General features: G+C 35.8%; 69 protein-coding genes, 6 long non-coding RNA genes and 2 other non-coding genes across 122 annotated transcripts; 41 read left to right on the top strand and 36 right to left on the bottom strand.

Annotated features, from left to right (window-relative positions):
• The first annotated feature begins 4,351 nt into the window (after positions 1–4,351).
• Positions 4,352–5,300, top strand: LOC119070667. The gene is made up of 4 exons (XM_037175104.1): positions 4,352–4,565; positions 4,634–4,789; positions 4,843–5,013; positions 5,079–5,300. Exons 1-4 carry the CDS (start codon positions 4,512–4,514, stop codon positions 5,256–5,258), a joined length of 561 nt encoding a protein of 186 aa, XP_037030999.1. The 5' UTR covers positions 4,352–4,511; the 3' UTR covers positions 5,259–5,300.
• Positions 5,301–18,664: 13,364 nt separating this feature from the next.
• On the top strand, positions 18,665–20,552 carry LOC119070758. The gene is made up of 4 exons (XM_037175236.1): positions 18,665–18,800; positions 18,858–19,049; positions 19,125–19,277; positions 20,366–20,552. Exons 1-4 carry the CDS (start codon positions 18,753–18,755, stop codon positions 20,447–20,449), a joined length of 477 nt encoding a protein of 158 aa, XP_037031131.1. The 5' UTR covers positions 18,665–18,752; the 3' UTR covers positions 20,450–20,552.
• A 16,831-nt stretch (positions 20,553–37,383) lies between these two features.
• LOC119070513 (bifunctional epoxide hydrolase 2-like) lies at positions 37,384–38,619 on the top strand. The gene is made up of 3 exons (XM_037174878.1): positions 37,384–37,613; positions 37,671–37,758; positions 37,814–38,619. The coding sequence occupies exons 1-3, from the start codon at positions 37,483–37,485 to the stop codon at positions 38,564–38,566; spliced, it is 972 nt and encodes a 323-aa protein (XP_037030773.1). The 5' UTR covers positions 37,384–37,482; the 3' UTR covers positions 38,567–38,619.
• Positions 38,620–39,515: 896 nt separating this feature from the next.
• On the bottom strand, positions 39,516–41,709 carry LOC119070414 (AP-3 complex subunit mu-1). Its single transcript, XM_037174754.1, has 7 exons — positions 41,567–41,709; positions 41,418–41,505; positions 41,202–41,346; positions 40,630–40,810; positions 40,407–40,566; positions 39,900–40,352; positions 39,516–39,832 (listed from the first exon to the last, which is right to left on the bottom strand). Exons 1-7 carry the CDS (start codon positions 41,599–41,601, stop codon positions 39,644–39,646), a joined length of 1,251 nt encoding a protein of 416 aa, XP_037030649.1. The 5' UTR covers positions 41,602–41,709; the 3' UTR covers positions 39,516–39,643.
• A 2,089-nt stretch (positions 41,710–43,798) lies between these two features.
• Positions 43,799–68,530, top strand: LOC119070490 (COP9 signalosome complex subunit 6). Of its 2 annotated transcripts, none has more exons than XM_037174851.1 (2): positions 43,799–43,947; positions 67,452–68,530. In XM_037174851.1, the coding sequence occupies exon 2, from the start codon at positions 67,460–67,462 to the stop codon at positions 68,450–68,452; it is 993 nt and encodes a 330-aa protein (XP_037030746.1). In that variant the 5' UTR covers positions 43,799–43,947; positions 67,452–67,459; the 3' UTR covers positions 68,453–68,530. The 2 variants fall into 2 exon arrangements, with proteins under 2 accessions (XP_037030746.1, XP_037030741.1); XM_037174846.1 differs by lacking the exon at positions 43,799–43,947 and adding an exon at positions 67,166–67,302.
• On the top strand, positions 43,813–45,019 carry LOC119070611 (leucine-rich repeat-containing protein 57). The gene is made up of 2 exons (XM_037175040.1): positions 43,813–43,947; positions 44,030–45,019. The coding sequence occupies exon 2, from the start codon at positions 44,087–44,089 to the stop codon at positions 44,801–44,803; it is 717 nt and encodes a 238-aa protein (XP_037030935.1). The 5' UTR covers positions 43,813–43,947; positions 44,030–44,086; the 3' UTR covers positions 44,804–45,019.
• LOC119070565 lies at positions 46,405–47,393 on the bottom strand. The gene is made up of 2 exons (XM_037174975.1): positions 47,332–47,393; positions 46,405–47,257 (listed from the first exon to the last, which is right to left on the bottom strand). The coding sequence occupies exons 1-2, from the start codon at positions 47,371–47,373 to the stop codon at positions 46,487–46,489; spliced, it is 813 nt and encodes a 270-aa protein (XP_037030870.1). The 5' UTR covers positions 47,374–47,393; the 3' UTR covers positions 46,405–46,486.
• On the bottom strand, positions 53,951–55,056 carry LOC119070550. The gene is made up of 2 exons (XM_037174951.1): positions 54,906–55,056; positions 53,951–54,831 (listed from the first exon to the last, which is right to left on the bottom strand). The coding sequence occupies exons 1-2, from the start codon at positions 54,987–54,989 to the stop codon at positions 54,061–54,063; spliced, it is 855 nt and encodes a 284-aa protein (XP_037030846.1). The 5' UTR covers positions 54,990–55,056; the 3' UTR covers positions 53,951–54,060.
• LOC119070543 lies at positions 56,173–57,275 on the top strand. Its single transcript, XM_037174922.1, has 2 exons — positions 56,173–56,323; positions 56,398–57,275. Exons 1-2 carry the CDS (start codon positions 56,240–56,242, stop codon positions 57,166–57,168), a joined length of 855 nt encoding a protein of 284 aa, XP_037030817.1. The 5' UTR covers positions 56,173–56,239; the 3' UTR covers positions 57,169–57,275.
• Positions 60,151–61,256, bottom strand: LOC119070546. Its single transcript, XM_037174938.1, has 2 exons — positions 61,106–61,256; positions 60,151–61,031 (listed from the first exon to the last, which is right to left on the bottom strand). The coding sequence occupies exons 1-2, from the start codon at positions 61,187–61,189 to the stop codon at positions 60,261–60,263; spliced, it is 855 nt and encodes a 284-aa protein (XP_037030833.1). The 5' UTR covers positions 61,190–61,256; the 3' UTR covers positions 60,151–60,260.
• Positions 63,282–64,296, top strand: LOC119070766. Its single transcript, XM_037175250.1, has 2 exons — positions 63,282–63,346; positions 63,421–64,296. Exons 1-2 carry the CDS (start codon positions 63,305–63,307, stop codon positions 64,189–64,191), a joined length of 813 nt encoding a protein of 270 aa, XP_037031145.1. The 5' UTR covers positions 63,282–63,304; the 3' UTR covers positions 64,192–64,296.
• Positions 66,431–78,362, bottom strand: LOC119070525 (retinal homeobox protein Rx2-like). The gene is made up of 3 exons (XM_037174902.1): positions 77,657–78,362; positions 67,108–67,313; positions 66,431–67,044 (listed from the first exon to the last, which is right to left on the bottom strand). Exons 1-3 carry the CDS (start codon positions 77,991–77,993, stop codon positions 66,676–66,678), a joined length of 912 nt encoding a protein of 303 aa, XP_037030797.1. The 5' UTR covers positions 77,994–78,362; the 3' UTR covers positions 66,431–66,675.
• A 10,473-nt stretch (positions 78,363–88,835) lies between these two features.
• On the top strand, positions 88,836–97,177 carry LOC119070053 (receptor-mediated endocytosis protein 6 homolog). The gene is made up of 12 exons (XM_037174348.1): positions 88,836–89,252; positions 89,982–90,158; positions 90,457–90,609; positions 90,817–91,058; positions 91,123–91,317; positions 91,378–94,467; positions 94,526–94,643; positions 94,709–94,805; positions 94,876–95,350; positions 95,410–95,580; positions 95,664–95,760; positions 95,972–97,177. The coding sequence occupies exons 2-12, from the start codon at positions 90,012–90,014 to the stop codon at positions 96,110–96,112; spliced, it is 4,926 nt and encodes a 1,641-aa protein (XP_037030243.1). The 5' UTR covers positions 88,836–89,252; positions 89,982–90,011; the 3' UTR covers positions 96,113–97,177.
• Positions 97,178–110,821: 13,644 nt separating this feature from the next.
• Positions 110,822–117,067, bottom strand: LOC119070199 (protein vav). Of its 2 annotated transcripts, none has more exons than XM_037174495.1 (15): positions 116,882–117,067; positions 116,508–116,701; positions 116,255–116,436; positions 116,116–116,190; positions 115,731–115,992; positions 113,171–113,341; positions 112,781–113,104; positions 112,603–112,719; positions 112,370–112,540; positions 112,096–112,307; positions 111,650–112,027; positions 111,505–111,568; positions 111,344–111,432; positions 111,108–111,276; positions 110,822–111,015 (listed from the first exon to the last, which is right to left on the bottom strand). In XM_037174495.1, the coding sequence occupies exons 1-15, from the start codon at positions 116,895–116,897 to the stop codon at positions 110,953–110,955; spliced, it is 2,487 nt and encodes an 828-aa protein (XP_037030390.1). In that variant the 5' UTR covers positions 116,898–117,067; the 3' UTR covers positions 110,822–110,952. The 2 variants fall into 2 exon arrangements, with proteins under 2 accessions (XP_037030390.1, XP_037030391.1); XM_037174496.1 differs by lacking the exon at positions 115,731–115,992 and adding an exon at positions 113,594–113,699 and having other exon boundaries at positions 116,882–117,063.
• A 9,919-nt stretch (positions 117,068–126,986) lies between these two features.
• Positions 126,987–658,379, top strand: LOC119070809. Its single transcript, XR_005086558.1, has 3 exons — positions 126,987–127,072; positions 159,055–159,058; positions 658,119–658,379. It is a non-coding gene; the product is annotated as an uncharacterized LOC119070809 (long non-coding RNA).
• LOC119070145 (apoptosis-stimulating of p53 protein 1) lies at positions 140,522–291,236 on the top strand. Of its 6 annotated transcripts, XM_037174484.1 has the most exons (11): positions 195,397–195,463; positions 195,718–196,082; positions 206,628–207,476; positions 236,385–236,652; positions 274,211–274,437; positions 282,370–282,689; positions 283,743–285,144; positions 289,141–289,223; positions 289,993–290,210; positions 290,273–290,475; positions 290,546–291,236. In XM_037174484.1, the coding sequence occupies exons 3-11, from the start codon at positions 207,438–207,440 to the stop codon at positions 290,582–290,584; spliced, it is 2,799 nt and encodes a 932-aa protein (XP_037030379.1). In that variant the 5' UTR covers positions 195,397–195,463; positions 195,718–196,082; positions 206,628–207,437; the 3' UTR covers positions 290,585–291,236. The 6 variants fall into 6 exon arrangements, with proteins under 6 accessions (XP_037030385.1, XP_037030376.1, XP_037030368.1 ...); XM_037174490.1 differs by lacking the exons at positions 195,397–195,463; positions 195,718–196,082; positions 206,628–207,476 and adding exons at positions 140,522–141,128; positions 167,964–168,009; XM_037174481.1 differs by having other exon boundaries at positions 195,375–196,082.
• LOC119070588 lies at positions 146,261–147,145 on the top strand. Its single transcript, XM_037175009.1, has 2 exons — positions 146,261–146,346; positions 146,409–147,145. Exons 1-2 carry the CDS (start codon positions 146,299–146,301, stop codon positions 147,138–147,140), a joined length of 780 nt encoding a protein of 259 aa, XP_037030904.1. The 5' UTR covers positions 146,261–146,298; the 3' UTR covers positions 147,141–147,145.
• On the top strand, positions 164,530–164,644 carry Trnal-caa. The gene is made up of 2 exons: positions 164,530–164,567; positions 164,600–164,644. It is a non-coding gene; the product is annotated as a tRNA-Leu (tRNA).
• Positions 171,408–173,793, bottom strand: LOC119070314 (esterase B1-like). Its single transcript, XM_037174584.1, has 7 exons — positions 173,409–173,793; positions 173,227–173,347; positions 172,976–173,167; positions 172,712–172,911; positions 172,313–172,657; positions 171,789–172,040; positions 171,408–171,729 (listed from the first exon to the last, which is right to left on the bottom strand). Exons 1-7 carry the CDS (start codon positions 173,712–173,714, stop codon positions 171,535–171,537), a joined length of 1,611 nt encoding a protein of 536 aa, XP_037030479.1. The 5' UTR covers positions 173,715–173,793; the 3' UTR covers positions 171,408–171,534.
• Positions 298,796–319,792, bottom strand: LOC119070100 (bumetanide-sensitive sodium-(potassium)-chloride cotransporter). 4 transcript variants are annotated; one of them, XM_037174419.1, is made up of 20 exons: positions 319,700–319,792; positions 309,293–309,613; positions 309,141–309,219; positions 308,985–309,079; positions 308,800–308,914; positions 303,670–303,925; positions 303,575–303,599; positions 303,422–303,513; positions 303,041–303,292; positions 302,842–302,981; positions 302,471–302,779; positions 302,160–302,405; positions 301,967–302,102; positions 301,452–301,909; positions 301,186–301,384; positions 300,869–300,916; positions 299,866–299,957; positions 299,374–299,803; positions 299,226–299,309; positions 298,796–299,143 (listed from the first exon to the last, which is right to left on the bottom strand). In XM_037174419.1, the coding sequence occupies exons 2-20, from the start codon at positions 309,475–309,477 to the stop codon at positions 298,977–298,979; spliced, it is 3,408 nt and encodes a 1,135-aa protein (XP_037030314.1). In that variant the 5' UTR covers positions 309,478–309,613; positions 319,700–319,792; the 3' UTR covers positions 298,796–298,976. The 4 variants fall into 4 exon arrangements, with proteins under 4 accessions (XP_037030314.1, XP_037030320.1, XP_037030325.1 ...); XM_037174425.1 differs by lacking the exon at positions 319,700–319,792 and adding an exon at positions 319,554–319,648; XM_037174430.1 differs by lacking the exon at positions 319,700–319,792 and adding an exon at positions 318,813–318,829.
• On the bottom strand, positions 307,777–328,183 carry LOC119070431 (cyclopropane-fatty-acyl-phospholipid synthase-like). 2 transcript variants are annotated; one of them, XM_037174787.1, is made up of 4 exons: positions 328,082–328,183; positions 324,995–325,442; positions 324,136–324,934; positions 307,777–307,787 (listed from the first exon to the last, which is right to left on the bottom strand). In XM_037174787.1, exons 2-3 carry the CDS (start codon positions 325,413–325,415, stop codon positions 324,144–324,146), a joined length of 1,212 nt encoding a protein of 403 aa, XP_037030682.1. In that variant the 5' UTR covers positions 325,416–325,442; positions 328,082–328,183; the 3' UTR covers positions 307,777–307,787; positions 324,136–324,143. The 2 variants fall into 2 exon arrangements, with proteins under 2 accessions (XP_037030682.1, XP_037030672.1); XM_037174777.1 differs by having other exon boundaries at positions 328,089–328,175.
• LOC119070424 (cyclopropane-fatty-acyl-phospholipid synthase-like) lies at positions 329,105–330,470 on the bottom strand. Its single transcript, XM_037174766.1, has 2 exons — positions 330,019–330,470; positions 329,105–329,959 (listed from the first exon to the last, which is right to left on the bottom strand). The coding sequence occupies exons 1-2, from the start codon at positions 330,437–330,439 to the stop codon at positions 329,169–329,171; spliced, it is 1,212 nt and encodes a 403-aa protein (XP_037030661.1). The 5' UTR covers positions 330,440–330,470; the 3' UTR covers positions 329,105–329,168.
• On the top strand, positions 338,586–347,780 carry LOC119070725 (general odorant-binding protein 83a-like). Of its 6 annotated transcripts, none has more exons than XM_037175208.1 (6): positions 338,589–338,727; positions 338,791–338,875; positions 338,932–339,020; positions 339,098–339,200; positions 341,365–341,429; positions 341,498–341,618. In XM_037175208.1, exons 1-6 carry the CDS (start codon positions 338,671–338,673, stop codon positions 341,513–341,515), a joined length of 417 nt encoding a protein of 138 aa, XP_037031103.1. In that variant the 5' UTR covers positions 338,589–338,670; the 3' UTR covers positions 341,516–341,618. The 6 variants fall into 6 exon arrangements, with proteins under 6 accessions (XP_037031119.1, XP_037031103.1, XP_037031110.1 ...); XM_037175200.1 differs by having other exon boundaries at positions 338,656–338,731; positions 338,789–338,875; XM_037175224.1 differs by lacking the exons at positions 338,791–338,875; positions 338,932–339,020; positions 339,098–339,200; positions 341,365–341,429; positions 341,498–341,618 and adding exons at positions 347,028–347,112; positions 347,177–347,265; positions 347,596–347,780 and having other exon boundaries at positions 338,586–338,727.
• On the bottom strand, positions 343,203–350,959 carry LOC119070085 (RNA polymerase II-associated protein 1). 2 transcript variants are annotated; one of them, XM_037174402.1, is made up of 12 exons: positions 350,713–350,959; positions 350,442–350,641; positions 350,164–350,389; positions 349,731–350,106; positions 349,467–349,677; positions 349,159–349,406; positions 348,789–349,098; positions 348,644–348,726; positions 344,857–345,076; positions 344,659–344,798; positions 343,487–344,594; positions 343,203–343,425 (listed from the first exon to the last, which is right to left on the bottom strand). In XM_037174402.1, the coding sequence occupies exons 1-12, from the start codon at positions 350,864–350,866 to the stop codon at positions 343,261–343,263; spliced, it is 3,441 nt and encodes a 1,146-aa protein (XP_037030297.1). In that variant the 5' UTR covers positions 350,867–350,959; the 3' UTR covers positions 343,203–343,260. The 2 variants fall into 2 exon arrangements, with proteins under 2 accessions (XP_037030297.1, XP_037030303.1); XM_037174408.1 differs by having other exon boundaries at positions 350,442–350,638; positions 350,713–350,956.
• Positions 352,276–355,057, bottom strand: LOC119070256 (nucleolin-like). 3 transcript variants are annotated; one of them, XM_037174535.1, is made up of 5 exons: positions 354,961–355,057; positions 353,148–354,651; positions 353,025–353,087; positions 352,752–352,962; positions 352,276–352,685 (listed from the first exon to the last, which is right to left on the bottom strand). In XM_037174535.1, exons 2-5 carry the CDS (start codon positions 354,630–354,632, stop codon positions 352,624–352,626), a joined length of 1,821 nt encoding a protein of 606 aa, XP_037030430.1. In that variant the 5' UTR covers positions 354,633–354,651; positions 354,961–355,057; the 3' UTR covers positions 352,276–352,623. The 3 variants fall into 3 exon arrangements, with proteins under 3 accessions (XP_037030430.1, XP_037030423.1, XP_037030429.1); XM_037174528.1 differs by having other exon boundaries at positions 352,276–352,962; XM_037174534.1 differs by having other exon boundaries at positions 352,276–352,962; positions 353,148–354,657; positions 354,961–355,047.
• LOC119070236 (SET and MYND domain-containing protein 4) lies at positions 360,257–364,887 on the top strand. The gene is made up of 9 exons (XM_037174510.1): positions 360,257–360,819; positions 360,876–361,058; positions 363,012–363,146; positions 363,199–363,400; positions 363,471–363,814; positions 363,874–363,985; positions 364,042–364,344; positions 364,410–364,569; positions 364,640–364,887. Exons 1-9 carry the CDS (start codon positions 360,456–360,458, stop codon positions 364,793–364,795), a joined length of 1,959 nt encoding a protein of 652 aa, XP_037030405.1. The 5' UTR covers positions 360,257–360,455; the 3' UTR covers positions 364,796–364,887.
• Positions 370,760–429,159, top strand: LOC119070062 (adenylate cyclase type 6). The gene is made up of 28 exons (XM_037174359.1): positions 370,760–371,334; positions 400,988–401,109; positions 401,163–401,390; positions 401,464–401,569; positions 411,554–411,675; positions 413,637–414,100; positions 414,394–414,632; positions 414,718–414,838; positions 414,905–415,064; positions 419,604–419,753; positions 419,816–419,937; positions 420,020–420,112; positions 422,805–422,951; positions 423,035–423,193; positions 423,267–423,411; positions 423,485–423,573; positions 423,636–423,792; positions 423,862–423,959; positions 424,544–424,634; positions 424,703–424,816; positions 424,969–425,070; positions 425,146–425,303; positions 426,931–427,070; positions 427,134–427,243; positions 427,297–427,516; positions 427,580–427,711; positions 427,817–427,941; positions 428,004–429,159. The coding sequence occupies exons 1-28, from the start codon at positions 371,286–371,288 to the stop codon at positions 428,862–428,864; spliced, it is 4,824 nt and encodes a 1,607-aa protein (XP_037030254.1). The 5' UTR covers positions 370,760–371,285; the 3' UTR covers positions 428,865–429,159.
• On the top strand, positions 432,119–433,172 carry LOC119070631. Its single transcript, XM_037175061.1, has 4 exons — positions 432,119–432,267; positions 432,328–432,570; positions 432,642–432,865; positions 432,932–433,172. The coding sequence occupies exons 1-4, from the start codon at positions 432,184–432,186 to the stop codon at positions 433,032–433,034; spliced, it is 654 nt and encodes a 217-aa protein (XP_037030956.1). The 5' UTR covers positions 432,119–432,183; the 3' UTR covers positions 433,035–433,172.
• On the top strand, positions 434,756–436,948 carry LOC119070393 (retinoblastoma-binding protein 5 homolog). Its single transcript, XM_037174716.1, has 7 exons — positions 434,756–434,904; positions 434,968–435,188; positions 435,243–435,449; positions 435,513–435,694; positions 435,761–435,880; positions 435,944–436,578; positions 436,649–436,948. Exons 1-7 carry the CDS (start codon positions 434,886–434,888, stop codon positions 436,732–436,734), a joined length of 1,470 nt encoding a protein of 489 aa, XP_037030611.1. The 5' UTR covers positions 434,756–434,885; the 3' UTR covers positions 436,735–436,948.
• LOC119070377 (protein C12orf4 homolog) lies at positions 437,118–439,047 on the bottom strand. Its single transcript, XM_037174692.1, has 6 exons — positions 438,832–439,047; positions 438,556–438,769; positions 438,324–438,495; positions 437,934–438,259; positions 437,730–437,871; positions 437,118–437,663 (listed from the first exon to the last, which is right to left on the bottom strand). Exons 1-6 carry the CDS (start codon positions 439,004–439,006, stop codon positions 437,136–437,138), a joined length of 1,557 nt encoding a protein of 518 aa, XP_037030587.1. The 5' UTR covers positions 439,007–439,047; the 3' UTR covers positions 437,118–437,135.
• LOC119070386 (proton-coupled folate transporter-like) lies at positions 442,145–445,586 on the top strand. Its single transcript, XM_037174705.1, has 11 exons — positions 442,145–442,313; positions 442,394–442,649; positions 442,710–442,823; positions 442,910–443,069; positions 443,129–443,217; positions 443,278–443,580; positions 443,647–443,748; positions 443,814–443,917; positions 443,988–444,105; positions 444,770–444,925; positions 445,421–445,586. Exons 1-10 carry the CDS (start codon positions 442,155–442,157, stop codon positions 444,910–444,912), a joined length of 1,548 nt encoding a protein of 515 aa, XP_037030600.1. The 5' UTR covers positions 442,145–442,154; the 3' UTR covers positions 444,913–444,925; positions 445,421–445,586.
• Positions 457,277–514,320, top strand: LOC119070321 (growth hormone secretagogue receptor type 1-like). Of its 3 annotated transcripts, none has more exons than XM_037174610.1 (5): positions 457,277–457,459; positions 467,228–467,918; positions 468,427–468,589; positions 494,303–494,483; positions 504,588–506,481. In XM_037174610.1, exons 2-5 carry the CDS (start codon positions 467,868–467,870, stop codon positions 505,576–505,578), a joined length of 1,386 nt encoding a protein of 461 aa, XP_037030505.1. In that variant the 5' UTR covers positions 457,277–457,459; positions 467,228–467,867; the 3' UTR covers positions 505,579–506,481. The 3 variants fall into 3 exon arrangements, with proteins under 3 accessions (XP_037030505.1, XP_037030488.1, XP_037030496.1); XM_037174593.1 differs by lacking the exon at positions 504,588–506,481 and adding an exon at positions 512,764–514,320 and having other exon boundaries at positions 457,302–457,459; XM_037174601.1 differs by lacking the exon at positions 504,588–506,481 and adding an exon at positions 512,764–514,320 and having other exon boundaries at positions 457,302–457,459; positions 467,271–467,918.
• On the bottom strand, positions 458,578–484,979 carry LOC119070801. The gene is made up of 5 exons (XR_005086555.1): positions 484,858–484,979; positions 470,583–470,587; positions 469,196–469,212; positions 467,787–467,788; positions 458,578–458,588 (listed from the first exon to the last, which is right to left on the bottom strand). It is a non-coding gene; the product is annotated as an uncharacterized LOC119070801 (long non-coding RNA).
• LOC119070459 (odorant receptor 94a-like) lies at positions 519,400–521,090 on the bottom strand. The gene is made up of 4 exons (XM_037174816.1): positions 520,354–521,090; positions 520,189–520,288; positions 519,868–520,131; positions 519,400–519,453 (listed from the first exon to the last, which is right to left on the bottom strand). Exons 1-4 carry the CDS (start codon positions 521,088–521,090, stop codon positions 519,400–519,402), a joined length of 1,155 nt encoding a protein of 384 aa, XP_037030711.1.
• Positions 528,404–529,785, bottom strand: LOC119070469 (odorant receptor 94a-like). Its single transcript, XM_037174827.1, has 4 exons — positions 529,049–529,785; positions 528,887–528,986; positions 528,559–528,822; positions 528,404–528,457 (listed from the first exon to the last, which is right to left on the bottom strand). Exons 1-4 carry the CDS (start codon positions 529,783–529,785, stop codon positions 528,404–528,406), a joined length of 1,155 nt encoding a protein of 384 aa, XP_037030722.1.
• Positions 542,606–549,888, top strand: LOC119070078 (myosin-16). Of its 2 annotated transcripts, XR_005086457.1 has the most exons (6): positions 542,606–542,963; positions 544,010–544,121; positions 544,226–546,805; positions 546,877–547,148; positions 547,201–547,364; positions 547,422–547,560. XR_005086457.1 is itself a non-coding variant. In XM_037174384.1 (5 exons), exons 1-5 carry the CDS (start codon positions 542,882–542,884, stop codon positions 547,775–547,777), a joined length of 3,618 nt encoding a protein of 1,205 aa, XP_037030279.1. In that variant the 5' UTR covers positions 542,607–542,881; the 3' UTR covers positions 547,778–549,888. The 2 variants fall into 2 exon arrangements, 1 of the variants encoding a protein (XP_037030279.1); XM_037174384.1 differs by having other exon boundaries at positions 542,607–542,963; positions 546,877–547,364; positions 547,422–549,888.
• LOC119070698 lies at positions 553,102–554,154 on the top strand. Of its 2 annotated transcripts, XM_037175159.1 has the most exons (5): positions 553,102–553,199; positions 553,265–553,462; positions 553,522–553,661; positions 553,745–553,892; positions 553,943–554,154. In XM_037175159.1, exons 1-4 carry the CDS (start codon positions 553,146–553,148, stop codon positions 553,860–553,862), a joined length of 510 nt encoding a protein of 169 aa, XP_037031054.1. In that variant the 5' UTR covers positions 553,102–553,145; the 3' UTR covers positions 553,863–553,892; positions 553,943–554,154. The 2 variants fall into 2 exon arrangements, with proteins under 2 accessions (XP_037031054.1, XP_037031048.1); XM_037175153.1 differs by having other exon boundaries at positions 553,745–554,154.
• Positions 557,286–563,271, bottom strand: LOC119070245 (serine/threonine-protein kinase PAK mbt). Its single transcript, XM_037174517.1, has 9 exons — positions 562,998–563,271; positions 562,211–562,663; positions 561,711–561,993; positions 559,289–559,673; positions 559,111–559,231; positions 558,772–559,043; positions 558,648–558,704; positions 558,491–558,586; positions 557,286–558,432 (listed from the first exon to the last, which is right to left on the bottom strand). Exons 2-9 carry the CDS (start codon positions 562,599–562,601, stop codon positions 558,106–558,108), a joined length of 1,932 nt encoding a protein of 643 aa, XP_037030412.1. The 5' UTR covers positions 562,602–562,663; positions 562,998–563,271; the 3' UTR covers positions 557,286–558,105.
• Positions 566,303–570,376, bottom strand: LOC119070410 (adipocyte plasma membrane-associated protein-like). Its single transcript, XM_037174742.1, has 3 exons — positions 570,096–570,376; positions 567,468–567,580; positions 566,303–567,406 (listed from the first exon to the last, which is right to left on the bottom strand). Exons 1-3 carry the CDS (start codon positions 570,191–570,193, stop codon positions 566,352–566,354), a joined length of 1,266 nt encoding a protein of 421 aa, XP_037030637.1. The 5' UTR covers positions 570,194–570,376; the 3' UTR covers positions 566,303–566,351.
• LOC119070337 (GPI mannosyltransferase 3) lies at positions 578,212–580,830 on the bottom strand. 2 transcript variants are annotated; one of them, XM_037174633.1, is made up of 7 exons: positions 580,622–580,830; positions 580,371–580,536; positions 579,890–580,212; positions 579,550–579,826; positions 579,233–579,487; positions 578,727–579,168; positions 578,212–578,665 (listed from the first exon to the last, which is right to left on the bottom strand). In XM_037174633.1, exons 2-7 carry the CDS (start codon positions 580,496–580,498, stop codon positions 578,504–578,506), a joined length of 1,587 nt encoding a protein of 528 aa, XP_037030528.1. In that variant the 5' UTR covers positions 580,499–580,536; positions 580,622–580,830; the 3' UTR covers positions 578,212–578,503. The 2 variants fall into 2 exon arrangements, with proteins under 2 accessions (XP_037030528.1, XP_037030520.1); XM_037174625.1 differs by having other exon boundaries at positions 580,371–580,532; positions 580,617–580,830.
• Positions 583,851–601,190, top strand: LOC119070598 (14-3-3 protein epsilon). 2 transcript variants are annotated; one of them, XM_037175026.1, is made up of 6 exons: positions 583,851–584,023; positions 596,343–596,497; positions 596,575–596,889; positions 596,966–597,146; positions 599,187–599,262; positions 600,867–601,190. In XM_037175026.1, the coding sequence occupies exons 1-5, from the start codon at positions 583,960–583,962 to the stop codon at positions 599,240–599,242; spliced, it is 771 nt and encodes a 256-aa protein (XP_037030921.1). In that variant the 5' UTR covers positions 583,851–583,959; the 3' UTR covers positions 599,243–599,262; positions 600,867–601,190. The 2 variants fall into 2 exon arrangements, with proteins under 2 accessions (XP_037030921.1, XP_037030915.1); XM_037175020.1 differs by lacking the exon at positions 600,867–601,190 and having other exon boundaries at positions 599,187–599,705.
• Positions 607,307–608,489, top strand: LOC119070575 (juvenile hormone acid O-methyltransferase-like). 2 transcript variants are annotated; one of them, XM_037174995.1, is made up of 2 exons: positions 607,307–608,132; positions 608,174–608,331. In XM_037174995.1, exons 1-2 carry the CDS (start codon positions 607,487–607,489, stop codon positions 608,242–608,244), a joined length of 717 nt encoding a protein of 238 aa, XP_037030890.1. In that variant the 5' UTR covers positions 607,307–607,486; the 3' UTR covers positions 608,245–608,331. The 2 variants fall into 2 exon arrangements, with proteins under 2 accessions (XP_037030890.1, XP_037030881.1); XM_037174986.1 differs by having other exon boundaries at positions 607,312–608,132; positions 608,199–608,489.
• LOC119070136 (VPS35 endosomal protein sorting factor-like) lies at positions 612,368–616,050 on the bottom strand. The gene is made up of 12 exons (XM_037174463.1): positions 615,933–616,050; positions 615,769–615,865; positions 615,536–615,709; positions 615,004–615,482; positions 614,596–614,941; positions 614,369–614,535; positions 614,032–614,314; positions 613,823–613,966; positions 613,597–613,763; positions 613,176–613,531; positions 612,542–613,116; positions 612,368–612,474 (listed from the first exon to the last, which is right to left on the bottom strand). Exons 1-12 carry the CDS (start codon positions 615,944–615,946, stop codon positions 612,373–612,375), a joined length of 2,904 nt encoding a protein of 967 aa, XP_037030358.1. The 5' UTR covers positions 615,947–616,050; the 3' UTR covers positions 612,368–612,372.
• Positions 616,796–620,511, top strand: LOC119070286 (actin-interacting protein 1). 2 transcript variants are annotated; one of them, XM_037174556.1, is made up of 9 exons: positions 616,796–617,006; positions 617,601–617,722; positions 618,061–618,151; positions 618,241–618,357; positions 618,419–619,014; positions 619,071–619,676; positions 619,771–619,773; positions 619,868–620,018; positions 620,093–620,511. In XM_037174556.1, exons 1-9 carry the CDS (start codon positions 616,991–616,993, stop codon positions 620,200–620,202), a joined length of 1,812 nt encoding a protein of 603 aa, XP_037030451.1. In that variant the 5' UTR covers positions 616,796–616,990; the 3' UTR covers positions 620,203–620,511. The 2 variants fall into 2 exon arrangements, with proteins under 2 accessions (XP_037030451.1, XP_037030457.1); XM_037174562.1 differs by lacking the exon at positions 619,771–619,773 and having other exon boundaries at positions 616,797–617,006.
• On the bottom strand, positions 623,246–628,256 carry LOC119070070 (protein RRP5 homolog). Its single transcript, XM_037174371.1, has 6 exons — positions 628,010–628,256; positions 627,796–627,936; positions 626,547–627,726; positions 623,777–626,479; positions 623,554–623,719; positions 623,246–623,493 (listed from the first exon to the last, which is right to left on the bottom strand). The coding sequence occupies exons 1-6, from the start codon at positions 628,091–628,093 to the stop codon at positions 623,325–623,327; spliced, it is 4,443 nt and encodes a 1,480-aa protein (XP_037030266.1). The 5' UTR covers positions 628,094–628,256; the 3' UTR covers positions 623,246–623,324.
• Positions 628,349–633,916, top strand: LOC119070675 (methionine-R-sulfoxide reductase B1). Of its 4 annotated transcripts, none has more exons than XM_037175118.1 (5): positions 628,349–628,647; positions 629,614–629,724; positions 629,798–629,914; positions 629,984–630,031; positions 633,469–633,916. In XM_037175118.1, the coding sequence occupies exons 1-5, from the start codon at positions 628,560–628,562 to the stop codon at positions 633,657–633,659; spliced, it is 555 nt and encodes a 184-aa protein (XP_037031013.1). In that variant the 5' UTR covers positions 628,349–628,559; the 3' UTR covers positions 633,660–633,916. The 4 variants fall into 4 exon arrangements, with proteins under 4 accessions (XP_037031013.1, XP_037031022.1, XP_037031037.1 ...); XM_037175127.1 differs by having other exon boundaries at positions 628,350–628,647; positions 633,502–633,916; XM_037175142.1 differs by lacking the exon at positions 628,349–628,647 and adding an exon at positions 629,132–629,269 and having other exon boundaries at positions 629,616–629,724.
• LOC119070127 lies at positions 638,930–723,831 on the bottom strand. Its single transcript, XM_037174451.1, has 15 exons — positions 723,363–723,831; positions 712,223–712,830; positions 666,248–666,479; positions 661,411–661,794; positions 661,032–661,342; positions 660,671–660,971; positions 660,252–660,302; positions 658,941–659,071; positions 643,989–644,228; positions 643,676–643,928; positions 643,469–643,615; positions 643,139–643,412; positions 642,585–642,969; positions 642,291–642,515; positions 638,930–642,223 (listed from the first exon to the last, which is right to left on the bottom strand). Exons 3-15 carry the CDS (start codon positions 666,336–666,338, stop codon positions 641,633–641,635), a joined length of 3,384 nt encoding a protein of 1,127 aa, XP_037030346.1. The 5' UTR covers positions 666,339–666,479; positions 712,223–712,830; positions 723,363–723,831; the 3' UTR covers positions 638,930–641,632.
• LOC119070279 (cilia- and flagella-associated protein 157) lies at positions 653,131–655,267 on the bottom strand. Its single transcript, XM_037174546.1, has 3 exons — positions 655,187–655,267; positions 654,571–655,032; positions 653,131–654,504 (listed from the first exon to the last, which is right to left on the bottom strand). The coding sequence occupies exons 1-3, from the start codon at positions 655,196–655,198 to the stop codon at positions 653,146–653,148; spliced, it is 1,833 nt and encodes a 610-aa protein (XP_037030441.1). The 5' UTR covers positions 655,199–655,267; the 3' UTR covers positions 653,131–653,145.
• LOC119070639 (sprT-like domain-containing protein Spartan) lies at positions 677,270–678,360 on the top strand. Its single transcript, XM_037175072.1, has 3 exons — positions 677,270–677,444; positions 677,508–677,762; positions 677,832–678,360. Exons 1-3 carry the CDS (start codon positions 677,424–677,426, stop codon positions 678,153–678,155), a joined length of 600 nt encoding a protein of 199 aa, XP_037030967.1. The 5' UTR covers positions 677,270–677,423; the 3' UTR covers positions 678,156–678,360.
• LOC119070352 (UDP-glycosyltransferase UGT5-like) lies at positions 697,925–706,475 on the top strand. 5 transcript variants are annotated; one of them, XM_037174669.1, is made up of 6 exons: positions 697,925–698,081; positions 699,842–700,079; positions 700,145–700,369; positions 700,432–700,513; positions 700,661–700,958; positions 705,598–706,475. In XM_037174669.1, the coding sequence occupies exons 1-6, from the start codon at positions 698,079–698,081 to the stop codon at positions 706,318–706,320; spliced, it is 1,569 nt and encodes a 522-aa protein (XP_037030564.1). In that variant the 5' UTR covers positions 697,925–698,078; the 3' UTR covers positions 706,321–706,475. The 5 variants fall into 5 exon arrangements, with proteins under 5 accessions (XP_037030564.1, XP_037030556.1, XP_037030548.1 ...); XM_037174661.1 differs by lacking the exon at positions 700,661–700,958 and adding an exon at positions 705,247–705,544; XM_037174653.1 differs by lacking the exons at positions 700,145–700,369; positions 700,432–700,513; positions 700,661–700,958 and adding exons at positions 704,673–704,897; positions 704,960–705,041; positions 705,247–705,544.
• On the top strand, positions 717,452–719,033 carry LOC119070775. The gene is made up of 2 exons (XR_005086549.1): positions 717,452–717,821; positions 718,859–719,033. It is a non-coding gene; the product is annotated as an uncharacterized LOC119070775 (long non-coding RNA).
• A 22,762-nt stretch (positions 723,832–746,593) lies between the features above and the next one.
• On the top strand, positions 746,594–747,383 carry LOC119070815. The gene has a single exon (XM_037175300.1). It carries the CDS (start codon positions 746,650–746,652, stop codon positions 747,283–747,285), a length of 636 nt encoding a protein of 211 aa, XP_037031195.1. The 5' UTR covers positions 746,594–746,649; the 3' UTR covers positions 747,286–747,383.
• Positions 747,384–748,003: 620 nt separating this feature from the next.
• Positions 748,004–749,972, top strand: LOC119070819 (aminoacylase-1A-like). Its single transcript, XM_037175315.1, has 6 exons — positions 748,004–748,127; positions 748,208–748,386; positions 748,458–749,236; positions 749,443–749,576; positions 749,639–749,699; positions 749,771–749,972. The coding sequence occupies exons 1-6, from the start codon at positions 748,075–748,077 to the stop codon at positions 749,912–749,914; spliced, it is 1,350 nt and encodes a 449-aa protein (XP_037031210.1). The 5' UTR covers positions 748,004–748,074; the 3' UTR covers positions 749,915–749,972.
• A 10,746-nt stretch (positions 749,973–760,718) lies between these two features.
• On the top strand, positions 760,719–765,500 carry LOC119070824. Its single transcript, XM_037175328.1, has 8 exons — positions 760,719–760,886; positions 760,979–761,256; positions 762,713–763,690; positions 763,753–763,811; positions 764,283–764,811; positions 765,023–765,087; positions 765,148–765,259; positions 765,321–765,500. The coding sequence occupies exons 1-8, from the start codon at positions 760,828–760,830 to the stop codon at positions 765,401–765,403; spliced, it is 2,163 nt and encodes a 720-aa protein (XP_037031223.1). The 5' UTR covers positions 760,719–760,827; the 3' UTR covers positions 765,404–765,500.
• Positions 765,501–775,194: 9,694 nt separating this feature from the next.
• Positions 775,195–776,169, bottom strand: LOC119070831 (3-oxoacyl-[acyl-carrier-protein] reductase FabG-like). Its single transcript, XM_037175342.1, has one exon. The coding sequence runs from the start codon at positions 776,067–776,069 to the stop codon at positions 775,305–775,307; it is 765 nt and encodes a 254-aa protein (XP_037031237.1). The 5' UTR covers positions 776,070–776,169; the 3' UTR covers positions 775,195–775,304.
• Positions 776,170–781,780: 5,611 nt separating this feature from the next.
• LOC119070850 (protein FRG1 homolog) lies at positions 781,781–783,540 on the top strand. The gene is made up of 3 exons (XM_037175365.1): positions 781,781–781,910; positions 781,970–782,545; positions 783,328–783,540. The coding sequence occupies exons 1-3, from the start codon at positions 781,852–781,854 to the stop codon at positions 783,473–783,475; spliced, it is 783 nt and encodes a 260-aa protein (XP_037031260.1). The 5' UTR covers positions 781,781–781,851; the 3' UTR covers positions 783,476–783,540.
• Positions 783,534–787,291, bottom strand: LOC119070840. Its single transcript, XM_037175353.1, has 5 exons — positions 786,954–787,291; positions 784,469–786,897; positions 784,110–784,401; positions 783,830–784,034; positions 783,534–783,763 (listed from the first exon to the last, which is right to left on the bottom strand). Exons 1-5 carry the CDS (start codon positions 787,069–787,071, stop codon positions 783,691–783,693), a joined length of 3,117 nt encoding a protein of 1,038 aa, XP_037031248.1. The 5' UTR covers positions 787,072–787,291; the 3' UTR covers positions 783,534–783,690.
• Positions 787,292–789,325: 2,034 nt separating this feature from the next.
• On the top strand, positions 789,326–801,812 carry LOC119070875 (DCN1-like protein 4). Of its 4 annotated transcripts, none has more exons than XM_037175410.1 (7): positions 789,326–789,388; positions 790,088–790,264; positions 794,607–794,692; positions 794,759–794,906; positions 794,980–795,085; positions 799,271–799,478; positions 799,544–801,812. In XM_037175410.1, the coding sequence occupies exons 2-7, from the start codon at positions 790,167–790,169 to the stop codon at positions 799,597–799,599; spliced, it is 702 nt and encodes a 233-aa protein (XP_037031305.1). In that variant the 5' UTR covers positions 789,326–789,388; positions 790,088–790,166; the 3' UTR covers positions 799,600–801,812. The 4 variants fall into 4 exon arrangements, with proteins under 4 accessions (XP_037031305.1, XP_037031298.1, XP_037031290.1 ...); XM_037175403.1 differs by having other exon boundaries at positions 789,337–789,526; XM_037175395.1 differs by having other exon boundaries at positions 789,366–789,613.
• Positions 801,813–801,933: 121 nt separating this feature from the next.
• LOC119070860 lies at positions 801,934–804,527 on the bottom strand. Of its 2 annotated transcripts, none has more exons than XM_037175374.1 (5): positions 804,251–804,527; positions 803,245–803,335; positions 803,115–803,183; positions 802,426–803,035; positions 801,934–802,345 (listed from the first exon to the last, which is right to left on the bottom strand). In XM_037175374.1, exons 2-5 carry the CDS (start codon positions 803,328–803,330, stop codon positions 802,067–802,069), a joined length of 1,044 nt encoding a protein of 347 aa, XP_037031269.1. In that variant the 5' UTR covers positions 803,331–803,335; positions 804,251–804,527; the 3' UTR covers positions 801,934–802,066. The 2 variants fall into 2 exon arrangements, with proteins under 2 accessions (XP_037031269.1, XP_037031277.1); XM_037175382.1 differs by having other exon boundaries at positions 804,433–804,521.
• Positions 804,528–808,526: 3,999 nt separating this feature from the next.
• LOC119070900 (delta-1-pyrroline-5-carboxylate synthase) lies at positions 808,527–862,946 on the bottom strand. Its single transcript, XM_037175429.1, has 12 exons — positions 862,456–862,946; positions 839,782–839,952; positions 837,078–837,221; positions 829,764–829,871; positions 829,622–829,698; positions 829,463–829,559; positions 816,227–816,415; positions 814,050–814,242; positions 812,386–812,627; positions 809,110–809,872; positions 808,914–809,049; positions 808,527–808,848 (listed from the first exon to the last, which is right to left on the bottom strand). Exons 1-12 carry the CDS (start codon positions 862,615–862,617, stop codon positions 808,722–808,724), a joined length of 2,409 nt encoding a protein of 802 aa, XP_037031324.1. The 5' UTR covers positions 862,618–862,946; the 3' UTR covers positions 808,527–808,721.
• Positions 848,720–849,735, top strand: LOC119070917. The gene is made up of 3 exons (XM_037175455.1): positions 848,720–848,984; positions 849,098–849,265; positions 849,322–849,735. The coding sequence occupies exons 1-3, from the start codon at positions 848,724–848,726 to the stop codon at positions 849,469–849,471; spliced, it is 579 nt and encodes a 192-aa protein (XP_037031350.1). The 5' UTR covers positions 848,720–848,723; the 3' UTR covers positions 849,472–849,735.
• LOC119070909 (dehydrogenase/reductase SDR family member 9-like) lies at positions 857,563–859,457 on the top strand. The gene is made up of 2 exons (XM_037175442.1): positions 857,563–857,896; positions 858,117–859,457. The coding sequence occupies exons 1-2, from the start codon at positions 857,683–857,685 to the stop codon at positions 858,989–858,991; spliced, it is 1,089 nt and encodes a 362-aa protein (XP_037031337.1). The 5' UTR covers positions 857,563–857,682; the 3' UTR covers positions 858,992–859,457.
• Positions 862,947–867,121: 4,175 nt separating the features above from the next.
• LOC119070922 lies at positions 867,122–867,594 on the top strand. The gene is made up of 2 exons (XR_005086567.1): positions 867,122–867,164; positions 867,233–867,594. It is a non-coding gene; the product is annotated as an uncharacterized LOC119070922 (long non-coding RNA).
• An 87,091-nt stretch (positions 867,595–954,685) lies between these two features.
• LOC119070928 lies at positions 954,686–956,151 on the top strand. Its single transcript, XM_037175476.1, has 2 exons — positions 954,686–955,212; positions 955,271–956,151. The coding sequence occupies exons 1-2, from the start codon at positions 954,795–954,797 to the stop codon at positions 956,080–956,082; spliced, it is 1,230 nt and encodes a 409-aa protein (XP_037031371.1). The 5' UTR covers positions 954,686–954,794; the 3' UTR covers positions 956,083–956,151.
• Positions 956,152–974,219: 18,068 nt separating this feature from the next.
• LOC119070942 lies at positions 974,220–997,387 on the top strand. Its single transcript, XR_005086571.1, has 3 exons — positions 974,220–974,232; positions 975,900–975,904; positions 997,275–997,387. It is a non-coding gene; the product is annotated as an uncharacterized LOC119070942 (long non-coding RNA).
• Positions 980,360–981,354, bottom strand: LOC119070937. The gene is made up of 3 exons (XR_005086570.1): positions 981,299–981,354; positions 980,794–980,985; positions 980,360–980,476 (listed from the first exon to the last, which is right to left on the bottom strand). It is a non-coding gene; the product is annotated as an uncharacterized LOC119070937 (long non-coding RNA).
• A 19,511-nt stretch (positions 997,388–1,016,898) lies between the features above and the next one.
• On the top strand, positions 1,016,899–1,059,727 carry LOC119071122 (probable G-protein coupled receptor No18). Of its 2 annotated transcripts, none has more exons than XM_037175774.1 (6): positions 1,016,899–1,016,957; positions 1,055,883–1,056,458; positions 1,056,560–1,056,754; positions 1,057,033–1,057,736; positions 1,057,803–1,059,163; positions 1,059,372–1,059,727. In XM_037175774.1, the coding sequence occupies exons 2-5, from the start codon at positions 1,056,062–1,056,064 to the stop codon at positions 1,057,908–1,057,910; spliced, it is 1,404 nt and encodes a 467-aa protein (XP_037031669.1). In that variant the 5' UTR covers positions 1,016,899–1,016,957; positions 1,055,883–1,056,061; the 3' UTR covers positions 1,057,911–1,059,163; positions 1,059,372–1,059,727. The 2 variants fall into 2 exon arrangements, with proteins under 2 accessions (XP_037031669.1, XP_037031679.1); XM_037175784.1 differs by lacking the exon at positions 1,016,899–1,016,957 and adding an exon at positions 1,055,271–1,055,496.
• LOC119071257 lies at positions 1,030,550–1,036,367 on the bottom strand. The gene is made up of 6 exons (XM_037176106.1): positions 1,036,356–1,036,367; positions 1,034,746–1,034,752; positions 1,031,364–1,031,882; positions 1,031,230–1,031,307; positions 1,031,001–1,031,165; positions 1,030,550–1,030,773 (listed from the first exon to the last, which is right to left on the bottom strand). The coding sequence occupies exons 3-6, from the start codon at positions 1,031,637–1,031,639 to the stop codon at positions 1,030,753–1,030,755; spliced, it is 540 nt and encodes a 179-aa protein (XP_037032001.1). The 5' UTR covers positions 1,031,640–1,031,882; positions 1,034,746–1,034,752; positions 1,036,356–1,036,367; the 3' UTR covers positions 1,030,550–1,030,752.
• LOC119071283 (putative oligosaccharyltransferase complex subunit CG9662) lies at positions 1,038,450–1,043,975 on the bottom strand. The gene is made up of 4 exons (XM_037176154.1): positions 1,043,806–1,043,975; positions 1,039,125–1,039,144; positions 1,038,966–1,039,039; positions 1,038,450–1,038,779 (listed from the first exon to the last, which is right to left on the bottom strand). Exons 1-4 carry the CDS (start codon positions 1,043,925–1,043,927, stop codon positions 1,038,531–1,038,533), a joined length of 465 nt encoding a protein of 154 aa, XP_037032049.1. The 5' UTR covers positions 1,043,928–1,043,975; the 3' UTR covers positions 1,038,450–1,038,530.
• Trnan-guu lies at positions 1,049,261–1,049,334 on the bottom strand. The gene has a single exon. It is a non-coding gene; the product is annotated as a tRNA-Asn (tRNA).
• A 2,330-nt stretch (positions 1,059,728–1,062,057) lies between the features above and the next one.
• LOC119071176 (probable chitinase 10) lies at positions 1,062,058–1,063,466 on the bottom strand. Of its 2 annotated transcripts, XM_037175954.1 has the most exons (5): positions 1,063,329–1,063,466; positions 1,063,171–1,063,252; positions 1,062,731–1,063,100; positions 1,062,481–1,062,685; positions 1,062,058–1,062,423 (listed from the first exon to the last, which is right to left on the bottom strand). In XM_037175954.1, the coding sequence occupies exons 1-5, from the start codon at positions 1,063,336–1,063,338 to the stop codon at positions 1,062,302–1,062,304; spliced, it is 789 nt and encodes a 262-aa protein (XP_037031849.1). In that variant the 5' UTR covers positions 1,063,339–1,063,466; the 3' UTR covers positions 1,062,058–1,062,301. The 2 variants fall into 2 exon arrangements, with proteins under 2 accessions (XP_037031849.1, XP_037031842.1); XM_037175947.1 differs by having other exon boundaries at positions 1,062,481–1,063,100.
• A 1,732-nt stretch (positions 1,063,467–1,065,198) lies between these two features.
• LOC119071189 (protein obstructor-E-like) lies at positions 1,065,199–1,086,123 on the bottom strand. Of its 2 annotated transcripts, XM_037175978.1 has the most exons (4): positions 1,086,110–1,086,123; positions 1,084,200–1,084,204; positions 1,066,521–1,066,543; positions 1,065,199–1,066,313 (listed from the first exon to the last, which is right to left on the bottom strand). In XM_037175978.1, the coding sequence occupies exons 3-4, from the start codon at positions 1,066,528–1,066,530 to the stop codon at positions 1,065,532–1,065,534; spliced, it is 792 nt and encodes a 263-aa protein (XP_037031873.1). In that variant the 5' UTR covers positions 1,066,531–1,066,543; positions 1,084,200–1,084,204; positions 1,086,110–1,086,123; the 3' UTR covers positions 1,065,199–1,065,531. The 2 variants fall into 2 exon arrangements, with proteins under 2 accessions (XP_037031873.1, XP_037031862.1); XM_037175967.1 differs by lacking the exons at positions 1,084,200–1,084,204; positions 1,086,110–1,086,123 and having other exon boundaries at positions 1,066,521–1,066,686.
• Positions 1,086,124–1,099,080: 12,957 nt separating this feature from the next.
• On the bottom strand, positions 1,099,081–1,110,609 carry LOC119071149. Its single transcript, XM_037175892.1, has 4 exons — positions 1,110,352–1,110,609; positions 1,101,487–1,101,713; positions 1,100,003–1,100,091; positions 1,099,081–1,099,932 (listed from the first exon to the last, which is right to left on the bottom strand). The coding sequence occupies exons 1-4, from the start codon at positions 1,110,361–1,110,363 to the stop codon at positions 1,099,205–1,099,207; spliced, it is 1,056 nt and encodes a 351-aa protein (XP_037031787.1). The 5' UTR covers positions 1,110,364–1,110,609; the 3' UTR covers positions 1,099,081–1,099,204.
• Positions 1,110,610–1,116,776: 6,167 nt separating this feature from the next.
• LOC119071291 lies at positions 1,116,777–1,117,683 on the top strand. The gene is made up of 2 exons (XM_037176165.1): positions 1,116,777–1,116,953; positions 1,117,145–1,117,683. Exons 1-2 carry the CDS (start codon positions 1,116,930–1,116,932, stop codon positions 1,117,571–1,117,573), a joined length of 453 nt encoding a protein of 150 aa, XP_037032060.1. The 5' UTR covers positions 1,116,777–1,116,929; the 3' UTR covers positions 1,117,574–1,117,683.
• A 943-nt stretch (positions 1,117,684–1,118,626) lies between these two features.
• On the top strand, positions 1,118,627–1,119,493 carry LOC119071261 (nuclear receptor-binding factor 2-like). Of its 2 annotated transcripts, XM_037176129.1 has the most exons (3): positions 1,118,627–1,118,877; positions 1,118,960–1,119,040; positions 1,119,110–1,119,493. In XM_037176129.1, the coding sequence occupies exons 1-3, from the start codon at positions 1,118,809–1,118,811 to the stop codon at positions 1,119,419–1,119,421; spliced, it is 462 nt and encodes a 153-aa protein (XP_037032024.1). In that variant the 5' UTR covers positions 1,118,627–1,118,808; the 3' UTR covers positions 1,119,422–1,119,493. The 2 variants fall into 2 exon arrangements, with proteins under 2 accessions (XP_037032024.1, XP_037032015.1); XM_037176120.1 differs by having other exon boundaries at positions 1,118,645–1,118,877; positions 1,118,960–1,119,493.
• An 8,067-nt stretch (positions 1,119,494–1,127,560) lies between these two features.
• Positions 1,127,561–1,128,641, bottom strand: LOC119071235. 2 transcript variants are annotated; one of them, XM_037176080.1, is made up of 2 exons: positions 1,128,513–1,128,641; positions 1,127,561–1,128,334 (listed from the first exon to the last, which is right to left on the bottom strand). In XM_037176080.1, the coding sequence occupies exon 2, from the start codon at positions 1,128,305–1,128,307 to the stop codon at positions 1,127,699–1,127,701; it is 609 nt and encodes a 202-aa protein (XP_037031975.1). In that variant the 5' UTR covers positions 1,128,308–1,128,334; positions 1,128,513–1,128,641; the 3' UTR covers positions 1,127,561–1,127,698. The 2 variants fall into 2 exon arrangements, with proteins under 2 accessions (XP_037031975.1, XP_037031967.1); XM_037176072.1 differs by having other exon boundaries at positions 1,128,407–1,128,608.
• Positions 1,128,642–1,128,729: 88 nt separating this feature from the next.
• Positions 1,128,730–1,132,425, bottom strand: LOC119071141 (MAPK/MAK/MRK overlapping kinase-like). Of its 3 annotated transcripts, none has more exons than XM_037175852.1 (8): positions 1,132,355–1,132,425; positions 1,132,177–1,132,291; positions 1,132,027–1,132,116; positions 1,131,783–1,131,970; positions 1,131,673–1,131,716; positions 1,131,170–1,131,618; positions 1,130,970–1,131,103; positions 1,128,730–1,128,847 (listed from the first exon to the last, which is right to left on the bottom strand). In XM_037175852.1, exons 1-8 carry the CDS (start codon positions 1,132,368–1,132,370, stop codon positions 1,128,798–1,128,800), a joined length of 1,086 nt encoding a protein of 361 aa, XP_037031747.1. In that variant the 5' UTR covers positions 1,132,371–1,132,425; the 3' UTR covers positions 1,128,730–1,128,797. The 3 variants fall into 3 exon arrangements, with proteins under 3 accessions (XP_037031747.1, XP_037031737.1, XP_037031758.1); XM_037175842.1 differs by having other exon boundaries at positions 1,131,158–1,131,618; XM_037175863.1 differs by having other exon boundaries at positions 1,131,158–1,131,618; positions 1,132,027–1,132,111; positions 1,132,355–1,132,364.
• Between the last annotated feature and the right edge of the window lie 11,118 nt (positions 1,132,426–1,143,543).

Below are 1,143,543 nucleotides of genomic sequence, written 5' to 3' on the forward strand. Positions count from 1 at the left end.
AAAAAAACTCAATTCCATTATTTATAGGATTACATTAACTATAAATGGGATCATTCAATAAAAGAAAAATTATTATTTTTAATCAAAGACAAATCGAAACACAATAAGGTTTTTTTTTAAATAAATAAATCAGAAATTTAAATAAAAAAATGTTGTTTTTATCTTACTCCAATCGAGCATTCCGCTAAGACAATCCCCGTTTGATGTAGATAAACTTAATAAATTTTTAAAGTCAATTTTGCCGAAAATACACAAAGCATTTTCCGTTGATGAGATCGGCCATACGTTTTCAACTGTAATTTGGTTGGGCTATGCGAATTATATTTTGTAGGTGACTTTATTTACAGAAACAAATTCTAAAAACTGTATATATCAATTTAAAATAAATCGATTGAATGTTTTTAAGGAATATGATGGGCATTTAGGGGCTCAGAATGATGATCTGCATCGGTTAAAAATAATTTACCAAAATACTACAATCTATTTCTATTCTATCATAAATTAAACAAAGTGAATCGGGTACATAATTGTCGATCTTTTCATCGTTCTCCTAAAAAAAAATTGCAGACTTTGGAGAATTTTAGCAATTTTTGGAAAATGTGAGGTAATTTTTGAAAAATATAACCAATTTTGGAAAAGCTCCTCTGTCGTTTGTTCAAGTAGTGCAGTGATAAAAAAGATTTTGGCAGTGTACTTCGGATATGTATGATATACTTCTGTTATGCATAGTATGCGTCGGGTATGTATGGCAAACCTGTCGGATGTAAGTTTACGTACAATATGTGTGCCATACATCTGACGCGTGTAGTCGACGTAGGACATGTGTAAAATTTTGGTATGTATAACTTCATCGCAAAATTACCTCATACGCCGAACACGTTTGAGAAAAGCACACGTTTAGGATGTTTGTATATGCATGGTAAGTATGATGTCAAAAGATCATACTTGTTGTGCGTTAACATACGTACACTATGTATTTTACATGATTGACAACTACGTCAAGTCCCTTACATGAGATGAATGTATCAGGATTTTAGGATTAACTAAAAACAGAAATATTAAATGATTTTCAGTCATTTAAATTTCAAAAAGTTATATTTCTTGAGTTCAATCAATCTCATACTGTTGAAATATCGAAATATTACGCAAAAAGAAGAAGGAATTACCATTACGATGTTCGATATTAGGTCATTGTCGTACCATAATTTTAATTAGAATGCAAAAAATATTTTCAAAGTTTCATAATGTGTGTCATGTAAGTAAACGTATAGCAGGTATAATTACTGCGTGTGCAAACGTGCTCCACGTTTACCAACGCTTCACAATACAACTATCAATGTAGTATGTCTCAATAGCAACATTGGTTGGAGCGCCGCTCCGAGATCAAGAGGTCCCTAGTTCAAACCCAGCACCAAACATGGAGAAAATTTGAATCTAAGAAAAAGTTACGATATAAATGAACACAAACGCGAAAAATTAAAAAAAAAATAATTAAAAGAACGAAATTACATCAAAATTTCATTTTACTTCGGATACCCGAGCACTGGACGTTTACTGACGCAGTGCAGGTGTACTAACGTACCCGAAGTACGATCCGAAAATAGCTATCTGGAAGCCTACGTTATAGTATACGTCCAGCGCGTAAACTTTTCTATCAGTGTGGTTCTGAGTAAATAGGTTATCAAAGTTGGAGCAGAGAGGAAGGAACTATTCTCAATTGGTTAGAGTATCGCTCCGGAAATATGAAGATTGTGGGTTCGGATTCCACCTGTACACCAATATAACATCTCTATGTAAAGTGCACCAAAATATAGTAAACAATTTTCAATCTAATTGATTGCGTGTAAATTCGACTCCAATGCTAAGTGTAATGTGGACATATTTATAGGAGGAAGTGTACAACTTTATTAGATGAGAAATTCTGTCAACGAAACGAAGTAAAATCTATATGGAAGTGTTTTTTCACCCGATTGCGGAACTGTTTTCACTTGCAACACTAACGACTCTTTGCAGCCAAATGCGAACAGTGGATAGCTAAATCTTAGTTCCAGGACTCAATTCGAAGAGTAATTTACTATTTTAGATTGATGTTATCAGGTCCAATGCGAAAAAATAGGATTGAGGCGGTTGGGATGCATTTTTTCCTCCATAATTATTCTTCATGTAGTTAGATGTGCTATGTGGCATACATTCGTCAAGTCACTACGTCGATTTTAGTAGCATTGGAAAGTAGAGACCTGTAGTAACGAGGTCTCATAGGTTTTTCGTTTTTTAGTGGCGGCAGGGGAGCCCTTAGAAGTTTTACGACATAGTCAAATTTTCCCAATTTCTTGTCACAACCTTGGACAGTAGCGACCAATGGCTTCCGTAGTAGACTATCCATTGACAAACTTTTTTAGTTGCTGCTGTCCAAGAGTTTCCGAAGCCGAAAAGCACACACTGATTTTCGATATCTAGCGCTTCCATACAAGGACCTTTTAACCTTTTTTCGGTATGTATCGCAGCGTCTTTCTACGCACTACAAACCTGCACACTTCCAAGTCTGTTTTTTGGCGAAAAAGTTCAACTTTGAGTTCACAAATAAATTTTATTGCCTGCCCCATGCGAAAATTGACTATTACACGGCTGTTTACCCCCTGCGAAAGTGATCCATTACACTAGGGATATTTGGGGTTTATTTCAAGTTGACAGTTCTTTCAAGTAAAATTTGCCTTCCTTTCATTTTATCTTTTTTGTTGAATGAATCGATCGATCGAAAAAGAATGTAAGAAATATAGCTAAAATAACATTTTTTTGATAAAAATATTGATCGATGAACACAGGCATTTCAGAAAAACTTGTGACGCAAGTGATCTGGTTACAACACACTTTTAGAAGAATCCGCAACACAGAATTGTCGGCCATATTTATTGTAACAATAATTTTGATGTTCCGAAGTAACACTTTATGGCCACACATTTCGTTGTATTTTCCACTTGTAACACTAATTGCTTTTGCTTATAGTACAAACACTACACTTTGTTGCACATTTTTTTGAAAACATTAAAAAGGACTAACAAAATAATTGCACAAACAATGCGTCTTCATCGATACTAACTGCGAAAAACTATTCAACGCAATTGTAACTACTGTTGCGACAATACTAATGTAACATGAGTGCTGTTTTCGGGATCAATTTTTTAGAAGACGTGTAGCGTGTGAGCCGATTTTGTCAGTGCACTAGATTTGTTTGTAAACGTTTTATCGGAAGAACAGATTTATTTGTGTTTTGTTGGTGTTGGTTTATTGAGATACTGAATTTATGTACAATTTCTGCAGAACAGCCGTGTAATAGTCAATTTTCGCATGAGCAGGCAATAAACCAGAATACGTTGGATGCTGCGACGTAATTCATTGCTCTCGGACACAATTTTGTAGAACTCGCAAACTCACTCGTGTTTTTGTTGCTCAAAAACTTACTCGTGAGTTTGCTCGTATCACAAAATTGTGTCCTTGTGTAATGAATTACTTTCGCAGCATCCAACGTAATCTACTATTTCTGCTGACTTTTACACCAAAAATAAAAAGATAACCAGAAAAAAGTTGTTCCACAAAATAGTCAGGGGATACTAACGATTCTATAGAGCCATCAATCATTCAGATCGGATGTGGCTTGAATCTCGGTTGTTCGAAACCTTGGCCAATTCATTCTTAAACGTTTGACTTTTAGTGGGGGGCTTTCTACTTTTGATAGTCAATCCAGATGGTGTTTGAACCCGAGGATAAGCATGGGCGATAATTAAAATGATTATCAATAATTATCGACTTTTTTTTATCGAAAATTATCAAAAAAATATCGATAATCGATAATTATTGATATTTTCATAATTATCAAGATATCTATAATTCGGTTCGAAAATCCGATATTTATCGATATATCGATATATTGTCATGAATTTTCAGATGAATATCAAAATATCGATATTTCGATATTTAAAGAATTTCGATATATTTTGATAATTATCGATAATTATTAAATTATCGATAACGATATGATTAATCGATTATAGATAATTTCTTTCGATTGATATTATCGATAATTTTGAACGTCTCCCATCCCTATCCGAGGATTTCAACAGTACACGTGTAACACAAAGTGCATTCACACATCTCATAGACTTCATGAAACTAGCTAATTCCAAATCCGTTCACAGGTCGACCGTGATGAAATCATTATTTACGAGTCTGACATTGCATATCGCTTAAAAATCAGTCATTACAACCAAATCATCATCACAATTATTATAATTTTTTTTGACGTTTCTGCTCGGTAAATGCAATTTGTGTTCATTTTGTATTTATCGGCCCGAAGCGCGTAAAGTATAGTACGTGGTTCCAAATTTTTATTTTGACGTGTTGAAATACCGCCCTCTCCCTCGGGTCCGCCCACCGTAGTCATACACGCTGTAGTTGATTGATTTATTAAAATTGGCCTGTACACAATTAAACTTGATACTCCTTGCTTGCTCGCTATGAAATACTTGGTTTTGTTCTTCATTTTGCATCTGTCACAATCTGAAAAATCGGTAATAATTGAAAGGTTGAATCATTAGAGGAATCGTATAAAAATTGCGAGTTTTTTGTTTGTTTGAAGGAAATCAATGTTGTGCTGAAACATTGCACCTGCTTTAAAAACGATAAGTATGTTGAGAAAATGACTTCGAAACGAAAGCCAATCAATCGTACGACATCAATCACATCGATGGATATTTATTTTCGACCTGCTCTGGAGTTGGACGCTCCTTTGCATGTATACCATGGACTTTTTTCATAATTTCATTAAATTTCGAATTGAATTTACAGGTTGAATTTATTGCAAACAAAAAGTTCACCACCCAGTACAGACCATTCATGGTAAACCTAAAGTACGAACTATGTGCTGCATTAAAGTTTAAAAATCATCCGTTGTACAAAATTGTTTTTGACAACGTAAATCGAACCGAATCAAACATGTTGGATCCGTGTCCTTTGAAGGTAGTGTCACGGAATGTAACCATTTTGATATTGTAAACATAAACTAACATTTGAATAATCGAAAGGGTCACCGATTTGTGAAGCCTTACTACACAAGCTACACAAAATTGCCTCCATTGTTACCCGTTGGAATGTGGCGGACTGATGTTAAAGTAACAAAAGAATTAGACAACCGAATCGAAGAAGAAGTTTTCCGATTCCATGATTATTACGAAGTTACTGCGAAGGGAATCATTGAATTTTAAAATTTTCGGACGAAATTCCTGTTTAGCTTGCACACATTATCGCCTACAGACGTACAGACATTAAGTTACATTTGCTTTGTTTCGTCGATTGTTTTAAGTTTGGTATGGTAAAAGCAGTCCCATTGAATAAAGTTCTTCAAAAGAAAATAATTAATTTTTGATTGTAAATATGAAATTTGTATGAACATTGAACTCAATTAGTATTATACCAGAACCTTTCATATCCACGCCATTAGTCGTATAAATTTATACGTCAGAGAGAGCCAGTACCGGACTGGCTCGAAAAAACCCATCGGGGGCTCCATGCAACTCAATTTAAAAAGGCCCACAAATTAAAAATTCTCATACAAAAATCCAAAAAGCCCATCGGGAATCCCCCGAATTCACCGTATGGCCAGTCCGGGCCTCGAGAGAGCTTTTTTTCTCCTTTGTTACGATCTGTCAGTTTTTCTATTTTGCGATTTAGTATGGAAATGAAAACTAAAATTGAGATATCTTTGCTGTTTTAAGTGGTTTTTCATACTTTTTTGGACCAAAATGTTTTAAAATGTGTTTGGAATCGATTGACATTAACAGATTGTGTGAAAATATTTTTTCTATTTTATTATTTTGTTAATGTCAATCGATTCCAAACACACTTTAAAACATTTTGGTCCAAAAAAATATGAAAAACCACTTAAAACAGCAAAGATACCTCAATTTTAGTTTTCATTTCCATTCTAAATCGCAAAATAGAAAAACTGACAGATCGTAACAAATACAAAGGAGAAAAAAGCTCTCTGACGTATAAATTTATACGACTAATGGCGTGGATTGAGACAGTTGGGATCAAAATTCTTTTACTTTACTAGTGAGGTAATGTAGCCTTTCCCTCACTAGTGAAGACCATTTCCCTCGCTCGTAAAGTAAAACGCCATACTTTACACGTGAAATAATTTGATATCTCGTATCACGATGAGTAAAAGTACCTCGGGCTGAAGCCATCGGATACTTTTACTCATCTGGATACGAGATATCAAATTACTTCACTAGTATAGTAATGTACTATTACATGCTTTTGTTTTCCCCTAGGGTCGAAAGTGGCTTATTACACACCTAGGTAAAACAAGAAATTTGATTTAGGTTTCAAAAGCATGTAATAGTATATAACTATTAAGGGGAGGGCTAATTCCCTCAGACACTTTTACTCATCCGGATACGAAATATCAAATCATTTTCCGATTGTAGTATGACGTTTTCCTTTACGAAGGAGGGAAAGACTTTTCCCTAGGGACGAAAAGTCCATTTTCCCTCCCTAGTAAAGGAAATTCCATTATATAACTAGGGATAGAAGTTAAAAAGTCTCGTTTTCGTGTGTTTATTGACCTCGGCTTCGTCTAGGATCAACAAAATTCACACGAAAACTCTACTTTTCAACTTTTATCGCTCGTCACGTAGATAACTATTACATCTAAAAAGTTACGTTTTAAACATCAAGCAAAAAACATTAGTCATTGTCAGAAAATCTTTTATTTTTCCAATTCTGTTAGAAAAACAGATGTTGCAAATATTACCCTTTGCCGCAACTCACAGAGCTTCGACACAGTGCAACAGCAAATTCTAAGTTTTCAATGCAACTCACTCAACGAAAAGGTATACGACGATGTGAACCAATCGATGTGATTCGATGTAATTGAGAGAATATTTTCAAAAATTGCTGAGAAACAGAAAGGTATCGAACCGTAGGTTTTAAAGCCACTGTCAAAAAATTCAACTCGGAGCGGTGTGATCAAAGACAAAAGACGTGCAATTTTCTTATTCAACTTGTGGCATGTTGAGGGATAAGACAAGTAGGACCTTACCGGACTTTAGATTCATTTACACTGAGATATGAAGGATATCTACAATGTGAAGGATATGGTCACTGGAAAATAAAAACTTGGGCTTCATCGGTAAACTTCTCGGACTTACTTATTCTACACCTCGACAAAGTGATTTACAGAACACGTTACAACCATCCTCATCTTTGCAGTGATACCAAACATGTTTGTATGTTATTGTTAACGCTGTCACTCTTCTCGAACCTTGGAGGGAAAATTGTATCAAAAATTCTATTTTTCAGTGTCTACAGTGTCTGCTGATTTATCCGGAATAGCAAATCGCTTCTCAAATTTCACTTTGAATCTAAATTTTTGCCTACGAAACTACAGATTCCTCATAGCCAATGCGAGGAATAGACAGAAAAGATTTAGATCGTATCAGCTAAGACCTATTCCATTTCCATTACGCTTTGAAACGAGCACAGGTTCTCTGCATAATACAAAATATAAATCAACGAAATTTTTAACAAAAACACAAAACTGTGTGTCGCTCGCGTTACATCTGAAGTCGTAAATTATAAAATTTATGTCGCCTGACATCCGGTTCCTATATTTCCTACATGAAAAATCCATTGTAGACGCAACAGAAATTTGTGATAAAGTGTGTAGGTAATGTACGGCGGTGACTGTTGATTTATACCAGTTAAATTGACTAATAACTGTCTTCATACTACCTTAACCTACGATTTATTGCAAATTTATTTGTTTACGCATGAAGAGTTTTCTTAATTGCTTAATTGTTTTTATTTGTATGCACACACAAAAATACAGTCACAGCATACGACACTGCATTGGACAATGGAGATATGAAATAAGTTTTCTCGTAAAGTTTTTATGTTAAAAGTGAAAACCTATCATTAGGTAGATTGAGTTAGGATTTCGCCACATTGTTGTTCCACTCTTGAATTGTACGCTCAGGTTTCGTGGAATATCGGAAAGTTGTTTAGAGAAAAAAAAAAAACGACAAACTGTGATGTGATCAGGAAAACTCTTGGACATGCTATATAATCTGCCGTAATTTGCACAAGAGACTTAGTGAAAATTTTAAACAAAAGAATTCTTTTGTTTAAATTTTTCACCTAGTCATTCATGCCAATTACAGCAGTAATATTGAAGAACACAACAAATAGAAATTCCACTGACAATTTTCCGAATTAAAAAAAAAAACATGAACGACCTGTGTCCAAAGTGAGGTTTGGAGCATATTAAAGTGTTTTGGTTAAGTTTAGTACTCTGATGAATAAAATTTAGGTTTCAAGGCTGAGATCCTGGGCAATAACTTTTGGCGGCGGCTCAAAGCCAGAAATCCGTGTTTTTTTTCGCAATCATATTTTTCTATAAACTCTTCGATTTCCTGACTTTCTTTCTCGTTTTTTCTACTTTCTTTCGTAGTCTTACTAATTTTCTGGCGGATACGTAGTAAATGCTGACTTTCGGGGCTCATCCAGTCCAACGCTTCCAACATGAATGATATGGGTGTGATCTTCCTACACTTCAGCACTGATCTCATCACTCGATTTTGAAGTATTTGGAGTCTGTCGCATAGAGGTAGACTACCTAGAGGAATTATGACCCGAAATTCATTGAAAAATCATATCACACACACTACTAAATCCGAAAACGTCAACTTTGCTTCTTCCTTTTTTTATTACAATAATTGTCTTGTTCCATTCATACATATATTCATTCTTATTATTCTTGTTATCCTCTTAGACTGATTTGTGTAAAAAGTGCGTAAAGTCGTGTGGAAGTTTTGTGAAAGTTTATTTCCTTGTTTGTTGTGTGATGTTCAGCGAGCGAGTTGCATTAGTAGCCGATGGACGAATGGAACTTGTTTCAGGCTTTGAATTTTATTTTTTATTTCAATAAAGCCATTTTCCTGCCGTTTCTTTTCATTTATTTTCTTTAACGTTGAATTTTGGGTGATTTAAACGAAAGCTTCCCTCCTTACCGTAGAGCGCATACGATAACAAAACTCTCGACATTGTCGTTCCTGACGAGTCCCCCAATGTGCTGTTTCCACATAAAATTCACGGGAATTTTATGGAAGTGAACTAGTTAGTTTTGAGATCAGCTGGACGAAACGGTGTCTCTAGGTACTCTAGGGAATGACTTGACTACGACAAATCGGTTTTATTAACTAATTCAACTAATTTTCATTCACAAACACTTATAACGAAAAAATATATTTTTTTTTAAATTAGCATTTCGTTTGAAGTAATAATTTCAAAATTTCGCGGACATTTTTGGGACCATAATTTGACATTATTCTTTTGACATTATGAGTCCCTTACTTTTGACATTAAGAGTCCCTATACTGTCTGTACACGAAGCTGTCACACACACATTTAAACATATGATTTTTCATTTTAATTTGTCAGTTTGTTCTATTGAGAGGGCCCTTGGTCTGTCGAATGCTGATTGATTGCTCAAAAACAGTAATGAAGCGCAGTAGTCGAAGTGTGGCGCAATAATGGATTTGTAAACGCTGATTCGTGCTTCCATCGTTAAATCTGTCGCCAATCTTGACAAAACCCCAACTTTTTTCGCCACTTTTTTACATACGTAGTCCACGTTTTGTTTGAAATCTAATTTGTAATCAATTAGGACTCCCAGGTAAGGGTGAAATAAGCGAAATCACAATTTCCTCCGGTTCGGAATTGGCCAAGGAAAATTGTAGATGCTGACTATTTTGAATCGAATAGTGTCATTCTCGCGACACGATTTCAGGCGAACCACCATTTTGGACAATTAGTGAATGAACCAGAATTTTAAAGAGCGAAAGATTGCGTAAGTGTAGATAACATAATATGTATGTAAGAACTATAATGAGCGAGCACGACCAAAATGCCTCGCAAATGAAACTCTAACAATTTTTTAATTTATTTTGAAACTAAAATTTAAATAAATTTTCCATGTGAAATAGTACATTATGTCCGAGTTTTCATTTTTTTTTCGAAGAGTGAGGATCTGAGCTGAACATACTTTCATGTCGCGGAACTGAGTTTAACAAATTCGATCCACCATTATTTAAGTCTGACAAGTCATAAGCATATGTCTGCAAAAACAAGCCAGTGGAGGACTCAACTTTGTTAATGGGCGGTTCCGGACTTGTATGGAAACTGTTTTTATATTTTTAAATTCCGAAGTTGCTTGTTAATTAAATTGTATGTTGTAAGCCCGACACCGGCAGAATCGTTTCTTCCGCACATCACCAGTTTTGTAACGGACATTTTCTGAAAGTAAAAATTTATGAACCGGTTCCATACATATGTGCGAAGCATCTCATTAAAAAAGGTCTCGATCGGCTACTTTTTTCACTTGTGGGAAACAATCCCTTAAATCTTCTCAAGATAGTGTTCAGAAACAGTAGCAAATACTTTGAACTCCAAAATCGGAATACGATCATCATCCGTCAATGATACATCAATACGAAATTGACCAGATGGCAAAATCGACTCAGTAAATGGAAATGTTTCGTCCATTGATACATTATCCGCTTTGATGAGTATTTTTGAGTACGGACACGAATGATTTAAATTGGAATATGGTAAAAGTCCCTTCAAGATAAAATTCAAAAAAAACATTTTCTCTCTTTTCCCATCGACGAATTCGCAAACGTTATCCCAAATGTCAATTGGAAATCTGCTGAATACGATACCATTGAACTTAAAGTAAAATGCCCCATGAAGCCACATATTTCGAATTGGTAGAAATGAACTGTTGAAATGAACCATCAAATTACTCCGGCTGATGTGCTTGGCATTGCAATGCAGATAACTGACGCTTTTCGGATTTTTTATGGAACACGAAAATCTATTCAGATGAAATCGATTTTTCTGAAATATTAAATGCAATTTATTCGATTAAAATCAAAATCAACCTATTCGAGTCAATTTACCGTTTCGGGTCTAAGCGAAGAGAAAAGTTCCAGATGACAAATCAAAAAACAGGATAGAACTACTATTTGAACTGATATTGGTTGGCCGCCTCTGGATGGATGCATCTTTGATGGAGAGAAAATATTGTTACATACCCTACGGTACCTAGAACACTGGAATTTATATCGCTACGTTAGTTGTATCGTAGTGCGTTTAGTCGGTCCGATAAGTGACCTATTAACTATTAACAGAACGTTGCGAATATTGAAACACAACCTGAATTACGGGAACTACGATCCATTAAACAATGTGTACCGAATTTTTAATTAAGTTGAACATTAGAAAAGGCCCGGAATTGAGTTACAAACAATTTTTTTTTATTTTTTATCGATGGAGAACCTAATTATAAGACACTTTGTCTCGTATCATATGCCAAAAAAAGTTAAAACTTTTTTTATAAATCATTTTGAAAGTCACTGAAAACACGAAAATTCGAATCGAAATACAAAAATTTTTGATGACATACTGTATTTCTATTCGAATTTTCGTGTTTTTAGTGACTTTCAAAATGATTTATAAAAAAAGTTTTAACTTTTTTTGGCATATGATACGAGACAAAGTGTCTTATAATTAGGTTCTCCATCGATAAAAAAAATGTTTGGAACTTAATTACGCCTGACCAATATAAAAATAAATTGGATCTGATAACTTGTAAAATGTTAATTCATGACGACTGGTGAAACTGCTGCAACACATATATGTGGTGGCTATTGTCGATTTACATTTTTCGAAAAGGATTCTGGTAAGAGCATGTCGAAAATAAACTACGAAACGCACAAATGTAGGCTAGAATTTTACCTAAGCTAGCAATCTTCATTTGGCAAATTTGTAGCCTACATTTGAGCACGAAAATGTTACATTTTTGACGATAATTTTGCCCTCGCATCCTTTTTGGGCGTGGGGTAATCTGGCACACGGTGCTAGAACAACGCATTTTTAAACTACGTAAAATGTGAACTCGCATACGATTTTTCGATACCAACATTTTGTAAAAGGAGTCATTAGTCGATGACAGGGCTAAAAAGCATTTGCAACATTAAACTTGCGCGTGTGAGATCCCCTTTTACGTAGTTCAAGAGTGCGTTCTTTTTGCACCGTGTGCCAGATTCCCTGATGCCAGAAAACTCAATAGTTCACGAAAATTGACACAATATTGAGTTTTCTCGGACCTCGGTTACTACAAACATTTCTATTTTTTATTCAAAGCTAAGACATTTCAACACCAAATGATGTTTTTACTTTTTCCAAAAAGGATGCTAGCGCAAAATTATAGTCAAAAATGCAATATTTTTCTGTCCAAGAGGCCACAAATTTGACAAGTGAAGATTGCTCTTAGTTGAAATTTGGAGCGCTTTTCTTCATGATTTAAATGTTTGGTCGAAGTGAGAACTGTCATGACCGACCTCCTAAAGTTAAGAATTCAGTGAAACTTGAGCAAATTTAAGTTACCGATGTTGATTAGACACTTATCGGTCAGAAACATTGTTGTTAACTCAACTTCAGATTTGTATCTAAATCATTAATCTGTGATGGACGGTAGATTTTAGGCAACTTCGAGACTTATTTTACAATTTATATTTTCTCCACTCTTTATTTTGACAGGTGAGAAAATAGAGACTTTCACCCCCCTAGTGTCACATTTGACAAGAGGTATAACGAATTGATGTTTTCTTTTTTTCTAACAAAAGTAATAATCACACTTCGCAAAAAGTTGTGATAACCTCTGGAACTCTGGAAGAAAATTAAAGATTCCAACTTGATCGATCCGCAGCACTTGCTTCGCCCTGGCCGCAAATTTTCGACCTTATTGGAATTTCCTATTTTACTATAGTCCAGAATATATATCCTATAATCCAAAATCAGCTCAGAATTTCTGAAGGTATTGTTCTATCAAAAAATCATACAAAAATGCTTTTTAGGATTACTTCCAGATCATTAGTCCAACATCCAACCATCTACGAACTAGAACCGGAAAATGTTATTCCTCATCGAATAAAACCAAAATTTCCAAAATCGGTTCAGATTCACTGAAGTTATCGTGCCATTAAAAATGAGAAAAAAAAATTCTTTCCCGAATTCCTGAACATTATGTCGGTTTTGTTCATCTACTTGACCTCAGGAATTTTATTAGATGTAGTCATTACATTTATCACTTCGCAACGCAATCACTCCTTAGTCGAAGATATAATAAACAGTCTCTTTTTTGTCGCATTTAAAATAAATTCGTTTAGAACCAAAAAAATAAAGCGAAATGCAAAGACAAACTTAAGAACGGAACTATTGTAACGTTGCATATATGCAGGGTGAAGAGAGTTGCACTTGCAAGAAAAAAGTGTAACTAAAAAAATGGAACTATTGTAACGCTGCACATATGCAACGTGAAGAAAGTTCAACTTTTTTAAGTTCCATGAAAAAGGTAAAACTAAAAAAGTGGAACTATTGTAACGTTGGCTGTTGTTTGAATTTTAAATGTTCAAAGTTGATTTTCGATGAAAGCTAACGATTCATAAGCGAGTTTTCAGCCTATAATACGCAACAGCAAGTGTTTTTGAACTAAAACTAAGTGATAACTATTATTTTCCGTATTAATTTTTGATGTTCATATTTTGTTTTAAAACCTTTAAGAACATGACGTGTCGAACCCCGATTTTTGCCGTACTGTCGAATCGCGATCCAAAACGACGCAGCTGGAATTCGATTAAAACCTTAACTGAAATTAACATTAAAATTAAGCTAGTTTCGTAGAAAATTAATTGTCCCTATGATCTAAAACAATTTTTGCGTATATATCTTCCAAAGAAACGGAAACAATCGAATTCAAACTCAGATTTTCAAAATTATTTTACCTTACTCCAAGCCTTACTCTTTATTTCTAAACTCAAACCAATTCGGATCTACTGAATATCGAAAAGTCGAATAGAAAGTAAAACTAGGAAAATTCTATAAAATCGGCTATAATATGTAATAAAGCAACAATTAATTTCTTAAAGCTATAAAAAGTCGGCATCTGAACAATACATACAAAACAGTATAGTAGAAAAAGCTTAGTAGAAATATACTGGCCTGGCCTGGTATCAATGAAACCAAAGTAAACCTAATACTAAGTCTTCGAAACGGAATTTTCTGGAAACTTTTCTTATATTTTTATATTCCAAAACTGCACGTTAAAAAGATTGAAAGCTCGCAACCGGCAAGACCGCCATTTTTGTCGGAAATTTGCGTTTTTAAATTAAAAAATTTTATAGCTTGCGGTTTTTAGAAAATTTAAAGAATATTTCCAGACAAGTCCTGAACTTCTAATAAATTTTTTTTAGACCTTCACTGACTAGAAATTGGATTTTTCACTCATTGGAATATCTTAAATCTTCTCAAGGTGGTGTTCTGAAACAGTAGCAAATATTTTAAACTCCAAAATCGGAATACGATCGTCATCCGTCACTGATACGTCAATACGAAATTGACCAGATGGCAAAATCGACTCAGTAAATTTAAATGTCTCGTCCATCGATACGTTGTCCGCTTTAACGATAATATTCGAGTACGGGCACGAATGGTTGAAATGGGAATATGGTAGAAGTTCCTTCAAGATAAAATTCAAGAGAAACTTTTTTTCTCTTTTACCATCGGCGAATTCGCAAACGTTATCCCAAATGTCAATTGGAAATCTGCTGAATACGATACCATTGAACTTATAGTAAAATGCACCATGAAACCACATATTTCGAATCGGTAGAAATGAACTGTTGAAATGAACCTTCAAATTACTCCTGCTTATGTACTTGACATTGCAATGCAGATAGTTGACGTTTTTTGGATTTTTTATGTAGCACACAAATCTATTCAGATGAAATTGATTTTTCTGAAATATTAAGTTCCATTTATTCGATGAAAATCAAGCTCAACTTATTCGAATCAAGTTACCGTTTCGGGTCTAAGCGTAGAGAAAAGTTCCAGATGACAAATCAGAAAGCAGGATAGAACTACTACTTGAACTGATATTGGTTGGCCGCCTCTGGATGAATGCATCTTTGATGGACAGAATATACTTGTTACGTATCTGACGGTACAAGAAACACTGGAACTTTTATCGCTGCCGACGATTTTCGATATTTGTATCACAACATGATTTCCGGTGTGTGGGGCAATTAAATAGTTTATTTTCCGATTAGCTTAATACGGGAACTACGAGCCAGTAAACAATTTATACCAAATTTTTGAATCAAGTTAACGTATTTACAAGCTCTCTTTGTTATGCGAGGCCAACGTTCAAATGAATCCTATCTGATGGCGATTGACCATCATTGTAACTTGTGACCTGTTGACTTTTTGATTAATTTTAACGTATTTTGATTCGCATGGGGTTTTTTGTTAGGGTGTTATGTGCGCGTCTGTTAAGCCGTCAATTATGGGAATATACTCAAAACAGTTGAGAATCTCTTCACCAAAATTTCAATGTGAAGCCTCTGGTGCAGTTCCATAACACTGCTGTGTAATTTGCAGTCTGAACAGCAGCTTTTGCTTCCGTGATAACATTATATATTATATGACATGAACGTTTAAATGCAAGTTTAAATGCATACCATCCGAAAGCAGGCTGAGTATTTCTCTTCGAAATACTTAGTTATTTAAAAAAAAATTATTAAAATGTAATTAAGGCAACATGTCTGAAGAGGAATGTGCATTTTGTTTCCAAGTAATATTTAAATTAATTTGAAATAAAATATGTTGTGTTCGGAACGGAATAAATTATGCGCGCTATCATTTCATTCGAAAGTTTACCATTTCTATACAGTTCTTCGATTATGTATGATTTGCATGTAATAAATTACGATCATTTGAGTGGTTCATTTGATTTGAACTATGGTTCAATAACTTTCCAATTGATAAAACAATTGAGCAGATGGCCTTTTCTATTTTGTCTGTTTCTGTTAATGTGGTATCGTAGACTGGGCAGGGAAAACTTAAACATATTTCATACTCACTTACATAACTCGGCCTCGCCTCGGACCCACCAATTTCACGCTGGACCTTTCAAATTTGCATCCCTAGGTTTGTAATAACTATTTCAGCTCTAGTTGTGCAAAAGACCAGTTTCAGGATTAGTTTGATTGAAACTGAATTGTTATGATATGGTTTTTAGTACAAATTCCAAACAGTGCAATCATGCTATCAAAGAAGAATTTTTAAAATCTACACTGTGAAGTAAAGAGAACATGCTTACTATCACAGCGAATTACTTTGAGAGTAAAGCAAACTCTAAATAGGCGTGAAGTATCGCCGAGAAAAGTCTTAAAGATAAAAATTTTCATTCCGAGGTTTTCTTTTCGGATTTTCGTGTGAAGTTTGTTGAGGCGATGCTGAGGTCAATTATCACATGAAAACGTGTGAATGAACATCACACAAGTAGGGAATGAATATTACTTGACGTTTGTACCAACACACTCTCGCGTGTATTGTAAAATATTATAAGTCTACTCTACATGAAGTATATAACGAGGGCTTGCCCGAGTAACATACTATTACATGCTGTGATTTCCCAAACCAATTCTATTGTTTTCCCTAGTAATGTAATAAGGCATTTTCGACCCTAGGTAAATCAAACGAATGTAATAGTACATATAATACAAACAGACCCGGACTGCTTCAGTCGGGCGAAGTCCCGACAGGGGTTTTAAAAATTTTAAACAAATGTAGCCAATTTCAGCGAACATAGGCTAAATCTTTAATTTCCAATCGAAATTTTTCTACTGAGGCCTTCCTCTCAATTTATTATTCGATTTCGTACTGAATTCTCTCAATATTTCTTCGATTTCCTACTGAGGCCTTTCGGTTAATTTTTTATTCGATTTATGTATTCGAACCAAATTTTTACCATTAAATTTGGTTCGAATGTAATTGTATTATTTTACGGCATTCTCCTTGCCGATTCATTGGCTCATTTATTGTACAAATTACCGAAAACACCGAAATTCTTTCCTCTCCTAATCAACACATGCATACTTTCACTCAGGGCTTATTGCTGAGAATTTTAATTCCAAAATTCCGAAAATTTTGAAAAAATTCAGAATATTCTGAAAAAGATTCTCAATAATAAGCGTTGCAATAGAATAAATTCCCATAAAATGTGACAAACATGGGAATTTTCTAGCGGCTTTAGATAAAATTCCCAGTAAATGTGCCAAAAATGGGAATTTTCTAGCAGCTTTAGATAAATTTCCCAGTAAATGTGCAAAAAATTGGAATTTTTTAGCGGCTTTAGATAAAATTTCCATAAAATGTGCAAAAAGTGGGAATTTTCTAGCGCATTTAAATAAAATTCCCAGTAAATGTGCAAAAAATTGGAATTTTTTAGCGGCTTTAGATAAAATTTCCATAAAATGTGCAAAAAGTGGGAATTTTCTAGCGGATTTAAATAAAATTCCCAGTAAATGTGCCAAAAATGGGAATTTTCTAGCGGCTTTAGATAAAATTCCCAGTAAATGTGCAAAAAATTGGAATTTTTTAGCGGCTTTAGATAAAATTTCCATAAAATGTGCAAAAAGTGGGAATTTTCTAGCGGATTTAAATAAAATTTCCAGTAAATGTGCCAAAAATGGGAATTTTCTAGCGGATTTAAATAAAATTCCCAGTAAATGTGCCAAAAATGGGAATTTTCTAGCGCATTTAAATAAAATTCCCAGTAAATGTGCAAAAAATTGGAATTTTTTAGCGGCTTTAGATAAAATTTCCATAAAATGTGCAAAAAGTGGGAATTTTCTAGCGGATTTAAATAAAATTTCCAGTAAATGTGCCAAAAATGGGAATTTTCTAGCGGATTTAAATAAAATTCCCAGTAAATGTGCCAAAAATGGGAATTTTCTAACAGTCATAGAACAGGGCTTATGGGCTTATTGGGAATTATAATTATTGGATAATTCCGAAAAAATTATGCAAAAACTCGGAAAATTCTGGGGAAAAAATTCTCAATAATAAGCCCTGCTTTCACTTACGAGCGAAGTGAGCGAAGTTTTCTTAAAACATTTTTCGTTAGTTATAACATTTTTATCATCGAATCACAAAGACCGACTCATAGCTACCAGACATACCTGTGAAGTATCGCCGCAAAACCAAATAGCCAATAATAGTCTCATTGTAAGATGTTCCTTATAAGAAATGTGAGAATATTTATCGACTGTTTGACTGGTAAATACTTCACGGCTGTGTAGCATTGAGGTAAATTTACTTACAATGTGAATCACTGAATTTCTCTTTAAACTTAATATTAATCCATATCTGCTAGTTGTTCGAGTATATGATTAACAATCTGTGATAAGTTGTGTGCTTGTGCGAAATAAATTTTCTAAATTTGCCGCATCTTTTGTGCAAAAACATAAACTAAATAATGTCGTTCGCAACGATCCTTAATTCGCAACTTGCCAGGTACCTGTATAAAAACCCATAATAACAGTCAAGTTACGAATTCTTAAAGTTACGAATGTTTCGAGAATTGGCGTCCAGGTTTTTTTTATAAAAAATAAAAGTCGAGGTGAAACCTGAGCCTAACAGTCATAACTACTTCTGATATTTTATCTTATCAGCTACAAATGTATCACATATTGCATTCAACAACCAAGAACCAAAATCAGATTCAACGATGTAGTGTCTATTGTACAGTTTTGCCGGTTCAAATTGAGCAAAACGATAATTAGTATACCATGGATATTGAAACTACGTTCGCAGGGAAATTGAGATTATTGTCAATAGTATGCGGGATGCATTTTAAGTTCCAAACTATTTTAATTTACGATTCGTCATTGCAGACACTGGGTGGAATTGCTGTTGCATTAACCGGTCCGTCGCTGTGTCGTCAGGCAATAGCTTGTGATCAGGACTCATACAGCAAGGAGTTGTATTTCTTGGCAATATCGTATATTGCACTCAGTGCGTCTTTTATCCTAATTGTAGCCATAATCTTCAACATCTCCAAAGGAATCCGATATTGGTCAATAATTGTAAGATTTATGGCATCAGAAGCTACTAAATGCATGTAATAATTTATCAAACTTTTTTCGATGATGCGGCAAAAGGATGTGACCTGTCATTTACTTATGGCTATACTGCTGCTTCTAGGTTGGATTTTATTTGTCGTGAGTGTCAGTTACAATGCGAAGCGCGTAGTGGTGTTGCCAGAATATCGACAATGGTACAACAATTTCATGGCAAAGAGAAGCTTTGCATTGGTAATTTTATGTTTTACATTCTCCGTCGCTCCACAAGTGCGAAAATCCTTTGTCAGTCAGAAGAAAATCTTTCAGAATTTTCCGAAAGAAAATTAATTAAAAGGTAAAATTGAAAAAAATCAGTGAATACTTTAGAAAATCCGTCCAGTTTCGTTAAAAATCCTCTAAAAATTCTTGGAAGACGATCATCAAATAATTGTCTTTCGAAAAATACTTTATTAACGGTTTTTTATGTAGTATTAGGGACCCATTTTTGGTAGATTAATTAACCAAAAACTAACTTGGAAAATTATGGCTAATTTTGGAAAAGATCGAAGTTGTGGAAGTTTCAAACTGGACTCTTTTTTTTGTAATACGTTGAATTATAAGTCCTTTTACATTTAAGAGTAATTATACCTAGAGAGGAAATTTGTACGACGAAATGTGGACCCAACATCAGTTTGAATAAGATACACATTTCGTATAATTTTACACCAATACATGCGTTGACGGTTTTGATAGTTCAATCCACGCCATTAGTCGTATAAATTTATCCGTCAGAGAGAGAGAGAGAGATAGAGAGCTTTTTTCTCCTTTGTTACGATCTGTCAGTTTTTCTATTTTGCGATTTAGTATGGAAATGAAAACTAAAATTGAGATATCATTGCTGCTTTCAGTGGTTTTTCATATTTTTTTGGACCAAAATGTTTTAAAGTGTGTTTGGAATCGATTGACTTTAACAAAATAATAAAATAGAAAAAAATATTTTCACACAATCTGTTAATGCCAATCGATTCCAAACACATTTTAAAACATTTTGGTCCAAAATAATATGAAAAACCACTTAAAACAGCAAAGATATGTCAATTTTAGTTTTCATTTCCATACTAAATCGCAGAATAGAAAAACTGACAGATCATAACAAAGGAGAAAAAAGCTTTCTCTGACGTATAAATTTATACGACTAATGGCGTGGATTGAGGGAAACACAATCCAATAAACATTTCGTATTTCATGTTGGGACCACGTAATTTTAAGAAATTTTGTTTTAATGTTCCTCTCTAGGTATAATTCCTCTTAGCTTTCAATTGTGTCCTTTGATTTTACAGATTTTGCAATTTTTTAATATTTTGGCATACCTTGTGACAGCCTTTCTAGCGTTCAAGAATCGCTCAAGAGCCAACCGAGAATAAACATTTCTGTTAAATGCCAGGAAGTTGTAGCAATTTATTGATTGGATCATTTTAAATGAACCTGAAAATTTATACTTCGAATAAAGTGATTTTTCTAAACAATGTTTAGTACATGGTTGTTTGACGTGATGTTTCGAGAATCTTTAGTGGCGTTTCCATATTCCCTGAGCTCATACTGTAGAGACGTTGAGTTAAGGCATGTGCTACTGATTTGTTCTCTTATCTCTGCTTTGTTTACGTTTCACATTACACGAATGATTGGTTCAACGATATTACGTGTTAAATATTAACCTCTCCAATAATTGAAATTCCGAATAATACGGTAAGGTGTGAAATCTCTTGGTATCTATTCCAAACGTACGACACATTTTCAATACATCTAGGCATGTTCCCTGAACAATATCATCAATCGATGATAAAATTTCGAAATAATCGATAAAATTTCAATCGAATAAATATCGACTGATAGTCGGTAAATATCGACTGGTAGTCAGTAAATATCGACTGATAGTCGGTAAATATCGACTGGTAGTCAGTAAATATCGACTGATAGTCGGTAAATATCGACTGATAATCGATAAATCAGTCGATATTTACCGATTATCAGTTGATAATTATCGATTATCGATAAAACATTCGATTGATATTGAATTTTTGAAAATATCGATAATCGATTCTAATTTTATCAATCGAATGATTTATCAAACATGCCAAAATACATCCCGAAAGTATTTGGTACGGGATGCTAGTATAACTCCAAATGCATTGATCCGAAGCTAAACTAGGTGAAAAATGCGACTTTTCATTGTTATATATCGAGTTATGAAACGTTCCTGTTCCCGCTCATATCAAATAAAATGTAGCCTTGCTTGAAAAATTGAAGTTTTCGACGAATGTGAATTTTCCTACATCCTACTTTGACAGACACCTTCAAGTTTAATAAAGGAAATATTAGAAAAATTTCCTTCAACATTTCCATACGTATATGAAATTGATTTTTGACAGCCCTCCATTTGACCTATGAAAATTTTATGTAGCTGATAGAGAGTGCTACGATAAAACTGAAAGAAATATCAACATAAAGGCAGCATAAAATTTTGCTCAGGAATTTAACAGAAATGGGATCATAAACTTTAATGCCACATGACGGTGAATACAATATTTAAACTAAACGCCATATTTTCGTTCAAAGAGATATTGCCGACCTTAAATATTAAATTCATAATTTCAGTTTTTCTTTTTGTTCTTCATTTTTTTAAAATGCAATTTTTCCCTTTTATACTCCAGCATTAATGTGTGTTATACATGTAAACGCAGTGATGCATTTTCGTTTGTTCGTTTTGAATACAGAAAAAAAATAAATAAATTATTGTATGCTTAGAGATGGCGACCAATTTACCAAAGATAAAGTTAACTCATAATTCTTCGGTCGATCTTTCGTTGATTTTTTATGCTGAAAATATCTTTCGTTATACTTATGCTGAGATTTATTCCATTTTTTCGTGATGGCTGTAACCATTAATGTATGATTTGTGATATTGTTTAAGATATTTCCATAATACAGGTAGAGTAGATGGGTTGAATGGATCGCAGATTTAAGGTAATATGCCTTAAACGCCCTTTAAATAAATTAAAATTTGAATTTTTCACGTAGATACAATGTAGCAAAAGAACTAAATTCATTTATACTGAGAGTGGTATCAGATGAAGGGCTCGAATTTAATCAATCAATGAGTTGAATTGCACAAAGTATCAGTGTCGATTGCAGATAATTCAATTGAGATTTTAATCGATACAGAAGGCTAACAACCACTGCTGATATTTCGGTATCGTATTAAGACTGAGAAAACTGATACTACAGATGGAATTCATTATCGTGTCCACTGTGCATAACTTTTAAATGGCAATAATCCATCAGTGTCATTTTACATCCAGATAAACATTTCATTGATTCTGCGTCCTTAACAACTCCGAGATGTATGTTGTAGCAATTTGTTTATTAAGTTGTTGGTTTAACATTTCAGTTTATTATTATACACATACGGCGCCAAGCAGTACCGGACTGGCTCAAAAAAGTCCTTCGAGAAAAAATCCGCAAGAGAACACTTTTCGGGTGACGGTTTTGAATAAGGCCCATTGGCTCCTACAACTGCGTATGCTCATAATTTCGAAGCTATACGAAAAAGTAGATGCTTTTAGCATCGGACACGAATATTGTCAATATTATTGTATACGTATTATGTACTTAATTTTACCCAGCTGTTGTGCTTCTTCGCTGAATTGCTAAATACATTCTTTGCGTCATACAATAATTAAAATGACTGTCCTATTCTATAGAGGGATTCTTTTGAATTTCGACTGACCGATAAATGCCTAGTTAGGCGTTGGCGCCTAGCCTAGGCTCCAAAACCAGTCTCAGATAATTTTGATCTCATTAGCATTGGCGACCAGTTTAACAGTTGATACGGTTGGTCCAGTAAACATAGCGTCTTAATTGATATGAATATTTGTGTTAAAAATGTATTATAATTGTACATGGACAGTCTTTGTATGGTAATCGTTCCATGGTAAGAAAAAATGAAGAAGAGTCAAATGGCAGTCAAAATGTATATATTACGTCTCTTTAATCACTTTAAAAGGCCGCATAGTTAAATATTAAACATTAGCATATTTGTCTTGAAACATCTTCGTACAGCTACGACCAGTCAAACAAAAATTTCGAGGAAAAAAAAACCCGACGAGAAATGTTTTAAAATCCCAAACATCTCAATAATTACCGCTGAATCATTAATTCCAATAAAAAAGTAAATAATGAAAATATCTTTGTGCTTTACACAAAAGCCATCACAAGGTTCCTTTTGTACCACAACATAAACTATCACCGGATCGTTAAATTAAAAGTCAATATAAAGCATTTAATCTTTTACTCTTTTTTGTACCCAATTCCAACTCCATGAAGATGGGTAATAATTTGTTTCTCTCTCCCACAATCAAGAAAAAAAAAATTGTAAACGAAATTTGTATTATGGATGGAAGGTGCTCTGAGGTGTATAACCAAACAGAACAGAAAAAAAAAATAATTATTTAACCAATACGAAGCGATGCTCTAATGCTGGAATGTTGGTGTGTGTTCTTGATCTTTCACATAAAGCATTTTTCGATGGCATATCGAATACATTCACATTATATCCATGAAGAACAAGTTCTTTTAACATTTTATAGTTCTTTGTTTGATATTTATATGGGAACTCTAATATGGGAACCGAATTGTCTTTTGTTTTACCTGTGTAATTCACGAAGAACTGTCCAAAAGGTAGTCTCATTTTTTTACAATTCACTAAAAAGCAACATAAGGAAATCAATCTAGTAAACAGATTTGTTCTATCAAAATCTCAATCCGGAATTAGAATGGTAGTTTCGAGCGTTATTTATTTTTGGATGAGCGTTATAAATATTTGACTTACCAATATTTTTATCAAATTGATGAAAGTAAGGGTGAAATCATTTACAATATCTGTGGAAGGAAGAATTACAATAGAATATAATAACCATCCAAACGATCAATCTTTGAATATCCTCATAATCGATACAAGAAGTAACTCATAAAATTCAAACAAGAATTTAGTTTCTCTTCTTTCAAGATTCGTTTAATCTTTTTTTTTGTTTTGTTTTGTTTTCTTTTGTAAAAAGATACCAGCCGAAGTGAACCAACCGTGTTACACGGCCAGTCATATGCATGCTGAGTGCGAATGAGATCTTCGAACAATTTCAAAGTGATCACGATCGCACTCGGATTTTTTTTTATTATTTCTTTTCAAAAACCGAGAATGAATATTCAAAAAATTAATAAAAGAAAAACTTGTTCAATTCGATTGAACAAAATTGCAGCATTTGTGTGTCGACTGGGTCGGCTTGCTGTGCATTCACCGGTATTGTACCACTGGTAGTCTCTGTATAATTGTGCATAATAATGATGGTGGTCTTTTATTTTATTAATTTTTAATGGAATGTGGAACTCAAACACTCGAATTTATCAAGTACCGAACATGCATTATAATACGAAGAGAAACATATTGAACAGTACATGTGTTACACATGCATTCTTCAGCGTTCTACTAATTCCATAACAGAAACTGGTTTTCTATAATTTTTTTTCTCAGTCAGACGACTCAATGTTCACTTATTACTTTGTGCTTATTTGACTATGGTTAGGTTATAGGTAAAGTAATTTTTTTTTATCAAGGAGTCAAGACATATTTTATCACCCGCGACGCTATTTTATGGGTTTTGTAGTGTAAGAGATGTAAATGAAAACATTCTGAATGGAAAATTTAATTTGTTTAAATCACATTTGTGAATGGGATGAGGGTAAATGTATTAATGAGGGTATTGTATTGTCCATGATTACGAAATTAGTCAATGGGTAATCATCTATTAGCGACAAAGACGACAAAATTATCGACGAGGTCTAGCTGAAAAATTGTTTCAACACCAAACGTATGAGACCTAATGATTATATGTCTGTGAATGTCAACAACCTCATATATAATAGATATTTATGCAACTGGCTGTAACTGTAAAATGGTATCTCTGTTCGAGATGGAGTAAACGGTTTGAGATGAAGTCGAGTTAGATAGTTTTATATATCGAGCTTGTGAAAGTGAACTCTACAGTAGAACAGCTTAAGTGCACCCGACACAGAAGTACTTGAAATATAAAACCGAATGCATTTTTCGTCAATTCACTTGACTTCTGTTGGTGAATGAAGGACGGCAACACCCTGATGATCATGTCAAATAAATAGTATTTTACATAACTAGGGATAAAAAGATGAAAAGTAGAGTTTTCGGGTGAATTTTGTTGATCCGAGGCGAGGCCGAGGTCAATGAACACACTAAAACAAGACTTTTCATTTGTATACTGAGTTACGTAAGAAAGAAGTGCTTGAAACATGAAAAGTACGGTTTTCGACGCATGTAGCATGTAAAATTGCTTTTAATAGCTGGACAAATGAATTCAAAACGATCATATAAGATGAAGGCATCCAATGAAAATAAAAATTTTTCGAATCAGGAGCAATTTTAAAATGTCACAGACGGCAAGCATTTGAACAGTTTTACTATCTGATCTATTACTTCATTTGATCAAAGATTTTCAGAAATTGATTTCAGAAATCTTTTACTTCATTTGTTTTTTTGCATGTTTTTTTGCCATATAAGACTAATTAGTCAGAGCTTGTCGTTTAGTATTGCTGTCGTTGTCGATATCAGATGATATAAGAAAATGAGATGGGAAAAGTATCTGTAATTTCAAAGTTGGCCACAAGTAATTTTTTTATGGAACAAAACTTAGCTACCTTCGAGTATAACGAAATCACATTAGTGAACAAAACGAAATTTCATATTTCACTCGACAGACCTAAGGTTCAATTTCTGGTCAACTTTAAATTATTCAATGGCTGCAAGTAACAATACGCGTCCTAACAATCGCATTGCTCTATTTCGCATAAAGAAGACAAATTTGAAGCGCAACATTCATGAAGTTGATGGGCGAAGACGAAGTAAGAAAACTCTTCATGTTCCTAGGAGGAGAGAAACCGAAGCACAAAGGCTAGCTAGAGAAGCAGTAGAGAGGACTAAAAGAAAAAGTAGAAAAGAAAGAAAAGAAAAACGAAGTAAAGATGAAGAAGACTTTTTACACTTAGAAGAAAACGTCCATGCAGCAATCGCCGGGCGGCGACATTCCTTCTCCGAAGGCCAACTATCTGAAGGTGAGGAGATGCCACCGTTTCAAAAAACACCACGTAAAAAATTCCGTAAGTCTCCAGGAGCGCCCAAATCACGAAAATGATTGGATTTTAAAATAAAATGTGAAAGAAATAAATTAAAATAAACAATTCCAATGAAGTGTATTATAGTTCGTACTAATGAAACGTGCTGAGGGGTTTACTATTTCGCAGAAAAACAGAATTACTGTGCTCACCTTGAAGGGGAAATAACTTCAAATTTGTTTAAAGAAAATGCAGAATGAAGGAAAGTCCAGAAGGAAACCTAAAAAAACCCTGAAAAATCCTTCTGTAGTTCTATCACGCCGTTTGCATGAGATTGTGCATCAAATGTGCATGAGACTTTTCACAACGCAGGCGTATTTCTCACCTCACCTCGAGACCAAATTTCCAACTTATTTGTTTTGCCTTGGTGACCGAATAATTATTTGACTCCATTTGTAACCAGAAGCAAATTTAGTCTTAACTTTTTTTGAATGAAAATTTACAATTTTTAAGAATGAATTTGCCAAGGTATCGAGCAACTGAGATTCAAGCCACATCCGATCCGAATGATCGATGGCTCTATAGAATCGTTAGTCTCCCCTGACAATTATGTGGAACAACTTTTTTCTGTTTGTCTTTTGTTTTTGGGAGTAGAGTTGTAAAAGTGATCTGTGTCACATGTTGAAAAATATTTCTTTGTGAAGTTGAATTATTTCGCCAATAAACAGACGATTTATTTGGAAGTGTGCAGGTTTATAGTGCTTAGAAAGACGCTGCGATACATACCCAAAAATGGTCAAAAGGTCCTTGTGTGGAAGCGCTGGACATTGAAAATCAGTATATGGTTTTCGGTTTCGGAATCTCTTGGACAGCAGCGACCAAACAAGTTTGACAATGTATAGTAGAGAGGAGTCCACCAGGAGTCCAACGATACTGTGGAAGCCGTTGGCCGTCGCTGTCCAAGGTTGTGACAGGAAATTGAGAAAATTTGACTACGCCGGCGAACTTCTAAGGGCTCATCTGCCGCTATAAAGCAGCTAAAAACGAAAAACATATCAGACCTCGGTTCTACGGGTCTCTTCTTTCCAATGATACCAAACACGCGTGGATAGAGACTCGACGAATGTATTTTTTATTAGTAAATGTGACACTCAGTACGTCTATGTGAAGAATAATTATGGAGGGAAAAAATGACAGAAAATTCAATCCAACAGTCTTAATCCTCTTTCTTCGCATTGAACGTGATAAAATAGTAAATCACTCTTCAAATTGAGCCCTGAAACTGTTTTTACTTGCAACACTAACGACTCTTCGTAGCCAATGCAAAGAATTAGTATTTTATCTGCTTACCACGGCAATGTCGATGTTAGAGGCAGACGCCTTCGGCTTGGTAACTTCCAAATTGTTAAAATAAACATTTTAGACAGAGATGCATAATCTACTATTTCATACCTTGAGATTAAAATATGAAAAGTAGAGTTTTCGTGTGAATTTTAAAGATCTGAGGCGTAGGAAAGTATATATCCCGAGTTATATAATGTATTTTACATGCTACATGCGTCGAAAACTGTACTTTTCATGTTTCAAGCACTACTGTCGACGCGCTCAGCATGTGAAATCCTTTACACAACTCGGTATAAAAACGGAAAGTCGCGTTTTCGTGTGTTTATTGACATCGGCTACGCCTCGGATCAACAAAACTCACACGAAAACTCTATTTTTCATTTTTTTACCCCAAGTTACGAGTTAATTTGGATACGAAATATCACATTACTGAAGTCCCTGTTCCCACTACCATTTATGTTTTACTATGATTCCGTTTCTCACCGATTAATCATGACATATTCAGTGAGGTGTTATATTTTAATTAGTTAGCATAACATTTCGCCGGGACCATAATGATGATGAAACATGAGCGACAAAAGGTATAAAGATATGTTTCATTTTCATTGTATTGACCATCATGGCAAAGCAACAAGTAACACGTTATACGACAGCAATTTATACATTTTCATACATTTACGTTATGCCTACACATAAGCGGCTTAAGGAACAGTATATTATAGACAGCCTTACGTATGTTTCTTTTCTGTGTACATGAGAACCAACTTATATTGGAATTCAACCGTTCGACCATTTAACAGACATCTTTAACAAAGAACGAAACAAAAACAGAATCATGAATTCTGAAAGAAAAAAATTATCGAAAGAGGTATGCGCTTTAATAATACATATTATTTACTTCACTCTCTGCATTTAATGTGGAAACAAGTTAAGTTAAATGACGATAGGAAGAACTAAAGTTAAACAAAAATTAAGAGGAAAATCGTTCCATACAAACACCAAAGAATTATAAAATGCACGAATTGTATTATATGAAATGGTTTTGTGATGGTCTTTATGTATGTAGATATGAAACGGACTTACCCACAAATCTTTGCGTAATATCGGAAGCTTAATAGACAACAAACATATCTCTTGAGTGTACCTACTTCATCAAGAAATCAGTTACAATATATATGTATGGCCTCTTTAAGAAATGATACGACGAGTTAATGCCCGGAGGCAGTAAACTGGGTTTATTATCGATTTCTGTTCGTCTTTTTTTTTGTTTCGTTGTAGTTTTATGTCCGAGAAAAATTAATTTGATTTTAATTTAGTGCTGAAAGGATAGTCTGGTAAGCGTGCTACTTATATTCGAAATAAGAAAAAAACTTGTCTACGGGTCAAAACATTTTTTTCTTAAATCTTCGGTGGTTCACAAAACAGTACCTGTGTTCCACATAAGAATTGTTATTGTTGGAGTATATCGCTTTATGTCAAAGCTTTTGTCTCCAATTATTATAGGCGCAAAAAGTCTAACAAAAAAATCTTCAGACTCGTCTAACATCACAACTAAAAAATTAATTGATTCGGAATTTACAACCTCCGATGATGTTTAACGACCGACAGTTCGATAAAGCAAGAAAAAAGTCTCGTAATTTAGTGATCAATTGAGCGATTAAATGATCATTCTTAGAATTACTACTGAAGATTTTACGCAGGTGATGTTTCCCTGATTTTTTGTCACATTTTTTTAAAGAGGCAAGGTAGGATTAGTAGTCCATACCTAAGATTCCAGGAATCCAGGAAATTTTATGTCAAAATTGTTTTTATTCCAAAGTGCAAGCAATACCTAATGTCTGATTCATTGAAACTTTGAAACGGAAATTCACAGGCATCCTCGGATCGAAGATCTAATTAGGGTAGAATTGCCATTGCCAAATAGCAATATTTTTCTAGTTGACATCAGCCAGCTTCATTGAGTTAATGATATATCAGCAGTACAGCGGCAGCCTGGTGTCAACTTGAAATTTAGTGTTGACACGTTAGGTCTATACCCACTTGACACCAGGCTGCCTACCATGGACTGAAAGAGCAGCGACTTGTCAATCTGGAATGTATTGTCAGTGACAGTGTGCGCTTCTGTTCCACACAATTGAAGCTGCCTACAAATGTGACTTGACCCTGTCTGAATTTTTCGTTTTTGCTGACTTCTGAGACATTGTAACAGGGTGGTGTCGATGGCGATCAAATAAATAACTTAACCGTTTATAAGCTGCTTTCATATCGTCATACAAAGATTCAATCGGCTAATTCCTTTGTTTTAAGTATCGAGTACAGTCAGGGACAGTGAAATGTCAGAATGAATTTGCTTTAGCTGTTTTGCAGCTCATCGACACAAACAACCAAAACTGTTTATACTTGTTTATAAATACGGTTCAAATTGCTTCACGCACGCGCGTGGTAGTAGTAAAACCGTAAACATGTATAAACAGTTTTGATTGGTTGTGTGGATTAGGTGAAGTAAATTCTTGCTGAAATTTCTCTGCCTCTAACTGTAATGTTTGATATCAAATCTTGTACTTCTTAAGTTATTACAAATTTTGCGATTCCCTACGTAGCTATAGATCATCATTAATTGTTGAAGGCGTTGGCAATAACAGATGATTATATATAAAAGCAACGCACTTCAAGCAAAAGTGATCATAGTCGTACACTGTCAAGTTTCAGTACCCTATTCAGAGTAGCACTCAAGCCCGAAGTTCGTTGATAAAAGGTTTGTTTCAGGCACTGTGTGCTTATTATTCGGATTTTGTGCAGGTTTGGAACGAGGCGACGGATACATGATCGCCAAGAGGTGTGGTCGCTTTATTTCTCTTTCGATCGTTCAAATAAAAGTCGAGTTTTCGCATGTTATCACCAATTTTTCCGATTTTTTAATTGGATAAAGTTTGGAAAGCGTGAAAAAAGAAACATAAAACTTACTGACATATTTCTGTCCAAGACATTCTTAAAATCGATTTTTCACCATGAAGTTATGATGGCTGTTTTTGGCCAAATGGTGAAAAATGTAGATCTGGTTGTGGTCTAAATGGGCTTCATGGTGAAAAATCGATTTAAAGAATGTCTTGGCCAGAAATATATGTCAGTAAGTTTTATGATTCTTTGTGAAAATATGGAATAATGTGCGAAAGAAAGTGGAAACGTTTTCCCAAAATTAGTACATTCCTATAATTCTGAGCCGATTTCTTCAGCATGTTTGAGAGAACAAACATTTTAATAAATTCATTTTGCTATTTGTTTTACAGACAACACTCATAACACCGACCGTTGTTTACATAGTATAGCGATTAAACTAACTAAATAGAACCCAAATTGATAATCCTTGTACATTGACGATAACCATATATGATTCTGCTATGAGAGCTTATAATTAATTATTTTGTTTCACTGGAAAAATAATAATTCTTATCACCTTGGACTGCATAAACAACACAAATGTACAGAGAGAAAAATAAGCAAAAATAATAATCTTTCCAATTGGTTGCAAGAGGCTATCAACATTCTGAATTGGATTCGTCTTAAGCCAGTAGGAATCCGCAAATTGAGAGGCGATAAAGAAATTCACTTAATTTATAATGTCCTATCTCAGTGCACAAGAAGCTATTCTAACGACCATGATAATGATTTACGTAAATTGGCGTCGACACCGGAGCAAAAGGTCAAAAATGGAAACATCACTTGCAATGATTACACAAATTGCGCTATATTAACGTTAAGCGCTAGCACACCTTCCACATAACAAACAATAAAATCATATTTTCATATTGATAAACACATCCAGGAAATTATACTAAATTGCAGTAGTCATGCAAGCATGTTTAGTTGATGTATCTAATGACTCTATATGTGTACGAACCACTTGAATTCAGTCAGCCAAACTATCGCAAGCTACTGATCACCGATGGACGATGATAAATTACACTTTGAATTTTGTTAGTACATAATATAAAGAGGAAAGGTGAGCAACGGACACGGTAGTCATCATTTAATTCTATTACAATTGAAGCGCTTTTAAATGCAGCACAACACACAACCAATGTTGTGTGCATAAATAAATCATTTTTGTTGGAACAATAGGGGGACTTTATATCACTACTTTGACCTTTCTTCAATCACATTGTACGGAGATCAAGTTCAGATAGGTCAGACATTGTTTATGCAGCGTCTGAAATACGTTTAACTGAAAATCATGGTATGTCGTTTGAAAATTGGTGAATGGTAACAATACCCCTCTCTAGCAACCTAACTAACCTAACTGTGCTATTCCGAATGCCCTTTTAGACATGATGTCCCTTTGTGGAGTACAGCATCTTAATATGATAAGAAATGTAATCTCCCGAACGTTCAGCCTCAATCCGTGAAAATAGAGAGATCTAAAGATCCGTTGGTCAGAGAAGATGGTTTTCATCCATCGCTTGTTGTGAAGCTCAAGTCTCAGAGGCTCATAAGGCTGATAAAAGACCGTCAAAAGTTAACTTCTATAAGGCAGACTATGCTAAGCTGAATGAGGGTCTGTCAAGGGTCGATTGGCATGCTGAATTGGACGGTATAGACGTTGATGATGCTGTGAAGAAATTCGATTGTGTAATATAGCCGTTTATTGATGAAATACCTAAAGTCTTTGTTCCGTCTAGAGACTATCCGGCGTATTATTCCTATGATTTGATTTCTCTGATCAGGAATAAAGACTCCCTGAGGTTGAGACTTAAGGCGGAATTTAGTATGCTTCGTAAAGCGGTTAAAGCCTAAAGATGGAGTGCTTCGACGATTATGTTAGCGATTGTGAAGAAAAGTTGAAGACCAACACTAAGTGTTTTTTTGCTTTCACCAATTCTTTGATGAAGACCAACTCGCTGCCCAGCAGCATGAAATATTTGGGGGAAGAAGCAGTTGATACACATATATTTGTAATTTGTTTGCTAAGTATTTTAACTCAGTTTATAATCCGGCTGTTGAACTTTCTCGTGAAGTCGTTTGGTCACCAAGAATCCCACTCTTCAGTGCTGTCTGATATGACGTTTAGTCCTGATGAGGTTGAAGAGGCACTAAAGGGGTTCGAGAAAAAAAAATTGGAAATTGAGCTTCGTTTCTCCAATTTTCAAAGATGGTGATAAAAACTGTATCACGAACTATAGACCGGTGAGTATTTTATGTGCAATATAGAAAGTGTTCGAAAGACTGGTGTTCAATAAACTGTTTGAAGCGATCAAGTGTGACATCCATCAATCCCAACATGGCCTTTACAAAAAAAAAGTCCACGCAAACTAACCTTATGGAATATGTCTCGTCAATTGCTGATACCATTGTTAATGGTGGTCAGGTGGATACAGTATATTCAGATTTCGCTAAAGCATTTGACAAAGTGAATCATGGCATTCTTCTCATAAAGCTGACTCGGTTCGGGCTTTCTGCAGACATAATTCAGTGGTTTTCGTCACATCTTCGAAACAGGACTCAAATCGTCATTATTGGTGGCTATAGATCGGACGCGTTGGTGCCTTCGTCACTTCGTCAGGAGTTCTGCAAGGCTCGATTTTGGGTCCTTTGCTGTTCATTATGTTCATTAATGACTTGTTAGCCTCACTGCCATCCTGCTCAGGTTTTGCGGACGACCTCAACCTGTTAAGAGCGATAAGCACGTCTTATGATTGCCAACTACTTCAAGATGACATTGAGACGGTAGTTAAATGGTGCAGGGAAAATAAAATGTTTCTTAATGTTGGAAAGTGTGCAGTTATGTCTACTACTCATAGTCTTAATAGGATATCGTTTCCCTATACTGTTGATGGAGTAATGCTTGGACGAGTCTCAATAAAAAAGGATCTTGGAGTCATTATGGATGACAAATTATCGTTTAGTGAGCATATTGATCAAACGGTTCGTAAGTCATATAGGACTCTTTGCTTTATATTTCGTTGTGGAAGATATTTTACTAACCAGTCTGACGAGTGATGAGAATAGTAGCCGTAGGCCCTACGGCTACTATTCTCATCACTCGTCAGAAGCCGGCTTGAATACTGTTCGTTGGTCTGGAGTCCTTGTTATCATGATGCGATGCAGAAGATTGTGAGAGTTCAGAAGAAGTTCACAAGAATGGTCTCTTTCAAGTTTGGTATTGCGCACCCGAGGCCTCCGTATCATGAACGTCTGAAACATCTGAAACTTCAATCGTTGGAAACACGTCGGCTGAATGGAGATGAAATCATGCTTCATAAGATAGTTCATAGTCGGGTGGATTCTGTGCTTTCTCAGCGTCTCTCATTTCGGCATCCAACCAGGGCCACGAGACATACAGATGTATTTTATCTTCCAAGGATGGTCACCAACTATCAGTCGAATTCACCGTTTCATAGGATTCAACGGAACCATGATACGTTCTTCAGTGACCTCAAAATAATCAACAATTCATTAGTGGCATTTGCTGGATCAGTGAAGGATTATTTTGCTTGGTGATCTTAATTGTTTGATTGGTTTATGGCCTAGCTTTTACTTTTTTTTAATGTCTTTTTGTATTTATTGCTTTTTTCTCTCTGTTTTGCTTTTTGTTTTTTGTCTTAATCAACGATTATAAATCATAAGTAAAGTTTGTTTTTTGTACTCAGACTGAATTGTTATTGGGCTTTGGACTGTTATTTGGTCTTTAACCTGTTACATACGGCTGTCATCTGTTATCGACAACTGCAACAAAAATAAACGACAAGCTCTGACTATTGAGGTTTTATATAGCAAAGAGCATGTTCAAAACAAATGAAGTAAAAGATTTCTGAAATTAATATCTGAAAATCTTCGATCAAATGAAGTAATAGTTTGAATAGTAAAACTGTTAATATGATTGTCGTCTGTGACAGGTTAAACGGGATAAGTAAATAAATAAATAAACTATATTTATGTAGGTGGTAAAAATGCAACTTAGCCTTTGCATTTTACATATAAAATTAGAAATTAATCAATAGTGTATGATTCTACAAACAAATGAATAAGGTGGTATTATGACAGAGATAGGAATAAGGTGGAATTTTGACAGCGTCAAAACGAAGTTTGTTTGCTAGATAGGGTAACTATTCTCTTAGCACATTGACTATTTGTTCAAGACCTACAAATTCACGTATTTCCAACATTATCAGATAGCAAAATGATTAAAGTAACGAAAGTGTCACTAGATAATAGTTAATCTTTGGTGCTGGACAGATAAATAAATTGGTTGTCGACTCTAGTTCTCTTATATCTACCACATCAGGCGGTCGATTAATTAATACGTTAATACTGTCACAAATTAATTCAACAAATATTGAATAAAGACATCACACACATTATTAGGTAATTTTTCTATTCAAATAATTTAACATGCTGCATGAGTCGAAAGCCGTACTTTTCATGTTTCAAGTATACTCGATGCGACCCCCTCAGCATGTAAAATCCTAAATCCATTACATATGTAGTTCGGGATAAAAATGAAAAGTCTCGTTTTCGCAACTCAGTCGCGACAAGTGAAACTTTGCTGCCTTTTATGCGTAAATTTCGTGTGGTAATTGTCATCGGCTTCGCCTCGGGTCAACAAAAAATTTATATTTCATTATTCTGGATGTTGTATTGCTTCGGACACACCGACCGTTACACTAATTTTTGAAATTGAAGAGTGCAAATTATGAGAAATCAAATTGAAATAATTTATGTTTGTGTGTCATGAGTGTAGTTCAACATTCGTTATTTTTTGTCTACTGATTTGCTTTTTGTTTCGCACCAAGCATTCTTGCAAATAGATCAACATTTTGACCACTGGCAGTGCGAAACGGGGTAATTTTAGAATTTTTTGTTAAGAAAACAAATAAACTGAAAATTGGGACTAAAAAGTTGATTGACCAATTTGAAGTAATCAGCAAACGTTTGTATTTGAAGTTAAGCAAATTAAAATCACTAAATTGTTACAAAACGAGCCATCAGAACAGTCGGAGCGTTTGCTGCGACTGAGCCCCGTACAAACCCGTATATCTATTGCGTACGTGACCCTAGTGCGTCTGTCACCCTACTTTGACCGTAAGCCTATGCGCCGGTTAAAGTAGTTAAAGTAAAATTATTATGTAAGGTGTACATCTTAGAAATTGCGCATAGCGCAATTACGAAGCCCCGTACGACGTTCCTTTCAAATAAAACAAAAATTTCAAATAGCCCTAAAATTTTAATTTATTGAGTATAAATACACATAGGGCCTAGTATCGGCCTCAGTCCGAGGATCCAATTTTTTTTTCAACTACATTCTATTCGGCCTTTGATTACCTTCCAAATGAAACAAAAAATACGAAAAACGGATGAAATTTGCTCGAGTTATATGTAAAATACACATAGGGCCCTAGTAGCGGCCTTAGTCCGAGGACCCAAATTTAATTTTTTTTCAACAACATTCTATTCGGCATTTGATTACCTTCCAAATGAAACAAAAATTACGAAAAACGGATGAAATTTGCTCGAGTTATATGTAAAATACACATAGGGCCCTAGTAGCGGCCTTAGTCCAAGGACCCAAATTTAATTTTTTTTCAACAACATTCTATTCGGTGTTCGATTATCTTTCAAATGAAACAAAAATTACGAAAAACGGATGAAATTTACTCGAGTTGTATGTAAAATACGCATAGGGCCCTAGTAGCGGCCTTAGTCCGAGGACCCAAATTTAATTTTTTTTCAACAACATTCTATTCGGCCTTTGATTACCTTCCAAATGAAACAAAAATTACGAAAAACGGATGAAATTTGCTCGAGTTATATGTAAAATACACATAGGGCCCTAGTAGCGGCCTTAGTCCAAGGACCCAAATTTATTTTTTTTTCAACAACATTCTATTCGGTGTTCGATTATCTTTCAAATGAAACAAAAATTACGAAAAACGGATGAAATTTACTTGAATTCTATGTAAAATACACATAGGGCCCTAGTAGCTTTTCACTTCTAAGGCCCTAACTCACGGTCCACTCACCCGATTTTAAAAAACTTTTTTTTCCTGGATTGGTATTGACAATACCTATCATTTGCTGTGTCATTTACATTTCCATCGTTTATTTTGCCATAAATATCACCAAAAGACCTTAAATCACTTAGGTGGCCCTAACTCACGAAGGGCCGACCCGAATATGCCCATCTTCGAACTTAGCCTCACTATTTTGACTATCTTTCAGGGAAAAAAAAAATTTTTGAAATCGGATTTGATTTACTCAAGATATCGACGTGACGGACAGACGGACAGACGGACAGACGGACAGACGGACAGACGGACAGACGGACAGACGGCCCAAATTTTTATTGCAGATTCGTCATCTATAAACATAGGCAAACACTTTGCCCTTACCGTCTGCTTCGAATTCCATCAATTACACACGGCATCGTAATCCTATAAGCCCCTTCGTACTTCGTACGGGGCTAAAAACGCTAAAATTGGATGTTAATTTCTCAAGAATTTAAAAAATATTCCGCCTTTGTGAAGTTAGCTACAATGACTTAGCACACAAAATGGTCAAAGTGAACTCATTAGTTTCGCCAACTAAAGAGATCTATCATTAATCAAGTGACTGTAGTGACTGCTTTCGACTAACAGCTGTCACAATTCTTTAACTTAACTTAACAGAAAACACATTCAGAGGTCATATAAAATCTTAGGCACAGCTTCAAGATAAACGAGAAGTAATATCATTTCATTTCGCTTATGATTCGCTAGACTTGTACTCCCAAAAAAGAATGACTAGGCACTTGTTGTCTCCTTGTCACTGTCTAAATTCCACTTGATTATCTCGGGTGATAGAGACAATGCCAAAGTGTTACATCAACTTGGCTACGATAATTTACGTTTTTTCAAATTCTCAGGTATAAGGAGATAAATAAGAAACCATGTTGGATAAATACGACCCTGCCACATACAACCACCAATACGCTACCGTAAATGGTATCCGTATGCACTATGTCGATGAAAACCCAACTTCCAGCAATCCTTTGTTGCTGATTCACGGTTGGCCCGATCTGTAAGTGAAGTTTTACTTGTATTGTAGAAGAACAGAATGTGTAATATTTTTACATAGTTGGATTGGTTGGAGAGAACAAATTCAATTCCTTGTTGAACTTGGTTATCGCGTAATTGTCCCTTCTCTTCGTGGTTTTGGTGAAACTGTAATTATACTCGTAATTTATAGATGCGCGACACGTTTTAATGCCACAATTACAGGATGCACCTGAAGATCCGGCAGAATATGGTTTTGGAACCGTATGCAAAGACTTAGCTGGTCTGTTAGACCACCTGGAGATTCCAACCATAACGGTTATCGGTCATGATTGGGGAGGAGCTGTTACTTGGCGCTTCGGTCAATTTTATCCAGAAAGAGTTAAGGCACTTGCCAGCTTTTGTACACCTTATTTCGTACCAGCCAAACAAGAAGTCACTCTTGAACAAATTGTTCAAGTCTTGCCCAACTTTAAATATCAAATCTATTTATGTACTCCCGAAGCCGAAAAAGATATCAATGAGAATGTTGGCAAATTTTTTCGTCGCATTTTCCGACCTATTACTGATATTGATGGTCCACTCATTGATCCCAAGACAAACCGATTAGCTGAAGGTCGTCCGGATCGAATTCGTCATGAAATGGTACCGGAAAAGGTGATGGAGTATTACATCAAGACATTTACTGAACGCGGTGCTCGTGGTGGTTTGAATTGGTACAAGCAAACACACAATAACTATGTTCAATGTAAAGACCTTGATGCTATCATTAACAAGCCGGCAATGATGGTCACTGCGGAACTCGATAAGGCTTTGCCTCCATCTATGGCTGAGAAAATGATTGATTATATTCCTGGTGTCGAGATGCATCTTGTTGCTGGTTCTGGTCATTGGATTCTCTGGGAAAAGCCAGAAGAGTGTAACAAGTTTCTACGTGAATTCCTTGCGAAGGTTGATCCCATATTGTGCAAGTTGTAGTTTTCTTCTTTTCGTTAAATTCATTTCATATTAAAAAGCTCTTGCAGCAATTACACACTTTGTTTCCTTCTTGCTTAAAAGTCATCCTCCACTTAATATGCTATTTTAGAATCAAGTTGTGTTGTGAATGCTCTTCTTGCTCTCGAACATCGTCACACTACGACCATCTGAACACATACAAAAGGCTTAAGTAAGTGTGCTTGTAACATTAAAGTGCAATGCTAACTTTCATTTCGACCTGTCTTTTTTAGCCTTTACGATATCCACTGCTGGATGTAGGCCGAGATGTAGGCCTCTGCTAGCTCCTTCCATCTCCATCGATCCATTGTCAATTCGTGTGTGCTGTTCGTTTGATGCTGTTTATCCATCATTCTGGCAGTCGTGTTCATGATGTATCCTGTCCAATTCAACTTCATAGATGCTATCCTTTCCATTACGTCAACGACTTTCGTTTGATCCACTGATCCACTGATTTTTCATTTTATTTCTGAGTGAAGTTCCAAACCTATTGCTTCCATTGCTTCCACTGCTCCCTGTGCTACTCTCAGTTTATTCTCGAATGCTTTCGGTAATGTCAACTTTTCCGTCCAACACTGGGAGGACACTTGACACATACTTTTTCCATTTAAGGCCGTTGTTCATGTTGATTTTGAATATCAGCCGAAATTTTCCGAATGTCATCCATCCGAGTCCAATTCTTCGTTTCATTTCTTTCAGCAGTCTGATTGTCGAGACCCAATTTTAGTATATGGCCAAGGTACATGTAACACGTACAACATGTCTAGTCTGTGAGTTAGACTATAACGCACCAATCAGAAGACTGCAGTTGATGATGCGTTGGCTTACCTTTCGTTCAAAAGTGTTGGATTTGTTGGAACAGAAATTCTTCGAGTGTGCAACTCAGGCGAATTCCGGACACATTCAACGAACTTAAAACGTCTTGCCTGTGTCCTTTGTATGGTAAATATTTAATAAATTTTCCGTTATTTAACGTTTGATTATAATGGAATAGATGAGCTTATAACTAAACCAGTAGACAATACACATGCAGCTGATAGAACTGGGTCTCCGTTGAAATTACATTCGAATTTGGAATTTTCCAGCCTTGGTTACGTATTTGACACCTTTGAACGGTTTGTATTTCTCGCCGTACATATCCAGTCGATTTACCTTCAGTCCGGATACGGCTAATTGAGATATACTAAATTGCACATTGATTGATGGATTTGACTCGGTAGTCGTACTACTGCCGCTGACAACAGATACCTAAAATGTTGGCGAAGCACATAAATATTGCGGTCAACGATACAACGCAGACACACACTACACTTACAGTTCCTCGAATATTAGGCAACTTTGTGACATCAATACGACCAACATCCCAATGAAGAATCTGCGTTTTCGGATCGAATGAATACTTCCCCTGAGTGGGTACCAGCAAACAGTTGAGCACATTTTTCGGCATGCAGACTTCCAGCTTAACCGATTCAACTGTTCGACCCAGCGTTGTCTTTGGACCGACGGTAATGTCCAATTTACCCTGTTCACCCGTCTTGAATACCAAATTGTGTCGAATGTAAATTGGAATGGCAACAACACTTTGGGTTCCGATGTGGTAGGACATTAGGCGGAAATTGCCATCCGGTGGAATAAAGCTAAGCATTCGTTCCGATTCCCACCGTTTGAAACGTACACATGGGTGGAAGGACACATCGTCGAACAATCGGGGATTCATGAACGACAGGGTCAGATCGGGCATTCCACTAAGTTTAATGCAGCAGTCAATCTAATGAGAAACGAAGCCAATTAATCTCTCAATTGTTCAATCTGTTCAACTTACGTATCCCTGAATCTCGGCAAACACTGTCTGACCGTTCTTGTCGATGATGGCGTCAACTTCTTCGATTACATCAAAATATGCCTCGTTGTTCGTATACTTAACGGCACTTCGTCTCCATGGGATTGCACTCAGCTGACCCGAAGGTAATGTGCCACTTACACTGCGAAAACGAGAGTTTGTTACTGGAACATTGTAAAGGTTACGTTATCGTCAATTCACTTACTTCGATTTACCAGTCACTGTATTCGCAATCGTCCGTAGAATGTTGGGCGGTTTTATTAACTCTTTGAGAATGTTGCTTTCGGTAGCTAGAGGAAAACCGTTGTCGAGCATTTCGTCCAACAGTTCATAGACGACCACATAATTTTCCTTGATGATGGACTCGCTGCATTCGGAAAAATAATCTGAAAAGCGATAGGTCGGATAAATTCGGTAAAAGGGAATCGTAAATTGATTCAGGAGTAGCGCGCAACCATTTCAAAAACGAATGTGTAAGAAGGAACGAATACTTCATGCAGACATTTCGAATGGAGATCAGGTTCGCATTGAAATATTGCAACGAAGCACGTAGCTCCAGGCTCATTTTTCGTTAAATAGCCAGTAACAACTCGACTGTTAGTCATAGGCTAGATATTTCATCGCTGTCCGTAACAGGTGGCACAGCAATTCAGACTGAATGAAGGTCAGACATTTGACGATCGATATAACAACTTCAGATCTCCGTTACACCTGTATCTAATACGTACGATGGTCGGTGGTATTCATGCGATTTCTAACACAAATGTTCATCCTTACCCTCGAATGTATCAACAACTCGATGCAAAAATTCGATAACAAACAATGGTTGGGTCTCCTGCTTACAGCAACTCACTAGAGACACACCGCCACGTTGTATGGAAATGAGATAGTAGTGTGGCGTGGATAAGACTGGTGGAATGTCCTGTAAATTGAATTGGTATGCTTAGTGTTAAGTGACTGGAGAGGGATGGAGTTGTATGAGTTAGCGCATACATTCGGGGACTTTCGTTGTGCATCCAAGAAATAGTCACAAACCGATCTCGAAACGACGGATCGCCAGTGTTTTTCCAGGAAAACGTCACTAGAATGGATAAATCAGATAATAATCTGTCGGTTTTGATTCATCGGTCATAGTCTATTACCCGCTTGAGTTGATTATAAACAGACTGTGTATCATCCTTGCTAATTTCACAAAAATATTTTGGATACTTTGACTTTTCAACCAGAGTGACGTTGTTTCCACTTTAATGATGACATGAATAGTTAGAGGGTAGGTTCACTTTCATAAATTCGATGTGCAATCAGGTTTCTTCCAAGGCTGTTCAATCGTCATCCACAGAGAAGCCAACCCAACCTCACTTTGAAGTTGCAACGAACAAATTTGTTTAAGTTGCGGTTATGTTTGCTACTGTGGATGACGGTCGGTTGTTTTCGGCCTGTCAAAATTCGTTTTTACCGTACGATGGAAGAAACCTATAGTAGGATCGGTTCGTTCGGTATGCGTATACTTCATGTACGGGGTTTCGGTTGAATTTAAAATTAGGTTACACTCATTGGTGTTTATGGCCAAGGTTTTAAATTTGTCAAAAAATAAAGACCCAATCGAAACCAAGGTTCTGAAAGAACAGGTTAAGACACTCACAAAGGCGAGTCATACCGAAATCGATAAACTCAGTACAGATTGTGTGTGATATCAACTTGAAGAAAATGTTTTTTAGGAAAATTCGGAGTTTTGTTTTTGTTACGTTGCTTTTTTCATATAAACGTCGTAGCCGCTGAACTCAATTTTTGGGTCACCGCCTTCGTGATCAACTCAGAGTTGTCTTAACCTGGTTCTTTCAGAACCTTGATCGAAACCGGTGACGATCCACATGTCTGTATGCTTGGGAGAATTATTTTGTTCGTGATATTGGAGCATTCGAGTCATAATAGAGTGGTTCCGGTCTCAAATCACCGTATGACAAGATAATTTTTCTTTAACTCAAGTGGAAGACTCGTTTCTACTGTTCGACTGTCCAAGTCTTCTTTAGAAGACTATCTACAGACTTGGTGAAATTAAAGTGGAAAAGTACCGAAAGATTTAGAACTTAGTTCTTTAAAAAAAAATACGCAAACTTTGAAGGGCCTAAGTACAGAGTTATACTAGAGAGGTGTCATTGTGGCGCTGTCGATCAAAGAAAACTACAAAAATATATGGGAAACCAGACATGTTGAGGACATCTCTCGAGTGCAACTCTATGGGCCTAAGAAAAAAATCTCCCTCTACGACAAGTCGAAAATAAGCTTTCTCGATCGAATGTTATAGAGTAGTTTGTAGATTCTCCCAGAATCATCTCAATGGCAGAGATGTCGTCTTGTTTCATTATCAAAATCTATAGAAAAACTCACTAGGCCAGCAGAGTTTTTCGGTACTTCATTCTTTTCGCTCTATTATCAGATGATTTACCTTCAGTGAAGTTACTTGACTTCGGTAAAATCAAGGCTGTAAACTTTGGGGAGGTCACGCAGTTACAGATACACGGGTGACACACTACAGCTGATGGTAAAATGGCAGTTTTCATACAAAAATTCACCTCCTTTGATGATTCTCGTCGCCTTGATGATGTGGTGATTTTTTTTTAAATGTAAAATCGTCAGAAGTGGTGTATTCCCGCGTATCTAATAAAATGGCGATCTATGTGTCCTCCCCAAGTTTACAGTCTTGGGTAAAATATACATAGCTGTGAAGCTGGTTCACAAAAAATAGAGCGCTCAGAGAGTTGATAAAATATGGCGTTGCTTTCGTCTCGCCCGGCCTTCTTAACTCTCTGATACCATTGCCTCATTTTGTAGTTTCTGTCTGAAGCGTAACACAATGGCTACTATATTTTTTGTCTGAATTTTCTGAATTTTTAAATTTGATATTTCTTGGAAAAGCGTGAAACAAGATACATGTGGCTTAGACCATTGTACTTTACCTAATTACCTAAGTCTAAATACACATTCGCCCGCTTTGCCACCATTTAGCTCTGTCAAGTGAACGGCTGGAAAACGGATGACTGTGAGCCCACCTTAATTTACTGAAAGAACATTGAGTGTAGTAACGTTCGTATCTCTATAGCAAGGTAAATATATGGGCGCCCATATATACCTTGTTCTATAACAAAGTATATAAACACTGAAGGTACCGCAGATCCGCAAAAACATGCGGATCCCTACGTTGAGGTGAATTTATTGTATATTGGCGTCATACGAAATTCACCTTAAAGTCGGGATCCGTATTTCTTGCTATTGCGCTACCTTCAGTGTTTATATATACTTTGGTTCTATAACAGATGATTATTAGATGATGTGAACGCATCCAACATTGATAGTCACAATATGGACTACAAAATTGGGTAGATCATTTGGTGACGTTTAAAAGAAGAAGTGCAAATCAAGTGTGAGTGACAAAACTCTTGAATATTTTCCCAATCAAAGCCAAAAATTTAATCCAACTTTGTACAAAATACGAGGCATATCGTTACGTTTTATCTCGATACGGGTGAGTTGAACCATATTTCGATAGATTGATTGTTATCAACACCAAAAAGTATATGAAAAACCAAAACAAAACGTATTTCTAGATCTCACAGTAACCTCAACTTAATCAACTAATCGATTTACCACCCAACACAAAAGAAATGGGTAACAAAGCAGTGAAACAGCATTTTGAAACTGCTCAAAAGACCGGCGTTCTAAAAATATCCCAACAACGGTTACAAGAATTTCCGCCTCATCTGCGTGCCTTTCCCAACGTTCTTCGCACACTTGATCTATCTGAAAATCGATTTGTCACGATACCGGACAAAATAGCGGATTTCACGCTATTGAAACATTTAAATTTGAACGACAATCGATTGGTAGAATTGCCGGAAGCACTTGGTCTACTTGTCAAACTTGAGACTATAAATGCCATAAATAATCTTATCGTTAAATTGCCCAAACAATTAGCTAATTTAGTCAATTTGAAGCAAGTGCATCTAAGCAACAATCAAATAGCCGAATTTCCGACCATGTTTTGCGGTCTCAAGCATTTGGATATTTTAGAATTGTCGCGAAACAAAATCACATCGATACCGAGCGATGTCAAAGACTTGCAAGTCACCGAACTGAATGTGAATCAAAATCAAATTTCGGTTATTGCTGAGGAATTGGCAGATTGTCCCAAGTTGAAAATATTCCGGGCGGAGGAGAATTGCCTACCGATAACCGGCATTCATTCGCGCATTTTAAAGGAATCGAAAATTTCGAATATTTACTTGGACGGGAATATGTTTCAATCGAAGCAGTTTGTTGATTTGGATGGTTACGAGGAATATATGGAACGGTACACGGCCGTGAAAAAGAAGATGTTTTGAGAAATCGTTTCTTTTTTGGATTAAGTGGTTTTTTCTACACTTTTTGGTGTTTCCAAAAATTTTCAACTTTAAATATTATTTATCCTGAATTAATGCATGTGAAATATAATTGTGAATCGGATCGATTGAGTCGATCGTTTTCATTTTTTTTAAAATAATTTTATCGCCAATGCAATTCATCACAAATTGTAAGCAACACGAAAATATATTTGTTAAAATGAGTTAAGGTTTTTTTGGTTGAACAGAACACTTCATATTGAAGTAGTGCATTAGTCGGTTGGTGAAATGAAATTATCATACATTGTTTCACACGATCTGATGATTTTGACAGATGGCCCATACATTTTCTGTCAAAATTTCATTTCACAAGCTGCTTGTATACTTGGCTTTACAAGACCAAATATTCTGACTGCAGTTGAATTCACAAACTGGCCGTTTAACTCTGAAACAATTTCAACTGTATTTTATCAGACTTGTTCTCGGTTGAAATTAAGATAATCAAATAAGGCAAAGGAACTCGGGTGTTTCCATCAAAGTATCTTAACACTGAACATAATGAAAATACACGAACACAACCTACTTTGAGGTGAATTTGTGGTGAGTTTATCGCATATCGATTCACATACGTACTGTGTGTTATCATAGGATATTCATCCGCTTTCAGTGTTTAATAAATATTTTACTTTACTTTTGTTTTTTGAGGTGATGAGGTTTTTTTCAACAAATTTCGCAACTAGAGGCTAATTGTAACATTTCCAGTCCGAACGTTTTTAAGTTTCACTCTTTTTCTGCTCAATAAACGAACCGATTCTCACTGCAAAAAAAGAATCCATCACAAAACTTCCGACAAGGTTCTGTGAGGACCAGGACCGACCCTCTTTTTTAATAAATATTTTTATGAGCTCAAAGAAGTTTAATTTATATAGTCACTTGTGGCTAAACAAATTAAAAAAAAATTTTGGGTCAAATCCAGATTATGATTCATGAATTTGATTGTTTAGTGGGTAATGGCTAGCTGAGTAGGAAATAGGGGATGTGAGCTTCGGACAAACAAACTCAGTTTATATTAGCATACTTTTTCAATATTTCCTATAATTTACCACCATCAGTAGTCGCGTAATTTTCCTTGTTTAAATAGCCTCGTAAATCAAGCCTAATTTCTATAATCTTATTACATAAATGTAAACAATCTCAATACACACAACATACTAAGATTGTGTCCGAGTATATGGCTCTCACATTATTTGACCGTTGAAACCCCGATTTTTCTCAAACCAATAAGGAAACCTTGGCTGGCCTGTAATAATTTTTCAGTACTTCATTCTTCGCTCTGGTAAATAAAATATCAATAAAATGTCATAGCAGTAAAGATGGTTTGAAAAAAATAGAACGCCTCTCGGCTGGGATAGAATACGCTTGTTGACGTGAATTTTGACGTGTTGTTGGTTCCACGAAAACCAAAATATCGTTCGACAAGCGCCGTCCATTCTACCTCATCGATCTACCAACTCCTGGATTATGAGCCTAGTCTACCACAAAAACTTGCAGTAGCGTAATGTAATAAAAAAACGGAAAATTTTCTTTCTTGCAATTTTATTTATTTCTAACTTAAAAGCTAATTTCATGTTCAAGTTCGGTTAAGCTCGGTCGGACATCGAGAAGAGAAGTTGAGAACTCTTCGATCTAGCATGGGCATTGGAGTCCAAGGTTGCCCAATGAAGCTTGAAGGGCGGCAATGATGTTTTGTAATTCAGCACCTAGCTTACGTAAAACGACACGTACGTTAGCAACGACGCTATCAGCAACTTTAGCTACTTCGCATAAAAGATCGGCAACAATAACGGAGACTTGTGCAAGAAGTCCGTCCAAAGCGCAGCCGAGTGGGCTGTTTTGGAGCTGTTCGAGAAGGCAATCGAGGGTGTCGCTAATAACTTGGACAACTGCCTTGAGGGCCAATTGGAGTTGAGCCAAAGCATCATCAACGGCTTTGCTGACCTTGAAGAGGAGTTCGGCGACGGCTGCAACGACGGTTTGGAGAAGATCTTGGACGGCGCAAAGGAGGCTGTTGAGAACAACATCGAGTGAGGCGACGAGGTCATCAAGACTGCCAGTAACATTTTCAAGGATGCATTGAACTTGACCAATGACATCGTTAAGTGTGACTCCGATATTGCCGATAAGACCGGTAACAACACCAGTAACAGTACCGGTAAGACCGTTAAGACCGCATCCATCGAGTGCAACGAGACCGTTGACTTGATCAATGATACCGTTCAAAGCAGCAGCGACAGCAGCGAGTAATTGTTCTACGATTTCAAGAACGGTTCCAACGAGATTGTTGATTGTGTCTTGAAGGTTGCCAACGAGTCCATTAAGGCTGCATGACAAATTTCCCAATACACCGTTAAGAACGCCTCCCAAGTTCAAGCCCAAGAGTGGGGTGGCACTGACGGACTAAAGGAAAGAGAATAGAAAAATTGTGTTAATTTTCGGTCCTTCTCTTCTATGAAAACTGCCAATTGACTTACGCCAACGGCAAGTACAGCCAAGAAAGCGACGATGAATTTCATGGTTACAAGTAAGTACAATTCTGAAAGCAAACTGATGAGCATAACGATCTTTTGCCGGTCTTTTATACTCCCACAAAAGTGGCGATGACGCTAGTATCGTCAATTGATCCAATAATTGAAAATGAAAATTCACAGTTCATCTAGCCACCAGATCAAACACACCTCTGCTGTTCGGTTTTAATTTTTACTTTGGTACTTGTTGTTGTTGTTGTTTATGATGCCGAAAATTAATTCCTCTCTAACTTACCTGTAATTAGAGTCGCTTTTGCAAACAAATTAGTTTCGTTCGAATATTTTAATAAGTAAAATTTGCAATTTGATCTCGAAATATTGTTTTTGTTTTCCGTGTCCCATCGCTAAATTATGAGGAGATTGCGGTAAGCCTCATTAATATGGCACGTGTATTTGGGATTGTATCGATCACGAGCACACTAATTTAAATATCGCAAAATTGTGCGTCAACGGATGCAGTCGCTTGAGTCGGTCTCAGTCATTTGACCTTTGAGATATCTTCGTTTTGAGATTTCGATGTTTGAAAAACGTTTCTTCAGATCACTGGCTTCTTTGCCTAATACGATAGGGAAGTAATTATGGATAATAACCTGTTGGCAACTTGACCACATCGTTACACAATTAATCTTATTTTATTCGATCAGTGTGTTGCATTAGAACAGATTTTAAGTGACCGACAAAATTGACCTTTTTTGGCCATTGCCACAAATAAACGTGCGCTCAAAACACGCTTAAGCAACTACAGAATTTCGATGAAATAGCTGTATGTTCGAGTTGCCAACACTTTCCTACCCGCTCATGTAAAAATACTGACGATCGTAGGAATGTTCCAAACATCGAAGTCTGTGAAACGATGATTTTTTGAAAGATTAATCGACAAGGACTAGGACTCAAGCGATTGCATCCATTGACGTAAAACACACATATAATAATATGCGTTACAAGTTACACATGCACACACGTGCCATATTAATGAGGCTTACCGCAATCTTCGCATAATTTAGCGATGGAACACGGAAAGCAAAAACAAAATTTCGAGATCGAATTGCAAATTTTCCTGACTAAAATATTCGAACGAAACTAATTTGTTTGCAAACGCGACTCTAATTACAGGTAAGTTAGAGAGGAATTAATTTTCGGCAACAACAACCACAACAATAAGTAGCAGAATAAAAATTAAAACCGAACAGCAGAGGTGTGTTTGATCAGGTGGCTAGATGAATGTGAATTTTCATTTTCAATTATTGGATCAATTGACGATACTAGCGTCATCGCCACTTTTGTGGGAGTATAAAAGACCGGCAAAAGATCGTTATGCTCATCAGTTTGCTTTCAGAATTGTACTTACTTGTAATCATGAAATTCATCGTCGCTTTCTTGGCTGTACTTGCCGTTGGCGTAAGTCAATTGGCAGTTTTCATAGAAGAGAAGGACCGAAAATTAACATAATTTTTCTATTCTCTTTCCTTTAGTCCGTCAGTGCCACCCCACTCTTGGGCTTGAACTTGGGAGGTGTTCTTAACGGTGTATTGGGAAATTTGTCATGCAGCCTTAATGGACTCGTTGGCAACCTTCAAGACACAATCAACAATCTCGTTTGAACCGTTCTTGAAATCGTAGAACAATTACTCGCTGCTGTCGCTGCTGCTTTGAACGGTATCATTGATCAAGTCAACGGTCTCGTTGCACTCGATGGATGCGGTCTTAACGGTCTTACCGGTACTGTTACTGGTGTTGTTACCGGTCTTATCGGCAATATCGGAGTCACACTTAACGATGTCATTGGTCAAGTTCAATGCATCCTTGAAAATGTTACTGGCAGTCTTGATGACCTCGTCGCCTCACTCGATGTTGTTCTCAACAGCCTCCTTTGCGCCGTCCAAGATCTTCTCCAAACCGTCGTTGCAGCCGTCGCCGAACTCCTCTTCAAGGTCAGCAAAGCCGTTGATGATGCTTTGGCTCAACTCCAATTGGCCCTCAAGGCAGTTGTCCAAGTTATTAGCGACACCCTCGATTGCCTTCTCGAACAGCTCCAAAACAGCCCACTCGGCTGCGCTTTGGACGGACTTCTTGCACAAGTCTCCGTTATTGTTGCCGAGCTTTTATGCGAAGTAGCTAAAGTTGCTGATAGCGTCGTTGCTAACGTACGTGTCGTTTTACGTAAGCTAGGTGCTGAATTACAAAACATCATTGCCGCCCTTCAAGCTTCATTGGGCAACCTTGGACTCCAATGCCCATGCTAGATCGAAGAGTTCTCAACTTCTCTTCTCGATGACCGACCGAGCTTAATCGAACTTGAACATGAAATTAGCTTTTAAGTTAGAAAATAATAAAATTGCAAGAAAGAAAATTTTCCGTTTTTTTTATTACATTATGCGCATTTACTGTTGACCGAATATCGTTCCTATCACTCCATTTCCATTTACTCTAACATCAAACCTGATCATTTTCTCAATGGACACTTTACGCCATCTCATTGTCAAAGAATGTGATCAAAAATATGTCGAATATTTTCAGCGCCACACCGATGAGGTGGTATATAATTATGAGTCATCTCTCAATGGGTTGTGATTTTCGCCATTTTAAGAGGAAGAAGAATGACGTTTCAGGTCTATGACGCTCAGTAAATACACAATTTGTGAAACTATTTATGTTTCAGGCATGTAGTATACGTTGAATAAATTGGTTTATTGAGTCTATATCTCAATTTCAATAGATCATTGAAGTGAACAATCAAAAAGAAAATGTTGACATTGGCGCTGGCGATCAGTTTCGACGGTCAAACCATGAACTTTCATCACAACCCATTGTTAAATAAAGTTTTCTTAAGATATCAGAATCGCCTGTGATCAATTGCTCTACAAATACATGTAATGGGAACGAATCCAATCGGTATGTCATCCACAGAGTGCAATTGTGTACCACATACTAACGTAATTAAGTACGCCAATACTCAATTGAACGTATTGACTTCACTTATCCAGTCTAACGGAAATCAAACTTGATAAAAAAAAGTTCTCTCGTGTGCATCGTGTGCCTAAAAAAGCATTTATCATCGAGTTGTATACTATGTTTTTCGCAATAAAGGCAACAGAAAGTCCAAGTCATACTTTTCGTCACTTGTTGAAATCTGCAGATAGAGTGGATACATATTCGTCAATAATGTCTGACAGTGACGTTTATACTGCTATGTCGCCTTTTCGATATGAAAATTAATTGTGATGAGCAAACTGTGACATTGCTGCCTCTAGCATTTGCTAGCTCCTTCCGTTTCGATTACCTATGAATCACAGGCTGTGATGTTAACCTGTAAGTCTGTGTTTGATTTTAGTTTATACAGTATTTTGTTTGACGTTTTGTTGATTATGAATTTTGACAATGTGTTTTTTTTTTATTATTTGTTATTGATATTTTGACGATGACTTTTTGACCTAATGTAGTCTTGCATATTGTGAATTTATTTTGTGTATAATCATGTTACATGTTTTTTTGTACTTCACACGTACCCCCACGAAGAAGTGATAATAAATTTGATTTGACTTTTGCCACAATATGGAAGCTTAAAATTATTTTAATTTTTCCACGCCATTAGTCGTATAAATTTATACGTCAGATAGAGCTTTTTTCTCCTTTGTTACGATCTGACAGTTTTTCTATTTTAAAACATTTTGGTCCAAAAAAATATGAAAAACCACTTAAAACAGCATAGATATCTCAATTTTAGTTTTCATTTCCATACTAAATCGCAAAATAGAAAAACTGACAGATCGTAACAAGGGAGAAAAAAGCTCTATCTGACGCATAAATTTATACGACTAATGGCGTGGATTGTTCTGAGTTGACATTTTTTTAGTGCACCACATGAATTATTGGTATCGTGTTCAGACACGCACAACGTCGTAGCGTCTGCTACGCCCTCCTCTTGTTTATAATAGCTTCACTAGAATGTATACCTGAATTCCGGAGCTATTGAAACTATGCCACTGGTAGATCTCGAAAGAGCTTGAATTTATGAACTAGTAATGTGACATTATTCTTCTTAATCAAAACTTTTTAATCAATTAATTACACTCAATAACTGGTTGAGAATGGGCAATTTATGAAGTGAAAGCGAATGACAATAAGTTGATCCGGGAAACTTCCAATAGTTATCTAAATAATAAGTTAGAGACAGCCAATGTAATTTTGAATGCTATTTATTATATGAACATTCTCGATTAAATTATGTTGTTAATTTAGAACAGTTGTTGGCAACTGTAATGATATCAAATTAATAATCTAACACACACTCTCAATTTGATATCATTATCCTCACAAAAATGAAATGTTGTCACTCCGGATTCGTTCAAATTGTCAAATGTTCCAATAAGACCCGAATTGTTTACTATTGCAGTAAGATATCACAAAGTTCTCACTCGTCCGAGCTGTGTAATATTGCAATAAGATACCGCAACTCGGAGTTGTCTAATGTTAGGTTCACTCTGGTCGCAAACTTCACACTCGTTGTAGTTGTCTAATGTTAGATTTGCTTGACTTTTTTAATTCTATATACTCACTGTAGTAAGTAGTATATATTTATATATATGTTATTTTAGGTATATACTGCCTATTAATTATCAAATCTCAACAGAGTAAAATCCTGTTTTTCTGGAGTAGTTTCTCATCCCGACATGGCCCATCTTCGAACTTAACCTCAGGAATTCCATTCCTCATCGTATCGATTAAAAAAAATCATGGAAATCGGTTAAGAAATACTCAAGTTATTGTCGTGGCAAAAAAAAAATTACAAACAATTACGTTTTTCATCACATTTCATATATTGTGTGGTTACAGACATTTTAGGGTGCAACATTTATTTCCGCGCTGAATTGAGACTACTAATCGCTTGAACATCAACTTCGTCGCTCTTTTCCCATGAGTAACTTCAGCGATCTTGCTTCCAATTGCTTTTGTTAGTTTAATTTTCTTCTTTGCTGGACGTCGTGTTTAAATTTAGTTTCACTTTCACTAACCCTAAGACGAATATATTTGTGTTGTTTTACAGTGTTTCCCGGAATATAGATATTAAGTTCGAAGCTACAAACGTTTAGAATAGAGATGTTACAATTTTTTGATATTTTTGAATAGGCCGACACGATGCGACACGGAATAATAGAGAACTTTAGCAAATCACACAATAACGACAAAACCAATAATTCTCAACAATAACGAAAACGATATTGACACGGAAAAATTTTATCATTGTGAATGAGGTGAGATGGGTAAATATGTTCACAAATCATGGTGTGTCATGTGGTGGGGATACCGGTATCCCAACCTAGAAAATGTGGATTTTGTATCACGAATGCCGGTGGTATCTCAACTGAGATACACGCATTTTGTATCACGGATGCCGGTAAACCGAGTGTAGATTTTTCTTTTACTTATACCGGGATACTGGTATCCCAACTGATATTCACGCATTTGTCTTGTTTTAATACATTCGATGCGCGGAATGTTAATTGGTAAATTATAGTAGCTTTAATGCATAAAATTAATTGAAGTTCATGTCGCTGTAAAATCTGTTCTGATTAATCCCGACGATTTGTGTTATGTACCTTGTAAAGAAGTCAAAAGAAAGTGTTGAATAAAGGCTGTGATTATGTAAAAAAAAAAATATTCACGCATTTTGTATCACGGATGCCGGAATCCCAACTGATATACACGCATTTTGTCTCACGAATGTCGGTATCTCAACTGAGATACACGCATTTTGTATCACGAATGCCGGTATCCCAATTGAGATACACGCATTTTGCATCACGGATGCCGGTATCCCAATTGATATTCACGCATTTTGTATCACGGATGCCGGTATACCGAGTGTAGATAATTCTTTTACTTATACCGGGATACTGGTATCCCAACTGATATTCACGCATTTTGTATCACGGATGCCGGAATCCCAACTGATATACACGCATTTTGTCTCACGAATGTCGGTATCTCAACTGAGATACACGCATTTTGTATCACGAATGCCGGAATACCGACTTAGAAAGTGTGGATTTTCCTTTTATTTATACCGGGATACCGCCCAATTGAAATACACTCATTTTTGTATCAGGGAAACCGGTGTCACTACTTAGAAAGTGTGGATTTCCTTTTAGTTATGGCTGACATAGCTCGCCTTTAGAGCGCCAAATTGGCAAGGAATTTAGAGTAGCGCTAGATTTCTATGTTAATAGTGTAATTTCGCGATTATACGGCAGTATATAGACAATTTCAACCCGAAAAGTTATGTGCTTCTATTTGAATTTCATTTTTGTTTAAGTATCTACTTTCACAAGAAAGTTTGAATTTTACCACCACATAACACACCATGATTTGTGAACATATTTACTTATCTCGCCTCATTCACAATGATAAAATTTTTCCGTGTCAATATCGTTTTCGTTATTGTTGGGAATTATTGGTTCTGTCGTTATTGTATGATTTGCTAAAGTTCTCTAATGTTACTGAAATAATGTTAACAGTCAATTCGGTCAACAGTAAATGCGAATAATGTAATAAAAAAAACGGAAAATTTTCTTTCTTGCAATTTGATTATTTATTTCTAACTTAAAAGCTAATTTCATGTTCAAGTTCGATTAAGCTCGGTCGGTCATCGAGAAGAGAAGTTGAGAACTCTTCGATCTAGCATGGGCATTGGAGTCCAAGGTTGCCCAATGAAGCTTGAAGGGCGGCAATGATGTTTTGTAATTCAGCACCTAGCTTACGTAAAACGACACGTACGTTAGCAACGACGCTATCAGCAACTTTAGCTACTTCGCATAAAAGCTCGGCAACAATAACGGAGACTTGTGCAAGAAGTCCGTCCAAAGCGCAGCCGAGTGGGCTGTTTTGGAGCTGTTCGAGAAGGCAATCGAGGGTGTCGCTAATAACTTGGACAACTGCCTTGAGGGCCAATTGGAGTTGAGCCAAAGCATCATCAACGGCTTTGCTGACCTTGAAGAGGAGTTCGGCGACGGCTGCAACGACGGTTTGGAGAAGATCTTGGACGGCGCAAAGGAGGCTGTTGAGAACAACATCGAGTGAGGCGACGAGGTCATCAAGACTGCCAGTAACATTTTCAAGGATGCATTGAACTTGACCAATGACATCGTTAAGTGTGACTCCGATATTGCCGATAAGACCGGTAACAACACCAGTAACAGTACCGGTAAGACCGTTAAGACCGCATCCATCGAGTGCAACGAGACCGTTGACTTGATCAATGATACCGTTCAAAGCAGCAGCGACAGCAGCGAGTAATTGTTCTACGATTTCAAGAACGGTTCCAACGAGATTGTTGATTGTGTCTTGAAGGTTGCCAACGAGTCCATTAAGGCTGCATGACAAATTTCCCAATACACCGTTAAGAACACCTCCCAAGTTCAAGCCCAAGAGTGGGGTGGCACTGACGGACTAAAGGAAAGAGAATAGAAAAATTATGTTAATTTTCGGTCCTTCTCTTCTATGAAAACTGCCAATTGACTTACGCCAACGGCAAGTACAGCCAAGAAAGCGACGATGAATTTCATGGTTACAAGTAAGTACAATTCTGAAAGCAAACTGATGAGCATAACGATCTTTTGCCGGTCTTTTATACTCCCACAAAAGTGGCGATGACGCTAGTATCGTCAATTGATCCAATAATTGAAAATGAAAATTCACAGTTCATCTAGCCGCCTGATCAAACACACCTCTGCTGTTCGGTTTTAATTTTTATTTTGGTACTTATTGTTGTTGTTGTTTATGATGCCGAAAATTAATTCCTCTCTAACTTACCTGTAATTAGAGTCGCTTTTGCAAACAAATTAGTTTCGTTCGAATATTTTAATAAGTAAAATTTGCAATTTGATCTCGAAATTTTGTTTTTGTTTTCCGTGTCCCATCGCTAAATTATGTGAAGATTGCGGTAAGCCTCATTAATATGGCACGTGTATTTGGGATTGTATCGATCACGAGCACACTAATTTAAATATCGCAAAATTGTGCGTCAACGGATGCAGTCGCTTGAGTCGGTCTCAGTTATCTGACCTTTGAGATATCTTCGTTTTGAGATTTCGATGTTTGAAAAACGTTTCTTCAGATCACTGGCTTCTTTGCCTAATACGATAGGGAAGTAATTATGGATAATAACCTGTTGGCAACTTGACCACATCGTTACACAATTAATCTTATTTTATTCGATCAGTGTGTTTTTTGGCCATTGCCACAAATAAACGTGCGCTCAAAACACGCTTAAGCAACTACAGAATTTCGATGAAATAGCTGGATGTTCGAGTTGCCAACACTTTCCTACCCGCTCATGCAAAAATACTGACGATCGTAGGAATGTTCCAAACATCGAAGTCTGTGAAACGATGATTTTTTGAAAGATTAATCGACAAGGACTAGGACTCAAGCGATTGCATCCATTGACGTAAAACACACATATAATAATATGCGTTACAAGTTACACATGCACACACGTGCCATATTAATGAGGCTTACCGCAATCTCCTCATAATTTAGCGATGGGACACGGAAAACAAAAACAAAATTTCGAGATCAAATTGCAAATTTTCCTGACTAAAATATTCGAACGAAACTAATTTGTTTCCGAAAGCGACTCTAATTACAGGTGGGTTAGATAGGAATTAATTTTCGGCATCATCAACAACAACAATAACAATAAGCAGCAGAATAAAAATTAAAACCGAACAGCAGAGGTGTGTTTGATCAGGTGGCTAGATGAATGTGAATTTTCATTTTCAATTATTGGATCAATTGACGATACTAGCGTCATCGCCACTTTTGTGGGAGTATAAAAGACCGGCAAAAGATCGTTATGCTCATCAGTTTGCTTTCAGAATTGTACTTACTTGTAACCATGAAATTCATCGTCGCTTTCTTGGCTGTACTTGCCGTTGGCGTAAGTCAATTGGCAGTTTTCATAGAAGAGAAGGACCGAAAATTAACACAATTTTTCTATTCTCTTTCCTTTAGTCCGTCAGTGCCACCCCACTCTTGGGCTTGAACTTGGGAGGTGTTCTTAACGGTGTATTGGGAAATTTGTCATGCAGCCTTAATGGACTCGTTGGCAACCTTCAAGACACAATCAACAATCTCGTTGGAACCGTTCTTGAAATCGTAGAACAATTACTCGCTGCTGTCGCTGCTGCTTTGAACGGTATCATTGATCAAGTCAACGGTCTCGTTGCACTCGATGGATGCGGTCTTAACGGTCTTACCGGTACTGTTACTGGTGTTGTTACCGGTCTTATCGGCAATATCGGAGTCACACTTAACGATGTCATTGGTCAAGTTCAATGCATCCTTGAAAATGTTACTGGCAGTCTTGATGACCTCGTCGCCTCACTCGATGTTGTTCTCAACAGCCTCCTTTGCGCCGTCCAAGATCTTCTCCAAACCGTCGTTGCAGCCGTCGCCGAACTCCTCTTCAAGGTCAGCAAAGCCGTTGATGATGCTTTGGCTCAACTCCAATTGGCCCTCAAGGCAGTTGTCCAAGTTATTAGCGACACCCTCGATTGCCTTCTCGAACAGCTCCAAAACAGCCCACTCGGCTGCGCTTTGGACGGACTTCTTGCACAAGTCTCCGTTATTGTTGCCGAGCTTTTATGCGAAGTAGCTAAAGTTGCTGATAGCGTCGTTGCTAACGTACGTGTCGTTTTACGTAAGCTAGGTGCTGAATTACAAAACATCATTGCCGCCCTTCAAGCTTCATTGGGCAACCTTGGACTCCAATGCCCATGCTAGATCGAAGAGTTCTCAACTTCTCTTCTCGATGACCGACCGAGCTTAATCGAACTTGAACATGAAATTAGCTTTTAAGTTAGAAAATAATAAAATTGCAAGAAAGAAAATTTTCCGTTTTTTTTATTACATTATGCGCATTTACTGTTGACCGAATATCGTTCCTATCACTCCATTTCCATTTACTCTAACATCAAACCTGATCATTTTCTCAATGGACACTTTACGCCATCTCATTGTCAAAGAATGTGATCAAAAATATGTCGAATATTTTCAGCGCCACACCGATGAGGTGGTATATAATTATGAGTCATCTCTCAATGGGTTGTGATTTTCGCCATTTTAAGAGGAAGAAGAATGACGTTTCAGGTCTATGACGCTCAGTAAATACACAATTTGTGAAACTATTTATGTTTCAGGCATGTAGTATACGTTGAATAAATTGGTTTATTGAGTCTATATCTCAATTTCAATAGATCATTGAAGTGAACAATCAAAAAGAAAATGTTGACATTGGCGCTGGCGATCAGTTTCGACGGTCAAACCATGAACTTTCATCACAACCCATTGTTAAATAAAGTTTTCTTAAGATATCAGAATCGCCTGTGATCAATTGCTCTACAAATACATGTAATGGGAACGAATCCAATCGGTATGTCATCCACAGAGTGCAATTGTGTACCACATACTAACGTAATTAAGTACGCCAATACTCAATTGAACGTATTGACTTCACTTATCCAGTCTAACGGAAATCAAACTTGATAAAAAAAAGTTCTCTCGTGTGCATCGTGTGCCTAAAAAAGCATTTATCATCGAGTTGTATACTATGTTTTTCGCAATAAAGGCAACAGAAAGTCCAAGTCATACTTTTCGTCACTTGTTGAAATCTGCAGATAGAGTGGATACATATTCGTCAATAATGTCTGACAGTGACGTTTATACTGCTATGTCGCCTTTTCGATATGAAAATTAATTGTGATGAGCAAACTGTGACATTGCTGCCTCTAGCATTTGCTAGCTCCTTCCGTTTCGATTACCTATGAATCACAGGCTGTGATGTTAACCTGTAAGTCTGTGTTTGATTTTAGTTTATACAGTATTTTGTTTGACGTTTTGTTGATTATGAATTTTGACAATGTGTTTTTTTTTGTATTATTTGTTATTGATATTTTGACGATGACTTTTTGACCTAATGTAGTCTTGCATATTGTGAATTTATTTTGTGTATAATCATGTTACATGTTTTTTTGTACTTCACACGTACCCCCACGAAGAAGTGATAATAAATTTGATTTGACTTTTGCCACAATATGGAAGCTTAAAATTATTTTAATTTTTCCACGCCATTAGTCGTATAAATTTATACGTCAGATAGAGCTTTTTTCTCCTTTGTTACGATCTGACAGTTTTTCTATTTTAAAACATTTTGGTCCAAAAAAATATGAAAAACCACTTAAAACAGCATAGATATCTCAATTTTAGTTTTCATTTCCATACTAAATCGCAAAATAGAAAAACTGACAGATCGTAACAAGGGAGAAAAAAGCTCTATCTGACGCATAAATTTATACGACTAATGGCGTGGATTGTTCTGAGTTGACATTTTTTTAGTGCACCACATGAATTATTGGTATCGTGTTCAGACACGCACAACGTCGTAGCGTCTGCTACGCCCTCCTCTTGTTTATAATAGCTTCACTAGAATGTATACCTGAATTCCGGAGCTATTGAAACTATGCCACTGGTAGATCTCGAAAGAGCTTGAATTTATGAACTAGTAATGTGACATTATTCTTCTTAATCAAAACTTTTTAATCAATTAATTACACTCAATAACTGGTTGAGAATGGGCAATTTATGAAGTGAAAGCGAATGACAATAAGTTGATCCGGGAAACTTCCAATAGTTATCTAAATAATAAGTTAGAGACAGCCAATGTAATTTTGAATGCTATTTATTATATGAACATTCTCGATTAAATTATGTTGTTAATTTAGAACAGTTGTTGGCAACTGTAATGATATCAAATTAATAATCTAACACACACTCTCAATTTGATATCATTATCCTCACAAAAATGAAATGTTGTCACTCCGGATTCGTTCAAATTGTCAAATGTTCCAATAAGACCCGAATTGTTTACTATTGCAGTAAGATATCACAAAGTTCTCACTCGTCCGAGCTGTGTAATATTGCAATAAGATACCGCAACTCGGAGTTGTCTAATGTTAGGTTCACTCTGGTCGCAAACTTCACACTCGTTGTAGTTGTCTAATGTTAGATTTGCTTGACTTTTTTAATTCTATATACTCACTGTAGTAAGTAGTATATATTTATATATATGTTATTTTAGGTATATACTGCCTATTAATTATCAAATCTCAACAGAGTAAAATCCTGTTTTTCTGGAGTAGTTTCTCATCCCGACATGGCCCATCTTCGAACTTAACCTCAGGAATTCCATTCCTCATCGTATCGATTAAAAAAAATCATGGAAATCGGTTAAGAAATACTCAAGTTATTGTCGTGGCAAAAAAAAATTACAAACAATTACGTTTTTCATCACATTTCATATATTGTGTGGTTACAGACATTTTAGGGTGCAACATTTATTTCCGCGCTGAATTGAGACTACTAATCGCTTGAACATCAACTTCGTCGCTCTTTTCCCATGAGTAACTTCAGCGATCTTGCTTCCAATTGCTTTTGTTAGTTTAATTTTCTTCTTTGCTGGACGTCGTGTTTAAATTTAGTTTCACTTTCACTAACCCTAAGACGAATATATTTGTGTTGTTTTACAGTGTTTCCCGGCATATAGATATTAAGTTCGAAGCTACAAACGTTTAGAATAGAGATGTTACAATTTTTTGATATTTTTGAATAGGCCGACACGATGCGACACGGAATAATGTTACTGAAATAATGTTAACAGTCAATTCGGTCAACAGTAAATGCGAATAATGTAATAAAAAAAACGGAAAATTTTCTTTCTTGCAATTTGATTATTTATTTCTAACTTAAAAGCTAATTTCATGTTCAAGTTCGATTAAGCTCGGTCGGTCATCGAGAAGAGAAGTTGAGAACTCTTCGATCTAGCATGGGCATTGGAGTCCAAGGTTGCCCAATGAAGCTTGAAGGGCGGCAATGATGTTTTGTAATTCAGCACCTAGCTTACGTAAAACGACACGTACGTTAGCAACGACGCTATCAGCAACTTTAGCTACTTCGCATAAAAGATCGGCAACAATAACGGAGACTTGTGCAAGAAGTCCGTCCAAAGCGCAGCCGAGTGGGCTGTTTTGGAGCTGTTCGAGAAGGCAATCGAGGGTGTCGCTAATAACTTGGACAACTGCCTTGAGGGCCAATTGGAGTTGAGCCAAAGCATCATCAACGGCTTTGCTGACCTTGAAGAGGAGTTCGGCGACGGCTGCAACGACGGTTTGGAGAAGATCTTGGACGGCGCAAAGGAGGCTGTTGAGAACAACATCGAGTGAGGCGACGAGGTCATCAAGACTGCCAGTAACATTTTCAAGGATGCATTGAACTTGACCAATGACATCGTTAAGTGTGACTCCGATATTGCCGATAAGACCGGTAACAACACCAGTAACAGTACCGGTAAGACCGTTAAGACCGCATCCATCGAGTGCAACGAGACCGTTGACTTGATCAATGATACCGTTCAAAGCAGCAGCGACAGCAGCGAGTAATTGTTCTACGATTTCAAGAACGGTTCCAACGAGATTGTTGATTGTGTCTTGAAGGTTGCCAACGAGTCCATTAAGGCTGCATGACAAATTTCCCAATACACCGTTAAGAACACCTCCCAAGTTCAAGCCCAAGAGTGGGGTGGCACTGACGGACTAAAGGAAAGAGAATAGAAAAATTGTGTTAATTTTCGGTCCTTCTCTTCTATGAAAACTGCCAATTGACTTACGCCAACGGCAAGTACAGCCAAGAAAGCGACGATGAATTTCATGGTTACAAGTAAGTACAATTCTGAAAGCAAACTGATGAGCATAACGATCTTTTGCCGGTCTTTTATACTCCCACAAAAGTGGCGATGACGCTAGTATCGTCAATTGATCCAATAATTGAAAATGAAAATTCACAGTTCATCTAGCCGCCTGATCAAACACACCTCTGCTGTTCGGTTTTAATTTTTATTTTGGTACTTATTGTTGTTGTTGTTTATGATGCCGAAAATTAATTCCTCTCTAACTTACCTGTAATTAGAGTCGCTTTTGCAAACAAATTAGTTTCGTTCGAATATTTTAATAAGTAAAATTTGCAATTTGATCTCGAAATTTTGTTTTTGTTTTCCGTGTCCCATCGCTAAATTATGTGAAGATTGCGGTAAGCCTCATTAATATGGCACGTGTATTTGGGATTGTATCGATCACGAGCACACTAATTTAAATATCGCAAAATTGTGCGTCAACGGATGCAGTCGCTTGAGTCGGTCTCAGTTATCTGACCTTTGAGATATCTTCGTTTTGAGATTTCGATGTTTGAAAAACGTTTCTTCAGATCACTGGCTTCTTTGCCTAATACGATAGGGAAGTAATTATGGATAATAACCTGTTGGCAACTTGACCACATCGTTACACAATTAAGAGTCAATTCGCCAAAACTTCGAACAACTTAAAAACAAGCCATCAGCGATTTTCGGCGGGTACACAGTAATCGATTCAGGTGATCCTCCTGAGTCATTTGCAACAAAAAAAAAATCCTCGAAATAATTATGTTTTCACGCCAGAAATCATGAAAAAATGTACTGCGCGAGGGTGACCAAAATAGTTTTTGTTGCATATCACCAAGAATACGTAACGCATTTATCTGAAATTATGGTCATTGGTAGAGGTGTTGACGCCGCATAAGCTGGCCTTTAAAACATTTCGAAATTTTTCGTGTATGTGGTGCAGTAGCTATTTTAGGGGAAAAATATTCCAACTTTTGCAGAGTGTTTTCAAAAAGTTACAACGATAGACTTCGAAGATATGGGTGTCGTTGGGTAGGTAGTGACCTCTACTATCTATGACACCATGAACCTACCGCGGCACGACTTTCGTTGAGCTTCAATTTTGATTGAAGTATACTAACACAAAAATGCTCTAGAATTCTAATTTTCTTCGCGTCTATTTCAATTTTTCTGACGTATGTGACAATTTTAAATCAGGGCTGCAGTTACTGGCACCTTACGCTTCGGGAAATTTCGTTTAGGGCCTATAAAATTTGAAACAAAACCAACTGATTCAATTGTGTCATATGTTCCTCGGGCATCTCCAGACTTCCTAGTATGGCCAGTGCGGCACTGTATCAAGTGTTTACTAGCATATTAGAATCATATTTTGTACTTTAGCCACTTACCGGAAGGATTTGGAAATATGTCGAATTTTTCGTATTCGTACATTTGTGAAAATTTTCCAAATCCTTCCGGTAAGTGGCTAAAGTACAAAAATTGACCTTTTTTGGCCATTGCCACAAATAAACGTGCGCTCAAAACAAGCTTAAGCAACTACAGAATTTCGATGAAATAGCTGGATGTTCGAGTTGCCAACACTTTCCTACCCGCTCATGCAAAAATACTGACGATCGTAGGAATGTTCCAAACATCGAAGTCTGTGAAACGATGATTTTTTGAAAGATTAATCGACAAGGACTAGGACTCAAGCGATTGCATCCATTGACGTAAAACACAAATATAATAATATGCGTTACAAGTTACACATGCACACACGTGCCATATTAATGAGGCTTACCGCAATCTTCGCATAATTTAGCGATGGAACACGGAAAGCAAAAACAAAATTTCGAGATCGAATTGCAAATTTTCCTGACTAAAATATTCGAACGAAACTAATTTGTTTGCAAAAGCGACTCTAATTACAGGTAAGTTAGAGAGGAATTAATTTTCGGCAACAACAACCACAACAATAAGTACCAAAATGAAAATTAAAACCGAACAGCAGAGGTGTGTTTGATCAGGCGGCTAGATGAACTGTGAATTTTCATTTTCAATTATTGGATCAATTGACGATACTAGCGTCATCGCCACTTTTGTGGGAGTATAAAAGACCGGCAAAAGATCGTTATGCTCATCAGTTTGCTTTCAGAATTGTACTTACTTGTAACCATGAAATTCATCGTCGCTTTCTTGGCTGTACTTGCCGTTGGCGTAAGTCAATTGGCAGTTTTCATAGAAGAGAAGGACCGAAAATTAACACAATTTTTCTATTCTCTTTCCTTTAGTCCGTCAGTGCCACCCCACTCTTGGGCTTGAACTTGGGAGGTGTTCTTAACGGTGTATTGGGAAATTTGTCATGCAGCCTTAATGGACTCGTTGGCAACCTTCAAGACACAATCAACAATCTCGTTGGAACCGTTCTTGAAATCGTAGAACAATTACTCGCTGCTGTCGCTGCTGCTTTGAACGGTATCATTGATCAAGTCAACGGTCTCGTTGCACTCGATGGATGCGGTCTTAACGGTCTTACCGGTACTGTTACTGGTGTTGTTACCGGTCTTATCGGCAATATCGGAGTCACACTTAACGATGTTATTGGTCAAGTTCAATGCATCCTTGAAAATGTTACTGGCAGTCTTGATGACCTCGTCGCCTCACTCGATGTTGTTCTCAACAGCCTCCTTTGCGCCGTCCAAGATCTTCTCCAAACCGTCGTTGCAGCCGTCGCCGAACTCCTCTTCAAGGTCAGCAAAGCCGTTGATGATGCTTTGGCTCAACTCCAATTGGCCCTCAAGGCAGTTGTCCAAGTTATTAGCGACACCCTCGATTGCCTTCTCGAACAGCTCCAAAACAGCGCACTCGGCTGCGCTTTGGACGGACTTCTTGCACAAGTCTCCGTTATTGTTGCCGATCTTTTATGCGAAGTAGCTAAAGTTGCTGATAGCGTTGTTGCTAACGTACGTGTCGTTTTACGTAAGCTAGGTGCTGAATTACAAAACATCATTGCCGCCCTTCAAGCTTCATTGGGCAACCTTGGACTCCAATGCCCATGCTAGATCGAAGAGTTCTCAACTTCTCTTCTCGATGTCCGACCGAGCTTAACCGAACTTGAACATGAAATTAGCTTTTAAGTTAGAAATAAATAATCAAATTGCAAGAAAGAAAATTTTCCGTTTTTTTATTACATTATGCGCATTCACTGTTGACCGAATGTCGTTCCTATCACTCCATTTCCATTTATTCTAACATCAAACCTGATCATTTTCTCAATGGACACTTTACACCATCTCATTGCCAAATCGAATATTTTCAGCGCCACACCGATGAGGTGGTATATATGAGTCATCGCTCAATTGTTAAATAAAGTTTTCTTAAGATATCAGAACCGCTTGTGATCAATTGCTCTACAAATACATGTAATGGGAACGAATCCAATCTGTATGTCAATCTAACCAAAAAAGTAAGAAAAACCTTAAAATTTTGCTCTGCCTCTCGAATCATGCTGTATGATTTCATTGCTTGAACAAGGTCTCGATTGTATCTTCTTGCTCATTGACTTGAGTTTTACCAATTTTTTTCGTTTACCATCCGAGTATCTCATGCCTTCATCCACAGAGGGCCATTGTGTACCACGTACTAACTTATTTAAATACGCCAATACTCAATTGAACGTATTGACTTCACTTCTCCAGTCTAACGGAAACCAAACTTGATAAAAGAAGTTTCCTCTTGAAAGGTTATTGCCTTTTAACTTTCAATAGGACACTTTGGAATGTAAGGCATTTGTTGAAAATATTTTTCGTTTCTCAGTAAAGACCTTGTCGTAGTTCTACCAATTTTGTCACAACTCAATTTGGGACAATGTCTCCTGGCTGGAAAGGAAAATTTATTGTAGAGAACTGCTCCGATGTATATGTAGAAAGAATCCGATTTTTTGCACTCAATTTGTAGAAAAATTTCAGTGAGGACGATAAACAGTGTTAAACAGCTGAAGATAAATTTCGATAGATTTGTTTTTGTTCCTAAAAAGTTTTCCCAGATATTGGTGTAGGAACCAGTTGATCGATATTCGATTATCACGTTTGAATGATAATTATTTGGCGACTGTTTTGTTGTTGGTGAGCAACAACCTAACTTAGAAAGATTTTTGGTCTCATTAAGTGACAATTATAATTTCGAAAGTCTATCTATAGGTCAGAAGTTTCTATGTCAAAAGTTATAGACCTGGGAAGGTGTTGAACCATGAGTGAATGATACAATTTTAGGAACTGTCCAAAAACCCCTAAAAGAAAGGAAAAAAAAGTCTAAAGAAATCACGGAAGGTAGAAAGAGTGGCGACAAAAATGGCTCGTCGTAACATGTCAATCCTCATTTAGGATTCCTACAATAGGTCCTGTTTTAGATTATCTTTGATTCCTGTCTGGACTTTTGATGCATTGAGATAGATGCAACGCAGTATCAGAAATGTTATAAATCACTCGTGCTTCCAGGTCCAACTATTGCTAATTTTATTCAAGCATCGTTCATAAAAGAAATCCGGAGGTACAGTGAAAGTGTGTCTATAAGGAATAGGAAAAACGCGGATATAGGAGTTACTGCAAAATCACATAAGAAGCGACTCTTTACTGAAAAATTTTCTCAGTAAATTTAGATAAACTTCCCAATAATAGGCGCTGGCATGATTCAACATCTTCCCAGCTACTGTAGCTGAGCTACACAACTTTCTGCTTATAAACTTTTGACCATTAGCCTTATGGGATTGCAATTTTCACCTCGTCCTTATCGCGCGATTCTTCTATTTAACAATACCCAAAATAGCAGCTGGGTGATTGTGACGACAAGCACATATTAGAAAGGGCAATCAAAATTCAACTAAAATTTGTCTCAGTTGATTTTCAGCCCCACAGCGCACATAAAACTTGATGCAAGATTTTGAGAGAGTAAACGTGTATGCAGCTCTGTCACAAAATCGTGCATCTCTTTTACACTAAGTTTTTAATTTGTTGTAGGGCAGGTTTACTCAGGCCGTAGATTCTCATGCCTTTCTTAACTTTAGGAATTCTTAAAGTTGCGAACAGCACGAGAATCTACGGTCTTACGTAAACTAAACTGGCTATGCATGTTTTTACTGATCTCAGTACTACACAGTGTACTGTTAAATCCGTATAAGCAATTTGGTTTCTCTGAGTGAATCAGCTGAAGAAAATTTCTGATGAAATTTGATTGTACTTCCCCGTATACCGACCGAGTTTTCAGAGATTGTCCATCATGTGAAAAGAAATTAAGACATTGATGCTTTCGTTGTTCGTTTATTGTTTCTGTTATCACATTTTATTAAACAAAAATAAAATCCACAAAATGATTAAAATGTGGTAGTTGATTGTGTGTACTGTGGGTGAGGGTGATACATTAGTATATGCGATTCGTTTTACTCTAAATTTGATTATAATTTAACCTAACGTACTGGCTATATGTATAAGTTGGTGTTAACTTTTCAATCTAAAAGAAAAAATGCCACGTACCGAATCACAGTACAACTTTCAAATGGACGGAAAAGCGTGAGGTTTGTACCGCAGCGAATTAAAATTGTTGTAATTTGTCGGACAATAATTGCTCGGTAAATATGAGCAGGCATTTGTGTCGGCCGGATACGAATTATACGAATTGGCATATTGAAAATTCGTATTTTTCGGCGGGAAAACGCCCAAACTAGCGAATCCCAATGAATAATGCGTTGACAAGTCCATCTGATTGTGCATAGCCTTGTCCATAACGGCGGGTGATAGTTGTGATTTTTGAGCAGTCGTTGTAACGCATGCGGTTCCCGGTGATGCACTGACCGATCGATTGTTGCTTAAAGCACATCGTTCATTGCGACGAAATTTTGCGCGGCGATTTTGAAACCAGACCTAGTTAAACAGGAAAACAACGTTTATTATCGTCCAACTAATCAATCGATTCAGCGAACTCACTTGTACTCTGGCTTCACTTAAACCCACTTTGGATGCTAATTCTTCACGCACAAATGCATCAGGATAATGCGTTCTTTCGAAAATCTTTTCCAGTGCCGTTAGTTGATTGCTCGTAAATGTGGTTCTGTTTCGTCGAGGTTTCTTAGATGAATTACCGATGCAATTGTTGCTACTGGTTGGTGTTTGTTCGGTCTGGTATTGACCATCTGGAATTATTTAAAAGATTTTCTTACATTTTGTTGTGTGTATCATTTCATGCATACAACGTAATGACTGTGTCCATTTTACGTTTTGCATACCGCTTTATAGCTTATGTTAATGAAAGAAATTTATTTTTATTTCAGAACTGAAAATGTCAGCAAACAACGAAATGGACGTTGACCCGGACGTCACTGAATCTCCCAACGTTGCATCCTCGAGCTCAAAGTCGAATGCAAACTCAGTTATGGCAGCACCATCTATCATCCCGTCAGTGACGGTCTCTCTACACCCACTTGTCATAATGAATATTTCCGAGCATTGGACACGCATCCGCGCTCAAGAAGGATCGCGGCAACAAGTTCTTGGCGCATTGATTGGAAAACAGACCGGACGTAATGTGGAAGTAATGAATTCGTTTGAATTGAAATTCGAAATAGTCGACGGAGCGATTTCGGTGAACCATGCGTACTACACGACCAAGGAGGAGCAATACAAACAGGTGTTCAGTGATCTGGACTTTTTGGGATGGTACACTACCGGTGATGCACCGTCTGAGCAAGACATTCACGTTCACAAGCAGATATGCCAGATTAACGAGTGTCCGATTATGTTGCAATTGAATCCGTCAATCCGGAGCATTGACCATCTTCCGGTTGCATTGTACGAATCAATAATCGACATTGTTCATGGTGAAGCAACAATGCTCTTCGTTCCGTTGACCTACACACTGGCAACCGAAGAAGCTGAACGAATCGGAGTCGATCACGTCGTCAGAATGTCAACGAATGATGTTGGGGAAAAATCAGTTGTTGCCGAACATTTGCTAACGCAGTACAGTGCGATCAAAATGTTGCATTCACGAGTCAAACTCGTTTTGGAGTATATCAAGTCGGTGGAGAATGGAACGCTGCAACCGAATCATGAGGTACTGCGCGAAGCGTATTCATTGAGTCATCGTTTGCCGGTTGTGCAGGGATCAACATTCCGCGAGGAGTACTATACACAGTCGAACGATGTTGCCCTAATCACTTATTTGGGTAGTTTAACTAAAGGCTGCAACGATATGAACAATTTGGTCAATAAGTTTAATGTACTGTATGACCGACAAGGAAGCGGACGTCGTATGCGTGGCTTATTCTTTTAAATGATTTTTGTAATTCCGCCAATATTGTCTGATTTATCATTTTCGATTCTTTTGTAAAATAAAACCATTTCAAGTTAATTCGAGTCGGGGTTGTTCATTTACCAAAAGATTGGAGATCAGAGACTAAGAGTTGAAGCAGAATCATTTATTGAATATGAAAAGCAGTGAATGAGACGAGATCAAACTATTGCCTTATTAACGTAAGTAGCCAAAACAATTATCTAAAACAAAACGTTTGACCTTTAGTAAAAGCAGCTTGAATGGCCAAAATAGTCGAGCCTGTCCTAGACTCTTTTTTTTCGTTTCTTTTATGCATTCAACTCGTTTGCATTAATTCTACACTTTTAACCTGTCATAATGATGTGTTTATATCTTGCAACGCATCAACAATTTTGTAAATTTACCGACTCACAATTATACACACAAAATTATCTCATAATTTCGGTGGGTTGATGGTACATTACATACATAAAGCCAGTAACAAATCAAAACACATGTCGTCAAAGTCCTGTGTAAGAGATACATCTTTCAGTGATGCATGCAAGCAAACATATTCAATGACGTCGGCAAAAACATTTTGAAATGAAATGAGAAACATGGGACATAAGTAACGATAAATTTTGAGGGAATATTTTCAGTTTCAAATTACGTTAACTAGTTTGTACCATTTAGAGTTCCATTTTTAATATGAATGGAATGCCACATGAAATTGTTGCACTTCAACTAGTTAAACCTTTTACGAACATCAATAGTATATCTCGATAGAATCATTTAATCTATTACTTCATTTACTCGTTTGTACCCCGCGAAAACTCGTTTTCCTTCATGGGAGTTAAAACTCGTTTCTGGAGTTTTCACGAGTAATAGTGTACTAAGCAAAGGTTTGAAGATTGTTATTGTGACTTTTGTGCTTGCATATGTTGCCTTCGGCGCGAGCTGTAAGAGCTACACTACATTCATCGCCTCGATACCGTTTAACGTCACTTGTTATGAATTTGTTCGCAAAAATATTTTCTTTGGGTTTGAAAACAAAAAAATTATCTGAGAAACTTTGCCGGTAGTAAATAGTAGATTGATGTATCAGGGAAGTAATTTGACATCTCGTATCCAGATGAGTAAAAGCACCGAGGGCTTCGTGATTCGAGAAATCAAATTATTATAAATTAGGTTTTCCATGGGGATGGAATGGCAACATTGAGGATAGAGCTGGCGATCTTGCCTCTCGTCTCCATTTTAATCCTATGAGGAATTAATTTCTTCGTTCAAAATAAGCTAAGCTGGGATTAGGTCTGAATTGTAGCAGTGAGAAACCGTTGACTTGAGTACTGGAGAAGCCGGGCTCAAATCTCGTCAAACAATCACACTAGTAATCACAGATAGGCACCACTTCCGATTTTTTTTTTTTTAGATTTTCAACTAAGGTCTCGAAAGACCAAAATGTAATCCCTCTAGGACCTAATGATTTGGTATTCAATGAAAGTAGTTTGGAGCAAGAAATATTCGCAGTCCCTCAAAGATTAAGTTCTAGGTCCATATTTCTTTGTCGATAACAGATGTCGTTACCAAAACATTTATTGAAGTCAATCGAGTGAATGTACTGATACAAAATAGGCTCTGTTAGGTAAGAAGACACTGCCAATTTATTTTTATAGGAAATACTTACTCAAAGTATGATCAGTTTAGTCCAGGCCTTTGTGTCAGAAAAAATGACTCCGTTCGCCAAAACTGTACTGAAAAGGCCGATTTTTGGAAAAGAAAATTTGTTCCACAACTTTTCATTCTCAATCATGTATGATAACTGAAGGAATTTATAAGGAATGTAAGGAATACCTGAATCTTCTTGGTCTGAGCAATCGGATCTATTTGGTCTGGGTATCAGGACATTCCGGCGTGGAGGGAAATGAGGAAGCAGATAAGCTGGCCAAAGAAGGCTCGGCGACTCAGGCAAACGGGCCAGAGCCGTACCTTCCGATTCCCCAGTCAGAGTGTAAAAGAGCACTGGAAGACTGGGTTAAGCGTAAACACGCAGAACGCTGGGAAGCGTATAATGAAGGCGTTCACACGAAATGCTTCTTCCCTAAGCCTAACAAAAAATGGGCCAAAGATTTGCTCAAAATGGACCGAAATCGCATTAGAAGAGTAGTAGGAGCGATTACGGGACATTGCGGGCTGAATCGGCACATGAATAAGTTGAGGCTTTCGGACACTCCGAGATGTTCCTGCGACCTAGAAGAAGAAACGGGTGCACACTTGATATGTAACTGCCCCAAATTTCTTCAACTAAGACGCAGGATGCTCGGAGACTACGAGGTGGTTCATTCGGAAATTGCTGCAATAGGACCTGACATCTTAGACAGGTTCCTATCGGCAACAGGAAGGCTACCATGATTTACATGATGACCGGGAATGGAAACAAAGGATCAACAGATCTGTGTTTCGAGATCTTAAATGATCGTCCCAAACTGATAAATCTAATGATAACTGAAAAGCTCGAAAAACGTAAACCGAATTGATTGACACAACGGACCCGACTAGTATAAAGTTTTGTTTTTTAACCAATAAAGTAAATATTTGTTGCTTTTCAACTAATAAAAAAGTAACGTTCTACTGCAACAATATTTCCAACAGAATTTCCTAAACTATCGGCCCAGTAAAAGAGATTCAAACGAACAGAAACGAACATAAGAACAAACCAAAAAAGAATCAATGTGACAAACATGAAAGCGAAACCATAAATAATTTATGTGTGTACAAAACAACGGTGAAAATAGTAGCTTAAATTAAGACAAATTGCAGTTTAAACTGTTTGAAATGTTCCATAAAAAATTGTTTCATTTAATTGGATTTGTTTTAAATGAGTGGAAGGAATTGAGAGAGTCTAATTTGCGACTTTCGTATATGATATGGAACTTGGTTGCATTTTTTCAGAAAAACAAAAAAATCGTTTGAGCGCTTATGAGTGGCACACAGCGGATGACATTGTAATTGGAATTCAGTCGTTAAAAGGAATGTTAAACTGGGGACTTTAAGAAACATTTCTCGCAGTATTTTTCTATCACAGTTTATCACACTGATCAAAGTACAAGTATGAGGACGACTATGAGACGGTTGCGGCTCAATCCGTGGCCTCAAAACCAATTTTTTTAATTTGAGTCGTTTGACTCATGCAATTTGGGTTATATTAAGTACGTAAACATAAGCTGCGGGAAAGTGTAAAAAAAAGAAAAATTTTAAAAATGAAATTCCGACTGCTCATGTTTTATTTTAGATTGCTAAAATAACAACTGAAGGTAGCTGTGGAATACGGAAACCTACTTTCGGATGAAGTCGTTATGATTTCAGTAGAATCGATGAAATGTGGTGAATATGAAGCTCGCGAGGGCAGCACCAATTTTAATTTTTATTAATTTGAATGAAAATGTTTACATGACTCTCGACACAGTCGCCGCTTAGCGGTGCGGTTGAATGAATTTTAACTGAGCATTTCGATGTACTTTTGACATTTTTGGATATTATTAGTCAGCTTAGAGCCCTGAACAAGGTTTTAATTTTAATTTTGATTTTCATCCGTACCGTCGGTGACATTGGTGCATAGCTCATCTTGTCTACAGAGAGTGGTGGAAAACTGATTGTGGTTTCAATCGATAGTCAATTTTAATAAAAATTGTACAAATATTTGGTACCCTAAGTGCAAGTGAAGCCGGCAGAGACATGCTAAAGTTGAAAAAACGTGATTTTCAAACAGTCATAGAGGCGTGGACACTTGAGGAATGAAGCTAATAAATAGTTCTAGCAGTAAAGCAACATTTCCTCTACTAATGACCAAAACATTATTTTTGGAGACCAACTACATAGAGGCCGACAGTAGCTCAAAATTTTTCTTTCATATTTGGTAAAATTTGCAGGTTTCAGAGGCACCTGAGACGCACTTATTAAAATGTTTTGTAATTAAAATGGTTTATTCTGAAATGCTGGAAGTCTCAGCTGTCTATCGACACCACACATGCAATGACTCATGTCAACAGTGCCAAAGTGTCTGGTTAAAAAGTGAAATGTGTCCTTCTACAGTGAAATTTTGTGCATGATTTGAAATATCTATATATATATATATATAAAGAGCAAAATATCGATGTTATTTTGCTTTTTTTGTTGTCTCTATAACTTTGTTAATCAAACAAATCATCCCAGCGGTGTTTTCAAAGATTTTTCAAATGTTTCGTTCATTCATTCATTTGTATCAGATTGCCGATTCCTGTGGTGCTGTAGTGAATGCACCTCGGAACGCACATAATGAACTCGCATTTCTAATTTTTGTCTTTAATTCATTTTCACTCAGACAAGCCATGGCTGCTACAAGTTCGACATTTGAATTATTGTGACTTATAAGCTATTGAGGGGTGGGTACAGCTGAATTTTTTTTATAAAAATAATTTTTGACCGTTTAAAATTTGAATTTTGTATGAAAATTCAATTTTTTTGTTGTTGTTATGTTGGATTTCCATACAAGCCTGTCTGTCAAAATTATTTTTATAAAAAAATTCAGCTGTGCTAAAATCCTACCTATCAAGAGGTGACGAATTTCTCTGACTAAATTTTGTACTGAATGAAGTGAGACACGAGTCTCATTTGTTCATCTAAGTATTGACTGTAAGCTCTAATTTATGAGAGTTATATGGTTATTTCATAAAACGGAAAACATTTTCATTCTCAATTAACATAAAATGCCGGTTTTACAATGTGTGGTAATTAGCATAAAATTTGTTTCCAAATATCATCTGTGTGTCAAATATATGTACAATACCTGTCGATAATAAATTAAGTTTTATTTGTTTAAAGTGCCCTATTCACACAGCACTTCAAAAGGACCATCATAACTGTTTCCACTGTTTCGAAACAAACTGAACTTAAATGAAATGACGGGCTCTTAAAAATCGGGTCGTAAAAATTCATTTTATGGTGAAAATTTTATGGATTTCTTACATATTCTCGAGTGGATGAGTAGATACATTATGAATTATGTTGAAATTGACGAAAATCATTAATTAGGCTGTAATATTCTCACTCAGAATTAATTACGCACAAACAAGCTGATAGACATAATAAAAATGTTGTTTAAGATAATGACTCCAAATTTTTTGCTAAAGTGTAATTCCTGTTCCGAAATCCTTTTTTTTTCTTATTCGTATAACACACAATCTTCAAGCATGTTGCATATCCCATCCATGACAGGCGACACAAGTGTAAGATTTATGATGTTTTAGGTTTCTGTACACAAAATTTTTTCCCGTTCGTATCACTTTCAAAGATGAATCTCATTTTTATTTTCTTTTAGTTTGATTTTAATTTGGAACCCCTTTTTTACCAGTTGCAGAGACATATTAAGTGTAGAAATTTTATACGAAATGACGTGGGAATAAAGTCTACTGTGCCGACTATAACCAGATCAACATTGTTTTCGACTGATTGCCCAACGAGCAAAGCAAGAAATGTATATCCTAACAGAGGAGATGTTTTGATTATTCATTTGTTCAATTTACTTTCAAACTAAACGCCTACGAAGGCAGCTGGTATCCAAATTTGAACGGTTCAGTAAGAGTGACATTCAAAATTCTAATCGTAAAAAGACAACCCTACCGTTCTCTCCTTAGTTTGTGGAGGCTACTGGCTTCGTGAACAACTAGAGAAAATTCGGGAAAATGTGGAAAAATTAAGGAAAATCAGGGAAAATGTATGTTTTTCCAAAAATAGTGCCTGTGCTCAACTCAAAGGTGTGTTAACCTCTTCAGAACGTAGGACTTCTCATGAATTTATCATGCATATGTTACCAGCCTTTAATGTGACATGATTTTCTTGTTGAACTCGTAAACGGCTCGGTGCGAATATCAAGATACGTCGAATAAATCGCTGTGGGAATTGACAAGGAAACCAAAATCACTGTCCCCACTATTCAATATTCAAATAAACTTGGCCTTCATCCCGTTGCCTTATTACAAATGTACCAGCAAACTAACGAATTAGGCGATGGAAAAGACGATCAGAATATCGATACTTAGTGAAATGCACTTACCGTCGATGTCAAAATTTAACCGAAATGAATTTTAATGATTTTCTATTTTGAACACACGCGAAAGGAAGTAATAATATTAATTGAAATTGTTTTGAATCCAGTCGTCGTTGGTAGTATTCCCAAAGGTATAGATTGTGTATCACAACCACCGAAAATGTTCACTTGGTAATATTATGTCAATGAAACCGGGGAGAAATAGTTACAGTCGATATCATCTTCAAAGAAATTACAAATTTTATTATGATTTTATTTCGAAAAAATAAAAAATACATCGAAACGGTTGACGACACAGATTTAAATACTTTCTTCAATACACAGCTGTCGATTCTTTGAATTGGTTAGATAGAATTACTGTATGTGATCTTTTTTCAAAATCGAGCGACCTATGGTTAATATAACCGTTAACAAACGGCAAACATTTCATAATTTAATCGTTAAATTTGCTATATCTTCTATTTGATAAAAAATCTTTTACATTTATTGTTGAAACAATCATTTTGCTATTAAAGACATCGCCAATGAGAACTCACAGCTTATTGGCGATGTGAGTGACAGCAGATGATTAGAAGTTTCTAAATTGATATGAGTAGAGAAGATATGATTCGTATGGACTTATAATTCTCTGTAGTTTCACAAAACATTGGCGCATAATTAAGAAATCCGCTGAAAAATTAAATATCCGTCTAAACGACAGAATCCCGATGTCAGTGCAACTTCTCTCTAATTTGATTTACGTTCGAACTATCGCCTTATGGACCAGAATGTTTGACACCTAGGAACACCGACTCCTAGGTACAAGCGAAGCTCGGGCACCATTACTCGAAGGTTGATTTATTTTAATTGTTGTTTTGCTTGGTCTGTTATACCTAAATAACTTATTTTTTGTATTGCTTGTATTTGAACAGTTAAAAGTTTCATTTTTCGTTGAAATGTATTTTTCAATAAAGTTGGTCTAAATCGAAGCGATACGAATGCGTAATACGCATTGCGTATTGATATTGAGCCCTAGCACGATGAATGAAACATTTATCGTGGGCACCACTAGTACAGTGTGTTCATCTTTAGAAAGAACAATTTCAGATTTATCAGAGTTTTAAAAGTCATCGAGGTTCCCGGTCAATTAAGTTCTTCCCGGTCTATGATATTTTGGCGCGAAATTTGAATTCGCTATGGGATTTTCAAATTTTGTGCCAAAATATCATAACCTGGAAACGCTTTATTGACTGGGAACATCGATGACTTTTAGAACTCTCAAAAATTTCAAATATGTTCCGAACTAAAATGAACCCACTGTAGCTATTCAGGGCCTATTTTTGGGAAATTTATTGATTAAAAACTTGCCAAAATTTTACCAAATTCATTTTTTATAAATTTTTGAATTTTCGGTAATTATTCCAAAAAACGACTCTGCCACGTCAGCTTCCGTAGCTTAAAATTAATTGTCAAGTCAAGACCTCAAGACGATCAATAGAATGAAATACACTGAGCGAAATTTCTTACGTGCTATGCGTATATCTTTCGTGTCACCTGTTATACAGCGGGCTCGAATATAATACGTAATAGACGTATTTCGCTTTGACAGAGATTTAAAAATATGAATTTTAATGAATTTACCTACGATTTACACCAATAGTAACCAGTTTATAGTAGTTATTATACATTTTAGAAGTCATTGGTAACAAATACTTTAAATTAAAAATTGACTTCTTTGGGAATTGAACCGGGGACCTCTCAATCATGAGCCAACGATCTTTCTAATGTAGCAGTACAGTAGTGTTGGCGGACATTTCATATTGTTGAAGCGTACTTTGAAAGCCATAAACGTATGTGGCGTATAAGTTACGCAGAGCTCGTTACAACGTAGCGCACAATAATGGTGATATGTCGTTTTTTTTAAAACATAATTGAATTTAAGTTCATAAAGCACGCGTAATTAGCTACGACTTGATGGGAAGATAGTTATGGACACTTATTATCAAAATGAAATTACTTAATAAAAAATTAAAGTATTTTGACGAGAATTTTTTAATTTACTAAAATATTTTTTTGTCGTTTATCTTCTTCGTGTTAAGAAATATAAATATGATACAAATTCAATGTCTGAGACCAGCATCCACTATATACGTTTAACATACTTGATGTGCGTTTAGCTTCCGTCCCACTCGTAAGTTATTCATATTCCACGTGTATCACTACAATACGTAACACATGAATATTCAAATCTGACAATCGAAATACGTAACTACGTTTTCAACGTGTTCCACGTATAGAAGACATTGTCCATGTATCATAATATACTATCATATACATTAATGAAGTATATTCCACCTTTCCGAAGAATTTTACACATACCTGGAGTATTGTATGGATTTTCTTTTTCTGGGTGTATGTCTTTCTCAATTAAATCTTCAAAACAACGATCGAATACGATAACGGATGGTGATACTCTATGACACAATGATGAATCACTGTATCCTGAATCAGTTTGATCTAACAGGAAAATTGTTACTTCATTTCATTTCAAAAGTAATTTCTCGTAGCTCCAGTATGTAAACAATTCTAAGTAGTTACTTGGTATCAGATCGGCCACCGGAAAGGACAAATTTGAATAAATACAAGTTTTATATCGATATCCTTTCAGGGCCTAACATTGAGAGTTATTTCACTAAATTTATCAAAATTCATTTCAGCAATATTTATCTACATTTCACTAAAAAATCACAAATTTTGGTGAATTTTTAGAACACCGTTACCACACTTTTAGTTCCACTTTGTTCGTTAAAGGGAAAAATTGGAACTATCTCCCCATATATGTTAGGCTTGCGAATAGTATGGACCAATACTTAACATTAAGGTGACAAAGTTACGAATTCTTAAATTCACGAGAATCGACGTCCAGCCTTACAATACTTAGTTTCACTTTTTTAGTTGCATATGCGTTTTCCCTTTTTAAATAGCTTTAAAAATTCACCAAAATTAGTGATTTTGGTGAAATCTAGTTAAGTATTTCTCAATGCCCTGTTCTCGGCTGAGGTTATTCACAACGGATACCTAATTTGGTAAGACATTGAATGAGCGACCCCAACCGCTTTAACACTTCGTGAGTTAAAGAATGCCAACAATGAAATAGATCATACCATTCACTCGATCAACACCACAATTCGCCAATTTTAACAAATTATTAACGGAAAATCGTTTCACATTTTCCGAACCAATGTAACTGTTTGCACCACAATGCACTCCGAATTCATTTTTATTGTCCGATGATAAGGCACTCGCACTGACTTGCATAGGTTTACCGATATAATTAGCATGTTCGACAAAGCTGGTTCCGATTTGACAAGACGTCTGATCGTTTCCCAGCGTAGATGTAACACTGTTTCCATAAATTGAATTGTGATGCCCTGCTACCGAAAAATCACTACTACTGTCCATACCATTGAAATTCAGCATTTTTTCAATTAAATTTAACATTCGACGCGTCGTGTAAATTATTGTAAAAAACGAACGAACTGACACAAAAAACAAGCAAGAAAAATATCAAAGGAACAAACAAAAAAATCTGTTAAGCAAATCAAATTATATCGTTAAAATTTTCATTTAATTAGCGTAATTGTCATTGAATTAAGTACGCGTGTCGTTCAGTTTAATTAAATTAGCGACCGAGATTCCACACTCATTTACACCGAAAAACTATCCGCCACCACAATCTTCTCTTAATTGATATAAATGGCTTTGAACCAAACAAACGATAGTCGACTGACTACTGAAATTATTTGAAGTCGTTTTCGATTATTCAAAAAGGCATATTTTAAGTCACCGGTCCGTACGAATTTTAAAAATACACTCATCATCCCGTTTCTATTCTATGATTGTGCTGTATGGTGATGATGTGTATACTATAAACGATAAACGTGAAACGGTTATGTTGTGATGGTTTGTGGCTGTAGGGATGGAGTAACTATATACATTCGGATGAATATAAACGCTGGCATTTGATTTGTTTCTTAGTTTTATATATTTAAATGTGTTGTATAATAACTTGGTTGAAGTGATTTTATTTCGGTGATGTTACGGTTATTTAAGCCACACACTCTTCAATTAAGTGGGTGGAGTTTACACACATTCTGCTTCTTGAAGAAATGAAGGAATGCATTTTCTTTGGATTATTAAGGTAACAACTCAATTATTCGAATCTGAAATTTCATTCCGTGCACCCGTGGACACTGACTGAAATGTCGCATACAAATGATGTGTCGGGTTTCGGGTTATCAGAATAAACTCAATTGATGTTCGGAAAATGGTACAAACAATTACCAAAAATTTAAAGCGTGGATTCAATTACAAATAGTTATGGAATTTCGTAATGAGGTCGAGTCTTTAACTGGTTTTAAAAACGTGTAGATCCCACGATGAATGATATCATAAATTTTCAAAAAATTTACAAAATACCTGATCCAAGATTTAGAATTTCTCTCTACCGACTCTAGAAGACTTCGTTATTTTGTTAAAGGTTTCATGAAAATATGTCTCAGAGTTCGGTCACAAGTAATCACAAACGTGTCCATTAGTTTTATAAACTTATTCAAACTCTACGTGCGTGCTTTCGAATTTTATTTTGGCGACTAGATAGGGTGCAGCCCGACCCGATGGAGTATTTCCAGTCCTCAAAACAAAGCAAAATCGGAACAAAACATGTACAGTATTTTACATGTGTCAGATACGTAATTGGCTGTGTGGTTTGCGAAGGGGAAACATTGTCCCATATTTTCTTGAATTTTCCCACATTTCTCAAGATTTTCGCATATTTTCCTGCATACAAAAAAAAATTGACAAAATCTGGAATAATGTAGGAAAAGTATCGAAAATGTGGGAAAATTCCAGAATATTCTGGAAGGTGTAGGAAAATATGGAAAAACATTTTCCCAAAAATAGTCTAAGGAATGGCGTACTGGCCACAATGCATGCATAAACAAATTAATGAATTGTGAGATAAGTCTAACTTAACTTCTATGTGCTGTGCATGCATCTTGGGGAGAGGATCTGCACTACTCTTGCAAGGAACGTCGCATAGTGCAAAATTCACTCTTCCTGCTGGTAATTGCAAATTCGGGTGTGTACGAGATATTCCCAGACGCCTGAAGGTGACTGAAAGCGACCTGAAAGCAGTGCATTCGTGTCATCCGTATCGTATCGTCCGAATCATTTGTTATTGACAACAACGAAAAAAAATTGAAATGAGCTCCTGCTGACCTCGTATTAATTACAACAAATCAAGGGAGATTGTATTTTAGGTCATAGAAAGTGGAAAAGTCAAATCAAGTAAGAGATTCGATAACAATTCATTGATATGTTTGCCGTTTGTGAAACACTATCGAGTAAAATGGTTACCCCTTTAGATAGCACAACGTAACGACACGAAAATAGGACTTAAAAGCAAATGGTATCCAGTGTTCCAGTAAACTTGCAACCGTAAAATACGTAAAAGACCGTAACAGATTTTCCAACTTTTCCAAATGTAAGAAACCTGTCCAATCCAATTACGTTCCAAATGTTAATTAATGTGGACAATTTTATGCATCTATGTTTGGTTTATTTTTAGACACGCAATGTTAGGTTTTTTTTTATGATTCTTTTTGGAAGAAAATGTTATGTTAAATCAGAGGAGAAAATGTGAGTTTGTTCGGCACGTATGGATATAGATTCTCCATAAATTGTGACTACGATCTTTCCGTTCCATTTCTAAACTGTTCATTATGTTTAAATTTATTAAATGTTCATCAACTCGGAATAAGTTCTTTTTTAAATATCAGCACATCAAGTCATGCATATTAAAACATTAAGCAACCGAAACACCCAAAACACATTTCAGGATATCATTTTACATTTCAACTCTTGCCGAATATGATTAACATGCATTTGTATTTAATTCCACTTGTAAAAAGTTGTAAATAATATTTACACCAATATTGAGATGGTAGAATCTCGGGTAGAATATGATGCAACCGATCAGTAAATACCCAGTGAAATATCCAATAGATGTTTAACATTTACGCAGTTGACTGATATAGTACTGTGTACAGTGTTGCACAAAGTCGTTGTTTGTAGCATCAGTCCTAAATTTAGCACTAGTGTTACTTGTGCAACGCAATGGACACTAGACTTTTTGTGTAATTGTCATTTACGAAATTATAAAAAACGAACTTGACAAGAAATCATTTCGATACAATTGCGTGAGAATACAACTCATTTATGATTGGTGTCGCCTAGCGCCGTAATTTTTTTTAAATTTGGTATACGTGCGACAGTTTTTTAAGCATAAATTAGAAACAATAATTTTCTTGAAGACAAAGTGGCGATATTTCAGCACAAGATAGAAAAGGACTTTTATTCATTGGTACAAGAATATACTATCTCCTCGAAATAGCAGAGAATCGATAACAGATGGCACTGTGCTTACCCCACAAGTCGGATCTCTAATTTGGCCTAGTACTATGTTCACATATTCATTCTACCTGTAGGGTCGGCGGGAAAATTGATATTTTAGCGATAGACAACTGACCGATTTTGGTATTGATAGCCACATAGAGTTATACTAGAGAGGTGACATGGTGGCGCTGTGGATCAAATGAAACCACAAAAATATATGAGTCACCAGACATGTTGAAATAATGTCAGCGCCACCTTGACATCTCTCGAGTGTAACGCTATGTGGATAGCAATGTAATGATAAGTGAAAGCAACGAATCACATTTTTAAATTCTTTCAGTGTTTGTCTATTGTAGTTGTCAATCGCAAAAAGTACAGTGTGCGCACGTTGATTTTTGAAGCACACGTCCTAATTTTCCAGTTTACAAAAATCGACTTTGTGCAAAAGCGGTTCACAATAGTCTTTTGCATGCTACATGCGTCGAAAGCCACACTTTTCATATTCAAAGCAATACTTTCGATGCCCTAAGCATTATATACCTCGGGATACAAGTGAAAAGTAACACCTTCGTGTGTTAATTGACCTCGATTTCGCCTCGGACCAACAAAATTCACACCAAAACTCAAATTTTCAAATTTTTATCGCTTGTGCAACATCACTGACCTTTCTTTGCTACTTTTGATTTAGAAGGAAAATTGTAAAAAAAAGTCAGTAAAAAATGATAATAAATGACATCCGACAATAGCCACAGCCAAATGTAAGCAAAAGAATTAAATAAAAAACAAAACACGACACTGAAAACTAATAGGCCTCCCCCACATGTGTGTTATACTGAAAACATAAAAATGTTTTCATATTTTCAATGAGCCATTAACACCCACATGTACCATGTCCATCCTCTTTCCTTGAGGTTTTTTTTCGATCACCATAAACATCATCTCCGATGGCAAACTAAATGCAAGGTAAGGCGCCTTTAGGAAATCCTTTTTCAATCGTCTGTTTTCGATAATTTTTGAAAACATGCGGAACCAAAATTGTTCTGTTTAACAAGACAAGCATGGTATGTTACATGGAATTCGGGGAGGTTTAATTGGTATTTATTGCCTTTTAAATTATTCAACATGTTTGTAACATTTTTTTGTTGTTGCATGAATTTTCACCTAGTTTAGTCAGTTAGTTCGTTGTGTTGATGTTCATCTAACATCTTAATTGGAAGATGAAAATATGGTTTTTTAATGGAAGCTGAATTATGAAATAGAAAAATGTGAAGATTTGTTGGTGAAAGTCATCGTGTCGTAAATTATTACATTTACTTTGTGGTTTAGATTATACAGTAAAAGGAAATACCTTGTGGTGTTGCATTGGTGTATAATATGCATTTATTTGGAGAACTGAAAAATGTAGTTAACTGTTTCCTAATTTGAACCGTTTTATGGTTCCATTGTGTGCAGTCGTACAAACAATTGAGGAAATTACAGTAAAAATACTTTGGAACATTTTAAAGCAGTCGAGCCTATTTTAATGAAATTGGTCAAAAGACTTGGCCTGACCTGACTTGAATCTGTTTTGTTTACAATTGACATGTCAGGTTTCTTGTCAGGTCGAAATTGATTACATCAGTTTAATCATAATTCCTCTAGGTAGTCTACCTCTATGCATCAGTTAGGCATGTTCACTAAAAAATATCATCAAACGATGATAAAATTTACAAATAATCGATAGACAATATCAATCGAATATTTTATCGATGAACTATAAAGATCGACTGATAATTAAATTATCATTCAATATTTACCGAATTATCAATCGATATAATATGGCTAATACCTCATGAAAACGTAGAATATAAAATTCGATTGATATTGATCGCAAATCAATTCTAATTAAATAATCGATATTTAAACAATTGAATGAATTATCGAACATGCCTGCATCGAGGCCTGCATCAGGTAAAAGTGAAGGTAAAGACAGGTTTCAGGTAACTCAGGTCAGGTTAAGATAAAACCTGACCTGTTTCCGGCCTTACTCTGATAAAATTTCTAATTATATGTAATGCACCTCTGTCCAAATGTTCATTTTGACAAATGGGAGATTTTGATCCTAAGCCGACGGCCAATTTGCAACGTTAAAAAACTGAGTGAATTTGTGCACTCCTTGAATGAATGAACGTTTAGACAGGGAGTTGCGGGAAATGTTAACTACTATCTAAAGGCAAGAATGTATTCGTAGCTTGCAACAAATTCGATCAAATTAACTTTTATTTTGTTTACTTTAATATTTTACCCAGAACATTTATTCAACAAATCTAGCATTAACAACAATAGAACATTGAAAAAATTCCTCGTTGATTGATTTTTTATTCTTCAAAAATCTGATCTCAGGAACCATGAAAATATGAGTGAACATAAACTATACAATGAAAGTAAATAGATAGGTATGGCCAAACGTTCAAATTTGTTCTAGCCGGAGCACATACGGATTTGCATGGCGCCACCTCAAACGAACTCATTTCTAGTGCAAATTTCCACTACAAATGAGTTCGTTTGAGGTGGCGCCATTCAAATCCGTATGTTCTCCGACTTGTATGGACTGGCCATACCTACTTATCTACTTTCATTGAAACTATAGTCACAATGAATCTCGTTTTTCGACATACAAACAAAATAAGAATAAAAATTTAGTTTTCATAATTGCTGCTTAAAAAAATCATTTTATTCGAACGAATAAGTCGCCGTTGGTAAACGATCAATAAAATTTCAAATTTCACTAAAAATGCAGAAAGAAAGCTTTTTATAAAAGTGTTCAAAAATTCTGTGCCAATTACATCAGTGTAGACGTTCATATCGACTTGTCACTAAACACTCTCCTCTTTGAACGCACTCAAAACATGTTCGTTTAATATGGCATACAATGTAAATCACATGTACATCACATGTACATCAAATGTACATCAAATGTACATCTCCTGTGAATCAAATGTGACGACAAAAAATGTTTGATTAGCACGTACAGCAAATCTACGCAATATTTTGACACATCTACGCCACATCTAAATAGTTTAAGGAACATAGAATCAGGTTGCAATTGAGTTTCGACAAAAATAATTTTTAATTTAGGTGAATGTGAGCATGCAAAATGGCCAAATTTGCCTGATATGACACATTTGCCCATATGTGATCCGCACATTTGGCCTTATAATAACACAATGTATTCAATTTTATTGCACATATCGGTGCATTTGGGTCCAAAGTATTAGGATGTGACAAAAGTTTGATGAAATTCATCGCTAATTGTGCAAATGTGACGATTAAACGAAATGTGATGTACATTTAATTCACATTTGAATGCCGAATGTGAAACAAATGCGGAATACATGTGAAACACATGCGAAACACATGTGAAGTGAATGTGTTTGTGAGAGCGTTTGGAGGATTCGTGTACAAATCTTACAAAAATACAACACTTGTTTGAAAGGATAGACTATTCGAATTTGAAATTATTTTTTGACGAACGAACAATGATTGCGCAGATAAGTAATTAAATGGAGTTTTTATTTATTGGTTTTGAATTTATTCTTGCAACGTTCGAAAGAAACAGATTACTTTTTGAAAATTATTTACGAAATGCATTTTTTAATTGAATCACTTCTCGTAATGTCTAAAAGTCAGATTCAAATCGAATTTTTTCAAAATTCATGTTTGCTCATAACGGATCATGGGTCATCGTCATGGTAAACAGGAGAAAGAATTTAGAGTATTCTTCCAAGTATTTGATTAAAATTAGCAAAACATCACGAAATTTGAAGTGGACGTTGTAAAAGTACATAATAGGAATCAGGTAAATTTTATCCTATTTGGGCTCGCACGAATATATCATTCTTGTTTTTAGTTGAGTTTTAACATTTCCCGCAACTCCCAGAGGTGCATATTATATTTTATATGTCTCTGTGTGGTATGTGTAACAATATCAGCTCAGAGAGGGAGTTTGTCTTTCGATCGACACATAAAAAATGATATGCCCGTATTATGATCCGCGCCTTCGCCTTAAGATCACAATCAGCAACTCGTCAAAATAAACATTTGGACAAAGATGCAGAATATTTATTATGCGTGACCTCCCCAGATTTTACAGCCTTGCTATAGTCCACAGTTACCAATTTATATTTGAGACAAATACTGCGCTATTGGTTGCTTTGGTGATATATAATTAAAAAATAGCATAATCTTCGTTGCAAACAATCCTAAGTGGTATCTCTTGTCACTAAAGCCTACAAAGACACTTGTCAATTTAGTGTTCATCGTAGGTGCAGTGCTTCAACCTTAAAAACCGAAAGCATCAATTTGTAGTAAAATCGGAAAGATCATCCGCAATGAACCAAACCTGAAAATATGTGCGGTGGGATTGAGGAGACGCTATATTCACGTTTGAAAATAAGACCCAAATATTTGAATGGTTTTGATTGTTTTCTAGTAAAATAATGAGCTTAACACGCTTAACCACTTAGTCAATTCAAGAAACAATTAAAATTGCATCTTTTAGTCATTTAAATTACAGTGTTTTGCTGATCCAAGCAAAACACAAAATTGAACGGCAGCTACATAATTACAATTACAGAGTTGAGATTAGGGTTCTCTATGGATGACGGTGTAGCTGTCAGTGTTCGAATTTGCTTGGACTTGATAGGTCTGTTTCGTCGTACGGTCAAAACGAATTTTGACAGACCGAAAACAACCGACCGTCACTCATAGAATTAAATTAAAGCCAATTCTGTCGGTAGATCTTCAAGTTACGATACTTTCAGAAGTAACCTCACTTAAGTTTCGTTAAATGTTTTGTTCGAATGAATATAGGTTTCTTCCATCGTACGGTAAAAACGAATTTTGACAGGCCGAAGACAACCAACCGTCATCCACAGAAGCAAACATAACCGCAACTTAAACAAATTTGTTCGTTAAAACTTTAAAGTGAGGTTGTGTTGGCTTCTCTGTGGATGACGATTGACATTTTGAACGGCCTTGGAAGAAACCTATTCATTTAAAGCTCGTACAGTAACTCTTCGTTAAGTTTAACCAGTGAAATTCAATATCTCAGCCAAATCGTAAGCTACTGTAACGTGTGATAGCTCGTTGAACTCGTATGGTTTCCTAGATTCCAAAGTTTGAGGGTCGTTGGAGTTAGGGGGAAGTCAAAAAGTTGTTGTAAATATGCTCCGCCGTCCTCAAATTTTTTTTTAAAAAACCTTTTTGATAGTGGACTGGCGTCACGCCTACTAACTGCGGACAGGATTGTGATGATAATAAATTCAAACACTGATGTGTGTAAATCCAGTAAATCAAAACCATCTTTTTTATATGTTCAAATTTGCACGTACTATTTTACGAACTACCAACTCCTTCCGAATCCTGATTTAGAACTAAAGCAACTTATAAAGTTGTTAAGATTCCACTGCCAAAGTCCCTCACAGTTCCCATTTTGGGTATTGAAGTAACCGTAGCAGCACGCTTCTGTGTCATTCCAACGGTTACACACGCATGCCTTACAGTTTTGTGTATTGTTGTCACATTGCCGGTCTGCGTGGCCTGGCTTAAGCATTCCGCATAGAATAGCCACAACCAAAATGGTGTTGAATATTTTCATTTTTGCTGAAAATTTATTTGGAATTTTGTGTGGAAATTATGGAAATTAGTTAGTTGACAAAATGCACTTAGTAATATACTTTCTAATGTACGATGTCGAATATATCAACTGTGTAATTTTGTCAAATACAAAATCATTTTAAATGTTTTATTTTGTCAATGCCACTATAAACGTGACTAAAATCAATTCAAATTTTCACGATTTTCCTGAAGTAATAAAATATTGTTATTTACATCAAATACACGATTTCTTTACTTTAATTGACGAATGAAATGCTTGTGTCTAAACTGATTTCTTAAGGGTTTCTCATACCCGACGGAATGAATGGACGCTAATGCTACATAGACTCGTAAATTAGCCTATAACTCGTAGCATTTTTCTTGTTAATGCTGTTGCCCTTCAGAATATTCCACTGAGTGCAGCAGATCAATCGAAACACACATCGTCCAGTTAAACAAACCCATTCTTATGTTATCAAATTAGATTTAGATTTGCAGAAATATTTTACAGACTACTAGGCTCTTCCAAATCCTGACTTCACTATTGCACTTTTCTCAACGTTGTTTAGCTCTGCGACGGTCATTCTGTCATTCCTTCAAAGACCGAGCTCAACGGTATATCGACAAGTTGTCCACTCAAAGAGTCCGTGCCACTTAAAACTACGGTTGATTGGATGCCTAAAACTCAGTAAAATATCCTCTTTAATCGGGTAATAGTGGAGAGCACTTGTTTAGAAGCAAAGACAATAATTACATCAGTCAAAAAACCCTTAAAGGGTAAATGTGACGCAAGTCCTTTATCTTACATACAAAATAACTGATATCGCTGAGGATTCAAAGCTGAAGTGAAACTTAAAGTAATGAGTGAAAGTGAGGACTTTGGCGCCTTTTCTCCTTTTGTTTTTATCAACTAAGGCTTTGAAACGGTTTGTGATGTTTTCTTTATTCTTCGTTTACTCTGATTTTTTTGGAAACTTTGACGAATTTGATTATTGACTCTGACGAATTTTATGATTAATTTTGACTTACTTATTTGATAAAAATGGTGATTAACTGTGATAGATTTGCTAAAAGTATCTGCTAAAAAAATGACGCACGCAAAAGTTGTATCAACAAAAATTTACCCAAAAAATGTTTGAAAGAAAATTTTACAAAAAGAAATTGCTCTAAAAATATTCCCTTTCATTTATCCACTTTTATCTGTTTTCTCAATTTTATTTTAGCTTTTTTTTCTAAATTATTTCTCTTGCCAGAGATATTACCATCACAAAAAACTGATCATTCGATAAGTTGTTTTGTGAAATCACAAAAATTCATATCACAAAAATTTTGACGGTCTTAAAAGGGATGAATTTTGACAAGTCTACAAGAATACAGTGTTTAAGGAGAGCGATTTTTGAGCACTTTGAGAGAAATCACATACAAATTTAAACTGGACTCAACTCTCAATTTCTTTTTTCGTTGATGAATATTTGACAGCTGACCCCTAGACCAATTAAATTTAACTGGTTTTCGCTCTCCTTAAACACTGAATGATGTTTAGCAACTAAGAAGAAATGTAATAGAGTCTTCACATTCTGTCATAAAATTACTGCTGTCACTGCGCTTATTTTCATGTGAACCAACTTCATATGGTGACATTTTGTTCTGTAATGACAAATGTGAAGTTGGTTCACATGAAAATAAGCCGCAGAGAATGAAGTACTATGAAAAAAATGTGGCGCCTCTACCCACTTACAAATTCTCTCACATTATCTCCCATAGAAGCCAACTGTCATTCCAATGTTCCTTCGCACTTGTTCTGAAGCACTTGAAAACGAAATCGTTCAACTTCATTAGGAAAATTCAATTCCGACACGATCCTATTTATATTTATGTTTATTATGATGATGTGACAAGCCTAATATAGTACATTGCACTCGTTCTCATAAATAACAATTTTTGCGGTGTCCCCAACAACCTGCAATGAACGGTTTGTATCAGGGCTTACTTTAGACAATTTTAATTCTGAAAATTCCGAAAAAGTTCCGAAAAATTCTGAAATAATTTTTCGGAATTTTTCAGAATTAAAATTCTCTAAAGTGAGCCCTGGTTTGTATGAATTCACTGGTAAACAATCATTTCGTTATCTACTACGCTAAAATGAAACATTTTCATTGACAGTAAAATGCAACATATATTTTCTAGCTACGGCCCTGGAATGTGCTGTCAAAAGCGCTTTATGAGCGGTTGTCTTGAAATTTTCGATTCCATATGGTGTGTTGGGAACGTTGGGAATGATAAATTCGGAAAAAATGACAGATGACAAAAAGTGACAAAAGACAGAATCGAAAGGAATTAAAAAAGCAATTTTTTTATAGATGTTGTGAAGTTTTATCGTTTAAAAGTGTTATTGAAGCTTCGTTTTTCACTATAGTCGAAATACAGTTACAGCCCATCAAATATACGATGATCGTCTAAGTGCAAAATTATTAAAAAGAAAAAATCTTTTGTTGGTTTTTGTTTTCACATAAAAAGAGCGATATCGTGTGCCAGTTGTGTTGATAATATTTTTGTTTTTGTACGTAAATTGTCTTTTGTTCGTTTGAACAAAACCAAAAGATTTTATCGTCCGATTCAATCAGCATACATTACTTTACGGAAGGAAGTGCAGTGTGATTTGATAAGGTAAACAGTGCACATTTGGTTTTCGGGTTCGAAGTTTTCTCTTTTCCCAAACGAAACTTTACATTGATTGAGTGGTCATATGCATCGTAAAATTGAGAATTTACATTGCGTAACCTTGAGTTTCTATCGATATATAATTCGTAGTAGAATAATGAATCGAGAGATTCAATGTTTATTAAAAATTGTTGTTGGGATGTGCTTCACAGGGGTGTAACTTAGAACATTTTTGATTTTTGTACCAGCCCTGTTGAATGTCGTTCAAAAACATCGAATCGTTTTTTAATTTTCTGAATTTATTAGTTTTCGGCAACAACGATTTTCTGTTATAGTAACTTTTAATTGTCTTCGGCAATTGCCTGAAATCGATGGTATTTTACCATAATTTTTATGGTAAAGTGTTACACCCGTGATGTTGCGAGTCATATTAAAATCACGAAAGAAAATCCTCAGATTTGTTGTTGTTCATTCATCATACGCGATCTGTCTACTCGTGTATTATACCTATATGCAGTGTCAAATATGACTTTATTTATAGTCTGCCGTTGTTTTTAGCTGAATGTTTGTTAGACGACATGTAAAAATAGTTTTCATAATTTTCGGTTCTTGTTGCAGTTATTCTTCGTTCGCGTTTTAGGGGGCGTTTATATTTTCAGCATTCTGCGTTATACGTTATATACATCACAGAAAGAAACGACGAGACGTGCAATGACAATCGCTTCTATTTTGCAGGAAACACATGAACAAATTAATCAAAATAAAATGCAATCAGCCAGCGAGGGTAATCTACTCGAGATCATCGATTTGGCCCATTCGTTGCGTCAGGAACACTTATACATTTCCAACGAACAAAATACGTTTCTCAGTCTGAATGACACATTAATTAAGAATTCATCGAATGTAGCGCAGGTAATATATTGTGGTTGACTTTTAGTATACACGCATTCCTTATGTTGGTGTAACAGAGTTGTATTTGTTGTTGTTGTTGTTGTTGTTGTTGTTATTTTGTGAATGAAATTGGAGGATTCATTCATTCATTTGCATTTTAAACGAGACGAGATGACGACCAATTTAAATGAATGAATGTGACTTGCTTCCGGTTCTGGTGTGTTGTGTGTCTTTTTGGTGCTGATTCTGTTTTTGTATGCAAATGACATTTTTTCCGAAAATTGATTTTAATTTTTTTTTTCGTCTGTGTGGTCCGCAGTTGGCGTGGATTTGTGCACAACAACGACAGAATCTCAACAGCTTAATATTATCGCGACCAGATACTGGTCCATCAGTTTGCTGCCAGAAGGCTAATTCACTGGAGAATACGAAATTCGTTGATGCACACAAGGCGAAAGGGCTGAAGTATCAGGTAAATATAATTCGGATCGGGTGCAGTTTGCGGACATGGAAATGATGTTTTCTTCCCGGAAATTGAATCAAGATTTTCCGGTAACCAAAAAATTTAAACTGAGTTCCCGGTCCATACACTTCCCGGTGCTACTACTGCCTGTGAATCCAATTCATTGATTAGAACTGGAGATTCTCAGACATAAATTAAAATGTTAAAATCTTGCAGCATGTCTTGGCCTACATTGAACTGTTCAATTTTCTGCACCGTTCGCCGTATCTCCTTGCCCAGAGCCTAGCAATCGGAGATCGTTTGGGCCGAATAACGTCCGACAATATGAACTCGATTGTGCAAACGATTGCCACCGGTCTGTATGGAAACGCTATACTATCCAAGGATGTGGATATGGTCCTGAGGCTGTTACGTGAATTGATCGAAATTCAGATCGTTGTCAGTAGCAATCCGAGGCGGTAATTTTCTGATAAAATCGATTTAAGTTGACACGAACTGTGACATCGAATTGATCATTTTTAGGATGCTTCGGGCTGGATCATGCGCCTTTTCCAGACTTTATCATCGTTTGCACGAGAGCCTATTCTCGGCGAAACTGTTTCTAACGGCTGCACTCCACGAACCGGTAATGAAAGTTTTGATTGAAGATGATATGTTGCTTGACATAGATACCTTGAAGTCAGTCGCCAATTTTCCGCAAAAGATCAAATTGAAAAAGTGAGTGAACTGCGAGCGTATAGCTACCATGCATATATTTACGCATGCTTCTTGTTACAGATTTGGTCAAGAAGGTACAAAAGAGTACGACGAAGCCATCAAAGCATTTCACAACAGCACCATAACATCGCTGTTCCATCTCTCGAAATTGTTCATTCAGTCGCTGTCCGACAATTGGGCTCTGTTTCCGAGCACATTGCGTTGGGTGGTCCAAACGATGTGCCATCTCCTAAAGACGGCATTGATCAACAAGAAAGAAATCAACGACATACTCACGGACATGGTGTTCACCAACTTCATATGTCCAGCTGTCGTCAGTCCCGACCTATTTGGCATTTCCGATGCCCCCATCTCCGAAAATGCCCGATTCAACCTAATTCAAATCGGTCAAATTCTACAGATGCTTGCACTGGTCAAGCATGAGGACATCGATGCCAAATACTTGGAGTTGTTCGAGATGTTCGACCGGAATTTGGTATCGGAACTGATGGATCAGTTACTCGAAACGGAGTATGACATTTCAGTCAGTATGATGGCCATTCCGCATCAGAATGATTTCGGTCGTCGACACGTGCTGGTCACGCAGAGCGAACTGAATATTTTCGTCGATTTCTTTCGAAACGTGCTGGACAACGATGGGCTGATCATATCCGGTGACGATCGTAGAAAATTGGGAAAAGTGTTGGACCAATTGCCGGATAAATGGGAAACGGTATTGAATGGCAGTGAGTCACAGACTGTGCATGCATCTCCCGAGCATATGAATAAGGCGAAGCAAAGCCTTATCAATTTGGGAAAGTCGACGAAGACAAAATTGGCGAAAACAATCAGCTTAAATGTGGCTGGAATGAATCATAACGAGCATGTTGATGATTCGTCGTCCGTTCTGTCGAACGGAAATCACAATGGATCTGCAAGCAAAAATGGCCAGTTGGAATACGAACAGGTTCTCGTCATTCCGATTGCCATTCACGAGGAGAGTAAGTTTCAATTACTCACAGAGCAGGAAGTTCTCAATATGAACAACATCAGCAACGAGATTGCTCCGAATACCGAAAATTTGGATGAACTCGATAAAATTGGCACCGACTTCAATGAAGTGGAATCCGGTATGTGCAATAGAAAGCGCACAAGGTTCTCACTATCCAACGATGATCAGTCAATTGGTAATACATCAGACAATCTAGAGGTAGTTAGTGAAGCTCAAAGCAATCACAGTGTCACAAGTTCTCTCGAAATGGAGGAAAACGATCAAAATCTAAACGACAATTTATCGGACATGGTATCGGCCAATGTCTCCGGCCGTGGCACACCGAACATTTCGGGTCGTGACACTCCATCGTCGCAAGTAACTGAAGGCGAAACACCACCCATACCACCGTTGCAGATGGCCAAAATCCTGAACAAAGCTCGATCGGAGATCGACGAAAAGTTTTGTAAATTTGAGATCAAGAAACTGGTTGAGGTGGACGAGACAATATCGATTATCTCGGATACATGGAGTACAGACGTTCTGGCGAGCGATTCGGAAACAATTGAACAACCGGACTGTGAACGGAATTTCTCCACGCCGCTAATTCCCAGTTCGGTGATTCTGCCAGGCGATGATAATTTTGACCCGCTCAGAGGTTCGGGATCGAGAATTAGAGGCGGCTTTCTGGAAGGTTCAGATACCCGCTCTGAGTCAGCGTGGAGTACAGATGTACTGGCAAGTGATTCGGAGAAAACTACGGAAATTGACACCGACGACAATCAGAGCATTACTGCCAATTCGGATATAACTGACGCTGGACGATCGGAATCGGATTTGGCACGTGATATTGAAGTTCCTAATCGTGCACCTGATTCACCATTTTTTGCACCTCGTGCACCAAGCAGCAATTTGTTCAGATCACCCGATTTGATAACATTCTCGCAGCGACCATCTGACTATCCGAATGTGCGAATGTTTGATGAAAGCGCCTCACGAAATGGACAGTCAGGTGTCCGCTTACAATCGGAAGAATTGATCCGATTTCTCAGTCCATCCAGTTTTCAATCGCGGTCACGCGATGAACCAAACTACTCGGACGCAAATGCTGCTTTTCGAAACACACCGTATAGAGGATTCGACCGTGATAGTTTTGTGAACGCAAGAATCCGACGACAGAATTCGGCAGAGAGTAGCATTTCGAACCATAGCTCGAATTGTGATGATGGCAATTCAACAACAGCCGTTGGAAGTCTAGCAGCTAGTTTGAAGCGAACGAATGGTGCAGATCCACGACGTGAATATCGTTTTCCCGATTATCCAATGGATGCCAGAACTGCGGCAACTGACAGTGTACGAAAATCGGAGACCAATCTAATCAATCTGTTCTCGGATTTGGAGGATGTGGCAGGTCCAAGTGTTGATCGTTCAGCGATTAATAGGAATCGTTCGGACAATTACTCGAGTGTCGTTGTTGAACATCGACGTACATCGAACGACCAACGTACTGCTAGTGTTGACGGGCGACGTAATGCAATGTCGGCGAATCAGGTACGGCAAGCAGCTAGTATAAGCTACGAAAACCATGAAATTATCACTCAGAAAACATCGACGCTACAAATTGTGCCAGCCGTGAATTCATCGGCAACCGACGATGACAAGACTAACGAACGGAACGAATTTCTGTTGATTCAAAAGACAATGTCGCTGAATTTGAACAATGACGTGCAGGAAAGTAACGGCGACGACTTCATGAACGATGATATAGTCAACCGACCGAGCAAATATACCGGCGCAATTCCTAAAAGCATAAGCTTTGATTCGTCGGCCGATAAAAATGATCGCAGTTATCTGCGCAGACCTGACGTGGTGCGATCGAATGGGACGAGTTTCTTCAACAAAATCAAGCAAGGCTTTAAGAACCGTCACAGCAAGAAACGAGGCGGTCAAGATGATTTTACTGGTGGCAATGGAAGGGCCATCGGTTCGGTTGGACTAGATGGGGCTGATGCATCAGCGGCTACAAACGGTTTCAATGGCAACGAACCCATTTCCTTTTTCGATACTAGCGAAGACATTCTGGCAAAATATCGAAGAAAAATTTCGTCGTCCAGTGAGGCGACCAATTCCGATTCGGTGGGCAATCCAAGAAAGAATTCGCAGTCGGATATCGACCAGAGGTAAGGAGAATATTTTCTGTTGTCCAAAAATTGTTAACTAATTTCGTGGCGATTGCAGAAACGAGGCCGGTTTGCTTTTGGACGATTCATCGTATTGGTTTAATAATGCGAAACGTAAACTCAGACTGGTTCTGTCGACCACTGATTTACACACAGCCGATTTCAGGCATACCAGTGTGAGTATATCTTGACTTATTCCGCAGTTGAATTTTACTGACGTAACGAAATTGCTTTCTTTTAGTGTCACAAAACGCCACCCCTTCTGACCTACCTTCAAATTCAGTTGGCACAAGCACTGAACCTACAGAATCTACAGCAAATATCATTCGTATCAGAAGGTAAGTAACTTCTGACCATCCTTCCAACATTTGCAAAATCTCAAACTTCAATTTCTCCAACGTCCATCAGCTATTCGATGTCTGAACTTACTCGATCCAATTCAACAACGTCAACTGGTTGCCGAACTGCAGCAAGATTTAATCAAGCGACAAAGCTATCTGCAATATTTGATGCGGTATCGTCAGCATCTGCTGTCTGCACTGGAAAATATCGATCGCTTTGAGGATCGACTACGCAACGACCGTGATATGTGCAATCGTCATTTGATTATGGTCTGCGTTCGCATGTTCCTGGAGAAGCGTGAGACAACAATCGAACACTTCCAAGAGGAGTTTTCTACGTTGACGGTGGTAGACGAGAAGATCGATTTTATCGATGAATTTATGGGCAAATTAATGGATGAGTTAAGCAACGACGGCATACTGTACGGAATGGTTGGATGGCAACTACAAGAGGCTAGAGTTTGCATCGAACGAGTCTTATTGCAGCGACTCTATCGGCAGGTCATGTTTCCCAACGATGACGGTGATGTTTCACGTGACGAGTAAGTCATTTCACTTGTTTCTTTTCTTTCAACCGTTTGATTCGCATCTTCTTGAACAGAGTTCTGCGTGAACACATCCGAAAATTGTCACAGCTAATCAGTCCATCGCATCCAGCGTTACGTATTCCACAAGAGTTTCTCGTCGAGGCACCATGGCCATTTGCTCAGCAACAAATCTCCTACATTTCAGCCTACAAAACGCCTAGGGAAAAGGTACAATGTGTTGTTAGGTGAGTGAATAGTGGTCACGTTCGGTCGTCATGGTTGCTCCATAATGAAAAAATTTCTTTTCTTTTTTGCGGAAATGGTGTAGGTCTATCACAAGCATTATGAATCTTCTACAAATGGCTTCAAGTCGAGTGCCTTCGGCCGATGATTTAGTACCAGTTTTGATCTACGTTGTCATCAAGGTGAGTGTTTCTGTTGCGTCACCACTTTGTCTTATGACAAGGTACTTTTGGTCAGCAATTCAATTATGGGTAACTTAGAGTGCCGCACTGGCCATACTGGAAATTCGGGTCTTCCCAAAGGGCTTTTTGATAACTAGTCCGGCACTTTGAATTGAAAATTTGAATGATTGTTTCCGTGGCCAATCGAAAATCATGTTCCTTCTTTGTGCAGGCTAATCCACCGTATCTTCTATCAACGATTCAATATGTGAATGCATTTATCGGCGAAAAATTGGAGGGCGAGGATCATTATTGGTGGACACAGTTCAGTTCAGCTGTAACATTTATCAAAACAATGGACTATGGCAATTAGTATGCAGAGCGGCATATTAATTGAATATATCGGAAGTAAAAAGCATTTTGTTGTGTTGATCGGAACGAAAAGGTTGTTTAGTGTAAATATGCATAACGGGGGGGACGAATGAGATGGAAAAAATTGAGCAAATCGATTAAATTGGTGCTTTTGGCGGTATACAAAATTTAAGATAAAAAATTTAAATTAGAAAAAAACAAAATATTTTTTCAAATATATAGCAGAACGACAAGGCTTGTAATTGATGACAATTTATAAAAAACAAACAATTTATTGAAGATTCTCCCGTTCTGTCCATCTCATCTGGTTACATTGACAGATGAAACTGTCTTTTATGAACCTTTTGTTATTGTTAAAAATAAGAGCCGTAATCCTTTTCTACGGGCGAACTGTCGTTGGACCTATTATGCTACAATGAATTTAATGCTTTAGAAAAATCTTCACTCGAAACTGGCGTCCCGAAGAGCTAATTTATCTTCTTATCGATAAAGTAACAACTCAGCCGAGTGTGTTTTGACATTTCATCTGCAGTGTATGCATATAGGTCAAGTTAAGGCGTTATACATCGCTAATGTTTACATTGTGTGTAAGGCGCCTTAACCTGGCCTTAATTTGTATAATTCATATGATGGTTCAATGTAGCAACTCGGGCTACAGATACACTTCCACTAGCTTACAAGCAGCTTTTTTCTTCGTCCTCTGAAGTTTGAAGCAATAGTCTTTTGTGTGTAAATTTGATGTTGATCCGAGGCGAAGCCGAGGTCAATCAACACACGAAGAAGAGACTTTTAATCTTTGTCTCGACTTATGTAATGGATTTAACATTCTGGGGGTTTCGCAATGAGTGCTTTAAACATGAAAAGTACGGTTTTCTTTGTATGTGGAATGTAATAGTTATTTGTTTACCGAGGGGAGAAAATAGGAAATTTCAACACTTTCGCTCGAGTTGGAATTTCCTATATCTCTCAGAGGTGAACACAGCGCTTTTCATGCGTGCATGTTGTGTTTTGCTGTTTTTCTCCACGAAACGATAACATCGATTCGCCATACCATTTTCGAAAGCATGAACAAAGTGACAGTTCGAATGAGAAAAGTTCTATTTTCTCCCCACTCACGTTTCTCACTAGAAATGTCATTCGACCAGTCGTCAAGCAAACACAATTTTCTCATGGCCTGTCGAGGGGAGAAAATAGGGAAAAACACAACCCACGCATGAAATAGTATATTATGAGTCTAGGAACAAAAAGGTTTGTTTACACCACCATGGCCAAAAAACTAACCTCTTTGTTCTGACTTATACTGTTTTTCATTTAGGCTGACCAAAAAGTCACATTCCGAACAAAACATAACAACAAACACTGCTGTATATAACTCACTGCTTAGCAATACTCAAAAAGTGAGAGGAGTGGGATGGAAAAATGATGCAACTGCGAACGAAAAGTGAAAGAAAAGGTGAGAGAAAAAGTTGTTGTTTTGGCTCTCTATCTGGTGGGAGAATGTGACCGTTTTGGTGTCCCTGAATGAAAATCAGTATAATTAACGCGTCAACACGAAAAATCAATTATATTAAAGTGAAAAGGCGCGGTTTTATGTGTTTATTGACCTCCGCTTCGTCTGGGATCAACTACATTTACACGAAAGCTCAAACGACTAGTTTTGACGTTTTGCATGTGATTCGCTCAGTAGATCATTAGTTTCCGGAAATCTCTTCAGAGAATTTTTTTAGCAAATTTACACAATTTTCGTCAAATTGGCGGATGCTTGGAACATATTTTCTAACTAGGTTCTATTTTTGACGAAAACACGACATTTTTCATATGGTACACAATTTTAGACTAACAATGAACGGTGTGCATACCACTATTCGGTTTACGTTTATAGAACTTTCTCTGATGACATTTTCTACCTTCCTCCGAATTTGTTCAATACAGCCCAGGGACAGACCAGACGGCAATCATTTGCCACCATCTGTTATGGAAAACGGACCATAGGAATAAACGAAAAACTCTAACTAATGTGGTCTTTTATATACTAAAAAAACATGTTCAAAGAAATCACGTAGCAGATTTGAAATCGATCTCTTGAAACTGAGTACTTTCAAGAGATCGATTTCAAATGAAGTAATAGATCAGATTGTAAAGCTGGGTACGATTAAACTCTTTATGAATCTGAAGTAGGAGATTATCACGTTCGCTAAAGGTTTAAGCAAAAAGCTATTTTCGGGACAACATTTTCCAATTTACATTTTCCGAATTTTTCTAAATTTTCCCAAAAAAAAATTTGTGGTGGTAAATTAAGCAAAATGTGGAAAAACCTAGGAAAATGTGTGAAAATTCAATAAAATTTACGTTTGAGTAATGTTTAGAATGTCGGACAGACAATGAGTAAGAGTTAAAAATTGTGGAGCAACGTACCTCGATAAATGGGAGATCGTGAGAATCTACAATAAAAACTGCAAACCAAAGTTAAAGGCAAATAAAAATCTTTAAAATATTTAAATACTTGAATACTGATGATATGAACTTTCCTATTTATTTACGTTGATGAAAATATTTACTCAATTCTTTGTTTCTGTGTTTAGTTTTCTTTTTGATTCGAAATTTTATCGCGAAACATTCCCAGCAAATTACACAAATTTTAAAATTGCAATTTATACCTCGTTGAAGGTACAATACAGTGAAATTAAGCTAACGAAAAGAGCTTGTATGGAGAGAGGCATGGAAATGTTTCAATTTATTGAATTTTTGAGATTTTCTTATTTACTTTGTCGACTGTTCGATATTTATAGGTTTTATCAACAAAAAAATGAATATATTTATTTAGACAGACAGGAAAACAAAAATTTATTATTATTCAACAATGGAGGGGAGAGATAAAATGCAATAAATCCGATTGTAATTTACTACATAATTAAGAGATAAAAGGAAAATATATTTTTAATATTATTGAAACCACTCAAGTGTAAACATTGGAATCAATAAAATATCGAAAATTATTATGTTTTGTTTGTATTAGCGGCTCACACATGTAAAAATTGTAGCACAAAATCATAGCACACAAATTGAATGAAATCCACTCATGAGATGGAATCAAAACGGACCTGTAATACCAGCGGAAATTGCGGGAAAGCTAAACTATACAAAAAAAGCATAGCTTCAGAGAAATGATTTCGATTCTGCGAGGAAACGATGATACGCCCGAAGAAATGAGTCCGAGTATGAGCTGCCGGTACCATTTCACTGTGTCTTCTTTCACTTTGTCCAAATGATTTGTAATTTTCGACTTGTTTCGAGCTTCGGTTATTTTGTAAACGCTGGAATCAATTGAAATTTACTCAGGATATTTAACTGTTGCCTTGGGAAGGAATCAGTGGAAACAACTGATAATGACTAGATCCCCCTAACCTCATACTGCCACTCAATACCGAGATCGAAACAGCTCTGTCTTTGATGAATTTGTGTTTGGTACTTGGTTGTTTTCTTTGATGAATTTACTCATCGTGAACCAATCAAGTAGGCAAGAGCAGAAGCTCTGTTTGTTGAAAAATATTTCTTCCTTTAGCTCTTTATTTGTATGCATTTAAGGTGGGGGAGTATTTTCAGTGATTCCAAACGGCCTGTAAAAGGACGCTACGATTGATCTACACAGGATTCTCCTCTAATGAAATGAAACAGAATACAGTAATGTTGGTGAAATTAAGAAACGATGAAACGCCCGAAGAAACGTTGGAGTGTGAGCTGCCGGTATCGTTGCTCTTTATGTGGGTTAGAGAGGCATACGCAGTAGATCTAATTTAATAATTGCAAGCTTTCCGTTGGACACAATGCAGTGCTATACAGCGGTCAACGTATTCAAGGTTCAAGTTTCACAAAACATGTCAATTTCAGGTTCAACTGTCTGGTTGAACCTGATTTTAACTTGTTCTGTTCGATTTTGAAAACTTTGACTACTACAGCGCCGACATGTTCAAAGAAAAGTCCAACAATTAATTTCGATCTGCTGCTCGGATTGATAGGAGATGGAATTTGTTTATGTATTGTCCGTTGACAAGTGGATCGCCACCGGTTTTGAGGGGGTTTTGATTTTTGTTTTTTGCAACATGTACACACATTGTTGACAAATTTAGTATTTTTTATTTACGAATGTTACGCTGATTGCTTAGTGAAAAAGGACTTCTCCTAGCACAAATTAAACGACCTTAGACATATTTGACATTGCAATGTGAGTAACATAGCGAAAATTAATTTCAAAACCCCCCGAAACCCCGTGCTTCCACCTACATAAAAAACACGAACCGAACGAGCCAATCTCAATTTATTACTTATTAGTTTTACATGAAAGATCAAAAACGTTGACTCCTCTTTTAAGGTGTGGGTACCGATATATATCTGAAAAGTGCAATCAAATACTCATCGTCGGTTAGTGTCAACTGTAGCAACGTTTTATTAAAAGAACATTTTGAATAGCTTGTGACCTGCACTTATTAAACCATATCTATTGCAGTTTGACTCGATCAGATTGAACAGATTGCTCTTGCTCATCGTTCAAAGACCCATAGACCCATGTTGATATATTTCTGGCCAAGGCATTCTTAAATTATTTAATTTCTAATTGTTGTATTACCATGAAGATGATTGTGTCTTCGATGCATTTTTTTTTAGATTTGCTCAAAACTGAACTTCATAGCAAAAATATATTTAAAGAATTTCTCGTCCAAAAATATGTCGACACGGTCTATGGGTCTTTTGTAAAACGGAAACAATTCCTTCTACAGTAAACGTGAGAAAAATTTAGACACGAATTTGCTTCAGCTGTTTTTCAGCCGGTCCCCTAATACAAACAATCTATTCAAGCGTATTTATAAGGTTTCACCACTATGAAGACATGCACTTTTGTTTGAACTAGTGACCATCTGAAAGACAGCTGAAGCAAATTCATGCCTCATCTAGATCCAAAAATGTGTTGAACCTGTCACGTACGGCTATTCATCTGTTATCGATAATTAAGACAAAAATAATGACAAGCTTTTGGTAATTTGATCCTTCCTATAGTAAAATGCATGTTAAAATAATTGAAGTACAAGATTTCAAATCAACAGATTAAAAATACTTTGAACGGTGGAAGTAATAGACCCGATGATAATACTGGTTTGCTTCCCGTCTGTAACAGGTTCAATGTGGAAAGAGAAGATAATATATCGTTATTAAAATCCAGATTTTTTTGATAATTTATTTTTGTTTTTATTTTATACTTTTGTCTCCTGCTCCCTATCTATCTATATAATAGTTAGGTATATTTCTTTAGTTTAATCTAATAGATAATAGTGATCGAACTAGTATAGTATACGTAACAATAAAATGTGCACATTTTGTGAAACTTAGATTATTTTGGATTTCATTAGATGTATACTTAAATAATTTGCAAGATTTTGATAAAATTATTAGGTATTTATGCATTTTTCACTTACAGTAGTATGTACTTCTTCATTCACGTTAATAATTGTGATCTGGTATATCAGATTATTTATAAATCTATTTTTATTGGCTACAAGCAATTGACAATATGTCTCATAATTTGCGTATTTTCTTATTTTGTTTGGTTGTTGTTAATGCTATCGATAGTTGCAGGAAGTTTGGATAATTCGTAATTTTATTAAATATTTTCTTTTTAGATGCTATTCCTAGTTATCATGAAACTCATCGAATTCGTTATATGATAACAACATCGTAGCCATGTCCATCTTGCACAATTGAGGAAGACTTATACTTGAAATGTTCTCAAAATATTTTTTTAAATAAAATGGTTTCGCAGTGCTGGTTAGCATTTCTCCAATGATAACCTTCAGGCAGTGAACCATGCACGTATCTCCCAGACTATTGTATGCCTAAAATGTCTATTATAGTTATATTTTTAGTCTAATCGGAAATGACCCAAAAATACAAGAAAAGATGAAGATGGGTTAAAAGGTCGAAAATACTCGATGATATCGATGCGATATATTGTCCTTGATGCACAGATGAGTCTGAATTACTCATAGCCAGATGATTATCGGTTAAAAGTATTTCAAAGCAAAAATAACGGAAAAAAGTATTTGCTGTCCTTGCTCGAGCCGAAGGCTTGTGACGCGACCACACACGGCAGAATCCAAAGTTTCAAACAATAACGTAAGGTCCCCGGTAAGCGTCGATTATTAATGTGACGACTCACTTCGGGGAAGTGAGTAAAATATTTTCCGTTTAAAATAGTACCACGAGAGCCTATGCGTATGTATACGCACCGAGGGAAAAATTGGTTAGAATTTTTTTGTGATTGATCGTTCAGGGGGATTTTGTTCTAATCTCAAGCTTGATTTTCAGAGGATTTTTTCAATTTTTGATATGCGATCAATGAAACTTTTCGATTTATAATTGTCCAAATATGTGTCTTAAATTGTCTCAGCTGGTTTGCCAGCTGGTCCACTCATATAAACACACTGCTTATACCATTATCCGGGTTCCATAGTCACATGCACACGTTTGGTAGTTATAGCATCGAGTTATCGCGGATGAGTAGTGTGATTGTATGAATGGATCAGCTGGGAAAACAGCTGAAACAAAATTAGAGACAGATTCGGTTAACGTTAACTGTATCGTTACGTTACAAACCGGGGAGTGGGAATGTAGAGTTCGATGACAAAACAGTGACATGGTAGGATTAATCGAAAAATATGTAATTGTCCGTGATTTGACATACTTTATGAACGGACTCTTACGAGTACAATGATCACAGGCACTTTTATTTTACATTCTAAAAACTACGGACCCTATTCTTTGGTGCAATTAATTTATTTAATTGTCTTTTCATGGGTACAACTTTTTAAAATCTTCTCGAGTTGGATGTGGCTACGACGTAGGGAAAAGATTTATAGCGTTATGATGAGAAGGAAGGAAATTGGGGAAAGCAAATTTTGATTTATTGGATTAGTTTAAGATAGAGGAAATAGTAGACAGAAAATACTTTACTTTATATATAGTCTATAACCCGGTAACACAACCAATTTCATTCTCGATATTAAATTTTTGAAAATTTTGACGAACGACATAACAATATTTTGATTTCACAAAACAATTCATTTAACTAACAAAGTGTGTGAAGAATTTTCGTTTCTAAAAACCACTATTCGGGACGGCTCTTAATTTCAATTTTTTTTCTTTTTCTTTTTTTTTTAAATATAAAATTTCGTATAATGTTTCTGTTTTGCTTTGAGCAGATTAATGATCAAACCTTGCTCGGTTTTTATTGATAACAAACATGTTTATGCGAATTACTACGCGATAACAAAGAAAACATCGAAGCTATTTCTGAATAAGCAAAAAGATTTGTTTCATTCGATTTTTAATAAAACATTTTAGCTCTTTACACGTCAAATTCAGGTCATGCACAATTACAATCGTTAGGCAATAGATCGAATTAAGTATGAATTTTTTTCAAGCAAACTAGATTCGAACACATCGATAGATTTTAGTCTGACGAAAATTCGTAGAAGTTATGCATTAGAACACATCGGTCAGAGCGGAAAATAAGATGTCGTTGTCTCTCTCTCTCTCTCTCTCTCTCTCTCTCTCTCTCTCTCTCTCTATCTCTCTAACTGGGTTTATTTTCGTTTAATTGATTCTTGAAATTTCTCGAAATTCTTGAAAATTCTTGCAATTATTGAAAATGATCAAAGTTCTCAAAAATTTTCCTAAATCGCTGAAAATTTTCGGAAAACAAGGCATCAGAACAGTCGGAGCGTTTGCTGCGACTTAGCCCCGTACGACCCGTAATCCTATTTCGTCCGTAACCATAATACGTCCGTAGCCATAATACGCCCCGAACCCTAATACGACCCTCTAATGCGTGTGTTACCAAAATGCAAGTCAAGTTGGGCATGGTCAAATTTACTGAAAGTGTTCATTTTTAAAATTGCGCATAGCGCAATTACGAAAGCCCGTACGAAGTACCTCTCAAATAAAACCAACAATTTACGACATTATTTTAGAAACCCAACATTTTTTGACAACTTTCTATTAGGTATTCAATTATCTCTCAAATGAAACAAAAACTAGCAAAATCGGATGAGATTTACTCGATTTATGTGCAAAAAACACTTAGGGCCGAGTAGCGGCCTTAGTCCAAGGGCCGAAATTTGAAACTTTTTTCGCCACGTTCTTTTCAGTATTCAATTACCGTCCATAAAAAACTAAATCTAGCAAAATCGGATGAGATTTACTCGATTTGTGTGCAAAAAACACTTAGGGCTGAGTGGCGGCCTTAGTCCAAGGGCCCAAATTTGAAACTTTTTTTGCCACGTTATTTTCGATATTCAATTCCCTTCCATAAAAAACTAAATCTAGCAAAATCGGATGAGATTTACTCGATTTATGTGCAAAAAACACTTAGGGCCGAGTAGCGGCCTTAGTCCAAGGGCCCAAATTTGAAACTTTTTTTGCCATCATTCTATTCGGCATTCAATTATCTCTCAAATGAAACAAAATCTAGCAAAATCGGATGAGATTTACTCGATTTATGTGCAAAAAACACTTAGAGCCGAGTAGCGGCCTTAGTCCAAGGGCCCAAATTTGAAACTTTTTTTGCCATCATTCTATTCGGCATTCAATTATCTCTCAAATGAAACAAAATCTAGCAAAATCGGATGAGATTTACTCGATTTATGTGCAAAAAACACTTAGGGCCGAGTAACGACCTTTGAGCCCTCCCAACAAGCCCACGTTGCATCTTACCCAAAAACAATGTTCAGCAACTTTGTTCTACTCGTCAATACCTTTCATTTGATATATCACAAGCAGCTATTGCGTGCGTATTTCGGTAGATATCGTCGAAAGACTGAAAAACACCTATAGGGCCCTAGCTCTGGAGGGGCCGACCCTACCATGCCCATTTTCGAACTTGACCTTACTTTTGTCGATACCAATCGGGGAAAAAAAGAATTTTGAAAAAAGGTTGTGATTTACTCAAGCTAGAGGGGTCACGGACGGACGGACGGACGGACGGACGGACGGATGGACGGACGGACGGACGGACGGACGGACGGACATTTTTTTATTGCGGATTCGTAGTCTATGAACATAACCAAATGCTTTGCCCTTACTGTCTGCTTCCAATTCGACGTGTTACAAACGGCATATTAATCTTATAAGCCCCCAGTACTTCGTACGGGGCTAAAAACTAATGGAAATAGACCAACCCGCCCTTTGAGTAGGTTCTACGAATTTTCGTGTGGCCAAAATCGATCGTTGAAACGAACGAACATTGAAAGAAAACTCATTTTTAGTCTTCTCTCTTAGACAATATTTTGTGATATTTAAAGTAGGGTGACGAGCCACCTTAAGACAAATAGTTAACTGTTTACCAAGCGAAGAAAATAGGAAATTCTAACAAGAGCGATTCACTCGAGTTGGAAGCTCCTATTTCTGAGGTGAACACATAATTCCTCATCCTTTCGTGGTGTGAATAACTATTTTATCCACGAAACAAACACATCTGTTTAACCATTTTTCAAAACCAAATCAAAGTGACAGTTGTAAAGAAATGGAAAACCTTTGTTCTCTTCTTGGGAAATTTTTTCACCTGAACTGTCAGCACGGATGAAAAATAATTATCCTGGATGCAGTATTGTTGACCTGTCACTGTACTGCGTCACTGCCTTACGATTGAGATAGTTTTGCCTGAATTTGACCTGTTCCTATGTCGTAAAAAGATTCTAGACTGAAAGCGCGGAGCCTTTCTTTGCCTATACGTTAAAAAAATAAAGTGAAATAACAATGCACCGCCAATAAAAGCAGGCGTTTGACTGAATAGTCCAATGGCATTTTGGTTTCTATTTTTATTTTATTTTTCATATTATCGTCTATCAATGAAATTCCTTGTGTATAACATTGTGAGGTAATATTCTATTATGTAAATTGCGTATAACAGTTGCTATCAAAAAATACGTAAAAATGTTAGTTTATCTTAAGCGTTTACATTGGCTTTACGGATGGAGGCGTTTCTTTGAATGATATTATTTTTGTTAAAAACAAATCGCTGCACAAAATCTAACAGAAAAGCTACATTGCTACATTGCTAAAATGAAATTTATTTATTCGTTGTATGTTGATCGTTTGCAAGATCATTTATTTGTTAAGAGAACAATGGACAATGAAGCGAGGGGAAAACATCTAGAGGAATGGCGGGAAGAGCTTTTCTTCCAATCGATCGAATAAAAAATGAATTTAGAATCGTCCGAGAATTGGCGTAACAAAAAAGAGATTAAATTGTCGATAACGTAGATCGAATGTGGGACACGATTTTGCCTAGTTGTTTTCCCCTAGCAGTAGGTAAAATTATTGTACGAAGTTGTTAAACTAATAATTTCTCTTCTTAATATGCTGTCGACCATTGTTTCCACATATAACGTTAAGAGGAATGAGTGTCTAGCTAAAATTGTAGTCTAAGTTTTTCTATTACTGCTACAGAAAAATTCCACAATTTTGAATAATAAAAAAGCGAAAAGCATGGAAGAATCTAGCGGAAACGCAAGAAGACACCTAAAGGCTGAAGGAACTTTTGAAAATCATTTTGTGGACGTTGACTAAAACTATCTTTTCAACACTTATTACCGACTGTTGAGTATGATTTACTGGAAATACAATAATTCCAGCAATTTGTGCTAACAGTTATTCAAAGCAACAATACTTAAAACAAAAGACAACACACACCGTCAACAGGCCTTTCGCCTAACTGACTGAATGACATTACCAACGAACAATTACATGTAGCACAAAGAGACGTAATCGGTACTAAATACAAGACACAAACTTATAACCGATTCAATCAGATGTCATTATTGTGGACAACAACCTGATCAAACGAATTTTTTGTGTTGCGGTTGAGTTTCGAACCCACAACTGACCATCCAAAAATTTAATGTGAAGTCTCGACTTGCACACTGCGCTATTGAGTGGCTTTTGACCAATCATAAAATCGAAATTTCACTTAACTTTTCAGAAAGGGCTGATCATCCGTTATCGACTGCAACGACTAAAATAAGCAATGGCCTCTTACTGATGAAACGGATGAAGTAAAAGATTTTCTAGTAAAAGAGTAGGCTATATATTGAACAGAAAAAGTAATAGATTCGGTGATCACCCTACAATACGCTTTCTAAGTGGTTTAAAGTCTGCAACCAAAAATATTTAAAATTGAAAAGAAACATGTTTCGTTAAACGAAGCAAATATATATTGAGGCAACAAGTGTTCGGATATCGTTCGTTGTGATCAAACATCGTAAATTTGAACACAAAATTTTTTTAGATTTTAATTTCAATGAAACAAACTCTTAACAACTTTATCATGCAAAAATTAAACTTTTAAAGCTACATAAACCAATGGCTTAAACATAAATTTGTACATTATTTTCAAAACTATTTTTACATTTTACAATAAATTAAGGAAAAACATTTTTTTTTTCATAATCCACAGCGAAACGAACGCGCTGCGCGATTTAATGCAATTTTGCCAAGCTCGACTTTTAAGACTTTAAACGATGACCGTCCTCTATAACTCTCAATCTTCTTATAAATGTAAATTTTGATAAAAAAAATGTATTATTGCACTGATCATAAACTATCCTAATCTCTAGGGTTTTATCAATTTTATGTAAACCAATTATGTTGAATGCAATGGAAAATGGTTTACAGCATGAAGAATATTTTTCGTATGGATATGCAATGCTTATATATCAGTAGATTACAAAACAATTAAAATAAATAAATTAACATACAATTGGTGTAATATAAAGTGCAATTTTGGTTGGGTCATTGTCAGAATATTATTTTTTTCATATTTTTTAAATCATTTTTATTATTAGTAAATCAGTGGTAAGCTTAAACATAATTAAATTGACTTGAGATTCATTGTTTTGTGTGCAAATTTAATACAATTAACCCTAAATCTTTATGTGCATAATTCTGTAACAGCTGCTTAACGATACTCGTCTATCTTTACGGAACTTGGTCGTATCAATGATGTCATACACCGAATTAGGGTGTACTTACTCATACACGTGTGTGACAGTAGTACCTCACGAAAAGTTCAAAATCAACCAGTTACAGATCATCTACAAGTTATGGTACTTTCAAACATAAGTTACGTTGCGTAACCTTTAGTAACCTTTCGTATACTTTAGTTTCGTTGAATGTTTCGTTCATTCATTTGTATGAGTTTCTTTTAATGTGGGTGGAGCACGTACAGAAATGATTCGTCAACATTCACTAACGAATTTTTGACAGTTTTAGCAAGGTTACCAATATTGCAGACATGGGATAGTGAACTTTGACAGTTGTCACTTAACGAAAAACAATTTCTGTACGTACCCTTAACGTGATTTGATATTTCAAAAGTACTTGAAGATGATCAATGGTGAAACAACTCATTGACATATAAATTTTGGGTCAATTGTATTTTCAACAGAAAATTAAATTTAACGAAACTGAACGGTAGAAAAAGACAAAATAAATTATGGAATGTGCGTTTTTTCTATCTTTCTTTAAAACAAATAATAATCGGCGCTTTTGATTAGATAAAATTAGATTCCATACAAGTAACATAATGCGATTGTTTTTCGCAGTTAGATGATTAGACATCACATGCAAAAGAGCATCAATTCTATTACTCGAACTGGAGATTTTCTGAAATTTGGTCACGAACGGAAAGTAATCATTTATGCAATTCAATGGCTGAAATGACCTGTTTCATATGGTAGAGTGTTTCAGCGGAGAAATGGGAGCAATAATAATTGCAGATGTGCGATGCAAACCGCTGGCCTGAATATTGTAGACAACGTCACTTGAGTCAGTGTCTATTTTCAAGATTCGATTTATACAAAAAATCTGAGAATTTCTCGAGCACTCTAGAATCTTAGAATTTCGATCATTTTCAAGAATTTCTAGAATTTAATCAATTTCATGAAAATAGGTCCTGCCCTGATAATAACGCCCTGTTTGAAATCTATGCCTTATGATTACACCACTCGATACGAAGAACATCTCTTCTTCGTTTCCTTAGAATCCGTAGAATGAGCATAATGAGCTCGGCTGTTACAAATCGTCGAAAATCCGAATTAGTTTTAAAATGACGGTATTGGTGCGAAATGACGAAAGAAATTCACAGCATGCAATAGTAATTTTCTTAACTCATACTACGAGGCTTTTTTTTAGAGAACGAGAGGTTTCCAGCACGAGCTGGAGGCAATAAACAGAAATTTCTAGATAGACAAAATCCATTATAAAACTCGGGATAAAAGTTTAAAAATTTCGTTTTCGTGTGTTTATTGACCTCGGCTTCGCCTCGGATGAACACAACTCACACGAAATCTCTAATTTTAAACTTATTATACCTCGTCAAGTAAATAACTAAGAAACTTGCTTGCGAAGTGTGAAGGGCTCAAAAATAAAAGTTTCATGCCGCACCAGACGATGACGAAATAAACTTCAATTCTAGCAAAAACAAACAAGTTGCATGTACAACTTTGATCGAATTAAGAGAACTCTGCATAGAAATAATTTATTTCCTTCGTGAATTGCATAAAGTGTCCTATGAGCAGGAACCGCACGCGATGCATTGTCAGCCTCAGCTTCGTGTCGGGATGCTAGCCTCACATTTAGTGCGATAAAATACAACTATGATCGATTCTTGGCGCATAGACTGTTATAATGCTGAACTTTTACATTCAATTGCAGATTGGAGCACTAGCGTCGAAAAAAAGATTCCGATTCGGCAGTAGGGTCAAAAACGAAGCTATCAAAAGTGTACCAAATTCGTAACCAAATTCAAAAAAAAATTATTAGTACGCGCGCGTTTGATTTCCATAATTTTACGTTAATCAGACGATTTTTACTGACCATTTTGTTTTACTGTTTCTATCTAAAGATAATTGGCGCTGTGGTTTCAATTCCATGCAGTCCTCATTTTTAATACAATACACAACGACGGCGAAGGAATGTACAATCTTCTGGTCGTCTTTTTCCATAAAAAAATATGACTCATTCTCGTCCATTGTTACTACTGATGTTACACTTTAATCTGTGGATGCCATAGTAGACTTAAAACCAATTTTTAGTAAAAACTTTGAACTGGTCAGGTTCGGTTTGACCAGGACTTTAGTTCGACCCGAACTTGACCTGAAAATTTAAATCTCGTATTCAACCCGAACGCAATCGAACCTGAACTTTCACTTTTAGGTTATATCAAGTTTAGTTAGCTTGAAATTTTTCGTGAAAATTTGTCATTTCAGGTTCAGGGCAATTTAGGTCAGACCCGATAGTAGAAGTTTAGGTTTGGGCTAGAATTTCGGGTCGACTATTATTTCGGATTCTGGTTGAAATCCGGTTCGGGTCAACCTGATTTGAAACAGGTCAAGCAGAACGCGATCCTAACTTTGAAACGGAGTGCGCGAAATTATTGAAGATTTTCTTTGCATCGAGTCGTTTGTACAAAAAAATTTACGATTTTGAGAGACCTGAGTAACTTGTAACCGAAGCTTATGCAACCCATTAAATTGCGTTTTCTCTCTCCCTCTGAAAAAAGGTCCTATTTGAGACTGTTCCCCGTTCACATTCCTTCGTCCTCTGTGCACATTCGCCATCGATAAAATAATAATCAGTTTATCGAATTGAAACCACACAACCATACACATAACCTTAGCTAATTAAAAAAAAAAAGGTTTTTAACTCTACACACTCACGTTACTCGTTGGCGATTATTCATCCGGTGTTATTTGGCCGATTGTTCGGATCGATAAACACAAAGTAATTGTAATATCATAGATCGTTCGGACTGGTCGGTGAAAATTCTTGAACATATTCCTTCGGAAAGAAACCAACCTGCGCACATTCGAATACAAAAAAATAAATTGAGTGGTCGTTAGTGGTGCCAGAGTTGTACATCCAAAGTTACATAGCTGGATTAAACTTACCCGCTCCATGGCTTTTCCACGCCACCAACCTTTGCTGTCGCCTTCTTTACCAATGACTAGTACAATGCAATCCTTCCGTAAAGGCAGTTGATTCAATTCTTTGGGATTGAAATCGTAGAGAGCTTTGGACAGGACCTCCTTGAAAGGCCATTGAAGCGTTTGATTTAGGCTGAATTTGAAGAAAAATTTACGTGAAAAACCCGATCGAAACGGACCAGAAATCCGTCTACGCTTACCCCGCAAAGTTTTCACCCAAATCGTTTCGTTCGTAGAATGACACTAATTCGACGATTGTTTTAAAGCTACGCCGTGATGACAGATAGTACTGTGGGCAGAGAGTTCAGAATTATTTATGGCAAAGATTAAACAGTCATCCGGCATATCAACGAATACTTACACACACCGAATCTCCTTCCCGTTTTTGGTTTATTTTCATATGTTTAATGACCCTATCGTCGGTTCTGCAGAATGAGGGAGAGAGAGAGAGAGAGCAGTGTCAGATTAGTTTCAAATTTGTCCACCACTCACAACTGTCTACTTACTTTAAACTCAGCGCATACATCGTCTCCGTTGAACTACTAGCCCCCTGCGGTCGAACCCTCAACAGATACGTTCCGATTTTACGACTTTCCAACCGAACCGACGCAGTGTCCCGATCCATTGGCCCGACGAACCAATAAAACTCCGACAATTGTCTATCACAGACTGGCGGTGGAAGGCTAACCGGTCCTTGTTTGCAGCGGCCTGTCGACGAAATGCATCCGCGATGCACGGATATTTCGCACACCTTGCAACGATATCCCTGGTGTATCAGACCTTTGAGGAATTTCGAGCAGTGCAAACAAATGATCGGAGTATGAAAGGTCGTTATGTGAAACTTGTGATCGGTGTTGCGGCAACCCATCGGTTCCAACGTTTCCCTGGTTCATTGCAAATCGGAATTTAAATGAGATTTTGCTGTATTAATGAAACGACTGCGCCGACTTACATTGCCTCCTGTAAAGCTTTCGTCCATTTGATTCGTTCGGCATCACTTTTTACGTACAACGTGAACGCCGTCGATTGACTTTTGCGTACCAAAATCAATTGAAATTTGAAACGAGCATCCCGACCCACTAAGGTCGTTCGAGTGGGTCGATTGGATGATTCTACGCGATAGTCGTTTAAGTTGTGAGCGTCTCGGAAAACATATTGGCCATCCTAATCGGGGCAACAGAGTCAGTTAGTAGTAGGTCAGATCATCGCGACGCTGCGCAACTTACTTTGGTATTTGAAGGTTTGACTAAAATCATTAATTTCTCGAAGATGAAGGCATACCGATGCTTTGTCTTCTGGTCCTCATGCGCCTTGATGTTCAGGTCACCGTCCAATAATAACCGTCCATACTGTCGCAGGTCATGGCCGTTCGGAAGATTCAAATCCATAATGCTGTCCTGAATAACGAAAGTAATTTTGATGTGCGATTCGACTGAGTACACGTGCGGTCATTTCATACCTTGACTTTCTGAATGACACCTAAATGCTCGGAATCTCTTTTCACCTCGTTTGTGTATTGGGCTACGTCAACCATAGCTTCTTTGGCACGTTCTAATCCTCGGTAGTCGTCATGCGTCTGTGGACAATTAAAATCATTTCAATTCAGTGCCATAATTCCGGTGCACAATTCAACCAACCGGTAATGTTTCGTGGACAAGTTTGTCCAACAACAGATGATACTTCAAAATTCTCTGCATCGGTACGGATAGAATGTCTCGCAGTTGAACTCTGCCCGAACTGTGGTCCATTTGACATTTTTCAATTAACTTCTCTACGGCAGAATTACGCTTCGACAAGTCACGCAGCGTTTCCGTCGCTGCTGTCATATTCGAACAGTATTCACCGTAAATGAGAAAGGGCTCCCGAAATTCCAGAAATACTTGACTCAATTTGCATTTAGGTGTCGGGGATGTGGCATCTTTCAGTTTGTCCAGAAACTTGTCGTGAATGTCGGCCAATTCCTGTTGAATTGAAAAATCGATCAGTTAGCAGAGCAGGGACGTGTGGTAAGATCTCAAAGGGTGTACCTTTATTCGCGGGAAAATTATTTTGATTTCATCTTTCGATAACACCCCCTCCATTGGTTGCATGAATTTCTTCTTCAATGCAATTAAGACCTCCAAGTAATTGGTTTCCGTGTCAATCAATTCCCTTATCACGAAGTCACGTTGCTCGAAGCTTGCCGTCGATGCTGTTAACTATGGTGAATTGGATGTTAGGATTATTTAACGGCAAAGATTATCATTGGCCCGGTTCATGCGTTCAAAAATATCGAACATTCATATGGCCTATATAAAGAAACATCATGCCCAACAAAAAAAAGACCGATGATGTCGAGCTCGAAACTCGGGTGGCAAAATTAAAAATCAAAACACAAAAAATCAATCGAACAAAAAAAATTGTCGGGGGATCTCGTCTATTTTTGAACATCGATATTGTATCACTCATACCTGTGGTCGGGTAGCCCATTGTATCGAACACAAGTCTTGATAAACTTCCTCTTCTTTCGTGTCTTGCTCGTCAACATGACCATTCATTTGTGTGCTGTCCGTGGTTCTGTTTCGTTATGTTCATTTGTTTGTATTTTGAGTTGAGAAATTGTTTTGGTGTTTTTTTTTTGCGGTTGTAATTTTTAGTGTTAAATTTAATCAACCCCAAGTTAACATAAAAAAAAAAGGAAAAGAAAATAAATTAAAACAGAAAAAAATTGGCATGCATTGCGGTGTGTGACTGAAACTTTGGTGCGCTATTTCCTACTCAAAAGAATTGTAGTTTAAATAGTAAGACAGTGACTTTGGTTCATATAATTAGATCTAGTCGTAGAAGCCTCTAACCGTTGTAAGAATTCAGCGACGAATGAAGCTCAACGGATGATTCTTGAAGGAATTACCATTTTTGAATAAAAATCTGAAAGTCTGGAGTCCATCAAAAGTTTGGCAAATGTTCACGGAATGATTTACTGCTGTCTTGGGGAGGAAACAACTGACGATGGCTAGATCACACTTGCCCAGAGGTCTGTGCTTTCATTACATCACCTTACGCGAACAATTTGTGAGAAGGGAAGAGCTATTGCTTAATGAGATTTTGATTTCCTACACATTAGATAACGTCACGTCACCCCTGGAATCAGTGACCTGAACGTGAGATCATCTGAATTGAAAAGTTCAGGTCAGGCCAGGTTATTTTTTTAGAAATTTCCTAAACCTCTACCTGCCCTGTGTTAGGTTTAATTTTTTTTAATAAAAACCTGGTCAGGTCTGGTCAGGTTATTTTAAAGATTCGATCCGAAATTCTAACCCAAACCTGAACTTCTACTTTCGGGTTTGACCTGACACTGGAATCACAAATTTTCACGAAAAATTTCGAGTTCCCTCAACTTGACCTGATCTAACCTGAAAGTGAAAGTTTAGGTTCGGTTCGAACGAGAGGTTCGATTCCGTTCACTTTCAGGTCAAGTTCAGATCAGGTCAGAGATAGACATTCAGGTTCAGATCGACTCAGGCCAGGTTTTAGATTTTTCAGGTCGGGTTGCAAATTGCCTTGCCTCGTAATAGGTCGCATTTGACGTAAAGTGAACATTTATTTCGAGACATTTATTCAAATGAATCTCAGCCCGAATCTATTACTTCAGGTCTGTTGAGTGCAGGTCAAATTCAGGTTAATCTTGTATTTTTGGATGCTTAGGATACATCCTAAATTCACGTCAGCACCAGAGGGTGGACGGGGTTCAGATTGAATCCGAAATTTTAAATTCGGCTTCAAGTCAAGGTCAGGTTCGCGTAAACCTGAACTAAATCAAGTCGACCTCAATCTGACGCGGGTATCATTCTGGAATAATGAAAACTGGTCTGGACTGGCTAACGAATGTAAAATATTTTCTAAATTCTCGACGAATTCAGGGAAATTTGGTAAACATTCGGGATGTCAAACCGAAACGAATAACGAGGATGTCTCATCTCAATGTGTTGCTTTAACCTAACGAACCAAAATCACTAAAATTTCTGTAATCGATTGGTGAAATTGAATCCATCTGAACTATAAACAGCATTTCGATAGTCGAAACTAAAGTAACAATAAAAGCGTGAACAATTTCACATAAATTGGCAAAGAACGATGTTTAAAGAACCGGTGCGATTGGTATGCGAACATTGAGAACGACACTATATTCAACGGTTCAAAATTGGATTTGAAATTAAATATGTCCACGGTAGCTTAATCGGTTAGAGCATCAGCCCGGCAAGTTGAAGGTTATGAGTTCGTGTCTCACCCGTGCACATCAAAATTTTTAATTTCAAATCCAATTCGATTGTAGTATTTCTAAGCTGAAAAGGACACTATTTCAGTTCAAACAGAACGTTAACGTGAACGTAGATGAAACAAGTGTTGGGCTACCCAGTTGACGAGTACCCTATCACTCGAAAGTTACTCGTTTTGAACGAAGCCCGACTCTCGAATCACGATCGTTCAAATATGAAATTTCAATCGCACCGTTTCTCCAGAACAGTAGCTTGAACAACCAAACTAAATAAATGTAGCCGCATCAACAGAGGTAAAGAAACATCGTTTTGAAAAAGTCCAAATTATAACCTCAGACGAAAAGGTCACATAGCACAGATCCTCATAGGTGCGTTCTTCGTAACGACTGTTCCACGTTAAATTTTCAACCGTTTCCAGCGACGGCATTTTGATTCGCCACAGTGTGTGCTCGGTCACATTATTTTCATGATCTCCATTCGACGATTCGTCTTCTTCATCCAATACTTCGGACTCGTCGTCGGCGATCACATTGTTCGTTTCTTTAACCGTTGATATCGACACATCTTCGCTTAGGCTTTCATGGTTATTGTTGCTTTATAGGGTCAAGGTAAATAACGTGAAGATAGAGAGGCATAGTCATAGGATAATCATTATGTCAGAGTTAAACGAAGTTGATTTAGAAAATTGGTTTGGCTATAGTGGATTGAACACTCACGTTGAATGTAAGTCCTTGTAGATGTCTTCGTCCGAATGGCTGCGTTCTCTTGGCGACGAATGCGCACTGAATCCACTGAAATGATCAAAAGAAATTTTGCTCAGCAACAGAAGCACAACCGGTTGAATATTTAACGAACGATATATCCTTGTGCAGCTCCTTGACAATGTCACATTGTGACAATTTCGCCAGCGTAATGAGAACTTTGTGAAAATTTGTCAAATTGTACAGCATCATTGGTTCGAACAGATCCGATTCCTTCAGTCCAAAATGATTTTTGCAGGCGTCCACAAAGTATTTAATGTTTTGGCAACACAAGAACTAAAACCACAACAATGACAGAAATTAATTTCACGGTCCTGTGCACCGGAGAAAAAAACCCGAATGCAAACCTGAGCCATTTGAGGTTTTCGGTTGAAGTCCAGTCCAACTTTGGCATCCAGAAAATTGACTAAATTACACAATAACACTCCATCACGTAGGGTGAGAGCTAAGACTCGAATCTCGGATTCATTGGCGTTCGCTTTGTGCTCGATGGGAATCACTTTGCAACGGGTCAACCATTTGGCAGCCTCACGCCACAGACCTGGAATGATATTTCCGCTGTATTGTATGTGACGAATGTACGGCAACGATGAAGAAACAGTCAAAAATTCTTCATTCTTTCGAGACAACACAGAAACATTGCGTCTTTTGCTCGAATGTTTTTGCCAATTTTTAACACAACACTTTTCTTCAAAATTTGACAATATTTCGATTAAAATACCTTCTGCCATTGCCATTGCTGTTATGTTGTCGATGATACAAATGATGAATAAACAATTAGTAATTAACACGGGAAAATTCCACAAAATAAAACAAGAAAACACGAAAAATCATTCGGCCATTTTTACAAAATTCATTCGTGTCAAAAAGGTATCTGTCAAAAATATCTGTTGCGCGCTCTCCGTATCTTGCTGTCCTCGTCGTCCTCGCTCTCTGATGGACTGAAAGAGAGAGGAATTGGTTGTCAAACACAAAAATGAACAGCAACCGAATTAGTGGGATTTTTTTAAACTTTATTTTAATTCGGGAATTTAAAGAAGAAAATTTTATTAAAACATTCTTGTGCAGAAATACTTATGGTAAACATATAACGCTCGTCAGTCAGTCATTTAAATTTGAATGTGAACGAAGAGATATTTCGGCAAATTTAATTTATGGCAAGATTGAGAATAGGTCCAGTAAGTTAAATTTGTATGTAATTCCTCTTATTTTGAAGAGTGACCTATAGATTAGTTAAAACTTACTGGTCTTAAGTCGCTATTAATCGTTAACTGTATATAGTAGTAAACTGACCAGTTAAAACTTGATGGTGTTGCTGTCAAACTAGTTGTTGTAAACATTCCATTGTCGATTCGATATCAATTTTGTTTTGTTTTATTTGTCAGCTATGTACACATCCAGCGGAAACTGACCAAACTGACTCAACTTACGAAACTGGTCTCTCTATCTCTCTATCGATTTAAACAGTTAATATGACTGTTAACGAAGAGCGAAGATCAGGTAAAGTTAATCTAACCTTGAGGGCAATGCCAAAAAATTATGAATAAAAATAAATCGAAATTTAAAGTTAGAATTTTCGAAATACCGTGATTTTGCATGTGTCTCGTCTCACCTCTCATTTTAACATCGCCCTCAAGACCTGTTACGTTTAACTGAGCCGAAATACCTCTTTGTTATCACTCTAATGGAGAGCGAAGATTATGTATATTACACACTTGTCACGAAGAAGTCGAGGCTCGCCGAGACTGATAGTGACAAGTGTGTACTCTATTTTATCACATAAGCGAAAACATAAGCGAACAACATTGACCAGAAGTGTAATGTTTGAATTAAACTTCTAGTGAAGTAATTTTGACATCCGAACACCGCGCGTATGTGATAACAGTACATTACTATACCAGTGAAGTAATTTGATATCTCGTATCCAGATGAGTAAAAGTATCCGAGGGCTTCAGCCCGAGGTACTTTTACTCATCGTGATACGAGATATCAAATTACTTCACGTGTAAAGTATGGCGTTTTACTTTACGAGCGAGGGAAAGGGTCTTCCCTAGTGAGGGAAAGGCCACATTACCTCACTAGTAAAGTAAATGAAATTTAACTGCACTCGAGGGCAATGTCAAAAACAAATATAAATTCTTGTCACCAGTTGGGTTTAACTGAGCCGAAATCAATCTCCATTAACACTGTATTAGGTCAGCTGTTTTTTCGAATATGTGTGCCTTCCACGGAAAGTCGTCATGTATGTTCAGCCTTTGCGGATAGCGTGTTCATTACATGAACGGTTTGATTTTTACACTAGTTGCTTTAATTGATGTTATCTATCTAGAACGATAATCTCGAGCTTATCCCCTAGGGAGTTTTTACTTATCTCGATATATCTGTTCTCGACAGATAAAATATGGTATGCACCTATTGCCAGACTGTTATTTTGACGTGTAGGCATTACTGCCCACGTCTTCGGCTCTGGCAATAATGTCCTACACGTCAAAATAACAATCTTGGCAACAGGTACATAATATATATTAATTTAATTTATTTGAAATTGAAAATTTCCGGATGGAACAGGTAATAATAGTAGCATACACGAGCAACTTGATTCGGAAACTGTTCTTTTCACTTATGTTCTGTGTATCGTCTCGGCTATAAAAGTTCCACACAAATAACAAATAACCGAACGAAATGTCCAAAATTACACTTAGTCAATACCTCTTGAGTACCGACAAACCATATCCTTTCCGTTTCTTCCGAAGAAATATATCGATTCTAATAATACAATAAAATCTCTTCAGTCTACAGTCGTCTCTTCAGTGTCAGGCTAGTACAGCCAGAACATCGTACATTTCAAACCGTCGATTTATTCCCCACACATATCGTCGATCCACTCCTTATATGAATAAAAACATTATTTTATAAATTTCAATTTATTTTCGGTGTTTTTTTTTTGTTAGTCAAGAGGTGTGCTAAACCACACGACAGAATTTTATTTAAATAATTCCTTCAAACATGACATAATACAACAAAATCTCATATTACACACTACCTATCTGAAGTGTTTTTCGGGAAATAGCAGGAAAAAATCTAAACAACACTAAGGTGTGTATACGAGTGTGTTTCCACACACAAAAAAAAAATCATCCAAGAAAATCCATTTTCTGCGAATTTCATTTTTCATTCAGCGTACGTATCCATTGTGTCGGGTTTTTTGTGTGAGTGGTAAAAGCAAAATTTGCATACATTTCACTGCGCTGGCATTATTATCCGATATCACTGTACGAGTATACATTCACTTGGGTTATTTGTTTGAAATTCTTGCGAAAATAATGCAACGGCAATTGAATACCATTCGACTAAACGCCTGAATATCCTGCAAGTTAACAAAATCTTAATAATTTCTAACCGGATTAACTACACGACAGCGATAATGAGACATATCCTTCCAAGAATATCATTGCAATAAACATGTAAAATGCATACATTATACGGTGCCTACCAAACGCGAATAAATTACCGAAAACGAGGCACTGAATATTACATAAAATGATAATTTCATGATGAAGAAAATTTGAAAATTGTTTAATTTTCGCTTGAGGTTTAAATGGGTATCATATTAAGAAGCAGGTGGATTATACCGAACATTGTTGGATATATTTATACATTATGATGGTAGAAGTGTTGTTAAACTAAGAAGTTAAACATATAGAGGCCTATGGGGAGGAGTATGTTTTAATTATGCTGAACTTTAGGTGTGCGGAAAATATGTTGGTGTTTGGCTTAGGTGTATTGTAACTGTACTCGCAAAGCTAATGTGGTTTTGGCGTTTAAATGGAAAACTTTCTGCATGAGGTGTTAAAATTTGGTCTACTCTATAAAAGATGTCCGCTTTAAGTCGGAAACTTTGTATATCGTGTCTTAACATTTCCGTATTCCTTACAACGTTTCTAAAGTTATTTCAATTAAGAATTATGTTTTGAAGTAATACCCCTTCTACCATAATCATGTAGAAATAATGTAAAACTTCCTGATTTTAGGCTTTTGAATTGAGTCTAACTTTGTGTGAAAATATTTTAAATCCCTTTGTATTACCAAGTTGTTTCATTTGAGTTCACATACAATGTGACTAGGATATTGTGTTTATGTAATCAAGCACCATTATAGCACTTTTAAAAGCAGTATTTTCCATATTTACCGTATTTTCTTCAACCCGCATTTTCCTTAATTTTCCCAAAATATGTTTTCGGTAAAATTTGGAAAAGTGTTGGAAGATTCTGGAAATTGTGTGAAAATATAAGGAAATATGGGAAAATGGTTTTTCAAAAATAGTTCTTGAAGTAAATGATTTTAGTGAACACTTCAAAACAGTAACAGATCTTGCATAAAACACTGAAAATCATTTTTAACAAAAGAAGTAGAAGATCTTTACAGCGCGACACGACTGATAAGAGGTTATAAATACTTCATAGTGCCTCACACTTAAATCATTTATTTCAGTAACTATTTTTGTTGAACTATTGTCCTATATTTAACTATATTTTCCAATATTTTCTTACATTTTTTTTTCGTATTTTCCTAGATTTTCCACATTCTACTTAATTTTTCCCAAAAATATTTTAGTGTGAGGCGACACTATCCAGTTTTTATCACATACGCGCTGTGTTCGGATGTCAAAATTACTTAACTAGAAGAATAATTCAAAAATTACACTTCAGGTCTATGTTGTTGTCTCGTTTTCGCTTATGTAATAATAGTAGATTATTCACCTCTGTCCACATGTTTCTCGCCTTCGGCTCATGCAATAACTCCCCAAGTGTCTAAATGAACATTTAGACAGAGGTGAATACGCTATTTTATCTACCGACGGCGAAATAATAGCCCCTTTTCATAGCTATTATTTCACCTAGGTAGATAAAATAGAGTACACACTTGTCACCATCAGTCTCGACAAGCCTCGACTTCTTCGTGACAAGTGTGTAATATATATTATAACATCTTATCAGTCGTGTCGCTGCTACTTGTTTTGTTCAAACTGATTCGCAGTGTTTTATGCAAAATCTTTTATTTCATTAATCTTAAACATACAAACAAATAAGAGACAGAAGCCAGAGCGAATCATTTATTTTCGTCGCCGTTGTGGCTAACAGATGTGACTTGTTTCAGAGTTTAGAATATCTTCCTTTTTTAATACAGTTCCAGAGTCAAATCATCCAATGTATTATTCAAATCTTCCCTCAACTCCACATAGAATCTAAATTAGTGGGAGTGTAATAATTTATGATTCATTAAGGCATATTTCCAACTAATTTTCCAGAAAAAAACACGAATTTTAATCATAAAGTAACCAATTTGCTTAAACGACACAACATTTTATTAAAGTAAATCTCAAAACTCCCTTACAAGAAAATGCCTCGGCATTGATAAAATTCTACGTATAAAACAGACAAAAGCATATTATTATGCCTCACACTCTCAGTCATTTATGGTACGACCGAATTTTATCCATACATTGGATGATAATGCTATAAACACAAGAATTTTATGTTTGAAAATGATTTTCACCTCCAAGGTTATTAGAGTTCCCATGTGGCTTAAATGTGACATTACATTTTCCGATTGTGTCGCTGTTGTAAAGATGAGGGAGGATCCTTTACATTTGTACGTATACGAAGAAAGTGTAATAGAGTAATAGTCATAGACATTACTAGGGACACAGTTTTCTTGCGATTTTTTTTTGTACAGACTCGAGGCTGATGCTTCGAAAGAAGTGATTTTATAATGTACAGTGGGCATTAGTGAAATTCAGGCATAAGTGGACCAGTTGAAAAACGACTTCAGTAAACTTATGCCTAAATTTCACTGATGTCCATTGTAGCATGGAAAAGCAATTGTGAATTTTACCTTGTGTTTGAATGTCACCTTCTTTTCGAAGTATTGGTTGCTTTAATAGGAAAAACGAAAATACGGAAAAATAAAATCGAGGAAAATCTTTTCTGTCTTCTCCGATTCACATGCAAGTAAAATTTGTATGAAACAAATTACAAAATATCATTTTCCTCTCTAAACGCTGGGTGAAATACTGTAAACGGTGGGGTGGGGCTGTTTCTCATATACAAAGAATATTTTATCTTTTTCAATGCACTCCCCATTCGGAGCGGATATATATACGAAGACGATGATGATACCCATGTATGGTAACAATATTATTCCGTAAATGGCTGGTATATTTACTGAAAGAGAATTTGCTGGCTTAACAGGTGGTTTATATGTTCGGTGTGGATTTATATTGTGCTTTGAAAGTGGAACTGTTCGGTATGAACTGAACATTTGGCTATATTAAATATTGGGATAGATTGTCATCGTTATGTATAGATAAAACATATTGCGGCCTGCGGGCGAGTAAGGGATCCTTTATAATTGAAGTTTTATACGTTTGGACAGTTTTTAACGCCGCCACATCTAGCTTATCCAATGTTAAACCTCCATATGTTGAATGTGTGTTTTTAATATTGTATTCAGTTGGAGTATAATTTGGGATTTTATTCAATCTTAAATGTACCTATTTGATATCGACCTCTTTGAAGATACATCTGCTTTCGGTGATGCTACCTCAAATTAGAACTTATCTTTCGTACATTTGCAAATTAGTGGACATTCATAAATGACGTCTGCTTTTTCAGTGTTGCCAGCATATTTGAATCATTAATAACTCGATAAATATCCATTTTCGTTATGCAAATACCTATAATTGGGTGGTACAACACTCATTGGATTCTTCAGAACGCATATTTAGCGAGTTATTAATGACTTAAATATGCTGGCAACACTTAAACAAGCGGATGTCCTTTCCGAATGATCCTTTTATGTGCGACTGTGCGTTATTTATGTTTTCCTCGAAATAATTTTGTTCATTGTGATGTGTACTGACACTAAGAAACGAACGAATGGGATGTTCATAAAAAACGGTTTTTGATGGTTTAGCAACATTCACAAAAAATAGTAGCATTGGCGGAAGTAGACCTCTAAAACTTGTCAAAAATATGCAACGTCTAATATCTGGAAAACATACAGTCAAAGGCAGTCAATTTTCAGCATAAATTTGCTTCAGCTGTTTTTCAGCTGATCCACACATACAATCAAAACTGGTTTTCCTTGTTCATACGGTTGAAGCTGCTACATGCACGCGCATGATAGTGGTAAAACCGTATAAAGACGTATAAACGGTTGTGATTGTTTGTATGGATCAGCTGAAAAACAGCTGAAGCTAATTTATGCTGAAAATTGACTGCCTTTGACTGTATTCCGATGTTTTCCTAAATTTTCCATAATTTTCCAAAATTTATTTTTGGAAAATTCTGGGAATTTACGGCAAAATTTAGGAAAATGTCCCTGGAAAATATGTTCTTACTTTGACTACCTCCACTGACGTCTTTTATGAATATCTCCTTTGGCATAAACTGGATGCGCACATAATCTAAAATTTTCATTTTCCATGTGTTATGTGAGTTAGTGGACAATGTAAAAATATGGACACTCCTCAAAACACCCTATAACACATTTTTGATTTATTGACAATAGATTACTGAGTGTACGTTCTACTCCACATATATGTTGTAAATGTGGTCGATCCCCATTTAATAACCACGGTGTGACATATCATACACATAAACCGGGGATAAAATGATAAATACTCATCCATTGATGCGATATATATTGAAACGATTCAATGGAGAAATCGGACATTCAATTTATAATCTTTGTGATTTCGTATTATGGGACGTTTCGAAATGGACATGCTTTTTTGCGTTCGGTGGGGTGGATATCAAATTTGAAGACAAGACAGGAATTTGTAACAACGGAAAAATGCCTGCGAAAGGAATTTTTTTTTCTTATTGATTTTTCTTCTTTTATTTCGGGATTATTAGCTTAAGTTATGATATCTAAATAGACAGAGATGTAATAAATTTTATATTTTGATGATCTTGAAGACGCAAATAGAACTTTTTTTGTGGATTTATTTTTTGTGTCGCTACGAACACTAGTCCTTGTCACATCGAAACGACCTTAACAAAGGAAAACGTTTTTCTGCCATTCGTAAAGCTTTTCATTCGAAACTCAATAAAATAAAGTCATTTTCGCTTCATAAAGTAGATATAAGAAACCTTTGAAAGGTCCGCTGTATATATATTTTGTTAGCACTGTACACTGTACACACACACACACACCAGATTCTTATTTATAGTTTTCTCATTTCCGATTGACATGAATTTTTTATGTCTTTTGCACAATAACCGCACCAAGTCTTCTTCAATATAAATGAGAACATTTACAAAATAGCATCGAACACAATTACCGAAGGCAAACCCTCGTTACAATGCCATTCAATTCTCTTTTCGAATCCGTTTGTTCCATTTACGTTTTTTTTTTTGTGTGGAGGAAAGTTTTCTCGGCGCAATATCCGTAACGGCTAATTAAATACCATTAATGAGACTGAAGGAAAAACGATTTTCAGCTATTTTATCGTTGGAATATTACATTTATAGGATGGAATGGGATAAGTGACAGAATCAATTGTGTTTTATTATATAAATGAGTAAAATGTTATCTCGGATAGTGAGTAATGTTGCTGAAGGGTCAGGAACGATGTAAATAATGGACTTCATCTTCACAGGCAGTGCGGAAGGGATACAGTTGATTTTTTGGGGGGAAATGGTGAACAGAAATCAGATTAGATTGATTTTCACTATCGGATAAGGAAGAAAGGATCCCAACGTTGCATGGTAATAAGATAGATTTTAAGACTTTTTTACTATAATGAAGGCGACTGCATTTTTTTTGTTAACAATTGCTATTCTGAGCGCAGAGGCTTTTTACGGTTATACCAAAACTAATCAGTCAATGTCAAGCAGTTCTCAAGGAATTTTCTCATATGTGCCATCGAGACAGTAACGCTAAAACTTGTTAAATAAACGGTCAGTTTAGCGTTCAAGGTTTGTCAGATTTTCATCTGAAAAGGACTCTAGGCTGAAACATTTCGTCAGAGGATCAGACCAGAAATATTTATTCATCGAAAGCGAACAATTATAACTCAAAAAACTCGGAAAACTATCTCAAAATCCTAAAACTGTTTCGGAACTTATCCATCACTCATCAAATTCTCGTGCAAACAGCAAATAAGGTTTCGAACTCTCCGTCAATTACACCAGGCAATTCACTCACCACAGATTCCAAGGGTTTTTGCGATTTTCAGTTCCAAAACTTTTTCTCTGTCCATCTAGTTTATTGACTTCACTCTAATCAACCTTTTCGATCGACTAACCTTGACAACCGCAAACCATTACTTGAAGAAAAAGCTTTTACAAATCTCGGTCTGGGATCAGCAGCGTGTGACGGAAATTTTTTAGGAGACGTTTTCTAGTCGCATAACGATCCGAGTTCATGTGATGGAGAAAAGTTCGTTCGACATCTAATTGATCAGCATAAATGATGGATTGAAAGTTGCATGTTGAACAGGAAACAAATGATTCCTGTTGGTTACTGTTGGCTATCTGTTATCGGCAACGATGATACAAATTACGCTTAGCTGTGGCTTATGTTTCCTTATACAGCAAAATGTTGGTTAAAACATTTGAAGTAAAAGATTTGTTAACAAATGTTTTAAACAATAGAAGTAATAGATTTGACGATCATATATATTGTGAGACGAGTTCCGTTTATGATAGTTGAGTATGAAATTCAATACAAATTTTAGAAATTCAGGTAAATGGTTGAAGTGAAGTTGTTGGCAGGTACATGTCAAGTGTTGTATTATTGTGGCAGTTCATATGTGCACATAGTGGTAAGGGCCACATAACATTTCGATGAAGCAACCCAACAAGGCTCTACCACAACGTTTTGCATAAAACATTAGCCTGCCTGTGTACAGATTTTCGGATTTCGATGTATGACGAAACATCGACATCTATTCGTTACTAAGTTTCAGAAAATAGATTTTCCGGTTGATATTTACTTGAATTCACCCAGAGCAAAATGCTGTTGATTAACTTTTCTCTTGAAGCAACATTATTGTGATCTGTTTTACTCAAATTGTTCAACCGAAACTATGGACATAACTCATTATTCTCATTTCAGATGATAGAATATCATTTTGTCAACTGAAGGAAATGTTTTGCTACAGAAATTTCGTACGTAATTCAACTTGAAATCCCAACTGGTATGTTGAAAATTAATTAAAATTTACAGAGTCAATAGCTCAGAGTGAACGTAATGTTTGAATGTAAGAAGCTTGAACTATTTCTATTGACTATATATGCATTGCAGTCAGAGCCAATAAGTGATGTGGTAAATGGGACTATGGGACTATGGGACATGTAATAACAGTATGTTTGCCAGAAATATGCTAATTATATTGCATGAATATGTCATCGTGTTGAACATTTACATGGCTTAGTTTGATGTTTTTAAGTAAATAAAATGAACCAACATCTGAATGAAATCCATCTTCTTAGTTATTTATTGTTGTTCAAAGTAAGATTTTCCGCAGTCTTGGTAGACTAAAACTGTGTGCATTTTGAGATACAGGGTATGTCAGTCAAATTTTGGCTTAAATTTGATTCAGCTGTTTTTTTACAACTACCACACGCTTGCGGTAAACTATTTCACCGTACAATAAAGTACACATTTCTTTGTGTGAATAAACTAGCTGGAAAACAGGTGACACGAATTTTTGTCTAAATATCACTGACGTCCCCTGAATTTATTTGATTGGCATGAACAATATTTTGGAAGATGCATTTCAAAGGGATTATTTTATCTAGTTTGCATTTGTTTTTCCAGCATATCTCTGAATGTTGTCGCTCAAAAATTGTGTGCGATATGTCAAATGAAAGGTATTGACGATACGAATCAGCATATTTCAGTTTTAGGGGAAAAAAATGTTTGGTGTGTTTTGCTTGTTTTTCACCAGTTTTTCAAGTACATCTTTAAATGATTTCGCTCGAAAATGGTTTACAATATGTCAAATGAAAGGTATCGACGTGACGAAACAATATACTTAATTAAGAAAATCGAGTTCGTACAACCGTAGTCATTGGCGAGGAAGCAAGCAATAGTATTTTTCGTACCAAGACAGGAAATGACGATTTTTTCAGCACCAGGATGTATGCTGAAAAAATCCTTTCCTGTCAAGGTACGAACAAAGTTTTGTGCTCCGGACAACTGAAATAAGCAAAACACATCAACTACTTGAAACAATTCAAACTTCACATTCACCATACTAAATTTGTTCAATCCGTTCAACCGTTCTCGCACGATAAATCTTAAACAAATGAATTTTTTTGATATCTTTTGGGAAAACCTGACATTTGCATAACAAAAAATCATGGCAAAATGTGTCGTATTTCAGTTGTTCCGTGCACAAAACATATTTTCCTACTTTTCCCGCACCTCTGAACGTGTTGTTATGAATTTTGACCTGACATAAATTGACCTGAAACCTGATTTTAGATTTCTACGAAAAATTTAAGATTATCTGAAACTTAACCCGATTTTTTTTTTAATGAGGGTCAGGTCACCTATTTTTGAATAATTACCTGACTTGAACCTGAATTTTCCAAAATGAAAATCCATTCTACCAATCATCAAGAATATTTTCAAACATCTTCACCGGAAAATCAATTGTCACATGTAAATCTGTGTAAAGTAAAATCCAAAAACATTCAAATTAGCTTTTATCGGTTTCAATCAAACACTATAAATAAACGAAATCGAGTCGAAATCGTCTATAACCGTTCTAACAATGTTGATTTAGGATCTCATTAGCAAACACTTTGGTTTTAAGCATAAGCATTTATACGACATGTTATGTATGAAATAAAGGAGAAAAGCCATTTATCTCGCACCCAATTTTGGCTATATCTTTTATTAGTGTAGCATGTTCGTTATAAAGCCAACCATATGTGCTTTGGCTGTATACATATATATTTATGTGTTATAATGTCAAGGGTGCATGTATCCGTATCCATAATGTATATGAGTTACAAGCTTTTATAACATATCGGTAAACGCCGAAAAGGGTGTGTTATTTAACAACAATTTATATGTGACGTAGTCCTTGATTAAAAGCTCTTTTTGACATTTAGCTGTAACACTGTAACAAAAGAATATTTATTCCGGTATAAGGAAACTAATTTCGGCAACAACACGTGAACAAATAAATGGAATTTATCGGTACTATAAATTCAAGAGTCGGTTTACAACCAACTTTCAACATCATTTTGCAATCTGTCTGAAGTTTGGATGGAAGTGTTGACTTGAAGGCTGATTGATTAGACATTTGATAGAAAAGTTCTATGCAAAAAAGGTCGGGAGAGGGAGTCAGCAACAATGTATTTTCACTGTAAAAATAGTATATCTGTGGTCTACCTCCTCTTCGTCTCGTTCAACATTTCAAGACTATTGTATGATGTAAACAACATTATTACTTGAACATACACTGTGTATGGTAACGGCACTGGTGATGAGCCATCTCCCAGTTGCGAGCAGTGAATGAGAGGTCCAAGTGATGACAGTGTATGCATAAGCGAGATAAAACAGAGGATATAAACTAAAATAAAAGAGGATCCTAACCGGTGGAAAGAACAAATACAAAAAAATCTTAAAACTATGGTAACGGACGAAATCATAATTTCCGAAAAAAAAGGAAACTGGTAGTGACCGTGGTGACGATCAAGTAAATTTAATGACGATTAAGCTAACAAGTCACGATCATAGTCCGGGAAACACAGAATCCTAAACTAGCGCGAAGCCGACGATTTAACACAATCACTGCTTTAGACTCTATGTCGTCTATCAGTGCCTATATTCCCGAAAATATTTACACGAACTTTCTCAAATTTTTACAAATTTCTCAAATTTTCGTGAATTTTCGCAAAAAGTTGTGAAAATGTGAGAAATTTCGTGAAAATATTTTTGCGAATATAGGCATAGGCACTGATGTCTATGATTCATGATCGTATGCAACAATGTAAAGGGTTAATACTCGAATGATTTTCGCTCTTAAAGGTGTTGAAAAACTTGATAACTTTAAGCTTTAAGCACAATATGGAAAACATAATTTACTTTTGTATCTTAAAAGGACATGCCATTTTGTCAATGCTCTTAAAAATTTCCAACGAAGTGCTACGTCTTGTATACGTTCTGTTCATAAACCATTTTCTGCTGCATAAATTTTGTTCAGTGAAATTACTTAAACTTCCCGTAAAATGAAATTTTTATAGGAAGTAACACTACTTTCTGTCACTAAATGCCTTCGGTATGGAAATTCTATTACCACCGTAAAGCATTTCTTTGAAACATTTTCCACAGCGTCTGATAAAGTCAGACGGTGCGGTGTTTCGTTGCAGTGACACAGATATCACAATAGTGTGTTTGAGAACGACATGACACAGACAACATGGAGATAAAAAGTGAAGTGACATAGCTATATATACATATGTATATGTACATGGTGTAGTTGCTCCACACTCCGTCGTCGTTACTTTTCACGAAACCACCGAGAAACCATTTTTTTACTGTTTTCATTTTAAAATATATATGTGACATGTAAATAGATATTTTACGACATGCCTGGCGGAAATATGATGACAAGAGGAAGCAAAATGTAATTCAACGATAAAATGGTTAGAAGTTGAAGAGTGTGAACGCTATGAAAAAATACGTCAGTATCGAAGTCGTATATAGAATGTAACGGGTTTTCCATTTGATTTTCATCTCTTAGGGAAAACACTATTTCTTTTACTCGAAAAAAAATCTCAGTTTACACTTAAGCATCTGAAAACTAATTTATGAAACAAACACAATTCGTTCTTGACCTACATCCTTTGTGGAAAAAAATCGTCAAAATGGTCAACATCATTAAAAGTGCCAGGCAATTTTCTTAGCTGAGGATTATGGGCTATGCGCCCGTGATGTTCCGTTTTTTGTTTGTTTTCTTATTAACATTGGTGTACAGAAGGTACATAAATATTTTATTTAATCTACAGCTTATTTTGTTTAGTTATCGCATAGTGCTACAATCTGGTACTTCATTAGTTTGAACATAAATTGTGCTATATAAAACCATACTAGTCAGAGAACATTGTCATTTTTAAGTCGTCGTAGTCTCGATAACAGATGAGGAGACTGTTTCTAGAAATGTTGCTTTTTATCCATTTTTTGTACGTAAATCTAGAAGTCGTATGAATACAACAAAGATCTAATGTTACCGATGCACTAAATTACAACAGAAAATTCAACACTTACCTTGTTCGATCGGCAATGTCAACTTTTTATTAAAGCTATTTTCGTAATGTTTATTCAATGTGTTTATTAAGCCGAGTCAAGGTATTTAAAAATGGGTATGGTTTAGGGAGCAAGGTTGTGTAAATGTGGATTTTCAAATATATTTTTTTAAAGAGTTTTCCCTTCGTATGGTATAATGCATAACGTTTCACATGGTTCAAAGGTATAACCGTATTTTACCGAAAGGGGAGTATATTATGCTGTAAACAGCTGTGTATTGCTTATTGATATACGAAATTGGAAAGTGAGATGAGACGAAAGAAATATTCTTTGTGGGTATGATGGGACGTAAACATGAAAATTCAAAGTTGACTTTTTATTCTCATTTCGTGTGATTAGGTTGTTTTCCTACGTTCGGTGGTTGATGATTTATCTTTTAACATTATTTGACGAGTTTTTATGTAAAAAAAAAATTCATTGAGAGAAAATTAATATTGACTCTTTGTCATTACAACTGGATGTTTTAGTCTTAGATGAGTATCAGTTATGTCAGGTATGAAATTGATTTTCGATTAATAATTCTTTTGTCGGTGAGAGTTATTGAAACAATTTGTACAAGCACATAAATCTGGTTCCGAGGTCGATAAACAGACAAGAATCCGTTTCCATAATTTCTCTCTTTGTCACAGAAGGTATTTTACCAAGCATGAGCGTAGTACTCTAAATAGAGTATTGAAATTGGACAGTGTGTCATACAACTTTTTCAACTGTAAAAAAATGAAAATTTATTTATACAAAACTGTACTCTATTTGACAGCTGTCACTCGTTCACTCATGCTTGTTGCGCTCAAAAACTTGAGATAAGTTTCGCTCGACTTCACGCTTTACCACAAGCTTTCGAGTTAAAGTTACTTCACAGCGGCGAAACCTAGCCTCACGTTTTTGAGTAAATTACCTTACCTGGTTCCTCAATCAAATAATGAAAATGACATCTTTTATGTTTAGTTTACCGATCTCGGCTTTGCCTCGGTTCACACCAGAAGCGCCATTTCTATCTTTTGTTCCATTGGTGAGTAATGTACCATTTATGATAGCAATGAAGAGATATGAAATGTAAAAATGTCAGGCTTTCCCAAGGATCATTTTTTGGAAAACAGTTTTCCAAATTTTCTAGAATTTTCTACATTTTTTTCAAATTTTTTCAAAAAAAATTTGTTTCGAATGAAAATTTAAGAAAAAGTGGGAAAATGGTTTCCAAAAGTAGGTTCCTGTTTGAACGTATAGTTCATATTATAGATTTGATTGCTCCCACTGTGGGAGTCCACATTTCAATATTGTCGCTTTTCGCCAAATGAATCAAATGTTTCCTTTATCTACTGTAATGTCAAAATATTCATAATTGAACTCTTCTAGATACTATGAGAGACAAAATGATTTGTTTTTGCTTGTAAATTCCTTCCGTAACACAATAGATCGCTGGAAAAACCATTTCCAAAATTTTTCCTTTTTTTTTCAAGTTAGGGAAAGTTTGTGAAAGTTCTTTCCCAAAACAATTCCTGCTAGACAGATGCACTGAAGTTCTAGTATCACAAGTCGTCTCGCAAACTGAATTCAATTTTGTTTGAATTTCCTTCCTTTCTTCCAATTTCCAATTACTGACTTAAAGGTCCTCAGTCAGAAGAAACGTATATTTATCGATCACATAAATTCCAGTAATTACTTAATTACATCGGTATTATCCATTAAATCTTTTATAGCCAATAACCAAGCTCTATTCTCATATTATTTTTTTATCGACTCTCAGCGGACTTATAAACCTCACCGACACCGTTTCACATAATACACATTTATTTCCGGGATAAAATCATTACAGACACTGCATACAACCAAATCGCACTAGAGGCGACCGGATACAGACTTTCTATTACTTCCGATCCACCCGCCGTGAATCACCGACAAATGCGCCTATCGAAACGTTTGGTATTTGTGTTGTAATTCGAATTGTAGCGCTTATGAGTAGAATGTGAAAATGAAGAAAAACCACACACAAAAAAAAGTTGGTTATATCTGATACGGTTCGGCTATAAAGCAACAAACTTTTTTCTATTCCGTTTTTCAGTTGTATCGGCAAGATAGAGTACGGTAAAACTGCCAATATGAAATTTTAATACCCACAACAGACCGAATTGTGTTTTTTTGCGAGCTAAAGCGGATATTATGTATAAAATGACTGTAGAGATAAATTTGCATATCGCTTTAGATCTCAATTTGTGCGCAAAATAACATTGTTGCTGGGTAAATAGGAAATTTCTCCTTATTATAGGCGAAATTAAATATAGTGCCACAATATACGAACAGCGCATAAGAAACAAAAACTGTTATGCCCTCCAAATTATTGGTAATCGGCGTACGAATCAAATAAATTTTATCAATAAAATTGAGTGAAACACAATAATTGTATATAAATGACGAAAACGAACAACGTATGGCATATAGCAATAAATTCAACGAAAATAAAAATATTTTTTCCTTCTCATATTTGCGAGCATTGAGCAATTTATTTAATATGGGCAACATCTAATAAACGGAAATTGGATCAATGTCTTTGCTTAATCGAGAACATTATTCATCGTCAAAATAGGTAATTGGAATTTCAATTTTAAATCAGAAAATAATCTGTTGAAGTCACAAAGCTTTTCGATGAGAGAAAAAAAATATTGCGGGGGGAAGGTAAACAAATTTTTCTTTTTTTGGAATAACTTTGGGCAATGAAATTATGATATTTTCTGTAAAATGAAACCAACGTTGCTACTGGTATAGGCACACCTTAAATAGTAATATTTCATTAGGTATCCGTATATTCGTTCGAAATTAACCATAACTGGCCTCCAATTAAAATAATTCAAAAGTATCTGTGCTTAATTGGTACATTCTCAATGCGGTTCTATAGTATCATCGTTGGGTTAAGGGGATGTCCATAAACGACGTCCTTGTAGTTTATAGGGTTAGTTGATTTGGGTTAGTCATTGAAATCGTATGAAGTCGGAAAGTGGGGAGGTAAGAGGTACCTGATCCTGATAGTGTTGTAGAGTGATGGAATACCTTTTCCATCAACTGGTTCAGTATAACATATTGTGGTCAGATCACGGAATTAGGAAGAATTGGCAGAAATAAAAAAAATCGAAATCGAAGACCGTAAGCTAAAAAAATGGTTTAACTTGAAAACAATGAAAAATGTTTGGCAAAAGTCTTTGAAAACAGTTAACCGAGGTAAAATTCGAGAACCTAATCTTATCGTCATTTGAGTTTCGTCATCATCGACCTCATCAACTCGCGTAAACTAATCACCATTAAACCGTTTGTAAACTATGAGAATACGGACGGTATTCAATTTCGAATTCATGTCGGGTGCAATATTTTTTAAGTCTTAAGTCCTAATACCCTCTCTAGCAACCTTACTACATTTATTAAGATGATAAAAATGCAACGTAGCCTTTGCATTTTATACATGTAAAATTAGAAATTAGTCAACAGTGCATGATTCTACAAACAATTGAATAAGGTTGTATTTTGACAGCATCAAAAGAAAGTTGTTTTACTAGAGAGAGTATTGGTCCGCCAAAATGGCAGTTTTGGTGTGAAATTTTTGTTCCAAACAACGCACTTCAAGCAAAAATGATCATAGTCAACAGCTACCAAATAAAGAACTATTTTGTATGAAATGGGATTTACACTGTTTTTCACACTGTCAAGTTTCAGTACTCTATTTCCCGAATGAAACGCATGACGAATAATGGACTGGATGTCTTTTATGGACTATCCCAAGAGAATGAACAGAACAATTCCGAAAATTTCGCCAATGATTTTAATTAGCCATTTTCGTTCACTCATCTCATCTCGGTGAATTTCATAACGATTAAATTGAATTTTCTGCTGGACGCTTGAAATATTTCTCATGCAAATGCATTTCTGAGAATTAATTTCATATTTAACAAGGCATTGAAAAGGGCTGCTCGTTACTCGAAAATACAAAAACTTTTCTAGTATTTATTCTAGTTTCATCATATGTGATATGGAATGTTTAATATTAGCTTTGGTGTGGCTAATTTTGATGGTTTGAGAAAAGATAACTCTTTCAATTGCTTGGCAAAATATGGGGCGATAGCCTGCAGCATTATTGGATTTTTTTGATGCAGATGTGTAACAGAAATGATTGTGTTGCAAGGAAATCGTAGGTAGCATTATTTTGTAGAATAGGCGTATGCAGTTCACATTATACACATCATACTAAACGAGCTAACCTTATCCATTTGCTTCAGCTGTTTTTCAACTGATCCACACATCCAATCACAACTGTTTGTACGCGATTTAAGCTGCTACACGCGCATGCGTGGTAGTGGTAAGACCACCGTACAAACAATTTTGATTGTTTGTGTGGTTCAGCCGAGAAACAGCTGAAGCAAATGCCTGCTGATATTTCACTGCCTCTAACTGTGAAACCTTTAAAATCTAAAAAATATCTTCAAAAATAAAATCACCAACAAAATACTCATGATAATCACGAGACTTGCCTATTGTGGGCGAAACGTTGTGACATTTAAAAAATTTTAAAAGCGAAGCTTTTTCAAAACCGACGATAAATCTGCCTCATGAATAAAAACCCAGATGTTCCGTTGTGACAAAAAAAAAAGACGCTCTGTCGGGTAATCGTTCAAACAGCTTCATAAATCAATTGACAGACCTATCATTTTTCAGATTAAATTTAAGAGTCATATCGCCAAATCTTCAGCCGATTTTTTTAACTTTGGGAACAAGCGGTCTCCGATTTTAATGAGTGATAGCTCGTTGAATTCGTCTTTCAATTCTAGGAAACACGTATCTTTCACTTTTTCTAATAAAAATTGTTTTCTGTGAAAAGAGCTCAAAAGTAAAGACATGTCAGAGGGTACCGAAAACAGTTTCTCGGCAATAACTCAAGAAAAAATTATTTTAAATTGTTGCAATGTTGTACGAATGTTGGCCTTGGAAAGACCTACAGGCAGAGTATACGCACTGCTTGGTGCGAGTACATCCACGAGAGCTATGACTAAAAATATAGTGAATGTTCGGAGAGTCCAGATTCTCTGCAGCTTCGGTGTTCCACGGAACTGAGTATGGGGCATTGTAGCTGGCCTCACCCACTATCGTTCCACATATAAATGAACCCAGTACTTTTGTGCTCCAAGCCCACAGAAGTGTTGGAAAAAAAAAGTTGGTGCCAAAATGCAGATTTTTTCCTTCTTTCCGGGGGCTCTACAGCTGGAACAGCATCTGGAACGGTACTATGGCAGTAATTTTTTATCATAGTTGACGATAAAAAATTACTGCCATAGTACCGTTCCAGATGCTTTTACCTTATCAATAGAAAAACGCTTCGATATGTCGCGAATATATCTCGTTGAAACAGATCCAATGTTAGTAATATCAAGAGAAAAATTATTAAATTTTTCTCGGAGGATTTTAGTCAAATAAAGTGTTAGTGTATAGCACATGACCTCAGGAGTCCGGAACAGTAATTAGTTTTTCAATCGGACCAATATTTTCAACGGAGTGACTATTCGACACCGGTGTCGAATAGACAAGCAACACAGTACATGCTATTTGACACTGGTGTCGAATAGCCAAACAACACAGTGCATGCTATTTGACACTGGTGTCGAATAGCCAAACAACACAGTGCATGCTATTTGACACCGGTGTGGAATAGCTAAACAACACAGTGTATGCTATTCGACACCATCACATAGTCATTTATTTGGACGAAATGGTTAAAATTCCTATTAAATGGAAATTCAAATATTGGATAAAGGTTGATGTGAATAGGCAGTGGTTTCCGCCGTTTTGGTATTTCGTATAAGAAGGCTAAGAAGTGTAAACTAACGTATCGCGTGCGCCATGAATTTTGAATACAGTAACCGTAATCGAAAGATTTGGTGACAGGACATAGGACATTGTATATTATTAACACCCAGGAGCACGTTATTAGTGCCTTGTGGACGTAGTTACGGGACCAGGGCCATATTGATACTGGCTAAGACGTTTATAACACCCACAGGGATAATTAAACGTTTCTGGGTTTTTATCAACACTGGGAAGGTGACATTAGCACCCTCTGGCTGTTATTAACGGCCGAACACCGAAAAATTTACCGTCGAGGATGCTATTATCAGCCTGAGTGAAATCGACGTGGACATTAAGTCTCGTCACCAAGATTTTACGTGCTTGGTTAAGTAAGTGAGTCATGATATTACACGTTCGAATGTGTGCAAGAGTATATATCAGAGTGTGAGTGTTTATTGTTTATGTATCGAGTAAGCGCAGCGAACGAGTGGAATAACACTCACACGAGGATATATACGAGCGCACACATTCAGACACGTGTATTGTACGACTCACTTGCTTCACCAAGAACGTAACACATTTTATCGCAGTTGGCGAGAGGTAGTTGAAAACATCAAAATTGAATTTGCAAGTATATGACTTCGTTGCGTACTTGGTAGCGACCTAGATTCATGTGCTATCGAGTCCCGGTTGGGACAATTTTTATTTCAAAATGAATTTCTACTTTACGGTCACTATTCGCAGTGACGGTAAAAACTTTACCATCACTGTTTCAGCTACAGCAGTGACAAAAATTGACTCTTACCACAGGTGTGGTATCATACACTGCGAACACAACTTACCGATGGCCTTAAAAACAAAAGATGCCGATTCAAAGTGATAACCAAATCCAAATCACTAGCAAAATTATTACATAACGTGGGGAAATTTGTATATCTTCGAGGGGAGGGCTGTATCCCAAGCCGAAGTCTAGATTAGCCAGGCAACACAGTTGATGCTATTCGACACCCACCTTTGGGAGCCAGAAATAAATTTCGCGCGCGCGAAATTTATTTCTGGCTCCCAAAGGTGGGTGTCGAATAGCATCAACTGTGTTGCCTGGCTAATCGACACCAGTGTCAAATAGCATCTACTGTGTTGTGTGGCTATTCGTCACCGGTGTCAAATAGCATGCATTGTGTTGTTTAGCTATTCGACACCGGTGTCAAATAGCATGCACTGTGTTGTTTGTCTATTCGCATCCGGTGTCGAATAGCCATACAACACAGTGCATGCTATTCGACACCGGTGCCGAATAGCATCGGCCTATTTTCAACGCGGAGAAAAATTTAATGATTTTTCTCTTGATATTACTAATAGTGGATCTAATATATTCGCGACATATCGAAGTGGTTTTGACGTATGCAGTTCACATTATACCCACTGAAAACCCGTGCTTCCACCTACACAATAAAGACATACTAAACGAGCTAACCTTATCTATTTGCTTCAATTGTTTTTCAACTGATCCACACATCCAATCAAAACTGTTTGTACGAGAATTAAGCTGCTACACGCGCGTGCGTGGTAGTGGTAAAACCACCGTACAAACAGTTTTGATTGTTTGTGTGGTTCAGCCGAAAAACAGCTGAAGCAATTGCCTGCTGAAATTTTACTGCCTCTATCTGTGAAACCTTTAAAATCTAGAAAATATCTTCAAAATTAAAATCACCAACAAAATACTCATGATAATCACGACACTTGCCTATTGTGGGCGAAACGTTGTGACACTTAAAAAATATAAAAGTGAAGCTTTTTCAAAACCGACGATAAATCTGCCTCATGAATAAAAACCCAGATGTTCCGTTGTGACAAAAAAAAATGACGCTCAGTCGGGTAATCGCTTCATAAATCAATTGACAGACCTATCATTTTTCAGATTAAATTTAATTAAACGCTCTGGTGATGGTTACACTGAAATCTCTTGAAGAATTCAAATTCATTACATAGATAGAGGTGGTATGCCAAATGCAGACATTCAAATTAATATATACCAACAACCAGCCAAAGCTTTTAAATTTTCAAATATTTTTTCTTTGGTTGTTTTTGTGAAACTACTTTTAAATGATGTTCAAATACAAGAGATGTATCCATAAAAGATACAACTTGCAAGATTTGTACCATTTACTTCAGTTCGTATACCTACACCACACTCACCATATTTAATTTTCAACAGAACCGACGAATAAAAAAATAACCGTGAGAAGAAGAGAACAGCCCAGAAACAGCACATTCACGGTTGATAATCTTAAATACGGTGTACTCTAAAAAAATCATTGAGATGTCCATCCTCATTCAAAATGTATGAACACATGTACCGCATTCAGCATTGCTAGCATTTAATCGATGTTTGCCATCACTTGAATTTTTTTTGTGTGTAATCTCATCGACATATCAAAATTCCTCGGTCCCTATTTAAATTAGTACTCTCTTGTGAACCACAAAAAAATCAAATTAGAGAGTATATGAGAAACTACACATTTCTTTCTCAAAACCTTTACAGGTGAATAAATCAGAGGTGCATCGGTTCTTTAACCGTTCATATACGGCAAGTGTGTCACCATATTATCATTGTTAGAACTGTTACCTCCTTTGTAGAAGTGTTTAGCATTTGTTAGGTCGTCGTCGGTTACTTCTTAATAAGAGGTTAATTGTCAATTTTTATTGTTTTTATTAAAGCGACTTGATGACATCTAATCCATCATCCATTAACACGTAGGGGATAATGCTCGAGCAGGCACTTTAGGCACACCGGAAAGTGCTAAGGGAGTCGAGGAATGCCTCCAAATAAATTTCTAAAAATCAAAAGTCAAATTTTTGATTTTTAGAAATTTATTTGGAGGTATTCCTCGACACCCTTAGAACTTTCCGCTGTGCCTAAAGTTAATAAGTCACAATAACCGGTAACGTGTTAAGTTCTAGAATACGTTTTCAAACGTCTCCAACTATTCAACCCTTTTTTTGTTGCTGCGTTGCTGCTAAAAGGAAGTGTATAAGAGACGTGTACGTACACGAGCGCGTGCGCAAGTATTACTACAATTACAAGTGACTTTCATATTTCCATACAGAAGTAATGTATGTACCATTAACGCAGTAGGCAAACGTTACCACTTGTGATAAAGCTTTGCTTGCAAATGCGTTATCCTTCAATACGACGCCTTATGTAACTTCGTGAAATTACCACCAATACACTCATCGACTTAGCGACTCCATATAGATCAGGTCCGAGTAACTGTAAACCCGAACACTGACAGTTACACCTTCATCCATAGAGAACGCTAACCTAAACTCTGGGGAAAAAGTGAAATTATTGAGCTGACGTTTAATTTTGTGTTTGTCCGGATTAACAAAAACGATAAATTTAATAGATTTTAAGTAGGCCAAGGCCATACAAATAGTCAAATTTACTCCATAGAGACATAACCTCATCAAAATTTACATGAAAACCAATCTCTGTGGATGAAATCATGTTCGTTCGGCCAGTGAAAATTCATGTTTACAGACACTTGAAACAAACCTATGTATAAAAGGTGAAATTGTAATTGCTTCTTGAATGGCATAAAGTTTAAGCTAATTATTTTACAAGAAGCCCATGGAAACCATTCAAACATTTGTCTCTATTTTAATTTTAAATAAAGACAAAGTGTCTGCTCATTTTCACAGCACATATTTTCAGGTTAGGTTCTCTGTGGATGATTTTTGACATTTTGAATAACCTTAAACTGGATCTATTCAATAATAAGTAGATTACGTATCTATGGGAGATATGATGAAAAATGGATACGAAAGTGATTGCGTTACCGAGAGACACAATCAACAATCACTCTACACTTTCTATGATACACTCAACATACAAACCCTGCGTAGAGTAACAAGGCCGAATCTGATTTTCATCACAGGCCAAACATGGGAAACGCAGCATATTTGTCGGTCCAAGGCAGCCTTAATCGATCCCATCAACGCAAAATTGCTCGTTTGTTTTCGGTCTAAAATACGTAAAAGATTCACAATAGGTACTTTCATGCGCACTAAATCCACCTCTGGATTGAAACCACTCCATTCTCATACTTACTGAATAAAGAGAATTCGCTCTTCGGAGAGAGTGGAAAAAAAGTAAAAAAAAAAACCAAACAAAACTCAATCTACATTTTTATACCTTAGCAATGTAAGCATGCGCAATGGTAGTATGCGTTGTGTTCTCTGCGGAAAGTCACTCTGTACTGTGTTGTTTTGTACTATCGTACGGAAGCAGTTAGTAACGGTTCGGTGAAAAATCTATAGAAAAGTTGCACGGAGATTGTGTTTTATTCGGAAAATAAATCCGATTAGATTAAATGAGTTATCTTATTGGAAATTCATAAAATTTATTGTCGAAAATCTGTGATCATTTTTGTCTAATCAAAGATACGAATGTTTTCGGTGTGTGTTCGATTTTGATCTCAATGTTCTCAACGAAAAAAAACATCTTTAACGTCATCTGCGACAGCCTTATGTACCTTTGTCGTGTATCAACCGGTGGTTTATTATTGTATGTGTGTTGAGTTCTCTTTGGTCATTTAAACGTTTTGTGTTTAATTTTCTTCGTGATTTTTAACAGTGTAGTAGCTACGGTTCAAAAGGTATTGAATTTTTACCTTGCCATGAATGCAAAGCATGTTATATGCAAGTGTATTAGTTAAAATCTGTGATTTTTAGTGTGGATTTTGTGATTATTCGTTCAATAATTATCGGTTTTACTGGATACCTCAGATTTTTCACAACTACTGCAACGAAAGGTAAGACCCAAATGAAGACGAGAACAAAAGATTGGAGTTCTCTTTAACATTGGAAAGCTAATCTTACACGTACAGCCATCATATTATCATTCTCATTATCATTAAAGACAACAATTTGTGTTTATATCTCTCGTCTAAGATGCACATGAGGACATGAGCCAATAGTTGCATGGTAAAATAGTGAACGTAAACGAAAAACTGGTTCGACTTTTTATTCAAACTAAGGAAATTTCGCTCGAGGGCTTTGAAATCACCCGACATTTAAGTTAAAACAATTTTTCGTGACTCACCAATCACCCATTGCCTATAAAGAATGGAAAACTCATTCAAACTGTGTTGTTACATTAATTAATTGATCACATTTGCAGCCGAATTTTAGAAACAAAATTTTCGAATTGGAGTGAGTCTGCACACCAATACCTACGCTCGTGTAGTTTATTGACTTCGTTATGAGAACGGCAACGTTTTGAACACAGAATGTTCGATTCGTGTGTTGTTTATTTTGCTTTTATAAACTGTGTCATAGAAAAATCGTAAAATTAACACTTCGTACGAATGTATTTAGGTTGCTGATTTAGAGCCAAATATTGCTGTCGAATGAGTACTCTATTCAGGGCCCATTGTTGGTAAATTTGTTTACCATAATTTACCGAAACTTATCAAAATTTACCGAAATTCACTAACAATTACCGAAATCAACCAAAATTAACCGACTATTCACTGAATTTGGTAGACTTCATTGAAATTGGTTAATCAATTTACTAATAACAGCTAATAACAGGCCCTGTCTTCATCACTCATTATTTTCCGAAACCGAATTCATTCCTTCGAAATCATCAGGAGCATATTTTATCAAATGTAATACTGTGGAGCTACAACGGTGAAATCATTCTATTAATAAACGTTTTACAAATCCTAAACTGATCCAGAGCGTTTTTAAATTGTCCGATAACAGAAAAGTGGGTGGTGTATTTGAGCGATAATTTTATCGCGTTTAGTTAATCCAATTGCGCCATTATAATTGTACTCTTTCCGAAATAATCGTCATAGCGTTTGTACACTTGCTATCGCTCGACGAAAATATTTACTTATCGTAATGCCTGTCTACAACGTGTATTTTGTGTTTGATACACAAACGTATGTTATATCTACTGAATTTCTCGTAGAGGCCACAGCCGAAGCACCGCACATTTTTTTGTTATCACAATTTTTTTTTGTAATACGAAATTATTACTTTATACAAGAGCATATTTACACAAAATTAGGCCCATAAAACGTTCAGCCATAACCAAATCGCATGTATACTTTAACGGAATTATTAAATCGATTTTTATCGTTCAAATTTTTTTTTTTCATTCGGTTGAAACATTTTTCTCTGCTTACTGTTAAATTTTATGATAATAACGTTATAAACGACTTTCGGATATTATGTCGATCGTCACTGGAAGAGGAACAGGGCCTGGGTGACAGGGAAAAATAGATTTTTGTATATTTTCCGTATTTGTATTATTAATGGTTTTGATGACGAGAGCCAAAGCTGGTGAAAATATAAATGGTTCCGAAGCGAAAATTAAAAGCCAACAAATTTAGGTTACTCGCTGAGGCTGGATTCAAATTCAAATAGTTTTACTAAATGCCCCATGCGAAAGTTGACCATTACATAGCAATTTCCTCCCTGCGGAAATGATCCATTATGTGTGGACTATTTCTGGTTTACTTTTTTCATTTTCCTATGTGGAATTCAACTTTCGCATGGGGCAGGTGGTAAACCAGAATACATTGGATGCTGCTACGTACTTCATTACTTCTGTTCTTTTCGATTTTTTAGTCTAAGCAAAGTCTGTGAATTGAGATCTCGTATTTTATGACATCTCCATTTTTCAGCATTTGTAAGATAATCATAATTGTCTGTATGAGAACGTCAAACTTCGGCAGGCAGGACGACATATTTATAGAGTAAGAAAATTCAAATATTTCAAATGCATAGTCAATAGACCAGTGCTCGAACGCACGTTGAGTTCCTTATAAGACCACGGCTTGAAACGTCTGCCATATTATTGCATTATCCGATCCGATCATTAATTCTACGAGCCCTAGAAGGACCCTAGATTACATTTCGGAAGTAAACACATTGTGGGTTTTGTTTCTTCGCCGTTCATGTAAATGTTGAGCTTTTCTTGGATCTAGCGGCGTTTGATCCAAAAAAGGGAAGTAAACACATCACATCGTCGAATATGGTGTGAAAATGTCACGTATCAGTCTTAAATTATTAATGTTTGATGAAAGGTGTGATGTGCCTGACAGCCAGTTTTTCGACCTAACATGCTCTGCAGATCTGCCAACGAAAATTTTATTTTCAAATTTCATTCTTCATGAGACGAATACCTTCATTGACACCAATGTTTTTCATATCGGATAGTGTAGGGCACTGGTCTCACAAATGAGTAAATTGGTTCAAAATTAAGGCCAGCAATGTTCTTGCTGCTAGTTATTTGTATAGCCATGGCCAATCGACAAAACGACAATGTTGCTATAGAAAAGTGGTTTAACAAATATCTTCATTGTAATGTTTTCACCGATAATTTTTGATTTAAATCCAACTGCATTCTTTCTCTCTCCTTACGATTTTATCCATTTCGATGTAAGTCTTTCAGTTAAATTTTAATGAAACGCGGCATTGTTATACACCGACACACAAACAAATTTTAATTCAATAAAATATTAAAAACGAGTTAGCCGAATGAGACTTATAAACAATTATACCAACAATTCAACTCTCATAAGAAAACCGAAAGACCTTGAGGTATGGATTCTTTAAAGTATTTTATTTTCTGTACCGAGAGCAGAGCCCAGACTCCAACATACATATCTACCTACTTCTATTGGAAAAATAAGAGAAGGATTTAAAAAAAAAGTAAAAAATAACGAAAGAAAAAAAATCGTGGACCTCACAGCATCTTTTTTCTACATAATACTGAGAATGAACATAACTTTGGTGTATATTGCATACATTGAAGCGCACCACAATGGAAAAGAGTTGAAGAACGGCTGATTACTTTTTGTTGTTTGTGTACATTACAACCAACGTTGCATGTGCAATTTGAATCTCTTCCTTTGCTCGTAAGTGATTCAGCAAATTCTACGTTCTTAGTGATTTTGTGAACGAAATTCTTCAAATTACTGGTAATGGAATAGCTTTTTACTTTGATGGCTGTGCATTACCCACCATAAAGGAAATGCTTTGACGGAGAATGGTACACTCATGTCATAAGGGGGCGCTTTCATAAAGTAGGTTTTTCAGTTGCTCAAAATAAATCTGATTTTAAAAGTATTTTCAACATCAGGAATGAGATACTTGAACCACAAGTAGGGAAGATACGTCATTTCAACGTAATTAAGCAATTGTACACCGTCAGTATGATTTTATATGAGTACAATTGGCGACTCTGAAATTTGTTCGTCATTTCGTTTCAGCTGGTCCACTAATAATAGTACATTGAATGACAAGGGGCGAAAGTAAAAAAATTCAACCGTGTGCGAGAGTTGGAGCCCGCGCCGAAGGCAAGGGCTCTAATCGCACAGGTTGATTTTTTTTACTTTTGTCCCGAGTCGTTCATACTATTTTTTTTGATACCAACATTGAAAATTGATACGTATCGCAAACATCGCAACAAAATGTTGAAATAAAAAGGCATTTAGGCAGAAAATGAGGGGTCCAGGGGGCGGCAGCCCCCTGGTATATGAAAAATGTAATAATTTAGCCATCACAACAATAACACACACAAAAATTAAGATATAACTAACAAATCATTCAGTAGCAAAAAGTATCAACTTTGTATGCTAATTTCAATAAGAACACTGGCGCACAGTGTTTTACAATTTTGATCAAAGTATTCTGCATAATATGAGCGGATTTTGTTGACAACTCGACTCATTTCTCTCATTTTCTGTGACGTCAGTCACTTTCGCTGTTCGTTCAGCTGCGTTCGCTCTTCGTTAAGTACTTTCTCCCCGTGGGATGCATTTTTTTACTTTCGCCCCTCATATGCGGGGCGAAAGTATCATTTTTCAATGTTGGTATCAAAAAAAAACTAAACTTCCTTTACGTCTTCTCACTACCACCTGTGTGTGTGTAGCTATTTCAGCCGTATAAACAAGTGTATGAGTTAACCAGCTGAAAAGAAATGAATAACCACCGACTGTATGGGTTTTTTCGGGCCGAAGGTGACAATTATGAAACCATTCAAAAAACGATAGTGTCATTGATCATGCTAAGCATGTACAGAGCCCATGGGTTTTCTAATCTTACTGCCCTCTCTTTCAGTACTTTAAAGTACATGCCGTAAGTGATGGAGACTTCAATTATTTGTGTGATCTTTTAGACAACAATTTGAAACTTTTGGAATGTGTGGAATGTGTTGTGTCAAAAAGTGTTGGATAGGTCCCAGCACTCTGAGTACAAAACACGCTTCAGTTGGTCACAATGTCGTCTCTGGTTCCGCTGCAACCACTTCATTTTTTTTAAGTAATGGAAACGGGTAAAACATAATCGAACGAAGACAAACATTACTCATACATGTCTACCTTCGATATTGTACTAACGGTAGGTAGTTGAAGTTCAGGTTAAGGTAGTTGGAGTAGTTATTTGAAGCGGTGCTGCATCGGAAACACAGACTTCATTAGGATCGACAGATGCGCATTTATATAGCTCAATCCTAAGGTACAACACATTAAATGCATGCTAATCGTATGTCGCGACTAGCATCTGGTGTGCGAATGATAAAAAAGTACTGCAAACTGATCATTCTTTGACTTGCTAGATTCTAATTTCAGATGATGTCATAAGAGTTTTACCAAACGGTCCAGGAATGTAAACACCAAGCAGAGATGAAACCAGGTTCAATATTTTACAAGATTTGGAAAGCTTTTTGTATTTGAAATGAATTTTACTATCGGAAAATTCTATTGAATACCCTTTGTTGATTGCCTCCTACACACGACATGAAATGTCGTGAAACATGCTTTCCACAAAAGTAAACTCTACGTGTTTGCATATGATTCAATCAATTACCGATCCGCACGGTTCATGTATAAAAGCGGAAGTAATTTTTTTAACTGATTCACAGTTCCAACTTCGAATTTTAGTCAGTCACAATAGTACTTCGGAAAAATGAAAACTTCATTTCTTGCCGTTCTACTTCTTCTGTTTTGCATACAAGTGAGTGTTAAAACATAATACGTCACACCAAGACGCCTCGCATCTACTAAAAACTCTTTCAGACATCACTCACAATTGCTGGTGGCAATACTAATACTCCGACAAATCATTGTAAATCTGAGCTTACCCAATTAAGACAAAATGCTAGCAAATTCATCGCGCGTCTGAAGCAGATCCTCGATTCGGGTCATAATACGTTAGCCGGAATCGTAGAGTTAGATGCAAAGTTATTCAAAATTGAACACTACTATCTGAGCGACAGTTATGCCACAGATGTAAAGACTGCCAGTACTAAATTAAAATCGTTCGTTGACGGCTTCACAGCGCCTTCCACTGAATTATCGAACTTTATCAACAGCGTTCATGATGATTGTGACACAATGCTAAATCTTGCCGATGATTTTGCAAAAGAAAATAAATTAACTTTTTGCCCGAAAGTAGCACTTAAAGGGTGCGAAGCCGAGCTCGGCACATTGCAATGTGAATTATTCGATTTGCTGAAAGAGCTCAAAAAACAGCGAGAAAAGGCTATGGCTAGTATCACGGTAATGAAGTCGACAGTTTCGAATTTAGGTGAAATGGTGAAGGAATTCGCTTCGACGCACCTTACCCGACCACACGCTGGAATTGATGTCGACTGTTGTAAGCTACGTACGGCAGCCAATCGATTCTTTGTTGAATTCAACCAAAGACATTGGGTGGGGTACCAAAAATTCGTTAAGCTTCAATTTGTTTGCGACGAAATAACGACCTGTGTCAGTGTTTTTGATGTGAAATTGAAATGCATTAAATAAACGAACTAACAACCAAAAATAGCTTGACTACTGCAACTAATTTGATCTACACCAGTGACTAGATTGATATGAATGATATTAAACGTTTTAACGCTCATTGGAACTCACTATACTCTGCTAGACAAGTCAAGAACTATATCAAAATAAGCAACAGAAACTTTAGATTCTTCCTATCGTCAAGCACTAAGCAGGTCGAATCAGCATTCTACCTGATCTTGACCTCTTGAATAAACACCTCCATACAATTGGAGTTACCAATGATCCGAACTGCGACAAATGCGGTGAGGTGGAAGGTACGGTACATTTTCTTTGTCACTTACCAGCTTACACAAAACACAGAGACTTATACGTGGACTCATTCACTATAAACTTCGCAACGATCAGGGCATTGCTCCAGCCAATATCGTAAAATTAATTAACACCCAAGTAGCATTTCAGAAAAAATAACTTATTCGTTAAAATAACGTTGTAGCAACGTTGCCACAACGGTTGTGCAACCGTTGTTGCCCGGTTATAGTTTAACCTACGTCAATTAACCGTTGGATAACCGTTAAACAACGAAAAAGTTAAAAATTATAGTTGCTCTACCTTAAATTTTTAACTTTTTCGTTGTTTAACTGTTATCCAACGGTTAATTGACCTAGGTTAAACTATAACCGGGCAACAACGGTTGCAAAACCGTTGTGACAACGTTGCTACAACGTTATTCTAACGAATAAGTTATTTTTTCTGAAATGCTACTTGGGCAGAACTAAACAAATTAAATTAACCATGGGTATGCACAGCAGCAGGCCCTTCTGAGGCTTTAAATTTTATTTCCACTCAATTATTGTAATCTAATCTAATCTCGATTCTGGTTCTGCAATTTGAAACTCTGTACTGGCAAAAAAGAGATGAAAGTCTTAATCTGGAGACAAAGTTATCTGCGACAGTTAAGACTTTCAACTCAAAAGATTACCTGCAGACAAAATTACTTGCGACAGCTACTACCTTTAACTCTTCAGATTAACCTGAAGACACAGTTACCTGTTACAAAAAAAGAGTTGGAAGACCTGTCGCAAGTAACTTTGGACAGGTAAGACTTTCATTTTTTTTGTCCGTTGCGAGAACCGAACCTCTTCTAACTTGCAGTGTGAATCCTACGAGTGACTCCAAAGTAGCAGGACATCTACTTGAAACGATTAGATCTAACACAACGAAACAGTGCAATTCAACACTCTTATTGAATCGTAACATCTCGATAGAATAACTCGTCATGTGAAACTTCAGATAAGCGTCTCGTCATTCCAATTCATACCATCAGTAGGTACGACGAATATACCTTTATGTAGTTCCAAAGAGCTAAAACTTGACTCAAATTTAATTTACATTTCCATAAATGCAGCACAATTTTCGTAAAATTACTTTCCACTGCCATTTCAGTCATCTTAATTATTTTCTGTTCATTCGTTTTCCAAAATGCACTCAATATGTGCAACTGCCACGGAATATTAATTTGAAAATGGTTATGGTTGATTACACTGGGAAATTGTTTTTGTGCTGAGTTTTGTTTGTGAAATCAATGAAATAATTAACAGAACAGCATTTTGTATTGTGTGTAGCATGTTTGTTGAATTATTCATTTGAAAGAATATTTAACATTTACAGATTTTTTATAAAATGAATTTATAACACACACAGAGAGAGAGAGAGAGAGAGAGGGGTAAAGGTAAAATTAAGTTTTGAAAATCATTCGCTTTTTACGTTCATATATGTTAAACTGTCTGCGCAATTTCAGTTAACAAAAAGCAACAATGTTTTTCTTTTCATATTTTCTCTTTTCAAAATAATAAAAAAATTATCCCACAATAGCATTTATTGCCTTTACACTTTTTTGGTAAACTTCGCACGTTTTTTTTTTCTTCCATCAGTTCTTGGTTTTTCGTTTTCATTCTCCAAGCAACACATCAACGTATGGCTATGCAATTTAACCGTCTTGTTTACTTCATTATTTTTTATTTTCGTACAACGTATTCAGCATATTGTACACGAAAGTACCATGTATTTAACAAATCTAATTCTCACGCATTTCGCCCAAAATTGAATTTGGTTCTCAACATCCAAGCTATAGTCATTTACATAACTGGGAATAAAAATGTTGAAGAGTCGAGTGTTCGTGTTAAGGTTTTTGATGCAAGATGATACAAAAACCACGATAAAACTCGAATTTTCATTTTATCCCTAGTTATGAATTTACACATGAACGACAAAGCAAGAATTACCTTACAACCCTGTTTGTGCTTTGGGCCAAAACTTTTGGCTTATTTTCTCCCCTAAATGGCCATGCGAAAATTGGTCTTTTCTTTACGACTGGTCGATGGTCGAATGACATTTATAGAGAGAAAAGTGCGGCACTTTGTCTCCCGTGGTGAGAAAATAGATCTTTTCTTTTTCGAACTGCTGCTTTTTTATTTTTCATCATTCTTCACGGCCTGCGGCGCTGACACTTCTGTCAAAATCATGATCGTATTCTCACTTACGATTTTCTACTCATGTGTATTGACTTCCAGTACGATCTAGTCACAATTATAGTTGATTTGAATTCGCTCGATATACTCAATTTACTCGAGAAAAGTCCATATACTCGTAAAAAGTCGAGAAATACTCGACATACTCGAATGTATTCCAGATATACTATAATAAAGTCAAGATATCTTATAATATAGTCAAGATATACTCGAATATTGTCGATGTCCTAGAATATTGTCGATGTCCTAGAATATTGTCGATGTCCTCGAATATTATCGATGTCATCGAATATTGCCGATGTCATCGAATATTGTCCAGATATACTCAAATATAGGCTAGATATATTCAAATATAGTCGAGATATACTCAAATATAGTAGTCGAGATATACTCGAATATAGTCGAGATATACTCGAATAAAGTCGAGATATATTCGAATATATTCCAGATATACTCTTATATAGGCGATATACTCGATTATAGTCGATGTCATAAAATATAGTAGATGTCCTCGAATATAGTCGACGTCCTCGCATATAGTCGACGTCCTCGAATATAGTCGACGTCCTCGCATATAGTCGATGTATTCGAATATTATCGATGTCCAAGAATATTGTCGATGTCCTCAAATATAGCCGGCATCCTCGAATATAGTCGATGTTCTCAAATAGGCGATGTTTTCGAATATAGTCGATACATGCTCGAAAATATACTCGAATATACTCAGTATACTCGAATATGGTCGGAGATATATAATAGATCTGTGAAAGAGTTATGTACACTAGTGGTCGGAGTAAATAACATAAAAAGATTCTAAAATGTTTGTTTTCTTATAATAGTACGACTACTCATAGATATCCGGTGATTGGTACACTGACCCTACGCCACATATTCTGCTAGCGGGTGTTATTCACAATTTGTTTTTGAAATATGTGTTACGTAGTTATTTTGTCCAGCGTTGTTTTGTCCGAAAGTTATTTTGTCCGAACGCTTTTTTTTTTGTTTCCTGAAGGAAAACAGCAAACACAACATGCATTCATGAAAAACAACCTCTGGGAGAAATAGGAAATTCCAACAAGACCGATTTGTAACTATAACTATTTGTACCAAGGCAGGAAGATTCGATTTTTTCAGCATCAGTCCTAAGTTACTAGAAAAAGGTAAGATCACTTTCCTGTCGAGGTAGAAACAACGTTTTGTGCACAGGACAACTGAAAGAGACAAATGAAAAAAAAGATCGACAGAAGTACACATTTCAATGCTATCTGCAATTAAGGAAAAAGTCGTATTTTAGTTGTCCGGTGCATAAATAACTAATATAAAAATCCACCTAAGCAGAAGATTTTGAAGACAAATTTGTTTTGGGGCTTTTTTGACTGGATGGGTTGTAATATAGAAACTTTCCACTAGTCAACATCCAGACAATCACGATGAGTATTTGTTATTGGTGATATTTAGAAATGTTTAGACAGATCTATGAATATTCATTCACAAAATTGAATTTATTTTCGATATCGAAACACTGTAAACAGAAACTTTATTTACACAATTTTGTTTCGGATTTTGAGAGATAAATATTTACCATAAACCGTTTTGCATACATACAATTATTCGCACTTCATTTCGCATACGATCTGAAAACATACAATTATTTGCACTGTTATAGCCTGCAAGCAACGAAATTATATCAGGTCATGCATTGTATAAATAAAACGCCGGCCAATTTCATAATATTTATTCATAATTCAAATAAATAACCGACATCTAAACAGATATGCATAAATTAATAGCTTACCAATTTATCAGTTCTGTGCATAAATTGCGTTTGAGATGCGTGTGCCACAACACAGCTTTATATTATGTTTACAAAAACATCCAGGCTAATAACGCTCCTTTCTTTGGAAGCAAAAATAAATTGGCATAGTTGCTGATGAATATTTTTTCAGAAATTTTTCAGGTTGAAATTCGACATTTTTTGTTTGTAACGTTACGTTCTACGGTTTGCTATGCATCCATACAATTTAGCTTATGGCGGAACCTTTCAATCATTACAATGTCATTGAAGTGGGTACAATAATTTCTTACGCTCTTGCAAGCACAAAAGCAAATATTCCGCTCAGTTTACAGATTTTCGTTTAAAAGTACACCAACAAGTTAGTTGAAAAACAGAGCATCAATTGGCTTTCAATTATTTTCCCGGAATTATAATTCCATTTTACAAGCAATTAAACTAATTTCACAAAAGTGCAGTTTCGTCACATTTCGCTCTCTTCAAAACACTATTATGTATGCAACGTAATAGTAACTCAACAAAGTGTTTTAGTCATAGTCAAGTAGCAATCCTTCGTATAAACTTGATAAGCTAAGAAAGGATATCAGTTTTCTACGTTAAAGTCTGCAGTTCATACAAATCGGTCACCTGGAGCTCAAATCAATTCGGAAAAACAATTTTATTCATTTTGTCGATATTTTGATGCTACCTACAGTAATAACTAGTAACAATGACTGCATTTGAAAGAATCGATAACTTCATCAAGTTCGAATATACTCGAAAAGGCACAAATCATTCTTGGGATACCCCGCCACTGCGCCACTTGCTACGGCTCTAGCAATGAAGTATTGTTTCAGTGGAATTTAAGAGGTTTAATGGAGGAAATGTTGCAAATTGCAAAGTATACACAAAGATGCATTGTGTGCGTCCGTAATATAATACGACAACATTCTAAATCAGTTTATAAATTAATGAAGCTCCCGTTCGTTGTTTTTCATAATGCCAGTCTATTATGGCCGCATTTTGTATGGCTACTTAATGCTTATGAAAAGTGTACCAAATGCCATTGAGAATCAATAGCAAAAGGGGATGGGGAACTTCGATATTTATAACGTAGTGGTATAGCGGAGGATCAGAAGAGTAGATAGGAGCAAGTGTTGTGATGTGTAGTGTGTCAGTTAGTAACAAACTACTTCATTATGAAGTTGTCTGTCGAAATACCGTGGAAAGAAGCTACCGAGGTGCCCATAAACGGTATCGACAACGGTAGGAATGACAGTCTGAAAGCTTATTGAGGTGACTTCCAGAAAAATTGTGCTTATTCTCTGCTTAAATTCACAATCCCAGCTGCATGTATCCCTGAAACTAAAATGGTTTCATTACCGTGGTTCTACCCCACGATGTACAAAATCGTTTCAAAATACAAAACAACTTTTAAGTCAAACGCAAAAGAGAATTTTTCAACAATTATTCTGACATTTTCATTCCGAAACGTACCAACCATGTATCCGAACAAATGAATAAAAATTACAAAACAAATTGGCATTACGTTGCGAATTTTTTTACTTCGTTTCAACTTGCGCAATTTCAACGTCTTATATGATGCATTGAATCACGAACATTGAATTTAACAATAACACAAGAAAAATTGATCTTATTTTCTTTGACCGTTGAACTTATTCAAGCCAAGTTTTATGAACCCATTAGTTGTTGAAGTTTTCATTGTCTCAACATACACTTTTGGTTGCATACATATGTCCCGACCGCAACCATTTATAGGTTTTTTTTTCTTCAGTTTAAACGTTTTCCGTATAGAGTGATTGGGTGACCGAACCAAATACGTGGATATCACGATTTGTTTGCAGTGATCAGATGATCAGTTTGTGCTGTCAGACTTTAAAATGCAGATTTTTGAGGCTAGAATAATACGGCGAAAACTTTTGAATTCTGACGCTACATACGGTTGGTAAAACTCGAAATAACCTCAGCATTTTATTCGGGTTAAAGATTGTAAAAAAAAGTGTAATTGGTAATGGCATATGGTTTCAGAGTCGTTGGCAATTTTTTTTTTTATTCGCATTCGAAATGTGAATGAATTCTTCTCTTTTCGGTTGAAGTGTTTTGTGTCTTTCGTTTAGAGTTAGCGTGATGGCGTTCTACCATTATGTGTTCATGCAATACAGTTTTAAATGCCACACAATGTGATCGTTTCCGTCCAACAATAATGGATGAATCAAAATAAAATTGTGGTGGGTAATTGCGTCACGTCAAAGGTTTTTGATGAGACTTCTGATGTGTATTCGACAGAAACTTTGATCGGTAATATAAGTATTTAGTCTACATAAAGCTTCCATTTGATGTGGGTGCATAAAAGACACCCTTAGTTCACAAGAAGCAGCTTCTTTTCATCTGGAGCTTATAATAAGTATAAAATTGCAATGATTTTTTAGTAAACGGGAATAGTAATATAGCTATTGAATCTAGTTCTTCCTTTGTTCAAATTATTCCTTCCATTTGATATAGAATCTTGTACTTCATTTGTTTTAACACATTTTTGACTACATATGTAAGACCAAATTAACTAGATGTTAATTTTCTCCATTTATATTGTCAAATCCTTCAGAATTTTGAGTTTTGCAGCTACAAATAAGCGAACGATTTCGCCACTTACATTTGTATTCTAGGTTATGAGAAAATTATGTTGCGTTGATGAGAGTTTGGGTAATAAAATCTCTTTTTCTCTACCCCGAACTGTCTCTTTGCATTTGTTTTGAAAGATTGTGTTTATGACCTCGGCCACGCCTCGATGCTGAGGGCCTAAATTACGAGACGAAATTCCGAAATTTATGCCCAAGGCATGAAAATTATGTTTTGTTGATGAGAGTTTGAAGAAGAAAATGTCTTTTTTTCCTGTCAAAACAAGTGGAGAAAATGAAAAATTTCTCCTCCGAACTGTCACTTAGGTTTTGAAAATTCTGTAACAAATTGATATTCTTCTTTCGTGGAGAAAAGCGGTTAATCATACAAGCATTGGTGTTCACCTCTGAAAAGAATAGAAAATTCCAACTCAAGCAATTCGCGGCTCTCCCAGAACTTCGCTCTTGCTGGAATTTCCTATTTTCTTCCCTCGGTATACATACATCTGTTTAAATAGAGCGAATATTTACATCAGACTTTGTATTTTTTCAACAAACACCCACCGAAATTATAAAACAATAAATTTAATTAAACCATAATTCTTCTGAAGCACCTTTTACACGCCATAAGAAAACCTTTCCGAATTCCTAATAAACATCAATTTGTATTGCAACAACTGATGTAATAAAATAAATTTTATTGTCGAACCAAACAACAGCTAGCAACAAAAAGAAACATAATTGGGCAATTGAAGACGAAATCTATTTTTCGAAATTCCTTTCCGATTAGTTGGATTCAAAAATTAAAAGTGTTTTCGTACAATTATCTATAATTGCCTCCAAATGAGCTATTAAAATATATTTTAATAATGTTTACTATATGCCCCGGTGATGGATTAGCATGTGAGCGAAGAGTGGGCTTTTATTGGTATTAAGTGCAGTCGGAAATGTAAGTTTTTCGAATCGATAAAATTATTAACTTTAAATTTATGAGCCAAATTTATTTTATTTATTGCCACCTCGCATCGTAGAGGAGAGAGGAGCGCACCGATACGCAGGCATATGTAACGCAAAGCTCACAAAGTGAGATAAACCATTAAAATTAATTCAGTAACAGTTTTGTTAAACATATGATTTGTGTTATGTGTTTATGCTTTCTCATTTATATTAGTCGCCTCGTTGAAACATTTAATTAATGCGCTAATTTTGACATGAGAAATCGTCGGAATAATACAGGAAATTATTTTGTTGGATTTGAAAATTTCTTTTCAGTTATTAGGGCTATCGAAAGTACAACATGATTATAGCATGTTGTCAGCTTTTCGAATGTAATAGAAAATAATGACGAGTTTCAATAGCGAAACATAAGCAATAAATGGCATGACAACTCATATAAACACGCTCTAATCAACATGATCGAACTAACGATGTTACACTTAATGATTTCTAATTACTAAATTTTAAATGGAATATTTAATAGCCGTTGCCACCTTGTAATCGGTAGCTTTTCAGGACGATCTTTAAAACCAATTTTAGTTAACTAAAAATTAGTTGAACCTGGTCCACTTCACCTCAATCGCAAACTTCATATTTACACCCAAAACCATCATTTACATCAATAAAGCACATTTTTCGGCGACATCAGCATGACAAGTCATGTTTTCACGTAATCGGCATCGCCTCGGATTCCAAAAGTTCACTCTTAAAATTGACTTTTCCGTTCTAGCTACGTAAATTTGTGATTTTGTTGCCAAAGACGCAAATCCAAACCAAGAAGGAGAGGGCTAAACAGCGTGAAAAACTGAAGTGCGCGGAAAGATTACTGCTTGATCTAGAGACGTACCACGTCAATTTAGAATATCGATACTACGCGCCGAACAGTCAAGAAATTCCTCGGCAGAAAATTTTAAGGACGTAAACCGAGCGAGCAGACATGGAAGAGTTAACAAAAATCACCTTGGGGTGTCAGAGGTTGCTAAGTAGGAAGGAATGCACTGGTTTATAGGAAGAAAAAGTTTGTGTAGTCAATCTTCCCCCTTCATCAAAGAGGGATTCTTTTGAAAAACAGAATCTTGAAATCAGACGCATTTTCCATTGGACTTTTTTATATATGCCCATTAAGGTATTCGACCCCAGAAGCCAAAACCACTTTCAAAAAAATTCTTCGAAGCTTGTGTGGCTAGTGTGAGGTGATCAAAAACCGAAAACATGCACTTTTCTTACAAAAATTTCTCCAGTTACACGAGCCGTACAGGGTCGTGTGGGTTGTCATTAAAATGGTAATTGCATGTACTTCCGGGGCAAATAGGGTCTTATTGAGTTTAAAATTCATCCACACTGAAACATGTGCAGTTAAAGTTTTCAACCGAAAAAAGACTGAAAACTCACACTTTTCTTACAGAAGTTTCTCGAGTTACACGAAACTTTCATGGCCGTGTGGGGTGTCATATGAAAGGTAATTACATGTACTTTCAGGAGAAGTAGAGCTTACGGAAGTTTGGTAGCATCTACGATGAATTATGTGAAGTTGAAATGTTTAAGTGCTTATATTGCATCGGAGATGGATGTGGATGAATTTTAAACCCAATAAGACCCTATTTGCCCCGAAAGTACATGCAATTACCTTTCTAATGACACCCCACACGACCCTGTACGGCTCGTGTAACTGGAGAAATTTCTGTTAGAAAAGTCCTTGTTTTCAGTTTTCGATCACCTCCCACCAGCCACACAAGCTTCGAAGAATTTTTTTGAAAGTGGTTTTAGGTTCTAGGGACCAATACCAATGGCACATATAAAAAAGTCCAATGGAAAATGCGTCCGATTTCAAGATTCTGTTTTTCAAAAGAATCCCACCAAACTGTTTCTCATTATGACTCATTCTAGTTGACTGACGCAAATTGTAGGGAAAAATCAGCAAAAAAGTCTTTAAAATTATTGCAGATCGAAAATCGTTCTTTCTATGAATTTCATGAAGTTTCGGCGCACGCAATATGTAAAATCCAGCACAAAACTCGCGATAAATATGGTAAAGTCGCGTTTTCATGTGTTTCGTGACCTCGGCTTTGCCGCGGATCTCTCTTACCTTAACTCATCAATGGATGACCTCAACGGAAACAATGAAAATCATTTCATGTTTACCCATGCACAGGGTGAAATTTAACCTTTTTTGCACCAACGAGCTTATTCTTATTAGTTTTAAGAATAAAATAACCAAACCTCCAACCGAAAATCGACTATGTTTATGTACAACATCAATAAATTTTACTCTCGTCGTTGCATTATGACTACGACGTTCCATATTTTTGACGTAATTTATTGCTTAAAGGCAATAAGTATATATAAAATCCAGTCATGTAATTCTATAAAAATGGTGTATGATTGATTCTCAAGCGTACCAGCGGCAACTTTAAAGCCTTAAATTCCAGAATAACAATCTGATTAAATCGAATCTCCATGTGGATAGATAAGCAACGATATAAACATTTTGTAACGGCCTTTATTAGTTAGCAAACAGCCACTTATCGCATTTGTTTCCTATTGATCTTAATAAAATAAAATGTCTAACTCATTATACCTGAATAAATTTATATAAAGCAGTTAGTGTGTACCTGAATTAAACCATTGTATATCGTTGATTTTCATAAAGTAAAAAAAAAAGAAAGAAAGAATGAACGATCAACATAATAAAAGGCTTGTGTACTTAATGACAGAAACATATGCGTTGTTTATGTGTGTACAAAACACTCAAGTAAAATTCCTTAGCCTCTTGTTTTTCCACCGAGACCATTATCTATTGAGACGTTGAATGTGGAATAAATTGTGAAGTGAGAGATGTATTTTTAATGATAAATCCAAAGAATGGCTAATAAACATGTGCGTATTACATTAAAAGAGTATCGAGACCATGGAGACCAACAGCAATGTTAAAAGGTATAACATTATTCTATGAAGAACATGTGTGATACCACAAAGCACCGGTTCACGAACAAATCAGCGGATATGAGTAGGAAAAATATATTTAATTTTAAATGGGGAAAAAATTAGAAAAACAACAACACCACTGCACTGCTGGTACATAATGAGCAAATGAATATCCACAATAAATTGCGGAAAAAATATATCTTTTAATTGAAACATATTCGAAACGACTGTGTTTAAGTATGTTAAACCATATTCCGTGTAAATACGCCATATACTCTCTTCGTTTTGTAATTGAACAGCTTTTTTTCAATGAATGGCTTGGATCTTTTGTCGATTGGCTTGTAACTGTAAATCATAAGTGGTTTTAATTCTCATTTCGTTTTAAAATGCGATAAACTCGTTCGTTCAAAAGGTGTTAAAATGGATGGTAATTATGGGAACATCATTAATTAAGTATCCATGCGGAGTGATGATTAAACGGAGACTGTTGAGTAAAATATTTTGATTTTACATGCGACGATGATTTATAGCACATAAAATCGTCTGATAAAAATAAGCAATGAGCCCTGGAATCCAGGGCCTGGATGCAGAATGGAGAGCCGAGCAATTTTTTTTAATCAGGGAAAGCCTTGACTTGAGTGTCTTCCCTTCAACAAAAAATGATCCTTTTTATGGTTTCGGAGGTAACGGAAAGTTAAACGGTATTGTTCGGCTAAGGCCATAAGAAAAATGGCCATAGCCGACCTATAGCTTTCAAATTTAATTGTTTGCTAAGGACAATCGCTCAGCTCTCCACTCTGCATGGATGGTGTTATTTATAGCAAAATGTACGTCTTTTCAAATGAAGTAAGAGATTTTGTATCATACACTACGAGATACTTTTAACAAGAGACGTCGCAGATTAGTTTAACTTCGTTTCGAATAGTCTGACGATGTCAGAGCACTGGCAGGCAAATGGCCATTTGCACTATTTGAAGCAAAATAATTTAGATCAAAAAATCGCTAGTTTCATATGTATCAAAAAGGAAACGTTGTTACTGTCCGACTGTGACACTTAGCAGGACTCACTGTACATAAAGGTTAGTGCTTTTTCGATTACTAAAGAAAAACTTACTTTATTCGAACTTCAATAAGCAAGGAAAGTATAGAATGTTAAAATCATCTACTTACAGCTCTATGGGTTGCTGTTGATGTAACGGTACTGTAATAGTTATTTTCCTAAAATGCTTTTTAGCTAATGAGAGGAAAAAGTTTTTTTTTAAATAGATGAATCTACTACTTCTACTGTGAAACAAAAGCTTAAGGAAATTCACGCAATTGTCTTAGCACACATTTTGGTGTGCTGTCTAAGAAAACATCATCCATAGATCATCGCTGATTTTTATCATCGTCGTCGATAACAGACGACTAGACTTTTTGTACAAAAACAGTTACGAATCATCTGAAGAATTTTACCTTAGTTACCTTCCTTTCAAAGATGTCGTACCCTGCCCGGTATAAATTGACTGACAGGAAAATAAGGCGAAAAAAAAAGTTGTTAAAAAACCAACCATTGTTTCACATTGAAACAAAAAGAGAATCAAGTAGCACAGACCATCCACACAACCAGAAAGTAGCATCAATAATTCATTTCAGAAACATATTTACAACTGCATTCCAGAGCTAATACTACACGAACGAAACGATAGCCATAAAACGAGTGTAGTATTTCATACGTGATACATGAAATGAAGCACTAACTATTCTATAACGAATAGACGAACACAACGTGATGACTAACTAAATTATGCTTGAATATCTCGACAATTCTTTTTTTTTATTTCAATTTAACATGGCTTGATTCTCTTCGTCCTCCCATATACAGCGACTATTTTCAAATATAATAAATTCCAATAAAAATATTTTTTTTTTCTTGAACTATAATGCTTGCTCATACATAAAGTTTGCCGTTTTTGCGATAATATTAAAGTCAAATTGTTGAATAAAAATTTTCTATGTTGCAAACGGCTGTATGTATTTTTACCGTGCAAAAATGATATTCAAAAGGCAGCCCACTTGAGAGCAATTTAATTTCATATTTTCAATTTAACGAAATTCAAATGAAATTTATACTATTTTACACGAACTCACGTGTGTGCTGTATTTATAACGTCGTCAAACACCAACACGTTTAGTTTTTTATTTACTTTTTCGTAAAAATATTAATTGAGAACGAGAAGATAAAAATAAAAAAAACGTCGCACATGATCGTTGGTGTTTTCATAGTAACGATTTTATGTCAATTTAAAAGCTCAAATAATGTAAAAGCGAGCCATCATGTTGAATTAAGGTAAATGATTTAGAGTTGACATAGTGGAAAAGTGATCTTAAGTTGTCCGTGTGTATGAAGAAAAAATAATGGGCCAATTCACCATCCAATCAACCGCAAGTTGTCCTATGACGTTTGTATATGGGACAATTCACGATTTGTTGAAATTATATGAAATCGGACAACTGACAGTTCACGTAGGTTAAGTCTGCAATTTTATTAATTAATTAACTTTGTTAGACGAAATCTTCAATAATTAATAAAATTTATGTTAATTAAGCAAACAAAAGATAAATCTTTAAAATTAAAGTGATCCCATGCAAAATAGTTCCAAAATCGATGAGAAATACAAGTTCAAAGTTGGTATTTGTCAATTTAGGTCAACTCTCCATCATTTCCCTTATCATTAACAATATAGCAGAGTGTCATGTTTGGTAAGCATCCATTATCTCGGTTCATAGTCAACGGTACTAAATAACTATAGATACGATGCGATGGGTGCTTATTAGGGGTAATCCAGAAAGGACATTCGCTGCTTGCCTAGATGGTAGTATTCTAACCTACGTCGTCCAAAATTTGCCAGTAAAAAGCTAAGAACAGTAAACACATTCGCAATATGTGAATTGACAAAGACTCGGTACCGCCTTTGGTCAACTGCAACATGTACATTTGGCGTTAAAAATAAACATTTGGCGTCACACATATTTAAAAATTGCCCTTAGCGCCAAATATTTTTTTAAGAAAACACAAACCGTCAACGGGCTTTTTGCATAACTGACTGAATGACATTACAATCGAACAATTGCACAATTACGAACAATACTTAATACAAGACGAAACGTAATAACCGATTCAATCAGATGTCATAATTGTGGACAGCAACTTAATGAAGCGAATTATTTGTGTTGCGGCTAAGTTTCGAACCCACAACTGGCAATTCAATAATTCAATTTGTACAATTTGTAGTTTCGACTTGCACACTGCGCTATCTTCGACGTAAACAATCCTGTCTGGCCCCACTAATTGATCAAGTATTCTCGATTAGACATGACAATTTACCATAATAATTCAAATAAGCCATAACGACAATATATACGGCACTATCATGACTTCATCTACCTCTACCATCTACAGGCAGAGGCTTATATACTGAATTTCTAGTCTAAATATGAATGATTTCATAGCATTAGAATTACGAACTACTATTACACGTGGAAACGAACAGTCGTCGAAGCGAGGAAAGCCGAGAAAGAATGGACGGAAGTTAAGGCACTCGCGCGGAACCGAATACGATGGCGACAATTTGCAGACTCTTTGTGCTCCCTCGAAGAGTCAGAAGACAGATGATGATGATGATGATGATGGAGAGGATTTACGGCATCAATTTCGTCTATTCTATGTCAAAACTACCGATAGAGTACGATTCACTATTCCACTGTCACTGCAACAAAGCCAATGACAACAGAAAAATAATTAATCTTTTACTCGACGGATTTTAGTCAAACAAAAGGCCATCGTATAGCACATGACTACAGAAACTCCGGAACAGTAATCAGTTTTTTAATCGGTCCTATATTTTCTTGGAGATAAGGGTTTGAAAAAACGGTTTGCTGTCGTTTCATCATATCCTCTTTTAAGACTCTTATCGCCAAGCCGATATTGGTCCGATTTAAAAACTACATACCCGTCGGCAACGCACTGCTCCGGAGCAGTGCGTTGCCGTCGGGGATCAACTATACGACTTCAATAGTCACGTTCATTTAAGCCTAAAATCTTTAAATGTTAATTGAATCATCCGACCAATATTAAATCAAGCTCCGTTTCAATTCGATTAAATAAACGTTATAGTCACATCTCGTTCTGCATCCATATGTTACTTAGGTCAACAATCAATTTATGAAGCAGTTGTATCAATGTATACCGACTCAAATTGCCTGCAAAATGTTGCATATTCCTTAAAATGTCTAAATAAATGGTGCATCTATTACAGTTCTCTTTATAAATTTTATCGGACAACATTTCATCATCATCATCAGCAGCAGCAGCAGCAGCAGCCAGTAACAACAGAACTATTAAATAAACTGTCATTTCACCGACATAACTGCAATATGGTGCTCAAGAACACACTCTGGTTTCATTATTGCAAAGTAAAGTAAAGGAAGTCTATACTTGAAGAATATAAATACCAGTCAAGTGAAAGAAAATCCAAACACAAAGCCATGACCAATCGATATAATGCTTGTCTTAATGTTATGATATCTGCTCTAGAAAAGACCGTTGCTTTTAGCAATTGGAATGTATTTTCTGCATTATATGCTCGGATGTCACTCATTGCGGAACGACATTCTTTTTATTTTTTTATTTTTCGAAACAAAAAAAGGAAATTGCTCTGAAGGGACAAGTCGTCGATAAAAGCAACAATCATTGTTTGTTTATTCTCCAGAGGGTGAATGCGACAACAAATATTTGTAAACTTAGATTCCAATTCTCTTCTACGACTCAATGTCGAACTCACATAATCATAAAATCATATTGAAAATTGTTGAACAAACTTCTATTCAAAACAATCTTGACTGGTGGTGTTCTGACCAACTTGCGTTCGGTTGCACTCTCGTGCATTTACTGTATAATAAAGGTATGCAGAACGGAACGCTCTAATGAGCATCATTTATGCATGATCTGTTGACATAAATCTGTAATATCTGTAATATCACCGTTACCAGTAGTAGTTTATTTGTTTTTCTTGTTCTATTAATTGTGCTGCGACTAAGCTGAAAATGCATTCGTGTCGTATCAGGCATATTATGACTGCTACATAGTTGTTTATTAAAATAATGACAGAATGTTACAGAGAGAACAAAAAAAAAGTATTACAAGAACCGAACCATTGGCATCCGCTGTTGATATCTCAATACTTTTTTTTAATTTATAAAACAAAACAAAAAAAAACGAAAATGGATACATGAGGAAGCGAGAGGTTCGTATAGGTAACAATTAATGTAAAAAGTTTGCATAGCGATTAAATCGATAAATTGATTTGTAGTCTATTTTCGCGTTCACAAATTAGGTCTAATTGACTGTGATTGTGGATACATTTCGATTTTAATGTTTATTTATGGCATATCACGAAGGACGTCTGTACAAACAGGGTCGGATAGGTAGTTTGATATAAATCGCGTCAGCCCGAATTCCTAGCTAGGAGTGGTATTACGACACAAATTTCTATATTATCTTTTGTCTACCGAGAACGATGTCTGTCATGGTCAGAATTTGCGAATAATGTTGCAAAATGTTGCTACAGTTGATAGAGAAAGTAAATCCACTCCTGTCCTGAATTGGTGAAACCATTATTATTTGGCAAATATTTATGAAGTTTGTCAAAGCTTGCACTGTTGGTTTTAATTTTACATGGACTTTACAATCTGCATCAATTAATACGAGAAAAATAGTTATTTGTTTAGCGATTGGAGAAAATAGGAAATTCCAGTAAGATCAATCGTTGAACTCGTATGGATTCCTAGATTCCAGATATCCTAATTTGGGGGTCGTTGGAGTTAAAAGGGGGAAGTCAAAAAGTTGCTGTAAATATGCTCCGCCGTCCTCAATTTTTTTTTTTGTTAAAACATTTTTGGTAGTGGACTTGCGTCACGCCCGCTTACCAACATGCGGGCATGATGAATTTCCATGTGAATTTCCTATTGATCCGATACAACAACAGAACTTCAGCGACCATAATAACCCGCGGGAAGTTGTTTCCAGTTCGGCATTAATGCGTTGTCCTTTAAACTGAACATCACATCGACTATTGTAAATGGTTCAGGTCATTTATACGATTCAGGTCATTCTAAAGGCGCATGGATAACTCACCGTTTGTTGCGCGATGAATAAAAGTCCGTGTAATCACTTAAAACATAAACAATTGGATTGAATGGTCAACCATTTAACATAAATTTAAGTTACCTGTGTTGGCTGGTAAATGCATTTTAGCCGATCTTTGAGGAGTCAAAGCACTGAAAGTGCAAATCATATATAAGAATCTATACAAATTTTGTGTTGTATACAACGCACGGAATATTTTATAAAATTCTAACAGATGGCAGAACAGTTGAAAACACACGAAAAAAAAAATTCTCACTTGTACTTCACTCGAATACAACAACAGCCGATACACCGATTCTGCCTCGCTAAAATTAGATTAATTTAGAATGTTGGCAATGTCTTTTGAAATAAGCAACCGATCTAGTATGTCAGGATGGCCGAGCGGTCTAAGGCGCCAGACTCAAGAGAAATCTTGCCTTCTACGAAGGTTGTGAGTGTTCTGGTCCACTCTGTGGGCGTGGGTTCAAATCCCACTTCTGACACAATTTTTTTTTTTTTTTAATAATGAAGTGAAATTGATGGAATTTTTTATTTAATAAAATTCATTATTGGATCAACCGTGTAAGATTTGTAAAGGACTTCGATGACCGTCATGACTAATTCTAGTTCTTGATACGCTTGAGTAACTTTAATGTGTGTTTGTGCGTATATACACGAAACAAAAATTTGCCACATCATTTTCGAAAGCATAAAGTGACAGTTCGAATGAGAAAAGCTCTATTTTCGTCCCACTGGAGAGAACTTTTATCACAAGAAATTTAATTCGACCAGTCGTCAAGAAGACACAATTTTCTCATATCCTGTTGAGTTAAGGCAAAACACACCGCAGCATAAAAAATATTTCTCCACTACATATGGTGGGAAGATGGCATTTTGTTGACGCTCTCTCTGACTACATTCGTCATAAATTGTACTTTTCATTTTCAAATCACTGCGACACCCTCAAAATGTAATAGTACATTACTTAACAATGGGGCAAATGATCGAAATTGTCTTTTTATGTGAATTTTACCGATAGAGGCGTAGCCGAGGTCGGTAAACACACAAGAAGTACCATTTCCATCATTTTCCCCATTGCCAAGTAAGGTATATTCCAAAAACTTGAGGCAAAATTAACTTTACCTCACGTTTTTGAATAAAATATTATTTCTTTTTGCAACTGTCACTAGTTTTGAAAATGGTGAAGCAAATTGATGTATTTGTTTCTTGGATAAAAATGGTTATTCACGCACGAATGAAAAATTATGTGCTCACCTCGGGGAGAAATAGGAAATTCCAACTCGAGCCAATTTACGGCCCTCGCCTCACTATTGTTGGAATTTCCTATTTTCTTCTCTTGGTAAACAAATAACCATTGACAATAGGTTGACGATTGGCTTTGTTTGGGAATTAAGCTTCGTCCCAGTCGCCATATTATCATCTCCCTAATATAAATTTAGATCGAATTCAGTAAAATCTAGGGCCTATAGTGTAAAATCAGTGTTTTATTTTACAGCCCAATTCATACTACATTATTAAGAAGCTTTTTTGGGACATGTTTCACTTTCCTCCTGGGACTGCTATATGAAGCATGCGAAGAAAATTGAAACCTATTCGTAAAGCGTACTATTGATTTCTTCGATTTATAATAACTGCTTGTGTTCAAACTGATTCAATGTATTAAAAATGTGAGTTCAAACTAATATATCTCCGTTGTGGCTGATTATATTAAAACCTTCTTACTGGTTTAACTAACTAACTCTCTCTCAACCAGGCGATATGCTTTCGAAATGACACGAATGTATCGATAATTGTTTCTCGAATTATACTTAAGACTTTATGGTTAAATCGGCATAAATAAAGTAAGGAAAATTGAAGAATGTCTCAAACGTACCGACAAGTCTTTAAAATGTCGTAGTTTGTACGGGTGTAATATTAAAATTGAATTAATTAATTGATTCACCGCTTCGTTCCCTACTCGTTAGACATTTGAGCTGGCATGTATTCTAGTTTCATTCGATTTATATTATTTAGAAGGAATATGAATGTTTCTTCAATCATGTTTCTGATTTTGGTTCCGTACAATGGTTACTTACCGACATAACACTAACTACAAACATAGAACTCTTTCCTAGATTACCACTAAGCAGAATATTCAAAATCTTTGAACAACCCGTGCATGATGCTATTAATAATATGAAAATACTCTCTAAGGTAATAAATATTTGTATTACAGTTGATACATAACGTTCTGGAGAATATGCGCTTGAGTTATCAATGGCTGATATGTTAGGATTACTAGAATATGCTTGACTGATATTCACTCATATTTGAGTGTGGATTAAGTTGAATTTCCGTATACCATCATCGTATCGGTTGCGGTCTCTACAATTTCATAAAATCTGTTTGTTGGGATTATTCAAAATATTCCGTACAGTTAACCGGATGGCTTAAATATATGTATACAGCTCATGTTGTCTGAACGTGCAATTGGTATCCCTGTTATAGTGTAGTAACCAAATATGATAATTGAACATTTGCATTGGCACACACCTGTAGTGAGAGCCTTATAAAATTACCACAACAATGTATAGCTTTGTAGTCAAATAGTGAAGATTACCCAATGGCATTGATTGTTAGAACTCTTACTGCCTGTTCGAGAAATTAAATGTGAAATGAATGGATGAATGAAACACATTTTCCTCCACCTAGTGACGAAACGTTAAACTTTTGTTGTTAATGTTGAGAAAAACGTTTTTTTGATGTTTATTGTCACAATCGGCCTACGACCTCGAGCAGGTACTTATCATATTTTTTACATGCTAGCGTCGGATAATCACTTTTTCACAGTCACAAATAATGATGTAAAGTGTACTTTTCCGCGCGCTGTCATGTAAATAATTATTTCGAGTTTATTTTTAGCAATACTGCCGAATGGAATGTGCTCCAGTAATCAATTTCTAATCGGAAAATTATCTCACCATATTTACTCCAGGGGCGGACTGAATAGCTGTGCCGTATTCAATTTGCTTGTCGATTTTTAATGATTGAAATAAAGAAGAAGGAGACTGGCCGTATGGTGAAACTGGGCAAACCGGTCTCACTTTTTAGTTAAATTTACTACATTGGCGCCTCTTTGGATCTTTGAGGCCTCTTTGGATTTTTAAGGCCTCGTTAGACCGCTATTTATTCGAAACATTGTCCTACAATTTATCCAAATGATTAGCCCCTCGGATTAAATTGATCCGCGATGTATACCAGGAAATCACGTAAAAATGTGGAAAATTACAGCAGAAACAGAAAATTATAAGACACACTAACGGTTCGGTTCTGTGAGACTTTTTTCTGATTTTTTTTGTGCTTTAAGTGACGAGAGACTGTCACAATAATTTTTTGTCGTAAATATAAAAACTTACAACAACACTTCATGCAAAACGTTTAATGAACGTAGCATTCATAATTATATGTACAGTTCTTGTGGCTAGTACATCCAATTAAGTCGGTATTATAAATATGTTCAATGTAAGTGACTTCTTCGCTTGACCTTCAATACATTTTGCGTTTCAGTCTTTTTTCTCGCTGAATTTTTTTTGTGTTGTTATTTTGTAATAATATAAAATCAAAGAATTGAAGAGGCCCGGTGTTATTCAGGCTTTTTTTTTTTTAAGAATAGTCACTCAGAGGTAACGTTTAATAAGAAATGCGAGAGAAAAAAAAATCTTAAAATGATGGAGTTATTCAACGTTCTAAGAAGCATTCAAAAAGCTCACAAAACATTTGCAAAAACGCTGAATTTCTAAAAAAATATTTCTTTACTTCCAGGTACTTGCGTCATGGTATGAAGGAGCCCAACACAATAGAGGATTCTGTAAGTACATGTTTTCAATACGATCGCAATTGTTAAGCCCAATTGAAAGAGTAAATTACAACAATTTACTCTTAATAACAATAATCTAATGTGATGTGTATGGTACCTCCCTCCGCTTTGAAATTTAATTTATTCAAACCGTTGACTGACGTCTCCTTTTACACATTCAATCATTTATTACGAAAAAAGAAAGAATAACAATTGTACGTACGGTACGACGATATTTTAATAAAAACACATTTGGAGAGAACATACCTTATACATGCAGAAAGTTCAACGTACTTCTTGTGTGTCTATGAAGCATTCAAGCAGTTCCTACTAAAATCACATGTGTGTACAATGTACAAACTTTCAAAAGAGACACGCGACAAAAAAAAGATATTTCATCGCATCAAATAACTTATATTTCAAAACTGTCCAACATCCGAATGTGTTATGTATGATGTTGGGTTAGCAGCTCTAAGCATTTTTATGCTGTAGCATAATACAGAGAAGAAGAAAAAAACCATCTTATGATGTATCGAAAACAAGAAACTTTCTCCAACTAATCACTTTCCCTAAAATGTTTTTGACTGACGCATTAGCAATAAAAATACGTTTCTGCTAAATTTGAAAATACTTTTCCCGATAAAAAGCAAAACTGCACAGTAAGTAGAATTAGGTGGGCATTTATTCGAGGCAATACTTTCCTTATGGTTTATATGATTAGCACTAGGCAGGAAATTGTGAGATTGGTATGAGGAAATCTGGATTTGACAAAAGTGTTTTCTAACTTGAACATTTCCGGGAAACTGAAGTGCAAGTAATTTTGTGCTACTTCAACATCAACTTTCCGGTGCACAAAGAGCGATTTGTTCTTGATTTTTCACATCAACGTTGCACTGAGCGATTCTCATTTTAAACCGGATTTTATGAGGGGGAAGTTACGCAAAAGTATTACGAGGAGTTATATGCGAGTTATACAGAGTTATGTGGGAGTTATAGAGAGTTATGATGAAGTTAGAATGGCTTTTAGCATATGTGATTTTTGGATCTATGGATATTTTTAATGTTGTTTTCTGTTCTACATACGATACTTTAACGGCTAGTGTTCTCTTATTATAGCAGGATGTATTATAACAAATATTGAAATAATAGACTTTGTATCATGACAATTAGTTTAAACAAACGAAGTAATAGATTTCATGATATTGTTACTTGTCGTTTTTAAAGGTCTGACATTTCTGATTTTGTCTTATTATCCGATTTCTCTAATTTTCTGAGTCTGTTTCAACGACAAGAACAAGAACATACTTACATACTTTACACCAACCAGCTAAGAATCTGAATTGATAATTTCGGTTCTCTGAACAAAAGTTTCAATCCTTTTTGAGTACTTGTACCATATGGTTGTGAAGACGGTTACGCTCAATGCAAATACAGGACTAAGTACTTTGAAAAGGAATGAAAGATTTCAGTGTATCAAAAGGTTTTATTTCTGTAAATTTTATTTGCTTTCGCTCAATAGCTCAAAAGCTGCAACTATATTTTGAGTGAATCTAGATACTGAGTGACAGGGCCACATTTTCCTAAATTTTTAATTTTTCCGAAAATCCTTTTTTTGTAAAATTTCAGAAAAATTATGTTAATTCTAAAGAAGTCTCTGATTATGATCCTCCACTTTCGGTCCGTACACGAGGTCCTTTGATAGGTAAAAATAGTTACACGAAATTATGCTACCCTCGTATCCACCGAATGGGTAAAATTTTAAATTATACGTTCAGTCACTCGCCTACAACTGGTTATTTGGATCACAAGGGACGAAAGTAAAAAAATTCAACCGTGTGCGAAGTTTGCAGCCCGTGGCCGAAGGCCCCCTGGTAAAAGAAAAATTTATAAATTATTGGCAACGTTCTTTTCTATCACAACAATCACAGTGATCACAACGACACCAGACGGAACACATGTTGTTGCTGTCATTTACTTTCGCATCCTCGTTTGAGGGGCGAAAGTACTTTCGCTCCTCTGTTGGGAGGCGAAAGTATTTTCACACCTCTTGTGATGTCGTCGCTAACTGAGAGTTGAATTTTTATACTTTCGCATTTCATTCGGGAAGCGAAAATTACAACTTTCGTAGTTGGTGTAATGAAAAATTGATTGGATTCAACTACGTAATTCAATAGTTGTTGAGAAAATTTTTTCCACTTATAACCGAGGCTTGACAGCACGATAAGTCTCGGAATTGCCAATCGATTCTAATAATTTTATTTAAACTGTTTGTCTTCGCTCAAGGATGATCAATATTGAAAATAGAGAGGATAAGAGTAAGCTTTTAAAGCTTTAAGAGTTATTGAAGAAATTCTTCTTTATATAATCGAAACTTGGCTCGCCGCTTGAAAAATGTTTGACTACATTATCCGGTTTTTAATTACTCTTGTCAGTAAGATACGAAACGTTTGACTAAATACTTCATTAGCGTACTCTACGTGCTTCATCCTATTCCCATTTCCTATTCCATAATATTTCAATGACTAAATTACTAACATTCAAAACAAAAGGGCACCAAATATACAAAGCTGATGATTTTCAATTTCTCATCGAACTTTCTTTCCTTATTCATCTCTTTTTCCTTGTCGGATGCGTAAAATAAATTCCATTTACAGTGTCTAACTCACCATTAATATAAATACAAAATCTATGGCAAAGATGAATATATTTCCAATATATTTTATGTCCTTGGAACAGTAGAGGAGCGAAAGAAAAAACTATTGTTTTCCCTTCCGTATATTTATTTGTGTTTTGTTTCAAGATTCGTTGATATTTATTGGTTTTCTATATATTGCATAAAATGGTAGATCATAAATTCTGAAAATAGAACATTTTCAGGAAGATTTAAACTGTCTAAACAGCCTAACAATCCAACTGTTGTGTATTTTGAATTTAAAGGAATGTAATGCGGGTGAGCTTTATTCGGCAGAATGGTAAACTTCCTATCGGTTGTGTTGTGAAGTTCATCCTTTTTTCGTCGATTTTTTTTCCCATATACAATTTGCACAGATATGTTGTTGTTGTGTTTGGTTCTGTGTGCGTAATAAATATTTTTGCGTCGGATTTTCCGTATTGAATGGCGTAAAAAAAGGGGGGACTGGAAAACGAATTGACTTAGGGTTGATTAAGTATGAATACACATAATATTAGATTCATGAAAAGGGAATAACTCTCTGAATGGGAAATGAATCGGAATAGGCAAAAAAGGCGATTCGTTATTCTGATGGTAGCCTGTAACATATTAGCTGCAAGACAAGTAACCGCATTGCTGTAAGAAATGTTTTTTTTTTATTTGGATACGAATCCAAACGATATTCGAGCATTTCTTTTGTGTGTAAATTGTTGTTGGATGTGCAGGAACAGTCAAACAATTTCTGGTTATTCATTGCGAGGATTTATTCATTCTTCAACTAAACTGTTAATATGGGATTACTAGCTAGAAAGATCTACTATAAAACCACATATCCTCTTCAGTCGTCTTCAATTATCTAGTTTGTATCACTTCTCGTTGTACAATGAATCCCAAAATTTCATTCGATCATCTTCCGGAAAATCCACAAATGAAACTCCCTCTTCGACTATGTTGAAGCATTTGTATGGTGTTTCGAGGCCATTGACCGGTTCCCATACTACGGTGGAATTTCTCGAATCGTTCGGATTGCCATCGCATGCAAATTTAGTGAAAGCGCCGACCTGTCCATGGATTGCTAATGGATTAACTGATCGCATCGAAACATAGCTGTTTATCTTACCAATGTTTGTATCGCCCGATATTCCATCGAATACCTGGGTGGAATCTTACCGCTTTGATTCTTGAAAAGATACGAAATATCGTCAGCATGGGAACATCCCTTTATATCCCTGCCGCACATGAACAATTTGTAGTGGTTATTGGTTGGTGAATCGACACTGAACCGATAAAAATAGGTTTTACCACTTCCGCATTCGTTTCTCAGCGTTAGTGTTCGGTATATTCGATGTAAATACAATTTGTCGGTCATAAGCTGAAAAGCGAATAAATCATGTAAACTAATAACTTTGTGCAGACGGCTATGCAATCTGTTATCAACATGGTTGATAAAAATAATTAATAAACACTGGCCAGTTCGATCTTACATAGAAAAATTTTCGTTCAAACAATTGAAGTAATAGATTTTCCTTTAGACTGATACAACTACTTAAATCAAAAGAAGTTATAGACTCATTGGTAATATGCTTGCCATCCGCGAGAGGTTAGTGTAGAATGGGCTACGATAAATAACCGTATTCGTCTCACCTTCAAGAAGCCGTCACATCGATTTAGCGACATTGTGCCGTTCCCCATATAAAATTGTTTTAACTTGGATGCGATCTCTTTCGCCTGGTCGTCATTCGTATTATCAACCAAATCCGTTGGCAGAATAGCTCGCAACAAATCGGGTTTCTGAAGGATTTGTGGTCGAGATTTTAAACTTTTATAAATCACTAATCCCTCGTCAGATGTTCCCCCAATGATCATATCTAAGTCTTTGCTCCAGGCTGTCTTGCTCATTATTATTGGATCTATTGGTATGATCGACCTGTCTGTGGCATACGGCTCTATCACTGGTCCGAATGGGAACAATATCAATTCAGAACGTTCCTGTTAAAAGTAGATTGAAAAACGATTCGCTATGACCATTCTAGGTTGCCTGACCTTTTCGGTAATTAATTTAGGCTGTGCCATAATTAACTCTTTAGCGGTTCGTTGTCTTAAAAATTCCAAAGCACCCTTTTGGCCATCATTTCCTGACCAACCCAAGACTTCTGCCAACCGTAGAGTGTAATTATTTTTCGATTTTAAACCCGATGATGTTACTGCAGTGCCAGACATTACAATAGCCCTTTTGAATAATCCTAAAAATAAAATGCCATTTCGTCAATTTTTTTCTAATTTTCATGGCTTTGGTCAAATGGTAACCCTTTGCATTTTCCGACAACATCAAAAAGTGCACCGAATTAGCTCCAGCACTTTGGCCGAACAATGTTATATTATCTGCATCTCCACCAAAGTGTTCAATGTTCTTGTTTATCCATTTTATTGCCATTAATTGATCTCTTAGGCCAGCATTTCCTGGTATCTCAAGAGATGGATCCGTAAAGCTGGCGAAGCCTTTTGGTAGCAAAATTATTTTAGAAAACATCGATGCAAACAGCCAATTATCACTTTACCCAAGACTCCAACACGATAATTTATAGTCACCAGAACAACATTATTTTGTAATATATAGTCAGGTCCATATATTTCCGGTCCGCATGATCCATGCATGAATCCCCCTCCATAGATAAAAATCTTAGAAAGAAAATCAATTTTTCTCTCAAAATTTTTCAATTATTTTCTTCGTCAGTCATACCATCACAGGTGTTTTCCTTTCCGGATTCAGATCTTTCGTGTAGACATTCAAAAACAGACAGTCCTCGTCACCGATGACATTTTTCGTCAATTTACTGATTTGAATACAGCACGGAGTTGGGATAGTTCCATCCACAATCTCTGTCCACGGACATATCGGTTGTGGATCGCTGAATCTAAGCTCATTGATCGGCGGTTTTGCGTACGGTATTCGTTGGAAACTGAAATAATCGGCACCAAAACCGGTTACTTTCTTCACACCTTTAACTTTACCGCTGAAAGTCGTAGCTATGACGAAATCACTCATCGTTACGTATCAATTCCAAATGGACTAATTTCACTTAAAGTCTCTTTGCAACTGAATGAATGTAATACAGACACTTATGTCTGTTGTTGACTATATTTGAATATTACAAGTGGCATTGATAAGAATTCCATGGTCGTGTTCCGAGCAAAATACGAAAACCAGACGACACATAAACTGTGCATTTGGCTCCTAACATTTCCAAACGAATTTGTTTGGTAGATTATTCTGTACACATCGAAACAGATTCGTAGGTACAGAATGTTGTGTAGTCTTGTCGTTTAATCAGTTTGCGGTAAATATAAATGTGAGACTTGTATTGTCCGCTGTGTCGATATTTGCTTCATAATCAATTTTTTTATTGCGTACAAAAAATAGCTTGGAAAAACATTACCACTAAAACGAGCTATCAGAACCGTCGGAGCGTTTGCTGCGACTGAGCCCCGTACCAACCCGTATATCTATTGCGTACGTGACCCTAGTGCGTCTGTCTCCATACTTTGCCCATAAGCCTTTTGCATGAAATCTGTACATCTTAGAAATTGCGCATAGCGCAATTACGAAGCCCCGTGCGACGTTCCTTTCAAATGTAACATAAATTTCAAATTGACCTAAAATTTTAATTTATTGGGTATAAATACGCATAGGACCTAGTAGCGGCCTCAGTCCAAGAACCTAAATATACAATTTTGCCAACAACATTCTATTCGGTGGTCGACTACCTTACAAATAAAACAAAAATTAGGAAAATCGGATCAAATTTACTCGAGTTATATGCAAAATACACTTAGGGCCGAGGAGCGGCCTTAGTCCTAGGAGCCAAATTTAAAATGTTTTTCCACCACATTCTATTCAGTATTCAATAACCTTTCATATAAAAACGAAAATTAGGAAAATCGGATCAAATTTACTCGAGTTATATGCAAAATACTCTTAAGGCCGAGTAACCTTTTACTTCTAGGGCCCTAACTCACGGTCCATTCAACCGATTTTCATGAACTTTTTTTTTCCTGAATTGGTATCGACAATACCTATCGTTTGCTGTTTCATTTACATTTCCATCGTTTATTTTGCCGTAGATTTCCCTAAAGGACCTTAAAACACTTAGGCGGCCCTAACTCACGAGGGGCCGACCCGAATATGCCCATCTTCGAACTTAGCCTCCCTATTTCAACTACCTTTCAGGAAAAAAAAATTTTGAAATCGGATTTGATTTACTCAAGATATCGAGGATATCGAGGATATCTCGGACAGAAGGACAGACAACATTTTTATTGCGGATTGCTCTTACCGTCTGCTTCGAAATTCCATCAATTACACACGGCATCGTAATCCTATAAGCCCCTTTGTACTTCGTACGGGGCTAAAAACACTTCATTACAGCAACACTGCAACACTTTATTTTTCCGTAATTAAAAACCCAAACCGGCTGGCTGCTGTTTCTATCAAAGTACAATACTTGCATAAAAAACAGCATTAATTGCCAAAGTAATGCTCTACCACGGATTCGTTCAATACACATTCATTCTGAAGCAGCAACAAAAAAAAAACATTCTGAATTCAGTTGGGAATGGTTTTCTCTTTTATTGAAAAAATACAACAAAAAAAATGCCTAACAACACCAGAGCAAACAATATTTTCGTTTTCAAACTAAAAGATTTTTATGGCTCGGAAAATATGTGGGTGCATTTCTGTTATTGTATTGCATCGTAACAATAATTTTTTTTTTATTTCAATTGAAAGCACTGTGAATTAGGTCAACATGTCTCATCGCATTGATATCACGCATTGTCTTCTGCCTCGGTTTAATTGTTTTGAATGTTCCATCACACTAGTTTTACACAAGTTATTTATACCACGGAAAATAACGTCTATAGCATACCATAAATACGTTCCGGTCGGATGATTTTCATTTATTATTATTATTCCAACCAATGGATTTAGATTTGTCGGATTGAAATTAATTTGTCATTTTAAGAAATTCGATACACAATAATTATTGAGTCATTAAAAAATGTAAGCGCAGCTGAAACTATTGTTTGTGTGAGGTCCATTCCATACCGCAATGACGATACCAGGTTATAACATTATGAAGATGTAACACAAAAAACAAAAACAAAATTCTTATAAATCTTTTGAGATTGAGATAATATGCTTTTTCCACACAGACACACATTAAATTCAGTCATTTTGTTAAGGCGGAAGTGTTTGATTGTGGGTTTCTCTATAATTACAATAATTGTAAGCGACGCGAGCAGACATTAGATAGACTCTCACATAAATCAACCGATATCGTTCAAAGGGCCAGGTATGAATTATGCATAATATTATCAATGAAACCTACATTCATTATTAGTCGGAAGACATTAGAGTCGTAGATTCAGTATCAGGATTTCATTAACTTTTTGTGGGAAAGTCATACAGACTGACAGCGGATTGGGAGTGGTGCTAGTCTTCAATTCATACATATCGTTATGGGTTCAATAAGCGATACTTTGCAGAAAGCTTAAAATTGATCTTCTGGATATTTTAACATCCTGCTTAACAGCAAGCATACGATGGTATAATCATAAAATCTACTACTTCTTCTGTTCTATTTGCTACTGGTTGATTAGAAAACTTTTACACGTGTCGAATAGTTGCTGTAGATAACAGATGACTTATTATTTTACTTTAACCGAGATTTTACCTTGCAGTCTGATTTGTATGCTGCAAATGTCAGTTATTTTGCCTTTCTTTTGTTTCTTCCTGGTTCTTCGAGTGTCGCTTTATTTAATCTCCCTATTTAATCCCTAGTTAATGTCAACCAAATTTGTGTATAAGTTTGGATTCAGGAGAGGGATTACAGCGTCAGTTCTCTTTTCTCTATTCAATTGAAACTCTACTGATATAGAACGATTCACTCTTTCACTGAAAGATGTCGCTGCAACAAAACCATTGTCAAAAACAGAAAAATATTTAATTTTTTACTCGACGGATTTTAGTTAAATGCCGTATTACACATGATCTTAGGACTCCGGAACAGTAATCAGTTTTTCAATCGAACCTATATCGGCTTGGCGATAAGGATTTGAAAAAACGTTGTCTGTCATTGAATCATATTCGTTTTTTAAACTTTAATCGCTGAGCTGATATAGAACCGATTGAAAAACTGATTGCTGTTCCGAAGTACTAAGATCAAGGGTTATACGATGGCATTTTATTTGACTGAAATCCGTCCAATAAAAAATTAATTATTTTTCTGTTGACAATGGTTCTGTTGCAGCGACATCTTTCAGCGAAAGAGTGAATCGTTCTCTATCAGTAGAGTTTTGATTGAATATAGAAAAGAGAACTGACGCTGGAATTCCTCTCCAGGTGTTTGACAGTGTATTGGCATGGGCAGTGTGAGTGATACAAGCTTAGACACAATTTGTAGACGAGTCAACTTACTGATTCGAACAATATATAGGCTCGTTATGCTCTGAGTACCGACTGATTTGTCCAATCATGTATTTATGCATAAAGAGACGTTTTCTGAAATAAAAATTGGGGGAACGGTTTTAGGCGCTGTGAAAGCCAGGCAAAACTTACTCAACTGTTATAATTCAACTGTTAAATATCGTCTTTGATAATTTATTTTTCGAACAGTTTTTACAGTTGCTGACCTCTTATTTTATAACTGTTATAACTGTTCGAAAAAATGCAAATAAGATATTGTTATAACAGTTGAGAGTTGCATTTTTCCTCGATAACGTTTTCAACTTCCAAGAGTCCGCACACTTTTTATTTCAGAAAATGCCTTTTTAGACATCATTGTGCAAATAAATCTGAAGACAAGGGTTTAATATGTTCTAGCTACAGCTCTAGAAAAGAAATACACCTCATTCCGATAATTTCTAATTATGGCTAACAATGGGAAATTACTTGAAATTGAACACTTACAGACATGAGTGAGCATCAGCCATTACAATAAATTGATGAAGTGTACATCAAGTACATATAAATTTATGGTGGAAAGCTCTCTATTGTACTTTCGTATCCATGCAACAACGGTGGAAAATCGTCTTTAAAAAAAATTCCTAATCCTAGCAAGCACAGAATCGTTTCAACTTACTTCCAAGCGTGTTTTCCACAACAATTACAGTGTAACAAGTCCTTGCCTTGAAGAAAGATAAATTTAGCTATTTCGTGTCTGAAACCGTTAACAGTAAAACAAAATAATTCGCATCGCGGAGGATAGTTCATGTTGTGACGTATTTTGTTACATTTCACGGTTTTGCATTCTCCAGTGAAAATTTAATAGGAAACGAATTATTTCTTGGGCGTTAATCGATTGGAAGATACATTTCATTCCACACAACAAAAAAGAAAATAAAGAAAATTTAAAATGATCAACCGACAATCAAATAACAAACCTTAACAACATTTTCATAATTTATCCAAAGATCCTTCCTTGTAGAACGCAAATATGGAGAGCTATAAGTATTATATAGGTACACAAAGCTGATTAAAATCGTTGCGAATGGGATGCAAACTTTAAAGCTAACAGCATTTTCACTATGCATACAAATAGGAAAATTGCATCAACTTTGCGTTATAGCCAGAGCTGATGAGTTTGTCAGTTTATGAATTTATTTCTGACCGTAATTGGAGCTCTGTGAGTTGATTGTTGAAAATCGCTGCTATATATCTACACGTTTTTCAATTTTCAATATAACCGAATCGTTCGTTCCGTAACACGCTTTCTCGGAACTTTCGTTTCGAGTTTGAGGATACAATCGTACAGAAGTTGGTTGACTTAGTAATATTGTTAAACTTGTTATTAGTTTGTAAAGTCAGATTTGGTCTTTTCCAATTTTAATTTTTTTTATTGTCCGTATTAAAATTGCAAAGTTAACATTTCCGCAAACTGTATTCCGTATTTTCAAATTAATGTGAGCGTTATTCTAGCGTTGAAGAGATTTTAAACTTTTTCCATTTTTGAATAAGATTTTACATTTTCGTAAACGAAGTATAATAAACGCCTGAAGGTAGTGGTTATCTACAAAAATACACGGAACCCTGGTTCGGGTGAATTTGAGTGCAATGTAAGTTCACTTGAATTTAGTAGCACTTACGATTTCGATTGGAATTTTCCAGTGTTCCAACATTTAGGGTAAAAGAATTAGTTGTGAGCCTCGGTTCAAATGCAGCCCATTTTTGTCTTTCCTTTTGTTCGTTCGGATGAACAAAAAATTACGCTCAGAACAGGTCAGGTCAACCTGAAACCAGACTTAGAAAACCTGAAACCTAATTTTTCGTGAACCTGAAAATCGAAAACCTCACCTGACCTGAATGTTTACTAGAACTTTTGACAAACGTAAAAATAATATGCAAAATGAAGCATTTTATTTAACTGAAATCCGACGAGTAAAAAATTAATCATTTTTCTGTTGACAATGGTTTTGTTGCAGCGACATCTTTCAGTGAAAGAGTGAATCGTTCTCTATCAGTAGAGTTTTGATTGAATAGAGAAAAGAGAACTGACGCCGTAATCCCTCTCCTGGTTTTATACTTTCTCTTTCATCTGCATTACAGCAGCGATCGACTAGATGGGATTCTCGCTTCTTTCATTCCGAGCTTGAACAAAATATGAATATATCAAGCGTTAATTTAACGTCAAAGTTACTCTGACAGAAGTGAATCTACATTGACTGAAAGCTATCACCATAACCCTTGCAGAAGAAGAACAACTATGACGACGGAAAAGTTTGTGATGAATGGGTTCATCTCTTATTTATTTTAACAAAAAAGAAGAACCATTCAACAAAACTAATTCAAATTTCAAAAGTTAACAAATTGGAATGGAGCTATACAAAACTATAAATGGTTATCAAACATAAAACGTTTAATGTGAACCAATCCCTCAACTCAAAGAAAACATTCAAATTTCTGAATTTCTGATATAAATACGAACGCGTAGAGTTACATTATAATAAACATGGAATTGCGGTGACTTCGTATACTCTACATTCATTTCAATTGTATGCATGGGTTTTGTATGGCTTCACGTTTCTTCTTTTATTTATTTTTTATTTGTAATTTCAAGATGGGAACAGTTTTTTTTTAAATAAACTGAATTCACTCATGTTCTTGTCACTTCGAATCTAGAACAATATGTTTATGTAAAACGACAAAGCGATTTATTTTCTCCATTAGGAAAGCTTTGTTTCGTATGCACCTTTTACACACAAAAGCCGTTCCATATATTGTAAATACGGAACGTTGTGGATAGTTGTGTGTCGGTTTCAATTTTCAACGAAAGGAAATGGAACAGAAAACAGGGATTTTGTTTACATTCGAATAATGCATGTCATACTGTCACAGCAATAAAGCGCCATTCAATTGAATTCGGCCATTATTTTAATTAAATTGAGATTGAGAACTCTTGCATAGTATCGCTCGGTCGGTACAATACCAAATTTATAAATTTTATAAAATCGCAGTCTAAGAGAAGGGGACGAAGAACGTACGCGATTCAGTGCTGCCATATAGTTCTTAAATCATTGATAACTCCATAAATATGATTTTTGGAAGTGTTAAATGTAGTGCTATATGGATAACCCTCGTCAATAGGGTAATAGAGTATAGATTAACCTTCCGAAAATGCGTATCTCCGAGAGATTTTCTCGAGTTATTATTTTGTCTGACAACACTGAAATACATATACGTCCTATATGGGTGGTCCCGAAGCAAGTATATTAGTTAAATTGAGAATGTACAGAAGCGACTTTTTTCGAAAATTTTTGATAAAGTTGAGAAAATAGAAACTTCAAGAATTGGGAAACTGTTTCCTCAAAAAAAAATTGGCCTAAAATAATATCGCTAATTCCGAGGGGGTAACCACTCTTGTTTATTGACGTGATTAACATGATTAACCAGTGATTAACATGATGACGAATCAGTGATTAACCATCATTTAACTGGGAGCATCGTCGTAAGACTACAATTAATAGTTAAATATGATGGTTAATCACTGATTAACCGTGCGTATTCACAAAAATCATGTTGCTGATTAACTGATTAACCATGTTAATAACAAAAGAGTGGTTCCCCCTTCGGCAAGTGAACAAAAACTGTTATATTTCCTTAACACATCAACAACTGTCATTGAAAAGAAAAACAAAAATGCCTACCCTCCCGGGGACCGTTGAAAATGTTAAAAAAAAAAACGGTTCGTTAGCTTATAGAATCGAAGTTCGCAAGCATAAAACGAATTCCGAGCTCGGATGGTTAAATGTTAAACATGTAAAACACTGACATTTTCTCATCAAATTTCCATAGCTTCCGCATTTTCCTGTTGCTTTAAATCCCAAATGGTCGTAAATGCTTTATCTTTTATTTAAACGATATTATTCTTCTCATCGATGTGGTTCATTGCAATTCACATTGAAATTGCATTGAAACACAGAAATATTTTCATTTTTATATAAATTTTATGCCACAAATCCCTGGTGACTGCTATGCATAAGTGATACATTCTCAACGAAAATTTCTCATTCTATTCACCCCATATACAAGGAAACAAAAGCAGACCGTTTTTCACGTGAAATTTTTGCAATATAAGGTCAAGTAGCAGCCCACATGTATCAACATTTTCACGTAAAAAATTTTCGATGTTTTTCCTTCTTCACAAACCCGAAATAAAAAATAATGAAGTGGTCACTTAATAGCACTACCACGGGGTCGTTGTTCGGTTGAAACGCAATGTTTATTTTTGTACTGAAATTATAAGGGAGAGTCTTATATCCATCAATGGCATTACGACATGGCATATGCTTTTCATGGAAATTTTATTAGTTCATAAAATATATTTTACTTCAGCGCATTTACTTCTCGATATTATACATCATCGCTGGTGCGCTGGTGCATGCTTTATGCATTTAATATTTGATATATTTGCATTTTACCGTTGTCGTTGAGGATGTTTTAGGTCATAAAATGCATATTTCGTTTATCGTCATTCGTGCAAACATCAATGTTAAAGTTGATTTATTAAATCGGTCGCTGTTCTAACATTATTATGCATTATGAGAAATTGAAGATAGGGTAGTGTAGTATCCATAACGTCTTTATCTACCGTACTTTTAGAACAAATATTGTCACAAAAATCCTTTGAATGTCCATTTAAAATAGATTTAATTTTGGATGACATTTTATCAGTTGAAGGCTCCAACGCTAGAGGTTATTAATCTAACAAACGAATGAAAATGATTGGTGCACAGTTGAATTTTCAAATATTCCTTTTTAGGACCGGTACAGGCGGCTGTATGGGTAATGGAACAACGCATTTTGTAGATACGATAATAAACATATTATTGGAAAGTAGTTCATACGTCTTCTTACTAAACAATTGTGAAGTTGTAAGGTTCTTCTGTCACAGGAACGGTAAGGGTATCGCTTTATATGGATAACAAATCTACTACTTCTTTTGTTTAAACTGTCGCCTCTTGTATCGAAAAAATTGACTTATCAGGACAAGGTTGAATTTGGTTGAAAAATTATCAGAAAAAATGATTACGCGTTATTTATGAATGCATCTTCGTTTACGTTTAATAAGGTAATACGATCTAAGTTTTTTGAGCGGACAGGCATCGACGTTGAATGAATCTCACCATCTCCCATTCTCTGTGAAACGCCGTCGTTCATAATATTACATATTCTACATTTTGTACTGTTGCTCTTTTTATTAATTCTTTTTTTTTGTTTGATTTCATTTCATTCAATTATTCATGTATCGAAGGCCATTAACTTCGACGAAACAAAACTGTGAATGAACGTAAGAAAACAATATTACATAAATAAATTATCGCCCTATGGCCCTATCAATATCTTAACTCTGTTGGAATTACATATTTTTCCCTTTTTTATTTTGTGTCCATAACATTCATCAAATCCATTAAATTCTGGATACTCAATAATGCACACAAATTCTATAAATATCAGTCCGGAGATATAAACACGGAAACTTTCGATGGTAAAACACGAATTCGTGTTTTGATTGTGGTTTTTCGTTATATACATGCTAACAGTAGGGAACGTCAGATTTTCTGAACAAAAAACCAAACGAAAACACAAACGGAGCGCAAATGGAAAGGACAAGTTTGACAGATTCACTGAAAAATAATTCGATTCTGACTGCAAGGATTCTAATGAAACAAAATCCCATTGTGTAGCGTATGACCTCAGGAGTCCTGTAAACTAATTATTTTCTCAATCAGACCAATATATGCCGAGCGATGAGCATTTGAAAATGTGATCTTTGGATTGATGAAAGTCTTATCGTTCGGAAAATATTGGCCTGATTGAGAATACAATTAGTTTACCGGACTTCTGAGATCATGCGCTACACAATGACATTTTGTTTCAATGAAATCCTTGCAATCCGAATTGAATTATTTTTCATGGAATCTATCGAACTTCATCGACTGACGTTCCCTAGTAGATGGTATAATATTGATTGATTAAACAATTCAGATATACGAAAGGCATTTGAACGAAAAGGTCATTAAATAATAAGATGGCCGAGGGCACTAATCAAATCAAATGATAGGTACATATAAATTAATATATTGTTTTCTTGTCGTAAAAACAAGTTGTTGAGTGTTTTATTGAATGTTCTATCATACGGTATGTCCTTGTATAAAAGGTTATAATATGTCAATGGTGGATGTTGCTGTTCGGTTAAATTGTTTTTTTTTCTTGTGTTCTTGCTCGTTTTCGTTGATCCAGAAACGTGGTTGTTATACATTCATTTTATTACATTAAGTCGGTGAATATTATGTGGCGTCCGGTAATGATTAAAAAAATCAACGTTAGGTTCACGCAATGTAGGATTAATATTGAGTTGCAGTAAATGTGTCAATAAGTCTCATACTTCTCAAAAAAAATAATGATGGCAGGCATTTCCTCCGGCGGCGACTTTTCTATGTTAAGGCGAAGACTGTGATGCAGGGCCTAATATTGAGAAATATTTCACTTAATTTCACAAAACAAAAATCCACAAAAGTGAGTTTTTTAGTGAAACTTGTTGAAATTTAGTGAAACATTTCTCAAAATTAGGCTCTAATTATTACGTAAGTAAGTAAGTCAAGTCAATACGTTGGTTTGCTTCTTTTGATTCAAGTCGCAAGAAGAGCTTTCGTCTTTGACGCTTTTTAGCACATGTGATTCCATATTGAAATTTTGCGTCGTGGAGGTCGTAGAGGTCGTAAAATTGTATCTTGTTAAGGCCCGTGACTAACGAACATTTAATCTAAATTTATCCAACTTAACTGTCACTGCCAGACAGGGCTAATTTAAAAAAAAATTCAGAGAAATTCAAACATGTTTTCTTGAAAATACGAAAAAATCAAGAAAATTCAAGAAAAATCAATAAGGCTCTGCTGTCAGCACATATATTGTTGTGTGTCGAAGGGATTTTTTTGGACTTCAAACAAATTACCTGATAACTTGCGAGTTTTGTATGTAATAGTTTCGGCTAGCATCGTTTACGTTTCTGCTGCCTCACAGAGTGAATGCAAAATATTCAACATGTACTCCTGATGTGTATGATGAAGTGGAAAAATAATTCAATTAGGTAACCCAACGCATCACGTCCGTTGGTTAATACGTCGATTAATACATCACTTTAAACCATAATTTCTAACTATCGCTTGGATTGCTTCTCACCATTTACTATTAAAATTTGATGGACAAATACAAAAACGTGATCGTCAGGCATGACATTAAAATTCAATGAACTATTAAACTTTAACGCACATCATTTTAGTTGTTTGTTTGTTCGCAGAGAAACGCTTAATCATAAACATAATGCGATGAAAATGTGTGTTTTTTGTTGAACCGATTTTTTTTCTGTGAATAATAAAGTCCATAGCGCCCGCTGAAATACAAACTAACGGCTACATTATTCAGTTGATGAAAATCATCCATCCCCTTTCACAAATATTTTAATATTAAAATGCTTGCCCTTAGTAATTTGGAGGGCATGAAATATAAAAAATGCGAAGTGTGTTTGCATTGCATGAAATCTGCCAAACGAATGTTATAATAAACAGAGCGCGACTAATGATAGTATAGTATAGTATATGTATGGGGAGTTGAGAGTATGATATTTTCAGATGTAATTGATGGGATTTTAATAATTTCCGGCCTTTTCGTTTTCACAACGGAAATTTTCATATTTTATTCAGAAAAAATTAGCACACCATAAAGGACAGCTTCTCGGTTCGGCTTTAATGAATTTAATTTGAAAAGTTGCTGTTTATGACTTAATTAATAAAGACTTTTCATTAATGTTTGAGTAGACGGTTAATGTGGTTCATAGGATGTGGAAAAGTTTAGTAAAAAAAATTGTATGAAAAAGCGTCGAATTCGAGAATTTTTTTTCAACATATTCGAGAATTAGACTCTCCCAGAAAATACTTAGCAATCGTTTTGTGACTTTCTGTTTTTATAAATAATACATTATGCCAGTATGAGTGAGAAAACTGACATAACGTGCAGAGAGTATAACATGTTGTGACAAGTGGAACTGGTGGAATTTTAGCCAAAACAGCCAAAGACATGAAGTTCTTTGCTAACTATTTTGAGTTGAGTGTATCAAAAACTTGTAATATTAAGAGAATTGTTAATTTCTTAAAATTTTCGTGAAATCAGGATTTTGAAGAACTTTCAAGATATTTTCAGGAATTTCGAGAATTACACTCACCTCAAAATATACTTAGCAATATTCATGAAACTCTCTATTTTTCCTAGTCTTCACATTTCGGAAGTTAGTATGATTTGGATTTACTGCTTACAAGCGTAGAGTAAGAAAACTGACGTAATTTGTACAGAGTGCTGTGAAACTCTTGGAATTTAAGAAAAACAACCAAAGACATTAATTTCTTTGCTAACAATTTTGAGTTGAGTGTATCAACAAGTTGCAAAATTTAGCAAAAACTTTAGAGAAACTCAATGAAAGTTCTTGAAGTTTTTACAAATTTGTAAAAATTTGTGATATTTAGACTTAGATTTAGACTCAACGATTTTTACGTATTTTCAGGAAATTCGCGATTTTTTAGGATTTAAATTCTTGTAAAATCTAAAAATCTTGAATTCTTTTAATGACAAACCTTCAAGATTTTAGAAAATTGCAAATTTTGAAATGGTTAAGGCTTTCAAAAATTTCAAGAATTTTCAAGAGTTTACAACAACAAAGAGAATTCGCGAAAGTAAGCCCTGTATTCGGAATTTGAAGTCGGTGCTTCCTTTGAAAACTGTGCTTCACTTTTTTCTACGCATGGGATCCAGCCTAATTGAGCAAGATCCTGCAGGATCCCACCAGGATCCAGCAGGATCACCAGTGGTATGACAGGTATACCACCCGGGTACATGGGGTTGGCCCGTCATAGGTAAATGACAGGACAGTTTCCCGAAAATGTATGGAAAATTTTATCACAAAAATTCACTGAAAAAATTCAAAGTAAGTCACCTTTTATGCTTTCCATTGTATTCGGGCATAGTCTCTTTGGGTCGCCAAGGCATATTTGAACACTAAACACTTTTTACTCGATGCAAAAACAAAAGTTTTTTTTTTGTTTTGTCGCGACAAAAACACAGAAAATATTTCGACGCAACTGTGACACTCCGCTAGTACAAATACTAGAATGAATGTTTGCTGTGTTCACTTCGGCGGTAAAATACTTTCATTCAAAAAAGTGTCCGACACTTCAACGATGGTAGACATTTATTAAAATTGTAACCTCTCCCACTTCTTTAGTAAGCTAACAAGACTTCGCTGAGTCTAATTATGCCACCTCTTTGAATAAAAATATCGGCTGAGCTCTAATAATTCTCCGCTGAGCCTTGACAAACCTCTAATGAGCTCTAATAATTCTCCGCTAGCCTCAGTAAGAGTCCGTCAGGCCTTAGCACATTGTAGTAAGGCAACGAAACTAAGTGAACACTCAATAAGCATCGGCGGATATCTAATAAGTGTTCCCTACGATTTAATAAAACTCCACTTTGCTGTGGTAGCTCTCCGCTGTCAATTGAGTGTCCGATTAGCTGCATTAGGCCTTACTACAACCTGCTTATACCTAACGGACACTTCCCAAAGCCAAGCGGAGAATTATTAGACCTCAGCGAAGGTTTGTGAAAGCTCAGCGAAGAATTATTAGAGCTCAGCGGAGATTTGTGAAAGCTCAGCGAGGAATTATTAGAACTCAGCCGATATTTCTATTCAAAGAAGTGGCATAATTAGAATTACCGAAGTCTTGTTAGCTTACTAAAGAAGTGTGAAATCTGAACGAAAATTTTTTTTACGCTCATTGCAGTCTTACGAGAGGTTACAATGGGTTGTGATATAGTTTCGTTCAACGAGAGGGGAAATCAGGGGAAATCAGATGGCGTTGCGAGTAACTCTATGATAAATTTGAATATTTGTATGGAGGATGTAAGATTTTTCTGAATTTAAAAATTTTGGAGTACGGAAATGGAGGTTTTTGATTTTTCTCGTTATAAATAAAACGTTCTGCATCGTTTAAAAATAGTTCCAGTGAATAATTATTTTTTCTTGAAATTTCATGCGGAACTATTTTTATACGACAGAAAACATTTTAATTTTAACAAGAAAAATCAAAAACTTTGATTTCCGCACTCCAAAACTTTTAGATTCAGAAAAATCTCACATCCTCCATACAAATATTCAAATTTATCATAGAGTTACTCCTAGCGTCATCTGTTAGTCTTTCTACATACATGCAATTTTTGCCAAAAACAAGATGGCGAAAATCACAACCCATTGTAATAAATGCTCTCCCATCGTTGAAAGAATGTCCGCTGAGCTCTCGTAAAGCTTTGAAAAACGGTCGGTTAACATTATTAAATGTATACGCTACCTTTTGTCAACTGTTTGATGATTTTGATAAAATGTCCGACACTTTTTTGAAAGAAAATATTTTACCGCCGAAGTCAACACAGCAAACATTCAGTCTAGTATACTTATAATAGCGGAGTGTCACATTTGTGTCGAAATATTTTCTGTGTTTTTGTCGCGACAAAACAAAAAAAAAACTTTTTGTTTTCGCATCGAGTAAAAAGTGTTTAGTGTTCAAATATGCCTTGGCGACCTAAAGAGACTATGCCCGAATACAATGGAAAGCATAAGAGGTGAGTTTCTTTCAATTTTTTCGGTGAATTTTTGTGATAAAATTTTCCATGCATTTTCGGGAAACTGTCCTGTCATTTACCTATGATTGACCTTAAAGTTACTGAAAGACGGAACATTTCCTCATACTTATTGATAATTACATTTTTTTTATGCTTCGGGCTACAACTTCTCGCAAAACTGCCTTAAATCAATCGTCCAAGACACGTTACGTACATAGCTATTTCTGGTCATTATTTATGCCGCGCGGACTCTGGATTCTAAGCGAAAAAGTCCATTAAACGCTCTGTGTAACACCACAATAATTGATCACATCAACAATGTACTTACATACACACTAAATGCATGTCATCCATCTCTTATAACATTTTTTTTTTGTTTGTTATATAAGAACCACACCATTCATCATTACCTCACATAGCTGAACGTTATGGTGTGGTATAAAGCTCTAATTCCCACATCCTATTCGAACGTAACTTAGAACAAATAAACCCAGCCAAGAGACATATACCGAAATGAAAAGGAGAAGAAAAAAAAACGAATAATAAAAACAAGAACAAAACGGAAACCAAACACTAAATCTCTTAAAATTCCTCTGAGATATAAACGCACTCGTAACACATTCGGAACACATTACAGATATAGAAAATAGAGTTATATGTAGAGACCTTGACTCTTTTTTTGTTTGTTACGCAGGTGATAATAGAAGATTAACAATACAATAGAGTGTCGGGATAGAGTTACTTCGTCGTCTCATATATACAATTATACATTAGGACTTGTCGTGTGTGTGTATCCAGAAGGGAATTCTATCCATCTCTATAATAATAATAATAATCCGCTCTTTATGACATCATCCGAAAATATGTGTGTTATGTTTTCACCCATAAATGTGATTAAATAACTTTTTTTCTCGTCTCGGATATACTTCGGATGTGAGGATATTACCAGTGATGTTGCGTCTTTTTGTGTTCTTCTTCCTACTTTATAAATCACATCATCTGGAACGGAGCGTAATAACTTTAAACAACTGATCTGATTCGTATTATTTTCCTCTTTTACTTATTTTTTTTTTTCGGTGAGAGATATACAGCTACAGTATCCTCCATCTGAACGATTTATGATGGCAAGCCCATAAATATTGTTTTCAAAGTTAAAAGATCCTCTCGGTATATAACCACCATGCCAGTCTCTAAAAAATCTCATGAGAAATTGCTATTTTTCTGACAAATATTTTTATTGTTTTCATATACAAAGAAGAAGGAGAAGGAGGAAGAACGAAATTAAACTTTTGTTATACCTAGACGAAATTATAAAATTTATTGTGTGGGACGAAGCGAACTTTTTTTTAAGCAAGGATATAATAATAATAAAACGAGAAGAAATATCGACTCGCCTCAATATACATACGGTCAATATAATATATTCATACACCACCATTATTATAGGGATCGATCTGAATAGCCCTATGTCCCTGGTACTTATCTCGATATATCCATTTTTCGGTTACAATGATCTCATGGGAAAATCCCCGGTCTTTGAAGAACACATGTTCGAAATAGTGCGGTTTTTCTCCATATATATATATAGAGTAAAGGTTGTGAGGGTTTAGTTTGGCATCCCAACAGGTTGTAGTCGATGTGATATGGTGTTATGGCAAATCGGCCAACATAAACACAGAGACCGGGGTTGTATTGGTTATGTATTTGATGATATTGGGTACCGTACCGGTTATACCTTAGCCAATTTATAATGCGACAAAAGGTGAAGCTTGTGGTTCGATGTGTGATAGTAATGTATACCGAAGTTCAGTAACTGAACGGAGAATAATATCCGGTTGACACATTTTGCAAAATTTTCATCAAAAGCCAATTGCGAATGGTAATTAACTTTTTCCTTTCGGATGAGAAAGGTTTTTCGTAAAAGGAGGGCTTTTTGTGGTTTAGGGAGTCGACTTTGCGACGACACTTTAGTTTTATGACATACAACCACAACGGCTAATATCGAAATTGGGTTGAATTGGGTAGGGAGAATGTATCAGTCAAACAAGAATTTTCGCATCTGACGCGTTGTTGAGTGGAGACATTTCACAATGGTTTAAGACATTTCGGTAAGCTAATTAGATCAGATGAAGGGACGCTTATTGTCGGCTTTGTTATTAATTGAAAAATATTGGAAATTAATTGAAATCTGTTACCAAAAAGTGCTCTTTTGTATTAGGTTCATAGGGTTTGAGGAAAATAACAAGGATTAAGTGTGGTTTCCACTCAACAAAAAGTATTACGTGGAGAGCTGTCAAGTAAACAAAGCAAAAATTGAAAACATTCACTCACACGGAGAAGGCTACGGGCTGGAACTTATGACATACATAGTCGCAAACTAAACACATTTTTTGTGCAACTTTCATTTTTCTGTCCTATGGGGCCCGAACGAGTGAAGGACAAATTTTACTCGTCTGACAAGACAGGTCTCTGAATAAAAAATTTATTTACACATTTCATTCATACATTGGGCCCGAGTTATTAGAGCTCAGCGGAGGTTTGTCAAAGCTCAGCGGAGAATTATTAGAGCTCAGCCGATATTTTTATTCAAAGAGTTGGCAAAATTAGACTCAGCGAAGTCTTGTTAGCTTACTTAAGAAGTGGGAGAGGAGAGGTTACAATTTTAATAAATGTCTACCATCGTTGAAGTGTCGGACACTTTTTTGAATGAAAGTATTTTACCGCCGAAGTGAACACAGCAAACATTCATTCTAGTGCTTATAGTAGCGGAGTGTCACAGTTGTGTCGAAATATTTTCTGTGTTTTTGTCGCGACAAAACAAAAAAAAGAACTTTGGAAAGTATAAGAGGTGAGTTTCTTTGAATTTTTTCGGTGAATTTTTGTGATAAAATTTTCCATTCATTTTCGGGAAACTGTCCTGTCATTTCCCAATGACTACCTTAACACCTTCATTCATTTTGACAGCAATTTCGATTTTCTATGATCTTGGACTGCCTAAATATACATTAGACTTACAGTCGGAGAAATATAGATTTCGGTTTTTTTAGTGATATCATCATTTCTCTAATTCTCTCAATTGTCACTTAAAATAACATGCGAAATGAGAGAATACAGAAAAACGATCAAAACGATGATGACTCTTAAAATCCCGAAATCTATTTTTCTCCGACTATACTCCCTTTAGAGTCATAGGGTATAGTGTAACAATATGGCATAGGTTTCAAACCGTGACCTTTTGATGTAATGATATGCATATGTCTACAACGATCTACGCAACGCAATCTACAACGATTGCGAAATTTTCAATCGTTTTGTGCAATGGTTCAGTGCTTACATTGACCTCACATCACAGAGCATTGATAAATTTAAATTCTAACCGAATGTAATGCACTCATGACCAAATATGTTTATCAATAGTTTTTCGAATGCAACAATTCGACATACCAACCGAATGCGCACAGTAATTCTTTTCAATTATCTAGTCTAGCATCTGTCAAAAATTTTCAGAAAACCGATTTTTTTTGTTCGTTTTTTATGAGATTGTATTGAAGTCGCTGCAATAACCCCGAAAATTTAGAATCTATACCTGTTTGTGTATCGTATTGTTGTTGAGCATATATGGTTTTTCGTCGCACAGGTAAATTTTATCAATGCAATAGATTCTGGGAACTATATGACTATTTCAACCTTATACTCAATACACATTTTTAATGCTAAATGCATTCAAGTGTATGAATTATGCACTTAAAACCGTTGAAACGTGCATTTAGATAGAAACAGAATTTCAGAACAATTTAGTTGTGATTTGATGCAATCGCTCACCTGTCGGTTTGTTGGGAAAATTGTTTCGATTTCGGTAATTTATACGTGAGTGGAGTGTTCACTCGGTGTATTGTGGCAAAAACATGTTTTCATCCATTACCCGCATAGCCAATAAAACAGATTTCTATCACTTTGATGCACTTTGATAGTGGTTTCAATGGCAGTCATCAAATGGCATTTATTTGCATTTGTGAAATAACATGAGCAAACATTAGCAATTCTAAGTGAATTCCAATTTTAGCTTCATTTTACATAAACAAACAGACAATGGGTCACATAGAGCAATTTGGGTAGTTCTTTTTTATTCGTATTCGGACAAAATTCGATATTGTGCTGGCGCAAGTATTGTTCCTATCAACCTATTAGAAACAGCAAGCTATCTCGATATAGTCACAAAATCTGTTACTTCTTTTGTTCAAAGTATTGTTACTATCAGCCTTTTAGAAACAGCAAGCTATCTTGATATAGTCACAAAATCTGTTACTTCTTTCGTTCAAAGTATGAGCTAGCCTTTGATGCAAAATCTTTTACTTCATTCGTTTTAACATACGTTTCACTATATAAGGGATTATTTAAATAGTGCGCACGTTATCTTGGGGGGAGGTATAACCAAAGCCTGCACTTTGTAATTTTTTCGTTTTCTTAAGTATTTTTGAATGCACGGAAGAGCGAGTGTAAAAATCGTCTTTTTTGTGTGCAGTATTTGAATGACCTCTAAGAGCATGTTAACCCGAGATTGACGCTTCTTTTTGCCTTTGCTGTCGATACCTTATGATTGGACGTTTCTGAAAAGATTACCAATCGTAGACCATTTGCAATCCTTCTGAATTCATATCGTATCGATTGATTGAGGCCTACAAAACCGCTAGAAATACCCACAGTCTATGACCAGTTGGTATTCTCATGATTATAAAATCACAAAGCACAAAGGAAATACTTTACAATGTAGGTGTTGCAGTATAAATACCAAAAATGAAAAATGTATAACGAAATCTTTTACATCAGTGGCGTTCCAAATAACTCATAATTCCATTTATTTATCTTAATATATCACGCACCTACCAATATAATAATAATAAATTTATTCATCTAAACGAACCCATAAGGCACTTTGTACACATTGTATTTAAATTAGTCGTAGGGAACCATGCCATTATCTTAAGATCTCTATTAAAAGATCGACAATGTTTACTCTCGTTGAGTTTTGGTTGTAAAAACAATTTCTCGTAAAATATTTTCAAACAATAAAATCGAATCAATCACAACAATTTTTTGTTGGTGTAACAACCAGCAAAATGTATAAGCAGAAAAATGAATTCTTTTGAAATTAATTTTGTTTTTTTTTTCCACTCTGACAGATATTAAAATTAGAAGTTAATGAAAATGAACGAAAAAATCATTTTATTATTTCTATTCGGTGTGCATGTGTTTGATTTATGATTTATTTCCGAATTGAATATTGAGTTGCGACATATTTCTGGCAGTTTTGCTAAATGAGTTTTCGATGTTTTTTTTTCTCGATTTTGAATTATATTCACGAATAATATTCCATTGGATTGGAAATTTATCGATGTGATTTGGTTGTTCATGCCAGAAACGGGAAACATTTTGTTGAAACAGAAATTGCCAAGTTATTAGTTTGTTGCAAATTTGTAATCAAATAGTTTATAAGGAAAACGATTTGCTGGGTTACATGTACCATCAATCAACGTAACGTTGGATAGGAATTCGCAATTTAAACCGAAAATTGTTTCTAGTGAACTTTATGGTATTCATAAACAATTCAGTGGAATGGAATCAGAGAACCAATGATTTTAATTGCATTGAACGGTAATTTCTCTAATGAATGATAAAACAATGTAAACACAAAACGGGATAACAACTTGTGGATACAACGTTGCAGGATGTCTATTTTCGTTGCAATTGTCTTCCAGAATAGTTTTAATTGTCGTTTCCAAAAGTTATAAATGTCTTAATACACTTAAATAACGAACAATACAATGTTAAACACTGCATCAATCTGGGCATCGATTCCCGAAACATTCTGAAACATGTCTTGTGCCTGAGGAAATATTTATCAAACAGCACGCATATCAACAGTTTCATTGTCGGATCTATTACTTCATTTGATCTTTAAAAAAATTGATTTCAAATCTTTTACTTCATTTTTTTGAACATGAGTTTTTGCTGTATATTTTTGTCAGAGCTTGTCGCTTATTCCTGAATTCGTTGTCGATAACATATGATGGCAGTCTGTGATTAAAATTGATTTGACGTAATTGATTCGGAAAGACCACAGTGTTCTTCACTAGCACTCACACCAAATACTCCAAATAGTTGGTGTTGAGAAGATATAACTGAACTGAAGTTAATGTCTTACCAATGATGTTGCCGTGAAAAACAAAGGCTGCCCTAAATTATACGATTACACAGTAACAAATGAATTTCAGAATTTCTTTTCTAATTCAATTTATAGACCCAGGTTATGGCATATGGATCAATTTACTTGGATACCTTCCCTGTGTTTCTTTTTGCCAATTTTATCTTGCTTTTCCATTCAACACGTGACCTTTTTATACACAGAAATTCTGCAGTCGAGTGAGACTACACAATCGTATAATTGTAACGACATAGCTACCACATTTATAAATAGAATAATGAAATGAACTGAAGAAAAACAAAAACAAATCCGAAACAGAGTTATTATAAACATCGAAAACTTTGGTGCAGCGAAAGTGAATGTTTCTATGTCCAGTTCGCACAGTTTGCACCATAATACACCAATGCAATGTGAATATGTATAATCTAAAAGATATGGTCATACGTGAAACGAGAAAAACAAAGGAGGATAATATATATAATCTGATGAAAAGGTATTGGTATAAAGCAAGAAAACAATACGAGGAATGTTATAAATAAACAAAAACAAAAGAAATGTTAACAAAAACTATCGTTACGTTGTGCTGCGCTCATGTTCTCTGTGTAATTCACATTCTGAAGACGAGGTAAGAGTAATATATATATGTATAGTCCACCTGAGTGAAGAGCTCTTCAACACAATTGCAAACTGAACCATTTTCAATGCTAAACTGCTGAGGAAATGTTTGAAATTTAACGGTTTTTTTTAAATCAGTCAACTGTATCTAGAGTTACTAATCGTAGAAGTTTTTATCATAGACTCTATGATATAGTACACTCTGATTAAACATTGCAATTGTGACACAAACAGAGATGATGCTAATAAGATATTTGTTGTTTTTGAATGGACAAAACATAAAATTCCTTATGGAAATCATTCAGCCTGAGCTGAAGAGACGACAATTTCTTCTCTTCACTCACAACGAAACATTGCGCAGTTTTGAATGTATATCTCTTTTGCCTCTCTGAATGGTATAGTTTACATCAAATTGGCGGCGTTTACAATACCGAATATTGGAATCTCTCTCTGTATTCTCCATTAACTCGTCTCTTCCTCTCTGCCTCTCACACGCCACATTGTACAACTATTCAACATTCTTGAATGGTAAAATTATTTTGTCAAAGAAACATTTATTTTACTCAGCACACCACACCAACACACATATGGAAAACACCACGAGAAACATTAAAACATGTGCAACAACAACAACAACACATTTTTATTCCGTTTTCAAAGCATTATACAGCGGGCCAGAGTAGTTGCCGAACAGCGACCGGTATAGATGGCACGAAATCGCGCTAAAATCAGTTTTGTGTTGTTTTCGTTCGAATTCGTTGTAAGAAAATAAAATATTGAGAGAAAAAAAATTATGAAATAAAATCGAAAAAGCAGCGAAATAAATATTAATAAAATAAAATCGTGTGTGCGCTAGTTTTACGCGATTGTTTTTTTTTCGCGGTGGAACAGAGTCACAGTCTTTAATATCCGATACAACTAATAACAGAACGATATATTTATGTTTGTTGTTTTTGGTGTTTGTTTTTTTACTTTAAGTTTCAATTAATTGTCGTGACCTTTTTTCGGCTATAGGTTCACAATTTTAACGAATGTGTATACGCACTGCGTGTGGATACATTATTTTTTGTTGTTAAATTTTGTTTTTGTGGTCTGCACGAAATGCTAATAAAAAAAGCAAAAATTTAATTAAGTGAATGTTGATTTCTGCTTAATTGTTCAGTGTTGTGCAAGCGACTTTTAACTAAAAGAAATTTTTGTGAGCAATAGTTGAGTCTATTCGTTGAATAGAAAACTATTTGATTGGAATAATAGGAAAGAATTCATTTTATGTGTGGAAACAATTCACACATCGCAAAACAAAACCTACACATTTTTTGGGTTTTATTTTATTTTGGTTTCTACCTGGTGTGTTTATGGATTGTTGAACTATCATCCAGGTTATTATTTTCTTGATTTTTTTTTTGTTATTTTTATTTTATTTTATTTTTCGATTTGTTTCATTTTTCCATTTTCTTGAATTTTTATTTTATTTCTCAAATTTATATTCGTTCCGCCGAGTTTAATGATCAAATTTTCTTTATATTCGTTAAATTTTATCGACAAATTTCATTTCTATTTATCGAAATTTCACATAAATTTTCTTTGTTACTCTTCATTATTACATCCATCCAAATTCGATCAATATTTATTGAATAAATACATCTTCGTCACTTCATCAGAGAAAATTCGCTTTAGAGAGTTTGAATATAAAAAAAAGATGAAATCAAATTCAACAAGTGGTTTTGAACGTTGAGAGTTTGCCTTCGTCTTTTTTTTTCTTATTATTTTTTTGTGTGTGTTATGTCCCAAATCGTGGCTAGGTATAGACATTTTTATACATACACAAAGCAGTAGTTGTTGCATATTATGTATACATTTGCACTGTACATACATAAAAATTGGAGATGAAATTTGTCAAACGAAAATTTATTGGGGCTGTAAATTGATTCGGGAACATCGATTAATTTTCAAAACACCGACAAAAAATTGTGTCAATAAAAGAATTTCATCAGACTTGAAATTCGATTAATTAGTTTGTACTTTACAAAGGACCTGCAGAAATTATGTTTCAACCATTTTTGACATTTTTTTTTTCAATCAAAGAAATTTAATTGATGAGAACCAAGAACAAAGTCATGGTCGTTAAGTGCTCACTAGTAAGAAAGACCCGCCTGAAGTATATGAATATTAATATATTAAAAAAAAAGTTCGAACAGTTCGTTTATTACGCAATCGAAACACCTTGCGTTACAATAACGAAAAGGAAGTTATGCATTTAAATGTCTGTATCTCCGGTTGTACACGTGATGGTTTTTTATTTGTAGTTTATAACAATGCAATCTATGACAGTGGGTCAATCGAGTTCATTGCAATAGTAAGAGTACGGAATGTCAGTCGAAAACATTATAAAAGTCCATTGGAAGACGTCTTTAAGTAAAATTATGTTTCGACAGTAGTTAACATGTTATGACTGGAGGGAAATAGGGCCTTTTACTCAGTGAGTAGTACTCACAGCACTCACGGTGGATGACAGTGTAATTTTAATTTCCTCCGAGTTTCATGTGTAATCGTAGATTGCGTTCTTGTTCGAACCTTTCGATCTTGTCGAGTACGAGTATTTTGCTTCAATCACACGAAGCAAAATTTAAAATTGGAACATTTCGTGAGTTGTTTTACTCATTAGGTCCCGAGAAATTATTAATGACTATTGTTCTCTCGATTGTTCTGGAGGTGCAATGAGTAAAGTGACATGATCGTTAAGACGCTATTCTTAGGTGCTTAGTAAGTATAATGACTTTTGTAATTGTTTTTAACCTTTATAATATGCCTTCGGCTCAAGCTGCAAACGACACAATTGTCAAAATAAAAATCTCCGAACCCGTGCGTAATGTACTATTACTCGCTGCAGCAAGCGAAAATGATACATTAACTGACGACAATTGGGGTAATTTTAATTGTTAAGAGGTTTCATGAGTATACTTACGTAACTGTTACAACTTTCTTCTTGAGTAGAAGTAGTAGGCGAACCTTGTATTCGTTGAAATAATTTCTCTGAGCAAAAATAGGCTGATTAAGTCGTCATAGTGTTTCAGTTGCATTGAAGAACAAGGAACTTTAGAAGTTGTCACTACCTCGTAGATTAAATGTACTGATCGGAATAACCAATCGGCTAAAAGTCTACCCTCTACCCTTCGAGTAACGTTTCCTAGCCAAATGTTGATGAAGTAATCTCTTTGTGCAAATGCCACTTTTCTTGCGGGAAGTACGTACTCCAGTTATTTATTATGCATAGAAAACGTTATAGTAACGAAGAGTAACAACATGCAATGCTGCCAAAAAAAATTCAACAATTTCCACTTGGACGAGTCTATTTCAGTGAAAAGTACAATTTATCGTTGCTGCAGTAACACTAAATTTTGCTTGAGTGAGGTAGGACCCTTTTTCGTGCTGACGTTTATATGCAAAATAAATGTGGTGAAACCGTACTGGAGCTCTGTTCTACATCGTAAATATTTAATTTACCTCAATTATTTCGTGTGTTATTTTCGAGTCCATTTCTCTGACGGAACCATATTCCATGTAATACCTTTTAGTACTTCAACGTATATCACATTACTAGATCAAATTTAATTCAAACTAACAGCATTTTCAGCCAAAAATCCTCCGCAAATAATACTATTCCTGGGACTGATGCTCTTTTCAGTCATCTTGACAATGTGTCTAATGCCCTGTGAAATGGTATAAAAAAAGCAAATGCAGTTCCTTTGTCCGATACGACTTCTATGACATAATATCCCTATTCTCTTTTTTTGCCTGCACAAAAAAAAAGTTCCACAAAAGAATTTTATATTCACACACTCCAAGCATTCACCGATCCAAAGTTATTTCAAACAATTTTCTTTCCTCTTCCACTATATTTGCTTCATTCGTACAATGTACAATTTTCCTTCGTATACATTTATAGCATAGCTACGTGTGCTTTCTTCAAGGAGCTTAATATCATCATAAATATTTCAAATTCAGACGTTTAGAACACCCCTCCAAATATCATTTTCTCTCCAAAACCATGCAATTAAAACATGGATTTCACAAAATTGAATTCACTAAATTACATTTAAAACATTTCATTAGAAAATGAAAATTGTATTTATGATATAAGCCGGTGATGCCGCCATGGCCTCTCTGCGATTTTTCCGCACCAGAGCGGGTCGAGCCGAAATTACAATTGACGTGTATAATAAGTATACGTAAAGTAGGGAGAATATTTTGTTCTCAATTACATTTGTACAGTAACCAAATTGTACACCGTGTGGTAGACGCGGGATTGGGTGGTTAGATTACATATTATGGTAAAAGATAAACAAACGAAAACGAAACGAAACAAAAAAAAATGAAAACATTTAGACGAGACGGCATCTAAAATGTCTTTGTGAAATTGAAATTGAAATTTGGAATTTAATTCATTTTCCCATTTCACTTTCACCATAATTACACAAATCGTTTTTTCGTTCGTTATTTTACAAGAAAAAATTCGCCGCCTTGCATATCAAAATTGCATTACCTTCAAGCGCAAGCAATAAATATTCGATAAGAAATCAGCGATCATACATTTATGTATGTTATGCTGCAATATGCAAGCGAAATATAAACATAAGAAGGGACCCGTACGAATAGTGTAACAAATACAGCACAGCAGCTGTATGTTGGTAAATGTCATGTTGAAACTATGCTGCAACGATGCACTTTACTGCAACGTACTAGTCTTCCACGAAGAATGCCGGATCTCAAATCCCGGTGGAGACAATTTTGTTTTAATTTGGGTAGTTGGACTATTTGGTGCTCCCAACGAATGACATGTGTGACCCATATATATTGAATTATGTGTACGTAATATCTGAGTCTGACTTAAGGCGTAGATATAATTAGCCTCCCATATCCGATGTACTTTGTGTTATATGTCTAGTCGTTAGTAAGTGAGTTAGGTAACGAAAAGCCAGTTGACGATGATAAATTCCGCAGATATATGCCAAAAACTTGACCAGCCATCTTAATGCTTAGTTTTCTCTTACCAAAAAAGTACTACATGTGAGAGACAAAATTGAATTTTTTCAGTTTTTTCTTTGTTTATTTGACAGCTCGCTCTCTCACGGCTCTCTCACAGAGTACTTTTTGTTGAGTGGAGTGGACACTTAAGAGCGCTCACCCTTGGCAATTTTCTAGCCTACATTTGTGCGCAAAAATATTCGTTTTTTGATGACTTCTCTGAACCAAAATCTTTTTTTGAAAAAGTAAAACCATTAAAGCATGCAAAAATGTGTTACTTTTAAGGGAAAAATTGGTTTGTGGTCGATAACTTTACCCACTTGGAGAAACCTTTGCAAAACACATAAATTTACACATTTCCAAAGGTTTCTCCAAGCGGAATAAGTTACCATCCACAAACCAATTTTTCTCTTAAAAGTAACACATTTTTGCATGCTTTAATGGTTTTACTTAAAAAAAAAGATTTTGTTTCAGAGAAATCATCAAAAAACGAATATTTTTGCGCACAAATGTAGGCTAGAAGATTGCCAAGTGTAGAGCGCTCTTAAGAGCAATAGATCCATTGCAAATTTGTAGCCTAAACTTAGGCGCGAAAATATTCGTTTTTGATGCTCTGAACCAAAATAATTTTTTGAAAAAGTAAAGCAAAGCATTCAAAAATGTTTAACTTTTAAAGGGATAATTGGCTGGTGTGAGATAACTTATCCCACTTGGAGAAACCGTATCAGATTTTCCGCCTAAATGTACGCTACAAATTTGCAAAGGGTCCATTGCTCTTAAATATCACATTTTCGACTCTCTCTCTTTGGGCTTGCTAGACCAATTTTGCTCATTTTCGAACTCAGCTATTTTGACAATACAAAACAGGGAAAAAATGAATCATTAAAACAGTATGTTTTCTCAAGTTAGAGTGTCCACATAACGACAGGCGGATTTTTTTTTCCTTGGACAACTACAATACCCTGCTGGTTGAAAAGTATGCTTTTTTCTCGCCAACAAAACAATCATAGGAATTGGCCACCCTATTAAGAAATGTTGGTCGCCTTGGGCCAACCCAAATTTCCCGCGAGTGTTAAAAATGTGGAAGTAAACGCATAAGACCTCAGTACTTCGCACGGGTCTAAATATCGCCATTGAGTTCAAACGAATCGCCCATTTTAGTGGGTTTCAAAAGTCAAGTAACATTGTTTTAAAATACCAAATGACTAGTCAGAAAAACACAGAAACAGAAGACGAAGAAAAAAAAACTTGTAATAAACAACACACTTGCAAATGGGGATACTTTCCTTAAGTCGGTGCACAGACAAAATGATTTTCACATAAAATGAAGCGTCGTCGGGCACTGTTAACATTTTCAGTTAAAGTGCACCATGCACATTTATAACCCGTCTGTATGTGAATGAAAGATAATTTTATTGTATGTATTCACTTGTAGTTAACCATCGTATTGCACATACAATTCCGTCCATGCCACATTTTGCAATAATGTTAAAGAAATTATTTTTCAAGTGGTTTTAAGTTCAATTACTTTCATCTTTCACTTCGATTACACTTGCCACATAATGGTGTGATGTTTCTTTTGTTGGGCTATAATACACCGAAAATGTCTTTACGAAGAAAAGAAACGAAAAGAAAAAAAAACTTTTACTTTAATGGAATTGTCTTGTGTGTTTACAGTGCGAATGCGAACATACATAAAACAATCTTTCTAAAATATCATCGAACCTAAGCATCTAAACCAGAAAAAAGATCAGAATTTTTGTTATGAACGAAACATGAAAAATTGTTTCTGGTTTTTTTCTTCTTCTTCTGTGTGTTACAGAAAGAAAAAAAAATGTGCGTCGTTGAGACTCTGTGGAATAAATATGTTCGTGTATTATATGGGGATATGATGATAGGTCCTCGAAATCATCTCGTATATTGTATGTTAATATAAATATGAAAACTGACGACTTTTAGTCGTATCATTATGCAATATAAACAAATCATAAAAATTAGGAATTTATTGGACATTTTTATGGGATCGCTATACATATACACATACGATGATACTATGGTGACTCTACGATGTTTAAATTGGACGACATAATGCTTTTAAGAGCATAAAAATGCTTAAAATTGAAATGTTTATATGTCTGACTGCATACATGCTGTGGCAGTGCTGATAAAAATGTCTAGGCTATAATACCAATATAAGTATTTGAGATAAGTGGGACTGTTACACTCAATTTGCTTCGGTTAGATATATTCGGTTATATTGAAATTTATACCACGGACGGTCTTGTATTTGCTTTTCGTTTGCTTCTTTGTCGTTGTTGTTATGTCGCTATAAAAAGGATCCCCATTTTTGATAATAACTTCTACTAAAAACGGAAAACTGGAAAATAAATTCCGTCTCATTATTTTAAATGATTTTAGTGACCTCAGGGAGCGGCGGGAATGGACCTAAAGAAACCACCTCTTATATCAATGTTTCAGTATTTTCGTAATTTATTTTAGAAAGCCAAAAAAATCTTCGAAGCTTGTGTGGAGGGGGTCAGAACCATCTACTTTTCTTATGGAAATTTCGGGCTAGGGAAAAATCTCCGAGTGTATTATCGTCGGGGACGATAATATCGTTTCCTAAACGATAATATCATCGCTGTGACGATATTATCGTTTTCAACGACGATACTATTGTCCGAGCGATGATAATATCGTATGAGACGACAATAATATCGTTTTCCGAACAATATTATCGTTTTCTGTAACAATATTATCGTCCGTGCAACGATATTATCACCCATGAAGCGATATTATCGTCTATTGTTTTTGCGACGATTAATATCGTTTCATGCAGCAATATTTTCGTTTCTGCAGTGATAATATCACCTGTGAAACGATATTATCGTCCATAAAACGATATTATCGCCGCTGCAACGATAATAAACTCGAAGATTTTTCCCGTCAACGGAAATTTCTTCAGGTAGATACACGAAATGTACAGGGTTGTGTGGGGTGTCATTGGAAAAATAATTTCATATTCTTTTGGGAGGAAATCCACAGCGCAAAGGGAGGCATTACGAAATTATTTGAATTAGTACAGACAAGGATGTGCTTTGCTTGTTTTAAGTAAGTCAGTGAACGCGAGACAATCAGTTATTAAAATAGTCTTTGAATACTACACATTCTTTTTGATGAAATAGGGGCACCTTTCACGTTCGTCCTCAGTACTCGTCAACGTGCCACTGGACAATATTACGAAATAATTAAAATAGTAGCCTAAGAGGTGTTTTTTGGTCCATTCCTGCAGCTCCCTTAGCTACTTTGTGCAAAATCCGATGGTGAAGAGTGCCCTTTCGGATCAAATTATTCTCTGATGAGAAGGAAGGTTGCTTTGGGAAAAGTTCTAAGATCTCCATTTTCTATGGACCGATACACAGATTAAGAATAAAAGTGTATACGCACCACAACAACAACTTACAGCCACGCAAAATCGGATTTCATTCAAATTTTTTTTTATCGAAAATTAAAAATCTGAGAACGATACCGACGTACCTTCAGTCAATTTGATGTAAAGTGTTTTGTTGATGATGGTTATTGATTCACTATAGAATTTATATACGTTTATTGAGTGTGTTCATGCATAAGCTGTTGAGTCGATGCTGGCACTGATGGTATTTTTTTATTACAACGTTAAATGAGAACATTGTGAAATTTTCGTTTTAAAAACTGTTGAACCAAGCTGTGCCGAAAGAGATATTGTTACCCAATTGTGTGAACTAAGTGAGGTACGATTAATTTAATGTAGTTAATTTGACAACGAATTTTTGGTTCGTATAATATAAGACTGAAGGCACAGTGTTTGTTTAATTAAACAAAATGACGCTTTGTCGTATTATGTTACCAATCAGTCTTGCGATCTCTTTGTCGCAATTATTGTTTGTTTTTTCTCACTACAGTCAAGGAATATCGAATCTGTGGTGCTTGTGCGACAGTAACTTTTCAACAGATTCGTTGACTTGCCGGGCACGACGAACCATTCACTAAGACTATTCAATTTCAAACTTTGAAACTTCATGCAAAACTATTTTTGACACCAATTTGATTTGTCTCTACTCTGTAAGTTCGCTGAGATAAACAATAGACCTTGTTATGCTTCTACTAGCGTTCAATAACAAAAGTTTCAGCAGAAAGATTTTCGTCTTCAGGCAATGTAACAAAATGAGATAAGTTTGTAATTGGATGTTATGAAGAACTGATATCCATGGAGCTATCGGTCCATCACTATCATTGATATTGCACACATTAAATAGCTAAACTTTACCAAATTGATTTATTCGTTAATCGAACAATAAGATTGAGACATTTGGCTACAGGGAAAGTGCTGCAAACCGAAACCAAATGTCTGCATTCATCCCAATCGAAATGGAAACAAAAGAAAATAAATTTCCGATTTTCTATGTTATGAATGGCATCGTATAATAGATGATGAAATCGTCGTTGCGCGTGTAAAAATGGCTAAAACAATAAAAAGTAATTATGCTTTTGCTCACTTCACTGAAATAATTGAAAAAAAAAGAAAACAAAGAAAAGTGTCGGGAACTTTTTTTTCTCTCTATGAATTGAACTTTTGGACTGTGCGGTACTCATCAACCACGGAAGAATTCTTTTTTATTAATATTCTTTAGTGTACCAGAAATTCTGCATGACCGCACATCATTATAAAGTCCGTTCTTTAGTGATGGCAACGTTATCATAATTAAAAAACAATGGTCTGCTATGGATGTTAAGTGAATAGACTTGACAAAAAAAATGGCATAATTTGCTTCTAACAAAATTAAGTAATGAATTTATAAGGTCGTCGCTAAACTTTTAACTTTTTTTCTAATACGAAAACTTTTTGATAAACAGCAAGAACTGGAAACACCAATTGTGTTAATGAATATGATATTGCCACTGTCCACAATCTAAAGGCAGTGTAAATTGAAATGAATCGATTATGAAGATTTGTAGTGTATCGTGATTTGAAAACGAGTATAGCACTAAATAACAAGCTTTCGATCGATTTGCATGACATTCACAATGTTTTTTCGGTGTATTGAGCTTGCGCGCGCACGTTTATACTTCGACAGCTTGCGCGCGCACGTTTATACTTCGAAGTCGAGCTTATACGTGTGCATTGGAACTGTTTACAGATATAAAACCTAACAAATGCGATATAAACAGTTCAAATGGGCGGCATGTAAGACTACACTGGCTTTCAAATCTGGATACACTCAGAATCGATCATTTTAATTTGCTTCCACTTCAGTTAATGAATATGACGATACTTTATTGCATAAAGGAAACTTGATCGGAAATCAATACTATTTCCTTTTGGCTACTAATTACAGTCGGTTTTGAGACGTCCGGTTTCTCTCTAGTTTTTTCGGAGATGACAAAATTTTTGCCTAGGCAAATTTTTTACAAAAACAGAGCAGATTTACTTCTTTAAGAAAGGTTAAGGAAAATTCATATTTTCTGAATTTTTTCGATTTTCTTACCTAAGTTTTGATAAAATCAAAAAAAATCTGGATTTTCCTGAATATCTGGAATCTTTAATCTTTATGAATGTCAGCTATATCTTTGACTGGATCCCACCTTTTAGATGGGTCAGGTCCCTTGACTGACTGATTCAATCAATCAATTTTAGCGATTGTTACAAAATATCATAAAATTGACTTTAAAAAAAACAAAGCGAACTATGTTTTACATGGGGACGGGTAATCTGGCAAACGGTGCCAAAACAACGCACCTTTAACCTATACGTAAACTTGCACAATTTCGTTACTAAAGTTTTGTAAAAGGTTGATGACAGGATAAGGAAATATTCGTATCATTAACTTTGCGTCTGCTTGATTGTGAAAAATTTATCTCGAATATGTGTGCCATATCATATTACCCGACACCCTTACATTTTCAAACGATCGAAATTCCTATTGTCTGCTATTAAAAGCGTTTCTTGCATATATTCGTTGTGGATTTCAGCCCTCGCTTCGCTCTGGTCGCACAGTTCACACTCGTTCAATTTTTTATACAAACAGCTACCACGAAATCACTCAAAAAATTCTTTGCCGAATAAAAAAAAATTGGAAATCCATTGAGTCAAGTTATCGGGTTATCTTTAAGAGCACCCGTCCGGTATAGCCCATCTTCGACCTTAACCTTAGGAATTTAATTCCCCGTCGGATAAAAAAATTAAATAAAAATCCGTTGACAATTTCTCAAATTATCGTGTTATCAAGTGTTTGTCCTTGTTCCTTGGAATCGAACTATTGTTGTACACCTTCCCCCTCTAAAAATAACCGTCTTTTACGAACCATATCCAACAACAGAATAAAAATTCACTTTCTCATAAGCGAACAACATAAAATTGGAGATTTTCCCATTTTCTTTTTTGTTTTCCTACTCAATTTAATGCCACTTCACTGTGTGGTCTGATTATAATACATAAATTAACTACATTCCCGTTGTCATTTCAAATTACAAATTATTTCAACTTCACCATTAAATACACTGTTCGTTCACCACAACGTTCTAGTTCTGGATGTTATTATATACAGCACCAAAGTCTTTTAAATTAATGAACTTTCATCTTCAGAAGAAGAGAGAGATCCGTGTATTGTGTATTATGTACGACACAACCAGCGCGCAACCAACAAGAATAATTTCTAAACTTTTTTTTTCCCTTTTCCACACACACTTCAGCCAATTAAAAAAAATAAAGAAATTATTGTGAATCTGTTTATGTTCACTCAACTGGAGGTTTTGTTACGAATATAACTAGAGTTATGATAAAAAAAATTCAAGAAGTAAAAAAAAATGATAAATGAAAATCATGTCAAAAAATGTTTAATTTTCTAAAATTAATTACACAGAAAACAGAATTTCATCTGCGTCTACTATGCTTCGCATCAACCCGATTTAGTTGGGATCTTCTCGTCATACAACATATTGTATATTATGTACCACACACAAAATGTACGGCAAATATTTGGGAACCGCACAACAACAAACTCATGGAAAATCCACTCACTGTTTGTTCAAAAATGCAACATTGTTTCGTGCAATACATATATAAATCTACCTTGAATGCATAAATATTAATGATCTTCAAACAACCAAAGAAAAAGTGTAATTTCGTAATCGTGTAACAAAAAAGAAAAACGAAAATTAAAAATTCGAAAAATAAGTGAAAATTCAAATTTTTCCCGTCATTCTCATCTAATCATAATAACGTTATACAATTCTCGTTCCACATTGTAATAAATGCAGTGCTACAAGTCAAAAAACGACGGAAAAGCTGAGATTTTGTGTTTAAGTTAATTGCAATCGGATTTAATTTGAATACGCTTGAGTGTTGAGCATTGTTAATATGAAGACTTTTCGTTATAATTTCCACACACAATCTCTATGAAAGTAACACACAATTTATTATAAATTTTAAAATTTCTTTCGGAGAGAAGGAGAACAAACTTCGCGATTTATAATAAAATTTCGTTTGATGCTCATTATTTGGTGAATATGAAAAATATTATCACCGACTATTATGTGGATTAAAATCGGTTTTTGTGAGGATTTTATCGATTAAAAATTTATTTATTGGTAAAGCTTATGATTTATTGTATAATCGACAAACATACAACGCTGAGCGGGGGGTATTTTATTGGATTTACTATTTACAATCCATGTTGATTGAACCAATTACACGTTCTGTTTCATTTGAGGTATGTTTTTATTTTGTATTTTCATTTTATTATTTAAATTTATTTGATTTTTTCACATTTCATTTTTATTTAAATTAACGACAAAGCAACCATCCTGTTCACCAACATTTTATCCAAATTAATTAATTAATTCGGTTTTATTCTATTCACTGAAAGTCAGGGTCTTATGACAGAAAATCACGTGAAATGTCGTGTTCCAAAACTGTTGTTTTAATTGACAAAGAATGAAATTAATGAGGTCAAGTTCTTAGATGAACAATATTAAAGTAATGAGATAGGAGGAATGTTACCACGATAGCCTGAGTAATTCTTCAACGATTTTCAAAATTTTTGCTTTAATCGACGAAGAATACAACTCTTGACCTTGAGTTCGTACGTGCCACGTACTACCTGGATAGTATTGGAGCGCGAGCTAGGAGAACATTCGGGAATCGAATTCGCTAAAAAATGATTTTCTTTCTTGCATAAGTTAGAAACGAAGAAAGGAACAATGTCTTGTCTATCGTGTGGTTGAGACTTGCGACGAAATTCACGTATTTATCAAACGATTCAAAAAGAATTCTATGAATTTGAACGATCTGAAAGTATTGTCCGAAAGAAGTTTTTATTTTCTTGATAAAACGATAAGTGCAGTACAAGGCCGAAAGAACACGAGTAATTTTGCGTTGATGGGATCGATAAATTTGCTACGTTTTCCGCTGTTTAGCCTGTGGTGAATATCAAATTACAATGGCAAGCGAAGCATAATTGTCGATCCCATCAATGCAAAATGACTCGTGTGTTTTCCGCCTAAGCATTAACGAGTGGAAAAAAATAACCTTAGAATCGTTCGCGGGAACCTTTATACCTTTATTTTCTCCATGTTGAAGCCCTAAATATTAAGGATTGCTATTCAGAAAGTGGAATGGAAGTGGTTTCGGTCCCTTCAGTATCAATAAATTTTTTTATTCAAAAATCAATTGAAACATTTTTTAGTCAAGGGACCTGACCCACCAAAGTGACAGTGCCTAGTTTTTCGGTATACAGTGAATGTTTCTTTCAAACTGATCCTGTAGCACATATATATTTCCTCACACTACACCGTGTCATAGTATTCACAGTTCGCTGCAATTACAACCATTGCACTCGAATGTTGTGCTCATCTTTACCGTTCCGCCTTCATATTCTTGCAAATGTAAAAGGAAATGTCTGAATGACTTTTCCTATACCGCTTGCTTTGAATTACATTAAAATCTGGTTGAAATGAAAAACCTACTTCATTCCGGGGTCTGCAAACAGATTTCAGATGCACGGTAAAATCTACAGATTGAAATTCAGAATGCATTTGATTTCAATCCGGCCGCAAATTGTGTGTCAGTGAAACGAGTAAGGATGTATTTTTCATGCACTGAACTTTTTGCTCATCGTTTTAATTAGACAGGTAACAAGTCTCACATATTACTGTGCTTTTTCGTGAATGGAAGCATGTGCAAATAAAACCAGCAAAATGAAAGTAAAAAAGCGATAAAAATTTAGAATTCAGACTCGAATACGTCCTTTCAATTTCAATTACTCGCATTTACTGAATAGCCCCATTTATCCAAAGGATATTGCAAAGAGCGGTATAATCGTAATGATTTTATACGTCACGCTACAATGACATACATCTATACCATTTTTCGGTAGCTTTGAAAAGGCCAATGGGATATAATGGTAATTAAATAGAGAATTAGATTCATTCAATGATCAATTTAGCATCATTGGCAATTCGATCGTAGAGATTCTTGTGTATGTATGTATTCTGTCCTTTCCTTCTTTCCCGTTTCTTTTAAGTTTTATCGGGAGAGTGAGAGACTCTGTTTATTTAACGTTTTTATTGACCTTTGAATAATATTTATTTATTTGTTGTTGTCTATCCTAAAAACATATCGAATCGTCTTTTTTATGGGTGAATTATTTGCTTTTCATTTTGAGGTGTGTATGTGCCGATATGTACGTATACTTATACTTATATATAGAGACGGATCTACAGATGGATGTGGGTGTTAAGTGTGGCATTTCGTTTTCTGTTTTTATTGTCATTCGTTTTTCAGTACCTATATACCATTCTAATCTGTGTGCTAGAGGTGTTTAGATTTTATTGCTTTTATTGAGCAGGTTTTTTTATCGGTCGATTAAATACATTTCACAAATCACAAATTCTTTATAGGTTTTTCGAATTATTATAATTAGCTGCCCGCTGGTGCACCAACAGTTGTATACAATATATTGTAGGGTTTTGGTTGAAATATGCTTACGAAGTAGAAGATGCTTACGAAGAAGAAGATGCTTACGAAGAAGAAGATGCTTACGAAGAAGAAGATGCTTACGAAGAAGAAGATGCTTACGAAGAAGAAGATGCTCACGAAGAAGAAGATGATTACGCAGAAGAAGATGATTACGAAGAAGAAGATGCTTACGAAGAAGAACATGCTTACGAAGAAGAAGATGATTACGAAGAAGAAGATGATTACGAATACTGACAGGATTCGTTTTAAAATGCATTACATTGCTCTATGGGCTACATTCGTATAATACATCACCGAATGTCGCCACAGCACGTCGTTCAGTTATTGAAAAGTTCGAAGTACGAAAACCTTAGAACCTACGAACCTTTTAGTTCATTCTCGAAACAGGTGAGATTCAGGCGAGTATTTAGGTCATGCAAAATTAACTCAATCGCTTTATTGTAAGGCTGACCTGAACCTGATCGGCTGAAGATTTCAAATTCAACATAAACCTGATTTCAATCAGGTTTTTCATTTCAGACACAGATCAACCTGAAAATTTGCTCCGATTATTTTAGGTTAACTAGAATTTGTCCTGGACCTGAACTGAAGTTACCACACTGAAATGAAAATTTCGGGTTCAGGTTCATTCATGTCCAATCTGACCTAATTCAAGTTAGGCTTTCTCAAATCAGGTGCAAGCATTATAATAGAGACGCAGGCAATAGATCAATAGACCAAGGGTCCCGGGTGAACAATTATTAGATATTAATTGTGTTGACACATTAGCATAATAAGGTAAAACTCCTCTGGTATTAGCAATTCCAATGCCTTTAATAATACGTTCGGTCACAATCTTCACTAATAGCTCCATCTATGATCTACGAAAGGAAGCTTTTTACTATATTTTCAATTCCAAATTTATTCTTGATATTTCATTAGAATTAAGAACTACTACACCCGTTAGAGGCCAAGTTGCAAGGTTGGTCCCGCTTAGACAATCCCAATCCTAAACATATCAATGCTACAGCAGTAAACGTATTCAAGGTCTTATCTCCGAATCGGTGAACTAACGAACTTTAACGGTTCTTAATAAACACTCTTCCTCTGTTAGTCTCTCAAATGTAGTGTCCTCGAAGACTCAGTCTTCGGAATTATTACCACTCTGCCTCAAACACATATCAAAACCTCCTGCAATATTTCGAGCATTTCTTTTCAACTTAATTAAGAAATGTAAATTTGTGCTAAGCGAATCTCATTCCCTATGCATACTTGTTGAATGTATCTCTTCATTAAATCATATCCAGAATCAACACCTGTGAAAAGGGTCGTTCTCTGCATATTCAATTCTGTATTTTTTCTCGTTCGTTCGTTACAAACATTTTCGTAATAAACAATTTTTTTTAATAACTAATTACCATAAATGAAATTCATTACTCGATGAGTACATGTCGTACGGTATAAGTACAATAACAGAGAGTATGTGTATACAGAGTACGTAGACAATTTAATTTTTGATGATATAAATCAGTTCGGTGGTTCTTTGGCTTCGGTACTCTGGTAGTTCTCACACGTTACGACTTTAAGGTTTAATGATTTTGGCATTGAGACGTCTATTCGGAATTGTTTGGCTTAATGGTGAACACATTCTCATATTCAAGCCATTTTACATTGTGGTGGCTATAAAATGTAACACACAATTTTCAGATACAAGAACTTTTAGCCATGTTTGACACAAGTGTTATTGTTCAGACCAAATGGCATGCGATTTGTAGACGAAACAATTGAATTACTTTTGAATAATTACTATTGTGTATCAGCTTCATCGTGAGTAATGTGTTCCAGGTCGTAAAATACATATAGACACTTTAATTAGCTTTTTAAAGGTCTTTTGTGGTTCGGTTTTTATTATTATTATTTATTTTCGTATTGATAGTTATCGCTGTAATAAGACAGGTTATTGCAATCGTAAGAAATTTGATCACATGGGAAAGATTACAAACTGGTGTGGACAACCAAATATAGTTGACATTGTCAAATAAGTTGACCTCAGTAAATCTACTTTAATTACAGTATTGGCCAAACTAACTCGTGTACCTAGTAAGGTATCTAGTGGAAATATTAAAAGTTGAAAACGAGTTTTTTTTGCGACAAATGAGTTTACAAAATGAAATGAAAGTAACAGGAAAAAGTAAAAACCAAATTTTAGCACTGACTGAAAGGCTATGATATAGCGTTATCGATAACCCAAGATGTCATAGAAACGGTTATAAAGCATCAACTGCTGCAATCTCTCGCAAAAACACTTATAAATGTATTCTAACAGTCGTGTGCCCCTTCATGTATGAACAAGTGTATTGGGAGAAATTGCAGCAATTGATGCTTCGTCTGTCTGTGTTGATCAATTTTGATCGATGCCACTCAGATCCACGTACTTCATAGGGACCAAGTGGTCCATGGGGCGCTGGAAAATCGTGATTCAAATAAGTTAATCAATTTCAGAATAACTTTTCGACATGCACTCTCAAAGAGCGCCCGATCAAATGACATTGGGCGTTGAAAAGGCTTAATGCGGCTCTGGTCAGGTCACGTACTGACCCTTTGTAATACCCATTAAGATCTAGAAAACTTTTTCCTCACTTCTACGCGAAACCTATCCACTGCCTTTTTGGGAAATTGAGTTATTCAACCAGGAATTTCTGTGAAGTGTCGCTTTCGATAAATAAAGTTGCGATGGCTTTTTAGAAAATAAAACTTTTTAATGCATAACGTGGGCCCGTACACTTTCAGACAAACATCCTTCCCAGTCAATACTTGTAATCAATTCTTGAAATCAATACCATCACTAGTTGATGGGATTTGTGGAAGCAAAGCCTATTTTAGATGATTAGATTCTATCATTTAGACGTTACATCGATGTCCCGCCGTTGTCTTTGCGGCCGTTTTAGCAGTTTTTCTGATTTTTGAATTTTTGATTTTTTCATGAGATTTAACAGAAACGAGAATTCGGGAGCTTTCTTGATTTTTAGGTAATAAGATCTCTTGCTATGCTATCGGTTATTTGGCAAAAAGATTTCAAGTTTTTCTTGGAAAGAAATGCATTTCAGTATTTCTCTGCAAGATTGCTGAAGGAACTCCATTAAATGGAATGTGTTCATTCTAAACTAACCTTTAATTTAGCACAATGAATCATCATAATCATTCAATGTGAAACAAAAATTGTCGTCAGCGTTTTCTACGTGGCATTTTCGTTACATTGTAAATTGTTCAATCATTTTTTTTTTTTGGTTGGCAAAGAATTAATTGGATAACGTATTCTGAACAAAATTGAAATCATCAGCAAAAAAATAGTTTGAGGTAATGAACTAAAAATCCGTTTTTGTGTGTTTAACTGCGTAACTTTTGGATCGAAAATTTGTTTTTGTCATTGAATAAAACAATGAGTGATTACATTCAAAATAAAATAAAAAATAATTTACAACAACAAAAAGTTGTATACTGTAACCGAAGCAAAAAGCTGACAAAAAAAACTAATAATTTTTGTTGTCAAGAGAAACAGATAAACGTTATAATGTCGGTATATTACATGCTTTCTCTGTTATAAATAATGAAAACAATGCCTGTGATGTTCCTAAGCTTTCATTTAATAAATGATACTGTTAAGATGAAGGTAAAAATCTTTTCATCTGATGGCAGAAAATGATAAACCTCAACTCAACAGACAATGATTTTGGCTTCTGTAACTTCTGTGTGTGGAAATCATTTCGTTTTTTTTTTTCACTGTTTGTTGTCAGTATGCCACAACGGACGCGACATTACCCTCGTTTTACGAATTTTATTTTATATGTGGCTTGTGTGTGTAACGATGATGGAAAGAAAACCAATTTGCGTTTTGAAAACTTGTGATATTGCTTGATGTTTGCGATATTGCAATTTCAAAGCGAAAATTCGTTTCACGGAAACTGGAAATCAAACATTTATCCACCCAGTACCCCAGTGAAGTTTTATTACGTTTTTATTTTCACTAAATATTCTGTATAAATTCCGCTGTGCTGAATAAAATTGAACGAACTAGGTATTCAAACGGATTTCAATTTTAATCGGTTACACAGAAATGGTATAGATTTTGTTTGTTGGAAATCCGTTTTAGTTCAATTACATTTTCCGTTCGTTAAACAATTTTTTTCTTGTGTAAGCTGAACAGTGTAGCTTGCACGATGCATTAATGATTGCTTGCTGGCATTTAATTTTTTTTTTTTTTTTTTTTATAGAAAACGAAATTAATGTCATACTTTTATAAGCACCTTTTACTAGTATATACATGCCCTAAGCCCAAAGACAGATCTAGGTTGATCCCGGATTTATATTTTTTATTTTTTTTCAATTTACAAGTAATAGTCGAATAGAATTCACCGTTCAATGCACATCGTATTCAATTATCCTTCACGAATTTTCCAACTTATCAACGTTTTCTGTGTGATATACGTCTGTATATCTCCAATAGGGGTGGTCGATTTTCTGTGATCGGAAATGGACCCATCCAGAAAAACTTCTATTGCTCCAAAGTTACAAGAAATCGGAGGAAATATTTTTTTCTTGTTCGACGTTTTCATATTAAAAATTATGGCAAATCCATGGGCAACCTATTCGATTTGCAAATCGTTTTTTTTTTGCGTACCACTCCTCTTTTGCAAATACAGCTCTTTTGCAACTATTTTCCTATGTAACTCGTTTTCTTTCAAAAATTGTAGGGAAAATCAACAAAATTCTGTACAAACTTGGGAAACAAATTAAACTTTACCGGTTCCTGAGTACCGATGAAAATATCCAAATAAACTTTCCAACGATAAGTTTTCTACCAACGAAACGAAACATACAACGATTATCGGTAAAACTCACTGATTTTAACGATGTGGATTGCAAATTTGCAAATCAACGTTTGTGTTGTGAGAAAACCCTAGCCTATATATACCACATAAACCTATAAAGACAAACCTAACCAATTGAATTCTTCACACCAATAAACGTTAAATTCTAAAAAAAGGTAATTGTAATTGTAAAATTGTAAAAAAGTATGCAAGTACCTGACTCATACTAGTAGCCAGTATTTGAAAGTATATTTTTATGCATTGTTCCGTGCTTGACTGGTTTAAGTATACATCAGGTACATATACTGAAAAGACAGTGCACGTCATACTGATTCTTAGTTGTTTTTTTTCGTTCGTAAAGATTCCATACAAAATAGTATTCTATTTGACAGCTTTTTGCTTGAAGTGCGTTGATTTGATCAAGGATTATATCAAATCAAAAAGGTTCTTTGTTCACTATTTGTATTTATGTGAGGGTCAGTTCAGGTAATCGCTTGAAAATAACTTTAGAATTTAATTCGTTCCTGTACAACTCTTTGTTTTAATTCTTTCATCATGCAACTTCGATGCTACTCTTTTGAGTGGTTTTTTCCTCGGGAAAATTCGATCTCGGTGAAACTTGATATACGTCAGAATAGAATGATGTAGATTCAAAGTAAAAACAATATAAAATCGAGTCGTAGCGATCTTAAGAATATAGAAAAACCGGCAATTGGAAAATTTTCAAATTGTGACTTTTACACACATCAAGAAGATCAAGAAGAAAATATTTGAGTCGCTTTTTCGAAATTTTTGGAACACTAGCATTTCTTCTGGATGGGTTCCAGGAATCAATAACACAGAAAATCGCCCACCCCTAATCTCCAATCGTACAGAACCAATTACTGTAAAATGCATTTTAAATCCCTCTACACCAAATCCATGGCTGGTTCATTGTAAATTTAATTAGCTACACCTTTTTTACCCCATTTTTATTTTCCTTTTTTTTCTAATTCAATCTCCACCAACACGTTCCAGATTTGATGACTTATATCTTTAATTAATTTTAATCAATTTATAATTGTCGACCATAGTAAGTAAACATTCAAGCAATATTTTCACGGAACACCGTCAAACCGGCGAACCAGGAAATATATAGGGTTAATTGGTTAATATTTATTTAATGACAACCCTAATTTCGGTGCTACAAAATATAAACAGAAAAAGCAATAACCAGACAATGTTTTCGCAATATAAAAGTTGAAATAAAATAATTTTGGGAACTTGTGAATGTCGGAGGTAATACGGAGAGGCTGCGAAAAAAAAATGTAAAAAAATGCGAATCGTGGGTCGGGAGCCTACGGGATAATTATACCTTTCCTGGAAAATGCAAAAAAAAAACGAGTGAAATTGTTGGTTATATGTTTTGCGTTTAATGGATGAGAGTCAAGGGAAAATCTTGTTAATTTATTTTGAAAAGATTAAGTTTAAAAAGGTGGAATGAAATTCGAGAGCGGGGTTTTTTTCGGCTCAAAATTGGTTAAAGAAAAATGAACAGAATGGTTTATTATGTGCCACAAGAAAATCGTAATGCAGATGAGATAAATTGTTTGGAACACGTTCAATTGTTTTTATTTGTGTGGGGTGTGGAAGATTTATATTGTTTGTCGTCCTAGTTGATTGCGTCGAGAGAACAAAAAAAAAACTGTAGGTGGAAATAGATTTTCCAATTTTATATTTTCTCTCGTGAAAATCATTTTAAATCCCAACCAACCTGGTTGTGCAATTAATTAAATAAATGAAAAAAAAACCGTGAAAATTTAACCTATTAAAATATGCATCGAAAATTTTATGTTAATTTAAACCACACATATGTCATAACAATCGGCGATCATTTTATCATTATATGCCCCTATCTACACGAATAAATGGTTAAATCGGATGTGTGCGTGGTTCCGGCGTATTCTCACAGTTTCAAATAAAATAAAATATTAATTAATAGACATATAGGGTGTGACAGAAACATTCGATGTCATATATAAATTGGTTACGGTTAATTTAAAATATAAAAAAAGGTTTCGACCACAATTTGGAATGCAAAACCAGTACCAGAACCCATGCGAGAAAAAAGCTCTTGTCACACCCGGAAAGTTGTTTCCATTGTAGAGTCTGGACTAAACATTAAATAAGAAGAACTGTTTTAAATTCTGTCCGGAATTATTTCAGGAACTTGTGAATCGAATCTTCACAATTCTAAGAAGTGAAAAATGACGGTGCTTGACAACGTAATTAAGAAAGCCTCAGCTTCCAAACCAGCGGTAATGATCAATTTTACTTAAAACGGTCAGGCAAGTAGTGAACTTGTTTCGGGAGATAATCAATGGCTTATGAATGTTTGTTGTTAATAAGACCAAGCATCATTGAGTCAAAAAAATCGCTTTCGCTTACCGACAACGTTACTACTGTTTATTAATCGGTCACAGACATACGGATAGCACAAGTAAACTTACCAAATCTATTACTTCTATTTATCGAACTTTTTCAAATTATTGTTCAAAATCTTCATTGGACGTCATTTGTTGAGACATTAGTTTGTTTTAATTACTGCATGTACGGTTGACGTCATTTTATCTACAGTTAATTGAAATTGAGATTGAAATAGATGTAAACGTAAGTGAGATGTCATACGAAAAGTGGGAACTATTTTTATAAGAAAGGGTACGCAAGACAATAATGTAACGTCGCGTCGTCCATAATGGCATAGTATATTACTTCGGGCGCCCTCAATAATACATCTTAATTCATCAAATAAAAGTGTACCTGGAAAATGTGCTAAAATTATTTAACCAAAACCCGTACACAGTGATGATGAATATTTGATGGGATCAATAGTTACACAAATTCCGTGGGAGGTTAAAATTACGGAAACTTTTTAATTAACTTAAACCATATGGGTGAACATCCCCATATTTTATTCATGCCGTCTATTCCCTTCACTCGTCGTAGTCGAGCAAGAAAGAAAGCAAGAAATTTTCCAAAATTTCTGGTGTTAACTTGCATTAGGAGTGTTTTCTGTGCGGCATTTCAATAAGCTATGCATACGTTACTACGTATATAGTATCGTCCAAAAGTCTCCTACAACTTTTGCGGATACTTCAATATTATGTTGAAGGTGTCGCCAAACTAATACTCTCAAAAGTTTGTCGATTCCTACGGCAACTACTTCTGCAAACATACTTAAGTACCCTCCAAATCAGTCGACTTGTAGACACGATAATATTGGATAGGTCGTGTAATACTACTTCTATTGGATGTGGGAACAGTAAACAGCTAAACTCTGACTGACTACCGATCTAGGCTGGAATCTGTGATATACACTCGTGTAACAGTCCAGCGAGTATTTACATAAGCAGAACAAGTATTTAAATCATTTTCAATGTTAATATTACATTATGTACAGCATAGTCACTCCATCATGGAGATTTGGAGCATGAAATAAAAACCTTTTCCATATTTTATTAATTGAGAATCGATAATTTTAATTTGTTTGTGTGGCTGGTTAAGACGGTATATACAATTTCCAAACCATAATGAAAAATACTGAGAACGTCTATAACTATATATTGTCAAATGATTTGCGGTTGTTGTTGTGGTTCGAAGACTATGCGGTCGGGGAATATTATGTATATGAGAGCATTGATCAGACTCATAGTGACATTGATTCTGATTTATTAATTTCTTGTATTTTGAAGATTACGGAGTTGTGGTCTTCTTAAATTACTTGGATGAGTTCTGTGCTTAAACAGCAGACCGTAATTTTTCGTTGGTCAAGATTTATTAGTCTATCATACAGCGAATCATAATCCTTATTGCCAGCGAATATCCAGTGGAAGTGCTGCTTCTAGTAAATAAATTATCAGATCCGTTTACAACAAATTGTCTCGGAGTATGTAACGCTTGAATTTGTTCGAAGTTTGCGTTTACTCCGGGCTGTATTTGGGATTTTTCTAAGCACTACAATTGCTATTACCTGATGACAAAGTATCAAAATTTATAAAATTGTCAACAACCTGTTCAACGTTGCAAATTTATGCTGTCTTGTAAAGGAGCCGGTGGAACAACTGATGATGGACAGTCCTATACTGTCCTAGGGCCAACACCAAATTCTGAGGCCAAAACAGAAATTCCGTTTCGATGGAAGTTTCTATCAAATTCACTGTACGTGATAATCGGTTAGGGAGGGAAGAGCTAATGCTCTGTTAAGGTTTGATTGAGTTCAATGATTGAGTGCATTTTTGTGCAAATCTTGTCGTTATCATCGAAGTGTATCGTTGTTTGTAAAATGGAATAGTACATGTGATTAACTTTCTAATGACACCCTGTACGGCTTGTGTAACTGGAGAAATTTTGGTTTAAAAAAATGCAAGTTTTCGGTTTTTGATCACCTTTCACCAGCCACACAAACGTCGAAGAATATTTTTGAAAGTGGTTTTGGCTTCTTGGGTAGAATAACTTTCTAGTCACATATAAAAAAGTCCACTGGAAAATGCGTCCGATTTCGGTAGGCTGTTTTTCAAAAGAATCCCTCATAACAGATAATTTCAGTAACTTTCAGTACAACCAGGTCGACGCTCAGATCTACACACAATTACATTTTACTGCTTACTCGTCTGGGCAAACTGCATTTTATAATTTGCAATGCACCCCTAATTATATTACGAATATTTTCCAGTTCACTGTCTGTACGATATTTCAAATTTGTCATCGAACAAACATTTTCTGCTCTAAAATATTAACTTGCAAATTTTTGTGGTTCGTTAAAAACCGCTAAAGTATCTTTGATATTTGCATCAGTTGGCTTTCTGGTTTGATTGTCGCAACAATTAAATCTACATCAAAGAAAAACGATCTTGGTGTATCATTAAACAATGTTCCCAACTTACAGCATTTTAAGTATGCGAATCATTTTCCGGGATGCAATTAAAAACTTTAGATTCACTAATTGAATCAACGAGTCGATTTCTATCAGAATAATAATCAATTTGTTACAATATTCATGAAGTACTTTAACTTTTTCCCAACTAAACTCCAAACACTAATGTAACATGCAAGTGCGCATTTTTCCCTATTAGCATAATATATCGTACGCATAGAATAATTTAAACTTCAATGAGATGTTCCTTGTTCCTTGATATATACGCTTTAACATAAAAATTTTTCGTTTTTTTTTGCGCTTCTCGGCAATGTGTACCGTAATGTATATTCATCAAAAATTCTGATAAAATTAATTTTTCAATAAATAAATTTTCCAACAGAGTTATTATTATGATGTAAATTCAAGTGAAACTGAACAACCAGACGGGTATAATCTACATTCTACATTCAACGTACGAATTTCGTAACGTAGAAAAGATTTTCTGTTATAACTTTCTGCCACACGGTTTTTTCTTGCCATCTTTTTTTTATTTGAACGACAGAAAAATCGATACGCCAAGGTTGAAAAATTGTTAATAAATCCAGCCGGTATTCGCTTCCAGCAGAAATTGTGATACGAATGAAGGAAAATGCTAAAAAGGCGATGACGATCGGTATACATAACTTATATTCATTCCATTTCATCGCAACGAATATTTTATTGCCCAAATAGGAAGACGTTAAACGAATATTAAAATTCTTCAAACGGTTGATAAAGCTTGAATTTTAATTAAATCGTAAAATACGCTTTGCCATTCGACTGATAGCTTTATTTATGCGATTAATAATCGGAATTAATTATTCCGTTCGATAGTCGTAATGCGTATAACACTTTCGTAATTAAAGCTTAGCGTCTTCTCCGCTGAATCGATGCTAGGAGGTCGCTATTTTAAAGGCAATTCCTTTTAATTGAAAGGGTTATAACATCTGCAACGAATAAAATTGAATGGGAACTGAACTTACGAACCGTATGCCAGCAAGCGATACTGTTAATGACATGTCACTAAATTAATTTCAATTGCCGAAAAGATATACGAAATCCATTAACGGTAACCAGGTATACATTTGAATGCATCATAATATAAGTCTTAAGGTATATTATTCATACAAACGATATTATGACAAGATGAATGTTACTGTCACCAAAGGAAACCAGACACAAACGATATGATTTCATAGAGAATAATTTTTCAAGATGCAGTACAGAGTCTGTCTCTTTGAAACAACCAGCAAAAATAGCAGCAAATTCCCACACTCTTATGAAATGAATTTCGTAAGATGTCGACAATTTATTTCTTTGTCTATTGCAGCCCCTGCCTTTGATCGCAACTTCATTGGAAGAGAAAAAATGTAATTAATTACGTAAATAACTGTTATACATTCCATAAAAGCTCAAGCTCATACAAAATTGCATTCACATCGTATATGTAACATATCTGATAACGCAGAACGCAGTGCAGTGAGTAACTCTTGCAATGCTTGAAAATTATTACCTAAATCGTATAAAAATCCATTCGGTTTGCTATACATTTGGTTTGGAGATAGAAGGTATCATAAGGTATTTAATGTCTCCGTCGTTTTACAGAGATAGAAAAACAAGATTTTTGTTGTTCGGTTGAATGTTCGTTTATGGTTGACTGTTTACAGTTGCATATTTGTCATATTTGTTGTTATGCTGTGTGAATCATTGGATTATATTTTCCAGCATAAATGTTTCGACGATTTATTGTTAAACGTTACGATCTGTAAAGAAAACGACAAGATTTTCCACTTGGCTCAGAATAATCTGTGAGATTTTCTATGTGTTTTGTCATTTTCCAGTAAATATGAATGTAAAATGTGCACGAGTGAGGAGCTTGAACAACAGAATAGAAATTCACAAAGATTCGACGAATATCTAAAGTCTTCTTCGACGAATATCTGTTTATTCAAACAACTAGGTAGATGGAAGGTTATTATAAGACAGATTGAAAACTCGGTAAATTTGCATTCAAAGCAGAAAACTTTCTTAAAGTTTTCCCAAATTGAGGAAACTTTGAACAATAACACTTATCAGATACAACAACTTCTAATTATTCATTTACATTAACGAATTTTCACTTCGGCGCCATAGTTTGAAGATCGAATTCCGTTTTCGACAGAATAATGGTCACACCTGTTTCATCAAATAACTGAATTTCTAATGTCATCCGTGTCCTTTTCAAACGCTTTTACCCACAGTGCATTCATGCATTCAAAATAAACTGACTCACTGTTTCCGGAAGCTAGTTCCTACCAGATGCATTTCCATTCGAAATAAAGATTAAAAAATCTCCACACAAAGCCACACAGCCAGCGTGTTATTATCGGTGATTTTGAGATACATTTACCGTATAGAAAGTTTCCGGAGTTTGTTTTCAATTGCACATAAACACAACACCCGATGAAAATTATATATTCGGATTGGATATGGAGAGGTGATGATATTATTTTGAGCATAGTGAAACTATGTGATACAATGCTGTATAAAAGCCTGAACTTAGAACGGTTAGAATCGCTGGCAGACGTTCAGTGAATGGAAAATTTAAACTTTTCATGAGCTTGTCGAATAACGTTTGCATTCATATTACGAAGACGACAACACAATACACATAATTCTTCCATTCTACACGGGGTGAATTTATTATGAAACGGAAAGAATAGACACAAAATAACATCGAGTTTTTCGTTGAATAATTCACCTGTTGCAATAAATTCGTTTGCTTGATTTCACTTCTAGCTGTGCAGCTTCAAATTTATGTAGCAATGAAACTTCATCCATTGTAATGCGTATGGTGTAGGTGGTTGGGAGTACATGCGAAATATTTTGTACCGATGTTGCGGATTTATTATTTTATATTCACTTAATTTAGTCCTTTTTCTATTATTTTGTATTCTGTGTCAACATGTCTCTATCAATTTTCATTATGTATAACATGGGTCTAACCAATATTCACGCTGAGCATGGATTTAGTATTAGCGTAAAAAGAAAATCGAATTTTTATTAAATTTTGTTGTTTTTTTTGTTTATGTCGGGTTTTTCGGTTTTGATTTTCCTTTTAAAATAATACGAAAGCGTCAGACGGAATGAATGAAATTTGCCAATGGTTTTCCTTGTTTTTGATAAGTTAATGGAAATCGTGAGCAATGAAGAAGTTGTATTATATAGACGATACTTCACTTGTGCATAGGTGTGTTAAATGCAGAGACTATTTTTGAGACAACATTTTTCCCAGATTTTCATAAATTTTCCAAAATTTTCAAACCTTTCACATTTTTTCCAACATTTGTCTTTGGGAAAATTTTGAAAAAAAAAATTTGAAAATTAGTGGAAATGTAGATAAGATTTGGAAAATGAGGGAAACTTTTGGAAAATTAGTGAAATTTTTTGGAAAATTAGGAAACTTTTTGGAAAACTAGGAAATTTTTGGGAAAATTAGGAAAATTTTAGGAAAATGTGTCTGGTTAAATGTTTAGGGAACGTCCGAGATGACTAGAATATATTTAGTAAAATTAACCAACATTTGTCGAAAATCACATTGAACCATAAAAATGTTACACAAATTGGAATAATGAATTGTCAGAGCACACGAAAACTTAACTTAATCGCTGTCGACGAGACATTGTTTCTTATATTTGAACATTAAATACAGTTTCATACCCGAGGCGAAAACCATTGAAACTAATGTATTAGTGAGATAATTCCTGTATGAATTACATTAAAATATTAATTGAGTTATTTGCCTGCATAATTTACGATTCTGTTGAAAATTTGATAAATGTTAGGAAATGTGGGAAATTTCATTATGCTGTTAGATGTTTAAGCTTTGCATTCAAGCTTTATACTACAAGCTGTATACGACGATATGTACATGGGAATTAAATATTTATGGATAGGAATTGTCTTTTTTTTAAATTTTTAAATTGATTAATAAGACAGCTCAATCGATGTACTCATTGCCTATTGGTCCTGGGTTTAATCCCCGGGATGATCAAGCTCATGTGGTGTTTTGTACTCGTGATAACGCTGCCCAAAAACGCCGCGATAAGTTAAAGAATCTTGATTTTCCAATTGACATATGTCACGTCAATAATCTGTCTAGAAAACAAACTAAGGTAGTGAAAGTCGGAAAGTGTCAAGTAGTCTTTGAAATTACCATGTTAATTACATCGTAGTTAGTAAAAATGTAGAATAGTGTTTGTAGAATGCAAAGAAATAAGGTGTGAATTTGACACAGAGAGCTGAGAGTTTGTTTGCTAGAGAGGGTATTGGTCAAGTCATTCATAGCTTGCACAATAAAGCAAGATATCTGACGTGTGACATGATATCAGACAAGCTATTCAAACCACTGGTATAACTCAATCTACTATTTCATTTCGTACTTTGAATCTGTAATTGAGACAACCGACAAAATGGGAATGTTTTAGTGGGACAATTGTAACATTATTAATTGATTGTCTGGCTGGGTTGCCGTTCACTACTTATCCGGTTTTTGAGTGTTTCAATTTTTAAAATTCAAAGCGCTGTTTAAAATCAGATTTCCATTACAGTCGTATTTGTTGCTACGTAACTATTAGAAACTTGCATTTCGATTTCATCCATAAGCCGTCTTCATGAATATGCATTTCGTTTACAATCCCTTCATTTAATGTTGAAAACGTTAAATGTTTTATGTAAAATGGAAGGATTTATAACTCGATCGTTTCATGCATAATTTACTTTTTCATTAAAGCCAATCATAATTTGACAAATAACCTTAATCTAGCACAATTTTCCATTTTCACATGATTATGGAGCGTGTATTACAATAATTACTTGAGTAGTTGTATCACTTAGAAAACGAAAGAACTCTTTGTGGTCCCTATCGTTGTACTGGTAGAGTTCATCGTAATATCGCTTATCTGAACGTTACAGTGGAATCTTTTGTCATGAACACAAGATTTGTCCAACATACAAGCAAAACAATCAATTTTGCTTTACAGCAAAAAAAACCGCTTAACGCACCCGATACACTAATCCTGATAAAAACGTATTCTTTTACTTCCGCTTCAACTGTGGGCCATGCAATATTTTCGGTATTGACTAAATCCTCATTTTTATTGCTTAATGGCTTTTGGCTTTAGACTTTTGCTAGTGTAAACAAACATCCATCCGAAATTGAGTGAGTTACATCATATAAATTTTACGGTCAATTTTATGTCAGCCACAGCATAAATCTTAATAAAATATTTTTACTATCCCAAATGTACACTGTCGAGATGAGTGTACACACATACACTCGAATTCTGGAAGTTTGTTTTGTCAAAGATATTTCAGTTTTCGTTTCAATTCCATTTAACCGAGAGACTTCTTTCGTACATATATATTAAAACGTATGCTGGTGACTAGTGATCCATTAACAACACAAAAGCTTTTAGAGCCTTTAAACGTTATTTTTATTTAAGCCAGGCATTAGGATTAAATCCGACAATGCTGACTATGTTGGTTGTAATAACGTTCCATGGCACTTATAAAGCTATGCAGCTCCAACTATATTATGACAAAATACGCTCTAAAGCTCCCACTGTATAACTTTAAATCAAAGCGACTTAAGGCGGAATTTTCTTTTCTCTTTGCGTATTTTTTCTCTAAATAATAAATAAATAATTCGACGGCTTCAACCTAATATCCATAGCGTTTCATTACAAATTAAATTGTGTTTGGAAGATTTTTTTTTCTCTCTCCCTTCCACTTTTCAGTCGTTAGAGCTATTTACTCGATGTAGAAAAAAAATGGTTTGAAAATATAAATGGGAATGATATTAAAGAATATTCGAGTGTGTGTGAGATTATAGAAGGATATTAAGGGAATTTTGTGTTATAATGTTGTACCGTACAGGCGGAAAATAAGTACCCGCTCGACTTAATAAGTTTGTGATTGGTATATATGGATCTGCTATGGAATGGGATGCTTATTAACAAGATGACTCTCTCATCGACCACATTGACCATTGGCTAGTGATGTCTTGTACAAATGATAAAAATATTGAAGTAATAGATTTTACTCGCTGGGAAATGAGTCATTACTTCACTGAGCGTTAAAACTCATATTCCGGTGGCTTAGTGAGTAATAGTAGATTTCTATAACGGGAAAGTAGATTGATATATTGTATCCAAATGAGGTGAAGTATCCTAGGACTAAAGCCCTCGCATTGCTCATCGTGATACGGTATTTTAATTTACGATCGAGGTTTTCCCTATTGCTCTACTACCTCTCTAGTAAAGCGAAATAATTACGTAATTGGTTATAACTTTGTATTTTGCCTGGTGTAATTGCAGCCATATCCTGCCGCGCTCACACTTAACAAAATAAAAGTTCTAAACAAGGACCTCATCTACTACTGTTTCCAATATTTGAAGATATTTTAAACAATTGAAGTAACAGATTTAGAGTAATGAGTTGAGAGTTACTTTACTAAGAGACTATGAAACGTACACCACACGTAGATGAAGTGTTTTTATCGTAGTGTACAAAACTTTACCGCAGACCGCCAATAGAAATTGTAAAAACATTTGAACAACCGTGCTAATAACTCTATCGGGTACAATAAAAAGTGGTTTAGATGTTATTAAGGAAATTTTATTTTATAAAGAGATTTTTTTGCTCGGGTATGGAGCCTCTGGCATTTTGTTGATATTTATTATGATGTTGTATACATCATACCCGATGTAATACTTGGAATTATTTAGTATTTCTTTCGTCTATTAAATGTTTTCTTTTGCGGAATGTATTAGCTTGTATGATTGAAAAAAAATATTAAAATCCAATTTATATTGAAGAATGAAAGGATTTGCTGGAGTTTTATATTCTCTCCGCTCGCTTGAGTTATGGATGCCAACGAAAGTTGAATCATCATTCATGATGAGTACGGAAATAGATTCGGGAATGTATGTTCGTCATTGCTTTTAAATGGAGCTCGACAATTTAATTCCTTGAAATTGTCGACCGCCATATTAAAGCAATGAAGAACACTCATTCCCGAACTGAACCAATGCAGAAATATAACAGAAATTTTCAAAGGGCAGCGTTTGAGCAACCAATATTTATTTAACCAAATTTTCAGTCTGCAATTTAAAGTGGATCTCACTTCACTCATACACAAGCCCCAAATTTCGTTTTTTAAGTGAAACTAGAAAAACTTTTTGAAAGCATAACATACATGCTTGTCTGAATGGTAAAAGTTGAAACAATATTATGCTTTTTATCGTTGGTACCTACTTCAACTGAAAAATTGGAACTGTGTGTTCCGTACCAGTGTATTCCATAGCTCTGCAGGTTCTAAGCTCCATTCTACTGTGTGATTACTTCCTATTGTGACGGCCAAAATAATATAAATACGTTTAGCCTGTAAACTAAAATCTATACAAAAACAAATCGTTAATGTTTCAGAGCAGTCAACCCGTCAACCATTTGTACATATTTTTCCCAGTGAATTTATTTTAAAGTTTATTGAGGCGAAACTTATAAACAATTTTCGCAACACAACCAGAACAATGAACATTTTTATGCATTTAATTCAACGATATACCAATTACAGCATTCACCAATGCATTATGTGAAATGGTTTGAACTTTATTCTCATCGCAAAAATATTTCTGTTTTTCTATTTCGTATGACAAAAACGTATTTGAACCATTTATAGAACGAATTAAATGTAATGAACTATTGACACGGTATAGGTATCATGTTTAATGAGTTCGGATAGGTATTACGAACGATATTATATTTTGTAATTTAAGGCCATAATTTGGGTAAAGGGATGGTATGGTCGTATCCAATATGTTAATGTAAATATCATGTTGGGCAGATTAAGCGTAAATTGTGGATTTAGTCTACTCGAAAATTTCGATTTTACATTTAATGTGTTTGTACTGTTCAAATAATGAAATGCATTCGGAAGTTGCATTTCAACAAATTGAACGAATCATGTATACCTAAAGGTCAAAGGTCCATGCGTTGAGACTTGCATGTAATAACGTTCTATTTCGACTTTGCTTCGTTAGGACAAGCTTACGACTCGCGCTAGTGTATCTGTCAAAACGACGAGGGATGGAAAAGTAAGCCAGGTCGCAGTCAGTAAGACATGCCCATCAAATAACAGTAAATTTCTCTCCTTTTTTGTTTGTAGTCTTTAAATTGTATTGATGGGTACAGGCCTCTTCTTAGGGAAATTTAGCCATTAAAGCACCACACTGACTATTGCAGGTTATGTTGGATTAGCATATCATCTGGTGTTAATTATATCTCCGCCTGAAGTTAGACTAAGATATTTGTACACAGAATTCAATGTGAATAAGTCACGCAGTTGATATCATTCTTCCGTGTAAGATTTGTTGATGGCACCAAACACCTCCAAATCAGACAATGCGTCTTGTAAAACATTTCCCAAAATGTTCCTTTCTTTTTTCCACTGAGCCAACTCCTATCCCCTCTTCCTGTAAGACAAAAACTATCACCTGATTGGCTCAAACTCGTTTAACGCAATTGTTTGATTTGCGTGTCTATTCTCTTTGGCTCTTTCCTCAGAATTGAGTTTTAAGATGCAGGTAAAAAAATGCCCGGTTCTGTCATATAAGATACTACTTGAAAATCTATGAAATCGAGGGAATTTGATATTTGTATTTGAATTTGTATTCATTTCCGTTTTTTAAGTCAAAGAAACGGAAAGCCATGACGACAGCCTGCACATCTCGAAAGAAATTTTTTGATATTGCAAAAATGTATCTTTAAACTCCGTCAAAAAATTCATTTCAATTACATAAAGGCATGAGGATATGATAAAGCGTGGAAAGTTACGAAGAAAAAGAAAATAAAACAAAGGGAATTCCATTGCACATTGCACTGTTCATCGCAATTCAAATATTAGATCCTTCTATTTTATTGAAGATAAAAAATGGTCGACCGTATAAAAGAACATCCTCAATAGTTCCTATGTTTGTTCACACAGAGCATTAATATAAGACCGAATGAATAGCAATAAATTGCGAGCATTTTTCAAATTATCAATCCCTTTTTGTCTTCTATTTGCGAATAAATTAAATTGCATTTTCAATCGAGTTCTGTACTGATTTTGTGGGAACATCTGAAATCTATTACGGAAGTTTAATGATATGATTCCAATGTAATAAACTCTTTTTAAACTCATTGAAAGAATATTTGATTGAAGGAATATTGGATTGAATGAAATTGCGTCAGACTGGCGTTCTTTCTTTTATCTCAGAGAAATAAATTTATTCTATTTTATTATACGCTCTATACATACCCATCGCTTCTGTAACTGAAATTATTTTTGCCAATATAAATCCGATGAAATTGGCATATAATAAGGTGTATCCATTCCTTGCTCATGGTGTATGTGTATTACTCATATGGTGCAGATGACTTTGATAAATTCTTTCTTAGGTAATGTTAGATCAGAGGGGAAATTGTCTTGGATAAAAAAATAATTAACAAATGCAATGACTTTGTGTGCACATGATTTAGCCTACATTTAGGCGAGATTAGCGCCTAATTTTCCATATTTGCATACTTCGAGGCGTGGTTGAGAGGTCAACAGTGGTCGGTGGCCCAGACTGAATTTGTTATTGGCCGTAAAAGGATGTTTAGTTTCCAAACAAGTCTAATAAAGTACTTTGCATGTCGATTGCATAGATGGGTATTTCTCAACTCAGTGACGAAAAGTGAAACTTTTGTTGCCTTTTTTTTGAGAAAAACTTTGTCAATCGAGTGACAATCTACAAATTTATTGCCTAATACAGGATATATCACTATTATTTCACTAGGTCATTACCGGCATTAAGAGTTAAATTGCTAAACAATCTTCATGCAAATCCAGAATTTGATTCTTGATGTTCGACTCAAAATTGTAATATTTCATTTCCTAATTTCATAGCAAATTTTTTGACATTAATAAAAATGATGGTCAAAATCATGTCTGATCATCAACATAATCATTTATAGCGTCACCATGTGTATTTGCATGCTCACGCGTGTATGGTAAAGAATTAATTTTTTTCCCTAATCAAATTGATTTGCATAATTTACTATAATAATATCAAATAATTCTACATAGGAAATAGAGTTGGTTAAGTCGTCATAGAACGATTATTTCTAAAGCGTAATTTCGTTAGTTTATTATGTTTATCTTTGTCGTGGTTTCTGTGAAATATTATGCATACTTATGTAAATTATGTTCACGTTACCATTTCCAAAATTGAATATGATTATATTTGTGTTCTTGGGTGTAGTAGATAAGGTAGAACGTAAATATTGGGTTTAATATCTTCGTTCTTTTTAAGGATTAATTATCGAAAAAATGTTAGAAACACTTTTACTGAAAATCAATATATTCAATCTTGGTTCTTATTTCCAAATTTTAATCGAAGTTTCCTATACAGATGTGATGATGGCCAAAAAAGAGTGATAATCTCTAATTGTTGAAAAAACCTTTTCCAGTCTGTACCCATACTCCTGCGTTTAAACAAAAAAAAAATTGAGTGAAAATTATATTGCATTTTTTACTACCCACTACCACCACCTTTTATAACAATGAAAAAACATTATGTCATTCTTCATTTATAACAACAAAAAATATTTTCATTTTCAATTTTATGTAAGTAAAATCCAAATGAAAACGCGAGCTGTTTTACTGTTTTCTGGCTTTGAGAAAAAAGTATGATATCATCGTAGTCGCAAGGAAATGAAGCTTAACCTTCCATTTATTTTCGAGAGATAGAGAGAAAAAAGCTTTAGAATTTTGGCGATGTTCTGTTTTTAATTACTAGATAAGCAAAGACTATATCATCTGGTAATGAAGAGATGGTAGTAATGAATTAATGGTAAACTTAACTCAAGACAAGTTTTTTCTTTTTGTGGGCTTTGTTTGTTTTATTCGCTTTATTCGTTCCACATTCATTCCATCACATAGTAGCGTCTCTCTTTTCATTTCTTTCATTCCAAGCGTATAAGTGCAACGGCTCTCTCTCTCTCTACGTTCCTCCTGCTGAAAACATAGAAAGCGATGTCGAATATAAAGATGAGTACACACTGTGTACTACATAGGTCATAAAAAATGGTTCATTGCATGAGGTAACAATTTTGAGATAAAAGCAAACTCCCAAATGTGTGTGTTTGAGTCATCGATGTAATATAGGGTAGATTGAAGAACGTTTGTGCGGAAAGAATGTAAAAATGTATGTGTAACGTAACTTACGTTCTGAGAAAGCGCGCGGAATAAAGCCACACAAATATTCCAAAATCTTAATGTCCCCTTGCTTTTTGAATGTACCTTTTAATGTCCCTTCGCTTCGTTTTGTGTTGTGATTAAAAATTTTTGTCGTTGTGTGTGTGATATATATCCGAATTTTCGTTCTTCGTGTGTACCAATCTACCCTATATTATATCGATGGTTCGAGCAAACAAGCTGTCTTTTCGACTTCAAATCGGATATACAACTACACTGACCGAAAAATAGTTACCGAAGTTGCACAAAAATTCACGAGGGAGTTTGCGACTATCACAAAATTGTTTCCGAATTGATGAATTACGTAACAGCGTCCAATGTATGCTGTTTTACTCTATGCATCATATGCGACAGTTCACATAAAAATTCACGAAACATATGTACCGAAAATATTCTTCATGTAGGGTAAGCGTACCAATCCACGGACATTCATAAACATTTTTTATGAATATAAGAACAATAGGTTTCTGACGACTCATTCTTGTCCGAGGATTGGTACGCTTGCCCTAATCGATCATTTTTGCGGTGGGAAAATATTCCATTTAGCATTTTGTGCTGAAAAGGTGTGAGTTGGAACAGTGCTCTTACTGGATTCCACAATTCAGTTACATGCCACATATTACTTTTAATCCCAAAAACTCGTGATAAAATTGGTTCAGAATCGGGGTTAGCAAAATTCTTTTAGTTAAATCCATTTTTAAAAATTATGAATAATCCACAGCGATGAATAGAAGGATAACAAGCGACAATGAGTTTCGTTTTTACACCAGAAAAAGTTTTTTTTATTTTTTGATTCCATTTTTTCTCTATCGGTTGGTTAATTGTAAAGTTTTCTATTCAACAGAGCTTCATATCTATTCGTTCATCCATAAACAAAATGTTGTAACAATACGAATGTCATAGACAATGCTGATTTAAATACCAAAGTGAAACAAAAACCAACAAAAAATAATGGAAAAATTCATAAAAAATATTGTGATAAAAACATAATGTAAATACCGATGTACAGAATATAAATGAAAGAAATAGAAAATCTAAATAAAAAATTCTCATAAAAAAAATTATCAAAAGAAATATAAATACAAAATGTTGTCCTGTGTTTGTCGACCTGTGAATAGTTCACTGCCGAAGCCACCCCTATCAATGGCACCACAAAAGCGACCGTCAATTGTTGTGACATGCGAACCGCGTATCGCTACCGCAACAATAGTGACAAAGAAGGTAAAACTTCAATGGATGCACACAAAATTATAGATATTTGCGTCACACCGAGAGAAACCATGCAGTAAAAGTGTGTAAAAGTTGTATAGAGGGAGAATTAAGTTTATAAAAATTCCTCGGATTGCAAATTTTTTTCTACACTAGAAGTACGTGGTTTCTTTCCTGTGTTCCACAACACTTTACACGCGTCATGTTACGAACATCTCATGCAACCAGAGACAATAAATAGAGTGTGTGATTGAGCAAGAAAGCGAGCTTGTTAGATTGAGCTAACTCCGTCTTGGTATGCACTGGGGACTTTATTGTTCTAGCACTTATAAAGAGACATTATTTGTAATTGACCGGGGAATTTATCGTTACCCTACGTCTGTATTCTCTGTTTCGCTTATGCAATAAACTAGCGTATTGACATTTAAATGGGAAATTTTGGCAAGCGTCCCTGATTACCCGTACATGTCAATAATCTACTAAAAGCACGTCACACACATAGCAACACGTCGTCTTCGCTCCTTGTACTGTTTGCGCGTATGCTAATAACATCGAATATTAAAACACCCAAAAACCAATGGTTTCGCATAACTTTCGGCTCGTGCTTTTGCGGGGTTTCGTAACATGACACGTGGAAAGAAAAATTCAATTTTTTTGAAAATGATATTTTCATAGAATTTTTATTTGAAGAACAATTTGGTGATTTTGTAGTATTTTACCCAATAGTAAACGAACCGTATTGCTACCAAACATATTTGGTTTTCGAATAACAACGAGAAAAATTGTCTAAATAAATGTATAGTCAATCGCATGTTACACATGAATAATCTTCTTACATCGTATGATATTATTACAACCCGATATAAAATAGATATACTGCCATGCCAAACATGTGTCTTTCGCTCACTTCATTCAATATTCTGGCTGAGTCTTTTTTTTTTCTTCGTTCATTCAATGAGTTGCCACATAATAATACAGACCTAATAAAAGGGTTTTATGTTTATGGATCGAAATACAGACCGAATAGACCTTCTACGAATTCGTCGATTCAGTTACCAGTTACCATTTATACTGTAAAAAATATCGCTAAAAAATGAACCGAAAAGTCAGGCAAGTGAAAATTGTATTTGGTAAATATTATATGTCACGCATTTTATATTTTCTAAGCTCGGAAATGTGGAAAATGTTGGGGGTTGGGTTGAGTGTATTTTTTTATTAGTTACATGAATTGGTATTCTGTTGCTCAAAGTGATTGATTTTTATTTTTATTTTAGAATATTTGACAACCGCAAGAGAGAAAAAAATCAAAAAACATTTTTTATTGGAAAAATCAGTTATCCGAAATTTTGTATTATTTTTGTGTATTACAGACAAATAATACAATTTTGTGATTGACATTATTTGACTCAACGAAATACTGAAATGCATTTAAAACAATTTTTTTTTGATATTTAGACAGCTTGCAACTGAAATTCGAATATGTTTCGTTGTTGTCGGCTTAATTCTAGTGAAAATGACTCGGTCTAAAACATTTCGTTTGCATTTTAACGATATTGTTCGCTACATTTCAACCAAAAAAAATCCATTTCAAATTTTTGAAATTCGATTCCATCGCAGAATTTGCGTACTTGTTTGGACGTTGGCAAATTTTTCAATTAAATTATAGATGGTGTGGGCATTACATGGTTTCAGTTGATGTGCATTTGCAAATACCAGTGGCTTTATTTTAAAGTTCTGAACATATTTGAGATTTTTTAGAGTTTTAAGAGTCATCGAAGTGTCCAGTCCAGTTAAGTGTTTTCAGGTTATGATAATTTGGCAAAAAATTTTAAAATTCCTTGGCGAATTAAAATTTTACGCCAAAATATTATATACTGGGAATTGTAATCACTTAATTGACTGGGAACATCGATGACTTTTAAAACTCTGGTTAATCTAAAATTGTGTTTTCTAAAGGTGAACAAATTGTAATTCCTGTAAAGAGGAATGAATGACGCAGTTCTGATCTTTTCCAACTTCTAAAACATCTGATGCCGCTGTTGTTGACACATTCTGCCATAGTACGCAAAAAAAAAATTATCAAAAAAAATTATCAAAAAAATTTGACTAAAAAACGTTTCAACAAAAATTTTACCGAATAAATCTGCGTGAGTTCTCCGTTTTTAGTGATCTATAGCTCGTTGAGCCTATTTTCATTATCAAAAGGAATTTTTCAGATTTTGGTCAAATTAAAATGTTCGCCTATATGTATTGCATGGTTGCTGGCGCTGGTCGCTTCCTTCTTTTTAAGAAGTAGGAACTGCGTCAAAAACTCCACTAACGCTATCGCCACATTCATGATTTGTTGGTTCAGATTTTTTCTTTCTTTTTTGGAGTAGCCTCAATACAATACAAACAGTAAACAGATAATAGCGGCCGAGTCAGAGACGAGAGACGAAAATTGGCTAATAGTTAGTTGACATTTTCAATCGACAAAAACTTTTTATTTCTTCAATAGATCCAACTAATGACTATACGTATACAGTCGATATTCTCGACATCACACGTTATCCTCCTACAGTTCACCAACCAATGTTGTGTATAAAAGAAGTTACAGCCAGTAAGCCGAAAATCGTTTGAAAACCGGCAAACTTTAGTCAATTTGCAGCTATTGACTTCTTTTGTACGCAAAATCGGTGATTTGATGTTAAATCGGCTGCTTAGACAATTTTCTAAACCATCGTAGAAATAAAAACTTATTATCTCGATTGAAAATGTCGGCTAACTTTTAGCCGATTTTCGGTTGTCGTATCTGGGCTGGATCAAAACACAGTAGTGATATGACCAAAATCTAAGCGGCTAAATTCAAACTTTTAGATCGAAATGATGTAACAACAATTTGTTTATCACCAAAAAAGCCGATACTTTTTATCAATTTTCATTTAGACGACAACAGAACCACCCGACGCCAACTTCCTCAATCAACTAAAAATTTCACTCGATCGCTATTATCCGTAGGCTATGTGTTTTGTTTGTATTGAAACGATTTAGCTTTTGCGATTAACAACAGGAACGCTACATGCATAACCCACTTGATCATCATGTTCTAGAACTATAGAACTATTCAAATCATAAACATTCAACAGTTCTCCTCGCTGTTGTTCTCCTATACTATGTTCGTATGAATGCTAAAGAAGAAATCACGGAAATTGGTTCCACTCAATTTACTCATACCGTTTCAAATATGTACACTTGAACACAATCATACTCATAGCTCAAATAATACTACCAATAAGCAATAACAATCAATTTATTGACGGTTTCCCCCTTTCGCATTCTCGAAACTACAATAAATAAAATCGCTCACGCTCTTCTCAACAATGGCAAGTCTTACTTTTAATCATGAATTTTCATCCAACATCACACCACCCCAACCAAAAAATACCTGCGAAACTTCATAAACTTTCTTATTATGAGTATACGAATTTTCATCATGCTCTCTATATCACCCGCGTGAGTATGCCATCGCTTACGTGACAATCATATAGTCATACTATCGTGCGAAAAACCGGTAAGCAATTCAATGAGTGAATTTCTTACAGTCGTGTGTTGGATGTGAAGAAAAAAAAAACTCAATATTTTCTTCACATTTTCTAACGTGCACAAGAGCGTTCTTCACATCGGGTCTTGATGGAAAGAGTTATTTAACGACAGATACTTTTCGCATATAGCAATAGGTGTGTACACTTATTCTACTTCTTCCTCTATTCCTATGATGAAAATAAAATGAATAAATTCACCCGCAACATAAGGATAGTAGAATACATCCCTAACTTTAATATAAGTTGAGACGAGAAAGCATTAAAAGCAGTGAAGGTAACGTTATCTATGTGTCTTTATACGTATGTATATTATATATTAAAAATGATGTTGGTGGTGTGGTTGACATTTTCTCAACTGTGTCATTAAATTGAGATCCTAATGTACATTATACGTATGTTCGAATAGACGGATACCTACCTAGTATATATACCAACAACAATACATCACACTGATACACACAATCACTGTAAAGCTTTTCCGGAAGTTTTTCTTATCGTTAATGCATAAGAAAAGTACAGCTCCCTTTGCTACAAAAAGAAGTCTCATTATCGCTTGTGCTATGGAGCAAATAAAAGTTTCGAAAACGAATTACCACATTAAAAGAAAATATAATGCCACTCGGATATAAGAAGTTGCTCGGGTGGTTTTACCTTAAAAGATGTGAAAAATTTAATATTTTTCTTTTAAAATAAAAAAAGATTGGCTTCGCTTTTGCTATTTACTCATTTTTTTTTAAATTTTCCATTGCAGGTGCCTGGACGGCCAAGCGGTGCCGAACTCAAGGCAATGGCACTTAGACAACAACAGCAAATTGATTCACAGCATCAATTACTTGCGGCTAAGGAGCAGAGATTACGATTTTTGAAAGCACAAGAAATTCGTGGTGCTGCTGCGGCAGCGGAAAGTGAACGGTTGCGACGGTTACGGGAACGGGTCGAGGCTCAAGAATCAAAATTGCGAAGACTTCGTGCGCTGCGCGGACAAGTTGATTTGCAGAAAACTTACAACGTAACGCTGAGTGAGTAATTGTTACATTTTGTTTTCTTTTTATTAATAACACTTTTGTAAGCCTAGTTGAAGCTTAAGTGTTGTTGCGACATTCAATCAAAAAGTTAATGACCCATTCAACGCCCGATATTATCAATCTAGTTCATGCTTACGTATACGCAATTATATTGTCAATCGATTTCGCCATCGAACATTTTAACAAAACTTATACTCAGCATTGTACCTAAAATTATTTATAAATAAATTAAACTATCTGAGGACAATTATGTCATTCACCTCAATTACTTGTATTACAATAATCGATTTTTTGTTCTTTCTCATGCGATTCAGTGTTCCATTTGCTTTCGATGGAAACTAAACTTAACTAAATGACAGCAAGCATGCAAAGCTATTCTCTCGTGTGTTTTTTTTGTATGTTTTTATTCTTGTTTATTTATGTGGGTCTTATAAATAATAAAACTTACTTACGTCGTCGCGTCGTCGCTGTGCTGTTCTTTTTTATTCGAAAATCTTACACAGCTAAGCAATTAGGGAAATGCTATTATTGCCAGTTTTAATGCGCTCATTATTACGTTTAATTTTATCGTAAGTAATAACAACGAATGGCTACGAAATCTTAGTATTGAATTTTCGCTGAATCTAAGTCGCAAGTTCAACTCAATGTATTACCTTTTCCAAGCGTATTATGACCATTTCGACGTAATCATTTTAAATCTATTTATCTTTCAGTTTTGAATTGTATGTCCAAGAGTTTCATAGAAAATCTTTTACTATGCTGGTGCATGTAATAAGGCTGTTACATGTATAGGCAATAACCTTTACATCACTCGCATAGTAAAACGTCGTACTACACACGGAAAATAAAGTTATATCTCGTATCACGATGAGTAAAAGTACCTCGGGCTGCCGCCCTCGGATACTTTTTCTCATCTGGATACGAGATATCACTTTACTTCCCTTGCATAGTAATGTACTATTACTACGATCGTTTATTTCCATTACTGACACTAGAGTTCGTCGCTTATTTGTTCAACCGTTTTCAATAATCGATGATATGACCCGTCGTTTCTAAGAAGTTTAGTGAACAAATAATAATAGATTCAATCTGTTACTTCTTTTGTTGTGAGTATGGCGTAATGTTTGATACCAAATCCTGTACTTCGTTAATGTCACCAAATATTTCGCTACATAAGGGCACCATTGCTGGAGATCATCATTTATTGCTTTTGCGTCGTTGTCACTAACAGTTGATTTATAAATCAAATTCAGATACAGCGATTCTGAACACGTAAAATGTCAGACAGTGAAGGAGCCTAGGATTCGAAAAATGTGACGTTTCTAACAAATTTACTTGACGGATGGAAGAGGTGGAGCCATAAAACTCAATATAAAATAAAGTGACGTCATTTATGTGAGACACCGAAGGTCACGCCGCAGCAACTTAACCTTGGTGTTTGGATAATTTAACACATGTTTTAGCGACTCAATGGCGGTAATGGTTAGCACGTTTGCTTTCCAATATTCGATTGAGTTGTCAGTGTCAGTGGTTCGAGCCTCAACCAGGCTAGAAAAGAAAATTGGTTGACAGACTTGTACACAAATACACGGCTGGTTGAATCGATTCATAAAAAATCTAGTAAAATGTGAAAAAGAGATTTTGATGATTTACTCGTAGTTGTTCTCGTCCCTGAGCGTTACGTATGTATGCTCAGCCCGTTGCCAAATTGTAACGTAAGAAAGCAGCTGGATTTGTTTCAGTTTCACTATGGCCATTCAGTTGAAAGTCAATTTAACGTCAATTAAAAACGAAATTTACGGGGTACGAAAAGAATTAAAAAGTTTGTGCCAATGGTTGAAAATTGGATGAAATGTGACCTCAATGCATGGAAAGAACGATCCGAAGTGTGGTGTGAGTCTAGTTTAGTTGGGTTCATTTGTTTTGTATAATTTTTTTGTTGATTCTGTTTGTTTGAATGAATTTTTTCTGTATTTTGCTGCGCTTGGGTGTTTTCACATCAGTTTTCCACATTATTTCCTGATTTTCCATCAGAAGATGAACTTGCTTTTGTAAACTTTCGAAACTTGTTCAACTGAAAGTGTACTGCTGTCTCGTGTAGCGGACCAGCGGAAACGACTGAAGATGGTTAGACCACGCTAACCTCTGACCGCCACTGGTTCCGGAGGTCGAAACAGAGATATTCGTCTAAGATATGCTTTACGCACACCCTGGAAAAGAGAAGAGCCAAGCTCTGTTCGTTAAAAAAAAATTATAATTTTTCTTTTGCTTTTAGAATTTTTGATAGGCATTACAGTTAGTAGTTGTCCTCGTCCCGAGCTTTATGTATGTGTTTACAGCCCGTTGCAATAACCGTAACGTAAAAAAAGCTTGGATTCTACTTGGATTCAATTTACTTTTTTCATGATGTGTCTGAAATATTCTTAGTATGGTTGTGTGTGTAGAGCTGTCACTCCTACTGCGCTTTAGTGGGTTTAGCACTGCTATAAGTACTAAGGCGCAATATTCAAAAATCTTTCAGAGTGTAAAATACTTAGAAGGCGTGGAATTCACGATAGGCATGTGGTCCTTAGTGTTAGGTCATTTCATTACAATACCATGTAAAAGTACCTCCACCAGCTATAGCAGCAAATGGTAGCCGAATATGTAACTTAAAATGTGTCCTCCTGCTGGCTGAACAAGAACCATACGCTATTATTATTAACACATTTCTTGTTGGTTTTATGACATAATTAAAATAAAAAGGCTTGGAGTATTATAAAGAGTCTATTTGGGACATGAAGACATGGAAAATCTCTTCTGAGCGATGCGACAATCCGAGTTACCTAGCTCCTTCGTACATCAATGAATTCTACAAGAGAGCAACGTGCAAATAGTCTCAAATAATCTAATTTAGTAGACTTTAATCTTAATTGAAGAAATTGCATTTAATACAAATTAGTATCTAAAATAGTTGTTTTAACATCTCGTCAAAGAGACCAAGCTGTCCAAGCTTCTTTTTTGTAAGAGAATGGACAACTCGAACTCTAATAACGCATAGTATAGGTGGTCTAACTTTAAAAGGTGTCACAAGCTAGGAGTTGTTAAACTGATATCTGTTTTTCCCATACGTGACCAAAATGACGACTTGGTAACATAAATTCGATATTTTTTAATTGAAATTTTTCCATTCGCTATTTATCCGAGTGTTTGTAGTCACAGCAAAGCTTTTCGGTGAACAGTTTTTTTTGTTTGTTTAAATCAATACGACGTTATGCCATTGACTAATGTTTAGTTATGCTTGCCTTATAGGCTTCTACATATTGATATTCACTTACCTTACATAATACCCTGCGTAGAAAATTCAAATAAATAATTTTGAAAACCTGTTATTCACAAATTGAGCATAGTTGGAAGTGAATAGCACCAAAAAAAAAACGATTTCTTTAGTGTGTCTCTGCAAAAAAATCTATCGACAAAAACTTAGAATAATGACGCAAAAATAATTTTGATGGCAAAAAAAATTATTGTTAATATGACTCGAGGAATCTGTGATTTTATGACCTTGAGTACAACGATCTTTCATTAATATTATTTTCAAAGCTTAATAACAACAACGAAAAAAAAAATAAATGGTAAAAATAACAACAACTAAATTACATCTAAAACCTGCGTATAATTATATTAAAATCTTCTAAAATCGTATGTATATAATGTGTTCAAATGCTGTTGAAAGAGGAAGGGAAAAAATCAACAAAACATAATCAAATCAAATTGGAAATTCACGATCGTGCTGCTAAGACAAATATTTATTTTTTTCATTTTTTTAACATAAAAATAAGAAAAAGCTTCGAAAAATATTAATAAAGAGAAAACACACAGAAAAAAAACAACGGTACGATGATAGGTTTTACACAATTATTCATATGGGTATTCATATTCAGAAGTACGAAAATTGATGTTTACGTAATCTCGTACATCTGTGTTAGACGTAATTATATATGAACATGATCAGCGGGACAAATGATGGTGCTTATACTTTTTATGGGAGGCGAAGCTGAGGTCGATATGCACACAAGACGTACCATTGCTATATATAATTATTCTCATTGAGAAATGACATATATTTGCCGCTGTGAATGAAAAGTCTTATCCCATTTTTAATTAGAAAAATGTTAAACTAGGGGTAAATCATCGTGGTCTGTAAGGAGCGTGTGTTTTTTTATTCGTACATAACTTAGTAATGAATAGTGAAAATGGTACTTCGAATCCGAGGTCGCGAAACACACAAGAACCCATTTCTCTCATTTGGTCCTCGTAGTAAGATCTTACTTGATTTAACCGGTGTGAAAACTACCGCGAATTTTGTTAAGATGATTAAGATGACAATAGGCAATTGCGAGACATGGGTTTTCATTCATTATAAAATGTGGGAATTGTTATCGTCACCACTGCAAATATCAGTGATGGTCGGTCTTTTGGGCTCCAAAATTTAAAAAACAAATTATTTGTTAAAAGTTTGAATTTTCGAAGATTTTCCATGAAATTATTTTTCGTGTGAAGTGACAGAAGACCGAGTTCCGGCAGCGTCATTCACAATCCTGTGAAATAGTGTTCAAATCCACAATCCACATTTATTCAAAAATGGTGAAGCTTTTGAAATCAAATACCTTGTTAACAGAACAAATTATAGAAATAGATTCTTCTCCTCGGCTTCGCCATAGCTCGGTAAATTACACACAAGAAGTACAATTTCCGTCATTTGTTCCGTTCATTGGTAAAGTATCAGGGCTAGTTTTTTAATTCTAAAAATTACCACAAACCACTTAATTACCACATACACTACTTACCAATGAACGGGTTCTGAAAATTCCGAAAAATTATGATTTTTTTCGGAACTAAAATAAAAGCAAAATAAAATGATCGAGTCTGGTTTTTGACAATTAAAATTCAATTGTCAAAAACCAGACTCGATCATTTTATTTTGCTTCCACCTTAATTCCGAATTTTTCAGCATTTTCATAATTTTTTTGTTAAACAATTCCTGTGATTAGTTGCATGCAAAATCGTTCGTGTGTTTTTCCTTACTGACTCAGTAATACTGGGCTTCATAAAAGTGACGCATTTTGGTTCATAAGCAGGTAGCAGAATTTCACAAACATTATATCTGCATACTTTACGAAGCGTAACGGCCTACCCCTACTGTCTACTGAATTGCGAAACCGGATTAATTACATTTGTTGAAGAAGAAATTGTGTTCCCAATAACTAGAAGTACGTATGAAATGAGTTCAACCAGCATCAAACGTAACGAAGATGTCATATTATGTAGGTACATACCATACGGCTCTATTAATGAATAAATTTGCCAGCAATAAAATGACTGTAAAAATCGCAAATTGCTTCTGCAGTTTTCCATGAATTTTCCTCGCGTCAACATCTCTTTTCAACACGAAGACTTTGAACGAGGGAAATATATTTTCGTTTTTCGGTAAACTGCGACCTACATCTGACTCATTTCCAAATGAATTGGTACTTTAATTAGACGATTTAAATGTGAACATTATGAAAGCGGAAAAGTCACAATCATTTACATCAGTCGACATATCAACGGCGGCATTCCCATTATTTTGTGAAACGTTTGAAATAATCTGTTCATTCTGCCTTCGAGCAAGTGTTTTATCTGTTATAAACATAAACCGAGAGGCATACGAGCTCTAGCTAATGGATTTATACGAAAAATTCCCTTTGAAAATGTTGTAATGAATCTTTAAGTCACTTCCTAGCACCACCTTCGAATCATCGCTACATCAACGTCAACATTATTATTTTTTTATGCTACCTGTCGCCGTATCTATACACTAACGCCATTATAGTTTCACAACAATATTCGTCCGCGTTACAAACAGCTTTTGTCGTACGATATGAACGATAATGTCGAATTATACCACCAACTTCTCGACTGACGCAAAATCGATAGATTGTGTACACTAGTTCACTATGGAACTAAGCGAGAAAATAAGCAACTCATCCATCCCCACATATCATGTCCTAAATACTTGCGAACGAAAAACCACAATACGAAATAAGTGTATTGTGGAGCAAGAGGGTAGTAATCAACAATAAAAAGAAAAAAAATCATATTTCCATATTAAATCGACTTAGTTGTTGTTCTAATGTACGATTGTGTAGTAAACAATGTGTACGTATTGGACGTATAATAAGGTTGCGAATGGGCGTTCACGTCCTCTTGACAGTAGCGTGTTTCATAATTAGTATTGACGTCGACTGGACGTATAAACTCCCTGTAATGGAAATGGATGATAATTTGTTGATTTTCGTATTTACTTAACCTGAGGTTATGTTTTTTTCAGACGTATGAAAAATTACACATGTTACATCACAAATTCTACTATAAAACGTGTATAACATGTGATAGATGCGATTCATCATCTACCTTATATTATGTAAAATGTAACTTTTTCTGGAGGGAGAGAGAGAGAGAGAGAAAAAAAGGGAAAAAATATTCAGAATATTTAAGTAAATACATGGGAAAGAACATCAAAATTTAGTATGGAAATTTATCATGGAAAAATATTTCTTTTTAAACAAAATTTCACTTTAAACGAGCGACATTTATTTATTCATCCATTCATCCTTCTCTTAATTTTTGATTTATTATTTTATTTTAAAAAAATTCGTGTTGTTGTTGTTGCTCTTTTTTTTTCTTAATTCTATTCTCCAGAGTATCATTAAAAACATGATTTAAACAACCATTAATTCCATTTGTCATAATGACTTTGTTCGGTTCTTTTTTTTGTCTTTTACTTTAACTTTTTGAACCATTGCTTTTAACACCTACGAAATTTAAAAACAGAATTTTTTTCATTTCCACGGAACGTGTGTATGTGTTTCATCGTTACGATTATTTAAATGAGACTCATAAAAAAATTAAGCAAATAAATTTAAGAAGTTTTCTCTTGGCTCAGTACCATCATAGTGGGTTATTTAGGTTGTTGTTCGAATGCAACATAAATTGTTCTAGCACGAAGAGGGGACGATGCTTCATGATGGAATTTTCAGAACGTGTGTTAATTAATATCAACGATAATTCGAGACCATTTAACAATTTTTATGTCATCACTCAGCGTCTCTTATATCTATTACAATAACAGATAACATAACGGTTCTTCAGGTATCAGCGTCAGTAATGAGCACAGACATGACAGCTATAGCTGTGGCACGCCGTCAAAAAAAATAATCATAAACTGAGGCTAGTTTGCGACTAAAGTCGTTTTTAAGGGTACTCTAGGTAAGGTTTAAATTTCAGGCTGAACCTGAATTTTTCGAACCTCTGTCAGATGACCTGACTCAAGTCCAAATTTTCATACTATTTTGACAAAAAAAATCAGGTTTCGGGTCAGGTCAAAATTAATTAAATCAAGTTTCAGGTCAATCAGGTCTTAGGTAAATACAGATAAACTTCAGGTCGCACTGAGAGGCTTATTCGTAGCACGAATTTCGAGCTAGCCTGACAAAGTCTTTGTAAGTAGTGGCCCATTCCCATTCACGCCGAATATACACGATGGCACACCTCCTTCCACACTGAAATATTCACCACGTCATACAAATGCGGTTTTGGTCTTTTTCTTTGTATGGAAAATTGGTGTTGCAACATATCTCTTAAAATAAAGATTTAAAATACCTCCCCAAAGTCTACAACTTTGCTGTACGTCTTGATCTGTCGGAAAAATCATTCATTTCGATTAAGTAAATCTGATTTGAACTGGGCGAAGTTGGCGAAAATTGATGAGTAGACATTTGTTTCGGCTCGACTCGGCTCTAAGCTGGCTTGAAACACTGCTTCCCTCTGCAAAAATAAAACGTAACTCGACTTGGGCAGCTGTCATGTCTGTTTGAACACGAATTTAATTCAATGAATACGAGCGCTCTTCAAGTTATAAAGTGCTAGAGTTCTAAAATCAATCCTAAAATTAATGTACCGACACACGAAGTCCTCAACCGTAAGAACCGTTGCAACGATGAGACTAATAGTTTTGTGTTGAACTCTATCACGTACTATTGAAACATACTAGGTCCCACCGGTATGGGTGGGTCAGATCCCTTGACTGTTGTGCACATATTTGAAAATTTAAATGAAACAATTGAAGGCGTTCCTAATCGAGTTAGTTTTGATCAATAATCAGCAATGTATTTACAGACGTAATTTACTCACTTCAATTCCACATTTCAAACAGAACCCTACCACTGTTGAACTACTCGACAGATTATCCTCGTTTTCAAACTCGACCTATAAAATCGAAATGCGCTTCTATTGAAACCAAATTAGTTAGGTTCGAAATTACACACTCTATCGTGTTCACAAACATTTACTGACGTTATGCTTTGTACACAATCCACTTAGAGCTTATAGTTAAGGGCTCGTCTATGGATGACGAATGACTGGACTCGATGTTAGGGCTGCCCAAATAAGTGAACCCTAAATGTTTGAAACATGTCGTTTTATCATTTTAGTGTATTTAAATTTATTATAAATTTGACTTTACAGTTGATGTGTAATTTGAGGCTCATTTAGTGCTGACAATTAGAACCTGTCGCGAGTTTAGGGCACTTATTTGGAGAAGTTGTTCACACTTTAAGTGAAAAACCATGTCATATATGCTGTTTTAGCAATACACTAAGTGTTTCAGCGCTAATTGGTAGAATGATGTTGAAGGCTCGTTTAGGGCTGACGTTTGGAACCGTACTAGGGCTTCTAATCGGACAAAGTTGTCCAAATTTTCAATCACTAGCCAACTAGCCATGCATTGTAGCAGTTTTCGCGATATATAAACTGATCATAGCTTACGGACTACATCCTATTAACGCTACACAAATCAATCATCATTAAAATAAGGACTAGCCAAAGAACGCTGTTTAACTTTACGGTACTTAAAAGCAGGATAAATGCAATCGTCTTCAATCGTCAGCCCTAAACTAGCCTTAAATTACGTATTCACTATAAAAATATATCAAAAAACCCTTAAAGGGTAAATTTGACGCAAGTCCTTTATCTTACTTACAAAATAACTGATATCGCTGAGGGTGACGCATTGTGCGCCGTACGCAAAAGTGTTATCAACAAAAAATTGACCCAAAAAATGTGTGAAAGAAAATTTTACAAAAAGAAATTTGCATCACAAGTGGCAGATGATTCGGTTTTCTTACGTTTCAATTCTTTCAATACATTTTCTAACCATTTACCTAACAATAATTTCCTCAACATCTGCCACTTGCGACGCAAATTTCTTTTTATAAAATTTTCTTTCACAAATTTTTTGGGTCAATTTTTTGTTGATAACACTTTTGCGTACGGCGCACAATGCGTCACCCTCAGCGATATCAGTTATTTTGTAAGTAAGATAAAGGACTTGCGTCACATTTACCCTTTAAGGGTTTTTTTTGACTGATATCACCATTTTTGTAAGTATGTCATTTCGACAACATCAAAAAACCTAATGGAAATTAAAAATTCTAGAGAAATCAGTCTGAATCCCAAAATCTAGAAACCAATCTTAGAGCACCTCAGGTAGTCCCAGAGGAATCATCTGTCATCCCAAAATTTAGGAACCAACCTCGGAACACATCACTCATGACGAAAATAACCCAAAGCCATCAAAACACTTTTTCCAACATTTACCAATCATAATTCATAATTAGTGAAAAAAAATTATTTCTTCACACACACACACACACAACACAAGCTGTTACATGGCATTGTATGGAAACTTCCGGGAGGCCTAGCTCCCAAAAACGCTTGCATACCCCCATTTTTTAAAATATTATTTTGATCTAGGGCCCGAGATGGACCTATAACCAAAATTTCAGGAAAATCGCAAGAAACGTTTAAGAGTTACGAAATCGTCCTTTTCCATAGGAACTAAGTAACTAACTAACGTAGGCGATTTCAGTTATCTGAAAAAACGAAATTTTTCTCATTTTCAAACAAACATCAATATTTCGAATTTCAATATCTCAGCCAATTTTGAAGCTGCAGTAACGTGTGATAGCTCGTTGAACTCGTATGGATGCCTAGATTCCAAATATCCTTGTTTGGAGCTCGTTGGAGTTAAGGGGGAGAAGTCAAAAATTTGCTGTAAATATGTTCCGCCGTCCTCAAAAATTGTTTTTAAAAACGTTTTTGGTAGTGGACTTGCGTCACACCCGCTTACTAACGTGCGGGCATGATTAAGGGATTCTTTTGGACAGCCTGCCGAAATTGGACGCATCATCCAGTGAATTTTTTATATGTGCCTAGATAGCTATTGGTCCCTAGAAGTCTAAACCACTTTCATAGAAATTCCTCGATTGTTGTGTGGCCAGCGAGAGGTGATCGAAAACCAAAAACGAGCACTTTTCTTATGGGAATTTCTCCAGATACACGAAACGTGCAAGGTCGTGTGATGCTATTATAAATGTGATTGTATGTACTTTCGGGGCAAACCTCTTATACGCGGGTAGAATTCACCTACGATGAGATATGAGTAGTTGCAAATAGGGGTAAAAACTTGATAATTTCGGCAAATCTCTAACGGTTGCTGACCATCCGAAACGTATCGAAAACACAAGAACTTTTGCCTCTGATTGCTACTGGTCTAAGCTTTTCAATGTCACCCAACATGCAAGGATAGTGTCTCGATGAGTGTGAATTTGAAGTGTAAATTTAACACCTAGTTCAGCTACTCAAAAAATTCTAACCACAAAAAATTTTACACATTCTTTTTTCTTATAGTAATTTTAGCTGCTGGATAATATTTTCAAAATCGTTATATCTAAAACAATGACGGGAAGCCCGGGAAGCGCATGTCTGCTCTAAATTAGGGCAAACACTGAATTTTTGTCTGGCGGTTTTGACTATCATTGCCTACGACGGATGTAAGCAAATTTATGTTCCTGAGAGAATTTCAAACAGACTGTTTTTCAAAAGAATCCCTCATTTCAGGGGCCGATTAAGGTTTTCAGCACCACTGGCATATAAAAATGCAGCGCCAGATTTCAAAAATTCAGCGCCAATTTTGTTTTGTTTTTGCATTTTATTGCACGTATTTTAGAGAACATTATTTGAAATTTGTATGGTGCACGAGTTTCTCCAGCGCCAAGTGTTTCCAACGGCATGGGCACGGTACCGAATTCCCCATAGGTTAATCCGCCCCTACGGACGGATAGTCTAGTTTTAGTCTACGCTAAAATGTTAAAACAACATTTTTCAAAACTTCAAACTCTCATTCGCCTTCCCTAAACGAGCCCTAAACAATAAGCCCTTAGTGGACACAACCCTAAATGGTGGGGGATCTAGAGACATGAAGCTGCAAAGTGCTACTGATCCACACGTCCGATTTTGTAGAATTTGTAGAATTTGGTTCGAAATTACACGCTCTATAGTGGTCACTTGTTTGAACTTGATTCTCGGTTGGAATTTTTTTTGTTGCGGACCCTCATCACGTCCCTCTTCAACAAAAAAGAAGTTTTTCCGAAATCGGTCAATTTACTTCCCCATATAAAATTTTTCATTCCATGAAATTTCATGCGCTCCCGCCCCTTCGAAACCGTTTTGTCACAAAAGTTTGGTGAGTGGACATATTTTGATCTTATGTCAGAGGTCATACCTTTCTATCGATACCCCACTCAATATATTTCACGTGAGAAAAATAAGTTTGTTGACTTGAAAATTGTCGTGAAGTCACCAACTCGAAAATAGAGTGAACGGAGTAATCAAAGAAAGTATTCATTTTCATAGATTTGTCTTTAAAAAACGTTTTATTTACGGTCCTTCTATCAAAGCCAAATAAAATATGAAAAGTATAAAGACTCAATATGAGTGTCCTAACTATTTAGCCTGTTTTCGAGTTGGAGGACTTCACGACAATTTTCAAGTCAACAAACTTATTTTTCTCACGTGAAATATATTGAGTGGGGTATCGTTAGAAAGGTCTGACCTTTGACTATAAGATACAAATTAACTTCGGTCAAAACATGGCCACTCACTGAACTTTTATGACAAAACGATTTCGAAAGGGCGCGGGCGCATGAAATTTCATGAAATGAAAAATTTTGTATGGGGAAGGAACTTGACCGATTTTACTGAATGCTGTTCTGAGCTCCCAATAGGTGCCATTTTGAGTGCATTTCCAAAAAACTTCTTTTTTGTAGTGGAGTGGCGTGTCATTTTAAAAATTTGGTTACGGATTCTCATTTTCATTTTTTTCTAAAAAAAAAATTTTTTTTGGTTACGGACCCTCATTTTCATTTTTTTCTAAAAAAAATATTTTTTTTTGGTTACGGACCCTCATTTTTATTTTTTTCTAAAAAAAATATTTTTTTTTGGTTGCGGACCCTCATTTTCATTTTTTTCTAAAAAAATATTTTTTTTTGGTTACGGACCCTCATTTTCATTTTTTTCTAAAAAAAAATTTTTTTTTTTGGTTACGGACCCTCATTTCCATTTTTTTCTAAAAAAATATTTTTTTTGGGTTACGGACCCTCATTTTTATTTTTTTCTAAAAAAAATATTTTTTTTTGGTTGCGGACCCTCATTTTCATTTTTTTCTAAAAAAATATTTTTTTTTGGTTACGGACCCTCATTTTCATTTTTTTCTAAAAAAATATTTTTTTTTTGGTTACAGACCCTCATTTCCATTTTTTTCTAAAAAAATATTTTTTTTGGGTTACGGACCCTCGTTTTCATTTTTTTCTAAAAAAATATTTTTTTTGGGTTACGGACCCTCATTTTCATTTTTTTCTAAAAAAAATTATTTTTTTTTTGGTTACGGACCCTCATTTTTACCCATTTTTGACCGTTAGACCCTGACTTTCAGTCAAGGGAATAAATCAAAGATGACTAATTGAGGAGAGATAATTGACCAATAAACGTCTATATTGCAGAAGACAAATGCATTCCTCCGTTTAGATCTCGTAGTTGACCTAGTTGTCGAGTTGTTAAACTTATCAATGGGTTTATAATTACTGTTAATACTACCCAACATCTCAAACTGACAGGGTCGAATCCTACGTCCTGGTTTTAACGGTCATCGTGGAATAAGGTCAGCTTGAAGTTCTTTTTTTGTTGTGAAAAATCATGAAATATTTATTTATCATTGTCCCTCTTCAGTTCTGTTTAATCTTCCAACGAAAAGATAGTACGCAAAACATTACGGACGATAATATTTCTCTCTTATCACTCATTCACATCTTATTGATTGAATTATTTGTACATTCATCCCAGGCTTGACCTTTTCTCTTTCGTTTCACTTTTTTTTTCTTTCTTGAGAAGCACCCCAGTAGATTTCTTCGCATGTGTATGTCGACCGATATAGACAGTGTGTTTATGGCGGTGTTAACCCCATAACGTATCCCTTTTTAGAAGGATTCAAATTGATTATGAGATACACAAACACGGTTCCATGCATTACAGCATCATCAACAGAAAATTGATAAACAAATATTAGCTCTCTGATTAACCCCTCATTTAAAGCACTATTAGCTGCTCAACAGTTCAATTCAATTAATATACTGAATTGATTAAGGTTTCAATTAACTTGTTATCAACGCAAACCACCTTTCATTTGCATACATTGTGTCATGTATGCATTAGCCGTTAACAATGACATGGTTTAATTATGCAAAAACATAAAATCAGCACATTTTCTCGAAACTATTCAACCAAGTGTATGCGTTCACATACAATAATCGTCGACTAACCAGCGGTGGTAGTATATGCAAAATTTGCGAAAATTTGAAATTTCTCCCAACAAATAACAAAAAAATTGCGGACGTGATGCTGCACTGTTAACCTATTCTTGTAGTTCAAGAATGGCTTTTATTCCAAGCCTTTTAAGCTTACATGCATGAACTGGCTTCTGGCTAAATTCTAACAAAATAATTTGATATTTTCGTCTCGAGAGCTTCACACAATAATGTTCGAACTGCTTGACTTGCAAAGGAATATTTCCTTTTCTTTACAAGTTTTTGGAAAAGAAGTCCACTACTAAGTGATGAATTCCATCACACAGTCTTTGCTCTTGAAGGGCACTGCAACATTATATCATTGATACCATTGCCTTTGGGCAAATATTAAAATTCGTTTAGCTTTTGTCTTTTATGGTATGTAAAGTAGAAGGAAAGGCCCACTTCCATAATGAGGAAAGACGAAACTTCTTCGAACATTCAACGAAAAATAAATAAAATTAGAATAAGTCGGAACAAATCGTCGTCGGACGTTACAGTTCGATCGTGAGGGTTTTGAAGATTGATGTTGCTACTGTTGCTCTCACTCGAACTGTAGGTTTTATTACGTTCATCCAACCACTTTTCACTCCCCACACATAAATGTGAGTACATTTTTTTGTGTTAACCTTTATGTACTTAGTTGAAGAAGAGCTATTGTTGCATCTTTTCCTATACTTTATACATGTACGTTATGTTCGCGATAATCGCAGACAATTTCTTTTATGGGAAATATAAAGGAAAAGGATTTTATGAAATAATTTTTTACAAAAAGATTTTGTAAGAGCCAGGATAATATTTATTGGTAGGTTGCAATCATCGTTGAAAGCTTGTGAGTGAGTGTATGAAACTTGCAAGAGTAGTAAAAGCCAAATGTTAGGGACATTTTAAAATAATGGATTTTTTACAATAAAAGTTAGTTTGATGAAATGATATGGAGGGATTCTTTTGAAGAACATCCTACCGAAATCGGACGCACTTTCCATTATCCAGCAGGATTTTTTTTATTTGGCTAGTAAGGTTTTGGTCCCTAGAAGCCAACGCGACTTTCAAAATAATTCATCGGCGCTTGTGTGGTTAGTGGGCGGTGATCAAAAACCGAAAACATGAACTTTTCTAATTGAAATTGCTTGTACATGACACGTAAAAGATCGTGTGTGGTGTCATTAGAAAGGTAATTGTATGTACCTTCGAGGAAAATAGGATCTTATAGGGTTTGAAGTCCGTTCACACTTAAGATATAAGCAGTTCCTTCCGAAACGTAACAAAAACATCTGTTTTTCCTGATCGCTACTGGTATCAGCTTTGAAAAGCAATCAAACATGCATGGGTGGGTGTGGGTAGTGTAAGTAGCTAAAGTTTATCTACTCGAATAAATTCGTGTACAGTAAAGATTTAAATTGTTATTTGTTTACCGGGGGAGACCGTTTCACTCTGACCGCAAACATCGTTCTTGTTGGAATTTCCTATTACTCCAAGAGGTGCATGTTGTGTTTTGCCGTTTTTCTCAACGAAACAGAAAACATCGATTTGCCATACCATTTTCGAAAACATGAACAATGTGACATGACACTTCGTATGAGAAAAGTACTTTTTTCTCACCACTGTAGAAAAAAAGGCTGCACTTTTCCTACCAGAAATGTCATTCCACAATTTTTAAGTGGCAACTAATGCTTCTTGCTATGCTTCGACTTCCCTGTGAACTTTTATGGCTGTTCAAAGTCAGAGGTTTAACATTCGATAACTTCTATTCAAGTCCAGTTGCAGTGACAAATATGGACAGATTTGATGTCATTTGAAAGCTATGAAAACTACCTTTCTAACAAGCCTCTTTTGAAAGCTACTGCAATTACCCTTCGATTGACACTAATTATGACCTGCTTAAAAATCTGACTGACAAATGGGGACCTTTTTCGTATTTTGGAAATATTTTTTGACTTTGGGCGAGTGCTGGCGCCGTGACGTGAGAGGTATCGGACTTCTTTGCACCCTATCTAATACTCCCATCTATTCTTTACACAACAAAAAAAGACTCACGAAAAACGGTTGATTTATCCCTGAGATTCTTCTCACACCGTTTTTTCAGATATTTGAAACACTGTGAATGCTAGCTTCTACGAACTGGCACGTTAAAAAGAAGTCCACTGGAAAGTGCGTCCGATTTCGGTAGGATGTTTTTGAAAAGAATCCCTTACCTTACAACATTCAAGACAAGGAATGTGACTGACTAGTTTGGAAGTTTGCTTACTTAATGCAATCGCCCATGGCATATAAAATTGTCTGTCGACTAAACTAATATTCTTCATCTTCATTCCCTTATCGTTTGTTTCAATCAAATTCAATGTTTGCAAATCACTGAATCGAATATAGTTCTTATTATTGTACAACAGCCAAGCAAAGTATATTTTTTTCTCTTTTATTCAATCACTTAAATCAACGCAAAATACCAATAAATTTCCATTCAATTAACTGACTTTTTTTCCCTTCAAACGTATACGATATAATGTAGGCTTTGTATCAAATGAAAATAAGAATACAAAAGGATTTCCAGATACAATGGGAATATGTATCTGGCAAATCGGTTCAGTGATATACATTCTGTGAAACCCACACCAAAACCTCTGTGCAATTTTTTTTTTCTGTTGCTGTTGTATTCTTGAAAGATTTTCCTTCTTTTTTTTCATTTCAAAGGCAAAACAATACCAGAAAGACACATTCTAAACCAGCTGAAATAATATTTTCTCGTCGGTAGTAAAAGATAACGTAGCTGATGAATGTATGTATAATATTCGTGCAACAAAAATTATTGTTCTACATACCGAGACATAAATTTGCTTCTCCAGTATTATGTATACGGTCGTTGTATACACGGTTCGGAATTTTCTTTTTGTGAAGTTATAACCCATGCATCAAATAAGGCTCATTATTGTTTTAGCATGTTTCGCTTTTCGGTATGAACGTTTCTTCTTTATTTTGATGTTTTGCACGGATATGAATTTCATGTAACAATCTTGCTCTACGGATGCTACAGATGTTATGAAGAAAAATGATGTGAGAACAAGAATTCATAAGAGTCCATGCATTGTCTTCGAACGGAAGGTGCGAAATATGGGCCTATAGTCATTAGGGTTGGACAATCAGGGGGAAAAAAAAAACAAAAGCGGTCGGGCAAACGGACCAAAATTTACCTTGGTGGGTGATGTAGGGCTGAAAACATTGTGTTTGAGATACATGTTATGTTAATTAGTTATTATTCAAATATATAGCCGTATAGCCTGCAGAGAGCATATCTTACGTCATTTTCAAGCTAATGCATTCTACTGATTCCACTTAAGAGATACCTATGTTTTATGTTGATTTTCATCAGTGGAATGGGTAAATCGAACTGGACTGGCATTTCTGACAATGTAGTTCGTATATTCAACTAAGAGCTCAGGAATAACTTAAATTCCGTGACTTTTTATTTGCATTTAATTTACATTTCGATGACTGTCCGTTCACTGGATCAATATTGATTTCTGTTATCCTTCGATGCAGTTGACATAAATTGGAAATTTGCTTTTCAGTTTACATATTTCATTCTTATACATATTAGATCGATTCCGTTTCTGTACAATTTGATCGTAAATATTGACAACAGAACGAAATGGTGCAGAAAATTTCTCTCACATTCTTTTGCAAAAAAAAAAAAAAACTCCCGGTGCCCATTCCCCAGTGAATGATGTGACAGTAATCTTATTCAGTGTTGCTAAGGAATCACGGAAAACTATTTTGCATATTATTGAATATTTGACTGTTATGTCCAATGTACGGAGTATGCAAAATAATCTGAACTTCGTCTACTTCCGACATTTGCTCATAATGTTATTTCATTATTTGGTTTGTGACAGAATTGAATTGAGATTTAACTTTCGGTCACGGTTGGAAGTAAAAATGCAACGAACATCTATAATATAAAGTTTAATGTTTGTTTGTCGGTTTATTGGTTGTCTCTCTGTAGAAACCTAAACCAAAAGTCTTAGAGACTTCAAACTTGGCATGCTGACTTATGAGTATAAAAGTTAGGACAAACCGACAAACTAACGAACTTTCATGTGTTGTTTGACGTGCGAACTTATTTTTCTGTGGATGTATTCTTTAAATGCATGAAAGGTTTTGGTGCGTGAAAATTTGGCTTTGACGCGTAAAACATTTAGAAAGAAAAATCTGTGGTTGACGCATGAAAATTTTTCTTCTGACGCGTTTTTAAAAGAAAAATATATTTTCATTCATGCGGCGTCAATAACCTTATTTTCTCCACTCAAATGCGGTGAGAAGATTAAGTTGTCAAAATTGTGAAAATAGTAGACAAAAACGGTTATTCACGCCACGGATGAAATAGTTATTTGATCACCGAAGGGGAAAATTTGGAAATTTCGATGTCAACATCTTTCAAAACAAAGTCTCCCGAAGTTTCAGCTGAGTGGGGAAAATGATAATTTTCTCGCCTGCATTGTGTAAAATTATGTGTTCATCTCGGTGAGGAATCGAAAATTCCAACTCGACCAAAGCCGGGGCTGCCAAACTAGTCTTCTTATAAACTAAAATATTTATTACATTTTATATAAATGTTATAAGCGAGTCGGTTACATCGTTATCCTCTTTGGTAGTCTTTACGAAATAAATATTTTGTTTCACCATAATAACTTTCATGAAATATTATTGCGACCAAAATCCGCCATAAAATACCAAATAAGCATAAATTGTTGCCTTGGTGCACACTATAAAAATTCGAGATTTTTCTACGTATTCCATTCCATAAACATAAATCTATGTTGGCTTATGAATAAAAAAGACATATTCTTATGCTACCTACTTACACGAATATCATTTTTTTTTCGGCTTGCCGTTGTTACTGTTGCTTCTGCTCTGTTTTGTTGATACCGTATAAAGCTTTTCTGAAGAATGGTACATAATGTTTAATTGGATGTAAAAATGAGACTTGAGGTGTTTTTCTGCGTTAAAAGAATATGTATAGAACATTGGTGGTGTCACAGCGTTACAGTATAGGAGATGTTTATGGATGTATGTTCCTGTTCCACTCCTGTTGAGTAATAACACAAATACGTGAGATGAATGTATAGCTGAACTATCTGTTGATTTTTTATGTGTGTTACACATCGAAATAAAATTACCAAACAACCACAATTTCACTGTGAGTTTTACCAGTTTGAATGTGCAGTGAATGCGAACTGGAAAGTCAATACAATTTCCGTTTTCATTTCACTTCTTTGGTGTTTTGTCTGTTTTGTATACAAGTCTGTAGTTCAATTCTATTTTGATAGCATTAGTGAGGGAAAAGTAATCTAGTAATGCAACTCCGGTGGTTTGCAATCAATAATTGCACCGTGTACAATCCACCTCAAAATAGTTAGGAAGACATTCATGTTTTTGGTTCTTTTTCTTAAATTCCAACAGTTGCTATTCTCACAACATGCTGCATACATACACTCTGAGCGAATTTTGTCAGTTGTATCATTCTTCATGTGCACGTGTGAGCAGTTGCAAAGCGTATATTGCTAAGTGTTTTGAGGTGAGTGTATGCCAAGCGAAATAAGGACACCAGGCACGAGACATTCGTTGAATCAAATTTTAAAATGTAAACTTTATCAATTCAGTTACGCTAGCACTATATCCGATTATACCGATAACATACTCATGCCATCGTGTAAAATCTTAAGGAGAACAATATACTGAACATACCGCAAACCGTACTTCTTCAACAATAATCCGTTTGGCTTACACCACCTGAAACATCGAATTGAATACCATCCACTCCGAAAACCCCATAGAGCATACAATTTCTCGGCCACAATATAGCAAACCACAAGCGATTAAAGTCTATTTATTTGCTAAATGGAAGATTATTTGTGTAAAGCAACTGGATTTGGGGTTTTTGTAAGACTATGATAGCTTTGGCATGAAACTCCTTGAATTGTAAATAAGTTTTCGTAATTATTGCTTTGTCTTATATAGCAGAAAAGTCGTCTTTATTTCGACTGTTTTTACATAACATCTACGATAAAGTTGTCTGTCTGCGATTTTTACAGATTTTTATCGCTTTTCTTTGCGCAAATTCGGAATAATATTAATATTTCCGCTCAATTACACGTAAAAGTGTAATAAACTTACTCTTAACTACATCCGATCTTCGTTAAGATAACCACTCTCTTCAACATCCAGACATTTTCTATTCTTTTTAAGCACGAAAAATGAAAGCCACAAAAAAGAAAGTTTGAAAGTTTTCTCATAACAAAAACCAAACCAAGAGTCAAAACTTTTCACCAGATTTTTGTACCTTCGTAGAAGAAAATATTCAGCGTACGGTGCTGAGAGTTTATTGTAACAGATGGACGAAACAAAATTGTCGTTTAAAATTTTCATTTCCATCTAGAATCAATATGAAAATGATTCCGACCACTTTTCACGGTTCATTTGTTGTGCACAAACAATGATGTCCAATTAAAAAGTCAATTTCCATTAAATTAACTTTGATCAATGTGCATCAATGGAGCTGTTCGAGTGAACGTTTCATAATAATTGGTCTTGTGAGCGTTCACACTGTGAGCGTTGAATCATCATGATGTAATTTAGGCCCTAAACAATAGCTTATGCAAATCTTTCCGATTTTCCATTCTAATCCCAAGCGGTACCGACACTGATACATTTTTATCAACCTCGACCCAACTTTCTGCTCAATCCGTGCAACAACCAAAAAAGAAGCAAAGAAAAACGGAAGACACTTGAACAGTGTTTAAGATAAGTCAATAGGTAAAGTTTTCTCCACTTTCTCCGAAGAAATATCAACTCAATTTCATCAAAATGTGTGCCATAGATTGAAACAGTGAAAACTTTTAACTCGTAAATATCCGTCACCGCCGCACTATGGTATTTATATCGTGTGTACGGGCATAGTTCTACGTATAGCTTAGACGAGTGGATAATAGAGCTTTTAAAAGCGTACACTTTTGAACTTCGATTAATCATAATTATGTTTCGGATATATTTGTCTGCTTATATTTACAGAAAGAAGCCAGTGTAAATGGGAAGAGAAACTTGAAGTGTATTGATGTTTTATCGAGAAGTTTCTGGTTGATTATTGTATATGTATAACCCCCAGTCAACGTTGTATTGTGCGATTTGTTGAGTGGTTATTCGGTTCAAATACTTTTCAAGGAGTTTTATTAACACGATTATTATAAATAAGTGAAAAGTGTTGTTTGGGGATCGATTTTGCGAGATTAATTTCATTGTGTGAGAGGTTTCAATCTGATGGTTGTGGAAACTTGTAGGCCTTTGAGTGTTTTTGATGAATTAGTTTTTTGTGGGAATATGTTGTTGATGTCAGTTTCAAGGCAATCGTTTTTGTGAAATGAGTTTAACATGAATGGGTTTTTTTGCAACTTGACGCTCTTTCAGAAACAAGTGTGCCCAATCACCGAGTATTTTTCTTCGTCGATCAGGGGCACTGCCTTTGGTTATTCCCATGGGGAGCGATATTTTTTTATTCCGACCTTCTATGGGGGCGAGATTGTTTTAATGAACTTAACTGAACCAAAGTCAGTGGTAGAGTTCGGTTTTGGTCGCTTCTCTGCATTGAAATGTTAAAAATAACCTCTTATTTCATGGAGGGCGTTGCCTCATCGCCTTCTATTCTCGGCGCTACTGTTCTCTATTTAATTCAAGTAAGTACTTCACAATTAACTTTTTCTTGTTAATTATCGCAACCATTGGACATTCCTTCACTTTCCAATAAATTCCCAACTGTGCATTCAACTACTAAATAAGCTTCAAATTGCATCATAATTGAAATGAACAGCCTCATAACCCATGAGGAATAGTTATTTGTTTACCGAGGGGAGAAAATAGAAAATTCCAGCATGAGCGACATTCCGCTCGATTTGGAATTTCCTATTTCTACCAGAGGTGAAAACTTCGTTTTTCATGCGTGTATGTTGTGTTTTGCCGTTTTTCTTCACGAAACGCCATGCTTTTTCGAAAACGTAAACAAAGTGACATAACAGTTCGAATAAAAAAACTTTTATTTTTTCCCACCGGGAGAGAAGGTGTTGTACTTTTCTCACTCGTCAGCGGAGGGGAAAAATGACTATTTTCTCGACTACGTTGTGAAAACACTTTTTCTTCAACTACTTTCTACTTTCGTTCATTCATGCCATCATTAACAATCACTCGTTCCGTTCACGTATGCAGAATATAAATGAGCTTTTTAAACACAAAACTCCAAATTTACGTACGGTTTGTTATTACAGCGCCAATAATTATGTGTGTCTATGCCTATTGCCTATACATTATCCTCTTCAAGCGATACAATTGCTATTCTTGCCTGCGTGTTCTTGGAAAGCGATTAGTGGGTGGATAATTATTTTAAAGGCTTAAATGTACGTTTGATATTATGAATGGTTGTTACACAGCCTATTTTTGTTTAAAATAAAAAGAAATATCCATCAATTCGAAACAATTCTATCTCACACTTTGCAACGCAAAACATTGAGCTATCTAACATCCTGGAATTTGTAATTTCGAAATAAGCTTTGCGTAACTTTTAATTTCGATATTTACAACATTTTCCGTTAACGTTGAATTTATGCTTCTGACGTCTTGACTCTCGTTTATATCGCTGTGTATAACGTGCACACATAATTCAATAGAATTCTTTTTTTTTACCATCATCTTCATTCGTCTCTTTCGGTTTCACATTCTGCCACCCTTATATATTCATTTCGTCACATTATAAATCCTCAATTTTCTCGGGAAATTATATTTATTTACTCAAGGGCAGAACCGTAGATATCTCATCTCTTAATTTTAAAGACGTGTATAAACGACATATTCAATTGATTTAATTAAATTAATGCATTTTAATGAATGAATTTTCTTCGGATAAAATATAAATCTAAGTATTTTATGCTCTTACACAAACATTTATGGGGTATATGATGCCTTTATACTGTGCACAGTATATATAACACAGGATCGAAAACATAAAAGTGTGTTATATTTCCAACGAAGTGGAGATGCTTTACCTACTATATCTCTTCTTAAATACCAAAAAGTTCAGTTTCAATTAAACTTTACGGCGATAAGAACCGGCATAATTTAACAATAACACAGCAGAAGCAAGCAAGAGATTTAATTTTTTTTTTCTACGAGAATATTGTGCTAATAACATAAAAGTTGATCGTATATACATTGGGATTGGATTCATATAATAGACAGTACCACTATTGGTGCGTGTACTGAGGAAAACAACGTCGTTGTTTTTTTTTGTTATTCATGTTCTTTTATCTAATGAATCATGTACAGTCGAGGAAATTTAGTTTTCGGGTTTTCCAAAGGTATTAATCTTATTTAACCCACACTTTATCCCACAACAATGGAATCCACAAATTTAAATTTAGTTAACACAACGGTCACAATGACGGCGCTGCAGTCACGATTTCAAAATGTGATATAGGGTGGATAAACTAAATTTTGGTTTTGGTTACATTTTCTCTTGGTTTTTAATTATTACATCAGGCTTCTAAATTAAGAGTACCTTTATGCAATATAAACCGTTTGAGTTTGAAAAAAGATGTTTTGTATCAGTGAACGATATAGGAAAGCGTTCAGTACGTCTCAACATACAAAAGAACGTAAAATATAATTGTACATTTAGCCACCCTACGTCCGTCATCGCTTCTATTGTCTTCAAAAACATATTGTGTGCTTGTCATGATAATTATCAGACGTTTGTTTATTTATGTGTCTCATCTAAAATGCTGGCCAGCAAAATTTTGATCATTAAATTCAACGGCAAAATTGATCTAAATGTTAAAATAATTGTGAATAATAGTGAAGTTAATGTGGTTTTGTTTTCTCTTCATAAAGGAATTTGCATCAGTTCGATGTAAAGTGCGGAGCACCATTGGAAAAAAAACTTGTCGCTGAAGAATGATCAAAAAGTTGCTGGACGCAATAGCTTCAACCAATGCTTTGCAGGATATAGAATCGAAATTAGAGAAACACCAAGAGCCGTCCATTTGAAATCTTCATCATCATCATTTCAACTAAAGGCTTTTTTTTAAACGAAACGGAAGTTCGCTCGCAGATTCGGATCGGAACATCTCATTCGTTTTCGCTAAAGCTCGTAGCCGTCATTAATCATGATTCCCATGAAGAATCGCCAAAAATACAAAATTGGCAAGGGATGAAGAAACGCCGGCAAAAACAAAGAATGATAAATTTGTCTTTGTTGCGTTTCTTCACACTTTGGCGATTCTTCGTGGTGATTAAACAAATCCTTGGAAATTTATCCTTTACGAAATTTATCTAAAAGGCGTTATTTGTTCGAAGCTAGTGAATCTATCCTTTTATAAAAGTTACGAAATTCTGCCTGGTTCGATCCTAAGGAAACTCTTATTTTACGTCAGGTAACGGCATCTTGTTCGATCCTAGGGAATTCATACTTTAACGAAAGATCCCGTGGACACTATCATTTTACGAAAGATAATGTAGAGACATTTCAAAAACGTATTTTTACACTTTGGCGTTTCCTCACACTCTGGCGATTTTTCTCTTCTTCTCTTCACACTCTATCGATTTTTCTTGGCAATTCATCATTATGAGGTTCCGAGCCTACGCTGAAATTGTAGCCTATATTTCTGCGTTTCGAAATTTTTGATCGCTGATATCTTTTTACGAGAGCCCTTTTTGAAAAATGTACGACCACATTTTCGAGTAAAAATATGTCAGCTTTGAATAAAAAATAAAATTGTCTGTGAAAGTTCCATTGCTTTGAGAAAACTGTATCGATACCCCAAATTTGCATCAAAGGTACACTTTTCTCAAAGCACATGGAACTTTCACAGACAATTTTATTTTTTATTCAAAGCTGACATATTTTTACTCGAAAATGTGGTCGTACATTTTTCAAAAAGGGCTCTCGTAAAAAGATATCAGCGATCAAAAATTTCGAAACGCAGAAATGTAGGCTACAATTTCAGCGTAGGCTCGGAACCTCTTATGGTTGATTTGTTAAATCAACAAGAAAAATCGCCATAATGTGAAGAAAAACCAAGAAATATCGCCAAAGAGTAAAGAAACTCCAAGGATCATAGAGAATTAAAAATTTGTCTTTATGGCGTTTCTTCACACTTCTGAGACTTTTCTTGATGATTTAACAAATCAACTAAATATGATGAATTGTCAAGAAAAATCGCCAAAGTGTGAAGAAACTCCAAAATATGACAAATCGCCAAATAATACAATATTGTCGATTTGACTATAACTTTTATTTAGAAAAAGATTGTACGGGACAGCAATGAAAGTAAATAGATAGGTATGGCCAAACGTTCAAATTTGTTCTAGCTGGAGCACATACGGACTTGCATGGCGCCACCTCAAACAAACTCATTTCTAGTGCAAATTTCCACTAGAAATGAGTTAGTTTGAGGTGGCGCCATGCAAATCCGTATGTGCTCCGACTTGTATGGACCGGCCATACCTACTTATCTACTTTCATTGCGGGACAGTATGTACTGCATATCATATAATTCCTCTCTCTTGTGTTTATCTGTGTTCTACGAAGCCAAAATATAATTTCGGACTACAAGTAAACCGTCTCGTTATTTTCCTAAGTTCCTAATGAGTGCAAAAAGGCTATTTCAACATTAGTTAGGAAAGCATAATTTTTATGTGAATGTTTCTGAGGTTTTCAATCTTAATATTTTCATGAAGTTACAAATAATCCACAGAAAATTTTATTATCCTAGAACGAGGTCGGAAATACATCAAATAAATCAAATAGAAAACAGACTTGGAAATTGTTATTTTGTCTAAAAGTTGACATTAAAATTCTTTGGAAATCGTAAATCGCATAATTGCATGAGCAGGCATCTCAGGATTATAAATCAGGAACTTTGAAGTTCGTCATATATTCATATTCTTATCTTATTCCTGACCAGATTCTGTTTTCATGATTGAGCTCAATCATGAGCTTCACTTATACAAAGAGTTGAATTGATTTCCTATGCCAAATTGTAATTTGGCGAAAAAGAATGTTCCGAATCTGCGTTTCGTTTAAAAAAAAGCCTTTAGTTGAAATGATGATTGTGAAGATTTCAAATGGACGGCTCTTGGTGTTTCTCTAATTTCGATTCTATATCCTGCAAAGCATTAGTTGAAGCTATTGCGTCCAGCAACTTTTTGATCATTCTTCAGCGACAAGTTTTTTTTTCTAATGGTGCTCCGCACTTTACATCGAACTGATGCAAATTCCTTTATGAAGAGAAAACAAAACCACATTAACTTCACTATTATTCACAATTATTTTAACATTTAGATCAATTTTGCCGTTGAATTTAATGATCAAAATTTTGCTGGCCAGCATTTTAGATGAGACACATAAATAAACAAACGTCTGATACATATCATGACAAGCACACAATATGTTTTTGAAGACAATAGAAGCGATGACGGACGTAGGGTGGCTAAATGTACAATTTTATTTTACGTTATTTTGTATGTTGAGACGTACTGAACGCTTTCCTATATCGTTCACTGATACAAAACATCTTTTTTCAAACTCAAACGGTTTATATTGCATAAAGGTACTCTTAATTTAGAAGCCTGATGTAATAATTAAAAACCAAGAGAAAATGTAACCAAAACCAAAATTTAGTTTATCCACCCTATATCACATTTTGAAATCGTGACTGCAGCGCCGTCATTGCGACCGCTGAGTTAACTAAATTTAAATTTGTGGATTCCATTGTTGTGGGATAAAGTGTGGGTTAAATAAGGTTAATACCTTTGGAAAACCCGAAAACTAAATTTCTCCGACTGTACGTAATTCGTAAGTATAGGTATAGGAAATTATAGAGAGAAAAAAACTTTTGAGTTAACGATTTATTGCCCAGATTAGGATTAAATTGAACGGAAATTGTGAAAAGACAACCATTTGGAAGTTGTAAAATTTGCGTGCGTTTGAAAATTGATTTTTCTTCTCCATCAATTTGTTGATGCTTTAAGAGATAATTACATAACTCATTAAATAAAGACAGAGAGAGGAGCGATAACATTTCCAAATACAGTGTGTTTTATGGCGTTCAATGTTTCTGCGGATTATGTTTCGCTCACGAAACACGAAATGAATAAATGACAACAAATGGAAATCTAGGGCTTAACAAGTTTACGTTGTTGATATGGCTTATAGTATACACGAAAAAGTAGTGAATCGAATCTAGAATTAGAACGAACAATCATGAGATGGGTGACAATATACATTTTCAGCCTGAAGTTGACATTGAAGAGTATAAAAACACAAAATGTGAGCACGATGGAACCGTACATCACATGTGTATATTGGGGTTTTTCGAACTATGTTTTATGGCAATAGATGAAAGTTTTTTGGCGTCCAAATCTTTCTTCCGTTACATTCCAACCGTCTCAGTACTCCTTCACCAATACACTTTCATCTTATCCAGCTTATCCTAGCTTTCCGCTTTGGCACGACTTAGTGCCTAAGTACAAAAATTAACTCAGTGACGAAAAGTGGCTTGCGTTGCCTCTTTTAAGAAAAAGAGCATTTGTCACTAAGTTGCAAAAATTATATTCGCGATTGTCAACTGGAAAGGACAAACGAGGAAATAATGCAGAAGAAAAAATGGGACACATGGGAATGCAAATGTCATTCGTTTCGATACAAGTGCTGTAAAGTGTGTCACTATTTTGATACAAGTGTGGTAATATATGTCACCATTCGGAAAAATATGTCAAATAGTTGGTGTTGCTGTGGACTGTGCCACCAGTAAAAATAAAAACTGTTCAGAAAAATCTAATTTGTTGACATTGCTACCAACATCACAATCTGTCACATTGTAGGTTGTCAATTTAAAACTTAATGAAAGCTTTACAAAATTACCTGATGAACTAACAAAAAAAAATTATTGAAATGTGGTTGGTAAAGTTTTCCACTCTAACACTAGTTGTAATTAACATCACAAAAGCTTTCTTCTCTCTTTACGTGTTTGCAATTTACCGCTGATAATATGCTGACTAGTAACTACTTTTGCGATGCTAAACTTTCAAGGGCCTCAACCACACTTTAATTAAATTTAAAAAAAAATCGATGTAAAACACCTATGTATACCGGAGCTTTTATTCAAAATGCTTGTGTCGGCTGTTCTATTCCCGAAATAGGTTAAATCCAAGTTTCATTACATTCCACTAGTCGTATTATATAAACATGGAAACGGCATGACTACGTATTTTTCATGAAATTTTTTTTCCCCAACAGTCACACACAACATTATCATGACAATTTCCTCTGATTAATTTTTTCGTCATGAGAAAAATGTTGAACTTTAGCACGCGATATATTTCCCTTGAACGGCGAATGAAAAAATTTGCAAAGCCTTTCAGTCGACATTATACGAAAATTATCACAGACGAAAATACTTCAAAATTAATCAAATTAATCATTTCGGAATTGATGTTTTAATCGATACGGTAACATTGAATGTAAATGTGGCTGTTTGATGAACTGTAAGTAAGGGTTTGTAGTAAATCGAGTCAAATGGAAATATTTTTTGTGAATAAAGGTGAAAGATGGATGGATTCAGTGATGGTAAATCCAGTTCGATCCAGACAGCAAATAAACTTTTGGAATTTAATTTTGGTTTAGAAAGAAATTAATAGTTTAGTTCCGACGAAATTCTTCTGATTTTTTGATATCTCTGTACGTGATGTTCCCAACAATTATTTCAATTGGTTACAAAAGTTCAATTTCGCTGATGAAAGCTTGAAGTTCTGCTCCGACCTACAATAATTATCTGAACTATACTCACCCAATGGTATATACATGACATTAGTCTAGTTTTACCATTCATTTTTTATTACTTGGCCGATGAACTGACTATATATCGTGTCATGTCAATAATCGATATTTTCTTTAGGTGAAAAGTTTATAACTTTCACCTTCAACTAAATCGAAAAAAAAATGAACAAAACTTTTATTAAAAAAAAAAGGTTTTCGACGTCCTTCAACTGAGTCCAATATATATACATTTGAAAAATCAATACAGTACTGTGCTATAAATGAAACAAAACTTTCGTTAAATAAACTGAAGTCAATTTTGTAGCATGTGATGTGAATTGAAATGTGGTAAACGATTGAACTACGAAGAAAATAATTTACTGATATGTAGCAATTCGATCTATTTACTAGTAAGTAGTGAATGTAGTAAGGTACATACGAAAGACATCAACAGGAAATCATTTCTTTAATACACATGCACCATGCACATCAGCATGACATTTTTAAATTGCATTTAAAGAACTTTTTTTTACATTTTGTCGTCAATTTTCAATTTGAAACTTTATTTATCTTTGCAAAGTTTCTTCTTCTTTTTGATTGCTAAAAATTCTTTTACCCATAGAGAGATTCTCTAAGAGAATGCAAACCGAATCGGTTAACTGGTTAGGTTTTTTTTAGTCTCTTCAAATTGGCAACTCCATACAAATGCCAGTGAAACGTTTTCACCTTTGCTATAACTTCGATACCACAAATGAAACGTTGCTTGCAAGGACAAAAACAATTTGGCAATTCGAAAAGTCATAACTGTTAGATATTCGCCAGCAGTGAGTTTTCGTCATCAGACATCTCTGAGCTCTAAACCATAAACTAGGTGTAACTTCAAAAGACACAGGAAACCGGAATCATGATGAGTCATCATTGACGATGGTATTAAAACTTACAATCGTTCGGCTCCATGGTTCTTTCTAAGAATGTCGGGTTTGGAAGTGAGTCTATGTACTAACGTCCGCCATGTGACTCTAAGTCACGTTTTCAAAAAATTTCAGAATTTTTTAGAATTCCTAAAATATAGCGCTGCGTAGGCTTCAAATCGGATTACAATGGAAACCGCGCATAATTGTCGATCTCAACAATGCAAATGTATTTTCAGCCTGCTTGGAAGTATTTTTTTCTGACAATTCTTGCTGTTACACCTTCAATTGCAGGTGGAATTTCATATTTCTACTTCGGTGAATAAGGTAGGGTTGGAAATTCTTCGCAACCTAATGTAGAACAATTCAAATAGCTATTTTGCTAACATGTGCCTAATTGTCAACCCGAGGCGAAGCCGAGGTTGACAACACATCGTATGCGCAAAATTTCAGTTTAGGCACAAGTTAGCAACAATGAATGAATATTTACGCAAGCAAAATAACTGATCCGAATTCCGATCTCGCATGAGAAGGATGCAAACAAAAGTGTTTTCGTGAAGGAAACGTACCTACTGAAGTTTTACACTTCTTGTTATACGGTTCATTAAATTCAAATGAATTTGAATTGACACTGCATTAAATATAAAACACGAAGTCTATTTTCAAATGACTTTTTGATTTAGCATTTCATTCATGCAAACACTTTGTACGTACGTGCCCCATTTGGAAGCAATTAGCGTATTTGCATGCAAGTTTATAGTTGTTTCATTTACCATCTATCATATATAAGCTTCATGCGATTTACATTTATGTACTCCCGACGACTCCATCACTTTTTTCCGACTGTGTCAAGTCTTGTTCAACACAAAAGGGGAAAAGAAAAGAAAACTTTTATCAACAAATCTTAAATTCCAACGGAGCTTTTAACTAATTTAAATAAAGTTTCTCCCAGCATTATTTCCATTAAAAACTTATACTTAACGTTTACATCGTTAAATCGCAACTTTTTCCCAAACACAATATTTGCATTGTTTTCGAAATTCAACCTTTGTCGCGATGACAAAATCCAATAACGACGACGACCAATTCTCATGGCGTTTTTTTTTCGCCGTCGAAAAAATACTGAAAGAAAAGTACAAGTAAAATGGAAACAATGAGGGAAATATACAAAGGACAAACTTAAACAAAAACACACACAGATTGAGTCAAAACTTTAAAATGTAAAACGATGGGTACCATTGGGCGATAGCCCATATTTATCTATCATACATTTTCTGAACAAAACGAGAGAGAAAAAAAAATGTTTTTTTTTTATTCACAGATTGTGACCATCTTCCTGACGGAAAAACCGACATTAATTAAACATTTTCCAGCATGGAAATCTGTTGAAAGCTATGTGCAATGGGTATAGAACAATCGGTAGAGATAAATAAAATGGGACGAAGAAGAAGAAAAAAATCGCCAAGTGAAAACACACAATTTTTCTGAGGCGAATGCTTGACTGCTTGAGCTGTACGTTCGTCGTCGTGCCAATTATTTTGCTCGATCCAAAGAATACGAAATAATTAGCAAGAAAACAATGACGAGCTTTCAGCTTGTTATCGCAATGACAGACATTTTCATTCTCCTATTCCGTCTGTAAACAATGTAAAAGAGAATGGCATATTATTACGTAAAATTTATTATATACGAGCAAACTTCTAAGAGTTCCAACTACATTGAAACCGATTTCGGAATGGATAAGAAGAAGTTTTTCCAAGGGAAAGACTTCACTTAGTTATGTATGGCTCTGTTTGAAGTTTAAGTACCTATCGTCCTACTGACAACTGAATACGATTGAAAGTTAACCTTTTGAAAAATTTTAATGTGTGAAAGCGCTGAATCGAATTATATTATTTCGAAATGTTAATTTGGCGTCATAAGAAGATCAAGGCGAGCAAACATAACACGAAAACATTGTACAGAAAATACACTTCTTTTAATCGCATTCAAGACTCTGATATTCTGACTATAAATAAAGTAGTAATGAAGAGAGTTGGGGGTGGTAGGGTGTTGCTTTATAAGCTTTGTTTGCATTACGTCTACTGTCTACGCGATTGTTTAACGACAAAGAGGATCATGTTTTCGCTACAGGCGTTTTTTTGTGTATTTGTGTTGTATAATCTATTATAAATTCAGTTTTCTATTCATCTAGTGCATTAATAGTATAGTTCATCGTAAAGACGAAATCTTTTTTTTTTTTCATTGAACTGAAAACAACATGTTGATTAAACTTCCCTTTGAAAAGTTACAACTTTGTGTTGAAAAACACGAAAAACAGCTTGACGAATTCGCTGTTGAAAAAAAAAGAATTTTTCATTGAACAACACAATAGAAATTTATGCGGAATCGTTTTGAATAGCATCGTTTTGAAACAAGTAATCGCTTAATTCCGACGCTGTCACTGAATATCGAGACCGTTGCCAAAAAAAACAACCTTCTGCTCACGGTCCATCTGAACTAAAATAAGTGTAATTTCAATGTACCCAAAAAGTGACTTCCGAAAAATAAAAAGCGACTCGATAGGAGTCATTAACAGTGTTCAGTCGCACGTCGCACCCACATGCTTCCCATACAAATATTTTTATTTAACAAAATTTAACCTACCATCTGAAACATTTCTCCCCGAAACATTCAACAAATTGAAATAGAAAGCTCGAAACTGAAATCTATCTCGACCTATGACATCAGCTTTCCAGACTGACAAAAAAGTTTACAAATGATTACTTGTGACGGATAATTTAGCTCCAGGTAATGTGATTTCTCATACAAAAGTTGCATTACCAAGAGCCAGAATCTGACATAAAAGTTGACAGATCTGGCTGCCAGATCTGTCAACTTTTATGTTAGTGTACACTCGATAAATTCCGTTTGAGAGGAATTTGTTTTTGGACTTCCCAACAACAGTGAGACGACTCGGACGTTCCCAAAATTGGTGAAATTACAGTCAGAGGCAGTCAAATTTCACCACGATCTTGCTTTTAACGTTTTTCAGCTGATCCTCACAAGCAATCACGACTTATATAAATGTCTTCAAGCTGCTACATGCACGCGCATGGTAGTGGTAAAACCGTATAAAGACGTAAAAACAGTTTTTATTGTTTGTGCGGATCATCTGTGAAATTTCGCTTCTGTCTGTTTGACAGAAATATAAAATTTTCACGTTTCATATGTCTCTCAGTTAGTTACTAAATTCCTCGTGAGCTACGTTACAGAAAAACATTTCTTTCATACATGATATGTTATTGTAGAGTGTTTTTCCATCCCGTGATGGTATGTGGTTGGTGAGAGAATGAAGAAGAAAGCTATTGTCACAAAATATGTGGTTTTGTGGTAATGATTGCCAAAGAACACAGACTTGGTTAAAACTTATAGTTTATGTTGATTATTTATGTTCGTGCCGGACCCGACAACTTCTTTTACAATTTCTTCAGTAATTGACTTATGCCCCTCGCACATAATATGAGTGACACACAACCAAGGCTGTATACTTTGGGGAGGTCACGCAGACCGCCATTTTATTAGATACGCGGGAACACACCACTTCTGATGACTTTACATACACAAAAAATTCACCACATCATCAAGACGACGACAATCATCAGAGTAGGTGAATTTTTGTATGAAATCGGCCATTTTATCATCAACTGTGGTGTATAACCCGCGTTTCTGTATCTGCGTGACCTCCCCAAAGTATACAGCCTTGCACACAACTATATTAAAATCGCCATACGATTTGACAGATAAACTGTCAAATAAATATTGCGAATAAATGTGTGAAATATTGGCTATAGACTGTTATGATCAGAGCGAGAAAGGACCAGTTTATTATAACTTGCCTTGGGGTACGTGTCAAAATATCTCTTTCTCTTTCATCATAACACTCTATATTGTTTGTACGATTGTGTATGCTTGTGGCAAGGGTATCAAGATATATATGCAAATAAATAATATTTAAGATGTGTAGTTGCATTAAATATGTCAATTGTATTATGTAAAATTGGAGCTGGTCGACTTCACTACTATTGGCAGGTCCAAAAACGTATTTTTCTTGAACGTAATTTATCGAGTGTGGTATCATTGGAAAGTTGTGACGTCATACGTTCAGTTTTGAGCTTTCCATTTCAATTTTTTGAAGTTTTACATGCTCGTTTTCTTGCGTTTATTGACCTCGGCTTCGCCTCGGATCAACAAAATTCACACTGAAACTCTACTTTTCATCTTGTTATGTCATTTTCCCTAGTCATGTAAAATACTAATTTTGTATGGAAAATTGGGCATGATGTTACTGAACTCTGTTAATGACTCCTATCTATTAATACCTGAAGTCACTTTTGGATACATTGTGGCTAAGTCCGATACTAAACTTTATTTTAGTTCAGCCGGGCCGTGTGCTCGAGCATAATTATTCAAAATGCGTTTAAAGTGTCTGAAACGTTTGTATTGCATAGATAACAAAGCTTAAAATACCAAATGCAATTTAAGCAGTTAACCCGAGCTATGGTGAATGAATGATACCAAAAACGAGACGCATCGTTTTACCATTTCGGTACGTGATCCTTTTTTAATGGGCTAAAAAGTTGCAACTTAAATGTGTACTCTAACACCATCAATCAAACGAACGTTTTTTTTTTGTTGCTTTTTTCGTTCGTTGTGGCTGCATCTGTCCTCCACATTTTGTATTCATATCTAACTTTATTCATAGTGGTTTTATCATTGTCATCGGTTTTGGGCTGTCTACGGATTCTAAACAATATCAAATGTTACGCATCACAACACTTTACATTTAGCAATTCGGTATGTCATATTAATCCTTAATTCATTACATATATGTTCCTTCGAATGATTAATTAAAAGCGCTAAGATGAGTCGGTGTTGTTTTACTTATACACCGACGTGTACGCTACAATGTAACATGTTGTCATTGTCTGAAATCCATATATTTTATAATCCCGTAATGATATGGCTCACTTTTCAACATTTCATACAATGTGCCGAATATCTATTGCAAGGAACAGAGCACATATCTAACTTTGTTATACGTTCAACATAATGATACCAATTCAACAAATCCCTTGCGGAAATATTATTTCTAAATATTCCCGCTGGGTTCAAATTGATATCACACAGATTATGAAGCAAATAGCAAACAAGGAATTTAACTGAACAATTTAATAAACATTTACATCAATCCGTTATTATATTTGAACAGGAAAAGATCAAAGGCTCTTCGCGCGACGCAAACACAAACGCCATGAAGAGGTATACATGGAACGTGTATTAAGATATTACACAAATTTTCCGTTCCTTCACACCTTTGCGACGGTAAACTGTTTTCGAGTTTTTCTTTTCAACTTTTGATATTCGGAATTGTTTATTATCTTACGGCTGAGAGGTTTCCGCAACATTGAATGGTAGAAATGTCGTGCAAGCATCGAGAGTATTTTGATTTTTTAAGTTTCCTCAAGTGGTAAATTTTTGGCGGTTCGGTTGTATTAGAATGCGTAGACAATTTCCTGTGAGTATTGTTGATTTTTTAAGCCCCATAAAGGATGTGAAAAGCAATTAGAATTTGACTGAAAAGTATTAGGTATTCTCGTCCGTTTTAGATTGGATTAGAGTTAAAATTAACGTTGGAAATATTTGATAAACGATTGTTAGATTATCAAACGTTGTAAACAGTCATTTCAAGCGCCCGAAGCCGAAGCGATTCTAAAAAGGTATCGACGAGTTACTCTATCACATTAGAAGGATTAAATTGCTTCTATCGCACGAAACGCACTTACATTCCATTTTTTATGAGGAGAAAGATGTAATGATCAAACCAAGCAACGTCCCTATTTATTTCGATAGATCCGTCTCCCTAAACGACTTTCGGAAGAAACGATGACTTGCAAATGGGTCATCTAGTGTCATTATAATGATGGCTGTAACATATCGTCGGCAACATAACTAAAGGGCGTATCTCCGATATATCAGAACCTACTCAACCGATTTTGATAACTTTTTTTCGTTGAGAGGCAGTGAAAAGTTATGAATTTTAAGCCCGACGTAAAGTCAACTGACCATATGGTTCAGGAGATATTGTCGAAAAACTGAAAAAAACAGCTTTTTTAAACAAAATTGAGACGCTTGAGCCGATTTTGAAATTTTTTTATTTTTCCCTGAAAGGTAGTCAAAAGTAATGAATTTTGAGCTCGACATGAAATCAATCGGCCATACGGTTCGCATGTTATTGTGGAAAAACTAAAAAGCCTTTAGAGAATACGACGAAAAATGCTCATTTATCTGAATTTTTTTTTAAGCTCAGAATTTATAACTTGTTACTACCTTTCAGGGAAAAAAAGTTTTTCAAAATCGGTTAAGTAGTTCCTGAGATATCGGAGATATGCCCTTTAGTCATGTTGCCGACGATATATTACAATGTCCGAATAGCGATACAGTGGCTATTCACACAATGTGCGAATCGTCTTTTATTGACGAATTGTGCAAATAACCAAAGTATCATAAAGTGACTATTCGCACACAGTGCAGTTTCGGTTATTATTTCGATGTTGCTTCTCTAGATTGGTCAGGAGACTTGAATTTAAATGAAAAATCTCAGAAACTCGTCAAAAACACCCTACATACCAAAATAGCACTTTTGTAATTAGCAATCGAATCATCAGAGAACTCATTCAATTTGATTTTAAGAAATTGAATCAAATCCAAAGCATTCTCAATGGAAAACACTTTCCATGGCATAACCAACGTTTTCACAATCACAAATTTTTCCACATAATAGTCGACCGTAATCCACTCTATCGATCGTATGCAATTCCGATTTAATGTAATTTTACAAAATCAGAGCGCATTGTATTGTGTTTGAAAATCAATTTCATTTGTATGGTTCAATTTTACGAAAATAATGACAATCTTCGCTGTGCACGGAGAGAAAACCTGGCGATGATGGACTGAATTCCACTCAAACAATTTTAAAGTCTTTGATCACAATAGTATTCCTTGACTGCGTTAGGCATTTTTGTTTGTCGAACCCCAAGGTTGGACTCAAAAATAAGAGCGGGAATTTTGAAACCATCTGAATTTGACAACTAAACTGCAAAAACTGTTGGTGGTGCGTAAGTTATTAATCAAAATTTACTCATTGCCTTGACCGGCGTTGTCTTCTTACACAGTCAATGTCAACCAAACTTGTGTCTAAATTTACTTCAGTTGTCTTACTTGCTCGACAAGTATGCGCCCTTATACGAGCTTCTTAGTCACATACACACGCGTGCTGGTAAAACGAAAACCATAAAGTTGTGTTCTATGTGTGAACCAGCTGTTTAAACAGCTGAAGGAAACTTAGACACGAATTCGGTTGATATTAACTGTAGTAAAGAAAGATCAAAAAATGTGAGTGAAAATTGCTCCAATGCAAATTATTCGACGTAGGAATGAATTGGAATGAATTGTCCAACCAATCCAATATTTTATCCGTGTATAATGATAAACGTAATATAATAAATGGTGCATCGATGTTTCACTATCTGATGAGATTGAAGAGGCATCTTATCCGATGCTATTGCAATATATAACTTGGAGGTTTTCTTAGATTTTGTACCGTAATTGATTTTAAGGTTTATGCAGCAAAATATCTAGAGGAATAATCTTGACTCTTGAGTCGATGATTGCAATCTGCTTTATGCACATAAAAAATGCAAACTTACTTTTGATTGTTGCAAATTATATCAATTTCTTATGATGTAAAAGTCGTTATGATTATACCAGAGAATGTTTCTTCAATGTAAAAATAACGTCTGTAAACGGATTGAATGCGGGTGGCACGAATTAACTAAATTATTTTGCGATTTTGACTTTCGTTAGCAATAAATTGACTAAATAATTCGAAAAAATCTATTCTTTAAACCGATCGAACGTTGAAATTTAATGTTATTTCGACACGAGAATTATGTATTTAACTCACCCATTTTATTGCTTAATTGCAGGCAATGATCTCGACTCGATACGTGCATTATTCAGCGAAAAAGAGAAGGAGCTTAGTTTGGCTGTGGCGAAAGTCGAAGCACTCACCAGACAATTGGAAGAATTACGGCGTGACAGGCGAGGTCCATTGAATCTAATACCTGGAAATGGAACGAATAATGCTGGTACGAATGGGGTTAGTACGTCAGTTGCGACGGTGGAATTAGATAAACTACGAAGGGAATTGATGGTGAGTGAATTATGGATTCAGAATTATTTGAATTTTGGTGTATGAAGCATTCGGTGTAGAAGCATTTTACCGATTTATTTATCTTACCAAGTGCATCGATAGAGTTAGTTATAAATTACCTAATTACGAAACCACAAACTACGAATACAACAGTACAATGTTGTAATACACTAATTAAAGCTAGTTATGAGTTGAAGTGGTTTCGAATGGCTTTATGTTCATTAGTATCGTAAACCCATACTGAATGAAATGATGTTCCAAACGCTATATTCTATGGATAGAATACATCGAATAATGAATAACCATATACCCTTTCACTCGAAGTTGGTATACGATTTTTTGTCGGAATAATCAAAACTGAAAAGGCAACCCGAATAGCACAGAAATGCGTATACAGCGGAAAATTGTACGATTCAACGCGATTTTGTATTGCGAACCAGGATTTTTGTTTTGATAATCAGGTCTGGAGAGTAGAGTTTTTCCTATTCACTCTTTTATAATATCTTTTCCATTGATGCGTTCCGAACAAAATTAATTTGAGCACTGCCTTTTCACACAAGGTTTATATATAAATACAGCCAACAGTACAGAGCTTTGTTCCACTTGCATAGCCAGTCGATGTTCATATTAAATGATTTTTCAGTTTTACTATTGTACTGAATCAACAACAGTTGGACTATGAATTTTATAAGCTTCAAAAATCACAATTGTATTGAATGAAAGAGAATACAATCGGCAACAGATGCGTGTACAGAAGTTTACGACATTCTAGCAAATCGGGTCTGCCTAATATTTTTTAAAGACTATCAATCATCTCTGCTCGGCATCATCGTACAATGTATACAATACAACGTAAGAAGCACAACCATACATCAGGGACGAATGTAATATATACCATGCGAGTTAAGCATAAAATAAGCTCCATTAGTTACTCAGCGATAAACCAACAACGTAAAGATGTTAATGTGTCTTGTTTCTGGCGGAGGCGATATTTTGGGACATCCGATTTTCTCGAAAAGGTGGATGGTAACGGTATGTTGTAGGCAAAATACGGTGTCACGAAAGCCAAACCATTGCGCAACAATACCAAAGTTTCGTATCAGAATTCACACACGTTTTCACACCATTTTACTGTTTAGTTTTATATCGAAACGGGGCAGCAGGTGAATTTTAATGCATTTAACATTATGATTAATTATATTCATTGCTATTGCTGTCTTCGTCGGTGTAAATAGTATGGTCGGTGTTTAATGTAATTTATTACGTAAGAGAAGCGTAAATCGGAAATGTTACCTTCGTCATCTCTACATTAAATTACCATTTTCAGTTTTATGACTCCAGTTTTGTTTTGTAGCAATAATGGTTGTAACATCATACTCTGCATGATGTATATGTGTACACCCGAAACGGATTAAATTTGATACTTTACGTTGAATTGCTTTTTGGATTCATTTTTCTCGTTGGTGTTTTTTTTAATGTTTAAAAACTTTAAATCAACCATCATGGCCGATATTATACGGTTTGGCCATACAATGCACGTATTCTTCATTTCAGTTTTTAATCCGATTACTGAGCAAAAGGCCATGTCACGTTCATTTGTAAGACTTCCTTTTTAATTAGACGACTCAACCGCAATTTCACATCGTTGAGTTGTATTCTCCAGTGTATTCTGTTCTTGGACTATTTTCACAGCAACGTTTACGATATTGAAACTTCTAGTTATCAAGTAATGAAATATGAATTTGATGTTGAAGATGCTATCCGGGATACATTGTGTTGACAACAAAAACATTAAAATTGCATGAACATGTTACTCTGGAAGTGAAATTGATCAATCAATCCAGCTGGTTCATGGTATTTTATTCGATGAAAATTTTTCAGAGCTTATCGTGCCGTGAACGATATTTTATCACACGAGGGTGGTAACCTTTACATTATGCGCATTATTACCCGATAGGTTTGTTCCAAACCAGAACCTGTTCTAGACAAACTTTGGTGAAATTTAGAGAAATTTAGTGAAACTATTTACTTTGAGTTTCGCTAAATTTCACCAGAATTTCACCAATTTTGAGAATTTCGTTGGGCTGTTTTCATAAATTTTTGACATCTTACCGGGGTTTACCTTCGGTCGAGTTTTATCCAAATTTTACCGACGAATCTACCGAAACTTCGAGAAATTAAAATTAGTGAAATCAGGGAAACTTTTTCACTAAAGTAGGCTCTGACCCGAACGGCAACGATTTCATCCACATCAACCTTTACATACAAGTTAATATTCCCGACGACCCGATTATCAAAAACATAGCTACGTTTCATCATGGGGTGGACCCTAAATACCTGCCGGTTGCCTTCTGGTCCAAATGGGAAACCGATGAATCTATCGGAGACAACAACCATCCGATTACGATTTTCAATAAAAGCCAACGCGGTATACCTCGTCAAGTGTATAGTTTGAACCAGTGAATTTGGTCATTTCTCGAGCTAGTTTTGGGATCTGCGTTTCTCTGGCTAAACTTTAAATTTTCTAATGTTCTAGTTCTTCAAGTTTGCTTATTGCCGTTAAAGCCTGTCTTTTGGATTTAATTTTTGTTTCGGGAGTCCCTTGATGCCAGTTGTTTGTTTTTCTTTCACGCGCGATGCTTTGTAATGAATTTGTCAATGTAAAGCAGTAGGATTTGTATCCGCTATTTTTGTTTTAAGATTTTCCTGTGTTTGTTCTTTTAAACAAATAAAGAAACTTAAAAAAAAAAAAAAAAAAACATACAAGTTAATATTGATAAGGTTATGTCTCTCGGATGAGAACAAACCTTGGAACAAATCTATTGTAACCAAAAACTACCTACACTGGGTAAATTTCACAGTACTACAGAATTGTTTATTTGTTGATCCCCACTTATGTGTCATGTCGGCTTATACACTACTGATGTAAGAGATAGCATGAACACCAGCTGATGCAAATTCTGCACTCAAGTGAAATTTACCCAGAGTAAATTTTTGCTATTTAATTTGTTGATTTACCTCTTCCACGCACATGCATGTAATCATTTCACCCGTATAAACAAGCACTTTTCTTTGTATGAAAGTGTGAATCAGCTCGAAAACAGCTGAAACAAACTGAGTCAGTCGCTTACTGTATTTCTCCTCAACAAAAAATAGTAGACTTCAACATAGTCAAATACATACAAGGGGTGTGCATACGCCGAGTACGGAGCCCGAGAGAAGTATGTACCGTGTGTGTGTGTGTGTGTGTGTGTGTGTGTGTTGGTATATTTTGAACGTTATTTTACTGTTGGTGCAAATATGGGGAAAATGCATTCTTTCCCCACCGATTCATTTCCATCATGATTTCATGCAAATACATTCCAATCGTAACAGTAAACAATATTTACAAATTCTTCCTGGTTTCAATTAAGCAGACGCTAACTAAAAGCAACATACTACCCACTTTGCCCATTAACCAATATTGTGCTATCAAATGTTTCAATTAAGGAAATCGATAATAATTTGAATGTAGATTTTCCAATTTATTCCAAACCCTGCAGAGAAAACTATGCCGATTATTTATGCAAGCAGAAACTTAACTTCCATTACTTCATATTCACTCAGTAAATCAAACGAAGTAACAAACTGCTTGATTATGTATGTAGCGAAAGCTTGCCACTTTGTTAAGGCACTATATTCAAACATTCGTCTGCACTGAAATGTTGGTTAGACAACAGTCATTTACATAACAAAAAGAAAGTGAGTTTGAATAGTGTGAAGTGCCTATGCCTATGTCCCTGCCGAAGGAACACAATTCAGTGAGACTTATCAGAAACACTTTCTTCAAGTTATGCCATAGCACTGCTTCTAGCATTAAAAAAAACTTCACAAAGTCTCCAATTTTTGATACATTTACTCCAAGGTATTTCAGCTATCAAACAGTCATCCATAGAGACAAAACCCAAAAATTATTGTTGTCGAAATGTCCACAGAAGCGTCGATGCTCTCGTTTGTTTTCGGTCTGTCAAACAATATATTGCACATCAACAACAATACTCACATCAAAAATGTTTGACTCCTGTCGTAACGAGAGCAATATTTCCTATATGAATTCTGTTAGTGTTATAAATGCTTTGAGTGACGAAAGTGGCTTCACGAGCTTTTATTAATATGCCATTCAAATAGTGCACACGCTAAAAAAAAGACTCGTTTTGGACCCCCTCCATATCAAAATTTATGGGTCACACTCCATGGTGTGATCTCCCAAGACAAGACACACTATTTTCTTGACCTTTAAAAGGTTGTCATACAAATTGTGGCTGTACTGAAAACATTATTACGCAATTTTCCCATAGCAATGGGTCCTTTGTACCAAGGGCATTTCATAAACTCGTGTACATCTTCGACCTATTCTCAACTTCTTTCCAGCAAACATCAAACCAGTCGTGTTAAATCCAACTTCTTCGTAATGTATTTAATTAAATCAAACACATTAAACATTTATACGACCATCTTTCATCGTAACCGTTTTTGGATTTTCAAGTTAAGCCCACCGTTTCAGGGCTATAAAAAACAATATGATACCGGCTCATCACCATCATAAAATCGTTTAAGAATTTCTGATATCGTACGTATCGTACTGCCATACTTTATGGCTGCATATAAATCTATACATATATACGCAGACAAACAAAAAAGAGTGATTCCATCGACGAATATTCTGAGCGTGCCGTAAAGTGTAGGACAACATCAATCAATAAATGAATGAAATGAAAATAGAACTGAATAACAATGTTCAAACAACCGAGATAACATTGTTGCTATAAAAATCCATTTACCCTGTTACCGAGTCACCGGGTCACGGAATAAAAATATTATTCCCTTCAAAAATCCATTTCAACCAATTAACCCACCCAAAAAGAAAGAAGATCCATTTTTTCCCGTCATCATACCGAAGACACACTCGCATATAATAGAAGACCTAAGTCTATTCGTTCCTATTTACCACCTATTACGTGATATCTGTCTATTTCTTAATAAACGCGGTCGATGTGTTGACTGAATAACATCGTTAAGAAAATTAGTGAGAGGCAGCCGGGAAAAAAAACCGCATCGTACACACACAACTCGGCGAACACATTAAATTGATTTATAATCCCTACAGGATAGGTTCATCCTTAGAATAGGAAAATTTTTTCGCTTTGTACACAGCACTGTATTCATATCACATCGTTGAATTTGTTGTTTTGCGTATATAAATGTGGTTGCGCGTCGAAAAATGTCTTAAAGAAAAATGTTTAAGGAAATAATTGCGGAAATATGAACTGAAAATTAATTACCAGTGAACACGCGGCATATTATGGATTTTCCGTACGTATTATTCGGTCGTGAATTCATTCGTATTTTTCTTTTGAAAAAATAAAGAAAGAAAGATGATGATGATGGAGGAGATTATGTTAGGAAAAATTTGTGAAATGAACGCGATACTTTTGTTAATGATCCGATGTTGACTTTGTTGAATGTGTTGTTTAAAAATTTTTACAATTAGCATGGGTATGTCGGCCATAAAGAATGTCTGTTCAAAATATCCAGTTCGGAAGAGATAATTCTTTTCAAATTAATCGTTATTGCTATCAGACTCAGCCGTCACATCGCAAATTTGAGACAAATAATTACAGTACAAGAAAGATTTCTGAAATTTCCAGGGCTTATTATTCGTAATTTTTAGAGTTTTTCTTTTGAAACCCAACCTACCGAAATCGGACGCATTTTCCATCGAACATTTTATATGAGATTTAGGTGTAGGTCCCCTGAAGTCAAACATATTTCTAATGACACCGAACATGCTTGTGTAGTAACGCGATGATTGTACCTTTGAAGTGTAAATTGGAGGCCTACTCGAAAGTCTACGAACATCTTTCATGTTTGGTATCGTTACAAAGCTTAAGCTTAGGGCTTAGCAATTGGACAAATTTTGATTTAAAAAAATTACTTTGATAGTGTTCCAGCAGTGCTCAAAGTTCGCCGACGGTAGCAAAAAAAAGATGGTCAAAAATTGGCCATTAGAGACAACATCTAAAAAATCAGTTACTAGTGGTGGATAGGGCTTGTAACCCTCTGTCCATATCAACAATCCGAAACTTCCACGGTTGCCCATATCGCCCATTGAAAATCGTGATTTTTCGACTACTTGGGGCTACAGCTGCCCAACCAGATGTTCCAATGTGAATTCGTTTTAGAAGGTACAATCAATTTGTCACACACATGCATGTTCGTAATTTTTCCGCTGAAGGGCAACTACTAGAATATCGCCGAAATAATTGCATATTTACCCGTATTTTAAACCGCTCATAATTCAGTGTATATGAATTTGTCCCTAAATGCCCCGAAAGAACATGCCTTTCAAATGACCTCACACGACTTTGTACATTTCGTTAAGCCGAAGACAACGCCGTATGAAAAATCAACGCACTTCAAGCAAAAGTGCTTCGAGTGACAGTTGTCAAATAGAGGACTAGCTAGCATGAAAAATGTTTCCAGATTGTTTTACAGTGTCAAAATTTGTTTGATACACTAACCCGTTACAGTACTCTATTTAGAGAATCACTCATGCTTGAAGTGCTATGGAAAATTCATGTTTCCGACCACCTCTCACACAAGCATCATGGAATTAAAAAAAAAAATGATCTCAGGTGACCATTACCTATCTAGGCACGCATAAAAAAGTTCGCTGGAAAATGCGTCCGATATCGGTAGGATAGTTTTCAAAATTCTGTAAAATTATTATAATTCTTAAATCTAGAAATTTTGAAGATTTTTGAGTATTTATGTCTAAGAACTTAAGAATTGAATTTCCAAATAATAAGCCCTGGAAATTTCTCTAACTTTTCACTTGAATTTTTCAAGAAGCCACTTTTTCACGACAAAAAAACCTGTTCACTGAAATAACTTCACAGAATTTTTTTTGACAAGCATTCTCTGCATTCCGGAGAAAAACGTTACGATGTCCTTACCCGTAAAAATGTTTTCAAACGAGACACTCTGGTGTTATGTTATGAGCTATGTCATTCATCCGATCAATTACATCTTGTCCTACGTTCTTCGTCATTCATAAATTTTTTAGTTTAACTTCTACGACCACTGAAATTAACCATTTTCTATCTTCCATACCCTTTTCCCATCAACATCAACCCCATAAGCACTGGTCATAATGTCCATAATTTTAACGTAACTTGAACGGTTATTCCCTCATCATCAAATAACCAAAAACTTTTCCTTTTTAATGTCCACATTTCCACAAGCATAATACCGAACGAGGCTTACGAATAGCAAACCATTTTAAAATTTCATTTTATCGTTTATAGTGTGTAGGCAAACGTATACACGAGAAAAGTGAAAATGAATGGACTTCTTGTTAACATTCAGTTTGTTTTGTTTTTTTTTTGCCTTCGTATCCCAGTTTATCCATGTTACCCTAATTTAATATGAAAACTTTCCCATTTATGCGTTTAATTACACGTGTATAAAATTTTCATTTCAATTTTCCCGACATATATAGCTCATTGTACATGGTTGTGTTTTGATGGCACCGTAATGAATAGGCTACGATGTTGTTGAATTTTTTACCACTATCACAGCTTATTATGAAATAGTGCCATGGTTTGTGGTTAAATTTTATATACCTAAAGTAAATTGTGTCGACCTTAATTTCACTGGCGGTCACGTCGAAAGCAACCATTTGGCAGAGAATGATGCTGTTTTGTTTAACTGAAAATACAGTCTGTCAGCTAACGATTCAAAGTACAAGTAGACTAACACAGTGTGAGAAGAACATCTAGTCCATATACACGATGTCCACTTTATAGTGTATCAACGAAGTCGATATGCCGGGCGGGCGGCGGTCAGTTTATTATAAAGTACTCATACAAATTTGTTTATTTCTGTTTTCAGTATCGCAATCAATTGTCTTTACAACAAGATGCTCGACTTCATTTGCAACGTGAGGCTTTACAGCAACGACAAGCTGAATTACGTTCAGTTGATCAACGCATTCTGGAACTGCAGAATCGATTACACAAAAAGAAGGCATCTACCTTACTGCACCAATCTGGTAATGGTACAGTACCGCAACAGCAGCAACAACAGCAGCAGCAACAGCAGCAGCAGCAACAGCAGCAGCAGCAACAGCAACTGCAGCAGCCTCAACCGAATAGCATTTTTAATAGCAATGGCAATAATATCCCGATTCTTACCAACAATGCAAGCAATAAGTAAGTATTTTTGAAGTATTTATTGTCTGCCCCATGCGAAAGTTGATTATTACATAGCAGTTTGCTCCTGCGAAAATGATCCATTAAATGAAGAATATTTTCGGTTCATTTTACGTGAATTACCTTGTACTTCTACGTAATTCACTATTTCGGAAACAGCTTTGTGATACTCTATCGTGTGTTTTTGAGCAACTTGCTTCGGTATCCGTTTTTCAATAAAAGTAGTTGTATACGTCGACTTCGGCACGAACTCTACGTTTATTTAAAAGGCAGTTAACGAAGGTGGTTGATAAAGACACAGTTTGATTTTGTCACCTCATGAAGTGAACTGTTTTTGCAGCATCCAATGTAATCTACTATTATATCAGTCTGTTGAAGATTCTTCGATCAAAATAGCTATTGTACTCATTAATTCTGGTGATATGATATGTCCGGTCTGTGAAAGGTTAATTTGCTCCGACTGCGTAACCATTCATGTATTTCACAATGTTTCGAAATTGTATTTTCGGTGATTAATGCTAAAATGACCCATACTCAAACACACATAAATTTCTCCACACACATTTTCAACTCGTTTTCGTTACAAAATATTGGAGCCAGAAATATCGACTACATTTGGTATTTACGCACCCCTTACATATATAGCCAAGAAACTATTCCATTCGAACACGAGTGATTTGTACAGCTCACACATTATTCGGGTGAACTTAACGAACTTCATATCCCATTACATTTTCACATTGGCCATCGAAGTACTTAAAAACTCATTACGTATCCATTTACATGGAAGTACGTTCTATGAACAGGTGTTCTGTGAACTATATGTACATATGGTGAGATAACACGATCCGATTGAGTTGTGGAATGAAAGAGCACACACTAGAATTGTAGTGGATTTACGTGATTTATGTGACTATTATGTTTGCTAATCCTGATGTCAAACCAAAAAACTTTGGTGTCTACATCATCCTCAGTCACCTTCAGCAATTTCACCCGTTCGGATCGTTAAAAGTATTTTCTTTTTGTTAAACAAACCATGAATTCATATTGCAGGCCGTCAAATAGTGTCTATCCATCACAACGGATTATACCACGAGGAAACATTGCTGCTGTTGAACCGTATATGCATACGCCACAAAAAACTGCACTAAAACCAGCTCAGCATCAAATCAAAAAGCCACATCAACAGCAACTGTTCCAGGATCTGACGAATTTGAAGCAGAATATGCAACTAACCAACACCAACATCAATGTGAATCATATTACGTTAGCCGACAGTGATGAGAATAAATTGGCCAGACAGAAGCTGCATATGAAACAGAATTCGAAGGACTTGGACAGTGAAACTGGATCGGACGTTTCTACCAAGAAAAATGACTCGAAATTTCAAACTTTGCCTTACTTAACGAAATATGGACTGAGTAAAAGTGCTAGTAGCGGTGCGATACCATACAATGTTACGTCAATGCATCAGAAGCAGAAGAGTAATGAAAGTGACAGTGATAAAACTAGTGAGTCGGAGGGTTCAACGAAATTGAATGGTCAATCGCATCAACAGTTAACCGTGCATAGTATTCCATTGAGTACGATAAACCGGTCTTTAGCCGTACCTGTCGCTACTGTGACTACGAACTCGGTACAGTTCTCCAATGGCAATCAGGAAAATGAAGTCGATAGGCCAGCGATAAAGCCGAAGGCTAAACACCAAATTCCATCCGGTAATCTGGTTGTTCCTCCAAGGAAACCAATAAGCAGTGTTGCACCGACGACGGTAACGCATGCAGCGAAAAGTGTTGCACAAAATCCTAAAGTGCATATGGTCGCTCCGAATGTAAACTCAACACCAATTGTTTCCACTGGTGTTGATAGTGAACAAAGTCGACCAGCACTGCCACCAAAACCGGCTAAACAAACGGAATCCGAATCAAACGGTCTTTCATCGACAGTGCCTACCGTAGTCAGCGTAATCAATAAACCTCCAGTAACCGAACCCATCCAAGATAATCAATCTACAACATCTGCGAACCATCAACCCGCCGATAATCTTCCTATTAAAGCTAGACCGTTAACAATCAAAAAGCAACCCCTATCCGAGCAGCCAAAGTTGCGATCAATGACGTCTGGTATCAAACCGGTGCAGTATACGTCCCGGCGGATCGAAATGCCGCCAGCGTTTTTATTCCCAGAAATCGAAAAGGGCAACCTGAAAGATAAGAGCAGCAGTCAGTCATCCAGCAGCAGTACGGTTGACGACACCGACAAATCGACAACATCGTCAACGAATGACGAAGAGGTCAATAATCATACTCACGATGTGGTACGTCGAACGAGATCTTCGTTGAGCGAAAATGGTAAAGTGAAATTGGCTCGCAGGGTTAGTTTCGATCCGTTGGCATTGCTGCTGGATGCTAGTCTGGAGGGTGAATTAGAATTGGTCAAAAAGACTACAATGCAGGTGAGTCACATTTCTGATTGAAATTTTGGGCTCTTACAGTCAGAGGCAGTGAAATTTCAGTGTGAATTTACTTCAGCTGATCCACACACAATCAAAACTTTTTATACGGTTTTATCACTACTACGCATTGGGCGTGCAGCAGCTTAAGCCGTATAAACAGTTTTGATTGTATGTGTGCATCAGCTGAAAAACAACTGAAACAATTCATGCTGAAATTTCACTTCTCTCTGACATTAACACATTTGAGAAATTTTATGTAGAAAATCAAGAATATTTTACAGAACTTCGAGAGAATTCATAATTTTTCTCGAAATTCTTTCGATTTTATCAAATCCTAAAACTTTAAGTAAATCGAGAAAATTTAGGAAAATCGAGAAAATCTGGAAAATTTGAATTTTCATCAATTTTTTTCAATTTTCATTAATTTTGTCGAAATCAACAAAACTTGAGAAACTCAAGAAAACTTATCTAAAAACGAGCCATCAGAACAGTCGGAGCGTTTGCTGCGACTGAGCCCCGTACAAACCCGTATATCTATTGCGTACGTGACCCTAGTGCGTCTGTCACCCTATTTTGACCGTAAGCCTATGCGCCGGTTAAAGTAGTTAAAGTAAAATTATTATGTAATGTGTACATCTTAGAAATTGCGCATAGCGCAATTACGAAGCCCCGTACGACGTTCCTTTCAAATAAAACAAAAATTTCAAATAGCCCTAAAATTTTAATTTATTGAGTATAAATACACATAGGGCCTAGTATCGGCCTCAGTCCGAGGATCCAAATTTATTTTTTTTTTCAACTACATTCTATTCGGCCTTTGATTACCTTCCAAATGAAACAAAAAATACGGAAAACGGATGAAATTTGCTCGAGTTATATGTAAAATACCCTAGTAGCGGCCTTAGTCCGAGGACCCAAATTTAATTTTTTTTCAACAACATTTTATTCGGCCTTTGATTACCTTCCAAATGAAACAAAAATTACGAAAAACGGATGAAATTTGCTCGAGTTATATGTAAAATACACATAGGGCCCTAGTAGCGGCCTTTGTCCAAGGACCCAATTTTTTTTTTTCAACAACATTCTATTCGGTGTTCGATTATCTTTCAAATGAAACAAAAATTACGAAAAACGGATGAAATTTACTTGAGTTCTATGTAAAATACGCATAGGGCCCTAGTAGCGGCCTTAGTCCGAGGACCCAATTTTTTTTTTCAACAACATTCTATTCGGCTTTTGATTACCTTCCAAATGACACAAAAATTACGAAAAACGAATGAAATTTACTTGAGTTCTATGTAAAATACGCATAGGGCCCTAGTAGCTTTTCACTTCTAAGGCCCTAACTCACGGTCCACTCACCCGATTTAAAAAAAACTTTTTTTCCTGGATTGGTATTGACAATACCTATCATTTGCCGTGTCATTTACATTTCCATCGTTTATTTTGCCATAAATATCACCAAAAGACCTTAAATCACTTAGGTGGCCCTAACTCACGAAGGGCCGACCCGAATATGCCCATCTTCGAACTTAGCCTCACTATTTTGACTATCTTTAAGGAAAATTTTTTTTTTTGAAATCGGATTTGATTTACTCAAGATATCGACGTGACGGACAGACGGACAGACGGCCCAAATTTTTATTGCGGATTCGTCATCTATGAACATAGGCAAACACTTTGCCCTTACCGTCTGCTTCGAATTCCATCAATTACACACGGCATCGTAATCCTATAAGCCCCTTCGTACTTCGTACGGGGCTAAAAACTTTGCTTTGGAATCATTGCCTGATTTGTCTGATTTCTCGAAGCACTATAATGTGGGTTGTGTGAGATACATGCAGAACTCTTGTCGTATCCTACGAAGAACACCAACCAATAAATTTAACATTATTCAATAGTTCTTGGTTCAATGATTCACAACTAATTGAATCGTAAGTACCACACCGAAAGCTAATACTGCTAGAGCCGTTTTATCTTCAAATTTTCTCCCAATTAGTTTTGAATAATCTCTCTCGTACCAAACTACACTGCAGAAATATTCGAAACATTTTCTTGCTATTTAATAACACCATTCCGCCGTCGCACGTATAATTATTTGATATTGATCTGAATATTGCAGCTACTTGACTGTACTTTTAAAATAAATGAATTTGCGGTGTATCTGTATAGTATTCATTAATGTAATTGAATTGTCCCCATCTAATTAAAATCCACTTGTAGGGTAGATGGTGCGGAAAATGAAACTAAACGTTTGCTCTATTGCTCTCCATTGGTTTGGTTATAGGTTGTCAATATCAGGGTTTCGAAATGTATGTCCTAATAAACCAATTTGTGTGACAAATTGAGTGCCGGTACTTTAATTACGGTTTGTAACTGTCAGTATAATTCCATGGTTGATTAATTGCATTGTTGTCGTCTGAACAGAGGCACACGTTTGTCGGCTTCATGGAAACGATATTCTGTACTCAATTTAATATTACGCTCATAAGTGCTGCTAAAATAACCATCAAACGAAAGAATTTCAATCAAGTGGCGAATGTCGCGTTGGGATTTCGAGAATGCAAATAGAAGAAAGTATTTACTGCCATAAATGGGAAGGAAATTGTTTATGGGTTTTTTTAGTTCTATCACAAAGGTGATTTTAAACAACTGATGATTTTCAGATTATCGCTCAAGAGGTTTCAAGAATTTATTTAAATTTATTTAAATTTTCGAGGCGCTGATGATTCCACTTGCCTTCCTTTCTCTTACTAAAGATCGAAGTGTGGTCATTTTGATCTCTCGATATAATTTAGTGAAACACTTTTTGAAGTTCTAGCAACTGTCGACGCACTCAGCATGTAAAATCCGTCGCATCGATGTCTCGTTTTCGTGTGTTTATTGACCGCGGCTTCGCCTCGGATCAACGAAAATTCACACGAAAACTATACTTTTCATCTTTTTATCCCTAGTCATGTAATATATATAAAGCACCTGTTGCCAAGATTGATATTTTGACGTGTGGGACATTATTGCCCTACCCGAAGGCGTGGGCCATAATGCCTACACGTCAAAATAACAGTCTGGCAATAGGTGCATATCATATTTTATCTGTCGAGAACAGATATATCGAGATAAACAAAAACTCCCTAGAAGGATAAGCTCAAGATTATCGTTCTAGACAGATAAAATACTATTATCTGCCTAGAACGATAATATCGATATTATCCCTAGTGCAAATTTCTTTATCTCGATATGTCTCGATATGTTCTCGACAGATAAAATAGCGTATGCACCTCTGCCCTAAATGTTTATTTTGACGATTTGGAGTATCTACCACGCCTTCGGCTCGATACATAACTTCCAAATCGTCAAAATAAACATTTACGACAGAGGTGCATAATCTGATATTACCTAACTAGTGTTGAATAGACGCGACTGCGTTATTTCCTAACGCATTCCATTCCATAACTCGCTTTCGGCTGGAATCATCTCATTAGCTAAAAAATAGTATGCGTTAGGATAATAACTACTACATGCTGTCATCGAAAGCATCGCTTGAAACGAGGCTTGAAACATGAAAAGTACGGCTTCCGATGCAAGTAGCATGTAGAAGACTATAACAAGCTGTGAAAAACCAACACCCAGCATATAGAAAGCAGCACCTATAGTATGAAAATTGCCGAGATTCACTGAAATTTATCGATGAAATTTTTGGTTAAGTTTTGGTAAATTTTTGGTGAATTTCGGTAACTCCACTAAATAAAATTCTTAATAATAATTCCTCATTCCTTGCGAAATAACCAGTCCTTCATCATACAAATTTGTGTACGTCATGTCATCGTCATCCATTTAAAAATTCTCTATCACTCCACTCTCAAATGACTTTGATTCGCAGAGGAAAAAAATAATATTGATATCCGATCCAAGTACCATACCACACTCCATCACTCACACTAAAACATGTATATTGCTGAATCATTGGATGATTATGATTTTATTTTCTGTTTGCAGGTGCCGAATCCAAGTGCTGCTAACGACGAGGGGATAACAGCGCTCCATAATGCCATATGCGCTGGACATTTTGCAATAGTCAAGTATGTTAGAAAAAGTTTTTCTTTTATTTTTCATATTTTTACCGTTTACAAATCGGCGCGCTTTGCATCGTTTAATTTTTTGCAATTTTTCTGATGCATCCAAAGCTAACGTGTATGTGAAGTTATGTGTCATTTGATGATTTATAGAAATGTATGCTTTTTATGTGTGGCAAATAAAGACTCAAAGCCATACGGATAGATAGGTTGAATTTGTAGCATTAAAAATTATTTTTTGTCTACATAAAGAATGAAATGGTACGAAATGACGTGATAGGATTAAGCCTTTTGAAGAATTAATTTGTTTACGTTTTTCTAAGCTGTACAAAAAATAGCAATTGCAGAAATGGTACATGTCACATGAGCGACGCGAAATCCAAATCCAAATTTATGTATTGTTCTTCTGTCAAGTTTGACAGCACAACAAAAGAAAATTTTGAATTAGGTCTCTTTCGCGTCGCTGTGTAGTTAGAGTTACGAGAAAATGTTTAGTCCCGTTTCTTTGTTTTAAACTATCTAAACTATTGACATCCAATATGAAACGGACCCAAACCAAAATAATTTCATTTTTCTTATAATTTGCTAATGGGACATGTTCCGTTTCTGCATTTAACTATTCCAATGATGTCATTTGCATTTACGTGAGAGAGTTTGAACCAATCATTTATTGTTGTTTGCAAACGTCTTCCAGAGCAAATTGCAGATCCCCTGTGAGAACAAGAAGTGTTTGTTGCTTTTTTCACGCAATTTTTTCTACTTCATTTTCACACAGATTCCTTGTCGAATACGGATGCGACGTGAACGCCCAGGATTCGGACGGATGGACACCGTTACATTGTGCGGCTAGTTGTAATAACTTGGAAATGGTGAAATTTCTGGTCGAATCGGGTGCATGCTTATTTGCGGCCACATTGTCCGATCACGAAACACCAGCCGAAAAATGTGAAGAAGATGAAGAGGGCTTCGATGGATGTTCCGAGTATTTGTACAGTAAGTACTAGATGGAATTTTATCCAGGTCACAATTTACCAATATTATTCCCCGAATGACAGGTATTCAGGAGAAACTGGGTATACTGAACAATGGCGAAGTGTTTGCGGTGTTTGCCTACGATTCGCAGCAACCGGACGAATTAAGCTTTGATGTGAACGATCGATTGACAATATTGCGTAAAGGCGACGATTCGGAGAGGGAATGGTGGTGGGCTAAATGTTCGCCAGGCAGAGAAGGATATGTTCCACGGAATCTATTAGGAGTATGTTCGAATGGTATAACAAAACAAAAAAATTTTTACTAAAAAAATCTTTTTTTTCGATTCTCTTCAGTTGTACCCACGAGTGCCACTGCAACAACAAATTGATTAGCAGTTAGTGAAATGTTGGACACAACGGAATAAGTTTGGAAAATTGAAGAAACATTACGTATCCAGTTTTATGTAAGAGTTTCATTCAACAAATCAATTTCTCGTTTCTTTTTGTATATTTTAATGGAGAACATTGTAAATACTAGTAACCTAATTAAATGCAATTGACCTAACAATAAGGGGCAAATGATGTTATACATATATCTGATATACCGTCTTCTACCGTCTTCAGCATATTCGTTAACAATATCGAACGGAGAGTGGAAATGAAGAGTTTAGTTTTCGAACAATTGAAAATTAAAAAGAAAAAAAATTCTTGGAAAACTTCATAATGGCAAATGAATGGATGGGCCAATTCATTAATCAGCATTCGAATATTTGAAATGTTCACTGCAGGTAGTGAAGTCGTTTTCCACTTGGCTGTTTAAGTTTTATTTTATAAAAGAAGGGAAAATTTCTTAACGAAACTTTCTATGGGAAAGAATAAATTTTTCCCTGAGAGTGCATCAACACTCCGCTTCTCTGGTATTCATTCATTCAAGTTCGATTAAATTTGAATATGTTTCGTATAATACCGAGAGTTTATCTTTCGCTTTATCAGTGATGTATAACTTTATCTGCCCCTTAGAGTAATGGCAGACACAAGAAAAAAAATTGAATATAAATCGAATCAAGGAGATGCTAACTACAATAGAAAATGTGAAGTTTTCTTGGGTGTAAATTTTTTTACTTTTACTTTGGAAATGAATAGAATATTTAAGAGAAGTTCTTACTTTTGTTTTCTAAGCAAGTGGAGCAGCGCATTTTTGATGATTGCATTTTGTTTGTATTTTTAAAAATCGAAATATTTCTCGTTTGATTTTGTACTTTTTTATTTTGTTTTCCGTCTAATTTAATTAATTTATATTTTTCATTCTGAGATCATTATTTTGTTTAAACAAAAAAAATTAAATTAAAAAAATCGAAACAAATTCCGAACATATTCATATTGAATAGCTAGGAGTTTACTTATCTCTCGCACATTCATTTTCAATTTATCAGTCGATCCATATCAGCACGAATTGCATACTCTCTGTTTACAAACAAATTCTCCGTTTTCATTCCGTTTTGCCTCCGTTTACGATCATAAATTGAACACGATTCAATTTTGTCACCGTTTAGTACGCAGTTTTCTCTCACAGATTCATGTTTATTCACTGGCTTCTGTTTAATTGTCAGATAAACGGATGCACCGATTCCCAAACGGAGTGTACTATGTACGATCCATGCTTAAAGTTTCCATTCCACTCGCTCTCTCACGGCTCTCACACTGAGTACTTTTTGTTGATTAAAAACCATACTTAAGTATGGTATCCATTCAACAAAAAGTACTTAGTGATAGAGCCCTGAGAGAGCAAGCTGTCAAGTCTTAAAGCACGAATCGCTCAGTCACGGTTTTGAAACCTGTTCATCCGTTTTGTTGTTGACACTAAAATGAACAAAAATTAATTAATCAAGTAAATGGACACAAAATTTAATCTCGTACAATTTGTGATCGTAATGCATGGAACGCACTACACTCCGTTTAGGAATCGGTTCATCTGTTAACATGACAATTCAACGAAAGCCAGTGAAACAAAATGAATTTGTGAGAGAAGACTGTAAACGGTAAAAAATTGAATAGTGTTCAAGTTTTCATCGTTAACGGTGGCAAAACGGAATGAAACGGAGTGCAATTCGTGTTATTATCATGAAAACAGAAACTCACTCTCAATCACTTACAACACATCATAAAGCCCACCCACCTTTATGTGAATTGAAAATTTACAGAGTCAAAATATCACAAACATAATATCGTGGTTGGTGTGTGATAACGAGGCTCTTAACCTTTGAGAAACGTTTTTTTCTAATTGCTATCGACAGCAACGACGAAAGTGAGCATAGCAATGACCTTTGATTAATGCGGTCTTAAGTAGCAAAATCATAGCAACTCAATTCAGTAGTTGCTATAGCAGAATGTATTTCATTAAAACGAAGGATTTTACATCATACACAAGCAGCTGATACTTTTGATAATAGAAGTGAAATATTTAGTGATTGTATTGCGATGCGATACATTTTCTTCTTGTTTTTTAATGGTTTAATGAGAAGTTAACTTGACTCTGATATTTTCGAGTTATCATTCTAGTGGTTCCTGCGTTCTTTCATTCCTCAAAAAAAAGCTGTCTAGACTACGAGTCCAATTTCAATCTACTGGTTAAAACAACCGTCGGTCAACCTGAAATCTGACTTCGAACTAATCTGAACTTCACTTGAATGAAAGCTGGTTTTATAACTTTTACCTGATCTTTGAAATCTGATTCTACCTGAATGAGTTCGGTTCAGATTTTTTGTTCAAGATACGCCTAATTCTTTTTTCAAAAATTCACAGTCATTCATCAGGCCGAAAAACAAGATATTCACAAAGTATTGTCTATGACGAGTAGATGAGCTGAGCAGGTCCTCCTCGACTCTACAGTCCAGTCTCCGAAGTCAGCATGGGTGAAGGACCCGACCATAAATAGCTATCACTGACTTTGGCTGAATTTGAATACGGGCGAGCCTTAAAATTTTGATTTACAGTGGCTAACATTCTAAACCCAGCCAAACTAAGAATTTTAGTTTTCGATAATTTTGACAGTACCCAGTGTTTAAAACAGACAAGACACATTAATACGGCTGTCCTTGTCACATGTGCTCGCTTATGAATATTTTTCTTGAGAAGTGCGTATGAAAAGAATGTTTTGATCAGAGCGAGAAAACCGAAGACTAGTTAATTATAACTTGTCTTGAGGTACTTGTCAAAGTATTTCCTTCTCTTTCAACATGTTACGTTCAGAGCGAGAGGACCGAAGACCAGTTTATTATAAGTTGCCTTGGGGTACTTGTCAAAATATTTCTTTCTCTTTCATCATAACACTCTATAGACTGTTATGGTGAAAGAGAAGAAGATATTTTGACAAGTATACCATGGCAAGTTAAAATAAACTGGTCTTCGGTCCTCTCGCTTTCAACGTACCATGTTGAAAGAGAAGCAAATACTTTGACAAGTACCCCAAGGCAAGTTATAATAACTAGTCTTCGGCTTTCTCGCTCTGATCATAACAGTCTATGGGAAACTACTGACATTTGACACTTTCAACACTTGAAACGTCAAAAACATGAAAAATGTCCATACAGTCAGTGGCTGGGGGAGAGGGGTCTAAAACCGACAAAAAGTAGTGGACGTCATTTATGAACGGCCTAGCCACTGTAAATCCACCAAAATCAACTTAATCCTGATTCTCATATCGAAAAATCAGACAAAGAAAATTAGGCCAGATCTGTTTGAGATTCGCTTGACTCTATGTACGTCCGGGACTACCATTTCTCTTCTGTTTCTCTAATAATATAAACCATAAAGACACGTCCTGAGAAGTAAAATATTTGATTTTACGAAACAATGGCTGTCGGGGAGAAAAAAATGTCAACTAAAATTCTACAGCAAATGGAAAAAATCAGGTCTCTTTCAAAAATAAATCGAGTGTCTTTTACACGCACCAACTATGTATACTTTAAGTAGTAATCATCATAACATTCTTTATAATTACGTTCACGTTGCCTTTTAAAATTAAGATAACTTTTGAACAATTTGATCTTTTTTGTTTGCTTAGCACTTTGAGAGCTAATTTATCTTAAGTATTACAATGTTTTGTATCTAGCGATTTAAGGCTGAAATCTTTTCGTCGATAATTTATTCTTTTTGTGTTAATTGATACCTTTCACAGTTTTTGCAATCTAATTTATTTGTACCACGTCCCATAGATAGACTAGAAATAACTAGACAGTCAAACTAAGAGAGCATATCAATATCATTATTGTGGATTATGAATAAATAAATAAATCAAAAACAAAAATAGCAAAAACGAGAATTAGAGTTCGGTTTCAGTAAATCTAAACCTACAAACTTTTATTAAGATAAAATTAGAATCTAATCGAGGTACATATATTTATCAAAACAATATACATAAATATGAACAGAACACCTTGTTATATACACAGCAAACATTCATCTTGAATAGAAATGATGATTACGTCTATAGAGAGAAACAGAAAAAAAGGGAGGAAATTAGATAAAGAAATTATATTCATGGAAATTTATATAAATAGCCACCAGCGAAACAACAATAGCAAAATTTATAGAACATAGCTGGATAGTCGGACAGAAATGATGAACAAAAAATAATATTTTAGAACAAAAAATTAATCTTATCAGTTACTGAGAACAAAAATAAATATTAAATCAGAGCATCTTAAAGCGACAAGCACGGGAACAGGTTTTTTTTTCTAACAGAAAAAGAGACGCGAATCATGCCAACAATCAAGGAACCTAAATTTGTAATCACTGGATTGGAGTTGAGAATTCTGTAGACTGTTACGACTAAAGATGAGGAAATGCTGACCAGTTGTTTAAACTTACCAAACTTGCCAAATTTTTGTTAAAATGTGTGGGTCATAGGTCAAAATGAAATAGATTAGAAATAATTTTAAACTGGACTTCCTCTCAATGTTTTCCTTTCATTCTTGAATTTTCGACAGCTGACCCACAGACTAGTTAAATTAAACTGGTCCTCAAACTCCGTGAACACTCGATTCATTCATTGTTTGCCTCATTAAAAGCGAATACTAGATGCTTTCCGAATACTACATGCTCTATTCTCGTAAGGCAAGTTACAATTAAGTCATCCGGACAAGTTATTTTTGATCGACGTAAACAACATTCTAAGCATAAAGCAACGCACTTATAAAGCAAAAGTGATCACAATCATAAGGTGTACGCGTCCAAAATCCACTGTGTCTTAACGAAGAGATATTTCGAGGTATTTAATTGTTATCTGGACTTGTGGGTCATGGCAAAATGACATAAGCTACAAATGCAGTGTCGTAAATTCGAGCTTTAAATTTCGACTTATTTTCACTCATAAATTTTAGACGTTGTCCTCAAGGCCAGTTAAATTTAACTGATCTTCGCTATAAAGAATTAAGAATTCAAATTTTTCTCTTGTACTCTTGTCAGTAGTTGGCAGTAATACAAACCGCTTACTAACGTGCGAGCCTGATCAAAATTTGAATCAGATATATTTCGCGTTGCTATGTTTAGCTAGAGTTAATCGAAACTCATAAATTAGTAACACAATTTTGGACAACTTCTTGCTTAGAATCTCGTTCTGCGTCGGAAAGGTTGAAAGAGTCGTACCTATTTAACTGGCCTTCGGTATTCTCACTCTTGTTCATAACACTTTGCAATAAGCCCTGTTTCTTTAAGATGCTCATACATAAATGTAAAAGAACACAATGTCAAGAAGATAATCAAAATTATTAGAGTAGAGAAACATATTAAAAGTAAATAGTATCAACTTTTGAGACCATATCCTTAAAACTGTTTATTCTCGACACCAACCTATGTAAGAAAATGTGTTGATTTTGTCAAATTAAATATCAATTTAACATTTTTTTGTGATTAAAAACCTTTAAAAGGATTTGGAGCATTCCTGGAACCAATTCATTTTGAATTGTTAATTAAAAATAGATCTTCAATTTGTCATATCTTGTAGTTAAATAAAACTCTGATGGAGTGTGCAGGTAAATTCCTTTGATTATTGTTTTAATGACTATTTTCACAATCTTTTCTTTTTAAAACTGTACTGGACTTTGTATACATACTATTGTAATATCGACCAAAATGCAACGTTAGACATTGTTATTAAATAAACAACAAAAAATTAAGAAAAATGTTTTTTTTTCAATCGCTCGATCTTATCTGGTATCGCTTCCAAATACAACTTGAACTGGAACTAAAAACATAGCTAACGCCGACCCGTACGAAACACCTATTCGCATCAAAAGCCTTTAATGTGAAACTCTTTATTTCTCTTACTTCATACTCTTCTCTACTGAAAAGCTATTCGCCCTTTAAAAACACTTATATTATCCACTCTTTGCCTTGTACACATAAATTGCCGGAGGCAATATCAACAGCCCTGTACGAAGTCAAATTTCATAAATTCCTATTTAAACAGCTATATACCGTTATAATTACCTATATTTTACTATAAATAAACATTTTACAGATGAATATTCTATTATATAGCTCTATATGCATGTATATAGCTCTATATGACTGTATATAGCTCAATATAGCTATATATAGATATAGATGTCCACATATAGGATGCCTGCAACCCCAAACACAAAACCACTTACTTCTCTGTTAGCAGAAACTGTCTAAGTATTATTTTTCCACTTTTACTAAAATCCAATATGGACCGCCGGTAGCCATTTTGTTAGTAAACCGAAAATAGTTTTGACTCTTCATTTAATACCTTTCAAACAAACAAAAAATCATGAAATTTGGTCAACATTTACTCTAGATATTGACAAAATACTTCACGTTCACTGTACGGCCAAGTAGCCGGATATGAGCTCACTCCAAGAAACCTGTGGTAAACCGAATTTCATAAACTTTTTTTCCCTGATTGGTACGGTCAATAACTATCTAATAAAGCAGTCGAAATCCGTTCAAATTTGGCCGACCTATAAGCAAAAACTGCTTCGCGCCCTGTACCTGGTTCACACCAAGGGATCTAACTCACGAGTCGGTGATCCGATTTCTATAAACTTTTTTTTGTCGATCGGTATTGTAAATACCTTTCATTTGGTGTATCATTTAAATTCGTTTAAATTTATCCGTCAGAGAGAGCTTTTTTCTCCTTTGTTACGATCTGTCAGTTTTTTTTTATTTTGCGATTTAGTATGGAAATGAAAACTAAAATTGAGATATCTTTGCTGTTTTAAGTGGTTTTTCATATTTTTTTGGACCAAAATGTTTTAAAATTTGTTTGGAATCGATTGGCATTAACAGATTGTGTGAAAATATTTTTTTCTATTTTATTATTTTGTTAATGTCAATCGATTCCAAACACACTTTAAAACATTTTGGTCCAAACAAATATGAAAAACCACTTAAAACAGCAAAGATATCTCAATTTTAGTTTTCATTTCCATACTAAATCGCAAAATAGAAAAACTGACAGATCGTAACAAAGGAGAAAAAGCTCTCTCTGACGGATAGATTTATACAACTAATGGCGTGGATTGGAAAAGGTCCGAAACAATAGAATTTTATGTCAATCTACAGTTAGGGTTTTAAAACACGACTGGACAAGTTTTAGGCAGAGTCTTACAGAGTCGTTATTTTCTTTTGAAAATATTGGTGCTACAGCAGTAAACGTATTCGAAATTTAATCTCCAAACTGGACAAATTCAGGTTGACCCAACAGACCGAACCTGAAGTGTTTAAATACGTTTACTACTGCAGCACCGACATGTGCCATGAAAAGGTAATGCGGTGGACTGAAAATCATACTAAAGTCGGAGCATTATAATTTGATCGATTCTACTCATTTAATTCATTTTTAAATAATTGTAGTTTTCGAAGAAATCATTTCGAAAATATTACAGTATAAAAGCTTAGACACGTGCATTTTGAACGGATTACCCGCATGCATACCGCGAGTAAACAGCTCTAATGCGCATGTGTAGTGTAAGCTTTTATACTGTAATTTTTTCGAAATGATTTCTTGTAAAACTACAATTATTTAAAAATGAATAGAATCGATCAAATTATAATGCTTCGACTTTAGCTCAATCTATTGTCTGTGAGAGTGAGTGAGTTAATTTTGCATGACCTGAATTAAGCCTGTGCCGAGCCTTGTAACGAAAGAGGTTCCATGTTTCGATATTTTGGACAATTTTGAGCAATTTAAAGGCATGGACAGAAAAAACCTAAGGATGATATCCTGTTAGTCATTCAAGTTCATCAAAAGGTAATAGATGGATTTTAATTAATTTGATCCAAACTTGCGAAAATAGAAACGGGTAGGCAAGCAAGCTTCATAATCTGAGTAGTTCCGTGTTTGGTGCCCTAAACTAACCATACACAGTAGAATGAAGTAAATGGTGCAACTCATTCCTAATGAATTCTGTGAACCAAATATCTGAGTCTAACTTAAGGCGAAAATATAATTTCCAGAGGAAAATCCTTAAATCTTGCTAACTCATAGGCGTTCTTAGGTGTTCACGTTAAGCATGTGGTCCACTCACCAAACCTCCAGCGGCAAAGACTAAATGGACACATCCAGCAGCAATAAAGGCATTTAATATTGCTAAATCATTTATTGTAAATTGTATTGTTAGTTAAGTGACATAAAACAAAAGAAAAATATGTGGCCGTGTTTATGGTCCGATATCTCGCCAGACCTCTTCTGCTGATTAACAGAACAATATAAGAGAACGAAAATTTACAAAACAAAAATAAATAAAATGTCGGCGCCAAACTACGAATAGAATGTTAGCACACTGGTTTGATTTCCACGGACGAATAAAAATGGTGGCAGATCCCTGCTCAAGCACTCCAACCATGCCATGTACAATGGGGCGGAATAGATATTTCTTCGTGGCATCGGTAACGTCATTACCACTAGATCGGATTTGGACGATTTTTCTGGAAGAATTTGAAGAAAGAAGGAGAACGTGATAAATCAAGAATTTTCGGGGAAAAAAATCATTTTCGGTTAGTGACAAACCTAAGGCGTATTCTCTAAGCCTAAGATGACGATTGGTTTTATCTTGCACTCCCAGAAGATCACTTTCGGATATTGTTTCTGCAGCTGCGAAAATATTTTTTTTTAAATTATTTTCAATGAACGCTTTCAAACTGTTCCGAACACAAACCATTTCCATCATCATCCGGTTGCATAAATTCTTTAATCATTTCCTTGAAAAACCGCACCGTCGACTCTTGCGGCTTTTTCGTTATATCCGATATGAGCTGTAGATCCGAATAATCGATTCGAAACTTGGCCAACAAGCTAGCCATAGCGCTCATCTCGAATTCCAATTCGAATTGCTTGTTAGCCAAAGCAAATACACGAAGTTTGCACGAATTCCACGTTCGGCGTGTACTTATGATGTATGGTAGAAGTAGCGTCAATCCACCATCATCGTACAACCAGTACACATCGATCACGGCATTACTTCGTTTCCTGGTGAACAAAGTCAGATCATGCAGTGTCTCTTTCGGCAAATCAGCACCACCAGGTGCTTTATATAAGAAGGAAGCGTCGCTTGCCCGTTTTTTCGATTTTTTTAGGTAGTTGTTCAGCTGCAATGGAACGATAACTAGTCCAACGTTTCCCTTAATTAACACTTCACCGTTCAACTTACCACATATTGTGAACGGCCATCGGGTATACCGGACACATGATCGCGAGATACAGCAGGGATTGGTGTACCCGATAGATCACTTGTACTGCTAGCTAGAATGACACAATTGAGTATGAAATGGCCGGTTTAATGGACGGGGGATGTGAGATTTTTTAATGCTTCGAATTGATTATGTGCAACAACGAATAGTGCGACAGGTTGCGACCATTTCTTTTGAAAATAGGATAAAGTTTGGAAGCAGTGCTAAGCTTGTTTTAATCGATGTTTACGCGGTTTCGGGCGGATCCAGAACATTTTCTGACCTGAGCAGTTGAAATGTTCTGACTCGGGCGGTTTTTGAAAAATTGCACTGGTACAAGCGATTTAAGCGTCTGGGGGTTATCGCTTTTCCGAAAAGAAAAACCTCTGTGGCATTGATAAGCGAACAACCAATGTGAGCGTATTCCAGCTCAAACTGCATGACTTTGAATTCGAAATATAGTGCAAACCGAAAGTTTTCAATTTCAACTTGCTAGTGGCACATTAGTATTAGAAGGGTCATTTAGCTTTCGTCAATAAGCAGGTCCGAACTGGACATGCTGGGCATTTCAATGTTTGAAAGAAAGTTTCAATTTTTCGGATAGTTTGAAATTGTTTTTGTACGGATCGTCCAGGTGGCCATTTGGTAGCCAATCCAGCCCTTTTAAACAAATACAAAACTAGGTTTCAGAACCGAAAACTTTTATGTTTTTGATTGAATAGCTTATGAACTGTAATCCTCCACAGACCATACCTACATCATATTGAGTGGGTCACGAATGGTGATGAAGCATGAGTGATATGTAATATGCGCATGCATCAACAGTTTAGATTGAAGGCAGTGCACATCTTTAGCTATTTTTAAGATAATCTGGAAAATTTCGGAATAAGTCAGAAAAATCACAAATCTCCCAAAAATAGGCCCTGGAACACCCTCTTCAAAAACGTCGAAAATGAAACTGCAAATTGAGGTCAATGGACTTACCTTTCGCTTCGTCTATGCTCTTTTCAATACTACACCTGAAATCGTCAGCTAATTTACACGGCAAAAAGTGCAATTTAATAAGTCATGCCAGAAAAGAAGATTAAAATGGAAAGAAAAAAAAAAAACAAAATTATTAGTGTCTTGTGCGTGTGACGAGTGTATAAGTGTAGCAATGCTAATTCTATGCCTTAAAAATTTTAAATTGAGGGCTTGGTGTGTGTTTCATCAAAGATATTGATGAATTCACCGAAAGCTCAAGAAGCTTTTCAGATAAGACGCATTAGTTGGATTCACTGACTATTCACCACCAAACATACCTTGAGACACGTTCCGGCTCAACGAGTCACAGCTACCATGAATATTCGATTTATCATGCAGATCGGCCGAACTATCGTTCGATGGAATGGTTTTCGGCAGTTGAAAGATACTTATCGGTACATCTTCGCCCAACACTTGCGAATAATCGAGTCCTTTGGGTACTCGCAGTATTGCAACGGCTAGGTGCATATCCAATGCCTGTTCCAGAATAAACAAATTTTGTGTGGTTCCAAATCATACGGCGCATTAAACAACATTACAGTACCTTATGGACAGTGTTGAAGTATTGCGTCAGCTCGGATCTGGGACATGTTTTCCAATCTAATTTGTAGCCCATCATCAATAGGTTTGGCTTCAATTTACCAACGCCGGTAGCTTGCATCAAAGCCCGTGCGCCGGATTCGAAGTCCTCGCCGTCGACCAACGAATAAAAACCTTTGACTTTGTGCTTCTGGAACCAGTCAGCCGCTCTGTGCTGCAGATAAATGCGATGCTTTTGCGTATTGGCACCTTTGACGATGTGACCGCAAACAAGAAGCGACAAGTTTTTCGTCAGACTGTGCGCAAAGTCCACTAATATCGGTCTGGTGTTCGGCAGATGGGTTAAGGCAAGAATCTGCGGTCTATAGTTCTTGACGTGCTCTTCCACGTTGTTCAGTTGCTGGACTGAATTCAACGCATTTTTGTAGGTCTGCGCTTGGGTTGTTGAGCCCCAATTCACGTCTGACGAGATAAATCAATTTAAAAGTCGGAAGTCAAGGGCAGAGATAATGAATTTACCCGGCTTCCTGTAAGATACAATCAAATACAAAGCTATAACCGCTGCAAATGTGAGCAGAGCCGTCAGCAGATCGATGAGAAACATAACAGCAACACACAAGATCGCTCCAAGGAGACTCAGCCACATATTATAGTACTAGAACGTCGTAGGTCGGTACATTATTCAGATTTTAAAATTTCGAATTAAAATTACTTTGAAAGTGGGCCGCCAGCCGATTGGTTTGGCAAGACTGGCATGAAACGTGCTGAAATTGATTAGCATGTAAGCAGCCAAGAAGAAATTGGATATCAACGGTGCGATGGCATCGAGTGTTCCAATCAAAATAAATGCCGAGGCTAGTATGAACGTGAGAACATATCCTCGTACCGGTTCGTTATTCTTTCCATAGCCACGAGCGAACCATTTAATTTTCGGATACAGGTCGTCTTTGCACAAGGCCTGCATTTGGCAATTAAAACATCAACACCGGATCGGAATAGACCCTCAAATAACTCAATTCTTACTTGGAACACTTTCGGCGCTGACACTAAGCTAGCCAGTGCTGATGACAAAGTTGCAGCAAAGCATCCGGCGTAAATGAACGGTCCGAATCCTGATACCAGTTCGACGATTTGAAACGAATTCTGTAAACCGTATTTGCACGTCTGATTGGCACAGTCTAAAAATGCTAGCGATCCGTTCACGGCGTCTTCAACGTTGCCGGTGGCATCGCGAACAACAACGGCGCCAGCAATTAAAACCATTATGATATAGGTGGTTGTTGTTATCAATACTGCCAGAAGCGTTCCTTTCGGAATCGATTTTTGCGGATCCTAGATGAATAACCGTTTCAACCGCTGTCGCTGGACAGAAAAACTCTTTTGCCAATATTTACCTTCAGATCTCCGGAAATGTTTGCTCCGGCTAAAATACCAGTTGCAGCTGGGAAGAAAATTGCAAATACTGAGAAAAAGTTGTGCTGCACACCGTTAACTTCCCGGTAGTTTGTTTTCAAGTTGTCAGCGAAAACTTGCGCTAAGATTCCAAATTATCGATCTCTTTGTTCGATCAATTAATTCAACGATTTAGCTTACCATTAAAGCCGACGAAACCTTTTGCAGTGTCTGCATCACTCTTTGGACCAATTATTGATCCGATAATGTAATCTCCAATAGCCACCAGTAGAATGACAAGCAATCCAATTTGCGCCTTTGCTTCCCATTCCATGCCAACAACAACAATTACCGTCAAAATCAGTATCGTCACCGAACCGATAATGCGAGTGTCCTGCACACCGCTATCAATAATTTTGCAACCAAGCGATCGTAGTAAATCGTTCATTGATTCTACGGAAATTATGGAAGCAATCAGTAATCAAATTCTCTAAGTGGTCAGGTCAATTTCGTTGGCAAAATTAGGCGGTCAATGTACGAGAAAATTAACCGCAAAAAATATTGTTCGAAAGCAAAACATACCACAAAATCCAACGACATACATTGCACACGCAACCACATTTGCCAATGAAAAAATTAAGCCAATTGAACCACCAAATTCTGGTCCTAACGATCTGATAAAAATAATTTTTGGCTTTTGGCTGTCTTAACTGACGGTAAATGTAAAGAAATCACCTTGAAATCATGTAATACGTTCCGCCTAAAAAAGAAGAATTTTAAGTAAAATTCAAGCTACCGACATTCTACTGAACCGCGACGCGTTAACTGACCTCCCTTAATCACACCATTTGTGCTGATCGCTGACATCGACAATGAAGTAATACCTGTGACGGCCGTTGTCGTTAAAACTAGTAAAATTCCTTCAATAATTCCAGCTTGACCTACGACCCAGGTCAATCGTAAGAACAGCATTACACCCCAAATATTCAATAAGCATCTTATCAGCACACCCTGTATCCAACCAAATTTTACGCCAACATTGAGTCCTGCCTCCGCATCGCCGTTTCGCGGTAGGGTTCCGTGTACCTTGTATGGAAATGTGGAGTGAATTCAAATGAAAATGCCGACGATTCTGTATTCGAAAGGGAGTTGGAAAACAGACAGGGTGTCTAAAGAAAGCAAAAAAAAAAAGTGCGGATGTCGTTCATGAACGCTCCCTAAGACGAAACAGCAATGATTCCGTATTTTATAATCTTGCACTGATGTGGCATGTTACCCGGTTAAAAATGAGATGGCGCGGTGGCGCTCTACAGTATTTTTCAATTATAATAGTCGATGACCATATCACGGGGTTTTGTTCGAGCAATAGCTTTGGAAACACTTTTCAATATAATTGGTGTTATGAATGTACAAAAATCATTATTCAATTGGTAGAGACTTCGATTGTTATCCCGGGCCCGGGTTAGAATAAAAGTCTCAAAACGAAGATAAACGTATGCTCACGCTTCAAACGATAATAGATTTGAAACCGTAAGTACAGTTGACGTCAATGAAATTTAGACATGAATTTGTTTCATCTGTCTTTCAGCTGGTCCACTCATACAAACAAATGAGTAGATATGCATGCTTAAATTTCACCTACGTCCACTGTAAATATTCAAACTTTTGAGACTTTCAAACTTTCTAAATCTCGACGGTGGCGAAAAGAGCGACGTCAAAATAAAAATGTCATGAAACGGATTCATTTATCAAAAGTGCAACCAACTCAGGTTACCTAATTTCAATATAAATTTTACCCGCCAACTGTTTCATGTACAATAACGTTCGCCAAAATCCGTTTAATTAAATTCTTTTCAAGATAAGGACTTAATTGATTGATAATTGTAATGCTTGCAGTAAGCCAACATGATTAGTTTACAATGCGTGTGCTTACCGCCATCGTTATCGCCCCAGGTAAAATGAACACACAAACTAATTGATGTGGGTGTATTGTGGTGGCATTGGGTGCATTTATGAAGTAAATTTATTTTGAATAGTTTGTCTCGACGTCTTCGACTAATTATTCGCAAAGAATTTCTGAAAGACGACTGCAAATTGAGACACATTTGCATTTATATCGAAGAAAATTGCTTTGTTATTTGCACAAAATGAACAATGTTAATATTAACATTGAAATATTTCGTTTTTTTCTTCATTTATACAAATGCTCCTGATAAAACCAGATGTTTCTAAAAAAAGTTGCTAACCTCATCTTAATAATTTAATAAAATTTTAATCAACACAAACATTGATGTCGAAAAGTTTAGCTTGGAAGCAGGCAAATTGAGTCGATTTAAGATAAAAAAAAATTCTGCAAAAACAATTTTCATATCAGACGTTGTTCAGACGTCTCACAAATACAATTCACATATTTTATCATTTTGCGTTGAAGAAATGAAGTTTTAATTGGAACTGATTTACATAATGATTTCTAACGTCTTATGCGTTTTCACAGTCACATGGAAAGCAACAATGATTGTTTTCGTATCAGATGATTTACCGAATATCGTACGATATAAAGGAAGTTCGATGATTCACTAGAATGCGCAATAATACAATCGTTAAAAGTTTCCTATGTGCAGAATAAGCACCAGCTTATCTATAACACCAGCTGGTGTACAAAAGAAAACACTTTGTATTGTAAACAATTCAAAGAACATAGCTAACGCCGACCCGTACGAAACACCTATTCGTATCAAAAGCCTTTAATGTGAAACTCTTCATTTCTCTTACTTCATTTTCTTCTCTGCTGAAAAACTATTCTTCCTTTTAAATCACTTACATTATCCACTCTTTGCCTTGTTATCATATACAATTAAATTGCCGGAGGCAATATAGACAGCCCCGTACGAAGTCAAATTTCATAAATTCCTATTTAAACAGCTATATTTACCTATATTTCACTGTAAATAAACATTTCACAGAGGAATATGCTATTATATAGCTCTATATGCCTGTATATAGCTCAATATAGCTGTATATAGGTATATATAGATGTCCATATATGGAATCCCTGAAACCCCTCACACTTAACACATTATTTCCATGTTAACAGAAACTCTCTAAGCATCATTTTTCCCACTTTATATCACTTTTAATAAAATCCAATATGGCCGCCGGCAGCCATTTTGTTAGGAAACCGAAAATAGTACCGACGCTTTACATTTGTTAATACCTTTCAAACAAAAAAAAAATCATGAAATTCGGTCAAAATTTACTCGAGATATTGACAAAATACTCCACGTTCACTGTACGGCCGAGTAGCCAGATAAGAGCTCACTCCAAGAGACCTAGCTCACGCTCCGGAGAACATAATTTCATAAACTTTTTTTTCCCTGATTGGTACGGTCAATACCTATCTAATAAAGCTAAAACGAACGAAATATGTTCAACCTTTTTTTTGTCGATCGGTATTGTAAATACCGAGGGGTGACGCACTTCCATTTAATCCATTTAATCCATTTAATCCAAAAAAATTTTTTTAGTTTTACCGAAATAATTAGGCTACCCACCTGAAAAATTTGTAAAGTAATTGCGAAAAATAGATTTGCACGATCACCAGCTCGTTTAAGTACTCGTGAGGTAAAGGATTTTTTTTTTTGTTAAAAATGGTATTAAATTTATTTAATCCATTTAATCCATTTAATCCACTTTACACCAAAAACTCCTAAAAGTGGATTTTTTTCGCTTTTTAACATTGTAGTATGAGTTGTAGTACGTGGTTCGATCAAAATCAACAATTTTTAAGACTTTTACAGTATTTTGTAAAATGAAGTTTTTTCCTATTTAATCCATTTAATCCAATTTTTATTCCATTTAATCCATTTAATCCATTTAATCCATTTAATCCATTTAATCCATTAAATCCATTTAATACCATTTAATCCATTTAATCCATTTAATCTAGAAGTGAGTTACCCCTCGGTAAATACCTTTTATTTGACGTATCACTTACAAGTTTAACGTTTAAATGTCCGGAGATATCTTCGAAAAACCGTAAAGCACTTATTGGGCCACAGCTCGGGAGGGGTCGATCCAAAATCACTCATCTTCGAACTTAGCCTGTCTTTTGACATTACCAAACGGAAAAAAAAAGAATTTTCAAAATCGGATGCGTTTTACTCAAGTTATCGTGCAGACAGACAGACGGACAGACGGACATTATTTTTTTCGCGGATTTGGCATCTCTAGACAACCACAATAGGTTTCCCCTTACTCAGGGAGTCCAATTTGACGTGTTACAAACGTATGCGTAAACCTATAAGACCCCAGTACTTCGTACGTGTCTAACAACCTAGACATAGTGCATTTCTACGTTAACGTCATCTATGCGCGCACATAACACATATGATTGAAGTAAACAAATTGTTCAAAATGTGTTTTGATTGTTTATCATACGGTAAGTGTGTGTTAGTAGATCAGCTGGTGCTTATTCTGCACATAGAAAACTTTTAACAATTGTATTTTTATTTATCATCACGGCGACGACAATCATCACGAAGGGTGAAATTTTATAAGAAATCCGCCATTTTATCGCCAACTGTAGTTTGTCACTCACATATCAGTATCTGTTTGACCTCCTCAAATTTAACAGACTTGCATAAAATTGGGGACCAAATGACAGTTAATAAAATCTGTTCCTTTGCCTGTTCTTGGAGTGCGTTGGTCTGAGAGACGCACACTGTTTCGTTTAACGAGATCTTGTTTTTTGATTTTCAAAAAAATGATTGGCTGGATGATGGCTAGTCTCCCACTCCTAGTCATAATCCTATACGTGTAATAGTTCAGCGAATCATATCAAAAATGAAATGAAATTCGGTTGGACTATCCAACACACGTGTCATAAATTTTGTTTTGTTTTTGTTTCACAAAAACACTTAATCGAGTTTTTGCAATGAAATTTCATTTTCTTATAATTCGAAAATATGACATGGTCGGTTTCTTCATTTATTGAAGTATTTTGTGGATTTTGCACGGCTCAAAATCTTGCTCAGATCACAAACCATTCAATTTACAACATAATATCATGAAATGGGTGTCTTGTGATATGATATTTCCGATTGCAACAGTTACGTGTGCAAGTCAACTCCATTTGCGAACTAGATTTTTGTTAAAGAAAGTTAGTCTGTCGCCATCGGAGTTATAGCTATTTTGATGTTTTGCTATAAAATAGGAAATTTTCGCACACGATGAGTTCCCAACTTAGCCTTCGGCTCGGATAAATAATCTCAAATCTCCCATTTCAAAATTTCATATGAAAACAGCTCTTTGAAGAAGTCGGAAAAAGGGCTAAAATAGCTATTTTTTATTATGAAGAAATGCAAGTCATAATTTGGTTGATATTAGTTCGAGAGTAGCAAAGTTGCAGGGGTCTGACATCTTATAGAAGTACCTCCAATAAAGACCAGACAAATACGATATAGGTCAAGGGTAAAACTCGCCACACATGTTCGTAAAAATTGAGTTTAGAAAAATTAATCATAATTGCCCGGATGAAAGTCTCCGCCACTGATCTAGAGCATTTAAATACGGTTAGTGTTAGGTGGAACCCTTTTCGCAGTTGAGTAAATGAATTATCCACCGACCGAATAATTAATTACATCAGCATCAGCATATCTTTCTGATGACTTCAGCTAATTAATCTATTAACATTTGACCGATAAATGAATATATAACGTCTAATTGGCGGTGAATCATATTTTGTTTTTGACGACAACGGTTCTTCCACCAATATATTATTATAAAAACTAACTCAATGACATCGAAAAAAAGAAGATTGAAAGCAGAGTCAATATACAATTCATTCATTTAAGAACTTGTATGCAATACGAAAATAGCCATTACCAGTGTGAATGGCAGAACGGTTACAATTAACGATGATAAATGTCGAATTAATAAATCAATTAATTGTGGCAACTCACCTTATTTGTCATTGTTGCATTATGCAGTTCGTCTAGTGTGGGTCGATGGGCCGCCTGAATCGATAGAATGTTTCTGTAGTTATCCAAACGAGGTAACGCTTCGCGTGTAAAATGTCTGAGAAATTTTTATTTTTCATTTTATGATGCTCTTGATACTACAGACGTAACCAAAAATGCTTAATTACCGAAAACTTTTACCGTAGCGTGTGTCGTACTCACTATCAAGCAATACCTCGCGATCTTCGTCATTTGAATTTGAGTCTGAATCATCTTGATTGACCTAGTTTAACATTTGAATTAAGAAATTGTCTGTGATAAGGAGTTAATTGATTTAAAAACACCTGAAATCGTGTGGTCTGCTGATCTTTATACTTGGGCGGTCTATCTTTATCTCTAAAACTACTTTTGAGTGACGATAATCTGCGAAAATTGTCAGTTGTTCGTTTGGCTGTTAATTGCCAATACAGAGAAGAAACACAAAAAAAACTCTCACCTTGATGTTCGCCGCACAGCCACTACCTCTTCCGGGAACGTGTCGCTTTCATTTGCTTCGCAATCATTTTCCACGATTTTCCGGTATATCTCTGCGGCCGCTTCCTTTTTCATCCGATCTACTGGGTTCACATGAAATCGTGTCGGTCGATCAACACCCGCTAATTCAACAGTACCATCTGACATTGTTAAATGTTTCTTTCATTACACAGCTACACACGAATTAAATATGGATTTGTCAGTTTAACTGATCACTTCACTGATCGTCTGTGATTCAAGTATAACACATAGCTAAGTGACACAATAAGTCCATAGAGTTCACCTGGAAAAATCACAATAAATTCACTCAATACGCTAACCAACCTTTCAGCATGGGTCTTATGTCCAATGTATGAGAACAACGTTTTTTCAGGTTTATGTATAGATGAAAGCAATTTAACAAAGTTTCTGTGCGCAGTGCAGACTACACGGAGCCAGCAGGTACAGTAATTACATAGCTACCAGTACCAATCTTTGAGAATTCAATCTTTAACAGACGGCAATCATAATGTTAATTACCAAATCTATTACTTCACTTAATCTAAACATTTTCAACATTTTAATACAAAATTATTACTTAACTTGACTTGATCTAAACATTTTCAGTATGTGAATTCAAAATCTATTACTTCATTTGTTTAAACATTTTGTATTAATTAGCCGTCTGTAAAGGTTAAGTTTCCAAGTTAAGTTAAAGCTTAAAAGCTTGCAACATAATTAAGTTAAGCTTAAGTTACTGGATGTCCATCGTTTACTCTTTTATCGTCCCTACCCATTTACACTACAATAACCCAACAAAGCCACTAAACTTGAACATCGACTTAATCTCTCTGCATTTCTCTGTATTCAGTTCACATTCGGCAGTGGAATAATTTCCATTCTGTCATATACTACAACCGATGTGTGAATAACATCGTTATCTGCAACGTAACATTGACCCCCAATTCTTTTTTTTATGATCAGAATTCTCTAACAAATCGTTGGCAAAATTCAAAGTAATAGAAGCACGTTCGTATAGTGTATAATAGCGCGGAATCTATGCACGTTTCGCTGCTATAAAGTGTATTCAAAGTGTGTTGTGTACCAATTTTGTGGCTAACTAATTTCAGTATTGCATTAAATCAAAGTAAATAATTGATTGATTTGTATACAAGAAGCATACCCATCTCATTAACTTTGACAAATTTAACGTGAAGTTTTGATAAAAAATAAAATAAAAATTTATTTATTTTCTCGTGTCGGAATTTGTGCATTTACAAATTAAATGAAAACAAAATTTAAAATGTGATTTAGTCAGACCTAGGTATTACACTTGTTTGGGTATCTAGAATTTTTGTCGACAACAGCGGCTACAATTTTCCATCAGTAAATATTATATTTCTTATCACATCGAACAAGAGAAACTCTTTAGTCTAAGTGTATTATGCGGCTGCGATGTCCTTCACTTGATTAAAAACAATAATAAGCCATTTCTGCTTGAGAACAATATACTATGGGTGATGTACTATTTATGTACACTTATAGAAAGAGTGTGTTAATTTTACACATTGAGATAAGCGCCATGTGTATGTATATATATATGCACCTCAAACAAAATTAAATCAAAAACATAATTTGCAGCAGATGTTCAAAACTGAAATTACATTTGAATAAAGATTTATATGCATAGCAATGTCAGTGCATTGTATAAATGCTCGTTGTCATTCCAAGGATGTGTAGATATGGTGTTAGAGTTATGTAATGAGCCCATTGTTTTTGTAATTCTATTTTGGAATTTCTGTTTTTATCTCTTTGGAATTCTGGTTTCTAAAAATAAACTCACTTCTGGTTCGGATATTTCGGTTTGAGGTTTTTTAACACTGGATATGCAGATTTAAGTCTATAAATTCACCCGATTGGTTAATAAGAAGGTACGGACTATTCGCACATGTGCAATTAGTCTTTATTTGACTAACCACACTAAGGTCGTTTAGACTTTATTTCATTATTCGCACTTTTATATTAGACTGTAAAGCTTTTTATGACGTAATTAATGAAGCTAGTATTGACTTTGTTAAAGGAATCGTAACTATCTTCTTCAAACACTTTGTAAAAGGAAGCATCACGCTCTTTTACAAACACTTTGTGAAAATAAGCGTTATTCTTTCCTACAAACACTTTGTAAAAGGAAGCATCAAGCTCTTCTAAAAACACTTTGTAAAAGTAGGAATCAATATCTTCTTCAAACATTTTGTAAGATGAAGCATCAATCTCTTCTTCAAACACCGTGAGAAAGGAAGCATCACTATCTTCTACAAAAACCTTGTAGAAGGAAGCATCAATCTCTTCTTCAAACACTGTGTGAAAGGAAGCATCAATCTCTTCTTCAAACACTGTGTGAAAGGAAGCATCAATCTCTTCTTCAAACACTGTGTGAAAGGAAGCATCAATCTCTTCTACAAATATCTTGTAGAAAGAAGCATCAATCTCTTCTTCAAACACTGTGTGAAAGGAAGCATCAATCTCTTCTTCAAACACTGTGTAAAAGGAAGCATCAATCTCTTCTACAAATATCTTGTAGAAGGAAGCATCACCCTTTCCTATAAACACTTTTTAAAAGGAAACATCACCCTCTCATACAAACACTGTGTAGAAGGAAGTATCAATCCTTTCTTCAAACACTTTGTAAATGTAAGCATCAATCTCCTCTTCAAAAACTTTGTAAACGGAAGCATCACGCTCTTTTACAAACACTTTGTAAAAGGAAGCATCAAGCTCTTCTAAAAACACTTTGTAAAAGTAGGAATCAATATCTTCTTCAAACATTTTGTAAGATGAAGCATCAATCTCTTCTTCAAACACTGTGAGAAAGGAAGCATCACTATCTTCTACAAAAACCTTGTAGAAGGAAGTATCAATCTTTTCTTCAAACACTTTGTAAATGTAAGCATCAATCTCCTCTTCAAAAACTTTGTAAACGGAAGCATCACGCTCTTTTACAAACACTTTGTAAAAGGAAGCATCAAGCTCTTCTAAAAACACTTTGTAAAAGTAGGAATCAATATCTTCTTCAAACATTTTGTAAGATGAAGCATCAATCTCTTCTTCAAACACTGTGAGAAAGGAAGCATCACTATCTTCTACAAAAACCTTGTAGAAGGAAGCATCAATTTCTTCTTCAAACACTGTGTGAAAGGAAGCATCAATCTCTTCTTCAAACACTGTGTAAAAGGAAGCATCAATCTCTTCTTCAAACACTGTGTGAAAGGAAGCATCAATCTCTTCTTCAAACACTGTGTAAAAGGAAGTATCAATCTCTTCTTCAAACACTGTGTAAAAGGAAGCATCAATCTCTTCTTCAAACACTGTGTAAAAGGAAGCATCAATCTCTTCTACAAATATCTTGTAGAAGGAAGCATCACCCTTTCCTATAAACACTTTTTAAAAGGAAACATCACCCTCTCATACAAACACTGTGTAGAAGGAAGTATCAATCTTTTCTTCAAACACTTTGTAAATGTAAGCATCAATCTCCTCTTCAAAAACTTTGTAAACGGAAGCATCACGCTCTTTTACAAACACTTTGTATAGATAAGAATCAATCTATTGTTTAAAGACTTGCAAAAGGAAGCATCACATTCTCCTATAAACACTATACATCAATCTTTTCTTCAAACACTTTGTAAAAGGAAGCATCAATCTCTTCTCAAACAGTGTGTCAAAGGAAGCATCAATCTCTTCTACAAAAACCTTGTACAAGGAAGCATCACCCTCTACTATAAACACTTTTTAAAAGGAAGCATCACCCTCTCATACCAACACTTTGTAAAGGAAGTATCAATCTTTTCTTCAAACACTTTGTAAAAGTATAGTAAGCATTACCCTCTCCTACAAACACTTTGTTAAAGGAATAGGACTAGAAGAGAATGATGCTTCCTTTCACAAAGGATTGAATGATTTAAGTCAATGCGTTATTAATTACACCATGAAACGCTTTTCAGTCTAGTGAAATGAAGACTCACGCGAATTTGAACAAATTGTGAAATATAGACTATTCTTACAAAGTGCCATTAGTCTTTATTTCACTACTCTCATTTTCTGTGATTAGTTAAATGAATGGCAAAGAAACAAACCCACAGATCAGTCAAATGAAGACTAATCGCACTCTGTGTGAATAGCCTTTTCGTAATGAGAATGGGCATGGAGGTAATTTGATTCAATTGATAATTGTGACTGTCGAAACTAGAATTTATATAACGAAACGAAGTAGAAACATTGCAGGACACGGCATTGGTTATTTATGTATCGGTCTGGGCAATTTCGTTTGTGGTAGCGCGAGCAGAGCTAGACTAAAATCAATCGTTCAAGACAGATATGTAACCTATTGCACTCGTTGTGAAAGAGTTAAATATTCGAGTATTTGCTGCTGTAACTGTGTCCTTCATAAAGTTTACTATGATGTAGTGATATTAGCCGGAAAAATTATAGTTTATGTGTGAAAGAACGTAGCGGTCTATCCGGGAAAATGACGGCACAAGACAAAGTTCCAGTTTTAATTAAAAATTCCATTTCATAATTGCATTTTTCTTGTTGTCTTGATTAACAAACTTTTCATCAAAATTAACATAAATCGTCAATAAAAATAGATCGATGAAAATGAAAATATAGCTTAAAAAATTCACTTCATAAATTGATGACTCACACTTTTATTACAAAGTTTTTTTTCTTTTGAAATTTAATTACTGAAATGTTTTCTATTTGGTGAAGGTGAAACTAAGTTGACTAAAGTGTGTCGCAGATAGTTCGATTGTTTAACTATTATAGAAAACATGAAAAAAGCTACGATCTGAACGACCACCCTCTGAGATGAGCACAACGATTTTACACATTGAAAGTTCATAAAATTTCGATGAAAAGAACGATTTTCGACCCGCGAGCATGTAATAGTAATATCCAAAAAAAACAGGTTTTTTCATCGAAATTTTATGAAAAACTCGAATTTTCAAGTTTTTATCCCTTCTTACGTAAAATCAATTAGAAAACTCGGGATAAAAGTGAACAGTCACGCTTTCTTGTTTCTCGGATCAACAAAATTCAGACAAAAACTCCACTTTTCAAATTTGTATTCACAGGTTTAGGAGAATGTTTAGAAACTAGGAAGAAATGTAATAGAGTTTTCCCATATTTTAGTACATTCTGTCATAAAATTACTGCTGTCACTGCACTTATTTTCATGTGAACCAACTTCATATGGTGACTTTTGTTCTGTAATGACAAATGTGAAGTTGGTTCACATGAAAATAAGCTGCAGAGAATGAAGTACTATGAAGTACCCACTTGTCCCATGTAATGGTTATCTATGAAACAAAAATCGTATAAAAGTATTTTATAGTACTAGATGTCAATTGTCAACCCGAGACGAAGCCGAGGTTGATAAAATATCGTGTGCGATAAAACGCCACCGCACGATTCGTGTTTCATACAGCGGTTTTATGCAATTCAATGAGCGAATTCCTCGCGGACATAAACAAAAAATACAAATCAAAACTTTGATTGAAAAATAATCAAAAGTCAATCACAGCACACGAAACTTTTATGTGAATGTGTATTGATATGAATTGGATGCAAAATTGTTTTTCGCACCCTTTTTGGGTGAGATAATAGTTATTTTCCTAACTTCGTCACGTATTTCCAACGTTGTTTCATTCACAAAAACTTCAATAAACCACAAGAAAATGTGTCGGTTTTCAAAATTTCGTGTGTGTAGAACAATCATTCAAAGAGAAGAAAATTCATAATTGTTTACTCTGTGATAAGTCAACTATTTGTATAAACTTCGCTTCCAACTTAATTACACAAGATTTCCACTTTCAAGTCTTTCAGCCAATTACTCAAACCAAAGACTCAAACGGTTAATTTCCTGCTCCATAGTTTGTTACCTCCGCATTGGTGAATCAAAGCATAGTTCCTAACGCATGCTAAAAAGATTTTGTTATTGTATTTTACTGAAGAGGACGTCAATGTGCTTGAAACATGAAAAGTTCGGTTTTCGACGCATGCAGATATTCTAGTGGTTTATCGACTTAGAAGATGACGTTTTGTCCACTGAATCGTTCAAAGTAAATGACATACAAACTTCACACACATATTACGGGTAGAACCCCTTTTCACAGTCACAAACAGTGATGTAAACTGAACTGGCATGTAAATTACAAAATAGTTAGCAAAACTGTGAGAGATAAATTTCGATGAACGGGAGTTGAGCTATAATGATTCACAGTGGAGTTTTCCATTACCTATCTCATAACGAATTCGCACAGTATAATATACTGATCCCCTCGCTCCAATAACCATTTTATTGCATTTATGAGCGTGGCTGGCTATTATACTTATACAAATCGGTCGAGTTAAGATTGAATGCATTTACATATTTCGCCTCGTGAAGGGTTGTCAGTACGGTTTCTTTTCATTACGGTCTGATTACATACAAATCCACGACAACAATCATCAAAAATTAGACGTGTATAATGCAATCAACGCACAGTTCATATAACAGACTTTTTTTTGATGATTGAATGAAAACTGGTATTTCATTAATGAACCGTGCGATATTATTTTCAGTACCAAATACGCAACATACAAGGCAATAAATTGTGATGAATGCGAAACATAATTGCTGACATGATATTGAACAATGTGTCTGTCCTTTGTGCAGATTGTTTTTTTTATGTTTTGCATTTAATTTTTATTTTATGGAAGGTGAAACTGAACGTGAACCTCAATCTTTATTTTTATTTTATGAGTCAATTCGTGAACGACTTAAAATTTGCTTCGACGATTTCAATATATTATACTGACAATGAATCTTGAACAGAATTTGTGTCATCGACGAAATAATACCGGTACTTTCATTGACATTGATTCCACCAGCATCGCTCTTTGGTTGGGTTCTGTTATATATATCAGCCACATTAAATTATTTGTGAAACGCCTGTATATATGCAATGAATTTGTACTGACGAAAAAGATTGGAAAATTTCACCTGTACCAGGTAACTTCGTCTTCAGGTAATCTTTCTTTAGGTACCTACGTCTTCAGGCAATCCTCATTGAAAATTTTACCTGTAGCAGGTAACGTTGACTCTAGAGATAATCCTCAATATCTGTCACAGCTGTAGATACAAATAATTCAGCTTTCACATATGTAATATAGATTACCTGCCGACAAAGTTACCTGAACAATGTCCTGCTACCGCTGAAATCTTCAAATCTTTAGATTAGTGTGTTCAAGGTTCTGAAAGAACAGGTTAGGACAACTCTGAGTTCATCACGAAGCCGGTGACACACAATTGCGTCAACGGCTGCGAAGTTTATATGTAAAATGGAACTTAACAAAAACAAAATTCTGAATTTTCGAGAAAAATATTTTCTTCAAGTTGATTTCTCACACTATCTGTTTATAAAATTTGGTGTCACCCGCCTTCGTGGTTGTCTTAACCCGTTCTTTCAGAACTTAAAGTGTGTCAACGTCGGCCATTCAAAATAAAAAAAAACTCAGAAGGCCTCCGACCAAAACCCTCTCTAGCAAACAAACAGCATCTATTGCATTTAATAAGGTGATCAAGACGTTTGTGAAACTCTGCTACTTGTTTAAGATTCGTGAGTCTGTTCACTTTAAGCCTTATGAAGAAGCAGAGGTTCTTAAACCTATTTTAAACCCTATTTCAATTTTTTAAGAGTGTTTGTTTGCTAGCTAGAGTTTTGCCCCGAGCTAAACTACATCGGCTAATATGAGCTCGTTGTTCTGTAAATGTTCCCGACTATTCTTGAACCATCCGAAATATTCCGAAAGAGACCCGACTGCCGAATGCCGATGACCTCTTCACATGGAAATTTTTCACCAGTTACAGCATTAAGAGGTGGTGACTGCACGATATAAACATGACTAGTACGAGTAAATTCAGTTAATTACTTGTTCAACGAATTCTCAAATTGAGACGAGAAAAAGTCATTTAGTCGGTCAGCTGTGTAACCAGATTTATATTTTTGAATGAAATAATTTTTCAAATGCAAATTCTGGTTATAAAGAATCTTCCTTATAATTTTTTCTTCTTTTTCTTCTCCAGTCATTATGGGTTAAAACGTAAGCCAGATGTTTATGAGGCAAATTAATTCGAAGTTCAAATATTTGCTTTTACTATACACTTATACAGGCATATTACCATCACTGTTTTGTATATATTTAGATACGTCTTCCTCAGTCTATTTTTAAAAGAACTAAAGTGTTATTTTATATATGCTGTTTCGCCGTATAATGGGTTCGGTTCAACCGAAAAGAGCATCGTTATTACATTGCTCAACTTGACTTTAAACGAAATTTTGTGGATTGATTGAATGGATTTTTCATAATTTTTATTTCTCTCGCTGAAATTCGACAAAGGTATTCAAGGTTACATTGAATTGATTTTGAGCACACCAAAAACTCACACAACCACACTGGATATGATGAATCATTGGAAAGTTGAAGATATTAAGACAGATACTGAAATGATGACAAAAAAAAAATCTTTTCAACGATACTCAGCAGTGATTTACGTGAAACACGTGTGGCAAAGGTAAGTGCTCTGCTATCATACGAGTGAAAACACTGTCCCACCTTGATATATTCAGCCAACGTGCATATGCATAACTCTGAACAAGACATACAACTTTGAACGTATTCTCCTACTTGTCCGTTGAATATATAATGTGAGACACGAAGGGAAATACATTCGAAGTTACACACGTTGTACACAGCGAGAATTAGGAGAATAGCGAACTGAAGGAATTTGCGTCACATTTCATTTTTATAAGAGGAATTTTTTGCGCGTTTTTGCTTGTTCATGGTGAGTTTAGATGGGTTTTTAAGAGAACAGATCGCCTCATATATATACGGGGATTTACGATTCTTCTGATGCAAAGTACTTATCGACCGACATATACTGTAAATATCAACAGGTGAATCAATGCACAAACTCAAAGGTCCAACAGTTCTACTTCTACATAAAATCGAGGGGTGACACACTTCTTGGTAAAAGTGGACTAAGTTGATGTGAGGGACACCCGAGAGGTTCTCATACTATACGATCGCAAAAATTCTGATCGATTCAATTTTAAATCTTTTAATAAACACTGTTGACAGGGCCGAACTGGCTACCGAAGGTTCCTTCGGACAATTTCGTACAAGGCCCAAATTCAATTTTTGTGAATAAGGCCCTTCGGGAAACGCTCTGCTTCCCAGTATAGCCAGTCCAGTCATGACTGACTTCGAATTATAATTTGATGGTAGAGAGGTTATTGACCTCTTGGCCCACTTTATTTCTAAATTTAAAAATGTTCCCAAATTCACAAAATTAAATTCACTGTTTGTTCACAGTTTGTTTAGCGATTGGAAATCAATAGCCGAAATATCAAATTTAATTTAAATTAATTTTCATGCATTGTTCCATTTCATGGCGTTTAGACAATGAAAACAATTTTCATTTCATTAACAATATTTTATGCGCCAAAAATGACGATTATATGAAATGAATATTGAACGAAATTCGAAATTGATAAAATTGTTTTAAGAAAGCCACACACAACAAACATTTAGAATATTTACACAATTATGATTGCCTCGACAATTTTCAATGCATAGAGATAAAAAACCCACATAAATTGCGCTATCTACACTGTAATACAAATAATTCGGGTCGGATGTCACTAGAATCCAGATTTTTCAAATATTTTTTGAAACATATACTCCGAACGTTTATCACAAAATAAAGAAAAAACTGAACGTGTTCAGCGCCCGCCGGCTAATCGAATGAATATCTCTAGTTTATCATTTGGCGCTATTTCTTACCAAACGTTTCTAAAAATATTATTTTGATTTTGTTTCGTCGCATTGGCTTAACTTAAGTATAGTTTCCACTTAAAAAGAGCACTCCGTTTAGCCTCCGTTTAGCCTCCGTTTACATGACAGTTGTAAAATAGAACAAAAGAACTGTCACGCAAACGGAGTGGAAATTGAATTTATTTCAATTTTGTACTCCGTTTACGTGACAGTTCCTTTGTTCTATTTTACAACTGTCATGTAAACGGAGGCTAAACGGAGTGCTCTTTTTAAGTGGAAACTATACTTTATTCTAATCTTAACAAATCGAAACACAAGGTTAGCCACAACACTTAGCCTCATCACAATATCGTGCATACAATTCTTACAATGTATTTATGCAATAACACTGCGAGCGTCTTTTTCACCAAAGCAGAAAAATTCTATCGAAATTATCGCCAACTTCCGATTTTAAACAATTTTCAATTTTCTTTTACTCAACAAATCAACCACACATTTCAAAATAACAACATACCGCCACGAATGTGCAGAACTAACTAAATGTCTTGCCTTACTGTATGGAACCTATCGACTCTTCTGAAATGTTTAATCGCGATCGCCGTTAACGATTCACATTACTTATTAGAGGTGTATAAACATTTAAGTGATATCACAGTTACACTTACACATTCGCACCACATAGAACATTTTCAATTTGTCGAAGAAAATTCTTTTATATCATCACGCCTAATGAGTGTAGTTGTTAATAATTTTGAGTTATTTATGCTGTTGCTGTTGGCTGGTGTGTTATTATCACGAATAGGACATTAGGGCATGGTAAATTTGTAAAAATCCTGTTCGTTGTGGAAATTGTATGCTTGATTGTTGGTTAATTGTCGAAATTGATCCGAAAAAGTCACGATTTAAACATAGAAATACGTGATCATTGAACTGAGTATTGTGACTGTGTTGAAGTCAACTGCGTGAGCCAACCGTACTTATCAGTAAGACGCGTTAATAATCAGTAATCGTCGGAAAACCATCATAATGACGATTATGATACTCTTAGTCACGTGCTTTAGCTCTACACAAAATGACTCTATTATTCAGCGCAATTACTCCGTTTAGTTCTCCGTTTGCTTTACAACAATCAAAAGTGAGATAATTTTTCATTGTTTGATCGGTAAAATATGAAGGAAATCGGAGTAAGTATTTGGAGGACCTTAATGAAGGCTGTAAATGGCGAGGAGGACACCACATCATCCCAGCGACCACAATCATCACGGGAAGTGAACTTTTTGTATGAAGATCTACCATATCTATGTAATCCTAATCATTTTACTCAATTCTTTATTAATAATAAACGTTCTAGCTACCGAGCTCCACGGACCACGGACCCATTGTCTCAACAGCATGATCTAGACTTTGTGTCAGCATGAATATTTGTGCTGACACAAATATTTTCTGAAACTGAACCAAACAAAAACTGTGTGATGGCACATATTTCTGACTAAGACCTTGTTTAAATCGATTTTTTAACATGGCTCATTTTTGGTCAAATGTATAACACAACCAGATCTACATTTTTCTCAATTTGTCCAAAAGTGAGCCACTAGTTTTATGATTTTTTCTTGTGTTTGCAAAAATAATTGTAATAAAGTTTGCTATCACAAAAATTGTCACTATATTAAACGTATTAAACTTAAATTATTTAAAATATGAATGCATAGCACTTCGAAGAATAAAAGAAATCCGATAACTTCGGTAGGCCTACCGAAGTTATCGGAAACCTGGTTTCCATACATTTTAAGTGTTTTATTGGCCGTCCCGGCTAACTAAGATTCGAATTTGACTCGAAAACAACTTTTCAGCAAAAGCTAAAGTAATCAGAGTGTTTTGTTCGAATTAATTTTTGACGTCTCTTTAGTATAATAGCTTCGGAGTAAAGTACCCGTTCCAATGTCACTAAATACAATTTTTTTTTGAGTTCCATTGCAAATTTTCCACTTCGCTCAATGTCTATGCAATATTTGTACAGCTGAGAAAAGCAAAAACAATTTGCAAATTCAATATATTAGTATTAAATTAGTATTACACTCCGGGTCCCTATGAATTATTTTTGAAAAAAGTGCCCTCATCGTTTGGTGCCTTAATATATATAAAGTTTCGATAGCCACCGGTATATCACAAATTTGAGGAGTTTTGTTTTTTTTTTCGGAGTACACTACATCAATCTGGACGATGCCAGTGGCTATCGAAACTTTACATATTTTGGCACCAAACGATGAGGCCACTCTTTCCAAAAATAATTCGAATAAAAAGTTATCATCAAAAATACATTTTCATAGGGGATCGCAGTGTATATTGCTGTTAATAAAAGAATTTATTTAAGAGCGTACAAGGGTTTAGCTTCGGACAAAAACCAAATGCTATAGCGTCATCTCTTTTAATTGAAATGAAACTCGTATTGTGTCTTCAACAACAATAGAAAATCGAACATCGAAGACACCCATCATAGAAATATAGTGAAAACGAAATGGCCGCCGTGATAGAAACGAAATTGTTTTTGGTTAATTTCTTAAAAATAAAAACTTATTTAAAAAAATTGAAAACAAAATTTCGTGGTTCGTGACATAAGAAATGGTTTTGATACAGGAACTTATATGATTATTCTCGATGTACTGCCGAAAAAATGTACCTAAAGTGGAAAAAATTTTTGCCTTGCAGACGTGTTTTAATTGTGAAAAATATTCGTGACAGTGAAACAATATTATAAATGGGAAAACACATTTTTGTTAAGTAAGGTTCCAATTAACCGTTCGTCCATTTTTTGTTGTATTCCATCTCTTGAATTATGTTCCCAAACATGCCCTATTTTTCGCGCAATTTTGGTTCTTGTCCGAAGCTTGTCCTTGTACACTCTTAAAGTTTGGGACCAAAATTATTCGGCTAAATTCATGCGATTTTCAATAATGTTTTAATGTGTGCAATTTGTTGAAAGCAATTTTAGAATTTTACGTAGAATTGATGTAATACTTTATAAAGTACAGCCGAGGACAGTGAAACGGGACCAATAAAATAGTTATGTCACACGAAATAGCTTTCGTAAATGTAAATTGAATTTTTTATAGGGAAAATCGTCAATAACATCCCAAACATGGAACTTTCCACAATCTATGATCCGAAATCAGAAATCCGAAATTTCCCAGGTCATATCTCAACCTCCTAAACATGGATCATGGCCGGCCGGCTGAAATCAGAAGTAGTTGAATATATCTTTCGAATGACACTTTTATGAAAAATAAATTGGAAATGGCCAGCTCCTCAAAGTTGATGAATTTTCCGGGACACTTTTTGGGAGAACCCTAATACCGACTCCATTCTGACTCCTCCAAAAAAAGTTCTTCCATGAAATATCGGTAATGAGCCATACTTGCCAGAACAGAAGAAAGTTTGTATTTTCGGAGATATTTGACTTTGAAGGTTTTCATATGAATGGCTTTTCCTGCCGGAAAAACGATTTTCCATTTTCCGGGAAAAATTTTTGTTTCACAACTTCTTATGGCAAACCAGATGAGACAAAGAAAATTTCTTAAAACGTAAATCGCATGGAATTACATATCGACCTGCACTTTTCCTTGTTGCCGCGTTAAGTAATTTTTACCCGATTTTCAAAATTTCTGTTTTCATTGACAGAGAATGATATTCATGAGGCTAAGTGCGTAGATGGGCAATATTAAAGTAGTGATATGTGAGTAATTCGAATTTTTTTCTTCTTCTTTACCACGAAATTTTTTCATTGGTTGGTTGAGTAGTTCCCTTGTTCACTATGATTAAAAATGTATGGAAATGTGATGGAAAAACGTTAAATGTAACAGTTTTGTGCTCTTTGTTAACACGATAACTTGAGTAAATCTCAACCGATTTTCAGAAACTTTTTTTTTATTCGATTAAGTATTGAAATCTTCAGGTCAAGTTCGAAAAAAAGTGGTATCGGTTCAACCATCTGGGAACAGTTCTCAGAAGAAGCCTTTTCTGCTCTTTGTTAACACGAAATGTGTCGAAAAATCGATTTCTTCGACCACGGGGAATTCTCCCTTTCCTCAGAAAACAAAAAATTTGCTGACATAAAAATACTATTGTGAAGTTCCGGCAGTCAAGGGATCTGACCCACCCAAAAGGTGGGACCTAGTTAAAGACTAACAATTCGTATTATAAAACATCTATAATAGTCTTTCAGTGATTTCATGTGTATTTTATGTGTGCTTTTCTTCATATGATAGATAAAAATAGGGAAAAAGTATCTTTGCTCTCCAAAACATTTTTTTAATTAATATTCAACGAAAACTGTCTCTTATACAAACTTAATTTCCAGCACTTAATAACTAGGTCCCACCTTTTGGAACTATTACAACTTGCCTTGGGGTACTTGTCAAAATATCTCTTTCTTTTTCATCATAACACTCTATATTGAGAAATGCCATTTTTTTAGAATTTCCGTTTTATGGTGACACGGAATTGATAGGAACTCGTCGGTTGGATTTATTGATAAAAACCAGTTCAACATTATTGTTTCGCGAAAAAGTTGTTCGACGAAATTATCAGAATGGAACTACCGATTCATTTGAGCCATAGCTCGTTTCGATCACCGTCGGCTTGAACCCTGAATCCTGACTGTTCGAAGTTTCATTGAATTTACTCTGAACCACTGTAAAAATTGTCCACTTCGTGCAATAATTGCTTCCACCATTGTCCTATTTGTGAAGATGAGAAATGGATAAAGAATTTGCTCAGTTTCACATCCAATATTAAAGCCAGAACACTGGGTAGAATCAGAAGAAGAGCTCTTGGAACTTCCACATCATAATATTCACAGCTATGTCACCTAAAAATAACGATAGCACAACCATTGAATGGAATTATTTATTGACTGCAGTTGCAAAATAGTAAAAAAAAAACATTTTCGGTAACATCGAAATTTAGCGAACGGAAATATATCCACCTTCAAGACCTTTCGTTAATACGATTTGCCATAATTGACCTCTACGCGCTCGGAAAAGCCCGGCACACATAAGGAAATAATATGTCCACATGCGGTATGTGGCTTCCGGGTTCTCGTACATGTGACTGATTGTGGTCCAGTTTTTGACGAAATTATCATTCCAAGCCACCAATGTCTTGTCATAATCTGGCCCAAAGTTGTGCCAGTCCTCGATGCAAAACAAGTTGTCTATGGCTTTAGGAATATCTTTGTGATTCGGCATAATTGCATTCGGGAATATGTATTTCTCCAAAAACAATTCCATTGGTGGAGTGCTGTCATTGTCGTGACCAATTGTGTGTAGCAAGAAGATACCGTCGTCTGTCAAACATCGATGTGCAAGTTTGAAGAACGATCGATAATTCTTACGTCCAACATGCTCAAAAAACCCCACGATAACAATTCGGTCAAAGACTTCATTAACTTCTCGATAATCGTGTACGCGAATTTCCACCTTTAGACCTTTACAGCGAACACGAGCATCTTCAGCGCCCTCTTTAGAATTAGTTACTCCTACCACTTCAACATTGTACTTCTCGGCAAGAAATTTACACAAACCCCCCCAGCCACATCCCAAGTCTAGAACTCGCATTCCCGGCTTCAGTTTAAGTTTTCGGCAGATAAGGTCCATTTTGTGCAGTTGTGCTTCGTCCAAATTTTTTGCATCTTTCCAGTACGCGCAGCTGTAGATCATATTTTTATCCAAGAAAGATTTGAAGAGATGATTGCCTAGAAATTTCATATTCTCTTCGGTTTAGACAAAATAATGTTAGCCAAATTCCCTTTTACCTGTATCATAATGTTTATCAGCAACTTCTCGACTACGCCCTAAAGTTTGTAAATTGAACGCATGGAACTTAAGGTAGTAAATTAAATGGTCCCAGGGAAGCAGCATTTTTCGATATACGTCTGCCATGAAACATTTGTAATAAAATTCGTCAAGCTTTTCGCAGTCCCACCATCCTTCCACATAAGCTTCGCCAAATCCCAACGTTGCATCGTACATCAGTCGATGGAATAACCAATCGTTATGTATCACAATATTATGCGGTGCCTTACCACTCGGTCCTGCTCCAGAGGTATTAAGTAACTTGATTATAAATGCTTTGCATGGCTTTAATCCGATATAAGCAACAATGTACATAAATGTTCGCCAGAGCCGTATTGCTCCTAAACTGGCCACATGCAATGTGTTTATTAATGGATTCATATTTACCAGAAACAAAACTTCAGACGCCTGTAACAATTAATACATTAAAACACGCTGATATTACGTTACATGAGATGATCTCATCAGTGATCAAGCTTTTCGTTTGAAGAAAAAAAATATCGCACAATGATTCCAATTGCTCAATATTTTTAGAGTTTATAATACACTTTTGCAACACTACTAGGAATGTGAAGTTTAGTTTGTTTAGTGGCACAGAGTTTAGTTTGCTCGCTTTTGCCAGAGAAACTCTGCTGTTCAGATCATGAATCTATTAAGGTAATTACAGTCTTTAACATTTCAAATGTCTCACTGAAGTTGCGGGAAATTACAAAAAGATGTCATAATATTACCGAAATTATACGTTGATAATATCGCGAATTCTCACGATTCGAAGCATTACGTTTAGGGTATCAAACTTAATATGGATATACATGTCATATTTTTTGCTCGATGAACGACACGATCCGCGCCGGGTAAACTTTAAAAAACACCAATACAACAGAAACAAATTCAAATTAAAGACTGACAAAATGTAAAATGTGAAAATAAGTAGTAGTTTTGTTGAATGTAAACGAAAAACTCAACTTTTTTTGATAGTTTCACAAAAACGTAGTAGGGCGCTAAGTGCGCTTGTATACAGTTAGCGAATCTTACAATTCTGAGGCCCTAAAGGTACTTTGGAAGAGCTTGAAAAGATGTACTAAAACAACCCAAAAAACTTAAAAAAAAAGTTGGTCCATGACCTTAGGATCACTATTCACAGAGTGGACCAATTTTTTTTCTAGTGAATGGTGAACTTTGGTGAACTTTTTCATGCTCTTTCAGAATATACCAACCCCAAAATTTTCACTTTCGAAATAGCTTCACAAATCGTGCGTGAGTTTTGTAATGAAAAACGTCACAATATTACATGTGTAATGTCACAAGATTAAAAAAGGCATCTTCGATTTGTGAAGCCATTACGAAAGTGACAACTTTTTAATTGGTGAACTTTCAAAGAGCATAAAAAAGTTCATTAAATTTCATCTTTGAACCAGAGAAAAAGTTAGTCCAAGGTCCTAGATTCGCAAACCGAACCGACAAAGCCATTAGTTTTCCAATTGGACCAACGTGGCAATGTTGCGTCCATTTTAGGAACATTACCACATTCAAAGGATTTAAATGAAATACATTATTTGTAAACTAATCGATTTAAATAAGAATAGTCATTGGACCAATATCTCCTGAGAGATAAGACTTTGAAAAGGTTTAAATTTTACACATTGATCACGTCATGATTTTAAAGTCTTATCGCTCGGTATATAGTAGTATCCGATTGGTCCGATTCAAAAACCATTTAGCTTCCCGGAGTCCTGAGATCATGCACTACACACTGGCATTTTGTTTGATCAAAATCCATCGAGTCGAAATTCAATTATTTTTGCATTTGCCTTTATCGTTTTAGTATTAGTGTTATTGTTCGGCATTTATTGACGAAAGATCTGACGTTACCTAATGCTTGTATTACAAAAAATCATAAAATCGCACGCTCGATTTCTGAAGCCATTTCAAAACTCAAAATTTTGCGGCTTGTATATCCTGAAAGAGCTCCACAAAATGCGCCAATGTACACCGATAAAGCTGACAAAAAGTAGGGCCAAGGCATTAGGCGCCATCTTTGAACTTAGGCAGTGCCGGACTGGCTCAAAAAGGCCCTTCGGGCGTTCTATGAAGAAATTTTTCATAAGACTCTTCGTTGTCATTTCTTCATACAAAAATTAAAAGGCCCTTCGGGAATCGAAGGGCCAGTTCGGCACTGAACTTGGGTATGTACAACGAAATTTTTTGTCGGGCTTAAAGGTGTAATTTGATGAACTTTTTAAAGCTTTCGAATGACACCACCCTTAGCTATATAACTTATCTAATGGCCTTAAAAAATGAAGACGTACTGTCAGTACAAAAGTGTCATTGTGGCCATATTACATCTTTATGTGATTTTTGCTTTTTGTTGAATTTTTCGATGTTTTTCAACGAAAACACTTTTTATTTTCATTTTCTCATTTCAAAAGTTCCCTTAATTTGGAAATTCGTTGTGTTATTCTGGCTGTGTAATGATTACCCGCCATTGATCGGCTGAAGTACAAAATTTAACGTATGTATGTTACGATTCTAAATTCGAACGATGGAAATGTTAGAACTGGAAATGTTGGAGTTTTTAATAATTTGAATTTGAATAATTAGAACGAAAAGGAAAAGGAATAACTTGATCATAAAAATATTTATTTAGAGTCATGACATCTTATTAGAATTTCCCGCAACTTCCTGACTAAATGTAAAATGTGAAAATAAGTTGCAGTCAAATTTTTATGAGAATTTCATTGTGTCATTGTAAAACAATGACATTCTTTGAAAAAAAAAGACAGTGAGACATTTGAAATTGAATTCTCAAGTTAGAGAAAAAAATGCCCAATAAACGACCAAATATCTATAGTGCATTCTTGACACTCGAAATTATCTCAACAAGGGCATTGCAAAAATTCATCATAACAATATAAGGCTAAAATACAGTATAGGTGAACAGGGGGGATACAATATAATGCACTGGTAAGGATGGTGTACCCTTTAGTAGTAAAAAAATGTAAATGGGGAAGTGCACACAGCACTTAGACACACAATGTAAGGCTTACGTGTCACTGCGAACGTTTTCTTTTTCAAAATACCTCCTCTCAAAACAAAGAGAAACCAAATAGTAAACCAACTTGTCGTTATGAAACTACGAATAGAACTACGAAATTTATTATACTTAGGTCTTAGCGAGACTTCTAAGATTGTTAACATTTTACAGGTTTTATCTCTCTCAGCTCCTCTATGCCACCCGTAACTTGTGTTGGTCTACAAAAAACTCTCATAAATGCCTTGATATCATCCACTTACTCCGTATACGCTCAGTTTACTCTTCATTTACTCTTTAGAAAATTAAAAAGAGGCGTGGTTTACCTAAACGGAGGTAAAACGGCGTAAGTGGAATTTTCGAAATTCAAATTAGAATATAATGAAGCAATCAAACTTTTTTCTTCGACCTTAGGTTGGTTTTAGAAGAAACACTTTGGCTGTTAGATCTCGTTCCAAAGTCACCACATACAATTTTCTTTGAGTTGCTACACAAGCTTGAAGCATGAATATATCCACTAGAAGATGTATCCACATTTAAATTTTTTTTTTTTTTATTTTTACCGAAAACGCATGATCATTTTACATGTGATGAGTATTTACATATTTTATAATTTGTAAACTTCATCTAGCTGATTGTTGGATGGGCGTGTTCCAAGAATGCTGGTAGCATTCATCATATATTGAGAAATGCCATTTTTTAGAATTTCTGTTTTTTGGTGACGCGGAAACATTTTCGCGACCATTTTAGAGACTATTTTTGTAAGAGCCATGACAGTCCAAGAAGATTGTTTCACGACAAAAGTTGTTCCATGAAATTATCAGAATCGAACTAACGATTCATTTCGCCGTCGGCTTGAATCATGACTGTTCGAAGTTTTCACGTCTGAAACACTACTGTTCAAATTTTCCGCTTCAGGCAACAATTGTCAAAGCTAGGAATCAGAAGAAGGGTCGTTGGAACTTCCACATGAATAATATTAACAATCAAACCATTGAATCGAATTATTTATTGACTGAATACTTAACTTCATTTCATTTCATCATTTTACAAAATAGTAAAACAAAGAAAAACATTTTCGGTAGAGCGTCAAACCATCAAATTTAGCGAACGGAAACATATCCACCTTCAAGACCTTTCGTTAATACGATTTGCCATAATTGAGCTCTACGGGCTCGGAAAAGCCCGGCACACATAAGGAAATAATATGTCCACATGCGGTAAGTGGCTTCCGGGTTCTCGTACATGTGACTGATTGTGGGCCAGTTTTTGACAAAATTATCATTCCAAGCCATCAATGTCTTGTCATAATCTGGTCCAAAGTTGTGCCAGTCCTCGATGCAAAATAAGTTGTCTATGGCTTTAGGAATGTTTTTGTGATTTGGTAGTATTCCATTGGGAAATATGTATTTCTCCAAAAACAATTCCATTGGAGGAGCTGTGTCATTGTCGTGACCAATCGTGTGTACCAGAAATATACCGTCGTCTGTCAAACATCGATGTACAAGTTTGAAGAACGATCGATAATTCTTACGTCCAACATGCTCTAAAAACCCAACGATAACAATTCGGTCAAAGACTTCATTAACTTCTCGATAATCTTGTACGCGAATGTCCACCTTTAGACCTTTACAGCGAACACGAGCATCGTCAGCGCACTCTTTAGAATTAGTTACTCCTACCACTTCAACATTGTACTTCTCGGCAAGAAATTTACATAAACCCCCCCAGCCACATCCCAAGTCTAGAACTCGCATTCCCGGCTTCAGTTTAAGTTTTCGGCAGATAAGGTCCATTTTGTGCAGTTGTGCTTCGTCCAAATTTTTCGCATCTTTCCAGTAGCCACAGGTGTAGTTCATGTTTTTATCCAAGAAAGATTTGAAGAGATGATTTCCTAGAAATTCGTAGTCTCTTCGGTTTAGACAAAATAATATTAGCCAAATTCCCTTTTACCTGTATCATAATGTTTATCAGCAACTTCTCGACTACGCCCTAAAGTTTGTAGATTGAACGCATGGAACTTAAGGTAGTAATACAATTTATCCCAGAAAAATAGCGTATTGTTGTATACGTTTGCCTTGAAGACTCTGTAAAACATTTCGTCAATCTTTTTGCAGTCCCACCATCCTTCCATATAAGCTTCAGCAAATCCCAACGTTCCATGGTACCACAGTCGATGGAATAACATATCGTTATGTACTACAATACTATGTGGTGCCCTACCATCGGGACCAATTCCAGCATTATTGAATATCTTGATTAAAAATGCTTTGCATGGTTTGAATCCGATGTAAGCAACAATGTACATAAAGGTATGCCAGAGTCGAATGGCTCCTAAGGTGGCCACATACAATGTGTTCATTAAGAGATTCATATTTTCATCTGTAGCAAAATTTCAGGCGTCTGTAAGATGAAATTATATTGATTATCAATAAAAAATGTTTGCTATTTCAGTTTGAAAAATTGAAGCTATTTCACGGTTTTATAAATCGTAATACTTGTTTGGACAATGACACAATTGTAAAAATAAATGAACGGAGACCAGGGCCTATTTTAAGGAATTTAATTTCCAAAAATTTCCAAAATTTCACAAGTTTCACAAAAATTCTTAAAATTTCTAAATTTTGTTTTCTGATAGATGTCATTCCAAAGTAATCAGTTAAGCTCAAAGACATGAAAAACAACATTTACGATGCAATCTGTTGTATTTTTAGGTAAAATGACGAAAAGTGATGGAAAAATTTGAGAATTTTTGGAAATTTAATTTCCTTAAAATAGGCCCTGACGGAGACGGAATTCAAATCGATCAATATCGTTATTGTTAACCATACAAACTGAACAATATTCACAAGAACACGTAGCAATTCAAACAGTTGTTCATTTTCCAACTTTTCTAAGTTTCCATCAATTTCTAATGGATGTTAAAAAAAATGAGCAAATGCTTGAGTATTAAATTGAAAACAATTGTATACACACAATATCTGCGCTCCACTGAGCTTAATTCATACAAGGTATTAGCACAGCAAAGCCTTTTCACTCCAAAAAACAATACAAAAATTTCGAAAAATTCTGATTAATATTTTCAGGTGTTTTTTTCATACCAACCAGCAATATATTTTATAGAACATACCGTAGCGAATTAGTGACAAGAACTAAGTCATATTTTTCTCCACCTAGATCTATATACCTTGCTTTGTAAGCGTTGATCAACGTTTTTTTTTTTTGGTTGATGGCACAGCCCTGCTTCTAGCATGAACATAGAAAATATTCGAAGGTACGAAAGCTAATGAAATCACAGGGAGTTGCGGGAAATGTTAACTACTATCTAAAGGCAAGAATGTATTCGTAGCTTGCAACAAATTCGATCAAATTAACTTTTATTTTGTTTACTTTAATATTTTACCCAGAAAATTTATTCAACAAATCTAGCATTAACAACAACATTGAAACATTGAACATTGAAAAAATTCCTCGTTGATTGATTTTTTATTCTTCAAAAATCTAATCTCAGGAACCATGAAAATATGAGTGAACATAAACTATAGTCACAATAGGTGATGGAATTTGTTTATGGTACTGTCCGTTTGACAAGCGGATCGCCACGGTTCAGCAGTGGGTTTTGAACATTTGTTTTTTACACGTTGGCACACATGCTCTTGTCAGATTCAAGATTGTTTTTACGAAGGTTACGCTGATTATACTTTGTGAAAAAGGCCAATACCTTGCAAATATGTCACATCTTGGACAGAATTTGACACTGCAATATCTGCAACATGAAAAAACTAAATGTTCGAAACCCACTGAAACCCCGTGCTTCCATCTACGTAATATACACATACTAGGTGAGCCAATCTTAATCTATGAATCTCGTTTTTCGACATACAAACAAAATAAGAATAAAAAATTAGTTTTCATAATTGCTGCTTAAAAAAATCATTTTATTCGAACGAATAAGTCTCCGTTGGTAAACGATCAATAAAATTTCAAATTTCACTAAAAATGCAGAAAGAAAGCTTTTTATTAAAGTGTTCAAAAATTCTGTGCCAATTACATCAGTGTAGACGTTCATATCGACTTGTCACTAAACACTCTCCTCTTTGAACGCACTCAAAACTTGTTCGTTTAATAGGTTTAATATGGCATACAATGTAAATCACATGTACATCACATGTACATCAAATGTACATCAAATGTACATCTCCTGTGAATCAAATGTGACGACAAAAAATGTTTGATTAGCACGTACAGCAAATCTACGCAATATTTTGACACATCTACGCCACATCTAAATAGTTTAAGGAACATAGAATCAGGTTGCAATTGAGTTTCGACAAAAATAATTTTTAATTTAGGTGAATGTGAGCATGCAAAATGGCCAAATTTGCCTGATATGACACATTTGCCCATATGTGATCCGCACATTTGGCCTTATAATAACACAATGTATTCAATTTTATTGCACATATCGGTGCATTTGGGTCCAAAGTATTAGGATGTGACAAAAGTTTGATGAAATTCATCGCTAATTGTGCAAATGTGACGATTAAACGAAATGTGATGTACATTTAATTCACATTTGAATGCCGAATGTGAAACAAATGCGGAATACATGTGAAACACATGCGAAACACATGTGAAGTGAATGTGTTTGTGAGAGCGTTTGGAGGATTCGTGTACAAATCTTACAAAAATACAACACTTTTGTTTGAAAGGATAGACTATTCGAATTTGAAATTATTTTTTGACGAACGAACAATGATTGCGCAGATAAGTAATTAAATGGAATTTTTATTTATTGGTTTTGAATTTATTCTTGCAACGTTCGAAAGAAACAGATTACTTTTTGAAAATTATTTACGAAATGCATTTTTTAATTGAATCACTTCTCGTAATGTCTAAAAGTCAGATTCAAATCGATTTTTTTCAAAATTCATGTTTGCTCATAACGGATCATGGGTCATCGTCATGGTAAACAGGAGAAAGAATTTAGAGTATTCTTCCAAGTATTTGATTAAAATTAGCAAAACATCACGAAATTTGAAGTGGACGTTGTAAAAGTACATAATAGGAATCAGGTAAATTTTATCCTATTTGGGCTCGCACGAATATATCATTCTTGTTTTTAGTTGAGTCTTAACATTTCCCGCAACTCCCAGTAGGCACTACGTTTCTTTTGTACAGATGGATGACTTGTTTCGTGGTGTGAGTTTTAAAACATACAATACAAACAATCCTAAACGGTAGCTCTTATCACTAAAGCCTCCAAATTTGACACTTGTCCCCGAACTTGGTTCTTCAAAAGTTTTTGATATTCGAATCGGTGAATCGGTGTCAGTGGAACCTAGGACATACAGTTTACAGAAAAGAGGTGGTGGAAAACTGGCTTTGGGTTACAATCGGTAGTGGTTGAAATTCTAATAAAAATGGTACACAAACTCTTTCAATGATGGCTTCCTGGTACAGGAGACACGCCAAAGTTCAAAAATGGATAGTAATAAACTACCGATAAATTGATTCATAATTTAATTATACTTTTATACTTTCACCAATTTATTATTTTTTCGAAGTTCGAACGGGATAACAAACAACAGCTTTTGCAGTTAACGAGATCAGAATCTAATCCAACAAGTTTTTAAACTTAAGGGTCAAGTAAGAATTCACGCCGTAAGTACGTTTAAAATTTCAAAAATTTTGTCGCATATCGAAAACTGAATGAAAACTGCCACCCTACAAAAACAATAGGTACGTCAAAATAAACAGTGATGCGTTTTATTTTTAATTGTGAGGCTTTGCTATAGCTTATAAGCTTTGCTAACAATCTAATTCAAGCCTTAAACGCGCCCAAAATATTCAAATTTTCATCGTGATAAAAGTGAGTTTTACGATACAACTTTTCAAAAATAAACAATAATGCGTTCTATTTTAAAGTTGGGCGGACTTCCGATGTTAATTGCTTAGAATAATTTCGATTTTTATCGAAAAATTTCTCCTCATTTTTCCTTAATTTCAACTAACAATTTCCTTATTTCTCCTTACTTTTGTGCTAAAACCTCCTTAATTCCTTAATAAGTAGTCCAAATTTAGAGTGAGAGGCCTGCGCCTCGATCTTAATTCAACTAAACAAAATCTTGAGTTGATAAGATATTCCACACCACTTTTTCAAAAAAAAAGATAGTATAGGTAGTGGAACTGGCGTCAACTTCGTCGTGAGCCCACATCCAGCTGGAAGAGGTGCCAGCGACATGTACCACTTTTCTATCGGTATCGGTACTTATTTTATCGGTAGTTTATTTTTTTTTAACGGTAGTATTGAATTAATTTATCAGTCGAATTTAATATCCCTTCAAAAATCACAATTCCGAAAGTCTATACAGCTAATAAATACTTGGCAGCAGTACCAATATAAAAAAAATGGAAACAATCTACGTAGAGTCCGATACCAGCTCGAAGTTTTTCGCTCAAACTCGCGAATTTCAGCGTCACCTGAAACATACTTTTGATAATGGTTAATTCTAAAATGCTGGCAGTCTCAGCTTTCCATAGATATCACATTTGCTATGAGTCACGTCAACAGTGGCGATCTGTTGCACACATAAGAATGATTCGAAAAATCAATAGAAAAAGTAAAAGTGCACACAAATGATCAATGACCGCTGCTTTTTGACGTTGGAAAAATTAGTGTTCGTTCTCGAAGAAGTGCTATGTCTCAAGCCTTTAAATAGTTTTATATGTCAAGCAATTTAACTAAAAAGACTGGAAGTGGTCATTGAGATTATTATGAACAAACAAAAAACAAAATTATTCAAGCATTCAAGCAAATACTTGAATCATAGCTAGGGGTACGCAGACCTAGCGATTTTTTTATATAAAGTTTTGATTTGAAGTTGAAGTTACAAGTTACAAGTTTTTGTTTAATATTGTTTAATTCATTTCACAATCTCAATTCTAACGACAGAAGAAACTGAAACTCTAATTCCAAATGTCACGCTTTCAGAGCGTAAAATCTGCAAACCATTTCCCTATCTTCATAACAAGACAGTGTCAGCAGGAAAATCAAGTTCGAGTTTTCCAGGTGCGGATCGTTTTTCCGATACTCAACAAAATCTAGGAAAAGTTCGTAGAAGAAACTTTTTTCACGTTCCAAGTCGCGCAAGACAATTTTCATTTTCATAATAAACATGTATTACATGTAAATAAAAATTATCTCGTGCGAATCGGAACGTGAAAATTTTCATAAAAGTTCTTCTACAAACTTTTTCTAGATCGTGTTGAGTATCGGAAAAACGATCCGTACCTGGAAAACTCTAACTTGATTTTCCGGCTGACACTGTCTTGAAGACATGGACTTAATGTAATTTACATGTAGAGAAAGAATCCTCTAGATATGTTGAGCATTATTTCACACAGCTTTTAAAGGTTTTTTAAATTTCGTATCTCAAAAGACCGACTCGAGGTCAGTGCCATCACTGATTTTTGCAGTAGTTACGATAACAATTTCCACAATCTATTCACTTTGGATAAGTGAAATTATTGGCATAGAATTTTGTAATGTCTGAATGGGGCTGCGAGGCATCCTGGCCTCATTAAGTGGTTCATTCTTCACAATTTAACTGACTGTTTTTTTAAATTTAGTTCTTCATTTTGTAAAGATTATGGCACGTTTTCTCTGGCAATTTAAACTAATACCACAATTTTCAAATAATTTTCATATAGTTCCACACTTGTTTCTACAACTGTTTCTCCAATAGACAATGATACTAGTTCAAATATAAGACAGAAGAAAACAATGACAATATAAAAATCACACGAAACCATTTAAAATTATCAACATTGCATAAAATTAAGAAAAAAAGGTATCTAAATCGAGCTACTGAAATATTTGGGTATCACTTATTTCCCTGTTCACTATATGCAACTCAGCATAATAATGTGCAAAATTTGCGAACTTTAGATGCTCTGTTCGCGGCAGAGTAAAACGTCGGACATTCGGAAAATGAATGACTCATGCCTGGGTTTACTCTGCTGTGCTCTATTGCATAAATCGATGTATGAATCTCGGTGCAAAGTACACATCTCGAGCCTCATAACGTACTTTGCACTCGATGTCACAAATAAAAGTAGTTTTTTTTATAGAATACGCAGATATGGTGGAATCACTCGCAGGTCAGCCTTCATTTAAAGCAACAATGCCAAGTTCACATTAGCATCTGGTTATTTTTCCAATTAGTTGAAAAATATTACAACTAAAAGTGAAAAAAAACTTGACGTGATGTGATACATTCTAAAGATGAGTACTCTTAGGATTAAGGAACAAGTTAGCAGTGAAATCTGAAACCTTAGTGGACGTGAAACTGAATTTCTACCCCTGGTAAAAACGTCCTCTGTCCTCTTCTGTCCTTATTTTTTAAGTAAATTTAATGCAGCTAATACCTAAGGAACGAAAAGTTTTCGCTGCGTTATAAGAAAAAGTAATCTTCACTGTCAGACGAAGTCTTCATCTCAACAAAATTTTCACTCGCTCCGCTCGCATTCTCATTCGCTCATACATTAAAATAAAAGTGAATAATTTTAAAAGAAAAAATTGTGTAGCGTTGCGTGAAATACCAAAGATCACGCAAGGATAAGGTAAAAAGAAGTCTGTATTCGGGTATTATGGAGTGGTTGTTATCACTGAGAAGGAATCCAAAAGAACATCAGTACGATTTCAGTGCATATTGCACAGATCATTTTTTGTTTTCAGCATGAACTGTGGTGTAAATTACACAAAAGTTGCACAAAGTGCCTGTACGTACAGTCATTGTAATTCCGTTTCAGAAATTCACTTTTCCTCCTCTTTTTTGAATGTGAAGGAGTCCTCTGTAATGACAGAGTATTTGGGTTAAATGATAAGACGTTGCATGGTTGGTTTTACGATACGAACTTTATTCTCGTAGTCGTTCCTAATATAAATGTAGCTAATTGACTCTATGTACATGATATAAAGGTGGTGAATATGAACATAGTCGGGTTTCTCTCAACACTCTTTTTTGACGCCGAAATGTCCTCTTTTTGAAAATTAAAAATGGGAACCCTATCTCTGACCAAACCTCAAATGGCCTGAAACCAGATTCGACCTGAATTAAAAAAAAAAAAAAAAACTAACCTGACGGATTGTCAGGTTATCCCATAGAGGTAGGGTTATCCGATTTTTTTGGATTTTTTTTTACACTGTAAAGAATTTCCAAGTTTATTCAGGTCAGGTTAGGTCAACGATAAATCAGGCCTGGTCAGGTCATCCTAACCTGAACTGAATTTTTCTGATTATTTCAGGTTTCAGATTTCAAACACGACCTGTTTCGAGCTACCATTAGAATCGGGGACGGATAATCTTGCACACAGTGCAAAAACAACACACTGTTCAACTACATAAAACTCACACACGATTTTTCGTTGCCAAAATTTTGTAAAGGAAGACATTAAGTGCATGGGCTAGAGAATCTTTGGGTGTGCGAGATGGTGAAAAATTTATTTTAAGATCTGGAGAAGTCTCTCAACAGGCCCAGTTGTCGCGCATGACATGTGTTGCCTTAAAAGACATGTCTCTTTTGGTTGAGGTCTGGATTCAGGTGACTTTATTACTGATCTTCCGTTAATTTTAAATCAAGTTTCTCACTTTAATATAGCCAGCTCCTTATCATTTTTATTGCAAAGCATACCAAATGGGCGACCTGGAATAATCATGGTTTATTTTGATCGGTTAGTACCTATCTGGCTGGAAATTAGCCCATGAAAATAAGAGAGGCGAATAGAGAGGCGCTGACTGATTTCAAAATTTTCATTTTGACCAAAGAGCAACCCGGTAAGCAGAGATCCAAAGTTAGCAAAATTTGTAAAATAATGATAAACGACTGGGTTGAACGGACGGTTTTTATTTTTATTACTAACGAAAAATCTACTACGCCCATTAATTCTTTCTTATTTTCGGGAGTCAATTACTCTATTTCCACGGTTTGTGATTTAGACAGACAGTGAAGGGAAGGGATGGATTCGGGGGGTTATCAATACAGTTGTATTCAGGTAATATGAGTTCTAAATAAAATAGCAATTTTCTTAAGTTGTGTCGCATGCGCATGTCCGTCCATATAGGAACAAGTTAGGAGGAAGACTGATGATTTTATCATTTATCATTTATCATTTGAAGAACCTAGCGTTAGTTTAATCTAAGACATTTGTATAATGATTTTGAAAAATTGAGATTACTTTCGATTGATAATATCTTCATCTTTGAAAGTCTATCACAGCTATTATCTTGTTAGCTGTCTGCCTAATTATGCGTAGCGAAAAACCTTTATGACCGTTATTACGTTCAATCATGTATACGTAGTGGTTGACAATACCATAATTAGATTATCTCATGAATAAATCTGATTGAGAAATGACGATTGATTTTTCATAAGTATTCATAAGTAAAGGACAAAAACGTAGAATATTCAACGTAAGAGCTGGGTAATTACAGTAATCACTGAACAACACTTAGTTATCTCTTGTCGAGCACTCTAAATGATGTATAAAAGGAAAATGTAAAGGCTTCCGACAATCAGTTATTAGAAAGTAATTGAACGTAAAATGGGAAAAGTTTTAGTTGCTCTGATATTAGGCCTAATGTGGAAAGTTGCCGTTGAAGTAATAATAAGTCGAATCGAACAGGAGTGGCTTTCATTAATTTAATCTTTAAAAACGTTTCAGGCTGCAATTGAGCTTCCCGAGCATCTGAAAGGACCCGCGAAGATACTAAGGAAGACTTGCCAGGCAGAAACGAATGTGTCGGAAGGTATGAAGAATATCAATGACTGACGGCAGACTAAAAGAATTAACTTTTCGTTTTAGAATTGATTGAACAAAGTAAAGGCGGTAATTTGCCCAACGATAAGGCTCTCCAATGTTACATAGACTGTCTATTCCGGACGGTTGGATTGGTGAGTAATGAAACCTCGAATGAAACTGTATTGCGTGCTGGTCGTTTGAATTCAAATTTTGAAACTACTACATTTAGTATGACGCCGGAGGTAATATTAAATTCGATGACGTGTATCACATCATGCCAACTGAAATAAGGGAAAAAGTGGATGCTGTGACTGCTGTATGCAAGACAATTCGTGAGTAGAGTATTTTTCAAATTGAATTTTACTTAGTGACTTAAGGTGAAGTTAATTTTTTTCATGGCCACAGCACTACTAGCATGAACACTGAATTGACAGGTGTCAAATTGTGACTCCCAATTTGGGAGGCTTCAGTGATAATAGGATTGCTTAGGATTGTTTGTATTGTATGTTTTAACTCATCTAACGAAAACAAGTCTTTACCACAATAAACAAATGTATCCTTACGAAACAAACGCAGTGCCTACTGTGATTTCATCAGCGAATTTTTTCTATATTTATGCTAGAAGTATTGCTTTGTCATGGCTCAGGAAATTTACAGGATAGCTTTTGAGAAAAATTACATATAAACAGGTTGTCAGGCAAGTGCTTACAAAATTAAGAATAAATCAAGCGTTTAGTTTTTGCTGTGACGTCGAAATTCGCTTTTTTGTTGTTTAAAGTCAATATTTTTACTTCCGACGAATAGTAGAGCGTTGGAATTTTAGGTCAGTGTTCTCCGGTGAGAGCATATCTGCCTGGCTTTTTCTAATCAGTAGGTGATATTCAGATAGATATTTGATTTATTATTGTGTCCTTGCACCTAAACCACTGATGTTTGTCTATTGTCAATGCCTATTGTGCGTACCCACGTCATCATGACTTAAAGTTCCATCTATGATTTATACTTATCCTAACCAGAACTCAAGTCGAAAATGGTTTAAGCTCGGTTTCATTATAATTACTAACTTACCAGGCCGATGTGTATACAATTGTATACAGAGAAGTACGCGCTCAATGGAGATCAAAGTACCAAATTAGACCAATAATTACGATTACAGATAATCGCACCACTGACATTTTTCCTACGTCGACTTGAGAGGCATGGATGGACTAGCTAAAGCTGTAGCCTACATTTGTGTGTTTCATATTTCATTTTTGATGATCACCAGAATTTTTTTTTACGAAAAATATACGACCGCAATGACGACTGAGAAAAGTCAGAAGTTTACGCGAAATTTTCATAAACTGATCAGTTTTCTCAGAACCGGTCCAACTAACACAATCGTGGTCGTACATTCTAGTGAAAAACAATATAAACTTCTTATAGACGATCTTAGTTCGTGAATAGACTTTAACGTTCGAAATATCAAGCCTAGCAACGCACTGCAAGCATGAGTGATCAGAGTGACATTAGAGAGAAAAAATACAAGTTTTTTGCTTCAATTTCAATGTGATTTGTACAGTTTCAGTACTCTTTTGGAATTTTTGGGAATTTAGAGAATTAATTCCCAAATTTTAGGCTCTGGATGACATCAACAGATTTCTTATCAAACGACACAAATACAACAATCGAGTAACGAACGTGTTCTCACTCACACTGTACCAAATAGTGGTAAGCCAGTGGTATCGGAGAAAATGGAAAGATTGTTTAACAGGGGTAGGGTAATCTCGCACACCACACAAATTCATGGTGTGCGAGATTCACCTCTAAGTGGTGAATCTCGCACAGTCATGACTTTTCGTTACATGTCGTAAAAGGACGCATACTATGATCGCGTGTGCGAGATTCCCCGACACCGTTTAACAAATCTGCATGCAAAGGTGTTTCGATGTTTTATTTTTAGTTGACGTCAAATTTAAATTTAGGCCATGAAAAACTTTAACGAATATGCTATTGGCACCGGGTACCAACAGTCTATTTATGATAGTAAGGCTAATCGCTCCCGGTGCCATTAGCCACAGTGTAATAAAGGCACTATTGGCACTCAATATAAAAAAGTAGATTGAAAATATAGGAAAAATTAAACTTTGAATAAAACATTCGGAGATTTCGCAAAAATAAAGATTTTTTGCACACAATCGATGGAACGTGACGGCGTTTTGTTCGATCCTAGGGAATTCATTCATTTACGAAATCTAACGGAAACGTTCGTTCCTGGGGAACTCATCCTTTTCACGCAGAGTGAGAACATTTATCAATGTAGATCTCAAGCTGTGAGTTTGAATTTGAATTGAGCTTTAAGCTGAATTTACTAAATTTTTTAATTTTCGGGAATCTTATGTAATTTTGGGAATTTGAAAATTAATTCCGAAATATTATGCTCTAGTACTCTATTTAGAAGAGTGTTCAGTTTAGAAACTGCTTCCAATAAGAAACCTTCTCTCTAATGATTTGCAGATGGATCAAACTCATGTGAAACAGCCTGGTTAACAGTTAGATGTTACTTTGATGCCGATCCCGAGGTAAAATAAACAATTAGAATGACTGGCAAAGCAAATGAAAATCCATACTTTTTTTTAATTGTTTTCAGCATTCACTCCTTCCCTAGCGTCAGTAATTTTTCCACAAAAATCACCGTGATTCACACAAAAAAAAAAATATTGGTCAACTGTATCTTAATACTAAACAAGAAATACTTACTTATCTGCATAGCTTGGTCTTTTTCAATAATCAAATGGTTTTCTCTCCACAAAAATTTGACGCAACCTTTTCCGAAACATCATAGCACTGCTATGGAAATATCTACATTTTTGTGAAGTTACATATTTGGCCTAAAGCGTTATTTAATAGACAATTTAAAGCTTTTGGACGCACAGGAACTTAAGGCTGTACTTTGGAACTTTGTCACACAGATAGCCACTTTATTAGATACCTTTTCCCATACAAGTAAGACTTGAAATACTTTAAAGGAAAAATTAAATGTGAAAAGAAACTTCTTTTCAAAATCAATTTTGGTTCGATACACTTGCGCTCGAAGAAAAATTAATTTCTTCAACCGCTGCATCATCCACGGATTACTGCCCGAAACATGCCTTCATCGTAAAATAAAACACAACATTCTCTAAAACAAATGAAAGATTCGGAACAAGTCAGCTTGACCTGATGATGAGATTATCTGAATTCAATCTGAATTTTACGTGACCTGAAAATTCTGAAAATCAGTCAAATCACTTCATATTTTAGGTATACCCTCGTGTATATCTGACACTTCTTCAGGTATACCTGAAAACTGACTTTGTTTATCTGAACATTTACTGATTATTTCAGGTAAATTTAAGACAGGTCAGGACAAAGAAATTCATCAAATTTTGAATTTAATATTTAGTGTGGATAGCGGTGTGTCATCCGCTGAGTCTTAATCTGCGTGACATCCCAAATGTTTACAGCCTTGCAGGAACTTGCGTGACATTTCTTTTGAGGGATGTTTTTGCGATATCAGTTTATTAAACAGTTTTAAAAGTGACAAGGTTTGATAGCTTTTACTTCATGAAGAATTTATTGTGTGACACACATGCACTAAGGAATGAACATTCCTAGACGCAACCTTTACTCCTTTCAAGAATTTTCTACTTGAACGGCAGGCAACCCAAAAATAACCTATGAAAATCACCAAGTAGGAAATGGATGGACTAGGGTGGGTAAATGAACTTTTTCCGAATTAACCGGAATTTTCAACTTCCAAACACAATCGCTGTGATAGACTTGGTGGGAGGAAGTGATCCTATTTTGTGGAATTAAATCCTAATCCCGTCAACCATCCTGAAAGTCTAGAAAGGATTCCGAAAAGTCCTAACAATCACAGATAATTCCAACCTCAAGATGATGGCATCTTTGACATAACACCAACTACCCTGAGCTGCACTTTCTCCTATCCGAATCAAAGACAAAAATTCGCTTGGGTTCACGTCCTTACTCTTTCTAACAGAATTTGTGTGGAACCGTTGTCCAAGAATTTGTGTGGAAGCCGACCTGGTTTCAAAACGAACTTCTTCCATTTTTGGTAGTTTATGTGGGGCAATACAACGATATAGAGTTTGAAAAATAGAATCGATCGTCGATGCTAAAGTTATCCATAGTAGAACCAATGCTCAATTTGTCCATCAGTTAGATCATCCGTTTCGTTGAATGGCATTCCGGATTAATCTGACATCGAACCGATAATTTTCAGTCTGCGGATTGTCTTAATGTACGAAGGTATTGTTCATCAATCTAAAAACTAACGAAACTAACGAACAAACAGTCGAGCAATTTATTGTATCATTAAAACCGACATCACGTTACACCAGAAACGAATTACTTCTTCGCTGGTGGTATCCGATTTTGATCCAAGTGATGCTTTGCAATTGTATATGGCAGCGAACCTTCACGTAATACACCGTTCATTGCTTGATAGTAACATTTCAATAGACTTGTGTCGCTTTCAACTGGATACAAATAATCGTCGATCGTTCCGATGCACTAAAACGGTAGAAGCAGCTGTTTAGAAATGTGGATTGCTTGAGGGTGTAGAAAAGTTTACCTGACTCTCTCTGCAAGTGATAAATCTCAAAACAACAGCATGTTCCGACCAGACCATTTTTCGCCACTTGGCATCGTATTTCTGCGCCAACGGTACCATAACCAATGCACTGAATAGCTCGTTCCCGTAGCTGGTACCTTGGAAGTGGTCCAAAAATGCGACGTACAAATTTTCGAATTTACTTTTCCCGTCAAACTTTTCATCGAAAGTAAAGGTCGTGTCGTTGTTTTCTTTGAAAAATTGTTGGATGCAATCTCCAAGCAGCTCGCTGATATCCGGCTCGAGGAATGCCGTTGTTGGTCCCATGAACGAGATCATCAGGAACATCAATTCTTCGGTTGGTGTGACAAAGTTCAACGAATTGCGTTTCTGTAATGTCGTAAGTCTGATTGTCATTTGAATTATGTCCTTTTCATTTAGGCTTGCAATGAAGGTGTGCTTCGTCAACGCGTTTCCATCCGTACGTTGATCGTTATTTAGAAAAATGAGCAACGGTTGCCAGAACCAATCGCTTGGTATGAGGAAGTCCTTTTGTGTGACATGAACCAATGAATTTGTTTGTTGTACGATTGGTCCCAGTTGCAACAGGTACGATCGATACCACACATCCATATCGGATTGGAAAACGTCTGCAGCATTATCATACAGGGCCACATTGAAGACAATGTTCTTCAGAATGAAGACGAGATCTTCCAATTCGTTTTCAGTACAGCAGCACATCACATTGAATGCAATTCTCTGGATAGTGGACTTGTCGACCGCTTCCGGAATATGTTTAAGCCGCAGCATATTCACGACAAACGACAATTCATTGCGAACGAACCAATTCTTGCGGACGTTCGCATTGAACCCATTACAGAGGCTTTTCAAGTAGGCGTACAGGACATCATTCATGCAGTTCGTCATCAGATGGCTGACGATTGTTTCATCCTTGCGCACGCTCATACACTGTATCATTGCTATGATTCCGTTGAGTACATAAATCGGATACTTCTCGCCAACAATCAGTACGGGTGAATCGTTTTTAAATTGTACGGAGTCCAAATCAGGCAGTGATTCGGTTTTGTATGTGCGTTGTGTCGTTGAAGACAGAAGAAGCGACGACTGACTGAAATTTGTTTTCAAATTTTGAGTTCGTAATCAGACCATAAGATGGACGGAGAACGCCTTACCATAAATCGTTGCACATTTGCTTGAAGCTATCAGAACTCAAAAACGGAATAAGATATCGCCGGATGAATTCGGAGTGATCGTAGCCCTGCAGACGAGACAAGCTCTGCAGTGATGTGGCCAATAAGATGATTTGCGAGAACTAAAATGCATTCAATCCAATGAAACAATAAAACCGATCGACGAATCCAATTACTCACATCCTGAACGATGTGATGCGTAGCAGTGTAAAACCATTTCGATATGCACTGGTTGAGCCTATCCGGAAAGGCATTAGTCGCACAACTAAACGACTTACATCCAATTAACGAAATTAATGCTGCGCCATGCTGTCGTATGATCGAGTGGCCGCCAAGTTGATCGAATTGCAGAAAATTGTAGTGCCATTCAAGGAGATATTGGTAGGCTGGTATCAATTCACTGAAAATAGTATTTTGCTTAAAATTAGAGTCGGTAATGTACATCAGGTATTGTGGACGGTAAGAATTTAGGTCTTTACGCAACATCTACAGTTGCTTCCAATTAAATTAAAAAAAGAGAAATCCAACTTAAGCTCAGGGCTGAACTGGCTTGAAAAAACCTCTCGGGTGATACATACAGCTGGAATTCACATTCTTTCCAGTACCGTAGCCACGTACCGTAGATTCAGCTTAAAATTGCACTGTTCGTAGAGTTTTTACACAAATTCTAGTAAATTTGGACAGGTGTTTTGATGTACGTCAAATTATAGCTAATGTGTACAGTATGACCTGTCGATATTGCATGTACTGTATTTTAATTTCATTTAACTAAGTTCTTGTTTATGGCCTTGTCATATTGAAATTACAACTTTGCTAATTTATGTGATTGAAACCTGACGACAGTGAATGACAAATTGCTCGTTGATCATAATGGAATTTTTCGATTGATTTTTCGGAAACTATTTCGACAATATCTGACGGATCTGTACCAAGGTCATGAAATTTAGTCACCATTTTAGCTCAATAGTTTATTACTCCAAAAGACCTCTGGATATAGCTAACTTTTCTCGACTGTTTGGCTGTCCAAACTGTCTGACGAATTGTAACTTCCATACCATTTCTATCATTATACCATTTGGGGTGTGGTATCAGCATTGTCATTACATTCGGTCCATCATAAGATCACCGTCTAAAACTTATGTCATAGGAGTCCTATGATAGGACTGCACCACCTGATACGAAAAACCTTTGCTCTGCTGCTTTTGTTTTTTAGATCTGGTAGAGCCCTAAGAGTAGCACTAGTGTAAATCTCCGCCGTCACACGTAGAAAACCCAGATTGGTGTCAGAATAAAGATATTGGAGCCAAATGCAAAATGCAAATGAAAAATGTGTATGGAAGGGCCTGTCGTGTATGACAAATTGAAATTTCGTATTTTCAACTTGTCTGTCACGGCAAGATTTTCAACAAATGTTTTTATCTACCTTCATACCTTCAATTCGGATTTCCTCCTTTGTGTGACCAGACCCGTCTAGATATGCACTAGTACCCTTAGATTCCTTCTAGGGTTCAAACATAGAAGTCGAAGAACGAATGTTTTTCATATCGGCAAATGTAACAATTTGACAGAGACTTTGAACCGTGGCCTCATGAGTGACTGAAAGTGCCGTGACGCACCGTTAGTCATACGAAACGAATGGAAATTGACATCGCTTACAAAAGTTATCGAAGTTTGTTTTATTGAAAATTACTTTCGACTGAAGGAATTCATACATTCCCTGAAGAAGACTGTTGATTGTTCGGCTAGATTAGAATAGAACAAAATGTGCAGTGAATCTTTGAGAGACTCACTCCCTTCCCTTCCAAGAGTTTTGTTTGAAGCAATGTTTTTCTACCAAATTTATTTGAATCATACAGAAAAGTAGGTAGAGTATACAACTAAGTACCTTGCAGACAACTAGTATAATGAAGATTTGAATATAATTATATAGACAAAGCCCAACATTTGTCTGATTAATAAAAAATTAAAAAAGCAGAACTCAATCATGCGAAACATCACAATGGCTATAATTACGTCATGAATAAATCTGAATGAGAAATGACAATTGGTTTTGCATATAGTTACGATGAATGAAAGGACAAAACGTAGAATTTGTCAGCGGAAGAGCTGGATAATTACAGTAATCACAAGCATTAAAGATTAGCTGCCATCAAATGGTCTACATGATGTATAAAAGAAAGATGTGCATGCTTTCGACAAGCATTTATGGGAAAATAATCGAACGTAAAATGGGAAAAGTTTTAGTTGCTCTCTTACTAGGCCTAATGTGGAAAGTTGCAGTTGAAGTAATGAGAAGTCCGGCCGAAAGGTTGTTGGCTTTCATTAATTTTATTGTTTTTAACACATTTTAGGCTGCAATTGAATTGCCCGAACATCTTAAAGGTCCAGCAAAGATATTAAGGAATACTTGCAAGGCGGAAACGAATGTATCGGAAGGTAATACTGGCTGAAGAATATTAATGACTGACGTCAGACTTAAAGACTTAGCTTTTCGTTTTAGATTTGATTGAAAAAAGTAAAGGCGGTTATTTGCCTGACGATAAGGCTCTGCAATGTTATATCGAATGTCTATTCCGGACGGTTGGATTGGTGAGTAATGAAAATGTATTACTGGCCATATAGAATAATCGGGCAAATTATGATGCGCCCTTGCCTTTTTTACTTAAAATTCCTATATTTGAGTGTCACTGACAAAAATGGGCTAATCTGTTGCAGGTAACTTTGTCGCCAGGTACCTGCAGATACACAAAGTTATATGCAACAGGTGAGATTTTTGACTCTTTTATGTCAGTGCTCTTCCAAGTGGAATTGGCTCCCTTTACTAAATTTACAATACCCGACACGCATTCATGTAGCCAGTCCAGGCCTGGTACAAATTCAAACAATTCACCCGATAAACTTTGATAATTCTACTTTCAGTACGACGACGCAGGTAATATTAGATTCGATGACGTGGCTCACATCATACCAACGGAAATAAAGGAAAAACTGGACAATGTGACCGCTGCATGCAAGACAGTTCGTAAGTTCGATTTTCTTATAAATTTTGGTACGGCCAAATTTGAGGAAAAATTAATTTACTCAAAAGCGTGAGGTACAGCTGCATGAGGTATATAACGAGGCATGTACGTACACGAGGGCTTGCCAGAGTGATAGTACATTTCGAGTTATATACTTCATGTAGCATAGCTGCATTCTATTTTACTATACACGCGAGAGCGTGTTCATGCAAACGTCGAATAGTATTCATTCCCTACTTATGTGATCATTCCTTGTTTATATATCGTCTTCGCCATTCCATTCACAACACTCTCGCTCGTATAGTATACAAGAAATGCCATTTCCATTTGTTCCAAGTGCTTTAGCTTAGTACCTACGGTCGGTCTTAAGTTATAATTGGTCAGAGTTTGGTTGGTACTATCTTTGATCGGTAATATTTCGAAATTTGCATTTAATATTGTTCTACTCGCTTAAAGTTGTTTTCCCGACCACCAATAATGGAAAATTGACTTCCCGCTCATACACATTTTCCGGTAGTTTGTTCGGCGAATTTCCAGAAACTTTGTTCCGAAAAAAAACGGGAATCTGATTCGCGAGCTCACGTATAATTTCCATGCCTGGTGGAATGTGTGGAAACTTAGTATCTAGATCTGGAAAAGCTTACTATCGAGTCTAGTACTTCTATCCATGTATGGCAATGACCAAATTTCTCTCTAAAATTTTCAGATGGATCAAACAAATGTGAAACTGCCTGGCTAACAGTTAAATGTTACTTTGATGCTGATCCCGAGGTAAAATAACATTAGAATTTATGGCAAAGCAAATTAAACTATTTTTTGTTTGATTGTCGACAGCACTCAATGCTACCATAACGACAGTAAATCTACCAAAAAACCACCGTAATTGCAGACGAATTAATGGTCAACTGTATCTTAAAATTAATTTAAAAAAAAATTATTTAATTTACCTGCACAACTCGTTGTTTTTTCTCAATAAGTAAATGGTTGTCATCAAACGGAACGACTCGATTTGAAGTTTTATGAAGTCCATCTGTGGAAATCAAAAACGATTCAACGATGCAATTCGCTTACGTTTGTCATCGAAGGACTAACCGACATATCACCTTTCATATAAATGTAACTTTTCAGAGCGTCTTCCACATTCAGTTCCCAAATGGGTAGTTCATGCGCGGCAATGACTCGTAGCAATTTCAAGAATAGAAACTGTGGCCGTTGGTAAAACTGCATTTTATTGGATGTTCTGTCAGCATTCGGTAGAAATTCCCGAACACAGTTGTGTAGTAGCTCACGGTTACGGAAGATTTTTTCAGCCACTTCTCTATCTGTTCTGGCCAAACGAATAAGAATCTTGAAGCAGCTGACGACAGTGCTATTGTCATTGCGTACGACAAACAAAACGTATCTGTGGATAGTGGAATTGATTGGAAAAATTCATAAATCCCTTAAACAGCAGTGACCGTACTGAATTCTCTGCAAAATATTTGTGCGCAGCAGACATTCAATCAGATTCACTTCAGCCAAATGAAAATCATTCAATGTCGAGGCGTCCTCGTCATCGTCATCGAATACATTGTGAAATGTTTGCTTCTCTTTCACGTTCATTTTCGCAAACTGATCGCTCAGGTCGCCGTCTTTCCGTTTGACACTGCCACTACCGAGGGTCGGCTCACGGAAATTTGTGGCACATTCATGTGTACAGTCTAGTAAGATCTAGCGGAAAAGAGAATGGTGTTGGGATTGAGCATTGAAATGAAAGTGGAGCGCGCCAACCTCGTCAGAATCGTTGTAGAATAGTGTTGCCAATGCTTTTGATGATGTTTCCAACAAAATCGGCGTGTTGTCATCGAATGCAAATCTCAACAGGAAAAATATTTTCGAAATCGGCACCTCCAGCACTTTGTCATAGAAACCCTGATTGTAGATGTTTAGTATACCGCAAATGGCACTAATGGCTGAATTTCGCTGCTGAACGACATTGGATCTGAAACGAAAATGTTCGTAGAGTCAGCTTCCCAACAAAAAACCGAAACCGACCTGGCTAAACGAAACAGTTCTTGAAGCGTATATCCAGGACGTTGAGCATCCGTTTCGTGTAGAAACAGTTCTCGGTCGCCATCCGTTTCGGGAGTGAAGTACGGTAAAAGAACACCCTTCCAGTCGAATCGGGCTTCGTAGCTTTGTCCTGGTTTCAATTTCGGTAGATTGTTGGCAATGTCTTTCATCCATTCCAGTTTTTCACTCTCAACCACATCGAAGTGAGGCCAGGTGTGAATGTTTGGATGGGAGAGTAAATCAATGGAAGACAGATCCGCGTTTATAGTTGGATTAGCTTCAGTTTCTATCTTCGGGGTGACAATATTCGCTTTGGTACTCTTTCGTTTCGACTGAATGAACCGCAAAAGATCGGGATCTGTAGGTGAAAGTGGATATTTTGAGGCGGACGTAATTTAGGATTGGACAATCTCACCGATCGTATCCAGTAATTCTTTGCGTTCAGCTAAAATCTCCGCCTCATCCATGCCACTCAGAAGTTGAACATTTTCATCGTGTATGGCTTTTGCGTCATGTTCTGTCACTATTGAACTCACATCTCCGAAGTTACTGTGATGCACTTCATTGACAGTAGGTGTTGTTGAACTGTTTGATTGACTAATTGCAAAGAGACTCTTTGTCCCGTCTGATTTTTTGATTTTCTGAAAGATGTCCGTTGATTGGTTCCGTTCAAAAAATCTATTGTCAACTTACGGTTCGATCGATGCGACAAGCTTTCGGAAACGCTTCGTTTGAATCGGAGACTCTGTCGAATTTTGATTGGGCTTCATCTAATTTCTCGATAACATCTCCAAGGATGAGCTTCTGCTGGGGTTTGCTCGATACTGACGCTTCTTCCTTTTGTAAACCTCGTTTCTTGGCGAATTGTGAAACTTTCGGCGAAGTCGAAGCTTCTTTAGGAGCGAAACAAGAAAGTGAAAGTGAATTCTACGGCTGAATTAAACCAAACCACTACCGCCACTACCTGGATTCTCTGGATTTGTTAACCGAATCACTTTAGCTGCCGGTTGAAAACTGGTATTTTTGGACTTTTCTGCCAAAAATAAGTTTTGAAATTTAATGAGATCGGCCTCGGAATCATTGGAATTAGGCCGTTTAAAAACGTTATTCGCTTCCATGGTCTAGTTGACCGGATTGCATCAATGAAGCTAACTGAATGTAAACTCAATCAAAACAACATGCAATTTGAAGAACTGTCAAAATTCATTGTGCATGTGTGCGTGAATGGACATATGCGTCGAGGCAATAATTCGTTACAGTGAAGTTGGTGAAGTGTTTGCAATTCATTTACATGTTTTGCGCGCTAAACGTTTAAAGTTGTGCCACGACATGCAGACTATTCGATTTCTCTCATTTTGATGTGTTATTCTATCTTTTGAAAGAACGGACGGTTGTAATTTTGTTATTTCTATGTAATCTGATAATAGTCTGAAACCAGTCTTTTAAGTTTTAGTCGTAATCTGCAGAACTCAAGGTCAGGACCTATTTGAGGGGAATTTAAATCCGAAAAAATTCTTAATTTTTCTGTCATTCTAAAATAACAATAGAAGTTCTTTGTTGTTTTTGTCAATGAAGAGGAAATAACAGAGGTGAGCAGGGAGGTGAGTTTTTATATGAAATCGCTTTTTCCTCCGCTCCATACAAATTTTGACATTAGACCATAACCTGTATACTTTCATTAGTTTTTGTGTCCTTTTTGGTAACTAAGCGAAACCAGAACAAAGGGATTTTCGGGAATTTTATTGAATTTACAGAATATCCTGAAATTTTATTCCCTAAAACAGGCTCTGACAGGACATCAGTTAAGTTTACAGTTAACCCCAACCAAATTTGTGATGCAATTTGCTTCAGCTGTTTTATTTTTCAGCTGATCGACTCACACAACTGTCTTACACGTGTTTATATGATTTTGCCACGCACTGGTTTGACGTATCATGTTCATCTGAACCTGGCCTTTGAAAACTTCTTTGACGTTTTTGACTAACATCTATTATCTGTCCTGTAACCTGAATAATGTTATCAGATCAAACCTAACAGGTACCCAGAAAATTTGTATGAACATTTCAGACAGCCTGATTCGACAAGTTTTCTGCCATTTGTACCAATCAGGTAAACCCCGTTGGATCCTTGCCTTTTTAAATTAAAATTTTCTATTTTTTCGCCTCTTCTTAGTAGAATTTCCATCCTTTTTCCGTCGCTTCTTTTGGTAGCCAGGCATACTTACGATATGACTTCGATTTGAATAAGCTCCCTGGGAAAGAATTTTCTATATTAAGTCCATCTTAAATCTGATAAGGCGACTAATTTCAAATTTTTTGAACCAATCGACAATCTGATTCAGAACTTTTTTGTGACATAATCCAGGCTGAGAAAAAATTTAGTACAGCGGCCGCCAGCGACATGGATCATATTTTCGAGAAACAAACATGATGTCGGACGTTCAGGTTCGTTCAGGTTTCCCAATGATTTCACCAAAAACGTTTTGTTGATGTTGACAAAGAAACGTTCATCAATAAAATGCAATTTGATTCCGTTCAATTTGAATTGCTATTTAATAGCAAAATCTTTATCTATTTATTTCAAACAATAGTTTGACAACATTCGGTCGCTGTAGATCAATTAAGTAAAGATGCCAAAGTGGCAATTTGTCGACATATGTACGTGTACTTGCCGCTACAACTTCATAGGCTAAAAAAAGTCACACAATCCGAAAACTCGTCTAAGATTGTATAGGCAATATAAAAAATATTTAAAAAAAAAAAACGAATTCTTCGAAAAATGTAAACATAGACTTCCGCTTATGAAAATGCTAAAATTGATCAATGAATATGGAATTGTTAGACGGTGCAAAGTGATTTACGCCATTCAGATTAGCTTAATCGAACTTTATAATTTTGCCAGCTGGTTTACCGGTTGACATACCACCTCTACCACGACCTCTGTCGCCAAATCCTCCCCGTCCACCGCGACCTCTATCGCCAAATCCTCCTCGTCCACCACGACCTCTGTCGCCAAATCCTCCCCGTCCACCGCGACCTCTATCGCCAAATCCTCCTCGTCCACCACGACCTCTGTCACCAAATCCTCCTCGTCCACCACGACCTCTATCACCAAAACCTCCTCGTCCGCCACGACCCCTGTTGCCAAATCCTCCACGTCCTCCACGAAAATCACCGCCTTCTGATTTTTTGGGACAGTCTCTGGAAATGTGTCCCTGAAATGATGAAAATCGGTAATAATTGGACACATTTTTTATAATCTCTCGTTTTGGCTTACGTTTTCTTTGCAAATGAAGCAACCCTTGTCTCGGTTTTTTGGACAGTCTCGAGATATGTGACCCTACAAATTATATTCAAATTAGTCAAATATTTCCTTACAACCACACCGTGAATTCCGTACCTTTTCTTTGCAAACAAAACAGTCAGCAAACTTGAATCCACCACTTTGATCCGGACAATCCTTGTACCGATGATCCTTCGAGCCACACTTCAAGCACGTATCATTTCTTTGTCCGCTCGGACAATCCTTCATTGAATGTCCAACCTTCTGACAACCAAAACATTTCATATTATTTGGTTGCGGACAATCTCTGGTCGTATGGCCAACTTCGTTACATCTGAAACATGTGATGTTACCACTACCATGTCCCGCACCGCTTCCCTTAGCTTTTTTCGGACATTCTCTTGAAATATGTCCGGTCTCGTTACAATTATGACAAGTTATACCACCAGCACCACCGCTGGCTGTTTTTTTAGTTGGACACTCTCGAGACACATGACCGGTCTCATTACAATTGAAGCATTTGGCGGCATCCTTTTTGGTTTTCTTTTCGGGTGGCGCATTATCTTCATCGTAATTTTTTTCGAAATAACGTTTCGCAGGTTTCTTCGGAGCAACGGCCATTTCCACATCGGCTTCATCACTTTCTTCTTCTTCATCTTCCTCATCTTCGTCTTCTGAATCTTCTTCGTTATTATCCTCCTCATCCTCTGCATCTTCTTCGTCATCTACATCTTCTCCATCGCTATCATCCTCATCGTCATCGTCGTCCTCAGCATCATCACTGACTTCGACGGTTTTTTTCGACTGAACTGGATTCGATTTTTTCGTTGCAATAGCTTTCTTAGTTTGCACCGGTGCACTCTCTTCTTCGTCACTACTCGATTCGGCGACAGTGCTTATCTTAGTTGTTTGTGCACCTTTACCACTCTTACCATTCGCAACAACTGGAATTGATTTTTTCTTTTTCAACGGAGCTGGTTGCTGCTCTTCTTCGCTGGATTCTTCCTCATTACTTGAGTCGTCATCGCTGCTATCATTACCATTTTCATCGTCCTCATCATTGTCCTCTTCATTTTCATCCACCTTTTCCTCATTTGATTCTTCCTCTGAATCGTCATCATCGCTGCTATTCTGTTCAACCTTCGAGGCTAGCTGTGATTTTTTCTTTGAAACGGGAACTGAAGCTTCTACTTCTTCATCGCTCGAATCGTCTTCTTCCGATGACATCTGCGCATCAATATTTTCGTCTTCACTGGACGACTCATCACTGCTCTCTTTTGGAACGGTTACTTTCGTTTTTTTATTAATTTGTGATTTCTGTGCATTTTTGTTGCCAGTTTTCTGATCGACCCACTTTTCCCATTTTGAGTTCTTTTTGATGTCATCGGACAGGAAATTGTTGTGATTGTTTTGACGCTGTTTCATCACTTTTTTCTGTTGCTGCAGGTCAATTTTATCTTCCTTTTTGAGTGCTTTCACTACGCCTGCTTTCAGTTCACTCCAACTCGACGCTGGTTCGGGTTCTCCAGACATCGTGGCCAAACCGTTTCCTTTCCTAGCGCCTTTGAAGGGTTTCTTGTTAAAATTTCCTTTTGGTTTCATTGTGTATGTGATGGGCAGCCTGGAATTGACATGAAATTAATAATGACATTTGCCGGTTAGCATTGGAGCAGAAAATTTTAGAAATGATGAAGTGGATAGACTAATTGGTCTCTACAAACTAATTCAACAAAAATGAAAATCAAAATTTTTTCTTATCGAAGAACGCGTGCGTATTTCAGGTTATGTCAAATAATATCGGCAATGCGCGCAGCAGAAAAAATGTGGAAAGGCAACAGAAAATCAGAACAACATCAAGTAAGATGGTTGATTCTATCACGTTGAAACAATGGAATGACATTGTACGATATGTAATGTGAAAACAACTTACCTTAGGTTTCAAAAATGAAGAAATGTTACACCAAAAACAACTTATGATACAACTGAAGGGTTCAGTTTACAAATTTGAAGTGACAAGTTTCATGTGAAAAAAGATTAAACTGTCAAAAATGACAGAAGTGACGGATCGTCTTTTCTTTGTTGAATTTAGACTCCATCTGTTATCACAATCACTAACCGCTACGTGCACCGTATATATTTTTAAAAATTTCTATGTGAGGATGTGAATTTTGTAAAGATTTTAATTGATTCTCGTGTAAAACCAAGGATGTAAACTTTAAGTATAGACTGTTGGGGAGGTCACGCAGACCCCAAAGTTTACAGCCTTGCAAAATATGAAGCTAAACACTCACACCAACATGTCAAATATGAAAACAATACGAATGTCACTGAATGTTTGTCCTTAGGGATGATCCATAAATTACGTCAACTCAATCTTTGAATTTTCTGTATTTCTCCCCTTCATTGTGGACGTCCTTTATGATCCCTTACCTCACATAATCGTTGAAAAAATAATGGTTGTGGACATAACTGCCGTAATTCGCATGTCGGACTTAGTGCAAAATTTAAACAAAAGAATTCTTTGTTTAAATTTTGCACTAAGTCCGACATGCGAATTACGGCAGATAATCGGGTCGCAAATCGACCTTGTGCAACGCAAGGTAAATATAGATACTGACCTTCAGTGTTTAAGTATATAGAGTGTTATGATGAAAGAGATAGAAATATTTTGACAAGTACCCCAAGGCAACTTATAATAAACTGGTCTTCGGTCCTCTCGCTCTCAACGTAAAGTATAGTTTCCACTTAAAAAGAGCACTCCGTTTAGCCTCCGTTTAGCCTCCGTTTACATGACAGTTGTAAAATAGAACAAAAGAACTGTCACGCAAACGGAGTGGAAATTGAATTTAATTCAATTTTGTACTCCGTTTACGTGACAGTTCCTTTGTTCTATTTTACAACTGTCATGTAAACGGAGGCTAAACGGAGTGCTCTTTTTAAGTGGAAACTATACTTAACACGTTGAAAGAGAAAGCAATATTTTGACAAGTACCCCAAGGCAAGTTAAATTAACTAGTCTTCGGATCTCTCGCTCTGATCATAACAGTCTATACTTTGGTGCATTTCAAGCAAAAGTGGTCCTCTAAATAGGGTACTGAAACTTGACAGTGCTCCTGCTACATACAAAATTTTACTCTGTGAAAAGAGTGGGGATAAAATTTCATACAAAATAGTACTCTATTTGGCAGCTGTCATTAATAACACATTTGATTGAATTTAAAGAACCTCTGGTAGATCCCATACACGTAATTAACAAACTATTTAACTTCGTCGGAAATCCAAGAATTAACAAATATCCGCTGAAATTGCAAAGTTCAGAATTTTTGAGAGAATGAAAATGTTTACTTACGTTCAACGATTTTAAAGTCTAAACTGTCCTTGTGACTAAATTTTGAATGACACAATGTCCACTATCGAACATTCTTGAATATGAGGTTTCCTTTTATCATAAGTCAGGCACAACTTGTTCTTTAACGAGTGCCAGAAATGGTAACAACAAGAAAAAGCGTTGGAAACAACGCGCATGGGTCGGTAATTACTTATTGATGCTGTGCTTTTAAGATGCCAATTTCATGTTGGTTTGTAAATCAGAACACTCAGCAAGTGCAATTTTCCTTATATTTTCTTAAATTTTCGCAAGTTTCCCCGAATTCTCTACATTTTCTCAAATATTTTAAAGCTTGTGCAGAATCAGCAACAGCTGAACTTCACTGATCAATAAACATACTCTACTTGTGTTATATACAATCAAAACACATTCTAAGCAACGAATTTACTACAGTCATACGTGTTCTGTGCGCACATACATCATCTTCAAGACAGTTTGAAATGCCATCCACGTTAGGAAATGCCATCCACGTTAGGAAATGACATCCACGTTTAAAAAATATAATACAAATGAATGAATGAACGAAACATTTAACGGAACTTAAGTGATGTTACGTCTAAAAGTACATACCGTATTTACTTGAAGATGATCTATAGATGTCCTTAACGGATGTATGTATCTTGCCTTTGAATTATTTTCTATACAAAGGTATGGTCTTTCTCGACCAGCTGGAGGTGTTCAGCTATCGCTGATTCTGCACAAGCTTTACGTTTAATAATTGTAAGTAAAATTTAGAGAAATTAATAATAGGAAAGTCCAAGAAAATAAGGGAAAAGGTTCTGCCCAAAATAGTCCCTGTCACACAGAATAAATTCAAGATGTCACGAAAAGGACAACAGCAAACCAATATGGTTCCTAAAGTTCGTGAGTGTGTCAATTTCGTAGATTTTTGACATAAAATATATGGGAGAAATGTCAAAAGTTAACGAAATTGCAATACTTACGAACTTTACGAACCATAATGGCTTACCCCTATAGATCAATAATTTAAAGAACCTCTGGTAGATCCCATACACGTAATTAACAAACTATTTAACTTCGTCGGAAATCCAAGAATTAACAAATATCCGCTGAAATTGCAAAGTTCAGAATTTTTGAGTGAATGAAAATGTTTACTTACGTTCAACGATTTTAAAGTCTAAACTGTCCTTGTATAGCAACCAGAGGCGTATTGACCTATGCCCATTTCGGAATTTTGCCCATGACGCTGGAAAATATTGGCCCTGGCTAAAAACAATAGATAGTTGAGACTGAATTCGAGTAAATTTAAAAAAATGTCCAGTAGCGCTGAAAACGTTAATCCACCCCTGAATGAACAGATACGACTTCATAAAACATATTAAGTACATAGAGATGATGTTTTATGGATTTAAAAGTTTCTTCAGATTATTAATTGAACTTTCATCTTCAATAGTAAGATATCCCGCTGTTATAAAAATTACATTCCTTTTACGCCATTTACTTTTGTCCGCCGATCAAAAGAAATTTCTTTATCTAATATAATGATTTGATTATACTTCAATGGTAATAGCTATTTGTTGCCTTTTTGCCAGAAAACGACTCATTAAAGTGTAAACAAAAACCAGTTTTTCGCATTTTCTGACCGCAAGACAGTACTGCCTTGCTGGATTTTTTTTTGTTTCGACGTGTGGGATATGTTCCTCTGCTTCGGCTCGAAATACGACCTTACCACAACAAACAATGTACCGGCGAGAGATTAATGTACTGTAACGTACCTGTTCTGAATGATTGGTTTTAAGCACAGCACTGCTACTAGCACGAACATAGAAAATATTCGGAGGCTGCCTCCAAATTTGACACTTGTCAATTCAATGTTCATGCTAGTAGCAGTGCTGTGTTTTAAGTAATTTCTCTCGCGAAACACAACTTCTCGTGCCGAATATCAGAGAAAAATTTAAAAAATGCCCGCATTTTCGGTCCCGTCGCATGAAAAACATAGGAGCTCGTTCAGGAACGATTTTTTCTTCACTCAGTGAAGATTTGACGATTCGTTTAATGTTACAATAACAGTTGTCTGACGTTTGCCGTTCAGATACGTTAGTGAAAGTTACGAGTTAATTTTCTGTTTATGTTTACATTCCCACAGAGGGATTCTGTTCAATTTCGACTGACCGAAATCGGCGCTATTTTTTCTGGGACTTCTTTATATGTGCCTAGTTAGGCTTTGTTGCCTAGGCCCCAAAACAAGTCTAATATTTTTTTGATCTTCCGAAAAAGTCGAAAAATGGGGTTTCGTAGTCCGGATTTCATTTCCGTAAGGTGGCGAGGATACGAGCGTGTATGGGTTCGTTGGAAAGCTGAGGTCGAGTATTCTCGGGGAAAATATTAATTTCAAAAAATTGTATGACAAACGGCCGAATGACTTCCGAAAAATTTCTCAAAACCGATGGAACGTAGGTGAACTTTGACGAGGGCTGTGACCTCCACCTCACTAATGCAATTATTTGATTAAATTATTATTTATTATGAATGTGGAGGACCTCAATTTTACAGTGATACTCACTTGCGTCCTTAACTTGCCTTAACGGACCAACTTACTAGACCGAAAGTGGAGGGGAACGGAACTTATATACAAAATGAAGAGGAAGGAGGTGCCAAAAACAACTGACAACAGAACTATTTTGTTTCTTAGAAATTTATTTGACCATGACGAACATCACTCATTCAGAATTCATTCGACGCAATGAAAAGTCAGAAAAAAATATTTTCGCACAGTCTACAGTGCGCTTTTCTAAGATCGACCATCCAGTTCGACCATTTCTTTGATCATCTGAATTGCATCAGGCGTCTCCTCATATGCCTCGTAATAGTATTGAATGGTTTCCTGGGCATGATCTTCACTTCCTTCACTGTACCGACACGCTGTCATTGCGTCCTAATAATCTTTCGGATCGATGAGACCGGGCCAACTGTACTTATTCCTCGTCTGAAAAAAGCCGAGCAACATTTCCAGTGCATGATCCAAATAGTCGACGAGAAGATATCTTGTTCGTATATAATTGCGCGTATCCAAGATTTCCCAAATAAGCTCCCCTTCCGTTTCGAACACATTCGCCGGCAACATGAAACTTGGTGGTTCTGATGTACTCGACAGCAATATACTGTCTGTACTGTGGTTACTTGCAGCCCCCAGCTCGTACAGGATTACTTTTAGCACAACATCCGTTTATATGTAAATCCGTTCTATGAAAAAGTTCTGTTAGGTCGGTGTCAGATCGATTTGACATCGGAAAATCTCTGTTCTTGAACTGTCGACGCTGGCATATCGTATCATCAAATGGTCCACAGAAATCGAAATGATTTATATCCGCAGACCACAACACATCCATTGTAAATTCACTTCACCGAAGTTTCATGACATTTGGGTAACATTTCACGACCAAAATACATCGTGAGAAATCTAACCTCACAGTTACACCTGTCATCGTTAACTGAACGAAACTCAGTGAAGAAAAAATCGTTACTGAACGAGCTCTAGAAGAGACTCTCACACTATTGTATGAATCTCTCGATAAAAAACGTGAATATGCGAACGCGGACCGTATTACCGTTTAGATATGCGATCTACTGCTGTGTAAACACATGATCACAATAATTTTCTTTCTATTTGTGGTTTGTATATGTAGTGATAGTGTGTTCGTACGGGAAGATGGAAAACTTGAAATATAACAAAGAGTTTTCTACGCTGTAAATTAATCCGTTGGCACAGTACTAATAACTGTTTCACTCGATGTTTAATAAATTTATCTCTTTGTTTGGAACGCTGTTTTCGTTAGCAATTTTCCAAGCAAAAAAATCGATTCCGAACAGAATGTTACAATGAAGACCCCATGTCACCCTACAAAATGAAAATTCAAACGCACACAAACGCAATCGAGCGGAAAATGTAGAAAATTCCGAAGACACATTGTCAGTGCGACGTGCACGTTCCTATCTGTTCAAATTTGGAACAATCTGACGTGAATATTTTTCATTTCTTTTGTTAATAAATCAATTTTAACGTGAAAAAAGCCGTCATGGAACGCGATCTTGATCCAAAATACACGGCTATGTGCAGTGAACAAACGATATATTCGAATAAAGAAGGATTTTTCGGCGAATTTTTTGATAGTCTGAAAAAGGCCAGTCCAAAGAAATGGATGAACAAAGTTTTCGGCGGTGCGAAGAGTGATCGTGAACGATTTGTTTCGGTATTGGAGGAGCCGAACGTAAGTGGAACGCTTTTCGGTATGTTAGAACATGTGACTGCTGTTTACAAACAAAAAGATGCAAAGGGATCGGCATTACGTCGTCATGAAGGAGAAAAACTGTTAGCATGCGGTGAGGTGAAGAAAGCTGTAATATTACTGAGCCAGGCGGTATTACGAGCACCGACTAAAGGTTCCTCTATTTATGACCATTAGAAGAATCATTTAACTTTTGAAATGATTTGTCAGGCGAAAATTTGACTGTCGATGGTGGACTTTCACTCGCATTTGCATTGTGGTCTCGATCGCAAGCGTTTATTGCACTGAACGATGGAAAGAGTGCACTCGCTGATCTTCAATGTTCGCTGAATAATGGACTTCCGGCAAAACATCATGGCGAATATTATGTACGTTTAGCGAGAGCAAATGCTTGTAAGTTATTTTTAATTAACCAATAGCGAATACGACAACTAGACACGTAGGCATTATCTGTGGGCAATATGATATAATATTCCCTGTTCCAAAGAAGACGAATATTTTCCGAAAAATCCAGAAAATTCTTTTAAATGTACGAACAATAGAGGAGACATGTTACAAAGCTTTGTCACCATCATAATAAACACGTCTCTACGCTTTTCATATTGTGCTAACAAAACATATAATATGAAAAGCTTCAAAATAAATCCTACGTCTGATCATTACTTAAAGTATTTGTATTCGACATGAAAAGTGAAATATTATCAATAGAAAGCGGAAGGTGTCGTTTGTCGTCACACACACACATACCATATGTGTTAACTCGAAATAATGTTCAGAGATATGTTCATGCAGCTTTAGTAAGATTAGGTTTGGCGAATGCCATGAAATAGGAATAGAAGGAGGCAGTGCCTATATTCGCGAGAATGTTTTCTCGATTTTTTTTTTTGAAATTTTCGCGATTTTTACATTTTTACGAAAACTTTTTCAAGAAAATCGTGAAAATTTAAGAAAATTCGAGAAAATATTTTCCCGAATATAGGCCCTGGAAGGAGGAGAATCATATAAATATATTCCATACTCGGCCAAATAAATAGTGCTAACGGATTTGCTATCTTAAAATGCAAACAAGAAAATTCTGCCAACTAAACGATTTCATTAATTAATATAAACTTGTATGAAAACCACTTGGTACTATTGCTGCACCCAGTTTCGAAGAATCTATTTATTTTTGCTCCAACAAAACATATTTGATATAATGAAATTGCTGAGATTTTCCTACATCGAAAGCAATATTTAAACAATCCGACTGGATGCTGCATACTGTAACAAAACGATCTGTACGAGAATTGTCGGTAATGACTGACTTTACCAAACACAATGTACATTACAGTGTTTACATTTCCATACAGCGATAACAACTATGAACGTTTCTAACATACCTTACATCTTCTGTCCAAATGGACTGTGGTCTGGTACAATAACGACTTGCAGTACATACAATCGTTGTGGCACTTGTAGATGTTCCTTGTTACATTACCTATACTCTCGGCGTTCTAAGACCGTTCACCGTACACGTTGTTGGTGTCCTGTGTGAATTGTACGATTCTAGTGCAGTTAGTGCACGATTCTGTTGTACACACTGTGATGTTGTCTCCATGTACAACGGCAATATTACATTAGATGCTTCGATAGTAATTCACTACATGAAGCTACAATTTTGCGATGAACACAAACTCACTCGTGTGTTTTTTGAGCAACAACTTGTGGTAACTGTCGTTTCGACAGCTGCACATTTTTCGAAAAACAGTTGCCGAAGGAAGTTGCTCCAAACACTCCAGCGAGTTTGCTTTACCACAAATTGCTTCCGAAGTTATAAATACGTAGCAGTAATCAAATCAGCTTTACTGCATGCCCCATGAAAGAATTTTACGTACAAATTTACGAAAAATGAACCGAACATATAATGAATCATTTTCGCAGAGGGCATATTGCTATGTAATGATCACCTTTCGCATGGGACATGCAGTAAATTTTTTTTTCATATTTCAGAACCGAAAACGAACGCTTTCAAAAAGTCTTGTAGCTTTTACGACCCCTTGCATGAACAATTTTTTAGTAAAATTGATTTTAGGCACTTTTAGGCGTACAAAACGGATTCTAGCTGGTTATGACACAGATGGGACCCATACGATACTATTTTACATGTGACCTTCTCGTCACTTGTATATAGAGCCTTCTGTCGTCTTCTGGTTCTTTAGTTAATAGTTAGACTCTGCTCGTTACTTATCCATTCTCTGTGGGCGAAATTCCTTAGGTTGTACTACAACTGTTGTAGATAGTATTGTGTGGTTGTAAGATTAAGAACATCGACGATTTGCAAATGATTTTTTCTTCGATTTTTTTTAGTAATTGGATCGAAGGCGAAAGCAGAAATTTGCCTAAATTTAGCCGACCGATTGTCAGAGAATCAACTGAATATTGAAAAGTTGAGAGAGGAAATTGGAATGATATCCTCTCACCCCGTTGATCCGATAGCAAAAGGTAATTAATTATTTTCCGATTTTAATGGTTTTACCAACACTGAAAATTGCAGTACCCGAGCTTTCATCGGGAGAAAATCCACAACTAGAAAGTGCATCTAATAACATTGATTTAACCAGCTCGGATGGGGTTGGTAATTATGTCAAGGCAAAAACGAATATTAAAACCGGTGATGTTCTGCTGGTTGAAAAACCAATCGTTTCATCTCTGTTGGATAAATTTTTCGGAACCCACTGTTTGCATTGTAAGCAAAGGTAAGGATGTTATCCCCTGCAAATTATTTATAGACCGTAATGAAATCGAAATGTTATTGATACGAACAAGATTGGTAGCTCCACAAGGATGTGACGACTGTTCAGGTGTTGCATTTTGTTCAGTCCAATGTAAAAAGATTGCTTGCTCAACGTATCATAAATATGAATGTAAATTTATGGACCTGTTAATCGGCAGTGGCATGTCCATTTTATGCTTTCTGGCATTAAGGCTTATCACGCAATCAACGACTCCCGAACTTGCTCTCCAAAATGGTCGCAAAATTATATCTGATTTGTGTACCCATTCGGATCGTCGATCAAATGACGATTATTTGCAGCGGTGTACAATGACTGCATTTCTTTTAAGAGTTTTACAAAAGGCTGAATATTTCGGAAGACGTACAACCGAGTCCGGTACAGTGTCGACACCTTTGAATGTGTCTTTCGATTCGATTAAACTTTTTTTTCTTCAGCCGAGCCAACCAATGCGGAATTGGACATAGCAGAAGTTATTTTAGGTTTACTGCAAGTTCTTCAGTTCAATGCTCATGAGATTTTTGAAACGAGACACGGAGAGACGCATAGGTGGGACAGCTTCCGAATTTCCATTACATTCAATACATAAACCGATTTCTTCTTAGATTTATGGGGGCTAAGCCAGTCTATATTGGAGTTGCTCTGTATAAGACCGGGGCATATTTCAATCATGACTGCTATCCTAGTGTAACGCGATATTTTGTCGGCTCAACCATTGTTTTATGCGCAACGCATCCATTAAAGCCCGGTGATATGGTAGGCGAAAATTATGGACCGATTTTCACGAAAAAGACGTTACTGGAGCGTTCCAGGTCATTGATGTCGAGGTATTGGTTCAAATGCGAATGCAAATGTTGCAAAGAGAATTGGCAGATTCTGGACAAATTGAACAACAAAGCCAGATTGAAGTGTGTTTGCGGAATGCAAAAGAATTTGTGGTCGCTGAATACAAATTTGGTTTCGTTAATTGTAGGTGTACGACACCGTTGTGTGATGGCGTACATAATTATCCGGAAGATCCGAGGAAAACGGTAAAATGTTTGAAATGCAAGAAAATGGTTTCGTTGCAAGAGCATGCTGCTCTTTTGTTAGAGTGTGAAGAACTGTACAGAAAAGGAGCCGAATTTATGGATGTAAGAAAAACGAATGGGCGTAAATGGTCTTGGAATTTATTTATCTTTTCTAACAAAAATCGATTTTTAGAAGGAAGATACCCAATCCGCTATCGATAAGTTCATCGAAGGAATTGATTTGTTCTACGCCATCGCAGTCGCACCACATAAAAATATGCACCTGGCCGAAGAATCGTTAAAGGCGTGTTATGGTGATCAAGGAACAGTTGTATCTTTGAAGCAGTAATTTGAATTGTAAACGCTTCTCACGCTCACGTGTAGTTTTAGTTGTCTGATGTTTCCATTATACAGACAAAATAGAAAGAAGCGAAACTAGTTGAACGGTCGATGTTTGTCTTTGCCCATCTACACAGGCTGAATTTTCAACAGAAAATGTGACGTCAGTCCAAGATACTTTAATTAAAGTATTTAGATGGGAGTGACGTATTCTGTGCCTGATCTCAAATAAAATTTTACTCAAAAAAAATCCTTAACAAATGGCTGATGATTCGACTTCCCTCTTAAATACTAGAGAAATCACGTCAAATGCTAAAGTCTAGGAACTATCGTTGGAGCATGTTACTTATGTCGAAAATGATCCGAATTCATCGAAAATCCTGACAGAAGTTAAGAAATACTGTAAAAATCACCTCGAATTACAAATTCGAGGCTCAGCTTCCGCATATTAAAAATACCCATAAAACATCAAAAATCCATCACTTCACTACATTTTTCATAGATTAACATAGGCTCGTTCGGTATTGGTTTTTTATGTAGGTGGAAGTACGTGGTTTCGGTGGTTTTTGAAATTAGATTTCTCTATGATGCTCACATTGCAACGTCAAATATATGACCAAGATCTTTAATTTGTGCTAGGGGAAGCAATCTGCGTAAGTTTCCAATTAAGAGTCATATCGCCAAATTTTCAGGCGATTTTTTTAACATTGGGAACAAGCGGTCTCCGATTTTAATGAGTTATAGCTCGTTGGATTCGTCTTTCAATTCTAGGAAACACGTATCTTTCTCTTTTTCTAAAAAAAATTGTTTTCTGTGAAAAGAGCTCAAAAGTAAAGACATGTCAGAGGGTACCGAAAACAGTTTTTCGGCAATAACTCAAGAAAAAAATATATTTTAAATTGTTGTAATATTGTACGAATGTCGGCCTTAGAAAGACCTACAGGTAGAGTATATGCACTGCTTGGTGCGAGTACATCCACGAGAGTTATGACTAAAAATATAGTGAATGTTCGGAGAGTCCGGATTATTTGCAGCTTCGTTTTTCGGAACTAAGTATGGGGTGTAGTAGCTGGCCTCACCCACAATCGTTGCACATATAAATGAACCCAGTACTTTTGTGCTGCAAGCCCACAGATATCTTGGAAAAAAAGTTGGTGCCAAAATTCAGATTTTTTCCTTCCTTCTGAGGGCTCTACAGCTAGAACAGCATCTGGAACGGTACTACGGCAGTCATTTATTATCGTCTACTATTCTTTTACCTTATCAATAGAAAAACGCTTCGATATGTCGCGAAAATGTCGCGAATGGACAATACATAAACAAAATTCCACAATCTACTACGAACCAACAACAATTTACTTCTCATGATGCACATCATGCACTCAAACATTTAAAACAATGAGACTATACCAAGCGTTATATAAGGACTGTAAAGCAATTTCCGGGAGTTGCAGTTGCAGCGAAGAGTTGTTGGAACAAACAAAGTAATAGATTTTGCATCAATTAGTGTTAATTTAGACCAAATTAAGTAGCAGATTCAATAATTAATTGGTTAAATGATTGCCAGCTGTGAAATGTTAAAATTCGCACACATTTAATGCATCTACCACTCTCCTCTTCATTGCTAAAATTATAATGGCGGTTGTCACGAAAAACAAAATTTAACATCGTAAGCTATTTACAACATTAAATCCTAGCAGATTAAATACCTAGGTACATTTGATAGGATTTTCATGCGAATCAAGAAATGTAATATTCTGCCACAGAATCACATCAAAGTATTTTTCAATTGTAATTTGCATTAAGCTTATTCACAATAATTAATAAACAAGACAAAAGAGAAACTTTTTCCATCTCATAAATCCCTAAAATGTGATACGAATTGCAGCATCATTTCGTTTCAGTTCACATCGAACAATGTGTGGTGAATGTAATACCGTGAATTCTAACGACAAAACTTTTCTTTTTGTGGTGGCACAGATATTTTGTTAATAAAAGAGTAACTAGATCTAACGCTGAAACTCCATCAAAAAGCTTTTATTAAAAACAAAGCCGCTAACAGCGAAACATAAAACTTACTCAGCCAACATAACGATCGTCAGAATAAAGCAGTAAAAAGCTTTATTCCTAAGAGCGTGTCTCTTCACATAAATCATTTCATCAGAAGCATTATACAGACTAAACCAGACATACATGGTGTGTAGCAGGCGAATTATATACAGTATATATTTGATGCGGTTATTTAACACATCAAATAAATAAAAAGCTTTACGATTCGTTACACAATTAAACTGTAATAAAATCCCCGTAATGAAATTACTTCATCACTTTCCGAAATGGCTTTTGACAACTCATTTAACGCAATGAAGAAAAACCAACACCAAATTAATTGCGAAATAAAAATGAGGAACATTACGACCGATATATTAATTCCGAAGTGAGCGAAGTAAAAACGCACAAATGGAATAAAACGAATGAAAAACCCTTTTTCGTGTTACATAATTCGACGAAGAAAAATTTATATATTCGTTAATGAACCTTTAACATTGCATAGACTGTGTTGAAGTATGTACCTATATACATTGATCCATACACTTCAACGTACAGAAATATCCGTGGAGTGTTTTATTAGGAACGAAAAACGTATTACTAGGCAAGTCAAGTAGATTTTGCTCATGTATCCCGTAAAACTTCTCTTTTACCGCACAACAGGTACTTAACGACACTTTTACTATAATTTTATCTTTCGTGTACTCCCTCATTCCGTTTATGTACGATGTTTGTTCAACGAATATTTTCCTTCGTTTTTGCCATAACATCGTGTCATGTTAGTAAGGCACCGTGACGCAAGTCTCAGAGTTTTAAGAGTAGAAATGGCGGGCAGTTGGAAAGTTTAAATTTTATGGTTTAAAATTATTCATAGGACTGTAGCAGCTAAAGTATTGGTTTCTTCGACAAAGTCTCAGAGTTTTGAGAGTCGAATGGTGTGTTTCGCGAAAAATGTCAAGCAAGTGGAGCAAGATATTATGTCAGACAAAAACCTCTGCCATTTGTGGCGCAATTTTTTTAATGTAAAGAATTGGTTGTAAAGTTAGATTTTTGCGTATCGGAGCTTTGTGCGTCACCCTTTCTGATATCAATACTTTTGTAAGTAAAGGACTTGCGTCACCCTTCCCCTTCTGAGAGGTTTTTGTCTGATTATTATACACAGTTTGTCATAGACGCATATGTCTTCTGGTGTGCTTAAAGCACTATGAGAAAAATGAGAAAGTTTGAAAGATAGAGGAAAATGTGCACGTCGGATTTCAAACACAAAACTAATAAGCTTGTCGAGTTTATGAAATAATCTGCAAAGTGGATGATATGTTACACCATATTCATCTGTTCTTTTCAATATTTTGTCGTATACTATGTAATATGACAGAGATTATAGAACAATGGAGCGTAACATTTTATGGGAGAGGTGAATGAATTTAAATTTATTTTCTTTGTAATATAAGTACACCAGGGCCTATTTTACGGAAACATGTTTCTCAAGTTTTTGAAAGTTTCCAAAATGTTTCTGAAAAGTTTCTTAAAGTTTCTCAAAGCTTCTTAAAGTTTCTTAAAGTTTCTAGAAAAGTTTCCTTAAGAAACTTTAAGAAACTTTAAAAAACTTTAAGAAACATTTTGGAAACTTTCAAAAACTTGAGAAACATGTTTTCGTAAAATAGGCCCTGAAGTACACTGTTTGGTAGATTTACCATCGAAGCAATTTGTATAATTTGACGATAAAATTTTTGATTGTGAATACGATTTTGTCGTCGAGCCATATGAACTTTTATTGGATTTTTTTCTTGTATACTATCTCATGCGAAAGTTAATTGAAATACCAAAGCATGAGTATCATAGAGTCAAGGGCGTTAGTACCTTTCCCTTTCGTTCGGTGTTTCATATCTACATACAATGTGTAGAACAGACAAAATTTTATTGAAATTGAATACCTGCCAAATGTCAACCAATATACAATAAAGAGTTCTTGGTAATACATTATTAGCAAAGGATACGAGAGTGATGTTTGTTTTATTTATGTCTTTCCATATCATTGTATCCAGTTGCTTTGACTCTGTGCTATCAACGTCCTTGTTTTAAATATCTTCAGATACAAGGAATTTCATTGATTTCTCTGGAATCAGTCAGATCTCGGATACAGCATCCTGAATTGTATACCTCATAACAACTAAACTTTTTCACATTTCCAGGTAAACTTTCATCGCATTTACCATTATGCCATTGAATAAGATATTGTGTTGATAAGGCGTGGAAATAATTGTGGGATAGATGTGTTCGTTACACTGTCTCCGGTTTGGGCTTTACAAAGTAACTTTTGACTTTTATGAAGCAAAATAAAAGGTTAAACAAATGCAGTAAAATGCAAATGCAATCTTTAGAGAATGAAGTAGTAGATTAGGATAACTATCCTATATGCTTGCCTGCCAGGTAACAATGCTTTGGACCTAGAACAAATGCGTTAGAAATTTCCAAATTTTTAAACAAATAATTTGAAATTTCACAAGCTGAGACGCACTTAGGTAAAATTCATGTGCATGCTGTTTTGGGAGAGAACGGTCAGACCAAAGCGTGTGCTTTATACATTTTAAATTATATTCCTATGTATTTTGGCTTGTGTGGGGGATGAGGGGGTCTAAAAATCGTCTTTTTTAGCGTGGGTACAGCTACTTTTGTTGCTTAAACGTTGAAGTATTTGGTTTGGTTTGTATATAAAACTCGCGCACATTCTGCTGTCTTAAGCCAAAATAACGCGTAGTATTGTATGTTTTGCAGAGCTTTTGAAAGCTTTGAGTGAGATTTTTTTGGATTCCATTGAAAAAGGGGAAGATTTCGGTATGGAATACGGGTTCATTTTGTCTGGAGATATTTTGTCTCAATGCCCTCTGAAACCAATACATTTTATGTGGATAATGTGGGTTTGAATCAGAATAACCAATCGAAACAGATAATTGTTTCAATCCGGTTTTTTCGACCATGAGGTAAAAATTGATTTACTAAATTTGTAGAGACAATATCAATAAATTAGTTAAACAGAATTTCCACAAACAGAGCTTTGAAGTTGGGAAAATTTTATTTTAATTAAGGAAGGTCTCTTTTTTACTATAACACATCTCAAACAGGCGAAAACATATTAGTAACCAGACTAGTGATAAAAAAAATCATTCTCTCACAAAAGACATCTCATTTCGTTAGTTTAAAAAATGAAAGAGTTCTTTGAAGTTCGGATTATCAGCAACACCTACTACTAGCACAATTTGTGTTGAAAGGTCGGCTGAACTTTTTTCTTCATCATTTTTAGATGATTGGACATTATTGTCTAATAAGCAGTATATTGTATGGACCCTTGTTCAAATAGTTTGTCACATGCCTTGTCGACATTTATGATTGATGGAAAGCAGAATGCAAAACAGAAAAAAAATTTGGAACGAGACTCTTGGTGTAGTCAATTAAATTAATGTGATGAGACTTTTTTATGTAAAAAACAGAAGAAATTTTTGTATATATCATCCCATCCAGCTATGACGGTCATCAAAATATTTTGGTTAAAAATGTTCGTTGATTGGAATCTTTCAGCTTTTGGTTTTACTATAATCAAATTACAATCACTCATCGAGTCTTTTGCTCTTTTTCGTGAAATAAACAATCATAAAACGGTGATTTTATGTCTGGACTAGACAATGTATTCGCCGTAAACACATATAAGTATGCCGTAGCATTTTGTGAATCAAAATAAAACGCAGAGGTTTTTTTTCGTTCGTTCGTTCTTCACTGATTGGGTGGGAGAACTTATAATCGTAAAGGTGCGCAAGCTCGGAATACACGCATTGAGAAAATGAGTTATTTGTTACATGTGAAATGGGGAAGCTTTCAATACAATTTTTTTTTTGTTAATATTCCCATTCAGTCTAATGCTATACGGCAACGAATCGTAAGCTAAAAATAATAAAATAGCATCTTCAGTCGTTAGCAGAAAGAGTTAAAACAACAGAAATTCTCAGTTCACCATTCAGTTACATGCTGGGTAACATTTGATCAACTTCAAATCTGTCTCCGTATAGTAAAGCAAAAAAAAGTTAAATTAAATTAAATTAATGAACAGTTCCGAATGATATATTGAAATTGTAATTAAATTGGATAGTAATCGCGTGCGATTTCTCGATTATGAGGATGTTTGATCGATTTTAATGTATGCCAAAAAGCTTTGACCGAATAACATAAAGTGTGTCGAATCGAAAATATAAAGTGGAAAAGTGTTTGCTATTTACTCGTTCTTTTTTTTGTATGTGCAAAATCGCTATCACTTCTCAGTAACTTTACGTTATATCTACAGACCGACTGGGTTTTCCACGTAATTTTGTTTTGTGGTGTAATCAAATCGGTGATTTAGTTCGTTTAAAAACAGAGCGGGCACCGAAAATGTGTATCAAATCGTTTTTCCTGTAATATGCATGTGTTGCATAGTGGTTCACTTGTTCATCATCCATATTGAAATTGGAGGTAAAAATAACATTTTACACAACAAATTTTACAGGATTTTATTTCCAAATTTACGAGGGTTGATTTCCTTTACAACACGTTATACGAGCGGAGAGAATTGCTATATTTATATACTTATATCGACACTGTGTATGCACGCTACCTGTAAAAGATTTAAGTGTGTGAGTGAGGTTTTCCTTTTTGATACATTTTGTTTGATACACAAAAAAATGAAGAAAATTTCACTTGAACAAGATTATAATTGCTTTCAAGAGAAGTTTGGGTATATACATGCATAAAGCATAAACCAGGAGATATACACAATACATAATGTACAATCGTTCCATTTACGATGCTGCTGATGTTCAAATTATAATAGGACGACGAATTAGTAAAATACAAAAACAAAAAATCAAATTAATTCCCCTTCGCTATTAATGTAAGACAATGTTCACTGTCTATGGCATAATTGATATATTTAATTTTCTTTCCCGCTCACATTTAACGATCACATATATTTCATTATTTTCCGTAATTAAATAAGACTGACAACATGGCGACAGGTTGAATAACACTTTATTAAGATGAGTCAACATATACCCATCAAAATAACAAAATAAAAAAATCATCAACAGATCCGTCGTACCCACCTTTCGTACACTCAACAGTATTAGAAGACGAAGCACCAGATGAAAATAAATAATAATAAAAAAAACACCGGAAAACTGTACCAAACTCTGATGGTAAATAATTGATTTGATTATCCTTTTTCCCGTCAATTAAAGTTAACCCTTTCTCAATATAATGAAATCTACTTTATCGGGTCTCGGTTTATCTAAGTCAACAATATTATATTTTCTATATATCCTTCGACACATACAATGTGTATTATATGGATTTTGCTGGAATGTGTTATTATATAGAGAGATTCCATCGAACCGAAATAAGAAACCACATTACCTTCTGAATTTAATTTGATTTTCTCCAATTTCACTCAGAAAGTTTCGTGTGTTTTATTACAAAAAATTAGCCATGACTATTGAGTATTGACCGGCTGAACTTGAAGTTTTTGTTTTATTAGTACTGTGGGCCATTTTTAGTCAATATACAATCAAAGGAAATTCATTTTGTTTATCAAGTGTCGAAATATCGCGACTTTGTCGATCATTTCCAACACACGTACGTTATAAACAAAACGTTATTCTTAACTTATGCTAAGAGGCTTTTTTAGCGAACGAGAGGTTTCCAGCACGAGCCGGAAGCGAGTTCTGGAATCGAGCTAAGAAAATACTATTCTAAATTTCAATATACTTTGGAATTTTTTTTTTTGATCAATGTGAAATTGGCGGTTGATTGATTATTTCGACAATGTGTACAGTGTACACACAGAAAACATTATTCTGCAAGCAACAAGTTATATTTTAAAATTCTTGTACAAAAGTATTCTGCCCACTGCTCCACTGGAAACTTGTTTTCCTTCAATTACAGTATAGAGAAAGGAGTTTTCGCCTTAATAAAATAACTTACGGTGCTGGCTGGGAGATTGTATTATAACTTTTTTGTGACTGCAAAATTCAAAATCTACAAACGAGTACTCAATAAACTGTTTTCCTATCCTTCGGTCGATAGTAGTTTATTCCATCACTAGCGAAAATAAGAAAACTGATGGAGGAGCAGATTACGCTTCTATGGGATAAATGGAGGAGAAAATGGATATGAGAGTGATTTTGTTACCTATTTTGATCCGAACTTTGACATCGTGAAATAAAGTCCTATTTACCTCCGTAGGGAAACGGTTCTAGTCATTTACATAACAAGGAAGAAAGAAAAGTTTAGTTCGAATACGGGCTTTAACGGATGGATGATTTTAAAGATATTAAAAATTTCTGTCTCGTCGCTTGATAACACAATATTACATAAGTAGAGAAAAAAAGTTTTCTTGTTAATTAGATCAGAGGCGAAGCCGAGATGAATTTATGAAAAGAACGATTTTCGACCCGAAGGCATGTATTTTACATGACTAGTTATAAAAAGATGAAAAATAGAGTTTTCGTGTGAATTTTTTTGATTCGAGGCGAAGCCGAGGTCAATAAACTCGAGACTTTTCATTTTTTATTCCGAGTTATGGAATTGATTTTACATGCTAAGGGCGTCGAAAGAAGTGCTTGAAACATGAAAAGTACGGTTTTCGACGCATGTAGCATGTAAAGATAGATACCTTCTTTTTGTTGTAGGAAAGAAGACAATCTTAAGCGTTAGTTCTTATCACTAAGGTCTCCAAATTTTTGCGCTTGCTAATTCAGTGTTAATGCTTCGCCATCAGTTGTTCTAATCGAAGTTTTTCGCGAGATTTTCGCATTGTTTTTCCGTTTTCCATTTCGTTGTTTCGTTGTCGTTTGTTGATGTTTTGCCAGTGATGTGCAATTTTCGCTGGATGGATGAATGGTGAAAATGAACAGATCAGACGGTTGGTCATAAACGTGAGTACGGCGCATGAAGATTTTTATTTTTTATTTTTTGCTTTTCGAGCTCAGGCTCAGTTCTTTTGTTTGCTTTGCTGCATTTTTTGGTGGTTTCTTAGCAGCTTTCCGATATTTCCCCAAATTTTCCATCAGCAGATGGCAATTTCTCAATGCAAACTATCCTACACTTGTTCATGGAACGTTTTGCTGCTGTCTTGTGTAAGAGGCTAGCGGAAGCAACTGAAGATGGTCAGTCCACTCTGACCAGTGACCGCCGTTAGTTCTCGAGGTCGAAACAGCTTTTCTTTCTTCTTTTTTGTCACTTTACGTGATGTGTGGGCAAGGGAAGAGCTATAGCTCTGTTTGTCGTTCCGAAGGATAGTTTCTTTGTGATTTAGTGAATGTGAAAAGAGTCCTGTTTTGGTTTGTGTGCAGATGTCCAGTTCTTGCAATTTGCGCCCCTGAGTTTTTCGTCTCAGGCTAAGCAACATTGGTATGTGCGAAGTTGTTTATATCGTCGTAAGATGAAAGGTGCCCTGGCACTGTCGTTGTCCACTCTTACCTTGTTAGGCGGCGCTTATTGCATGGATTGGGGTATTAGCGTTTTTTGGGGTTCCCATTGTGTTCCACTTTGCAAGAGGGAACGAGAAGTAGCTGTGTGAAACGAATGAGTGCAATAGCCGTGTGAAACGAATGCAATGTTACTGAAATCTCTGGTTGGTTTGTATCCTGATTTCAAACGTGATGATGAATGTCTGATCTGCCTGATGGTACGCGGAATTTCTTTAACGGGCCTACGCGACCTGTGGGCAAGAATCTCATCAAGCCCGATGTGGACAAAATCGTTCTGCTCGGACCTGGATGACGCAGTTTGATTTGGTTCGGACCAAAAAACGGAACGAGAGTGAATGATCGGAGTTAGGGAGGAAAGCAGATTGCGGAAAGCGAAAGCGAAAACGGAGAACGGAAATGTTTCTTTGTGTTGAGGATTGAGGTCAGTCTTTGCAAGCCGAGTGCTTGTGAGTCACTTCTTGCAAGAGTCATTTTCGACCAATGATTTTGTCGTTTGCTGTTGTGCTTCACTCGCTGTTGATCGCTTCAACAGTCATCATAATTTTGCTTATACTGTTACTTCACTCGCAATTGTAATTTCGTAGATTCAGTTACAGTTTATGACTTCAAAGACTGGATTTAGTCTCTTTTCTGATGTTTCCGTTGTAAAGCCGACTAAAGTTGATCTTTGCAGATCGAGTGCTATAGCGAGTCATTCCCTGCAAATTGAGTTTCAACGTTTGTGTTTTAAAGGCGACTGGTTGATCTTTACAGATTGAGTGCTGGCGAGTCATTCTCTGTAAATAGAGTTTCGTCATCCGGAATTTTGGGCCAATTAGTGTAGCTTGAGGCCGTACTTCACTCACTACGAGATTTTCTTCTACTGATTTTGTTCAGTAATGTTGCTACACAGAAGGCTAAGAAACATTTTCAGTCAAATTATTTCAGTCAAATTGACTTCAATCGAAGTTTTTCGCGAGATTTTCGCATTGTTTTTCCGTTTTCCATTTCGTTGTTTCGTTGTCGTTTGTTGATGTTTTGCCAGTGATGTGCAATTTTCGCTGGATGGATGAATGGTGAAAATGAACAGATCAGACGGTTGGTCATAAACGTGAGTACGGCGCATGAAGATTTTTATTTTTTATTTTTTGCTTTTCGAGCTCAGGCTCAGTTCTTTTGTTTGCTTTGCTGCATTTTTTGGTGGTTTCTTAGCAGCTTTCCGATATTTCCCCAAATTTTCCATCAGCAGATGGCAATTTCTCAATGCAAACTATCCTACACTTGTTCATGGAACGTTTTGCTGCTGTCTTGTGTAAGAGGCTAGCGGAAGCAACTGAAGATGGTCAGTCCACTCTGACCAGTGACCGCCGTTAGTTCTCGAGGTCGAAACAGCTTTTCTTTCTTCTTTTTTGTCACTTTACGTGATGTGTGGGCAAGGGAAGAGCTATAGCTCTGTTTGTCGTTCCGAAGGATAGTTTCTTTGTGATTTAGTGAATGTGAAAAGAGTCCTGTTTTGGTTTGTGTGCAGATGTCCAGTTCTTGCAATTTGCGCCCCTGAGTTTTTCGTCTCAGGCTAAGCAACATTGGTATGTGCGAAGTTGTTTATATCGTCGTAAGATGAAAGGTGCCCTGGCACTGTCGTTGTCCACTCTTACCTTGTTAGGCGGCGCTTATTGCATGGATTGGGGTATTAGCGTTTTTTGGGGTTCCCATTGTGTTCCACTTTGCAAGAGGGAACGAGAAGTAGCTGTGTGAAACGAATGAGTGCAATAGCCGTGTGAAACGAATGCAATATATCAAGTTAATTATACAAATCTTTCACTGAAAAAAAAACAGGTAAAAAAGCCAGAAGGCAGCTTTAACGTCAATACACTGCGTACCGTCTTCCATTTAATTTTTTGTAACAAAAAAGCTGCAACGCTAACAAATTTAATTAATTACAAACTTTGTTCCGCTCACAAATAAAAACTTTGTTTCATTTGACCATGCTTCCTATTCTGTCAACTGTTCATTTAGCGTTTTTGATTGAGGCAAGGTACAATTTTTATATTTCAGCGAATGGAAAATGCATAAATTTCCTGTGGACAAATTCAAACAACAACAAAAAATGTCAAAACGATAAAGTTTAATTCAACAAAAAGATCGTAGAGACTCACATAACTTCCTCTGCTAATGCAATTCCTATATTTAAAACGGAAAAAAAGTTATAATTAAATTACTGTGTTCTACATACACCATAATATTGGAATACAAAAGCTCTGTTCGTCCAGGTTGCTGAAAGCGTTTTTACATAAATCAGGGATCTTGATACCTACATGTATGATGTCATGTTTGCATTATACGACTGCAACTTTTTTATTGTGTAGAAAAAGTAAAAAAAAAAACTTTATCGCAACTCTCGAACCTGACAGAATGACGAAAAAAGGGATTCCTTTTTTTAACAAATTTGTCATGCATTTTGCACACAAACTGGATACTATTCATCAGACATAAAAGGCAAAATCTTTATGACGGATAATATGTGAAACATTTTCATATTTCGGACGGTTTTAACATCATTTGCCAACATCTTCGTCTTCTTTTTTTTTCTTCTTTGGTCAATCACAACGTTCAGATGTTGTATACATACCTACATTACAACATTACACATGTGACAAACATGAGTTTTGTATCATTCCTAATAAATATTGATGGAAGAAAAATGATAATCGAGAATATGGACGAAATTGAAAATCGATAAAATATTTCGGTGAAAACATTGGTGTGTGTATGTAGTGTTTCTCTAGTTTCTTCCTCCACGGTTTGACGGTAACATCAACATACGAAAACTATATATCGCCGTGTCGTAAGAAAAAGGTGAATACCTAAATTTTTAGTAAAGAAGCAGTAGTGGGCTTTGTTGCTATGCGCCGCCAACAGACGAACAGAGAACAGTTGGAAACATATCATGTTCTGTATTCTAGAAATCGAAATTCTTTGTTCTTCTTAAAAGAAAAAGAAAAGTAAAAAAAGGGATGGAAAAAACCCGAAAGCACAATTAATTTAACTTGACTTCTGTAGGTGGAAGGGTCGAAAAGTTCACACCTTTTATTGTGAACCAAACCTATATTTGAGATGACAAGTTTCTATTGTTTCTGTGGTAAACTTTCATTGCCAATTAAATTGCAATTTCCGTTATAAAATTTTCTCTTTTACAATGCATTACAAGTTGTAATTTACAACCTAGAGCGTATCAAATTTTAAGACTTGAGCAACTCCCTGAGGACCTAGATGCATTTAAATGATCTATATAAAAATCTTCAAAAAAAGATGTCACAGGTGGATCGGTAGCCCAGGCATAATCTTAATCATTTGTGTGTCAGGAAATATAAGTGAAAACCCGAAAGGTTAAATTTTCGATGTTAGACTATCTTGGCAGTGAAGCGACGGCTCCTCGTGGACCATCGGAACCATCACCAGTTTTGTACCGTTTTAAAAGCTCTACATTCTACTAGAACATCGTTTTCAAAATTCCCTTAAACTTTCCAGAAACACAAAGTCGTATGTGGGGACCTCTTCCCAGGGTGTCGGGGAATCTCGCACACGCGAACCATAGTATGCGTCCTTTTACGACATATAACGAAAAGTCATGATTGTGCGAGATTCACTACTTAGAGGTGAGTCTCGCACACCATGAATTGTGTGGTGTGCGAGACTACCCTACCCCCTTCCCAGTTTTCGATGATCTCCACATTTACATCATACAAACAGAACTTTCTTTGTTGATCGCATCGAAATTTCATAATCAAATCGACTTATTTGTGCACCAAAAATACCTTTCAGTCGAATATGTCCGGAAATGATTTTCAAAGAAAATTTCCGTTTGAAGACGGCAAACATCACCGCAAAGTCATATATGCCAGTGAAACTAACTTCTCGACTGTCATACAATGTAATAAAGTTTTAATTTATCTAAACGTCTGAGAAACTAACATGTTGCACGGAATTTTGCATCATCGCAACTTTTATTAAGAAAAGTTTTGATCAAAGAGAAGAATGGAAAATTGAAAGTTCTGGAAGCATGGCTTATTTATATGTAATCTGACGACGAAGGAAAGCAATCACTCCAAACTAAGCCACAACTAAGTGAGTTCAAAGTTCAAAAATCTAAAATCTCGTATTGCATTAAATCAGTGAGTAGAATCACGTATACCCATTCTATTCCTAACACTTATTTCTATCAGACCGACAACACACTATCTACAATCGAATTAAAACCAAATAAGCGAAATTACAACGACGAAATTAACTGCTGAAATAAAGCACGTACCGTAATTCATGGAATTATCGGTCCAACCGTAACTGAAGAATTGTGACTATAATATATCCAGCAAGCATATTCTATACGCTGGTTCGAAATGTTTTCACAAATTCATGTTGACTGTTCAGGTTGCAAACTTCGTATAGAAAAGAAAATGAGAGAAGACACAAGACGCTTCATTTGAAGTTGATTGTCTGATAAATTTTAGATTAAAGCTCTGAACTACAACCTGTAATTTGGTTCATATATCAAATTTTACCTGTTGCTTTTCACATCCAATCCCTTTGATTTTGAAAGCCTTTGTAATTTGTGATGGATAACAAACTGTGAAGGAAGCTGTGTTTTAGAAAGATACTTTTCTTAATACACTCACCTAGCAGTCAGTGTTAGCATCATCCATGACATATTTTGTACTGTGCTGAATAGGGATGGATAGATTTTAGCAACTTGAAAATCCACACCCGGTTTGCCGAGACTAATTTTATAAAAAATTTCGATTCCGATTACTTTTTGTGCTGAGTTACCTGAAACCTGTTTTGACCTGAACCTGATGCAGTTAATTTCGACCTAACCTGAATTAACCTGAAACCTGAAGATAATTATCAGGTCTGACCAGTCAAGTACCTGAAAAATTGTATGAAAATTTCAGGTATATCTGACAGAGGGTATGATACTACCTGACCGGACTTGAGTTTCCAGGCGGAATCAAAGGCGGTCGACCAATTCCGAGTCGAAGCTGGAACATAAAAAATAGTTCTTCTCACCTCCCACTTCAATTGTTAAAGGCGAGACTGTTTTGTGGTGCTTACTACAAGCTCTTCAAAGAATTTAATGTCTTTTGACAATAGCTATATCGCTTAATGTGCTTCTATGAACTTTATCCATGCATACACTTAGTATTCTTGTCTACTTGAAGCCAGATTCTATCAATTCTTTTCAGCAACCTTAAAAATAACATTCCAAATATCAGATTGAAGTTAACAAAGGGATCAAATCCCATAAAAATGTATTCTTAAAATGCATTAAGCTCTTTCTTAAGCGAACAGTGAAAAATTGACTTCGATACCTAAGCATATACCTCTTTCATTACCTTTTTATTTCTGTTTAAATCCCACACAATGTTTTCGATATTCCCGTCGAATTTATTGATTCATGACTTTTAAAATTGTAAATATTTATTGAGTGATTGATGAAGTGAGTATACAACACCCGTTTACTTGTCTAAGTGAATCGGCTGAATGTAACCGAAACGCTTGAAAATCATGGCACCTAGCTCGGCTTCATTTAATTTACATCAAAAGGTTGAATTTCGATTTTTTCCCACAATTTAATGTAAAAACCGACACAATACCCCATTTTGTGGATTATTTGCGGATTATTTCTGGATTACATAATTCCGGTGAACTGATGACGAACTAAATTTTAAAGCTTCAGCATTTTGCACCGGGTTGCGGTGGCATTTTTAACGAAAATTCCAGAGTTGAAAAATCTATCTCCTCTGTGTGACAATAAAATACCGTGTAAGACGAAACATGCTGTGACACAGTTTTGGATAGCATAATACCACTCTGTGAAAGCAATATCATTTCCATCAATTTCGAACAATCTGAAACTTTTCACTTTAAATGTATTCATCTCGTTGTCGACACGTAAATTCATTAAACTTTAAAGGAAATAACTATAACTGTGTCGGTAAATCCCCTTTATGTGATACAACACTGAAGAGAAATTACATTCCTTCTTGCCAATGCACATACCAAGTACATTACACTGTTTAGCTACACTCTTCAACTACAGCTTTCTTCAAGTGCTTTCATATAATGTTTGTGTATCATTTTCATATAAACATCAAACAGCAGTGAACGAGAGCGCACTTGTCAATTTTATGGAAAACTCATACGACTACTTATGAACTATGAAAATGTAGGTAAAATGGATAATATCTAATTATTGGCAATTAGTATGATTACAACATAATCTCTCATTAAAATGATACCAATTAGTGTTGATGATGATTTAATCAGATTGATTTTAGATTGTTTTCATTAGTTGTGCGGGGTTTTTTGAAAGTGTGAATGGTCCGAGATCCGCCCGAATCTCTCTTTTTTTAATCCGTCCCGAAATGGCCCGACCGACCCGATTCTTGCCCGGCCCGATAAAAACTAGCCGAAACTAGCTGAAGTCGAAGTCTATGCAAAAACACGCGGAAAAATCAAATATTTGGGTTAATAACTTGTTTGATTAATCCAGTTCAAACGGGCCTGATCCAGTTTAAGCAGGCCCAACATGGAAATCTGTCTGGCCTAAAAATTGTAAATGAGACAATTTTTGCGACGAGATATAACTTTTTAGAAATTCCTTCACTTTATTTTGTAGCCAGGGTGCTTATTTGACGTTATCTGTAATTTACATGCGGGACTTAGTGCAAAATTTAAATAAAAGAATTTTTTTGTTAAAAATTTTAGCTAAGTCTCTTATGGGCAGATTTTGTCAATAACGGTCTGTTGCGTTACAATTTTTAAGACTGAAAACTCTAGTTTCAAGAAAAAATCGTAGTTTTAGGCATTAGACTGATCCTTCCTCTATTGCCTCAAAGTGTTAAAAATTTAATCTGAGGTAACTGGTCATACAAAATTATTGTAATTGGCGGAGGTCTGCGTTTTCAAACCCATGTTCTACGGCGATGTCCGCTATCAACATTTTTTCTCCGCCAATAACGGATTTGTTCCATAGTTTTTCACGCTCTATCGTCTCCAGCAAGTTTTATTCGTTTACCATTGAAACTCAGGCGTCCGCTGATAGACGATTTTACAGATTCTGAAAATTTACCATCAGCGAACCGCCGAGTTATGTGGGGGGACAATAAAAACTTTCGGGGATGGAAAGAGCTGGAAAAACTGTAGAACAAATCCGTTATTGGCGGAGAAAAATTTTTGATAGCGGAGAATTGCCGAGGCTCTAAAGTTCCAATTCAAAAAAATATACCCTTATGCAAATTAAGGCAGTTATGTGTACTTCCGGTCAAGGCCTATTACGGGTAAATTTATTTTCCGAATTCACTGAAATCTACCAAAATTTACCAAAACCTACTGAAGTTTGCCGAAAATTTACCGAAATTATGTTTCGATTATTTTAGTAAATTCGATAAATTTGTAGATTTTGGTAAATTTCAGTAAATTTGGTGAATAAATTTACCAATAATAGGGACTGGTTCTGGTAATTTTACCGTTTTTCTGTTAAGGGTATATTTTTTTGAATTGGTACCTGTCTCCGCTATCAAAATTTTTTCTCCGCCAATAACGGATTTGTTCCACAGTTTTTCCGGCTCTTTCCATCCCCGAAAGTTTTGGTTGTCCTCTTACATAACTCGGCTGATGGTAAATTTTCAAAATCTGTAAAATTGTCTATCAGTGGACGCCTGAGTTTTTATGGTGAACGAATAAAAGTTGCTGGAGACGATAGAGAGTGAAACACTATGGAACAAATCCGTTATTGGCGGAGAGAAGATTTTGATAGCGGAGATCAATAGTTTTGTATGACCAGTTACCTCAGATCAAATTTTTAACACTTTGAGGCAATATAGGAAGAATTAGTCTAGTGCCTAAAACTACGATTTTTTTCTTGAAACTAGAGTTTTGAGTCTTAAAAATTGTAACTTAACAGACCGTTATTGGCAGAATCTGCCCTCGAAAAACTTGAAAATAAACTAGAAAAATGAGAAACCTTTTATTAAAATTTTTAATCTCTGGTGAATTGTTGCTCTCGCAACACCTTCTAAATGAAATTTCTCTTTCTCTTTTTGATTTAAAAGGACTACATTTAAGTTCCTACATCATTTTGCTAATTTTTCTGTTTTTGTGAATATGATGTCGACTATCCTATTACAACGTACTCGTCCAGCATACTTCACATAATTATTAAAGGAAGCAATACAACTGTTCATCGTATTTGCGCAATAAAACCGTTCAGCATCTTTGCAAAGATAGGACAGAAAAGGACAACAAAAATGTAAACAGAAACTTTTTGTAAACAATTTTACTTAAAAGCGAAAAGTTTGCAGAGTTTAAAGAGATTTGATGTACAGATGCGAAAAAGTGCAAAACAATGTAATCGACCAGTCTATCTATATCCTTTTATCGTTAAAATTATCCTTAAAATCTAAAGACTTTGTGCGAATTTCACTTGGAATTTAAATCAACCGAAAGTGCTTATTCCAAGAAAAGTCGACCGCTGACTTATTTCGATTAATTAATTCTGATTTCCATTAATTTATTTAATATATTGCCAGATGGGTCACCGATACAATCGAGGTTACACACTGCTGAAAGGACATTCAATCAGTCTAATCCACATATATATTTTGTTTCGTATAATTCATTGCGCACAGAATTAATTTATCATTTGATGGAACGTTGTTTGATTGAATATTGATTTTGCTGCGTAAATTATTACACCGCAAAATATGTATCAACATTTGGATGTTCATGAGTTCCGTCGAGGAAATTGAATATCATTGATGCAGTTAAATGAATTTTGGTTTACTTGCCCGATCGGGAGAGATGCTATAACGTTATCGATAGGCTTTATTTATTGCGAAAATTTTGCAATTTTCATCGATGATATGGATTTCTACTTGACATGAAGAAATGGTAGAAATTGGTACATATAGGCTTTTATCGACACATCATCTGCGTAGTTTTCAAATATCGGATATCAATTTCCGAAAATGTATGAAAATTTCACAGGCATAATCTAAAATTGATGTGGTAGGTAAACCTTTGGCTATAAAGTTCGTAAAGGTGTAGGTCGCGTAATTTTGTTGAAAATAGTGTTTTCAATCAATTGAAATCCTCTTGCAGGTATAAGGAAGTGCTGTTCGCAAAATTAAGCTCAATTGTAATAGATTTGCGTATAATTATATCACATTTCTAGTACATTTCATCATAAAGTTACTAATGCCAGCGCTCTATTTTTTTGAGAAATCACAGCTATGTCATTTCATGGATATTTTACTCCAGAAATTTGTTGTTCATTTGATTTTTTCACTCTAACAAAAAATTGGCAATTTTTGGCCTTGGAAACAGCGCTCCATCGAGTATTTTTAGCTCGTTATCTAAAAACTTATCTGCAATGCACTGACAAAAAAGTTTCGAAAAACTCACCTGTTGCAGGTAACTTTGTCTCCAGGTAATCTACATTATCTGCCGCAGCTATATTTTTTGTATGGGGCGCTACAGCTGTGGCAGCTATTGATTACCTGGAGACAAAGTTACCTGCAACAGCTGAGTTTTTCGAAACTTTTTTGGTATTTTATAGCTGGGCTCCTGAGTTATTAACGACAGTTAGCAGAAATGCCTTCTGTTCCCAAATTCCCTTGATATCAGTCAACAATATGTGCAAACTACCCGAAAATCAAAAATCAGTTTTTTTTTGCTGTTTCGGATTCCTTGGTAAATTCTAAGTACAGCAGGCCTTTTAAAATAAAAACAAAATGAAAATCCGACCCACTCTAATGAGAGCAGTATTGTTTGAATGAGTGGACCATCAAAAAACAACTGAAGCCAATTCATGTCTAAATTTTACTGACGTTAACTGTAGATTACGTTCGGATGGTACTATTCGAGCGTTATGATACATTAGAAATAATAGAATTACCGTTATATTTAACCAGAATTGGTAAATATTGGTCGGGATTGAGTGAAATAACGGTAAAGTACGCCAAAGTATTTGCAAAACGAAAAATCCCATGGGTAGATCCAGAAATTTCGTTGCAGGAACAAATTTTCTCGTCTACGTATAAATTTGGACAATTTTTATTCTAACTAGTGTGGCGTTTGCAGACTGAGCCGAAATCGAGGGATGCAACAATTTAAGTCAAAATAACATTTTTCGAGTCATTAGTTACTATATTTTACTCGTAAAGACCGCAAATGACTTTGAACGCTACTGTCATTGACAAATTTCCGAGGAGTGCGGCGAGTAATTTTTTTAACAAAATTCTTAGCAACTGAAATCAAACTCAACTGAAGAATTCGTCGACTATGCTATTGTGTACACAGAGTTGTAGTACACTAAATTTTGCAATAGCTCTGCAATCTGAATATTGAGTGAATATATTAAATGAAAACGAAACCGTAAAAATGGAATTAATAGAAAAAGTTTGAGCAGAGCACAAAACCTTTTTTTAAAAAAAAATACAGAAAGAAAAAGGTATATAATAAAAACCTCATACATGAGACGAGGTGTTCCATAAATTCTATATTAGTACCGCATAGGTACGTACATACAAAACCAAACAAATGTCGTTCAACGTTCTGCTACTATAATTGTAGGGTAGACACAATGCCTTGTCATTATTAATACGTTATGAAACTCGCATGAAATAACACGAGTTATTCTATTTATTGTCCTGATTCGCTAAAATAAACTGCTATACATAACGATAAATGAAAATTATAGAATAGCCACGTCGATCAGAATGGTATGGTATATGTCGTCCACATACCGGTTTGTTTGTAATTTTCCCAATAAAAAACGATTTAGTATTAATGGGTTACGGTCGTCGGTATTATCTTTATTTGATTACAAGATGTCGTGAAGAGGAGTAGTGTAAGGGAACTTTTTATGTTTTTTATGAATTTAGCTGATGAGAACGTGGGCAACAACAGTTTTTTGCGTTTCTTATTCACCTCCTTTTCTATGCTTTTAATACGACGAACTTTTAAAATCAAAAAAGTGAAGAGAAGCGACTATATTTGAGAAAAACTTTCAGAAATCTTCGAGAAACTTGGGATTTTTTTTTTAGAAATTTGGGAAATTTTTCAGAAATTTAAGAAATAATTGATGATTTTAGGACATTTTGAAGTAATTTAGGAAATTTTTGTAAAATTTTCGACGTTTCGTAAATTTTTGAAAATTAAGAAAAAAAAAATTCTTGTTGAGAAAGGTACACTCAATAAATGTCACTGTAGTGCAGAATTTGCAACAGCTGGTCTTTTTTCAGCTGGTGTTCGACCTATTGTTTATGTGGTAGTGTATTGGTCGGTGAAATTTACCTAGTGTAATGAAATTTCGAGAAACCGATCTCTCAAAATGGTCCTGAATGTTTAGCGACGAGTGCTGTCTTCAACCGATTTGCGGCAACCTGAAAAATAAACATTATAATTACCCATAAAAAGCACCCACCATCAAATATATACTGGGCTACTTAAATGGCGAATTAAAATTTAAAATGTTTCCAATTAGAAATTTTTGAATAATAAATCGAAAATGATTTGAAACCGAAAAGACTATACAGAAAGTCTATACTGCCGTGTATATATTACAACATTTTTTTTAAAGGTATTCTACAAGTTTAATGTCCGTCCAGTATAATTTTATTCAAAATTGCACAAGCTGTCACACAGAGCTTAACACACACAAAAAAAAGAACATTTCCGAAATTTGTTGTTAAGTCTGAATTGTATTTTTCTTTGTGCGAAAACTTTGAGCAATTCGTTGTTGACGGGTTCTTTTCAGCAAATAATATTGACAAGACAAAGTTTTCCCTTAAGCCAAATATTGTCATCTGAACAAAATCAATATAAAGGGAAAAAAAACGAAGAAGAAATTAAATACAAAAAACAATCAATCTTCGATAAGTATACATTTCCATCAATTTACGTATACCTACTTTACCCCACCCACAACGACATATATATTTTCCGTTTTTAGGTACTTTTTCATTTCGTTTTTCTTTCTTTTTTTTATGATAATTATTTCAATTTAAAATGGAAATGAGTTATTTTCATCGTCGATAATGTTTGTTGAGTTATGGAAAAAGGATTGAACGATATAGAATTGGGATAAAGCCCTTTTCACACTCTCTGAGCCTAGTCTTAGAGGGCAGGTTAAGCTTTTTCAGCGGAATTACGTCACCAAAAACATCATAGCGAAAAGATACCAACCACTAATCAGACCAATCAGCGAAAACAAATTTGTGAAAAACAGTTCGTGGGATCCGATGTTGGGGTTCACGGAGCAAGACCTATTTTTAGGTAAATTCTGACAAATTTTGGAAATCATTTTCCTAAAAAACGGCTTCGTCACGGACTGAGCTTAGGTCAGGGTTCTGAGTGGAACAATGACAGGAAGTATATTGTATCTCGAGTGCCTCTATCTCGAGTAAATTTCAACCGAACGTCAAGAATTTTTCTTGAAAGCTGATGAGGAGCTGTTTTCATTTCGCTAACATAATTAACTACAGCCCCCATATAAGACTTCAGTATATTTAGAGAGTTGCTGTCAAGAGGAAAGCAATTGGTTACGTGTTGGGTGTGTTTCAAGCTTAGATACAACCAATACAGATAGACATTTAAGAACCACATGAAGTGTCAACGGTGTTTTTACCAATGGGAAGCAAGATAATTCATCTGACCAAAGTCAGTGTTAGAAATCTCCTCCAACTCCGCAATTAAATGTTAAAACTAACCTCTCTCTCGTGGTGCGAATTGTTCCACTCAAACTTTGTGTCACGTGGACAGTTGACCCCATACACTCGGCGCCGCTGTCAGAAACTGAATGCTAAAGATGTTGATATTTACGGAAAATATTTTTGTTCACTTGTTCACAAAGTGCTGTGAAACATCCCATATAGTCAATTACAGCCGTACACCCTTCGAGCGGGCCCCTTTTTATGTTTTACCAATTTTTTCTGTTTGTTTAAATTGTACTGACTCAGTCTATCGTGTATCGACTCGACATATTCAAATTTTTAAATGAAAAAGTACAATTTACTTAAGTAATGAGTTGTTGGTTTTATTTCATGGTTAATGGTTAATAACCAAATGTGTGTGTGTGTGTGTGTAGTGTTCAAACAGTTCTTGATATTATTATTTTTCTGTGTCTAATCTCTTAATCTCTAAAGTCTATAGACATTAAACTGAAACTGTAAACAATTTCGACCGGTTAAATGTTGGAACAAGATTTTACGAGCAACATTTAAATACAAATTAAATTGTTTAGATAATATTTGACTGAAGATATACAATGGAAATTGGCGAATGGAAAAACCATAAGCACCTGATATTTTAAATTAGCTTTCGATTTATTCGATTTTAATTGAACACTCGCGGCTGTAGTTATTTTATAGTGCGATAATAGTGTTTCCACAGTGCATACGTTTTAACTGGTTCTGGAATTCGATCACTACACAAAGTAGCGGTATTACGGCATGATTTTCCTATATTCTCTTTTCTTTTTTTTATTCCACTGACGCTTCGCTATTTCAAGCCAGATGTCATTACAATCGGTTATCGGTGTCTGTACAATGTCATGAGCAAAATGATTCAATTTTTACTCGACAGACATTAGTCAAGTATAATGTAGCATATAGCGCATGGTCTCGGGACTTCGGACCAATAATTAGTGTTTCAATCTACCCAGTATCTGATGCGCGATAAGAGTTTGGAAAAGGGATACGACGCAAACGGTTTTCTAAACTCTTATGGCGTAGCCAATATTGGAAGAGTAATTACTGTTCTGGAGTGCTAAGAACATGCGAAATAAGCTGACATTATGATTTGACTGGAATCCATCGAGTTGACATTATACCGACGGCGGGTTATTGCAACGACATCTTGCTTGAAATAGCGAAGTGACGATTGAATGGAAACGAAAATAGTTTAGAATGTAGAAAACTAATCCAAAAACCGCTCCAAAAATTAAATTGCAATATTATCGCTGGATCATTCACTTACGTTGGATATGTGCAATAGTCAAGACAGTACTCTAATTCTTCAATACGCAGTGGTTTCGAAAAGTTTATTCATCATTTCTATACTTTATGTTTGATTGACAACGACAAGGTTGTATATATACGTGATGCTAATATGTTAAGTTTCAGTAATGAATTTAAATCTGCCAACAATAATTTATGCTAAGCGTATTTTGTCAGTCTTCCAATTTTCCTATGTCATAATAATTATCGTACCCTTGAAAATTGGAAATGGGGTCGCGGAAACGATAAGAGTATAAATATATTCTGTCATCGATGACGACGGCAACCCAAATTAATTGCCCACAAATCGACTGTTCGAAATTCGACAAATTATCCCAATGAACAGTATGCAAATTCAATGAAAACAATATAAAAACTTTATTAGCGATCCCGGTAAAATGGATCGGAAAAATCCAATGAGCCAAAGTGATGACACCATTCAAATCGTTGCGAAGTTATCTCCTGTTATTAAATAGTTCGTTCGTTCGTTCGATTCACTGTTGTGCTATAAAAACGGAGGGTTTGGTTTGCTATACGTGCGGGAAGGTGAATTTATTCTATTTTCATATTTCTGTAGGTTTTTGCAGGTTGTTTTTGCAACGAATGAAATTCTACAGATTCATCGAATTTTCCTTTCATGATAACATTTTGGCATATAGGTACAATAGAACAGGATTTTTATTCAAACGTAGCATACATTTAAGAGCAATGGACTCACTATATCGACCACAAACGTTCTAGCTTTGATAGGATGTCTGGCCAAGTTTGAGAAAAATAATAAGTGTTTGCAAATTTCGGTAAACTGCTTACTATTATAAGAATTGGACAAACAGCCACTGCCACAAACAAATCTATTTTGAGCTATAAATACAGCTAAATATTTAACATCCATTTCTTTTGTGTTTAAGGGTATATTTTTTTGAATTGGTTCTTTAGAGCCTCGGCAATTCTCCGCTATCAAAATTTTTTCTCCACCAATAACGGATTTGTTCCACAGTTTTTCCGGCTCTTTCCATCCCCGAAAGTTTTGGTTGTCCTCTTACATAACTCGGCGGTTCGCTGATGGTAAATTTTCAAAATCTGTAAAATCGTCTATCAGCGGACGCCTGAGTTTTTATGGTGAACGAATAAAATGTGCTGGAGATGATAGAGCGTGAAACACTATGGAACAAATCCGTTATTGGCGGAGAAAAAATTTTGATTGCGGAGATCGCCGTAGAATATGGGTTTGAAAATGCAGACCTCCGCCAATTGCAATAGTTTTGTATGACCAGTTACCTCAGATCAAATTTTTAACACTTTGAGACAATAGAGAAAGGATCAGTCTAATGCCTGAAACTACGATTTTTTCTTGAAACTAGATTTTTCAGTCTTAAAAATTGTAACGCAACAGACCGTTATAGGCAGAATCTGCCCGTAAAATCTTTTATCACATGCGCGCTGTTCGGATGTCAAAATTACTTAACTAGAAGCAAATTCAAAAATTACACTTCAGGTCTATGTTGGTGTCTCGTTTTCGCTTATGTGATAACGCATTCCCTTGAAATGGGCGAAATCCTGACATTTCGCTAAATCCCAAATGTCAGCCCTTCCAAGTGAATGTCACGAAGAAGTCGAGGCTTGCCGAGACTGATAGTGACAAGTGTGTACTCTATTTTATCACATAAGCGAAAACGAGACAATAACACAGACCTGAAGTGTAATTTTTGAATTTGCTTCTAGTTAAGTAATTTTGACATCCGAACAGCGCGCGTATGTGATAAAATAGATTACACACTTGTCACTATCAGCCTCGGCAAGCCTCGACTTCTTCGTGACAAGAGTGTAATATATATTACTCAAAAATGCGAGGTAAAGTTAACTTTACTTCCAGTGAAGCAAATTTTACATTAAGATTTTAAGTAATGGAACAAATGTTGAAAATGGGTGTTTCTTGTATGTTTACCGATCTCGCCTACGCCTCGATCGGTAAATTTCACACAAAAAGCGCTATTTTCACCATATGTCGTAGGCAACCCCGGAAAATGAATAATTCATCGCAATGATCGTTAAAACTTAATTCCCATCCCAGTGACTACATGCCTTGTGTACTACACGAACGACGAATTCTATTCAAAATTTGCATGTTTTGAATACCTACAGACAGTTACAGTTACAGGTAGCATTACAGTTCTCTGATTCTATGGTTATACTCAGTATAGAACGTTATTTGGAACCGTCACAAAAATCAACTGAAAACAGTTCGTCCGCAGTGAAAACATTGTAATCTTCCACTTCAAAAATATTTGCTAAAAACAGAGCCAGAATCAAGTTTTACCATTCAAAAATATGTAAGTCCGTCCGTGCAAAATGAATGTTAGGTTTTACCATACTGTCGGTAAAAGTAAATTCTAACAAAAAATTATCAATCAGTTTCACCCCACTCCACAATTGTAATTATGCTGTTTTTGCAACAGTCTCTGCACTAATTAACTCTTTTGAAAAAAAAAAGTTTCGACTGTGTTAATTAGTAACTATTTTGATTCAACAAGGTTTTGATTACATTTTCCGAAACATAAACCCTGACTACAGTTAAAGTCAACCAAATTAATATCGAACCTGTTTTCGCAGCCGGTTCACTCATGCACATGCACAGATGCCAATGTGTTCGCATATTTTTCGATACATTACATTTTGGTTGACTTTACCTGTAAATATCGATATATTCGCCGAAAATTTTCAGTTTTCATTTCAATACTCATGAATGTTTCAATGCAAATTTCATTCATTCATTTAAAAAAACTCGAAACAAGTGCTCAGTATATATAACTATACTGTTTGTTCCATATGAAATGGAAAATTGATTGGAATATTTTCTGTTTATATTATTCGGTTTTCATTAAATGAAAAAGTTTGTCGGGAAATTCAATTTGTTTTATTTTGTTTAGTCAATGCGAGAAAAAAAAATGTTTAATTTATTACACTAATTGTGAATTGTGGGCTACTGGTTGGAAGAGAGAGAGTTGAAGTGATGAGCGGTTACACTTTCGAAATGTGAGACTATTTTTAGAGATTCTATATTTAACGGAATGGTTTATAAATTAGAGTAATCTGGAGATATTGAAGCGTTAAATTGAAACACTTAATTTTATGCGAGATAAAATGCGGAGAATTCGATATATGTAAATACTAGCGTTTCCCATTTACCATCAACGGTACGGTGCGAATTATCACTTGCGCGTTTTCGTAATTAAATATCAAAATAATCCGCACAAAATTCGATGATTTTGGAACAGAGCTTCTGCTTATATTAACTATTTTGTAAACTTACGATATTAAAAAAAAAATTGATTAAAAAGCTGAGATTAAAGTTAAGTAGAAAAATCAAAGAATATGCTCGGCAAATTTTCTCCAAATGCATAGCAACGTATTCAGTGAAGGTATAAAGATAGGTTTTTCCCGGAAAGGTCTTCACAGACCTTTTATAAAATTACTTGTCTTGTGAAAAGCTGCAGAAAGTCAATAGAAAAATGCGATCATGAATTTTGTTTTGATGTCTTATACGATGCAAAAGTTGCATATTATTCTGTTTCATAACAAGAAATAAGTATATTACTTGCAATAACAAATAGTTTCTTTAACATAATCTTCTTAGAATAAATAGAAGATGAAAGTATGTGCCTCCTACCTTCTTTTTGTTGAAAATATTTTCTTCATTGAAATAGTTTCCACGAAATGTATTATCACAACACAAACCTTTCTTTTTTTAAATTTTAATTTCTTCAAAAAGAATAAAGAAGCAACGTTCCAAGTCAGAATATGCTTATGTATATGTAAAGTCGGCGACTTTAAAAAAAATGACGATTTTCATTTCAGCTGTTTTTCAGCTAATCCACTCATACGAACAAAATTGTTTTCACGTCCTTAAAGTACCACGTGCATGTGTTGTTTTACCCATATAAGCACATTTGTTTGGGTTAGTGGATCAGCTGAAAAACAGCTGAAACGAAATTCGTCACTTTTTTCAAAGTCGCCGATAGTATATGTCTTTGGATCACACTAAGACACTCCTAGTAGTCAATTTAACGTTTCAACGAGAAAGTGCAACGGACGCTGTCTTCAGCATCACACAATGTACAGCTAGCTGAAGAGAGGAGAGGCAACCTAAGTAGTGAAATAACGGTCGGGCAACAAAAGACGCTGGAATAAAAATAATTTCTCGAGGTACACAAAACGTACATGGCCGTGTAGGGTGTCATTTGACAGGTAATTTAATGTGCTTTTGGCCTGTACGGCTTGTGTAACTGGAGAAATTTTGGTTAAAAAAATGCAAGTTTTCGGTTTTTGATGACATCTTACCAGCCACACAAGCTTCGAAGAATTTTTTTTAAAGTGGTTGTGGGTTCTGGGGTCGAATCCCTTACTGGGCACATATAGAAAGGTCCACTGGAAAATGCGTCCGATTTCGGCAGGCTGTTTTTCAAGAGAATCCTTCTTTGGATATCTAGAAAGTTATTTGGAGGCATTCCTCGACTATTTAAGTAAAGTCGAAAGTGCCGAAAGTTGGGAAACTACTGGCCAAAAGGGTGACAAATCGATTTCTAATTCCTTTCAATTCCGTTTGATTACCGTATCAACTCGTCTAATTGCCGGATTCGCTCTATTTCCTTTCAAGTCCTTTCAATTTCTTTCAATTCCCATTAATTTCTGTCAATTCCGTTTAATTACCGGTTTAATACCCGGATACCCGAGTGGTTTCTTCCTCGAAGAAATCGGTTCCTCTTGTGAAATGTGTAAGTCTACGTTAGTAGCGATTCATAGGCGGCGGTTCAAAATCTCTCGGGGATGGCATTTCAAAAAGCCTTGGAGATGATCTATACGATTCCCATTCGAGCATATAAAACGTACGCGTTTAGTGCGGTCGTATCATCCTGAATTAAATGGAAAATCAGTAGTTGCATTGATACTTCAAGCAATTAATCACCTAAGAAGGTGAAGAAACGACTCGTCAAAATATTTTGAACGAGGTACTAAAATCGACCGGAAACAAACACCTTTAATTTGTTAAATACGCTATCGGTGTGTCACTATCACAATTAATTGAACGAAACCGCATAAAACTCATCAAACTGGAACACATATGAATTGGTAGAAAAAACTGTTCGATTGAAATTGGACAGATTCAAGTCAGAACTCAGAACCGCCTCAAGCTCTTCGAGAACCTTTAACCAAAGACTAACGGCAGCACCTATCAGAACTCATCGATATCAGTGCAACAAAATATTAAAGAAAACGAACTTCAAGAACGAAATCTTGATTATCTTAATTTTGTTCAATAAATTCCTTTTACTTATGCCATTATTGTTATTATAGCCGCGTTAGTGGTTTGATGTTAGGAAATGGTTCCCAATCTCCATCTTATTATTCTAAGCTCCCATTTCCTCATCAAAATTCAAATAGAAAGACTTTTGTGCTGTAAATAACGCACTTTTTACATTAAACATGTATAATGAAAAGGAACGGCGAGAACAACGAAGCAACAATGGCAAAACTCAAGAAGAAAAAAAATATATTAAGATAAATATTTGTTGAACATCCGTTGTCTTCTCAGATCGTAAATAACTCAGAGATGAGGAGAAAACGGAGGTGCGAAGATACAGCAATTGTGCGAAAAGAAACAGAATAATAGATGAATGTTCAGCATTTTGTTGAGATATTATCTCTCTAATTTTGGGTGTATCATTCAGTGTTATGATTTTGAGATGTAAAGGTTGTTTCATTCAACAGTAACACAAAAAAAAAATTTAAGCCGAAAAGCTCTCTTTCTATGCGTGTATGTACCCGACGAACAGAAATTATAAGTATTATTGTACAAGGAGTTGTCGCATGTTTTTCCACTTGAATTGATGCATATAAACCTTAACAATTCATAAGGAAAAAAATCTGTGCGATATCTGCGATGTAGAAGAAAAATAATAATAAAAAAAGGAAAAAGATCAGTCATCCGAATTCAGATATGAAATATGAAATTTTAAGTGATATCGAATGTCGAAACATTTGATAAAGTTCAATCGCAAAAGCTCTCAGAATAATAAATGGCGCAACGGTATTTGTTACAATCAAATTTACTGTTCACCCTCCCATATTTATATGAACCATCACCTACGGCCATACTAGTTGTACTGGCAAAAAGTTAAGGTACATCAGTCGACTAGTATTGCTGTAATGTGACAGTGAGCTTGACATGGAAACATGACTGTTAGGTGATTCAGCACACAACTTAAAAGAACAAAATTACGTAGCCTTTTAGGGTCAATAACACATGCAGTTTTGACCAACTGGAATCAAATGTTATTATATCCCTGAAGAAAGAAACAGTTTCGTTCCCGAAAGCTCGGAGAATAAATGAAACTAACTCAAGCTTGAACTACTATTATATATCAGTTAATACAATGACTAATCGAACACAGCTCATTTTTGGGTGGAAAACCCATCCATTCCTATAATAAAGAACAGCATATCGATTGGCATCTCAAACTTCATTTGCTCTTCACGTCTAAGGTAATATGGTCTACCAAAAATCTCGTCCTGAGATTCTTAAGCGCCAAACAAATGCCTCATAATTTCCGGTACTAAAACCCCTGCACTCGAAACCTTCCTCGGGTGTATGTGATAGTTGAGGTTGACAAATTTTGTGCAAGGAAAATGTCACTTTGCGGGTTATTGGGAATGACGCGGCGCGAAATTCCTCCCAGATCATCAGGACAAGCTAACAATGTTTAAAGCATTTCAGCATGCTCGTTTTCACGTTATTACCGAAGGGACTAGACTCAATTCAACGAATTCATTAAAATTGGACGATGTTCATTATGTATATTGGTCACTGTAGGCCTATGAATATTGCACTAACTGTACCGGTCGCTTTCATATCATGCAAAAAAAAATCCATTAGACTGAATTACTCTTGCGTGTAATTCATCTCATTAATGTTTAAAAAGGCCATTCGATGGAACCGTTCCAAAGAAACCGAATTTTGTACCAGGAGAATGCAGATTTCCATATACCCATCGTGCGAAGGCAGACTTTATTTATAATGAAATTAGAAGCGAAAATGAAGTCCTTTGCCGCAGTCATTGCTCAAATAATTAGAGAAAATGAAAGATTGGTATGGGACAGATTTGTTACTAGTTTGATTTCGAGAAAACGCTGTCTGGTAAACATGAAGCTTCCTCTTCAAAAATGTGTTACACGATTCGTGGTGGGTATTCAATAATTGGTACTGTTTGACCCATTTTGTACAGTTTCTCTAATACTATTCCGTATACTGTTACATTTCATCCCAATAAAACCGCACTAATGAATCATTAGCCAACAAATTTGTTTGTACAACACATCTAATATCGTCGCAATGTTATTTTTTGCGGTACGATGTCTGTTTTGTTTGTTGTCTTTTGTGTGGATTTTCTATTCTGTTATTTGGGTGCTTTAATAAAAATGAACACGAGTAGATTGATGGATGTGTCGTAAGAGAGCCAGTGAGAGTGTCTCGATTTCGGTGGCTTAATGAAAAAGGATGCGGTCATCGCAAAGGTCTCTATGTGTAGCTTATTTTTCATCTAGACGTATGTTATGTGATTCAAGTAAATTATGTTGAGGATTATGAAAGTTGTTTAACGACAACATCCAATCTCGAATTTCGTTTTTCTTTTTGTTTCAATTTTCATTTCATGTTTCTGCGGAAAAAGTACCACAGTACAAGAGAGGAAGTAGGCTGTGTTCAGAGTATTAACATTGTGCTAAAAGGTATTGCTAATTGATGGGGATGTTAAAAAAAAAGATTTTCATTTCTTGAGCTGATATCATCTAGCGAGAGTAAATAGAGACATCGTTTATTGACTCATTTTTACGTCTTTCAACAATTTAACAATGTTGTCCATTGAGGTGTGTGCTTGTATATGGTTGTCATTTTTCATTAATTTTGAAAAGATTATAATTGTCATTTAAACGACATTTAAAACGAGCAAACGTCTTGGCATTTGGGAAAAACTGAAAGTTCTTTTCGGTCCGGTTATTGTGTTGTTATAATAAAATGAATGAATTTGATGGTATAAAGCGAGACGGCGAGAAAGAGAGGTCGTTACATTGTTCATGCTGTTTTGTTAATGAGTCGTTTAAATTTTTTGTTTACTTTAAACTTTTTTGTGATTGTTGCCGTTCTATTCAGTTTGTATACGATCGGTGTTGTTTCACAAAAAGTTTTTAAATTAAGATGAACCTAGATATATGTGTGCGCCGATATAAATTTAATCGGCGCCGTTGTGTCAATTCTTTAGTACTGATCAATGTACACAGATCATGGGATCCTTTATGATTCTTTTGGAATTATTTTATTAGACAAACTCATATCACTTTAAAGGACACACTTCTATGCTTTTGCTTTAACACATTCAAAATAAATGCGGCTTGTCAACTTTCGACACCCTGGACTTTACTTAATTAGTCGTGGAATACCTCCAAATAAATTTCTAAAAATCTAAAATTCAGTTTTGGATTTTTAGAAATTTATTTGAAGGCATTCCTCGACTATTAAAGTAAAGTCCAGGGTGCCGAAAGTTGGCAAACCCCAATTAATGTCAATGTGTTCTGGTCGTTTTGATGTTTTCGTGACGGCGTACGATTGAATGAGAGAACACACCGAGTAATTAATATTAGTCAATTTCGTTGAAACAGGATTTTCAAAAAGAAAATCTTACGAAGATTTTCTAAGCGATGATGCAATAATAACGGTGTTAAGGAATCTCGCGCCGCGTCATTCACAATAATTCACAAAGTGACATCTTCCTTATACAAAACGTGTCAAAAAGTGAATTATTGTGAATAACGAGACTCCTAGCAACCGTCTTACCCATTAATCATTTAAGGGAACACACACCTGACTTCAAAAAATGAATATTTATCGAGTTGTTATTGATTATTTAAATTTACTGACGTCATTATTGCAATAATACATTGTCATTTTCATCCAGCTAACCTCAAAGTTCGAAACATTTATTTTAAATTTTCGCTTTTTTAGGAAGCTGAATAAAATTGACAACTAATTTGACACTATTTTGAGAAGAAACCACTATTTGACAATGATCTCTTTCGATCTAGACTACATTGTTCATCATGATCGAAGAAGAAGCATTTAGCCATAATTCCTCTAGGTAGTATATCTCTATGGCATTTAGTGACTAAACTTAAGCATATTAAACGAATGACACTTGTCCTCGCACTTGTCAGTCATCACGATTTTTTGTTAACTTTTTTATTTTGTAAAGTATCTGCCATGCCGACGACGACGCGACGCCTAATCACTAATCTTTCAACGTTGGCGAGAGGTCGACATTGGCCTTCTTACTTGCCGTGTCGGCTCACACGTCTAGATGAACCAAACGATTAAGAAACACTCCGTCGAACACACTCATAAACAATTCAAAGGTTCATGCAACTCTAATAAAATCTCATTTCTTTTGTGTCGCGTCAGGTAAATATTATTGTTTGAAAAAGATAATTAAATTATTTTTGAAACGGTTATTACGCTCTCCTTGGAAAATGTAACTGACACCATTGCACCCGTGCAACAGCACAATAACTCTATTCAATTTCACCGATACCACTTTCATATAAATGTTTTAATGTCCATTCTGTGAGAAAATCCCTTTCATCAGAATTAATGTTACGTTTAAAAGCAGACAAAAAGCTTGTTGCAAGGCTGACAAATGGCACTCGTTACTGATTCATTCTGTGTGAAGCTTTGAGCTATGTTTTGGATTTTGGCAAATTTAAAAAAGGAAAAAAAAAGAATATGAGGAATTATGGTCGTGCACATCCACACACGTCAAAACATCATTAGGTTTGTCGTTTCAGTCGCATATTACGTGATGAGTTACTTATATGTATAACATTTACCAAGCCAGATTACACTAATGGTACATGAGGATGATGGCAGATGAAAATTTATGTCAATGCATTACAGATATTATAAATGGTATGAGATTAGCAGGGAATTAGCGTAGGAAGGATTTTTTTTTTGAATTTGTGAAGTGGACTCTTTTATTAAACTCAGTGTCGATGTGAGTATTAATTGTTATTTGTGTAAATATCTGTTTTGGACAATTGTTTTTAGGCAATTTCGCGAGTTGTAGCCCGAACGAAGTGAGCACTAGACCAGATTTTTTTAAACGAAATTTAGCCTGTCTAATATGATCTGCCACAAAATAAAGAACATTTTATGAACCGCCGCAAGTATAAATTTAATAAGAGCCTCTAAAGTGCCACAAATTTAAAATTTTTAGTTTACTTTAAAACGTAGACAAGTAGGTCATTTCAAACAGATTTATTGAAATTCGCACAAATAATTGTCAAATATTATAATTTACGAATATGCTGTCGGCACCGGGTCTCTTTAGTTAATACTGTGGCCAAAAGTCTCTTTATTATACTAATGCTAATCGCACCCGGTGCCACTAGCCACAGTATTATAAAGAGACTATTGGCACCCGGAAAAATAAAATTTGAATAAAAAATCTGGATATTTTGAAAATTAAGCTTGTGCACAATACTGCCATAATTTGTATAAGAAACAAGTGTTTCTGATGCAAATTTTTTGTAGAAAAAGTTTCTTTTGCAAATTATTTATTTGCATTTTCGATCAAGTAGTTTCTTATGAAATTAAAAATTGATAAAAAATAAATAGTAAAGTACCGTTAAGTGTTTCTTATGCAAATTACGGCAGAATACTAGGGAATCCATCTTTTTACGAAATGTAACGTAAAGGTAGTTTGTTCGATCTTAGAGAATTCGTCCTTTTACGAAATTTAACGCAATTTAAAACTAATGAAAGCGATGACCAATTTGCACTGTATACTGTATCTAACGGCAAACATTGTTGTAATGTCAGTGTTTATTGAATGAATAAATGTGTATATATATAAAGGTAGTTTGTTCCATGTTAGGGAATTCGTCCTTTTACGAAATTTAACGTAAAGACGGGTTGTTCGACACTAGGGAATTAATCCTTTTACGAAATATAACGCAAATGCGTTTTGTAGAATACTACGGAATTCATCTTTCCACGAAATGTAACGTAAAGGCGGATTGTTCGATCCTAAGAAATTATTCCTTTTACGAAATGTAACGTAAAGATAGTTTGTTAGATCTTATGGAATTCGTCCTTTTACGAAATGTAACGTAAAGGTAGTTTCTTCGATCTGAGGGAATTCATCCTATTGAGATATGTAACGTAAAGGCGGATTGTTCGATACCTTTACGTTACATTTCGTAAAAGGATGAATTCCTCAGGATCGAACAATCCGCCTTTACGTTACATGAGAGTTAGTAATGTTACTGAATATTAAGCGACACTGTTCAACCAGGCACTATTTTCAGGAAAATGTTTTCCGATTTTCCTTAAAAATTTTCCCAATTTTCCTCAAAATTGTTTTTGGAAATGTGAGAAGGAATTTTTCTTGTCAAGCGAGTCGCCAACGGTTAGCAGGGGAATTGACTTTTAATTTGAATAAATTGATACACATAAATTGGTACGCTGTACCACCTGAAAACCCTGCTTCTACCTACATAACAAACACATATACTAAGCGAACTAACCTTAATCTATTGAGAATTTCTGTTACAAAAAAGTTTCTGTATTCCTTATACAGACGAAAATTTGCACGTTTCCTCATGAATAAAAGACTTTCAACGTTAAGCGTGATTGCAGTTAGCTAATGAATTTTATTTAACAACGCTAACGCTGACATTAAAACAGAAATTTCTTAGCGTCGTTACCAAAAAGAAACTAGTGCTAGTCTTCCGCGCTAACAGATGAAAATTCTTACTGAATAATTCATCTAACTTTCCTAATCGTATTCACTATCAATTAACAGCACAGATAACAAAGAAAGATCTTGCGAAAAGATGGACAAAAGCTTAAGGCCAAGACAAACAAAACTAAAAAAAAATCAAACTTTTGCCAAACTTTTGACGTAAATGATGTGAATGAAGTTCTGTGTTTTATTATTCCATTGTACAAGTTGTGTAGACGAAAAATTAAACTTTATTTTCACAAAATTAAATGTTTCAATGTCTGGTACCTACAAATTATAAAAGTTTCGAATTGTACGAGAACGCTCGAGCTGTAAAATAAAATTTTTAAAGCGCCATGAATACTTTTGTAATTCATGTTTTCTAGCACTTGTGAAGATTTACGAGAATTGTGTGATAATGTTACGGTTTGCATTTGAATAAATTAAATGATTATGGCAGAGCCCAACTTGGGATAACTTATTCATCGACTTAAGATGTAGCGAACAATTATCTAGAGTAAATGAATTGAATCGTAAATGTGTTTGTTAATCGAATGGAATTGCTAAACAATAAAATAAATTCAATTACTGTAGAAGGACATTGGTATTGTCTAACCGAATATATCTGCCTTTCGCACACAATAAATATTTATTTCCTATAAAAAAGGCCACTTGGTGTTGATATACAATAACACTAAATTCAAACCACATCTCAATGCTCGACGCCACGTTATACATAACCCAAAATGACAAAATATTTATTTATCTTTTGAAATAGAAATGGCATCATCATCATCGTCATCAGCATCCCACCCAATGTGTCGGTCATTTTCATCAGAAAGCCAGCGTAAAGAATGGAGCAAAAGGTTGTCACTCCGCGGTATCCACAAAAATCGAGATGTAAATCCCTTTTATAGCTGTACAAGCTACTGGCATTTACTTTTTGTTAACAGTTCATTTCCTTGCAACAGGATTTTGTAACACGAAAATCCGGTATGACACGACGATCGGCATCGCTGCGACAAACCAGAACTGCCCAAATATCTCTCGATGTTCCCATTCCGCCGCCACATATTTCCCCTCCACCAGTGTACACACCAGCGAAGAAATCCAATTGGGAGGTGATTGAACATTTTAATACGTCGCGTGGACGGAGTTCGGTTAGCAGTAGTTTGATCGCGGTATGGTGCCTTGTAATGAGAATATTGGAGAGTGAATGATGAATGACACGTTTTTTCTCTTCTTTAATATCAGGTAGGTGTAACTCGATTTAATGTGGATGGTTCTTGTGGTTCAACCGTTTCTGGTTCAGCTTGTAACAGTCCAATGATTGCGAGAGACGTGAATCCTTCGTTTCACGGTAAGTAAAACACATATTTCTCTAAGAATTGTCAAAGTTTCTACAAATCAAGAAAATAAAAAAAATTGGAGATAAACTGAACTCAAAATAAGATTTCATATTCGGTGTGGTTTGAGAGTTTTTCTTATTCCACAACACGAGCCACAGCCGTTTCAAAGCTATAAAGCTATAAGTATGTCCTGCTGCCCTCTCATTCAATTTAGTCGACGCTATCAAATTCATTTGAGACAATACATACACATTTTTCAGTTGAATAATTACTGTACCAACTACATAAATACCGAACGATTTAAATGCACAGTGATACAAGTCAGGTCCTGTTTTCAATTGATCAATTAGTTTTGGTGTTTCTTTTAGAAATTCATATTACGTTAGTTAGGCTCTACTTTACACTAAATAGCCTCAATACAAACAACACACACTCTACGGATAATAGCGGCAGAGTCGAAATGCTTGCTTTTTGCAAGTGGTTCCAGGTGGTTCCCGTGGTCCAATCGAAAAGTGATGTATGGAAGGTGCCCCTTATTTTTGATAGTGAACAAGTCGTCCATACATCATTTTGTCCAAAAACTTCAAATTTAGCCGATATAATTTTGGGTCATTTTGATTCTGCCGCTATTATCCGTAGAGTGTGTGTTGTACGTATTGAGGCTATTTACTTCACACATATCGAATAGTTTTCTTTCTTAGTTTAATTTTTCACAAATTTTCTTGACATTTTTTTGACTATCGAATTTCGATTGTTTTGCTCGATTTTATTGATTTTCAATAAAATTTCTTCAATATTGACGAGCTTCTACGCTCAACGACTTAACTTACTTAGTCCTTAGGAATGATTTGACCCACAGCCTTTTTTTTGCTTTGTGTTATCACAAACAGCTTTTTGTTTATAATCATTTGAAGAGGGTTTTCCTAAGAAATTCTGTAAGAATTGTTCCAGAAATTTTCAGAATTAAAATTCGTAATAATAAACCCTGGTGGATGGTTTTATTAAATTGTTCCCTTGACTATAAATAATAGGTTTGGATGTTCTTAGGCTAAGAATCTTACCTTCAATCAACGAGGAATAAAATTCTGGTCAAGTTCACAGTTGGACAATATAGAACTAATTATCTAAGAGTTATTCCTAAAAGATTGTTTGACTGTTTTTTTTTGATGGCACGATAAGTCAGCAAAATCAAATTCGCGTCAGTAAACATATTGCACAAACTATCTGTTTTAAGAGAGATTTAAAAATGCCAATTTTATTTTTTGACGTTTGTCCACTTTCTGCGTTACTCTCACTCAACCAGAAGCTTGTGACGAAACTTCAACAGGTGAACTTCACCAGCCAATCAACAAACACACTCTACTTTTATCATATACAATCAAAACATATTTTAAACAACGAATTTACTACAATCATACGTGTTATGTGCGCACATAGATGACTCCAACGAATGTATCCACTGTATGTAGCTTGCCTTTGAATATTGTTTTTAATACAAAGGTATTGTTCAGCTGTTGCTGATTTGGCACAAGCTTCTGGTTTAGCGGGTGTATTATTTCCTAGCCTATGTCTTTGATTGTATTGTTTCTTTTGTAGTCGCTTAAACTCATTGCAGAGCCGTTCTCCATTTAGAGAACGGAGTTTTGCCGTTAAAATAAAAGAATATTTCAATGCCCTTTGATAAGTTCAGTCAACGGACCTGACCCACCCATAAGAAGGGACTTAGCATGTGAAAACAAATGAAGTAAAAGATTTTACATCAACTTAAAGAAGCGACATATTTGATAAATTAGACAGTTGATACGCTTCTTACCGGCTCTAAAAGGTTAGAGGGATTCTTTTGAAAATCCACCTATCAAATATATATCCCATTTCGTCTAGGATGGATATATACATGGTCTTTGCCAGTAGACCTCAAAACAGGCCTCACACAGTCTTGAGCCACACCTGGTTGCTGGCGGAAGATCTCCGAAGTTGGAAAGATAGTGTTTTTTATCCGAATTTTTTGGCCGTTATAAATGATAGTTCCGGTTGAGAGTGGGCTCGTTCGAAAGCTGAGCTCAAGTACTTTCGGGTCATGCCTCGTTTGATTAGATTCATTTATATTTGTTTGCAAAAAATGCAAGAAACTTTTTTCAAAATCTGTGTGAACTTTAGACAGGGCTGGGCTGGTACTGATGACGCTTAATGTGAACCTAAGATGCTAGTCGTAACATACATTGTCTAAGCTTTTCATTGATTCCTCATTTGCAGTGCTGGTGTGTATACCATGTATATATCCATCGCAGACGAAATGGGTCCGATTTTGATAGGTGGATTTTCAAAAGAATCCCTCTTAATAGTTTATACATTGAATCATTTCGGTCATATTCAAAGATGAGTAAAGAAAAATTTGAAAAAAATTCTCTTATCAAAGTGGCAAATTTTCATCCAATTATTACAGACAAAGCATAACTAGCAAGTAACACCGCAAAGGGTTTTTCATTTCATCAAAAAATAATCATTGTCAGACCTAAATGAACGATTGGTCTAATAATAAAAATCCGATGTTGATAATGAATAGCAGACTTATGCTGCCGCTACATGTATGGAAGGAACATTATTATAACAAGATAATAGATTAGATTATCACAAATCCCAGCACATTGGCATGTGACATAAAACGTAAATTGCTTTTAATGAACCCATTTACCATTTACGCAATTAATGAAAATTGTGAAACACTTCAGACCGAAAGAAAATGATGTAACATTACGGCAATTTGCGATTTCATTCGACGATGCACATCAATTTGTTTCTTCTTCGTTTCGAATGAATAAGCTTTAGATTAAGCTCAATTGTATATACTGATGCTATACAAAATAATTTCTTTTCATTTTGAAAGCCCCGTTCATCAATTGTTTGCAGCTTTGTAGCAACTATAAACTTTCATCGTTAGAGACGATCTAAAGCGTGTGCATGTACACATTTTAAGGGTTTTAAATCGTAAACCTCAATTAAAAAACAATATGCTCGTTCGTTATAAGAGGCTTTAATTGTATTGTATACTTCACGTTGAATGCAGTGTTTGTTCTGAACTGTTTTACTGTTCAAAGTACTGCTTGAGTGTAGTATACTCGTATGTTTATATAGAATTTTAATTGGGAAATGCATCCCATAGACAATCGATTCTGCGAAATTCGGAATTTAATTAGCATCTAATGAATCTATAATGCAACGCTTAATGTTTGTTTGTCTGTTTGTCTCTCTAAAGGAGCGTAGACTACTGAGGAAAAAATAGGACACACTCACGAGAATTTTATAATGTCATGCGACGCGTAATTTTATGTTTGCTTGTTTACGTCTTAGGTGTTTTAAACTGATAAATCGAAATAGTTATTTATAAAACCGAGTGATAAATGCCTTTTTAGGAACTAGATGTGTAGATTGTCCTATCACTATCACTCGAGACCCGTAGGCCGAGTGTGACAATACATATCGTGTGCCTAAAAGAGTATTTATAATCAAGTCGTATACAACGTTTCTCGCAATAAAGGCAAAGGAAAGTCGTACTTTTCGTCACTTGTTTCGAAAAAGAGAATTAACCACAGAGAAAAATAGGAATGAGAATTGATCGCAGGAAAAAAAATCTTTTTTGGAATTTAAATTTCAATCCCTCAGGGATTACTTGAACTTATCCCCAAATGAGTAATCCCTAGAGGAATTAAATTTTAATCTTCTGGACCTACTTTAGACATTTGTATATTTTACTGCGCTGAAAATAAAATCTGATTTAAATCAGATCGTCATATTGGTAATGAAATAAAAGAAACATAATTCAAGTATGGTATCACTTTTCATTAAAAAGAAAATAAAAAAAAATGATAAAAAAAATTGAAGTAAAAAAAATGGAAATTTTTTTGATATTGCGACACTTATTCATTGTTATGAGAATTGTTATTTTACAATCTGTAATGAGAAGTGTTTTTTTGTGAATCTGAAATGAGAAATGTTTTTATTAAACAGATTTTTTTTTATTTACCTGACGAGATTCGAACCCGGGATCTCCTGCACTCTAGTCGACGATCTTACCACTGCTACAATTTGTTCTTAATCCCAACGTGGCTTATTTTGAACCGTTTTTACGAAGAAATTAATTACACTTGAGACTAAAAATGGGATTAAATTGCATTTATATAATGCACGATCGTAAACTCTTTTTTTTCATATTTTTCAGTAGTTTTTTTGTATACACTCACGGCATTATGAAAACTGACACATTTTCTGTTTTGTGGTTTACTGGCTTTTTGTGAATTCTGAATGCATTTTTATGTTGAGAACTCGAACCTATTGCAGGTTAAAGAAATTTGCGTTTTCAAATTCAAAGAATATATTTTCGAGCAAATGATGATTCACATGACAAACACAAAGGGCTTGTGAACTATCAACTAAAACTAAACATAGAATTCTTAAAAATAATTTTATCATTCCAAAGGATTTCGTCTTGATTTTATGAGGTAGTAACCATTTAGAACTGACTTTTTTTTCAAAGCTTTCTAAAATATGAATTCTCTCAAAATCTAAAAAGTTACCTTTCAACTTTTTTTCTTAATAGTATCGTACATGTAGCATTCCAAAACTATCGAGCCATTGATTTCAAAACTTCTATTAACTTCAACGTCCACGTCACATTTTACATGGACAAATTTCTTTTCGTTTTTAATGTGTAGGCATCCTGTACGTTGTATTTACATTGTCTGCGATGAGAATGTAAATGAAACTTACATGTTAGGTTTTTCGATGATTTACATACTATGCGCGATCATTTACATGCGCTGGTCGGAAATTTTTCGATGATTTTGTTTATGTTTTCACTTCTCACAAACCACGATATAAATTGGAAATTACACAGGCAAAACTATTTTTTGGTACACGTGCCATCGATACAATTAAGAAAACACTAAAATCACAACTGAATTTATAATTTGAAACAACAAAATCAAAATTTTTTCATTGAAACTGAGAATGACAACTATAAAGAAGTCAAATAAATATCGCCGAAATGGCAGGCACGACCGATGCCTACTAAATGAAAATGAAATTTTAGTGCAAAATGTTCAGAAGTGGAAAGGTTCCGAAATGCTATTTTTATGCAAAATTGTGTCGTAGTTTTCATCTTAGACAATGTAAATACAACGCACAGGATGCCTACACATTAAAGAACAGTACAGAAGAGCCTATGTGAATGAGTAATACATGTGTGCGAAATTAGGCGGTTCGCCTTCGGCTCACACGCCGCAAACATCGCACACATGTATTACTCATTTACATAGGCTCTGCTGTAATCTACTATTAATAGTCATGCGACACATGATAAAATTCTGATCCATGTTTATCTAACGACAGACAACGAGTCAACTGAGAAATCTTTGGTCAAACCCAACACTTCATATACGATGCTCTATTCTTCTCTTTCTTTCCTGCTGCATTTTGCAGATACAATAGTTTATCAAAAAAAATATGCAGTCTAACTTATACATCAAAAAAGTTTAGTCCAAGTAACGTGTAATTTCAAAATTTTCAAAAAAATTATTTGCAACAGTATCGTTTAAATACCAATATCATTGTTTAGTCCCCTAAAAGATTTATATTTCTATTCCTAGCTGGGATTGAAAATATAATCCCTAAAGAATTACTTTTTGAAAGTAATCCCCTCGGACCTAAAAATTGTAATCCCATATTTTTATCTGTGATGGGATAGTGTTGAGGCAATCGATTCATCATGGGTGTATACTGTATTTGTTAACGCTGCATTTTACAGGATTAAATATTAACGACAGTATCGATGAAAGTAGAAACAACGGTTTTGATGTATTTGATCCGAAGTCAAGGTTAGAAGAAAAACAATTCTCTAAGTTCATAAAAACATTAATAAGATCTGTGAAATTGACTCGGTGCACAATTTCGCTAATTAGCTATACCTGACAAAGAGCAGCCCGTTCACAAATTAATCACTCAATTGCAATATGCTTTATGTACATTGCATAACACCCCAGCACTGTGTTACGTGTGCCACTATGAAATAACGTTTGTGATGCTTTTGCAGACTTCCCATTGCGTTCGAAATTTATTTACGGATTGAATCAAAGTTTTGTTATTAACTCGTTCGTTGCATTGTGGTTTAGTCGATTTTGTTATTACAAAACTTGTATTTTCATTGAGAGGGAGAAGAATTGATGCAGGCAAACTTGGCTTGGATGCAAAGCTAATAGAAGAAGAACGTAACCTTTTAAACTTTCTTTGTAAACTCGTAAAGTTTTTTCTTTGTAAGCTGAGAAGGCACAAAGAAACACTTTTTTATCTGGCCAACAGTTAACGACGCAGTTTGTGAATCAAAGAAAGTTCCAACCAATTTACAATATTTTTCTACTGCAAAAAGTGTACAGCTTTTATCAAAATAATAATTCATGTACAGGAGATGCACATTTTTTTCTTGTTATGTTTGATCAAACGTGTCATGAACACTATTCTCTTTTGTATGTTTGTTTGTTTACTGTTTTACCTTGGAGTTGCAAAGTTTAAAAGTTCTGGAAAAATGAGAAAAAATGCGATGAATAAAATATTATTTAATATAGAATGTGAACGTCAGCATGGGAAATGATTTCATTTTGATGGTAGCAATTTGCTGCAGACACATTACTTTGTGAGATCGGTTTAAGATTTTCAGTAAACCGGAAATAGGCACGAAGAGAAATGGATTTTCAATCGATGCAAAAATGTATACCCAACATTAACTGCATCATAAAACATACCCACCATGATTGATTTTATGAAATCATTTTTCCTTTTCACTGGAATTTTCCTATTTCTTTCTTTGATTATTATTTCATGTAGGTTTTAATAGATTGGATTTCTTGTTGACTGAAAAATCTTTTATATGGCTCTGTGAGGTAAGACTAACATTATGCATCAGCTCGGAGAGGGAGTCAAGGTTTATCTTTGCATCGACACATAAAAATTATATGCACTTAGAGCGCCTTCGGCTTAGAATCACAAGCACCAACTCGTTAAAATAAACATTTGAACACAGGTGCAGTAGAAAATGAGGTCAAAGTTAATGTTCAATAAAGTTCATTTTTAGACCCGTACGAAGTACTGGGGTCTTATAGGTTTACGCATACGTTTGTAACACGTCGAATTGGACTCCCTGAGTAAGGGGAAACCTATTGTGGTTGTCTAGAGATGCCAAATCCGCGAAAAAAAAAATGTCCGTCTGTCCGTCTGTCTGCACGATAACTTGAGTAAAACGCATCCGATTTTGAAAATTCTTTTTTTTCCCGTTTGGTAATGTCAAAAGACAGGCTAAGTTCGAAGATGAGCGATTTTGGATCGACCCCTCCCGAGCTGTGGCCCAATAAGTGCTTTACGGTTTTTCGAAGATATCTCCGGACATTTAAACGTCAAACTTGTAAGTGATACGTCAAATAAAAGGTATTTACAATACCGATCGACAAAAAAAAAGTTTATGGAAATCGGATAACCGACTCGTGAGTTAGACCCCTTGGTGTGGAACAGGCACAGGGCGGCAAGCAGTTTTTGCTTGTGGGTCGGCCACATTTGAACATATTTCGTCTGTTTTAGCTTTATTAGATAGGTATTGACCGTACCAATCAGGGAAAAAAAAGTTTATGAAATTATGTTCTCCGAAGCGTGAGCTAGGTCTCTTGGAGTGAGCTCTTATCTGGCTACTCGGAAGTACAGTGAACGTGTATCTGGCTACTCGGAAGTACAGTGAACGTGGTGTATTTTGACAATATCTCGAGTAAATTTTGACCGAATTTCATGAATTTTTTTTTGTTTGAAAGGTATTAACGAATGTAAAGCGTCGGTACTATTTCCGGTCTCCTAACAAAATGGCTGCCGGCGGCCATATTGGATTTTAGTAAAATAGAAATATCTTGGGAAAAATGATACTTAGAGAGTTTCTGTTAACATGGAAATAATTTGTTATGTGTGTGGGGTTTCAGGGATTCCATATACGGACATCTATATATACCTATATACAGCTATATTGAGCTATGTACAGGCATATAGAGCTATATAATAGCATATATTTATCTGTGAAATGTTTATTTATAGTGAAATATAGTTAAATATAGCGGTATATAGCTGTTTAAATAGGAATTTATGAAATTTGTCTTCGTACGGGGCTGTCTATATTGCTTCCGGCAATTTAGTTGTATATGATAACAAGGCAAAGAGTGGATAATGTAAGTGATTTTAAAGGGAGAATAGTTTTTCAGCAGAGAAGAAAATGAAGTAAGAGAAATGAAGAGTTTCACATTAAAGGCTTTTGATACGAATAGGTGTTTCGTACGGGTCGGCGTTAGCTATGTTTAATAATTTAATTATGCAAAACGAAATGGAAGCGAAAAGGCATTCATAAAGTTTTGGTCTTCTTGGAGTTAAAGCTCACACGTTCACATCCGATTATAGTTATCATATTGGACGGAGTTGAAAAGTCGAGTTTTGGCGTGGATTTAGTTGATTCGAGGTCAATAACCATTAAATAACCGTTGTATGAATCTCGGATCATTTTGCCCATCACGTAGCGGATAATGCTCGAGCAGGCACTTTAGGCACACCGGAGTCAAATTTTTGATTTTTAGAAATTTATTTGGAGGTATTCCTCGACTCCCTTAGCACTTTCCGGTGTGCCTAACGTTAACGAGTCGCAATAACCGGCAACGTGAACCATTGTAAGTTTTTGCCCTCCAAGCCTGTGTGTAATAATCTTCCTCAATCTACCACAAAGAGGCAGGAAACAGATTAATTCCGTCACAGAATTACATAATAAACATTTTCCTCGATTCTCTTAGTGAGAGAGGAACCCGCTTGAGTAGACAAAAAGAGAAGTGGGTGTTTCTGTCACACGATGTGTTAGAAGTTATTCTCTTCATTGGAAAGTCGACTTTTTTTAAATGGTTGGCCACTCATGGTGAGAGCGGTCTGCGTGGTCTACAAAATTTTGGCTGTTGAATTGCCAACATTCCTACAAAGTTTCAATTTTTAAGACTAATCTGTAACTCAAGTTTTCTATAAAAAAAAATGAACAAATCGTAAGCGAATCGAACGAATAATTTAAAATTTGAATTAATTCGAGAATTGACTCTTAACGTGATTGATGTTAAGAGTCAATTCGCAAAAACTTCGAACAGCTAATATGGAATCGGGATTCAAGCCGAGGGCGATCCAGTCAAGCTATGGCTCAAATAAATCGTCGTTCAATTCTGACTATATCGTGGAACAACTTTTTTCTCGAAAAAGTTCTGTTGGGCTGTCATGGCCATTAGAAAATTTTTCTCCGAAGTGGTAACGAAAATCGTTTTTTATCAATTACTCCAACATGCGAGATGTGAATAATGTCAAATTGTACACGTTTATGAAGGTCAATGAGCTGAATATTATTGACCAACAAACTCCAATGTTCGGCCCACCCAGCCGCCGCAACAAGTAAAAAACCACGAGAATACCGACTGGGAAAGTTAGTCGCTGGAAGCTCTTACCCAAAGCTTACTTCAAGCTCTAACCATTGACACCCCACTCGACCATACCCACCGTCCCAGATAGAAATGGAGGTGATTTTTCACAATGTATCTCAACCCTTCAAATTTTGGAAAATCATCGAACTTTAAAGTTCCTCAAATAACGTTTTTTCGGGCGAATTTATTTGTAGGTTTACGAGATAATAGTAAAATTAGCTTGATACAGCCAGAAGAAGTCTTGATCGAATTTTTTTGTAGAGGACAGACTGACGAAACGAACCAAAATTCTAAAATTTTACCTCATCAATTATTTGAAAATAGTAAATCGACCTCTAACGGTAAAACTATGAATGGAAGAATACATCGGATGTAGGTGTCCGACCCACATCGATTCTAGATATTATTTTACAGTTTTTTTGTAACATTCAAATTAAAAATGAACATTTGAACATTTAACATTTTTTGTTACAGGATGTGAAGAAACCAATTTACATAGCCATAACCACCATCTTAGTCCAACGATATCATTTTGGTATAGAATCAATAAGTCAATCATACGGCTTTGCAGTACACATCAGTTTAAAAATTTGCAAGTAAGTTCTTTTGATAATTTTTAACTCCATATTGTATTTGAGTTACTTGTATTACTAGACTAGATTAGAGGATGTAGGGTTTGAAAAACAATAGTAGATTACATTGGATGCTGCGAAAGTAAGTCATTACATTAGACATCAATTTTGTTATAAAATCAATAAGCTCGTGTATATTTTGAGCAACAAGCTTCGGAAAAACTATATTTTCGCAAAGTGTAGAGTTTGTATATCCGTTTTATTTGGCTTGCATTCTAAAGTTTTAATTGTTCCACATTGAAACATATGTTGTCAACAAAAGAAGGGTGGTGGAATACATGTGGAACAAATAATACGAAGCCCACAAAATTAAAAACTTATAATTAGGTGAGTTAGTTTGCGAGTGTCGCAAAGCTTTTTCCGAATTAATAAATTAAGTATCAGTATCACATACATTCTGCTTTATTGCCTTCCTCAATGCGAAAGTTGAAAATCACCAAGGAATTCACATAAAATTACCCGAAAATATTCATTATTTAATGGATCATTTTCGAAGGGGGCAAACTGATATGTAATGGTTTACTTTCGCATGGCACATGCAATAAAATCGCTATATTCATTTTATTGCAAAAGCTGATAGTTCCGCTAAATACAAACACAAGCAGCACAGTCTTAAAGCATGAGATAAAGTTAACCGAGGACTAAATAGATTTTCCTTGGCTTGAATCAATAAATGCACAAATATGTAATCTGCTAATGTATTTATAGAGAAAGAGAAACACAAAAGTGACCGATGGCTATGAAAAATTAATTTTGACAAAGATTGACTATGACTACTATATAGTCCACGACCGGAATTTATTATTGAAATCGAACTTGTTTCCGAGAATTTCTCCAATATTAAGACGGATTACATTCGAGTCAAACCACATCGTTATGCTGGCTGTGCTGGTTATTTTCGGATGCCTGCCGGAATATTCAATTTGTAATCATTAAACAGTGAATTACTTACCAATGGGACAGATGGTGTATTTGTTCATCATTCAATTTAGAAAATAGTATATTTTGTTACGAGTCAGGAAAAGTTGTTGAAAAGTTTTATTGGTCGTAAGCTTGTCCTAACGAAGCGAAACACACAAGAAAAGCCATTTCCATCATTTGACCCATTGCTTAAGAATAGTACATTACTATACCAGTGAAGTAATTTGATATCTCGGGCTGAAGCCCTCGGATACTTTTACTCATCGTGATACGAGATATCAAATTATTTCACGTGTAAAGTATGGCGTTTTACGAGCGAGGGAAAGGGTCTTCACTAGTTAGGGAAAGGGTCTTCACTAGTGAGGGAAAGGGTCTTCACTAGTGAGGGAAAGGGTCTTCACTAGTGAGGGAAAGGGTCTTCACTAGTGAGGGAAAGGGTCTTCACTAGTGAGGGAAAGGGTCTTCACTAGTGAGGGAAAGGCCACATTACCTCACTAGTAAAGTAAAAGTATTTTGATCAAAAACTTGAGGTAAAGATTTCGTGCTACGGACGAAAAGTCTTTTTTAGCGAATTCGATTCAAGACCTCGCCTTCGGCTCTGTCTGGAAACTTCTCACACGGTAAAAAAGACTTTTAGTCCTAGGTACGAAATGTACTATTATTTAAAACTGCGTTACCGCAATTCTAAAATACTTTCGAATAATTGCAGCGAAAAACGTTGAGAGAAACTTTTTCCGCAGTTGCACCAAGGTATTTTCCACGGGTTCTTTTATATCACGACTCCTGAACTTTGAATTCTTTAAATGTCTCATAAAATTAAACAGAAGAAATGGTTGGAATGTCCCTTGGTATCGACGAAAGAAGAAGTTTTCAGCGGTAAACGTAGTAGGAATTCACTTGTCGTTGCAAGTAAAACTTTATTGTGTCAGCGTATAAATATCACTGCAAGGTGTCGTCAGAAAATTGGTATTTTTTCCAATTAAAATTTTCAACCTATTCAACAGGTCGAAATGTTGTATCAGAGATACTTCCTTCGGATGAATCAGAGCAACACAACCCACATACTAAGTCTTCTCATGGCTCTAGTCATATCATTGGCCGCTATACACATAATATTTATGCCACTAGATAGTTCAAATTTTTCATACAATACCATACATCGAAACGACAGCGTACAAATGAATGGAACAGATGCTCGCCATTACAATCAATCGTTTCAATTGGACGATCAAATGAATGATACATTCATATTATCAACCGACCATGCAAACCATCCGAATAATCGTACAACAACTGGCAATAGTTATAGTACATCACATACAGGGAATAATAAGCCGTCTGATACGATTCTCATCTCTTCACATTTGAATAAAGATCTGGATCTTCATGACAAAACCATTTCGATTACACAAAAGAACGTTCAGAGCCGGGAATGGGCGCATGATGACATATCAAACGAAAGAAAAAGGTAATTTCCATAATAATGATATGGGGCCTGTATCGCCCGCTTATACACATTACACATGCACGTTGACGGTTCTCTTTGCAATGTCGTAAACTGTTTCGAATGCTAAGGCAATACATTATCCGATTGTTATGCCATTTATATGTGTAGAACATATGGTATTGCCAATGGGGATAGCAATGAAATGAGTTCGAATTTATGCCGTCAACGGTGGGATTTGCCGATATATGTACATACATGCAGAGTTTTAAAAATGGATGTTTCTGCTGTTCATAAATGTTTTCCTATGTTTACAGAATTATGAAGCGCCATTTGAAAATAGCTACCACCATTGACAAGGTAACAGTGGATGCCTATCACGACGTAAGATCGCAAAATTTTCCTGAAAATACACCCACTGCTGTCAATAACACTGTCGGCGAAAGTAAGAATGTTTCATCGGATAGCGATGAAGAAGTCCTTGCATTTCAACGAAGCGACTTAAAAAGCTTCCTGTTATTGTTGGTATTCGGCGTATGTGCTTGTATTTACGGAAGTACGTTTGTGTTATACATTATTATCGGTTCTACCGTTGTGTTCACATTTTTAATTATTCCCTTTGTTCCCATTGATCCTATCAGTTACATTAGCCGTACTATCAAAGCCCGCAATGAACGAGATATTTTTGGTGCTTGTGTCGTACGTTATAATTGGAACGTTTTTCATCATTGAAATTTGCATATTTTATTCATCGAATTCTCGGTATAAAATTGATAAAATGCCATTCTCATATCGATGACAGTGTAACTTTTAATTGGATATTTCCAGATCAACTATCTCATCCAATGGATGCACTTTGATTTTTGTCTATTTAACCTATACCATGCTTCCGGTTCGTTTGCGCGAAGCATTAATTGGTGGAGGTGTATTGTCGCTAACGCAATTGTATTTGGGCATTTATGGATCGACAACAACTAATTGGACTCAGGTATGATATAGGGGAGGTGTGCGGAAGTAATAATGATATTTGCATTTTGCATATGTGCTATTTCAAGCAGACTAGCACTGGTATGCTTGGAAAATGAAATTAATTTTAATTGCAAGACCGAAAAGAATGATTCTCTCTGCTGAGGTTTTATAATTTGACGGTTGGGTAAATGGAAGAGCAGAAAAATTTAATTATGAAAACAAGGAACACAGTCATCATCTGTTAAAATTATTTTCATTTCGTGTTCTTGCTAAAAAAAAACCTTCGTGGGGATTACAAAAATGCTCATTGAGATTCGCTTTGTACTAATTTCGTCTAAAATAAATGGTTCACGGTCGCAAGCACCGTTAGCGTGAATTTATAAGTAGCTGGATATCACCAATTAAATTAAATTAAATTAAATTTCATGAGGCATATGAAGCAGGTTCTTTTTTGCTGTAATTTCTCATGTTTATTTCGCTTTTATTTATGGAGTACAGTTTCAGTACAGCTACTTGCGACAAAAAAAGAAACCTAAGTACGACCGACCGAAAGTACGCACTCGAAAAATCCTACGAATACGGTCAATGGCAGTGAAATTTCAGCATGAATTTGTTTCAGCTGATCCTCACATACAATCAAAATTGTTTATACGGTTGAATCTGCTACATATTCGCGCCTATTAGTGGTAAAACCGTATTTAAACAGTTTTGATTGTTAATTGTTGAAAAACAGCTGAAGCAAATTCATTCTGAATTTTCCCTGCACTAACTCCAGACTTGGATATGCAAGAAATTAGAGAAAATATCGACAATATAGGAAGCGTACGAGTTTCCCAAACTCGTTGTACACTTTACAATGTACATGGCGTTCATTTTATGTGAATTTTTCCTAGGAACATTTATTGTTAGATCTGAAAATTTCTTCTTCGATAGTTTTAATCTTTGAAGTCAGAGCAGAAATATCTGCTAAAAGGCACAACGGGCGGTGTATGCAAAAAAAAAACGAAAAGACCCGTCACCTGTAAATTATATCACATCGAATTTTGGGCATGAAGTTTAAAAAGCATGACTTTAGAAGTCTACCCTGTCGATACTTAAAAAAAAACCAACAATTTGTTTTGGAAGCAGATTATGGCAGGCTGTCGCTCAGTGACATAAGTGAAATTTATACCTGAATTTGCCCTTTTTCGGCTGGTCCACCTATACAAACAAAACTGCGAGTGTAACTATTTCATCTGTCTGAACAACTATGATCGCTTTTACCTGCTACATCTCGTTTTTGTATGTTAATTGACCTCGGCTTCGTGTTGGATCAACACAATTCACACAGTGACTCTACTTTTCATTTATTGCATCAATTGTGTTCGGATGTCAAAATTACTTAACTAGAAGAATAATTCAAAAATTACACTTCAGGTCTATGTTGATGTCTCGTTTTCGCTTATGTGATAAAATAGAGTACACACTTGTCACTATCAGTCTCGGCAAGCCTCGACTTCTTCGTGAGATATATTACATCATCATCTTAATCCTCTAGGGAGCATAGAGAGTCTACAAATTGTCGCCATTGTATTCAGTTTTGTTCAAGTGAACAGGGACATGACTACAGATAACAGGATGAAAAATAGAATTTTGTTGATGAGAGGCGAAGCCGAGGCCAATGTACACACGAAAACAGGTCTTTCATTTTTATCACGATTTGTGTCATAGATTTTGTGAGATTTTATTACATCGAAATTAGTGCTTAAAACATGAATATGACGGTTTTCGGCACATGCAGCATGTAAATACTATTTCATCTTTAGGGTTGTAATAAGCTACTTTCGACCCTAGTAAAAAGATAAGTTTGAAAAGCACTATTGTTGGTAAGAATTGCTAATATTCATGTCAGGTCTGAGTACAACGAAAATGATACCCTGTTCAATTGTTACAAACTCATACCGCAATAACATGTATCATTAAATAAAATGTACCAGTAAAAAATGAAACTAATTGGGTACTAAAACAGCAATGATCTCGACGTGAATCACATTACTTCACATTAGCATTTCGTTAGCATTCGTACTCCACGCTTATAATAACTTACAATTTATTTAACCACAATTTTATTTATTTATTTTTCAATTCCTATATGAGTGGGAATGTTGTAAACATTAAACAAATTTTTAATTATTTTGCCTTTCGCCGGCAGGATTATAATCAAATAAGAAAATGTTTGATTTTTTTGTTGCATAAGATTTTTTCCATGAAAGAAAATGCAATTACAAGAACTTCAATAGCACAATGGTTCGTTCTTAGATAAACCAACAAAAAAAACAACTTCTGGAAAAATGGGAGAGTGTCAAAAACAGTTTCTGTACATTGATACAGTTCTAGAGGAGTATCGCATTATAATGATGCATTTTGATCTCAGTATGTTATCATGGAAAGAAATCATTATAACCGTTTCGTTTACCAACAATGGGATTAGGTAATCTAATAGTCTTCTAGTTTTATGGTGAAGACTTTTCGCACTCTGTAATACCTGGAATTTTGATAACAAGTGTGTTCAGCGGAGGGGAATGTGTATTATTAATTCGTGAGTGCACTTAAGGGTTGTTGAATGTAAATTTCAAATATTTATACGTTAGGGTGCTCAATTAAACAATTTTTGAGACTCGGAAACGATTTTTCGAGTACTGCTTCGGTGGTAAGTGTTCGAGCACAATAATTCCATAAACTTTTTTCCCCTGATTGGTTGATACCTTTCACATGTCGGTGGTATTATTTCTATATTCGAAAAACGTTTCCTGAGCCTCAAAAATGACGTTTATCTACTGCTGTTGATTTTGATACGACAATTACGGCAGAGTAAAATAAACCAGGTAGGAGCGGTTCATTTTCGAAATGTCAAATAAGGGACCTAATGTACTGTACTGTATGAAACTGAACTCAAATGAACACTGACATAAATTCAATACATTTTATTCGCAAAATATAAGGCTACTAGATAATTCCGGTCTCTAGCTTAATCAAGCGCTTCTGCCTTGTTTATTTCACTCTGCCGTTATAAGGGTATAACCAAGATATAAGTTTTGGCGAACGTAATTGACTGAATTCTTCAACGATCACGTGCAGAAGGATTTTGTGTTAGTTTTCACCAAGGTAAATAATAATAATAGTGAAGAGGTAATGTCATTCAGACGCGCGGCCTAGTCCATAAGTTCGATGCCAATGACAACTCTTTTTAAAATAGTTGACTACGATTTACTTGTATTTGACAAAAATATTTTCGCTATCTCAAAACAGATGGCCCGACTTTCTATTCCATTTTTTGCTTTCAACGAAGGGATGAGATGGCGCTTGTATCGAACTTTCGTGCCACCGCACATCTGATTCAGTTATATATGGCATTACCTCCTCACTATATTTACCTTGATTTTCACTAGCAGTAGATAAAATCGCTTCGCTCATTTCGGCAACCTCACATCTAGTGCGCAAAACCGCCCCATTTACTAACTAGTTCACATTATCACATTATCTTCGGAACAGTTTTACCATTTTTTTTCTGTTTTTAGTTTTTAGTTTTTAGAGTTGCTCGGCAATGAAGTGTTCTCAAGAAAATTCTTTCGAGACCTTTCAAGACTGTTCTGTTAAGACGAATCTACACATGGCTAAATTGTTGCCTACATTTCGGGGCAAAATTATTATTATTTTGATGACAATTTTGGACTCGTATACTTTTTCGAAAAAGTACAACCATCGTTTGGTGTTAAAATGTGTTAGTTTTCAGCCAAAAATTTAAATGTTTGTGGTGATGTAACCTAACTCCATAAAAACTCTAAATATGTGTCAATTTTCGTGAAATATTGAGTTTTCTCGGACTGATGTTACATCACCACAAACATTTAAATTTTTACTGAAAGCTAACACATTTTAACACCAAACGATGGTCGTACTTTTTCCAAAAAAAATGCGAGTCCAAAATTCTCATCAAAATAATAATAATTTTGCCCCGAAATGTAGGCAACAATTTAGCCATGTGTAGATTACTCTTAATGAAATGTTTTCACCCAGATTACCGCAAATTTTAATGACTTTGCATTTGCACTAACTGAAAAAAATCGAAAAAAAATTTCCAGCGGATTTCATGTCTTTTCATACATTTCGATGAGTAATTTCGAAGTTTTCACAAAATTGTCAAATTGAGCACCCTTAACGAAAACGTATACAACTATTATGTATCTAAAAACCAGAAATGGAATCATGTCATGGGATATGTTTGTGTTGAATACCACAAAATGTACAATAACAAAATCAATACACGATTACATGCTTCACTTTCCATTTAAATTAATTTGTTGTGGGAATAATTGATTAAGCCCGCATTTGGAATTATATAAAATTCAGACAAAAGTATAACCCAATTTTCAATAATAAAAAAGGCAACCAGCGTTATAACGTACATCCATCCCTCCATAACACTCTATACGATTGCCATCATGTATATGACAAATGCGCTTCCCATTCTCTTTCCCATTCATAAAGAATTCAATGTAAAATACATAAATTTCCTCAGATATGGTGTACGGCTATAGCTTTGGTTTGCACAAACATTTGCGGAATCATGTCGTATTGGCCGAGGGAAAAGGCACAACGAAAGGCATTTATTGAAACTCGGCAGTGTATCGAAGCAAGACTGCGTACACAAAGGGAAAATCAACAACAGGTTACGCGGTAGCACTTTGTTTGACCAGTATGCCTTAATTGAATGTTAATAATTAATTCCAGGAAAGTCTTCTGTTATCCGTGTTACCCAGGCATGTTGCAATGGAAATGAAGGATGATATAGCTGGTAAGCCAAGAGAAGCTCAGTTTCATAAAATCTACATTCAACAGCACGACAATGTTAGGTATATAATAATGCTTTGCACATACGCGAAACACCATCGGAGTTGTGATTTAAAGTTTTATTATAATCTACCTCCCATACAGCATCCTGTTTGCTGATATATGCGGATTTACAAGTTTGTCAGACCAATGCACTGCGGAGGAGTTGGTTCGGTTGTTAAATGAACTTTTTGCGAGGTTAGTTGAAGCGTGTCTTTTATGTTGTACGATCTTCTAGTTTTATGGTGAAAACTCTTTGCATTGTGAAATACCTGGAATTTTGATAAAAAGTGTGTTCAGCGGAGGGGAATGTGTATTATTAATTCGTGAGTGTATTTAAGGGTTGTTGAATGCAAATTTCAAATATTTATTTTAGTAAAATGTACATGGAAACGAAAACGAATTTCTGTAGCTTATGTTGAATTAGAGTCCATTTCAATCAATTGTTTTATACCTCTAGTGACGCGAAAAAAAAAACTTTAATTCCCATCTGTAAATCTAGAGGTTTTTTAGATTGTTAATGGTTTGCTATTATTTCGTTCTATTGGTGGAAAAAGAGGATACTCTACAATCGAAGGAAACTACAGCTGATGACATTTTTCCAATCTGTGAATATGTATTTGCAAGTGATGCGCCTATCATTAATACAGAAAATATTAAGAGGCTGATGGTATCAATTGACATTCTTTCGTTAAGAGAGGTGTTATACTTTCTTGGTGTGAATTAAAAAACACAACAGAACGGTGCTATGAGCAGTACTATGGTCGTTGCAATAAATCTTATGTTAGTAATGTCGTCAGAATAGCAATTAAATTTTCACACTACGGATGTTAGTCACATATCATCATTAGGGTGTTGCGTTTTGACGAAAGTATTTTGTTTTTTAAGGCCTGCGGGTAGGTTCGATGCAGAATGGTCCACTGAACACGAAAATACCAAAAAAAAAAATTTTGAAGTTCGAAGCTCCCATGCGCACCTCTGAAAACCGACTTTTTTGGTCTCAAAGCCATAGTGAGATTAGTTCTGCCGGCTGTGTGGAAAAATATATCTTAAGTGCATATGATAATTAATCGTAGAGACCGTGGCTTCAATTTAACATACTTTAAAATTTTAAAAAATTTGAGTCATAGTTGAACAATTACAAAAAGTGCTCCCGACCATGACTTTTTCAGAATTTTTTTTGGATTTAAAGCTTTCTAAAATATATGACTGGAAAGGAATATAGTCGTGTCGTAGCTCATTTTAAAGGGAATTTCAAGAGCTTTCAAACGAATATAGACTCGACGTAAAGATTCACCGGGTTGCAGATTCGATGACCTTCTAGGGTGTAGAAAATGGTACGAGAAAAGCCATATTTTTTTTTTTTTTTTCACAGAATTTATGCTAAAACGGTTCCAAATACTATTCCGGTTCCGTGAGTCGAAATTTTGATTTTGCCGTTTTGCCAAAATAAAAATTCGGGCCTACATAGATACTGTGCTTTACTTGATTACGTGATTAGGTCACACCATGAAATACACAAACAACAAAAACAAATATAAAGCATTTCTATCGCATTTGTACACCTAAATAAATCACTACACATCGTTCAAAGTTAAACTTAAATGTATAGAAGAAGAATGAGAATAAAAAAAATACGTAATACAAAGCCGAACGAGTAGAATGGTTCGATGTGTTACACACACACTAATCGTTGATACGGAGAGCTATCTCCGCTTCGTCAAATTTCTCTCGTTGAGAACAACACATGCAAACACATGGAATGTCAATTATTAAGCAAAACATCGTTACAATCCCTAGACCTATTTACCTACTGAGAGAGAACTAAAAAAGTGTGGTTTCCGATAACTTTTAGCGCGTGATATTCAGAGCTTTTATAGTGTGGCGAGTGTAAAAGATTATAAATACAAAAAATTGGTTCCATGGGTGCAAGGGATGCTGAAACCGTTGTGAGTGCTTGTACAAATCGTTAAAAAAATCGTTCCTGTGAATTAATAGTAACAGACTTGTGTCCCTATCATGATGACTTAATACCAAATATATAATCTCCAGGGAGACGACCTTCTGAACATAGTAATGTTTAATGATCAACTAGCTTCTCTTGCTTTTAGTAAACTACAGTTTATTCATGCGAACATCTCTCTTTTAAACTTTTTAAATAATTGTTATGCTGCGTTTCACTACGAATATTTTGCTTTAACACCCAACCATGCATATAGGATGTATGATACTTCACTGTAAGTGACCTCTTTTCCGTAAATTATCATATCAAATAATGTTTTTCCAAATCATACATGATGTTCTGTACAAAGTCAAAGCATCATCATCAAAGCTGATGTTATCCAGCTAATAATCTGATGAATATTAAAATCATGACATGCAAATTCAGAATTTGATTTTTCTGCAAAATAAAATGTAATTAAGAGACATGGCTCACAATTAAGTAAATAAAACGCTTCCAGTTATTGACAGTAAACCATTCTGTATTCTGCGACCCACTTTCCGATTTATATTTGAAATTGAAAATATGTTTTTGAAATCGAATTTTGTTTCACATTTTGTTTATTCAAACGGAATGTTTGAAAATGTATATGGAGCAGAGCAGTCATATCTATCGAATCATCAACGCACTTCAAGCAAAAGTGATCATAGTCAACAACTGTCAAGTTTCAGTACCATATTTATAGTATCACCAACGCACTGTCATATATTCACTAATATTGACAGTGCTTTGGTATCACTTATGTTTGAAGTGCCTTGATGAAATTATTTTTTTACAGTGTTCTACAGTTGTGTGGCACACTGTCAAGTTTCAGTACCCTATTAAGAGTACCACTAATGCTTACCACTCATACTTGAAGTGGGTTGATCGAATCAATTTCACTTGCAGATTTGATCGTCTAGCAGCCGAACACCATTGCCTGCGAATTAAACTTCTTGGTGATTGTTACTATTGCGTATCGGGTCTGCCCGAACCCAGGCCGGATCATGCTCATTGCGCTGTAGAAATGGGATTAGATATGATTGATGCAATTGCGTAAGGACATATGGCTTTTCCCATCAATATTTCCTCATCGAACAAAAAGATTTTCTTTCTTTCTTTGCATAAATTTTCTACAGATTAGTACGTGAAGTTATGGCTGTTAATGTTAATATGAGAGTGGGAATTCATACAGGTCGTGTGCACTGTGGTGTGCTTGGATTGATTAAATGGCAATTTGATGTTTGGTCGAATGACGTAACATTAGCTAATCATATGGAAAGTGGAGGAATACCGGGGTGAGTTGCATAAATGATAACCCAAGAGACCCCAAGAGCATTGAGTAATATGACGAACATGCAATTAAAATAGACGTGTTCATATCACCAAAGAAACTATGACTTGTTTGGATGGTGACTATGAATTAGAAGAAGGACGAGGCCACGAACGAAATTCGTATCTGAAGGACCATCAGATAGAAACTTATTTAATCGTTCCAGGAGACACATATCGACCGGTAATTTTGAATTTAAATTTAATTTACTGCGAGATGATGGACATAGGTTGGCTTTGCGTATTTTTCTTAACAGAACAAAAAGCCACATCATTCGTTGTCATTCAACGGTAACATTTCCAAGGAACTGAGGATGATGGGACACAGCACACAGAAAAGTGCCAAGTAAAACATTGTAGTGAAGCTGGTGGTCACACAATCATTAAACAAAATCTATAAATTTCCAGATTGGGATTTCAGGATACCAATGAGAACAAAGACCCCGAAGACGAGGTGAATGATTATTTGATGCGTGCAATCGATGCAAGAAGTATTGATAGATTGCGGTCAGAGCATTGCAAATCGGTGTTACTGTCGTTTAAAAAGACTTCCATTGAGCAAAAGGTGCGGTTGTTTTGATTGTTCACAGAGGAACGAATATTTTGAAGAAATTTGTTTTCCTTCTCGTTTCAGTATTCTTCCGAACCAGACAGAATGTTGTGTATATATTTCTATTGTAGTCTATTAACATTCGGCGGAATGGTGTTAATGCAAATCATTATTTATCCGTTGTAAGTACCAGGGAAAGTTCAATGAGCTGTGGATGTGTTGAGTAAGACACGGAAGAGATAATTCAGTTAATGCGCAAAATCAGCTCAATCGCTTTGTAGTAAGCCCCGCAATAAATCGAAGACGATGGTTTCATTTGTAGTTGATATCACTGGATTTCCATTGCATATATCGGCGATACAGTAAGGCAAACTTCACATACGAACCTCACATACGTTCATTTACCGCTGATATGTGCAACGGAAAGCTAGTAGTAGAAAGATTGCGGGAATTTTGAATGATCCGAATTTCACTCCGAGTCTTAGCATAGGAGTAGTGAGACTCGATTCGATCAATGCTCAGAGCAGGTTTGCTGGGACCTATTATTTCATGATTACCCAAACCTTTGACCTGAAAGGATGGATTTTCAAAGAAATTCCGTTCAGAATGACAGTACCTGAACCTGAACGCAGTTTTCAGGCTAAAAAAATGTCAGATATAAGTCCCACAGGACGGCTTAAACCTGATCTGTTCCGAGCCTCAATTCGATACTACCACCCCAACAATAGAGGACGCAACGAAACATTTTTAACGAATTCATTTTCAGAAATAAATACAACTTGTTGTCAATTACTGTGCTTTTATCAGCTTTACTAGCTATTTGTCTCGTCACATTGGCGAAAAAATGTAATTTTAAGGTGAGTGTTCGGAACTGTTTCCCACCAACGAGTTTTCCGTTCATCAAGTTCTTTTATCGACATTTTAGGTTATTAAAACCCTGACAATTTTATCCGAAAGAATTCATGGCAACAGAGTTCATTCACAGATGTTAGCGTTTCTAGCTGTGTGTACGGTTAAATGTCTGTCGGTTTCAACCATTGTAAGTGTTGTTTGAATCGAGGAGGAAATCGCCCGAAAGAATTGCAAATAGGATTTCAAACGAATTGTAGCTTCAGGTGGTTTCCCACTCATTTTGAATTACTGTGAAAAATTAAATTGCATTTTTAATGAAATTTTTGTTCGCGGTTGCAGTTTGTGTTTTTGTCGAACAAAAATTGTGATCATATTTCTACATCGATTCTATACACTTTTTTAAATCGCTTTGATGACTGTGATTACAACGTAGCTATTAATGTACGTATATGCATGGAATTCGAACATGGACATCGGCATGAAACATAATTGGAATTTTTGTTTTATCGCTCCTAGGCATTCCTATTATTGACACTACTTTCTATGATGAATTGTGCCGTTCATCAGGTCCTTAAAATTTCGCTGAAAATCGTTTTGCTGATTAGTTTAAGTGCTATCTACTTTGCTGTGGCCATTGTACAGGGATTTCAAATAAACAATTTATACGGCGATCGGTAAGTTCAAGCTAGGCATGGGACGCGAATGAAACTGGTACCCAAAAAATCATAATGATTCAAAGACTCCGAGAAATCACTTTTTGGACTATGGTCCCAAACAACTTCAGGTGGTAACAAATCGATGACGTAACATTTTCGAGTAGCCGTCCACTTTATCTGAGTGTGATAGTGATACACACAAATGAAAAATCTGATAAATTATTAGAAGGTGAAAGATGTGATGATGATAGTGCTTTACGTTCGCTACTAGGCATGGGCGATAATGAAAATGATTATCGATAATTATCAATTATCGATAATCGATAATTATCGACTTTTTTTTATCGAAAATTATCAAAAAAATATCGATAATCGATAATTATTGATATTTTGATAATTATCAAGATATCGATAATTCGATATATCGATATTTCGGTCCGAAAATCCGATATTTATCGATATATTCCGATATATCACTATATTATCATGAATTTTCAGATAAATATCAAAATATCGGTATTTTGATAATTATTGAATTTCGATATTTTGATAATTATCGATAATTATTAAATTATCGATAACGATGATTAATCGATTATCGATAATTTCTTTCGATTGATATTATCGATAATTTTGAACGCCTCCCATCCCTATTCGCTACCATCGATAAATCACCTATGAATTACTGGTTAATCACTGGTTAATCACTGGTTAATCACTGATTAATCACTGATTAATCACTGGTTAGTCAGTGATTAATCACTGGTTAGTCAGTGATTAATCACTGGTTAGTCACTAATTAATCACTGGTTAATCACTAGTTAGTCACTGATTAATCACTGGTTAGTCACTGATTAATAACTGGTTAATCACTGGTTAGTCACTGATTAATCACTGGTTAGTCACTGATTAATCACTGGTTAATCATTGATTAATCACCGATTAATCATTGATTAATCATTGATTAATCACTGGTTAATCACCGGTTAATCACCGATTAATCACTGGTTAATCACTGATTAATCACTGGTTAATCACTGGTTAATCACCGATTAATCACTGGTTAATCACCGATTAATCACTGGTTAATCACCGATTAATCACTGGTTAATCACCGATTAATCACTGGTTAATCACCGATTAATCACTGCTTAATCACCGATTAATCACTGGTTAATCACCGATTAATCACTGGTCTGGTTAATCACCGATTAATCACTGGTTAATTATCTATTAATCACTGGTTAATCACTTGTTAATCATCGATTAATCACTGATTAATCGCCGGTAAATCACTGATGATTAATCACTGATTAATCGCCGGTAAATCACTGATGATTAATCACTGATTAATCGCCGGTAAATCACTGATTAATCGACGGTAAATCAATGATCAATCGACGGTAAATCACTGATTAATCGACGGTAAATCAATGATCAATCGCTGGTGAATCACTGATTAATCGCTAGTGAATCACTACATACAATTAGCGAATTAGCTTTTTTCTAAAATATACAGTACAATCGATTCATTGTCCGGACCATAGTAGGAAAAGTTGTTTAAAAGGTTACCGTTCACTTGGACCCCATTTGAATCGACAATCGTCAATTGCTGACTAATTATTTTCCCATAATTTTCTATTAGATTCGATGCTAAAGAGCAGCTGCTAACGTTCATTGTTGATGGCATTTTTGTGGTCATTTTCGTAATTGCTCTCATATTCCATAGTCATCAGACAGAAGCTACATACCGCTTGGATTTCATATGGAAACTTCAAGCGACTGGTATTCATTTCGACTAATTTTGATGTTTTAATGGAAATTCATTTCAAATTTGTTTTTGTGCAGAGGAAAAAGAGGACATGGAACATCTGCAGGCATACAATCGGAAACTTTTGGAAAATATTTTGCCAGTACATGTAGCCGAACATTTCTTGAGCAGGGACAAGAACATTGATGTAATGAGAGAAAATTATGATCCCGATTTTAGTACTCAGTGTTTGACTTTCAGGAACTGTACCATGAACAATGTGAAAGTGCTTGCGTAATGTTCGCATCGATACCGAATTTTTCTGAATTTTATGTAGAATTAGAAGCAAACAACGAAGGTGTTGAGTGTCTGCGGCTTTTGAATGAAATTATCGCCGATTTCGATGAACTGCTAAGCGAGGACCGATTTCGATATATCGAGAAGATTAAAAGCACAGGAGCTACGTACATGGCAGCATCAGGTAAAAGTAGCATCTTGTCATAAAATACATTTCAACCGGAAACGGAAATTCTTTTGGCTCTAGGCTTGACCGAACAAACGTGCGATTTAGTGGACTTTCGTCATGTTACTGCGATGGCTGACTATGCAATACAATTGTTCTCCAAAATTGAGGAAGTGAATACTCATTCGTTCAACAATTTCCGGATGCGGATAGGTTGGTCCCGAATTTGAAATTATTTTTTGTCCTGAATTCAAGACAGTCGCCTCTGTCTTCTCCTTCAACAGAAAGTTAATGCCACTCTTTTTTTAAAACTTCCAGGTATTAATATTGGACCGGTTGTGGCTGGTGTCATCGGTGCACGAAAGCCTCAGTACGACATTTGGGGTAATAGTGTTAATGTAGCCAGTCGGATGGATTCAACGGGCATTTTGGATTACATTCAAGTAAATTCAGTAGTAATGATTGTGTCAGGCCTTGCTCACAGCAACTCGAAATTCTATTCCAGGTCACCCAAGAAATATATCAAATTCTGGAGCCCCGTGGATATAAAATGCGTTGCAGAGGAACTATAAATGTAAAGGGAAAGGGTTCGATGGTGACATACTTCTTAAATCCACAGGACGAGCAAGGATCTCCACTAATGACCGACGTACTATCTGATAACAATTCAAATACCCACGAATGTCAACCGGATGAAGTGCAAGACATCATCGATAAGGATAATCATTGTCTGACCCAAAAGCGAAAATCCCTCTGTCGACAGCAAAACATTTTCTTCGGAACGAGCAACAACAGCGAGTCACTTAGTTCCAGTCAATCTACGGAAAATGTTGACAAATGTCTCATTACCACTGCCGACGATATAAAATGTAACTATGAGAAACCGTCACAACAGCTCTGTGAAGTGACAATGGAGCGCTTCAATCCGGAGATTTTCTTCAAGACTCAACTAACGGAAATTAAACATCAAAGCTTGCCACTATGCAAAGGATCACTAATGGATTCGATTGAAAGTTTGGAAAAGTTTCTGAAAAATGACTACAGTCTGTCGGATTTGAACGGTCGCATAGTGACCCCGCCCAAATCACATCAAGACACCGCTGAGAATAGCAACAAATCGAATACGAAGCAACCATTCAATTATCGGCGTCTGAAGGCGTCGCTTAAAAGTGCTGAACAATCAAAGTCCACAGAGATGTTGTGCAAGCAACCGGCGGAACAGACGAAAAATTTCGGCGAACAGTTGAAGGAGTCAATTAAAATTAACACGAAGAATGTGCTGAAGTTGTCGCAGTCAATGTATCCGATAAACGGTAATCAAAACAAAATCAAAATGCCTAGTAGTAAGAGCTTGGATTTGTTATAAGTTTCATTAGTTGAAAAAGTTGAAATCAAATTTCGACCACTGTAACAGAACCAATTTAAAAAATTAAAATGGAACAAAGAAAAACTATTTTCAAATAATAAATAGAAAAAAAATGGAAACCCTCCTTCACACCCAGACCAATTTAATGTATGTATATTTAGGTGAATATATATGACACCTCATTCAATGAGGACTTAAGTGTAATTGATGTACCTCTACCATTAAAAATTGTGTTAAAAAATGGCGTTCAAAATCTGGAGAGAAAAATTTATTTATTAAATAATTGTAACTGTAATTGATGACAAGTTTGGAGTTTGATTTTTATTGGAACATTTGCTCACGCTCCTCGATCACACCTCAACAATATTTCACCTCTTGCAATATTTCCTTGGCAAATTTCGATCTGAACTAATCTGACCTGGATGCCGCAGAATACAATTTATGAAGGCTGGGAGAGGAATTTTAAAGAGATTGACAAATAGATTGAATTTGGTTTTTCTGATAGACAATCAAAACTTCCGAAATCGGGTTGGTGGGAGGTGATCGAATACCGAAAACACGAGCGAAAACATGAACTTTTATCAGGGAAATTTCTCGAAGTACGTGAAACGGAGAGGAGGCTGTCATCAAAAAGAGAATTACAAGTTCTTTCAGGCACAGGAATAATTTGATTAAAAAAATATTTCTGATGGAAGGAATTATGCGATTAGAGAACTTAGCCCTTATACACTTCAAAGAGGACAATCATCGTGACACTATCATCATTCGTGTCATTGCAAAGCAGAGAAAACATATTTTTAATTTCGGCTGCAGAGGAACCGCTGGAAGTTCATTGAAGTACTAACATTTTTAGACCCGTACGAAGTACTGGGGTCTTATAGGTTTACGCCGAGGGGTAACCGACTGGCCAAAATGGTGGCAAATCAATTTTTAATTCCTTTCAATTCCGTTTAATTACCTCAATTACCGGACCGGATTCGCTCTATTTCCTTTCAATTCCGTTAAATTCCTTTCAATTTCTTTCAATTCCTTTCAATTCCCATTAATTCCTGTCAAATTTTTTCAATTCCTTTTAATTGCTCTTGATTCCTTTTATTTCTTTAATTACCGGATTAACACCACTACTTGCGGGATTCGCCCTTCAATTCCTATAATTCCAATCAATTCTTTCAATTCCACGAATTTTCGAAATAATTGCTCGATATTTTCAAATAGATATAAATAATAGTTTTGGCTTCTAGCACATCTACTGAAAAATACATACGATTTCGGTGGGCTGGTTTTCAAAAAAAAAAAAACCTTTTCGTTGATCTGTAATTTCCCAAGGAATGGTTGTATTTGCACTAAAATTAACAAAAAACCAATCACCAAAACACAAGGGTCACGTATAGTAGTCAGACGTTCTCCTATAAATAAGTATTTTATCTCCTGTAATGTCATAATATTCACAATTTGAGTGTCACTTTTAGAATCAAAATGGGCTAAATTTAAACACGTCATTCACAGAACGTACGTTTATTAACTGAAAATTTCGATAACTTCTCATTTGCGCACGGCTAACTTCGATAATTTCACATTTATTCACGGAAAACGTCGATAATTTCTCATTTATTCACTGAAAATTGACAAATTCTTGACAGTATACTAGATGTGTGTTTTATTTGCGGGGAATATGAATGAGTGATGGCGTCATGGCGTGTTTATGTTTCAGTTTCATTTTTGAAATTTGTTTTTTATGGTGATTATGACATTACAGGAGATAAAACCTTGTTCCTAACACGGTAGTAAATGGGGGTTTTGCGCACACGATGTGTTGCCGAGCTCGCCTCGCTCGTATCGGCAATCTCACATCTAGTGCGCAAAACAATCCCATTTACTACCTTATTATGAAAATAGCTATATTGTTGGTATAATGGCACTGCGTTCCGACTTTCCATACAAAATACAGACCGTTAAAAATTGTGTTCTGGTCCTTGGTTTAGCCTGCGAAATACAAAATATTCACTAAGCAAAAGAACGATATAAGACTTCACACTGGTTCGAGCAGACGCATAGAATTTGTAAGATCAAAACTTATATTTTCAACTTAACAATCAGTTCAAAATACCAATAAAACGACGAAAGATAAGTAAGAGTAGAAATAACCACAGTATTTGACTTTACCTCATCAGAACGACTTAAACTTGATTAAAAACAGGATTCAGGATAAGACCTGATTCGAACGGAACATATTTTTCTCTCATCTTCGAACTAATGTCGTGAAAGGGAAACAACATATTTTTATGGTAACCTCCTGAAACGTAACGTTTCTTGTGTAAGGTATTTAGAAGTTCAGGAAATTTAGAAATTTGAGAAACAAAATTTCGCGAAAATTGTTCTCCAGGGCGAGAGCTAAAACCTTAAAACGGAATTATTTCGCCCAGTAGATATACCATGCGAAAGTTGACCATTGCATAGTAACTTGCCCCCTGCAATACATCCAATACATCTGGACTTTTTCCATTCATTTTTTCCATACAACTTTCGTATGGGGTAGGTAGCAAACCAGAATACATTGGATTCTGCTGCGTACTCCACTAATTCGGAAACAGCTTTGGGATACTTGGGATACTCGCAAACTCACTTATGGGTCTTCTTTTATCACAAAATTGTTACTTCAGGTAGTGAATTACTGTTGCAGCATCCAATGTACTCTACCGATATTTTTCACAAAAGTGTAAAGAATCTAAGTGATCAGTGCAGGCAACTCACCGAGCAGTAGAAAAATGTGCATAATTACCAAGACGCACAAGAGATCAATCCACAAATTAAAATGCGATTACTTCAACTCGACTCTGTTTAACAATCAATGCTTAAAAGAAGCATTGGCCAGATGTGTGTTACAACAAATGAAGTAGAAGATCTTTTTTGAGTGAACATCAAAAAAATGGGAGAGAGGGTGAGTTTGTGATGAAAAAATCTTTGGTTAGAACTCAACTGATAAAACCATTGAGACATACTTTAAACAAGAAAAATCAGCGAAGTGTTATTCTCAGCAGAAATCGGTACATTTAACCTGCGATCCATATCCATTGGACCTTACTTATTCACAAAATCATTACTTCTTCAAAATATGAAAATCTGAAGAGAAACGTTCCCTTAATAAAAATTGATTTCATCTGAACGGAGTGGTAAACACGAATACGATTATCTGGACTATGCTTTCGTAACCGGTTTTGTTGTTTGGCTATATTTTTAGATTTTATATAAAATTGATGTTCGTTGTCTGGCATCGATCATAATTTATTTACTCGTCTTACTGTACGTTCAGTATTCTAAAATGAAATTTATTGTCTTTATAATAATAATTGTGAGCGCAATAGCTCTGAGTGTATCCTCTGACTGTTCAGACGGAAGTGTAAACGTGAGTTGAAACCGATGAAACAGGTGTACGATATACTGATCATCACATGAATCTTTACAGAATTCGCAAAATGATGACAAACAATTCACCTTCTTCTCTACTTACTTCGATTATCTATTGAACGAGCAATATGAAAAAACATCAACCGAAATAGCGGACGCGTGGCTGAAATGCAATGAAACGTATTCCGTGCCTTTCGATGAAGGCATCGACATGTTTCAAAATCCACCGCGGGGTGACGAGCGTTATATGAGAAGAGAAGCTAAATGCCTTGTAGACTGTACGATGCGTAACACGGGCGTGGTAAGTGTAGACATAGAAAGTTGGATGAGGAGTGCACGAGGTTTTCTCATCATTTCATGCGTTAAAATCAGATGACCGATGAGGGCTTTCAAGTGGAACAATATATGAGACATGTCAAACAACTGCGTTTCAATTACACATCATTCGACATAGACAAAAGACCAGCAGGTGCGAAGCGAGATATGTTGGCTACTATTTGGAAACGAAGCAGTGGTTGTGGTAGCTACGGAACTATTCTGAATTACTCATGGGCTGCCCGTCAATGTAGTGATGTTAGGGATCCGGAAGGCGACAAGTAATTTACTGTTCATTCTTTAGACCTGGGAAGGAAATCAATCCAAATTTTTACGGTTCATTCTAGCTGCGAAACTGCTTGGCTCATTATGCGGTGTATGATGAATCGAAAGAGAGAGCGACTCTATAACAGCCCGTTTTTCCCGGTTTTGTTGAAAGAGTTACAATAGTCGATACAGAATCGTTGGCCTTTTAATACGTCGACATTCAATTAACCTAAGATTTCATTTGTGTATTCAATCGAAGTGGCTTAAGTTCCTGGTTCCTAAATTAAGGAGTTCGAATAAAATTTTGTTTTTGTTGCAAAACTCTGCTATTATTGCCTAAACGGTTCTCCGTCTTATGTCTCATCTTCATGTATTATGAACATGATGACAAAACAATGCGGATCCATCCACAATTTGTTGTCCATAAATCATCAATGAATTAATTGTCGCTCTTTCTCGCAGTATGAGTCCTTCGTTCCAAGGCTAATGGCCAGGTAGCCTCAATTGTCATTTCATTAAATTCACCGAAAAAAAACCAAAGTTTTCATACAACATGATTCACCTCGTTTGATGAGGGATGAGGTGAAAATTTTATATAAAAAACGACCACAACCTGTGTTGACGCTACCAATGAAAGTAGATAAGTAGGTATGGTCAGTCCATACAAGTCGGAGCACATACGGATTTGCATGGCGCCACCTCAAACGAACTCATTTCTAGTGGAAATTTGCACTAGAAATGAGTTCGTTTCAGGTGGCGCCATGCAAATCCGTATGTGCTCCAGCTAGAACAAATTTGAACGTTTGGCCATACCTATCCATTTAATTTCATTGGACGCTACCACCCCAATTGTTTCGTCCCACAATATGTTTTACTATGCTGGTGCATGTAATAAGGCTATTACATGTATAGGCAATAACCTTTACATCACTCGCATAGTAAAACGTCGTACTACACACGGAAAATAAAGTGATATCTCGTATCACGATGAGTAAAAGTACCTCGGGCTGCCGCCCTCGGATACTTTTTCTCATCTGGACACGAGATATCACTTTACTTCCCTTGCATAGTAATGTACTATTCTTTATAATCGTTCTGGAAGCAATAAACCTATGCGACGACGAAAAAATAAATCATTATGAAACTTCGAATTCCGTTATGAATCAAATCCGATGTGATATCTCGAATCCATCTCCAACAGAAGTGTTTAGAAACCATCTCTGCTTTATTTGTATTGTGAATAGCAGGCATATTGTGAATTGTCAATGTTTGAAAGGTTTGAGAATATAAACCATTTCGCACTTTATTAAATGTGCGATATCAGTTGTTTTGGAAGTATGCACAGGGACTTGCGTCACTTTTACTCTTTTGAGTGTTTTTGACTGATTTCCATTCTGCGGAATTTTCCGAATTTTTCATCATTAACTTGGAGCTTTTAATGAGGCGTTGGGCGCCAATTCTTATGAATTTAAGAATTCGTAACTTGACAGTTGTCATCTAAATACTAAGGGCCATATGATTAGTAACTTTTAAGGTGACAGCTGTCAAGTTACGAATTCTTAAATTCACGAGAATCGGCGCCCTGTGATTTTTTGAAAATGTTCTTGCCCACACTGTCCTTATTCTATGCCACCAAAAACTCACAAATGTAATCATTTCGAATGTAAGTGAGCATAGCACTGCTCTTAGCATTAACATTCGTACTTTAACCATCAAAAAGCCTCCTTCTTACCTCACACCAAGAAAGCATAACTCATATTTTGTACACCCTCAAGAATTAAACGACAGATCCATTTCGTTCACCAAATTTCTTAGTGTGGCATTCAAAATATCCGCCAAACTATGCGCTATAATACAGACTTGTCATTGTGAATTAAATCATTTCTCCTGTGTGGAACCTGTGGAACGTATCAGATGCGTGGAAAGAAATTTGACATTTAAATATTTGTTTTCATTTTCAATCATTGTTGTGCATCAATTTGTTCTTTGGTTGTAAACATTATTTAAAACCTGACAATTTACACAAGTGTAACCATGAATTTGGAGCTCTTGGGTAGGTGACAAACACAATACTACCAAATATGGTTTCAATTACAACAGTTCAAGTCATACACAGAGTCGTTCGGTCAAAATTATCCGGAGGAGTTTGACGGTTCCTTGGATTGTATCTCGTTGGCGGTAACTTGCTCATTCAACAAATATGGAACATTATTAGCGGTTGGTTGTAATGATGGACGAATCGTAATTTGGGATTTCTTGACGCGGGGAATAGCTAAAATAATATCGGCACACGTTCATCCGGTCTGTAGCATAAGTTGGTCTCGTAATGGTCACAAAGTAAGGGAAATTGAATGCAAGACATAATGGGTTTAACGAATTAACGAATTTCAGATTTTATCAGCCTCAACGGACAATAATGTTTGTATCTGGGATTTAATTACCGGTGACTGTGACGGTAAATACCGCTTTCCATCGCCAATACTAAAAAATCAATTTGATCCGCGAAATGACTTACGATTTCTCGTATGTCCGATGAGATATGCTGCCGTTGTGGTGGAAGTCGGCGGTACACATAAATGTCTTCCGCTGGACAATGATGTAATTTCACATTTCACCATTTCTGTTGTTCTTAACGTTTTCACACTTTCGTTACCACATTAGGGTGATCTGAATATAGTAGCTTCATTCGACCGGCGAGGGAAGTACATTTACACGGGCAATGCGAAAGGGAAGATTCTCGTACTGAATTCCGAGACGTTAGAGATTCAGGCCAGTTTTAAAATAACAATTGGAACGTCTAGCGTTACCGCAGTGAAAAGTATCGAGTTTGCCAGGCGTGGAGAGTGAGTAGAATTTTCAGGGATATACCAGCAAAGCCATTAACAACGCATGTCTGTCTCCAATTTCAGTTCATTTCTTATAAACACATCCGATCGAGTTATCCGAGTGTACGATGCCAAAGAGGTAATCGCATGTGGGAAAGATGGCGAACCGGAACCAATACAGAAGCTTCAAGATTTAGTCAATAAGTGAGTTCGAATGGCTTTATCAGACAGTCTTACCTTTCATGTAACAACCTCGTTTATTTTTAGAACAACTTGGAAGAAATGCTGCTTTTCGGGAGACGGCGAATATGTCTGTGCAGGAAGTGCTCGACAGCACGCCTTATATGTGTGGGAAAAATCTGTCGGCAATTTGGTGAAAATTTTGCACGGCACAAAAGGTGAATTATTGTTGGACGTTGTCTGGCATCCGGTTCGACCAATAATCGCCAGTATTAGTTCCGGTCTGGTGTCGATTTGGGCACAAAATCAAGTGGAAAACTGGTCAGCATTCGCGCCGGACTTCAAAGAATTGGATGAAAATGTGGAATACGAGGAAAGGGAGAACGAGTTCGATTTGAATGATGAAGACAAATCGGTTGACTTGTCCGCCGAAGCTAAGCAGGACGAAGAGATCGAAGTGGATGTGACGAAAGTGGAACCGATTGCAGCCTTTTGCAGTTCGGACGAAGAATTCGAGGATGAAAATGCGCTTCAATTTTTGCCCATGGCACCGGAAGTTGAAGATCCAGAAGATGGTTGGGCATCGCAGGATGCTAACAACAGTCAGGACGTGAATTCGAAGGAAAATGATCCGTTGGATAGTAGTGGCGAACCGGGACCATCGAAACGCAAGAAATTGAGCAGCAATCACGACATTTCATTGCATGATGCGCCTGTTGATGGTAAGTAAAATTGGGTTCTACAGAAGGAGGCAACAATTTTGAAAAACATTTTTTTTCCTCGAATAAACAGAAACTCATCCGTTGCTGCAAAACAAATCGAACAAAGAGAAACAAAGTATTTCGGGAAAGAAAAATGCTGGACGACCGAGAAAGTGAATCGTGAATTTCATTGAGATGTTGAGATGTTTGAGCGCACCAGTCTCCCGGCATGTACCTGTAGTCGGACATCTACTGGTCTTTCATTGATCAAATTTTTTAGTGAATCTAAGAACAATATGTGTGTGACTGCTGGTACACGTTCGGAAACTGGTGTCCGGGGATTCTAATTCATAAATAATTTTCTTTGGAATAACAAGAGTATTCGATGAAATTTGGTTGTTATTACTCACTTTTACCGCTTGTCTTGCGAGTCACGACAGTACCTTCCTTTCTTGGCTCTTCTGACTTGTTCTACCCGAAAAGATCGTTTCACCGTTCACCATTTTCCAATTCAAATTGCCGGTCGGTTTTGTTAAAATAATTTTATTTTCGTAACAAAGTTACTAAAATCACTGGTGTCATGGCATGCCACTGTCATTCGCACTGTCCTGGAAAATTTTCGGATTTGCCACTCGAAATACATGCGGCACCATACTCACTAACGTATTGAATAAGTCTTCGGAAATATCACGTGGCAACAGCAACTGCAACGTACTCAGCTCCGCTCCGCCCCACGTAGCACTCTCAATCATAAATCCCTTGGCACACTTGAACACCAATTCAGCACGTCGTATGCACCACGGCACCGTCATATCTTCAGACATTTCGTGTCGTAGCAGCGCCGGAATCGTTAGCACTGTGACGTCATGTTTGCTGGCCGTTTTCAGAATGTTGCGCAGTCCCAATATCACCGGATGGCGAGAATTGATTTCGTCGGGACTGTTGAATGGTTCGTCGGATATCAAATGGAATATGATGTGGGTCTGCGAGAGATTTGAGTGGCGTGTGATGAAAAAGTCGCCCGATTTCAATTTGCCAGCATGTTTGGATGGTGATCCCGTCGATTTGGACAGTTCGGTTTGGATTTTATCAATTTGGGCGTTGATCTGGAACACAAGAGAGACGCTGGAATTTGGGCCTGATCGGTGGAGTTATTCCCAGTCGAGTCTTACCTCATCGAAATGAAATTCAGTTGACATTTGGAAATTTTTGATGATTTTCGAATTAGCTTGTACGCTCCCAGACGGCGTTAGGACAACGATTCCACACAGCGAGGACGAGTAGAGACCGAGTGCCATATTCAGTCCAGTAATACTGAAAAATCGGAATTGAAATTAAATTCATTTCTTTCCGCGCGCGCGTGAGGATTCACTGACCTTTCGTCGCCTGAATGCAACGGACTGCAGAGATCGTTGATGTCGGCGCTAAGGATTCGTATATTGTGCATGTGTTTCAGCTGTGATCCCAAATGAATCGTAAAACTTTCTTCCATCGATGGCGTCTGCATTGACACAAACATGGATGAGCGATTACCAACGGCGGTCAACGTCGATGACGAGCACAGTGTTTCGCCCACCTGACCAATGATCCAGTTTTTGTATTCGTTTTTCTGGTGGCCTTTACGAGCCTCCAATTCGGATTCCCATCGCTGGCGGATCATATTTTGTGTCGAATATTGTTGAGAGAGCAGATTGTTGATGTCCTAGCGATAAGTGATTTGTGGGCTTTAATAGCAAGATATTGAAAACAAAGGAAAATTCGCTTACTTCAGATGTTGTGGACACATCCAGTTGTTCAATTTTATTTTCCATTTCCACTGCCTGGCGGTCATTAAGGCTTGCAATCTCTTTATCCATCCGTACAATCATCTCAGAGATGGTCTTTGCGTAAGCTTTTTCTTTAATTAAAATTTCCGGTAGCAGAGGCGAGTGGACTAATCTATTGGGGAAAACATGTTCAATCTCTCAGTTGAAATGACAAATTTTCCTTGAAAATCACCTGTGGAATGACTGTGCAAAAATATCTTCATCGGTTGGACCAATTTTTTCCGCATACTCAATGACCTCCTCTTTGTAGTGCTTCTCCGCTTCTCGTATTAATTGGTCAATATCAGTTTGGCCATTTCTCGCCTTGTTCAGCAAATCTTCATCACGATTACAAAAGAAGTCCTGGTTCTCCTTATCGACGAATATTCTCAGATGTTTGTACAATTCTGTAATCCAATATCTCAGATCAGACTCCCCCTTTTTCCGAAACTAATCATGGAGTGTTTACCTTCATGTGCATCTAACATTTTCATAATTGGATCCATTTGTTTGGCAACCACTTCGTACGATAATTCACGGATATCGCCGCGGTACGGCAAAGTGATGGGATATTCAATTCTTGATGGCTGACCATCGTAATTCTGGAAATTGTAAACAAATTGCACAGTTTTGTTAGGCTCCATTGTTTGATTAAAATATTCGTAAACAAAACTCTTTTGACAGCGTTGACAGACGTATTTGGGCGTAGATTGTGAATTTACGAAAATTGTCAGATTCACAATGGAAATAAATTCCAGGGCCGCAACGGAAAGTATACGAAGTAAATATTTGAAAGATAACTCGAATATTAGAGTACAAGACTTGATTTTAATTTCCCTTCTTTACTCATGCACCCGGCTTGCAGTGCATTCTGTCCGTGGCTATTTCATACGAGCATACATTAACATTTTTCTCGTATCGAAATTCATTTTGCATGAAAATGTGTTCGGAAATGTTAGATCGGAATTTTATGTAAAACGTAAAAATTGTACAGTTGTTAAACGTAAAGCTTGTGCATAATCAGTTGAACATCTCCAGCTGGTCGACAAAGACGTTCTTTAATATCTTTGTATCGAAAACAATTCAAAGGCAAGCTACATACATTGTATGACTGTAGTACACTCATTGTTTAGAATTGATTGTATATTATAATACAAGTAGAGTATGTTTGTTAATCAGCTGCTGAAGCTCAGCTGTTGCTGATTCAGCACAATCTTTATATTACGTTTAGCCTGTTACAGACGGCTGTCATCTGTTATCGACAACGACAGCAATTGTTAGTTTGTTGACGTGGATGATCGGCATACATAGAAGAAAAACCATTTTTATTTTTGCAATATTTCGCTCATTTATTGTGAGCTTCTTCAGGCGTTTAAACTACTTAAAAACTAAAGAGAAAATTTACATGAAAAATAATAAATGAGCGAAATATTGCGAAAATAAAAATTGTTTTACTTCTGTGTATGCCGATCACCCATGTCAACAAACCAACAATTTCGTAGCACGGCAAAGTAAATTACCAACAAACGACAGCAATAATTAACGACAAGCTCTGATCGATGAGGTCTTATACAGCAAACATAGAGGTAGATTACCTAGAGGAATTATGACCCGAAAACCATTGAAAAACTATATCACCCACACCACTAACACGAAAATGTCAACTTTGCTTTATTTTGACGTTATATGGGTCCCTTTACTTTTGACATTAAGAGTCCCTTTTTACTGTCTGTACACGAAGCTGTCACACACACATTTTAATATACGATTTTTCATTTCAATTTGTCAGTTTGTTCTATTGAGAGGGTCCTTGACAGCAAAAGACATGTTCAAAACAAATGAAGTAAAAGATTTCTGAAAATCTTCGATCAAATTAAGTAATAGATCATAAAGTAAAACTGTTAATATGCAAGCCGTCTGTGACAGGTTAATAATTGTAGTTGGAGTGCAGTTATTCGTAGAAAATGATGTGAAGAAACATAGATTTTTCTGAGCAGCAAATCATTATTTACATGTCAGCCAACTTAACTGTTATGACATTTACTCAACGCAGTAAAAAAAGTGAAGTTGTTTTGCATGAAAATAAGCAGGAGCGAACGAAAAAAGGGAGTATCTCAACGGGAGAATATAACCAGGATTAAATCATGTAAAAAAGTACTTTTATTCAAGAGGAAAAATATAGATTCACTTACCGTGATTTATTGAGTATTGAAGGCTAGTAAAAAACTTTATTTACATGTAAAACGTATGGGACTTTTCGAGAGTCCTATCTCCGAAGAGATCATCGTACTCATTCATTGCTAAATGTCTTAGCATTATGCAGTATCTAGTGAAGCCACAGTATCTACGAGTAATTATCATATACACTGTGTCATATGGTTTTTCAAGACTGTCCGTAGGCCCATGCCTACAAATTTATACTAAACAACCTCAATTTAAAAAAGACACACAACGTTCTTGTCAATTTCATTGTTACTTGAACTAAGAAAAATCACTGAAATTAATTCTGTGAAATTGGGGAGACTGGTGAAATTGGTAGGTCTCTTTGATCCAGTCAGGCTCAGTCCGACCCTCTGATCTCTGATTTACTAGTCAAAATTTAGAATTTCAGGTTCAACCTGAACGAAAGTGTACTCGAAATTTTTCATTTGGGGCCATTCACAAATTACGCACGCGTAAATTACAAATGTAAAACCCTTCTCCCCCTGCATATGCTAAACACAAACAAGAGTTAAAAATGTCACCTGTAACATGAAACTTTGTCTACAGGTAATCTACATTATCTTCCACAGCTGTATTTTTTGTATGAGACGCTACAGCTGTGGCAGTTATTGTGGATTCCCTGGAGACAAAGTTACCTGCTACAGGTAAGATTTTAAACTATTTTCTTTCAGTTAAATGTATGGATGGATAAACCTTAAAAAATGTATGAGCATACGTTTTCGCCCAACCCGCTCCCCAATACAGAAAGTTCGTAATTTGTAAATGGTCTTTTTCAGGTCGAATGATTTGAGGTCAGGTTGTTTTTTGGATTCTCACTGATGATTCTACGCTAAGTGTTTTCATGAAAAAGTTGGATTGAGTTGCCAAGCATTAGATTGTAGCAACGCACTCCAAGCAAACGTGCCTTGATTGACAGCTGTCAAACAGAATGAGTGCCAGCTGTCAAATGGTGTAGTATCTTCCAAATCTTCGCTTTTACAGTGTCGAAATTTGTTTACTGAGTACCACTTATTCTTGAAGTACGTGGATTGGAGCCATTTTAATATTTCTTGAATTAAAAAAAATAAAAATCGGCCATCCATTACTGAAATCATTCCTATTTCGTAGAACGGATTCTAACTGATAATTCTAGTTTTACGCTGTGTTCTTAACAAGACAATTAATTGAGTTTCGCAAACATTAGATTCGAGCCATTTCATTGTTCCTTGATTCTATTTTCATTTTTTTTTAAACTTTTACAATTCTTTAATAATAATCCCATGTTGATAGTGCTATCCCACCATCGCCACCACAACCACTAGGAAGAAACAAAGTTTTAATTTCTCTGAGAAACATTTCGTTATCTACACGATCTATGTTTCATTTCATAACATGTTTCCCACTAAGCGAAGCAACTCTTTCGTCAAGTAACTGAACATCTTAATCAGTTAAGTCCGGTGGATATGCGTTGGCAGATAATTCAACCATCACTTTTTATCTTTATTAATTTTTTGATAACTCGAAGTGTAAAATCATAAAGGCCGCTCTGTACAACAGTCATTCGCTGTCGATCATTCTTACGCTAAAGAAATGTGTTCCGCGCGCCATCAATTACAAAGTAATTCAAATCGGAAGAAAAGTTTAGTGAAACAATTTTTAGATTTTATAACAGTTGAACCGATCTTAGTTTTCTTAAATGTTCCACTATGTCTACTCAGCATAGCTGTTCAGAACTTGAGTTTGGAAAAGGTGTTGAAATCACATACCAATTAATCATCTTACGTCGTTAGAAATTAGCTTCAAGAGCAATTAAAATTCTTATCTTTTAGATTTGTCGCGTTAATCTCAAATACAGTGACATGGTGTGCGATAACATGATAGACAAACGGCTAAATAACATCAAATGTTCAGACATAATTACCACTGATTTTGATTCGGCGAATGAGTCAGCAGCACTGAATGTAAACAATATAAGATTAGGCAATGCCGGTCCCGACATGGACTTGCTGAAAGTGTTTGTTTGCATTGCTGAAAAGGAGAGCCAAAAATACGGAAGCGCATTACAGGCATATATTGCACCGTTTGGTAACACTATTGAATTTCCCTAGAGGCATTTCAAAAATTAATCCGAAAACAAAAGTGTAGATGCTTTTGTGAGCGTCGTTGTGGTATTGTTGGCTGGTGCATGGAGCGATAAGACCGGCAGACGGAAACCCTGCATAATACTACCGATTGTTGCCGATTGTATTGCACACATTGGTAAAGCTGCGTCCTTATGGTGCAACCAAATTGTTTACAATGAAACGACAGAAAACTAAAAGAAATTTCTTTTCGCTAAACGGCAGTTCTACTAGTAGGAGCAACATTTATGAAACAACTGCCGGTTGAATTTACCACTATATTATCCACTATGATTATGTCCGTATGCGGGGGATACAGACTGATGTACATGGGAATTTTTAGCTACTTGACGGATATCACTACCGCTGAGGACAGAGTTTTCAGGTCTAATCGGGCTCCTTTTGCAGCGATTGCTTGACTCAATTCCTCCCTATTAATTACAGACTCGGTGTAGTGTATCAAATATTTCCGATAATGTCGGTGATATCTCTACCACTTTCCGGTATATTGTACGTTACGCTTGGATATATAAGTTAAATGTTTCAAAATGACATTGAAGTGAATCTATCTATCTAACGAGTGATTGTTTCAGAATTGCTATCGATATGCATCTTTCTTAATATATGTGGAATAGTGTACGCCATAGATTATCTGAAGGAGGTGCCACAAAGGCGAGAACCTGTAGCCTTCGAAGTGGAATTAATGAATGAATATTCTACGGTTGATGGCAATACAAAATCTGATTTAGTTAGAGAAGTCAAGTTCTCGGAGATTTTTAATTTCCAAATTTTACGAGATTCACTGAACGTAGTATTTCGTAAAAGAGACTATAATGGACGAACGGTTGTACTGTTGCTGTTTCTCATGACAATAGTGTACAATGGCATTTTCGCAGGTGATAATCGACTGTGGTCCACACGGTAAGGAACGGTGACAATTTTATTTTTTATCATTTTCTTAGGCGAAAGTGCAAACAATTATTTCTTCGTTCGAACGAAACTCAACTGGGAAGCAATGGAAGAAGCTCCATATGCCGCATTCAGTTGTTTCACTTCATTCATAGGTACAGTAATGGTGCTGCGGAAATTCTCCAGAAAACCCTTAAAAAATTGATTGTTAAATTGGCAGGTATGGTGTTCCTGATAAACATTTGCAGCAAAATGCTTAAAGTATCTGACGCAATCATCAATGTTATATCCGCAGTAACGACAACACTTTCCAGAGTAGTTTTTGTATGGAAAATTGTTTTAAAAATTTTTCAAACTCATTTTCATTTTTAAAAACGCGTTCAATTTGTTTCAGATTTTCGTATCAACCAATCTTGTATTCTACGCTGCTACCACAATCGATATGTTCGCGGATATTTTAACATTGGTGGCGAAAAGTATAATTGCTGCCTTTGTGGAAACTGGTGAAATTGGTATGTCTCTTCTATAGAATAAGGATCCAATCAGGTTCAGTGCGACCCTCTGACCTGATTTAGTAGTAAATTTATGATTTCAGATTCAACCTGAGCGAACGTGAACTCGAAATTTTTCATTCAAATTTCGCACATGAAAGTTACTTATGTCAGAGGCTCTGTGTACGCCAAACACTGACAAAAAAGAGTTGAAAATTTCACCTGTAGCAGGAAACCTTGTCTTCAGGTAATTCACATTATCTGCCACAGATGTATTTTTTGTATGAGGCACTACAGCTGTGGCAGCTATTGTAGATGACCTGGAGACAACGTTACCTGCTACAGGTAAGATTTTCAACTCTTTTCTCTAGGTGAATAATGGAGAAAAATTCGAAAATTTATGAGCGTACGTTTTCGTCCGACCCGCTCTTCTCTGCAGAAAGTGCGTCTTTTTCAGATCGGATGATTTAAGGTCAAGTTCACTGAAATTTCTACAGCAAAATGAACTAGATAATTCTTCTCTGGCTTTTGTTGGATCCGCGTCCGTAACTGTATACGGAATTATAGAGCCCGAAAATCTAGTTGTTCATTTGTTAATCCGGTCGATGTAATCCACAGAACAAATGATTGTGTCGGTTTTCATATCTTCATCGTCTTTACAACATTTTTTCTTCCTCTTCGTTAGGTCGAATATACTCGGTGTTTGGTATGCTAGAGAGTATTGCGAAATTTATTTTCGTTCCAATTTATGCAACAATCTACAAGCACACCGTTTCACATTTCCCAACGCTTATTTCATTTGCAGCACAGCATGTTATTTCATCATAACAGCCACATCAATGTAAGAATTTATTTTACTGCTGCCTCATGCGAAAGTTGACCATTACATAGCGATTTGCCCACTGCGAAAATCATTCATTATATGGTGGAATATTGTCGGTTAATTTCATCGGGAATTTTCATGTGAAATTCTACTTTCGCATGAAGCAGACATACTACGTTGGATGCTACTACGTAATTCATTAATTCGGTAACATATTTCGTGATACTCACTAACTCACTCGTGTGTTTTTAAGCAACTTCCTTCGGAAAACCATTTTTCGACAACTTTAGTTACATACCATCGGCTCGGATATGCAAACACTACACTAGCCTTAAAAACAGCTGCCGAAGCTTGTTGCTCAAAAATACACTTGGGAGTTCGTTCATGTAATAAATTACTTTCGAAGCATCCAATTTAAACTACTGTTTCGTTGTTATTCCAAGCTAAGCTTTTAAGATTCCCAAGGCATTTAATTAACTGGAACACTTCGGTTTCATTTCTTTTTTTTTGCAGAGTCATACTAATCATAGTCAAGCGAAAAGAAAATGCAATTGAAATTGGAACCAATACTAGCACACAGTGCTCAACGCCGTCCGTTCGCGATGACGATTGAAATCATGACAATATGATAAGTCTTTGAGCAAATACATAGAATTCCAATTATAAAAGTTTGTTTAAATTTCATCAAACTGAAGACGCTTTCCCTCTGCTATTAGACTGACAAAACATTCCCTGTTTTATACCGTCCATACCAAGCATTTTATTCGTTAAAATCTTGTTTTCTTTCATTCTTTATTAGATTGTCCTAAATATTTCAGTGACAAAAGAATCTGCTGGTAAAATTAAACGGAAATTATGTCAGCCTATCACGTTATCTGCAGCCACAAGTGTAGTAATTCTGTTACTTTTTGTCACGAACCCACAATAAATACCGAGCCACTCATACAATAAATAATTTAAATCGAATAGGGAAGCTGTTTTCGAAAAGCCACCGAGTTTATTAGAGACGTTAATTCAATTGTTTCGTCTCATTTATATATTGGGGACAGGGACAGGCTAAACTACTTGCAGCCACTATCAAAATACTGTCGGAGTTTTTTTTTTTGGGTCCAATTTTACGGATATAAATAAGTTGATTGAATACAAAAGCAATAAAATGAGTGGAAAAATGTGTATTATGTAGTGAACGATATGACAGGAATTAGATTGGTAAATCTCTTAGAGTATAGGACACCCTCCTAATAGATTGCTAATCAATCAATCTATCAATCACACTCAACATAAATATAAACATATACATTCACATAGTATGTACACAGAGCGCATGCAGATATTAATTTGCTACATGAACGAAATCTATTTCAAAAAAGGAAGGAAGGAATGAGTTATTGGTCTACCGAGGGAAGAGATTCTAACAATGTTTGTGGCCAGACCGAAGTGATGGCCGGAATTTCCTTCGAGTTGGAACTTCCAATTTCTCCAAGGGGTGAACACAATGTTTTTCATAATTCATTTGCGCAGGTATGATTTACCGTTTTTCTCCACAAAACAACAAACATCAATTCATCATCAATCATAATTTGTGAAAAAATAAACAAAATGACAGTACAAGTGAGAGAAGATCTATTTGCTCCCCACAACAGGAGAGAAAAAACAGCACTTATCTCACTATAAATGTCAGTCGACTAATCGTCAACCAAACGTAATTTTCCTTTTGCCGATTGAGATAAGAAAATAAGGTAATTCACGTATGTATTCGTTTACACAGGAAAACCTCGCTTCGCTCTGGCCACAAAACGTCACTCTTATTGGAATTTCCTATTTCTACCAGTGATGAACACAATTTTTTTTATATGCACGAGGTATAACCTACCATTTTTCTCCACGAATCAAGAAACATCAATTCACTATACCAAAGCACCTAGCAGGGTAATAGAAAAAAATAAAGTAGTACTTTAATCGAAGTATGCGAATATTTTTATACCTTTTTTTTCTTAATGTCATTGCAAAATTACCATTAGGGCTGCTAATGGTATTATTGGTATTGTAGTGACCCGTAAACGAGGCTCACACATACACCCATGTATCATATCAAGCGTCGTCATATAATGTAATGAGAAGTAGAGTCAGTCTACCACCGGCACTCGATCAGTTAACAGGCATAAATAGATCAAACAAGTAATGCCGATTCGTCTTTTATCATAATGCCAACGGCATTATATTGGTGACCCCTAGTGTTTTTTGGACATTAATGTTAAATTATAGTAAATTTGTAAAGTCAATAACCCGACGTGGGATAAATATCACAAGAATTACGAGGACATTTGCTTAAAAAGTGAAATTTCAATCGTCCGTCACGTGGAAGTGAAAAATTTCATTGCATAAAGGCGACAAGGCATAACGGGTCTGATATACACAAGGAGAAGTTCTGGTTTCGGTCAATCGAAATATTCGTTTCTATTGTTTTGGCCGGATTTGGCGCGAAAGCCATTGGAACTAAAGTGGAAATTTCCGAACGATTTTGGCCCGCAGAAACATCAACCGTTACAAGCCATCGGTGCATAGACTGGTCGAGAGAGATTAATCGTGTGGTGGATTCAACAATCATCTGAACGTACATCCGTGGTGAATCAAAGGCTTCTTTTACGTAGAAATTTCCTGCGTGGAAGTTAAAAAGAATTCAAAGGTCATCATGGAGTTCACACTAATATCAAGGGTAGCGTCAGCCGGTTTGGTTCATCAAGGTCGTCAAGTAAGTTTTGGGTTAGAAAACCAATCAGTCGACGCAGTTGAAAATACCGACACACCATGGTACAAGCATTCCAAGGAATTTGTGACAAAATCAGCGCAAAGGATTGACTTAGGTATCTGGCATGTAGTCGAAGAAGAGAAACAAAGAATCAACCGAGGAGGACGCCCATTAACTGTAAACTCAATAATCGTACACGTGTACCAGCGGCGGCGAGTACTGAGTAATCATCCGCTAAATATTTCAATTCATCGATTATACCTACGAAAATATGCAACCACACATGGCGTAAAGGTGGAATGGATTGAAATTTTGAGTCGTTTGCGAGACTAATTTGGATAAATGAATTTAATCGACTTGAATTCCAGTAAATACTTTTTGTAGAATGTTTTTTTTTTTGGTTAATTGAGTGTTTGGTGGATACAATTGTTTTGTATAAGTTTCGCAAATTTCAAACAGAATTTTTTTGTAGAATATTTCTCTATTAGTCGCTTTGCTGAAAGGGAAGTAATGTAGTGACCCGTAAACGAGGCTCACACATACACCCATGTATCATATCAAGCGTCGTCATATAATGTAATGAGAAGTAGAGTCAGTCTACCACCGGCACTCGATCAGTTAACAGGCACAAATAAATAGATCAAACAAGTAATGCCGATTCGTCTTTTATCATAATGCCAACGGCATTATAGTATCAATACTCTATTTGATGTGGTAAAACCTCTATTACCCTGCTAGGTTCTTTGACCATACCATTTTGAAAATACAAACAAAGTGACAGTTCAAATGAGAAATAGTTATTTTAGCAAAGACGATGTGAAAAGAAATGAAAACAGATAGTGTCAATATCAAAATTTGTGTTGAGCGGATGAAATAGCGATTTCATATAAACAAACTCACCTTTCAATGAAAATCGTGGAAAGGTTAGGTGAGTTTTCCATCCTCCGGTTTGTATGCACAGACCATACCTGGTTTGTACTTTCATTGGTGAAAAGTGGACTCTGTGCTTCAATATTTTGCTTTTTGTCACTATAATGAGAAAACCTGTACACTGAGTGACGAAATGGGTTTTCTGTAAACTCTAAATAAAAATACTGCCCTGACAAAATTTCGAACCCCCGACACTAAAACCCAATGCTTATCGAGCACACCTCTAACCATTCGGCTATTTAGATATATAATCGCAATGAACCAATTCTTGAAGCTCACATAAATGCAGTCTACTTGAGCACTCAGCCAGTGGTGTTATCACGACAGAGTAAAGTTAACCAGGCACGAGCGCTGATTTGACTAGGTACCTGAATAATCTAGTAGCCCTATATTTTTTGCGAATAAAATTAATTCAACTTATATCAGTGTTCATTTGAGTTCATTTTCATATAGTGTATTAGGTCACTTATTTGACGTTTCGAAAATGAACCGCTCCTGCCTGGTTTATTTTACTCTGCAGTGGTATTATGTATTGCATTTTTGTCACACATCGGTAGTGTTATAACAACACATCTAGTGGCAAAAACCACACAATTTTTCAACTGGTTGCATAAATTACTATTACAAAACAATAGAAAAAATCTGAAAAGTACACTTTCAGTGTGAATTTTGTTGATCTGAGGCGAAGCCCAAAATTTCACCTTTAACCACTTTATATTGGTTTATAAGCTCACAGCTCATGTTAGCTTTTGAAATCTAATTGGTTGAAATCTTGTTTTTATTAGGTGTGAATTTTTGAATTATTCTTCTAGTTAAGTAATTTTGACATCCGAACACCGAGCGTATGTGATAAAGATCTATTTTCTCCCCACGAGAGATATTTTTGCACTTTTCTCACTAAAAATGTCATTCAACCAATCGTTAACAAAACGCAATTTTCTCATGGCCTATTGAGGGAAGAAAATGAGGTAAATCACACCGCACATATGAAAAAGCATTTTCTCTAGCCAAACCCAGCTTATACTTTTATTACACTTAAACGTTTATAAGGAAATATGTGAAAATGGAATTTCATTATAAAGAATATTTGTGGAACGATAAAATTTACCCTATTTCGCTTCTCAGTCGGTCTACAACGACAGTTTAGATGCATTTTGATGAATGAATTATAGATTTTGTGCGTGGCAGTTATGGTGATGGTATGCTTCTCATATAACCACTGTGTAGGATATGGAATATAAACGATTTGTAAGTCACCCTACTTACATCATATAGTGTGGGCGGATAGTTTAATATCATATTTATATTGCAAAATGCCAACAGGAAGAAACTGCCCATGCCCATTGTTATTTTTTTTTTTATTTGCATCGGGGGATTGTGGAAGATATATTACGTGCTACACACGGATGCACGGTAAATGGACGGACACACAGATGATGTTCGGAGTTGATAGATTAATTCACTGATATACTTTGCACCTGGTCACATTGTTGAAAACCATAAAACAGACGAACACGAAAAAAGCTAATTAATTCGAACACATTTACGGTAAATTATAATCTGATGTCGACATGTTGTAGCATGAGAAACCTATATATTCCGTTCTGGGCCATGATATAATGTTATACGAAGATGCAAAATTATGCATAGAATACGTAACAAAATAACTCCAAAGTTTCAACGTTCACTCTTGTCTTATGCAATACATTGTGAAATGTCTGAGATATCCACAGACGATTTCTATGAGTTCTACCTACAGTCATCCCTCAAGCCACTCACCTTATAATAACAAGCCATACACATGATAATAACAAGCCTTACATTTTCTTTTTACTTATTGTTACATTTGGTGCGTGAACATTTATGAAGTTATTTCAAACTTTTTGTTGAGACTAGTTTGATCTGGTGGTGGTGGGAAGGTTTTAGGCTACAACTTGTAGCACTTATAACATCAGTTTTCCTCCTTGTATAATAGACGGTAATTTGTGTCCTAATTCAGGCTCCTGAGTCTGAGCCTGAGCCTGAGCCTGAGCCTGAGCCTGATGTTAACCTGAAACCTATTCGAATCAGGCTTTCTCGTTTCAGGTTAACCTCAAAACTTCAGATCAACCTCAAATTTATACACTTGCAATTAAATTTATTGAGGTTTTCCTGTATCAGGTTCTGTGGCTATAAACCATCCAAGCAGCCAAGTAAACTGTTGGCTCCATAGCTGCTTTAGCATGTAACAAATACGATAATGTAAATTAGATATATTTACGTTCGGCCGACACATGTAGGTCCAAGAGAAGTGTTATAGTTTATGTTCATTCAAGGAAAAGATTTTTCTATTTGTGTGTACACATCTTATATCCGGCAATGTGGTAGTATTACGAATCGGTTCCCAAAATCATACTTTCAGATTTTAAATACAAATTGTGTTAGTACATGCACACCCGATGGTACATAGTATATGTATGGTAACAATGATTGGAAAGTTAATCTACCTATGTACCTATAGTGTAATCTTGAGTGTATGGCATAAAGAAGATATAAATATGCTCGGCAGATACACACACGTGAATCCATTCTAGAGTTCCAAAGGTATAGTTTGCCTACTAAGAAATTGTGTAATGTTTACGTAAAATGAAAACATAAATTCAAATTGCAACATTCCTCCATGTTAGCTCATCTGCGTGTTGGTTCCGTGTATATCTATCTGTTATATTAGTATTGTTCTTGAATTCGATTGCAAATATTTTAATTGCTTGTAGACAAGACTCCCATCCCATGCACATGATATTAACACATTCTGTTTAAATGCAAACAATAAACGTCCATAAAAGTATTCTTTGTGTATGGAAGAGACTTGAAAAAATAAGCGGGCGCATATTGCTCATTTAAATGTAAGATTTATTACCAGCAATATGTTGATGTATGTTCCTCCGCTGTAAAATTGAAAACGGTTGAATTTATCGGTTTTTATGACTATTTTCGCGAATATTATGTTTTCACTTCTTTAAAGAGAAGATTTTTATTGTTTGAATTACTCATCTGAATATTTACTCCCGCGCTACAGATTTTTTTTTCTTGATTTGAATAATGTCTTCTTTCTGGGCTATCTGTATTTATAGAGTGTTAATTGTTGTTATCTTTTGGTTTTAAAATCAATAATAATCGATTTCGCATTTTCTTTTATTATTTATTTCGACTTCACTGAGCCCGAAATTGCGATTCAATATTTTTGGTTCGCTTTTTTAATACTTCTCGATTATGCTGTGGATTTAATCTATTTTTGGTTTGGCAAAATTTATTGCCCTAAAAGTAGGGGACCGTACATAAAGTATGCGTGTTTGCGGTCGAGTTTTTGACCTTTTCCACTTGAAGGCAGTAAGAGTAGTTAACACAACGCCTGCGAAAATATGTTTGCGTCTCCAGTTGTACTAGTGTTAACTACTGTAAGCACCGTAAGTACTTATGATGAATGACCCCTCAATCGGTTACTATTCGCACACGAGTTCGAATAGTAAATTGTGACACTATTCGCGCACGAATTTTTTCTACTTAATTTTTCAGTTGTGAACATGTAAAAGTTGATGTTTGAAAGCGGATCTTTGTAAACCATCTGCATTACTAAAAGTTCCTTTAAGTTCCATGTTGTCAAACGAAGCATAAGCTTCTTGTGTTCCATTTTGTAAATGGAAGCATATTCTCCTTACGTTCCACGCTGTAAAATGCTGTAAAAGGAAGCATTAGTTCCTTATGTTCCATGTTGCGAAAGGAAGCAAATCTCACCATGTTCCATGTTGGAAAAGGAAGCATAAGCTCCTCATGTTCCATGTTGTCAAAGGAAGCACAAGCTCCTCATGTTCCATATTATAATAGGAAGCATAAGCTACTTATGTTCCATGTTGCAAAAGGGAGCTTAAGCTCCTTACTAACATACGAGTGCAAATGGTCTCACAATTGAAAACGAAGAAAGTAGCTGAAGCAACTGTGAGCAGAAAAAAACGTACAATTTTTATGAATCTATCTATGTAACCTAAACCTTCAATTCGACAAATTTAGTTTCGAACTTAATGGAAACCTCGACTCGATGACAGCTCTGCGCCTAGCATGAACATAAGGAACATTCGGAGGCACACATATGAATATTTGAAAATATAGAGGCTTTTTGACGTTGGAAAACTGAGTGTTTGTGCTAGGAGCAGTGCTACGCAACGATATAAGTTAAACCTCATTCCAATGATAATAAGAAATAGCTCACCATGGCAAGTGCAGAGAATTTTTTAAGTAAACAATGCCTTACGGGAGAGAGTTTGAGCCAATCAGATGATAGAATTCGCCTTACGATATAAAAATTTACCGTTATTTGTATTCTCCCTATAACGCAAGAGAGCAAAGGAGAATAATCAATCCAATCAAACAACACCATTTGCTTTATAGGATACAGTTTGTGCCAATCAGATTACAGTATTTGCCTTACGTGAGACAAATTTACCGTTATTTGCACTTTACCCATTACTGTTCAGACTTATATTCATCGCGGGTAATTCACGTGGGTGATTCTTTATACGGTGCACAGTGTTCCAAAACGTTACTGCCACATTCATAAATCTATTTTTGACATCAGTACGTCACTTTGTGACCCCTTTATGTCCGGAATTACCCTACAGTAACAGTAGACTTTCGAAAAACCAAGAAAAAATTTTGTTGGTTTTTTGGGTTTTGGAGCCCATTTTCCCCGTGAGGGGTTTGTAAATTTTCCATGTTAAATATAAAAATCCTAAGGACGTTGCAACTTGCATTGAGACACCTCAAGCATACTCCTTATGGTATTTTCTATGTTCCCCTGCCCCTCGCCTTCACTTACTACTGCAGAAATGTTAGAGACAACGATTTTATTTCATGAGGCTTTTTTGAATTTTTTTGGTTATTGATGAAAATGTGGAATAAGAGATCTGTTTTACAGCGATTGGTGAGCAGGTAGGTTCGGGAACATAGAAAATACCATAAGGAGTATGCTTGAGGTGTCTCAATGCAAGTTGCAACGTCCTTAGGATTTTGATATTTAACATGGAAAATTTACAAACCCCTCACGGGGAAAATGGGCTCCAAAACCCAAAAAACCAACAAAAATTTTTCTTGGTTTTCCGAAAGTCTACTGTTACTGTAGGGTAATTCCGGACATAAAGGGGTCGCAAAGTGACGTACTGATGTCAAAAATAGATTTATGAATGTGGCAGTAACGTTTTTGAACACTGTGCGGTGCATCGACAGTTCTATTAAATTAATTTTTTCAGAGAAACGTCTTTCCGAATTTATTTTGCTGATTCTAGTAGTTCTTGGGACACAAAGAAGATCCTTAAAAAATTCTGCATAACGTTACTGTTTTCAGAAGAAAGTTTTAGCCGATTTTTTTTTATTTCTTTCATGTACTCAGATTTATGCAGTGCGTTCAATGTTTCATTTAAATCGAACTCATTATTACAATATAATCTAATTTTCCACTATCGAACAAACACTCTAAACACTGACTTCGTTTACACCGGTTCTGCCAAATTTTCTTTATTACTCATGACAATAAAAATTACCATTTCTTCGAAAGTAGTACTTAACACCTTTTTTCGACATTACGCACCTCTACCTTCTTAGCTTAACAGTATAATAAATATGTAATAAATGTTATAACAATGTTGTTTATTCACTACAAAAATTAATTATATTTATTATCTATTTAGAGCAGCTCACCAATTAATAAAGTAAATACATTTTTTTAGCTATTTGTCTGGCTGAAGTAAAGTAAAATTCTAAATTTAATGTTTGTAGTGCGTGCGGAAACAAATATATATACATTTTGGGTAAGCAAGACATCCACATTTCACTAAGCATCGTCGTGTATTCAATTGTATGATTAATCAATCGACATGAACATGAACATGCTTCTGGTTGGTGAATGTGTTAGTACTGAGCAACACAATCGTTTAGTAACGGCCCATTGATCTGTTATAGCAAAACCGTCAACAAAAATTAGCTCTGAACCCTGGCAAGGGTTATCCTAATACAATAAATAATTTGTTAAAATAAATGAAGTAACAGATTTTGTATCTCACAGTAGAAAATAGTTTAGGCAACGCACTGTCACACCTTCTAATTGGCCTTCTAATTGAGTGATGTCAAAGTCAGCTTCGCTGCTTAACAGTGCTATGACACTTCTGTTGATAAAATGCAGATAAAATGAGTCAATCGAAACAAATAACTTATACAAGGAAGATAAATCATCTAGTCATAATGTCATATGATTGCCGACTGAAAAAGATGAACAAGGTACCAAGGACTGAAAGTAACCAGTTTCCCCTCTCAATTTCGCTGTTCACATACCATTTAAGATGGAGAGAATTGGCAACTAAATGTGAACCTTCTTCTGCTTATCACTACGAAATAGAGTCTCTAGTACGTGGTTTCGAGACTCAACCGTAATTTTGAACCAATTGCCATATTTGCAAACAAAACTAAGTTTCCAGCTTTGGTTCAAGTGATGTTTATGGAGGACCTATGCCGCGCCGGTTGGAAGAACCGGTATTCAACTTCTAATGTTTTCGCTGCTAGTAGATTATAGAAGGCACAAGGTTTGTAATGAAAGGGTCTCAAAAGGTAGAATACTAAGTGGTGCGAGAGTGATCCAGAAAGTATTCCTCACTCTTCGTGGGTTGTTAAGGCTGATTTCTATTATTATTTGAACAGAATTAGAAGTTTCTAGGATAATTCGTCATACTTTACAGAAGAGCAAGCTAACCTTCAGTAGCACGATATATAAAACTATTTATGCCATTAGAACTTTAAACCGGTATCTCGGTTCTCGATGTAGTTAAACAATGTCGTCTCAAACCGTTTATTCCATCTTGAACCGCGATACTGTTTTGCGTTCTGGTAGCATACATAATCTAAAATTCGAACAGCAAGGGACCGGGACTATAAATTTCAAACGAATTAAAAACGAGAATCGACATTTTTTATGAGACACATCCCTTTTCCCTTTCATTTGATGACGAGACCTAAACTTTTTTTTATCACTTTCTTGAACCTTCAAACTTTTCGTGCCATAATTTCGTTTCATTGATTTTTAAATTTAACCAATTAAATGGTATCATATCGAGTCTATTTCAATACTCGCACGGCAGTAGCGAGCGATTTTTGTGTTATTCCTTATCAACAGCTTTTTTATGACAAGTTGGAGCTAAATAAAGAATGTTTTTTAAGTATGTGAGAGAGATTTTATTATAACTTTGAGTGCCATCAAAAATGCAAATCAAAGATTTTCGATATCCTTTGAACTATTCCAGTCTGACCAAACTTAACCATCACGTCATTAAATCATAAAAACGACCGTAACTATTAAACAGTTGAATGCTCACTCACTCACTACAACCATCTTATCGCTAAAAACACCTTCAGCCCATGTCAGCCGAAAAAAAAATGTCGTAAAAGAAAACAATTAAATTAACCAGTGACTGAATCTAAATTTAAAACAATAAAGCAAAGTCATTACTGTCATTTGAACAACTGCAAAGCCATAAAAACTGTTAACCTCATTAAAAGTCACAGTCCAAAAAAAATGAATCAAACTCATCTACAAGACATCAGATACACATTTCTTAAGTTAATTAGCATAAATAATTCAAATTTCTATTACTTATAATACTCCGGTATATATAGATGGTCTTTCTTACATGTGCGTCAAACGTGAAGCGTTTATATACAGAGCACGAGACGAATTCGAAATACATTTTCCTCATCTTATAAAATGCAGTTTTTTTGTCATCATTCGTTATGCACTTAAAACGATTACCAGCAACCCCCTAAGAAGACAAGTGCAATGGAAATGTTTCTATTTTTAGAACTACGACAAATCATAATTCAAATTGTCTTCTTTCCACACAGCCGTGTAAAATGACATGCCGTGTTGCTATTAAAAACATCAAGTGGATAAGACATTTTGCTGCATTTCTCAATTGGCTTGAACGGGAAAACACTATTGACGAATTCTGAACAAATAAAAAAGAAAACATTTCGATACCCACTCTAATGAAGTACAATTTCATCATACCAATTCCGTGACGTCACAATGAATTTATAAGAAAAACAAAACTAGTTTTTCACTCAGTAATGAAGAAAGTTCGTTTAAAAAGAAAAAAAAACGACTAACGAAAAGACAGAACCAAATAACGTGTAAAATTCAAACACCGAATCAAATGATACATCACGCATGCGATTCATTCGTATATCGTAGAAGTGTACTTACTTTTACTGAACATTTTCTTTTCATTCAACTTTTTCTCTCGATTCATATACATACCAGTCATTTGTAGCGGAAAAGCGGTTGATGTTTTTCGTCTTTGAATCAGTGTTACACCGGTTACAATATGTATTAGACACAAAAAATAAGAATTGTATTGTTGATCATTTTTCTCGTTTCTGTAAAGAAGCTATAAAGTCGAGAGGAGATAATCAAAACATAGAAAAATATTTAAAGAAACAATACGAAGAATCGCGGTTGCACCGTGTACGACTACTTGAGTGGTCGTGGTTTATATACAGAGAAAAGAAAGAAAAATATTATATTCACGACCAATGTTTTGGTTTCCTTCCAAAGAACATTGTTGTACTTAGTCAGTTTCAATTTTATCGTTGGCCCGTTCGGTTCGGTTGATAAAAACAAACCAAAATTTTACAAAATAAATTTTTTTTTGTTTCGAATTTAACAGTTTAGCATTTTGAGTTTCGGTTCAATTTTTATTTCGGTTTTTTGAAGAGATTATTTTAATTTATTTATTTGTTCATTTTGTCTTACGACAGACAAACATATGTACAATTTCTGTTTATAAGTGTTTCTGGTATGTTACGTACCAGACAAGTGTGGAATATTTTCTATTAAATAATTTTTGTTTTTTCTCTATTTCATTTTTTAAAAGCATCATCAGAAAAACGATCACTTTGTTCGTCATAATAAAGTTGTTGTTTTTAAATTAATCAAAGAAAGTAATAATAAAGCTTAAGTGAGCCATTAAGTCATAACAAACTCATCACTTTTGTATTTTTCGACAATTGTTTACTATTTAATTGAATTTATCAATTCGTTTGTGTGTGGCTGTGGTGTGTGTGGTCTAATCAGAAATATGAAAATTTTATTTTACCATAAATTTAGTTCTGTAACTAACAATAAGCAGTTTAAAACAAACGAAATCATTAATTATTTCGTGTTATAGTTGCACTTTCAGTTTCGAATCATATTCCTACACAATCTCTGTCGGTCTTCTTCTCTTTTTTTTCCCACTCGCTGTTGTTTTCAGATGTTATTCCAATGTTTATTTAATCTGCTACCGTAAAATGAATATAGCTTTACGTAGAACCAATGAATTTTACATAAATAAAATGAATAATTCGGATTCTTATTCGCATTTACTATATATTATAATGGTAGATTACGTATACCTGCTTCTGGTTTTTATTTTCGTTTTCACAGGTCTGTAGACTAAGAGGCAAGTTCAACGATCCCAACTACTAAAACCGTCAGTTTAGAACCTTTTAGTTAAGTACCTGATTTAACCGCGACTTAAAATACACTTTATCTTTCGCTTCAATCAACCGATAAAAATCACGATATCCAAATGTCCACATAGGACCGTTTCCCGGTAAATTTATGTTTCCATTTACCGGTTAACCGGCTTTCAAAAATATTTAATGAATTTTTCATTTTTTTTCTCTTTGCAATAATATCGCAAAAGGAACTATTCTTCCATTGGAAGTCAAGCTCTATAGCTGATTTAAACTCAAGAGTTGTGAACATTTTCATCGTAAATTTCATTCAACATCATTAAAAGTAAGTCACGATAAGTTGTTTGAGTTTTCAACTGTGAATTCGCCGGTATTTAAAAATTCTCATGGAATTTATGTCATGTCTCTGTAGTTTCGTGTAAAAAGTCAACAAAACAATCGAGAGTTTACTGGTCCTGTAAATCCGTTCTCAATTCGATAATGAGCATTAAATATAACGACTTGTCTGCTTCTTAGCACTTAATCAGAAATCGATGGAGTTAAATATGTTTAACCTAACTTCAGCGTCAAAAATTATTTCCACAGTCCTTTGTGAGCACAATAATTCACCTGATTGTTTGGACATTTATATTTTGACTGGCAGGATCGTAACCTCTGCATTCGGTGTCAGCTAAAAGACCAACTTTCCACTGAACTTGGAGTAAAAAAAAACTTCCAAAATTACTGTTGTAGTATGACACATTCGACTTAAAAAATTTAGTAGCAGGTGCGTGCAATCTACTATTATAATTGAGAAGAGATATACACTGAAAATAGAATCTACCAATTTTACCGTTGATTTTACCTTGTATGTACCAATTAATTTGTGCAGCATACCAACGATTGGTACGACTCAGCAAATAAATTGGCACATTGTACCATTTTGGAATGTTGATTCCAAATCAACGGTAAAATTGGTACGTGGTACGAAAAAAGTTTTCAGTGTACAAAAATAACTATAAAATTAAGAAAGTATTTAACGTACGTTGGTGAGGTGTCAAGGGTTACACGGTCAATTTAATTTAATTGATGAAGCTCACTAACGAAATGCTTAAATTTAGTTCAATTTGATGACACATTGTAAAATCATGATCATCAAAGGCAAGACGTAGAAAACGATTTTCAATCATTTCGTTAAGAATCGGTATCATCCGGAATGATTTCTATCTAAGTATTAAGACTCGATACAAAAAGATGGACCAGTTTTCAAATCAAGATACATTCAGAAAACTGAAACACAATCGTTAATAATGAGCTTGAGGCCAGGGCCTATTTTAAGGAAATTAAACTTCCAAAAATTCTTAAATTTTTCCATCACTTTTCGTCATTTCATCTTAAAACACAACATATTTCATCGTAAATTTTGTTTTTACTGCCTGTTTTTCATCTCTTTGAGCTTAACTGATTACTTTGGAATGAGATCTAACAGAAAACAAAATTTGGAAATTTTAAGAATTTTTGTGAAATTTGAGAAATTTTGGAAATTTTTGGAAATTTTTGGAAATTAAAACCCTAAAATAGGCCCTGGCTTGAGCTAACGTCGTATTATACGTATAGAAAAATGTATGTTAAAGAAAATGAAGTAAAAGATTTGTAAAAAAATATTTCAATCTGTCGATAGATGGAATGAAGTAATAGATTTTATATCTAGCCTAATGATTATGCCGGCCGTCTGTGAATGGAATACTATTTCTAAATTTCGTATAACTTTCGTGCACTCGCAACGCTTTAAGAATCTAGAAGGGATTAATCTCTTAAGTGCAGTCATTTCGAAAGAACCGATTCTGGATAAGAAACGAAACTGCTATTTATGGTTAGCCCCATTATGAATTACGGTTTTCTACATTCACAAATTATTTTTTTATCACTGTTCCAAACATTTTATTAAAGTAAACATTTTTATCTGTAAAGTAAAATGAGTAAAACACTCATAGACTTATTTACACTTCGAATCCAGGCCATTCATTAATTTCCAACTCTCTATGGATACGTATAATATGTATATGTAACGCTAAAACCCTACGAAAAGTGAAACAATTGTGCACTCACGGTGCTGAAAGGTGCATAAAAGCAGAAAAAAGCTTACTCATTATCTTTGTTATCCCAATTATATCTGTTGCGAATTACGCGAGTATATCTCATTCAATTATTCTGTGATAAATAGGGGTTTCGCTGAGTTTAGTGGCTTAGGTGAAATGACAAATCACCATTGGGAACAGAACAAAAAATTAAAAACTTTTAGCACAATGAAAATTAGGTCATGCTGTTGTTCGAAATTTTGAATAAAAGTACACAAAAAAACATTCAGAGCCATTATGAATTTACAGAGTAGTAAACAAAACATGGATCTGATTGTTGATTTCTTAACTTGAAATGCAGGGGACGCCAGTGAAATTTAGACATGAATTTGCTTTAGTTGTTTTTTTTTACTAGTCTATTCATACAAACAAAGGTGTTGATACATGTGAAACATCTATACGCACGTGTATGGTAGTGTTGATCCCATGTTGTTAGTAGAGTTGTTTGTATGAGTGAATCAGCTGAACAACAGCTGAATCAAATTGATGTCTAAATATCACTGACCTTCCCTGTAAGACTTTGGGATGATCAATTGCTATATATTCGTATGCGAATAAAAAAATACTAAGAACGACAAGAAACAATCACAAACAGAGTGCCACTTCTCAGTTTGTAACACAGCCAAGTTTCATTTCGACTTTTATTACCCAAAAATATCTTCTTCTCATTGTCTAAATGTTGTATGCGCCATTGACAATGCACAATTTGATTCACTTTAGTATGTTTTGGCTATTTCCTGAGTTCAATAAAAAAAATTGTCGCACGTGTGACTCCCATGAAATTTATCTGAAAATCTGAAGATGTATACCTTTTTCGTATGCATTGTATACGGTAGGTATTAATGAGCCAATAAAACATTTTGTTCGGAATTTATATTGCAAGACATAAAATAAATCTCGCACATCATTTGCGGAAAACCGGGAAAAACATTCGTTTTGGGATATGGGGAGGGCACATATGTATAGCGTGTGGTCACTACGTCATATGTTCAAAATTACTCAATATTATAGTAAATCTTAATTACTATTTCTGGTCAAATGCGTTTCCGTACATTCTGAATCTAAGAAAGATAGTGAAAAGAAATCGTCTAACGTTGCGAGAATACTCGCCCATTAATAGTGTTTTAAGATTGTACGATTGACGACGATGGTCTATCACAAAATTTCAGATCAGAAAAATCTGCAGTGTAGTAATATATTCAATTTTGATTGATATTTAGTGCATTTTTATGGTATCGAGCCCTATCTAACCCAATATGCCATCATTAGTGAAAAAAAACGACCTGAACGGAACCCGAACCTGAACTAAGATTTCATGTTCGACCCAAACCTGTTCTAAATCTGAAAATTTTCATGAAAATTTGGGATTTCTGGTATAAAAGTTTCTGGTTACCCGAACCCGGCCTGATTTGAGCTCAATATTTCAGGTTCAGCTCAAACTCGAAAGTAACCGTTCAGGTTGGGCTCAGATTCGGGTCGAACCAAGTCAGGTAAGGATCGGGTTAGGGATGAACGTGAAATCGAAATTTTAAAGATCAGGTCAAGTTCGAGTCCAGCTGAATTAAAGCAGGTCAACCCGATCCGAGCCTTAAGTGAAAAGTAATATTAAACAATTGAAGTAAAAGATTTTGTATGAATTATTAGACAATGTTTCAAACAAAAGAAGTAATAGATTCAGCGATTATATGGGTGACACGATTACTGTTTCTAATTGGTTCAAATACCATAAATAGTTTGAATGGAAAATTTTAATTTGTTTTGAAAGTTTTCGACTTCGATATCAATATGTCTCAAGACTTTTCTCATGCAATGCTTAACTCTGTCACAGATTGATGAAAATATACTCATCGAAAATACCTACTTTTGTGTCTGCGATTAAATTAACAAAACAGTACATTTATCTATGTTAACAGAAGAATCTAAATTTCTGCAATGGCATAACTTGTTTTATCTGCCTTATTCAAACACAAGATCAGTGCCAAAGTTTCCTAATATTAAACTTGATGCAAACTACTTTCGCACATAGAAAACTTCTTAATTAAATTTTAATTCGCTGGCAGGATATTCGATGTAAACTAATTTCCTTTCCATGTTGCACGATAGACAATAGGCATGCTGGTATTTTTTTTTTGAATCGTATTTTACTCATAACACACACATAACGTCATTTCTATTTCCTCATCAATATCAATCGAAATTTAACAATGCCCCGAAAAAGCTTTACTGTAAATCGTTCCGACTGTTAAATACAAATCACGAACCAAAAATCAACAATAACGTTATGTGTGATGGCTATGGCATTTATTATGTAACCGCTGGGATGTGAACTTTCGGAAAATATGTCCTTGTTTTCTAATATACAATTTTTTTCTGCTGCTGTTGTCGATGTTGGTTATTTTTTGCCCCGTCTTCGGTAGCAAAGAAAAGAAGCCAACAACAATTTTATCGGGAAAAACCGAAAAATTAAATCCAAATTTATCTTCCCATTCGAATCGACAGATTTATTAAGTTTTGTCATTTATTTTCCAATAATTTATAACCATTTAGCACATTTTATGATCCCTGGCGAAGGAGAGAAAAAAAAACTGTTGGTGCTTCATATACGCACATTTATATGTATACCACACACCCAGTGTGTTACTTATAGCGCCTTACTCTATTTAAATACAAATAAAATGCTTCAACGAATCTGAAATAGCTTTACTTTGAACAATCACATTGTACGATACGGTTTCTGGGCGCAAATATGTAAACACGAATCGGTTAAATATATTTTTCAAAATAAAATTGGTTTAGGCGCACGACAAATATTTATATTCTCTTCTTCAGTGTGCTACAATAATAAGTTAACGTCTTGAATGCACAATTTGCAAAAATTTTGAATCGCGCCAAGTAATTTGCGCTCGTCAATCATATGAAGATATATACCATTCAGTTACCGCTCTTTGGCACACCAATTTGAATAAGTTCTTCCATCCAGCTTCATCATTTCTCGTACAGTCAGAGGCAGTAAAATTTTAACATGAATTTGCTTAGCTGCTGTTTTTCTGTTGATATCCCCACATACAAGCAAAACTGTTTTTACTTGGTTATACGATTGAAGCCAGTTGAATCTGTACCGTATAAAGACGTATTAATCAGTTGTGATTGTTTGTGTGGATCAGCTTAAAAACAGCTGATGAAAATTCATGCTAAAATTTCATCGATTCTAACTGTACCACATTTTTGTATCAACATTGTGTTATCATTCGAAATGGATTTCGTATCCGGCATTGATTAAATAACTCATTTTTGTCGGTACATACATTTTCATCAGATGAACGAATTGGGATGTGATGGTCTATTAATGGTCGTCCTCTATTAGGTAACGTAATGAGACGATTGTGTTCTTTTTTTTTTTTTTTTTTTTTTTTGTGTGTTCTCAATTATGTTTTATTTGTGATGGATTGCTTGAGATTGCCACTCGTTTCACCAATATGTAGATTTTTAGACTTGAAACGATTGGAACGGATTAAAGTCATCTGTCTGATGTTATCATGCTTGAATCAAAAGTTGTTTACTCAACAACAATACCATCATTCATTCAATATGCCAAATAAGAAATCGTTATAAACAGCTCCCTCAGTGTGTGATTTGGTTGCATTTTGTTTTTGAACGATTTTCCGCACTATCGCATTTCGCGAACTACACGTTTCTTTTACGCCTCGCTTTTCGATTGTTTTTATCGAGGGGAGTTTGTTTTTTGTTTGGTTAGACAATCACCAACACATAATTCACACTTGATGTTTGTTCGCAAAAGAATATGGCGTTTCTTAAAGATAGTGGAATTAGTTCAAATGATTCATTGCGAATCAATGTTGAGTGATTTTGACTTTATTAACTCTTCGCAATATATTATGAGACCTTTTTAACCTCAATGGATGCACAACATTATCCTAATCGAACAACTTTTATTTTTTAGAAAGTGATTTCGGTATCAGCTAGTTTTTTACGGTCTTAATGGCTCATGAATTGGTATATTAGTGAACCGAATTTTGGGTTCGAAGGCATAGAAGGATAAAATTTGTTTAAAAAATTGTAATATTGGCTCCACAAGAAGTCATTCACCTAGACTGAAGATGTGACTGTCCAACTTATAATTCTTTCTTGGGCTTGTCTGCCATACAGTGTTAGCCTACATCGAGCCACTAAGCATCTGTTAGCGAAAGCAACAACAAAATGAACGATAACATACGGTTCGCGTGGTCTTATATAGTAAAATTTACGTTTAAACAATTGAAGTAAAAGATTTTGTGTCAAACACAAGGTGATATTGAACAGTGGAAGTAGCAGATTATACTGATTGCACCATGATTCGTCTGTCATTTATAAAATTTGTGTTTCGCAGACCCCTAGAGCTTAATATACTGTAAAAAAGCGTGTAAAAAAGCGTGTAAACTCTCGTGTAAACTCCACTGTTAAAGATTTTTCTTTCCAATTCTGGGTAAAATAACCTGCATTTCTGTGAGACAACTAAAAGAAATGGCTCTCTGTAAGTTTCTTGACCTCATCTTCCGAGAAACGAAGCGCAAAAAACAATAATTTCCATCATTTGTTCCAATGATATGTAAAGTAATGTTTAAATGTCGATAAACATTGGAAGCATTGGAAACACATTACGCGATAATAATAGACACATAACGATCCGCTTCTGTTGATGCTAAAATGTAACGGACAGAGTAAGAAAAACAAGCTCAATATGAGTGTCGTCAAATAAAATTGAATATTTCTATTCCGTTCAATCAAGAAAATGACACAAAAACCAATTCGCAGCAAGAACATACACATTATTATGTGTTCAATAAAAATATTATTTTTAATTATGTAATGATGAATGTACTATTTTCACTTGAATTCTTCCTTGTATATTATTAGTATCACACGCACAGATATTTCTTTCTCTCTGTCGCTTCTGTTCATTAATTTTTGCCGCACATCATTTCGTTCAACTAAAATAATAAAAGAATCCGTGTCTGTGTTATAACATGTTATTGATGTGTAATAACACAAATTTTATGTTCTTGCTGCTAGCTATACGATGCGAATTTACAAATTAATTTTTAGTTTCCGAAATTCGTCAAATGAATGATTTTTCGTCGCTGTCTTTTCGACTCAATTCCAGAGATATTCTCTATTTGGTTGATTATATACCGCTCATTCTCAACAGTACAGATATATAACTAATGTTATCACGTGAACGGATAGCAACGAATGACTTACATTTGTTCGATATATTATACCGAACATATACAAATTTCATGTAACCAAAATTTGAAATATTGCAACGTCTCTCATTCACTTTGAGTTTTCCGTTATCACAAAAAGAAAAACCTAGACCAATGAAAAAAGCTCTGCCGCCGGTGATAAATTACTCTCACGTAAAAACGAAGCGGAAGTTGTAGAGTTTTTGCTATTGCTCGTACACACAAAAATACAATTTTTGTTGATAGAGCCAATATCACCATAGCCGGTGCGTGACTTCAATACTTGAAATGAAAAGAATTTAAACGAAAAGTAATTGACCCTGACGTTTTTCTCACAAACTCGCAAGATTAGTAGCCTTTGTATAATCTTAGTGAATATTTCTTCTTGTTCGCGGTGTCTGAATGTATGCATAGAACATCCGTAATACTCGGTTACATTGCAAGCTGCGAAAGTAATTCATTACATGATATCAAATCTTGTGAACAAGTGTGATTTTGAGCAACAAGCTTCGATAACTGACATTTCGACAAGTGATTTGAATGCGAGGCATACAACTACACTTGTCGAAAAGACAGTCAGGTAATTTCATAGTGATATGGAATGGGTAACGGCTTAGATGTCTAGGAAAAAACGAACAAACGTTTTTTTTTGTTTATGAACCGAAAACATTTTAGAAGATGCGGTTCCCATCATAGAACGCCTAAAATACTCTCAAAATTGCCGTTACCATTCTATCAATTCATAAATTAAATATAATTGCCTGGAGCAATCGACTCCCGTGTCAGACATAGTTCATCAGTGAATATTTTCAAAAATATTTTCACGAATTTTCTTAAATTTTCACGAATTTCTCAAATTTTCACGAATTTCTCAAATTTTCACGAATTTCTCAAATTTTCGTGAATTTTCGCAAAACGTTTTTTTTTTGTGAAAATTTGAGAAAATCGCAAAAATTTCATAAAATCGCGAAAATTTGAGAAAATTCGTGAAAATATTTTTACGAATATAGGTACTGTAGTTCATATAACTTTTCCTAATCATAAATTATTAGTCTCTGCTGTTAGTTAACACTAGTCAGCTCTATCGACCGTAATAGATCTCTAAGAAAACACCCAAATGTTGAACACAGTTCTTGTACGTCATACGCATAAGTCACAATCGTGATTCTAAAATATCAACTACTAGCGACACCTATGTTCTAATAGATGAACCACACAATTTACAATTCACAAATATAAAATCTCTCGGCAATATGGGTAATGCACAACAGGCCCATTAGGGGCTTAGGTGCTTGGAACGGATCAGCTTTCCTGCCTATCTTATCCTATCCTAAGTAGCTCAAAAATGCAAAAATTGAATATCGCAAAAAAATTCACGAAAAATGAACCGAAAATAATCCATATGTAATCGATTCTTTTCGGAGGGGGCAAATTACTATGTAATGTTCAACTTTTGCATGGGGTAGGCGGTAAAACATTTTTTTTAATCTTGCATTTCGAACGTATAGTTTCGCTAAAGTTAGGAAAAGAGCAAAGGTGCAGCATGGTTCACAGACCCTGATTCGGAAAATTTTTGTTGCATGTTGTGACCCAATAAGTATTATTAGACACGAGTCAAGCATTCCCCCAAATTCCCACGAAAATTATTCTCCAGAAACAGTTTGTGTAACTATATGTGACCATTCGGATTAACTTTTCCGTTGACGAAGAATATAACGGAAGAATTTTAATATGATTTTTCCTCCAGTGTTAAACGTTTAACAACGACGAAAATTCAATTAATCATTCAGTATACCGGGGAAAATTGGAAATGTAGAGTGAAAAGCGACATTTCGGAATATAAAAAAAGTGAAACAAATATGCCACCGGCCACGTTATTTGGCTGAAGACGAAATAAAATGAAACAATAAAACGGTTCTCCGATGAAGTATACGGAAATAAAAGCAGCAATTTTTTAAAAAATGAAATGAATAAATTTAAGTGCTACGACAAGAAATTCCAAAGTAGACAGCAAACATTGTGACATAGTCCAATTAATAAAAAAAAACCAAAGAGAGAAAAGAAGTGAAATAAAAATAAAAATCCAACAAAAACAAGAAAGAAACGCGAGATCAAACAGCTAGAGCCGCTTAAATTACCAACAGAAAAAAAACTCATCATTGTGTCACACACCAGCTGCCATCATAACTCAACTAGTACAAAATGCATCCCATTTAAATGACCGCCTCCAAAGTATCGATAATGGTGTGGGGGTGGACATCGAAAATATTTCCTTAGCAACAACCGTCTTAACCACCGTTATCAACCACTTCAATAACACGGAATTGCATGAAAATGATACGTTCAGCGATTTACCCCAAATCCCAACGTACATCAGAACAACATCAATGGTATTTTGCGTAACCATTATGCTGTTGGGTGTAATCGGAAATGTAATGGTAAGAGAAATGTTGAAATGATTTTTGTGTTATTATTATTATGTTCATGCATATGGGTATGAGTACATCGGGGGGTTGCTGGAATGTGTTGAGATTTTTGCATTTACTTTTATCTTCATTCGTTTCTCTTTTTATTTAATTGGAGTCATGAAGTCGAACCCATCCATTTAATTTCGTTTGACTCTTATTATGTAATAGTTCATATGAGACCAAGCTAATTTGTTTTTTTTTTGCAATTGACGCCGTAAATCGGCTGAAAATTCAAAATTTAAATTGACAAGGATCTTGTCCCGTTAACTATATTCTCATTATTATAGTTCGTTGAAATTCATTTTTCAATTCATTTGTTCATCCACTAATTTATCCAAAAATTAATTTTCGATTTCAACCCTCCATTTCATCAATGAAGTTTGCAACCTTTGCACATTATGATGCTGAGCTACATTACGGTGTGAATCGGTTACATTGTAGTTTAAAATAATTTTTATTTTCCTTCTTTCCCTCTCAGGTGCCCATCGTAATCATGCGAACCAAGGACATGCGAAATTCCACCAACATTTTTCTGACAAATTTAAGCATTGCCGATTTGTTGGTGTTGTTGGTGTGCACTCCCACCGTTCTTGTTGAAGTTAATTCGAAGCCGGAAACCTGGGTCATGGGATCGATGATGTGTAAGTCTGATTTTTATTATCTTTTTACGTTTGAAGGATGTTTTGGGTCGGAATGTTACGACACATAAATTGGCGAAGAAGTGTAGTCGGTTGAATTGCTTAACATAAAATACAATTTTTTTTTTTATTTACTTATTTCGATTATATTTTGGTCTTTTTGCATTTGTATATGTTATTTTATATAGCGAGCACCAGCAGTTATTTCGGTTTTAACCGTTGGTCTTTTTGGGACTATCAAAGTCAGTCCGATATTGTTTGCTAATCATTTCAGATGTGATTCATGTGAAATATAGCAAATAAACAGATTTTCAATATTTTTTATGGTCGGCGTTCGAATTGTCTGTGTATACTGGTAAATGTCACAATTCAATTAAATGTCGTTCATCTTCACTAAGCTCCAAATGAATCAAATCATCGAAATTAAATTGACAAAAAAATCGAATTGAAAAATTTATTTTTTTGGAGCGGGGATTTGCGGGATTTATACTTCGAAAGATAAACTGTACAATAAAATAATCGCCAGGAGAATTTCGCTGGATATTTATCGAAAATTTTCTCAATTTTTTGCAAGTGAGAATAGAAGTACAGGTTTCCATGAGTAAATACAATTTTTTTGAGTTCCACTTAGTCGAAAATGTTTTATCCGACGCACGTAAACTGAATTCATTAATCATAATCGAGTAGGATCATTATGTCTGTATGGTAGAATCAAACTCCTCACAAGAACTAGTGTGAAATAAGGGAGGTTTTGTACCTATTAGTTCTAGCACAACATTTGTACTTTGTTGGAATACTCGATTAGTCTTTCTCATTATGTATTAACAGAGTGGTGAGAAGGTGAGACTACCAATCTCTCACAAAAAGAATCAACCCCTTCATTCGTCCTAGTTATTAAATTATCAGTGTAAGCTTAAAAAACAGAAAATACAGCCTTTGATCTATGAACCTGTCACATACGGCAAGCATACTAACAGTTTCCCTATTCAAACTATTGCTTCATTTGATGGAAGATTTTCAGAGATTGTTTTCAGAAATCTTTTACTTCATTTGTTTTGAACACGCTTTTTGCTATGTAGGACCTCATAAGTCAGACCGTTGTCGATGACAGCTGTCAGTAACATGTTACATCTATCACTTCTTGTGTAATTCTCCACTTTTATAAAAAATCTTTTACTTCATTCCTTTCGACATAGTATCAACTATATAAGATCAACAAGACCAACAAATAGTAGAAATAACTGAAAGTAAATAGAATAGAGACAAATCTATTAACAGACTTTCGCTCGCTCCACTCGCGTTACTATTACCACATAACTATGTCCCACCTTTGTTGACTTTCTGATCGCATTGTACTTTCAAAAATAGTATGCACCCCTCCTCCTGCACCTGCGACAATTTTTAATATATGAGGGTCTAAGGTAGAAGCGTGCCCTAGATTTGGTTTCAGATGAATATAACAAAAAAATCTTAGAAGGTATGACAAACGAAATTCCTTTTTCAAATTTAATCAAACTGAAAACTTTTGTCAGTGTGAAAGAGATTAGCAAAAAGAATGAAGAGACCTATTGTCATTTAAAATCCATTCCATCTCCATAATGTCGAAGGGAATTCGACAAAATCCCTGAAGAGGATTCTTCCCGTTACAATAGAATGTAATAGCAAATCGCATTCCCACGTTTAAAAACTCCAATTACACGAATCTTCCCAATCGTTTTGTGCTCATAAAAAAAAGAAATGTGAATAGACTTCACACAACCCATTGAATTCTTAATAGGGTTGACTCCGACGACATGTTCATTGGATTTTTTTCTAGCATATGTTACTGCAACGAAAAAAATGGTAATAAAAATCTCATAAACCGTGATCGATTGGTAACATCCGAATCTGCAATTTGATGCAATTACACGAAATTTCATGCATTTGAAGCATAAAAAAAATCTCGATTCTTATGACCATAAATGTGGTTTACGTCGCCAAATAACATTCCACTGACACTGTCTCGGAATGAAAAGATAATTTTTATTTTCTGTGAGAATTATGCATTCAAACACTTTCTTGGGTAAAATTCCGATGGATTCTTATTCAAATCCCTACAATACAAAAATGTTAAATTTTATATTTATATTGGAAGTAAAACACCTAATAAAATTCAGTATGTAAAATGTGTTCGAATGTGATCCCGATCATTTAGTAGCCATGTGTGTGTATGCTGTGTGCTGCTGATGTGATACCATTCTTATATGATTATAGTGATGGGTACTAGTGTTAAATATATGTATAGCGAAAAGGGTACGACATTCGCATTCAGTCCTTGTCCTCATAAATATTAAGCGCATGGGTAAATCACCAGAAAAGCTTACGATAGCTTTATTTTGATGTAAAAAGCTATTCGAGAGTTTAATACATAATAAACAATTATTTCGTTTATGCGAAGATTAAGATAATAATTTAGAGTAACACGCCAAGCGACGTTTTCATTGCTCTTCCAATTTATATTCGTTGTATGGCTAGCCCTTTTCCACTGGGCTTTTTTCGGTTCAGATAAGTATAATACTACAAGAGACTCGTCTCCAATATATTTCTTCTTTTTTTTGCACATCTGATTTCCATCTTAATTGATGGTGATGTTTAGACGACATAATTTCGCTTGTTTAGATTTGAATACGTTTGTGAATTCAGCATTAAATGTTTGATGCAAGGCGATGTTTGATATTTCGCTTTATTCACATAAATCTTGCAAAAATAAACAAAATAAAGCCATTGCGAATACATGTTTTTGCAGATCTAGTCTCTGAACAGATTTTAATTGGTTTTCGGAAGTTAGATGTGGATTTAGGTACGCGTATTGCATCTTCAAGCAAAAACAAAACGTTTATTACTGGTACAGAACCGGCTTGAATACACGATTCTCAAGGTGCTGAGGGACTGAAGGTTTAAATTTAAAATGATTAATTAGATTTAAAAAACTTCAAACTATTATTGTACAATGTATAACCTGCGAAACATCCACAAAGCGCCACACACTAGAGGTGAGTGGGCTGTCCACGCCCATGAGTATTTTTCAAAAAAAAGTGTGGGCATTAGGCATGAGCTGGGGATCTTGAGATATACAAGTCTTTTTGTTTACTAAGAAGCATTGAAATATTACGTTATTCCGTCGTTTGCCTCGAGGAACAAAGGAAAGGAGTACTTTGTTTTTTGGAAATAACTATCACCTATCACGACACCTTCAACGCCAAAATTGCGAAGGTTCTGAAAGAACAGGTTAAGACACTTCTGAGTTGATCACGTTCATGAAGGCAGTGACATCAACATTTTTCTATATGGGGCCAACTATGTTCGTGACCTTTACCTCTTTTAATCTATTCTTTCAGAACCTTGGAAATTTCATCGTTAATCTCTAAGGTCTCTCACATGTCTCACAATCTTCACTCATTATTCATGAACTTTATCCACGTTATCGTTTCCATTCTATTTCTTACAAGCAAGGAACCAGAACCAAATTCTATGGTAATATCGTTCAAACTTAGCCAAACTTGATTCCGAAGCTTTCGCGCATTGCGAATTTTTCAAGATATTTTGTTACCAAGATTATTCAAAAATCGGATTTTTTCTCCACGAACTTCTAAAAAAACGGTGCATTTTGGAGGCATACTGTCGAACAATTTTTTTTTTGCTTAGAATGGTGTTTTACATCGACTACTTGTAAAATAGAAACTTGTAAAAACTCCAAACGTCCATTGTGCGGCTCACATGTTTTCTGTTAAATTTAGTAGTGAGGATAAAAGCGAGTCAATTTGAAGCCTATAACTATTGGGATGAAATGAAAAGGTGCCATTTGAGTATCAAGCGTCAAAATGAGAAAAGACAAGTGAACAATCGAGACGATGAAATGGAAGAAAAAATTCATAATCTGTTTGAGACAGTTTGGGATGAACAGCTGCAGTGACTACAGTGATTACTAAATTTCCTATTTTCAAAGTTGATTTTTTTTTGTTTATACTTTGAATTAATTCCGCGAAATTAAGCAAAATTTTGTTCAATTTTCGAATTTGAAGTTGTGGTGGAACAATGAAAATTTTATAATTTTTTTTTTGATTTTTGTCGACTTTGAAGTGAATAAACGACATTCTCTCTGTAAAATTGGATGAATTCGTTTATTGTAATCTAACAGCTGAATATCTGCACTACCTGCGATACGGGCTGCGACTGTTGTCCTTTTAACTTTGCATCTTTCCGTTGTTACAAGATCCACAGGGACATTAGGCTTGTCTTTGAAAACATTTGATTAATCAAATTTTACATTTTTCAAAACACAAAAAAGTTCAATTTTGGCCTGTGCCATGAAGTCCAATAGGAAGTAGGGATTGGTGTTACTGTGCACTTTACCAAAGTCGGATCAATCAGTACCTACTCAATCTACTAATGTTCGGCACGAGTCAAATTCAGATCGTAAAAAAATTATTCAATCGCTTCACAGAGAGCTCGTCAGTAAATCGACTTTGATTTGTAGTCGACATCAGTGGCTTTCCTTTGTGTAGTATCGATTTTACAGTAGGCAACGTATTAAAATTGAAATCTCCAATCAGACCCAATTGAGGGTTGACCTGATAGGTCAACGTCAACATGAAGGATTGCAGATTTAATCTCTACTCGTTTACGTTAAATTACATATACAACGTGATATAACGGAAAGCTTGTTATGTCGATCAAATCATACCAAATTCTATATGCTGCCTAGGTCTATTGTCCTGAAAATTCGACGACTTCATGAAAAAACGGCGAATAGTCGTCCTTTTTCAGGAAGTCACCGTTCTTCAGAAAGTAGGTGATTCTTCTCGCTGTTTCTTCAGGAAATCGCTGTTTCCTAACATTTTACAAAAAGTTTAAATGTGACGAAACGGCGAGTAGAATCAACCACTTTCTATAGAAGTGAAGAATTTCTGAAGAAACAGTCGTCGATACTCATGTCATCGAATTTTCAGGACAATCCTAGGTCTCTGGGGGATGATTGAGTAAATTCTGGAAGACCTGAATTTAACATTTAATCGTTGCACTTGTACGTACCATCTCTTTTCAAGAACACTAAAGGTTTTTCAAATGTCTACTATGTATTTCTTAGCAATAAAAAAGCTCATCCACAGCTCATCGCTTACTTTTGTCTTTCTGGGAAATCAATGATAGAACCAATAGAACACTGAAACCTTGTCGTTTGTTGTGCTTTGTATCGTCATTTTCGTGATTTACAACAACTACCTTGCCCTATACCTGCAAAAATATTATTCAGATGGTTCTTTTTGAGCAACTATGGAATAAAGCCTAGCATAACAATGCGATTAAATTAAATGAAAAAGAAAATATGTTATTCAATAGTACGTGATCTTATTATTCAGGGACTATTTTTTTGAAAACGTTTTTCCTGTTTTCATATATTTTCCAACAATCTTTTAAAAATCAATTTTGGGAAAATATTATTTTCCCAAAAATGGGCCCTGAATTACATACTCAAACAGAAGCATACTCAACTTCAAAAAATGTTTTCTACAATTCACCATTTTCCCTTATTTGTACAAAAAAGAAACGAAATTACCATTTAGGTAAAACAATTTAAAGAAAAATGTTTATTTTGGCTTTATCGATTTAGGAGGGTGCTATCGATTGTCAAAGGCATTGCTATTTTTTGAACGTTCGTATAATTAATGATTGACCTAATTTGGTACATTGTAATTTGGCATCAATTGCACACAATTTTCTCGCATTGTATTCAGGTGCTAAGCAAGTATTATAAGCAAGATTATAAGACGAAGAAAACATTTTCTCGTTTCGCCTTATTTCTGAGAATGTACCTAATATTATCGGAGCGAAGAAAATATTTATTTCAACACTCTTCGTCTCGTGACATCATTTTTAAGCATTTTCTTGATAACTGTGATTCAACTTTCAGCTAAACGACTCAATATTGCAAATGCGAATATTATTCGCATTTCGACAATATTTTATTTTAAATCGTTTCTCGTATACGTATTCCACGCGCAATGTGTCGTTTCACTGTAGGTTATTTATATAGATATATGCAGCTTTTGAGAAAATTGTTATTATCCATGGATTGTGAACTGAAAATGAAGATATATATTGGAGGGAAAGAATAACAATTTTTACATGAAAATTTGATGGATTCTCATTAAAGTGCAGTTTTTCATTTCTGAATGAAACATTTCGTAAATTGATTAACAGAAATTTATTTAAAAATATCTTTCGTAAAAGAGTGCTGGCATTATTTGTATCAAAACGGTGATATTTCTCGCTGATGATATATTGCTAAATTGCTCGTAAATAATTCTCCCATCTTTGCGTAAATGTAACGATTTCGATACAAGTGCCAGACAAGTAAAAATATGGTTTTTTGAAAGCGACGGACACGTATAGGACGAGGACAATTTACGTATGAGACTCAAATAGTTCATCTCGTAAAACTGAACGTCTTTCTCATACAATTTACAAAGGAGTCATCCATTGGCCTTGTCGTCGCTCAAGTAACGACGAAAAGATCATTGGTTGACTCATTCGTATTGTACATTGTGCCTACAAGATGTTTCGTATTTGAGTCTCAGGAATTTAGGGAAACATAGGAATTTTATTCTTCAAAAATAGTCCCTTTAAAACGAATGCGTGATAAGCTTTGTCACTTTTCATTGGTGCTCTTTAAACTTTCGTCAACAAAAAAGTGGAAATTTCTATTTTTATTCAACAACAGCTAAAAGTTCTTACAAGATTTTGCTTGGAGCTTATAAAGCTCATTAGATAATTTAATTTGCTAAGACTTAACTAGAGTTTTTTCAGAACTCGCAGTCTAGAAGCACTACAGAGTAAAGTTAACCCATGAAATACTCAAAGAACAGAGCATACGGTATTGTGGGCCATCGACAGTTTCAGAGATTCAAAAATTAAAATTTGTTTGACAAGACAAATTTCTGAATATTCAAGCTTTCAACCATGCCAAACCTACTATCGAAATTGCATCCGTTATATGGCTTCACTAGTTTTATTTATTGGATCACACTAAGACACTCACTCCTAGTGGTTGTTTTAACGTTGCAAAGAGAAAGTGCAACGGACGCTGACTTCAACATCACACAATGTACAGCTAGCTGAAGAGAGAAGAGGCAACCTCTTCCTCTTTTGACCACTGAGATATACTATACACTGTGGGTTAGCCCTACTCACGTTAAAAAAATTTGGTTCAGATCCTTCGGAAGAATGTCGATTTCGTTTCATTATCGGACACTAAGCAATTCTCTGGAACATCATAATTGACAAAGAAACGTTCTGAGTCGCGCAACGCAATCGAAAATGCATGCGTTTCTATGCGTTACCATGCGTTACCATGCGTTACCATGCGTTTCTATGTGTTACCATGCGTTTCTATTCGTTTTCATGTAAACTCCGTAATCCGTAATATTGTTAATTTAATTATTAAGGATGCGTGTAAGACCATAAGAAATGAGGATTTACATGTGGGTTCTCGGTTAAATAGGTATTTGTATGAGTAATAACGTAGATATAACGCATGTAGAATGTGCAATGAATAACATCAGCAACTAAATCCAAATAAATTTGTAAGTTAAACGTCAAATAACACCATCGGACCACAGTCCTGATGCTCGTAATAATTCAATGATAAGCTTCAGGGATTGCTTTACATATCTATAGCCAATTGGAACATATGATCCACATGTAAAGCCATTAAAACCATTGATGTGTTCATACAATACAAATTGATTCACAAATACCACAACAATATTGCATGCATGTACGCAGCACATGGAAGATTATAAAATGTGGTGGGCGATGCGAAAGTTATGAGTTATTATAATTTTTGATTTATTGACTTGATGATTAGCTTATCGGTTTTATTTTCGACTTTTAATAACATTTTGGTTCACTGTTCAGATGATATTTTTCTGCTTTCGTTTTTCCACTCACAATTAGAGGTGTGCGCCGATCTTAAAATAGTCGGCGGCGGTGCGCCGACTGGTAAGGGATCGGCGGTGGCGCGCCGGCAGAATTTTATAGTCGGCGGCGGTGCGCCGATCGGCGCGCCGATAAATTTACAAAAAATCTAAACTTTCGAAAATAATGCAAAAACATTTGAAAAAGCGTGCGCAATTCTTTTTCCGAACACTGAATTCTTACTATCTTGCGATCTGAAGTATCAACCACTTATACAAGGGGAATCAACTGAGACGTATCTCACCTTTTATATTTTGAATGTACAATCACTGACCTATTATTTTAAAAACATCTAATTTAATGAATCCAAGAATGATTAGTGAGTTTGCGTAAATGACATATAAGCTATAAGTCAACTTATAAGTTGGAAATTTTAAGTCACATCTTCATACTAGATGTTCTGCAGGTTTCTTATTTCTAACTTATAATTTATGTCATTTACGCAAACTCACTACTATTATCTTTCGATTTATGCAATAACCGTTCCCGTTGCCTTTAGTCCATCTTCGATGTAGGAGTGAGATCGTAGTAGAAGGTTTTCGCAAATAAGAGATTTAGATAAACTTAAATTTATAAGTAATAAGACTACGCCAAAATGATTCTTTTCCCAACTTTTTTACATAAAGCAGCTAAAAATTGAAAATAAAGATACCAGTGTTTCGTCTTTTGACGAAAAAACTTGAAACCGGAAAGATTTTCCACTTTATAAATTCCTGAAACATGTGATTTGCGCCATTTTCCACCCAAATTCCACATAAGGTCTTAAGTTTGCCACTTTACAATTACAGTAGTATTCACCGAGTTTTGACTGATTCACTGTATTTTGTTCTCTTTCTTCTTTCTCTTATCTGCATCAACAGACAATAAAAGAAACTTTGTCTGCCGTCTGCCGCGCTCCATTCCATTGCACAGAATGGGAATCTGGCTGACAACACTGCAAACGTCAACAAGTGTTTTGTTTCTGTGTCTGAATTTAATTATACTTTTTGTAGTCAGAACTGACCAGAAAAACATTTCTGTTGACTAAATCTCAGTTATGAAGTGCCACGGTCGCCGGTAAAGTTGGAGTTCTCGTATAATCATCCAATAAACCAGCGTTTTTGTGCGGCTAATGATACGGTGCTCGTCATAACCTCACACTGTGTACGTGTATAAGCATACCAGTGAAAGACAGTGACAGCTGGATCCACCAGAAATTCACGACGAATATTTTGAGAACGTGTTTCAGTGAATTTTTGGACGCTGTAAGCGGAATTTCTTTGCGGAGAGACATTAGGAAGGCTTGTCGAGATTGGTACTCTTCTTAGTGGTGTGTCACTACCAGGACTCTTAGTTGCTTTGCCTCACTCGCCAGCTTTGTCCTTCGGCTGGTTTATGGTCTAAAAGTTTACTCAATGATGTGGCTAGGTCCTATTTTGCTTCTATATGAGTAAAATGATCCGGACTATTCATAGAGCTTAGGCTTTCGGGCTATAGAGTGGACAAGGTCGACGGATGGATTGGTGGTGTTATGCTGCTGAGAGATGCTAGTTTTTACCGGCTTTTATTTTGATTCCTCGCAGAGACAGCATACACTCAATCAGTGTACAGCTCTCTGAATTTATATCCGGGGAATGTACTCGATGTTGTGCAAAACTCTTTGCAAAGGGACGATATGGTCGCCGTGTCGGGTCGTTGTGCTATTCAGTAGTGTGTCATAATCTGGACAAGCTGTCACCTTGCCTTTTGCACCGAAGGCCCTCTTCTCAAAGGTGGCTGGTTCGTCAGTCTAATTTGGAAGTAAGGGCTTTTGGGCTAAATAATGGTAAAGTTTGGCGGTTGGCCATTTGGTGGCACACTGTTGAGTGACGCTTCTGCCTGGCTCGGCTTTTATATTGGCTCACTGCAGAGAAAGCTTACGTTCGAACGGGCTAGTCTGATGAAATATGAGACTGGATCAGGTTAATATCGAGCGGAATGTAAATCACAGGCTTTGTCAATCTCAATGACAAGGACTGTGATTCGGGCGACAATGTTGCCTTAATTGCTTTCATTAGTGTAAGGCCTAAGGGGTGAGACGCAGCCGTCCTCCCAGTGGCTTTCTGACAATCACAATCTAATGAAGCGAGGTTGACGCCAGTCACTCTTTGCTTTCTGCCCTAGAGATTAGCTGATCATTTTGGTACCTAATCATAGGGATCAGTTTGCTCGCCTGGAGTGGCTCGTGTAGAGCGTAAGGTAATAGGTTGAGAAGGAGTTGAGGTCCTGAAAAGGGCTTCAAGATTTCTTCAAGACAGGGTAGTACAAAGGATCCCATGGTCTGTGTGCATTGATCAGAAATGATCACCCTAACTGATGAAATCTAGAATTGCACAGAAAATAGAGTAACGTACCCAAGGGTTCACGTTAAGTCGGTCCCAGGCCAGCGTGATCTGATCATCCTTAGTTGTATCCATCGATACCCTTCCCAAGACAGCAGCAAACTTTTTCTTTGGACTAGTATTTAAAAATTTGCATAAAACACTTGCCATCTACTGATGGAAATAGGATACGTTATAGAAAGCTACTTCGAAGATAACCCTATCGTAGCATCAGAAACAAAATCACCGTCGCCGTCGTACAGTGTGAGTAAGAAGAAAAACCCAAAGTTCCAACAAAAAAAAATTAACAAAAAACTCCTTTCTACGCATATAGAAACATAGCAGCATAACCTGACTTATAAATTAAGAGAGATAAACTTTTGCTAAAACCTTGTTAATTAAAATGGCTGAAAGCACTAAACGTATAAAATTTCGGCGCGACGAAAATACAATAGGCGGCGGCGGCGGCGTGAGCTATTATTTTTCAGCGGCGGCGCGCCGAAAAATTAGCAAAAAATCGGCGGCGCGCCGGCGTAAAATCGGCGGTGCACACCTCTACTCACAATGATTATAAATTTTCTTACGCAGGAAATATTTTCGTATTCGTTTGATGAAGCTGTGACGTAGAAGTGTGTAAGTTTAGTGGAACTGTAAAACAGACCTGCTATCACCACTATTACTATTACGTTGGGGAACTCTATTAGTTATTCATTCACAAGACAATTTCAATTCGTGAGGTATTACAAAGTCAAAAATTATCCCTCGCAGATATGAGTGAAGTCATACCTACAGCCCAAGGAATTTTTGTGCCCATGACATGCTAATGTTAGGATTAAAAAAATCCCAAAGTTAGGTAAGCTCGAACCTAGGGTACATGAATGCGGTTTTGAGAGTAGGTCAGTTTTGCTTATATTACAGTCTGACTATTTTAAAGTCAAGTACATTTAATTTATATTTAACTTCACAGGGGCTCAGAGCTGCGGGAAAACTAATTCATTTTTTTTTCGCTCAGCTAGGTAAATAGATAAGCAAATGTATAAGAAACAGATGATAGGCGACTAACAAACTCATAGCAAAGAAGATCTAGATAAATAGAAAATAGATAATTATTATCAATAGAAGTATATCTATGTGCGAAGCGAACGAACAAACCCATTTTCTTTAAGACCCGTTTCTCTCACGAGTGATGGACCTTTAAAAATTTAACAACAGATCGCCAAAAATCCCGAGAAGATGGAGAATCAGTATAATAATCAGTAACAAAACAAAAATGTCAAAAATAACAGTGAGTCTGCAATGATAATGGCTGTCTACATTGTCCCTGCAGAAAAAAAAAGTTTTCTAGAAATCTACACCACACATACAACCAGAGTTACTGTATAAACCGAATGGGATGTGTTTGTTTAAAATGTTTTGCAAACATTTTTCTTTGTTACACAAACAAAACTACACAAGTTAAGTAAATCGAGCTTTTAACCGCCTAAGGGTCTGTTCGCTTTTTTGTGTAACAAAAAATAATAAAACTAAAATTTAATATCTGAAAATAAATGCTCGTTTATGAAATGGCTTCACATTAAAGTTTTTTTCTATAGACGAAAAGCGTGAGAAATATAAATGCTGCCGGCATATAAAAACCAAAATATCAATATTTGCTGGACTGTCGGCAGTGTCGTTTCCCAAATAATAAGGCGAAAAAAAGGAGAGAGAAAAAAAAAACCATCAACGATATGCTTTTTATATAGACTTCACGTTCTAATATTCCATTCTCAATTCTTACCCGTTTTCTATTTGCTTTTCTTTCACTTAAGCATCAAGCACAGCTTTCTTTTCAATTAAGCCATTGAACCGCAATATATTTCTATGTAATAATAGCTTCATGGTGTTGTGTGTGAACTTTTCGCTTTGTGTTTTCAAAAAGGATTTTCTGTCAATATTCCGAGAACGAGATGTAGAGAAAAAAAAGTGAAGAAAAACGAACGGACTGGACTGAAGATATGATATTTCATAGAATTTCTATTGCAATTTAAGACGCAGTGTGTACCAAACTTGTAATTTTCCAATAAAAAGTGACAATAATTGTTTTTGCTCACAGTTTATTTGTCTGATTACAGTTTTTCCGATAAATTCCGAGAAAATATTGAAATTGATAGTCTGTGAACTGTTGGTCAATCGAGTGGTATCTTTAATTTTGTCAATGAAATATTGCAGAGACGTGTGGAAAGAAGCGATGATTCAATTAGATTATTCGACAACAGTTTTATGAATGTTGAGCTTTTTGAAAAAGGGGAACGTATCACTAGCAGCATAGAAAAGATGCAAATCATCAATTTAAATTACGTGCAAATTACAAATTTTGTGATTATTTTGAATCTCTTAGCACCGTTGATCTCACAGGTAACCTTTTATGGACGGATATCATCTGTTGCCGAAAACGACTCGAATAAAAAACGGCAAGGTCTGACTAATGCGGTCTTACATAGCCATGTTAAAAGAAATAAAGTAAAAGATTAGAAATCAATTTCTTAAAAATACTTAAATGAAATGAAGGACTAGATCCGACAGTAAGACTAGTGAAGCTGATAGACTTGCCGTTTTAGTGGTGAAATGTTAAAGTAAAATGATTTAGGGCAACCTTTTCTGTGCTACATTACATTGCATTGATAACCACTTATTTCAGCACATCTACAAAGGAACTAACACTTTGTTCAGTGCACGCACCTTACAAAATATTTATAGTGTCGCCCCATAATATGGAATTTTTTCAGAATAATGCGTATAATACCTGGAAATGACAGGTTGTGCTCCCCGAATTCATGCCAGCTGTTTACGTGGCTGTTGATTTCGTGCCATTTGACAATAAAGTAAATACCTATGACGAGCTCTTAAAGACGTTAAATGTCATGATAGCATGTTGAAAGTGAAGCTTTTTTGTTTTGTTTTTTGAATAGGCAGGCTCTGTCAAAGAATAAACTTTCTTATTACGTTTGTGTACCGTTTGCAATAAATTCTATGTTGAAAATTGTTACAACACAATCAACAACGGTGAGAAATTGAAATTGAGTTAGGTGGAATGTTCACCACACTAGGATGAATGTCTTTAATATTCTATGAGTATAAAAATCCGATGTATTAAATGCGCGGGGTAATCGACTTCCGCAACAATGACTTTGATTTCCTTGTGATTTCCCATAGGTATTCCCCATACATTGTTTACCCCTCGACAAAATGTCTAGTGCACTTTATTCGGACGACTCATTTGTTAGTGAACTATGGCATAGCATAGGAACTTGAGTTGAATTTTTTTATATAAAAAGATACACTAAGGCACTGCCGCCAGCCATTCTACACGAAATGTAAAAACCACTGAATTAATACCTATTGGTAGTATTTCCAATAAAAAATGCTCAACTTAACAACCTGAAAACATTTCAATTGGGTGTACTACGGCTCACCTAATGACCAACCATTCATCCATTTATCATTGCAATACGATTTGTAGTATGCTTGTCGAATCATTAATTGCGTACCAATATTATTTTTGAGTACATCGATTCGATATTTCGATGTAACTACAACCTGCCACACCAGAATAATAACATGAATCTCGTAATTTTTATTCAAATAAATGGGATCTATTATACTAGTAGATACATAGTGTTAGGTTGCTGCATGTTATGTAATATAATATTTACAGCCATTCATAGTCAAATATAGTTACCAATTATTTCGAACATCATTAAGCTATTAATGAAACGAGTTCTTGGTTGTGTTACGGGAGAGGTAAGCTGTTGTATAATGTCGTAAAATCTATGGAGAACCATTAGAAAATTTAGAACTCTGTCAACAGGAATTAATACGATAATTCTGATGTTACGTGATCTTGCCCACGCCACCATCCTGCATATATTATTATTCGATATCAGTAGATAGTAAACTGACAACCCCACAGGAATGCTGAGTCTCTTTTTAGAATTTTTTGTTATTTTCTTTGTTTTCTCAAAATTTATTGAAAACTTTCCCGAAAAGCATTTTCTAGGAAATTATTTCTCGAGTATAGGCTCTGCAGGACGGCATTGGCTACATGTTGGCCCTTCGGGTATCATTCCGATAAAAGGCTCATCTTCAAGCCTATACAAGTGGACAATACCAAACAGAAACTCTGTGAAAATTCGTCTGAAAAGATTGAGATAGTAGCGATAGAAGTAGACAGTAAATCGACCAGACCACCCCCATGAGACAATCTTTAATTTACACAACTCATTGACGAAACATTCTCACGAATCAACTAAAAGCATACATAGATTAGGTACCGTGATGAAAGAGTTGAACGTCTGGTAGTCTCATGCTTACTGTTATTAGGTTTCCAGTTTTCTTGGGACTTTCAATGAGGCAAATAGAAGTTAAATTTATCTTTTTACTTGATGTCTAAAAATAGGAATGTATTTAGGATATTTTGGATATGGCTTCTGTTCGTAGAAGTTAAACTATTTCAATCCATATGGGGGATATGGAGGGAACAAATTATCTGACTGTCTTTCATAGGAAAAACGAATTACTGACAAGAGATTTCTGTGTTTACACCGCAATGTTTACACCCTTCGAAACAAACTTCTTCTTTTTATCAAATTTATGATTGTGATCACATAAATTTATCACTTCAAAGAGCAAGCACAATGACTTCTACTCTGTTTTGTTCCAATCAAAATCTATATTGCATAAAGTTTCCAACAAACATAAAAGCGAGTCTCATTCATCTGAGAATGTATACAGCATCGCACAACACCAGAGCAAAGTAAAAACAGCAGATTTTAATCTCGCACATATGCCATCTGACACTATCGTTGAACAAGTGGAAGTTAGACGCATGAAAACATTGCAGACTGTAACTTTTACTAAATTAAAAAAACAAACTACAAACATCAAACAGCAAGCAAAACAGGCATTGCATTATTTTGTAAAATGCGCCAGCTAACATGGTAAAACATGGAAACCACAGAAAGTCGTGATTAGATCTTTAAGTTGTTGGACGACAAAGAAAAATATTTTTTTAGTTGGCCCAAAAATAAATATTTTTTTTAGAATTCTTCTTTGACTTTGTGATCAATTGTTGGTTGGACGTTAATGTTCGCTTTGTGAAGATATAGTTTATCACCTCACCAATATCTTTGCCCATAAGAAAAGCTTGTAAATTATTTCGTGCACTGTTAATAATAGACCGAGACTGCTTACAATAATAAATCTTTACCATATTCTGTGTAAATAACAATTTAAGATTTATATACTATTCGCTATGCTAACATTGAACTGTGTCTGTTAATAAATCTATTTACGAGATGTTCGTATTTTGAATGAAATGATAGTTTATGCAACTATCCAATAAAAATGCCAAAAAAGAATTTTCTTCAAAAGATTTTTTTTGGTGTGAAACAGCATTAACGGTACATCTACAACTATTAATTTGGTATTTTTCAATTAAATTATTTCCCGAGTCGTTTTCCTTCACGAAGTCCATTTTCCCTCCCTAGTCAAGGAAAATATTTGTTTACCTACAACAACAGCACAACAACGCAATATCAGTAAATGCACAGCTCTGTTCCTAGCATAAGAGATATTCGGAGACTTATACATTTAAATAGGTCTTACATTTCTTTCGTAAAGACAGGTAAAGACATGATTTCTTGGCGCGAATAAAAACACACAAAACATGCAATCGTAGACGTATATTTGCTTCAAAATTTGGAAGCTTTTTAACGGTGGAAAAATGAGAGTTCGTGCTAGAGCAGTGCTATGGTAAATGGGAATCTGTAAGGTCCAGGTCCTAGTTGACATCCATTCCTAATAATATTGAAACGATTATCATCTAAGTTCGTGCTATTATTCATTTATATTGAGAAAGCCCACTGGAGATGACGCATATACAGGGATTCCACGCACTCACTTTTCTCACTTTTTCCAACTAATTTCAACATGTTAAAAAGTGAGCAACTATTTGCTCGATTTCTCACTTTTTTCAACTATTTTCAGTCCATTCACTCACTTTTTTAAAAAAAAACCCACCTAAAACGGGTTGGAAACCATATTAGACTTGTGAAATTTCGCCTGCGGAGCTCGAAACCCTTCTATTTTTCTAGTCTCGCACATTAGCATTTAACAATGTTACCTCTAGAGATAGTATAGCAGAAACTTTGCATCAATTCCAATCTACTTTTTGATCCCCACCACGAGCTTGTACCATTGCTATAATAATTCAAACAGATTGCACGCTTATTATGATTTAGGGATCCGATCAGAGCTTCAAAGCTAGAGCACTGCGCCGTTCAGCCGATAGACAGTTGGCGGCTAAAACGTAGCCGACACCCTTCGGCGGCCGGCTAGTATGATATTTATGGCGGCTAGCCGGCTCAGCCGGCTGAATAACAAAATTAAAATACAGTAGAAGAAAAGTGAATACCGTTAGGTTTACTGATTTGGGACTAGTTTTGGATTCCACACAAAATTTGTTTAACCAATAAGGGACTAATATTTCATATTCGGAATTTTTGGTAGGCACACGATCGCCAGTTGAAATGAAATTAATCTAGGTCCTCTTTTGTTAAACACATTTTGTGTGGAATCATTTGGAATCCACAATGAGTCTCAAATCAAAATACCTGACGATATTCACTTTTGTTCTCCTGTATTGCTACAATCGAATCAAATCTCATAGAAGGACGCAAGTCAGAAGTCAGTTACAGAGATATTTGTTTCTTATGGATTAGGCGAAACCGCTTCCATTCAAAAAAGGAATGAAACATTCAACAAAGGCTTTAGCTGTTTAAGCTGATATCACTCGTACTACAACTAAAACACGCGCACGTTTTACCATTTCACATGTAGTACATTCATGACTTTATTGTACTGCCCTCTACCAGTCGACAGGTGCGTACACAATTTTGTAAGCCAACGAAAAAAATTGCTGCAAAATTCTCCCAAACTGTATTAAAACCAAAACTTTCGCAAGCCATCTTCCGCCGCCGATTTTTAACACGGCTGAGGCGGCTGAAAGGGGTATCGGCGGTGGTTCCGGCTGATGTGCTTTTTCGGCGGCGGCCTCGGCGTGGCTGAACGGCGCAGTGCTCTATTCAAAGCTGTCAGGTGAATTACAGGTAGCCTGCAACTTTCATAAAACTTTTCCCAGTAACTCTCCAGGTTTCAAAGTAGTAATGGATTAAGTCTCAATGAAACAAACATGAAATGAAAACGGAAGACACAAGAACAAGAAGGACAAGAATTTAAGAAAATGTTGAGCTCTAAAATTGTTATTTCATTGAAATCCTGATGAAGTCGGATGAAAGGCTGTTTGACCATAAAAATTACAGCAAGGTTCCTCACACTCAACCTTCATTAAAATTCTGTAGCTCCGTTATTGTTCTATCAATAGAAATGTTTATTTTCTATGAATATCGGGTCCATATTCTCAACAGAAATCGGCTCAGAAATGAATTTCTGATTTTCATTCAATTTTATCGGCCGACTTCTCTTGAACGTTACAAATTTTACGAAAGTCTTCCCTACTGAGTCACAGGAAATGTAAGATGGAGGTAAAGGGTTTCTCTAGCTCTATCTGTTTCCTTAGCCAGAATCATTAAATTCTCAATATCTTCCACATCTAAGTTTAAGACAACATGCCGAAACCTGGATTCTTTCTGAATTTACAACCATTTTCTCACATTCATGATGATTCGAAAACTTCTGCGACGCAACAAAGTTCTAGATGAGTTTGACGAATTTTAATTTTTAGAAACTTACTTGCGGAATAGCCTTTAGCGTAAAAAAAAGGGTACAAAAGTTTTCGGGTAACTCACTTTTCACAAACTTTTTGATCAAAAAATCAACTATTTCTAGCAACTATTTTCGTGATTTTTGCTCACTTTTCCACTTTAAATTCTCCGTGGAATCCCTGCATATATATTATACGTTCCGTTTTACCTGTTCTAAAATTTGAGATATTTTTAATTAGTGTTACCGCTTCACCGAAATGTTCAAATTGGTAAGACGATCGTAATTTATTTGCGTGAAATCGAAAACCAGTAAAGGCAAAAGAAAACAATTTTTCACAGTCAAATGTGACGGAAAAATTTAGCGGTACCGTTAAACATGCACTTAATTAGTTTTAGTCGGGAGGCGGTGTGTTGGTGGTATGGTTCCGTTTTCGTTTTTATTAATCTGTAATAGATAAATACATACTTAGCACAGTGGTGTGTATATACACATACATATCAACTTTTATGCGAAATAAAAATATCAGACATGAAAACCGAGAATGGATTCTTTATTTAATAAAGACATCCAATTTTGATATCCTACGTCGCAAAAATGTCGTCTTGAATTTCAATTAAATTTTCATTGTCAACCATAAGATGCGGTAAAAACCACTTGATAAAAAGAGGCCGAAATAACACAATAAAAATCATCACACGCAATTATTTATCTTTTCATTTTCGAAAATTGAGCCATAAAAATCATATCCGCTAAATTTATTCTAGTGATTAATCCAGCCCGTAAGCAATTTCGGGTAAACCGGTATTTTCAGTCGGCGAATATTTATTAAAATTAGCACAGAAAATTGGAAAATGTTTTGAATTATGAAAGTAGAGTTTACGCGCGTTATATATACAGCCGCATATGACGTATATTGATAGCCGGTATGTTGTTGTGATGATGAGTAGAAAAAACACCAACCAAAAATTATGTTTTTCCCGGCCGGCACTTTTTTTTTACTTAATACAAACCATATGTGTGATGCTGATGAATGTTGTTTTTTTTTTGCTACTGAAAAAGTTTATAATCACCTGTCAAAGGCGATAAAAGTTGAATTTTCAGAAGGAAAAATTGATTTTTCGATTTTTTGTTTTATTGTCGTGTTGACGTTCGTAATCTGTTTTGTGTCTGGCGATTGGATTTCTGATATTAAGTAATTCATTTCAAGTTCAACGACGTCAACAATTTCGTTGTCACTGAAACAATCGAGATTGTATCGTCCATTTAATAAATGCTCGCCCTACTTCATAGGCGGCTTCATCTAATTTTTATTTCGTGGTGAAGCAGATAACGAACTTGGTTACACTTAATGACACTATTGTTGTTGTATTAATCAATGACTATTTTTCAGTTGGCAGTTGTTGTAGGAGAAGAAGAAGTTGTTGAAAATATACTGGATTTACGGTATATACCGAATAATCTCGATATACTCAAATATACTGAATATACTCGAGTGTAAGTTCGCAACTGTGCATACCATTAATAGGGGTATTTCAAGACTCAATTTTATACTCTAGTGTATTAGGGGTATTCCAAGTCTCGATTTTATACTCGATTATATTGAGTTTATCGAGATAATTCGTATAAATGACAACTGTCATCAAAAAAATAATTACATTTGAACTCGACGAATTTTCGTCAAACAAAATGTCCAGTGTGTAGGGTATGATCTCAGGACTCGGGTAAAGTAATTAGTCTGTAAATATCTGCTGAGTAGTAAGACTTTGAAAACACGATATGGTCGACATGTAAAAAAAAACTTTTTCCAAAGTCTCAACGCTCAGCAGTGATATTGGTCTGATTGAAAAACTAATTATTTTATCGGAGTAATGAGTTTTGTCATTTTTTTTTATGAAAATTCGTTGAGTCAAAATTTATGCTCATTTATACTCGACACACGGAATATATACTCGATATGCTTACATCTTTGCGATATATGCGATGTATGCGACCTGGCCTTAATAGTTCTTTGCGTATGCAGAAAATTCTTGATTTCTGAAGGAAAAGCCAAATTCCTGTCGTCTTCAATTAGTATTCACCATTCACACCCGATACGGGTGCAGATCAGTTAGCATCTTACTATAAACTTTCTTTCAGTAAATCTCAAACATTATACCGAACAACAAAAACTCTTCAAAATCGTCAATCACACCGAGCACCATCGACCCGTTGACAGAGAGCGAGTAATTTCCGAATGAATGATGGATAGCACGCTCAACATTTTGATTAACAAAAAATACATTAATTTCCATTTTGTTAAACTGAAAATATTTTTATGGAACATTCATTTTCGGAATAGCTGAAACATTTGTTTAAAATGTAGCAGCCGAACCACTTAACCAAATAGTAATATAACAACTTGATTTGACAAGCAATTTACAATACAGACAAGCTTCGAGAAAAGAATAAATGACTAAAAAGCATAACAAAAATTACAAATAAATTCTTTCGTTCGTTTTCATAAAAATTTTTAACTCGACAGTGGATTGGATATATACTTACTATAGCCCACAATATAACGGACACGTGTCTGTCTGTGATATAACGCAACTAAAAAAAATCTTGTGAATTTCGGTTGCTGGTGTGCAATAAAAGATGAATGAAATGGCATAACCAGCACATTTCGATCGAGCACGTTTAGTTATTGTCGTTAAAAGTAACGATCTGTGGGACCAGTCTTGGTCGTTGTTTTTTGCATTTATTTTCAAACCCACCCGATTAATGCGAATTTTCATAACTTATGAAATGTATTTTAAAATTGCGGCTGTGAATTAAACGGAATTTCAAGCTAAAGGCAATAAAGATTGAGGTAAAGAGGTTTTAATTAGCAGTTGCGTTTTGTGATGGTTACATCTTAATTGAATTTATATGAAATAACAATAATTCAAAATAAATTGGCTCGTCTGTTGTTGATTTTTTATTTGAATCATAAATCAGTTCAATTTATCCTCTTAGTAAGTGCATGATAATATATCTACGATGATGCACTCAGTATTAAAGACATTGCAATGATGTAATTGGCGCACACATTCTTCAACATACAAATTTAGTTCAAATTATTTACAAGAATTCGATAATAAATTTCAATAAATGTCTTTTCGGATGAAAATTATGTTTTGTTGTTAGAAAGAAGAACTCAGACGAACATTGCATAAAGACAATATGGTGCAAGTAAAATGCAATTAGCTGAGAAAAAACTAATCAGTCAAAAAACCCTTAATGGGTAGATGTGACGCAAGTCATTTATCTTACTTACTAAATAACTGATATCGCTGAACGTGACGCATTGTGCGCCTTACGCAAAAGTTTTATCAACAAAAAATTGACCCAAAAAATTTGTGAAAGAAAATTTTACAAAAAAAAAAATTGCGTCACCGAAAAAAACCGATGGAAGTTAGGTAGTGCCACAGGAATCATTTCAAAACAAAACACACCTTTCACCACGTTACAATCCATATCATCCACCAAAATATACAACACACACACGCACATACAAATTGGCTTTTGTAAGGCATTAGTATGGAAACTTTGTTGAGCTTCAGCCAAGGGAAGAAGTCAAAAAGTTGCTGTATATATGCTCCGCCGTCCCCAAAATAAAATTTGTGAAACATTTTTGGTAGTGGACTTGCGTCACGCCCGCTTACTAACGTGCGAACATGATTTTCTTACTTCAGGTGATACTTCGGATTGTTCACTGTTGTTTAGTAGTACTTTACATAAATAGGGATAAAAATATGAAAAATAGAGTTTTCGTGTGAATTTTGTTGATCCGAGGCGAAGCCGAACACACTAAAACGAGATTATTCATTTTTATCCAGAGTTATGTAATGGATTTTACATGCTGAGGGCGTTGAAGGTAGTGTCTGAAACATGAAAAATACGGTTTTCAACGCGTGTGCATGTAAAATTAAGAATCATCCGCGGGAAAAAATTAGGAAATTTCCATTTTATTAAGAGAATTGTGCTACTGCTACACTCGGCTAGAAGCAACACATTCGAGATGAAATTTTCAACTTTTTTCCCTACCTGAAAAAATTAATTGTTCTGTGCAGCTGCACTACCTTTACGTAGGCCCAAATTCTCGAAATAATTTTTCATCATTCACATTAAACATTTGTTCGAGTATAGACGTGTCTATTTGAATCTATTTGACTCTACTCTGCGAATAATTTGTTTATCTCCAGCTCCACCTAGCATTTAAAATCAAGTACTTAGACTGCTTCAAATATGATGATAAAAGATAATTTTCATGCTTCGGGCCGAAAATGAGGGCAATTTTTGATTTTTTCTCGAGTTTTCGGGCCATGAAAACTCACATGTGTACCTGCTTTAGACGATTGATTTTAGGCACTTTCGCTTGTAAGCCTCACTCCGTTCGGCCTACAACTCGCGAAATTGCCTAAAATCAATCGTGCAAATGAGGTACACAAATGACTAAGATATGTATTAACTTTTAAAAAGACAAAAATTCCAGATTTATGTCACTTTTACGAAATTTCAAATGCAACAATGCAGCTCAGATGGTTCATCATCAGTTAAAATGAAGTACAAGACTTTATTGCTATACCATGCGAAATTTGACCATTACATGGCAGTTTGCTCTTTGAGTCACAAAGAAAATCCAGAAATGGGTCAGAAATCTTGCGTAGCAAGCTAGTAATGCTAGAAGAACATTTTCGCATTTTAAGGAGAACACTTTCTGTGCTTCGGTACTAAATTTGGGATAATTCAAAAATTGGGGACCAATTTTATGCCAATTTGTAAGCGAGAATATTAAAATTGTTTGGAGATTTCTGACCCATGCTTCCAAAAACTCTCCATTACACAAGAAATATTCTCGGTTCATTTTACGTTAATTCCAACGTGATAATCAACTTTGGCATGGGAGAGGCAATAAACAAGGAATATATTTGATGCTGCTACGGCATTCATTCATTAATTCTCATGTGTTTTTGAGCAACTTGCTTCGGTATTTTTTTCGAATTGTAGAGCTCGTAAGTTCGCACCGGCGGAGGCGAGTTAGCAAAGTTTGTTGTTAAAAAATAGTAGTTTGCGTGTCTGTCTTGGTCAGCGGGATTTAGGCTTTTTCGCGAAAATGGTTAAAAACCACTGGCCAAGACAGTTACGCACAATATTTTTCATGTAAGGGGCCGAAAATCGGTGAAAATTTCTGCAAAATCCCCGTTTTCGGCATCGACACATGAAAACACATTTGTGAGTCTGATTTCATAACAAAATTGTTATCTCATGGATGAACCGCTAGTCAATACTTTTACCGGAAGAAGTACTAGATTAATTAGAAGCATACAAGATTTTACGAGAATTTTCATATAACTTCAAGAAATGAATATGTTAGCCTAAAGCAGCGAAAATACCAAGCAGCAGCAAAACAAACAAAACTTTGCTGTGTTTTTTGAGGTAATAGTAAAGTAAACAATGACAAATCCAAGAAAGTTCACCCTCCAATTACAGATTTAACGATTATTTCGAGACACCCCCGTGTCACAGTGGAAAATTTTCGAACCTAGCTAAAATCGAAGTAATTTATCTCAAAACAATTTACCATCTACATTCCAACGGAAAGGACAAAACGACACAAAAAGAGCAGCAAGTAAATGAAATTTAGGTCACAAATCACAATCGCACTGTAAGTTTTATATGGTATCATGACACGTCATTTCATCAAGTTTTTTCTCTATATTATTCGTCCATGTTTTCGTTGTACTACATCCATGACTGTTCTTAAGGCTCATTTGAGATATATTGTTCTTTTGTTGAAATGCCAGCAGTCAGTACAAAGTTTTTAATTTAAACGGGAAAAAGACTGCATGATACCGAACGGTCTGAGCCGTAGTGTACAATGTATATTATTGAACGAGTAGAAGGAATCTCGTAATTTATTGAACTTTTAATGACATGGGAAATGATGTCGACCAGCGTTTCATTTTAATCATCCCAGTGTAAAGACCAAGTAGTGGACAACAGGTGATTCGATTATGAAATATTAGAGACACTAATCAAGTTATAGATGGAAGCCTACAATGGACGACTTTCAATTTTGTGCACTATTTCGATTCAGCTGTTTGACCAGCTGGTTTACGTAAACAAGCAGAGTCAGTCAATTTTATAGAAGTAGATAAAAAGGGCAACAGTGTTCTGTTAATGAAGCTTAAATTAGGAATAACGTTTTCCACGCAAAACATATTTTACATGCGAAAAATCCTTTAATGCAAAACACGGGCAAAATAATAAATTTTCACAGAAAATTGTAATTTTTTAAAATTTCAATTTTTAAATTTTATATTATATCCATGGTATACAATAGACAGTTTTCGGATTTATAAGTCTACTTAAAGTTATAATCCGTCATTTGCGCAAACTGTCTAATGTCAACCAAAGCGTATATTTGCCATTTTGACAACTCTCTTTAGTTGCCATTTTAATCTACAAAATTAGCTGAATTTATTGGTTTACATGGACCAGCTAAGCAAACAGCTGAATCGAAATAGTGCACAAAATTGAAAGTTAGTTACTGTATGTTGAGTGAGTATTCCTTATAAAAGTTGGATACTTACTGAATTATGTTGTAACATGGTGAATGGTGTTCATTAAATTTAATCGAAAACTTTGTCATATGTCTCGCGTCAAATGCAAATAGCCCATGTTTATGCTAAGCTTCCCCCACACCTATTACAACTATCAAATTACAACATCTAAAAATAGACTTGCCGTGGATGCGCCAGAATTATGTTTAACGTATCCGCCTCTAAAAATAGACATACAAAGCCGAATAAAGCTCAAAAATAACTCTAAGCCGAAAATTGTTTTCCATCAGAACTCCCAGAGCATGAAATTAAAGCAAACTTAACTGCCACATGCAATTATTTTATCAAATTTTTACATCACAATCTGTTTGGCGTAGATATCTTTGCAGCAAGAATATCATATTCTACATACATACACCCTAAACCACTGTGTACTCCTTCTCCCTTTTCTTTGTAAATGGATTTTTCTGATGAATGCATGTAATTTCGAAGGAATTTTTTTTTTGCCTTTGTACACTGAAAAATGAAAAGTTTTATTTATTTTAGAAAGTGAAAAAGTGTTCTTCACTCGAATACACCATGCACGGAGCTGGTTTACTACAATACAAACAATCTGATTGATTTTTGAGAGTTACATTACCGAAGTTTGTGTATACCGCACCGCAAGCATTTTGAGTACATATTGCAAATCGTATATGATAAATGAGTTTCTTTAAAGGAAAAAATTTGCTATTTGCACAGATCATTGAGTGCAAATTTGTCAAAATCAATAAAGTCAAATCGCAAATAATAACTTATATATCCGAATTCGAGTGGAAAAATGGTCAATGGAATGTTTCGTCTAAAATTGATGGAATATCCATCCATTCCGGACAGCATAATAATTTGTTTTGTTTGAATTGCTTGAAATTTTGGTGTGTGATAGAAATGATTAAAGTGCCGATCGACGAACGATTTGTTTTTTTTCCCTCGATTTGACGTATCAAATTACAATAAATTTTTTTCGTTTGATGTTTCAGGTAAGGCCGTACCATTCGTTGAACTGACGGTAGCACACGCAAGTGTGCTTACAATATTAGCCATATCATTTGAACGATACTATGCGATCTGTGAACCACTGAAGGCAGGCTATGTGTGCACCAAGGCTCGTGCCCTATTAATTTGTCTTGCTGCTTGGGCTGTGGCGGCTGTATTTACAAGGTAATTTTGATCGTGTAGTAAATGTTCGCATCATTTAATTAATCATTTGGATAGCTTTGTAATGATAGAATGCATGATGTACATATGAGATGATCTGTAGAGACGTAATTGTCGCCCATACTGTAAGCATGAACGTATTTTGTCATCACATAAGAATTGTATTTTAGAGACATTTTATCTGGACAACTAACTTTCTAAACACTAGTTTTGACCTTTAGACATTATTTCAAAAATTAAGAAGAGCTGCTGTAAATGACCTGAACAATTTGTAAAAATGAAAGTTTTGTTTTGTAATTGAACCCTTCGCCGAAAGGATTTTACTGTTTCGCACACATAAAAAGTCCCACCTTCGTAACTAATCTGTTCTTCTTGGTTTCTCTCATTTTCCATTCGGAAATTTCGAATCGAAATACAATCGCTAAACCGAACTGGTGTGCATACGTTATTTTGCACCAGCTGGTCACATACAATTCCAAATGGGACCAGCTGGTGCAAAATAACGTATGCACACCAGTTCGGTTTAGCGATTGTAACATCCGAAATGAGAAAATTCAGAGGAACAAAGTTGAACAGTTTGGATATGAAAGTGGAACTTTTGGCGTGGGCAAGGCAGTAAGCTCAGCTACTTCTTACTTCTTTTGTAAAAAGTTATCAGTTCGGTCGTATTTAAGTAATAAAATTTGTTCATTACAACTCTATACATGGAACGTTGCACACAAATGTTCCCTTCAGTACGATCACATTTTTTTGATATTGATACGATAGTCAGAGTTCTTAAATGGAATTTACCATCGAACATATGTTGCCAACCATGTTTCTTACTGTTTTTTTCTTCTCTCGTTTATATTTCGGATACTTTCTGATTTTCTCACACTCAACACCATTCTTTACGACAATGGTAATGGCTGATGCCATGCAACCCAGGCACGACTATGCCCATCACCGTTTACATGTCATAAGTTCAGCTACATGACAGGAAAATTAATTTGTTTATTGTTGTTTACGATATACACATTTTTCTGGGTGTGTGTTTGATGTCATTTTGATTCGACATATGATTATGATTATCGTCAGACATTATAGCCATCCGTTTATGTATATTCTCGAGGAAAAAAAATATTTTCGTTTACACTACGCTCTTTACATAAATTTCACAAGCGGGATGTGTATGATGGTCTTCTTAAAAGTGTGTTTAGACTTTCGAGAGATTATTAATTCGAAAAACCAATAATCGATGTTAATGTAATCGGTTGGCGAAAAAACATCTGAGATGATGGTTGTTAATGGTAAATTATTTTCTCTGGATTCCAGTTTCGGAAATTGAAAGTTTAACATTTTCGGTGTAAATAAATTCATTGATCGTTGATCCTCAATGTTTGTCTTCAATAGAAGATTATGTCGGAAGCAACGGACAGTGGCGCCGACGTCCATAGGGCAGTAGTGCCACACCTTACATCAGACCCAAATTTGAACTGCCCTTTTTCAATCTTTATATTTTCAAAGACACCACAAGTCCATTATAGTTTTCTGTCAGAATTTTTGGCTACATCACTTAGTCCCTAAATAATCAATTTGTTGCTTCAGGTCCAGAAAATAGCTGCAAGTATTCAATGATATACTTTTCGCCTAAACTAAACTGAAAGTGTGCACTGATCAACTTTTCGCCCAACGCTCAAACCAATATGATTCCGCTTTTACTCCACTTTAATAAAGTCTCAAAGTACTATCGACTAACATTCCTTCAAATTTTGAGATGTCTGTCGATATGTTTGGTTGCGTGGCAACCTTCGAGTAGTGGCAGATCCTAAAACTCGCGATTCTACGCTTCGACGAATTTTAGGCAACCCTAAATCTACTACTCCAAACGGATTCCCATACAACAAAAAACATTTTTTTCGTCTAAGAGAACCATTTGAGAGGGTAGACGTAACAAGTTCGAGCTCCTAATTTTTTACACACATTTGCGACACACACACATACTTAGTTAATTTAGAAGTAAATTATTTCAAATTATAGTATAATGGTGGCACCAGTGGTTAGCATTGATGTCAACAATACTAAACGATTGGCAACCCTTAAAAAATTTCCCCCATCACCAACCATCCCTTTTAAAGTTTCCGGCGAAACAACTGAAAACATACAATTGCACTACGTTTTATATTCGTCGACAATTCCTTTCCACTGAATAGAGAGTTAAACTCTTGATTTTATTGATATTTTTTGGAAGAGACTATTGGCACCCGGTTATTATACAAATGCTAACCGCACCGGGTGCCAATAGTCGCTTTATTATACAAATGCTAATCGCACTCAGTGCCATTAGCCGCAGTATTATAAAGAGACTATTGGCACCCAGAAAAATTAAAATTTGAACAAAAAATCCGGATATTTTGAAAATTAAACTTGTTTTGAACACAATCCTAGGGAATTCATCTTTTTACGAAATGTAACGTAAAGGCGGTAGTTTGTTCGATCTTAGTGAGTTCGTCATTTTACGAAATACAACGCAAAGACGGGTTGTTCGATACCAGTGAATTAAACCTTTTACGAAATTTATCGTAAGCGCGTTTTGTAGAATACGAGGGAATTCATCCTTCTACCAAATGAAACGTTAAGCCGTTTTGTTGGATCATAGGGAATTCGTCCATTTACGAAATTTAACGAAAAGGCGGATTGTTCGATCCTGAAGAATTCATTCTTTTTACAAAATGTAAGGTAAAGGTGTGCCAATAGCATATTCGATATTTTTTTCCAACTTGATGCGAAAGCAATCTACGCTTCATACATCACGATTTCTCAGTATATGATTTCAGTAATTTTGCAACTTGTATGAATGTACGTTTATCAAGTGATTTCCATGAACTGCATTTCATGGCGTTGAAAATTAAAAATTCTGCTTGGCCTAATTATATTTTCATCAGATATCCGGCGAACTGTGTCATCAAAACGATTTACAGGTCAATGTAACACTTAGCAAAAACTTCTACAAGCAAGAAAATCTCTTCACAAAAACTTTCTTCCCCTGCTGATCCAGTGATTTGAGACAATTGACTTTACTTTCTGTTTACTGTCATTTAAAACTTCTATTGCATTCAACATAATCAGACTGTGTGATTTTCTTGTTATAATGCCGGAGTTCATACTAATTACGTTTTAATTAAAATTCAAAGGAATATTACGAAAAGAAAGTTTTCGGAATGACGAAAAAGGGAAGGCATTGTCGACAAAGCGCACATTGTTTATCGAAATCATTGACGGCTGAGTTTGGAATAAAAGCAAAAAACTTTCCTTTAAAGTTTAAACTTTTAAATTATGTCCAACATTCAGCAACAACAAATGAATGGAACTTTAGATGTTTCCAGAGAAGGGAGAAAAAAAAACTTTTAGTGAACTTTACCGTGTCGTGTAAATGTCAGGATGCAAATAAATTTCAGTCTCTTTTCAGTCCTTTAACATTAGTTGGATATGTGAATGGGATTTACGACTAACATCTCTCCGTTCAAACATAGGATGTTAGATTCCTTACTCAATCCTCCATTCGAAATATGCTATTTAAAACGAAACCCTTTTTTCGGTAAAATGACCATAAACCAATATGGTTCTAGGCTCGATTTCAGCGATGTGTATCCGTTTCGGCAGCGATAGAATACCGACGGAACGATAGCACAAATATTGAAACACGCTTTGCCATTTAAGATAACGGAATAAATAAAATGTTTTCTTGGTTATTGTCGCGTGTGTGCTGTTTAGTTGATACACATTCTCTATTGGCTTTTATGAACATTTGACCTAATTCAATCGGAAACTCATTTTCGCAGACTGTGACTACGTACTGTGCAAAATGCGTTTTTCCCACTGTCGTAATGTATAATTTTTCGATATTTTTTTTCCTTTCCTCTCGCAAATATGAATAATGTTCGTGAAATCTAATACCGACCTTGTGTAACATTCTTAATGGATTCGTAGGGTTTAAGTTGTATAATGTAACAACTAACACACCGAGTGTAAATATGTACATATATGCACATTTAGTGCTTTGCGATGGTATATATACGCTCTCAATTGTTATGTTATATCGTTAACTGGTTCGACAATGATTCTGGTTCGCTTATAACTTCCATATCTGCATGTATACATATAAATGTGCGGCATATAAAATGACACGATGCTTTTAATATTAGAAGCATATACAGCTTCTGGGGGGATTGGTCGGTCGGGTTTTCGGTATTAAACTTTTCTGTATTGAGTATGTGGGGGCCAAGCAAATCCCTTATAATGCAAAAGGATAACAATAACTCAGATGAGTATCTGCTGTGATATTAAGAAAAACATTTTCCAAAAAAAAAGAAGAAATGTTGATTGTTTACCATATTTATACCGGGGTATAGCCGGTTTGCCGGTTTCACAAAGAATACCAGTTTAACTTCGATTTATGTATTTTAATATGGAACATAGAGGAAGTGGAATATTTTTTTCGGAATAAAAGCAATCAACAAAGTTTTCCTATACTTGGATTTTCCACAAAACACTCGAAAGGGTTCGTCTCAACTTCTGTGGATTATAATTCGGATGAACTGCTATTCCAAAGAATAACATTCCGGAGAAAGGCAACCGGCAACCAGAAAAGATTTATCGTTTAACTGTTGACTCTGAGATTATATGCGAACGCTATAGAGGATAATAGAGGTACTCGAGTGTGCTCGATACATTGTATTGTCGATGAACGCTCTCATAATCGGCTGGCTACAGACTTTTAATATTTCTTTAGATACACTTCTGTGTTATTGTAAGTGTGAAGTTGATGCTCGTAGGCATAACCAGGCATTAAGAAACATTTTCAGTAACTTTAGCTTTTTAATTACTGTAGTCCCTTAAAACAAACCTTTATTCAAATGGAAATGCAAATGGCAAATAGGAATTTTCTCAAGGTATTTTTAATTGTCCTAATGCCTCTAAAATACACCGATCTTTTTAAAAACTCAACTTTAAAAAATTGAATTTACCTAAAGAGGTAGGCAGTACAGTCGGCAAAGTCTAAATACTTATCGAAACAGCGGCAGTCAGAAAAATACAGCTCTTGATGACTGCAATAATTTTTATTGCTCTACCCAATGACAATTTCGCAATAAATTTATATTTTAAGTCGAGAAACAACTTCTAAGTTCTAAAAGTCTATATGTTTGTTGATACTACATTTAGCCCTCGTAAAATATTTGGCGGCTGTCCGTTTCGATTAATAGTATTTTACATAACTGGGGATAAAAAGACGAAAAGTAGAAGTTTCGTGTGAATTTGGTTGATCCGAGGCAAAGCTGAAGTCAAAAAACACACGAAAAAGAGACTTTCCAACTTTTATCCCGAGTTATGTAATGGATTTTACATGCAAGTGTTTGTTACTTGTAAGTGGATTTTGCTAACTTAATGCTAGTAGCATCTTCTTATGACTTGTTTTTGTATTTTATACAGACGGAACATGCACAGAAATATTGTTATGGACAGTTTTGTAATTTTGTTACGAATGTAGTTATACATAGGTACGCTGTGTCTCTGTTTACAGCTATAATATGTTGTTTTTATCAACGAAATGGTTTTGTTACAGCCCTGATGATGTTCTCGAAGTGAGAACGAAATATATTGGCAAAACTAAGAAATTTGTCTTTTAATTGAGCTATTCCGACAATCTGAATACGATTTTACATGCTTTTGATATGCCAATTGCCATATGGTTTGACAGATAAATCTTATATTTTGTGTATCATTGTTTAGCGGGCATCACTCATTGCATTTGTAGTTGACACTTCAAATTATGAATTTTCAGCAGACTTATGTATAAATTCATTTCTATTTAAAAAAGTTATTTGGGATGCAAAATCTTGTGAAAGATGCCTACAAGATGCAGAAATGATGCTAGGGCTGCAAGCTGGGATAACAGGTATCCCAGTCGAACTCATCGGGGATTAGAATTATAAAAAATCGGTACATTTGACAGTGTCAAATTGACACAAGCAATATTCTACTATGCTAGGTGCTTTGAGGCATACCATAGAACAATTTTCTGTTTAAAATAATGTTTATGTTCATTCGGACCAAAAACGCCAAATTCTCTTACCAGATAGAAAGCCAAAACGTAAACAGTTCTTTTTCTTCACACTTTTTCATCCAAGATGTGTCAGTTTTGGTAAAGGTGTAAATTTTAACCAAATTGGTCTGTGGACTTCGATGTGCAAGTGCTCCATCTTTGGGTCAAAAACACTCCTTTTTGGCCCTAGTGTTACATCGATAACTTGTCAAACCATCTCTCACATTACACTATCTCTTCCATCAGTTGAGAAGAACTGACGATGAAATGGTTGAAGAGCTTTTCGATACCTAATAAGAATTCGCACTACTTTCACGCTTAAGATAAACCCAAGTTAATATTCGTTAGGAGGGTAGTTAAGCACTGAGTAAACATTATGTTATAACAACTATCGATAATTTGAAGCAAATCTCTATGTGAAATAATAAAATAAATATACTGTTGCTGTGGTGGTGGGGTTCCACAATACGGTGTGTTCCATCTGGCTGTGTTTGTCAAACCCTTATTGAGAGTTTGATCGATGTTTTACTAAAATCAACAACCTTCCAATCTACTTTTACGTTAAGATGATACACTGTCTGCATTTGAATTGGATGTAAATGCTGTCTGTATTTCATTAATAAATATACTGAGAGCTATGTGTAACAAAGACATCTTATCCGTAAATGGTTTTCGATTTTGTTTGTAGAGTATACAGTTCGCCGTCTCGAGCACAAAGACAAGCTGAAAAAAAAAAATCATCGGTTTTCTTTCCCAATAAACTAATCTCACCCTCTTTCGACAACAATAATAAAGTAAAGCCGACAAAACGTGGTGAGAAATGCCATTAGCATCATCCAATTCAAATATCCTCCAATTACGTCCCGAAAATCAATATTCTTGTGATTAACTAAATTATCGTCATACTGGGAACGAAATTCCATTGAAGCTGAACATTATTCTGAAATTAATGCCACACCAAAACCACCAAAAACCGAACCTGTCTCAACATAAAATTTGTATATCTGGTTGTGGAAGTTTTCTGGTCGGGTACCAACTGTTGCCACCAAAACGAGAGTGGAAGATTCTAAAAAGTAATTTTGAGATAATTTTGTTTCGTTTTAACTTTTCGCTGTAAAGGTAAATGGTTTTGTGCGTAGCATAATGTCACAACATCAGAGTTAATCAGTCTAAATTAACAATTCAAATGTTACTGTTAATTTATGAAATATGCTTCAATTAGCATATTAAAATCGGATTTCAGTTGAGTGGTTCCACCGAAAAAGTTTTTACTATGCTGGTGCATGTAATAAGGCTATTACATGTATAGGCAATAACCTTTACATCACTCGCATAGTAAAACGCCGTACTACACACGGAAAATAAAGTGATATCTCGTATCACGATGAGTAAAAGTACCTCGGGCTGCCGCCCTCGGATACTTTTTCTCATCTGGATACGAGATATCACTTTACTTCCCTTGCATAGTAATGTACTATTGTCGCGTTAAAATTTCCCAATGTATGAGTTAATAAAGAAAGCCCTAAAATGTTTCGTGCTTGAATGGTCACAACAAAAATAAGATGCTGTTGGTCTTAGGTATACATGGAACGTCGTAAAAAATTCGTTTTACTTAAAATAGAATCGATAGGTCAATTAACCCAAGAATATTTTCACAATATTTTTGGCTATATTTCTAAAATTATTCAATTTTGATGCGACGTAGCGGAACAGCCGGTAATGAAAAATAAAATAAAGAGCGACTCGTACGAAGAATGTATACGCAATACATTTTAAAATGTACAATTCATATAAAGATGACTTCTCGTTATATTCTCTCACATTAAAGTTACTTAAAGTTAATTGAGAAAGTCACATCCGAAATTATAGCTGCAACAGCTGACTATACAAGGCTATATAAAGCTATATAAGTAGAGTTGAGTATTTAACAGATCTTCTAAGCAGAATATAGCTCAATATTGCTATGAAATCAGTATATTGAGCAATTTTAGAGCTATATGTTGGTCAATATAGCTGTATATTGGTCAATATAGCTGTATATTGGTCAATATAGCTGTATATTGGTCAATATAGCTGTATATTGGTCAATATAGCTGTATATTGGTCAATATAGCTGTATATTGGTCAATATAGCTGTATATTGGTTCATATAGCTGTATATTGGTCAATATATCTGAATATTGGTCAATATATCTGAATATTGGTCATTATAGCTAGCTGTATGTATATCGGTCAATATAGCTGTATATTGGTCAATATAGCTGTATATTGGTCAATGTAGCTGTATATTGATCAATATAGCTGTATATTGATCAATATAGCTGTATATTGATCAATATAGCTGTATATTGTTCAATATAGCTGTATATTGATCAATATAGCTGTATATTGATCAATATAGCTGTATATTGATCAATATAGCTGTGTATTGACTCCATATAGAGCTGTGTATTGATCAATATAGCTGTATATTGATCAATATAGCTGTATATTGATCAATATAGCTGTATATTGATCAATATAGCTGTGTATTGACTCCATATAGAGCTGTATAGATCTGATAAATATGATATATGTAACACTCCTAACCATAACTCCTAACTTCTCTATCAGTAGCAACTCTAAAATTATCGTTTCTGCAACTGCGCTGCGAAAAGTGAACTTTTTCATGCGTGATTTGGCTGCCGATTGGTTTTCTGGTTTTCTATGTTTTACTTTTCACCACTGTAATGAAATGGATTTTCACATATGCTTTTCGTCACTAGTGGTGAAATGGATCTACTTTTCACCACTCCTTCTGAACATCTGAACCATTAACCGTAAATAAAAATTCTGCCTGACCAAATTTTGAACCACCGACACCAAAACCCAATTCTTATCGAGCAACGCCTCAAACTATTCGGCTATTGATATATATAATCGCGCAGTGAACCAATTTTGCAGCGTACATAAATGCTCATACAATATTTTGTTGATACAGTATGTTAAAGGTAGAGTTATGTTTTGCATTTCAAAAGTTCATTTTACGCAGCCTGTTGCAGAAAACGTTGTATGCAACACGTTTCGAAAGTGGTAGTTTTTGTCACACGATGTGGTTATCTTATTCCACATCTAGTGACAAAAACTACCACTTTCTTACTTCGCTCGTTTGATAACATCACGTCTAGTGACAAAAACTACCACTTTTCGCAACTGGTTGCATAATTTACTATTTTACCGAGTTTTTATACTAAAATCGAACATGATTTTTGTATGAAATTTATAAGAACGTTTGCGATCTAAAGACATTCTGTTATTCATTTTCTAGTGAAAAGTTCATCCTGACCACTCTCTTCAGATTAGTATGTGCCCAAATCTAATTTCTCGACCATATCTCTGGACTAATCCGATTTTGATCATCTTCGAACTAAACCTTCCCTTTGCCATTACATAACGCAGGAAAATAACAAAATTGGTTGCGTTTTGCTCAAGCTACAGAATCGCTGATTTTGTATCTCTGGACATTGGACAATTATGAAAAATACCGCCTAACACAGTTGTATCGCCGTGTGACCATCATGACAGTAGACCTGTAAGACTCCAGGATTTCGTACTGATGTAAACATTCGATGAATAATTTCTCAGCTTACGAATCGACGAAGCGAATCGAGTTCTTTCAACAACAAAAAAAATTATATAAATTTAAGAGACCCTTAACCCCGCCACAGTAGCTACAGTCTCCAAAAACTATTGTTATAAATTAAGTTTTTTTAAGATTAATTTCCAGTAAATTTATGGTATGGATGCAATGACTTCTACAATGGATGAATCGATGAATGTATTGAAATAACAGCGCTTTATATCAGACTAAATTTCATCACACACAAAAAATCGAAATACAGAACCGTATAAAAACGGCTGAACATTCGTTTGGAAACGATGTGGTTGATTTATCACTTTTGTTCTAAAAATTAATCAAATTTCAATAAAAATGTTGCCATTAACCGATCGAACATGCACAAACTATTCTATTCCTTTCAACACAGTCCGATATTATTTGTGGCCGATTATCGAAAGGAGGAATACTTCGATGGCTCATCAGTGATGGTTTGTTTGACCGAAGCAGAAAATCCATGGTCAGTTACCTATTTCATCATGACGATATCAGCATTTTTCTTACTTCCTCTCATAATTCTGGTAATTTTGTATTCGATAATTGCGAAAAATTTAATATCCAAGGACAGCGCTATGCAAAAGATACGGCCGAGTAAGCCGGAAATTAGTTTAAAGGCTCGCAAACAAGTCGTTTATATGCTGGGGGCGGTTGTTTTGTCATTCTTCTTGTGCTTACTACCATTCCGAGTGTTGACACTTTGGATTATTTTGGCGCCCGAAGAAAAGGTCCGAAATTTCGGACTCGAAAGCTACTACAATGTGCTATACTTTTGCAGAATAATGCTGTATCTGAACTCGGCCATCAACCCCATTCTGTACAACCTAATGTCCTCAAAGTTTCGCAACGGATTCAAGCGAGTGTATTGTTGTTTCTGTTGGAAGAAGTCTCGGTTAACCAACGGTTGCCCGAGGGTGCCCACATTAAATACAACGACATCCAGTTTCCTGTCGCACAGTCTCAGCCGACGGTCCGAGAGCAAAAAAACAATGTCGCTGGATGATTTGCGCATGAACAGCAATGGGAAAAGCCAATGGCCGCAGCAATGTAGCTTAAAGCACACAACGGAAAATAAGGACGAATTGAGGAAGATTGCATTTCAGAATTTCCTTCGACAAAATTCAACGCAACAGTCGGATGGGGGAGATGGAATTAGTCCACTACTGCAACGACAGCGACAGCGACCAATTAGACAGTCTAGTTACGACGATGAATTGTTCAGTAAGACCAAGCGGAAAAAATTATTATTATTTCAGTATAGTTTAGACGATCATAAGATTAGCAATGACGAGTTTGTTGAAACGGACCTCAAAATGAAAAGCAGCGCCAGCGATCAAAATTGCGTAATTCCATTCGGTAGATAGAAAGAATGAATGGACCGAGACTGGATGGCTATCATGGTCGAGACAACCGAGGGCATTGAACAACATTCATGACAGACAAATTTTTCTTCCTTTTCTGTGGAAGTAAGGAAGAAGGAACGACAAATTAATATGAATTTTGCTAGAATATAAATCATATTTCCATCAATTTAACATAAATCATAATTTGAAACACATTCAAACACTGACCCCCTGATGAGCAAATGGAGAAGTTTGTATTTTGAGAGGCTTCTTAAATTAATATGTATTCCGTGACTCCTGTTATGTAATGTAAGCTTTTTACATATTTATATCTTTGTTGTGCGATAACTAATTTAAGAACAGCTAATGGATTTAACGTGTTCATTGTTTACCGACATTTATACCATCACAAGGAGTGTATTTTATTATAAAGCTTAGTTATTTTGTAGCTTTTCTTGCTTATATGGAGGAAACAAATCTGATTTGAAAATTTTATATGTTTCTTTGACACTTTCCATACTTTTGTAAGATAAATTGAAAAATAATTGAATTGTAAATTATCTTACTTTTCCGTTGTCTAGCGTATGAGAATTGTGAAAGTGACTACGCGGATCGAAAATGTTCATTATTTTATGATAGGGCTTCGCGAGCGTGGGTTCCCGAGAAACTATATCACGAAACGGAAACTTGTCGATTAGTTTACATTGTCACCGACAGAATTCTATATAGTATGCAGTATGCCGGTGTGGTAGAGTTACGATGAACGTTTCCATTGGTATTTGTATGAAAATGCAGAGACACTAACAGCTAATGCTCAGGCTCAGGCTCATTAAACCTGAAATTTTCTGTGTAAATTAACCTGAAATTAGAAAAACCTCATTTAAACGTGCTCACTTTGAACCTGAAATCGCACATCACTTTTATTTCCACCAGTACATAATAGGGTGTAGCGGTTTTTACAAAATGTCTTATTTCTTTTAAGGCTCAGCCGAAAATCCACTCAGCTGGTCCATCTGATCATTTTATGGAAAAAAAAACCAAACTTAAATTTTGTGCTGCCGCCATATCGATTTTTGAAAATTTCGTCGGTTTCGGTCCACGTCACGTATTTGGTTTTTTACGGTCGGCTCAGTGTTCATAAAAAGTTGAGTCCGAAATTTTCAAAAATCGATCTGGCGGAAGCACAAAATTAAAGTTTGAAATTTTTTTCCTCCATAAAATGATCAGATGGACCAGCTGAGTGGATTTTCAGCTGAGCCTTAAAAAAAATAAGAAAAATAATTTTGTAAAAACCGCTACACCCTACTACATATCCTTATTTATGGTATAACCATCTGTTGTCGATAGCAGCGAAACAAATAAGCGATGATCTACTGTTAATATGGTTTCATACATCAAGTAAGATAAATGTTAAAACATTTAAAGTAAAAGATTTTGCGTCAAACAAACACTGTTAATACATTAAGCAACAGAAGTACAGTCGAGGAAATTTAGATTTCGGGTTTTCCAAAGGTATTAATCTTATTTAACCCACACTTTATCCCACAACAATGGAATCCACAAATTTAAATTTAGTTAACACAACGGTCACAATGACGGCGCTGCAGTCACGATTTCAAAATGTGATATAGGGTGGATAAACTAAATTTTGGTTTTGGTTACATTTTCTCTTGGTTTTTAATTATTATATTAGGCTTCTAAATTAAGAGTAAATTTATGCAATATAAACCGTTTGAGTTTGAAAAAAGATGTTTTGTATCAGTGAACGATATAGGAAAGCGTTCAGTACGTCTCAACATACAAAAGAACGTAAAATATAATTGTACATTTAGCCACCCTACGTCCGTCATCGCTTCTATTGTCTTCAAAAACATATTGTGTGCTTGTCATGATATGTATCAGACGTTTGTTTATTTATGTGTCTCATCTAAAATGCTGGCCAGCAAAATTTTGATCATTAAATTCAACGGCCAAATTGATCTAAATGTTAAAATAATTGTGAATAATAGTGAAGTTAATGTGGTTTTGTTTTCTCTTCATAAAGGAATTTGCATCAGTTCGATGTAAAGTGCGGAGTACCATTAGAAAAAAAACTTGTCGCTGAAGAATGATCAAAAAGTTGCTGGACGCAATAGCTTCAACTAATGCTTTGCAGGATATAGAATCAAAATTAGAGAAACACCAAGAGCCGTCCATTTGAAATCTTCATCATCATCATTTCAACTAAAGGCTTTTTTTTAACGAAACGGAAGTTCGCTCGCAGATTCGGATCGGAACATCTCATTCGTTTTCGCTAAAGCTCGTAGCCGTCATTAATCATGATTCCCATGAAGAATCGCCAAAAATAAAAAATTGGCAAGGGATGAAGAAACGCCGGCAAAAACAAAGAATGATAAATTTGTCTTTGTTGCGTTTCTTCACACTTTGGCGATTCTTCGTGGTGATTAAACAAATCCTTGGAAATTTATCCTTTTACGAAATTTATCTAAAAGGCGTTATTTGTTCGAAGCTAGTGAATCTATCCTTTTATAAAAGTTACGAAATGCTGCCTGGTTCGATCCTAAGGAAACTCTTATTTTACGTCAGGTAACGGCATCTTGTTCGATCCTAGGGAATTCATACTTTAACGAAAGATCCAGAGGACACTATCATTTTACGAAAGATAATGTAGAGACATTTCAAAAACGTATTTTTACACTTTAGCGTTTCCTCACACTCTGGCGATTTTTCTCTTCTTCTCTTCACACTCTATCGATTTTTCTTGGCAATTCATCATTATGGTTGATTTGTTAAATCAACAAGAAAAATCGCCATAATGTGAAGAAAAACCAAGAAATATCGCCAAAGAGTAAAGAAACTCCAAGGATCATAGAGAATTGAAAATTTGTCTTTATGGCGTTTCTTCACACTTCTGAGACTTTTCTTGATGATTTAACAAATCAACTAAATATGATGAATTGTCAAGAAAAATCGCCAAAGTGTGAAGAAACTCCAAAATATGACAAATACAATATTGTCGATTTGACTATAACTTTTATTTAGAAAAAGATTGTACGGGACAGTATGCACTGCTTATCATATAATTCCTCTCTCTTGTGTTTATCTGTGTTCTACGAAGCCAAAATATAATTTCGGACTACAAGTAAACCGTCTCGACTGCCCAGTAGTTATTTTCCTAAGTTCCTAATGAGTGCAAAAAGGCTATTTCAACATTAGTTAGGAAAGCATAATTTTTATGTGAATGTTTCTGAGGTTTTCCATCTTAATATTTTCATGAAGTTACAAATAATCCACAGAAAATTTTATTACCCTAGAACGAGGTCGGAAATACATCAAATAAATCAAATAGAAAACAGACTTGGAAATTGTTATTTTGTCTAAAAGTTGATATTAAAATTCTTTGGAAATCGTAAATCCCATAATTGCATGAGCAGGCATCTCAGGATTATAAATCAGGAACTTTGAAGTTCGTCATATATTCATATTCTTATCTTATTCCTGACCAGATTCTGTTTTCATGATTGAGCTCAATCATGAGCTTCACTTATACAAAGAGTTGAATTTATTTCCTATGCCAAATTGTAATTTGGCGAAAAAGAATGTTCCGAATCTGCGTTTCGTTTAAAAAAAAGCCTTTAGTTGAAATGATGATTGTGAAGATTTCAAATGGATGACTCTTGGTGTTTCTCTAATTTTTATTCTATATCCTGCAAAGCATTAATTGTAGCTACTGCGTCCAGCAACTTTTTGATCATTCTTCAGCGACAAGTTTTTTTTTCTAATGGTACTCCGCACTTTACATCGAACTGATGCAAATTCCTTTATGAAGAGAAAACAAAACCACATTAACTTCACTATTATTCACAATTATTTTAACATTTAGATCAATTTTGCCGTTGAATTTAATGATCAAAATTTTGCTGGCCAGCATTTTAGATGAGACACATAAATAAACAAACGTCTGATACATATCATGACAAGCACACAATATGTTTTTGAAGACAATAGAAGCGATGACGGACGTAGGGTGGCTAAATGTACAATTATATTTTACGTTCTTTTGTATGTTGAGACGTACTGAACGCTTTCCTATATCGTTCACTGATACAAAACATCTTTTTTCAAACTCAAACGGTTTATATTGCATAAATTTACTCTTAATTTAGAAGCCTAATATAATAATTAAAAACCAAGAGAAAATGTAACCAAAACCAAAATTTAGTTTATCCACCCTATATCACATTTTGAAATCGTGACTGTAGCGCCGTCATTGCGACCGCTGAGTTAACTAAATTTAAATTTGTGGATTCCAATGTTGTGGGATAAAGTGTGGGTTAAATAAGATTAATACCTTTGGAAAACCCGAAAACTAAATTTCTTCGACTGTAAAAGATTTAATGATTGTACCTCGATAGTATAGAGTCGATACGCTCTCCGCTTCAACAAAGAATGTTTCCTATATTGTACGCGAATTACAGTTTTTTTTCACTAAAAGTGATAGTTAGAGTAGAAGAAGAACAAAGCTTCTCAAGCAGATCTCTAGTGTGATAACTTTGTTTTCGCCATTGTAATTTCTTCCGTACTTTTCTCAGGAATAAATGTTAAAATTTTCCAAAATATTTGAGTTAGCGTTTTTGTGTCCGCAAGTACTGATGCTCAGGCTATAAAAAGTATGATGCCTTTCTGTTGGAAGGGACTTTAATCTATTGGTCCGGTAAAAGGATATTTTGTTAGTGTTAATTGATAAAAATGTGCTAATTAATTAGAAACTTAATAAATGTGCTTCGACAACTGAGCCATATCGTTGTAATAATTTTAGTAAAAACAAACATTTTGTCTCTCTATTTTAAACAATTTCTCTTTGATAAATAACTTGTTGCATCGTAGTATACCCATTGGCTTGCAATTTGCATTTTGAAAAGACTGAGGTTCAGACCATTGCCTTAGAAAAACATTTTAAGAAAATTTGACTTCGTCATGAATTGAGTCTTTCTAGTTTTCTAACATTAGGGGTCGTTAGTCAAACGGCCGCAAACTTTAAATTCAGCGGGAAAGTGATCGATAACACTAAATTCCCATTATGAAAAGCGTTACCGTTTGCTTTACCGTTGAATTTACAGTTTACGGCCGTTTTGCTAACGACCCTCAATAGAGACGACGAAACAAAGATTTTTTAATGGTGAGTTTTGGTAGTCTCACTTCCAGTGAGTTACTTGGCGTTCGCTTTGAGTATGAAACACTTAGTCTCAATCACATCTATATTAAACCCGAACAATCAACCAAAATTGTTTACCAAGAGTGAGATTCGCTCAAGATGGAATCTACTAATTCTTCCTGAGGCTCGCCCGGGGTGAACACAACGTTTTTCATGCTTGCATTTTGCGAAAATCTGCATTTTTGTCCACTTTGAAAGAAAATGAAATAAAAAGCGTGTTTTGGTATTCAACCAATTTAGGTGAGAGGCCAGTGGTCTTTTATTTTGAACTCACACCATCTCGATGTCCTACCGACAGGCATCCCAATGTTATCACTTTTTAAATATTTAGAAGTCCGGAAGTTAGCTCACTATGCCGACATTAGACAAAATTCCAAAAGCTTGAAATCGGCGCCAAGTGATCAATTTTCTTTGCGTAAAATCGAACTACTCGTCCTCGGCTCTGCAACCCTCACGGTCAGTAAAACACTGCAAGCAGATGGGTTTTCTTGTACTTAAATATTTAATGTTGTGATTTTGTTATTACACATTTTATCATTAGTTTTAAACTTAAGTTTACATTTTTTTTTTTGTTCGTGTCATTATCGATAGATTTGTAAATTCAAGTGATTTTTAATGAATAAAAAGAAATATTTATTTTTTGTTGTAAATAATTGTGTTTCTTGTAAAAATATCCCCGTTGGGATTAGGTAAACATTGAACTCTGTTGGAACGGACATTTATTTAGATTGTTGTCTTTGTATATTGTACAAACTAAAAAGGATTTTAACACACACAAGTAATTGGCATGCTACAATTTTAATTCAATGTAATTCAGTTGGTAATGTTAATTGTAAGTAAAAGTTTGAAAATTTTGTTACCAGTGTCGATTTACTTCTTTAAAAAAATCAATCAATGGGTCGTTGATAGCAAAAACTTACTTTTAGTCATACATTGCGACGCAAAAGAGACCTAAATCAATTTTTTTTGTTACACATAGACGAAAGAAAAAGCTGAATTAGGTCTATGTACAGTTGAAGTTTTCAACCGAAAAAAGACTGAAAACTTACACTTTTCTTACAGAAATCTGTGGAGGTACACGAAACGTACAGGGTCGTGTGGGGTGTCATTAGAAAGGTAATTGCATATACTTTCAGGGAAAGTAGAGCTTACGGAAGTTTGGTTGCATCTGTGATGCAATGTAAGCACTTAAACATTTCAACTTCTCATAATTCGTCGTAGATGCTTCCAAAACCCAAGAAAACCCCATTTGCAAAATGAAAGTACATGAAATTACCTTTCTAATGACACCCCACACGACCATGTACATTTCGTGTTCCTCGACAAATTTCTGTAAGAAATGTGTAAGTTTTCAGTCTTTTTTCGGTTGAAAACTTCAACTGTACATATCTCAATGTGGATGAATTTTAAACCCAATACGACCCTATTTGCCCCGGAAGTACGTGCAATTACCTTTCTAATGACACCCCACACGACCCCATACAGCTCGTGTAACTGGAGAAATTTTTGTAAGAACATTTTTGGCTTTTTGATGACATCTTACCAGCCACACAAGCTTCGAAGAATTTTTTTGAAAGTGGTTGTAGGTTCTGGGGTCGAATACCTTACTGGGCACATATAAAAAATTCGAATATAAAATGCGTCCGATTTCGGTCCTGAATTATCCTGAATTCACGCCGTGTGCCTAAAATTTAGATTTCAAGTGAACGAGTCGCTGAAAAAGTGATCCGAAAAATACATTTTAACGTTTCCTTGTTAGAAAGACTTGCGTGATTTTGAATTTCGACCGCACTTACGGCGTGAATTGGTTCGTTTAAATTCAGTTTAGATTGATTTTTTTAATGATAAAATCGACCGATTTCGTTGTATAATCACAGGTAAGTCTCAAGTAACAACCAACCCGTTTCCTATAATTTTCTTGAAATCCAAAATTCATTGCCTAATCTAATCGTTTTCCCATCATTATCTCTTTTTTTTTCTAACGTATGTAGCCCCATCCTGACCATCGCTCAATATGGATACGAAGAATATTTCGACGGATCCACAGTAGCTGTGTGCCTAACATCAGTCGAATCATCTTGGTCCATAATGTTTTTCGTCGGAAGTATATCACTGTTTTTTATACTGCCCTTCATCATACTGCTTGTGCTGTACACCGTCATAGCCAAACATCTAATGGACAATCCCGGCATAACTTCGCACGGCAATCGCAGCAATGTATTGAAATATCGAAAGCAAGTGATTTTTATGTTGGGCGCCGTAGTTTTAAGTTTTTTCGTGTGTCTGTTACCATTCCGCGCTCTCACTTTGTGGATAATCATAGTACCGTCCGAAACGATTTTATCGCTCGGCATTGAGGGCTACTACTCACTTCTGTACTTTTGTCGCATAATGTTGTACTTGAATTCGGCTATGAATCCCATACTCTACAATCTCATGTCGTCGAAATTCCGGGACGGTTTTCTGAGACTACTGCACTGTAAGTCATTGGTAAAGAATAGACTCGTATCGGGCACAAGGAAAGGAACGTTTCACACGACTTCTACTAATTTGAGTAGCTCGCAAAGTGGAGATAAGCGTAAGAGTAGTCGCATTCGTGACGACCCGGAATACATTGACCGCTCGATAAAGTCGAGACGAAGTGTAGACAATTCAGTCGACGAAAGTAGTAAGATAAGAACCATTGAAGCTAACTCAATCGTAAATGGCAATGCAATCTCATGCACGAATGATGTTATACCCGAAACGGACGAAGAACCAACGATAGACATACCAAATGACCGTAGCACATTTTTACAACGGAACATCCGATCAACAATGAATCCTAAACTGCAAAGACTCTGTAACAAATCTACCTCATTCGAAAGTGACGCCGCTTACAAACCGAATAGACTTGACCATTGTCAGACGAAATACAATAATGGACATCCGAAAATTGATGTTGAAACATCAACGACACCATCCGCACAGAACGAATTAAAAAATGATTCGACCGCAATGCTTGCACGTACCAACGAAAATGCGATTGAAGCGATTGAGTCACCGCCAAATAATTTTGAATCGGAGCAATTGAATATTGGAAATAATTGCCATAAAAAGCACCAGCATCACGACAGTGCACATAATAATGGTGCGGACGAGTACAATGAGTATCAAAGTTTTTTGTGTCGTAAAAGAGATTTGGAAAGTTTGGTTTAAAAGTTTGGCTTCCATCAGATCGGTGTGTGTCTGTATATTACTCTTTATCCACATTATCATCGTCATCATCATAAAAAGAATAGAGAGACAAGTATACAAACTTACATATTATATAGTCAGTATTAACTTTATTGTAATAATGTTTCGTTCCATAATCGAAAATAATGAAAATATTTAAACTCTATCTTTTTATACAATGCCATTTATTTTCTAGTCAATTATTTATTATGATGATTGTAATAACGCCAGAACCAGAATAATATTTTCAAATTTCAACAAACAAAAAATAAAAAAATAAAACTGAAAATAATAGCAGAGCCTTATTGGGATATAATATAAATGAAGACAAATAAATTTTTTTGGACAAAAATCATTTGGTGTATTCCCGTCAGCGTTTATCAGCGCTGATAATATTAACACGCTGATAAACTGCAAAAAAAAACTAGCCTCGAGGCTGTTATACAATCATTAAATGAATTTCTTGTGCAGAATTAGCAACAGCTGTTTATCCACTAGTAACTTACACATAAACACTAATAGGAACTTGAGCGCCGTCTGTGCATAAGATTTCAATTTTTTACTTTTGATTTCTGGCAAACAAATCTATAACATTAAATGAAATGACAAACAACTTAGCACAGGTCATTGTGTAGGAAAATTTTTAAGAGCAATGGACTTTTTACAAATTTGTAGCCTACATTTAGGTGGAAAAATATTCGTTTTTTGATGAAATCTCTGAATCAAAATCTTTTTTTTTTTGAAAAAGTAAAACCACTAAATCACGCAAAAATTAGTTTCTTTTAAAGAAAAAATTGGTTTGTGTAACTTAACCCACTTGGAGAAACCTGTGTAGATAACATAAATTTACACAACCTGCAAAGGTTTCTTCAAGTAAGAAAAGTTATAACCCACAAACCAATTTTTCCTTTAAAAGTGTCATTATTTTGCCCGCTGTAATGGTTTTACTTTTTCAAAAAAAAAAAATCAGAGAGTTGCTAATATGACGACTGGGTCGTTTCGACGGATAGAGGGAATATTACGAATGACAGTTGGGCTTTTGAGAGAGAATTCAATACATTTTCGCTCAACCAATTTCAAAATCATTCGACATATTCCCTCTATCCGTCGAAACGACCCAGTCGTAATATTAGTATCTCTCTGAAAAAGATTTGATTTCAAAGAAATCATAAAAAAATATTTTCCGCCTAATTGTAGGCTAAAAAACAGTCAAAAAGTCTATAGCTCTTAGCTCTTACACTGAGAAAAAAGTTGACAGTTCTGTCCACAAGGTAATGTAATTTTTCATATAAAAATCTGATTGATTATCTGTGACAGGTAATGCTGTTTTTATATGAGAAATTACATTACCTGTGGAAAGATTATCTGACACAGGTAATAATCTGAAAACTTGTACAGTGTAGGGTCCAATTATTCCAAACTACAATATCTTTTAGAAAAATTTCTTCTGTTCTGGAGTTACTGCTATACAGTCGGAATGGAACCAGAAAATTCGTCTGAATTCACTGTCGTTCTATAATTCTATTTTCAGGAACGTAGCTCTGGTAACTACAAACTAGTTGAAAGTCTGAATGTTAGTCGAACAAATAGTCAAAAAAGTAAGTAATAGCTAGAGTGTAGAACAAAGAAGTAGTAGACTTCTTTTTGTAAAACAGTCACAAAAATAACTATTATTCGAGCAAGGGGATCAATAAAATAGTTTTGTCACACAAGTGTTTCTGACTGCAACAGATATTCATGTAATGATTGACAATTTAACCGTATGAATGTAACTGATGCGACCTTTCAAATCTGTTAACGCCGATAAACGCTGACGGGAATACCGCTATTGTTGTTATTCTCAATTATTGGTATGCACGCTATGACATTCGCTTAACTGCTTCTTTTAAAACAATCTTTTTACAATGAAAAAAGAACTCCCATTTAAACATTAGCATCCGTCGATATACAATAAATTTAAAGATTTTTTTCTTCTGAGTTTATTAAGCTTCCTCTGTGATTATATACCAATCTGAAAGAGATTCACTGTAAATTGCAACATCAACGTCGATGTAAGTACAGCATATAGAAGAACATTGGTGGAACATGAAGCAGGGAAATAATATTCAGAAATACTCTTACACGTAAAGTGATTTTTAAATCGGTGTAAGGTTTGCATACAACTAAAATTTAATCTGGGGCTGCTCTGTCTACCTACGATTGTCAATCAGTAATCTGAAAATAAAATATAATTTGAAGGTAAGTAGAAGAGGAAGCATGAATGTCGTAGTCAGTATATTTTATTTTATTTTATTTTATTTTATCTGTTTAATGATCAACAAACAGGCCAAAGCCCAATAATATGTCAATCAGCAAATTACAAAAATGGAAAACTTTAGGAAAAATCATAAACCGAAAGCATAGCAAAACGTTAACAATGTCAACAACCATCACTATAATCAAAATCAAAAAGCGAAATGATCCTTGACTAGGCTCTTAGAAACAGAAAACCTGTCATCCATTAAGTTTAATCGTGAGAAATATACGTCGTGGTGCTCTTGCAGGCGATAAATAGGACAATTTCTCTGTACATTAGTCTTGAATTTTGGAAGGTAAAACAAAGTTTTTTGCCGTGTGGATGTAGAACGTCGATCAAACTTAAGATGATGATAAAGTTGAGAATCGATACGATGATGGATCAGTTTGAACAGAGTGAGTTCGTCATTTTCCAACCGTCGTGACTCCAACGAGTGTAACTTCAGAAACTTTAGCCTTTTGTCGTATGATTGTTTCTCCATGTTGAATTTGTAGAAAAACATCCTTGAGAATTTCCTCTGAACACGTTCAATTTGATCGATTGCATTGAGATAGAACGGACTCCAGACCGACGAGCAATATTCCAACCTGTTTCGGACGAGAGAGTTGTAAAGAATCATCATGCTTGTTTGGTTAGAAAAATATCTTCCACAGCGAAAAATGAAACCTATCAGACGATATGCCTTCCTTGTTACCAAATCGACATGCTCATTGAATGACAGTTTATCGTCAATTGTAACTCCGAGGTCCACCTTTGAGTGTACTCTCTCGATGATTTTGCCACTAAATACATAAGGAAATTCAATTCGGTTAAGACTGTGTGTGAAAGACATAACAGCACATTTCCTATGGTTTAGGCTCATAAGATTGGTTTCACACCACCGTTCCACTATATCGAGATCTTTTTGGAGAAGACGACAATCATCTTCAGTAACAATCGCACGAGGTTATAGTCGAGGTAATTTAGAGAAAATGCGGTATACCGTGTCACCATGGTCACCATTTAAGAAGTATTACACGATGAGCTTGAAAATGTCCATACCAGATATGTCGTACACATGAAATGAACTTAAGCTAGCCCTGCAGTCCGTGTAAGAGAGTTACTTGATAATATTAAAACACAGCATGTTTGGTATCGTTGGAAAGGTGAGACTCTAGGCTAACTCAGCAATACAAATTTAGAGCAAGAATTGACCAGGGTCCCAAACAAAGAACACTTCGTTTATCTCAAAATTTTGCCGTACAGTCGATTTTAATATTATGTATGTGAGTAAGTAATCACAAGACTGCCATCTACTGTCAATAAAAAAAAATCATGTACGCGACATGCGACACATCATACAGTTTCAAGCTCACCGTGATTAAGTTTATGTAATTCCACATGCGCTGTTATAATAATAGCATGATTAATTGGATAGATTTCTTCCATCGTACGGTAAAAACTTATTTTGACAGACCGAAAACAACCGACCGTCATCCACAGAAGCAAACATAACCTTAACTTAAACAAATTTGTTCTTTATGCTTAATTTCCTCTTATTTCCTCTTACGCTCCGTTTAGCTAAACTACGCCTCTTTTTTATTGTTTAAAACGTAAACGGAGTGCAAACGGAAATCAAGCATTAAAACTTCAAAGTGATGTAGTGTTGGCATCTATGTGGATGACGATTGACATTTTGATAAGACTTGGAAGAAACCAATCGAGTAGGTTCAAAAAGATGACACTTCATTTCTGATCATTTCATTTCATTTATTTCATTTCATTTTTAAAATTCAAATTAATACAACGTAGCTACATTATGCTAAATATTAATTCTAAGGAGCTACTTCATAAAGTGCACTATCAAATTATGAACATTTTTTTATTCAAAGGCTAAAAAAGGAAAATATATTGCTAACAGATACCCAGCCATACCAATGAAAATAGATAAGTAGGTATGGCCAGTCCATACAAGTCGGAGCACAGACGGATTTGCATGGCGCCACCTCAAACGAACTCGTTTCTAGTGAAACGCACTAGAAATGAGTTCGTTTGAGGTGGCGCCATGCAAATCCGTATGTGCTCCGGCTAGAACAAATTTGAACGTTTGGCCATACCTATCCATTTACTTTCATTGGGCCAGACGCCTTCCATCTTATTATATTGACTGAAATTCAGAGTCTTACGACAGCTAATCACTTGAAATGTCCGTAACAGTTTACTATGACAGTTCACTATGATAATTTGACAATGTTCTACATTGGTAAAAACGTTAAACACCACGATACCTAAGTAATTCCTAACGAACTTTCAAAATTTTGATTTTGATCGACGAAGAATGAAAATCATGAGAATATTGAGGATAAGGATTAAGTACTTGAGGTTTAGTTCGTAGATGGTTGTCATTGGAGTAGCGACTTGGGACTTATATTTCTAATTTTTTTTTCTAATTATCTCGATCATATACCAAAAAAAATTGAGTCGGAGTCGGGTTCTTAAATAGAATGCGCTAGAAGTGCCTTTAGAAACAAGATCTTCTCTATCATGCGTCAGAATTCGTGGGCTGAAAAATTTTCGTACAATATCTAATCCATGTGCACTATTCTCAAAGACTATTCTACTATTAATTAAAACATTAACTATGAAATATCTTAAGTTGTTAACGATGCTTATCGAACAAACTGATTCGAGCCGGTCGAAAATGTTCACATTTTTAAAGGACAATTTTAAAATTAAACCGCCGCGGAAAACAGGAACAACCACCTGATTTTTCCTATCTGTATTATGTCGCGGCTAAATAAATACAAAAGAACCCATTGGAAAAAGTGAACAAGCTGGACCGTCTAGAACAAAAATCACTTTTTACGCCATAATGTAAATAATTCCAAGGTAGATATTGTGTGGAGGTAATATGCCATTCAGACACACGAAATAGCACATAAGTTCGATGCCAGTGACATCTTTTTTTTTAATGGTTGACTACGATTTCATTTACGATTCGTATTTATTTTTTGTTTTCAACGAAGGGCTGAGATGGCGTTTGTATCGAACTTTCTTGCCACCGCACATCTGATTTGGTCTATGACATTACCTCAACACTATATTTACCTTGAATAATTCATCGTATGCTTTATCATTATTGCTGAATGTTTTGCAAAATGTTGAACATGCTGTAAGCTGAGTTCAAAATCTGAAAAAAAAGTTTTAATTATTGTCAATATCGTTTGACATGCCAAATTAGTTGCAAACATGCTTTTGTTTTCCATTCACACGAAAACTCTATTTTTCAACATTTTATCCCTTTTCATGAAAATAACTAATACATGACCAGGGATAAAAGTTGAAAAGGAGAGTTTTCGTGTTATATTTGTTCATCCGAGACGTATCCGAGATCAATAAACGCACAAAAACGAGACTTTTCATTTTTATCACGAATTAAGTAATGGATTTCACATGCTCATATGAAAAATGTATTAAAATTTACTATTTATTTTTCGAGGTTAGCTGGATGAATTTGACAACTAATTTGTGAGAATTTGAGAATAAACCGTTATTTGACACGGAACAGTGTAAAATCCCACAAACCGGCCAAATGTGAACAGACCTTAGTGAATGTCTCCAAAGTTAATGGGTAGAGTTTTCCAATCATCAGCGTCAGAGGTTTTTTCAAATATTCGCCGAAAATGATCATACATTTTTTGGTCGATTCTGGCTGTTCAAACCAGTCCGATTCGAATAAGCAGTAGGACAGCTGATCGTATGATAGCATAATCTCGTTCCCGAAGTACGTAATCATAAATATTTCGGAAATGAAGTAAAAAATTATAACAAGATACATGACACGCTCAAATGTATTATCGCCAACATCCTTGAAAGAGGTGAACCATTAAAAGACGATCGATTGCTTTAAGTAAAATTAGATTACTAATGCAAGGCAATAAATAGATCCACAAATGCACAGGCCACTGGTGCCAAGTCGAATGAAAAATAGGCCTGAAAAAAAGGACCCCAATTCGTTTGTCAATCTGCAAAATAAAATTTAAATTTATAGATTGTGGTGATCATCACACAGTGCTTCACGCTCACATACGCCATTAAGTATAAGTGAGTATCAATTGACGTCTTTAAGTCGTCTAGAAAATTGACGTGATTTTTCTCCAACTTTTTAGCACTTATTCCACTATTCTGTCCCAGCTTCTTCAACTCACTTCCTAGTACTTCATACCGCAATGAACATACAAACAGTAGATACCATATTATTACGGAGAAAGAAGAAATCATCACCGACGCAAGTGTTTGGACAAAAAGAAAGAAAGCTGCAATCCAAAATACAATGTCACTGTTTTTCCAATCCAAAAAAAATCCAATTTCTAGAAATAATGTTTTTTCGGTGCCCATAAAGGGTATGAGTACAGTTGACAAAAAAGCGCCAAAGGTTGTAGCAATTACAAAAATTGCTGCACATTTCGTAAATTTTTTTAATTTGTTGTCGAGTGTAGCGTAGTCATCATAATCCTGAACAGAGAAAACACAGACACGATACGCTAAATCGCAAATTTTGTTTTGTTTCCAAATAAAAAACGAAAGTTTAACAAACAAAGCAGCAACTTCAATTGATACTTCCACTAAAAATATTTTCTTCTCGACTTTTTCATTTGTAATTGCTCCAACCATCAATGATAGGAGAAAAAGTAGGTAAAACACGCTATAAAATAACTTAATCCTTTTTTCTTTTGCTGTAGGTATATCCCCGCGATGCCAGACACCAATCCGATAATAGAACGACATTATCAGAGTGATTAGTTCATTTATTTTAATTGAGTGCATCCTGAGACCGTTAGTAAAAGTCCTGAACGCTCGAAAGTAAATTTAAAACTAAACGGAAACTTGGAATTTAACCCAGTGCATGAGTTCTTTGCTGACGTGGTCCCTTTCGTAAAAATATAAAATGCAAATTACAAGCCTTCCATGTTAACTGTCAAATCGTTTATTGTAAAGCTTTTTGATCATAACATTCCTTATAGTATACGTAATGGGAAAACTGTGTCATTTATGTAACGGAAAATGTATCCTCTGATTCAAGAGTGAGTTTTATTCATTCCTAGGCTAAAAGTTTGATAATTATTCGCTAAAAAGACTTATAAAAGACGAAATTTAAACGAGTTTAAAATTTGCGACCAGAGCGAAGCGAAAACTGTAACTCACTCGACATGGGACATGGACAGGCCCGGCCTGGCCATACTGGCCGATCGGGCGAAGCCCAACGCACCTTTTCATTTTGTCGCTTTTTTCCTATATTGGCGCCTCTTTTAGTTGAATCTTTGTTCTACAAGCCCGATGCGCCTTTTAGTAGCCAGTTCGGCGCTGGACATGGAAGACTCCAATTCGGAGTAAAACGTCGCTCGCAGAACCTTCAACTCTGTGCAGTTGGTTCAAAACTAAATTCGAACGTCGTAAGATTTTGTAGAGTTTCTAAAGTCATTAATGTCAAATAGCAAAAATGCGTCCGTTTCACACTTTAACAGTCGAACTTTTTATTTTGAATTTGAATTTTTCGTCTTTTTCAATTTTTCGTTGTTTTGCTACAGAAAGTGTTCAATTTTGGGTTTTAATATTTTATTTTAGAATTTAATTTGGAAGCACAATACTCTAACTTACAACCGGGTAAATAAAAGAATCAATAGAAATAAGTAACTTTTTATCCGATTTATGTCGTATAGTGCTCGGCTTTTAATTTTGTGGTATAGTGGCCGCGCGACTTTCAATTTGATGTACTATGCCAATTCAGCTGTTTGATTAACTAGTCTATGTGAACAAACAAAGTCAGTTAATTTTGTAATCAGTGGTATTTATTTCAATATAATTTAACATAAAATTCAAATTAGTACAACGTAGCTCCAGTGTGCTAAATATTAATTCTAAGGAGCTACTTCATAAAGTGAATTATATAATATTATGACCATATTTGAATTTAAAGGCTAAAAAAGGAAAATATATTGCTAACAGATACCCGGCCAGACAACTTCCATCTTATTATATTGACTGAAAGTCAGAGTACAACAGCAAATCACTTGATATGTCCGTAACGATGAGTTCACCATGATAATTTGACATTGGTAAAAACGTTAAATACCACGATAACTTGAGTAATTCCTAACGAGCTTTCAACATTTTGGTTTTGATCGACGAATCGACGAAGAATTAAAATCATGAGAATATTGAATGTTGAAGTAGTAACAACACTCCTCAATGGAAGTGTTTTCCCTTTTTAACTTGTTATTCACAAAAATTACGCATGATTTTTCAAAAAGGAAAATAACTAATCCTTATCAAAACGTATGGCGCAGAACACGGTACAATTGCCTCAATTTAAACAGGGGCGAGCCGAAAATAAAACACTTTATTTATTTTAAATTGTACCATTTAAACATTTATTACCGACCGGTTTCGTCAGCTAAGCTAACATCATCAGAGCAATATCTCGACTAAAACATTAAATTTAAACTGATATCCTATCACCTATCTAAATCGTTAGATAAGGTCGTCTTACTAGGTGCATAAATAACATAAAAACCTTTCCTCAGAATAAAAACAAAAACAAAAACATTCGTATCCTCTCATGTTACAACTACACATCAAATGTGAATGCAAATATATCAAATGACTAATTACTCTCATATTGAATGCAATAAGAACAAATCTACTGCCCAGTTACTCTCTCATTGACTCAAAAAACGCTGATTCATTCCTCCGCATCACAGTCATAGTAAATTTCGCTCGTACTCGAGTCCGGCGAATCATCTGTTAGGTCAATGATTCTCTCGTCCACTTTTCTATTTAACACAAACAGATTGAGCAGCGGAGATTTTATATTTCCATCATCTACGTTCAGAAGGTTTTCGTGTTTATGTTTGTGAATGTGTATAGCCTCATAGTATTCTACCTTCCAATTTTGCTTGACCGGCTGTATAAGTCTTAGGTCACTTATGTTGATCATGTGTTTTGTAATGAAAATGTGCCGTCCCACTGCGGTTTTTTGTTTCCACCTTGCTGAATTTACGTGCTCATTGAAACGTACGAAAAGCTTCCTAATTGTCATTCCAAAATAAGCTCGCCCACAACATCCGCAGTTTATCCTGTAGATTCCGGACTTGTGGAGATCCAGTGGTGTATCTTTTAAAGGTCCAAGCAAGTCTCTCAGTGACCCTTCGTTTCTGTGGACCAAATCGACGCCAAATTTCTTGTATATTGGCCTAAGCTGTTTTGTAAACTTCGGGTAATATCTGAAACTGACTCTTGTCTCTGGTTCTTTAGGCTCACCATAGAAACTAGTCATCTCGCTTAGCAACTTCTTTTTCTTGTGCTTATTGATGATTTCCAATATCGCAGATTTCTTGAAACCATTTACCCATCCGATTTCCAAAATCTTCTCTGTTTCTCTATCGATTTGTTCTTCGTTCAGGGGGAGGTTAACCATAAAATCAGCCATCGAGTGGTATGCTGCCATTTTATGCTTCATATCATGGAAAGAATCACTGGTGATCATTCTCATCGTTTTGGTCGGCTTTCTATAGACATCCACTCTCACCTTACCGTCCACCACTTCACACATTACATTCAGGAAAGGAAGTCTACCGTCTTCTGTTTGCCTTTCAATTGTGAAACGAATAGCTCCTTTCTTGACCTTATCCATTTCATCTTCAAACAGCTTCTTTAGAGCATCGAATTTTCTCCTATTCTGTATTGCAAAGGTGTCGTCCATATATCTCGTGTAGAAACGTGGAAACAGCGGATGTCTTTCAAGCTTTGTCTCGAAGAAACACATAAACAATTCGGCCATGAAACCTGACAGTGAATTTCCTATTCCAGCCCCGTCGTCTTTCGTGTACACGATGCCTCGGAAACGGAAACAGTTGTGTTTCATACATACGGCTGCTAAATCTGTGTACGCTACTGCTAACGGTGTGCTAACACCATTTTCGATTAACCATGCAAACAGTATCTTCAAAGTGAAATCCATTGGTATGCTTGGGTACATCGATGACACGTCTAGCGAACCCATTTCTTCGTTTCTATTGACCGCCACTCCATTCACTTGTCTGGCAAATTCAGTACCGTTCAGAACGGATTTTCCTTTTGGTCTCGGAAGTTTTCCGAAAATCTTCACCAACTTTTTCGCTATATTCTCTGTCGGCGCATTTACATTTGAAGCAACTGGACGAGCTTTTCTATCACCATCTGCGTCCGGATCTTTATGAATTTTGATCATCAAATATAGACTAGGAACTTCTGGATTGCTGACTTTCCACTTTCTTAATTCATATCTCGGCTTTTCACACAGAACGTTTTTGTGTTTATCTAGAATGTCTTCAACTTCCTTGACCATATCATATAACGGATCATTCATACATTCCGCATATTGCCCTTCATTAATAGTCTTCAGAGCAATTCTATCGTAGTCGTCTCTCTCCATCACCACAATGTTGTTGCTTTTATCTGCCTTCGCAAAAACCACATCTTTCTCTCTCATTGATTTTACTGCTTCGTACATTCTCTTGATGTTGTCTCCAGATTTTGCTAATTTCGTTGCCATCTCGTTTCTCATTAAACTGACTGCTTTCGTTTCAATTGTGTCTTTCATTTCATCCATTTCTCTCCTGACCGATGCCATCACATCTACACATATGTCTTCGATCGGCGACTTTTTAGGTGGTAAAATGAATTTCAATCCTCTGTTGAGCAGTGCCATTTCATCCGTCGAAAATTCTTTGGACGATAAATTAATGACAAAATCGTCTATTATTTGGGGCTCAGCTTTGCTATAATCAGCTTTCTTCTGTTTCACCGAGAGTAGGCGCTTGATCTTCTTTTGTTGCCTGATTCTCGACTTTAATTTTTTGTGTTCGATGACCTCCCTTATATAACGGTCGTCGCTCATCCATTTTTCGTACAGCGGGCCTGCAGAGCATTCCTTCAACAAACGCATATGCAACTCATACAAAATTCTTTCCGTATGAACAAGGTCCGAATGGTGTTTATTAATTTCTAAATTCAGCCACCTCCTTTTAGCCTCAAGCATAGCTTTGTACGATCTTCCATTCTTTATACCAACATCGATGTGGATGAATTTTGGAAAAACTTTTTTGTTTTTACACACTTTTAGATATCTAATTGTCTGTTTCATCATCTCGACTCTCGTTTTGAGTCTAAAATAAACGTTCCGCTTTTGTGACCAAGTAGTCATAAATAACTCACAAAAATTACGCATGATTTTTCAAAAAGGAAAATAACTAATCCTTATCAAAACGTATGGCGCAGAACACGGTACAATTGCCTCAATTTAAACAGGGGCGAGCCGAAAATAAAACACTTTATTAGATAGAATTGCTCTGAAGACTATTAATGAAGGGCAATATGCGGAATGTATGAATGATCCGTTATATGATATGGTCAAGGAAGTTGAAGACATTCTAGATAAACACAAAAACGTTCTGTGTGAAAAGCCGAGATATGAATTAAGAAAGTGGAAAGTCAGCAATCCAGAAGTTCCTAGTCTATATTTGATGATCAAAATTCATAAAGATCCGGACGCAGATGGTGATAGAAAAGCTCGTCCAGTTGCTTCAAATGTAAATGCGCCGACAGAGAATATAGCGAAAAAGTTGGTGAAGATTTTCGGAAAACTTCCGAGACCAAAAGGAAAATCCGTTCTGAACGGTACTGAATTTGCCAGACAAGTGAATGGAGTGGCGGTCAATAGAAACGAAGAAATGGGTTCGCTAGACGTGTCATCGATGTACCCAAGCATACCAATGGATTTCACTTTGAAGATACTGTTTGCATGGTTAATCGAAAATGGTGTTAGCACACCGTTAGCAGTAGCGTACACAGATTTAGCAGCCGTATGTATGAAACACAACTGTTTCCGTTTCCGAGGCATCGTGTACACGAAAGACGACGGGGCTGGAATAGGAAATTCACTGTCAGGTTTCATGGCCGAATTGTTTATGTGTTTCTTCGAGACAAAGCTTGAAAGACATCCGCTGTTTCCACGTTTCTACACGAGATATATGGACGACACCTTTGCAATACAGAATAGGAGAAAATTCGATGCTCTAAAGAAGCTGTTTGAAGATGAAATGGATAAGGTCAAGAAAGGAGCTATTCGTTTCACAATTGAAAGGCAAACAGAAGACGGTAGACTTCCTTTCCTGAATGTAATGTGTGAAGTGGTGGACGGTAAGGTGAGAGTGGATGTCTATAGAAAGCCGACCAAAACGATGAGAATGATCACCAGTGATTCTTTCCATGATATGAAGCATAAAATGGCAGCATACCACTCGATGGCTGATTTTATGGTTAACCTCCCCCTGAACGAAGAACAAATCGATAGAGAAACAGAGAAGATTTTGGAAATCGGATGGGTAAATGGTTTCAAGAAATCTGCGATATTGGAAATCATCAATAAGCACAAGAAAAAGAAGTTGCTAAGCGAGATGACTAGTTTCTATGGTGAGCCTAAAGAACCAGAGACAAGAGTCAGTTTCAGATATTACCCGAAGTTTACAAAACAGCTTAGGCCAATATACAAGAAATTTGGCGTCGATTTGGTCCACAGAAACGAAGGGTCACTGAGAGACTTGCTTGGACCTTTAAAAGATACACCACTGGATCTCCACAAGTCCGGAATCTACAGGATAAACTGCGGATGTTGTGGGCGAGCTTATTTTGGAATGACAATTAGGAAGCTTTTCGTACGTTTCAATGAGCACGTAAATTCAGCAAGGTGGAAACAAAAAACCGCAGTGGGACGGCACATTTTCATTACAAAACACATGATCAACATAAGTGACCTAAGACAGCCGGTCAAGCAAAATTGGAAGGTAGAATACTATGAGGCTATACACATTCACAAACATAAACACGAAAACCTTCTGAACGTAGATGATGGAAATATAAAATCTCCGCTGCTCAATCTGTTTGTGTTAAATAGAAAAGTGGACGAGAGAATCATTGACCTAACAGATGATTCGCCGGACTCGAGTACGAGCGAAATTTACTATGACTGTGATGCGGAGGAATGAATCAGCGTTTTTTGAGTCAATGAGAGAGTAACTGGGCAGTAGATTTGTTCTTATTGCATTCAATATGAGAGTAATTAGTCATTTGATATATTTGCATTCACATTTGATGTGTAGTTGTAACATGAGAGGATACGAATGTTTTTGTTTTTGTTTTTATTCTGAGGAAAGGTTTTTATGTTATTTATGCACCTAGTAAGACGACCTTATCTAACGATTTAGATAGGTGATAGGATATCAGTTTAAATTTAATGTTTTAGTCGAGATATTGCTCTGATGATGTTAGCTTAGCTGACGAAACCGGTCGGTAATAAATGTTTAAATGGTACAATTTAAAATAAATAAAGTGTTTTATTTTCGGCTCGCCCCTGTTTAAATTTAAAATTAAACTTGTTATTATTATCCAAACTAGCGTCACGAAACCTCCGCTATCGCTTCGGTTCATGATTTTTTGTAAGTTTTTTTTTTTACTGTAATGGTCAAAGGATTAAGTACTCTTGTTTTAGTTCGTAGATGGTTATCATTGGACTTGAAACTTGAAATGATTTTTTTCCTTATTATCTCAATCATATAGAAAAAAATAGAGTCGGAGTAGGGTTCTGAAATAGAATGCACTAGAAGTGCCTTTAGGAACAAGATCTTCTCTATCATGTGTCAGAATTCGTGGGCCGAAAAATTTTCTTAAATATCTAATCCATGTGCACTATTCTCAAAGACTATTCTACTACTAATTAAAACATTAACTATGACATAACTTAAGTTTTAATGTCATGATGTTTATAATTCCAAGGTAGATATAGTGTGAAGGCAATTTGCCATTCAGACGCGCGGCCTAGCACATAAGTTCGATGCCAATGACATTGTTTCTTTATTGGTTGACTACGATTTACTTGTGTTTCACAAAACGTTTTCGCTATCTTACAGCAGATGGCCCGACTTTCTGTGCAATTTTTTGTTTTCAACGAAGGGGGCAGATGGCGTTTGTATCGAACTTTCGTGTCACCGAACATCTGATTCCACACTATATTTACCGTGCATAATCCATCGTAGGCTTTATCATTACTGCTGAATGTTTTGTAAAATGTTGAACATGCTGTAAGCTGAATTCAAAATCTGAAACAAAAGTGGTCATTTTATAGATTTGTTCCAAGGTCACTTCAAACCATCAAATTTCATCCACAGAAGACAACTTAACCGGGCAAATGTAAACAGACCTTAGTGAATGTCTCCAAAGTTAATGGGTAGAGTTTTCCAATCATCAGCGTCAGAGGTTTTTTCAAATATTCGCCGAAAATGATCATACACTTTTTCGTCGATTCTGGCTGTTCAAACCAGTCCGATTCGAATAAGCAGTAGGACAGCTGATCGTATGATAGCATAATCTCGTTCCCGAAATACGTAAGCATAAATATTTCGGAAATGAAGTAAAAAAGTATCATAAGATATGTGACACGCTCAAATGTATTTTCGCCAACATCCTTCAAAGAGGTGAACCATTAAAAGACGGTCGATTCGCGATTGCTTTAAGTGAAATTAATTTACTAATGCAAGGCAATAAATAGATCCACAGATACACAGGCCACTGGTGCCAAGTCGAATTAAAAATAGGCCTGAAAACAAGGACCCCAATTCGTTTGTCAATCTGCAAAAGAAAATTTAAATTTATAGATTGTGGTGATCATACAGTGCTTCACGCTCACATACCCCATTAAGTATAAGTGAGTATCAATTGACGTCTTTAAGTCGTCTAGAAAATTGACGTGATTTTTCTCCAACTTTTTAGCTCTTATTCCACTATTCTGTCCCAGATTCTTCAACTCACTTCCTAGTACTTCATACCGCAATGAACATACAAACAGTAGATACCATATTATTACGGAGAAAGAAGAAATCATCACCGACGCAAGCGATTGGACAAAAAGAAAGAAAGCTGCAATCCAAAACACAATGTCACTGTTTTTCCAATCCAAAAAAAATCCAATTTCTAGAAATAATGTTTTTTCGGTGCCCATAAAGGGTATGAGTACAGCTGACAAGAAAGCGCCCAAGGATGTAGCAATTGCAAATATGCCTGACCATTTCGCAAATTTTTTTAATTTGTTGTTGAATGTAGCGTAGTCATCATCATCTTGAATAGAGAAAACACAGACACGATACGCTAAATCGCAAATTTTGCTTTGTTTCCAAATTAAAAACGAAAGTTTTACAAACAACGTTGCAACTTCAATTGATACTTCCACTAAAAATATTTTCTTCTCAACTTTTTCATTTGTAATTGCTCCAACCATCAATGATAGGAGAAAAAGTAGGTAAAACACCCAATAGAATAACTTAATCCTTATTTCTTTTGCTGTAGGTATGTTCCCGCGATGCCAGACACTAATCCGATAATATAACGACATTATCAGAGTGATTAGTTTATTTATTTTAATTGAGTGCATCCTGAGACCGTTAGTAAAAGTCCTGAACGCTCGAAAGTAAATTTAAAACTAAACGGAAACTTGGAATTTAACCCAGTGCATGAGTTCTTCGCTGACGTGGTCCCTTTCGTAAAAATATAAAATGCAAATTACAAGCCTTCCATGTTAACTGTCAAATCGTTTATTGTAAAGCTTTTTGATCATAACATTCCTTATAGTATACATAATGGGAAAACTATGTCATTTATATAACGGAAAATGTATCCTCTGATTCAAGAGTGAGTTTTATTCACTCCTAGGCTAAAAGTTTGATAATTACTCGCTAAAAAGACTTATAAAAGACGAAATTTAAACGAGTTTGAAATTTGCGACCAGAGCGAAGACTGTAACTCACTCGACATGGGACATGGACAGGCCCGGCCTGGTCATACTGGGCGATCGGGCGAAGCCCAACAAACTAAATTCGAACGTCGTAAGATTTTGTAGAGTTTCTAAAGTCATTGATATCAAATCGCAAAAATGCGTTCGTTTCACGCTTTTTAACAGTCGTACTTTTTATTTTGAATTTGAATTTTTCGTCTTTTTCAATTTTTCGTTGTTTTGCTACAGAAAGTGTTCAATTTTGGGTTTTAATATTTTATTTTAGAATTTAATTTGGAAGCACAATACTCTAATTTACGACCGGGTAAATAAAAGAATCAATAGAAATAAGTAACTTTTTATCCGATTTATGTCGTATAGTGCTCGGCTTTTAATTTTGTGGTATAAAGGCCGCGTGACTTTCAATTTGATGTACTATGCCAATTCAGCTGTTTGATTAACTAGTCTATGTGAACAAACAAAGTCAGTTAATTTTGTAATCAGTAGTAGATAAAAGTAGCAACAGTTGTTTCTTTATTATCGTTAACAATACAACTGAAGAGTGTTGGTTGATATCTTGCGCCATGGATATAAAGAAGTGGAAAGTAGCTGGAATACGGCGCAAAATTTGAAAATTAAAATTCAAAAAATAACAATTTTCTGTGAAAAGATATGGTTTCGCATGTATAGCATGCTTTAGATGGAAAACATGTTTCAGATGGTAGACATATTTCAGATTTAAAACATGTTACACATGGTAACCATATTTCAGGTAAAAAACATATTTCATATTGGAAACATGTTTCAGATGGAAAACATGTTTCAGATGGAAAACATGTTTCAGATGAGAATCATCTTTCAGGTGAGAATCATCTTTCAGATGGGAAACCTATTTCAGATAGAAAACATATTTTAGACAGAAAACATGTTTTGTGTCGAAATAGTATATTATGTTATTAAAAGTAAGAAAAAGTTTTGTTTTTGACCCAAGTGGTGAAAACGTCCGAGGATGCAACGGAGAGAATTGCATGAAATCCTTAGCAATATGAAAAAATTTCATGAGTGATGTCACCGTGACGAAAAGTTGAAAATCAGGTGAGAGAAAAAGTTGTTGTTTTGGCTCTCTACCTGGTGAGTGAATGTGAAGTTTTTGGTCCGCCCGAATGAAAACTTTTTTTCTAATTTCAGCTGAGTATTGGAACTTCATAGAGTGATATATGAATAGGTTTCTCTGGTAATTCTCGAAAGAATGCCTTTTCTGCTCTTTGTTAACACGATAACTGGAGAAAAGTTCAACCGGTTTTCAAAAACTTTTTTTATTCGACGAATTATTGAAGTCCCAGGTCAAGTTCGAAAATGGGTGTCATCGGTTCAACCATTTGGGAGTAGTTCTCGAAAGAAGCCTTTTCTGTTTTTTGTTAACACGACAACTAGAGTAATTCTCAACCGATTCAAAAAAAAAAAAAATGTTTGGTGGAGAATGGAATTAATGCCTGAGGCTAGGTTCTAAGATAGATTATGTTGGTCTAACGAACAAGTTGATGTTGCTAACAGAATTCTTGTATCTATTTCAACAGTATTTTTCTTGTTATGTGACTTTGCCTTGTAAACAAAACCGAATAAATAGAACAAGTGTGAAGTTTGCGGCCAGAGCGAGGCGAGGGTCGCAAACCACACGAGTTTGAGTTTCATTGAAAACATGTGTCATTTTGACAAATAGATATATTTTGTTGAAAACATTCATTACAGTTTGTTTGAAATGTCAACTTGAAGAAAAAAAAAAGTTTTTATCAGGTTGACATTTTAAACAATCTGTAATGAGTCTGTTCAATAAAAAGCACCTGCGTGTCACCGCCTTAGTGATCGACTCAGAAGTGTCTCAACCTGTTCTTTCAGAACATTGCGAAAATGGGTGGTATCGGTTCAACCATCTGGGAGTAGTTCACAAAAGGAGCCTTTTCTACTCGTTGTTAAAACGATCTGAAGTCTTGTTGTTTGATTTTGCCTTGTAAACAACACCGAATAAACAGAACCAAAATTAAAGAGTGTGAATTCACACGAGTTTAAATTTTTTTGAAAACATACGTCATTTTTTACCGGGGCATTTTATATATTTATATATTTTCTAAGATTTTCAGTGAAAATAAACAGAATTAAATCATTAATGAGAGATTTATTAGATTAGATTTATTATTCTAGTAGTTCTTCTTCTAAATGTGTTTTTGTGGCCATCAACATACAAAATTACATTTCATTGAAATAAATCAATAAATCATTGCCAATAAAAATACTATTGAGAAGCTCAGACAAACAGTCAAGGGATCAACAGTTAGTGTTAACCAAATTTATGTTTGCTTGATCTTGTTTGTCACAGAGTCCAGGTGGTGCGTGTGACTGTAAAACCCGTATAAAGGCGTATATGCAGAGTATTGGTATGAGTGCGGTTGGTCCACTCAACAGCTGAACTCAACACGTTGAATCAAACTTAGACCCAAATTTGGTTGACATTGACTGTAAATCACAATTTGCTTTTCTGGATGTTTAAGAAAGAGACAAAAAATCAGTGAGCTTTTGGGCGAATGTTACTTTTAGTGTACTATAAGGACTCTGTCAATTAACGATTAATCAAGCTCACCGAGATTAAGTTTATGTAATTCCAGCTAGTGTAGTAAAAATCAAACTTCCAAAACATTTGATATAAGTTTTGGTGACGCATTCTGCGCCTCAACGTAATCAATTTTCACCAAGAAAATTTTAACAAGAAAATATGTCAACTAGTAGTTTACCGATGAGATTTTACAACGAAAGTTTTACAAAAAAAATGCGTCACAAGTGGCAGATGCTGAGGAAACCCCTCATACGACAATAATCATCTGTCACTTTGTGACGCATTTTTTTTGTAAAGCTTTCGTTGTAAAATCTCATCGGTAAACTACTAGTTGACATATTTTCTTGTTAAAATTTTCTTGGTGAAAATTGATTACGTTGAGGCGCAGAATGCGTCACCAAAACTGATATCAAATGTTTTGGAAGTTTGATTTTACTACACTAGCGTCACCTTTTCCTCTTTGAGGTTTTTGTGGGATATCAGTTGTTTTGGAAGTTTTGGGTAATACATAGAGTTAAGCAAGCTCTACAAGTGATAATTTATCCCAAGTCTACATACCATACAATTACAGTAGGCTTTTTTTGGTGCGGAACATTTTGAGACATTTTCGAATTTTAACAGTCATTGTTCCCAGTCAATTAAGTTGTTCCCACTTATGATATTTTGCGCCAAGTTATCAAACACTGGAAATCACTTAATGCACTGGGTGCGTCGATGGACATTAAAACTGATAAATGATCTAAAATTGTGTTTTCTTAAGTTGAACATGCAGTATCGCTGAAAATATTTCAAAAATATGAAATTTCAAGATAACCGCAACCGCCGTATTCTTGAAATGTCGATAAAAGTTTACCGTCAACGAAACTGTATAAGTGACACTTTATCCCAACTCTCTACATGCCGTATAGCTGGAAATATCTCAAAAATACGAAATTTCAAGATGGCCGCCATTTTCTGGAAATATCGATAAAAGTTTACCGTCAACGAAACTGTATTAGTGACACTTTATCCCAACTCTCTACATGCCGTATAGCTGTAAATATCTCAAAAATACGAAATTTCAAGATGGCCGCCATTTTCTGGAAATATCGATAAAAGTTTTCCACCAACGAAACTGTACAAACGATACTTTATCCCAACTCTCTACATGCCGCACAGCCGGAAATATCTCAAAAATTCGAAATTTCAAGATGGCCGCCATTTTCTTGTAATATCGAAAAAAGTTTTCCACCAACGAAACTGTACAAACGATACTTTATCCCAACTCTCTACATGCCGTATAGCCGAAAATATCTCTAAAATCCGAAATTTCAAAATGGCCGCAATTTTCTTGAAATATCGAAAAGAGATTTACACCAACGAAACTCTACAAGCGACACTTTATCCCAACTCTCTACATGCCGTATACCCGAAAATATTTCAGAAATACGAAATTTCAAGATGGCCGCAATTTTCTTGAAATCTAGAAAAAAAAGTTTTTCGCAATCGAAACTGTACAAACGATACTTCATCCCAACTCTCTACATACCGTATAGCCGAAAATATCTCAAAAATACGAAATTTCAAAATGGCCGCAATTTTCTTGAATCCTAGAAAAAAAAAGTTTTTCGCAATCGAAACTGTACAAGTGACACTTTGTCCCAACTATCTACATGCCGTATAGCCGAAAATATCTAAAAAATACGAAATTTCAAGATGGCCGTTATTTTCTTGAAATGCCGGAAAAAGTTATCCGTCAACGAAACTCTATGAAAATCAATTTACTGCAACTATGTATGTGCCATATAGGCCTAAATACAATAAATACAAAAAATTCAAAGAATTTTCAAGATGGCTGCTTTCCACCATTTTGTTGGATATTCTAACCCTAAAACAAATTCCACATTGAAACCTGAAACCTGAAATTCCAAAATGATCCAAAAATTTTGCGAACAAACAAATTTTTCAAATTCATAATTTCGCGCACATTTTATATGAAGCACGGCAGCCGCGTGTGGAATTTTTTTTTTCTTCCTGGTAACCGAGTCAAATTTCCCGGTATCTAAAATCGTAAATTTGATTTTTCGCCACATATTTTTCCCGATTTTTTCGATTTCCCGGTATCTAAAGAATTTTTCTGAAAACTTCCCGGTATCTAGGATACCGCGGATAGCGTGAATTTCCACACGCGACGGCAGCACTGATCTACTACACAATCATTATAATAGAAATGTAGCTGTCATATTTTTGTCATATGAATGAAATAATGGCTTTCAAATAAGTGTGTTTTTTGGAAATGTGCATGAAAATGTTTTAATTAAATTTACAGAAGTTAAGTAAAGAACTTCAATAAAATTTATTGATTTGCCGATGAAAAAGTGTTAAGATTGAATTAATATAAGTTTTAGCAAAAGTGCGAGCGCAGTTTTCGCAAACAGATGTAGTGGTTCGATACGTATATCAAACCCACATGAAACATTTCTATTAACTCGAATATGGAGAATGTGCTGAAAATGTGTGAAGATGCTTCATTTCAAGTGGTTTTCAAGTGGTGTTTTCTCCGGATGTAGACCACTGTTTTTAATGATCTATAGCTCGTTGAACTCGTATTGACGAGCACTTTCGTTTGAACATAATTTTTTTTTTATTTGGTTCAGTATGGAAAAGTTAAAATGTTCGCCTATATATAGGTTCCTTAGTCTCCCGTTGGTTGTTTTCTTTTCTTAGGGAGTCGACTAGCGTCACGAACCTCCGCTATCGCTTCGGTTCATGATAGCATGATTAATTGGATTGAGTTCGTTCGAAAAGGTAACACTTCATTTCTGATCATTTCATTTAATTTATTTCATTATAATTTTACATCAAATTCAAATTAATACAACGTAGCTCCATTATGCTAAATATTAATTCTAAGGAGCTACTTCATAAAGTGCACTATCAAATTCTGACCATATTTGAATTTAAAGGGTAAAAAAGGAAAATATATTGCTAACAGATACGAGATACCCGGCCAGACACCTTCCATCTTATTAACTTGACTGAAAGTCAGAGTACAACAGCAAATCACTTGAAATGTCCGTAACGATGATAATTTGACAATGTTCCACATTGGTAAAAACGTTAAATACCACGATACCTTGAGTAATTCCTAACGAACTTTCAAAATTTTGGTTTTGATCGACGAATCGACGAAGAATTAAAATCATGAGAATATTGAATGTTGAAGTAGTGACACTCCTCAATGGAAGTGTTTTCCCCTTTTAACTTGTTATTATTATCCAAACTAGCGTCACGAACCTCCGCTATCGCTTCGGTTCATGATTTTATTATCTCGATCATAAAAAATAGAGTCGGAATAGGGTTCTGAAATAGAATGCACTAGAAGTGCCTTTAGGAACAAGATCTTCTCTATCATGTGTCAGAATTCGTGGGCTGAAAAATTTTCTTACAATATCTAATCCATGTGCACTATTCTCAAAGACTATTCTACTACTAATTAAAACATTAACTATGAAATATCTTAGGTTGTTAACGATGCTTATCGACAAATTGATTTTTATTCGAGCCGGTCGAAAATGTTCACATTTTTAACGGACCATTTTAAAATTAAACCGCCGCGGAAAACAGGGACATAATTAGACAATCACCTGTGGACCGGCTGTACCAAAACTAAGATTTTTCGTATCATCTGAATTATGTCGCGGCTAAATAAATATAAAATAAAGTGGAAAAAATGAATAAGCTGGACCGTCCAGAACAAAAAACCACTTTAAACCAAAGAATATAAACACTGAACGTACCGCAGACCCTCAGGGAATAGCAAGAAATACGGATCCCGACTTTCGGGTGAATAAGATGTATAATGTTGCATAATGTTGTTCAGTATAAAATTTTCTGTGTTGAGATGCAACCTAATAAAGTGAACTTTACTCGATTTTAATTGTGTTATATTCACTAGAAAGTAGGGATCCGCATGTTTTTACGGATCTGCGGTACCATCAGTGTTTGTATACTTGCTTTTTACGTCATGATGTTTATAATTCCAAGGTAGATATAGTGTGGAGGTAATTTGCCATTCAGACGTACGGCCTAGCACATAAGTTCGATGCCAATGACATCGTTTCTTTATTGGTTGACTACGATTTACTCGTGTTTCCCAAAACGTTTCGCTATCTTATAGCCCCAAGTAGCATTCAACTGTTAAAATTGGGTTGTACAACCGCTATGTAACTGCGGTTATAAATATTTTGGAGATAACCCAAAATAACTAATTAGTTGTCGCAACGTTACTGCAACGTTGTAGCAACGGTTGTACAACGGTTTTTGCCCAGTTGTAAAATTCTATTAACGAATTGGTTGTGTGACGGTCATAGAACGAATTGGTTAAAGTTGTGAAAGGGTTGCAAAACCGTCGTAGGACTTATGTCACATTTGAAAATTCAATATTGTTTCACTTTTAAGTTGTAGCATTATTTTCAACTTCTAACTACATTTTCAAGAACACGTTTTTACATTGAAAATTTGATCTGCGATTGGATATTCGTAAATCAATTCACATTATTTATATGCACAGAAAAGACGTTTGTATGCACTGCAATCGATTTTTTTAAATTAATTATTCCTTATTTGGTGTGTAAATAAAGTAAGACTTGTTTTCTTCACAGTTTGATTTTGGTCAACAATTAGTCAGTCAGACGTTTTTCCAATTTTCCGGACATTGATAATGAAAGATTTCACTGCTATGCCAGTTAAACAAAATTTTATCGATCTATTTCACTTTTATTGTAAGAAACTGTTGTCGATCCTAGATATTCCTAAAGAGACCTAACAAGACATAAGAATCCTAACTTCGACAACAGTGGCAGACAAAAGTTGTGAAATTGATCAATGAAACGCTGATTTACAAATTGACATAAAGATACAAAATGACTATTCACAAAATACGATCAATTTTCATCGCAATTTTCAAACTTCACATTAATTCATTGTTTCACATTATGGCATCGTATTAAAATTGCATTACTAAAGCAAAACAAGTTACTCGCAGATTACATCTCCGACCGATCTTTTTTGCATGACATCTTGATTCCAACTGACGCGTCAGTTAGAATCAAAATGTCATAAATCAACCACTGAAAATGTATTGGTTGCATAACTGTTTTGAGACGAATTAGTTAAGTAGATTACTCCAACTTATTGGTTGTATAACAGCTAATTGACGAATAATTTTTTGGCAAAAATTGTCGACTCACTTATTCGTTTCATAACGGTAGTACAACTAATTCGTTAAAAATTGAATGATAACGAATTAGGTGTGAAACCAGTGAAACGGTTATATAACGAATAAGTTATTGTGAACATAACGTATTCGTTACATAACCGTTGGACAACGAAAAAGTTTGCAGCGAATTAGTCAATTTTCCAACCGCGGTTATGAAATGCTACTTGGGGCAGATGGCCCGACTTTCTATGCCATTTTTTTTTTAACGAAAGGGGAGGGATGGCGTTTGTATCGAACTTTCGTGTCACCGTACATCTGATTCCACACTATATTTACCTTGCATAATCCATCGTAGGCTTTATCATTACTGCTGAATGTTTTGTAAAATGTTGAACATGCTGTAAGCTGAATTCAAAATCTGAAACAAAAGTGGTAATTTTATAGATTTGTTCCAAGGTCATTGCGAAATGTCAAATTTCATCCACAGAAGACAACTTAACCTCAACTTATAATAATATAATTATGATATTTGTGTTTTGATTTAGTTGTGTGTTGCTGAAGATGGAAGATAGATCTTCCGAAATGCATTCGACTTAAAAAAAATTAATTTCTATTTTGTAAATAAAATTAAAAGTTCACCAGTGGAATCAATAAAGGAGTTTTATTTATTTCCCCAGTAACTCAACTTATAAGTTGACACAAATTTTAACGAAAAAGAAAATTGTTCATCTCTGTGGATGAAATCGTCGCCGTTCGTGTTGACAAAGTTCGGATTTACATATATTTTGAACCAACCTATAGACTGTTATGATCAGAGCGAGAAAACCGAAGACTAGTTATTATAACTTGCCTTGGGGTACTCGTCAAAGTATTTGCTTCTCTTTCAATGTGTTACGTTGAGAGCGAGAGGACCGAAGACCAGTTCAATATAACTTATAACTTACCTTGCCTTGGGGTACTTGTCAAAATATCTTTTCCTCTTTCATCATAACACTCTATTGTCAATGTCGTTTGATATGTCAAATTATTTGTCAATTTCATACAGATTAATTATTAATTAAAAATGAAAAGTCTCGTTTTCGTGTGTTTATTGACCTTGGCGTCGCTTCGGATCAACAAAATTCACACGAAAACTCTACTTTTCATCTTTTTATCCCTAGTCATGTAAATACTATTGTTTTCCCTAGAGTCGATACTATCGACTCGATAGTGACCTATTACATACCTAGGGAAAATAAGAGAATTGGTTTAGGTAAGAAAAGTCACGTTTTCGTGTAATTGTTGACCTTGACTTCGCCTCGGATCAACAAACTTCACACGAAAACTCGACTTTTTAACGTTTTATCACTTTTTATGAAAATAACTGCTAAATGACTAGGGATAAAAAGTTGAAAAGAAGGGCTTTCGTGTGAATTTCCTTCATCCGAGGTGTAGCCGAGGTCAATGAACACATGAAAACGAGACTTTTCATTTTTATCCCGAATTATGTAATGGATGGTGTCGAATGTAGTGCTTGAAACATAAAAAAACGGTTTTTGACGCTTCTAAAATGTGATTATTTGACAAACCGGCCAAATGTGAACAGACCTTAGTGAATGTCTCCAAAGTTAATGGGTAGATTTTTCCAATCATCAGCGTCAGAGGTTTTTTCAAATATTCGCCGAAAATGATCATACACTTTTTGGTCGATTCTGTCTGTTTAATCCAGTCCGATTCAAATAAGCAATAGGACAGCTGATCGTATGATAGCATAATCTCGTTCCCGAAGTACGTAATCATAAATATTTCGGAAATGAAGTAAAAAAGTATCGTAAGATATATGACACGCTCAAATGTATTATCGCCAACATCCTTCAAAGAGGTGAACCATTAAAAGACGGTCGATTCGCGATTGCTTTAAGTGAAATTAATTTACTAATGCAAGGCAATAAATAGATCCACAGATACACAGGCCACTGGTGCCAAGTCGAATTAAAAATAGGCCTGAAAACAAGGACCCCAATTCGTTTGTCAATCTGCAAAAGAAAATTTAAATTTATAGATTGTGGTGATCATAGAGTGCTTCACGCTCACATACCCCATTAAGTATAAGTGAGTATCAATTGACGTCTTTAAGTCGTCTAGAAAATTGACGTGATTTTTCTCCAACTTTTTAGCTCTTATTCCACTATTCTGTCCCAGATTCTTCAACTCACTTCCTAGTACTTCATACCGCAATGAACATACAAACAGTAGATACCATATTATTACGGAGAAAGAAGAAATCATCACCGACGCAAGCGTTTGGACAAGAAGAAAGAAAGCTGCGATCCAAAACACAATGTCACTGTTTTTCCAATCCAAAAAAAATCCAATTTCTAGAAATAACGTTTTTTCGGTGCTTATAAAGGGAATGAGTGTAGCTGACAAAAAAGCGCACAAGGTTGTAGCAATTGCAAATATGCCTGACCATTTCGCAAATTTTTTTAATTTGTTGTTGAATGTAGCGTAGTCATCATCATCTTGAATAGAGAAAACACAGACACGATACGCTAAATCGCAAATTTTGCTTTGTTTCCAAATTAAAAATGAAAGTTTTACAAACAACGCTGTAACTTCAATTGATACTTCCACTAAAAATATTTTCTTCTCAACTTTTTCATTTGTAATTGCTCCAACCATCAATGATAGGAGAAAAAGTAGGTAAAACACCCAATAGAATAACTTAATCCTTATTTCTTTTGCTGTAGGTATATCCCCGCGATGCCAGAAACCAATCCGATAATATAACGACATTATCAGAGTGATTAGTTCATTTATTTTAATTGAGTGCATCCTGAGACCGTTAGTAAAAGTCCTGAGCGCTCGAAAGTAAATTTAATACTAAACGGAAACTTGGAATTTAACCCAGTGCATGAGTTCTTTGCTGACGTGGTCCCTTTCGTAAAAATATAAAATGCAAATTACAAGCCTTCCATGTTAACTGTCAAATCGTTTATTGTAAAGCTTTTTGATCATAACATTCCTTATAGTATACATAATGGGAAAACTATGTCATTTATGTAACGGAAAATGTATCCTCTGATTCAAGAGTGAGTTTTATTCATTCCTAGGCTAAAAGTTTGATAATTATTCGCTAAAAAGACTTATAAAAGACAAAATTTAAACGAGTTTGAAATTTGCGACCAGAGCGAAGCGAAGGCTGTAACTCACTCGACATGGGACATGGACAGGCCCGGACTGGCCATACTGGGCGATCGGGCAAAGCCCGACGCACCTTTTCATTTTATCGCTTTTTTCCTATGTTGGTGCCTCTTTTAGTTGAATCTTTGTTCTACAAGCCCGATGCGCCTTTTAGTAGCCAGTTCGGCCCTGGACATGGAAGACTCCAATTCGGAGTAAAACGTCGCTCGCAGAACCTTCAACTCATTTATTTATAGATTAAAAAAATTAAATTTGGCTCGTTTTTTCTAAACGGGTAACGCATGAACTTGAAATCGGCGAAATCTTGATATTTTCCTGAACCTTAAATGTCAGCCCGTTCAAGTGAGGGGTAAATTGCCAACGAAAAAAAGAAGGAATGCAATAGAATATAGAATATATTTGCAACCCTTTTTCACATAGTATACTTCTGTGATCTAAAAACACCTTCCCAGCACATTTAAAAATGGTAAGCAAACTAAGACTGGAATTAATTGAATCATTATCATTACAAAAACATATTGAAAAATTAAATCAGTCAATTCTGTGTTCAATAAATGTTTTCAGTATCTTATTGATGGCTCGTTTATATTTTGAATAAGAAAACGTTGATTCACCAATAGCCTAAAAATACAGGTTGAACGACTATAATGAATTGCAGTCAACACCTGCCGCTACAAACAAATAGAATCGACATACATTTCAAATCAACCATAAAACGCCCGACAACCAGCACACAAACAAAAAGATATCTTTCATGTCTACAACTTATAAAAGTTTTGTTTGAAATTGAAATAGAAATGTTTATCAGCGAAAAAGTTTAACAAATTTGTCGCAAATGAATGAATCTGATACTTCTTTTGTTAAAAGATTTCCCAAGTTCTAATTTAAATCTTTTACTTCAATGCTTTTAACATATCCGTTTCCAATATAAGGAACACAAGCCAGAGTTGAAAGTTAATATCTTATTTTTTCGTCTTTGTTAACAGTCTCTGATCGTTCTGATGAGTTGTTATATCAGTAATACAGAAAAACACCATTTTCCCCTACAAATTCTGCATGATCAAATGTAAAACAGCAACATCACAACACTGCAACACTATAGTAACGCGAATACGAATGTTGCACAACAAAAATATCTAAAACATCGACCAGGTGTGTTACGAACGGAGAAAGAAGGGGTAAGTGACATTATTAGCAGCATATACGATAGATTAAAATCTAAAAAAAATGGTTATGGTCACAACAAACACCGCAGGTTACAATAGATGAATATATTTTGAATTTCGAGCTAAAAATAATCGCAAACAATGTGTGTGATAACAAAACCATCATCGAGATCATCATCCACGAGTGTTATGCAAAACAATTCAGTCAACACACACCACACTTAACTCTCTTCAATATTCGAGTTGCGCTCTCGTTCTCTCTCTCTGAAACGAAAATATTGCAGGAAAACTCCGTAAGACTCCCTTTGTATAAGAAAATAGATTTTCATTCAGTTCTGTCAGTCGAAGCGGTCTCTTCATTCAATCGCTTTCAATATAATACCCATTGCTTCATACTCTAGCTGTCTTTTGTGTTGCGCAATTTAAATTTACATAGATTCTCACGCCATACGAATAGTAAATTAAAGTAGTTGGAAATCTAAATGCTCTGCACACAATTGTTTTTATTAATCGATATGTGTTAGGGAAAGTGAAAAAAAAGAAACGAATAGCTGGACTGGTCGTTTTCCACCATTAATCAATTGATTAATTTGGTAAAATATGACAAACGTTGGTGCTGGTAAAAGTCCATCGGTCATATGCAAGGAAGTATTTGACGAAGGATATCAACCATCGAACGAAGGTAATTAATTAAATTTTTGTCGAATAAATACGGAACGCAAAAGAGGAATTTCTTTTGTCCTGGCGGCTCATTATTATTTGGCGTGTTCAAAAAGAATTATGGATTTTTTCATGGCATTTTTTGTGTGTGTGTCCATACCGATATCGATTTACCATTTTCATGTTGTTGCAATACGTGTACAAAAACACCGCAGGGTTTTATTTTTGAGGGGGTGACTTGATTGTGTCACTTGCATTGGATTTTTTCCCGTTCATAACATAATTGAATTTTGCTGTAGTTATTCGCCCACTGAAAATGGATGTTAAAAGTTTAATAGGTCCCGACCTACATTGCGAAAAATGTTGCCCTTTTATCTGCAGAGATGAATGTTCGAGCGAATAATCCTATATAGAGTACATGCATGCATAACGGTGCCGTGGTGCATCAAAAATTGTGTTTTTGTTACGCTAATTTTGATTGAGTTTGTTAGGGATCATTTTCATTTCTGTAAACATATTCACCGAGAAATTACAACGTTACCTAGAGAGAAAAAGGTGGTTAGCCGACCGTTGTACTCGCACAATTGTATTGTCTCATATTATTTCACCTCAATAGGATTGGATTACTGTAACTTATGTAGTAATCGATGATTTCTAGTGTTGGATTTAATTAGGGTATCAGGTTTGAGCCACTTAAAGCACTCACCCGTATTAATAAGGTATTAGGTGCTAGTCATAGACAGATGACAGACCGAACATGCGATCAGTAGAATCGCAAATAATAGAACAATGGAAGCTCATTAATGTGTGTTCTATTGTTCTATTGTCTGTTCTATTCTTTACGTGTTCGGCGACTTTTTAATATCATTCCATGACCCTTCCCGTGATGAACGAAAATTCGTTTTGAAATAGCTAGTGGATTGAATTCGGAAGAATCATAGATGTTCTAAGAAGAGTCTAAAAGATTTTTAGGTTTGAAGTTTCGTTGGTTAGGAGATGGGTCACGGATTGCTTCATATGTGAGAATCAAACAGTTTTACTGAAAGCCAAACATTGTGAACATTTCAGAAGTAAAAGATTACGCACTGAGAATCGGAATCGACCCCAAAAGGGAATCTCATCTTTTGCCAATTGCCAAGGATGGACTTATGCGTGCTTTGCCTCGAGATTGGCAAATTTGGTAAATATTTAATTTGAAACTTTATTTTACTGTAGATTATTGTTTTTTCTTGACCAATACGATACTGGTCCAATTATCCAGATTTTAAATCATTTTCTTCGTAGCTTCCACGAGCCACAAGTGATCTATTACATCAACACGAAAACGAAAGAGCGACAGTGGGAACATCCCCTGGATGCTGAATACAAGAAATTAGTTGAACGAGCAAGACTTACGCATCCAAACGCCGATTTGTCGGAAGAAACTTCTTTACAGGACTCAGGAATCAAATCGTTACAAGGAACGGAGAATTCGGATATTCTCACAGATCAATCGATAATCAAGGAAGTTATGGATAACCAGGGAAGTAATGGAGGAAGTAGATTTCTTGCTCCGATCGAAAAGAAAGGACCAATCCAATTTGAAACCGTCCGGAACAATCGATTTGAAGTTACGAACTACGCAAACGCTGGAATCGGGCAAATAGATTTGAATATCAAAACGGAAGAATCGACAAGGCCGCTGAACTTAGTCGGAACTAAGAAAATGGACAAAGAAATGAAGCGATTGACCCTGTCTGGCACTGGATCAATGTTTTTGAAATCGAATACAAATAGGAAAGTTGACGACAAGAACAATGCAAATCCAAAAGATTTCGATTGGGGGAACAGTAACACTTACTCTGGCCATGGCTATGTCGGCGTTAAGGGGATTCTTCGAGATTCCAGTTTGACCGATGTCCGGAACAAGAATATCGCACCTAGACCCAATGACTTCGACATAGAAGATAGAAAAAGTGTTCGATTCGATCTGGAAAGGTCGACTCAAATAGAGAATCGAGATTCAAGTGAAGAAGACTGTGATGAATGGGACTTCATGGAAGGCGATGGTGTTGAGTCTCATGTGAAAGACGTTACTCTTACGTTGAACAAAGACTCAGCGTTCAAACCGACATTACAATCGCAACATTCTTTGGATGAAATTAGAAAACCAGCTAATCGTCTAGCGTCACTGGGTCGAACACTTAGTCATGACGGAGGGGCTGAAAGTAAACCACTCCATTTGTCGACTATGTTCGATCGTCAAAAGACTTCGCTGATTAGGCCACTGTATGAGGACACAGATTCTGAGTCGGGCGGTGGATCCGTTATTGGTATATCTAAGAACACTTTGCTAAGTAGTCAGCATAAGTTGAACGGAGACATCGACGAGATGTTGGAAAAAGACAAATTGAAATCTCAAATGAAAGAGCGTCTCGATAGGTTTAAATCTAATTTATTTGACCAGGAGCAAGCTGAAGAGCGGACGATGATTGAGGCATCGCAACAGCGACTGTCACAACAAAGGCAAGACATAGACGGTCAAAAAAACTTGGAGAAAATAACGTCCGATTTGAAGTACGAGACCGATCGAGATGCCATAGAATTGGAACGAGCAATGACTGAGAAGCGATTGCAGGAAATGATGGCACAGGAGAAGGAAAATTTGAAGATAAAGTTCGAAACACAGCGCGCTAAACTGGAGCTAGACCATCAGAACGAACTTTCCAAATTAGCTGAAACGTTGCAGGAGCAGATTCGTGATTTGAAAATAGAGCTCGAGTCTCAACATAATTTTGAGGTTGAAAAATTTAGCCAACGCTTGAAGGACGAATTTCAGTGTAAGACCAAGGAAATTGGCAACGAACATCGGAGTGCGGTCGAAATTTTACAGAGAAATCATGCAGAAATACTCCAAGATCTCGAACGGGATTTGAAGTCGGAAGAGGAAATAGTCAAAAAAGATCATGCAACAAACTTAGCCCAACTGAAAGACAAACTGGCCCATGAACTTGAAGTGGAAAGGCAACGAATGCGTGAGTCCGGTGAAAGTCACCAGTTTGAGAAAATGCGCTGCGAGAAACGGTTGTTGGAAGACAAATACAGATGCTTAAAAGAGAAGTACGTCAGACTCAAGGCCGATGTTAAAATATCCTTGGAAAGGAGAAGTCGGCGTCGAGATCACCAGAGTATCACAACTGGATCTGAGACTGAACGTTCGAATTCGAACAAACAATCGGCCGGAAGTAGTGATGTTCGCAGCACTTCCATTTCGGGACCGCATTTGGGGCAAGGCAGACCGCCTACAGCTCCATCTACACCTAAGCCACAAATCAAGTCTCGGGATAAATTGCGAGACAAATCTGTTGAGAGAGACTACAAAGAAAAGCAGTCATTTGGTGCTGCGGCCAAATACATTTCACACATTCAACATTATCACGACGACACAACATCGATTAGTCAAAGTGACACAACCGTTTCCAATAATCTGAATCGTGTCCGTCATCTTCCCGTTCAACCCACAGTGAGCGACAATGGAAATTCGGAGTCAGAAACGTTTACGAGAAACAAAGAGAACAATAACGTGGCGAGAGATAATGAACGCGAAGCGCCTGGCAGACAACGAAAAAAGATATTTACCCGAGCCAAATCTGCTTCGACGTCTCGATTGAATTCCATGAATCGGTCAGAGCCTCCTCGTCCTTGTACACCAGTTGAAAATTTGAGGCGTCAACTTCAGAAACTCGAAGATTTGGAGGACCAATTTCCAGATAATACGCTTGATACCACATACCATCTACGCTATCCATTCACTGATGTCGGCAAAGATCATGCAGGTTCCAGTTCCGAGCTTGAATTCTTCAAGCACCGCATTCACTTGGAGAGGTAAGTTTCTGAATTTGCAAGAATTACACCGAAAATAGCAAATCATTTCCATGGATTGTGTATGCTTACAGAGACTCTGTGCGACGAGCCAAGGATTCATTGCGAACACAACGAACCAATTTCCGAGCCAGACAACGCGAGATCAAACAGAGACATAAAAGCACCACCAGACACACTTTGGATCAGTTGATCCAGGAGGAAAAGGAACTGACTGAAATGGAAGTGAATTTGCATCGAACCAGAGCGTTACTGGGCGAGAAAGTGATACGTCTGCGGCACTTGGAACAATCATTGAAACGAGTATACGAAAAAGAGAAAGCCAAAGAACTATCAGCCGACGATAGTAAGCCGCGTAAAGACGATGCGACAATTAGTGATCTGTCTTCGCATTCCAGTTCTGGATTCAGTAGCACTGACTTTGCGAGTGACACCAACCATGACAATGTGAATCGACATAAAGAAATGTATCAGGAGTCGTCGGACATTATTCAGAGCTTGGAGCATTTGAATGCCGAAATTAGGGAAATTTGGGAAATATTAAGCAAACAGCAAGCCCATGGTAAGTATTCGTAAGAAACGCGAACCCATAGGCCACACTAAAACCATCACATTCCAGGTCTACCACCACCACCCTCAATGCTATATTCAGAAATCAATTGGCCACACATGTTGACCACCGGAACAACATCGGTTACGCCACAATCAGTCGTCCATCAAACGCAGCCCATTCCAACTCTAGCTGATCGTTTGGAAACCTATCGTCAATTAGCAGCGAATCGGAATTCGCCCACTTCAGCCGTTCCTACTGTTAGTGGTTTGATGTCAACATTAGCCGCCAATATGATTGTATCCCAATCGCCAGGTGGCTACACGACGAGCCTTGTCGAACGAACACAAGATCTGCGAAATTGGTTGCGATTAGCGAAAAATGAACATGAGCTGCTCAGCAATGGACAGCAGGCCAATCTATAAGCGAAGCAACCAATCGCATCGTGTCAAACATTATGACTTAAAACTCATTTTCGTAATTCTTTTTCTTTGTTATTTTCTATGCTAACTAAATAGACATGGACGGTTAAATTCTAGCTGTCCGTGAAATCAGAAACCAATCAACAATTTCTAATGTTACAACTAAGATTGATATTAATTCGTGAATTCCTTATGGCTAAGATTTCTATTGCAAAACTTTAAAGCTTTTGTTCGGAAACGAAATACTGAAAAAACGAAGACTGTCCATATATCCAGGTGGTCCGAATGATGAACAGCCTAACTCTACAGGTCCTTCATTCGAAAAAATCATCATATTCTCAACAATTCTATTTTTGATGTTTCGAAATGCACATATTATACGCGGACAATCCAAATTCTAAGCCGAAAGCTTTGCCTTCTTTGCTTAACATTTTTGCGAATCGATAACGAGCTTTTTTTTTTAAGTTACGAGCATTTCTATTTCTTTCTAGCGTATACGGCATTGGTTCTGAAATTTTTCGAATATTTTCGAACTCTGTCGATTTAAAAGCTTTATTACTTCTACACTGCTAAACTCACTTGTGAGCTTTTGATCAAATAGCTATGGAAACTATTAATACCTAAAAGCAGGGACTATTTTAAGGAAAAAACTTTTTCTAACTTTTCCAATTTTTCTGAGGTTTTCCCGAAAATATTTTTTGAGAAAATCCAGGAAAATTTGGAAAAATATGGGAAAACTGCAAATAACAGATTCCGAAGCAAGATGATCAAAAAACATACAGATGGTTCTCAAGTATCACAAAATGTTCGCTGTCCCATCCGATACAGTTAGATTCAGAAAAAATGATGGAGGGGTTGAGACATGCATTTCTTTACATTGGGGTCGGCCACAAATGACTTAATTCAATTTCCTTGATAAAAAAAGCAATTCCAAGATCCGCACATGACGTAATAATTCGATAGGAAGGATAAGAAGCCAATTGACATTTTTGAAAACTATGACTAGGCAACGCAACAGCATTTGTGTATCTTCAGATATCACAATCGGACAGTTTGTCATACATTCGTTGAAAGACAAAGATTCCAAGCATGGCAACGAGGCCATATTCTGACCACTGAAGGTAATGCACATCTTCAACTGATCACAAAAAATACGAAACCCAAGTTTGAGGTGAAAGTGCAGCGTCTGCGTCATATTTCGTTTTGTGTCGTATAGTGCTAATGATTTCAGTGATGCAAAAATTCTATTTAAAAGTGGTATACTGACGACCGACGTCAACCTGCGCTGCACTCGAATTAACCCGAAAATTGGTTGTTTTATATATCCCTTGGTGTTGTCAGAAAAGCCTATCGCAGCAATGAAAAATTGCTCGTGAATTTTACCACTTTTAACGTATTTGTAAAATTTGCTGCAAAATTCTATGAGAAAGAGACTTCTCCCCTTTTAGTTTATCACAATACTTATGCGCTTAAAGAACTATTTCCCTTCGAAATGCTGAACGCAATATTTTTAACGGTTTTATGCTCGTATGATCACATTTCTTTGTTGAATCGATAAAAGTTTTATTTGTAAAGGAACATTTTGTTAACACTTTGTTGCATGGCCAATAATGCATGCGACTGGAGAAAAAGAGTTGTGTTGGTAGAGAGCAATGAACGACAGAGCGCCGATTCGATATTGTCAAGCATTCGGCGAAATTATAGACAAAGAATGAGTTATGTAAACATAGAACATTTATATAAGATTTTGTGTGGACATGTTAATAGTTTAAGTACAGTGTGACTAAAAAATTTGGAAACATAAATTTAAGAATCGGAACAGGTCAGGTCAACCTGAAACCTGACGCGGAAACACTGAAAAATGATTCGACCTGAACCCGATCTGATAGATTTTGACCTGACCTGATTTGACATGAACTTGAAAATCGGAAACCTGACATGACCTGTGAACTTATCTTGACCTGCCCATGACCTGGTCTGACCTGTTTTACCAACTTTTACCACAACTTTTGACAAACTTGTAACTTTGAATGTACAAAGCCCGTGTCCTCGCCACCTTACGGAAATGAAATCCGAACTACGAAACCCCATTTTTCGACTTTTGGCCACTTACAACCAGCAAGGTATGGAAGATCAAAAATATCTAAGACTGGTTTTGGGGCCTAGGCACCAAGGCCTAACTAGACATTAATAAAAAAAAGTCCCGGAAAAATAGCACCGATTTCGGTTAGTCGAAATTCAAAAGATCCCTCATTGCATGAAACTGCGAGACGAAAAGCATAATTTTAGAAGCTCGCAAAAATCAAAATGTAAAAGAATATGCAAAACGGATCAGGTCAATTCAAGTGAAAGTTGAAACAGGTCAGGTCAAGTTAAATTTTAAACAGATCAGTTAATGTCAAATTTAAATCGGGTCAGGTCATGTTTTTCATTTTCAGTTCACAGGTCGACCTAAACCCGACCTATTCGTAGCCTTTATATTTATATGTATAATGCAAACAATAGAAGTGAGCTGAAAGATTTCAATGGTCCTTTCTAGTGTTCATAATGTATGGTGACTTTTTGATAGCTCTGTGTGTTTCCAAAGCTTTTAGGCACACATTTTACATGAAGATCCGTCATCCATTTTAAAACGCATCCGTTCATTGAATTATTATTATTTTTATTAAACCCGATGGTGATTCGTATGTAAAATTTTCGAATGGAATAGAAACCATTCCTATCCTACATATTGAATGAATTTTTTTTTAAAGAAATAAGTCTTAAACGCACGTCTGTGATAAGAAGAATTTGAATTTATTTTTAAAAGAATCACTCATATATTTTGAATATAGTTAATGTGTACGCTGTACATTCCTTTTAGTCACCACCATCCAAACGTAAGTCCTAATGGTCCGATATATTTTTATGGAGAATTTAATTCGCATTTTAAAGTTTTGTTGGTTTTGGTCGTTGAGTTTTCTTTTTCGCACACCTAATAGTATGTCGAAAGTACCAAGCGGCGGCAGTGTATTGAAAGGAATTAAAACTTATTTACTAAAGGAAAAAAAACCTATAAAATATTATATAATCTAAAATTGGTAATCAAGTTAATTGAAATTCAATCGAACAATAAAACTATTAGGAAATAATCACAATGCGTGTTATTTTAGATGGAAAGACCAAAGTACCATCAACCAAGGTAATATAAATCCGTAAAAATCCACGGAATCCAAGTGTCTGGTGAAGTCGATGTAGCACTTTTGATTTCATTAGGCTGTTATGATGAGAGAGAAGAAAAGATATAGTTCAGTCCAATTATTTTAAGCTACCTTGCGGGAATCAGAAGAAAATATGCCAGAACAATACAGAGGCGACGACTTTAGGTTTCCTCACGAGGATGTCGTGGGAGGGCAGAAAGCACAAAATGAAAAAATAAATGGAAAACCCTAGGAATTTAAAGAATTTTAGGGTTGTCATGGATGGCATTTGGCCCCGTTGAACCCTTAAACTTGGCGCCAATGGAATTTTATATGGAAAAACTGCAAAGACAAAGCCATCAAGGCAAGCTATAATTAACTAGTATTCGAACTTCCCGCTCAGATCATAACAGTCTACATTAAGTTAGTGGATTTCTGACTAGGGTATTGCAAATGATCTCACACGTCACACGTCAAAATGTCAGAAATCGCAAACAAATTCTTTTCGATTCACAATTCTATTTTTCATTTATGGATATTTGGCAGCAGACTCCGAGACAAGTTTAATTTGACTGGGTTTAGCTGTTCTTAAACACACTACATACCGTTATGATTAGAATAGACTGTTATGATAAGAGATAAGGAAGTATGATTAGGACCAGTTATTATGACATGCCTTGAGGGATGTGTAAAAATTTGAAAATAGTCAATAATAAGTAACTCGAGTCAAGTAATAATTAACTGGTCTTTGTACTTCTCGCTCTAAACATAACACTCTATAGAAATCGTTAGGGCTAAACTAAACGAGATATGACGTTGGACTTAAACTCACCCGAAAATTGGTTTCCATATTATTTGTGATCCGCTGAAGATTGCTTGAAGTGGCGTTGGCATTACGTTTACTTCAGGGCTTATATACTTTCGCAACAACTTCCGGTTGGTACATTTCAGTTCCGATAACAAATCGTTTCGCAGGAAGAAGAACTGGGTAAGTTCTTTAATAGGTCGAACCGTCTGCTTACTGCTGAACGATTGATTTGTCAGTGGCTTTGAAACTCAACCTACATTGAGGGATTTGTAAGTAAAAAATTTCTAATCGAATCGGTTTAATTTAAGTAAAATGTAGAAGATGCACCCTCATCGGAAAAAGTTGTAAGCGGTATTGCATGTATGTGAAAGATGATTCGTTCGATCCTACTAAATTCATCCTTATACCAATGGTGTAAGGAAGGTGTTTGCCAAAGATCATCAGAGGTCGGATTTCGAAAGAGTTCACTTATACCTTTCCAAATCACTTTTTCTCAATAAAATGGACTAAGAATTGGCCAAGTTATCAGTCCACAAAGTTGAGGAATTTTCCGGTACACTTTTTGGGAAAGTACCGATACCAACGCCATGTGGACTTACCCAAAAAAAAATTGTTCCACAAAATGTGGGCATAGAATGACCCTTTTCAGAAAAAAAAAAGATTATTGAAAAAGACTCAATTCTTCAGGAGATATTTGGCTTTTAATTTTTTCATATAGATGGCTTTTCTGGCCGGAAAATCGATTTTCCATTTTCCGGAAGAAAATTTAGTTCTATACTTTTTCACCATAAACAACATGTGAAATCAAAAAAAAATCAAAAGTTGCAAGGCTAGCGGAATGACACCTGCAACCGTACTATGGCATAAGGAAGGTATTTGGTCCTCTGGGTATAAGAAAGGTGTTTGGTTCGATCCTACTTAAATCATCCGTATACCAATTGTACATATAAGGAATGTGTTCATGTTTAAATTGATTCTTTGATGAATTGGCGCATACAAGGGTTTTGTCCCACATGCACAACGAATGTTTTCTTTAGAATGTGCGAATAATAAAGAATTGTGCGTTTAGTCCTTTTATAATACTTAGGCTATTCGCACAATGCGCAGAGCATAGCGATAAAATTCAAATTTGAATCACGATTTCGCCGCTGTTTTGAATGATGCAGATAGTATGTATATAATCGGTTTCGGAATCTAATTAGCAATTAGAAAATTTATGACTGTAATTTGAAAAGACTCAAGGAAACAGGAAATAAGAGCCGTAAAATTCAGATGGATTTTTCTAAATGATTCAAAAAGTATTTAAACCAACTCGCCTGGTCTACGTCGCCAGTAGTACATCTGGAATTCTATTTCGTAAAACCATTTTTTTTAATTATTAAAAATGAAGTTAATTTTTTGTGTGATCACCGCTATAATCTGTTTGAATTTTGTACAGGTTACTGTAGCCGTAATCCATTGGTTACTTTTCGAATTTGACTTAAAGATTTCATTGATTTTTAGGCCAACTATGAACAAGAGTTATTTACCAATCTAAGAATCGATGAATGTTTCAATAGAACCCAGACATGTACAGATAAAGTTAACCAAGCAGGCATCAGAGTGACAGAGGCGGACCGACGAGGACTTTGTGATGCGAAACCTTTAACGACTACAGCTACCAAATGTCTGATGGATTGTCAGATGGGTGATTTGAACTGGGTATAAATATCTGCCATCGAGAAAAGGAACTTCTTATCAACTATTCTTATAACTAACAGTTCAACAACAAAGGTTTCCAAAAAGATAACTATTTGGAATTTATTAAAAAAACAAGTTTGGGTCAAGACAGAGGATATGTACAAGCAGCCGAAAAGGCTGCAGGAGTATGTGAGAAAAAGAAGGCGTCATTCACAGATAGGTACATTTTGTAACGTTTGATTTGTGTGTGTGTGTGTGTGTGTGTAAAATCTTTAAGAGTTTACTATTTTATTATGAATTTAGCTGTGAAACTGCCTACATCGTCTTGAAGTGTTTGCAAGATGAGGGCAACAAACAACAGAGAATCAATTTGGGTTATAGTCTTCTCTACGTTGCACCTTTTTTCTTGGAATTCGATTAGAGAACACTCAATTAACACTCATTGGAAGATGACTGCCGCACACTACAGCGAGCATATCACCAGAATTATTATGAATATTCGAATCTTTTAATCTATACCCGTTTATTTAACAGAATAATCTTTTACTTCATTTAAGTTTTGACACATAACAATTTTAGCCTCCAAAGTTCATCGCTTAATTTTATCGTCGTTAACGGATACAATAACTGAACCTTTGCTAATTTGAATATTTATTTTTTTGGTTACGGTTGTAATTCTGTTGATAAAAATAAAATTTTAACATTGCTGAACAATTGAGAAAAATCAAAATTATTTCGTTGGCCGTCTGTTCGCAATAGTCACTTATGTCCAAACAACACTCTCTCTAGCAATCAAACTACTTTTTTTTGAAGTGTCAAGTAGCTTTTGGAATTTACAAGTATTTAAATGTCAGTCAAAATATAGAATAGTGTTTGTATAGACAGCTGAAGTGAGCTGAGAGAGACCAATGTCCAAAATTTCCGAGTAAGAATGCTTAATTGCGAACTGGGTAAGCATATTAGTAGATAACGGTTTGAATTCTACGCTACTAGTCATAGTCGGGAAAACATTTCTGAGCTAGCACGCCTCGTTGTGAATTGGCGGAGTATACGTCTTACGTTCATTACTTTCACTATGTGAAATGTATGATATGTTCCTGTAACCGACATTATTTTTACAAACGTTACTCACGAGCTCACTAACTATGCCCCACCTCTTGGGTCATCAGTAAATTTTCTGTGTTATGACTTTTAAGAGAGTTAAAAATATCAATTATTTTTTGATGCTTGCCCACAATGAACCTGACCCACATAAAAGGTGGAACCTAGTATGTTCGTATGATCCAGAAAGGATCAAAGAACTCAAATCAGTTTATTGTAGTGAATAGGGAAGAGAAATGAATTTTTTGGTGAGGCTGAACGGAAAAGAGTTTTAGGGCCAAAACAATACTTTTATCACTTTTCTTGAACAGAACTTCGGAAAATAAAGTTGTTCAATCATCGACTCTGCCGACTGGCCATACTGGTAAGTAGGGCGATTCTGGAAGTGCTTTTTGCATTTTTATATGAAAAAAAGCTTTTTTCGAATTTTAGGGGCGTTTTCCCGCTTTTCCCGAAGGGCCTTTTGGTAGTCAGTCTAGTACTGTAAAGGGCCTTTTTTAGAGAATTTTAGTTCTGAAAAATACAGGAAAAAATGTGAAATCTTTGGACTTTTCTCTATAATTCATGTCTTGAAGGTAAGTCGATATGTTCTCAAATGAAAAATCCAAGGTTCTGAAAAGCTGTTTTTTCTGAGACACTTACGAAGGCATATAAATTCAGGCAAATAAAATAGTATTTTACATGACTATGGATAAAAAGATGAAAAGTAGAGTTTTCGTGTGAATTTTATTGATCCGAGGCGAAGCCGAGGTCAATAAACACACGAAAACGAGACTTTTCACTTTTATCCCGAGTTATGTAATGGATTTTACATGCTGAGGGCGTCGAAAGACGTGCTTCAAACATAAAAAGTACGGTTTTCGACGCATGTAGCATGTAAAAATTGTTGTTAAACATACTCATAACAGATTGCACGGAAAGAAAACTTGAAGAAAAAAAGCTATGAAGGAAGTTGCGGGAAATTGTAATAAGATGTCATGACTCTAAACAAATATTTTCACGAAAAAATGATTCCTTTTCCTTTTCGTTCTATGATGTACATTCAAATTATTAAAAATTCCAACATTCCAGCTCTAATGTTTCCATCGTCGAATTTAGAATCACAACATATGTTAAATTTTGTACTCCACGAACAAGCCGATCAATGTCGGGTAATCATTACGGAGCTAGAATGACACAACGAATTTCCAAATTAATTGAAAAACATCGAAAAATTCAACAAAAAGCAAAAATTTCACATAAAGATGTAATATGACCACAATGACACTTTTGTACTGACAGTAATCTTCCTTTTTAAAAAGTTCACCAAATTACACCTTTGAGCCCGACAAAAAATTTCGCTTCACAAATCGAAGATGTATTTTTAATCTTGTGACATTACACATGTAATCTTGTGACGTTTTTCGTTACAAAACTTACCACGCCATACGCACGATTTGTGAAGCTATTTCGAAAGTGAAAATTTTGGGGTGAAAAAGAATGAAAAAGTTCACTAGAAAAAAAATTGGTCCATGGCCTTAGGCTCCCTCTGTAAATATTGAGGCTCTACAGGTACAGTGCGAATTTCGTAATTTTCAGGCAGTGATCCTAAGGCCATGGACCAACTTTTTTTTCACGTTTTTTGTTATTCGACCAATTGGGGTCCAATTTAACTGGAAAAAATAAAATCCGGAAGAAGTTTGTTGGAAAAAACTTCTTCGTGAGTCGTCAAGTTGAGATATTTTTCCCCAATTTTAGGCCAGAGACAAACACTCACGACACAAACGTTTGTCAGAAAATTTTCGAAAACTTTTCTGTTCTGGATAGCCTACAACATTCCCAAGAATTTAAGCCTTCTTGAGCAAAAATTTAATCATTTTCCTGATAACTTTACGAATTTTTAAAAGTCGGCGAACTTTGACGACTCACAAAGAAGACTTTTCCGACAAACTTCTTCCGGATTTTATTTTTTCCATTTAAATTGGACACCAATTAGTCGAATAAAAAACTCAAAGTAAGTTTTTGGTAGAGGTCGAAATATGTGGGCAACCAAAAACTCGAAAATTTAGCTTCTCTAATTTTATGCAAGTTGTAAATCAATTTTAAAAAAATTTTAAAATCGATATTTGACACCTAGGGATGAAAACAATTTTTTGTGGACTACGCCAGTCTCGGTCCCTTACCCATCGCACACCCCTATTACAGATTGTTTGAAATGTGAACTTGAAAAAAAAATGTGTGTCACCGTGTTCGTGATCACCTCAGAACTCAGAAGTGTCTTTACCTGTTCTTTCACCTTGCGCCTTCGTAATCAACTCAGAAGTGTCTTTCAGAACCTAGGAAAATTGGAAGAAAAAAAGGACATAACGGCCGCTCACAGATTAACGGTTGAACTACCGGCAGGAATCAAGGACCGATACTAGATAATTGCTAGAACCGTCTACTATAGGATGCATGATCGGTGAGCATGAGTGACAGTTGATTATACTCTAGCGAAACCAATTTCGTCGATTACAATTTACAGGTTTATTTTCAAAAATTCAATATTAATATATTACACATGATCGATTAATTAATTAATTTATATTTTAATAAAAACTGATAAAAAATAAAAATAAAAAATGTAAAAAGATTAAATATCTTACACAATTCACTAAAATTAAAACGTAAAATAAACGAGACGAAAAAAATGTATTAAAATTATGGAATGAGTTATCAATTCGATCAGACCCTGTTCAAGAGAAATTATTTTTTTTTCCTTCATTTATATGTTAAATTTAAAAAAACCGCAATAACGTTCGTACTTTGACATAAAACCGATCAAAATTATTAACTGGACACAATCAACAACTCCTATATCTTAATGCAAAAACATTTAACAGAAACGTAAATTAAAACAAAATAGAAATAGATGTTCCATGAGTAATAGTGGAGAATTAATGTTACATGTCAACTCCTTTCCAGGATTATTTTTCATAAAATATATCTCATTGAAATATGTTAAATCTTCAGTATTACAATTCGGGGTGTACAAAGGCACATGAACTTGTTATAATGGACGGAGAAGATTGTACCCTCTCTGCTTCAACAAAATCTTAAAAAAAAAAACATTTTATTCCCTCTCTGCAAGCGTTATGTAAAATCGTGTCGAGATTGGGCTCAATTTTGTATATCGAAAAATTGTCGTTCAAATGTAGGAATCGGGATCGATCCCAATAAAGAAACTGGGCTGACTTTTGGAATAATTTGCCGCTTTTTCGAAATTCCAACCAACTCAATTTGGTTGATCATTGTTCAGTAATTAAGTCGGCCAACCCGAAGAGATTCAGCTGCCGATAATTTATAAAAATAAAAAATTTATCGAACTTTTGTTGTTCAAAATTCATTTGAAAGTTCAAAATATTGGTAAAACGTTGTACATACACTACACACATCATATCATGTTCATTAAACAATTTTCCAGTAGGGCTCTTTCTTCACAATATACCAATTAAACTTTCGAAAAAAAAACAATTCGTCTCGGTGAACTCACATCTCGTACGATGCTAAAATTCGACCAGACAATTTTTTTTAAAAACAAATCTCTAGCAATTGCTGTGGCGTGCGCCTCGCATCAACGGTACAAGTAGTGATGGCGGTCCGGCTTGTCGCAGGAACGGATGTGACAACAGTTCGGCAGCTGTAGCACGTTGAGCCGGATCACGAACGAGCATGCGATCCAGAAATCCTTGCAACCGCGGCGACACTTTGTGCACATTCTTCAGATTCGGTGGCTTCGTGTCACGGATGCGTCGCATCGCTTGCAGTGGTGGTTCGTTGAAGAACGGCGGCTCTCCGTCGACCATTTCAATTACCATGATACCTAGCGACCAGATGTCCACTTCGGGACCGTACGGCAATCGAGATATCACCTGGTGGAATACGGGAAATGTTGATTGGTCATGTTGAACAAAAAGAAGCAGATTTTACCTCTGGGCTCATCCAGTACGGCGTTCCGACGAGTGACTTACGTTTGGGTAGCTCTTGCGATACTTGAGCACAAAATCCAAAGTCCGAAAGTTTCACCTGAGAAGATTGTCGTGGAGTTAGAACGGAAAACTAATTGACATAGTCAACAGCGACTTACCCGACCATCAGTGGCTAGTAATATTGAATCAGATTTTATGTCTCTATGTATGACACCCTGAAACGAACCAATCAAAATTCAGTTAAAACCCCGTACAGCGACAAAATCGACAATTTCGCCTTACTTGAGAGTGTAAGTATGCTAAAGCCTTCAAGCATTGCTTGCATACGGTGGCGATTTGTTCTTCATCCATACGAGAATGTGTCACGATATCAGTCAATGCACCACCCTCCAAATACTCCATAACAACCCACAACTCGTCATTAACCAGAAAGCTGCTATATGTTTCGACAATATTCGGATGGTGATAGTCCCTCATGATCACCACTTCGTTGAATAACAATTCACGGCGTTGCTGCTTACGCAGATCCATCTTTTTAACAGCAACCTGTCGACCTTCGTGGGAGAGAAATCAATTAAATTTTCTTTTGAATTTCAATCGAAAATGTTTCAAATTTTTTACCAGTTGATCGATCCGTTGCAATGCATACCGTTCCAGTGGATCCTTCTCCAATTTTCATAAAATTTTCCAAATTCTCTCGTGGATCTCCAGCTGATACAACCATCTGTAACGCTGCTCGGAACTGTAAGCAATGAAACGGTTAAACGAAATGCCAACTAAAGAGTCAAACCTCACTCACCTGTTCGTGTGTCAATCGTTGTTCCTGTTTCACGCCACTCGGACTTGGCCCAGTCGTTCCACTAATACTTCCGCCACCAGTACTCTGAACCGTCGTCGATGCATTACCACCACTGGAACTAGATGCACGTGAATTAGCGACATGTTGCTGATGAACATGCGTCGACTGTTGTGGGTTTAGATTCTGATCCGTTGAACTGGTTGTAGGCAATGGTGGACGATTGATCTGAGGTTGTTGATGTTGCGGATTTTGGTTGAATTGCTGCTGTGGCTGTAAATGCTGTGGAAGTGGCTGTTGTCCATGATGAGGGAAGTGATGCGGATGCTGGGCATATGGCGGCCGGTGATTGCTACCAACGGAACCAGCTGGTGATGTTTGCTGAGGCCTAACAGAAGTTAGAAATTAGATCAATTTATGGGTAGATAGATCAATGCTTAGTGTACGATCGATCGTGTTATTTGTGTAGTGAGGAAGATGTTCGCTTCAAAATTTCGCTGCTGCAAAGTGAGTCGAAGTTTTAGATTCTTTAGTCGTAAGAACGATTCTCATTTGAACAGAAGATCCACCTGATGTGTAGCATTGATGAAACAAACAAGGACCGCAAATGTTTGACCCACTGAAGCAGAGGTTTACTATTCTGTATAATTCAATGTCTTCGAAAAAGTGTAGTATAGTTTTTGTGCCACCGAGAATTGAAATACGACGGATTTCAATATCGATAACTAGATTGAAATGTCCAAAATTACAACACCCGTTTTCATGGCTTATTACAACACTCAAACCAGTGTTGAAATGAAATTCGTATGAGTTATTACAGCATTCGTTTTAAAAAAATGCAAAGCAACGTGATCGATCAAATTCGAAGAGTGATTGTTTACAGTGAAAATTCTGAATTTTTGTGCATTTGTCTATTTCAATTCTCGGTTGGCACAAAGCATGATGTGTTACACGTATTGTAATGAGATTTTTTCAGCACACGACCCAATTTTCCTTACTCGCTCCGCTCGTAAGGAAAACTTGGGTCTAGTGCTGAAAAAATCAACATTACAATACTTGTAACACAACATACTATTGTACCACTCACGAGCACTTGTGGCAGTCGCCACACCCCAAACGACGCAAAATCAGCGAAAATTCTTTTAAACGGTAAATTTTGAGGTTTTTGCTAGACCTCAATGCAGTGGTTTGATACATTAGGAGTAATTTTACATTGACAATATGAAATTCAAATGTTTTTACGAAATTGTGAGCACATAAGAAAGAGTTACCTTTAAGCTACAAGTTCTAGAACATTTAAGCAGGGCTCATTATTTGGAATTTTAATTCTGAAGATTGCAAAAAATCGTAAAGGGATTCCGAAAAAATTCTGAGAAGAATTCCAAAATTGTGAGAAGAATTTCGAAAAGTTCGGAATAGAGTTCCGAAAAATTCGAAGAATTCTCAAAAATTGTAAATGTGATCGTTTGTGATCGTTTTCGTGATCGAAAATGTATGGTAGCAGGTAAACTAGCATTTTGAATGTAAAAAATTTATATACACGATCACAAACGCGGCATGGAAAGCTTGGATAACGTACGTAACAGATAGCATTTTAGTTCCACATCAGCATCCATCACTACCGACACAGATCTGTCATAGATTTTGACTCATTTATGACATAGCAGAGCTTTATCAAACTAGTCATGCTCTGAAAGTAATTGACTGCAGCTTTATAACGAAACCACTCACATCCGCAAAATACATCCGTAACGGCCGTAAAATGAGTCTAAGAACACTCATTTATCGACCTTTGAAGATCTGTTACCAGCAACTAATGGTGGCTAGAGACTATCGGAGTCCTGTTTTGAATTCCTCAGACCAAGACCTTTCAAACGCTACGTATATGATCCCAGACGAAATTGGTCCGAAAAATCAGTAGATGAATTCGAAAAAATTCGGAAAGAATTCCGAAAAATTCGAAAAAGAATTCCTAAAATTTCGAAGAATTCCAAAACTTTCGGAAAAGAATTCCGTAAAATTAGGAAACGAATCTAAAAGTTCTGTGGAAAAAAAGAGAAATTTTGTTTCTCAGTTTTTCGAGAACTAATCGGATGTTTTAGAATTAAAATCCCCGATAACAAGCCATGCACTTATGTACCTATGTAGGTATGTACTCTATTTATTTTACCTTTTCTTATCGGTAAAAAACGTGCATGTTTGAAGTATGTCAACAACTTAATTGTTACAAGCAATTCAAGTTTTGATAAGACCTCAACTGAACATGAACCTGAGCACGTAAATTTTATTTAAAAAATAAAATCAACTACCTGTTCGCTCGGCCGAATATGTGAGATAATTTTTATCATCAAACCTATGCAATCGAACATGTCTTGCTCTACGTCCTTCCATATACCCAAAAAAAACACACAAAATTCAAACTCACCGTAAATATGGTGCCGGTATGTCTGTATGTACATTGATAGGGCTAAGAGTGTTGCCATTGGTACCGGTCGTATTGTTTTGGTATGTCGGCTGATTATCGGAAAAACTATGTAACGATCCGGTTGGTGGCCCGGTTCCGTGAACACCGGCCATGGCTGGCTGTTGACGATTCCATTCTTGATGATTCGGTTGCTGGGGTTGTGGTTTCGATGAAAAATTACTGCCATCACCTCGTCTCATGCTGGGATATTGTACTAACTGGGACTGTTCTTCCGGCATTTCAACTTTAGACGAGAAAAAAAAGGAATCAACGGTCAACGAGTTAGTAAAGCTAGGACGGAACTTGCGGATGGAAGAAAATCGAAATTTTAAGAGCTGGGCCTAGACAACAACACTCAATTGATAGTTTGACGTTTCTATGGAAACTGAAGTGACTTTGAATGATTGACACTATTGGCTATGGACGTGATATTTCTCTTAATCGACTGTCGTATAGCTTACCCAGAGAAGGTGGAACATTGGCATTTCCTCTAATATCACGACGCATCCGAGGTGGACTGGAACTGCGAAGTGAATTGGATCTAGCCACATGAGATGTTTTCGGTAGGACGATTCCATTCGGCTGTTGATCGTCTTGCAGTTTGTTGTTGTTCAAATGGGGGCGTACGATTGTTTTCAAGTCGAGTATTTCGGTTGGAGTAATTTCGGATGGATCAACGAACGGTAATGGTCGATTGGTTGATTTAAGTATTTGATTGTTGCCGACAATCGATGCCCATTGCAGCGGTAGTCCTACGTATCTGCCTTCCCGTTTATCGAAGCCAGTGTGAACGCGATGTTCGAAATTACTGGGCGACGAAATTTGTGGCTTCTTTTTCTTCTTCGAAAACATATTTTTATTCGCTTATTTCACTGGCAACGTACACTAATCTCATCACTTTCTCCTATTGAGCACTGAAGAAAAACAGAAAAACCAACAGGAAGTGGTTAATTAATGTCTTCGTTTATATATTGATGCAAAAAAGCACACAATACACTGAACACTGAATCTTCGATCAAACAGCCGCGACTGATACGGTCCCTAGTTTATCGTATTACGGCCTGTTCCAAACGCATACGAACAAAATCGTTTCTTAGACACGCACCAACTAATGGTCCACACACATCAGAATTTCGTCGTTAAGAATTTATTCCGTTTGGTGCTTTTATGGTCGTTTTTTTTAAGCAAACACCAAGTTGACATAAATTTCACCCATGTCATCGCTTATACAATGCTGGTATAACATACCATCGCGCTCAACACACTTTCTGAATACAAATTGACTTTAAATATTGGACGATATGCAAATAAACATAAACGTCGCAAACGCGTTTCGGACAGGGGTTGGTATAGTAGTATCGGTATATCCAAATAACAAGAGCATCCGATAATCGGATGAAATTAATTAAAGGAAAAATAAACAAACAAATTTAATTAAAATGAGAAACACACAACGCTGCACTGAACTGTCAATGGAATTCTGCTCTATGCCTGTAGCAGTTTTTAACAGTTAAAAACCTCTTTACGTATGTGTGCGTGTGTGTTATGTGTGAAACTGCTTGAATAACTGGAAGTACTGGAAATGTACAACAGGTGAAAAAAACGTATCAGAGGTGATTGTGAATTGGTAGCAGATTTTACGCAATATTTTAAGAATTTAAGGCGGGAATTGTAAACATAATAATTTGCCTCCATGACATCTGTCCGAAATGATTTATTTCATAGGTCTTAAGATTACACATAGTTTAAATTGGATTCACAGTCCTCCGTTTTCATTCCGTTTTGCCTTCGCTTACGCCTTTATTTTATTCTTTAAATTCATCTGTCAAATGAACGGAGATATAATCATAACGGCATGACTATAGGGCAATACTCTATCTAGCAAACAATCTTCAGTTTGACACTTTCAAAATACCAACTTATTTATTGATTGATTGACTAGAAGTTGTATCGCTTTTTATACCTTATTTAGACATTAGACTATACCTGAGTGTGTATATTCATTGATTTTTACCACCTTAAGTAGTTAGGTTGCTGTAGAGTGTATTCCTATGAGGTTACTTGTAGATGTCACAAAACAGCACAGGACCTTTATTTAGTATTTTGAAAATCAGGGTCTAATGAGAGAAAATCACTTGAAATGTGCGTAGCGCTGCGTGTAAGTCTTAAAATTTTTGTTTCCTTCGACGAAGATTGAAAATCATAAGGTCAAGTTCTCAGATGGGCAATGTTGAAGTAGTGAGATTGGGGTAATTCTAAACGTAATTTGTTTTTCCTCATTACCACGAAGTCTTTGCGCTGGTTGACAAAAGTTTAAAATTCTTTAAATTATTAGTAAAAGGAACATTATCGTTGAAAAAATTCTTGGAGAGGAAAACGATTTTTTACCTGTTGTCTCACAAAAACACGCATAAGATAAACCTAAAATCACTGAAAGACAGGACAAAGATTTAATTTTATGATGTCCATATGTTTACTCGTATGAGTAAGAGTAACTGGTCGTTTTGAATCAGGGGACCGGATTCATGAAGTCTCAAGAGATATTACTACTTGAAAATTATGATAGTTAATGCTTGTTTTCCTCTTACCAAAAAAGTACCCCGTGTGAGATACAAAATTGAATTTTTTTCAATTTTTCCTTTGTTTTTTTGACAGCTCGCTCTCTCACGGAGTACTTTTTGTTGACTGGAATGGGCATTTATGAAATCAGAAAGCTGATCAATGGTTTTTGCGCCGAACTGTTCTCCTGAGCTCAGAGAATAGACCGATGCAAAGAGAGCTATTTTCGTAAAGATAAATGCGTGTTAGCGGTGTTTGCCGATGTACGGTAAAAATAATATGCGTGTGGGTCATTCTTTACCATTGTGTTAAATTGAAATTTAAACAATACCGTGCAGCGACAAAAATTAAATATAAAGCGGAACTGAGCCAATCCTCTCTTTGCATCGATCTATTTGTATTCAAGCCGAGGGGTGACTCACTTCTAGTTAAATGGATTAAATGGATTAAATGGATTAAATGGAAGTGAGTCACCCATCGATTCAAGCTCAATATTGAAGCTTCTCCTGAGCTCAGAGTTAAAGTGTCTGATAACTGCCCTTAAAATTTACTAATCTTTTATACCCAAAATAATTCATAATTCCTAATTGTTATGATTCAAATAAATCGTTCGATCTTCTACTTCTTATGAATTATGCCATAAAAATATCCCATGTGCACCAATGAAAGTTTAAAACAGGTATGGTCTATTGTTCGCCCGGAGGACATAAAAATTTGATTTTCGTACTTAAACGCACTCATTTTCATATTATTTTGACATAAAATGTGACTGCGTTTAAGACGAATTCGCCGATCGACCATACCTGTTCTAGACTTTCATTGATGTGCACGAGAGGTCGAATAAAAAAATTTTAAAGCTCACCGTGGCTGATATTGCATAATGTACACTTCTAATCGATGCATGTTTCCGATTGATTTCATTAGTTCGTGACTTATTAATAATCAATTCTATGCATATTCATCTACGTGCCGTAATGTTTCTGGTTTGCCTTCGTGCTCACTTTTATTTGTACTGGTAATCACGTTTGCACGTCGACTTTTGGATATCAATACCAGGTTGTACAGTTTGTGAACTGTTTGACGCTCAAGTACTGAAAATCGAATTTTAAACGAAACATCGAAAGTCTCACGAGTCTTATGTAATAGTGTTTTACTTGCTTGCGAAAAGCATTCATAACATGTAATTTCAAGAACTTTCGACAGCCTCAACATATAAAATGCAATACAGATCTCGGGAGTCACGTTTAGGCGAGTGCATTGATTTCGGCTTCGTCTCGGATCAACAAAAATGCACACATAACCTTGACTTTTCACTTTTCCTTCTTTATGTAAATGTATGACTATGAAAGAGTCTAGACGAGGAACTAAAATTGCCAATATTATCGATTCCTGAGATTCGTGGGTTTGCACCGACTATTGTTTGGTGTGGTTGGATTGTAAGTGGAATTGCTTTTATTTACGGACTAATTTGAAACAACATCACACCGATGTCGTTCTAAAGCAATAAACTAAAAGTGTAAAGGGCTAAGTAAATTGTCGGAAGCACATAGAAGAACTTCGGAAGAAGAATAAGCAATCAAAGATTTGAATGTAGAAGGTCAGAGTTCTCCCTGTCAAGGAAAGTTGACACTCAAGTTAAAACGTTTTCTGACAGATTTGACCAGGAGATTCATCCAGTAGGTCTTTCCACAGATTTTTCGAATAAATTTTGTCTTCAATTCCTTGGTGAAATAGGAAGTCAAAACAGTAGTCTCTCAAATCTTTTATCTTTTGAGACGTAAGACTACGATTTTCGAACTTTTGAAACTTTGATTTTCATCTAGGAAGTTGAAGGTATCGTCAAAAGTGTAGTTGCTCTATGGTTGCACCTGCACACGTTTGATTTACCATAAGAAATCTTAAACGGACTATTTTTGACGAGAACAGTATTTACTACATACTTACCATGGCACCATACTAAGTGGAAAAAATGAAGGAATTACATTAAATTGTTGTGGAGTTCAGTGACTGAGTACAGGTCACACCATTTAATGAAATCAAAAATTATTTTCGTATAACAAGACGGGCCAGATAGGAATTCGAATACGATCCAATATATAAAATTCGTTCACCCTTATCACCTTTCACTTCCAACACTTCCGATAAATGTGTAGTCTGGCCATCCGGACTAGAATACGCGGTAATTATTTTACCGTTGGCATTCACTTCTGTAATCATCCCGTAATTCGTTGCATAGAGTAAAAATACTTTGTCTATTGTCGGTTTGAGTGAATGTCCCAACGATTGCAGCTGCTCGATGTTAAAAACATTGCCAACATTTTCGATGGCCGTACTACTAAGAAATGCAAGACGAACCAAAAATTTTCTCAACAATGGTACGTCAGCTAAACGATCTGCCATCAAGGGAGTGGAAGCGTTTCTGACTGATGCATAGGCTACCCAATACGTTTCCTGATCCCGATTCGCACTTCGCCTTATATTGTCGCATTCGCCGGGAAGTGCGGCAAAAAACTCTGTTTTACCAGTCTTGGGACCTTTGATAAAAGTTCGCGTGAGTCTTCGAAGACCGAATTCACAGACGATGACAGCGTCCTTGCTGTCAGTGATCTGCACACCATTAGGAAAAACGAAATCGGTACCAGCAACGGTCACTTTGCGGGCATTGATGTCATACTTCAATAGGCGTCCGCTCTTATCATGCTCGATGAGAGCAACGGTACCATGCAACAAATCCCATTTCGTACTGACATCGCTAAGGTAAATCACATCGCCGCCATCGGTGCCCGCACCTTCATCAAGAGTTATATCGTCGAAGAAAACCGATTCACCGCCAGGTAAATTTTTAGTAGCCGAGATGGCAAGAAGCTGAGTCACTTTCGGATTCGGTGCAGTTACAGAATCTATCATATGTAGCCCATGGAATGCGTCGATCACATAAAGTATTCCTTTCGAATTGAAACGTATGCCTAATGGACGACCGCATTCCTGAAGTTTCGAATCCGCATCACATTTACCATTGCCGATTTTTGCAATTGGCACAACCTTGTCTTCGTCAACGCGAACCACGAGCCCGCCAAATGTGCCGGTGTATATTTTGTCTGAATGTAAATTTAACAAATTGAAACATAATTTAGCATGACGGATAGCACGGATACTCACTGTCCCAGACGGCAAGAGATTCGGGACCATGAATTTTGACTGGTAGATGCTCAGCACCGGACAGTATTGTGTTGTGTTCTAGTGGACCATCAAACGATGGAAATAGGTTGGCGCTGAAAATGTGAAATTGGTAGACTCAAGTCAGCAATTATCATTTTTAAAAGCAGGAGGATCCTTTCTTCAAGATGTAACGAAGAGTTCCTAACGGCCTAGAAATCTTAGATCCACATATGAGCTGTAATCATTCCCGATACAAGAAATGTTTGATTGTCATGAATCTAATGCTGTCACTAATATCTTTCAATGCTGCGTGTGTGAGGATATCCTCCTATTGTTATTAGGGAGAATTTTTGGGAAAAGTTTTTCCCACATTTTCCATTGACATGGGCCGACTAGGTAAGCGAAAATATTTTCAACTGACAGTTTGGCACAACAAAACGCTGACATCATACAACGAACGGTGTCGGGGAATCTCGCACACGCGATCATAGTATGCGTCCTTTTACGACATGAAAGTCATGACTGTGCGAGATTCACCAGTTAGAGGTGAATCTCGCACACCATGAATTTGTGTGGTGTGCGAGATTACCCTACCCCCAACGAACGTCAAAACATATGCGTTACAGCGGCCCACTATGCGTTGGTTTGATATATACGTCACACTTACGGCGTGAATTACGTCCTTGTTCGGAAAGTTTTATTTTGCCAAGTGTGGCGTTTGCAGCTCGAGCCGAAGGATGATTTTGTCATTGATCGCTAGAAGGGCCCTAACCGAGTGCTAAATGTGCATATATCATCATATATGTCAATCAAAAGAAAATCCTTCTAGATTTAGTGACCACTCATGCTTGAAGTGCGTTGGCTGATCGATGAGAACTTTCATTATTTGTTGAATAACACGTCGTGTCACTAAATTGGGTCAACGATAAGAAAATTGCTGAGAAATTCTAAATAAATTAAAATAAACATGGTACCGACAGCTGTATGTATGATACAATTTATAATTCCCTTGACTCTAAGTCATGGGTTTTACGAAAGAAAATACACCGAAAAAACGGTAAATGTTAAAATTTTGTGCCCTTTGTTAACACGATAACTTGAGTAAATCTCAACCGATTTTCAAAAACTTTTTTTTAATCGACGAAGTATTGAAATCCTCAGGTCAAGTTCGAAAATGGACGGTATCGGTTCAACCATCTGGTGGTAGTTCTCGAAAGAAGCCTTTTCTGCTCTTTGTTAACACGACAACTTGAGTAAATCTCAACCGATTTAAAAAAAAAAAAATTATTCGACGAAGTATTGAAATCCTCAGGTCAAGTTCGAACCAGTTCCATGGTATCGGTTCAACCATCTGGTGGTAGTTCTCGAAAGAAGCCTTTTCTCCTTTTTGTTAACACGACAACTGGAGTAATTCTCAACCGATTTAAAAAAAAAATGTTTGGTGGAGAATGGAAATAATTCCTGATGTTAGGTTCTAAGATAGATTTGGTTGGTCTAACGAACAAGCTGATGTTGCTAACAGAATTTTTGTATATATATTTCAATGGTATTTTTCTTGTTATGCGACTTTGCCTTGTAAACAAAAACGAATAAATAGAAGAAAAATTAACGAAGTTTGCGGCCAGAGCGAAGCGAGGGCCGTAATTCACACGAGTTTAAATTTCATTGAAAACATGCGTCATTTTTTTTACCGGTGCATTTTATATACATAGTTTCGAAGATTGTCAGTGCAACTAAACAGAATTAAATCATCAATGAGAGATTTATTAGACCGTTCTAGTAGTTCTTATTCTAAATGCGTTTTTGTGGCCATCAACATACAAAATTGCATTTCATTGAAATAAATCAACAAATAAAAATACTATTGAGAAGCTCAGACAAACAGTCAAGGGATCTGACCCACCCAACAGGTGGGACCTAGTTGCTAGAGAAATCTAATTACGCTCACAGTTTAAAGAAATTAAATTTCGCATAATTGGCCCTGATTGTCAATATATAATTCCAATCAGTGCTTAATGGTTTCCATAATTTTCATATCGATATGAACATTGGACAAGTGTCTCGCAGATAATAATTTCTGCTTGATTATTAAGTAAATTTTGGTTGCATAATCCATTAGTTAGGACAGTATATTAACGATTGTTATGGAAATAAATATTATCAAATTTGCACTCCCAAACATTAATCAAAACTAGAATGGGATGTGTTCTTTTGGAAGCAACAAGAGTTTTTTTGTTTAGTTTTTTTTTTTCAGGCCCGTAGTTACGGTGGAGCCACAAGCTCTTTGAGAATATGAAAAAAAGGTTTTTTTTTTTAAATTTTAGATGTCATATTGCCGATCCGAGCCGAAGAAAATCGAGTAAATACCGCAGATAATCTTAGTGAGACTTCAGCAACACGTGGCTTTTATCACACTAGTGCGATAAAACCCCTTTCACTAGTTCGATAAAATACGTTCATACGTCATTGAACACAGGCGGCGAAGGTTACAAATATCACTGAATTGCATAAATAACTATTGTTGTCGTCATTCAACCCCTGGAATGTAAAAAAACATCCTCTAGCTAAGGGCCTGCATTTTTTGTTTCTTGTATATTTACACGCAGCACTAATAGATCAAACACAAACCTGTAAGCTATCGGTTCAATATCAATTAGATATTGATTGGGCGGTCCAAACGTTAAATAGGATACAAAAATAGCAACGATGACAGCCGTTTTCTGCATTGTGAATGATTTTAAAGAAATAGACGGAACTATCGAACTATTTGATTCAAAAAACTAATTTTAACTGCATCTACTTAAATTGAAACACTTCAAGAACCACAGTAATTTCAACGTTCGACGAATTATTTAATCTTTCAAGTTCATTATCCAACTGATACTGTCGAACTGTTCGCCTGAAAATGGTGATGTCTAGTTTGTCTCATATGGAAGATTAATTTTTCATGTATAAATACTACCACGGTTACATACATGCTATTGATCTATGTGATGGTTGAATCAAAAATGAACAGCGAGAAAAAAATAGGCGATTCGTTCATCCATGTGTAACAGGTTATGCATTCCCACCAAATTATTTTTCTAATCCAACACGGTATTCTCATTCGATTTTTTTGTTTGCATTGTAGCAAGAGTTCTTGTCGTAATGTGTGGTGTATTGCTAGAATACATACAACAAATCTGTGTATTGTTAGAGCATAATCACTGCAACTAAATATATGTATATCGTTGTTAAGAACGGATTCTTACAAGGTCAAGTTATTGGTTTTGGTTCAAAATCTATTACATAAAGTTGAGAAGCAAAGATTTTATGTCATGGATGACTCCTGGTCGAATCACGTAGATGTGATAAGTACTTATACAGTTAAACGTTTTGCATAAGTAATTTACAATTTCAATTCAAGTTCAAGGTCGAAAATGCATGAAATTCGATGAAAGCTCGGTTTTCGACGAGCAAGCATGTGAAAGACTATTAAATGGCAGAGGGTGGTAAGTGCATTTCATTGTCACAAACAGCGACGTAAAGGGCACTTTACTGCTCGTTAGCATGTCCCTTATGTAGTTAAGCGTCAGAACGTGCAAAATTTGCTGATAATTACACATCTATAGACTAATGAAGGGCTTTGCACTCGATGTCATAAAAACAGACCTCGCACTCAAAAATGGCGTGCCTTATTAAGGAAGTAAGGAGGTTTTTTAAAAAAATAAGGAGAAAATAAGGAATTTTTCGGTTGAAATTAAGGAGAAAATAAGGAGCTTGGAAGTAAATTTTTGGGTAAAAATCTTGATGATTTTTTATACGCACACCCCCTGCACGCTTTTTTAGGCTCATAATCAAAAATTACGAAGTTTTTCAAAAATTCCCATACCCATATTCAACGATTTTACACTAATTTAATCCACTTAAATCCACTTAAACGCAATGGGCCACGTTCAGAAACGAAACGTTCATGACATCTGGGTAAACTTTCACGACCAAAGTACATCGTGAGAAATCTAACCTCAAAGTTAAACTTGACAGCGTTAACTCAACGAGGCCTATGAATTACCATGGTTTAATAGTAAACGTTAATTTGAAATTATTAACCTTAGCTTACCGCTACTTTCTTATACCATGTCAATTGTTTATTTTGTGGACTGTGAATATTTACGTGTAAATATTAATACAAATAATCCACACAACCCACAAAATAAGACTATGGCTCTTTACAACATTCCATTGGTTGTAGGTCGTGTTTTGAACCTCAGGATAAAACTGTACATTTCTCAATATGCTACATTCCTTAATTTTCTTTTAGGTGAAGTAGAGATTAGAGGTCAGAATTATATCAAATTTGTAAACAACACAATAATTTGATCAAATGAATTTAAGTTTATGTAGGTCTTGTTTTTTTGTGTGATCTACCACCAAATAGTTTGTTGGGAAAGTTTCCCTCTTAGTACATCAGTGAAATAATAAAATAATGATTCTTCCCATAGATGACTTGGAACAGGTAGATTCCATTGACCTTTTCAAGCCTCCAACAGGTCGCACACAAGTGGCGTCCACCAAAATTTTGAAACTTTGGGACCCCCTCCCCCACTGTGCTCTATTGTCGTTAGATTGTTTCTTAGACTGACTTTTTGTAAAGTCGATGCTTTAACTGACTTAGTATGACCGCGCTTTTTAGCGTGAGACAGAGGCAATTCTTTCCAAACATTCGTCCGTTACCTTCAATTGTACCCTCCCTCCCCTTCTTCAACACCGCTCTTCCCATTGAGTGGGAAGGTATCAAAATTACTGTAATCCACGTGGATATTTTTCTTCAGTAAAATCGACAACAAGGAACTACATTTCTATGGTTTGTTTACTAGCAGTAGGAGATCGGGTGAAGATTTACGATGACCCTATTGCTCAGTATTCTGCCGCGCAGCGATTTTTTTTTATTATCTGTTATCCAAAAATGTAGTTTTCTCGTCAAAATTATTGAAAAATAAGGAAAAAAAAGGAACTTTTTCAAAAATAAGGAGGAATAAGGTGGTTTTTTCAAAAATAAGGAAAATCAGGAAAATAAGGAGTAGTACGACCCCTGCATAAAAACCACTTCTAACTCACGAAAATTAAAACTTTGTATTTTATAAAATGATTTATGCAGCTCGGTGGTAAAAACTTTTTTAGGCACATGTTCTGCCTGCTTTCTCGAGTGACAATATACACACTACTAGTTCCTAAAAGAGCATTTATAATTCGGTAACATAAATAACTACTCTGCAACTGCCAACGTATGAAGGGTAATTTTTCACTGAGGGTTTTACTTTTTGTCACTAGTTACTCGCTTCGCTCATTTGATAACCTCACATCTAGCGACAAAAACAACACCATTTCGCAGCTTGTGGCGTAAATTATTACACAACTAGACTAGGGTTAAAAATTCCTCAGTAGAGTTTTCGTGTGAACTTAGTTGATCGGAGGCAAAGCCAAGGTCATGGACGATCGAAAACTAGACTTTTCATTTTAATCGATCCCCAATGGAAGCGTCGAAATTAGTGCTAGAAACATGAAAAGTACGGTTTTCGATGCATGTAGAATACAAAACCCATTATTAACCAATACTATATAGGAAACTAAGTAGTATATACAGTGGGCCGGACGGAATTCAAGCGTTGTGACCAGTCTTATGTCCAAAGTTCATTCCGATGGGACTTGTTTACTGTAAATATATTCAGTATTGTCTAACCGTTCTAACCATTTTTAAGTCTAAAATCGGTTAATTACCTGCATGTAACATAACAACACAAAAAGGTTTTAAAAAAACGTCCGGTCGTAAGTACCAACACTTTTTATTTGTATTCTCAAAACTTTTGTTTTACATAAATAAATCTCTTTCATCTAGATCTAAATTTTGCCTTTTTTTCTATTTTTTTTTTTAAATTAATTTCATTTAATTAGATGACTTAATTTCTTAAGATTATTAGTCAGTGATAAAAAACGAATGAAAAATCTACGACTTTATTGCACTCTGCGTTATTTGCCGTTGTTACTTTAAATATTTATGTATTGGAAGAACGTACATATAACCAATGTAGTTGGACTGACGGTGATCTCGCGTTAAATTTATTTATTTTGAGTGTAAGTAAACAATCAAAATTAAACTTTGATTTGAAACATTACACAACCAAATTGAACACGTTTTGATTCAGGTGGGAATTTTAGCAAAATTAACAGTCACATAAAGCAATGAAAAAGTAAGCCCACAAAGTTAGTTATAAGAGAGATGGCGATTTTCTTTTGGTAAAATGAAAAAAAGAGACGTGTCACATTAGCGAATTATGATAAAAATGAAAATCAAAATAATTTTTTGCTTTTTTCTTCAAGCTCACGGTTCCCCTCAACCGAAATAAAGTTTTATTTTTGGGTACCCAAAAAATGAGTCTTGATATGGATGAAGGGACCCCTAAGGACTATAAAACAGGTTTCCTTCACTCCAGGTCTGCTGATCTCCCCATAGTAAAATTTTCAAAATTCGTTTTTTTGAGGCATCTATGGTAGGTTTTCAATCTTTTTTATCTTATATTAAGATCCCTGAGCTCAGAAACAGCTCAGTGAGTCCGTCAATGAATTTTATGGAAGAGAAAAATAATGCATTCATAGCCGCAACACTAATTTTTAAAATTTCGTCGATTCCGTTCTGCGACTCATAAATCGACTGCAAACCATTGACTAACATCTACAAACAAGTTCGGAATGTGGCTTAAACTAATCTACAGATGTCTAAACTTAAATACAAAGAAAGAAAATTTGCCAAAAAAATGTTTTGTGGTCGTTGCAGTATGTCAAACTTCGCCGATGCTGATTTTTCTTACTTTTTTCCCAAGAAAAGAACCTTCGAAAGTAAATAAAATGTTATGGGAGTGTTTAAATAAGCTGAATGGATCATGGACACTAAAACAAGAAACAGAATACGAGTCTAAAGATCACATTTCTAAGTTTAATCAAATAAACAAAGAAATTACATTTTCATGTAAATTTCAAATCATCCAGCAAAGAGTGAAATTATCTCGGATTATTCAAAAAACGGTTAGTAAAATATTCCTGGAGTTACCACATATTAAAGGGACTCATTTGAATTTGGCTTAACATAAAAATCAAAAAGATGGAGTGAGACTACTTCCCGGTATACTAATATTACACTCTAGAGGTAATTAAGTAAATTTGTCAAAGGTTTACAAGGTTTTTTCAGTTTTATTGGTTCGAAGCAACATATTTAATTTGAATTTTAATAAAAGTTACCGAATTTCCTTCCATTTTAAGTTTCGAAGTTCGGCATACTAAAGAGTAAATACAATTTAGGAAAGTTTAATATAATTTATTTAATTGTGTGAGCGTTTGTGTTCGTTTGTATTTACTTCAAACGTCAAATTGCGACTTTTAAAACACTCCGATAACATTTTATTTACTTTCGAAGGTTCTTTTCTTGAGAAAAAAGTAAGAAAAATCAGCATTGGCGAAGTTTGACATACTGCAACGACCACAAAACATTTTTTTGGCAAATTTTCTTTCTTTGTATTTAAGTTTAGACATCTGTAGATTAGTTTAAGCCACATTCCGAACTTGTTTGTAGATGTTAGTCAATGGTTTGCAGTCGATTTATGAGTCGCAGAACGGAATCGACGAAATTTTAAAAATTAGTGTTGCGGCTATGAATGCATTATTTTTCTCTTCCATAAAATTCATTGACGGACTCACTGAGCTGTTTCTGAGGTCAGGGATCTTAATATAAGCTAAAAAAGATTGAAAACCTACCACAGATGCCTCAAAAAAACGAATTTTGAAAATTTTACTATGGGGAGATCAGCAGACCTGGAGTGAAGGAAACCTGTTTTATAGTCCTTAGGGGTCCCTTCATCCATATCAACACTCATTTTTTGGGTACCCAAAAATAAAACTTTATTTCGGTTGAGGGGAACCGTGAGCTGCTCGATGATGTAAGTCTATCATCTTCGAAATTAATAATCGAAAAGAAAAACCGATGTTACTTGTGCCGACAGCAGTAAAAAACGCAACTTTAATTTTTCTTATAATTCGCTAGTGCATCATGTCCCATTCTGCATTTTTTTTATTCACCGATAATTACAAGCTAAGGCCTGAAAACACACGAACAATTTAAAGTTGCTGAGGTCAACAATTTTGCTGAGTTTTGCATTGTAGTCCGATTTGTTCAAAACAATGGAGCTGTCTCAGCAACGCTAAATTTCTTGAGTGTTTTTGCCTTTAAGAGGCACCGTCACTTACCTAAAATTGTAGCCTACATTTGCGTGTTTCGTATTTCATTTTTATTAATACCTTTTCATCAGAATCCTTTTTGAAAAATGTACGACCGCAATTCCGATCATGAATCTGTTAGCTTTAAATAAAAATTAGTTTTGGTTGCAGTCGTTTGACCAGCTCTGAGAAAAGAGAGCAGTTTAATGAAATTTTTATAAACTGGTCATTGTACTCAGAGCTGGTCAAACGACTGCAACCAAAACTAATTTTTATTTAAAGCTAACAGATTCGTGATCGGAATTGCGGTCGTACATTTTTCAAAAAGGATTCTGATGGAAAGATATCATCAAAAGTAAACTAAAATCCAGTATTTAAAAATCGCCCTAATGTATGCTTTTCGGCAAAGTACCGGTGCCTCTTAACGTATGTGATTTATAAGTCGACTCTCAATATACACACATATTGTAGCTGGTCATAATTTCTAAGTCTCACGTTAACATTGTAATTGTAGGTAATGGAAAATCGCCATCTTTCTATTAGTAAAACCTTAAAGAAAATATTAGGTAAAAACAGTATTTGAATAGATAATGTATCCCGATTACCCAGATTAAAATTTTTGTGTTTCCGATTTCTTTATTAAAAAAAAAACTTAAATTTAATGTTAATGATTTCTCTCATCTAATGGCAGGTACAAAATATTTATTTAGGTTTTTATTGATTTTTTTTCAAGTCCACCCTATGTGAAATCGGAAGCATAAAAGCCAATGAAAAACACCTTAATTGTCTCAAATCAATTAAACTGTTAACACATTTAAGAGCTTCTTTGATTGACTTTTGAGATTGTAATTTTCACTAGGGCTCCAATGAAAAGTTTTAATGAAAGTCGTCGACTACTTTCACGATCGGGTAAACTTTCTATTGGTTTATCATGAATCTTTAACACAACAACATTATTTGATGCATTCACAGCATACAGAAGCGAAGTTTTTTTTTTGCCAAATGTGAGGGAAGCAATCACACAAGCTACAACACAAAGCGCCAAACAATTGCGTAACTTGTTATACTCAGTAAATGTTCTCGAGAAATGATTCTTAACTCTCATGTCAATGAAATATTTATCGTCAAAATACAGCTAATGTCAACGAAATGTGTCGATGTGGATTGGTTTGATTTTAGTTGCTTTACCAGTTGGTCCACTCATTCAAATATACTCATTCGCCTTAATCAAGCTGATTGTGATACAGCGTTGCGGAAATTTATCTTTTTATTTCAGCTATTCTAAAGTTACCTTTAAGTGTTCAGTGCTACCTACATCTTACGACTCGTCCTTAAAGTTAAACCTTTTTAGTGTCAAAATCCATAGAAAATGCAAACGTGTTCTGAGCTATGACTTCTGGGATGTAACAATTTACTCCATATCGTGGTGCTACAGTCAAAGGCAGTCAATTTTCAGCATAAATTTGCTTCAGCTGTTTTTCAGCTGATCCACACATACAATCAAAACTGGTTTTCCTTGTTCATACGGTTGAAGCTGCTACACGCACGCGCATGATAGTGGTAAAACCGTATAAAGACGTATAAACGGTTGTGATTGTTTGTATGGATCAGCTGAAAAACAGCTGAAGCTAATTTATGCTGAAAATTGACTGCCTTTGACTGTACGATCAAATCATTTTTGTAAAAGATTGTGAAAGTAGAAGTGTAGAGTACTCTAAAGGAGCATGTAGGGACAGAACAACTACAATTTTCTGAGGACACTCTATCGGAAGACAACCTCAGAAATGTTCGTATGAACCCATTTGATTATCAAATAAAGATGTCCTCTGGATGTAGTCGGACTTTAAACAAGTATTACAGGTCAATAACATGTAGGTGATAGCTTCGAGGCTAGCAACTTGTTTGACACTTCATATATCTTCCGATGTTCGGGCCCTGAACAAGGTTCCACAAAATGTTTTTGATTTTCAACCGATTCACCGGAAGCCAGGGCACTCTGGCTACGAAATAAAACCTTGTCCAGGGCTCCGAGCTGATTGATATCAAAAAGAAAAATCAACGGAGCATTCACCGCAGTAAAAATTGAGTGACCCCGTTCACTTTTGAGTATTGAACTGCGGAGATTTCTATTTGCAAAAGTGGCATTTTGAAGTGAGACGACAACAGGAAAACTTCGAGGCTAATTGTTGTTGTGTTAAGATATTTGATTCTTTTAACTGTAAATTGTTCTAGCAGAGCGAAAGATAAAGAGAAAAAGCATAATGTTGGGGGTAAGCCCAAATCTCACACGCTTTGGGCACATTTTTCATTTAGTATGACGTTTGTGATAATTGCGAAGTGGCAACCGATCAATGGAATTTAACATAATCGCTTGAGGTTTGGGTTTACCCCTATTGATTCCAGCACTATAGTGCGTGTAACTTATTTTGTTCGATAAAAATGTTATGAAAAGGCACCCCAGGTGATTGGCATTGTAAAACATTAAACTTTAAACCAAAAAAACAGTGAAACTTAATGTTTAATCAGCAGCACAATTTCGATGATTACATCGGCTGTAATTTTTAACATATTCTAAGCAGAACAGAAATTGTCAAAGAAACGCTCGAATCAAACCGAGAAGAAAAACATTTTTTTTTTTACAATTTTACGATTGTAACGAGAGCTATATACTTAAACTACTATTGTAGGCAGTGCGCCTACTTAAGGCACCCCATCTAAACTATGAATAACTTTACGACGATACAACAAACCTGTGATGACGAACCACTTTGATGAATCTGACAAGAAATTTTCTATGTTTGTTTCTTCTTCTGCTGACCTTGTGACTTTCGTGCCTGTTGCGTCGATGTTGCCGGACGATCACCGGAGCCGATAATCTCGTCATTCCGTTGCTTGTTCGGATTCACGCGCTCATACACCAACACTTTGTTGCCAATACGTTCGGTGAGGGGGTACTGATTGAAACAGAAATTTTTTTGAACGATTCGAACAGCAACGACAGTGATACAATCTTACATCCGCATGAGGTACAGCATGAATTTGTTGGTAGTCAACCAGAATTTCCGGTAATTTCTCCACCAAATTGTCGAACATCACCAAATGGGTGGGCATTGCCGTTCTCGGATAAACTGGGATATGGAAGCGATACCATGCCAACGGATCTTTGTAGAAATGATCGGCTTCGTCAACGTAATTGTCCTGCTGGCTGAAATTCGGCTCGCATGTCAGAAAGCGCATTGATACATTCTGGTGGATGTGGCTGAAGTACGGTGTCGAATGGCATGGCATTAAGAATAGCAATTTGGCACGATGACCGTCCTCGTCTTTGTACTCTTTTGCAATTTTGGCCAGGTGTGGCATCACGTCCACCGTTCCCTTTTGATGGACAATACTTAAATACGCAGCTGGTGCAACATTAGCAATTAATAGTGCCAGCGAAACGATCCAGATGAGCACACTGAAATGGAGGGAAAATTCGTTTCTCAAATGTCGGAACGGAAATGCAGGGGATTTTTGCGTACTCGTTGGCTTTACGACTCCATCGGGACAAGTAGTCGGATGTGATGTACAGACACATTGGTAATATTGGTAAAATGAAACGGAATTCCTTGTGCGGCAGCAAGCTGTAAATGGCCAGAGTGAACACTATGGACCACAACAAAACCAAGCGTTGCGGAAACGTCGAACGATTTAGCAATGTGTCGATTGTAGCCAGCAAAAACGGTAAAGTTGTTAGTCCAAGAACTGTGGGAAGGCCAGCCACCAAATACCAATACCTGAAACGGACGAATATTCCACATGATATGCATGGAATGGTTGGAATTATTTTCACTGTTACCATGGCGAAGTACCGTAAAAAATTCCGATTTCCTGCCAAACGTTCACCTTCAGGAACTCAATCGGCGTCAGTATGAAACTGCCGTGAGCCAAATAATCGATTGCAACTGATGCTCCACCGACGATAAGTCCGATGGGAAGATATCGTAGGAAAATGTTTCTCAGCACCGACAGACTTGACGATCGGATATGATGGAAACATAATGGCAACCAGGTTATAGCAGCGGTTGGTCGTACAAAGCACACCAATGCAACGTACCACAGAAAACTGCTCGATTCTAAACATGTAATCAGGGTGCTGTGTTAGAGACTCTTTCTTGACACAGTTCACTGAGCCTTACCTTTTCCTCCCCACGGAAAATAGCTGAGAGCAATTGATGTCAGTGCCGCTTCGACTGTGTTCGCTAGAGTTCTAGATCCGGTATAGAACCAGAACCACGACGAAACAATCATGAACAGCGACCATTTACTTTGGCCAGTCCATTTGTAGAAACGATAATCGGCAAAGGCAGTCAAAATGGCTTGAAATATTCTTGGAACAATCACCAAATATTGAACATCGTCCAAGCTCAATGCCTCCAATGCCTTGTAGATACCAGCAATAATGACTGGATGAATGTAACTGCGAATTCCCTTTGACCACTCCCACGTCAAATGGCCGTATCTGCGGATCATGGAAAGTGTTGATCAGAAATAATCAAACGCTTGCACCAACAACAATAACAACAACAACCGAAATACCGATGAATTCAACTATCGAGTGCGTGAAATTAGATGAATGAATTAAGGAAAATGAACGACACTCCCGGCCGATCAACTCACCCAAATACCAGTTTATGCGATACCTCCAAACTCTGCCAATATTCATCCGGTACATACCAACTCTGAACGATAAAAACGGACAATATTCGGACTGCCAACAGGCCGAAAAACACTTTCACTCCACTCATTCTGTTGATGTCTCGTTTGTTTCACGGAATTACAACAACTGGAAAAATATTATTCAATTTCTGTGTTATTACAAATGAGCTGACTGATATGGCTGGGATAATATACACACTCATGCGACTAACCTCACTTTTGTCACTGGTCGTTTTGATTTATTGTTTATCAATTATCAATGAAGTTGCTATGACAGTACAGTTACACAAATAGATTTACAATCAATGATTGTTGTTCGCAAGAACTCGACGCACGAATGCCCCCCAAAACGGCTGAAATTCCGTGGCGGGTGAAAAAGTGAAGATTTTTTTTTTACTGAGAGTGACGTAATTTTTGTGATGCGTTCGCTTACGTTTGTGTGTGTGTATGTTCGCAGTGTTTACCCGACTTTAAGTGAGGTAGATGCGCCGGTGAAACACCATACTTGATGATAATATGCTAAAGTTTCATACAATAAATTCACCTCCTTGATGATTATCATCTGCCCTCATCATCATGTGGTGAGCTTTTTCATATATACCATTATGACGAGGAAATGTTCTTTCGTTCAAACTTACTGGAAGTGACCAATGACGGATAAATTCTTTTGTATAAGCGTTTGACAGTTCATACAAGTTCTTTGTTAACATCAAATATTCCCTTCAAAACACGTCCCGGTCATAAAGGTCTACGCAAAATCATCAGAAGAGATGTACTCGTACTACAAAGATTACAATCCCAAAAATCTTTTCACTTGGCGAAACTAATGACAGAAATGTGTGACAAACATGTGGTTATGTCTATTAGGGATGAAATTTGACAGTAATTTGACAATTCGTATGGCCTTGAAACAAACACACCTAAAGGTAATTCACTGACTTCGTTTCCGTCATGTTGCAGCTAGTGGTGAGGTGAATTCGATTCCATGCAAATTTTGCAGCGCGATGATTCTCGTATTTTAATAACTTGACAGTTGCGTGCATATGATCCCATAAGAACTGTCAAGTTACGAATTCTTAAAGTTACGAACGCTACGAGAATCTACGCCCAGGTACAATAACATTAGTCACACAAATGATGATAAAGTCCACAATGCGAGTCGCAGGTTCTGCAGCTGAAAAAGCTGCTCGTCGGAAAAGATATCTTTACAGAGAAATGATTCCAGATTATCATTTCGTGGCCATTGCTATAGAAACGATGGGGCCTTGGTGTAAGGAAGGCAAGGAATTGATTGAAAAACTTGGTTCTATGCTGAACGAAATGACAAGCGATCCAAGGAGCAGTAAATATTTAAAAGAACGGATATCTATCGCGTTACAACGAGGGAATGCAACAAGTATTTTGAATACAATGCCAGAAACAGAAAAATTAAATGAAGTTTTTTCATTATAATATTTTCTGTAAATTATCGATAGAAAATAAATAGATAAATTGTAAAAAATTAAAAAAAAAATTTCATTACAAAAAAATAACAGCATTACAAAAATGAATTCACATAAAAGTAGCGATCCAAAATATCTCTGGTCCGCTAAGGGTTTGCATTCCCTTCAGTGTCTATACTTTACTAAATACTGGAAAATTTCATAGTAACGAGGTTGGTTGTGCCAGTGGTTAAAATTTTGATTTATATTAGACTAAAAATTATTCTCTGACCGAAAACATGTAAATCAATACAAGGCTGTATACTTTGGGGAGGTCACGCAGATCGCCATTTTATTAAATACGCGGGAACACACCTTCTCCATACAAACAAATTCACCAAAATTGAATTTGTATTGAGTGGTGAATTTTTTGTATGAAACGTGGTGTATAACCCGCGTATCTGCATCTGAGTGATCTCCCCAAAGTATACAGCCTTGAATCAATAATCTTGCAAGATTTCACTATCGCCAAACGTCCCAACTATAGTATAACAGATTTTGTTGACTTTAAATTTTCGACTTTTCAGGGTCTAGATCAAGTCGAGTGAATGAAAGCATATTAGACAGCCGCTACGAGTGTATGGACCTAATTTTATAGTCCTTCCTGCATAGAAAGAGATACATAAATAGAGTTTTGACTATTTGCAGCAATATTCATGGTAATACATCAAATATATATTTGATAAAATTGCAATGTCCTTATACACTATATGCTCTCAAGCGATATTCTGCGAACTCTGCTACCATATTGATTTTTTTAGTTTCATCAATAACCGCAAACACTGACACCCATCGCCGCCATCGCCACTTAAACAGTGTTGACAGTTTTATATTTATTTATTTACGATCGTGTGGGGGAGAAGGAAATTTGATAACCAACTTCACTGCTATGATGTTTCATGGATATTTATGGATAAAATAAAGAATGAATTACTGAAAAAAAAAGTTGTGGCGCGTCTACACTACAGGTTTCCTTATATACTAAAATATTTCAAAACGATCGTTCACTTTCACTGTTACAGCTTCACTGAAAAGGGGGACATTACTACAAATTAAAGTAGGAAGCGCAAAAGGTTTTCAATTGGTCGTTTAGAATTTTGACAGGACTCGGGCCTGTACGGTTCCTTTCTTCAATTAATTTGAATCGAGCATTCTTACTTATATTTCTATTTTATCTGTGTCCACAACAGATTTAGTATCTGTCGATCACGCCACTGCGTACTGTATGTATGGACCATTACGACGTCTTAACATACTTGAACAAGAAACACACGAAAACTGACGGTTTGATTTTACAGAAAAATCAACACGCCATGACGCAATCATACATTAAGGCGGCCTCAGAGTCGTCCGTTTTCATTTTGTTTTGCCTCCGTGTACGTGACAGTATTCATATCAAACCATGTACTCTATTGTTTGAAATGCCAACTATATCATGTACACGTAGGCAAAACAGACACAAAACGTAATGACTGTGAATTCAGACTTACATTACAATTATACTGGTACCGACTATCTGTACCATAAAAACGGTACGGTACTTGTCACATGAAATATTTTTAATTTAAAATACCTAACTGCCAGTGCGCATATAAACAAATATCGAAATTTTCCGTGCGCAAATGAACAACTATCGAAACAATCCTTGGGTAAATTAACAGTAAATGCTCAAATGTACCGTATTTAGATACCAAAACCTGGTAATTAATCATGGAATAATTTGGCATTACAGTAGATAAAAACAATATCACTCCATTAAGCTATAAAATTCCACCATTCCAAAACGTTGAAGAACTGTTAGACTTTCTAAAACATATTTCAGGCATTCCGACGAAAATATTTTATGAAACGGTCTTATTCGTTCAGTTGTCTATGTAGCCGGTGCAGCTTACACTCAGGTATCTCAGGTATGTAAATAGAATGTCAACACTGAAACGGAATATCGGTTGCAAAGGTTGAAATTTCAGTCAGATTGCTCTCAGCACTGATACTACGTGGAACGCCATTTCTGAAAAGTCTTATAAGTGTTCTGTGAATAAAATTTCAGTAAAAATCTCCCATCATCTATCATGTCCGAACGCGAAAATAACGTTTATAAAGCTAAATTGGCTGAACAAGCCGAGCGCTACGATGGTGAGTAATTATTTTCATTCAAATTCGTATAGTTTTTGTGAAAACCGCTGCAATTGGGGAAGAGACAAAAAAAAGTTTTTTTACTCGTCCCGGACGCTTGTAAATGGCGGCGGCTTTTTTATAGCGGGTGAATTTGCCAGGAAAACTGTGATTTCTGTTATTTCAGCTAAGCCAAACAAATGGATTATTGTGATATTGTGTTAATCGAAAATGTTGTGATAAAACCTGACAGGTTATCGAACCGTTCTATCGGGATTAGTAGATCTTTCGGAAATTAATAAATGCGCGAAGGTTGGGTTTGTGGTTCGATCGATGCGTCATAGCTTAGTCTTGCTTGATAGGTGTTGAATTTATGAAAGAAGTTACCCTGAAATAATATTCGCAATTTTTTTTTCTTTCTGTATGTTGATCGTGCTCGCTTTTCGAGAAATCAATTTAATTTTCACTTTTCGCATGAATCGGTGAATTTTTTCGTTGATTTTTTTTTCTTTCTTCTTTAATTCTGATTTCATTCAGTTGCTAACATTTTACGGTTATTTACATGGAAAAAACTTCGAGATCATGTGCAAAAATACCATTACGTAAATTGGTCTTGTACAGTGGAAACATTTGCTGGGGCATCAAAATTGGTATTTCGATGAATTTGAAGTCGACCCGAAAATGTTTTGTTCGAATTGAATTCGAAGAATTTCAAGATTATCCGTTCGTTCTACCTGCACTTATTGTTTGAAAGGCGTAGTCCGTTTTTTTTTACATAATGACTGCTTGCTTCAATCACGCTGTTTCAAAACGCAAAAAGGAAATTGTATATTTGCCTAGGGTATCCGACTAGGGTGACTCATGTTTTCGTATTTTTTTAAAATGTCACAACGGAAATGGATTGATAATTAAAATTTTATTGTTTTTACGATTAGCATACAACCACCAGCAAAATTTGTCACGCTGTTTGACATTTTTGCACGCTTGGTTAAAATGCAATTTTTATTTTCAAAACGGCTGGTTCAATTTTGTTTTGTAAGTGTGAAAAGCCGACTAAATGTCTCGACAGTTAAGTGTCTGAAACGTTTGGGTCTCACGTTTCCGAACCGTTTCTGGCTATTGAAACGACGTCGCTCAATCGAAATCAGATCAATATAAATGAAAAATCCCTGGAATGTGCATAATATGTTCAAAACTGCACCACACCATTCACGGTCGAGATCCATTCTAAGAAATGTCTGGACTTGTTCTTTGGTTCATCCATTCAAACTTTGTCGATTCTTTTTTTTTCTTGTTGCCATTCGTTTCATTTATAATTCAAAGTATATTTAAGACATACAGGACAGACGACGTGAGGGATAACATTTTCTGTCAACACAATGAACGATTAATGTGTGCAGAAATTGAGTGTGCGCATTACATTTACGTTAAGACCGGTTAGGAAGAGAGTCAATGCTGATATAGCATGTTACCATACACAGAGCACCACCCATAGAAATTTGCGTTTAATGAATTCGACTGTTGTCACTTCTTTTTTTACTGTCAAAGAACAATGAAGGGTGGGATGGATAGAAGTAGAAATATGTTGTCTTTCCACTGTGTGAATGTTAACTCCATCAATATCGACAAATTGTCGATATTACCTATTCAATACGATGTGTAGTCATTTCAGACGAATTTGTTAATGGAATTAACAAACCACAATACATGGCAAATGAAGGGGGACCTTGAATACCTTGGGACGGGTATTATTTTGTAGCATTTTCTTATTAGAGTAATTAATGTTGATTAGCTCGGACTCTTTTGGTCCATTTCACGCGCATGTAGAAATGATTTAATCGATCGAGAAAACCAATTTTTTTTCGGCTTAAAACACACAAAAAAGTTTTGCTTTGTATGACTCATCATCACTTCATTTTCATTGAATTCATTAAAAAGAATACACACACATCAAGCGAAAATATTTGAAAAAAAAAAACGAAATTTTAAAGAGATGAGCACCTCACGCACGCAAATTTTATTGGACATAAAAATAAGAAAAAGTGATCAATGCGACAGTTAAATAATTAAAAAAAGCGAGAAACATATGACGTAAGACACGTACAAATTGGGTTACATTTCTCATTTCCTTTTCGAAGATTGACTGGAAATAAATCCGATTCATGTCGTTTGCGCTCGATTGCAAACTTTTATTTTCTTTGATACAAATTTTTTCTGTTTTCGAAACAATTCTACGAATTTTCATTAGTTTTCGGTATACGCGCTACATCTAGCTCAATTTCGATCAATTTTGCGTGAACTTTAATTATTACTCGATTTTACCATTTCGATTGACACAATCAATCTTTTATCAATTTTTTAGGGAATTTTTAGAAAAGAAATCAATTGATTTGCTAAAAAACCTTATTGGGAATTGCAGACGAGGAAATTGTCGATCGCATTTTATCGTGTAGCATTAGTCATTTGTGTACCTGTTTTGGACGATTGATTTTAGGCAATTTCGCGGATTGTAGGCCGAACGAAGTGAGGCTTACAAGCGAAAGTGCCTTAAATCAACCGTCCTAAACAGGTGCACATGTGAGTTTTCATGCAGAGGGCCGGAAACCCGAGAAAATTCGAAAAATTGCCCTCATTTTCGGCCCCGAAGCATAAAAAATCAATTGAATATGCTCGCTTTGCCAGATGCTACACCAGGCAGTGGCACACATAATTTGTAAAACATTTGAGCGTGTAGAAGTGTTCAACCACCTAAGTTTACCATACAATATGTAAATTTAATCGAAATGCGACGTTTCTATAAACTTATCATGCTCTATTTTCGGTTATAATTTTACGCTTAGAATGGATATCTAAATTGCGCGGCGATTATTTTTATGCTGATGATAAGATAACGAATCTTTTTATCAACAAAAAATCAGAACGAGTCGCTGGTGGTTTCATTTTTTCTTTGTTTTCGCCAAAGTAAAACCTACATTTTTGTCGCATCATTTTAGATCACTACTTATGGGACACTTGGTTTTTCTTAACATGAAAAACCAACTTGACGAATATTTTGTATTTTCGTCAGGTTAGATTTTTCTTTGTTTACCATACGTACTATGCGATGTACTTTCGAACGGAACTATTAATCGGATCGATCAGCGTTCAAATTGAAAAGAAATTGACTTGAAAATGGTCATAGTTTGACTGAAGGCTTGGCTGTAGTAAAATCACACATCTTGAGCAAAATTGAAACGGATTTTCATGTCTCAATGTAATCAATCTGTCCATAATCCTACCTTTTTTGGGATAACGTCACGAGCTGTCAACTTCTGAGAGACTTGAAATTTGCATCAGAAAATTTAACTTGGCAAAAACACAAAATTTTCGTCAAGCTAGATTTTTCTTTTAAAAATACCAAGTGTCCCAGAAGCTGACAGTTCCACGAACTGCCCCTATTACCAATTTTCAATATATACACCACATATAGACTGCCTGTTGAAAGTTCAGTTCAACCACAACTGAATCTTTCGAAGAGTAATGTTTCGTCATTGTTGTGCTTGAATAAGTTGTCGAGTTACAGTGAAACAAAAAAAAAAATCAAGACACACCCTTACAGTGTAATCTTAGTCTTCAAACGTGTGCCTGTCAGTAATTATCAAATTTTGATAAAGAAACTTTGCTTACGTACTTACTTTCGCGTTTTAATCGCATGACGAACAGTAATCGCACTTCTATGTTCTGCGAGACTTCACAAAAATAAAATCTGTATCACTCGGCACTTACGTATAGTTACTTATCTTCACTGATTACAGCTTTGTGCTCACCTACAAAACGTTTTTTAAAACATTGCGTTCACACAACAGTATAATGCCAACGCTCTCATAAAGTAAAAAATCGGAATTTCGAAAAACATGATCCCCAACGGAATTGAAACTCATCCTGAAACAATATTTTCCTTATTGAAATTGGATTTTCAACGGGGTTTGTTGTTCTTTTACGCTTTTGGGAGGATATCCAAATTAAAGTTTGACTGTGCGATAACTTTTTCTATCAGCCAAACCGTTTTGATTGAAGATTCTGCGTTGAGATATTTCGCTTTATCATTCGATTAAATTAAATTGGGTTCGAAAATTTGTCCGAAAAAAAATTTAAATTACCCGGGCTATTTTTAGTCTTAAATTAATATAAATAAACTGGTGAAGCTTTTTTTTTTGATTATTCGTTTTGTACAGTCGTGTGTCTCAACTGTGCGGCTAATTTATATTTTCATTTTTCATCATTTGTCTTGTATAACTTACGTCGAGGCCTACGTCTATAACATGATGATGACATGACGAGTGTATCGCTTTAAGAAGTGGTATACAATCAATTTCATTTATTTTGCCTATAAATAGACGCACTATCGCTTCGTTATCGACTTCGACTGATTCAGATCGTTTCATGATGATTTCCTTTGTGCGCTCATTGTTGTATCAATTAACAGAAATTTGTAAAGCATTTGTCAGGTCTAGCATACATGACTAATTCTGCCAACAAACGAGCATACGCATCATTTTTGTTAATAATATTTTCCGCCTAAATGAATCCAATTCTCGAATGTGTAACTGACTTTAAAGATATTTCAAGCAGCTGCTAATTTCACCGACATATATCCCATGCTCGCACACATTGCCTATAGTTAACATTTCTGTGGGCATAGCAACGCAACGCAAGATAAGGAATTTAACTACCGAAACATCGAATTGATAACTCCTTATCAGTTCCCACTTTAAATTACAAATCGAATGCATAATCGATCTACAGCTATACACCGACTGTAATCTCTTTCATTTCGACAATTTTCATCGGATTATAATTTCCCAGAAATCCTTACGTCAATGACAAATGGCATCATTAGTATACACATGTACACAAAGCGAATAAAAAAGTGCACACAAAAAGGATACAAATATTTCGCGCAAAACTGTACTGTGTATGCGTCTCCATGCCTTTAGCCCGAATACTATACACGATCGTGTACATTCCTATTTCAAATAAACCATTTTTCGCTTGCCTTTCATCTATATACACATTCACTGCTTTGAATTTTTGCTTTCAATACACATAGTACGTTCGATGTGGTGGATACAATTCTAGTTGAATGTACTGTACAGTCAGTCAAAAGTGTGTGGAGGGTCTCCAGAATAAAATGGCTGCTTGTAGTGAGGGTGGTTTTGTGGAAAATATTGATCGTCGAACGGATACGATATGGTTAACTACATGTACGTTAAACAATATTTGTATTTCGAGAAGGTTTGGATGGTGTGTAGTTGGCTTATTATATATTTCTCTTTTATGTTTATCGTTCTGATATGAACGAATGGAATGCGTATTGTTTGCGTATATGTTAAATATTGTTGGCCATATACCTTCACGTTCAAAGTAGTTCAAGAAGCTGCTGTATTGTATTTACCTATTTTCGGTATTAACATAACTACCAGCCAAAAGAATGGTTTATTATTGCGAATGTCTATATTTGTACGAATATTATATGCCAGCTATAGGTGTGTTGTGTGCTCTCATATTTTTGTCTTCGGGGAAAATAGTTACTTGTTTACCGAGGGGAGAAAATTGGAAATTCCAATAAAAGTGAAAAAATTCTCAGACGCGGTGTGATTTGTCTTATTTTCTCCGCTCAACAGGCCGCGAGAAAATTACTTTTTTTAAGATTGGTCGAATGACAATGTCATTATGACATTTCTGGTGAGAAAAGTGCAGCACTTTTCTCACTTGAACTGTCACTTTGTTCATGTTTTAAAAAATGGTATGGTTTCGTGGAGAAAAACATTGAATCACACCTCGCTCATACGAAAAACGTTGTGGTAACCTCTGGGATAAATTGGAAATTCTAATTCTAGCAAAGCATCACTCTTGTAGGAATTTCCTATTTTCTCCCCACGGTAAATAAAGTACTATATCGGCGGGGTATGATTATCCGTTTTTCTCCATGTTACACAATCTTTCGAAACATAAACAAAGGTGACAGTTGGGGGGAAGAAATAGTATATTTCAACACACATCGAGTGTGTATTGGAGTATTTTGAAAGATATTTTTCTGTAATAGTGAGAGTGTGTTGGTGCATTCCTTCCCAACCGTTACTTTCCTTCTCAACCGTTTACTTTCCCTACCGACCGATTCATATCATAGCTCACCAATACACACTCATGTATACAGAAAATTTAATATTTTCTCCACTGACAAAACATGAGCGAACAAAATCGACATTTTCTCACCCGAACTGTCATCAGTCATTTACCTGTAGCAAAATAAGGTTAATCACACGACACATATCATTTTTCAAGGATGTGTTCTATATCGTTCCATTTTCGGTCGATGGACAGATTTCTATCGTATGTTGTTCGGCGGAAAGTGTGTACATAATGTACAAAATAATTCAATTTCGCTTGGAGATGGCAACAACGGTGTATCTCCAAAATTTCCACCACTATAACAGCAGCAATAATTATGTGTATACATGTAGCGACGATGAACCATATTTTTATTGAACCGTTTTTTTTTTTCGTTCTGAGAAGCAGAAGAAAAAGAATATTCCAAACGAGAAGAATGGGTGAGGTCATCGAACAGACTACAATTTAGATTAAACAACTAGACTTGCGAAAAAGCAACAATTTCGTAAATCTCTTGGTATTTGGAGTTGGTGTAAAATCGATAAATAATTTTTTTGTTGTTGTTGTTGCTTCTCTTCTGCCATCCCAAGTAAACACACAAAACGAATTCCACGATATTTTCAAGCATTTCGAATGTTGTTTCATTCAATTTCGTTTATTCTTTCGCATACATGTTCTATGTGGGATATGTAACCGTCGGTGATGAGTGCTTTTTTTTCGTCAGAAAATTATGTGCAATACTTATACATCCATGCGACTGACTGCTTCTCGATATCGTTCACCTTTTGCAGAAAAAATAATCTCAAGTCATATTCGTCTATGTCTCCTCTAACCAAACGAAATTAAATTTCATTTCTCCTCTGTTATTGCTGAAGATATGGGTGTTGCGCAGCGGGTTGCTATATATATGTTTGCTTCACATTTCGCGCATTCTTTTCGGTGTATGTATTCATTCGAAAAGACTTTCACCCGAATCCGCCAAACTATAGTAACATCAAAAATGTAGATGTCCTTTCATGGATTTTTTTTTTTGAAGACACATCATGATAAGCTTATGATAGCCGAACGTGCTATTCTATCGGTTGAAGGGACTTTCACTTCCATATTCGTTTTATTACCTGCAAAGGATGTGGAATGGATATTATACCGGGGAAAAAAGAGCCATTGAATTACCCAGCCTTCGATCGTTGAGATTATGACGAACCATTTGCTTCCGATGAAATGAGAGAAAAAAAGCGTAATTCCATTTGAGACTTTACAGAAAAAAAAGTAAATCAATTTGATCAGACAACACACATTTCACCATATGCAATGAAAATGTGAATTACATTCCACATAATCACATGACATTGGCCCTTGGCATTGTACGTATACAACGTTATATCTTATTCATGTATAACCAATTGTTTAATACAATTTTTAAAAAAAGAAAAAGAAAAACCTGTGTGTCGGCTCTTTAGTTGTTATGGAACGTAATAGATAAAGTGTGAGATAGTGAGATATTGAGAATGTTATTTTTACAATGTAACCTTTTCATGGTATTGGTACCAGTGTGCACCGGAACTCAGGAAATGTAAGATGTGTATGGTGGTTGATTGTTTCTTGTTCCTATCGTCTGGTTTATTATCCAACACAACTTTAAGCATTCTCATTTCCGACTTGTCGTACAATCAATCTACATATTTGTAATGAACGATATGCATTACAATGTTTATCACTTTGTCTAACGAAACTGTTCTAGATTGTCGTCGGTATTTCGGTATTGAATTTTATTTCATGGACACAATATGCTATTATGGAAACAGTGTGCACTTCGTTATGGAAGTATTCTATGAGTCATACGAATTATTAATAACAAAAAAAAAACTCGATCGCATGCGTGATGGAGGACAATTATCACTTTCGGATCTTGAGTTTATTGAAATAATGTTACGGAGGTCTGTTAGGTGACTCATTATTCACTATGGTTTTTGTCTCCGAGTTTTTGAAGATTTGCATTTGTTTGTCAGCATTGAGGTAGTGCGGGGATAAGAAACCAAGGATTTAAAAAGAAATGGTCTGCCTGGGTAAGGTCATTGTGACCTGAATGAAACCTGAAACCTGATATCATTAACTGTTGAGTCGAACCAAACCTTATACTTTATTGCAACGGACACAAGTCACTGATGCACAAATGTGTGAGGTTTGTTTTGACATTCTGACATAGTCCCTGTACTTTCCCATTTTTTTAAATTTTCCCTCATTTCGCTAGAATTTCTAATAGTTTCCTTACAGTTAGAGGGAGTGAAATTTCAGCATGAATTTGCTTCAGCTGTTTTTAGCGTCTTCACGCGTTCGTAACAATTATGAACAGTTTTGATTGTATGTGTGGATCGGCTGAAAAACAGCTGAAGCAAATTCATGCTGAAATTTCACTGTCTTCGACTGTACTTTTCCTAAAAAATTACTTTATCAAAATGTGGAAAAATTCGGGAAAACATGGAAAAATGCACGAGAATATGGGAAAATATTTCCGGCCCTGTCCTGTATTCATGTTGACCTAACAGATTTGAGCTTAGAATCTGAAAATTCAGATCAAAGTTCAAATATTTTTGTCTGCCCAAAGTGACCCGACCTGTCGCAAACCTAAGATCCCGGCCAATTTACTACTATCGAATGATCTCGCATAACTTCACTCCCTGGCGTTGGCGTCGATTATATGTAGGCGTCAACTCATTGTACGAGCTGTTAATTTAGATCTAAAGTCAATGAAATTCCTAAATCAATTCATTTCAGACATAATCTGATTATAAGAACAAATTGTGGCATAACATCCAGCCAGCCAGCCTGTATTATATTCTAATTACACATCTAATTCATTTTCGTTTCGCTTTTTCATTACGCCGTGTTCGTTTTTAATGTGATATATCGCACTTTAATGACAAAATTTTGTCTGCCGCAGCTATGTTATTAAAATGAATGTCTAGTCTACCTTATAATTAATTGGGTTGAGATCAACCGAAAAAAAAAGCGTCAATGTTAATAAACATCAGTTTTATTATTTGACAACAAATAACTAATTATATGTCCCCCAGTCCCATTGCTATTAACAGAGCTTTTAATCAAAGATATAAGTTACTGTAGTCTGTGTCGTTTATATATTCTCACCACTTCTATCATCGATTATGGATATACACTTAAAACTTTAGTCTAAATTAAATTTCATCCTTGCTGTTGTACAACATTTGCACGTTGTTGTTACCACTATAACATTTACGTATAATCTGCATGGGATGAATAATAATGCCGAAAAGGTTAATATTTACAGATTACTTCGATATAACATTCCAAGTTCGATAGTCAATATTGGCGAAGGGATCATCTAAAATGCGTTAAAGACGTTGAAATCATATTCAAATGAGTTGTGGGCTTTTTACTAATTTTATGCGATTAAACTTTAGCCTAACCTTTGTATCAGATAAAAGCAGTTTAGTGTCTAACACATTTTGTCATTTGTAAGAAACACCAAAGCTTAAAACTCGATTTATGGATTAAAAATGAGAAAGATGACGAAATTATTAAATTTAAAATGGATGAAAGAGGTTTCCGTTAAACGTTTGTTATCAGGGCGGATTCTCGTGAATTGAAGAATTTGTAACTTAAAGGTTGTCACCTGAAAACATATGAATCTTAGCCGTAAGGTGACAGCTGTCACGAATTCTTAAATTCTCGAGAATCGCCACCCTGGTCCTTACAAATCAATGTACATTTTAAACGCTATCTGCGATTACGCTCGGCAATCTCTTATATCGACAAACACATTCTGAAATGTTTATTCAACTGCAGCGAACTACTAAGCTACATAATGCGTAAACTCTCCATTGTTGAACCGTTAAAAGGGTCAACAAGCAAGTGGAATTCATTTCCAAACCTATCCGAAACACACCTCAACGAAATAATGAATATGAAACGTTTGGATAAACTCCGGTTCAGTTGAAAAATGTTAATTTGATTGAAATTGATATCGATCTGTGAGTGTGTGCCCATGATACAAAAACATCTATAATATACCTTGTATGTGCTCTTATTTGGTCACAACCGCTCAATAAACACAGACCATTTTTTCGGTCAATTTTTTTTTCTAACTTGCAAATTGTGTTAATCATATCCATAGGTATGAATGGTAAACGCAAGGCGGTCTAATTTTTTTGATATGTTTAATGAATGCTATTATACATCATGGATTCGTAGGCTAAGCATTTAAACAGAAGCAATCTAAATATTTGAGTGTTGATTTAGTTGATTTATCAACAACCTATGAATGGATTGCGTAGTACAGTTTACATAGATGGTTTATGGGTTACTATGTAGTGTACTAACAGACTTCCAACACTCACTTGTGTAGAAAATATCACCCATCAACAAGCTTCACCAACAAGCTCGAAGTCAGATAGATGAAAATAGAATTAAATTGGAAATTGCATAGTTTGTGTCTAGGTCTAGTGGTGTAATTTACTTATATTTCTGATCAAGTCCAATAGTTTCCAATGTACAAGGAATTTAATTGAATTTTGATTATTAATATTTTATCCTCCAACAACCAACGACGTAATATTCATTGAACATATCAATAATTCAATTACATCGACATTGCGATGTCTCTGCAAGCAATGGAAATTCAATTGAGCTCTGTATTATGTACAGTATACCCAGCGATTCCGTTCATTTTCATCTTCTATTTTATTTTTCCTTTGACGCGCTCTGACATAAAAAAAAAGAACTTAAATGTCTTCCTATACACTCGTACATAAGCGGAAAATTGTATTTTCTATTACATCAACAGTGCTCCATTTTTCCAACCATCTTAATGACACACAACACGTTTTTCTTATTGTGTTTCATAAGGTGGTACAAAAGCGACTTGTAGTCTCTCGCAATTAGAGTCAACCGTTAATGAACAGAGGGGTAATGCTAAGTGAAGCTTCGAGGGAGAATATTTCAGAATTATTGAAAATATGCAGGTGAGGTATGCGTTCATCTCTTCAAGTCTTTAAGTCTTATATCATACAGCTGAGGAATCCTAAAATTTAACCATTTCTTTAACCTGAACTGACCTGTTTCAAATTGAACCCTGACCTCAGATTACATGCCATTCAGTTCGGGTTTCAGGTTGACCTGATCTGTTCCGAGTGGTAAGAAGTGGAATGAATAGAAACATTTGACCTATAGAATTGTCGGATATTACAATTATTTTCCTCTGCCACACATACGTTAATACGACAGGTGATCGACGGGAAATCACTCTATCAAAATTTCATTATTATAAAAGGAAAACCACTGCACCGAACCACTTCCAATGCTGTGTTTGTTACGATATCCTCTCTGAAATGTCTTGTGTTAGCTATGCAAACAATCTAAATGTTTATGTACACGTAACTTCCGTTTCACCTTCTCAACGTTCAATTTTCCTCAATATCTCCAGAAACACAAATTTAATATACTCCTCGCATATATTAAGTTATCGGTTACGATGTGTACACACATGAAATATATGTTCGACATAAGTTTGAGTTTTGTCTAATTTTACAATGAAAAGTTTTTTTTGTTTTTAAATAAAATCGATAAATGGATTTCGGTTTACTGTGGAATGTATTGTTAATTGATGTGTATGGGACGGTTATAGATAAGGGTCATTTACTCAGCTAACGTACACAAACGCACACTTACCCAAAACAAGAACACACATCCACACACACACACACTCATGAGTCGAGTTCTAATTTATTGTTTTTTTGGCTTTAGTTGAAAATAGATTGGTTCCATTAGCAGATTGTTTGTGCTTAATGATGTATGTCTTTCAGGAACGTAAATCTGTGTCACTATACATACAGGTACCGTACGAACAACGAAAATGTCGTAATGATTGTGTGCAAATGTGAATTAATTTAGCTTTGTGAAAATCGATAAGTAAATTACCTGGAACATTTCAAATGCTGGTTGATGTGTGCACATCGCTTTGTTACGATTGACCTTCGAATTAATTGGGGATAAGGCTTGATCACAATAAGTAAAATGAATCTGTAAATTGTCCTAATGATCTCCATCTCCTCGTCGTGTAATCTAAACTGACTTCAGCAATCATTCACAATTGACTTTCCAATCTCATTGAAGACAACCTCGAGACTCAAAATTATTTTCCCTCTTTTTACAGAAATGGTTGAAGCAATGAAAAAGGTCGCTTCCCTTGACGTCGAACTGACAGTGGAGGAACGAAATCTCTTGTCGGTCGCCTACAAAAATGTAATTGGAGCTCGACGTGCATCATGGAGAATCATTTCCTCGATCGAGCAAAAAGAGGAAAATAAGGTACGGTTTGAAACAGACATAAAATAGCAATGACTCTCTCCAACTAACACTAATTTAACAATTTTTTTTTGGTCCAGGGAGCCGAAGAAAAGCTCGAAATGATCAAGAACTACCGCGGTCAAGTGGAGAAGGAATTGAGAGATATCTGTTCAGATATTTTAAATGTTTTAGACAAACATTTGATTCCATGCGCATCAACTGGTGAAAGCCGTGTATTCTACTACAAAATGAAGGGTGATTATCACCGTTACTTGGCTGAATTCGCAACGGGAACCGATCGTAAGGATGCGGCCGAAAATTCGTTAGTAGCGTACAAAGCAGCCAGTGATATTGCTATGACTGATCTTCCACCAACACATCCCATCAGACTGGGTCTGGCTTTGAACTTCTCGGTAAAGCATTTTGTATTCACTTTGATGCGACTGCAGTAAATGTTCAACGGTTTTCGTTTCTCTCGTCTTATTCCAGGTGTTTTATTATGAAATCCTAAACTCCCCGGACCGTGCCTGCCGACTAGCAAAAGCAGCATTCGATGATGCCATTGCCGAATTAGACACCCTCAGCGAAGAAAGTTATAAAGATTCCACCCTTATTATGCAGCTTTTGAGGGACAATCTCACATTATGGACATCAGATATGCAGGGCGATGGTGAGTGGTTTTTTTTTTAAACTTTTATTTTGCTTTGAACACCCGGGGTCGGAACACAAGACGGGCAGTGATATATTATCAACCATAACGTCAATCCATAAAAATAAAAGATTTTTGAGTAAAATCGCCGCAGCCAGCGATAAGAGCGTATTCTGCCAGGAGAAACATGATTTTATCCACAGTTTGGAGCTTGACTTCTTGTTTTCCGTTGGAAAATGGAGCATAGTACATGCCTACATGGCAAATCCGCCGTGGTCGAATTATTGTTTGAAGCAAATTCAGCCTTTTGTTTGCTTTAATTCGGAGATTATAAATTGTGTCATGCAGGACGTTTATACTGAAACCAACAAAAGCACAAGCACCATCGCGTTATTAAGTACTTGTCCAGTTATAGAAATATATTGCTCACTCGCTCCATGTTAATTCGTATATTCAGCCACTCGAGAAATGATGAAAAATGTTTAACGAATTGTTATGTTCGGTGCAATGTCGATTAGTGAGATTTTTTTCAACAGTTTTCGCTGGTGCAGCCAGGACCTATTTTGACTGAATTAAATTCTCAAAAATTCGCTAATGTTTCCAACACTCTTTGTTGGGATGGCATTTTGCGATTCTGGCAGCACCCAGAATTTCAGGGAATTTTTGAGAGCTCTACCGAATTTTCAGGGGCTTTTCCGCACCTGTTTCGAAATGAATAACATGATTTCGGTTCACTCACCATTGTCAACTGTAAAAAGTGTAGTGTGCTCCTTGTTGCACAAGTTTGGTTTTTTGTAGCACAAGCCCTAAGTTGCCAAAACTTCCATTGAATACTTGAGACTAGTTGGGACTAGTGCTACAAAAATTGACATTGACGGTGCGTATAATATTGTAATCATGTAAATTGTCAATGTATTTACTGACCTCTATTATACAACAACCTAAAGTGGAGTGCCCGGCAATTTTTTTTTTTAATCGTCTGAAGTGTAGGCTTGAGAAATGACGCTGTAGAGCTTAAGCATCCTCAGCAGACAATTAGATCTTAATTAGACTAATTAAAAGTGCATTCGTCGCGTCTCTACCCATGATGTTTGGTATCATTGGAAAGAAGGGACCAGTAGCAACGAGTGCTGATAGGTTTTTCGCTTTTTAGTGGCTTTCTGGTGGTAGAGGAACTCTTATAATTCAAATTTTTTCATTTCTTGTCAATCGGCTACCGTTGTTGGACTCCTGGCATACCACTCTCCAATACGCAATGTCAAATTTGTTTCGTTGTTGCTTCCAAGAGGTTCCGAAGCCGAAAACCAATTACTGATTTTCGAGTCTATCGCTTCCATACAATGAACTTTCGTCATTTTTCGGGCTATATATCACAGGGTTTTTTTTTAAAGCACTACAAACTTTCACACTTCCAAATAAATCGTCTGTTTATTGACGAAATTATTCAACTTTGAGTTCAGAATTATTTTTTTTAACCATTCGATAAACTCTGGCGGGGATAACTTCTTTGGTTCGAACTTTCGGGAAGTGTCAAATAAAGGAAACATTCTTTTGTGTAAACGTTTGACAGTTCCTGCAACTTTTTTGTTTAAATCAAATTTCCCCTTCAAAACACTTCCTCGTCATAATGGTCTATGATGGTTTTGCTTTTACAATTCTACTGCCAAATATAAAATGGTAACTAAAGAAAGTTGTTCTACAAGATTGTCAGGTCAGTCTAACGATTCTATAGAGCTATTCAGATCGGAATCTCATTTTCATATAAGCTGGATGAAGTTTTTGCAAATTTATTCTCAACGCCATCTACACCTCAAGCTCCATCGCCTTTATCTGATTTAAAAAAAAAAAACGTCGTTCGGCTCTCCACTCTAATCTAAAACGATTCAACAGATTTTGAAAGAAAAAAGAAAAACTTGTGATGAATTTCTCGTGGTAAATTTGAGAAAGCTTCGATATGGATGTCTTGTGTTCTGAGCCTGCTGGCATATTATTAGCAACAAACAAATGATCCCAAAAATATCCCGGAATTTTTAATTTATTGAACCGTTTTTCAATTCACAGGCGAAGGTGAACAAAAAGAACAAATCGAAGATATTGAGCACCAGGACGTGTCGTAATTTTAGCAAAGTGTGTCTGTGTGAGTTATTAATCTTAAGGATGAATAAAGATAAGATAATATAAATTATATACATATAAGTGTATTGTTTTGTCTGGAAAAACAACAACAACAACTAAAAAAAAAGAAGAAGAAAAAAGGAAAAGCTAAAATTACAAAAAATTAAAATTAAAAGAAAACATTTTCAAAAACAAACAAAAAACTTTCATCTACCAAAATGAAGCAAAAAAAATCCGAGTAAACTTAAACTAAATAAAGAAGAAAAACAGCAAAAACCGATTTATAAAAAGAAAAACAGTTAAAAAAATGGGTGAAGAAAGTAAAACTAAAAGCAAAAACACAAACAGAAAAAAAACTTTCTAATCTCCGGTAAAAATTGTCATAAATTGTATTTTTCATTGAACAAAGTATAAAGCAAAAAAATTGTCATTAAACACACCCACGCACACACTGTCGTTGCGTTTTATAAATAATTTCAAATAGTTTTCCTTTGCTGAATGTCGAAACGATATAAAAAAACGAATTTCCTTTACTTTCTATTTTCATCGAAAAGTAACTTTTTTTTCCTGGATATAAACTGTATCCAAAGCTTGAAAACAAAATCAAAACAAAAAAAAAAACTTTCCCGCAATTCGCATAACTATACTGTAATCGAAGCCACAAGTATAGCATTTCTAATGGAACATTCTCAGAAGCGATTTTTTATTTTGTTTAGTTTCTCTGTGAAACATGAACCAGAAAGTTTCAATTCGACTCTTTTCTCCCAGTATACACCACACACAATTTGTTTAACTCTTGACAACGACAAAACTCTGTGTCGACAAACTTTTTGATCGGGAGAATCCAGTAAAATGATGTGAAAAACACCATAATTGTTAGCCTCGCACCACCACCACCACAACCGACGAACAATTAAAATGGAAATTTATTTTGAAGAGAATACGAAATTCATCGCATATTTCACACGCCATTACGAGAACGTTTTTTTGTTAGTTTAATTTGTTAAGCTTTTCGTTAAGTTTCAATGCACACACGACCACCATTAACCACAAAGCGTCATTATGTTCATGGTATTATACTGTGAGGTGCTCAGACTGATGTTTTATCTTCCAAGAAAAAAAGAGAATACAAATTGGTCGTTGACCAGATGACCAATTGTCATGGATGGGCAAACGTGGCTTAAGTAACACATTTTTCGGTATAAATTGTGATGAAGTGAAAAAAAATCCAATCTGAACATCATTCGATTCGATTGAATGGAATTGAGTTCGGCTTATTCTAGAGAACATTATCACAACAAATGTCGGCGAATTTTTTATCTCTAAAATTTTACGAATCGTCGGTGGAAAATGGTCGTTATTTTTCCTCTGATGTAATGGTGTCGTTTGTGAAATATATATTTCCATCGTTTCCGGGTAGAAGAACGTTGCATTTTTGTAGTTCAATTTTTGAGTCTGCATTTTTTTTTTGTGGAGTCATTGCATGATAATATTGTAAACTGTTTTTTTTTTCGGTCGACATATCAATCCAAGTTTCATTTTGTTTATTTCAAAATGTTGCGACTAAGAAAAAATCATTTTTCTTTTTATTTATTTTCCACTTATGGCTTTACTTTCATTCTTCAGTGGACACACCAACACACATACACGAAAACACACACACCCACACATATGGATGAAAAAACAAAATGAAGCTCCAAAAATTCGTTTACACACACACCATCAAAAATCATAATTTAATTTTTAATTGAACGTCGACTCTAGCTTTTATTTAAATAAATAAAAAAAAAACAAAACAAAAAAAAAGAGAAACAAAATCGAGAAACAATTTGTATTATAATTTTAAGCAAATTTATATTTTGTTGCATTACAAATTTCCACACACAAAAAAGAAAAGAAAAACAAAATGAATTTTTACTCTGCATAGATGAAACAAAGATACGAAAAAAAAATATTTTTTTTATAATTTTTCCTCTTTCCTCTTTTTTATTTTTTTTTCTCTTCGCTCGTCTCACTTTTTATTAAATTTTAAATAAATTCTTTATCTAAAAAAAAGCAAATCGTTTTTATTTTTTTGTTATTACCCCCTGTTCCTTTTGATTTTATTTGGTGCTTCCTCCTGTGACCTTTATTTTAGTTTTTTTTGTTCTTTATCATGCGGAGTACATTTTATGGTTCAGTTCGAAAAAGGTTTGTAAAACTGATGAAAATCAGTCATGGTGTCGTAATAAAAGTGGAAGTGCTTCATATCAAAGTTTATACATCGCAAGAATCCGAAAAGCTTCTCGAATCCGTTTTATAGGACAGTCAATCAAAAATTGAATAAAACAGAAAAAGTGGTAAAAAAAAACTTCGAAATTTTTCACCATTAGCCCAACTCATCGAAGTTTTTATAACATATTCCCGCCGCTCTCCATAACCTAACACTGTATATCTAGTCGTAGTCACAACTCCATCGGTTCACCTTGACATCACGTCTAATTTATTCATGGAATTCAGTATACAGGTATGCCATACATTCACAAAACTCTCTATTGTTGGCTGTCCTCGGAAAATGTTTTAAATTTGTCCTCCTATCTGGCATGTGTATGATGCATCTGGTGACGCACAAAATGTGGACAGATTATATCCATAGGCGTGAGATGACGTCCATGCATCTATTGCAGTTTGTTGTCGTCTGCATATTGATCGATTTTCACATGATTCATGGTGGTGGTGATTTTCTCATTTTAGTTTACGGAGAGTTTTTCGAGAAAATTCAAATTCTGCACCATAATATGGATGCTTCTTAACGGGGGATCACTGTCAAGCCTGAGAGTAAAATTTCGACGGAGCTTCACGGACTCTAGATCCGAAATTTTCTTCTCATTGTGTTCCTCAAAATACCGTGAGCTCGACCGTGATTGAATTTTAAGTGTTCTGTCTTTTTTGTTAGCAGAGTTGTATTTTCGTCCTAAAATTTCTGCTGAAGTTTGTTATATGACTGATTTCCAATATACAATCTGCTGCAGGTGTACCGTTCAGATCGGAAACGAAGCTTTTAAAGCTTTGATCGTAGTTGAGCTTTGGATTTTGTATTTTCCGTACCGTCGATTCATAATGCTAATGCAGAGTCAAAGCTTACACTGCTTAACCATTAAGCTAAGAAAAATGGATCAACCCATGTACTGGCTCAGTCGGTTTTTTTAAAGTTGGGATTTGGCAACGGATTTGAAAAAAAAACATTCACAAGGTGCCCGATGCTCATCAATTCAGAAAACAAACAGATGATTTAGATCTGTACCCTATCTCAAAATTCAAGTAACGAGACTTTCACGATAAGTGATTCAATTAGAAGTGGAGGTGATGTATCGCTTCCTCAGGAAGCAGCAACGGTCCCCAAGTCAGTGTGGTCTGACCATGCTCAGTTGCTTTTCTGTGTTCCCTTGCCAGGGTAGAAAATGGAATATTATGAGTCCTGGATTACAATGTGTGTGTCGGATGTCTTTTTCGATGAAAAATGAAGGTAAAGTAGGTAGACTTCCTGCATAAGAAAAAATTAGCTATTAATGCAATGACAACGGCGTGTTTGTGTTTAAATATATCGTGTTCCGTTGACATTATATAAATACCGAAAAAAATAAATCTAAATAAACTAAACACAATAAATGAATTTTCTCAGATGTTTGTAATAAATTGCTTCTAATAAGAAAGAAACTAAAAACCAGAAAACCAGAAAATCCCGATTTTACATCTAAAACTGAAAGATAAGAAAACAAAAAAGAATGAACAAAAAAAAACCACAAACTTTACAAATATATCATTCATTATAATCATTAAAAGTAAATTTGAAAATCACGTACGTACATGTAGTATAATTATTTTCTTTGAAAATAAGAAAGGGGTTTCATCACTGTGCAAAAATGTCCTTACCTTCAAAGCTCGTTGCATGCAGCTTTCAAGGTGGACATTTTAACCAGAACTAAAAAATTGCAAAATTAAAAAAAAAACATTTTCTTCTTTTCGACTTGAATAATGGATATATTATGCGTCGTCGTTAATTCTCTCAGTAAATATTTTACGATTTTTTTTCTTTTAAAAATTTTTCTTTCGTTTGATTTATTTGGTTAAAAATTATACGCAAAAAAAACATAAAATAAAAAAATTAAATTAAAAATTTGCAAAAAAAAATTGTCAAAGTAGAGTAGTGCATAAAACTATTTAAAATGAAGAAAGAAAAAAAAACATAAAAAAAACCTAAATTGTAATTACTATTGAAAACAAAGAATTAATAATTTTATGGAACAAAAGAGAAAAAAAGCAAAAACTAAAAAGTGAAAACAACAAAAATATTTTAAATTTTAATCATTAATCAAACTGAAAAGCATTTCTTTATCATCACGCAAAATGCCCTCAGTTCATCCCAGTACAGTTAACCTTTTCATTCCATCATCCAATTAACATTTCTTTTCCACCATTTCCACATTTTATGTATAAATGTACAATTAGACAAGATCTTTTTCAAAATATTGTTCGGAGAATTCTGATTCCGCTTTTGTTTGTCTTCGAAAAACAACAATTCACCTGGAAGTCATAGCAATATTCATCGTCGAAACAGCGACCTAACAACATGAAGTATAAACAAAAGAAACACAATCAGTAGATACCTCTATTTTTGTCGCCACCTTTTATCCCCATCCCCTCTACCCGCTTGTATTGTATAATGTTTTTACGTGAGATCTTTACCCTTCATCAAAAAAAGAAGAAGAAGAATTAAATCTCTTTCAACTTAAACACTACATGCCTGGAAATTGAATGTTTCTCGTTTCGCTTCGATTGAATGTATACTCTTTGAAAATAGCGAGTGTCCAAGTGAAATATAGAGATTAAAAGAAGAAAAGTAATCCTTTCCCAAGTCTTCAATTTCGATTGGTGTCATTTAAATAAAAAAAAATCAAATTAACATTCCCGTTCCTGTGTGTCAGTAAAATTATTACCGTAATTTTATCATTTATTGTGTCAATTTTTGATCGATCGATTCTTTAAATCTTCTCAAAAAACGAGTGAAGAGAGAGAGACAGAGAAAGAATCCATTTAGCAGAACATTTTTCACACTCTGCGAAAGTGTTTGGGTACAACCTTATATCGGATCAAAGAAATTAATAGTTTTGCAGAACAAAAACGCGTACAACTTCAATTATGTTTACATTTATCTATAATAAAGAAACAGAATAGAAATCAGTCACTTAAAATATCAGAAGTTTTGTTTTTCTCATTAAAATCATTCATTAATTTTAGCGAAAGAAAAAAGAAATAATTTTGTTTTAGTTTCAAATGGATGAAAACAGGAACTCTCAGCCATCAGCATTTATTTTGTAACAACTGTATCATGTTTTACGTTTAGTTTTTTTTTAATTAATAAATATATTTGTAAAACTTAAGACCAAGCCATTGTTTTACACCGAAGGGGAGACGCTTCAGTCGTCGTAATGTTTGTGGTGGCAACCATTCCGAACAAGAAATCTATCAGCGTGTTACTGTAGTTGCAGCTGTAACGTGACCAGGGAGCTTTTTCGCCAATAGCTACTGCTATATCAACAAATTCGATTTTCTTTAAAATTTCTTCTCTTCAATACCTTTCATTTGAGATGCTCTAAGATGCTTGAAAAACCAGTGAAAAACAGGCAAGACAAGCAAAACATGCTGTTTGGCTCGCCTTCTTGCCTATAAGTAATGATCGACCATCTTAGCTTGCCAAAAATTTCGATATTCGGATACGTCTGTATTCATTTGATGTACCGCACACGATTTTTGAGCAACGACACGTCCAGAGATATGCTTGAAAAACTAGTGAAAAGCAGGTAAAACAAAACAAATCCAAACAAAACAAAAACGCAGTTCCAGGAACTTGACTCCAAACTTTTGGAGCACTTACCGTTGAGTCGCGACAACATTTTTACGCTAGAAAGTTAGTCGTAAATCGAATTATAACTCTGACAACACTGAATTACCGATGTCCTTTATGGATGTCCAGTTTGCTGTATTTTTCTTCGTAAAGTCGAAGCATTATAATTTGATCGATTCTATTCATTTTTAAATAATTGTAGTTTTTCAAGAAATCATTTCGAAAACATTACAGTATAAAAGCTTACACATGCGCATAAGAGCTGTTTACTCGCTGTATACCTGCGGGTAATCCGTTCAAATGCACGTGTCTAAGCTTTTATACTGTAATGTTTTCGAAATGATTTCTTCGAAAACTACAATTATTTAAAAATGAATGAAATGAGTAGAATCGATCAAATTATAATGCTCCGACTTTAAAAAGGATAGGGCTAAGTCTAAGCCCACTCAGGTTTGTAGGAATTATTGGGAAAAGACAAAAATGATTATCGTTTGAGAAAAACTAGAAAATCTAAAAAAAACAAGAAAACCCATGGAACTACAAGAAAATCCTCATTATATCTTATGTGAAAATTAAATTGAACGGTTATCCGATTTAAAGGAGATATTGTTAAACAATGTCGTAACGTTGGTAATGCATGTGAAATGTGGAATCAATAGCGCCGATTGGATTGTAATTGTTACTTCTGAAACTGAAAGGTTTGATTTCCACTTACAAAAAGAGTCTCAGCTTCTCAGCTAGTCTAAGTAGGCGCTGAAACTGGCCGATCGAAGAAAATTTTGGGCTCTTCGAAAATTTACAAAAAATTAAGAAAATTTGAATTAATTAGTGATTGAATGGCGCAAAGTTATGAAGGAGACAAAGTAAAGATGATGATCGTGTAAGGCACAAAGAAAAAGAAATTCAGGTCAAATTCACCATCACCGTTTATGATGGTAATCCATGACAACTGAGTCATGCTGAGAGAACCAAAAACGAACTAGTAGAAGGATAACTGGAACATTAATTTGGATTAGACAGAGAGACCCTAAAGACGAGGAGAATTGATTCAGTTTGTATATATCGCATTGTTAATTATAAGTGAGTCATGAATGCACTAGGGATGGGAGGCGTTCAAAATTATCGATAATATCAATCGAAAGAAATTATCGATAATCGATTAATCATATCGTTATCGATAATTTAATAATTATCGATAATTATCAAAATATCGAAATTCGTTAATTATCAAAATATCGATATTTTGATATTTATCTGAAAATTCATGATAATATACCGATATATCGGAATATATCGATAAATATCGGATTTTCGGACCGAAATATCGATATATCGAATTATCGATATCGTGATAATTATCAAAATATCAATAATTATCGATTATCGATATTTTTTTGATAATTTTCGATAAAAAAAGTCGATAATTATCGATTATCGATAATTGATAATTATCGATAATCATTTTCATTATCGCCCATGCCTAGAATGCACGAGTTTGAATGTTTGCGAGTGTATATATCTGAGTGTGAAAGTTTGTGGAATGAGTGGAGCCGAAGGCGGAACGAGTGGAATAATTCACACGAGGATATATACGACGCACACATTCAAACAAGTGCATATAACTCACTTATTTGATCAAGCCATTAATTTATCGGCATACACTTCGCCACATAAACAATGAGTTTCGAAATAAATTAAAATGGCCGCACTTTACCATCACAGTTAGTAGGGTTAGTAGTGACTGTAATAGTATGTTGTGTTACAAGTATTATAATGTTGATTTTTTCAGCACTAGACCCAAGTTTTCCTTACGCTCATAAGGAAAACTTGGGTCTAGTGCTGAAAAAATCAACATTACAATACTTGTAACACAACATACTATTTCCATATCAATGGGCAGTGCTATGTTGGGTTGGAATACGACAAAAGAATATTCTCGTTTGAGTTTTACGAGTTCTTTTTTAGATCAAAACTAAATTCATCGATAACAAGCAAAATTATCACAGAAGAAATCAATTAAAATAAAAAACCCGAACCGAGCCCGATCCGAGACCAAATTTTTGACGCTCTGATAAGACTTTTGATCGTGTAGACCAATCAGAAGTTGCTTTTTGTTAACAAAAAAAACCTCCATATTGTAATAAGTCTGTAAATTACGGTAAATTACCTACTTAAATCAATCAGTCAGTGGTAGGATATCGCTTGCTTCATTACGATATTATTCATTGTGCGTCGATTTCTGTTTGTCAAGCATTTTTTTTTTTTTTTTGTGTTTTATGTAGTTGCAACAGGCGATAGTGGAATAGGAAAATAACAAAATTTAACCTACTCTGAAGACTATTCCTGCAATAAGTTCCATAGAATGAACGACCCAGTTTTATACGCCAAATCGAATTCCTTCCAGAAGGTGACCACACAAAAGATTCTAAGCGAATATTCGCATCTGTTTCAATGGCGCGAAGACGGTTCAATGTTGGACATTGGTTGTGGAACAGGCGATGCAACCATCGAATCAATTTTACCACTGCTCCCAACAAAATCTAATCGTTTAATCGGTTGCGATATCTCTAACGAAATGATTGACTATGCACGGAAACATAACAGCCATCCGAATGTAGCGTTCCAACAGCTTGATATCGGTGGCAATATCGATGATTTTCTAACGAAATTTGGTCCATTTGATCATGCGGCATCGTTCTTTTGTTTGCATTGGGTACAAAATCAAAATGCAGCCATGGAAAACATTAGTAAATTATTAACAGCAGATGGTGACTGCCTGTTGGTGTTCATAACGTGGTCACATAACTTCCATGTTTTCTTAGAGATGTCAAAATCACCTAAATGGTCACAGTACATGAAAGATGTCTCACAATTCATATCACCGTATCAAGAATCTATTAGTCCAGCAGATGATTTACGTGTAATGTTACAGACCGTTGGTTTTACTGACTGTGTTATTCAAGCACGAGAATCGAGACACTTGTACGATAATTACGACGAATTTGCTAGTAGGTGGCTTCGCATACTTTTCAATCATTGTCCTTTATTGATTACTCAATGATCAATGTTCACAGACTTTGTCAGTTCGATCAATCCATTTGTGAACAGAATACCGGCTAGTGAGCAACAATATTTTGTCGCTGACCTTGCGAGACGTACAATGATAAAGAACAAGGCAACTTATGGCATTGAATATGTGGATGCACCGAAAATCTTAGTCGCTTATGCCAAAAAATAAATGTCGATTTGCGAGTTAATGGATAATCAAATCGAATCATTTTTTTCACTTAAATTGACGATTACGTATGTAAGAACAAATTGAAGACAAATGCGAACTCGATAATAAAATTGTATAAAGATTCTGCGAAGGTTATATTAGTCTAGGTCTTTGTATTATCTCGAGAGCAAAATTACCAGAGGGCATAACTACCTAGCATATCTCTCATTCTCAAACTAGTTAACCGATTTTCATACCTTTTTCTCCATGTAATCTATGTTGTCTACTACAGCTGTATTATTTTCTAAAAAGCGCTGCAGCTGTGGAAGCTATTATAGGTTACCTGGAACAGGTAAGATTTTCAACTCCTTTTGTCAGTGTCAACGTAAAGCAAAAAATATTTCTGATTTTTCGACACCGATGGAAGCTCTAACTGGAACGATAGTCAGAAAGAAGAAAGATATGGTAAAAAAATCATTGTCACCGTCTACCACTACTAGAAGGTGCATCGACATAAAAAAAGGTTTCGCTATTTCAAAATTAGCTTCTCTGAGGTGTTTTTGAGCATTCGATTCCGTGAGTCGAAATCAGCAGAGAAACTTTTCTTAAAATGTCCGTTTAGGGGTCCAACCTTTTGATATTTTTGAAAAGATTGACCTCCTTCGCAAGAATGCTCACGACAATAAAATCGGTGTCCTAGTCTATATTGAAGATTAATCTGATAATGTCAGGGTTTAGTTCGGTAAAGAAAAAAAAAACAAGAAGAAGTGATCATAGTGATCAGCTGCTGTGTCACACTGTCAAGTTTCAATACCCTACTTAGAGTATCAGCAACGCACTTCAAGCAAAAGTGCTATTAATGACAGCTGCCAGATAGAATACTATTTTGTATGAAATTTTATGCCCACTCTTTTTACAGTGTAAAATTTTGTATGGAGCACTGTCAAGATTCAGTAACCTAATTAGAGTACCCCTTTTGCTTGAGAAGTCGTGCTTGAAGTGCGTTGGTTTGACTCAAGTTACGTCTATGGGGTGTCCATAAGGTTTGTCGATTTTTTTTTTGGTTTTTCGACTATATATCTTCAGATGATCTTATTATGAGTCTCAAAAAATGACAAATAATTTTATCCAACGTACTTCAAGCATGAGTGCTCCAAATAGGGTATTGAGACTTGACAGTGTGTCACTCAAATGTAAAACACTGTGAAAAAACCATTTCATACAAAGTAGGGCTCTGTTTGGCAGCTGTCGACTATGATCAGATCCCCAGCAGAGTAAAATAAACCAGGAAGGAGCGGTTCATTTTCGAAACGTCAAATAAGGGACCTAATACACTGTATGAAAATGAACTCAAATGAACACTGACATAAATTGAAAAATCTTATTCGCAAAAAAATATAGGGCTACTAGATTATTCAGGTCCCTAGTCAAATCAGCGCTCCTGCCTGGTTAACTTTACTCTGTCGTGTCAGATCACTTTAGTTACGAGTGCGTTAAAAATATTTTTTAATGAAAATCGGTTGATTAGTTGAATTATGGTAGGTTATACGCAATTCGGTAATGTTACCCTCGATATCAAATGATTCATCAAGCCTAGGCATGTTCGATAATTCATTCGATTGATAAAATATCGATTATTTCCCTGGAATCGATTATCGATATTTTCAGAAAATCAATATCAATCGAATGTTTTATCGATAATCGATAAATATCGACTGAAAATCGATAAATATCGACTGATAATCGGCAAATATAGACTGATAATTCGATTTTCAGTGGATATTTGTTGATTATCAGTCGATATTTATCGATTATCGATAAAACATTCTATTGATATAGTATTGATTATTTGGAAATTTTATCATCGATTGATGATATTTTTCAGTGAACATGCCTAATCAAGCCACAGCGAACCGAACCAAAAAATAATCTTTATCTGTGAGTATAGTACGAGCATCAAAAGATGTGGCATTTCCTTTTTCGAGCTTATATGTTGTCAGAAAACGTCCTGATTGCATCATTGATATTCCTTACACTTTCGGAATCTAAGTGCCATTCCATACATTTTAGAGCAACATAATTGCAATGCAACTCTACTACTACTACTGCTACTACTACTACTTTCCGAAAGTTAAATTTCGTTCCATCGTTATTTAAGACGAATCTACACATGGCATATACACACAAATCGTTGCCTACATTTCGGGGCAACATTATTATTATTTTGATGATAATTTTGATTTCACATTCTTTTTGATGATAATTTTGGACTCGCATCCTTTTTGGAAAAAGTGCGACCATCGTTTGGTGTTAAAATGTGTTAGTACTTAGCCGGTACTTAGCTAAAATTGTAGCCTACATTTGTGTGCCTCATATTTCTTTTTTGATGATATCTTTCCACCAGAATGCTTTTTCAAAAATGTACGACCGCAATTCCGACCACGAATGTATCAGCTTTCAACAGACAATACATTTCGTTGTGGTCGTTTGACCAAATCTGAGAAAAGTGAGCAGTTTATTAGTCATTTGTGTACCTGTTTTGGACGATTGATTTAAGGCAATTTCGCGGATTGTAGGCCGAACGAAGTGAGGTCTACAAGCGAAAGTGCCTTAAATCAACCGTCCCAAACAGGTGCACATGTGAGTTTTCATGCAGAGGGCCGGAAACCCGAGAAAATTCGAAAAATTGCCCTCGTTTTCGGCCCCGAAGCATGAAAACGAAATTTTCATTACACCAACTACGAAAGTTGTAATTTTCGCTTCCCGAATGAGATGCGAAAGTATAAAAATTCAACTCTCAGTTAGCCACGACATCACAAGAGGTGCGAAAATACTTTCGCCTCCCAACAGAGGAGCGTAAGTACTTTCGCCCCTCAAACGAGGATGCGAAAGTAAATGACAGCAACAACATGTGTTCCGTCTGGTGTCGTTGTGATCACTGTGATTGTTGTGATAGAAAAGAACGTTTTCATGCTTCGGGGCCAAAAATGAGGGCAATTTTTCGAATTTTCTCGGGTTTCCGGCCCTCTGCATGAAAACTCACATGTGCACCTGTTTGGGACGGTTGATTTAAGGCACTTTCGCTTGTAAGCCTCACTTCGTTCGGCCTACAATCCGCGAAATTGCCTAAAATCAATCGTCCAAAACAGGTACACAAATGACTATGCCAATAATTTATAAATTTTTCTTTTACCAGGGGGCTGCAAACTTCGCACACGGTTGAATTTTTTTACTTTCGTCCCTTGTGATCAAAATAACCATTCTGTTGCGGTCGGACATTTTTCAAAAAGGATTCTGATGGAAAGATATCATCAAAAGTAAACTAAAATCCAGTATTTAAAAATGCCTTTTTAGTATAAATTTGTTGGGCATTTCAGGTACAGAAGAAGAAAGAACGAAAGCGTTCGTTGAAGCAATTAAACCCTCAACATTCTACCTATGTAAATGTTAAGTTAAATGAAAATATTTAGAGAGCAAAAAAGTAATACATTTTGACGTGCTGTACCGGTTTTTTTTAAAAAAAAGATTTTAGTTCAAAAAACTAACATTTTTCCTCCCAAATGTAGGCTACAATTTGACATTATTCACATATCGGATCTCGCATGTTATTGGAGTAATCGATAAAATTGTCAGAATGGACCGACGATTCGTTTGATCCATAGCTCGTTTAGATCGGCGTCGAATTGAGTCCCGCCTGTTTGAAATTTTGCGAATTGACTCTTAAGGGTTTTGAGATTAGGCTTTTACCAAGTTTTTGAGTGAAGCTTACTCACCGTAAGTAGTTCGGGAACGGTCAAAAACATCACGGAATGATCGAACGTTGTGAGATTCATAACCGAGTCTCGTTCCTCCACCAAAAGTCTTGCATGCTTCGTTTACTATTTATTTTTAAATTGCATCCGGCTAATTCTATTTGACACGCGATACATGTTCTTGTTCACAGATATATTCTTCTAGGATAGGTACTTGCAACGTAACATATAGTCTTACATTCGACATGCAAATTAGGAGTCTTGCTTGCTGCCGTTCCTCTACATTTTCAATTTCATTTTTGTGGTAAGATTTTCCAACGCATGACGCTGGTGATCCATCGTTTTTCCTTTTAATCGCTCCACGCGCATCAGTATCTTGCCCTGGAAACATAACAATGAAAGGGCTATTGCAGGACACTGCTCAAGAAATGTAATGGTCTTAACTTACCGGCAGTTTTGGATCCAGCGTACTCTTGTTTTTCATGGCCAATGACCACAAATTTCCGGCGAGCGCAAACATTTTCTCTTTGCTCACATCAGCCTTGTAAACAATTTTACCGAATAGATCCAGCGCCAGATTGCTCTGCAATCGTAAATTCCCACTGTCACCCAGCTGTTTCAACTGTACCAACATCAAATCGACACACTGCGAACACAGTGCATCAATTTCGGCTATGAATTTCGAGTCCGAACCGTACAGTTGATCGTTTGACACAACATTCGGAATGTGATATGGATACGATTCTTGGGCAGCGGTTGTGAGCAGATCAATGACCGCAAGATAAACGAGTGAAAGGCTGGTATTGTTCGGATCAAACGGATACCGTTTGATGACATCGAGTACGGTACGCAATAGGTAGAGTACTCCTTGCTCGGGACTGTCAGGAACGACGACGAGAGTTGATAGGAAATTGCACAGGAACGACACTAAATATGGTTCGGTATTCTTCGTTTTCCCATCGATTTCTATAGTTTTCGGTAGCTCTGACACCAGATTTATCGCAGCGGAGAAGCAAGCATCGGCTGTGAAACGATGTAGGGATCAGATTGCTTTTTGTTAACAATCGTATCGTTCCGCTTACCTTGACCCAAGCAAACGTTCGTAAGTGCCACTTGTCCCGATAGCAAATACAAATCCATTCTAGACGTCACGGACACGATACTCGGAATGGTTATGTATGAGTAGGCAGCGCACGCTTTGACAAAAGCATCAGTTTTTCTGGTATGATGACCATTAACGATACAGCGAGTATCTACCGCTAATTTGTTCACGCAATGCACCAACGTCACGAACACCGAATCCAAATTCGGAAACGCTGCTCGTGCTTCTACGTAGAATGTTAGTTGCTGTTCGAAGTCTCGTCCGAAATCGACCTTCTTGATGAAATTGCAAATGAGATTACTGATCTGGCGACGTTCATCTTCGACCGTTTGGGCACTGCATGGGTTAGGGAATCGTTTGAATTGATATTCTTATCGGAACACCGGATAAGGTCGACTTACTTGACGGTATCGTTGAGCGCTTTACAGATGTACATCAACGCATTTATGACCACCGGATCGTTGAGACAATTTTCCGATTTATTTTTGCACGTTGTCATAATTTTCATGCAAACGTCCAGCTTAACCGACTCTTTTTGGAATAAATCAATAATCGGCAGGAAATGATCCTGAAATAGGCAAGGTTTCAGAAGAAAGAAATGGTTTTACAGTCAGTCCGGCCACTCACTGAAATCAGTAGACCCTCAAACGATTTTGTGTGTGTTACAACTTTGTCAACGATTGAGAACATTTCCGAATAATGATTTTCGAATGCACGATTCTGATTCAGCCGCGACAGCACATCTCCAAGGAAATTATTCACTTCAGCCAACTGAAATGAAAAGTTTTGTCTCGCATAAAAAGGCCGTTCCCGCCATTCAACGCACAACATTCTACCTCAAAATTCATGGCTGTGTATTGAGCCCATGGTTCAACGCACGGAATGTAATCGGCAACATGTGTAAATGTGCTAATAGTTTTCCAAGATCCAGTCAACACAGACGTTCTTTGGTCGACAGGAGGCGCACACTGACTCAAACAAAGGCCTAATGAACGAAAGAGCTGAGCTTTTGTTATACCTTCGGTGGCACAGTTCGATAGGATCGACACAAATTTTTCGGCCCGATTGGCAATGAAATTTGGTTTGAATGAGCTCATGATTGAGTTTAACAGCAAACCACTGTAATGAGACAAAAATCTTCAATGTTAGACTCGACCAGACGGTTCCATTTACTTGTTCTTCTTTTCCTGGCATCGGGTCAGAATCTCATCTAGTAAAATGTCTGATCCGCTAGATATCGCTTGCATTAGCCAATCAAGACACGGAATGTACAAGGTCAAATATCCATTCAAATCCATTCGTTGACGCGTAATTTCTGATCGGATTCCACCGCCGAATATCTGTAGAGAAGAAGACCGGATGATTACGTTGATCAGTGCACTTAATGCCACTCCTTGTACCGTTTGATAAACGAAGAGAAAATCGTTCAAACTGTTCCTTACGAACTCCCTATCATCAGTTACGGTCATACCGACGCGACACAGGTAGCAGCGAGCGTATGCGGCTACAATTGGATCACCAATGCCTCGGATAGTTTTCGTAAGACGCTCCAAGGCTTCCTTAATGTCGTTTTTGTCCAGAAATCTGTACGACTTAAGTATAGCAATTTCGACATAGAGTCGTGGTAGCAGTTCGCGAATGGAGGCAACTTTGTAAAACCAATTGAGACAAGTTTCTTTCGCTGAGTCGGAGACCATATCAGGTGTAAAGTTAACGGGCAATGCACTCGGAACTTTCTTTCCGGGTCTGTAAAGATAGTATATGTGATTGCACCAACCGCTTTCAAACACAGTCCCCATGTTACTCACTCAAAGTATTCAGCTTTCGATATCAATCGATCGTACACTAGTTTGCCGAAAATGTCCAAAATGTCGGTGATCAATACAAATTGACTGGGATAAAATTGCATGACATTTGTGTCAGCCAGCAGCTTCGAACATTGGATAGCAATTTTCAACGATTTCACTCGTTGATCCGTGTTCCATGCTTGGACGAGTTCGTGATTCAACTGTTCGATACGGGACACGTACTCTTGCTGCGTTAAATCAAGCATTTGATGAGTCGACTCAAAGTCATCCAACTGTTCCAGGCGATGTTTCACTTTTTCGGACATTGATGCCTGTTGAGTCTTGATAATTTCACCACCGGTCAGAAAGCTAGTTACGATCGACAACTTTTCCGACGTTGTGTACTTCGCCAGGATCGCAGTACGTCTGGAAGCCCATGAATCCAGAGAATTTTCTTGAATAATTTCTCCTTTTCTCAGCTTCATAGTGGACTCTTCTTCCTACAAACAGCAAAGGGAAATAAATTGTAGCCTGACGGGAGCCCATAGCAAACCTCTGCAACCATTTGCGACAATGGATCTATAGTATCCTGTTTGGCCATCAAGGAAAATGGATCACTGCCATCTACTACCGTACTAAATGGTTCCAGCAACGAAATGGTTGAGGACGTTGTGCTGCTGGACTTGCTAAAGCTACCCAGTCGTCGCACATTTCGGCTTTCCAGGACCTAAATCACATTCAGTTTGGATTAAAGTGTCAAATTCCTCGCACATAATGTAGATATACCGTCACTGTCATCGGTTTCAGAGGATGGTCAACCACTTCGGAAACGGAAAAGTACTTTTTGCATATCGGCGGTTCCCGGTCTTTGACTATGCAATGCCTTAATTAAATGATTTGATTGGGCTATACATCTGTGCCAGCAAACTTCTAAAATATTCAGAACTCACCAGTCGCAGGACATTTCAATAAATTGTTGAAAGGAACACTCTGTCGCCTGCACAATAAAAAGAGAAATTTTCAATCCATTCGCAAAATGACAACAGAGAGAATTTCTTGAAAAGGCTAAGAGAAGTGTCAAAAGAATGGAAATAAATAAACGGTTTGCATACACTGCGAAAAATCATTTCTTTGTGTAACACCAGAAGAGTGAACCGCAATGGTTAATGACGAAAATTATCCAACCGTTAAAGGGTCTACTATTTTGAAGGTCAGGATCGCAGACGATAATCATATCATCATTATTATCAAATTGGTCACCTTTTGAACCAAACAAAATCTTGTACTTCATTAGTTTTAACATAAATTTTTCTATAAAACTCTGCAAAAGACAAAGGTTGTGGTTTATAGCATCTAGTTTCCGAAAGAACGGGTAACACACTTATGAGTTTATCACGAAGGCAGTGGCGCCTCCACGAATATGGAAGAAATTTTCCTTTAATTTTTATGGAAAATATCCACTGAACCTTTCAAATTTGGGTAGCGGCTGCCTTCGTAGGTGTCTTAACCATAGTTCTTTCATTAACTGGCATATTATTAATGAATGTACATACCAGGTATGGCCTATTCTTCAAATCGGTCGATTTATCTTGAACACATTCATTATTCATGTCAAAATAATATGCAAATGAGTGAGTTTCAATCTGTTTTTAAAATAGTTATGTCCTTCGCACCTGGTAGTTTATATTCATTGCATTTGCATATTCGCTCTTAAAAACCGATTCGAAATTTCTTTGAGTGATCAGAGACAGAGTTGTCATTAAACTCATTCATTTCACGCACATACAATGCCACAACGTACTGAAATAATCAAATATCCAAATATGGTTTTTTTACGAACTTGCGCCGTTCCGTTGTAATCGTTCACATAAAGTCGCGATTTTGTCCCATCGAATTAATTTGATTTAAATAATTGTGAAACAGGTGTTTTAATTCGGCAAACTATTAGTTAGTGAAAGGAATAAGTTCATCAGTCATTAGCCGACAAGATTAATTGCTTGAAATTACAATGTCGTACACGAATAGTAAGTGTTGATTTTTGTGGGGTTTTTTTTTTTTAGAGAACAAAAAAGGTTGTGTGTGAGTGTGCAAAAAAAAAGAATGGTTATACGGTCAATGAAAAGCCGGGTTTTCAGCATTACGAATAATATGTTTACCCTGTGTCGATAATGGAGTTGTAGGCTACCCCGATCAAAGGATTATTTGCATCACATTCGGTTAAGAATTCGATTTCTTAGTAAAGTTACTAATTTCGTTGAGTGAGAAAGGCCTTTTTACGTCAATTTAAGCCAACACCCATATTTGGTCAAAATCAAAAAAAGAGTTGTTGATGCGTGAATCATTCATGAATACTTGTATACCTATCTATACGAAGCAATTGAGATTCGTGTTCGTAGTCTTTTAGAAAATGAATTTTAATTTCACGCTCGAATTTAAAATTACACGGCGGATAGTGTAAATGAGATGTAACAGTACAGCAGAGTGGAAATGATTCGTTTGGAAGAGAAGAATAATTAATTATAATTCTTGAAATTGCGGTACCTATTCACCAGACATTAATTCGAAATCTTCACTGCCTGTCTGAAGATATTTAACGCTAAAATTGCGCTTGTTTTCAGAGTTCATTTATGCCACTCTGCCGAGAACGCAACGGGGACAACCAATTGTGTTAGGTGGAGATCCGAAAGGAGTCAACTTTCTCTACACAAACGGAAACTCTGTGATTATCCGTAATATTGAGGTAGGTGAATTTTTACTGGAAAGCCATTTAAAGTCGACACATCCGGCACTCATTTTTTACATTTAAAAAAAATAATTCTTTCGTTGTTATCGAGTTATTGCTTATCATCATGGTTGTGACTTGTAGGCGCACCACGAGAATCCATTCGTAGAAATGTCTAAACTCGATTTTATCGCATTTTTATCGTGATTTGATTGATACACACTGGATGCAAAGTTATTTTTGTCACAGTGCCTACAAGTCACAGCTCTACGTCATCAATCCAACGAAAGATTTATAGATTTTGTTCAATGAAAAATCACGCACGATCGAAATTTGTTTTTTTTTTCTTCTTTTAGAATCCAGCCATTGCCGATGTTTATACGGAACATTCGTGTGCAGTAAACGTTGCCAAATATTCTCCAAGTGGTTTCTACATTGCATCTGGTGGTATGTTAATTGAATGCGAGCGAAATGCTCGTCGGATGCGTGGAATTTCGTTTTCATTCCGTTTTCGTTTCTTCTATTTCCACAAATAGATCAATCCGGCAAAGTTCGCATTTGGGATACAGTCAACAAAGAGCACCTACTGAAAAATGAATTTCAACCGATCGGCGGTCCAATCAAAGACATTTCATGGTCGGCTGACAATCAACGTAATTTTTTCTTTGCAAATCTTTGTTCATCGATTGGTCCAATAATCTCTGTCCTATTCAGGTATGGTCATTGTCGGCGAGGGGCGAGAACGTTTCGGTCACGTTTTCATGACAGAGACCGGAACATCGGTTGGCGAAATTAGTGGACAATCGAAGCCGATAAATTCATGCGATTTTCGTCCAGCGCGACCGTTTCGAATTATTACCGGTTCAGAGGACAATACGATTGGCATTTTCGAAGGACCTCCGTTTAAGTTTAAGAAAACCAAGCAAGAGCATACCAGATTCGTGCAGGCGGTTCGTTATTCGCCAAGTGGACATTTGTTTGCGTCGGCCGGTTTCGACGGTAAAGTGTTTATCTATGACGGTGCGACGTCCGATTTAGTTGGGGAAGTGGGTAGTCCAGCTCATAAGGGTGGTGTGTACGGTGTTGCTTGGAAACCAGACGGTACACAGTTGCTCACTTGCTCTGGTGACAAAACATGTCGGTTGTGGGATGTAGAAACCAGGGAACTTGTTACCGAATTCGTTATGGGAACCACTGTCGATGATCAACAGGTTTCTTGTCTATGGCAAGGAAATCATCTCTTATCCGTATCCCTATCCGGCTTCATCAACTATTTGGACGTGGACAATCCATCGAAACCGTTGCGTATCGTAAGTTGATGAAATTGCTCAGCTTTTCCGATTGACCTGACATTCTGTTCATTTAGATCAAGGGACACAATAAACCAATCACCGTTCTCGGCCTGAGCGACGATCGAAGCACAATTTACACAGGTAGCCATGACGGTGCAATTACGAATTGGAATTCAGGAAACGGAACCAACAATCGGATTGCTGGAAACGGTCACGGCAATCAAATAAATGGCATCCGGGCCTTCGGCGATTTTGCTTATACATGCGGCATCGACGATTCATTGAGGGAGATTAATATCGAGGGCAACACGTACACGGACCAAACAGTGAAACTGAATAGCCAGCCGAGAGGATTGGACATTTTCCGTGAACAAAATATCGTCATTTTGGCATGCCAGAAAGAGATTACTGTTGTACAGGACAAACGTGTCGCTAGCAATCTACCAATTTCGTACGAAGCCAGCAGCGTTTCGGTGAATCCAGACACAATGGAAGTGGCCGTCGGTGGAGACGATAGTAAAGTTCATATCTTCTCGTTGTCCGGAACAACTCTGAGCCCAAAGACTGAAATCGTGCACTTGGGACCAGTGACCGATTGTGCTTACTCGCCCGACCGGAAATATTTGGTAGCATGTGATGCTAACCGTAAGGTCATTTTGACATCGGTGGAGGAATACAAGGTGAGTAAAGTTGTTAAGGCTCAGTGGCAATTTCCGGTTAATTATCTTACCTCTTACGAAACATGTCTTACGTTGATTTGAATTGATTGAATAGACGGTGAGTGAACTCTTAATGTGTAGCCCCACAGATTACTGATGTAGATTAGAGATATGCAGAGATCCAATGTGACTTAAATGTAATTTCCTTACAGCCTGCTCACAAACAAGAATGGGGCTTCCATAATGCTAAAGTGAATTGTGTGGCATGGTCACCGAATTCATTGTTTGTCGCTAGTGGATCCTTAGACACAACGATAATTATTTGGTCATTGGCTAGTCCTTCGAAACACACCATAATCAAAAGTAAGTTTAGAAATATGGCAAATGACTGACTGTGACCGGACAACTTATTTTTTTTGTTTCTCTAATCTCGTTAGACGCTCATCCCCAATCACAAATCACTCGCTTAGTGTGGTTGGACAATGAAACGGTTATTTCCACCGGACAAGATTGCAACACCAAAGTATGGAATGTCGAACCGTTTTAAGGAAGCTGGATTGGAAAGTACGTTTTTTTTTTACAAATTGGCAATTATTTTTGGTCGGATTTGATTCGGGACCGATACCAAAAAGCACAAATGCCATCAGCGATCAACATCCATCACAAGTTAATTAAATCGATCAAAAACGTTTGCCTAACTCCCCTCCATGTTAAATTTTGTTGTTTTTTTTTCGCTTCTTCTTTTCTAACGAGTCAATTGAGCAATATAAGATTTTACGGATGAAAAAGGAATCCATTTTGTGTGAAAGAATGCATTTTGTAACAGTAACCAACAAATAAAAGTGGGAGTCAATTGCAACGACATTTGTCTTAGAGAACGTTTAGTGGAAACGAGCCAATGAATAGAGGTTGTTGGAGATGCGTGGAATTATTTATTTAAAGAAGGATACCTAAAGGCAGGGCCTAATATGCTGTGAGTTTTATTTCCTAAAATTACTGAAAAGTACAGAAATTTGCCGAAAATTTATTGAATTTATCAAAGTTTACCGATTTTTGCGGTAAATTTTCAAAAAATTTCGTAGATTTGAGGTAAATTTTCGTAAATTTGCGGTAATGAAATTTGATAATGAAATTTCCAATAAGAGACAAAAGTGAAAGCTTGTTTGCTCATCTGCTACTAAAACTCCAGGAGATACACCTCATAAATATCAGTCATTTGAGTGTTTCCCAATTCGAGTATAATAAGCATGTGTCGTTAGTCGTTGATCAACTCCACTAATCAATAAATTGTAGTACACGGTAAATGATAAGTTAAGGATATAAAATACGAAAGAAAACAAACTATTTTTTGCAAAGTTCAATAAAGATGTGAAAGAAACGCTTTCATCGAAACGAAATATTTTTGCATTTAAATTCAATTTACTTTGGGCGCATGGTGTTTGATTTTGTAAAAATAAATTGAAGACAAATAATTGTTCGGAATTTGTAGCTCAGTTTTGGTTTACGATTTTCGTTTTGAATTTTTTGCTTTTTTGTTTAAATTGAAGTATTATCATGCTTTTGCCGATTTAACTGGGATGACACGGATGAATAACGTCTAATTTTTTATTTATGAAAATGTATTTACCATTACACAACATTTAATTGCATTCAACTACTTAGTTTGGTCTTGTAATTTAATTTATTTTATTTCAAATTTTATCAAATAAAACGAAGAAATTGAAAAAAAGAAAAGAAAATTTTAATTTCCAATTTGGGACAAAATTCTTCTGTGGAGTCTGAAACTTCATCACTACCCCGAATCTAAGAGAAAAATAAAACAACGTTCACCATCGCCACTCATTCCATCTTTAAGGTAGATTATCGGTCTCTCGGTGACATACCAATATCATATTGTTACACTGTACCTACGTCTAAGACGAAATAGTTATTTGTTCACCAAGGATGAAAAGTGGAAAGTGGTTTTTCGAGGATGTTTTCATAGCGCAATTTTCGCCGACAATTCGGTGGAGAAAGCGTAAATTTTGTAAATGGGATCCTCTTTCTCTCTTTGTTTTGGAACTATTGTTTTTGAGTTCTAAAAGGACACTTACTAATATCGACGTCTGCACTATCTTTCAATTAGTCTAAATTAAACAGCCTCCATACGCTTCTGCCAACAGTCCGTTGGCCAAACCAAATTTATGTTAAAATAAAGGATTGGTGCTTCAGGTGCGTCATCGAGAAAGAGAAATAAAAAATTCTCTTGAAATGTGTTTCGCACAGGACATGACATGAGGACAAGCCAAATAAACCAGCTAGAGAAATCCGCATAATCAGTGTGCGACTAGAAAGGGCTTACATTGAGTGAAGCGCAAGCTAATTAAAAATTTATTGATTTACCACTCATATGAACAGTCAATATTATAGTTAATTCCTTATTAAGCCTCAGACCATTTTCAAAGAAGACACTATACGTTTCAAAGCACACGTTAAGAGTTTCTCTTTTTGATGGATCAGACTTAAGGAACTTTTTCTTAACCGTAAGACACAGAATATTATGAGGTATTCCTTTGCCAAATCAGAAGTGGGTTCGTATTTAGAGAAATTATTCTTAAGCTACATTTATGACTTCCGATGTTCATGACACCCCGTACGTTGCAGTTACGAGCTCGAAAACCTATGGGTATTTTTCCTTCCTGATTATAAATCCCGAAAAGATAAATTTCTCGGACGTCTGGATTAGGAGCAAGACCTATTTTAAGTTAAATGGGAATTCAACTGGTGTGAGCAAGACAAATATTGTTGACTCTCTCAAACTAATGGAATTCTTATTAAACTTACAACCGGGTCTGTCTCCTGTCCCAGACGTCCTAGAAATTTGTTTTTTCTTGATTTAGAATCAGGAGGGAAAAATACCCATAGGTTTTCGAACTCATATCTGACGACAAAAGTAAACGATTAACAATTGGCTTATTTGGACAAGTAGTAACGGGGCTTTTCCATCTTTTTCCCTTTGTCCCAAAGAGTGAAAGTGCGATGGAAAATCCCAGTTCTACACTGTCAGCATGATCCACATTCGCATCGCTTACTTTTGTAATGTTAAATTCTGGGTTAACAAATGAAGTGAAAGATTGTGTATGCGTTCATCAAAGTGCTGAAAGAAATAATAGACGAGAAAGCTATGCTGGTGATGTTATAATACTAGTCTGGTCTCAGTCGTGCTTTTCGCGATCGGACCGAGACAAATGGCGCTGTAATCTAAGAAATTTACATTTTGTGTGTAACTTCTGTAATTTTGGACCAATTGTGAAGTTATACAGCTCAAAATGGTCGAAAATGATTTTTCTACTATCGTGTCTCTTTTATCACAAAACGAAGTGTCACCTTCCGAAATTCCGACTACTTCCGGCTAGAAGTGTTTCGAAAAAAGGGACACAGCCTTGACATCAGTGAAACACTGCGTACTAAACGTAGCATATCTCAACCAGTACAACTTAATTGATTTAAACCGAAACGAGGCTACTTACTCTGTTCACTTCAATTTTGTACTAATTGTACCGCCGTCTGCCCATTTTGACGATGGTAAGCCAACTAAGATTCTCCACACGCATTCGTAACATTTTCATCTTGTTTATTGAACCAAAATATTTATGTACAACACTGCATCCTGATCATAAAACAGCGCCATTACTTGTACGCTCCAATTTCCTTTTCGACATAATTGGTTGCCATTGCCTTGACTTTTTGCCGATCTTCCGGCGTGCCGAATTTCTCTTCAAAGTCCAAATACTTCTTAAAAATCGTCCGCATCTTTTTGACTGGAATTTTTTGCGTTGTCGCCCGATCCAATGTTTGACTGAAATGGGATTTGTTAATTGTTTCCTTTTCTAGATCGTCAGTTCAACAACGCTCTTACCGTGCTAACGCAACTTCATTCGCTTTTACAAGCATATCGACGTAGGTCGTCCAAATGTCCACACGCTTTGGATATGATGTGAGGACTTTTTCCAACAATGCATGGGCATGATCACTGTCATTATGTTTGTTGCTTAACGTAGCAAATTTGACGATTGTGTTCACATCTGAGAAGAAAAAATGGTTAGAAGAGATGATGACAGGTCATAAGAGGTACAACTTACGATCTCGCTCAGGTAATGACTTCAGCGCTCTGCTAAGCAATTGCTTTGCTTTCTCCTCCAAACCAACGGTAAAAAATATGCTGGCCGACAATGTCCACGCTTCAGCATTGGCACGAAATTTCTTCGTGACAGTGTTGATCATTTCAGTCAGTTCCGCTATCTTCTTACAATCAGCGTAGATGTTCAAGCATTTCTCATACACTCTGAATGGATCATTCAACCGCAACGCTTCGTTGAAGACTTTGTCGAACGTGCCCTTATCTCCATATCGCAGTTCCAGATTCAGCAGAGCCACCCAGATATTCAAAATTTCGCCTGACTCACGAAACGAAATTTTGTTCAGAGCCTTCCGGGCTACAACTCTGGCCTTTTCGGTTTCATTGGCTTGCATGTGAAAGACCATGTAGTTAATCCAATTTCGACTATCGTCCGGTTGTGATAAAACGATTCGCTCAAATTGATCGACTGTTGTTGGTTCGGTGGTGTTACTGGCATAGCTCTCTTCGATTTTACGGACTCGGGATTCTTCATCGCGTGCTGCTTTGAATCGTTCGTCTGCCGTGAGTTTTTGTTTCTTGAATGGATTCAACTTAACCTCGTCATCACTGTCATCTTCGCTACTGCTAGCTTCCGGTTGAGCCAATTTTTTCGCGTCAGCTGCGTTGGCTTGCCAGAAATTTTTCACTCCAGGAAGCACAGCTTCCGGTTGAATTGATTTTTCAGTTTTCTTGTGAGGCTTCTTGGAAGATTGTTTCTGCGGAAGGGAAACATAGCGTCCGGGCGAAATGATCTCTTCCTCATCGGAGCTCGTATTGAAATCGATGGCACCGTCCAATTGATCGATTTTGAAGCCATTTCCATTTTTTTGCGAAGTTTTACTTTTCTTACGGACAACGGCTTCGCTGGTCTGATTCAATCTACGTTTCTGTTTTTGATTGTTGGTTTTGTTACTGCTCGACTCTTGTTCGGATTCAACCTCACTGGACTCCATTTCTTCAACTTCTTCGTCTGTTTCCACTGAATCTTCACTATTTTCCGCTTCAGAACCATCATCATTCGCTGAATCGTCCTCATCCTCATTCGCTGAACCATCCTCATCATCATCATCGTCACCTTCCAGCTCGTCCATGTTTTCACCATATTCCACGTACTCATCCTGAAGTCTCCGTATCTTACGATTTTTGCCTCTCGCAGGCTGGAACGTCTTCAACTTCGAAAAGATTTCGTCAAACATTCCAATGACGCACTCTCCATCAGCTTCTATAACCGTGACATTGCACAGGTCCCCTTCTTTGATGCCTTCTAAGATAATGGGCTGCAGATCGTTGTAGTGAAATTTGATCGGCACAAAAACCAACTTGTTCGTCAATTTGCGCGGATACAAGACCACAAAGTCTTCAACGATTTTCACAATGTCCGCTTTGATGGCTCGCGATGTGTACAGACACGATTTTGGTAGATCCGAGTAATTTTTCTCCTTCCGCCGTTCCAAGAATTTCCTCTTCATCGTCAAGTGCACACAATTCCGCACATAATCAATCCAAACGATCAGACAATCGATTTTATCTCCAACCTTCGGTACACCGCCAATGTTACACGGAGACAGTTCGCCCTGAACGTTTTGCGACAATTTGACATACAGACAGCCTCCAGCATCTTCGGTCAAATCGTTTTTAACTGTTGCTTGGACCAGGTCACCAACGCTCAAATTACCGATCGGATTGTTGCTCTTCTGGCAAAATGTTTTGATTCGCTGCAGGTCATTGAAGTACTGGCGATAGATGTTGGCCGTGTCACTTAAATTCCCTTGCCACACATCGGTCAGGCGTGCACTGCAAGTTAGTGTTTTTAGCGTTTTGTTTCGACCCAGCACACGAATGTGTAGAATCTGTTCCGGAACCAGTTCCAGCTTGGTTTGCCGCTCGTAGTCCTGTAGCAACATCTTTGCATGCAACTTGACAATTTTCTCATATCCTTCGATTAAGCACATCAAATCGATCACCTCACCGGTCACATTTTTAACGAATGCCGTCAGTATATCTCCCGGCTTAACGTCCTTCCAATGTTTCACTGGAATTTGCTCGGTGGCGTCCACATCTCGTATGCTATAAATATCTTGGTTGATCGAAACAGCCGTTACGGCTTCGTTCGGCCTATAGGTGTTGATCAAAATCGGCACCAGGCTGGGAAATTTGGTCAAGAACATTGACGGTACGATGCCACTAAGTTTGTTATTACTGAAGGCCACTTGCAAGCTGATGGGCGTTACTACGGACACTTTTCCGTCCAATACCGTTCCCGTTTGACTGATGAATTCGCCCAGGCCAAGGGTGATACTTTCCTTCGAAACATTCATGATGCGAAATTTGGCAATCTGTCCTTCGTGGAAGAAATTGGCCGTGTTGGCCAAGTCCAATTCGGTGAGATTTTTCTTGAACAGCATGCCCTTAACGTATTGACAAAAGCTGACGAGGAATCCGTCGCCGAATATTTTCACGATCATTCCGTGGTACTCCAGACCGACGACAGCCTTTTCGTATGACTTCAATAGCAATGCATCGGATGCCATCAGTTCTTTCCGGTTCGACAGGAAGATTTTGTTGTTTTTGACACTTTTGCGAATGACCCGACAGCGGAACTTGGCGTTGCGTGTAAGTTTTGCAGCTGATGTTGTGGTGGAAATGTGAGCTTTTTCGATGTAGCCTGGAATGGAAGAGAAAGGGAATTGATAATAACTGAGCAACGCATAGAAGTTGATGTCTGACATTACCTCTGATATTTCCCACTTTGATCTGCAGTGCTTCGTCTTTCAGGCGCCGAATAACTTTCGCTTCCACATAATCGCCGATATCGACATCGTCAACCGAAAAGAATTTCTCTTCGATGATTTTCTCATTCACGGAACAAATGAACAACGAATCCATTGGATCGTAGGCGACGATCCGGACGCGATGGAATGAGTTCTTGTGGTACTTTTGCATCACCTCATCACTATCGAAGTTCGTCTGAACTCCAGTTCTCAGCGACCGTAGACTAACCAGACCCTTGGCACCATCTTTCAATTTGAATATTAGACCGCCAGTTCCAATACGGGCTACCTTTGCCTTGTCAATTACTGCCCCGATTTTCAATTCGTCGCCACTCATTGCAATGGTATCGCTAAGATTCAGCGACAGGTAGACCAATTTCGTGATCGGCATAATGTACAGGACTCTGGCGTCGATCTCCTCGTCTTCCTTGAATTTTCTCGACGAACTTGTCGATCCGAATTGATGTTCGTTTATGTAACCGGTGAATGTCTCGTTCATCAAAGAGCCTTGCAATCCATCGTTCAGGATTTTTTTGATCTTAAATTTGACGATCGTTGTCGGTAGGATGTAGGTCAAATTCGGGTCATTCAACAGCTTCACTTTCTTCGAACCACCGTCAACCACCGACAAAATGGCTGTGCTTGCCGCATTCGCCGATTTCATCTCGGTCACGCGACAGAAAACTACCTGTCCTACACCTAGAGCTGTAGTTGAATTTCCAATCGGCAGAAAACCTCTCAGATTCTTGACGCCCGTTTCGATAACATAACCATGGTCTTCGACGCCTTCAACCGCAACCGACAGTATCATTCCTTTGTGGATCTTTTTGTGGTGGAATTCTGACTGAATGTCAGCGGGATTCATGGATAATGAAATACCAAAACCGCCGTTGCCGCCGGAACCTTGTCGTACATCCGTAACGCGAACGCAAACAATTTGTCCGAGACTGAACATCTCCTCCAACGATTTGTATCCCTCCGCATTGTCGATGTCGTTTAGCATCTGGTTCAGAATGTTGACGTACGACTTCGATATATTTTTCACATTGACCTGTCCGGTTAGACGACCCGGCAAGGAAATTTGCAGATAAGTTGTCTCGATCTTAGTCACACAACCCATGACAATCATGCCTTCGGTCACCTGTAAATTGACAACAAATTATGGCATTGACAGAATGCGATAAACAGGACATGCGATAAAGAGACATACCGTTCGAAAGCTGAGCAGTTCAGCTGAATTTGCCTCAATTTGTTCCGTGCGACGTTCCTCATTTTCATGTTTACGTTTCTCCGTGCGTTGCTTCTTGTTGAGTTTCTCCTTTTTCCGCTTGAATGTGGCTGCACCGAATTCCTAGCCCGAAACACAGACATTAATTATCAATCGACACACAGAAGGACACACGGGATTTAATTTCCAAACTTACAATGTTCGGTGTTGTAATGGACACAGATTCTGTGACCGGTTTGCTGACACCACCGCGAGGGAAACTCGTTTCAACGAAAACCATTTTCCAGTTGTGCCTTTCAGTGGTAGTTTCAATAAAAATGCACCTACAGTCCTCTTGAATTGACTGAAATTGTTTTAATCGAAATGTTTAATCAGATCGTCCTGTTCACCACGTGAAATATAAGAGAAATACGCGAATGGTTGTGAACTGTCAAATATTAAACGCACATGTCGTCACCCAGAAGAAACATCTTTCAAACCGAAACGTCAAACAAATTTTTCAGTTGGGACGAGTGTACAAAACGTCAATCAGCTGGGAGTTATTTTTGATGCAAATTTTCAAGTGTGTGCGAACTGTATACTACTCACTGGACGGTGTGTGTTGTTTAGAGGAAAAGCTGCAGTTTTACATTACGGACAGCTTGATTTGATTACCTAAAAAGGTTTAAGTTGTTTCAATTTCTTATGTAACGAACGACCATCCTAACAATTCGCAAGACAAATTGTCAATAAGTTTTACATAACTTATGTTCCTCAAGAGAAGTGTCATTTTTGCTGCTCAACACATCGTCAGAAATCAAAGAATATTTTCAAGTTCGTTCCATCTGAGTGCAGGTAATTAAATTGTACGATTTACTTGGCCCATATGATACGTTTCATGAAAATATTATTACCGAACCGTTTATGTATAGACTATGTACAGTATATAATGCACATTGCCGATATGTTTGTTATTGAATAACATGTCTAGGTCAAGAATTTGCGATCAATTTTTTGTGTGTGCGATTAATTTCAATTGAATTAGCGAGCATAAATGGGCATGTAATTGGCTTGCGATTATAATTTTTGCGAATGATTGGTTGATATTATGGTTGAAATAGCGAACCGCCTGAACACCTAAATGTTCATTGATTTCAACCGCATTAAATTCTACATTTTTTGCTAACATTTTTGTGTCATAGAAATTAAGTGAAAACACAATTGAAATCAGCGAAGCGGTGAAATGAAACAAGATTTTTTATTCACCTCGAAGCTCGACTTCTAGAAAATGTTTTCGAAATTTTTTTCTCACTTAATTCATAGTCGTAACAACAACTGGCTGATTCGCTTGCACTTCACTCCTCACATACTATAGTGTGATTTAAAGCTTCATTGAGAAACACCATTTCCAGAAGTTATAAATAAACGCAAACGTTACAATATACGGAATCATCGGCATATTTTATGCGATTTTTTGTGTGTGCTGTGTTATCTTTATGTATGTCGTATCTTAAGTAGCAGTAGGTACTCGCATGAATTGAATAAAAATTAATATTCGTGGTTTTAATCAGACAAATCAGAGTGCCTCTTCATAATATATATATTAACTTGACTATGGCTTATCGACACTAAAATGTTTTATTTTTGAACATTTTTTCCCTCAATTAATTATTGTTTTTTCGTCGGTTCTTTATCTCATTCGAGCATGATTTTATGAAAAAAAAAAAAAAATTATTCGAAGGCAATCATTCGTCGCGTATACACACGTTTAAACGATCCAAATTCCAAATTCATTCAATTAAAAATCGAATTAATTTCCAGCTAGAAACTCAAAACCGTTCGTAATGGAAACCAAAGAAGAGCTTCGTAAGAGATTAACGCCATTGCAGTATCAGGTAACCCAGGAAGCAGGAACAGAACGAGCATTTACTGGTAAATATTTGTTATTTACCGAATTAGTCGTAACAACAGAAAATTTTGACTGGAAAGCGAATCATTTCGCCAGGAAAATATGACAAATTCTACGAACACGGTGTCTATCAGTGTGTCGTCTGCCATCAAGATTTATTCAGTTCGGATAATAAATTTGATTCGGGATGCGGCTGGCCAGCATTTAATGATGGTGAGTCTGAAGATATAAATTCGTTTAATCGAGTCCGAAAACTAATTGAATTGAATTTTCGAAATGCAGTTTTAGAAAAGGGAAAGGTTACACTACACAAGGACGCTAGTATTGCAGGTATTGAAATTGTTGGGCGATTTATTTTGCGCTTTTGCTTAAGTTGAGTGAGTCTTTTTATCTTGGTTCTCTTAACATTTAAATAAATTTGTTTTTTGATTTTCTATTTCGAGATAAAACGACTCAAACTGAGATGGTGTGTGTATCCGTTGCGATTAACTAACTAGTTTCTGTTGTAACCGTGTGTTGAAGAACTTAAATTTTATCAAAAATCGATGTCAGTGACTTGGATTTTTTTTTAAATTAATTTTGAATTTGTTGGTTGTTTATCGAACAAATTGTATCTGGATTCAGTTGAATTCGGACCTAACATTTCAAGAGTGAATCTGCGACAGATGAGCAGTCCAAGACTTATGGAACTGATGATCAAAGTACATCAAGTTAATGAAGCGAAGAGACGTTTTCTGTATGATCACTTACAATTAAGAGGAATCAACACAACGCTAAATTGTAGCCTAAATATGTCCGCAGAAATAATAAATTTTCGATGATAACTTTGTATCCGCGTCCTTTCTCAAAACTCGAAAAATATGTGTCTCTGGTGGTGTAATTACGAGAAAACGCAATTTGGCGTTGTAGTAGGCGACACATCACCACAAACATTCAACATTATTACTCAAAGTCATCACTTCGTGACACAAAACGTTATGGTCCCACTTTTTCCAGAATAGACGTAAATGCGAATTTATCATCGAAAATAAAATAGGAAACGCCCAAATGTAGGCTATAATTTCAGTCAAGCTGTGATGTCTCTTAACTACGGCCCCATTCAAAAGGGTTGGTTTTTAAGTCTATAATTTTTGAGCTAGGTTCGCGCCACGTACGGAGTACTAGAGGGCTATTAGGTTGAATGTACTTGACATTCCGAGTGGGGTTTAAGGACAAAGCGTTTTTGCCAGTCAGGAAAATCGGGTAACTAGGTATTGAACTGATGCCCGGGGACTCCTGCTGGTCTTCTGAAGTAGTTGCAAAAAATTGTAAGGAAATTTTTCTTTCGGACGAGTCAGTACTGCTAGATGATAATCCGAGTAAATTTTAGCTTGGCCGATTTCTATAATTTCTTTAACGACCGCACAGTCAGTGTAAACCAAATTTGTGTTCGAATCTGCTTTGTGACTAATGCACGCATTGCCTATATGCCTTTATACAGGTTTGTCTGCTGAAAATTGAAAATTTACCAAATTCGATGTACTCCTCGCAAATTCACTCTGAAAACGGTTCTTCTTGAGTGTAATGTGAATGTCGCAAAATTTGAAAAATTTTGCATTTCAAATATCCTCCATCCTACTACATAAAATCCTTAACTCAAGCATCACGTATCCGACAAGGGCGATGCTCTTGGCGTTCTTTTTTGTTTAAGTAGAAAAACACTAACATGAGAGCTCGGAACAAAACTGACCTGAAAGGAACATTTCAGGTAACCTGAAAACTGCTTCGAGAAAATTACCTGATTTGACCTGAACTTTTAGGTTAAATTGGTTTTTTACTGCGGTTGACTGCGTAAAGTTTTTGAATTCCATAAAATTGAAGAAATTACGTTGATGGACCAGGCATTTTGTTTTTTGAAATTATTGACAATTCACCTTTACATAGATTTACCAAAAAATTTGCTGTAAGAGATTTTCGATAAATTTCTATAAACTTTTGGTAAATTTGTGTAAATTTGAGCAATTCATAGTAATTTATGTAAAATAAATCCCAACAATAGGTCGTGTGATGGACATGATTCTTCAGTATCAGAACGAATTACTGCTCCGTGGTACAGAAAGGTTGCAGAAGCTTAAAACGTTTCTGTTTCTCTGCTGATATTTTTGAAGAAAAGAAAAAAGAACTACCAAAAGCATTGTCCATGTCGTACAAAATTCTATGCCAAGCAGGAAGGACAGAATTGTTCAACCTTGAGTTGAAATCAAAACACATTTTTTAAGACTTTGTAATACAGATCCATTGTGCTTGCGAATAGAATTCTAAACGTCTATTTTTGTCAAAATTCTCATGGGATTGTCTCCATCGGGATCTTCATAAAATGCATCAAAATTTTTTACCATCACCCTCGCCACAAGTAATGTCTATTTCTATAATCAAAGATGTTGATTCACATTTTCACAGTTGTCATTTTGTTATTCCGTTCTCCCCGATGGTGATAAACTTTCCGCTTGTCTATCGAGAGTTGAATTCAATTTCCGTCGAAACGGAGAATTTATGTAATAGATTTTGTGTCATAATGAATACGAGGATAATGATACATATACAGAGCACACTAAATAATGATTTTGTGCTTAGTGAACGCGACTTTAAAAATGTCTTATTTATCTCAGGCTCATAGATTCTGTCCATGTGGTACAAAGTAATTAAAGAGTACTAAAGACCGGTTAAGAACATCCAACTTAATATATAATGAAGTCAGTCTCAACTTGTCGTCACTACTGTTCAAGCTCAAACCTGATGTTAAAATAAGATCGTCATCAGTACAAAATCTGCCCCACATTTGATGAATTAGGGTCATCTTTTATGAATGCTTGATCACATTCACTAGCAATTTACCTTGTAGAAACGGAAAGCGTATGGCAGTATATTCATTTCACTTAAAACTGTTTAAAGCATCGCCTTTAAGCATGGCCGAATCTTTTACTTCATTTGTTTTAACATTAAGTTTATCATTATAAAACCTCATTAATCACAGGCCATCGTTTATTTTTGCCCTACCTAGTCCGTTTTCAACATAATTCGATATTCCGATTGAAATTTCAGTTACTCTCGATAGCTTGAACTCAATTCAATTTTATTATCAATCAATCAATTTACTGTAATCAAACATCGATTCAATCGATTGCATGAGTATTAGACGACTTAACTAACACACGATCTAACTGATTAAATTGAGTGGAAATTAATATATTCAATTAAGATGTTGACATCATTTGTGCCATTCCATTTTTTGTAGCATCATTCATTACTTATCCATTTTGGTTTTGTTTTTTCTCCGATTAAATTTACCTGCGAATGCTTAATTTGTTTGATTTTGTATGTTTGGTTTGTTTGTTTTCCTGTTTTTTCGATTATATTTTTCGATTTGTATAAAGAAAAAAAATGGTGAAGGATCTAATTCATGTAATTTCTTCGTCTGCTGCCTGCCGTCGTCGTCTCTCACGTAACGACAACACAATGTGTATTACCTTTACCTATCCAACAATTTTTATTTTTTTTTTATTTTTTTATGATTATTATTTGCATGACCCCATCAAATCAATCTTTCTGTTGGCTTTCTATTCTTTTTGGTTTTATTTCAAATCATTTTTTTTATTTATTTCTCTCACTTACATCATTGCACAATCAATTCATCCCTTCACACATCCCAATCATCCTTCCCCCCCAACTATATACCATCCGTTCCTCAAAAACTTAAACAAACAAAAAAATACGTGACCAAAAAAAAGGCAGCAATCTCTTACTTCTAATTAAACATCCAGAGAGAATACGAACGGAGGTGCGATGTTCGCAATGTAACAGTCACATGGGACACGTCTTCGAAGATGGACCGAAGCCGACGAGGAAGCGATACTGCATCAATTCAGCCGCTATCGAATTTTTGTCTGCCGATGAATTAAATGCGAAAAATCAGAGCTAATTTGTTGTTCAGTGTTCCGCGGAGGCTAAGTTATATTTATCATGGTGTTTCATTAGTGTAACTGTAAACGCATTATTTATGATTTCGTAACGAGATAATATTTTGTTGATTAATTTCTAATGGTTTTTTTTTTTTGATGAATTGTAAACTTTCTGCCACGAAAATAGCGTTCGTTGTACTAATTTTTGTAATAATAGAGAACACAAATTTTGTTTTGAGCGATTGCGCGTAATAAATTCTAAAAGTGAATGCTGTGATCTATTTTGTTTCAATTACTTCCCTGTGCAGTGACTACAAACAGCTACCATAATGGCGACCCGTCTGGATCTGCCACAATAAGTTAGTTGTTTCTTACGTAATTGTAGATATGTTCTTCCAAGACTCAAGTTTACGGAATGGACCGACACAAGCTAGAACAGTTATTGACATGGAGTTACGTACTGTGTTTTACTCGCAGCAACCATAATCCCCACGAAAATTCATTGTTACTCGTTTCTTCTTCTTCTTCTTCTTCTTCTTTTTCAGCCTGTTTCTATCCACTGCTGGATGTAGGCCTCTCAAACTTCTTTCCATTTCGTACGATCCATTGCCATTTGCTGCCAGTTTGTACCTGCAATATTCTTAATTCCGTTTGTCCATCTCTCTGGTGGTCTACCTATAGCTCGTCTTTTATATGGTCGCCAGTTCATGATCTTTACTCGTTTATATCAGCATTAGTTATTTGTGTACCGAGAGAAGAAAATAGGTAATTCCAAAAAGAGCGACGTTTTGCGGCCAGAGAGAAGCTGTTACCAAATAGTTCGATAAACGAAAAAAATACCTGCCGAAATCGGATGTATTTTCTAGTGGATTTTTTAAATGGGGAGGTTTTGGTCCCTTGAAGCCAAAAATATTTTTTTTTTAATTCGTCGATGACTAGCGAGAAGTGATCGACATGCACTTTTCTTATGCAAATTTCTCCAGCTACACGAGCCGTACAAGTTCGTGGGAGGTGTCATTAGAAAGGTAATCGTATGTACTTTCGGGGCAAATAGTCGATCATGTGTGGTAGAACGTACCCCTGACGAGTTACGAGCAGTTGAAAGTATGGGTAAAAATTTGATTTTTCAGGTGAACTGACGGTTTTAGTGCATCCGAAAAGCAAAAAAAAAAAACTGTTTCCCTAATGGATGCTGGTCTTAGCTTTCTAATGACACCAAACATGTAGTGTATCGATGAATGCGACTTTGAAGTATAAGTTTGAGTTTTAGTCTTGAAAAATTCAGTGCACAGAAAAAATTTGATCAAAAAAATATTGATTTGGCTGTAATTTCAACTGCTGATTATCTTAGTCGTAATTAGTGTATGTGAAACAATGCCAACGCATTTCTGCTCTAATTAATCTCACAAACGTAGGAGTAAATTCGCGAAATCCTTGACAAGTGAAAATTGAAGCCATCTTCGATTTTAATGGTTAAAGCCATCATGGCTTAATGGAATCCTTAGTTCAGCTTCAGAAATTTGTGGAACAAATTTTTCACAATGTGCTTTAAATCAGACTGGTCCCCATGGTCGACTATTTGCCCCGAAAGTACATGCAATTACCTTTACAATGACACCTCACACGACCTTGTAGGTGTTCAGCATAATAAACCGTTGACTGTTTAGGTCATCTAAGTGATGACCTTATTTATGAAAAATTAGAAAAAAAATCTGTTTTCACGCCATTAAAAGCTGTAGACTTCACACTACGAGCTGGAACACTCAAGTATTCCCTTTAACTTTGTCCACGGCCATTCAGTCCTATTCCAGTCGGAACATTTAAAGGCAGACCATAGAATCAATATCATCAAACATCACCGTATTGATTTCTGTTAAGGTCTCAGTTCATCTTTCATCGTAGTTACTTGTGGGGCAGATTGAGTTGACCAAGCTTCAATTTACTTTTATTAATTTAATTTACTAAATATTCGTCTTAGAGCAAACAGTGCGGGAATGGTTCTGAATATGATACCAGTTGTATGCTTCTGGAACTGATGTCGCTCCAAGCATTCAGACGGACTAATTAAATTAATTTTTTTCTCACCTCAGTGAAGGAAAGTAAAACTTTCGTTGGCTTCTTTGAGAAAAACGTTGTATGCAACTCAGTGATAAATGCTTATTAAGGTGATGCGTATCATCACACTCGAGTGACCTACGGCCTCGAGTGACAATCTCCACATCTAGTGCCCAGATGGGCATAAATTATGGCATAAATTGGTCTCAACTCCCCGTGACGAAAAGAAAACTTTCGTCGAGGGGTAACTCACTTCTAGATTAAATGGATTAAATAGATTAAATGGTATTAAATGGATTAAATGGATTAAATGGATTAAATGGATTAAATGGATTTAATGGATTAAATGGATTAAATGGAATAAAAATTGGATTAAATGGATTAAATAGGAAAAAAGTTCATTTTACCAAATACTGTAAAAGTCTTAAAAATTGTTGATTTTGATCGAACCACGTACTACAACTCATACTACAATGTTAAAAAGCGAAAAAATCCACTTTTAGGAGTTTTTGGTGTAAAGTGGATTAAATGGATTAAATGGATTAAATAAATTTAATACCATTTTTCACAAATAATTTTTTCCTATACCTCACGAGTACTTAAACGAGCTGGGGATCGTGCAAATCTATTTTTCGCAATTACTTTACAAATTTTTCAGGTCGGTAGCCTAATTATTTCGGTAAAACTAAATTTTTTTTTTTTGGATTAAATGGATTAAATGGATTAAATGGATTAAATGGATTAAATGGATTAAATGGAAGTGCGTCACCCCTCGACTTTCGTTAAATTTTTTATAAATGCAATTCGGTGATAAATGATTTTTTGGGCACAGATGTGTTGCCGTAGGCCGAGTGTTATCATTCTGCTGCATAAATAACTATATTAAAAAAAATCTATTTTTGCAAAGAAAACTAATCAAAAATTAATAGTTATTTAGGGTTAGCTAGGGACAGATTGTTTACAAATCGGTTTTTCGTGTTGTTTTTGTTGATCCGAGGCGAGGAGGAACTACGAAAAAAGGAATGTTTTAAATATATATGAAAATCTAGGAGATGTTCAATAAGTGATTGCGTCCTTACTTGGAGTTTATTTGTTTCTCTCAAGTGTTATTACTACACGTTACATTCCAAACAATTAGTTACTAAGAACACACGACATGAGTTTGTGCTCGTGTGAATGATGAAGTAATGACTTATTTTCCGGGAGTGGAGTGTGTAAAGACCAGAGATATATCATATAAAATGATGTCGTAACAACGTGTTAAGTCTTTAAATTCGAAGAAAACCATTCTCCGTGCGTAGATATCGGAATTTAATTTTTTTATTAAACTTTTTTATTGTTTAACAATTACAAATGTCAATTTGGTTCTAAATAAATAAACGAAATACATTTTTGTTTCTTGTCATTTTAAATACACTTTTTTTTCCTATACTTATAAATACACAATCCGTATAATAATATCCATTACCTCCATTATAGACTTGTTTATAGGTTATTACCACTTAAAAGTACACCATTACAATTAACTCTATGACTAGTAATGCTAATGACTACAATTTTTCAGTTTTTTTTTTAAGAAAAAATATTTTTCCATAACAAAATAGGGTCTCCATTTTCTTTAATTTATTTCAATTTCAATTTTTTTTTGTTGCTCTAATTTCATTTCTTGTGTTCCTTTCACTAAAAATAGTATGATTAATGTAAATGTGAGACGAAAATTAGCAAAAATATATTTAGAATAAGCCAGGGATTAAAACTTAAAAACTTAACACTAAAATGCCAAAAGGATTTCTAATAACAATTTGTGTTTGTCGTGTTTATACAAGTCAATGAAATGAAAGCGAGAAGCTGAGACATTTGCCTTCGGAGAATAAATATTCTTGAAATTGTCGAATTCTTCATTTCGAGAATTTTAGAAAACATTCTAGAAATAATTCTCGAAAATAGACCCAAGCTCATCAAAAGAGCGGTCAGAACGGGTCAGAATCAACTGTTCATGTGATTTTCAAAATATCTTTAGTTTCTATATGTGAAACTGGGTACTTTACTGTTACAAAATATATTCAACTACGATAGGTTGTGTTTTCTTTGACTGCGGAAACAATATGAGGGTTTTCAGCACATTCTTCAACTTTTCTCTTTAACTGGTACAATTATTTTCCGCTACACGTCGTACCCTTCGATGCAAATAGCCAATGTACACTGAAGTTAATACAAATCTTCAACGGATCACAAAGAATAGGCAACCTAAGTTACTAGTGAATTTAAGTGCAGCGTCATGTCTCGTTTGGTACAGTAACCAACGAATTCTATAGATTTGGTGGAATGTGGTGAATATGATAGGGATCGAATTCACCCGAAACTTTGGAGCCGTGGTTTTTTGCGGATTTGCATTGCCTTCAGTGTTATATATAATACATTTTCGAGTTCTAAAATAAAACTTCTTTGAAGGTTTTCATACGACCAATCAAAAGTGACAGCAAATTCAGTATCACTATTCCATTTTAGGTATGACGAATGGATCATGAAAAGATCTATAAATTCTTTTGTCTTTGCAACGTTAGATCAGATGATCAGCTTCTCCCTTTCAATGTAATTTCTGCGTATCAACATAATCAATTTCGAAGCGTATTATGAAGGAAAGGCAATTATACTAACGACTAATGCTCATACAATTTTAACTTAACGGTAAAGTATGATTTACCACTAAAGTGAAATGCGTTTGATCCTTAATAATGACACAAAATACAATTATTGCGGGCAAATTGATTCAATTTGTGAAGATGTGAGTGTATATGTGCGCGCATTTATGTATATATAGATAGGGTCCACTGATCCATTAATTCTTCAAACTTTTCTCTAATTTTTCACATCAATAGTAACACGCTGACTATTTACAATTAATTAACGCAGGTTCCATTTCCTTTGGTTCTATACAACTAAACAGAAAGTATACATGTCATTGCACAAATTTTATTCAAGTCTTGAGCATACATCAATCCTAGTCTTACCGATTCAATTTTGTATTTCAATTACAGTGGTTTTATTTAGTTCTCAACATATTTGACATTTTTTAGAGGTTTTTTTTGAAGTCATCGATGTTCCTAGTCAATAGACTATTATGATAAGAGAGAAAGAAATATTTTGACAAGTACCCCAAGGCAAGTTATAATAAACTGGTCTTCGGTCCTCTCGCTCCCATCGTAACATGTTGAAAGAGAAGCAAATAATTTGACAAGTACCCCAAGGCAAGTTATAATTAACTGGTCTTTGGCTTTTTCGCTCTGATCATAACAGTCTATAAAGTGTTTCCAGGTTAAGAGATTTTGGCTAATTCAAAATTTCATATACTGAGAATCCCCTAATTGACTGAGAACGTCGATGACTTTGAAAACTCTCGTAAATCTAAAATTGTGTTTTATAAAGTTCCATTTAATCCGACATAAAAAAAACTCTGCATCGTCTGCAAGGTTTATATAGGCCCGTACTGACCATACTATAAATTCTGGCGGTTTATGAAGGGCCTTTTATATAATTTTTTTTTTTAATTGTTTGGCCCTTTGCGAATGAGTTTGTATGTATTGCCCCTGTGAAGATTTTTCGGAGCCAGTACGGACCTGGGTTGATACATTGTTTCGTAGAGACCGTCTGTTTACTTTTATTTCAATTATTCCTGTAAGAATTACTTCATTTTACATTTTTAGAATTCGTTTCGTATTTTTAACAACGGATCATCCTGTACATTACATTCTATACAGTGAGAATGCAATATGTCGTTTTTGGAACATTTTTGAATTTTTGCATTTGCTACGATTCGAGAAGAATCTTCGTTCCAAACTATCAGCCTGTTGTCACAATAAAACGTTTGTTCCCTCCGTAAGATTTTCGGTTAAATATTTTCTGTTTCATTTGTTGTTTTAATTTGAATTTTAAATTTTACGTTTCTATTATAATAGTTCCACTACTTGTTTCGTTGTTACCTGTTTATTTTTGATATTTCTCAGTTTACAGTTTTTAGGTACAATGATCGTTAAAAAATCGAAATTATTTGCAGTGCACTGAATAACTTTCGCATACACCAGACGGAAGTAGCTTAAATTTTTTTTTTTTCATTTTTTCTTGTTGATTGAATAAACCTTAAAGACTGTTCTTCAACCCACACATAGAATCCACACGACTATACACTATCGCAATGACATCTATTAACAATAGTCCGTACCAATTTTGTACTCTTTTTTGTGGCGAATAAAAGGCGATTATTTTAACGTTCAACAGATTGCAATAATTTCTGCGTTGAAATCATAGGCGCATAAAAAGCCTCCTCAGCGCTCTAGACTGTTCAGAATTCGTTTTATTTTTCAAATTTAACAACAGATGCAGATTTTTATTGTTCAATGTAACTCCTGATATTTGCAAGCTAAGTAATACTTAAAGAGTTTAAGTGTAAAGATGATGGTCAATGAGGATTTCGAACTAGCAAAGCTATACTAAACTTCTGAGGTATTTATCCACTTCAAATTTGCCTTATGTCGCGACCCTAGGATTTTTACGCGGAAATCGATTTCTTTCCGAAAAAGTCTCTTCGCAATTTTGTAGTTACACATGATGCCAGAACCGCTGATTACTTCAATTTTGAATTATTTCTATTTGTAATGTCAGAACTTTTGTTTCCCTCTGCAACAAACATTAGTTTGATATGCAGTGTTGCTATTATATCCCCACAATTCACAAAAGTTTGCACTTTCAAATATCGACATGGTCTGGTCACGTTTGGATCTCTGAATAATGAATCTTTGAAGGCCTACGAAAGAGTTTTGATATTACCCTATCCGAGAAACGTTATTAGAGTCGTTCTCTGGTCCCTTTATTATAGCTCACAATTGAAATTTAAGGGATGAAATTATGCAACAATTAAGTGCGGGTATCTCAAACATGTCAACACATTTTGAGCAAGTACGCAGATTTCGTTTCTCAATTAGAATGTTTTTAGGATAAAAGAAAAGAATATTTGTTTGGGTTTTCCTATTTTCCCATGGTCCAATTGGTCCCTATGAAGATGCGCCTCTGGTTGAAATATTTGAATATCGGACATAAGTATGTTCAAATTTTTCACACAACTATCAATTGTCGCCACGTAATGTTCTCGTATAAACAGATGGCGAACATTCAGTGTTCACATACAATCCATATATGCACGAAGTCTTTAACAATAATTAAATACATAATGCGGGAATGGATTTTGTGGGTTGGTAATATGTGGAATCTATGTAAATGGAAGCAGAGTTTCTAAGTTAATTCCGTTTACTTTAGCCAAAATTTGTAGCATAAATTTTGATTATTACGTCACACATCTGACGACACACATTTGACGTCACTTCAGGGATAAGCTACTAAGGGCTTGGTATGAGAGGGCTGAGCCCGCTCTGAAATCTCTAGAAAACTGGTTTTTCTTTCATTTTCCTATATAGAAAATTCTTTTCTGGTCTTGAACCAGCCCTGAAATTCATGTTTAGCTACGTTTATTATTACAAGGACTGAATTGTACATGTACACCAAGGCCTTCAAATTTGGCTGGGACTTTGTCGTTTTATTTTATTTAATAATCTGAAATCACGTGCAAATCTTACGCAGAAATTTAGTTTTCAGTACTAAAAGTTTGATTTGAGCACAACTGAGTGATTAATGAATGCCGGGTACGAATTACACATGTTCGTGTGCTCTCAACTGTAGCTTTAACCAATGCTCTTGCTAATAACTTCAGTTCATTACGATCTGGATAATATGTTAATATATGAAGGATATGGAGAGTTTCTTAATTTTTACTGGGTTTTTTGAACTTACATTATATATGAACATTCGGGATGATTGACTATGTATTACCATTGATCCATAAAATTTTCTTTAAAAAGTAAATTCCTTAAAATGCAAACGTCCACAATCACTTAACTTTACCGATATTCTGCGGATCTCTGACATGCGACAATTTATCCTTATTATCGCCATCACGCACTCCACCGCCGCTGTTATGTTCGTCTTCATCATCAGCGAATTGTATGTCGTCCAATTCATAGTATTCATTCAGATTGCTATCACTCGGCGATTTCACGACAGCCGTTTCCTTTTCTTCCGGTTCGATAATTCGTCGGCAATGCACACGTACGGGCGATGAATGCTTTCGATTTTTAGCGGAAAATTCCGCCATCTGAATGACATCGAAGCGATGTTTTCCGCTTTGGTTTTCACCGCACGATGAGCGTTGACTGGAACATCGTTTCGGCGAGTCATCCTCGTTTAATGCATTGGCTGCAACAATTCTACAGATTTCCTCATTTTTCACGTATCTGTCGTCTGGATGCCTCATTACGCTATTAAGAGGTGGAAGGTTCGGTGCCTCATCTTCTGATGGCGTTTCTGTATTGCTGCCTGGGTCGAGGTTATGGTACTTGGGAAGTATCTCTTCATAATGTGGTTCCGCATCATCCTCTAAGTCTTTCATAATGTCACCCTCATCAAGTGGTGGTATCCACACCTATAGATTAGTAGGTAAGATGTGTTAGTAATGTCGACAAAGTGCTAATTGCGGTAATCGCACTTACAAGATATGCTGGATCCATTCCTAAATAACTTCCAGGTGCAGCGCCTGCATTCATTACATTGTAGTCGTAGTAGTCAAGTTCGAAGTCCTCAGGATTAGCCAGAGAGAATTCTGATCCGGGTCCAGCCAACAATTTCTCGCGATTTTTCTTTTCTTTGCTTTCTTTAACGTTTGTCGTCCGTATCCTTGCAGTACTGGCTAGACTAGCTGCCGGCGAATAACAACCCTAAGCGAAATGAAACAAATGTTGAAAAAACACATCAAATCTATCGAGTAATTCTGGTGGAATAAATACATTCGTTAACGTAGCGTTACTGGCACTTAATTTCTTCAATCGTCTGTTACTTCCGCTCATCGAATCCGTATCTGTTTCGGTGGTGTCCTCTTCCCTAACTGGACTCACATCATTCGCTTTTTTCCTTCTGCCATTCATGCTCTTCGTATCACCACCCATTAAACACTTTTTTATGGTTTTTCTCGTTGGAATGGGTGTGTCGAGGGGAGTTGACGGCAGGCTAATTGAATTGTTACATGGTGACGGTGACAATGATGCTGATGATTGTTCTGATGAGATCTCATTTGAATTTGGTGTTTTGCTATTTTGCGAGTGCGGATTATGTGGATCATTTAATGTTTCGTTTGTTAATGTGTGGGAACTTTCAATGCTAATGTCGTCCTCGCTGGAATGGTAAAAGGTAAATTAAATTGCGTTTTTTATGGACCAGAGATTAGACGATGGTTCGTTGTAATTAAATGTTTTCGGATGAGTTTGGTTTTTTTTTTTTTGACTGAGAAAGTCAGTCTGAGCCGACAATTTATATCGTTTGAAGAGGAAATTAATTAGCGAACCTTTGTGATTTCTGAAAATTATTGTCCCCACTCTCTAACGCTTCTCCGTCCACACTCTCACGTAAACGAGAATGTTTCATTTTACGTCCAATTCGTGGTCGCAATTTGACTAACGAAACAACCTCTGACAATAAGGTAGACGTTGAGCCGGCACGAGATGCAGCCCGTTGTTGTATTGAGCTCAGCGACGCTCGTGGTGTGTGAGCTGGTGAATCCAATTCGCCAATGCTTTCTGCTAACTGATATTTTCGATACCGACAGACATATTGAGCACCTAAAAGAGGCTGTAATGTCATTCTGGTCGCCCAGCGTTCGGTCGACTCCACTTACCCAATAAGGCACTAACAATTATTATGACACTTGCGAATAGAATTGCAATGATGTGTACAACAGTCAGTTTCATGGCAATGGGTGATATGTCGATTGGCATTATAGCCCGACTTGTCACCGATATGGTGACATTCGATCGATCCGTTTCTGAAACGAAGACCAAACGTTCAAGATTCATATTACTTCGGAAGGAGTGGGCATACTCACGTATTTGTTGGGCGTGGGTCAAGAAACCACCTTTACAGGATTCGCCAAGCGTTGACAATTCGTTCGAATAAAATTCCAATAGAATTTGAGATTCGGTCGATATGACTGCTTGAGTTGGCTTATCAGTTCCACCAATATACTCGGCTATTAGCTCAGCCGCTAACGAGTCACCGTCACGTATCCGTACGTATTGCGACGGGCAAATTAATCGGAAGAAATCAATGCTGAATCGAATTCGATGACCGTCATCAGCCTGAACAGAACAAATTATTTTTCAAATTGCCACGCAAAATTGATTTCGCGCTATATTTACTTGTATCAACCAAAATGTACGACCGGGACAGCTCTGAGCCGATGAAGCTATCAGTCGTCGTGGCTTTGAAAAGCTTAAATGAACGATACATCCACACCGACATCCTGGTCCTATTTCAGCCTTAACTTCGGGACGATCGGCTGGTAGATCTCCCATGAAAAAGTTGCCATTTCCATACATGCATTCCCAAGTGGCGCCGGTAACTGGACCACCACATTGTTGACTTTCAACTGCCGGACCCTGAAATAAAACGTATCGTTCAGGTTACTTTCACAGGATATTTAGCACAGGTGAAAAGGAAACATAATTGTGGTTGTGTTGCAATAGGCAGACACGTTGAACATGAATATTGAAATAATTGTCTAGACAAACGATGTTTAACGAAATCCAATAGCCATAATCTCTAAACCATATACAAGGAATTTTCATTCCACGACACACCAAAAATATGAAAATCGAATTCCCACCCACACCAATTAGCAGTCTGCTGAATAATTTAGGTTGAAACATTCAACCGTGTATATGTACCGGAACAGCATTGAAATATTTGAAAATCCGACATTAGTTAGCATTTAAATTTCATTAGTTTCAACAAAAGGTTTAAATCCTGTAAATCTTTTGAACATATATGCGGAACGGGAACATTATTTTCCCGTTCGAAAATGATGGGAAACACCTCACTTGCAGTTCCAATTTGCATTTCATTTCGCTTTTATTGCACTAAGTGCTGTGTTATCGCAGAGCTTTACCTATAAAATGTAACCACACCAACTACACAAAAATTACCACAACAAGTTTGGTCCAGTGACATGTGAAATAATTATTTGTTTACCGAGGGGAGAAACAAGGAAATTCCAACAAGAGCAGTGTTTGCGGCCAGAGCGAAGCGTAGAAGTGAACATAACTTTTTTCATGTGTTCAGGGCGGATAAATGAATACGAGTTACGCGGGCAAATAAGTGAATTATGCGGGTAAGTAAGTGAATTTTGCGGGAAGAAAGATGAATTCGAGAGTGAATAAATTAATGGACAGAGACGTCAACAAAAAAAAAGATACGAAGCGAAAGTGACTGTACGGATCTTCAAGCCGATCTAGACTTACTGTCGGAGTGGTGTAAACGGCGACTATTAAACCTGAATGTGAAAAAATGCAACACGCTCACGGTTACTTATAATCCGGATAAAATTGACTTCAATTACTCAATTAATGGCGAAGGTACTACCAGAGTCAACGTTAAAAAGGAACTTGGTGTGGAATTCGACAAAAAGGTAAAATTTAACCATAACGTGACCCGCAAATGTTACCAGATGATTGGATTCATTTTGGTGTCGGGGAATCTCGCACACGCGATCATAGTATGCGTCCTTTTACGACATGTAACGAAAAGTCATGACTGTGCGAGATTCACCACTTAGAGGTGAATCTCGCACACCATGAGTTTGTGTGGTGTGCGAGATTACCCTACCCCTTCATTTTCCGAAAGACGAGAAGCTTCAAGAACCCGAAAAGTATAATTAAACTGTAAACTGTATGTACGCACTCGACCCGAATACTTCAGTTCTATTTGGAACCCTTATTACACCAAATATATCGAGCAACTTGAGAGAGTTCAAAGAAAGTTTATAAGACTTTTATTCTATAGATTCAACTAGGCAAAAACCGATTACAAATCAAGGCTGAAACATCTTATGATGAACTCACACGATGTTTTCATCACTTGACCAACCCGAGTTCTTTGAATTTTGACGGAAATTTGTTATTTTTTCTAATTTTTTTCTAATTTCGCTTTTTTTGTAATAATGTAAACGATCGCTTGTAATTGGGCACGTGGCCTGTAAGATGATCAAATAAATAAATAAAAACTAGAGATTCTCATGGCATATTAGAGAAAGAGCTGACGTTTTGCTGAATGACATTTTTAGTTAGAAAAGCCCCAGCACTTTCTCTCCACTGAGGAGAAAGTATAACTTTTATAACTGGAGCTGACTGTTTATGTTTTCAGAAGTTGATGGTACAGTGAATCGATGTTTTCGTTTAGTGGAGAAAAACGGTTAATCACACCATGCACACATAAAAAACGTAGTGTTCACTTCTGGTAGAAGGAAATTCGAAATTTTCTTTTTTCTCCCCTCGGTAAACAATGAACTATTGCTCATTTGACGAATATTAAGCAGCTACCTTCACCAATACAAATTTTGTATTACCATGCCCAGTTTATTTCTGCAGGTACAAATGCCGTACAGTTAGCAGATGAAAATACTACATGAAATAAGACAACGTTCAAAAACACCAACAATTGCTATCATCATAATTCACCTTACAGCTATTATATAGCGACATATATATTCTGCAGCTATATGTTGGTAAACGCATATTTTCAAAAGGGAAAGAAAGCTTTTGAATATTTCATTGCATGAAAATGTTCACGAGCTTGAGCAGGTTGAATTCACATATAGCATCCATCGTTGCTAAGGTATGTATAGGTATAAATTCAGTTATAATAAATTGTTCAAGGGGGGTGAAAAAGAAAACGTAAATAAAAAGAGGATACATTTGGCTGGCGGTAATAGTTTCAATGCACGCAAATTGGATTCGTTGCATATCCTCGATTCGAAAGCATTTTAAATTTGCTTAAACATCGGTTGGGTTAGTAAATGCTTCAGGTGTGTGGGGAATTTGTAGCTCGAATCAGGACGAAAACATATTTTTTTCGTGGTGTCGTTCTTTCGTGCCAAAAAATACTGTCTGTCACAACTCTAGACACTTTAAGAAGCAAATGTTAGATGCAAAACTATTTCTTGTTGGTTAAGAGAACTCACTAACAGCATTTTTATGGACAATAACAAGTTCAAACCACAACTAGAAGCAATATTTTACGAGGAAAGTTAGGTGAATAACTGATATCTCGCCTAAATGTAGGCTAGACTGCTAGACTAATGTTTACAGATGTACGTATGTGTGCAAATCATCGTGTTGGTGTTACTATACATCATACGAGCCATTCCGTGTGTACGTCGTTGCAGCCATCAAATTCTTGAGATCCTAAATTTGAGAATTTTTAGGATATTCTCGCTAGAAAAAATCGATCTGGAACTTTGTCTGACTCGGGAATCGACCCCAGATCATTTTGGTGGAAGTCCATCAGCATATAAGTATAGTTAAGCCACTGAGCCACCCTGAGTGATGGGATATTTGATTTACGTTGATTCATCAAGAATGAAAAATCATCAACGTGTCCAATCATCGGTGTACCGGTAGCATTTGATTGGTAAAACAATATCGAAAGTGCTATGATGGTACCACAGCTGTAGACTTTGCCACTGCTTTTTTACTGGAAATGTTTCGATCTTCATGCGCGATTTCAGGACATTAGTAGCCGGCTGGCTGGTATTTCCCGGTAACATTTTTATTATTTAATGATTGTAATTCAAAAATTGTTGTAGACATGCAATGGCTGCAATTTAATAGAGCTGCGTGTTATTGACCTTCCCTGCTAGACATCATTGTATGTTTGTTTGTTTTTTTTTATATTAAGGGTCAAGAACATGTAGCACGAAATTTTAATGTTAAAGTTGATGGCGTGATGATAAATGCATCCAAACATAAACCCAACAGTGATTTTTGCTACTTTCTTTAAACGTACCAAGAAGTACATTCGATGTAACGATTCAACTAAGCTCTGATTGTTGACCATTTCCGTTCGAAAAATCGAATTAAAAGTCCTTCGAAGGGAACCACTTCTCAAAGTCAATCAGAAAATTGGCTTTTTATATCTTTTGTGCCACGATTCCCTTATTCCTTTTGAAAGTTTACCAAAAGTAAATGGAAAAAAATATTGAATCAATCTACAAGAGTACTTCAGTGAAGGGTCAAACGTCTGATCTGCTTTCTGTTTATAAGCAATCGTTTTAACTTTGAATAGCAAATGGTTTTTATGTATATCATCTTCGATATCGTAGTTATGGCCACTCGGTCGTTATGTTGTATATAATCATTTCGTCTAGGAAATTTCATTATATTGAATTAAAAATAGAGAAAATCAATAGGACATATTCGGCAGCGGTAAATAGAATTATGCCTCAAGTAGTCGTACTACGTCTACAATGCGTATATAAACATATTTCCAACGAATTATCTGAGCTATTTTCATATTGAAGACGAAGAATTTAATAAAACAAATTGACTACAATCGCAACTCAGTAATAGCATCTATTGGTCAATCAGACGTTCCCTGGTATTTATGCATACATAATGTGATGTGACTGGAAATGAAGACAGTGTTAGGGTGGCTCACACTTTACGTTGTATTTAATTTTAAAACGCATGACCCCAGGTTGATCAGGGAATCTTTGGTGGAAGGAACTATTTTTTAAATATGTTTTTCACATGAATGCTAGCGTGATTTTTGATTTTTGGGGTCTTTTACATGACTTTTCGAATGTACGGTTGAAAAGCAAAGTGAACCATTGATTGGGCCAGTAACATGGTTGTATTTTTTAAGTTTCAGTTTCTAATTATCAAAATGTCTGCAATTGAATTTTTCCCAACTAATCAAATGACGCAGTCTAACTTCCAAAAAAAGAACGAAGAAATTTTTTTGAGACGCGGCATCAAATGACGCAGTCTAACTTCCAAAAAAAGAACGAAGAAATTTTTTTGAGACGCGGCAACTATATATAGGCGAGAATTTAAGTTTCTTTCCTTTGGCCTGTATCACCACAAATCCTATTCTATCTTATTCGCGCTTAAAATACGAGCAAAACGAGCTATCACTCGACTATGTAACTTTAAAATTGCCGGAGATACATCGTTTTGAAGTTGGTCATTTTGATAGAAAATGCACCAAATTAACGTTTTCCAAACAATCAAAATCTTTCAACTTACTCTGTATGTTTCTATCTGTCTATCTGTCTATCTATCGACGGTCGATCTCGGAAACTAGTCAGCCAATCTCCATGAAATTTTGCAGTAATTTTGCAGGGTAGGCTAAAAAATGAAAATGTGATACGCCATTACCCCAGGAAAAACCAGAATTTTGTTTTATTGGCCTCGAAGTGGTTTCTGAGTGTGGTTTTCGAGGGTCGGGAACGCGTTTTCGGCTGTAGCTTAGCTGTATTGAAACCTACAGAGGCGTGCGACCCATCAAATGAAAGGTATTCGTAACACGATTCGAACTAAAAAATAATTAAAAAAATCGGGGCAGATTCGTTTGAGCTAGAGTGATTAGAGTGACCAAATTTTGAGCTACTCGAGCGTAGGATGAAAGGACTAATATTTTTTTGGGTTATGAGAGATAGAGAATTACTTTCTTCGGCAAAGTCTCAGAGTTTTACGAGTAGAACAGAGGGGCATATGTGAAAAATGTCGAAAGTTGGAAATGAGTGGGTCAATTATGTTTTTAGAGGTATTTCTTGAATGGTGACAGATAGAGAGTTACTTTCTTCGGCAAAGTCTCAGAGTTTTACGAGTAGAACAGAGGGGCATATGTGAAAAATGTCGAAAGTTGGAAATGGGTGGGTCAATTGGGGTTTTGGAGATATTTCTTGAATGGTGGCAGATAGATAGTCAAATTTTCGATTTTCGTCAAATTTTCTGAATTTCGTCAGATTTTGGAATTTCGTCAAATTTTCGATTTTCGTCAAATTTTCAAATTTCGTCAAATTTTCGAATTTCATCAAATTTTCGAATTTCGTCAAATTTTCGAATTTCGTCAAATTTCGTCAAATTTTCGAATTTCGTCAAATTTTCAAATTTCGTCAAATTTTCGAATTTCGTCAAATTTTCGATTTTCGTAAAATTTTTGAATTAAAACTGTTATAAAAAGCAGTGTTGACTACACTTCTAAAACGACTGATATCTCAACAAAAATCTCTTCGAGAAAAGTGTGACGCAGTCTTTGAAATACAATTTCTAAAATGAATGATATCGCTAGAGTTGACGCTTTCAGCTTCGTTACGCAAAAATTAAATTTTACACCCAATTAGTTCAAACAAGCTGGCTTAGGTTTTCTCATCATCTGCCAAATAATTTTTACAAAAACAAATTTAGACTGGTAACAACTAAAATTTTACCAAAAAAATCTGCGTCGCATGTGGCAGATAAATTTTCTTGCTGTTCCTGAACTACATTACTACATTACCAGTTTTGGCAGTCTTCCGCCAGCAAATAGTTTCTACTTAACAAATCTAAGCCTTGGCTAACCACATCAAAATTAACTTCTTTGAGAATATACATTGTAGTAGGCGTCTCACGTGTCAAATATAGAATTCACAACTGTCACCTGACAAGTACGGAGTAATCGTACCAGCAGTGTACGGCTCACGTGTACATTGATGTACGGATAAAACTCCCAAAAACACGATAAGACCAATGGTTTACTCATCCGTAAATTGTACATTTAAAACGTACTTTCTATGAGTTACTCGCTAAAATTGTGCGATAAACATAACCTAAACAATTTATCATGAAAAATGAGCTGCCGAAATTAGCGCGAAGCCGAGATCCGTTTCTTTTTTGTGTAAGGAATAGTTGGAAGTGTAAGATAGAGTACAAAGAAGTCACGGCACCGGCACTAAGCCAAAATCAAAAAATGTTTCGAAAATACGAATACCATTTGTTGAACCGTCCATGAGTTTTATGATGCTTTATTTATTTATATTGATGCGACAAAAAAGACTGCTCACAATAGTGGCGCAGCCAGTAAAAAATCGATCTTTTCATATAAAAAAAAATTACAATAAATAAAAATCATCAATTTTCTTCTTCCCTAATGTTCCCAAAATGCAAGCGGCATTTCCACGTTGTATCGCGATTGATAATCTTTGTAAAAGATAATCTTTCGATTTAGCTTCACCAGTTGCTTTTTTCATTAAAGAACCCAATTTGTCTATGAATTTCTTTGTTTCTGGGCCCATACAACCTAGCGTCTCGAAAGCGAGTGGTGTTAGTAAATAATTTTGTTTTAGAGAAATATAATGGTTATGCTTATGTCTCTCAGCTTTGTCTGCTATTGTGCGAGCTTTCTTTGAAGAATCATTAATATAAGAAGCAGCCATAGTATCCCTCACAGTCACATCCCACAAGAGTGATTTACCATGACTCCACGGTATCAACGTCATGCCGTCTGGTCTTTTACCATCATCTCTTGACACACCTGGGGGCTGTATAATATTTGGGACACCTGCACTAGAGAAAGCATGAGCGAAGATGTTATTCATAGTATCATGTCTAGCAAATTTTCCTTCTGCGCATTTAGCGCAAGATAGACCATGTAAACCATCTCTTTCTACCATTTTACCGCAAATACATTTGTGTTCCTCACATAATTTTGAACCTACTCTAAGTCCAACAGCAATTCTGGCAGAGTTGTTATCCAATAACAATCCCAATTGACTCGATGGGATCACTTGCAGCCACTTTGAAGATTCTTTAGTTGATGACGCAAGTAATCGTGCACGAGTCCTAAGATCACCATTTTCAAACAACTCATCGAATTGATGTTTGATCTTCGGAAGATCCCAATTCCTTTGTTCTTTTTTAAGCGTATCGGTTTCTGGAACAAAATTGCGTGGAATTTCATCGATTAATTGTAAAATCTGATCATTAATTATTTTTAAGTTAAACTTTTGGAGTATGACATCACACAATTCTGACGATGAATAAACAGATGATAAATAGGCCGGTATTGCCAAATCCTCGACTCTCCTAATACCTATACCACCATAAGACAAAGGAAGAGATGCCTGATCCCATGACAAACCTTCTAATCTCACATTCGTAATAGTTTTATGAGTTTTATCGTTTTTAGTATCAATCGAAAGGTAATTTCAGTGGCCTTATCGAAACGAGCCCCAGAGCCCCATCTTGCTGTGCTTCGACTATGACCTATGACCGTTCAGAGTCAGTGGTTTAACGTATGAAAATTCTACTCTAATTCCAGTTGCAGTGATGTCAAATTTAATGTCGCTCATATGAGGTATGCATTTACATTGACTAATCATGTAAAGCACAGTACATACGTAGTTCAAAATTTTTGAATACCTCACTCTCCTTCGGGACGGGTTTTAACTTCCCCTCTTGTCAAAATAAAAATTTGGAACTAGTAGGCGTAATATACGATAAAATACCTAACAAGTTATAAAACTTATGACTTTTCACAGAAAATTCCTTAATTTTGACATTTCACTTTCAGTACCACAAGAAAATCTCAATTTTAGACCTTGACAGTGACCTCGATCTCCAAACTTTTAGTGCAATTTTAAAGCTTCCATTATTCAGCTATGAACTATAGTCAATAATAATGGTTATACCTTTCACTTGCCATAGAAATCATTCAGCGTGGCATGACTCTACTACCCCGAAAATCAAAAATCGCTCAGGCATGAGAAAAACACATTTAAAAAAAAAGTTTCTACAATAAAAGATTCTCTGGTTGCAGCCAGAAGTCAGACGTTTAAAATTAAATATAAAAATTTCGCCCACCCTAGTATATAGGAAATATGTCTGCCACAAAGAGGGTCAAAAACTTCGATACACAATGCTGATGCCGGTCCAGTTTATTTATTATTGTATGTACTCATATACGGAATATAGACAATGAATAATACGGAGGAGCATGTAAAATTTTGGGGTTGTTATTAATCACCTCCATAACCTTAGCACAACCATAAATATATTTCTCGATATGGCCCAGACAAAACCAGCCAAATGTTATATCCCCGGATCAGACAAACGAGACTGAACGTATTTATATACATATGTGGGAATTTAATTTATAGATGGAACGGGTGTGCTAGGGTTAAACCACAATCACATATTGAATGAAATGATGGTTCATCAGTTATGTTACTCCTGGTATATTATCCTCAATGAATACATCGGTATACACGTTCTCTGTGTAGTCGGATTATATAACTAAATTAAATTCGAATAGATCCTTTACCTGCTTGTGAGACTTACGATGAACGTAATTTTATCAAGGTGGAAGTTTATGTTGATTTTAGAGATCATTCCGATTAACTACTCATCGTATAGAGAATAGCACAAGAACGCTTGCTATTTCTGTATCGAAAGTGAGGAAGTGTACCGTGATAATAATGGAATATAGTTAGCTTCCATTAGGACAAGCAAAGTAAGAGAACGATTTTCGCTTCAAAATTTATTCCATTTTATTATCGGACTTATTTGCATCGTCATCTACTCTGTCACTTCCACCACCCTTCGAACTTTGTGAGCCACTCTTCTTTTGTTCCAACAAATTCGTCTCACTCATTTGACCCACAGACTTTTGGGACGAGCTCTTTTCTCGTTCGAGTAATTTCTCGTCCACCTTCTCTTGCGATCTTTGCGAGCCAGTTGATTTCTTCTCAGCTTCGGAATCTTGTGCCTTTTCCGTACTGCTCTTTGGCTGAATTTTTTTCTTCACTGGTTTTTCCGTGGTTTTCTCGTCATCACCGTCTTCATCCGACGAATCATCGAATCCGGTTTCTTCCACTTCCTGATCGTCGGTCTTGGAACCAGACATTGAATATGCAATCACCGAACCACTTTCCAACTCAATTATCGGACAACTTGGATATGATTTTATCGTCGGTAGGCTGTCGTCGTCTTCAACATCCTCGTCGTCGTTAACGCCCAGTTCTATGTCCGATACGAATCGCCGGGCAAATGGCCGTCTCATTCGTAGTATACTGCTAATTGATTTCGATGGTGTCATGCCCAGATCGCCCTTGTTGTACATGTCGTCCATTGCCTCGATCGTATCGAAAGATTTCTTTGGCAAGGGTTCGTCGAGAGTCAAGAAAATTCCCAACAGTTCGGAAAGCAGATTCTGACGTTGAGCTTCCCGGAATCTTGGATCGTCGTCGGGGTTGTTTTGTCCTCTGCAGGCTGATTTGACTGTGTATTTGATTTGTGTTAAAACGTTAGCCAACCTATCCGATTCATCGATTTGGTCTTGCACTATAACTTTATGTTTCGCACATTCCGTACGGATTGCATGCACATGCTGTTCCAACAAATGGGTTTTCGCTCTGTATTCTTCAAGTTCTTTAACCGCTTTCAGCTCACGCTTTTCTGCATTTTCTTTCATACGTGCCGCATCCATTAGGACTTGATTGGTGAGTTTCATTTTCTCACACTCGGATGTCAATCGTTTGATGATCTCTATTTGAACATCGCACGTTCGAATGAGCTGCTTATTTTCGGTGCAATATGTAGCAGTAGCGTCACTTCTTTGCTTGTCGCGATCTTTTATGGATTTCATTTCATTTTGTAATCGTCGATGAGTGAACATGATACGATCCAACTCATTATTGAGTGCAATATTCTCACGAACTAATCGTTGTACGTGCGCTGATATTCGAACTTCACTAGCCTTCGTGAATTCACTCGACAGTTCAAGCAGTTTATTTTCCACGTCATTTTTCAACGTGTTTTTGTCGACAATTTGCTTCCGTTCCATTTCTTGTAAAAGATCCTTGTGCCGTTGCGATTGTTCTTTCAAATCGCTTTCTTGCTACAAATCGAAATCGATTCAAATGAGCGGGTAACATCGGTATGTATGACGTAATGTGTAACAAACCTGATCAAATTTCGACATCAGCTCGTCACGTTGAATGCGAAATTCTTCCAGCGAAACCAATTTCCCAGTCAAAAGCTTTATTTCGGACGTTAATTCCTCTTGCATTGCCTTGAATTTGACTTCCCATTCTTTAATGATGCGTTGAAATTCCTTCGTCTCTTCGTGACGCACTTTCCCCAATTCCGATAACTTTTCCTCCAAATCGATGATGTTCGCTTGTTTGATCAGATTGGATCGGTCTAAATATCCAGTCACATCGGTGCGATCTTCTTCGAATTGTCGGAACTGTGCATCCATTTCTTCCATTTTCTCTTGCATTTTTATATTCTGTTCTTTGCATGTTGCAAGCTTTTGTGCCAGATCGGCAATGGTCGTCTCGTAGAAAGCTTGATCGACGTTACTCAATTGATTTTCGTTTTCATCATCATCGCCTTTGGCTTTTTTATTTCCCTTCCTGGGTTTCTAGTGAAAATGAAAAGAAAATTTAAATATGACATCTCCACGCCTCAACCGGTCAAAAAGAGAGCTTTCGATAAGACTTGTTTATAAAAAGACATCGCTGCGGAAAATTCTCTTTTCAATTGATTGGGACGTATATTTCAGATTTCATTTTTACTCGCTGTGGCATTTTTTAACGATTTTTAAGAATTTGGAAATTGAAGTTAACGAAACAGCTGCCTTTGATGTACTAGTTGGTTTTTCCTTTTTAAAATAGTTCGCGTTCCTATTATTTAGAAAATGTTTACAACTATGGTAACAGACTTGTTTACTTTGAATATTGATTCATTTAGTGGTAATTCATTATGATCGTACATGAAACATGCAAAAGTACAGTGTTGTCTTGTGAGCCACTGCATTCGTAACATTTGAATCATTAAATGTTCAAGACACCACCGTTATAACGAGAACATGTCTGCAGATTTTGTATGATAACGACCATCTGTTTTCATGTGAAGTCACTATACTGTAGTTGTTAGTGTATATTCGTCTGAATTTGATATGATCATATCACAATTAAATGAACAATTTCAAAACTTATTGCAGCCATTCATAAAAACTCGAAATTTCACGATAATTTACAAAAAGTCCAAAGTTGTGTCGTTTCGATTTTTTGTCTTTCCGTTAAAACTCGTAACGTTATAACCATTTTACTATCTATTAGGCGGTGTAGCGTTTTGCAGTACCTTTTTTTAAGGCCTGCGGGTAGGCTCGATGCAGAATGGTCCATTGATCACGAAAATAGCAATATTCGTCCTGCAATAAATATTGTTCTGTGTTTCAATTATTTGATAAAGGCACAGCCAACATTATGTTCAACCTACCACGGTAATCTAATTTATTGGTTTTCACTTGTTTTAAAAGTTCAATTGTCCGGATGACACATTGAATACAATATAACATGCATTGCTGGGAAGTAGTTCATTCCGAAACATCTTAAATTGGAAATTTAATTCATCAGAAGAATAGAGCAACTTTCTTTGGAAATTGTCAATGTTGTGGCTCAGGGCCTAGTTTTTAGAAACTTTTAGAGAAAATCGAGAAAATCAAGAAACTTTGAGAAATTCAAGAAACTTCGAGAAATTCAAGAAGTTTCTCGAATTTCTCGAGTTCGAGAAATTTTAAGAAATTCGAGAAAATTCGAGAAATTTCGAGAAATTCAAGAAATTAGTTTCCAAAAAGTAGGCCCTGGTGGCTGCATATCTCGCCTTCGGCTCGGGCATTCAAACCTTACACTTGTCAAAATAACAGTTTCCAAAACATGTTGCTCAAAAACATAATTGTGAGTTCAGCTGATATCACGAGATTGAACCATCATATGTAATGCATCCAATGTAATCTCCTACTACTCATTATCAGGGACTATTTTTGTGACCACATCATACCACTTTTCTTTAAACTGTTCCTAAAATATCGCAAACTTTTCCATAAAGGGAGTGAAATTCGACATGTTTTCTAATTTGGAGGTTGTTGTGGGTTTTAGTTGATTACACAAGAGTTACGTTGAACAAATGAAAATCTAGATTTTTATTTATTGAATTTTTGTTTGCTCGCAACAAGAATGAAAACTAAAATAACAAATCTGGATTTTCATTTGTTAAACCAATTTTGTGTGGAATCATTTACATATGCCACAACAACTCCCAAAACAGAAAACATGTCGAATTTTACTTATCTCAGCTTGAACCGAAAAAAAAAATTTTTGGTATAATTTGGGAAAATGTGGGAGATTTCGGGAAAATTTCCCAAAAAGAGTCTCTGATCATTTTTTCCGAATGTTTTTAGTATAGTTTACTCATATCATTTTCGAGCTTTTCAGGTATACTTAATTGCCACGCAACAGGAACTTGTAGGAACTTCGTCTTTTGTAACAATAAAATTCTTCCAACTTATCGTTTAGTTTGAGCTTTTAAATTTAGTTATCGCTGCAACAGCATACATTTTCCATCTGATTACCGTACGACTCTCAAAGTTTCTCTATGTTAAATTTATAATGTCACATAAACCAGTCGGTATGTTGGTAACCGAACATTGTTCACAATGTGAATAAAAATCTGCTTACACTACCCGAACAAATGAAATTCCATCAAACTTGTCGCATTTCTTTTATCGCATGAGCAAAAGTTAATGGTTTTTGTCAACGTTACCGAATAACAATAGCAATATTTTCATATTTTTCTTTCCTTTTTTTCCTGTCCTTAAACATTTTCCATAATCTACCGGTAAAAATGTTATTTATGGAAATTTTTACGTTCTTCGACATTGTACGGAATGGAAATAAAAAGTCCACGAACAATTTTACTCAAAAAAGTGAGGTAAAGTGAAATTTACTTCATTGCGATCTAAAGTTCGAATAAAATACCTCACTTGTCAATGGGACGAATGATGGAAATGGTGTGTTTGCCGACCTCAACGTCGCCTCGGAATCGGTAAACTTCGCACTACGAGTAGAAGACCCACCATTCTCATGACTTGTCCCATTTATACGTAATGTACTATTAATTCTCCTAGTTTGTTGGAAACAAACTAGATAGATTTTTAATAAAAACAACCTCATACTCGTCCATGTACGTATAATTCAAGAAAGCTTTCAATCATTTGAAGCTTTTTTCTTCGAAAATCTTTATAATTTTCATAACATATCCGTAATCCCCGTGTGGATATTGTACAATCACAAATTAATATGCGTCGATAATGTCATTCAATAATGGCTGTATACCATGCAAAAGTAAATTATGAAAAATTGCTCTCCATAAATTAATGCCTCGCCGGTTAGTATGCATACTATTTAATGTGTTTTTCATTTTGCGGTCGCTAGATTAATTTTTGTGTGTGCACAGCTTCTACCTTCTGAATAAAGCCAGGAAGCAATTTGTAATTAAGGCTTTTAAATTTTGAAACAGCAATCATTAATAAGGGTATTCACGGGTGCGAACTAATACTCGAGTATATCCAGAATGTAAGAATATATCCCGTATATCGAGAACATCTCCAGGTGAGATGCGGGAAAACAGGAAAAGTAGAAAAATATGCAGTTTTTCTATATGCAGTATAAAAATCGGGTTTGTCGATCAGCAGCTATTGGCGAGAAAGCAAGCAAAATAGCGTGTTTTGAATGTTTTGCAGTAGTTTTTCACGAACATCTCTAGATGTTTTGACTCAAGAAGGGTGTGTGATGTGTCAAATGAAAGGTATTGACTAGACGAGACAAAACATTCAATTTTTAAGAAAATCGGATTTGTACATACAACAGAAGCTATTGTTGAGAAATCAATAAAAACTGCATATTTTCCTACTTTTCCTATTTTCCCGCAACTCCCAAGGACGTAATAGGACGTAAGTTGTCACTCTGAACGTGTGCTATAATGGTCATATGACGCACAAAAAACGAGCTTTTTAAACAGAAGAAAAACATATTGTTTTGTGTCTGAATAACCGAGTAATTACAGTGACTCTGTATAGACGTTTACAATATTCAACGTGGCAAAATGTGCCAATTATTTATGAAATCCATTAATTTTCTTTAGTCAATTTATTGTAAATAACAAAATGCTTCATCATAACAATAATTGGAGAATTGATTAATTGCTGTGTACTGAATTGTGAAGCGGTTTGTGGTATTGAAGTGGCTAGCCAATTTTCAAAATCAATTACCGCAGGCTGCTACACCGAATTTACATTGCATACCCTGTGCAAATAAAAGCAAAATGCTAAATGCTAAATGCAAATATTTTTTCGATTAACCAAAACGATAATTTGGTTACACAAATTTTTTTTGTTTTTCACTCCGATGTCATTAATTAAATTTTACGTTTGTCAAAAATAGTGTATGAGACAGTGGAAGCAAAATTTTAATTTTCAATTCAATTTACCTGGCAAAATTGTGCTCCATATCGGGGAGGTGGATTATCGCACACACGATAACGATTTCTGGTGCCACCAGCGCAGGTAGTAGAGCATGGCGTCCAATCGCTCCACGGTCCCCATCCGCCAATGTCCGATTCTGTTGTTTAATTAAACGAAACAGAAAATTGAATTGTTGAAAACGAAAAAAAAAAGATTTTTCGGTTGTGTTGAAATGGAATATTATTCATGTTACCACCCAATGGATTTCCGTATCATATTTTTATCCGTTAAAAGCAACAAAACAAAAATCAAACAGGAAAAAACACAAGAGAACCGCACCACTCTCACTCTGTAACCACACAATCAATATTTGTTCTAAAGATTAAATAACCGAAAATACGAAAACTGGTAACAACAAATTACACGGAATAAGTCAATGTCTAAAAATGTAACGGTTTCCTTTCTGCTTCCGAAAAGTCGAACAGACGAAAGGAAAGATTTTCCTTTTTTTTTCCTTTTTTACCGCTTTTCCGATATACAAACACTTATGTCGATTATGGATTTAAGTCGAACCGAAAGCGAGAATCGGGTTTGTATCACTATAGCTAATAGGTCTGATTTATACTTTTGAATGGTTTTTATTTATGAGGGGTGATTTTTCTCTTCTCATTTCTTTCTACCAAGTTTCGGAGATATGTTTGCTTTTTGTCGTATCGATGACATCTCCAAAGAATTTCCAATTAAATTAAGTATCCGAAATGAGAGCGATTTTTTTGTCGTTTTACTATTTGCACTGAGACGCGGTTAATTAACGTCGTTGTATTTTAAAAAGATTTTGCATTTGAAAAAAAAAAAACCTGGAAATGCAGGAAAATGTTTTTCAACTCGAAACTAGAAATGTTTGTCGTGTTGACGTTATTCTACGAAAAAATATTTCCATTCAGGAAGTCACAGACGAATAACGAATAACGATAATTAGTACATGTTGATGTGTTACAATCGGATACAGTTGATGATTTCCGTAAACTTTAATGACTTTAATGGAAGCAACAACACTCGCAGCATGTATGGATCTGAATGTATTAAATTGGAATGGTTTTTGAAACGTGATTTTAATTCTGTTTTATAATGTTACTGTTGAAAATCAAATGAATTTGAATTTTCCCTCAGGTAAGTCCCTATATATACTTTCAAGAGGAATTGAATTGCATGCGTGCAAACAAATTCAATTTTTAGTTTTTCAAACTCAATATTCAAAAGTTTTAATGGAACTTCGAACATTGTGAAGTGGAAATGCGTAATTCAATCAAGTTTAATGAAGAATAATTGATACTCACCACTGACCGGTAACGTGGGAAGGCAATCCATCCGAACATCAGCAACAGCGCCTATTGAAAAAAATACAGGTTGTATTCGGTTATTCATTTTACTTGGAACAAAAAACCGCTCTTCAAGCATGAGTGGTACTCTAAATAGCATAAAAAACTGGGCAGTGGTCATACAGCCGATAAACATTGTAAAACACAATATCAATCAAAATGTAACTATTTGGCAGTTGTCGACTATGATCACTTTGCTTGCAGTGCGATGGACAAAAGATAATAAAGTTGGGCTAGAGGTGAGTGGACCTTCGAGATCGACCCGACGCAACGAACTCTCATTTTGAAAAGTCCGATCCAAAAAGGCCCGATCGACCTTGGATCCACAAACAAACAAAAATCCAGATCTTTTCCTGTGCATAGCGTCGTTTACTCACCTGAAATCGCTTGACTCACATAAACGAAACAGTATTCGATATACTTCTCGGAGAACAGTTCACAGTCAAAGTGTAACGAATGCTGTCCGCGTATGACCCGTTGTTCGGTGACGTAATGCAACGATGTCGGTGGTGCCAACGAGGCCACATCGGCCCTTAACTTGGCAAACAATCGCACGCGATCGGCTCGATCCAATATGCATGCTGGATACTCAAACAGAACGCCGATTCCGATGTGAGGATCGCACGGTGATATACTTCTGGCGTGTACATTGAACACGAATTGTTCGCTCCAATCGGCCTGTAAAGAAAGAGTACAAATATATCAAAAGTAACCCGAAACGAATCAGGAGAAAATTACCTTGACATAGGCGGTTGCTGATACTATCGGCGGAACTGGTTGGATTGGTCGCAGTTTGACAATGTAATGTCCAGCCAGTCCGAATAGTTCGCATCTCAATTTAATTAAACGCGCCTTGGGATATCCACGTACTTGTTCCGCATATAAAACTTGGGAGCTCGTTACGTTTGTACTATCACAGTATACATTATGACCACAGTAATATAGCTCCAACCAAAACTCTGGCACATTTTTAACTTCCACTTCACCGATTGTACATTCCACTTCCGGAAATTCTAATATCACATCAACCGGAGTCTGTGGATATGTACCTGCAAAAGACCAATTGAAAATGCATTCCGAACCTGCGTGCAAATGCTAGTTTTGTATGCTCACACACCTATCGATTCTGGGGTAACACTCAATTTCGGCATTGGCCATCTTACGTCCAATTGCTGTCGCAGTCGCTCATCTTGACCATCCAGTATGCTTGAATGGATATCATTACCGACAATTTCCAATTCGTATTGGCCACCATACAGTAAGTGTTGACACGGTACCGTTATTTGTGTAACATTTACTCGTGGATCAGGCAGAACATCCACAATCGCAATAATGGTGCGAGTGGAATCCTCTAAGCGAGTAACCTGCAGTCGTAGATCTTGCATCGGTTTCTGTGTGTCGATTAATTGGGCAGAATGTAGTTGAACGTGTAGATCGCCATTGCCCGATGTGTACGATGTGGGTACCATTAGGTTTCCTTTGCGAATGGCGATTACAACATCTGGAAAATGGAAGTTGTCATTCTCAGTCTGTATTTAGCATATTCATTTCGAATGAAATATTCAAACTTTGATCAAATTTCTACGAGATGAAAGTTGAAATGCTTTTCGATAGAGGAAATTGAATCTGTTCGTGGCAGCCATTAAATTGTTACAATTTAAAAGCAAAACCCGGGAAAATTTTTCAATTTAAAACTACTCCATCGAGCAAAGACTTTATCCAAACTACCAATTGCTACAGCACACAACTTTTTTTTTCGATTTCATTGGAACACACAAATTGATTGCAACTTGAGGATAAAAGGGAATTTAACTCTCGACTACATTTACAACAAACTTTCATATGTAAATAGTAAAATCCTTGTTCATTGAATGAAAAGTGTTATTTTTCGAACTTCGCAATGCAACGACCTCACTTAACAGCAAACGTTTCGTGTTCATTGTTTTTCTCAACAGGTACCCCAAATTCCATTTTCTATTTAATTCCTTATCAAAAACAGCAACGAAAACGTTTATTTCATGAACCTTTCGAAAGTGTCGACTCTTTCTTCCCTTGACTGAAAGTAAAACACTCTACGACCAAAAACCTTAAATACATGAAAATGTTTGTCACATATAGCACGAGTAATTCTCAACGGATTTCCTCAAACTTTTTTATTCACGGATACGGAAATTACTTAGGTTAAGTTCGTTAATGGAAAATCCAGGATGTATTCCGAAAAACTTACTTCATTTCTTGGTGTCTATTATAGAAAAAAAAAAGTTTCAACGAGTTTGACTTCTACGGCCAGAGCGAAGCGAGAGCCGTAATTCACACGAATTGGATACCTTATTCATGAGCATATGCGGCCAATTTTCGGTAGATTTGTTTGCTAAAAAAGTCTTATAATCGAGAGTCAGAGCGAAGCGAAGTTAGTAAGTAAGAATTACGGCATCTTTCAGCAGACAATAAGACTTAAGCATCTTTTGTTTGAAAATGTAGGAATTGTTTAGTCTGAAAATTTGTCGCGTTGACGGTTAGTGTGACTTGTCAACTTTAGGCACACCGGAAAGTGCTAAGGGAGTCGAGGAATACCTCCAAATAAATTTCTAAAAATCATAAATTTGACTTTTGATTTTTAGAAATTTATTTGGAGCGACCCCTCGACAGCATTATCCACTACGTGTTAAATATAACAGAAGGAATGATCAACTTCTGACAAAGCAAGGCAAAGAGCTGATTTAATGACATTTTTGTACAATTACAAAAATCTATTGAGAAAGTCAGTCAGTCAGTCAACGGACCTGACCCATCCAAAAGGTGGGTACAAGCAAAGAAAAGCGAGAAAAAAATCCTCAAATCCTCTGGAAATTAATTTGAAAATGACTTCGAATTTAAAACAATTTCCTTTGCAATTTCGCACATAAATCTCGTGTTTTCAAGTTTCGTGTGTAATATGCTAACTCTGGAAGCTATGTGAATTATGAAAATGTTCAGACGACAATAATACCATAAATTTCCATAGTTGTCATTCACAATAATTCTCATTTCCATATACAGCATTGCCGGCAAAATAATACACGTACCTCACATTCTGTAAGTCGTAAATCACCTTTTCGCTTTCATAAAACACACCGTCTTTTAATAAGATTACCGCTCTGCGATACTTAAATAAATTAAAGACGCATGTAGGGAACCGTATACGTATAAAACGCAAAAGGAGGATACAGATGACTTTCAGAACGTAAAAGTTTATAAATTGGAATGTTTGTACCAGTTACCAATGCGGCACATAAATCAGAAGAAAGTGGAAAGTTCTAACGTAATAGTTAGAGGAGTTTATATCGGTTATTGATGGCGTACTTTACCAAATGCATTAGGAAACAGCTCATCGCACAAGTTTTCAAACAGAAAATCAAATTATGAAGTGATCTTACAATGCGACTGTCTCGCATCCTTATTCGAAGAAGGTTCTTAAATGGAGCCGTTCACAAAAAACAAAAGTCAAAAATTACGCCTTTTTCAGACCCCTGCGACGCAAAATTCTGTGAAGAAAATTTCGAAAATGCATAAAGAGTGCGCTTTTGTTAGATACCCAACCCAAGCCCCTTTAAATTGTACGTATTTTGTGAATGGCCTCCTCTGTCTTCGTAGTTTCGTGTTACTTTCAATTTTATGAAACCGAAGCATCATTGCTGGTATTAACCACCGTACGGAATTATAACCAATTTTATGATAAATCTTGTTTGGATTATAACTCAGTCTGTCTGAGCCGAAATTTCTCTTGGATCACATAATACCGTAATCGCAAATCGTAAGTAGAAATCTGGCTTAGTATATGCACACTCGTATTATATACGTCCATATCTTGTCACATTGCGAATTCTAATAATGTTGACATAACAATTTCATCTAAAATTCAAACATTTTCTCTCGTTCTTTTTTCCGCTTCACTTAACGAGAACGAATAAATCTCGACACTCGAAGTGTACAAATCGTGTATGGTTCTTCTGCATATGCGAAATTTAATTTTTGCTCATAAACAGATATAAAAGAGGGTGAAATTTATACAATCTTCGGTGATATTGAATCTCTGCGCATAAAAAGACTACAACGCTTTTCGCACCCTAATGAAGTACGCGTTCTTATGAAATTTCTTAATTTAAAGCGCGGTGACTTATCTGGATGATTATATGCAAGATGGTAGGAATGTTCTGTTGACTTAGTGAACTCAAACACTTACTTGTAATTACTCGTAATTACTATAACCAGGGACTATGTTTGGTAAAATGTTTACTCCAAATTTTCACAATTTTTTTTTTCTGTGTACGTAAGAGTGTATTGGTGAGCTATGATATGAATCGGTTGGTAGGGAAAGTAAACGGTCGAGAAGGAAAGTAATGGTTGGTATGGAATGCACCAACACACTCTCTTTATTACAGAAAAATATCTTTCAAAATACCCCAATTCGCTCGCGCGTGCACACACATCTTGTGTGGATTGGGGTATGTTGACATATACTATTTGGGAAAATATGGAAAGTGCGGAAAATTGTGCGAAAATTCAAGAAATTCAAGACGGTAATCAAAAAAATGTGATTAATCTACAAGGTGTTGAGGAATCTCGCGTCACGTCATTCACAATAATTCACAAAGTGACATCTTCCTTATACAAAATGTGTCAAAATGATAATTATTGTAAATGACGCGGCGCGAGATTCCTAGCAACCATCTACACGAAATCAAAAATTGGTGTTAAGGAATCTCGCGCCGCGTCATTCACAATAATTCACAAAGTGACATCTTCCTTATACAAAATGTGTCAAAATGTGAATTATTGTGAATAACGCGGCGCGAGATTCCTAGCAACCCAAAAATTTACTTAAAAATGTTCGAAATAATTTTATCGAAAGGCTTGTGTTAATGATGGCTCTTCAAAATGTATACGGTAGAATAATTAGTTGAGTTCGGCCTAGCTGTTTTTCATTAGGGCTATTTATTCCCTTCATTTACGATGAAGGGCTATTTATTATACGAGCGTATATCCAGCATATCAAGTATATTTGAATATATCTCGTATATCGCGTATTAGCTTGACAACTATCACCTGGAAGAAAATTATATTTTTTAAACGACGGATTTTGATCAAACAAAATACCAGCGTGTAGCGCGAGATCTCAGGAGTCCGGCAAGGTAATTATTTTTTTAATCAGACCAATATCTGCTGAGCGATAAGACTTTGGAAATACATTGTTTTCAATGGGCAAAAAGATTTTTTCCAAAGTCTTATCGCTCAGCAGATATTGGTCTGATCAAAAAACTAATTACCTTGCCGGACTCCCATTTTCTTCCAGGTGGCAGTTGTCAAACTAATGCGATTATACTCGATATACGAGGTATATTCAAATATACTTGATATGCTGGATATACGCTCGTATATCCAGTATAAATAAAATGAAGGGAATAGCCCTATTGTTTACGTGGCATTCAATTATTTTGATGGTTAACAGCGGATTGAATTGGACGTTTCGTTGATTTTAATTTTAAATTAAAAACTTGAAATTTCTGTCAATTAAATGGTAATTGATAATCATCACTTGTTGACAAGTATCACATTCTCAATTGAATCTGGTACTTCACTTGTTATTGACCCTGATTTTTATATACAAAATCTGGTACTTCATTGTATTTAACATACGTCTTGCTATTTAAGAAATCACGAGCTAAAAAACTAACACGAACTTTATTACTTTATCCATATGCCGATTACGCTTGAGTAACTCTCAATTAGATTTCATAACAATGTACTTTATGTATCTGCCGGAAAATTTCCTCATACTTAAATACTATAAAATCCCATTAAAATGAGTGCCAAGAAACGAAATCCTCTAATTAGACTTTTGCACTTGAGAAAACGGCTTCAATTAAAGTAGCAGTCCCATTTAACTCAAATAGCATTAATAATACAAAATTTACCTGTTTCATACAAAACAAGAGCAATGACAAAGCATATCACGCTCCAAATACGTCGAAATGGTCTGAGATCCGTTTTGCCCTTTCGACACATGATGTCGAAAAAAGCTTTTGCTGTTCTTTCTTTCCTTGTTGCTGTAGTCGTTGTTCAAGTGCAATTGTCGTCAAGTGCATTTTAGATGGCTGCGATGTTTTCGATGAGGTTGTTCCAACATTTTTTCACATGTATATGATTCTGGGAACAAATAGAAATTACAAAAACAGAATTAATATTCATCTCACAACCACTTAGTGTTTCTGTAGAAATAATAAATTTATTTCGAAAATATATATAGCTGGTTGACCAAACTTATCACCTGCCTGATTCTAAGCAGTTTTTCTTCAAAGTAATAAAAAGAAATCACAAGAAATTGACCATCAATTCCGTCATTCTGACATCATGTGTCACGATTCGTTAATAGCTTATGGCTAAAGTGTGTCTGCAGTATAATATTCGATACAAGGGCGATGTGCCATTTTACTGGTTTATAAGATTTTTATCGATTAACACGTTCGACTTTCATGCTCGTGATACTTATTTTTTTTAGTTGGAAGGAAACAACATTCATTTATGAATCAAAATAAATGAACCGTTTCAATCTTTCCACCATCCATTATGTCCGATTTTCCACCCACATTCCATTAAAATTGAATATAGAAATAATGGGAAATATTTCCAAAAATATTATGGGGCTACGCAGGTCATGTATACACATGTTCTGGTATACGTTAAAATATATAAAAAAAACAGTTATTTGTTTACCGAGTGGAGAAAATAGAAAATTCCAACAAGAGCGATGTTTGCGGCCAGAGCGAAGCGAGGTGAAAGTAACGTTTTTCATGCGTGCATGTTATGTTTTACCGTTTTTCTCCACGAAACCAAAACTTCGACTCGCCATACTTTGCAAAACATAAACAAGGTGACAGTTCGAATGAGAAACGTTTTATTTACTCCCCACGGGAATGAATGTGCTGCACTTTTCTCACTAAAAATGTCACTCGAGCAGTCGTCAAGAAAACACAATTTTCTCACGACCTATTGAGGGGAGAAAGAAAGGCAAAATACAACGCGCAAATGATTTTTTTAAAAATGTATTTGCTATAATTGTGCACCGCATATATATAGTACATAGGTTCGCTCCTTACATAATACAGAGTTCATTTGGAAGATTTTCCAATATATTTTTTGCATGAGTAAATTCACAGTCAAGAACATTGTATGTGCTCAGGTGTATAGCAAAAAAAGGCAGTAGGTGTAATGTTCAATATTCATGATCAATATACCATTTATTTGCAGAGGTGGGTAATAGCCTGAGTCAGAAAGGAAGTCCTTTTTTTACCAACTTGCAGAAGGGATTTATTTATGATGATTTATTGGATTATGAAAGAGGTTAATTTAATAGATTGAGATCGATGGAATTCGGAGCCGATTGAATACTTCCTTCATACAGGCTAAAGGGAAATCGGTGCAATAAGTCATACGGGATAATCTTAATTGTTCATTCACTTTAAAGGGTTTTCTTTCTTGACGTTTCTTCACATTAAAAAACGAAACATTTCAATTGATCCCTTTTATGCTTCATAATGAAAGGATTGGGTATAATCTCATAACTCCCAGTCATGCCATTCAGCATGATGCGATGAAATAGAGAAATTAAAATCCAACGTTTCATTGATTGATTCGATATTATTATTATCCCGTCCATGGGAATGTAATAATTGTATAGAAAGGTACCGATACGCAGAAGAAGAAGAAGAAAAAAAAAAAACAATCATTTGATACAGTCATAAGTAAAACCAAATCGTTTACATCGGAGAATGGGCATTTTCCAACACACTAACCCACGAAACAGAGATACTCTTTTTCCCATTGCACATTCATTCAACTTGATTTCCATTGGGACTCGTTATAAGCCCTTTCGCCAGTGAGATATCTTTTAACAACCACATAGTGTATCCACGTATAGACACGTATTGTAGGTAGCATCTCAAATAAAATTCCGGAACGGATATGAGCAAGAAAATAACTGTGTGGAAGCAGAAAAAAACAAATCCGTTATATTATAGGAATTGAATCGTCAATATGTGTACACATGTATATTGTACTAGTAGATATAACATGACTCCAAAATGTGTTTCACTTGAGATCTTCGGATAAAAGATATATTTGATTTTTCAGCAGGTAACAGATACACGATGTTCAGCTAGGTTACTATCAAATGAACACGTCATGTATTGAAAGAGGTGCTCTATATCGTACTGACAAAAAAAAATTCCAGCAAATAAAATAGTTCTTACTACGTCCTTCCGGAATTTCGCAAAAAGCCATCTACTTGGAAAAATGTTTATTGACGTCACGTGAATAGTTTTTAATCGAAAAATGTAAACACTAAGTTATTTGCAAGCTGTTATCGTCAGAATGTCGATTATGTGACAACAGAAAGTGGCATGCGGGAAAGAGCGGAAAATACAATTTCATGAAATTATTCTTGTTTTGATTACAAATATTCGGTCGAAATTCGTGGTGGAGTGTAGCGTTCCCATCATTGAATTGACATTGGGTCGTTGGGTAGCCATCGAAATGCGTTGATCTTAAGAGCCTCCCACGATTTTTTTTTAGTCATCAATCAAAGTACAGTCAAATTGACGCTAAGGTTTTAACATCTGTACAAAAGTACAGAATTTGTAATACAGTTAGAGTCATTGAAATTTCAGCATGCATTTGCTTCGGCTGTTTTTCACCTGATTTACACATACAATCAAAACTATTAATACGGTTTTACTACTACCAATCAAGTGGCGTGCGTGCAGCAGCATCAACAGTATAAACAGTTTCGATTGTTTGTTTGGATCAGCTGAAAAACAGCTGAAGCAAATGCATGCCGAAATTTCACTGCATCTGACTGTAATATATCCTTAATTTTCTGTATAAAACAAGATATTTTTACGCTTTGTCGCAGCTTCCTGTAAATTTTTGATGAGACATTTTGTGACAATACTGCATTTAAGGAAAATGGTTACATGCCTCTATTGTTATTGCCGTCCGTTTATTGCTCCCAAACGAATCGTTATAAATTATTGAAATGTAAATCGGCAAATTTGTTAATAATACCCAGATGGTTGGAATGTAAGAAGATGATTTGTATTGGTCAATCTAAAACACAGAGAACAGTTTAAGAGTATTTCTATCGTAGGACCCTGACTTTCAGTCAAGTGAATAACATAACATTGTGATAACCAGTATCAGTTACATTGCAAAACTTCCAACATTTCAAAATTTAAATATTTGTTACATTAAACAGAAAATCTGAGTGAAATATTATATTTCATTAGCAATTAACAGAAAGCCTAGCAATGTCCATGCCAAAAACAGAAAGTTTCGAATGTCAGTCAGTCCGAACGTACATATACACACATTCACATTATACCAATGTGATATGACGCTCTCCACTGGCATCTTTTCATGATATTGATATGGCATTGTTTACAATTCGTTGAATTATTCACTTTGATGAATATATAAGTGTAGCCAAACATCGCTCATTGTGTCAAAATATTGCTGTTCATATTCTAAATGGTTTATATGGAACTAGTGGGGTACACCCGGCTTCGTTTGGGACTGCTATAATTTCAAAATATTCAAATATTTCCATAAATTTTCACTAAAAACTATTTTCACAAAAAAGGTTTAAGTGTCAAAAACGTTTAAAAGGTTTACGTTTAAAGAATGCATCCACCAACAACGCAACCTAACGCACTCCAAGAACAGGCTAGGGAACATAATCTTTCATATAAATTTAGTTTTTTATGTTGGTTTAGGCCACTACGAACGTTCCATACAAAATAAGAGGCCAAATGACCATTAAAAAAATCTGTTTTGTGCCTGTTATTGGAGTGCGTTGCGCATACTGACCAAGAAGATTATGGCGTCAAATACGGCTTGAAAATTAAAAAAAAAAAGATCGCGCATTGTTTCTAACCTTTCGTCAGGGCGCCTATAGCTAGGCAAACAAACATTAACCTTTATTCCCTTGACTGTAAGTCATGGGTTTTACAAAAGAAAATACACCGTACATAACACGTTCACTATGATTAAAAATGTATGGAAATGTGATTAAAAAACGTTAAATGTAACAGTTTTCTGCTCCTTGTTGACATGATAACGCTCCGTTGAAAGCGTCAACAAAGCGTCGGAGTTAATTCAATTCATAAGTGAACGAAAAAAACGGACAACCGTTCACTTGCAGCAGCTTTCTGCTAAACCAGAAGAAGTTTACTGGAGAGGGATTACGGCGTCAGTTCTCTTTTCTCTGTTCAATCAAAACTCTACTGATAGAGAACGATTCACTCTTTCAATTAAAGATGTCGCTGCAACAAAACCATTGTCAACAGAAAAATAATTAATTTTTTACTATGAACGGAACAGCAATTAGTGATTCAATCGGTTCTATATCGGCTCAGCGATTAAAGTTTAAAAAACGAATATGATGCGATGACAGAAAACGTTTTTTCAAATCCTTATCGCCAAGCCGATGTAGATTCGATTGAAAAACTGATTACTGTTCCGGAGTCCTGAGATCATGTGCAATACGATAACATTTTATTTGACTGAAATTTGACAATGGTTTTGTCGCAGCGACATCTTTCAGTGAAAGAGTAAATCGTTCTCTATCAGTAGAGTTTTGATTGAATAGAGAAAAGAGATGGTTTCACACCATGCATTACCGAACGATTGAATAGTTTGAAATAATGCAGCATGCTTACGTTAATCCGTGATATGTGATGATGTATACGGAGGGTATATTGTTTTCTTCAATTGCTTCCAATTTATATAGCTGATCAACAGTTTACGAATATTTACAAAGGGCGTTCCGGTTTATTTCATTAAAAAACTATAGTTGAGACTATGACGACGATGAATAGAATTAAATTTGTGCATATCAGCATGCATTTACGCAGCAAGCTAAGCATGCAGTTGAAACAGATTTGGTACAATGCCGGCTTATATAAAATTTTTACATTTTTGAATTGTTGAGGAGATGATTAAAGGATGACGATTTATAACAACCTTCAGTGATGCATCATTGTTGAAATGCTCCGTGCTTTTCGGTTTAAAAGCAGATGTTTTTACAAAAATAATTCTGAAATTTGTACTTTTAGGATAATAATGTGTACACGGTTCGTAGTTCGTTGCCAACATTTAAATCATAAAATATACTTCTAGTAAAGGGCCCTTGTTGTTGCCGTTTCGTTGTTGGATATTTTTTTAATTGGAAGTTTTGAAAAACTCTTATTAGGTACATTGGGAGGACGGGCGTCATTAGTCGTTACGAACCAGTTTTGCTTTTTAAAGCGTAAATCGTAAATTTTTTCTCATACAAATCGTTGAACAATATATATTGTGTACCTCTATCCCAAAAGTAATCAGGACTACTTGCTACTGTCTTTCCAGACTCATGCCAGATCAATATGAGTTTGTAACAACGTATTTTACACTAGTTGAATCTATTACTTTTTTCGTTTAAACTATCACCGAGTTTTTGATGTTTCACTGCATGTCTACACACACATCGTGTTCCTTTCCTAGGAATGCATTCATCACCGAGTTGTATATAAAATTAGCCCAAATTTGTCAGAACCGTCTCGTTTCCTTGCCCCTTTCCTCCCTAATGTACTTTTCAAAGTTGTCCCCTGGAGTAAGGGATGTGTTAAATAAGGCTGGAAACATGTTAATAAGAGGGAATATTGAACTAACTCAGTATTAGCCTACACCTGACATGATTTATTGCGTGAATCAGTTTCTTTCCGCTTGCACCTGAAGTTTATCTGGTTAGAGATTTAGCATAGTATAATGTTCCCTGCTTTCACACTGACAATATAAGTCTGACATGTGCAATAGAAAGTCTCTGATCCAAGCTATAAGTTATATTTTACCTGCGAACTTTCATCTATTTTTTTAACATGGCAATTGAGTTTTCCATGACCTGAATTTAACCTATTCCGAGCTTTATTTGCTGAAACAATTTGCTGGTGTTTCTGCAACTAATTGCTCGCATTTTGTGTGAAATTAATATGCAGTTTTTGTTTTCAGTTTTGTTGTTGAAAGTCTGTGCTTTTGTTCATTACAATGTAAATAATATTCAACCATGAAAATACATACGGATAAATAAATAAATAAAAAATATTCATGGACTATGTGTGTAGTATATGGCTAGATAGATGGGTCGTTGATATAGCAAACCGATAGAAAACAATTGAAGCCACAAATAATTAAATTTAATTTAAATTCGGAATTAAAACAATTGCATTTCTGAGCATTTTGTTGTTTACGGATACGAAATCGAGAATGGAGTTTTTCCATTAAAACCACCCAAGCGTTCAAGTAAACACTAAACTAGTATACCGTGCCAGTGTTTCACAGTTATAGAATCTTCAATGCACGCACAGGTATCATCGATGATATGGTTTATACAAAAGTGGTAATAGTCATTTACATAACAAGTGATAACAATTTGAAAAATAGAGCTTTCATTCTCATTTTCAGTCACATTCTCTCATCAGATAGACATTCAAAACACAGCGGTCCCACTAAAAATTTCGTGTCCTATGGTAGGACACGTAGGCCAAATGTTTTCTCATTCACTTTTCGGCTATATTTGAGTCAACTACACTTATTTTATTGCAAAGGCCAAACAAATCAAAAGCGACTATGTTCTGTAAATACTCAGGCATTACTTACTCTTGTCAAATAGTTAGCAAAACCGAAGATTTATTTATTTTTCACAAATCCAAAGTTCGATTAAAAACTTCAAATGTTTGAGTTTTGCCATGGTTTTGGAAGCATTATGAAAAATCAGAAACGGTGACGCTAATGCTATCTCTAGCAGCGAAGCCAAAGACCGACAAAGCATCGCAAATTTGAACTTAACATCCAGCACTGCAAATGAGGTATCAATGAAAAGCTTAGACAATGTATGTTACGACTAGCATCTTAGGTTCACATTAAGCGTCATCAGTACCAGCCCATACCTGTCTAAAGTTCACACAGATTTTGAACCAGCCCATACCTGTCTAAAGTTCACACAGATTTTGAAAAAAATTTCTTGCATTTTTTGCAAACACATATCAATGAATCTAATCAAACTAGGTATGACCCGAAAGTACTTGAGCTCAGCTTTCCAACGAGCCCACTCTCACCCGGAACGATCATTTATAACGGCCTAAAATTTCCGATAAAAAACACTATTTTTCCAACTTCGGAGATCTTCCACCAGCAACCAGGTGTGGCTCGAGACTGTGTGAGGCCTGTTTTGAGGTCTACTGGCAAAGACCTTTCAAACCATGTATATATCCATCCCAGACGAAATGAGTCCGATTTTGATAGGTGGATTTTCAAAAGAATCCCTTATATGTGAGCCACATTGGAAAGTTGTCGTTACATGTATGACATGACATACATTGTATGTTGATCCTCCACATAAACGAAGCGCCACAATTTCTTTCAGTACTTCTACTTTCCGCCTCTATTTTCTTGTGAAATATCATAGCAGTGACATTGGTTCACAAATAGAGCGCTCATCGCTTACATTAGTAATATTATGACGAAAAATGTATTACATGGCAGCGATTCTCGTATTTTCGTAACTCCAAATATTCTTAATTTGACAGTTGCGTGTATAAAATCCCAAGTTACGAATTCTTAAAGTTACGAACGCTGCGAGAATCTACGCCCTGTGGGTTTTTTTAGTTCGGAACATATTTCAGATTTTTTAGAGTTTTAATAGTCGTAGATGTTCCGGTGTTTCCAGGTTATGATATTTTGGCGCAAAATTTTAAAATTTCTTAGCGAATTCAAATTTTGTGTAAAAATATCATATACTGGGAATCATCACGTCGAAGCCTTTTAAAACTCTAATAAACTCTAAAGTTGTGTTTTCTTAAGGTTAAAATTATATGAAAGTCTATTAAATTGGATCTTTTGCTTCCCAATTTGCCTATACCCGAGAGAATGGTTTTACCTCGAATCAATTCATTTTTTCATACCAAGTTATGTAAATTGCTGCGTGCGTCGTGTTCACCAAACGATCGCAAATCGAAAAATGTTTTAAAAAAATCAACAGATAAACGGAGACAAACTGAATTACCATCAAAATCACCTTTCCCATTTTCTATACTGTTCAAGATAAACTCGCAAAACACCTAAAATAAATCATAGCGAAAGAAAAAGAAATCAAATTAAACAAGTACTTCCATTTTGTTAAAACAGACATACAACCGCTTCAAACGTATGCCACATCATCTAATTGCCATGCATATAGCAGAGTAGATTTGTTTTACATGTTTTCCACCTTTTTAATAAGAAAAACGTTTTGAAGCGGTACGCATACGATTTTCTCCCGATGGTAAAAACATTACACAAAGTACCATGCAACCATCATTCGAGTGGAATACGTGAGGGGAGCTGTGGTTCATTTCTAAATGGTTGTTGTTCGTGTTGTTTACACACATAAATGCATGTATATTCTGGAATAATTAGTTAATTTCAAGAAAACATCAGTAAAATGCTCCTTTGTTTGTTAGTTTACCAGCTGCAAATTACACAGTGTGCATATATATGAGTGATTCAGAGAGCTTTTAAAGATTGTTGAGAGATAAACTCCATTGTTCGTAGTAATGCGACGTCTAAACTGACTCTATGTTTACTTAAAACACCTCAAAGTCCGGACAATGTTCAATGTTGTTGTACAAATTCTGAACCGAATTAATTATGTTTGATTGTACAACAGGTACTAATAGCATTATGAAACAGGGGAACTTAGGTGTGTCGGTTCGGATGGACTGTATTTGTTGTTAGTTTATTTAAGCGGTAGTTTATTGATGGGCGTATCTGATTTGCATGACAATGTTGAGGAGGGATTGTAATAATCTTCGAGTGACAGAAAAGAATAAAAAATTTATAGACAACAACTGGCGTTGAATTATGGAAGCACATTGCTTGGAGGCAGGAAGGACGATTGCTGTAACACTTAAATTAATTGGAATTTAAACAGTTAAATAGAAAGAAACGGAACATTTCTTCCGATTTCAAAATTATTAATGTTGGAATTTTGGCAATATGTCAACATTGTGAAGTACTAGATTCTAATTAAATGTAAAATCAAAAAAGAAAGGATTTGCTAACGACTGTTTGTACACAATGCGAACAGTATCTATAGCAGGGGCTATTAAGTTGAATTAATTTGCCGAAATTCGCCAAAATTCGTCGAAATTCGCCGAAATTCCGAGGGGTGACGCACTTCCATTTAATCCATTTAATCCATTAAATCCATTTAATCCATTTAATCCAAAAAAAAATTTTAGTTTTACCGAAATAATTAGGCTACCGACCTGAAAAATTTGTAAAGTAATTGCGAAAAATAGATTTGCACGATCCCCAGCTCGTTTAAGTGCTCGTGAGGTATAGGAAAAAAATTTTTGTGAAAAATGGTATTAAATTTATTTAATCCATTAAATCCATTTAATCCACTTTACACCAAAAACTCCTAAAAGTGGATTTTTTCGCTTTTTAACATTGTAGTATGAGTTGTAGTACGTGGTTCGATCAAAATCAACAATTTTTAAGACTTTTACAGTATTTGGTAAAATGAACTTTTTTCCTATTTAATCCATTTAATCCAATTTTTATTCCATTTAATCCATTAAATCCATTTAATCCATTTAATCCATTTAATACCATTTAATCCATTTAATCCATTTAATCTAGAAGTGAGTTACCCCTCGCGAAATTCTCCCAAATTAAAAAATTCAAATTTTGAAAATTTTCTTCCAAATTTATGTTTTTTGAAATATTTTGCTAGTTTTGTGATATAGCATAACAAAAATATGCAAGAATCTACCAAATTCACAAATATATGTAAAATTCACAAAACTAGGACATTTTTCATCGTTTTTCCAAAAAAAAGCCATCATGGCTTCCCGGTTAAAAATAGATTTCTGGAATGTCTTGGCCAAAAATATGTAACTAAGTTCTAAGATTCTTTGAAATTTCTTAAAATCATGTATAAATTCACAAAAAATCGCCAAAATTCGTCAAAATTCGTCAAATTCTCCAAATTCGCCAAAATTTGCTGAAAATTCAACTAAATAGCCCCTGATCTATAGCAAACATTTAGTTCCAGAGCTAAATTTGAAGAATGGAAAAAACACTTTTTTTGCCATTCATCCTCATTTGACCGCTGAAATGTAGTTCCTGCAAAAAATTCTTGAAGTACCAGCATTTTTTGTCACTTTCAACTATATTGCCAGTTGTAGCTCCTCAGGATGATGAGCTAGGAACCTACTCTTTTTGGCAAGTTGGTTTTCCTAACTAACTGAACTCTATATCCGATCCTGTCCGACAAAAGCTGTAAAACACATACCAGGGAAGTTATCGAGATGGGAAGAATTTCAGCCCTCATTCCCTTGATATTTCTTAATTTGTCTAACAAACTTGTTCCTGAAAAGTGATTTCTCCACGTTTCAGAAGTTTCTATATCCGGATTCGCAATAAAATGTACCTATCTCTCTCTCTCGAAAAATCTGGAGAATCGTTTAGGAGAAAAGTTGAATGATACCTTATTTTGACGTGCGATAGCTCGTAGCTGAAATCGTACGGATGCCTAGAAGGTCCTTGAAAGGGACCATTTAGAAATACAGTTGAACAATTTGGTCATTCGAATCGGAACTGGGTTGAATGCTGGTGGTTCGACTTTTTCGAAAATTCATTCTTAAGGGCTGATGATGGTAGATTGAAACAATTTTCTAATATTTGAGTGTTTTCTCTAGTTACTCTAGTAAAATGTCCTGGCCACAGCTCTGTTAGTCATTATCCGTTCACACCAAATACCACCTTCATGATTTGTGCAGTTTCTACCACAAAACATTTTTCATGTAAAAGATTGTTTGTGTGTGTGTGAACATCACTCAGCATTGTACTGTTTTGAACCCATGCAAAAGACAAAGTATCATAGGACTAGTCACGTTTCATTATAAGTCTGTGACATTTATGGCATTCATATGAACGAATTCTGTTCAGTATTGTTTTCAATGTTGTGTGTTCAGCTAATTTTTACGCGTTGCCCTAATCACATAGGAATCAACAATGATCACAAGATCGAAATTGGTGTGTAAACGATAAATTGTCGACTTAAAAGCAACACTTCAGCATCCTTTTATTTTCGAACAGAAACAAGAAACCGTCGGGGAAAATTTGGAACTGACTGATCCGACACCCGACATTCAAGATTTATTCAAATCACTCGACGCAAAATTCTTTGATGGCGTTTTATCGAAAAATGGTATCCAATTGGAATGGAGTAAAAGTATAGGCTTGTACGATGCTGGACATTGTGTTTGCGTGAAGGAAAACCTGATTAAAATTTCGCTGAACGAACGATTGCTGAAATATCGAACTCGAAAAAATTTAGTCGAAACTTTACTGGTATAAATTCCCGAATTTTTGTGCATTATCGTCACAACAACGCTAAGTTACTCTACCATTCCAATACAGCACGAAATGATTCATGCATCTCTGTTCCTGGATCAAGATCCCGATAGCAGTGAGCATGGTCCGAGTTTCATAAAAATCATGAACCGGATTTATCGGCAGACGGGAGCCGATGTTTCCGTTTATCACGATTATCACAATGAAATTGCTCTGTATGAAAATCGACTTTGGAGATGCAATGGCAAAAAGTGTGAAAATCGACCACCGCATTTTGGTTTGATGCGAGTAAATCCAGGCGGGACTTTTGACTTTGATGACGCGTATTTGTACCATTTGAAATATTGTAAACGTGACCTAGAATTGGTAAAGTGCGGCGAGAAACTTTAAAGGAAATTTATTCAGGACTAAATTGATGGAGTCGGCAATATACATCGGTTATGAATTACATCATTCCAAAGACAATTGAATTATATTATGAAGTTATACATATACGGTACCTACGTACTAGCATGAAGATTTAAACGATTGACTAGAGGTGAAATGTGAAGCGCTCTTTGTATTGAAAATTAGAAAATTATGTAATTTCGTCAAACGATTCCTGTTCAATAGCCATACCAATTGTAACTTGTCTTTTGAAGCATAAAATCATTGAACGATTGTGGTGTGCAGTATACGAGACTGCTTTTATTAAAGTTTTGTTTGAATGTACTCTCTAAAAATATTGTTTACAGGACAATCTTCGCCCATATTTTCATCATTGTGTGCTTTGTTCTGTGCATAGGAATGCAACGCGAATAAAATGTCAAAATGGAAACCTTCTTTACAGCGCAACTTCACTGAGGAAAAAGAGTTGAAAATCTCACCTGTAATTTTGGCTCCAGGTAATCTACAATAGCTGCCACAGCTGTAGCACCACATACATTTTTTGTGGCATACAAAAAATTTATGTGGTGCTACAGCTGTGGCAGCTATTGTAGATTACCTGGAGCCAAAAGTACCAGCTACATGTGAGATTTTAAACTATTTTTCCTCAGTGTTCAATCGAATTCACTTTAAGGCTCAAGCCCTTGTTTCAACTAGTCCATTTGATGTTTTCATAGACCACATATTCCTCCATGGAAACGAACTTCCATGCCTACGGATGCATGGAAACAGAGCAAACGATCAGCTGAAGCCGAAGCTGAAGGGTGTAACCTTTACTTTAAGGCTCACTATAAACCGAAAACAGTGGCGCACCCCATGAGAAAACAGATGGTCAGCCGTTTCTAAACTATAGTTGTACATCTGGCTAGATGACCAACTGGATCTTTATAGTTTCATTGAACAGAAGATAGAACATAGCACTGCTCCTAGCATTAACATAGAAACTATTTGAGTCTCTGCATTTCCTTTCGTTAAGACGAGAGTTATGGCTTGTTGGTGTTAGTTGAAACACACAACACATGCAAGTGTATACACGCACACATGCATGAATATTTGAAGGCTTTTTGCCATCTGACACATGAGTCATGAGTGTTTATTAATCAATGTGTGCTGTAGAAACTTCCACTTAGGAAATTTCACAATAAATGATATTACTGCTTCCCATCCCTTTTTACCTTTCACTATATCGAAATAAAATGCGAACCTCAATTTTAACATTTATTTGAATTAAGACTCTTAAAATGAATATATTCAAAACATCCTTCAGACCATTTTTCATCTTTTAAACAATTTTCAATGAATGTCGTAAAAATGATTATATAAACCCACTAACAACCATATCCCATCTTTCAAACGCATTCTTCACGGTATACAGAAGACCACCGGCTTTTTCTTTATCCCATTTTTCACAAATGTACGAATACGAAAAATTCGACATATTTCCAAATCCTTCCGGTAAGTGGCTAAAGTACAAAATATGATTCTAATATGCTAGTAAACACTTGATACAGTGCCGCACTGGCCATACTAGGAAGTCTGGAGATACCCGAGGAACATATGACACAATTGAATCAGTTGGTTTTGTTTCAAATTTTATAGGCCCTAAACGTAATTTCCCGAAGCGTAAGGTGCCAGTAACTGCAGCCCTGATTTAAAATTGTCACATACGTCAGAAAAATTTAAATAGACGCGAAGAAAAGTGGAATTATAGAGAATTTTTGTGTTAGTATACTTCAATCAAAATTGAAGCTCAACGAAAGTCGTGCCGCGGTAGGTTCATGGTGTCATGGATAGTAGAGGTCACTACCTACCCAACGACACCCATATCTTCGAAGTCTATCGTTGTAACTTTTTGAAAACACTCTGCAAAAGTTGGAATTTTTTTCCCCTAAAATAGCTACTGCACCACATACACGAAAAATTTCGATATGTTTTAAAGGCCAGCTTATGCGGCGTCAACACCTCTACCAATGACCATAATTTCAGATAAATGCGTTACGTATTCTTGGTGATATGCAACAAAAACTATTTTGGTCACCCTCGCGCAGTACATTTTTTCATGATTTCTGGCGTGAAAACATAATTATTTCGAGGATTTTTTTTTGTTGCAAATGACTCAGGAGGATCAAATGAATCGATTACTGTGTACCCGCCGAAAATCGCTGATGGCTTGTTTTTAAGTTGTTCGAAGTTTTGGCGAATTGACTCTTAATTATGAATTATCGTTAATTAATTACAAAGTTAGATTCATCTGAAACTTTATTTAAGACGACATTTCATTCGATTTAGCACTCTTCCAGCTTATAATGGTTGTATGTGAAATATTTTCTTGGAAGGGCGCATACTTCAAACTTGAAAAATTTATTTCTTTATCGACCTTATCCAACAAGTGTGACTACAGCGGAGCAAGCTCGAATTGTTCGAGTTGGAAGTTCATATTTGCTTCCAGTGGTGAAGAAAACACTTTTTCATAGTGCATTCAAAACAAAAACAGAAGTGACAGATGGTGTCAGATGCAAAGGAGAAAAATAGACATTTTTTCCCCCGAACTGTCATCAGACAAAGCGCCAACAAAACATCATTTTCTTATGGCCTTTCGAGCGAAGAAACTAATCTTATTCCCAGCGCTTATATAAAAAATTTATTTCATTATTCGAATATAACACTTTCATGTTATCAATGCACTTCAAGCAAAAGTGATCAACAGTCGACAGCTGCCAAATAGTTTTTTTAATGGTTTTTTAAAGTGTTTTACACTATCAAGTTTCAGTACCCTATTTAGAGTACCGCTCATGCTTGAAGTGCGTTGATGTTATGCATGATGCGATGCACGATATTATAATCTAATATTATATGGCAGGTACATACTTTTCCTTGCCGTGCACATCTCAAAACATTATTAAATTTTTCATAAGAAAGAACAATTTCAGCGAACTTACTTGCTGAAGCATATTAACGGATAATTAAAAAAGGTAATCAGCCTTTGAGACTGTAAAATTGAACCGGTTTCTGTAATGTCATAATGAAGAAAACTTTATGCAAAATAGACGAGGCCAATGTAATAAGCATAAGGTATTACATTCCCTCAAACAGTGTACACATTTTTGTAAATAGTGCAAAAGCGTGCGGTCAAGAGGGGGTAAGCATAAAGTGTACGCACACCTTTTATGAACTATCATTTTGCAAATCAGTTCTTCAAGTGGTATTTCATCTATCCGACCAAACTGAAGTATGGACCACAAATACATTTGAAAAGAGACGATTTGCTTTTAACAGGAGGTCGTAAAGAAGTACTCATTTTATCAGCATTTTAATGAATTTTTTCGCCGAATGCTAGAGAAACGAGAGATTTCGGTAAGATCTGTTATCTTTACACCATCGCCATGTTTAATTTGCATATGAGCTGACAAACCGAAGGAAATCAGATTACGGTCAAAATCCCAAATTGGTGCGCACTTGTAGTAGGAGTTCTTTAAAAATCATACAAAGGCGTTCCAGGGGAAACGAGGGACTTTGCCAGTTTATAGCGAACGCACTATTTGAATGGCCCCTTACATGTAGTATACCTTTACGAAATTGAACAAATTAGTTGAGTGCGTTCACAAATGACTTCACGCCGAATTATAGAATTTCCGACTGATCCCTAATCACTATCATTATCACTATATTGAACTCGCTATGATGAATTTGGCAGACAAATAAAAATGTTAGAATTGTATTCGAAACGGCATAATGTCTTTCTTAGGGTCCCCATACAGTCAAAAAAAAATCATTCCGTTTTGTCTCCGTTTACATAAACGACGCCTCTTTCTTATTATTAAAAACGACCTGTCAACTGAACGGAGTCAAAACGGAATGATTTTTTTTGACTGCGATTACAGCTTTAGCATAATTTACGCCGTAAGTGCGGTCGAAATTCAAAATGGAAAGTGCGGAGGTCTTTTTAACTTAGCGTCATTTTCATACGAGTGAGCGTTGAAATGTATTTTTCGGTTCACTTTTTCATTGAATCGTTCACTTGAAATTCCGTGAATTGCTCCGTCTCGTCGAACTCGAAGAGGGTAACCTAGTAACCTAAGCAACCTTTTCTCTACGAGAAATATTGGTATTAAATTTCAAGAAGTAATTAGCGTATCTCTATCTCACTATAATTAACAAATGAGCAAATTTGTACAAAGTTTTCCATAAAATTTCAATTAGAATGTACGTGAAATGAACGAAAAAATGTGGAACATTTTCCGGTCTGAATTTATTGTTTGAACTTTGTTCAACTTAATTATAACGAAATGATTAAAAGTTACACCGTGATTCGTTATTGAGAGCTTACACGCCTTTTCTATTTAATTTTACTAACTGTGAAATGCATACTACACTGTATTACTACAGTTTTGACTTCGAAAGAGTAGTTCAATTAATTTGAAGGATTGATGCAACAGCATAAAAACTTTTCCTTTGGCTGTCTCTCATCAAATTCATGCTATGAGTCCCAGAATTACAAATGATCAAATGACGTCATACCGATTGAAATGACAACAATAAACGATGACCACTGGCTAATGTTCCCTTATTTAGGAAAATAAGTTGAAACGAATAAATGGAGAGATTGTATAGCAAACGAAAGACAATACTTTGAACAAATGAGGTAACAGATTCAATGTTTATATACACCGACATGCCGACAACAGTTTTTTTTTTAAATATTTATTTTCTGTTTTGTTTAACTTGACTTCAACTAATCGATTAAATTGTGGAAATTGAGAGTTCAAAACTCAATAGTAAGCCGATTGTCGGCCTTGCAATTGTTGATTCAAGCGAAGTTGAGTGTAGACGATGCACTTTAAGCATGAGTGATCATAACCATAGTGATCAGCTGCAGAAAATACTCTTACAAAAAATGTTTTATGTTTGTATGATACACTGTACAGTTTCAGTATTCTATTTAGATTCAGAGTACCACTCATGCTTAAGGTGTAGAGCTTTATTGGTATGATCGATTGGTATGACTTCGAATGCCGAAGAGCAGAACCACCACCATTCTTATCATTATTATGACATAAATCGTTGTCTTTTCTTGAAATCCCGAGTAAAAATAAAAGTCTCAAAGGTTCGAAAAGAGACGTATCACGGTCTCAAATCCTTTGTATTGTGAGACGTCTCTTTTCGAACCTTTGAGACTTTTATTTTTACTCGGGATGGATTGTCTTAACGTACTCCGAGAATAAAAGATTATCTTCAACTTTAAGAACGAGATTCAGTTGCAGCGAAATAAACTTGCCGGAGTGCAGACCGGGCGATGTGAGAATGTTGTTCGACTGTTGAATTTAGGCAGGCTAAGCAAATACAACAAAATTATGGATTGTTTGGCAAAGACAATAATCTCATACATATGATTAATCTACCAGAGGGAGCCCTGTCCTTTTTTTTCAAACGACGGGTAGAAATCTCATTAAAAATCAATTCAAAAAGTTTTACATTTTAGTTCCAATTTTGCGGAATCAAAATTCTAAATTTTTACCAATCCACGAAAATTTCGTGAAATCGTGAACAATTCGCAACAAAAATACAACACAGTTTGTAGCTCTCGAAGCCATAAAAGAAAACAACAAAAGGAATTCCATCGAATGACGTAAATTATTGTGTAGCTCTAATTTATAGATTTTGCTATAAATTCATCTTTTATTGTTGTGTGTTGCTACAGTAGCTTCCTGTACATCGTTATTGCATTAAATCTCGAGTATATGTGCTTGAATTCGGTTGGGGTGAAAATCGTAAATTCCTCTTGTGTTGTATACAAAATAATAAAATATTGCGAGACAAATTCGACGCTCTTATAATGTCTCATTGAATCATTTTAATGATGTTCGGTTAATATGTTTAGACCCGTATGAAGTATGGGGAAGTTATGCATTTACCACAACGTTTGTAACACAATGAGATCGACTCCCCGGAGTAATACCTATTGCGGTTGCCTAGAAATTACAAAATTAGCGAAGCAAATGTCTGTATGTCTGCCGGCACTTTCACTTGAGTAAAGCCACGGCAGAGTGAAAAAAAACCAGGCAGGATCGCTTGATTATTGACCTGAATCTGTAGCCTTATATTTTTTGAATAAAATTAATTCATTTTTTTTTCTCAAGGGTCTGTTACGTTGAGGTTTACTTCTGCCATATGTAACAGACCCTTGAGAAAAATTTAATGCTACATGCCAGCAATACAACCCGTTCAACTAAAATTAATTCAATTTCAGTGTTCCTGTCAGTGTCAGTGTTAATTTGAGTTCATTTTCATACAATGTGTCAGGTCAATTTTTTGACTTTTCAAAAATGAACCGCCCTTGCCTGGTTTATTTTACTCTGCCGTGGTAAAACGGATAATTCTTTCATTTTCGCATTTTGTGATGATAAGGAAGGTTAAGTCCGAAGATGAGCGAAATCGGTCGATTATGTCCAACAAAAACAATTAGGGAGTTTAATTTCCGTAGGACCTTATTTGTGGAGTAGGTAGGTGAAAGCTTTTTGCATATATTTCTTTTCACCAGAGGACTAGATGCACAATTGATCAAAATCCGGTCACGGAATCGGTCTTATGGTTCACAGACTGGTCAAGAGTCGGCCTACTCGGCCCTACAGTCAAGAGAAAATGAATTTTGTTAATATTTTGAGCAAATTTTATCCGATTGTCATGACGTTTTTTGTTTGAAATTCTCGTTGAAAGGAAATTGCAATTGTAGCTAGTGATCTCAATTGTCTAACAAAATGGCTGCCAACCGCCATTTTACATTTTAGTATTAACGATATAACTCAGTAAAAATGATACTTACAAAGACACTGTTAAGATGGAGGTGATTCGTTATGCGCTGAGTATTTTTCAGGCAACTCGTTTATATCACCATTACCTCCAGACATTGCTATAAGAAATTTCATTGGGATGAGTTACAGTGCAATCGGTGCAGTTTTTAGTATTATTAGAGTTATATGAACCAAGGCTGTATACTTTGGGGAGGTCACGCAGACCGCCATTTTATTAGATACGCGGGAACACACCACTCTGATGACTTTACATATACAAAAAATTCACCACATCATCAAGACGACGAGAATCATCAGAGTAGGTGAATTTTTGTATGAAATCGGCCATTTTATCATCAACTGTGGTGTGTAACCCGCGTATCTGTATCTGCGTGACCTCCCCAAGTATACAGCCTTGATATGAACAACGTAGCTGTATTTCGTACATTGTTCGTGCGGGTCCTTTCTTACTGTTACTGTCGCGTTGGTTGTACCAATTTGTGTCTGAATTTTCGCTCTCGCGAATTTTTCTGAATTAACAGCGCGACGACTTCTGCTCCAATTTACTTCAAATCAATTTTCACCACTCAAATTAAGATTTCCTTTTTGTCTTTTGTCTTTTCTCTGCTAACAAATGCTAACAACGAAATCATTAGGCACCCTGCAATCCAAAAAAAATAATTTGAAAGTGGTACGGTACCAGAAAATCCGACGGACAGTTACAGAATCCGCAACCAGAAAATTATCATCACAATTCTGTATTTTCTCTCATCATTTATTTTGTTTAATTTTCCCTTATTTGCTGCATTCATAAAAAAGGAGAGAGAAAAAAACGGAGAAATACAACACGAATGAAATGCAAAACAAAGCCACTCTTGTAAAACACACCATTCAAATATGTACTGACTCATGAAATATTTGCCAGCACGGTTTAAAGACCACAAAATAATTTACAATTTTGTTAAGCTGCTTGCATTACGTAAAAACCTTTTGAATGTTTAATTTGAAATACTCGCAGCGGTTTTAGAAGCTACACAGCATTTTAACAAGAGTGAATAATTAAGTGGATTACATATTGCGCTGTTTTAAAGTTGTAGCAATTAATTTCGTGAGATTACGCTCAGCTAAACTCAGCGAATCAATGTGATAGAGCTAGCTGAAGCTACAACAAAATTATTTCGCGATTATTCGCAAAAAGGAAAATAAAATGATGAATAGACACTAACTAATAGGCACCTTATATATACACCACTCATATTCCACTGAGTGTAGCAGAATCTCACTATCATATAGCCCTGCACCTAGCACCCCATTACGACATCACAAACCACTCATTTTCTTATTGAGCGAAAAAGAAAACAAGTAGAAACGGTGTGTCGTGTCATAAAATAAAAAGGAAAAATGCTGATGCACAACCCACCACGTAAGATGAGCTTTTACGTTCCATAGAAAAATACTCAATATATGAAGTTGTAACTCTGTTCAAATATAGAAGTCATAAGAGTATATTTTATAGATCTCTGTGCATAATGTAACGTTCCCTGCGGTATAATTTGCCATCGTCTGGCAACATTTTTATGCTCATACCTGCTACTCTTTATATGTACACATACACACAGTAAGGATGGTTTTCATGCACGAGAAACAAATTTCTTAATGCTGCTTTTGGTCAATGACCGTTTTATGGTTTGTCTATTTTTATCAATGTGTACGTTTGAGGTGTACACTAACTACATAAATTTTCTGAAATCCGTGCGGACTTAGCTACGTGTGCGCTATTTTTTTTTGTTAACCACAATGTAGCTTATGTCATTCTTGACATAAAATAGTATTACGAATATATCCAGTCCAATAATTACAAAGGTTACGACTTTTAATGACGAACTTTATTTAGCTAGGTGATTTTCGTGCAATATTCATAAATCCCGCCAGTTTTTGATAACTTTCGACCATTCCCTCCCTTGTCTCCAACTTTTATTTTTATTTTTTCCATACAATTATTAAACATAAAGCTTGTGTAGAATCAGCAACAGCTAAACATCTCCAGCTGGTAGACAAACACAATACCTTTGTACCGAAAACAATTCAAAGGCATACAAAACTTAAGGTCATCTATGTGCTCACATAACACGTATGACTGTTGTAAACTCGTTGTTTAGGATGTGTTTTGATTGTATATTATAAAAGTAGAGTGTGTTTGTTGATCAGCTGGTGAAGTTCAGCTGTTGCTGATTCTGCACAAGCTTATCGTTTAATAATTGTACTTTCAACATTGTCAACAACTTTTCGAATTAATTTTTTCCGATATTTTTGTCTACTTAGCTGTTACAGTTGAGTCCAGCATCTTCACCCTGGCTTACTATAATTCCGTCCGAGCTTATTTCGAGAGGTAAGAACTCGATGATTGTTAAAATATGTATCTAAGGCCAGCGGTTGCATGGGAAAAAAAGTGTGCCCGAGCGAAAGAAAAACACAAAAAACCCTTCGTCCTTTTCATCCAAAATCCACAAAGCCCCAAAAAGAAATCTCCGGAAATTGCGAAGGGTTTATTGCTTCCACTCGTATTCTTAACATAATGGTGGCTCTGCTTCGTGAAAATGTATTGGCCTATTGTATTGGTATGGATTTGTGTCTTATGTTCGACGACTCTCATGTCTTATTTCGCCTATATGTCAAGTATGCAACCGGTGAAATGAAATTTTGACAGGAAAATGCATGGGCCATCTGTCAAAGCTTTCAACTCATGTGGAAGAATGTATGAGAATTTCATTACACCAACACCACAACAAACTCCAAACGTATTTTCGATTTCAGGAATTCACGCCATAAGTGCGCCAAAAATTTAAATATTTACAACTGACAGTTGGACAAAATAACGCGGAAGTCATTTATAATAAATGTCGAAAACTAAGCGTTGAAATGACCCGCCATGCTGTATGTTTAGAAATAAAATGCGCACTTACATTGCTCCGGCACGCCAAATTATGAAAATAATTACGACTGCCTGTTAATTTAATTAATATTATTCGCAAATTAAAGCATAATAAATAAACCCGTTGTCACCAACATTCAACCTCGGTTATTGCTATGTGACACGTATTCAGACCGTTTCCACAAAGTATTTAAATTAAATTCTCTGTGTACTGTGATGAGTGTCTCATATTTCTTTGATAAGGAAATTACAAAAAAGAAATGAATTTCCCGACTAAAGTGAGCCGCACAAATGCATTTCTCTTATTTATTTGGTTTTACTTTTTCTTTCCGGTGGTGTAGTGCATATATGAGTGCAATATTATAATGAAGGTGTCTATACGTTGGTCGGGGATCTGCGAAGGGAAAAACTAAAACGTTTTCCAGAAAGTGAAGGAATACAAGCGGAAATTCTTTTGAATATCATTTTGTGAAATTTTATATTTTATCTTTAAACGCTAAGAAAGGTGGGACTGAATGTATGAGATATTCCAAACTTCGTATTCTCTTCAAGTTCTATTTTTTATTGCACCCAGGCATTGATAATTGATATTGTTTTTCATTGAAATGAAAGTATAAAGTTTCGACTCGAACAATGTGACTCCTTAATTAGATGAGCCATCAACCGCTTCAACAATTTAATAACTTAAGTATTGTAAAATGAAAGGAAAAAAGGCCTTTGTTCCGCTTCATTATTGTTAAACTTTGGCAAATCATTTTTGTTTAATTTTATCTACGCTGACAGTGATGGGGATTTACGAATTGAAATGACAAATAAAAATAATTTAGTAAAATTGCCAGCAAAAATGAATCGTGCAATGAGGATGGATACCAACACAAACGCTCACAAATAGTGTATGTACACAGCTCGCAACGGAAAGATTGTATACTCAGGTATCCTCAAAGGGATGGGCTATATAAACAAATACTCCTCTATTCAATACGGGAAAATGTTCAAGCCAACAAAAACCAAATGTGGAAAAACTGTTGATAAAGTCGGAAAACTTATTAATATGCAACATTTATTTTGGAACTGTTATTGGAATAGTGGGCACTTGGAGACTTAAAAGTTAAATTTAAAGACCTCCATACACTTACGCCGTTTAGGTATCCCTTAACGATTACACAATGAAATCTCCTCCCACTTTCCATTGTTGTAAAGTAAACGGAGAGGTGAAACAATCGATCACCTTCAAGTTACGGTACTTTCAGACATAACCTCATTTAAGTTTTGTTTAAATCCTTGCTCCTTCGAAGATGATCTCTACCGTACAGCGACAAAAATAAAATAAACAGCGGAACTGAGTGAACCCTCTCTTTTAATCGATATATTGAGTTAAGGTTTAAGAATGGTTTCCACTCAACAAAAAGTACTCAGTGAGAGACCAAGCTGTCAACTTAACCGAGCAAAAATTGAGTACGTTTTTGGTAAATTGAAATCAAGCCTTAGAATGCAATGTTTAGATCTTATGAAAATGTTGAGTACATTGTAGTGCAGAGCTGCCAAAAATTATGGAATGTATGTGGATTCAGTTATTAGATAATCACTGCAAGATTTTTACTGAATTAATGAAGAAAAAACTTTGCAAACAAACCACGAACATGAGATAGCCGTATTTATAAACTAGTGCATTGAGTCAACAATGGTGCATTTCATAATTTGTGTACATCTCCATCCAAACTTAAAATCTCATTTCATGGAAAACGTTTTATTTCTGTAATCCATTCCGACGTTTAACTCAAATATTTGAATATTTGAACTCCACTTAGCAAGTTCTTATAAAAAAAACTTTAATTTTTCTGATTTTACGATATTATGTTTGTTAAACAAAACTTCTTTTCTTTTTCTAGAATAGCTTACGTTTGCAAAGTTTTGTTGTAATATTGTTATCTACGAGCAAGAACGTTAATACATATTTCTGTTTACTTTTCGGTAAACTAGAAAAAACTGAAAATTTTAATTTATTAATATAAGTTATAGAGTTATAAGTTATAGAGAAGTTTGACCAATTTACCTTAATTATTCAGGAAGAAGCTAATACATTTCATATAACACATTTCCAATTGAACATATATGCAGCAATGGATTGTAAATGCTTTGGAGATTGCTATTTTTACTTGTCCCAATTTGTTCACAAAGTCAATACGTTGCTCTAGTGCAATTTTAGCCCACTTGCATCCTTGAATAAAATTTTATTTTACCTTACGGTCTTGACGTAAAGGGCTTTTTATGTTTGTTTTTTTTTTTAGCTCGAGGACTGCCTTAACGAAGACAGGCCTTATGTTTTACTCAGTCAAACGATGATTCTGTGATGGTACATGAAGAGCGTGTTGAAATCATAGATTACGAGTTATTAATGTTTAATACTCTTAGAAATTCATAGTAGTCGATTCAAGTAATAAAGTCAGTCCCGATAAGATCCTTATTTCGAGAAGACATTGGACCTACAATAGATTATTGGCCTTCCACACTACTCGTGAATATGGAATTTATAACGATCCATATGACACACAATTTGAAATTCTTCAAGAAAATTAAAATGGTAACGAATCGTCCAGTCAAACTGGCACTGTAGATTTGTTAAGTGCAAACTGGCGCTGTAGATTTGTTTAGTGCAAACTGGCGCTGTAAATTAATTGCCACAGTTCAATGTGTCTGGGCCCCATGCAATCAATTACAGTAATACTGACCGAGCAAAATCTAAAAATGGTCGTCCATTCACAAAATATTTGGAATCACTAAAGTAACGTAAATTTGCTCATCTTATTGGACTCGATGATTTTAGAGTGTCGTAATCTTTGAGTAGGGATGGTAGGGATGTTGGAATCATAGATTACGAGTTGTTTTTGTTTAATAGAAATTCATAGTAGTCGATTCAAGTTGTCCAAACGATGTTCGTAAAAATTAATTTTCACTTCGAATAAACCGTTCAACCGAATAAGATCTCTTAATAAAATCACTCCCGATAATATCCTTATTTCGAGACCTCCAATAGAGCGAAATTATAAAAGTGTGAAAAACGCAATACAAACAGGTTCCACTAATCCCAAACTACCCACCACGATGGCGTTACAATTACTTAATCAATTAAATAAAAACCTCGATAAACACTCACACGGCCACCTAATAAATGAATTCAATTGGCATATCAACATTTTATTCATTAATTGGATTGGATTTATCGAGGTAATAGACTAGCAGATAGCTATTTCATGTAATTATCTGAACATAACACTTTCTATTACTGATACCTAATGTACCCAATTAGTTGTTTACGTAAATTAAAGGCCGTCGATAAGCGACACTTTATTCATAAAATATAATGTAGTCGACCAAACATGAAATGACCGCCTACTTCAATAGAATTGCTATATTTATTTGGTATTATGTGAAGGGGTTATAACATTATAGGTTCTGGTCTAAAGGCATTTGAAAGTATCCGTATGAGAGTGGAGAGTGGAGACAGAAGATTATTTCACAAACAAATAGATTAATCTCCCAGATATGAAATTGATTAAATTTTATGTTCCTCTTGACATCGTTTAGCATTTAACGTGTAAGTAAATCAGAATGTAAAGACATAAATTTAGAAGCCCTCTTATCTGGAGAACCTGCTTGGTTCATTCTACATGAATCATTCATTCACTTTAATAATCAAAATTTAATGAAGCATTATGTCGTCTAAATTAAGATTTCAAATCCATTGAGACATCATTTTGCTTAATTTATTTCCTCGTCTGTTACGGAAAACATATAACTTTCAGATCAATGGAACACTTAATAGTGTGTATCATGTCAAAGCGGATAAATTAGAATTTCGTAATTTTCAATCCGAACCATCAATGTGAACTTCGGTATAGTTTCAATTATTATTATGATGATGAATGGAGTACACTTTGTGTAAATGCTATGACAATCAATTCACATCGACGTCATAAAGTTTTCCTTGAAATGTCTGCGATGAATGAAGAAAAGCTATAGCTGGCAATGTTAGGAAATTGAAATGAAAATTTGTTTGGCTCAGACATCTTTCCTCGAATTCAAACACTGTTTATAATGCGTACATATGTAGAGGGCCGTTAAGCAATTCCTTGTTGTTGTATCTCGTAATGATATACTACCCAGAAACGGAAGCAATTTTCCAAAATTGAAATCCATCGTATTTATGAAAATGTTTTGCTAAAAACACAACTTTAATACACACATCATCACTCCAATAAGTGACTGTCGTCAAACTTGTCGTCAAACTATATTACCATTCGACAAAACTCAATTTTACGATACTAATAAGTTCCCAGTATATGCCTGTACCATAAATACAAAGTTTTGTTCCGTTGCAATTCTACACGTCCCACTTTCATTAAAAATACTGTAAAACTTTCGCCAACAAATCCACTTAATATGCACTAACTTATATTAAAAGGAATTAATTCCGGAAAGCAATCAGCCAAAATAAATTGCAATTTGTCCGAAGCAAAATGCGTCACATACTATTATATGTGGATGTATAGCGGCTATTGCGGGTGAACATATATTAAGTTTTGTGCAATAAGTGAATTTATGTTGTTGCTCGATCAGGTTCTTTAATAACTCCATAAGATAATGAAATAAGAGGGTCGGTGGTGTAAACTCTGCATAACATCCAAATTGATTAAGTTGAGGACAATGAAATTTCTTTGTTGTTGCTTGGGACGGACAGAATTTAACTTCATCAAATGTAATCTCGTTTTGGTAATAGTACGGTTCCCATTTATAAATTTTGAAATAGAGTACATTTTGGCATAAAATAGAGGACATAAAGGAGACGCCTCTGCTATCGAAAAAGAGGATGAAAAAAAAGATTTCCAACTTTTTCATGCACTATGTCCACGTCCAGTGTACGTTTCAAAATTGTTTGTGAAGTGCATCACGAGCGGAGCGAGCGTAATTTTTTCGCGCCAAAGAATTTCTCGTATTAAAAAACTAATTTTTATAAAAAGCCGAAAATGTTTGGTTCTGGGTTAGAGTTGCGTCAAATTTACTTAAACTGCCACAGACGGCAAGCATCTGAGCAGTATTATTATCGGGACTGCTACTTCCGTAGATCGAAGTTTTTTTAATCGGTCGATTTCAAATCTTGTACTTTAATTTTTTTAACTCGATTTGACTATATGAAGGACCATATTACATAAAGCTTGTCATTATTTTTGTCGTCGTTATACATAACAGATGAATTAGCCGTATGTGACATGTTAAAAAGAAGTTTGTTTTGTAAAAAGTGGACAAAAGAGGACATTGTATGATGAAAGTGATGTTCTCAGAATTTTTGCAAAGCGAAGAACGAGGTGAAAACAGACGACACGTCCACTTAAAAGAGGATGAATGTGATCCCTAGCTAGCAGGAGGTGGTCTTAATAAAACAAAGTTCGATGCTAATGATATTCACGAAAAAACATCGCGAGCCGCGAGACGATAACAATGCCGATGCATTTCAAAATAGAGGTGAGCGAGCGGAAATAATTTTTGTTCTCACCTGGACCTGATCACGATTGACAATAAAAATATTCTCCAAAAATTTGTCAGTCCGCCCGAAAAATAACTACCAGATGAAAGACTCGGAATTTTCTTTCGTTTTCTATTAATGCAGACATTTCATCTCGTAACTGCAAGTAAAAGTGTCGCTTGTAATGTGCCACTCTCTACATTTATTCGGGACGGTCGCTTAATTGTGTTTTCCCGTATAAGTATGCAATTGTATTAAATATGGAATAATCCTCAACGTCGTATTTGTTCACAGAATATAAACAGTCAGGTACAGACGAGCAAATGTTTGAATGAATTTTATTTTTGCAGAAAAAAAATTTCTTTTCAATTGTAACCCAATGTTTTAAAAGAAAAGTGAACCTGACACAACGAAACGCTTATCCCATTTAAATTACATTGTTGTATGGGTTTACTTTTTAATGTGATTATGTATACCGTTTGTAATGAATGCTATTATCTTCTGTTCTAGCCGATCCATACCACTCTGAACAGAAACGTTCCGCGTGTGTCTGAGATTGAAACAACCTTAGCGTAGGAACAGACACACAAATAGATTGCACAAGCACCAGCAATCTTGTAAATTAAGCACCATTTCTGTCAGCTTTCGTTTCTGTTTTTTTTTCCTTCTTTTTTAATTTCAAATAGGATTTAAGGTAATGTTATGCCAAAAGCACTTACTTAAGTGGGGCCTATTATTTTCGCTTACATGAAATTTATATATCCTTAAGAATAATTCCACGACAGCAAAAAAAAAACCAGACACTCCTGTGTAACGTTGGTAAACGATATAATTTCTGTAAAAGTTCTCTTCAGAGTTTATATATGTGCATAATATCAATGGTTAGGAAAAGATGAATGTGTAATGTAATGTGTTGGTATTTATATGATTCAGAAGAGCCTGGAATATTATTCAATTTATGGGATTTACTCTGCCAGCGGTACTTCAACGTTTACATCCACAAGCGTTGTACACATTCCTTATCCCCATCCTTCATGTGTATATTTTAATATAATTTGGATTGCCTTTTTAAAATTAAGCAAAATGGATTTGTGGAATCTGTGAACTGATTTAGTCAAGAATTTATTACATGCTCCGTGTACATGCATTGCAGTAAAGTGGTTTCCAGATAGAGAATGATATTTTTTTAGTGCAGCCAACAAGGCTTTTCGACGATGATGTTGGTGATGTTTTTATATATTTAGCATAGTAGATAGTGAATGTGTGGTATTACGGAGGACTCCATAATAGCGAATTTCAACGAAGTAACACCAGGAATAAAAATCATAACTGAAGATCTGGAATTACTTGGAGCACCTCTGACAGAAACTGCAACGAAAAGAATCCTGGCGAAAAAGAAAATTGAGTTGTCGACATTGATTGAACGTCTCAGTAATTTGAAACATCACGTCGCTTTCTATATCCTGAAACACTGCTTCACGATACCGAAACTAACATACTTACTGAGAACCAGCTGCTGTTTCAATTTTGAAGAATATCTTTATGACATGGACAACATGATTAAGCTCGCTTTGGAAAAAACAATTAATTCTTGCCTAAATAATGAACAGTGGACAATTGCAACTCTTCCAATACAAAATGGAGGCCTTGGAATCAGAAAAATCAAAGATATCGCACTACCAGCATTTCTAGCTTCCGTCAATTCGGTGGCCGAACTCGTCAACATGATGTTTCCACAAATTTCGGATGAGTCGGTCATTACAAGTTACATGGACAGCTTACACTTGTGGTCTGCGATATATGACAACAAATTGCCAGAAAACAAAACGATCCAAAAAACATGGGACATCATCTCCAATGAAAAAATTATAAATTCATTAACGCTATCAACCGAAGAACAAAAAGCACGATACAACGCTTCAATTGCAAACGAAACTAGTGCCTGGTTAACTGTATTACCATCACGACAAATTGGAAGCTTACTCGACAACAATACTTTTCGTATCTCTGTTGCATTACGTTTAGGATGTGATATTTGTATACCACACAGGTGCAAATGTGGAGCCCAAGTGAACAAGAATGGAATTCACGGCCTGTCCTGTAAATATAGTGCTGGAAGACACGCCTGCCACAGCGACATGAACAACATTTTGTGCAGAGGTCTTCGGTCAGCCAATATCCCAGCAAGACTCGAACCGCAAATTTTGAGAGACAGCGGAAAAAGAGCAGATGGCGTTACATTGGTCCCATGGTACAATGGTAAAATGCTTGTATGGGATGCTACGATAAGAGATACACTCGCACCTTCATACATACATTCATCATCGTTAAGAACTGGCAGTGTGGCGCAACGAGGAGCAACAGATAAATGTAATGACTACAAAAAAATTGTTGAGGACAACTACATCTTTTTACCTTTTGCATGTGAAACACTGGGACCATGGTGCGCGGAGGCTTTGGAGTTCGTTGGAAAGTTGGCAAATCTTCTTAAAATGTCAACAGGAGAACCACGATCAAAGCAATACTTGACGCAACGCATAAGCCTCGCTATACAAAGGACAAATGCTGCCCGTATCATGGGAACATTTGAATACGATAAGCAATTGGATGAAATTTTTTATATTTTATCAAACGACGTTTAATTTTAATTTTATAAACGCTTTTTATGTCAATCAATACGGAATACAACAATTTTAGTAATAATACGGAATATTTGTTATAATAAAAAAATTAATTATTCTTCAACAACTTATGGAAAAGAATGTGTGGTAAAAGAAACTGAACAATAATTTTCACGAAAGATTATTTTAAAATAATTTTCATTGTAGAATGTTTAATGTTCAAATTTAAGTTATCAAAAGATATATAGGAAAGCACTCACTTCACTTTTAATAACATAATTGAGTAATAAATATCTACGTAATATGCTGACTGTCAGACATGTTATCTCTCCATACCATATAGATAATGTTTAGCTCAAAATTAATCAAGGCCAGGTGCTAGTTTAATGACCCTTCCATTGGAAACATTAGCCTAAAAGTGTAAAGCTTTTCGACAACGGAATTGTCAAAATTTGATGATAGATCGAAGTTTGATGACATTGGTAAGAGAATGTATTTGTGTCTTTGTTTCTAAATAGCTTTCGAGAGCTTTAAGCTTCTTTTCCAATAAAATCCATTTGAAGTTCAAAGCGTTCGAAACTGAACACGGCAGAATCGGCATGTGTATCGTCATGCACGTCTTTTATTTCTGCCGTTCAAAGTTAATGCTTAATACAAAATCTTGTACTTCATTTTGTAAAAAAAAAGTTTCCAATGGACCGACTCTGTATGACTTCTAAAAATTAATATTTCGTATTTGAGTCGATTTTTGTTAAGATCGCACAAAGCTATTGGGAGGACAACTACATAAAAAAATTCAGCCTAACAGCACTGTCATACCCAAATCAAAATCTTGAAATAATTATTCAAATGATGATGTAACTCCATCGACTACAGCGTCCGGTCGATCAATTTGAATTTAATTAATGAAATGGACGTAAACAAAAACAAATATTCAGAAACTGAGATTTTTAATTTATTGATTCGCTATCGTACTAATGTACAGCTAAAAAAATATCTACCATTACTATAACGTTACATGACTACACCTAATATCATTTTATACTACCACCATCATCATCACCATTACGCTGATTGATGGTGTAGCAGAGCCGAACTAGTGTATATTCATTTTGCAGTTTATGCAACAGTTTTTATGGGCAATTTATATCAAACTTTCGATACAGTATACAGCATACAGTATGCAGTGACTAACTTAATAAAAAAAGAAAATTTTCCGATGCATCTAAGCCCAGGAAAATTTGTAGAAATTACTCGTGCTCGTTAGAGGGAGATGGAGATATCTTTTTTTACTCTAGCCAGTCTTATACGTCTTTGTTATACATTACTTTGTTTTCCGAGAAAATCTGCATCAAAATCGTCTTTCAATAATGTTCTTACGTTTGACATTCCCCAGTGGTCACAAAAAATACTCATTTTTCTTCAATCTGCTTAAATGTTTGTTCAAGCACTTCTACCAAACATTTTTCGATTGGCACTAAAAACTGCAAAAGGTTTTCAAATCCTATTTTCTTTCTTCAATTGTAAAGATAGTTAGTGAATCGATATTTGTCTGTATTTTCGATGTAGTTTGCAGACGAGTCATGTTATCATATTACAAAAGAAAGTACTTTTCATAGAATTGGCCACAAATCGAAACGTCTCAATTTTTAAATGTGGATTTTTCCGACATTTTTGAAAAACATAACATGCTTAAATCACAATTGAACATACCCGAAATATAGGAAGATATTTCTTCTGCTAGCGTACCTGACCTAACGAGCACATAAGATTTGATGCAACCAAATTCACCATTATGTATTATAAAGATATTTTGTAACAAAACCTATTCATAATATGTGTACATAAGAGATAGTCATAATGGGCTAATATTGATATGTGTTGAACGCTTACCAATTTCGGTATTTCATTTATAGTTTAAGTGACTAACTGCCATCACGTTTATTCTTATTTGGCTTTTACAACGAGTATAATGTTATAAATTACCATATAGTGCGAAGGGAAAGTGAGGTGAGACAGTCAGACATGGTACGAAGTATTTTAATCAGTTTATTATAAATATGATTAGAGATTTTAAATGTCCGGACAGTATACAGAAGTACAGTGTACAGTGTTACGGTGTAATACGAGTCGTCATCTACGGTTAACCTACGATTTTTAATGTGCAGGTGCGTCTGTTTGACAAACAATTGAGTTAGATGGACCGTGCACCTTGGCCCCTAATGGGCCTGCTGTGCGTACACAGTAATACTTAATTCTAATGTAGAGAGATGAAACAATTATCGACAAGAAATTTGGCGTAAGTGTTTCTTTCATCTATCATAGAAGATGGAGTTGCTAGTCATGATAGTGGCCGTAGTGGTACGTGTTGTTGATACGGCTTATTAACTAATCGCAGAGCATCTTAATTTCTTTTATTATGGTAATGTGTTAATAGTGAATAGTGACTGGAAAGAATGGACTGACGAGTTGTCGGTTTAGTTTAGAAGTAGTATGGCGATGCTTTCCAAAATTTTGAGTTTTTGGACTTTGGTTACGTTCACGGTAGATGATACGGACACCACTCAATGAAGGTTTATGGCCAGTCTGAATGGCATGTTCGGCTAAACCACTGTAAAGCTCATCGTTATTTTTGATATGGTAATGTACAGTTTGCTATTATTGGAAGTTTAAGGCCAGTAGTAACGGAAGCAGATTGTTTTTCCATTGTTTTCGATTTGGGATTACGCTCCTCACCAATTGAAATTAAATTTTTATTTTAAAGTGGTTTAGTATTCTACGGTTCGATATCTATTGAAACTCTCCTAAAACTGAGTGCCATTACGAAAGATGGCAGAATGATCAATTTATTTTGTTTACAACAAACCCTCGATATAATATATGGTAGATTGGTAGACATGAAGAACGAAAATTCGGAAATATATCACACACACAATGACACAATTTTTTAATCACAACACAAAACAAAGCGAAGGGACATTAAAAGGGACATTCAAAAAGGAAGGGGACATTAGGATTTTGAAATATTTGTATGGCTTTCTTCCGCGCGCTTTCTCAGAACGTAAGTTACGTTACACATACATTCTTTCCGCATAAACGCTTTCGTGTGTACCAATCTACCCTATATTACATCGATGCAACAAACGCAAGTTTCGTTGAACTAAGACTCACATTCTCGCTTCGCTCGCGTCATTTCCTTATCCTTAGTATAGGTCACATCTTCATATGAGAAGTTCTGGAAGGTCTATTAACAAAAACAAACAAATGTGGCTCAGGTGCATGGATTTGGTCCCGCGCATATTACACTAAACAAAAATAAACATTTTCCAGCTCTTTTATAGATACATATCCAGATAACGTTTCTCGCATATAGCTTCTTACACAAGGCCTTTTGCACATAGCAGTTTTGCACACAGCGTGATTTTGCACACCGCAACGTGCTTATTACACGCGATGCTTTTTATTAAACGCTACATATACTTGTGTTTGCTATTATACCTGCCAGTTTGTGTAGATTAATTCTCATCTTGGGATGAGAATTTCTTTTTCTTTATACTGAACTGAACAAGTGGAAAAATGGTAGGTTCTGTTTTCGATATACATGTTGACTTTCTGAGCGTTCTACAAATTTATATGAGAAGTAGAAAAATTTAAAGTACATTTACTCGTGCCCACCGCTTCATTAAGTAGTGTATAGAATGTTTATTATATGTATTTCGACTGTATACCTAACGCGACATTCTCTTGCACTTACCCCAGAGTTAATTGATACAATTTTTCGTTTACAGAAAGTCAGTTGCATAATTCTTATCTGGTTTGCATTGCAACAAAATGCCTTAGCGTCAAACATATTATTTGTGGTTCCCTTTCCGGGACCGAGTCATTACGTTTTCATCGGAAATTTTGTGAAAGAACTCATAGCTCGAGGACATGATGTTACAGCGATAACAAATTTCAAATTAAACGAAAACTCTACGAGGTACAACGAGATATTAATCGATCCACAGTATGATATCTCTGTTCATGGTAAGAGACGGAAAAGAAGCGATGGAGGATGTGATAAAAATTGAAAATTTCTTCGTCTGTTGTAGTATTGGAACCAGGGAACCAAAATGCATATGTCTATGAATTTCAGTATCTTACGGTGCTCTATGAGATGGGAATCAAGAGTGGGATTCATGGATTGAGAGACAAAAATGTGCAAAAATTGATCCACCGAAACGACGTTCATTTCGACTTGATTATTGCGGAACAATTTTTTCAGGAAAGTTGGCTTATGTTTAGCAGAAAGTACAACGCTCCGATTGTTACAATTGGTAATATGACTGAACTTGAATTAATTGCGGAACCTACAATCAATAAAAATTTTAAATTAAAGGAACTTATGGATATTCCGACTTCTTCGATTCAATAATGGGTCTTCGAACATCGTGGTCCTTCGTACCGCATATGATTACGAAGTAAAACAATTTCAACTCCTCAGTCAGGGGTGATTCATTAAGTATGTCACAGAAATTTGGACTGTCGCCGCCTTACTCCCGCACCTTTGGTGACATACTTTTTGGGTCACACCTTTTTGACGTCATTTTAACCAATTACGTTTATAGTTACTCAGACCGAATGACGTTCTTCCAAAGAGTTCACAACACAATTCTGTCGCTGGTTGATGCATTTTACAGAAAATACTATTACTTGCCGGCTCAAAACAATATTGTTCAAGAGATTTTCGGATCAATTGAAAGTCTACAACCAATCCCATCCGTAGAGGAATTGGAGAAATCTATTTCGATTATGCTCATCAATTCACACTTAAGCATAGTGTCACCGAGACCGAGTATGCCGGGATTAATTGATATTGGTGGTGCAGCAATAAGAGCTCCCAAAAAGTTACCAGCTGACATTCAGGTCAGTTGTTACAATCTATAAAAATCTTGGACAGCCCAAGCATGTATTACCTTTACAGAAAATTCTCGACGAAGCAGTTGAAGGTGTGGTGTACGTAAGTTTCGGAGCTAATGTGAAGTGGAGAGATATGCCAACTGAAAAATTGAATGAATTTGTGGAATCATTTAACAATTTGAAATTAAAAGTTCTGTGGAAATGCGATCTAACCGACCTCCCAAATAAGTCAACAAATATTTTCATACGACAGTGGCTTCCACAATCCGATATCTTAGCCCATAAAAATGTTCGCCTATTTATCACGCATGGTGGGATGTTCGGAACTACTGAGGGAACATCCAGAGGCGTTCCGATGCTATTCATGCCAGTCTATGGAGATCAGTTTCGAAATGCTGCCAAAACGGTTGAGAAGGGACATGCATTGATATTGCACATTGCGGATGTCACAAGACAAAAATTAACCGAAAAAATTGAGACTTTGGTGTACGACAAACAGTACAGAGAACGGGCTGAGAAAATTTCTAATATTTTCAATGACAACTTGGTTCATCCAATGGACGAAGCTATGTACTGGATTGAGTATGTAATCCGTCACAAAGGTGCTGCTCACCTTAAATCAGCAGCAGTGGAAATGCCGTTCTACGCCTATTATTCAATAGATGTGTTTGGTGTCCTGATTGCCTTACCAATAGTAATATTAGCTGTGTTGGTGAAGCTATGCTTAGGTTTGTGTTGTAGAGCGAAAAATGGTGGAATCAAAGTGAGTAAGAAAAAGAGGAACTGAAGAAGAGGACACAAACGATGTGAGTACATTGACAAATAACGTTGATAGGATTGTGGTAATGACATCAGTAACGGCTGCAAATTTACAGTTGTAGGTCTAACGTAACAATCAATGTCCCACAGTATGTGTAACGTCCAATGTAATTAAAAATAAAGTCCTGAGCACAAAATGATTTTTTTTTATTAAATGTAAATTTCGGTTGGAGTATTCTGTCTGTTATTGATAGGAGAGGTATAGTAATGTCCCGCTGGTACCAGAATGAAACAGATATTTCTATCATCTAGGTGAAGACCGGACAAAATATGGTCATGGTCAAATCACTCATCGAATATCAGAAATCAATTCTACTTTGTGTTTAAGGCGTATATCTGATAACTAGTCTTTTATGCACGAAATATGAAATGACGATTCATGATAATACGAGTATATAATTTGCTGTAATCTACATCTATATAACCCAAGTAGCATTTCAGAAAAAATAACTTATTCGTTAAAATAACGTTGTAGCAACGTTGCCACAACGGTTGTGCAACCGTTGTTGCCCGGTTATAGTTTAACCTACGTCAATTAACCGTTGGATAACCGTTAAACAACGAAAAAGTTAAAAATTATAGTTGCTCTACCTTAAATTTTTAACTTTTTCGTTGTTTAACTGTTATCCAACGGTTAATTGACCTAGGTTAAACTATAACCGGGCAACAACGGTTGCAAAACCGTTGTGACAACGTTGCTACAACGTTATTCTAACGAATAAGTTATTTTTTCTGAAATGCTACTTGGGAAGAGATATCTATGGGTCAATGTTGCCATAATAACGCTCACCAATTTCTGTTTCCATTCATAGTTTAAATGCTTGACTCATATTTGATTTCGTTCGGACTTTAATGGTCAACGAATTTGTAATGTGATAAAGTTATTACAGTGTGCCAGTGGGGATTAAACAGTCAGCAATGGTAAGAAGTGTTTTAATATTAAGTACATTTTAAGAGGCATCGATGCTTAGCTGAAATTGTAGCCTACATGTGTGCGTTTCATAATTTATTTTCGGTGATTTTCAACGGAATTCTTTTTGCAACACGTACGTCGGACTCAATTCTAATTCATCAAATTTGTTATTTCTTAGAAACACATTTTCATAACGCTTCTTTGTTGTTGTGTGAAATTTTCGATAGTCCCTTGGCATTTGTATCAGTAATCTGATACTAAATTACGTCTGGACATTATAGTCAGAAATTTTTAAGGTTTCGAAATTAAGACTGCTTCACTTGGACAGATAATTTTAATGCTCCAATGCTTTGCTGAAAAGAAGATTCCTTTTTCAGAAATCTACGACCAAAATAATGACTTCGACACGAATCTGTTACAAAATATATATTTGGTTGCAGCAATTTGACCAGAACTGAAAAAACTAAACAATTTATGAATACAGTCGGCGAATTTGAAATAAGTACCGTTTCAGCTGATCCACTCATCCAAACCAATATGGTTTTACGTCTTTAAACGGTTTTGCATTAGCACATTTGTTTGTATGAGTGGATCAGATGAAAAACAGCTGGAACAAAATATGTCACTCATTTGAAAGTCGCCGACTGTATTTCTATAAACTGCTGACTTTTCTTAGAGTTGGTCAAATTGCTACAACAAAATCAAATTTTTTATTGGACGCCCACACATTCATAGTCGTTATTAAATATATCATCGGAAAAAATACGAAACACGCAAATGTAGCCTACAATTTTAGCTAAGAATTAGCATCCACGCGGCGTGGGGTAATTTGGCACACGGTGCTAAAACAACGCATTTTTCAACTACGTAAAAGGTGAACTCGCACTCCATTTTTCGATACCAAAATTTTGTAAAAGGAGTCATTAAGTCCATGACATGGCTAAAAAGCATTTGCAGCAATACTGTTGCGTGTGTGAGTTCACATTTACGTAGTTTAAAAGTGCATTCTTTTGGCACCGTGTGCCAGATTCCCCGATACCATCCACGCCTTGTGACGTTTTTTTTTCTAACTTTTCGCCGACCGATATGTCGTTGCTTTATGTAATCTCTGACAACGGTCCTAACGTCAAACTTAGATCAAATAAAGTAATAGATTCAACCCTAATAAAATTTTGCTGTCAGTGAAAGATTCAATTTCGATTTCGTTTTTACTGGTGAATATTTTTGTGAAAACTTTTTCCTTTATTTTCACAAATTTTCCCAATTTTTAATCAAGGACAAAGTAAAAATGTTTTTCCAAAAACAGTCGCTACAGAGCCATTGGCAGCTTGAAAGCTTGAATAATGGTTACTTACTTCAATATTAGGAACTTACTAATTGACTAACACCTAATTGAGAGATAAGAGGTTCCCACCAATTTTTATAAAACCAGACGAGACTAATTTTGAGATATCTACAATGATTAGATTATATTAATCTAATGTTACCCGACTGACTCGTTGTTGGGCCTGTTTGCTGGTCGTGAAACGTATAAAAACCATTCTTATCTCGGTGAACTATTCTTCAATTTCCGAATTTCACAACTGTTGAAATAGAGATAAAAGAAAGTACAAAGGCCGTGTTATGTGCCAATTATGTTCCTGTTGAGTCTACTCAATCAATTTGATAAAAATTTTCGTTCACAGAAAGTCAGTTGCATATTCATTATATTGTTCGCATTGCAACAAAATGCCTTAGCGTCAAACATATTGTTTTTGGTTCCCTTTCCGGGACCGAGTCATTACGTTTTCATCGGCAATTTTGTCAAAGAACTCATAGCTCGAGGACATGATGTTACAGCGATAACAAATTTCAAATTAAACGAAAACTCTACGAGGTACAACGAGATATTAATCGATCCACAGTATGATAAATCTGGTCACGGTAAGCACAACGCCTTGAAAAAACTTTGGTAGATGTGGTGAAAATTGATTTTTTGTTCGTTACAGTTGTGAGACCAGGGAACCAAAATGCATATGTCTATGAATTTCAGTATCTTACTGTGCTCTATGAATTGGGAATTAGGAGCGGAATTCATGGATTGAGAGACAAAAATGTGCAAAAATTGATCCACCGAAACGACATTCATTTCGACTTGATTATTGCGGAGCAATTTTTTCAGGAAAGTTGGCTTATGTTTAGCAGAAAGTACAACGCTCCGATTGTTACAATTGGTAATATGACTGAACTTGAATTAATTGCGGAACCTACAATCAATACCAATTTTAAATTTAAGGAACTTACGGATATTCCGACTTCTTCGATTCAATAATGGGTCTTCGAACATCGTGGTCCTTCGTACCGCATATGATTACGAAGTAAAACAATTTCAACTCCTAAGTCAGGGGTGATTCATAAGATATGTCACGAAAGAATCGACGTTTTTCTGACTCTTTCCTCCCCAATCAAAATACCAATGTAAAGACTGTCACCTGTGTCCAATACCAATCACTCCCCTATCTTTGGTGACATACATATTGAGTCACCCTTTTCTGACGACATTTTAACCAATTACGTTTATAGTTACTCCGATCGAATGACGTTCTTCCAAAGAGTTCACAACACGATTCTGTCACTGGCTGATGCATTCTACAGAAAATACTATTACTTGCCAGCTCAGAACAACATTGTTCAAGAGATTTTCGGATCAATTGAAAGTCTACAACCAATCCCATCCGTAGAGGAATTGGAGAAATCCATTTCGATTATGCTCATCAATTCACACATAAGCATAGTGCCACCAAGACCGAGTATGCCGGGATTAATTGATATTGGTGGTGCAGCAATTAGAGCTCCAAAAAAATTACCAGCTGACATTCAGGTCAATTGATTAATATTAACAAACTGAACTGTTTGAATATGCAATTTTTACAGAAATTTCTCGACGAAGCAGTTGAAGGTGTGGTGTACGTTAGTTTCGGAGCTAATGTGAAATGGAGAGACATGCCAACTGAAAAATTGAACGAATTTGTGGAATCATTTAACAATTTGAAACTAAAAGTTCTGTGGAAGTGCGATCTAACCGATCTCCCGAATCAGTCAACAAACATTTTCATACGGCAGTGGCTTCCACAATCCGACATCTTGGCTCACAAAAATGTCCGTTTATTTATCACGCATGGTGGGATGTTCGGAACCACTGAAGGAATATCCAGAGGCGTTCCGATGCTATTCATGCCGGTCTATGGAGATCAGTTCCGAAATGCTGCCAAAACTGTTGAAAAGGGATTCGGACTGATCTTGCATATTGGGGATGTCACAAGACACAAATTAACCGAAAAAATTGAGACCTTGGTGTACGACAGAAAGTACAGTGAACGGGTTGAAGAAATTTCGAACATTTTCAATGACAATTTGGTTCATCCAATGGACGAAGCTATGTATTGGATTGAGTATGTGATCCGTCACAAAGGTGCTGCTCACCTTAAATCAGCAGCAGTGGAAATGCCGTTCTACTCCTATTATTCAATAGACGTGTTTGGTGTCCTAATTACCTTACCGATAGTAGTATTAGCTGTGTTAGTTGAGCTATGCTCATGTTTGTGTTGTAGAGCGAAAAATGGTGGAATCAAGGAGAGCAAGAAAAAGATGAGCTGAACATTATGAAAACACAAATGATATGAAGTCATTGAAAAGTAACGTTGACAGGATTTGGGCAATGTCATCAAAATGGATGCATGCAACGCAGTGCGTAGGATCTTGCTGCATATTTTCTTTCATAATCAATGTAATTAAAAAGAAAGTGTGAGCATGAAAGGATTGTTTTATTGAATGGAAGTTTTCATTTGAGTATTTTGTCTCTTTATAAATGAGAAATATTTCTCCATGTCCATGACTTGCTGTTTAACGTATCAGTATCAAATTCGTGCTTTAGGTGAAAACAGAACGAAATCAATCCATTCTATAGTACACATCACATGCTCCGTAATGTTTCTAGGTGTTCCAGGTTGTAATTGAGTGAGTTATGTTCATTTTACAACGTGAATGAACAGTTATGTGTTACAAATTATGCAAGGATAAAATTCTACTATGAAGCCGTGCATATACTGCATGTTAACGATGTTAACGAATCGTATCTTTTAACGAATTCCGCCCACAATAATTTCAAAACTTTAATCACATTTAGCTTTTAGCTGAAACATTGAATAGCTCGCACTGTCAGTGGTAACCCACAGCCGTGAACACACAATATTTTAGTTTGCAAACAATTCTTGTGTGTATCCATAACAAAGAGCTTGTCGCTAATTATCAGTACATAACAAATGAAAATTTACCGTGCACATTGTTATCGCTGAACGTGCTTTTTCAACATTAAGGCATATAAAAAACCATAAAAAAAGAAAGGGAAATAATTTTTAAAAAAATTGCCTAAATGAAAATTGGCCCATTACAATCTGTTATATTATCGTCTGTTTATTACGTTCTTATGGCCCCGCTGAGAGCGTGTATAGTGGAATTCATTTTCGTTTTCAATTGCTATTAAATTTTCGTGTAATTTTCAAAAGGGGAAATGTTGTTAGATGACTTACCGAATCACGTGATACCCAGAAGCAATGTGAGAATCGACAAATTAACGTACATTCACCAATGTTACATTGTTAGGAAATTGTGAATGGGAAATGTAACCAAATTGAAAACGAATAACTTAAGGCTGCTAAAGACACTGACATCAAAGAAATTAGCGGTCACAGGAAATTTCTGAAAGATTGGCTTTTGATGGAAATTTGTTGCCGTATTACGTTTGGCTTTTGGTATAATGTTTGTAGATAAACCTTTTGCTTTCTTGCTTAACGTTACCACAGCTTATTACTACTAGAAAATATTCGACAGCTGATGAATAGTATTTTACATATCAAGGATAAAAAGATGAAAAGAAGTTTCGTGTGTATTCAGTCGATCCGAGGCGTAGCCGATAAATACATGAAAACTAGATTTTCATCTTTTTAACCCGAGTTATGTAATGGATTTTTCCTAGAATCGTTTTTTTTACAAAACTCATTGACATCCGCTTCGCCTCGGGGCTCGGATCAACAAAATTTACACGAAAACAGGACTTTTCAACTTCTTATCATGTGTTTTGTAAATGACTATTAAGGGCAAGAATCACACGAAAACGCACCTTTCATATTTCAATCTCTTTCGACGCTCAGCATATAAAATCCATTATCTAATTCGGAATAGAAAGAAAAATCACGTTTTTGTGTGAGCTTTCTTGATCCGAAGTTTGGCGGAGTGTAACCCACATTTTTATCTGTTACGTAGTCACGTTCCAAACTACTAAATATGCGTATCGCTGTAAAGCTGAGGTCCTCCACATTCATAATAAGTAATAATTTAATCAAATAATTGCATTAGTGAGGTCACAGAACTCATCAAAGTTCACCGAGGTTACATTGATTTTGAGAAATTTTCCGGAAGTCATATTTTCGTCCGATAATCAGCAAATTTTATGAATTACTCATATACATAGGCTCTGCTGTAATCTACTATTACATTTACACACCTGTAAACGGGGAAGAAAACGACATAAATGTCTAAGCTTATTGGTAAAAAAAATCTTTCTCACTTTCGAATCCATTAGTGCGCCCTTCAATCAAAAATATGACGAACAGAGACGACATTTTACAGAACCATTCTTTACGTGAGATGAGATCAGCGTCATATACGCTCATTCCATTGTCTATATATTGAAAATATTCGAAATTAAAGTGTTGTTGTTCTCGCACCACTTACTTAGTGCAAACCGATGTCACTTTCATTACTGTGAAATGTTTACTCAAAAATGCGGACGGAATAACATTATCAATCGTTTGGCTGATTTCAGCTAACAATCGCACAAAAAATGCACCGCAACCCTAGAAACCTGTCCGGTACACCAACATCGTATTTAATAACTATTATTTGTCCCTCCCCAAAATAAACATCAAAATAAATAAAGAGAAACACGACCGACTCCAAAACGCTATAACCGTGTGTTAAACTGAAAAATTATTGATCGCTTGATGTCGTCGAAAATTTTTATTTTTCCTTAAGCAATGTCTTGTAAGTATATTACGAGATTGAATAAAATAAAAAATTTAAGTAATCTAAAAGTCTATATCCTTACATCCGATATATCCCCATTATGCTACACATAGTATATGGTCGCATATAGTGGAAGTCGTCTCGTTTCCCTAAATATATTCATATAGCAACATGTCAATGGTGTTATTTTCAAAATTGTGTTCGATACATACATGTACATTGTACATATTGATATACTATTATGCATACACTTGAATATCCCCATCCCGGGAAATGTTTTCGCTGGAACAGTATATCAGTACAACAAAAACACAACAGAAGCAGTTTGTTCCAATATTCATCCCCCTCAATACCAAACAAAATGAAATTTTTACATGCAACCAGCGACGGTGTTATGAGGCAACGGCATCGGCTTGTGTGTGGACAATATTCTGTATCCAACACAATTTATTATTTATGAATGCATAAGTAATTCGCCATGGACGTGGAAAGTGTCCCCCATAAATAAGTGCACCCATAGTTTGTTATTAAGATGAATTTCATGTTGTTTAATATTGGTTATAGTTATGCTTCGAGTTATGCAGATTGTATGGAAGAAGAAAATTGTTTGGGTATGGGACAAGTTTATGATGGCGACGATTGGGTCATCCAGTCTATTGTGGAACTGTGTTTTTTTTTAGTTAAACACATTTGGTGATAAGTTTTCATCCATCACTTTAGGGTGAATTCTATTAACACTTTTAGCTGGATGTTATTTTGAAAACTTTTATGGTAAAAATAAGTTAACTAAAAAAGTGGTGTAATTAAAAATTCAATCAACTTGTAGAGGGATTCTTTTTTGAAAGGCATCCAAGGAAAACATTTGCTCAAGTAAAACAGGTGGGACGTGATTCTTCTATTCTTCTACGTTGTCAATGGAAAGCAGGGTTCACATTATGAACTTAATATAGTTACGGGCCAATATTGCCAATACTACTCATCTACACAAGATACGATTCATTGAAAAAAAATGAAAATTCGACTACCTCTGTAAAAGTCGTGCTCCTCTGTATCGACCGTCTCGACGAAGCAACTAAAAAAAATTATCTGCCTTTGTTGTTACTAGTCTCTGCTTTCCGTTTCCAATGTTACCAAACATGCTTGAATAGTAAAGTAGTGATACGAATGTACTTTTTCATGCCTTGGGCATAAATTTCAGAATTTAGGCTACAATTTGGCGTTGTGTTGATATGACTTAAGAGACATCGATGCTTTGCTGAAAAGCATTCATTTGGGCGTCTTAAAATGCTGGATCTTAGTTTACTTTTGATGATATCTTTCCACAAAAATTCATTTTCAAAAAGGTACAAAATACACTGAAAATGTTTCTGATGAACTTTTCACCCAAAATACACTGAAAGTGTTTTTTGATCAACTTTTCGCCCAAAATACACTGAAAGTGTTTTCTGATCAAGTTTTCGCCCAAAATAGACTGAAAGTGTTCTTTGATCAACTTTTCGCCCAAAATACACTGAAAGTGTTCTTTGATCAACTTTTCGCCCAAAATACACTGAAAGTGTTCACTGATCAACTTTTCGCCCAAAATAGACTGAAATTGTTTTCTGATCAACTTTTCGCCCAAAATACACTGAAAGTGTTCTTTGATCAACTTTTCGCCCAAAATACACTGAAAGTGTTCTTTGATCAACTTTTTGCCCAAAATACACTTAAAGTGTTCACTGATCAAGTTTTCGCCCAAAGTACACTGAAAGTTTTCTTTGATCAACTTCGAAAGTATTTTCTGATCAGTTGTCGCCCAAAATACACTGAAACTGTTCACTGATCAACTTTACGCCCAAAATAGACTGAAAGTGTTTTCTGATCAAGTATTCGCCCAAAATACACTAGAATGTTCACTGATCAACTTTACGCCCAAAATAGACTGAAAGTGTTTTCTGATCAAGTATTCGCCCAAAATACACTAGAATGTTCACTGATCAACTTTTCGCACAAAATACACTGAAAGTGTTCTTTGGTCAAGTTTTCGTTAAAAATACACCGAAAGTGTTTTCTAATCAATTTTTCGCCCAAAATACACTGAAAGTGTTTACTGATCAATTTTTCGCCCAAAATATACTAGAAGTGTTCACTGATCAACTTTTCGCCCAAAATCCGTAAAAAGTGTTTTCTGATTAACTTTTCGCCCAAAAAACACTGAAAGTGTTTTCTGATCAAGTTTTCGCCCAAAATACACAGAAAGTGTTCACGACCGCAATAACGGCAATGAATGTGTTAGCTTTCGAAAGAAATCAGATTTGGTTGTAGCAGTTTGACCAGCTCTGACAAAACTGAGCAGTTTATGAAAATTTCGTTAAACTGCTCACGTTACTCAGAGCCGGTCAAACGACTATACAACCAAAACTATTTTTTATTTAAAGCTTACACATTCGTGGTCGTTATTGCGGTCGTACATTTTTCAAAAAGGATTCTGATGAAAAATTATCATAAAAAATGAAACACGAGCGGCGCAATTGTAAAGGACAATTTTAGCTAAGTACTGATGCCTCTTAGCTTAGTACTGATGCTTAGCTGAAATTAGAGTCCACATTTGTGTGTTTTGTAACTTATTTTCAAAATTGTACGAAAATAAATAGTATTTTACATGACTAGGGATAAGAAGATGAAAAGTAGAGTTCGTTGTTGATCCGAGGCGAATGGATTTTACATACTGAGGGCGTCGAAAGACGTGCTTCAAACATGAAGAGTACGGTTTTCGACGCATGTAGCTTATGTAAAGACATTTGGTCGTATATTTAGCAGCTACAAAATGCTACAACTAAGGCTTGTCTTCCTCTTACCAAAAAAGTACTCCATGTGAGAGACAAAATTGAATTTTTCAATTTTTGCTTTGTGTATTTGACAGCTCGCTCTCTCACAGATTCCTTTTGTTGAGTCAAAACCATACTTAAATCTATTTCTTAATGAAAGCTAACACATTAGTAGTTGTTATTGTAGTCGTACATTTTTTTTAAAAGGATTTACTCAAAGCCAACACATTTTGCTACAAAACGACGGTCTCACTGTTTCCAGAAAGGACGCGGATACAAAGTTTTCTTCGAAACTTTTGCACACAAATTTAGGCTACAATATAGCGTTCTGTTGATTGGTCTGAATCTATTTATCTGAATCTATTAGTCTATTCAATGTTTAATTTCAAAGAGCTTTTTACCAACATTATTTACTGAAAAGAAATAATCACTCGAATGTGACATGCTTTAGTATGTATACGTAAATGAATAATATTGAGATGGAATAGTTGAGATCTTATACATATACAAGTCACACTTCCCATAAATTAGTTCTAGTCGTTTCATAAGAATTCGTGCTTGAATCCATTTCTAAAGGATTGGAAAACGTTCAGAAATAATTTCATTAACTAGAAACGAAAAACTTCTGACAAATTTTATATATAAGTACCTTAACGCTCTGTACTTACCTCTTTCTTTCAATAGAAGTACTCCGCTCAATTAATTCTATAAGATATATGCTCTTACGTGCCTATTGTATTAGACGGAAAATTTTCACTTTACACTTCCACTTCAATCCAACTAAATTTTAACTTTGTATTAAATCCCTTTTTCAATGCAATCGAGAAAAAGGAAAATCAACGCAAAAAATTGCAAATTGTTTCTCTCATGTTCACTCACATTAAATATAGTTCTTTGTTACATACACTACAATTAAATTCGCTTTGATCTAACACAGTGTTTGAGTTTGAAAAGCTAAAGAAAACCGCACTTCTTTTTATCAAAGTATAATTCTTTCTAAATGTTTGATGTGTGCAACACTACTTTGCAACTACATGTTTATCATGTCTTCATGAACATGTTGTAAGGTATATCATTCGAGATGCAACTATATTTCAAATTCAGCAATGTAGATGATAAAACGGAATCACCTACTTTGATGGTTGGCTGGATTTTACTGTATGTACGTTCATTGTTATGAAAGACTTTTGCATACAAAACACCTTTGTGCACACACTTTTTTGGTATGATGTGATGAATAGTGCTCTGTTATTGTTGTCCAACCATGTTTGCCTCACTGTAAACAAAGGAAAATGGTTTTTCGTTCAATGGAAATTAATCAGAAAGTAAAACACATCAAGAACAACAATTTAACATTCACTTTGGAGTTCTACATGAGGTGCATTTGATTGTTAAAAGGAATATTGAATTTACAGTTAGCGACCGAGCGTTCAACGGAAAAGTCGAAAAAAACGAGTCTTCGTATGAAGCCGAAGTCAATAGCCACGCGAAAAATTGACTTTTGATTTTTACTCCTTTACGCTTCGCGCTGGCCGCAAACTTTCGCTCTTGTTGAAATTTTCTATTGTCTCCCCCTGGTAAACAATAGTTATTGGTGTACCTGTTTTGGACGATTGATTTTAGGCAATTTCGCGGAAAGTACCTTTAATCAACCGTCCCAAACAGGTAAGTTTTCATACAAAGAGCCGAAAACCTGCGAAAATTTGAAAAATTCCCTCATTTACCCGAAGATCACATCATCACTTATGTTCTAGCCGTTTACATACATGAACACTTCTGTACTGTGCTTTAACACGTTGACTTTGACTTATGATTTTTAGAATTTTATTTGGAGGTATTCCTCGACCCCCTTAGCACTTTCCGGCGTGCGTAAAGTGCCTGCTCGAGCATTATCCCCTACGTGTTAAAGTGATAGGTCGTTGAAAATAAAATAAAATTTCGATCACTCATCAAATTTTGCTTTCAGAATTCAGATAAACGAAATTTTAGTACGAGACCAATATCTCTATACCAGAGGCGAAAGATCAATATTTATTATCGGTCAAAAACGGTCTCTAACGTCCGTCGTTTTCAAAGTTCTCCACACAAAATGTAAACAAACGGCAGCTGTTAGGGACCCTTTTTGACAGATAAAAAATGTTGATCTTTTGCCTGGTATATAGCCTTTGACGAGACTAGCTAGCTTCCAGTTCTTCTGGTGGCTTTTTGTTGACTTGGTTGAAAAGAAATACTTAATTCTATTCTGGCATGTTGCCCTTTCAACTTTTGTATTTATTCTCTTTCTCAATTACTTTTCTTTCCCAAATCAGTGAATAGATGCCTCACTTCGATTTGTCGATTTCACAAATATTTTTACATCCTGTTTGAGATCTAACACTTTTTGTTCGGTTAGAATAATTTGAATTATAGGCGCCTTAACCTTTAGAACCCTCCGAATATAACGATTATGCTTTTGAACTGATATATTTTCGTTTATTTCAAGATCACGGCCACGACAATGAAATATAATCAATATTTCAAGTGCATGTCTACCATTTAGGACATCTTATTAGTAATTTAACTGTGAATTTGTTATTAATTAATGGAGAGGAACAACAAAAGATAAGAAAGTTATGTAATGACAAAAAAGGTAAAGTCTTACCAAATAGTTGCAATTAGAAGGTGTTTCACAGAATGCGATATAAACTACTGGAGTTAAATACCCTTTTCAGACAAATCGTCTCAAATTTAAACTTTAGGTATCGTTTGGTGCTGCGTTTGTTTTTTTATTTCCATCGAAAAAAAGTGTACTAAACAAAACATGAAAATATGTAATTCAAAAGTACACGAAGGTATCGATTACAAGATTACACAATATACATACAGTTACGCATGAAGCCAACAACAAAGCCAGACCCTATCATCGGTATAACATATAATTCGTTGAAGGTACCGTACTAAAAAAAGAAAGAAAAAATAGAGGTGTGTGGCTGGTAGCATGGTAGTTACCTCAATAATCTACTGTATTTATACGAGCTATTGATAAAAGTTTGTAGGCATTTCGAGTTTAGGTTTCGTTTCATTTATATAAGCCGCGCTATATGAAAGTATCGTATAGTCGGAACTCTTGACATGACATTTGCTAGGTCAAGCAGATTGAAATCATATAATACACACGGTGCGTTTACACATTATTGAGTGTATCATTTTCATGGTATAATGAAATCTAAGTGGTCAAATCGAATTAGCTGCGTATATGTGTGGATGGATGTAATACAGATCGTATTACGTTATCAATTGTTTCGGTTTCATGAATTAATCACCACGAAATGGTATACTTTCAGCTAGTCCAGCTACTTTATGCGTATTTATGTTGTCTGGAAATCGAATAAAAAAAAAGTTTTTTGCAAAACAAACGCCTACACCGAATCACTAAGGTTCCACGGCAAGGCAAACACCATCGTTTTCTATTAAACTTTTAACTGTTAATTCAAAGAAGTTAGAAAGTTTGTCGATGGACATGGCCTAATTGTGTTGAGAGGATTTCTTCGGCAGCATATTTAATAAAGTATACCAGTAATAACATGTAAGCTCTGCAGATATTTCCAGGTTTTATAAAATTTGCTAAATTTTCTTCTCCTTCTTTTTTTTTCATATGTGCGGTGTGATTAACCCTATTTCCTCCACCCAAGCGAGGTCATGAGAGAATACAGTTTTGTTAACGCTTCGTATCATGACAGTTCGTAGGAGAAAATGTCTAATGACGTATAATGATATTTTCTCTCCCGAACTGTCAACTTTGTTTTTATGAAGAACCCTTGGAAGAAGATAGGAAAGACCGAGGTCAGGGCGCGCTCCGCTCTGGCAGCAAAACTTCGCTCTTGTCCGAATTTACTAGTTCTTTCCATCGATAAGACAATAACTACATTAAAAAGTAAATGACGTAAATTAAGGCATGTTTCTAATCTTATCAAAACTAGATCTAAACAATTTGTAAAACTTGAGGGCTCAGAATGTTACAGGAGTGATTCTCGAAGATCATGAGGTGCTATTACTTTTAAGGTAACATAAATATGTCTTGCGAAAATTCTTGTTAATAAAGAATGAAAGACCAACTGATGGATAAGCATCAATGTCCAGCCAAGGTTCGCCATCACATATTATAGTACACTAAGTCCTTGGTTGGAGACTGTGGTTTTGCCTAGAGGGAGGTTCGTAGTCCGAGCCGAAGCAAGGTATTTTACTTGCGAAGTCTTGCGAAGAGTGCTGCAAGTAATAGTTATTTACGTATCGAAAGAGTTACGTATTAAATTTTATCAATGAAAGTATAAACTAGGTATGGTCTGTTCATACAAACCGGAGGACATACAAAGTTTGACAATCGACCATACCTTGTGTTGACGTTCATTGAATTATCGCATACGGTGTGTGTGTGTGTATTGTGCGCTATATACACGACGTACATAAGAGTAAACTTTACCCTAGAGAGCTAAAGGTTTTGCAAGCAAAATTATGTCACTAGAAAAAGAGATTGCGATAAAATACCTCACTGATATAAGGCTGTATACGAGAGACTCGTACTAAGACTCGCGCAAGCTTTCGTTTTTAAGGCCTGCGGGTAAATAATGCAGCAGTCCTGGGAAGAAATAAGCGATGTAAGAAGAAATAAAAAAAAATTGTCGGTTTTTGATGATTTTTCGATTATCATAAAGATACGAGTTAAAGTTACCCCAAAAGTCGGCTATTTCTTCCCAGAATTGCTGCATTATTAACGCCAGCAATACTAAGAACAATTTGGAACCGTTTTTGCATAAATTCTGTGAAAAATTAAAACAATATGGTTTTTCTCGTACCATTTTCTACACACTAGAAGGTCATGGAATCTGCAACCCGGTGAATCTTCGTCGAGTCTATATTCGTTTGAAAGCTCTTGAAATTCCCTTTAAAATGAGCTACGACACTACTATATTCCTTTCCAGTCACATATTTTAGAAAGCTTTAAATCCAAAAAAAAATCAGAAAAAGTCATGGTCGGGAGCACTTTTTGTAATTGTTTAACGGTGACTCAAATTTTTTTTAAATTGTAAAGTATGCCAAATTGACACCACGGTCTCTACGATTAATTATCATATACCCTTAAGATATATTTTTCCACACAGCCGGCAGAAACAAAATACTTTCGTCAAAACGCTACACCCTATTATATACAGCCTTATAGCAGTAATGTACTATTATATGCCGCCTACTGGGGGACGAAAGTTGAAAAATGTAAGCCCAAGGGCCGAAAGTGACACGAAAAGCTTGGGCTTACATATCTGTCTCTTTCGGCCTGTGGGTTTACATTTTTTTCTTTCGTCCAGCAGTAGGAAGCATATAAAAGTATTTTCAAATTAATTTGGAAATTCTGCTGAAAACTTGAATATTTATATATTTATTCAATTTGATGAAATCTCACCGCCTCATGTAAAAATGGAACACAGGGAACAAATGGATTTGGCCATGTACATATTTATTTAAGATATGTGTAAGAAGAAAAATCTTCGACATACTTTTTATCCATATCATACTGCGTAACAGTCTCTTCTAATCATTATCAAAAGAAAGAACATCTGCCTGCAACTACAACATTCACTTGACACAGAAAGAACAAACGAACGTAGCGTATAGCATGTGTGTATTCACAAATCCACTCCCCTGTGAGACATAGTTTCAAATAAAAGTCAACGAGTGCAGAGATAGCGTTTCAAGGAGTAAAAGATAATGGAACATCAAAGAATTCGTTGGGTAAATGGTTATTTCAAATAAAATTTCGTTCTCATGTTAGCTTTTTAGTTATTACAGCAATGGAATGTGTGCACAGCCTGGATGTAAGTGCAGAATTTGCATTTTGATTATATCATTTTCCAGTTGGAAAATTAGCATGCTGAGCAAACGCTTATGAACTAAAGTCTTGTCATTTGAAGAAAAAATAAATTACTTTGCGTCACTAACAATCGGTTAATAATTTGGCACAACTTATATCAAATACGTGTACGAAAACCATAATGGTTGCGTTGAAAAAGAAGAAAGAATCGTACATCCATCTACAGAGATCGAAAACAAATCTGAGAAAATCAAATCTGAAACGTTTCAAGGTTTCCAACGATTCATCGCCGTTGAAATTTCAAGCCCCCCTTTCGTTAGTAGTGGATTCGTTAGCTGGTGGTGAAGTGAGGAAAATCTTTAAGAATGACCTATACCGAAATAAAAGCAGCATTTCGATGGATCTATCAAATGATTCGGAAGAAAGTGAGTATATATTCCCGATCCAGTAGTGGCAATAGAGCTTTTTGATTGAATATGGTAATGATACCGTTGACCTACTGGAGAAGTAGTTAGTGAATTCACATTATTGTTGTTCATTGCGCGTAATATGCTCCTGCAACGAGACTTTGAGAACCCACGTGAAAATGATTTATTTAATTCGAACTTAAAACTTTGAGTTTACCTCGGGAACAAAGTTGGAAATTGCATTTGAGTGGAGAAAATAGGGTTACTCACGCCGCATGTATGAGAAAGGTTTCTATATATATCCGGTGTGATTAGCTTCATTTTCTCCACTCAAAAGGCCATTAGAAAATGATGTTTGGTACGTTCGAGAGAGAAATGTCTACTTTCTCCCATCTTGTTTTGACAAGGCATTTTCTTCCCCGAGTTGTCAACTGTGTTTTAGTTTTGAAAAATGGTGTAACGAATCGATTTTTTTTTGTTCCGTGGAGAAAGACTGTTCATCACAAGGTTCATCACACTGTTAATTTAAAACGTTGGGTTCACCTCAGGAAGAAAATAAAAAAATTCCAAATCGAGCTCTTGTTGATATTACCTCTTTTGTTCACTCGGATAACTATTGAGCACGTGTTTTTTCGGTATATTAAGTGTCCACTCCACTCAACACTCAACAAAAAGTGAGAGTGCAAACTGTCAAATAAACAAAGAAAAAATTGAAAAAATTCAATTTTGTCTCTCACACGGAGTAATTTTTTGGTAAGAGGAAACTAAGCATTAGTGTCAAATATTAGTACCGTTTCGTCTGTATATTCGTTTATAAATATAGAGCAAGGATGTGGCTAATGTATATATATCTAAGGACACCACCCTGTTCTTATTTGGATATTTCGTCAGTCGAAATACGAAAAGTTTTCTATTCATTACTGGAGACTAAATTCATTACTAAGTAAATTCTAAATGTACATCAAGTGCAGCACAATTTTTATTTTTGTTTATACAGAAATAAGGTCATTGAAAAGCTCTTTGTAAATAACAGCAAAATACTTTTTTCTTCTAAGACATCTGGAATAAACCAAGAGATTTGATCAAAGACGTCCACTGCACAAGCAACCGAATGAATCCATTGTGGAAAGTACAAATATCGAAGAAATATTATCCACAGAGAAACTTTCTTTGAATGAAAGGAAAATGTAGAAAAAAATTCTAAAAATAAATTGAAGTCAACAACAAGTCTCAATTCTGGTTTTTCTTTCATTAATCCATTAAGTTTCCATTGAAAGAAATTTTATACCACAGTTGGTCGAACGGTATTCAAAAGAAAATGAATTGAACATCAGTTTACGAAAAAAGTACGCCCGAGTCCCGAGTGTACTCGTGTACTCCTCAAATTAATCTTGGACTTTTTTAATGCTCATTTTAGCAGCAAAAGAACTGCTATCGACAAATAAGTATTTCAATGTAATGTAACAACAACACGACTTGTAAAGCTGCCCCATGTCCGTTAAGCTTTCGTCCACACCTCATCCAACACTCCACATTTTCAGATAATATGTTATAGTTATTGTTTACAGAGGGGAGAAAATGGGAAATTCCTATAAGAGCGATGTTTGCGACCAGAGCGAAGCTAGCCGTTTTTCGAATTGACAGTTCTAATGAGAAAAGTTCTATTTTCTTCCCACTGTAGATAAGGTGCTGCACTTTCCAAATTAGAAATGTCATTCGACCAGTCGTCAAGAAAACGCAATTTTCTTATTGCCTATTGAGGGGAGAAAATATGGCAAAACACAACGCTAACATGAAATAGTACATTGCGTTACAAGGGAGTTACTTTCCGAGTGACGTATATAGTTTTTCATGCTTCGGGGCCGAAAATGAGGGCAATTTTTCGAATTTTCTCGGGTTTCCGGCCCTCTGCATGAAAACTCACATGTGCACCTGTTTGGGACGGTTGATTTAAGGCACTTTCGCTTGTAAGCCTCACTTCGTTCGGCCTACAATCCGCGAAATTGCCTAAAATCAATCGTCCAAAACAGGTACACAAATGACTATTACATGCTTGCTAAGCAGGGCGAAAGTAAGAAATGTCAAATTCATTACATTTCTTACTTTCGCCCTGCTTAGCAAGCATGTAATAGTATATTTCAACATACCACAATACACACAAGGTGTGTATGGATACGAGGGCGAAGCCCGAGTGAAATACACACCGCGTGTGTATTGTGGTATTTTGAAAGATATTTTTCTGTAATAGTGAGAGTGTGTTGGTGCTTTCCTTCCCAACCGTTACTTTCCCGCTCGACCGTTTACTTTCCCGCTCGACCGATTCATATCATACCTCACCAATACACTCTCACGTATACAGAAAAATTCTTTTGATATGCATACCAAAAAGGAAAAAAAAGTGAAAATCAAAGGGACGAAACAAATCAAAACCAGAAACGCGTATCATACATACATCCACCCCACATCACACATTTCATTTCCCAATTCTAACTTCCAAACGGAATCATATCAAGTTAACATTGAATAGCTAAAGTAGCATAACGGTTCTATAAATAAGCTTACAATTATCAGAAGGATATTCTGGAAGTCTGAAAAAGAAAGTTTTTCCGTCTTCTCTTCATACAATAGTATATGCCGGTGGGATTATGCTAAATAATGCGGAAAAATTATATTGGAAAAAAATCAAATAAAATAAAAAGTTTGCCGGTGTTTTTTTGTGTGTTTTCCAATTGACTTTTATTTATGTGTACGTGGTGAGATTGTAAAAAAATATACTGAATTCCACGAGGAATTTAAAATCGAAAGGTGAGTTGTGCTTCTGCTATTGAACGTTTATATCTGTTCCTTATTTTGCACACCTATCGTTTGTTGGACGTTTTTCATCGAAACTTTTTTCCCTTGTTCGATTCGATAGAATCTGGTACGTATCGGGTAGCAGTTAGTGTATGTTAGTCATGTGTGGTTCGTAAATCAATTGTCATCAACTAAATCGGAGCAACTGATGTTAGTATTTAGCGAATTTTAGGTAAAAATGTAAATGAATAAATGAACAAAATGTAATCATATCAACAGTTTCACCGTCGCATCTACTACTTCATATGATGTAAGTATTTTTCAAGAGATTGATTTCAAATCCTTTAATTACATTTCTCTGAGCATGCTCATTGCTATTATAAGACCGCGTCAGCCAAAGCTTGTCATTTCTTTCTGAAGTTGTGGGTTTTGTTTCTTCGCTGTTCATGTAAATGTTGAGCTTTTCTTGGATCTAGCGGCGTTGTATTGACGAAAGAAAACGAGGATGAAGAGGTGAATAAACCTCGAAATATTGCGAAAATCCTCGTTTTCTTTCGTCAATACAACGCTGCTAGATCCAAGAAAAGCTCAACACAACATTTATTTCTGAAGAACATAGTTATGGATAACAGAACGATAGCCTTCCGTAACAGGTAGACATCTTTTCATCCGGAATTCCCATACAGCGCAAAGCTGAAACCTCACCTGACGAGGTCAATTTAACTTTATTTTCACTTTCTTTTTCTTCAATTTATCTGATTTATTGGTTACACGACAAGGAACTACGTGTGCGGTGAACGTGGCGAACCACTGGTGATACTTAATTCTAAACTTTGTTTTATCGCATTTACTTAACATTGTTTCCCAATGTAATTGTTTACGTTTCGATTCGGGGTCTACTATATTATTTACACAAAAAATTCGACTGTTTTTACGGATCAACGGATAAATATTTTTGAAATGGATACAAAGTTCGAATTTGTTTCTTTTTCATCATTAGTTGGTAATATTTAGAGAGAAATTGCATTGCATTAAAGCATTGGAGTATCTGCTTTACCGAAATGGTTGTTATTTCACTGCTTCAAATACGACCATTTGTGCACCGAATCATATATGAATGAATGGAATGAATCTTTGAGCTACTTAAAGTTTCGGTAAACGAATAGAATTACGTTCTGTGATATTCGTAGATGGAGCTAGTAGCAGCGAAGCGATCCTTTTTGTTATATTTCTTTTGCTGCAAATAAAAAACCAAATCGCTTTCAACAGAAGTTCGTCAATTTAATTAAAATTAATGACCAACGGCATAAATATACAAATTTCAATCAGTTAAAGCAAACAATGATGACTCGTAGTCAAGCATTCGGTCCCAGTTTAAATTGTATATACTAGAAGTGAAGGAGAATCTATTCAGAAATTGATGAAAAGTTGTCGGAAAAAAATAAATTAAAAAGAAGATGGTATTTGGATTGGGATAGATGCAGTAATGCATTATTTATGATTGAGAAATGCTACCGGTATGTCTCACGATACTAGGTCCCACGTTTTGGGTGGATCAGGTCTCTTGACTAACTGATTTTCTCAATCAATTTTCTCGATTGCTCAACGCACTTCAAGCATGAGTGGTTCTCTAAACAGAGTACTGAAACTGGACAGTGTATCGAACCATTTTTGGCACTATATATGCACTGTACCCTATTTGACAGCTGTCATAAAAAGTACTTTAGCTTGTGCATTGGATTCACACCGCAAGTCCGATGCAAATTCAAAATAAAACGCACAACTAAATCAAAGGGAGTTGTATTTGTTCAACTTGTTTTTTTATGATATAAGACTGCGTGAATTGTTACAAAAATATCATAAAAGTGACTTGCTTTGTCATAAACTGCGCATTTTGTAAATTTTATTCAGAACACATTTTTAGAATAAACAAAGCGAACTTACATTTTCTAACGATTGTAAGTAATGTTGTCTGCTGTAAAAGACGTAGAAAAGATTACTTGCTTATGACCTGAATAAAAATGAAACTCGTGTGGATTAGGGCCCTCGCTTCGCTCTGACTGCAAAGTTCACACTCATTTAATATTTTTTCATACAAACAACTACCACGAAATCCCGCAAAAAATTCTTTTAGAAATATTGGAACATTTTTTCATCAAAAATAGTACTCTATTCGGCAGCTGTCACTCCAAGCACTTTCGCTTGAAGTACGTTAGTGACAAACATTTTAAAGTGTTAATCATTCGTAAGACCCATGACTTTCAGTCAATGGATCAATTGTACTGAAAACTATCTGCTGTTATAACTCCAGTCTTGTCACATAATTTTTCAATGACATTTACTCTTTGGGTTGATTAAAAATACAGTTGATTCATTAAGTAACAACTACACGACAAAGCAAGTAGTATTTCAGTAAAAGCTTTGCAAACATTACATCAAATTTTAAAAGAATTGCTAACACAGCGAACTAATGTTTTCAATTTGCGAACATTTGCCGGCGATGTTATAAAATAGTTTGATTCTGTGTTATTAATTTCAAACTCGCTTAGTGTTCGCTTATAACTTCGACATTCTATCAGATGTAATTAAAATGTAAATTCGTGTAACTTTAGAGAATCTTGAAATTAAGTTTTTAAATAGTTCGCTTCTCATAACACTGGTAATTCAATCGACTAACTGAGCTAACTGAAATGTTACAGCAATAGAAATTCATATTGAAATTCGAACAATTGGCAACAATGAGTAAAATCAAACTTAAATATTTACCACATTTCAATCAGAGAATAATCCCAAACATTCTTCATCTGCACTAAATTCAATAATTGCACAAAGTGTTATACCGAAAAATGTAAATTAATTACAACAAAATTACACTCGAAACAATCAAAGTACCAACACAACACAAACTTTAAAATCCACTCTTATATCTCCTTGCATATACAGTTACAGTATATTCTATTACCGTCCTTCACATAATCGGTTTCTCCATAAAAATCCCCTGTATAAAGTTCTTTTTTAAAAACAAAACCCGAGCCGGCACACGATTTATAGATATATAATAAAGCGTAAATACGACCACCCTAATTTTACTAAATATTTCAAACAAACGAAAACACCGACCAACCGATCCAGCACATAAAATTCAAATGTTTAACAATCATCAAACCCCCTTATAAAATCGAGATAATAATATCAACGACGAATAAATTCCGAACAGAGCGGCTTACCGGTTCAATTGCACGAGTCACACTGAATTGCGAGGGTGAAATGAAAGTTTCAACTACCCTAACTCGCTGGCACACGATATATGAAGATTTGAATTTTTTTTTTAAAATATATTTCTGAATGAAGGGGGATAAGGTTGCGCATACATGTATACAACATCATATACAAAATATTCTTCATTTATTGTGTATTTGTTTGGTGTTGAATTTTATTCTTGTCTGTCAATGTGTGTCATTACATTGTTACAATCATTTTCCGTGTTACGCAAAGTAATGTTTGGTTTCAATATAGAGTTTCTGGTTACTGTTCGGAATCAACACATCTGTAGATATCACATGGCTTGATAAAGCGCACACGCCAAAACCACGTACAGTTTACACACTTGTAACAGTGTACCCCATCAATGACGACGCGACGGTAGTATTATACACACTGCAGCAGCCCCTATATATGAGTATTGTTCGCTAATTTTTGTTTGTAGTGTGTGCATCATACTGGAATTTGAATATAGAAGGAATAAGATTGCTTATTGTTACTGAAAAAAGATATAATCGAGGAAAATTATCTACATTGCATTCAGCAGTCAATGTATTTATTTGTGTTGGTGTGTGAGGATGAAAATCGTTCCAGTTCAATTATTATTTAGGGATGAGTGTGATGCGTTTGGATCTTGTTGGGAGGTTTTGGTAATGAATTCGATGCGTTCAAATTTATTTTTGACTAGGTACAGGACGCGGTACGACAAAGTAGGTGCGAAGTCGTTAAACGGAGTAAGACCGGTGAGGTGGAAAATATTTTTTTTTGAGTAATTTGACAATGTCTTAAATGCTGTCGTAATTTGTTTGCAAACGCCTATTTAAATTGACAATCACTCTAGCGTTACGTACACGTTACCGTTGCTAAAAAAAAGGTTTACGTTCCGTTAGCAAAACCGCTAATTGAACAAGAATTTTGTATAATTTTTCCTCTTTCACAATTTCCATTTTATAATTTATTTCTCATCTAAAAGCATTTGTTTGTCGTTTCCCCTTGAACATACAAACATTCTTTGCCGTAACATGCTTTTGCTGAAATTGTTTTAAATGGGTTACAGACTTTTTTTTAGCATCAATCGTACTGTGAGGCCAAAATTCACCCAAAAACGAGATGAACGCGCATTTTTATTATGTGGAGAAAATTGATGGGTGCACTTGTTTGGTATGGAATGTTGGCACAGTTATGTTATGCTCTTGGTACAGATTCCACAATACGTTTATGTGAAACAAGAACAGGAAGCGAATATAGTGTTCTTTTGTTGATAACATCGTAAAGCAATAGTAGATTACATTAGATGCTGCGAAAGTAAATCATTGTATAAGGTACAGTGAACGTTGGACGTCAGTAAAACGTAGATACGAATTTACTTCAGCTGGTCCACTCATGCACACAAAAGTGCCTATGTGGGTGAAATAGTTACTAGAGTGGACCAGCTGAAGCAAATGCATGTCTAAATTTCACTGACGTTTACTGGTAGCAGTTTTGCGATGAAAGCAAAGTGTGTTTGTGAGCAATAGACTTCGGTAACTGGAGAATTGTAGAGAGCGAGATATTCAATTACACTTTGGAAAGCAAGTTGCTCAAAAACACATGAATGAGTCTACGAGTATCGCAACTAATTTCGGAATTAATGATTAACGTATTGTCTGCCCAAACATCAGCAAGGAATTCTCGTAAAAATGACCCGAAAATATTTTTCATTAATTTTTCATTTTCGCAGTGGCCAAACTGCCATGTAATGGTCAATTTTCGCTTGGGGCAGGTCATAAAAAAAAAGTTTTATCTGACACACTTTGTGATATGTTAAACACAAACAGCTAAGTGCACTGTTTTCATATTTACACGAGTTATGAAGTTTGATTTTATCGTCGTCATTATTTTATTTTGAATGGTTGAGGCCCGATGGAATTGCAATGTACGAGTGTTTGACTCAAATATCGAGTCGATGTGTCTCAAAAGGTCTCCAACTTTTGTTGTAGGTTCATCAGATTTACGAAAATCATTGTCCAAATCAAAAATAAATGCTAATTCTATTCGATGCATAAATTTATCTGTTACATTTTATTACGAACGACACTTGGCGACACTTTTCCTTTTGATTTGCATACCATCGGGCCCCTTGTGTATTAAATAGACAATCTAAACATCGCTGTGAATTATGCATCTTTTGGCTGAACATTTATTTCATACTTAAGATTATAACGAAATTGATCGATTTATATAGAATGCCGTAGAATAACTTGAAAATTGCATACCACTAGAGAGTATAATTGAAGAAAGTGGGGAGGTTTCAAGTTTTATGAATCGGAAAGGTGTTTTCAATGGGTGTCTGACAACCAAGTGGCTCTAAAGCTAGTTATCTTAAATGACTATCGCTTACTAATAATATTTTAGATCAAAACATTGGGGAGAGCGGTGTGACAGTGTGTTTTATATTAACCGAAAGATGAAGCATAAATGGGAGGGTAAGGGACCTAATGATAAGAGGGATACCGCGAAATGATATCGTTCTAGATGTGTTTAATGTTTATTGGTGGACTTAACCTGGCATAATGATGACTTGATCATCTGTTGCATATCTTGCAATGACATAATAGTGGGCCTTTCTATTTCCCACTATTATGTCATTGATATCTTGTATCTATAGAAGAATCGTCATGTGTGACTTTAGAAGGTTAGTGCAAAGCGTAACTTCTTTTCGGTTTTTTGGTGGCTCATTACAAACTGCCACGAGTTAGCAAGTAAATTGAACTTTCATTTTCATTTAAGATTCGCTAGTGGTTTCCATGCTAAATGATAAAGTGTTATAAGAGCATTATGTCAGTACTAAGGCGTAGAACAGATCCATTTCAGGTAGCGTTTAATTGAGTCAAATGATTCGTTGAAAAAAAAAACAATTGTGACTATTTCCCATGACCTGTAATAGACCTGTTTCAAGCCTTAACTGTCGCCATCGCCTGATCCAAAAACAAATGGATATGCAAGTTAGACTGGACGCTGTGATATTTTTTAATGTTTCGATTACTTGTCTATGGACTGGTATAACTCAAACACCCGCATGGTCTGAGCCATTTCATTCAGGCAACCTTAGTTAATCATCAAAATTGAAAATCGAATATCTCAAAATCGATCGAAGAGAAAAACAATTCTTAGTCCGCTTTCCATATATTGCAAATTAATAAATTTTGAAATAAACTTTCCTCTAAAATCCAAGGTAAAATCACATTTTCATGCCTGGTGAAAGTTCAAGATCTACTGGATCTTAAAAGACAAAGAAAGAAGAGAACAAGTCGGAATAATTCATTAAAAACAGCTGCGAGAATCAATATTCGGAAGGAAATATGTTAAACGACGCGTCGGTAATATATATCTGCAGTGGCGAGACATGTAATGGGATACTTCAAAATTAATAATCGAAGAAAGCAACCTCATAGAACTCATTGTATTTTAGTCCCTGATGAAGGAAACCAATACTCTCTCTAGCAAGGAAACTTCGGTTTGGTGCCGTCAAAATATCACCTGTTGACTAATTTCTGAGGCGTTGCATTTTTACCACCTAAACCAAAGTATAGGTTGCTAGTAGGCATGTTATTCGTTCGATTGATAAAATATCGATTATTTCCTTAGAATCGATTGTCGGTATTTTCAAAAAGTCAGTATCAATCGAATGTTTTATCGATAATCGAAAAATATCTACTGATAATCGATAAATATTGACAGATAATCGGTAAATATCGTCTGATAGTCAGTAAATATCGACTGATAATCAGTAAATATCGTCTGACAATTAGATTATCCCTAGTTGCTAGAGAGTGTATTGAGGAAACGATTTGTTCCATCGGAAAAATAAAATAATTTTCAAAACAAAACCACGTCATTCAATTATTACTAGGCCCCACCTCTTGGGTGGGTCAGGTCCCTTGACTGTTTTTTTTCTTCTACAATTCCAGTCTTAGTTTTCTAACCATTTTAAAATGAGGTGGTGTTTTTGAGATCACAAAATTAAAGTCACACGAAAAGGTGATGTCTCTTTTATTAAGAAAACATCAGTCATCACATGCTTCATTTTACTTATATTTATTTAATTTCCTGAAGAAACAAAAAGAGCTGAGTTGAAGGTCCAGCGAGCGATGTCTTACTCATAATATGAGTCTCCTATATAGTCTACTAAAAGCGCTGAACAGGTGGCGCATTTCTTGCCTACCTCTTGAAAAAAAATAACTCATGTGAATTACGGCCCTCGCTTCGCTCTGGCAAAATTCACACTAGTGCAAACACTTTAGGAACGAAAAAATTTCTTTTAAGAACACGATTTCACGCAAAAATTGTCGTATATCGCAGATTCCCAATCCAATAAAGTCCAATGTTCGAATTTAACCACATGAATTACGATACTGGTCGAAAACACTTAATATTTTCAGATCTGCGATTTTTGAAGCCTCTGAGAATTACTCGAGTTATCGTGTTATCAAGCAAGCAAGATTGTTCTAGACTTCTAGATTGTTCAACCAGACATCCAGATTCACTTACTCGTCGAATATTTATTTTTTTACAATTATAATCCAACCTTACTACTCCAATATTATCCATCTACAAACTTAAAATCGGGTAGAAATTACTGAAGTTATCACGATAACAAGGAAACGCGTCTGAGTATAATTTCTCCCATATCTTGTAACAACGATCACAAAATTATATTCACATGAAAAATCAATGTCTCTTTTATTTAGAAAACAGCAGCCATCACATGCTTCATTTTACTCAAATTTAATTTAATTTTCTGCAGAAAAAAAAGAGCCTACCTCTTGAAAAAATATAACTCGTTCAAACATTTTAGGAACGAAAAAAATTCTTTTAAGGCCCGTCATTGGGAAATGACAGGACAGTTTCCCGAAAATGTATGGAAAATTTTATCACAAAAATTCACCGAAAAAATTCAAAGAAACTCACCTCTTATGCTTTCCATTGTATTGGGGCATAGTCTCTTTAGGTCGCCAAGGCATATTTGAACACTAAAACACTTTTTACTCGATGAAAAAACAAAATTTTTTTTTTTCTTTTCTCGCGACAAAAACACATAAAATATTTCGACACAATTGTGACACTCCGCTAAGTACTATAAGTACTAAGTACTAAGTACTAAGTAATTATAAGTACTAGAATGAATGTTTGCTGTGTTCACTTCGGCGGTAAAATATTTTCATTCAAAAAAGTGTCCGATATTTTAATTGAAAGAGGTGGCATAATTAGACTTCGCGAAGTCTTCTTAGCTTACTAAAGAGAAACGAACATTTATTTACGCTCAGTTCAGTCTTACGAGAGGCTAAATTTTTAATAAATGCTCCCACTCGTTGAAATAATGTCCGCTGAGCTCTCGTAAAGCTTTAAAAAATGGTCGATGAGCATTATTAAATGTATACGCTACCCTTTGTCAATTGTTTCATGATTTTTATAATATGTCCGACACTTTTTTGAATGAAGATATTTTACCGCCGAAGTGAACACATCAAACATTCATTGCAGTACTTAGCGGAGTGTCACAGTTGTGTCGAAATATTTTCTGTGCTTTTGTTGCGACAAAACAAAAAAAAACTTTTTGTTTTTGCATCGAGTAAAAAGTGTTTAGTGTTCAAATTGGCCTTGGCGACCTAAAGAAACTATGCCCGAATACAATGGAAAGTATCAGAGGTGAGCTTCTTTGAATTTTTTCGGTGAATTTTTGTGATAAATTTTTGCATACATTTTCGGGAAACTGTCCTGTCATTTCCCAATGACGGGCCTTTTAAGAATACGGATTTCACGCACAAATTGTCGTATATCCCAGATTACTAGTCCAATTAAATTCCAATGTTCGAGTTTAACCACATGAATTATGCTACTGGTCGAAATTGATTTTTGAAGCCTCTGAGAATTACTCGAACTATCGTTTTCTCAAGCAAGCAAGCAAAAACTCTTTTGGGAAGTACTTCTTAATAGTTAGACCAGAAATCCAGAATTTCACAACTAGTCAGATAAGAAATTTTTCTGGAAATCCGTTGCAAAAATGTCGTGGTATAACAAGTTATGTTTACAATTACTCCAAACTCACTACTTCAATATCATTCTCTGTCAATTAAAACAAAAAAATTGAAAATCGGGTAAAAATTACTCAAGTTATCGCGTGGTAACAAGAGAAAGCGTCTGTGTAGAATTTCTCCCATCTCGTTGTTCGAACATTATCCATCTGCAAACTCAGCCTCAAGAGTTTCAATCTTCGTCGATTTAGACAAAATCTTTGAAAATCGGATAAGAATTATGGAAGCTATCGCGGTAACAAGTAAAAAATTCTCTTAAGAATTACTCCCATCTCATTACCCCAATATTGCCCATCTACGAACTTAACCTCATGATTTTCATTCTCCGTCGATTAAAACCAAAATTTTGAAAATCGGTAAAGAATTACTCGAGTTATCGAGTCCACAAAGAAAAGCGTCTGTGTAGAATTTCTCCCATCTCGTTGTTCTAACATTATCCATCTGCAAACTCAACCTCAAGAATTTCAATCTTCGTCGAATAATACAAAAAATTTGAAAATCTGATAGGAATTAGGGAAGTTATCGCGGTAACAAGGAATAAAATTCTCTTAAGAATTACTCCCATCTCATTACCCCAATATTGCCCATCTACGAACTTAGCCTCATGATTTTCATTCTCCGTCGATTAAAACCAAAATTTTGCAAATCGGTAAAGAGTTACTTGAGTTATCGAGTCCACAAGTGTACGGACGTTTTCTGTATTTAACGTTTTTTGCCAATGTAGAATATTTTCAAAATATCAAAGTGAACTTAGCGTTACGGACATTTAAGGGTATTTTCTTTCATAAGACCCTGACTTTCAGTCAAGGGAATAATGAATAAAGGATTTGTGTTTTATAAATGGGAACCTAATTGTATGCTCATAATGAAGGAAAACGAAAAAAAAAATCGAAAAACTTTTTTGGTGATTTGCCATATAATAGTTCTCAGTCATACAGTAAAGTGCTCGGTGAAATCATACAAATACCACAGCAGAAAAAAGACAAAAAAATATATTTTTTTAAATGTGTTTTGTTGATCATGTCTATACTTGCCGAGTGGCAAGACACCATTCATCAAGTATGTTCTGATTTATCAAAGTGATAATGAATAAGATGAAAATATTTAGTCAAGATTATAATCAATCTTATGTAAATATATGTACAGCGACTGCTACATCTCGACAATATAAATTATTGTTTAAACTTCAGCAGCCCACCAAAGAAAAAATGGCATAATGTTTCTTCATAAAAGCAAAGATTATTCGCCAAATTTTAACCAAATGCTAAAGTTAATCAAAATATTCTCTTTTACAAAAAGCCGTTCTTACCACCATGCAAAACAAACAACAAAAGAAAACAAATCCAAAAGTTCAATGTTCCACGTCAATTTAATGGAGAGCTCACTGCCTAAGGCTGAGACTCTATGTAAGCTAGAACCTCAGGAAGAAAATGAAAATAGTGTTATGTAAAGTAAGTGAGTGTTCAAAACTCAACCCGCAGATAGATTTGAGTCAATTGACTCCGACTGGATTAAATCGGTTCAAGCACGGCAGAGTAAAGCCAGACGTGAGGGCTTGATTTGACTAAGGACCTGAATTATCCAATATCCTTGCATCTATCTGTATCATTCTCATACAATGTATTAGGTCCCTCATTTGACATTTCAAAAGTGAACCGCTCGTGTCGTGGTTCAAGTCAAGCGAAGTTGAGTGAACCCCATTCGCACGGCTTAACAGTAAAAGTTGAGAGAGGCAGCTCCTTATACATCAAAGATGGCATAGCTCGCTCAGCTTACCACTGGCACAGTAACATATTTACGTAATGAAACAACACACCTCAAGTCAATAGTTGTACTCTTAATAATATGGTACATTGACAGTTTGTCACAACTGTCAAACACTGTAAAAACCATTCCATCAACGCACTTCAAGCATGATTGGTACTCTAAATAGAGTAGTGAAACTGGACAGTGTATTATACAAACGTAAAACACTGTAAAAACATTTTCAAGTAAAACAGAATACTTTCTGCAACTGACCACCATGCTTGATGTGCGTTGATTTCATACAAAAAAGTACTCTACTTGGCAGCTGTCGACTATGATCACTATGGCTTAGAGTGCGTTGAATGAAATGAATAAAACAGAAACATAATCAGTGAAAGTAGTAGTAGTAACCAGAAATTCTTCCGTTGTTGAGCCAGATTTTACAATGACATCAACGAACTTCAAGCGTGAGTGGTTCCCTAAATAGAGTACTGAAACTGAACAGTGTATCATACAAATTTTAACAGTGTTAAAAAATGTGGAAAAACTTTTCATACAAAAGTGTACTTTATTTGACAGATGTCAATCGAATCACTTTTGCTTGAAGTGCGTTGATGACATACAAGCCTTTGCTATGCTGAATAAATATACTTTATTGGTGTTTCCGAAGCAGAAACTTTGCTATAAGCAGGACATATAAGCAATATTGACACGAAAACTCGTTTCCAAAGCTTTCTTTCCATTAGCAAAATACACATCCAAAGTTGCACTACACTGGCGGTACGTACGCGTAAAACGGCGGCCTCTTCCGTTTTTATTTGAATTAGTAATGCCCCATTTCCCTTACTGTTAACGGCAAAAAATATACACTTTTCGCCAAAAAGTTCTCTGAAGTGAAATATCATCATATTCCTTGAGTGGAGAGAAAGGGGTATGATTCCGTTGAATTATCGAGACATGTATAAGGGGTATCAGGCGATGCCATAATATATCTAGTCTCCCTAAAGTTAACAAAACTTAACTGTAAATATGTCGAAAGTAAATTGCTTTTGTCTGTTATGGAGCAATTTTTTGTGTGCCATATCGCTGTCTCTCTCGGTTACCACATAATATTATTAATAACGATACGACTGAGACAGTGAGCCACTTAACTACATAATAAAATTGAGGCTGGGCTGCGATGATAATCAACATTTTAACCGTAATGCCGGCAACACCACAACAAAAAAAAATATAGAAAATAACACCTTTATCATAACTCAACAATTATCTTTTTAGCCCATTTTGTTGTTTTATTTGGAAAAGTATAATATATTTTGGTGTTTTTCTTATTTAACTAGCTTCTTTGTTTTCCTTATGGCATATATATCCGCAAGAATTTTGCTGTCGAAAAAAAGGCGCAATAAGGAAAACAAATGAGTTTCAGGTGAATATAAATTGAAAAACTTTTACCGTTGTTTCACGACGTTTTCTTTTTTGAAATATAAATGACGGTGTATGTGCGAACGTGTGTGTGCTCCAGCGTTTAGATAAGAATATGAAAATCGAAGCAAATATTTTCTTTATTTTTTCCTTGACTGTTGTTGTGTTATACATAAATTAATTGTTCGCAGTGTATGGAAATAATAAATGACTTTATAAAGGGGAGCGATAGGCGAGACAGAAGCCCCGGTTCGGTGATGTTGCTTTGGGTATTACACTGTTGGTATTATACTATACATATACCTGGAATTTAATGTAAAATATACCCTTCGTCTATACGGTTATATCGGTATTGTGGGGTGCGCAATATGTAGACAGTCTAGTGAAAAATGTATTGTTCTCGCTTTAAGGGACTGATATATTGGAGATTTTTCAAGTTTTGATGCTGGTTGTTATTATTTTCAATAATTATAAAAAGGCACAGCTTGAGCTCGTTATTGAAACAAGAAATATTCCCCGTTTTAATTGCATCAACTTTGCTGAATGCTTTTCAGTTCTATTCAAACGAATGGTTGAGGCGGTATTGTATTTGAATTTCGGCGAGCTTGAATTTATCAACAACAATACCTAAAAGTCTATGACGGATTTATCCTATCGTTGATTCTCTTTGAACTAAATTGACTGAATAGGCATATTTTCCACTCGTGCAGCGATTTTATTTTGCTGCTGCACAAATTAAAACGTTCGAATAGATTAGCCGGCTGAAACAGAAAATCAATAAAATGTGTACCGTGGTGGTGTTGCGAGATATTTAGGTTCTGTGAAATACGCATCGAAGAACAACGATGGCTAAACATTGTTCAACTAAATGACGCATGTTCATAATACACAACAATTATTAGATTTAATCAGAATTAGAATCACAGCTTACTACGGGAACAGTGATAACATTCAGCTATAATGAAAAGGTCTCATAAGGACAACAATAATCCACGAGAGTGGTAAAAGATGGACATATAGCTCCTAATCGTCAATTAGTTGTTAAGGCAGATTATTACTTGAGAGTAAGCCATTCACGCCGTAAGTGTGCCTAAAATTTGAATTTTAAGTGAACGATTCGATGAAAAAGTGAACCGAAAAGTAAATTTCAACACTTCATTGTATGAAAATGATGCTACGTTAAAAAGACCTCCGCACTTTCCATTTTGAATTTCGACCGCACTTACGGCATGAATTCAAATTGCACTGTTTTCCAATAGATTCGAGTTGATGTCACAGGTCACATTTCTCACATTTCCATAAAATCTATAAACCAAAATAAGAAAACATAGCTAACGCCGACCCGTACGAAACACCTATTCGTATCAAAAGCCTTTAATGTGAAACTCTTCATTTCTCTTACTTCATTTTCTTCTCTGCTGAAAAACTATTCTCCCTTTAAAATCACTTACATTATCCACTCTTTGCCTTGTTATCATATACAACTAAATTGCCGGAGGCAATATAGACAGCCCCGTACGAAGACAAATTTCATAAATTCCTATTTAAACAGCTATATACCGCTATATTTAACTATATTTCACTATAAATAAACATTTCACAGATAAATATATGCTATTATATAGCTCTATATGCCTGTATATAGCTCAATATAGCAGTATATATAGGTATATATAGATGTCCGTATATGTAATCCCTGAAACCCCACACACATAACAAATTATTTCCATGTTAACAGAAACTCTCTAAGTATCATTTTTCCCAAGATATTTCTATTTTACTAAAATCCAATATGGCCGCCGGCAGCCATTTTATTAGGAGACCGGAAATAGTACCGACGCTTTACATTCGTTAATACCTTTCAAAAAAAAAAAATTCATGAAATTCGGTCAAAATTTACTCGAGATATTGTCAAAATACACCACGTTCACTGTACTTCCGAGTAGCCAGATAAGAGCTCACTCCAAGAGACCTAGCTCACGCTCCGGAGAACATAATTTCATTAAAAAAAAATCCCTGATTGGTACGGTCAATACCTATCTAATAAAGCTAAAACAGACGAAATATGTTCAAATGTGGCCGACCTACAAGCAAAAACTGCTTGCCGCCCTTGCCTGTTCCACACCAAGGGGTCTAACTCACGAGTCGGTCATCCGATTTCCATAAACTTTTTTTTTTGTCGATCGGTATTGTAAATACCTTTTATTTGACGTATCACTTACAAGTTTAACGTTACAATGTCCGGAGATATCTTCGAAAAACCGTAAAGCACTTATTGGGCCACACCTCGGGAGGGGTCGATCCACAATCACTCATCTTCGAACTTAGCCTGTCTTTTGACGGACATTTTTTTTTTTTCGCGGATTTGGCATCTCTAGACAACCACAATAGGTTTCCCCTTACTCAGGGAGTCCAATTCGACGTGTTACAAACGTATGCGTAAACCTATAAGACCCCAGTACTTCGTACGGGTCTAAAAAGATTCCCGAAAAATCAGTCATAACTTCATTGGCATGAGCGTTAAAACTTAAAACTCATTTACTACCTACCCTATGTGAAAGTTGACCGTTACATAGCAAATGTAATTTTACTCGTTTGGTTGCTGCCCTTCTTGTCATAGGCTCGGGCTGAACCCACTTGGCATAATGAAAAGTTCCAAACAAGGACGTAATCTACTATTCCATAAGTCCATCAAATTAATATTAATGAAGCTTTCAACATACCTGATTGTTTACCTTTCTTCGGGCGATAATAAAGTTAAATTTTCCAAGTTTGTTAGCACAATGCTGCTCTTTCAAATCCACTTAATTTTTCGATATCTTGCACTTCTCATAAAAGTTTTATAATTAATTATTGAGCTTTGTTTGATACACTGTTTATGTAATACTAGTGGAATATCTCCGGCTTCGCTGGGGATAAATATCACGCATCAATAAGACTTTTACGCGTCAAAAATAAAATTTTACCCAAAATGTAATGTCACGCATCAAAAATTTTCACGCATTACAGTAATTTTTCCCTGTTTAAGGAATTCACGCGTCAAATGACGCATGAAAATGAAACTTTTTTTTCGCAAGTTTTTCGTTTTCTCCGTTTCATCAGTAGTTGGTAGTAGTTTTCCATATGCACTGAGAAAAATGAATACGTCTGACACGTATAAAGTGTGGTAAGGAAATTATACGCCAGATACGTATGCGTGCTAACGTACGACACGTATTGTATAAAATACGAGTGACTATGTATGGAAATACGTGTCGTGTGTAAGTACGCATACGTGACTGGTGTAGAACTTCCATACCATACTTTAGACGTGTCAGACGTAATCTTTTTTCTCAGTGTGAGCTGCTATAGAGAGACAATCAAACATTAAATTTTATATTTGATGATGGTATACACACCCCATCCTCATTCATAGTTGGGTTGGTATTTAACACATTTTCTGGTTTCCAAACGCTATAATGGTGCAATGTGGAGCGTCAAAAACATGTGTCGAAAGACTAAACATTTTAAAATTTCTGACGAGATTTCTTCGGATTTTTTTCCACTTTCATGCCGGATATTGAATTTCTAAAAATTTCAATATTGCTTGTTTTCTGACTCCCTATTACCCACTTCACTCTATCCATTAGCTACCAGATTAAATAAGAAACTTATACATAGTTCAATTTGTACAAACTCTATTTACAATAAACTGAACGGAAAATGCAAAAAGCTTTTTCTTTATATACATACCAACCGCATTTTCGTTGGATTATAAAATGTGCATTTTACGTACAATACGTTATGATGAACATTTCGGAATAATCATTTGAATAGAGCTCCGATTATAATGCAACAAGGAAACGTCTAGTGGTGATGAAACTTTCATAAAGACACCTTTTGTGCATCGTATTTGAGCTTATGTCGGCTTAAAAGGTTACTACATACCCATACCATGATGAATGAAATGATTTCTAGGTATTTTGGGATAATATACGAGAATAAAATCATTACTAACAGTTTAGAGACTAAATGAAATGGCCGTGCATGTAGCGGACAAGCTAGCGGGATATAAAAGTATTCGAAGGCTTCAGCTCATTATTTCACTGATATAGTAAACCATTCACCATTCTTGCACTGAAATGAACCGCACGTTTAATTTTCCTAAATAATAAGCATTATTCACTGCGTACCACTTGTAGCTTTTATTTTATTTTAATTTTAGAATAGTTGCAAAAAGTTGTTATGATCTTTCAGGACTAGTCTTCAAAGTTGGAGACCGAAGTTAAGTTGGAGTTAAACCGAATTGAACAAATTAGGTAATGCTGGTGAATTAACTATGCAACACTGTTACATTATAACCTTTTTTGCAATAAACAAAAATTTGTGGTTTTTATCGAAAAACATGAATTTTTTACCGCACTAAAAATCAGTTATAAAGGTAGCGCTGAGATGAGTTTTTAATTTATTAAAATGAAAGCAAAATAAAATGATCGAGTCTGGTTTTTGACATTTGAATTTTGAATTTCAATTGTCAAAAACCAGACTCGAACATTTTATTTTGCTTTTACCTTATTATAAGTTATTGGTTTGCCATGGGAAAAAATAGGAAATTCGAACATTTTCTCGAGTTGGAATTTCCTATTTCTTCTCGAGGTGAACACAAAATTTTTCATCCATGGGCTCCATGCGTCACATCAGTTTGTTTCACCATTTTCAAAACCAAAACTACGTGACACTTGCAAATAGAAAAAATCAAATTGAATGGTAAGATCAAAATGTCATGACTCACCTCACTTGCAAATGTGCTGGACCAAGACTAAGAATTGTGCTGGACTAAGAGTTGCAAGTAGTCAGGGGGCGGATGCCATTGACGAAATAAATAAATAAATTATAAAGTTCATTATGACTTATTATTTTGCAAACGATCTAGTAAGCTATTCTCAAAATGCAACTAGAAACTGTAAACTGATTGACACGGACAGTGTTACCAATCAGCCCACTCACTTTAAGTCACTCAAAAGAGTAACATATAAAAGAAATTATAAACTGATGTCGTGTCAAGTGTTTCCAATCAATCACACATAATTCATAACACCGTGCATTGCAATGTGAAACTATGTCCAAGGTCTTTAATTTGTGCTAGGTGAAGTCCTTTTTCACCAAGCGATCAGCAGCCTTCCAATTGAAATATCTTGAAATTGTCAATAACGTGCGGCAACGTGTAACAAACAAAAATCAAAACCCACCAGAAACCGGTGGCGATCCACTTGTCAACGGACAATACATAAACAAATTCCTTAATCTATTATAAGTAGCATTCCAGAGCTTCTTATATGGAAGTTTGACTTATAATTTCAAACTTACGTCATTTGCGCAAAGTTTTCTAAACCATTATGTGTTCAGGCATTTAAACGAAAAATGTGAAATTCGACCCATCCTCATACCTAATGGAAAATGAGAGACAATCCTTTTACATTCGAGAAAATCTCATATGTTGATGGTATGAATTAAATCTGAGACCAATCGATATTTCTGTAAATTGAAATTTTGCGTTCTCATTGCTGTATGTAGAATTTGCACATACGATTTTCCTCCTCACCCACCCACTCTTTTTTGAATGGTATGTCACTTTTACCAGACTGTGCAGTTGTGTACCGAGAATCGAATAATTTGTATCATTTATACAAATTCACTTAATAAATTTGATAAAATTTGAATTGAATCCAATCAAATTAGTGCTACAAAAGCAACAGATAGGAAAAACCGAGATATATTTTCCACCTAAAATGACTGAAATCTGCATTGAATCGGAAATCAATCAAACATGAGTTCATATATTTAGTATCCTATTTTTATGTTCTACGTATATATAGACATAGAACAGCTCCCAGCATTGACATTCGTGTGTCGGACGACAAAAAATCGGTGTCTTTGACGGCTTCTAGGAATTTCGCGCCGCGTCATTCACAATAATTAACAAAATGACACATTTTATATAAGGAAAATGTCACTTTGTGGGTTATTGTGAATGACACGGCACGAAATTCCTCAACACCGTCTTTGACTCACACATAGAAAGCATTTGGTCTAAAAAACGCAAAGTCGATTCTGATATCGTCAGCTTAAAAATATATTTTTTGTTGATGCTAGGAGCAATGCCATGATGTAGGATACAGTTTACGATAAAATTGGATGTATCATTATCGATCATTTTTGAGTTTCCGAAGCGAAAATATGATTTTGCTGTAGCGTTTGTGATGCAATCAAACAAGTACAAACTGAATAATATTCCAATTATTCAAATGGAAATTCATTTTGTGTATATATTTCACAGCGAATGGCAATTATGATGTGTATTGGAAACATAATGGAAATAGTAAAGGGCAAACAATCGTATATGTGATGCTTACACAGTCGCTTTGGTCTGATACCAATTAACGAAAATTGTAGCCATGAAATTTAAATCGACGAATAATTTCAAGCCAATCAAATGATTTAATAATGAAAAAATAAATTCAGTTTTTTCCAGAGAATTTGTTTCGGAAAATAAAAATGAAATCGAAAAGTGGAGTTGCAGAAATGGACAACAAAATTGCAGAAAAATATCGTTCCCATAAAGTATAGCCATAAACGTTTGGTATTAATCAAAATACAGAAAAAAAAACTTTTACATTTTTTATGCTTCCATAAGATGTTCAATTTCTGAACCCTTTTTTTTCTGCCATTCCCCATCATAAACAAAATAAACGGACGCACCATTAAATTTATTATTTTAGGTGTTGCAATAAAGAAAAGACACACACAAAAACGAAAACAAACCGAGCATATAGTCTTTAGTTTACAACACCATCATATCCTTTCAAGTTTTCTCCGTTTTTTTTTAAAACATTCATTTCGATAACGCCGTACACACATAAGATGTTCACAATTTTCTTTTAATATACTCGTTCCGTATAATACAAAGTGTGTATAATGTCCTAATGCTGTAACGGATGTACTATTATAGACGAAGACAAGATATTCTTCTATTTTTTTCTTCGTCTTTTTCTTCCTATGTCGCATAAGTTTCATGATAAGTATTTTCGCAACGGAAAAATGGGAAAATTTAAGCACAAAGCGCTTTCATATTACAGTGTGCGATGAAATTTAAGAGCAAATAAACAGGTCCCAAAGGATACGACTTTGGGTATCTTATTTTGGTACTTTTGTCGTCTGCTAGAAGTAATTACATTGCATATCTTCGCCGGCAATTTTTGTTTGTATGTTTGCTAATCATGCAACAGCAATAATTGTAAATTGGTTTGCTAATTGAGACATTTTTTTAATTCACTTTTGATCAGAGACGAAGTATTTGCTTAAATTTTCCAGTATTTTCCTAATTTTCAAAAAGAAAAATTTTTCTGTAAAAGTTCGAAAAATGTAGTAAAATTTGGGAAAATGTGTGAAAATTTAGGAAAATGTGGGAAAATGTTTCATTAAAATTAGTACCTGGAACTTGACCTGTTCCCTTGATCTGAAACTGAAATACGTACCACAATCCCAGATATACCTGAAATTCAGGTGAGGTAAAAATTTTCTATTAAGGTTCAGTCGAGGGTGAAGATCTAATAAGAGTGGAACTATAATCAAATCACTCGGCTGACGAGTTCAACAAATTTATTAGTGCCTAGAATCTACACGAAAAGCAAAATTCAAACGTGAATTTACAGGAGCTATTTTTCGGCTGGTGTTTGTAATCACTCATGTAGGTGGAGCGTTGGACTCACACGCCAAGGGTTACGGGTTCGATCCCCGGGGTATTGGCTGCTTGTAATTCTAATGACATTTCATTACGGTACTCTCGTGATCAATAGCTTCATTTATGATCTAAGAATGGAAGTACACATTTTAAGTCTACACCGACAATACATGTCATTCGTCATAATATGACTACGAGCTCTATCAACGCACTCCAAGCGTGAGTGGTACTTTAAATATAGTACTGAAACGGGACAGTGTATCAAACAAAGTTTGGCATTGTAAAAAAATCTGGAAAATTTCATACAAAACAGATGTCTATTTGACAGCTGTCACTAGAAGCACTTCTGCTTGGCTCTATCTATGATTTTCGGATGGAAGCACCAGATTTTCAATTCAAAATATATTTAACATTTTTGTTAGAATTAAGAACTACCGAGGGAAAAACCACTCTATTTTTTGACTAACATGATTAACATGATTAACATGATTAAACAGTGATTAACCAGAGTGGTTTACCGCTCGGTACGCACAATAGGCCCGTTAGAGACCAATGTGCAGGGTCCGTCCCGCTCATATGATCCTAATCCTACTTGCAACAAAATGTGTAAGTAAAGGGTGACAGTGATGTTTCACTGGAGCTTTGTAAACGACGACGTATTAGATATAAATCTCTCGTAAACCTTTCGTTCTGAATGCACTCCTTTAATTAAATCTTAAGACGAACAAGATTAAAAGACTCTGACCATTAAGCCAAGGATTCATTGAAGGAAAAAAAATGTTTCAGGCTTTTCAGTAAACTCAATTAGGTGTACAGTACAACTGGCGATTTATACCTTTTGTCAAGTCCAATAAATTTTGAGTAAACATACAAATTTATACCTTACGTTCGTTGCATTCCATAAAACTTAATTAAACCAAATAATGGAGTTCTCCTAATATTATACCCATCTAATATACCGAATCCCTTTTTGGAATGTGTGGTCGCATGTACAATACATGTATAGAACATGTGAAGCCCTTAAATGTATCACGTGTGTAATGTATCCTTATAGTAGTCAGATCAATGAAAGCGAAATAATGACATCGTAAAACATCAACGACCAAAATTGTTTCGAAAGCACCCTCTAACTATACATTAAAAGTTCTGAAAATGTTATACCTCTGTTATTCGATGAAGTTGATCTGAGCTACAGGCGAATCGGAACATGGTATAGCAGTTAATCATCGCCACATTGTACTTTTTCCTCATACTATCGATGGTTGTAATAAGCTGCCAGATGAAATATTTCATTAAAAGTTATCCCTTCAGTGGAAAGTAAAAAGCTCCAATAAATTAATTAATGATTTTCAAATATGAGCACATTATCCACATTTTGTAATGCAAATAGCATGGTCTGATGTGTGAGTGATTTTGCGATTCACATCGTCAATTTAAGATAATATTTTCCTTTCCCATTAAACGGATTAGGATCAAACGTATATACATACGTGGAATTAAAGGCTTGAAATTCAACAGTTTGATTGTGCAAATTTCAATGTGCTTTTAGAAGTAAAATATTTGTTTTAACTTTCCGAAAATTTTCTGTATATCTTGTTGGTCTATGCAGTTAGGTTGTGACAGATTTCGTATATAATACACTGAGCGAAATTTCGTACGTGCTATGCGTATATCATTCGTGCCCCCTGTTAAAAATTGTGGTAAGGTAGTTATACAGCGGGCTGGAATATAATACGTGCGAGACGTATTTCGTTTTGACGGAGATTTAAAAATACGAATTTTATTGAATTCACTTACAACATATTAACAGTTGACAGTAGTTATTTGTACATTTTAGAAGTTATTGGTAACAAATATTTGAAATTAAAAATTGACTTCTTCGGGAATTGAATTGGGGACCTCTGGATCATGAAACAACGATCTTTCTAATGTTGCAGTACAGTATTGTTGGTTGACATTTCTTATTGTTGAAGCGTACTTTGAAAGCCATAAACGTGTGTGGTGTATAATAGTTACCCAGAGCACGTTATAACGACTTGATGGTAAGATGATTCTGAGATGATTACGAAATGAAACTAGGTACTTCATAAAAATTGAAAGGATTTTGTCAAGAATTTTTATAATTTATGAAAATAATTTTTATGTCGTTTATCCATCGATATAATATAGGGTAGATTGGTACACATGTAGAACGAAAATTCGGAAATATATCACACACACAACGACACAATTTTTTAATCACAACACAAAACACAACGAAGGGACATTAAAAGAGACATTCAAAAAGGAAGGGGACATTAGGATTTTGAAATATTTGTATGGCTTTCTTCCGCGCGCTTTCTCAGAACGTAAGTTACGTTACACATACATTCTTACTTTCTTTCCGCACAAACGTTCTTCGTGTGTACCAATCTACCCTATATTACATCGATGCGTTTATCTTTCTTCGTGTTACGAAATATCAATATGATGCAAACTCATTGTTTAGACAAACATCCACTGTATACGTTTAACATACGTGATGAGGGTCCCATTCGTAAGTTATTCACATTCCTCGTACATCACCACAATATGTAACACATGAATATTACCGAAATACGTAACTACGTTTTCAATATGTCTCACGTATAGAAAACAGTGTCAATGTAGCATATACGTCAGTGAAGTATATTACACCTCTCCGAGAAATTTTACACATACCCGGAGTTTTGTCTGAATTTTATTTTTCTGGGTGTAGGCAGAATAATTTGAATATATATCACGAAATATTAGAATTTGGTAAAGACACATAATATATACCTGGTATGTCGTTGAAAGTCGTATTTATATTCAGAAAAGAAAAAGCAGAGCAAAGATGTTCTACAAACAGGGCATATTTTAGGAAATTCCATAAAATTCACGAAAATTCACAAATTTTATTTGTTCGTGAATCAAAAGAATGATCATTCAAAATTGTTTGACTGGCTTACATATGGTCGAAAACAGCTAAAAATCCAGAAGTTGTTTTATATGTGGCCTTTTAAGTAAATAATTCAAAAAAATGACCAAAAAATTGAGGAATTTTAGAGAATTAATTCCCTTAAAATAGGCCCTGTCTGGAGATGATACAAATAAAAACCGACGCCTAACACAATCAGCACAAGAAATATTAATATCTGTCCAAAACCTGCAACTATCTAATATGGTCGTAGGCGATATAAAAATGGAATGAACGTGAAAATTTTTAATCGATTTTTTTCTTCAATTTGCAATCTTTTTTTACGTAATCTCTCGGTTTTTTTGTGGTTCGTTTGTTTTGAAAGTGTGTTTGCAGTTATTCCAATAATGTCTCTAGCAAACAAACTTCGTTTTAAAGCTGTCAAAATACCACATTATTTCTTTTGATTGTAGAATCATGCATTGTTGACTAATTTCTAATTTTACATGTAAAATGCAAAGGATGTGTGTTGCATTTTTACCACCTGAATCAAAGTAGTTAGGTTGATGAAGGGTGTAATGGTTTATGGTTATACACATCTGTTGTTCATGCTATGTACAGTGTGTCAGTACAGTATTATCATTTATTCACCTACACATAAGTGTGTGTTATTTCACAATAACCCGCAGAATGACATTTTCCTTATACAAAATGTGTCATTTTGTCGATTATATTGTGAATGACGCGAAATTCCTAGCAGCCGTTTCGATCAAATTTTTCATTGCTCAAATGTCACATTTACCGCTCAACAGATTCTCAATAGATCTCTTCCAAGTGCAGGTGCAATGTGCAGTTTACTGTCAAACGTCATCCACAAAGCCATAAACCTCAGCGCTTTTGCATTCAGTTTGTCAACAACATTGTTTAGTTATGTTGTCTGTCGATGACGATTGACATTTCGATGATGCACTTGGAAGAGACCTATGCTTCTGTTTTCAGCATTAAAGGCTTGTTGTCATCTTATCTGATTACATATCGAACAGCTGACCACTTACAACGTTGTCTATGATTGAGGTTAAACTCTCAGTTTGCTTTCTCGGTGACAATTTAACCAATAAAAGTCGCTTATCCATCCGATGGATTTTATCAATGAAAGTAAATTGATAGGTATGGCCAAACGTTCAAATTTGTTCTAGCCGGAGCACATACGGATTTGCATGGCGCCACCTCAAACGAACTCATTTCTAGTGCAAATTTCCACTAGAAATGAGTTCGTTTGAGGTGGCGCCATGCAAATCCGTATGTGCTCCGACTTGTATGGACTGGCCATACCTACTTATCTAATTTCATTGGATTTTATAAGATTGGCGTCGTCAGCGTTTTTTACCCTATAGTCAGGCCGAAACCTATGCTGTAAACTGACAGCTTGTGGGTGAGTAAACCGATAGATACACTAGATACTATTGTGAACAATACCATGAATTACCAGCTGATAGAAGACCAGCTGTTGCGAATTCTTCCCTCCAGTAAAATTTACAGAATGTAAGAGTTTCTCATTCGAAAAACCAACTTTACAAGTTCAAACGATTACCAAACATTCAACAATAATGATTAAAATCAGAGACGGTTCATCTCACCATCTTGTTACTGTACTGTTACCATTTTTCCTGGTCTACTAGCTCTTTGATGTGCAGCTGGTTTACCGTTGCTGCGAATTATAGTGATGGACAGAAGCATGTTGACTTAGTCGCCCGACAACAGGAATGTACTAGAAATATTGGCGTTATAGAAATGCAGACTTGATTGAATTCTAAGCAAATGATATTGAGACATTAATAACGGGCGATCCCAAACGAACGAAGTAATTGGATGCTAAAAATATTATACCAGTCTCTGGATATGTAGCAGTAGTTGGACATGGACACTTATTGTTCTTTCATCGAAAAACTTTTTTATGAGTGGAAGAGCCATAGGTGTCCGACTACTGGTAAATGACCGGAAACTGGTGCCACCAATAGTTGGTTTATTTGTTTTTGTTGTGATTGTCTAATTTTATTTAATTAGGCTAGACCAGACCATACAGTTACACTCGAGCGATGGCATGGTGGTGCTGCTACTTTTAAACATGCCTGGATACCGATTAGTATCAGCGCCACCATGCCCCTTCTAGAGTATAACTCTGTGGGCTAGACGTATGAACGTCGAAATACGAATCCTTGAGAGAGAAATAGATAAAAATGACTGAAGTTTTACTTTCTACACCCAGACCATGTTTTGCAGAAGATTGATACCCGAAAGCATATAAATAAAATAAAAGAATTCGCTCCAACATCCACACCGCCGAACAGAACAGCAAATATGATAGGGCCCATGACTTCATGTACTTCATACGGAACTAAAAACGATACTTTTAACAATGTAATGTTATATATCCGCAAATAAATACATCGCCTGACTGTTGTTGAACATTCAATTTTATAAAATTTACAATTCTAGCAGTCTAGACTAAACAATCGATTATGTTCCGATAAATTATTCTACTCGCTAAAACCAATATATGCGGAAAAAATCATTTCCATATTCAGATGTTATCGTGAACTTATCGCAAATAACAACTAGAACTGGGTATGCATTTTGACAAAAAATATATTTTTAATTGAAGATGTTGAGTTCATTCAATTATTATCCAATTTAAATAAACAAATTTATACAAAATACATTAGCACCAGGTACGTGCATGGCTTTGCACCAAAAAAATCGGCCAGTGTCAATCAACGACCATGCTAACCAGCTACATTGTTCGCATAACAATTGATTGGAACGCGTACTCATCGCGCATTATATAAAAGCTGCTGTTGATTCGATCAACACTATCAGTTCCAATTTGTTGAGCAAACAATTCAATTTGTCAAAATGAATAAATTTACGATTTTACTATTAACAATAACAATTTACGCTGTGACCGCTGAGCCGCTACGAAACGGACAACAACAATCGCAACGACAATTTGCCCGTCAAGAAGTCACTACTGAACAAGATGAAACTACCACTACAGATGATGTTCAATCAACGTCGATCCCATCAAATAATGGACCCTACACACCATCCGGTTGGAGGCCATCGGGACAGTTGTTAGTTCTACCAGCGAGACAACAACAGCCGCAACAGCAATATGGACCACCTCAACAATACGGACCTCCAACAACGGAATACGGTGCACCCGATGAAGATAATGTTTCGTCAACAGCTGAAGCAAGTGATTCCACCGACAGCAATGAAACAACCGATGAACCAGATTCGGAAAGTGTTGATGTCGAAGATGGACCATCTCAAGCGAATATCAATCAACAATCTCAACAGCAGCCAGGATATTTCGTTCGACTAGCCGACGGATCTCTGCAACAGGTTCTGTACGTTGCTCCTGCTGCTATCGGTGCCAAACTACAAGTCCAACCAGCACTTCAAGCTCAACCCGCTCAACCACTATTCATTCAACCATATTATGTTCCGCAAGCTGTGTCTTACACCTCTCACTATCAGAGCTGGTAAAGATCACGCAACGAAACGCCGAAAACGGAAACATTTTTATTTATTTATTTTACGATAATTTATTTTGCATTGGAAATAAAACCATCAGACTCACGACATTTGGTTTTTTCTAGCGGAGGTACTCAAGCTATTAACAAAGAACAACAACCTCACTTACAGTGATTCCTAGATCGGTATTCGATATTTAAAACTCTTCTCTTTTTCCATTCTATTGCCTCGTTTCGCTATTTCAAGCAAGATATCGTTGCCTGGTGTGGATATATAATGTCAACAGAGAAATAATCGAATTTTCAGTCGACGGATTTTAGTAAATTATTATGTTGCGTAGCAAATATTGGCCCGATAGAGAAGAGTTTAGAATATAGAAAACTCATGCCGTAATACCCCTTCTGTTTAGTGAAAATACCCAAAGACGGAGTTTTCTTCCACAAATAAAAAAAAAAGTTAAATTTAAAAACATAAGCTAACGCCGACCCGTACAAAACACCTATTCGATGCGGTACTTTCTGTTCCGATTCCTCTTAAGTTTCTTCTTAGTGTCGAAGCCCTGAAACAATAAAAAAATTTCTACGTACGACCGCAGTACATTTCGAGAGTCGTTGCACTTAGTTATGTTTAGATGAAACTCCGAAGATAATGTTATCGATGTAGTAGTGTAAGTGAGGTTGTCTGGTTATTGGTGGTCTTATCACAGAAGAGATATTGACAAACTCGCGTCTTCAAATCGATTGACAAAATAATTAGGCTCAGTCATTGCAGAGGCATTGTCCGCATTTCGCATACATCACAATGATTGTTAACAAGAAGTGGATTGTCGGTATCTCGGTCGTTTTGGTTCTTGTGTAAGTTCAGTTGTTCAGTAACGATAGCAAAGCTTTCTGTGTCGATTAATTCCGGTTTCTTTCATTTTACTCTATTAAAGTGTCATTTTGGGAGTCCTCTTGGGTGTCCTGCTACCCAGACACAATAACGTCAACAACGGAAATGTCGACAGCTATTTCGAGGAACTTCCAGAAACTTCCAAATGGTACGGCGACGAGGAGATTCGAATTCTTCGTCAATATTTGTCGTTCCCCACAATGCCTCCTGATATCGACTACGGTAAACACAGTTCCATGTAGGGCAGATGGCAGACACAGCGGAACATGAACCAAATTCTGTTTCAATTCCAGTGCCAACCGTTGAATTCCTAAAGCAACAAGCAGCGAGTCTCGATCTACCCCTATCGATGTATTATCCTGTAAACGAAGCGAATCCAGTCGTTGTCATGACGTGGGCAGGATCAGATCCCAGTCTTAAGTCAATCCTGTTGAATTCGCACACCGACGTCGTCCCAATATTCGAGGAATTTTGGACACATCGACCATTTGCTGCTGACATAGACGAAGAGGGAAGAATTTTCGCACGTGGTGCACAGGATACGAAATCGACTGGAATGTTGTATTTGGCAGCGATTCGAGCGTTGAAAAAGGAAGGCATTCAACAGCTGAAACGAACCTTCCACATTTCATTCGTACCCGATGAGGAAATGGGAGGATTCAACGGAATGGACAGTTTTGCTAAGTCCGCTGAGTTTGCGGGCTTGAATGTTGGCTATGCACTGGACGAATGTTCAGTATCGCCGACAAACGTACTAACAGTCATCAATGACGAGCGATCTACGTGGAGAATGGAATTCACATGCCACGGCGTAACAGGACACGGTTCAATTTTATTCGAAAATACAACCGGCGAGAAGATCGCGCATTTGATCAGCAGATTTATGGAGCGACGACAAGTCGAAATGGACAATATGAGGAATTCGAATGCTACGACGTACGCCAATGTAACGTCTATCAATTTGACTATGTTGAAAGGAGGCGTTCAAGGCAACGTGATACCACCAGAACTAAGCGTAACGTTCGACGTACGCTTGGCTGTTAACGCTGACCATGATCAGTTTCAAAGAGATGTAAGGGTTTGAGTTTGGATTTTTGTTGTAGCGTAGGACTGGAACGGACAAAGTTCACGTCATTACCACCCCTTCTTAGTACGTCTAGGTAAAAGCATAAAATAAAGCGGGTGCCAATGACATATACGTAGTGACCACTAAATGGTGGTTTTGGTTTTAGTTTGATGGGAATGAAGGCTAGATTGTTAATGAATTTCGGGTTTCAGATAGATCAGTGGATCGAAGAGGCTGGAGGAGATATTACCATAAACTATTTGATACACGATCCGAAAGTACCCAAGACGAGTGTTGACGAAACTAATCCCCTGTGGACTGTGCTGGAGAGTACGGCTAGGGAATTGTACTTATAATTTGAACAGTTTTTCCGTTTTGAAATTCTTTCAATTTTTTTCTATTTGACAGAGGATTGGAAATCGTTCCTGGTGTATCGACAGGCGCAACCGATATGAGATTTTTACGTAGGGTAAGATCACCTGCTATTCGTCGGCTCGCGGTTTTTCTGGGACCCTGCATTCACATGTGATTTCTTTCCAGCAAAACATTCCTGCGTTTGGATTCAATACAATGATGAATACGCCTCGGCTTCTTCACGATCATGACGAGTTTGTGTACGCTGACGTTTATCTGACCTCTATTGATACGTACAAACGAGTCATATCGAACTTGGGCGACATATAGCGCTGGATATTCATTTGTAATATTAGCCAACAGTTTGCATAGAAAATAAACATTTGAGACTCTGCATCGAATTCTATCAAAACTCTGGTATACCTGAAGTGATAATTTACTGTTTTACTGGCTGATAAACGTTATCACTAATCGGTCGAATCGGTCAGTTACAAGTAGTCTAATGAGTCAGTTAATCAACATCCAACACTTCAACAAACAGTTCGGTATCGGAATTTTTACTAAACGATAGAGACTTTCGTAGATGCAGTGCGATAGCAGAACTTCCAGAAATACCAAAATTTAAATAGCCTCAATACAGACAACACACACTCTACGGATAATAGCGGCAGAGTCGAAATTTTGCTTGATTTTTGCAAGTGGTTCCAGGTGGTTCCGGGTGGTACCTGTGGTCCAATCGAAAAGTGATGTATGGAAGGTGCCCCTTATTTTTGAAAATGTACAAGTCGTCCATAGATCATTTTGTCCAAAAACTTCAAATTTAACCGATATAATTTTGGGTCATTTTGACTCTGCCGCTATTATCCGTAGAGTGTGTGTTGTTCGTATTGAGGCTATTTAGTATTCACGATTCACGGTGTATGTGGACGGAGTGCAGTTCACATACCATTCGTTCTTGACGAAGAAATTAGTGACTGGTACGAAAGGGTTCGTTTATCAAATACGCTGTTTTTTTAGCATTAGGTGTCAGCTATGCATTGGACGCAGATTCAGAGTCTTTGTCAGGGTAGTTGTAGTGTGAAAATTCCTAACTTTCTTCCCTTGCATATACCCAGGTATGATAAGCAATAAAATGGAATAAATCGACCAAAATTCGGTTGGACCAAAAAGATCATGAACTGGAGACCACCTAAAACAAGATCTAGAGGTAGACCACCAGAGAGATGGAATAATGGTAAAAAGAGAATTGCAGGCGCAAATTGGCAACTAGTGGCAACGAATCGTTCGGAATGGAAGAGAATTGGGGAGGCCTACGTCCAACAGTGGTTAGAAAAAGAAGAAGAAGAATATGAGCAAGAAGTGGAGGCGCATCGGGTCTTTTCTGTCTATTAATTCCCTCTGTTGTTCTAATTGTGACGACACTGTAACGTTCACCTCTAACGTTTGATTGTTATGATTAGGAAATCTTATGGAAACCAGACAAAATTAACCTCAACGCAGGGAGCAGATTTTCTTACATTAATTTTGTTTACACGAAAAGTTTAAGAAAATGTTGTAAAATCTAGGAAAATTATTTCCAGAAAATAGTTCCCTGGACACTGTAGAACTAATTGACAGGTAAAAAACTCTGGGTGGAAGGAACCGAAATACAATGTACAAACAGTCATAAAATAAATGTGGCATCTGTGGACAACCACAATAGGTTCCCCTTACTCAGGGAGTCCAATTCGACGTTTTACAAACGCATGCGTATGCGTAAGCCTATAATGTTGAGACATCTAATCGTAGCATTCACATAAGTTCTAATCGAGTTAGTACGATCACGTTAGCACTTGTGAATAACTAAATTTTGTGTTTGTTCGGTTTGAATTTGTAGTTGAATAAAGTCTCACTTTTATAAAACTGCTGTTATTCCTCACCATAAATTGGAACTTCTAACAGGTTATGGGTCCAGGTCGGGAATAGGGCAGTGGAGAATACAAGTCGAATATTTAAGGATTAAGTAAAAATGGATTATGATTTGGAATGTGAAACAAAAGAAGGAAAGAACGTTGACGACGGGAATGAAAAATGGACCAAAGATTGGATTGCGATTTTACAATTGAAGAACAAACGAAAGAAAAGAAGAGAAGTAATCGAATTGAAAATTAAGGAGAAGAAAAGAAAAGAAAAGGAATAATCGGATAAAAATTATGGTAATGACCCTGGCAAATTTTAATGGACAGAAAAAATCGAAAAAAACATAGCTAACGCCGACCCGTACGAAACACCTATTCGTATCAAAAGCCTTTAATGTGAAACTCTTCATTTCTCTTACTTCATTTTCTTCTCTGCTGAAAAACTATTCTTCCTTTTAAATCACTTACATTATCCACTCTTTGCCTTGTTATCATATACAATTAAATTGCCGGAGGCAATATAGACAGCCCCGTACGAAGTCAAATTTCATAAATTCCTATTTAAACAGCTATATACCGCTATATTTACCTATATTTCACTGTAAATAAACATTTCACAGAGGAATATGCTATTATATAGCTCTATATGCCTGTATATAGCTCAATATAGCTGTATATAGGTATATATAGATGTCCATATATGGAATCCCTGAAACCCCTCACACTTAACACATTATTTCCATGTTAACAGAAACTCTATAAGTATCATTTTTCCCACTTTATATCACTTTTAATAAAATCCAACATGGCCGCCGGCAGCCATTTTGTCCGGAGACCGGAAATAGTACCGACGCTTTACATTCGTTAATACCTTTCAAACAAAAAAAAATTCATGAAATTCGGTCAAAATTTACTCGAGATATTGACAAAATACTCCACGTTCACTGTACTTCCGAGTAGCCAGATAAAAGCTCACTCCAAGAGACCTAGCTCACGCTCCGGAGAACATAATTTCATAAACTTTTTTTTCCCTGATTGGTACGGTCAATACCTATCTAATAAAGCTAAAACAGACGAAATATGTTCAAATGTGGCCGACCTACAAGCAAAAACTGCTTGCCGCCCTGTGCCTGTTCCACACCAAGGGGTCTAACTCACGAGTCGGTCATCCGATTTCCATAAACTTTTTTTTTGTCGATCGGTATTGTAAATACCTTTTATTTGACGTATCAGTTACAAGTGTAACGCTTGAATGTCCAGAGATATCTTCGAAAAACCGTAAAGCACTTATTGGGCCACAGCTCGGGAGGGGTCGATCCAAAATCACTCATCTTCGAACTTAGCCTGTCTTTTGACATTACCAAACGGGAAAAAAAAGAATTTTCAAAATCGGATGCGTTTTACTCAAGTTATCGTGCAGACAGACAGACGGACAGACGGACAGACAGACAGACGGACATTTTTTTTCGCGGATTTGGCATCTCTAGACAACCACAATAGGTTTCCCCTTACTCAGGGAGTCCAATTCGACGTGTTACAAACGTATGCGTAAACCTATAAGACCCCAGTACTTCGTACGGGTCTAAAAAGTTGGTGCCAAAATGTAGATCCTTCTTTCTGAGGGCCCAACTGCCAGAAGAGCATCTGGAACGGCTTGCAGCCCAAAAGTACTGGGTTCATTTATATGTGCAACGATAGTGGGTGAGGCCAGCTACAGCACCCCATACTCAGCTCCGTGGTACATTGAAGCTGCAGAAAAGGCGGACTCTCCGAACATTCACTATTTTTCTAGTCATAACTCTAGTGGATCAACTAGCACCAAGCGGTGCGTATACTCCACCTGTAGGTCTTTTCAAGGCCGACAATCTTACAACATTACAACAATTTAAAATAATTTTTTCTTGAGTTATTCCCGAAAAACTGTTTTCGGTACCCTCTGACATATCTTCACTTTTGAGCGCTTTTCAAAGAAAACAATTTTTTTAAAGAAAAATGGAAAGACACGTGTTTCCTAGAATTGAAAGACGAATCCAACGAGCTATCACTCATTAAAATCAGAGACCGCTTGTTTCCAAAGTTAAAAAAATCACCTGAAGATTTGGCGATATCACTCTTAACAACAACCGAAACTCAGCCCATTTCTGTGAATTTTTCCTTCCTCTAAATTTCTTGAAAATTTAAATTCGCAGAACGTTTAGAGAAAGTTCATAAATTCGAGACCTAATGGAAACAGAGCACAGCGGTAAATCTCAATAGTCAACGTATTTTTTCACCTTTTCCCTTTAGGCCAGGTGAAGTTGTTTGCAAAGCAATGCATCTTGTGATAGGAAACACCTTCACCTGGCCTTAAGAGTGATATCGTCAAAACTCGAACCAATTTGAAAACAAATGGTTCGGCGATCCGGGTAAGCTGTGGCTCGTTTGAATCGTCTTTCAATTCTAAGAAATAGATATCGCCTAAAACCACTTACAGTGGAGGTGTGACGCAAGTCCTGTTATCCACTTACAAAAGAACTGATATCGGTGTAGGTGATGCTTAGAGGTTCGACACGCAAAAAGATATGCGTCACAAATGGCAGCTGATGTGGAAAGCACGCGAAAGTTTGATCAACAAAAATTTTACCCGAAAAATTTTAGAAAGAAAATTCTAACAAAAAAATTGCGTCAACAAGTTGCATCAGCTGTCATTTGTGACACATATCATTTTGCGAATCTGTAAGCGTCACCTACACCGATATCAGTTCTTTTATAAGTAGATAACAGGACCTGCGTCACACCTCCACTATAAGTGGTTTTGGGCGATATCAGCTCTTTTGTAAGTTTTGAGTTTTTAGAATTTGGTCGCAGATAATAGACAATCATATTGTGCAGTTTCAACGAAAATATTCTTCTTACAAAACTGTATAACTTTCTCTTTGATCTCAAACCTTCCAGCTTTCATTTGACGAAAATCGAAAATTTGACGGAATTCTAAAATTTGACGAAAATCAAAAATTTGACGAAAATCAATAAGTTGATGAAAATCGAAAATTTGACCAAAAATAGAAAATTTGTCGAAATTCAAAAATTTAACGCACTTAAAACGCTCATAGCTCCAAGATAAGCGACTTTTTAGGGAAACCATGAAGCACGTATCGACTATAATCTAGAGGGATTCTTTTCAATTTCGACTGACCGAAATCGGCGCTATTTTTTCCGGGACTTTTTTTATATATGCCTAGTTAGGCCTTGGTGCCTAGGCCCCAAAACCAGTCTCAGATATTTTTGATCTTCCATACCTGGCTGGTTGTAAGTGGCCAAAAGTCGAAAAATGAGGTTTCGTAGTTCGGATTTCATTTCAGTAAGGTGGCGAGGACACGGGCGTGTATGGGTTCGTTGGAAAGCTGAGGTCAAGTACTCCTGGGGCAGATATTAACTTCATAAAATTTGCTGATAATCGGCCGAAAATATGACTTCTGGAAAATTTATCAGAATCGATGGAACCTCCGTGAACTTTGATGAGAGCTGTGACCTCTCTAATGCAATTATTTGATTAAATTATTACTTATTATGAACGTGGAGGGCCTCAGTTTTACAGTGATACGCATATTTACTAGTTTGGCGGAGTGAAACACACAGTTTTCATCTGTTACGTAGTCACGTACCAAACTACTAAATATGGATATCGGTGTAAAGCTGACTTTACTCCGAAATTATAAGCTTTTATAAAAATTCCTTCAAATTAGTTTCTTAGAATTACGTCCTTAACAAACCCTCAAAATTTCAACCAAATCCACCGTTAAATTAAAAAGAATCGTTGTAACAGAATAACAGAGTATCAAAGGTTGGTAAAATTCATCTATTTCAAAATGTATGAAAATCCATTTCTTCATACTAATTTCCAAGTTTTGAAATTTAATATCTCGGCCAAATCTTAACCTTATGAGGCTCGTATGGAAGCCCAGATTTCGAATAAAATAAGTGGGGTGTAGTAGGAGCGGAGTGGGAAAAGTCAAAAAATTGTGTATATATGTTCCTCACGGAAAAATTTTTTGTCACATTTTTCAGTGTGAACGGACTTGCGTCACGGTCACGGCCCTTCACTAACGTAAGGCCATGATGCTCAGTCCTACGGAAAAGACCCATATTTTTCAGTGTTTTCCACTTGTTTTTGATCTTCAAACAGGATGGATTGATGAAAATAAAATAAACGAAGTCAAAATTACATCTTCAGCACAAAATTGTCCTGAACCATTCGATCAATTGGCCTGCTCTTAGTAGGTGGAACCACCGTGGTAAAAAACAGGCACCTTATTGTTCCGTGTGACATATACTATTTGTCATTCGGGCTGACCAAAAAGTCACGTTCCGAACAAAACTTGAACATTTTGATGGTTCAGCCTCATCATACACTGCGACACATCACTCATTAATATTTACGTGAGTAAAGAGAGTAATAATCCAATCAATGTTACGCAAATGTAATTCAAAATTGCTTCAACATTTGATTTTCTTTTCGTGCAATAAATAACGAATTCCGTAATAGAATTGTCACAGCTGGGAACGAAAAGTGGCATCAGTGCTCAACTGGGAACGAAAACTGGCGTAACTTGGAACGGAAAGTGGCGTAACTTGGAAAGTAATAAAGTGAGAGAAATTGTGTTGTTTTGGGTCTCCGTCTGGTGAGAGAATGTGACGGTTTTGGTCGGCCTGAATAAAAAAAAGATTCCAGCCCACTATCTCAACCTGGCCCGTTAATAATTTTTTAAATTAAATTTCCCATTTTCTGCAAGTGGAGGTTACGTTAATTTATTTGCTGAACAGATTTGGAAAATTTTAAATAATGAGTTCGTCTGCTATTTCCTTCGCTCCATACAGCTTCTGTCATTAGACCATACCTTATGTACAGTTTCATTGTTTAATTCCCTTGACTGTAAGTCAAGTTCTTTTGCCGGAAAATACCCTAAAATGTTTGTATGAAAGGTTGTATGATATGTTATGAAAAACGGAATTGTTTGTCCCAATATTTTGCTTGTAAACACGATAACGGTGAAAGTCAGCTATCACTGTGCTAGTTGCCTATAGTCAGGGAAAGTCAGCTATCACGCATGATAGTTTTCTATAACGGTGATAGTCAGCTATCACGAGCAAAAGTAGCAGATTTCACGCCATGACATAAAATATTTATAAAATTTTATGAAAAACCAAACTCTGAATCGTCATTCATTCGTATGGAATGACACTAAAAAAAACAATCAAACAGAAAACTTTAAAACTCCAACGAGTGTGAGCGAAGCCAGAGCGAAGCGAGGGCCGTAATTCGCACGAGTCGTGTTTTATTTATGATTAAAAGTTTTGTGAATGTAGTAAGTACCGGGGGGCTTCCTTTTTGTACAGAAGTGCAAGGGAAGAACGTCTACCGTCCTATTTTATATTGTACCAAAATGAAAGAGTCCTCTAATCGTTCCACATTCGCATCATTTATTTTTGATTAGCGTTAGCAATATTTATTTATTTATTTATTAAACAGGGCATCTGTTCAATTGCTTAAACAGATATGCACGTAGGCCTCTTGTGGACCCATTGTGCCACCCATGTATCGTCATTATGCCAGAATACTACACTCCGTACTTTTCCCGGAATCTTCCCGAACTACATATGTAGCTTAGGACATCCTTGGGGTGTAGTGATTTAATAGTACCGATTCTAAGTGTAAAATTGCCAAGACATTTGTACCTGGACTGGATAAATGCTGGGCATTGGCATAGGTAGTGGTCGGCTGAATCAATGTGTGCTCCACATAGATCACATCCTGAGTCCAGTCGTTTTCCTATATTCGTAAGATGCTTGTTAAAATCAAAGTGACCCGTCATGACTCCTACATAAACTTTCAGCCTAGTTCTGCTAAGGTTAAGAAGAAACTTGGAGTGGTTCTTACGCAGTGTAACATTATTCTTCGATTGTTTGCATCCTTCTTGTTCATGCCAGTACTTAGTAGATTTCATGTATTTGTATCTGTTTATTTCGCGCTTAATAATTGATGGCGGAATTCCTATTAATGGTTCAGGGATAAGTTCGATAGCAGTTTGTGCCCCTTGTTTGGCCAGTTCATCTGCTTTTTCGTTACCTATAATGCCCGAGTGTCCTGGCACCCAAGTGATGTTAACTTGGTTATCAACCGAGATGTCATCTAGTGATTGCCAGCACTTCAGGGTCAGAGCCGAACTTATTTTGACTGATTTAAATGCTTTGATGGCTGCCTGACTGTCTGTGTAGATTGAAATCACTTCATTTACTGTTCTAAGCTTTAAGACTTCATGACAACATTTGAGTATACCCGCGATTTCAGCTAAATAAATGGAGCTATATTTACCTAGCGGAATGGACAATTCCACTCTCGGCGCTTCGCAGAAGACACCTGCTCCCGCTTGATCATTTATCAAAGAGCCATCTGTGTAAAATTGTATGCCATTTGTCAGTGGCAGTAGGCTATCCTTCCAGTGGGATCTTTCAGGTATATTTAGTGTGAATTTGCGTTCGAATTTGAACATTGGGTTAACGTAGTCCGTCTTCAAATGGATGACTGGAAGAAATTGCTTGGACCTGTACCAAATTGCTGAATGTCCAGCGTCTTTAAGTTTGATATTAGAGTCCCTTTTGAGTCTACTAAGCACTGAAAGTGCCTCTGTTTCTATCAGAATGTGCAGAGGAGTAAGTTCGAGAATTACTTCTAAAGCTGCAGTGGGAGCAGAGTGCCATGCTCCAGTTATAGCTTTGCATGCCAATCGTTGAAATTTATTGAGCTTATCTATGACATTTTTAAGGCAACACTTGTGGTTCCATAGAAAGGAACCGTAGAGTAGAATAGGTCTAACAACCGAAGTGTAGATCCAATAGAGTACTTTAGGAGAAAGGCCCCACGATTTGCCATATGCTTTCCTACATTGCCAAAGTGCTATGGTAGCCTTGTGAATGCGATAATCAATATTGGGTATCCAGCTTAATGAGCAGTCCAGAATGACCCCTAGGTATTTCACTTCGTCCACCAATGAGATCGGTATACCGTTAATGGTTGGTACTCTGATAGCTTCTATTTTTCTTATACTTTTCCGGAAGAGAATCATTTTAGTCTTACCAGGATTAACCTCGAGTTCATTTTCCAAGCACCACTTCGACACCTCGTTCAGAACTCCTTGAAGGATATCACAAAGAGTAGGTACGAACTTGCCTCTTAGGATCGTGGCTAAGTCATCGGAAAAACCTTCTGTTTGATATCCACGGCTATTAAGTGATTCAATTAGACCGTCAATTACCATGCACCATAAGAGAGGGGGGAGTACTCCACCTTGTGGACTGCCCTTGGTGACTACAATCGTTAGCTTTGTCTCACCGTAGCGAACAAAGACAATTCTGCTTTTTAGCATAAAAAAGATCCAATCTGTGATACCTGGATCAATACCGAATTTACGACAAGCGTTCACGATCGCGAGGTACGTGATATAGTTAAAAGCGCCAGCTATATCGATAAAACATCCCAGTGCGTATTCATTTGTAAGTAGCGCAGCTTCTACAGTAGTAAGTAGATTATGCAGTGCGTTTTCACAAGACTTGCCCAGCTGATAGGCATGTTGTTGCGGTTGTAATTTTTTTTATACTTAGTGGTCCGTCCCTAATATAACGATCAATGAGTTTTTCCAAAATTTTCAAGAAGAATGATGTCAGACTAATAGGCCTGAAGTTATTCGCTTTGGAGTAATCAATGTTACCTGGCTTAGGTGTGAATGCTACTCTGGTTCCCCTCCACCTCTTGGGAACATATTTTAGGTGGAGACAAGCGGAATAGATTTGTCGTAATCTGTTAACGAAAAGATGAATGGACTTTTGTATTAGAGCAGGAAAAATTCCATCTTCGCCTGGTGACTTGAACGGTGCAAATGTGTTTACTGCCCAAGTTAACCTGTCATTTGTAATTGTTTCTTGAATTAGTTTATCATTAGGAATGGCTGTTCCTAGAGGAACGTCCGGCAGAGGTTCTTCACCTTCGATGATTCTGCTGCCTGGGAAGTGCGAGGCTACAAGATGCCTGTACGTTTCGTCTAGAGTATCAGTATAATTACCTGATTGGAGTTGTAGAGATCCTACTAATTGGACTGGGTCCTTTGATAGAATTTTGAACATTTTGGCCGAGTCTCTAAGGTTATCAATAGCCGTACATTGTACTTTCCAGCCAACTCGTTCTTTCTTTTTCAGGGCCATTTTGTATTCTCGTTGAATCTTATAGAAATCGTCCCAGGTGACCTTGCTAAAAGGCGATTTTGCTGCGTTAAAGGCGCGACGAAGTTTTGACCTCAATGCTTTGTCTTCTGATGTATAATAAGGTAGTGAATGACCTGCTTTGTGTTTGTGAAGAGGACATGCATTTTCATATGAATCAACGATTTCAACGTGAACTTTTTCCACTTCTCTTTCTACATCGTCAGTACTAAGTAAAACTAGATTGGTAGGTTCCGGGCTAAGTTTACTCTGCAGAGTTTGAGTAAAAGTATTCCAGTTGGTCGCCGCTGGATTTCTGAAGAGAAGTGGTGGCTGCGTATCAAGATCTAGGTCAAACCGGATGCATTTGTGGTCCGAAGTTAGAATTTCGTCAGTGACTTTCCATCCCGTGATATACGAGAACAGGTCGGGCGACGATAATGTCACGTCTAGAACTTCTGATCTGTTTTTAATTACGAATGTTGGTTTACATCCTACATTATTGATCATTAAGTCTGAGGAAAGAATGAATTCCAGGAGACTTTTGCGTTAGCAATAAGATTATGAAACTGAATAATAGACAACTTGCACGAGTGGGAAGTTTGCGGGGAGAGCGGAGCGAGGGCCGTAATTCACACGAGTCCTTGTCTATTTATGATTTATTGTTGATTAAAAATCTGGCATCAAATTTACAAGAAAATAGAGAACAGAAAAAGTACTTTTCCAAAGAATTTGCACTCAAGCAAAGGTTTTTATATCAGTTATTTGTTATGTTTCGGAAGTGTAACAACGGAAAACAACGGAAATTGATTAAAAATATATTGAAAAAAATTATCAGTGAAGGGACCTGACCCGCCCAAACGGTGTGGCCTAGTTTAGTTCTTAAGTCGAAAACTGAGCAGTTTGAAACTTTTCGCGCTTTCGGTTTGACCAAAAATCGATTGCGCAACCCTATTACGTATACAAACTGTCGACTTGATTATTCATTGATTCATTCCAAGGTTCTGAAACTTGATTCATTCAACGTAATTTCACTCAAAGCATACCTACAAGGCTGTAATTTTGTTTTTTGTTTGGTTTTGTTACAAATTTACTGCGACTACACCGTCTAAAATGGACAACAAAATTAAGGAAAAGTTTAAGAAAGAGATACTTAACGAAAACATGATAAGGTAAGGAAATCAGACTTTGGACATTGAGAAACAAAAAAGTTGAGGTTGCGTCCACGTCCACAACTAAATTCGGAATTGTCTCTCCATACCAGCGATGCAGAGATATTTAAACATGTAAATGAGTTCTATGCGGCTTCAAAAGAAGTTTTTGATACAGTGGATGCAATTTTGGATGATTTGGACGGAGAATTTATAGAGGCAATGCTCGACCTGGAACGCGACATTGCACATGTCGATGTCGAAGATGAACCAGATACAATTGACCATGTCATGGATCTGCGTGCAAAGTTTTTTAAACCAACACCAAGAGAAGTGATAGACGCTCGTGTTGCGCCGATGATCGCCAATGCTCCTGAACCTACTATCACAGGTAACTTAATGAGTCACAATAAAAAATTAGTGAAATTATTATGAAATGTGTACATCTTAGATCTTCGCCCCGCACTACATTCCTTTCAAATGTAACGTAAATTTCAAATTGACTTAAAATTTTAATTTATTTAGTATAAATGCACTTAGGGCCGAGTGGCGAGCCGAGTAGCGGCCTCAGTACAAGGACCAAGTTTAAACTTTTTTCAACAACATTCTATTCGGTGTTCGATTACCTTTCAAATTTACTCAAGTTATATGCCATTTCCATCATTTATTTTACCGTAAATATCCCCAAAAGACCATAAAACACTTAGGCGGCCCTAGCTCACGAAGGGCCGACCCAAATATGCCCATCTTCGAAGTAAGCCTCAACTACTTGTCAGGTAAAAACGAGCCGTCAGAACAGTCGGAGCGTTTGCTGCGACTGAGCCCCGTACAAACCCGTACATCTATTGCGTACGTGACCCTAGTTCGTCCGTCGCCCTACTCTTACCGTAAGCCTACTGCGCCCGTAAACGTCGGTAAAGTAAAATTCTTATGAAATGTGTACGTCTTAAAAATTGCGCATAGCGCAATTACGCATAGCGCAAATGTAACACAAATTTCGAATTGACCTAAAATTAAGTAAGTATCATTTTCACCGATTTATATTGATTTTACAAAAATCCAAAATGGCGGCCGACGGCCATTTTGTTAGGAGGTGGAAAGTAGTACGGCTGCTTTACATTCGTTAGTACCTTCATAAACAGAATTTCATAAACTTTTTTTTCCCTGATTGGTACGGTCAATACCTATCTAATAAAGCAAAATCCATCTAAATACGTTCAAATTTGGCCAACCTTCAAGCAAAAACGGCTTGCCGCCCTGTACCTAGTTCACACCAAGGGGTCTAACTCACGAGTCGGTCATCCGATTTCCATAAACTTTTTTTTTGTCGATCGGTATTGTAAATACCTTTCATTTGACGTATCACTTACAAGTGTAGTGCTTAAATGTCTAGAGATATCGTCGAAAAAGCGTTAGGCACTTATTGGGCCCCAGCTCCGGAAGGGTCGACCCAAAATCGCCCATCTTCGAACTTAGCCTCACTATTTTGACTATCTTTGAGGAAAAAAAATATTTTGAAATCGGATTTGATTTACTCAAGATATCGACGTGACAGACGGACGGACAAAATTTTTATTGAACATAGGCAAACACTTTGCCCTTACCGTCTGCTTCGAATTCCATCAATTACACACGGCATCGTAATCCTATAAGCCCCTTCGTACTTCGTACGGGGCTAAAAATAAATTTGAAATCGGATTTGATTTGCCTAAGTCTACCTCTATGGTCAGAGCTTATCGTTTATTATTGCTGTCGTTGTCGATAACAGATGACAGTGGCCTCCAAAGAATGCAACAAGAAACCTTTTCAACGATAGAAACCAATTTTTACGTTTCTAATAATTTCAGAGAGAGAAGCTACAGAAGCCAACTATGACGACTTTTGGGGTGATTTTTTCGTTGGATTCGACCATGAGGAAGACAGTTCCAATCGCCGAGCTGCTACCGACGTCGTTCAATCGCGAGAAGACAATGCTCTTGAAAACACCGCTGTTGACTATGTTCATCCTATTGAGGGCGATGGTCCAGTAACTTCACCTTCTTTTTCGAATATTGCTACATCAACGTGCATTGTTCATGCTAGTTCCGTTGACGGGATTGACTGTAATGCTTCAGTTGAAAACATGACCACAGTTGAACAGATTGATGCTGTTGAGGGCGATGGTCCAGTACCTTCACCTTCATTTTCGAATATTGCTACATCAACGCGCATTGTTCATGCTAGTTCCGTTGACGTGATTGACAGTAATGCTTCAGTTGAAAACATGACCACAGTTGAACAGATTGATGCTGTTGAGGGCGATGGTCCAGTACCTTCACCTTCTTTTTCGAATATTGCTACATCAACGTGCATTGTTCATGCTAGTTCCGTTGACGTGATTGACAGTAATGCTTCAGTTGAAAACATGACCACAGTTGAACAGATTGATGCTGTTGAGGGCGATGGTCCAGTACCTTCACCTTCTTTTTCGAATATTGCTACATCAACGTGCATTGTTCATGCTAGTTCCGTTGACGTGATTGACAGTAATGCTTCAGTTGAAAACATGACCACAGTTGAACAGATTGATGCTGTTGAGGGCGATGGTCCAGTAACTTCACCTTCTTTTTTGAATATTGCTACATCAACTTGCATCGATCGTGCTAGTTCCGTTGACGGGATTGACAGTAATTCCCCAGTTGAAAGCACGAACGCGGTTCCTGTAACCGCTGCTCCTGTTTTGGATCCGATAGATTCTAATCCGATTGACCGCACACGTCAGAGTGACCACATGACAGGTCACGTAGGACGAACAGATGATGATTCAGATGTTTTCCTTAATCGAGGTACAATTTTTCCATTTCATTAGAATTGTAAATCGTCATATGCGCCCACAATCACTTCACAGTTCGCCGTCAACGCGTTATAACCGCAATTACCGTGGCCACACCGGATTATAATGCTGAGGTAAGTTCTAATAATTCTAATGTAATAGATAGACTATTGACCTTAGAAGAAGAAGAAATCATTTAATACCAAAACAATATAAATACAGCTGCTGCCCTCATATTGAAGGTTGCTTTCTTACACAGCGTATCTATCTATCGCAAGACATTCTTCATTACATGCTAACATTGCGTTGTTTCGAAATGACATTAAATGATATTTTTGGTGCAGTAAGTGTAGTGAAATCTTAGATTTAAAGTAGAAACTAACGCTCACAACGCTGCTTCCGAACGAAACGCTTTTTCCTCACATAACATGACTAACAAAAGAGTTTTGCTGCCAAGCTCAAATGATCAAATTATTTTCCTTTAGTTAATTACAAATCTTGTACTTCTCTTTACCATGCATTCTATTACATAAAGGACCATATTACCCCCAGCTTGTCCTTATTTTTATTGTCGTTATCGATAACAGTTTTCTTCTAAAATATAGTCTGACATTGGGCTTCGACTATATACAGGTCGACATATTCCAGTTGTTGTACCAATTCGTACCGGACCAGTTCCTGGTGTTCACGCTCCTGATGAACACGCTCCTGATGAACACGCTCCCGATGAACACATTCGTGATGAACACGCTCCTGATGAACACGCTCCCGATGAACACATTCGTGATGAACACGCTCCTGATGAACACACTCCCGATGAACACATTCGTGATGAACACGATCGCGATATAAACGTTTCAGATGAACACATTTGTGGTGAACACGTTCCTGATGAACGCATTCGTGATATACACGTTCTTAATGAACACGTTACTGTTGGATCAGTTCCTGGTGGATCGGTTACTGGTGGATCATTTCCTGATGGATCGGTTACTGATGTATCAGCTACAGATGGATCAGCTCCTGATGGTCTAGCTCCAAATAGATCAGCTCTTGGTGAATCAATTTGTGATGTACATGTGTCTGATGTACTCATTCCAGCAGCAGCAGAACCAGAAGTCTTCCAGTATTATGGTATGTACTCGCTTTTAAGAAATTGGATTTATTCATGTAACACTGGATGCAATGATCTTAGACGTTCTTGGGTTTTCTATGATAACACATCTAAGTTTATTTCGTCAATCTACGTTGCGCTATTATTCCGATATTTTGACTAATCTATAATCTAAGCAAATACCAATCTGACGTTCACTTCTAATACGGCGTAATTTTTCACTCATTACAGATTTTTCAGATCCTACTCCAGTAAATGCTGTTCAATCATCACCCGAAAACCAAGAATTCGATGAGGTATTTGATAGCAATCCCAATCATTAATATCACAAATGTGTCAATTTCTCCTACAAATAGATACTCGAAGCACAAAGACTTATTCGCGACATTCTGAACCAGGTACCTACTTCACAATTGTTCTTGCGGGCGACAACCGGCCATTCAAGCATAGCATTTAGCACGTTCTCCAGTAAATATCCCGTTTCGTCCGCATCACGTATTGTCGTTTAATTTTTTTCATTTTTTAACAGATTTGTGGAGCCTCGAAATACTTACTGTGGATTTAGACGAGGAAGACGATGAACGTATGACGGTGTCACTAGTAAGTGGTTAATTTTAAATCCAAGAAGAAATATTTGTGTTCGAAACACAATGATTTTTGTATTTTGGTTTTGTTTATGTAATTTTTAATAAAAACCAGATTTTCGCAATTCCGGTCCATAATCATCACCTTTCCATGCATCCATTTAATGTCGTTTTGAAGGTATTTATTTCACAGTGCGTTTTTGACTTTTTTTTCGCACTTGGGCTTTTTCACCTTTTTTCGCACGCTACAGAGCTTAGTACCTTTAAGAAAGGCTAAATTTTATAAATAAACATAGCTAACGCCGACCCGTACGAAACACCTATTCGTATCAAAAGCCTTTAATGTGAAACTCTTCATTTCTCTTACTTCATTTTCTTCTCTGCTGAAAAACTATTCTCCCTTTAAAATCACTTACATTATCCACTCTTTGCCTTGTTATCATATACAACTAAATTGCCGGAGGCAATATAGACAGCCCCGTACGAAGACAAATTTCATAAATTCCTATTTAAACAGCTATATACCGCTATATTTAACTATATTTCACTATAAATAAACATTTCACAGATAAATATGCTATTATATAGCTCTATATGCCTGTATATAGCTCAATATAGCTGTATATAGGTATATATAGATGTCCGTATATGGAATCCCTGAAACCCCACACACATAACAAATTATTTCCATGTTAACAGAAACTCTCTAAGTACCATTTTTCCCAAGATATATCACTTTTATTAAAATCCAATATGGCCGCCGGCAGCCATTTTTTTAGGAGACCGGAAATAGTACCGACGCTTTACATTCGTTAATACCTTTCAAACAAAAAAAAAATCATGAAATTCGGTCAAAATTTACTCGAGATATTGTCAAAATACACCACGTTCACTGTACGGCCGAGTAGCCAGATAAGAGCTCACTCCAAAAGACCTAGCTCACGCTCCGGAGAACATAATTTCATAAAATAATAATAATTTTCCCTGATTGGTACGGTCAATACCTATCTAATAAAGCTAAAACAGACGAAATATGTTCAAATGTGGCCGACCTACAAGCAAAAACTGCTTGCCGCCCTGTGCCTGTTCCACACCAAGGGGTCTAACTCACGAGTCGGTCATCCGATTTCCATAAACTTTTTTTCTGTCGATCGGTATTGTAAATACCTTTTATTTGACGTATCACTTACAAGTTTAACGTTTAAATGTCCGGAGATATCTTCGAAAAACCGTAAAGCACTTATTGGGCCACAGCTCGGGAGGGGTCGATCCAAAATCACTCATCTTCGAACTTAGCCTGTCTTTTGACATTACCAAACGGGAAAAAAAAGAATTTTCAAAATCGGATGCGTTTTACTCAAGTTATCGTGCAGACAGACAGACGGACAGACGGACATTTTTTTTTCGCGGATTTGGCATCTCTAGACAACCACAATAGGTTTCCCCTTACTCAGGGAGTCCAATTCGACGTGTTACAAACGTATGCGTAAACCTATAAGACCCCAGTACTTCGTACGGGTCTAAAAATTGACGGCAATGACCCTGGCAAAGTTTAATGGACGAAAGAAAAGAACAGAAAAGAAAAGAAAAGCACAGAAAAGTCTGGAAAAGAAAAGGACAGAAAAGAACAGCAAAGTCTGGAAAAGAAAAGGACAGAAAAAAGAAAATGAAAGAGAATGAAATTGAAGAAGAAGACGATGACGATAAGCAGAAGGAGATGATAGACAGAAGAAGACCTAAATCTAGAAGGTAACCAAATTTCAGGCGACAAAGAGAAGAAGAAGAAGACTACGAAGGAACATGACTACGAATTACGAGAAAATTTGAAACAGAGTTTGAGAAGGAAGAACAAGAAAACTTGAGTTAGATGTTAATCGATTTTGTCGTTATACAGGATGATGACGAACTACTTTTGCGTACTGTGTTTCTTTAAATTATATTTTGAGTGGTAGAATTTATACGAATGAGAAGAAGTGTTGAGACATCTAATCGTAGCATCTAATCGAGTTAGTACGATCACGTTAGCACTTGTGAATAACTAAATTTTGTGTTTGTTCGGTTTGAATTTGTAGTTGAATAAAGTCTCACTTTTATAAAACTGCTGTTATTCCTCACCATAAATTGGAACTTCTAACATATAAGACCCCAGGTCCTAACATGTTTGGGTCATATCTACGGTTAATATCAAAATACGTTTCCCGAAGGCTATTTCATGTGTTAACTGTTGTGATGACACAAATAAACAATGAACTCTTGCGAAGTTGTGTGTCTTATGGTAAAATGGATGTTAAAACTAATGAAGTAACTTAACTGTATCACACATCATGCGTTACCAAACATATGAAGTAATAGATTCAATGGTTTGTAACGATGGTATGCTTGCAGCATGTGTAAAATTCAAGAGGCAATTCAAATCGTCCTTTTCAGCATGCAACAAAACGTTGGAGCACCTAAAGTATTATGGCTGCATGAAAGACCTTTCTCACCAGTCTATGCATAGAGATGAACAGAGTCGTGTAATACCGTTAAAAATTCAAATCAAATTGCTGGAAACATAAACTTTTATTGTCTGACTTATTTAATTTCCTGTTAATATCGTATGATATCCGAGACGGAAAGATGCCATGGAAAAAGATTGTTAAACACAAGAAGAAAACTAATTTTGAGTCAAAATGAAACGCTGTGAAAACAGCAAAAAAATAAAAACGATTGCAGAAGTGGCATAGACTCAAGCAATTTTGTATGTTACTCGTGAGATATATACACGAATGGTGGATTGTTATTTGTTGTAAAATGTTTTCCGATCAGAAAAAGGATTTGGTCGTTATACCATCGTAATAAATCTGTATTGACGGAGATATTGTAGACCTTGGGCTATAATTTTCCACATAAAATCGGAAGAGCTATTTTCGATACCCGACCTAATTACCCAACAATCCCTCGGAACGTACGAGTATGATTATTATTCAATTAATAAGGACTGGTTGAATTGTTTACAAGAAACTTGCATAAACCCGAGAGGAGCGAGCAAAAAAAAACATTTAAAAAGTATTAAATTTTCGACACAGTTTTATTCTTAACGCGAGAGAGGATTATAAATTTGTTTGATTGTTGAAGGCAGTAAATTCGTTCGAATGGAAAATGTTTTCTTTGATATTATATTGTTATTGTTCCCAAAGATTTTAATTAAGTTTTCTCCAGCAATATTATTTTAAAGAAAATATTTTCATCGAAAACATTCTGCTTGCTTTACAACCAACGGATAGAAATAGGAGAAAGGAAAAAAATTACCGAGAATGTCTATGTCGTTATGAACGACGTCTTGTCATTACGCGTAACTCCGCTTCTCACGTTTTTAAGCCAGAATTTCTGATTCATTCTGACAGGGAAATTCTCTTTAATTATTTCACAAAAATGTCAGAGAAACAGTTCGTCGAAACTATTGAACGTTTCATGTGGTTATTATTTTATTGCGCTCGGCATGTTGTCAAGTTAATTTGTTGTTAAATTCTCAAACATTCTTAAAAATTCCTTTTTTTTTGTAAAACAATATGATACGAAGTTAGTTGGTGGACTCGAAGAAACGAACATATGTATTTCGATAAGCGATCTTAGGAGTAAATATAGCCCAAGAGATAACCAACTCGGATAATTGACTACACACACTCTCAAAGGAGTTGTTGGAGTATCTGGTTAATAGTTGTAATTGATGGAAATTCGAGAAATCGATGGATACAAGGAATTGACTGGAAATACGTGAAATTGTAAGGAATAACATGTTCATGTCAAAGCGCCCAAAAAACGTTTCAAAATAATCTGTTCATTTAAAATGGAATGAAATGATAACGGAAAATATCGTGAACTTCTTTCGAACATTCGTGGAATTATAGAAAGCAACTGGAATTGTAGGAATTGAAGGACCTATCCGGCAAGTAGATGTGTTAATCCGGTAAATAAAGTAATAAAAGGAATTAGAAGCAATTAAAAGAAATTAGGAATTGATTTGCCATCATTTTAGCCAGTCGGTTTCCCCTCGATATAGTCATAATCCTTTGTAATATTTAAGAATTTTAAGAATTTAATTCCCTTCAAATAGGCCTCACAGGTCAGGGCCTATTTCATGGAGATAAATTCCAGCAAACTCCAAACACAAAAACATAGAAAAAAAATAAGAATTTAACGAAAACACCGGAGGCACTTCGATCTACTGTTATTTTAGAGAAAAAGATAAAACGTGACGGAAAAATTCGGGAATTTTCTGGAATTTAATTTCCCTAGAGTGAGCCTTGTAATAGGTTCACACAGCAAGTGTGACAGGTTTACCCATTTTCCGGAGAGATTTGGAGCTGAAAAAATTGACGGCTTGATCTTCCCGCCTTCTTGGCAATGTATACCTAATAAATAAAAATCTCAAATACCCTAAAACCCTTACATGTATGTATATAGGATCAGGCAAAACTGTAGCCTAATAAAACATCCGACTTTTCTCAACGCAAACGAATCAAATTTTATTCAAATCTTTCTTCACCTACGGTTCGCCTCAAACGGATTAACAATTCTCGTCTCTCTATGCAACTGTTCATCATGACAAAAGGATGGATCGAATGGATCATTGACCTGTACTGATTACTCACTGTAAGTGGTTCAGGGGGTCAAAAAAAATTTACTAAGAATTTTAAAAATGATGTCAGTAGCAAGGAGTTTGTTCGCAAGGGCCTACTCTCGACCCGTAAAATATTTTTACAAATTCTAAGAGACACGGAGACTCTATTTTTGCCCCCTGGACCATACAAACACTTTTTCAACCTTTGTATTGCTTCGATATCCCATTCTCACCGGAAAGCGGATATACCTCACAGTCACTCCGTTTTGTCTCCGTTTAGCACGCCGTTCAGTGCAATAACAAACGTTTCTGATGCGAATAACGTAAAAGTTACGAAGAACCTGAGGAAAATTTTGAGGAATATGTCTCGTGTATGCCGGATCCTTTTCTACTTGATTTGGATATCACAGCAAAGAAAGAAATGATTCAAGTCAAAACATAACTCGCTCAAAATCCTACGTCTATAAAGATCTTAATTACCTGCCTAACTTACCTCTTTCTTCAAATTGAAATTAATAAAACGGAAACTTTTTGATTAACAATTAAAAGTTTGTTGTGCGCTAGGCTCGGTGTTGAATCCAACCACACAAGATTATTAACCGAAACACGATGATAAACAAAAAGCTCTACCAATGAAGCTCCGTGCTACGTTAACGTAATGGATTCAAGTTTATAGAATATGTACGAAACGAAGTGTAATAATGTGCAACATTTCATTTGTATCATTAAAGTTTCATGTTTCCTTCATGTCGAGTTTCGTAAATAACTCATTTAAACGTGTATATAAGACATAGTCATAAACTGAATAATGGAATGGTGGATATATTCATTAATTAGTTTCTTGTCTCACGTTTAGCGCCGAAAGTAACACTGAGGAGGAGAAGTTTAGCTTCTTTTCCGACAGAGTCTAACAAAATTTAGCTACGGAGACAGACATCTATTTCGATGTATTTTCAGAGGTCCCCGCATGTTCTCGGCCAAATTTATTATATTTCCTTTTTCGATTAGCTTGAAATTAAAGCCAACGCCATAAAATAGAAAGAGAGTAAATAATCTCTGTTAAACAGTGACGGTAAGCATACCGCGATAGAATCAGCCAAATCTAATTTTTTTAGTGAAAGTGTCACAGATTGTTTGATCCAAAATCTTTTACTTCATTTGTTTCAACATAAATTTTGAACGTTATCGTATCGCTTATTTTTGTCGTCATTGCCTATTCTGTTGTCTTTAATGTCTGTTGTAATGTGAAACGGTAATGTTTCCCTACATTTGAATTGAACTTCTTGGGACTGAAATCTAATTTAGGAAATCCCAAAATTTCTGAATCTTGTAGCGCTGTGCTAGTCTAGAATCTATACATTGAGCTATTGAACTCTTAATACCGCCAGAACGTCCAATGTTTAATCTAAAATCACGCCGTGAAATATTATTTTTCGATTCCGGGAATTAATTTGTTTTTATCTGCTAGTGCGAAAGTTATGGAAGAAATGCATGGACGAATCCAGACCATATGAGCTTCCAATTAAATCTGACTTGAACAACTTGAACAACCCTCGGATGTGCCTTATATCACGATCAAACTTTTGGAGCGACACCGAATTACAAATTTCAGATTTTGATGAAAATGAACCGTGGCAGATGTGCTGGAACGACAGCCCTACTTTCACGAATAAGTTCCTCATCCAGAACCCACATCAAAAACTAGAGGGCTTTAATCTGCAGTGAAAGGAGTGGAAAATGTTAAATCGGTTCCGTTCGGGCCACGGCTGCTCGGCTGATCAAATGTATAATTCCCTGTACTGCGACTGCGATCATGACATCTTCCAGACAATGGATCTTATTCTAAACGAATGCCTTTTTCATCAATTCAGAGGCGGACTCCAAAGTCTTAATGAAGCAACGAGTGAAGCAATAAATCGGTGAAGTGAATTAGACATTGACGTTTGAAAACAGTGTTTTTAGAGTAGTGATTGCAGCTATCAGCTGTTAATTGATTGAAACTAAAAGTTTCAAAAAGACTTGTTAAAGAAATTGATGTGAACCAGACGATCAATATATAGTGCGAAAAACAGATAGGTAATGGCTTCATTACGTTTCAGTTTTTAGGAAGGTAAAGTGATTTTTCGCACACGCAGATAATAGTACATTACTTCTTGTGTGAAATTTTCCGATCGAGGTGTAGCCGAGGTCGGTAAACACATAAGAAGGACCATTTCCAACATTTTCCCCAATGCCCAAGGAAGGTTTTTTATTCAAACACGTGAGGTAAAGTTTTGGCTCCGTGAAATAAAGTTAACTTTACTTTAAGTTTTAATCAATAAAAAAAAATCCTCACGTTTTTCAATAAAATATAGTACCTAGCTACAAGCTTCCCACTGGCCAAAATAAAAATTTGGAAGCAAGTAGGTAATGGACTATTTCGTAACAATCTTTTCATCTTTTTCACCAGTTGGAATAACAATTTTCTTCGCTTTTTTGGCTCTCTTATGCCTTATGCCCATAAGCTTCGACTGGCTCCAACTAATTTAGACTAGCATGGTATTACCTAAGCATTGACAAATAAATTGTTTTGAAAAGTTATGCAATCGGATCGAACACACCAAGTCTTTCTTCAATTTTCTTTCGTTTAATAAATATACTTTTGGATAAAACTAATAAGAGAGTAATAAAAAATGAATGGTTGACCTTGACCACAATGAATTAGTGGTTATGGTCATGACTGGCATTTAAAATTGAATGGCATTATGGACATGATTGTATATTACGACATGTTTAATATTAGTATAGTCATTCGTCGAACTTTTTTTTTTTTTGATAAATATTTATTATGCTGTGCACGTATCTGTAGTTGAATGGAATATACGCGTTGAAGTTGTATATATACCAGTCGCTTAGGTGGGTTTTATTTTTTGGTCTATTTTTTAACTTTATCTAACCGTTTGCTTTAATCGGAGATCCTGAATATGGAAATACTTATAATTCAGGGATTATATCAAAGCGGTCCACGAAAGAAACGAAGCAAATTACACAATTACACACAATTACATGTCGTACTGCTAGCAACAAGCTTTGGGAAACTCTTATTTTGAAAAGTGTTTTTTTTTTACCCGAGCCGAGGACTGTTAGAGACGGCTGTCATCGGTTATCGACAATGACAGTAATAATAAACGACAAGCTCTGACTATGAGGTCTTATTATAGCTAAAGGCATTTTCAAACCAAATGAAGTAAAAGATTTCTGAAATTAATCTATGAAAATCTTCGATCAAATGAAGTAATAGATCAGACATTAAAACTGTTAATTTGCTTGCCGTCTGTGACAGGATATCCATTCAGCCCTTATTTTAAGGAATTAAAATCCAGAAAATCAAATTCCCCAAAATAGACCCAGATGCAACTACACAAGTCAAAATAACAAATAGAACTTCGCTAGTGTCACAAAATGTCATACAATTAATTACAACTTTCCGTGAGGTGCTGACGGTGCCTGTGTTAACAACTTTCCGGATGGAGCAGCTTTACTGCACACTCTGTCCAGTTTCAGTACCGAATCTTCAACATTATTAGATTTCCATCACAATGTTTCAAATGAATCGACTCAATTGGTGTTGATGGTTGTTAGGTGAAGAGAACACCGTTTACATAATATTTAATGAAAGAGGATGTACTTGCAAACTGAAATATCTGATCGATTTGTGGTCATATACGTATAATTACAACAAAATACGAACACCACGTTATCGCTTAGAAATGTAGAGATGTGTTGTTTGAACAAGAGTTTAGCTTCTTGAACGATCCAATGGTGAGTGTAGGAAACACTCAAAACAAAATTATAGTGTTCAATCAATTTGCGAACAAAGTTATACTAACCAGCCACCATAGGCCACACATTCTAAGGGTATATTCAAGAATGCAATAGAAATGTTTATGTTCCATTCGGAGACTAGAGGCGAGCAATGTACGAGTTATATGCTGCGTTTTTCGTTAAAAGAGGCAATGGAAGTTTTACTTCCTGTCATTTTGTTGAGAAATAATTATTTCTCAACTCAGTGACGAGAACTAGGACTTTCGTCGGGGTTTTGGAGAAAAACGTTGTATGCAAGGTGATAAATGTGTGTATTACATGATGTGTATTATCACATTCGGCCTAAATTGCCTGAAAAAAGCATTTATCGCTCGATGGCATGGCATAAGTAACTATTTAGATTAGATTAGATTACATGGGATGAGACAAATCTCTGCATCTAAGCCTCCATTGGGCCTGTTGTGCGTGCCCCTTTTTTCGTCTAGTTGGACCTACTGATTAAAGTGAAATCCGAACAACTGTCAAACGCAAGTCTTATTATCCTTACGTCGTTATGTTTATGTGACAACACAGATGGCACTGTAAGTTACAATTGTCTATATGCATGACATGTGATATCGTTATGATTTCTTATTCTTTTTTTATGACTTTATTACGGTCGAAAGAGCCTATAGATTGTGGAAATTGTTATCGTCACTACCGCAAAAATCAGCGATGACACTGCCTTCAAGTCGGTCTTTTAAGAAACGAAATTTAAAAATCAAAATCATTTGTTGGGAAATTAAATTTTCGATCACATTGCCCATGAAAATATTGTTCGATGAAGTGACAGAAGTGACCGACTTGACGACAGCGGCAATCATTGAGAGTCCTGTGAAATAGTGCTCAAATCCATAATCTATTGGCATTGCTCTAGCAGTAACTAATCACACTTTGATTAGGAAAAACCGTATGAGCAAGTTTACTCCGGGAATCGAACCCGGGACCCATACGTTATGAATCCAATGCTCTACCGATTGAGCTACCTGGACTATCCAAGTGACTATTTACTCACTGCCCCCAGCTTCGCATCTCCACATCAAACTGGTTGTTTTTAATTGTGACTGGCTGTGAATGTGAAATTACTGAGCGAGCTCACTATCGCGCCCATTGTGCTCACTATTGTAATTACACTCTTGCGAACAGGGTACACTAATCATTTTAAGTTCTAGACTAAACATTGTTTTAGTCGCGAGTTACACTACTGAAGTTTAGCACTTCAATCTTGTAATCTTGCTGTTACTTTCTTGTGTTATGAAAACCTTTAATTTTAGACATCAGGCGAATTTACACTCAGTTTAACATGTCACTAACATTTAAAGCAGCACCTCTTCTGCCAAAATAAACGTAAAACCAAACTGTTAGGAATCTTTTTCATGAAAAAAATTTATTTTTCTTTAATTTACACCTTTTCAATAAATTCTCTATCTTCATTGAAGTCCCCAAAATAGTAAACTCTACTGCAACTCCTGCTTGTGCTTCATTATCTCGGACACATATTACTTTTTCCACCATCTATCGACAGCAACGTACCGGTAATGAAACGTGCCGCATCACTAGCCAAAAACACGATACCTTCGGCCACTTCATCAACCTGACCGACTCTACCCAATGAATGGGACGTCTTGCATTCTTCTAGATAACTTTGATATGCATCCGCATTCACTCCCATATTCGAATGGAAATTGGTCATGATCACGCCCGGATTAACGGAATTCACTCGGACACCTTTCGGGCCCAGTTCCAACGAAATGCATTTGGTGAATTGATCCAAAGCAGCTTTGGACACACAATATGCCAAGAAGTATGGAAACGATCGGATGCCAGCAACGCTGGATACGTTAACAACATTCCCTTTGGATTCGATTAGATGTGGTACGGCTAAGGCTGTTAGATGATAAACACTACGAACATTTGTGTTCATTACTTTGTCGAAATTATCTAAATTCATTCGTGAAATGGATGAGGGAGCACCAATTCCTGCCACATTCACCAGCACGTCCAATCGACCGTAATGGGCAATTGTTTTTTCTATGATCTCTTTGGTCTGTACATTAATATCCGCAATTATTGTCAATGGCTTTTTTCCACTCTTGTCAATGCACTGTTGAGCAACCTCTTCCAACCGATCGACATTTCGACCGACCAATGCTAGTTTTGCGTTTAATTTTGCGAAATGCCCGGACGTACATGCTCCAATGCCGGAGCTCGCGCCTGTGATCAGAACGACTTTGTCGGTAAAAGTCATAATGAAAGAGCCGTTTTAGCTTATTGCACAAAAATTGTTTTACCGAAAGTTTTAATGTTCGTTGATCGAAGATCCAAACAACACTAAAGAGGCCAAATATTAAGAGGAGGTTGATAGAGAAATATTAATCTCTTACGTAAGGAACTTATTTGGCTGTTCCAAATGAATACAATTTTTTTGGCTGTTGCATGTTTGGTCTTTTTTTTAAACGACTTTTTATAGTTAGGTTTTATTCAAACGAGTATCTCTATACATCTATTTAAATTGTATTTCATATATGTGTCTGAAAGCCCACTCGATTGTTAAAAAGAGAGTTTTGTAGTAAAATTGAATTTTTGATAGTTATGTATGGCTCGTGGACCAGCTTTTATTAAACATGTTATATTCACATAATGCTTCTTTATTTGAAAACAAAAATCGATTTAAAAAACTATAGGATCAATGAATACATATGATATGAGCACTATTCGTTTTCACGCCTGCACTTTTATACTCATGTTAATTACTAAACTAAAAAAAAACATTTACACTGCAAGCATATCATCACCAAATTCATAATCATTAATCTGTTACTCAACGCACTTCAAGCAAAAGTGCTATAAATGACAGCTGCCAAATAGAGTACTATTTTGTATGAAATTCTTTTTACAGTGTAAAATTTTGTATGGAACACTGTCAAGTTTCAGTACCCTATTTAGAGTACCACTTTTGCTTGAAGTGCGTTGTGTTACTTCAATTGTTTGATACAAAATCTATTACTTCGTTTATGCTACACGTTTTGTTATATCGTTTCTGAGTGGTAAAGAAGAAATATTTGAAATGCCGATTAATGTTTATCGTAAGATACAAGATACAAGTTAGACAACATACGAAAATGAATTCACCTGAAAGTTTGGATCCATAATTTCTCTGATCCGTTGAGGGTCTGCATTACCTTCAGTGTTTATATACTTTGTCTCTAACGGAGTACTTTTTGTTGAGTGTAATGGACACTTAAGTATCTTAACCCGTTTTCAGAACCTAGATTTTTTATTTCGGGGATTTTTTTTTAGTTCACGTACTTTTTACTAGTACTAGTACTTTGTTCACGTACAAGAATAATAAAGCGATGATTACGTAAGGTAAATAAGTTACATAAATCACATATGTAGCAGGAAGCACATTATATTGGACTATACCGAACAATTTACATCTTATCCGCTGAACGACTTACGAACCCAAAACTGTCTTCGTGTTACATTTTTAATGAACATACACTCGAATGAATATGAGAAAGAAATGGATTAATTGTCAACCGTATGAAATTGATAAACGATATGTTGTCACATTCGTTAAGCTTTGCCAGGTAAACTCAATTCATTTTGTTTCAAAATAAATTTTCTTAGTGTGCTGAAGAGACAGGCTGATACTTTATATTCATCGTCTATATGTGACATCCAACCCAAATTATATGGGTGTACACAAAGCGAGTTCGGTATAATATTTCGAAGCCAAACACACTGTTCCAATTTGACAAAACGTATTAGATAAATCTTTTGATTTCCATCACAAATTGAATCTAATACAAAGTGAATTAGAATCAATAATTAATTCGCTTATGTCTCAGGGAAAATGCTGTTATCATGCCATTAGCATAAACGCTTTTACGTGGTGTTTTTAGCGTAATCGTATATTGTATATACCATCAAACAAAGACGGTAACGTAACCATACTTGATGTACCGCAACACGTTATTCATCTAAATAATGTAAAGTGAATTCAAGATATTTTCTATCATTAATTGCATTTCACTTTGAACGATGTTCGCCGTAATAAATCAAGGTTAGGTAACTTGTGTAAAACATATTTTCTTGTTGAATGTGGATGGGAGATGGGTCATGGGTGAGCATAAGTAAATCGATTAAAATTCACACCTTTCTGTCTCTCTCTATCTCTCTTTTGTTTGAACATATTTTATGTGCTTCATCGTACATTTAGCTAAAACAAATTTTCAAATCTCATAAATCTCTTTCACCGTTATCCTAGAAAATATTCCAAACATTCAAAACAAATTTATCCCAGCCTTTACCACAACAAAATGTCGTGCATTTGTGTCTAATTTAATAATTTATACCTAAATCCCAATGAAAATTGCTTGATCTAATTTTCACTTGGAAAGCCGAGAAAGGAGCAGGTCGTATAAATGTACCTTAGCTTTGAGACAATCAAACCACTAAATAAAATTTTATACTTTATGTAGTTATATGTCAATTTGCAACTTTGCAATGAAAATAAAACCGGATCGATCTTGCAGAGAGATTGAGAGCTTAAAAGGAATTTAGACAATTTTCCATACAGAAACAATAACAAGCATTTGAGACACGCGGTAAGTGCACTTAAGTTGAAATGCAAAGAGGAAATTTTCCTTATTTTTACACTTTGTGTGTAAATCAAGCGTAAAACATAAAGTTGCATGATTGACAAAGCAAAATTGTAAATTTACTAAAAACCTCTTTACTTGGAAATATTATAATCAAAAGTTCCAACTAAAAGTAGAGTTCAAAGAGTTTACTACTTTGACTTATCAATTCAAATATTCGCGGAATAAATTGACAAAGTGGAAATGAAAAGGCTGTTAACCAAAGCTGAAAGGTGTTAGTAATTAAGCGTAGTACACAGTAGATTGTGAAAATTGTTATCGTCACTATCGCAAAAATCAGCGATGGCACTGCTTTCGAGTCGGTCTTTTAAGATACGGAATTTAAAAATCTGACTCATTTGTTAGGAAATTAAATTTTCGATCACATTGTCCATGAAAATATTCTTCGATGAAGTGACAGAAGTGACCTACTTGCCGACAGCTTCAATCATAGAGAGCCCTGTGAAACAGTGCTCAAATCCACAATCTGTTCGTGAGATTTTACCCTATCATGGGCGCTTGTCTATCTGTCTGTTCCACAAATTTGTTGGAAGTTTTGGTAGTTGTGTTAGTCGGCAGTTGATATAGTTGCGAACTGGATTGACATTCAAAATTGCAAAGTCAGCATCAGCAAATCAACACCAGGCAAATAATAATTAGCTGCTATCTGATAACTGATAGCTCACAGTTAATATTGCAATTCGAAAATTTGGTAGTTGGTAGCTGGCTACCAAGTTTATAATTGACTATCAATCTCCGTTTTTGGTGAAGAGATGTTTACTATTCGAGAACTACGCACCGACTGACGCAATTATTCTATCTGCTTGCCTATTAATAGCTAGAATTTTTGACTACCAAACTGGTAGTTAACTACCATGCTGAAAAGAATTATTGATCATTTAGTGATATTCGGCATTTAAAGAACATGAATATTAAATTTTATTTTAAGTTGGACCGATTTATAATTAGTTGGCAGAAAATTAATTCAATATGTTGTCCGTTCTCAAGTACTAAGAAAGGGACTCGTCAAAATACGAGAGGGAAACAACCAAGTTATATAAACATACTGAAGGTAACTCAAACTCTCAGTGAATAGGAAGAAATACTCAAAGTAAATAAACACTGAAGGTAATGCAGACCCTCAACGGATCAGAGAAATTATGGATCCAAACTTTCAGGTGAATTCATTTTCGTATGTTGTCTAACTTAGACTTGTGCAACATAACGCCGCTAAATCGCTCCAGATTCACCACTAGATGCAACTTGACGCAAACGAATTCAATACGTGTGTAACATGACGGAGCTAAAATTCACCTGAAAGTTTGGATCCTTGTGTAACTGCGGATTTGCATTACCTTCAGTGTTTATATACTTTGGAAATACGGACCCCAAGTATCGGGTGAATATAAGATTTGTTATGTTGCAACCATGACGTTTAACATAATAATGTTGTTGGAACTGCGTTGTTTAATCAGTATTGAGTTTTGCATGTGCTACAACATAACAAAGTGAATTACATTTGTGTCGAACATTATACAAATTATATACACCCGAAAGTGGGCGTCCGTGTGTTCTTGCGGATTTGCGTTACTTTCAATATGTTTATTTACCTTGGAAACAACAACGGAAAATCCTGTCGCATTCACATGTCATTCTCCATTCATTCGGTCATATTTTTCCTCAGTTCGACCATATTTCCCCTTCATTCGGTCATATTTTCCCCCCATTCGCCCATATTTTCCCTTATTTTCCCCCATGTACACCAAGAACTTTTCGTGGCGAGACCGAAAATACCTCTAAAAAACCATGGGCTCACAGTCCGAGTTTTTTCAACTGGATAATATTACATTCCAACGTTATACATCGCTAAGACATTCAAGTTCTTTGTTGTATCCATGCTCTTCCATTTAATATAGCTTAAAAAATTCAATGAGATATTGTCTCATGTACCACTTTCAGTCATCCCGTCGCTCCTCTACAACGAACGATGAAATATCTGCTTTGATAACTTCAATCCTTTTGTTCGGCATGTACTCCTTGTTAACCACTATATTATAAAAATGCACCATTGTGAAAAGTGATATCAATAGGCAATGTATAAAGCCTTCAATTCTTCAATATTTCAATTTTTTTTCCTCATCTTTTAGTTGAACGTATAATATTCATAAATCAACAACGTTGAAAGACTATAAGATGTAGTATATTACGCTTATGTACACACTGCAGTCTTAAATAGTACTCCGCGCAACGCTTCTTTGTATTACTATTATGAATGCCAACATCATACCATTGTTCAACAAATCCGCTACAGTTTTTTTGTTCGATTGTTTTACATGCGTACAAAAGGAAAGTAAAATCTAAAGATAATGAATTATTGGACGGGTTGAATGGGACATTCATTCAAAGCAGCTTGTGGTGCCGAAATCGTGCATATATATGTGTAGCACATTGTGTACTGGATGATCTTCTGAGTTCATTGTAGCCAGCAGTGTATATAAGGAATAGCGTTCAGTAAGAATAGACGCATCGCATAAGAGATGAGTTCTGGATCTCGTAATAATATGTAAATGAGTGCGTTTGAATCTGTTTTTAAAATCGTTATGTACTCAGCTGTGACATTAGACCATACCTGACCTAGTAGATTATATTCATTGTAGAGTTTGACCTAATCGTATGTAACATAATTGGTCAAGTAAGTAAGTCATGATTGCACGAGTAAGTATACGAGAATATACGAAATCACCCATTCAAACAAGTGCATTTTCTTACTTAGCCAAGTATGTAACCACATTGACACAAGGCTGTATACTTTGGGGAGGTCTATTTACTTTCATTGAGGTCACGCAGATACAAATACGCGGGTTACACACCACAGTTGATGATAAAATGGCCGATTTCATACAAAAATTCACCTACTCCGATGATTCTCGTCGTCTTGATGATGTGGTGAATTTTTTTACATGTAAAATCATCAGAAGTGGTGTGTTCCCGCGTATCTAATAAAATGGTGGTCTGCGTGACCTCCTCAAAGTATACAGCCTTGCATTGACAAACAAACATTGAATTTGTGCCGTAACCTTGTTACGTAGTCTAAACCCCCTGTTTAAGCTGGTAAAAATTTAGATCTTTCATCCACAAAGGGCAAGAGATGTAAGAGAACCAATTGTATTTGAGAAACACCATAATATACCTATTTCAATCGAACTGTAAAAAATTTGAAATTTCCACCGAAATGTATCGTTCTTGAAATGCAACGGCGGCACTGGCGCGGCGAAATATGACATTATTTTTGACATATTTGTTTTGACATGATTTGACATTTAGCAAAACGTATACAGACAGCCTCGAACTGAGACTTTACAATCTAACGAAAAAAGGCCAATAATGTCGGAATATGAAGCCGTTCGTCGGGGTAAATTAGTTCTCAAAGGAGAGCCATCCAAGTAAGTGTTGAGTAAATAAAATCCAATTTCGATTTTAACGTGCGTGGAATTTCTTGTAGGACCAAAAAACGTAAACACAAGAAGGAGAAAAGTGACAAACCAAAAAAACGAACTGTAGATGAAGATGCATTAAAGCACGGCGGCTGGTGGAAAGCAACAAAATTCGAAGACATTACTGGTTCTGTTGCAATAGAATACGGCAAAAATTCGTACATAACAGCCCTCGACAATGGCTTGTTTTCACTGGGCGCTCCACACAACGAAAATGACGGCCCATCACCCGAGGAGATTTTCACGGCATTCCCCATCAACGATGCACGCGTGGCCTTTAAGTCTGGCTACGGTAAATATTTGAAAGTGGAAAAAGACGGAATGGTGACGGGCAGATCGGATGCAGTGAGTCTGTTGGAACAATTTGAGCCAGTGTTTCAGGACGGTAAACTAGCACTACAGGCGGGAAATGGTTGTTTCATGAGCGTTGATCCGGAGGATGATGCAGTGGTTGCGCTGAGGAAAGTTGCCGGCGAAGCCGAAGTGGTGACAATTCGTGCTTGTGCCGTGCGTGAATTAAATTCCGACGATGACGTTCCGACGGAGGAGAAAGGGAACTTGGATCAGGTTGAAATAAACTACGTGTGAGTATTCAATGCCGGTTGTCACTTGTAAAATGTTTCAAATATTCGTCAAAGAAAGATTCTCAGGCTCTGAAAGAATAGGTTGAGAAACGCCATGTAAACTTTCAGTACACAGAAAATCTCTTCCAAGTTGGTGGAGGCACCACTGTAGATACTTAACTCGGAGGTGGCTCAACCTGTTCATTTAGAAAGTAGCACGAGCTGGTTATCCAGACTTATTTGTCACTTTCATTGACTCGTTATATTCCCAGTCCGATCAGGTCTAGGTCGACCGGATTTAGTTCACGTTTACCGAAACCTACTCTTAACCTGAACCCGAATAAAAAATTTGAGGTTCAACGTGAATCAGGCTTTCCCATTTCAGGTTTAGGTCCACCTGAATCTGAAGTTACCGGAACTGAAATGAAAATTTCCTGACCAGTTTTGTTCAGGCTAAATCTGAAACTGGTCTGATTAGAGCCGTGAAGCATCGTCAAGATTTCTTTTGGAGATTTTTGTTGGCTTTTCTTTACATTCTGGCGATTCTTTTTGGTGATTTAACAAATCAACAAAAAATGATGAATTGCCAAGATTGCTAGAGTGTTCAGAAAGGCCAAGAAAAATCGCCAAAGTATGAAGAAATACGAGTTGACTTCATGGAAATGGTCTGATTTAATTCAGGTTTTTCCGTTTCGGGTTCTGGTCAGGATATAACTGATCTGTTCTGAGCTGATAACCTTTACAGTAACAATACAAATGCACAACTGATCAGCTTACTAATTACGTTTCTTCAATTTCTACAGGAAAAAATTCCAAAAATTCCAAGACAAGAAAATGAGGATCAGCAAAGAAGACAAGTCAGCGCTGGAAAAGGCCAAAAATGACGGCATCCTGCACGAGACACTACTGGATCGCCGAAGTAAAATGAAAGCCGATCGATATTGTAAGTGAATTCCTCTGTTCTGTGGGTCATTTTGAATAAAAAAAGAAACGGTGCCGAACCGATATGTAACTACCAAAATAGCTCTTTAATTCCGTGTCTTCTGTATAAAATCTTCCGTGGAAGTATAATTTTGTACAAAAAAATGATTTTAAATAATGAAAAAAAAATACTCGAAGCGAATCTCTCACAACTTTGTCTGTCTACGGTTAAAATTCGAAGGTACTTACACACTGATCGTAAGCCGCGAATTGACGAAAATTTTCACCTTAAGTAGTCCTGGATTCACCTCTGACCACCTGTCAATGTACACGAACAATTTTAGCATGTCATTTAAAACTCCACTACCCAACATTGAGACTTACGTTAAGTTCCGCTCTCTAAATCGATTTTTCACTTTCTGCTTTATCGTCGAAATCCCATTGGCACTGTGCAATCCACGACCGGTTATTACGAAAATGTACTTGTACGTTTGCGGTTGGGTCTTCAGTTTGTTGATATGCTTATCCAAAAATATGTCAAGGCACTCGGCGGCTTCATTCACATGCAAATAATGCAGGTCCAGCATGTCTATAAACCGAATAAGAAAAGAACATCACAAACCGTAATTCGGATTCGGATGGTGGCAGCAGTTCGCGATCTTACCCGGATTCTTTTGTGTCAAATTATGCACTTCCATGATACAATTGGCTGCTTTGTGGTTGTACGCGTCGATTTTGGTTTTATGCAAATTGGCCACCTGTGAGTAGTACAGAGCGACCGATGTGTTGCCTCGCTGGATGGCCTCTTTGGCTTTGTTGTAACACTCAGCCTTCAGTTGAGTGTGACGCATGGCTAGATTTCTGGTGTCTTCAAACTCTTTCAGTGCATACCGTTTCGCCTCATCTGGCCCGAGTTTTCGATTTTCCAGCGATGTCTGTCGCCTTGACCTGTAGATCTGGCGATGGGAATGCGATAAAAATTAAGTTCAACATCAACATGGGAACCCATTCCCAGATACTTACCGTCATTTCCACCTCATTCTGAACTTCTTCCAACAACTGACGGCCTTCTATCGCTATTTTATCTGCTGATTTACCGCTTAACGTGTCTTTCAGCACATCAACCGTTTCGCTGAATTTATTGTTGTGGGCCGCCAGCACTTCGACCAATGTATCTCGGTCAATATCCGGGAAAATGTTGCAGAGTTTATCGTGTGTCATCTGCAAGGCCAGATCCTGTGGCGTTTTGCTTTTCCACTCGTCCATTTCTGTTCTGTACGCGGCCAACGCATATTCCATTTCCATTATATCTTTCAGGTCGCTCGGTGGTTTCGTATGCTTATGTAAACCGGGATAGTTTTGCTGCGACTGCAATTGTTTCGCAAATTCAGCATCTTCTTTGATTGACTTTTGACGTTGTTCTTCCAGCTGATTGAACATCGATTCCATCCATAACGCATACAACTGTTGTGCCAACGATTTCGGCATAAACACATTTGCTTTTAAGTTCTCCAGCGCATCACGCTGATAAGCTTCAACGCCAAATACTGAATCCAACTGGCACACCAGATCCATTCCCAGATTTATTTCCAGCAGTTCATCGTCCTTCTCATTCGAATCGGTGTCAACGACATCCACGGCACAGGCACTTTCCTCAGTATTAGTGTCGGTATTAGTGGTCGAATCGACAATACCTGCTGCTGGTGACATGACATGACCGCGACGAAGATTTCGAATCTTTCTGGTGTGATTGGAGTAATGTTCGTCGCCAATTTGGAAACTCTCTTCGATCATTCGTTTTGCAGCCAACTGTTCTTCAGTGTTGATGGCAACGCGATTCGGTCTCGGTCGCTGGTATGTTGAAGCAAAGCTCAGTTCATCGGGTATGCTTGCAGAAGGCACATTTGTTTGATCGGTATTGATAGTTTTGCTATTCGAACCGTCACAGTCACATTCAAAATCATTTCTGGTGCCACAGACATTGCCGTCCCCATTATGATATTCATCCACCCGTGTTTCATCCTTTAACAGAATATCCATCGTCCAGTCACCGTCACCCTCACACTTTTCAAACAAATCCCACAGAACATCCAATGAAACCGACGGATAAATTGACCGAATTTGTGCAAACGAATCGTTTTCGTTTTTACAGTTCTTACGATGCTTGTGCAGCATCGTCTCTTTGGGCTCTTCTTCGGTCGGTGACTTGTTGCTCTCGATGGCATTTTCGTTACTTTCTTTGAGTAAAGTAAACAAATTGGAATGCAGTTCGTTCGTGACTGTTGCTGATCGGCTGTCGGTCGATCTTTGTTTAGCATTTCGTTGCTGTTTCGGCGGTGACACACGGCCCGTCTGAGTGGCGTTGCTTTTCCAAAATTCAACTCGTTCAACGTCAAATTTAGTCCACTCAGTAGCCGCATTGACATTGCGGAAAGCTTCTTCGACAGACTCGTATTGCACAAGATCTGGTACCTGACCAGGCGCATCGAAATTGTTTCTCTTTGTTAAATGTCGGACGGAAGTTCGTTGCGATTTTGGTGTGAACTGATGGATTGTGTTATTCAGCTGCGTTGATGTGGAGTTCATCGGTGGAAATTGGCGATACTGTGGCATGGGCATTGCATAGTTTAGTCCAAAACTTTCCATCACAGATGAAACGGTCGTTGGTTCGTAACCGTTCAGCATTCTTTCAATACTTTCTTTGGGCACACCGTGTGAATTTTTCATCGCAAGTTTACCGGGCGACTGTGACCAGCTGTTTTTCGCTTCCGCAATATGAACCACGTATCCGCATCGCACGGCAATGTCAAAGTAAGACTTCATTTCCCACACTTTCATATTTGTGTTGTCAATGATGATCGGACTCCAACCCCTGCAAGCGTAGTAATTGACTCGTTTACGGTTGTTGTCGTGCACTTCGCCGAGTCGATGCGACGAGAAATTATAGTTGCCACGGTCATCATAGAAATAATCGTCCGAGCTGAAGATATGATTGCAATAATCGTCGCATGTCGTTGCATCGATAATTTCCTTCGATAAATACGATTTTCCCGATCCAGGAGCCCCGCGCATAATGACCATAACTTTGATTCCTTTCAGGATCTGTTTGGAAATTTCGTGCAGCTCTGGCCGATCATGAAATATGGCTTTGGGTTTCGGACGAATAGGTAGGCCTGCTACATCAGTAGTGTCGGAAAAATTGTTGAATTTTCGATTTGTTTTTTTGATAGCTCCGGCGTAAGTGAATGGCTGACTGTCCAGTTGCACTTTTCCGTCTTCAACGTCAATGTTACTAACACCTTCTTCTAAGTCAATCAAATTCTCACTGTCCCCGACAGTGTTTTGAGTTTCTTCCGATTCTACCACCATGTCAGCGTCACTTTCGATTTTGGTTCTGTTTCCACTCTTTGCCTGCGCCTGCATTTTTGTTAGACTTATCATACAATCATCCACTGGAAAAGAAAGAGCAATTAAACAATGGAACATCAATCGGTCGATCAGAGCTTACAATTCCAATTGCATTTGGTGCACACATTGAAAATGACGTCGGATTGTATCTCATCGCCAAAGTTGTATGTTAGCAATGCGAATACCCCGTCATTGGAGACGTTATTGTTGTTTTCCATGGTTTAACTTTTGTTTCTTTATTGTGGTGCGAACATTGACAGCTCCTTGGGCCCATTAATTTGTGTTGCGATGAATCGTTTTTCTATTTCGTAATGAAAACTCAAGTATTATGCGATAATGAACTAAATGGATACTGTTAAAATTGGAGACAGAGAATCCAGACACATCTAAACAGACGTGTATCTTTTGTTGATAACAACTGGCGGGGAAAAAAGAAGTGACATTGAACAAAAAATGTTTTCATTTTGGTTTTTCTAAAGTTGGCTAGCCTGGACGTCATTATGCAGCCGCTGCCACCATATCCATTAAGAAACGGGATCAGCGGGATGTAGTAACGATGCCAGAGAAATAATAATGTATCGTATTGGTTGCGAGGCAGTAAACTTGGGGAGGTCACGCAGGTCGCAATTTTATTAGATACGCGGGGACTCACCACTTCTGATGATTTTACATGTAAAAAAAATTCACCACATCATCAAGGCGACGAGAATCATCACAAGAGGTGAATTTTTGTATGGAATCGGCCATTTTGTCATCAACTGTGGTGTGTTACCCGCGTATCTGTATTTGCGTGACCTTTCCAAAGTTTACAGCCTTGAGAAAGACTCCATCATAGCAGCTGGGAAGCCCTGACTAGCTGCAGGCAATTGAAGGTATTTTTAGTGGAACACCAAGACACGCGATTCTAAACTATCAACTTCACAAGATAGTAATCGTTAACGACCCAATTTGTATAGGTGAGGTTGTGGTCTACAAGGCTGTATACTTTGGGGAGGTGACGCAGATCGCCATTTTATTAGATACGCGGGAACACACCTTTTCCATACAAACAAATTCACCAAAATTGAATTTGTATGGCGTGGTGAATTTTTTGTATGAAACGTGGTGTGTAACCCGCGTATCTGCATCTGCGTGACCTCCCCAAAGTATACAGCCTTGGTGGTCTAGACATGTGCGCTGCCACTTTCATAGAGCGAGGCATTTAGGGGATAACTACTGAAGAGCAATTGGAAATAAACCTATAGCTAGCTTTTCTTTCATTAAAGAAAGCAATTAACAAAGGTTAATTTATCAAACCATAATCATAATTAACGCTTTTGCGAACGAGTCCACGATAATTTTTTGGTTATGTGTCAAATGTCAAATGTTTGGTAACTGTCAAATGATGAAATCGCGTTCGGCCAGTCCAAATTCGTGTTTACAATTACTTGGAACAAACCTATTGCTTTTTCAATTTAGCTTTCAGTATTTGTATTGTAAAGTTTTTGCATGTGCACGAGCTCCTCAATACAACCAAACAAAACCTAGCACTGAACCAAGTACGTATGCGAGTACTTTATTTCCGAGGGGCATTCTCAAGGCAGTATTGCAAAAATTTCTCTTGTAAATAGATTTTTGTCAAATAGCGATTTCCTCCCAAGTTGTCAATTTTATCCAGTTGACTTAAAAAAATTAAAACTTTGAGGTTAGCTGAATGAAAATGGTAATTTATTTGACATCTGAAATGACATTGACAATGATCTACTAAATTTGTACCGTTCGTACACAAAACGCTCAGTTTTCTAGCTTCTTGATCAACTCATTCTTAATCTGTTCCTGTTCTTTCAGAAACGAAAATTCAATAGATTAAGGAATTTATTTATGTATTGTCCGTTGACAAGCGGATCGCCACCAGTTCTTGGTGGGTTTAGATTTTTGTTTGTTACACGTTGCCACGCGTTGTTGACAATTTCAAGATATTTTAATTGAGAGGTTACGCTGATCGCTTGGTGGAAAAAGGGCTTCTTGCACAAATTCACGCCGTAAGTGTGCCTAAAATTTAAATTTTAAGTGAACGATTAGATGAAAAAGTGAACGGAAAAATACATTTCAACGCTTCCCTGTATGAAAATGACGCTACGTTGAAAAGACCTCCGCACTCTTCATTTTGAATTTCGACCGCACTTACGGCGTGAATTGAAGACCTTGTACATATGTTTGACATTGAAATGTGGGCAACAAAGAGAAACAAAATTTCAAAACCAACCGAAACCCAGTGCTTCCACCTACATACAAAACACATACCGAACACGCCAATCTTAATCTACCACTTTAAATACAATAAACGAAAATAAAACGTAGGTAGCATTTCTACCATTTCTACGTATAAGTCATGTTAAAGTGCTGAGACGTAACCGACGTAACGTTGCGTATGTTTAACGTGTTAAAACTCTGAAACTTCAAATTCATGTAAACGGCGTTGGCTGTCAACGGCAACTCAATTTCATTCAAGCTGATCTGAGAGGCTAGCTCTTTTGGCATTGAATATTTTGTGTGGTAGAGTCTAACAAAAAAAATTATTTCATTGAATTTGTGGTTGTCCAACAAACATAATTGAATTTTTGCTAATTTCAATTAGTTATTTCCATAGCTAGCTTCCGAAAAATAAAATTCGTTGTCCGTTCCCCGATTCGGGTAAGCGAATTTAAACAAATTATTGTCGTGAATTTTGATCGGATTATATGTCAATGGTGTTCCTTAAAGGCACATCCTTAATTGAAAGTGAATCTTTTGCTTGGTTTTTTTGCATTATTCTGCGTCCATGAGCGTTCAATTTACAATTCAATTGATGGGGACTGTAAATCCTTTTCATTTACATAACCTCAATTCTGTGGACAGTTGTTTCCGTCAGATTTCACTACAAATTTTTATTACGTTTCCTATGTGCGTTTCGGTGCTCCGTTGATTTTCAATGTGAGCTTTGGAGTCATCAGATATAATCTGATTTCCGAAGAATTTTCTTCTGATGAAAGAAAAAATTGACAGACATCAGTTGCTCAACATCGATCAATTAAGTCTGTTGGTTGGCTAGAGTATGGCACCTAGTGCGAGTCGAATTAATTGCGCAACGTCTATTTTACCTCCTCCAAATCATTATTTACTCCATTTGCTTTCACCATTCCCATTCCTAAATCAAATGTCTTAAAGAACTTCATCGCTGCCGCTGACTAAAAATCTTTGTTTATGTTCTTTTAGGTGTCAATGTTCCAATAAATCGAACCAATTTTTGCAAACAAAAAGCAATTCCAATCAATTGGATCAATCAACTGCGGTCATGCCCCGTGGTACTAAACGGACAGTACGTACCGCGGCTCCAGAGACAGACATGACAAATGAATGGGGTGGGAAACGGCAAAAACAGAATCAACCAAGGTAAATAGTATTTTTTGCAATAAGATTTGAATGATTCTTTGTCGACAACCCTTTCATTTGGTTGCCACATCGATTCTCTCTCAGACTGAGTTCACAATCGTCCGTTTTGCTCTCCGTTTACGTGACGTTTCTATTGTTTAGATGACTTTTGTATTGTTTTAATTCCAACCTTCAAGGAAACGGCTGGAAAAAGGAAGGAAGACGGCTGGAAAACGGACGACTGTGCGGCCACTTTTAGTGCAATGAAAATAATTTGTTTTTACGGGTGCTTCGGTTCATAGATTATTCCGGAAGTGTTTCTTTCTTCTCTGTTTCTTTCGTTTGGATGGTAGTGTCAGATCAGTCAACACTAATAAGCTCACAAAATTTCTAAATTGAAGTTGAATTAAAAGTTGATTTCGTATGATTGATATGAGTCAACGAGAAAATATACCCACCAGACAGACTCAATTGCAAATTTCAATAATTTGAACTTTGATTGAATTTGCTTCCATTACGAGGTATATTAGGACCAAAAATGTGTATTTTTGATCCAGGCACACCAGGAAAAGTCAAATTCCGAACAACAATTGACACAACTGGGACGAAAAACGGCGAGGAAAATGTGTTCAAAACTGTTTTTGTTTTGGATCTCTGTCAGGTGAGAGAATATGACGTTTTTGGTCCGCCTGAACTATAAATTGTTACTCAGTCGAACTATACTGAAAGCGATATTAACTTTGACGATCCAAAGGCGAGGACAAGACGAATTTTCGGTGGCTATTAGGTTCGAAGAATTCATCTCCTCCAACTAACTCGTATTCCACTGTATTGTGTAGCAGATATTTGAGCAAAACTTGAATGTTTAACTAATCCACGCAGTTTCTAATCGAGTTTTTCGGTGATTAACCCAGTGGTTAATCATATCGCGTACACCCTCGATTTGATGAAAATGCCTTTTTAAATGTGTTGGTGATTATTGTGAAATACAGAAACTTTCAGTGACTAAGTGACGCAAAGTATTATACTTGAAGGAAGAATGGTAAATTCGTGTGAATGGCTCGATATACCTTGATACTGAATCCCATCAATTCTTAGATGGGATTCAGTATCCGTTGCGCGTTGGGTCAACCTGATTTTAAAGTTTTTCCTTCAAGAATCTGGTTACGTACTTAGTGTGCAAGGTATTTACTCTTGAAACGAAAAGCGACGTCATTTCGAAATTTTGACCAAATTACTCGTATATCTGTCTTGGACGAATAATTTTAAGCAACTCCTCTGGTTGCATCCTGAGCAGAGTAAGAAAAATTCTGAAATGCACCCACATTCATCACAAAGCACGTGAATAAAGTTTTTTCCACCAATCCACTCTATTACGGGTTCTAGAGATTCAGTAGTTACTAACGTGCTATGCACGCCGTGCTTTCATAATTCATGCACTTTTTTCGACGCTCCCGACGCCCGGTAACTTACGTATAAAAAGATGAAAAGCAGAGTTTTCGTGTGAACTATGTTTATTCGAGGCGGGGCCGAGGTCAATAAACTCTGGAAAACGAGACTTTTCATTTTTATTTCGAGTTTTGTTTGAAGACAAGTACGGTTTTCGACGCATGTCCACTACAAACTCAGAATAAAAGCGAAAAGTCACGTATTCGTGTGTTTATTAACCTCTGATGCGCCTCGGATCAACAAATTTCACACTAAAACTTGACATTTCATCTTTTTAACCGTTATTATGTAAAAAAAACATTATTGTCTTCTTCGCCTAAATTTCACTGAATTCTTAATATCTAAAATACAAAGAATGCAGTGAACGTCGATTTCTTTCCGTAATTTTCATTTATGGATAAAAGATCTTGAATTTCAGCACTTGTTTCATATTACACTACTTAAAATTGATTAGTAGTGATTGATAGTACCAGTCAGAAATGGTTATTTGTTTACCGACAATAGCGAAGTTTTGTGGCCAGAGCGGAGCGAGCTGATATTTCCTTTTTTCGTCCAGAGTTGAAAGAACCGTTCTTCATATGTTCGTGGTATGATTAACCGTAGAGAGCAAAAAGTTTTAAATTTCATTTCGATGGTGCTTGCTACGCTCTGGCCACAATTACCAGAGAAATTTAAATTACCTTTTTTCCCGAGGTCAACACAGCGCTTTTTACAACAAAGGGTCCCGCAGTTTCACTTGTGGTGGGAAAATGACTATTGACTACTACACTACTCTCTGAAATATCATCAGACAAAGCGTCAACAAAACATCGTTTTCTCATTACCTTTTGTGTGGAGAAAATAGGGTTAAACCAACGCACTTCAAACTAAAATGATCATAGTCGACAGCTGTCAGATAGAACACTATTTTGTATGAAATGATTTTTTCAGTGTAGTGTGACACACTGTCAAGTTTCTGTACCCTATTTAGAGTGGCACTCATGCTTGAAGTGCGTTGGTCAATCACGTCGCTCATATAAAAAAAAAATTCAAATGCTTTGAGCTCGAGCCGAAGGTCTGCAAACGCAGGTATAAAACACCTAACATTTTACAGCCAGAAAGTATAAAACCAGTCTAAGGTTTAGTCAGTTAGTCGAAAGATTCAAGAATTTTTAAAAGATTTAATCAAAATCCTTTTCGACGTGAATAACCGTATTTTCTCCATTCAAATGTGGTGATAATATGACGTTTTTTGACGCTCTCTTGATAACAGTTCAGGTGAGAAAATTTTATATTTTCTCAACAATTGTTTATCCCATTGAGTCAACAAGATTTTTTAGGAACTGTTAGAATTTTGAGAGACTCTTTGAAAAAAGGTCTTGGTGTAACAGTTACTTCAAGCCGAAATACCTTTGCCCAATCCTACTAATGTCAAACGACAATAGCTTCTGATAAACATAGAATTTCAAACAGAATGCATCTCATCCATCAAGTGTTTTCCTCTCATTACACGATGACGAAAAAGAAAAACAACACAGTGAGAGCCAATGACTTTTCCCACACCTCTATAAATATATATATATAACCATTCGGCAATGGTCCCGAGAATAACAATTTCGAATTTTATTTTTAGATCGACATGATCACAAAATAAAAATTAATTTCGTAATTTCGTGCGAAGCACTGCGTGAACTCTACTTTTTCTTCTAGTATTTAATCAAATTTGTTCAGTCGCGTTATAGACCGTTTTCTTTTAGAGTGTCATTCGCGCGCGCAAGATAACAGCTTTGTGATAGTTTTTAAATAGTAAATGATCTGGATAATGCATATCAATCAAGCGAATTGAGGCCAAACAATTCAGAAAAAGGCGCTCGAGAGTATTCTGATTGTGTGAATTTGTTCAGCGTGCAATTCAAGCCACTGAAAATTTATAAATTTTGCCGTTGTAAACATTGATAAGATCAAATTCTATTTGTGTTGTATGGATGAAAACGAGTAAGTCCATTATCGAATTTTGAGAGTACGAATCATTGTACATAAACTGATGATGTTTCTTGTGCTGTTCTTGCATCATAACCCTGAATCTATTCGCTGTACGAGTATAATATTGTCATAATATAAGTTGTTTATCGCTCTGTGTTGCATTCGCAAGTGTATTTGTATTTACTATAGCGAAATAATGAGAATACTATCCGCTTCGACCTTGTTCAGGTGATTTTTTTTTAGTCTGTCTCATTGACTGTGTGGCACAGTCATTTCTCGGTTTATTTTGAAACGGTCAAATTTTATGATGTCGATCCACTAATACGTTCAACTCAACCATTTTTGAGTTGATTTTTTTTTGTGGATGTTTCAAAATTTAAACAGAAGTTCCGAGATTCAAATCGATGCCGCTAGTTCGTTATCGACTCACATCAAAGTCATCATTACGAGATACTTAAACTGTCAATCTGACGATATATTTGGCTTGCACTTTTGCTTGTATTGACAGATAAAATCATATTGACAGCAGCCGATGACGCCATTTATCAATCAGATGTTATACTATGACAGAAGCCAAAGACGATAGCATCAAAATCACTGTTTTGTAGAATATTATCAGACAAACTCGTGCTCTATCACTGAAAGGAACGCTAGTTTATGAGATCATCGATCATTAAGCGAAATTATAAACTTTAACAAACAAAACAAAATCGTCGTTCGTGAAAATGAAACTCAGTCAACTGGATCCGGAAGTATGGTTAGTAAAGGAAAACCGTTTTGAAAATCGATTAACTGGTGAGACGCTCCAGTGAAGCCCATCATCGACATATTTATTACAATGAAACGGATAATGCTGGTTGATGTGGCCCGAATCACTTTTCTGTCTCGTTCATTATTTCCGCAAAAAAAATCCCCTTCTCATCCTCAATAATTTTTCTGTGCTTTATTTCAGGCGTCAAAAAGATGATGGATTCAACAATAAACGATGCATGACTTGGTTCAGACGGTACACTACCCCAGACGATCCAGATACATTGGGTAGGTTGCATCTCGTTTTCAATTGGAATTATCCATTCTTATAACCACAAACGTTTTTACATTCAGGACCTGAAGGAATGGAGAAATTCTGTCAAGATATTGGCGTCGAACCGGAAAATGTTGTGATGTTAGTGTTAGCTTATAAGATGAACGCTCGACAAATGGGTTTCTTCACACAATCCGAATGGACGAAGGGCTTTACTGATTTACAGTGGTAAGTGATTGCGAAATTGGCGATATTTTGAAATGGATCCGGAAAATTAATTTTTCTTTTTCTATTCGTCCAGTGATAATGCGTCAAAAGTGCAGTCCAAGTTAGACCATTTGCGGAATTATTTAAATGATTTCAATACATTCAAAGGCATTTATCGATACGCTTATGACTTTGCTAGAGTAAGTAAATTCCACGTTTATGTTGTTCAGTACGGGGTGTTCCATTCCGGAATTAGTTCAAATTTCTACCACACGCCATTTTAAAAATTGCGAAAGTGAACACATTTTAATGGTGTCAACCTGCCGCATAAATGTGAACTGTATCCGAAATCGAACACCCTTTATAATGAAAATCGAATTTACAATTTGTCGAAATTAGCTTCCTCACTTCTCAAATTCTATTGTCTTTCGAGGAGGGTGATTGCTCATTTTGACACTTTCAGGTTTACTTCTTCACTTAAGGTTAATCCACACTTCACTCCGTTTACTCATCATTTTAAAACGCGAAGTGCACACGGGCGTAGCGAGATGAGAAAATGACTATTTTCTTGTCTGCGTTGCGAAAAAAAAACTGTTTGACTCAGCCCATTTTTCCTTGACCAGACTGGTCTAACAATGGGTGTTTCGAGTGAAGCAATTCGAATCTTCCTCTTCCACAAAAAGTACTCAATTGGATGCTTTGTGAATAACAATTTGAATCTCCCATTTGTACAAACCAGCCGTGAGAATTGGGTGTTTCGTCAGAAGCATCTTGAGTCTTCCTAACAATTAAATGTTTCCACAGAAGCTTCTTGAATCTTCCTTAAACTAGCTGGCCTAACAATTGGATGTTTCATCTAAAGCATAGCCTATTTTAGGAATTAGATTCCCGAAAATTCTTGAAATTCTCGAAAATTCCCGAAAATTCTCGAAATTCCCGAAAATTCTCTAAAATTCTCGAAAATTCCCGAAATTCTTAAAAATTGTTAAAACACTAGAAACTCGCTCCGTTTCGATTTATTGTTCTTCAAAGTGTGGCTCTATGGCGTGGCTTTACATATTTCAAGGGACAAAGAGCTATTTTTAAGATTTTTCGATTTTCCGATATTGGTGTCTTAACCTGTTATTTCAGAACCTTAATAGAACTGACGTGTATGAGGTAAAAGTAAAAATTTTAGCTCACAGTTCGTAGTTTTTACCAATGAATGTACATACTAGTTATGGGAGATTCTTCAAAATCTGTCGATTTATACTGAACGCACTCATTAGTTGAAATGTTTAGGTGTACATATTTCATCATAGATGCATCCCAACTTCATAAGACCCTATTTGGCCGAAAAGCACATTAAATTACCTGTCAAATGACACCCTGCACGACCATGTACGTTTTGTGTACCTCGAGAAATTTCAGTAAGAACAGTGTAAGTCTTCGGTTGAAAACTTCAACTGCACATATTTCAGTCTCGATGAATTTTAAACACAATAAGTCCCTATTTGGCTCAATAGTACGTGTGATTACCTTTCTAATGACACCCAAAACGACCCTGTACGGCTCGTGTAACTGGAGACATTTTTGTAAAAAAAGTGCAAGTTTTCGGTTTTTGATCACCTTTCACCAGCCAGACAAACTTCGAAGAATTTTTTGAAAGTGGTTTTTGCTTCTAGGGTCGAATACCTTTCTAGGCACAGATAAAAAAAGTCCACTGGAAAATGTGTCCGATTTCGGTTGGCTGTTTTTAAAAAGAATCCCTCTAATTCAATGTTCGAGCTTTTTATTTTTCACTTCTTGCTGCGCTGTGGCATTATTTTCAAGTGATCAGCTTTCTTTTTGTACATGATTTACGTTATTGAAAGTAATAGGATAGCGCAAACAAATGAAGATCAGCTCAGCCCTCAAAGTAAGGTCTGTAGTTCTAAATGTTTCATTTTAGACTTCACCATTCATGTTTCCTATCAAATGAAGATTGCAAGTTACTTGACAATGAAATTGAAATTTGGGAATAAAATTTTTGTTTTACGCGCCCTGACGAGATTTGAACCCCAGACCTCTTGCGTATGAAGCAAGCGTTCTACGTATCAAACCACAGGACTGAACGAAAATTTTATTTCCAAATTTCGATTTCATTGTCAAGTAACTTGCAATCTTCATGCATAATCAATTTTAATTTTTTTCACTTCCTAATGTAGATATCTTTTTTAGTTGCTTATTCTAGAATTGTTATCAGTATACTTAAATCGGAAATTAAAATCAACGAATTGTTGAGCGAAGGTATATTTTAATTGCAATGAAATTCTCGAAATTCCCGAAAATTCTCTAAAATTCCCGAAAGTTCTCGAAATTCCCGAAAATTCTCGAAATTCTCTAAAATTTCCGAAAATTCTTTAAGAAATTACCTAAAATAGGCTATGATCTAAAGCAATCTGAAGCAACAGAAGCAACTTCAATCTTCCTGCATATAAAAACTGGCATAACAATAGACTATGCCAATCATATTTAACCAATGATGCCATTTTAAAGGTCATCAATAGTGGTGACTTTATCACTATTTTATTTTACCGGAATCATGCACACATTCAAATAAAAGCATTTCCGCCAAAAAAATCATTTTTTAAATTAACGGACAAAAAAATTTCAGTTTTGTGGTGTCACTTACGACTATCTTCACAACAGACATGTCAAGAATTTTGTTTACCTGAATGGCAACATATTTTTGTATGTTTTCTTCACATTTTACCGACTGAATTAGCACGAAACGTATTGCAGGCAATTTCTAGGCACATAAAATTAAGGAATTGAACACTGAATGGCACAATTCACACCAAATTACTTTTAAAAATGAGATTTTCACAACACCCACAATGTTTGACCAAATTAATTTGTCTTTAAAATTATTTCGGAGAATTTTTCCTAAATTCTGTTTAAGACACTAGCATGAGCACACTCGGAACTATTTTCTGTGCGAAATTGAAACTGAATCACTTTGTTTTACGCGAAATACTACAAATTTTCGACACAAACTTGTTTGAGATTTAAAATTTACTGTCCCGATTTGACATTTCATCAAAACAAAATTCAGTGAATCAGTCAAAACTGGATGAACTGAGTGAACAATACTACTCATACTACTGTAATTGCAAAGTGGCAAACTTAAGACCTTATGTGGAATTTGGGTGGAAAATGGCGCAAATCACATATTTCAGGAATTTATAAAGTGAAAAATCTTTCCGGTTTCAAGTTTTTTCGTCAAAAGACGAGACACGGGTATCTTTATTTTCAATTTTTAGCTGCTTTATGTAAAAAAATTGAGAAAAAAAATCATTTTGGCGTAGTCTATTGGTTGTTTCGACAGAATCAATCTGAATCTTCCCTTGTACCAAGTGGCCTAAGAATTGGTTATTTCGAGTCGAATCTTTCGTCAGTAGTAACTTGAATCTTACTGTTTGTACATACTGGCCTTACAATTCAGTGTTTCGTCAGAACCAACTTGAATCTTCCTTGTACAAACTGGCCTAACAGTTGGTTGTGTCGAGTGAAGAATTTTGAAAATTCCTGACACAAAGCAGCACTGTACAAAGTGGCCTAACAATTGGATGTTTCATCCGAAGCAATATGAATCATCCCTTGTTCAAATTTGCATAACAATTGGTTGTTTCGACAGAAGCAATCTGAATCTTCCCTTGTACAAAGTGGCCTAAGAATTGGATCTTTCATCCGATGCAATCTTTTTTTTACTCCCTTGTGCAAGTTAGTCCAATAATTAGGCGTTTCGTCAGAAGCAACTTAAATCTTCCTCGTACAAACTGGCCTAACTATTTAGTCTTTCGTCAGAAGCAATTAGAATCTTTTAATTTGACCAAACAATTTGTTGTTTCGTCAGAAGCAATTGGAATCTCCTTTGCACAAACTGGCCTAACAATTCGGGGTTTCGACAGAAGCCAATTGAATCATTCTAGTACAAACTGGCCCGTCAATTGGGGGTTTTGTCAGAAACAATTTGAATCTCTTGTACTGGCCTAACAATTGGGTATTTCGACAGAATCACCTTGAATCTCACTCTTGTACAATTGGGTGTTTCGTCAGAAATAACTTGAATCTTACTCGTACGAACTGACCTAACAATGGGGTGTTTCGCGAGAAGTAAGTTGAACAAACTGGCCTAACAGTTGAGTTTGGGTATTTCGAAACAAGTAGTGCATAAAGACCTGTAACACACTAGATTTGTACCCAGGTCAAACATGGCCAAGTTTTTCTGTAAATCTCTCTCTCTCTCTCTCTCTTTCCACTGTAGTTGCGTAAACGGAGTAAAGTGAGGGATCAAGCTTTAGGGTTCGTCTTCTTCTCTAGCATCATGACCTAATTGACATTCTTTTTTCTGTTTACCCCAGGATAAGGATCAACGGAGTATGGATATTGAGACAGCCAAAGCAATGCTACAGTTGCTGCTTGGTAAAGATTGGCCATTATATCCGCAATTTGCACAATTCCTAGAGAGTTCAAAGTATAAAGTAATAAACAAAGATCAGTGGTGTAATATTTTGGAGTTTTCTCGTACCATCAACGTAGATCTCTCAAATTATGATATCGATGGGGCTTGTAAGTGTTTTGGGGTTTTGTTTCTGGAAAATTTAATTTTACTAAAATTCGAAATTTGGTTCCAGGGCCAGTTTTATTGGACGAATTTGTTGAATGGTTAAGACAAATGCGTGGACAATGACGCGGTCATTGAAATGTCGACAACAAACAGGATAAAACGAAGAAGTATATAATCATAACGGCATCCAACAAAAACACATTAAACACACACACACAAAAATCAAATGAAAAAATCTCTTTCACACTTTCATCGTCAACTTGAATTTATTTATAAAACAAAACCGAAGAAAAAACTCAACTCAAAATCACCAAATCCTTAATTCATAAATGCAAACGTTTCATTAGTATTCAAGCCTGTGTAAATATTAACAAATTTATCGTTTAATTTTTGATACAATTTGTAGAACAATATGAATAGATTCAGTTGAAATTATTGTCAGTCAGAAACACAACAAAAATGAAGATCAAACCAATAATAAATTAACAAATCGAAGTGTACATCGTGTCCACAAGGAGAACCTTTATCGTTTCGTCAAAAGAAAACCATTTTTGTTAAATTATTTTTTTTGTTGTTGTTGCTTAAGTATGCTTTACAAACAAGAAGGCAAACGACCATCATTATGTTCAATTAGGTAACAATATTTTGTTTTGTATTCGGATTCGGAGCAAATTGTTTCGTATTTTCGTCAAATAATAAAACTTAGCTTTATGTTTCGTGAAATTAAACGATTTCGATTCTATGAAAAACCAAACGGGTCACATGCGACTATTTTTAGGATTCCATTTTCCCAGCCCAACCAAATTTTCCAAATTCCAAATTTCCAAATTTTTTAGAAAATCTAGGAAAATGTGGGAAACATTTGAACAATCATGGTCCCTGGATTTCTGTGTCACGCTTATCAATCAGACACATTTTCAGTTTGTCGTCATCATCAGCTAGATTCGGAAGTCGATGGAGGAGTCAACACAAAATTTTGCTGGCCTCCGCCTTTGCCACAGGTGTCGTAAGCTGTTCTTTCGGAACCTTATATCATAAGATCAAATGAAAATTCTGCTCCCGAAGTCATTTCGACATCTCCAGGAATTGAATCATTTAGTTCATTACTGATCTTAAAAGAATGCAGGCCGGAGCGTTAATAGCGATCACTGTCGATAACAGATTGTAGCAGCGAGGTATTTAGCTATTCGATGACTGACCTTCTAAACTGTCGTTGATATTCCAATATATTGAGAAGATGGTTCAATTGAGTCATAGAGTTAACGGTGACAAAGTTCAATTGAGTCACAGAGTTCGATTGAATGACTAAGTTCAATCGAATGACAGAATGAAATTGAGTCCCAGAGTTCAATTGAGTGACAAAGGTCCAAACTGATATTTTCGAAGAAAAGGAACCAAGTTTCGATAGGACGGAGTCTACCTTTCGTAGAAAGTTCTTTGTTAGTTTAATAGATAGACCGCCTCAGGTCTTTAGTACAAATTGTATTTTCTGAAGTTCAGATATTTGAACTTCGTCATGACAGAGTCTTTTTAGCTATAAATAAAGGACTGCTGTACCTCCACTTCCACTTTCACCATCCTGTGAGTTAGTAATAGAATCAGTCCTTGTGGTTAAATAACTTAAATTTTCAAATTTTCCGATTTGGCTGAGCACACTGAACCACCTATGCAAGTTCGTCATGTAAATGGTATAAAATCTTACCAAATTCACATCCTATCCGCCGCATCCTGACTGACTATTCCAACGCAAACTCTCGGTTAATGAGATGGTAAACTGGTCGCCCTACCTCTTTCTAAAAAGATTAACAGAAAAAAACTCCTAAATTCCATGACTGCCCTGCTAATTGAACTTTGAATTTGAGTCTGACATATTGGGTAATCCAGTCCAGTGAGAGGTGTATTTCAGTCTAGCTTCGGTCAACCACACATTTTATCGGAATGACTTCGTCGAGTGACGGTTGCTCACAGATGACCCTGGCTGGGTAAAGCTCAAAACACACAGAGCATCGAAACCTTGTTTCGACCAAAATTTTCTTTGTTCGTTAATGCTTAACGAAACCATCACAAAGGGAATTTTGATCGAAATACTTTTTCGGTTCCTTGTGCGTTTTGAGCTTAAGTCGTTTTAATCAAAAATTGTTCAAAATACGACACATAAAGCTGCATTGCCGGTGAACTGCTCCCAAGTGAAATAAGCGGCTCTTTTTGCTCCGAATCACATTTACTGAGATTATGATCTACCATCCAATGGTAGCACACAGCACACAAATCACATCGATATTGTTTAGTTAAGTGGGAGAGAGAGAGAGAGAGAGAGAAATGAAAAAAAGAGAAGAAGAAAAAAATGAACGAAAAAATGAAACCAAATTCAAGAAATTATTTCCATGTCTCGGGGTAGCTGATTAAGTCAGAAACAAAAGAAAAATGTAATAAACGAAAGAACATGTGGAAAATTTGGAGTTTGTTTTTTACTCTTTATTGGTCTAAAAATGTTTTGAACTTTTCCTTACACATAAAATACTTAAAGCTAACAGTCACACAAATAATTAAAAAAAAAAATCACAAAAAACACAATTGAAATGGCATACGTTTAGACAGTAACGGTATTCCAGCACAAGTGCAACCAATCTCCCTTTCTGTCCGTGTTAATATCTTCGGTGCATTCGTCCCATCCGTACTTCTGACGATCACCAAGAATGTACTTAGCTTTCGGACTTCTCAAAAGACCAACTCTCTTGATTCTGGTGTGAGACATGTCTTTCAGCATCTTCAAGTACCGGTACTCTCCGCCACTTCCTGCTGCCAAGTCCCTGTAAGCTTCATTCTTACTGCTCTGTTTCACAAATTGAATATTCGTCACGGCCTTATCCTGTGGTTCAATGAGAAAATTTTCCCCGTCAAAAAAAAAATTTGAAATTTTACAAATTCAACCTTGACCATAACACTCACCGTATTGCTGGTCCATACCGGTACTAGCCACACATATTTGCCGCCGAATCCCTTGTTTATATCAGGACTGCCGCCCGTACTCTCCGTAATCAAATTCTGTGGTCTATCGACACTTTGCTCCGTATACACCACTTGAATGTCCCTGATCAATGGAATTTGCTTAACGCGGCAGGTGATGAAAACTTTGTCTTGCGGCAGTTTTCCGTCGGTCGAAATGGTACTGGTTGCATATGTGACGCCGGGACCCTTGTAGACCAATCTGAACATTTCACCAATCGAATTAGCGCCAACGGTGAATTCTCTCGTTAATTCCTCCGTCACTTGAGTTTCAGATTTCCGTTCGACCGTAGACTGATAAGAAGTCGTCAATTCCGTGTCCAGTGAACCCTTAACGGACGCAGTTATAATCTCGAACACACCACCGACGTCTAAACTCAAACTGGATTTAATGGAAGAGTCGACAATCGATTTCTTTAGATCGGAATAGCTGGTGGTGACTGATTTCGTAATTTTACGCGTCTCCTTGTATGGATTGTTCTGGCCACGATTGTCGATGTAGTAGATTCTCTCCCAGTAATATTGACCTTCCACAGTTATTTCGATGGGTTTACTGTTCGAGAGCAAAGAATATAATTTCGACTTAGTTGAAAGTTCCGTAATTTAGGTATAAAGGAAAAAATAATAATTACAAAACGTCTGTAGCATAAGTGGCCGGTACTTTTATGTCGTCAACGCCTCGAGCATGAATGTTATGTTCGCTATAGACGGACAAAATGGCATGAATCCATGAAAAATTTCTTACATTTTTTTACAAATTACCTGGGTGTTTCATCGTAGGACTTTGCTTCAGTATGGTGAACGAAAGTCGTCGACGCTAGAACAAGTGCACACAACCACAACTTCATTTTATCTACAAATTAATAGAAAAGGCGATTCAGAAAAACTATCGAAACCGGTAATTTCATTGTCTTTTGGCGGGATTAAAGGCGCCGAAAACACACGAGCATTGTATCGCTGAGATAGACAATTATGCTGCGTTTTAGGCCAACTTTGCACGTTTTCCATCGATATTCACCACATGTTAAACAATGGAAAATTCGTCATAACTGTGGGTTCCATCGACGTAAAATTGCTCGTGAGTTTTCGGCCTGAGCGATTCATGTTGGTTAAATCTTATCGTTTCATTAGAAATCCTTAGAGCGGAAAATACAGGAGCAATTTTGAATTGATGGGATCGACAATTATGCCGCGTTTTCCATTGTATTTCGATATTCACCGCAGGCTAAACAATGGAAAACGTATAATTGTTGAACTCATCAACGCATAAATGTTCGTGTGCTTTCGGCCTAACGGAGTTCTCAACCGATGGGTAAAATTTCGTTGCGATTCTTCTAAATCTTATCTAAGCCGAAAATGAGCAATTTTGAATTGATTGGATCGACAATTATGTTACGTGTTACGTTGCAATCACTAAAGAAAAACGCAAAAATTCTCGTGTGTTTCTGGCCTCAGCAAATTGATCGATGATTTTTTCGAGAAAAAATTTCATGCTGGCACGGTAGACGTTAAGCCGAACACACAGCTAAACACAGTATAATAGTCGATCCCATCAACTCAAATTGCTAGTATGTTGTCGGCCTTAGACATTTTTTCCACTGTTATCTCGATAACTGATCGTAACGGTAAAAAATGTGCTCACAAAATACTTCGATCTCGGCCTCAATGTTTCGCATTTTTTAAAGGGATAGCCAAGAATTTTTTCCCGTTTTCCGTTCGGAATAGCAAAAACCCATGAAGCAAAGTATCGATGAAATGTGGTTCTTACCTCCAGGAAACAATTTCGAAATTTAAAAGTCTACAATTTATTGACGACCGCACTCACTACTATCTCATTTAATTTCAAATCAATTTTTACATTCAATGGACAAAAACGATCACTTGAAAAATAAATTCGAAGAACAAATTATTCTCGTCGGATTTTAATAAAATAATTAGGAACGTCCTTACTGTGCAACAGTGCAGAGTTAAGTGAAGCCTACAACGTTCGGATGAAAGTTAACTAAAACTCAATGTACTCACAAAGTCTTTTCAATTGTACTTTAGAAGTGCAAGTTATGGTCAATTGAGTATTGCCAGATGAATTTTTGTGGTTCATTTATTTTCCTGTAGGGGCTGTTGTTGACTCTTTCAATCACAGTGGTGCTAGCGGCTATTTATTTAAATTTTTGTCACATCAGTCTCAGGTCTCCACAATGTGGCGCTGTAAAAAATATGTAGTTTTTGTATTTTATTTACCTAGTGTTTGACTCAAAATCTTGTACTTCACTTGTTTAAATGTTAACATTTAATAACATACCAGGTGTTGCCTTGTTCGAGCTGTTGCTCATTTATTTAGTTGCAGTCGATAACAGCTGTTTTATGCTAACTAATTCAAGTGAATCCTTTTACGCTCTAATGTAAAGCGATTCAGATGTTACTCTTTTCCTAATGGAAATTTCTTCAGGTACATTCAACATCAAAGGTTAATCAGTGCGGATTAATTTTAAACCCAATTTAGACCCTATTTGCCCCGAAAGCACACAAAATTACCTTCCTAATGACATCCCACACAACCTTTTATGTTTCATGAACCTGATATGTTCCACACGAAAATTCGGCTTTTTGATCACTCCTCACAAGCGTAGAGTATTGTTTTTTTTTTTAAATAAGCTTTGGCTTCTAGGAACCGATACCTTTTACTGGAATATACATCTTGTTTCAACTGGTTTCAGGTTCCGTATAGAAAGACCGGAGTTAGAAATACGTCTTGATCCAAGGAGAGTGTCTCACTCTATGAATAGCAGTAATTTAAAAAATGAAGAATAGCGTGAATAGTGTCAGGCTGTGTTTCATTCAGTTTTGCTGTGAACCAGATTCAACTAACCTTTTTTTCCGCACCAGCATACTAAAACTATATCTAAGGTCACAACTTCTCCACTTCATAAACTTGAATTTTTGAAAATTCGGCTGGGCCGTTTCTAAGAACCAGCAGCTGTGTCGTCCTCGGCTGGTAGAGTAGCGATTAATTCTGACTTATATTAAGATCGGTAGCGGGACTAATTCTAAGACTTTTCATTTTAAAAAAAATCACCTTGGAACATCTGGTTGGGCAGCTGTAGCCCCAAGTAGTCGAAAAAAAAAACGATTTTCAATGAGCGATATCTTCGAAAGGAAGCAACCGTTGAAGTTTCGGATTGTTGATATGGATAGAGGGTTACAAGCACGATCCACCACAAGTAACTGATTTTTAGCCCCGTACGAAGTACGAAGGGGCTTATAGGATTACGATGCCGTGTGTAATTGATGGAATTCGAAGCAGACGGTAAGGGCAAAGTGTTTGCCTATGTTCATAGATAACGAATCCACAATAAAAATTTTGTCTGTCCGTCTGTCCGTCTGTCACGTCGATATCTTGAGTAAATCAAATCCGATTTCAAAAAAAAAAAAATTCCCTGAAAGATAGTCAAAATAGTGAGGCTAAGTTCGAAGATGGGCGATTTTGGGTCGACGCTTCCGGAGCTGGGGCCCAATAAGTGCCTAACTGTTTTTCGACGATATCTCCAGACATTTAAACACTACACTTGTAAGGGATACGTCAAATGAAAGGTATTTACAATACCGGTCGACAAAAAAAAGTTTATGAAAATTGGATGACCGACTCATGAGTTAGACCCCTTGGTGTGAACTAGGTACAGGGCGGCAAGCCGTTTTTGCTTGTAGATTGGCCAAATTTGAACGTATTTAGATGGATTTTGCTTTATTAGATAGGTATTGACTGTACCAATCAGGGAAAAAAAAGTTTATGAAATTCGATTCACCAGAGCGTGAGCTAGGGCTCTTGGAGTGAGCTTATATGTGGCTACTCGGCCGCACAGTGAATGTGGTGTTTTTCGTTAATATCTCGAGTAAATTTTGACCGAATTTCATGATTTTTTTTTGTTTGAAAGGTACTAACGAATGTAAAGCAGCCGTACTACTTTCCACGTCCTAACAAAATGGCCGTCGGCCGCCATTTTGGATTTTTGTAAAATCAATATAAATCGGTGAAAATGATACTTACAAAGTCACTGATTAGTGGGAAGTGAGTGGTTACGTGTGTGGGGTGTTTCAAGGATCCCAAATATGGATATCTATATATAAATATATACAGCTATATTGAGCTTTCTAACGGTATAGATGGTTATTTTGAGCTATATACTAGCATATTTATCAGTAAATTGTTTATTTATAGGTTAATTGTTGAAAAAATTTAAGTTTGGGTCCTAGGAGGACTGAGATAATTTTAGGTCAATTCGAAATTTATGTTACATTTGAAAGGAACGTCGTACGGGGCTTCGTAATTGCGCTATGCGCAATTTTTAAGACGTTCACATTTCATAAGAATTTTACTTTAACGACGTTTACGGGAGCAGTAGGCTTACGGTAAGAGTAGGTCGACGGACGAACTAGGGTCACGTACGCAATAGATGTACGGGTTTGTACGGGGCTCAGTCGCAGCAAACGCTCCGACTGTTCTGACGGCTCGTTTAGATGTTGTCTTTTATGGGCAATTTTTGACCATCTTTTTTTCGCTACCGTCGGCGAACTTTGAGCACTGCTGGAACGCTTCCAACACATTTTTTTAAACAAAATATGTACAGTTGCTTAGTCCTACGCTTAAGATTTGTAACGATACCAAACATGGTAATCATCGGTAGCGACGCGTACCCTTTTTGAAAGATTTTTTTGTAGCGAGATCGCTCTACGACGAAATTTACAAACGAAACTAAAATTTCAAAGTTGTAACTCAGCTACTTCGTGTCCTTCGTCCTTGAATGAGTGGACAATAAATACTAAATTTTTGTATAAAACCAACTTTTTTTGTTGCAAAATGTTTGTAACTCCCTTAAAACTGCGCGAAGCAAGTGTCCTACTCCTGATCCAAAAGTTTAAACAGCGTGTGAAGGTTGTGAAGGTTAGAGTCTCTTTCTCTTGCAAAAGTAATAAGAAAACTAAAAAATTGAATTAATGAGATTTCCTGCTGTAAAACACTTTACCGAGTTCCATTATTTCATAAAAAAATCGTTATTTCTCGAGAGGAAATCAGTTCCGGCTCCCTTAGTCGAGTCTTTATGTGTCTTGTTTGGTATCAATCGAAAGGTATGGATGTCATCTTTATGAAACAATTGAAAAAAAATAGCTCGGACCTATTAGCTAAAAAAAATACTGGGAATACCGGACCGAATCGAAATTTCCTTAAAGTTCGTCGAAAACGGGATTCCAATCATATAGCAAAGGTTCGAATATGGTGTCTAAGGTACCGTTGTAAAGGTTTGAGTCTCTACTTCTTAAATATGTGTTTATAAAACCAAAAAAATACATTAACGAGCTTTTCTAGTAGAAAACATTTCACAAAGGGCCATTTTGGACTCATTTTTTTAAAGATAAATCAACTTTTCTCGAGAAGGCCCGGGCAAAATATTTTAAATTTTGGAAAAAATAATCGTTAGGATCACCCCAATCATTTTAACAAGAAAACCCCATGTTTAAGAACTTTTCGAAAAAAAAGTTGTTCAACTGAACCGTGAAGAATGTCAAAATTTACCATCTGCAGATGACAATTGTTTATGTTAACTTTCAAAACCCGTTCAATCGAAAGTGTACATCTGTCTTGCGAAGGAATCAGTGGAAACAACTAAGTATGGCTAGACCACGCTAGTCTCTGACTGCTACTGAATCCCGAGATCGAAACAGCTTCTTTACCTCAAAGTACTTCACTTCACCCTGGGAAAGGGAAAAGCAAAATGGCTTTGTTCGTTTCAATTTTCTGACTTTTTATCGTTTTATTTGTAGGTTTTCCAGCTGGGAGGTACGTAGACTAATGCGCTTTGGGTGAGTTCTATTATTGCATTTAGTCCGTTGCCAAATCGCAACGTAAAAAATAAAGGCAATAAAGGTCCCCTTTTCGCATCAAGAGAACATTAGGTTCGTTTAACGCGTATGAGTATAAGTGTCGTGCATCATATAAATCTGCATATATGTAATGATGGCGAAGGACTATACGTGAATGAACACAACACAAGTTTTCTATTTACAAATCCAATTTTTATAATAATTCTAGTGCAAATACGGCACGATAATATAACTTAAAAAAAAAAAGACAAATCGGATTCGACATACAACAATTACCCTTTCTGATTTCGACACTTAAAAATTGCATACAAAAATAAAGAAATTTGATTTTCCATTGTCTTTACGCTGCGCCGAAGCCAATTCATTCAATGAATTGGTAAACTTTCATGGACATATGTTCGGCCACCGCCTTCAACGAAATCGGTAACCGCATGATCTGTTCCCTGTAAAATCCATTTAGTTGTTAACAGTCCTTCAACGCCAACGGGTCCTCTGTGAATGAAAAACCCCGAGATTAGATTCGAAAAACGTCACCGCAAAAGAGTGTGGCATTATACCTAGCATGAATGCGAGCTGTCGAAATGCCAACCTCTGCACCCAAACCGAAGCGATAGCCATCATTGAATCTGGAGCTGGCATTATGGAAGACACATGCACTGTCCACCGCCTGAATGAAATGTTTGGCCACATTTTCTGAAATGAAATTATTGAGTTGAAATCACCCCCACTGACAATCTATGACCGCACACAAACCATTCTCGGTGACCACAACATCGGTGTGACTGCTGCCATACTTGTGAATGTGGTCGATGGCTGAATCCAGATTCTTAACAATTTCAATTGTAGCTTCCAACGATCCGTACTCATGCTTCAGACTTTTCGCCGGCGGTGGTCCGAAAGTTAGATTTTGACTTAAGGCCGGTCCGGCGTACACCTTAACCCCTTCACGTTTCATTAAGTTGCAAACATCAGCGAAAAATGGTCCTTCCATAAGGTCCTCATGAATCAGCAATGTTTCCATAGCATTACAAGCGGATGGATAATCACACTTGGAATCGCGAATAATTTTCAATGCTTTCGTCAGATCAGCTTCTTTGTCGACATAGACGTGACAGATGCCTTCGGCATGTCCTAAGACCGGAATGTGTTGAGATTGTTCTTGTATCGAGCGCACCAATTCGGAAGAACCGCGCGGTATGATCAGGTCAATATGTTTGTCCATTGAAATGAGATCGCTGATCTCCTCACGCGTCGAAACGAGCGATATTGCCTTTTCGGCGCCAACACTTGCCAGCGACTCCTGGACCAATTCAATGAGTGCCTTATTGCTGTTAGATGCTTCCTTGCCGCCCTTGAGCAGTAAACCGTTCGCCGATGCCATTGCCAATGATGCGACTTGAGGTAGAGAATCCGGACGAGATTCAAAGATAACCAACAGCACTCCGATGGGAACAGTGACTTGGGTTAATTGAAGATTGTCTGCTAATTTAGTTCGACGCAAGACTCGGCCCACATTCTGTAAACAAATGAGAGAAGAGATGCGATTACAAATGGTTCTCTTTGCGTTGTGCTGGTCTTATGCACTGTAATCTTTACGAAACGTAATTGCATGTATAACATCCACGTTGCACATTCAATAAAAGTTTTCAGACAACACTTTGAAAGATTCGCAACTTCAACTGTACCCATCAGAGCAATTCAACATTATACCTCAAATTTGCCACAAAGTTAACTGCTTGGCTGCATGGCAGTTAAGTTTTGTTCTCGAAACTGAAACAACACACAAAGCTAGTTTGCATCTGTTTGCTGGTCCGGGCGAATAACAACTAATTCCTTATCATTTATGTAACGAAAATTACGACCAACAAAACAGTTGTACGAATAGACTGGAAACAGCAGAACAACTGGTTGCTATTTACGTGAGATTACCAATCATGACTAATGTTTGAAGACAAACAACTAACCCAAACTTTGCACCGTAAATCATTGCTGCTGATTTAGTGTCTAACCCGTTATAGGAATGAGTGGTTAGTGGTTTATTGTTGTAGAAAAACTTTCCTACCTTTCGTGGCCCATACAGCTAACACATACGGAACGGAGTTTAATTTATTTCAGAAATGATTTCTACCATCCAAAACGACGACTGTGCGGCAATTTTTTACAAACGGGCCAACGAAACCACAACAACCTGGTAAATCGTTTGCAGTCAAAATTTTACATTAAATCACCTGAGAGAGTAAAGCGGCAAATATATTTGTTATACGCTAGACAGTTTTAAAACTTTTATACCCGCGGTTGGTTCACTCTAAAGTGGATATGGGTTGATATCCGAAAAGCGTGAAGTATAAAAACGAAGAGCTGTTCGCTGGTGAATATAACTGTAACGGACTGAATGATTTAAAATGCAGCATTTTTAGACATAATGCAGAAGAGAAATTATTCGCACGAGAAATATAAGTTGGACGATTTCTTTTCGTCGGAATGAAAATCATTTGATTTAAAGGACAGAAAACAATTTCATGAAAGACTTTGCTGGGAAACTGTTTTCTTCAAAACTTCTTCAAAAACGATTAATTCATGTCTGCCCGTTCCTTGTTGGTATCTCATGATCATGCCTGCGCGTTAGCAAACGCAAGTCCGTTTAGAAGAACACATTTCAAATCCAGAAAGCAAACATTTCCAATTAGCGAGTTATAAGAACAATGAAATTTGATATATTTAGCTGCATACCCGTTATAGGCTGACGAGGCTTTTTCTTCTGAAGAATCCGACAATTTCACTTGACATGGGCAGACTATCGGAAACGAAGATAAAATTTAATTTTTCTTATAATTCGCTGATAAGACATGTCCCCTTTCTGCATTTACACTCAAAAAAGTGAATTATTCGATGTACATTGTACGTGTGAAACAAACATTTTACTTCTGATACGTACTCTGTACATCTAACGCGTAGAAATTTACGTGTAACATATGAAATTGATCGATTTAAGTGCGTCAAATATCGTTATTTCAGGGATTTCTTGTATTCAAATGAGAAAGAATGGCGAAAAGGATTTCCTCATCTAATGCTCCCACTTGTAGAATTATAAAATTTTACAGTTTTTGTCGGGCTACCGTCTGTCTGGACTTTCTGCATTATTTAGGTGGTAGTTGGTTGGTACCTATAATTCCATCGCTTCACCTACTGGTTCCTTCCCGAACTTTCGGGATTATTGTGGTAGTAGCTTGGTTCCTCCACAGCAGTTGGCTCAAACGGTAGCGTAATTGCTGTGAAAGAACCAACCCACTACCACTAAAATATTACCGAAATTCCATGAAGGAACCCAAAAAAATCTGAATAATCCTAATGTTCTAGAATTGGAAAGATGGTGGAGTGATGGAATTATGGGAACCAACCTACTACCACCTTAATAATCACAGCAGTTGACTCTAGTTTCTTCAACTAAAGTGATATATTGGAAGATCTTTCAGTGACTATGAAGTTATTTTGAGATGGGCCGATATACTACTTCGAACACAAAAGTTTGGAATTTCACTCGAACCTTCTGGAAACGATTAAAGAAACAAAGCAATTACGGTACGTAATTTACGAACGATTCACTACTGACATTATGCATACGAAATACGTTTAGCAAACAATTATTGTTGTGCCGTAAAAGTAATCTTTTTTCATTAAGTTTCAAAGAAACAAAACTCCAATCTCTTCATCAAATTAACGACTTTGAGATTTTGTCATAAACGCCTTTTCGAAATGAATGGCAACAATGCATGCTACAACAACTGGAAGACTGTAATCTTAAGTTAAGAAGCTTTTGTGAGGATCAACATAAAATTATTCGAATCAACAGAGCACGCTTCAATGTGAACAATATGTATACATCACCTCCATTGTATATAGGAAGTTGTTGACATTATCAAGAGATTATAACAACAATTAATGTCACATTAACATTTCCTCCATATCAAATTAAATCTCATTCTTCCCACGCAAAATTTATTCGCCAGCACGAAAATGGCTGATATTTACCTGATGACTGGAATCAGCGATTTGTTTCAGTCCCAGTGATAAACTTTTCAATTTCGATGATGTGAGGGACAATCGGGATAGCAGCGGTTTGGCTAATCCGGCTTTCGTTCCGTCGGCTATGTCCTTCGCGTTTGCTTCGAGTATTTGAGCTTGTTTTGTAATTAATAGGTCAGCCAATGTGTGCACGCTTGCGGCACGTTCCTCAGGTGTTAGCGATTGGAGAATTCGACTACCCACTCGTGCTGTAAATGAATTTGATATTAAAATTTATGAAAATTGTTTTCCGTATAAAACTTTGTCGATACACGTTTCAGACGTAACCTAACATTAGCTAATGTGTTTGTGGAATACTACTCTGCCAGCAGAAGATTTACAGAACGTACATTGTTAAGAGAACATTCACAAGTTACTTTTCTGGGTATTTGAAAATCTGTAGGGCGCTAAAATCGGGGAACCGCTCTCACTAACGCGTGCGTACATTTGACAGAACGACTTGCTCCCGATCGCTAAAATATATTTGAAAATTCTGAAAAAGAATAAGGGCCCTTGATTTTAGCCCTACGAACCATTTAAACACATTTACAGCTAAATTTCAGACAATCCTAAAGTAATATGCGTGAACATGCAACTTACAGTTTAATCTATAAAACTCTGAAGAATTGTGCAGGCATATTATGAGAATCTACTACGTCATTTGTTAACTGACGCATATGTTATTCGCAACATGTCTAAAATCCTTTACCTTTTAGATGCGGCAATGGTAACCAAACATTATCTTTAAATCTGTTACTTCAACTGTGTATCTCCAATGACATTTCATGCAAAATCTATCACTTCAATATTATCAAACATTTGGCTGTACGTATAAAAGGACCTTAGATAAAGGTCGTCGCACGTCGCTCATTGTCAATATAAGATGACTAACCATTTCTATTAGGCTCCAATACTGATTTTATTTGAATCGAATCAATAGACATGATGTTTCTCGAAAGTTTTAGGATCGCTGGATATAAGACATCATTCGTTGCTCTTCTTGAAATGTATTTACGAACAACCCCCCAACGCGAAACTTTACGGAATGTGATATTATATTTCACGAGCCATCAACTAGTGCAGTGACGACTTCATATTTGTGTGCTTATTTTGTGGTGGGAACATAAATGTGTGCTCAATGAACACTACATTGGAAGTAGACGAGTGCATCCATGCATAGATTCCACTCGTAAAACGGTTCACTTATTTCTCATTAAAATTTTGATTGTTTCGAGGAACGCAGATTGCGAAAGGAAACATTCATAAATTAATAACGTAAAAGTTTTGTGTGACGTGTATTACTACTAATACCTGTGATGTGGTAATGTCTTCCTGTTTAGAGAATCGGAAAAGTATTTTGCTAACACACAACTTAACTATTCATAACTAATGTGCAGTGCATACAATGTGTTACTTAAAGTGGCATGCCCACGACTACCAATGAATTTGCAGATGTGCATCATAAATTTTATTAACTAAATGATTTCACCGACCGATTTCACGGTTCAACTTTGCATTTTACGGAAGGGAAAACTTTTCCTTCAACATTAAATATTCATTACGCACGAATCCCAGCTACAAATCAAATCACATAAAACATATACATTCATGTCTGCCAACAAACCACTTACCATTTTCCGCTAGAGTATCCACTGGCGTTGGTCCACCGGCAGCACTCTCAGTGAAAAATGTTCCAACTTTTCTTCCACCAATTATGGTTTTAATAGCTTTTTCTTGAGTGCCATTACATATAACAACATTAACACCACGGTCCAATGCCCAAGTAGCCGCACTTACTTTTGCATCCATTCCACCAGTGCCAACCTGTTGATTAAAATGATACATTTTCTTATTTGATTTTAAACTCTTCACATAATTTTCTTATATTTACTTGCTATGCTCGCTTATGCTATGAAAGGGAAAAGGCAAGGTGTTGGTTTTTACGACTGTGAGAGGTTTTATTTTAGCATGAGTTCATCGAAATGTGTACGGTAGAGTGGTCCAAAAAAAACTATGGGATTGGGACTGACCAAGGCCTTTTAGGAAGGTCACAAGGTCATTGAAGGTGAGATTCTACCAAAATTGATCGAGATTGCTCCTTTTGACATTTGGTGGGCTCATCAACCGAACGGAAGAACAATGTTTGTATTTCAATTTCGGTACATTTTTACCTCTGAAGGCCTTGGATGTGACTGGATCGATTTGGGGCTTCAAACTTAATAATAATTTTTCTGTACAAATCTAGTGACGATTGTGACAATTAAATTTCCCAGGCACTCAGCGAATGCGAGAATTTTAAACAGAACATGACTGACTTGAGGCCTGTTGTGATTTTCCATTGAAACATACATTCGTCAGGTTGCGACAACCTTTCAGAAACGGCTAGCCATCTTTTATCGACAACAATGACGAAAGAAAGAGATGAACTCAGTGCACCAATTCTCGTGAATTTAAACATCCGTAACTTGACAGTTCTCAATCTAATGCTCAGAGTCCACTCTACACATACGAATCATAACTTTTAAGATGTCAAATGTCAAGTTACGAATTCTTTAATTCATGAGAATCGGCGTCTTTGGCGACGTCAAGTTCAAGTTCAACTGTCAAGTTACAAATTCTTAAAGTTACGAACGTATGAGAATTGAGGCCTTGGGTGAGCTCTTGTAAACACCAATACGCTTGCCGTTAACTCATTAAAGCTATGCTGTATAACCCTGTAACAACCCTTAAACAAATATTATTCCGGCCTTAACAGTCATTATTGTAAATACGAGAATGCATGGTTCTAAATAAATTACTCCGTTGCATTCCGTTGCAACGAAGGAAAAATGTAATTGACTTACGAGGAAAAAACTTAATTTGTGTGTTGCGGTTGTACAAATCTAAAAATTTTCTCATTAAAAAAACCATTTTCACAGTATTTCCATATTAACTCTTAATTCAAGGAAGCTGATATTCACTATATTTTTCTGACACAAAATTAATAGTTCGGATATGATTTCAATGGATGTCAACACTTTAAATTTCATTTAACGGAAGTCTGGAATCTGTTTTTGTTGCACACCGAAGAATATTTGTTTTCAATAAATATCATGATTGAAATTGGCACGAATCTAAAGCCTTCTTGCGACTTACCATTTCTTAAACTCGCGCAGAATGTTGATGTAGTTATCGAATCTACTACTTGATTTGATATAAGTATTTTGGACGGATTGAAGTCAAATTTGTCACTACATTTACTACATCAGCTTTAGCTGTATGTTTAATAAGGCTGGGAACAGGCTTGGGTTGACCTGTTCTGTTTTAGTTCAGATAATGGAGAATGACCGGAATCTGAATTTAGGATTGCAGGTTCAACACGAACTTGACCGGAAGCTGAATTTTTTATTTCGGGCTCAAACCCAAAGTGACCTGTAATGGTTCGACCCTAATTTTCGCTTTCGGGTTTGACCCAAATCTGACCTGGATTCGAAATTTTTGGTATCAAAATTTTGTTACTCCGAAAAATTTCAGATTCAGGTCAAACTCGAAAGTCAAAATTCAGGTTCAGATCAAATTCGAGTTGTAGCCGAAATCTCAAATTCAGGTCAAGTTCGGGTTAAACCTGAAATTTTAGATTCGGTCCGAATTAACCGAATCCGATTCCGTTCCGAGCATTCATTAAGTTGGCGTTTCATACAACGGCAGAAATGGGAGAGAAAAATGGGCAACCCATGTGGGTTAAATTTATACGGATCACGATTATTGTTGACATAAAAGATGATCAGCCACATCAAAAAGTGCGAAATTCAAATTACAAATGACTCACCTTAGATTTTGTCCCGAATTGAATTAAATTGCGATCCGTCGATGTGTAAGTGTGTATTAATCGAGCGCCATCTTCCCACGGCGGTTTGTTGTAGATTCCATCCACATCCGACATCAGAATCAATAGATCAGCCTGGATATTAGCGGCTAACATTGCCGATAAACTGTCATTGTCTTTAATTGCTATACCCTGCAATAGAAATGTTGTGGTATTTTTTTTACGTGAAATTGCGATCGTTACAAATTGTTCGTCGATGTCCATCAGTGGCCATGGTGTCGATGTCGACTTATTAAAATGGGGAATTTAATTGAAATTCAATTGAATGTTTTATGATGACAAAAAAGTTTTTGGATATGTACAAACTCATGAAAATGTATATGATAACAGCATAATGAGTTATTAATCAAAACAAATGTGTGTGGTCGCTGGGTATGTTTACATTCTGCTAAAATATTAATGTTTTAAATACACTCTGCTTTGAACACAGCACACAAAAACCATTCTCTGTGCTATAAACGATAAGCGATATGTGTTTTACAACACATCCTTTCCTTCCTAAATTTTATTCCAACATGAACACAACAAAGGTAATTAAGCGCATTATGTATTTCGACTGTGGCGTATGATACACGAGTTAATATTTCAATTTTATTTATCGATTTTAGCAGACACATACTAAAATGTTTCTGAAGTTATTAGAGTACATAGCACAATAACTTGTAAAATTTTGGTGTATTTGAATGAGTTTATAAGTTGGTGCTTTTACCTTTCGAATTGTGTTCAAGTATTTCTACAAGAATATTGATTTGAGACTGGTTCTTTACAGCTATTCTTCGAAAGATTTGAAAGAATAATAAAAATTTCATCACCACCTCATTTCTTCGAAACTTGTGGCCGGAGAGCGCTTGAACGTGTTCCGATGATGTGTTCCTCGCGGACCACATGGATGTTTTGTAATTTTCAAGTAAAAAATCGATTCGATCACTGTTCTCCGTTTAGCGTTAACTAACTTGCAATGTTATCCATGTCGTCAAGGGACAGCCACAAGAACTACTTTTGTTAGTTTACGAGCAATTAACAGCACTTGAGAGTCTGTAACATTACTCTTACACCCATCGGAGGTTTTGGTTGTAGCCGAGTGCGGCGAACTTAGTAGAATGTAGAATTCGCCTCGAAACGCCCAGATGTATGCTTTTCAGAAAAACACCGATGGATGCGTCTTAAGAAAAATGGATGCTTTGTTGAAAAGTCTATACCACGGTGGGGCTGAACGAACTTTAAATAAACATGTCGACTTCCATCTGGGTTCTTTTCATAGCTGAGTTAGGGGAGGCGCGTACTATCCAACGGCACATGTTGCAGGCGCAACCGCTGAGCCGTTTCTGAGAACTAGGAATATCGTCGCCTGGCTCCGCGGAAGTTGCTGGACCAGCGTTTGAAACTGTAATCGGTAGAGGGACAAATTCTAAGAACAACCATGTAAAAATTATTGATCACGGTCATTTGGTCGCAGAGCAATATAAGCTGAAAGTCGAAAATTCCACCTCTTCAAGAGTGATGCCTCCTCGACGAAGCTCCCGATCCAGCATTTTAATAGCGTTTCTAGACTAGGGTAATGTGCTCTTTCGAATAACAATAATAAAAATTTGAAATTGGTCTCTTTTGGTACATTTTTAGAAAAGTCACTTTTTGCTACCCTCGGTGAACTTTGGCTACTCCCATACCTTGCCGGTTAAAATATTTCAACACAATATACCTTGTTAAAGTTAGCCTGAAGTCTAAGCTTTCCAATGATACCGAATAGAGGTGTGCGCCGATCTTAAAATAGTCGGCGGCGGTGCGCCGACTGGTAAGGGATCGGCGGCGGCGCGCCGGAAGAAATTTATAGTCGGCGGCGGTGCGCCGATCGGCGCGCCGATAAATTTACAAAAAATCTAAACTTTCGAAAATAATGCAAAAACATTTGAAAAAGCGTGCGCAATCATTTTTCCGAACACTGAAATCTTACTATCTTGTAATCTGAAGTATCAACCACTTATACAAGGGGAATCAACTGAGGCGTATCTCACCTTTTATATTGTGTACAATGTACAATCACCTATTATTTTGAAAACATCTAATTTAATGAATCCAAGAATGATTAATGAGTTTGCGTAAATGACATGTAAGCTATAAGTCAAATTATAATTTGGAAATTTTAAGTCACATCTTCATACCAGATGTTCTGCAGGCTTCTTATTTCCAACTTATAATTTATGTCATTTACGCAAACTCACTACTACTATCTTTCGATTTATGCAATAACCGTTCCCGTTGCCTTTAGTCCATCTTCGATGAAGGAGTGAGATCGTAGTAGAAGGTTTTCGCAAATAAGAGATTTAGATAAACTTAAATTTATAAGTAATAAGTGCATAGACTACGCCAAAATGATTTTTTTTCCCAAATTTTTTAAATAAAGCAGCTAAAAATTGAAAATAAAGATACCCGTGTCTCGTCTTTTTGACGAAAAAACTTGAAACCGGAAAGATTTTCCACTTTATAAATTCCTAAAACACGTGATTTGCGCCATTTTCCACCCAAATTCCACATAAGGTCTTAAGTTTGCCACTTTACAATTACAGTAGTTTTGACTGATTCACTGAATTTTGTTCTCCTTCTTCTTCCTCTTATATGCACAGAAAATAGAGTAACGTACCCAAGAGTTCACGTTAAGTGAGGATACAGAAAAGACAAATGCTGTTTCGACCTCGGGTATCGATGGCGGTCTCGGGCCAGCGTGATCTGACCATCCTCAGTAGTATCCATCGATACCCTTCCCAAGACAGCAGCAAACTTTTTCTTTGGACTAGTATTTATATGGCGACCATATAAAAGACGAGCTATAGGTAGACCACCAGAGAGATGGACAAACGGAATTAAGAATATTGCAGGTACAAACTGGCAGCAAATGGCAATGGATAGCAGTGGATAGAAACAGGCTGAAAAAGAAGAAGAAGAAGTATTTAAAAATATGCATCATGTCCGGAGCGATAGCGGAGGACTTGACGCAGTCTAACTTCCAAAAAAAGAACGAAGAAAATTTTTTGAGACGCGGCAACTATATATAGGCGAGAATTTAAGTTTCTTTCCTTTGGCCTGTATCACCACAAATCCTATTCTATCTTATTCGCGCTTCAAATACGAGCAAAACGAGCTATCACTCGACTATGTAACTTTAAAATTGCCGGAGATACATCGTTTTGAAGTTGGTCATTTTGATAGAAAATGCACCAAATTAACGTTTTCCAAACAATCAAAATCTTTCAACTTACTCTGTATGTTTCTATCTGTCTATCTGTCTATCTGTCTATCTGTCTATCTGTCTATCTGTCTATCTGTCTATCTGTCTATCTATCGACGGTCGATCTCGGAAACTAGTCAGCCAATCTCCATGAAATTTTGCAGGAACCTCGGGGTGGGCATAAAAATGAAAATGTGATACGCCACTACCCCAGGAAAAACCAGAATTTTGTTTTATTGGCCTCGAAGTGGTTTCTGCGTGTGGTTTTCGAGGGTCGGGAACGCGTTTTCAGCTGTAGCTCAGCTGTATTGAAACCTGCAGGGGCGTGTGACCCATCAAATGAAAGGTATTCGCCACACGAATCGAACAAAAAAATAATTAGAAAAATTGGTGCAGATTTGGTTGAGCTAGAGTGGTCAGAGTGACCAAATTTTGAGCTACTCGAGCGTAGGATGAAAGGACTAATATTTTTTGGCTTATGAGAGATAGAGATTTACTTTCTTCGGCAAAGTCTCAGAGTTTTACGAGTAGAACACATTGGCATATGTGAAAAATGTCGAAAGTTGGAAATGGGAAATGTTTTTAGAGGTATTTCTTGAATGGTGGCAGATAGAGAGTTACTTTCTTCGGCAAAGTCTCAGAGTTTTACGAGTAGAAAAGAAGGGCATTTGCGAAAAATGTCGAAAGTTGGAAATGGGTGGGTCAATTGGGGTTTTGGAGATATTTCTTGAATGGTGGCAGATAGAGAATTACTTTCTTCGTCAAATTTTCGAATTTCGTCAAATTTTCGATTTTCGTTAAATTTCGTCAAATTTTCGAATTTCGTCAAATTTTTAAATTTCGTCAAATTTTCGAATTTCGTCAAATTTTCGATTTTCGTCAAATTTTCAATTTTCGTCAAATTTTCGAATTTCGTCAAATTTTTGAATTTCGTCAAATTTTCGAATTTCGTCAAATTTTCGAATTTCGTCAAATTTTCAATTTTCGTCAAATTTTCGAATTTCGTCAAATTTTCGAATTTCGTCAAATTTCGTCAAATTTTCGAATTTCGTCAAATTTTCGAATTACGTCAAATTTTCGAATTTCGTCAAATTTCGTCAAATTTTCGAATTTCGTCAAATTTTCGAATTTCGTCAAATTTTGGAATTTCGTCAAATTTTCGAATTTCGTCAAATTTTCGAATTTCGTCAAATTTTGGAATTTCGTCAAATTTTCGATTTTCGTAAAATTTTTGAATTAAAACTGTAAACTTATAAAAAGCAGTGTTGATTACACTTCTAAAACGACTGATATCCCAACAACAATCTCTTCGAGAAAAGTGTGACGCAGTCTTTGAAATACAATTTCTAAAATGAATGATATCGCTAGAGTTGACGCTTTCAGCTTCGTTACGCAAAAATTAAATTTTACACCCAATTAGTTCAAACAAGCTGGCTTAGTTTTTCTCATCATCTGCCAAATAATTTTTACCAAAAAAAAATTTGACTGGAAACAACCAAAATTTTACCAAAAAAATCTGCGTCGCATGCGGCAGATAAATTTTCTTGCTGGTCTGTTCCTGAACATTTGCCACTTTGCGACGCAGATTTTTTTGGTAAAATGTAACCTTAAACAAACAAACACAAAATGTTACAACACAACAACCCAAATACCATCGAAGCTTACAATCAAGGTCCATTATGATGCACTAAAAAGTTGGCAAATATAGCATATGTTTGGTTAGTCCACAATGGCCAAAAGCTACACAAATATCAGAATCAAAATATTGATCGCGCCAGAATAATTGTGACAAACCGAACGGTGTATCAACAAAATTTGACAGTTCACAAATCACAGCTGTTCCGAATACTCAGTGCTTCCGAAAATTAGTCGTCGGTGATGTTAGTGCTGCCAGTTTCGAATAGTCATTTTTGTGTGATGTAATTATGCGCAAATAATGTAAGACGTGAGAATCAAATTATACACCTTTCCTTAGCCAATACTGTGTAAGTGAAATATTTCTTTTATTCCCAAGAATTAACAACACTCTAGTTGATTCGAAAAAAATAACCTGAAAAATGTTCGAAACTCGCAACACTGCACAACCGAATCAGCTGAGTTCTTTCGAAGTTTGACACTAAGTCAATGTGCCGTTCTGAAATAATTTAGCCGCCGCCGATCCCTTACCAGTCGGCGCACCGCCGCCGACTATTTTAAAACCGGCACACACCTCTAATTTTCGTCAACTTCCGACTTAACTTCTAAAACGACTGATATCCCGGCAAAAACTCTTTCAGAGCAAAGTTGGACGCAGTCTACAGTCTATATGTGTGATAACTTCTAAAACAAGTGATATCGCTAGAGGTGACGCTGTCAGCGTCGTTACGCAAAATTGAATTTCACAGCCAATTAATTGAAATTAGCTGATCTAGTTTTCCAAACCATTCGCCAATTATTTTTTTTCAGAAAAAATTTTAACCAACAGAATTTTGGCTGAAAAATTTTCAACAAAAAATTCTGCGTCGCAAAGTGGCAGATGCTCACGGACAAACCTACGAGAACATTTAATCTGCCACATGCGACGCAGAATTTTTTGTTGAAAATTTTTCAGTCAAAATTCTGTTGGTTAAAATTTTTTCTGAAAAAAAATAATTGGCGAATGGTTTGGAAAACTAGATCAGCTAATTTCAATTAATTGGCTGTGAAATTCAATTTTGCGTAACGACGCTGACAGCGTCACCTCTAGCGATATCACTTGTTTTAGAAGTTATCACACATATAGACTGTAGACTGCGTCCAACTTTGCTCTGAAAGAGTTTTTGCCGGGATAAAACACTTGCCATCTACTGATAGAAATAGGATACGTTATAGAAAGCTACTTCGAAGATAACCCTATCGTAGCATCAGAAACAAAATCACCGTCGTACAGTGCAAGTAAGAAGAAAAACCCAAAGTTTCAACAAAAATTTTTTAACAAAAAACTCCTTTCTACGCATATAGAAACATAGCAGCATATAGAAACCTGACTTATAAATTAAGAGCGATAAACATTTGCTAAAACCTTGTACATGTACTCAGGCACACACTTTTGTATATATTTTTCAATTTAAGTTTATATTTATTGTCGCCCATTAAAATTTCTGAAAGCACTAAACGTATAAAATTTCGGCGCGACGAAAATACAATCGGCGGCGGCGGCGGCGTTAGCTATTATTTTTCGGCGGCGGCGCGCCGAAAATTTAGCAAAAAATCGGCGGCGCGCCGGCGTAAAATCGGCGGTGCACACCTCTAATACCGAATATGCCATGTATGATTCTCAGCAAGAACTATTTATGATAAAGATTTTGCATCGAGGTCGGGCTACTAGCAAATTTAGGAATGTGTAAGCTTTCAACAGAAAATAGATTTGGTGGCAGGTGTTTGACCTCTGAGAAAACAGAGCAGTTTATGAAACAAATACAACCAAAATTAATTGTTATTAAAAGCTAACACATTCGTGGTCGGTATTGAGGTCGTACATTTTTCAAAAAGGATTCTGATGAAAAGATATCATCAAAAATGAAATACGAGACACACAAATATAGGCTATAACTTTAGGTAAGTACCGGTGCCTCTTAAGGAAAGTAGTCAATGTTCAATGATTGTACATGATATAGAGATATTTCGAATGGATAAAAGTTCTAAAATATTTTTTTCACGTTAGGGTGCTATAGTGTAGACAAAGAAAACGAACTGACGGATGATCTAAGTACCCTAATTCCATTATAAACGTGTTCCATATCTTTCTTCTGTACCAATACGAAAACTCTTCTATTGGCACAGAAAAGTTTAGCTAAGCATCGATGCCTCTTAACAATTTAAGCAAATATTGTTGGATACTTCATCTGTACAAAATTCATAAAATAAACAAAACTTTACATCGTGTGCTGTACACCAGTACTCCATTATGCAGCGATGGAATCGTGATATGTTGATACCTAAGTTAATATGCTATTCAAAATGAGTTGTGTAGATTCACACACCATCCAAACGAATTGCATTGAGTTTATTTTAATTTTGTGTTAGCTATTGAACCACGGCGTGTTAAAACTATTAAAGTGCAGAATGACTGAAAGCTTGCTTTTGAAACCGGTCGAATAAAGCGGACTACGGTGGAATATGTGACATGAATACATTTTTCTTCGTTTGGGCAACAGTATCAGTGAGTGAACTATTTTTGGGGTTCAGTTCAGCGTCCTTTGTTGCACTTCTTTAAGATCTTCCATGATATAGCAGTCCATGCATAATATCTTCAGAAATCATTTTACTTGAAGAGTTTGAAAAACTTCAAGAAAGCACGATGTTGAACCCAAAAAAAGTAGGTCCAAGTCGTCGCGTTAGCTCCTTGCACACATCGAAATTCATGAATTCATGAAATTCATTCTACCCAAAAGGGAAATATTGGTCTCCTACAACTTTGACTTTTTTTTACTTAAAAATCATTTCTCTGACACTGTGATATGATTTTTCGTATTAGCTTCCTGCCCACCAACTGGAGGAATGGTTGTTTACGTTGTAATTAATTTCCTTTCCATTACATTCCCACAGCAATTATTAATAATTGAATTTTCATCAAAAATGCATTAGCGTTACAGTTTTAGCTCTTTGATTTCAATGTTACAATAAAATGCCAAAAACATTGTGCACCGAGTAATACCAGGAGGATGTTATTTATTATTCCTGCCTTCGATCGACTTTTTGAATGCAACGATAAACTGTGTTTTAGAGGCCGATAATTAGAAAATCTCATTATATTTATTCCCCTGAACTAACGTTCATACAATGACACGGTGATACGAACACAGAACATGCTGTTTTCTCGGAATGTGGTCCATTATAATGAGTTTAGTGAATGGCACACCGTATATGGTTCGGTCATGACACATTGACTTATGGAAAATATAACAGTAATTGTGCCTGCAATGAGTTTTATTTATTAATGGAGTACGCTGTGGTAGTGTTGAGTCGCTGGGATACATATGAATTCAGAAATTATTGTTCTGGATATATAAATTTAATGGCAATGTATGTATGTGAATAGGACAATGTTGAGCTATTATTTAACTGGTACATCGACGTCATTGCGATAAGATACATAAAGTGAGTTGTTTTCCGACATTTTCAGTTCGTTAGTTGCTACGAAATTAAATTTGTTATAACCGAGCAGCGACAAAATTTACGTTGAAAGCTCTGTGAATTTATGAACTTAAAACTTGTAGAACATAAGTTTAAGCTATGTCAATATTTGAATTGTAAAATATTATTTTTAAGTAAAAAAAAGAAAAATAGTTCCGACTATAACTTTACCGGCTTCTTAACATTTTTCATTAATTTCATTTCGTGTAGCTGGGATATTATATTCATACATTCAACTATGTCAAAGAAAACTTTTATTCTGGAATGCAGCCTAAATTTCTTCGCAAAATAATCTGTTTCGATGCAAGAAACTTTTTCGAATATTAAAATATTCTGAAACATACTCGACGATATATAGCCACTCATGCAAATTACACATTAAAACTGTGACCCAGCCTGGAAATATGTTTTCTTTTATTAAAATATGAATTGACGTTGATGTTTGTTCGCTGTGATGGAATTTAATAATTGAAGTTCACCAGTTAACTTGCAATAAAAGTGGACATTAAAATAGCACCGTTCTTGGCATGAACGCTAGTAAGTCAAATGTACGAAACGATCCTATTTTTGATACATGGAACGTACATGTACAATCCGGCAGGAAAATCAAAAATTTGTATTAATTTTTTTGATTCATTCGATTCGTTGACTTATTTTAAGACAAAAGTTGTTCAACGATATATGGAAAAAACGCATTTTTAGGTGGCTAAAAGTGAAATCAAAACTCACAACATTTTCTGTTTTAAAAAACGGCGAAACACTGTGTCAACAAAATGTATCGACTTTTTCTTAGTACGGCTATGTTATCGCTTTATATTCATGACATTTCAATTTGTATTTGTAAACGTGTATTGGTGTTAACAACTTACTGCCTGCTGACAGTCTGCTGACAGTCTCCTAGACAGCATTAACAAAAATGTCGATTCGTTTGGTTCGAGAGTGAGAAATAATTTAGAAATGAATTTATAAAAAAATTCGTTCGTTTTAAATTGTTTCTAATGATGCGAATATTTTTTATTTTGGTTGTAGAACCAAAATAAATTATTTAAAAAAAATCATTTTCCCGACGGATTGCATCTATTGTATGAGAGAAATGCAGCACCTATTTTCATTTCATCAACCTCTAAAATATTTTCGGTGGTAATGCTAGGAGCATATGAGAAAATTCATCCATGGAACCCAAATTTACTATTTTTTACCTGAATTTCCTGAAATCTAAGGATCAATAAAAGTTGAGGTAAGGCATGTCAGATTTCAGGTATTACCGGAAAAAATCCCAGATATACCAGCAATCTGATTTACCTGAAATTTCAGATTCTAGATTTTAGATCCTTAGATTTTAGGTGAATTCGGGTCAGGTCAGTTAAGCATCAGATATTTCCAGGTCGATCTGAATTTCGGAGCCAGATCAAGGGATACTTCACTGTTTCGAGTCATAGCGTTTCGACAAGCTGCGAAAAGAAATATTTCTTGTTTATGGCAAGACCTGACCTGACCCGAACCTGATATATCCAAACCTAGAAAGTTTAGCTGAAATTTTCATACAATTTTTTCGGTAAATCTGAAACCTGACCTATTAAATTTAAAGTGCGAATAATCGTTCCGTGCTTAACTCTGAGCTCGACACACATTTATTTCGAAAATTTATTATTCAACCGGCCGAATAGTTAATCAATCCACTGATTCTGTAATTTCTTCTAAATTTTTATTTTGAAGAGTGAGGTGGTCTGACCTGAAACAAAAGGGTTGTTTTCGGACATAGAAATAATTTTTTCTTTCCGGGAACTGAGTCTAAATTTGCCGGTAACCAAAAACGTAAAACGGTTTTCACGTTTCATATGTTTCCCAGTGGTTTGTTCAGTGAAGTGATTTACCGGTAACTAAATAGATCGAAAAAGCAGACGGAAGTTAGGAAGTGCCGGAGGAATCATCTGTCATCCCCAAAATTTAGGAACCATTGGAACACCTCACTCATGTCGAAGATAACCCAAAACCATCAAAAAATCCGATAGAAGTTAGGGAGTGCCAGATGAATCATCTGTCATTCCAAAATTTAGGAACAAACCTTGGAACACCTTACTTATATCGAAAATAACCCAAATCCATCGAAAAATCTGATGGAAGAGGGGAAGTGCCAGAGGAATCATCTGTCATTCCAAAATTTAGGAACCAACCTTGGAACACCTTACTTATATCGAAAATAACCCAAATCCATCGAAAAATCTGATGGAAGAGGGGAAGTGCCAGAGGAATCATCTGTCATTCCAAAATTTAGGAACCAACCTTGGAACACCGAACTTATATCAAAAATAACCCAAATCCATCAAAAAATCCGATAGAAGTTAGGGACTGCCAGAGGAATCATCTGTCATCCCAAAATTTAGGAACCAACCTTGGAACACCTCATTCATAACCCAAATCCATAAAAAAACGGATGGAAGTTAGGAAGTGCAGAGGAATCATTTGTAATCCCAAATTTTAGGAACCAACATAGTGGAAGTTAAAATGAAAAATCATATATTTGAATGTGTGCGTGACAGCTCCGTGTGCAGACAGTACTCGGGACTCTTAATGTCAAAAGCAAAGCAAAGTTGACGTTTTCGTGTTAGTGGTGTGTGTGTTATAATTTTTCAATGAATTTCAGTCATAATTCCGGTCATAATTCCTCTAGGTAGTCTACCTCTATGTACAACACACACGTATATCAAATTGGCTTTTATATGGAATTTGTATGGAGACTTTGGGGAGCTCCAGCTCCCAAGATATGGTTTCTCTCCAACTTTTGAAAATTCTCATGGGCCATTATTAGCCTATAACCAAAATTTCAGGAATATATAGAAACGTTTAGGAGTTGCTGGATTTCATTTCAGGCGATTTCATTTATCTGAAAAAACTAAATTTTGCTTATTTTCATTCAAAAACCAAAATTTTGAAATTCAATATCTCAGCCAAATCGAAACCTACTTTAAATTGTGATATCTCGTTGAACTGGTATGGATGCTTAGATTCCAAGTATCTAAGTTTGGAGTAAAGAGGGGAAGTCAAAAAGTTGCTGTAAATATGCACCACCGTCCCCATTTTTTTTTTAAATATCAGTAACGAGGTTACCAGGATAATCCATTTTTTCCTTACCCGGCTGTTTTCCTACTCATTAAAATACAAACTCTAAAACGCGTAATGCAATCTACGATAAATGAGTATTCAGTTGCCTAAAGTCATTATAAAAATCATCACAAGCGAAACATCTAAAATTCCAATACAACCAATGTGAATATTGCAAACAGAACATAGACATGAAGAAATTACCAAGCATGAAGTGTTTGAAAATGAATTTCAACTTTGTAGAATGTTACAATAACGATAATATGAATGTTGATCTGCACACACAAAATTTATGACTGATTTAGTCATGTCAGACTCTGAAGACTAAATCGTGAAGTTCGAACGAGGATAACGGGTAAATCGTTTTACTACTATTCTCAACAACTGCAGAAATATGGTGCAAAACTTAGTTTGACTTAATAAATGTTTGATAAAAATCAAAAAGTTTCTTGAACGATTGCTCTCTTATTATATATAGAGCCACCGTATACACATCGTATCGCCTAATCGTAAAATAAATACGTAAAATCCTTTCAAATTTATTACTTTCATTCTGCTGTAGGTGTGTATGCGATTTAACTCTCGGTCATTCCTTAACTTTCACAGAAAAACTTTTGGGAAAACTTTTAACTCGTTTTCTGTGTACTTCTATTAAAAGGCGAAACAACTTCCCTCATTCAGATAATAAAAATAAACTCAAAAGTGAACTCGAAAACAGCGTTTAAGTTTTACCGCATCAATCCGTTCGCTTTGAGGATTGAGAATTTGCAACTTGCGAGTTTCAGGGTACACCATCATGTTCCGATATTCATAGTGCAGAGGGTAATTTAAATATTAGTCTTGAAAATAGTCAGTGCGTTAGCTAAGACTGTGCAGAAACTTATAACGTCCCCAGGTGTGTACGAGCCTACAACTCGACAATTGCTGTCTTGAAGGAGAAAAGCATTATATTTCTTTGCTAGCCTGACTGCACCCAACACAGGTAAACGTCTTTTTGCTTCTTCAAATTTATGGGATTTTATTTTGGAGAAGATATGTCTGGTGTGCTGTATATAGAAAACTTTAGTGTGCACAATAAAAGCAAATAATTACTTGCAACAAAAGTTAACGTAATACGCTATGCAATGCACAGTATGCATTAGTTTGCTGTTAACTTTTTCGCTGTTGACTTTGACTAAATAAAATTTTATAATGTACCGTTGTGACCGTCACTCTATAAAACAAACAAAGGGCATGATAAACTTCTGATGATTTGCGTCCCTTCCACTTTTATACAAATTGTATTTCTTTTGCAGGGACAAACATTTTGTTTGCAAAACGCATTTCTTTTGTGAACTTCTACATAGTTAAGCCGCGAGATCATCGCCAACAAGTTTCTTGAAAGGAATTTTAGTTGTACCCGTTCACAGGCGGAAAGCAGTGTACTTATCGAATCTACTACTTCATCGGATCTAATTATTTTTCAGAGAATTCTTCCGGATGAAAATATATAATCCACAACGTCATCCTCATCCTCACTCCTCAAAATAAACTGGAATATAAGGAGCGAGGTCACTTTGGGTATTGCCGTTTGACTTCATAAGAAGTTCATCTGCAACACAAATTCTGCTATATAAGATGACATTAAGCTCCTAGACAGATGATAAATTACCCATGCACCTATAGCTGAGCGCTGAAATTGCCCAACAAAAATAGGTTACCTTCTTTGATCCACTGCCTGGTGTGGCTTCGTCATGTTCAATAAACATTGGCGGTGAAACTGCATCGTTTGTATTGATTATCGGCACAATGTTCAAGCTGTTGAGCATTTAATTTACATCATAAGGAAATTATTGTTCCATCAGTTAATTGTTTTATACCTGATGAGTTCCGACAACGTAGAAAACAGATTCTTCCGCGTATTTTCATTGTAGAAATCGGGTTTCGTCACTAATACCTAAAATTCGATTCAAAATAATTTCACGGACTGTCTCGATCGTTGCTTGTTCTGGTGAAACTCACTTGGGCAATTTTAACCCCATATTGTGCAAACATTGCATCGTATAAGGACATGAGACCGGATTGACCGACCGCTGCCGCTGCTCTTGGTTCCAAAATGGTTGCTGCATCCTTGAAACAATAAGATTATTAAATTAAGTTCTGTGTAAATATTTACTCCGAACTCCCACGTTGCTACAGAAAAGCAGTTCTGACAAATTGCACGTAACGAAATGTGCACCGTAAAAATAATATTTCCTTTCATAACAATTCTCTGGCGGGATTATGATAAAAGAAAATTGGGATTGATGTTTTCCCGCATCAAATTCTGTTTCAATTTTTTACGTACGACAAAATTAATTAAAAATTTGTCATAGTGGACGATGGATTGTTTTAAGGGTTTTAAGGTTATTCAATCACTGTCAATATTGGTAACTGCACTGAAAACACAGTTGGGTGGGTCGTACAGTCGAAGAAATTTAGTTTTCGAGTTTTCCAAAGGTATTAATCTTATTTAACCCACACTTTATCCCACAACAATGGAATCCACAAATTTAAATTTAGTTAACTCAGCGGTCGCAATGACGGCGCTGCAGTCACGATTTCAAAATGTGATATAGGGTGGATAAACTAAATTTTGGTTTTGGTTACATTTTCTCTTGGTTTTTAATTATTACATCAGGCTTCTAAATTAAGAGTACCTTTATGCAATATAAACCGTTTGAGTTTGAAAAAAGATGTTTTGTATCAGTGAACGATATAGGAAAGCGTTCAGTACGTCTCAACATACAAAAGAACGTAAAATATAATTGTACATTTAGCCACCCTACGTCCGTCATCGCTTCTATTGTCTTCCAAAAACATATTGTGTGCTTGTCATGATAATTATCAGACGTTTGTTTATTTATGTGTCTCATCTAAAATGCTGGCCAGCAAAATTTTGATCATTAAATTCAACGGCAAAATTGATCTAAATGTTAAAGTAATTGTGAATAATAGTGAAGTTAATGTGGTTTTGTTTTCTCTTCATAAAGGAATTTGCATCAGTTCGATGTAAAGTGCGGAGCACCATTGGAAAAAAAACTTGTCGCTGAAGAATGATCAAAAAGTTGCTGGACGCAATAGCTTCAACTAATGCTTTGCAGGATATAGAATCGAAATTAGAGAAACACCAAGAGCCGTCCATTTGAAATCTTCATCATCATCATTTCAACTAAAGGCTTTTTTTTAACGAAACGCAGATTCGGAACATTCTTTTTCGCCAAATTACAATTTGGCATAGGAAATCAATTCAACTCTTTGTATAAGTGGAGCTCATGATTGAGCTCAATCATGAAAACAGAATCTGGTCAGGAATAAGATAAGAATATGAATATATGACGAACTTCAAAGTTCCTGATTTATAATCCTGAGATGCCTGCTCATGCAATTATGCGATTTACGATTTCCAAAGAATTTTAATATCAACTTTTAGACAAAATAACAATTTCCAAGTCTGTTTTCTATTTGATTTATTTGATGTATTTCCGACCTCGTTCTAGGATAATAAAATTTTCTGTGGATTATTTGTAACTTCATGAAAATATTAAGATTGAAAACCTCAGAAACATTCACATAAAAATTATGCTTTCCTAACTAATGTTGAAATAGCCTTTTTGCACTCATTAGGAACTTAGGAAAATAACTACTGGTCGAGACGGTTTACTTGTAGTCCGAAATTATATTTTGGCTTCGTAGAACACAGATAAACACAAGAGAGAGGAATTATATGATATGCAGTACATACTGTCCCGCAATGAAAGTAGATAAGTAGGTATGGCCAGTCCATACAAGTCGGAGCACATACGGATTTGCATGGCGCCACCTCAAACTAACTCATTTCTAGTGGAAATTTGCACTAGAAATGAGTTTGTTTGAGGTGGCGCCATGCAAGTCCGTATGTGCTCCAGCTAGAACAAATTTGAACGTTTGGCCATACCTATCTATTTACTTTCATTGCTGTCCCGTACAATCTTTTTCTAAATAAAAGTTATAGTCAAATCGACAATATTGTATTATTTGGCGATTTGTCATATTTTGGAGTTTCTTCACACTTTGGCGATTTTTCTTGACAATTCATCATATTTAGTTGATTTGTTAAATCATCAAGAAAAGTCTCAGAAGTGTGAAGAAACGCCATAAAGACAAATTTTCAATTCTCTATGATCCTTGGAGTTTCTTTACTCTTTGGCGATATTTCTTGGTTTTTCTTCACATTATGGCGATTTTTCTTGTTGATTTAACAAATCAACCATAAGAGGTTCCGAGCCTACGCTGAAATTGTAGCCTACATTTGTGCGTTTCGAAATTTTTGATCGCTGATATCTTTTTACGAGAGCCCTTTTTGAAAAATGTACGACCACATTTTCGAGTAAAAATATGTCAGCTTTGAATAAAAAATAAAATTGTCTGTGAAAGTTCCATGTGCTTTGAGAAAAGTGTACCTTTGATGCAAATTTGGGGCATCGGTACAGTTTTCTCAAAGCAAATGGAACTTTCATAGACAATTTTATTTTTTATTCAAAGCTGACATATTTTTACTCGAAAATGTGGTCGTACATTTTTCAAAAAGGGCTCTCGTAAAAAGATATCAGCGATCAAAAATTTCGAAACGCAGAAATATAGGCTACAATTTCAGCGTAGGCTCGGAACCTCATAATGATGAATTGCCAAGAAAAATCGATAGTGTGAAGAGAAGAAGAGAAAAATCGCCAGAGTGTGAGGAAACGCCAAAGTGTAAAAATACGTTTTTGAAATGTCTCTTTATTATCTTTCGTAAAATGATAGTGTCCTCGGGATCTTTTGTTAAAGTATGAATTCCCTAGGATCGAAAAAGATGCCGTTACCTGACGTAAAATAAGAGTTTCCTTAGGATCGAACCAGGCAGCATTTCGTAACTTTTATAAAAGGATAGATTCACTAGCTTCGAACAAATAACGCCTTTTAGATAAATTTCGTAAAAGGATAAATTTCCAAGGATTTGTTTAATCACCACGAAGAATCGTTAAAGTGTGAAGAAACGCAACAAAGACAAATTTATCATTCTTTGTTTTTGCCGGCGTTTCTTCATCCCTTGCCAATTTTGTATTTTTGGCGATTCTTCATGGGAATCATGATTAATGACGGCTACGAGCTTTAGCGAAAACGAATGAGATGTTCCGATCCGAATCTGCGAGCGAACTTCCGTTTCGTTAAAAAAAAGCCTTTAGTTGAAATGATGATGATGAAGATTTCAAATGGACGGCTCTTGGTGTTTCTCTAATTTCGATTCTATATCCTGCAAAGCATTAGTTGAAGCTATTGCGTCCAGCAACTTTTTGATCATTCTTCAGCGACAAGTTTTTTTTCCAATGCTGCTCCGCACTTTACATCGAACTGATGCAAATTCCTTTATGAAGAGAAAACAAAACCACATTAACTTCACTATTATTCACAATTACTTTAACATTTAGATCAATTTTGCCGTTGAATTTAATGATCAAAATTTTGCTGGCCAGCATTTTAGATGAGACACATAAATAAACAAACGTCTGATAATTATCATGACAAGCACACAATATGTTTTTGAAGACAATAGAAGCGATGACGGACGTAGGGTGGCTAAATGTACAATTATATTTTACGTTCTTTTGTATGTTGAGACGTACTGAACGCTTTCCTATATCGTTCACTGATACAAAACATCTTTTTTCAAACTCAAACGGTTTATATTGCATAAAGGTACTCTTAATTTAGAAGCCTGATGTAATAATTAAAAACCAAGAGAAAATGTAACCAAAACCAAAATTTAGTTTATCCACCCTATATCACATTTTGAAATCGTGACTGCAGCGCCGTCATTGTGACCGTTGTGTTAACTAAATTTAAATTTGTGGATTCCATTGTTGTGGGATAAAGTGTGGGTTAAATAAGATTAATACCTTTGGAAAACCCGAAATCTAAATTTCCTCGACTGTATTTTCATTTTGTTTTTATTTTAAAAAGCCTGGCCCCAGGCGCCCCAGGCTGTACTTAGAATTAACCAAGGAATCCGAAACAACAACAAAAAAATCAAAAATTAATTTTTCCCTTGCCTCTAGGCTGATTTTGATTTTCGGGGTAGTAGCATGAAATTGCACACATTGTTGACTGATATCGCGGGCTATTGGTAACAGAAGGCATTACTGCTAACTGTAGTAAATGACTGAGGAGTGCAGCTATGAAATACCATAACAACGTTGTTGACCTTCGCCTTCACTCGGGCAGAGTAACTCTGTCAGTGTTCCCAACTAAGACTTTTCGACCAAAAATTTCAACTTTATTTGCAAATAAAATCGACAAAACATACCAAAATATATCGTGTAAGGTATGTCTGAACAGGTAATCTCATATAGAATCCATTGCAGAGAAGTTTGTTGAAAACGAGTTTAAAAGACTCACAGGAGCTCTGTTTTTGAAGCCCAATGTTGGCAATTTTTTGTTAAAATAAAAAAGTCAAATGAAAAAAAATGCGAATTAAAAGATTCTAAACTGGAGAAATTGATAGTTTTATGCCTATTCACGCCTAAATAACACTTTTCTGAACAAATAAACGTAAATTCGTCGATTTTTGTTTATTTGACTTTTTCACTCTAACGAAAAATTGCCAACTTTGTGCTTCAAAAACAGAGCTCCTGTGAGTTTTTTAAACTTGTTATCATCAAACTTCTCTGCAATGGATTCTCAACGAAATTACCTGATCAGACATACCTCACACGACATATTATCTCATGATTTGCTGAATTTTTTGCAAATTTTTGGTCTTAGTTGTGAACACTGACAGAGTTACTCTGCCCGAGTGAAGGCGTTGTTATGGTATTTCATAGCTGGACTCCTCAGTTAAGGATTAACTACAGTTATCAGTAATGCCTTCTAATACCAAATGCCTGAGATATCAGTCAACAATGTGTGCAATTTCATGCTACTACCCCGAAAATCAAACTCAGCCTCGAGGCAAGGAACAAATTAATTTTAGAATTTTTTTTGCTGTTTCGGATTCCTTGGTCAATTCTAAGTACAGCCTGGGGCCAGGCCTTTTAAAATAAAAACAAAATGAAAATACGACCCACACTCATACACAGCTTTGAAAAGAACCTTAACACTCAAATAATGTCAATTTCTGACCTACCTATTCTTTAAAACGATTTTTAACCGGGAAGCGAAGATGGTACATCCAAATTTATGCAGAAAACGTTACATGCATCAAGCTGTAAATTGTTTTTAGCCCCGTACGAAGTACTGGGGGCTTATAAGATTAATATGCCGTTTGTAACATGTTGAATTGGAAGCAGACGGTAAGGGCAAAGCATTTGTATATGTTCATAGATAACGAATCCGCAATAAAAAAAATGTCCGTCTGTCCGTCTGTCCGTCTGTCCGTGACCCCTCTAGCTTGAGTAAATCACAACCTTTTTTCAAAATTCTTTTTTTCCCCGATTGGTATCGACAAAAGTAAGGTCAAGTTCGAAAATGGGCATGGTAGGGTCGGCCCTTCCAGAGCTAGGGCCCTATAGGTGTTTTTCAGTCTTTCGACGATATCTACCGAAATACGCACGCAATAGCTGCTTGTGATATATCAAATGAAAGGTATTGACGAGTAGAACAAAGTTGCTGAACATCGTTTTTGGGTAAGATGCAACGTGGGCTTGTTGGGAGGGCTCAAAGGTCGTTACTCGGCCCTAAGTGTTTTTTGCACATAAATCGAGTAAATCTCATCCGATTTTGCTAGATTTAGTTTTTTATGGAAGGTAATTGAATACCGAAAAGAACGTGTCGAAAAAAGTTTCAAATTTGCGCCCTTGGACTAAGGCCGCTACTCGGCCCTAAGTATTTTTTGCACATAAATCGAGTAAATCTCATCCGATTTTGCTAGTTTTTGTTTCATTTGAGAGATAATTGAATGCCGAATAGAATGGTGGCGGAAAAAGTTTCAAATTAGGGCCCTTGGACTAAGGCCGCTACTCGGCCCTAAGTGTTTTTTGCACATAAATCGAGTAAATCTCATCCGACTTTGCTAGTTTTTGTTTCATTTGAGAGATAATTGAATGCCGAAAAGAATGATGGCGAAAAAAGTTTCAAATTTGGGCCCTTGGACTAAGGCCGCTACTCGGCCCTAAGTGTTTTTTGCACATAAATCGAGTAAATCTCATCCGATTTTGCTAGTTTTTGTTTCATTTGAGAGATAATTGAATGCCGAATAGAATGATGGCAAAAAAAGTTTCAAATTTGGTCCCTTGCACTAAGGCCGCTACTCGGCCCTAAGTGCTTTTTGCACATAAATCGAGTAAATCTCAACCGATTTTGCTAGTTTTTGTTTCATTTGAGAGGTAATTGAATACCCAATGGAAAGTTGGCAAAACATTTTGGGTTTCTAAAATAATGTCGTAAATTGTTGGTTTTATTTGAAAGGTACTTCGTACGGGCTTTCGTAATTGCGCTATGCGCAATTTTAAAAATGAACAGTTTCAGTAAATTTGACAATGCCCAACTTGACTTGCATTTTGGTAACAGACGCATTAGAGGGTTGTAGACGTATTAGGGTTCCGGGCTTATTAGGGCTACGGACGTATTATGGTTGCGGACGAAATAGGATTACGGGTTGTACGGGGCTAAGTCGCAGCAAACGCTCCGACTGTTCTGATGCCTTGTTTTTTTGTCACACGATATCAAACATAATATCACATCTAATGACAAAACCAACCGAAATTCTCAACTTGTTGAATAAATAACTTTTTCAAAACATATACCTATATGGAAATTTTGCGTAAAAGATGTGAAAATTGGGTATTGGTATTGATTGAACGATAGGTCGAAATTGAAAGTAGATTTGAAACGAAGGAGACATAAAAGATGCAATTAGGTAAAATCATAAACGTTCTTCTGCTACACATAAAACATCTGACAGCAAAAAGTAAATCTGGAGACGCACTTAACGGCGATAAATTTCAACCCAGATCACCAGCGAAAACTAAGGGACTGGTACACATGCGTGTAAATCAACCTAATTGAAGCAATCAAACTGCGAATGGAACTTCGAAACTCGTAAAGTGTATGGAACATACAATAAATTATTGTTACGAGAAAGTATAAACATTTCGGTAACATTAATCTCATGATCTCCCTCGTGTAAAATAAAAATTATTTTTTTTCCCCATTACTGACATGGGTTTACAAACTGTTATGATAACAACAACGCTGTACGCTGGACCGGACTATTTTATCGGTATCATTTATGGTTGCAACTTAACAAAAAATTTGAACCTGAATTAAACGGTAATTTACCTCACGGGTGTGATCCTTCGGTGATAGAGTTTCCCGCATCGATAGGGACATTAAAAGTTCTTGGGTTAGTTTTTGTTTACCGAACGCCACTGCTCCCGATGTAACAATTAAACACTCTCGACCCTCATGATGACATTCAGCTACCTGGAAATGTTTAAATGTTTGGTCTTAGTTTCAAGAATTGATTTATAAGTATGTTAGGTAAAGGGTTTTTGGTTAAATTATAATGTAAGCGATGTATACAGAATGTACAGTTCCGACTCTTTGTGGTAATTTAATTGAAACCTTTCCAATATAATACAAAGAAATTGAAAATGTTAGTTACGTCTATGTACGACTATCAATATTATATACTCAATAAATGCCCGTTTCTCTCTTTACACTGTATGCTGAGACTAGCACGGAGTACTAACGTCTTATAACTTTACAATAGGTAATTTTCAAAAAGCTTTCGATTTAGTCTTACTTGACATGAAAGGTAAGGCAAGAAGGAAGGTTAAATTTATTGTAAAATTGCCGTTTCAATTATAGCTACAGTGTAGCTGCTACACGGAATAGGTTTGTATTTGGAGCAGGTTTTAGTAATTTTACCTTTTTGGGTAATTTCTAGAGCGCTTCGTAACATATTGTTGTTGAGTGTTTAACAACTTTAATGTTTCTAAATTCGCTCCGATTTTTTGTTAAAGACTTTGTTGTATAACGTCAGAAATGTACAGGTCTAACAGCTGCTAGGAATTTCACGCACAGTAAAGTCGTAGCCATGGCCCAAAAAAAGTCTTAAATTAACCTGAAAGTCAAAAAAAGGTCACGGAAAGTACTGTAAAGCCACGAAAAATCCCGGAGAGTCATTAAAATTCTCGGAAATCACGGCCACTGACAGAAAGTCACTAAAGTTACAAAAAGTAGCGGAAAGTCAAGAAAAAGTCATAAAGTCATGAAAATTCGGTGATATCCACAGAATCCCGGGTCTGTTCAAAAAGTCACGGCGGTAAAAAAAAAAGTCATGGAAAGTCGAAGTCCTGGCCGCCGTTTTTCGAAGTAGTTTCCCTCGGGTATTTAAATTTTCTGTTCTTATAACATGAGCATGAATGAAATAGTAGTTTCTGAACTTGTTCGAAATTCATTCTTTGAAACCGAACTACCGAACCCCGAAGAACTCACAGATAACCTGTTCATCCCTTAAACGAATTGGTAAATAAATCCGGTAAATAATTGTTATTGATGGAAATACGAGAAATTGATGGAATTACAAGAAATAGAGCGGAATTGACTGGAAATACGTTAAATTTTAAGGGAATTCCAGTCAATTCCTTATAATTCCACCAATTTCACGTATTTACAGTCAATTCATGTCAATTCCTTATATCTCCATCAATTTCTCGTATTTCCATCAATTACAATTATTCACTGGAGTATCCGGGAAGTTTCAACATAGCTGTTGAAAATTTTAGTTTCGTATAGTCTCACCATTCCTTTTTCAAAACGCCTAAAGCGTTTCAAAATGATCTGTTCATTTCAAAGCGCACGTTCAACTTTGACTTTAGTCCCAAGTTGACAACTATATTTATAGTGAGTAACCAACTAATTCCACAGAAATGGAATTGAATAATAACGGAAAATATCGTGGAATTATTTCGAAAATTCGTGGAATTGTAGAAATTAATTGAAATTATTGGAATTGAAGGGCGAATCCGGCAAGTATAGGTGTTAATCCGGTTATTGAAGTAATGATAGTATGTTACGTCACTGTTTGTAAACATTTGTTTAGGATAGTGTGAGGTTTGCGGAACGAGCCGAAAGCGAGTGGAGTTATCACACGTGTCAAAACAAGTATTTACAAGCAGTAACGTAACACATTTTACATGCTAGCGTCCGGTAAGCACGTTTTCCCTGCCGGAGGCGGAGGCTGTGATGAAAAGTACACTTTACCGTGCGCTGGCATGTAAAGGGAACTGAAAACAATTAAAAGGTTTTAGTAATTACCCCTCGCGTTCATCTCTATGTGAAAGCTCGAAGATTGGTCAAACTTTCTATATGTTGAGTACACAAGACGCAAGAGAAATTAAACCGGGCCTTTAGGTCTGTCTATTGACATCAATTTTACTCTAAGCCTACATAATCGGATTTTCTGGTTGTCTCTAACCATATTGACTGTTTTCATAATTAAATTTCCGAAATGGTATTGGCTGCATATTATGGTGACACGATACACGAGAAAAAAAAAGTTGAACAAAAAATTGGCAAGCGGTGCACGTTTTGGAATAAAAAATTAAACTGAAATCTGGATCATATCCTTCGTGTTTTTAATGGTGAAGACATGTGCATGCTTATCATGCATATGACTGCCTTCACAAACAAAATAAATATTAAAAAAACAGCCACTTGTGCCTTTTTCTCGAAAGTACGGTATACTATGTATACTTTATGTATAATATATACCTACTGCGACGTTGAAACCTGCTAACAGCATATTGCTTTACTACAAAAACATCTATTTTTAAGCTGAAAAGTAAATGCAGACGCGAAGAGGCAGCGATAAACGAATTACACTGTGCTGTGATGCCGTGAATATCAAAATACTTATCTCAAATTCTCATACACCAGTTCTATCTTGCATTTTAATATTGGTATACTCACAGCACTTTTCATGCATCATCCACAGAAAAAATAGAATTGAAATTTGGAAAAATATTCTTCCGATTACCTGCTCAACGATTGATGCCAGTCTACCCAGTGCCAATCCATGGTTGTCTTCTCGTGTGATAACTGCACTACCCAGTTTTATGACAAGACGACGGGCATATTTTAACTGACTTCTATCCGAAAATGTTGGCTTTTCTCCTTCGAGGACGTCTTTTTTATCGTTGATATTACTCTGAAACGAATGCAAAAAAAAAATTGTTGTTAAAAACAGAGTTTATATTATATGTCGCTCTGTGGAGAGATAATCGTATTATTCGGTTTTTGTTTTCCAATTACGCTTGGAATTTGATTGCACCGTATCGTAGGTGGTTCGGTGTTATCTGTTTTTGTTAAACTTTTTTTTTATTGAACCTCATCAATTCGTCTTCAATTGAAAAGAAAATGTTTTTGAATTTCGATCGACAATCGTTATTTTCTTACTTTAGAGAAATTTCCTTTTCTTTAATGTATGGATTACACTGCACTTCCTTGCTTTCGGTTTACGTAACAAAGATCAAATATTTACTTTTTATTGAAGTCTCGTATGACTGAAGATTGCTTATGCATATTGCTTTCTATATGGTTGTGGTTGAGTATGGTTTTCATTATTAAGGATGTTACAATAAAATCAACAGAATAAAATCAACATCTATCCAATAATCCAACAGACATCCTGTTGTAGCGATTTGACATTGTATCGAAACTTTTTTAATTATTATGTGCTAGGAGGGGTAATGAGATCTCTAACGCTCGTTCGTGTTATGTACAGAAGTGTAGCGATCGAGTGTAGCCCTACTACCACATATGTGATTTTATCGTTCCGCAATGGTCATGGGTTCACTCCTCGTCAATTTTTTTTTTTTTGATTTTTTTAAACCAAATATTCACGTAGACTTGCAGAATCCCTACAAACTAATTTTATTTTCAATCGAAACAATATCTGTTTCGATGTATGACTCAACAAAACACACGACACGAAATTTGTGTATGGTCCGTATAGTCGCGGATCCGTATACCGAGAGAATTATTTATTATTTTTACATTTATGTGTTTTCTGGAGCCGAAGGCGCGGCCAGGGACGCCGACTTGTGTTTGGTAGTAGTGGTGCTCATATAACAAGCGAATCTGGGAGTAGTGGTGCTCTTTCAAGTAAAACTGGAAAGATGTAGTGGTGCTCATCATTCGAGTAGTGGTGCCCGAGCCTCGCTTGTCCTTAGAAGTCGGCGCCCCTGGGCGCGGCAGCACACATATACATAAGTATTGAGTGGTACTCCATGTGAAGAACAAAGTTTTACACGTGTCAAGATGAATACAAAAGAGATATAAACCACAGAAAGAGAGAGAGAGAGAGAGATGCAGCTCCTCATTCATATCCATTGAAAAGGAAAAGGTCATTTTCACACAACTAGCCAAATAGAATCGATCGTACAAGACAAATACATAAAAAACTATTTCTGCCAGGAAATGTTTCCCAACTAAAAAACGATGATTTCGCATAGCTGTCGCCGCGTGATTTCGTATGTTTTTGTAAAATGACGTTTACATTTTACATTGGATGCTGCGAAAGTAATTCATTAAATGAGGTAACAATTTTGAATTAAAATCAAACTCACAAGAGCGTTTTTTTGCAATAAGTCTCGGTAAATGACTTTTCGAGAAGTTTAGAGTTACCAAGGCCAGTTGGTGAAAAACACAAGTAACGTTGGGCGCATCTCAAAGTTCAGGAGTAATGAAGTACGTAGCAGCACCCAATGCATTCTCGTTTACTACCTGCCCCATGATTGATTTCCACATAGGAAAATGACAAAAACAAATGTACCGAAAATAGTTCACATGTAATGGATCTTTTTCGCAAGGCACAAGTTGCTATGTAATGGTCAATTTTCGCATGGGGCAGGTATGAAAACATATACGTAGATCAGCAGACAACATAGAGAGTAGAGAGCAGGGCATGTTGTAAGGACTTAAACATCCTACTAAACTCAACTTAATTAAGGTTTTTACTTGGTGCGTAAAGAAAGTCATTTCACTCAATCGTACGTACGAAATTGAAGAAACAATTTGGAATACATGTGGAACAGATAAAATGAAAGAAACAAACGAAACCCACACAAATTTGAAACTTATGAAGTGATTATTTACAGGCGCCTGTGAACAGCCGAACTATTATAAAGATACTATGTACAGGCACCGTCGGATATCATTTCCTTTATACAGACACAGAGTGCTACTCTCCGGCAAGATTGTCGGCGAGTTTTTGAAACAGTTTAGTTTCGCAGGCGCCTGCAAATAGCATGTTTATATTAGTTTTGGTATTTGAAGGGGAAGTTGCTTGCGAATAGCATCTACCATTAGACATCAAACGAACTGATAAAGTATGGTAACGAACATAGGTATTTTGAGGTGCAATGTTAGGAGAATTATTAGGAATCTAATTCCCATAAAATAGGACCACTAAAGAGACAAATATTGTTACGAAAAATTAAAAAAGCAAAAGAGTGTATCAATAAAAACTCCTTAACAATTTCACGGTAGATTACAGATACCGTTCCATCTGTCCAATTACACTCAAAATAGACGAATTACAGTCGAGAGTCATATAAATTTTCCTAATCTCCATGTACTCGGGTACAAATCGACAAAAATAATCTGCAGCCGAAAACAACCGTATGTTATGGAAAAATTTCTGTTATCAAATTACCTAAAAGTGTTTTTGTATCATTATTGTTCGTAATTGAAAAAAAAATTGTTGTCCAAAAACTAATTGAAATGAGGAAAGCTCCAAAGTTCATTGAACGAGCCAGTTGTATATTTTGTTCAGTAGATTTAGTGACAAAATATAAAATTCGCCGATAACAAAATACAGATGGCAAGGCTATATCTATTATTATCGTCAAAATGACGAATTTAGACTAGAGATTATGCGACCCATTTCAGTTTTATTAGCAGCATATCTCTTATCTTTCTGTACAACGTTTGTCAAAATTTTCCAAACCTTGTGTGGAAGAAAAAAAAAACAAAAACTCGGAACATTGATTCGAATTTATGGACATTTTAAAGACAAATTATTTATATTTTAGTGTCGGAATATTATATGAGTTAACACACCTTGTCACAACGTTGAAGAATTTGGCACGGTGTATTAAACTGTCGTAAAAGGTAAAATGGATGACTACAGTTTCATACCATGAATTCAGAGGTGTAAGAATTTCACACTCCTTCAAACCTTTTGTATTGCATTCCCTATAAAGTATTCACTATACCGAGTTTCAGAGTCAGTTCCGACGAGTCTACCAATGGTACGTACATCTTTTAAGAGATAAAATAACGTTCTGCGAATGTAACCTTGAAAAATTATTAAATAACTTTGATAATAATACTCATCAAAAATATAACTTTTCTGCTGAAACTATTTCAAGATTACATTATGGATATAATGAATGGGACTGCGTAACAATAGTTTTAGGTTGCTCAGAAGTTTAATAATAAAAATTCCGTAGCCACGTTGTTGATGATGAGACAACAAATAGCCAAGACATTTGTATGTAAATGTTCAAGAATTCAAAAGAAATTTATTTCAAGAAATTGAATTGAACCGATTCAGTATTGTGCTCATTATCAAGGCTGAAACGTAGTTAAATTGTATCAGTCCGTCAAGCATTTCTATATGGCTGAGAAGATCGCATAATAACTTTTTACCAAGTGCAGAAGTCAGTGAAAAATTCAACTGAGATTCGTGTTTTAGTAAAGCTTTTACGACTCTCAGCATCACTCTCTTCAACAAGCACTTTATACAAGGAAGCATCACTCTCCTCTACAAACACTTTGTAAAAGGAAGCGTCACTCTCTTCAACAATCACTTTATATAAGGAAGCATCACTCTATTCTACAAAACACTTTGTAAAAGGAAGCATCACTCTCTTCTACAACCACTTTGTAAAAGGAAGCATAACTCTCTTCTACAACCACTTTGTATAAGGAAGCATAACTCTCCTCTTCAAACACTTTGTAAAAGGAAGCATCACTACCCTCCAGAGCGTAGCGAGTGCTAAAATTCACCTGAGAAAACGCAATTTCCAACTTTTTTCCTTAGTTGAAGACAAGGTTTTTAAAACAAAGGTTTCCGAAGTTTCAACGGAAGAGAGAAAATGACTATTTTCTCGCCTGCATTGTGAAAAGAGCTTTGTGCATCCGACAACTGAAATACGACATATTTTGCCATGATTTTTCGTTGAGAAATGTCAGTTTTTCCCGAACGCTATATCGTGCGGGAAAAAATTCATTTCTTTACGATTTATAGTGCATGAAAGGAATTACATGTAGTGCGGGTCCATAGCATAAAATTAGTGCAAATTATAGTAGAATTGTGTGATTTGGACAAGTGATTAATGTTGAAACGTAGATTTTAAAAACAATTACTAGCCCTTATTGGGTGGTGGGTTCTATTTGTAAATTTTCAGAAGAGTTTCATGCCATTAATTTTAGCGAGTAGAAGTGACCCGTAACCCCTAATGCGTCAAAAGTTAATCACATTTTGGTTTCAATATGGAGTGTTTGGTATCTTTGTAAAGCTGGGATCTGCAGCTTTATGATGATGTTAACTACTTTCTGTTAATGCCGAGTACCAGAGTTACAGGGTTGGTCGAAGTTCACAAAAGGTGTCAATTTTGCATAATACACACAGATGTGCTACCATAAACCAGTTCCAAAATTTAAAAACTATCTTTTTTCCTATGTTTTAGTTCTTTCTAGCAGTTTTAACAGATAATCTGCTTAAAAAAATAAAAAAAAGTTTTTTTGACCAAAAAAATTTCATTCAAAATGGATCAAATTTAACACGAAAATGGCAGCTGGCCGCTACGTTTGGAAAAATCTAAGAGTGGTCTCTTCGGGAAAGTGGTGGCAAATTAAATACAAAACAATACTCGAAAAAGAAATTTTCATTTTCAGAACAAAATTTTGAAAATATTTAAATTTAACCTTCAAATTAAAAACTACACCTGAAGAAAAATTGGAAAATCTGTGGAAAATCAGAAAAATTTGGAAAATTTTAGGATCCTGAAAAAAAGCTTGAACTTTCCTCCTTCATTTGAGCTATATAATATCACTACGGTAGATGAAGAAATCAGTTCACAATAATTCATTAAAGTTGCCTCTGCACAGAAAACTTTGAAAAGGGGTGGAGGGGTTAAGGATGGATTTTTTAAGGGCTAGTAATTGTTTTTAAAATCTACGTTTCAATATTAATACTGGTCTAAAGCACACCATTCTACTATAATTTGCACTATTTTTATGTCTTTACAAAGACATGGACCCGTAATGAATTTTTCCATGAAAATACGATTGATCAAATTTTTTATGGTGAATGTGAAGTGTGTATGTTCTCAAGTAAATTGATGTGTTTTGCCTATTTCAGTTGTCCGATGCACAAAACGTTGTTCTTACCTCGACAGGAAATGGATTCGTCATTTCCTGCCTTGGTATGAAAAATACTATTTCAGTTTTGTGAGAAAGTGCGAAAAGTCAAATAAAGAGTAATCACACTTTGTGCGATTAGTCAAATATAGCCTATTCGTATTCAAAAAAAAAACTAATAGCACTTTGTGCTAACCTTTTCGTTGCAAAAAAAAATCATTGGGACTGAAAAAAGCGGTCAACTTACAGTGGGTCATTATCGACATCGCTGCCAACATCACAATATGCGATATTGTAGTTACCAATCACAAAAAGTCATTTTACGCAGGCCCGGACTGGATAATTGGTCGTCGCCCGAAGTACCGCTGGCTATTTAGGCCGCTCAAAATTACAAAAAATAAATTTTGCGAACTTCCTAACTGTATTGCCCAAGCGGTCCAGATTTTACGAAAAAAAAAACTTTATTATACGATTTCGACATCATAGATCAAAACTCGGTTTCGGCTCACGCTGTCAATCTCACATCCTGTGCGTGAAAGACCACCATTTAATCACAGAAACTAATTTTCGATCACGTCAAAAATATACCAACACTTAATTACGACGTTCACATTCATTTGCTTATAAACAAATAAATATTATTTGATAATTCATCAATTCACGCCTTTACATCATTCAGCCATCATGCACTATCGCGTTATTACATGTGACCACAGAGTGGCATCAATTAATTTGTTTATATTTCATGCTGTGTTTACTGCTCAATTACATTCTTGGGTAACCGATAAGGATTTGTACACAATTTATCAATGGTTGTGTGGAGCTTCATTTGGTATATCTATTATTATCATCGTAATTTCAATTGACCAACATCGGATATTGAACATTGACACAACTATCATAAGTCGGTAGTGTTATGCCTATTGTTGGCTAACTGATATAGATTGACATCAAGGTCTGAAACAGGTCTAGTCTGTTTATCATGTTGAAGTGAGGGGGGAAGCAATTGACAGAAAGTTGTTCCACCAATTACCCTTTCAAATCGAAAGACGTTCAGGGGAATGTTCATCTTATTTTCTTGTATAATATGACCCACATTCGAAGCTTGTATCACCATTTAACCAAGGTACTAACCCCTCGTGGTAAGACGTTTCGATGTCAAATGTATTTATAGCTTTCGAAATCGGTCTGTATATGTGACGTACATAATTAATTGTGGTCCTGTTTTCTATATAATAATATCAGCACCGATGTATTTCACAATGCAAGCGTAAGGTTTAATCTTATTCATGCGATATTTCCGATCTACTTAATTATGAAGAGTTTTTATGATTTTGATTTGTATGTAAAGACCTCATCAATTTAAGTGTTTTAGTATACTCTTGACATTTTGATTGTTTACCTGATGTGCTTTACTTACAGGTAGATGTAAATGCTTGGAAAATTCCACAATTTTTATCAGATTCGAAACCTTTAACACGGTTTAGCGAAAATTAATTATCATTATTATTAACGTGGCTATGCAAATTATGTCTCTTGCTTCCATCGCATCGATTATTATAGTGCAACACACCTAAATTAAATACCTTGTGAAATTGACTTGCTCCACATGAAAATGAACACGAACGTTTGCATAATATATGATGCAGCGAATCGATATCCCATAGGAAATGAAAAGAATAAATTAAAAATTGGGAGGAAATGTCATCCAACGGCTTTAATCACTCTTGGGTTTTTCTGTTGTGTTCCGAGGAACGGAATTTCGTCAATTTTGTAAGTGAACAACATATTTGTTCCATTATTTTAGATAGAATCGATTCCGTAGATAGCAAAAGGAAAATCAACAAATTATGAAGTGTATTGACTTAATCCTTTTCGTACCGAAAAAGAGGTCTTTCTAACGCTACGTTAAAAGGCTCTATCGGGGCATCTACTAATCTGAACATTTACCTGGTGCAAAATATCCCCTCTTAAAGTAGCAGATGCTATTTGCACTCGAGTGTAAATAGTCAATATGAACACTATTTGCACCCGGGTGCAAATAGTCAATATGAACGCTATTTGCACTCAGGTGCAAATAGTCAATGAACTCAGGAGCAAGAAACGAAAGTCCTTCCTTACACAGTTTGTAGAAAAATAGTTTCAGTTGTAACAAACCAAACTCCTTCCTTACAAAGTTTGTAGAAGGATGAATTCAGTAGGAACAAACGAAAGTCCTCCGTTATACAGTTTCTAGAAACTTTTTTACCGGCTGTGCCATAATTGTGAGCAATATTTTTTGTCGCATTTAAAATAAATTTTTTAGAAAAAGTTTCTAGAAGGATGAATTCAGTAGCAACAGACGAAAGTCCTTCCTTACACAGTTTGTAGAAGCTATAGAATTCAGATAATTCAGATTTTAGATAATATAATTCGCACAGCTTGCGAACAATGATTTTATAATTATTTCCGATAGTTTTAAAAAGTTGGGTGCAAATAGCGTTAATATCGACTATTTGCACCCGGGTGCAAATAGTGTACATATTCACTATTAACACCCGGGTGTTTCGTTTTTAAAATTGGAAAAAGAGTGTTCGTGCTAGGAGCAGTGTTAAAGACTGAAAGAATTAGAAGAAATATAACTAGTCCATTCTCAAGTTATGCTTTCTAATTTGGAAACGCGGTGCCTACTGACATTTCATCAGCCTTCCAATACTTTCTATGTTCATCATGCTAGAAGCAGTGCTGTGGAAAGATCGAAAATAAATAGTAGATTATTCGTCTTCGGCTCATGCAATAACTCCCCAAGTGTCTAAATTAACATATGGACAGAGGTGAATACGCTTTTTAGGACCAGGACTGTTTCAGCATATTAATCAAGCTCTAATAGTACTTTACTGCTATAAGGCTGTATATAAGAGACGTGTACGTATACGAGAGCTTGCGTGAGTAGTAGTACAAGCCTCTTATATACAGCCTTATATCATTGAGGTATTTTATCGCAGGAGGCAAACAGCTCAAAATCTAGTGATGTAATTTTGCTTGGAAAATGTTAGCCCTCTCGGGTAAATTTGGTAACTCTTATATACGTCGTTTATATAGGGCACAATGCACACACACCGTATGCGATAAAAATATATCCGATGGTACCAGGTCCACTTTCAAAACAATTTGCCTGCGAAGCCTTTTGGTGCAACTATTCGGAAATTTTTATAGACACAATGTAGCCTGACCCGAAGTAAAGGGCTGTACTCATCCGAATAAAAAGAGCCAGGTATTAAACAGACTTACGAATGTCAAAGGATAAATAAACATTGACAAAATGACGGAAAATTTGACTCTATTCAGCTCTCTATTCGACCTATAGGTCGGTCAAAATTGCATTATTAGAGAAAGCATTGTCTAATCGGTATGATCTCAATCTATTAAATTACCAACACACATCATCTTTTGTTCGGACATGTAACGTAGTTTATCAAGAAAGAAAATCTTTTAACGACCACCGACACGGCAGCGGATTTTTTTCATATAAATATCATAAATTCGAAGCAAATCTTGTTAAACGCAAAAATGACTCGCTCACAATTCATCACAGCCGTTAAATACTTAACATTATTGTTTGTTGCTGTTCCGATGCCGGTGCATTCAGTGATGTATCAAATTGTGTTTGATCCTGCCAAATTTATGATTCCGTGCAAAGACACTAAAAATGACATCAACGAATTTTTCGATCTTACAAAATTAAACATTTCATTGGCCAGCGAAAGTACGATGAAGGTCACTGGAACCCTAGCTGCATACGAGGATTATGGCGCTGATACCCCTTTATCGGTATAGCTAAAATTAACATTTCAGTAGTGTTTGTTCTTCACATGAACCGAAAAAAAAACTTTCTTTTCGAGATTTATTGCCGTTTTAACTGTATTTGCAAATAAATTTTGCAGGTTCATCAGTCGGCGAAGCAAAAAGTAAGAGGTAGATGGGTAGATACACCCTACAGGAGTGTCATAAAGGATTTGTGTGCGGATTACTTTAAACCAGGCATGTGGTGGTATGAAAACGTTACAAAATATTTTGTTGGAGAAGAACGACAGTGTCCGCCAAAAAAAGGTGTAAGTATATAACGGAACGTTTGCTGTTCCAGCTGTTTCTGAACCTAATCTTACAGCTACCGTTACCGTTAAACACCACTGTGGAGTTGGTATTGAATATACCTCTGCGGCTACCGCCTGGGGAATACATATCTCATACGATTATGAAACATACTTTCAAAGAAGCGTGCTTCGAGTGTTACGTCGATTTATCGGAAGCCAAATAGAATCGTAGCTGGACATGGGAAGTGTGTGGTATAGAGACCTTCGACACCAAAAATATATTATTTCGTCAATGAGAAACGCAAGAACTTATTTCGGTAAACCTTTTTTCGGTAAACAATTTTTGAACTCTCGGTTTTATACTTTTCGTGGAGGATCTCATCAGCAGACAATCAATTCGTCAGAGACAATTCTACATTATTCACACTCTTTAACCAAAATTCTTATCGTCTTGCAATAATGATTCAAATAAAATCCACACACTCGTCTGACAACGATTTTTATTTTTACATTGAAGCGGGCCAATCTTAAACAAAACTCCTACTTAGAGATCACACAAAATATGGAATTTTTACTGGGACTAGAACATGATGTGGTGAGTGTGTAGAAAGAGGATATCAGCATTATCTGACAAACACGTCAGGCTAGTGGTAAAATTTACCAAAAAATTTTGCGTCGCAAAGTGGCAGATGCTCACGGACAAACCTACGAGAACTTTAATCTGCCACATGCGACGCAGATTTTTTTTGGTAAATTTTTTGTTGAAAATTTTTTCAGTCAAAATTCTGTTCGTTCAAATTTTTTCTGAAAAAATTGATTGTCGAATGGTTTGGAAAACTAGGCCAGCTAATTTCAATCAATTGGATATGAAATTCTATTTTGCGTAACGACGCTGACAGCGTCACCTCTAGCGATATCACTTGTTTTAGAAGTTATCAATCATTAGACTGTAGACTGCGTCCAACTTCGCTCTGAAAGAGTTTCTGCCGGGATTGGAATTATTAAGCCGCAGGCGCTCATGAAAGAACATATAATTTCGTTCCTAAGATATAATCATTTCAAAAAGGGTTTATTATGAATATAAAAAAAAAAACAGTTTAAAATAGATGGAAGCTTTGGATTATTATTAATTATCGCACCGCCCCTCAACTTCAATGCAAAAATATCAAATTAAGAAAGAAATAATTTGCGCTAAATCTGCTTTGCGCTTTATTATACATTTTTTTTAATGAAACGAAATGCATCCGTGTTGTTATAATAACAACACAGCATCATCCGTACGCTATAGTTTCGAACTGCAAATAGCTATTTTGCTAACTAGTTAGTAACAGGGGTTGTTTTCCACACTAGATATGAGATTCTCGACACGAGCGAAGCGAGTTCTGTAACACATCGTGTGTGCAAAGCCCCCGTTTAATAACATGTTAGCAACAACATTTTATCTATGGTAATGTCACAATCAACGCAAATTAACACAATTTTGGTCAATAGACTCGTTATTTTCATACAAAAACACGTCGTCAGCCAGAACTACACAGTACACATTCATGAAGCATACCGATTAAAACCGTTCGTAATAGATTTGCGCACGGACCAATCAATTTACAGCATAATGTTCAACATTCACTACAATGTGTAACATCTGCTACAATGGATCTATCAGTGTGTAAATTAACTCCATTTAGGTACTGAAACAACTGTATCAATTATGAATGTTTTAACATTGCAGTAGACAAATTTATATTTTCACAAATTGTAATATAGTGAATGGAATATCCGCGAAATGTTTTCAAAAGTGGACTTTTCCATGAAATCTTATACCATATTACAACAGACTATGACGGGTATCATGATAATAATTCTTCGCTACTCATTATAATAATGGGATTACATGAAGATGACGGATATAAAAAGTTTTCGTTCGAAAATACGAGTGCACTAGTGCAGATGAAGTACGATTTAAGATTGCAGATATGCTCAGGTAACTACTGGAAAAGAGCGTACACTTTTCCACTAATTTAATTTTCCATTTAATCGTATTTTGAGTAGGGAATGCAATCCCGTACCGATTTTTGAATCCCGGGATTCGGGATTGAGAAACTCAGTACCGGTACCAGCACCGGGATTTCCGGTACTGAAAAGATATGGATTAATTATCAGTAAAAGAAATTATTTTCATTTTATTCTCATTTTTTTAAGTTTTTTAATGGTACAGTTAAGTGTGCTTACTCACAGTGAAACACGTATCGAATTTATTTTGTTCTAAATATCAAATTTGACACTACGACAAAAGAAATTCGATACTTACGTCGCTGTGTGAAGGCCGGGTAACTTTAACTTATGTTTGCAACAGCGTAGATGTCACATTGTAAATTCAATTTTCTCTTTGGAAAAATGCTCACAATGCACTTAACGTATCATCGTTCAATCTTGAACGTATAAGTTGTGGGACTTGTTGTCGTCACAATCGCAAATTTTTGTGCTTTGTGATTTAAAAATTAATTGATTTGTTAGGTAATGTAAATTTTCAAGCACGCTGCCTTTGAAAATATAAATCGTGTGAAGTGACAGAAGACCGACTTTCCGACAGCGTCAATTAGTGGCAGTTTTGTGAAATATCGCCTAAATCCACAATATATTTTACTACGCAAGTAACGGCAAGCCGGAATTGCACGTTCAGATTCAACGCTAGTTGGTTTGATGAGCAGCAGACACTCACCAGAAAGATTTTAAACACTTCAAGCATGGATGATACTCTAAATAGAGTACTGAAACTGGACAGTGTATTATACAAACGTAGAACACTATAAAAATATTTCCGTGTAAAATAGAGTACTTTCTGCAGCCGACCACTATGATCATGCATGCGTGAAGTGCGTTGCTAGCCATCGTAGTTTTAAAAACGTCTTTTTCTGTGTTTGCAAATAATACGACATAAGAGAAAAACGTTAATTAATCCTATGTTTCAATGTTTATCTTATATTGCCATAGTAGTTTGAATCATACAAGTTGATCGATTTCAAAATTTTATAAAAAAAACACTGACAAAAAAGATTCAAACTCACCTGTTGCAGGTAACTTTGTCTCCAGGTAATATACAATAGCTGCCACAACTGTAGCGCCCCAAGCAAAAAATACAGCTGCGGCAGATAATGTAGATTACCTGTAGACAAAGTTACCTCCAACAGGTGAGTTTTTCGAAACTTTTTTGTCAGTGAAAACTGGATTTTAAATTTCGGTACTAATCTCGGGATTTTTTGATCAATACCGGGATTCGGGACTGGGATTTTCCGGTACTGGTACCGGGATTGGTACCGGGATTGCATTCCCTAATTTTGAGAGTGAGATCGTATCACTGTCATGTGGTGGAATGCTGGTAACATTGATTACTCTAGAATATTAGAGGATTCAAAGCATCATAACTTTCGAGTACTTATTACTGGTGTGCTTCTGTCACTTTATCTCTATAACTAGCAAGGATTTGTAACTATGAAGAACTGATTTACACTGATAGCTCCAATGAGTCAGAGTAGTCCAATCATAATATCGCGGCAATTGCTGTTAAAAAAACTGTTGATTTGTAAAGCGTTTGTCATGTGGATACTCGCTCATTGGTACATGGTTATGTGGTTAGGCTGGATCGTTTATATCGACTTGAAACCATATCCTAGTAGCCCTATTCGCAGATTGCAGAGGCTAATATAATTCACGCCGTAAGTGTGCCTAAAATTTGAATTTTAAGTGAACGATTCGATGAAAAAGTGAACTGAAAAGTACATTTCAACGCTTCATTGTATGAAAATGACGCTACGTTAGAAAGACCTCCGCACTTTTCATTTTGAATTTCGACCGCACTTACGGCGTGAATTGTGTCATTACTTTTTCGAATCCGAATACTTTTAAATACTGAACAGCCGAGCCGTTTGAAAGAAATTTCTCGCTATCTTAGTTCTTAGAAGGATCCTCCCATAAACCAGATAAACTTAATTAAAGCTATCTGTACTATATGTTATTTTCATCCATGCGGCACGAATAACCCTATTGATGACAGTTCAGGTGAGAAAATTTCTATTTCCTTTCACAACTTTTGTTAATCAACTGTCACTTTGTTTTGGTTTTCAAAAACGGTGTAACAATTTGTTGCGTTTTTTTTTCGTGAATAAAAACGGTTATTAGACAAGTAGGTTGGCCTGTAGAGGCACCACTTCTTTTTTCATAGTACTTCATTCTCTGCAGCTTATTTTCATGTGAACCAACTTCACATTTGTCATTACAGAACAAATGTCACCATATGAAGTTGGTTCACATGAAAATAAGCGCAGTGCCAGTAGTAATTTTATGACAGAATGTACTAAAATATGCGAAAACTCTATTACATTTCTTCTTAGTTTCTAAACATCATTCTCCTATTCATGCAAAGAAAAATTATGTGTATACCTTCCGCCTCGGGAAGAAATTCCAACTCAAACGAATTGCGACACTCGCTTCGCTCTGGCCGCAAACCTAGCTTTTGGTGGAAATTACTATTTTCTCTCTTGCGTATCAACAGTTATTTACGACACATACGATTGATTTGGGGACTGTTCACAAATAACGTCAAGCTATTATATCCGGAATTTTCGACTCTGTTCCGCAAAAAAAGGTTAAAATTGACCAAATTTTTTTTAAGAGCCGTCACGTTTTGTTGTAATGCAAAACGGATAGCTTTTATTAAGTTTCAGGGTTTACTGTAGAGGCTGCATTCTTCTAAGAGTACGATGGCCAGAAATTTCTATCAAACAGCTTATTCAAAAGTTGTTGGTTTCGAAAAAGTAATGATGCAGTAAGACTAGTCTCTGCCAGCTACGAATTCGGCTAGGAGTGGATTTTCAAGTTGGGAAAAATCGATCCACCCTTATATGGGTAGAAATCGCAAAATACTGACGACATATTTTCAATGTACAATGAATTGAAGTAAAATTCTCTCTTTGATTTAACCCTGCACTAAAAAAAAAACAAGTTTCATTCACGATCAATGTTTTCGTCGTGTTATCAGTACGCAAACATTTCAATGCCATCAACAATACTCGATGCAGCACTTCCCTACGTGATATTTATTACATTATTACAATCCCTCAAATCTCTAATCTTGTCGACGAGATAATAGTCTTGTTTTTACAGTTTGAAATACGGAAAATACTTGTTCTTGGTCAAGGTTATACATAATGTGCGTTTTCAGTCCCAATCCTTATCAGTTGCATATCTGAGTACAGTTTACGTATTACATTGCATGCGTTATGGGGCGAGCTAAGTGACGCGACGGAAGTATATTTAGAATTTCTTAAATCATTCTCAATCTTTCGGTCTTACCTTGAATAGACGCGTTTTAGTTTTAACGATATTTTGAATTAAATTATATTTGGCAGTCGATTCATTTACATCTAAAAATGTTTGTATTTCACTCACTTTTCCATTCGATACGGTTACATCCATCTTCGAAACGGATAAGATTCGGTTCAAACTTGTTTTCGTTCCAAATAAATACTATGTTTTGAATTGAGTTACACACACGCTAATGGCAATTAAATCGAAGATTATTTCGATGCAAAATCGTTGATGCAAATGAGTCCAAACCGACAAATCCATAGAACACATTCAAATTAGCGGAAATAACATCTCAACCATAAATCGAATCTACTTGTTACTTCTAGCGACTAACGAAACATATAGAACAATATTACGTTGATTGTCGGCTGGCCCACAGTCAATATTCTCTAACCGAAAAAAATTTGCTGTTCAATTCGATCTTTAGCTTCGGCTGTGAATATTACCGTTCATTAAATTTATTCCGATGGATTCTTTTGAAAAACAGCCTACCGAAATCGGACGCATTTTCCAGTGGACTTTCTTATATGTGCCTAGAAAGGTATTCGACCCGTATTCGACCCTTTCAAAAAGCCAAGAAGCCAAAACCACTTTCAAAGAAATTCTTCAAAGTTTGTGTGGCTGGTGAAAGGTGATCAAAAACCGAAAACTTGCATTTTTCCTACAAAAATTTCTCCAGTTACGCGATCCGTACAGGGTCGTGTGGGGTGTCATTAGAAAGGTAATCACATGTACTATTAAGCTGAATAGGGACTTATTGTGTTTAAAATTCATCGACACTGAAATATGTGCAGTTAAAGTTTTCAACCGAAGACTTACACTGTTCTTACTGAAATTTCTCGAGGTACACAAAACGTTCATGGTTGTGTGGGTAGTCATTTGACAGGTAATTTAATGTGCTTTTGGGCCAAATAGGGTCTTATGTGGTTTGGATGCATCTACGATGAAATAGAAGTTGGAATGTTTGGGTGTACATATTTCATCGCATATGCATTCAAACCCCATAAGTCCATATTTGGCCTAAAAACACATAAAATTACCTTTCTAATGACACTCACACGACCCTGTACGGCTCGTCTAACTGGAGAAATTTTTGTAAGAAAAGTGTAAGTTCTCGGTTTTTGATCACCTTTCACCAGCCACACAAACTTTGAAGAATTTTTTTAAAAATTGGTTTTGGCTTTTAGGGTCGAACTCCTTTCTAGGCACATATAAAAAAGTCCACTGGAAAATGTGTCCGACTTCGTTAGGCTGTTTTTCAAAAGAATCCCTCTTCCCAGAATGGGTTGTGATGGTGTTGTATTTGTATTCATATTGATTGAGCCAATAGGTAAATCTTTGATGTTCCTGAATTAACACAATTTTCACATAAATGCTTCAAATTACACGCCAATACCAAATTCAGCTTATACAATTCGATGGCTGTGAACAATTAGTATTTGGTTGGAGGATTTAGCTATTGTCTTCAGCAAGAATGCTTTAATGGTCAGTAGATATGCGTCAGTGAGTCATATTGCTGTGAAACGATGAATATAACAGTTATACAGTACATTATATATCATCCCCTCGATCTTATGAGTATATGTTGTGTAATAGTCATTTAGTTTACTATAGGCCAGCAAATAATTTGATATCTCTTATTACAATGAGTAAAAGTATCCGAGGGATTCAGCTCGCATCTGGATACGAGATATTAAATTACTTCCCTGGTACGGTAATCTACTATTATGTAACTAGGGAGGAAAGGTGAAAAGTCAAGGTGACGTGTGAAATTTTGTTGATCCGAGGTGAGGCCGAGGTCAGTAATCACACGTAAACATGACAATAGTGTAATAAGCTACTTTCGACTCTAGGGAAAACAAATGCACATAAAATCCTTTGCGAAGCTTCGAATAAAAGTGAAAAGTCGGCTTCGCCTCGGATAAACAAAGTTCACAAGAAAGTGAACTTTTCATCTTTTTATTGGAAATCTGCAAAAAAGTGTGCGTCATATATTATACACATCTAACTCTCGTATCGTTCAATATCGTCGTATTTTTTGGTGCAAAATTGTTGGGGAAACGAAGAAAGTAAAGCCTAATGTGTATCCGCCTTTAGGTCCAGATTTTACGATTTTCTTCTTTTTAAACTTCGTTGAACCCAGTTCCCATGTACATTGGATGATTGGTTCTCCTGAGCTCAGGGAACAGTTAAAACAAGTTTGTTGTTAAGTCAACAACGAAGTCTGAAAAGAAGAAAACCGTAAAAGCTGGACCCAATCCACCTAATCATACATAAAAAGCACTGGAACCTGTTGATCGTGAAAATTGCCAATCGCAATCCCTCATCATGTAATAACTATTGTTTACCGAACAATAACATAGGAAATTGCAACAAGAGTGAAATTTCGTAGCCCTTCGTCCCACTCGTCAAATTAAAAATTTTTCACATTACTCCTCATCCAGTAATTGTGGATGTCTTTCAATATTTTCTTTTCTATACAACGATGCATGTACCTGTATAGCCTAATAATTTGATGAAAAGTCGATCGCTTTACAAATCGAATAGTGAGCACTTATCGCAATTTATTGGGCGGTGAATAACGGTTTGGGTGAAATCACGTAATGTGATTGATATAAAAAAAATCCAAAAATTTGATTTATTTACAAAGTTTACGGCGCTGTAAATGTGGGAGTGTGTTCGTAGGAACAGGTTTTAATTTATGCAATTTTGTAATAAACGCTCGCGTAATAGGTATCGATCTCTAAGTAGTTTAACCGAACGAAATAGCAAAGTTCAGACGAAGGTTAAGTTTATATGTTTGTTGGTATGTTCTCTTGACATATAATTTATTTAAGACAATTACCGCGCTCTTATGCATATTTTATTGAGATTTTATGGGTTGCTGGTCTAGTCAATTCTAATTTGGTTGATCGTGGCATTGAATACCAAAATGATCATCGAATTGATGTAATAAACAACTTTTAAAAATCAATTTCTGTTGTGATGGTGATGTACCTTTTTGGCTCATTTTTATTTCATCGTCATTCAGTGTAGCGACGACAAAGTTGTGCCTTCTCAAACGGAAGAAAATGTTTTTGATTAAAGCGATATTGCATTTCGTTTTGTTCGTATTGTCATCCGTTGGAATTCATTACTATTTCGAGTTAAATGTGTGTGTTACACTTCTGACACTTATTCATTGCTACGCTGCTAGTTACTATGTATCGCTCTGGTTCATAAAATTCGCATTTCTCTTCCCGTGCACAAAAATAAAATCGGATAACAAATGTGTCCTCGTTACAGGTGAGTGTCGGGCAATTATATTGGTTTCTTTGCAGAATGGAAACATTTGCAGTGCTTAGTGATTAAAGAGAAATTTAATTACAGAGTTTAGTGTTTCAAGGCTTATTTGAAAACTAGTCTTACTGACCATGTGTAGACTCGGTGAGGGTTATTTTTTGCTCTCTAAGCCTTAAGTCACTTTGCGTTGATATCTATTAAAAACTTGAAATTTCATTTCCAGGATGTGACACTGGTTTTGGCCATCAGACAGCTCTTCTTCTGAACAAAAATGGATTCAAGGTATTTGCTGCCTGCATCGATTCGAACGGCGAGGGTGCTATCGCTCTCAGACACAAAGCTCATTATCCTGCCAAAATGATTGTAATCAGAATGGATGTCACCAGCGATAAAGATATAGAAGCAGCATACGAAACGGTCAAAAGTTCCATGGCAAATGGCGAACTTCTTTTTGGTTTAGTGAATAATGCGGGAATAGCCAAGGCCACAGAATTCGAATGGTGTGCTGACATACGTGATGGGAAGAAAGTGATTGAAGTGAATTTAATGGGAATGATCTATGTGACTCGAAGGTTTATTCCGTTGATACGACAGGCGAAAGGTAGAATTATCAATATTGAAAGTGTGTCTGCGTTTCTACCGACACCGTATAGTCCCTTCTATGGAACATCAAAGTATGGAGCGGCTGGATTTAGTGAAAATTTAAGAGTTTCCATGCACAAATTTGGAGTATCCGTGGTTTCGCTAATGCCGTTCTTCTACAAAACCCCAATATGTGATGCTAACCGGCTAGCAGACGAATTTGAAAGCAGCTACAAAACGTCGTCGGAAGAGGTGCGCAGGGCGTACGGGGAACAATATGTGAAAAATGCCCAAGCTGGAATGTCTTTAACGAAATACGCGTTCAAATCGCAAACGGTGCCGAAAGTAATTGCTTCAGCGTTAACTGTTTATGAACCGGACCCAAAATATATTGTCGCACCATTGCTAGTGCAACCAGGACTTCGGTTATTGTTGTGGCTACCGAAAGAAACACGAGACGCATATTTCCAATTAACAGCTTGGTTTACAGGAACACATAAAGCCTATCCGGATTGATTGAGAAAGTACATTCGATTGAACAATCTCTAATTTTATACTTGGATTAATTGTTACAATATTGTCAGACTAAAGAAACTCAATTTGAAGTCTTTTCTTACGCTAGCGAGTGTTACGATGTAAAATCCACGATAAAATCGATTCAGAATTAGTCGATTCAAAGTTTGTCTGTATTTTCCCCGTCCTGGTACTGAGTATGGCTCATTTATTTATAAACCGTTGTTAGCATTTTTACTCATTAGGTCAAAGTCAAAGATTAATATTGGATGATTTTCCGGTTAAGTAATGTCAATCAATCAATCAATTTGTGTTTTTATGTAAATAACATGTTTATTGCTAATATATACGCAAGACGACGACGCAAATGTAATTTGTTATGCTGACGAATTGTTATAAACCGGGTGTGTCGGCGACTCTCAAAAGACCTTTCCACTTTCCATTATAAACTAAACAATCTCCAGGGCCTAGCTACAAGAATTACAATTCTTGAAATTTCTTGAAAATCTTGAGGTTTATTGAAAATTCGTAAAAATTCATTTCGTGAATTTTCACAATCTACCAAGAATTTTCCAGAATTTAAATTCTCAAAAATAGGCCCTGTCCCAGAGCTTGTATGCATATCAGTTCTTCATTACGTTATCAAATACAAACTGGTGTCGAAATTCAATGCCTTAAATCATTTTTGTATGCATGACTAGCAAAAGCTGGCTTTGCTTCAACAGACATCGCTTCAGCCAGTGTCTGTTGTATTCCTAGTACGATCTACACATTTATTGCTTGGTCGTACACGCACACACACTCATAAAAAGAGAACACCCAGATAAACACCGAGCAAAAAATTGTTACAATGTTCGCCAGCTGAAGGAAAACCAGTTGTTGCTAGTTACGCATACCAAAATAGTTTAAGGACTGTAAGACTTTTGAATTTTGATCGAAAAATTCGTTTTCAGGTTTTTTTTCGATGCCACGATTTTTCCGACAAAATACCCAAACCGGTAAATTTACGAACCGCAGACCAAGTGTTGCTGTATTCTCTCGATTGTATCTCTTGTAAAGATTAAAACATTTTGTGTGCAACATTTTATCTTCATCAAAATTTGAAAAACCTTTCCATTGAAAATTAGATTAAAACTGTTTACCGAGACCGAAGAGATTAAATGTAATTTTGGTAAATAAATTTTGTTTGGTGAGTCAGAAGAAGTTTTATGATACAGACTGTAATTTGAAACGGGTGAATATACGATACGGATTTATAGTCGCCTGGTATCGTATCCTGGTCAATGTGAACAATCCTACCAGTTTTAGCCTCGACTGCTTCCTGTTATTCACAATGAACGTATGTAATAGGTGTGGTTAAATGTGGGCGGCCTTGAGCACATAGAAGTTCTGTAAATGCATTCATTTTCGTAGTAATTCGACATCATTTATGACAGATTGCGACAGACTTTAATGGGACAATAGCCTGCTCCTTTGAGCTATCTCTAAATAAACTCCAAATGTCTGTACTGAAATCATTTTTTTTAACACCAGGCTGACTTCTTTGCTTAAAATTTCAGAATGCAAGCAGGCAGACTGGTGTCAAATTGTTTAGAATTTGGATTTGATGCATTGTGCTCCTGCCGGCAAATTAACGTCTAGCCAAATTTTGACACCAGGTCGCATCTGGACTTTGTGTAATGAATATGCCCTTGTAGCAAACTGGAAGAAATGTTTTCAATTGTCAAACCCCGGCAGAGTAAAGTAAACCAGGCAGGAGTGCTTGTTTTGGATAGGGACCTGAATTTTCTGTAGCCTTATTTTTGCGAATAATTTTTTTTTTAATTAATGTCAGTGTTCATTTGAGTTCATTTTCATACAGCGCATTAGGTCCCTTATTTGACGTTTCAAAAATGAGCCGCTCCTGCATTATTTTACTCTGCCATGGTCAAACCAACAAAAAGCATATTTTTCAAGTAAAAATGAGTGTTACACTTCATTTAGCATATTGTTTCTTAGTTCATTTGAAAAGAATAGCAGTAAACTATCTTTATATGCGCGATTTGCACGTTATGTAGGTGACACTACTTTCTATGCTAGAAAAATTTGAATATCAGACATTAGTATGTTCAACTTCTGCTCACTACACAATCATGTCACCACTTTCTACGTTGACAAAATTTGAATATCGAACATAAGTACTTTCGATTTATTTCCGCTATGCGTCGTATCCTCTGTTGCAAATCACCAATAGATAATTCTGATAGAAAGATTTGTCAGCAAATCCAACAAAACAACGAAAAAATTGTTGGATTTTCTTACAAAAACCTGGCTGTCAGAATTATCTCTACAAAAAAATTGTAAAGATGACTTGCTTCCATTGTATGAGTTAAAACATACGATCTTAATCGGTAACTCGTATCACCAAAGCCTCTAAATTTGAAGCTTGTTAATTCAGCGTTAATGCTATGAGAAAAGGCTGAGAATAATACGGGTTACACATATGAGTATTCTCGTCACTCGTCTACACGATATTCCAATTATTTATATTTTTTCACTTTTGGCAATGCTTGACACTTTATCTGTCAAAATAGTATGAAATCCGGCAGTATCGTGTAGACAGCACTCACATTGTGTTGCACGGGCTTATGAGTGTTCATAGTCTTTACGATTATACAAAAATCCCATTGGAATTTTTGTGTAAAAGTATTTTCCATCAAATTTTGTTGAATTTCATTAGTTTTAACTTTTTAACTTAAAATGAGATGCATTTGCAATCAGTTATTACAACAATATCAAACATACATGGAATGTGCTATTAAAAACAAACTTTTCTTGAAAACGCATTGTTAGCTCTGAGTATAAGTTTTTGGATAAAAATGGTTAGAAAAGTAGATTGTATGACAATAGCATTACATAACACTACGACTACAAATTTCAGTAAATAAAGTTTGCAGCAAAAAAAAACAACGTCTTTTGTGCAGAATTTTCTCTTTTTATCAGACTTGTTTGTTGAAAACATAAACTTTATATGATGGGAAAATTTTTTCCGGTTCGTTAGGGACATATAAGAAGTTGGAGTCGCAACAAATTTCCATCTTCACATTGAGTCTGCTTAAACATTCCATTAACAAATTCAAACAGGAGAGGGATTACGACATCACTTCTCTTTTCTCTATTCAATCAAAACTCTACCGATAGAGAACTATTCACCATTTCACTGAAAGATGTCGCTGTAACAAAACCATTGTCAAGAGAAAAATAATTAATTTTTTGCTCGACGGATTTTAGTCAAATAAAATGCCATCGTGTCTCACATGATCTCAGGAACAGTAATCAGTTTTTCAATCGGCCCTATATCGGCTTGGTAGTTAATTGTTCAATTTCGGTAAAGCTTTGATTGAATTGAGAAAAGAGAACTTATGTCGTAATCCCTATCCCATAAAAATCTGAGTAACGAATTTAATGTTCATCTATAATGCACATACCCCATGTCCCAGAATGAATCTGGATCCATTTGAACTGAATGCAGCCCGAATTCCATTACTTGTCAGATAATTTGTACAGCCAGCTATTTTCAACGTATTCCATTGACACGGTAAACTATTTTTCGTATTATTGATACCGGTACGTAGTATTGGCAATATCATATTGAATAAATTGGACAATTTCGTTTTGGTAGTGTGACAAATTAATTTAAAAATTTTCGGATATTCTTAACAAAAGACCGGTCACAGGTTACACTCTAATCAAAATCACAGCACTGAACACAATAATAATTAAGAATTTCAGAGTTCAGTTTTATTTCCAATAGAAAAAAAATCACTTTAGCACAAAAAATGCGGACAAATTGCGAGATGTTCCCGACGGAATGTCGAAAATGGAACTAAATTTGTAAAATCACTTTGTCCGACACCGAAACAAGCTGACTTTTTTTTGTATTTGTTACACCATACGTATCACTTATACACGAATAACTGAGCTCTAAAATGATAACGCGATTCACTGTTTCTTATCACTTTCGGGACTTTAGATTTCACTGAACATTACTCTCATTCTCTTCCAATGTGCATGGTGCTATACTACGTTGCTACAATCAATTATTACTTGAAATTATGAGTGTACTCAAAGCCAAACTTTACAAAATGGTATATTGCTAATTGTTTACAACACAGAGATACCGAGCCTTACACGTGGTAAAAGCGAGTCGCCAGTTGAGTATGTATACTGTCTCGAATTGTTTTGCAATTATGAATTGAACAATAGAAAACGGACCGGAGAAGAACTGATTCATTTGATAAACGTTGACAGAACGATAACACAATGAAAATGTTTTAAATACAAAGGTCAACCCAAATATGTACTGTTAAAGCCTAGTACACAGTTCGTGAGACCCTGTATAATGCAGATCTGTCAACATTAATCAATCATTTTGCATGGGACTATATTTCAAGCATTTGCCAGTCATTCTTCACGAACTGTGTACACATCTTAACAATAGATCATCTTCACGTTACGGTACTTTCAAACGTTATCTCAGATTAGTTTCGTTGTTTTTTATTTAACACAAATTTTTATGTCAAAAAAGAGCTGCCACTTGAGGACTAAATTTAAAATCCTGTGTAAAAAATAGAGCGAACAATTGGCGGCGGTTCAAAATCTCTCGTTCAAATGACATTATTTTTAACGTGGATGACATTTCAAACGGCCTTGAAGATGATCTATTGTGGAATTTGCGGACCGTTGAGAACGCTTTATTCAAATCCAATGTTCACAGTAGATTGTGGAAATTGTTATCACTAATTGGGTAAATCTGTAACAGCTGATACTGATTCCGAGACAACATACATCGATCGTTATTATCTCTTCTCTTTACTTACTTTCAAAATAGTAAAATATTCTTCCCTGCTGTATAAGAGCTTTCCCATTCAATTCCAATCTCAAATCGAATGGCAACAGATTACTTAACTGCGTTCAACAAAACTAACATCTTTTGAAATTTACATTACATCGAAAGTTTGAATCTGTAGACAGTGTTCGGCAAACAAAACGTTTCACACTCCACAGGTGGTGCAACATTATAATCGGATTTTGGGCGCTGAAAGGAAGTGGAAAACACTAACCCTCATGACACACAGAATGCGTATGTCACACAGACATAATCAATATCAGCATTAGTTGAGGCGGCAGTCAGTGGTATATTGATAGGCTTTTAATCTTTGCTCATAATTATGTACAGTTAATAGTGTCGTAAATATTTAATGACTCACCAATTACTTACAATTACTTAGTCACAATCATTTGTATTTAGTGGATGAATATCGATTGTTGTATATAATTGCTAAATAGAGAGACTATTGCTCGGAACGGGTCACGATCGGTCTGACTGGAGCCCGATCCTAGTTAGAAATTAGAATTTCTAGTTGGACTCGAATTGGACCTAAACCTAAATTTCGGTATTTGCAGTGTGTTTGGTGTTTGGTGCAGCGATGTGCACACTGAATGGCTCGTATAATGTCACCCAAATACGATAAATGTGTGTGCATGCATATGGCTAGCCTACATTATAGGCGAAATATCAATTAAGCACCTAATTTTCCTCAGGAGGTATTTGCATACTTCTGCGAACAAACAAAGAAACAAAGTTTACAGAAGCTGGTCATCCCTTTGCCACTGTCGAATTCCATTACCATCACCGTTTTTATCGACTTCAGCAATTCAACATAGAACTTCAACATAGTCGACGCTAATTTTCAGTTTCAGAATTTGTTGATTCTGATTTTCCCAAAATTTACACAAAAGCCAGCCTACCATCCTCTATGGCATCTGTTCTTCAAATCCAAAACACATAAAGTTGAACATCAAAACCACCGAAAAATACATAATTTAAAATGCTAATTGGCCTGTGTGTTTCCTACACATTTGAATTTAATGCCAAACAAATAATAATAAATAATAAACCTCATCCCTTTAAAATAAATGTTGTTTTAAGTGTGTTTAGCGTTCATTTCACATGTAGAGAGTTACAGATTCTGGTTAATTCGAGGAATCTAACCATGCATGGATCGCGCAATAAAATTTATTTCTAAAATTCAGCGCTGTATTTACATACGTATAGCAACTGTCCTTTGCTTTTCTCCATAACAAATAAATATTTTATGCAATTCGGTGGCGCAAATGGACTCGTGTATTTGCTTGTTCGAGCCAAATGCGACGCAAGACATCCATAAGTATGTAAAAATAATTCTCACCTCCTTTTAACATCGAAATATTCACCACGGCAACGATAGACTAGAAATACACAAGATATGTAGCTCCTTAGAATTGTTAAACATGCTGGAGCTAAAACATTGTTAAAAGAAAACTGTTTTTGAAAATAAACGATGCCGAAAGTAAACGCATCACAGATTTTTGTATACAACTACAAGGGCTATCAAAGACGCTACGGGTAATCTAGTATAATTCCTGAACTTAAACAGTCTGTTACCATAAAGTAGGTGGATTTTGACGCGAGTCCACCATATTATCATCAAACATGGCGTGTGCCACCCAATTCCTCAAGACAAACCAGGTTTTTTTTAACCCCGACTTCGACTTGAATCTTATACCTGGGTGCCATAGGATAACTTCAAAGGATACTTGTTGCTTAAATAACTAGCTCAGCTCACTGACAGTCTACACATCTAGTGCCTAAAAAGCATTCGGTGGCATAAATAACTAATATTCAAATTTGTTATTTTATTTGCGTTAATTCAACATTATTTATTTATGTTTGGGTTTTTGTTACGGATACCTACTCTTCCTTGTTGATTTATTTGTTTTAAACGGCTTCAAGACGCTAGGAAGCTAGGCTTACTACAGCCAATTTCGCATTCGTTTGCTAAAATCACGTCGTATATGAGGAGGATATAGACGATTTTGTACAAAACGAAGGATTTGTGTTGTGGGGTTGTAACCGAAATATGATAAACCACAAGTTCATAAAGTAAAATTAACTCAAATAAAGTTTTTACGTGCTTAGGAAACATCCGTTGACTTGTAGAGGCGTCAAATTTTGTTTAGTGCTTCATTCTTTGCACTCTTTTTTCTGCTGAAATAACTTCACTCTGGTAAATATCCATGAAATGTCTTAGCAGTAGTTCTGTGTGTGGACGAAATGTGCTAGAAACGTTAATACAATTGTTAAAAGTTTCCTATGTGCAGAATAAGAACCAGCTGAATATCACCAGCTGATCTACTAACACACACTACAGTAAGTGTGATAAACAATCAAAACACATTCTGAACAATTTGTTTACTTTGCGGCGGTTCGTTTACATCGTTCATCACTCACCTCTCGCATGTTCATCATTCACACATTCATTCGTATCTAGTCATCGACGGGATGTCTCGACGTGAGCATCTATTATACCAATTTACGCGATCAATAAATTTATTCAGCTATTGATTTAACCGATTGTTTCATTACGTTTCCCGCAACTTCAATCATATACGTGTCATGTGCGCGCATAGATGACGTTAACGTAGAAGTGCACAGTGTGTAGGTTGTCTTTGAATTGTTTACAATACAAAGTGTTTTTGTTTGTACATCAGCTATGGTGGTTATTCTGCACATAGGAAACTTTTAACAATTGTAGAGCTATAATAACATCCATTACATTTTAGCCATAAAATCTACCACAAAAAGAAGAGCAGAAAATTTTAAAGACGGTGTCCCGTGTGGTCTCAGGAAAGTTTCTCTCTTCATCACATGGAATCGATATGTTGGGCTTCACAAGCGAGTGTGAGATAAACATAGAAACGATGATTTTCAGAAAGAATTCATACCAAGTTTAATAGCTTTCAATGTGTTTTTCTGAGGTCGTTGAAATTAACAATGCCATTGAAGGATGGCAATAGTAATTTATGCAACATATTACGAAAAAAGGTAGTTTTCATCATTAAATGTCCGAATTTATACCGAATTTTAGCAATCTATTAATCTAACTCGGTAACTGTCCGAAACGTTCGACAACGCTGATTGTGCGGAAGTATAATATTACGAAAGTTGCTCTTGATAGATGCGCTTGTGCGCTTTCAATTAATCTAAAGTTTGCAATCCATTTTTACCTTTTTATTAATTCAAAATTTATTCTGTGTTAAACAATCAGTAAGGTGTTTCGTGCGTTGTTTTCATTAATTGGCAACGATTGCCTATGTAAGTTGCGATGATTACGGATGTTTTTTCTCAAGTAATTTCAATCGATGTTTCTTTTCATTGTTTAGACATCAAGTCAGGTGTTCAAGCTCGGTTTTCGAATTTGGAATTTGCTAATTCGTCCAGTACGAATAAGTAAGATTTTACTGTTCTTTGAGTTAGTCGTGGATGTTTACAATTTCTTTTCTTAATTCAAAGGATTCGAATGATTGAGTCGCACAGATGAAACACGTTTTACTGATTATTTTGGTTTGGTCTGAAAGTACTAAAAGTAAGAAGTTTGATGTAAAATAATGATTTTCTCTTTTGACCGGATCTTAAATTTAATTTACAGAATTTGAAGCTAACTATTTTCCTGTAAAATAAAACTCTGATAAACAAATTGAGTTCTTTGCTTTCAATCGTCGGACCAATCGCCGTAACACGGACAGTAACATCAGTTACTTTTCGTCACTAGTGCTTTTTTCACTGGCTTTACTTTTCATCACTACTTACGAAAAGTAAACTACTTTTCACCAGTGACAAAAAGTACACTCGCGGAATTTTGAAAACCGACACATTTTCTGTTTTGTGTTTTACTGGTTTTTCGTGAATTTTGCTTGAATTTTTATATGGAGAAATCAGAAACTTAAGTAAAACACAGAAACAGAAAATGTGTCGGTTTTCAAAATTCCGCGAGTGTAACTGGTGTTACCGAGAAGGATTTATAGATTGATAAAATTCGGAATAAATTGGTCATGAATGAATCAAATTTATTGAATTTGTCAGATAACTGATGAAATAAATGGAAAAATCAAAACACGAAAATATGCAGTCATACTGAATGTCTGCTGGAAAATTGACACAATTTTAAGAATTACCGAATCGAACGTTTAAAATGCACAGGCTCATTTGTGGTAATAGCACTGCAAATGGGGTATCAATGGAAAGCTTAGACAATGTATGTTACGACTAGCATGTTAGGTTCCCATTAAGCGTCATCAGTACCAGCCGAGACCTGTCTAAAGTTCACACAGATTTTGAAAATTTTTCTTGCAGATTTCTGCAAACATATATCAATGAATTAAATTAAACTAGTCATGACCCGAAACTACTTGAACTCAGCTTTCCAACGAGCCCACTCTCGCCCGGGACGATCGTTTATGACGGCCAAAAAATTCGGATAACAATCACAATTTTACCAACTTCGGAGATGTTCAACCAGCAACCAGGTGTGGCTAGAGACCGTGTGAGGCCTGTTTTGAGGTCTACTGGCAAAGACCTTTCAAACCATGTATATATCAATCCCAGGCGAAATGGTCCGATTTTGGTAGGCGGCTTTTCAAAAGAATCCCTCCGTAGTTTTCGTCACAAGAAGGGACAAAAACAACCTCTTTTCACAATATGTTGCATAAATTACTATTTAATGCTCGTTATTCGAAAGTCCACTATGAATCGTTCTGAAAAGGGCGTTTTGCTGTCATTCTGAGACACGCCATTTTAGGTGAGAAAATAATCATTTTCTCACTTAAAATGGCGGGTTATATTGGGTGAAAAAATGATCATTTTTTCACCTAAAATGGCTGCACGCTATTTACTTCGCAAAACGCAAGCATAAAAAACGTTATGTTCACCTCGGGAGAAATGGAAAATTCCACCTTTCGCTCCTGCAGAAATTTCCTATTTTGTCGTCTTGGTTAGCAAATAACTATTCATTAGATTGTCACTCTTGAGTCGTTGAGGGTCGAGTACACTGTATAAGCTTCATAAAATCGGTTCAACCCGTTCAGATTTGTGTGGTAGTTAGGTAGATTTGTATTTGAAAATTTTCATTGCTTTTACTACTGAACCTCAATCACGTATTTTACCATAACCGAAAGCCGATCAGCCGTTCCACAATGCGTAATTACTAAACGAAACTAACAGATGAAATTGGAATTGAGAGTTCGTATTTTGTCAGAATAGACGATTACTTTTTCGATCTAAAATGAGTGACTATTTAGTTAGAAAAACGCTGTCCCAAGTGGTCCTCTTTGACTGAAACATTTTCATTTCATTTTTTTAACCCTTTAACGTATACATAGAACATGTTGTCAAAATGAATTATCTCTTCTAAAATAAACGTTTGAAAAATGAACATTTAGCTTTGCTCCGTTTCAAATAGGCTGACTATGTCAATAGAATTTTTTTAAAGTTTAAAACAAAAAACACATCGTACACGTAACTAAATGAATGATATTTCATTTTTCTTAGAATTTACTAATGAGACATGTTCCGTTTCTGCATTTAACGTGCATGTCTTGCTTTTAGTTGATTGTATGGCTTTAACACGTAGGTATGATTGTGTACCGATATTGCAATGCTAGCTTGAAAATTCAAATTTAACGTTGATGGTAAATCAACATTATTTCTGAAACGTAGGTACTTTTTACGTGAATGATTAAAAAAACTTACAAAAGGTGTATTGATGCTTTAGGTAATTATGTGAAAATTGCTTCCAAAGCACCACTAGAATATTGAAATGAAAGAGGATACTGCGTAAAATGCATTTTTGATGAAACATATGAAAATTACTCATGTTAAAAATGCAGCAAAATTCTGAAAATTTCTTGATTGGCTTCAATAATGATGTTTTCCACATTCTACGATAGAACGTTGAATATTAAAAACAAAACCCGCACACGTTCATAATAATCTCGCTCTAGGGCCATTCGGTGTGTAAATGCGAGTGTTACTAATTAGGCTAGATACAATATCAGAGGTACTTTTATTTGATGCAGAAATATGTTCTATTTCACCGACAGGCATCAAAAATGTTCGGTTGATTGCACAAATCATCAATTGAAATTTGATTTTTTTCTATGTCCGGAATGGTAATATGATGCAACAGGTTATTGCGAAAGTACACCATAAAATGGATGATTTCATAAAATTTCTATTCACGCTCGATGGTTAATTACACATTTTCGAGAGGTGCTTGAAGAAATATTTACTCAGATTGGATTGGATTTATGGTTTTGTCGAAAGCTCGTTAAACCAATTTGTCCATGTGGGAAATATGGATATGAACACTTACTAATATGTTGTGACTATTCGTCCTCGCGGGGATATAGCCATTTGAAAACGTTGTGTACAATTCATTCCCATTCGTTTTTTTTTTTCGTTTTTCTTGTTGGCTCCGACTAACTATAGTCTTTTGTAACTTTTCCTTGGCATCGACATTACTAGACTTTTATGAACATCACTGGTGGCAAGAATTTCGCATCTTTATTGATACATCTTCAGTCTAATCTTCAAAATTCAACATCGTCAACAAACTGATGGACCGAAAAATCTAGGAAAGTCAAATCTCCAGTCATTATTTATTCATTAAGAGCTACAGCAGCTAGATACGAGCGAAGCGAGTTCGGCAACACATTGTGTACATAAAACCACCATTTACTAACGTGTTAACAAGATTTTATCAACTACATATTCATAATTTTTATGCAAAACCACATTAACCCATAGCTTACACAGAATTCTCCTTCGCATGATTGTAGTAGAATTCTGTCAATTGCGTGCGCAAATATTTATTAGTAGATTATGTACCTCTGTTTAAAATGTTTATTTTGACTATTCGGAAGTTATGTACCGTGCCGAATTCATGGTACAACATGTTAACATGATAATCCTAATCGTCGAAATTAACATTTAGAACAGACGTGCATACGCTATTTTCTCTGCCGAGAACAGACATATCGAGATTAACAAATTTGCTCTAAACAGATAACATCGAGATTATCGTTCTAGGCAGATAAATATTGGTTATATACCGTTACGTATTACATAGATTTGCTCACGACAGATTGTTTCTGAAATCCTTTTATCCCTTCTTGGGGACGAAAATGAGGTCTATTTTGGATCGTTTTTTCTCGATTTTTCGTCCCTTTGCGTGACGAAGTTGACGCCTGGTCGAATGACATTCCTTGTGAGAAAAGTGCAGCAGTTTCTCTCCCATGTGGGAAAAAATGGAACTTTTCTCATTTGTACTGTCACTTTGTTTATGTCTTCGAAAATGGTATGGCGAATTGATTTTCCGTTTCGTGGAGAAAAATGGCAAAACACAACATACACGCACGAAAAACGTAATTTTTACATAACTAGGGATGAAAAGATGAAAAGTAGAGTTTTCGTGTGAATTTTGTTGATGCAAGGCAAAGCCGAGATCAATAAACACACGAAAACGAGTTATCTCGAGTTATGTAATGGATTTTATCGCATACGCGGTGTGATTCCCCGAAAAAATTATTCATCTAGAAACATTATACTTCTGTAAATTGTCAAAGTGTCATTCGCATATCTTGTTGTCTCGTTTTCGCTTATGCGATAAAAAAGAATATGCACGTATGACAAGCCGTCTCGGCAAGCCTCGACCGCTTTGTCATACGTACATAATATTTATTACTTGCTGAGGGCGTCGAAAGAAGGGCTTGATGCATGAAAAGTATGGTTTTCGACGCATGTAGCATGTAAATAACTGTTGTTTGGCAGCAATGTTCTATTAAGTTAGAATTTTCTATTACTCTGTGACAGTTCAAGTGAGAAATAGTACATTTCGTACCTAGGACTATCAGTCTTTTTTAGCACGTGAGAAGTTTCCAGACAGAGCCGAAGGCGAGTGCTGAAAAAATCTCATTACAATACGTGTAACACATCATGCTTTGTGCCAACCGAGAATTGAAATAGACAAGAGCACAAAAAATCATAATTTTCATTGTAAACAATCACTCTTCAAATTTGATCGGTCACATTGCTTTGCATTTTCTCAAACGAATGCTGTAACAACTCATACAAATTCCATATCAACACTGCTTTGAGTGTTGTAATATCACATCAAACGGGTGCTGAAATAAGTCACTTTACAACACTAAAATGAGTGCTGAAAAGAGTCGTATTTCAATATCGATAACTAGATTGAAATGTCCAAAATTACAACACCCGTTTTCATGGCTTATTACAACACTCAAACCAGTGTTGAAATGAAATTCGTATGAGTTATTACAGCATTCGTTTTAAAAAAATGCAAAGCAACGTGATCGATCAAATTCGAAGAGTGATTGTTTACAATGAAAATTCTGAATTTTTGTGCATTTGTCTATTTCAATTCTCGGTTGGCACAAAGCATGATGTGTTACACGTATTGTAATAGTATGTTGTGTTACAAGTATTGTAATGTTGATTTTTTCAGCACTAGACCCAAGTTTTCCTTACGAGCGGAGCGAGTAAGGAAATTTGGGTCGTGTGTTGAAAAAATCTCATTACAATACGTGTAACACATCATGCTTTGTGCCAACCGAGTGTCGAAATAGACAAAACACCAAAATTTCTATTAACAAAATATAAAGTTCCATTAAAAACACTCATGAAAAATTTGCAACTTAATTTGATCAATCGACGTTGCATTGCAAACGAATTATTGACAGTGACGATTGTAATAAACGTCATTCGTCTTGAACATTCTTTGCGATTAAACGTGTTTTGGGATAGTTCCAATAAAGATTCAGATTTAGAAGAAGCTGCTGAGCGGGCACTCGGTAAATTAATACCAGTGGTGTGAAGTTAAACTTGTGAAACAAATCGAAGAAAAAAAGTTGCTCGCGTATTTTGAATTTGATTTGCATAATTTGCACAATTGATGTGGCTACTGATTTGAAATCTGGTGGACAATTGATGGGCGGACCAATGAATCGTGCTGACATTCGGTCTGCTGTACACAAATCTATTTTTTAATTGTTGACTCAAATTGTTTGCGAGAAGAATGCATTTTCTTGTCCGACCAAAGCCAAAAATAAATTTCGAATGCGTCTGAGTAAATAAACGGACATTCGGCATAGCCACCGTCATTGCGCATTTTTTCTTTTCAGCACTCAAACGGGTGTGGAAATAAAATTATTTTTCAGCACTCAAACGGGTGCGGAAATAAGTCACTTTTCAACACTCAAACGAGTGCTGCAAAATGTCGTATTTCGACACTCGGTGGCACAATGAGATTTTTTCAGCACACGACCCAATTTTCCTTACTCGCTCCGCTCGTAAGGAAAACTTGGGTCTAGTGCTGAAAAAATCAACATTACAATACTTGTAACACAACATACTATTTCATATCGGGTCCCATGCGCGAGAAAAAGTGAGAAGATTCCTTCAATGGTTAACTCCACTACCGCTACGGCTATGATAAGTCGGTGAAAAATGTGCTTTCCTTATGAACAAGTGAAAAGTTAGAAGTGTTTAAAATTTTTTAGTTTTGGTTTTAGCTTTTCGTCACTATACCTCAAAACTTTCAACTTTTATAATATGTTTAAATTGAAATATGAAATTACTTAAAACACGGTATAAACTATTAAAATCATGTTCAAACTTTCCTTCAGTTTTGTATGTGTGGCATCATTTTAGTCATATCGACGCTATGTTTTAGTCATTTCAAAAGTAATAAAATCGTTCTCATCTTCTTCCTACTTTAAATCGAGTAATAACGTAAACTCGAATTCTTAATGAGTCAAGTGAAACAGAGATTTTAAATTCGAAACTGGTATCCCGTCCATTGGTAAAGACATTAATTCAATTAAAGATATCCATCTCGTATCTACGCTCTGCAGCAAAGTGTTTGCAATAAGTGAGATTTGTTAATGGAAAAAGTTTTAATTAAGTGTACAACAATAAAATGTTGATTACTTACACAGAAGTTGTATTGCGTTATCTTTTAACATTGCTGATGAGAATAAATAGCTCAGGATTTGTTCAGACAATATTCTGTTCGAATTTAAATCAGTTCGGATAATTTTTACATTTATTGAACGTAAAATTTAAGCGATCTATGTTTACACGTGCCTCGTCCGTCAAGTAACTTCTAGCTGGACATTACAATCGTTTTAGGAGGCATTCATATAGTGCGCACCAGCCGGTTGGGGGAAGGGTGGTTTTCAGAAAGTCATTCATAAGTGAGCGGTCAAGAGAAGGGAGTAATCAAAAAGCGTGCGCCGACCCTTACAAATATCTTGTTTCATTTTTAAGACAGTTTTTCGAAACTAGATTTATAGTTGGATAATGCTCAACCGACTAGACAATTTTTCGTTATTCGGTAAGCGCTCGTAAGTAAGTTAGCGTTTGCCGGTCGCTTTTCAGCCCCTAATTCTAATTTTCGATAAACAAATTTCGTGCGAACTTTAAATGGGGCGGTTGTGCTCGAACTATTTAAATGGTCCCTTATAAAGTAATATGTTGTGATGCAGAGTAGAAATTTGATTTGGATTGAATCAAATGCATTGTTAACATACCAACGTGGTCTCACTTCGGTCGACAAAATCGGTACAATGTCATTAAATCCCATAATTATTTAAATTTGTACCTTTGAATAATTACACTTTGATGCTTTTTAATTAATTTCTTCTTTTTGATTTGGCTTGGTTGCTAAATTCCGTTAACAATGTGAGTTTAATAAAGTCAACTAATTGCAATGCAGCGTTAATTAGAGAAGTTTTATTTCTCCTACTTCAAGTTTTAAATTCCGCTAATGAGTGAACGAGTATTATTTGTTCAGTTCCGTTTTTTTTTACAATCTGTTAATGTAAAACACAAACGAGCTATTTACCCAGTGTACGATAAAAACAATTCACATTGTACTTTCCACGGGGGGAAAACCACTCAGAAGAGTTAGGTTGAAGTTGCATGTTAGAAAGAGTGGCGAACGTGTTACACCAACGCACTCCAATAACTGGTCTATACCAGGGCCTACTTCTTGGAAACTAATTTCTTGAATTTCTTGAAATTTCTCGAATTTCTCAAAATTTCTCGAATTCGAGAAATTCGAGAAACTTCAAGAAACTCGAGAAATTAGTTTCTTGAAATTTCTTGAATTTCTCGAAGTTTCCCGAATTTCTTGAATTTTCTGGAATTTCTTGAAATTTCTCGAATTCGAGAAATTCAAAAAACTTTGAGAAATTCAAGAAATATTTCTCGAAATTTCTTGAATTTCTCGAAGTTTCTTGAATTTCTAAAAGTTTCTAGAACTTCTCGATTTTCTCTAAAAGTTTCTAAAAAGTAGGTCCTGGTCTATACTAACTAGTACAAGCATAAAAAAATGAATTTTCATGTGTCGGGGCCGAAAATGAGGGAGTTTTGAGATTTTTCTCTGGTTTTCGACCCCTTACATGAAATTTTTTTTGAGTATCTGTTTTGGACGATTGATTTTAGGCACTTTCGCATGTAGCCCTCACTTCGTTCGGGCTACAACTTGCGAAATTGCCTAAAAACAATCGTCGAAAACAGATACACAAATAACTATTATAGACTGTTATGATCAGAGCGAGAAAACCGAAGACTAGGTTTTATAACTTGCCTTGGGGTACTTGTCAAAGTTTTTGCCTCTCTTTCAACGTGGTACGTTAAGAGCGAGATGACAGAAGACCAGTTTATTTTAACTTGCCTTGGGGTTATTGTAAAAGTATCTTCTTCTCTTTCATCATAACACTCTATATGAGAATTTTGGACTACTGCGTCGTGGAGGTCTCTTATTTAAATTCTGTTCTTGTGCCTGTTCTTGGTTACACTTGAAAATAAAAAAAGATTTGCAGTGAGTTGCATTGAGTCCCCCTATAGATCAAGTCCAAGGTTACTCGAAACGTCAAAAATCATCCACAGAGAACCCTAACCTCAACGTGTGTGCGGGGAAAATGAGCAGGCATTTTGCTCATGTTTGAAAAAAGAAACAAATGTTTTAATGATTTTCATGGTTTTCTTGTAAAATAATGAGCTTAAACACTTACGCCATACAAGAAACAATCATAATTTCACCTTTTATACATTGGAAATATATTAAATTAAACGTTTTTGTAGATCCGGAAAAAAACATAAAATTAAACGGCATCTCAATAATTGTAATTTTTTTCACCGAGTTGCGGTTAGGGTTCTCTATGGATGACGGTGTAGCTGTCAGTGGCCGGATTTACAGTTACTCCGACTTGATCTATAATAACTGATCATTTAGAGAGCGACGTATGGGCGACGTATAGTGTCAAAATTGACATTACAACAAAAGAATTCTGTCAATTTTGACACTGTAAGTCACCCATACGTCGCTCTCTTAATGGCCAGTAACAGTCTATACAAGACAATCTACGTTTCACAGATTTGAGTTGCATGTGAAAAAAAGAGTTGCAAAAGTGCAAAATTTGAGTTGCAAATCGAGTGGTTTGCCCCTCGATTTTCATATGAAACGTAAATGGCAATATTCGTATGTATGAAACGTAATTTTTTTTTTGTGACGGGTTCTTTTAACAGTTTCACCGATCAAAGGAAACTAATTGCAAACGGTTCATATAATATTAGAGTCAGACAATAGTTTTACGTTGCAGAACGGGTGGCTGGTTAATAAGCGGAATAAAAATATGGTTTCATTCAGTACGTAAAATAATAATTAGTAGCTGATAAAAGAAAAATTGATTTTGTTCGCTTGTTCGTTGTGTTTCACGTAACCATGTACTAGGTGGTAATGGTTAATAATTCATCTAAAAAAAATTATGTTCAGTCTAGCTGAAAAATTTATTTGCATCTGGAGATCATTCAATTCCAAAATTGAATATTGTTTTCTTAATTGTAGAATTGTACAGCATGCCCGAATCTTCAACTTTTTTACCGTACTAATACGGGATAGCAGTACAATGCACACATTGCTGCAATCAATTGGGCCACACCACCGAAAAGCAGCTTTCCACTTTTAGTATGCGGAAATGCGGTTTGGAAACTGAGTGAAGTTCGGCTTAAGCTTTAGAACACGGAACGAGCTTTACTCGGCTTATTTCGAAGAAAAAAAAACCCAATGAAAACCGCTTTTTCCGTTGTTGTTTTTCCGTTGAGAGCAAAAAAAGTAAACAAACCAAATAGTGTCATTTGAGAGAGCTTGATACAATCAGATGATACAGTTAGAGGCAGTGAAATGTCAGCATGAATTTGTTTCTGTTGTTTATCATCGGATCTACCCAAACAATCAAAACTGTTTATGTGTCTGTATACGGTTTTACCACTAACACGCGCGTGCGTGTAGCTAATTCCACTGCATAAACAGTTTTGATTGTATGTGTGGATCAGCTGAAGAACAGCTAAAGCAAATTCAAGGCGAAATTTCACTGCCTTTGACTTTAACTGTAGTATATACAATACAGCACGTTGGGGCTAATTTATTTTAAGCCACAAAGTTCATATCACTTGGTACAGTGCATTCATTTGCTATTTTCCAAGAGAGTTACAAATGTCTAATGACAGTTATTATTCGATTCTTGACCACTTTATGTTGTATTACTTCCTAACCTGTGCCTCCGATGTGCCTGGGCTTATGCATTGTATGGCCTTAATTTAGATGTGCCTATGTCGTTTGATAACTTCAACCGTCAAGGAACCTAACCCAACCCATCCATAAGGTGTATTGTGTATTGTCATATTCGGCCTGAGGCCTTGCGGTACAATCTACACATCTAGTGCCAACAGTCACTTATTTGAAAAAAAGACGTTGCTATTTGTTGCATAAATAACTATTTCATAACTTTATTGCAGTCAACATTTGAACAACCATTCGGAGCACAACATACAAATGGAAAATGGCTAAAGCTCTGTATTTACTTTGAAAACATAGAGATGTTTATTTGTTTACCTGAGGAAAAAACTGTGGAGGTAGCTTATGGATGGTGTCACCCGAATGGAATCACCTGAGAAAAGGCAACTGTAACATTTTTTCTCGGGTTATATAACGTGAACGACATGTTTCCCACGTTTGATTTTATTGATCCTTCTATTGCAAAATGTTACCATGTGATGAAGTGACTTTTCAAGTTTAAATGCGAATTAGGGCTTCACCAAAATCCTATACCCGAATGTTATTCATGTACGAAGTTGCTGATGCAAATATTCGAACAATATTTACCCAAATCAACTGTAATCCGAATGAATTGGATTCGACGATATCTGTAAAAGTCTTCCTGGAAAAATATGTGAGCTTACGTTTATTTTAGATTCACGTTTTATGGGCTTATTTCAGTCCGTGCTGCACATGTTTTCATATTATTTTACTCGTTCCTTCTAAAATCTGCGGATTTTATCAACAGATTGTGAGTCCTGCAATATGTTTTTGCTTTTTGGTCATTTTCTATTTACTTGTGAAAAGCGGGAGAAGAGAATAGACAATGTGATCCGCAATACGACTCCCTAATGATAAATCAGATGATGAGAAGTCATCAAAGAAGATGGAATAATTTAAACAGCTCGCAGATAACCCAAGGAATGTTTGTAGTGCTACAACGTAAGAGCCTCAAATTGTTTGTTAGTACGTGGTTTAGTTGGAATCGTAACATTAGACAACAACCTGAACTGTAACCTGCACAAGATGAAGATATCCAGTTCTTCGACGTGTGAGGGTTGCAGTTGGAACCTTCCAGGTCTGGCCAGGTATTCACTATTATGACGTTTACTCTATAATGACCGAAGTCCTACAAAAAAAATGTGGTGCCTCTACCAGGCAAATTAACTTGGGGAATATAGTTTTACCTTGGTGATTTTTACTATACTCACCTCTGCACAAATTTAATTATCTGGATAATATAGTGTTCCAGTTCGTTATAATACAATTGTGGTCCACAGCCACAACTCTTCAAAAACTATGCTAACTGTTCGACCTGGAACACTATATCATCGGTTGCATAAATATTAGGGGAATTCCGTTCATTTTTCTCATACTCGATATACACTCGTATATCCAGCATATCATGCCCGCACGTTAGTAAGCGGGCGTGATGCAAGTCCACTACCAAAAATGTTTTAACAAAAAAATTTTGAGGACGGCGGAGCATATTTACAGCAACTTTTTGACTTCTCTCTTTTAAGGCTTACTATCGGGTCAGGTCAACCTGAAAATGTCAGGTCAGGTCAATTCAGATCATGACCTGAAATGACCTGAAACCTGAATTTGACCTGATAACTTGACCTGAATATTTTCAGGTTGACCTGAAATTTTTTAAGTTTTTTCTAAATTAGTTTTGTTAATATAAAATCTAGAGAACAATTGGTTCCTGATAAGGCCTACGATTAGGTTTTTGTTGTCTTAGAGCGGACGCTTATGGTTTATTTATACAGAAACTTGTAGGACTGAAAGCTTTTATCACCTGACCTAATAAGGTTTAATAACTCGTGGAAGCCACTCGTTTCTGCCAATAAAAATTAAGTCAGAGCTTAAACATTTTTTTAAAACCGAAATAACTGATTCTGAGCCTTAATTCGTTAGCTCAGGACCCACCTATGCACCAACTTGTAATGCTAAAGTACATGCCAACTATCAGAGTACATACATTTCAGAAACTTCACTCTAATCGGTTTGTCGAAACCACAGACAATAATCAAAAGTCTCTACATTGCAATGGCAATTATGTGAGTTAAGAGGCACCGGTACTTTGCTAAAATTGTAGCCTACATTTGCGTGTGTCGTATTTCATTTTTGACAATATCTTTTCATCAGAAACCTTTTCGAAAAATGTCCCCTGGTAAAAATAGAAGTCTCAAAAGTTCGAAATACGTAGTCCCACGGTCTCAAGTCCCATGTATTTTGAGACCATGAGATTACGTATTTCGAACTTTTGAGACTTTTATTTTTACTGGGGTCCGACCGCAATAAGGACCACGAATGTGTTAGTTTTAAATAAAAATTATTTTTGGTTGTAGTCGTTTGACCAGTTCTGAGAAAAGCGAGCAGTTTAACGAAATATTCATAAACTGCTCATTGTTCTAAGAGCTGGTCGAACTGCTACTGTAGAGCTAAATTATTACACACGTCTACTTCTCTTCACTGTTCGTTATCGATTAACTTTTATTGACACAAGTAATTATGAGCTCGGTGAGTAATTACAGTTTCTCTCATTATACTCCCATGGCTCGGAAGTATAGTGCATTACAAATATTTGCACTACACCACCCTTCTTTGAAAAAGATGAAACACACTACTTGTTGAATCTTTACAAACAATATAAGATTTTTCTTTTTCTTTTTTTTTTCCTTTTTTTTTTTTCTTTTTTTTTTTTTTCTTTTTATTTATTTATTTATGATCGATCATCTTTATAATTTCTTCCTTCCTTAAAAAAAATTATGAACTTCATAATTAAAAAAAACGAAAGTTAGAAAAATTAAAAAAAAACCCAAATAAATGAAAAATTTCCCAAATGAAAAATAAAAAAATATATAAAATATAAAAGAAAATATGTAAATAATGAAAAAAAATATTCTAAAAAAAATTGAAAAAAAATGTAAAATAATAGATAAAAATGGATAAAAATTAAAAAAAATTTAAAAGGATTAAAAATATTTAAAGAATTAAACAAAAATAACAAACATAAAAAAACTAAAAGTACGACTTTGCTCAAACATATCGTACAACTCTATCTTTATGCAAAGTTTTAAAACAATTTTTATCTGTATGAAAAAATGTCACATTAGATCCACTGATATTGTGTACAGTGAACGGACCATCGTACACTTTTCCATGTTTATCGTATGGTTCTCTTTTAACCAAAATCTTATCACCTATATTAACAACCAAAGGTTTAACTGACTTATCATAATATTCTTTGTTCTTAATTTTGATCCTCTCAACAATGGACTTTGCCTGAACATGTGCATTTTGTAGTCTATATTTCGCTTCTTTCACAAAATTGTCAAAGTCATATATCGGATCCACTTTTCCATTCAAAAGATCAGAAGGCAAAGTAGCTTTCTTTCCAAAGACTAACTCAAATGGGGAGTACACATGATCAAGGCTCGAATGATTTGTTATGTTATAGCAAAATGAAAAGTAACCAGCGTAGGTCTCCCACTGGTCCATTTGGTCTGAAATGTAAGACCTTACAAATTCGTTTAGAGTACGGTGACTCCTCTCGATGGTGCCAACCGTCTGTGGTCGGTATGGAGTGGAGGTCGCGTGATTCACTTGTAATAACTTACACAATTCATCTATCAATTCGTTCACATACTCTGTACCTTTATCGGTACGCATTTCCCTCATGAGTCCATAGATTAACACAAAGTTCGTGAAAATAGATTTAGCTACTGAAGAGGCTTCTTTATTCGGAATAGGTGCTATCACTAAATACTTAGAAAGCTCACATATCATAGTGACCGCATACTTGTTCCCTTGAGTTGACGTTGTCAAAGGACCTATAGTATCAATTATCAGAACATCAAAGGGTTTCTGAGGTGTCGGAGTCAATACTAATTGTTCCTTGTTCTTAGGTCGAACTTTAGTAACCTGACATTTGGAACAACCTTTCACAAACCTCGCCGATGTGAGGTAGTTAGAAAAATCCGTCTTGAAGATATTAATTCTGTGTCTATGGTAGATTCTCAAGAAGTAGCATGTGGAGTATTTGTTGCTCGCACGTTGGTAAATTCCAATACACCTCTAGTTAGAGTGATCAACACGACTGATAAAGTGACGACTGTCAAAAATAATGGTTTTAAAGTAGAAAATTTGAAGAATTATAATGTTTATTCTCTTGACAGAGTTACACCATCTGCCGAACGAATGTCGAAATTGTCGGTAATATTGAAAAAGAATATCCCTGAAGTTGCCTTGGGAAAATTGATGCCCTTGTGTGAGGAGTTTTCAGATATTTTTGCCCTAGACACGGACCGAATGACTGTAAACAATTTTTATACTCAAAAGTTGAGAGTAAGCGACGATAAGCCCGTCTACATAAAGAATTATCGTTTACCACAAAGCCAAAAGGCTGAGGTGCACGCACAAGTTGAAAAACTTTTAGAGAATGATTTTATCGAGCCAAGTGCTTCAAATTTCAACTCTCCAATTATCATTGTGCCAAAACCTTCTATTGATGGTGTGAAGAGATGGCGCATGTGCCTTGACTACCGACAAGTCAACAAGCGAATAGTTGCGGACAAGTTCCCGCTGCCGCGTATCGACGATATTTTAGATGGTTTGGGTCGTGCTAGGCACTTCTCAATTATAGACCTATTCCAGGGATTCCATCAGATCCCTTTGGATGAAGAATCGAGGGACATCACTTCATTTAGTACTGACAAAGGGTCATATCGATGGAAGGTTTTACCTTTCGGACTCAGTGTTTGTCCCAACTCTTTTTCACGAATGATGAGCATAGCTTTCGCAGGAATCACTCCTGACCAGGCTTTCCTTTACATTGATGATGTGATTGTGATAGGATATAACGAAATCCATCATTTAGAGAATTTACGAAAAGTTTTCGAAGCGATGAGGAGATGTAATCTTAAACTGAATCCTTTGAAATGTAAATTTTTCAGAAGCGAGGTTACGTTTCTGGGCCACCGCTGCACGGCGGAAGGCATTCTCCCGGATGAGTCAAAGAAACAGACCATAGAGAATTATCCGATTCCCTTGGATAAAGATGCTGTTCGAAGGTTTGTGCAATTCGCGAACTACTATCGCAGATTTATTCCGAATTTTTCTCTGATAGCTAGACCATTGAATTCACTAACGAGAAAAACGGCTGTATTTGAGTGGACGAAGCGTTGTCAAGAGGCATTTGACCTTCTAAAAAAAAGCTTGATGAGCCCGAAAATTCTTCGATACCCTGATTTTACTAAAGAATTTCTTGTGACAGTTGACGCGTCCAAGTGGGGTTGTGGTGCAGTGTTATCACAGAATTACGACAATGCTGATTTACCTGTTTATTTTGCATCAAAAAAGTTTACACCTGCTGAGCAAAAGAAGTCAACACCTGAGCAAGAATGTTTGGCGATTCACTTCGCATTAAATCAATTCAAACCATATATTTATGGCAGATTCTTTGTGGTGAGATCAGATCATCAATCTCTTATTTACCTTTTTAGTCACAAGAATCCATCGCCGAAGCTTACCCGTATTCGAGTCGAATTGGAAGATTTCGATTTTGCGATAGAGCACATCAAAGGAAAAGATAATGTGGTAGCGGACGCGCTATCTCGCATCACCATTGATGACTTGAAAGAGCTTTACGGTAAAACTGCTTCAGTTTTTCCAGTAATTACCAGATCTATGACTAACAGAAGTAATAGTTCGAACAATTTCCCGATTTTGAGTAATGAACCAGTACGAGATATTGATATCAAAGTGATAGAATTACTAGATGCTTCGATGGATAAGTCCATCCCTAGAATCAAAAGTATAATTTATAAAGATAAGCGCATGGAGTTTCATGTGTATCAAAGTCACAGAAAAATAGCTAGCATAAAATATGATAACGCGCCCGTCGACGGTAAGATAGATATAGACTATGTTTTGTCAACATTGAACAAAATTGCGATCGATCGAAAAATTAAAAGAATGCAATTGCACTTAGACGATGTCATTTTCACGCGTATTTCCATGGAAAATTTCAAACTAGCATGCCAAAGAGTATTTCAATGTTTACAAATTGTATTAATTAGAAGACCTAGGACGGTCAATGATAAAGATGAAACACACTACTTGTTGAATCTTTACAAACAATATAAGATTTTTCTGCAGGATCGCCATGTAGAGCTAAATTATTACACACGTCTACTTCTCTTCACTGTTCGTTATCGATTAACTTTTATTGACACAAGTAATTATGAGCTCGGTGAGTAATTACAGTTTCTCTCATTATACTCCCATGGCTCGGAAGTATAGTGCATTACAAATATTTGCACTACACTACAATCAAATCTATTTTCTGTTGAAAGCTACCACATTCGTGGTCGGAATTGCGGTCGTACATTTTTGAAATTGAATTCTGGTGGAAGATATCATCAAAAGTAAACTAAAATCCACTAAAAAAACGTCCAAATGTATGCTTTTCAGTGTCAGTGCCTCTTAAGAGTGATATCGCCAAATCTTCAGGTGATTGGGAAACAAGCGGTCTCCGAGTTTAATGAGTGATAGCTCGTTGGATTCGTCTTTCAATTCTAGAAAACACGTGTCTTTCACTTTTTCTTAAAAAAATTTGTTTTCTGTGAAAAGTGTTCAAAAGTGATCACATGGCAGAGGGTACCGAAAACAGTTTTTCGGCAATAACTCAAGAAAAAATTATTTTAAATTGTTGTAATGTTGTACGATTGTCGGCCTTGGAAAGACCTACAGATAGAGTATACGCACTGCTTGGTGCTAGTTGATCCACGAGAGCTATGACTTAAAATATAGTGAATGTTCGGAGAGTACTGCTTCTCTGCAGCTTCGTTGTTCCACGGAACTAAGTATGGGGTGTTGTAGCTGGCCTCACCCACTATCGTTCCACACAAAAATGAGCCCAGTACTTTTGTGCTGCAAGCCTACAGAAGTGTTGGAAAAAAAGTTGGTGCCAAAATGCAGATTTTTTTCTTCTTTCTGAGGGCTCTACAGCTGGAACAGCATCTGGAACGGTACTATGGCAGTCATTCTTTATCGTCTACTATTCTTTTACCTTATCAATAGAAAAACGCTTCGATATGTCACGAATATATCAGATCCAATGTTAGTAATATCAAGAGAAAAATTATCAAATTTTTCTCGGAGGATTTTAGTCAAATAAAGTGTTAGCGTATAGCAAATGACCTCAGGACTCCGGAACAGTAGTTAGTTTTTCAATCGGACCAATATTTGCTACGTGACAGGAGTTTGGAAAAACGATATGATCAAGTGGGAGCCTCTTTTGGAAAAAACTCATATCTTGGGAGCTGGAGCTCCCCAAAATCTCCATACAAATGTCATATAAAAGCCAATTTGATTCCTCTGGCACTACATAACTTCCATCGGATTTTTTGATGGATTTGGGTTATTTTCAATAAAAGTGAGGTGTACCAAGATTGGTTTCTAGATTTTGGGATTCAGACTTGTGACACAAATTTTTTGTTGTCAAATTTTCTTTCACAAATTTTTTGAGTCAATTTTTTGTTGATAAAACTTTTGCGTACGACGCAGAATGCGTCACCCTCGGCGATATCAGTTATTTTGTAAGTAAGATAAAGGACTTGCATCACATTTACCCTTTAAGGGTTTTTTGGCTGATCGAGTATATTTGAATATATTGCGTATAAATCGCATATCTTTGACAACTCACCTGAAAAATAATTAAATTTTACCTCGACGGATTTGGGTCAAACAAACTGCCAGTGTGTAGCGAACGATCTCAGGAGCCTGGCAACGTAATTAGTTTTTCAATCGGACCAATATCTGCTGAGCGATAAGACTTTGGAAAAAGTCTTTTTTCCGTACTGATCACATCACGATTTCAAAGTCTTATCGCTCGGTAGATATTGGTCCGATTGAAAAACTAATTGCGACTCCTGAGAACACGCGCTACACACTGGCAGTTTGTTTGACCAAAATCCGTCTAGGTAAAATTTAATTGTTTTCAGGTGACGGTTGTCAAAGATATGCGGTTTATACAGAGTATATTCAATTATACTCGATATACTGGATATACGAGCGTATATCGCGTATAAATAAAATGAACGGAATTCCCCTATTACTTGTTTTGATCAGAAGCAACCACTTAAAATGTGAAATTATTTCTTTATCACAATTGCTTCGTTTTATACTTATGTAAGCTAATGCATTTAATTAAACTGCACCCAATACAAGGAATAAGAGTTAGTCGCCATTATACTACATTTGCTCGGTTACAATATCTCGTTAAAGTTCAACAATAGAAAACCACAGAATCGGCATGAACTAACTAAGTTAGAATTTAAATAAAATCAAATCCAAAATTTAATAAAAGAAATTTGAGAAATGTAAAACCACCAACCGAGATGATCTAGGTTATGCTATACACATGAAAACATTATAAACTTCCATTCAGAGTCGGAAGCTTTACACATAGCATGGTTCTCCCAGCGTATTTATTATATGCAAATATAGCTGATTCACCATGGTATCTATCTTCCTTATGCACTTATTTATACAATGTAGCTGTACCAACACGACAAAGCGTACAATGGTTTATATAGTTTGATAAATACGATATTTCACTTTCTGTTCCCGATGTGGAACAGACAGAATGTGTGAGGTAAACATGATACCTCTTACACGAACGTTACATTATTGTATTTCTATTCAAAGGAAATTCAATTTGATAGTTGAGATTGAACTATACAAAATGCAATCTGTGTGTTGCATCACTTACAACATGCTTACTACTTACATTGCTCTCTTTGGATCCTATTTTTTTTCAATCTTTAACCTACCTACAATATTCGACGGTCGTGTTATGCGTTCAATAAATTCACTTTGAATAACTTGTACGACATCTTATTTTACACACAAATATTTTAACGCTGGATAGCGAAGCTTTCAATTTTCATACAAATTCCAAAGTGAATACCATACCACTGACTGTTGTAGAGACAAATTCTTCATCGTACAGTTTCTCATTTTAAAGGAATTTCACGCACTTTATGCATATTTTTGCGCTTCTTTGTTTAAACACGAAACGAACGTAAGGATATGATGTGATGATGAACAAAATTGCTGTAAGCTTGGCGCATACAGATCGGACCAAATTTTACCCCAATGTCTATTAACATTCTATGGTGGTCGTGTACACGAACATCCACACGGTATACCGTGTATGCAACAGCAACACTGACTGTGCAAATCGAACCAGACTTTTTTTTCGATATCAACGCATCGATAACAACATAGAATTGTCTATGGTTTGTTACAACGGCTTATAATAAAGCAGTATCTAAGCCGAAGACGAGGTGACGAAGACGCACTTATGTCGTTTACACGAAAACGTCTGTATTGTATTTTTCCTAACTAGTGATGAAATATCGCGACTTATTTCCCACCTCATTTAGAAAATAGTACATTTTGTTACGAGTGATGAAAAGTTGCATTTTTCGGTACTAGTCGTAAGCTTGTCCTAACGACGTGGGATCGACATTTTTGCATGAAATATTTAAGTCTACCAAAGATTTGATCTCAGTTACTAGTACAATGAACACCCATAATAGTACATTACTATACCAGGAGATTAATTTGAAATCTTCAGATGAGTAAAAGTGACTGAGGGCTTCAGCCTTAATGGATAAGGACGCACCGTTTTGATCTACACAGGATGGCACATTCAGATTTTGGTTTCTAAATAAACATTCTTTCAGTGATTCCAAACGTCCTGTATAAGGACGCACCTTTTTGATCTACACACGATGTCATATTCAGAATTTGGTTTCTAAATAAACATTCTTTCAGTGATTCCAAACGTCCTGTATAAGGACGCACCGTTTTGATCTACACATGATTTTAATCAAGTAATGTGGTTGGCCATTCAGCTGAAAGTCAATTTAACGTCATTCGAAAAGAAAAAACAAAATTTGGTGCTTGGTGTACGAAAAGAATTAGAAAGTTTGGGTAATTGGATGAAATGTGACTTGGCCTCAATGCGTGGAAAGAACGATCCGAAATTTGGTGTGAGTCTAGTTTAATTGGGTTCATTTGTTGCGTTTGTTTGTTTGTTTGTTGGATCTGTTTGAATGAATTTTTTCTTTTCTTTTTTTGCTGCGCTTGGGTGTTTTCACAGCAGTTTTCCATTTTATCTCCCGATTTTCCATCAGAAGACGAACTCGCTCTTGTAAACTTTCGAAACTGGTTCAACTGAAAGTGTACTGCTGTCTCGTGTAACGGACCAGCGGAAACGACTGAAGATGGTTAGACCACGCAAACCTCTGACCGCCACTGGTTCCGGAGGTCGAAACAGAGATATTCGTCTAAGATATGCTTTACGCACACCCTGGGAAAGGGAAGAGCCAAGCTCTGTTCTTTAAAAATTTTTTATAATTTTTCTTTCGCTTTTAGAATTTTTGATAGGCATTACAGTTAGTAGTTGTCCTTGTCCCGAGCTTTATGTATGTGTTTACAGCCCGTTGCAATAACCGTAACGTAAAAAGGCTTGGATTCAACTTGGATTCAATTTACTTTGTTGAGCATGAAAAGGCTGTAGGAAGCGAAGTAACACAGAAAAACCTAGTAAAGCGTATGTAACGTGGATGGCAACATCTTTAGCTGAAAGTGTCTAATTACGTAGTTTTGCGTAGAGCAGGCAATAGAGTATTTTCACAGTTCAGCATCATAATGTGCAAAAACTTTAAATGTCTATGTTGCAAAACAACGCTGACAAGATGCTTCATTAGGCAAACGATGGATATTCCAAAGCTCGACCTGCGACCTAGTGTGACAATTACAAGTCTGGTGCCTAATAAATCATTTTGCACTCTGTTGTATAAATAAATTACTATTCACCTTATCGTACGTGTTACTATGTAAGACCACATTATCCGGTAAATATTCATCGCTAATGCATTCAATATCGCATCCATTAACGTGTCTATGTCATTTTTGAGGGATGCAAAATTAATGATTCTCCAAACTGAAATGCTAATAAATATAAGTATGAAGAATTGAGATGAAAGCTGGTTAACGACGATACGGGGAGCATACTACATTAAAGCTCTTGAGCTTCATTGTAGTTAGATAGTAAAGTGCTATGACTCTGGAGATTCACCATTAATCTCTAATGGAACCAAACACCATTTAAAAAATGTATCCATGCAATGTTTATGCAATGAAAGCCATCAAGGGACTTTGTATACATTCGACCGCAAATTAATCACTTATTTCGTATCGGAAACTTTGTGCTCAGCTTTTCGAATGGAGACCCAACCACAAAACGATAACTTAAACACTTGAAGAAGGATAAACAAAAACAAAACTATTTGATTGCGTGACTGGCGTCAGATATAATAGAGGCTAACTGGAATTGTGGTATAATCTCAGGTATAATCATTGTTATTATTTGGATGTTAGGTATACGTTCGACATGTTGTGTACATGAAAATGATATATAGCTATGATGTGCACCTGTCTTAGCGTGTTTGTTGTTTTGAACAGACATGTGATTATTTGTTTGTTATTCATGTTCACTCAGGGAAATGGATTTTTTTAAATGAAAACTGTATTAAACTGCACCAAGTTTTCTATAATTACTTATTTTCAGTCTGATCTTCAGTCTGTACGTATGATATGATGACGCAGTAATAAGGCGTCAATATCACAGACTATTTTTTTGAAAATCGTTTTCCAATATTTTCATAATTTTTTCTATTTTGTGAAAAATGTAGGAGAACGAGGAAAAATTTATGACTAGTTTATTACAACTGGTCTCGGGGTTATACATCAAAATGAGAGAAATCATATACAAGTTTATATACTGCGCTTACTCTCACTGTTTTTTGTTCATTCATGAATGTTTGACAGTTATCCTCGAGACAAGTTAATTTTAACTGATTTTCGCTCTTCTTAAATCCTCTATAGCATACATCTTCCGAGCGAAGCGTAATTTTCATACTCACTCGGTAGAATGGCAGAAAGTTCAGTTTGTCGCATAGATTTACTTGATTCTAATAATTTAATTAGAATTTATGGTAATGCTGGGATTACATGTTTCAATATGTACTAGGTGACCAGTAATACAGGACGGACATTTGATATTTTTATCGTTACGCTTTGACAACGGACCATTAGAGTACATGATTAACATGATTATGACCGATTGGAGCGCAAAACTGATTGTTTTTGCAACGAAAGGATTTTCGATTTCCTAAAATATTGCCACAGCCCAAAAAGTCATTTAAATTCCTTTTGTTTTTTCAAGGACATTATCATTCAAGCTCTGGTAGCCGCGAATACCTTACTAGCCGGAGGCCTAAGATGGACAGTGTCCGCTAACAGATTTTTCGTTATATGTTAGAAGTGTAAGAACACAGTGAAATACAATTTGCAAGCAAACATTGTTCGATTTGAGGCCAATGTAATATGGTTACAACGCTCACCCTATGCTAATGCATTAGGTGGCAATGTGGTAACCCAGTAACTCAGTTTTTTATATCAATTGAAAGTATCCAGAGAGTATAGAGAAATGATAATCGGTAAATTTCACTTTCCAACTTCCCCTCAACTGTAATTGGCATATAACAGACATTTTAACATAATTTTCCACATTGTGTATTTACATTGTTGTTTATAATTTCGTTTGATTCATCCAATAAAAATCTACTCCACACCATATAACACAACAGCAGCCACATTACCCATCCATAACTTTCGAATTGAGAATTTTTGTCGGAATTAAAAATTTATTAAGCGGAAAATCATGTTTTTCTATATTGGTATAATACTCTCTCTCTCTCCTCAACGTGTATTACACATACCTCTTGTAAAGAAGCTTTTATTTACAATCAGATTAAGGTTTCTGATTGTCATGTAAATTTTGTTTGAGACATATTTGTTGAATGTAAAGTAGCTATTTTGCTAACTAGTTAGTATATCGAGTGTTTTTGTGCACTAGATGTGAGTGATACGAGCGAAGCGAGTTCAGCAACACATTGTGTGCGCAAAACTGACAAGATTTTATGTACTGCTAGTGAAAATATTCATAATTTTCACGCAAAACCCTATATTCCCTTATGTATTACATATATTTGCTAAAAATTATGAATATTTTCAACTTGCAGTAGATAAACATGGTATCGTCACATGTGTATTTTTGCATAACGAACATATTCTTTGGATATTTCTTTTCGCATTCGAAAATTTACATCAACAATTTCTTTTCAAATTAAATGGAAAGTACAAGACGGTTATTCAAATTTAAAATCAACATTCGATGTTCATTATTACATTTCAGCGATTTTTTTTTCGTATTTATTACTGATTGCATACGCGAGGAGAACTTTTATTATTTTTGTTTTTATCATTCAAAAAATAACATTTGGCAATGAATGTTCGTTCGCCTTCTAAATACCGGATGAATGTTTGTTAATAATAGAAATGCGAATGAAAAACTTTTTCCCAGTCGCAAGAAGTAAGGGAAAATGATGTGTAGCCCTGAACTCAGCCCTGAAGATCACGGTTCCCCTCAACCGAAATAAAGTTTTATTTTTGGGTACCCAAAAAATGAGTCTTGATATGGATGAAGGGACCCCTAAGAACTATAAAACAGGTTTCCTTCACTCCAGGTCTGCTGATCTCTCCATAGTAAAATTTTCAAAATTCGTTTTTTTGAGGCATCTATGGTAGGCTTTCAATCTTTTTTAGCTTATATTAAGATCCCTGACCTCAGAAACAGCTCAGTGAGTCCGTCAATGAATTTTATGGAAAAGAAAAACAATTCATTCATAGCCGCAACACTAATTTTTAAAATTTCGTCGATTCCGTTCTGCGACTCATAAATCGACTGCAAACCATTGACTAACATCTACAAACAAGTTCAGAATGTGGCTTAAACTAATCTACAGATGTCTAAACTTAAATACAAAGAAAGAAAATTTGCCAAAAAAATGTTTTGTGGTCGTTGCAGTATGTCAAACTTCGCCGATGCTGATTTTTCTTACTTTTTTCTCAAGAAAAGAACCTTCGAAAGTAAATAAAATGTTATGGGAGTGTTTAAATAAGCTGAATGGATCATGGACACTAAAACAAGAAACAGAATACGAGTCTAAAGATCACATTTCTAAGCTTATTCAATTAAACAAAGGAATTACATTTTCATGTAAATTTCAAATCATCCAGCAAAGAGTGATATTACCTCGGAATATTCAAAAAACGGTTAGTAAAATATTACTGGAGTTACCACGTATTAAAGGGACTCATTTGAATTTGGCTTAACATAAAAATCAAAAAGATGGAGTGAGAGTACTTCCCGGTATACTAATATTACACTCTAGAGGTAATTAAGTAAATTTGTCAAAGATTTACAAGGTTTTTTCAGTTTTATTGGATCGAAGCAACATATTTAATTTGAATTTTAATAAAAGTTACCGAATTTCCTTCCATTTTAAGTTTCGAAGTTCGGCATACTAACTGTGGATTTACATAGCAACGTAAAAGTGACAGATGCAAAAATTTTCTCATACGGCAACTTGAAATTTCATTCATAATTTTAATTTTATGAATGAAATTTCGGGTTGCAGTATTTAAAAAACATTGCATCTGTCACTTTTACGTTGCTATGTAAATCCACGGTAAAGAGTAAATACAATTTAGGAAAGTTTAATATAATTTATTTAATTGTGTGAACGTTTGTGTTCGTTTGTATTTACTTCAAACGTCAAATTGCGACTTTTAAAACACTCCGATAACATTTTATTTACTTTCGAAGGTTCTTTTCTTGAGAAAAAAGTAAGAAAAATCAGCACTGGCGAAGTTTGACATACTGCATTTTTTTGGCGAATTTTCTTTCTTTGTATTTAAGTTTAGACATCTGTAGATTAGTTTAAGCCACATTCCGAACTTGTTTGTAGATGTTAGTCAATGGTTTGCAGTCGATTTATGAGTCGCAGAACGGAAATTTAAAGAAAAAGTGTTGCGGCTTTGAATAAATTATTTAAAAAAAAGTCTCTTCCATAAAATTCATTGACGGACTCACTGAGCTGTTTCTGAGGTCAGGGATCTTAATATAAGCCAAAAAAGATTGAAAACCTACCACAGATGCCTCAAAAAAACGAATTTTGAAAATTTTACTATGGGGAGATCAGCACACCTGGAGTGAAGGAAACCTGTTTTATAGTCCTTAGGGGTCCCTTCATCCATATCAAGACTCATTTTTTGGGTACCCAAAAATAAAACTTTATTTCGGTTGAGGGGAACCGTGAGATGTCGAACTCTACTAGAAAATCTTCGTTGGCCTGTGTAAGAGCCACAATGTCTTTCAGTACTTCATTATTTGTACTCTGGTTTCTGGTGAAATAGCTGCACTCTAGTAAGGATCCATGCAATAGCATACAAGGGAAAAGGTATGCATTCAAGCAGTGAAGTTGGTTCACAAAAAATAGAGCGCTGACATTAAATATTATGACGTAATGTACCAGAAATGTAATAGAATTATACAAAAATCTGTGACATTTGACCCTTAGTTGGCTGGCCTGTCACGTTTCAGATTTTTTTTGTAGTTCTTCATTCTCTGCATCTTATTTACATGTGCAGCAACTTCACTTTTGTTTTAAGAGAGTGTTCGTTATAACAGTGACGTTGGTTAACATTGGTCATAGCCCATGACTTTAGTAATTTGTGCCTCTCGCACACTATGAGTGACATACACACCATATTCAATTTTCCATTTATGATTTGACAGATGAACTGTCAAATAAAATATTGCAAATGTTAACATTTTGTCTAGGTTGGGTCTACGTTTTGTGTATTATTGTGGCACGGGCATTTTAGTAATTAATTTAGTAATAGATTAAGAGAAAACTCTTTCCAATCATTATTATCCTGTGGCGTCGCGTTTGAAATGTATGGTGAATTTAACTCTTAATCTACATAGCAATGTAAAGTTAAGTTGTTACGGACGGTAAGCCAGTATTATTGTCGGGTCTATTACTTCTATCGATCAAGTTATTTCGGTCGATTTAAAATCTTGTACTTCAATTGTTTTGACATACATTTTACTATATAAGGGACCATATTACCCATTATTATTGTCGTCGTTATCGATAACAGATGAATAGCCGTATGTGACAGGTCAACAACGAATTTCTTCTGTTTTCGGCTCTTTTCGCATTGTCATAAAATGTTAAACTTGCATTTGCTACAAATTTTCTTTGATTGATTCAGTTCAATAGAGAAAATTTAGCATCAAATGCAAGTTAACTTTACATTGATTATCATCCACATTAACGCACTGCTGTGAAAAAATATGTTTTCTCAAAATTCTCGTGTTTATTTTGATGAATATTTCTCAGTATATCTCTGACTCAAAACGATATTTCAGTTTCTTCCCTACGAATACTTCAGCTTAAAATGAATGAGAAAAATGAGAGAAACCGACGACATGATTCGAATTAAAAATAAGCATTTTCCTCGTCCGAATAATAAACACTTTTGCGAAATGAGCTGTATCACAATTTTGGGCAGCGATATTATCAACAATTGCTCAGATGATATTTAACATCAAACACCTTTCTGTGGCGTCGAAATAGCTTGGCTATAACTATTCTGTGTACCGTACTTCCACCGTTTATCGCTTAATTACCAAAATTAATTATCCAAAAACAACCAACTGTATAATGCCAGTGGGGTATAAATAATTATCTTGTTTTGATCTTATTTCACGTTATGCTTCTGTTTTATTGTCTATTCTTGTTTACACCGGTAGGTATAATGGAAAGAGGTTTGAAATTAAGAGGTCTGTACACGGAGAGAAATCTTACGTTTATCACAAAGGTAATTCAGGGATAACAGAAAAAGTCTTTTGTGAAAAACAATTTACCTTTGTCAATGATATGTCGTGGAACGAGGGGGAAACCACTATTTTGTGATTAACACGGTTAATCGATTAATCTGTTAATCAGAAACATAAGTTTTGTGAATCCAAACGGTTAATCGGTGATTAACATTGATTAACCGCTATATTTCACGCTAATTGGTAGTTTTGCGACGATTCCCCCGGTAAAATGCTGGTAAATCACCAATTCATCATCATGTTAATCACATCAATAAAAAGGAGTGGTTCATTTCAAAGATTTTTTTTAAAGGTTTACCATGAACCGGTTTTGAGCGCCCGACTTCATGATCTCCAGTCCATGATCTTACTAACGTTGCTGTTCCGGCATACAAATAGTGACAGCTTATTTCGAACCGTTGGCGCAAAAGTATTTCTTTTGTTACAAATGAAAATCTTCTGTGACAAAGACAATCGTAATTGTTTTGGTAAAGATAAACTGGGAGCTGTTGCAATGAGACCTTTAGTTCAGAATCCACGTAGCTTCTCAATATTCGGCCCGAATTTAATTTTTTAAACTTACCCCGAAAAGTTACATTGATCTGCACCTAAAATGACCGTCGTGTTATGATTAAAAAATTAAATTCCACTGTAAAATATCTCGAAATTGTCTGCGCAATCAGTCGTGCATAAAAATAAAGCGAGAAAAAAGAAGAGAATTCAACTTTTGTTTGAGAAACTTATTGAATGTGATTATTCTAAACCGAAGAAAAATTCCTTCAATATTTGTATTAAACGCAATCATTTTCTGAAAAACGTTAATTCGTGGTTTCACAAAAAAAGGCCAACAGAACTAATCTAAAAGAGAATATTTTTGTGAGAACAGATTTACCTTTGCTACAAAAGAGATTTCTTTGTAGTAAGCGAAAATCGTTTTTCACCAAAAAAAAAAACGTTTACACGAAAGTAATCTGTTTCGGCTTTTTTCTCCGTGTATTAAATTATACGTACAGTATAAGCAACACAATAATTGAATGATGTTGATGAGATGCTGAAAATTTAAAATTTAGAAAGATAAATGGAAGATAATTGTGAAAATGAGAGCCTATTTCCTCTCTCATTCGCAAAAAAATTCTTCTCGTGACGAAACGAATATGTAAGGGGCCGTTCATAAATTACGTAACGCAAAAATCAACATTTTTCAGACCCCCCCCCGGGTCTGTAACGCTAAAAGGGTCAAGTTTGACCCAATTTTGTTAGAACCGTAACGCTTGCCTCATACCCCCCCCCCTCCCCCCTCTAGCGTTACGTAATTTATGAACGGCCCCTAATGAGCAATCGTGTAGAAAAAGAGAAATGTCTAAAAGATATCACAAAGTGTTCCATTGATTGACCTTTGTCTATCCTCTCTTGAAATAGTTATTTGTTCACAGAGGTAAGAAAAGTTGGATTTATTTCGAGTTCATTTCCTATTTTTATGTCGACGTTTTTCATAACACAGACTCCATAAGTTTCATTTGAGGTTTCGCCTGCGTCGTGAAAATGAAATATGTTACAATTTTCACGAGGAAAACAGTAGTAAAATTCATTTTCCCGGGAAACCACACCGTCGAAATGAAGTTACCAAACTTTTTCTTCACCAGGTTAACAAATAACATCTGTTGCTAGGGTTAATCCTTGCACTTGCTGTAACTTTAAATAACCTTATTACGATAAAGTTTATTCAATTCAATTTCACATTTCTTATTTAAAAGGCTAATCTGTGACGGAGTTACATGTTAAATGTTAAAACACACTATGTCGGAAAGGGATTTTTATTTAAAGAAAATACGTATGGAAACCTGTTTCAGTCAAGCTTAAACAGTGATTTCGTCTTTCTACTGGAGATTAGACGCATATGTGGATTTGTATTTTGAACTTACAATCGCTGATGAATTAATTGATTGACTTGAGCCAATATATCAAAGATATCCTTGTGGGATTATACGAAAACATTTTTCTTGGTTAAGGCAATGTACGTACACTCAATATTTCTTCTCTTAATTATTTGTAGAAACAAAAGTGGAAGGTGTCATGTCACCAATATGAACGTCCCACACGTCTTTAAAGCAACTACAGCTAAATACATCGGAACGGATAACTGAGCTTTGTTTGGGCGGTTAGTATGTGTACAACTAATAAGTCTTATCAACAAGACTTTTGGTGGCAAATAGGGTATGTAGCTTCACTTCATTCATTGGAATACAGCAGTGAGATTTAAGTACAATTGTTAAAAGTTTCCTATGTGCAGAATGAGCACCAGCTGGATCTACTAACACACACTTACTGTATGATAAACAATCAAAACACATTTCTTAACAATGTATGATTATGTGCGCGCATAGATGACGTTAACGTAGAAATGCACTGTGTGTAGGTTGTCTTTGAATTGTTTTTGTTTGTATACCAGCTGGTGATATTCAGCTGGTGCTCATTATGCACATAGGAAACGTTTAGCAATTGTAGTGCTTAAATGGATTACGTACTAGTGCGTGCGTAGATTGACGTTTGTAAAAAATGAGGATCCCACTGCTGTACATACAATCTGGTTAGGAAATGGGGATTTTGCGCATACGACGTGTTGCCGAACTCGCCTTCGGCTCGTATTGATAATCTCACATCTATTGCGCAAAACATCCAATAGGTAGCAAAATAGCTATTTTTCCAACCTGTCAATCGCAAAAAAAAAACAAAATAATAAGTATCATCGTTGAAACGAATCATATATGATACGGAATGACATAACAACACCCAACAAGAGTCAAATTAAAAAATCTCAACAGCTTTCCGAATTGCCTAGATCATTCCACAAATAGCACCTTTTTGGCACGATAACACAAAAAAGTCCTTAACGAAATGACTGGATTCGTAACAAATTTTAAATGCAAATTACCACAACAAATTTACATAAAAAATTATTTGCTTTTTTCCCATCCCAAAGTTCACTGAAGCGACCAGTATTTACTCATGTCAAAAGTGTGTGTGTATGTATAAATAATACAGTAAAAACGTACCTGGTCCCCTTTAAAAATCCCTTTGGAGACCGCCAAACACACGTACCGCTTGTATTTTTCCTTCAATTCCAACACTTTTATTTCATTTGAACACACTACATATTTTATGAAATAAAAAAAATTATCTCAGGTGTACGATAACCTGCCGACATCGGCATGGAAAGCATGGAAAGTGTGTTTTCTGTGACTTAAATACCATTGCTGTATATTCTTGGAAATGGGAAGAAAACCGTATAACAAACAACAAAGCATTTTTGTAGAGATGTCTCTATCGCTCACTAAAGAATTATTTACTCGTTACACTTTTAGCGTTTAATAGCTTTGTTGGGTTATGCAAAATTTTGATGTATTGCTACGATGGGTATCGGAATACAGCTACTAGAAGGTAAACATCCACTACATGAAATATTTTCTCGCATTACTTCACTAATTTATACACTGAATTTATAACAATAAATTACACAGCACTCAAGGAACTTTAAACAATTATGAGAATAACGAATTTTTGTTTTTAAATATTTTTAAGGAAACAAATTAAAAACAGGAAACTTTTTTTCCAACAAACCTTTATATTCTGCTCTACCTTTACTGAATTAATAAAAATTTAGTGTTGCATTAAGCGCGAGTTTTTCTTTATTATATCTTTTAGTCCCGTACGAAGTATCGATGATGGTGCGTCTACTGTTGCCTTTATTTAAGATATTGGTGGTCTGCCGAAATCACTATGAGGGATTCTGTTGAAAAACAGCCTACCGAAATCGGACGCATTTTCCAGTGGACTTTTTTATATGTGCCTAGAAAGGTATTCGACCCTAGAAGCCAAAACCACTTTAAAAATTCTTCAAAGTTTGTGTGGGTGGTGATAGGTGATCAAAAACCGAAAACTTGCACTTTTCTTACAAAAATTTCTCCAGTTACGCGAGCCGTACAGAGTCGTGTAGGGTGTCATTAGACAGGTAATCACACTTATTGGAACTTATTGGGTTTAAAAATCATTAACACTGAAATATGTGCAGTTGAAGTTTTCAAACGAAGACTTACACTGTCCTACTGAAATTTCTCGAGGTACACAAAACGTACATTAGAGTGGGTCGATTTTACCAACATTGAAATCCACACTTAGTGGCATGTGCAGTTTGAAGAAACTAAACTTGCGACATCATTAGTTTGAGTACCGCACGTGAATTCGAAAATCAGATTTTTTATATTGAAAATCGATTATTCACACAATTTTTAGTCATCCGTGCGGTACTGAAAAGGGAGTTGAAACGAAAAACTAATGATGCCGCAAGTTTAGTTTCTTCAAGCTATACACATGCCACTGGGTGTGGATTTCAAAGTTGGTAAAATTGACCCACCCTAACGTACATGGTCGTGTGGGGTATCATTTGAAAGGTGACTTAATGTGCTTTTGGGCCAAATAGGGTTTTATGTGGTTTGGATGCATCTACTGAAATAGAAGTTTAAATGTTTAGGTGTACATATTTCATCATAGATGCATCCAAACTTCATAAGACCCTATTTGGCCCAAAAGCACATTAAGTTGCCTTTCAAATGATATCCCACACGACCATGTACATTTTGTGTACCTCGAGAAATTTCAGTAAGAACAGAGTGAGTCTTCGGTTGAAAACTTCAACTGCACATATTTCAGTGTTGATGAATTTTAAACCCAATAAGTTCTATTCGGCTCAATAGTACATGTGATTACCTTTCTAATGACACCCCACACGACCCTGTACGGCGCGCGTAACTGGAGAAATTTTTGTAGGAAAAGTGCAAGTTTTCGGTTTTTGATCACCGTTCACCAGCCACACAAACTTCGAAGAATTTTTTTGAAAGTGGTTTCGGCTTCTAGGGTCGAATACCTTTCTAAGCACATATAAAAAAGTCCAGTGGAAAATGCTTCTGATTTCGGTAGGCTGTTTTTTTAAAAGAATCCCTCTATGCTAGTTTAGTAAGACCAGGGACATCCATTTATAAAACAACCTTCAAAAAACATAGTGCCGATGTTGACATGCCGAGATTCAAAAGAATCGTTTATGCTAAATGCCAAGATAAGCAAAATCAGTCAGATGGGTTTTGAAGTTGAAGAATGAAATCTATTCTTTTGAATGTTCTTGAAAGTTTTTCAGAATATCTACAAACGACCGTGAAGAAAGTAGTTCTTGTAACAGAAAATGAAAGAATAACTAAAAGTTTATGAAAATCGATCTAATAGATGAATATCGTTCAGAGTGAAACCATATTAGGAGCAGGATTACCGCATCAGTTCTCTTTTCTCAATTCTATTTCAACTCTATCGATAAAAACAATTCACTAATTCACTGAAAGATGTCACTGCAACAAAAACAATGTCACCACAAAAATTATTAATTTTTACTCGTCGACTCTTAGTCAAATAAAATGCCATTGTATAGCACATGCCCTCAGGACTCCGAAACAGTAATCAGTTTTTTTAGTTTTCCTGAAGATAAGGTTTTGAAAGAACGTTTACTTTTATTTCATCACATCCAATTTTAAGCCCCTTGTCGTCAGACTGATTAAAAAACTAATTATTGTTCCGGAGTCCTGAGGTCATATGCTATACGATGGCAATTTACTTGGCTAAAATCCGTCGAGTTAAAAATTAATTATTTTTCTGGTGACATTGGTTTTGTTGCAGCGACGTCTTTCAGTGAAATAGTTAATCTTTCTCTATCGGGACATTTGACATAGAATTGAGAAAAGAGAGCTGATGCCGCAATCACTCTCCAGGAATATGGAATGCGATGTTAGTCGAATAATTCTTGGCCGAGTTTCATAATTTATGTTATTTGTAAGGGAAGCTAGACCTATATCCATCCGGTTCACGGCGTGGACTAACCTTAAATACGGATATAAAAGATTCGCTACAAATCTCATTTTGAACATCCAAACTTTTGATATACAGTATCGTTACATACGGGTCGCCCGTCCCCTGCAAAAGCATATGATTCTTTTATGGTATTTCTTCCCGCTTAGATTCTCTAATAAAGTAAGTTATTAAAACGGGGCGAACACTTTCACGTTATTTTCCAGCAATATCGACAACTATACAACAAGCGAAACATATAAGTCTTCCAGCAACGTAACGTGTACGTATAAGTGTTGTAAATGCAAAGCGGAAGATAAAAGGAAATCTTAAAGGAAGTTGTTGTTATGAGTTCTTTTCCTTCTTTGATCTTCACAAACAGTCTGTTGACAATAAGTTGAAAAATTGCACAAAACGAGTTTAACATTTCAACACTCTTTGAGTAAATCTACTGCCTTAGAAACTCTACACGATTTATGGCTCAATTGAACTATTGTTAACGTAACCATGGTTGTGTAATAAACACTCCGGTAAGATGAGGAAATAGATTGCGACGAGATGAATGTGTTTATGCGTACATGACTTCTGCTGCACTGTGCTCAAAATTAAAAAAATATTTGAAAATCTCAACTCCAGTAACGAAAATTGAAACTTTCGTTGCCTTTAAATGAGAAAAACGGTGAACGCAACTAGGTGACAAATGTGGCCTGAGGACATAAGTGACAATAGTGGCAATAGTGCGAAAAATTAAAAGTCGGCCACTGAACACAAAAATTGGAAAAGGTTTCACTCGCTCCGCTCATGTGTTCACTTAACATTAAGATTTATTCTATCGATATACTCAATCATTCAAGCTTGTTTGTTACAAAATTCAATTAATTCACGCCACAAGACCGCTTCAGAATTTGAATTTTCGATGAATCGATAGATTAACCAATTAAATAAAAAATAAATTTCAACGCATTCCTACATGAAAATTGAGCAAGTTGACCAATTACAACGCTGCCTTTGATTTAATTGTTGCCGAGAACCGGCTCTCATGTCCGTGCGGGACCGATGAGACAATTTGAATACAGATTGTTATCGCAACGGATAGAGGGACTAGTTCTAAGCTAATTCGTGTTAAAATGACTTCACTCGACATCCTGACCACGTAGCCACAGCCAGCCAACAGTCGGAGAAATATAGATTTCGGGTTTTCTAGAGATTATCATCATTTTTCTAATTCTCTCAATTGCCATTTGAAAAAACATGCGAAATGAGATAATAGGGAAAAACGATGAAAACAATGATGTCTCTTATAATCCCGAAATCTATTTTTCTCCGACTATATTGATGAGTGGGTTGTTAAAAGAATAGTAAGTTACACCAGCGTGTGAAACATGTATCTAGGTATTTAGGTACTATATGTGTCGAGGTCGCAGGCCGAGTGTGACAAAACAAGTTGTGAAATTACAACGACCGCTTAAATCAGTAATTTTTAAGTGGGTTAGAATTACAGGTTTTAGGGCGACTTTGTTACTATCTCATACACACACACAAACACAAAGAGCTAATTGCCGAATCAGGAACATGAAAAAACAAAAGGTTTGCTGTATCACAATTTTCTCAACCGACCTTTCACGACAGAGTAAAGTAAACCAGGCCAGAATTAAACCAGAATTATCCTTGAGAATAATATTATTCAATTTATGTCAGTGTTCATTTGAGTTCATTTTCATACAGTGTATTAGGTCCCTTATTTGACGTTTGAAAAATGAACAGCTCTTGTCTGGTTTATTTTACTTTGTTTTCCACGCTTCGCCGATGTATAAACATCTTGTTTTCATTGTAAATATTTAAAATATTTAAAAAGTCAAACGTCCAACCAAATTTTCTCATTAAAATAGCAATACCCGAATATAATATTTGTAACGGTAGGTATAATGCTCGTGCTGTGTGATGTTCTTTACAAAAAATACATTCACTGCGCATATACCCCAAAATAAGCTTTCACAACGCATTCCCCTCATTACATTTTTTGATAAAGCAAAGCTTCCGTTGTGGGATAATTCACAAACATTCAGTGTCGTTCACTTTGAATCAGTCAGTTTGCAACGGTTAGTGCACGTGTTTGCATGCGATCTCTCCAGTTAAGAAGACGGTTGTTATATATTGAGAAAAATATAATTTCAAATATGAGAAATTAATGAATATTGGAAAATGTTCAGTAAATTTTTTGAGCCGGACCAACGATATATTTATAACCATTTTCTCCATAATTTTTAATTAACTGCTGACGATAAACGGTAAACAAAATCGTTGCCTCTAATTAGTTCGCTGCCACCCTTCAGTTCATAAATACCGTACAAAATAAGCAAATATATTTCGATGTCACTCTAGTCGAATCGGTGCTGGCAATCAATCAACGCCATATAATACACGTTCGAATAGAGACGTTTTGTTTAAACAGAGGAGCGAGCATTCTATGTAAAATTTCGAATATTGAAAATTTGTGTATTTTATTGGATAAATTGAAAAATAAAATAATCGAACTGTGTTTGCTTGAAATTTAATGTGAATGTGCTGCTTTAACACGTAACTCTACTGAACAGGTGAACAAATTGTGAGGAGAAACGTGTGTATATTTTGTTAACAGTAATTTATTGGTCTATATGTGCTGAAATTCAGAACACCAAATCGTCATTTTCCGTGAATTCAGAAGTTAATGAAGTTAGTGTTGTTTGTTGAAGGATAACGGAAGGCAATCAAGTGGTAGAGAAAGTGTCACACACACTCGAGGAATCTTCAGGTAATTGTTTTGTTTATTTGTCTATTAGAACACAATCCAGAAAGACTTTTCTTTTTCTTTTCTGTACGGAAAAAGTGAAATTTAAAGCTTTAATGATTGTTCATACGACAAGACCAAAGTAGTTTTTTGAGAGTATAAAATGATAATTTTTGTAACTTTCCGCATTATTGTGGCGTTATAAAAGCTCCGAGACGTAAGACGTAATCCACTAAAAATTAAAAAAAAAAAACATCTTTCGCTAAGGTGAAACTTTTAAACTACTCGGTGGATTTTGCTGAAATTTTCAGAATACAACAAAGACGTAATTCTAAAAAACTAATTTGAAGGGATTTCATAAAAGTCAATAATATCGTGGCTATGAGCGTTTCAACCTATTGAGCTATGTGACCCATATCTTGGAGAAAATGGCAGATAGAAACTTCGTTAAAAGACAAAGTCATAGAATTCTAGTCGACACATGTTTTACTGTTTTTACCAAAAAATCACCCATTTGGGCGCTAAGAATGTTTTAAGTGTGAGCTCTCGAAAAATTTGTCAGATCGACAGTTTGTTTAAAAATGATGTTGACGCATTTCTTTTTGCGTGTCAGCTATATGGATCACATCCACCGATATCAGTTCTTTTGTAAGTGGATAAAGGGACTTGTGTCACACTTGCGGTTTTTGGAAAATTCACAATATTAATAAAAAAATTAAAATTTATTGCATTTTGACATGGACTGTCATCGCATACTTTTGAATATCCCATTTCTGCATGAACGATTTTTTGGGGAACTTTGAGGAGTGCAACTGTTCCGAAAAACCATCTGGAGATCATAAAAACTATATGACTATCACTCAAGTGAAGTAGTGTAAATATGTCATATACCGCCGAAATATGACAGTGACACTGGCAGCCGATGTTCTATATATTGAATTGAGGCTAATCCTTCCAAAATTAGGCGAAAACCATTGATCTCTCTTCAAGACGGACATCAAGTACAGATAGTTTTCGGGATCTTTAGATGGTTTGTTGGAGCCGCTGCACGCCTCAAAGTTTACAGTACCACAAGAAATCATTTATACAGCCGGGGTACATTCAAAAACAGTCGAAAAAAAATGAAAAATTCAGGAAAGTTAGTCCCGACAGGCTGCAATCGGAGCTTTTTTGGTAAGTTTATTTTAAAAAAATGTGCCAAAGTTTACCGAAATAAACTGAACAAAAATAGACCTTGGCTGCAATAGTATTGTATCCGTTTTCGCTTTTATTTTCGCTACCCAACAGATCTTTACTTGTCTTTATCCTGTATTTATTCTGTGAAAAGCATTGTGTTGTTGTGCAACTGAAAGCCTTTCTTTTGAACAGGTACATGAACGATGTAAACTTTTCGAAACTGGTAACAAATCCGTCAATAACTGCATAGAAGAACTATCAAATTGTTATTGTGTGAATACACAAAACTCCTCTTGCGCGCAATGGTTTAATTAATTTTACGGGTTGGAAAATATAGCTCGTTTTACAGTGTTTTTGTTGTAAAAAGTTCTGGATGTTTGGAAAGGATTTAGCAGATTATGTTTAAACTGCAATCTGTTTAACAACGAATTTGCGAAAACTTCATCCAGCTTTTATGGAAACAAGATTCAAAACCACTTCCGATCTGAATGACCGGCTCTACGGAATCGTTACACTGTCCTGCAATGCCTATATTCGCGCAAATGTTTTCACGAAATTTCTCAAATTTTCATAAATTTCTCAAATTTTTGTGAATTTTCGCAAAAAGTTTTTTGTGAAAATTTGAGAAAATTCGTGAAAATATTTTTGCGAATTTATAGGCACTGCTGTCCTGACAATGTTGTAGAACAACTTCAATTTATTTGTCATTTGTCTTATGGTAAAAAAAGAATCAATTTGTAAACTCAAATTTTACGCCTCTCTAGTCGAAAATCGACATTAAGGACGAGAAAGTATCGGCACACCTACTTTATTAGATAAATAATTAATTTGTGCCTATAACTTCCAACGAAGGAACAAAATCCTGAGCTTACTAACTAAAACAACCGAAAATAACTATTCAGTTATACAAAGGCTGATTGAAATAACATAAATTGAAACTTCACGTCTTTTATTAAATCCAATATTAAATTTATTGAAAGATTGGATTCTGAAAACTTTTCAATTTTATCAGACAAAATCGAATCAGATGCAAAAAATCTGTCGAAAGATTTTTACTTTAATTTGATATTTTGCTTTCTGTGCGGTTTGCGGTTGAACAGTTGGCTCTCGATAAATTCATTCAAAATAGATGCTGACAAAAGCACAAGAGACATCTGAATATTAACATAGCACTAAACCCAGCACGAAAACAAAATTTTCAAAAGGGGCCTCCTCGACCCAGTAGTCACAATTTCTGATATAAATTAAGTTTGTAAGGTTGGTATAATGTTACGGCGTTTTATACATGAGAAGAGAGACCGATATTCCGTTAAAAATATATATTCAGTGCTTGGTTCAGTGCTACGATCAGAAAGATGCAGTTCCGTATTTTCATTTGACAAAATGGTATCACATAAATGAAGATGCTTCATTAATTATTCACAAAGAAAAATGAAAATAGAATCGCTCGTTCCATGATATCTCTTCGAAACACTGCACACACAATGCAAACATAGCTCGCATTCGAAGCCATCAACATAGAGCTTCGTTTTTCCAACATTAATAAACCATCAACGTCACGAATGCATGTTGGGGCTTGAACGAATAGCACGTGCTGTTGAGGCGTTCAATTAATGTAACGCAACGAAAACAATTAGTCTTTGGCGTTAAAAACCACAATAACATTAATCTTTTATTGGCTACATGCATGATTGATGTTTTGTTTATTTATTTTGACTTAATCGGTCGCTCAGGTAGGAAGCTAGGTATCGGTGGTTTTTATTTGAATTAATAATGCCACTCTGTCAGTGTGTTCATATATGATGCTTAGGTTACAGTATGGTGATTGTTGAATAAATTAGTGAGACCGTGCGTTATTATTGACCATGAAGATGAAGGGATTAATAACATAGTAACAGGTGTGAGATGGTTCAGCGTTCGGGACAAGGAACTCTTACCATTTCTCAAATATGATTGTGAAAAACTTTTTAAAAGAAGTGATTGACGCCAAATCCTTACGATTGACGATTATCACCCTGAACTGAACATATAATATTCCTAAAATAACGTTCATGTGATTTTCATCTCGTTAAATAAACATCTGAACCACCCCCGACCGTCATAATAACATCCAATCATATTTCCCATTCCTTTTGACGGTACAATTCTATTCATAAAATTAATTTCCATAATTTCTCATTTTATGCAGTGCGTTCTTAAAGACGTTGTGCGTTTGCTAGATTCATATACAGTCTGCGAAAATTTTCACTTGTGTAATTACCGAACGAAATGAGACGTAATTAGCAGTTGTAATTCGCATATTATAATACACCACAACATGAGCAATGTATACATGGCATAGAATACTGGTTTAAATTCCCCTACGGTTGACATAAATATAACCGATTATAGTGGTGAATGATAAATTAATAATTACTGAAGACAATACGAGAAATAATGGATTAAGATGAAAATGGTCGGAAAATTGTTGGTATTTTGAATGCCATTTTCCTCTATAATATTAAAATTCTGCATTTAGCTGCACAACTACAAACTTGTGCACAACAAAAAGTATTTTTCGCGCTTCCGTATACTTATTGCAAAGAACGTTTGCTTTGATGTTGATAAAATGGATCCAATATCAAAGAAATTTCGTTTACCAATCGTATGACATATGAAAGAGTTATTGCAATGTAATGTAATAGGATATGCGACTTCGTGTAGTTGGAAGAACGAAAACCCTTCGTTATATATAGCACATCAATTGATAATTTTACTTTTGCGACTTAGTTAAAGGAAAGCTCCCTTCTTTGCAGTAAAAAGAAAATTATTTACATCACAAAAAAACTACCATAATCCATTTGGGAAAGAAATATAGAAGTGGTTGCGATAGAAAGAGGGGGAAACGACACTGGCAAATTCTGTCTTACTCTTTGCCATATCCTTCCGCCAACAGGAAATAGGAATTCAGTTTTAGTCTAAAAAATTGATAACAATAATAGGTTAGGTGTCGATGCTTTGCTGAAAAGCATACATTTGGGATTTTCTTAATTACTGGATTTCGTTTAACTGGAGGAGTGATGTCGTGGCCCCTAATAGATTTGATTGTTGTAGTTTGATCAGCTCTAAGAAAACTGCGCTGCTTATGAAAATTTCGTTAAATTGCTGACGGTTCTCAGAGCTACAACGACTACAACCAAAACTATTTTTTATTTAAAGCTAACACATTCGTGGTCGTTATTGCGGTCGTACATTTTTCAAAAAGGATTCTGATGAAAAGTTATCATGATGTCCGGAGCGATAGCGGAGGACTTGACGCAGTCTAACCCCCAAAAAAAGAACGAAGAAATTTTTTTGAGATGCGGCAACTATGTATAGCCGAAAATTTGAGTTTCTACCCTTTGGTCTATATCACCACAAACCCTATTCTATCATATTCTCGCTTCAAATACGAGCAAAACGAGCTATCACGCGACTATGTAGGTTTAAAATTGCCGGAGGATACATTGTTTTGAAATCTGTCATTTTCATACAAAATACACCAAATTGACTTTTTCCAAACAATCAAAATCTTTCAACTTCCTCTGTATGTTTCTATCTGTCTGTCTATCTATCGACGGTCGATCTCGGAAACTAGTCAGCCAATCTCCATGAAATTTTGCAGGAGCCTCAGGGTGGACATAAAAATGAAAATGTGATACGCCATTACCCCAGGAAAAATCAGAATTTTGTTTTATTGGCCTCGAAGTGGCTTCTGAGTGTGGTTTTTGAAGGTCAGGAACGCGTTTTCGGCTGTAGATCAGCTGTATTGAAACCTACAGGGGCGTGTGACCCATCAAATGAAAGGTATTCGAATCGCATGTGGCAGATAAATTTTCTTGCTGGTCTGTTCCTGAACATCTGCCACTTTGCGACGCAGACTTTTTTGGGAAAATTTTGGTTGTTTCCAGTCAAATTTTTTTTTGGTAAAAATTATTTGGCAGATGATGAGATAAAACTAAGCCAGCTTGTTTGAACTAATTGGATGTAAAATTTAATTTTTCCGTAACGAAGCTGAAAGCGTCAATTCTAGCGATATCATTCATTTTAGAAATTGTACTCCAAAGACTGCGTCACACTTTTCTCGAAGAGATTTTTGTTGGGATCACAAATGAAACCTTAGACGCCCAATTTTGGCTAAGCATCGATACCTTTTAATTACCCCGGAACATAATATAAACCGCTCGATTACAGGTATATGTCGTCAGCGCCCCCACCTTTTTGGGCTGGGGTTTTCGTTGCTGATTATTATGAGCTAGGTTTTGTGCTTTCGAATAATGCTACCCGAAAGTTTTGTGCTGCTCAGGCACCCGAGCACAAAACTACTTTCTATTCAAAACATGTCGCTTTGTATGGGAGACCACTAATATATCAACTGCACCCAAAATACAATTCTAGGACTAAAATGTACACATTATGTGCTGACAATATCACCCCACCAATAGTTTAGTGCTGCCACCTGTGTCCAGCACAAAACTACTTTCTGCTCAAAACATGTCACTTTGTATGGGAGACCCCTAATATATCAACTTTATTCAAAATATAATTGCAGGACTGAAATCTATACATTATGTGCTGACGATATAACCCCACCAATAGTTTAGTGCTGCCACCTGTGCCCAGCACAAAACTACTTTCTGGTCAAAACATGTCACTTTGTATGCATAGTAGACCCCTCACAATTCTCAGAGTTTGTTTTGCATGCAACAGAATTCTTGCACAATAGCCTGAGTCGAGATGCATGTACAATGAACTTTGACTATTGTGCAAGCCTATTGTTGCATGCACAATGAACTCTGACTATTGTGCAAGCATTCTGTTGGATACACAATGAACTCTGACTGTTGTGCAAGCATCGAGATGCATGCACAATGAACTCTGACTATTGTGCTAGCTTCGAGATGCATGAACAATGAACTCTGACTATTGTGCTAGCTTCGAGATGCATGAACAATGAACTCTGACTATTTTGCAAGCATTCTGTTGGATACACAATGAACTTTAACTATTGTGAAAGCATCGAGATACATGCATAATGAACTGTGACTATTGTGCAATCCTCTTGTTCCATGCACAATGGACTCTGACTATTGTGCAAGCATTCTGTTGGATGCACAATGAACTCTGACTATTGTGCAAACATCGAGATACATGCACAATGAACTGTGACTATTGTGCAAGCCTCTTGTTCCATGCACAATGGACTCTGACTATTGTGCAAGCATTCTGTTGGATGCACAATGAACTCTGACTATTGTGCAAACATCGAGATACATGCACAATGAACTGTGACTATTGTGCAAGCCTCTTGTTACATGCACAATGGACTCTGACTATTGTGCAAGCATTCTGTTGGATGCACAATGAACTCTGACTATTGTGCAAACATCGAGATACATGCACAATGAACTGTGACTATTGTGCAAGCCTCTTGTTACATGCACAATGGACTCGGGCTATTGTGCAAGAATTCTGTTGCATGCAAAACAAACTCTGAGAATTGTGAGGGGTCTACTATGCATGCAAAGTGACATGTTTTGACCAGAAAGTAGTTTTGTGCTGGGCACAGGTGGCAGCACTAAACTATTGGTGGGGTTATATCGTCAGCACATAATGTATAGATTTCAGTCCTGCAATTGTATTTAGAATAAAGTTGATATATTAGGGGTCACCCATACAAAGTGACATGTTTTGAGCAGAAAGTAGTTTTGTGCTGGACACAGGTGGCAGCACTAAACTATTGGTGGGGTGATATTGTCAGCACATAATATGTACATTTTAGTCCTAGAATTGTATTTTGGGTGTAGTTTATATATTAGGGGTCTCCCATACAAAGCGACATGTTTTGAATAGAAAGTAGTTTTGTGCTCGGGTGCCTGAGCAGCACAAAACTTTTGGGTAGCATTATTCGAAAGCACAAAACCTAGCTCATAATAATCAGCAACGAAAACCCCAGCCCAAAAAGGTGGGGGCGCTGACGACATATACCTCTCGATTACTGCTTTATAGTTTGCCGACAGCATACAGTTTATAGTTTGTGGCTTTACAAAACAAAAAATGCAAATTTACCGCTTGTTAATTCAGTGTTAATGCTACGAACAATGCTATGATTCAATACATTTTTGATGGCAATATTTCTAAAAAGCCGATTTACCCAGCCCGATATTATTACTCAATTCACAAAACATTTCACAAACATAATAAAGGTCAAAAATCCCTTCTGGTTTATAATTCCATTAATCCCTATGGTCATCATGATGATGAGGGCCATGTTTTGTTCGCTATTATTTTAAAATCCAACGAACATAATAATGTTCCGGTAACCGGAATCAACCAACTATTTTCGTTGCGTTGCATTGTTAAAGATATTTTATTTTCGGAAAACTGCGAGCAAAGGACGCCCTTAAAATTATTATTCATTCCAAAGTGGGCCGTATATAACCATTTTTCGATATAATGGTCGATTTTTCATCCCAATAATTTAGCTTTAAAAATGATAAATGGCCGAAGCTATAAGATTACAATCCATTTCGTTTCTTTCGTTAACATAAAAAGAAACATTTATTTTGATCAAAAAGATTCGATTTCAAAACAGAAAAGTTTTCTTTTTTGTCTACGCAACTGTTGCGAAAACTTGAAGCAACAACACAGAAAAGGGACGTTGAGATATTGAGATTTTTTTTAAACGATAAATGTGATACTTTCTTTACAAATTGAATTATATTATTAGAGTTACAGTTGGGTGACACGTTCAAAACCGAAAATTGAGGGATTCTTTCGAAAACCAATCGATCGAAATCGGACTCATTGCCCAGCCCAGTGCCTTTTTTATATGGGCACTAGAAAGGTATTGGGCACTAGAAGCCAAAACCACTTTCAAAAAATATTCCTAGACACTTGTTTGGCCAGTGGGAGGTGATAAAAAACCGAAAATATTCACTTTTCTTATTAAAATTTCTTAGGGCACTCGAAACGTACAGGGTCATTGGAAAGGTAATTTCATGTACTTTCGGGAAATATAATTATGGTCTTGTTGGATTTGAAATTAATCCTCACTGAGATATGAGCAGTTGAAAAAATAGTTAAAAACTTGACCATTTCGGGTAACTTCTAGCGGTTTCTCTCAATCAGAAATGGAACTAAAACAACAAAAATCTGCTTTCCCAATGGCGACTGGTCTCACCTTTGCAATGTCACCCGATATGGACGGGTAATGTCACGATGAATGTACCTTTGACACGTAAAGTGACTCAGTTCCTCTACTCGAATAAAATATGTTTTATCACGACAGAGTAAAGTTAGCCAGGCAGGAGCGCTGATTTGACTAGGGACCTGAATAATCTAGTAGCCCTATGTTTTTTTTCGAATGAGTTCATTTTCATACAGTGTATTAGGTCCCTTATTTGACGTTTCGAAAATGAACCGCTCCTGCCTGGTTTATATTACTCTGCCGTGATTTTTTGCAGCAAATTGCAATTGTTGAATTACTTTTTCGTAATTCGAGGCCAGTAGCGATAAAGGAAAATAGTTTTGTAAGTTTTCTGTTGCCTTTCGGATGCAGAAGAACCAGCTAGATGTTCACCGACATTTTGAGCCATTTTTTCAACTGCTCTAAGATATGTGGATGAATTTAGACAAAAAGGACCCTATTTGACCCGAAAGTGCATACAATTACCTTACTAATTACCTTCCACGCACGACCATGAACCTATCATGTAACTGGAGAAATTTCCACAAGAAAAGTGACATGTTTTCGGTTGGCCCCCACGCCAAAAGCTTACAGGTTTTGGCTTCTTGGGAACCATACCTTTGTAGGCACTTATAAAAAAGGCCACTGGAAATTGCGTCCGATTTCGGTAGGCTACGTTTTAAAAGAATCCCTCACCTGTTTTAGCTAAAAAGTTTCCAATTTTGAAACAGGTAAAAAATATGTCCCGACAGACCGTCGATTTGTATTTTGCTTCACAGGTGAATTATATATCTGTTTAAATACGAATTTAACTGTCGAAAAGGCAATAGGTATATAATGTGCACCTATTAATCTTGTCTCATTTCACACAAACAGCAGCTGAACAAAAATGGCAATAAGAAAATGGGAATTGTCGCTTTCCATGCAAAACGTGGAATGATGATAAACGAACACCAGATTGTAGCACACAACAAATCTTTAAATTCTTCAAACGAAAATGTCATTAGCATCAGATGTCATATTTCTGGATGATATTTCGCGTTAAATCATTTTTTTTTCGTCTTCGTTTCACTGAGAAAATTGTATCTTATACAATAACGTCAGCGTTTTTAATCTTCAACTAATTAAAAACCTCAAACAATCTCGTAAAATCTATACTCCAGCGGTTATTTGCATCAACATGGTTATGCTATTAGATTACATTCAGAGCGTTGCTTCTACATCCTATTAAAAACTGTGTAATTATAAAAGTTTACGGAAAAAAAGAACTCACCGACATTCACAAACAGGTAAAATATAACAGAACTTTGCTGTTGGTATAACTGAAACATCATATTGAGTTCATTACGAAACGTGTGGGTATAAATATAATGTTAGACCTTTTGCTTTTGCGGGAAAGGTTTCCAGTTTCCTTACACGGATGTAAGTTTCACCTACCTGTTGTACATCATGCATGACGCTTTCTTCATGTTTCGTGTTCATGTGTTGTTGATGCTCACCTCTATTGCAAATTGTTTGCTAATCATATTGTTTGGTAATTAAATTTCCTGCATGGAATTGTCTTAACGATGATATCAAAGTATCGAAATTTGAGAAAATTGGAGGCGTTTCGTATCAACCATTGATAGGGAAACATACCACACACACAACAACAAAAAACATTAATCACAACACAAAATAAAGCAAAGTGACATTAAATAAGTTATTTACAAGGTAGACCAGTTTTCGTGTGAAGTAGATCCGAGGCGACTCCGAGCACAATGCGTACCGAGCTGTACTACGTTTAACGCGAACAATTCATTACATAATGTGTGTTTTCGTGTATTGATTGACCTCGGCTTCGTCTCGGCAACACCCATAAATTCTTGCTAATTGCTACTTGTAATGCCTGCATTTAAAATCATCTGTGCCTTGGCCACTGATGATTTATCTAATTTACGTTCGCTAACTACAGCTGACGAAGTATTATTACCATCATCAATTAACTTTTCGGCGACTTTTAACTTTAAAGTCTCCTCTGCTATTTCAGCTTCGATGCTTTGAATTCTGGCCTCATTCTTATGCTTTTCGTTTTTGTCTGACTCGTTTTGTTTCGATTTTGCTACTAACGCCTTTCGCTCTGTTTCTACATCTAAATGTAAAAAATATCTTTTTCGCAATTCCGGTCCATAATCATCACCTTTCCATGCATCCATTTAATGTCGTTTTGAAGGTATTTATTTCACAGTGCGTTTTTGATTATTTTTTCGCACTTGGGCTTTTTCACATTTTTTTCGCACGCTACATAGCTCAGTACCGTTAAGAAAGACTAAATTTTATAAATAAAAACTTTGCACAGACCAGGATTTGAACATCCAACACCAAAATTCTTCCAAACACCAAGCAACGACCATAGCCATTCGGCTACAGAGTCACACAATTATACAGAACGTATTGTTGAAGCGTACATACTAAGGATTGACTACTTGACTTTATTTAGCGCGTCTCTAAAACATTGCAATGTGTATATATGTATAGAACAGGTTGCTTGATCGTTCAAATGAATTCATGTTTGCATGTGAATGTTTGGTAGAAATTTTGTTAATATTTTGCATTGGAAAGGTGATTATGGCCCGAAATTGCGAAAAACGTTGTATCTGCCACGGTAGGTTTGCCGGTATTTTTTCGCACACGACGTCTTGTCGACCTCGGCTTCGCCTCGGATCGACAATCGACATCTAGTGCGAAAAAATACCTTCATACCTACCTTGGTAGATAAATAACTATTACGGGCCGACGAGCAGAGGTCTAACAATTTTCGAATATTTGGAAAATCTTCCACTTTATCGTAGAAATACAAAGAATTCTAACTATCCGAATAGCCGCAATCGTTTCTTCTAAGAGCTGCTCCTTGAAATTTCGGGAAACACAAATTTATTGACGCTAAATACTCGCTCAGGATCAGCATTCCTATGATTGAGAAATAAATACGCATTGGCTAACTAAACCAGATGGCCAAACTTTTCTCAAACACGATACACACCAGACGAAAGTTAACAATTGATTGACAATAAATGATTAAGTTGCCAGCAGCATCAACACAATCGATGAAAAGAACAATTAAAGAAATAGGGTTTTGCAAGTACCTGTTAGCACTATCGATCTCATTTGTTGAATTGTATAGGTTTCATGAGCTTTTTTGGTGGAGTAAGCGAGGAACGGTTTTGAATGGTTCCACAGTCAGAATTAAAATGTTAGATGTTTTAACGAAAGTGAAACTAAAAATAAGGAGTTTGAGGAGATTAGGGAGGTTTCAGGAGAATTTTTGAAAATCAATGAGATTTAAGGAATCAAGGAGGAGTGGGCTCCCTGGATTTGTAAAGTTGCTGCTTTTTCGTAAAGATATTGTTGGACTTTGGTTTTGTTGGCGACAACATGGATGTACATGCTTCAAAGATACGAAATTTGGTACAACAACTCAAAGACTTACGAGAAGTCATTTTTGATAAAATGCTCATCGCAAAGATGCTTTCGACATTACCGCCGGAATTCGGTGATTTTCCAAAGTGCATTGGAATCGTGAATCAACCGCAGCGGGTGATCAGACAATTGAAAATTTAACTTTGCGATTGTCTACTGAAGATTTGCGTTTGGAATCGATGCATTCGTTGCAAGGAAATATGGTGCACATGGTCCGTTACTGAAATGTTTCAGTTGTAACAAGAGAGGCCATATTATAAACGGGATTGCCCGAATTTATTTCTGTGTGATGACTGTTGGATTTTGGTATTTATCACCATAACAATACTTATGTAACACGAACAGAATGTTGTAGCATAACTGTATCACATAAGCGCGTCAATACACTTTTTATTGATTCTATGATAAATCATTCTTGTACAGATCGTCATTACATTAACATCGTTCAAAAATTACACTTCAGGTCTATGTTGTGGTCTCGTTTTCGCTTATTTAATAAAATAGAGTACACACTTGTCACTATCAGTCTCGGCAAGCCTCGACTTCTTCGTGACAAGTGTGTAATATATATTACGTGTTACGGCAACGTAAGTGACGCTTCGCTCATATGAAATGTGTATTTACATTGCCTAATCACGTAAAGTACGTACGTACGTGGTTCAAAATTTTTATTCCTAGCCCATTATAACAAGGGATAAAAATTGAGTTTTCGCGTGAATTTGGTGATTCGATTTGGTTTTGTAATGAATGATACATCGGCGAAATTTCATGAAATTCGATGAAATAAACGGATTTCGACCCATGTAAAATACTAATACGTAATACGCCTCACATGTATCATATACAACTACTCCACCGCACATTATAATAAGGGACACGTATCATATACGCATAACATGTAGGAAATTTCGCTCAGTGTATCACCGTCACCATTTAAATAAAGATTCCCCGGTGAGTACCTAGCGACCTTATCTCATAAATGCTAAGAGAGTTTCCTTCATAATTTTTTAATTTTTTGTTAAATAAAATGAAGATCTACCTTTGTTTTCCTTTTTGAGATGTAAAACTGACTTTGTTACATTTTAAATCTTATATTATTGCATTCACAGCATTGGTCACATTCATTCCACTTTTTCCCCAACACTCATTCGTGTACTCGAAGAAAAAGACAGAAATTAAAAAGTACAATGAAAAGTGGGCGCTATTAAATTTCGTTTAATTAAATCACCTCCAACCGTGCAACTTGAGCAACAATAATTCTCTCAAGTGACAATGAAAAACCAAATGCTGAAATATACTGTGTGACTCTTCTCTAATAAAAATTTAATTAAAAACTTTTCCTTCTCCCATTGTAATATTTTTGTACTTAAACCAATTAAAAAAGTTGAAGATTTCCCGGGAGGAAATAATGTGTTTCAAATAAACGAAGTAAAACAATATGCTTCAGCTCAAAAACAATGTCTACCCTTTTCATTTTGAAGTTTAAGACGCATTCAGAAACGGACAAAAAAAATTTTATGGAAAGAAAAACGAAAGCTTCTCTCTTTCTTGGCAAACACATTCGATCTTAAGTAAATTTAATATTAATGTTGATTTATGAAAATTGCGACAAAGCATTCGGATCGATTCGGATTTTTATTCAAATGGAAATGATTTTTCCATTTCCCATCCATTCGAACTAAGAAATAAATAAATTTGCCAATTTCAGATGTTGTCTCGTGTTATTGACGGCAATCATAAAAAAAATATTAATAGAATTTCACACCTAATTTCATTTTAGGGTGTTTATTGGTTTTATGAGATCGTATAATAATGTAGAGAATAAATCCTCATTTTACTGTGCTTTTTTTATGGCCAACCAACCGTAAATGTTCAGATTTTAATATGATATCGGAGGTTCTGTGCCCCAATGGAGAAAATTATAAATTATTCTTCATTTTGCTTTAGAGGAGCGTATATACCTACGACACACACCGACAACGTAATGCGATGATGAATTTCCGCGTTCCGTCTGGTTCGGAATTAATTAACTTCGCTGGAGTAAAATAAGAAGTTAGCTTAAATTTAAAAAAATACAACTTTGCGAGTCGTAGCATCGAAAAAGTATTTCAGTTCGTCTCAGGTGCCTATATTCGCACTTATAACGCTGTAAGCTTTCCACTTGTCAAACAAGAAAATATTTCAGTAAACATTTAAATACTAATCCTCGCTCTTTTAGCTTTGAAGCTTTATTTGTTCCAACAAGAAATGAAAGACGAATTCGTTAGGACATTTTTGAAAACAAATACTAAGGAGCAGTTACTCCGTTTTAGCTGAAAGCTTAATCCGCTTTCACTCGGTTTAAGTACGGTTTTCATTCAACAAAAAGTACTCAGTGAGATAGCTGTCAAGTAAACAAAACAAAAGTTGAAAAAATTAAATTTTGTCTCGCACGCCTTACTCACCGTTTTCAAAAAAGCAGTTTAAGCTGCTCTTTCCCTCTATCTTTCTGTTAAATCGTAAGCTTAAAACTGAATCTACACTTATCTTTTTTTTACTGAGAAAACAGAGAGAAGTGCGAATTAAGCTTTAAAAACTAAATCGACACTTTTTTCCTTTACTTCTTTCTCTTTCCATTGTTGTAGCGTAAGCGGTAAGCTTAATCCGCACTTCACTCCATTTAAACTGCAATAATGGAAAGAGTGATAGAAAAGTTTTCACTCCGTTTAGGAATCGGTTCATCCCTTTATACAATTGAACAAAATCCAGTGAATAAAAATGAATTTTTGAGAGAAAACTGGGTCCTAAACGGTGACAAACGGTGAGGCAAAACGGAATCAAAACGGAGAACTTTTTCGTTAAGAGAGACTGCTAATTTGACAGAGAGAACGTCACTCAGTTGACTTACAGAAAAAAGTTAAAAACAATGAAAGTGCTCTCTTCTAACTGTTGTAGCGTAAACGATCGAATTAAGCTGGAATCGCACAGACACCACCAGCGAATCAAAATGAATTTTTGAGGGAAAATGAGAATTATACATCACGTGATGCTATTTTGAGGTTTGACTTCATCGACATCAAAACAAGGTTTTTTTCCTTAGTTAAGTAACAGAAAAAGCGATACGAAAATGCAAGAAACGTTAACACTGCTGTCTGTTGGGTACCGAAAAAGTTTCGTGGGCAATCGAATACGTTTTCACGCATTTCATTACACTCTTGGGCTGGGAAATAATGCTTTTTCGGTATACATATTTTACGTTTGAGTAGCCCACAGCGAGATTATTACTGTATTAAAGTATACATAAATTTTCGTATAACCTTTCTGGAGGGTGTATTATCCAAAAATGGAGAAAAGTTGGAATAATCACAAATTGAGACATAGCCCGTCATCAGAAAAATTATAATGAATCAATCAGAATAATAATGATAATGCATGTTCTTTTCGGAGCACACGATATAAAAAGAGAAAAGCTTTCTCCTTTGTGGCATTGTTGAGGGTCATGATTCCGGTTATAATGCGAAAGATCAAGAAACGCGAATATTTCCATAAATAACATGAAATTTATTCAACAATCAACAATTGATTGCAATTGATCCAAAGATAGGAAAGGAATACATTAAATTGGATGGGAATAATTCTTTCGCAGTGTTGTATTGGTTAAATCGTCTTGCGGCAACGGAATCGGTTTCCGTGACGGTATTATTCGCACTCTGGTGGACTCATCGTCGTCGATGAGGGTGTGTTTCACTTTCTCTCGCACATTTCTCGTTAATTGATAGGTCGCACAGGCCACAGCATTTCTGGTCGATGATAAATGGTTTTGATGCATAGACGACATTTCGATTGTACCAACATTTGAATGAATTTGACGGCCAGAAATTATGAGAAATCTTTCTGTCACAGGAATGAACTGCTTCACGTTTAATGAGCGAAAAATATTCAAATAAAATGCCATACTTTGAGGAATTATTTTCACTTCTCGACGTTTTGCTGTAGGCGTTGGTTGAATGGGGGGGAATGAGTGCGAAAATTTATTAGAAATTATTTTTTGACAAATTCGCTCTAGCTAATTTATGTTTCCTATGTTTTACTGTATACAAAGAAGTGAAAAGTGACTAATGTTGTGGTGGGTGGAGGGGTATGGAGGATTGTAGACGATCTGTGGCGGTAAACATTAATTTAACATTTAAAATGTTGCATTTTGAGATCCAATGTGAAAGTTCCACTTTAACAATACATCAAATTATTTCCTTACGGAAAGGAAGCATTCGTTTTCAGAAATATAGAATTTAATATTTACGAATATTTTGATGTAACAACCATTTGGTTTATGAGCATTTTGTCATAAATGCGATGGTAAAATAAAATATAAAGGAAATTGTTCAGTTCATGTATTCATACTTAAGACAATATCTGAAAGTGAGTCGGAAACATTTTTATCTTTTTTCATAAACAATTTTTTATCGTTGCGCGTATATCACTTTTGTCATACACTTTTTATATCCCCATTCGGTTACATAAAAAAGTCCATTAAATGTTTCTTGCAGCAGTTTACTTTTACATTTTCTGAATGGAACCGAATTCGATCTGTGCTTACGCTTTTGTTCGGTTTTTTTTTTATATTCAATTTTCAAAAACTTTATCGTAAATTATCGTGAATTCTTGAGTTGTGCAATAAAGTTTGTGAATAATAGAATCTACCGATTTTAAAGGTTGATAACTCACTCGCTTATAGCATTTACAGTTGTTCAGAGGTTTTCCAACCGTTTCGCAACCGAGTAGTCTCCTGATCAAGTATATTGGCACTTAATCTATGGAAATGAAACACATACTGGACCCACAGATAAAAATATGGACATAACAGTACGCGACCGAATCTTTTTTAGAATTTAAATTTAATCCCCTCAGGGATTACTTGAACTTATCCCCAAACAATTAATCCCTAGAGGAATTAAATTTTAATCTTTGAGACCCTAACGTTTGACGCTTGTTTACTATGCGTTGAAACGAAAATCACATTTTAATCTGGTCAAAATGTTATTTGTAGTGCAATAAAAAAAAAAAAAATTCTAACCTTTCCTACTCTCACTTCAGAAAAAAAATATCGGATATTGTGTGATACTACAGTTTTTAGCTAAACGTCTGATATCAGAAGAAGCTTTTTTGTGAATCTGGAATGAGAAATGTTTTTATTAAACAGAATATTTTTTTATTTACATGACGAGATTTGAACCCGGGACCTCATGCACTTCAGTCTACGATCTTACCACTGCTGCAATTTGTTCCTAATCCCAACGTGGCTTATTGTGAATCGTTGTTTCAAAGAAACTAATTCCTCGTGGGATTAAAATTGCGATTAAAATGCAAATTTTCAGATGGCAAGATCGTCACTTTAAACCTCGATATTTTTTTCATGATTTTCATTTTTATATTCTTCTGTAGTTTCCTTACCATTCTTTATAAATATTTAACCATTTAAATTTTAAAATGTCTGTTTTCCTTCCTTTCTTTTTGAAAGTAATCCCCTCGGACCTAAAAATTGTAATCCCATATTTTTATCTGTGTTTGTTTGAAAAGTCAACTTGAAAACCATTTTTTTTTTGATAAGTTGAAATCGTCATATAAAATTTTCCAAACCTAGTTAGCGCTACAGGAAGATTTTGATCACACCACCTTCGTGATCAACTCGAAAGTGTCTTAACCTGTTGTTTCAGAACCTTGGATTAAACGACGCTTAATAAAATCCGAAGAAATGCTTCTTTTAGACTGCATTTTGGAAGTAGATAGGTACTTTACTCAGGGCCTATTTTTGGAATTTTTTCCCAAAATTTACAAAAAATTGCCAAAAATTTCCAAAAACTGCAAACGTCCAAAAACCAAATTTTTCCATCATTTCGAACGGTTTTGGCAACTCCGAAGCTCAGCCTTGTGTTTCCCAGTATGCTTCGTTTGACCTTGTATGTTTCGACGCTTATTTGCGAGTCTTAAGTTTTCTAAGCACTAAATATCGAAATCAGTGAATTCAAAATGAATACTGTCCCAGCCCCAGCCAGATATCAAATTTTAATAAAGCTCGTTTTAACAGTGTACGAACCGAAGAATTTGGCTTGATTCATGGGACAAGTGGATCGGCCTGTAGAGGCGCCACATTTTTCATAGTACTTCATTCTCTGCGGCTTATTTTCATGTGAACCAACTTCACATTTGTTATTGCAGAAAAAATGTCACCATATGAAGTTGGTTCACATAAAATTAAGCGCAGTGACAGCAGTAATTTTATGACAGAATATACTAAAATATGGGAAAACTCTATTAAATTTCTTCTTAGTTTCTAAACATCATTCTCCTATTGTGTAAATAGTGAAAATATAATCATTGAATCTACTACTTCCTTTGTTTCATAGTGTTAGATACCAAAAATTTTTCACTTCATACGTTGAAACAGGTATTCTGTTTATCTGTAGCCAAGAACTAATGACTGCCTGTTAGATGAATTTATTTCATCCATTTGAACATCCATTCCTTTCTAAGTTTCCACTTACCAACCGACCATTACAGTACATACAAAGTCAATTTTCTTCACATTTTTCTCGGTTGTAATCCGCTTTCGGCTAGTTATTTTAACTGATTACAATGTTATGTGACCGACTGTCGTTTAATTTTCATCAACTTTATAAGTATAATACTTTGAGCCGGATAAATTTCAAGCAAAACCATGCCACAATTTTGCTAAACAATTCAAATTCCAATGCACCGTGATTGTGCTGGAACGAGTGGGTTTAACAAAAAAATGGTTTTGTAATTTCGAAATAGTTGCTCGAGTGGTTCGCCCAGTTGAAATCACTTCCACAGTGCGGTGGTATTTTAATGTATTGTACTGCAAAGCGTCTGTAATGACAATTAGATTGGAATGAATTGAAACGAATCGGAAAATATTCATTCACTTCATGATAATAATGAATAGAACGAATAGATCTACGAACCAACAATGTTCTGAGCGATTATTTAAACGGTAGTTTCGATTCGAATTTTTACCTGATTCCATCAACAACATTTTTGACAATACTGTAATGCATTTAATATACCCAGGCCCGGACTGACCGTACACGTGAATTCGGGGGATATCTGAAGGGACTTTTGCGAATGAGTTCTATCAAAGGCTCTATACCAGGCAAAAGTTGACCGATTTTTAAACGTTGGATTCGTTCCTTACATCCGCTGTTTATACAATGACAACAAATGAATGAGGGTGATATGGATTTTTATTGTGCGCGAAATTTTTGAAAACGCAAATGATTTTTTTGGAAATTTTTAATTTTTTTATTTTTTTAAGGTATTTCAGGTTTTAGGTATTTAGGGTGATCAAATATATATCACTCTAAATACCTAAAATACCTTAAAAAAAATAAAAATAAAAAAATTTCCACAAAAGTCATTTGCGTTTTCAAAAATTTCGCGTACAATAAACATCCATATCACCCTCATTCATTTGTTGTCATTGTATAAACGGCGGATGTAAGGAACGAATCCGACGTTTAAAAATCGGTCAACTTTTGCCTGGTATAGAGCCTTTGGTTCTATGTAACCCCTGAGGGGATTTTTCAAGCCATGTCAGTACTGATTGTACCACTGATAGACCACACAGCCCTTTATATCATGCTTGTCAAATTGTCATGTCTAACAAATCCTAAACATGATTTTATCGGATATATGAAACAGGGAATTTCGTTAACCATGCTCAAAACAACCCTCAAGAGTGCATGTTTTTTTTGGAAAAGAAAAAGGGTTGCTGACCGGCCCGGCATAATTAATATTCCTTAGATAGCCGATTTCCAATTTGTGTAACGTTCACCTTTTTATGTTGCAAAAATGATTAATGAGAACTTTGAAATACTCGGAAATTTTCACCTAGACATTTAAAGCAGACTTCACGTTATCCGTCTGTGAATAATAGATGCTCGTACTACCGATCCAGTTGCTACTTAATTGGTACGACATTGATATCCAGTATCGAATCACCCAGTTTGCGTCCATAATGATGAGCTGGTATATACACCATCTACAAATAACGTGAATGCGGCTCAAAGTTTATACAATGTAGTAATCATTTACATATTTTGATGACGAATTACATGAAAAGCAGATTGACTGTGTGACTGTTCCAGGCTAATTTCGTTATCCCATAGTTTGAATACGTATCCTCCTGCATGCACAAATGCCAGAGCTTTTAATTTAGTGTATTGTTCCGGCGAAATGTCTAAACCGGATACGGTGAACGTATATTTTACAAATCCTACACAGATTGACCTTGTTATTTCGATGATATTCGAAAGCAGCGCGTGTTTGTTCTATTAATTAATGTTCGGTTCATTTCACAGAGATAAATTTGAATTGTTACAGTTTTAATACCCCATTTCACCCTCCCGAAAATGTTTATGGAAGTCTTCGGAGTGTTATTGTTATTTGCGAGAAATTTATGGTAAAAGTTACACTTTCCGATTAATTTGAAATGCGTAAATAATTGTTTACAAATTCTGGCTGAATTAAGCGATAAATTCATTTCGATTAGGTTAAACGTGTCAACCATCTAAATAATAACAGAACGTGTCATTTGATTTAAGTTTTTAGCTTCGGCCAATTTCTAGCCATTCGTCGATTAGGTTTCCATTTTGACTAATTTTTTTTTTCTTAAACACAAAACGGAAAAGCTCATTTCTCGGAAGAAGTTTGCTGTCAGCGTAAATTACACAGCATAAATAAACCGTTGGTCATTCCTCCGTCTATGATAAACTGGCAATTTGAACTTGGGCAAAGAATGAAAAATCGCAAATTTAAATATTCAGTAGGGTCGATTGTCTGACGCATATTAATAATCACTGTGCATCAAGTAGACGTTCTTCTTTTAAAACATTCAGGAACAAAGTTAAAATCGTTGTGACATTGGACCCGGTGTGAATATATGTTTATATCTACAGACAACCGTTTTGCACGGTTTTACAGTTCGTCATTTAACATGGGAACAAAAATATTACCTTTATTTGGAGCATACAGAATCGTTGGAAAAGCTTTACAAATTACTAGTGGAGCACACGGCACACCCGGCTTCGCTCGGGATTTCAAATTATTTAAATATTTTTCTCTAAAAAATACTTTCAATTTTCAAAAAAAAAAACATCCACACGACGCAAACGAACAAAAAAAACGCGTCAAATAATGCATGAAAATTTAAAAAATTTTGCGCATTTTCCTAACTTTTTATCCCGGCTAAAGCCTCAGCTTGGGGTGTAGATGATGTTTGTACAGCTTTAGTGTCCTTAGCAATCCATTTGATTTAGAGGAATCATATTTTGTCGGTTTCAGCAAACGGCCGAGTACACAATAAAAAGTTATAGCTCGGTTGAGGCCATTTTTTCGATTTTTTCTTAAAGACTCGCCGCCCTCGGATTCTTTTACTCACCTGGATATGAGATAACTAGTTACTTCCCAGTTATAGTATGCTATTTTACCTTACGAGGTTGGTAGAGGCTTTGCACTAGGGCAGTAATGGTCCTATTACTTTCCTCGTAAGGTAAAGATAATTTTACTTTTATGGTGCCAAATTTTACACAAAACTTTTTGTTAGTAGCTTTCTTGGCAATGGGGAAAATGGTGAAAAAGGCATTTGTTGTGCATTAACTAACCTCGAAATGGTTTTACGTGCTTCAGGTCGGTAAATGCAATTTTTTTAGTTAATTTTTCGCATGACCCGGCCAGAAGCACGTACAATATCCGACCCCTTCGTGTCAGGCCGTAAGTAGTCAATATAAAATTTTGGAACCTCGGACGTAATGTACTATTAATACTTATGAAGTAATAGCTCGTTTTCCTTGGGTGCAGTGAGTAATATATATTACACACTTGTCACGAAGAAGTCGAGGCTTGCCGACTCTATTTTATCACATAAGCGAAAACGAGACAACAGCATATAGAACTGAAGTGTAATTTTTGAATTAAACTTCTAGTTGAGTAATTTTGACATCCGAACACCGCGCGTATGTGATAAAATATCGTCTTTACAAGACATTTTCAGCAAAGAGAAAATAACAACTTTTGTTCTACGTGTCAATAATTATCACCAATTTATTTACACAGCAATAACAAAACTATTTACGAAACAAGTGGATGAATAATTATCGTACGTGTTTGCCCATGTACAAACATAATCAAGTTCAGTATTTTTAGTGTTATGATATTCAACGTTATAATACCTGCGTGTTCGGTGTAATGCAATAAAAAGGGTTACCCACACCATGGAAAATTCCAATTTTTATCAATAATTCACGTGCAAAATTCCAAAATTGTATAAAATTTCACTCGACAGAATTTATGTTAATATTATTCGTCATTTTCTCATTCATCTGTGATGTGATACGAGAGAACGAGTTAGCTTAAAATTGTTAGCTTAAAATTGTTCTATGTGTTGCATACAGTTTGAATGAATTCAATTTCACAAAATAAGCATACATAATTTCGGCATTACAATTTTGTGGTTTGAATCTAAATAAATTTAAAGAAATATAAATTTTGCAAGATTAAATTCCGCCTTTTCGCTTATCGAAACTTTTGAGTGTACCAGTCTCAGCTAATGATTTTATCGACGGTAGTGGCATAATGGGCAGTTAAATTTAATATGAAAAATGGTATTAACAGAAAGGAAGAATACAATCGCTAAACCGAACTGGTGTGCATACGTTATTTTGCACCAGCTGGTCCCATTCGGAATTGTATGTGACCAGCTGGTGCAAAATAACGTATGCACACCATACGGTTTAGCGATTGTACCACCTAATTCACTCAACGACTAAATCATTTTCTTTGTCCATTATTTCTTTGCTTTGATAAAGAGCGAAAAATTTCTTTGCTTTAACTGGAATTTTGCAAATACAACTTGTTGTCAATGTCAGCCAAACTTCCAGTATTTCCAAAATTTCGATTAGCGCACATGTTTAGTCACGTAAAAAATCCCACTTTCGTATCTGAGCTGCTCCTGCCGTTACTCTAATTTCGAATGCAATTTCAAATGGCAAATATAAGAACTCAGAGATACGAAAGTAGTATTTTACGTGTGCAAAACAGTTACTAAAGTCTGAATCAGCTGATATTAGTCGGGTCCATTGTGTCAATCCGATTTCTCTACGTTTTTCGAGCTTTTCAGTTATTAAATGTTATCATAATCAAGAACAAGTTTTTGTTGTCAAGGTTTGTTAATTTTAATTGGTAAATAAGCTAAAAGAGAGTTGACAAGGCTGTATGCACTAGCTTTTATGTGATAGAAGGACTTTGTCAAATAATACAATTCTTCCCATTGAATATACCATACCAAATCTATTGTCTTTTGATACCATAAGACGACACATTTTGAATTTTGGAGAATTTTCACCAGAACAAACCAAAGGGACTGGTGCGATGCTAATGCAAATTCTATTGTTTTCAGCTCTTCGCATTGTCATTAAATATCAAACATGCATTTGCTACCAATTTTCTTTGATCTACTCATTTCAATAAAAGCAAAATTAGCAACAAATGCAAGTTAGACATTTTATGATAATGCGAACAGAGCCGAAAACAATAGCTATTTTCTTACGCATGTTAAAAAGCCTTTTTTAAGCGAATGAGATGGAAAGGAAATTGTTATCTAAATCAGTAGTTAAGTATGGTTTCCACTCAACAAAAAATACTGCTTGAGAGAGCCGTGCCCAAGTAGCATTTCATAACCGCGGTTAGAAAATGACTTATTCGTTGCAAACTTTTTCGTTGTCCAACGGTTATGTAACGAATAAGTTATGCTCAAAATAACTTATTCGTTATGTAACCGTTTCACAACTAATTCGTTATCATTCAATTTATAACGAATTAGTGGTACAACCGTTAATAAACGAATAAGTGAATAGATAATTTTTGCCAAAAACTTATTCGTCAATTAACCGTTATGCAACCAATAAGTTGAAGAAATCTCTTTCACTAATTCGTCGTAAAACGGTTGAGCAACTGATGCATTTTCAATTTTGCGTCAGTTGGAATAAGATGTCATGCTAAAAAGTTCGCTCGGAATATATAACTATCTATTTATGTGTAAAATGTGCTAAATAGTGTTTCAGTTTTCAGTCACTATGTGAAAATGAAATTTGAAGAATGTTTGTGCTGCAAATTGTTAATACTTTGTGAATTGTCGTATTTTTCTAACTTATTGCCAATTCGTAGATTAACATTTTATTGATCAATTTCACTAGTTTTGTTTGTTGCTGTTGTCGAAGTTAGGTTTCTTATGTCTTGTTAGGTCTCTTGATAGGAGTTAGGGTCGACAACAGTATCTTACAATAAAAGTGAAATTGATGGATAAAACTTTGTTGAATTGGCATTAAGACAATACGGTGCTAATTATCAAAGATGTAGAAAAACGAGTGGAAAAACGTGTGACTGACTGAATTGTTGACTAAAATCGAACCGTGAATAAAATAAGAACAGTTCACCGTGCCTCTTACTTTAGTTACGCACCAAATGATGAATGATAATAAATAATTAAAAACAAAAAAAAAATCAGTTGAATTGCTGTGCATAAAAACATCTTTACGAATATTGCACATACAATTTTCCAGATAAAACGTGTTCTTGAAAGTGTAGCTATAAGCTGAAAATAATGATAAACGAAAACGTTGTGAAACGGTAGTACAACTAATAAGTAAGACGGTATCGAATTTTCAAATGTGATTTATAAGTCCTACGTCGGTTATACAACCGTTTCACAACTTTAACCAATTCGTTGTATAACCGTCTTACAACCAATTCGTTACTAGAATCTCACAACTTTCGCAACTGGGCAAAAACCGTTGTACAACCGTTATTGCAACGTTGTAGCAACGTTGCGACAACTAATTAGTTATTTTGGGTTATCTTCAAATAATTTATAACCGCGGTGTAATAACAGTTGTACAACCGAATTTTAACCGTTGAATGCTACTTGGGTGATAGAGCAAGTAAACAAAGCAAAAATTAAAAAAAAATCAATTTTGTCTCTCGCACGATGTGCTTTTTTAGTAAGTGGAAATCAAGCATTACGCTTCTTCGAACGCCTACCCATTATTTCAAAATATTTATTTGCGCGTTACTCTTGATAGCAACGGTAACGAAAAATTTCTTTTTGTGTATCTGTTTTCGACGATTGATTTTAGCCAATTTCTCCAGTTGTAGCCCGAACGAAGTGATTAATTCATTTCATTAGCAGCAAATGCAAGTTGGACATTTTATGACGATGCAAAAAGTGCAGAAAACGAAGAGATGTTTCGTTAACTTTACATTGCTCTGTAAATTAAGAGTTAAAGTATGGTTTCCACTACAAAAAAAAGTACTCCGTGAGAGAGCCAACTGTCAAATAAACAGCAAAAATTTAAAAATTTCAATTTTGTCTCTCACACGGAGTACTTTTTTGGTAAGACGAAATCAAGCATTATATACGACTATACTATATACGATTATATACTACTTTCGTCGTATTCCCAACAATTTTACACCAAAAAATACGACGATATTGAACGATACGATAGTTAGATGTGTATAACACATGACGCACAAGATACCGAAGCCGAATATATGAAAAGTAAATAGCCTCAATACGAACAACACTCTACAGATAATAGCGGCAGAGTCAAAATGACCCAAAATTATATCGGTTAAATTTGAAGTACGACTTGTTCATTTTCAAAAATAAGGGGCACCTTCCATACATCACTTTTCGATTGGACCACGGGAACCACCCGGAGCCACCTGGAATCACTTGCAAAAATGCTCAGTATAAATAAAATGAAAGGAATTCCCCTACTGAATATTCAGAATTCTGCGATTCTGCATATTTCGCATGAAATGAGAATACGATTTTCTCTATTTCGTTAAATATTGCGAAATATTGTATTCTCAACTGACACTAGATGGTAATGTGTATCCGCCTTAAATGATTTCAAAAAATTGTGGAATTGCAACACGCAACACCCAAAAAAAAAGATCTTCCATAAAACCACAAAAACACAATGTCCGCCCAACACTAAACGTTCCACATTTTTAATCAGGGCTTACTTTAGAGAATTTTAATTCTGAAAATTCCGAAAATTCTGAAAAAATTCTGAAAAAGTTCTGAAAAATTCCGAAAAATTATTTCAGAATTTTTCGGAACTTTTTCGGAATTTTTTCAGAATTTTCGGAATTTTCAGAATTAAAATTCTCTAAAGTAAGCCCTGTTTTTAATCACTTTTAACTGGAACCACTTTATGTATAGCAACATAATAAAGTTTTTTTTTTATATAACGAACGACAACAGATACCACGTAACATACAAGTGCTACAATTAAATCTACCCGAAAGCTGAGTTTAAGTAATCCTAAAGGCTTATCCGACCACATTTTTAAAAACGGCAACAACAACAACAGAAAAACAGATAATTCTACTTGGATAAATATTGCACCCGTCATGAAAAATAATCGTTCCTCTACCATACGATAAAAATGTATAGATTGAAAGTCACAGAGTGAACGTGAATCAGCGGAAAAAAGCATAAAATGAAATTGTAATGAGATATAATATATACATACAACACGTAAATTTATACCTATCTGTATACATAATGTGAACATGTAGAGCTAAGTGAAAATGAAAATTTACGATAAACGTCAGGTATGGTTAAAAAAACCCAACAAAATCTCAAATAGGAAGATGTGAAGTGTGCTGTTATCAATGTACCATATTACACGTTGATGGTGTACGAGACAGGCGTATATTTCGACTGCATACTTTAGTATCATGCTTATATTATTTAGCAGGTACACTACATACAACCAACTTAATTCACCAGGGTTTGATAAAATTCTAAATTTTCACATTTTGTCAGGTAATATATATGAGCAATATGAACCGAAAAGTGTTACGCTATAAATGATGGAAATTTCTACATTTGTGATAAAGATGGTGGAGGGTGTGTGTGGAAAAAATAGCGATGTATTCTCGGGGTGGTTAAGTTTAATACGAAAAGAAAACTGAGAATTTAGTTATGTAACGTAGCGTATACACATCCACTTTCTTGATGCCCTCATCTGGATCATATTGTGCTATGAATGGAATACGCAAAATGTGAAAAATTACCATGAAGGGGTTTCTGGAGTGCGCGAGTATTGATAAATATTTACACATACACTTCACCCATAATGAAACATTAAATCAAGACGCATAATGTATTCAACGATTCAATGGAAAAAAGGGTATTATGGACGTGTCACTGGAAGGGTTAGCCTGAAAGACAAATGTTTTTTTCCAGGTTCTTTTTTTTCGTTTCATCGTTAAATGTATGTAAATCTACCGTAAAATGGAATTGTTACTGAATTAGGGTTGAAGAGCTTTGGCTTTGTATTTTGTAAATGATAGATCTGGAGGGAAAAAAACAAAAAACAAAAAGAGTTTTCATATTAAACACAAAGCGCCATATGCTTCAAGATGTTTTTTTAAAACAATTTTTGAGGGTTTTCTTGAATTTTTTGTTAGACGATACTATTCGCGAAAAACCTGCGGGCGAATTGTTTGTTTTTGATTGTTCGCATCCGGAGTGATCAAACACTAGTATTTTCTGCATCGCGTGCATTAAGTCGATTTTTGCAGCACCAGTCCTAAGCTCTTAAGTCTGACACGAGCGGAGCGAGTATGAAAAATGAAGACTTGTGCTAAATAAATCAACTGGTGGACCGAAGCGCACACTATATCTTCTGAAATACCGTATCGAAATAGACCAACATCAAAATAAATCAAAGAATAATTTCCACCAACACTTCAGATTTTTCCGAATAATCCGGTAGTTTACCGCTGGGCCGTAAAATAACACAATGCGGAAAAATTAGAAAATTTCACATTTCAATGTTATCAGGAAATCTGATAGATTCTTAATCCGAGGCGAAGCATACCATTCGTGTTGCATATAACGTTTTAGGCACTGAAGAAATTCTAACAAATATCGCACTAGTGCGATAAAAAACCCCTGCAGATCCGTTATCGCACTACTGCGATAAAATACGTTCCTACGATATTGAACTCCTTGGCATTCCTGTCTTTTATATCAATTATAATGGATGAAAGACTCATAGAGAAAATTGTAAAAGTGAGACGGTGGTTCGAAGTAGTCTGCTAGAATGGGCTTAACATTTAGGCACATTTAGGCTATTGCCTAACACATTTTTCCTAATAATTGATGTAGAGTAACAAATACTTCAGCAAGGCACTCCTAGCAGTAAAAGTGACGGAACATACATTTTAATCTCTTTATTTCAAAACAAGTCTGTGTAAAGCCCAATTTATAAAGAGAAACTGTTGACGAATGGACATGGACAAAGTGTCACATGAGAATCATGTTCTTCATTTCTTTAAATCACAACTAGGAAATCATAATATAATATATAATATGCTGAATGTGGCTTTACTTCTTTTATGTAAAACTGTGGAAACGAATATTCGCCCACGGCTGCGAGCCGTATCTCGTATCTAATTTTTCCACTCTCAAACAGTTTGGATGGTGTACATGAAAAAAAGTAATGTAGAAAGTGTATAGATAACAGTACTCTGACTAATTTATTGCAAAAAGGGATCTTTTTTGTTTAAATTAAATTCAAGAATTTTTTTGAATTGAAAAAAAAGTCTTTCAATACGGAAATGTAATAGATGGTTGAAAGTAAATGAAAATTACCGAGTATCAAAGCGACGTATTCAAATTGTTTATCTGTCTGAAAAGGTTAGGTGACATAGAGTTTTTGTGGGTTTTTTGTCTTTTGCTTTTTGTTTCATTGAACCAAGTTTGTGTGCGGTTTTTCAAGATGAATAGGTAAACAAATTAACTGACTGTAATATGTATGCGGGTGTTATTTATAGAATGCGGTTATTGCTGTGTCGCAATAGAAAGCAAAAATGCAGATAGCAGCATTTCATTCAGTTGTTTAAAAGAGTTAGTCAATGAGTCAGATGGATGTATTTTTAAGAAACTTGCTTCGGTAACGGTACTTTGACAATTGTAGTCAGTGCCGCGTCTAGTGTACTCAGCGCCTTGGACCTTTCCTAAATGAGCGCCTAACAAGAGAACTCAGACATAAATATTTGATATTATGTTAAAGTCGAAGATTTTTTACTTTTTTTAACAAACATTGAAACCGGTATGCTCGTAATTTGCCATAAATTAAGCAAGTCTTTTCATAGTCGGATAATTGGAAACCTAAGCTTCCTCAGTTGGCAACAATTTCCTTTCAACGTACGAATGCTAAGACTGGATTATTATCCCGAGTAAAAATGAAAGTATTATGTAAAAAGTGCGAAAAGTGGGGTCTCCAGTCTCAAAAGACAATAGACTTTGAGTTTTGATTACTGTTTTCGAACTTTTGAAACTTCGATATGGCCTACATGTTTTTTCTGCATAAGTAGATTCTCTAGACATACTACTATTACTACTACTACTATACTACTATTACCTTTCGGAATATTTTAAAATTTTTCCGTCTAAAATGCGCGACTGACAGGCTCGGACTGGCCATACTGGGCGCTCGGGCAATTCCCGAAGGGTCTTTTGCCTTAGTCGGGCGAAGTCCCTACCGGGCTTTTTTAAATTTCAACCATTTATTGTTCAAACAAATGAAGCTCATTTTAGCGAACATAGACAAAATCTTTAATTTCCAATCGAAATTTTTCTACTGAGGCCTTTCCGTTAATTCTTTTTTCTATTTCCAATCAAAATTTTCTGACTGAGGCCTTTCTCTCAATTTTTTCTTTGTTTTTCAATCGAAATTTGTCTATTGAGGCCTACCTGTTGATTTTTTTTCGATTTCCAATTCAATGAAAAAATTAACCGCAAGGCCCCAGTTACTGAGGCGTAGTAGAAAAATTTCGAATGGAAATCGATTGTATTGTATTGCTGTGAATAAATTGCGTGAACTTGCTGTACGAATTGGGTAATGCAGTTTGCATAAAAAAGCGGTCGAATCCGATATTTTGAATTTTTGTATGGGAGTTCAGTGAACTCAGTTCACATTCGAACGTTGATATCTCCCATGTTTTTAAAGAATAAGAGCCAGATTTTGCTAGGTTTGCATCTTTTATGGAGTTTTATCGATTGGCATACTCATTTGTGTAAAATAATTAGAAGAAAGTTTTTACTCAACATTTCACACAAATGATAAACCTCCATAAAAGATGCAAACCTAGCAAAATCTGGCTCTTATTCTTTAAAAACATGGGAGATATCAACGCTTGAATGTGAACTCCCATACAAAAATTCAAAATATCGGATTCGACCGCTGTTTTATGCAGCGCTACAAACCATACCACTAAACGCGTGAATACATATGTTCACAAACACAAGCCCCCCTCTTTTCTAGAAAGTTTTCCTAATTATTAATTTAAAATATACCAAGCTGAAGTTTCAAATTTTTGCTGCATTTCACTTTTCGGATGTTGGATACGAGTACATTCTAATGACTATATGGAAGTAAAAGGCAAATCGATTATATTTAAATTGTATGGACAAGATGTTATACGGGCTGTGGATGGACATAATTGGTTGAGTTATTACAGCAAATATCCACTATAAAAGTATTTCCACTGGATTGCGTACCAATTTTTACATGAATTCAAACTGAATCTGAATATGCAATTTGCTATTCAATCAGAGTTTCTCCAACAAATATGTAGCTGGCACAAACGATCTGATGTCGCTATCCATTTTTTAAACATCGACACACTTGACTGATAAGTTCCATTTCCATGAATTTCTGAAATGTACAACCTCTTATCATAAGAGTCTTATGTAAATAGCCGAACATAAAACGTGTACTGAATTAATAATAGTTCAATAATGCAGAATTTCCGTTTTATAAATCGTGCACCTTTCAGTAATCGATTCCACTTGAAATATTTAATAAATCCCTAAGCTCAATTTATCGTGCATATTAAAAACGAATTTTGACAAGCTTTTGTTAAAATTTCGACAAAAGTCTTTGTTGGTTGTTGCACTGTGGAATCCACAGTGTGGATGACGTTTTGATAATTATCGAATAGACGGGTTTTTGAAAATTTACAGTCATCCACAATTTGTTACAAAAAACATTCGTCAAGAACTAAATAGGGTAAAACCATTTATGAAGGAGAGATAGATGCGACATGGGGAAGGAAAGCGTAGGTTAAAATTTTATTGTTGCAACGTTGTGTTGCTTGGTAAGGGCAATGAAACTCCAATTGGTTTGTTTACCGTGTTTAATGTTCCGAGCTTTCGGCCGAGTTACTAGCCATCATCAGGGCTACAAAGTTTCAGATGAACGTACAAAAGTAGAGCTTAAATTAGAATTACAGAGCGTGTATGACTTACGTTATTACACACTATTTTACAAACGATCACAGGCTGGGTTCTCAATTTAATTGACTTAACTTAAGAAATCACTCGCAACACTTGTTGCACTGTTTGTTGTGATTAAAATTATTGATTGACATTTCACCTTTCATCAAACAGCTGTGTTAAGTTCACATATCTCGATCTCGGTCCGGGTGGGTTTACATGGCGACGTTTTTCCGAGTTTTTGATCAGATTATAAAAGACCGGGGAGACATGGGCTGCATCTGTTTTGAAGTTGACCGCCGATTTGTTTTTCAGAATGATCTGATTCACCTCGTGTATTTTGATCGCTTCGTTCGTACCTTTTTCAGAATCGTTTTCTTGCGGAACTCGAACGTATGACCTTTTCTGTAGGCGTGATGTACCAGGGCTGTTTTTAGCGGATTTCATGCCATGTTTTCAAGGTCCTTCTGGTGTTGTCCTTGACGATCAATAAGCCTCCATGTTGTCTCTCCCACGTATGACTTAGGACAGTCTTGACAAGGCACATTATATACCACGCATGAACATTGATCGGTGCTGAGCTTTTACATCATAGTCGCATACAATTTTGACATCTAACTACGGAAAGGCTAGTTAGATGTCAAAATTGTCAAAATTTCCAACCGGTTCCATCCGTTTTCGAACAGGGCCGGACTTGTCATGTGTTCAGGGCACACGAATGTCGCTGGTAACGAAAAAGCAGATGAACTAGCAAGATTAGCTTCTAGTACACCTTTCATAGGACCTGAGCCAGCAATGGCCTTATCGTTCTCAACACTTAATCGGCTCATTCTGAACAGTAAAACCAAAGAATTCAATAATTATTGGAATACCCTAGACTTTGCCAGACAGGCAAAAATATCGATCAGAATAAACAACAAAAATTCGAAATACTGCCTGTCACTCGATCGGAATAACCTCAGAAGACTTGCCGGCATACTTACAGGTCACAATTCTCTAAAGAAACATCTCCACACAATTGGGGTGGCAGACGATCCACACTGCGAAAAGTGTGGTGAAATCGAAAGCACAGAACACTTTCTTTGCGAATGCCCAGCATACATTATGGCTCGATCACAGTATCTAGGTTCATACGTAACCAAGTACACCTCGATATGGAGTATCGCTCCATCAAACATCCTCAAATTTCTAAACAAGACTAAAAGAATATAAACGACAGTGGGTATACGCACAACAGGCCCATCTGAGGCTTAGGTGCAGGCGTAAAAGCCACCCACTTATTCTATCTATCTATCTGTCATGTGTTCAAATAGCTCTTTGCACTTCCTTAGCTCGAGATTTTGTGTCCAAAGGCCCATATTGGGCCATAGGCCAATTCACCCGCAGGTCCAGTTGTCAACCCGCTTTACCTTCGTTTGACGGATGTGTTTGAACAAAATAACTCATTATATCTGTCAACTTGTCGGTGACAAAACGGAGTGACTTTGGGGTCACCTCAACTTCTAGAGCGTAACGGTTGTCTTAAGGCTATAACGGTTTTCTTAACGAACAGTATAACGGTTTATACGTCTTAACGCTATAACGGTTAGTTCGTCTTAACGAACGCTATAACGGTTAACTCGTCTTAACGCTATAACGGTTAACTCGTCTTAACGCTATAACGGTTAACTTGTCTTAACGCAATAACGGTTAACTTTACTTAACGATATAACGGTCAACTCGTCTTAACGATATAACGGTCAACTCGTCTTAACGCTATAACGGTACTAGTCTTAACGAACGCTAACGGTTAATTAGTCTTAACGAACGCTAACGGTTAATAAGTCTTAACGCTATAACGGTTAACTCGTCTTAACGCTATAACGCTATAACGCTTAACTTGACTATGAAGAATTCCATTCAGAAATAATAGTAATTCCGTTGTTCGCACATTATTCTATAAATAAATGTTATCTCATTAATGAAAATTTATGCAAAATCAAAAAAAAAACGAAATTTCAATGGAAATATTTACATTTTAAAAAGTTAACAAACTTTCGTAAATTGGATTAAATTAAATATTTATAAGCCGCAATGAATGGGTCAAATACACATAAAAATGCAGGTCCAATAATATCGTCTATCCACTTTGTATAAAATAAATATTTATTCGGTGAAATTTTTTAAAATTACATTTCCTCAAAAAAAATTTTGATACATAGAAATATGCCGAAAATCACATGTTAAAAACATGGATTTATAATGGAAAAACATGGAAATTAAATTTCCAAGGTTTTCATTTTTATATATTTTCGCTTGTTAATCGTTATGCGTGTGTAACGGAATTCTCTTTTTATTTCCTCACCATATTATTCCTCATTTATAAATATGTGAAAAGCTATCAGGCGAGTTAATAAGCTTAGTGCAAATAAACATTGAATTTTTTAAACAATTTCCATTTTGTCGGAAACTGTTTTCCACCAGAATTATAAAATTTTGTTTCAATTTTCACAAATTATTGTACATGTTCGTTCCAAGAAAATACATTTAAAGAAACGTAGGAAGTACGCTTGCGGGAAATTAAGTTGAATTGTGCGAGTATTATAAGCTTTTTAATTGTACAGTTGTTTCTATGTTAATCATAACTCGCTACTAATCCACTAAATTTGATCGCAAACAATGCTTTGACGTATTAATATCTGATTTTGATGTTGAAACAGGCGCACATAATATTACTGTTGGATAATTCACTCGACTGAAAGTCATGGGTCTTACGGATAATAAACGGATTTCCAAAAACCTTTATTTAATCGACGAATCGACGAAGAATGAAATTCCGGAGGTTGATTTTGGAGATTCTCAAAAGAATTTTTGTCTCGTCGTGTTAACTTGAGTCACAACGCTTGACAAGATTAATTTTCATTCAAGATGTGAGCAAGAAATACACCCTCTTTTAACGTCTTTTAGCAGACAATTTATGACAAGGAAGACAAATTATTTTAATTTATGTTATGTTTGTTACAATTGCAAAAATCTACTGTGAAAATCAGTAAGGGACCTAGCCCACTCAAAAGGTGGGCCTAGTTATTTACGTAGGCAAAACCTTTTGACCGAGATTCGGCCAATTTCTCCGTACTCATTTATCAGCTTATAAACGGAATTGACACCATAAGTTCGCCTCAGAACTTGAGCTTTAACTGATCGAGCATGAGAACCGAAAAGCAAAATGAATAACAAGAAGTGAAAATCTGACAGCCGACGTGTTTTTTTTTATCCTACACTTCTTCGGGTTCTGATTGTGTGGGCTGTTAAATTTTGTTTAACAAATGAAAATCTAGATGCTATATTTCAGCATTTCGTTAAAGGTCATGTCCGCATATCTTTCAGTAAACATAATTCCTGGTTCTACAAGCAGAGCCTATTTGTGGGGTAATTTGGGAAATCATTTCTTTGTGTGAGATGCTTTTTAACATGGATGACCTTTTAGACGTACTTAAAGATTACAATGATTAAATAATTCCGGTGTGCCGATCTAGCAACAAGTGGTTTTGTATCAGCTAGTGAACATTTTAACGATTGTTTACTTTGTGTTTATCTTGCTGTTCTCTTTATATGAATGTGTGTGTGTGTGTGACTGGTAACGAAATTATTTCATTCTAATGTCACTGTAGTAATATTGATTGACTGTTGACTGGCAAACTTTTAACACATGCATTTTTACATTAGTTTCAGAAACATTTCCATCTGGACTGCATCTATTCGAATGATGGTTGATTAAAGCGATGATAAATTGAGGTAATTGACGATGTGCATATAATTATAATTTTTGTACAGACCATTTTTCACGTCCATGCCCTTTTCATCAATTTCTTAACAAAATCTTCCACTGTGATTTAAAATTACGAAAAAATATGTTTCTGTCGGAGCGGGCTTCACTGACGAAAACAACAAGAAGATTAGCTGGAAGGTATGGAGTTGAACATGTAATGTTAAGAACTCTATATGTTACTTTGAGGTACAGAAATTTAACCAATAAAAATGGAAAATACTATGATGCAATCAACCCAGAAAACTGCAAACGTTCATAGAGAAAATTGATTCAATTCAATTCAATTCAATTCAACTTTATTTATCACAGGACAAAAAGGAAAAACCTTGTACAAATATCCTTACGATTAAATTCACACTATAAAACTCTCTCTATCAACACAACGGAAAGAAAAAAAAACAAATTAAAACGAGAAACATTAAAAACACAAAACTACTTCAATGCGGCAATAAATGAGAAAATAATAACATAAATGAACAAAAACTTACTCCAAGGTGCTACCACACACTACGTCCAAGAACATTTAACATACGATGAATCGGAACAAAATAGTCCAAAAACGGATTTTCCCAATCACAGAGCCGACAAGCAAGCTCAATCCGTACAAACCGATCGAGAACGACTTTAGTGAGGACGAAAAAGATTTAGACACGCGTCAGAAAACCTGGACAGGGAGTTAAGCATTTTCACACCGACAGGAATCGCATTATAGTCAGCGACGGTTCTAACAAAGAACGACCTGTTGTACTGGGCAGAAACATGTCTCGGAATAGCATACTGACGACTACGCACCGACCTTCCATCAGCCAGCCTATCGAAGAGAAACTTCGGTTCCCTAAACAGAACAAGGCCATGCATAAACGAGCAACGCCGACGCTTCAGATACGTCATAATGTCACAACCTAACAATCCTTCAACGTGATCCCGAGTACTGTCGTAGCGCCTCAATCCATACACAAAACGCACACAGGCACTAAAAGCTCCCTCCAACGACCGAGCATCAGCGGCCGACAAATTTGTCGAATAAACCGAGTCACAATACGTAAAGGCCGGCAGTACAAGAGACTTAATCAGCATCATCCGAATCTTACGAGAGAAAACATGACCTTGATGCCAGAGACTACGAAGTCTAGCAAATACCCTGGAACAGATCAAGCGCACCTGGTCTCTGAATGTCAGTCTTTTGTCCATGACAAGTCCTAGGTTAAGAACCTTGTCTGCATATGGAATGACTACACCACCTAGCAGGACAGGAGGGAACAAATTCGACGACAAGAATCTAGAATCCTCGAATACAATGGCTTGGGACTTATTGGCATTTAGCTTCAAAGAATTTTCGCGAGCCCACCGATGAACTGCATAGAGGTCCTGGTTGATACGAAAAACAGCCTGATTGGCTGTACTCTTTGGGCTGGAATACATCAACTGCACGTCGTCTGCGAACATATGGTGCGACGTAGACTTCAGGCAAGTCGGCAAGTCATTAATATACATCGAAAACAACAACGGACCTAAAACCGAGCCTTGCGGTATTCCGGCGCGAATTCCAGTCAACTCCGAAAAGTGGCCGTCAATACAGACGGATTGGAAGCGATCACTTAGGTAGCATCGGATAAGGCTCACGGCAGAAGATGAAAAACCGAAGTTCGAAGCAAGCTTACGGAGCAGTTTGCCGTGATGGAGGGAATCGAAAGCTTTGGAAAAATCTAATAGCACCATAACAGTCACAAAATTCTTGTCAAACGACTTCCTTATTTCATCCGATATTCGCAAAAGAGCCGCACAAGTACTGTGATGCGACCTAAACCCTGACTGGTAGTCGTCGAGAAGCGCATTAGCGTCGAGGCACGTTGAAATCTGTTCTTTTGCTAAAATTTCGAAAACCTTCGACAAACAGGGCAAGATACTGATTGGCCGAAAATCATCGAGACCACGAGACCTAGTCTTCTTATGGACAGGGAGTACTTTGGACAATTTCCACGCACGAGGGACCGACGAAAAAGTGAAGCAGCTGTTAACGATATGCGTCAACACGGGCAAAACGAAAGGCAAAATCATCCTAATAAAAACCAGCGGAACATTGTCAAGGCCCAGCGAATTAGACTTAATCGACCCAACCGCTCTAGCCACGTCTAGGCTACTCACGCACGAAAAACTAAATTCGAATCCTAAGCTTGGCACAGCACTCATCCTTGAACTGTCAGATGGTGCAACAGTATCCTCATTAAGCGACGACAAGTGAGCACTGAAGTCGTCCGCAGTGAAACTTGGCGTCACCCCACTCTTGGAAACCGCACCCAACTCACGAAGGTTTCGCCAGACAGCTTTAGAACCTAACTTAAAATCTAATCTGGGAGCAAGAAAGTCCGACTTAGCCTTTTTAATAAGGTTGGTAGCACGGTTCCGCAAGCGCCTCCAGTCCTCTCTAGTCGCACGTCCATTTTTATATTCGTGCTCAGCAATGTCTCTGTCTAGCAAAGCACGCCGTATATCAAAATTGAACCAAGCATTAGTCGACAGCAGGGACTCCTTACGTTTAACGGGAACCAACGGCGCATGGGCGTCAAGGAGAGAAAGAATTTCAGAATTAAAAATCTCAACCTTATCGCTAACACTCAAAGAGTCGAATACACCATTCCATTGAATCGAATTAGCATCAGAACAGAGTGCTGCCTGATCGATCCTAAGAAAATTCCTCCTGAACCGTGGCCTATCGCTCGTCCTTCGGTTATTGCACAAGTAGGAGCCAAAGATCAAATCATGATGCGACAGACCGTGAGAGATCTGGTTGAAAAAAATCGCCTTCTCGGGTCTGGAAGTCAGACACAAATCAATGAGCGAGGCCCTTTCACCAATGGGATAATGCGACGGAATCTCACCCACGGAATTTAAGCCAAATTGTCCGACAATATCCGCAAACCTACACTTGGTGCAGGTGCCATTAACACAAAAGGAACAAACGCCATTGATGGCGCCAAGGAAATTTTCATTGAAGTCTCCAAGCAACAATACGTCGTCGTACGGCACTGTAAGTTCAAGGAGCACATCCCTCAACACATCGAGCTCCTCCACTTTTGGAGCTTTGTAGTACGCACCTACAAGCATTTTAGAATCAGGGAAAATAACTTCAATGAAGAGAAACTCAGATGAGACGTCTTCCGACAGTTTTAATACCCTAAAATTAAGACCATTACGAACGTAGAGAATGACACCCCCACTCCTTCTAAGCCTCCGATCGTTACGAACAATTTCAAAGCCTCTAAGCGCAACAGACTTGTCCGAGTGATAACTCTTACACCACGTCTCAGATACTGCGACTAGGTCGAGATGAGTGTCCTCAAAAAAAGACCGAAACTCGTCAATCTTGGGCGGCAGACTACCAACATTCACATGACAATAATTCAGTCTGTCGGACGACACCTTCAAAGTTGACTTCAGAATAACGTTGGGTATACATACCGAAACTCTGTGATTGGAATTTCCATTGCGACTAGAAGACATCAAATACACTGACGTTCACGTTTAGAGTAGGAAGTAGCTTTCTTGGCAGCACCGGAGTAAGTCTTTCGTGGCAGAATCGTACACGAAAACCAATCATCACGAATGTATTTATTGCCGTCATTGCATATAGCAAACAGTAATGATAGAGAGAGAATAGAAAAGAAACTTTAATTAACAATTCAAAAATTAGAAAGAAAAATAGCACAAAATCAAACCAGATCCATTACCGTATCCATGCCAGCACCGTGGTACACATCAGCCTAATGAACGTATTAAGTAGGAACGCAATTCGGATCAAATGTTGAGTCCTGATTCGCCGTAGCACCAGTGGATACATCAATATTCAAAATCTCCGTGTTAGCAGTCGATGTTACTACGGCAGGAACGGCAGGAACAACAGCAGGAATAACCGCATTCGAATCGTTAATGACAGTAGCCGGCATATGGTTTGATGTGGTCGTAGATTTTGGCCGATTTTTGAATTTTCGATGGCGACTACTACGATGATGGATCGGACGAGACGAGTTTCTGAAGTTGATTGGTAGAATATGCTCCAATTCGCTAATGTGATAAATGATGACCGGTTTGTCATTGGGTTCACGTTTAATGAGTACGAGTCCACTTCTGGAGAAGAACGAAGCGATCAGATTTTCCTTTTTTGCTGCAGAGGCCAGGTTGAAGATGGCACGATTCGATTTGGTCAGGCTTTCATTGACATAGATCCTAGCAGTTGATTGGAATCCGATGTCCTTTAAACACAGATTTTTCATTTTCAAATAGGCCGACAGCAGGTACCGTTTAACTCCAACATCGTAAACTTTGACCATAATCGGAGCCGAATGGCGAGCAGCTGAATTAACATCGGAATTATGCCCGCGTAGTCGAAAAGCCGTAACAAAATCACGCTCCACGAGATCGCACTGTAGGGCTTTGCAAATATCACCAACAATACCAAATGGATTGTCCTTGGGCTCGACAGGAACACCTGTTATAATCAATTCGTTTTCCCTGGAAACTCTCTCAAGATTATCTAACCGCCATTCGTGCAACGCCCGCTGCTCATCAAGACGTGTCACCTCCGTTGACAGCACGGCTGTTTTCTCGTCCATTTTCCGGTCAGTGGAAGCCTCTGCATCCTCAAGACGCCGATCAATATCGATGGAAAGCATATTGAAGCGATTATCCATATCCAATTTCACCTCACGAATCATTGATGACACCGTGGAGTCGAGTTTATCGATTTTCGCATTCAGTCGGTTATCCACAGCACCCACAGTATTGTTGAGGGCATCCATTTTGGTAGATAGTGACAGCAGCAATTTCTTGAGTTCCAATCCAGACGGTTCATCGACTTCACCTGCAGGATGAACATCATCATGCGTACGTTTAGCTTGCTTGACCTTATTGGACATCTCTAATGGGACTGCAAACTTTGAAAACGAAGAATGACAGCGATGTGTAACCAGTGTTGCGTGTTGTCAATTGAATTATTGAATTCAAGTTTGCACGATGTGGCTGTGATGTGTCTTGGCAAGACCAAACAACCGGAATGAAGCACAGCAAGTTCGACGATATAGTGGGTCGTACTTTAATTAAAGCACGAGCACTAAATTCAGTTACAGTGTTCCAACACAAACCGTGATGTGAGTCAACAATGAGACATAACCTCACTCACGCAACGAGACTGCAAATGCCGATGAAGTGGATATTTAACCAATTAGACGGGAAACTTCATATGATCGGCGCGTAGGACCAGTTAATAAACCAAATTAACGAATAAATCAAGGGCTGCGATGGTTAATTAACTTTAGAAACGATGATACGTGCGGCACGGAACAAAACCACGTCTATTCCTTTGACATACTCACACACACCAATGATTGATTGATTGATTGATTCATCGAATTCAATTACATCGCCCCCTTCAGACACATTACGTCAGACGATAATCGAAATTCACTTCCGCTCACCGCCGTCAGAAATTAAAATTAAAGTTTACCAAACGTTCGAATGCTGTTCAAATACCTATTCCCATTTGGTTCAAATTCGTCTTTCCTTGAATCCCAATTCTTCTTTCTGTTTCCGAAAATGTTTCAATAAATTGAGTGAATATTTTATAGAAATTCAGGACTATAATTGCTTAAATTTGGAATTATTATTGAATTGTTAACACTGTTACCTGCATTACCATAGTAAGTAAGGTAGTACAGTAACATCAGCATTGACCAGGGAAATTTTTAAAATTTTGCATTTATTCCTGATACTGCTCTTTTCGCGTAAAAAACACACTTTCATGTGTAAGCTCCTACTTGTGCTCCTATCCGTTTCTACTATTTCAGAGAAACAGCTTAGATACAAAAAATGGGATTTTTTACGTGTGCAAAACAGTAGCACCAAATATTTTGTGTCAGTTAGAACATCTTGTTTTAAAATAGTAATTATGGAGTGGTTAACTAACGCCGTAAGTCCGCTGAAAATTTAAGATTTAAATCTTCTATCAGAGTGCGTCGAAATTTATCTTTCGATTCATTTGTTCATCATATAGTGATTCACCAAAAATTCAAATTCAAATTCAAATTCAGACTGGTCGAGGAACTGATAAATGAATAAAAACACGACAGAGTAAAGTAAACCAGGCAGGAGCAGACGACGAAACTACATTCAAAGGAGGTACCAAAATCCCGTTATACCAAAATCAAAGGCCCACTAATGAATTTAGGTCCCTCGTCAAAATCGACTGCTCTTGCCTGGGTTACTTTACTCTGCCGTGATAAAAGGAATAAATCAAAGAGGAAAGTTTTGAATGACAAGTTAAGTTAGTGTGTAACAAAGTATATAAACACTGAAGGTAATGCAGACCCTCAGCGGATCAGAGAAATTACGGATCCAAACTTTCAGGTGAATTCATTTTCGTATGTTGTCTAACTTAGACTTGTGCAACATGACGGCCCTAAATCTTTCCAATTCACTACTAAATACAACTTGACGCAAACGAATTTTATATGTGTGAAACATAACGTCGCTAAATCGTTCCAAATTCACCACTAGATGCAACTTGACGTAAACGAATTCAATACATGTGCAACATGACGGAGCTAAAATTCACCTGAAAGTTTGGATCCGTGTGTAACTGTGGATTTGCATTACCTTCAGTGTTTATATACTTTGTTGTGTAACAGGTTCCGATTCAAGCTTTCCTAGCATTGGGGTTTTATTAGGCGGGTAGTTCAAATAATGGCGGGCATCGAATGACATGGGCAAAAAAAAGGTTAATAGATCAGGCTGGGTCTTCAGCTGTGGGCAACTCATCATTCATTTGATAACAAATTTACGTTATTTTGTTCAACATTTCTTGTCTAAGTGGTACAATGGTTAATCAAAGTTCCGGTATCAGATAGACTTTGTATCCTTCAAACAAACCCTCCGAACAATTTTTAACAGTGTATGAATAGTAATTCTTTTCTACCAAATAATAAACTCACTGAAAACTGCTTCTAATGATGTTTTTGTTAAAATATTTTGATTAGATTTTCATTTCTGAATTATGAATGGAAAAACATTGATTAAATACACGTGAAGGAAAGTATTGAGTTATTATTATGAATTTCAATGTAGGTCAAAGCAAATGACATGCCCTATAATGTCTTTATTGATCAATAAACCAAACTTAGCGTTCAATTATATTATCCTGTCGATTCATATTTATATGGCGGTAATAAAATCGACGTATTTACATAACAAATCATAAGTAACAGTTACAAATTATATTCAATCCAACACAACCATTGTGGGATGATCTACTATGCCATATATACATATATATATGTTCTGTGTGTTATGTATATTGTCTCACTCGTATGTAATAATACAAAACAGTGAAGTCTTGTTGAATATGGTAAACGAACACACTGCCCGGTCTATAAATAATCCTTTAACCTCAACACACATAGCATACGAAAATGTTAAAACCCGAAGAGCCTACAGTTAAAGGTTCTTATTCTATATGCGGTTTTCATGTTGGTCTATATAATCATAAATTTGTACGTTCAGCCAGGAAACCCGATACAATATGGGAAAGGCGTCAATTTAACCTTATCGTGTCTTGCATCGTTTACCATACGATCGTAATGTGTGCTCTCATATAGACGTTCTGGTGTTTATATCTACCAGACCTGTTTTCAGTGGCTCAAGGTACATAAATTCAAAATGTAGAATATGATTTCGAAAACAATGCTTAAAGAAGTAATAAATCTCTGGTTAAGTTATTGTCATCAATGTGTATGATGTATATGTGTGTATGTGTGTATGTGTGTAGATTGGTAAAACTTGTGGGATAACGTTCACACTTTAAAGTCGAAATATAATAAGCTTATGTGTTCGACGGTTGGTGTGAAAATTAATTAGTTTTCGATATATTTGAACAGCACGGCACGCCAGAAAGCTTTTAACAGATGACGGTACGTGGTGTTTGGTTCTCTTTCATTATATTTGAATACAGTGCTACAGTACATACAACTATTGGATAATGCAGTTGCTATAGCATAGAGAGTGTTCTGTCCGTGAGCAAATAGAAAGCTTTTAATATTTCAGTCTAATGCTTTCATTTTATTAAGTTTTTCACTTATTATCCTCTTCTCGTCAGTTGAATTTTTATGATGAAAATTTTTCGAGCATATCAAAACAGCAAATAAATTATTCAGTTTACCGTTTCAGCTGTTAGTCCAAATACAACTATTTTCATGACTATTTTCGTACCAATACATTTAAACAGTTCAAAATTGTGATTTTCTACGAATTTCTGTTGTTGTTTTTCTTTAACAAAGAAGAATCAGTTTCAGCAAACGATGAAAAGTAGTTGACACAAAAAATTGTAGAATGACGCCAAACTTTCCTGTTTCATTTCGTGGCAGAGCCTATTATTGGTAAACTAATTTACTAAAATTGCAGAAATTTACTGAAAATGACATATTACTGAAATTCATCTAAATTTCCCAGAAATAAGGCTTACGACAGGTCAGGTCAGGTTGACCTGATAAGAAAATTGACTTTGACCGGACCTGACCTGATTTTTCAGTAGTTGTACTACATATTTTCGCATATAATGACTTTTCAAGAGCCCGGCAATGTGTACTGATACCTTTATTCTTGACGCTGAGTTGTTTTCAACGCTTTCGTTTAGAAAAAGCCAAAATTAATGACTTAGTTAATTTTTATCAGCTTTTAGATTGCTAGAAGAGTTAATTGCAGGTCTTGACTCATGGCTAAGTCAATAAGACATAAATTTTCATGCTAAAAAGACTTTTAGATTTGTTGTCAAGCTGGTTTTGCAAAAAATAGAGTTCCCCGAAAGTGCTTCACTCATGCTAGAACTACGAATGTGGTCGATGTCAACACTATAACTAGCCAGCACTATGACAAGTGTGATTTGTTCGTAGTCAACCGAATTAAAGAGAATAAATCAATTAAAGAAACAAATAGGTCACTGTGGGCATATAAGTATCCACATCATGAGTGGCCGCCAGGGCTGTACGGGTGGCAGTGTCCATTGTGACTCTTCTCAACGGAAGGCAATTTTAAACACTTCGCCGAGTAGCTCGCACCATCAGTTTCTTAAAGATTAATTCTTTAGATTTTTTTAATATCTTGTTGCGCACGTTCAAGGTTGCAGGAAAATGATTTTTATCGTTGTCGAACTACTTTCAGCTACCTTAAAACACATTTTTCAACGATTCAACGAGTGAATATTTGTTGATATGTAAAAATTGAAAATTTCTCTTCTAAAGATTTTCCCAAAAGACTTATCATCAAAGTTTTTAGGTTTTTCATTTTTGTACTGCAACAATTTCAGGTCAACCTGAAACCTGTCAGGTCATACTATCAGGTCAATATCAGGTCACAGGTGATTGACCTGACCTGAAATTTGCAGGTTGATCTGACCCGATAGTAAGCCTTACCCAGAAACAGAAACCTACTAAAATTTACCAAAACTTTACTGAAATCTACCAGAAATTGAAGGAATCGAAGATAAATTCTAAAAAATTCCTTCAAATTATTAAAAGATTCTGAATTGTATTTCAGGAATTTTTAGAACTTTTTAAAGAATTTTACTGAATTTTTAGAAATTTAATTTTGGGAAATTCAGTACATTTTTTCACCAAAAATGTACTGAATTTCCCAAAATTAAATTTCTAAAAATTCAGTAAAATTCTTTAAAAAGTTCTAAAAATTCCTTTATTTTACAACTTCAGTAAATTAAAATCCAAATAATATGCCCTGCTTTTTGTAATCATTTCTGCTTGTTTCACTGTTATGATAAAATTCAGAATTATTTACATTAATTTAAAATATTCGCGTAACTGCTTTTGTAACTGTTGTGCAGCATTCACATACCAGTATTTCGAATGATGTTAACAGGGTCTAGCGTACCAACGTTTATAGTTTACCATCCAGTATCATCAACAAATACTTGAAGTTTATCTCTCAGATTTAATTCCCTTGACTGAAAGTCAGGGTCTTACACCCGAAAATGTGGATAACAAAAAAGTTCACTGTGATTGAAAATGTATGAAAAACGTTAAATGTGGGTAACAATTCTTCGTTGAGGACACGACAGCTTGAGTAATTTGGACGAATCTTTTTCTTAAATGCGTGGAATTAAAATCCCGAGGCTAAGTTCGAAGATGGGCTATGTTGGACTAAGGATCTGGAAGCTATCCAAGTAAAACAGGATTTCATACTGTTGATTATAGCCTCAATTGAAAAAGATAACTTTGATGAAATTGGATTTTTTCGCGTAGTGTGTGTCGAGGGGGACCGCACTGAATTTGCAACTCTTTTTCCTCGTGCAACTCTTTCGCAACTTTTTTTTCGGCATGCAACTCTTTTTTTTCCACGTGCAACTCTCTTGCAACTCTTTTTTTCAGATTGCAACTCTATGCAACTCTTTTCAGTGCGGTCCCCCTCGGTGTGTGTAAATCATATAAAAGTATGTTCTCGATAGAGTGGCAATATTAAATGAGTCATTCCCAACTACCTAACTAATTTCTGAATATTTTTTTTCTTCAAATACATGGAATTAAAACAATCAAACAGAATATTGTACGACTTTTACAAGTTTGAAGTTTGCGGACAGAGCGAAGCGAGGGCCGTAATTCACACGAGCCGTGATATTTTATTCACGATTGAAGGTTTTGTACCCGGGCTTCGTTTTTTATACAAAAGTGTAAGAGAAGAACATCTATACCACTTTTTTATTATTTGATGGAGTCAAAATCGTTTCTCATTCGCAACACTTACTTCGCATGTACTCTGATTAAATTTAACCAAGAGGCAATCAACCAGAATAATAGACAGCTGATACGAGTGGGAAGTTTGCGGCCAGACTGGAGCGAGGGCCGTAATTCACACGAGTCGCATTTTATTTATGATTTACAAGAAAATTGAGATTTCAAAGAGGGTTCAAAAATCATTCGGTCTTACGTTCGGTATATTCCAAAGAATATTTGTTGTTGTTGCTATTTGAGTCATTGATACATTAATTTGCTAAATTTGACAATTTTGTGAGAATATAACATATGAGAAAATAAGTTGGAATCGAATGAAGGCTTTTGCATTCGGAAGTTTAACAATAAAATTGATCAAAAATGTATTGAGAAAATTGTCAGTCAAGGGACTTGACCCGCCCAAAAGGTGGGACCTAGTATTTAATATTTCATAGAAGATGTGTAGCACACCAATAGGAAAGGAAGAAAGAACGACTATAATTGAAATGTTGAACAGGAAATCTAACGAACGAGCTTTTTTTACAACCAAACAGCCATTCTATAAAACATCCAATTTACACGACAAGAAGTCCCTTTACTGTAATCAACAGAGTTTTTTGTTAATGGTTTGGTGTAGGAGGTCGCGGTTGGATTAATTCGTTAGTGATGAAGAAATACTCGGATCAGGTTCAGGTCGGTCGGTCAGGCCGTATTACGTTTTAAAGCGCCATCGCCATGGTCTATTAGAATTTTCAGCGCCAATTTAAGATACAAAAAACCTTTTTTAAACTTTTACAAACATATCACAATAGGAGTCCAGGACCAATTTTTTACCGTGCCAGCGGTACTCTCCATATGTCTAAGTTCATGCTTTATTATTAAAATAGTTGTTTTGTAGAATGTGGTAAAAAACGCGCATGGAAGCCTCTGATGGGCCCATTGTGCTCACTATAATTTAGTGACCACATTCTATTGAACCTAACCTTTCTGTACCTGATCCTGTTGCATAGAAAATGTTCTGATGAGTCTGAATGGTCCCCACACAGAACGCAGCTGGGAAGCTCCTTCGATGGTGGTGAATTGTTTGTTGAAATTCCATCATTACTCCGCTGAATGTTTTTAGTCTTGTTGAGGCACGACAGCACGACACAGTAAAGTTATTTTACTCTGCCGTGAGTGACAGGCTTCTATGATGGCTGTTCAGGCATAGAATCTTGGACATGGAAACCGGATATACTCACCACCTGATCCGTTTACTGGATCTTTAAAAGTCAGTTGTTTAGGCTTCAAATCCGGTTCAGATAATCAGATTTGCTAGGGCTGATCTGACCTGGCTGGTTGCTAACTTAATCCCTGACCTGTTACCAGAGATGTAATCAATACGTGTGCTAATCCTAGAGAGTGCTGTGTTTCTATCGATCACAAACGTCTTAAATGTAAGCAGAACGACGGAAAAACGGAGACACTGTTCGAAGCTCTATGATTTTTGGTCTACCTGTATCACAAGCAGCCTGTGTGGTAATTTGGCGTGAAGACGCTCTCTACCGCACCATATATTAAGTATTCCGTATATTACAAAGCATCATCATCATCTCTCCACTGGTTGGAAAAAATCAGCAACTAGAATTCGATTAGTAATTCTTTTAAGATCAAATATAAAAGCCATTCGACTGGAACTGTTGAATTTCATGCATGCTTAACCAATCAAACATAATAGTCCCTTCGGTTTTGAATAGTGAAGTGTTTTTGTTTTACGACATCAATCATTGGTACACCAAAAATAGATTCGAAACAAACATTAATTGATATAACAAGTAAGGAAAGTGTATTTTTTTATTATCATTCTTCTTCTTCTCAAATTTGTTTTTCCATCACGATGATGTTGGGTAATGGTATTCTGACCTAACGAAATCATTTTTACAGCATCTGGCCTTTATTTATCTTCAGTTGTTCGTGGTGTGGACGGGTGTGTGTATATTCTCTGTATTGTATATACAAAGAAAATCTCTCAACAATTAAAAACAAAAGATAATTTCATTTTGATTAATGGTTTCTGGTGCTTTCATTGAGTTCATTAGGAAATGTTTCTTGTGCGGATAGATTGATTGTGGCGTAGACATAATGAGTGATAGAAAATACATACAACGTACGGTTTCATTCTCTTTTAATGTCGTAACAAGAAAATTATTCTTGATGGTTTCATTGGGAACAAACGTAGCAACTCAAATCCAAAGTGGTTTCAATTTTATGTGTTGGATAAAATCGACGTTGAGAATATTAGTGCTCTTTTGTACAAACACTCATATCAACATATTACACGGATCATTCACCTCAAGTACCTATAATCGCATTTCCAAACCACGTGTAGTTATACAAGCCAAAATCCATGCAAATATCATAGTTTCGATTAATCGGTATTGTTTCATTGAATACAACATGCTTACATTACCAATTAAACTAGGTCCCACGGTTTGTGGGTCGGGTCCCTTGACTGCCTTTTTAAATTTAGGGAAATTAAAGTAAATTCAGTTTTTTTATTGAAATGAGGAAAGTTAGCAATGACCAGTGATAAACACAGTGGATTCTTACTTGTACAATGCTACCTGAGCATCGACAGCCGAAAGCCAGACAAAAATGCTTTTGGGAATTACTTCCATATCATTTGTCCAACATCGACCACCTACGAACTTGACCTGAGGAATTTTATTCCTCGTCGATTAAAACCAAAATTTCCAAAATCGGTTTAGATTTGCTCAAGTTATCGTGCCATCAAGAAACCAGAAAAAAAACTCTTTTGGGAATAACTACCAGATCGGTAGGTCGATATTGACCATCTATGAACTTGACCTCAGGAATTTAATTCCTCGTCGATTGAAACTAAATTTTTGAAAATCGGTTGAGAATTACTCAAGTTTTCGTGCTATCAAGTGTTACATACATTTCAGTATTTTCCGTTTTTTGCTAACATTTCATAGTATGTTGTGTTACAAGTATTGTAATGTTGATTTTTTCAGCACTAGGAAGGAAAATTGGGTCGTGTGCTGAAAAAATCTCATTACAATACGTGTAACACATCATGCTTTGTGCCAACCGAGAATTGAAATAGACAAATGCACAAAAATTCAGAATTTTCATTGTAAACAATCACTCTTCGAATTTGATCGATCACGTTGCTTTGCATTTTTTTTAAAACGAATGCTGTAATAACTCATACGAATTTCATTTCAACACTGGTTTGAGTGTTGTAATAAGCCATGAAAACGGGTGTTGTAATTTTGGACATTTCAATCTAGTTATCGATATTGAAATCCGTCGTATTTCAATTCTCGGTGGCACAAAACATTTTGTGCCACCGAGAATTGAAATACGACTCTTTTCAGCACTCATTTTAGTGTTGTAAAGTGACTTATTTCAGCACCCGTTTGATGTGATATTACAACACTCAAAGCAGTGTTGAAATGGAATTTGTATGAGTTGTTACAGCATTCGTTTTAGAAAATGCAAAGCAATGTGATCGATCAAATTTGAAGAGTGATTGTTTACAATGAAAATCATGATTGTTTGTGCTCTTGTCTATTTCAATTCTCGGTTGGCACAAAGCATGATGTGTTACACGTATTGTAATGAGATTTTTTCAGCACACGACACAATTTTCCTTACTCGCTCCGCTCGTAAGGAAAACTTGGGTCTAGTGCTGAAAAAATCAACATTACAATACTTGTAACACAACATACTATTACAAAATCGATCATAGTGAACGTATTTTATGATATATGACCCTTGACTTAACAGTCAAGGGAATTAACCACAAAGAAAACTTACTGGCCTTGTGGTAAAGCGTATTCTGAATTGAAGAACAATGCAATTTGGACATGCTAGTGCGTCCTAATTAGCTTTGTATTTAGGAACATTCAATAACGATACGACAGAGTTGCGTCTACGTGGCAGACCCCTTAACACTCGAACACAATAAGTATGTGTTTTCACGGTGGGCTTGAAAATCTTTTTATTAAACCTCCCTTATGCGCAAGAAAGTTTCTAGTGGGCAGTGTTATGTGTTAGATTATGCTTTCTTGCACAAAAATTAGCCATCATGGCTTCATGGAAAAAATGTCTCTGCCAAAAATATGTAACTAAGTTCTGTGGGTCTTTTCGAGAAACTTTCCTGGTTTGTTTTGCCACTCTCTTGGACATTGTTCGTCTATTGTCAGACCTAATTGATCGAAAATATATGGTCGCTATTACGTCTGGGGTCTAACTACGATTACTGCAATGATTCTACTCAAAATCAGTAGCATTTTGCCATAACCATGTTTAAAAACATTTTTTAAATGGTAGAAACTTGGTTATTACAAAATGGTGTCCTATAGGAATTAGTGTTTTAAGCCGGTTTTATACTAAATCTATTGGCTTCCGATTGGAGTTTCCATACACAAAACTGTACATAGTCCACAAATAATATTCAATCAACAGGAGAGGAATTACAGCTATAATTCTCTATCGGGTCTCTTTTTCAATTCTATCGTATTTAACCGTTAAAATGTCATACATTTTCCTGTTTTCAGTAGAGAAAACCGTTTGAACGTCCAACAATTGACTGCGATAAAATTGAAAAAGAAACCCGACAGAGAATGACAGCTGTAATTCCTCTCCAGATTCCATATACGAGGAGATTAATGTTCGTCACTTTCACGTACCCTTCGATCCTTCGAACAAAAGTTGTTTGTAATGACGCAAAAACAGACATCAGAGGTGCAACAATTTTGATTAAATTTGGTTCGGCCACACCGTGAAACATTGTTATCCCAATTATGTATTTTTTTTTCACAAAAAACTATAAAAAAAAGCAACAACAACTTTCTTTCCCAACTGTTATTAAACTAAAATTTAAAGTATTTTTGTGTGATAAGATTGTGTAAATCAATTTCCGTTCAAATTACTAGAAGAATTACACTTTGCCCGTCATTATATTTGAGATGGACCTGTGCGCTGCTAATAATTTTGTGGAGGCGGTCGACAAAAAACAAACTTTTGTTGTTTCCGGCTGCCAATCGGTTTATTATTTTGGCCAAGATTCTGGCACAATTCTCAAATTGGGCAGTTCTTCGAACTATAATAGAGAGTGCTCGCCCCACTGGGCTATGTGTTCCGCTGTATCGCACAATGTTTAAATTTTCGATGTGAATCAATATGTCATCATCTATGAGAGCGTGTTTTGTACGAGTTAAAAACGATGAAACTGAGTGATTATATAGAAGACCCTGAAGTACATAAAGATGGACCTAATATTCAACTTTTCGTTTGCTAAAATCCACAAAGTCACCATAGACATGGTCCATTCCATTGTGGATATGCTCGACAAAAAAATTCTAAGATTCCAACAGAACCAATAGTCAACGAACGCACTGATTTTCGAACTATTCGATTCGACGCACTATCAGCTTTAGCCTTTATCATAGAGGTAGACTACCTAGAGGAATCATGACCTAAATTCATTGAAAAATTATATCACACACACCACTAACACGAAAACGTCAACTTTGCTTTGCTTTTGACATTATGAGTCCCTTTACTTTTGACATTAAGAGTCCCGTGTACTGTCTGTACACGGAGCTGTCACACACACATTCAAATATAAGATTTTTCATTTTAATTTGTCAGTTTGTTCTATTGAGAGGGCCCTTGGCTTTTATTCACCGGCTGTCGAGTCTACTCTGTCAGCCAAAAAATCAAAAATTAGTGCGGTTAGCATACGTTTTATGATAGCGCCTAAAAACTATGATTCGGAGATAAAACATTGAATTTCCATATATATAAGGTCTGGACATTGAGTATGTTTCTTCAGATTGTAGAGCACTGCTGTGTTACAATCTTTGCAATTCGATCAATCTCCATAAACTAAAAAAAGTGAAATTTGTAAGACGACAAGTACGACGAGTGATTAGTTTCTTTATAATTTTTAAAAATGGGAGTGCAAAAGCTAATCGTTGCGAGTGATGATATAGAAGTAGAAATCCAGTTCGATATCACTGGCAAATTGAACGATTTACGGAAGACTTTGATCGAACTTCATCACATTTGTGAAGACGATGAAAAACAGCCCTGGCGTTTCGTGAAAGTCGACACTGGTAAAATAACTGACATGGAGTACGAAGCATACATTCCAGTCAAGGATTACATCTACGACACGAACAAAATACGTATAACCAGTCTCAAGAAAGATCTGCAAGTATTTGCTGACTCTGCTCAGGAAACCATCGAGTTCAATGTTACGAATACCCTTGCTGAGTTACGAAAAGCTTTGATCGAAAAAACTTTCATTAAGAACGATACTGAAACTACCGGTTGGCGATTCCTGTCACCAACATTCGATCCGGAGAGAGGTAAAACGGAATTAATCTTTTTTTAAATCCAAGAAATTACAAAGTTTCAAACAAACAGGTACCGTGACTGATGCAATTATCACAATGGATGGAAGTGAAAAGACAACGAAGGTAAAAGATTTTTTATTTGGCAGCAGCAAGGTACGCATGGTCGATGTTAAGCGTAAGATCCAGCCCGATCTAATTGGTGTTAGTTCGGACTATTTCTCGGATGGAGACATTAACGTTATAATATCACAGAATGGCGCAATTACGAAAGACAAATTTCAACCAATAATGATGACAAATGTTCGACCGGCCAGAGAAGATGGTGTAATTACGAATTTCTCTAACGTAGTTCTGTGCGAAAAAGGCACGGCTGTACGTATCCGCGTGGAAAGTAGGACCCATAAAGGAATGATGTATAGTATAGTACCTGATGAGGGTGATCCTATTTCTCTCGGCTCAATTTGTACATATACAGGATATACAGCAACCACTTACGAGAACGGTGACGCTATTATAATTGTTTCGTCTAAGGAATTGGGCATTCCAACCCGAGAAAGACTTGGATTTCGTCGCTTGACCGTTAAAGCTTGGAAACTCACTTCATTTATGAAGCGTGGAAAAAAGTATTTTTTTGATGAGAAAGTGAGATCCATGAGTAGGTCAGTTCTGCGTGGCGTTGATCCTATCGACGGAAAGAATATGGAAGATGCTACGTTTGAAAGGCGAAAATACGTAGAGTTCCATTATACTAACATACTATCTAATATTGTGCATGATCCGAATGAGATTTACGGTAAGGTTGACATTGATTTCTTCGTATTTAAATCGAAAGAAGCTGCACAAAATATGGTCGAAATGAGGATTAATCCAAACTTTACATAAAACAATGATGTACGGTCAGGTATGAAAATTTCAAATGCATGAAAGATCAATAAAAGAAATATTTTTGCAGTCTGACGTTTTGTGTTTGACCCTTCCAGTCTCTATCTCAATTATCTTATCATCAATTCATTATTACTTTCGCTATAATATGAAATCAACCTGTTTCTCGTTCGGCCTTTATTACGTGATATTCATGAAGCTGACTCATTTTTGTGAAGACAACATGATCTGACACGTAACATCTAATAACAAAGGTTCCAGAGTTACTACCCTTATTTCATTTCATGCCTTGGGCATAAATTTCAGAATTTTTCTCGGCATTCAGGTCCTCAGCATGAAAAGTTTTATTTGCATCTGTTGTGGACGATTGATTTTAAGTTCCGCTTGTCGCTCTCACTTCGTTCGGGCTACAACTCGCGAAATTGCCTAAAATCACGGTCTACCACAGATACATAAATAGCTCTAAAATTTAAGCGCTAATATTATTGCGCCATAAGAATACACGACGCAATAATCTGTCGCAATTATTTTTCGAGCACAACAACTATAATTAAATATAAAATTTAAAATATTTTTGTTTATAGGTATGATAAGATTGCGTAAGTTAATTGAATTTCTTTTAAAATTAAATAAAAAAACCGGGTCAGAAGATCATCTCATCGAAACTTTGTCCGCCATTATATTTGGGTTAGACCTGCGCGCTGCTAATAATTCTATGATAATAATTCTAGACAGTTCTTCGAACTATAGTGCTCTCCCCACTGGGCTTTGTGCGCTGGTGATCCAAATGACATATTTTGTGTAAGGAAAATGTCACTGTGAATCACGCCTGCGAGAGATCCTCATTACCTTCTACGGCCAAGTATCTAAAATTACGTCTGACTCCAAGCTCAGCCAGACTCCTGAGATCATGCGCTACACAATGGCATTTCGTTTCATTAAAATCCTTGCAGCAGAATTGAATTATTTTTCGGTGAATTTGTCAAACTTGCCCTTTCCGTTTTTGTTTAGATTTTCTGTTCATAAAATCTGACGTTCCCTATAATATCTCAGTATCATATTCGACAACAATACATTTTCCTATTACATAATCAGAGTTATACCGAAGAGAAGACCCAGATGTACATAAGCAATACTCAGGTATAGTGTGCGGCAGTCATATAAGATGAAATTGTATATGCAGCAAAACAAAGGTTAAAAATTATGGTGCCATTCAACTTTTCGTTTGCTTAACTCCACCACGTCACCATGGTCCATTCCACTGTGTCAACATTCAACGAACGCACTGATTTTCGAACTACTCGATTCGATGCACTATCATCCTTAGCTCTTATTAACCTAATGTCCACGGGCTGTCGAGTCTACTCCAAAGAATCAAAATTAGAACGGTTACCATACTTTGTGTGACAGCGCCCAAACATTATGATTCGGAGATAAAATATTGAATTTCTGCAAATATATAGTCTGGACACTGACGATGTTTGTTCAGATTGTAGTTACAGCCTTTGCAGTTCGATCAATCTCCATAAATTTGGTCGACAAAGTCGAGTTATTAGTTCCTTATAATTTCTCAAAATTCCAACGGATCTTTAAAAATGGGAGTGCTAATCGTTGCGAGTGATGATGTAGAAGTAGAAATCCAGTTCGATATTAACAGCAAATTGAGCGATTTACGGAAAACTTTGATCAAACTAAATCACATTTCTAAAGACGACGAAAAACAGCCCTGGCGTTTCCTCAAAGTCGACACTGGTAAAACAACTGACATGGAGTACGAGGCATACATTCCAGTCCAGGATTACATCTACGATACGAACAAAATACGTATAACCAATCTCAAGAAAGATCTGCAAGTATTTGCTGACTCTGCTCAAGAAACCATCGGGTTCAATGTTACCAATACCCTTGCTGAGTTACGAAAAGCTTTGATCGAAAAAGTTCATTAAGGACGATACTGAAACTACCGGTTGGCGATTCCTGTCACCAACATTCGATCCGGAGAAAGGTAAAACGAAATTAATCTTTTTTAAATCCAAGAAATTACAAAGCTTCAAACAAACAGGTACCGTGGCTGTCGCAATTATCACAATGGATGGAAGTGAAAAGACAGTGAAGGTAAAGGATTTTCTATTTGGCAGCTGCAAAGTACGTATGGTGGATATTAAGCGTAAGATCGAGCCCGATCTAATTGGTGTCAGTTCGGACTATTTCTCAGATGGAGACATTGACGTTATAATATCACGGAATGACGATATTACAAAAGACAAATTTCAACCAATAATGATGACAAATGTTAGACCGGCCAGACAAGATGGTGTGATTGCAGATTTCTCTAACGTAGTCCTGTGCGAAAAGGACACGGCTGTACGTATCCGTGTGGAAACTAGGACCCATAAAGGAATGATGTATAGTATAGCACTTGAGAAGGGGGATTCTATTGCTCCCTGGACAATTTGTCCATATACAGGATATACGACATCCACTTATGACAATGGTGACGCTATTATAATTGTTTCATCTAAGGAATTGGGCCTTCCAACCCGAGAAAGGCTCGGATATCGTCGCGTAACCGTTGTAGCTTGGAAACTCACTTCATATACGAAGGATGGAAAAAAGTTTTTTTTCGATGAGAAAGTGAAACCGATGAGTATGTCAATTCAGAGTGGCGTTGATCATCTCACCACAGGTAAAAGTATACACGACTCTACTATGTAGATTCTGAGTGGCGTTGATCCTATTGACGGAATGGATATAGAAGATGCTACGTTTGAAAGGGGAAAGAATACCGAGAGTCATCCTGGTATCGTAGATAATGTTGGGAATGATCCGAAGGAAATATACGGTAAGGTTGACATTGATTTCTTCGTATTTAAATTGAAAGAAGCTGCACAAAATATGGTTGAAATGAGGATTGATCCAATCTATCCATAAAACAATGATGTCAGCTTAGCTACGAAAATTTCAAATACTTGAATGATCAATAAAAAAAAGCTTTTTATAGTCAGGTGTTTTGTGTGTGACTTCTCTCTCAATCCATAAAGCGATGATGGCTCATTTTTGTGCAATGTGAAATAAATGTAGAAGACAAAATGATCTAACACGTAACTTAGTGGGTGTTACCAAAGATTCCCAAAGGAAGTAAAAAAACGGACTGTTCTTAGAAATTTATAATCGAAATATTTTCTAATTATGTGTAGGGAGGGAGTCCAACCGGTATTTTCCAAACCGGTAATACCGTTTACCGATTTCCAAATTTTCGGTATTCTGTCTTGTAAAATAGGCCCTGAGTCAACTAAGAGTCAAACCAGATTTCGATATTTATTGAACTATACTGTCAGCTTGCTTCAAGATAATTATCAAATTATGTGATTCAGTAGATGGAACTATTATTTCGGTAAACAATATTCCAAGCGCCAGTCAACGTTTTATTTGAGTCAAGTTCTATAAAATATTGCCCCTTGCATGCAGTAAAAGTTAACAATCTTCATAAATTTAAGCATGGAAATGGTAGGCACGAGCTGAATACAATTACATTTAATTTGGCCGTTTAGGACTGTGCAACTTCCAATTTACGTATATATGAGCCATAAAAATGTTATGTTGCTCATAATGCAGATTGTTTCCAGTAAAACACATATTTTAGTGCAAACAAAACACATATTTCGCTGGCACTCAAATTAAATTGTCAGCTTTTTTATATCACCATACCACACACAAAAAGAGCTTGCTGCAGCAAAATGAAAAAAAATAAAAATGAAGAAAGAAAGAAAACAAAACACAAAACCATAAAAAAATTTACCACAAAAACAATGAGAAATGGATTTTGTCTTTTATGCCGGTTGATGGTGGTCATTATAAATTACATTTCTAAATCATGATTAATTGGAGTTGTTAAGTGTGAAATGGCTGCTCTGTCCAGTCCGTGCTGTGGATAAAACAGTGCGGAATTATTTTTAAGTATCAGATGGATTTTATCCAGCATGAGCATTTTAGTCGCCGTATTTCTTCGAATAATCGCTGACATACTGAGAGTTATCTATTGTATAAGTATATGTATGTAGTGTAGGTGCTGCGTGGAACAGGTTTATGGCCTAACATTCCAGCTTTTTCGGTGAAATAAATTAAATGTGAGGTTTCTATATCTATGTTCCGCAGTTAAAATTTCAAATGCATTGACATGGACGTGGATGAATGGTAGGGTGGACCGACTTTGACAACTTCAAGTCGGTCAAACAGCTGTGTGGTGCTCTTCAAGTTTGGTTGTTGGTGTGATGATGACATTGATGGTATTGTTGGTTTATGTATGATGTGGTTGTACCCCACATTACTCGTCTTTCATTCTTACGCCTAGTCGTGCATCTAAGTTAGATTCCCGCATTTAACACAATCGCACGCTTTCTATTCGGTGTGTGCAACAGCTATATTAGTATAACAAATTCGCCTCGTATGTGATGCCGTCAACGATACATTCTTGCTCCCGCCAAAACATGTCTATTCTCAAGTCCCAACTGTGTCTACCCAGTTGGCGTCTATTAAGAATTTCTCACCCATGTATGCGGTATGCGTTTCCGTGAAACCTCGATAACAGCACACTACCATATCCGATATATCTTCTAGCTCCCAATACAACCATGCACACTCTGAACAAGCCCGTGTATGCAGTATACCTAGAACTTAGATACGCTCGTAGGACATTTGTGTGAGTAATACGATGATTGACCATTCTGTTATGCACGGCCAAAAATGACTCGATCTTCGTTACTATCCAATCTGCGTGCCGCAGCCCGCGATGTCCATACAGGGGAGCTTGCCGGTAGTTCCATACAGGAAATGGGTGTCGGGGAATCTCGCACACGCGATCATAGTATGCGTCCTTTTACGACATGTAACGAAAAGTCATGACTGTGCGAGATTCACCACTTAGAGGTGAATCTCGCACACCATGAATTTGTGTGGTGTGCGAGATTACCCTACCCCAGGAAATGAGTCGCGCCTTTTCGATGATTCTCAAATCGAAGAATCGGCATGTGGGCGCAATCATCATCCACTGGGTCGATACGTGTACACTCATTGTCTGATGTGTCATTTTCTCTGTGTCGCATGTATTTCAGGTTATGTTGCTTGGTGGCATTTTCTTTAATGAAAATATGCAACATCGCGAATCCCATAACGACTACTCCAATTGACCAGTGATCCAGAGGTGTTATTGGTCCGATCAAATTGTATTTTACGTTATAATAACAATCATTACGCTTTAAAACAAAATTTTCAAATACTTTTTTCACGAGCACAGAAAAACATGACATTTATTTTCGGAGTCCGTTCACGTATCTCGATCCAAGCTAACGTATAGTATATACATACGATCCAAGCTAATGTACGGTATTATGTCTAACAGTGAAGTTATTGAAAACATTTATAACGGTGGATCATTTTGTCCCATCATGCATCTGCTTCACATGGATTAAAAAGCTATGAAGAGCTTGCATTAATCTTTCAAACAATTTCCCGTAATTGTACAACGCATTCATCTAAATTCATCTGAGTTTATTCATGAAAGCACCCGCTGAAACCACTGAATAATATTTTACCTCTTGTCTTCATTACCGGAATTCATTTTCGCAGCAATATTTAAGTTTCCCAGAAGTAGCAATGATACTGCACAGAATGTATACCACGAAAACCTCAAACAAATTCGGAAAACATTTAATCTTTGAGCTCTTGTTTGATTTTCGGTTTGATTTTTCTTGTTTGTGGAAAATGGTTCAAGTCGGACGAGCAATTCCATACGACCTATTTCGTTGGGGGAGTTGCAGTTTACGTATGGTTTACATATATATAAACCAGTATCTCCGTTTGATTAAATAACGGTTTTGATGGCATGAACTGCAAAAACCTTCCCACACTAATGGCCTTTGCACATCCACCCAGATCTGTATACACATGAACAATATTAAATTCTATAAATATATTTGAAACAAATCCGACATAAATTGTGTCTTATGCACACAATATGTATGCTACAACACTGTAATGTAACACACAACACACTCTTGCTATATTATTTGTGTGTCGAATGTATAACCAGTCCATCGAATAGAGTGAAATAATCTATAATGTTTCTGTTGTTACGGTCATATAAAGGGCTTTCCATTTTACTCGAAACCATCCACTTGCTAAACCCATTGAACTTTTGGTCTTTAATGTAAAAGATGATGGCACACGCTATTTATAGTATACGAAACTACACTCTGCAATAATATGTTGACATCAGTGGATGATGATGGTGTGGTTGTCAACATTAATATGTGCAATGTCGTCAGTGGTTTTGCATCTCAAATAGCAAAGTAACATATTACCGTAAAAGTTGGTTTTTGACAGGGCAACCAGGAAGACCTCTTGAACCAATTTTGATGAAAGCTTTAACTTCATACAAAATTAATTTCATTTTATAGCTGGCACATTATGCCATTTTGCCTCAGGTAAATAGTTCTGTAAGAAACTTTTGCTGAATATATACCCGTCAGCAGTAATGTTCAATATTTCCGTGTAAAGAGCAGCGGGTTGAGGTTTTTTCAAAAAGCCGAACGAACCTGAACTGTCCGGAAGGGTTTGTACAGAAAGACAAAATCAATTATAAAACAAAGTTTGTTAACGATGTTACAACTAAGCTATCGTTTTACGGGGAGAGGCAACAGAGAAGGCATAGTTTCAACGATTACAAGCCAATTGATGTTATTCAATACACATGCGAGGATGATGGCGGTGTCAACTTTTCTTTAAATTGATATCTCGAACAAGGTTTTCTTACTCAAATTCCCATGAGGAATGATTATCGCCAAAGATTTGATCTGAAACCAGAAGTTCACAATACCCGATTCTGATCAGAACTGAACCTGGACTGAGAATCTTTACCTGAAATCTGAATCATATTTATCTGAATTTCTTTTAACTCAGATATATTTTCTGGTCGACTTTATTTTCAGGTTCAGATCAAGGGATACTCCACGACATGTTTGAACTCTTTTTACTAGCATCAGCACAGAAAAAATCTGGCAACTGACGAGATCATATATACACAATCTTCAACGTCGGCTCACGGTGACTCGTATCACTAAAGCATCCAAGACATTACCCAATCCCTGTAGCAATGAAGTAGCATTGATTCGAGTTCGGTCTCGGCTCCGCCTCGGGTTGACAATTTTCACATATATTGCGCAAAATTTCCATTTCAGACATCCATAACTGACCCTACACACAAAGACAGTGCAACGCATAAAAGCCTTAGAGAGGCGATTGTGAGAGAAACTATATGAAATTCTCTCGCAAATTCGTCACTCTAAGGTTTTTATTCATTGTACGCATTGTACGGTAGATCGGCAAAATTCCTTTTTTTTTAAATTTTATCAACGTGTGTCTTTCCAGCGACTTTTCATCAAGAATTCGATGTAAACAATATATTTTACATGACTAGGGATAACAAGATAAGAAGAAGAGTTTTCGTGTGAAAACGAGACTTTTCATTTTTATTCCGAGTTATGTAATGGATTTTATCTGTCTAGAACGATAATCTCGAGCTTATCCCTCTAGGGAGTTTTTGTTTATCTCGATATATCTGTTCTCGACAGATAAAATATGATATGCACCTTTTGCCAGACTGTTATTTTGACGTGTAGGCATTATGACCCACGCCATCGGCTAGGGCAATAATGTTCTACACGTCAAAATACCAATCTTGGCAACAGGTGCATAATATATATTACATGCTGAGGGCTTCGAAAGACGTGCTTGAAACATGAAAAGTACGATTTTCGACGCATGTAGCATGTAAAATACTATTTCATGTGGCGGGGCCGAAAATGAGGTGTTTTGAGATTTTTCTCTGATTTTCGACCCCTTACATGAAACATTTTTTGAGTATCTGTTTGGGACGATTGTTTTTAGGTAATTTCGCGAGTTGTAGCCCGAACAAAGTGAAAGTGCCTAAAATAAAAACAGATTCACACATAACTATTGTGTTGTGGAGCAAATTCAGCATTTCGTTAATGAAAAATTTACATATCTCGCGTCGAAATCAGCACTGGAAATATTGCATAAGTCGTTGTGTAAAGACACAGTTATCTATTTTTAACCCGACCTAAGGCTTGTTTCCAACTTACAAAAAACCACGCCTCTTTTCTATTGTTTAGAGTGTAAACGGAGTGCTTTTTTCGTAAGTGGAACTCAAGACTAAACCTAGGCCTCACAGCTTTTTTTAGATTTAATCAGTTAGGGTGATCATTTCTGATCAATGCACACAGATCATGGGATCCTTTGTGCTACCCTGTCATCATGAAAATCTTGAAGCCCTTTTCAGGACCTCATCTCCTACTCAACCTATTGCCTTACGCTCTACACGAATCACTCCAGGCGAGCAAACTGATCCCTATGATTAGGTACCAAAATGATAGCTAATCCTTAGGGCAGAAAGCGAGAGTGACTGGCGTCAACCTCGTTTCATTAGACTGTAAATTCTAGAAAGCCACTGGGAGGACAGCTGTGTCTCACTCCTTAGGCCTTACACTAATGACAGCGAGTAAGGCGACATTGTCGCCCGAATCACAGTCCTTGTCATTGGGATTGATAAAGCCTGTGATTTACATTCCGCTCGATATTGACCTGGTCCAGTCTCATATTTTATAAGACCAGCCCGTTCGAACGTAAGCTTTCTCTGCAGTGGGCCAATATGAAAGCCGAGCCAGGCAGAAGCGTCACTCAGCAACGCACCACCAAAAGGTCAACCGCCAAACTTTACCACTATTTACCCCAAAAGCCCTTACTTCCAAATTAGACTGACGGACGAGCCACCTTTGAGACGAGGACCTTCGGGGCAAAAAGCGAAATGACAGCGTTTCCAGACGATGGCACACCACTGAATAGCACAACGACCCGACACGGCGACCATATCGTCCCTTTGCAAAGAGTTTTGCACGACATGGAATACATTCCTCGAATATAAATTCAGAGAAGATGTACCCTGATCGAGTGTACGTTGTCTTTGCGAGGAATCAAAATAAAAGCCGGGAAAAACTAGCATCTGTCAGCGGCATAACACCACCAATCCATCCGTCGACCTTGTCCACTCTATAGCCCGAAAGCCTAAGCTCTATGAATAGTCCGGATCATTTTACTCATATAGAAGCAAAATAGGACCCAGCCACATCAGTGAGTAAACTTTTAGACCATGAACCAACCGAGAGCTAAAGCTGGCGAGTGAGGCAAAGCAACTAAGAGTCCTGGCAGTGACACACCACTGAGAAGAGTACCAATCTCGCCTCACAGCTTACCCTTCTAAGATCCGACGGGTTAGCCCGAAAAATCGGGCAGTTTGTTTATCTCTATTTACGTCTCAAAATAGATTTGCTTTTGTCAATAATAGACTCTGTTCCATGTGGTGTACAACATTTCCCCATAATTTCGGCTTTATTAAACCCAAAAATATGATTTTTTTTTACTTCATGTTAAATATCAATTTATGTTACCAGTTTATGTCTTTATGATGGCTGTTTATCATTTTTTTATTTGATCGTTTTGGCATGTTTTATTATGAAATTGACCTCGGTTTATCCGCAAGAGTGCTTTTTTTCATGTATACTCAATATTCAATTTCGATGGGGTAACACATAATTTTTACGGCGAAAGAAAGAAATTGAATTTTGTGATTTATGTTTGTAGCAGCAGATTTTTTTTATTTTGCTTTTTAGTCGACTATTCGTACATTATATTGAAGAGGTGCGGTGAAGCTGTTCGTATGCCTCATACTTGTATACTGGTGTCATCGATTATCAATTTTCACGAAGTGCTACACGTATACCTATACTCTGAGTTTTGCTTTAGTATATCAACTCGGATAAAAACGGAACCTAATATCCACTCGCTTACATTGAATTATTTTTAGTGTTTTATAATTGGAGTTGGAATAGGTGTCAACACTTCTGTAATTAAAAAAAATGTGTACTCCACATATCATGGGTCAACAAAATAAGATTATGCGAACGGATTTACTCAAGTTATCGTGATAACAAAATTTTAACATTTAACGATTTTTCATCACATTTCCATACATTTTTAATCATACTGAACGTGTTACGTAGGTGTTAGGGAATCTCGTGCCGCGTCATTCACAATAACTCACAAAGTGACATCTTCCTTATACAAAATGTGTCAAAATGTAAATTATTGTGAAAGACGCGGCGCGAGATTCCTAGCAACCGTTACGTACTGTGTATTTTCTTTTGTAAAACCCATGACTTACAGTCAAGGGAATAAAAGAGATGAATGTGGAAACCTGCGAGAAGTCTTTTACTTTGGAGCTGGACTGAGTTCGTATTCAAAAGTCTAAACCATGCACCTAATTGAAAGAGCTACTAAATGTTATCAATAATAGCAACAGCACAAAAATGAGCACTGATCTCCCTTTAATGTGATATAGCGAAATGTGTGTCGAAACGAATGAAGTATTCGATTTTCTATAAAACATCAGGCAATACTTTACACAAAATGATTAACTGTGCGAAAAAATAGCCCTGAAGTCGAATGAGCCCCGATCAAAGACATTCCTACAACAGAGGATTAGTATGGCTATCCAAAGAGGCAATGCAGCTGCCGTCATGGGCACCTTCCGTACTGGAGACAAAATGGACGAAATATTTTATTTACTCTGACCTGTGATAAAGATATTGGGATTGTATGAATGTTCGTTGTAATTTTTGTTCAAATGCTGAAAATAAATCCAAATTCAAATAAAAAAAAATAAAAAAATGATTAACATATTAAACTGTTCATGTCATTCATACCATTCAGTACCAGTATTATTCATTCCCTAGCGCGCTTTGCTACGCTTTCTACCGAACTTTCAACGTATCGTTTCACTAATTCGTACGTTTGGAAGGGAAGAACTTCTTCCGAAGAAGAGAAGATTAAGAGCAGCTGCATTCATTTGATGATATTTACCATGTATTTTGTTCACTACTTGCACCAAATATCCTATAGCTGAACATGGCTATGGCTGCTATGGCTGTTTGAATTAAGCCGAAAACAAACGAGCAATTTTACATTGCTTAACGTATATGCGGATGATAAATGGGAAACGCAGCATAATTGTCGATCTCAGCAACTCAAAGCTAATCGTGTCTTTTTGGCTTAATTTAAAATAAGTTTATTTCATTCGTTCTATTCGTTCCATATGTACTGAAAGTGGATAATATATTTACATTTCTTCAATTCCACCAACGCATTGCAAGCATGGGTGATCGTAGTGACAGCTGTCTACTATTTTGTATAAAATTTTCTTCCACTTCTTTTATAGTGCCAAAATTTGTACGACACACTCTACCGTAATTTGCATAAGAGACTTAGTGAAGAATTCTTTTGTTTACATTTTTCATTAGATCCCTCTCCCTCATGCAAATTACGGCTGCACTGGCCATCAGTTTCAGTACTCCACTTGGAGTAGCACTCATGCTTGAAATGCAGAATATTTTCAATGAAACGCTGTATTATCTCTGTGCCAAAATACATAAAATAAATGTTTCCATTCCCAGAACTGTAGCTCTAAGGAATTTTCCATCGCAGAAGCACCATTTAAACTTAAACAATGACATCTTTTGATTACTCTACTATGTTTAATATTTCAAATTTGCTAGCTTTACACAACACCATTAAAGCTACACTATTAACAGTTCCATAAATCAAGTAGATGAGCCAATTAAAACCGAATTAAAGCTAATGGAAACTAAAAATGTACAATCTTTAATCGACTCGTTGATACGCCTAAACGATAATGTAATTCATAGACGGTGTGATATGGTACATTACATCTTGTTTGTAAAAAAGAAAATTGGCGCCGATACCTTGAAAAACGATAGCTCAATTCGTTTGATTTGCTATTCTCCTAAAAGTTTATTTTTCTTTCAAGATTATTTACCTTTACGAAATCAAAGTTAATTACGTACTAAAATCGGTGAATTATTTCCGATTTACACAGTATAGTACAATAGAAATACACACACAGTGAGCAACCGCTGAGCAAACTGAGTTCTCGCACAAAAATTTTTATTGAATAAATTTCAAAACACGGTGTTGTGCTGCCACTTTCCTATAAAATGTTTACATAATTTACCAATTTTTTGACGATTCTTTACTTCGTCCAAAATTTCTTACTTGATGGCTTGATGTACTGTTTGTTGTCACTAAATTTATGGAACGCAAAGATCACTTTCTATATCAAAATGTATGGAGGATTTCGGTTTTATCTTGTTTATTCAATTCCTTTGATATTTACACAATTGATATAAATTTGTATCATTTGCACTATAATTACACAAAAAATAACACGGTATGTACTGGGCAACAATTTAATGAGAGCTGATAAAAACTAGATTTGTTCATATAATACATTTTAACAGTAAACGATCTTTGCTTTTCACGTTTCCTTTCGTTGTTCCGTAGATCATTTTTTTGTCGGAAGGTGTCGCCCACTTCTACATCAAGTGCCAATAGGAATCACACGCCAAACACTTGGCACTGACCGCCATAACCATAGAGTTATACTCAAGAGTTGGCGAGATGGCGTTTTGTCGTTTTATCATCGACCCTTGTGGCCTGTACACGGAAAATTCTGATATGCGTGTGAGAGCTATAAGTGGACTTAGCACCCCCATTTTTTGGCATATAGCTGTGAAATGCATATTGCGAAGACTGTAGTTAAAATAGCTGTGTAATTTATATTATAGCTGTGAGCCACATTTCAAATCTATCACGAGAAATAAATTTTTTTTCCCAAACTTTCATGAATTTCGCGGTCACCCATCTAAGTACTAAACCGCGCCGATTGATGCTTAACCTGAGAATCCGACCGTCACCTACGCTGCTGATGTGCTAATTTTGCTTGTGCTTTAACACGTTCTTACTTCGAAGCGTTGCTACGACAATATAAATTCTGCAGCTATATTATGTGGTAACAGCCTAATTCAAGTCTGTAGTTTTTATATTTTACTTTTGTGAATTGTCACTACAAAGATTGTTCTAGGTTCTGAAAGAAAGTGAATTGAAACCGCGCGAAGAATCACGAATTCAATTGCAGTGAAATTTCTGATATTCTCATTCGTCTGTGTTTCTACAGATTCTGACTATATTGAAAAGGTATTACTATAACCTGATCATCAAGCTTCATTACAATCAGCCAAGATATTTTAGAACAGTTTTTGTTTGTTAACATTTGTTAACGTTTTTGTTAACATTGAGTCCGACCAGCACGAATTATGACTTGAATGTATGGTCCCATACATTTTCTCATATGCAGCACATAGCTATATTTTTCATACGTCAAATATGTGTTACACAGCTATGATATAGAGTACACAGCCACAATATGCAGATCCTAGCTATAAAATGTGTTCATGGTGCGTAATGTAGCTGTGTAATCCATAATATAGTTGTGTAACTTATACTGCACGTAAATAACCAATGTAAATGGAATATGCGTTAAGAAGCTATATTTTTATAATTCTTGCAGCTATATTATAAAAACTACAGCTATATTATAAGTTACACAGCCTTTATCGAAATTCACGGATTTTCCGTGTACATGGACAACCCTATACTTGAAATATTTAGTAACCCTGACTCGTATGTCAAATTGTCATACCTCACACGTCATGTAAAATATTTTACATGCTACATGCGTCGAAAACTGTAAATTTCATGTTTCAAGCACTTCTTTCGACGTATGCAAAATCCATTACATAACTCGGGATAAAAATGAATCATCGGATCAACAAAATTCACACGAAAACTCTGCTTTTCATCTTTTTATCCCTAGTCATGTAAAATACTATTCATTCATTCATTACAAGTGACCAAATAAAAGAAGAAGAAATGGAAAAATTTAGAATAATTCTTCCGTAAACTGTTGGATCAATTTTGATTAATTTGTACTCGCCGGTCAATTGTATTAACGTGAAAATGAACATTTATAAACATAAAAAAAGTTGCATTCAATCATAAAATCTGATTTTCAGTGAAAATTTCCAAAGCTTCTTATGAGAAATTCAATGACAAAATTCCACTAAGAACAAACAATTTTTCGGCACGAATTTGATCTCAATAATTTTATCACTTTTTACAGATCTCAATTAGCACTCATCGTTTCACTGTACAAAAACCACAAAATAACAAACAAAATTAAGGAATACGCAAAACATAAACAAAACCCAAAAAAAGATTAAATCAGCTGACAACACAACTTTGCTAAAAAAAATTGCTACTGACCGCACAGAATGCTGTTTTAAGGAGCATCGGCACCCAAAATGCTGGTTTCCTCTTAGAGCTAGCATTTCCATAGAAAAGCGCCATTTTGCCAACTCTCGAGTATAACTCTATGGCCATAACATCACTAAACACTTTATTATAATCAATAATAGCATTCGTTAAAGCACAATTCCGGGCACCAATGTGCACCAGACCATTTCGTCGGGTTGGCCTTGAATGAATGTCATAATTCGTCACAATAGTGAAGTTGTGCTTCGTCTAAATAGAGTACTGAAATGGAACAACGTATCGAACGAATTTTGGCACTATAAAAAAATCTTAAAATTTTTTTCAGACAAAATAGTTCTCTATTTGACAGCTGTCACTCGAAGCACTTTGGCTCGAAGTGCGTTGGTAAAATTCATCAATGGTGAACAGAGAAATGATAAGTTGGTACCACAGGCGTACCAACTTATCATTTCTCTGATGGTGAATAATATTCATTTTTATACATTTTAAAGTGTCATACTCGTGATTTCAAAACCAAACCTGAATTAATGAAGTCGAACCGCAAGCGATATCGCTTGAACGAAATATTCGAAACATTCTAATTGAAATCGATTTGTCTGACTTTTCCAAGTTGTTCCAAGTGATAATTCCGATTTCAATTTTCGCGAATAAAGTCTGCAAACTTTTTAAACATTTTCTGCATATTTCATTTGCCACCTTAACCGTTCCGTGACTTATATCTGACAATGAATATTATAGCCAAGAGAATGGGATCCTAAATAAACCATTTATAATGCACGTTACCGAGGACGAGTTGGTATCGTATACCGAACATTTGTTTTGATTTATACCGCATAATCAGACAGAAAATGTCGTAGAATTATGTTCTAACAAATCTTTTCAGCAAGGTCGTGTTCCTGATGTTAATGAACCATTTCCATTCCATTCACATACAACACAAATATTATATGTGATGTACCGTAAGGAAATTTCCTTTTTTACGTTGTTGTTAGTCATAAAGTGATTTATTGAATCATTTTTTCCCTCTTCTTGATTTCCACGGAAAATATAATCAAGCCTATTTTTCCCCCAAGAGACTTACGGTCTCACTAAATATAGTCAACTTTATGAGTGTGCGACGATCACGGCATTGAATTGGTGATATTTTTATTTATAAGTAATGCCGAGGAACAGAAATGTGTACAAAGTACCCATAACCGTGTCGTGTATGTACAGAAAAACATTCGTATTTTCCTAAATTGTTGGGAGATGTTTAGCAAACTGTGACGTTGCTATAATATTTATATAGAGCAAGAAAAGTTACAAGTGAAATAAGCAGAATTAATGAAGTTTGCCATTCAGCTTAAATAAGTAACATATAGAAGCATAATGTGTGTAAAATAAGTTACACTTCAGTTTGCTTGCCTCTTCAAAATGAACAAAATAATTACATTGGAAAGATGATGTAACTGGAAGAGTGGAGAAATGTTATTTGGTTGTGATTAAGTTTTTAAAACTTTGTTTTCGCAGTAAATTTGGCAATATTTACTTAACGTTTTGTTCTGTGGGTTAAAGACACGTGTACTTGAATGAATTTAATACAAACAAAACATTTGATACTACGCCTCCACGTTTGTGTATCAGAGCTTGTAGGATTAATGTTACGGGTGGTTTTTTGAATTCAAAAGGAAACCGTAGACAAGCTTACCAAATTAGTCGAATCAAAGTGTTGTTCGTTCCAACCGCGAACGAATGTAATATCACCCAAATTCAGGCGTCCCACTAAATTTTGCCTTGTCCAAAATTCGGACATTTCGGACAATTCATAAAAATTTCGGACATTTTCTGCAAAAATTTCGGACATTTTTTTTCTAATTTTCACTAAAGTTACGCATTAGAAAAAGTCTGTAAGTGATTTAAGTCCATTCCACCAACAAATCCTAAGGCTTTGTATGAGATGAGAGAGATGAGATTTTTTTTAAAAAATATACTTTGACATGACCTGTAGCTGTACAGATCATAAACCTGAATAGAGGGCTTGAAACCTTCACGAAAAGATAGTGTTAAAGATGTAGGTTAACTAATGCATGTCGCGGAAGAATAATATCTGACATGTTTCTGAGGTAAGGGTTTGTAATAGATCCCATATAAATTTTGTCAAACAAACGAAAATCTAGATTTGGTATTTTAGTATAAAAATTCAGAAAACAGAAATCCAGATCTTCATTTGTCAAACGAAATTCTTGTGAATTCAATTACAAACCACAACTCCCGAATCAGAAACATGTCGTATTTCAACCTTGCGAGACTGTATGTTTAAATAAAACCAGGTTGAATACGGGTCAGGCTTCTTTCCGTTCCTCAAATTTTGGACAAATGCTGAGAAATACATTTTCCTCGCATAGAATAATTTCCTCAAATATGTGGTTTTTAGTCAATACACTTCCTTCGTCATTTCCTTCATCATTTGCATGTATTTCATCGAAGGATGGAAGAAATAATGATCACAAGCAAGGTTAAAATTTCGATGCGCCACAGGCGAATCTTGTAATTAGTTTCCATTAAACCTGTTGGAATTTTTGTCTACTTTTCGTACTATTACTTCAAAAATTCGATCATATTCTCCCTTCTATTCGAAATTTTTTTATGTCGACTATACTGAAAAAATGCTTAAAAAAGATATTGGAGTCAGCCAAGATGTGACGCAGGAAACTCTTAACGTGGCTGTCTTTTAGAGCTACATCTATTTTCTAACATATTCATTCGCTGCGCTCACTCGTTATATTATTATCTTAATATTGATTTATTGATTTTCACTCGAAGGAAGAATTGTAACATTATGCCCGAGTACCATAATCAGAAAAACAGGATTTTTTTTGAGGAAATGCTTTTTTGAATGAAAACCAGGTCTAGAAAATTAGCTGAATTAGCTGAGTTAGTTATCGTGTTCATAGGAAAAGAAACAATGAGCATATCGGTTTTTCGAGAACTACTCCCAGACCATTGAGCTGATAACGCCCATTTAAAAACTTGACCTGAGGAATTCAGTTCTCCTTCGAACAAAACGTTTTTGAAAATCGATTTAGATTTACTCAAGTTAAAAAAATATTACACATTTAACGTCATATTTCCACATAATTTTCAATTATAGTGATAGCGGTACCTATACACATTTCCGGTATTTTCTGCCATAAAGACCCATATGACTTACAGTCAAGTGAATAAAAATTTAGGGACAAAGTATTGATAGACTGAAAGTTCAATTAAAAATTCTGTAAAGCGCGCCGCAGGCAATTTTTTTGAAGATGAGACTTTTATAAGTTTATATATTTAATTCTGGTCAGGTCTTGAAGAATATTTCGGACATTTCGGACATTTCGGACAAATGTGTAAAATTTCGGACATTTCGGACATTTCGGACAAGTGGGACGCCTGCCCAAATTATCGTATCGTATTCGTTTCACTGTGATGCAACCATAATTTCGTATACACAAAATACAGACAATCCGTGCACAATAGACCGCAAATTTACATGAATTTAAACAAATTGGTATTCCGAGTATGGTTTCTTGCACGAATTATTAGTTTGTGGAAATTGCCAGAGCCAGAGGCAAGGGCTGTACTCCCATCAGTAGCGGCATGAGTTTTATATATTCTGAACTCATCCTTTTTTCTATTCTACCGTCGCTTCGCTATTTTAAGCAAGATGTCGTTGCAATAAACCGGATGCGAAAGATCTTAGGACTTCGGTACAGTAGTTGGTTCACTTCGTGTCCTTTTACCGCTATATCTCAACATGCGGTGACATACTATTTGACTCATTTGCGTCGAGTCAAAATTTAATTATTTTTCGTTTTGACATTATAGTTTTGCCTCCCTCCATTTTGAGTTGTAAGACAGTGGGTTCCAATGGACTCCATCAGAAATCCTAAATCATTTACGTAGTTGACGATAAAATTAAGTTCATTCTTTTACTCAGCAATCGTCAACTTTTTAAGTGGTTAACGTTGTTGAAATCTACATTTTATCAACAAAAGAAACGTAAAGAGTAAAGTTGTCACATTATGATGCTGAGTTGCATAATAGTTATTTATCTACCAAGGTAGGTATGAAGGTATTTTTTCGCACTAGATGTCGATTGTCGACCCAAGGCGAAGCCGAGGTCGACAAGACGTCGTGTGCGAAAAAATACCGGCATACCTACCGTGGTAGATACAACGTTTTTCGCAATTTCGGGCCATAATACATTGCAATGTGATGTAAAGAGACGCGTTGAATGAAATCGAGTAGTCAATGCTTAGTATATACGCTTCAACAATACGTTCGGTATAATTGTGTGACTCTATAGATCTCTTCGTTTGGTGAAACTGATGACGGAAACGTGAGGAATGGTGGGGAAAAGTGTGCAAACTAATCGAAACCAACTTCACACTTTCACATAGTAATGAATAAGTGAATGCGTCCAATTCTTTGAAATGAATGCAAATGAACTAAATACGGGAATTCCCTTAGAAGCAAAGTTGGTTGTCAGTGTTTGCACACAAAACCGAACCGTCGATCGTCACGCCAGCGGTCATTTTGGTGATCTATAGCCGAATGGCTACAGTCGCTGCTTTGTGTTCAAATACCTTTTGGTGTCGGGGGTTCGATTTCTGGTCAATGCAAGATTTTTATTTATAAAAATTTAGCCTTCGTTGAAGGTAATAGGATCTTTAGCGTGCGAAAAAAAAGTTGATATCGCACTGTGTCCAGGAATACAGTGAAATAAATACCTTTAAAACGACATTAAATGAATGCATGGAAAGGTGATGATTATGGACCGGAATTGCGAAAATGCTTTTTTAGGCTTTAGATTTTTAGATTGTCACTCGAGAGCATAGGTAGAGTGTGACAATACACCTCATGTGTCTAAATGGTTATTTATGACATCCAAATCCTTCATTTGACGAAAAGCAGTCGAAAACGGAATATTTTCTCTCATGGGTATTACTGATGGATACTAAATAAACTTTTCTTCACAATCAGCGACCAATTAATTCACATTTTCATTCTCAAATATTATATGATCACAATACGCACCAGTGTCGAATATTTCCCGAACTTAAAGGTCAAACATAATGAAAGAATAAACCAGAAATAAAAGCTAATTTTTTATCCCCTGACATTTATGAAGATACATTCTCAACGGTTAAAGCTTTACTGGTAAATGTCCATTTAATAAATCTAACGACGAAAGTCGTAAAACATGATTAATCAAGTGTTGGAAGCAGACATTCCATGAAAAATTAATAATGTTGATTTTGTTCAGCCACAAACTACCGATATGGATGGTATAGGAACAGTTGCGGATATGACAAAGAAAAACACTTCAAACTAATTTTCCGATGAGCTGTTGTTGTATATGTAGTGTTTTTGTAGGAGTTAATGGTTGCTGTTAAATGGAAGTTGATGAAATCGATCTATCACTTGGTTAATTGTTTGAAGAAAATTGATGAAATTCCTAAGTGGTGCAACAGCAGTTATTGTTCCACATTGAATAATAGGTTTGTTCCAAGGTCATTTCGAAATGTCAAATTTCATCCACAGAAGGTAACTTAACCTGAACTTTCGGGTTGACGAAAATTTGTACGAAAAATTTACAAAGCAAATTGTTAACGTTTACGTTATGTTCACCTCTGTGGATAAAACCGTTGTCAAAGTTCGGGTTTACAGTTGTTAGGAACGAACCTATTGTGTGACCAATTAACGGCCGTGCTTGAAAAATTATCTCGACGAAATACGTCGAGAAATGCGTCGAAAACTCGGTCGCCTTGATACCTTTCATGTTTCATGCTTTTCAAGCACAACTTGGGGTAAAAGGACTATTTCCATCGCTAGCGATGGGAAAATATTTTCCCTCGCACCAATACTCTTGCAGTATACAGTAATAACTATGTTGATTGTTGATTTACGTTAATAACTATTTAATTACCAGCTCGCGGTAAATTGCACTTTATGCCACTCAGCATCATAATGTGCAAAATTTGCAAACTCTAGATGTCTCTCTGTCATAAAACGTTAAATGCAAAGTACTTTATTAGGCTCTAGATATGTCATAGATGTGTGCGGCCTCGTGTCATAATTACACATCTAGAGCCTAATAAAGTACTTTACACCTCGGTTGCATAAATTTCTATTACATCACTGTTTATGACTGTAAAAAGTGATTACTGGCCTTCGGCTCTGGACAAAAATTTCCCCCTCGTGAGCAAGCAAATTTTCCCGTAGGTACGTAGCACATGACAAGGAAAAAAAAGATTAAAAATCCAATTTTCGTGTGAAATTTGTTGCTCCGAGGCGTATACGAGTACAAAATATTCACAAAAACTGGACATTTCAACTTTTTATCCCGAGTGTTGTAATTGATACGCGCTCTGTTTTCCCTTCTGAATTATTCAAGTAGAATGCATAATCGAAAATTATTCTTCTTTTTCTTCTATTTGATGTGTCAAATACGTCATTCCCCTATGTGGTTGTCTCGTTTTCGCTTACACAATAATAGTATATTATACAAGTAAAGGAATTTGATATTTCGTATCCAAATAAAATATCAAATTACTTCCCTAGTGTAGGATGGCGTTTTCCTTTACGAAGGAGTGAAAGACTTTTTCCTACGGACGGAAAGTCCATTTTCCCTCCCTAGTAAAGGAAAATATCTTACTGACATTTATGCAGAAATTTCAGCAAGCTTCGATGTTTCCATTACCATTCTTCACAATAAAAAAAAACATAACCTATGCAACCTACTTATACCATCCTCATAACATAGTTATATTACCAATATTTTCGTTTCCATACTGAACGTTAAATTTATGCAATATTCGCAAAAAAATTATAAAAATTTCTCTTCGGAAACCACATTGACCGCAAGTACTTATACCAACCAACTAACCAACGTAAAAAACTTCCTATCTAGCACATCCGATTCCAGTGAAAGTAATTAAATTAATAACGCTCACTTCAATCTTGATATCGAAAGCAAAAATGTAAAGTTCCCTGATACGCTTCAAATTCATTTTCTGTTACATTTTGGTATGTGTCTTCCTTGATAGGTTTTTTTGTAATAAAAAAAAGAAGTTTTATGTTACAAATTTCACTGATCAAACATTTTCATGCATGCGTGCTTTGCATACAGGAAGCAAAAACAACGTTCAATATTGTTCCAGTCACTTCAAAATATATCTTCTTTTATTCTCTCTTTCTTTTCAATAAACACCAAAAACCAACCAAGCTATAGTATCACTTTAGTGCTATTATCTTCATGGATATATAGATACGTCAGGATATTTAAGCTTAAATTGACTGGCAAGTCGAAATTCCATACGGCTGGATGGTAATAAAATTCTCTTAACGCTTTACGTGACATGCAATGATGTGACACACTGGAATTTGTTTTCAAATTTTCGATGTTGATCAAACAAATTTCCATTTTTTTTTAGAGAGGGGACAAAAACATGATGGTATGATGGTACCACTAATAAAATATGCGCGGCATCGAGTGTGGAATATATCGATGAAAATCCAGTAAACAAATACTGTAATGTGACGTGAATGACGTGTTACAATCATTGTTTGCCTGTGTAATTATTGATGTTGCATAATTATACAGCCAATTCAAATATCAGGCTGAGTGAGTCTAGACTGCATCAATGAACAAGCTCTTTCTTCAATTATTACTTTAATGAAGAAACTGAAAATACTGTAGAACTTTGTTCTTTAATTAAAGAGACAGTAAAAGACTTAAAAATCAAAAATAACTTCATTTAATGCGTCCTTGTCCTTGAAGGAAATTATTTTAAATTATACTTCAGTTTAATGATGAAACTTTCGCAATTACAGAAAATACTACGTTATTACTAGGGGGGTCAGATCCCTTGACTGTTGTGTACATATTTGAAAATTTAAATGAAACAATAAGGTAATTTACTGACTTCAATTCCACAATTTTACTGCTGATCTACTCGACATATTATCCTCGTTTTCAAAGTCGACCTTCACTTTTTCATGATATCGTTCACTTAAAATTCAAATTTTAGGCTCGCTTACGGCGTGAATTACAGCTGAATTTTTTTATAAAAATAATTTTTGACCGTTAAAAATTTGAATTTTGTTTGAATTTTTTTTTTCGTTGTTATGTTGGATTTCCATACAAGCCTGTCTGTCAAAATTATTTTTATAAAAAAATTCAGCTGTAACGCTATTCATCAGATTTAAAACCTTTTTTTCCATTAAGTGTCTACCCCGTGTTATGCTGTCTTGTGTATGTGTAATCGAGCTATGTATCAATGTGATTGTATTAGTGTGTGAAGGTGGATTGAATAACGTTGAAAACACAAAAAAAGTCAAGTTCATCTGATGTATTTGTTGGATAAGTACAAGCAAAACATACGAAAGCTATACGATTCGTATATGAAAAATAAACTGTGACTGTAGAGTGAAAGACCTGGCGTTGGAAGATTTGTTCAAATCTGGTATATGGCGATCGAATGTTTTTGCCTTTTTGAGACATTTCTTCGTACTTCGAAATATCATACTAAATAACTTCAATAATTCGCAAAGCTAATTGGAATCCAGTGTAGATCTATATTATGGTTTCCACCATTATACTAAAGCACAGAAGACTTCTGTCAGAAGCATCTGATTTATTCAGTTTGTGGGAACCGTTACGTGTAATCAAGCTGGTTGCCAAAAATAGCATTTAAAAGATTTGATGAAAATTATTAAGCTTTGAAACTTCAAATCAAATATTTTCTCGTTCGCTTCGCTCGAGTTTGACATCTTTAAGTTGGCAGCTCATTTTTACGTGAATATAACAAAAGAAAACATAAAAAGTGAACGATGAAAGCTGTGTTTCGTACATCAAGTACGAGTTCTGAAAGTTCCCGCTATGTTTGATTTTCGATGCGATTTCCAATAAAATTAGACGACAAATGTTGAGTTTTGTATTTTTAATAGAGCTCAAAAAACAAGGTGTAGTTTACGAAGAAAGTGAATGAATCTGATTTTATGTTGTCGTTTGAAATTTACAAAGTCAATTTTGACCAATTGCTCTGGCACTTTTGCCATTTGTCATAAGTGTTTTTTCACCTTATTCGATGACTAAAAAAGCCCCATCAATAGTTTGGCCAAAATATTCTCCTGCAAGCAAAAGAACAAATGCTCCCTGTCTACGATCTACACGACCCGACTATCTTCATTTGAAACCAAATTTGTAGAAGTTGTTTGGAAATTACACGCTCTATCGTGAATACACACATTTATTAGTTTTCCATTTTTTCTCACATTTTTTTAGGTTCATTTTCATTTTTTTCTTTAAAAAAAAATTGTTAAGGTTACAAACCCTCATTTTCATTTTTGTCTCAATTTTTTTTATCAAACTGAAATTGAGGGTACATTTTTTAAATTTTTGTTTGGGTTACTCATTTTTATTTTTTTCCAAATTTTTTTTTTTGTTACGGACCCTTGTTTTCATTTTTTATTACAAAATAAAAAAAATTTCCTGTTACGAACCCTCATTTTCATTTTTACTAAAAAAGTTTTTTTTTGGTTACGGACCCTCATTTTTACCCATTTTCGACCGTTAGACCCTGATAATAATTGGATTCCCTTTCGGACGTTTGGGATTATTAGGGTGGTACTGAGATGGTTCCGAAAATTGCACCACTCCACACTCCACATTGTCACCATCTTCTCTTCCCAGTTCCACACTTGAAATTCGGGTAACTGAATTATTTAATTACCTTTTTAGCAGATAAGTGCATTCTTACTTGTACTAATCATATTTATGTATTTTCTTATTATATTACTATCAATGGCGGCAGCTTCAATAACGGGCATTATAACAATATCTCTTCGTATTTGCTTTAATATTTTTGATATTTGATTCCATTCGCAAAACGTGAAAATATCAATACAATTTTAATATGACAACCAAAGTCTGTTGGATTTCTGCCCCATTAACGTTATAGAAATTGAGTTCACATTTGTACGTTCCAGGTTGGAAATAGTTTGGAAATATATCTTCAGGCAGATAATACTCTTGAATAGTATACGTTTTCTGAGAAATTAAAAAAATAATTAAGACGAATCGACACAACGCTAAATTGTAGCCTAAATCTGTGCGAAAAAACGATATATTTTCGATATGTATGCGTCCTTTCTGGAAAAAATGGACCATCGTTTTGCGTGAAGAAGTGTTGGCTTTGAGTAACAATGATATACGTTTGTGGTGATGTAGCATACTACGAGAAAAATCAACAGCCAACACATTTTAACACCAAACGATGGTCCAACTTTTTCTAGAAACGACGTGGATACGAATTTATTCAGCTGATATCTTAACTGCGGGAGAACAATACAAAAATTGTTTCTTACTTTCACGTATAGCGGACACACTGGTTGACCTTTAACAGCCTTCGGAACATCCGAAACATCTTCTAATACGGGTTGAACATACTTCTGAAAATATTGGTTGAAAAAATCGCACAGCGGACCTCTTCGCCACATGTAAGGCATCAACATGAACTGATTGTTTCCCAGGGGACTATAGAAAAACTTTATATCGAACTGAAAGAAAAGAACTGATAGTACATACCGGGCTGCTTAAAACGCACAAGTGCGTTCGCAAGTATCACAAATTGATCCCAAGTGATGAATTACATCCACCGCACCCAATGTGAGCTATTTTTATGTCTTTCCCACTTGGAAGTAGACACAATTACATGTTTGTGTGCCCGGCCTTAGTAAAAAAAAAAAACCCATCATGTAATGAATCATTTCCGTAGGGGGCACATATGCATGTAATGGTTCACTTCCGTATGGGATAGGCATTAAATATGTATTTTTCTGTGCCATGACTCGTTTATGTGTTCAAAAGTACCTCAATGTTGGGGATGTCATCATTAAACGTAAATGTACCACAGATAACCAATGTGGATCGATTGTATCGTTTTGTTTTGAAATCAGTTTCAAAGGCACCGCTTTTCATGTTTTGTATTTTCACTATGTCCATGTTATTCCATAATTTCTATACGAAATCGAGATTTTTTTTTCTTTTTTCATAATTTTCAATTAATGGTTTCCACTTACTGGAATGAACGATAAGTTTATGCAATTCGCAACCACCACTAATGTTAATGTGAAGAATAAATGCAACCACATTTTTCACTCTAATTCGATAATAATCCGGACCTCGTTTCACACCCGGTTACATTTATACTCTAAATGAAATCAATTGATCTGAAAATTGTATTTCAAATGTGTCACTTCCGACCTGAATTATATACGTATTTTTACTATGATTATCATAACATTATTCTGCTCTTTGATAGACGAATCACGCAAGGTCTGAAAAACATTTTTTTACAGAAAGAGCGTGTTGCAAAATGATTCCAAAGTTTTGGAAAAAAAATTGGAAATGTATCCTTGCAAGCAAGTGATACATTTTATTTGAGACATAACCTCAACAAAATTTATATGAAAATCGATCTCTGTGGATGAAATCGTGTTCGTTCGTTTTTATGTTTCGAGAAAACTGTGGGATCGCTTGGGATCGTTGAGTACTTACCTCCGGTAAACGACGATTTTATAAACGGCACTTATCATAAGCAAACGAACCTAGATTTCGGTAATGAGGAAATCTATTTTGTGTGACAAAATCGTTTTTGTGGTGAGGGTATTCGAACCATAGTTTACAAACTCAACTCAATGAAACTTGTTGTGGTATCGCAAGTTTTGAAACATTTTTTGACGTAAAGATTCTTTAAAGCAATTCTGATGATCAATTAATTCAATTCGGAAGCCAGAAGAAAAATATCGATTTTTTGCTCTTTTAAAGAAAGTTTTTTCGCTCGCTCCGTTCGCGATGTATGAACTACTATATATCAAAGTATATAAACAATGAAGGTAATGTAAATGCGCAAAGACATGCGAATTAATAGTTACGGGTGAATTTGTGGTGAATGAAAGGTATATTGATACACACACGTACAGCACGTTTATATGTATCAGCGTCATGGGAATTTCACCCCGAAAGTTTGGATCCGTTTTTCTTGCTATTGCCTGAGGGTTTGCATTACCTTGGTATGTTTATATACCTTGTTACGTACAATCATATTGACACAACCTTTTCGTATTGCTTTGTATAGGCGCAGTCGTATGAGCCAATATGACTTATTCGAAACAGTCGCCCTGAAAGATGGGTATTTTGGATTTTTTCCCGATAAGGGCTTTTTTGAGTCGGACTGGCCACTGATCATTTCCAACAGAATTTCCCCATGTTCACTAACTGTTCAAAAAAAGTGGTTCAGCCCCACCGTGATAACTTTTTAGCAAAACAAAGTCTACGTCAATTAAAAAAAGGTAATAACGAAAAAGAAGAATTGTAAATGCTTACTTTGTAGTGATTATAGTGATTGTTGTTCTTATTTTGTGTTCTTTTCGAAACAATTAACTTTGCATAAAAAGTTTTAATAAATTAAATTGGTTGATTTAATGGATCAATTATTTCCTATCTCATGTGCTAGACTTAGTAACATTTAATTAAAAATTAAACACAAAAAAAAAAAAAATTACTTATGCAATGCATGCAACACCACATTAAATTATACATGCCCATATTATACCAGTTTCAATCACAGTTCACAATATTGTAATCATACTTCGTTCGGGCTACAATCTGCGAAATTGCCTAAAATATACCGTCCACAACATATACGTAAATAACTATTACTTTTGTGAATGTGAAAAGAGAATTCTTACTCTTTTGTACAAAAAACGAAGTCACTCGGTACTTACTACATTCACAAAACCTTGAATCGTGAGAAAATATAACGACTCGTCTGAGTTATGGCCAGAGCGAAGCAAGGGCAAACTTCCCACTCATGTAAGCTGTAAAATATTTTGTTGATTGTTGGAATAAAGCATTTCGGCAGCATTTTGCAGCCAGACTTTACAGTATTTGAAGTCTTAGAACTGGTCAGCATAAATATAACATAGACATCAGTAACAATGAACATAGCGCATCATGTGATCATGGGATTTCTACTGGTCACAGACCGCTATGGAAAGATGTTAAAATTGTCTATCAAGAAAGTAATCAAAAGAAGAGAGACATTCTAGAAATGATTGCGATAAAAAAGGCAATCGACGTACAATAGCACTGTCTGAAATTCTGATGAAATTTGCACTGTGTGCTGTTGCATTGTTACACGAATTTGTGTTTTCTATGATTAGCTAGTTACACTCAGTCTAGTTGAATGTCTGTTGTTACATACTTAGTTCGTTGATTAATTTAAAGATTTTTGAAGTTTGTGACCACCAATGTTTGCAGTAAGTTGACCGGTGATTAGTTTGCTAAGTTGTTATTCTAATGTGAAATTATGTATTTTATTTTAGCATTGGAGTCACATATGACGAAGCACGCTTTTTAATTCGTGTCTGAATTTATTATATCAAATGATTTTTTCATGTGTCGGGGCTCAAAATGAGGGAGTTTTGAGATTTTTCTCTGGTTTTCGACCCCTTACATGAACATTTTTTTGAGTATCTGTTTTGGATACACTTAGTTCGGGCTACAGCTCGCGAAAGTGCCTAAAAACAATCGTCCAAAACAGATACACAATAGTACATTGAATGACAAGGGGCGAAAGTAAAAAAATTCAACCGTGTGCGAGAGTTGATGCCCGCGCCGAAGGCAAGGGCCTCAATCGCACAGGTTGAATTTTTTTACTTTTGCCTTGAGTCGTTCATACTATTTTTTTTGATACCAACATCGAAAGTTGATACGTATCGCAAACAGCAGAACAAAATGTTGAAATATGAAGGCATTTAGCCAGAAAATGCGGGGGTCCAGGGGGCGGCAGCCCCCTGGTATATCAAAAATTTAATTATTCAGCCATCACAACAATAACACACACAAAAATTAACAAATAACTAACAAATCATTCAGCAACAAAAAGTATCAACTTCGTATGTTAATTTCAATAAGAGCACTGGCGCATGCTTCATTTCAATTTTTTTGATACCAACATCGAAAGTTGATACTTTCGCCCTCGAAATCCGGGGCGAAAGTAAAAAAATGCAAGTTATGTGTTTGAGCGGGGAGAAAGAAAGAATACATAAAGCGAAAGTCAATATACATAATGCGAAAGTCGACTACATAATGTAATAGTCGACTCTTGTCAATAAGTGTACTGCGATCAAAATTGAAATAAAGCGTGCGCCAGTGCGCTTATTGAAATTAACATACGAAGTTGATACTTTTTGTTGCTGAATGATTTGTTAGTTATTTGTTAATTTTTGTGTGTGTTGTTGTTGTGATGGCTAAATAATTAAATTTTTGATATACCAGGGGGCTGCCGCCCCCTGGACCCCCGCATTTTCTGGCTAAATGCCTTCATATTTCAACATTTTGTTCTGCTGTTTGCGATACGTATCAACTTTCGATGTTGGTATCAAAAAAAATAGTATGAACGACTCGGGGCAAAAGTAAAAAAATTCAACCTGTGCGATTGAGGCCCTTGCCTTCGGCGCGGGCATCAACTCTCGCACACGGTTGAATTTTTTTACTTTCGCCCCTTGTCATTCAATGTACTATTTGATCGCAGTACACTTATTGACAAGAGTTGACTATTACATTATGTAGTCGACTTTCGCATTATGTAAATTGACTTTCGCTTTATGTATTCTTTCTTTCTCCCCGCTCAAACACATAACTTGCATTTTTTTACTTTCGCCCCGGATTTCGAGGGCGAAAGTATCAACTTTCGATGTTGGTATCAAAAAAATAAATATTCTGTATACGTGAGAGTGTATTGGTGAGCTAAAAAAAGAATCGGTCGGTAGGGAAAGTAAACGGTCGAGAAGGAAAGTAACGGTTGGGAAGGAATGCACCAACACACTCTCACTATTACAGAAATAGTATATTTCAACATACCCCAATACACACAAGATGTGTGTGCACGCGCGGGCGAAGCCCAAGCGAAAACACACATCGAGTGTGTATTGGGGTATTTTGAAAGATGTTTTTCTGTAATAGTGAGAGTGTGTTGGTGCATTCCTTCCCAACCGTTACTTTCCTTCTCGACCGTTTGCTTTCCCTACCGACCGATTCATATAATAGCTCACCAATACACTCTCACGTATACAGAAAAATATCTTTCAAAATACCCCAATACACACTCGATGTGTGTGCACGCGCGGGCGAAGCATGTGTGTTGAGTATGTTGAAATATACTATATCGATCTATGAAAAGTGTGAACATCTAATTAACATAGTTTTAAATCGCCCCATTATCCTCATTATAAAAGGTTGCATTGCAATTTGCTTTTCGGTTCTTTCGATCACTCACCAGTTAGCTTAAAAGTCAAATTCTGAAGAGCGCTTGTAAAACTGTAAGTTTTACATAAATGACTATGCATCTGCTATCAACAACTACAACTACAACTACGCGCGAGTAAAAATAAAAGTCTCAAAGGTTCGAAAAGAGACGTGCCACGTCTCACAATACAAAAGATTTGACGTTACAAATGATGTACAAAAAGTAAAACACCGGTAGCATTAACACTGAATCAACAAGCGTCAAATTTAGAGGATTTAGTGATAAGATCTAATGCTTGAAATTGTGAAGACTGTGTATCGGGGAGTCTGGCACCTGGTGCCAAAAGAACGCACTTTTAAACTATGTAAAAGGTGAACTCACAAACGAAAGTATATTGCTGCAAATGCGTTTTACCCATATCATCGACTTAATGACTCCCTTTACAAAATTTTCGTATCGAAAAATCGTGTGCGAGTTCGCCTTTTACGTAGTTGGAAAATGTGTTGTTTTAGCACCGTGTGCCAAATTACCCCACGTCGAAGATTGTTCGATCCACCATATTGGCATAGCTGAATGGTAAAAGTTCTGACTTACTAAATTAGGATAATCATAACAGATCGAACTTCGGGATAGGTCAATGACGACCTGTGGACTCCTCTGCTACTAACTAACATACTATGGTAGTAATATCCGATTTTTGTATGAACTAATTTTTATGAATGTTTACGTCTTATACAGCAACAAACTTTACTCTATGCATTTAAACACGATCACTCTGTCGTAACTTTACTCTGCCGTGATTTAAATTGTTCAATCAGTTAAAGCACAGTACTTAATATGCTCTTACTAATTTTCATTTTGACGAATTGAAATACAGCTTCGGATCGGGGTAACAACTTCCCCAATATGAAAATTTAGAAATGCGGACGTATAATTAAGTTGACACTACAATTTTTACACTTTTCTTTCAGCTCGAGTATTTTGCCTGACACTCAGTACAAAACTTCAACTCACTTCAGACGTAAGTAAACATTCGAAATAAAAACTCAAAAATACAGACGCTAAATCAAACTGGTGTGCATACGTTATTTTGCACACCAGTTCGTTTTAGCGATTGTACACAAAAGTTCATTTTTGTTACTCGAATAATCAGTTTAGGAATACGTCAAACAATGATCGCAAATTGATTGATTGATTCTAAATTAATATTCTACCATTGGTGGAGGTTATTTGCATGGTGTCATTAATAATTATTGTTAACTAGATGGGACGAAAACAAGCTCTCATTTTACATAACAAGGGAAAAGTGATTTTGATGCAGTGTACTCGCGAAAAAGCACCTTCCCCGAGTTATGTACAATGAATATATTCTTTAGCGGGGCAAAAGTGGGTTTATTCGTCCCAAGATATGAAATTTGTTTACTAAGGGCAGAAAATAGGAAAGTCGACAAAAGCGAAAGTTGGAATTTCCCATTTCTCCCCGAGGTGAACAAATAATTTTACATACACGCGTCAAAAACCGTGCTAATCATCTTTCAAGCACTCAGCATGTAAAATCCATTACATAACTCGAGATAAAAATGAAGTCTCGTTTTCGTGTGTTCATTGACCTCAGCTACGCCTCGGATCAACATTTTTTTTTCACGAAAACTCTACTTTTCATCATTTTATCCCTAGTCATGTAAATGCTATTTCATGCGTTCGTGGTATGGTCTATGGTGTGAATAACCGTTTTTATCCACGAAATAAACATTGGGTCCGGTGGAAGTAATTCATTACATGAGGGATCAATTTTTGATACGAGCTGAACTCGCGAGTGTGTTTTGAGCGCCAAGGTTTAAAAGCTGTTATTTTGACGAGGGTAACATTTGCATATCTGAGCCAAATAATAATCATTTTAAGACAAATTTCATGCATTTACTTACGTTGCTATTACTTACCCAGAAAAGTAATGGTCATTACTTATTAGTCTTGCCAATACCCTCTCTAGCAAAAAAAAAAACTTTCGTTAAGGTGGTGAAAGTATTAAGTAGCCTTTGAAATTTTCATGTATTACAGCATAGTCAGTCAAAATGTAAAATAGTGTTTACTATGCTGGTGCATGTAATAAGGCTATTACATGTATAGGCAATAACCTTTACATCACTCGCATAGTAAAACGCCGTACTACACACGGAAAATAAAGTGATATCTCGTATCACGATGAGTAAATGTACCTCGGGCTAAAGCCCTCGGTTACTTTTACTCATCTGGATACGAGATATCACTTTACTTCCCTTGCATAGTAATGTACTATTGTTGAATGCAAAGAAATATGGTATGAAATTGACACATATAGCTGAGAGCTTGTTTGCTAAAGAGAGTATTGGTATTGTCAAATAAATATCCCTACTTGTATGGGACAGGCATTAAAACCTAAATCCGCTTTCGTTTTCGCTCCTCCGTTTGAGTGTACCATTAACAATAATAATAATTGACCAACCTGGAAAACAACGCAAATCCGATAACAAATTGGACTCCAATTATATCCAATTATATTATACGTATATCACTTAAAATATTTTTGTAATAATAATTGAAGTAACAACCAATTACCATGTTCGCTCGGAAAAATATGCAAATTAACAAAAATCCAATCGCAATTTTTCACTAACCCGATTAGCTCTATTTTTCTCATATTTTATTCATGTCTAGAGAATTTACCGAAACGGATTGCATTTTAAATAATTGACAGCAGAGCTACAGCACTTGGAACACGAACAAAGCTTATTTGAAGCTGCAACAAAATTAAAATGCATCGCGGAGGATGTTAGTCTTAAATAAAATCGATAGCAATATGTTTCAACATTAAGTCTTAACAAATTGTTTACGACACACTATCTGTCTCTCACTTTCTCTCCCTCTCGAAATTGTTTGAAAGGAACAAGTTACCAAGCACATTAAATTTGAAAACCAAGTACATTACATTCGCAATCTTCCTATCACTTTATATGCTAAAACAGTGTCTTTCCACATGAAAGTACAATTTTTTTTTTTATTCCCAGGCTCAATCAAAATTGGATTAGAATTTGAAATTTATTTGCGATTTAAATTTGAGTGGAGTAAAGGAGAATGAAAATGTGCACTTACTTTATAGCGGGCTGTCTATTCATCATAATTTAATGTAAAAGGTTGCTCCAGTTTTATGTAGAAAGTTTGATTACAATGTATACGATCACAGGCATTACCTGGATAATATTTATTTAATACGACGGAATATCCTTTGTTCTACATTTATAGAACGAATACAGGCTTCTTTACACTAGTACAATTAAAGTTCCAAGTTATCATAATGGGTATTTGTGACATGAAGTATAAATCGTGGGCCTAATATAGTGTTTTTCCTAACGCATGCTGCAAGGCTATTTCGATTGTAGAAGTTAGGAACTACGTTTTTTCCAATCGACATTTAAGCATCAGTTTTCGAACATTATGATGCGACGACTTATGCAACATAGGCATCTAAAGTCTGCCAATTTTGCATATTATGATGCTGAGTTGCGTAAAATCTTGGACATAAACTGGAATTTTGAGCATACGATGTCGGTTTCGCCTCGGGCTGACAATTTTACCATCTATTGCGTATCTTACGTAAGATATTTTACTCCACAATGGACTGTTCAGAAATTCCTTCTCGCTGTGAGGGGGAGGGGATTTATAAGAAAATTTGTAAGAGGGCATGACAAAGATTCTATAGAATATCATCACGCCATTTGTGAACGACCCCTAAGGCATCAAAACACCAAGAAGAACGAAGTTACCGTATTACTCTATCTAGAGGCGTTGCGTAAAATTTGTTCGTTGGTAATGTATAAGTTATCTACTGACATCTGTTTTTGTCCCATTCGTCTGATTTCGATGACCTTCTCCCGCTCATTTTGATACTACAAATTTACAAGACACCGAGAAGTTTTGCCTGCGTTGTTTTCGGTTAATGTTGGTTTATTTTGTATTATAATATGTAGATGAGCTACGGACGAAAATGGTCAGATTAGAAAAAGAAACTTTATTAATCTGATTGTGAAAAAAGAACGTCTTCCATATTTCAAACTTTTGGTTGAGATAAGGGACAAGACAAGTTTGTAACAAAATTTTTGGCTGCAATTTCGTACGACACGGAGATGAGTGTTGTCATACTAAGAAAAAATGGTTGATCTTAAACAAAATTCATCAGCTAACTTTTTCGGAAAATACGGATGGGATGAGTTGGTGTTTTTTTTATTATAAAAATTTACAATCGTTTTCACTTACAGACACCAGACAGTTCTAACTTTCCATGCCAGTACTGAAACATTGTTTTTTTTTCCTTCACTCAATGACTTTCAGGGTCATGAAGTTGTGAAACAGATTAAGGCAAACGAAAATTACCAATTTTGGCTTGTAATTTGGGTATAGAATCTAATATATATACTACAGCATAGCACTGCTGTTAGCATTAACGCTCGTAAGGCAAATGTCACAAGGTCTTCAATTATGTGTGTATGTGTAGTGTAACAAATGCAGCGCCAATTTTGACTTCATCAGCATCCAAATATTTTCTATGTTAATGCTAGAAGCAGTGCTGTGACTACAGATTTAGTACGTGTAACGACCGGACCGTCAAATGTGTTATAGAAAGTCTTTCTATTTTCTATTCCAGAAGGCTGGCTTTTGAACCATTAAGAGCATCAACGTCTCGAATCTTGTTTTTAATAAATAATTTCCAGACAATGACTACATACAATTTGTTGTTAGGTTAAATGTCACGTTCGTATTTTCTGGCTTCGAATAGCTCAATTTTGTATTTCTATCCAGCTAAATTGTTTAATGTGTGATACTCGAAGGGATGATGTGGTGAAATAAGTAAATCAATATTGACTTTATATTCGTATGGTTGAGGTGTTCAACCATAGCACTGCTCCTAGCATTAACGTAGAAAACGTTTCTTTCTCTACATTTATTCCCTTTGCACATGTACATACGTGTATCAACATTGTGAAGACTTTGACTGTAAATTAGAATGTTAATGCTAGTAGCCGTGCTATGGTTCAACCGATGTATAGAAACTGCTACGTAAATCAGCTAGTTAGTTAAACAGATATTGGTAACGAATATAAATTGAACTTGTTTAAATAATTTAAAGACTAATTCCGTGTGAGATGTGGTTTTTCCAGATGAAATGGGAATGGTAAAACACTGTTGCTTAGTCGTTACCACCATCTTTGCAATTAATCAACGTCGATTGTAATCTGTGGCAGCCGTATGTGTTGTCTTTATTAAATAATTACACACTTCGTCGAACCGAATGAGAGCTTTTCGCAACATCTGATTGATGTTTCTTTTGTATGTGGAAACCGCAGAGAATCCGATTTGATTTGTTTTTTTTTTGTTGCGTGTGATTGTGTTCATCAAGCTTTTATGGTTAAATTGGTTTTGTATTGTGATTATTGTCTAGACAGTCATAATGTCTCGGTGTTTGCAAGTTTATTTATCTTTTGAATCATTCACGAGGTAGAACTCTTAATACGACAGTAAATGGGAAGACATAATTACCGTTCTCTCGGATTACTGTTCTCCGATTTGTCGTGAAATACAAACTTTGTTCGGACTGGGTTGAACAAACAGTAGGACATTATTCTAATGTTTGTTGGGTTATAATTGAAGATTTTCAATGCTTGAGATACAATTTGGTCAATGATTTATCTCTCCACTTAGAAATACAAAGAACGTATCGAGCTATGAATACTTTAGTGATAACAGCTACCGCTTACGATTGTTTGTATTGTATGTTTTAACTAACACACCGAAGTCATCTATTTATCTTATACAAAAGAGACGCAGTGTCTATGTGATTTCATCAGCCTCCGATTACTGTGTATGTTCATCGGAAAGTCCGGCCGCACCATTCGCATGACATTCGCTCATGTTATCCCTTCATTCGCTCATATTTCTCTTCATTCGCTCCAACGGCTAATGAAGCCTGTACCACCATACGCTCTCGTTGCTTTCTCTTCGACTTCAAAAATTTGTTCAAAAATTTGCTTCTTTTAACGACCGACGCCTTATTCATCGGTTACCACCAACGGGCGACAAAAGTTGATAAAGAGCGTGATGTACCGACGGTATAGCAAAATTTATGGTAAAACAAATGAGATGATAGATTGCATTTTCTGTGTAGAAACTACTTGGTTGTGATATCATGTAATTGATTCGATATAACTATTCTAATCACTAACTATGCCGTCTGTGAAATGAGCAGTTTAGCCAGCTGTTAATTAATGAAGTGCGAAACATTGCTGCTCTAAACGAAATGCATTGTAGTCCGTCCAACATCCGTTCAAAATTAACTACTCAACCACTTAAAAATTAATTGGTGCCACATTGCATGCAGAAACGCTCATGAAATTCCGAAATCGTTAATGCAGATTCGTCTCTATACTCTGCCAAACGAATGCATTGATGACCGAACCATTTTCGAAATTTCTTATTTACCATTTACGTGCCAATATATTTTCCGCAACCTGTGCTACACGATCCGGAATGTCACCATAAAAACCACTATATTGATTAAATGGAACCATTTATTTCCCTAATGGCGATAGGTAATGAACCACACACCGTAATCACGGCTAGTATCACATCCCGCACCATATCATTAATTCAAATCACATACCACTTTCATCTGGCGAAAATTGTGTTTATTCGCTATGGAAGTATCCATACCAGCAGTGTTTACAGTACATGTAATTCAGATCTATGTATGGCTCAGTTTATGTACAGTTGTTCATGAAGTCAATATATATGTACGCCCATAAAATATGCCACGGAACGGAACAATAAGTGTATTACGCATCAGTGAAATTGCATAATTTCTCTTCCGTTTTTTTTTTGCTGAAATATACGCACTACGCACCCGCTACAATAAGAAAAGTAGAGAAAAAGAAAAAAAGCACACGAGAACGTAAACGTGAAGATGTTACATTAATTTGTTCCTTTTTGTGCTCCTTTTTTCATTGTGATGGCAATTAATAAGCTCAGCGTATTACGGCCACTTTGTTGTAGAAGGAACAAGATGATAATGTGCAAATATTAGAAAAGACAACTTAATGGTCACAGTACGCTCAAATTAATTCGTTTTTTTTACGTGTGGTAATTGTTGCCATAGTACTACGAAAGAAAAGCGTAATGTCGGCGAGAGTAGAGCTTCTGAATTGAGGACAATATTTGCTTGTAACTTATTGTGGTATTATGAAGTTTGCTCTACTCAACACAAATAAGGTTACAGCAATACCTTCTCTTGCAAACAGACTTCGTTGCGTCGCTGTCAAAATGCCACCTGATGTTTTTGTTTGTAGAATCATACACTAATTTCTAATTTTACATAGAAAATGCAAAGGTATTTTTACCACCTTAATAAATGTAGTTAGATAGGTAGAGAGGGTATTGCTTACAGCAAAGCACTTCAAGCAAAAGTGCTAGTAATGACAGCTGCCAAATAGAGTATTTTTTATATGACATTTTATCCCAACTCTTTTTACAGTGTAAAATTTTGTGTGGAGCACTGTCAAGTTTCAGTACCCTATTTAGAGTACCACTTTTGTTTGAAGTGCGTTGCTTATAAAAGTGCCGTCATTTTATCAATCTCCGTAGGAGCTTCTCCTATTTTTATCAGCCCATTTTGTTCTACACATTCAAGTCATAGTCACAAGATATAAATGTTAGGAACAAAGTGCACTAACAACGCACTCCAAGAATGGACATGAGCCAGGTTTTATTAACTGTCATTTGGCCTCCAATTTTGTATGGAAAGTGGCTTACATCAACACAAAAAACTGAATTTATGTTAGAGTTTTGGACCACTGTGTCGTGGAGGCCCCTTATTTAAATTCTGATCTTTTGCATGTTCTTATAGTGCGTTCGAACTAAGCAAATAAAAGACAGATTGAGAACATGGTAACGTCACTTTTACATGTTCTCTATCATTATCATTGCTGTAAGTTATTGTTGAATGTTCTAAGAAAAGCGAAGGGCTTCTCCAGGGACTGTTTTTGGAAAAAATGTTTTTCCACATTTTCCCAAATTTTCACACTTTCTGAAAAACAATTCTTGGAAAAATTAGGGAAAATCGGGAAAATTTTCTCTTAAAAACAGTCGCTGTACTTCACCATGAAAATCAGATTTTAATCGCAAAGGCAGTCATCAAAGTGGACGACATACTCTTGATCAATAGATCATTGTCGATGTCGTTTGAGATGTCAAATGAGCTGTCATTTTCACAAAGCTAACCAAAATGTTACAAAAATTTATATGGAGCTGTCATTGTTTGAGGTTAGCTTTGTGAAATTGACAACTCATTTGACACTATTTTGAGAGAAGAACAGTTATTTGACACTGATCTATAAAATGTGATACATCCTAGTCTAAAAATATGACGATTTTAAGAAAAGGAAGGCTATTCAACTGTAATCGACAATAAAGGCAAAAAGCCACGAGCAGGCATTATTGCGTTATATATCAAATCATGCTTTGTATCAAAAGCTTGTTATCATGCTTTGTATCAAGCTTGTTTTGTCGATTTATTGCTTTGTTGAGTAAAATACCTCACGTTCCTGCAGAAAAATTTAATTATCCCCTCGGGATACGTACACACCTCGTGTTTTTCATTGGACTATATAGACAACTATCTACTATGCCAGTCGGGTGTAAGACGGTATAGTCACAATAAATTTGGTGAAGTGTATTTTGATGATTTCAACTACTTTGATGTAGTTGTACGAAAGTGTTGAAATCCAATTCGCCAAATACATTGTGAGTATTGAATAAATTTATTCGAAAGCTCTGTACTCGATACTGAAAAGACAATTTTATTTTTCAAAGAGTTCACCTTATAAGATCAACTGTGTGTTGGGAAAAAGGGAGAATATTCAATTTGAAATGATTTTTTTTTTCCTCTGAAGACTCCCCACGCTCTGACTTAAAAATAAAATATTGAAAGGATGCTTAACACACATTCATATTTCTATCCTATGCGACTACAACTTTTTACTACGTTTATGTGTCCCTATTTCGTTGAAAAGGTTTTCGAATTTACATTTCATTTCCGTAGGACTTGAGTGTTAATAGACACCAAAAAAAAAGATTTCTAGTGCTCCAATTCCAACTGTGTGTGAATATGCAAACTGAAAACAATTTTTGGTTTGTAAATTGTGGTTTTCTCTACGTAACAGCGGAATTTATAAGGGTAATGTTGTTAATAGCAGAACCCAGCTCTGCATAAAAAAATGAATATATTTCTATCAAGAATCACATTTTTTAATTAAAAGCATCGAAACTACCTGGACTCAAGTCTCGTTTACTTTGGTATGGGGCGAAATTGAAATAAGGAAAGTTGACACAGCATTTTTATCATGTTCATGCAAATCAAGAGATGTTTCAAGCGATGTTTTGAAATTGATAAGTCGGATGAAAATCTCATATTTTTAATATAAATCCCCGACCCAACAAAGAGCATTTTTGTTTCATATTTCTTATTTATGAAAAATGCGATTTTCTATTGCTGTGAAGTCACTTACTTTTCTAAGAATTAATAGTGACGACACACTTCAAGCTTAAATGATACTCTGAATAGAGTGCTGAAAACGAACAGTGTATCTTATAAATTTGGAAATAAAAATGTCATACAAAATAGTACTCTGTTTGGCAGCTGTCACTACGAACACTCATGCTTGCAGTGCGTTGATAGTGAAATTTTTCTTCAATCCACACAAAAATCCACTTGAACAGTAGTCAGTATCGATTTCATACCCTTTTCAAAAACTTCGAATTTAGCTTGAGGTCATTTTTTTTAATTCTTCTAGATGACGTACCTTATGGTCGTCACAGTTCACTCTCAATCCAATTCAGAGAAATGATAAGGTTGGTACACCTGCGGCATGAATAAAATACGCTTGTAAATGATTTTCTTTTTGGTTTCGTGTGGAATCACATACATTTTTGACGCATTAGTGTGAAATTTAAATGCACTTTTCTCTCACTGGCTAAATGTAATCCAATATGTCATCGACATACGCATTCTATCTCAGCAGCAGACGTACCAACTTGATCATATCTCTACAATGGAGCGTGCCGTTCATTTTATGCAAGGCTGCAAACTTTGGGAGGAAATGTAGATACCGATATGCTGGTGACACACCACAGTTGACGATAGAATGGCAGATTTCATACAAAAATTCACCTCCTATGAACGTCGTCGTGAAGATGTGGTGCAATTTTTTATATGTAAAATCTTCAGAAGTGGTGTGTTCCCGACCATCTTCTAATAAAATTGCGATTGTGATCTCCCCAAAGTTTACAGCCTTGAGTTTTATGTTGATCCGTATTAAGCTATGAAATCATGAGTGGCGTCATTAGAGAGGGGGCTGGTTCTATGTTAATTTAACATTGTTTAATCGTAAATTCAGCTATGAAAATGCATAGATATCGCCAGTAGAGGAAAGACTCACCAGACTTGCCCTGTAAATAAGTACAAATGCGGCAGAGGATTTTGTGGGATAGCAATATCTGGTATCTAAGTAAATGGAAGCAGAGTTTCTGGGCTAATTACATTGCTGTAAAGTGAAATCCAACATGTTTTCTGTTTTGGGGGCTGTTGTGGTCTGTAAGTTCACTTGAAGCAAAAAATAGAAGTTTTTGAAAAACGTACAAAAACCTATGCGACAATGTAGTGCGACAGAAATCGACTTTCTTTGTGCAACTCGGTGCACAATACACTATTTTAGTACCATAAAGAAAAGGTAGAACAAGTTTTTTTAAATGATTGACTTGTTTCCATTATATCCATAACATGTTCGTCAACATTGGCACACAAGAGAGAAAAAATTTAATCGGAAATTTCAAATCGATTTTCATATAAAAAAATTGTTGGGAAAAAATTTCATATGAAATGAAGCATTTACTGGGTAGCCGAGTAATACATTATGGGAGGACAACAAGGATTCAGGTAACAAAAATGTCAGATACATCCGGCTATAACACACAATCAAAAAGATTGAAAAATTCCAAAGCTGAAACTGAATTTACAAAAAAGAAAATTCGTTCAACAATTTCAGAACGAAATTCCACAGGAGAACATTAAGTGGTTTTATTTTGATTATTTCCAAAAAAAAAAGATTTTTTTTAGTTGAAATTCTTGGAGAGCGAAGTATTGACAGGTTTTTCTTCATTTCTTTTTCCGACCATATTGACCGAGCAAATTTCGTTAAATTTGTTGCTGATTTTGAGTGAAATGAAATGAAAACCCGGAAAACCCATTGTGACATTGTGTATGCTTGATGAAGAACGTGAGACGAATGTGAATGGTGCGTGTACGTACAATGTATAATACATTATGGTGTGGTGTATACACACATCGTTAGAGCATATAATATGGAGAATACGTATGGTAAGATCTTATTCGGATGTTATACAGTATTTAGGTTCAACTTGGATGTTATATATTATTATAACGTTCAACTCAAGCCAAGGAGGTGCGGGAAAACAGGAAAAATAGGAAAATATGCAGTTTTGCTTGCTTTCTCGATAATAGCTACTGTTGTACAAATCCGATTGTCTTAAAAATTAAATATTTTGTTCCTTCTCGACACCTTTCTATAAACAAATCACCAAGCAAATCACACATCATCTTTGAGCGAAAACATCTAGAGATATGCTTGAAAAACTGATGAAAAAGCGGTAAAACAAGCAAAACACACTGTCTCGCCAATAGCTACTTATCGGCCAAGCAGATTTGATTGTTCAAAAAATGAATAATTATGATTCGTCTCGACATTTGACAAATCGCACACCATTTTTGAGCGAAAACATCTAGAGTTTTTCTACCTACACGCTATTTTGCTTGCTCTTTCACTGAAATATTATGATTCGTCTCTTCAATTCCGTTCATTTGACAAACGATTTTTCAGCGAATACATTCAGACATATGCTTGACAAACTAGTGAAAAACAGGCAAAACACGCTGTCTCTCCTATACCTACTCATCGACCAACTCGATTTTCCCAACATATTTTCGCTCAAATATCGTGTGCCATATGTCCAATGAAAGGTATTGAGACGCATCATAATATTTCCGTTTTAGTAAAATCTGGTTGGTCAGTAGTTGTTGGTGAAACAACAACCAAAATAGCGTGTTTTGCCTGTTCTTCGCCAGTTTTTCAAGCATATCTCCAGAAGTTTTCGCTTAAAAATGGTGTACGATTTGTCAAACGAGAAGAAGAAAAAAATTACATTTTTAAGACAATCGAGGTTTTACAACAGTAATTGCTATGTGCGAGAAAGCAAGCAAAACTGCATATTTTCCTACTTTTCCTGTTTTCCCGCACCTTCCAAGTTATATTGAAAATTTTGTGTGGCTTTGGCTGTAACCACCCAACTGTCAGTTTGGTTGACCTTTTGCTGGATACTTCAAAGTGGTCGAAATGACGTGTTTGTGATTAGAATTGAATTTATTTCTCAGAAATATTGTCAAAGTAAATTATCGTTGAAAATTTCTCACACAAAATAAAACCTCAAAACAGATGTGTTCAGACTATATTTGGTGAAATGAAAAGTGTCATTTGTAAAAGTTCTAAGCCGTGACTGGCTTTGATGTAGGTATTGTACATTTTGATAAAATTTTCGGTGAAATTTTGATGACTTGCACAAAAAGTCAATTCCGAAATTGAGTCGGTAACACGTTACAAAAAAAATCCTCAGTTGACAATATTTCCAGCAAAATGCACATTTAACCACAGTGGGAAGTGTGTTGTTCCCATTTACATTAGTGTTATAAATTAACCTTGTACTAAGTATGAATATGATGGCTCCTGCGCTCGTAAACAGGCGTGAGGCAAATTCTCTACTACAACAAAAAATTAATTTTTTTTAATGGTTTAAGGAATCATGCTCCTACGTTTGTAAGCGGATGTGACGCAAGTGCACTACTACAAAAAAAAAGTTTAAAAATCTTTTTTAGTAACTAAGTCACATATTTACAGCAACGTTTCGACTCCCGGCCCCTTTGGCCTCAATGACTCTCAAATTTGGATGTTTGTAATCTGGGTCACACAGCCCGGGTCAGAATGTTAAATATTGTGATTTTTTGTACTCAGAAAATGCTTTTAATCAAAAATTGATCGGATCAGAGCTTTACTAAATTCCGACCGCACGGGTCAGACGCGCCCCCGATTGGATTTAGTTAAAATTGAGCAATAAAAAGAATAGTGGTCACGAGATTTCCGAATAACTTTGTCCAAAAACCCTACAAACAATTTGTTAATTGTCGATACAGCATAGAAAAATGGTTATGCAATGTAAGCTTATACAAATTTTCACCGTCTTGCGTGTCCCAGCTTGATCGAGGTACGATGGTCACATGTCTGCATCTTCGATGATAATGCAAATATTTTCTTGTTATTTAAAGTGTGTTATTACGAAACCTTGGGGTTGGATTACTTTCCATAAATATAACTTATTGTTTTCCTAAATGAGAAGAAAATAAAAATTTGTGGAGATGACGGTACTGTCAAAAGTAAATAATAAAAAAAACACAAATTATATGAAATTTCAGGCCATTACCTACTACCCAGCCCAGAATTATTCGGTTTATTAAAGGTTTTTTTCGTCTTAATGTTTTTTCTTATTTTTCTCTCGTTTTTTTCTCCGTCATATTTTTCTTGCAAAGAGCTCTCCATGAATATTATAATATGATCGATAATGTGGATGTAATATGGTTTAAGGCAACCTAAATTCTGCAATTATTTTTTTATATAAATTTTGAATGAGGTAATACACCAGCCCAGTACACTTCAGCAGCATTATTATCTCATCCCCTCTCAAGGTCTGTATACAAAAATCAGACTCGTGCATCACTTGTGTACTGGTGAAGTCGATGCTCGCGGCTGTAATTATTGAGTTTGTTGTGCGATGATGGGGGAGTTTAAAAATACACACGAACTTTAATAATAAATTGTTGTTCGGACGAATAAACTTTATGGGGTTGAGTTTACGTCGGAAATGAAAGTTCTGCTTAATCCACCTCAAAGTTGTCGTGTGAGTCAAATTATTGTTAGACGGCACAGGAAATACAATCACCCACGAATATGATTGATTGTTCCATAATGTAAAAATAATAAAACAGGAATTACCCACTCCGCGGCAAAGCAGTTAGGTTAAAGAATATATTGGTGGAATACGTTTATTTACTTACATGCAGGGACTGGTTTGTGTAAAAATATTTTCCCATATTTTCCTACATTTTTCCAAACAAGAGGAAAATATGGGAAAACCCATGAAAGTGTTGGAAAATTTAAAGAAATTATGGGAAAATATTTTCCCAAAAACGGGCCCTGCTTACATGTATGATTGAAAAAAAAAATCTGTGAAATGTTGACACAGTCGATTGAACAATTCGAAAACTGAATTTCTTCAATCATTCAGGAGGGCAACAATTCTTTCTATCCAGGAAGAAGTCCTGAATTGTTCTTTAAATAACCTCTGGTCTGACCACCATCACCACTTACTGTAGGGTCAGCGTCAGCAGACCACGGTTTGGTAAACTAGGTATTTGATTTCGCAGTTTCATTTTATGGCATTGTCGGTGGCTAAGAGTAATAGTGTGTCCCAGTGATATACAATGAATTTGCGTTCTTAGAAGCTGTAATGATGGGATCTTGTTGATGTTTCCACCACCTGTTAGCAAATTTCCTGTAGCTGAATATGGCGCTGTTGTAGTTTTGAGGAAAAAACTTTAAGAAACGACCGACAGGAAGTTTTCAGGGTACTTAGTCCCATGACCTATTGTCTTACTTTGCCGTAGTACAAAATGAGAACTGTTTTTCACGTTCACTCACGTACTCATGAGTGGTGATGAAATGTTATGCACTTGATAAAACCCTGACCACTTTCATAGTCACCATCATGGTAGTAGGAATACCGGATAGAACCATATACTAACACGTTCCAGTTCAAGCATTGTGACTGTATGAGTGGACCAGCTGGTAAAGCAGCGGAAACGAATTCATTTGACATTCCGGACCAACCATTAGGGGCGTTCGCGTTTTTCTTAAAAATTTTGACTCCACACTTTTACTCATACATTGATGTGCTACACTTTACCAAAAAGCGTTGAAATCTTAAAGAAAATGGCCAAATAATTAGGTCACAAGACAATTATTCTTTCTCTAAGAAATACGGCAATGACTGTTTTAAGAAATTTATCCTTATAGGGTAGACGATCCTCTGACATATATGAATCGTTGGACATCAATTAATTCCTTCATTCACAATTTTTTTATGAATCTGAAGAACCACAGGTACGCGACTGCTTATGCATGTTCCATGACTGATACGGCTACCTTTATCCAACTATCTAACTAACAATTAAACAGAATGAACTCACAATGCCAATTCGCCAGCAAAGTATACATTTTGACCTATATTTGTGCAAATCGGCTAATATTTCATTGTACGCCCATTTTCGCAAATGAAAATGCGTTACATTCACAACGTAAGATACAAATCACATTTCTTTTCATGGAAATTCTATAGATAGAACCAATAATGCCTCATAGAGTAATTCATTTCAAATTACATAACCCCTTAGGAATGGCAAAGTTTTTTTTTCAAATGGATTTTTCTGGTTACACATTCGGTTGGCATGAAATTGAAAAGGTACTTCGAATTAAATGTATTTATTCTGGAGGTTTTTCACCACAGAAAAACGTTTGCTTTCTATTAGAAGATCAAAGGGCGAACTATTTATATCGATTAGACGACAACATTACATTTTTTTTTTGTCGAGAACCCTAGCTCTATGTGCTTTATGTGCACAAGATGCAAACATTATTCCCTTTACAATCATTCTGTCGTTATGTGCTTCCTATAAACCGAAAGCAATAAAATTTCCTTTTAATCACAAAAGTTTGCCTTTCCACTGTTAGTGTTTCGTTCCTAGTTCGTAGGGTTTTTCCAAGATTTACTACTTCAAACCGCTATTCAATTCGAATTGGGTGGATAAAATGTGAATTGTTCTCCATAGAATTCCTGTATTTACAATTCAATTTCTTAGCATCCATTTCGATGCCACAGAAAATAGAGTTCGTTAAATTATTCGATTTTTCCCATTTTCGAATAAAACGTTAATTTTACAACCTTGTTCAGCTGTTCGACATCAACATCAAACAACAAACATTACGAATCGAGTTAGGTTTATACACGAAATAGTTACTGATGGTTGTTCGATATCTATATCGTATCGATGTGCTTCGTACATGCTTTTTCGGTAACGTCGACAATTTTATATCCAGTGAGTGATCGAAATTTGGAAAATCCATTAGAGAGTAAGGTAGTTTAAATAAAATTTATCGAAAGACTCTCATGTAATTCAAAAGATGTTTATATACAGAATTCAACACCATTTCGACATTTAAAAAAATAAATTAATTAATCGATTAAACAAACTAATTATATTGCTAGTACAGGTACACGTTCGTTGACCGGAAAATAAAATGCTACGTCAGAAATTAAAGAAACATTTTCATTATTTATTCGTCATACAACTTCAAAGCTTTTCTTTTTGAATTATAAATTACAAAGAAATCTTCTGTCTTTTCTGCACTATCCATAACAGGATAATCCACCTCCACCATTTTTATGTAGACGAATAATAAAATATTCGTAAACTTTTCCTTGTTTCCTCTTCCTTTACTAATATAATCTTAAGCCTGCAGTGAAGCGATAATCATGAGTTAGTTTTCCACGTTTCATGCATCGTTTTGTTGCATCTTTCATTTTGTAACAAAAAGTGATGTACACCGTCTTCGGAAATGTTTGTCGTCTTTTGATAAAAGTTTATGTTTATGTGGTATATAAATTGCGTGTTTCATGACTTACGATTTACTGTCGCTACCACAGAGATAGTAGTACCATAATTTTTTATTGATTTATATTTGTCCTAGTAAGCAATTAGAGCTCGCTCCCAGAAACAATGAATATAAACTGTACCAGGTCAGGTATGGTCTAATTTCACGGCGGAGGACATAACGTTTTTTAACACGGATTAAACGCGCTCATTTTCATATTATTTTGACATGAATAATGAATGCAATCAAGTTGTATCGACCGATTTTTAAGAATCGGCCATACCTTGGTATGTACATTGAATTAGGAGTGATATCGAGAAATACTCGAACCGTTTTGGGGCAAGAGTTATGGCTCATTCGATTCGTTTGACTTTTGCGATTAAACTATAGCTTTTATGTCCGTTCAGGTTAAATAAGTAATGCTTAAAAACCATTTTGGCCACATTACGGCCTCTAGCCGCGAAAATAAAACGAAATTTCGCAAAAGAGAGAGAGAGGGAGAGAGTGAGTGTGTTATACTCGCAATAGTCTTCTTGAAAATCTAAATGTAAGAGCTGCTTGTGCAAGAAAAATCAAATATTTTACAAGGAAAAACCAATTTTTCTATCGAGATTGTAATTTGTATAAGGATATAAATCAAATTTGTCGTCCGTTTACAGATATCAGACTGTGCACGAGAAATAGCTTTTTTATACGAGCTATTGCGGTTGTAATTTGTATAGAAATGAAATGAAGGAGAAGTTTTTATGTGTTACAATGATAAAAATTCTACTAAATCTTCAATTTTCACTCATACATGGTGTTTCGTATAAATTCGAAATTCAAAATTCACTCAGACACATTTATCCAATGAAGTACAACCTGAATTGTTTTACTATCATAAAAATAAAAATCTAGCTATTTGAGTGAGATATCAAAGCTGGGGTGGGTTAGATACCTTGACTGACTTATTTTATCAATATTTCTTTGCAATTTTATGAAAGGAAATATATAACCGACTCTTAATATACCCCTAATATGGCTACTAGATTCAATAGGATCAAACCAAACACCTTACTTACGCAATTTTTTTATAAAGATGAATTCAGTAAAATCAAACATCTCATCATTTGTATATGGATGAATTCAGAAGAATCAAGTCAAACACCTTCCCTACAACATTTGTTAATTCAGTGGGTTCCGACCATCAAAACAGCTTCTAAAATTTTTATAAAGATAAAATCCCTACAGTCGACGACTTTGAAATAATAATAAAGGTGTTTTTTAGCTGATCATCTCTCATACAAACAAATGTGGTTTTACAAACACACATTAAGCCTGTGGTCCCGAATGTTAGGTCACAATATGAGTCTGACTGCGATTTTTTTGCTTTCAACCATCCTCTGCTTATGTATTTATAGTAATACAATCCTCATAATGATGCTTAAAATCAACCAACTTCTCTTACACTGTACGAATAACAAAGGTAATGTACGGAACTACTCTAGAGACGGTAAATAAAAAATTGCTGCAATGATTTAAAAAGCCTATAGGTATTTTTCCCTTTTGATTCTAAATCCAGAAAAAACAAATTTCTAGTACGTCTGGATCAGGAGATAGACCCGGTTCTAAGTTAAATAAGAATTCCATTGGTGTGACAATATTTGTATGGCTCACACCAGTTGAATTCCCATTTAACTTAAAATAGGTCTACGACCTGATCCAGACGTCCCAGAAATTTATTTTTTCGGGATTTATAATCAGGAGGGAAAAACAACCATAGGTTTTCGAACTCGTAACTGCAACATACGGGGTGTCGAGTAGTGAATGAAAGTATTATAAAGTGGCTACTCGCACCAATTAGACCGCTATAAGGTGAACAAGTTATAATTTAAAAAAATAATAAAAAGCTTAAAATATGCTTGATGAAACTCACTAATTGTTGGTGAAAGCTGAAAAAAATGAATCTAAACCACATATTCCGATTAATAACCGTAACCAATTAAAACAGAATCAATATTAAACTCGCTTAAACGATCGTTTAATCGTAATGAATGAACAGCTTTATAAAATGGGGATTTGCAGGGTTTCTATAAAATACTGTTGCTACGTTACCCATTCGCATACACAATAAAAAAAAAACCCACAAGGGAAAAAAGCCCTGTTTATTATTACCATGCCATACGCTATATATATTCGAATTTATCAATATCATGCTTTCTCATTCAATATTTATTAAATCAGATCTCTTAAAAATTCAAATTCATTCACTTCACAAACAATAATATTCACATTTATCCATCAACATTTTTCCACATAACTTACCAGACAACATAAAAATGAATAATAATGCGAACGCAACACACAACGAAGGCAGCAAGAAAAAAAAAACATTTCTATATAAAAATCTATAAATCAACCTGAGAACGAAAACGACCCAAGCCAATAATATATTGTATATTTTCCACCAATATATCTATCTATACAGGAGGAGAAGAAGTAAGAAAAAAATTCACTTCATAAACATATTTATATTGATGATGTCTCGAGTAGACATCTGTGTTTCCTCAGCAAGAAAAATCTACACACCACACAGAGAACCGATAAGTACGTACATTCGTAACACACATATCACATGTGAAATCTCGGGAGAAATAAAAATGATTTGCTTTCTATACCAAATACACCATAGAACGCTCAGTCGGATATTAGCGCCTTCTAAAACACGATCTGCGTGCGTTCAAAAAACAACAACAAAAAAGTGGAAAGAAAGAAAATGCAAAAGAAAAAGTTTATTTTCCGGAAATAATATATAAAAACAATTCCATGGTATACATAATACAACAATGTGCATGTACCCAAGTTTTCCATGGCTTTATATGAGAGGAAATGTTAAATGAAAAAAGAAAACCCGTAGTTTTCTATTAACACTCATTGAATCGTGCTGTTCTATAATATTGTATTTTGGGGGTTATATGCTCTTTCCACACTGAGTTAATTAATTATTAAGAGCGCCTAATTGAATTCTTATTAATTCTGTGCGAAAATCGTAATTTAAAGAGGAGGGAAACGATTGGTCATATTGTGAGAATGATACCTTTTTGATTATTACGTTTGGTTGAACGAAATTTCATTGAATCGTAGGCCGATTTATTTAATTTCGAGTGAATGGTACAATTTATTGGGCAAACGAACACGTGCCGATTTTTTTCATTTGCGTGGATAAAGATTGTGAAACGGATGTTTGGTGATGGAAATGATCATATCGCCCATCCCCGAAGTACAGCAAAGAAAATCAAAAGTTTAAAAGAATTAATTGAAATTGATTATTTGAAGTTATATCATTTAATTAAGACGAAAACAGTTGGTTAAAGCTTGAAATGCTTGAAAGAAAGTTTCTGTGCGCGGTTCTGTGTAACATAGATTTATTGGAGTTCCGTCGTTCTGAGTATCCGAGCAATATCATTTGTGAAGTGTGAGGAGCTAAGGCAAGGTAAAATCGTAATTATTTACAGTTAATTTCAATCAAATTTGCGTCTAAGATTGGTTCAGCTGTTTTAACAGTTCGTCTACTCATACAAACACACTGCGTTATAGGTTCCTTATACGTCTTTGGATTTCAAAATCACACGCACTCGTGTCGTTGTAAGCCCGTAGAATGGCGCCAACTGGTTGGACAGCTGAAGTGAACTAGGACACAATAGTAATTTATGCAACAAGTTAAAAAATTGGGTTTGTGATACTATGTTATCAAACAAGCGAAGCGAGTTAATTAATGACATCGCGTGACAAAACCACTCAATATCTCAAAGTTCCTGTTAAGCATTGGGTTTTGGTGTAAGGGGTTCGAAATTTGGTCAGAACAGAATTTCGTCACTCAATGACAAAAAGCCAAATATAGAAAGACAGACGAAAAAAAAGTCCACTCGAACGTCATCCTAAGTAACGTTAAAACATCGCAGTCTTTTATGAAAAACTTTGTTCCTAACTTATGCTACGGAGTTCTGGAATCGAATACACTTTAACATTCGTCAGTAAAATAACGATTAGAATTGCAGTCAAAATGGTGCGTTATACGTACTAGCAACACGGCGAACACAACGTACCGGGCGATAAGCTGATATGTTACATTAATACTACGATATTTTTAGCTCAGAACATTTCTTGAGAGTTCGTCAAACCATTGAGTGTGTAAAAAAAAATTCAGAAAAACAACAAAAGATCTGGAATCATTTCGATCAACGTCTGACTAAACATGTCTATGTAAGAAAATGTTGTTATTCATGTCGCTGTTGTTGTTGATTCTTCGATTTTTAAAGTATTCACACATGGTTAATAATCCCGAAACTGATACTTACAGTCATGTAGGCACGTGTCTGCCAATCAATCAATCAGGATAATTCTGCTAACAAATGCATAAAGGAGTAGAATTTGAATAGAGGGAAATATGTTGTTGCTTATAGGATTTTCTGCCTCGGGTAATGATGTTTTTATATAGCAATAATGCCCTCTCTACTGTGTAGAGAGTCGAACATGTTTCCCTTTTTTTACACGAGTTGTTTACGAGAAAAATTCTTTTTATGTAGTTTTACAGATTCTTATTCGGACGAGTAAATCGGATGGTAGAAACAGTTTTTGCTGGCGCAATGCTACCTATTACCTAGAGGCTAAATTACACACAAGAAAGGTTTTAGTTACTAAATCGTTTATTTTCATAAACATATTTACGGGAATTGTGTGGCCATACATTTCGATGTCTCGGCAAAAATTCTCAGAGAACTGTTGAAGCGATTGGAATGGAATGTTCAATCTGATATTAAAATATTATTGGTCTGTGGTGACCGTTTGAAAGCATTTATAATCGATATCGACTACAATATTAAGCAATGAAATCTTGCTTACGATAAAAATATTGAAGTAATAGATTTTTGTAACAAACTGTAGGAGTTTTTATGCATGAAGAATGTAGGAGATTATATTTACACAAATTTAGCAAGAAAACACTTTAAGCCCCAAATTATTCAAGTAAAGCAGGACAAGATAAAAATTAAACTCTCTTTCGAAAACACAATAACTAACATGAAGTTTCGAGTATTTTCCATTCCATTTCTATTCAATTTTCAGTTCAATTTGTAAATATCGGGAAAAATGTAATTGAATTATAAGTCGTCATTGAACAACATACATTTCTCCTGCAAACATTGAAAATCAATTACGATTCCGTACGAACCATCTCTTGCATTGAAAGCTCCTTATGTTCATTTCATTATTTTGTTAGTTATGTTGATATTGTGCCAAAGAAGTAACAAATGATGATATTGATGAATTTTATCGAGTTGTAATGAAATGTTGGTTTATACATTGTATAATATACAATGCACTTATTTAGAGAAAATATATTGATTTTGTGAAGTTTTTCTGTCAAGATTTCCAGTTCGAAAGATGTAATAACCTTGTCGTTTATGACAGAAAAAAAAACTTTTGCATAACGTTCAAAGACTTCTCTTGTATTTTCTTGAATTTTCCAACATTTTCCTAGATTTTCCTAATTTTTTTACAATAAAATATTTTTGGTAAAACGGAGAAAAATTCCGGAAATTGTGGAAACTTTATGGAAATTTGAGAAAAATGTTCCCAAATCCCTGCAAAAGGTATAAGTACTTTGAAGGTGATTACAATAACTCTTAGACTAATCGCACCTAGAAAGGAAATTACGAAGTAATCTAACGTAATTCAGCGTTAGAGTACTTCGTGACGCAAGGTAAAAGAACTTTGGAGGTGATTTCAATAACTCTTAGACTTATCGTACCTGGAGAGGAAATTACGAAGTACTTCGTGACGGCAAAGTTTATCGAGTCAACCCAAGTTTCTGAGACTTTGAAGGACTAGGTTTACTTTCTACTCGGAACAATTCACTTCATTTATGTGTCAATAAGTGGATGATATTTATGGATTAAGGAAGCAGAAAAAAGAGTGGAATCAGAAAACCATTTCTATGAATGTGAATGTTATATCGCTAGTAAAAAATGGAAGTTAGGACTACGGTTTTTGAACTTTTGAGACTTTAATTTCCGCCGGGGATTATTGCTCTCTGAATCTAATCAGAAATATTTTTTAAATCGAAAAACTTTTAACTGCAAAATTTTCATGTGAAATTAGTTATAATTATGAACGCATCAAATTCGTAATCAAATTCAGAGTACGAGAAGGAAATTTTTTGATTTCCAATTATGCATCTGAAATTACATTTGCGATGCAAAAACGTAAAAAAATCAGAATCTAAACTGGTTCACGGTACTGAAAATTTCACATTTGCAACATTGCCGACGACAGTAATATCGCGATAAAATAATTGGTACATACGATTCACTGAGCACTGAAGTTAAAACTAATTTTTGGTCCGTGTGCTGTTCCACAAAAAGGTGAATTATTTCTAGAAATTGTCAATCATTGCAATAAATTCATTCAACAGTAAAAAATTACATGTCAATCAAAAACTAAATTGGACAGGGGGAGGGTACCATCCGGCACCAACTTTTAAATAAGAACATCCACGGAGTAATATTTTATGTTACATCATTTTTATTCCAATTTTTTTTCAGTATTGACGACAAACTCAATGTGTCTCTAAACTGGTGTAGCTTTTAGCAATCGGATTACATGACGTAACCCGTATAACATCATATGGTTTTGACTATAAATATGTTGTTCGATATGATTTGTGAACGCTGACAGGCGCAACATACAAATCAAATATTCATGCAATAAAACCATATTGCATGTTTTTACCACAGAAATTGCATTGATTCAATTTTTAGATATAGAAAATTGATGGCATTCGATTGGACTATATAGAATGCGGAATAATGCTGCAAAACAACCATCAGAAAATATACATGGCAGCAATGTTATGTTGACATGGAATATTATGCTCGGATTAATGGTTATTGAAAATAATCATTTCGAGTATGATGTAAACGATGTTTAATTATCATCAATTTTATTTGCTGAAAATCATGGTAAATTGAGGATTGGTAATCTGTTTGATGCTACAAGTAAAAAAATTTGTTGTTTAAAATTCTATCTTTGGGGAGCCAACCTCAAACATATTTGAATACGAAAGATTTCGACGATAAAACTGATGAAATTTAACAATTGTTCGAAGTACTAATTTCGAAATAAGGAAACCTTCAGATGATTTGATTGGTTTAGAGACCTCATTATCAGCCGTTCATGGCCAAAAACAGGTACAACCTAGACCACTGGCTTAACGTGTCCAAGTCCATTGGAATTCATCAAATTGTATGTTAAGTATAGAAACAAGGGTATCTTTCAATCAAGACCATCAATACTACTATACTTAGGTCAGATGGAAACGATTGGACTGCGTTATTGACTTGCATTAAATCAACTTGAGCTGCTTTATCTGAGTTCTGCATGTTTATCTAGTTCTCTTCTTAATTCAATATTGTTATTTGTTCTTGAAGTAAAGAACTTTCTTTTATATTTTTGTTTGTCGCTTATTGTACTATAGTTCCTTTGTGATTGAGAAAGAAAAAGGTTATATGACTGATGGAGAAATGTAAACAGAAGCATGCATAATCGTACCATAGCCAAAGCTTGCAAAAGGATTTTATATGAGTCCTAGAAAGATGCTCGTAAAGATGAATTTTTGTTGGTATATATATGGGCTACACGAATTGAAAAATGCAAATAGTGCTTCTCATTCGTACAAAAAAATTTGTATGACCGACCCCACTGTGCTTTACGTGATTAAACAATGCAAATTTCATCTGAGCAAAGCGACGTAATAGGATTTTACATGATTAGGGATAAGAAGATGAAAAGTATAGTTTTCGTGTGAATTTTGTTGATCCGAGGCGCGGCCGAGATCAATAAACACAGGAAAACGAGACTTTTCATTTTTATCCCGAGTTATGTAATGGATTTTACATGCTGAGTGCGTCGAAAGTAGTGCTTGAAACATGAAAAGTAAGGTTTTCGATGCATGTAGCATGTAAAAACTTTTAAAAATCTTTAAACTTCGATAAATTAGTAGCTTAGTCTGAACTCCAGAATGATACCGAACAACAAGTAACATCACGTGTATTTTATGGTTCATCTTTTGAATCGGACATGTACCAATTGTCACTAGTCGGACAACTATATCGTTCTTTTATTGATACACTTTTTTTTACGTATTAATTTCGATAGAGGACTCATATTTATAAGTCTCACATGCAGGCAACATATCGTACCAATATCTTTCAAACGGAAATGCTCCGTCAAAAACTTTACTCTGATGTGTTCTTTAAACAAAACATTAGGAAATGTTCCAACAAATGGCAAAATGCAACATATACGTATTCGCATATAAACTCTCTGAATATAAAAATTCAATAGAAGGCAACAAAAAAAATGGGATTTTATCTATTTGTTGACCATGAGCATCCGGACCGGACAGATTTAATAAATCAATAAAATCATAATAAATATTCATCACAGTTCCGGTATTATTACGTCCTATTCTTATCACAAAGCAATCGCATATTATGGTAAATATGAGATGATTTTCATTATATTTTCATTCAGCATTGATTTTACGTCACTTTTCCATTTGCTTGAATCATACGAGACCATCATTGTTTTAGTGATGAACTATAGTCTGAATTCTAAAAGAATGATTCTACAAAATATTCAGAGGGAGTCTCTTTGGAGAAAAACATTTTCTTTCATTTTCCTACATTTTTCTAGGAAAAAATATTATGAAAATATTTTTGAAAAATGCAGAAAAATTATGAAAATATTGGAGAAATTGAATAAAAAAAAGCGAAATAAAAAGAACGTTAAAATCGGATACAGTCAACAGGCCCAATTGTGCAATGATTCAAATGGTGTATTATCAGAGGAGAGACATTGCATGGACAGATGGATGGAATTTTTTAAGAGCCTGCTGTGTCAGACAATAACATCGGAAGAATTAGCCGGAAGCACAATCGAATGCAGAAGGTGCCAAAGAACCTACACCGGAGGAAGTTTGGGCTTCTGGTGGGCCACTGGGTCAGACAATTTGTCTCGAGAACTTTTTAAATATGGAGGTGATGCGCTGTGTGCAAGGTCACATGAGCTGATTGTGAATATATTTGGGAGCGTGAATAAATGCCAGATGAATGGGAATTCGGAATCATTCGATCCGTTTACAAGAAAGGTGGCAAATTGGAAGGATATTTTACCGCAGTGTCTCATGGCGTACTCGGAACCAACCACTGGCGAATATCAGTGTGAATTTCGAAACGATCGCTCAACAACAGACCAGTTGTTTAGCATCAGGAGAATGCAGAGGGTTCAATGTTGCACCTACACTATTTCTGTTGATTTTGAAACATTCGAAATTGGGTGAAACGATACGACATCCTATTCTCAGAAAATTGGGGGCTTCAGCCAATATTTCGTACAGAGAATTCAGAAAATAATGATCTGTTATCAAGACTGTTGTTATATCGAACCGTAGAGGCAAAATTGGTGAAAATTTGTGAAATTTGTGAAAATTCGTGAAATTTAGTGTAATTTAGTGAAATTTTGATATTTTGTGAAATTTTTATCAAATATCATATGCCCTGCCAGATAGGGTAAACAATATAATTTAAGATTTAATCATTTTATGGTTTTACGCTTGCCGTTTCTGAAAGCTTAATTGCTTTCATCGGCAGAAAATATAAATTATTTTTAAAAAAATGGAAAATTTATTTCGATCGATGCATTTCCTTTTTATTTTAACAATGTTTGCTATAAAATTAATCGAATAAATTAAGCTGCTACACATTTTTATCGCAATTATGATTTATATTATTAAACCGTGATATTAAATTAAAATTGAGCAATTAAAACAATAAAACTGTCAATAAAACCGCACATAAAAGTGGGGAAAAAAAAGTTATTTTTAACATGAACACATCCTATCCTATTTTTTACATTGCTGTATCACTATAATTGTGTACGCAACACAATGCATGAATGCTGAGAACGGTGTATGTGATATACTATAGGATGATATGGATTCATGTAGACTCACTGGTTTTTGAGAAAATTTAAATTTAAATTTCTTTTACTATATACCATCAGTGAAGCAGAGTTTATCGGGGAGCAGTGTCATTCTGACATGATGTGTCGATGGTAACATTGATGTGGTTTTCTTGGTACACATTCAAAAAACGTTTCTCGCAAAAAATCGAGAAAATTTCAAGAAAATCTTTTAAAAAAAAACTGGAGACAATGTCGGAAAAATCAAAATTCTGGAAAATTTATCCAAATTTATCCAAATACAGAGAAATTCAGAAAAATCGAGAATATCTAGAAAACTTAAATTGAATCTCAAATTTTCTTGATTTTCCTGATTGCAATTGAAAATTCAAAAAAAATCGGGAAAATCTATAAAATATTTCTCAAATCTTAAATCTCTTACGTTTAAATCAAGTAAAAATTTGGCCAGTTCAATGCTCTCTCTAGCACCGAAAAAGTTATGTGATCAGTTCAATCTGGAATTTGAAGGATGTGATCTGAGCTGTTTCGATCATTACTCGACTGACTCCCCTGAAAAAGATTGCCGGCGTCACTGCTACACACACAGTTCAACGTTCATTCATCGTAAAGATTCATCATACTTCGTCGTCGATACATTTCATCACCCAAATTTGTGTTCTTCGTTTTTTTTTTCAGAATCTTGAATTTATCTGTTGTCTCGAGTACGATGATAGAATTTATTTTATTTACAGTATTTTTCGTTTGAAAACAGTTAACCAGAAACATTAATAACTGCTAGACATTTCTGACATATGCGACTTAAAATGTTCTTGAAATGATTCCTAGAAATTCATTTTAATAAAAACTTTTATTATTTACTGTTATTACTGGTAATAATGACATGACGTCTGTATGACATGTGAATCTTGTTAAGGATTTTTATATCGTAAATACGAATTCTCTGGCTTTCATAGCAATTTTATTTTAATTTTAAGAAGGTTCCCCGGAAGGCTCCCACTAATCTTATCTTGTGCCCCTTGAGAAACTTAGTTTAATCAATTGAACTCCTATGCAGTCTCTCAAAAACACTCTTACTATTTACAAAATGTGCAAACACTTAATACAGTGAGAGGCATTGACACTTCAGCATAAATTTCTTTCAGCTGTTTTCCAGCTGATCCCCACATACAATCAAATCTGTTTATACTTGTTTATGCGGTTCAAACTGCTACAAACACTCGGGTGGTAGTGGTAAAACCGTTTGAAGACTTACAAACAGTCTTGATTGCATGTGAGGATCAGCTGAAAAACGTGCTGAAACTTCACTACCTCGAACTGTATCGTATTTTACTTGCAGAAGAACAGTTAAATTTAACAGCTGAGATGTTATAAATTCATGAATCAATAATAAACATTGAGAGTTGGCCCAGTTAAAAATCTGTTTGTAAATCGTCTCATATTGTGACGTACAGATCAGTTGAAATTAACTGGTCACAAATCGTTCTCCGTGTGTTAGAGTGTTAAAAGAACGAAAAAACAGGGGAAAAGAACCAGTTAATATAAATCAGCTCGATGGGTGATATGTCAAAATTTCTACTCTCTTTTAACCAGGGACTATTTTGGGGAAAATTATTGGAAAAATAAGGAAAATAGAGAAAATAGGGAAAATCGGGAAAATTAAGGAAAACAGGGAAAAAAATAGGGAAAATTGGGAAAAGATTGATGAAAATTTTCCCTGTTTTCCTTATTTTTCCTTTTTTCCAAATTTTTCTGTTTTTCTTAATTTTTCCTATTTTCCATATTTTCCCAATTTTCTTTAATTTTCAAAATTTTCTTTTTTTTCCAAATTAGTTTCTGACCTTAAGTCGAACAGTGTATCAAATAAACAATTCTATGTAAAAAAAAACGACTTTGTGAGACATTGGGCGTAGGGTAATCTGGCACGTCATACAAATTGATGGTGTGCCCATACTATGATCGTGTGCGACAGATTCCCCGATGCCGGTTAATTGTTCCATTAATTTTTATGATTTTAACGAAAAGTAAGGTTGATTTTATTCAATGTGTTGTCATGGTCACATTCTCTGTTGTTTTTTATTTGAATTCGACTATAGATTTTCATCACGAAAATAGTTTAACTCATCACCAGTAGTTGCAATGAAAGTGTACAGTAGTTTAAAACTGCACAATTTTTGAAAGCGACCACTGTATTTCTTTGTTGTTTTTACGATATCCAAAATACAACAAAACAAAAGATTTTCGATGGGGTGAAGAACCTAACAGTTTTCGTAAGGAAAATCAAAATTAACCATGACCATGACTCCATCACACAAATCAAATTGCTGACAACCAAAAATCATTAAAACGGAAAATTCCTTCAACCTTTACTTTTCGAAAAAGCATAAAAATTGATGGACCACTCAGCTATCAGTTTCGTTCGAAAATGGAGGGAATCGTGGACTGCTTTTATCGAACGTGTATAAGTGTTTGCTACTTGTCAAGCCAACTAGCATAGAGTCAGAACGGGCATTTTCAGCTTGTGGCTACTTGTGTAGTAAAATTTGTTTAAGACTGAACGACGAAACGCTGCACCGTTTGTGCGTTCTTTCACTTAAAAAAATTAAGAAGTTATCACATTTTCGTTTTCAACAGATTCTACATAAATTCTAGATCCACAAATTTGACAGTCTTTGTATTGAATGGGTTTTGTCCCAGTAAACTGGTCATTATGCGTGTGCGACAAATATTTCAACTAGGAATAAATTCAAAAATTGCATACAATATAACAGCTGTCAAAATCTGTGGGCTTAGAAATATCAGATCCTACATGAAACAAAAATGTGATAATACCTTTTCAAAAAGAATAAAAACGTTTTAAAATGTCATTACCATCATTATAAGTCAAAACTCTTGAAGCGACAATAAATTAATGAATTTTGCTAGTAATTTTTGTGGAAGTGTTTTTGTTACTCAAATCATAATTTCTTGTCGATACCGAAAATCCCGGTATCAATCCCGGGATTCAGATTTAAAATCCCGAATCCCGGTATTGCAAAAACAGTCCGGGATTGCATTCCCTACAGCTATGTCTCACAAAATATTTTTTTAATGTAAAATTCACTGTTCCGAATTTAAAAAATGCTTGTTTGATACACTATTCTATTTTAGGTGAGAAGGCAATATTTGGAAAAAAAATTAAGGAAAATAGGGAAAATTGAGGAAAATAGGAAAAATTAGGAAAATTAAGAAAAATAGGAAAAATTGGGAAAAATATAAAAATAGGGAAAATTTTCCTTAAAATAGTCCCTGCTTTTAACACTATATAGTAGACTATTAACGTATAGCGAAGATCAGTTAAAAACTGTGGTTCTAATTTTCAAAAAAAAAAAATTGTGTCTGTTTTTCTATCATTTTAACATTACCCTCTAGGCCAGTTACGTTCAACTGAGCCGATATATCACTTTGGTAAAACGGTTATGATTAGAAGATGGAGAAAATCGAACATCAGTTAATTATAACTTGTAATGGGGTACTTGTCACTGAATATTTTCATGTAATTCTTTGACATGACCCCCAAGGCAATAACTGATTCAAATTATATTTTCTTCTCTCTCATCATAACAGTCTAAGACAACAAGCTCGCTCGTTTGTTCAATAGAATCTTTCATTTACTTTCATGTTGGATTTATCAAAAAAAAAAATTCTCTTAGGGGGTTGGTTGTACTGTTTAAAATTTAAAAATCATGAAAACAGCGAAAAAAGCAGCTGCTCTATGCGAAATGTTCAGCTTATTAATATATCTGCATAATAAAAACAGAAAAAAAAACGATACGCTGACTGTTACATTGATGGTTCTTTTTAATTTTATTGTCGTACCCCCACACCCAAACCATGTGCGCCTAAACGACGCCGTCCCAATATTATTCTGATCCATACACTCAATACCCACTTCGTATTTGTTTACTTTAAGGAAATCTATCTATGTCCTATGTACACTCGAACATGGAACATTTTTTTTTCTTTTGTGTTACCAATTGCAGAGCTATGGGAGCCTCTGCATAGATATGATACACAATAAGCAATATAGAAAATGTTTGAGATTAATATATAAGCCTACGTCGAAGTGAATTTTATTGCCATTATTTCCACATGTTGCCCACTCAAATTAACTGATATAATCCATTCACGAGAATATCGTAAGATTTTCCAGAGAGAAATTTATTGACTCAATTTTTCTTTTATTTATTGATCCTTTTGCCGCACATCAAACTTCCAATAATATCAACATCCGACTGAATTGAAACAGGTAGCCGAATTTCTGATACGATGGTAGGTGTTGTGTGTAGTATACGTTCACACAAACTACCAATTTTATCAGATTTATGTCTTTCAGTGCAATAAATTTCGTTCTCATAGCCCAAAGTTCTCGCTTATGTATGTCCATCGCAATATTTTTTTTTTCTGTGTACCATCTAATGTAAACGAAGAGCAGGGACAATTTGTCATAAACTTGTGTATAAATCTAGTTCTAATAACATAAATCTGAAGTCTGTTTATATTGAGGAAAGGTAATACTTGTCGTTTGTTATTTATTTTCTATTGCATATTATACACACTAAACCATCGTTACTTATGAGATAACATCCGGTATATATCTTCCCGCATACAAGACAGTTCTTCGTATAATGTTTTTGTTTGGATTTAGCACATACATCAATTTTACATCCATAAAATTGTCTACTTAAAACGGTTTTGTGTTTATTTTAGATGAAACATCAAATGTACATGAGATTTACGTTGAAGTAATACCACACCATTCAGTGATAGTCCGATAAAATCGAAACTTGCTTATAGTTTCGACTGATAATGTTCTCAACATCGAAAACATTTTCAACAAAAAAAAACACGAATTTAGATATGTTATACATGTCTTTCACTTACCAGTTTATTCTTTGGATCGTCCCATGTGCCATTACAATCTTCTTGCACCAACTTTGGCCATAGACATTGATTGAATTTATTGAAGTAAAATTGGAAACGAAAGTGCACTATGAGGTGTACCACTTCTATCGGTTTTCATTACACTGTGAGTACAAGTAGATAGGTATAAGTGAACACTGTTTCTATCGTATGCACTCGTATTCATTTCATTTATTCGAAATAAAGTTTAGATTACATTCCATGTGGCTACGTGCAGTTATATCTCTTAACAATTAAGCGCTCTGGATATTTGAGTATTAAGGGTCATATTGCCAAGACTTCAGGTGATTGGGGAACAAGCGGTCTTCGATTTGGATGAGTGATAGCTCGTTGGATTCGTCTTTCAAATCTTGCGAATACTTTTTTTTCACTTTTTCGAGAAAAAAAAATATTTTCAGTGAAAAGCGTTCAAAACTAAAGACATGTCAGAGGTTTAGAGTCAGAGGCAATAACTCAATAAAAAATTGCTTTAAATTATTGTAATGTTGTACTAATGTCGCCCTTAGAAAGACCTACAGGTAGAGTATACGCACTGGCTGGTGCGAGTTCATCCACGAGAGTTATGACTAAAAATATAGCAGATGCTCGGATAGTCCGCCTTCCCTGCAGCATCGATGTTCCACGGAACTGAGTATGGGGTGTTGTAGCTGGCCTCACCCACTATCGTTCCACATATAAATGAACCCAGTACTTTTGTGCTGCAAACCTACATAAGTCTTGGAAAAAAGTTGGTGCCAAAGTGCAGATTTTTTCCTTCAATTTACATTACGCATGTTTTCTCGTTTTCGGCTGGCTTCCATCCTTACTATCATTTGTTAACAAATAGTTATTTGTTCAATGAGGAAGAAAAGTTGGAAATTGCATTTCTAGTGTGTTATTCAATTCACCCGAAGAAAAAGAAATTTCCAACTTTTTTCCCGAGTCAGAGGAAAGAAATAGTACATTACTATGCACATTCCGTGTGTAGTACGACGTTTTACTATGCGAGTGATGTAAAGGCTATTGCCTATACATGTAATAGCCTTATTACATGCACCAGCATAGTAAATGACAATTTCTCACCTGCGTTGTGAAAAAGTTATTACTGAGCACAATCGCAAAGAACTTTACTTCAGAAACTAAATTTAGCATTCCCCTCCATTTCACCCAGAATTCGTACATTCACCACGATCAAGAAATTGACCACTTTACTGTAAGTCAAAGTGAAGTGATATATGGCTGATTCCATTTTGAAACTTTGCATCACTCTGATATGTATTGGTCACCGGGTGATTCATGCAACAAAAAATTCGAAAGGCCCGAAAAATTGAATCTTTCCTACATAAATTGAAAAAGCCCACCAGTCAATGCCTTGCAGCTCACAAAACGTTTATCCTTTTGAGAAACAGGTTCAACAATCTGTTTGCTGATAGTGCAGCGAAATCAATCTTTCAGTTACGGGAAATTGAAAAGAAAACGTCGCTACTCACGGGACATTTATGAATGAACCCGCGACTAACGAACATTCTATCAAAATTCAACAGAAGTATAGCAATGACTTTACGGGTCTATCAAGGTATAAATGGTTAAACTTGTTTGTAAGGGGAGGTTTGTGGACTTTCTTTTAAATGATTGATTTACCGGATAAAATACTGTGACATTGAATGAGGGAAGATGAATGAGCGAACATCTCCATATTTTCACATAAAAGATATCTTCCCCTTAAGCATTTTAATTTATTATGATGAAGAACAATTTCATTTTCAGTTCTGTCAGTATTTTCCCGAGTACTCAAGATTTCATGTAAAAGCAATACCCCACAACGTGGAACATCAAACGATTTTTTTTGTGACTTCAAGGGCAATTTTTATCTTTAGGTGTTACCAACATAGTCGCATTTATATTAATGCATTAATACACAAATAAATAAATTTCAAAATAGCTCAATTCCTGTCAGCGCTGATAAACTTGACAGCTGTCAGTTCTGGCTTCTATCATTAACACGATTAACACTCGAATCTCAGTCGTCGAAAAGTCTTCAAATTTTCACACATGGATGCATACAAGTACACTTGAATGTTCAATTGAATTCCATTCAACTTATCAGCGCTGACGGGAATTGAGCTATAATTTATTGCTTCGAGAATCTAAATGCCAAGACTTTCAAATCCGACAGTGCTTGCAAATGTAAACGAACGGACAATTTTGCTGCAGCCTTTTAAGATGCACAGCACATTCAGCAAACAAATATTTCATATGATTCATTAATTTAGCACAGTGGGTTCTGTGTTTGCTCTCCAATTAAAATGTTGGCAACATTTATAGTTGTTGGTCGACAAAAAAGCATAGAGAGGCAACTGTTCCGTTATTGAGACGAATGAATGCAGAGATGCATATAAAATCAGCTTTTTATTATGTCACAAAGTTATATGTTCCTAGTTGGGTTGGAATTCTTATTCAAAAGTAAATCTTTTTCCTGGAAGGTGTAGTGAGTATGCACTGCAAGTATTCAAGGGAGGTAATCGTCATTTCGCTACAACATATTTTAAACTTGTCTTACAAGGACTTTTGGTACATTTTTGAATAAAACATTAAACTCTAATTCAACATTCCACAGCAACAACCGTTTATTACATAGCTAAGAAACATTTCATTCTGTTTCTGAAAGCTCTCACTTCAACACAAATTTAAAATTTACTGCACTTCCTTTATCAACACATTTTCCCTTGAGAATTCAATTGGAATATATGAATTGGAAATAATAGTACATTACTGCTATAAGGCTGTATATAAGAGACGTGTACGTATACGAGCCCTTGCGCGAAATTACTACTAGCCTTCCCAAGAGAGATAAGAAACTTATCAAACCTCGATGAAAAGCACTGTGGCGCAATTGTACAAATCATCAAATTTGCGTATGTAATTTAGCTCGCAAGGCAACAGTCAATAACACTTACTCGTAGATATTCTAATAATCCGTTGCCAATTCGCAACGATGAAAATATCGAATGTCCTATTCTATATGGAAATTACGAACTATAATAATTGCGTTAACTGCCCAAGGCATCTAGGTGAAAAATGATTTTATTATAAAACCTTGGATATCACTACGTTCCGATTCGATATGAACATATTCCAGTTTTTAACAAAAATTGGTTTTAGTGCGTTATAGCTGATGTGGCTGTAATCCGATAAATGCTTTCCCGTGCGAAGAGTTAAGCGAATCGTACAAATTTCGTTGAAAACATTGCCTCAACTTCACTCTAATTTGATCATCACATGTGGAAACTGGTAATGTTGATTGTCCGGCGGGGCAATCCAGTCAGTCAATTACAAACGAAGTGAACCATAACGTTTAGCATCAACAATTTTCATATTACTGCGGCACATTCAATTCCAATATGCATATGGCTATGACATGGTAATGTTGTACATGGAAAAGAGAAATACAATACCTCAGTTAAATTAATAATAATAATAATAATCGACATTTATTTATCAAAAGCTATTAAAAATCACAATTTTTACATAAATACACTAACATTGAGACATTACATCAATAATCAAAAATTGTCTTTCACAAATTGTCTCAACTTATCCTTAAACGTCCGTTCACACTTTGTGTTTTTTACATCACCCGGTAACGCATTGTATTGTATCAATCCCCTATTGAATACTGAATTCCAACTTTTTACACTCCTCTTGCATTCCACCCTGAAGTCGTTCCTTGACCTTGTAGGATAATTGTGAATATCGCGGTTGTACGTCACCATTTCGCTGAGATATCGCGGTAGCTGACCATTTTTAAGTTTGTGTATTAATTTCATCGTTGTTTCGTGAACCCTTTGCCTGACGCTTTACAAGTCCAGTGCCTCCAACATACTCGCAATCGGCTCCAGTTTCTTGCAGCGGAGTATCGCCCGCATTGCTCTGTTCTGTAGTTTCTGCATACGATCGATTGATGACTCGTTGCTCAGATAAAGAATCGATGCACAATAGTCGAAGTGAGGTGCAATTACAGATTTGTAAATGCATATTCTTTTCTAACTTTCTTTGCCACTTTCTTGCACACGTAATCTACGTGGGATTTGAAACTTAATTTTTCGTCAAGCAGGACACCTAGGTACTTGAATTCACGTTCAATTCCCAACACTTCTCCGTCCATCCATATAGAGTTTAACGGTGTAGTCATAGATGAGTTTCCGAGCACCATAACTTTCGTCTTACTCACGTTTAGCTTTAACTTATTTAGCTTCAACCACTGGTTAACCCTCTCGAGCTCGCTGTTCATATCATTTCGCATTGCATCAATGTCATTCCCGTGCAGATAAATTAAGGTGTCGTCAGCAAATAAGTTTATGAAAGCACTGCGCAGTTGGCTTGGCATATCATTCACATATAGCACAAACAAAATGGCGCCCAGTACGGATCCTTGAGGAACTCCCAGGTTATTTGCCATTCGGTCTGATGTGTATCCATTCACTTTAGTCTGTTGACTTCTTCCCTCCAGATAACCGGCGAACCAATTAATCACACTTTCAGAGCAACCCAGTTTTCTCAACTTCTCCAGTAACCTTTTCCGGTCGATTGTCTCGAACACTCTTTTCAAATCAAGGAATACCACCAGAATTGTTTCGCCTCTTTCACCAATTTCTTTCCACTTCGCCAATACGAGGTTAAGCGCGGTCTCGCAAGAGTGATGCATTCTATAGCCTGACTGGTACTGAGGTAACAGGTCATTTTCTATGATGTATTCGACCAGCTGATTCTTAACTACAGTTTCGACCAATTTTTCTAGTGTAGGCAACATGTTCACTGGACGGAATTCTTCAAGCACTGTTTCAGGTAGTCTGCATCCACATGCATAAAATCGAACGTGGATTGACGTTGTATCATAGGCTCATCCAACAATTCACTTGGGCCTATTGATCGGTTAATTTCCAGTACACTATTCACGTAGAATTTATTCAACCCGTTGGCTAATTTCACTTTGTCTGTGACGTGACCGTTGTTCCCAATATCTCCACATCGCTAATTTCACCTTTCCGCTTTCCACTCAGCAAAGTTTTCAGAAATTTAAACATGAATTTCCTTCAGCCAAAGCACCTAGCAGGGTAATAGAAAAAAATAAAGTACTACTTTAATCGAAGTATGCGAATATTTCCATACCTTTTTTTTCATAATGTCATTGCAAAATTACCATTAAGGCTGCTAATGGTATTATTGGTATCAAAAAACTATTCTATTTGACGTGTAAAATCCTCTATTACCCTGCTAGGTGCTTTGCTTCAGCTGGTTTTCGGCTGGTACACTTCGAGGTCCACTCATGTCATACAAACAAAACTGCAAATAAGTTTTTATACAGTTTTACCACTACCTCTCAACTCAAGTTGGGTCCTGATCGTTTCCTTTCCTATGGATGATCAAACTTGCTGATTACACTAACTTTACAGACAATAGTATACTTCATTTCAAAAGCGATTATTTCGCTTCCACACAAGTATATATATAATTTCGTTTATTGAAGACTTGTTTTTACAATGTTATACAAAGTTGGAATACAAAGGTTTTATAATGATAGATTGGACATATGTTTTTCTCAACGTATCCTTGTTTCATTATATTCACTTTTCATATTTTCAAGCTGACAAAAACATTAATTTTCATGCATTAAGCATAAATTTCGGAATTTTTCTCGTCATTTCGGCCGTCAACATGAAAAGTTGTATACCCATCTGATGAGTCACTTCGTTCGGTCTACAACTCGAGAAATTGCCGAAAATCTACCATGGCTACCACAGATACGTAGCCATGAAGCAAACATAATTCCTATTTTTCTAAAAGCTTTTAATGAACATTTTTTACCTCTTCGAATTTGGTCGAATAACCTATAGAGCTTTAAATTTTTGATACAGAATTCTAATCAATATTTGGACCAAAATGCACTAAAAATTTTCACGTTTTAATTTTCTCGTGTTGGTTTTGAAGCAAGGTGAACTGAAAATTTTCTTACTGTTTGTTCAAAAATGAAATGCACAGTTTTTAGTATTTCGAGATTCATGATAACTCAAAGTAAATACAAAAACATAAAAAGTAAAATTTCTGCGAGATGAATGTTCCTTCTCGACATCATAAATCAATGGCTTCGATGTCATTTTGACAATTGCCATTTCAATAGAAATGTATGTTGGCCGAATGAACTGGTTTTGTAGAATAAGTTTTGTGCATTGAATAACAAAAGCAACTATTAAATGTGTGTAAAGTAGAATTTAATTCAACTCTATTCCCATGTAGTGCGTAATAATTACTAGAATAATCACTGAAACTAATTGATAAATGCAAAAATTGATCTATTCGCCTAGTCGGTTGGACTGTAGAGGAGCCACATTTTTCTATAGTACTTCATTCTCACTGTACTATTTTCTTGTGTAACAACTTCACATACGTTCATTCCCATGAAATGTCACAGCAGTGAAGTTTGTTCACGAAAAAATAGAATCAGTGACACATGACAAAACGTACTAAAATGTAATAGTTTAAAAGAAAAATTTATTACATTTTAGTATTAGTTTCAAAACAACCTTTTCCTATACTCGAAGTAAATTTTTTTTATTTAAAATTCTCAATAGTGGCTGGATTTTAAGAATTAGCAACTGTAATACTCAAATCTGTAGAAAGACCGTCTGCTTCATCCATTTAGCAAATTTTTTACAAGAAATTTTATCAACACTTGAAATGATGATATTGGATGCAAAAATATGTAGCTGTGGAAAAAATCATTCAAATTTCAAATCTTTTAATGCGCCGGGTAATTAAACGCATCCTTTACTATCTGACCACGGGTACGTCAACGCACTGGTTAGTTTGCTGGTAACACGAATGATTTTAACTACCCTTGAAGTTGGTCGCGTTTATATTTGGTGTCACTGCGTTAGTGTTTTGAAATGCCAAAACAAATGTATATTTTGAATTTGTTTTTCTTGTTTGTGATTTTTGATAATTTTGTGTCCGGTAATTTCTCTTGAAATTATTCTTTTATCGTGATAAAAAAAAGTGCAATTAGTTTCTTGATCTTTGAGTAAGAATTGTGTGAATAATAAAAAATTTAATTCCGTTGGAATAGCTCAATAGCGCAGTCTGATGTGTATTAAGGAATGTTATCAACTGCAGCAAGAACGTAAATCAGACAATGCTATATAGTGTACAGATGTAAAAGATTTTGGCTGTATGGACGCGACTCTAAAATCTACCACTTCATTTCAGTTAAAACAATCACTCCTATAAGTTAGGTGCGGACATAAAGTTGCTTATTTCTATTGCAGTTGTTGGTTTACCTGCAATTTATTTGAGCATTCGATCGTAGTTCTTTAATTTTCCCAGTCATTGGGAGCCAATACTTACATTTTTCTTGTTCTTAAGCTGATTTTTTTTCGTGAAACAAAAGAAAATTTGGGCACTTCCACTGGATGTTTATTTCAATTTTTTTGACGCTTGGTCAACAGATTTACAGTGTTTAACATATTTAAACGAATTACTTACGCAAAAAAATGTCAGTATGCTTTTTGACGCTCTTCTTGGCCCAAAATGTATGCGCCAGTTCTTCGATGTCTGATGCATCCGATTGTAGTTCTTTAATTTTGCCTGTCAATAGACAGTTAATGTTTTTGCAGAAAACATTGATAGTGTGGACTGCTATAAAATCGAAAAGTTTCTTGATGACAACATCGTTGTGCTCATCACAACCTAACGTTGCTAGTTCAGCACCATCCGTTTCGTTTTCGATTTTTTTTCTGATTTCGTCGATAATGAGTTTCTTGAGAGCTCTTTCAGCAGGAACCATTGAAATCATTTGAAGTGTCGCAGTGAATATGTGTTCAAATATCCTGGTGAAAATCGGTGATTGTAAATTACGTTGGCAATTCTCACACTCATTGCATTCCAAAATCATTGAGCATATATTGTTACTAGCCTGTAACAGTGATTGATTCGCAAAATAATTCAATTCGCGTCGTGTAAAAACTTCGTCAAATGCCATATCAACATATACATCGTCTGCTTCCTCGCAAATCGTATTCGAACCGGCTGTCTTTTCGTTGGATATGTGATTTACGATTAGGTCATGAACATCGTTTAGCAACGCAACAGATTTATCAGGCTCGCAATTCGTAGATGTAGCCTTCGTGCTCATCAAATTGTTCAAAATCATCGTGGTGTAGCCGGATCTGAATTGCCGCGGTGTCACAGAGCACGAAATTTGGCAGCATGACTTCACACACCCGAAAAAGTTTTCAAGTCCATCCGAATCAGTGTTTCTAAGAAATTAAATTTAAATAAAATCAGTGTGAGGTCGGTATGTTGTTATAAACACAGAATTTAACGGTGACAACAAAGCTTGACGATACATTTTGACGAACATTGAACATTGAAAGCCTAAATCTATACACACAACAGCATAATCCTACACATTTAACATTGACAGGTTACGGACGATCACGATAAATCGTTTAGACGAAATACGTTTAAAATACCTTAACGACACTTCCGCTATGTTGCTGTTCAAACAAATTCGTGTTACCTCTTGGTAACCTTTTATAGTCGATTTGATTTTGTTGATGACCGTTGAACGAGTGTTAATTTGACCAGTTGTTTTGTCTACGTAGTTCATTTTCGCCAACATAAATAATGCCCATTCCCAAAATGCAAAATGCACGGAATCTTGATTTATGGATCCTTTTAAGGTGCCCATTTCTACAGGGCCAGATCCGTTAATGCTATCAAAAAAATCGTTCATGAAGAGCAAGAGCTGAGCAGTTCCACAAGACTCAGCTGGCATCTGATTGCTATCGACACAATCCATCATTACTGTACCGCATTTTTTGCTAAAGACCTGTGTAGCCAAATTCACCTTCATTTTGAGTCTTGCCGGGTTAATATGTTCATCCTTTATTTTAGCCAACAACCGAGGGAACACTGATTCGCTGGACTTGAATAGCAGTTTTACGTCGTCCCACGAAGCCAGCTGTCGCTTTCCGTACATTTTAGTACTAAGGATGTTCCATTGTTCGTCAATGAAGTGCTCCAAATTTTTTACCATCAAATTGTTCCGAACAACTTTGATGATGTGTGGGGCATCATAGCAGTGTATAATTGTCTTTCCACAAACTTTATACTTCAGCAAACCGCCCGGTGTCCTTGTAAAGTCACGATCCATCAAACGATGTATTGCTGATTCGTTCGTAGAAACTTGATCGCTTACCGATTGAATGACATTGAGACCTGAAGCAAAACGAAATAATATATGTAGAGTGTCCATTTCATAGGAAATTCAGTCTAAATAAAGAATACAGCGAATTAAGAGGCCATACGTAATGTATGTACTTTCCAGCCCCGGACTGGAACTATGGACGTTCAGCCCATGTCCGAGAGGCTTCATCATTTTTTGTGCAACGATGGACTTTTTACAATTTTTTTTCACTTAGGGTGAAGGGCGATCGAATTTTTTTTTACGTTTTTTATGGATGTACCCTAAAACACACTGTCATACATACTCACCAGTGGAAAGGACAACTTCTAATACCATGGTAATAAGATCTGCCAATTCAAACGCTTTTATTGCATGTGTATAAAAATGCGCAACAGGCTGCTTGAATGGGCGATGAATGCCTCGCACCATAAACGTGAGTGCGTGCGTTGCAAATACAGGTCGTCTTATGCCCGCCATTTCGATGAAACCAATTATTTCGTCATCAGTACAACTGTACTCCAAAACTGATTTCAATGCAGTTTCATCAAAACTGAAGGAACACAGTAGATCACTTTCCGGCCAATCCTTGACTTTGTCTTTGATGAAAGAGAATAACTCTGGGCATATTCCCGTACGAAATATCATTTTTGCGCTGTGCCGACCTAATGTACTTAATGTCGGCAGTACCATCATTTGATTATTTTCTTTAAACCGGTATGATCGAGGACCACTTTTATACAACGCGAGGCAAATGCTCTTCTCTCTTAATGTGTACCTCCGACCGTGAGGCTTTCGACGAGTATTTCGAAGTTGCATTTCTTGAAGAGTTATTTGTGCGGCGCTGTATTTCTTCTTAACACTAAGATACTCCAAGACTTGTTTATCATTCAATTTACGAGTCTTCGGCTTTTGTTGAAGTCTTTTCACTTGCTTTGTTTTGTTTGTTAATTTCCGTCGAAGGTCTTTATTTTCCTAAAAATTAAATATGTAGTCAATTATCGAAGTGAAGAATCATCATTACAAGATTTATATTCATATTAAGCGTCTATTAGCTAAGGGGGAGGCCAATAGTGGCTTTGATCTGAACCTGATTTAAACCTGAACCTCAACTGATTTAAATCAGGTTTTCGCCTTTCAGGTTTTCAAGTATAGGCATAACACGATTCTGTGCAAAAACACCATCAGGTGAATATAAACCAGAGGTCGATCGCTCCGACAAAGATCGAACAAGAATTATTCCGGTTGAGAATAACATCAAGTATTTGGACAGTGAGACCCACATATAAGTCAATATAACGGCGCTCAATTAGTTTGGCAACCATATCGAAATCATAAGGGAGGTTTTACGTCGCGAAGTACCAGACAAGCATACATTCGGAAGGGATTCATTTCGGTTGGTTTGTCTGTTTTGAGCATTCATGTCATGGTAGAAAGAGTTGGAACTTAACTGAAATGATTCTCTTTACTAGGCAATCCATGTCCAATATTTAGTAATTTATTACCGGAAACTGAGCTTGCTCAATCAGTTCATTTCACCACAGACGGTGGAAGTAAGTATTTTGGAAGGTAAAGTTTAACTGAATACGCAACGCCTGAACGATTTTTTTCTGAGACTGATTGATGATTGATGACAAAGGGAATTATAACAACATTACTGCGCATCAGGTAACTACTTCTACTTTTTTCCATTTCTAATTTACTTTTAAGAGAAAAAAACTGCTCGTTACACAGTCTGTTCTACTGGTCTAAATTTAAGTCTTTAATGTTTGAATTCGGCAATAAACTTTGGTTTTATAAGGAGCGACATCTGAGAGAGCTATTTGCCTTTCAAATTAATCGACGCACTGACAATTGATTCATCCCTGCAAGACTTTCATCTCTAAACGAAAGCTTTATCACAGACGATGGATGCATTGATTTTCCATAGAACTTTGGACAATTCTCCTCCTATTCTGTTGCTTAATTTGCTAGCGCTGATTCCAATAGGATATAATGACATCCTTTGTCACATCACCGTCTCACCGTCTCATTATGGGCAGAGCAGAAATTAAATTTTAAATTTTTCGCTGAAATGAATCGCCTGAGCTATGCGTGTCGGCACAAAATCTTGTTCCTACAAATAATTCTGTTTTTATTTCGCTTTCAGATATTGAGCTATTCGAAAACCGGTGTGTGTCAGAAGGGGCACAATCAATTGGTTATTGTCATCGAAAAGGCTTTAGACTATGGTCTGATCATCTTTAATGTTTCATTCAAAAAATACGATAACGAAAAGTACTACTCTAAAGCGACCGAAAACCTGAAGCCTGAAAACATCAATTTCTTAGCATAATTTTCTAAATATAACAAAATACAACAACAGTTACGAATCAACGTTTTTAGTTATTAAGGAGACATAGCCGGAGTGTCCTGTATCGAAACATTAGCATTTCACTTGCGATGTTTTGTTTGTTAACTCCCGTCGAAAATTAAATAGGTCGTCAATTATCGAAGTGAAGAATCTTCATTACAAGATTGATAGGGACAATGTGGTGAATTAAATCTGTATATTTTAGATTTACGTGGGGAAGAGTGGAGATTTTGATAACCAGTTTATGAAATGCGGCTGATGGGTCTGAAGTTAGTATTACTGTTCATGTTGTCTTCGAAAAGTCTCATAAATTGTACCAGGCCCGTAGCTAGGGGGAGGGCAATAGTGGCTTCGATCTGAACCTGATTTTTACCTAAAACTGAGTGTAAGATTTCAGGCTCAACTTGAACCTCACCTGATTTAAATCAGGTTTTCGCCTTTCAGGCTCAGGTCAGATTCAAGTAAATCTGGACAACCTGCAAATTTTGCACTGAAAAATTCAGGTTGACCTAAACCTGATCTGACCTGAATTAAATATTTCGTGCTCAGTTTTATTTAGGCTCACTGAACCTGAACCTGGCCTGATTAAAGTCAGGTTTCTCTTTTCAAGTTCAGGTCAGATCAAACCTGTTCCTGACCTGTTCCGGGCTTATAGGAAGGTATAAATCGTGCATGATGTAGAAGTAGCAAAAGAGTTTATTATAAAAACCGGAAAACGTTTAAGAACTTCTCCAAGCCTTAATTAACAATACGTTATTGGGAAGCTTTGGAAATTGCCTAACAGAAATAAGATCACTGCTTTCGAGATCAATGGAACACCACACGGACGGACATCGTTAAATCATTTTAATTTTTTATTTTGAGCATAATTACCCACCATTGACTGCCGTATCAGATTATTTCAAATACTTACACCAGGACAGGTGATAATCCATTCAAGGTACGTTGAACGATAATTACATTATTTCTAGAACAGATCAGATTATGTGAATTCGAGAGCAAAATACAGCATGGAACGGCACGTATTCGATACAATTTAATCGTAGATATCAGACGCGTTTTATGTGGAGATCCCTTCGCATTCAGAATAAAATCTCAAGATTGTATTGTTCCATATGTGTCAACATAACTCTTCAAAGTTACGATGTTACGACGAGCTAATAATAAAATCACTTAAATTTGGACGTGTAAAGACTACTTTGACTTTTATTTTATTATTTTACTCTCACAGACCTTCCTTTGTTCAATTAAATGTTGTTTCGTTGCTCTGTTGGATAATCCCTTACGTTTCCTAAGGATGATTTGTTTATCGACTCGGAAGATCATATCGTCTTGGGCTTATACAACCTTGTCCACAAAGATAACCAAACTTTCACATAGACGCGTAAGGTACTATTACTAAATCCAATTATTAATCGCATAAATGATTTTCCGTCTAGATCATTAATGTTAGCAGCCACACTTCGTTTATTCGGCATTCCGGTTCGTGCTGAACGTTCAACGTTTCGAGCTCAATAACTTCATTTCGTCCAGATCATACCATCCATTTCAGATTATTCGCATCAAAAACTATTCACGAAAAAGTCAAACTTTAGTTTGGATGTATAGAAACATGTATTCTATCGGAGTTGGGATTAGAATGAATGGGTACAATCGGCGTTAGGATTAGGATGATGATAAGATTAGACGGATGCAAGGGTTAGGATGGTGCTTACGGATATAACATTTGGGTTTAAGTTTTGTGTAAGTTGATTCAAGCTAAGTTCACTCAAAAGGACCAATTCAGTAGATCTTACCTCAGATTTACGACGTAATTGTTCCTCCAATGACAATATGTAGTCAGCATTTATGTAAGGACCCAAGTCAATTGTATCTTCTGCTCCAGTCTTACCAAAGAGACCCAAATCCTTACTTGTTTCTTCTCGACCCACAACAACTTCAACCTCATTCCCAACGTTGTCCTGTTGATATTCATAACGAAATTTGAAATAAGTCCAAAAAGTAGTAAAGCAAAAATTGACTAACATCCGAGACGATAGCTCCTTGTGCTGAATTTTTTAGCCGATTTAGACGCTTTCTCGTCGTACTTGGAATAGGACCAATCTATAAATTCAATTAATTTAAGGAAATCAGCATGGTGAAGATGTTTAATCTTATACCGAATAATAATCGTGATCCGAATACAATGCTGATGACTGCGGCAAAAACAAACTGGGGATAGCATTCGGCGCCAGTTGCTCTTTACCATTCCAGTCAGTAATTAAGTCCGTTTCTTTAAAATGTTTATGGCAGATTTTGTGATTTTTTGTTGGGTTTAGGTGAAGCGTGTTTGTCTTTTCCATCCATGTCTCTCTCAACTCTGAATCAGCCGGAAAACGATGAAATCCTTTGGTTCCAATCGTTTTGCATTCGGGAACAAAACAATAAATCGGCATCCTAAATTTGTGGAAATTATTATATTCAACAGAAAATACAACGGTTTCCGACTTAATTATTTTACCTATCGTTTGATTTCCGACGTTACTTTTATTGAAAATAAAATTTGGAAGCAAATAAAATTGAAAATAAAATAAAATCAAAAATTATGTTCGTTACACAAGTTGACGTTCGACATAGTGAAGGTAGCAACAATTACACTCTCAGTGAGCGGCTAGTGAAAAATGATGAATGTCAAATGTCTCTCAAATACTTCGAAAGAGATGCGAGTGAATACCCTGTGTATCTGACAGATTGCAATTTTGAAATGTCTCGAAATACTAAAAACTGTGCATTTCATTTTTGAACAAACAGTATATTGACTTTAGACCAAAATGCACTCAAAATTTTCTCGTAAGTTTTAAGGACAGTGCCGCTTTTAGCTTTTGGAAGCCATCGGGCAATTGGAAAAATAGGCGCCAATTTATGAAATACTGACAAAAAAGATTGGAAAATCTTACCTATTGCAAGTAACTTTGTCTCCAAGTAATCTATCTTATCTGCCACATCTGTATTTTTTGTGTCGAGAACTATAGCTGTGGCAGCTATTGTATTGTAAGTTACCTGGTAACCTGCAAGTTGCAGGCTGCAACAGGTAAGATTTTAAACTCTTTTTCCCAGTAAAGTTAAATTTTTTTAAAGGTTTCCGGACGCCTTTTTTTTGCTCCTCTTCGGGCGCCATATGGAAGAGGTGGCACTGACAATATTGAAATTCAAAAAAAAAAAAAAAGAAAACTTTCGCTTCGCACATAATATTGGTAATTCATGACATGAGGTCACAGTAGTTTTCTGATAAAAGCAGACTCACAAGTGAGTTTTTGAGCAACAAGCTTCTTCTTCTTTTTCAGTCTGTTTCTATCCACTGCTGGACGTAGGCCTCCCCAATTCTCTTCCATTCCGAACGATCCGTTGCCAATTTGCGCCTGCAATTCTATTTATACCATTATTCCATCTCTCTGGTGGTCTACCTCTAGGTCTGGTTTTAGGAGGTCTCCAGTTCATGATCTTTTTGGTCCAACGTTCGTCCATCCTTCTTGCAATATGTCCCGCCCAGCTCCACTAAGATGCTATTCTTTCCCTGACACCAACGACTTTTGTTTGTTGTCGAATCCATTGATTTGTCATGCTATCTCTGAGCGTAATTCCAAACATACCGTTCCATGGCTCTTTGTGCCACTCTTAGTTTATTTTCGGAAGCTTTTCTTAACGTTAACGTTTCACTAACACCATTGAACATTTCGTATTTACTTTTGCTGTGCTCAAACAAAATTATTGTCTGAATTATTTAGTCTAAAGTGAAACCCAAAATTTGATTATCACAACGGAAAACTAATGGTAAATAGTTTTCATGTAATGAATCATTATCGCTGGGTGCAAACTGCTATGTAATGGTCAACTTTGGCATGGGGCAGTCAATAAAAGTGTTTAATTATAAAATTTTCAAATTGTTATTCAAATTCAAAATACTGAATGAACAAGTCAAATTTCGGTCAAATGACAATAAAGCCTGCAGCAACAATGGCACACACCATTTTTTGTTTTCACATTTGAATGAGAAATCGATAATTATTTTTGTGCACCGGACAACTGAAATACGACATATTTTTGTTATGATTTTTTTTTATAAAATGTCAAGTTTTTCCGAACGGTATATCGTGCGGGAAAAATTCATTTCTTTGAGGTGTTTTGTCTATTTCAGTTGTCCGTTGTTCGTATCAGGGCCTATTTTTGGAAATTTATTTGGAAATTTTTACCAAAATTTCCAAAAAATTTCCAAAAATTGCGAAAGTTCAAAAGTCGAATATTTTCATAAATTTGAACGGTTTCGGCATTTGCTGAGTTTAGTCTTGCATTTTAGCCGCTTCTCAAAGTTTTTATTTGATTCTTGCTCAAATTAATCATGCTCGATGTCATTATATTTCGAAGAGTGTGTCAAGAACCAAACAAAAACATTGAAAACCGGCTAAAACGCAAGGTTGAGCTCAGAAAATACCAAAACCGTTCAAAATTATGAAAATATTCGACTTTTGAACTTTCGCAATTTTTGGAAATTTTTTAGAAATTTTTTGGAAATTTTGGTAAAAATTTCCAAATAAAATTCCAAAAATAGGCCCTGGTTCGTATCTCGACAGGAAATGGATTTTTTCACGTCTTAATTTTCCTGAAAAAATCATCATTTCCTGGCTTGGTACGAAAAATACTATTTTTTGTAATAGCATTCGCCGTATCATTGAGAACGGGAATAATAAAAAATGCTCACACACAGAGGAGAGTCCAAACAAAACAAAAAACTTGGAATAAACACATTCGATTTTGTGGATTTTTATGAGCAAATGAAATGGATTTTTGTTTCAGAGTTTTTTTGTTGTTGTTGTTGTGTGTTATCAACTTGAAAATGCTATTTACCGCCGATGATATCCTTTTAGCAGAAATAATAAAATATTTTCACGCTTAGAAAATAGGAATAATCGTATTTTCAATTCAATTATTCTTATGAATGAATAACCTATAATAGCCTATGATATGGCTATGTATACCAATATAAATTGTATAAGTATATACACCGGCTGGTTGTTCTATATAACATTGACAATGTTGTGCGGAAAGCGGAAAGAAATCCCGAACGATGTCTATATTTAAGTGTTCTATGCAGAACACTCTGTTAACAAGAATACCATTATTATTGTTGTGGAAAAGTTTATTTCACACACCGAAATGGGAGTGTGGATGTAAATGGGAAAATGGTATACAGAGATGGAAAAGAAATATATTTCGGAAATGTAGATATTAGTGGAAAAGACGGCAGCAGCCGTACATATATATAATATACACAAACATACGAATGTGTACAGCCAACAAAATCTATACTTCATGATAAATAGAATGGTTTTTGGATGCTTTATTGTGCCCATATTTACAATTTCGGCAACAGAAAATGGTATGGGCTGGGAAGCGGATGAATATATTTAGAGCGCCATTAACGGAGTGTTCAAGTAATTTAAAAGTGTTCAACAAGTGCAATTTAATGCGAACGCAAAAGCTGTTCCGTATGGTATTTGTATATACCCACCATCTCTTCACAGACAGGACGAAATTGGTATCGATTTTATTTCTGGGTGAGAAAAATGTTGCGAGAAAAGGAAGAAAAACTATCTACAACCTAAACAGCGGATGATATATTTTTACTACGTTTGTATCCTCTTCGACGCCGACGGTTGTTGTATCCATTCTCTATATAAAAAGACAATTTATGTGATGTACAAATAATAATAGGTACCCATCACACAGCACACGAACGTAACAGTTTCGTTTTAGATTTCTATATAAGACTTGAAATGACAAACAATTTTTCTTTACAAAATGGGATTAGTACGACAGAATTCAATTACAGCGGCAGGTAATTCATGATACATCGACTCATATACGTTAGTTTTAACATTGAATTTATGTAACGATGTCTAACCATTTACGATCGATCTGTTTGTGTGTGTTTCGGTGTGATCTGCTAAATTATGCTCTTAAAGACAATCTCAACGTTTTTAATGTTTCTTAAGTGTAAATAATGTTGTACGTCCTCAATAAATCAAATTGAATCTTGATCTAAGTTAGGACGAATCGTTTGTTGAAAATGAAGGGGAAGAGAGAAACAAAAAACGAATTAACCAACACAATTGAGAGGAGTGGAGAAAAATTGAAGAAAAATTGAAGAATATGATTTTTCATCCGTGCGGCGTGAGTAACCTTATTTTCTCCACTCAAATGCGGCGAGAAAATGACGTTTTGTTGACCTATGATGACAGTTTGGATGAGAAAATTTTCATTTTCTCAACCTGAGAAATGGGGTGAAAAAGAATTTGTCTCCTCTATGTTTTGAAAAATGATAAAACAAATGGATGTGTCTGTTTCGCGAATGAAAACAATTGAAAAATCATGTACCTCGTGGGGAAAATAGTAAGCATCTCGTTGGTTGGAATTTCCTATTCTCTCCCCTTGGTAAACAAATAACTGTTTCACTTAATCTAATTTTTTTGGTCTGAGATTCTGAAAACGATGCACCCTAAACGTGGAAAATACACTTACACACATTATGGTACTCTTATAAGTTAATATTATAAGTCCTATGTCTTCATTTTATCAACATAAGATTAAATTTTAATTGGATTATAATCTCATTTTGTAGACATAATAATATACCGACATTGAAAAGGAAGTGGGGACAAAATTCCCCTTTTCAACACAGCCTTTATACGTTCGCTATATAATAGAGGAAGTGCAGTAAATTTAAAAAAAAAGACTCATTATCACCTCAGCGACGGTGTAATGTTGCATCACTTGTATCTAGTCTATAGTCGGTCTCTCGATGGTTCGATGGTGTTCTGATTTTTATTAAATAATAAACGTAAAATTTAATAGAAAATTACACAGAGTTAATTTGCAACTAGAGCAAGACTTTACAAAACTAGGGATACATTTTTGAAAAGTAAGGATTACGTACGTTTTTCGGTGACCTGAGGGGGTCGAGACGAATAATCACGCGATTTTTCACTTTTATACCGGGTTCAATTATTGAACTTCAATACAGTGTTTTGTTTACGGAGAAATGTTTCAGCTCAGTTCAATCTAGCTGGCCTCTCGGTCAATGTGAAAATGAGAGAAGATACACACACAAACGAAACATACAACGAAAATTCGAATACTAAGTATAGAGTATTTAAGACGAATCGACACAACGCTAAATTGTAGCCTGTGCGAAAAAATTATATTTAGTTGATGATAACTTCGTATTCGCTGCCTTACTGCAAAAAGTGGGACCCTCGTTTTGTGTCAAGAAAGCCTATTGGCATTTGGCACCTTAGACTAAATAGGTAAATACTGGCAATACGTACACATTGACACATTTTCTGGTACCATAAATTTATAATAATAATAATGGTGCTCACTAACACCATTGAACATTTGTCGGATGGACAATATTTTTTACTAACTTAACCATCTCTGGGCAATTGTAGAAGCTCAGAGATGTTTACATCAAAAAATTCATCAAGGTATCAGCTTGTAGAGTTGGTCGAGAAAGAATTTGCACCTGTAACACAATAACAAAAACCACACCAGTAATGGTCATTTGTTTCAACATAAACTTTTCTATATAAGGCCTCGTAATGCACAGCTTATCGTTTTTTAGTCGTCGCTGTCGCCTTTAATTCGAAAACTCATTTAGTGAAACGAGTCGTTCAGGTCTTTTGTAGTTGGCTAAGTGATTTGACTATTTGACAGCTGTTCATGATTATTGCACAGAATATTTCAATGTGACAGTTCATGTTAGTAAAACGTTAGCTCAACAACAAAACAGAACACCGAAACAGTAAAAATACCGGTATTATAGCCGAAATTGAATAGAATTCCTTATTAATGACTTGAATAGTTGAATTGCGCTGTTGGAACGACAAACAAAACTCCAATTCCTGTTTAATGAACATTCCCGCCGAAAATCTTGATTGTTAACTCCGAATAACCAATAAAAAAATGTCCGATCGCCGTGGGGCACAATTCACGATCCGACAGGCCAGCCGTGATTCAATTGATACCGAAGCGAACAGCAAGAAATTAAATCTGAAACCAAAAAGCAAGCAATCAACTCCGCAACATCAAGCAACGTCAACTCTGTTGGACGTTGAGCCGAACATTAAAATGCCATCTACCTCACCGTTTCCGTCAGACCCAGCACCACCGAATTATGTTTACGTTTATTTCGATATGGAACATTCAAAATTCTACGTCTTGACGACGGATGGAATGCAGTCGCATCACAAATACACACAAAAAGCCATAAGATGTGCAGCTAGGGAAAAACTAAATTGCAAGGCAATACTGCATGCTCCTGCCATGCCATCGTTGCGGGAGACAATTGGAATTTATTCAGTTTCAAGGATGGAAGAAACCACACATGCCACACTTTGTGTGAAAATTTTGACCAATGGGTCGGGTCAAAGAAGATAGTCAAGCCAGCTAAGTTGAAGGTGGACAATCCGAACGATTCATTAGATGATTTGTTTGAAAAAATGAGATTGTAATAGAGAACAAATTTGTGATTCAATAGTGATCCCATTAAATTTTCGATGTTGTTTTTCCCACATGTAAATTTTTCAGCAAAATAAATGAAATATGCTCGATACTTTGCTTGGAATTTTTTTAAAATTGTGTGTGATCTTGCTGTTGCTTTTGTCCTTTCTCCTTCTCATTCTTCTATGTTCCCATGTTGATCAATCTTTCATCGCTTCGAGTGTTTATCCTCAGCTGTGCATAGACCGTACCTGAATTAAGGCCTCAGATCGTGTACTCATTAGAAGGCGCAAGGCGGTGTCGATTTGAAATACACTTTTCGCTCCGGTTCATCGACCACATTTATTGGATATTCGAAACACGAAATTCCTTACAAAGAAAATCTCTAACGTTCAAAGCCTCTTGCAATTTCCACCGTGCCACCGTGTACTCGATACTTCTGTCGCCGTATATCGTTTACTGCTATTCAAAAAGCTTTGTCTTGCAATCACCCATTTATTGCTGGTATTCTCGGCAAACGTAAGTTCTACTCATATCACATACTGTGCAGCCATCCTCTCTTTTGTAGGCATGTTTCTACGATTGACTTCGAGAATGTAACATTTCACAAAAACAAACAACTGCGGACGAGTTTCATTATTTAAATTTAATGCGACAGTAGAAATCATCAAAAATTATTTTAATTTATACAAAAATTGAAAATAGAAAAAACAATTTGTTCATTAACCACTGGTTCTACCAACACAGCTTCAAAACGATATCGGACTCGCTAACATCGTCCAATTTTGTTCTTACGGCTGCAAATATCCCGGCAATTTCATTCGCATAAAGATCCACGTCGTGAAAAACGAGACCAAAATAAAAAGGAAACCCATGGACGTCAGTAAAATGCGATTCAGTTTAGCTTTTCCGGGCGCGTGCGTCTGATCCATGATGATGAACCCTAAGCCACCGACTGTCTTGCCGACTGTAAACAGAAATGCATTAGCCAAACCTTCCATGATATACTGTCCGTTTACTCGATATGGCATGAAGGCAACCTGGATTGTGAAGAGAAGAAATATAGTAAAATATAGTCCCATGCTATTGAACACTGTGCTGTGTGTAGATATACAACAGTGGTGTCGAATTAGATCGTCTAAAACGATCCAACACAAATCAACATTCCCTGGTGGATTTTATCTACCCAACCCACCCAACCCAAAATAATATCTAACTTAACATACCGGCCGTGTCTGACCATTTTCGTCTGTAGTGGATCCTACGCTCGGTGGTTCAACGATGACGTCATAAATTAGACCTGTCGATTTAATTAGTATTACCATTATGCTCTTGAGGACGTTTCTTCACTGAAGCAGAAAAAATGACAACACAAAAATACAAACCTCCGGTAACCAAAAAATATTTTTTTTTTTTTCAAAAACACCTTTATTGGTATGAATAGTACAATCTTAACTATTTGTTAATTTATTACTAGGGTTGAGTTGTACTATCTTCCTTTTACTTGCGTAATTAGAAGAAAGTAAGACTTGTGTGGGTTTTACGACCCAATGGTCGAGTCCCTATGCGGTGTGCTGTTTTCATCCTTCATGTCAGTTCGTGGGGTTTAACACGTTTCAGCCTCCTTATTTCATTTGTTATATCTAGTAATAAGATGGCTTCTACGTTGGTGTGGTGAAGCAGTCTTTTTTCGTGTTTGATGGCGTTTTCCCGAATTACATCGGCAACCCATTGTATTTTTAAATCTTTGTGAATTTCTTTGTTTGTCACGTAACGATATGCGTTGGTGATCATGCGAAGAAAGTTGTTTTGACTTGTTTGGATGATATCTGTGTTTGATTTTTTAGCACAGCCCCAAAGAGTAGAGCCGTACATCCAGATAGGTGCGAAAATTGATTTGTAAATCAATCTTTTACAATACAGGTTAAGTTTAGAGTTGTATCCGACTAACCAGTACATTTGTCTCGTTTTGTGTTTGATTTGCTCAGCTTTTTGCTTCACATGATGTTTCCAGTTTAGTTTGTTGTCCAGGTTTAATCCTAGATATTTAGCTGACTCTGCCTGCGGAATGGGAATCCCATTGAGGTAAATGCGGAGATTGCTGTTTATGTGACGCAATGCGAAAGTGACGTGATTAGATTTTGACTCATTGAGTTTTATTTTCCAATCGATGGTCCACTGATTTATTTTATCCAAAGCATTTTGTAAATGTTTAACTGCCTCCGACTGCGATGTATCTGTTGCCATGATCGCTGTGTCGTCTGCGAAGGTTCCAATGAAAGAGTTTGTGGTTACAGGTATGTCAGCAGTATATATAGTGTATAAGAAAGGTGCCAATACACTTCCTTGTGGTACTCCTGCTAGTATTGGATAGAAGTTTGAATAGGTTTCTTCGTCCTTTACTCTGAACGTTCTCTCCGATAGGTATGATTCAAGCAGTTGACAGTAGTTGCCTGGAAAGAGTGTACTCATTTTATATGTGAGTCCTTCGTGCCACACTTTATCAAATGCCTGTGATACATCCAGGAATGCTGCCGGGCAGTACTCCTTTTTTTCGAATGCACTCTCAATTTTAGTAGTGAGTCTATGAATTTGTTCAATTGTTGAATGGTTGTTTCTAAAACCGAATTGAAAATCGGGGATTTTCACCAAAGGTTTTAGTCGTTTTATCAGCAACTTCTCGAATATTTTTGAGATTGTGGGTAGCAGTGAGATCGGCCTGTACGAGGTTACTTTTTCTGGCGGTTTATCTGGTTTTCTTAGCATAATTACTTGCGCAATTTTGAAGCTTTTTGGTACATATTTGAATTTAAGGCATGCATTGAACAGATATGTAATCATGTACACCGCATGTGCTGGCAGTTCTTTCAATACTCCTGGTGCTAATTCATCTATACCTGGAGCCTTTTTCTTGTTTAGTTTATCTATTTCTGTTGCAATTTCATATGGAGTGAATTTTTTGAACTTTTTGTCAGGTCGGTAGGTTGGTGTTGTGTCTACATTTGATTGTATGTCATTGTGAGGTTGAAAGACTTCTGCAAGATGTTTTGCAAAGAATTCCGTTTTTTCAGTATCCTTTCGTAACCAAATACCTCTGGAGTCTTTTATGGGAGGGATTTGGACGCATGGGCGTTTGAATCGTCTCGTCGCTTTCCATAGAGAGTAGTCTCTATCTTTACTCGAACTTAAATTGCTTAGGTAGTTTTCAAAACTTTCTTGTCTATACTGCTTTGTAACTTTATTAACTCTGTTACTAATATTGTTGAAGATTCTTTTGTCACTTTGGTTTCTGCTCCTATGCCAAAGTCTTCTCGCTTTTCTCCTTTCCTTGATAAGCTCTCTTATTTCGGCTGGATAATTGATTTCGTGAATAAGTTTTTCTTTTGGTTCCGGAGTTGCTGTTCTTGCCGCAATTTGCAGAAGATTGATAAAATTTTCCGTTTGTAGATCAAGCTCCTGTTTTGATTTCAGGCTAGCGTTGAGGTTGATTGACTCTTCAACTAAATTTCTGAAGAGTTCCCAGTCGGTGCATTTGTTAGTTAGATTTTCTTTTTTCTTTTTTAGTATGACTGTAGCATTGAGATTAAGAATCACTGGTGTATGATCTGATGTCAGGTCCACCATGTTTACTACTTCCATGTTGTTGTGTGATATTCCTCTTGAAATGAAGAAATCCAATAGATCTGGTACCTTTTTCTGGTCTGTAGGCCAGTACGTTGGCTTACGGCCGGAGTGGTAACTACAGTTTTCTTTTTTGATTGCGTTTAGAAGACCGTTGCCTTTAACCGGAGTTATCAGCCTCGCTCCCCATGCTGTGTGTTTCGTGTTGAAGTCACCTCCAATGATGAACCTTTGGCCCAATATTCCGAAGATTTCCATCCATTCTGAATATATTGGAGTAGATTTTGGTGGGCAATATGCGGCAGCTATATTTACATCTTGATTGTTGAACTGAATTGTAATTACAGTCGCTTGTATAAACTCTTTCTGTATGCTGTTTTGTGTATGATATTTTATATTTTTTTTAATGATTATCGCTGAGCCTCCCCTGGCTCTTTCGTTCGGATGATTTGTCCAGTGGACTTCAAAACCTTTAATTGTTATGTGACTTTTTTCGGTGAAATGTGTTTCAGATATAAAAGCAATATCTATGTTGTTTATTCGTAGGAAAATTTCCAACTCTTGAGCCCTAGCGTTGAGCCCATTTGCGTTCCAGTTCATGATGCGCAGGAACTTGCTTATCATTTTTTGTTTTTGTTGACTTTAGTTTTTTGGGCAGTCGGTTTGTTTTCCAACTTTGCCAATCGGTTTGACAAAAGTCCAATACTTAGGTCAATATTGGTTTTTAGTTGTGTGAGCAATGACAGTATATCTGCGTTTGACGGCTCGTTCGTTTCAGAGTTTTCAATTTTGTTTGATATTTTATTTTCTTTATTTTCCAAATTTTTTGTGACTTGCGCGAAAGTTAGTCCTTTTTTGACTTCCTTGTATTTTGTTGTAACTTCTAAGTTTTTTTCACTGAGCCGGTTTACTACCGACTTGGTTTGGTTTTGATTTTTGATTTTTTTCTGATATGTTGGGCAACCTTTATAATTTGCTGTGTGTCCTTCATTTTGGCAAAGGGCACATTTCGGAGTTACGTTTGGTCTCTTCGTACAGGCGCTTGTAGCATGTTTTCCGGCACATTTGACGCAAACTGGATTTCTCGTACAAAAATTTTTTGTATGTCCTAGTTGCTGGCAGTTTATGCACTGAGGGATGGATTTTATTTGTTTGGGAGGTTCTACTGTTATCTTACAGTGTAGAATGTTTTTAACAGCAAAAATCTCTTTATTGTTTTCTTTTTGTTTCAATTCAATTAGGAATAGAGGAAATTTTTTTTCCTCTGTAGTTCCGTCTTTGTCTTTGGTTTTTTTAACTATGTTTGTGATTTTAGTAGGCTCGTGGCCTAACTCAATTAAATCATCTGTTATTTCTTTTACATCACACGATGGATGTAATCCTCTAATGACTGCACGAAAGCTTTTTTCACTTTTTAACTGGTATGTATAATATTCAATACCTTTGAATTCACTTTCTTCGGAACTTTGATTCTCAATGAATTTTTTGACTTTCCTGTAGTCTTCTTCGTTTTGCAGAGTGACTTTTACGTCATTGCTGGCGACTGATTTGAACTGTGCTGTTGTAGCCATTTCCAAAATTTTTTTGCTGAATTTGTTAAAATCGGTTACATTGCTTACATTAAAAGGTGGCGGCAATGGCGGATTTTTCTGGTTTGATTCCGTTAATTTCGGTGATTTTTCTTTGGTGGATGAATTTTTTTGGTTGTTGTTTTTGCGTCTTCTTTTAACTGATTGAGTTTTAAATGGATCAATTTCTTTTTCCAAATCACTTTCATCTGTGGTATAGACGATTTGTTTTCCGTCATCTCCAGATTTTAAATGATCCGTTATAGCTTTTTGTAGTGAATTTTCTAGCTCAGCTATCTTTTTCTTTAGCTCGTCATTTTCAGCACAAAGTTTTTGAGCTAAATTATTGTTTTGTATTAGCAGATCATATTCTGATTGCTTAATTTTAACACTGGGTTCATTTTTTGGCGATGAGCCAAACATTTTAATTTAATTATTTATGATTCACAATGTTATTGACACTAAACTATGTTGCATATGAACACTATTTATTGCGCAGTTAATATGAATCATTTCTTTATTCTATACAGATAATTGATTGTTTTTATTTTAAATGTTTCTTTTTTCACTAAATTGTCACTTTTACTCGTATTACAATTGAATCACAAGTATGCAACGTAGTACAAGGAAATGTCAATGACTTGGTTAGTCATAATTAAATAGGTTGTCACTCTTACTCATATTACACGTGAATCACAATGAAATATATGTAATTAATGAAGTGTTGATGACTTGATTAGTCATTCATTAGTAAGAAATCATTACTGAATTTAATTTTTTTTTAATTTCTGTTTGAACTGTTTATATTTTTATTAAGAGTAAAATAAAAATACGTCTGTTCACTCGAACGGTCGAATGAAGAATCACCAAAAAATATGAAAACAAAACTAATGTGAAAACAGCCATCGGCGACGGTTGCTTCAGCCATGAAGGTTGTTTTATCTTTAGATTGGGCACTTCTAAGAGTAGGAACGGTAAACTGTACAGCGATTCTAGCATTTTTTATTTGTTCGATGCGGCTTTTTATAAATAAATGGAAAACAAACACACAAACACACGCGAATAGCACATACCTTAAATTAAAAACCAAATCAACTAAAATTCAAACTTCTAAACGCATGTATAAATACCGAAGTTCGAAAAAATAAATCTTTACAGATGGAATTTATTCCTTTTACAAAATGTCACGTGAGAAACAATTTACAATGACGGTATAGATAAGGTATGGCTGATCGGCTTATTTATCCCGAACGCACTCACTTTATGTCAAAATAATCACGGCTGTCCTCAACAAAGATAAAGTTTTGTGAAAATGTACACACAAAATGACTTGGGATCAAAGCCACTTTACTTAGGTTTCACCAAGGTAAATATATTGGCGGAGAGGGAGTTTGGGTTTATCTTTGCATCGACACATAAAAAATGATATGCACCTATGTCCAAATGTTTATTTTGACGAATTGGGTTAGGTGTTAGGGAATCTCGCGCCGCGTCTTTCACAATAACTTACAAAGTGACATCTTCCTTATACAAAATGTGTCAAAATGTGAATTATTGTGAATGACGCGGCGCGAGATTCCTAGCAACCTTCGGTTATGATCCGCGCCTTCGGCTTAAAAACTGTTACGGAAACACAGTTTATTCCATTTACAAACTGTTACGTGAGAGGCAGTTAACCAACGTCGCAGTGATAACGAAATAAAGTTTTTGCTGGCGCGTAATAGCGTATTGAGCCAATGAACATGTGCAAAAAGGAAAACAGAGTAGTAGATCGACAACTGTGGTAAATTTGAAGGAATATTTTGAAGTATCATTTCTGTAACATATAATTACGTCATTTTTGGACAGTAAGAGAATATTATAGCTATGCTATTTGCAGGCAGAAATGTGTGATATGTCGAAAATATGATATTTGTTTGGCGCGGCGCCAAAAATATCGTATTTTCGACATATCATACATTTCTGCCTGCAAATAGCGTAGCTACAATATTTCGGCTATTCGCAGGCGCCTGCAAATACTCCCATTATAATATTTTGGCTATTCGCAGGCGCCTGCAAATAATCACTTTATAATATTTTGGCTATTTGCAAATAGTCACTTCGAATATTATAAAGAGACTATTTGTAGGCGCCTGCAAATAGCACCTACGATAAAAATTCTTCAATTCTCTTTTATATACACATTGGTAACATGATGGATTATAAACTTTATCCAAAGTACAAAAACTTTGGTTGAATCTGAGCTTTTGTATGTTTTGTATATATACAAAAACGTTATACACGATCGTTAAGTAAATAAAAAACAAACGTTGTCCCAGGCTTAGACATAGTGATGAAACATTATTGATTGTCTTGTCCTTCATGGGGCCGTTCAACAATGTCAACAACATTTCAGGTGAGAGTAATTTACCAAATAATGTAGCAGACAGGATATGTGTTGATGAAAGAGAATCTGGAAAAATTCATGTACATCATTGCTGAACGATCCCCTTGTCAAATATATACAACCTTTAACTAAGGAAGATGAAACAGGAAGATGTCGTAGGAGGACCGAAAGATGAACAAAAAAAGTTTTTATTTGCCTTTCTTCTGGACATCACATTTATTTGATTTCTTTTTTATTACAGTATCATCTGTCATTAATTTGTCATTTGAATGGGCCATTCCATGAAAATATTGTTAAAGGGGAAAAATATATTAAATTGTGGTGTAACCATATCGTTCTGCCCACTATACTATACAGTGGAAATAGATATTTTTTTGTACGATTAGATATCCTTAAATTGATTTCAGTTTGGGTGAAATTCAAAATAATGTAAGGGCTGAAGGGATGATTTAACCAGGTCACCGCTTGTTTGAATCATCTTTTAATTCAACTAATTAAAGTAGTGAAATAGTTAATTTTCCTAACTAGTGTTGTAATATCGCAACTTCGTCGTTTATTTCCCACATCGTTTAGGAAAAACGTCGTTCCTAACTTCTAAAACCTTTAGCCCAAAGTGCTCTTTTATCGAATTCGTTTCGAAACCACTCATTAGCTAAAACTGAATTTTAGCATGCGTGAGGAAAATAACTATTCTCATTTAAGTGACGAAAAGTGGAACTTCTATTGCCTTTTTTGAGAAAAACGTTGCATGCAACTCGGTGGCATAAATAGCTGTTATGCAATTCAGTCGCAAAATGTGCAGTACTCAAAGATATATTAAAGTACTTTTTATCACAAGTGACAAAAAGGATTTCCATATGACTTAAGTCATTTCTGTCTCTAGTGACATAAAGTGCATCAACATACCAATGAAATTGCATCTGTTTATCAAACTCGCGTCGTTTGATTGATAGGATAGGTTAGGATAAGCTGGACAGTAAAGTTGATTCTTCTTAAGCAACAAGGCCGCAAATGGAATGGGCCCTCTGTGAATTGTGAATTGTAACTCATATGATTGACCTATTAGAACATAGGTGTCGCTAGTAGCTGATATGTTAGAATCACGATTGTGACTTATATAGATGACGTATGAGAACTGTGATAAGAATCGTGGTTTTACTTATAAGCCTATTACGGTCGATAGAGCTGATTATACCGTTAACTAACAGAAGATATCATTTTGATTAGGAGAAACTTTATGAATTATGTCTAACTTGGTCGTAGGCCAATACATATCTTATGCTTAAAACAACATTTTATCACCTACATACAATGTTTTACTCAAAGAAGCTAATGACAGTAACTGCAAACGAAACGACTGACTTGTTTTTGACGTCTGTGGAAGGCTAACATTATGAAACAATGTGTATTAGTTAACCAAGTGAAGAAAATAGGAAATTCCACCAAGAGCGAAGTTTCACTCAAAATTGAATTTGTTATTTCTCCCCGAGGTGAACACAACGTTTTTGATGCGTTCATTTTGCGAAAATCCGCATTTTTGTCCACCTTGAAGAAAATAAAATAAATTAGCTTGTTTCGGTATTCAGCATTTTAGGTGATAACAAAAAGCCATTTTCACACCGCTTCATAGTGGACAAAATAAGGATTTTGGGATTGCTAGCGTGAAACACATTTTCTGGCTTGCTTACGGTGCTTTGTTGTCTAGCGACCAGAAAATGAGAAAAACTGGTTTTCGTTTACACAGTAATGACGCATTTTCTGGCCGCATGCGACAATTTTTTTTTTCATAGTGTAAGTCTTCAACAGACGTTTGCGGTTTGCTTGAAAAGAATTTGACGTCTATTTATACAACCGACTTGAATAACTATGTCAACACCGTCGCCGTCTATAAAAGGTTAATCAATAAAACTAAAATTGCACGACAAATAGCCTTCTTCTGTAGTTTTCATTTTTAGACCGCAAACAATATACTGAAAACCACTAGAGGTAAACCACTCGGGTGATTCGCCTCTCAGGCAAATATGAGCAAATAACCAGATGGATTACGGTCAAATTGTGTAACACTGTGTAACACTGGGGATAAACCATTCGTAGAGTTCGTGAGTATGGCGATTTCGTAGACTTTTGATGTAAAATATCGTGAAGAAATGTCATACTTACGAACTATTCGAACCATAATGGTTTACCCCTACTATGTACTGTTGAGCTGTGTGAAAGCAGCTCGGTCCGGTAGAGTTTACATCCATTTAGTTTTTTAAACCACCACTTCATGATGCCATCTATCGTTGAATAGGTGAAATCATAAACATTTCCATATAAATTTCGGATCAGCTGATAAAAATGGCTGCCGCAATTTTTTCTGTTCGCTTCAGTTTCAATTATTTTATTTATTTTGTGTGAACTATTAAGCGAAATTAGCTAAAGCGGAACCATTAAAGCATCAGAATCAATGGCAGGAATCTGTGAAGTGAGCATTTGTATTTTTCGCAATTCCGGTCCATAATCATCACCTTTCCATGCATCCATTTAATGTCGTTTCGAAGGTATTTATTTCACTGTATTCCCGGACACAGCGCAATATGAACTTTTTTTTCGCACACAGTGCGTTATCAACTTTTTTTTTCGCACGCAGTGCGATATCAACTTTTTTTTCGCACGCTAAAGAACCTATTACCTTCAACGAAGGCTAAATTTTTATAAATAAAAATCTTGCACTGACCAGAAATCGAACCCCCGACACCAAAAGGCTTTTGAGCACAAAGCAGCGACTATAGCCATTCGGCTATAGAGTCACACAATTATACCGAACGTATTGTTGAAGCGTATATACTAAGCATTGACTACTCGATTTCATTCAATGCGTCTCTTTACATCACATTGCAATGTGTATTATAATACAGCCTTCTTGATCGTTCAAATGAATTTCTGTACACACAAGAATTTTGGAACAAAATGTAGGACATGTTTTGCATTGGAAAGGTGATTATGGCCCGAAATTGCGAAAAACGTTGTATCTACCACGGTAGGTATGCCGGTATTTTTTCGCACACGACGTCTTGTCGACCTCGGCTTCGCCTCGGGTCGACAATCGACATCTAGTGCGAAAAAATACCTTCATACCTACCTTGGTAGATAAATAACTAATAAAAGTTGATGTGTGACGAGAACAATTTATGGAAAAATTCGGTTGAAAACAGGTATTTTAAAAGATGAAAAAACAATAAATCAAACTGCTTTTCCAAAAAATCGGGACCCATTATTGCATCCAAAAAAGTATAAATTAAGTGTGTAAATAACTCATAAGCCTCCTTGTGCTGTACCCTAAGAGATATCGCTGCAACATTCAGACCCTTTTTTCGGTTTTGTGCCATGCATGCAAAAGGGGTGATTCCTCTTAACTGTGTGATTTATCTACCATTCAACAACAAAGAAAAGAGACAAAAGATCGAATATTTATTTATATAACACAGATTTTGTTCAAGCGACTTCATAAACAATGATAAATGGAAGAATCATCAAAACCAATGAATTTGTATACAAAACAGTACACACACAATTCTACAATAAATTGTTACGTGCTGTAAGTTAGCATTTCATGCATATGTTACGTACGTATTGTGTTCATGTTCGTTACGTTTAGTTCTATTATGTAGACTTTTAAACAACATTTAATTTATTGAAACTATTCTAGAGGTGATCAGGTCGGTCATATTTATTTTTCTCGTGCTATTGCCGCATCGATAAAAAAAAATCTGGTAATGATTCAACTATGTAGTAATCATTCCAAAAATGAAAAGTTCGCACAGAACTCGCAGTGTTTGACAAAATGTGAACAAGACACTTAATGTTATCAGAAACAACTACGTTATAGCAATAAAAACTGATTGATTTTCAATTACATTTTAGCAAATGTGATCATTAAAATAAAAAAATAAAAAAATTTAAACGCCCCCGGGTGGACTCGAACCACCAACCTTTCGGTTAACAGCCGAACGCGCTAACCAATTGCGCCACGGAGGCGATATACACAAGAACATCGATTGATGCAAATGTTTGTTGATGTTATTGCATGATTTGACTTGTCTTATCATTTTTCTTCGTAGAAATCGAGCAGCTACGGATGGTGTGTACAATGTATAAATATTCCTTTTAAAAACATTACATTTTAACGATTCAAATAAATTGACTTGACAATGTAAATAAATGAGTTGATGTAGGTATTCAACTAGCTAATCTGTTATCTGTGCACTTAAACAGAAAATAAAGTAGCTGAAGTGGGTGGACTCTAATTAATAGAAATGGACTGTGTTTGATTGTTGATGCTATGATTAGTGTCGATCTGTGAACTGACAACATAATATGATTTGGTCTCAATTTATTTGTTTTCTTTGCACGCTGGCATCAAGTGCATGCTTTTATGCATAACAAAAAAATTCCGGTTGTGCATCCATCATTCACATTTCTCGCGTTAGCTTTCAATAACGTTGGCTCGGTACGTGATTCTCTTATTCATTGCTTACTCACTTACTCAGAACATTACGTCCGTGGTTAGAAATTTTTATTTTGCCGGGTGTGAACGTTATTGCCCGACCCGAAGCAGAGAGCGGTGTTCTTTCTCGACAAAATAAAAATTTAGAATCACGTACGTACTATGCATTACGGGATTAGGCAATGACAATGCATATTTCATATGAGCGAACCGGCATTTACATTGCCCCAAGACGTAATCGTAGATTATTGAACTGGTCTACTAAAAGCGTTATAAAACGTATGTTTTTATGTCTATAAGAATGCAGGACAAACAACACTTTTTATTCGCCTCCTTCAGAATTTTTCTCCAATCGTACCTATTCCACGCCATCGATCTCCAATCGTTCACTCTTAGTGCTTTCAGGTCCGACTCAACTGCATGCTGCCATTGAGATTTATGTCCAACATTTTCAGGGGCACACGTTCCTCATTTATTCTTTAAATAACATGACTGAGCCACCTCAGTCGATTGATTTTGATGATTTTGATTACATCAGGATCGTAAAGGGTGAATCTTCTTTACTATTTTTCATCCACTTTTGGAATGGACCATTTTTGGTAGAGCGTTTTCCCAGATTCTGTCATATTCTTCAAACTTTTAACACATTTTCCCAATTTTTTTTTTCTTTTTGAAAAGAATTTGTTTAATTGTTACCTTAAAAATAGTCTCTGACTTTTACTCCTCCTATTCGTTACACATGAAAGTAAATATATTTTTTTATTTATTAATAAATGAAAAATTACAAAGGCATTCATCAGAATTGGAGTATACGAGAATTCAATATGTCTGTAAAATGGACGATAAAAATTCAAATTCAAATAGCAAAAATAATTCCATTCTTCGTCGAAATGTAGTGAACTGCATTCTTAATTTACTCATGACGATCCACCCAGCGCACAGAGAAATTTGTGTTGCACTTTAATGAAGATTTCTCTGAATAATGTTTGGTCAAAGTTAAAAGTGTAGCTATTGACGACGGCCACATTTGGCCAGTAAATTTCAGCGAATTAATCTAATAAAATTTAAGCGAACGTTATTTTCAATGGAATGTACTTTGCTTAGCAAACACGCTAAAGTGATCTTTTATTTCGATACAGAGGTATTTTTGCCGAACTGAATAGAGTCTGTTCTTTTCAAGCTTGATTATATGTAGGATTTAAAATAATTTAACATTTTTTTTGTCTGCATTTCATGCCCAAAGGAATCAGTCATGCAATAATCAGAGCTTTTCTGTTCTATTTCGGTAGCAGCAACGGTTGCCTCAATTATTTCGAACCTTCATTGTTAATTTGAGTTTATTGTTCCTTTATTCTGTTTGAAGATAAGTTCAACTTTCTTTTGAGTTATTGTCATTGACTGAGGCGAGTGACAAAAAGATTAACCATTTTATTTAACAACTGTTGGCAGGTAACGTTTTACAAACGGCAACTAAAACCATTAAATCTTTAACTTAAGGTTATCAAAGCAAATTTCTGAAAGAACAGATTAAGATACCCACGAAGGAGTACGACACAAAATACTTTTTTGTTAAGTTGAAATTGTCATAATATAAACTCTTCTAAAACTAGTTGACGCCATTATAGGTATCATAACCTGTTCTTACAGAATACCAAGGTGCGAACTATCCAAATAAATTTCTAAAAATCTAGAATTCCGTTTTGGATTTTTAGAAATTTATTTGGAGGCATTCCTCGACGATTTAAGTAAAGTCCAGGATGCCGAAAGTTGACAAGCCGCAATTAACTTCAACGTGTTCGGAATCTTGTACTTCGTTTGTTTTAGCACTCATTTTGCTATAGATTTACAGTTGGTCAACTTTTATTTGCTTTGTTGATGTCTATCTACAACAAAATGACGAGCCATGATGACTCGAATTTTGATCTTGTCTGGCACGATTGAACAAAAATTTTATTTTAAAATTTCATTCGTCATTTGGAATTAATACCTTTTGACACCAGCCGAGATGTGTCATATATAGACATCGGATTAAATATCCCTTCCAAATTTCCATACTCCGGTCGTGCTTATGAGACACGTCGTTCTTGTGGGCGTGAGTTTTATAGGTTTTACTTGTATGGCTTCAGTGTCTACAAATAAAAGGCTTGCATGGATGGAACAACAGATAATATTCAACAGATTCGACAAAGTTGAATCAACAATTTAGTTATATGAAACTTGAGAAGTTTCTGGCTTCGAATATTAACAAAAGCATGCAAACTTTGCTGGCAGTAAAATATTTCCACATCAAAATTATGAAGATAAATAAAATTAAACTATTTGTAAGTTCATATGGCTTCCCAATAATGCTAATTATGTACTTTAAATATTTGCGAAAAATTAGTTTGCGTTGAAACTTTAACCCCGCTAACTCGTAGCATAACATGTGGAATAGCTTCTGGTTTAATCAAACTTTGTCATTAGTTGCAATTAAACTTTAGCTCTAGCATACAGATACTTATAACATCGCAGATGGTAATAAATTTCACCAAGGTAACATTCATGCATGTTGCCAGATGTTGTGAAGCTAGTGGTACATTATGCACGTATCATACAGGCAGAAGTGTCGCTGTTGATAAAAGGTAAATATTAAGCGAATGTTAAGTGACAACAGATAGTTATACAACAGGTTGCGGAATTGAATTTTCACTAGATGTAAATGAAAACAAAAAATCGAATACATTTGCGAACGTGTGGCATATCACTTATTGCAAGCTTGACTTACTCCTTTCACATAATTTCTATTTATGCCACTCAGCATCATAATATGCAAAATTTGCAAACTTTAGATGCCTCTATGACATAAAACATTGTATGAATCTCTGTGCAATCTCGATGTGTATTATGACACGAAGCCGCAGGACACATCTAGAGCCTAATAAAGTACTTTGCACTCGATGTCATAAATAACTACACAGATAGAAATATGGACTAGATCTAAATCTTTTTGGGATAAACAGTACGCGACCGAATCTTTTTTTTTATTAAAATTTAATTCCCTCAGTGATTACTTTTGAACTTATCCCCAAATGAGTAATCTCTAGAGGAATTTTATTGGTGTTCCCTCTGTATGACCATCATAAAGATCCATTACTCATGTCATAGACACATGAACGAATATACTAATAACGCATGATTATCCATATAGTGCATTGAATACTGCGGAATAAGCATATTTAATGTATTGTGGGATGTATATAATTAGTACAATAAGACAGTTCTTAGATCTTATTATTGTAACCTTGGAGACATGATTGTTTTTATTACACATTATGTTTATTATTGTAAATAGAATATTACGGTTTAGGATTAATGCACAGTGAGAAGCTCAACGGATGTTCGATTATTGAATTATGTTTATGGCTCTTTGTTTAGAATAACTTAGATTAGTACATTTATCTTTCGTTCAGATTTTGTATAAAAGCCGATGATTTACTCTGAATAAAGTCAGTTATTAACGGTAAATCAACGAGCTTGTTTTGTTGCGCAATTCTATGAGCTCAAGAGAATATTAACTCTAAATTGTGAGAACGCGAGTTTAGCAAGCGATTAGCTAAATATTAATTTTAATGTTTTTGGCTCTAATGTTTAACGTTTGTATATTTGCTATGGGCTGAAACAACGCACTTCAAGCAAAAGTGATTCAAATGACAGCTGTCAAATAGAGTACTATTTTGTCTGAAAAATGTTCAACAATTTTATTACAGTGCAAAAATTTGTTTGATTGATACATTTATGTCTGAAGTGCGTTGGCTGAAATGAAAATCTCATTTTAATCAGATTATTTGAAGTGAAATATTTTCGGATATGGTCAAACATCTGATATAAAAAATGTTTACAAATAAAGTTTTTTTTTTAAATTTGTCTGACAATATTTGAACATGTGACCTTCCGTCCTCCAGTCGCTGATCTTACCATTGCTTCAACTTGTTCTATTCTTGACGTAGATTATTCTGAGCCATTGTTACGAAAAAACTAATTCCTCGTCGGATAAAAGTGGGTGTTAAAATGCGAATTTCCAGATGGCGATCTTACCAGTTCAAACTTCACTATTTTTTTCATAATTTCATTTTTATATTCTTCGGTAAAAGTATTTAAACATTTAAGTTGAAAAATGACTAGTAATGTGCCTAATAGTAATTAAGTAGTAAATAGTAGTCCCATAGTAATGCGGGCTAGCTGACCGTTTAAATTAGATTTCTCTCCAATTTAAATCTTCATTTTAAAATTGAAATTGTCTTTATCTTTGTGATGCCAACATTGATTTAATGACCCTGGATTTAGTTATTTCTTGAAACTGGTAGTATCTTTACGAACTAAGGTAAAGTTTTTATTTTTAACAATTCATTCGCGAAATGATATATATATTGTTGTCCTTTTTATTTATTTATTTTATTTATTTATTGAATCAACAGCTAACTGATCGCATCCATATTATAGAGATACGAGAAAAAACAAAGTTAAAGGGAAAATCAATCAAAAATTAGAAATTCAATGAAAAACTCGAGGAAAAAAAAAACAAAAATGAAAGTTACAACGAAAAGGTCATGAAAAGAATTCTTTCAAGAATCAAAATAAATACACAGAGAAACAATACGAAGAATGAGAATCACTAATGACATAAAGAATTTCCATTTAACTTTGCATCATTTAGTGATAAAAAGCAACATAAACATGCTGTTGCATGAAAAAGTGAAATTTGTTTTCTTTTTGTCACAAGATGTGGCAGTCACATCTAATGACAAAAAAAAAAGAATTGCACAGCTTGTTGCATAACAATTACTCATGCAACCAAGTGATAAATGCTGTTTTAAGCACTAGATGTGTAGATTGTCGCAGGCCGAGTGCGTCAACACATTGTGATGCCAAAAAAACAATAATAAACGAGCTACATACACCATCTACCTCAACAATGGCAACAAAACTTTCACTTTTCGTCACTGAGTTATGAATAGTTATTGACATAACAAGGGATAAAAAGTTGAAAAGTAGAGTTTTCGTGTGATTTTGGTTAATCCGAGGCGAAGCCGAGGTCAATGAACATACGAAAACTAGACTTTTCGACTTTTATCTCAAGTTATGTAATGGATTTTACATACTACATGCGTCGAAAACCGTACTTTTCATGTTTAAAGCACTAGTTTCGACGCTTTCAGCATGCAAAATCCATTACATAACTCGGGATAAAAATGAAAAGTCTCATTTTCGTGTGTTTATTGACCTCGGCTTCGCCTCGGAAACAAAATTCACACGAAAACTCTGCTTTTCATCTTTTTATCCGTATTCATGTAAAATATACTATTACATGCTTTTGAAACCTAAAGCAATTTACTTGTTTTCCCCTGGGTGTGTAATAAGTCACTTTCGACCTCTGGGAAAACAAAAGCATGTAAAATAACTATTTTGCAACGACTGGTAAATGCTTTTTTATAAATAACTATTTCGCAGGGTGCTGCAAGTAAAGTATTATTACACGACGTAACAAAGATGTAATCACGTGATAATATACATCGTGTGTGCATCGTACATTGAACGTTCACAATAAAGTTTTACTTTTCGACACTGAGTTGTGAAAAGTGTTGTTAGGTATGAAGATGCTATAGAACGTAGCTGTATGTTGAGATAATTTAGTTGCCGCTTTTAAGGCTTCTAAGGTAATTGTCAAAGAAAAATCTAAATAGAAATTTTCAAAAGCAGATTTGATGATAATCTAACTAATTTTCTCCGATGCGATTATCCTAGAATATCCAGTGGTTCGAGATCGTGATCGTGGCCCAGGACCAATTTATTCGTAAATATTTGCTGAATTTACTGAAATTTACCAATATTTACTAGATTCATCGAAACATAAATTCGGTAAATTTCAGTAAGTTCGGTAAATTATACGAATAATAGGTTCTAATGGCCTCGTTGATCAATCGAACATAATTTAGGTCCTTCTTCCTCAAAAGCGATCTCTTGTATAATGAACCGTGACCTTTTATTGCCCACACTTCTGATGCGAACAAAATTTGTAACCATTCTTTTTCTCCCTTTCCAGACTGTACGAATAATATGTTCATCATTATGGATCGTTCGCCACAAATAAGTAACAATACGAAAATGCATCAACTTCATTCACGCCAGAATTTCACGATGCCCAGTTACAACACATAAATTTGAATTTCAATCAAATCGTAATCATAATCAGAAATCCACGATACTCTGGAAACCACTGCAATGTCAGTCATGTTGAACTCAACTGCAGGAAATATTACTTATTGTAAAGAACCGCTGAAAATCCGTTATCCATCCATTATCGGAATCGATCTGGCTGTTCCACAATGGGAAGCGATACTAGTGACATTAATACTAACAGTTATCATACTATTAACTATAATCGGAAACATTTTGGTGATATTGAGCGTGTTCACTTACAAGCCGTTGCGTATAGTGCAAAATTTTTTCATAGTTTCATTGGCAGTGGCTGATTTAACTGTAGCAGTGTTAGTCTTACCATTCAATGTAGCTAATATGATCATTGGCCGATGGGTATTCGGTATACATTTATGTAAAATGTGGTTAACGAGTGATATACTGTGCTGCACATCGTCCATACTCAATTTGTGTGCAATAGGTAAGTGGATTTAGATTAAGTAGCATGCTATACAGGTCAACAATCTAGCTATACTTTCCCTTTAGTCTTCACCTAAATCAAATTCCTTACCATTCAAATAGCTCTAGATAGATATTGGGCAATAACCGATCCCATCAACTATGCACAAAAGCGAACGGTCGAACGAGTGCTTTTACTCATTGCTGGTGTTTGGATATTGTCGTTTGTCATCAGCTCGCCGCCCCTTATAGGCTGGAACGATTGGCCAGAAGTATTTGACAGCGAAAAACATCCCTGCGCATTAAACTCGAATCAAGGTGATTGTTTGTTTCATTAATTGCATGGAACGCCTGACTCTTGAGCCAAACCATGGCACTGCTCCTAGCATTGAAAATAGTTAGAGGCTTTCTTCGTGTGAGTTAAAACACGCACAGCATGTTATGGGACACGCATAGCATATGCATATATGCATCAAAATTTAGAGGCTTTTTGACGTTTCACGTACGAGTGTTAATGCTAGGAGCAGTGCTATGGTCCAATATTACCAATAGTGCATACGAAATGCTTATTGAATTTTCACGTTTCTCTAACGCAGGCTATCGAATATACTCGGCATTAGGATCATTTTTTATTCCATTGGTGGTGATGACCATTGTATACATCGAAATATTCATAGCTACCCGCCGGCGTCTACGCGAACGAGCTAGAGCATCGCGCATAAATGCAATGAATTTGAAATCAGCCGGCAAGGAACAAGAAACTGCACAACAGGACCAGGAATCCATCAGCAGCGAAACGAATCACAACGAACACCCGAACGTATCGGACGCAAAGGCTCACAGCAAAAACTTGGAGAAACTTCGGCGCAAGGAAAAACGCAACAAGGCCAAAGATTCATTGAAAAAGGGGGACAAAAATTCGGAAAAGCTCATATCTCCGCAAATTGTGCGCGAAGATTCGATCACGGACATTCAGGACGATTCGCCCGATCAACGAAAAGGTTCGAACGGTCACGATCACCCGCACACCGTTGTCGAATTAAGAGATATCAAGAAACTTTCGATTCAACCGGACGCCGACAAAAAACCGAACAGTGTGTATCAGTTCATCGAGGAGAAGCAGAAGATTTCGTTGTCCAAAGAACGTAGAGCTGCTAGAACGTTAGGAATTATTATGGGCGTTTTCATACTATCATGGGTGCCATTCTTTCTACTGTACATTATCCAACCGTTCTGCACGACCTGCTGTCCATCCGATCAATTAATAGACTTTCTCACGTGGCTGGGATATTCCAATTCGGTAAGGTTACATTTTTGTCAGAGTGTTAAAGTGGTCACATAGCAAATTTCACTTTACCAATTCCAGATGGTCAATCCCTTCATTTATACGATATTCAATTTAGACTTCCGACGGGCTTTTCGACGAAGGCTCACGTGTGTCACGAAACCTGCCAAGCAGAACAGTAGATATTGATTGCAAAAGAAAAGACGTAAAGTTTAATTGGGAGGACATCGACTTGTATTTTGACCAATATGTAAGGAACAAGGGTAACGCTTCTGGTGTAAACTTTGAATCGGTGACGTGCCACTTTAAAAGAATTACTGGCAGTCTAAATGTTTCATCAATGTCTTTCGGACTGACATAACATAAGCGACCAAATAACGCGTACCATTAATTTCATCTTCTTTTAAGATGGAACTGTGTTTTGATTAACCATTCACTGACGACATGCATTTCACATTTTACCAGTTATCGAGCTAGTTGTTTTGAACTAAGTTCTATTATCCGATTTACACAAAATCTGGTACTTCATTAGTTTAAACTCTTAAGATCACATATTATACTGTCCATTTTAGAGCCTCATCTAACTCCGAAAACCATTAATGAAACCGATAAGTAATTTGTAAGAAAGCTGGAATTACCATCCACGTTTTCCCAGTTGTGACTGTAGTAAATACGATGCATTAACAGACAGCTGAGAATCAATAATTGAATTTAATTTTCGAAGAGACTCTCGCTGTAATAAAATTTTGTTAGTCAAAGTCTGTGAGATTTTGTTACGTTCTTCGAAGTCCATAATGCAATTATGGATGTTAAGTGATATTAGTCTAAGGTATATTGTTAAGGTAAGCCCGTAAATAATGTCATATTTATTCGAGAATAATCTAAGTGTCATTCAGTGTAATAGAATAATAATTGAGAAACCATCAAAGTAAAGAGCGCACTTGCTTGACAAACGTTAGTCAGATGCAGTGACTATTGTTGGGAAAACATTTTCCCATCTTAAACTTGCCCGAATTTTCCTACATTTTTCCAAAATCATTTTTTTCGGAAAATGGCGGAAGACAAGGTAAAATCGGAGAAAATGTGGAAAAATTCAAGAAAACATGGGAAAATGTTTTACCAAAAATAGTCTCTGGTGACCAGTCTGGCAAGACGCGTTCGTACTCGAAGTGTGTTTCAAATTCAGTGCACGTTAATTAACATTTTAATTGTCATTTATAAATGGAATCGAAATGGAATGTGATTAGTGTTATTCGATCCATAGCAGTAGCATATACACAAAAACCGAAATTTCATAGTAAATTGGATTTAGATGCCAGAGATTAAGTTTCAACGACATGATTACAATGTTCAAGTGTGAGGATAACTCAGTAGCGCTGTAAGTCGAATTTTGACTACTAGCTTGATAGTTTTACGAATTTATTATCGTTTGACAATAGATTGTGGAAATTGTTATCGTCACTAGCGTCACTACCGCAAAAATCAGCGGTGACACTGCCTTCGAGTTGATCTTTTGAGATGCGAAAATCAAAATCATTTGTTGGGAAATTAAACTTTCGATTTTGTTCGATGAAGTAACCGACTTGCCGATAGTATCAATCATTGCGAGTCCTGTGAAATAGTGCTCAAATCCACAATCTATAACTATAGTAAAACAAAAGTCACAGCTTCAGTGTCAAATCCTTCAAAATTATCTTACTAGACCAACTACACACAACTTTAAATTGTTCTTTTGCTTCGAAAATCAAATCTTGCACCCTGAGATTTGGTTGATAACTTATTTAATTCCACCTCGAATAAACTAACCTTAGCCCTAACTCTTGACTGAACTACCTATTTATAGGCTCCAGATACTATTGCGAGCCTACGGTTACCTTTGAACTCCATAGTCATAACGAAAGATTGGTGCTTTGTAATGTAAATTCATTGTTTTCAAAGCAATGTGGTCATATGTCATATGAAAGTATGAAACATTGATGCATTCCAGGTGTTAAGCTGCAATCGCAGTTCACCGTTTTGGGTCTCCGTTTAGAAAATGCGCATGCGCAGAGAGACAATTCTCTCTGTACGCATGCGCAATATCTAAACGGAGACCCAAAACGGTGAACAGCGATTGCAGCTTTATGCTTAGTCTCCTCTTACCAAAAAAATCTATCCGTGTGAGAGACAAAATTGATTGTTTAAAAAAAATTTCTTTGTTTATTTGACAGCTTGTCCTCTCACGGCTCTCTAACGTAGTACTTTTTGTTGAGTGGAATGGACACTTTACAATCATATTGTTTCTGATTTTGAATACTTGTTCAATCTAGTACCACTTATTGTTAATTGCTGGATGTGGTGTTGATCTGAAAACTTTTATTGTTTTTCTGATATTGTGAAATAGTTGAATGTGTCTTTTATGAGTCCCTTGCAATGAAATTGTGAACCTGGTGTATATTCTGATAAAATTACCGCAATAAATGTATTAGGTGGACCAAAAATTGGGTTGCATGAATGTCTGAAACATTGTGCAAATTACGCATCCATTGAAGCAGGGAATGAATAATTCATTTTCATTGTTCGTTGCTCACCTTTTATGGGAATGGATGGGAACGATTCTCATTCGGATTAAGAACTGGGTCGTTCCTCGCCTTACATGGGAATGGATGGAAACGATTCTCGTTCGAATTGGGTCGTTGCTCATCTTTCATTTATTTCCATTCTGAATTACTAAAAGTTTAAATTTACCTTAAATGCTGACACTTCATTTTGCATATCACATTTAATGAAAAGCGATTGTAAGAAATCCATTTCAAGCATGAATTTATTTCGGATCGATGAGATACTTGGAATGGGATGAGATGTTAGGAAGTGTGAATGTATTTTTGAATATTTGCTCAGTGTTGCTTCCAGGAATTATGGCTAATGTTTCTTCGATTGGAATGTCATCGATTGTGAATGTTATTGGTATGATGATTATATTAGTCATTGCCCATTTATATTCTCCAGTGTAGAATTCAATGAATACGTCTCTCGTAAAATAGATGCAGCAAACTTTGACATACGAATCGTTGTTTCCGTATGCTTGGTCGAAAAGAGGGTAACTCTGCCGTTGTTGTATCTTTCATGTGAGTCGAAGAATACGTAAGTGTACGAATGGCCTTTGTCTTTTCGTAGTTTCATTATATGCATAAGATCTGGTTGCTTGTGTTATAACGACTCTGTATGGAGGCTCTTCGAATTTTTGTATGGCTGCCGTAAAGTCCTCTTTGCTGAAGTTTCCACTTCCACATCCACATGGATCTACATGTAATTGGTAACATTTACCATCGATGGTGATGTTGTCACAAGATCGTAAATTAGTAATTTTGTCACAAATTACTAAGTCACATACGTCTATGAAACCGTCGTGTTTCCTGTTTCCTTGCATCCGAGATACGTTCATGAGAATGACTATAATAATGGTCGCCTTGAATCACAGTTCTGTCCCAATCACCCGCCTGAAGTAGTTGCAAAATGAGTTGCAAAATTCGTAAAAGGAAAATGTTTTCAGCAACAACTTTTGCAACTTCTTCAACTACTACGCCTGAAGTAGCTGCAAAAGTAGTTGCAAAATTTGTAAAAGGAAAATGGTTCTTGCAACTTCCTTAGCAACTACTTCAAAAGGCTGTCCCAATCATTTGTATTTCAACAGGAAACGTTCTTATGGCTTCAGTAAGCTTATGCGTAGACTGCAATTCCAACACACTGGTGTTTGGTGTTGCGGTTGTGGGAGTAGATTGAGTGGTATTTGTTGTAATAAGAAATTTGTGGTTGTGGTCAATGCTTTGCGATTGTGTTTTTGTTGAAGAAATCAAAGTAGAATCATATACAGGATTTAAACTGTTACCGAGCCTGTCACAGAACAGACGGCTGTCATCTGCTATCGACAACGACAGCAATAATTAACGACAAATGAAGTAAAATATTGTTGAAATCAATCTATGAAGATCGTCGATCAAATGAAGTAATAGTTTGAATAGTAAAACTGTTGATATGCTTGCCGTTTGCGACAGGTTAAATCTCGTTAAATGATATATCTACCTAGTAGACCTAAGAAAAATTCTAAGTAATTCCAGGAACTACTTAAGACAAACCAACAAACGTTAAATTTGAACCTGAACAAGGTTCTATATTTTTTTTTCTGCATCATTCGGTGCACTATGAGTCAACGAACCTAGGTAACTGAGTGTCTTTTTTAGTTATGAATTTTATCAGCGCTGATCTTCTGACTATTTTAAAGTAGGCAGTGTGACTGAGAGGGAACATCTGGATCTGACTGAATCAAAGTTACTGATTTCTTAATTAAAAGAATTGATTAAATATTCGTTAGCTATGATTTATTCGCAGAGTACAAAAAGTATTATATATCCTTACCTTACACCCATTTAATCGATTATAAAAAAAAACAGAATTTGATTACATAATTGTTGTCACCCTAAATTGAAAATTGTTCCATATCCTTCCATTTCTTATTGCAAATATTTGTATCAGTAAAATTGTAGTTTTATGTTCTATGCGTGCTCCATTTGAAACACTAACCACGTCCCGGTTTCAATTAATTATTTTCTGGGTGGTAAAAGGGCTGGTAATGACCATGGCTGATATTCATCTTCTGGAGGATCCAGTGGGGGATCCGTGGGATATATTGGATATTCTGGATCCGGTGGAAATAGCGGTGGATCTGCAGTAAATTTTTACATTTAACTTTATTTAACTTGAATACAAGTGCCAATTTTACCTGTAGTTGTCGTTCCTCCACCTCCACCACTGAGACAACGAGCGTATTCGGGGAAGTCACAAGCATTAATAAGCTGATTCCAATGTAAATCACTCGGACATTGATGAGTCCATAAGACTTCATCCAGGCACATAAAGAATCGAGTACAATCGGTGGGATGTGCATGGAAAACTTGTCCTCTACAAACTGGTTCTGCGCCACCTGGAGGATCCGTTGGCCATGGATCTGTAGGCCATGGGTCCGTTGGCCATGGATCTGTTGGCCATGGGTCTGTTGGCCACGGATCTGTTGGCCATGGGTCCGTTGGAAATGGATCATATGGACATTGAACCAGATGCGGTTCATTGCATTGTCCTACGGTTCTATCAAACATTAAACCATTTGGACATGTCACAATGCGCCTGTGTCCCAATATGCACTCAATGTATTGATAACAATCATCTGGATGTGGTAGATTTTGTATTCCGAATGGTGAACATTCCATACAAGAAGTCTGACCACATGTCTGAGTTGGTGGATCGAAATTATGTCCCGGTCCACATTGTTGTTCTGGATTATCAATGACGTTGCCACCCATGCATATGATATAATGGGCACACGAACGTGGCGACGCAGCAAAGCTGTCGAAGTTAATGTCACATTTAATAGAACTTTAATCACTCTCTATTTCACGTTACTATTTCACGTTACCTGTGTGGATTTTGAGGAGCGTGCAGACATGGCTGCTGAGCTCGAACGTATATAGCTAGACAAGCTACAACGAACAGTGATTCTGTAACAATTAATTTAAATTTATTCAGATTTCATCGAAACGTTTACGAAGAGGAAATATTTGATTTGTAACTTACGTGTAATCATCCTGCTGTTCGTTCGTCAAATATTTGGTTCGAAGTGATTGTGTTTGCTCAACGTACTCTGTTAAAATACCATTCGATTGGTATCCCCTTATCAATATGCTGTGCAAAATATTTCTTTCTGGTTTTAATTAGCAATGATTATCGATCGGATAACATCGAGCTAATTAAATTTTAATACAGATTCATGAGAAGATAAATGCGTATAACATGTCCTGACTCATTCAACATTTATTTTCTTTAAGTCACTCTGGTAACTAGTGTCACAGGCACGAAGCAAACATTGGCAATGATTAGCAAACGAACAAATAAAAAAAAGTCTTGACTTTAGTCTCATCAACTCAGAAATTCCGATCACAAAACTCAATCAGAACGACCGTTCTGTTCTTTTATTTGCACCAATTACAAATGAAGTAGCAATCAAAACGGAAGAACAAATTCATCAAATGAATGAGAATCTAATTATTCCCATGACAAACATATTATGCTCCACGTACAATAAATTCACTTAATCCCACAATTAGTCTCTAGACTAAAGTGCATCCCACATCCCTTAAAACAACGTGTTGCTTGAAAGCGATGGGAAGGTAATTCATAATTGTCAGTAAGGGGACTTTTGAACAATAAGTCAAACAAATGAGCTTGTAACATGTAACCAAAACTTCACCACCAATTTGATCGTGTTACAACAGAGTAATATGCTTTTGTTGCCACCAACCGCCAACGCAACGGTTGATGGCTCTGCATGTACAAGAGAATTTCTTCTGTAAACTATAAGATGTTGGATTATATTATATTGACTTCTGTCAAACAATTGATTCAATACCAGCATCTTAATTCTCATCAAATAATGTCCATTGAAGTGAATTCAAGCCAACATATAATCATTGTGGACGATTTTCTACTTTAATAACTATTGAGATGAATAGGAAATTTACTTCAGGCTATGTAGAATGTATAATAGAATTTAAATATGTTAAACGGTGCGATAAAAGCTTCGAGATAAGTCTCGTTTTGCTATCTTCAAATTTACAGTTAGAGACAGTGAAATTTCATCATGCAATTTCAGTCAGCTGTTTTTCAGCTAATGCACACAAACAATCAAAACTTTCTATACGCCTTCATAAGGTCTGACCTCTACTACGCGCATACGTGTATCAATAAAAAGAAAACTTCATTTCTTGGCTAACGTCGGCAAATTTTAAAGCCCTGAAGGCTATAAACTTTACATAGGTGCTAGATGCCTCTGTTGCATAGGAAAATGATGTTTCAAAACTAAAGCTCAAATGTAATTGATTTTCGTAAATTTTAACATTTTTAGTACATTTAAACTAATGTCAGCGATCTAATTTTTTTTAGAAATAACTTCACTGCTACGACATTTCATGTTATTTCACCTGATAGAATGAAGTACTGAAAAAATTGTGGCGTCTCTACAGGTCGATCGACTTTTCCTATAAATCGTCGTGTGAAGCTCCGTGCAAAGTCCATTAGGCCTGCGGCCTCGTGCAATACGTTAATATAAATTTGATGAAATTGCCGTACATAAAATCATGATCCGAACTTGTGCCTAAAGTCAAATTATGCGCCTACGATGTGTTGTCAACCTCTGCTTCGCCTCGAGTTACAATTTTCGGGCAAAATTTCCATTTAGACACATATTATGAAAATAGCTATTAAAGTTATGCTTTCTTTCCATCTAAGCATTTCTTTATTGTTTAAACTAAACGATCAGAAACCAGGATTCCAGGACAGCTCTGCTCTTAGGGACATATTTTGGGTTTTTGGCCTGGACAGCTAGTTTCAGACTGAGGCGTCCCATAATTTTTCCACACACGTTGCAAATAATTGATTGAAACCCCAATTAGCAGAATAAAATCTTTAATAACCAAACCGATGAATTTTCACTACAATAAGATGGGCGCGAGAAAAAAAAGTAAGAAAAACAAAAATCAAATTGTCTTCGTAAATGTAAATATATATAAAAGAATTTATTAAAATACACAATTTTTGATCTTATTATCTACAATTTTGTTGATGGTAACAACACTGGCTTTTGAGGTTCGAACAACTGTGGTCCAACAAGTCTATTATTATTTGAAGTAAAATTAAAATGAGCTATCGGATCACGCAAGGACTGAGTAGAACAGAAACAAAATAAATTGCACCCATCTTATCGTTCACGTTGATTCAGTTGTTAATCTTCCAAATTTTCTGCCCACGGTGGATTAGTAGACGGTGGCAATAGTGGTGGTTCGGTTGTTGGTAGTGGGGGATCTGTTGGCTGTCCAGTTGGACGCCAAAGACATCCAGCCGACTCTGGCAAATCGCACGCATTTCTAAGCTGATTCCAGTGCAAAGTACCCGGACAACTATGTTCCCATAAGACTTCGTTTATGCAAATGAAATATCGATTGCAATCGGTTGGATGGGCATGGAATACTTGTCCTCTGCATACAGGTCTATCACCTGGCGGATCGGTTGGTATTGGTGGCCATGGCTCGGTTGGCCATGGATCATCGGTTGGCCAATCAGTTGGATCTGTTGGCCATTCGGTGGGATCGGTGGGCCACTCTGTTGGATCTGTCGGTTGTCCGGGACAGTCAACCAAATGTGGATAGTTACAATTGGAAATTGAGCGATCGAACCATAGACCGTTCGGGCAAGTGGCATATTCTCTTTGTCCCATGGTACAGCGGATGAATTGAGCGCAGTCGGTTAGATGCGGCAAATTTTGTATTCCGAATGGTGAACATTGATCACAAGATGATTGGCCACAGGTTTGGGTCAGTGGATCAAAGAGCATGCCTACCGGACAGGTTTGTCCGCGAATGGTTTGAGCACCCATGCAAAGTATATATGCGTTGCAGCTTTCCGGTGCGGCAGCAAAGCTATGAGGAAGATGTGCTGGTGCGCCCAGACATGGTTGCTGACTGCGTACTGTGGCTAGTGCACAGCAAGATAGCACAAGTAGAACTTCTGCAATTCGAATTGGAAAATTTTTAGTAAGAAAAAAGAAAATTTTCATTTTTGAGTCGCAATTTCAATATGCGCAGTAACGTAAGCACAAAGAAAGATAGAAAAGTTTGAAAATGAAACGTCGTAAAAACTCGAAAAGAGACACCGGCCACAAAGGTGGTTGCTTATTAAACTTTAGTAAATTAGATAAAAATCAAAACTACTAACGCTTCAACATTGTGTAATCCTTTGATTTTTCTCAGCACAGTTTAGTATTCTTTTCTTCGTTGTTTCAACAAATTATCACTACGAAATGATGAGATTTTTGTTTTTCCTTCGCTAAAATACTGGACTTAACTCTTATCTTATACTTGGGATAAGAGTAAAAATTATAATGGGATTTTTGTAAGTCAAAATTATTTCCGAAGATTAGACAACGTAATCTTTCAGTACAAATTTGCGATTGTAGACCAGGTCCATTCTGAAAAATTTTGTTTTTATTGTTTTATCAATACAATACGTCAACTCAAGTGCTTCAATAATGTGTATAATCTTTAACTTGAAATTATTGGCAATTAATCAAACAGAAACTTTAATTTCAATGAACGCTGATTCACGAGAAATGTTGACCTGCCAGTCACTTCTTAAATTGCCACATAGAGTTTAACTGAAAGTTGGACAGAGAACCGAATTATTTTTACATTGTTCTCGTAACATGTGTGAAATTCAAATTTTGCGCTGGAACTGTCAATCTGTCAAACCGATGTTCGTCACACATTTTATTCGCAAAACCGTTTAGGTTCTTTTTAATTCTAACACCATTTTCAGGGGTCTAGCCACGTGTTTCATGTCACATGTATTGTCTAATCTATCGAGTTTAGGCTCGAGTGATTTCTTTTGCATCTTTTTCACAAAATCAATCCGTTCACAACTTCAGTTGATAACTTTAAAATTCCATGGAATATTTCGGAAGTCTATGAATTTACAATAACCTCACGTAAAATTTTGAACTTGAACATTACATAAAATCTGAGAGCATGTTCCAGATCCAAACATGTGTACCCATACCGCACAACCATAATCAGTGAATTAATCTGAGATTGACTAAGCCGTTTTCTATATACTTAACTTATCGCAAAGAAATAATAAATCATTTACGTACAATGTCGAATGACAACGGCACGACTGGCTAAACGAAATCTACAAAAAAAAATCTTAATCCGTTCCCTCGAAGCAGTTTTATTTTATCAGACCAATCCGGAAGTTAATAATTCATCGAACACGTTTTTACATATTTCGAAAAATTCAGTAGAAATCCATAAAATTTGGCTGAAAAACAATCGATTGGCTTCGACCTTATCACCGTTTTGTCGATCATGTGGATCACATAGAAACACTCTGATTTCATTCAATTTTAATATCAACTTACATGCTACTGGAATTGATAAAACTTTGAGCTGTGAGTTTGAGATTTTCAATTTACCGGATATCGTTGACAAGGTGAACAACGTTTCAAATAATCGCATTGTTCACATTGTTCGTTATCTTATCACAATCTAGGAATTCTTGTAAAATTGTCTGTGGTTAAGTGAAAAAAAAAATATAAAAGAGATACGTCGTCTGTGTCTGTGAAGTGCGATCCGTTAGACACGTTAAAGGTTCAGGAACTTATTAGTAAAATTGACACAATCGTGGGAGTTTTTTTTTGGGAAATTGCGACATGTCTTTCTACTCATACCTTCTTCGCTTTACACTCGGAGTGGGTGTTTCTCCCAGCGCGGTTACAAAATAGTAAGAGAAGTATTTAAACTGATCACAGAATTGATCGCAGAAAAAGTAGAATTGATCGCAGGAAAACGAAATTCGATCGCAGAATACATTTTGGCTGTACAAAATTATTAAAATTGAAAATTTGACCAGCAGTTTCTACAATCCTGAGAACAGAGAAGTATTTTCTCTTTACACAATTATTAAAAAAGATGTTCCTTCTATTGCGATAAAATTCGCTTTTCCATTCGATTAATTCCTCTTTTTCTTGCGATTTGTTCAAAAGCCAGAGAGTTGCTAATGTCGAAGCGACCCAGTCGTCATATTAGCATCTCTCTGTCAAAAGCATGTCAAATACTATTTGTAAGGTTAAACAAGGAAACAAAAGCTCAAATGTAATAGATTTTTGAATAACTTTATCACATTTCTAGTACACATTTCATCTATAAAATGATTAACGTCCGGTTGTAGATTCTCATGCTGTTTGTAACTTTAAGAATTCGTAACTTGACAGTTATACATATATAAATTCCATAACAATTGTCAAGTGAGGAATTCTTAAATTTAAGAAGGCATGAGAATTTGAGCACAGATTGGATTATCTCCATTTTCTTAACTATATTATGAGTTAAGTTAGTAACTTAACAGGTGCGTGTATAAAATCCTTAAAGGAAAGAAGGCATGAGAATCGATGCCCAGGCCGTAGATCCTCATAGCGTTCGTAACTTGAAGAATTCATAACTTTACAGTTCTTTATGGAATTTTATACATGCAGCTGTCAAGCTACAAATATTTTGACATACGAAAATAGGAGAATCATCTCATAAATTCAAGAATTTGTAATTTGACAGTAACCTTAAAAGTTACGAATCGTAGAACCACTGTTAGCATTAAGGTGGCAAGTTACAATTTCTTAAATTCACGAGAATTGTTACAGTTGCGGTATAACCGCCAAAGCAGACGAACCGACTTTTTGTCAGCTCGTATGGGGCAAAATTTTGGTAAACAAAAGAAATACGTAAAACTGGGGCAACGTATGGGGCGACAGGAAGTCGTTTAGGGCATCTGCCCCATACGCCGTACAGAACTCGGCGCGCCTGCGCCAAAGGGTTACCGACTTACAGTATTATTTAGGATTTCGGACTATTTTAAATGTGCTACCAAAAATTACCCACAAACTTCGCTGCTCTAGTACTTTGAAGCGAAACAAAATTCGCTCAAATCTTTGATTTTTCCGAAGATATTTCACTTGTCAATAGAACTATTCATTTCCTATAATCGCAACGTCAGAAAATACCATTAAAAACATGGTCAAATTAAATTCTGTCGTCTTTCCACATCAAATATTCACATTGTATTAATGGCGCCTTCACAGACAGTAAAACTCATCTGTGCTCCGAATCGAACTCTCTGACAAAGAAAATGTAAAAGTTCTACAAAATGGTATACCTCTAAATTGAAGGTGGTGGTGGATTAGACAATGTGAGGCAATACATTCATATTTTACATTGCGTCGACGAGATACCTTCGAAGAATTATATATCAATGCAAGGTCAATGAAATAAGAATTTAATACGATGGAAAAGATACGGACCAACGGTACATTTTGGAAAATTAATTTACCATTCCCTTGAACACTATAAAAAACATTTTTGAAAAGGGTTTACCTTTCACTCAGCGTGATGAGATTCGGATCGAGAAATGACTAACCCGTTTCACATCGAAATAAATGGTCCATTTTCTAAAATTCTATTTCATCGATTCGTTCCCGGGAGCTCTTCTACCACGATAAAATGAAACATTTGTAAAATTGCTAATTTCGACATTCCGAAAATGAGCTAAAATTAATGTCGCTGCAATTGCTTTGAGCTAATAATAATTTTCGACTAATTAAATAACTCTGCAACAGGTTGTGTCGATTTTATGGGTGATTAAGTTACTCGTAATTACACACATATGTTTTAGCCGAAATTTCTGGCAAATTTTGATATTGAAGTTGACATAATAATGACAGGCTGATGTGCGATAAAATTTTTGTCAAATTAATTTGATATTAGGTTCGTAAAATGGATTTTACACGAAAATGAAGCGAAAATAATGATAAAGTCACTGGCCATATCAATTTCAGAACGCGAATATTTTGGTTCTGGTAAATTTGGTTATCTCATACCCAGTACTTAATATGTATGGTGATAATTGAAACGAACGTAGTAAATAACAGATATCTGTGCGACTGTGTGTGATAAAATAGATGACGATTTTATTGAGCCGGAGGGTTAAGTGGAAAATAAATTTTCGATATATTGGCAAATAGACCGCATATTCGAATTGGAGTCGAGCTATTTAATTAAAGGGGGAAAAAATGGAAATCATTTGAGGTAAAGCCAATAAAGAATCTCGAATGGAATTTTTAAATTCTGCGTTTTCGAATCGTTTTTCGGTTATCGGTTACTGCGTGTAGTGAAATATAAAATTCGATTGCGTAGTTCCGTTAATTAAACTAAAATATAAAATTAACCTCAGCTGTTTTCATCGCATGCACGGACGATGAACCAATTTTCACAATTGTAAACACCAGACATAACCGGAATCGTTTCGGGTACAATACATTATCCCCTCGAATTAACGGCACAGACTGTTTGTTATTCATAAAAGGTCGTCGAAATTATGTGACTGGAAAATACCTTCTAGGCTTCCGCTCAGAAACGCGACAAAACTGTCTCGCCTTAAACCGACTTTTCGAATTTTCTGGCTAAAAGTATTAATTGGTATATTGTTGCACAAAGTTAATTTTTGTAGTCTTACAAACGAGCGAAGCGAGTCTGTTTGCTACAAAAATAAACTTTTAGAACACAGTACACAATTAACTACTGCAATAGAGAAACGTTGAAATAATAAAAAAGGAGACAAACTCAACGCAAATGACATTTATTTCGATACAAGTGCGGAAAAGTAAGTCACGATTTCGATACAAATGCACGGAAATCATGTCAAACGTGTTGTCATAGATTTTGACAGTAGCAAAAACTATTCAGAATAATCTCACTTATTTGCATTGCTAGATTTTGGGTTTCGATGGTCTCAATGCATAGTGGAAAAATATTCAGCTATCTGGATGCAAGTGATCGATAAGCATCGAAAAACAAAACATTTTACTCCGAAACCGTTTTACTCCGATTTCCAACTTATGCCTAATCTGTCATATTGTATATATCTGCGCGCGAAAAATCATTTTATTCGTGTTGTCATAGAGTTTACCAGCAGCTAATTCAGAACAATCAATGAAAGTACAAACCAGGTATGGTCTGAGGTATGGTCTGTGTTAACTTATCATTTTGATGTAATCATAGTCACCGACTATTGCTTGAGAATAAGAAGGTAATCTAGTGATCAATGTTTGTAAGAATTGATTCTAAATTAAATTGTCTTACGGAACAGACGTGTTTGTCTCTAAATTATTTCTTTCGGATACTTCAGTAGCTTCCCCAATCCTGGAAATCCAACAGGTTATGGGCCCAGGACACGGAAGTTGTGATAGTGAAAGTTAAAGGAATATAAAGTCGATAGCGGAGGGTTATCGCTGATAGTAGGTGGACTATCGTTATCCGATTTAAAGTCGATAGTGGAGATCGCCGATGGCAGTGGGCCATCGCAAACCGACCGCAAATCGATAGTGGAGGGCTTTGATGTGTAAGAAGTGTGAATTTCGAGTCGAAGACGCGTGTCGAATGAATATAATTAAATTGTAATTCCTTCACTGGAACTCCACTATTCCTTATCTAAATTCTTGAAGCACACTAAAATGTATTGAATTTCAATGAATTATTCTCGACAGAATTGAAAAGAGAAGAAATAGAGAATGTGGCCCGCGATCTACCGATCCTATAATTGAAATTGTTGTCGCCCATGTCGATTCCATTTTCATAAGTTAAAAGTTTTGTTGACTCGATGTTCCAACGAAACAAAATTGAAATTAATCAAAGCAAACTTTTCAAGCACATCATTTAACTTGAAACCATAAAAATATCACTTTTCTGGATATAAATTCTTTTTGAGTGAGATTTATTTGTACAATGCTTTTCAATTCAATAAACAAATTACCCTCGAAAGTCGGTAGCATGTTTCACGTGAAAGTTTTTGGGCAATATTTGCTTTCTCTTATTATTTTCAGCCGTATGAAAACCAATTTTACCCGATCATAGACTGGTAGGAACGACTAAGTATGATTGTTCATAGACTCCCTACTTATTCGGTTGTCGAGCATTGGTTGTATAGTAGACATGAACAATTATTTGTTGCAAATATATGTAAAGTTTCCCAATGGACTCGACCCCGGTCAAGTACATACAGTAAACTGTGCTTGAGTCGTCCGAGTCTAAAAGTAATAAACGAAATCAAATATCGAGTAGCGGAAAATCGGTACGATTGACTGAATTCAATAAAATTAAAACATTTTCTATTTATTTTACCGAAGTTAATATATAAAGCCTACATCGAACGAAGAAAGAAAACAGTTCGTTACATTCATCGGTTTTTTTTTCTTCTTCTTTATTTTTCTTTACAGGAAAAATACGGAAAGAAAAATCGAATTTTGTGCGACAAATTTTCGGTATTTTTGGTAGAATTGATTGCTTCTGTCATTTAAAGAAATAACTTTCGCTTATTTCCGTCTCAACGGTATAAATTCATTGGATTTTTATTTTAGTTTTATCGGTTCAGAAAAATAAATAAATTAAATTCGAAATAAAAGCGAGAACGTTGTGTTGGTTGACTAATATAACTGAAATTTGATTAATTGTTTCCGTTGGGTTAAAAATTATTTTTGATAATGTTAGAAATTTGGATGAAATGTAGTTCAGAAGTTATACTCGAGGAAAGGTTAAATCCGACAAATTTTCCGATTTGGAAGTTGTTATGGTCTGTAAATAATGGGTTGTGATGAAAGTTCATGGTTTGACCGTCGAAACTGATCGCCAGCGCCAATGTCAACATTTTCTTTTTGTTTTTTCACTTCAATGATCTATTGAAATTGAGATATAGACTCAATAAACCAATTTATTCATCGTATACTACATGCCTGAAACATAAATAGTTTCACAAATTGTGTATTTACTGAGCGTCATAGACCTGAAACGTCATTCCTCTTCTTAAAATGGCGAAAATCACAACCCATTGTTCCAACATAAATTTCATTTAACAAATAAAAATCTAGATTTTGATTTTCGCTTCTTTTTTTGAAACATTGAATCTAGACCTTCATTTGTCAATTCATGTGACAGACTACAACAATTCCAGAATCAGAAAATATGTCGATTTTCACCTTTCCTCGAGTGAATTCAACGAAAATATCAAAAGTAGAGCGGGTTACCCGAACTTTTCTAAAAGTCCGACCATAACCCGACCCGATTCGGTTTTATTGGAATTTTGGGTTAGTGGGCCTTTTCATTCGGGTTGGCTTCTGTTCCGATATTTGGTTAGCCGTGTCGGAAACCCGTACAAAGATGTAGAAGCAGCAGTGCTAGCCTGGTCATACCGGAAAGTTGATCGTTTCCTGAAGAGACTTTTCGATTTTTACATGATTCCCTGGTGAGCCTTTTCGTTACCAGTTCAACCAAGCGTGTGTTTGTATGAGTATGAGCGCACCAATAGCTGAAGCAAACTTAGACACCGATTTCCGACCACGTTAGCTTTGAATAAAGTCGTCATCCTTTTAGTTTGACAAATATTAATTTATTGAAATAAATTGCAGGCAAACTTTTGTTCAATGCAGCAGAACAAACATAAACAAGTTGTTGTACTATGTGGTTGAAAATATAAAATGAATTGCCAAATAGAAAAGAATTCAAATGTATATAAATCCAATTAGTTGGAGCAATAAACATTATAATGAATATTATTTTGGTTGAAGCACTAAAACGTCCAAAGTTGAGCTTTTCTATGAAAACCCAATTTGGAAAAATCAGTGATTTTAAACAATTCTCTTTAGTTTGACCTGTATGCCAACATTTATGGTTATTTTGAGAATGTCACAATTTTGAATTTTTGTAATTACTATTTGATGGGATGAATCACTCAGAAGAGATAGTAATAATAGAGTAAGGTCGGCAGATGTGGAACGGGTTGGTAATGTGGAACACCACCATATCTCAGAAATTCGAGATTGTAGCTACATTTGAATTAAACGAAAATTGTCTCTCATTAACAATACAACAGAGACAGCAATCGATGCTACCACAATTTTGGATTTTACATAGTTTTAAAATTCTTCGACGTTCTCAGGCAATTAAGAAACGGAGAGCTTTTTTCGTTAGTGGACATCAAGACTAATGCTACTGCGTCGCAATTTTATATATGAGACGAGGGGTTGATTTTCAGTACTACGGTAACTTCCAAATCCTACATTTTGTCGGTCGTGGTCAAGCTCAAAGTAAGGTAATGCAAACCCTCAACGGATCAGAGAAATTACGGATCCTGACTTTCATACGGATGAAATCGAGTTCACCGAACCACTGGAGTGCAACTAAATTCACCCGAAAGTAGGGATCCGTGTTAACATACTTTGGTCACGTGAGGTCTCAAATGTGACACGAATCTCCACCCAAGTTTCTCTGAACTGACATGATTTACAAAAAATTGATGTTTTTGAATTGAAACCCATTCGACGAACCATTAAAAACACGACATTGGAATATAGTAAAAGTTACATTATAATATATGATTCTCGCTTTGTAAATTCTGATGGTATTCCATTGTACATTTCGTTGTCTGTAGAATCGAAATGGAATATTCCATAGTTATAACAAGTTTCTAGTCATGCGGAACAATTTCCAAGAAAATTCTCCTCGATTTACAATTATTCGTAAATATGGTAAGATGTTGCTATGGACGTTGTAATTATGAACATAGAAATGGGATCTACTTCCACTCTAATTAAAACAAAAAAAGAAATACAATTTTAGCCGTACATTAAAGTTATTCTATCTACAATATAGGAGATGAGTCTATAATTACCACATATTCTGTAATATATTTGGAGCCCAAAATATAATGCAGAATACAACGTATACAAACATTACATATAAAATGATTCAATATTTATTAATACTAAGGTAACCATTTAATATTATATGCCCGTCAAGTTCACGTAAATTTTATGTATAAAATATTTATCTTAGATTTAACGTGTAAGTCTTTAAAATAATCTTATAAAATGATGTTGATAATGTTATATTACATGTTAAATAGGAGAAATTTTTGTATTTAAATGTAAAAGAATTTTTGTACGTTAGATTTTTAGAGAGTCTTGAAGTAAAGGATAATCCAATGCGTAAAAAATATTTATTTGTAAATACAATGGAGATCTAAGAAATAAAATTGTAACACTTTTAAATGTTGATACATACGACATAATTTCTAGTGTTAACGTTATGAGAAACTTATTATAATCGATTAAACTTAAAGTTTAACTAAATGGAAGCTTTTCTATATTAAATATGGAAAAAAATGTTTTTGAAACAGAAACCAAAATATGATTAAATGTAGTCAATATTCGAAACAGAAATGTGTATTTGATGAATAGTGAAATTGTAATGCAATACTCATTGATAAATAATGAATTAAATGGAATTTAAAGGAAAATGATTTGTGTTGAGAATATTAAGTTTATCGCTATTAGTACAGGCTTTACGCCCGCTTTATACTCATTAACTCATTGAGAGCGACTGATCAAGGTACGTATGAGATTAAAAGCAAATTGGTTTTTGATTGGATTGGATTTAGCGGCATAAAAACATCAATGAAATAAAAGCAAATTCGCAAAAACTTCGACCATTAAGGGAGGGACGGATCGATATTTTTCGCGATTTTTTGTGATATATATCAGTAGAAATACGAAAAATAAGAAACTCGTACATCGGGCATTTTTAAAATATTGCCAAATTGAAAAGATTAACAATAAGGAAATCTACGACTTCCACCCTCAAATTTCACACCCAAATCACATCCACCTTGAACTTAGTCGAATATGGTTTAACGGAAAAAATCGTCGTTAACAGTAACAAGAGTATGGAATATTTAAATCGGATCACGGTTGAATTCACCGCTAAGTGAACTTTTAAAATATCACAAGAAATTTATTTAAGCACAAAATCTGAATTAAATCTGAATTAAATCACATCGAAATCACCGAAATTATTTACATTTTTCACAACCAACACTAAATTTTTTGTTAGTTACGTGACGCTTCAAAAACAAGATGTTTGGAAGATGTTTGTAATTGAACAGCGCATTATAAAGTGAATAGATTTTTTCCAGCACAGTGTAGCTACCTTCCTGCAAATTAGATCTACGGATTGCAGTAATAAAATATTGATCCGGATGACCTTTTAAAATAATAAATAAAAATAAATCGAAAATTGCATCTTCCATGTGTATGCATTCACAATGGTCGCCATTTTTGATGGGGCATTACAAAGCACCTAGCAGGGTAATAGAATAGTATGTTGTGTTACAAGTTTTGTAATGTTGATTTTTTCAGCACTAGACCCAAGTTTTCCTTACGAGCGGAGCGAGTAAGGAAAATTGGGTCGTGTGCTGAAAAAATCTCATTACAATACGTGTAACACATCATGCTTTGTGCCAACCGAGAATTGAAATAGACAAATGCACAAAAATTCAGAATTTTCATTGTAAACAATCACTCTTCGAATTTGATCGATCACGTTGCTTTGCATTTTTTTAAAACGAATGCTGTAATAACTCATAAGAATTTCATTTCAACACTGGTTTGAGTGTTGTAATAAGCCATGAAAACGGGTGTTGTAATTTTGGACATTTCAATCTAGTTATCGATATTGAAATCCGTCGTATTTCAATTCTCGGTGGCACAAAAAATAAAGTAGTACTTTAATCGAAGTATGCGAACATTTCCATACCTTTTTTAGCCCCGTACGAAGTACGAAGGGGCTTATAGGATTACGATGCCGTGTGTAATTGATGGAATTCGAAGCAGACGGTAAGGGCAAAGTGTTTGCCTATGTTCATAGATAACGAATCCGCAATAAAAATTTTGTCCGCCCGTCCGTCCGTCCGTCCGTCCGTCTGTCTGTCACGTCGATATCTTGAGTAAATCAAATCCGATTTCAAAAATTTTTTTTCCCTGAAAGATAGTCAAAATAGTGAGGCTAAGTTCGAAGATGGGCGATTTTGGGTCGACCCTTCCGGAGCTGGGGCCCAATAAGTGCCTAACGGTTTTTCGACGATATCTCCAGACATTTAAGCACTACACTTGTAAGTGATACGTCAAATGAAAGGTATTTACAATACCGATCGACAAAAAAAAGTTTATGAAAATTGGATGACCGACTCGTGAGTTAGACCCCTTGGTGTGAACTAGGTACAGGGCGGCAAGCCGTTTTTGCTTGTAGGTTGGCCAAATTTGAACGTATTTAGATGGATTTTGCTTTATTAGATAGGTATTGACCGTACCAATCAGGGAAAAAAAAGTTTATGAAATTCGATTCACCGGAGCGTGAGCTAGGTCTCTTGGAGTGAGCTTATATGTGGCTACTCGGCCGTACAGTGAAGGTGGTGTTTTTTGTTAATATCTCGAGTAAGCTTTGACCGAATTTCATTTTTTTTTTTGATTGAAAGGTACTAACGAATGTAAAGCAGCCGTACTACTTTCCACCTCCTAACAAAATGGCCGTCGGCCGCCATTTTGGATTTTTGTAAAATCAATATAAATCGGTGAAAATGATACTTACTTAATTTTAGGTCAATTCGAAATTTGTGTTACATTTGAAAGGAACGTCGTACGGGGCTTCGTAATTGCGCTATGCGCAATTTTTAAGACGTACACATTTCATAAGAATTTTACTTTACCGACGTTTACGGGCGCAGTAGGCTTACGGTAAGAGTAGGGCGACGGACGAACTAGGGTCACTACGCAATACATGTACGGGTTTGTACGGGGCTCAGTCGCAGCAAACGCTCCGACTGTTCTGACGGCTCTTTTTCATAATGTCATTGCAAAATTACCATTAAGGCTGCTAATGGTATTATTGGTATCAAAAAACTACTCTATTTGACGTGTAAAAACCTCTATTACCCTGCTAGGTGCTTTGAGCATTATTGTTGGAAATTATTGTTATTGTGGGGCATTATCGTTTTCGTCGAAAAATGCTGGCGTCCTCAAATGTCACAGAGCGGCGGCTCGTTAAAATTTTAGAAAGAAAAATTTGCGTCACAAGTGGCAGATGTTGAGGAAAATTGTTAAAATAAGGAAGAAATTTATCCCGAAAGAATAGAATTCAAACGAATGCGTCACATTCAGCGATATCAGTAGTTTCGTAGAATTCGTGGTACGGAAAACAAAGAAATAAAGAATTTCCGGTCTACCTATAAAATCATTTATGCAAGCATGAGTTATCATAGTGGTCAGCTGCAGAAAGTACTGTATTTTCCATGAAAATGTATTAACAGTTTGTATGAATCTACTCTGTTTAGAGTACCACTCATGCTTGAAGTGCATTGATGCAATGAGTTGACTTTACAGAGTACTTTTAACAAAGCCGACAAACTCAAGCATAACGATCCTCATCGCATCTTTTCTTTTTACAAAATTTTAACCATTGTATGATTTCCAAGTCCCATTTCTTTATAGACATTTGTTGCATATACATTTTATATGACATATTGTGTGCTTTATAACAATGCATAACAGAAACATACTTTGAAAATCTCAATTTTGCGTAAAGAGGATCATCTTTGTTGGATTCATTTTCCACATTTTTTTAATCACATTTAACTGTTTTGTGCCACCGAGAATTGAAATACGACTCTTTTCAGCACTCATTTTAGTGTTGTAAAGTGACTTATTTCAGCACCCGTTTGATGTGATATTACAACACTCAAAGCAGTGTTGATATGGAATTTGTATGAGTTGTTACAGCATTCGTTTGAGAAAATGCAAAGCAATGTGATCGATCAAATTTGAAGAGTGATTGTTTACAATGAAAATCATGATTTTTTGTGCTCTTGTCTATTTCAATTCTCGGTTGGCACAAAGCATGATGTGTTACACGTATTGTAATGAGATTTTTTCAGCACACGACCCAATTTTCCTTACTCGCTCCGCTCGTAAGGAAAACTTGGGTCTAGTGCTGAAAAAATCAACATTACAATACTTGTAACACAACATACTATTTCAACACTCTTACCATGGATACCCCACACACCATACTACTTCAGGAAAATATGCTTTAGAATTACATGTTTGGTTTAAGGTCACGCTACTATGAGATGGGAATTTTCGTTCCTAATTTTTTTCTGTGGCATCTTGCTACTTCGGTTAATTGTACAGCATTGTGTACTTTGGTCACTTTACAGAAGTCGACATCAACTTTCAGGTATTATTGTCGTGGGGCAGATATTTGTAAATTTCGTTTACAAAGGATTTTGAAAACCGTTGATGATTTTCCGTTCTCCATCAATTTTCAAGAATTTTATTGTTTGGGTTTTGAGGATTTTCGGACTCGGATGGAAGCGCAGAATTTAGAAATATAAATAGAGACGATTGCTAATTGCATTCAATCTTTATTGTCTTTGTGACATTGAAACGCAGGTATGGCTGTAGGTTTTTCTCACAGATGTGACTAATTCTCATTGGATTGAATAAGCTCAACAAAATGAGAAATTGTACTGCTGTATTATCATAGTTTGTTTTCAACATTTATAGAGTTTCGAACATTTACCTTGTTGCAAATCTTAATACGAATACGAAAATCATATGGGACTGAATTTGTCGTTCCCGGTCGAACGTTGTGTTGCTGGTGTACACGTAGCCGTTCAAGTTGAGAGCGTAATGGAAATGTAAAAGGATATCTACATCGACATCTTTTACAACAACAATACAAGGGTAAGAGTTTGAAATTTAATCTGCTTGCTTTCAACTGCTAAATCCAAAGTTGTATAGAAAAATGTAATTGAAGAGCACTCAGTTCTATGTGTCGGTATATCTATATTAGATGAGTTTGGGATTGACAAAGTTTAGAAATTTAATTTACTATTCGCCAAAGCTTATCAATGCTGTCGCGTTCTTGCAGTCATTGCAGTCTTGTTTAACATCCCTTATCTTCCTTATATTTTAATTTAAGTTTTCGACAGTAAAAATATAATTAGCCCGAAAGATTTCGACTTGTTTCAGCTGTTTTCATTGAGATTATGGTTATGGTATACAAACATGTATGATCAGAACCGAACGGCGACTTCAGTTATTAAAAGAGGGACGACAAAAAAATCCATTTTAGAAGTACTGGTGTCAGAACTTCCAGAGGAATGTCGTTTCCATTCATCTGTCTGATATTATGCTCTATAACATTGACAAAAAATTGATTCTGAGTCGCGCAACGCAATCAAAAATGTGTGTGTTTCAATGCGTTACCATGCGTTTCTATACATCTTCATGTAACCTTTGATTCAGTGAAAGCGTCCATTTCTTTACTGTTCATGTTCTGGATATTTTACCTCTTATTCAATTTACTCTCGCCAAATTGTTTTATACGTCCTCGCCAATTTGTCTCCGGTTAGTGTGCTACCAGTGCTGCTATAACTAATCCCAAAAAAAATCTCGAAGAGAAAAGTGTGACACAGTCTTTGAAGTACAATTTCTAAAATGAATGATATCGCTAGAGTGGACGCTTTCAGCTTCGTAACGGAAAAATTAAATTTTACACCAAATTAGTTCAAACAAGCTAGCTTAGTTCTCCTCATCATCTGCGAAATAATTACCCAAAAAATTGACTGAAACAATAAAATTTTGCCAAAAAAATCTGCGTCGTATGTGGCAGAGAAATTTTCTTCTAAGTCTGTTCCTGAAAATCTGCCACATATTCTTATTTTTGGACCATTATTAGCCTATAACCAAAATTTCAGGAAAATCTATAGAAACGTTTAGGAGTTGCTGGAACCACTTTTCTATAGGAACAAACATCAATATTTCGAAGTTCAATATCTCGGCCAATTTTGAAGATGCAGTAACGTGTGATAGCTCATTGAACTTGTATGGATTCCAAGATTCCAGATATTCTAGTTTGGGGATTAGAGCCAAGGGTAGAAGTCAAAAAGGGGGTGTAAATATGCCCCGCCGTCCCCAAAAATTTTTAAAAACTTTTTTGGTAGTGGACTTGCGTGACCGCTTACTAACATACTAACGTGCGGGCATGATGAAGGCATTTACATACATTGTATTGTATGACCTAGAATTAAGGACCATTGCTTAACGAACCGCGCCTTCAAAGTATTTTAGATTGAATGATTTTCGATTATTGTGCCTCAGCACCTATAGCAGCGGTACGTGCCTCAGCACCTATAGCACCGTTACTAAACCCGCTAAACCGCAGTACGAGTAGATTAACGGCAGCTCTCAACTACACCGATTCAGTCAGCTATATATTTGTGTACACGTCTGACAACCGATTTTTTATTTCTGCTGCGTTTGATTTTCGAACCCTCATGTTGGAACCTGGGGAACGGATGGAAAGAACTGGTTCGGTCGAAATACTTTTTAATAGTGACAAACAACATTTAGAATTTTGATTAAGGCTACTGTGTAGAAACACAAATTAATTCCTGTAAATCATACTACTTTGATTTCTCCAACACCTCATACTGTTAACTCAATCGAACAATGGAAAGCAAATGAGATTTTTTCCTTGCATGGTCCATGTTTGATATGAAACTCAACATCTGATCAATTCTTAATATACTTCGAAAGGGGAAGAAGTTGGACGGAAGTGAGAAATGCGTGTTGTGAAGTATTGGAGAACTAAAAATCTGCAAAAAGCGGTGACGGGATTTATGGACGACGCCCTACATGCGAATCCACCATCTTACTCTCTTTTCATCGGAATCATTAAAGAAAACCGGAAACAGTGTAGGACATAGAATCCATACTTGACCGATCGCTGAATTTGCCAAAAAAAAATCCGTTGTCTCCAATTGCGACTTGTTAAGTCCTGTTTGATGTTTAAGATTTCATCCATCGTCGAGTTTTGTTGCCAGTTGCAAACAATGATCTACTGTCCGAGTAGATTTCAGTAAATTTCAGCTTAACCAACTCGAAAAGAAACGAATTCATTATAAGAATCCAAAGTCAAACAATTAAATACACAACCATCAGTGTGAGAAGTCTCTTCTACGTGCCAATGCGTTCAATAAACACAAATTTTACATCACTTCCTTACTGTCTGCATGCATGTTATAGATGTTATACCACACGCATAGTAGATACAGTCTTTCCCTAAGTATTTATCGCTACGCCGCTATAATTAAATTAAGAAAAGAACAAAAAAGAAACATTCAAAGACAACACCTTCAAGGTTTCCTATTCATCAAACTTATAGCATTTCTCATTTATTGTAGCAGAAGATTATAACGACCTACGATGCCACGTTGCTACTTGATTATAAAGTCCCACACACAGTAAACTTTAAAAAGAGAAAATAACTGAAACTGAATGCCTTGATCAAAAATAGCAACTTTATTTTAATTCATTAAGTGTTAGACGGAGGAGGTGGCGTGTTGAACATGAACACAATCAACATTACGCAGACGTGGAGAATAAAATTACCTATCTTTAATGTATGAAAACGATGGATGTTGATGATACAATAATAAAACTTTGTTCTCTGTACACGTACCTCTGATCTATTTGATATGCACATCGTAAATGATTACATTATTCGCACATGTACTGTTCTGAAACAATATTAACGAGTAGAAACAGTGCACACAAGACTTTATGTGATTAAAACAAAAATTCGTCATCGGCATGCTGTTGCCATTATTAGTCTCAATTGTTACAAAGCAGAATAGAATGACAAAGTGACGTCGAGCTTAAAAGCAAGCCCGACTACACGAAACGTCGAAACGTGTTTCAGGAAAAGTTCGGTTACACTGCGGTTTCTTATCAGGTAGAGCTAAAACTTCTTTTTTTTAAGGGGAACAAATTCATCAAGCAGTCGTTTAAAGTTTTCGCAACTTACAGTAGTCGAGAATCAATAATCTCAATGTAACTGAATTCTTTACAAATCTGTTAGCTATAACTTTCAAATGTAACTTTAGAAATTGGAAAAGACGGTTAGCAAATCAAAAAGTTTTCCTTTCACCTGCACCGAATGTGTTTGAGTTCGATGTTTGGAAAAGTTTCGCAATTTAAGATCTATGCTTACATTTTTGCATATAATAGTGAAATAAACTATTCGATAAACTATCAATGCGGTTAAGTGTGGGAAAGTTTGACTATGGTAGCGGTACGGCTGATAATAGTATGTTACATACCAAGGATCAAAAAGGTGTGTTTTAGACCCAGGTGGTCTAAAACACACCTTTTTGATCCGTGGTATGTATACTATTTTTCTTCCTGGAGTACCAAAGTCACATTCCGAACAAAACAACATACAAAAATTTAATGTCGTTGTTTACATTTGTTGACCGTACAGCATTTTTCGTTCAGCGCGTAGCAATACCAATTAATGCATACGCGCGTAGCATTATCATTTAGTGCATTCTTTATAACAAGAAAATCATATTTAAAACTCTTCGAAATTCGAAATGTAGTGAAGCAACGCTTAATATTAATACAGAATGAATATTGAACATAAATTAGTGTATGTTATTGCAGTTCACACAATAAATTGCTGGATTTGAGTTTAAATTGACTTCATTATATCACATGACACATTTGGGAAAGAATAAAGATAGGATCGAAAATGACATAAGCGGGAAGATGCGGGAAAAGGCAATAAGAACGCATAAGATTCTATTCAGTACAATTAGGCCGTGTGTCACCGCACATTCTTTAAAAGAATTAAAAAATTCTCAAATAAGTTGACATTTTTAGTCCGAACATTTCTGACAACAAACTTGATGTAAGCCTACACGCCAAATTTTCCAACTTTCAACAAACTAATCCTCGCCGAGTTAATACTGCAAAATACGAATACGACACACAATTTGTGACTTGGACTTTGCCAAACAAAAACGAATTGACAATATAATAGCATTTCAGTTGATCGCTAACAAAAATCGAATACACACAACATTGTCCTACAAGTTCACCACACTAATTTTAACTGAAAGCCAGACTTCCACTTCCAAGGTCTTTAGGCAATATATACCTTGCGCTTTGCGTATTTGTGGGAAACATGCAAAAGTTCATCACAGTAGGCTATTGAACCCACTAAAATCTAATTTTAAATCGCTAGAATAATTCCATAAATCTAAATGTGATACTAAGAAACCACGTGTTTCAATAAGTCCTGGGAGCGATCCTGAAGACATGGACCTAATCTTTTTGGGCTGAACGGCGTACTTTCGTTCACTTTTCCAAGCCCTCTCAAGAAATATCACTAAATAACTAAAGAAATCCAACATTACATCTACATTACACATTACATTACACATTGCACATTACATTACATTACATTGTAATGTAATGTAATGTAATGTAGCGTTACAAACTGCATCTTTGATTTCTGAAGCCAATCGGCAAGATAAAATTTTTTGGTTTGCGAACTTTTAAAGTACTCACAAAAGTTCACCAAAGTGCGCTGCTGAACCCAGAAAAAGTTAAGCCCGACTGTCTAGATTCGCTCCCTGAACCTTGCAATATTACGTAATATTACGTAATATTGCAAGGTTCAGTGAGCGAATCTAGCTACTAATACCCAACTTTTTCTGGGTTCAGCAGCGCACTTTGGTGAACTTTTGTGAGTACTTTAAAAGTTCGCAAACCAAAAAATTTTATCTCGCCGATTGGCTTCAGAAATCAAAGATGCAGTTTGTAACGCTACATTACATTACATTACATTACAATGTAATGTAATGTAATGTGCAATGTGTAATGTAATGTGTAATGTAGATGTAATGTTGGATTTCTTTAGTTATTTAGTGATATTTCTTGAGAGGGCTTGGAAAAGTGAACGAAAGTACGCCGTTCAGCCCAAAAAGATTAGGTCCATGTCTTCAGGATCGCTCCCAGGACTTATTGAAACACGTGGTTTCTTAGTATCACATTTAGATTTATGGAATTATTCTAGCGATTTAAAATTAGATTTTAGTGGGTTCAATAGCCTACTGTGATGAACTTTTGCATGTTTCCCACAAATACGCAAAGCGCAAGGTATATATTGCCTAAAGACCTTGGAAGTGGAAGTCTGGCTTTCAGTTAAAATTAGTGTGGTGAACTTGTAGGACAATGTTGTGTGTATTCGATTTTTGTTAGCGATCAACTGAAATGCTATTATATTGTCAATTCGTTTTTGTTTGGCAAAGTCCAAGTCACAAATTGTGTGTCGTATTCGTATTTTGCAGTATTAACTCGGCGAGGATTAGTTTGTTGAAAGTTGGAAAATTTGGCGTGTAGGCTTACATCAAGTTTGTTGTCAGAAATGTTCGGACTAAAAATGTCAACTTATTTGAGAATTTTTTAATTCTTTTAAAGAATGTGCGGTGACACACGGCCTAATTGTACTGAATAGAATCTTATGCGTTCTTATTGCCTTTTCCCGCATCTTCCGGGAATGAAAATTGAGAGAAAAAAGTGTCGGAGAATGTAGCTCTTTCGGTACTAAATTTGGTGAGTGAATGTGACGGTTTTGGTACTTCAGGAAGAAAACGAATATTTCCTGTGTCCACAGACACTTACATTTTCTTCTCACGTATCGATATCCTATTTTACTGTAGTAGTGAAGTAATGAGGCTTTTCTCTCACGGGTGAAATCCCTTTACCTCGCGAGGAAAGTGTCTGTGAAGTAGCTTGATATCTCGTATGGCGATGAGTAAAGTTACCTCGAGCCTTTTACTCATCTGGATACTGGATATTACTATCGTTGCTTCACTGATATAGTAATATACTAGGTCCCACCTGTTGGGTGGGCCAGAGCCCTTGACTGTTTGTCGGAGCTTCTCAATAGTATTTTTATTGGCAATGATTTATTTCAATGGAATGTAATTTTGTAATTTCAAGTTATCGTGTTAACAAAGGGCACACAATTTTAACATTTAACGTTTTTTCATCACATTTCCATACATTTTTAATCATAGCGAACGTGTTACGTACGTTGTATTTTCTTTTGTAAAACCCATGACTTACAGTCAAGGGAATAAATAAAATTTATCCCTCTAGATGAACGTCTGAGCTCTGCATGTTTCGCCGGTCATCCAGCTTATTTTATTCACTTAATTAAAGTCAGGGTCTTACATCTACAAAGCACTCGAAAACGTTTGTCACTAAAAAGTTCGATATGATTGAAAATGCATCAATGTATGAAAATGTTGATAATACTCTGTCCATTCCTTGATAACTCTCATAGCATTTCGAAAACTTTTTTACAACTGAAATACGACAAATTTTGCCATGATTTTTTGTTATGAAATATCAGGTTTTCCCGAACGATATAGCGTGCGGGAAAAAATTCATTTCTTTACGATTTATCGTGGGAGAACGGTTTTGAAATAATTTTTCCATGACTATTCCATTAAAAAAATTTGATATGGTGAATGTGAAGTTTGAATTTTTTCAAGTAAATTGATGTGTTTTGTCTATTTCAGTTGTCCGGTGCACAAAACGTTGTTCGTACCTCGACAGGAAATGGATTTTTTCAGCACACTTCCTAATTTTCCTTTAAACTTAAACTTAAACCTTAAACTTAGGACTGGTGCTGAAGAAATCGTCATTTCCTGTCTTGGTACGAAAAATACTATTATTCGACATCGGCATTAAAAGGATATGAGTTATTTCGAAAATAATTTTTTCACGATTTCTTGGCGGTTGTTTGTTTTAACGAGTGTGACCGACGCGAGGTGCACGAGGTGCATACATTATTCATGAGTAAATAAAAATCTGGTACAACTTTTTAACTGATAGTTTCTACCAAAAGACTTATAATTTTCATTTTTTTAAAGAGAAAAGTAAGAATTACTATTATGACATTCAACTACTGTTTTACCACTTATCATCAGGCCATGGCGACAGTAGTACTTGATACAATACTCTGAGAACACTATACCAATTTGCTCACGAACAAGTCTAGCGAATCATAGTTGAAATGAATTACGGAATTACGCTTTCTTTTCAGTGACTTTCAATATTTGTCTGTCTCGCTATAGTAAGGCAATAAAGACTTGATACTCGGCATGCTGACGACTAAGGAAAAATCAGCAAAAATACTTTCAGTCAGACAGGGGCCTACCTCATCACCCAAAAAATGGGGCCTAATTTATAGTCAACCTATAAAATGACAATACAACGGTATTGTGGGCGCTATTATACAGCTATTCAACAAAAAGTAATTCTCGGTGTAAATTGTGAACAAAAAAGCTTAACTAAAAAGTTCATGCAATCTGTACATATCTTCTTGAAAAGATTTCAATGTAGTACAGTGAAAATCGCTGTTTCTTGACCTTTATACATTTTCTCCGTGTCAGTTTTTTATTTGTAAGTGCGAACAACTTTGAATGAACCTAGAATTTATATGCACATCCACTTCTAGCATTGGTTCTATATTATATGAGAGGAAAAAGTACTTGAAACTTATTCAACTTTCGACTTGAGTGCAAAGTTTTCTTCGCAACAATATAGCTACAAAATGTATAACCGTGTTCAGCAGATCTGTGCCTAGCGCTAGCGACCGCTAATTTTGAATAATCTATATGGTTAACGCTATAAGCACATGTAATGAAAGATTAATGTCTCAATAATTGATGGGGAGTAGTAAACTGTTCGTAAACGTAATGCTCACCATTATTCGTTGCGATATTTATTTTTTTGCTTTCTTTATGCTATCAACTCAACCACACAATGATGAAACGTTCTCTCTATTTATGTATAATGTAAGTTGAATCAAATTTATTAGATCTGAGGTGAAAATCCTGCCCTCCGTATCGTATTAGAACCCAAATATTTTATATCGTTGGTGGTGTTGACATTAAATCCATTCGGAATGTTATTCAATCCGCTTTTCTAGCTACAAAGTCGCTAATTTAGGAATGAGAGACACCGCAAACAATAGTGCTGGCGGCACTACTTAACTCACCAGCGCGCACATCTCTGATTGCTTGTTATCATTATTTCGTTTCCATGCAATAGTGGTGAGAAATGCAAGGTAAAAATTATTGCAGGAAAATTTGGTATGTATCCCATGGTACGGACAGAATTGTGCATGAGTTGCAGTGAACCGTAGTAAAATGTAGATAAATACATTCCGACTGATTCATTTTTGTTCTTTCGTCTTTTTTTTGTGTCAAAATGAAGAATGAAAACTGACGTGGCATACAGATAGATATATTTCGAATGATATTCAGGTCGAAATGTAGGAAATTCATTTCATTTCATTTTGATGTTTCTTTGTTTGCTTTGAATTTGAAATTTTACCATTTTTCCCTTATTTGAATATTTAGGAATGACTCTTACATTATGTATACTACACATAGTGTAGTGAGTGAGAAGGACTTTTATATATAGTTTAAAGTAACATATTTTACGATTCAATTAATTCAGCAAATAAACATAGTGAGAAGACTTTTACAAATTTTCCACATTGTCTTTTTAGTGGAAACTATTTGGTTAGTCCTAATCTTTTTTTTCCCTTAAAAAACATTTATTTAACAACCCATTTCACTAGGAAGTATAAAAAATCGATTTGTTCATAGCATTGCTCCCAGAAATAACACAGAAAATATTCGGAGTCAAAAAAACAATACAAAAGCAATCTAAAGGGGTAGATGTTATCATTAAAGCCTCCAAATTTGACGCCAACTTATTAGCTTAGTGTAATGGTAGGAATAGTGCTAAAGTGCTATGGTTTGTTCAATTTTAGAACAGCTGATTCTGATATTAAAACTTGTATGTCAAACGTAAGGAAACAGCCTGCAAGTACTTTATATATGTTATTGCTAGGAACAGTGCTATGATCGACAAGGAAGAATTTGAACCGAACAATTTATCTGTAACAGAGGAGTAAATATTTGCTTATCATAAAATAATGAAGAAATTCGTGTTCGATAGTGTTGTTCAATTTGCGATGTCTCGGATGTATCGCACATCTTTTTTTGCAACGCAGAGCTCGATAACCGTAACAATCGGTTAAATTTGTCCATGGTCATGCAAATTCAATGCATGAAGGAAGGATTGAGAGGTTACCAGCATAAGTTAAGAACAGCGTTTTTCCTAAACAACCAACGTCGGAAATACGCAACGAAGTCGCAATATTTCAACGCTAGTTAATAAAATAACTATTTCTTGAAGGGCGAAGAAGTGCGTTTTTAATAATAACGTAGTAACGATTTTATGAGATATTGGCCACAAGCGTCGTAGTACAGTCGAGGTCAGTGAAATTTAGACATGAATTTTGTTTCAGCTGTTCGCAGGGACTATTTGTGAGAAAACATTTTCCTAATTTTTCCCGTATTTTCTTCCTACATTTTTCCAAATTTTCACAAAAAATTTTATTTAGGAAAATCTAGGAAAGTACAGGAAAACTTAGGTAAATATGAAAAAATGTTTTCCCAATTATAGTCCCTGGTTATATGAGTGAAATAGTTACCCGCCCTCGCGTGGTAGTGGTTAATCCGTAGAAAGATATTTGTTTGTTGCGTTAAATCGAAAGTAACAGTTTCTCCTATTGCAACTCTCAATTGTTCCCGTAAGACTTGCGTCACGGTCACTCCTCATCCGTGGCTGTATGGAGAAAAAAAATTCCGATCGTTCACCCCTCTCTATGACTTTCAGTTTTGTCCTTTTACATTTCGGCTGGCTTTATGACGATGTAGAAATGAAGCAAAAAAAAATCCAATGCTAAATTTTCATCTCGCTACTTGGAATCCTTATCGCAGGCAAACAAATTAAATAGTCACTCTGTATGTATGTATATACGTTCACATCTTATGCGAAATATACGGGTCGAAATCCATAGTCTTGAGCATAACAAGATAAACTTCTTATAATCTTATTGAATAGATTGAAATGTGTTCAAGTAAAAAGCTTTTAAAATTACATCCCTAACTTAAATAGAAAATATTATTAAATTTCACATACAGAAATTTTCGTTAGAGATTGAATTTGCACATGGCAGCGGAAAGTCTTGTGAAACGGAGGGCAATATAGAAATAAATCATTTCATTTTTCATCGAGAGTTAATTAAAGTTTTACGGCATGGATGCGATGAGTGTTTCGTATCCATAGATTTATTTTAAACAAAACTTTAGTTCAACTTACGGAAACTTGAATAATTCTTTTCCTCCGATTCATACAATTTACTTTACACGGTTCCCGTTTCCCTTGTAATTATAGTAACGTAGAAAAAACGAAAATAATAGAAACACAAAGCTAATATCAAACTTTCGTAACTGAAATATTGCAGTAGTTTGAGCTGGCGTTGGATATTTTTATTTCTAACAGCGTAAGGTTGTATCCGTTTTAAGTTTTAATTATAAAGTTTTCTTATGAAACAGCCACCACTTATAGGGTGCACTGTCTGTGTGGATAAGCTGTGACTGTCCCTACGAATTGCAATTATTTTTATTAAGTTACCATCGTATGTCATTATTGACGGTTGTTGTTTATAAGTACTGCTATATACATACTTTTTACTCTGAAGAAATAATTTGCAGTTTGTATGTTAGTATGCTAGTATGTTGAATTTGAATGATTTTTCATATTTTCTATACACATCCACTTAGACACCAGATATTGGGAATGCTTTGGTGCTCATTAGTTTATTAAGGATGTGCTCAATCGGTAGAGCGGTGTGTACAAAATCGGATTTTGTTGTGTACGAAATCGGTTTTTGTGTGTTCAGGCGGACTTAATGTGTACAAAACAGACTTTTTGTGTACAAAAAAAAACCTGTACTCACGCCCTATATGTCGCGGGTTCAACTCCCGTAGTACAAAGGATTTTTCCTAATCGTAAATGATTAGCTAACACTGGTCATCTCTGTCGACCGTAATAGGTCTAAAAAAAAAAAATACGAAGAAAAATTACCAAAAATAATTTGACTGAAAACAACGAAAATTTTACAAAAAAAATCTGCATTGCACGTGGCAGATAAATTTTCTTGTAGGTCTGTTCCCGAGCATGTGCCACTTTGCGACGCAGATTTTTTTGGTAAAATTTTCGTTGTTTTCAGTCAAAATATTTTTGGTAAAAATTATTTGGCAGATGATGAGGAAAACTAAGCCAGCTTGTTTGAATTAATTGGGTGTACAATTTAATTTTTGCGTAACGAAGCTGAACGCGTCAACTCTAGCGATATCATTCATTTTAGAAATTGAACTACAAAGACTGCGTCACACTTTTCTCGTAGAGATTTTGTTGGGATATCACTCGTTTTGGAAGTTTTAGGTCAACAATTTAACGAAAATCGAAAATTTGACGAAATTGGAAAATTTAACGAAATTTGAAAATTTAATGAAATTCGAAAATTTGACTAAATTCGAAAATTTGACGAAATTCGAAAATTTGACGAAATTCAAAAATTTGATGAAATTCAAAAATTTAACGATAATCGAAAATGTGTCGAAAATCGAAAATTTCACGAAATTCGATCTAAAATGTCAACTGCTAGCGACGACCCATAGAGTGTTCCATTTCGGAGATGGTTCAAGTTTGTCCCACGGCATCTTCATATAAAAAATACCGAAAGTGAACACGTAACTCATTTTTTGTATGATGTCCCACGGCATAAAAGTGAACTATATCCGAAATGGAACGCCCTATATGATCAACTTTCCTGCCCATACGTATACTATCATTTTAAGGACAGTCCAGCCTAAATCAGTGGTGGGGAGAAGAATATTCGTTTCTAAGGTTTGGGGATCATATATTAGGACGGGAAAAGATGAGCAGGGAAGCTATTCCTCAGGCTAATCGTGGTCTAACCCTTATATTTCAGCACGTTACAGAATCTATCAGCCAAAAGATAGGGGTGTTTTGCGCCGGCAAGCTGACAAAAAGTGAATTTAAAAAAATTACGTAATGTGTTTTCAGTGCTGTCATCAAAATTAAATCTTAGATAACTCGAGAACAAAGTTGGGACTATGATTCTAACCCCCAAATATCTTTTAACGGTGGAACACCATAGTTGTATCTTTACACATTGCATTTTATAGAGCTACTTAAGATTCAATTTTGATGACAGCGCTGATAAAAGACGTTAGAACATAGTAAATAACGGGGCACCACAACATTTATTACACCTTAGGTCAGGAAGCCGGAAAGCTTTCTTTTGAAGTATTTCGCTCAGATTAAGGAGAAGCGGGTGACAGTGGGAAAAGAACTCTAGGAGAGGCTGAATTTATGTTCTATATGTAGTTTGTATTGTATATAGTGACATGAGTGAACAACCTCATAATTGACTGTCAATGCTGGGAGAAAGAGGGCTTTGGTAGAGGGTATTTTGGTGTGCTGAGTGTATAATCATTGTAGTGTGAAGTTTGCTATATTGATTTACGATCCATCCTCTCGAGAATATAAATCAAGGACTGTTTTTGGGAAAATGTTTCCCTTAATTTTTCGATAATTCCCAATACTTTTAGATAATTTTTAAAAAAATTGGAAAAATTTGAGAAAACTTTTTCCCAAGAATAGTCTCTGTGAATGCTATTTGATGTCAAGGCTACCAATTTCAATTAATATAAACATACCGTTCCACAGCCATTGATATGAGTACTAGATTCTATTACCAAATTTTTAATCCATTCAACATCTCTATCAACGGCCGTATTTATTGAAATACGGGAAAAATCATTTATCGATTGCCTGATATCACCTATAATATTACGACATAGCGGCTATGTAAATTTAAACAATAATAAAAAAACATTCAAAAATACTGCATTGGATAAATGTTTAATTAAACTTAATAAGCTTTCGTATTTCATAGTGGGTGGTATTTACAAATCCACAAAGTCCGAACGATCGATTCAACTAAATTAGATTATCTACCACTGATATGTGTACAGCGAACGATTCGTATATTACCTAAAACACGATTAATTGTACAGAAATAAAGTGGAGCGTTTCGTTGTATTGTATACTCGTAATGAACAAGCCAAACAAAAATAGTATATTTCAACATACCCCAATACACACAAGATGTGTGTGCACGCGCGGGCGAAGCCCAAGCGAAAACACACATCGAGTGTGTATTGGGGTATTTTGAAAGATATTTTTCTGTAATAGTGAGAGTGTGTTGGTGCATTCCTTCCCAACCGTTACTTTCCTTCTCGACCGTTTACTTTCCCTCCCGACCGATTCATATCATAACTCACCAATACACTCTCACGTATACAGAAAAACACATTCCACGTGACAAGTGACAACTAAAAACTCGGAAAAATAAGTATGAACTCGTTACATATATAGTTTAACATGTTTCCTCGCGTCGAAAACTGTAGTTTTCATGTTTGAAGTACGTGACGCCGTCTCAGCGTGAAATACTCGCTGCACTCCCGGAAACTCGTTTCCGTCAATGACAGTAGCGTTAAAATGTGTTTCCGAATGTTTTTATAAGCTCGAACCACACCTATCAAAATAATAGTTGTTTACGAGTTTGTCTTGGACGATTGATCGTTAGGCAATTTCGCGAGCTGTAGTCGGAATGAAGTGAGAACAACATAGCAATAAAGGAACGACAGAGAAAAAAAATCCAAAGTTGACCTCATTTTCGTCCCAGTAGCATAAAAAAATTACTACGTTAAACTGGAGGTCACTGTCGACCTCGGCTTCGTGAATAAAATTCAAGCGAAAACTAGATTTTTCAACTTTTTATCCCTAGTTATGTAAATTACTAATACGTCGTATATGAGGTATATGCACCTAGAAATGCAAAAGATGCATTGTCATCTGTTTTGTCCATGTGTTGAGAATTGAACTCGAGAGACGGAAAAGTCACTCAAGAAATATAATGAAATCAATTCAACGTTGCAATGGCAACAAATCGATGTAGGAAAGCTCCCACCTTACGCCTAAGCTCAGTTTACAATGGTGCTATTCAATTTAAACTCTGATTTGAGGCTATTTCTTGAGTGGTTTTTTTTTGCGAGGAGTGCTTTTCTCGAGTACGACCCACCAAACAACTTGGTCACTTATTTTTGCTTCAAAATATGTTTTGCAAAAAGAAAAGTTGCATCCAAAGCACTTAGGTACATAAGAATGAGTGAACAATAATGTAAGGTAAGGTATTTTACGTGTTACGGCATGTTTCATTTTCATTGACATTGCCTAATCACGTAAAGCATTGTACTGTAACACCCCACTTATCAAATACACAACTTGGAATCTCGGAAGTAATATACTATTTCGCTTTTATCTGGTAAACTGTACTTTTTACCAACAGTAGCCGTCTAACTTTAAGCAAATACCTACGAGCGTTTTATAAATTTTGTCTGACACATTCCACGTTCCATCCTAATCAGGTATTTTATGGAATTTATTTCGTCCATAACACTGAATTCTCATTTATTATCCTGCAAACAGCAACAATAAATAATTATTTAAATTAAATGGTGTAAAATGAGGAATTTTCAATTAATGCGAGTGATAAACCATTTTCGTGTGATATTAATTTAATTTGAATGTACAAAAACAGTAATAAATGCAGCGTGTCAATTGTAAATTAGAAAATTTAATTTGAATTTGTAACAGTTTTCGTATTCAAACGTTTTTTTTTTCTTTTTAAGTAAATCCGTGGAAAATGTAGGGTCTTGTACTGTGTACATCAGAGAAATGATAAGCGCGGCCACTCATGGCTGATATACGCCTGACGATGGCAGATTGATTACATGTAAACGATGCGATGGGAGAAAAACTCCATTTAAAAATCCAATCAATACGTCAAAAATATATGTGAAATTGAGAGACGAAATGAGAGAGAAAATTGTTGAAAAAATATGCCTCAGACGTGTTCTATCCCAGCCATGAGTGGCCGCGCTTAACATTTCTCTGGTGTTAAGATACATACAAGAGATACAGGTATTAACGTATGGGTGAGAATACCTAATGTAAAGTCGGAGCATTATAATTTGATCGATTCTACTCATTTAATTCATTTTTAAATAATTGTTTTTCGAAGAAATTATTTCGAAAACATTACAGTATAAAAGCTTAGACACGTGCATTTGAACGGATTACCCGCAGGTATACCGCGAGTAAACAGCTCTAATGCCCATGTGTAAGCTTTTATACTGTAATGTTTTCGAAATGATTTCGTCGAAAACTACAATTATTTAAAAATGAATAGAATCGATCAAATTATAATGCTTCAACTTTAATCTCGATTTTTACTCGATCGTGAACAATTCAAATGTAGAAATTGGGTTTTACTAGATTTATCGATCAACGAGAAGTAACCAAGTAACAGGCAGACAGTCATTTCAGTTAAAATTCGCTAGCCGCAGTTTTACTGAAGATTGTTCATATAGAACTTACAATTTTCGGTTCAGTATTCATATCAACATGACTTACCTCACGATTGGCACGATATGCCGAAATGTTGATGCTTCAATAATATGTTCAAGTACACAACTGTTCTAGTTAAGTTCATGCTGAGCGTCATTCACTGACAAATTAATTCATAATTCCATTAAAATTTCTCTCAAGCTATGTTTGCCTCGTTTGCCTGTTACTTCTCGTTGATCGATAAATCTAGTAAAACCCAATTTCTACAGGTATTAACCTGCAGTGCATGTTATTAATAGTATGTCACGTATCTGCGGAAAAATTTGCTTATCCCCAGAATGAGTAAGCAAACGTTCCCGCAGATACAAAACGTACCTGCTTGCGTCCGGTAAGCACTTTTTCACAGTCACAAACCGTGATATAGAGTGCACTTTACCGCGAGCTGTTATGTAATAGTATGTTACTCACTGTTTGTAAATATTTGTTTAGGCAAGTGTGAGGTTTGCGGAACGAGCCGAAGGCGAGTGGAGTAATCACACATGCCTAAACAAGCATTTACAAGCAGTGACGTAACACATTTTACATGTTTGTGATGTTAAGTGCACTTTACTGTGCATAAGTATGTGAACACTTTTTGAGTCTTCTACCCGATATCACAGCTTTATGACAAACGTCTGTAATGTCATTCAAACGCGCGGCCTAGCACATAAGTTCGATGCCAGTGACATCTTTTTTTAAATGAGTAACTAAGATGCTTGTATTTCAACAAAAAAATTCACTATTTCACAACAGATGGACCTTTATTCTATTTTTTTTGCTTTTAACGAAGAAATTGCGTTTTTATCGAACTTTCGTGCCACGGCACATCTGATTCGGTTACATATGGCATTACCTCCTCACTATATTTACCTTAGAGATGTTAACCTCCACACTTGTTATTTAAAAAAAAAATCCAACTTGACGAAAACTCGTTTTTTGGTTAAGTTAGATTTTTCTTAGAAAAATTGTCAAGTATCCCAGAAGCTGAAGCGATCTCAACAGCAATTTGAAAATGTTAAGGTTTATTTCTCGGTTCGCTGTGAAGCTAGCATCGTCTATGTTCGAGTGGAACCGCAGACTAACGGGTCGGTCTAACTAATAAATATATTTTTCGAAAGGGGAATTTATTTCAGCTGTTTTTCATTTTTAAATTTATCTCGGCTGTTTGGCCCTTTATATGTACGTATCTGTTTGGAACGGTTGACCTGAAACCTGATTCACTTCTTTGTGTTTTGAACTCGCAAAATTGCCTCAAATCAATCCAGAACAGATACGTAAATAACTAATGTTAATGCTTGGAGCACTAACGTGATATGAGTTCAACCCTTGCAATTTCATATGTTCAGCCTATTTTCATTCTATTTACAAAAATAGAAAAAAATCGGTCTGAATGAACCGCTGCACAATTGAACACGGAATATCGTATGCACTTAAAATGCAACTCATTCACTGAATAGAAAATTGGCTTCAAGTTAACGAAGCACAGCACTATATGCGGATTAGATACAATAGAGCCACATTGTGAAAATGTGAAAATATGTGAAAATACTCTCCAATTGGCATGATGCATTGAATCAGTCAAGGGGGTTACATAGTGGTATGATACAAAATTGATTTGCACTGATCAAGTCAATGTATATATCAGGGCTAAACAAGGCGAGTGGGAAATATTTTCAGTTGCAGTGAATGATGATTGATGAGATATCCACTACACGCGATGGAAGCATGAATTATTAATAAAATCTATAAAAAACGATTTATGGCTGTAAAATGTACTTCCGTGGGCAATAAATGCGAAAAATTCGTACTCGAGTGTGTCTATTTTCATTCATTTTTCAGATTGATTTCACGAGTGTTACGTTAATTAACATCATCATTTGCTGTTAATATTATCCTCTGTAGTCAAACTCTTCAAATATACTGTTAGGTTTTGGTTTAATTTACTTACCATTTACAATTTATAAATTGATTACATGCATCTGAGTAGCAAAATATTAATTGCGCATTTTCCTTAAAAAAATTGTCGAGCACACTCTTAACCTTGTGCAGACAGCCATATCACTTTATGCGAAAGGTTTTTCATATTACAAGAACACAGATTCGAGGCACGGTGCAGACGAACGAAGTTTTTGATATTATAAATCAACTCGAAGCGCTGAACAAGGTTCCGGTAAAATATTTAATTTTCAAGTGCACCAATCGAACCCAGCGCCCTCAAACAGCTATTGCTACGGAGGCATTTGAAAAAGTGATTCTAATGGGTATAGGTTGGTATTCTTGAAGCAAAGGCTCGAAAAAGTTGTCGCATGGGCTCGTTTTGCTCATTCTTATAAATAACTGGTGGTTGCAATATATTTTGTGAATCCTGCAGCAGGAAATGCAAGATAAATCAATTTATTAACTTCTTCATGTGTAGCTATTATCGCTGTTATCTCATAGCAAACATACTAGTTGACTTTATGCAGCCACTTTGAAGTTTCTTGAGTAGATGCAGGTCGTCTCGCTAAACTTGTGCCTAATCATAGGAAACCTCGGCTGGTCTATAAAGGCGCCACAATTTTTATTCAGTACTTCATTCTTTACACTCTATTTTCTGGTGATATATGTATAACTTCCCTCTGGTAAAATATCCTTGCAATGTCATAGTAGTGAAGTTGGTTCACAAAAAAATAGAGCGCTGACATCAGTAGTTTTGTGACGCAATGTACAAGAGGCGTAATAGAATTATACGAAAGTCTATTACATTTGAGCTCTAGTTTTCAAACAGCATTTCCCTATGAGGAGGGCAAAATGTCTTTTCTCTCTTCACGAGTCTCTGGAGAACATTCTCACTACGAGTCACGTCAATTAATCTTAATTTTAAACTTTAATAAAAGGTCATATTTGGCTAATCAGACGAAGAATACACAGTTGAGAGTTAGGGTGGTCAAATCTTCAACTTTCCGAATAACTGATCCAAAAAAAACTTAGGATGAGAATCTTGATCCTAAAACAGTTCCAACAGAAAATTGCCTAGAGGATATCTCTAAAAATCAAATTTTGTCCAATTTTCAATCACTTTGCAACTACTTTTTTGTACTTACAGTGGTTGGGTTGGGTTCCTTCCGATAATTGTTCAGACTGTTTATCAATAGTTATTTGTCAATCAAGAGTGAAAACCAGAGCGAAGCGAGTGCTGTAATTGGCTCATGGTGGAATTTCCTGTTTCTCCCCGAGGTGAACACAATGTTTTTCATGTTTGCGTGTTGCGAAAATCCGCATTTTTGTCCACTTTGGAGAAAATAGAACAGATAGCGTGTTTTGGTATTCAGCCATTTTAGGTGAGAAAACAATCATTTTCTCACCAAATATGGCTGAACCCTCCATTATTTTAAGAGAGAAATGATTATTTTCTCACCTAAAATAGCGCCTCTCAGAATAATAACAACGCCATTTTCACAAACGCTCCATAGTGGGCAAAATAAAGACTTTCGCATCGCTAGAATGAAAAACAAATTTTTTTTAAAGTAAACAAGACAGGAATATATTCTTATCAACTCTTGTTATTTTTCATCACATACACACGTCCGTCACACGTTCCTGTTTAACATTTCAGTACAGTTACATTTCAATGTTTTTTTTTCTCCAAAAAAATCGAGTGTAATTTCTAAAACGGATATCTTGCATCAAATCCAGATGGCCGATATGAATTATATGATGACGGATCACGTCCATTCGGAAATAATGGCCTCACATTCGGTATGCCAATGTTATTATTTTCATACGGTAAACCGAGAGCAAACGGCGGCAATAATTCTCTGTGCAGATAATCTTGCGATGACAAATTGTTTTGGCGTCTTGGCGGTGGCGTTATATAAACTGTATCATCGTTTACGTACTGCGGTGGTGTGGCAGTGTATGGGCCCGGTGTTGTTGACGATATGCCAAATGACTGTAACGGATTTGGTGTACTGTACTGGAATCCTTGAGCGATTGGTGAGAAAATGGTTGGATTTTGAATGGGCGATTGAGTTGTCGAAAATGGAATGCCTTGCGAACCATAGACAGTTCCGATGGATGTTGGATTCGGAATAAGTGGTGTGGAGCTTATGATGGGATATGGAGTGGTGGAATAGGTTATCGGTTGTGGTGTGGCATTCGCTAGTAAATGTTTGCGGAACAGTGGCGTTGCATGATATCGACGTCTGAATGGTCGGTTCGTTATCGGAATTATTGTTGAAGTGACTGAGGGGGAAGATAACGCTGTTGTTGTGACAAATTGTTGATTCACCAAGTCGGCAACGGCATCAGGCTGAACGGGCAAATGGGCTCCGTATGCGCGATACCCATTCCTATCTGCGATGTAATTCACCGTATACGTAACACCATCGGGACCTAGTTGCAATTTTTATTTTGATATTGTTACGAACGTTCGTGTATTGCTTTACCGTCAGTCATTACTCACCTACATACGAATAGGACCCACGGACGACACGCTCCAGCCCATTCTGTATACTGGTCTCTTTTTGTCGAATTCCATTTTCGGTTTCAAATCTAAGAATAAATATTTTATTGGAGCATTGAGCGCAGGGCCTATTTTAGGAAATTTTTTTGGAATTTATTTTTTTCAAAATTTCCAAAAAATTGCCAGAAATTTCCAAAAACTGCGAACGTCCAAAAACCAAATTTTTCCACCATTTCGAACGGTTTTGGCAACTGCTGAATCAGCCTTGCGTTTTAACTGACTCTCGATTATTTCTTGATACTATCAGGTTTCAAATGAAGACGAGCATGATTAATTTGAAAGATGAGAGCGTCAATAATCAAACATAAGTCATTGAGAGCCGGCTAAAACATAAGGCTGAGCTCCGGAGTTGCCAAAACAGTTCAAAATTATGGAAAAATTCGGTTTTTGAACGTTCGCAGTTTTTGGAAATTTTTGGGAATTTTTTGGAAATTTTGGAAAAAGTTTCCAAAAAAAATTCCAAAAATAGGCCCTGAATTGAGCGGAGGGCGAGTGATTTTTAGGGTGATGACGTGCTTTGGAAAAATGCATTCAAAAGAAACGTTTTCTTTGTACTGGATGAGTTCGGTAAATATTTGATTCAAGACGACAGGAATTGCATGCTGCAGAATGTTTGATTTCTTGCATAAAGTCGAAAACTGTGTTCGCTTTTCAGTCATCAATGTAAGACCGTCTGCATTATATGTTCGTTTGTGTCATTTTATGTGCATGGTACAGAATTTTAATTGAATTGCAGCGTACTGTAACCGTGTATACAACATAAGGATACTCGGTATATTATTATCATCACTTTTCCTTCTGAAAACATATACAACGCATCTTGGTGAAATATCTTTTCCATTACCCATCCTCGGTGCCTCCACATTTCTGCGAAACAGATATTCTGTGTCGATGGAGGGAAATGTAACTTGAACATGGTAAAATGATGCATTGAATAGTTTTAATCAGTAATAATTTGCACATCAACAAATTTGCGAATGTAACGAACCGACGGCAGGATATTCAATTGGTTAATGTCTCGAAAAACCATGTAACCGTGCATTTTAGAATGCCATCAAAGACTGTATTTTAAGTTGATTGCAAATGCAAAATGAGTCATATCTTTAGTAGAGGTGTTTGCCGATTGGGGCTGATAGAAATTTTTGTCAAATTTGTATGGTAACTCATCAGTGCCTATATTCGCGAAAATATTTTCACAAATTTTTTCAAATTTTCACAAAAAACTTTTTGCAAAAATTCACGAAAATTTGAGAAAATCGCGAAATTTTCAGAAAATTCGTTAAAATATTTTCGCGAATATAGGCACTGGAACGTATTGGTTAAAACACAAATTACAACCAATCTTAAGCGGCAGCTCCTATCAATAAATTTGACGCTTGATATTTCAGTGTTAATGCTACGAAGTGCTATGATACAGTACTCACTCATAATGATAGCTGCCATCTGCTTGCTTGTCCTCGATCTGTTTTATAATGGCAGCATTGGCTGCAGCCTTTTTTTTAAATGTCCTCCCATACACATCATAATCATCCTCATATGGTAGGGTTGATGATTGATATAGAGCATCTGATGGAAAATATTCCCGTTTGGTTTTGGTTGATTCGCCTCCAACGATATAGCACAGCGGCGATGACAATATCACCAACAATACCTGAAACCATTTCAAAGGCAAAAATGACATCGTTTTTGATTTGAATGAATAAAGAGTCCATTCAAGCTGTATAGATGTGTTTATAGTGACGAGACTGCTTCGAGCAATTAAAGTAGAGCCGGTGGTATTTCCCATTTGTTGTAAAACACCTCTTACAACAAAGAATTCTTGTGAAATTCATTGTATGACTGTTGTGTACGTTACTTCGTATATGATATGAATGTGGAATGGTCTGGACATATCTAAATACAGTGGCTGCTAAATTGGTGCTGTGTAAAGCTTTTAATGTTGAAAACTAAAATAAAGAGCAATAAAATAAAGAGACCAGCACAAAACGTGTACCACATTGTATGAGTGTAATTAGATTTGTTTTGTGTTTTTGAATTTTATGGAAATGTTGAATTGTTTTTACAAAATTCGTTGAATAAATTTTTAATTTTAAAATGTTTTTTCCACATTCCCAACATCTTTTTCATTTCCACCAGTCAAACCTAATATACTTCTATCTTCCTCTTATGTGCGGAATGTTATGGAAATATAATTTTTGGAGTGACCTAGGCAAATACAGCATTTTAACATGTTAACTCTATTTGCAACGTTTTTAGTGCAAATTTATGCGTTCGTACAATAAAATAAAATGGTTAATTGAAGGAATGTAATAGCATCACGTATAGTATGCTTATTGCATGTAAATGATCTCAATTACATGGAGATGTAACGATGGAAATAAATCAGATGGTTTGTACAGTCTATTCATCGACATGACCTTCGAGAATCTCGAGTGTGAACATTGCCAACAACATTGATTCCATTTAATATCTAACATAAGGAGATGTTAACAGGTTAAACTATTAGAATTGAGTGAAATTTTGATTACGAACAACTGGTGCTACTCCAAAATATTTGCAGTAACATCATGAACGTAGCGGTAGTGGAGTTCGTGACGCAGTTTTTCCCTCACGAAAAGAAACTAACATGTAAGGAATCTATTAGTGCGTCGTTCAGCCGGGCCAACCGTTTTTGTGTAGATTGACGGATGAAATGGCTAGGTGAAAATATGTATCATCATTGTGACGTCGCAATTTTGAATATTAATGCACAGTGAGCAAGTATTGTGTTAAAAGTGATTATGTTTTAGATGTAAGCCCAATCTAATTTATAAATTAAAAATTTATTTAGGTCCCGAGTGGAAAAAAAATCGACGAAAAAGTACAAAAAAAGTACACGAACAAATGCGTGAAAATGTGCAGTGTATAAATACACCTATTCTCGGCCTTTCTCCATACAAAAACAGTATAAATAAGTATCCTGCTGTACACAAAATTGCCGGGTATGACAGAATACTGTTTCATACTGGGTTTCTGTACGGAATTTCTGTACGGATATGGTCGTACACTCTTTTATGCTGCTGCGTGTCAGGTGATTGCTGAAAGAAAGTGCTAATATTTGACAAGAATTGATATTTGATCAAATTGGAAGAACGAAATGTTTATCAACGTGATTAACGTTATGTTTACATATATTAATCTCCAATCCTTTAATTTACCTAAATTTACCTACGAGATCCTAGCAACAGGAACCTAACAGACTGAATTTTCCACATGAACAATAAATGAAACATTGAAAAACCAAAAGCCGTTTTGCTAACTATCAAACATATTTCCATCAGACTTCAAGTGCAGCGATGTTGCCTCAGTGAGAGATGCACACTGGAAGGCAAGCATAACTACAAATACTTTTAAACATTTAAACACTGCTTCATTCTTGAACCAGTATACATCGCGATATCGGGAACCTGATTCATACTGAAAAGACAGTGTACGAATGTACTGATTCTTCAAATTTTTTCGCTCGTAGGCTTCCATACGACTTAAACGAGTCCTTTGTGCTGCGGAACCGGTGCAAACTCACTTTGAATTGCACTGAATATCTGACTGGGCGCCACCAGTCTCCGTATAGGTACAACGAATGTACAAGTAAAGAAAGAACAATAGGCTTCGGACTAATCGTGCAAGTCCGGAGACTGGTGTTGCCACCCCACGTTTCAATACATTTGATCATCTTAAAGCAGTGCCTATATTCGCGAAAATATTTTCACGAATTTTCTCAAATTTTCATGATTTTCTAAAATTTTCGTGAATTTTCCCAAAAAGTTTTTTGTGAGAATTTGAAAAATATTTTCGCGAATACAGGCATTTGAAACATTGTTCACCAAAGCCGCTGTTAAATGTTTTGCAATTTGACATGGATCTCAACTGCGTCACTTATTCCCCTTTTGAGGTTCTTATTGAATTTAATTTTGCTGCTTAAATGTTTCATAAAGGTTGTGTTAGAACCAACATAATTAATTCGAAACAATTGTTCCAAGGATAGACGATACTGACTCACTCAAATAATAATTAATTGTTCCTACCGGTGTATAACAAGACAACATGTGTAGAAGCAAACCAATGTTTATTTTCGATCAAGATGTATACCAAAAACGTATTTTCGTAATTTTAACACAGATTCGGAGAATTACTTCTATATTTAGCAACTTTGAAAATGACTGTCTCCGCACTTACATCCATAACTGTAACCTAGATACGAATGGAGAAAACAAAGTTAAAAATCTATTCTTAAATTTTGACGATAGGTCGTTCTCCACGAACCCAAGAACTTTTTCTTCTACTTTCTCATTTCAACAACAAAGCTTATTATTATCCGTAATTCTTCGTTTGTAATCTGTCAATTCCAAAAATAAATACATCAACGATATCCAAAACAAAAAGTCACAAATCATAAACCTACAGTTGAACCGAAAAAAAAATATAATTCCGTGTCTATCTCACCTATAACACAATACCAACACCTTTTGTGATTGACAGTCCCAAATGTAAAGGCATTAAAACTAATGGACTTTGCTAGACATAATTCATTCCGTGTCAAGATGGGAACATCTCTCCATAGTTGGAAATCAATCCCGGCGTACTTGCTATTTCAGTACATCAATATTTTGTAAGGAATATCATGGTTGTTGTGTGTAGATATGTACTTTCTATTTATGTACAAAATGTGAATTCGATGTAAGAATTTCGGAGTTTTTCGCTTTTCTCCGTAAAAGATAATAAATCCACTTTGTTCTTGCCTCCTCGACGCATCCTTTTTCATTACAGTGTAATAAATGGCTGAGTGTAGGTGCAGGAATTATTAATATTTGGATGTCAGAAGCCTTTATAGGAAAAGTTCATAGACTTAATGTGTATCATCATTCTTAAGTTCTCATACTCAAAAATCGAAATGAGAAAAATATTTTCCATCGCATCGTCTCGAGATTTTTTGTTATTAAATTTATATTTTTAGCGAATTTATGTGAAAATACAACGACACGGAATTTATAATTAATCAAACGAAAGAAGTTCACTGCCTCGAAAATCGCAACATCAATCTTTCCTATTAACCAAAGCGGGAGAAAATCTCTTAAAATGATAACAACAGCAAAAGTGCAAATTAATTCAAAAATTCCTACAAAAAAGGCTTAAAGGTTTGCGAGTCAGCGAACTGGTTAATAATTGTATTCTTTGTTTATGAGCTTGTATAACATACGCAAGTTAAGTGGGAGAATCTTAGTCCGCTTTTTGTCAGGGTTGCAAACCAGTGGACATGCTGGACCTTCGTACAATAACAGACCCTACCCCGCAAGGTAGCATAGGTGGATCGTTATTGTTACTCACTTTGCTAATTTTTCGAGATCTTTTCATACAGAATCGTTTCTACCAATACTCGATGATAAATTGTGCGTTTAGCCTAGTGACATCTAGTACATCTAGAAACGAAATTAGGAAGAGTGGAATACAGGCGGCTACCAACATTGCCTTAACCAGTAAGCTGTCTGACAATTCTAAACACAACTACACCAGATTTTTTTAACCGATTCAATAGCTGTGTCAGGTATACACGTCTGACAATCGGTTTTTTCTGTTGTGGTTGAGCTTCGAACCTTCGCACTTCAATCGTGTAGTGGAAAGCAAACGAGTTAACCACTACGATATTGAGTTGTTCTTCGTATACTGGGTCCCAATAAGGTTCAGTGACTCACCTGAACCCTATGTTTGGGAAAACATTTTCTTAATTATTCCAAGGGGGTAATCACTAGTAAATCAGTAAATCAAGTAAATCACGGTAAATCACAAAAAATTTTGAAAAATTTTTGAAGAATTTTTAATTGTCACTGGATTACATTTCGAAGTATCGTGGTCGTAAACATATAGGATAAATTTCATGAACTAATACAAATTGAAGTAAATAGATTCAAATTTAGTAGAAACTTCATTTTTGATTTACTGTGATTTACTGTGATTTACCGTGATTTACCGTGATTTACTGAGCTAGTAAATCAGTGATTACCCCTCGAATTATTCCCAACAATTCCCAATATTTTTCCAAAGGCAACTTTCGAGAAAATAGGAAAATTTTTAAGAGAAAGTAGGGAAATTTTGGAACAAATTGAAAATTGAAAAACGTTTTCCCGAAAATAATCCATGTTTGTGCCTGAAGTCCGATTACCTAAATGTGATCCGATCTTATTTATTTAATATTGACAGACACGTATTGGCTCTCGAGGTTCGATTACGTTTTTGGCCGCTTTCACTTTAAAAAAAAATCATTTTTTCCTGTAGCTTCTCATAATTACCCTCACCTCTGTTAAATAGCCAGTCCTGTCCTGATTTCTTACCTGACCGTGAATTCTTGAAAATGCGTTATTCAAAAATCTGAAATTAACCGAAGTAATTTCCTTTTCAGATACTTTAAGCCCAAATTTAAAATATTTTATCGGGAGAGTTTCCAGAAAAAATTGTTTTCTTCTAGAGCTGTACCTGTATCTGTACTTTGATGAGCTCTGGCGGGCGTCTATCTTCTCGTTCCAGCCTAAGTTCATTATTTCGTCATAGGCTGATCTGTAACCATTCAAAATATACCAAATTTGTCATAGGTTCCTAAAAAAATACAACTGTGGTGATACCCAATATATCTCGAAATTTTTATTAAAAAAATTAAAAATGTCTAATTCTATGATTTTCGTGATATTTTCTGAAGGGAATGCATATTTAATTAATATAATTAGAAAATTACTCAAAATTACTCCGCATTTCAGCTTTTGTAAATTTTCATTTAAATATTTCGAGAAATTCGACATTGACATATATTGGGTATCACCACAGTTGTATTTTTTTAGGAACCTACAATTGCTAAAAGTTTCTGATATACAGAATGAGCACCAGCTGAATATCACCAGCTGGTGTACAAACAAAAACACTTTGTATTGTATACAATTCAAAGACAACCTACACACAGTGCATTTCTGCGTTAACGTCATCTACGCGCACATAACACGTATGAATGAAGTAAACACATTGTTAAGAATGTGTTTTGAATGTTTATCATACAATAAGTGTGTGTTAGCAGATCCAGCTGGTGATATTCAGCTGGTGCTCATTCTGCATATGAAAAATATTTACAGGCTGTATGACAAATTTGGTAAATTTTGAATGGTTACAGATCAGCCTATGACGAAATGACGAACTTAGGCTGGAACAAGAAGATAGACGTCTGCCAGAGATCGTCAAAGTACAGATACAGGTACAGCTCTAGAAGAAAACAATTTTTTCTGGAAACTCTCCTGATAAAATATTTTAAATTTAGGCTTAAAGTAATCGTGAGGTGACGTCCTTTCATAATCATGAATAAAATTTCATGTACATTGACTTGCCGAAAAAAAGTTGTTCAGCCCCACCGTGTTATCAATAAGAACGACAAAAAATAAACGACGCGACGTCGAAAGGGTAATGTGGTGTCTTATACAATGTATACACTTATACACTTTTTGCTGTATGATGTACAACAAAAAGTGCAATTAAAGGATTAAAGTAAAACATTGAGTATCAAACATTAGGCGATATTTTGAACAACTGAAGTAGCAGATTTGCATATTCTGTTATGTACCTCAATATTGTTGTATGTGTCAATTTTGTGTTTTTTCTTATCAATAGAACTGCTCCTGATTCGTATGAAAATCAATTTTAAGGAAATTCCTTAAAGGAATGCAATTGAAAACTGACACCATACCTAAAATTTCAATGGTAAATGAACCAACTAAAATAACAAGTTAAATCAAATCATTCTTCTTAAAGTACTGAAACTAAGAGAAAATGAAAAAGGACAGCGAGTTTCATAATTAAAGAAAATATCGCTATCCCGGCCAATTAGTAAAAACTTTGAAAGATAAAATAAAATTTGTTCATAACTGTACTCACCAAAGGACCTGTGGGATTCGAAACATGTAATTCAATATATCGTACTTTCCTTCGCCACATCGTTTCAACAAAAAAAAATGTGGAAGGGTTAAGTACATCAGAAATTAATCGAAAATGCTCTAGACATACGAAATGGGCACAAAAAATCGTTGCTGTCATTTAAAAGGGTACTTTCTGTCTATGTTGATATAACCGCTTAAAAATAATCCACGAAATGGTATATACAGCATATATAATGGTATACATGGGATGTGCCAGATTCGATTTCATTTTATTAAGCCTATTTTTTTCGCATACATAGCTATCCTTTGATCTCGAATTTGTAGATATGACAGATAAAGTGAAAAAATATATGTTTTACCAATTTTGCAACACGATTAAATTGACTGTCACAATCTAATTAAAAACGTCCAAAGAAGTGGAGTTAGTTACAGACAGTGACGCGGGAAATCAAATGAAAAACGTAATGGTTTTCATGTAATCACGCCTTTGTAGTAATTCGAAACTCCCTAGATTTTTATTAACTTTTCCTGACTCGTTACTCAATGATAGAATCAGCTTCCACTCGATTTTATTTGGATACTTGGATTTCGAAAGGTAATAAATTCAAAAACTCAAGCTTTCCTCGAGGGTATTTCCGTCTTTGAGATTTATTTGTTCACAGAGAAAGAAAAAATTTGGAAATTTCATTTCGAGGGAGTTGTTTGTGGCCATAACGCAGAGACGACCGCAAAAGTCTCCAGGGAAAATGGAATTTCTTACTTTTTTCCCGCGGTCAACACAACGTTTTTCACAACAAAGTTGAAGTGAGAAAATGAGTAGTTTCTCGCCTGCGTTGTGAAAAGTAATTGGAGACCGCTTCCTCGTTGCTTTCATAGACTTTTTGCAAATAACGGCTTTGCTAACATTCTACCATAGTTTTCACTAAATTTTCCCATGTTTTCTCGATTTTTCATGTATTTTCTCAGGAAAATATGGGGAAAATCTTTCTCTAGACGTGGAAAAATGCATTCACAAAATGTATAATGTCTTAAAATGTGTGTGCACCAGAACCTATCTATAAAAAAAAACATTTTCCTGAACTTTCTTGGATTTCTCGAAATTTCTTGAAAATTTTCTCGAATTTCTCGAAAAGCATTTTGAAGAAAATTCGAGAAAACTAAGAAACTTAAAGATATTTTCTCGAAAATAGTCTATGTAATGCACGCAACACAACTTTAATCAAGCTCACGTTATGAATTTCCAAAAAAAAATCAGTTTTTAACATTCAAAAGTATCGACATATTATGCATTTTTTATTTCTCCAACTTCTCTCATTTCTCCATAATGAGAGAAGTAAGCAAAATAAGAAATGTATAATATGTCTATACTTTTGAATGTTAAAAACTGTACTGCCGGCATTCAACTAAAATCTCAAGAGCTCAGACGAATTATTTTCAATCAAGAGTTGGAGCAAATGCTAGAATAGATATACAGATCACCAGCGAGTCCCATAGCAATGCAAGACACTTTAATTAACAAAATACTTCACATCGACCATTGTAATTTTCTGCATCTGGGTTGAATGCTAACAACACATGTAAACCAATGAAAGTAAATAGATAGGTATGGCCAAACGTTCAAATTTGTTCTAGCCGGAGCACATACGGATTTGCATGGCGCCACCTTAAACGAACTCATTTCTAGTGCAAATTTCCACTAGAAATGAGTTCGTTTGAGGTGGCGCCATGCAAATCCGTATGTGCTCCGACTTGTATGGACTGGCCATACCTACTTATCAACTTTCATTGATGTAAACCGCGGACCGAAACTTATTTCAGTGTGGTTTAAGGTTTTAAAACAACGGTTTCAAGACCAATAATATTTTGATGGATTTCATCATCAACTCTGCGTTGCATAAATCTTTGGTAATAATTATAGAAAAGTCAAACGTATCGCTATTTAACAATTAAGTCTATGACTCATATTGTTTAAGGCACAGCTTTAAGAAACACTGTTAAATTTCAGTACCATATTTAGAGTAACGCTCATGTTTGTCGGTTTGTTGTAAAATCTGTTACTTCATTTGTAACATCATTCTCAATAACAGTTTTATCAGAATGCAGTCTACGTTTCATCATCTCAAAAACACTGAAAATTCGATGTGAGGGTTCTATACTGTTCGATTCTCTTTTGCTCTTCTATTCTCCAACTAAAAGCAGCATAATGTTGCGTGTTTAATGCAAACCCATGCCGCACATTTTAATACAATAAAAAAAAGTTCTTTATTGAATTAAGGAGGACAAAGTTTGGTTTATATTGCGAAAACCACAAATCATTTAAAAAATAACGAAACTTTAACTCACCAACAATTTCATTGTTTTATCTTAATAAAGCACAGAAACATTCAATTCAACAGAACAATTTAAATTGTTGTCAACTTTCAGATGATCTGTGATCCTTTTCGTTCAGAAGTATCCTTGGCTTAAGTACAATGAGACACAATTTTTCGGTTATTTGATTTAGAAACACTTAGAATGCAATATTCACATTAACTAATTTCTTATTCTCAACTTAAAATTGCTTCAAAGTGGACCAATCTGTCCGAGTGAATTTCGCGCACTAAGTTTCATTCAAGACCTTAGCAAACATTTTATATAAAAAGATTATCCATTCAGAACAAAGTGTTTCATTTGTTTCTCACTTTGCTCTTTTTTTTACAACACTCGATATTTTTCTTGTGGTTTTGTTGTTTAGTTAAAATAAAAAAGCTAAAAAAAAAAACATAAAATTGAAACAATTAACAAATTATGGCATCTACCTCAACATGTATACCACCTGATTGTTTGTATGGCGATATCAAATTTGCATAAATAAACAGAATGTGTGTGCGGTATGATGTGCTTTTATAGAGCCGTCAGTGTCGGTTTAACGAGGAAAATAGGTCTACCATCTGCAATTGTTGAGTAAGGTAATTTAAGTTTGAATTTTTGTTGGCACAAATGAAATGCGATAGAAAATGACGTCGTAAATGTTTCTCAAAATTTTTTAATCAGCCAAACTAGTCTCTTTGAGTGATTTTTTCTTGATTTTTTAAACTAAGCTGAATGTATTGTCCGTAGGGTACTAGGTCCCTAGGAAGCTAACTACATCTAGGGATATAATTCATGTGAAATATGTAATGGATAGATCAGGAAATATGTTCTCTAGACCAAATCTCAAGTCAAATCCTAGAGCTGTGTGGGCCGCCCAGAAATTCCGGTCAGTCAGACATTTTAAAAAACGACACCACAACACCGTCCCAGGTTTTCGCACAGATGAATGACATTTACAGACGAGACTTACAAGCAGTATCGAGAGACGTTGTTTGACTTTCGAACCCACGATTGGCAATTCAATGTGAAGTCTCGACTTACAACACACTGCGCTATTGAGTTGTCCGCAGATTTTCAAATCTATGGTCGGACCAGATAATCTGTCCCAGTCAACGAATAATGATAGAACAAATTCCTTACTCTATAAACACATACTAGACGATGTATCCTTAATAACTTTTGATGAGTTTCGTAACATGACGCGAATTGATCCAAAATAAATCTCATCTGTCCTTAAAAAAAGACCGATGTGCGCTGAACAGTTCGGGTACGCAATAATTAACTGATTCAAATTTTTTTCCTACCTGGGGAAACAGCGCATCGCCAAACAAAGCATCAAAACATGTTGAGTGTTTATTATGACACGCATCATCATTCTGAATTTCGATATAATACCGACGACGTAACATGTATGTTCAGAGCTTAAGGTGTGCGAGAGCGCGCATTTTATGCGGTTCGATGTTCTCAACAGCATAAATAGAGTGAAGGTGTATACGCATAGTACAAATCGTTACTGAAATGAAGCATTAGTTTTGTATATACACCGAATTTAGCAATCTTTGGATGACTGGACCATTAAGCAGAAAAAAAATATTTAAATTTTCTTAAACGACTTTGCCTATATGACGACTGAAGGTATTCCATGTGAATTTCGTTTTGTGTGTGTAATTCACTTGGGAGGTGCGGTAATCATGGTTTGATAGCGAAATGAAACGCATTTCTGTGTAACAAAATAATTTGAGATAAAAAAGTCTTCGCAATTCGATTAATCATTTCGAAGAAGAATTTCTATTTGAATCAAAAACGTTCACTACATTGCACTTACCATACCAATTATTCATTCAAAAATAATCACATTGATTTATTTTCATTTAAGTTCGCAAGAGTACACTGTGCAAACATTACATGGAATTGTTCTATGACTTTTTTGTAAACCATGCTTGTTTCAAAAAATGAAACAAAACGAAACAAATCAAAATAAAACAAAACAAATCAAAACGAAACAAATCAAAACAAAACAAAACAAATCATGTTTCGGCCACTTGGCAACAAATTACAAGATCTGTTTTAAAGATTAATACATGGATTTCGATTATCACTCTTTCCAGGTAGCATCATTGAGATTGAACTTAGAGGTAAACAAAGTAAAATTTAAAATTTTTTAATTTAAATTGCTTCGAAACAGCTAAAAACAAATTGTTTTTCCGTGGGAAATCTACGGAAAACAAATTTAATGTGTGCTGTTTCGCGACCTAATACTTACAATATTTTTATGTTTCACTTTGTTTACCTCTAAGTCCAATCATAATTAAGCTACCATAAAAGAATAATTAACGAAATCCAAATATTAATCCTTAAAACAGATCTTGTAATTTGTTGCCAAGTGGCCGAAACATGTTTTGTTTTGATTTGTTTTGATTTGTTTTGTTTTGATTTGTTTTGTTTTATTTCACTTTTTCGAAGCAATGTTGGCAACTTACAATAAAAGATCTCACAGAATAATTTCGTGTGTATGAAAAGTCAATGCACACATGATTTCAACTTCTAGGATTTGTATTAAAAAATCAACGTTGATGTGATCATTTTTGAATAAATGTTTCGTGAGTGCAGTGGTGTTATGTTTTCGTTCGAATAGAAACCATGTTTCGAAATATGTGAACAATCTGCAAGACATTTTTTATCTCAATTATATATTGTTTTAGAGAAATGCTTTTCATTTTCTGTAAAACCACGATTCCCGCACCTCCTTGGATCTATCAATGAGTTGATTGTTATACCTAAATATGGAAGGTTTTTTCAACAATTTTATCGAAATTTTAGCAGTCATTAGTCACAGCGTCGGTCAACGTACAAATATATTGTATTGTATACAATAGAGGAGCATTGATTATTAGTGTGTAGGCGGTTGAGGTATTAAAATAGATGAAAACAGAAGAAGAAGAAAAAAACGTTCAAAATTAATGAATGGCACAAATTGAGTGTCTCTATATAGAAGCAATACACAGTATATGACTATGAAACGAGAACAGAAATTAAGATCACATCGAGACATCAGGTGTTATATAAAATCAAGGAAATAAAACTAAGTCAAACAAAAGTTTTTTTTTTGGTGTGAAAAAAGTTTTTATTTGGATCGGATTAAGATCTTTTAATATTAAATCCATCCATACAGTTCATCATTATAATCACACGATGATTTATAATATTGTTGTTGAAGACATTCACATCGGTCGTTTGAAGTATCAAGGACTCTTTGAAACGATTTCAATTCGAAAATCGACAGAATTTGGGAAGTTCTCACACTGAATGGATGAACGAATAGTTCTATTATGAATGGTCCCGTCCGTATTTTAGTGACGACAATGATTCAATTAGTGTTTTACTTCCTTAAACGTTATATATTGAACCATCTCCCCATTCTATGTATGTAACTTGATATACCCTTTAAAACATTTTCCCTCTTCAGGCTCTGTGTGGGCTTCGTTGCTGTTGAATTAATTCAAATAATGGATTCCTTTTTGAAAGCGTAAGTGCTCTTTAAAATACGGTTCATGGTTTCTTTAGATTCGTCAGCAAATAGATTTGTTTCCACACCAAAAATTCACCGAATATCTTTTACGCTGCTGTGATCTTCACAGTATTTCTCTTTTGTTTTCGTCTTTATAATCCTTTTGTGTAATTGATAATAATGGGTCACATTTAGAAAGACAATTTGAAGTGATTCCAAATAGTTATTTATGTAACAAGAATCTTATGCTGGTATATTATCGCACTAGATGTCGATTATCAACCCGAGGCGAAGCGGATATACATATTTGTGGGCGGTAAAGTGCACTTTTCGTCATTGTTGGTGATAGTGTGAATGCACTTACTGTCAACGGAAAATAATTTACTCAAATGTAAATTATTGATTTGTCTTGTGTCACCACTTCAATCGCCTTTGGCTAGTTCCGTACAGCTTCACACTTGCCAAAACAACGAACAGCGTCAAGTAAATAGTGAGAGATTTTGGTAAACTAGAGTAAATGTTTTGTCTCAGCTCAGTTAGGAAAAATAAAAACTTCATAGCCTTTATTGTAAAAATCCGTCAATTCACTAATGGTGATGTAACCTAAGACCAAGAAAACTCAAAATATGTGTCAATTTTCATGAAATATTGAGTTTTCTCTGCTTAGTTGACATCGTCACAAACATTTCAATTTTTCATTGAAAGCTAACACATTTTAACATCAAACGATGGTCGTACTTTTTCCAAAAAGGATGCGTGCCTAAAATTATCATCAAAATAATAATAATGTTGTGCCCGAATGTAGGCAACAATTTAGCCATGTGTAGATTCGTCTTAAGAATGACCTGATGAATCGGATGAACAACCTCAGGTACAGATGAAGAAAAACGTTAACGTAGAAATGGACTGTGTGTAGGTTGTGTTTGAATTGTTTACAATAAAAAGTGTTTTTATTTGTACACCAGCTGGTGATATTCACCTGATGCTTTTTCTGCACATAGGAAGCTTTTAGCAATTGTATTTTTATGACATTTTTCTAGATTTGGTTTTATCGTCGTCTGAAATAGCTGGAAATATAATTAGAAATAAACTGATCCCATCATAAGAATGCAATTTTGGTGGGTCTCGTTTGTTTCTATTGTTTTATTTGTTCCACACATAATCCACGTCCCACCACATAGAAGCAACGTTTGTCTTTACGTTTATTCAATTCCTCAAGTATGTACGTGAAACGGCACTCTTCACGCTTCTTTTGTTGACAAAATGTAGAACGATGTGGAGATAAGTTTAGTGAGAGAAGAATAAAAAGTTAGTAAATCTCGAAAAAAAAACTCACAATAGCTAATGCTTAAAATAGTTGAAAAAAATTAAAAAAAACCAAGGGTACATGTCACCTTCAAATTTATACAAGCAGTGACGTAATTAGTTTTATCTCCTGTAATGTCATAATATTCACAATTTGAGTGTCACTTTTAGAATCAAAATGGGCTAGATTTAAACACGTCATTCACAGAACGTACATTTATTAACTGAAAATTTCGATAAATGGTCATTTGCGCACGGCTAACTTCGATAATTTCCCATTTATTCACTGAAAATTGACAAATTCTTGACAGTATACTAGATATGTGTTTTATTTGTGGGGAATATGAATGAGTTACGGCGTCATGGCGTGTTTATGTTTCAGTTTGATTTTTTAAATTTGTTTTTTATGGAGATTATGACATTACAGGAGATAAAACCTTGTTACTAACACGGTAGTAAATGGGGTTTTTGCGCACACGATGTGTTGCCGATACGAGCGAAGCGATGTGTACGATGTGCTCACATCTAGTGCGCAAAACAAGCCCATTTACTAACTAGTTAGCAAAATAGCTAATTTATGACATCAAGTGCAAAGTACTTTATAAGCGTCAAGGTCTACCTGACGCAGCGTTAAATCGTCCCATTGGGTCAATTTTTATTTATTTATAATTTTCTTCCTAAAATTTTTCTGGTAAGATTTTTGTTGATAAGATTCGCGTACTTTCCTCACTAGCTGCCATTTTGCGTGTCGAATCTGTAAGCGTCACCTACACCGATATCAGTTCTTTTGTAAGTGGATAACAGGACCTGCGTCACACCTCCACTGTAAGTGGTTTTTGGCGATTCTTAGATTCCAGTATTAGGATGCTACCGAATTACAAACACATCCACTTCTGTCGAGGTAAGCTGAGAAGAGATATCGGAATACAAAATCTTGTGTCCTGAGAAGACGAGCGATAGTAGATGTAAAACCAATGGTTGTATAACGACAGAGTAAAGTTAACCAGGCAGGAGCGCTGATTTGACTAGGGACCTGAATAATCTAGTAGCCTTACATTTTTTGCGAAACAAATTTTTCAATTTATGTCAGTGTTCATTTGAGTTCATTTTCATCCAGTGTATTAGGTCCCTTATTTGACGTTTCGAAAATGAATCGCTACTGCCTGGTTTATTTTACTCTGCCGTGGTTGTATTCATTAATATTTACAGAAACTTCTCGACTTGCCCCAACTCGGCCCCAATGACCCCCAATATTTTAGCGTTACAAGTGGTTGTTGAGGAAGATTCGACTGAAATCCGAATTTGTGTGCTACCTTTTTGTTTTAAAAGTTTTTCGTTCCACGCTGAGTGTGTCGAAATAACTAATTTTGAAAATAAAGCCACAAGGGATTTTTGACTGATCACAAATTACCATATAAGCGACTTATCAGTTTGTTGCGGCTCGTTCTTAACGATTCGACTTTAACAATCTCATGGCAAAAAATAATTTTATTTTTTAAAAAGCCCGCTTTATCGTTTATTCGAACAGTCACTAAACGGACAAACAATGAATTTACTGCTTTAAAATTCATCTCTTTATTACAGCAGTTTTGACATTACATTTTCATCGCTGTTTTCCTCCCAAACAAATAACAAAAGGTCGCAATAGAGATAAACAGAGATTTTTGTTTCATGTAAAAGAAACATTTATTCACAGAGATAAACTGTGTAAATATTTGGGAAACTGGCAACTGATTTAGTGTTGGAACAATAGATTATGGAAGATTCATTTCTCAATTTGGTTAGTCTATTTGTAGTCATTTACGTCGTTGCACTCATCACGAATACATAAATAATGATTGAAAACACATAAGATAATCGGACATTCATGCATGTTTACGTATTTTCCAATAAGCATTTCATTGCTGAGTTAACAAAATTCTTGTATGACTGTAGCACAATTTGATGTTATTTTTTCGTTGAAATTTTCAGGCTCATTTCCATAGTCGTCGTGCTGAAAATCACTTAAAAAAGCGGCGTTTCGATTTAGCTATTGAACATCACAAGAAAACTGTTGATCTGTTAAACAAGGCTATCGAACAAAGTAGTATCGAGAAAAATATCGAATGTCTGATACTACAACGCAACTATCACGAAAAGTACCAACATATCGTTCTGATGAAAAAAGTACAATTTTTTCACGATATAATGGTGCAAAGAGAACGGCTCAAATCGACGGAACGAGAAAATTCACTGAATAGGGACCTGAAATCTGGAACGGACGACGAACTAAATAATTTTGTCGGTACCGATGGAGATGATGATGCGTTTAGTCCTAGTGATGATGATCGAAGATTGATGGAAGATTTACCACCACTAGAATTACCTGAGTTTGACTTCGGTAATTTTGAAATTAAATGAGAGATTGAGAGACTTTTTATTGGAAATAGTTGATAGGATAGGTGTTACTTTAATTTGGTCAAAGCTAAGCTTTGCAAATAATTTTATTTCTATACAATTTGGGTAAGAACTCAATAAATTAATAAAGATAATTTAAAAATTGTTTGTTGATAAAACTAGGTCCCACCTTATGGGTCAGGTCCCTTGACACTTCACTGATGAACTTATCAAGAGACGTTGAAACATTCTTTCATAGATTTCACAGAATCGATCCTAGAGAACTTAATACGTATTTTCTCCCGTAAAAGTCCCTTGACTTAAAAGTCAATAATACCTACTCCAGCTTTTAGAAGAATGTATAAATACATGAGCAGAGGATGGTTGAAAGCAAAAATAACGCACCCTTGCGGTGCAACAAATCATTATTGATGTTTAATTGTCTCAAATACAGAAACTTTCAAGAGCAACGAAAAAGTAGAAATATTCATGTAACTCGAAACACTAGTTCTAGTTATCCTACAAACTTTAGAAGGTTTGATACTATTGTTTGGAACTTTTTATTTTGTGAAGTGTGGCGTTTGCAGCTCGGGTGCGTGTTTTACCACAGCAAAACGGCTAGTTTAAAAAAAAGCCCAGGCCGAAGGTGATGAATGCCACCACACAAGGCAAAATTCAGAGTTTCAAACGTAAATGATTTTACCGACTTATAGTCCAAGCCTTCGGTTAATGAGGTTAAAGGTTTAAGGAGTTTAAGAGAGAGACTACATGCAATTGATTTACAAAACTCTAATGCATCTACTCAGTTCCTGTTGAAAAGGAAATTCTAAAAAATAAAAAAATATTTTTCTTTCAATACTTGCCGCAAACGGACATTTATAAATCATGTCAGCACTAGAGAGGCTTGGGGTGGTATGTGGATAAAATTGCATTACGGGGGAATGGGGTCTGAAAAATAGAGAAACATTCTGACGTGATTTATGGATGTTCGCTAAGATTTTGTGTCTGGGAAATAGGATAACATCAGTTACATACTAACCCAGTACGGGCCTGATAATACAAAACTGAACAATAGAATGTATGTATAATGTAATGTAATATGTATATGTGCACCACCCTCGGTGTCAATATTATTCAGTACAGTTAAGACTTTTGCGAAGATAACTTAAATGCTGTTGTTGTACGAAAATTTTTTGTTATCAAACAAAGTGTGAAATTTCGTTAACCAAAAGGATTAATATCCACCCAGTGAGCGAAAAATGTCCTATCCACATTCTCTTTTTAAATATTTACAAAATGAAGAACCCATGGAGTCTGCTCTAAATTCAGTGAGTCTTTTTAGTGGCGTTACGGCAAAGCGCATCAACGAAATTTTGATTGAATCTCGTTTTGTTACAAATTGCGCATTAGGCTCACTCATCCAGTCGACGCGCAGACAAGCACTTGAAATATGGTCGCTATGACGAAGCGATAAAGTGTCACTCGGAAACGGTGAACTTTCTATCGAAAGCCATAGCTGAGTCGACTATTCCAAAGAACATCGAAAATCTCCTATTGCAGCGCAAACACCATGAGAACATCCAGACGATTATAGTGCGACAGAAGCAAGAGTTTGCCGATTTTCTTCGCCGCAATGGACTAAAAGCAATCAGTAAACGTCGTGATCATACGCAAAAAGAAAATCAAGAACACCGTACCGTTATTGGAATCAATCCTAATGACAATTGTGATAAGAATACCTCCGACGATAATAAGTTTTTCTCGTTGGTTGGTGATTTGAAGATAGAAGAGAAGTTTATGGACAAAGAAATGGTTCAAGTGAAAGACGAAGAGAGTGACGATGATGATGATGAATATGTTTCACTTCAATAGGTTTAAGTGAAAGACGAAGACAGTATATATGACGAAGACGATGAATTTTCAATAAATATAATGTCTGGAGAATTTTTGTTTTTTGGTTTCTTGCTTTTTGACCTGTTCTTTATGTAAATTTTTGGGATGTCTGAAAACTTTATTTTTTTCGATTTTTGCCGCACAAAATCCTGGTAATCTTATTGGTAAGAATTACACATCATCGTACAGTGTTTCTTTGAACGCAAAAGTCACGTGTGTGAAAGAGATGGAAGATATCGTTGAGAATTGTGTAGAAAAAGATGCAAATAGTCGGCACGCGTGAATGGTATATCTCCAACAGAGTATACTGACGTATATACACATTTCTTGTTCCAACGTTCCTTCGAGTTACTACGAGGGCTGCTATTTATATTTGTGGACCTGGGTGCTGCTAGTGCTTTTCGATACTAGTCACTGTGGTAGCAGATAATTTTCTACATTTTTAGGACGAAATACCGCAAAGAGAACGATAAAATGTCCTTTCGGCTAGTAACAGAAGGCCGTTCTCCCAGAAATCCTGTTGTGTGAAAATGTCGATTCAAATTTTCATATTGCCACCATTGAAACAGGAATCGTGATAGGTACTCGATTCTTTGTCACGTGCGGCGAACTTCCAAATGATATATGGGCTGTTTCATGTAATTTAACTTTCCCGCCTTTAAAATGTTCTCAGGGATCTCGATTCACAAACAAAAACTACACTTCCTAGACATCTAAGCGTTACTCATTCTACATAACTTCATGTGAGAAAAATTAGTTTGTTGCCTTGAAAATTGTCGTGAAGTCGACCAACTCGAAAATAGAGTAAACGGAGTAATCAAAGAAAGTATAGTTTTCATTTTCATAAATTTGTCTTTAAAAAACGTTTTATTTACGTTCCTTCTATCGAAGCCAAATAAAATATGGAAAGTATAAGAAGACTCAATATGAGTGTCCTAACTATTTAGCCTGTTTTCGAGTTAGCGACTCGATACATTGAGTGGTGTATCGTTAGAAAGGTATGACCTCTGACTATAAGATACAAATTAACTTCGATAAAAATATGTAAACTCAGTGAACTTTTGTGACAAAATGGTTTCGAAGGGGTGCATGAAATTTCATGAAATGAAAAATTTTGTATAGGGAAGGAGCTGGTCCGATTTTACTGAATGCTGTTCTGAGCTCCCAAAACGTCCCTGAATCGATGTGCGTTTTTAGTTTTTGGGTACATTTCGGAAAAACTTCTTTTTTGTTGAGGAGGGGCGTGGGGGACACTAAATATCTTAAAATTAAGTTTTTATCGTCTAATTACCTGTGAAATGGGTTTCAGTTGAATGGTAGAGACTTATTTGAGTCATACAAATCATTTTACAACCTTAAAACATTATTCTAAAACATTCTGATTCGTGGCTTAATCAGGAGTGTTCCATCGATTACATTTTGAGCAACAAATATAGCTTTTGCGAGCATTCCCACACAAACGATTTTGATTTTGCGGTCAAATCACTCAAAAAACATTCTCCAATCATTTCCAAACCAATATCCCCATGTTCACGGAAGTCTCAAAATAATGTGGTTCAGCCCCACCGTGGTCAGTGTTCATTTGAGTTCATTTTCATCCAGTGTATTAGGTCCCTTATTTGACGTTTCGAAAATGAACCACTCCTGCCTGGTTTATTTTACTCTGCCGTGACAAAACGCTCTCAATAATTTGAACTGTCAATGAAATGTAAACATTTTTGAATTATAACCTCATTTGATCTAATACTGTACAAAGTTGATAATCAAAAACATCCGAAATAATGTCGCAAATCTTGGTGAATGTGTGTAAGACGCAAGCCTCCGGCGAAGTGAAATGGTACGCACTATATGCATATTTCTATTTGGGACAAAGCAAAACGCAGGTTGCGAAAATGTACCACAAAAGCATTTCAACGATCACCAACTGGATTCTACAATATGAAGGTACTGGTTCCGTGGCTCGAGCAGCAAGAGTACAAATACCATCGAAGTTCGATGAGGGAAAAGTACAATGGATTCTCGATTTATATCACGAAAATCCAGTCCTCTATCTCGACGAAACCAGGCACGAATTTCAAAAACATTTCAACATTTCGATTTCGTCGTCACACGTCTGCCACATACTCCACGCAAACAACATGTCATGGAAGACATTGGAGAAAAGAGCAATTCAAATCAAACACAGCGAAGTTGTGAAATTCATGGCCGAACTATGCGCTATCGATTGGGATTATAGCAGTCTGGTCTTCCTGGATGAAGTTTCCATTGATAATCAGGGTCTTCTGCGCACAAAAGGATATGGAGTAATCGGCCAAAGACTTGTGTATCGTGGAGAGTTTAACAGAAAACCCCGGATGTCAATGCTGGCGTTTTTGGGGCAAAACGGAATTTTGGACACATATGTAACAGAGGGCACATTCAACCGGCTGAAATTCTTCGAAAATTGCAAAGACTTTGCACTGTCCGGAAATTGTCAAAAATATCCTGGTCGCAACTCGGTTTGGATATTGGATGCAGCCAAAATCCATTGCCATCCGAGCATAGTTCGTTACTTGAGATCGCTTGGGATTCTTCCCATATTTTTGCCGGTGTATTGTCCGTTTTTCAATCCCATCGAATACATCTTTGGAATCGTCACAAAACACCTTCAAAGAAAGTCAGCTGGCAGCAAGAAAAACATGGAAATTTTGGTGAATGAAGAGTTTACGCGGATGAGAGAATTCAATTGCACCAAACTGTTCAAAAAATGCGGATATGTAATGAGCGGCAAGTTTGATCCGGCCGTTGCCTCCCAGCAATCCGGAAAAGATCTGGGCTTTCAATAATTAATTGAACTGTGACCTGACACATATAAAGCGAAACAAAGTCATTGGAGCCTCATTTACGTGCTGACGGTTGCACTGAAACGTTCGTTTAATTTTTTGAATTTTTTTTAATCCAATTCGTAATTTACAAAGCGTACATTACTTGTGCCCTCAGTCAGTTCAGTTTTGTAAGCTTCATTTTGTTGAAATAAACGCTAATTGTGGTCGGCATCCACTAAATCCGTTATCTGCTGTTTTTCCTCAATGCTTACGGCCCAACTTCAACATGCAACGCGCCATTCATTGCACCAACCAATCCACTATGAGTAGCCAACATCTCTTCTGTTGCGGTTAGTCTGACCTCGAATACTTCGAATGCACGGAGCGTCGCTTCCTTTAATTTGTTAAATTCCTGCCGAAATATTCTGATGTTTTCGTTGTACAAATCGTTCAATTTGCAATCCATTTTTCGCGGACCGCATGACCTCAGCCTCAGCAGTTGGCACCGACCGGAATAGGTGAATCAAATGTACAGGAGGAAGATCACTTATCATCGCAGCTTGTCTGTGGACTGGCGCGTCATGTACGGCATTAGCCCACATTGTCCACGAAGACGTGTTGCCAGACAAGTTTTCTTTCAGTTTTCGTGCCAAATCAGTTAGCGTGACTGTGTTGATTGCACCGGCTCTGTCGCGTTCGGATGGCGTTGAAATGGCTGCAGTCGCTTTTTGATGTATTTTTTTGGAAGCGATGGCTTTACCATAAATATGCACCATCACGTTTACATGCTTGTCACGCATTTTGCGCAACACATCCGAGCTTAGCTGACTGACCATGTAATTCTTCTTTGCAATCTTGTCCTGGAAGATGATGTAATTGCCAATCTCGTCTCTGGTCGGGTTTTCATTTTCAGCGAAGGCGAATTTGTCGACATCCACAAGTATTTCCCGCTTGACCCATTGATGAGCTCTCTGCCAAATAACATCCAACACTTCAGCCCGAGTTTCACCCGCAACTTCCTCTTCTATGTCTTGGCTGATCGCCTTTTGGCCGATAAACTCTTTCTGTTGATAATGTGCGATGAAACGATACAACGCCCCGATGTTATCAACTGTCACTTCCATTTCTGCATCAATCTCCAAAAGTTCGGTGTTCGACTACGAGAACTGTAAAAGGCATTGATTTTGTAGGATTTGTAAATATAATTAATTAACTCTTTCGCCGACCTTCCTGCTTTAAAAATGAAAAGAAAAATTTTTCGCTGGAAAACGCAAATAACTTTTTGGTTAGGTTAGGTTTTTTTTTTTTTAGACAACTGTCACTGACGTATCTAGGTTTTATTATAATATTTTCCAGACGCTTATGGTACTTTTTAATAGTTTTGCCAGGCTCGACAAGCTCAACTTCCTTATCGTTGCTCATACAGATTAATGAAGTATGATAATAGTTTATTGAATAATTAGAAAAATGAAAAAATGTTGCCTTTGATTAGGATTTGAGCTCGTTTACTATGATGGTTAGCTCAGTTGGTACAAAAGTTTCGTTCAGAAGATCATTTTTTAATCTTTGAAAAAGTAAAATCTCCGCAACAACGGTTCGAAAATAAATCTTGCTAAGATTAAGAGCCCAATAGCTTAGTGGTAAAGTACAGGACTGGACATACGGAGGTACCGAGGTGAACGAGTTCAAATCCTGATGAAAGTGTAGGTAAAAAAAAACATTGAATTTAACTAAACAAAGAAAATTTCCAATTTCAGAATAAATAAAACAAATAAATCTGACTCAATATTCAAATAAATACAGGAAAAAAAATTTAATTTCAAAATAAAAAAAATTGAAATCTCTTGTAAGATTTCGATCTAATCCATCGACAGATTATTTTCGAAAGATTAAATGCAAATAATCTTTCGAAAAATTAGATTTCAACCCAAAAATAAATTTGGTCCTATATGTAATCCGAAAAAGATTTAAATCTAATCCAAGATTTTTCTCTGTGCATAGGGCCAGTCCGACCCTGGTTCACATCAACTCTTTTATTTGCTTAAAAAATGTTTCGGCTTAATTCACCTTTCATTGACTTTGCATAATAGTTTCTTAAAGAAATCAACAAAACGAAAACTGAAACGGTTACTTATGACATCGAGTGTAAAGTACTTTATTAGGCTCAAGATTGGTATAATACAAATCGTGAGTCTAACATTGCACCGAGATTCACAGAACGATTTATGCAACAGATGCATCTGAAGTTCGCAAATGTTGAACATTATGATGCTGAGTTGCATAATAGTTGATTAATAAATCAGGGAGGTCCCTTGATATCTCGTATCCAGATGAGTAAAGGTATTCGAGGTCGTTAGTCCGAGGTACGTTTATTCATCGTGTTACGAGATATCAAGTTAACTTCCTGATATAGTATGAATTTTACTATACAAGCTATGTAAAGGCTTTTTTCTAGAGAGGGAAAGGCGACATTGCATCCGTAGCAAAGTAAAATATTTTGGCTACCAGCATTTTGATTTCAAATTTTCAGTGAAGAATAATTTTGTTACTCTAATAAGGGATCTGATAGCATGTATGTGTAATACTATGCATGCACACATGGGTCATAAAATATAAAAAAGGAGATATAAGCACAAAATTTTTATGAGCCATTTATTAGTCACTTATTTTAACACATTCATTCACTCTGTGTGTCTTAAAAAAGACACTGATTCATGTCCACTACCCAAATTTCAAAGAAAAGATTTAAGGATTTACAGAATTTAAGTGTACAAGAATGAATATACCTGAGTTTATGCCACACCGTCACCGTTTATTAACATAAATAAAACAGGCATGAGGCTAAATGTAAAAAATCGTGGATTTTAAGTAAACGAAAGGATATTTAGCAATGTTGTAAAACATTTGCCTATACGAAATGCAAAATCTTTCGCTATGAGACACTTTATACAGACTTCAAACGGTCAACTTTCATCTCGCTGCGTAAAGATGAAATATGTTGTGGTAAGAAGGTGATAGGCCGATCATTTTTCAGCGTATCCGATTGATGTAATGTGAACAAACCGTCGATGGTAACCCGCATATTATAGCGAATTCAATGACATGTCCCGTGACGATCGGAATTTCGTTATGAAATAGCTTAAAATCTTAAAATCAGTGCACATGGCGCCTATTTTCTGTTTAGAGTTTCGATCACAACTCCACGATTGATTTTCTTTCTCCGTGGAACACCAATGTGGCGCAACAGTATTGGTCTACAACATTATGACGAAGTTTTGAAAGAATCATTAGAATCACTTCTCAACGTTCAATTAACACCTCAAGCTTGGTCCGAATCAGCCTTGCCAATTAAATATGGAGGAATTGTGATCCGTCATGCATCTGACATAGCCCTACCGTGCTTTTTATCATCAATTTACGAAGTTTCCGACTTGTTAGACAATTTGTTATCTGAACAATACCGACAAATTGATTTTGCAAAATCGGAGGCAGAAGAACTTTGGTGTGACAAACATGGTGACTTGCCAGATGCAGCAGTACGAAAGTCCCAAAGCGCTTGGGAAATCAATATGATAAACAACACAATCAGTTCAATACATTCATCGGTCAACACCAAAGAAGATAAAGCAAGACTTTTATCAAATTCAGTGTGTCATACCAGCGCATGGCTACAGGTGATTCCATCACCCCAATTGGGAACATACCTATCAAATGATGAATTCAGAGTCGCTATGTCACTACGCTTAGGCACACCGATTGTGCAGTGCAACCACATACTTGCATCTGTGGAGAAAAGGTCGATCAATTTGGTAGACACGGACTATCCTGTTCAAAGGCAAAAGGTACAAGGATTCGACATGCATCAGCAAATAATATCCTCCAGCGAGCTCTACGATCAGCGGAAGTTCCTGCAATCTTGGAACCCCCCGGATGCTCAAGACCAGATGGAAAATTACCAGACGGCTTAACTCTCGTACCATGGGAACGTGGAAAATCCCTTCTCTGGGATTATACATGTCGGGACACTTTCGCCCCTTCATATCTGGAATCAACCTCAAGACATGTAGGATATGCTGCAAAACAGGCCGAAGATAAGAAATTTCGCCATTATTCTGATTTGTCCAATCAATCCAAGGTACTCTTAGAGATGTTTAATGTATTTCGAGTTTTTTCGTTTGGGGTTTCGTTAGTCACAGGTCACAGGATAGATCAAAGACAGTGGTAAAACGTACTAAAAATGTATTTGCATTAAATTTAGGTTGCTCCCTTAGTAGAGATGGATTCTTTTAAAAAACAGCCTACCGAAATCGGACGCATTTTCCAGAGGACTTTTTTATATGTGCCTAGAAAGGTATTCGACCCTAGAGGGCCAAAACACTTTCAAAAAAATTCTTCGAAGTTTGTGTGGCTGGTGAAAGGTGATCAAAAACCGAAAACTTGCACTTTTCTTACAAAAATTTCTCCAGTTGCACGAGCCGTACAGGGTCGCGTGGGGTGTCATTAGAAAGGTAATCACATGTACTATTGAGCCGAATAGGGACTTATTGGGTTTAAAATTCATTGACACTGAAATATGTGCAGTTGAAGTTTTCAACCGAAGACTTACACTGTTCTTACTGAAATTTCTCGAGGTACATTCTACTCATACATATGGGGTGGGGTATCATTAGAAAGCTCAAAATCTGAGACAAACGTTTGTTTTGTAAATCCTAACTTGGTTTAAGCAGAGCTAAAGCACCGTCCAAAGTTCACCCATTTTAGTTTAAGATCGTAATTTTTTCAAATTGATGTTGCCTCGGATGTTACACACAAGGCACATAAAAATCTGTCCGATTTCATCTGTTTTTCATAGCGCAAATGAAATTCACAATTTTTTATGTCTTCAGTCAGATGGACAAGCCTATTTTAAAGAAAATATTTTTTTGAATTTTCCCAATTTTCTTGGAATTTCCTGAAGTCTTTCTCGAAAAGCATTTTCACGAAAATTCGGGAAATTTCAAGAAAAAATTTCAGAAAATGGATCTCTGACTACTGCGCTCAACAAAAACTCGCCCAATGAAGCCTTCTGAACAGTCAAAATAACAATTTTTGTATTCCACACACGGTAGGGTAACATTTAGTACCAACAAATCAAGCCGTATTATAGAACCTCAGTCTATATACAAACTCTGATGTTCTCTTGTCTGTCGGTAGGAGGATATTTGGTCTCGCATAACACAATCAAATTGCAATGGATTGGATCTTTTAGCACAAGCATACCTGTTTCTCTTCTCGTTGAATGGTTTCATAGATGATGAAACAAACGAAATCCAGTTCAAGTATAAAAATTTCGGGAAAATATATTTCTTGTACTTGTCTCGGGGTGGTCCCAATTTTCACGTATTATATTCTTCACTTATAGTAATATCTTAACAGTAAATCGTAAATGCAACTGGATTCGCCGATCCATACATTATAAATCCGGTTTGTTTTGTTCCATATTCGTGCACTCACTGTTAACACTTAAGGCCTCATAGTCTCCGCTACAATATTCAAACTTTTGCTGATCTTTCACGTATCTGCTAATGCTTTCGAACGAGTAACGCTTTCGCTCGTATTGCTGTGGAGTCAACTGTTTCCGTTTGGGCGGCGTCTCTAGGAACACGTCCTCGAATATCGTCTCCAAATTTAACAGTCGTCGGTCGTTCTTTTCGTCGGGCGTTCCGATCAAGGCATGAATGTCGTTCAACAACATACGGTCTGGATTATCCGTCGACAGATCGTCGCTGCATTCTTCGTCTTCATCATCGAAATCGGAAAAATCAACCGGAGAGATGCACATCTGATCGGCCATCACGGGCGACAATGAACGACTGGTCGGCGACATCGAACTGATGGAAAATATGGGCAATTCGTCGGATGTTATTTGATATGCACCGGGTTCGACGATCTCTAGGCTGCATATACTATCATCGTTTGAGCAGATGCTTGAGGTTCGTGATTTGGAGCGATCGATTTGTAGCGATTCGAGGGCCGGCAATAGTACATTGTTTATTGACGGTTCGTCTATTGTTGAAGTCATTGCTGTAGGGCAGTAATTTTTGTTTGTCTAGAAGAGATGCAAAAAAAAAAACGGTTACAAAACTTGCGCAATTGCTGCTTATTACGGGCTAGACGTTACAGTTTAAGACACTAGATGTAGGAACTGTGCCTGGTGTTAGGTGTAATATAAATCGCTACCAAATAAAAATAACTCAAAACAAATTCGAATGTGCAATGTCTACTACCTGCAGTTGAATAATTTCGATTGCATAGCGAAACACTCTTCTACACAAACAAAAAGTCAAATAACGAATTTTACAGCAGTTTACAAAAAAAGTGTCTGTGGTTGTATGTATGTATATAGCCACCAAAGAGCAGAGTTCGACAGAGAGAGAGTGGAAATGTTTTTATTTTTGTTCACTTCACATGTTCATTGCATCATTTCGAAAACAGTTGGAATTCATTTCAGATTAAAACAGCGGGAACTTTGAAATTTTTTCCTTTAATCGAAATCATAATCCAATCACAATTTAGGTACTTGATTTTCTCGCCATGTTCAACATCATTTTTGTTCGAGACCCTGAAAGAGAATGAAATATTTCTTATTAATCCAATCATTATCGAACAAAGTGGTTTTTAAATGGGAGCGCGTTAGTGTTGAGCCCGTTTAGCCTGTGACGAAGGTTAATGTATTTTTGTTCAATTCTGGGCATTCTGGATGCTAATAAGACGACTTGGACGTTGTTTCTACGTAGAGATGCTAATATGACGACTGGGACGTCGTTTTGACGTAGAGATACCAATATGACGACTGGGACGTCGTTTGACTGATAGAGGGAATATGTCGAATGACAGCTGTTTTTTTGATAGAGAATTCAGTACATTTTCTCTCTACCAAATTCAAAATTATTCGTCGAAACGACCCAGTCGTCATACTAGCATCTCTCCATCAAAACGACCCAGTCATTATATTAGCATCTATCTGATTCTCGGCCATATCACACTTTCATTCATGCATTTGATGTCGTAAGAGAAAACAAGAGGGTTTTTTTTGAAAAACAGTCTACCGAATAGATTAGGAATTTGTGTATGTATTGTCCGTTAACAAGCGGATCGCCACCGGTTTCTGGTGGGTTTTGGTTTTGGTTTTTTATACGTCACCATACGTTATTGACAATTTCAAGATATTTTATCCGAGAGGTTACGCTGACCGCTTGGTGAAAAACGACTTCACCTAGCACAAATTAAAGAAATTGTACATATGTTTCAAATTGCAATGTGGGCATAGAGAGACTGAATTTCAAAACACACCGAAACCCCGTGCTTCCATCTACATACAAAAGACATACCGAACGAGCAAATCTTAATCTATAGGCAAATGCTTTTTTGAAACTAAGGCTCGATTGTAATAGATTTTTGTAAAATTCTACTACATTTATAGTACATTTCGTCATAGAATAACTACGGTCAGCGATCTATTTTTTCGTGAACGAACATTTCATGGATATTGACCATTTTTCCAGTACTTTATTCTTTGCCGTATTTCTTGTGAATAACTTTACTCTGGTAAATATCCATGAAATGTCATTGCTCTGAAGTTGGTTCTCAAAGAAATAGAGCGCTGACATTAGTAATTTTATGACGAAACGTACTAGAAATGTATATTTGAACTTTACATAGTTTCGAAAAATAATTTCCCTATTTAGACCGATTTTATATAGTGTTCAAAGAGAATGTCAAAAAGAGTGTTCACCCATCGAGCTCAGTTAAATTAACTGGTTTTTTCCTAGTTAACTGGACTTTTACATACAAATTTTGACGTATCACCCAACGGAACCAGTTAATTTTTCTCTCTTTTACGCTCTTTGAACACTGTATAGTTGAATAATTTTTTCAGACCACAGTTGAGACTACGGAAGTCTTGCGAAATTGCATTTTCAAAACTTCTACAAAACACCCCAGAAGTACAATTTCCAACTTTTCTTTTCTCATTGAACAAATAACTATTGTCACCAGTGGGAGGTGATCGAAAACCGTAAAAGTTCAATTATGTCATCTGTTTTTCTCCCACAAATGACTAAGGTCATAGGTGTGTAGGCCATGGTATAATTGAACAGCTCATGTCATGCCAACATGGCTTATGTGACAATTGAGAAACGACAAGCTCCGATCGTGTGCCTCAATGTAAGCAAAATGCGTGTGAAAATATATGAAGTAGCAGATTTCACACGAATATCTTGGTACTTGTTATATAATCAGAAGAAGCAAGAGATGAAGAGAAGAAGGAGCAATACCGATAATAATACTTCTGATATGCTTGGTGTCTGTGAAAACTACATTCCCTTTAAATTAAATATTTATGAAAGTGGTGGTTTCAATGGCGCGAAGCACGTTACGTTGCAGGATAATCATATTACGAAAACTTCCTTGATTGTAAAAAAATGTACAAAAACGTGCCGTGAAGTACTTCAGCTTCAGAAGGTTTTCACGTCGCGTGATGAGTGAAAATTAAAACACATCCAATACACTCTCTAGCAAACAAACTTCGTTTTGACGCTGTCAAAACACCACCTTATTACTTTGTTCGTAGAATCATGGTCTGTTGACCAATTTCTATGTTTACATATGAAATGCAAAGGCCTTCATAAATTTAGTTAGGTTGCTAGAGAGGGTGTATTGACACATCAAACGATAGCACTGACCTGAGTTCATTCCCCAAAGTCGTTCTTTCATTTTCGTTTCCGATGCTTGCAATTTTCTCGACAAACAGATGTTAGACTTCGCTTTGCCAAGAATTCTGTCCTCGTGTAAGATCATCGATTTCGACTTTGAAGATCTGAAACGGGGAAAAATTATCCCTTAGCAGAATATAACTCGGCTCCGTTCCAACCTATTGTCCAACCTCAAACTATCAAAATACGAATGTTCGAACATCTGAAATGCGTTAATTCTCAGATCGGCACGATACTCTAACATTTTCCTCCAGATGTCCATGCCGTCACCACTTAGCATTGCCAACGAATGTAGACCGGTTCCTTTTTTGGCTTGGAATACGACGGACGAATCCAAATGTTTCAATCGCCTCAGCACATCTTTTGACGGCGACCCGAGTGCACTATGGATCTTATTCAGTTGATCTGTCTGATTTTCGCCGGGAAACAATGGCTTTAGCGTCAGAATTTCGTAAAATATGCATCCCAGTGCCCAGATATCGACTGGTGGACCATAGTAACCATATGTTAGCATTACTTCGGGTGCACGATACCAACGTGTCGAAATGTATGAGGACAGTGGCGGTTTATCGTTGAAATTACAGACCATACCGAAATCGGTCAGTTGCAGAATTTCAGCCTGAAATTCAATTTTTAGTTTTAAAATCAGTCGGCCGTGATGCTAATAGTATACTTGAATCGGATTCACTCCCAGTCGTTTATCAATCTTAACGAGACCTGAAACATAATTTTTCGATGCAGCGAACATTTAGTTAGGGTAAGATCAAGTGGAACTCAACGTACAGTTTTCCGGCTTAATATCACGATGAAATATTTCTCTACCGTGTAAATACCGCAGACCGGACACTAACTGATAAAGAAAATGTTTGCATCGAATTTCTGACAGGCAACGTTTTCTGTCCTTTATGTATTCGTACAGGTTCATTTGGGCCAGCTCTGTGATGATCGTTAATTTTCGAGTCTGTGCATCACTGCAAAACGATGATAGAATGACCGAAATGCAAGGTCAGCACGAAAGTTCAAATACTAAAAGAAATCAGTTATCCCAGCCACATTCGGATGATGTTGAAGAGCTCTCAATGCAATTATTTCATTACAACACATGGCCGCTTCTATACTATATAGGGCAGAAACTGTATTAAATTTCGGTTTCGCTGGTCCAACAAGGGTATTCCACCTATCAAATTTCTCCTTTAACACTTTAGCCGCATAACATCGCTTCGAATATCTATCGTGAATTTTATTAACTTCGGAAAAGCTTCCTTCGCCAATTTTTTCCAGTGTTGAATATCCTGAAAAAAAATATTTAAGAAATTTAAGGTGTGGAGGAAGAGGAATGGATTCGACAAATTTACTTGCTGAAAGAGACATCACCAAGAGTAAATTTAACTATTTCGACATTATTTACAAACATGAGTTTGACTTGCGACCAGTCAAGCACACTATGATAATTTGATAGTTGGCTCTTAGTTGCCGTGTATACTAAATTGAGAAACATAAAAATAAAGGAATGAAAGAGGATTGTATGTTAATGTCAGGAATATGATTAGTTCTTAGGAGGGACTATTTTGAAGAAAACTTTTTCCCATTTCTTTTTTTTGAATTTTTCCTAAGTTTTCCTATATTTTCCCAACAACCATTTTCGGAAAAATATGGAAAAATTAAAGGAAAAGTGGGAAAAATTGGGAAACGTTTTCCTCACGATAGCCCATGGTTCTTGGACACAAGTGAAATTTTGCGAAAAATATTTTCCATTGCCATAGATGCTGCCGTCCCTCGCTCGAGACTCACAGATTGACCTATTAGTCAAGTGCGAGTTGTCCAAAAAAGCCGTTTTGCTCATATTGAATGTAAAAAGCGATTTTATGGTTGATTATCGTAGATGGATCGACCAGTAACTCAAATCGCGATGTTGCCAAGCTGGGATCTTCCTGGTCTGGTCTAGGGGGCCGACGTTGCCTAACACTTCTTTTCGCTCTATGAAATTTTGATTTTTGAAAATTTATTTAAAAATATAAAATGAAATATTTTTGACATGGTTCCATGGGCGAAATTATTCCGAATGGTGTCAATTTTATGTTAAAAATAAAAAACATTAATTACTTTAAAAAAGCATTTACCGGATTTTCCAGATTTACAATTTTTTTTGTATTGATGGGCGCCATCTTGAATTACAGCGCTACCTGCATACTTTTTCAAGCACTAATATTTTTCTCGTATACAGAAAGGTTCAAGGAACACAAGATTTTTTGGGGTAGGGTAATCTCGCACACCACACAAATTCATGGTGTGCGAGATTCACCTCTAAGTGGTGAATCTCGCACATGACTTTTCGTTACATGTCGTAAAAGGACGCATACTATGATCGCGTGTGCGAGATTCCCCGACACCGATTTTTTTCCCACTCAATTCGGATCAAAATTCAATTTTATAGAGCCGAAAGAAGTTTTAGCTGACGGCGGCTCCCTGGACCAAACCAGGTCGATTCCAGCTTGGCAACATTGCGATTCGAGTTCGTGGCCGACCCACATACGATAATCAACCATAAAATCGCTTTTTACATTCAATATGAGCGAAAGGACAACTCGCAACAGACTATATTACAGACGACATATGACAAGTATTATTATCGGGTCTAAAACTGCCATGTAATAATCAATTTTCGCATGGGTGTAACCTGTTAGAGACGACTGTCATCTGCTATCGATCACGACATCAAAAATAAAAGATAAGCTCTGACTAATGAGGTTTTATATAGCAAAAAAGGATGCCCAAAACAAATGAAGTAAAAGATTTCTGAAATCAATTTCTGAAAATCTTCGATCAAATGAAGTAATAGATCAGATAGTAAATCTGTTAATATGCTTCAATGAAACTAGAAAAGTCTATTTACTTTCATTGATATGCTTGCCGTCTGTGACAGGCTAAAGTTCATGTCAGTTTCCAAAAAATAATGAAAATGTTGCTTAGATCATTGATGATCATGACCCATGTACAAGAACGGTCAATCAAATTTCAGTCCGGGTTTGCTTCAGCTGTTTCACAAAAAAAAAAACTGGTTGTGAGTATGTATAGTTTTGTTTGTATTAATAGGATGGGATTGGCAGTAAAGTAGATGCTTTCCAGGCACCTAAGCCGCAAAGGGGTCTGTGTCTGCTTACCCAAATTTTATAGAGATTTTACAATTATGAATTGTAAATAGTTTGATTGATCTATTAGAACATAGGTGGCGCTAGTACTTGATATTCCAGAATCACAATTGTGACTTAAGGTTGATTCACAGTCACTCCGTTTTAGTGGCCGTTTTCAAAATAACAATGAAAACTTTTCTCTCTTTCCACTGTTGTAGCGCAAACGGAACGCGTATGTGACGTATTATCTATGGGACAAGTGGGTCGGCCTGTAGAGGCGCCACATTTTTTTCATAGTACTTCATTCTCTGCGGCTTATTTTCATGTGAACCAACTTCACATTTGTCATTGCAGAATAAATGTCACCATATGAAGTTGGTTCACATGAAAATAAGCGCAGTAATTTTATGACAGAGTGTACTAAAATATGGGAATACTCTATTACATTTCTTTTTAGTTTCTAAACAGCATTCTCCTATGCTGCCGTAATTTGTATAAGAAACAAGTGTCTCTTCCGCAAATTATTTGTAACCATTTTTCAGCAAGTAGTTTCTTATGAAAAATTAACGAAAATATGAAAAAATTTGCATAAGAAACTTTTGTTAATTTTGTTCTAAACGAAATTCTAAGAGAAACTACTTTCCTAAAAATGACCACACATAATTTGCATAAGAAACTGATTGTATGGAATTCCTATGTGTTTCGTACTGAAATTTCCTAGTTGTTTCTTATACAAATTATTTGTGGGAAAAGTTTCTTTTGCAAATTAATTATTGGCATTTTTGATCAAGTAGTTTCTTATGAAATTGAAAATTGCTAAAAAATAAATGGAAATTTACCGTTAAGTGTTTCTTATGCAAATTACGGCAGTATAGATCAAGTCCGAGTAACTGTAAATCCGAACACTGACAGCTACACCGTCATCCATAGAGAACCCTAACCTTTAGGTGAAAAAAAATTGAAATTATTGAGATGCCGCTTAATTTTATGTTTTTTCCGGAAAGTTTAATTTAAAAACGTTTAATTTAATATATTTCCAATGTATTTATAAAAGGTGAAATTATTATTGTTTCTTGTATGGCGTAAGTGTTTAAGCTCATTATTTTACAAGAAAACCATTAAAGATTTGTTTCTATTTTCAAACATGAGCAAAGTGCCTGCTCATTTTCACTGCACATACGTTGAGGTTAGGGTTCTCTGTGGATGATTTTTGACATTTCGAATAACTTTGGACTTGATCTATAGCTTGGTATAATTAGTCTAAGGAATTTTACTGTAACATTTGCAAGTTTCAATATAAAATAAAGGCATCATTACGAAAAATCTATCTTGATTACTAATCCGAGATGATTTCATCAACAACAAAAATCCACCGCCTTGTTTTCCGTTAAAAAACATTCTCAAGCTTCTTTTCACTTTCTCCTTCAATATGCAAACAAGCTAGTACTTTAAATGTAACCATCAATACGGTCATCGTTCCGGTATGTCAAGGTGAAGTATGTGACAAATAAGCTCAGTCTTTTTAATTTTCGATTTCTTTTATTCGCAAAATTTTTGTATTTATATTCACAAATTATAATTTACCGAAAAAATTATTATTCTGATCATGAAGTGTTACGGAGCGTAATATAATAAGCGAATTTGTATTACAAAGCTTATTTGCATTTCCTAAATTTTAATCAGCTCTCGAAGTGTGAGTTATTGCGTGTAGGCAATACATTTCCTTGTATACCTACTCGACCTACTCATATATGAAGCGATCCATTACTTGTCCGGTGACTAACTATCAACCAAAATAATGCGAGATTTATTAGACTTTTCTTAGAGCATCTTGGATTCTTCTGAATAAGATAAAGTTTCATAAACTTTCCTCTTAGAAAAGTCCTATAGACTTCGATTTTTTTCTAAACGAAATTTAGTTCACCACAGGGCAGATCATGGAATTCGCCATATATAATGTACGGATGGGTATAACAATTGGATGACTAATTCTTTAACCTAAACTTAATAAGATCGGTTGTCAAACATATCAATTCATCTTAATTGTCACAATTGTCGTATTTAAATACGAAAATAATTTATTTAAAATATTTATTTTCTAACGATTATTTAGTGTCATTTATTGATGTAGGTACTTACATAAAGAATGTTTTTTTTTACCATAATTTATTTTGCATCATCTCCTGTTCTACTTTTGCAAATATTTGCTCATTCGAATATTATTTGTTAAGTTGTTTGTTGTTTTACAGAAAAAAATGTGAAACAACGGCCTTGCATTAAATTGTGGAAGAAAAAAAATTAGAAAAATTTTAACAAATTGAAAACGAACTTGAAAAAAATGTCAGTCTAATTGACGGGTCAATGAATCATATTATAACACTGAAGCCAAATTTGGAGGATGAGAGCTGCCGCTTAAGATTGATAAGAGCTACCGCTTAAAATTGATAACATCTACTTCTTAAGAATGGATGTCTTAAACTCATACAAAGATACCAGTCATCTGCCTTTACAAAAGACACATCGAACCTACTGTGATTCCCAGCAGTCTGCGAAAATTTTCTTTATTATATGAAGAGTGCCATGATCATATACCAGCGAGTACGGGATGGCTATAAGTATCTACGTTCTAGCTTTCCACCAATATGATCCGGGTTCGATTCCCGTGTCAGACAATTACACAGGGAATTTTTTCTAGCGATTACATTTCTAAAGTTCACTCAAGCTTCATAATTTGCGTAGTTGATGAAGTCAAGGAAAGTGTAAAATAGGTACGGTCTATTGTCCGCCCGGAGGACATAAAAATTTGATTTTCGTACTTAAACGCACTCATTTTCATATTAGTTTGACATAAAATGTGAGTGCGTTTAAGACTAATTCGCCGATCGACCATACCTGTTCTAGACTTTCATTGGATGGAGTGTGTTTCGTGGCTGCAACCAAAGTTCTGAAAGAACAGGTTAAGACAACCACGAAGGCGGGTGACACCAAATTTTATAAACAGATAGTGTGATAAATCAACTTGAAGAAAATATGTTTCTCGAAAATTCAGAATTTTGTTTTTGTTAAGTTCTATTTTACATATAAACTTCGCAGCCGTTGAAGCATTTGTGTGTCACCGCCTTCGTGATCAACTCAGAGTTGTCTTAACCTGTTCTTTCAGAACCTTGGCTGCAACGATATATACACTGAATGACTCATATGACGCGTCATGACGTAATCCAAATACGATGAATTTGTGTTCATAAGTCTAGACTACATAAGGGCGAGATATCAATTCGCACCTAACTTTCCTCAAAGAGTGATTGCATACTTTCAGGCGTGGTTCGGAAGTCACGTTAGGCCGGTGTTCCAGGCTCCGCTGGCCGTATTGGCCATAGAAGGCTGTTATTGAGGTCTTCAAACAAATCAAATCAATTTGACGCTGCTCCTAGCATTAACACTAAATTACCAATCGTCGAAAGAGACTTTAGGTGTCATTTAAAAATTACGTAATTCAGGGAATGGGGTTGCGTGCGTGACGGTCCATAAATTTTTTGAAATTCTTATACGTTTCGCGGGACTAGCTATAGTGAGAAAAGCTACAGCTACTTGTTATTTGTATGGTATGTTTTACCCCAACTCTAACTTAATGCAAGATACAGTGCTGTGCCACCAGTAAAAAAGCAGAATCGACAATTTAGTTTCAGGTACAGACAAAAACTTTTGAATAGCAAACATTCCTCTCGAATATCCAGTATCAATCTACGTTAACTGATGCTTGCGTGATATGAATTAGTCATCCAATTATATTATCTACCAAATCAAACCGAAACGAAACGAGTTCTCGTTTAATTTCTTTTCCATGCATTGCAACAGTTCAAATTGAAATCACGTTCAGACAATAAACTACAATCATTTTCACAATATCTTAAATTCCACATAACAACCCTCTTCTCGGTACTGAGTGTACTCTGCAAATCCAAACCTACTTCACATCGAACCATTTAACTATGATACATATCCTTCTTTTAACAGTATTGATGTGTGTGTAGTTATAACTTTGGGAAAAGCTCACTTAGCAAATAAAAACATGTATTTTGTGAAAACGTGTGAACACACAGAACATTGTACGTGCAGTGAACAAAGTGCATTTTATACTTTTACGAACGATTTTCCATTTTCATGTAGAACAAGAAGTTCAAGTACAATTTGAGAGTTTTGTACGAAAATTTGAAAGTTTTAATTCCTCAGAATCAGCTTTATCACATACAATGTTGCTGACGGTATGTTCTTCCATTTTAACATTTATTTTCAGAACTTTTCAATACACCCGATAGCGTACTTTAGTACTCAACGAAATCCTTCACAAACTTATAACTGATGTTAGCTAAATCTCTTAAGTGCTCTTCAAACTGACATGAATTAATATTCATTAAATAATTTAGTTTGTGATTGATGTGCACATGAAATTCATTTTCATCAAATTTGATGAAATCTTACAAAGCAACTGTCATCTTCCGGTTTATTATTGCACAAAATTTATAGAATACTCCTGGGAGTAGACGCAACTGAAACGCAATAACGATTGCTTTGAGACAAGTGTGTTAAATAATATCTAGGGAGGATATGACAATACTTGATGTAAACGATATGAGCCACTTGTGCAAGTGAATGTGGAAATTACCTTCTGTTTACTAATTAAGCGTTAATATTACACGACAAAGCGAAATTTAGATGTGCTGGATGTTTGATACCTGAACCGAAGGCAATAAAGCACAAGAAACATAATTTAATCTAAACTGTTTAATCAACCAAGGCTAATATTCAAGAGCAAAATGAACAATAATCTGAAACGTAAATTGTTCGATGTGTATGTCCTTCCCGGTAACATTTTACGTTAACGAAAGCTTCCGAAAATAAATTAAGAGTGGCACAAAAAAGCAATATGGAACGGAGTATGTTTGGAATAACGTTTAGAGATAAAATGACAAATCAATGGATCCGATAGCAAACAAAAGTCGTTATGTCATGGAAAGAATAAAGTGGAGCTGGACGGGACATATTTCAAGAAGGACGAAAGAACGTTGGACCAAAAAGATTATGAACTGGAGACCACCTAAAACACGACCTAGAGGTAGACCACCAGAGAGATGGAATAATGGTATAAAGAAAATTGTCGTTCGGAATGGAAGTGAATTGGGGAGGCCTACGTGCAGCAGTGGATTGAAACAGGCTGAAAAAGAAAAGGAAGATTTTTCCCAAAGAAAAATTGTTTCCGTTTCTGTTGGACATTCTATTTCTGCTCGAACAATCTGACGTTCCCTATTAGGGGACAAATAATTTTTTGTAGCTTTGTCAAAGAAAAATCGTTTGTGTTTCCGTTTGTGTTGCTAAAATGCATGCGGAATTGTCTCTTTGAATTGCAATTGAAATCTTCTGTATTAGGTACTGTGCAGCAGGATTCCCCTGAAGCTGCTCTGATTAATGATCCTAATTTGTCCATAGTCGATTTTTTAGTTTCTGGGCCCATGCAACCTAGAGATTCAAATGCAATGAATGGTCATTCCGTAAAGCCTTTGAGTGTCATCTCTAGCAATACCTGATGGTTGTAATATATTTGGGAATGCTGCAGAAGAAAAGGCATGAGGAATCACTTTATTAACTTCATTTATTCTGGCAAGTTATTCCCGCTTTCAGCTTAAATGACAGCCCATGTTAGCCGTCCTTTTTGATCTTGAGATCACATATACAGCTATACTCCTCGAACAATTGGAAACCTAAACGAAGACCAAAATGATCGCAAGCGTCAACAGTGTTCCCAAGGGTGCTGCAAGTAAAGACTTTTCCTGTTTCAAGCACTACTTTCGACGCCCTCAGCATATCGACCCCTTACATAACTAAAAACAAAAAAGGCTCGCTTTTGGCTACGCCTCGAATCAACGAAATTCACTTTTCATCCCGAGTGCTTTAAAATACTATTGACACTGTGCTGACCTCGTGATTCTGAGTAACCGGATCTTATGATTTCATTATTTTATGCCCTATATCGCCTATATAACTCTAAGTGCATGAAAGTCTGTTCTAACTGATGTCTTTGTATCTTTACTTGAATTTCGGTGTTTGTTATGACAAAAATTGAGCATGGGCTTCAAAAGGTTAGAGGTCGCATTTTCCCCTCTTATTCGTTATCTTTAACAGTGCAAGACTTAGAGTGCTTTATTTACTCTAATGCTCGAAGATAATATTTTTACCATTCCGTTGCATTTCTCGCCTTTTCAAATTGCATTGGGAAAAATTCCAAAGCACGGGAAATGTCACAACAGATTTTCACTCTCATTCAAAACCATTTTAATAACAAGCAATTATTTACACTCAATACAAATCATGTGCATACCATTCTTTTTTATTCCGTATTTCAGTTTTTTTCTTAATTCATGTTTCTAGTTCACATTTAGCACCTACACGCAAAAGTATCTGAAAAAAGTAGGTGAAAATTAAAACTGAGATCACGCAGACATATCATTTAGATGAGTTGACTATCATCTTTTGTGAATAAAATTGTACCAAACCCAAACAGCTAATTTCAGATGTAATTTCTTTTATACATTTTTCGTAGGGTAATTGACGGAACTGTTGGCAAGACATAAAAATCCGCTTTGGATGGGAATGTTTTAGCGCCTTAGAAAATGGTAATTCAATACGTCCAAGAAGTGAGTTACACTTAAAGTGATTCCACTGATTTGCTTTAATGTCGATCCCATTTACAACTAAAACTATAGCCGAAACTCGTCATACTACCCTAAAAATTTCATATTTTCTACAAGTTATTATGGGTACGCGCATAAATTTACATAAACAAAAACAATTATTAATTCTTCAATTTCATTCAATATATATCGCACATAACAATTTGCATTTCATTCGGTTTATGGTTTATGGAATATATGATGATGATGATGGCTCATTGTTATAAGTGTACCATGCATGTACTTCAAGACTGTACACACGTATAATATCGTAACACTTGCCTGGCAAATATGTCCAGACTGGTAATATTTTGTTCAAGCAATGATGTACTGTAATACAAGCAAATTATACGCAAATATGCCTATGAGAGAAAGTGATTTCTTTAAATTCAAAGTTTGATTTGTTTGTGGCTATATAGTAGATCCGGATACTTTACAATAATATTTTGTCTCGTGCGTCATTTGGAAGACTTAAGCTTATTTTTTCGCTTAATTGACGCACGTAGTTAATGGCAAGAGGGATAGAATATTAACAAAAGTGTTGAATCTTTTGCTGTAATGTTATGCAATTTTCACTTTACTCACTTTTTGTTTTTATGTTTTTGAATGAATCATTTTTATCGATTGCAGACGAACTGACTGTGTATTGGAAGAATATTAAGTCATTTTATTGCTTTATCCGTATTGACTTATTTGTCATGTATATTTTGCCGGTTATTACGTTTCTTCTTGTCCTAAATTCTACATCACTTTCGATGGAATTTTCATTTCGTAAAAATACCTCGGATAGAAGAGAGAGGACAGAACATTTCCTAGATGATTAAAACAGGGGTCATATCCGGACATATACCTCACCTTTTGATTCCAATAGCAGACCAAAGTCGAGGGGTGACGCACTCGGGATTAAATGGATTTAAATCCATTTAATCCCATGTATTTCTTGGATTAAATGTATTAAATGGATTAAATTTGAAGAAATGCGGGACCCCTCGACCAAAGTAGTAAACCAACTGAAAGTTTTGCAAATCCTCGAAAATACACGCTTTCGAGTGAATTCGTATGCAGCACAAGTTCACTATATTGTAGCACCTGTGATTTCAATGAAAATTTTGCGGTGCGATACGCATTCATGCTATCACATTCACCGCATTTCATCAATTCTATAGTAATCTGTAGCGCTACACCAAACGAAATATGATGGTTCACCTAAATTCACCAGAATCTTGGGTTCCGGATTTTTGTGATCCGCTGAAGATTTGCATTGACATTAGTGTGTTTCTATGCTTCGATAACAGATTACTTTTAATCCTTTATCAATGGCTAATCATCTGTTGTTGACAGCGTCAGTAATGAATGATGATCTGTCCCTATAGCTCTGTCTTACAGCAAAATGTTTACCGATGTCAGGGCTGCCTCGGTTTAAAATGTTTTTAGGAATTTAGTAGGCTCGATTTAAGGGGGATTTTAGGAGACTTTTGTTGGTTTCGGGAATGTGTAAAAAAATGTTTCAAGTCCTGCACTTGAGGAGAAATTCAATATGAAATTACAATATGTGAAGAGTGAATGACATCTGTGCTGCAGAATTTTTATGAGTTGTGTTAACAGCAACTATTTTTTTAGTCTATTTTAGGACTTTTACGAGGTTTTCGAATGACTGTTGAAATCATCTCGGATTTAAAGGAGTAGTGACAGTCCTTGAATTCATTCAGTAAGAATTGTTATTTGTTACGAGGCGTGCGTTCATTATTATTAAACAATCGTCAAACACAACCCACAAAAAAACTAATCACGGCCAAAACCTCCTTGAACCTACATTTTATTTGAAAATTGTAACTAGGTCTCAAATAGTAAAGACTTGAAAGCGTAATACCAATCTTCGAAACGCTTACAGATTCTTCAGTTTTTCGTTTATTATCAATGTCTTGCTCAAGCTACAATCTGCGAGTTGTATCAGTTATTTATACCATACCGAAATCAAATCAATCATTCTCCCTTTAGAGACCGCAATTCCTCTAAGAATTCAAGTTAATTTATGGTCTGAGAACCCACGGGCATTAGCTATCTTCATAGGGTGCATAGGGTGCTATATCTCCGTCAATCCAAATTGCAAAATCTGACACAATTCTACCGATCTGCGATCCGATGAAGGACTGAATGGACTGATTGTTCAATGAGGGAATACTGAAGGAATTTATTCAAAATATCTGAATGCGTCCGTGTGGAATAAGAATCATGTTTCTATTAAAATCAAATTAACTTTTAAATTACATTCAGTTGTACGCTCATCATGTTTCCGTCTCCAAGAATCTTAAACTCAAACGCAAACAAATTAGAAAAGTTTTTAATAAAAATTGGAACAACCCAACAGGAAAATACAGAAGAATTGAGGTCAAAGGAACTGGAGCCGATCAGGTACCTAAACTACGACATCAGTACAAGACCAGGCAAATGCACTGACTCATTCCATGATGCGATGCATAGTAAAACAGAAATAAGAAAAACTATCCATCAAAATCACGATTTCGATGCAATCACATATGGCATAACATGCCCATAATAACATTTTGTATTGTATGTGCTACGTCATACGATTTCAATTTATCTTGACTATTTAATTAAGTCTTCAATGTCCGAAAACATTTTCATTATTTTTATTTATTTATTATTTATAACGTTCGTTCGTCATCG

This window comes from Bradysia coprophila, chromosome II (genome assembly GCF_014529535.1).
Source record: "Bradysia coprophila strain Holo2 chromosome II, BU_Bcop_v1, whole genome shotgun sequence".
Classification (NCBI taxonomy): domain Eukaryota; kingdom Metazoa; phylum Arthropoda; class Insecta; order Diptera; family Sciaridae; genus Bradysia; species Bradysia coprophila.

Bases quoted from the DNA above. Each gene is read 5' to 3' on its own strand.
- LOC119070667 (XM_037175104.1), top strand. From the start codon at position 4,512: ATGAAATACTTGGTTTTGTTCTTCATTTTGCATCTGTCACAATCTGAA. The intron at 4,790-4,842 runs GTATACCATGGA...TTGAATTTACAG, and splicing joins AGTTGGACGCTCCTTTGCAT to GTTGAATTTATTGCAAACAA. The intron at 5,014-5,078 runs GTAGTGTCACGG...AATAATCGAAAG, and splicing joins TGGATCCGTGTCCTTTGAAG to GGTCACCGATTTGTGAAGCC.
- LOC119070758 (XM_037175236.1), top strand. From the start codon at position 18,753: ATGGATATTGAAACTACGTTCGCAGGGAAATTGAGATTATTGTCAATA. The intron at 18,801-18,857 runs GTATGCGGGATG...TCGTCATTGCAG, and splicing joins AATTGAGATTATTGTCAATA to ACACTGGGTGGAATTGCTGT. The intron at 19,050-19,124 runs GTAAGATTTATG...ATGCGGCAAAAG, and splicing joins TCCGATATTGGTCAATAATT to GATGTGACCTGTCATTTACT.
- LOC119070513 (XM_037174878.1), top strand. From the start codon at position 37,483: ATGTTGGATAAATACGACCCTGCCACATACAACCACCAATACGCTACC. The intron at 37,614-37,670 runs GTAAGTGAAGTT...ATTTTTACATAG, and splicing joins ATTCACGGTTGGCCCGATCT to TTGGATTGGTTGGAGAGAAC. The intron at 37,759-37,813 runs GTAATTATACTC...CCACAATTACAG, and splicing joins TTCGTGGTTTTGGTGAAACT to GATGCACCTGAAGATCCGGC.
- LOC119070414 (XM_037174754.1), bottom strand. From the start codon at position 41,601: ATGATACACAGTCTGTTTATAATCAACTCAAGCGG. The intron at 41,347-41,417 runs GTATGCGCTAAC...TTCAATTTACAG, and splicing joins CACAACGAAAGTCCCCGAAT to GACATTCCACCAGTCTTATC. The intron at 40,567-40,629 runs GTAAGTGAATTG...TCGTTTTCGCAG, and splicing joins ACAGTGACTGGTAAATCGAA to TGTAAGTGGCACATTACCTT.
- LOC119070611 (XM_037175040.1), top strand. From the start codon at position 44,087: ATGGGTAACAAAGCAGTGAAACAGCATTTTGAAACTGCTCAAAAGACC.
- LOC119070565 (XM_037174975.1), bottom strand. From the start codon at position 47,373: ATGAAATTCATCGTCGCTTTCTTGGCTGTACTTGCCGTTGGC. The intron at 47,258-47,331 runs GTAAGTCAATTG...TCTTTCCTTTAG, and splicing joins TGGCTGTACTTGCCGTTGGC to TCCGTCAGTGCCACCCCACT.
- LOC119070550 (XM_037174951.1), bottom strand. From the start codon at position 54,989: ATGCTCATCAGTTTGCTTTCAGAATTGTACTTACTTGTAACCATGAAA. The intron at 54,832-54,905 runs GTAAGTCAATTG...TCTTTCCTTTAG, and splicing joins TGGCTGTACTTGCCGTTGGC to TCCGTCAGTGCCACCCCACT.
- LOC119070543 (XM_037174922.1), top strand. From the start codon at position 56,240: ATGCTCATCAGTTTGCTTTCAGAATTGTACTTACTTGTAACCATGAAA. The intron at 56,324-56,397 runs GTAAGTCAATTG...TCTTTCCTTTAG, and splicing joins TGGCTGTACTTGCCGTTGGC to TCCGTCAGTGCCACCCCACT.
- LOC119070546 (XM_037174938.1), bottom strand. From the start codon at position 61,189: ATGCTCATCAGTTTGCTTTCAGAATTGTACTTACTTGTAACCATGAAA. The intron at 61,032-61,105 runs GTAAGTCAATTG...TCTTTCCTTTAG, and splicing joins TGGCTGTACTTGCCGTTGGC to TCCGTCAGTGCCACCCCACT.
- LOC119070766 (XM_037175250.1), top strand. From the start codon at position 63,305: ATGAAATTCATCGTCGCTTTCTTGGCTGTACTTGCCGTTGGC. The intron at 63,347-63,420 runs GTAAGTCAATTG...TCTTTCCTTTAG, and splicing joins TGGCTGTACTTGCCGTTGGC to TCCGTCAGTGCCACCCCACT.
- LOC119070490 (XM_037174846.1), top strand. From the start codon at position 67,254: ATGAATTACCGATGCAATTGTTGCTACTGGTTGGTGTTTGTTCGGTCT. The intron at 67,303-67,451 runs GTATTGACCATC...TTTTTATTTCAG, and splicing joins GTTGGTGTTTGTTCGGTCTG to AACTGAAAATGTCAGCAAAC.
- LOC119070525 (XM_037174902.1), bottom strand. From the start codon at position 77,993: ATGTTAAATTTAATTGAAAAAATGCTGAATTTCAATGGTATGGACAGT. The intron at 67,314-77,656 runs GTATGATCTATT...AAATAATTCCAG, and splicing joins TGGTGTTGATCGAGTGAATG to ATGGTCAATACCAGACCGAA. The intron at 67,045-67,107 runs GTGAGTTCGCTG...CTGTTTAACTAG, and splicing joins TAAGTGAAGCCAGAGTACAA to GTCTGGTTTCAAAATCGCCG.
- LOC119070053 (XM_037174348.1), top strand. From the start codon at position 90,012: ATGCAATCAGCCAGCGAGGGTAATCTACTCGAGATCATCGATTTGGCC. The intron at 90,159-90,456 runs GTAATATATTGT...TGTGGTCCGCAG, and splicing joins ATTCATCGAATGTAGCGCAG to TTGGCGTGGATTTGTGCACA. The intron at 94,806-94,875 runs GTAAGTAACTTC...AACGTCCATCAG, and splicing joins AATATCATTCGTATCAGAAG to CTATTCGATGTCTGAACTTA.
- LOC119070199 (XM_037174495.1), bottom strand. The intron at 116,191-116,254 runs GTTCGTTAAATA...TGATCATTTCAG, and splicing joins GAGCTGCACAAGGATATATC to TGGATTCAGTGCGCATTCGT. The intron at 111,433-111,504 runs GTAAGTATTCGT...CTCTGCCCACAG, and splicing joins GGGAAGGAGATTCGGTGTGT to TACTATCTGTCATCACGGCG.
- LOC119070588 (XM_037175009.1), top strand. From the start codon at position 146,299: ATGAAAACTTCATTTCTTGCCGTTCTACTTCTTCTGTTTTGCATACAA. The intron at 146,347-146,408 runs GTGAGTGTTAAA...AAACTCTTTCAG, and splicing joins TTCTTCTGTTTTGCATACAA to ACATCACTCACAATTGCTGG.
- LOC119070314 (XM_037174584.1), bottom strand. From the start codon at position 173,714: ATGAGTGATTTCGTCATAGCTACGACTTTCAGCGGTAAAGTTAAAGGT. The intron at 173,168-173,226 runs GTAAAGTGATAA...TGCTACCAAAAG, and splicing joins TTATCGTGTTGGAGTCTTGG to GCTTCGCCAGCTTTACGGAT. The intron at 172,658-172,711 runs GTCAGGCAACCT...TACTTTTAACAG, and splicing joins CTAAATTAATTACCGAAAAG to GAACGTTCTGAATTGATATT.
- LOC119070145 (XM_037174473.1), top strand. From the start codon at position 231,930: ATGTTGTCCTGTGTTTGTCGACCTGTGAATAGTTCACTGCCGAAGCCA. The intron at 236,653-274,210 runs GTGAGTAATTGT...GCTTAATTGCAG, and splicing joins AACTTACAACGTAACGCTGA to GCAATGATCTCGACTCGATA. The intron at 290,211-290,272 runs GTAAGTACTAGA...CCCGAATGACAG, and splicing joins ATGTTCCGAGTATTTGTACA to GTATTCAGGAGAAACTGGGT.
- LOC119070100 (XM_037174419.1), bottom strand. From the start codon at position 309,477: ATGTCAGATGGTACTGTTGAATTAGCGGGTGTTGATCGACCGACACGA. The intron at 301,385-301,451 runs GTACTGTAATGT...ATTCTGGAACAG, and splicing joins ACTTCAACACTGTCCATAAG to GCATTGGATATGCACCTAGC. The intron at 300,917-301,185 runs GTATGTTTGGTG...CGTGTAAATTAG, and splicing joins GAGCCGGAACGTGTCTCAAG to CTGACGATTTCAGGTGTAGT.
- LOC119070431 (XM_037174787.1), bottom strand. From the start codon at position 325,415: ATGAATCCATTAATAAACACATTGCATGTGGCCAGTTTAGGAGCAATA. The intron at 324,935-324,994 runs GTAAAAGGGAAT...TGAAATTTCTAG, and splicing joins TGATAAACATTATGATACAG to GCAATCATCTCTTCAAATCT.
- LOC119070424 (XM_037174766.1), bottom strand. From the start codon at position 330,439: ATGAATCTCTTAATGAACACATTGTATGTGGCCACCTTAGGAGCCATT. The intron at 329,960-330,018 runs GTAAAAGGGAAT...ACGAATTTCTAG, and splicing joins TGATAAACATTATGATACAG to GAAATCATCTCTTCAAATCT.
- LOC119070725 (XM_037175192.1), top strand. From the start codon at position 346,830: ATGGTCTACATGATGTATAAAAGAAAGATGTGCATGCTTTCGACAAGC. The intron at 347,113-347,176 runs GTAATACTGGCT...TTTTCGTTTTAG, and splicing joins GGAAACGAATGTATCGGAAG to ATTTGATTGAAAAAAGTAAA. The intron at 347,266-347,595 runs GTGAGTAATGAA...TTCTACTTTCAG, and splicing joins TATTCCGGACGGTTGGATTG to TACGACGACGCAGGTAATAT.
- LOC119070085 (XM_037174402.1), bottom strand. From the start codon at position 350,866: ATGGAAGCGAATAACGTTTTTAAACGGCCTAATTCCAATGATTCCGAG. The intron at 349,099-349,158 runs GTACGGTCACTG...CACTATCCACAG, and splicing joins AATATTTTGCAGAGAATTCA to ATACGTTTTGTTTGTCGTAC. The intron at 343,426-343,486 runs GTAAACTTTTCT...CTACCGTTTTAG, and splicing joins TCACTTGCAGAGAGAGTCAG to TGCATCGGAACGATCGACGA.
- LOC119070256 (XM_037174528.1), bottom strand. From the start codon at position 354,632: ATGAAACCAAAAGGAAATTTTAACAAGAAACCCTTCAAAGGCGCTAGG. The intron at 353,088-353,147 runs GTACGGAATTCA...TATAATTTGTAG, and splicing joins GTTTTGTTTGCAAAGAAAAG to GGTCACATATCTCGAGACTG. The intron at 352,963-353,024 runs GTAAGCCAAAAC...TCATCATTTCAG, and splicing joins GCTTCATTTGCAAAGAAAAC to GGACACATTTCCAGAGACTG.
- LOC119070236 (XM_037174510.1), top strand. From the start codon at position 360,456: ATGGAACGCGATCTTGATCCAAAATACACGGCTATGTGCAGTGAACAA. The intron at 363,815-363,873 runs GTACAGTGTCGA...TTTTTTCTTCAG, and splicing joins AAGACGTACAACCGAGTCCG to CCGAGCCAACCAATGCGGAA. The intron at 364,345-364,409 runs GTGTGTTTGCGG...CGTTAATTGTAG, and splicing joins AACAACAAAGCCAGATTGAA to GTGTACGACACCGTTGTGTG.
- LOC119070062 (XM_037174359.1), top strand. From the start codon at position 371,286: ATGTGTTGCATAGTGGTTCACTTGTTCATCATCCATATTGAAATTGGA. The intron at 401,570-411,553 runs GTAAGTAAAACA...TTTTTGTTACAG, and splicing joins CGTGAATCCTTCGTTTCACG to GATGTGAAGAAACCAATTTA. The intron at 419,938-420,019 runs GTATATAATAAT...CCTCCCATACAG, and splicing joins CAACAGCACGACAATGTTAG to CATCCTGTTTGCTGATATAT.
- LOC119070631 (XM_037175061.1), top strand. From the start codon at position 432,184: ATGAAATTTATTGTCTTTATAATAATAATTGTGAGCGCAATAGCTCTG. The intron at 432,571-432,641 runs GTAAGTGTAGAC...CGTTAAAATCAG, and splicing joins CGATGCGTAACACGGGCGTG to ATGACCGATGAGGGCTTTCA. The intron at 432,866-432,931 runs GTAATTTACTGT...GGTTCATTCTAG, and splicing joins AGGGATCCGGAAGGCGACAA to CTGCGAAACTGCTTGGCTCA.
- LOC119070393 (XM_037174716.1), top strand. The intron at 435,189-435,242 runs GTAAGGGAAATT...AACGAATTTCAG, and splicing joins GGTCTCGTAATGGTCACAAA to ATTTTATCAGCCTCAACGGA. The intron at 435,695-435,760 runs GTGAGTAGAATT...CTCCAATTTCAG, and splicing joins GAGTTTGCCAGGCGTGGAGA to TTCATTTCTTATAAACACAT.
- LOC119070377 (XM_037174692.1), bottom strand. From the start codon at position 439,006: ATGGAGCCTAACAAAACTGTGCAATTTGTTTACAATTTCCAGAATTAC. The intron at 437,872-437,933 runs GTCAGTGAATCC...CCGATTTTTCAG, and splicing joins TTGCATTCAGGCGACGAAAG to TATTACTGGACTGAATATGG. The intron at 437,664-437,729 runs GTAAGACTCGAC...CTTGTGTTCCAG, and splicing joins CTGAATTTCATTTCGATGAG to ATCAACGCCCAAATTGATAA.
- LOC119070386 (XM_037174705.1), top strand. From the start codon at position 442,155: ATGTGTTCCGCGCGCCATCAATTACAAAGTAATTCAAATCGGAAGAAA. The intron at 443,070-443,128 runs GTCTAATCGGGC...TATTAATTACAG, and splicing joins GCTGAGGACAGAGTTTTCAG to ACTCGGTGTAGTGTATCAAA. The intron at 443,918-443,987 runs GTATGGAAAATT...AATTTGTTTCAG, and splicing joins CACTTTCCAGAGTAGTTTTT to ATTTTCGTATCAACCAATCT.
- LOC119070321 (XM_037174593.1), top strand. From the start codon at position 467,868: ATGGTATTTTGCGTAACCATTATGCTGTTGGGTGTAATCGGAAATGTA. The intron at 467,919-468,426 runs GTAAGAGAAATG...TTTCCCTCTCAG, and splicing joins GTGTAATCGGAAATGTAATG to GTGCCCATCGTAATCATGCG. The intron at 468,590-494,302 runs GTAAGTCTGATT...TTGATGTTTCAG, and splicing joins GGTCATGGGATCGATGATGT to GTAAGGCCGTACCATTCGTT.
- LOC119070459 (XM_037174816.1), bottom strand. From the start codon at position 521,090: ATGCACTCAATTAAAATAAATGAACTAATCACTCTGATAATGTCGTTC. The intron at 520,132-520,188 runs GTAATCTAATTT...ACCTCTTTCAAG, and splicing joins CTATTTATTGCCTTGCATTA to GATGTTGGCGATAATACATT. The intron at 519,454-519,867 runs GTCTGTTCACAT...CTTTTTTTTCAG, and splicing joins CTTTGGAGACATTCACTAAG to ATTTTGAACTCAGCTTACAG.
- LOC119070469 (XM_037174827.1), bottom strand. From the start codon at position 529,785: ATGCACTCAATTAAAATAAATAAACTAATCACTCTGATAATGTCGTTA. The intron at 528,987-529,048 runs GTATGTGAGCGT...TTTCTTTTGCAG, and splicing joins ACTCACTTATACTTAATGGG to ATTGACAAACGAATTGGGGT. The intron at 528,458-528,558 runs GTCTGTTTACAT...CTTTTGTTTCAG, and splicing joins CTTTGGAGACATTCACTAAG to ATTTTGAATTCAGCTTACAG.
- LOC119070078 (XM_037174384.1), top strand. From the start codon at position 542,882: ATGACAAACGTTGGTGCTGGTAAAAGTCCATCGGTCATATGCAAGGAA. The intron at 542,964-544,009 runs GTAATTAATTAA...TGAACATTTCAG, and splicing joins ATATCAACCATCGAACGAAG to AAGTAAAAGATTACGCACTG. The intron at 544,122-544,225 runs GTAAATATTTAA...TTTTCTTCGTAG, and splicing joins CCTCGAGATTGGCAAATTTG to CTTCCACGAGCCACAAGTGA.
- LOC119070698 (XM_037175153.1), top strand. From the start codon at position 553,146: ATGAAGTTAATTTTTTGTGTGATCACCGCTATAATCTGTTTGAATTTT. The intron at 553,200-553,264 runs GTTACTGTAGCC...ATTGATTTTTAG, and splicing joins TCTGTTTGAATTTTGTACAG to GCCAACTATGAACAAGAGTT. The intron at 553,463-553,521 runs GTATAAATATCT...TATAACTAACAG, and splicing joins AGATGGGTGATTTGAACTGG to TTCAACAACAAAGGTTTCCA.
- LOC119070245 (XM_037174517.1), bottom strand. From the start codon at position 562,601: ATGTTTTCGAAGAAGAAAAAGAAGCCACAAATTTCGTCGCCCAGTAAT. The intron at 559,232-559,288 runs GTGAGTGAGGTT...CATTGCTTACAG, and splicing joins AACGATTGACACACGAACAG to TTCCGAGCAGCGTTACAGAT. The intron at 558,705-558,771 runs GTAAGGCGAAAT...GGTTCGTTTCAG, and splicing joins TAGCATACTTACACTCTCAA to GGTGTCATACATAGAGACAT.
- LOC119070410 (XM_037174742.1), bottom strand. From the start codon at position 570,193: ATGCAGAAAACGGCTGTCATCGTTGCTATTTTTGTATCCTATTTAACG. The intron at 567,581-570,095 runs GTTTGTGTTTGA...TCACATTTTCAG, and splicing joins ATTGAACCGATAGCTTACAG to CGCCAACCTATTTCCATCGT. The intron at 567,407-567,467 runs GTGAGTATCCGT...ATTTACATTCAG, and splicing joins ATCTCTTGCCGTCTGGGACA to ACAAAATATACACCGGCACA.
- LOC119070337 (XM_037174633.1), bottom strand. From the start codon at position 580,498: ATGAGTGGAGTGAAAGTGTTTTTCGGCCTGTTGGCAGTCCGAATATTG. The intron at 579,488-579,549 runs GTAACAGTGAAA...CGTCCGTTTCAG, and splicing joins TTTTACGGTACTTCGCCATG to GTATTGGTATTTGGTGGCTG. The intron at 578,666-578,726 runs GTAAGATTGTAT...TGTTTCAATCAG, and splicing joins ATGCTGTACCTCATGCGGAT to TACCCCCTCACCGAACGTAT.
- LOC119070598 (XM_037175026.1), top strand. From the start codon at position 583,960: ATGTCCGAACGCGAAAATAACGTTTATAAAGCTAAATTGGCTGAACAA. The intron at 596,498-596,574 runs GTACGGTTTGAA...TTTTTGGTCCAG, and splicing joins AGCAAAAAGAGGAAAATAAG to GGAGCCGAAGAAAAGCTCGA. The intron at 597,147-599,186 runs GTGAGTGGTTTT...TTCAATTCACAG, and splicing joins ATCAGATATGCAGGGCGATG to GCGAAGGTGAACAAAAAGAA.
- LOC119070575 (XM_037174986.1), top strand. From the start codon at position 607,487: ATGAACGACCCAGTTTTATACGCCAAATCGAATTCCTTCCAGAAGGTG. The intron at 608,133-608,198 runs GTAGGTGGCTTC...CAATGTTCACAG, and splicing joins TAATTACGACGAATTTGCTA to ACTTTGTCAGTTCGATCAAT.
- LOC119070136 (XM_037174463.1), bottom strand. The intron at 615,710-615,768 runs GTATATCTACAT...AATGTGATTTAG, and splicing joins TGAAACCGATGACAGTGACG to GTCCTGGAAAGCCGAAATGT. The intron at 612,475-612,541 runs GTAAGTTAAGAC...TTATGTTTCCAG, and splicing joins CGCTGGATCCAAAACTGCCG to GGCAAGATACTGATGCGCGT.
- LOC119070286 (XM_037174556.1), top strand. The intron at 618,152-618,240 runs GTATGTTAATTG...TTCCACAAATAG, and splicing joins TTTCTACATTGCATCTGGTG to ATCAATCCGGCAAAGTTCGC. The intron at 618,358-618,418 runs GTAATTTTTTCT...TGTCCTATTCAG, and splicing joins ATGGTCGGCTGACAATCAAC to GTATGGTCATTGTCGGCGAG.
- LOC119070070 (XM_037174371.1), bottom strand. From the start codon at position 628,093: ATGGTTTTCGTTGAAACGAGTTTCCCTCGCGGTGGTGTCAGCAAACCG. The intron at 627,727-627,795 runs GTATGTCTCTTT...GTCAATTTACAG, and splicing joins AACTGCTCAGCTTTCGAACG to GTGACCGAAGGCATGATTGT. The intron at 623,494-623,553 runs GTAAGAGCGTTG...ATCCCATTTCAG, and splicing joins AATGAAGTTGCGTTAGCACG to TCAAACATTGGATCGGGCGA.
- LOC119070675 (XM_037175118.1), top strand. From the start codon at position 628,560: ATGTTCCTCAAGAGAAGTGTCATTTTTGCTGCTCAACACATCGTCAGA. The intron at 629,725-629,797 runs GTAAATATTTGT...TCATTTCGCCAG, and splicing joins AACAGAACGAGCATTTACTG to GAAAATATGACAAATTCTAC. The intron at 629,915-629,983 runs GTGAGTCTGAAG...TTCGAAATGCAG, and splicing joins CTGGCCAGCATTTAATGATG to TTTTAGAAAAGGGAAAGGTT.
- LOC119070279 (XM_037174546.1), bottom strand. The intron at 654,505-654,570 runs GTTTGTTACACA...TTCGATTTGTAG, and splicing joins TGATGTCGAAATTTGATCAG to CAAGAAAGCGATTTGAAAGA.
- LOC119070127 (XM_037174451.1), bottom strand. From the start codon at position 666,338: ATGTGTCGAAAGGGCAAAACGGATCTCAGACCATTTCGACGTATTTGG. The intron at 644,229-658,940 runs GTAAATTGAATT...GTTTTATTTCAG, and splicing joins ATGGAGCACAATTTTGCCAG to GGTCCGGCAGTTGAAAGTCA. The intron at 643,929-643,988 runs GTAAATATAGCG...TGTTCTGTTCAG, and splicing joins GTACATTTTGGTTGATACAA to GCTGATGACGGTCATCGAAT.
- LOC119070639 (XM_037175072.1), top strand. From the start codon at position 677,424: ATGATCACAAGATCGAAATTG. The intron at 677,445-677,507 runs GTGTGTAAACGA...ATTTTCGAACAG, and splicing joins TGATCACAAGATCGAAATTG to AAACAAGAAACCGTCGGGGA. The intron at 677,763-677,831 runs GTATAAATTCCC...ATTCCAATACAG, and splicing joins ATTTAGTCGAAACTTTACTG to CACGAAATGATTCATGCATC.
- LOC119070352 (XM_037174669.1), top strand. The intron at 700,370-700,431 runs GTAATATGACTG...TTTAAATTAAAG, and splicing joins CGCTCCGATTGTTACAATTG to GAACTTATGGATATTCCGAC. The intron at 700,959-705,597 runs GTCAGTTGTTAC...CAATTTTTACAG, and splicing joins AGTTACCAGCTGACATTCAG to AAATTTCTCGACGAAGCAGT.
- LOC119070815 (XM_037175300.1), top strand. From the start codon at position 746,650: ATGAATAAATTTACGATTTTACTATTAACAATAACAATTTACGCTGTG.
- LOC119070819 (XM_037175315.1), top strand. From the start codon at position 748,075: ATGATTGTTAACAAGAAGTGGATTGTCGGTATCTCGGTCGTTTTGGTT. The intron at 748,128-748,207 runs GTAAGTTCAGTT...ACTCTATTAAAG, and splicing joins TCGGTCGTTTTGGTTCTTGT to TGTCATTTTGGGAGTCCTCT. The intron at 748,387-748,457 runs GTAAACACAGTT...TTTCAATTCCAG, and splicing joins GCCTCCTGATATCGACTACG to TGCCAACCGTTGAATTCCTA.
- LOC119070824 (XM_037175328.1), top strand. From the start codon at position 760,828: ATGGACAACAAAATTAAGGAAAAGTTTAAGAAAGAGATACTTAACGAA. The intron at 760,887-760,978 runs GTAAGGAAATCA...TCTCCATACCAG, and splicing joins CTTAACGAAAACATGATAAG to CGATGCAGAGATATTTAAAC. The intron at 764,812-765,022 runs GTATGTACTCGC...CACTCATTACAG, and splicing joins AGAAGTCTTCCAGTATTATG to ATTTTTCAGATCCTACTCCA.
- LOC119070831 (XM_037175342.1), bottom strand. From the start codon at position 776,069: ATGACTTTTACCGACAAAGTCGTTCTGATCACAGGCGCGAGCTCCGGC.
- LOC119070850 (XM_037175365.1), top strand. From the start codon at position 781,852: ATGTCGGAATATGAAGCCGTTCGTCGGGGTAAATTAGTTCTCAAAGGA. The intron at 781,911-781,969 runs GTAAGTGTTGAG...AATTTCTTGTAG, and splicing joins CTCAAAGGAGAGCCATCCAA to GACCAAAAAACGTAAACACA. The intron at 782,546-783,327 runs GTGAGTATTCAA...CAATTTCTACAG, and splicing joins CAGGTTGAAATAAACTACGT to GAAAAAATTCCAAAAATTCC.
- LOC119070840 (XM_037175353.1), bottom strand. From the start codon at position 787,071: ATGGAAAACAACAATAACGTCTCCAATGACGGGGTATTCGCATTGCTA. The intron at 784,035-784,109 runs GTAAGATCGCGA...TTCGGTTTATAG, and splicing joins TTTGACACAAAAGAATCCGG to ACATGCTGGACCTGCATTAT. The intron at 783,764-783,829 runs GTAAGTCTCAAT...GTACATTGACAG, and splicing joins TTTAGAGAGCGGAACTTAAC to GTGGTCAGAGGTGAATCCAG.
- LOC119070875 (XM_037175410.1), top strand. From the start codon at position 790,167: ATGCCCCGTGGTACTAAACGGACAGTACGTACCGCGGCTCCAGAGACA. The intron at 794,693-794,758 runs GTAGGTTGCATC...TTTTACATTCAG, and splicing joins AGACGATCCAGATACATTGG to GACCTGAAGGAATGGAGAAA. The intron at 795,086-799,270 runs GTAAGTAAATTC...TGTTTACCCCAG, and splicing joins ACGCTTATGACTTTGCTAGA to GATAAGGATCAACGGAGTAT.
- LOC119070860 (XM_037175374.1), bottom strand. From the start codon at position 803,330: ATGAAGTTGTGGTTGTGTGCACTTGTTCTAGCGTCGACGACTTTCGTT. The intron at 803,184-803,244 runs GTAATTTGTAAA...GTCCGTCTATAG, and splicing joins TCCTACGATGAAACACCCAG to CGAACATAACATTCATGCTC. The intron at 802,346-802,425 runs GTGAGTGTTATG...ATTGAACCACAG, and splicing joins CGGTATGGACCAGCAATACG to GATAAGGCCGTGACGAATAT.
- LOC119070917 (XM_037175455.1), top strand. From the start codon at position 848,724: ATGACTCGCTCACAATTCATCACAGCCGTTAAATACTTAACATTATTG. The intron at 848,985-849,097 runs GTATAGCTAAAA...TAAATTTTGCAG, and splicing joins GCGCTGATACCCCTTTATCG to GTTCATCAGTCGGCGAAGCA. The intron at 849,266-849,321 runs GTAAGTATATAA...CTAATCTTACAG, and splicing joins AGTGTCCGCCAAAAAAAGGT to CTACCGTTACCGTTAAACAC.
- LOC119070909 (XM_037175442.1), top strand. From the start codon at position 857,683: ATGTTTTTGATTAAAGCGATATTGCATTTCGTTTTGTTCGTATTGTCA. The intron at 857,897-858,116 runs GTGAGTGTCGGG...TTTCATTTCCAG, and splicing joins CAAATGTGTCCTCGTTACAG to GATGTGACACTGGTTTTGGC.
- LOC119070900 (XM_037175429.1), bottom strand. From the start codon at position 862,617: ATGATATTGCCAATACTACGTACCGGTATCAATAATACGAAAAATAGT. The intron at 829,560-829,621 runs GTATAAAACAAT...AATGCTCAACAG, and splicing joins ACGTTGTCGGAACTCATCAG to CTTGAACATTGTGCCGATAA. The intron at 809,050-809,109 runs GTTTGTGTGCGG...ATTTCATTTCAG, and splicing joins TGTTGTGGTCACCGAGAATG to AAAATGTGGCCAAACATTTC.
- LOC119070928 (XM_037175476.1), top strand. From the start codon at position 954,795: ATGGGAGTGCAAAAGCTAATCGTTGCGAGTGATGATATAGAAGTAGAA. The intron at 955,213-955,270 runs GTAAAACGGAAT...TCAAACAAACAG, and splicing joins AACATTCGATCCGGAGAGAG to GTACCGTGACTGATGCAATT.
- LOC119071257 (XM_037176106.1), bottom strand. From the start codon at position 1,031,639: ATGCCGATTTATTGTTTTGTTCCCGAATGCAAAACGATTGGAACCAAA. The intron at 1,031,166-1,031,229 runs GTTAGTCAATTT...GAATATCAACAG, and splicing joins AAGGAGCTATCGTCTCGGAT to GACAACGTTGGGAATGAGGT. The intron at 1,030,774-1,031,000 runs GTAAGATCTACT...TTTCGTGAATAG, and splicing joins AATTACGTCGTAAATCTGAG to TTTTTGATGCGAATAATCTG.
- LOC119071283 (XM_037176154.1), bottom strand. From the start codon at position 1,043,927: ATGCTAGAATCGCTGTACAGTTTACCGTTCCTACTCTTAGAAGTGCCC. The intron at 1,039,145-1,043,805 runs ATATTTTTTGGT...AAAAAAAAAAAA, and splicing joins TTCACATTAGTTTTGTTTTC to ATATTTTTTGGTTACCGGAG. The intron at 1,038,780-1,038,965 runs GTATGTTAAGTT...TTCACAATCCAG, and splicing joins AAAATGGTCAGACACGGCCG to GTTGCCTTCATGCCATATCG.
- LOC119071122 (XM_037175774.1), top strand. From the start codon at position 1,056,062: ATGTCAGTCATGTTGAACTCAACTGCAGGAAATATTACTTATTGTAAA. The intron at 1,056,459-1,056,559 runs GTAAGTGGATTT...CCATTCAAATAG, and splicing joins ACTCAATTTGTGTGCAATAG to CTCTAGATAGATATTGGGCA. The intron at 1,056,755-1,057,032 runs GTGATTGTTTGT...TCTCTAACGCAG, and splicing joins CGCATTAAACTCGAATCAAG to GCTATCGAATATACTCGGCA.
- LOC119071176 (XM_037175947.1), bottom strand. The intron at 1,063,101-1,063,170 runs GTAACGTGAAAT...TAACTTCGACAG, and splicing joins GCTCCTCAAAATCCACACAG to CTTTGCTGCGTCGCCACGTT. The intron at 1,062,424-1,062,480 runs GTAAAATTGGCA...AATTTACTGCAG, and splicing joins TGGAGGAACGACAACTACAG to ATCCACCGCTATTTCCACCG.
- LOC119071149 (XM_037175892.1), bottom strand. The intron at 1,100,092-1,101,486 runs GTGAGTACTGTA...ATTTATTCTTAG, and splicing joins GATGGCAGCTATCATTATGA to ATTTGAAACCGAAAATGGAA. The intron at 1,099,933-1,100,002 runs GTGAGTAATGAC...AATTGCAACTAG, and splicing joins TGGGTCCTATTCGTATGTAG to GTCCCGATGGTGTTACGTAT.
- LOC119071291 (XM_037176165.1), top strand. From the start codon at position 1,116,930: ATGGAAGATTCATTTCTCAATTTG. The intron at 1,116,954-1,117,144 runs GTTAGTCTATTT...TGAAATTTTCAG, and splicing joins AAGATTCATTTCTCAATTTG to GCTCATTTCCATAGTCGTCG.
- LOC119071261 (XM_037176120.1), top strand. From the start codon at position 1,118,809: ATGTCCTATCCACATTCTCTTTTTAAATATTTACAAAATGAAGAACCC. The intron at 1,118,878-1,118,959 runs GTGAGTCTTTTT...ATTGCGCATTAG, and splicing joins TGGAGTCTGCTCTAAATTCA to GCTCACTCATCCAGTCGACG.
- LOC119071235 (XM_037176080.1), bottom strand. From the start codon at position 1,128,307: ATGACTTCAACAATAGACGAACCGTCAATAAACAATGTACTATTGCCG.
- LOC119071141 (XM_037175842.1), bottom strand. The intron at 1,132,117-1,132,176 runs GTGGAATACCCT...TGCCCTATATAG, and splicing joins TTAAAGGAGAAATTTGATAG to TATAGAAGCGGCCATGTGTT. The intron at 1,131,619-1,131,672 runs GTATACTATTAG...ATTGAATTTCAG, and splicing joins TGGGAGTGAATCCGATTCAA to GCTGAAATTCTGCAACTGAC.